The sequence below is a fragment of the Heterocephalus glaber genome, unplaced genomic scaffold (genome assembly GCF_053883595.1).
Source record: "Heterocephalus glaber isolate CG9 unplaced genomic scaffold, H.glaber_assembly_v1.0 deba00001457, whole genome shotgun sequence".
Taxonomy (NCBI): Eukaryota; Metazoa; Chordata; class Mammalia; order Rodentia; family Bathyergidae; genus Heterocephalus; species Heterocephalus glaber.
Window position 1 is genome coordinate 39,335,338 of NW_028258305.1, and position 1,085,925 is coordinate 40,421,262.

General features: G+C 43.4%; 16 protein-coding genes, 5 long non-coding RNA genes and 8 pseudogenes across 69 annotated transcripts; 12 read left to right on the forward strand and 17 right to left on the reverse strand.

Annotated features, from left to right (window-relative positions):
* Nucleotides 1–1,624: 1,624 nt before the first annotated feature.
* Plb1 (phospholipase B1) lies at nucleotides 1,625–136,170 on the reverse strand. 6 transcript variants are annotated; one of them, XM_087216507.1, is made up of 59 exons: nucleotides 136,053–136,170; nucleotides 122,689–122,826; nucleotides 109,543–109,604; nucleotides 108,305–108,377; nucleotides 106,966–107,024; nucleotides 102,671–102,711; nucleotides 102,216–102,256; nucleotides 99,301–99,391; nucleotides 98,943–98,994; nucleotides 96,997–97,083; nucleotides 93,805–93,864; nucleotides 93,101–93,180; nucleotides 92,200–92,278; nucleotides 91,380–91,478; nucleotides 90,181–90,237; nucleotides 84,943–85,014; nucleotides 84,029–84,103; nucleotides 82,009–82,072; nucleotides 72,832–72,890; nucleotides 71,040–71,113; nucleotides 69,457–69,500; nucleotides 63,793–63,901; nucleotides 63,026–63,077; nucleotides 61,477–61,557; nucleotides 59,608–59,673; nucleotides 59,241–59,341; nucleotides 56,872–56,953; nucleotides 53,503–53,607; nucleotides 53,289–53,384; nucleotides 53,070–53,141; nucleotides 51,928–51,966; nucleotides 51,486–51,546; nucleotides 51,131–51,189; nucleotides 50,632–50,705; nucleotides 46,701–46,744; nucleotides 46,051–46,159; nucleotides 45,615–45,666; nucleotides 45,183–45,263; nucleotides 44,568–44,633; nucleotides 43,747–43,847; nucleotides 42,218–42,299; nucleotides 41,514–41,618; nucleotides 40,262–40,357; nucleotides 39,558–39,629; nucleotides 34,479–34,544; nucleotides 30,010–30,070; nucleotides 29,427–29,485; nucleotides 27,852–27,919; nucleotides 27,592–27,635; nucleotides 27,262–27,361; nucleotides 23,763–23,814; nucleotides 22,932–23,012; nucleotides 20,982–21,047; nucleotides 20,329–20,423; nucleotides 19,063–19,141; nucleotides 17,958–18,062; nucleotides 17,415–17,510; nucleotides 10,288–10,362; nucleotides 1,625–1,763 (listed from the first exon to the last, which is right to left on the reverse strand). In XM_087216507.1, exons 2-59 carry the CDS (start codon nucleotides 122,741–122,743, stop codon nucleotides 1,680–1,682), a joined length of 4,260 nt encoding a protein of 1,419 aa, XP_087072633.1. In that variant the 5' UTR covers nucleotides 122,744–122,826; nucleotides 136,053–136,170; the 3' UTR covers nucleotides 1,625–1,679. The 6 variants fall into 6 exon arrangements, 5 of the variants coding, with proteins under 5 accessions (XP_087072633.1, XP_021109310.2, XP_021109309.2 ...); XM_021253651.2 differs by lacking the exon at nucleotides 1,625–1,763 and adding an exon at nucleotides 8,502–8,891 and having other exon boundaries at nucleotides 108,305–108,371; nucleotides 136,053–136,169; XM_021253650.2 differs by lacking the exon at nucleotides 1,625–1,763 and adding an exon at nucleotides 8,502–8,891 and having other exon boundaries at nucleotides 53,289–53,381; nucleotides 136,053–136,169.
* A 50,200-nt stretch (nucleotides 136,171–186,370) lies between these two features.
* On the reverse strand, nucleotides 186,371–207,526 carry Fosl2 (FOS like 2, AP-1 transcription factor subunit). Of its 5 annotated transcripts, none has more exons than XM_087216194.1 (5): nucleotides 207,203–207,523; nucleotides 197,591–197,842; nucleotides 195,440–195,550; nucleotides 193,745–193,852; nucleotides 186,371–191,530 (listed from the first exon to the last, which is right to left on the reverse strand). In XM_087216194.1, the coding sequence occupies exons 1-5, from the start codon at nucleotides 207,302–207,304 to the stop codon at nucleotides 191,012–191,014; spliced, it is 1,092 nt and encodes a 363-aa protein (XP_087072320.1). In that variant the 5' UTR covers nucleotides 207,305–207,523; the 3' UTR covers nucleotides 186,371–191,011. The 5 variants fall into 5 exon arrangements, with proteins under 5 accessions (XP_087072320.1, XP_087072324.1, XP_087072323.1 ...); XM_087216198.1 differs by lacking the exon at nucleotides 207,203–207,523 and adding an exon at nucleotides 206,073–206,669; XM_087216197.1 differs by lacking the exon at nucleotides 207,203–207,523 and adding an exon at nucleotides 201,629–206,669.
* A 25,004-nt stretch (nucleotides 207,527–232,530) lies between these two features.
* Nucleotides 232,531–247,180, forward strand: LOC147827046 (uncharacterized). The gene is made up of 3 exons (XR_015453028.1): nucleotides 232,531–233,248; nucleotides 241,628–241,734; nucleotides 244,935–247,180. It is a non-coding gene; the product is annotated as an uncharacterized LOC147827046 (long non-coding RNA).
* A 7,890-nt stretch (nucleotides 247,181–255,070) lies between these two features.
* Nucleotides 255,071–668,166, reverse strand: Babam2 (BRISC and BRCA1 A complex member 2). Of its 5 annotated transcripts, XM_004839227.4 has the most exons (12): nucleotides 668,010–668,165; nucleotides 664,630–664,781; nucleotides 634,017–634,093; nucleotides 572,120–572,214; nucleotides 524,868–525,062; nucleotides 502,985–503,059; nucleotides 438,721–438,830; nucleotides 333,605–333,704; nucleotides 330,367–330,437; nucleotides 327,664–327,746; nucleotides 282,924–283,077; nucleotides 255,071–255,436 (listed from the first exon to the last, which is right to left on the reverse strand). In XM_004839227.4, the coding sequence occupies exons 2-12, from the start codon at nucleotides 664,755–664,757 to the stop codon at nucleotides 255,373–255,375; spliced, it is 1,152 nt and encodes a 383-aa protein (XP_004839284.1). In that variant the 5' UTR covers nucleotides 664,758–664,781; nucleotides 668,010–668,165; the 3' UTR covers nucleotides 255,071–255,372. The 5 variants fall into 5 exon arrangements, with proteins under 5 accessions (XP_004839284.1, XP_012925604.1, XP_021109300.1 ...); XM_013070150.3 differs by lacking the exon at nucleotides 502,985–503,059 and having other exon boundaries at nucleotides 668,010–668,166; XM_021253641.2 differs by lacking the exon at nucleotides 282,924–283,077 and having other exon boundaries at nucleotides 668,010–668,166.
* Nucleotides 258,105–274,965, forward strand: LOC147827047 (uncharacterized). Its single transcript, XR_015453030.1, has 3 exons — nucleotides 258,105–258,356; nucleotides 268,125–268,275; nucleotides 273,984–274,965. It is a non-coding gene; the product is annotated as an uncharacterized LOC147827047 (long non-coding RNA).
* LOC101726332 (casein kinase I pseudogene) lies at nucleotides 292,672–293,883 on the reverse strand (annotated as a pseudogene).
* On the forward strand, nucleotides 321,117–323,027 carry LOC110347923 (protein crumbs homolog 3-like; annotated as a pseudogene).
* Nucleotides 367,533–369,288, forward strand: LOC147827048 (uncharacterized). The gene is made up of 3 exons (XR_015453029.1): nucleotides 367,533–367,806; nucleotides 367,952–368,095; nucleotides 369,049–369,288. It is a non-coding gene; the product is annotated as an uncharacterized LOC147827048 (long non-coding RNA).
* LOC147827049 (high mobility group protein B1 pseudogene) lies at nucleotides 369,770–386,955 on the reverse strand (annotated as a pseudogene). Its single transcript, XR_015453027.1, has one exon. The product of XR_015453027.1 is annotated as a high mobility group protein B1 pseudogene (transcript).
* LOC147827050 (ADP-ribosylation factor-like protein 2-binding protein pseudogene) lies at nucleotides 572,223–596,982 on the reverse strand (annotated as a pseudogene).
* On the forward strand, nucleotides 667,678–785,095 carry Rbks (ribokinase). 7 transcript variants are annotated; one of them, XM_013070148.3, is made up of 9 exons: nucleotides 668,399–668,587; nucleotides 693,718–693,850; nucleotides 711,885–711,948; nucleotides 713,045–713,107; nucleotides 717,397–717,561; nucleotides 726,753–726,844; nucleotides 732,225–732,413; nucleotides 783,215–783,288; nucleotides 783,391–785,095. In XM_013070148.3, exons 1-8 carry the CDS (start codon nucleotides 668,499–668,501, stop codon nucleotides 783,242–783,244), a joined length of 825 nt encoding a protein of 274 aa, XP_012925602.1. In that variant the 5' UTR covers nucleotides 668,399–668,498; the 3' UTR covers nucleotides 783,245–783,288; nucleotides 783,391–785,095. The 7 variants fall into 7 exon arrangements, with proteins under 7 accessions (XP_021109304.1, XP_087072326.1, XP_012925602.1 ...); XM_021253645.2 differs by lacking the exons at nucleotides 668,399–668,587; nucleotides 783,215–783,288; nucleotides 783,391–785,095 and adding exons at nucleotides 667,678–668,005; nucleotides 771,315–775,471; XM_087216200.1 differs by lacking the exons at nucleotides 668,399–668,587; nucleotides 783,215–783,288; nucleotides 783,391–785,095 and adding exons at nucleotides 668,199–668,353; nucleotides 771,315–775,471.
* On the forward strand, nucleotides 693,857–708,854 carry LOC147827051 (centrosomal protein of 57 kDa pseudogene; annotated as a pseudogene).
* On the reverse strand, nucleotides 775,173–787,765 carry Mrpl33 (mitochondrial ribosomal protein L33). Its single transcript, XM_004839226.4, has 4 exons — nucleotides 787,652–787,765; nucleotides 786,698–786,716; nucleotides 783,592–783,698; nucleotides 775,173–775,473 (listed from the first exon to the last, which is right to left on the reverse strand). Exons 1-4 carry the CDS (start codon nucleotides 787,671–787,673, stop codon nucleotides 775,424–775,426), a joined length of 198 nt encoding a protein of 65 aa, XP_004839283.1. The 5' UTR covers nucleotides 787,674–787,765; the 3' UTR covers nucleotides 775,173–775,423.
* Nucleotides 780,297–781,667, forward strand: LOC101724138 (BCL2/adenovirus E1B 19 kDa protein-interacting protein 3 pseudogene; annotated as a pseudogene).
* A 53,347-nt stretch (nucleotides 787,766–841,112) lies between the features above and the next one.
* On the forward strand, nucleotides 841,113–851,914 carry LOC101723529 (uncharacterized). The gene is made up of 4 exons (XR_002392839.2): nucleotides 841,113–841,233; nucleotides 843,569–843,709; nucleotides 846,086–846,164; nucleotides 851,743–851,914. It is a non-coding gene; the product is annotated as an uncharacterized LOC101723529 (long non-coding RNA).
* Nucleotides 843,842–892,911, reverse strand: Slc4a1ap (solute carrier family 4 member 1 adaptor protein). 2 transcript variants are annotated; one of them, XM_004839221.3, is made up of 14 exons: nucleotides 892,149–892,911; nucleotides 891,739–891,931; nucleotides 890,523–890,645; nucleotides 888,547–888,607; nucleotides 888,078–888,217; nucleotides 885,521–885,681; nucleotides 884,254–884,323; nucleotides 883,706–883,892; nucleotides 880,048–880,159; nucleotides 852,748–852,982; nucleotides 850,177–850,263; nucleotides 848,911–848,978; nucleotides 847,340–847,409; nucleotides 843,842–845,879 (listed from the first exon to the last, which is right to left on the reverse strand). In XM_004839221.3, exons 1-14 carry the CDS (start codon nucleotides 892,809–892,811, stop codon nucleotides 845,830–845,832), a joined length of 2,220 nt encoding a protein of 739 aa, XP_004839278.3. In that variant the 5' UTR covers nucleotides 892,812–892,911; the 3' UTR covers nucleotides 843,842–845,829. The 2 variants fall into 2 exon arrangements, with proteins under 2 accessions (XP_004839278.3, XP_004839279.3); XM_004839222.3 differs by lacking the exon at nucleotides 850,177–850,263 and having other exon boundaries at nucleotides 892,149–892,910.
* Nucleotides 892,912–893,102: 191 nt separating this feature from the next.
* Nucleotides 893,103–903,079, forward strand: Supt7l (SPT7 like, STAGA complex subunit gamma). Its single transcript, XM_013070144.3, has 6 exons — nucleotides 893,103–893,370; nucleotides 894,850–894,953; nucleotides 896,351–896,963; nucleotides 897,847–898,171; nucleotides 899,512–899,749; nucleotides 901,963–903,079. Exons 3-6 carry the CDS (start codon nucleotides 896,551–896,553, stop codon nucleotides 902,223–902,225), a joined length of 1,239 nt encoding a protein of 412 aa, XP_012925598.1. The 5' UTR covers nucleotides 893,103–893,370; nucleotides 894,850–894,953; nucleotides 896,351–896,550; the 3' UTR covers nucleotides 902,226–903,079.
* A 1,068-nt stretch (nucleotides 903,080–904,147) lies between these two features.
* On the reverse strand, nucleotides 904,148–931,787 carry Gpn1 (GPN-loop GTPase 1). Of its 2 annotated transcripts, XM_004839220.3 has the most exons (14): nucleotides 931,610–931,786; nucleotides 930,832–930,925; nucleotides 927,102–927,141; nucleotides 926,173–926,239; nucleotides 925,367–925,404; nucleotides 921,659–921,737; nucleotides 921,354–921,448; nucleotides 918,383–918,428; nucleotides 917,665–917,811; nucleotides 916,413–916,495; nucleotides 914,950–914,989; nucleotides 912,855–912,945; nucleotides 907,090–907,197; nucleotides 904,148–905,723 (listed from the first exon to the last, which is right to left on the reverse strand). In XM_004839220.3, the coding sequence occupies exons 1-14, from the start codon at nucleotides 931,718–931,720 to the stop codon at nucleotides 905,638–905,640; spliced, it is 1,125 nt and encodes a 374-aa protein (XP_004839277.1). In that variant the 5' UTR covers nucleotides 931,721–931,786; the 3' UTR covers nucleotides 904,148–905,637. The 2 variants fall into 2 exon arrangements, with proteins under 2 accessions (XP_004839277.1, XP_021109298.1); XM_021253639.2 differs by lacking the exons at nucleotides 926,173–926,239; nucleotides 927,102–927,141 and having other exon boundaries at nucleotides 931,610–931,787.
* Nucleotides 931,788–937,627: 5,840 nt separating this feature from the next.
* LOC147827052 (DNA-directed RNA polymerase I subunit RPA12 pseudogene) lies at nucleotides 937,628–938,366 on the reverse strand (annotated as a pseudogene). Its single transcript, XR_015453214.1, has one exon. The product of XR_015453214.1 is annotated as a DNA-directed RNA polymerase I subunit RPA12 pseudogene (transcript).
* A 2,718-nt stretch (nucleotides 938,367–941,084) lies between these two features.
* Nucleotides 941,085–969,254, reverse strand: Znf512 (zinc finger protein 512). 6 transcript variants are annotated; one of them, XM_021253635.2, is made up of 15 exons: nucleotides 969,020–969,128; nucleotides 968,457–968,515; nucleotides 959,961–960,076; nucleotides 958,786–958,973; nucleotides 958,114–958,209; nucleotides 957,729–957,812; nucleotides 957,039–957,163; nucleotides 956,582–956,668; nucleotides 956,135–956,233; nucleotides 955,400–955,567; nucleotides 953,990–954,184; nucleotides 951,014–951,115; nucleotides 949,738–949,800; nucleotides 945,883–945,981; nucleotides 941,085–943,024 (listed from the first exon to the last, which is right to left on the reverse strand). In XM_021253635.2, exons 3-15 carry the CDS (start codon nucleotides 959,978–959,980, stop codon nucleotides 942,716–942,718), a joined length of 1,635 nt encoding a protein of 544 aa, XP_021109294.1. In that variant the 5' UTR covers nucleotides 959,981–960,076; nucleotides 968,457–968,515; nucleotides 969,020–969,128; the 3' UTR covers nucleotides 941,085–942,715. The 6 variants fall into 6 exon arrangements, with proteins under 6 accessions (XP_021109294.1, XP_004839270.1, XP_021109292.1 ...); XM_004839213.4 differs by lacking the exon at nucleotides 959,961–960,076 and having other exon boundaries at nucleotides 969,020–969,254; XM_021253633.2 differs by lacking the exon at nucleotides 959,961–960,076 and having other exon boundaries at nucleotides 958,786–958,970; nucleotides 969,020–969,221.
* A 188-nt stretch (nucleotides 969,255–969,442) lies between these two features.
* Nucleotides 969,443–972,083, reverse strand: LOC110348013 (spermatogenesis-associated protein 31H1-like). The gene is given in 4 exon segments (XM_087216519.1): nucleotides 969,443–969,847; nucleotides 969,849–970,198; nucleotides 970,200–971,398; nucleotides 971,401–972,083. Coding segments are annotated over 4 exon segments (2,253 nt in total). The 5' UTR covers nucleotides 971,894–972,083; the 3' UTR covers nucleotides 969,443–969,636.
* Nucleotides 972,084–979,138: 7,055 nt separating this feature from the next.
* LOC110343849 (uncharacterized) lies at nucleotides 979,139–990,041 on the reverse strand. Its single transcript, XM_004839214.4, has 5 exons — nucleotides 989,888–990,041; nucleotides 982,371–982,413; nucleotides 981,570–981,624; nucleotides 981,285–981,380; nucleotides 979,139–980,256 (listed from the first exon to the last, which is right to left on the reverse strand). The coding sequence occupies exons 3-5, from the start codon at nucleotides 981,596–981,598 to the stop codon at nucleotides 979,323–979,325; spliced, it is 1,059 nt and encodes a 352-aa protein (XP_004839271.2). The 5' UTR covers nucleotides 981,599–981,624; nucleotides 982,371–982,413; nucleotides 989,888–990,041; the 3' UTR covers nucleotides 979,139–979,322.
* A 6,527-nt stretch (nucleotides 990,042–996,568) lies between these two features.
* Nucleotides 996,569–1,018,299, reverse strand: Gckr (glucokinase regulator). 5 transcript variants are annotated; one of them, XM_004839207.4, is made up of 19 exons: nucleotides 1,018,093–1,018,296; nucleotides 1,017,632–1,017,787; nucleotides 1,017,410–1,017,478; nucleotides 1,016,694–1,016,762; nucleotides 1,016,253–1,016,326; nucleotides 1,015,831–1,015,897; nucleotides 1,015,608–1,015,661; nucleotides 1,014,506–1,014,600; nucleotides 1,012,098–1,012,203; nucleotides 1,010,670–1,010,788; nucleotides 1,010,122–1,010,220; nucleotides 1,009,752–1,009,849; nucleotides 1,009,356–1,009,432; nucleotides 1,008,509–1,008,605; nucleotides 1,008,229–1,008,326; nucleotides 1,008,049–1,008,141; nucleotides 1,000,018–1,000,167; nucleotides 997,286–997,420; nucleotides 996,569–996,957 (listed from the first exon to the last, which is right to left on the reverse strand). In XM_004839207.4, exons 1-19 carry the CDS (start codon nucleotides 1,018,150–1,018,152, stop codon nucleotides 996,787–996,789), a joined length of 1,887 nt encoding a protein of 628 aa, XP_004839264.2. In that variant the 5' UTR covers nucleotides 1,018,153–1,018,296; the 3' UTR covers nucleotides 996,569–996,786. The 5 variants fall into 5 exon arrangements, with proteins under 5 accessions (XP_004839264.2, XP_004839265.2, XP_004839266.2 ...); XM_004839208.4 differs by having other exon boundaries at nucleotides 1,008,058–1,008,141; nucleotides 1,018,093–1,018,293; XM_004839209.4 differs by lacking the exon at nucleotides 1,017,410–1,017,478 and having other exon boundaries at nucleotides 1,018,093–1,018,299.
* A 2,012-nt stretch (nucleotides 1,018,300–1,020,311) lies between these two features.
* Nucleotides 1,020,312–1,022,834, forward strand: Fndc4 (fibronectin type III domain containing 4). The gene is given in 7 exon segments (XM_021253632.2): nucleotides 1,020,312–1,020,356; nucleotides 1,020,359–1,020,448; nucleotides 1,020,526–1,020,641; nucleotides 1,020,884–1,021,088; nucleotides 1,021,518–1,021,607; nucleotides 1,021,896–1,022,020; nucleotides 1,022,246–1,022,834. Coding segments are annotated over 7 exon segments (690 nt in total). The 5' UTR covers nucleotides 1,020,312–1,020,328; the 3' UTR covers nucleotides 1,022,282–1,022,834.
* On the reverse strand, nucleotides 1,021,497–1,024,410 carry LOC147827053 (uncharacterized). The gene is made up of 3 exons (XR_015453215.1): nucleotides 1,024,250–1,024,410; nucleotides 1,023,935–1,024,045; nucleotides 1,021,497–1,021,675 (listed from the first exon to the last, which is right to left on the reverse strand). It is a non-coding gene; the product is annotated as an uncharacterized LOC147827053 (long non-coding RNA).
* Nucleotides 1,024,411–1,024,547: 137 nt separating this feature from the next.
* Nucleotides 1,024,548–1,059,880, forward strand: Ift172 (intraflagellar transport 172). 9 transcript variants are annotated; one of them, XM_087216514.1, is made up of 48 exons: nucleotides 1,024,548–1,024,744; nucleotides 1,027,585–1,027,728; nucleotides 1,027,929–1,028,041; nucleotides 1,028,443–1,028,482; nucleotides 1,028,773–1,028,838; nucleotides 1,029,059–1,029,138; nucleotides 1,029,424–1,029,511; nucleotides 1,030,291–1,030,505; nucleotides 1,031,484–1,031,607; nucleotides 1,031,986–1,032,081; nucleotides 1,033,531–1,033,692; nucleotides 1,034,033–1,034,086; nucleotides 1,034,283–1,034,386; nucleotides 1,034,556–1,034,641; nucleotides 1,038,860–1,038,972; nucleotides 1,040,263–1,040,430; nucleotides 1,043,623–1,043,759; nucleotides 1,043,989–1,044,096; nucleotides 1,045,689–1,045,773; nucleotides 1,046,640–1,046,732; nucleotides 1,047,480–1,047,557; nucleotides 1,047,783–1,048,031; nucleotides 1,048,202–1,048,280; nucleotides 1,048,493–1,048,613; nucleotides 1,048,887–1,049,031; nucleotides 1,049,528–1,049,617; nucleotides 1,050,200–1,050,297; nucleotides 1,050,445–1,050,580; nucleotides 1,050,661–1,050,777; nucleotides 1,051,108–1,051,250; nucleotides 1,051,853–1,051,946; nucleotides 1,052,073–1,052,137; nucleotides 1,052,333–1,052,513; nucleotides 1,052,728–1,052,846; nucleotides 1,052,962–1,053,091; nucleotides 1,055,331–1,055,429; nucleotides 1,055,609–1,055,718; nucleotides 1,055,848–1,055,911; nucleotides 1,056,121–1,056,207; nucleotides 1,056,472–1,056,588; nucleotides 1,057,139–1,057,249; nucleotides 1,057,432–1,057,551; nucleotides 1,058,341–1,058,436; nucleotides 1,058,643–1,058,702; nucleotides 1,058,772–1,058,870; nucleotides 1,059,126–1,059,279; nucleotides 1,059,476–1,059,567; nucleotides 1,059,731–1,059,880. In XM_087216514.1, exons 1-48 carry the CDS (start codon nucleotides 1,024,706–1,024,708, stop codon nucleotides 1,059,818–1,059,820), a joined length of 5,259 nt encoding a protein of 1,752 aa, XP_087072640.1. In that variant the 5' UTR covers nucleotides 1,024,548–1,024,705; the 3' UTR covers nucleotides 1,059,821–1,059,880. The 9 variants fall into 9 exon arrangements, with proteins under 9 accessions (XP_087072640.1, XP_087072641.1, XP_087072643.1 ...); XM_087216515.1 differs by having other exon boundaries at nucleotides 1,052,737–1,052,846; XM_087216512.1 differs by lacking the exon at nucleotides 1,024,548–1,024,744 and adding an exon at nucleotides 1,024,765–1,025,063 and having other exon boundaries at nucleotides 1,045,689–1,045,758.
* Nucleotides 1,039,446–1,040,066, forward strand: LOC101717809 (ATP synthase F(0) complex subunit k, mitochondrial pseudogene; annotated as a pseudogene).
* Nucleotides 1,059,881–1,059,955: 75 nt separating the features above from the next.
* Nucleotides 1,059,956–1,061,789, reverse strand: Krtcap3 (keratinocyte associated protein 3). Of its 3 annotated transcripts, none has more exons than XM_087216528.1 (7): nucleotides 1,061,655–1,061,789; nucleotides 1,061,332–1,061,516; nucleotides 1,061,196–1,061,255; nucleotides 1,060,832–1,061,038; nucleotides 1,060,580–1,060,714; nucleotides 1,060,363–1,060,475; nucleotides 1,059,956–1,060,100 (listed from the first exon to the last, which is right to left on the reverse strand). In XM_087216528.1, the coding sequence occupies exons 1-6, from the start codon at nucleotides 1,061,680–1,061,682 to the stop codon at nucleotides 1,060,368–1,060,370; spliced, it is 723 nt and encodes a 240-aa protein (XP_087072654.1). In that variant the 5' UTR covers nucleotides 1,061,683–1,061,789; the 3' UTR covers nucleotides 1,059,956–1,060,100; nucleotides 1,060,363–1,060,367. The 3 variants fall into 3 exon arrangements, with proteins under 3 accessions (XP_087072654.1, XP_004839261.1, XP_004839262.1); XM_004839204.4 differs by having other exon boundaries at nucleotides 1,059,956–1,060,218; nucleotides 1,061,655–1,061,788; XM_004839205.4 differs by lacking the exon at nucleotides 1,061,196–1,061,255 and having other exon boundaries at nucleotides 1,059,956–1,060,218.
* Nucleotides 1,061,790–1,061,879: 90 nt separating this feature from the next.
* Nrbp1 (nuclear receptor binding protein 1) lies at nucleotides 1,061,880–1,072,416 on the reverse strand. Of its 7 annotated transcripts, XM_013070139.3 has the most exons (20): nucleotides 1,072,281–1,072,388; nucleotides 1,070,106–1,070,193; nucleotides 1,069,132–1,069,361; nucleotides 1,068,846–1,068,968; nucleotides 1,068,552–1,068,653; nucleotides 1,067,997–1,068,086; nucleotides 1,067,776–1,067,816; nucleotides 1,067,355–1,067,449; nucleotides 1,066,842–1,066,865; nucleotides 1,065,775–1,065,858; nucleotides 1,065,541–1,065,599; nucleotides 1,065,276–1,065,374; nucleotides 1,063,818–1,063,950; nucleotides 1,063,542–1,063,647; nucleotides 1,063,352–1,063,402; nucleotides 1,063,117–1,063,252; nucleotides 1,062,873–1,062,926; nucleotides 1,062,725–1,062,788; nucleotides 1,062,478–1,062,533; nucleotides 1,061,880–1,062,395 (listed from the first exon to the last, which is right to left on the reverse strand). In XM_013070139.3, the coding sequence occupies exons 3-20, from the start codon at nucleotides 1,069,339–1,069,341 to the stop codon at nucleotides 1,062,291–1,062,293; spliced, it is 1,632 nt and encodes a 543-aa protein (XP_012925593.1). In that variant the 5' UTR covers nucleotides 1,069,342–1,069,361; nucleotides 1,070,106–1,070,193; nucleotides 1,072,281–1,072,388; the 3' UTR covers nucleotides 1,061,880–1,062,290. The 7 variants fall into 7 exon arrangements, with proteins under 7 accessions (XP_012925593.1, XP_012925592.1, XP_087072647.1 ...); XM_013070138.3 differs by lacking the exon at nucleotides 1,070,106–1,070,193 and having other exon boundaries at nucleotides 1,072,281–1,072,416; XM_087216521.1 differs by lacking the exon at nucleotides 1,066,842–1,066,865.
* Nucleotides 1,072,417–1,085,925: the final 13,509 nt, after the last annotated feature.

A 1,085,925-nucleotide genomic window follows, 5' to 3' on the forward strand; every position in this document is an offset into this window, starting at 1 on the left:
CACAAATGTTTAAAAGCTTTCTTTTTTTTCCCCTTTGCCCTCCCCTTTTAAGTTTCTTACTAGTAGTGGTAAAGTGCCTCATGCCATAATAATTAAATGAAACAAGGAAAATCACATAGCAACAAAAAGGACAGGTATTTCCCTGCACGCACTGTTGGACATACATGGAAACATTTCCAAGTGTTAGACCAAATTATGAAGCATTTGGCAGCTGGCCAAAATATAGATTAAAAACATGTCTCAGCCTAAGATATTTGTGGGATTGATTCAGTTATGAAATATACATAGAATTGCTGTATATGTGTACCATTAAATTAAAAAATGTACCACTGAAGATATATTCTCAGGAGAAAATTACTACTTTAACACAAACTATGCTTTCTGGCTGAGGGTGTATCTCAGTGGTAGAGTACAAGGTTGCTTAGCATTGTGAAGGCCTGGGTTCAGTCCCTAGCACCAACTATAAAACTTGGCTTTGGAAAAACAGTGGAAGTGTCCTAACTAATAGTTATTGCTTTAACTAAAATCAAAAGATTCTTGGGTAAGAATACAAATACAGAGCCATAAATGAGATTCTTTTGCTGTGGTATTTACTGGCAAGCTAAACAGCAAAGTCAGAAGTGCCCAGTGTGTGATAGGATATCATCCATGTGGAAACTGTCACGAAGATAAGACTTGCGAGGTACACGGAATTCCAACAATGCTCTGTGATGAGATTAGGTGGTCACCCTGAAAGTATGTTGGCAAAGCGCTTGTAAGAGCCATTAAGCTTGAAGATTAATTATGCATTTTTAATCATAAACAACTTTTTTCAAACATGTTGACCTTCTCTGATGACAATTCTGTTGTCAGTAATATGTCACCTAACAAATATTTTCAAAAATATAAACTCATTTGCTAAGAACAGAGAGGAAACAATTATTTTTTGAAAGTAATTTGGTAGTGTGGACACGAAAGTGCTTTTTAAAAATGAAAGTCAGGGCAGATATCAGGAAATTTGCTGCTTTTATATGATGCTGCAGCTGGAAATGATGGGCTCTGACAATATTCTCATATTTGTGTACATTAAAAATCTTGGAAGGGGCTGGGAGTTTAGCTCAGTGGTTTTGCCGCCTGCTGCTCAAGCTCAAGGACCTGAGTTCGATCTCCGGTACCAAAAAAAAAATCTTGGAAATAAACTTATCAAATGGTATTTCAAAAATTTCAAAAGGAAGCATATTGGTGAAGTTTGAACCCTTTGCAAAAATGCAACACCTTCCAATTATTTTGTCCACCCACCATGCACAAATTGACATCAGGCAGAAGAGTAATTCACAAGTGACATTTCAACAAAAGTCTGTATAGTTTTTTTTCTTCCCGTGCTGGGGATCAAACTTAGGGTCTTGAGCATGCTAGACAAAAGCTGTACTGTTGAGCTACAGCCCTAGCCCCAAATCTTCAGATAGTTGAGAATCACAATTTCATCAACATAACCAACAAGGTACATCTTCCATTTGTAGGTACCTATCTTTGTAAGGAAACTTTTCAGCCATGCTGACCTTTGAAATCAAGTTTAGAAATAAAAGTAACGCTGTTTTAAATCAAGATTTTAGACATAATGAAACATACTTGTCAAAATGCTCTCCCCCGAATAGTATCATTTTAGCCAAAGCAAAATGCTTATTTCATCTGTATCTTGTTCAAAAATTTCTATTTTGGGGCCGGGGATTTAGCTCAGTGGTTCCGCCGTCTGCCTCGAAAGCACAAGGACCCGAGTTTGATCCCTAGTACCAAAAAAAAAAAAAAAATTTCTATTTTTGTGACTGTTTTATGATTTGTATTCTAGCAATACATATAAAATTTATACGTAATCTCCATATTGGGGTGCGTGTGTCAACAGTTTCTGCTGGGGAGGTACAGTGGAGAAGCGGGGTCCTTGCATGTGGTGGCAGGCCTGTGACCTCCTCCTGCTCGGGGCTTGTGAGGAGCTTCTCCCCCCCCCCCCCCCCCCGGGAAGGGAGGCATGGATTGGTCGAGGTCTTTGTCATAGGAACGACATCGGTATCAATTTGGGAGGACCATAGCACTAAATCAATAAACAGCATGTAGCAGCGCAAGAAACGCAATCAAATAAACTATGAAACTGAGGCAGCTCCTAGAATGCTCCTAAGAATTGAAAGCTTTGTTGGCACCCTCTCCGTGCCAGGCCAGGCCCTGTGCTTTCCTCCCTGGGACTCCCCACAGTTTAACCGTAGCTCTGAGAAAGGTGAGGCAGTTTGCAATGCCAGTGGGGTAGGTTTCCCAACGTGATCCCTTCCGGAAGGGGCGTGGTGGCCTGGGGAGAATTCAGAAAGCCTTACAGTTTCCTTCCTCCCTCCAGGGGATTTCAGACCCAAAGGCAGCCTGGTGCTATGCCCTGTTGTGCAAAATTGGTTACTAAAATAGAACCGGAAAAAAAGGTTGAACTTGAAGCTTCGTATATAATGACTCTGTCGATCTGCCGGTCCCAGGAGGTGAATGCTGAGCTGTTTTCCCAGCAAGTGGAAAAAACCAAGCTCCCCTGTGGGGCTCCCTCCTGGCCTTTGCCTCGGGGTTGGGGCACCTTCCTCTCTAGGAGGGCTGACACCTCTCGGCTCCTTTTTTCTGCCCACGCAGGGGACAGAAGTACAGTAACGGCTTGTCACTCTGGCACTAAATGGTCTAGGCAGGGCCAGCCTGGTGAGTATGTGGCTTGTGAGTCACACAGGGCCCCGTGTTCAGAAGGACCTCATGCTGGGTTTCATGCTTGCTGTTGCTGTCATAAAATTCCTAGTTTTAAACCAAAGGCCTTGTATTTTAATTTCACACTGAGCCTTGAAAATTATGTCACTGGCCTCTGGTTCAGGCCAAGATGGCATAGTCCCAGCAGGGCCACCTTGGGGGACTTGCTCCAACTGATGGCCAGCCCTGGTGGCCCACTGCTACCCCTGAAACCAAGCCTAGAAACAACCCTAACCTCCACCCACACTGTGAAGAGTTGTATTACAAAGTCCCCTGGGGAAGTGGGCAGAGAAGGCAGCTGCCTCCCAGGATGATCTGGGACTGAGGGGGCCGGGCTGTGAGACACTGCCCTCCCTTCCTTCCTAGACCTTGGCTTTGGCCCACACAAGATGCAAGCTCAAGGAGGCTGCACCATCAGCTTCTCCCATTGGCCTGTTGGGACACCAGTAAAGACAGACCATTCCGAATTGAATTTTAACAATGCTCACCAAAGGGGGCTGGGGATTTAGCTCAGTGGAGCTGCACCTGCCTCACAAGTGCAAGGTCCTGAGTTCGATCCCTGGTACCAAAAACCCCCAAAACAAAACCAAAACAAAAGTCAGCGCTGTGCCCTGTGGCCACCCTGCCCAGCCCCAAGTGTGGGACCCAGATTGCTGCTTCAGTTGTTCCTCCCAACAGAGAGGCTTCCCTGGAAGCACCCAGGTTAGGCTGCCTGCACCTTTGCTAGAAACAGAGGGCCAACAATGTTATTCCAGACTTAGGTTGAAAACCTATCGAGAACCAGGGTAGGTGATACACTACAGAGGCTAGGAGCGGTAGGACTGATGAATGTGCTTACAGCCCAGGCTGGCACACAGGAATGATTACAGCTTCTGTTCTTCAGGCATCTGCTCTGTTGCAGACCCTTTCATTCAGCTCCTTCTGTAATCCAGTCTTTTGGGGTAGGCATCCTCCCATTTTATTACAACTAGAGAAATAGGGTCATTCTAATAACGGGATTAGAATCCTCTTTTGCTTCATCTAATCCCCAATTCCCCAACTCTCCAGGCAGAGCAGATTCTTTAATCACCGACCCTGATTGTGCTTGAGATTGTAGTTGATTATGAAAAATGAAATCCAAATGTCCAAAACACTGTTCTGGGAATACATTTAGGGGATGCCTCCATTTCTTCTCATTTTACCTGCCTCTCTTCCTTCCCTGTACCTGCTGCCCAGTGCTGTCTGAAACTGGTCTGCCATAGCATGCTTATTTCTGGCTGATGCATCAGACTCATGGGGTGGTCCAGAGCCCCTCGAGGAGTCAGAAGGACCCTTGGCAGGTTGCAGTGCCAGCTGCCAGGATCATGGAACAAGCCTACAGTGACGAGTCTTCTGAACACTGCCAGGAGACATGGTGGTGCATGCTCGAGTGACCGCCTCTCACTGGACCCTGACCAGCTGTACTGCTTCTGCTAATTCAAAACTGGTCAACATCCCACATGGCCAGGAAACCATAACCCTGAGGTTTTCTTTTCAGTAGTCAGAGGTCCACAAATCAACATGACTTTATAGTGTCTGGGCTCTAATCAAATAGTGAACAGCAAAAATAAACACAGATACATTTTAGACACCCATTTCTTAGACGTGGCTGTTAACCATTAACAGGATATTTTTTCACTTATTCCCAAGTTTGGGATACTTTTTCCTAATAATGTACTTTGCTTATCTTGTAAATTTGTGGTATGGATCCAATGAGAATGTATTCAAGTGCTTTGTAAAATATAGGCTGCCAAGTCTTTCAATCAGTATGATTATTTTACAAAGTTCTTGGATCATATATTGGAGTAAATGCTGATATGGGAATGAGGGAGGGAGTGAATTGTTGAAAACCTATTTTTAAACTTGTTTTTATCTCATTTAATTTTTACAAAAGACTGAAAATCCGCAGGATCTGTTCTTTTATCTGTAAGATCAAGATAATAGCAATTGGTGGATTATGAGGATTACTGAGTAATACAGATTTACTGCTATAAAGCAGTGTCCAGTATTCAGTCCACATGCACTAAGTGTTGGTTCCCAAAGTGCCTCTCCTATTGCTTGAACACATCTGTTGAAGTTTATTTTTCTTTAATGACAAGATAATGTCTGGGCTCTAGTCAAGTAGTTCTATTTGGTTCTTCTTTCATAAATCTGCCTATATGTATAAATGTATAGCACACACGATTATGTACAGGACATAATACTTGATAGTAATAATTATGTTATTGGTTTATGGATTTACTGTACTGTACTTTTTATCATTATTTTGGAGTGTATTCTTTCTACTTAAAAAGTTTACTGTAGGGCTGGGGATGTAGCTCAGTGGTGCCACACCTGCCTGGGAAGCACAAGGTCCTGAGTTCAATCCCTGGTTCTCGGGGTGTGTGTGTACTGTAAAACAGTATGCCGCATTACCCCAACAGTGTCCTTGTTCGTCTTGTGTTTACTACATCTGTTGATTGTATCCAGACCAAGACTGATTGACCTTGACCTCAGTGTGTGTAAGTCAATTCCATGATCACACAGTGACAAAATTACCTAACAATGCATTTCTCAGAACATATTCCCACACTTAAGCAACATATCCAAGGTCTTTCTTCAATGCTATTATTATGTAAAACATTGTGGGTCCAGTCTTGCCTGTTATATCTGGTTCTCACAAGGATTGTTTATTCACTTTTCTAATTAAAAGACTTACTAGCTGCTATAACTCCACACACTGTATATGCTAAAAAAATAAATCATAGTTTCTAAAGTTAATTTTCTAAAAAATCACATTACTAATCAGAGATGTTTGAGTTCTTCAGACCAATTTGAAAGAGGGATGGTGGGGCCATTATTACCTTAGAGAGATAATGACTCTTTTTCTAGATTCTTCTTTTATACCACATTTATTTGCAATTTGGCCCAATTCACTGCTGGAGTTGGTGGCTTTATATTTTGGGGTGATTGTGCTTGCTTCAGCAGCACATATACTATATTTTGGGGTTATTCTCCTACCCTGGACACCAGCATTCATTTCCAGTTTGTGATGAAAGTATAACTGAGCCACTGCCCTCTTCTGAGTCGTAGTTTCCTTGTCCATAAAAAGAAAGCAAGGGTGAGCAAAGTGTCATCATTATGCACTAGGGTGCCTGTCCCAGTGCAAGTACTATAACTATGTATGCCAACTTTTATTAGGATATTTTTCTTTGTATCAATCTTTTCTAACAGTTATAGTTGCAAATCAAAGGTAGCCTGATACTACAACCATCATAGCCGCGGAAGTGCAATCACCCCCTTCCTATTTCCGCAGTGTTCTTCTAATCCAACCATCTGGCTCCTCCGTTTTCACTTTTTATGCCTTTCTTGTCAATATTCATTAGACACACCATGGGCTCATTTTCTTGGGCCTCTAACCAAATCATCTCTTCATCTTTCAGAGCTCAATTAAAGTTCCAAAGCTTTGACAAAATTTAATCCACATTAATTTCTTTTTTGAATTTAAAAGCCTCTCTAAAGCACACACCAGTGTGTAGTTTCCTCAGGATTTGGTGGCTTTGTTCATGACCTGGCTTTGGGTGTTGTCCTAATTAGACTATTTTCCTAAAAGACAGGAACATGGCATATATCCAGTGCATACAGGTTGAATATCTCTTACGCGAAATGGTTGGGACCAGAGGTGTTTTGGATTTAAGATCCCCTCCCCCAGATTCTGGGAAATACATAGTGAGATAGCTTGAGGATGTGACCCAGGTCTAAACACAAAATTCATTTGTTTCATATACACATAGCCTGAAAGTAATTCTATACAATGTTTTCAGTATACTTGTATTATCACTCATCCCATGAGGTCAGGTGTGGAATTTTCCACTTGTGCTGTAAAGTTGGTGCTTAAAAGTTTTCAGGTTTTGGAGCATTTTGGATTTCTCCATTAGGAAGGTGCAACTTATATAATACCACCAGTTACAAGTAGGTGCTCATGTATTTTTGTTTTTGTTTTTGTTTTTTTGTTACTGGGGATCAAACTCGGGACCTTATGCTTTTGAGGCAGGCGCCAGGAACCACTGAGCTAAATCCCCAGCCCATATTTTTGATTTTTGGCTTTTTCAGAATTTATCTGGTGGGAATTTGGGTCTGGTGTGTGGTTGCGTCCCTCTGGAAGGGAAAGGGTTTCTCTGTTTTTGCCAAGTGCTCCTTGGTTAACCAGCCTGGGATCCCTTTTTACATTTTTCAGCCTGGATTATTTAGATAGTGTGAATTCTATCCCTCAGCCCTCAGATGAGGGCAGACTTGTGGATGTGAATTTCAGGAGTTTTTGAAATGGAAGCTACTAGAGGAATAGGAACTGAGTGGGTAGGTGGGGAAAGGTGTGGTTTTAAACTCCTGGATTTAATGGTTTATCTTGACTGACTGCAACATGGTTTTAACCCTCAAGTGCAATCTAGGATGTGTGACTCAGTCCTTACATTTTCAGTCCAGAGGAGGAGTAGGAAAAGGTATGGTGCTCCCATTTTGCTGAGATAGGAACAGAAGCCTAGAGAACTCTGAAACCAAGTGTGGGTCCTCTCTTCTGTGTTTTCAAAATGAGAGATGGACTCGCACGAAAGGAAGGCAGGTAGTCCTCATCTGCAAGCTTCAGCTCCCCAGACCCATCTCTAGGCTTCTGCTCTTCTCCTGACAGCTGGGACCTACCCTGACCCTTTGGAGAAGACTTCTCATTTCTAGTTGTGCAGTACGGAAGAGTTAGAGTACCTTTATACCCAGGAGCTGCTTTTTCAAAAGTGCTGTGAGAAAAGCAGAATGGATACCCTGAGACACTGGGGTCAGCCCCAAAGGCTGCACATTTAGTCGATGTGACTGAGGTTCTTGACTCAGGTTCTTTGTCATCCCAGGCTTTGGGTCAGAGGGATAATGATATCTTCCTGGATTCTTTGTTTTTATGGAGGTGAGATGTACATGACATACAATTTTTTAAAAAGCGAACAACTCAGTGGTGTTGAGTGCATTCGCAGTGATGTGACACCACCACAGCTTCCAAAAGTTTGCATACGTTCTGCCAGGGCTTATGTGCAGAGCGAGAGAGAATCGCACAGGGCATCCAGGGCAGGGCCTTGGCCCTAGGAGGAGCTCAAGAAAAATATAGGCTCAGCTTTTATTTTTAGACTCTCTAGGCTTCTCTGAAAACCCTAATGTAGAACTAAGAATTATTGCCTAACTTAGCACTGTGAGAAAATCAGGTTGAGGACATATGACATATTCCTTTCCCCCGCAAGTAACATGTCAAAATTGCCCTCTTCCAGGGGCATTTTTCCTAAGTCTCTAAGGCAGCCAGAAACATCTACCTATGGATGCCCCAGTACTTGATTACACACTGTCACATAGCCTCTGCTTTTTGAGGTTTGTGTTCTTGGCCAGGCTGTGACATACACAGCCATGGAGACTCCACAGTACTCACATTGTCCTGGGTACAAAACGAAAGAGGTGGCAACCAGTCATGTGCCAGACAGAATTGGATAGTGGCCAGCCAGCTCCGAAAGTGTAGCTACCACCTGGTGACCAGCATTTTCCTGACCTTTAAATCTGTGGGTTTGGTGAGGGAGGGTTCATTTATCTCGGTGTTGAGACAGAGCCGGCCAGGGCCGGTCCAGGCTCTGGCCTGCATCCCTTAGGCAGCTGTGCCCAAGGCAGGACTGAGAGACCTGGGCTCTCCCACCCATGTGCTCGGCAGGTAGAGGTGAGGGCTGCAAGCAGGCTAAGCTGAGAACATAATGGGTTTGCTCTTTATTAAATTTGCCAATTCCAGGAGCAGAGGCCTGAAAGAAGTCATGATGGTCCCTTTGACTTCCTATGTCACCAGGTGTTGAAGCTGGTGGCCAGAACTGCTGCAGGAGAGGGCTGGTGAGGAGTGTGGCTGGGGATCTGCTCGCGAGGGCCTAGAAGCTGGAAACCCCCCGGCTCACTGGGGGAGCTTTCTTCTGGTGACTTCCAATGGCTCTCCACACGCTCACCACGAGGACACTGATCATGAGGCCACCTACCATGAGGCCACCTACTGCCGCCACTGGCACGGTCCAGTAGAGTACACTGGAGGCTTCTGCGGCCTGGTCTGGGTGTAATGGGCTATTCTGAAGGGTGTAGAAGTAAGGGCTCTCCTACAGAGGAGAACAGGAGGGTCAGAGGTCATCCACTTGTCTGTGTGCTTAGTCCCCAGCCCTGATGAGCACGATAACCTCGCATGTTTTCCCATCCCTCCCCTGTGTGCAGTGCCACCATTTACACGTGCAGGAACCTTCTGTACGAGGGTTAGGGTCTCTTAGGTCAGCATCCAGCCGTGACCTCCCCTTAATTTCTCCCCAGCATCTCCTTTCCTGGCAAGTCTGTCTTTGAAAGATGGGGGACTGACAGGTGACAGTCTATTTGAGTCCTGTTGGCAGCTGGCAGAGCTCCTACTGTCCTCCAGATCACTACGGGACACTGGTCACTACTATTCCTGCCTCCCATCCCAGAGTGCCAAGGGCCCAGGGGCAGTCTCTGCAAGAGCACAGCTGGCTCTGCCTTCCCAGGTCCTTTACTTCCTTTCCCCCTCATTTTCTCTCTCAGTGAACACTAATTGAGTGCCTGCTCTGTAGGGTCACAGGCCAGGGGCCAAGTCAAGTATCTGAGGGTTAAGACGGAAGATCTGCTATCATTACCCAATAGGAAATGAGACATGTACAGAAACAACCAAACACAAAGGAGAAAGCATAGAAGCAGAGAAGGGAGATCACCATAGGGGTACATCTAGGGCAGGAACAGTAGAGAAAGTCAGGGTGCAATCACAATCCAGAGATAGGACCAGCTGGGCTTAGGAGGAGGTAAACGTCTTCACAGGCAGAGAGGGGAGGTGAGCCACCAGGAGCAGAGGGGAGAAGTAAAAACACAGACAGAAATCACGGGGCTCATCTGGGAAGTGTAACCATCTGCCAGGAGTGTAGAGTGCATAACAGAGGGGCCTCCTCTCCGGACTCTGGGCCTGGGCAGTAGGGCCCAGGCAAGGATTTCAACACCTGGGAAAGGCTGGGGTTACTTTCTAGGAAGCAAATGTAGGGTGATGGAGAAGGGAGAGAAGAGAGCTGGAGAGACAGACTGGGGTGGCGTCAGGTCCAGGTGAGGGAAGTGGGCATGGAGAAGGAGGAAGAGGTCTGAGGTCTCTGGGAACAGACACTGGACCTTGCTCCTCTTACAGTGCCTGCGGAGCTCCTCCACGCATGTCTAAGACCCAGGATGCTCAGACCCCTCACAACAGTAAGGAATGGCTGCAGGCACCAGGCCCTTGCTCACTAGCTGCCTGCCTGTATGACTCCTTCACACCACTGGGGCTGGTGGGCCTTCTCTCCTCGGCTCAGTGGCTGCCACACCCGAGGAGCTGGGGCATTCCAGTGGCGACGAGAAAAGGAGAGCTGAGTAGGATGGCAGTGAGTGACCGTGAGCAGAGGCCTCCAAAGGCTCCTTTGTGCCTCCAGGTGAGTGGACCCTCACTTTCCCCTACCTGGCAGGACTTTTACTCACAGGGGATGGGCACTTGAGTTTGGCTCGGCTGTAGGTGAAGTTGTTGAAGGTCGTCTTCTGGCCCACTGGTTCCAGCTGGAGAGAGAAAGACACCTTAATTCCCTCCAAAGCTGGGAGAGCCTTCTCTGGTGCAGAAGTAGCTTATGTCGCATTCCCTCCCTTTCAAAGGGAAGGTTGGAACCAGCAGTGTGACAACATCCATGGCAGAAACCAACCCTGGGCCAGAACCAGAACTGGCTTCTGATTCACACAGTGATAAGTTTGAGTTTGTCTAAGCAGGAAAGGACCCCGAGCTGATGCCCCTGGATTTACCCAGGAGAACACCAAGGCCCAGGACACTGTGACCAGTCCAGAGTCCAGAGTCCAGAGCATGTTCTGGAAGAGCTGGGACCACAACGGCCATCGCCTGGTTCCCTTCGTGGGAGGCAATGATTGCAGACTCTGTATTTTCAATTTTATAAAATGGTGATAATCATATTTACCAGCTTGTCCAAGTGCGTGGGGCTAGTCAATTTCAGGAAAACTTTGAAAACATATTGGTTACCATGACACTCTTACTACACTTGGCTTGTCAACCTTAAGAAACTGGAATATTCTCACTTGAGCTGCTTTATGTGTTTATCACACGGATGAAAAGATTCACTTGAAATATCCCCGGGACTAACTGTGGTTTGGTGGGGGTTGTGCTGAATGTTTTCCAACTCGGGAACCTCTGAGAATGAGCTGAAAGCTCATCTTAGCAGCGTCTTTAGCCAGTAGCCTGCCCCTGACATGTGGCCCAGACGGGGAAGGACAGAGGTGGCACTTTCACCTGGTCACAGTATCCATCCAGAATGCCTAGCCTCCACCCATCCTACCACCTGCTTCCTGCCTGATCCTGACCCCCAGGGACTGCCAGTGTGGAACGTGAGAGGGCTCTGTCCAAACTGGTGACCACAGCCAGCCCATGAGCTCACTTTCTGTTGTCTTAAAACCATTTGCACCCAGTCCTGAGTACCACAATTAAAGGAGGAAGGGCAGCTCTGGTCCTGGGAGAGATGCCAGGGTGACTCAGCTGACCACAGTAGGCAGATGGCTGGGTTCTGACTCTGCCCACAATGACCATGCAGTGCCATGCGGGCTACTTAACATCCCCAAGGTGGGGAACATGCGGTCCCGAGAGCTCCAGGTATGGTTGTTGTGAGCATCAGATGAGATGTCAGGAAAGCGTGTGAGCTGCGGCTGGCTTACATACGTAAGACAGCGTCATTTCCACTTTCTTAGAGTTGAGGAAATGCGATTGTGTTCTAGTGTAACAGAACCACCCAGGGGCAGAATGGAGGCTAAAGGTCAGGCCAGCAGATTCTCAGGGATATGAACTCTTGAAGAGGAAGGCTGTGATTGGGTGGATGAGTGCATCCATTTCTCTTGCTCCTTCCCATTGGCTCCCATCCACCCCACCGCCTCCCATTCTCTCACCTGCGCTCTCCTTGCCTCAGACCCCCTCACTAGTTTTTGCTGTGTTGGCTGACTCCTCAGGACTTCCTGAGAGTTTCCTGTAGTCGCTGCCTGCCCTTCCCAACCTTCCCCTCTCCTGCCCATTTCAAGTGGTCTGCAGTCTGCAGTCTGCATCACTTGATGGCAGTCAAGGTCACCGATGACCACTCTGTGGCCAGATCCTCTCAGCAGTGTCTGTCCAAGGCGACTCCTCCCTCGAAACATTTCTTGCCACTCTGGGACTCTGTACTCTCCTCACTCTAGAATGAATGCCCATGGACTTGGCAGTTGATGCTGCACTCTTTTTCTTTTGCGGAGCTGGGGATCGAACTCAGGACCTTGCACTTGCCAGGCAGGCACTGGCACCACTGAGCTAAACCTCTGGCCCAATGCTGGACTCTTTTTTGCCCATTCTTCTATAGGAGTTCTCAGTTAATCCCATGGGCATGGTTATTTTTGTTTTAATTTTTAGTTTTCACATACAAGAGAAAACGTAATACTTGTCTGCTGCTGTTTTTTTTTTTTCTTTCCTGCAAATGACAACTTCATTCTTTTTCATGGCTAAATAATACGCCATTGTGTGATATGTTTATCCATTCATTTGTGGATGGGGACCCAGGCTGATTCCATGTTGTGGCTATTGTGAATAGTGCCACAATAAACACAGGCATGCAGGTGTCTCTTTTGTATGCTGATTTGATTTCCTTCACATACACACCCACAGGTATTTCCTTTAGATAGCTGGATCATATGGTAGTTCTCCTTTTAGCTTTTCTGAGGAATCTCCACATTGTTTTCCATAGTGGCAGTACTAACTTAGGCAGTGTATAGTATAGTGTTCCTTTTCCTCTACATCCTTACCAGTATTTATTTTTTGATAATAGCCATTCTGACTCAGGTGAGGTGGAATCTCAGTATAGTTTGGATTTGCATTCCTTGACACCTAAAGATATCAAGCATTTTTCCAAATAATTATTGGGCATTTTAATCCTATGGTTTTTTGGTAACACATCAGTGCTACTAACCCCCTATTTTTTAATCTCCAGCCTGCCCTCATCTGTGAGCTCCAGGCTCCTGTGGATAACAGCTCCCCTGATAGCTCCATGCGGCTGTCTGAAAGGTAGTTCCCACTTCCCATGTCTAAAACAGAACTTGATCTGTGATGAATTTCTCTCTCCCAGTCAACCATCCGCTCAATTTCTCAGATGGCCCAAAACAAGAAACCCTTCTTTGTTCCTCTTTTCCTTCCCCTAGTCTCAACCACATCCTAAATCTGACCAGCAGACTCCTCCTGTCCTTCCCCTGCACCCCCACACTGCAGCCAGAGGGCAAACCAGAGCACAGTGCTCTCCTGTCTGGAGCCAGCCAGGGATCTGGCCCCTGCCTGCACCTCTGACCTCGCTTGCTTCCCTCCAGTCTCGCTGGCCTGGAGGTTCCCCAGGCACTTCAAGCTCATTCCTGAGTCCAGGCCCACACGGGTCTAATTTCCTCTCCCTGGAACACAGTGGCCCCAGACTCCTGCCTGCCTAGCAACCTCTTGACATTTAATTCTCAGTTCACTTGTCCTGTCTTCCAAGTGCTGGATTTGTGTCCTGTCTCCCTGCTTGACTTTTATTTTTTAAAGCCCTGAATATGGTCAGACCCCGTTGACGTATTTGGTGACTTGTTTATTACTTATCTTTCCCCCACTGTAATGTCTACTCCCTGGAGTGGGATGGTACTGTCCTTTTCACTGTGGAATCCCTGGCTCCAGGAACAGCCCTTACCCTGTAGCACTGCTGGATAAATAGTTGTGGAATGAGTGGATGGAGGAATGGAAGCCAATCAGACCTGTGTGGAAAGTACATGCAAAAAAGATCGGGAGTGGCTGCAGGAAGTAGAGCTGTTTTGTCCAGCACCAACCTTTCCTGAACTGGACACTAACTACTGACAATGCAGGCAGAGTGCAGTGGATCTGGTGGCTACCAGCCTGTCCTGGAGACTCAGGCAGTCCCTGCAGGAACTGGGGCCTGAGCTAGCACTGAGGGTAGGCAAGGAGGTGAGAAGGGCAACCCAAGATAGGGAAATGAACAAGTGCAAACACACAGGGATGAGACTATACAGGTGGTGCAGAAAGTTACCAGATTGCAAAGAGGGAGCAGAGGCTGATGGGTACGGTGGCCCAAGAGGCCTGTACACTGTGTTAAGGGCCTGGCCTGTCTCCTCTGGAGATGGGACCTTGGGAGTCTGAAGGCAGGGGTGTGACCTAGCCAGGTCTTCTTTTAGTGCCCTGTAAAGACTACATCTAAGAGTGGTTCATAAGTCCTGCATGTTAAAATCATCTGAGAACTTTTTTTTAAGTGCTGAACCCAGGATCCACCTAGACCAATTAAATCAGAATCTCTGGGGATAAGAACATTCAGGCACTGCTTTTTTTCTTTTTTTAAGTATTATTTATGGAAGCTAACATACACATAGAAACAAGAAATCACATATGAGCAGCTGATCATTTTGATAAAGCAAACATATTAACATCCAGACCAATAAACAGAATATTACCAATACTTGGAAGCCAGGCCCCAACTTCATCTAGTACTATCCATTCCCAGTAAAAGGGAACAACATGCTGATTTCTAACACTATATGATAAGCTGCTTGCCTTTGAATTTTGTATTTATTTGCATGTTACTGAAGTTTGCTTATTCTCATCACATAAGCTATTCCATCGTATTGCTGTTCCAACATTTTATTCATTCTACTCTTAGTGGGCATTTTGGGAGTTTCTAGTTTGGGACTGTTATGAGCAATGCTGCTATGAAACTTCTTGCATGTATCTTCTGGTGGAAACATGTATATACCTTTCTGTCAGGGATATATCCCGGAGTGAAACTGTTGGGTCTCAGGAATACAGATGCTCAGTATTATTAGCTATGCCAAAGAGCTTTCAGGTGGTTTGGGGCCCGCTGCTTCTGGAAGTCCCTAGATGATTCTAATATGCAGCCAGAGCACAGAGTTGCTGTTCTAAGGGCTATAAGTCTGGAGAGAGGGGTGACAATTAGGAGATGTAACTATTAGCTGGAGTAGGATTTCTAGAGCAGAGAGCATGCATCAGTGGAGGAATGAGCCTCAGAAAAAGGAGAAAGTCTTTATCTTAAAAACATCTCCTGGCGTTGCTGGTACTTCTGGCTTTGCCTTTGCAAAGGTCTCTGGAGAAGGAGGTGTGAGCTATTAAGAGAGGAGGAGTAAGAGATGAAATAGTTTGAAGTGCATTCGTTGCCCCCTGGGAACATCCACCAAAGCCTGCAGACGCTATGTCATAGGACTCAGTGGTGAGACATGAATTCACTGGCTAGGTATGTGTTTATCAGGTTGGGAGCAGAGGGGAGGTTGATGTTGTGGCCAGGACACTAGGGAAAGATGTGGACAACCTGGACTCTCATGCCTGCTGTAGCACTAACCAGCTGTGTGGTGCTGGGCACACTACTTCACATCTGTATTTTAATCACAAAATGCTCTGGCTAGACGACCTCTCAGGCTGTCAGAGCTGGAATCCATCCATCTGTTATTTATCTGATGTCACTGTACACTGTAGGGGAGAAATTCCAGTAAGAAGATGGAGAAAGTTGGCACAATGCTATATAGCTTTGTGTCTGAGATGGTTTGGGATGAAAACATTGGACTCTGTAATTATTTCCCCAAATTATATAGCACGGGATAAGAAACTCTTGGATGATTTTAGTTTTGTTTTACTTTGTTTTTGTTATTTTTAAGTGTGGGGTAAAGCTGAGACAATGTCTGGGCAGTCTTGTCGCCAACAGGGCTCCATGGTAGTGTCCACCTTTTCTTTTCATATCGGAAGCTCTCCTTCCTATCTCTATGAAATAAAAGCCTCTCAGCTGGCTGAATGGGAAGAACTGCTAAGCTGCTTGGAAAGAGATGGCCAGAACTACACTGTTAAGTCACACGGGTGTGTGTGTGCACAAGCCATGGACTCTGTCATGGTTGAGTCATCATTGTGGCCATTGAGTCTCAGGAGACGCTTGGAGGGTCCCAACTTTAAGCAGGCTTAGAAGGTAGGAAGCAGGCTTTCCAGGTAGGAAGGCTGGAAAATCTGGAAGGAAAGCCCAAGGTCTTAGCTGTCCTGGCTCTTCTTGGAATCTATCGATTCCTCTGAGGTCTTGGGGTGAAATGGGACAGAAAATGGATTCCTACGCTCTGGGAGGATTTGACTGGTTGACTCTACTGGGTATTGAACCCAGGGCCTTTGCACTGAGCTATATCTCCAACCCTCTTACATTCTTAAATTTTGAGACAGGGTCTTGTTAAGTTGCCCAGGTGGGACTTGAACTTGCAGTCTTCCTGCCTCAGTCTCCCAGAGTGCTGAGATTACAAGCATGGCTCACCACACCCAGCTTTTGGGGTGATTTTAAAAGGAATGAAGACATGTGATTTAGCCACTGAAGGACAACGTGACTTCAAAACAAACTATAAAAGAAACCTAACTGATCTTAGAAATTATATTGTGCAAACTAATTTTTAAAAATACTGTGGGGATATTTTGGTGGCAATTCAGAGTTCTGGGTGAAAGAGGATGATGGAAATTTTTACAAGTGGGCAGAGAGATAATATCAACAGAAGGAAAACCCCAGGACAACACCAGTAGAGGAAAGCTGAGTTTGCATTTATATAGGCCAAAGATAAAACCTGCTCCCATGCTGCTCTGAGAAGAGGTTGCTAGGGAGGAGGAGGTGGTGTAGCTAAGGAGAAAGTCAACATTTGTGAGTCAGCTGAGGAAGATACTGGACATATTGGATGACCTGACAGGTGTGGGACTATTTGCACAGCGGTGGTTGGCAGAAACACCACAAGCTTAAAACTGCAATAGAAGGAGCAGAAGTGTAGACTGTGTAGTCACCATGGAACAAATAGGGGGACACACAGGTCAGGGCGAGGATTGGGTTACATGGTTACATGCTGAGCCTAGATCAAAGGAAGCTACCGGATTGGGAAGGAGTCTCATTTGGTCTGAGCAAGAGGATACACGTATTGGGGGACTAGCCAAGTACTGCAAACACAGCTGACCATTCGGCAGCCAGTGGCAGAGGAGCGGACAAGGCCAGGTGTCCTTGTGGACCCGGGGTTGTGTGCTCTTTTCGTAAGGTCCCCTCCCCTCGTGGGAAAGGACGGAATGAGTTTCAGCCTGGGAGACTGAGCTGTGTGAATCTTTCCTTTTTTCTGTCTAAAGAAATAATAGCTGGGAGTGTGTTGAGACCAGAGTGTTGGAAGGCTAATAGGGCTGATATGTGTTGAAAGCTAATTACTGTGCTGGCTGCAGTGTACACTTGATCTCAACTAATTTTCTGTATCATTTTCGCTGTTCCATGGATGTTAATAGAGACAGCCAGAGAGATCACTTGCCTGAGGTCACAGTGAGGGGGAGGAAACTAGAATTTTTAGTGTATCTGAGTGCGGAGTTATCCTTTTGCGGTGCCTGGGCATTGCTAAGAGTTGCATACACACGTGTTTTGAAAACAATACCTCAGGACAAATAAAGTGTGCCACCAGTTTTGAGCTTTGGGAAGAAAGGAGCCATGTTAGTACGTTTGTCACCGTGGGAGTCAATAGCTTCGTGTTGTCCTGGACATGAGCCCGCCAGGCCCTGAGCCACTCACCATGTTGTTCCAGAGCGCGATGGCCATCTCCGCGTGCCCGCGTTCCGAGAAGTGGAGACAGTCTTCAGACCAGAAGGTGAGGCTGCTGCTCCCGAGCTGTGATCAGAGACAGGGAGGTTGCAGTCCTGACAGCACTCCCCTCCCGCTCCCCCGGAAGGTGCCCCAGGCATTGCTCTGTCTGTCCTTTCAACTCGGCTGCCAACTGGTGGGCAACCACATTTTGGAACTTAAAAAAAAAGACACGAACTGTAGCTACCCACAGACCATCCCCTTTCCTGCCCTGAAAGTTGGAAAACAATGATGCTAATGTCATGAAGCTTCCCCCTTCCATCCTAGTCCAGTGAATGTAAGAGTGGCTTTGGTCACTACTGATTCTCTTTCTTTCCAAGTCTGTCTTCATTCTAATCATCATCAAAAGGCAGAAAAAGCAATGCTTGGGAGCCCAAATATGGTGATAAACAAAAAGCCCACCTGGATGAAGCAAATGCACCCATCACCCAAGCAGCGGCTCCACATGGCCTCCCAGCCAGGCCTGCAGCTCACCTCATTCAGTGGGATGAAGGTGTTCTGGAAGAAAGGCTGCACCACAACTGCAAAGTCCTCACGCTGCATGTACTTCTGCTGGTAGGACAACCTGGAGATGCCACTCTGGGGGTGGGATAGGCTGCTTAGGACTGGACAGGGAGGGTCTATTCCTGCTGCCTGGGTTTGCTTGTGACTGCTGTCAACCCACCCTAGACAAAGGGCTTTAAGGAGCTACGCTGGTGTGACCCACATTCACATCCCTCCTGCATCCTTTACTGAGCACCTGTATCCCAAAGCCTCTGCTAGCTGTCAGGGTCAGAGTTGAACCCAAAGGCCCTGGTTAGAGGAGCCCCATGTGCATGGCTCCGGCCCTTCCATTCCAAGGCCCAGCCGGCACTCACTGCATACAGAGGCCTGTTAGACCCAGCTCAAATGGGGAGCATCTCAGCACCAGCCCCCCAGAATGTCCATGCCCTTTGGTTGTTGGATTTGTTTAGTGCCAGAGTGTGGAATGTAAATGGCATAGGCTAGATGTACTTATCCTGAAGGAGCTTGACATCCATCTGGGAAAAGGAGACAAGATGTAAAACCCTAAGAACCATAGAGGGCTCTGGGGTCCATCAACTGCACACTGAGCTTGATTTGGGGATAAGCTTTAGAGCAGGAAGAAGGCTTGCTCCTGAATGGAGATGGATCATCCCCAGAGAGGGCAGACGAGGAGCAGAGGTACACATGAGCAGGAGGGTGTCGGGGAAGGAGGGGGAGGTAAAAGTAAGGCCTTTTGTTTTTAAGGAGGGGAGGTGAAAGGAAGCGAAGAGGTAGGAGGCAGGTGCAGTGGCTGCCATCCCTCCTCCCCTGGGTAGAGGCATGGCCCAAATTACATAGCGTCCACTCTGGGGCCCAGTGCTGTGTCCACTCAGGGCGGACCACTCCCAGCTTCCACGTTGGGGTCTCTCCCTGCACCCTTTCCTGGCTTGCTGTTCAATTACCCTGGACAGATGTTTTGAGGGCTGCTGTCTCTTAGGGAGTGGTTGTCTATCAATGAAGCCCTGCTGGACACACAAGTGCTGAGTCCTTGCTTGGGGAGTCCATGAGGGTGCTCCTAATGGATGGCGGGGCTCACCTGGAGGTTCCAGTTCACTTTCTTCAGCTCTTGCATCACTGGGGAGTCTGGAAAGTGTCTGAGGCAGCTACAGTTTCTCCTGGAAGATAAGAACTCTGGTGGTGAGGCTCCCTGGGGCAGCCTGGCTCTGTCCTTCTGGGAGGCTGACTGACCCAGGGCCCCCAAGTAGCCTCCCAACATACACTTGCTGATGCTTGGACCCCGAAGGTCACAGAGCTGTGCTTGCTGGAGCTGGCACCTGACTTCGATCTCCTCCTGCACAGCTGCCCATTCCCTTTCTCCTTCCCATGCCTGTGCCCCCTGGGTTTCTGTAGGTGGGAGGAGCTGGGCTTTGGGGAAGACCACCATCTCTTTTGGTACAGAATCACTCTTCATCCTCCTCAGCCTCTGAGTGCTTATGAATCTCCCTCAGGGCTCCTGCAGGGGGACTCTGTTGGGATGCCAAGGAGAACCAACGAGCTTGACAGGGCCCTGATAAGGTGGAACACGATAGCAGCAGATTCTGAAGAGACATTCCACCTGGGGGTTCCAACAGATGCGTGAAGCAGCTGGCCACCTTCACATCCCAGCCATTTGACTTCAAATAGGACTGCTCAGCCACCTGCAGAATCTCCCTCCCCATAGCAACAGCCACACAAACCCTGGAGCTCCTCTGGCCTCAGAAGATAGCATCTTCCTGGTAGCATCCCACTGGCCTTCCAAGAATTCTAGCCCTGGACAGGAACTCTTGCCCTGCCTCCAGGCCCAGCTTTCAAGGATGAAATAAAACCTGCTATTTCCTGAGAGCCTGCAGCAAGTATTTCCTCTCAACATCATATCTACCTTACAAGGAAGGTGTCATCCCTATTTATAGGGGAGGCTTAAAACACTTACTGGGGGCTGTTCAAAGTCCCATAACTTTTCAATGGCAGAACTAGGACTTGAGGACAGATGGAACTGTCCCCAATGCTCATTGTCCTATGCTGCCTTTCAGCAGAGAGAGACTCACCAAGGTTGGACTTTGAAATCACAGAAATGGTGAGGAGCATTCAGGATCATTTGGTCTGTTTCACTTTACAGAAAAGCATATTGGGGTCCAGAGAAATGAAGGGACTCGCAGACAGTAGGCGTTCATTAATGCAGAGGCATCTACTCAATGATTTCTTAAGCCGCTGGTGAATTACTTCCATCCACCCTCTGAATAGCCCCACCTGGCTCTGCCTGGACCTCTCTCCGGTGGTGCCCATGGGTCCCACCCTCGCCTGGGACCACGACTTGCTCACTTACTGAGCCGCCAGCAGCACAGCACACTGCCCGCCTTGGCCCTGGTGCAGGCCGGCCAGCTCCATGACCTCCACCACATTGATGAAAGCCCTGGGAAGCTGCAGGAACAGAGGTGGGGTTCATGAGGCCCAGGGCAGCTGTGGGGAGAGGGCACTGGCTGCTGCCGGAGGAGCCTAGGGATTCACTGTGTGTGTGTGGTGCTGGGGACTGAACCCAGGGCTTTGTACTTGCTAGGCAAGCACTTTACCACCCAGCTACATCCTCAGCCCATGGAGGATCATCTTTAATCCAACTTCACCCCCTTCAGTTTTACTCTGAGGCCCTGAGCATAGATGTGATGTTTGATCTCACTGATTCTTCTTTAACGCCCCACTTTGTCATTTGGGAAGCTGAGATGGAGACACACCATGGCTAGTAAGCCACAGGACCTCGCTGCAAACCTGGTGACTCCAGGGATGAGCTCTGCTACTGTGAAACCTAGGCTTGGAGCCAGTTAGAATGGCCTCTGCAGAGGGGCTGGGGGCTGCCACCCTCCCTCCCCCCGGGGGCCCACGCGTGGTGGGCCTCTGCTGTGCGCGTCTCATTGAACACAATGTGCCTGATGCCCCCAGGGGTGGACCCTCCCCCCATACAGGCGGGCTGTTACTTCTTCCTACCTCCTCATAGAGGATGTCCAGGGCCTGCTGGATGTGCTGGACATACTCTTCGGCTGAGTGGTCCGCCTGTGAAGGAAAGAGGGGGCTCTCTTCAGCCCCGGGGTTCCAAAAGCACAGCCTTGGGGGCTTGGGAGGAGGGGCGAACAGAGGGAGTTGGGTGGTCCTGGCCAGTCCTCGTTGCAGGTTGACCAGAGTCCCCCATTAGCAGTCTTCCCATGACCCCTACTAGACACGATCACCCTGCCCTTACCCACATGATCTCAAACCCAATTGCAGAGTCTTTACAGTGCTGGACCAGGCTCATCTGTCACCTGAACTTAGCCTTCTCTAGCCACTCACAGGGCCCCTGATGACCACATTCTTTTTTCTCCAGGCTTTGGGCCATGCTGGTCCCACTGCCTGGAATCCTTTGCGCTCTCGAATCCTCCTTACTTCTGTGTCTTGTAACTTGGCCAAGAGTGTTTCTCCTCTGATCCATCTCCCCAACCTGAGGCTGACCAGAGGGGCCCCAATGCACCCTGGGTGATGTGATGGGGTACAGGGTAGGTGCTCAGTAAGTGCTTCCTGATGATTCTCAGGGCTTTGCTTTATAGTTCGAGGAAGTTAGTCATATTTTTGGATATGGGTGGGCTCCTTAAAACGTGTCAAGGAGACTGATCCCAGAGGGTGGGTGATGCCTGAAGTTCTCACACCAAACATAGAAGGATGCATGTCTGCAGGAGGGAGGCTCCGGGAAGCTCCACCAGACACTAGGGCAGGAGGCAAAGAGCTGCAGGTGCTTTGTGCTCAATTCTGGCTCACTGCTGGACACGAAAAGGGCCCTGCAGATACCTGATCATGGGTGAGCTCCTGCCTACAGCAACCAGAAAGGGTGCTGAGATTCAGGGTGGGAGTGGACACAAGATGACAGTCATGCCCAAGAGTTAGGAGCATGAGCTGAGGGACCCGTGTCTCCAAGAGCCTGCCCTTCCCTCCTTCCTCAGACTTGGCCTGAGTGAGCTGCTGGTGCCTCTGGGTCCTTGTTACAAAAACATGCTCTCAGGACACACCTGCTGTTCGCATGGGTGACAGGTGTGCTAGGGCTGCAGGGGGCATTTCCCTCCACCACGTGTCCACAGGTAGCTCTGGACCCCATCTGGGTTTGAATTAACCTTGCAGTCCAGGACACAGTAATATCTAAATTCCTGAGAGTTGGATCCCTGCTACCTCTCAAGTCTGGGCAGCAAGAGAGAGGATCCAGGGGAAGAGGCTCAGAAGAGCTCTGTGTGTGTGTGTGTGTGTGTGTAACACAAGGAGCCATAAATGCCTCCTCCCCCAGCCTGTGACTGTCAAACATTCTACCACAACCTGAGTCAGGGCACCTGCCTTTTTTTGGCCAAATAAAATACAGGATGTCCCCACGTTGGAACAAGATGTATTCCAAAAAGTTAGAGCTCTAAGAAGCTTTTAAGTCTGGACATGTTTCCCCTAGAAACACTAGGAGCGGGGCTGGGTTCCCAGGCTGGCCAGCTGAGGCTGGTTAACTCACGAGTGCCCTGAAGGACTGTGAGCCACACTGTAGGGATGGGTTCCGCTTTATCCAGCCCCATTTATGAGGGTGTTTTGCCTCACTGCCTCCCGCCTCCCACCACCAAAACAGGGCAGGGCCTTTCAGACAGGCATAGAGGAGACTCACTGGTCACCTGTCTGGATACCAGGGACCAGTATGTGTGTGTTGAGGAAGGGCCACTTCCTCAGCCGTGCTGGGAGACTAGGTGGGTCTAAGTGCCCTCAGGCATAGTCCAGCCTTGGCTGCTGTGCATGAACCAGGGGCCGTCGGGGCAGACTCCCAGGCAGGTGGGACTCCCGTGGAGGAGGAACGTGAGACAGGGTCAGGAGCCAGGGCAAGGAGGACGACAGAAGTCCCCGACTTTGTTCTCGGGTCCCCAGTGGACTCGGGCAGGGGCCTACCGGATTCTCGCAGTATTGACACAAGTCGTTGCTGCCAATGAAGAGTGTGACCAGCTTCCAGTCTGTCTCCAGGTTGATCTCCTGAGGGGAAAGACCCTGAGTTTGGTCCTGGGGCGGGGGTATGCATGTGCAGGGGGCACTCAGCAGGCTACCCAGCCGCTCCCAGGCACCTTTCATCCGCTTTGCATCATGGGAGAGAAGGTGAAAGTGAGGTCTCCCTACCCTCCTGTGCCTGGGAGGTGGAAGCTTCTCAGAGAAGCAGGGTGCTTTCCCTTTGCAATGCATTTCCCTGAGCCCGTTATGGGCCAAGAGGATTAGCAGCCTCTGAAATGGGATCTAAGGCCTTCAAAGGAGCCGACAGAAAAGGTGCAGCTAGAAGCCAGAGCTCAGTGACGACTCTGAGATGTATTCTCCAGGGCTTGCTCAGGGGAGGGAGAGGTGGAAAAGAGGGCAGCAGGGACCTGGAGGCAGAGGTGGGATCGGGGCAGGGGAGTCCGGGCGGGCCCTCTAGCAATGGTTTCCCACTCAGCCACCACCATAATAGGAGTCCTGCCAGGAGCTCCACTCCAAGGCATAAACACAGAGTATCTTAAAAAGTTTGTGAGCAAGAAGTTTCAGAGGCTGGGTGAGCGGGAAGAAGCGAGGCTTGGAACGAGCAGCCTATTTTTAGCACCTTGTGTTTATATAATAGGGCTCTGGGAAGCTGGCTCGGGTAAAGGGGAGAAGCTGCTAGAGGCCAAGGATTTAGAAGAAGGAGGGCTGTCCCAGGGCCCTGCCACCTCCCCAGCCGAGGATCTGGCACCTTGGTGGGTGGCCCGGGTCAGTACTCACAGTGCTGGTTTTCATTCGCTCTATCAGGTCTCGGGCCTGGGCCGGCATGTCCCTGGTCAGGGGAAGAAAAGGGGACCGAGTCACTCAGGAGGGCTCCAGCTGCGGAAGAGTGGTGCTTCAGGATGAGTAATGTTCTACAAAGGTTATTTCCCAGCAAGTACGGATGGGCTGTCCACTCTCCAGAGTCCCAGCCTTGTCCCAATTAGAGCTGTCACGGACCGTGGGGACACACTCACCCAGACCCCGACACCCGATACCTGGATCCAGGGCCAGGCCTCGTTGGCCGTTTGGGTGGGGATTGGTCAACCTTCCTATCAGGGATTTTCTCTGCTACATCCTCAGGCTTTATCGCTGCAAGCTAAGCCTGTACCTTTTTTATTTAGTTGCCTGTTTAAAAAAATAACCTTTGGCCATTCTTTTAAGATGATGGTTCACAGTGGGGCCGGGGATTTAGCTCAGTGGTGCTGCCGCCTCCCTCAAAAGTGCAAGGTCCCAGAGTTCGATCCCCAGTACCAAAACAAAACAAAGATTATTGTACACAGTGTATTAACTATTCTGTTCTAATTATTTTGTCGTGAAACTTTGGGTTTTTTTATGGAAGAGTATTTAAAAATATTTATTAATATTAAGAGTATTTTAAAATACTTATTAACATCCACATGAAACAATAAAATTTAAAAAAGAAAAATCAACCTTTTGTATTTGACCTTTTTTTTTTAATACTGGGGATCGAACTCGGGACCTGTGCTTGCAAGGCAGGTGGCAGAACCACTGAGCTAAATCCCTGGCCCCTGTATTTAACTTTTTAAAACTTTAACGACTGTTTCTCCTTGTTGTAGTTTCTTACACTATTCCCTAGCTCCTCACTTTGTTTTCGTGTTTTTGCCCCTGAAACAAAACAGGATTAGTTCTTCCTTTGTCCCCTAGATGTCTGCATAGATAAAACATTGCTATTTAGTGTTCTGGATAAGATATGTATGCCAATGAAATACTATTCTGCAATAAAAAGGTGATGAACTATTGCCATACTCAACAATATGGATGAATCATAATGTCTCAGAATAATTTTGCTAGATGAAATAAGTCAGATTCCCCCCACCACCAAGAGCACATATTCTTTGATTTCATTTATATAAAATTCCAGAAAATTCAAACTAACCTATAATAACAGCAGGTTAGTAGTTGCTCAGGGCTTGGGGAGGGGTAGAGACAGGGATAGGAAGGAGAGATTACAAAGAGGAAATTACAAGGAAACTGCTGCGGGTGATGGACATGTTTATTATTGTGACAATTTATTATACTTGACGGTGTCAAGTCTTATCAAATTGTATGCTTTTAATGTGTGCACTTTATTACAGTCAATTATATCCCAATAAAGCTTTTTCTTAAAAAAGATATGGATATGGGCAGCGAAGTCAGCAATGGGCACACAATTAGTGGACTCTTCCACTGAAGAAGCCATGACGGAAGTAACTGGTACAGGATGGCCATTTAAAACCTTTGTGTAAGCTGGGTATTGATCGAGCCCCGTTCCTGCCTTATGTCTTCCTAAGGAGAATGTGTGCATCTGGGATTGTATTATGTATGCTACTGCTACTGATGGGTACCTCAGACAGCTACAAGGCAAGCCTGTCCTGGGCAAAGATGCTCACAGAAGTACCTACTATAACCTTTTAATAGGTTCAAGGCACGACTAAAGGAACTCACGGGCGATAGACAAGCCCTCAAGGGCAGTGGGGAAATGAGGAATGTCTACTTCCACCCTCTTTCCAGCCAACTTCCCGTCCTTCAGACCAAGTTCTGCAAAACCATGAGCCTTTGTCCTGGGCTCACTCAGCTCTAGCTCCTCCATTTCCTTGTTCATTCCAGGGCTCAGGGCTTCCTGCAGCTCTGCCATGTGAGCTGACATGGGGTGCTGAATCCCGCCTGCTGGGGTGACTCCTTTCACCTTGTAGAGAAGGAGGTTGCGATCGCTGACTTCAGGAGTCCTGGGTGATTTTCATTCACTCCAGCAGGTCCTGGACTGGGGGACATCTGTATTGAGACTGCCCAGTTTTGTTCTCCTAACTGTACTCTCTGACTCAGTATCAATTTATTTCAGTCTCCAGTGTTGCCATATACAACACTAACTTTGCCCAGTTTTTCCTGTTTGCTTAGTGTCCTTAACTAGATCGCAAGGTCTTTGTAAACAAGTTCATGTTTAGATTCTTTTGTATCTCTTAGTAACTACCTAGGCACTCAGTCCTTTGCAGATGTTGATTCTTGCTTACTGTTTGATGGAAGGGACATTAGCTACTGAATAAACCTTGAAATTAAATTCAACCTTATTCACACTGAGAAACGAGAGTGGAGCCAAAGGAAAGTCACAGGGCAATTCTCTCACCTTACTCACGTAGGTCAGTGGCTTATTTTTGTTTCCCCTAACACTGGACATCAGAGATGGCCGCAGATCTCGGCTACCTCCTCTGCCCCTGCCTTGATCTGGGGCAGGGTCTGAGCAGCAGTAGAACAGATAAGGCAGTGAGAGAAGAGAACTGAGAAAGGAACATGAATCCCAACAGACTGAGAAATCAAGCCCTGCTTACTGAAGCCTGGGCTGAATAATAACAACAATTACAACAGTAATTAGATGTGATTATATTGGCCCCACAAAGCCCAACTTTTTTACAGAAATATAAGTCCTTCCTGCTGATGTGGAGGAACTGACATGGCTTCCTGTGGCTCAGAGACTGAAACAGAGCTTGAGGCCCGCTTGTGGCTTTGCAAAGGAATGTTCCCTGTAAACAAAGTGAGTCAAGCCACTGTCGTTTCCCTGGTGACCTGAGCATAGCGGAACTCCTACAAAGCAAATAACCCAGTGCGCTCCATGCAGAAAAATCAATGATCCTGCTCAGGCATTTCAGTTTTAATTATCTGCGCTGTTGTCAACAACAGAGATCTCAGTGAAAACAAACAGCCGCCCTGCTATTTGGGGGTCCTAACACCTAACTCCCTACTGTCAGAGGACAGCCTTTTGCAGTCAAAGACTTGAGGTTCTGAGGCAAGGTAGGGAGGAGAGGAAGGCAGACAGCTGCAGGACACACGGAGTCTTTCACGGTGCTGAGAGCTGCCCTGCATGTGTGACTGGATGCCTCTGAGGGACAGGAGGTGGCACCAGCAGGGACAGTGCCTGGGGCAGGGAGATGGGTTACTCCTGCTGCCTTGGAGAGGCAGTAACGCCATGGTGGTTAGGGCTGCATTCGGGCACAGTCACACCCCGGTTTGTCTGATAACTCGCAAGGAACTCAGCTGAACCTCAGTGTCCTCCTCATAGTGTCCATGTCCAGAGGTGTAGGAATTAAGCGAGGTAATCCACATGGAGGGTTTGAGCAGGGCTAGCATACAGAAATGCTCGGCACACAGCTCTCATGACCCATCTGGGACAAGTCCTCCTCACCGCCTCCTGCTTCCCACCTGGATCTCTCCCACCCACACTCTCCCATGTACACAGGGTACTCACCGAGCTCTGGCCCCTTCCACTGCTACGTTGAATCCCTTTGTCTCCTCCCAGGTACCGGTGGAGAATCCAAAGATGGAAGGGTTGAACTTCTTTAGAATGTCTTTAGAGGGGACAAGACAGAGAGCGCAGGTGAGGAGACAGGAGCCCCGAGAACTCAGCTGGGCTACAGTCTTCGGGCACAGGTGTGGGGCAGGAGGGCTCTGGTCTTTCTGGGACTGACTGATTTCCCTCTCTGCAGATAGCCTGCTCTTCCCTTCCCCCAGGCAGAGGCCCCGGCCTCAGTGAGGGTGGTGGTGACCACAGTGACAGTACTTGGTGCTGGCTACTTACTGGGCAGTGTGGTGTGAGTCTCCAAGGCCCCGTCTCCTCCAATGCTGGGAAGAGCAAATGTCTTTGTTAAAATCACCCTGGCCTGCTGCTCTGTGTGTGGTCACACTAGAGTTTCTGCTCCTGGATCACCACTCCCATCACCCTCAGGGCTCTACAAACATCACAGACTTCTTGGGTCTTGGAGCTGGGCTGTAGGGACCCCACTTCATCCCTGGAGGCTGGAGCATTGTCAACAGAGAAGGAGCTGAGAACATCCTTACCTCCAGGAGAGCCCCCTCCAGGGTATGTACAGGTTACTGGAGTTGCTTGGTCGAGCTCCCATGGCTGTCTGTAAAAAGCAAGGAGAAGCTTCCGGGCTGCTCCTGGGTCAGGATGCACGGCTGGCACAGGGCCTGGATTTGCCTTTTCTGAAAATGGCACCAGTTCTTCTCCAGGCCACCCTAAGCTCTGGGTTGTCACATTCTTCTCCCCAGCCCTCTACCAACAACCAGCAACCAGGTTGGATCGATTCTTTATCCCCAGTCTGCTGTCTTTTTCTTTTGCTCTTTTTGCCATGATCCTGGGTGAGACTCTGGTCTCCCTGCCATGGAAAATACTCTGCTTCCTTCCTGACCACATGGTCTTGTGTCTCTGTTCAGCTCCCAACAACAGGGCTGCCACCTGCTCCTCTGAACACATCTCTCTGTGCACTCTCTGGCCCTTCGATATGTTTCCTTTACCTTGAGGGTCAAGGCCAGATCCCATCACCAATGTGGACACCATAATCTGATGTCTACTTTCCTTCCCCTCATTTACTCCTTCCATCCCTGTCGCACAGAACTTTCAGGTCTAGGCACAGTGATCTGTCTCTGTCCCAAGCACGAGGGCCTCAAGATGCTCCGCCCCAATCCCCATGCACTCCATTCTTCCCAGGATGCTGAGCGCTCTCCTTTCCAGCCCCTGATACCCCTAATTCATTCACTAAGATGCTCCTCAGTCCCCACTTCCTCTATAAAGCTTTCTTTGTATGCTTTGTCTTAAAATTCTTCTTTGAAATTTACAGAAGTATCACACGTTCAATAACCAGTGAAACAATACAAAGAATTTTTTAAAAAATGAATAATCTACTCCCACCTTACGAATCGCATTGCAGAATCCACATCCCCATCCCCATACACCACTAGGGTGGAATCATGGTTATAAGCCTGCTGTGCTCTCTTCCATAGATTTCTCATTTTCATAACAAAATGAAAGCACCTCCACATATGTGGGGGTGGCTTGGCTTCCTCAGAAATGAATAATGTATTCAGAAAGTCCTGTAATGCCACCCAAGTAATCACACATCCTTCTGAACACATTTCTTTTGTCTGGGCCGGATAGGTTTTTGGAGGGTTTTGACTGCTGCATCCTTTTTTTTTTTTCCTGCAGAATTGCTGATGGCGCACCAGGCACACAGCAATAGCTAAACAGTAGGCTAAAGCAATCCATTTAGCAGGACAGAGCTATGGGCCAGGAATTGGGCTCCTGATGCTTCATGGGTTGGGGGCACTGGGCAAAGGATGGGTGAGACTCTGTGGCTGGGTGGGTGGAGATGACTCCCTGATAAAGGCAGGCAACTTGAACAAATCCCACAACACATGGATGAAATGCCGAGGAAATTGCTTCTCCCCAAGGTGGAGGGGCCCTCATGGAGGGTGGAGGGGCAGGCACATGCTTTGGTGCTTGACGCAGGCCAGCCAGCCCTCAGTATGGGGCTCAACACCAAGGGCAGAGCCAATGCTGAGAGGAGCTGGCTCTGCATAGGCCTGGCTGGCTCCAAACACCTCCTTCCCCTGGGCCCGTGGCTTGGTACTCACAGTCAGCGAGTCACCCAGGGCTGCAACCACTTTGATGTCTGCTGGTCGGAGCTCATGGACTACAGGAGACAGGCAAGAGGAGAGGTGGTCGGGGTTGGGGGATCTGCCAATCAAAGTATGAACTTCACCAGGGCCTACAACTCTACTCCAGTCCCACAGGTCCCATGGCTCTTATTTCCAGCCTAGGCTTTAGCAGTTTTACCCCTTCCACTTATTCAGAACAACCAAGCCACTGAAGGTCACAGGCTTGATGGAGCTCAGCCTTCCTGAGAGAAGCCAGGAAAGTTTCAGCTGCAGGGTCATACAGCCTAGGCAGCTAGGGCCCCAACTCCTGAGTGCACCTACTTCACTGGGCAGGGAAGCCTGAGGGGCTGCCACTGGGACTAGAAGGAGACCAGAAGTGTGATTTGGAGAAGAGGCCCATGGTTCTCCTCGTGGGACCCCAGTAGTGGCCAGGGGCCAGCTCCTTGGGGCCTGGGCATCAGCAAGGCCTGCTGGAAGCTCCAGGATGGGTCTGAAGGGCCCCCAAGACCTGATGCTTTGCGAGGCCCTTTGGTGAGGAGGCGGTGCTGTTTTCACTCACCTGAGGTGGGTACACTATTGGAAGGATTCCATTCTGTGCATGAGAAGTCACTGCCCCAGTTCTAAATCAACAAGAGAAAAGCCACAAGGCCAACACTCATTGAGCAGAGAGTGTTGGCCCAAGAAGAGCCAGCTAAGGGGGGGGGGGTGTGGAGCCTAGAAATACATTGCTGCAGGGGCTCATGAGAGGGAAAGAGCTGTTTGTTGTAGGTGGGCTAAGAGGAAAATCGGAGGAGAGAAATGGGCGACTGCCTACTCCACACACTCACTCCCCACCTACACAGGTGCACACACACGCACATGCACACAACCCTTCCCATCCCGGCTCATCTCTGCTCTTGGGGCCAGCAGCTGCCCCCAAGCAGGGGGAGAAGCAGTGAATTGTTACCACATATGGTTTCCTGAAGGAGCACAGGATATGAGTGCCAAATACAGTGGACCCTTGACTTAGGAACTCAGGTTGTTCCCAAGGGCAGCTGTAACTCAGGTTGGTCAGTTGAAGGCTCAGGCTCCTCTACACAGCCTTCAGAGTCTCTCTCCTGTACACAGGCAGATCTCAGTGTCCTTAGAGAGACACTGGCCCAGGATTTCTCACTTAACCCCACACAGGAAAGGATGCTGTAATGCTCCTTCCAGAACTTGTTAAGGGTTAAGTCTGTATCTGAGACCATCTGGAAGCACAAACAGCCAGGCATTCAGGTAATAATTCAAGACTTATTTTGGTCGTAACCTAAGTTTTTTGTATGTTGGGCCAGTCGTAACCCAAGGGTCCACTGTATAAGAGATTATAGGCATGCCTTTGTGTTGTTAACATTAAGCCAATTTGCTCTAATTACAATGCTAGGAGCTATGCAATCATTAGTTAAAATATTTTTAGGAAAAGACAAAATTTTTACAAGTGCAAAAACCCTGGTTTCTGCATATCTTTTCTGTACGCCTCTGTATGTTTTCGCATATTTAAGAGCCAACAGTTCCTTGTATGTTTATAAATGAATCCCTGGAACCCTACATACTTTTGATCAACTTTCCCTGCCTGTAATTCAGGGCATACTTTCCAGGTGCTCAGGTATAGGGTAGGAGTGGGAAGCAAAGGGCACAGAAATGGCTAGTACCAGAAAGTTGGTGGAGACCTGCATCTGTATCCCCAAATCCCAAATATCTCTTGTTGTGTGCACAGAGGCCTCCCCCGACAGGCTGCTTCTCTAACACTGGGACTGCCAGAGGCTTTGGAAGCTCAGCTCACCTGTTCAGGCAAGTGATGGTGAAGATAAGCTTTGTGAAAATATCCCTATCTTCGGGGAGTGAAAATGAATCTTTAAATATTATTTGCTCATTCCAGTGGGATTTAGTGTATTCCAAGGGATTGCTCAACTCATCACACCAATAGATTTCTTCTTCTGTTTGAAAGTTTTACTGAAATGAAGACTAGGCTTGTGTGCAGATGACATACTCTGAGTAAATACACTTTAAAAAACTATATAGCCGGGCCGGGGATTTAGCTCAGTGGTTTCACCGCCTGCTGCGCAAGTGCAAGGACCCGAGTTTGATCCCCGGTACCAGAAAAAAAAAAAAACCCAAAAAACTATATAGCCATCAGCACCTTAAAAATATCTCCAACTGGGCCAAGGATTTAGCTCAGTGGTTCCACCGCCTGCCTTGCAGGTACAAGGTCCCGAGTTCGATCCCCAGTACCAAAAAACATCTCCAATCACTGAGGAGCCAGAGACAAGCGTGCTCCATTTAGAGTAACAGACACAACCCGGAACGTGAGCAAGATCACCTGTCACAAGGGGTGATGGAGACCACCCAGAGCGGGCTGCAAATCCCTAAACCTGCTTCTCATACTGAAAGTCTGAGTTGGCCTGTTAGCCCGCAATGGCTGCCTGAAGAGCCAGCAGTTGGTGTGTGAGAAAGGAACAACTCCCCATGCCACTGCTCACAGCAGAGGTCTCAGTGATCCGTGACGCTGTGACGTCTTGGATGGCAAGACAATAGTGCAGCTAAGGGCAGCATGACTCGTACAGAAAACTTCTATAGAGGCAAAAAATCAATGCATGGGGAAAAAAATTTCCCATTAATCAATGAGCTGTTCCTACGAGAATGTCTTGTTCCCTTGTTGCTAGGAGCCTGCTGGTGTCAGTGCTCTCCACCTCACTGTGCCCTGCACCGCCCCTTTCCCCTCTAGAAGCCCCATGTTCAGTAATGAGTGGTGAGCCCCAGGAGACAGCATCTTAGCCTCATAAGAGCTTTGACCATCCTGGGCCCCCATTTATGCTTGAAGATCCCGTCTCGTCTCTTTTTAATCCTGCCACTGTACCCTTGGTGACTGAGGGTTTGTGCAGCCCCCAGTAAAGGGGAGAACCACATGCTGTGCCCTAAACCAGGACTTCCCAGTCCCCTGGGATCTTGTAACAGTACAGAGTCTGATTTGGCAGGACCAGGACAATACCCAGTACGCTCCATTTCTGACAAGTTCCCAGGTAAGAATGCTGTTGGCTGTCTGAGGCTACTTTAGCTATTTCTAAGCCTGGGATTTTTTTTTAAACTCTTCTAGCAGTGGAACCAAGGATACAAGAGAACAAAGATCCAAGAATTCAGGCCCAGACTCACTCTGCTTACCACTGTCTACCAATAATTAGGATAGCACCTGCTTTGCGCATGCACCCAGCAGATAAATGTGAAATAAATAAATGCTGATTGACGAGATGCAGTTGACATTTCAGTTAGGATAGGACTGGGTCACTGGGTTACACTAGGACAAGACTCCATTGGGCTAATGTGAGCTGAAGAGAATCCAACCCGAAGAGAGCCCAGCTCTCAGCCATGAGGCTGTTATGGCTAATACCCTGGAGTGCAGCAACTGTTCTTTAATAATTCCCTCTAGGTTGGTTTTAACTCTTAATTTGGCTTAGGAAAAGCTATTCCCTAAGCACCAACCTCCAATCCGTTCTCCACTTAGTCATCAGAGAGATTTCTTGAAGATGTGGACCAGGCCAGTTGTGGTGGTGCGTGCCTGCAATCCCAGCACCCTGGAAGGCTGAGGCAGGAGGATAGAAGGTTCAAGCCCAGCCTAGGCAACTAAGTGACTTAGCAGGTCCCTTTCTCAAAACTTTACAAAAGGCCTGGGGATGTAGCTCAAGACTCTGGGTTCCATCCTCAGTTTCACCATGAATGAATGAATGAATGAATGAATGAATGAATGAGTGAATGAGTGAGTGAAGTAAACCAGGTCAGAACCTTCTCGTAAAACCTCCAATGACTTCCCATCTGAACTCCGACCTTCTTGCTCCGGAATTCGAGCTCTGTGTGATCTGACCCTGACCGACCTTCTGATTCATTTCCTGTTACTTTCCATCCCTTTCGGTCCCCTCCTGCATCCACTCTGCCCTCCTTTCTCTTTCCCTCAAATCCACACAATTCAGCCCCCTTCTGAGGCTCTGTGATCTCTGGTCCTCCTGCTTAGGACTGGGTTTCTGGCTCTCCCCATCCCCAGCACTTTTCACCTTAAGCTAAGCGCAAATCGCCCCTCTTCAAAGAAGCACAGCCCACACGGTGTGTCTGAATTGTCCACCCTTCCCCTGGCCTATCACTCTCAGATCACCCGCCCCTGAGCTGTTGTTACTATGTGAGATGACTTTTTGGCTATTTACTGGATACCTTCCTCAGCAGATTATAAACTTCATGAGCACTGGGACCCATCGGTCAGGTAGACATCTCTAACTTCCTAAAATAGTGCCTGGCACATAGTAGAGCCTCAGTAAATGGTTGTGGCATCTCTATTGGGCTCTAAATGCCCCAGGTAAGGACAATGTCTGATCTCTCTCTCGTCCCCACCAGCACCTAGCATAAGGCTGGTGTGAAACTGGTTTGAAACCATGGGTGTGAAGCCGAAACGGGTGGTTGAGCTCCTGTCCTGGTGGCCCACAGACATGGTGTATACCAAGGCCATCCTGCAAGGGTTGGTGTGGTCCAGGATCCTGCAGGCCATCTTGGGAGTGACTGTCCCTAAAGCCCTGGACTCTGAATGCTCAGAGAGGAATGACTGACTTGAACCAAGAAGGCCTCTGGGTCTGTGCGGATGGATATGTGTCAGTTTCCTGTTGGGCGCGGCCCCTGGCTCTGAGACTCCCTCCCACTCAGCTTCCACCTTCCGGAAGCTGATGGCACCCCGTACCCACTGCCGCCTCCGCTTCTTCCTGAAGGGCTGAGCTGCCTCACCAGAAACAATGCCGGTGAGCCATAGGATTGCAAAGGTCAAAGGCAGCTTCCTCTGATTGGTCACTGACATCAGGTAGGCAACTTGGGAACAAGTTAGGGCAGTGCTGCCTCACAGTTCAGGAGCGTTTTTGTACATTCCAATTCCCATTATGTCAGAAGAGTACATTTCTGTTTCAGTGAACACTGAAACGTATGCCACACCTAATGAACACGGCTTGTGTCCAAAAGAGACAGACATGAGTCAGGGGTTACCTCAATGGCTGGCTTGGTGGGGTACGTGTAGTTACTATTCTGGGGGGTTCTCAGGAAGGGCTTCTCCTACAAGAGAAAAGAATCCACACAGACAGGTTATCTAACAGTACTGAGGATTGCTTAAGAACTAACAATCCTGCTGTCTTGATTTAACATGGTTCTTCTGCATTTAAATGGAAAGAACTGGGTAAACATAATTTCATTCATTCCCTAGAGGGTTTTACGTAACAGCTTTTCAAGGGATTCACAATAAAAGGCTTAATAAGGGTTTCGTGTGTATTCTAGTCTGGGCTTTTCATTTTCACCCTAGCAACTGAACATCTCCCTAATTCTCAGATTTACCTCTTTTCTTTCCTTTGTAATTTCTCTGGCATGAGATTCGCATGGCAGCATTTTTTTTTCTTTTCTAGGAAGTGTTACGATTATCATTATATTTTATTATCTGTTATAGTTTTTCTTTCTGCCTCCTTTGAACTATATCCTCTTTTGGTTGGTTTCCTATAGTTTGGGACTCTCTTTTTTTGGTGAAATATACTTTTCATTCTCTACTTACCTGTTTCACAACCAGTTTTCATACAAGTCCAGTCTAGACTCCAAGTCTACCTCATTCCAGGTGACAGGTTATTCAAAGAAGGGAGAGGAAATTATACAAAGCAGAAATGGAGGAAGTGAGCTAAGGAGAAAATGTAAAACTGAGAGGAAAGCAAGACCAACTTAGTGTGACTCAGTTCAGGAAATATCAAAGTGGTCACAGAGCTGGGGACAATCACAAAACACTTGTGGAGGAGAAAGGCCACAGCCGAAACATTTGGGAGTAAGAAAAGAAAACCAAAATGTTGAAAAAAGAACCCTTAAAGATAAATTCCAGGGGCTGAAAGCTGACTACTTGGGTAAAGTCGACGAGATGTTTTAATCCACTGAGGAGGACTGAAGGAGAGGAGGAGGAGGAGGAGGGAAGGGAGAGGGACTGGGATCTAAAGCTCTCAGAAGGGGTGTGCTTTCTTCTCTTCCTGCCTCAACCACTTCATCTTGGCTCACAGTTGACCCTGAGCACATAATCATATTCCTGCCTGGCACCATAGCTTTGCAACTTCCAAATGTCTCCATTTTACAGATGAGAACAGTAAAGGCCCAGATGGGGCAGGGACCTATTCCAGGTTAGAGATAAAGTAGTAAATGCAAAGCTGGGGCCAGCCCTGACCTGGACTGGCCTCTCGCCTGGTTCCATTCCTCACCTTAAGGCCAGGCCAACAAAAGACTGTAGGGTAAACAAAGAGGGTCACTTTGGAGGACAAAACCTATATGTGCAAAGCTTTCAGTCCCCAGCACAGACAGGCTCCCCTGGGGCACTGGACAAGCCTCCTCCTCTCTGAGTCTCGGCATTCCTGTCTGAAACCTGGGCCATCCTTCCAGGGACACGCATTTGAGGCCAAGAGCGGAACAGAAGAGGGCTTGCAAGGGCCTGTCTGCTCGGCTGCCAGCCTGCCTCAGGCAGTACTGTTCAGTGTGCCCTGAACAGTCGCCTCAGAGAAGGGCATTCTGGGAAATGGAGCCGCTCCCGTGTCCAGGGTAGGGTTCCCAGTGCCAGGATGAGGGGAGGGCACAAGAGGCTCGGCTCCTAGGCAGGCAGGGAGATGGCCCAAGAAGCTCTGAGACAGCTCAGCACCCGAGAACAGTGGCCCGGTGGGTGCGGGGATGCTGAGGGGCTGCCGTAGGACCTGTTGGTGTGCCCCTTAAAGATGAGGCTGGGGAGGGCTGCTAATTGTGATTGTCCCTGTACAAAGGAGCCCCGACTGACCTCAGTCAGGGGCTGGAGCCGGTCCCAGACTGACCAGCAAGGGAAGAGGCCTCTGGGAACATGAGCAGGTAGTAAGTGAATGTGGGGACAGGGAAGTGGTTTAGTTCCAGCTACCCCAAGACAACAGCCTGCCTGCAGGCAGAGCCCAGATGGCCACCTGCTTCGAGTCAGCAGCGTGAGTCAGGGGCTGTGGACGAGGCCACGCTATCTGCGCCACTAGGTATCGAGTTCCACGGAGGAGGAGGAGGAGGGCTGCTTTCCTCCTGCTCTGTGCTGCTTGAATCAACCCAGATCGAAGTCACCAACTGAAAGGAGCCACATTCCGAGAAGAACTGCCTCCACCGGGGAGGCTGGCAGTCACACCTGAAGGGCGAGGTTGGTGGGGAGGGGAGAGGGCACGACAGTGTGCCATGGCCTGTGCTCTGCTGTCTTCTCTCCCATGTCTCTCCATCTGCGCAGAAAATGCTGCTCTTTACCTGCAGATGGCACCACCTGCGGATGGGTGGCCTTGGCAGCCTGAGGCACTGCTCGGGAGGGACGTGGAGTGGCGGAAGAATCTGGTTACTGTATGGGGGAGGGCATCGAGGATCCCGAAGGCCCGCCCCACTGAGACCCTGAGGTCATCTGATTCTGGGACAGTGATAGGAAGGAAGGCAGGAGCAGGTAATGCTACCTGCAGAGCCGTGGGCATGGGAAGAGTGGCAGGAGCGAGGGACACTGGGGAGAAGCCCATTAGGCTCGGGGACTGCAATAGCACAGACAGAAATGGCGAGTCGGAAGGAGCACAGTGTTTGGGAAAATGATTGCTATTTAGGCATTACCTGCTCAACCAATTTTTGTTTGTTTGTTTGTTTTTGGTACCGGGATCTAACTCTGGACCTTGCGCTTATGAGGCAGGGGGCAGCACCACTGAGCTAAATCCCCAGCTCAACCAATTTTTCCAATGAATGTTGGCTGAGTTAGAGATAAGAGTGAGGTAGGGCAGTGTTAGGAGGATTTAGAAGCCCTGAGCATTAAAAAGATAATAGTGTCCCCCACGTAACTCAGAATAGAAAAACTGCTCACCAATAAAGCTTAAGGGAGGGCTGGGGATTTAGCTCAGTGGTTCCGCCGTCTGCCTTGGAAGCGAAAGGACCCGAGTTTGATCCCCAGTACCAAAAAATAAAAATAAATTAAAATAAAGCTTAAGGGAATCCAACAACTGTTTTTTTTCTCATGATAAAAGAATAAAATACATGATGTTCTTTCAGCCCTCTCCCCTTTCCTCCCTCTTTCTCTCTGGTTTCCTGACCATGCCTGTAACACTGTCTGGGTACCCCTTGCACCACAGGAGGGAACCTCCACAGGGACACTTGGAAGGGGGTTTGGGAAATGAAGCCAGGAGAAGCAGGAGGCTGCAGAAGCTCCTTAGGGCTCACCTCCTCCTCGGCTGCAGCCTTCCCCTGTGTCCTGCCTGTTGCTTCCATGTTTAGACACAGCTAGGGTGGAAATTATGTGCTGCCTGTCCCTGTGGGCTCACACGGAGATGCAGTGGACTTTTGCATGACTCCGAGGCACATGGGAGGGAGCAGATGGCACTTGAGGCACAGCACAATGAAGCTGGCCTGGCCAACAGATGGACCCTTCTGGAATGGGCTCCAGGGTTGCTTAGCAACAGCTTCTCTCAGGCTGGGCTTCTACTGGCTCTAGGAGGCTGGGTTTCCTCTCCTCAGCTCTCCAGTGGTTCCACTGGGCTCCACCCAGCTCATCAGTGGTTCCACAGGAAGGGGCTGAGCCCCTGGTGGCTGGAGATGCTGGGTGGAGTCTCACCTACATGGGGCTCCCTGCCTGGTCTGGGGTGAGGAGTGGCAGAGTTCTTTGGAAGCCTGTGGTGATGCAGATCTCCCTGATTCAGTGGCTAGACCCCAACTCGGTATTTTATATTTTGGGAAGAAAGAGCAAAGGATAGCTCTTGGTATGATTACTTTTGCTTTTTTTTTTGGTACCGGGGATTGAACTCAGGACTTTTTGGTTGCCAGGGTGGTGCAGCGCCACTGAGCTACATCCCTGGCCCCTGATTACTTTTACTATCTAATGGAAGTGGGGTTAGCAATTTGGAGAGGGCCTTTCATGGCTGATATGTAATACAGCCACATGGATTGGAAAAATAGTGAAATACTTTTAGTTTCGCTTTGAGTCTCCAAAGCTCCCACTACCTATGTTGCCTTGGCCTCTTCCTAGACCCTCCTGAACACCCTCAGGATGTAACAATAAACGGTTTCTATGTGGCAGTCGGGACCTTGCCCACCTTCTGGCCTGCACATGACCCTCTGGCCTGGAGGCATTTAGGGGGCAGGGGTGGCTGCACGATTTGACTCTCTTGTTCCAATCCCCAGACCTAGCAAGTGCACTGCATTACATCACGTCCGTCTGGCCCTGCTTCCTGGTGAGGCTGAGCGACATCAGACTGAGCCTGGGCCCAAGGCTGGGGCGGAGAGGTGGTGGTAAGGGACCAGGCACAGGTGTCCCCTCTGCTCCAGGCCCAGCAGACACATGGGAGAGCTGAGGCCTGTGCCCTGCCTCCCCTCAGCCAGGAGGGAAGGAGAGGTCAGTGGGGCCTGACCCAGGAGGAAAACCAGCCTCCCTGCCAAGGGTCAGGCACTCTGCTTTTATTGCCACTGCAGGCTCTCTGGCCTTGCCCTTATTTGGTTACAAGGCCGTAAGACGGGAGCTGAAGGGAATGGGAACACGAACCCCCACCTCCAGGCCTGAAATCAAGCTTAACCACCACCACTTACATATTCCTCCTTAAAAGGATCCTGAGCTGTTCTCACCCTGACTGCAGGTTCATTGGTCCTCTCCTGCCCTCCTGCACACAGCTCAGACTCCCCTGTGCTGCCCTCTCTCACTGTCTCCGAGCTGGAACTTTGCAGTCCAGGCTTTACACTCTCTGACCACTACTTCTGAGCCTGCCTGGCCTCTTGCTACCTGCAGGCAGACAGTTCTATCTGCCCCAGAAGCTGCTGCCAAAAGGAGCCTTCCTCTGGATCCAGTTAGCCTCCTCAAGACCCTTGCTACATCCCCCCACCCCCTTTCCTTCCATAAGGGTCGGGCTGCTGCACCCATCCCAAAGAAGCAACCACCTCTGCGGTGTATTCTCATTAACTTCCCTTCTCCTCCAGAGTCTGTGTCCCCTCTCAGCCCCCACCCTACCCCAGGCCCAGGACGGGCAGTGGGGCAGCTGTTCTGGGGGACAAGAGGGAAGGCAGGGCCAAGCTCTGGTTCTGGAGAGGAATAAATACCTGAGTGGGGCAGGCCAGGGGGATGTCTGTTGTTAGGTCCAGGGTAGTGGTTTTCTCTCCCAGTGGTTCCAGCTGATCAGGGAAGAAAAGAAAGTCACCAGCATGCTCATTCCCTGGCAGCATCCTGCAGTGGGGAAGGCTCAGAACTTAACTTTGGGGGTTTGGGCTCTGCCACTCCTTATTCCGCCAGTTGCCCACCGTGGGACACTGAGCAAGTTACTCAGCTCCTCTGGGACTCATTGTCCTCAGAAATCCATAACACTGCTCTTGCTAGGAAGGGCTAAAATGAGAGCCCACAGCTTAAACTGCCTAGCACAGGTCTGGGCACATGGGAAGCGTTGGCTGAACGTGGGACGTCTGCCTTTTATGCAGAGAGCATCCCTCATGGTTCCAAGCACAGAAGAGGACAAGTTGTGAAGCCCAGGCCATGCTCCCCGTGTTCCATTCTATAGGTTCTGCCCCCCATGTTTTTCCATACTTAGGATTGAACCCAGGGCCTTTGCACTGAACTACTTGTTCATTTTGAGAAAAAGTCTTGCTAAGTTGACTAGGCTGGGCTCAAACTTTTGATCTTCCTGCCTCAGCCTCCCAGTGTGCTGGAATTATAGTCATGAGCCACCATGCTTGGCCAAAAGCGTGGCCCTTTTATAGGAGTTCATGCTTTGCCCTAAATTAGAACCCCAGCAACACTCCACTTATCTTACCATATTGACCCAAAGGGCTCTAGAGAGTTGGGAGTGGAATTTCTGGCTTGGGTGGATGCAGTCTGGGGCAAAGAAGGAGGTATCTGGACGCCCATCCTGAAAGAGACAAATACTCTTCCTCATGATTCTACTAGGTAAGAGGGAGCCACAGCCCTTGATCTGACCCCTGGGACAGACCATGCCATGCCCTGCTCCCCTGGGAGGGCTCCAGGTCACGTTCTCTACAAGGGCTGCTCACTTTAAGTGCGAAACAAGAACAGACCCACACGTGACCCTAGCCCCGCCCTCCTTTTTGGCTCCACATTTCCCCCTTATTTAATAAAAAAGTGCTCTGTTTGTTTTTAGGCACACTTGTATGGTGCCCCTAGCTCAGGCCATAGACTAGTTCCTCCCTAGACCAGCCAGGCAGGGAAAATCGATGTCCCAGTCTGCAGCTCACTAGTCCTGGTGGTGTTGGTGAAGGAGAGTGGAGATGAACCCTGGGCAGGCCTGGGCAAAGCTGGCACTGGGCCAGGGTGCCAGCTGCCTTCAGCTCCTCGTGTGGCACTTGGGGATGCACAAAAGCTGTTCTCCTGGCTTCCCTCCAACTAGGAGAGGCCTTGGGATATAGCCCCCACCTGCTCCACTCACCGATCTCTTCTGTTCTAGTGGAAGCACCAGGTAAAGAGCACAGCCAAGGGGCCGGGGATTTAGCTCAGTGGTTCCAGTGCCTGCCTGGCAAGCGCAAGGTCCCGAGTTCAATCCCCGGTACCAAAAAAAAACAACAACAACAAAAAAAAACACAGCCAAGGGTTGGAAACATAACACCAAGCCCCTCCTTTAAAACTGCAGGCTTGCATGCAATAGAGACCATGTGTGTGGCAGAAAGTTAATAACGTGGAGTTAGATACCTTTGAATTTTGCTCCTCTGTGCCTTTTTGCTTAGTTGATTCTAGGAAGGGTACTTCTGATTTTAGGGAGGATACGGGGATGATAAAACACACAAAAACAGGTACAGGGTCTGGCACATGGTAGGTGCTCAACACAATGGAGGCCGTTCTCAGGGGCTACAGGAACTTCTACATCAGGCTGCCCCAGAAACGTGGCGTGGGTGTCCAAGGACACTGTGCCTGCCGCAAGATCACCTGGGAGCTCTGTCTTTCCCGTTTCATCTGCAGAGCCGCAGAAACACTTGGCGTCTGTGCCTGGACTGCCTCCTGCCAACACCATGGCAGCGCGACCCTCCGGTTCCCGTGAGCGGGTGGGGGCGTACCTCCAGGACAGGGAGCACGACGTTGAGGAAGAAGGGCTGCAGTACCACCGAGAAGTCCTCGTGGGTGTCGTAGCGGCCTGACTCCACCAGCTCGTGCATGCTGCTCTGGAGACATCAGCACACGGGGGCCTTTAGCACAGGTAGGAAAGGCCAGGTGGGAGAAGCACCTCTGCCCCCACCTCCCAGACAGGGGAGCTGACTCAGCCCCGTCCCTGAGAACACAAAGGCAGGTCTCTTTTTGGAGACTTTGGAGAGAGGGTAGAGCCCATTTGGGTTTTGAGTTTAATGACCTGCACTCTCTGAAGGGCTAGGCAGGGGATCCCACAAGGAATAAAGCCTGCAAACCCCAGGCTCCCAGCCTGGAACTCCCCTTCTTACGGGCTGTCTGCAGTGGCGGGGGGGCCCGTAGGGCTCAGGTGAAAGGGGTGAGGGCGGCTGGGCCTTTGGGGTGGTCTCCTGGGCACCCGGGACTACTGGCCAGAACTGGGATGAAGCCCCCAAGGGCAGCTCAGCCATGAGAGCTTTATCATCCACATTCCACTGAGATGACTCCCACCAGAGTCCCCTCAGAGCCAGGTGGGACAGAGGAAGGGCCTGGGAGGCTGATGCCTTCATTCCTGGCATGCCTCCCCGGGGGGCCTCTGGGCTGTGATGTCAGAGTGAGTGCAGAGGAGGAGACGTAGGAAAGTGTCTCTCTATCTCACCTGGTAGGCTTGGGTGAGGGCATCCAACCTGGCCAGCTCGTGGGAGTTCTCTCTCAGGGTCAGGACACAGTTGCACAAGGTGCTACGCGGAGGAGGAAGCAGAGGAACCCAGAGCCAAAGCTCTGTTCAGGCGCTGCAGCCTTCAGACTGCCTCGGGTGGGAGTGAGGGCCTCACTCAAACCCTGATTTAGGAGCACGTGTAGCTGGAGGCTCCACAGCTCGGGCTGCGCTGCGGGGCCTGGCTAGGCCCAGGGAGGAAATGGGGCCTGTGAGCACCCTCCGTGTGAACGCAGCACTGGTGATGGGCTGTAGGCCTTGGGCAAATGAGTTTAGGAAATGAGAATGCGGTGCTTGAAGAATAAAAACAAAACTCACTCTCTGGTATTTGTTGGCCTTTGGTGTTCGTGCCTCCAAATACCTTCAGGGCTGCAGTGTCCCCTTTTGTTTTATGGTGAATCAATTCACATCTATATGTACTTAATGTTAAAAGGTTAGAGGTGCTCCTTTTCCTTCCTTTCTTTCGTTTTTTGAAACAGGATCTTACCATGTAATTCAGGCTGGTCTTGAACTCACTATATAGCCCAGACTCGAACTCACACGATCCCCTGCCTCAGGCTCCCGAGTACTGGGATTATAGGTGTGCGCCACCATGCCTGGCTAGAGGTGCTGCTCTACTTATAATAGGGTTATAGTCAGATAAGCCCATTATAAGTTGAAAATATTTCACATTAAAAATGCATTTACTACACCTAACCTACTGACCATCACAGCTTAGCAACACCATACACTGTGGAGTGTTGGCTGTTTCCCCTGGATTGTAGGTCTGACAGGGCCACAGCGCTGTGCTCCTGCCTGGAACCACAAAACAGCATGGTGTCACGTACCAGAGCTATATAGTACTACACGTTGCCAGCCCAGGAAAAAGTCAAAACTCAAAATTCCAAGTCTGGTTTCTAGTGAGTGCACATGGCCTTTGCACTATCATAAAGTTGAAAATTCTAAATTAGGGACTGTGTGTATTTTTAAAGCACTTAGAACAGTGCTCGATACACAGTAAGTTCTATGAGATTTGTTTAATCAATAGACATATGTATAAGGTATAAGTATCACATAAGAAGAACGAAACACTTGTCCACGGACCTGCTGCCCAGTATAGGCAACAGAACAGTCCCAATCTGAAGTCGCTTGTGTCCCTCCCAGTTCTCTTCCTGCCCATAACATCTGACCACACACACCCCTCCCAGGATGTTGCCCCTGCACAGTCTGGACTACTCTGCAAAGCAGCCTGTGGCTCCCAGTGTCACAGAAGTCCCTAGCCAGCACCTGGCACCTTGGGATTGTATAAGAGGGAGCAGAGCCAACACCTCCATCTCCCAGAAGGGGGTGATTCAGCCCAAGTTCTCTTTTACAGACATGGACACATGGACAGACCAAGTCACCCGGACCCTGAGGAGTCACTGCTGCATGTGGGCCCAACCACGGGGTAGGGGTAGGGGTGTCTCCAGCCTGGGTGGTCAGCAGCTGCCTACCTGGCCTGCTGCACTGGGCACTTGTCTGGGTTCCCCAAGAACACCTGCCGCATGACACTGGGATTCATGAAGTCCACGAGGTTGACCAGGGCTCTGGGCACCTGAGGGCCAAGTTGCAGGTGAGATAGAGGCTCTGGGGCTTCTTCTCTGGGCTGCCTTGGGACCCGGAGACGTGGCAGCTGGCCAGTCTGGGACCTCCAGTGCAGTCCATCCTGGAGTAGGGCTCCGGGAAAGAGTCCACACAGGGCCTCGTCCTAGGGCACTACAAACTGTGCATCACTCGACTGCACAGGGTCACACTCATGTGGGCTGCAGCGCCTCTGGAGTAGGCTAGTAACCCCTAAGGGGTCAGCCCTGTCCAGCTATCACTTAGTGAGCCCCAAAACCTTAATTTTAAATTTGGTGAGATAGGCGACCTACTTGCCAGGCTACCGGTCCTTGACAAAATGCCCAGCCTGACCTAGTGCTACTGAGCGGGCAGAGAGATTCTACTACTCAGGAGGGCAGCTGGTGGTCACAACGCTCCCTGGGACCTGGGCATCAGGGCAGCCTGTTCTTGACAGGGGATGGCGCCAGCCAGGGGAGACTTGAGGCTGCAGTGCCAATTAGACAACACTGCCTTCCTTTCTCCAAACCTGAGATCCTTTTGGGACTGATTCCACATGGAATGAGGCTTGCTTGGGAATGGACCTCAACCTCTGGACAGCGAAGGGGCCCATGCTCTCGGCTCTCTCCTTGAAGGAGAGCTTCCACCATTCTTCCCCTGCCCACATTCCCCCCACCACGTTGGCGCTCTCCATGCAGGATGTCCTCTCACCCACCTCTCTGTGCAGGAAGTCCAAGGCATTGCGGAGATGGTTTAAAAAGCTGTCTGCAGAATACAGAATCTGGAAAGAGACATGAGGGAAGGAAAGCAGTTGCTGGTTCGGTGGGGCAGCTGTAGCTGTCCTCTCTGATTCCAGCCCCAAGGACTTATTTTCCCTCTGGCCTCCAGCTATAACTAGCTCAGCACAGCAGAATCTGAGAGGAACAGTTGACAACTCACTGTTGTCAGAGAGGGGCCACCAACGGGACTGGCGTCTTTGACCAGAGCCTTAGTTGAGAGCAGAGAGTGAAGAGTCCTCACCCAAATGCTTGGGGTCTATAGTTTCTTTTCTTTCTGAGTTCTCAAGAGTAGTAAGAGAGAGTAGAACCACCATATGTCTGTCAACTGCTACCTCACCCTGTGGGACATGAGGATGGTGCCAGGAACCCGAGGGGCATGGGGCAAGAAGGGGGTGTATGGGTATGCACGTGTGTTGTACAGCATGTGTGCTGACATAGGCACAACTGGGTGCTCTTAGGGTTGGTTCTAGGCACTGTTCTGAGAGAGGATCTGCAAAGCCTGCTGGCCAAAGGCAGGGGCAAGGAATAGGCCTAGGTCCTGGCCCCGTTACCGAATCTGTGCAGTAGTGACACAAATCATTGGCTCCAATCAGCACCGTGATGACCTTCCAGTCTTCATGGAAATGTATTCTCTATACGGAGGGAGGAAAATCCTTAATGATTTCCATCAAACAAAAACATCATAGATCTAGAAAATTCAGTCATCCTCTGTGACCTCCTTGTTCTCTTGAAACAATAGAATCTGAATCTCAGAGCTGACAGAATTTTAGAGATTTATAGACCACAGATACCCAATACCTGGAGAGACTTTAAAGGTCATGGTGACCAGCAACAGTCTTCTCCCCATTGACACAACGTCCTCTACAGGGTGTCAGACAAGGAGCAGGCCCACCTCTGCTTAAATGCCTCTAGCGATGCGGGGCTCACTGCTTTCTGTGGCAAACCATTCCATTCACGTCATAATAACCACAGGTCTGACTCACATGGTCATCTTTCATCTTCTGCACCAGAGTCTGGACTTGGTTCATGAGGTCCCTGAAAAAGGAGGAGGAATCAGTTCTTCTACTGAGGGAGAGTGTCCATATTTTTCCTTCTCAACAGCCCAAACCAGTTTCCAGGGATGCCATCCTCACTGAATGAGCGGCCAAGATCCCTAGGCTCAGAGGCCGGAAGCTACCTGGCTTTTCCAGAGAGTCGTTACAGCAGATAACCATGTGTTTATCTTAAAGCTGTCGCCCCAGCCCCTCCATCCTCCCTGCCATGGACTGGTCACAGAGACAGCAGGGAAGGGCAGCCCTGTCCTCTGAAATCACTGCCACAGATGAATGAAGGTCCCTCGGCACCCACAGGCCGGTACTGCAATCTTAGAGCATCAGCAGTATGCCTCAGCTCCCTACTGCACAGCCCCCCATGCCATACTCAGCCATCGCTCCAGGAACAGCCTGGTTGAGGAATGCATTTGCGTCGCTGGCATCACCAGTGCCCACCACGTAACCAGTGAGGTTTCTGTTAAACTCCAGGAGGATATCTGAATAAGGAGAAGTGAACAAGGCACAAAGTGCTCAGGATGGAAGGCCAAGGTGCCTCCCCGGGTACCATAGGGTCTGAGTCTCCATGGTGTCCTTATGATTCCAGAGGAGAGGCAGGGAGGGCAGGAGCATGCCCGGCCTAAACTGGGACTTCTGTGAGCTAAAATGACTTAATGACAAGATAACCCAGGCAGCAAGAGCCTCTCGCTTAAAAATATCTTTATACAATTCACAGTGGAGTGAAGGGCCCCTGTCTAATTTGTCTCAGCAGAGAAGGCTGATTGAAAAGCCGGTGGCTCACAGAGTCTGGTATCTTGCCCTAGGTCACCTCACAAGCTCATAGAGAGGGTAAGGCCTGGAACCCACCTCTCTGGTCTCCATTCCACCCACTTTGGCTGCTAGTCCATAGCCTCTCCTCCTCCCACAATGGTGGTCCAGAGAGGAATGTTATTTGATCCTTTCTTCACTGGGCGACACTCCCTAGAAGCTTCAGGACCAGATGGATGGGAGGACATGCTCGAGCCCTTGGCGGTTACTTACCGGATAAGGTGGTCACATTCTCCAGGGAGCCGTCCCCACCCGAACTGCAGGGAGCGATCGAGCAAGCCAGCCAGCGAGGGAGAGAGAGATGGAGTCAATAGTCAATACACAAGCTTTACAACAAGGCCACCCCGCCCTTCTCAGGGCCAACAGGCACCTGCAAGGGGAGGCAGACCCACCTCTTGGTATCTGAGAGATCCTGAGAAAATTTTAAATTCACCTGTGGATTGGTTCCCTCCCACAAATCCAGAATTTGAAGGTAGGAAAAGCTTTTTCTTTTCTTGACCACATCAGGAAGGAGAGCACTTAGTCAGAATATACTGTGTGCTCAGCATGGAGTAGATTCTCTACTGGTTCTCATCTCCTCACAAGTGTATGAGGTAGATGTGACTTTCTCCATTTTACAGAGTAGAAAACTGAGCGGCATAGAGATTAGCTAAATTGCTGAGAGTAACTAGGACCCAGCCTGAGTGGGAATCCTTTAGAACCTAAACTCTTCTCTGGACAGCGTCAGGTCAATTCTGCTGGAGGGTTCAGAGGACAGCCCTCTCCCTGCCTTCCAGCGCTTGCTATAATTTCATCTGACCTAACCTCAGATGTTCTAAAAGACTCCTTTTCCTTTCATATGTTTAAGTTGAACACGACATATAAGAGGCCAGAAGAGAAGTATTGTCTATTTTAACAAAACTCGACATTCAGATGTATTGTATTTACTGTCATTTTGCTTCTGGGCCTCTCTCCTCAATCCCAGCATCTTATTCCAGGCCAGTTGATTTTCAGAACATAGCTTTAGCACTCATCTCAGTGGCAGAGACTTCTAAAGGATGGCCGTGAATCAGTCCTAGCTGTTCTTCATTCAAGGAATGCTCAGAATGAAGTGGACTGTTTCTTGTACCAGGCTAGTTGGAGGCTTCATCGGAGGCTGAGAAGCACCCCAGGTCGTAGAGAAAAGGCAGCTAGGTTAGCCCTGCTCTTCTGCCCACTCAGTTCTCTGGCCCACTGCCCAGCCTCATCTGAACCTAAAGGGGCCAGTTGTTGTACATATGCTCATGGTTCCAATTATTTTCCAACTCTGCACAAAGCTGCCACTTCAGCTGCTTCCTGATTCTTTCTCTGGACCAAAGGTACCAAACAGGAGCATTTTACATTTGGGAAAAAAAAAAAAAAAATCCCTATATCACTTCTAATCATTGCCTTCCAACTCTGCCTTCTTTTCCCCTTCAACAAAGAGTACTAGGATTTCTGTTTTAAAGGTATCTTGGTGCTAAAAGAAGTAGGTGTCGGACCAAGCCCAACAGTCTAGGAGAATCTCTCCCTGATGCCATTTTAGAGTGAAAATGTCTAGGAGAAAAAAGATTATACAGATTAATAGGGAGGAACAAAACAATTTTAGTCACCATCCTGATCAGAGCTACGAAAACACGAAAGAAAACAGATCGTGTCAAAACAGACCCATGCTAGTATACGTCAGACCCTTCGATGAACTTAATGTGCATGACACTCTGAGCTTAGTGGCTGGGCCTTGTTCGTCTGTTGTCACCCACAGAAAAATAGAGGAGGTGCTCGGTAATATTTGTTGAAGGAGCTTCAGTAATGTGAGATGGAAGTCTCAATTAAAAGCACAAAGAAATATATCTTCTGGTCGGTAAGTAGATGTTTTATTTTGGTCCACTGAATGTTGTCCACACAAGACAACATATTTCAGTGGGAGAAAAGACTGTGGTCTAAAGACCTCTGCCTGCCTCACTGGTGAGCTGGACAAAGCTGGAACCATCCACTGTGCATGATCTCACAGGCCTAGAGGCCTTGGAAATATTCACATCTGCTCTGTTTCCTTGGGAAAAGAGGGCCCAAACTGGGCTCTTAATTTACCAGGAGCCATTAATTGACTAGTATTTCCAATCTAGAAGCACGGATGGCTCCAAAGCATTCATTGCTTTACTCAGACCAGGTTACTACATGGCCTTTTCCCAGGAGATATGAATAGGTATGATAAACAAAGAATTCTGGAATTCAGGGAAATGCCAGCTTAGACATAAAATGAAAACATTTCAATGCAGCACTTCTCAGAGCCTTTATTATGCTAATATTCATGTAAATTGCCCCAAAGAAAGAGTGTAGCCTGTAGTGTTTCCCCCCAAACACAAAGGATTTCCTCCTCTTGGATGGAATTAATGTTCTACAGAACACACTTTGAGAAACTAGTTTCTACCACAACTCAAACCATCCCTGACCAAGCTCTGACCTAGAGTTTCCATCCTTAACACAGGTGCATTTAGGGGTAGATATGTGAAACTTCAGGACAAATACAAAGTTTAAAGGAAAAGCAGCCATGAGACAGTGCTGAAGCTAGAACTAGAAAATTCAGACATTTCCCTGGAGGGAACAGAGCAATGGCTAGATTGTTGCACAGCCGCAGACAGAAACTTTAAACAGGAGAAGGCCTTTGTACAGTATTAGGGTTCTAGGAGCCCAGCCAGGTGAACAGCCTGGGAAGCTGGGCCAACCACTTCACTTTTCCGGGGGTCGCTTACCTATCTCGTGTGGTTTGTCTGTTTCACTTTCTCTTTCCCCACATTAGGACGGGAGGTCACTGCCTTCCTTAGCTGAGACCATGTGCAACCGCCACAACTGGTGCTTTTCCTAACTTGGAACAGGCTCCGTTTTCTTTCTCTCCCTCTGGCCTTTCTTTTCCTGGTAGCCTCACAACACTGGGTGAGCGGGCAGTGGCCCAGGCTCTGCTGTGTTCTGTGCAGTCCACTAGGGCCACTGGCCTGGCTGAAGGCGTGGTAGAAATTTCGGGACCTCAGGGCAGGAGGTATTGACCTGGGCTCTCGGGGAGGGGAGCATGCCCTATGCTAAGGGCATCACAGGTCCTTCCCTTGGTGGCAACAGGCTTTGTGATGATGTTTCTCTCCTGCCCCAAAAGCTTCTCTCTTTCTCTCTCTGGGACTCTCCTCATCTCTGGCTGAGGAACCATCACAGACCCGCTCATTCCCTCTGTTTCCTCTCACTTTCTTGGGGGAGATCTTTAAATTAGCTCCCCAAAGAACAGGCAGGCAACAAATGTGTTCCTGTGCCACCCACTGCTCATTTTGGGGCTCACTGCCCTCTCGTGGCTGCCTTCGGCCTAATTGTTTTCCCAGGTAAAATCTGAGCTACTCACCAATTGCTCTGAAGCATTCATCAACACACATTTTATTTGGAAAGAAAGAAATGCAAGAATACCCACAACCAGCTGCTCGCCCGACACTGAGCTTTTCTACTTCTGCATCCGGACTGCCCTTTCCTACCTCTTCTACTTGTCTGATGGCAAATCTTTCAAGGGCTGCTGGGTACCACCTTCCCTGGGAAGCCTTCTGTCCTGGAAGGCTTGTCATTCCCTCTTCTCTAGCCTTGTAGTGCTCAGGCACCTTTTATTTCTAAAGAGCACTTGCCAATTGAGCATATGCCTTACATAGAGTGCCTTCACCCACGCTTAACATTATGCCAGTACAGGGGAGGGGATCAGGGGTCCCCGTCGATTTGTCTTTGTCATTTCCCCCTGAAGTGCATGTCGGGTTTTGGCAGTTTTCTGTACAGATGTGTTCATGTACATAGAAACAGAGGTGTGACTACAGAACAACATGAATAGATACACACAGACAGATGTAGGAGCATCTACACATGCATACAGACATGCGAGTGGGCAGGTGAAGACTCAGGGCTTTGGTGTTTTTCGGGTACATTTCATGTTGGATTTGCTGACCAAGGAGGCTGATAAGAACCTTGGTTTATTTTTTCTGTATAATTTAAAAATAAAAAGATTATCAACAGTGAAATAGCCTCTCCATCCACCAAATGTTCATATTTTACAGCAATGAAAGCCCCTTCTTTGGACCCCCATCTCTAGGGTGAGCCCTGGGGGGAGGAGGTCAAGGGTTAACATTACCTGTATGACAGCCCCCGATACTGTGTGGTGATATCAGGGAGGTCACCTGGTTTGGAGCCGATTCCACTGCCGGCCTTTGAAAACATATCACAGGAAAATTAGCAAGTTCAAGAAAAAGGGGACTGTGGCAGGGCAGGGCAGGGCTCCTAAAGAGGTAGTTTCCAGTATGCTCAGCACAGAAGGAGCAAAGCATGAGAGAAGGAGACACGGGCTCACCTCTGCGACTCTCCCTCCAGCCATGTCCCTGCCCTGCCTATGGCCACCTCCTGACCGAACCAGGGACAAGCCCTGTGATTCCCATGGGGCAATTTTGGGGCCAACTTGGAGCACAGTTGTTCAGACTGTTTTGAAAACTCTCAAGTGCTTTACAAATCGAAGAGAGTGTTAATATCACCAGCACTTTGTTCCTTGTTTCTTTATGAAAGAAGTGTTCATCGGAGGGCAGGGATCTAGAATGGCCAAGCCATGCCCAACCCACCCGGGGCCCAAGCGTCCTTACAGTCAGAGAATCCCCTAGAGCAGCCACAACGCGGATATCTGCAGGTCTCAGGGCATGCACTGGAAAGGTAAGGGAACAGGCTGGGTCTACAGGAAGGAGGCTGCGGTCAGAACTTAGCACTTTTTGCTTCAAGCAAGAAAGACTGGGCATCCATGCTCCCACAGGCACAGACATTATAATAGGAGAGGATGACAAACTAATCCTGGACCTAAGTTTGGCAGTTGGGGGGTGGGAGGTAGACAAATGGATCGAAGGAAAGGAGGGGGAAGGAAGGTCTCACCAGATTGCTCACCAATCCGCTCCATGGTGTAAGTGCTTGCGGAGCTATGGGCTCTACTGTGTCACAGGGCCTTACCTGAAGTGGGAGGTGAGGCAGAAGGGGTCCTCTCCTTGCACGACAGCCTTGTCCCATGGCTCTAAGAACATAGAATGAATCCCAAAATCACAGAGTTAGAAGGGGCCAGAGAGGCTGGCTGGGCATCAGATCCACCCAAAGGGCTTTAAAACATACAGATTTCTGATCTCAAAGTCGCCCTAGGTGATTTTGAGTATCAGCAGCCAGGTTGAGCTCTGTGAATCTAGTCCAGACAATTCCTTTACCCAGTGTAAGACTCAAGGCTTCAACAAATGACCCCAACCCATACCACCCTCCGCTCCTGCCCCAGTTTGGTAGAGAGGAAGGTTCTCCTCAGTCTGCCTGGACGGCGCTGTGGTTTGAATGGCTGAGGAGCTTATTCTGCCTTCTGAAAGTACAGGTGGGTGAATGATCTTTGTAAAAGGGAGCAATTAGCAGATACCTCTATGCTGTTCTTGTAGGTTCTCAGGAACGGGGAGACCTGTGGGCAGAGGGAGTGAGTAGTGGCAGCACATGCAGCTTGCTTCTCTGTTTACCAGCTTGCAACAAGTGCCAACGTGGACACACATCTCCCCTGGGCCTCGCTACTCCACAATCTGAGCCCAGTGCCTCCCATCCATGCTGACCATTAGAGGCTCTCGTTCAGAATGCACGGGGCCTTCTCTAGACGAAGACTTAGAGTAACCCTTTAAATGGCTCCCAGCAACATGTGTGTCTCCCTGCCTCCACCAGCCCCCATGGCTGACACCCCGTTGCCTCTTTTTCTCTACCCACTTCCTCCCAACAACAGTACTCCTCTTCCTGCTCATAAAAGCCCCAGCCTCCCCTTACTGGGCTTCTCTGCTACTCCACACCCACTCCACCCTGCAGCAGCCTGGGCCTCTTCTTGCTCAGGCAAGAAAAGTCAGATTTTGGTCTTGCCCTGTTCAAGCCTTAGCATGTGATTCCCAGTAGCAGGCCTGGAACCCTTCTGGATATGGAGCGAATTATAGGGGTATGGGCAGCAGCCATAGAGCCCCAAGAATCCTTCTAACAATTTATGGATGAAAACAGGGGTCTTGTTCTGCTTTTCTAGCTCCCACTTCCAATTTAGCACCCTTCCCTCCACCCTCTCTCCAGCCAGGTGGCATTCTAGGTCTCCGTTCCTCCCTCCTCCCAGATTGTGGTGGAGGCAGTGGCTGTGTGCATGCAGGCTATCCTTGGGTCCCAGCTGCCCTTGAAGTTCTCCCCTGTTCTCAGTCTTCAAAATGAGAGCTGGCTGTGACTGCCATGTTTTTCCTGTCTGCCTGAGAAAATGGTGCCCATCTTGGACTGTGCTCGGAAGCCCTGCAATGCAGAGACCAGGAGCACTGCAGGGACCAGGAGCACTGCAGGGCCTCCAGCGCCTGGGGTCTTCAACCCTCTCAGTTCAACTGGAAGGGGCATCATGCATGTTGACCTGGAATATTGAATGGTGTGGGTCCGTGGACAGAGCAGGGCTGGGGCGAGGCCCTGGGGTGAAATGAACTGAGAAGCCTAGAGAGCATTGGAACCTGAAGAAGACACGGTTCATAGAGTGCTGCAGGGACACACATCTCATCCTACCTCATTTGGACAAACGATGTCGATCTTGATTTCAAAATTATGTTGTGTTGCCTTCTGGCCAACGGGTTCCAGCTAAACCAAGAAGCAAGAGGATGGAGAATGAGAAAGAGGTGGCCAGAGTGGAAAGGTCAGAGTCCAGGATGGGGGTGTAGGAGGGAGGGAGGAGCAAAAGCAATGGGACTTGGAGGGAAGAGGATGTTCCTTCCTTAGCCAACGTACCATGTTTTTCCAGAGGGCGCTAGCTGCGCGGGCATGAGTCTTGCTGCTGAAGTGGAAACAGTCAGGGGCGAAGAAAGACTTGTCAGGAAAGCCCTTCTGGTCACCAGCAGAAAAAGAGAGGCAGTTACAGAGATGTCGCCTGGCACAACAGATGCTTGGAACAGCTGGGCACCACCTGTGGGCTCCGCTCGTCTGTAATGGGGACTTTCTTTACCGAGGTCTTTGGTATGTTCACTTTTTCAAATAATGGCTGCACAACCACTGTAAAGTCTTCTCTTGTGTCATATCGTCCACTCTCAATCAGTTGGTCAGTCCCCTCCTGCAGGAGGAGAAGGGAATAGGGATCAGGGGTCCTCTCTGAATCTACTTCATCCTTGCTCTATCTCTTCTTTGCACAGAATTAAACAGAATCTGGCTGTTGGATGCATCAACCTTCAGCAAAATCGCAAGTGCCCAAGAGCCAGCAAGTTTTTGATCAGCCCTAAACAGCCCCTGGCTCACACCTTTGCTGTATTTGCATATATTTGATTTAGGATGTAGAAAAGGGAAGGCAAGAATAATCTAAATCTAGTAGCTTGACCACTTCCTCCCTTTTAAAGCTATTCTGATTAAAGACTTGAGGGGTTGGTATTTGATTAAGTGGCATTTTGGATAATCCTTGTATTTATTTCTGTCCTACATTTGTTCAGAAAAATCAAAGGCAAGTCAACAACAACGATGTATTATATTACTTGTGCAGTGTGTGTGTACGCACGAGTGGACATCTGTGCATCTTTGAGGCTCTCGGATGTATCTAGGAGGGTAACAGCTATAATCCTCCCGGCTTCTGCTTGGGCTTAGTTCTAGGAAAACCAGTTACCCTAGTTCTGATGGTCACGCCTATCAGACTCTGTCATTTCACTCTCACTAGAGTTTCCAGCATTTGGGAGAGAGAAGTCAGGCTCATGTAGCTGGGAACATTAGTGTGGTCATCTCAAAAGTCACATGCACTGTCTTTTCCCAGGGTCAGCCAGGAGGAGAGCCCCAGTGACAGAGAAGCCTCGTGTCTGACCTCCTGGGCCAGCCTCTTCCATTACAGGCATAGCCCTGAGTAGGACGAGAGAGAAGGAAAGGAACATTTCAAAACAAGAGACTTCCAGAAGGTACAATATTGCTAACTAGCTGTGTGACTTTCAGCAAGCCCTTTTGCTCTCTGGACCCCCATTTCCTCAGCTGAAAATAAAGAATGTTAGCCAAAGCCTGGACTATCTCTTGAGCCCCTTCCAATGCTACTAGTTCTCCTGGGGTCAGCCACAATGGCTCACAGTGGAGCAATGGAAAGAAATATGGTGTAGAGACCCTGGCATTTGGTAAGAGCTAAATAAATGAGTGTGGTTATTAATAGCAAAGATCATCTTCAGGGAAAGTGATGAGAACCAGAACTTCTGCAGGGAGAAGGGAATGAGATGGTCCTGAGAGGGGAAGATGGCTTCATGAGACTGATCTGTGAGTGTCTCCAGGACACCAGATCTTGGTCTCAGTGGTGACCAAGTTCAGATGTGGGAACAGGTCACCTCTCTGTTGGTGAGTGCTGGAGAATCCAGTCATTTTGCTCTATCTGTGGGAGATTGTTTCCAGGACCCCCGTGGATGCCAGAATGCATGGAAGCTCAAGTCTCTGATGTAAAACTGGCATAGTAATTGCACATAAGCTACATGCACCTTCCCTATACTTTACACCACCTCTAGTTTGCTCAGAATATGAAAAACAATATAAATACTATGGAAATAGTTGCTGTGCTATATTGTTTAAGGAATAACAATAAGGAAAAGTGTCTCCCAAACAGATACATTTTTCTCCCCAAATATTTTCCTTCTGTGGTTGCCTGAATTTGCACAGATGGAACCCACAGATCTGGAGGGGCAACTGCATTTCCTCTCCTTGTAGGCTGCTCAGTATCTGAATCCACTTCCTATGTCTGAAGACCTCCACTGTAGGAAGAACAACCTGCCTCTTCATGGAGAAGCTGGAAAAGACCACTCGCTCTCCCGACCTTTGTAACTGTGGTATGGGCCCATGAAGGGGCTCTCCATCCATGCCCACCTTGGGGACAGACAGAGTCCATTCTGCTGATGAAGGATGCTGTCTCCAGTTCTTAGAAGCAGCAGTGATAGTGCTTTCCACGATGCCTCCTCTGGTTAAGGTCTCTGGGCTGATGTTGAATCTTATGGCTCAGCCCCTAGGAACCTCTGACTCTGATTCCTGGTGGCTCAGCCTCCAACCCTAGCTAGCTCTCTAGCTCTTCTGAGACTCTGCTTAGATACGATGTCTCTTTAAATTACCCACCAAGCACCCTGCCCAGCACAGGGCTGCTCTCCTGGCCATAACCTCAGCTTCTTTCCTCTCCTGATTCGGGGTGTGCACTTCCTCACCACTGTGACAGGGGCCTGCACCCAGCAGAAGGAAGCACTGCTGGGGAGTCACCAGGGGGCTGGTCAGTGGTGACAGGATGATAAATAAAGGTTCATTTCTCTGAGTCCCTGACACACCCAGCCAGTATGGCTGCCTCCAGAGGAGTTTGCAGGGAAGTGCTCTATCCTTGGAGGCCATGGGTTTTTGAAGGATGGATTACCTCTGTAAGCTGCTTGCAGGCCACTCTGAAAGGAAGGCCACTGTTGTGCCCTTTGAGTGATTGGACGATTGTTTTGGGGGAAACTCAAGATGGTCTAGGCAATCAGCTGCCTGGTCAGCTTTGACAGTGGAAGGACTAACACACAACCCACAAGACAGGCCGGCTGTTGGCGCTCCTGCTTGTGCACTGCAGGGACAGCTGTTCCTGGGAGGGGGTGAAGAGGGAGGGCTTGTCTCCCCTGGGAGCTTCAAGACCCTCTAGGGAGGAGGTATTGCAGCCTCAGTTTCCCACCTAGGAGCTGGAAGCTAAGACAGATCCACACCAAGATTTCTTCCCTTGATACCTGTCATGCCTTGTGGCTAGATGCCCCCCAGAGCCTCATGTGGTCATAGATGGGGCTTTTCAGAGGTGGCTGGATCTAGGGTGTGTGATGCTGGGATTATTAAGGGTGTGAGTGCTACCCGGCCTAAGGGTGGGTAACCTAGATAAACTACAAGGGCCAGAAAGACAGGTGCTGTTGTTGTTGCTTGTAGCTTGCTGCTTGCAGCCTTCTGCCTGCTGCTCTGGGATGCTCCTCTTCGGTGCCACCCCACCTTGGAGCCAGCCAACTATGAACGGAAACCTCCACACACTGTGAGCTAAATAAACCTTTCCTCCTTTAACTTTGGGAGTCAGATATTGTGTCTCAGGAGTGAGGAAAGTAACTAAGACAATATCCACTTATCTATGACAAGTGGCAGCATTTGTTTTCCCATAAAGCTGGGAATGGAGATTTAGTGAAGCGGGTCTTGTGGTTTGATTGCAGCCTCACTCAGATTAGCTGAGCTGCAGCCTGGCTCCCTCTTGGGTGGCCTTACACTGACCCACTGCTCAGCGGTCACCGCCCACCCAGGTGGGGTTAAGTCCCTCAGCATTGCCTCATTCTGCGAACCCATGGCAGCGCTCTGCCAGCCAAGAACCCCTCCAGCTTACCTGATACTTCTTGTTCACATCAATGAGGGAGTCAAGTTCTGCTGAGTTATCAGCAGGCTTCAGGACACAGGGACACACAGACCTACAGAGAAAACCAGAAGGTGCCCCAAACCCAGGATCAGTGATGCAGAAACATGGCTCAAGACTCCGAATCAGTTTATTTTTGGTTGGAAGCATCAGGAATCTGTGCCTAGTGCCTAACCTGTGGATTGGGCCAGTGGAGGTGGAAGAGAGTGTCCCTGACCTGGATTTGCTCTTGGAAATGAGACAGCTACTTCTCATCGGTACGCGGACAAGTGACTTTCCAGAGCTGGCTCACCTTGGGACCGTCTGTGGATGGTGCTGTGCACCACTGTGTGATACACACCGAACAGCAACTGCAGCACCTACTGTGATAAGAGCTTTGTGGGCTACCACCTGTTTAATCTACATTACTATCCTAGAAGTTGAATTATCATTGTCCCCATGTTATAGAGAAGGCCACTGAGGCTTAGAGTGGGTAAGTCTTCCTCAGGATCACACAGCCATATGTATGCTGAGTGTGAGAGGGGGGAATTAAGCTGAGTCCCTCTGGCTCTGGACCCGAGAATTTTCGCTGTTGTTATTGCCACAATGGGGATTAAGCCCAGGGTCTTGGCACTGAGTACATCCCCAGGTGTTTTAAATTTTTTGAGGGGTGGGGACAGGATCTCACTGAACTGTTGAGTTCCCCAGCCTGAGCTTCAACTTGATATCCTCCTGCCTGTCTCCCAGCAGCTAGGATTATAAATATGCACCACTATGCCCAGCTAAACTTGAGCCCTACACCTCTATACTAAACTGCTTCCATCTGCCTGCAGCTCTGCTCCATCATCTGCCAACTCTGGGGTTTTGGTTGGGAGGGCTACTGCTAAGGCAATAACAGTGCAGATGGCTCAGTGTAGACTCAGCGTCACCGATGACATCTCAGTCACCGAGACAGAACAGGAGAGAGGCAGGGAGTACAGAGCACTGGAGAGTCAAGGACAAGGTGACCTTGAATCCTTCTGACTCTGACCTCCAATGACTTGGCCATTTCAGGTCTTCAAGCAGAGCTGGTAAATGACTCTCTGAACCCTTATTTTAATGGTCTAAAACCCCCAGAGAACTGGGGACTTTTTGGAGAGCTGCTCTGAAATAGGATGAACACAGTCACCCTGTGTGGCCTACTGACTGCAGAAAGTGGGGCCAGCAGATGAGTCAGCAGTTGCAAATAGCATGCCTGACACCAGCTGTGTTAACAGGCGCATGTCACCGGCAGCCATCCTGCCTCCACTCTCAGCACTCTGGGGCTGGGGCTGGCGCTCTCTCACTGGCTCTCTCTCTCTCTCTCTCTCTCTCTCTCTCTCTCTCTGTGTGTGTGTGTGTGTGCACTCCAGGCCCCTAGGCAAGTTCTGGCGTGAACGGTTAGGGGATCTGCCAAAGTAGGCCTTACTTTCCAAGAGCAAGCCTGGCCCTTGTGAATTAGTCATTCAGTCAATCAGCAAGCAGGTGTGGAGCACCTACACTGTGCTAGCGGTGAGTCAGAGCTCCCAGGCAGTGGGGGATAATCACCATGTGGTAATGACTAATTACCACATGATGTGTCAAGGCTGGGGGGGGGCATTGCACTGCCACTGTGACCTGGGCAACGGTCCAGTGAGCTTGCAGGAAGGAATACTATGGAAACGGTCATGTTTTGATCATAAGGCAATTTTCTATGCTTTGGTTATATGGGCATCTTGCTCCTGACAGTCACAGAAGTGTCTGTGACAGCCGCCTTTGTTAGCTGTGGGGGCTGAGGGATGAAGACAGTCTCACAGGGCCTCACAGGGTGGTTGTTCTCTAGGAACTCTATTCTCTGGATCCTGCTGATTCTGACTTGGTCATCTTCTCCTTTAGGAAGTGACAATTGCCCTGTATTTGTGAATGTCCAGCCTGGAGCACACACACCAACCGGAGGCCCTGTCCATCTGGGGATAGTGGCACTCTGGACACATCATGAAGCAGATGTTTGTTCGTAGCAGCTTCAGTGTTCCTTGAGCCCTGCTCACGTGACCTGACTCCATCCTGATGTCTCCCTCTCCCTTCCCTGGAGGATGCAGTGGGGGTCACCCTTGACATCAGTAGCAGCGTTGGGTTCCACACACACCCTGAGGGCGGTCACTGAGGCCTCTACTGAGGTCAAAAGTCTTGGGATATCCCCACTATGACATTGCCCTGGTTTTTATCTGTGTTCTTATATCCTCTCTCTCTCTCTCTCTCTCTCTCTCTCTCTCTCTCTCTCTCACACACACACACACACACGCACACACGTCTGCTAAGGGTCCATGGCTCTCTGGGGATCAGGGAGAGAGAAGCTTCCATCTCACCTGAGGAACAACCGTGGGCAGATGACCCTATATGACTTGTATAACTCCCTCAGGTTAACGATCTGGAGCACCTTCACCATGTTCACAAATGCCCGAGGAACCTGTAAAAAGGCAGGATTGGGCAGCTGGAGCCTCTTAAGTGGGTCTGGGCCTTCTCCCCCTTCTAGGAAATCCAGGGATTTCCATCTGGGCCCATCTACTTCCTTCACCCCTTCCTTCTCCCTCCTCTCTGCTCCCCACTGACACTGCATTCAGACTGCTGGGGACCAGACAAAAGGGACCTGCCAGGGAGGCCTCAGAGGGACATCAAAGGCCCAAGCCAAAGGCCCGTGGAGCCTCTCAGAGACCATTTATCCCAGCCCCATACCTCAGCATGGAAGATGTCCAGAGCCTTCCTAATGTTGTCCGTGAAGTTGGAGGGGGAATAGCGGACCTGCGGAAGAGAAATGTCCCCTGAGCCCCATTCATCACCCGATCTCTCTACAACCAGGGCTGCTTCCTCTGTTGGCTCCTCCTCTTCCTGGATTTCAGTCAGAGTGGACAAGATTGGAAGAGAGGGTTTGTCCTTGGGGACTCCAGCCTTCACCCCAACTCCACATCCTCAGACTTGTCATGGCTGTGACCCTCAGGGATATGCTCTGTCTCTTGGATGGAGCTAGGGAAAGCTCTGTGTCTACATCAGATTAACTAGATCTGCAGCCTGAGCTAAAGGATGCCACATCCCCAGGCCCCACTAAAACAGGGGCAGGGCTGGTTGTTGGAACAGACATCTGAGAGCAGGGCCTGAGAATTCCTGCAGTGGTAACAGCTGGTCCTACAGCCTCAACACTTCTGCTTGGGGCCTCACATACTGGGGGCTATGTCCTAAGCAAGGGCCTTGAGACAGCAGGAGAAGCAGAAGGTCTTGTGGACATCCCAAGCATACATTTTAACTCTTATTTCTGTGGATCTTGATATTTGTGGCTTTTACATTTTATTACATGTTTCCAGTACACGAAGCTTACTTTCATCTCAAGAAGTCCACGTATATAACATATCTTTATTCTTTTTTACTTCCCTTTCACTCCTCACCATCTGTCGATGATCCCCTTTCCCCATTATAATTTTTTTTAGTTCTTGTTTGCAACATATATGTTTGTATTCATTGCAAGTAACTGGTACATGACACATCTGAAATCTCTGTACATCTCCCCCATTTCCCCTCCCCTCTCCCTCAGTCCCTTGGGGTCTTCCTAACTGCAAAAGATCTCTCTCCTGTTCCCTTTTATCAGTCTTTTATTTTGCTCTTCATTTGTACTTTGCATTACTCAAATGAGAGAAACCATATGGTATTTAAGTTTGTGTGTCTGATTTATTTCACTTTACATGCTTTCTAGATGTATCCATTTCCTATAAATGCCTCACATGTATCCTTCTTTATAGCCCAGTAGTATTCCATTGTGCATAAATACCACATGTTCTTTATCCACCCGTCTGTTGGTGGACATATAGGCTGCTTCCAGGATTTAGCTATTATGAAGTGTGCTATCAACATTGGCATGCATGACCCCTGTAACATGTTGCCTTCAAATCTCTTTAAAAAGTAGTGGACCTTTTTGTCTGACTGAAATCTAAATGAACAGGAAACAAACTCTGGGGCCTGAACCCCAGGACAGAGCCTGTGTTTCATTTGCCACTGCTCAGTGCTCAGAGCAGTGCCAGGCATAGCATGGGTGCAAGACTTGGTAGCACAGCCTGCAGGGTTTCTGGAGTTCAGAGACACTGGGGCTGCAGGAGGAAGCACAGGACCCACAGAGCTTCAGCCCTGACCCTGGGCTCCCATCAGCCCTGAATGACACAGCTCTGAACTTTGCCTTGATGCCTTCATAGGAAATCAACTTTCTCTTTCCAAGTGACAGCAAAGTTGGACATGGCACGCCCTGGAAAGAGGAGTTGTTGATCTGTGAGGACAGGCAAGATTTTCTAGATCACCGGAATGTTACCTCGATTTGTAGAGTGTTATAAGGCTCTCTTGATAGGAAACTTCAGCTGAGCAGTTTTATAACCAGCCCTGCCTACTGTAGCCTCTCTCCTGGGAGGTGAATGCCCTCCAGGTCTTGGGGTTAATCCCAGGCTGGCTCCAAGCCAAGCCGTGAGCCAAGTCCTCACCCAGCTGCCTGGCTCCATGAGCCAGCAACTGGGCCATGGAAAAGAAATCCTTCCCTGGGGGCTGCTCGATGAAGGCCTGGAGACCTACCGGGTCATTGCAGAAGTCACAGAGGTCATTGCCTCCTATGAACACGGTGATTATCTTCCAGTCCTCCTGAAAATTGATCCTCTGAAATGAACAGGAAACAAACAAGTAAGCGCCCTCTTGGGATCAAGTCAAGGAAAACACAAAGTGCTGAACACCGGACAGGTTAAGTCTTCACATGGCAGAGAGTGGAGTGAACGTTCCTATTTTCCATTGGTCAGTTCTGGGGTGCTGGGGTCGTAGATGCTAAATGGTTCACTAATTTTAGGTGGCCCTGGACTTCCACATAGCTCTGTCCACACACAGTGGCACACGGCTCACAGATTCCAACCAAACCGGTAGGAGCAGAGTTAGTGTCCTCTGAGCTTCGGGGGCCCCTTTCTAGCATGGCACGTGGGGGGGGGGGGGAAGGGATGCTGATGGTGATTCTGGCCCCGGCCCTGGCCCTGGGAGGGAAGGTTTGTTCTGAGAATCTCTAGAAATCTGGGATTCTCCTTTTGCCTTAAGGCCTTAAGGGCCATCCTCCAGAGGAGAGGGAACTCTGCAAACTCGGGTGGCTCAGCTGCCTGTGAACAGATCTGCTGGAGAGCTGGGGCAGAGTAACACGGCAGCACCAAGCACATGCTCTGAAAACACTGCGCCACCTCTGCCATCTGCCTCCTCCAAGAGGGATGGGGAAGCATCTGAAGTCACAGGGCCGGCGGGAGGGGTGCGGTCATACACATTCCATAGGCTGTGGCCACCGAGAGCTGTGGCCCTCACAGCCGCTTACGTCATCCCCGGCGTATATAACTTTGCTTCTCTGACTTACGCTTCCAAAAGAGGTGGAGGGAGAAAGATGGAAACAAAATTCAGAAAAGTTTGACACTAAAATGGAAATATTCTGAAACCTCTCAATAATAGACTGCACAACACATTCAATTACATATAAAAAAATAAATCCCCACCGGGGATTTAGCTCAGTGGTTCCAGTGCCTGCTTGGCAAGCGCAAGGTCCCGAGTTTGATCCCCGGTACCAAAAAATAAATAATAAATAAATAAATCCCAACCTCTCTCATTATTTTAGCCACCTGGGAACAACTGAAAAATCAAGTCTGCATTGCTAATCTGCTTCATTTGAGCAGCAGATGTTCTTCCAGATCCCAAGTCATACTTCTCTGTCTCCTTCCCTGGCCCTCCCGAGGGGACTGCCTGTCCCTTCTCTGGCCTATTCTCCCTCATAGTCTTCTTTATGTGACACGTGTCAGCTGTTTCTTAACCTTCGTTCTTCATGTCAGTCTCCTCATAAGCCCCCTAAGGACAGGACTGTGCTGTAGTTCCCCGTGTATTTCCAGCCCTAGCCCCAGCCCAGTGCCCGATTCATGTTCATTTGAACAGCTGGCTGGCTGACAGTCTGAACAAGTGAATGAGAACCCCGCCTCAGAGGTGCCTGCTAGAAACCTGGCCTGGCTCCCAGGTACCCCTCAGCCCTCAGCTGATCTTTTCTGCGTCCCTGAATTGCTCCCTCCCGCTTCCTGTCCTGGGAGTCCCTCCGTTATTGCTCCAGACTCACCTCGTCATTCTTCATGAGGTCCACCAGCCTCCTGGCCTGGTCAGCTAAATCCCTGCGATTGTACACAGGAAGAAGTTGGGTGAGAAGCAGGGACTGGGAGGAGAACTTAGCAGAAAGAATGGAAATCAGATCTGAGGGCGGGAGTCCTGCAGGAAAACAGGGCTGAAGGCCATGAGATGGGTCTCCTTCCCCATCCAGGCTCCACAGAGGAGGAGGAAGGTGGGGCTATGCCCGGGAAGGGGAGAGTCCTTCACATTCAAGGGGTGATGCTCATTGTGACTATTTTGTGGTTGAGACATTTGATGATCTCCTTTTCTTTCTTTTCCAAGTCAGGCTCATTCAAGGCAAACAGAAGTCTACATGCGCATGTCATGCACAGCTCAGCATGTGTCTTTTGACAGATGCCAGGAGCCCCCACCCCTCCCACTGTCAGGGTGACATGGTCGGGCAGGATGCACCTGACTTGGGCACTTAGTTGCCTCTTGCTAATTGTGGGAAGGTGACTGAAGTTCTCAGTTTAAAAAGACTGTGAGATAGAGAGACAAGTCTGCCTATTTTAGAGGGCCCTAGGGGTAGTAAATAAAACCAGGAAAGCAGCCCCCCCTGGAGTAAGAACCACTGCAGGTACTAGACAGTGTGGGTCTGAATTCTGGTTCTGCCACTGATCAGCTCTGAGGCCTTGGGTCATGAACCCCACTCTAGGCCACACACCTCCCTTTGACCACCCAAGGGCAGTGCTGTCCACCCCCCAGGGCGCCCTGGCTCACTCAGCGCGGTCTCCTGCCACAGCCTGGTTAAAGAAGGCTCCAGCATCGTTTTGTTTACCAGTGCCAGTGGAGAAGCCCTTCAGAGAGGGGTTGAATTCTCGGAGGATGTCTGGAAATATAAGGAAGAGACGTGATTAGCAGCTACCCTCAAGCAATCTTCAAGATCCTTTGATGAGTGTCCCTGGATGTTGGGGACAAAGCAGAGTCCCTATTCTTAGTCCACCCAGCATGGGAATAAAATGTTTAGTAGGCTGATGCCTAACCACATGGGCAGCATACAGTAGGTGCCTAATAAATTGCTACTGAATAAAATGCGATTTTTCTCATGCATTTTGGCCTTTTTCTAAATATATAAAGCTGTATTCAGATATAATTCACACCCTAAGTACACCAATTTAAAAGTATACAACTTGATAGCTTTTAAGTATATTCTTACCCATGCAACCATCACCACGGTCATATTTATTTTTAATTTTTATTCTCTTTTTCTTTGCTGTGTTGGAGATTGAACCCATGGCCTTACCTGAGCTACATCCACAGTCCCTCTTTTTTAAATTTTGAGACAGGATCTTGGAACCTGTTAAATTGCCCAGGCTGGGTTCAAAGTCCTGCCTCAACCTCCCAGAGTGCTGGGATTACAGGTGTGTGGTACCACACCCAGCGCGTGGTCACCTTTACCCATCCTTTTCTCCCAGAAGAATCCTATCCCCATTAGCAGTCAGTCCACATTCTTGTCACTTACCTTCTGCCTCTAAAGATTTATTTAGTCTGGACATTTTACATAAAGGAGATCAGACAAATATGCTTTTGTTGTGACTGGTAGCTTTCACTTAGCATGTTTTCAAGTTCACTCATGTTTACTGCATACATTAGTATTTCATTTCCTTTCATCGCTCAATAATACAGTCTACTGTACAGATACGCCACATTTTATTTATCCATTCTTCAGCTGATAGTCATTGGGGTTGTTTCTACTTTTTGGAAATTATGAATAATGGTGCTATGAATATTTGTGTGCAAGTTTTTATGTGGATTTCTTTTGGATATATACATAATAGTAGAATTGCTGGATCACATGGTAACTCTTATGAGCTCTTTCAAGAGCTGTTAAGCCTTTCTCCCGAGACAGCAGTACCATTTCACATTCCCCCTAGCCGGGTAGGAGCGCATCCTCACCGGCACTTGTTATTATTATCTGTCTTGTTATTAGTAGTGATTGTGAAGAAGTATCTCATTGTGGCTTCCATTTGTGCTAATGGTTACTGAAGTTCAGCATCTTTCGTATGCACACTGGCCATCTGTATGTCTTCTATGGAGAAATGTTATTCAGATCCTTCATTCATTTTTAATTATGTTGTCTTTTTACAATTCAGTTCTTTATAGTTTCTAGATACAAGTTTCTTATTAGATATATGATTAACTATATTTTCTTTCACTCTTTGGGCTGCTATTACTTTCCTGATGATATCCTTTAAAGCACCATATATCTTTTTTCTCCTTTTGTGTTTTTGGTAGCATGTCTAAAAAGTCTTTAACCAAGGTCGTGAAGATTTGTTCCTATGTTTTCTTCTAAGAGTTAGTTTTAGCTCTTACATTTAGGTCTCTGATCCATTTTCAATTAATTTTTGTCTATGGGATGAGGCAGGAACATAACTTTATTCTCTTGTATGTGACTGTCTGGTTGTCCCACTGGCTTTTGTTCAAGACTATTGTTTCCCCCATTGAATGGTTTTGGCCTCTTTGTTGAAAATGAGTCAACCATAAATATAAAGGGTCATTTTGGACTCTCAGTTCTATTTGATTGACCTCTATGTCTATCCTTATGCCAGGGACACATTATGTTGATTAATGTAGCTTTACAGTAAGCTTTGAAATTGGGAAGCATGAGTAGGAATCCTCTGAATTTGTTTTTCTTAAGATTGTTTTGTCTATCTGGGTTCCTTGAACTTCCTCATAAATTTTAGGGTTAGCTTACCAATTTTTGCTAAGAATCCAGATGTAATGAATCTGTATACTAATTTGGGACACACCACAATCTTATAAAAGTTAAATCTTCTGACCCACCATGTAGTCCAGGCTGGCCTCGAACTTGTGATCTCCTGCCTCAGTCTCCCAAGTGCTGGGATTAGAGATGTGAGCCACCACGTCTGGCATAAGTCTTTAATTTCTATTGACAATATTTTGTGATTTTAAGAATTTAAGTGATGTATTTTTTGTTAAATTTATTCCTAAGCATTTTATCATTCTGATGCCTTTATAAATGGAATTGTTTTCTTAATTTCATTTTCAGATCATTGTTAATGCATAGAAATACATTTTTAATATATTGATTATGAATTCTGTAAGTTTGTTGAATTTGGTTATTAGGTCTAATAATTTTAGTGGATTCATATATATATATATATATATATATATATATATAAAATCTCTTCAAGTGGAGGTAGCTTTATTCTTCTGTTGCTTTTTCTTCCAATGTTCTTGCCTAACTGCCATGACTAGACCCTCCAGGGTCCTGCTGAATAGCAGTGGGAAGAGCACCCAGCCTCGTCTTTCCACATCTCAGAGGAGGGGCAGTTATCCACCTTCCACCAGCAAATAAGTTAGCTGTGGGCTTGTAGCCAATGCTTCTTACCAGACTGAGGACTTTTTTTTTTCTGTTCCTACTCTATTGTGTGTTTTCACCTTGAAGCCGTATTAGATTTTATTAACTGCCTTTTCCGGTCCATTGAAATGATTGTGTGGTTTTTGTCCTTTATCCTACTTACATAGTATATAACATTAGTTGACTTTCATATTTTTAAACTTTGTATTCCTGGTCTAAGTCCCACTTGGTAATGGGGTACGATCTTTTTATATATTACTGGATTTAGTTTGATAGTATTTCTTTGAGGATTTTTGTGTCTATATTCACAAGAGATTAAACTGTAGTTTTCTTTTAGTATCAGGGTAAAACTCAGAATGAGTTGGGAAGTATTCCTTCTTATTTGGGGAGTTTGTGAAGGACTGGTAATTGGTACTCATGTTTGGTAGAAAAGCTTGGCTAGGGGAGGCTAGGAAGTTCTAAAATTACTAATTTAAACTCTTTATCATTATATATCTATTCCAGTCCTTCCATGTTACTGGGGATTGAAACCAGAGGAACATTGAGCTAAATCTCCAGCTCTTTTAACTTTTGAAATTTTGATACAGGATCTTCCTAAGTTTCTCACACTGGGCTTGAACTCATGATCCTGCCTCAGCCTACCAAGTAGCTGGGATTACAGGCATGTCCCATCATTCCCAGCTGTTTCTTATTGATTGCATTTCAGTGGTTCGTATCTTTTTAGGATCCATTTTGCCCATTTCATCTAAGTCGTTTCATTTATCAGCCTTTACCACACTGGATCTGTACTTGACTTTTCATTTATTCATTTCTACAACTTAGCTGATCTGTATAAACCCAAGGGCCTCACATACCCCTCAAAAAACATTTGTGAACTGAATTAGGAATAATTGGAATAGTAGGAATAAAATGAAGTTTAGACAGGCTAGGAAAATTGTTCAGCGTCAGAGAGCCACTGAGAATGGAACTGTAGGTTAGAACCCTGATGCCCCAGCTCCAACACAGGGCACTTTCCCCTGTCCCACAGTCTACCGGGGTGGGGAAGGGACAGGCTGGGTGGCAGCCAGGACTGTGGGGCCTCATCCCATCAAGCAGAATGCTCTCTGGGACCAAGCACTAGTGCTTAGCACAGGTGGGCTGGACTCATTCCTGTGAGCAGCACTAAGGGATTAAACATTTATCTGATGTTTTCAAAAGAATTGCAGAATCAGGGCTATCTGAAAATGGAACGGTTTGTCCTGGGAGGTCATAGATTCCCCATTACTGGAGGAATCGGCACTGGCAAGCCAGCTGTTTGGCAGGAATGTCATAGAAACGAACTCTACACTGGAGAGGGCGAGAACTTGCTGGTACATGTGGTGATCTCTGTCAAGAACATTCCATCCCCTTTCCCTACCTGATGGAATCCAGTGCTTGGAGCTTCTTTCCAGAAGACAGTGTTCCTAGTCTGCTTCCTTAACTTCCCTAAGCCTTACGCATGGCTACAATTACCATTTCTCAGGTCTGTGTTTAGTGAACCATGCCCCCAAAGAGACTTAAATGATGTCATCAGGGCATTGTTTTCTTTTCCAAGCAGCCAACACTGGATTAGATTGAACAGGGTGTTGGGCAGAGAGTCTGTTATGAGCTGTACATCCTCATAAATCTCGAACACATTTTCACATAGTTATCTCCCCCTGTATATTTGGCCCATCCAATCAAATGGTTTGCACATCTCTAAAAAAGAGTCTGAACAGTCACCACTCTCCAGGGCTAAGTGTGTCAGGGGCTCCACCTGAGGGTGACACTGTTTCAATCATTTGTAAATCACTATGGTGGAAGGTCTTCAGCCAGATGATTTCCAAACATCTTGTCTACAGTAATGGCCTAGAAACGAGAAGGCCCATATGCTAGGCCATCTCAAACCCAAGTTCATCACACACATAAAAGCATCCCAAACTATTTCTCAGCAACAGAGGAGCTTATTTATAGCCCTTGTGTGTAGAACTAGAAATAAAAAGGACAGGGAGTACTTGTGGCATAGAACTGTACCAATTTAAATACAACACCATTTGCCAATAACCAAAACATCAGAAAATGTTCAGTTGAATCAGTTCTGCCTATGTGGAGATTAAGCTTCCCTATCATCAAAGTCTTCGTGACTTAAAATTCAAATAATTTCTTAGCGCCGAAAGATATGCAAGAAAGGGATCCATATATACCAGAGAAGTTAATGAGAATGAGACCAACTAAATTCCTCTCACGGAAAACGACTAGCCAGAGATTTTAGGGGGAAAGAGTTCAACATGAACATTTATTGCAGTTGTATGTTAAGAATAAGCACTGAGATGTATGTGTACTGAAGAGAATAAAGAGACAAAGAGCCGGGGATGGTGGTACGTACCTGTAATCCCAGCTATTTGATAGGCCTCATGAGGAAGGCCAGCCTGAGTAATATTTCAAGTCCCTGTCTCAAATAAAATAACAAAAATAGCTAGGGATGTAGCTCAGTGTCCCTTGGGTTCAATCCCCAGTAATGGGGAAAAAAGTTTAATAAGACCAGACACTTCAGAGAATGTAGACGGGTTTAAAAAAAAAAAAAAAAATCCCAAGAGGTTCTTGCTGATCTGATTAAGGAAAATGTTGTGGACCCCCCAAATGTGGCTACTTTTGATAAACCTGAACAAGGTAACTTCATGGCTTGCAGCCGTGATGCACTGAACACAACGTCGTGCGCAGTGACGTCTAAGTAGCCCAGGTTTATAGAAGCCTCGCAGTTGTGTGCTCTGCTCAGAATGACAGGCAAAATCCTTTTCTTTTGTCGTGAATCTTTTTTAGTGACTTGCACTAAGATTCCATCTGAGCCCTTTCCCCGTCTTCCTTCGTTGGACAAGGACAATTTCTCTTAACAACAACACCAACACCAAAACCACTGCCCCCCACCCCACATCTAAGGCTTTAATCGGCTCAGGGGGCAGAGCCGGGTGCAGCCTCAGGGAAGCAGCGCCTCTTACTGCACGCAGCTGTGCCCTGCAGCCTGCGCTAGCGTGCGCGCACACCCAGGCGCCCCTGCGCGTACTCACTGGCCAGCGTGGTCACCGTGCTGATGTCCTGATCGCCGCCGCAGCTGTTTGGGGGAACCAAGAAAGAAAACGAAGCTTTAGAAAGTCAGCCATGGCAGAGCACCTCAGACACGATCAAGACCAATCTCTACCGACAGCCCAGGGCTCGCCCTTTCAGGATCATTTTGGTACAAAAACTGAAAAGCAAACCAAAATACAACCCCTTTCCCCTCTACCTGTACACTGGAACCTTCTAACAAAAGCAAAAACAACAACAAAAAAGGGTTTAAACTGTCATGGAGGTTTTGCTTTTCTTTTCCTCTGAACTATGCTCTTGGGGCAGGGGGAACTAAGTCCCTGCACTCTGCCTTCCAAAGCCCTTTGACCAGCCCCCTCCCAATTAGCCACTACAGCTGTACATTATTACTAGTAAGTAGTGAAAACAGTTTTTTAAAAAAATTCTTTTTGGCCTGCTCTTTCTCTTCCTGTTTGGCTAGGAAAAGCCATTTTCAAAAGGGCATCTTCTAGAGGGTTACCTGTCCCCCAGCCAATGCTAACACTCCAGAGAAACCAATGGTAAATGGGTTTCTAGGAGTGAAAATATTCAGCTGGAGCTGGCAGGAGCCTGCTTGTCCATATCCCTTTACTCTGTGCCACCCTGACTGGGAACACCTAAAACAGCGATGGCGAACCTTTTAGAGCTTTCACGAATAACCAACAGCTGGTTGCCGGCATGCGTGGCACAGGTTCACCACCACTGACCTAAAATGTTCAGGGTTTAACTCTGTGCTGCGACATGCGAGGAGATACCAGGATTCTACTCTCACTCAGGCTAAAGTTCTGTGAGATGGAGACACCACACAGCAGGCTGAGGAAACATCAAAGGTCCCCGAGTCAGCCTTTCAACACACTACTGAGCCCTGACCCCTGCAGCTTGGAGCAGCAGCTGGGTCATAACCGGAGCAGGAATTGGCCTGCATGAAGCAATACATGCATGATAGGACAGTTCGCTGGATTGGGGTCAGGAACCATCTGCTCTGCTTCCTGTTCTTTTAACACCAGGCTGTGTGACCTTGGACAGGTTACTTGCCCCCTCAGTCTTCTTCCTCTGTAAAATGAATGCCCTTCAATCATGGTGGCAGCTACCACTTAGATCTGCTTTGTGTTGGCCACTGGGGTAGGCACTTAAACTCTCTCTCATCCCCCATCAGTTCTTGGGCAGTATTATTTTCTCTGCATCCGAGATGAGGAGACAAGCTCAGAGAAACAAAGTAACTTGCCTAGGGTCACACAGAGCAGGCAGCTGGGGCTCAGAAACAACTCTGGTTCCGCAGGCCACAATAAGTTCATTGGGCCTCTGGCTCCTTGTGAGATTACAGAGGGTGAAATGGAAAGGAGAGAAGCACTTCCAACCCAAACATTCATGTACTTTCACCCCCAAACTCCTCCTGTTCAGCTCTCACCTCCTGCTTTGGAGAACACAATGGTTTGGGGAAGCTGATAAGTACCTTTCTCAAACTGAACCTGGAAGTTGATCATGGAAAAGAACTACCGGTCCCTTCCCTGCTGGAGGTATAGTTGTCTAGAAGGTTCAGGGATCTCACCTCCAGGATAGGCCTCGGTACTGAGTTAAGACGTCCAGGAGATTCCAGGACTTGGATCCGGCGCCATTACCTGCCTGAGAAGTAACAACAGCAGTGGGTTTGCCTGGTGTCCCTCCAGCCCCGCATCTGCCAGAAGATCCATGACCTTGTCCTGGGCAGGACCCTGTGGGTGCTCTCTAGAGTGCAGAATCTGTGCATAGAGATGACACCAACTCCACCTGAAAGGCCTCATCCCGCAGAGCCCTACCTGGACCAGGACCAAGACCAAGAGAAACCAGCAAGTGAGGGGCTCGAGAAACCAGGCTGTGGCAGGAATTTTCAAAAGAACTTATTTCATAGCCCCATGAAAAAGTTGTGATGTACATTATAAAAGGAAACATCTCATTATGTATTATATTGGTACAGCTTAAAAATAGGAATAACACGAAGTCCTGTGTAACTAGCATCCAGCTGAAGTGAGCAAAGGGTTTTTGCTTTGTTTTTGAGACAGGTTCTCACTATGTAGTCCAGGCTGGCCTGAACTTGACAGTTCTCCTGCCTCAGCCTCTGGAGTGCTGGGATTTTAGGTGCGCGCCACCACATCTGGCTCAAGTCATACTCTACAGGCATATGTCCCTTGCCTAACGCATGTTATTTCTATACAGAGCTATTTCAAAGGGTGTGCTGATGACTGCCCCCCACTAGCCAGCTGCGACTCCCACTTTATGGTGCCAGGTTCTCTTGCCACCTGCCAGGTGCATCACACTCAAAGGTGCTGCTTCCCCAGGAAGTCCAGAGCAGCTGTGTGGTTCTTGATGATTCCTTGTCCTGACAGCATCTTCCAGGAGACCAGGGCATTGAGGGAACAGGACATGAGTAGGATGAGCTGCATGTACCAGGGACCAGCCTGCCAGCCCTTCCTGGAAGATCTCAAGCAGTAAGGGCTTTGGGATGAGGGGCTGCTGAGGTCATGGAGGAGGCTGCCATAGGACAGGGATGGGACCCACCCTCGGGGCCAGATCTCTGAGTTCTGCTGGCTGTAGCACTTCCAAGCTGGGGAGGTGGGGGCCTTCCTTTTTGTTGGAATATAAGGAAAGAGACTTCACCAGGTTTTGTCACGAGGGGACTGGATGTGCGAATGTCACTGTGAATAGGCTGCAGGCATAAAAGGTGTCAGCCAGTCCTTGGGGAGGACTCAGCCGGGGCCTTGTGTCCTGTTGACCCAGGGACAGCAGCTTGGATCTGTAATTGACTAGTGAATGGGACTGTCCAGGAACCTCTGGGAGCTCCATGCAGGCTCTCTAAGGGCCTCGTTTTGTGATTGCTCTTTGTGAAGTCTGTGGTTTCAGCACGGGGCACCTGCAAAGGTGAGCTTGGTCACCTTCGGGGGATCCCCACCTCTTCCACTGACTCCTGCTTCCTCACCCACAGTGGCACTCACTTCTGTCCCAGCATCTCTCTCCTCCCCCTTGGTACCTTCCCTTAGCTTTTCTGTGTGAACAAAACACAGCACCAGCTCAAGCCAACAAAGTCCCACCACTGATGGGCTGGATGATTTAGGGGGGCCCTTCCACCTTCCAATTCCAGCATTGGGAGAGGAACAAGCTGGGTGGCATGGAGGTGGGAAGACCCAAGAGGAAAGGACTGCTGGATGCTGGGGTGGCCGGGGGGAGTGGAGGGACCTGGAGATCTAGACCTGATATGGCAGCTCTTGAGAGTGAGGAGCAAAGCCTCTCTCCCCTCCCCCCTCCATGTTCGCATCTCTACACAATCTCCTCCCCTGCTCCTTTTTTCCATAACTGGAGCAACTTACCGTGAGAGAGTCTCCCAAGGCACCAATGACCTTGATGTCAGCTGGCTTCAGCCTGTGAACTGAGAATGCAAGCCGGAGTGAGTGGAAAATCGGTTCCAGGAGTGCACTGGATCTACCTCCCCCCAAGCCAATGAACACTGTCCAGGAAAATGGAGCAAGAGTCAGTTTCAATAGTAGTACACCCTGAGCAAAAGATATGCAAAGCCCATCCTGTCAATACAGCTCAGTAGTCGCAGCCAGGGAGCTCATCTGCCAGTCTCATCATTTTGATGATATTTGGGATAAAATATTACATCATCCTGTAAAAGATCAGCTCAGTTTCTCCAGAGTGAAAAGGGAAATACTTTTATACCAATGACATTTTTAACTGAGGTAAGAGTCACATAACATCAAATAATTTAAGATAAACAATTTAGTGGCATTTCGTGAAAGCACAGTGTTGTACAACCATCACCACTGTCTTGTTCTAAACATTTTCACTGCCCCAAAAGGGGACCCGTGTGCTTATTAAGCAATCACTTCATGTCCCTTTTGCTTCAGATCTCATCAACTAGTAATCTACCTCCTGTCTCTACATAGGATTTGGTCATTCTGTACATTTTATATAAATAGATCCTATCATTTATCATCATATCCACCTTTTGGATCTGGCTTCTATTTTGCATAATGGTTTCGAATTTCAAGTATGCTAGAGGATATACTGATATTTCCTTCCTTTAGCTGAATGACACTGCATTAATCAATCTATCACATTTTTATCCATTCATCCACTGAAAGGCATTTGAGTAGTTTCCAACTTTTGGTGATTGTGAATAGTGCTGCCACGAATATCTGTGTACAACTGCTTGGTTTTGGTTTTGTTTTTTGGTACCGGGGACCTAACTTGGACCTTGCACTTGCACCGGAACCACTGAGCTAAATCCCCAGCCCACAACTGCTTGTTTAAAGGCCTATTTTCGATTATTTGGGGTATGTATCTGAGAGTAGAGTTGGCAGGTCATATGATAAGCCTATGTTTAACTTTTGAGAAATCACCACTTCGTTTTCCACATCCTGGCTCTATTTTTTTAATCTCTTGAACTTAAGCATATGCTGTGATATGGCTAAGCAATTATTTATCCATGCAACAAACACATTGAACACCTGGCAGCGGCTGGATGCTGGAGGGACAGTGACCAGAAATGGATAGGCCTTTTGGAAACCCACAGGCTAAGGAGAACATAAAAGAAGAGGCATTCCTGGTTGTAATAATTCATAGATCAATAGACACTGCTAGAGGTGCAAAGTGAGAGATCATCTAGAGCTGGAGGGATGAGTCCCCAGAGGGCATGGCAGGGGAAGCGTCAGAACAGACCTCAGGGAGAACACGGTGTTGAGTTAGTTCCCAGGAAATGATGAGGTGAGGAGCGGGGAGGGCAAGGCAAGTGATGGACAGAGAGCAGAACAGATGTGGTGTGGTCTATAAAGCACGGCCGGTTGTACAGTCTGGCTTACGGGGAGGATACATGAAGAAGGCAACAACAGTAGCCACCAAAATCATTGTAAGTTAGGTTTGGGTCACAGGCCTTTCATGCCTGGCTGAGAAGTTTGGAGATTAGCATGACTATTGCTACATATGTAATTACATGCATACACTAGTCCTATATCTCTCTACCCCTTTTACCTTACACGTATGTCAACATGAATCCAAGTGCATTTTGAGATCCATGCCTACAGTGCTTCAAGCCATGGGTAGTTCAGTTCCTTAAGCCATAAGCTTACCTCTCCCTGCCCAGACCACCCTGATTTTGCCATGGTTCCCACATGTGCCTTCTGTCGTCCTTAGTGATATAACATTGTGCACTAAATTGTTAAAACAGCTTTCCTGCCTTGGAAGAAGTTTAATGTAGTTTTCTCCAGGAAGTGGCCACCTGGGGGAAGAAGCCTATCCTTAGAGTGGGCTATTGCTTAAGATGGATGAATTGAAATCTGCCTTTGGGACACCTTCTTGATGGCTTTCTTTGCCAAGGCAACCTATTGCACCTGCAGTGAATCACAGAAGATACTTTCAACACAAGTGGGCTCCATATAACCCACAGCACTATCCAAATCACAGTTGACCAGTACTTATACTTGCATAGGAAGCCATATGACACTCAGTGGAAAGGCTGCTCAGAGGGATCTCCAAGTCTTTGGAGACCTCTTGGCCACCTCTTTCCATGATGCATGCAGAGGGGGATCTGCCACCCCCACTGAACATTAGCTCCATGCAAACTGACACATACTTAGTTGTGAAAATATGTATGCAAGATATATAGATAGTGATCCTCAAACTTGATCATGCATCTCTCTGCTGGAGAGCTTGTGAAAACACAGATGGTTGGCCCTACCCTCAGGGCTTCGAATTCAGTAGGTCTAGGGTGGGTCCAAGAATTTGCATGTCTGACAAATTCCTAGGTCCTGCAGATGCTGCCAGTCCAGTCTGGGTACCACATTTTGAGAACTACTAATAGAGACACACCTTTTTATTTTTAAAGCCATGGCTGCAGTCTGTTCCTCCACTTGTAGCTGAGAAACCTAGAGCCATTTCCCCTGTGTATATGCACAAATTGTCTTTGAGTTCATACAAGTGGATCTACTGTTGCAAAGTCTGGTGGTGGGTGTGCAGCTCTGCCTCTTTAGATTCTGGAGCCATGAGGTGTATGAGGTGCCTGTCCTCTGAGCCCTTCCCACTGCCTTTCATGAGCAAACATGCGTGTGTGTGCATGCATGTGTGTGCACACGCACAGAAGTGCACACACTCACGCACGCACGCGCACACACACACACAGCCTTCCACATGATTATATCCTGCTTGGCCCTTCCCAGCCTCCCACAGCTATACTATGTGGTTAGAAGAACAATATCAAATCATAAAGCCAGCTGCACACATTAGCACACGTTTACAGGGCTAAGCATGAGGACGTTAAAATGACCCCATCTGAAGGAAATCAGGCTATGGGTAAAAAAGGCAACAAAAACGGAAACTGACACCCCTCCTCTGCACTCCAGAGGGGTTTATTTTAGCTCCCAGTGATGATAGTCAATCACTACATTCTTACTGGCATAATAGAGTGAATTCTCTGAACACTAGCTGGTATGCAAAGGTTAGGGGAAATCTTGGGGGGTTGGTAAAATGTGGGAGAGATGGCAGATTTTGCTTCAAAAGCTTTATTATTATACTTTTCTAAAAAGGTAGCTGAAACTGACCACTCCTGTCTCCTAAATTTGTAATGGAAAGAAAGGAAACGCAAATATACATGTACACACACAAATGTATTTTTCTGTGTGTGCCTTAGTCACTTCCCCATCCCTGAGACACAATACCCAACACCCACAATACTACAAAGGAGTAGAGATTTATTTTGGCTCAAGTTTTTAGCCCACGTTGGCTGGCTCCAAGGAAAAAATAGAGGAGCATGGCAGAGGAAAAGATGCTCAATCCATGGAGGCCACAAAGGAAAGAGAGACAGGAGAGGAGCCAGGAACAAGAATAAAACATCTGGGTCACACTCCCAGCGATCTACCTTCAACCAGGTCCACCTCCTAACAGCACATTTAGCTACTCAACTCATCAATGGATGAATCCAGTCCCATGATCCAAGCACCTTCCACACACCTAAGAAATTGGGGGACATTTTAGATCTAAACTATAACAATGAGTATGTGTGTAAATTAGATAGTTTCTGGAAGGGGAATTTGATGTTCAGATGGGTTCTTAGTAAAAGATAAATTGATGAAACAGGTGTAGGTGGGAAGGGTTGACTTATCCAGATTTTATTAAGTTAGAGAAATGTATTACATTGGTCTAATAGTCTATAAGTCTTGATTTGTGGTTTATTAATGTTATCATATATGACAAAGACACAGCTTAAATACAAAGGGTGATCAAAATATGTCTGTGTTTAAATAGAAGGGTTGTTAAAGGCACATTACCATTAATCTCCCTCAAAATACTTTCCCTCACTTCAAACTTATGTATCTTTCTTGCCACTTTCTGAAGAAGTTCTGGAAGTTCTTTTTTGTGAGGTCTTTGTAAGGTGTGATGTAAAATACAGTGAATGCTTCTGCTGAGTGTCATCCAACCGAAAGGTAGGCTCATGAAAAACATTATGGTGTGTCCTCATCTGCCTTATTCACTGGATCTGGCACCATGCAACTTCTGGCTCTTCCCCAAAGTCAAAATGACCATAAAAGGTAAATGTTTTGAATCAATTCACTGCCACAACAGCAAAATTAAAGACACTCCCAAAAGAGGATTTTCAGAACTGCTTCAGAAAGTGGCAAGAAGATAGATTAAGTGTGCTCAAAGCAGGGGTGAGTATTTTGAGGGGGATTAGTGGAAATGTATCTTCTACTGCAATAAATTTTTTTAAAATGTAAAACATTCATTGTATTTTTCTATCATACTCACGAAGCAAAGAACTTCAGCAATTGCTCTCTTTGGCAAAAGAACTATTTAGAAATAAGATTAAACTGGTGGGGCTTGATTAGCTAAACATTATCTGGTACAAACTGTCCACACTACCTTGAAAGAAGTTGATAAACATATCACTAACTCATCAAGATTCCTAGGGAAGGACTCTTTTATCAAAAGGTCAACTGAGTGAGCTCTGATGAAGTATCTTCAACAGTGAGGAAATCCATGCACTTGAGTATAGAATGGGGAGGTGCTCCCCATATTGTAAAAGCTAATCCCAGGAGAAATGTTTGGCATGCTCGTGTTACGTGTTGTGTAACCGAACAATTTAAACCACTTGGGGCTGTAATCTGAAAAACCAACTCCTTCAACTGTCAGCTGGGGATGCCCAACCCATTTGCTCTCTGATTTTAAGGACTTATGAAAACACTTCCATGATGATAGCAATTTGCTGGCAGAAGACTTGTTTTTCTGCCTTTGGAGTCTTTGGTATGAGTTTAGATAGATAAATATGCACCTTGTACATAGTGGGAACTCAAATGTGTTCATGTCACAAAAAGTGATGTAGGTCTAAGATGATGGATATGTCAGTTACTCTCATCTGATCATTACAAATTATTTAGATGTACTGAAATGCCACACTGTATCACCAAAAATGTGTACAACTACATGTCAATTAAAATATACAGTAATAAAAAGTGTTAACTTGAATTAAAGGCTATGTGGTTGGTGGCAGGATTTCAAAGCTCTCAGAGCTTTAAAGTGATGAAAACTGTAGGGCAGGGAAACAGACAAATAAATGTCTTGGGGATGAATTTGAACTTGCACGATGAGCTGGTTGCACCTAGGGACAAGCAGGCTATTATTTCCTTCCTGATGGCAGGTTAGGTCAAATCGAAAGCCCCATGAACAAATGGTGACCATAGTAATAGCTTCAGAACCTACACTGAACATATTGCTGGTTTACAATGGAGCAAAATTCTAGAATGACCACCCAGTGCTGTAACATGGGCTTATTTATTATGGTAAACGGGGACTGAACCCAGGCCCTCTCTCTGAGCTACATCCTTAGCCCTATTTATGAATGAATGAATGGAGACAGGTTCTCATTAAATTGCTAAGTTTCCCAGCCTGGGTTTGAACTTGTCTTCCACCTGCTTTGGCCTTTCAGAGTGCTGGGATTACAGGTACTATAGGCCATGATGCTTGGTTTAACATGCATATTTTCATATTAGTTTTTTAAAGAGCACAATTTAGCTAAATGGGTCAAATAAATGATATTGGAAGCTTAGACAGGAATCAATGGCTCACAATACATGAACAAGCCATTCTGGTTTATACTATTGGTGAGAGTAACATATAATGAGCTTTGTAGATCTGTTTTCAAAACCTATGAGTTTTTCCCCCTGTGTGGGATTAGAGATTTCACTTCAAGACAGCCAACCTCAATAGGTGGCCAACACACCACATCCCCTCTCACTCCCTGTCCCCAATCCTTTGAGAAAGATACTCCTTTTCTCACCAGGAAACCTTAAGTCAGCCACTCAGCCCAGCATAGGTTTTTTTCTTAGTTATCCCGGGTAGGTGGAATAGAGATACCAGCAAGTAACATAAAATATTGGTGCAAGTGTTTACAAAGTGGTAAAGCCCACCAGAGCTGGCACTCAGCACAAGACCTGCACACGTGCACTGACTGGGAGGCACACCGTGCAAGCTTTTATTTTTTATTGGCCACCAAATACTAATTGGTTATGAAAGAAACGACATATAAATCGGCTCTCTGTGTCATTCCCAAGGCCTACAGGACAGGGGACCAGGCTCATCACCCCTGAGCTCAGAAGTGTGCAAAGAATGAGGCCCTGGGCTGCAGAGACCTGGCCTGGGGTCATAGGCAGCCACCTCTTCTGACATCACTTTCAGGGATGTTCAGATCCATGTGTCTGTGGATTGAGGCAAACACTGGAAAAGAGGACTACTGAGGTGGTTTCTGAAAATAATTCTGAGGGTGAAATAGTTATTTTGTAAGATAGTCTTAGTGAAAAATTATTTTCATGGAAGACACTTTGGTTGGATAATTTTTAAGATCTGTTTCAACTCTGAGAAGTGATTCAACAAACATTTATTGGGCTCCTACCATGTGCTAAGTTATAAAAATAAGATGACCAGCTCATATGCATATCAAATGCCTTCATTTTGATTGGAAATTATAAACATGATATCCAGAAGCGAGAAAGAACTCAATAGAAACATGACAGTTATCAGAGGAAAATAACACTGTGGCCCTGTGCTAAGATTTTCAGCCTCTCTCATCACTCAAAAGTATGGTGAGAATCCTTAATTATAATCAATGGCACACTAATGATATGGTTTTCACTATTGTCCATTTGGTTGGGGGCAACTTTTCAGATGAGACTCAGCATTGCAGCCCAAGCTTTATTGATGAGTGTGTCCCCAGTTGCAAACCATGACTATTTTGGCCCTGTGCCACCTTGGTTAACTCAGAAAGGCTTAACTCTGTTTACTCAAAAGGCTCCTATCACTAGGGCATCTCAGATCCCAAGGCCTTGAGATTTCTTGCTTTTGTATCTTCAAGTACTGATAAACACAATAATCATCAGGTCATAGAGTAAGCAAGAGGTTCGCAATTTATCTACTATTTAGATGTTGAGATATATTCAAATAGACTGTCATGGTTGTCATGACAGAAACAATCTAGACAGATTGCAAAATGCTTTATAGATCATCCTTCCAGAGTGATAAGATTAAAAAGGAATGGATATTATTTCACTATAAAAAGTATGGCTATTAAAACATTCAGGTTGATATTCTATCTTTCTCTATCTCAATATGCACATCTATATATGGATATATCCAAAGCTATATCTTTGAGTAAGTGATTTTACTACAGGGAAGACTTATGTATAAAGCTGATCATTTATTTCTGCTGCTAAAGTCCAGCTGGTAATATGGCCCATAGGTATGAAGCATGGGGGCAAGAAGTCTAAAGACTAAAATGCATGCATATGCAAGATCTTTATCACTTCCATGGCTTGGATGTTCTTTGTCCCCCAAAGGTGCAAAAGCCAGAGACTTGGTTCTCAGTGAGGTGGTGGAACTCTTAAGAGATGGGATTTAATGCAAGGTAATTAGGTCAATGCCCTTGGAAGGGATTAATGTTGGTCTCCTAAAGTGAATTAGATCTTATTAGAAGGGGTCATTATAGACTGAGGCCAACCCACAAACCTGGTCTCTTCTGCACAAGGCCAATTCCCTTCCCATTCTCCAGTATGTTGTATCCCAGTCAAGAGCGATGTCACCTGATATTGGATATTCATCCTCCAAAACTGTGAGCTAAATAGAAGACTTCTTTTCTTTACAGGTACCCAGCCTTAGGTTTTTTGTGGGTTTTTTTACTAGAGAAAATATCTTATTTTTTAAAAATGGATTTTTCACTCTTCAATTATTTAAGAATTTTATCTCTATTAAAACTATTTGATATAATCCATCTTTTCTCAAATGAAAGACTATGGTAAAACTATACTTTAGCAACTCAAGTTGCTGTTCAGACCTTGACTCCTGCAGTGAGCAGAACCCTGAAGCCTGCTGTACCTGGCTTGGCACTGAGCTGCACCCGGGCTGTGCACTTCTGGGCCCAGTGACTGCTTCATGAGGCAAAGCACCTGAACCCTTGGTCTGCTCAGGCTGCCTGAGGACCTCTGCCAGCCTTAGGTATTTTGTGACAGCAACAGAAAGCAGATCAAATGCAATCACCTATTCCATTACTTCAGCTTAGAACCAGTGTCGGTTATAGATCAAGGTTTTGGTGAGAAGATTTTTAACTTAAATGTCCATCATTTGAGTGTACAAAGCTAAGACATGTGTGAAGAGCAGGCTAAACCAGGGCATTTGTTTGTTCTACTCACAGTATAAGAATACAGTCTAACTGCAAAGATATTTCATCCACGTAGGCACTGTGACATCTTTAAACTTAATTTTCTGTCTTTTTTTTATAATCTTGAGGCCATGAGGAGTAATAGATCAACTAGAATACGAACTCCTGGAAGGCACATAGGAGGCACTCAGCAGTTCTCTAATGGATGAACATATTTAATCCCCCTCCAGGACCAAGCAAGGGGACCTGTGCCACTGGTGCTGTGACACTAATGCCGTGAGTTCCATGGGTCACGATATGACCCTCCTGTGACTCTCCACAGGCACATGAGTCACATACACATGGCCAGCGCTCCCAGGCTGCCTTGCTGGAAGAAAAGGGGCAGCCTTCAGGCAGCTCCTCTTCAGAAGGTGTGCAAGCTGAGAATTCCATGAATGTCTTTATCAGAAACAGACATTTTAGAAATACTGAGAGGCAGTGAAATGCACAGATGGGTATTTTCCTGTTCTGTGCAGCTTTGAGTGCATTCTGCATAGAACCTATATGGGGATAATGGACTGGGTGTTTTGCACTGTTCTGTTTGAAGGCAATTTTGCTTTTTTGAAGAACAAATTCAACCATCAAGGCTGCAAGGCAGGGAGAATGGCATCAATTCACTCAACTAGCATCGTGCAGAACAGGCCTAGCACAGGGTCAGTACGCAATAAATGCCGCCTGATAGTGACCTTTATCATTTTTAAAAACAATAACCAAACACAACCACAACCTCAGTACACAGGCAGAGCTACTTATATTGCCCTTGAAAAGCCTCAAACGAGTTTGAAAATCACTGAATGCGAGTGTGTACCTGAGGTGGGAATTGAGTTGGAAGGACTCTTGTCAGGACAGCTGGTCTCTGTTCCTTCTCTCACCTGAAATGAAATAAGAAGAAAAGGACCTTACTAAATTGGAAACTGGGTGAGAAGTGGCTCTCTCTGTTGGAAAAATAAAAGGTAAGGTAAAAACCTTCGATGTTTTTAAAGATTTCTCCCATGTCCTGGTATCCCATTCTTCCTGACATCCTGTCCAGTGGCTCCCCGATTTATTGCCCCCTCTCCAAGGCCTCCTCTTCAGCTGGAGTTCAGACCTTTGCTCTTTCTGGCCTGAAACGTGGCGCCCCTCACCAAGATCACCGTCTTCAGTCCATGGGTTCCCTCCCAGATTTCTGGTCATTTCAGAATACCCTCTCCCAACAGGATGTCGGTATTCCCCTCCCAACTCCTCAGTACAGACAGGCATTTGTGTCTGTGTTATTTATTATTGTGTCCCCAGAGCCTAGAATGGTTCCTGGCATGGTAGATGCTCAGCAAATACTTGTGAGTTGAACAAAGAAATCACTCCTCTGTATCAGCTTTAGCCCAAAGTCCATTCTCCCACTCATGGCCTAAGAGGTCTCCAAACTCTTAGACCCTGACCAAAGTCCCCAACCCTCCGTGCCTCCATGTCTCTGTTTCACACTCTCTTACCCTCTCCTTTACTTCCTTCCACTGCCTCACCCTTCCCTACACCTGGCTCAGCTGTAGTCATTATTCAAGACTGAGGGCACAGGCACCCTTAGGAAAGCTTTCTTTCCTCTGTGTTCCCAGAATACCCCAGGAAAGCTTTAATTATAGTACTTACTACATTGTGCTATAATTACCGGTTGACTTAGTTGCTTCAGATAAGCAATATATCTTACTTGCTTTGACTCCCCATGTCTGGAATCCACCTAGCCATCCATTTATTCAGTCAACAAAGAGTTACTGGCCCCTGACCCTGAGTTTCTGCCTTGAGCTTGCATTCTAGACCTACATGGGAGATACTTAATAAGTATACCTAAAAGAATACATCCCTGCCTCTTATCAGAGGACAATACCAACTCTTACAAAGCACTCATGGCATGCCAGATACTATTCAATTTATTAACTCATTGCAATTTCACAACTTTATTTGGTAGAACTATTATTTCACTATTTTCCAAGTTAAAAACCAAGGCATGAAGAGGATCAGGACCTTGCTGAATGACCCAGAGCCCGTCAATGGAAGAGTCTGCATTTGAACTCAGAGCCAGGTTCCTAACTCACTGTGCCACTACCCCCTGGATGTGTCCTTCCTGGTATGATATTAGAAAGTATGGGACAGGTTGGTAAATCAAGAGTCTTTCACACTGCATCTCTCAGGGTAGAGGCCCAGGCTACTAACTTAGCTTCCACCACTTGGATAAATGTCACTGTGCTTCATAAAATGCAGAGGTAAGGATTAGAATCGATTCCCACTCGACCCCCCTAAGTCCCCAGTTCCCTAGGGACAAAGACATCAACCGTAAAGTGTTGGTGAGATTCTCAGAGGAGTAGATAACCCTATCTAATCTCAGCCAGCAGTATCAAAAGGTGACACTGAGATAAGTCATAAGAAAGATATGAGTAAGTATGATGACTTTTAAGGCCTTTTGGTTTCTATACTCTGTGGTTCCAGAGTTCACCACGTCTCTTTCCCTTTCCCTATGGTTTTCTTCAGATTAAGGACTCAAATGAACTCTGATGAACTTGTTAGAGATCTAGGAAGGCCTGTAGAGTCACAACAGATTGGGAACAGACACACCCAAATCCCATAATGCCACAGGAGCTGATGGCTCGGGTGGTTCTTGAGTGATACTGTAGGGAGATCTGCTTCCAAGTACCAAAGGAACGGTGACACACTCAACCCTGCACCCTCCTCCAGCCTGCCCTGAGTTTCAAATGCCTGTACCTGTCCCAGGGGAAAACACATGAAGTTTCCAAAGATTCAGCATTGAGGAGTGGCCCCTGGTTCACCTGAATATTTGGCAATCACAGAAGACCTTTCCCTACCTCAGGCTGCCTCTGGGGTTTTAGCAAACTGGACTGGTAGTTGCTGTTCCTGTAGGTGAACAGATAGGGGCTCTCCTGCAGAGAAAGGTGACATGTGGTAATCATGATCCAGGAACCTGCATGCCTTAATTATCAGAGATCACCACCCAGCAATGCCTTTGGCCGATTCACAACATTCACAACATCCCCTCAGTGATCACCAAGCCATTGTCTGGCCTCTCTTTCCTGGGCTGCCCATTCATTTCCTTCAGGAAGGTACTGGTGCATTGAAATGTCCCATTTGCAAGTCAGCGTCTCTGGCTTTTGTTTCCTGGAAGATTGTGCACTGCCAGGCTAAGTACATATATCTCAGTGAGAAGAGAACTTAATTTTAAGCTTCTTGGAAGCCAAAGTAAAGAGAGTAATACTTCTCATTGTACAGTAAGACAAATACTTATCAGTGTATCAGGAAAGTTAACAAATTGCTTAGCAGTGATAGAAGTTATTCAGGTTTAGCCATTTTCTCATCCATTTATTTGGCAACATTAATTATATACCTACTACATATTAGCCACAGATTTTAGACATAGCCAAAGCAACCCACCTTCAAGGGCACCTAGATACTCATCATTCTTTCCTTCTTCTCCACTCGGAGGTAGAGGAAATGTTGGAAATGGCATTGGAGCCCAGGGCCAGGGGCCCAGAGAAAGTGGGTGGGGCCATTGTTTGGGACCAGGTAAGCTTTGGTCCTGTGCCTTCCACTGGTGTAGGAGACCTCCGTGCTGCCAGAATGGCTCCCCTGGCCCACAGGCATCAGCCTTAGGGGAGCCCTGCATGCAAAAGTGTGGCCAGGCCCAGAAGAACAGATGCCCCTTCTCAGCAAAGTCCACGGGGCCACCAGATCTCTCCCCTCCACTCAGCCCAATCCTTCCTACCTGAGACGGACACTTTATCAGCCTCCTCTCTATGGCACCGAATGGCTCATCTTTCTGTCCCACTGGCTTCATCTAGAAAAGAAGGGGATTTCTGTCGCCTGCCTCGCAAGCACGAGGACCCAAGTTCGATCCCCGGTACCAAAAACAAATTAAAAAAAGGTTTCAGTTTAAAAAAAAAAGGGCCGGGGATTTAGCTCAGTGGTTTCTCCACCTGCTGCGCAAGCGCAAGGACCGGAGTTCGATCCTCAGTACCAAAAAAAAAAAAAAAAAAAAATAGAAAAGAAGGGGACCTTTGGAACAGAAAAGTCCTTTAAGGTAACATTTGACCAGCATTTCTCAAATTTCTCAAATTTTGGCACTTGGCCCAGCAGTATTAGCACTATGGGAAACTCATGGCAAATGCAATTTCCAGCCCCTATTCCAGACCTGCCGAGTCAGCTGCTGGTGACTGTGAGGCTCGAGTTTGAGAACCACTGCATGGGAAGAACTGGTGGGGCTTTGCTACTGAAGGGACTTCTAGTCCTCACAGTGCAAGAGGAAGTGAACGCAGAGAGGAGGAGATGGGGCCTAGCTAGGAGGGGAGACTCTGGCATTGGTACCCTGGATCAAGCAAAGGTCTCCCAGTGGTCCCTCAGGGGCCAGTTGCCCAGCTTTGCTTCTTGTCCTGCTTCTCACTGCCCAACTTTTAGTTGGCTCACTGACCACATTTCCTTGGACAGGAGAGCAAGACAGGAAGGAAGGGGCAATCCATCACTTGTGTAAATCCCGTGGCTTTTCCCTCATCCTGCCCACTTCCTGTGTCCACACAAACTCACTCCTGATGGAGAACAAAGCCCTCTGGTACTCTGTTTCCACAGCTGTGGGTGAAGCCAGTGTTGGGCTTGGGTCAAGCAAGCCCCACGTCTCTATCTGGGAAACAGAGATATGGTGACAAGGGACACAGCTCAGTCCTCATAGCCAGCCAGGATAACTAGGGATTCAGGAATGGGTGGTGTGGGACCAACTCTGAAACAGGCAGCTGCTTAAATGACAGCCAGGAAGGTCACCCAACAACACAGGCAGTGGTGCATGGTATAGCAGCAGGGGAAACCAGCAGGTTATGAACTTAGGTAAAAGTGCCGAAGACAGACAAATGAAGAGAGTTGAAGAATTAGATGGAGGTGGGGTGGGTTTGTCATTTAAGGTGTTCATTATACATGTATAAATGATTAGAGCAAATATTTCCAGGGCTTTGAGGGGTCACAGATTGTTTTCTGTACATGCTATTTTCTGTTTGCGAGTGTCATGTTGAGTTTCAGCTTTGGAGCCCAGAGTTCTGGGCTCTTGTGGCACCTTTGTCCTCAGGTCCCTTTCTAAGGACTCTTGACAGGGGATGCAGGAAGCTACTGGCTGGGGCACTCTGTCTGGCTCAGTCACAGATTCTGCATCTGTATGAGGATTTCAGATCCTCCTGCAGTATCTTAGCCAGAAGCTGTGCCCTGCCCAACAAGAAGCTGAGAAGGACCTTTACCCAAGGTGAGAATGATTTTCATCAAATGGAAGGAGAGTCCAATAAGAGGCATAATTAAGGTCACATTTGGAAAAGGAGTGGCAGCCCTATAACCCTGAGTTGGGGAGGAACTGGGCTCTCTCATGCCTCTTTCGGTTTTATTCTGATGATGGCTCAGCAGCCCACAGAGGGTGTGTTGACCCCTTGCTTGCTGCTTCTTTTCTCCAGTCCTTCAAAATTTAATCAGTAAGAATCTGGAGAGAAGCCCCGAGAGAGGCACATCTAGAGGATTCTGATAGAATGGACAGAGCTGAGCCTATCTTTCAAGGACCTCAGAAAAAGAAAATGTATGGATTTCCCCCAATAAATCCATTTCTATTAAGGATCCTAAATGTGTCTGTGTTAGTCCCCTATATCCTTCTCTCTCCTGCTAATCGCTTTACAACTGTGCTAGCCCTATATCCTCAGCGAGGGTGGAAGATGACCTGGTTCCTTCAAAGAATCTCTCTTTCCCTAGCCACCCCATGCTGCACACAGAAGTGCGCACACTACTTTTTTACTGCAGGGACACTACTCTTTTACTCCATTTTCCTGGTCCTTTAACTCCTTGCGTTTCCTTGCCGCTATGAAATTAGCTAGTGTATGAGGGATGAGAGGGGACCTCTTTTGGGGGCCTTGGGACATAGCTCAGTGGTAGAGCACTTGCCTAGCATGAGTGAGGCTCTCTGTTCAATCCCCAGCATTGAAAAAAAAAAAAAAAAATTCCTCCCAAGGAGCAGAGCTCTTACTCAAATGTGAGCAATTTCCACATTCCCTACCCTACCTAAAGGGCTAGTGGCTCTAGCACCCTGTGCAGGGCTTGGACAAGGTTGGTTCAGTGCATGTTGGAAGGAGTTGGGACCTGAGTTCCTTAGAAGTGGGTCCCTTAAACACTACCATTGTACAGGAAATTCCCAGAAAGTACGGAGGTGGCAGCAGAGGGGCACCGAGAATGAGTTTTGTCCCCAACCCTAAGTCCTCCTCAGCTGCACGTCTGGAGCTCTGCTGTGGGACAGTCCTAGGCGTGGCGTCCTCAGGGCTCCTTGTACCACGGCAGGCGGAGCTCCCCCCCCCCCCAGAGCTCATGCCCGTCATGGGCTGGGTCAGGGAGGGCAGGTGTCCCTGTGACCTGTGTACAGCTGCACATGGCTCTGAGGGCTGCAGAGATACCTCTCCCTACAGGCGTGTCCTGGGCCCCATGATCACAGCGGTCCTACTGTCCCCTCTCCACTCCCCACCTCTCACCTGGCTCTGTGTCTGCAAATGTGAGCACAGGACAAGTACACCCGGCTCTCCCTGAGGTGGCCCCAGTTAAGCTCAGCACAGCAAAAATCGAGGAGTAAAGACCCCTGCCTGCTCCTGATCCCAGGGGAGCAGGAGTACTGAACCCGAGGGGGAGAAGGAGCCCAAACTCACCGGCCTCTTCACAAGCCCTCAGGCTGGCGGATGTCATTGTACCCTTTTGCAGGTAGAAAATGTAGAGGCCCAGAAAGACTAAGTCACTTGCCTCAAGAAATAACTCAAAGCAGGACAGAAACTAGAACCCAGGTTTTCTGACTCCTCGCCCTGTGTCCTTGGCCCTAACCTGTCGCTGATCACTCATGGATGGATTCTCACCTGCAGGAATGGCCCGTGAGTTCTAGCAGCACCATGGAGAGCCTGGTGTTTCCCAAAAGGAAACTAGGGAAGGGATGCACTGGGTGAATCCCCCTCCCTCCCCTTCCTGAGCTGCAGGAACCTCCAGGAGCTCGGGGGAAGCTGGCCTGGAGGGTAAGCGCCTCTGTGCTCTCTGTGTGCCTGCTCTTCCCGACCTCAGGGTGACTAGAATCAGCTGGGCATGCAGGACACCTGTTTGTATGCGCAGGTACATGTCTCCACAGCCCGATACAGGTGCTTATTCTTACTGCTACCACCAACATCAAGGACAATCAACAGCGAGATTAAAATAGAAGAAAGGAAACTAGCCCTGCCCCCATGGACTCCCCAGGCACTCCCCAGTCTGGAGTTCAAGGGCTTCGTTTCATCTCTGGCTCTTCTTGCTCCCCTGCCTGCTGGGTGGGCCTAGCCCTCTCTGAGCCCAGCTGCCACATCTGACTCACTGTGCTCTCCTCTCCACGAGTTCTCAACCTCCCTGTGCCTCAGCCACCTCTAACCCCACCTCTACAGCCTCTCCCCCCTCGCCTTGCCTTTGGGTGCACAGCTGGCTCACCTCACTGTCTGTTTACCTGGTTCCTAGGGTTACCTTCCCTTCCCAGCTGCACCTTGGGAGCTAAGCTCCCTCCATGAGGAGGACGGAGGCCACACTGGGGGTCTCTTGCACCTCCCTCAGCTCCCAGCACAAGGCACCCGCAGGGGCCGGCAGCAGTGGGTGAGGAGAAAGGTGATGTGGGAGGAGGGGCCGGCAGTTTGGCTGAGCTGGAGCAATGGCCTTCTCTGCTGAGAGGGGTGGGAGGGCAGCCACGAAGTGCTTCTCTGGGAAATGTCCCACCCAAGGGTCAAGTCCACTAACAACCATCCCTGCCCGAAGAAATCTGATGCCTGGGGCCGGGGATTTAGCTCAGTGGTTTTGCGCCTGCTGCACAAGTGCAAGGACCCGAGTTCGATCCCCGGTACCAAAAGAAATCTGATGCCTTCTCTGAAGGCCAGGATGCTTCCTGCCATTGGGGCTGTGGGGCTGTACCCTTCCTGCCTGCTTGGTCCTATACTGGCTGCTCATGCACTCGGCATAGCATACCAGCTGAGATGGATAAAATGGTTCTAATCTAAGAGAGAAGAAAAACAAATTCGTCACAGGAATTCTAAAAATAGGGCAGTGTGGATGGGAAAAAATAAATGCCAAAGTAGGTCCGTGCCTCGTTCTCTCGGAAGGTCGCAAGCCTTGCTGCTGCATTCCATGCACTGACTAATCCCTGAGATCCCTGGGGCACCGTCAGGACTTGGGAAGCCTGTCACCATCACAGTACAAAGAGCCAGCACAGGCAGAGTCCTCTCTACCAGCCAGGACTGAGCTGCACACCGGATGTGTGGGATCAGGGTGTATAGTCGTTTTTCCTGTCTAGGGATTGAACCCAGGGCCTCACGCTGAGCTACAACCTCAGCCCCATCCATCCATCCATCCATCCATCTTTTGAGACAGGGTCTCACTAAATTCCTCAGGCTGGCCTTAAATTTGAGATCTTCCTGCCTTGGGTTCCTGAGTAGCTGGGATTATTAGTATGTGCTACCACACCTAGCTATGGCTGGGGCTTTGAAGAAAGGAGTGGAGATCTTGAGCCCACACGCAATAAGAGGTGGAATTTGGTTCTGAACCCGGGTCTTGACCACTCTGAAGTCCCTGCTGGTTCTAGGCCCTTCTCTGAGCCTTTAAATCTGCACAGTGCTGCCAAGGCACGCAGGAAAGCAGGGGAGAGATGAGAGGGGAGCCCGTGCCCAAGAACCCCACTCAAAGCAGGTCTTCTGCACAGACTCCAAGGAAACGGCCCTGCCTCTGGGGCCAGCAGGCCTGGGGCTCACTCAACACCCTGTCCCCGGCAAGCAATAGTCCAGCCCTGGGGCCAGGAGGTTGAACTCCGAGAGGGAGTGCTGGGCTGCCATTCGGCCTGAGAAGTGTTCCTGGTGTCCTTCAGCCCCTCCTCAGTGGGCACAGGGGGCACCATGACAGTGGCAGCCCTGCCTCTCCCTCTGAGGGCCACCCATACCCACCCACTCACCATGTTGTTCCAGAGGCTCAGGGCAAGTGTGTTAGGGTCCTGGGCCTGGGGCCCTTCCTGGAAGAGAAGCAGGTGAAAAGGAGCTTACGGGGGTGGGATGGCACCCACCCACCCCACCTCCCTCTCCCTCAGCCTCCCGCTCCCATCAGTGTCAGTGGCATTCATGGAGCACTGTGTGGGTCCAGGTCTCAAAGGTCAGGGCGGGCAGGGGCAAGGCAAGTGTCTGGTTGCTCCATGTGTCACGGGCTCTCCATAACCAAAGTCTCACAGCAGAAGGAACAGGGAGCCTTCTGGGTATGGTGTGTTGGGATGGGGAGGGGTGACGGGAGGCTGCGCTTCTCTTTCTCTGCCTGCCTCCCTGCCTGCCTCTCTCTCTCTTTCTTTTCTTTCTTTCTTTCAACAGGGTCTTGCTAGGTAGCTCTGACTGGCCGTGAACTCACTATGTAACTCAGGCTGGCCTTGGACTCATTGGCTCCTGCCCCAGCCTCCCAAGTTCTGGGATCGCAGGTGTGTGGCACCATACCTGGCTCTCCTCTGCTTTAAACTGTGTTCTGGAGGTGGCACAATGACCTCCCCCAGACAGGAGCCAGTGGCCTGGAGGAAGCAACAGTTCCTAGGCACAGCCCTGAGGGCTCAGGCTGCAGAGACCAGGTCAGCAACTGTGGCCCCACACCCAGGGCCCCAGGATCTGGGGGGCCCCCTGGCCCAGTGACCCTCTGGGGATGGGTGTAGAAGAGCAAGCACAGGAGGAGAGGCAGCAGCCTTGGAGATGGCGTCCTGAATAACAACAGCTAAGAGGTGCCAAGATCTTCCTGTGAATTAGCTCATGTGATCCTGGTGACCACCCCAGAGGGCGGGAACAGTAATAACAATCCTCATTTTATGGATTTCAAACAGAGAGGTGAGGCCACTTGCTCCAGGTGACACAGCTGACCCATTTCAGACCTAGGAGTGGAAGCCAAGCATTGAAGCCTGAGTGCCCGCTCTTCACCTTGGAGCTCCCTGCCTCTAAGAACCTGCTTTCCGGGACCACATAAGAAAGTGTCAGAGCATGTTTTGGCATTGACTCTGAGACTATGTATGTCAGGTTCTGTGAAGCTGGACTGGGCTGGGGATTCTGCAGGGCCGCAGCCGAGAGCTGATGCGTGGTCTAGGCTTCCCCACCTCTGCACTCTTGGCGTCATAGGCAGCTCACTCACCCCAGGAGGTGACACCTCGTAGAAGAAAGGCTGGAAAACCGCTGCGAAGGACTCCTGCTCATTGAAGCTGCTGGAGGCCAGGAGCCTGTCCCAGGCTTCCTGAGAAGGGAGCAGAGAGTGCATCCAGGAGCCTGAGCCGGAGCTGCCCGGCCACACGAGGGCTTCTCAGCGCCCCTCACTCGGGCCACCCATCCTGCTTGCAGTATAGGACGTGCTATCTGGAAGGCCCCTTGCCTCCCACTTTAGGGCTCCTGATGACCTATGCTGAGCTCTCACTTGCTCCTGAAGCCCCAGCCATAGGCCATGCCAGAGAGATCCCGCAGAGTGCTTGGGGAAGCTCAAGAAGCACTAAACAGCTTGGTACACCACCAGGCCTGTGCTTTCTGCCGAGGCACAAGCCACAAGCTTTCTTAAAGTGACAATTTCCAGAGAGAAAGCAGCGTCCCTCAGAGCTTCACTCACAGCTGTCTTCCGAAACACAAGTCGCGATAACTCAGGTTAGTGGGGGCCATGCTTTGACAGTTTGATGAGGACAGTGATGGCTTTCATTGACTCCGCTGTGCTATGTAAGAGTCTCTTCTGTCAGCTAAAATGCGTGTCTTTAGAAGCCTTGGCTTCTTTCGGGCTGAAGCCTGGAGTACAGGCACTGCCTGTGCAAAACTGGCTCACCAGCCACAGATGTGCCAGTAGAAGCAGTAATGAAGACAACAGGCATTTCAGAATGGGTCTTCCAAGCCCCTCGTTCTGTCCCCACAGAATCAGCCCAGCCCCCACCCCAGCGCTGATGGCCCCCACCTTACACACAGGGACAGGGGCTCACCAGATAGGACCACTGCCTCACAACCGTGGCCAGCTTTGAGGTCTCCCCTGAGCAACCGCAGGACCCCGGAGCTGGCCTGCTGTGGGTCAAAACCAACAGGAAATGAGAGGTGGGGGAAGTCTCTAGGGAGAGGAGGGGCTGGTGGGGCCGGGGAGTCACTTCGGGAGGGAGGAGCTGGGGTACCAGGGGAAATAGGAGAAGACAGGCAGCAAATGTTGGGGACCAAAAGGTCGAGGTGGAGAAGCAAGGTGTGGAGATCTTGCCCTGGGGTAGGGTGGGCTACGGAGATGGTCATCTTCTCCCTCCGCTCCTGCTGCCGCCCATACCCATCCTTCTTGCCCTTCTCTACCCTGTTCTCCCTCCTTCCTCTTCAAAGCCTCCTTTCCTGGCGGTCCTGTCCTCTGTCCTTTCTCCAGCTGTCCTTGCCCTGACTTTTCCTACATGAACTTCTTTTCCTGGTTCAAAGCCAGGATTTTTAGGATATGGTTCCAAAAAGTTTAAATTCTATGAAAATGATCAGAAATATATGGAGGTTAAGTTCTGACAAGTTAAATACCCTTAGGCTACATTCTTTCCTACCTGATTTGCAGAAGTAACACTTCTTGGCTCAGAGACGTTTTCCTAAAACTGGCTTTTAAAGCTCAGATCATTCTGGTAGAGGGTGGGTCTCTGGCACTCCATAGGCCTGACTGAATATTTAAACCTTTAACTGGGTCCCCAACATAGTACTTGACAGTAGGCCCTCCACCCCTGACTATGCCAGTCCCATGCACTATTTCACCTCTCCAGCCTCCACGCTTGGGGTCCCCTTGTGGGACAAATGCATGCGGAGTGCCCATGCAGGGCCTGGTACAGGGCAGCCACACAGCACACATTAGTCCCATGTCACTTCCATTTTTACCTGAGCCAAGTCCCCTGATGCCAGCGAGGCATGGCTACAACCTCAGAGAGATCCACCAGGTTCACAAATGCTCGGGGGACCTAGGAGGACACAAGGGATAGGAAGGTGATCGCCATGTTGCCATGGCTGCCCAAGGGCTCTCCGGAACCCCTCAGTTGGACCTCCACTGGGGATCGTCTCTTGGGAAATACTCAGTTGAGGTTAGTCCATGACTGCCACCCCTGCAGCTCTGCTATTGCCTCTTACCTCCCTCATGTTGGGCAGGGTACTTCCTTGCACGGAGCCAGAGGGTCCACAGATGGGGGAGTGCAGGGGCATGAGACAGCCACACACAGCCCTCAGGCTCTCAGACCTGCGGTGTTGCCATGGTAGCTCTAGGCAAGCTCCAGAGGATCTCCAGCCCTCTGGCTGTCACTGCCCCAGACTTGGCCAGAGAGAGGCCTCAGGAAAGAGCAGGGCCACTGGGTCCCCAGGAGGAACCAAACTGCTTCTGGAAACATCCTTTGTAAGCGTGGCATGGCCTAACCTGACCTGTACTGTCATTTCAGAGGCTAAGAGAGTAGCTCCTCTGGAGCTCTCCTCTGCTGGGGCTCTCGCTCTCCCTCTCAGGCGGCCATTTTTCCCCACTCTGGCAGAGTTAACCAGAACCCACCACTGGCCCTTGGAAGGGCCCCAGATCTCAGGGCCACAGAGCATAGCCTCACCTCCTGGTGCAGGTAGTGCAGCACCCCAGTCAGCTTGTCCCAGTCACTCAAGGGCCCGTCCTGTGAGCAAAGAAGTGAACTGAGCGAGGTGCCAACAGGGCGGACGTGAGGCTGAGGATGCCCGGACTCAGGCGGGTCTCGCTGAGAGAGATCCTAGGCAAACCCTGACGGAGACCCTGGCTTCCCACAACAAGTGTAGAGCTCCCAGTGCACTTTCATTTTTTGGGGTCCATTTCTGGCTTCCTGAACCTGTCATCTACCAGGAGAAAAACCAAACTCCCAGGTGAGAAGTCCTGTGTCAGGGAAAGGCGGCCCCAAGGTTAGAGCAAGGTCAGAACACCTGGTATGATCGTGATGCTCAAAGTAAGGGGTGGGAGACTTACTCCCAAAGGCTCACAGAATCATTCGGGTCTGAGGGGAACACATCCAACCCTGGACTTAAGCCTTGCAACTTCTAAGGACACAGGGCAGTGGTGGCGAACCTATAGCACCTGTGCCACAGCTGGCTGGCTGTTATCATCAAAACCCCTAAAAGGTTCACCGTCACTGATTTAGGGGAAAGATCTCTTTTCTGAAATGCTTGGGACCAGAAGTGTTTCAGAGTTTGGAGTTTTTTGCCTTTTGAAATATTTGCATAGAGTGTACCGCTTGAATACCTCCAATCCAAAAATCTAAAATGCTCAAAAAGTTTTGGACTATGGAACATTGTGGATTTCACATAGGGATGTTCAACTGGTGCTATTTTGTCCTCCTTCTCCCTGCCATGTTTGCCCTGAGCAATAGAAAGGTTGCTAGAGAGACAGCACGAGAGGACCCCATGACCTGAGTGTGTGAAACACACCTGCTGCCCACCCAACACACCCCCCTCTTCCTCTTTGCTGATAATGACAATAAACAAATGAAAACACCTCAAAAATTGACTCTGGTTTACCTTCTCAGTGTGAAATATAAATAAATAAAATTTACAAGATGGACTCCCAGGCTGCCTGTAAACTGGTGGTCCCCTGAGGCAACTTGGCTTAGAGAAGACAAAGATGGCTAAGAAGTGGTTCTGTTTTCTGGGGGGGAAGCGGGGGCGGGTGTTGGAGGGGGGACACAGGTTGCCAGTCACAAGTGGGGACTGCGAGGCAGGAAGTGAGGAGGAAATGTAATGTCCCTGTCTCTCCACAGTCCGTCCCTGCTTTGGGGGAGCCCAGGCGGGTCTGCCATGACGTCAGCCATGAAGCCTTCTACCTAGTTTTCTTCCAAGTCTTTCCCTGAGGCAAAGTTGACCATCACACATCCCCTCCTGAGGAGCCCTGGGAACTGTCGAGAAATGTCCTTGCTGCCCCTCTTAACACCACATTCAGGATGAATATCTTCCCGAGGGCTCTGGAGACACTTGTTTGGCTGTCTTGAGTGAAAAGCCCCAGTCAGGGTGTTTTGGTCAGGGCCACACAGGGAATCTGGGCTGAGCCAGTCATCCCAGGCACTGCATGGGGTTTTTTTGTTTTTGGTACCAGGGATCGAACTCGGGTTCTTGCGCTTGGGCAGCAGGTGTCGAAACCACTGAGATAAATCCCCGGCTCATGTTTACCATTTCTTAATGGGAAAACCTTTTCTGTTATATGAACTTTCAGGAAATGCTCAACCAGAGCCAGAAAAAGGCAGAGCTGCCCTATGAAGTTAGGTGAGGGCCAGGAGCCCACCTCTTCAGACTCTGCCCTCAGAGGTACCTCCAGCGAACATTCTGGTAATTACAGAGGGAGTGACAGTACCTGAAATGTGATTGAGGAATATAAGGATGCAGAGGAAGAACTCAACTGGAGACGTAGAGCTACACCACAGGAAGAGCCTAAAGAGAGCACCAGGGCCGGGGATGCCCCTGGGAAGACAAGACAGTGTGTGTGGTTTGGCTGAGGAGCGTGGGGGTGGAGCGCCGCTGCAGTGAGCTAAATTTATGGAAAACAGCGGCTCACGGCTTGGAAATCAGGAGTGAGGCATAGTTACTTTTATCGTATGTTTGCAACCAATTAAAAGTGTGAGGTTCTGTGTGTGAAAAACTCAACCCTTATGTATCAACATGAGAGATCTCGAGGGAATCTCACATATTGACAAAAACCGTTACATTTGATAACTAGCGTTGGAAGTGCTCTAGGGAGAGGTGGCCTTAGGCGTTCAGTGGTGGGAATGGAAATGAGGTGAGCGATTAGGCAGACTATTAAGACTCGAGCACTGGTGGTTCTATACTTAAAATTTACTCAGGGCACTTGTCTTCCAACTATTTTGACAAGGACAAATATACTTCCCATCACAATCGAGTACACATATCCAGATGGAAATGAAGCACAACATTCACTAACCAATAGTTGCTTTACTAAATGAAATGGACTAGAATATTTTATAGTTTATTCCATTTTCTTTCCTTCTTGCAATCCTTTAAACTGATTTCTTTTGGACTCGTGGATATATTCCTGTTATGGTTTCTATCCAGATGACCCCCAAGAGCCCCATCGTTCCTAGACAGGGCTTTTGAAAGGTGATGGGGTTAGGAAGGTGGCATCCGTGTCTTGCTGTTTAGGAGGCCGGCCTGGTTGGAAGACGCGGGTCCCTAGGGTCATGAGCTGGGAGGGTCTACCTCCCTTCCAAGCTCCTTCCTTGATTCTCTCTGCTTCCTGTCCACCATGCCGTGAGCAGCTCCCTTCCACCTTGCCCCTCTGCCATGCTGTCCTGCCTTGGAGCCAATCCACTAGCCTTAAGTTGTAACTATAGAGTATTTTGTCCCAGCAATGAGGAAAGTGACCAACTCAATTCCAATTCACAATTTGAACATCACCATATCTAGAAAAATACTCTCACCTGTTTAAGTAAATGCACAAGTTTGCTTCTTGAAGCGTTGCTTATAATAGTGAAATTTAAAATGCCTTAATGGCCATCAGTAGGGTAATGGCTAAATAAAATGTAAATTTATACAATAGAGTACACTGCATTCAAGTAGCAAGAATAAACTCAATCCATGTGTTATTATCATGACCGGCTCTCAAAAATACTTGGTTAACAAAAAATTTACTCAATATTACACCAAGTATAATGCTATTTATATTAACTCTCATATCCACAGACATGCAGGAAAATAATGTTAAGGTTCATAGATAGTTCACCCTCCCCGATCCCTGCCCCTGTTGTCCCTCAGCTTCTCAACCTACACTTTACCTCAGGATCAGAGGGACACAGGTAGCACAGGCTTGCATTACTGAAGAACACATTGATGAGTTTCCAGTCCTGGCGGAAATCAAGTTGCTAAAGAAAAATCACATAGAAGAGAAATAGCAGTGAGATCTTGAGCCCAAAGAACTTCTTTTCATATCTTTCAATTTCATACAGCCACTCCCATTACAATTATCTTTATGGATTTGGGGGGTTTTGGGGGTTTTTTTGTTTTGTTTTGTTTGGTACCAGGGATTGAACTCGGGTCCTTGCACTTGTGCAGCAGGCGGCGAAACCACTGAGCTAAATCCCTGGCCCCATATTTATGGATTTTTAATCAGAAGAAGTAAATGGTGGGAGCCTAAAGTAGTAGAACTATTAGCAGGCAACTGGGGAAAATATAAAAGTATTTTTAAGGGTATAACTTTGGATCCAATAGTTCCATTTCCCAAAAGTTATTTTAAGGAAAAAGTGAAACATGAAATATTTAGCTCTAATGATGTCTTGTTCATAAGAATGAAAGGCTAGAAGCAACATAAATGTCTGAAATAGGAGATTACTATGTAAATTATGGAACATTCATAAGATGAAACATTATGTGATTACTGAAACAGTGCTGGAAAATGTAATTATTGCCATGGAAAATAATACATTGAGAAAAATAGGCTAGAAAAAGTATCTACATCTAGTAACATCCTGTTTTACCATATATATACTGGTATTTATATACTCAGCAAAAACATGGAAAGGACTAAGTACCAAGTTATTAACAATAATTACTGTTGGCTAGTAGGTTTAAGGATGGTTCTTAATGTTCTTTTTGTTTATCTGTATTTTCTGATTTTTCTATAAAAATATGTGTTACTTGTACAAGAAAAAACAAACTTTTATTCTGTTCTTCTGAGGCAGCATCCTGTGGTTGAGGAACACTGGACTGTGAATCAAGCACTTTAGATTTCAGCTCTAACTAGCAGTGTGATCTTAGTTTCCTCATCCGTAATATTTTGGGGTTCAATTCAGGACCTCCCAGCAATTTGCAGAACAATTATATTCTCTTATCATAGAAATTCTGGAATTCTGTTGGGGGAAACCAATCCTTTGTGGCACAGCTCACACATTGGCGGATGTCCCTATGGAACTTGGAATGACCTCCACTTTAACTCCTGACCCTTTAAGGTACACACGTCTGACTGAGACAGCAGCTTCCCTTGGGCCCAGGGCTGTAGTCGCAGTGGCCAATTAGAACCAGCTTGGTGCAAGGCCTGCCTTGATTTGACACTTGCCCAGAGGGGCAGCATGAAACATTGGAGGATGCTTATTACAAACTTATGTAAGTAATTGGGCAAAGGCATCTGAACTGTTAGGAGAGCGGATAACAAGGTGTCCAGGATAGTATATGTTATAGAGGCCTCCATCCTAAGAGCTAAAATTAATAGGGTAATTATTAATACCAGCAACTTCAATGACAACGATAGCTATGGAATTTTACTGAGCACCAAGTCTGCACCAGGCACATTCAGTAACCCATTTAATCTTCCATAAACCTCATGCCGCAAGCTCTCTGATTACCCCCATAAGTAGGGAAACTAAGTCTTAGGAGGTTAAATGCCTGACCCAGCATCACACAGAAATAGGTGGAAAATACAGGATTTGAACTCAAGCCAGTCTCTCCCTGGAACCCAACCACTTCCCTATGTGGGAAATCATTCACCCCATCTGCCAAATTTCAATAGTAGCACGAGTCAACCATTCTGAACAGCAGAGTTGCTTAGTCTTTCCTTCTAGTGACCTTCAGAGAGCTGGGTGGAAAGGATGCTTTTGCAGAGCCCAGCCCACACCAGTTGCTGTGCTCACAGCAAGACGGTGCCAGAACCATCCCCATTCTGTTTGGCCTGATTTTCTAGCAGCGGCCACAGGCAGCCCAACAGTGCCAGAGTTAGATGGACTCTTACCGGGTTCTGCTTCAAGCTTCTCACCAGTTCTTCAGCCTGAATCCATAAGTCTCTGTGTAGGGAGAGGGTATTAGAAAGAAAAATCAGTAAGACAGAAATTTTTCCAGGGTCTGGCAGCTCACCCCTTACCCCAGCCAAGGTGCCAGGCTCTGAGCCTGATTTTTAAAACAGCACAGGGGCGGCATTCAGCTTTGCCTTAATAACTCATTTAGTCTTCCACAAACCTTCGACAGCAAGCTCTTTTATTACCCCTCTACTGTGAAGCCTATTTGACTGCCAGCCCCCGAAATCCTCCCACCTGCTTGCCCGAGACCAGCAGAAATACACAACCCTGGAGAGAGACAGAAAGGGAGCTTACTCAACACCGTTGTGGGGAGCAGTGCTATTTCCAGGAGGGCACATGGGCATCAGAACAGAAGGGTTGAAGTGGCTGATGATGCCTGAAAGGACTAAAGAGAGAGCTGGTCAGAGCCTTGGCCTTGACAGCTGGAGGTCACCTCTATAGACTGCTCCCTCATAGGGAGAGGTGCCCTTTTTCAAAGCACAGCCTTTGTACCCTGCCTCGGGCTTTGAGGTCACCCCTGAAGCGGGCCCTGGAAGCGATCAGAGCTGAGACTGAGCATGTATGTGGTGGAGGCCAGGCCCGGTTCTAAGTGTTTTCCTGCATTCTATCATCTAATCCTTAATAATAAACTCAGAGCAACACCATTTCCAGTTTAGTGAAGGGGAAAACTAAGGCAGAGAAACCCAGCGAGCTGCCCAAGGTCTCCCAGCTACTGGAGGTTGTGAGGGCTTGAACCAGAGCTCTTGGATGCCAAGGCTTTTAACTGGGCTGCCTTCCAGTTCCCATCCCTCCTCTGGAGAGTGACATCGGGGTGGGAAAGCTCTAGGGAACACACAGAACACGTCCCAGAGCTGACAGCCAGAGCACCGCTAAAAATAGTGCTGTCAGGAGCACTTGTGTCTTTCTCGTTCCCTGGAGAGGAGAGGGCAGAGCAGAGCAGGAGAAGGTGTTACGAAGGGGAGCTGCCTCCATCTACTGGCTTTCTTGTCTCCCTTTCCTTTTGTCCCCAGGCTTTCCTGTCTCCCTTAGGCCCCAGTATTGGCTGGAAAGGGCCTCCCTGCAAGGGGAGCTGGCTCCGCAGGCAGCTGGCAGGGAGGGGCTGGGGAGCTGGACCGGAAGTCAGGAGACTGGTCGCTTGGCTTTGTGACTTTGGCCAGCCGCCTAACTCGTGTGTGATATTGCTATATCCCCTTCCTTCACCCAGATTAAAAGCTTCATTTTCTCCATGCCCTGCCCCTGCAGCCTGCAGAAGCAGCCCATGCCTATGGCTTTGAGCTCAAGATGACAGGGACAGTATGTGTGCAACACTTACTCCCTCACATGAGGATAATCTGTAAGGACCAGTGACAAAACACAAATATCTAGTTGCCATGTAAAAGTAAACAAGGCCAGGCTAGGCACAGTGGTGATAGCCACCAAGTTAGTGAGCCTCTTCTTTTGGAAGCCTTTGACTCTTCCCCAGGGGACTTGCCTACTACCTCTGTGGCCAGCAGAATTCCTTCCCCTGTCAATCAGGTGACAGATGGGCTGAACAGCAGCCCCAGGCTTCCCTGCTGGATCAGGAGTTCTGAAGGAGGGCCAGTATTCCATTCATCCAATCCTTTCCAGGAGCCTGAGGCTCCCACGCCCTTCATGTAAATTCCAGGCTGGTTTCTAGGGCACCAGCTACTTCCTCCACCATCGGAGCATTTGCATCCCCCCCTCCTTCTCTCTTTGATCCCCCAGGGAAAGGCGGCTTCCCTCATTCTTGACCTTGGAGCACCAGGCACAATAGACTAACTTCCAATTTAACTTGGCTAATGTTAAGGAACTTGGGATGACTTGATAGCATCAAAAAACTGACATTAGCAAATAAAAAAGCCCAGGTTTCAGAGAGTATAAGTATATTGGAATATAGAAAGGCCATAAAATGTTAGCCATAATATCGAAGACAGCCAAATTAGTTAGAAAATATAGGGCAGGCAGGACCGGGCCTTCAGCACAAAAAGTAACTGAGATACATTTACTAAAAGGTCAAGATTCAAAAAGGAAGAACTACACTCACGTACTTCCCCTAGGATGAACAGCAGTGACTGGTATTCTAAACAGGCATCAGTCACCTGAGGTGGGGAGCAAAACCTCCCTAGCCCATTCCTTCTGGGAAATGCTTGTTCGCCCATGTATTAGATAACTAGCTTCTCCATTTGATTTAATCAGTATTACCTAAGTGAGTATACCTGTTGGAATCTTATTGGTCGATCATAGTTTTGTCCTGCTCTGTGATTTCCCATTGGACCAACATTACCTAAGCTTATAATCTTATTAGTTGATGATAGTTTTGTCCCATGTTGAACCCACCTCACCTTGTGGCTTTGCTCAATAAAACACTTTTTTTTTGTACTGGGAATGAAACTGGGGACCTTGTGCTTGTGAGACAGGCAGCGGAACCACTGAGCTAAATCCCCGGCCCAATAAAACACTTTTGAGAAGCAGGGTGGGTGGGCAACCAACTTTCTGGGTGTTCTCCCCTGTTTCTCTCAGGTAGAGCTGTCTTTCCCTCAATAAATTCTTCCTACTCTTAACCTCCATTGTTCCTAGAATTCATTCTTCCACTTTAGAGAACAGGAACTCAGTGTGTCCAGACATCTAGGAGGCTGGGAGTTATTTTTCCCTTCGGATTATTTACATTATTTAGATTACTTGATGCCTTATATCAATAATTATCTCCAGTGTGATTACAGTTGACTTTTACGTCCTTCATTAAATTTTCCTGAACTCAAGCGATGTATTTATATTACACATGGAGATATGAAGTGAAACAGACTGAAAATTAGACCCATGTCCTTCCCTTGGGCAGAAGGAATGAAGCAAGACATTTCCCCAGCTGAAGTGACCAAGGCCAGCCCTGGGCTCCTGGGGCAGCGGGAACTGCAGGGCTCTGGTCCAGCCACCCTAGCCCAGCCTGTCCCCAGCCCCTCTTCCCTATACTTTCATCTCAACCCAATGCTTCCAGGCTTCTCTTTGTCCAAAGACCTTTGGACACATTTCTTGTGCCTTCCATTCAGGGTGTGTGACTTTCTTTCCATGGCCTGGGTCCCTTATCTGCCCTCTCAAAATCCCTTCCCCTTTTCCCAGGCCCTGGTGACAAAGTGGCCGGTATAGTACATCTTCTTCATTAGCAAAACTGCTGCTATGTTGGGAGGGAGGGGGACATGTAAGCCAGGACTCACCAGTCATCATGCCCATGCAGGCTGACAGTGGCTTCTCAATCCTGCAGGTAGAGGCGAGCATGTGAGTGTCTGACTGCACTTGTCTCCGGCCAGCAGCCTTCCCTGGTGAGACCCTCACTTCTCCCTCCTCCCTAACCTGGCCCAGAGCTCAAAGCGGATGACGATCCCAGTGTACAGGGACCCAGTTCAAACCCTGCACGGTTCCCCAGAGACAGGGCAAGGGGCCTGTTGACAAGAAGCAGGATTCCACCCTTCAGCTTTCTTCCTCTTCTCGCCAATTCACCCAGTGGAGCCACTGGGATTCACAGGCCCGGAGGGTCCGGGCTGGGAGGTCAGAGGCTGTTTCTGGTCCCTGCCCTGTCCCCTGCCCCTGATTTCCTCCACCAATTGAAGAAAGATATTTAATCAGAAGTGTCTCAGGCGCTTTCCTGATCCCTCTGTCCCAGGACAGGTACCTTTCGCTCTCCTCCAGGTGGACTGTCCCAGAGTCTGGAAGCTGGAAAAGACACTTGGTGTTGGCGAGTCATCCAGGGAGGCAGCAGAGGGAAGGAAAATGCCACCCCCCGCACCATCTCTGCCAGGCCTCTGAGGTGAGTATTTTCCTCAGAGCTTTGATCTGGATGCATCACAAAGTCATATTAATATTCTGCCTGGAATCAAAGACTGTGACCCGCCCCCTATAATCTGAAATTGACTTTATTGCCATCTCCCCCAACTAGAACATAAATGCCTCAAGGGCAGGACTTTCACGTTTGCAACTTGACTATATTTCTTGGATCTAGAACAGTCACACAATGAACAGCTGCTGAATAAGTATTTTCTGAATGAACAAAATAAGTTTCTGTTTCCACCCTTGGATAACACAGGACACTCCGACTCGAACACTGCAGGTGACACCTTGGTAACTCCACCCCCTGCTGGGGTCCCATCCTTCCAAAGCCCTGAGGGATGCTTAGAAATATGTCTGAGACAGAAAGGGCTCAGTGACTATTAGCTATTGTTAGCACTATTATCTTCACAGTTTCCGACACATGGTCTCTCAAAATTCCTAGAGGACTGGATGGCAGGTGTGGTGCTAACAGGTTGGACGGCAAGACCTTTGCTGTCTACACCCAGGCTGCTGCAGAACTTTAAGGAGCCCAGCAGCTCTCCTACATTCCTCTCAACTGAGGGCCAGGCCATGGACTGGTCACAGCTCCAGAGCTCTCTTTAGAGGGCAGGCTGACCGTGAAATTCCTCTACCTGAGCACAAGGTTCTTTGACGCTCGGAAAAAGGAACTTAGAAAGGTCACTGTCCCAGGGAAGGATGACAAGTTAAACAAAAAATGAAGATGAAAGCTGAGTATTATAAACATGGACAGGTCAGCTAGAAAGGGGAGAAGATCTTACAGGCCATAGCAACACACTCAGCCTGTGCCCCACTAGAGGGGCACTGTGCTCCAGCCTAGGCCCATGGCAGCCAGAGGAACATGGACCCACAGCTGCCAGATCTCATTTTTCAAGAGAAGCTGGAAACCCAGACATTTATTTAAAATCTTCTGATTTCAATGTTGGCAGCTGATTCAGTTAGACACAATGTGAGCCGGAAGTGGTGGTTCACCCCAGTAACCCCAAGCACTGAGGGAGGCTGAAGGAGGAGGATCACAAGTTCCAGCCCAGCCTGGGCAATTTAGTGACTTGACAAGACCTGTCTCCAAGAGTAAAATGCACTGAGGATCTAGCTCTGTCCAAAGGCCCCAAGTTCAGTCCCTGTACTATCAAAAAAAAAAAAAAAAACGCTGTGTGAAGACCAACAATTTGCTTCTTCTGATAATCAGTTGATGAACGGCAGGTCTTGTCCCCAGAGAGGAAGTAATAATAAAGAGAGCTGAGGAGGAGGATGGGTCAGAGCACAAGAGGGACAGGAACAGGAATGGGGTGAAGGGTCAGTGAGAAGTACGGGAAAGGGACAGCGGGACAAACCTGCCAACACCTACTTCTCCACTTTGCCCCTGCCTGCCACCGTCTCTCCGTCGTCACTCACTGAATGCCTGCTTTGTGGCAACCACCGTGACACCAGGGACACAGAGCTAAGTACCACACGGGCTCTTCCCCAAGGAATTTGGGATAGTGGATTGTAACCTCTCATCTCCTGGCGTGGAAATATCTATGAGAGTCAAGGAAAACAAACAATTCACAGATAGGCTATTATCTGTGATCCAATTTAGGTTCCCTGTGTCCCCTACGTCCCTATGCATCGCTGCATACGGGAGTGGAGGCAAGGAAGAGAGCTAAAATGTGACTGGGTCTTCTGTTATTTGGAAATGTTATGAATACTTGCATATCTAAATTTTAAAGTTCTGTAATAAGAAAAAGGGGGACCTATAGCAATTAAAACAGTGGTGGTTACCTTCCCAGATGAGTAGCTGTGCCTTAGCTATATCCAGGAATTCAAGGCAAACATGTCATGTTAGACTTTTTCTTTTTAAATTCACTGTATTCCATTTTTTTCCCCGATGGTTATTTTAAACATAGAACGGTTCACTCCCATCTCTCAGGACGGTAAGGAAGAAGGCTCACAGGAACTGTGCCGTCAGGTGTGATCCTGAAGGTCAAGTTCCCTGGCCGTGGACTGATAATGATGCTGGGCTGGAGGCGTCCTGGACTGGGGTGCATTCTGCTGCTGAAGGCCCCAGGCTCCCCCAGGTATGAGCGGAGTGAGTGACAGCCCTGAGCTGTCAGGCCTGAATCATTCATGAACAGGAACATGCTCTAGGAGCTGGGATGGAAGGGTGGAAGGCCCAGAGGGGTTTAACTTTAGAAATGTGCCTGGGTGGATATTCCCCTGCCCAAGGCCTGCCCAAGGTGGAAGAATCCAGGTCCTCAGCAAGCACGTCGCACCCCCAGGCTCTGGTGTGTTAGTGTCATATGCAGAGAGGCACAGGCTCGGCAAAGCCAGCCTGCTATCCAGGACACATGAATCCTTTCCTCATTGACCTCCAGCTCTCCTTCTGTTGTCCCAAGGGGAGTCTCGTCCTGTCCCATCAACACACAGCTGGCCACTCAGGTAGAGAAAGAATAGAGGAAGGATGGATGGGGAAGCTCTGCCTGCCACAGGCCACCCGGCCAAGGCCATCTGCTAACATGAAGACCCCCTTCACACTCCGGTACCTCATCCTTCTTCCCACTACACCCATATCCTCCCTTCACACTGGTCATAGTTGCTCAATGAGTAGAGGGCGTCCTGGGCCTGGGCAGCTTCAACCAGTGCACAAACAGAGGTGGTATTTGTAACTATGGTGGAGCTGACCGTAGCAGGACTGAGTGTCCCAGGCAGTTCCAGAGAGGTTGTGATTTGAGAAGGGAAGGTGAGACAGGCCGAGGGCGTCTGAGGCACTGGGTCAGCTGACACTACGATGGAGTCTGGGTTGCATCCAGGCCAGGGGAAAGGGAGTGCAGGCTGAACAGGGGACAGATTCCAGGAAGGAAACAAGGGAGTGGGCACTGGGGAGAGAGGAGATTGTCAAGTGTGGGAGGCACAGGACACCTCTGGGGCAGAGCTGAGGCCTGTGAGGAAGTGTTCTGTCCAGCTGGGGTCACCGGAACTTCAGGACCAGCAGGGCTGCTGAGCTTTGCAAGACCAGGGCAGATGGGATGTGGACACCACATCATCATCATCATCATCATCATCATCATCATCATCATCATCATAACCTTGTAACTAGTAGGATGGCTACTATTTAAAAACAAACAAAAGCCAGAAAATAAGAGTTGTGGAGAATATGGAAAAATTATTATAACCCTGAACATTTTTGGTTTGAATGTAAAATGGTGTAGCCACTCGGAAAAATAATTTCTCATGGAATTACCATGTGATCCACCAATTCCACTTCTGGGTGTATGACCAAAAAATTGAAAGCAGGGCCTTGAAGAGATATTTGTGCACACATGTTCATAGCAGCATTAGTCACAATAGCCAGAAGACGGAAGCAACCTCAATGCCCATCAGTGGTTGAATGGATAAATAAAATGTGATATTTCCACACAATGAAGTATTATTCTGCCTTAAAAAGGAAGAACCTGTCACCTATGGATATTACGCTGAGTGAAGTAAGCCAGTCACAAGAAGACAAATACTGTTCCATTTCACTTTACAAAGTAAAACTTTTACATAGTCAAACTATAGAAATGAAAGTGGAATAGTGGTCACTGGGGACTGGGAAAGGGAGAAAGAGTTGTTATTGAAGAGGTGAAGAGTTTCAGTAAAAGGCAAAAGATTTATATGACCTGAAGAGAAACCAGAGTACGAGAATTTCAGGATTGAAAGATCCAGAGGTGGTTTGTACAACAGTGAGAATATATTTTATACTACTGAACTGCACATTTAAAAGTGGTTAAAATGCTAAATTTTATGTATGCATATTTAGCACAATTATAAACAAAAATGTAATGTTAAGATTTATGAATTTTTTAAGCATACAAAGCAGGTAAAGAATTTCTTTTATAAATAGAACATTTAAAACATCGCTTTAAAATTTCTGTGCAATACTTGATTTATCAATGACAAATTCCAAAGGCTCCCCACCCTGATGCAAGAGTAGGCATTTATTTGATTTTAAAATAAGAATTCAAAACCTCCTGGATAGTAGAATTTCTTCAATCCGTATAATGCTCTCTCCCGAAATGGAATGTTCTGCCTGATTAGAAGGAGCCTATACAGCTTTACCAATACCAAACTCGGGTCCTTCCCCAAGCTACTTTATGTACTCACAGTTTCCATGTTGCCAATGGCTGCTATGAGTTTGATGTCAGCAGGTGTCAGAGAGTGCACTGTGAACACAAGAACCCATGCAGTAAGGTCAGCTCTGCACCCCGTGATGTAGGCAGAGGGTGGGTGCATGGAGCAGACCCACATCCTATAGAACTTGCACAGCTGCCATGTCAACTCTGTTGGCGTGGGAGTGGGAAGCTGATCCTGTAGTCACTGGGGCTCCTGGGAACTGTACTGGAAAGGGGCTTCCTCCCCTCTGCGGCTGCACAGTTACCTGGACCAGAGGTCTCCAAATAGATGTCCCATGGAAGGTCATGCATGGTGGCCACCATTTTCCCTACTCACTTGGCCCTCTGTCTGCCTCTCATTTCCCCTACTCCATGACTCTGCCTTTCTGGGTCATCATTAATAAGTAAGAAGGTAACAAATTAAAATCAAAGCCACTTGGGTACCCTAAGTTTAGCTTGAAGCTTGCTAGGGAACAACACTTAAAACCTGTAAACACACAAAAACATACCAGGTAAGATGTAAGCAAATGATACTCATGGAAATCTCCTTGAGTGACCAGAATTTTTAGAAATTAAGTCTCCCTAAAAAGGAACGACCAAACTCCTCAGTCATGTCATGGGGGCATTCAAATGTAAACTTGCTAGAATACCATTTCCTAAAAAGTACATCAGCTTATTCCTCTACCTAAAGTCTTTCTTTACGTAACAGAAGAGTAGATCAAGTCAGTACAATGCAAGCATGAAGAAAACCATTAAACACAGTCAGTCCCTTAACATGGATTAAAGCCAGGAAAGACAACCAGCACTAATGGCATCCAGGGACCAGGCAAGCCGAGCCCCTAATAGGGGCAAATGGCTTGAAAGCCCACTGTGGCTCTATTACAGAAAAAGGGAAGCCATGTGAGCAACTGAGCTTGGACTCTCAGCTCCCACGACACATTCAACCCACAGGGAGGCAGGTCCTAGAGGCTGCCCCACCCAAGAAAACCACTGCAGGGCCATGTTGGTTTTATTCCTGAGTGAGGCAGTGAGCTCTATCCCACCATAGAAATGACTGAGGGGAGACATAGAGGTGGGAGAAGGGGCTGAGGATCAAGAAGAGGGAGAATCGGTCGGGGATTTAGCTCAGTGGTTTCGCCGCCTGCTGCGCAAGCACAAGGACCCAAGTTCGATCCCTGGTACCAAAAAAAAAAAAACCAAAAAAAAAAAAAAGAAGAGGGAGAATCGAACAGCTAAAGGGTCTAAGAAAAGTAGGGTTGGAGCCTCTGCTGCCCCCCACACTCCCAAGAGAAGAGGTGGAGCCTTTGTTGCTTATGGCCAGCGGCACATACCTGATTCAGAAGGCACGTTCACTCCTAACTTCTTTGGGTTGCACAGGAATGGAAAATTCTTCACAGTCTGCAACTGAAACAAAACATCAGCTGCCTTGTGTGGAAAGACACATTGCAGGCTCTGAACAAGTGGTGTAGCAATGGCCATGTCCTTGTTCTGTCTAGGCTCAAAATCCAGAAGCAATAATTTTCCATGGTTGCTTCTCCTAACCTCCAGTTTCCCTGGTAAAAGAGGACGTGGGGATATTGACAATGACTTTAGCAGGTGGCACATAAGAGTGTCTCAGAGAAAAGTGGGGTGGACATGGAGGGCAGATGATGGAGAATAAAAATTAATTCCTGGAATGGTGAAAAAGTTCTGGAGACGGACAGCGAAGACAGTTCCACAACAATGTGAATCTACTTAATGCCATTAAATTCTACACTCAAATAGTTAAAAATTTTCATATTGCATGTATTTTACCACAATTAGAAAATAACTAAGAGAACCAGTAAATCTAGACTAAAAAAAAAAAAATCAATCCTGTGCTACATCTATGTGTATTGTCTACTTTCCCTCTTTTATTTTGATTATTTACACAAAAGCAAGTATAGCCGGCATGTTTATTTGCTGGCGAAAACCAGGTAAACTTGCAATGAGGAGACTGCTGTTCCCATGAGATCGAGATGTTTTGAGCTTAAATGGGCTTCTGATAAGAATCCCAAGCAGCTTCTACTTCTAAAAATAACATGGAAGGCTTTGGGAAGGAAAGTTGTCTCTCCTCCCCCAAATTCAAGAGTGGAAGGGGAAATACTCTACCAGGGGAACACATGCATTACATGAAGCGCATGGCCACACCTCATGACCACAAAAAACAGACACTAATTTCACTTTAATTATTGATTATAGTAAGAGATACGGCATTTACTCTAATCTCTTATCTCAGAGGTGCTGGGAAGGCCTCACCCAGATGCCTTCAAATAAAGGACCACATCTGCTTCAAGATTCACAGAGATAATGAGCCCATTTATAATGCTTTCTGGACACTTCTGGGAACTGCATGCTCAGTGCAGGACAAGGAGTCTCAAATTCCAGGAGAGACGGTCATGCTCTGCCAGGCAGCCCCACTGTCTCAAAGAAGTGGCTCATCTCCCCCATTCCCTCAAGGCCGCCAGAGGGGCACCTGTGGCAAGACTCAAATTTCCCCCATCGAAGGAAACCTTACCACCCTTTACTTCCCGCCAGGAAAAGCTCTCACCTCTGGCCATCGCTGGCCTTCCAGTGTGTTCTCTCCAGAAGACACATAGATTTGGGTGATCCCTAAAAAAGGCAAAGATAGTCCAGATGTTTTAGCTGGAATTAATTGCTGTGTGGTCTTCACGCCCTTCCTCCCAGACCTATCTCTGTGCCCAGCTCAGAGCTGACTTTGTGTTAAGCAGAGCTCAGGTTCTACTCCTCCAGCTCTGACTTTGGGATACCATGCTTCCACAAATACAAACTCTTAGGAAAAGAATCCCTAGGTTGAAATGCAAAAGAGTGGGCTGAGTAGGGTCAGCAATAACATGTGTCGTGCACAGGTGTTTGTTACAGATGGCTTTGTGGGTTCCTTAGCAAGGACACACACCCCCCACCCCCCACCTCCAGGAAGGTAAAGTTGGACAAATGGCTGCTTGAGAATCCATCACAAAGCAGGGAAGGCAAAGCACATTGCAGAGCTGTCTAAAGGGTGATGTGATTTTAGGAGAAGTGCTAATCATAGGAGAAGTGCTAATCATAGGGTTCCAAGCAGCTACAGCTGTACTCAGTACCTAGACAGGAGCTGTGTCGAGGGGTCTTGGAAGACCACAAAGACATGATCCTTGACTCAGCTTATTTTTGCCTAGCCTTTTACAACTTTTTACTTTACCAAAAGCAAACATTTAAGTTTACTTTTTTAAAGTACAATTTACATATGACAAACTAGACTCATTATAAGTGGGGTTTTCCCATGAAATATTTAGTTGGTGCAAATAGTAAAATTAGCAGAACTCTAAAAGAAGCAAAATGTCACCCACAATGCTGCTATTCTCACCCAGTCAAACATCATTTGTTTTCATTCTCGTGATCATAATGGGACATTATTTTCACCCCTTGGTAATCAGTGTGCATGCAATTCTGTATCTGGCAAGATTCCTTTTAATGTTATTGTGAGCATTTTTCATGTGTCACACAAGCCTGATACTTGTTTCAATAGTTACTTGATACATTATGATTCTGGTATTTGATCAGCAATTCAGATCCCTTCCTATAACTTCTCCACACCTGGTCCTCGGTCCAGAGTGTACCTTTTTGGTTATAGTCCCCACACACCATTAGGCAATGCCACAGGGAAGCCTGAGTTGGGGGTCTGGGCTGGATTTCTTTTCCATGCCAGCCTTCTTCTGCAGCTTTACTTTGTTACCCTGAATATAACTCATCTAGAGTTACAAGAGGAGAGGCAGTATATTTCCATTTCCTGCCCCTTGTGAGATCCCACACTGAAGTTTATGCATGAAATGATGGCTGTAACCTGGCCCCAGAACCCAGTGGCCCTTTTTGGATTCCCAGAAGAAAGTTTTCCAGGCAGAAGGAGCCCCCGATGGGAAGGCACGGAAGCAGGAGTAAGCATGGAAGGCTGGAAAAGGCTGGAACACAGGGTTTGTAACTGGAGGGCAGGTTAGACTAGGCTGCACACAGCTAAGAGCCAGGCTGTGGAGTCAGAAATATCAGGCTAGTCCACGAGCAACTGGGAGGCATGATGGGTCTTTGAAGGGAAGACTTTAAGGTTATTTTAGGATGATCATGACTTGGAAGTAGTGGCATAAATGAGTCAACATGACAGAGATTTGAGACTATTTCAGTAAAATGGTAGCCACCACTTACATATGGCAGCTATATATCAAGTACTTACACGAAATAATCCATTGAATCCTCACACTTTTATGAGATAAATACCACCCTCCCCACTTTACAGACAGGAGCGTAAAGCCCAGGAAGGTCAAGTGGTCCTGTAAAGATGCCATAGCTAGCAAATGGTGACAGAAGACTAGGAAATGGTCAGTCTGGCTCTAGGTTATGCTTGGACTCAACAAGCCAAGCATGAACCTCATGCTCAAGATCTAGACCAGAGCCAGTGAATTTTGCTGTAAAGGCCAGATGGCCAGTATTTTAAGTTTTACAAGCCTTCTGGTCTCTGTCACAGCTCAGCTCCACTGCTGCATTGTGAAACAGCCCTAAGTAACATGTAAACAAGATTATTCATGGCGACTATAGTTTGAATGCCATACAATTTCAGGTGTCATGAAATACTTTTCTCATTTTATAATCACTTAAAACACAGAAACTTTTGTAGATTCAACAAACTGACTGTAAAGTTTCTACAGAGAGGCAAAAGAGTCCCAGAATACCTAACACAGCCTGGAAAGTGAACAAAGTCCGTGGTGACACCACCAGACTTACCATCAAGCTACAGTGATCAAGATGGGATGGTCTTGGAGAAAGAACAGACAAATAGATCAATTGGACAGAACAGAGACCCAGATAGACCCATTAACCAATCTTTGACAAAAAAGCAATGGCAAACAGTGGAGAAAAGATAGTCTTTTCAACAAATGGTGCTGAAATGACCGTTCGTGGACATGCCAAAAAATGTAAAAATAATTTTTAGCTCACAGGTCATACAAAATCAGGCAGCAGCCTGGATCTGGCTCGTGGCCCATAGTTTGTCCACCAGCCTATATATAAAGAGATTGTTCAGGTGAAATGGGAGGAGGGCATCGTTGGCAATTAGCAGTAGCCCTTGCAGGGTGAGGTGGTGGAACCAAAACAGTGAAAACTCTGAGTCCAAAGGAGAGGAAGAACACAGAACAGAGAGAGCACAGTGAGGCATTAATAGGTATTACAATTAAATACAACAGAGAAGACCAGAAAAGAGAAGTGGAGATGAGAACTTCACCATGGGCAAGGCTGGATGTCAAGGAGGGTGGCACATCCATGCAGCCCCCAAATCAGGTCTAGACCAGTAGAGACAAGTTGGCCCTTGGTGGAAGAGCAGCAGCTAGCAAAGAAGAATGAGCTGCCCGAGGACTGGGGTGTAGCTCAGCAATACAACATTTGCCTGACATGTGCAAAGCCCTGGGTTCAATCCCCAGCATGGTCCGAGGAGAGGCTGAAGTCATGGCGGACATGTAGCATCCACACGGGCGGAGGTTAAGAGCTCTGATTTGCTAAACCTCTCCAAGCCTCAGATTCCTCACTGTAAGGTGAGGCTGGTAATATCTGCCTCCTGTAACTGTTATTAAACGTGGTTAAATGCATGCAAACACAGCATGGTGGTTCACACCTAAGGATATAGTAATTGGCAGTTAAAATTGTTACAGCTTCAGCACCAGAAGGAGGGTTGACACGGATAAGCTTTAGGATCCTTTCAGCCTTAGTACTCTGGGATTTTTCCCATATAACGAAATGCTCAGGAGTCCACATTTTCAACTTGATTGTGTGAGCCATCCACGATAACTGCTCTGGAGTGTCACAGAGTGCCTGGAATCCCAGCATTGAGTGTCCAGACCTGAACACCCAGAAGGAAATGTAGGGCCTTGGGGTCCTGTCTCCACTGACTTTTGGAGGGACTTGGGTCCCTTCCCCATTTTCAGCCTCCTCCCAGGCACATGGGAAGAGAATTCTTGCCTCCTCCCACAGTCCCCCGGGGCATTACAGAAGAAAGTATCAAAGCACTCGTGGCATCCCTGAACCCAAAGCACAGGACCCCAGAGGAACTTGTCAAGCTCATCGATCTCTGAATGGCTTTGACTTCCCTGAAAAATTCCCACTTCAGTAAGGTCAGTAAGGGAAAAAAACATGTATTTTTCCACCCTGATGGGAATGAAAGAGAAAAACCACTGTTCTCTTGGAGGAACAGGTCTGGCCAAGCCCTCTCAAGCAGTCGTCCAAGTTGGAGAGAGCTTCGTCCAAGTTGGACAGAGCTTCGTCCTCTGGGGTCTGAAACTGACACAGAGCCCTGGCCAGGTACAATCACATGGGCTTCTGCCTCAGCCACACATCTCCTAAAGTCACGCTGTTCTCCACCCCTCCCTCCTGCCCCAACCCCAAGTCCCCCACCACCCAGGTCTTGGATTCCATTGGCCTGGGCATGCTAGGCATCAGCAGTTTGAAAAGCCCCTCAGGTGGAGCTCATGCATCCAACTCTACAAAGAAGCCCAAAGTGTGTTAGCCCAGCAGACCTGGGTGTGGTAATTTCACAAGCCAAATCAAAGCAGCAGCATGCACTCTGTCATTCGTAGATTTTCCTGACATGTGTCCACTTAGACTATGTCCAGAGCACAACTTTCCACCCTCCATCCCTCCCTTGAGGAAGGACAACCATTTGGTGGCCTTGATCAAGCAATTTAATCTCTGACTGTTGACTTCCTCCTCTATAAAATGGGAAGGAGATAGCTTCGCTGCCTTCCTCGAAGCATGCTTGGGAGGATCAAAGCCCAGGAAAGTGCTGTGTAGGTAGGAGAGGGCTGCCCACAGGAGAGGCGAGCGGGCTCCTTGGAGGAAAGGAAGGCGTGTCCCCTGGGCACCAGGGAGGGTGGTCAAGGGCAACCCAATTGGAACTGAGGTCCCACCTCAGTGCTCATTAAATTTGTGTCCTCACAGAAGCCCTAGAGACAGTATTTGTGACCCTCCTGGCATTTTTACAAGCTCAGGCCACACCAGCAAGGAGAGGGCAGGCCTCAAGCTGGCACCGACTAACATGGAGCCCTGCTGGTGAGCTCACAAGAGAGAACTCGGCCAGTGGTGTCCCCTGTGCCGGTGTCCTCTGGGCAAGCTGTGCTGCATAGGGTGACCGTCAGTCCCCCTTCACATACCAGGCCGACCCAGCACTGCTGGGGACCAGTGAGCAGCCACCATCTGGCACCAGCTGTGGGTACCGAGTCAGAAAATCAGGAGTCATGCCTGGCAGCTGCTCCAACCTCACAATTCCGGGGCCCTGAGGAGCACAGGAATCCATCTGTCAGCATGGTACTGGGCAGTCACATGCCACAGTCAGTGGAAGGTGACACAAGGTCTGGAGAGCTCTTGGGGGCAGCTAGATGGCCTCTAAGTATTTGTCTCAATTCTAGAATGGCAAAGAAGGGCAGATCTCTGAGATCAACTCATTTTTCTACTTCAGAAAACTGTGGTCCCAGGAAGCTAGCAAACTTGTCAAAGACCACTCACTAGGACACTCACAGGACCATGTCTAGAGCTCAGTTCTCCTTAACTTAGACTGCTGTGCATTTCCTAAGACCAAAATCTTTTTGAAAGATTGTTTGATTGGTTGTTTTGTTTGTAGTGGAGCTGGAGATGTGCATGTGCAGTTATAAGAAGGCTTATAGTGTGTGTTGTCCTCTACCCTGAGTTGCCTGTGCATGGAAATGTATTCTGTTGCCGTGTCTACAAGACCAGTATTTTCAGCTGCCTACATCAGTCAGTCTAGCTTTATCATCAGAATGCCAAATAGTAATTTAGGATTAATACCACCACAACCTTTGGGTAGACTCAGCTTCTGGCCTGATGAGTTTACAAAATCCATTAGAGATGGTTTGAAAAGTCCCAAAACACCAGTGTCTAAATGTCCATGTTGTGAGCCAATGGCCAAAGGCAGACACCATCAAGCATTCTAGGATCCATTCCAGCTGGAGACCTACCCATTCTTGTCTCCACCTCCTGCTTGCTGCCTACGCAGTACCCAGCACCACACACTCTGCATCCCAGAGAGGGAAGCAGTCTGTGGGAGAAGGCACATTCAAAGTTGACTTGCAGCTTTGCCCTTTGCTTCACTTTTAGAGTGTATTTTTCTCAACTTGTACATGAGAAAAATGGAGGCAGACCCAGAGGTAGGAAGGAACAACCTGTAGAAGATACTCCAAGGCAACAATGAACAAACAGGCAATTCTTTGCCATGGCAGGCTCCAGAGCCCTGGCTCCTCCCATGCTAATATTCTCTAAAACCAGTTCCAGCTTCAGTTTGGCCCCAGCCACTATGGTCCAAAACTTTATGACCCGGGATCCCCAAGGCAGAGTGCTGCCTGTGTGCCTAGCACATGCACATCTCCAGCCCCACCACAAACAAAACAAACAACCAAACAAGAAAATCTCCTGGCTGAGCCTCTCTCTGTGGGCCGGGCCTCTGCCCCTGCCCAGCACAGACCCAGGGCCTTTCAGGCCTGAAGCTGGCAGACTTGTAGAGCTCACAAAACCACTTGCATCGTGCCACTCCCCTGTGGAAGAACTTGTAACAACGCCCCACTTCCCACGACAGCAGATTCGAGTTCTAAGCTTGTCGGGTGACCTCGGGTCAGTCATTCAACCTCTGGAGGGTTCAGGGTTTTTTGATTTTTGTTTTGTTTGTTTTTTTTGGTACCGGAGATCAAACTCAGCACCTTGTGCTTGCGAGGCAGGCTCTGGAACCACTGAGCTAAGTCCCTGGCCCCGGGTTCAGTTTGTTTAAATGTAAAAGATTAGATGAAATCATTTTAGAAGTCTTTTAAAGTCAAAAGCACTATGATAATCTGTGGCTGTCTTGTGCTGGGATCTCAACATCCCACTGTGTCCAACTCTTCACCACCTCCATCTTTACAGCCCCCCTGCTCCCGTCAGGCTGGAGGTGGCTGCCTAGGCCTCAGCAGCCTCAGCCCAGCCTGCCAAGCCCCACTCCACCCCAGGCTGGACTGCTCCCTCCCCTCACGCGCCCTCTTCTCTCTGCTCCTCTGGGTTATTTTAGTCCCAGCAGCTTTGCAGCACTCAGGGAGTTTCACCTCCCACTTGAGACTTCTCTAGCCCACATCCACCCCTCAGTTCTCAGAACTCTGCTGCCTCTATTACAGCTACTTGCACCTATTTTAGTGCTTAATTCTCCCACAGTGATTTTATGTAGATTTATTCTCTCTCTCCAGAGGGTTCCTCAGTTTTGGTTTAGTTATCTGCCAGCCAGACTCAGCCCAACCTGGGTTCTTCCAAGGGTGCTCAGACAGTTAATTGACAGCAGCAAAAGTGCAAATTGATGAAAATGGTGATTGACAATAAAGTCCTAAAAATCTACAAGATGCAGGTGAAATTCCAGGAGAGTACAATTCCTGAGGCCCCAGAGGAAAATCTCATAGCTGTGCTGGCTGCTCAAGGCAGGTGTGTGAATTACACAGGGGATGGGGTGGAGACTGAGGTGTGGGACTCAGAAGGGAGAATGTGACCCCAGAGTTCCGGCGATGGCTCCGCTGACATCCAAATAACGGGGACCCAAGTAGGTTCCCTCTCTTCTCACTTCAATAGTTTGAAGGCCATAGGTGACTAGAAGTCCTGCAATATCCTCTCCACTCTTAATTGGAAAGAGCATTTCCAGAAGGCTGGGGAGGGAAGGTGAAGGGAGATCAGCCTCCAGGAAGGACCCTGCGCTGCATGACTAGACTTACTTCCGGAGGGAAAATGTATTTCTGGGCTCTCACCATGAGTGCACTGGGCCCTCACACTTGGCTTTGCATTGACAGGGGGGCTAAGTGTGGGGGCTCACACCTGTAATTCTAGCACTTGGGAGGCTGAGGCAGGAAGATCACCATGAGTTTGAGGTGTGCAGCCTGGGCTGCATAGTGAGTTCAAGGCCAGCCTGAACTCTATAGCAAGATCCTATCTCAAAAAAATTTAAAAACCAAAAGCTAAAAGGAGGGGAGTCACAAACAACTGGTACCAGGAAAAAAAGGGGGGCATGACTACAGAAGCTACAGGTATTGAAAAGAAAATAACAGAAAATGAAACACAAATTTTATGCAAAAACTTGAAATTTTATTTAGAATGGTCACATTCCTGGAACTAAAAGTTTTATAGAACTTAGTTTTAAAAATAATGTTAATTCTCTAACCATTAAAGAAATTGAATCATCTCAAAAATCAAAAACATAATATTAAAAAAAAATTCCAGGGGCCGGGGATTTAGCTCAGTGGTGCTGCCACCTGCCTCACAAGCACAAGGACTGGAGTTCCGATCCCCAATACCAAAAAAAAAAAAAATTCCAGATCTCGATGGCCTCATTGGTGAGTTCTACCAACAACTAAAGGAGAAAAAAATTGCATTCTTACCACAAACTATTCCAGAAAACAATAGGTACACTCCCAAATTCATTTGTTGAGAATTTATAACATTGGTACCAAAACCCAGCAAAGTAGGAGAAAAGAAATTACAGTTCGGTGTCATTTATGAGCACATAAGAAAAAAATGAAAACTTAAACTAATGTTAATGAACTAAGTCCTGCAATGCATGGATGGTTCAGTATTATCAAGTCTATTAATATAATTCAACATCATAATAAATCTAAAGGCAAAGAATCACGTGGTTGTCATAAATGCTGAAAATACCTTTAACAGAATTTAACATTAATTCTTGATTAATATATTCAGTAAAATAGAAACTTCTGGCTACTTTCTTAATGTGAATTCATACACCAATTGATGCATGGAAGTATCACTCCCAAAGGCCATCACCTAACTCAGTAGGGGAACATTTTATTTCCCAGTGCTTTTTGGAACCCTGCCAACACACAGTCCATAAACATATGAAAAAATATTCAACTTTTGTTGTATAAAAGAAGTCAAAATTAAAATTCCTTTTTTTTTTTTTGTGGTACCAGGGATCAAACTTGGGACTTTGCGCTTGTGAGGCAGGTGGTGGAACCACTGAGCTAAATCCCCGGTCCTAAAATATCATTTCTTACCAGTGACATTTGGAAAAATTCAAACTGTGTAAAACACACACACACACACACACACACACACTCTCTCAAGAACTGCTGGAGAGGGTGCAATCTTTATGGAGAGAAATTTAGTAATATGTAATGAAACTATGTGTGTTCACCCTTTGACCCAGAAATTTATTCTACACTATTTGTCCAACAACATGAAAGAGATACATGCATACGATTGTTCACGACAGCATTACTTATAATAGCAAAATATTAGAAACAAAGGATATGAACCTAATGCAATACTTACCTCCAGAATGGTAGAAAGGGGAAGGGAAGCTAGGCAAGGTGACAGGAAGTATCTGAATCCATCTGTTCTTATGCTTTTGACTTTTGAAATGTGTTAACATTTTACATACTCAAAAAGCAAAGTAAAATCAACAACACTAAACTGAATATAAACTGACAAGCTTAACTTGTCAATTTTCTAATTACAACAGAGAGAACAAAAGAAAAAAGAATTCAAGTAACTTTGAGCATAATACTTTGATTGTACACCCCAAGTGGGCTCTATTGTGAGGACAAACAACAAAGAAAATTCGAACTTTATTTGCTGTTGATGGTGTTGTTTGCATAGAAATTCTAATATTATGTTGTATTATAGGATTTGGCAAGTGAATACATTTATTCATGCATTCGTAACTCAAATTTGAGCCATGGGGGAGGACAAATATAAAACGAGAAAAGGAGATGAAAAGCCTAATTTTTTTTTTTTTTTTTGGTACTGGGGCTCAAACTCGGGTCTTAGCGCCTTCGAGTCAGGCAGCCAAACCACTAAGCTAAATCCCCGGTCCTGAAAAGCCTAATTCTAACTAAACTTAAAGATATGAAAATAAATTTATTGTTTTTTAAGGAAAACTGTGTCTTAGTTCTGTCACCAAAGAGGCCTAGACATACTAATCCTCCAGCAAAAATAAATAAATATTCCCAGCACCCAGACCTCAGTGTCTAAATAGAACATCCCTCACCAATTGGAACTTTGAAGACACAGGTAATGCAAGGAGTAGGACAGGGGAAATCTGAGGTTAGCCTGGAATATATTGTGCCTGAAGTTTCTAAGTGGCTGACAACTGATGAGGACATAGGAATTACCTTGATGCGCCTCTCACTGGCCAAATCTCTGAAAACTCAGGCATCAAAATGGAAGATGACAGGACTAGAATACCACACACTAATTGGTAAGAATTGACAAGTCCATTTTATATGGAAAAAGTAGTTCATAAAAGGAGAGGGAGAGCTCAATTAAATATTTCTAAGTTGGGAGAGAGGGGAGTCTCTTGGATAGAGCAAACTCAACTAACAACAGAAGGCAGAAGGAAAGATAGAAACAGAATCACCATGGTACCAAGCAGGTAAGAATCACCCATAGATGCAAAAACCACGTGAAAAAGGACCGGTCTTGCAATGTCTCTCTAGAAGTAATTTATGAATCACACAGCAGGGAGGTACCTTTACAAGAGAGAAATCTGGCAGATGCCACCTTAACCAAATGACCAAATTTAGCCTCACTTGTGTTTGCTTACACGATGTGTCCAGTGTGATCTATGTGGTATTTCTGCTGAGTTTAATCTGATGCCAGCAATAAAGAAACAATTTGGATGAATCCAAATTGAGGTACACACACACACACGCCCAAATTTCTCAGTGACACAAAAGAAAAACAAATGAAAAAGGTAAAGAGCTATTCTAGATTTACAGATATTGAAGAGACAGGACAAATAAATGAAATGTGCAGTTCTCTAATGAACCTACGCTAGTAAGCAGTGACTGAAAAATGTTTTAAAAGTCATTTTTACATTATAATTATATTATCAGATTAAACAAGTAAACCACACAATCGTTTCAATAAATACAGAAAAAGGACTAGATACAATTCAACACCCACTTACAATTTTTTAAAAATTTCTTTTCAAATAAGGAATACAAAAGGACTTAGTTTCACAAGGAGTTCAGGTTGAGTATCCCTTATCTGAAATGCCTCAAGCCAGAAGGGGTTCAGATTTCATCAAAAAGGTTTTATTTTGAAACATTTCAGACTTTCATTTTTCAGATTAGAGATGCCTAAACTATGTGTAAAAAAGCCTATAACAAACACCATACTCACTGATGAACAGTGAGATACTTTTCTTTGGAAAAGGAAAGTACTTTTCTTCTTCAGAATAAGAATGCTTCCAACCATTGCTTCCATGAAAAATTGGAGAGCAGGCATCAGTCATCACAGTAAAAATACAAAAATAGGGCCAGGGATTTAGCTCAGTGGCACCGCGCGTGACTCGCAAGCGCAAGGTCCTGAGTTGGATCCCTGATACCAAAAAAAAAAGTACAAAAATAATTAAGAGATAAAACTGGTTCAAAAGGAAGCAGCAATTCTGTCACTATCAACAGGATCATGTATGCAGAAAATCCCAAAGCATATACATATAAATTACAATGTATAAGACTTTAGTTGAGTTCAAAAAAATCAACATGTAAAAACCAATTTTTTAATGTTTATATACCTATAACAAACATTTTGAAATTAAAAATTTTTAAATCTATATTCCACACAAGAAAATATATCCCTAGGTAACAAAATACATGCAGGACCTCAACTAACAAGGTCTATTTTCTCCAACTTGCTTCACAGAATTCAAAGCCATCTCTATCAAGATCCCAACAGGTTTTCTTTGTTAGAAATTGACAAGTGGATAAATAGGGAGCCTTGTTTGTCAGGTAACAGAATTTACTGTGAAGCTACAGAATGTAGAATTATGGGGACAGGGAAGTACAAATGGTCTCTGAAGGAGATGAAGACGTGTACGAACACAGGAGTCTCTCGGAACAGCGGGAAAAAACTGACCCATTAATAAACTCAACTGAGTATCTGCATTAAAAATATAGACTTGGGTTCCTCTTTTATACTGTTCACAAAAACCAATGCCACACGTATTGGGATTGACCAAAATAAGAGCAGCAAATGTGCAGTGCTTTTAGAAGGAAACATAGGGTATCTTCATGACCTCAGGTGGGAGAGGACTTAAGTTAGACACAGAGCACAATTCATAAAGAAAAAGGCTTAAAACGCATGTATTTGGGAATAGAGACAGAACACACCCATGGACAATGGCCAACCATAGATGGCATTAGCACTCTGCCCAGCAGTCCCCAGCAACAGGCCAGGGAGCCAAGCACAGCTCTGCGGCATCAGCTCAGATGATCAGGACCTGGTTAGTGCCTACCATGTTCTGGGTTTTTCCCCCTGCTTCTAACTCAGGACTAACAAGAGAAACAGAAAACGCTCCTCAAGTGGATCGCTCAAGGTATCCTCTTCTGGTTACCTGGTCTCCAGCTTGCCCAGGTCCAAACCTCCCCCTCTACTATACTCCTAAATCTTCCCTTTCCCTGCCTGCCTTTGAGTCTGTACCAAAGGCAAATTATAGCTTGCTTAAGCAGGCTCTGAACAAACAGCTTCTGTGCATCCTCGGTTGGGTGGTCTTTACTTATTTCCGCAGAATTGAGAATTTTGTTTATCAAAGGTCTCTGTAAACAGAGTAGAAAGACAAGCTGTAGGGTGGAGAAGGCAGGCATTTGGCACACATGTAGCCACCAAAGACTCAGCACACAGCATGGATGAAAACTCCCAAAATCAATGGGGAAAGACTCACCAATAGAAAAATTAGGAACACGCTTGAATGGGCACTTCACAAAAGAGGAGTTCAAATGATCAACTTGAAAAACACCTCAGCCTCATTAGTAATCGGGGAGACCCAATGACCCTGTGCTGTAGGCACAGCTGGCACGATTGTCTCTCGAGGTTCACCAAGGTCACTGCCTTAAGCCAGTGAGCAGCAGGACTCGGGCCGGGGGCTGTCTGTCTCCCCAGGTAGGCCAGGTCTCTGCCCATACCTCCTCCTTTGCCTCTGTCTACCAAGTCCTGGCCTCACTGGAGAAGGCAAAAGGTCACACCTAAGGCCTTTTCGGTTTAAAAGATTCTGCCTTCCTAAACCAAGGGAGAGGCAGGGAGGGTGGAGAGCAGCAGAGGGAGTATGGCTGAGGCACACCTGCTCCTACTCATGACCATGGCACGGGGAGGATGCAAAGCCGGGGTGACCCAGGCAGTTCAGTCCACGCGTAGCAGGCTGTTTCGCAAAACTGAGGCGTGTGGGCAATCTCTTAGAATGCATCATCCTGAAAACTGCTTTTTCTGTTCTTTCAGCAAACAGCAAAGCCCATAAATACTAATAGTGATTCCTATTTTAAAGATGATAAAAATCAAGGTCCAGAGAGGTAGAACTTCCCAAGGCCATATGGTACAAAGAACTACAGTGCAGGTCTTTTGGCTCGACCCTCAAGCTCTTCTCCCCACTGCGTGCTGCATCCCACGTGGACTCCTCACTCCCTCACACCTGCCCTCACCCCGCACTGCAGGGCGCTTAGGCCTCAGACCCTCTGCAGGCCACCTCTGACTCCCACTAAGCAGGAGGCTAAGCAGGTTTCCTGAGTTGGAACCGTACATGTTGTGCTTTGTCTCAATCAGTAGGGCACATTCCTCTCCCAAACGCCTTTCATGACCAATAGAGGATGTGAACAGAACTGGGACATTACTTGTCTCTGAGCAAAAGCACGCTTACCTTGCCCCAGCAGCAGCCCCACAAGGAGAACGCCGGACCGCGGCTGCAGCCCCATGTCAGATGCTCAGGTGTCCAGGACCTCTGGGCGAATGGCTTAGCACACCTCCTCCTTTTATCTCCGCTGGACTGATAGCGCACCTGTCATAAATTTTACTGTTTTCACCTTTGAAAGTGGGCAGTGGCTGGCTGTAAATGATAAATATTAACATTTAGGCAGAAGAGTCAAAATGCGTAGCATGTTCTAGGCACACACTGGGGAACCAGGTCCACTCAGTGGTCTTCATGTGGCCTTCCACGGTGGGGGCATGGGAACTGCTAGTGGCACAGAGACTGGTCTCTCAGAAAGAGTGCTGGCCCAGGGATCCCAGCCTGGGGCTGGAATTTCAAACCCCGCAGCTGTGGGCACCTGGGCATGTTCCTTAACTTGACCTCAGCTGAAAGCCAGGAGATAAAAGACCTGGGGAGGAAAAGCACTTTGGCACAGCTGTAAACTATAAAGCCCCCTCCAAGTGGGAGGTTTCAGCCTGAAATGTGTCCCCACCGTGTCTCAGGAGTGCCACTGGGTGCCCTAATTTGCATCAGACAGGGAGCCTTGTTTCTATCTCCCGCCCAAACCCATGGGGTGGCTGGAAGTGTGGGATCAATGCACACCACGCATTTATCGTCTGCATGTTGAATTGAGAAATGCGAGCAGAGATGTGAGCCATGGAACCGAGTCTGACACATTCAGCTGTTTCCTCTGGACACACGAAGTTGGGGATGCCGGGCCAGGTCTAAACTGAGCAGACCGAGCTGGAATTTAAAGACAGTGACAAAATGCCCTAGAGGGTGAAATGTGCAATTCCTCCCCACAAATACCAAGGAACAGTTGCCTTAATACACACAAACATATTGTAATTGTAATTGTATTTGTCTTCAGCCACCCTTGTGGTGGCCAGACTGAGAGCCTGGCTTCAGGGATCTGGCTGGGAGTCCCAAGCTGGTTCCCATTACCCAGGCCAGATCTTGATCTCCTGGCTGATCTGGATATTTTCCTCCTGCTTTTAAAATTATAGCTGTAGCTCTGTTGTCTGGAGTCTAAAGTGAAGTCTGAGTGGACAGCTGTTTATGCATAGACTCCTGATTTTAGGATGCTATCTTCCTTCCTCAACTGCTGTGAAAAATGTGACATGGATGTACTTATGTTACCTTGATTGGCACCTGCTGCCCTGTGTAATCAAAGAGCAGCTGAGAAAACAGGGCTCAACACAGTCATCAAAGTCAGAGAAGCAGCCCGACATTCGTCCATGAACTTTTGTTCTCTGAGTTTTGCTACAAAATGTCCTAGAGAGGGAAGATGCACCATCCCAGATCTTGGCAACAGTCAGCAGGCGTGCCTTTTGGAAAAGGCACTGCACCACGGAATTCGTGCCTTTACGGGCGGCAGTGTATGCTTTGCTCCAAAGGCATCTTAGGGACTGAAAAAGCTGCTGTCCAAGAATCCACAGGGAGGTGCTGGACCAAGCCTCAGGCTCAGGGCCCACATGGATTAAAGTACCTGCCTTGGAAGAGTATTTTTTAAACTATAGGTTACAACTATGATCCCGTTATTGGGATATCACAATTATTGTTCATAAATTTAATTTGGTAAATTGAAGAAATGAAATAAAATTTCAAATATCTTAGGGCATTGAATATAATAAGGATAAGTGATATATTAGGAGAAATTTTCAACTAGGTATAGTAATGCAATATTTATCTCTTAATGTGGGTCACAGTAAAAAAAGTTGAAAACCACTATCTAGGCAGTAGATGAACAAAACAATCCCTAGACTTTGAGAATAATTTTAAAAATAGGTTTGTTTCTCTTCTGGTTAAAGACACCTAACCCTGATTCCTTGTGCTAGCAAATGGCTAGAAGCAATGTCGAAATGGCTCTGAGCAGTGGTAAGAGAGGCAAGGACAGGGAAAGTTTTTAATGATTGTGACAGCGTAAATCAAATGTCCTCTTCCCTGGTGCCTGAACAACGTGATGGGAAGCATGCATCAGGAGTACGTCACCTCGGACAAGTACCCATGGCCCTGTTTTCAGGAACAAGGCCTAGGAAAATACATGAGCAAAACAGTGTCCAACACTTGCAACTGGGCAGACTCAACAGCCTGTGGCAGAGGCTTTGCTTAGAATCAAGATACTGAAGACAGGAAGAGCTTCATTAAGGAGTGAAGAAATAAGACGAAATGAAGAAGGGACTGATAATGTAGTTACGGCGGGGGGGGGAACTCTACAGTTTTTTGGTTTTTTTGCTTTTTGGGTACCGGGGATCGAACTCAGGTCCTTGAGCTTGCACAGCAGGTGGCGAAACCACTGAGCTAAATCCCTGGCCCAACTCTACAGTTTTTTAGTATCACATTCTTCATTAATAACAAGAGAAAGACTGAGAGGGCAAATCCAAGTAGAAGGGATGGACACCTACTGGAGTGGGGACTTGGCCTGCCTTGATCTTGGCTGTATATCCAGCAGCTAGCCAGTGCCTGGCTGCACAGTGTCCACTAGCACTGGAGGAATAAATTAATGAAATAAAGCCAGAATAATAAAAAAAAAGAGGCCAAGATTACTATAGGAAATATCAGCTCACAGAACAGTTAAGAAAAGGTGAAAAGAGTATAAACCCTGTCTTAGGACGGAGAACTGAGGGAAAAGAGAGGCACTTTGGCCCAGTAGTATGAAGCATGACGGGAACAACGGAGCACATTGAGGACCATAGTTCGTAGCTATTTCCCGAGATCACCCCATTATTATTCCTCATAGCAGCTCCAACCCTGGCTGAAAGTTGGAACCGTCTGGGGAGTGTTTTAGAAAGTACTTGTGCCCAGGCTTCACCCTCAAGTTCTGATTTGGTTAGTCTAGGGTAGAACTTGGGCATCCACCACTGTTTTTGTTTTGTTTTGTTTGATTTCTTTTCCTGGTATTGGAACTTGAACTCAGGACCTTGCACTTGCCAGGCAGGTGCGGTGCCGCTGAGCTATATCCCTGGCCCTGTTTTGTTTTTGTGTGTGGTGCTGGGGAGGGAACCCAGGACCTCACACATGTTACACAGGTGCTTACTACTGAGCTACACCTCCAGCCCCACTGGTTGGTTTTAAAGATTCGAATGTGCAGCCAAGGCTGAGAGTCACAGCTGTCAGGAGCCAGAGCTCTCAGGAAACCACCAGGCACCCAAAGAGGGCTCCGTCTCTGCTACACCAGACAACCAAAACTCCACCCAACCCCAAGACAGGCTATTGACAGCTGACCACCAGGCTATGCCTGCAGAGGCCCAGCCATGCAGCACCAGGATGTGTGGGCTAAAGTTCTAGATCAACCAGGGTGCCTGTTATTACCTGCAGTCATTCCCTGCTCCTGTGCCTGGATTTCCTGTGCTGTGAGACTGACAGCAGGAATGCCATGCGCGCATGTGCATTTTGCAGAGCAGGCTGTGGCAGCTGAAGAAGGAGTGAGCTGAGCTGCCCACTTCATGCCTACAGGATGCCCCTTCCTACACCAGCCAGTGGCATGGAGGAGCACACTATTGCTAGATGATGGTCATCTCCACACTCCAAGGGCTCCCAGGCCCCAGTGCCCTGAAGGCACTGACTAGGGAATTTATCTGAGCCATGCTTCTCAAGCTGTATTCCTCCCAGCATGGGGGAGACAGGACATTTGTACAGAACAGGGGACAAGCAGAAAGGACTACCTTTGGTCTGAGATGACCGGCAGGGGGTCTTGAACCCTCCTGGTGGTCGTGAAGAGCTACAGGGTTCAATGTATTTACCCATCTGTTAAAGATGCCCATTAATGCACGCATCTAGGTTCAGGTTTAAACAGCATGTTCTGAGCACATACCAGGTGCCAGGCATCTTGCTATTCAAGTCCATAAATGTTGCTTTTCCAATACCATCAATTTTATATCCAAAACCACCTGCATTCTTCAAGGGGTTAAAAGTTCTGACTAATGTCTCACAACTAGTAAGTTCAAAAGCAGGCTCCAATCCAAGCCTCTTCCTCCGTATCCATTCATTTCTTCTGCATGACTAGGAGATGCACCTGGAGAAATGGCTTTAGTCACCCCCAAGAGAGAAGCCTGGGAGACTCTCCCAGGTGGCCTCCAGCAGAGTCTGGCAGTGTGCCTTCTCCTCCCAGGGGCCCTGAGTCTGAAGGTCCCTCCCATTGACCAATACACAACCTGGGCATTGAGCACTGGCTGGCCAAGGGAGGAAGTACCACTTCCATAGAAGCCCAGAGGACTGGCATCGTTGGTACCACCCCAGAGGGACCACAGAATTAAACAAGATTCTCGGACCCACTCACCCAAGTTCTAGTCCTCCTTTTCATCTTCTTGGGGACAATCCCATCCGGTGGCAGAAAAGCAAAAGGCACCAGGTCAGAACTGGACAGAGAGTGCCCCGCTGGACGGAAGCAGTCCTCCTCTAGTTCAGTTCTCCTCTGCCCTCCATTGTGCAGAGGAGGAAACTGAGGCAAAGAAAGAGCCTGAGCCTGGACTGGATGTCCTGATCTGAGTGAAGTGCTCTTAAAGTCTTTTTTTTTTTTTTGGTACCAGGATTGAACTCGGGACCTTGCGCTTGCAAGGCAGGCACTGGAACCACTGAGCTAAATCCCCGGCCCAGAGTGAAGTGCTCTTTTATACTAAGTAAGCATGCCTGGATCACCATGACCTTTGCAGCAAAGGTACTTTTAGTCCAGTTTTTTTGGATGAGAAACTTAAAACCCAGGAAGGATTAATTTTCCCAGTCGCTCAGCTACTAAAGGTAGAGTCCAGAGCCCGTTTCTCTCCACCATGCCCAGGAGTGGCCATGCAGACTCAGCAGGCACCAACATGACCTGTGCCCACCCCGTTTCCATTCTGAGCAAGGAGCCCCACTGAGATGGGCTGGTATGCCTGGTGGGCAGTGTACACAGAAGTTCCTCCCTGGACCTTCCAGAGCCAAGACACCCTGGACCAGGCACATCTCACTCCCAGGCAGAGACATGGTATAAAATCGGTTCCTCTGCTCCCCAGGAGGATCCCACAGGTTCGCTTGCTAAGTGGCTGATCTTTCCCTCACCCAATTCCCTTTGCATCCTGTGTAGGTGAGCTGCCCTTCAAACCCAAAAGGAATAAGCAAGATTCCTAGCTTCTCCCTGGGAATCTCACATGCTTCAGAACATGCTGAGAGTGTGCTGGCTCCCATAACCCCAAGCAAGTATCACCCTCTGACCCCTCCTGCCTCCCTGGTCTGCATTCAGAGCAGACCTCCAGCCCAGGAAGTGTCTTCTGGACTCCAGGATCCAGGGAGGGATGAGAGTTTCTCTAGCTCCAGCAGGGCACTTACCAGCAAGGGACTTCATTCTGTCCAAACTGCACAGCCTCTGTGGAGTGGGGCTTCTGGGCCTTTGGCTATGGGACAGGGGAAGCAGTATGGAGTCATCAGCTTGGCTCAGGGCTGGGTTATGAATACCACTGGACATTGGCGTGTGGGTGTTAATAGCCTTGTTTACTCGCCAGCTCCTTTTCAATCTATTGTACATCTTTGATGGCTCTAACTGGGGAGAGGGCTGCTGTGAGTGGACAGAGGGAAGGAAGTGAGACAGAGCTAGCCTGCCATCCCTAGGCCCCTCATGCAGACCAGCCCCCAGGCCTGGCCGGGCAGACAGGTCTATGCTGAGCTCCCAGCCACTGAGACACACCGGCTCCCTGAGGAGTTGTCCCCTCTGGTCCTGGTCCCAGTTCACTTCATCCTAAGGAACTGTCTACACACCCCACTCCAGGCAGCTGGTTGGGACTTTTCCTTTCTCCCTGCAGGGATCCAGGAGAGGCCTTCTCCTAACAGAAAGACTTGCACCCAGAAGAGAAAACCTGATGAATCTGGATGCCCAAATTCCATATTTTCTCCATCATAATTCATGCATATTCTCATACTAAGACATTTTTGAAGACAGACTGTCTTAATCTTCAGAAATGTTTAGAAATATTGCCACCCAGAGTGCAGGCGATAAAGCTGGAGTTTTAATTTTCTGCTCCAAAAACCAGTTTCCTTAACTAAGTCACAACCCTTCTTTGCTTTTGTGCAATTGGGTTTGCTCCTGGACTGCTCTTTAGGGGTCTCCTAGGAGTCCATGGGAGCAGGAACATGCAGGGGAAATGGTTCTCCAGGGAGTGGCTGGCATCTCAGTGTGTCCCTGTGGGAATCCTGGATGACTCCTACCTCCCATTCACTTTCTTCTTTGCTTTGGGACAGTCACCTTAGACCAAGTGTCCAATTGGGTCTCTCTGTTGGCCTTGAGACCCATGTTTCCTTAATCATTGTGAGGCTCGAAGTTTTTGCACTTTAGCGTCTTTCACCTGGATTCCTGTAAGAATTCCTGCAGTCTCAATGCATCCATCCTCCAATCCAGCCTCCACCCATCAACAGGTGACTTTTCTAAAGCACTCCCACCCATTTGTGCCTGGCCTTGTGGCTTCTCCTCTCACCATGCTACTGAAGTATATGAAGGTCAACCATTTGTTCAACCAGTGCATGACGAGGTCCTCAGACCTTGTCTTAAAACTTCATATCTCAGCAGCACCTGACAGCTGCCCTCTACCCCTCCCCTTGGGCAGCTCTGCCCATGGCCTCTAGACTATTGGCTTCCTGGTTTCTCCTTTCTGGCTGTTCCTTCTCACCCTCCTTTGCCAGCTCCTTCTCTGCCCTGGACCCTCCTCCTTCTACCTCTCTTTCAGGGTGATCACACGTGTGTGTGCACACACACACACACAGAGAGCTTCATTTAAAACCTATGTGTCAATCATTCCCACATTTCTACTTCCAGCCAGTCTTCTCATTCCCTGACTCGATGTCCCCACTTTGATATTTCATGGGCTCCTCAGGCTCGTGACTAACTGATCATCTCATCTTCCTCCATTTTCTGCACCCCTGTAGAAAGTGGCAGTGGGGTTAGACACAGCAGGAATACTCCCTCTCTTTGGCCCCAGGAGATCTCCAACTGCTGAGTCCCATCAGTTTTATATCCTAAGCCAGTTGGTGAAACCCCTCCATGCTCTCCATATCCATTGCTCAAGCAGGGCCCAGGCCACACCATCACTGCTGCCCTGGAATGGTCAAACAGCTGCTCTTACTCTCCCTTTGCTTATTCCAATATATTTTCTTTTACATAGCACCCTGAACAATCTTGTCAGTATACCAACTGGATGCCACACCCTTACATAAAGCCCTTTGACAGCTTCTCACTTCTTTATAGACAAAGATCAGCCATCTCAGTTTGGCTTATAAGGAACTGCATGCCTTTCTCCCCTCCAATCTCAAGCCTCACTCTTTCTCCTAGTCTTACCTCTGGCTCACTGGGCTCATTCATATCCTTGAACTTGCAGTTGCTTGCTCAGACTCTGTTCTGTCTGTCTGATTTTAAACTCCAGGAGGGAAAGGACCACATATACCACTGCTATGTCCCCAACACTTAGCACAGGGCCTGACATTACTAAGTGCCTGATAATTACTACATAGATGTACTTCACTTTGTTGGGGTCAAAAACTTGGCCAACTGGAGCTGTATCATTGGCTGGAAAGGGGGTACCCACATTCCCTTCATTTTCATAACTGCTTGCACAGTTACTTCATCTTTGTAACTGCTTTCACCCAAGTGGAAATCACACCCAGAATCACACACAGAATTTCACTCTTGAGAATGAAATAATTACACTGCACACCAGGGAAGAGGGCTATACTGAGCCTCTGCCTGGCCCAAATATGTCCTTTACCCATAAAGATAAGAAATCTCTTAAAAACCTAAAAGTGTCCCAGTCCTATAAAATATATAAAATATGGGTAATAAACCAATCAAGAACTGCCAAATATTCTAGGAGGTCAATCAGGATCTCCCTGTTCCCCCAAATTCCCACCCTAATAGAACACTTGTCGATCAGGGACTGTTTCTGTTTCTTTCTCCCTCTCTCTCTCTCTCTCTCGCTCTCTTTCTCACCTTTGAAACTTGGCTGCAAAAGAAGTGACTATAGATGGTTTCCTCATGGCTGCAAGTTTACAAATAAACAGCCCTTGCTGTTTTTGTCTTGGGGTTGGTTTTATTTTTTACTATAATCTTGGATCTGTGACTTGGGCCTGGCCTGACCTGCTTGTCTCCATGGATCTCGACTCTTGACTAAATGTGGAGACCACCAAGACCTCTTGAGCCTCCTGCTCATGGAATATCTGCTCGCACCCACAGTAAGTCTTCTCAGAGACTGAATTCCACCCTCTGAGTTCCACAGATGTCAGATGTCTTATTTACTCGTCAATTCTGGGTGTTTCCATTTGGTTAATGTTGCCCTTCAGAGCTGCACCCTTGGTGATTTGCTTCTGCCCATCCCTTCATTTTATCCTGGGTCCTTAAGAGCTATTTGCCAGGAGAAGGAGGATGGTGGAGGGGGACCTGGGTACAGTTGCTAGCAGTTGGCTGTTTGAGCCAGGTCTCTGAGGACAAGTGTGACTGTGGGTCACGAATAAAACCAGAGAAGCTCACCTCACCTCCAGAAAGTTTGTCCTCAGAAGGTGGTTTTTCTTCAGAGAGATTGTGCTTTCTGGAATATTCTGCTTTCAGGGACTCAGATAATCGAGTCTGTGTTCAGAGCTGCCTAACCATTATGTCAAAGACTCAACCAAACAAACATAAAAACCCACCATGGTGTAGACCTTGAATGTCTCCCTTGTGTGTTAAATAAGGTCTTGGTCCATAGCTTGGCACTACTGGAAGGTGGTGGAAACTAAGAAAGGGGCCTGGTGGGCAGTCTTGCATCATCAAGGCTGTACGCTGGAAGGGGATTATAGGACCCCAGGCCCCTCTTCTTTCTACTTTTCACTTCAAGGCCATGGATTGGACCGTGTCAACTCAACCCACTATCCCTGTCATGCAGCCTCATCACAGGCCCCAAAACAACAGGGCCATCTGACCACAGAATGAAATGCAAAAACTCTGCCCCAGATAAACCTAACTTCTAACCCCAAACCCTAACCCTAACCCCAAACCTAACCTAATCCTCACCCTAATCCTAACTCCTAACCCCTAATCCTAACTCCTAACCCCTAACCCTAAACCTAACCCTAACCCTGACCCTAACTGGACAGAGGACAAATAAACCTTCTCTCTCAATAAGTCAATGGTTTCATGTATTTGATACAGTAACAGAAAGCTGATAACATATCAGCCAATAAAATACTATTTTCTTATAGGGAATTACATACATGTATGTGTGTATGTCTAATAAACAGAGGAAAAGGCTTACAAGGATGTTAGAAAGTCATCAGCGGTTACCAGATTATCACTAACTGGGGTTTGATGGTCAGTAAGGTCTTTAGCCTTATCATTAAGATTATATGTATTTTACATGGAGAATGTAATTCAATATCACTCATATAATAAGATTTTTTTTTTGTACCAGGGATCAAACTCGGGTCCTTGTGCTTGCAAGGCAGGTGGCAGAACCACTGGGCTAAATCTCCAGACCTAATAAGATGTTTTTAAGGTGGGAAGAGAACAATTGGGACCTTATAGGTGATTACATAATATACTGAACCACTTGCCTGACACCCAAATTTTGCTAGTTATACAGTGAGTCCCTTGCTTTGGGAGCTTCAGTTTTCTCATCTCTAAAATAGGAACAATAGCCAGGTGTGGTGATGCACACCTGTAATCCCAGCACTCAGGAGGCTGAGGCAGGAGGGTCACTGTGAGTTGGAGGTCACCTGAACTATGTGTGAGACTGTCTCCAAAAACACAAGGGAATAACTTCCTCCTTGAGTACTGTTGAAAGAATGCAATGAGGTAAGACCTTTTATAGGATCCAGGTGCCGTATAAATCTGTTTTATGTCTTCCCCACGGCTTCTATCAACCCCTTTTCCCTGCTCAACTCCTATTTGCTCCCCCCAGCTCTCTCTGGATTTGCCTAACTCTCCGGCTCTAGCTTTTCACACATGTCTGCCTTTTGTGATGTTCATGAGCAGGAGGACAAAGGCAACATCCCCCGCCCCCCACAATGTCTTGGGATCTTGGCAGAGCCTCAAAGGCCTAGAGCAATTCAATAGGCTCCAGGCACTGCTTCATCGACATCCCGGTGCTGGACCCCTGTGTCGTTTGTGTAGGAGACCAGGAAATCCATTAGGCCCACCTCCAACTCCTCAGGACACTGAACGGACACATCATGAGGATTTCTCAAAGGGAAAGAATGTGAGAGTCACCTCCCAAACCTCAAGGAGTACAGGAACTGGCACAAGACTGACTCTTGAGAAGCCCCCATGTGAGGGGCGTGGCTGGGTAGAGAGGGGCAGTCTTGGATGAGCTGGCTACAGAGAAGATCCCAAGGGGCGAGCTGAGAATGAGCAAGCCCCGAGAGACCCTGTGTGGCTGGACATGGACATCGTGTGCGTCAGGGAACCACAGAGCAAAATCCTCAGCAATGGGGAGGGTCCAAAGCCACCACAGAACCCAGATCTGCAGTCCACCATACTCCAAGGGCACTAAAGCCAGATACTGCTGCCAGAAGCCACCAAGCCCCTTTGTTCCTGAGGTTCCTCTCCCCTCTCCATGCTTCTCTGCTCTTGGAGCAGGCTGGCTCTCCCAGCAGGTGGGGAGGAGGCAAAGAGAAGGCAGAGAGGAGGATGACGTTCTTCTGCACCCCCAGCTCCCCAGCCTGGACTGAGCCGAGGCATTTCTGATGGCACAGAGCTTGAAATGTCTGTGATCATGCAGGGCCAGATGTCTTATTCCACGGGTGCTGCCCCTGCAGGGAAGAATCGGTCTAAAGACAGACTTGCTGACGCAGTGTCACTGCTTTAGGGGGAGGTTGTGATCTGCATCTTCACCTGTGAATGTGGGTCTGGGTCCTGGGTGTCAGCAGACACAAACCGAACCTCCACCTCATGTTAAACCTCTTTGGAATCATCCTGCAGCCCAGGTTATCTGCTCTGAGACTCCTTTGCCTCGTTTGAAGAGGTGAGAACTTGGGTGTTGTGAAAGCTGTTACCAGAGCCCCAAATCCCGCAGGTATGGTAGCAGCTGCCATGGGCCCAGGCAGGCTCCTCCCAGGGCTCAGAGCCCTGTCACAGCCTGACAGACCAGGCTTCTCCTCTCCGGGCCCCTCTCAGCTTCTTCTGCCACTGAGCTCCCACATGCTCAAAGACTCCAAGGCTCCCTGTCATTGTCTCAGGGAGGTGTCCTGAAATAGATGTGACTGAGCTCCAAATGTGTGGTGGTGATTTAAAGAGGACATAAGGGTTGGACTCTCCTTCCCCTAAGGCCTCTCTCTCTACTTTCTCATATTGCTAGAAAATAAAACAATTCTTCCCCCAACTCTAGGCCCAGCCCTGGGGTCAGCCCCTCCTCTCTTCCCCTGAAGAATGAATGTTCCGGGTCCACTTGGCTCCCCTCCTGCTCCCCCTGATGCTGGGCTGCAGGTGCACGCAGGGACAATGCACACCTGCCCTGCACAGCATGGCGACCTGCACCAGAGGGATCAGCCCCAAGAGAGGCCTGGCAGTCAGCACATACTTTCTGAGCTACTTCTGTCTGCTGGCCATGTCCTCTGATCTCCCGAAACTCCTGTTCTAAGCAGGTAAGGGAGAGACACATTCATTAACTAGCTTCTCGAATGTTAAGTGACAATGTGGAAACACAACCATTTCAGAGGTCTGTGATGAGCAAGACCTTGGAGACTTTCAGAAAAGGCCAGGTGGTTGTGATGTAGAATGAAGGGAGACAGGAGCCAGAGGGGCATGTGGAGACCCTCTAGGTGTTGGCAACTCTTGAGCCTTCATCCCAAGAGAAGCAAGAAGCCAACGAAAGGTTGTATGTGGGAAAGGAGATTCCTCATGTTTTTAAAAGCTGATTGATGGTGTGGAGGATGGGTGGTAAGGAGGCACGGAGGGAAGCTGAGGGCCCTGCCAGGCAGCTGTGGCCCACTACACAGGAGGCAGAAGAGGCTTGGGGTGGAGGGAAGTGGGTGAAGAGAGGTTCTGGAAGCAAAACCGATGGAGTGCAAGTGAGGAGGAGAATTTCTGGCCTGGGCACTGGCAATGAAAGGTGGCTTGTGTCCTGAGCAGGATTACTGGGCTGGGGTGGGGGATTGGAGGAGGATGCTGAGGGAAAGCACAGTTTCAGTCTGGGGCATATTGAGGGTGTGCTACCTTTAGGACACACGCTCAAGAGATGCCAGAGGTGGGTGGGATGTGAGGCAGAAGCTCAGAAGAGAGTTTCAGGCCAGAGCTACTCGGGAGCCCAGTGTGGTCACTCAAGCTGTGTAGCAGAGATGCCAGAGAGGAAGAGGAAAGGCCCGTGAGTGCAACCTGAGGAGCTCTCGGGTTGAGGCCGACAGAGAAGAAAACGAAAGATCTACAGGGCAGGGAGAGGAGGAACTAGCTGCCGAAGTGAAAGGAGAGAACAGTGTCTCCAAAGAGCAACAGGGAGAACTGCAGAGAAGTTAAGGATTTGAGTCCTGAAAAATGGGATTTCAGCAAAAGGGGTCCTCAGAACCTCAGGTGAGTGCGGTGCCCCATCAGGCCTTCTGTTTACCCATCAGCAAAGTAAGAGGGCCATGTCATCACCAGGGTCTCTCCCAGGTTGACTCATTCCAACAAGCATCACGGCAGACACATTTTCAGGTCCTGCCATCTCCCCTCTCGTGTGTTTCAGGTCACTCCCCCAGAGCCACAGGGCCCAGGTGTGGGCTGAAGGAATGTACTGCTCGTTGGACATTCTGTGCTTGTCAGGTCTTCTGTGAGCCAACTCCACTTTGGTGTCATAGGGAAATGAAAAAGACAGGAAGTACGGCGCTGCCCCTGAAAGGCCATAGCGTCTCAAGCTGAACATTCACAAACAATGAGCAGGTCTAGAAACACGAAGGAAGAGGAAAGAGCACAGTAGCATGCACAAAGCCACCCAGGGTAGAGTGAGGGCTGGCCCTAGGGAAGCTGCTTGGGGCAGGCAGAGTTGGAACCTGATCTTGAAGAGGAGATGAGTTCAAGAGCTTGAGCAAAGGCAGGGAGGGCAGCAGCATGCAGATGTGGGCTCTGGCTGGCAGGTCCCACCAGGCGGGGCAGGGACCTAGGGCAAGGCTGCTTCCATCTGGGTCTGCAGACCCAGGCCCAGGACACAGCCAGCCTCACAGATCCAGTGCCACATGAGGCAGGTAGCTGATGTCATCCTGCAAGGATCTGGGTCACTTCAGCCCAGACAAAGATGCGCGGACACACGGACTCACAGCACATCACAGCCAAAGCTGCGGAAATAGTGCCGACCCTGAACTTGTCACAGACCCCGGCCCTTCTCATGCCTGTACCAAAGCAACCAAGAGTCACTTCTCACCTTGCCTGTGTGTGAGCCCCTGTCTTCCTCCTCCCGCTGCATTCACAGCTGGCCTCCCAGTATCTTCACAGTTGGTAGATGCTGTGGCTTCTCCCGAGGTCCACCTGCTGTATCTTCAGCTAGGACAGGCTCGTCTGGGTGGCTCCTCTCTATGAACAGGCCACTGCCCACAGAAGGGAGGTGACTCCATGCCCTTCCACATTTTCCACATGCCCTGCTTCCTGCATCATTTCCATGGGCTTCATCCCTTCTCCGTCATGGCTTCCTTTCTCTATCGTGGGCATCCCCTGCGTGCTGCCAGCTGAGCCCCACCCACCTCCACGCTGTGATTCCTGTGACCTCCTGGGAGAGCACTAGCCCCTCCCCAGATCTTCCAACCTCCTCATCTGGCCTCACCTTGAAAGATTCCCCTTGAGCTACACACAGTTCTGCCACCACACTGCCTCTGTGTCCATGGGCCTGGCAGGCCTTCCTCCCTTTCCCAACTGACAGATCCGCCCTCCAGATCCATGCCAAACCCCACCTGTTTGAGGTGGCACAATGTAAACTGCTAGTCAGGGGCCCTGTCTGGGCACTTTTCCAAGAGCGCCCCCAGGCAAGTCACTCTGTGCTTCTATGAAAGAGGGAACAATTTCTCCTTTAAAGATGGAACACAACCAGCCATGTGTGGCACCGGGCTCTCTGGGGGCCTCGGGAACACTTAGTGTTGTTTCCAGGCCCCTCTCACCAGCTCCGATCTCACCTCTGAAGTTCCAGAACATTCGTGACCTCTCTGACAGTACCCAAATCAGGCGTCTGTTATAGGTAGGTGATGTAGAGACTCGTCTCTGTGCCCCTTTTGTATTGAAAAGCTCTGTGTTAAATGCAAATGATAGACCTGACTCAGGAAGAAACACTTGCCTGTGGCTGGAGCTCTCCCCAAGGCCAACCAGGGGCCTCACAGCCTTCACTGTGGCCTTCTGACCCTGAGACCAGTGCGACACCTTGTCTCGTGCCTCAGGCCAACACAGGAGATTACACTGACCCCTCCTTGCTCCCTCCTGATCCTCCTGCCCACTGACCGTGAGGAGGGACAGGACTGGCTGAGTGGAGATGACCCTCCATATGCCCAAGGAAGCAGATGCCCCCGCAGAACGACAGGTGCAGTCGGACTCACCAGCTCGGCCACTCTCAGTGCCAAGCAAATTGAATGGTGCCCAAGGACTGTGAGGTGATTCTACACATCTTGACATGGTGAGAGATCCTTCGTAATGTCACTGAGTTTTTTTCGTCTTAAATAATGTTTAGAACTGAGTAGAATGATTTTATCTTTGTCACAAAAAGCAGAAGAGAGTTAGTGAAAACCAAATGCTATCTGTATTTTTAAAGACTTCCTGCCACTTCTGGTCATCCCAGGATGGCAGAAGTGGAGGAGACTTACAAGGACCAAGGAGGGACCCTTTTATGACTTTGTAGATTTCTGTATTATTTAAATGTTCTCACAGAGGTGTAATTATTTTGAAAGCAAGAAAAGACAGTATGCGAGTACGCAATCAAATAACTGGCTTTAGCCGAGACTTATATTTTCAGGAATTTGCACTTCCATAACCCCAGCTTTCCCCAGCGACTTCCTTACCCGATATGAGAGCACGGTCTCCGGACAGGGAAAGCTGGAGAGACAAAGCCTGAGGGAGGGGATGGCTGAGAAATCTCACAAGCAGCACCGCCCTTGCCCTTGTGTCCTGTCAGCAGCCTTGGGTGGCGCCTGTCACCCATCTGCTCAGAATCCCACCGAGACTGAGGAGCAAAGCAAAGCCCAGAGTCCCCGCCACCAGGACCTCCGATGGCGGGGCCTCCATCCCTTCGCGATGGTAGCATTGGTGGTCACCAGTGAGCAGGAGGTCACCCGCTCCCAAGGCCACCTGCCTCCTCCCGCAACCTTCGGGCTCCGCCCAGACCGTTCCCTCGTGCCCGTCCTTCTCAGCACAGTAGGCGTCCACACAACCAGCAAAGATGGCAGAGTCCTCCTCACTCACCCCTTCCTCTGGGAAGAGACCCAGACACCGGACTGGCCAGAGGTGGCACCCACCTGGGGACAAGGGCCACCCTGCTCCCAGGGCACTGGGACATCTCCAAGGCTCAGCGGAGGGCCAATTGAGCAGCATCCTGCAGCCTCCTCACTAGAGAATTCCCCATCTCGAGACACAGAGGAAGGGCTTCCCAGCGGCACGTGACCCCCTGCCCTCTGCCTGCACTGTGCCCCCCCCCCGGGCCCCACGCTCCCCGTACGCCAGGCGCCCCTAGAGCCCTCATTCCAGGCCCCTCTTCCCGCGTGGGAGTTTCTCAGGAGAAAACACCTCCCTTCTTTCCCACTTGGATCACTTGTTTCCTTTATAAATTTCTTATTTTTTTCAGGTTTTGCTCTTTATTCATGCATGTTTGCAGTACAGAATGAGCCCATCCCTCTTCTGCATGTGGGCATAACACATCCCAATTCCTCTCATCCCCTTTCCCTTCCTCCTTCCCCTCCCTTCATCCCTTGATCCCCTTCCCATTGGAAAAAGATCTAGCTCCCTACTTCCTATTATCTGTCTTTTATTTTGCTGTTTGCCTTAAAAAATGCACCTTCTGTCCCTACAAAGCCACCCTGCCACTCCTATGGCCTTCTTGGGGTTCCTCCCCTGGCCAGACTTGGCGGTACCCTGAGCCCACAATGCCCCAGCCCATAACATTTATTCTTTACCTTTCAGGGATCATGAGTCTGTCAAGTTCAGGCACAGCGCTCTTTAAGTGTTTTGCCTCTTTAGAGTTCCAGTTGTCGGCACTAGTACAAAGTAGTGGCTCAATAAAACTATGTTGAAATGAATGAATTAGAATATAGACTAAGGGACCGGAGATTTAGCTCAGTGGTTTCGCCGCCTGCTGTGCAAGCGCAAGGACCCGAGTTCGATCCCCGGTACCCCCCCCCCCCAAAAAAGAATATAGACTAAGGCCTAGAATCTAAACTGCTCTCAGTGGTGGAGGAAAGAAGTAAAATGAGGCTACTTCTCCTGAAATCCCAAACTTTCCTTGTCCTCCAGGCCCCAAACCTCTATCATCTGACTCCTTTTTCTTCTTGCCCTTTGTCTCTGAACCGCCCCCCCCCCCAGCCCTCCCTGCCTGAGCTGTCCACGGGGGCTTCACTGGCTTACTTTGCTTCCTGTCATCTGTGGGTATGAGAGTGCTCTGCTGGTCTAGCAATCCAGTGAGCTCCAAAAAGGCAGCCAGCCCGGTTTCTGCTCCTTTCCGTTCTCCAAGAAAGAGATGAGGGAGATGGCCCAAAGCCAGCATTTTACAAAATAGTAATGTGACTAAGTGAACTGATGTGTGAATTCCCAAGGAGCGACCTGCACTGTCACATGGCTCCGTATGTACCCGAGGCGCTCGGTGACTCCCCCATGCCTCTCTGGGGCTCTGCGCCATGGCCCAGGCACCCTGGGTCTCCCACTCCAAGTGTGCTTATTTTTTCCACATCTCTTAGGCAGGAGGAAGAGCTCAGGAGCCAATGTCACCCCAGCTTTGGTCCTGACTTTCTGGGAGGTCTTCACTGATATACCTCCCCTTTGTGCCTATGTATTTTTCCTTTGTCCTTTTGTTATCATAAAACACCTGTTCCAACCTCACGTATGGTAAGTATTCTCTATGATTCTCTTTGCTTCCCCTCATGGCTGCAAAATGGCCACCACATCTCCAAGCATCACATTCGTACACAATAGTGGTGACAGTGGTATCCAAAGACAGGAAGAAAATGCAGAACTTTTTTGCAAATACGCCTTTCTCATTTTATCAGAGAGAAAAATCTTTTCTAGGGGTCTCCAGGCAATTTCTCGGTTCTCCCTGGGCAGAACTGGGTCACGTGGCTTCCCCTAGTCCAATTATTGGCAAAAGAGGGTAGGATGACCATGGCTGGTTTAAACTCGGCATGATTCATCTCTTAAGGCTGGTGCTCCCTTCCCTGAGTATACTATTGAACAATGTCTAAACAAAATTGAGATTCTTTTTTTTTGAGACAAAGTCTCACTACATACTCCAGGCTGGCCTTGAACTCCAAAGGTAATCCAGACTGGCATTGAACTTGGTGTCTTCCTGCCTCAGCTTCCCGTGTGCCGGGATCACAGACATGGGCCACCACTCTCAGCTCAAAATTTGGGTTCTGATAACAACAAAGACAGGAAGCTCGGCATGGTATTTGCATAAAATACCGTGTTACCTCCAAGGTGGTCGGTTCTGTGTGCATGGGTGGGATGGAGTAAGAAGAAGCCGAAATTTATTTTTCAGAGATGCCAGGAGGATCACTTGATATTTCGGAGGAGCCAGTGAACCAGCGGTGAGGCTGTAGGCAAATCATAGTCTCCTTCCATTTACCTGGTCTGGCCAGCAGCAGACTCGAAGCCCTATTTTTTTTGCTGTACAAGTCTGTGATTCTATGGGGCCCATGACTATATCATGGTAAACTTTTACAGTAAACAATTACATTTCCCCCGCCTTTGTGTGTTTTCTATCTGAAAGTGTACAAGAGTCTTTCTGTGCACTGCTTTGCAAATGGACAGCACAGAGTCACTGGGAGGAGAGTTGGAAGCCACTCAGGACACCTGTGTCTGAGCAGACTGAAGCTTCCTCCTTGTCCAGGTAGGCAGCTGCCCCTGCTGGGTGGGAACTGCATCTGCCCAAAGCTTTCCTGTCTCCAAAGCAAAAAAAAAAAAAAGGTAGATTTCCAGCTTCTTTTGAAAATGTGGATGATCTAGAGGCATGAGAGCCCTCATTCCTGCTTGGCCATAATCGGCTTGACTGGAGGAAAAGCTTCTGCCTTGAGGCAGGGCGTGTGCACCCAAGCTCACTGTAGTGCACCCCCCTCGACTCCCTCTTTCTCCCCCACAGGGATGTTAATGGTCTGTTTCCAGACACTGTCCTGCCAGGCCCTGGCAGCTATTTGAGTCTAATTCTCCCTGCTACATCCTTTGGGTATTCAGCTCTTCCCGGATGGGTTGTGCATACTTCCACAGGCCCAATTCCTTCAGGGGCAGCTTGTGGATTTACCCTGGAGGAGTCCACTCTGGAGCTAGGATCCCTCCTACCCATCTGTCCTTTTTGCTTGCTTGTCTGCCACTGTGTGCTCTGATGTGGATTAATAATCCAGCTGCATTGTTAGCTGCTGAGCAGCCAGGTCACCGGGGATGAGAGTTTCTGTTTTCTGCCCAGGTTCTCTGCATGGGGAGTTTTGTGTCTAATTCAGAAAGCTGGTATTTTCACAGAAGCATCAATCAACCTGCTAGAAACCTGCTTTATCAGGAGCACGGGAAGCTGGAGATGAAGGGCCAGGTGACCCTACTACCCAAGATTGACAAATTTGGAGATGTTTAGTGTAGAAAAGAGAAGAGCCAGACAGTCTGGTTGCTCTCTTTAAACACATGAAGGGCAGAAATGTTCCAAGTGCACACATTGTCTCTGTAGTTTTGACACCAAAACTAACAAATGGAAGCCACAAGAGCAGAGATTTTGCCAAGTCCTTGTGCAAAGATGAGAGGGCATGCCTTGCTAGGTAAGTAGCTCTCTTTCGCTGGAGGGAAGCAAGCAGAAATTGGCAACCACTGAGACGCACTGCAGGGATGCTCATGTCAAATGAGTCTTACACCCCTTTCCCCTGGACATTTTGTGTTCAAGCAGTTTAACTTCAGGGGCCCCCACAGGACTGAGAAGGGAGAGATGGAGCATGGGAGGCTGTAGATCAGAAAAGGAGAGAACGCAGGAATGGGGCCGTGAGCTCAGCACAGCAGCTCTCTGTGCAGAAAAGTGCATGTTTGAGGTCAGACCAAGGGAAATGAACTGTACATTTACACCTACACTAAAGCCCACATAGGCTAATCAATGGGAAGAGCTACACAGAGGTAATCGACTGTAGATGAGACTCCTAGGACCCTGTGCGGACCGTCATCACACGAGAATGAACCGCCCTGGGCTGATGATCACATGGGGTTTACGTGGTGTTTTCCAAATTACAGGTTAGAACTCATTCATGGGTTATGAAATCCACGTGGCTGGTATAAGTACCACGAGGAGGAGGAAGGAGGAGATAGGAGAAATTAGAGTACACACGAGTAAGGTACAAACCGCTCCATTCAAGTTTTAATCCTGGGTGAGTGTCTATGTCCTATCTGTGTATGCACTGAATCATGAGGTAACACTGGTGAAAAGTAAGTGCGAAAGAGCTAAGGCAGAGTGAGAATAACGCTGCCTCGTGGCCCAAATCTTGTCTCAGCTTATCCTTCCCTGGTCAGGTTTTGGCAGGAGGACAGCCACGTACAATCTTGATTGGAGCACGGTGACACCTAGGCATGGCTCCGATCTCCACTTTCTAGGCAAGGAAGCGGTGGCAGGATGCATGGGGAGACCCCAGACATGTGAATTTTTTCTTGATCTACAGACTGAAAGAACTGACCCAAAACAATGGGGTGACCTTTGTCACTCGCTGTAAATCAGCTGCCTGTCAGTCCATATAAGGCCCCTGTCCACCTGCGCTCAGCATCCTGGGCTCTCTCATCAACCACCCACAGTCCCTTCCCTCCCTCCCTCGATTTACAATGTGGTATAGTTTTCCCAAGATCAAAAATCGAGATTAAACTTCTCTTGACCTAATAGCCCCCTCCAGCTTCAACCCCATTTTTTGGTTTAATTCGATGTTAAGATTTCTTGAAAGATTTTCTTCATATTTCTGGATTCGATGGTCCATTTCTGCAGGTTCCCACTCCACCACCTGAACAAAATAATTTCCAGGTTAACACCTGGACCCTTGTGGTTTAAACTAGGAGTTAGCTTCTAATCTTCATCTTATGTAAGCTATCAGCAGTACTTGGTACAGTGCACCACTCTTTTATTGAAATACCTTCTTCCCTTGGACTTTAAGACAAGATCTTATGGTTTTTCTCCTCCTTCATTATCCTCTTTCTTGGTCTACTTTGCTAATTCTTCTTCATCACACTAATCTTTAAACACTGGGGTACGAAGGTCTTGGTTCTGGTCTGTTTCTCTTAAACATCTACATCATACCCTAGGTGATGTTATCTACTCACAGACCTTATGAACCATCTATGCCCTGCCAAAGGTTAAATGAGTTCTTCCCAGACTTCTAGATTCTATCCGAGTGGTTAGAGAATATCTTCATTTCGATGTCTAGCAAACTTACTCAAATTTATTTCGTCCAAAACAAAGCTGGCAGTTCTAGTTCCAGGGCCAATAAACTCCTAATGCATAAACCACTGCAAACAACAACTCAAAACTCGGAGCAAAATATAAACTACAAGGCCCTGAAGAGTGAACAAAAGCAGAGTTTCTGGAGGGGGATCAATACTTGGAGAGAGGGAATGCATGCAACAAGTCTCCCATTTTTAAGTGGTATTAGCCAGACTGAGGGTCCGACAGAGCAGATAAAGTGGTGATAAAAAAAACCCTCAGTCATTTTGGGCAGAAAATCAAAGGATAGACCTTGAGAGGCCACCATGGAAAATAGCTGGGGCAAGTGCATGAAAAGAAAGACCACGTCCTCTGTGTATAGGCTCTCTCTGAGCTTCTGGCCAATCCCTGCTCTATCCTTGCATGAGACAGGCTCAGTCAGCCCAGCAAAGAATAAACAAACTGAACTTAGCTTTGACCTGCTGCCCAGGAGACCGTTTACAGTTTGATCCAACCAAGCCTGCTGAAACAAAACAAAATCAGTATTTTGTAGGAACTAGCTCATAGAATCCAGGTCTCCACAACTAAACATTCATAATGTCCAGAAGAGCCAGAATTATTCAACATATGGAAAATGTGGCCCATTCTTTTTTTTTTAGCATAGACCTTGGGGGCTTTTTGTCCCCTGTATTTAAGCCCCAATCTTTTTTTTAATCAGTACATTTTAGATGTACATAATGATCACATTCATCATAGGGAATTTGTACTTGTACATGATATATCTTGCTTCCTCTTTTTTTCCCATTCCCCTCCCTTCCCTTCAACCCCTCTTCCCCTCCTTATTTGCAAAAAACTTTTCCATTCTTAAGAGAAAAGACAATCAACAGAGACAACCTTGAGATGGTTCAAGGAATGGTTGGAATTGGCAGAGCATAATTTTAAAGGAGCTAGTATAACTATCCTTTGTGAGACTAAAGATTCTACATTTGTAACAGATGAAAAGATAGGAAACTTCAGTGGAGAAATCAACTCTGTTTCAAAGAAAACTTGACAGTCTTCTGAAAATGAAAAAGGCAATATTCGAAATCAAAAATTATCCAGATTGGCTTAGAACAGAATGGAGACAATGGAGAAAAGAGGTAATGAGTTTAAAGTTAGATCAGTAGAAAATATTCAGTCTAAAGAACAAAGAGAATCTGGGTGTGGCGAAGTAGGCCTACAATCCCAGCTCTCAGGAGGTTGAGGCAGGAGAATTGCCTCCAGTTGGAGGCCAGCCTGGCCTACAGTGTGAGTTCAAGGACAGCCTGAACTACATAGCAAGACCCTGTCTCAAGAAACCAAAAAATTGAAATTAAAAAATGAACAAAGAGAAAAAGATTGAGGAAAGGAAAACAGAGAGGGCTGAGATGTGGCTCAGTGGTATAGCACTTGCCTAGCATGCACAAGGCCCTGGCTTCCATCCTCAGTCCGCCCCACCACAAAAAAAGAACCTCAAAGGCCTGCAAAACTCTACATAAGTGCCTAACATGTATAGTTGGAATCCAGAAAGGAAAGAGGACTGATTACACCACAGAAAGAAAATAACCTTGAATAACAAAATATCCTCTAATTTGGTAAAAGCTGGGCATTTACAGATTGAGGAAATACTATTCCCCAAGAAGGATAAATACAAAGAGAACTCTCCAAAGGCACATGACAGTCAAAATGGCTACAAACCAAAGATAAAAGCAGCCAGAGAAAAAGATTCAAATCACTGCTGACTTCTCATCCAAAGCAAGGGAGACCAGAAGCCAACATCTTTTAAGGACTGAAAACAAAAGGCTTCTACCCAGAATTCTACATCCAGCAGAAATAACCTTCAAAATGAAGGTCAAAGAAAGATATTTCTGCAAAAAGAAAATGGAAAGAATTCACTGGCGGCTGGGCAGGGAGGGAGAGGGCTGGCATGCTGGGGAGCCCAGGAGTGGTTGGGTCAGAGGCCAGAGGCCGAGCCAGGGCTGTAGAGATGCAGGTGACAACAGGGTCACTGTTGAACCCAAATGAGAAGAAACCTCAGGAACAACTTCTACTGATAACGAATCTGCAAAGCCGTCTGTATTATGCAGATATTCTCATTGAATGACCTAGCTGTTGAATGACCTTGCACTTGTGAGGCAGGCAGTGGAACCACTGAGCTAAATCCCCGGCCCTCGTCCTTTTTTTTTTTTTTTTTTTGGTACAGTTCTGTACATCTTGTTGATAGAGCTTCAATGTCCTTTTTGTACAGTACACCTTGTTTATGTACTGTAATTTTTGCTGATTGTACAGTCCAGTACTGTAGTTTGATGCTGTACATTACAGTGCTGCATGTAAGAGTTATGCAAATAAAAGCCATCACACTGGAGTTTCCTTTGCCCATTTCTTTGTTCTGACTATTATAGTGTACATACTACATACAATTCCTCATTTAGCGATCAATTCAGTTAACCAGAACGTGGTGATGAAGTGAGGAATATTTATAATAATGGAGCACCCTCAACCCAGAGATGCCCGAGTAGGGCTCCACAGACAAGGACTGACTATGTGCCTTAGTGCCGGGGGAAAAACAATAGTTTTTACTCCTGCCTCCTCATTCAGAAGCCAAAAAAGGAAATAACCTGACCTTGTCTTTGAAATGACTATGCAAGATATCTGACTTCTAGGGGAAAAAATACAGTGAAGTTATCACTGTGGTCCACATGCATCATACTGAGGATCACACTTCGCAGAGCTTCCTGAGCTGAGATTTGGAAACTTCATGGGTTCTCTTTCCTACCTCAGCTTGCAAGCTTGAGTGAATTCCGGTTGTGCCTAAACCACACTGTATTTCAGAACAGAATCACCATGAAAGACAATGGCAGACAGGGGACCCTACACACTTTGTACATGTGACCTAGGTTGGATCAGGGGACCGTTCCATGGAATGAATTCAGTTAGCTCCATTCAGAACCACATGCAGCCAAAGAGAGGCAGTGGAGGTGGAATTCTGCCAATGCACAGGTATAGCTCATGGACACAAAAGCATGATGGCCCCTGTGTCCCTTCTCCAAAATATGCTGGTTTCTTGTGATCTTGAAGTGAGATGCTACTGTTCTGCTCCCAAGATCAGGTTGTCGGATGGATCCTGCATTTCCTTCAGTCAGTATGCATGGCTTGGATTCATGGACAGAGTTCTTTGGATTATAGCTGAACTTTCAATGTTTAGTAGATGTGGATCTGATTGTAACATCCTCTTCCTTGTGAATACTAGCACTAGTGTGCAACTTTTTCATTTTAAACAATTTCTTTTCACCTCCAACCTTTTGCTGTATTTTTGGTAAGACCTAGAATTATTTGTTAACTTCTTCCCATTTATGTATATTTTGGGTGGTAGGAGACCCAAGAGTACAGTGATCATTTTTATTTGAAACTTCAGCAGAATGTATGCTTTATGGAGTTGCTTTGATGTAAGCCCATGAGTTGCCAGAAATTAGTTTTCTTTGCTGCCAGGGCTGATTGTACTGCTGCTATGAGGTAGAGAAAGCTTAGCTACGGCACCAGGTCACATCCATTTCACAGAAAACAGTAACAGGTAGCTTATTTTAAGTATTGAGTTTTGGTCTATTTGATTAGAATTACAATAAAAGAAAAGCTTGCATTTAGGAGGCAGTCATTCTGTTGTACATGTCCATTGGATTTATTCTGAGAACAAGGACCTGTGATCGTACACAGGTATGGTTGTGTTTCTGAGTATTGTGGTGATACTATCATCCACTCTGATTCAGTCATTTCTTTGGGTTTATTTTTATTTCTTCCAATTTATGTTCAACAGGATGGTATTCAGCTGTTTCCACTAGAAGTATATTAAACTTCTGGTCTAGTGCAGAGTCACTGGACCTTCTATATGCTACATAGCCATGGGAATTACCATGAGCAACACGCTGACCTGGCTGAATTATTGCGAATGAAAACAACCTACATGGCCACTTTTCGGGGTTTTGGTAAGACGCTTTTGCTCAGGTTCCAAATATTATCCTTGATGCATTTTGCATACTTCAAATAGATCTGCACATGTTCTCCACTAGAGTATAGTGTTAAGCCAGAGTCCTTATTTGCGTTCTCAATAGTGTTCAAATCCTAAAAATAACAGAGGGGAAGTCACAATTAGGCTGTATCTGCTACCCCCAAAAATACTAAAGACAGCTCTCAGGCTGAAGGAAAATAATGCAAGAGAGAAATTTGGATCATTGGAAACAAATGAGGAACACGAAAAACAGTAAATAGTGAGGTGGATAGCAAACACAAACTGCTGGTTCGCCTCCCCTCTCACTCCTGCTTCCCCCTAAATTTGCCCATCCCTCCCTCCAGAAGCATGACCTTAGTTCCCCAGGCAAAACCTTGCTAATACTGTAGCTCCTTCTCTCAGACTCCAGCAAGAATTCTTAGCTCTACCTTTGAATGAAAATGTGTTCAGAATATATTCAGTATTAGAGCATTCCTTGCTTTGTTTTTTTTGAGACAGGGTGCTAGCAAGTTGAGGCCAGGACTTGAACTTGTGATCCTCCTGCCTCAGCCTCTGACTATTCTTTCTATCTCTATTTGCCTTCCTGATACAGGCTGCCATCATCTCCTGCCTGAGTTACTGTATAACCTACAAATTGATTTCCCTGTTTCCACTCTTGCTACTTTGAAAACCTATGGGAATTCTTTTGCTTTTCTGCTCAGCACTTCCATGGGCTTCCTGCCTCATTAAAGGGGAAAGTGTCACAACAGGATCCTGCCTCAGGGACTTTGCATTTGTCCCCATATCTTCTCTGATAACCACATGGCTCACTCCCTCAGTTCTCTGCTCATACTTTGCTTTATCACTAAAGTGTTTCTTAACTGCTCTAAATAAAATAGCAATGCAGCACACATCCCCGTCTTAGTTTTCTTAACACTTATTGCCTTCATATTCAATTAAATATTTGTTGAATAAATGAATGGCACAAATATCTAAAATTCAAGACTAAAAATTCAGATAAAGGGCTATGGAAAGTCAGAAGAAAGAAACTTTGGCAGCATCCATGTCCAAGCCCTGCGAGTTATATTATTTAATCTTCATTACCATTTGGTTAATTTACACTGTTAATTTACAGGGAAATGACAAGGTCCAATGAGGTTAAGCATTTTGCTAAGGTTGCGTGGATGTAAATGACAACAAATATGGGTGTTTTGATATTTATATATTCACTGCATTGCATATAGCTCCCAAGATTGTGTGGCTCAGTAGGTGGGGAAGGAGGTATCTGGGAAGGCTTTTTGGAAGAGGTGGCATCTTAGCTCTTAGATTTAGACAGGAATTTCACACTGGCAAGGGAGCAAGGGGCTGGCAAGGAGAATGAGGCTGGGCATGTACCAAAATAGACATAAGAGGAGAGGTGATACCGAGAGACATTTGTTCCACTTTGCAACTCTGCCAAAACTTTCTAGCAATTAGATCTGTCTCCAAATGGAGCCCATGACCTAAGGAGCAACAAGAATTACAAAGCAAATGGCCCTTATGAGCATGGCGTGCTTAAGAGTTTGCTAAGGACTATCACACAAATCATCTCACTGGTCCACAAGAGAGCTCTGTGAAGTAGGATAACAAGTGTTACTTCCTCATTTTATATCCGAGGAAGCTGAGGTTCAGCTATTGGGCACCCACACCAGTCTTTCCACTTGAGGTTCCATGCTCTTCCAAGGTACGCAGTCTCTACTCATGAAGTGCTGAGCAACAGCTGTGAGTCTCCAAGTCACATTGTTGCAGATGGGTCATGTGACTGCCAATGATGACAGAACCAGCTCTGTGGACTGTATTATTTTTTTTAAAGTTTTCAATCCTTTTTTAAAAAATGTATTATAGTGAAATACACATAAAATGTACCATTTTGACCACTTGTAAGTGTGCAGTTCAATTGTACTTTACATAGTTGGGTGGGCTGTTATTTGGTGCATATATATTTATGATTGTTATCTCTTCCTCTTGAATTGTTCCGTTAACAAGTATGTAGTGACCTTTTTTGTTCCTTCTGATCAGTCTTGGCTTGAGATCCATCTTGTCTGCAAATAGAATAGCTACCCCTGCTATTTTCCAGGTTCCTGTTGCATGGAGTATTTGTTTCCATCCTTTAACTTTCAGTCTATGAATTTTTGAGTTAAATGTGTTTCTTATATCCAAAAGTAGTACTATTAGAAGTAACAATAGCATGAAGCACAGTCTAGAAAATGAAACTGTGATAACTGTTAATTTGCCACCTTTAACCATAGTTACAAGATTTTTTAGTTATATAACAAAATCTAAAACAAGTCAGAAAATTATATACAATAAATATTCCTTCAATAGAGTAATTTTACTCTTAGGGAAGAAAATTTAAAGGGGATAAGAGGGAAAAAATAGGGAAAGAAAAGAAAAGAAGGAGATTAGAAGCAAGCCTGAAGGACAAAGGAAGATTACAAAAGCTTCAGAAAACTGGTGAAAAAGACAGGAGTAAAAGAAGGAAAAAACAAAAACAAGGACAAAATTAAACTAATAATGGGCTGGGGATTTAGCTCAGTGGTTTCGCCGCCTGCTGCATAAGCACAAGGACCTGAGTTCAATCCCCGGTACCAAAAAAAAAAAAAAAAAACTAAACTAAAAATAATGTTCACACTCATGAAAACACAAAAATAATCAAGAAAAAAAAAAGAGACTTCTCTGTGATTTCAAACCTGTGATTATCTTCTGAGGCCTACGGTCTTTTGGTAGCATCCAATTCAGGATAGACAAAGGAAGCAGACAGAACCCAGATCCATTCTGGATAATCCCAGCAAGTCTGAAGTAGGAATAGGGCAAGGTGCAGATTCTGGTGCTTTCAACTCCACAGAAGTTTAGGCTGATCCTGGCTTCTGGCTGTGGGGTTGGGGCCTGAGTTCTTCAGTCTATAATACTCTGGAGGCTCCCCTGCCACCATTCCATGCTCCTAGGGCAGAGAAGGTGAGCCAATCCCAGGGCACAGGAGGAGGCTCCCCCGCTGCCATTCCATGCTCCTAGGGCAGAGGTGAGCTGCACGGGCACCAGAAGCACCCCCCACACACACCGTGGAAATGAGAGGACACGTAAACAAGCCTCAAAAACAGACTTCCAGATCACCTACAGCAACCCCAAAGGGAAATGAGATGGAACAATCTGATACTCAACCACCTGGACTCCCTGAACTGGCAACAAAAGAGGATCTGGAAAAAATGAAATCAGAAATAATTTCTCAGATAACAGCAAAGATTGTGCCCATAGTGCAAGACATGATTAATAAATCTAGAGAGGAAACAGATAAAAAAAATAGAGGATCTGAGGAACATGATGGAATCCCAACATAGGAAAAAAATGGAATCCATACAACAGATGCAAACAGATTTCCAGGAGATTAAAAACTCCATCGAAAGTCTACGCAGTAGAATGAACCAATGTGAGGACAGAATTTCACATATAGAAGATAAGATTGCAATTAGTGACCAGGAAAAGAAAAATTGCTTTAAAATTGTAAGGGACCATGAGAAATCAATCCAGCAGCTGCTAGACGATGCAAAGAAGAATAACATAAGACTGATTGGAGTCAATGAAGAAACAGGAGAGAGTGCAGATGACATAAAAAAACTCTTCACAGAAGTGATGGCAGAAAACTTCCCAAGCAGGGGAAAAGAACTTCACATATAGATAAGTGAGGCATAGAGGACTCCAGCTAGCCTTGATCAAAAAAATCTACACACAGTCTATAATACTCTGGTGTCACTTGGTCTGACCTTGGCTCCCTGACCCTGGATGTCTCCCACAGTTGTCCCTCGCCCAGGCACTGTGGAATTGCAACACTGGGTGCCCTGAAGTGAAGCCAACCCTCAGCTGCTCTGAGTCCCAGGTTCAGTTGACCCCTCCCTAAAATGATATCTGACCAAGCACCCTCTCCAGGGGACACAGCAGATGTTCGGGCTGGAATCACTCACCAGCTGTTGTAGCTCACAGTATCCACTGCTCCATTCCACAGGTGTGTTTCTCCCTAAAATCCTCTGGAGTCACCCACCCTCACCATGTCTCTGTAGGTTCGATCCTCCTCTCTCACAGCGTGAGCTGGGAGCTCAGGAGAAAGTACAGATCACCCCCTCCTTTTTCTGCATTGAAGTCTATCTCTTGACCTTCTCCATGGGCTCCAATTTTCTCTTCACATTCTTCCTGGGTCCCGGGATCTACCTCCCTCCTTCTTTCCTTCCCCAAGTTGTTATATGCCCGTGTCTGGATTCCAAATCCCAGAGAGGTAGATTTGTTGCTGTTTACCACTCTGCCATCTTCCCAGAAGTCCTCAATGGCATTTTATATTCACAATGTTGATATAATATATCAACATAATATAATATAATCACTGCCATCCAGCTCCTGAACTATTCAATCTTCCCAAACTGAAACTCGCTACCTATTCAGTATTAGCTCCCCATTGCCCTCTTCCCCCAGCTCTGGATTCATCTAATCTACAGGTGGTCCCAACTTATAGGGATGCTGTTATTGGATGGAATGAGACGAATTCCTCTAAAGAGGAAATGGGGGGCCTCAACTTGGCCCAGGCAGATTCTTGATGTCTTATCAGAGAAAAGCATTTCAGGATGCATCAATGAGAGGCATAGGCAGATTTATTAGGAAAAGTTAGTAAGAGAAAATCAGAAGAGACTTCAGAGGAGCTGAAGGGGACACAGCTCTGATGAAGGTCAGAGTGGCCTATTAACACACCAGGGGCCTGGCAAACAACATGGCTAGTTTTTATAGAGTGACTGAAGTGGGTCTAGGATCTGGCTGATCATTATCTCACTCATGGCTTCTCAAGCTAGCTCCAGAGAAGTCCTTATTGCTTAATCTGGTCTCCATAAAATGGTAATTCCTGGTCGGGGTGGTTGTAGGTTTTTGTTTTTTGTTTTTTGTTTATTTTGGTACAGGGATCGAACTTCAGACCTTGCACTTGCAAGGCAGGCTCGGGAACCATTGAGCTAAATCCCCGGCCCCGGGGTGGTTTTAGTTTTGTGGAGGCTCTGTTGGAATCCAAGGTGACCACAGGTTTAGGAAAATGAATGGAGACTTCTGGGTGCGCACTGGTAGTCAAATATCCCTGCAAATCTCTTACCTTGGTTTCCTCAGTCTTGAAGGGAGGTGACATAGGACATATAAAGGTAGGGTTAATCAATCTTATTTTGCCAGATTTTAGGCAGACACTCCTAAAGGAGCATGCCTGAATGCAGAGATGAGAGGATCTGACCCAAAGTTTTGAGGTAATAAAGAACATATAGATGCAGATGAAAATCAAGTTTTGTTCTGCTCTTAGTCGCCCTTTGGATATCTGTAGGCCCAAATGAAGACCCTTATGTATGTGTGTATGTATAGCAAAAGCAGCTTTCAAGCCCCTTACTGCCTCAGAAGAAAACACAAATCATGCTTCTAATGAGTAACAGGCGGAAGGCCCAGGAGTTTGTCCTCTGTCCCTGTGGTAACCTGCCTGTCTGCTCCCCTTGTACTTTTTTTTTTACTTTATGATGTGCCTTCAGTAGAAACTGCCTAGAGTTGTGAGTTGCAATCTTTTCCTGGACTGGTGATGGGCCGTCTGGGCCCCTCTTGCAGTGCTGGGCCGCAGCAATGGCCATAGCTCTCAGTTGGCTCCAGAAACTGACATTCTGCAGTATACTGTGTTGCTAAACTGTGATGTTCCGTGGGTTAGGTGCATTAATTGCATTTTCACCTCATAACATTTTCAACTTACAGTGGGTTTATCGGGGGCAAACATTGCAACCTTATCATAAGTCAAAGAGCACCTGTGCTTTCTGTCTCTGGAAATTTCACTACTTTAGGCACTTCATATAAGTGGGGTCATAAAATATTTTATTTTGTGTGTGTGTCTGGCTTGTTTCACTTAGCAGAGGTCCTGAAGGATCATCCATGTTGTACCAAGCATCAGAATTTCCGTCCCTTTTAAGGCTCAGTAATATTCCATTGTATGTGTCTGCCACATTTTGTTTATCCATTTATTTGTTGCTATGGTTCAGTCTTGTTGGCAAAAGACATCAGCCTCCATCACAGGAAATGTTTTTTCCTTTAGGTTGCCAGCCCCAGCATCCTCTCTCCTCTTCCCACGGGCTCTCCCCCCACAGTGGAGCTACGTGCACAGGGAACCACCTGCTTGACCTCAGATGGCTTTGTGAGGACCAGTCTTTCCAGAAGTTTCTAGTCTTCTAGGAGACAAAACTGTGTGAGGGTGAGGCACAGGAACTCCTCTCTCCTTGAAGAATGGAAATGTCTTCCTCCTTCCCCAAACTAAGAAATGTAGCTCAGCTGCCCAGATTGCCCAGGGGGAGAGCAAAGGTGAGGAGGCCTGCAGAGAACAGCCTCCATTTCTGCCCTGCTCCTCACACAATCCCGGAAGAACTCCCTGCCCAGGCAGTTGGGCACTGCTAAGAGCAGAACAGCATGTGGCCACCTGTTGGGCACTGGAGGTAATGCAGCCCCGGGGCCCGGAAGGCATCTGCCATCACTAGCCACACATTCCTGCTCCACCCCAGCCCTGCAGGAGGAACGGGCTAAGCAAGCTGAAGTCACTGTAGGAAAAACTAGATGAGAAAAAAGCCAAGACAAACAATGACAAAAAGCAGGCACTACATCCAAAAAATGGAATTTGATTCAATGCTAAAAAAATATGTGCCGTCAAGACATGAAAGGCCATAGAGGAACCTTAAACATACATTACTAATGAAGAAGTCAGCCTGCAATGTCCATGTGCTGTATGATTCCAACTGTGTGACATTCTGGAAAAAGCAAACTTCTGTGACAGGAAAGATCGGTGATGGCCAAGGATGAGGAAGGTGGGATGAATTGATGGAGCACAGAAGATTTGGGGGCAGTGGAACTATGCTATGATACCACAACTGTGGGTACAAGTCATTCAAATCCATAGAAATAACCACCAAGAACGAGCCGTAACCTAAGGACTTTGGGTAACACTGAGCGTGATAGCAAACACACCCCATGCGTGGAACAGGGGGATCTGGAAACTCTGCACTTTGCTCAACTTTTTCAGGAACCTAAACCTGTTTTTACAAATAATGTCTATTTTAAAACAGAGTGGGTCGGGTGTAGTGGCTCAGGCTTGTGATCCTAACACTCTGAGAGGCTGAGGCAGAGGGATCCCGAATTTGAACCCAGCCTGGGCAATTTAGCTATCTGGTGAAGCCCTGTCTCAAAATAACAAATGGGCTGCATATACCGTGGTTCTTGTGAAAGCCCTGGGTTCAATCCCCAGTACCACCAAAACAAAAGCCAAACAAAACTAAACCAAACAAAAGGAGCCCCGGTGCAGTTGCACTGTGTTAGAAGGAGGGCCACCTGGTTCCCCACACCTCAAGCTCAGGGCTCAGAAACCTTCTGTCCCCAGGAGGGCTCGAAGGCCCATTTTCTCCTTAGCCTGTTAAGTCAGCTGAATGGAGTCCTTCAAACCTCTTCCCTGGGTCTCCACTTAGGGTAACTTGCAGAGTCTTCCGGTTGGTTCCTTGGTTTAAATGTCACCTCTCGGGCCTCCCCTAGTCACCCGTTGTCCTGTGTGACTTCATCCTGGCATGCATTACTCTCTGAAATGACTTGATCATATGTCCCTTAGTCATCGTAAGTAAAATATAAGCTCCACCAAGACAGAGAATTTACCTCTCATACCTAGAATGTAGATGGCACAGAATAGGGGCTCAATAAATATTTGCTGACTGAATAAATAATTCTGTCACTGACCGGCTGCATAACTAAGGATGAAGCAGTTCAACCTTCCTTGGCCTGGTTTCCTCCTCTGTAAAATGGCCAATTACACATAATGATTGTGCCCTCTTCCTGCTACAGTGCTCTGAGCAGGGATCAGAATGACTTGTTCTCTCCCAGAGCTGCCCGGGCCATGGGAATGACCAGGAGGCTCCTATGAAGAAATTCCACAAGGCCTGTTGGTACTTCAGCTTTTCAGCTTGGGTCTGCAGGTGCAGGAGGGAGGTTGGAGTACGTGCTGGGCAGACTGGGGTTCACGGGAATTCCTTCCCTAGAATGCCAGCCCCAAGTGGGCAGGGATCTTGTGTGTCAGTGACCCCTATGGCCAAAATAGCTGCGGAGTGAGTAAAGGAGCCAGGCAGAGCGGCAGCTCTCAGTACACTTGTTTCTACTCTGGGTGAAGTGCCACGTGGTATGAAAACAGCAGTAATCATCACTCCCATTGGTAGAGTCCTGTGCAAGATGTTTTGCACGTGCATCTTCTCATTTGATCCTTCTCACAACCCCATGAGATAAGTGCCATTAAGTGTTATTAACCCCAATTTATAGATGAGATAACTGAGGCTCAAAGAGTTCGACCTGCCCAAGGCCACATTGCTGGTAAATGGTGCAGAACCTGATCTCAAACCCTCGCTCCAGACCCAATCCTTGTGGGTGTCAACATGTTGCTGGTTGTGCAAATCTCTGAGTGTGAGCAGGAGCAGGAAGCCCTGCCAGGGGACTGAGGAGGCAGAAAACGAAGCAGAGAGGAGAGCAGCCTGTGGCCGAGCCTGCCTGTGCACGCAGCTTGGGGCTGTCCAAGCTGAGCAAGAAGCGGGGTGGTGGCAGATGGGTAGGCAGGGCCAGCCCCCCCCAGCAGCGGCCAGGTGACCCTGTGGGGAGCGCCTGCAGAGACTGCACGACCTCACATAGGCACTGCCAATCTCAGGCCCAGGCACGCATGGCTCCAAGCAGGTCCTTCACAGGGCACGGATGCCAAGGGTGTGGACAAACCGGTTTGAGGAACACAAAAACCAACTCAAAGCTTTCTCCTCTTCCCTGACCCAGGCATCAGACCCTCACCAAGACCTGTTCAGAGTGGCTTTGCCCAGCTCCCAAATCCTACTGTCTTTCATGCCAAAGTCATGATTCTCCCTGAATCATACCTGCCAGGGCACAGAGCATCCACACTGCCCCTGGAACCCCATGCTGAGCCCTCTCACTTCCCAGCCCACTCCCCCCACCTGAGGACACCCGAGGCTGCATCCTGCGGGCTCTTCTCCCTATCTCCTGCTGCAAAGCCACCTTCCATCATCTGCACCCCAAGCCTGCCTCCATCCTGTGCCCTGGCCTGGCCACTGGGTCCCTCTATGAGGATTGTCTCTGGGTGCAGCTGCCTCCCCCGCATGGCCAGCTGCTGCTGCTCCTCCTCCTCCTCCTCCTCCTCCTCACCAATGCTGGGTCACAAATGCTGGCCCTCTTGCATCAAACCCTGTCATGGGGCCGCAGGGCATCCACAGCTTAGCAAACCTCCCTGAGGCCTTCCCCACAGAAGCCACCCTCGCAGTGATGAGCAAATGGAAGGCTGAGGGTGGAGGCCAGGGCAGGTGGTGGCCCACGAGCTTGCCCTGCTAGTTGTCGAGGGCACCAGCAGAACAGAGGTCGTCACCAAAGCTGGTGCCAGGGCACTGGAGGGGAGCAGGAGGGCCCATCTCCAAAGCCAGTGGGAAGGGGCATCGTGTCAAAATTCTCATCTTGCTAGAGATGTGGTTTCCCTTCTGGACTCCCCAGGAAGAACTAAACTTAATTTCTCCTGTTGTTTTGGGCCACTCTTTCAGCCAGCACACTCTGAGTCCCACAAACCGCCCTCCTGCCACATACAAACCACAGTCCTCAGACCTGCCTCACCAGATCCTGGATGCAGCTTCTCCTGTTCTCCCTTCTGCGAATGGGCTGCCCAGGCTGGACCAAGCAGATGCCTGCCGCTCCCAAGTGGACCAGGGGTTTCTCGAGGGCCACATGGTTATGTGCCTGTGTTATCCACTGACTTCATGGGGCAGCTCCCACGGGCAGTTCTGGGGGTCACAGTGGGGAGGGGATGCTTCTCACCTGGGTGAGCAGACCAGGGACCCGGACTTGTCTGAGACAGGCCCACTTAGGGTCTTTCGTCCTGTTTCGTTGCCAACAGAGCCCCCTCTCCTGCTCAGAGGCATCCCAATCTGGATGGAAGACAAAGTCTAGGTTGGGGTGGGGCTGCCCAGGGACCTGGCTCAGGGACAGCTGTGTGCGACCCCTCTGATTCCCTAACGGGGCAGGTAGGCCACAAGAGACAGGCACTAGAGGGCGCCAGTGAGCTGTGCGTGGCCGGCTCCTTCTCAGAACTGGCTGCCACTGGAGGGCAGGTGGAGACCAGCCTCTGGCAGTGCCCAACCTGCTCCTTTACAGAGCCCTGGCTGACTTCCCAGGCCTGGCCAACCCCCTAGATTGGCCAGCAGAGAGGGCCTTGGAATCCAAGATGAAACAGGGTTCCTGGCCCTGGCCACCCCTCTCCTCCACTTCTGGCTGGCCAGGCCATGCCAGCCCCTCCCTGGGCTCTCCAGTGGGGCTTTGGTGTCCCACAGACTTGGATGCCTGCGGGTCAGAGCTCAGACATGGGCAGCTGTGTGACCTTGTGCACACTACTGAACTTCTCTAGCCCCCTCTCACCTGACTCACCCGTGACAACAGTGTCCTGCTTCATGAGGCTAGTCACAGAGCAGGTAAAGCCAGGGCTGTGCAGTTCTGGCAGTGGAGGACGCTCCAAGCAGTGCTGCAGGGCCCCTCGGCCTTGCCCTTCTCTCTCCAGCAGGGTCCCTGTCCTCAAGACACGTGCAAACAGGTGGAGCCTCGGACCAACATGTGCTCACTACTCACATGGGTGAACTGTCTTTTCCTTTTCCTTTTTTTTTTTTTGGTAGTACTGGGGATTGAACCCAAGGTCTTCACACTGAGCTACATCCCCAGCAAACCCTCCTTTTTTTGAGACAGGGTCTTTCTAACTCACTAAGTTGCCCAGGCTGGACTCAAACTTGCTGTCCTCCTGCCTTAGCCTCCCAGGTTGCTGGGATGACAGGCAGGTGCCACCACACCCAGCTAGAAGAATTTCTTGACCCAGAGTACATAGGAAACCATAGATGTCTCAGCTCCAGGCCTCAAACCATAGAAGAATCCTTCATCCACCTGACAGACAGCACTGCTTAGGAAAGAGAACAGACACCTGTTTGCTTGGTAGTCCCAGATGACAACCCAATAGCCTCTCTTTACTCTTGAAGTGTCCCACTTTGGACAGCCAATTGCACAGCCACCCTAGCCACTGGGCAGCCCCCGTGTGCCAGCTCTTGTGCAGGGTGAGGGGGACTGAGAGCCTCGGTGTGCGCAGCCCTGCCGTCCAGGGCTCACCGTCCGGGAGGAGACAGACGCGCAGCACGAGGGTAGAGCTGGTTGAGCTGCTGGTAGCAGCTGGTGCTTCCTCTGCCCCTTACCACCCTGCCTTTGGTTCATCCACTCGCCCTCCTTGGATTTGTTTATATTCAGTGATTTACAAAACATTTCCGTGTTAATGACTGCCATACATCTCACACCTGATGCATGAAGTGGCAGGCTTTTTATTCATCATATTATTTTTCCCAACCTCAAAAGCTTTCATTCAGATATCTGTGTATTTTTTAAAGAATCACCCATCTGTTCTCTTCGTGATCTTATAAACATCTATTTTCCAGAAGCAGGGTCCTAATTTTTTTTTCATTCTCATGGAAAGTGCATGACAGGAAAAATGAGTGATCTAGAGGCTCACTAGGAGCAGCCATGCCTCCCAACGGAGCCCAGAAACACCTCAGAGACAGAGGTGTGGAGGGGGTCACAGAGGCAGGAACACCCCCGAGTTCGGGGCACCCGCCTTGGGCTCAGCTGGGCTGGGAGGGTGGTGTTCCCCACCCCAGTGTCCACAGGCAGAAGCCAGGAGCTTGGGAACTTCAGGCCAGGAGGCTGCACATTCCTCCGACGTCCCAGGGCCACTCGGCGCAGGTGGGCAACAAAGAGCCCCTCTGTCCTCCTCCTGGACCCGAGTCCCCCTGCTCAGCTAACTCTGGCAGCCGTGCCCTGGTCCAGCCCCAGTTGTCCCACGGGAATCTCATCTGTCCTCCATCAGCTAGAGACAGGCCTCCAGCTCCCATCCTACAGCTGCCCGGGGCACGAGCCAGCCAAACACCCCAGCAGCGCTCAGGGCGGCGCGGGAGGAACATCGCCTTATTTAGATGTGCTGCCCCGGGCAGGGACCCAAGGAAGGAGGGGGAGGGGGCTAGAAGCAGATAGGGGCAGAGGAGAAGGAAGGAGGTTTGGGTGATTCCGAGAAGAGGACGCAACGCTGATGTCATCCTGGGGAGGGTTTCGACTGGGTCAGTGGGTGGGGGTGGGACACAGTGGCGCAGGCTGGTGACTCATTTATAGGAATGGCCTTCCTATCCAGAAGTCACTCATTTAGTAAGCCATTAATTGTTTCAGCACGTGTTTGTTGAGCTGTTATTGTTTCAGACCCAGGATGAGGCCCCCGAGGGAGAGATGGCTGCCAGGCTCTGGGAGCTTGAAATAGCGTGCCCTGCAGAGGGTGGGTGTGAGGGACGTGTGAGAGGCAGCCAGGGCCATGGCAGACAGACAGATGGACCGACAGGCTCCGTCCAGAGGGAGTGGCTGGGAAAGACTCCCCTGGGAGGCCAGGTGTGTAAGAGGGGATTGCCTGCAATGCCAGAGGGTGTCCCAGCAGCAGGAAGAACATCGCAGCTGAGGTAGGGGTCGGTTTGGGGAACTGCACCCTAAGGCTTCCCTGAGACCTAAACAGAGGTGGGAAGTGCTCCCGAAGAGGGAAGGGCAGCCAGGTCCTAACGGAGTTCAGAAGCTTGTTTTTGGCCATGAGGATCCCACGGGCGTCACCGCAGGAACAGGGAGCCACATTCCCTCTTCCAGAGAGCAGCCCCACCTGGCCAGCAAGTGGGACCCTGACAGACTCTGGAGGCAGGACTGGCTGCAGGCACCGAGCCCAGTGAAGTCCAGTCTGTGCTGGAGGCTTGGTCACACGTCACCTGTGCCACCCTCAGCTGTCCTCAAAGGAGGTCTAACGTCCCAATGGGCAGATGTAAAGGCTGGGGTTCAGCAGAGGACAGAGCTTCCAGGCCCCTTGGTTGCTAGGTGGCAGAGCTAGTCTCAGAAGCCAGGCTCTCAGACACTTGCAAGCCCCTCCCTGCCACCAAAGACCTTCCTGGGCCCTCCTGCTTCCACTCCAGGTCTGAGGTTCCTCCTTCCAGTATCTGCTACCCAGACACGGCCAGTTCCACAGGATGTCCTTAAAAACTGCAGGGCCCACAGTGACCTGATACCTGCCCGGCCTGATCTCACCTCAGGACCAAGGGCCTGGCTCCTGGGCTCCTAGCTGTGCAGACCACACACCCTCTCCTTGCCCTGTCTCTGGAGAAGCCACCAGGACTCCCTTCTAGAGCAGCCAGGCCCTCCTCCTCTGGGCCACAGCAGCCATCAAGAGGATGAGGACTTCAGGAGGGACCCTCAGCCCTGGAACCTCTCACCCCTCTCTCTCTCTCTCTCTCTCTCTCTCTCTCTCTCTCTCTCTCTCTCTCTCTCTCTCTCTCTCATTTTGACCCAGGGTCTTTGCACTGAGCTACATCCCCGGCCCTTTTTAATTCTGAGATAGTTGCCCTCAGCCTCCCAGAGTGCTGGGATCACAGGTATGTACCACCACACTCAGAGCTGGAATTCTCTTCTTTAAACCGGAGATCCAGTGTGAACTGTAAGGATGGGCTGGGTGTCAGGAGGTTGCTTCTGCACAGAGAGCAGCCTCGGGCATCGCTCAGGCCTTGAGCAGCCCCTGTTCCATGCAGAAAGGCTTGGCCAGTCCCACCTGGACTTGGGCACCAACATTGCCCATGTTTCCTGCTGGCAATAACTTCCCCAACATATCTTTGTGTCTCCCTCCAACGTTTAACCTTGAGTATATTTCAAGGTAAATTCAAGTCTCCCTGCTTCTGATTCATACCCCCTGAGCTCAACAAAACCAGAATGATTTGGTAATAGCTGCTGGGTTTACTGGATGCCGTCTGGGATCTGTAAAAATCTCTGTTCCTCAGAAACAGGAAGTTTCAACAGAAGGAAGGAGGCTGGTTGCAAAATTCAACGTTTGATTTGTCCCTGCCTATTGGACAGGCCCAGTGCTCATGACACTTCCTTCTTCCAGCCTGCCGACAAATACGGATTCTGTCCCTCCTGTGTGCTGGGGCTGGGGACACAGAGGTGACTTTTCAAGTGGACTAGGGCTGCCGTAATGGAGTACCACACACAAGGTAGCTTCAGGATAGAAGCTTATCCTCACAACTTTGGCGGCAGGAAGTCTGAGAGGGATGGGCAGCGCTGGTTTCTCCTCAGGCCTCCTTCCTGGGATGGCTTATGGCAGTCTCCTCCCCGTGTCTCCTTCAATTGTCCCTCTGTGTGTATCTCTGTCCACATCTCTTATAAAGACACCAGTCACGTTGGGCCCACCCTGGTAACCTCATGTTAATCTTGTTACCTCTTTAAAGGGCCTTTCTGCAGAAGAGACACACTCTGAGCATTTCAGCATATGAATTCGGAGGGGTTGGAGCACAGGTCAGCCCATGATGGTGTCTGATCCCCTGGAGTCACCTTCCTGAACCGTGTCCCTCTCTTTGGTCACAGACTGAGGTTACCATCGTTTAGGGAGCTTTCTTGGGGCTGTTTTTGCCCATGTTCAATGGTAGGATGGTTCTGGGTGAAGATTCCCACACCATCAGATTTCATTCACATTCGGCCCCCGACACTTACTAGCTGGGTGATGTAGCCCCGCTTACATAACCCTGAAGCCACGGTTTCCCCAGCTGCATAGCAAGGATGATAATGTCTGTCTCACAGGGAATGTCTGTGAAGAGCAGGGTGGAATTCACAAGTTCAGGTTCTTTTCCCAGGCATGTGGCCTGCTCGGTCCCCTCCTGCAGGGAAGTAAGGGTGCATTCTAATGGCTGTATGGGGAAGAGTGGTCTGGGAGACATAAGAAGTGAAGGCACAGGGTTAAGACGCTGGGTCCCTCTGCTAGCATGTGGCTGAAATGCTGACCACTTGTTCTGAGCTCCTGGGGCTTGGCCCAGAAGGATGCTTGCTCACCTCACACAGTCTCTGTTGGCTTTGCTGACAACACTGCACCCTCTCCCACCACCTGGCTCTTCCACCTGCTGCCAAGTTGGGAATGGCTACACTAGGCAGGCAGCCAGGTCTCTCTGGAATTGACCCTCACCCCAAGTGTCCACTGGTGGGGCCTCTTTGAGCCCAGTGTGGGAAATAGTAAGGATCTGTCAGACCAGGCTGAACCCAGCTGTAGGGAGCCAGGGTGGAGGGCCAGGTCCAGAGGCTGGCTAGGCCCTCTGCTCTGGGGAGCCCTGATACCCCAGCAGTGCAGGGACTGGGCTAGTTGTCACCAAGGGATGACAATCCCAGCTCCAGTCCCAGCTAGACACAAAAACCATCTCTGACCTGCTCCCCTTGAAAGGCCAAAGTGGAAGAAGGTGCTAGAAAAATGTCGGTTTAGATTTTATTAGTATGGCAGAAAAGGGCATGCCAGCATCTCTCTCCTAGGCAAGCATTCTTTCTAGCTCCCTGGGAAGGAAGGGAGAAGTCCCTGCTGCTCTGCTCTCCTGGCTCCTGGGCTCGAAGCTCTCTGCACACACACCTACTGCAGAGCCACTAGGATGCATCTCTTCTCCAAAGGAGGAGTATTTCCCGCTTTGGAGTGGGAGGGATGAGGCACCTTCTGGGCTACATCATCTCTTCAACATCATCCCACCCCAGCCCGAGTCCTCCCCCTGCTACCTCCCAGAATTAATCACTCCTGGAAACACGACTGATGACTTCGGCATGAGTAAGGCTCCTGTGCGTCACAGCCTGACTGCTGGGAGGGTGAGTGAGTTCAGTGTTTGCTCCTGCACTGCCATGCACATTTGCACCAGGAGCCCAAGCCTCGGGAGCCCGGGGGAGCAGGGCTTTATTTAGCAGTGAACTAGAAGTCCCGACCCACTTCCCCATATTCCAAAGCCCTGAACGATGGTATTGGTCTCAGCATGGAGCAACAGCCCAGCACCTTTCTGGGCATGGCCACGGGGCCCCTTGACCTACAGGGGGCTTTTTTCCTCTGCCTCAGGCACCCCAGTTCCACCCAGCACAGCCAAGCTCAGAAGCAGCCTCCAAGTTGGCAGCCAGCCTCTGCCACCTCAGAGAGGTCCCTAATCCCAAGGCCCACCCTACAGGGTGTGTGCACACAGTGGGTGTGTGTGTTTATGCTCTCATGGACACTCCAATCCCGTGTCAGCCAAGCAAATATTTTTGGTCTGTTTTCCATGTTCCATGTCTCATTTCAGAACATTCGGCGGACATGGGATCACAGCAAAGGAATGTATTAATTCAATGCATTTTAAAATGTCTCTTAAAATTCTTAAAGTTACGGCGCAAGCTGAACGCGCTCATATAAGCAAAACAACATACAAGTCAGACTTTGCTGGTACTCGATAAACAGGGCTGAAGAATCAGCTTCCCCATACCTAGAATGGGTGTAGTCAGGATCTGGATGGTGTGGAAAATAACACCTGGACCTCGAAGCATGAGGCAGCCCCACCTCAATGTTGCATGTAGCCAGTAGCACAAGACAGTGTCTCACTCAGAGCCCCAGCTCCCAGAAGGCCACTGTCCCACACTTAGATCCGTGCAAGTCTTAAGGACTATTGCTTGGGACCCACAGAATTTCCTTTGCTCAAGATGAGAGCGATGCATTAAATGGAAGGACTTCATAGGACTTCATTAAAACCTTTCAGGACAAAGGAGGTAAAACTCAGAGGAACGTGATGGGGCCGAATTGTTTGATGCCACCCCAATCTCTCGAGCGCAGAGGCTGGACTAAGCGAGACAGGCAATTCTACATCTGGGGCTTCCCTGGTTCCTCACCATCAGCTCCTGCCGCATCAGGAGGGACGGTCCTCTCCCTGCTCACTGCTCTTCATTAACATCAGGCTTGGTTCCTTAGAAGTTCCACACAAAGCCGGAAGAAACCTTGAGGAACTCACTCAGGTATCTAAGAGATACCACTTTCTTTCCTTTCCTGTAACTCAACTGAGACCCCTCGCCACCAGAGTGGCAGAAAATTCATCAATCAGTGCAGAATCCCCTGCCGCCTGTTCTTAGTGTGGCTTTCTGGGAGCCAAGGCACTGGGGGGCTTTCCTCAGGCCACCACCCATCAGGCCTCTGGTGGGATGGCCACTGCCCTGACCCCACAGGGCAGCCTCTCTAGGCCACACTGAGGGTCCAGGAGCTGTTCTGCTGCTGCAGGACCCCTGGAGACAGAGGAGGCTCTGCCCATCTGCTCCATCCCCTCACTGAGTTTCACTGGCTACTGAGACCTCAACCCAAGATAGGGGGTGCACGGCTGCTCCCTAATTCCCCCCAGCTCCCCTCTCTCCACCCAGCCTGGAAATTTTTCTCTAGTTAGAAGGATGGCAAGAGAAGAAGCTACTCTCTGTTATAGTGTTTCCCTGGCCCTGTGTCTGTTCCCTTAAAGACTTCACCTTTGAGTACTAAATCTCACAGAATCCTTTTTCTCTGTGCCATATCCCATTATGTCTGCCTCCCCTTGGCCATCAGCACACTGCTTGAGTGGTACAAAGGGTAAATTATAAATGCTGGCGGGAAAAAGAATAAATTCTGGAGAGAGTGGGTTGGTATTTCAAAACTATTCGGCCCCACTGAGAATGCAGTAAAGCTATGGCAGTCACAATCATATGGTGTTGGCACAATAGACAATGGGGTCAAGGAAAGAGTAGAGTATAGATGCAGATTCACACCCATATGCCCCACTGACTACCATCAAAGGCACCAATGTGATTCAATAGGGAAAGGAAAGTCTTAATTTTAAAGGCAGCTAGAATAGTTGGATATTTTAAAAAAGAGCATTGATTCTTATATCATACTCAAAAATCATTTGGAGATGGATATGGACCTTAGCAAAAAACCTGAAACTATAAACATTTTAAAAGAAAATAGAGAAAATCTTCATGACTTTGCAGAAGGCAAAGTTTTCTTATATGGGTCCCCCAAAACACAAGCTATCTTTTAAAAGCATCGATAAAGCCAAGTGTGGTAATCCCAGCCCTCGGGAGGCTGGGGTTGGAGGACAGCAAGTTCAAGGCCAGCCTGGATTACACAGCGAGACCCTGTCTCAAAAAACAAAAAACAAAACAAAGTAAGAAAATTATTCATAATTTTTACTTCATCCACATTTTCTTACATCAAAAGAGCTAAGAAGAAATTAGGCAAGTCAGTCTGAAAAAATAACTCACGAAACATGTGTCCGACAAAATTCTCCTACCCGGAATGTATAAGTACCAGCAAATCAATAATGAAAATAAGGGCAAAGAAGTAGCTCAACAAATACAAGCAAGCCGCAGACTTGAACAGGCATGTCACAAAAGATTACCGGTGGCTAATAAACAAGTGAAAATTGCTCAACATCATTGTGTTAGTCAGGAGATGCAAATTAAAACCTTGGCACAATAACCCACTAGGGTGGGTCACACCCACTAGGATGGCTAAATTTGAAGACCAACAATCACAAATGTTGGTGAGGACATGGAACAACTATAACTCACACACTGTTGGTGAGGATGTAAAATGGTACATCCATTTTTGAAAATTGCCTGGCAGTTTCTTATAAAGTTAAACATATTCTTCTCTAATTCTATGCCCAAGTATTTACCCAAGAGCAATGAAAACATATTTTTACTGAAGATCTAATTCAAACAATGTTCCACAGCCGTTTTATTTTAAAAAGTAAAAAACTGGAACCAACTCAGATATCTATCAGCAGGTGGGTACATAAACACATGGTGCATCTTCTAGTACTAGAATACTAATCAGCAATAAAAATGAAAATCTGATTGATGCAACATGGGTGAATCTCAACACTACACTGAAAGAAAAAAGCCAGCACCAAAGAGTACTTCTGGTGTAATTCCACTCATAGAAAGTTCTAGAACAGTCAAAGTAATCTATGTGATAGAAATCAGAACATTGGCTGCCTCAGCGTGAGGGCTGGCAACTGCCAGGAAAAGAAAGGAAGCAGCTGGTGGGGAGACATGCTGTGTCCTGCTGGGAGTGTGGTTATGCAGGGTACGCGCTGTCGAAACTCGTTGAATTTTACACATACGGTCTGCCCATCTCACTGGATAGAGAGTAAACTGATAAAAAAAAAACAGAAACCGTAAACAGGCTGGAGAGATGGGAAATGGGAAGTTGTTGAATGGCTAGAGTTCCAGTTTTGCAAGGTGGAAAGTTCTGGATGTTGGTTGCATAACAATGAGAATACACTTAATGCCACTTAATTGTGCAGCTACAGATGGTTAAGATGGAACATTTCATGGGTATTTTACCACAATTTTAAAAAAAACAATATATGCTACCACTTAAAACTTAACAAATCTTATTCATGATAATTCAAAACACAAACAACTTGATTCCTTATTTGTAGCTTCTTAAACAATAAAACAGGCAAGGTAGATCTAACGTTAAGTATATTTTCCTACAATAAAGTGAAAAATAAAACAGGCCCAAGGCCCTGCTTGCAGGGCATCCACAGCCTGCTCTGCCCTGACTGTTGCCACTTAGGCCCTTCCCGTGGGTCAAGACTTCCTGCGTGGCGCCATCATGGGTTTGGAGAGGAGAAGTTATCAAATATCGACATGACTTGTGCTATTTATTGGGAGAAAAAAGCTCCGAACTTCAGTGTGATGGATTCTGTCCCAAACATCCTGGTTTCTAGTGTCTCCATAGTGAGTCTTTTCCAGTCTTGCCCTTCCCCACTCCTACCCTGCACCACGCTGCTAGGCCCTGCGGACCCTCTCAGTGAAGGAACGGCCTGTAGCGAACCCACGCTCTGAGGTGGCTTAGGCTTATTTGTCTTAGGAGTCTCCCTGACAGGGCGGCTGGGTCTGGCCCAAGCTCCCCTCCGACCCGGGCAGAGGACGAGTCCTTCTATGTCTGGCCACTATGCCAATATCTTGCTTGCTTTGCAGGGGAGAGTGGAATGGGAAGAAGGGCCTGGGACACTGCATGGCTCTTGAATCTTCCAGAGGTTGGACTTGCCAGTCCCCCTGCACTCAGCCTGCACCTGCTCCCTCCGCAGCACCTGGCCCAGTGTCACAGTGGTCACTTAGCAAACGTGGACATGGAAGGTGGTGTTGGGAAGGCTGGAGAAGTCAGCATGAAGGCGGAGATCTCACCCCTTAATCCATTTTCTGAACCCAGGTTCCCCAGAGCCTCTTTGTGTTGTCAGCTGTGTGCTGTGCTGGGCCGGGCCAGAGGGAAGGAGGCAGTCAGGGAGCATGATGGACCCGCTCCCAGCCCCTAGCCCCAGCCTCCAAATGCCTCACCCACCGGCCCGGACTCTGTCTCTAACGTCCATCGCAGCCCGGCCACCATCTGGGGGAGGGACTGGCTCAGAGCCATCTGTGCTGAGGTCCACAGCATGGCTGAGGCCCTGCCAGTCCAGGAACCGAGAACAGGGCAAGGTTGGGGACGGGGGACTGAGGGACAGCGGTCCCTGGCAGGAGGGCTGACTGAAGCTCGTCACGTGACAGAGGAGTGATGTGGACACTCGGATGGGGGTGGCAGACGTTGGGCCCGGGCGGAAGGAAGGCAGAGGAAGGGGCTGTATCCTTGGGAAGCAGCAAGCTGTGAATTAATGGACTCGGGCCGATTAAGCGACAAGCAGGACAGCCACCATCCTGGGTGGTCGTGAACACCAGTCTTCACAGTCCCCTCCACCCTGCCCACCAGGCCTCCCATCTCCTCCTGGTTCCACAGTGCCCAAGCCAAGGGCAGCGCTGGGCTGGTACTGATGGCTCCTGGTCTTTGGCATGGACTGTTGAGAGAGGAGGAGACCCGAGGCTGATGAAATGCCACTTATAGGGCAGGTCCGTACTCAGAGCCTTCCTGAGGGCTGCGCCTTGTTGTCCTTGTGATACTTGGGGAAGCCATCATCATTCCCATTTCTTGGAAGGGGAATAGAGGCTCAGAGTGGGGGATGGAACTGCCCAAAGTCTCACAGTGCTGAGACACAGGCCCTGCTCTCTCTTTACTCCATCACAGTATATAATCAGCTCACAGGCAAGATTGAAAAGATGTTTCAATTTTCTGCTCAGAGCCCCCGATCATGCCTGTCCCCTGCCCTAACAGTATAAACTGGGGCTCCTACCAACAGCTCCACTGCTGAGTCAGATTTTAAGGCCATGGCAGAAGAATGCTCTCCAGAAGGGGAGATTTTAATTTTTCTGAAATAAAAAATTTAAAACTAGGGATGCAAAGAGCCTCACAGTGTATCACAGAGTATGACAGATGGAAGATACAGCTTAGCTCGTGCAGGAACCTGAAGGGGCCGTTATGTCTGGACGCAGGGAGTGACAGTTGGAAGGGGAAGTGAAGAAGTTTCTGGCTGTTCTGTGGGCTTTTTCAGAAAGGCGGTGACCACCTGCTGCCCTGTGGAGCCTGCATCAGTGATGTCAGGCAGGACCTAGAGCAAGGCCGGAAATGAGGCTTCCCAGGGTTGGCTCGTTCTTCCCAAATCCTCGGAGGAAAGGACCAGATGAGCGTTAGCAGATGCCCTGCCATGGCCTCGGTGGGTGTGATAGCAGGAGACATTCTACCTCCTCTATTCCAGCTCCCAGCCCACCTCAGTCTGGTGCTTCCAGATCCTCACTGGATGCTGTTAGACCTAAGCAGCCGTGCTGGGAGATGCAGCCACACATGCTGACAGTCTCAGTTTTTCTTTCAGACCTGCCCACCCTCATCTACTCCACAGCTTTGCCATCGAGGCCTCTGGTGACCAAAAGCCAGTGTCTCTCTATCTGAACTCCCCCAGTTGCCAGCAGGGCCTGCAAAGCAGGGTTCTGGGGCACACATGGGAATGACAGCCCCCTCCACAGTCCCAACAACACCAAGCTGCTGCTGCGAGATGGGAGACCTGCTTCTCTCAAGGATATGCAGGGGTCCATGATCGGGATGCAGGGATCACTTGGTTGTTCTTAGAGGACTGATGTGGTCCAAGCAGCCCTGGGCATGGAAACCAAGCAGGCCCAGAACATGGCTCCCACCAGCAAGCTGGGAGAGGAGCCCAGGTTCTGAGAGCAGTCACCTGAGCCTGCACAGCTCCTGAGGGCCACTGCAGAGGGAGGGAGGCCCACCTGTCCACATCCTTGACCCCCGAGGCACTACAGAAGAGCCTTCCTTTGGAAAATAGCCGGGAAGGGGTGAGCCAGCGAGACCAGGAGCCAGTTATGTTTTTGGCACTCTGCCCTCCTTGTAAGTGGTGAAAAGTTCAGATTTGCACAAGCTTCCCTAATACAATAGCTGTGGAGGCTCACAGGTATTAACACAATGTCTTTTGCATGTTTAGAAGTAGCTCCACCACTGCCGCCAAAGGTGAGCATTTGTTTTTTAAAAATAAACACAGGGAGAGAATGCACCCTAGTGCACAGGTGACTGTTATGCAAGCCACCCACCCACCTGCTTGGGTGGGGACCTGCCCACAGCTGTCACCCGGCTGCTAACTCCTCCAGGCACACCCTGCTCATTAGCCACACCCAGCTGCCCTGCTCCTGGTGGAACCAGAATGCCAGGAGCGGCTGGTGGCTCCCTGAACCCTGAACAATGGGCCATGCAGGAGTCAACCTGGGCCCAGGACCTCAGGCTCCACAGAGCTCAGAGCTGGCCCTGGAGATCCTCCCTCCCTGCACCCAGCACCTGGGCCTGCAGGGCCTGCAGGAGGGCCTGGCTCCTGTGTCTCTGTGGGGGCCAGGAACAGCCAGGGGCCTAAGAGGGAGCCAGGCTGAGCTCCAGGTAGTAAAAATAGACTCTGTCTAGAGACTGCCTACCTCAGTGAAGGGTGATCAGCAGCAGACATTATCTCACCCCTGCTCAGTGTCCCCCCAGGCAGGTAAGGGATGGGACTTGCTCCTGCTTTATAGCTGGGGAGCCCAAGCAGAGAGTCTGGGGCAGACAGAGAAGAGGCCACAGGTACAGCCCTGCACCTGCCTGTGCCTGGGCAAACCTCTGCTAGCCCATGCCGCTACCCGCTGGGGGGGGAACATGTCTCAAGTAAAACACATTACCTGGCCCCACCCCACAGGAAATCCAGACCTCACTTCCATCCTGCCCCCTTCCCTGCCGTCAGCCACCCTTGGACACCATGTAGCATGAGGAAGGACGAGCTGCCCAGTTCCCCCCACCTGGGAAGCACATCTCACAGGCGCTCTGCTAACAGGATAAACTGCACCAGGGTTAGGCCGGGGGCAACAGGCTGCTATTTGTGGAGGCTCCTGTGACACCAGGAGGTGAATGTGGCAGCCATCTCTGCCTAGTCACCGGGCTGACCACAGGGCCAAGATGGAGTCACAGGCCACAAGCTCAAAGGCACAGAACTGAGGAGAGGTAGCAAGAGCCCTCACTTAGACAGGAGATTCCCATTCAGTGAACCCAACCCAGCACTGACCAGTCCGAGGAACCTCCACTCCCAGGCCTCGTATGTTCAATGAGGGGCTGGATAAATGAGATCCTGACTCCTCCACTATCATTAGGTGGAGTACCCTGACTCCCAACTCTTCCTTGCCTCTTTCAATAAAATCCACTCTAATTGGGGATTAGAATTGTCTAAATTAAAGGCTGGGCAAGGAGTAATGGCAGCCATGATGCAGAGAGGCTATGCAGGAGCACCTCTGAGGGGACAGCGGAGAGAGGAGAGGAGAGGAGAGAGGAGACACCTAGAAAGCTTCAAGACCCCACCCAGAACCTGGCCTCAGGAAATTCATTTCATATTCCCAGGTCTCCAAAGCCAGGCCCAAAGCCCTTGAGCGCAGGGGCCTCTCCTGGAGACTTGGGCAGGGGGACCCAAGTTTCCTGCATCCAGAAAACAGCTGGACGAGTCAGTAGCCATCCTTCCTCCGAAGGCTGGCCTGAACAGATCTCTCATGGTTAGGAGTTCTCTTGGGACATCTGGGGACTAGGGTCTGGAGGCTGTACCTCCAGTGGAGGAACTTGACAGTGGCATCCCGACCTGGGACACCCTGAGCTGGAGTAAGAAGAAAGTAGAAGCTTCCAAGTAATTTCACCCCTCCATGCCTCCATTTCTTTATGTATTCTACTTCACTGGGTTAATGTGAGATTGAATAAAGGAGGGTCGTGCAGGATAGGGGGCCGCGAGCACCACCTGGGGAGCCCTAAGGAGCCAGAGACCAGGGCTTAAGGAGGAGGCCAATGTCCTCCACACTCTGCTGTGCACATTCACCTATTAGGAGGGCCCAGAAGAAAGGAGTTCCAAGTTCCACCAGCTCCATTACTTACCATTTGAACTGGTTAATTATTTGCAGAACACGTTTTGATTTACAAAGTCTTTTTCCCATATGTGATGTCATTTGAACCTCATAACAACAGAGTAGGTGTTTCGCCATTTCATAGATGACAGACCTAACGTTCTGAAATTCTAAGCAACCTGCTTAAGGGATCTCAACCTAAAAATGACAAAACCAGGCCTAAAGACTGGTGGTCAATTTCCAACCACAGCACTCTGTCCAGGACATTGTCTCCCTCTCTTCGGGACTACGGACCCAGCAACATTCCACCAGGACCCAGACAGCAGACCGGCCCTCCCACAGCAAGGCCATGGTGGTCTGCAGGCAGAGGGCCCCGGAGACTCACCATACCATTGTCCCAAGCCCACGTATGGGTCCATAGGGAGAAGTGTGTCTGACACTCAGTAGATCTTCCCTGGAGGTTGAAAGGGCTGGGTTTCTTTCCTCCTTTGAAGCTCCCCGACGTTACTTCTTTGAGAAACAGAGCCACCATCTGCCTTCATATACCTGAAAGGTCATGGAACAGGGAATAGTCTTCTGAGGGGACCAACCAGGAAGCAGAGGGGACAATGTAAGGATGAACTCTCCAGCTACAAGAACTGCCTTGGGCTGTTGCAGTCTGATTTGAGGGAATTTTTTTTTTTTTTTTTTTTAGTACCGGGGATTGAACTCAGGACCTTGCGCTTTCAAGGCAGGCAGCAGAACCACTGAGCTAAATCCCCGGCCCTGTTACAGTCTGATTTGGAAGGTGGTAAACTCCCCATCACTGAAGGAGGTCAAGCAAAGACTGGGTAACATTCTACCCTGGGAACATTAGGAAATTCGACCCCAGATAGTTGAGTGGGAAGAATGGAATGCATAACATTCCCATTAAAGTGATCCCAAAATGGGAACTACTTCTGCTTTTATTTGAATCCCTGATGCCCCTCTACAAGCACCATATTGGATCAAGGTAGAGTTGTCACTGAGTGTCTAACTCCTGTTGTTACTGATTGGGATGCAGTAGGGGAAGTGGTCCAGGGAGGGATGGTGTCTCTGTGTGTGCATGTGTGTGTGTGTGTACATGTGTCTGTGTGTTAGTCCTCAGTCACACCAGCTGAAGGTCTAACACGGAAGGTACTCCTGGAACTCCATGCTCTGAGGACTAGAGACTTTGAGGCTGTCCTTCTCTGCCCTCTCTGACAAGTAACTAGGCCATTCCCATTGCTTTGGATGACCAACCAGAGACCTGCCTGCACTCCATAGGCAGCTGTCCCCTTTGCCACAAATAAGTTTTCAGGTTTGGTAAGGACAAGCCCCACCTTGGCCATGGGTGCTGGCCAGCCACCTGCATCCAGGAAACAGCTGGATGAGTCAGTAACCATCCTTCCTCTGAAGGCTGGCCTGAACAGATCTCTCATGGTTAGGAGTTCTCTTGGGACATCTGGGGACTAGGGTCTGGAGGTTGCACCTCCAGTAGAGGAACTTGACAGTGGCATCCGACCTGGGACACCCTGAGCTGGAGTGAGAAGAAAGTAGAAGCTTCCAAGTAATTTCACCCCTCCGTGCCTCCGTTTCTTTATGTATTCTACTTCACTGGGTTAATGTGAGATTGAATAAAATAAGCTATGTGCCCCTAAAATTCCTATGTTGAATTTTTAGTCCTTCAAAGCTCAGAATGCAATGGTTTTGGAGATGAGACCTTTAAAGAGGTGATTAAAATGAAAACATGGGGGGCCCTTATCTACTCTGACTGGTGTCCTCCTCATAAAAGAAAAGATGACAGGAAGGAGCCACACAAAGAAAAGAGCATGTGAGGACACACAAACACCAAGGATGTACAGAGCGTCTGCACATGAGCAGGCAGCCAGAGGGCAAGGAGAGAGGCCTCCAGAGAGCTAGCGCTGTCTGTACCCTGACCTTGGCCTTCCAGCCTCCAGAACGGTGAGAAAATAAGCTGCCTAGGCTGTGCTATTTGCCTCTGACAGCCCTACCATACTAGTATAGCATGTAAAGCACTAGAACAGTAGCTGACACATAGTAATCACTCAATAAATGCTAACTACGACCACAGTTATTGTTATATATTATTGTTTATCTCAACTGTATACCCACTCTGAGTTTCCAATTGCTGCTATAACAAATTACCATACATTTACTGGCTTCAAAGAGCAAGAATTTATCACTTTACAGCTCTGCGGGTCAGAAATCTCACTGAGCAAAAGTCGGTGACATCAGACTGCTTTCTTTTGGATGCTCCAGGAGAGAAGCTGTTTCCTGACCTCTTGCAGCTTCCAAAGGACACCCGTACTCCCTGGCTAGGATGCCTTCCTCTGCCTTCAAAGCCTACAGGATCCTCACATGTATCCTTCTCCAGCCCGCCCCCCCCCCAGATAATCTAGGGTTACCTTCTGTCTCAAGGGCTGCAGCTCAGTCCCATCCGCAAAGCCCCTTTTGCCATGTAAGGGGACATATCCACAGATTTGCAAGATTGGGATGTGTGCATCTTTGAGGAGCATTATTCTGACTGTCACACACACAGGACAATGCATATACATTATTCTTATTTATATAGAAAGTACTAAATAAGTATGTGTGGAGAGAAAATACAGAGAGCAAGAAATGAACAAAACTGCTAACCCTATGGTATTTTGCCGGGAGGGAGTTAGAGTTTAGATTCTTTGTGTATTGCTTTAAAGATTTTTAACAACATGGCTGTGTTCATAATTCCTTGTGTAATTTTTCTAGCTTTGTCTTTTTTTTTTTTTTTTGGTATTGGGGATCAAACTCAGGATTTTGTGCTTGCAAGGCAGGTGTGGTACCACTGAACTAAATCCCCAGCCCCTTTGTTTGTCTCTTGAAACAGGGTTTCACTAAGTAGTTCAGGCTGGCCTTGAATTCACTGTGTAGTCCAGGCCAACTTAGAAATTACTAGGTAGCCCAGGCTGGCCTAGCACTCACAATCCTCCTGCCTCAGCCTCCCAAGTACTGAGATTATAAGCATGTGCTACCACATCTAGCTCTACTTGTAAATTTTTCAAAAGAAATTTTAAGTCATTCAAAGAAAAAAGAAGAGACATGTACCCATCCTTATGGTGCTCAGGCTAGGGACAGCAAATAAATCCACAGCACCCAAAGCTCCCAGCAAGTGTTGTAAGGAATGAGGGCAGAGAGTCATGGCAGCTGGGAAAGGGCTGGCTGCCCAGGGGACCCCAGGAGACTTCTGCAGAGTTCTTAAGGGTAAGAAGGAGTTTTCCAGGATTGGAGGAGGGAGTAGAGCAACGCCAGTGACAATGGGCAAAAAGAGTCCGCCCTTCTCACTGCGTGGGTGCTCGGAGCACAGGCTGGAGGCAAGAGTAGCACACAGCTGGCCCAAGCCTGCTCCCAGTGGATGAGGGCCAGGGCAAAGGTGGCACGTACCTGCTGAGTGCTGCCTGCCCAGCCCTGTGCTGAGCTTGTATAAGTAATTCCTGTTAGAAGTGAGCAAGCCAGGCTGTGTTTTGATGGTGGCAGATAGGGCTGGACTCAGGGAGAACGACATGGCGGGGTAGCTTGGGGCAAGGTCTGCTCCTAGGGTGGCCATGCACACAGGGGAGGGGTGAGAACCGAAGCAGGGAGGACCACATCTGGAGAAAATACCCCCCAAGACCGACCCCCACATCTGGGCTTCCCATCAGCTCACCTACGCTTCAGCCCCCGACAGGTCCAAGCTGCAGGAAGGGCTCAGGCAGCTGACTGGGTGGCTGGCTAACTCTGGACTTGGTGCCTCAGGGCTGACAAGGGGTCTCCAAGTGGGGCCGGAGGCGGCTGGCCACAGACCTGGCCCCACACATTGTGGCAGCAAGGTGACTACATGACACTATGGAAGGGCATCTGAGCTCAGGTGGGGGCTGGGCCTGAGCAGGGAAAGCAGGCAGGGGGCTTCCACCTGTGGCCCTCTGCCTCCTGCACGCCTCCTGATTTGCAAAGATGACCTAGCTGTGCCTGAGGGTGCAGCCGTAGGCAGAGGAAGCTGCAGGTGGGGCGAATGGGCTGATTACAAGCAGCCAGCCCAGGTTTGCAGAGTCACGTGGGCCCAGGCAATGGGCTCAAATCCTGGTCCTGCCAGTTTCCAGCTGTGTGGCCTCAGACCAGTTGTTCGGCTTCTCTCTGTCTCAGATTCCCCAGCTCTAACCTGGGGTAATTGGTGGTATCTACCCCATAGTTACCACGCGGTGCATGCTGGTGCAGAGCGGTGGCGTTCCGGGGACTCTCTGGGGATCTCTCAGCTGGCCTGGCAAACAAGGTCCCCTTTGGGGTCTCCCTACCACCCTCACTCTTACCCGCTGCTGGTGCCCATGGTGTGACCTGTAGCACAGGCAAGGGAAGGAGTGATGGCTCTGGGGTAAGGTTATGCGGGCAGTGCCTTTGCATGGCAGTAGCCATGTCCCTTGGCACAGAGCAGGGGCTCCAGAGGAGCAGACATCCCAGCAGGGCCTGTGGCACCCCCAAGTGGCTGGTGGAGAGTGAGGGGGGATGATCTGTTCAGGTAGCCCCTGCCCACAGGGAGGCCCCTCTCCCATGAACAGGGGCGGGTAGCTTAACAGACCCTCTCACTTGGTCAACAAATGGCAAGTTAATGGCTGAGCTAGGAAACAGCAGCAGTCGGGGTGTGGTTTCCTAAAGCCACTGCCAAATGGTGTCAAGAGGCAAACGATTAGAGTGAGGTGCGGCTATCGGTTCATCCAATCAGTTAGGGATTCTCAGAAAGGGCTAACAAAGGAGGGGGTAGAAACCGTGACCACAGAGGAAGCTCAGCCTCCCGCTGCTACTGAGCAGCATAGCCTTGGCCAACTTGCTCCAACCCTGAGGGTTCTGCCTCCCTGAGTGATAATAGGGAACGACAGCTAAATGATGATGGAGTGAATTGTTATGCAGCACTTACAAGGTCTGAGTCACTGTGAGCCCATTATCTCATGTGAGCCTTATAAGAATGCCATGAGGTAGAAAATACACAATCCTCCCTTTGCAGACGAGAAAATGGAAGTTCTGGGAGGTTAAGTCATTTGTCCAAGGTCACTCAGTAAATGACTGGCCAAGCAGGGATTTGAACTCTTGGATGTCCAGATCCAAAGTACCTGCAGAAATCCCCGTTGCGACCTCTCGGTCACCTCTGTGCTCTATCCTAAGCAGCGAAAAGCAGGAGTGGCTGCCTGGCTCCTTTGGGATCCACCTAGCTGCTGTCTGGGGCTGGCCTGTGAGCAAGGTGTGCAGGGATGGCCCCGGCCTGCAACCAGGCTTGGCTGCCTCACACCCAAGCGCCTTGGCTCTTGCAAGCCCATAAAGGTCTTTGCCTGTTTTCCTCACGTCCCAGCCTTGTGTTTCCCCTGAACCTTCCTTTGCAAGAGCTTAGTACCCGAGTCCTTTCCATAGAAACCGCCTTATCTTCCAGTTATAAAAGAATAATGTCTGTGAAAACTTTTGCAAAGGAACTTTTCATCCAAGACTCGCCTAATTCTCCCAGCCCCACAGACAGGGGAAATGATTATTATCACCACTTTGATGGTCACCTGAGGCAGAAAGAGAACCACAAGCAGAGGCTGCAGAGTCACATGGGGCTCCTTGGTGGCCAGCTGGGTGAGCTTTCTTCTCTGGAACTCAAGAGAGTTGTGAGGACTAGATGCAGACCGGATATGCAAAGCCCTGCACTCACTGACGGTGGTGCATGAAACAAAGTGCATGAAACAAGGTGCATGAAACTCTTTATTTTTTTGAGGTCCAGTTTTTAAAAAATAGTCTTTATTTTTGAGAGTAGTTTTAGTTTCACAACAAAATTGAGCACAGAATACTGAGAATGTCCATATGTAACACACACACACACACACACAGAGTCCTTCACTATCAGCATTGCCAACTACAGTTTATGGTGGTTTGGGGGGTTTTGGTGTGTTCATTTGTTTGCTTGTTTGTTTTGTGTGTTGGGGGAGGGGCACTAGCACTGAGCCACAGACCCAACGCTTTTATGTATTTTTCATTTGGTAGCAAGGTCTCACTAATTTCCTGAGTTGCCTGGGCTGGGCTCAAACTGTGACCCTCCTGCCTCAGCCTCCTGGAGTGCTGGATTATGGGCGTGCGGGATTTCACTCAGCTCAGAGTGGTACATTTCTTAGAACTATGGACCTACACTGATTTGTCATTATCACAACCCAACATTTACATCAGGGTCATCTTGAAGTTATATACTCTGTGGGTTTTTTTTTCTTTTTTACATTCTGTGGGGTTTGACAAGTGTGAGTGACACGTAGCCACCATTATGGTACCATAGAGAATAGTTTCACTGCCCTAAACGTCTGAGTTCTCCCTAGTCACCCCTTTACTCCTAGACCCTGGCAACCACGTATCTTGTTATAGTCTCCATAGTTCTGCCTTTTCTAGAATAGTATACAGTTGGAATCACACAGAACGTAGCCTTTTCAGGCTGGCTTCTTTCACTTAGTAGCACACATTTAAGGTCCCTTTGTATCTTTTCAGGGCTTGATAACATATCTTTTTAGCACTGAATACTATTCCTTTGCTAGATGGACTACAATTTATCCGTCACCTACTAAAGGACATCTTGATTACTTCAAAGCTCTGGCAATTATGAATAAAGCTGATATAAAAAGTGGGTGCCGGTTTTTGTGTGTGTCAGTCAAGTTTCCTGTTGCTGGAACACAGTATCTGACAACCAGACAGAGAGAAACAAGAAGAAGAAAGAAGAAGAAAAGGAAGAGAGGTTTAATGTAGCTCACAGTTGCAGGGGATTCAGTCCATAGCTGGCTGGCTCAAAGTCATGGTGGGAGGGCACGGCAGAGCAAAGCCCTTCACATTCATGGAGCCGGGAAGCAGAGCAGGGGAGCAGCACCATCGAGAGAAAAAACAATGAAGGACAAGATAGAAACCCCAAGGTCAGAGCTCCATGACCCACCCAGGCACACCCAGAAGTGTGTTGCACCAATCCCCTGGGCAGATCCCAAATCAATCAGGGTGACACAAACAAGCTTAAACATCACATGTAGATATAAATGTAGCTCCTTTGGTAAATACTGTGGAGCAGGACTGCTGAATCACACAGTAATGCTAAGTTTAGTGTCATGAGCAACTACCCAACTGTCTTCCGAAGTCACTGCCTTGTTTTCCATTCCCACCAGGAGAAGAAGGAGACTTTTATTTCATTCAGAGATGAAAAGTGACCTGCTTAAGATTACACAGCTGTTAGCTGGTATAACAGAGCCTTGAAAGGTTCTGCTCTTTGGGTGGTTTCCACTTGCCCACACTTCCCTTTGGCTAGACACAAACACACCCACTTCCCACTGCCCTTGAGAGTTGCGTCCTGCTGCAGAGCTCGGAGGCCTCCCTCTCCTACTCCCATCCAGCCGTGCAGAGCCTCCCAGGGCTCTTGCCCAGTGCCCACAGCCCCGTGTCCACGCTTCCCTACACCCTGAGACAAACCAGGGGACTCAGCGAGGCCCTTCTCCCATAAGTGCAGCCCTGCCAGCCTGAGTCTGAGGAGTCCCTGGGAGTGTGGAGACAAAGAAGAAATGCTCAAAGCCTGCCTTCCTCCTATGCCTCCCTCCCTGCCTCCTTCCCTTCATCTTTCCTTTGTTTTTTGGTACCAGGGATTGAATTCCGGTCCCTCTGCTTGCGCAGCGGGCGGTGAAACCACTGAGCTAAATCCCTGGCCCTGTTTCGTCCTTTTAAATGTCTAATTCATGTACCACAAACCATTTTAAATGAACAGTACAGTGGCATTTAGTACACTCACCATGTTAGGCAACCACCACCTCTATCTAATTCCAAAACATTTCTATCGCCCAAAAGAAAACCTTGGGGCCGGGACTTAGCTCAGTGGTGCCGCCGCCTGCCTCGAAAGCGCAAGGTCCTGAGTTTGATCCCTGGAACCAAAAAAAAAAGAAGAAAACCTCACCTTAAGCAGCCTCTCCCCGTGCTCTTTCTTCACAGCCCATGGCAGCCACCAATTTGCCTCTTGTCCCTTCGAGTTTATTTTCGTAATAGAAACAATTGAGTCATGTAATATGTGGCCTTTTGTGTCTGGTTCCTAGTCTTTCCTTCCATCACGCTTCTAGTAAGTCCCCGAGGAAGGAGGAAGGGGCCCCTTCTGCCGGTCCCTTTCCCTGTCCCATGTCCACCTCGTCTTGTGCCCCCTACCCATGGCACCTGTGGCCCAGCTCATCCAGGCTATGCTGTTTCCTATTTCCTCTAACTACCCCTTGCTGAGTACTTTGAAGGTTCATAGATTCATTCAACAAACAGCTCCTAGGCCTTCAGGCAAAGAGAGACCAAGAAATAGTCACTAAACTGTTATAAGGCGATGTGAGGCCAGGGCAGCCCAAAAGAGAGGCAGCTAACTCAGTCTGGGGTTGCCAACGGTCAGCACAGATAACCTGCTAGAGGCTAGGATTCGGATGTCTTGTCTACCCCACCACCCCAGCCTCAGCACAGTTCCTGCCACCTAGAATGGGGACGAATGCACACGACAATCAGTCAATTAAACAAAAAATCCATCTCAGCTAAGAGCTAAATAATAAATGAGAGTTTTCCATACTGGAAAATGAGGACAGCATATTTGGAAACTTGTAAGAGGTTCAGCCCCATTAATAGACCGAGAGGTGTTTTAGTCTACATGAAAGTGGAGCCGGGGATTTAGCTCAGTGGTTTCACTGCCTGCTGCGCAAGCGCAAGGACTGGAGTTCGATCCCCGGTACCAAAAAAAAAAAAAAGTGTGAAAGTGGAAAGAGGGGTGCTGGCGTGTGGGAGAGGACCACGCTCCTGAAGGGAGCTGAGCTTTACCTAGAGGGAGAAAGTGACCCAGTGAAGGGTCTTAGGCAGAGCTGCATTTTAGGAAGCCTTCTCCCTAACCCATCCCGGAAATCACAATGGCCTGTGGAGAGACCAGGCAGACAAAAGGGCTTCATTAAAGACTTCATTAAAAACAATGAATTCAATCATCACACGCGTGCTGGGTGCTCTGGTGGGTACTAGGGTCAGGAAGTGGTCCCCAAGACAATGAGTGAACTTGAAATCAAATCAAAGCCTGGGAAATGAAGATGAGTTGGTCAATCAAAGAGAGAGGCCAAGAGCTTTCCAGGCTACATACACTGCAGCTTTTGGGGAGGTCCTGAGCGGAATACATTGAGGGAACTGAGAAAGTCCAGGGTGGCTGCTGTGAAAACCTGTGGAGAGAAGTTGTGTCAGATGAGGCAGGGGAGTCAGATCCAGAAGGTCTGACCCATTATGGACTTACCCCAAGCAAAGCAGGAAGTCCTTAGTTATGTAAACATCCTATTTTGAAAAATAGGATTAATTGCATTTCACTTTTGCCTTTCTGTACGTGTGACTTTCCTGGTCAGCTCAAATATCTGCTTGTCTGAGTAGTTGAATTAAGATGATCAAATCTATCTAGACTGGAAGCCTGCCAATGTTTTAAGGACAATATATTGAATGGGGGAGCCTGTGACAGTCCTCCCAGCTGAACCCGAAAATGACCCCTTACTCCAGAATCCACAGCAGCAAGACACATCATGAACATATTTTCAAGGTTCTATTGGGGATCTTGCTGAACCTAATCCGAGCTGATGTCCCTCTACGATAGGCTTTGACGAGCAGGAGACTTACACAGTTTGGGTTCAGGGCCCTAAAATCTGCAGCAGGAAGAAATAGACCACCAAGCCTTTTAATCCATTTGGTGTCTCAGCTGCAGAGTGGGTTGGAGAGGATGGTGCTGTCCAGACGAGAGAGGACGGCCTTCTGCTGGGATGGGGCAGTAGGGCGGATGGAACAAGCCCATCGGAAGACAGGGCTTGGCGGTGAGGCGCTGACATAGGGTTGAGGGGCCATGAGGGTCGAGGTGGGATGAGGGAGCCACAGAAAATGGTATATCCCGAAGGTGCACCCAGCAGTGCTGACTGCACCCACTGGTCAGGGGTGGCCAAGGCACAGATGTGTCCACAGGATTTCATCGCAAGAAGTTCAGACAGTCGGGGCTGTGGGGGTGGAAGCCAGACTTCAGTGGGTTGAGCGGAGAGTGGGAAGTGAGGAACTAGGAGCCACAAACCAAGATAACTCTCTAGCTTGGGCGGTGAAGGTGAAATGGGAGGTGCAGCCGGGGAGGGTTTTGTTATTTTCAAGGTGGCCAAGACTTGACCTAGTTTACTGCTGACGGGAAGGGCTCCCTGGGGAAGTAGACACCAATGACTACATAGGAAGAGCAGGGAAATGGTTAAAGAGGGTCTCTGAAAAGAAGGAACATGGCGGGTCTCAGAGCTGGATAAAGGAGGACTTGAGGAGCAGGAGGGACCCTGCTCTGCTGAAGCAGGCTTGTCAACCTGGTGAAGGGAAATTGAGGAGATCCCTCGAGTCGGCCTCCCTCTCTGTGAAGTGGAAGATGGCATCATCTGTGGAAGGTGTGGGGGCTGGGGGACACTCTGAGGGAAGAGGCCGTTTGGGTAGCCCTTCCAGGGAAGAAGAGAGAGACTGGCCAAGACATCAGCGCTGAGGTCTGGGGCCGCAGGGAACACAAGGTGAGGATGGCGCCAAGCTGCAAGGCTGTGTGACTTTCTCCAGAAGAAATCCCTCGTCCTGGCTCCCGCCCTGCCTGTGTCCTGCCTCGGCCAAGGACCCCTGCCAATCCCCCGGTTCCTCAGAGTCACATGACGAAAACTGAACTCAGGGCCTGGGCCTCCCCACCCAGCCAGCTCCTCTTGGCTCCGCTGGCCTTCAGTTTCTGCTCCCGGAGGCAGATGTCCTGGACTTGGCTCCCCAGGAGGACCTTCTTGCCATCGGGCTCCAGGGCTGGCACTGCCTGTCGGCTGGGCTGCTCTCGTCCCTGCTTCCTCCTCCCTCCCTCCCTGTCTTCACACTTGCTGTGTTGGTCTTGGTACAGTGTGACAGCAGCTGCGTCACCTGCCATTCAGCTGCACCCCTGGCAACTCCCAGTGCCTAGAAGTAAAGCTCCCATTTCCACTGACTTGTGGGGTCTTGGTTTAAATAACACCAGTTCTGGGAAGCCCTTCTACCACTGCTGCTCCCAGATTTGGGAAGGTCCCAGTGGTACCTGCTCCACTCACACCTTCTGTGTCTTCTCTGAATCCCTCAGTGAACTCACAGTTACTGATCCTCCCCAGAGGACAGGACAGCCAGGTTGGGGGCACTAAGACTTCCTCAGGCCCTCTGCCTCCCCAGTCTGAGGGCAGTGCCTGGCACAGATAGGCAGCAGTGCATGGCAGAAAGATTCAAGCCTGCTATTCGAAAGACCTCGAGGTCACAGAGTCTATGTTCACGAGCCTCCCACATCAGCGCATGCTCAGCCTGGCCTCCACAGCTATCCCACACCTTCATCTCCCAAGTCTGCTCAGGTGGTGCCCTCTGCCAGCCACACCCACTCTCCACTCCGTCTCATCCGTGGTCATCCTGCTTACCCTTCCGGCTCCAACGCCAGGCCCATTCCTCCACAGAATCCTCTCTGAAACCCCCCACCTGCCACAGGCTGGAATGTGTGTGTCCCCTGGTCCTTCCATTCCCATCAGGCTGAACCTCCCTGAGGGCAGCTTCTAGATAGGAGTTCTTATTATTCCCAGTGAAAACACTTGACTATGAAGCAGAGAGACACCTTACACAACCCTTGACAAAATCCCTATCCAGCTGTGTCCCAGACTGCCTTTTGCAATGCTATGCACTTAACAAGAATATGAGAGATTTCATCCTCATATCTGTTAGAACAGGACGCTAACAGTCTCGGCACACTAATTTATAAACTGTGCTCTCCTCATGCTTATGGCATGACAAGGGTGTCTGTTTTCCTCAGTGAACAAAGCCTGTCTTTTCAAGTTTATTCCATCTTTGTTTGAGAAACAAATGCCTTGTGCACTGTTCAAGGCAGTGATTGTATTGCCAGTGTAGTAGTCACACCACTGTGGAGGAGAAAAGGAATTTCTCCTGGAGCTGAGATTTTTCCAACACACCCAGCAACATCTGCTCTTGGGCTACTGAATGAGATCATGTATGAAAAGACATGAAAAGGTCTGAAGTGAAAATAAGGGAGGAACTATACCATTAATACCTGGGGTTTTTTTACTTCAAAAAATAGAATCATTAGGATTCTCAAAAATACCATGTAAGTTTAAATTCTTACAGAAAGGGGGAGGTGAGTGGTTAGCTGGGATTGAGGAAAGGGCCAATAGGGACTTAACACTTAATGGTATGGAGTTTCTTATCACACTGATGGAAACGTTTGGGAAATAGATCAATATTGCATAATACTGTGAAGATACTAAATGTTGCAGAATCGTTCACTTTATTTATTTTTTCTTTTGAGACAGGGTCTCGCCACGTACTCCAGGATTGCCCTGAACTCACTAAGTAGCCCAGGCTGTCCTCAAACTCACGGCAATCCTTCTGCCTTAGCCTCCTGAGTGCTGGGGTTACAGGCATGCACCACCATACCCAACTGTAAGTACTTGTTAAGTATAAGTACACCATGCCTGGTGACTATAAGTACATGCCCAATAGAAGGTATTTAATTTGATTGAAGATCTTCTAGTTCCAGAAGTGGAGCCTGAATCAGTTTTTATTTTTTTCTTTAAATCAGTGGAACTTTCCAGAATCAACAACTTTCAGACCATGAGAGGCTTGGCCATGGCATCTGTCCACTGGGGACCTCACTGAGAGGAGGAAAAGGGTCCTGCCCAACTGGCAGAGTTGCAGCATACAATCTCTCTCCACTCCAGGCAGGGCTGACAGTGAAGAAGGCTGAGTGGACCAGTCTAACTGCTCTGTGCCTCATGGGATGCCGTCCTTCTGGGTCTCACCAGGAAGAAATACAATCTCTGTTGGCAAGAACAAGCACTGATACAAAGCCAGTGGTGCCCCTCTGTGCTGGGGCTTCTGACTGGGGGCCTGGTGGGGCCCAGTAAGTAGCCAGCAGGGCCAGGCTGCTCCCAGACAAGTATCCATCCATCCTTCAAACACAAAGGGCCAACAAGAAAATCGCACCCTTTATTTCCAACATGGCACTTAAGCCCAGAGCCCAGTGGCTACACTGCAGTAAAGTGGCCCGGGCCTATGGGTTTCAGTGACTTAAGATTCCTCCTGGCTTTAGCACTTCATATCTGCTCAGTGCTTCGGTCTCACTGCTCAATGTGTTGAAAAATGGCAACTCCAAGAGAAATCCCTTTTCTCTTATATAGTAGCAGGTCTGATGAACAACAAGAGCCTACCGACAAAGTTGTGTTCACTTGGGGCCCTCTAATTCCAGCAAAAGAAGATTGTCCCAGAAATCCCTCACCAAGACATTCTTGCTGAGAGAGAGAACTCTGTTTACTCCTTGAAACTCCAAATTTGTTGGAAATGGACTCAAGAGTTTACCATCAACCCAGGTCATGGAACTGGTTTGGACCAATTCAGCCTAGACTTACAGGTGACAGCAAAACTCTCCCAGTGGACCCAGTAGAAGCTGTTCCTTCTTGGGTTTTTCCACAAAAGACTGAACAACTGTCTGCATATTCTCAAGGCATTTACAGCTGCACAGAGAGGCTTCTGACTCCATCTAATAAGTGCCTGGCAGTCAGCAACCATTCTAATTACTATAGGGAAGAAGAGGTGGAAATTTAAACAAAGTAGATTCTGAAGTGTGATTGAAAGACAATGTATGGAAGGAAGCACTCGGGTGCAAGTGGCAAATGTGAGCATGCACTTCTCAGGACAGCACCATTCCCACAGCCCAGAGGAGCCAAGCATCTGCTCTTTGACACCTACCTCACAAGGGTAAACACACAGTTACTCGGGAAAGTATAGGTACTGCTCGGACATGTCAGACTCTGTCTATGTTCCTTGGTCCACCTGGACAGGAGAGGTCACAGTGAGACCCGGGACTGAGACTTCTGAGCAGCACTGATCCCTTGTACCATGTGGACCCAAAGGGGACAGAGAGGATACTGTCACCCCTCCTAGGAGGGTGTTCTTATAAAGCTGTCATTACCCGCCCCTTCACTGAGGAGGAAACGGAGGCTCGGATGCATTCAGTGGCTTTCAATAAAACCTCCATAGTGAAGTAGTGGGAGGAGGCCTAGGATTCAGGGCCTCCCTGGCTCCCTGTACAGTGTTCTTGGGTCCTCCAGAGAATGAGGCCCACACCCTAAGCTTGCATAAAACACATTGGATGGAGTGTGTAATTTCCACGGCTAATTCTCGGCCAGCTGCCATGCACTACAAGCTTTAACTGATGACTGGTTTGTCTCCCTACAAAGAGTACGCTGAACAGATATTCCTCAGGCACCCTAGGTTTCCCGGTCTACAGGACAATGGGGACTGGGCTGACATTTTCGAGAATTCCACACCTAACAACCTGCTCTTTTCCAGAAAGGAAATCTAGAGACGCCATCATCTCACTTACTTGCATGCCTCCATTGTTTTCAGAGCCCTTTCCTGCGTTCCATCTTGTCTGACCACCATGACAAGCTTAGCAATACATTTCATTGCTTCTTTGAAGATCCCAGGATTTCCACAATCAACCTGTTCCAACAAGATACCTTTAAACTTTTATTGGCTCATGCCTTGGCAGTCGTTGGCAGCTGGCTGAGAATTAGGTCCTGGGCAGTGGGAACTCGTGGAAGACAGGTTGGGAGAGGGTCAAAGAGGAAAGAAAAGGGGGCAAACATCCCCTAAGCAATCCACGGTACAGCGTGCAGGAAAAGCTTCCCGTGAGCTTCATCCTGAGAAGGGACCCGCTTTATCCACAAGGTCAAAGGTACAGAAGAGGAGAAGAGAAAGAGAAGCCGCGGGAGAGAGTGGGGGAAAGATGGAATAAAGCAACCGTCAGAGGCTGTTCGATCTCAATTCATTTTATTCTACAAAATGCTACTCAACAGAAAGTGGAAAAGCTAACAACAACAACAACAAAAATACCGCGAGGGAAAAATGTTTTAATATGTTCTTTCTTCCATAGCAGCAAGCTTTTTCTAACAAGCTTTCTTTAGTGCAAATACTGTAGGCTTGTGTTACATACAGTAAAACAATAGAACAAAACAACAACAAATACCACCAGAGATGCTTCTGAGCAGAGCTACTCCTCAATTTTCAAAACTATACAAAGATTTTGGGCTCACAGTCCTGCCTGGAAAGGTCAACATAAGAGATCCTCCAATAGGACCATGTCACCATTACTATAAAAATCAGGGGGAAAAGGTGCCCAGAAAAGTAATCAAGTTCCCCACAGAGCGACAGAAACCTTGTACAACTTGTTAGCCTCCAGGGTCTAATAGTAGACTTCACTCCACATCATCAACATATCTCAAATACAAATGCACAATGCTCGTGGGTTTCCACTATATACCAATACTATATATACATCTCCCACTACAAAAGACACCTGATCCCTAGTCTTTATACAAAGTCAAATATTTTCTTCCTCAAAAAGCAAGTAACCACAAACTAAAATAAATGGAATAATTTTTTAATCATAACAGAGAAAGTAATTGTTGAGGAACAGGGCAGGGTCTTTCATTTTGTCCACTTACAATGTATATTTCCTGGCAGCCACTGTCCCCAGAGGAATGACAACCCACCTGCAGAAACAGAACCTTTTTATACAGTTTATACAGCATGTCACAAATCACGTTGGAAACAAAAAAGCAAAATTATTGTCATTTTTTTTTTAAAAAAGAGTGAGAGAGAGAGAGAGGAACTGAATGTTTTAATGCTATGTTTCTATTCAGGATTGGTACAACACAAAGATGTAAACATTTAAAATAAATAATAAAATAAATGTCTATTTCTTTTCCCCCTTCCCTTCTCATGCCCCACCGTCGGATTCTGACCCTACCCCTCCTGAACATGTTGTCAACATTAGAAAATCAAAACCCTTTGTTGACACGTGGCCCAAAACACAAGAAGCACGAGAAGATGCCAAACTGGTAGTGGGATGACTGGGTTTCCTTCTAAAAAGCTGCAAGACACAAGCACACTTGGAAATATACATATATTCGAGCACACACACATACATACACACATACACACCTGTCAATAAATAGTAAGATGCTGGCTTTTAAGATGAATACCAAGAAGACTCAACAAGCTGAACATAGCAAGACCCCTTTACTTAAGTTTAAAAAGAAAGTTATACACACCAATATCCTATTGGTCCACAATTCTATGAAGACTCGGGTCACCCCTCCAGCATCGGAGGAGTACAGACGAGCACAGGCTGGGAACAGGAGGAGGGCAGATACTCTAGGGGATGGGTCCTTGAGAACAAACCAGACTGAAGGCAATCTTACCTCGGGTCTTTGGAGAAAGACCTTCTCACCTCCAAGTCTTTTGATTCAGCCACTACTTGGGGGCCTTTTACAAGGGGATTCCCTCATCCCTTAATCTCATCCTAAAGGGGATAAATATGAAAGTGCCTAACAGTGCCTGGCACGTAGGAGGTGCTTCTTCTTTTCCTTAAGGGGCCTCATGGACGTCTGATCCGGGAAGGAAATCGACCTGAAACTTCCATGGTGAGATTGTAAGGAGCACTGTTGGTCAACAGGGAAAGGGAGAAATGAGCTCCCATGCTCCAGACAGGTGGCCCCTCATGAGCCTTAGAGTCGAGTGGGAAGTGAGAGACTCCTTTCCCCAAAGGCTAAGAGAAGCAGCAGCCCCTGGTGGCTCTTGGCTTTGAGATGCTTGTTGGACTGGCCACAGTGGGAACAGAATGGTGACTCTTTCACAACCACCTCCACCCCCAGGCAATGCTCTGCTTGGAGCTGGCTCTGGAAATTTCCTAAGCATCACCTGGGATCTGCTCTCTTTCCTGTGTCAGCAGCTGTCCCCAGCCACCCAGCCAAGGGGAGGACTGTTCCCAGAGAGGCCAGCCAGGTGGCCACGAGGCCTGTCTCACACTAGCCAATGGAGCAGCAGTGCCTGCAGTGCACGTCCCAGAGCTGCGTGCAGCCCAGCAGGAGTCCACACAGCTGCCTTGTGGCTGGGTTCACCGGGAGGTACAGCAGTTCCTCGCCCAAGCACAAAGGAATCCCCACTTCAGCTGTTCCCTTAGCTGGAACAATGGAGGATGGAACAGCAGGCCGGGCATCTGGTGATGCTGGAGCGAGGATGTGTATGCAAGTGAACTTGGAGAGCAAGCCAGGAGGATGAGAACTGAGGATGCGCTCATGACTCAGGTGTGAATATTCAGCCTTCCCCTCGTAACCTCTGGCTCTGGGGAAGCCAAACATCCTCCTGGGATAAAGCAAGAGGTTCGAGAAGGGCTGCAAATCAGAGGCCTCTTAAGTCCCGAGGGCTGGCTGGTTCCAATACCAGTGGAGCTTGCAATCTGAACTGAGCCAAATTCAGGCTCAGGAATGTCTGTCTTGGATCCAAGTCACAGACTGACCTGCATGGGATCCATGCAACACAGAGTGGGGCATAAAGGGGCTTTTAGAAAGAAAAGGTCAGAAAACAGCTTCGTTTAAGATATATCTATATGCAAAAGAAGCAAATAACTCCCACCTGGCTACAAATACCACTTGAGATGATTAAGCCTTCCCAAGCTCAAAGCACCCAGTTTTCTTCACCCACCTCTTTCTACTCCTGGCTGCCTCTGGCTTGATTAATCTGAGATCAGAAAGCCAACTGGTCAGTCTTCTCAGGAGCGCCCCTCCCAGAGGCCCTTGGAAGCCAGAAGGCAGCCAAGGAACATGGGAAAGAATGTGTTCAAAGTATTTTGAAAAAAATCTTTTTTTTTTTTTAAACTCTCCTCTCTCTAGGTGGCTGACCCTTGCGTAAGCCACTTCCAATCCTGCTGGGCTTTGTATTTTAAGCATATGGCTCTTCCATTCTTTCTAGTGCAGACCTAGAAGTGTGAAAGGAACAGGTCTGAGAAGCTGTCTCTGCTCTCTCCAGAGTTGGAAATTTAAGAGGCACTGGCCTTGGTTTAAATAACATTGATACCACTTTATATGGCTGGACACTGATCTCTAGAGCTGGATCCCCTCGGAGGCAGGTGGAGGAGAAGCCACTTCCGAGGACAGGTGTCGCCATGCAATGGGGAGGCAAGGCTCAGGTGGGGGCAGGGCCACGCTGAACTGTGCTCCTGCCGGAGGTGAGGGGATGCAAGGGAAAGGGACAGCTCTCCTGCAGCCGGAAGCCACACATCCTAGCTCTGATTTCAGCAGCTAGAAAGATTCGACAGACAGCCAGAGTGGCACATAAGCTCCAAACCCCAGTGTGTGGCTAGCCGAGTGCAGCTTGCTGGCCAGGCCAGAAGAGCACCCTGGGGTGAGGTGGGGGAGGGTGAAAGAGAGCATTTGCTTCATCAGGTGCCAGGGAGCCACAGAGGGCAGGCAGGGCAGACTAGGTGCCAGACTGCTGCCACTACTGACCCGGCCCCGGGGACGGCCTTCCTTCTCCGGGCCTCCTCCCTGGCCCTTCCATCCTGAGGCTTGGGGAGGAGCCACCTGCTGCAGTCTAGGGAGGGTCCAGGCCCACGCTCATTAAATCTCCGTGGGTGGCGTCACCCTGAGAGCCAAGGGAGGGTGGAGCCCAGCAGGGCCTGGAGCGCTGTGTGGCTCCGAGGGACGCTCCCCAGTCTGGAGAGAAGGGTCCAGGGGCAGAGTGGTGAGGCAGTAATTACAGGAGACGGCCCGCTCAAGACACCAGGGGAAGGGAAGCTGTCTAGGACACCCATGTGGCTGTGTTGGCACTACTTCTGGCCTGGTAATGAGGCACTTGGCACACCCAGAATGTGCCCGCCATCTCACTCATGCCCTGTCTTCTGGCCACGTCGATCCTCCTCTGAAAGCTGTCTCTGAGGGTGAGGAGGAAAGGTCCTGCAGGCCTCCTGGCGGTGGTGCCGTTTCCCGGGGAGCTCAGAGAACCCTGCTGGTGCTTCTGGTGATGCCAGTGTCCTGGGGAGTGTCGGGGAGGGAAAGTTCTGTATTGCACTTTGTCCCCTTCTGGACAAGTCAGCCCCAGCAGAAGAGTCACCTGCTGCCCCATCTCCAGAAATGAAGAGTTTTAATATCCAGATTATCCCAATGAAATGTCATGGCAAATTTGATAAAAATCAAGAAGGAGCGAAAGTGACCCTGGGGGAGGACGGGGCAGGTCGAGGGGAGGTGAAACCAAAGGCACTGAGCATGCTTGGCGGGGCAGGGAAGGACACCATCACTCCAGAGACGACAGCGTAACAAGGGGACAGGGACTGTGCAGGCCAGCTCCGGGCTCTCAGAAGCCACCAAACCAGGTTCTCCATGGCTTTTCAAGAAAGGGGATTTGCTTGCAAGACGAATGACGGAGAGGGTCCCGTGGCTTCCAAGTGATGGACCAAGTCCTCCAACATGTCCCTGTCAGGTCCCACCCGGCCCCCAGAGCCGGAAGCTCCCTGGCAGGCCCCTCTTGCCCTCGTGGCCCTGGAGCGCTTGAACGTGCTGGTCCCTGGGAAGGAGGCAGTGACGAGGACCCCTCCAGAGCTTCGAGGAACGTGGGGTTACAGAGCCAGCAGAGTGGGGGAGTTCAAGGAGTCTGACGACTGGTCCCCGCTGCTACTGCTTCTGCGATGAGCCTTGGAGCAGGACTCAGAGGGTGACGCGGGCGACTCCTGCTCCAGGACGCTGGGGTAGGTGAAGACGAGGTTCGAGGTGCCCGGAGTGATGGCAGGCGTGGAGGTCACCACGATGGGGGTGTGCAGGGGCTCCTCCCCGTAGAAGCCCCCGGCAATGCTGATGGGCTTGATGACGGAGCGCTGGGCCTTGTCCAGCCCTGCCGAGGAGGACGAGGGGCTGTCCTCTTCCAGGGGCTCCTGTTTCACCACCACGGCGCCCGCCACGCTGCCCCCACTGCGCATGGGCTGTAGCCCAGGGCCGGGGGGCGTTCGGCGCTCGTCGGGGCTGATCTTGCACACGGGGCCATGAGCCACCAACATGAACTCGAGCTTCTCCTTCTCCTTCTGCAGCTCAGCAATCTCTTTCTGCAGCCCTGATTTCTCCTCCTCCAGCTCCTCCGTCTCCTGCATGGGAAAGACAGGGAGGTGAGGGACAGCAATCTGCCAAGCACCTCCTGAGGGCCAGCCAGTCTGAGAAGAAAGGAAAAGCAGCAAGGCCCTCAGTGACCTCCCGTGAGAGCAGCCAGCTCACACACCTGGCCACAGGTCTTACTGGTTCTGGGTCACGCGGCGGCTCACGGCTCCTTTTACTTCCAAAGGAGGAAAGTCGGCTTGAAGAGGAGTGAAATGGTCACAGCTGCCATAACTGAGCACTTACTTTGTGCCAGACACTGTGCTAAGCAATTCACAGATCACCTCTTTCAATCCTCCAGCAGCTTTTGAAAGCAGAAGTTATCCTCAACCCCTTTTTGCAGATGAAGAAACTGAGGTTTGGAGAGGTTTAAAACTTCCCCAGAGTCGCAGAGCTAGCAGGAAGGTCTGTCCAGATTTGAATCCCAGTGCGTCTGATTTCACAGTCCAGAGCCCACATTCTACTGCCCCTGGCTCCCTGAGGGCTAACAGAGGCTTCCATGGAGAGGGGAGCACGAAACGCAGCTGGGCGCATCACTCCTCCTCGGCCCCCTGCCAGTGGCCCTGTGGACACAGACCCGGAAGCCAAGGCTGCGGGCGTGTGGAGCCTTGGTCGTGCGTGCTCCTCTATCCCCAGCACTCGGACAGTGCCTGGCTTGAAATAAGTGCTCAGCCCATCCCAGCGGGGTCCTCCCATTTTGGCTCCAGTCTCGGAAGCCTCTGTCTCTGGACTCATAGGACTCGGAGCGCGTTCGGCTCAGCCACAGGCAGGACAGAGGAGGTACCTGATACCCTATGAGGTCGCTTGCCCTGCAAAGACCTCAACCCCCCTTTCACACGAGTGCACACGGAAGGGGCAGCTGTGAGAGAGGAAAGGTGTGAGTCACCAGCCTCCCCCCAACTTTTTCCCTAACTCAGATTCCTGTTCACGAATGAGGAGATACCGGCAAGAGCTTCATGAAGCAGAGCGTAGCATATTCCGGAATAAAAAAGTTTCCGTCTGTTTCAAGGGTCTGACGAACGTCATGAGCTTGTGAGAGGCTTCCTGTGGAGGATGTGGCTCAGGGGCCTGGGTGGCTGGGTCAGGGGCGGGGAAGGCAGGGGTGTAGGGTGTGAGGCTTCTAGGAGGAGGCAGGAAGGTAGCAGGACCTGGGGGAGGGCTCTTCTGGGCTGGCGGTAAGAACGCCTCCTGAAGTCCCACCAGGAAGGTTAGCAGTGGGGAGGGCTGAGCTGAGGAGCTCCCCATGGCGTGGCGTCCACCTCAGCTGGGAGGGAGAACTTCAGCCATCCTCCCTGGCTCCAACACCTCTGCGGGGCATTACCACCCACATCACGGGAACACGCAATACACACTCAGTGCCTAAGAGCAGGGCTGCAAGAGCCACCGAGCGAAGCTCGAGCAGGTGGGCAGTACTGGAGTACTGAAGCCCCTGATGGGATGTACTCCAAAGCCCCATCCTGGCCGGGCACTGTGGGGACCACCGACAGTCTCTCAGATCCCTCCACTTGGAAAACATTTCCCTCCCTCCCGAGAGAGCCAGCCCTGGCTTTGGGCTTCCTCACACAGCACACGGCCCTCCTGGCTGGGCCGGCCCTGGAGGGAGTTAAGTGACATCTGTCAGGTCAAGCTTACCAGAGGGAGGGGCAGGCCCATGGGCCCCCAGGTCCGGGCAATTAGGGAGCATGAGAGAGTGACTCAGAAGGGCAGCATGAGGCGCTAAGGCTCGTGACAGAGGTGGGCAACCCTGCTGCCAACAAGGAGATGAGAAACCCCAGGAAAATGCAACTCAGCTGGCACATGACCTGTCGCCCTTGGGAATCCCCACCCCACCCCACTCCCACCAGAGCACTTAGGCCAGGCTGGAGCTTAGGAAGAGCCTGGAGGGGTTCTGGATCCACACTGGCTCCCGGGGAGCAGGGATACAGATACCCCTCGCCCCTCACCCAGGGGCCCCAGCCGGTCTGACAGCAGAGAGCACTCAGCACTGAGAATAGATGGCAGCCTACCGAGCTTCCAGTTCTTCTGTCCAGGCCCAGCCTGGTGGCAGAGGCCTGGTCCTCCTCTCTTTTTTATTCATCAAAAGTGAGCCATGTGCTCAAAGGAAGAGATGTTTCATCTCCGCTGATTCGTCCTCGGGCACCTGAGCACAGGGAGCCCTGGGCCCTCTCACACCCACCCGAGCGTGCCCACCCTGGTGAGCTCCTCACCGCCTGCAGCTTCTCAGTCAGCTCCCGGCGGCGGTTCCGGCACTTGGCAGCGGCCAGCTTGTTTCTCTCCCTCCGGATTCGACGCTTCTCTTCCTCCTCAGGAGACAGCTGGAGGCCAAGGTCAAAAATCATGATTAGGACAAGGGGAATGGTTCAAGCATTTTTGAAAGCTGCATTTCAAATGTGACAGTCAGCCCTTCTGGAACTGGGGAAGGGCAGGAGGAGAAGAGGGCTGAGGCCAGGTGCAGAGGTCCCAGAACCTACGGCAGGCGCGCTGCTCTCTCTCTGGCTGCCTAAGGCGCGCTGCCTAGATGGCTCTTGTTGCAGAGTCTGCCCTGGAGGGTGATGTCCCGTGTTTAAAGGGAGAACAAGGCAGCAAAGAGGCAAGGACTCAGTGGCCCCTGCGCCATGGCAGCGTTTGGTGTGTCAGCTCTGTTCAAAGCCCGGGCCAGAGAGGAGTCCCCTCCAGCTCGCCAGGCCTGACCCCACCCCCTGCAGCAGCTTCCTCCAAACCCTGGCTAATTACTCCTCCCCCACACTCTGCAGCTCTTCAGGCCTCATTATCCCCATTTGGGTAAGTAGCTGGGCCAGGAGTCCCCACACAGGCAAGACCCTATGCAGCAGGAGGAGCACCCGAGCATGCTAAGTCCCGCTGCCCACCCTTTCCATTCATTCGACAATTGAGCACCTCAAGACAGCTCCAGGGTCTTGGGGCTGATTTATAAACCGAAGGAAGATCCCTCTGCAGAGCTCAGGATCCAGCTCCTCACAACGAGGATGGCTAGAGAATTGTAAATTAGGCCAGAGGGCAAGACCCACCCTGTTAAGTGGGGCCAGGCTCTGCCAGAGATGTGATCTGTGCTCCTCTCAGACACAGGTGACCCAGGAAGATGGCTGTGGGCCAAAGCAGAAAGCAAGGCAAAGGACAGACCTTCTCATTGGGTAGAAGGTCTCACTGCACACCTATGTGCCCAATGCTAGAGGGGCTTAGAATATGCAAGAGGAACAAGACCTGGGCATCACCCTCAAAGGACACATGGGGAAAGCTGAAGGCGCTCTTGGGGAAGGAGAAGGAAGGTACTCCCACGGAGGACGCTGCCTGCACTGCTGCTCGCTCCATGAGGGCATGAGCCACTGTAGCGGCTGAGCCCGGGTCACAGTCCAGGGATGCTTCTTGCTACCCTGGCCATCTGCTGCTGTGATGTCCTGAATAGTAAAGCAGGGCACAGTATCAAAAAGGACAACCTCAGACTGTCTACCTGGCCAAGGTCACAAGGCCACTTGGCCAAGGTCCTCAACATTTGCTGTCCTTACCTCTGTCTTGACCTGAGGCCAACCAGGGCCAGTTCCAAGACAGCCCAGGGTCCTGCTGAAGGCCTGAGTTTAGGGCTCACCAGCAGGCCCATCACAGCCCCCCTAAAAGTCCAGTGAGCCCAGAGAACACTCACTGCTAGGGGCAGAAAAGAGGAAGGGCTGGCCTTGGTCCACTTCCAGCCTTCCTTCCCCTGGAAAACTTTGGGGCCCAGAAGTTTGTGCCCTGTCTGGTGAGGTGTAGCAACTTATGGAAGCTGTTGACATAGGAAGTGTTCAGGGGCGGTGAGATCAGCATGGTTATGGCTTGAGTGTGTCAGCACTGCCACAGACCCACCCACAAGCCACACACACCCTCCCCTCCCTGCCTGCCAGTCACCTCACCTGGGCCCAGAGCGAGCTTCCTGGCCGAGCTTCCTGGGCAAGCGACGGAGGGCCATGAGGCCCCAGGCTGGCCCTTGGTCGCAGGTTGGGGAAGCTGGGACAGGCAGAAGCCTGCAGAAAAAGACCCCAGGGCTAGGAACCTAAGCACTATAGTTCTAGGATCCAGCTGCCCGGGCTTCCTCAAGGCAGTGATTGTCTGAACTCCTAATTGACAGGGAAGAAAATTCCCCTGGTGCTCTCTCTTCCTCTCAAAAAAGGATGGAAATTCTCCAGACAGACTGTCTTAGGGCACAGCTAGGTGGTGTGGTGGGAAGAAACTCCGGGTTAAAGGTCAGAGAGGTGGATTCCAGTCCCACCTTCCCTACGAAATCGCTGTGTGTCTCTGGACAGCACCTTTCTCCTTCCTGGGCCTGAGTTTGTTTACCAATGATAATACAGAGGGAAACTTAGAAAAGACGGCTTCTCAAGTCCCTTCCAGATAGACATATATAAAAGTGGCAATGAGGCAGCCCCGGCAGAAAAGAAAGAGTGATCAGAGCACATCTTGTTTTGTTGTCCTGCCAGCCAACAAGAGTTCCTCTCAAGCCTGGTGTCACATGATGTCATTTACATCCAGGGAGAATCTGGCTCCTCAGTGACCATAAAGCTTTGCACCTAAGACTCTGCGGGAAGCTTATTTCTAAAGGATATTATGTTCACTGCTGCTGCAGTATTTACAACTGCAACTACGGAAAGTAATGGTCAGGGCCAGAGTGGCCCCTACCCCAGTGGCAGAGGCCCAACGTGTAAGCATGGGGTCTATTTATTACTCCGTTCCTCCCCATGGGCCTTGCATTATTAATGGGCCCAACTTTGTTCCCAGAGGAGCACAGGGCTCCTGAAAAGGCTTCTGGTTCCTTGGACTGGTTATCGCTGTAATTCTAAGCATCTTAGTGGCGCTGGGTCCACCATTACCCGCAGGGAACCATATTTAAAGGTCCTTTTATTGGGATGTGGTGGCCCCTGGGGGTCCCAGAGTAGAATGAGGATTTGGACTAGAGAAGGGTTCCCGTGCTAGAACTGGAGTAGTTCTCAGGTTCACATTTCACTTGAATAAGGGAGTCCACTGCTAAAGTATTTTGCCTTTCCAGGGGTCACGGTGGCTTGGGCCTGCAGGAAGACCACTTCGAGGGGAGTCCAGGGAACTGGGTCAGGGCCGCCAAAACCTGCCCATTCACTTGCCAAGTGAGCACAGCCAGATGGGCCTATCCTTGCCTGCCTCATGTGGAAAGAGGGCGGACGGAGCCCTGTGAAGGCCCCAGCCCCTTCCCTCAGGAACCATGCATGGTTCTGATTTTTCTTTCAGGAACCATGGGGTTCAGTGCTGCCCCGGCTCACTGTGAATGCAGGTGATAGGACTTCTGAATATTGAGATGCTTCTTATAAAGCAGAGACCTCGCCATTCTCTGACTTCCTTCCCTAGGCCTCTTTCAAAGCCGAGCCCCCCTCCCACCATCCCCATCAGCTAAAGCAGCTAGACAGCTCCTGAGGCCCTGCCCAGAGTCACTGTACTTCTGGGACATAGAGAACTTTCTGGACACCTGAAATGGGCTGCTGTTTTGAGTCGAAGGCCCACTGAGGGAGATCAGGAAGTCATGTGGGTAGCACCAGCCCTGAGTGTGACCGTGCAGGTGCGCTGGGTGCCTGGTGTGCTCCAGACACTTGGGAGATGGGTAAGGGCCAATCCAAAACAGCTCAGAGCCAGTTTGTGGTGCTCACGGCGTGACCTCTGCCAAGGCTCAGAGCAGGGTACTGCTGTGGGCAGTCAGGATGGTCCTTCCTATCCACTGACACTTTACACCTACAGTGTACTTTCCCAGACACGGTCTCCCAAGAGCATCAAGTTGCAGCTGGCAAAAACCACTGTCCTCGTTTTGCAGCTGAGAAAACTGAGGCTCTTCTGAGGGATACCGGTGAGATGACTCAGGTCGGCAGCTCTACCTCTGACAAAGGCATTGCCTTGTCTCCCCTTAGTGTCTGGCTCCCTGGCCTCCCCAGTGCATCCAGAACATTCATGCTGCTCCCCATCGGCCTGCAGAAAACCACTCCGAGCTTGCGAGCCCCCACGGGTGACCACAGTAACGCGGCCCTTGCCGCTGGCCTGGGGTGTACCTGCTCGTCTCTCCTCCTGCGGCCCACAGTGGTGCCGATGGCCTTGATCACGCCCGGTCTTGGGAGGGCCATGTGTCCAGGGACGGAAGCCAAGCCCGGCAGGGGGCTGTAGGGGTGCGAGCGGGGGTAGGGGTTGGACATGGAGGTGATCACTGTGGGCTGCACCATCCACTGCAGGTCCTGGCTGGTGGTGATGGCGTTGATGGTGGGGATGAAGGCACTGCCCGAGCCAGGCATATCTACCCGGAACTTCTGAAACGAGGAGAAGGGTATGATTGAGCCAGTGAACAGTGAGAGGCACAGGACGGGCAGAGCTGAGGCAAAAACCAAAGACAGCACGGTCAGTGCTTGGGGAGCAAGGTCAGGGCCCCCGGTGGGCTTTCCTGGACAAATCCTGTGTAGGTGCCACACATCCAAAGATCAGGAGGCTCTTAGCTCCTCCTGGGCCTTGGCTCTATCTGCTCCCTGACCGGGGACCTCAGGACTTCATTCCCAAGTGGCTCAGTGAGGGTGCTGCCATAGCCCAAATGGCTTCTAAGACAGCCATGATGGCCAGCTGCTCATACTCACCCTGCAGCCCCCAGCGCACACATCTGCAAGCATCTGGGCCTCCCAAGCCGGAGTCACCTGCTAATCATTCTCCGGGACACTAGCTCAGGACACCTTGACTTGGAGACCTGCATCCCAGCAGCTTTGGAGCAATAAAGATCGCTGAGAAGCAGACTGTATCTGCATCTGTCACTTTCCAAAGAGGTTCAAAATGGGGCTATGACTCCATGCTGTCAAGGCCGTGAGAATGTGTCCTTTAGCCCATGAGCACGGTATCTGCAGCCAAGCTTCTTCTTGCGGTCCTCATCCCTCCTTCTTTCCCTTCATCAGCATCTCTCTTGGGCTGGACATGCTCTCTACTTATCTACACGTCTGTCTGTCTGGTTCGCATATGTGTCTGCAGGAAACCAGTGCTGCCAGCTCAGAGTTTCTCCTTGTCTCTTAATTTATTCCCAGACCACATTGAAGAGCTCTCTGGAACACACTACAGGAAGCATTCTACTTAAATATAAGATGATGACAGGGTACAGAGATGAAAATGGGCTGCATTCCTCAGCATTTGGGCTCAGCCTTTCTCCGTAGCAGTGCCCGGTAACTAGGAAAAAGGGGAGGGCGCCCCATTTACAGCATTTCAGGAGAAAAGCCCCAGTGGAACCCAAGTAAATCCTCACCCTCAGATGACGCCTGCGCCCACAAAAAGGTTCTCCAGATCTTACCCCCTTAATCTGGTGGATAAAATGATGACAATAACAATAGCCAGCACTTACTAAATGACTGGCACCATGCTAATATCTCACCTACATTATCTCATTAATTCTCCCTCGAGGGTAAGAATGACTACCACCTTCATTTTCAAGGCAGAAATTTAGTCTGAGAGAGATTAGGTAACTTATCCAAGGCCACATGGCTAATAAGCAGTGGGGTCAAGATTCAAACCCAGTTCAGTGTAACAAAGAGGCTGGACTTCTCAATATGGTGCCACATCAGCTTCTTTAGCACTGCTTCTTTCTTCCTCAAAATGCAGCTCTAAGCAGTGGTATCCCCACTGTCCTCAGACAGCGATCTTCAGATCACCCTTGCCAAGGGTCCCTACAGACCAAGGAGGTCCCACAGATCCGTTTGGCCCCCAGTGAAATCCTGCTATCATTAGCACAGATGCTACAGTATCCCCCACTCTGGTCCAGTCAGACCAACCAGGATTAGAAGCATCAGCAACTGCCACCACTATTATCTCTGCCATGGGTGACAATATCTGGGTTTCTGCTGTGTAAATAAAATGAACCTCAGAGTACCTCACTGTAGTTGGCAGAGCTGGGAATCCCTCCTCGTTCACCTCCCTGGCACTCATCTGACCCCAGTCTGGATAGTAGTAGCTGCCCCACCTCCCAGACTTCCCCAGGACACCAAGCCAAGGGCATTCAGTGAAGAGAGCTGCCTAGAACAATACACTTATAAGAAGAGCTGTCAGACCGATGGATTCTGGGATGCTATGAGGAAGGCTGCCTGGTGCAATGGATTCTGGGATTCCAGAGGACAGCAGCTCAGAGCAATAGATTCTGAGTTGTACCTTTGAAGACAAATATAACTGGGCTTTTTACCACAAGCTGACTGAAAAGAAGCAGGTGTGTGTGGAGGGAAGCATGCAGAGAACAAGACAGGATCCAAGTGGGAAATGATCTCCAAGGAGGAAAATCGGATGGCCAGGGCTGGCCTGTTGGGCTGTGGGGAGGCAGACATGTGAAAACAGTGGGCATGGCCACAGGCATGCAGAGGTACTGCATCCCAGACAGTACGTTTTCTCCCAGGATGCTGGGTGGCAGGGACGGGGGAGTCACACTGCGCTTGGTGTCAGGAGGCTGCCTTAGCCGTGAAGGGGTTTGCCCTGGGGTAGTTCCTGATGACTCCATTCCAGGACAGAGAAGGGAACACTAACACCCAGCTCCCTGCACCATGAGGTCGAAATAAGTAGCTACTTGTAATCACAGGCTGCATCTCAACCCTGGCTGCCCACTAGAGTATGCAGAGGAGCTTGTCAAAAACACCAGTGTCAGAGCCTCATCATGAGAGGTCTAAAATAATGGGGTTGGCGTTCTGATAAAGCTATTTTTTAAATGCCCAAAGGATTCTAATGTGCAGCCAGGGTTGAAACACTGTGCTCCACATGGGAGGTACTATCATGGCCGCCGGCAACCCTGTGGCAGCATCATTACACGGATCTGTGTACCCGGCACTGGGCGACTCCAGGGAGAATAGCCAGCTTCCACTCCTGGAAAGCACCCAGCATTTGTGTTCCGTGTCTCTCCCCAAGTCAGGTTCCAGGGTTGAAGTGCGTGCAAGGCGCCCATGATCTAACTGTGTAACCTCCTCCACAGAGGAGCTGTCAGCTTTCCTTCCAGGAAAGCACCCAAGAAACTCACTCTCCCCAACAAACAAAAGTGTACCTGTTTCAGGATTGGGGAAGCAAGCAGAAACCTGAAGCAAAGCGGGGAGACTAAGATTACTTAGGGATGGGGTCCGCCTCTCAGCCCCCTACTCCACGGACCGGCAGGCCCTTAGGTCCTCGGAATGCACCTCCCAGTGTACATCAGCCAGCCTCCTTACGGCAATGGCTGGGTCTAGACAAAACAAGACAGCAATAAAAACAAGGCAGGAGGTAATGACTGCCTCTGAATCGCATGTACACCTTGTTTCAGACAGGAGGCAAAGCCATCTGGTTAACACACTGGCTCCAAACTGCAAGGAAAACAACGTCCCATCCCCAGAGGGGCCTGGGGCCTGATAAAGAAGGTTTTGTCTCCAGAGGAGCCTCTCTGGGAGACACACAAAAGTTTCAATTAAATCTGGCAGATGGGCTTTGTTTCAACTCCAAACGTATCATTCAGAATGCAACACTGGGCTAGGAGAAAAGAGGTGAGGTTAGGAGTTTGTGGTCCCAGAAGTTCGCCTGGCGGTCTTCTAAGCCAACAGGCCCAAGAACCACCCAATGTTCTGCTGTGGATGAACCATGGCTCCCCGAGTTAACATTTAACCAGGCTGCAGCACCTGGATGGTTTTGCATGCTGCAGTACGAGCAGCTTACGGGCAGTGTGGGTGGGGAGGTGACCCGGCTCCCAGGACTCTAGGCCCCTAGGAAGCTCCTTTTCTAGGGACAGGATTGAAGATGCTGGATTCGTGTGCTGCATTCCAGCCTGGCAAAGCCTCCAGATACTTTAACTGTGTCACCCTGTCTACTTCTGGGTACATAGTTATACAAGGACAAAAGTGTTCCCACAGACCTCCTAGAGCTGAATCTGGTAAGCTTGGCTATGAGGGGCCAGACGGCAAGTACTTTAGGCTGTGTGGGCCACAGAGTCTATGTCGAAACTCAACTCCGCCATCATATCCTGTGGAGAGCCATAGATAATACGAGCAAACAGGCATGCCCAGACTTCATTAAATTTCATTTATAAAAATAGTTTGCCAACCCCCGTCCTAGAAGATCATTCTCACCTGTTTGGCTCAGGTACTCTGACCCGGGGAGCCAAGGAGATGGGCCTCCTTCATCAGCTTGGACCTCCAAATCCTTACAGGCTGAGTTGTGGGTCTCTGAGCACGGGAATCTCGGTGCCACCCGAGAGCACCCTGTGCCTGGAGCACCATGGGCTGCTCACTGAGTATCACATGCCCCCCGTTCCCGTTCCCCACAAGAGGTAGCAGGGAACACAGGGCTGACTCCAGCAGGCTAGAGAAGTCCTATAGTCATCCATTGCTAACTTGGGAAAACAGCCTTTGGGGACTCTACATGAGACAGGAGGCTCACATCTGTGGCCTTCTGCTGAATGGTCACAGAATGAAGGTTTGGGTCTCCAGTTCCCACAGGCACCCCTTTGACATGGAAGTCATGGCTGGTATTCCTGGCCCACCCGCTTAGGCAGGCACTTCTCCTTCAGAGTGATTCCCTCCAGGGGTCCCCAGTCATCCACACCCTGAGTCCTGTGGACTCTGATGTGCTCCATCAGGAAGGCAGGTATGATGTCTGAGAGGGGACTAGGCTCTTTCTCTGTTTTTACATTCCCAAGATGGGGAAAGGAAAATTCCAACATCGCAGAAGACTGGCTCCAGGAAAAGAAAGGTTAAGAGCAAATGCTGTCTTAATGCTTCCCGTGCGGTCCCTGTCACGGTCCAACACCAATACAATGCAAAGACTCGGTGTTCTTATCGAAGCCAGGATATCCTCCAAAGCCTTCAGAGTGGAATTCAACCAGGCCTCACAGAGCATGCACTGGACAACACTCCGACATCCAACCTTTCATTCTTCTCTGAGGAAATGCTGCTTATGTCACAATGGAAGTTGTCACTAGTAACTCATGATTTCCAAAGTCTTACTGTGTACAAAGCTTTCTCAGCTTCACTTGAAAGAACCATTCAATCCTCTATTACCTCACTGCTTGGGTGAAAAAAGGCAAGGAAGAAAAGAAAAAGATAACAGCTGCTGATATGAAGCCATCCTCAGGTTTCCTGGATTATTTGTTGCCAGGGTCCTTCTGGCCAGAAACTCCACTCCCAAGGACTGGAAAATTCACTCCACTGTCCTAGGCACCTCTTCCTACTGCCATCAATCCTCTGAGTGCTGCGCTCAACAGGAAGGCTAACGTCTCACCTTCCTTTAGAACTGCAGGATGTCAGCCACATAACAGGGCTGAGAGACAGGGCTGAGAACTCTTGCATCTTCCCCCTCCAGCCCAGGGAGCTGAGGAGGGGTAGAATTACTGAATGGGGTTTGGAACAGATATATTTACCTCAATCAGAGCAGCTGGCATCGTTGTGAAATGCTGTGACCACCAAAAGTTACCATATGAGACCTATCTACAAAGTGATGATATTTTTTTCTTTCTTTCAACATATAAACCAGAAAGTTAGTTTCCTTAATTCTGAAAACCAGTATCTCTTCCTGTTTAACAGAGGGAAAAAGCTAAGGTATAGATGGCAAAGATGCCATCTTTGGTGCGCTTTGGCAAGGGGAGCGGGCAGTTTCCCAGGCAAACTGTCAAGACCAAGAGCCACGGAACTTGGGGCCACACTCTAATTTGGACCCAGCCTGGTCACCTGCACTGTATATGTCAGACTTGCTTTCCCAAAGTTCATTTGGTAATTTCTGAATATCTAAGTCACTCTTAGGGGGCCAAAGATGTTAGGAGGGAGGATTTCCAAAAGAATATGTTGAAAACAATTATAAAAGAAGCACATTGCAAAATTTTTCCAAGTCTGACCATAGCCATAACATTCAAGTAAGTATTTAGTCTCCTAAAGGAACAAGGATGAAGGGCACAACAGTGATTTAGATATATAAGTTCTGATGTGTTTGTATTAAGACAGAAAAGGAACAAAATCGGCTTTCCTAATTTCACATTCACCCTGAACAATAAGACAGGCAGAAGTATCATAATGGAAATGCACTCAGGGTTTTAGATATGAAAATTCAACTGCCACTCAGACAATACATGACTGCTACTTCACCCCACTCACTTTGATGAAAACATGAGGCTGACTTCCACCAAGAATCAGTGGAACAGACAAATTCCTGGGATAGCATTTTGTTGATCCTAATCTACAACATCTGTAAAATCAAGGAAAAAAAAAAAAATTAAACTAAAGGGCACCCAGATCCCTAATATACATCTCTCATCTTCCCACCAATTCTGAACGACTCACACACAAACACACATGTCTATGAACACAGGAAGAAAATAAGCCTTGGGAATGTGATAATATTGTGTTGGCCCCTAACGAACAGACAGACATTAAAACGAAAAGGAAGAAAGCACTTCTTTTCCAACCAGGCTTTATTTAGAACAAAAAAACAAATAAAAAAGAAACTCATTTTGAAGTCAAACCATTCCTAGTTAACCACTGTTAAAAATACGGCATTTATTTGTCCCTAAATAAAAAGAAAAATCCTAAGAATTCCAAAAACTAACCAAGTTGACACTCTTCTGGGGCTGGAAAAATACATTCCCAAGATAGTTCTTCTCAAGATGTCCTGTAGGGGGCACCAGAGAGGTATGATTGAGGCTGACTTGGGAATCACAGTCATTTCTGGTAAAAGTTCTTTGATGTGAGGAATGTCCCAGCTCTGTACAGTTGGCAAAAGTTCACTCCGGGGAATTTTGTGCGTGCATTTGTGGGGGGGGGGCTGGGAGTGGATGAGGAAGAAGAGAGACTGATATTCCTTGATTTCCAAAAAGGAAATACCCCCACTTAATTTATTTTTACAAGTTATCTGAGAAACAGACAGTAGCCTCGAAAAAGTTCTGGGTCGTGTTTTTGTTTTGTTTCTTCATTAAAAGGGGGGCCTGGCTGATGAAAACAAGTTATGAAATGACCTATGTTTGTGTAACTGGCTGGATTGCATAATGCCCAGGCCCAGAATCCTAACAGTCAAGCAGCCAGGCACGGTATATATCTGGGAAGTGTTGTCCTAGGAAAGACAGGTGAGAGAAAATAACAACAGCAACAAAAAGTAAACTCCAGAAGGGGATGGTATGTGTAACTGTTCTAAAAAAAAAAACAAACCAAAAAAGAACCCCAAAAAACCCCACACCAATGACCAATCTTTGAGATTAGAATTATAACTGCAATAGAAAATATTTTTCAGGATTCAAGTTCCTGCCATATACAAGAACTGAGGCTTTAACAAAGAGCTGTCTGCTCCCCATGCCCCAAGTCACTGGAATCTGTGGCCCTGTGTTCAGTTTGCCTTCTGCCACTAGAGAGGAGAGGAAAGCTCTGGGTTGAGTACCAGCAACAAACTTATCTGGAACATTGGACCCTACAAACAAGAATCTGAGAACTGCCTCATACTGACTGGTCCATTGCAAAGCCATAAAGGAGGAAGCCCAGCAACTAACCACCAGAAAAGTCTGCCCATAAAGGCAGCCCAGAGAAATAAAATGATTACAGGATTTATCTGGTATGTAATAAAGTTACCTTGAGCCCAAGCTAGGGCGAAGTCAGAGCACAAACTCACCAGGGAGCAACAGCTCTGAGATCAGTCCTTAGGTTCACAGAATAATTTTGTGAAAAGTCAGAGCAATGCTGGAAAAACTCTCCCTGCCGCGGCTCCTTCATCCCTCCCCTAAACACCACCCCAGTTCAGGCAGAAAGAAGAGTGCTCCTCTAATGTGCTCCTCTAAGCAGCACATTACCTCTCCAATCCCTTGGGTTTGAAAGACGCTTTGGTCACACTGCTGGGCTGAATGGGCAAGAGTACATGAGAACCTGTGTGCTGATTGTTGCTAATTGCAAAATCTTCATGTGTTACAGCATGCTAGAAATTAGCCAACAGCTGCTTTTTGCTTTGGTAATGAGGCCCCATTACACTCTGCTGGACTGAGTTCTCTTCCTTCTTCCTACCACTGGTTTCCTGTCTGATTTGCTTCCAAAACAGGGAATTGCCTCCGCTCACATCCTGGGCTCAAAGCCCTAGTGACACAGATTACTCAGTTGGGGCAGTGATGTCCGGTCTTCTTCCTATCCAGGCCCCAAGGTCTGAGCATAGCTAAGCAGCGAGGCTGCACGGTCAAGGATGACTGTCTCAGACGTGTTAGCGAAAGGAATAGAGAAGAAATCCAATCCCTTTCTGATTCTGGGAGGCAGGCGGAGAGAGGCAAGGCGTTTTGGGTTTTGTTGAACTGGAAACTGAGGGAATGGGCATAAACTATTCTAACCCATTAATTAATGATGTTTGAAGCCAACACAAACCACCAACTGGGCTGGGAAGCAAACATAATGAACTTTGCGGGTAAGACTTTAAATTCATCACCGACGCACTCAATTTAAGGGCGCTTACTCAATCCGCAGACTGGACCTTCTACAGTGGATGCTCAGCCGTCTGGGGCTGGCGGTGGGGGTGGGAGGCTAGAGGAAAGACGCAGAAAAGCCATTTAGGACTCACCAGGTATGGGGAATCACTTTGAAATGGATATTCCTCTTCAGATCCAACAAAGAGCCATGTTCACATTATGTTCTCCAGCTGGGTCCACCCCTTCCTGGAAGCCCACCCCAGCCCCTCCTGCCTGGCTGACTTCTAGAGGCCAAGGCCACCGCCTAATGGAGCAACTCATCCTCTGGTCATCTTGGCTAGAGACCCCACAGACGCTGACCAAGGTGGGCTTTGGGCTGCAGAGGGCCTGGAGAGCTAACCCGGCTCCTTCGCCAGGCAGCAGTTGGGGAGCAGCTGCAGAGGGAAGCCACCCCACCAGCACCTTTCTGGTACCTACAGACACACAAATCACAGGCACAACCCCTCCAGTGTAAACCAGTCTGGCTGCTTTAGAAACAAGTTGTTTTTCTACTTCCAGAAACACCCAGGAGCCCAAGTGATGTCTCTTTCCCTTGCTTCTCTCTGCCAGCGTCCTAACCCCAGCTACCCCCAGACCCTCCAGGCACTGCTCCCAGAGCACTGCAAGTTCCTGGCTGGACCCTTACAGGTAACTGACGCGGGGCACGCAGGAGCCAATCAAGGCGGGCCTCCGGGGGGGCCTGACCTTCGCACTTGATTCCCAGAGGCAACACTCCCTGTCACTCCCCATTACCTGAAGCAGCCCAACCATGTTTCTCAGTCCCCAACCTTTTCCAGAAATGAGCTAAGATCGATGGAGGCCAGAAGAGAGGGAGAGGGCTCTCTCTCCCCCAGGAACAGGGCTGTTGGGAAGGATTAGTGGGTGCAAAGATTTCCGTCTCTGTCCGCCGCGGAGATGAGGGAAGGCGGGAGGTGGGGTTCTCGAAGAAGGTAGCAGGCTCCCGGGCAGAGGACCTGCAATTCCGGGAGCTTTTCTGAATACAAAGTAAAGGAAAGGGTGTGTCGGTTCTTCAAGCCCACTGCCCGGTCCAATTAAAAAAAAAAAAAGTGCTAGGGGCGGGTGGGGTGGAGCAGGACAAAAATCCACAACTTAGAAACAGTGGCCCGTAAATACGTTCTTGCCAGGCCAAGAGGAGGAAAAGAAAGCAAGCCAGAGGCGGTGGCGGTGAGAGGAGGGCTGGAGTCCGGCCGCGCCGCCAGGTGCACCCGCCGCCCGCACCTACCTGCTGGCCGCCGCCGCCGCTGGAGTAGGACTCGGCGTGCGCAGGAGAGCCGCTGCTGCCCCGGGACGAGGTGTCAAAGTTCCCGGGATAATCCTGGTACATGATCCGCGGTGGGGGCCGGAGAGGAAACAGGGTGTTTTTCTTCCCCGCCCTCGCGGCCGCGCTCAGACTGCTGCGCGCTCGCTCGTCCGCCGGCCGCGGTCTTCGCTCCGGGACCGGGAAGTGGCGACACCCGGGAAGCGTCCCCGAGCGCCCGGCACGGCACTCCTCTCCTGCTCCGCGGGACCAGTGGCGCGCCGGTCCCTCCCTCTAAAAAGTCACCGCGTCCCGTCCCCGTCCCTCCCTCGCGCGCCCTCCCCCCCCGCGCAGCCGGAGCCACGCCGCGGCCGACGACCCGGAGAAAAACGGGAAAGGAAAAATGAACAGGAGCCCGGCGAGCCTCGCCCGGCAGACCTGGGACCCTGGACCGTAGACAGGGCCAAAAAAGGCAAAAAGAAAGGCTGGCCGCTCGGAGAAACTTGTTTCCTCCTTTCAGAAAAAGAGACCGAAAATAAACTTCCTGTGGCCGGCTCGCCGCCGGAGTTTCCGAGCGGCTCGGACACTTGACTGAGGCGGCGTGCGCCGGGTCCGGGGAGCCGAGCGCGCCGCGGGACAGCAGGCGGCCGTGGGCTTCGCGCTGCGCCGGCTCTGAGGGGACGCGGCCCCGCGCCCCGCCTGCACCCTCGCCCGGCGCCCGCTCCCGGACGGGCCCGCCTCGCGCGTCCGCGCCTCGCCCTCTCTCCGTCCCCGCCGAGCACCGCTCGCTGGCTAGTTCGCTCGGAGCCCCTGCGCTCTGCCCGAGATGAGTCACTACAATGGCACGAGTTCAACTCCACACTCTTTATTCTCCAGCCCCTACCACAAGGATTCACTCACGTCAACCCCAGACTCCACCTTGCAGGGAGGAGCGCGCGAGGAGGAGGAGGAGGAGGAAGAAGAGGCGCGGAGGAGGAGGCGGGCGCAGCTCCTCCCGGCCCGGGCCCGAGGCCGCGCTGACGCCAGCCGCACACCCCGCGCGGGGCAAGAAGGCGGCGGTGAGGGTGGGAGCGGGCAGCCGCGCGGGCTGAGGGAGCCGCGGCGGCCCCGGCCCTGCCCACCCCCCGGGCCCGGTGCCCTTGGTCTGTTCCATTGGCGCACGTTGCCAAAGATGGTCATTTGCGTTAGAGGACGCGAGTGCGGGGTTCCTCGCTCCCGGGTGACGTGGAGGGAGAGGGATTCCCTCGCCCGCTCGCTCCCCGGCGCGCCGCTGCCTCCCCCGCCTCGGCGAGGGGCGAGGGGCGCGGGGCGGGGCGGGGCCGAGCGCCGCCGCGCGGCCCAGACCCGGGGTTTCAGAAAACAATCGCAGTCCCGAGGACGAGACGGGCGGCTCAGCGCGGCGCCACCGCGAGGCCGGGAGCCCGTCGCGCAGAGCCGCTCGCAGGGAGGGCGCGGCCACGCGCGGCCGTCCGCACCCTCCGCGGCGCCGGCGGGTGCAGGGGCGCCCTGGGCGCCGCTTACCGCGCCGCCCTGCGGCTGGGTCTTGGTGGGGCGCGGCGCGGCGCCGCCAGGCGGGGCTGGCCTGCCTGTTTTTCTCTCCGCGGCGGGCAGCCCACTGCTTCCCTTTTTTGTGTGTTTCTGTTTTTTTAATTTTTTCGGTCCTACAGTTCACTTGTTAGGGGCAGCTTTGAAGACAAAATTCACTGGTCGCGACGTTCCGGCCGCCCTCTAGAACAGGCATTTAGGACGCATCTAATAGAACTAATCGGGTCTTATAAGCGAACTCCAGGCTGCTACGGTTACAATTGTTTTCAAGGGGGGAGGGGGTGGCCCAAGTTGTCTGCGGCTGTTTCGGAGCGAAGTTCAGGGCGCCCAGCTGGACTCGGGGGTCTTCTCGCCTCGCTGGGAGGGTGGGCGCAGGCTGAGGGCAGGCCGTGGAGTCCGGACCCCGGGCTGAGCTGGGAGCGCTTGGGCGAGGCCCTTCACCTCTCTGGGCCTCACTTTCCTCCCTTGTAAAGAAGGGTTTGGGACATGACCTTCTAAGGCCTTTGTCTCCCGTGGAGCTGCCGTCCTGCCGAGATGATGCGTGACCAGAGAAGCACTGTAGCAGGAGTCAAGACTGGTCCAGGGCCTGCGGTGGACTCAGTTTACCCATCTCGTAAAGTAGCGCCATCCGTACCCCGAAGGGTCCTTAGGACCAAATGAGCAAGATACGTCGTTGGGGTTTCACTGAGGGCTGTGAAGCGCCATGCGCCCCAACACAGTTGCAGTCCTCAGTTTCCTTATCTGCGAAGTGGGGGCGTTGCTAGGGAAAAAAAATAGAGCCGGGAACTCGACGCTTTCCCGGGGCTCTATATAAAGCGCTGGCGTTTCCGGGACGGCTGGCAGCATCTGGCTGCCCCAAGGGCCCCAAGATACGGTAATCCCAAACAATACTCGGGGTCATTGTTTACAGTTATAAAACACATTCTGTCCGGAGCTGCATCCCCAAGGACGTGCGCGCGCGGCGCGGCGGGGTGGAGCGAGGCCGCCCAGACCCTTCACACCTCCGCCGCCTACCGCTCAGCGGGGTCCGCAGCTGCGCGGGCCCGGGCGAGGGCTGTGAAGCCGGCGGACGCGCAAGCCAGCCAGGGGTGCTTGGCTTTTTTCCTCCCCGCGTCCGGGCCTGGCGGGGTGTTTACGCGCCTCTCCCAGCAGGACTGAGTAAATGCAGTCCTTTGACGCAAAACGGATCAGCCCTTCCCCAGCGGCAGCGGCAAACCCAGAAAACTGGGGGTGGGGACGGGGGCAGGGCCCGGAGGGAGAAATCGTGCACTTTCCCACTCGCCTCCTGGCCCCTTCCTCGCGCCACGCGGGCCCCGGCCATCCCGGCGAGGCCTCGGAGGGGCTGCAAGGGAGGCGCGGCCGGGCTCGCAGGGCCCTTCCCGGAGCGGCAGCGTGCCGGAGGCGCGAACAGACGCGCTTTTGGTTTTCCTTCCAGCAGCGGTGCCGCCCCGCCCTGCCCCATCCTGCGCTCGAAAATCCAGGTGCCGCGGGGTGGCTCCCACACAGCCCTTCCAGTAACGCGGGGGGAAAGGAGGAGGGGAAGGGGAACAGGAGCTTCCTTCGCGGTCTCCGCCGTCCCGGGCCCGCCCAACCACGGGCAGGCGCCGTCGGGAGCGCGCCTGCGGGCGAGCGCGCCTTCGCGCTCTCCCCCGCCCCCGCGTTGCCCGCTCCCCGGCCCTTTCCTTTCTTGTGGGTTCCCGTAAAGCCCAGCAGCCCCCGGACGTCTGCAGAGCATCACGGAATCGGTGCTGATGCAAGTCGCTGTCCTCCTTTGGTGCGCCCCGGCCTGCCTCCGGAGCGCTTTGATCCCGGCCTTGCCCTGCTCCAGAACTTGGGCTGGATTTGTTTGCCCGCCCGGGAGGCCTGCGCTCCACAGCCCGGCCTCACCTTTCAGGCCCTTGAGCGCCAGACTCGGGGTATGCCCTGGCGCTGCCTCCAGACCGGCCTCCCCTGCCTCAGCTGGTGCCCGGGGAACTCCCTGCCCACCCAAGAATGCAGCCTCCAGGCCCCAGTGAGCCCCTTTTGCGGGGGAACCAATCCGGGCTCATGCAGTTACGCAGGGCCCTCTGGGACCCCGGAATAATTAACGCTAAGAATGCAGGCGAACTTTTACTGAACACCTAACCAAAATCAGACACCGTCCTGAAAACGGATTGTGGCACGTAATCCTCACAAGAAACATGTGAGGTGGGTCTTATTCCTGGCTGCAGACAAGAAAGTGAGATTAGGTTATTTGTCCAGGCAACTGATTAGTGCGGTAGTGACCTGTTGAGTGTACAGATGAGATTCTCTGACATCAAGCTCTTCCTCAGACGTGGCGTTCGCCACCTTCCACCGGAATGTCTCTCTGACTGGTCTGGGGCTTGACTTAAAGCTCGTGGCTTTAACTTCCTCTGCAAGTGTCCCTTAGTTCTCGGCTGAATAAATAAGCAGCCCCGGCTCCAGTGCCATCACTCAGCTCCAGGAAGGGGTCATGGCAAGTGAGGGAAAGGAGAACAGGGTAGGTGGGCCGGGTTTCACATCGCCTCTCCACCGGTTTGTCCGTGCAGCCCAGTGTCTGGCACCCGAGAGATGACTTAGGTGTCTGAACGGCTGCTTCCTCAGGGCTGCACTGCCCCGGGCATCTGGGAACTGGGCATTCCTGAAGCCCTTCTACTCACGTGGCCTCCATCGTCCTTTGACACAGCACACCCACAAGGGTGTGGACAGCAGTGTGCATACCCGGAGTTTCGAAGAGGAGGCCAAGGAACAGTGACAGCAACTTCCTCAAGATTGCTTAGCCTGTGAGCGGGTGTCTGAGGCTGAACTCAAGGCCATCTCGCCTGGCCGTAAACCCAGTGCGCTGTCACCTTTGAAAGGTTAGGAGTAGATTTGACTTCTCAGTGACAAGCTGACATCTGTCCATCATGTCTGAGCTAATCCACCATCATTTCTTTATTGAAGTCATGCATCTCGATGCTTTATCATTTGTGAAGGCCAGATGCATCTTAGAATTGGTAACTATTTAGTATAAGAGTGTTTGTCCGGTGACCTGTGACTGGGTCAAGGGATCATCAGGAGGCAAATTTCAACCCAGGTGGTTCAAAAAAGAGGCCTTAATGATGAAGCTCCTTAGAAAGGTGTGGCAAAGTTACAGAAGGAGGGCCAGGAAACACAAGCCTGTGATCCCAGCACTCTGGGAAGCTGAGACGGGATTGCAAGTTCGAACTCAGCCTGGGCAATTTAGCAACTTACTGAGACTCTCAAAATAAAAGAAGGGTAGGGAATGTAGCTTAGTGCAAAAACCTTGGGCTCAATTCCCAGTGTGTGTGTTGGGGGGTGGATCTTGCAGCACCCAGAGTCCGGTGACGCTTGGAAACTGTCCACCCGTGGGGCTGAAAGGGGGAGAACATGGTGTTCTCAGAGCCCAGTGAGCACTGGGGCAGAGGATGAGGCCGGCTAGCGGGCTGGGGGAAGCACCCACTGCTGGACATGGTGTGCTGAAAGTGGGCATGGTGGCCCCAGGCCCATCTCTCCCAACTCCCCATCTCTGGCCAAAGGGCAGTGCAGTGCTGGAGCTAGACCACCCAGGAGACAGGGAAATGCAAAGAAGGGAGGGTGGAGAGCTGCTGGGGGGGGGCAGGTGCTAATGAAGCCTCAGGGCATTGCCATGAGTGGGATTTCATAATGAGGGGCAAGGTCCCTCCTACCAGGACAGTGACCACAACTGCCCGCAGAACTTTGTCAAGCCACTCCGCCATCCCTGAAACTTCACCGAGCCACTATGGCCAAGGAGGGTGTCACCTCCCAGGTGTGGAGGCAGAGGAAAGTCTAGGAGGAGGTCCAGATCTGGGGGAGAGAATGGTGGCAGCAAGAATGGCTTTCCCTCCTGTGGCCTTACACTACCTTGAAGTTCCAAGAGAACTCTCCAGCTTAGGTATCCTGAGATGCAGCACACACAGTTCTCCCGACATGATTCCCACTTCACATATGGGATATACTCCAAGGAGAAGAGCAGAAGACAAGAAAGTTGAGAAAATACTCTAGATGGAATCACAATGCTCATGTTTAAATGAAATCTCCATCTGGGTGGGGGTCACACCTGTGTGTGTGCATGAAAAACATCACCCAAGCCAGGTGTGGTGGCACAAGCTTGAAATCCCAGCTCTCTGAGGAAAAAGGATCATAAATTTCGACCCAGCCTGGGCAACTTATCAACTTAGCAAGATCCTGTCTCAAAATTGAAAAGAAAAGGCAGGGATGGGGCTGGGGATGCAGCTCAGTTCAAAGGCTCTGGGTTCATTCCCCAGTACCACCAAAAAAAAAAAAAATCATTAAGCTTTACCCTCGAGATTATGGTATTTTATTCACTTTACTGAATTACTTTACCGTCAATTTTTTTAAAAAAAGCAAACAATAACAAGACTTTTTTTTTTGCCTGGGACCATATTTAGAATTACTGTAAATGCAGTGGATAAGGATGTTCCCGCCATCAAGACTGCCCAGTGGCATCATAGCTGCTTGGTTTGTGCACACATACTCTATAATGTTCACACAAAAAATTGCCTAGCAACACATTTCTTGGACCACATCCCCATCATTAAGCGATGCATGAATACTGAATTTTGTGTAAGATATTTCGGAAATCATATGTAAATGAGGCCTTTCTGTCCTCCTCCTCCACCTCCACAGGCTCTGGAGACTCTGAACAGGGTCATTGCCCTGGAAGGCAGGAGAGGGCACTTCCTTGCAACCAGTGTTTTCGTTGTTTTAAAGCCGGATACATTCCTGAGATAAAATGACCGGTGCTATTATTCTGAAATATCTTTATGAGTCAGAGCAGAAGTCACCACTGCTAGGAATGTTTGTCAGGCCCTCAGGAGAAACAGGCCAATTTCCTTGCTTCTCCTTCTGTTCTCACATCTGCACAAGGAGAGGCAGCACAGGATTTGGTGTCCAGATGGGAAGTGGAGCTCCAAGCACAGTCCCACTCTAGCTGGCCAGGTGATCTGGGCCAAACCCCTAGACATCTCCAAGCCTCTGCTTCTCTATCTGCGCCAGGAGGCTGGGTTGAATTCAGTGTCTGTTATAGGGCAAGAGAAAAACAGAAGTCTTTAGCAGGCGAAGTTTTCCCCACTGCTCCTGCATCTGGGCAAGTCTCCTGCCAAGATCTCCAAGTTCCACTTTGAACTCTGGTGCTGTGGCCCTCCTCTCCTGATGATTGGGCATTCACAGGGGAAGGCACTACCAGGGCTCCTCCTGAAATGCTCCTTGGTGCAGCCGGAAGCTTAGGCAAGTTCTTTCCATTTCTGATGTGGTTTGAGGCCAGGACTGTCCCCGGGTCTCACAATCTGGCCTCAAGGATTTGCTCAGCACTTACTGGGGAAGCCAGGAAACTGGAAGGATCCTGCCCCCAGGCAGCTTACATCTGTCTGAGAAGAATAGGGAGTAGCACACAAAAGAGTGGGGTCATAAGGCAATAACAATGTTCTTACTCAATAAGGACACCTACAAAAACCTTTTACAGGGATTGCCTTGTACCAGATACTGTTTTAATTGAATCATATATATTAACCCAGTTAACATTTGCAACAACCCTTCAAGGTAGTTAAAATTATTATTCCCATTCAACAATAGAAAAATCAGTCAAGACTGATAAACTCGCCCAGTTCCAGAGCTAAAAAGCAGTGCTGGTATTCTGGCCCCAGAGTCTTGTACAGATGTTAATGAACTCTTGCATTAGGATGGCACTAAACTGTCATGAACCATCTCTACATACACAGTCCAGTCACTGAGCGGTGTTCATCTTATCACTCCATGGCCTTTGGATGGATTCAAGGTCACACGGAGGGAAGACAGAGAGCTCAGAGGAACACCAGACACAAGAGACCTGAGCGCTTGTACTAGGGCTCCCTCCAGCTCTTTTGAAGCTGTGTTATTTGGCTGGCCCAGCATCCTTTCTCCCTTCTTCTGGTGAGAGTGCTCTGATTTTCCTTTGGGGGATCCTCCTCTTCCCTATTCCATGTACCAGAGTTGACCCTACCCTGAGCTCTAGGGTGAACACATGGACACATGAGCCAGTCTTGGCCAGAACATCTCACATCCCTGGCTGCAGTCACTGTTTCATGATTGTACAGTTGATCCAAGACTAGCTTATGAGAGTCAGCCTGGAGGCTCTGGCTAAAACCCTTGAAAAATAAGCACTCTCTTTTTACTACTCCTTGGGGACAGGCTACTAGGAATAAAGCCAACCCAGAGGGAAGCAGAGCCAAGCAGTGGGGAACGAGTGTTTGATGACAGCAGTGATCACCTGTGGACCAGCATGCCTCCAGTGGTTATTCTCCTGGGTTTTCCAGGTAAATGGCAAGAAATTCCCTTTTCTGTTTAAGCCCAATTGAGTTTATCTGTCACTTGCAGCTAAGAGTCCTGACTAATGTACCATGAACATATAAAGAGCACCTACTGTGAATGCCTACTCTTGCTAGACATTTCCAGAAGCACAAAGACAGGTTAGAAAGTGTCAATCTTCAAGGGATTTGGAATCCAGTGAAGGAGGAGAAAGATTCTGACATAACTTTAGAACAAGTCAGAACACAGTCAACACCACAAAGCAGCTACCAGGATTCTCTGGTTAACACAGAGGGTAAGAACATATCTGCTGGAACGCATCAGAAGAATCCTCATGAAGATGGCAGCCATGAACGTGGCCTCAGGAGTCTCACTGGACATTGACAAGTGGAGGTCAAGAGGTTGCAGGGCAGACACCATTAAGTCACAGGGAAGTCTGGGTCCCAGGGCAAGAGCACATTGATGGGATTTGACTGAGACCAGAACAGTCCCAAGGTGTCTCCAAATATCTGAAGATCCTCTCTGTAGAGAAAGAGACAGCTTTGTTTAGAATGAGCCCAGAGGACTAGCAAGACTGAGAAGGTGCTAGTATTAGAGGAGGTAGATTTGACCTCAGTTGCAGGCAGATGCCACTGCCCAAACATGCTGCTGGAACTTTGGGGCAGATCTAAGAGGGCAGGGCTGCATGGTGGACTTAGAAAAGGGGATTCAGAAACCAATAGGGTCTAAGTCGGCTGACCCTGACAATTCTGGGAAAGCCCTGCCAGACTTGGGAATCCACCAGCGAGGGTTTGGGTTGAATCCGAGGCCAAGCCTACTGGGCACCAACTTGAGAAGCGAGAAGAGAGGCAAGAACAGCACTGGGATGCGGAGCTTCACCTGTGGCTGTGAATTTCCTTTAGAAGTATACAATTTGGAAAATCTGAATATAGACTGGGTATAGACTGGGTATTAGATGGTGCCCCTGAACTGTTTCTAATTTTGTTAGGTCAGATAATGACATGCATTGTGAATGCAAAATAATCCATATTATTTGGAGATGTATACTAAGGAACACAAGGTCAAATGACATAGAAAAATGACATTTTTCATTTTTATTTGTTATCCTGGGGATAGAACCCAAGGTGTTGTTCGTGCTAAGCACTAAGCTACACCCTAGCCCCTGTTTGGGTTTTTGATTTAAAATATTTCATCAAGAAAGGCAAGGACTAATTTTATATATTCATACATACATGCATATTTTGTGCCCATGTATGTTATGTATGTATATATGTCTGTGTGCAAGGTACATGCATATCCATAGCTAATTAGCAAATAGAATGTTGAACAAAAGAAGCCAGACACAATATGTATTGCTCTATTGTCTTAAGGGCAAAATAGTTTTTTCTTTTTGCAAGATGGATTTATCACATTAGAAGTCAGAACATGGTTGGCCTTGTAGCAGAAAGGATGGGCCAAGAGAGCGGCCTGAGGGCCTCCACTGGCCCTGCTGTGTTTCTCACCTGGGCAAGGCGCACACAGGTGTGTTCATATGAGAAAACTCACCAGGACGTGCACATGACTTGTACACCTTATGCATGTGTCCTGCTTCAGTTTGCCCCCAAAAGCTGCCCCCTACACATGCAGACACACACCATGAGAGACAGGGATCGGAAGCAGCCAGGTCTCCTGTAGTGACAGTTTCCTGAGAAGAAGGGAGAAATTGTGATCTGGGCTTGGCTGGAAGCAGGAGTTCCCCCAACAGCTTCGAGTGCACCTTCCAGGGGAAGGCTTTCTTTTTTCCATGAGCCAAGGGATACGTACAATGCGCTACAGCCTGAAAGTGGAAACTTGAGCCTCAAGCTGATTACTCTGGTGGCAGGGTAGAGGACAGAAGGGAATGGCAGGAGCCCAGAGTGGGGACAGAGAAAGAGGGGCTGCTGTCACTGTCCAGAGAGAGGTAGGGAGGGACTGCAAGGAGGCCAGGTGACAGCAAGGCAGGGGTGCTTCGAGGGAAGCGTCCACGTTCAGCGCCCCACCCCAGCTGTCTGGGTATGCTTGGAAGGAAGGACCTGTGCAGACTCAGCCAGGGCCCTGGGATGGCACACAGAGTGAGGCTAGGTGCTGCCTGAATCCCTAGTGAGGGTCCCCAGGGAGTCAGGTCACCCATCCTGGCACCATGCATCCACTGCATGGGTCACGGGCGTGTGCCCTGCTGCATGCCCCCCCTGCCCCGCCCCGCTTCTGCAGACACACATGGCTTGGGGAGCCAGGCCTCTGTTATCTGCATCAATGAGCACATCATGCAATTTCCTGTCGGGGACACGTGAGCACTCGAGAAGGGAGGGGGGTGTTCCTGGAAAAAAGGAAGCAAGGGAGGAAGGATGGAAGGGACCCCACTGGTTTTTCTTTTGAAGAGGCTGTGATGTTTCCATAAACAGCCCCAGGTTTGTAGGCAAAAGACAGAGATTTGATTCCTGAAGAAGTCACTTCATCTCTATACACTGAGTCACTTATGTGCAAAGCGAGGCAAAGAATGTGCCCAGTTCAAAGCAAACAGAAAAGGTTTACACCAAAGAGGCGTGGGTTTGAATCCTGGCTCTGCTGCCTGATAACCAAGGAACTCCAGGCAGTTCCTGGGGCTCTCTGTCCACTTATTTGCATGCTACCTTGTTCCCAGAGGATTTCTGCGGCTAAGGGGAGGAGCCAGGAAATAGCCCAGCTGGGAAGTGTCTGGCACATACTTGAGGCTCACAGTGCTACAGCCCTTTCTCTGCCTGTATCAAGGGTTGTAGCAAGGCTCACAGGGGTGTCCAAAGAAACTCGAGAAACTGGAGAGTTAGAGAAAGTAGGAAAGAAAGGAAGGAAGCAGAGTCCAGAAGATGTGTCCAGTCACCCCGCAGAGAAGGAAGTTGGGTTCTTGAGCTCCAGGATTCTGTCCATCTGCTGGGCCCCCTGTGCATGGCACAGCAGCACTCACAACTTCGCAGCTTTGGGGAGAGCCACATCTGTAGGGTCCTAGAAGGAACACAATTGCTCATCTGGTGCAACATCCTCCCAGTGTTACACATTCGGGGAAACTGAGGCCCAGTGAGGGAAACAGGCTTGCTCAGGGGCAGAGGCTGAGCTGGGCCCAGGCTCCAGTTTCCTGATGCCGAGTGCAAGGCACCATTTCCACTGCCCCTTGGACCCAGGAGCCCAGTGCATGTTCCACACTCTGGCCAGGGCACCCGGAAGCAGGTGCATGGGAGCCTCGGTTCCCAGGGCAAATTCTGGGAGCTTAAGGCAGGAAAGCTCAGCTCCCTCCTCTGGATAGTGTGTGGCTGCCCCACCCTGACTGACGTGCCTGGGGGCTTCTGAGCAGTGCCAAGAGCCAGTGAATGTAACCCACAGCCAAGAGCAAACACAGAGCCTCTTTGTTAGGGGCACCGATTACTGCTCTGGGTTGGGCATTTATTTATTATCACATCTACTTCTTTTCATTAACAGAAGGCAAACATTCCCCACCCCAGTAACTGGAAGGCTACTTACTACCTGTACAAGAGAATGGGGATGTCTCTCCAGGCTCACTCGGGAGAAGAGCCACCCTGCCTACATGGCCCCTTCATCAGGTCCAACTCAGGTAAAGGTAGGAGAGGTGCAGGTCAGACCTGGGGAGAACTTCCCACACTGTCAGGATCCAGCGGCTGTGACTAATGTTGGACACTATGCTGTGGGTCAGGAGTCAGACAGATTCGGTCCTATTCTTGTCTCTTGACTTTTTTTTTGGTACCGGGGGATCAAACACGGGACCTTGTGCTTTCGAGGCAGGTGGCGGCACCACTGAGCAAGATCCCCAGCCCTGTCTCTTGACTTTTAGCAAGACACTAAACCGTACCCAGGTGTGGTAGCACATGCCTGTAATCTCAGAACTCTGAGAGGCTACACAGCAAGAGGATGGCAAGTTCAAGACCAGCCTAGGCAATTTAGTGATTCAGTAAGACCCTGTTTCAAAAAATTTATAAAGTAAAAAGGGCTTGGGAATGTAGCTGAATGTGAAGGCCTTGGATTCAATCCTCAATACCACTTAAAAAAAAAACCTAAACCTCTGAAAGCCTTGACATCTTCACCTAGATGGCAAGGATTAGATAATCTATGTGCGAAGGTAGGCAGCCTGGTGCTTGAGACACGGGAACTCAACAACCAACGACAAAGCTAGCTCTAAAAAGTGAACCTTATTTCTGCAGACAAAACTATCAGGTAGCCCAGGCTGATCTGGGTTTTGTGACCCCTTCTGGGGTCTTAAAGACATGAGAGGGGCATGGTAGCATACATCTGTAATCCCAGCACTTGAGAGGCTGAGGCAGTAGGATCGACACAAGTTCGAGCCCAGCCTGGGCTACGGAGTGAGTTCCAAGTCAGCCAGAACTACATGGGGAGACCCTGTCTCAAAACAAAACAAAGACAAGAGCAGAGACACTTGGGGGCAGGGAGTGATACACCTGGTGGCCCTGTCAGGCCACTCTATTCTGCTGCTTCAGCTTTCATTTCAACATTTCTGTCTCTTGTTGGCACCAGACTGGAGCCCCCAGCCCTACCCATCCCCGCGTGAGTCATCCCAGCCTCTCCCCTTTCTTTAGGACTCGCCCTTCTCTCTTCCCTCCTGGGCAGTGTCTTTCCCTTAGGAGGTCCAGGTATTCTTCCTGCTCCCATTTCATAAGATCCGCCCTCTCTGAGCTCCCCCCGCCCCCAGCAAAGGGAAGATTTAGTTCAGACCTTGAAAAAAACCTTCCAGAAAACCCAGGTTCATAGGCAGTGTCCCCAAGGAGGGAAGGCTGTGTGTCTGGTTCTCCAGGGGACCAGGCTATGGAAATCCTTCCTTCCCTGGCTTCCTCCTGAAGGGCCCTGATCTCTGTGCTTCCAGGCAGGGGCTGGAGAGGCCCAGGGCCCCTAGCAGGAGGCCATCGCCCACAACCTCACCCTAGCTGTCTGCGGTTTGGGAAAGGAGCTTCTAATTTCCAGAATCGAATCTCATCTTTGGACGGATAGTTTGTTATCTCCAGCAAAACGCTTAGCAACAGTGCTGGGGATGGGAGCTTAGCAAGATGACCTCAGCTGTTTGATTTGACTAAAGCAGATTGTGGACTTCCTAGTATAGTGAGGGAATTTTGCAGGGTAATAAAAAAAGACGGTAAACTATAAAAGACCCCTATTTTTCAAATAAGTTTGGAAAATAATGGGCTTTTAAAGGAGTATCCTCACTCAGGACTTCTCAGAGCCTTTAATATGCTGATGCAGACTATGTTACCCCAATGCATCCCATGAAACAGTGATTCAGCTGCCCTCTGGCATTATGGTGAGAAACTGAGGCACAAGACCTTAGAGACAGAGCCACTAGGGTCTGTGCATATACCCAAACAGCCCATCCTTTTTCTGACTGTTTTATTGTAATTGGAGGTAGAGGGAGTGGGAATGGAGGGCGTATTTATTTACATGCATTTTATGTGTTCCAGAGGCCAGAACCAGGCCCAGTGAATAGCAGCTTCTTTTGAGCAGAAGTTCAATTCCACCTAAGTAAGAACCCTAAAATAATCAGACCTGTTTGGACTGGGATGTAGCCAACTGGTGAGGCAGTGAGCTCCCCATCACAGGAGGAGTCCGCCGAGCCACAGCAAATGGACCACTGGGTGGTGTAGCAGCCTGAACAGTGGTCTTCATAAAAGATAATGTTCCTGCCCAAATCCCCGGAACCTGTGAATATGACCTTATTTGGAAAAGTCGGCTTTGCAGATGTAACAGAGTTAAAGCTCTTGAGATGAGGAGCTCACCTTGGATTACCTGCGTGGACCCTAATTTCAATGGTCAATGTCCTTATAAGACGGAGGCAGAGGGAGGTTAAAGGCACAGTGAGCAGATCAGAACGGCTTGGACCACAAGCCAGGAGCTTAAGAGGCGAGGATGACCCCACCCCCGCCCCAGGGAGCACCCGAGGGAGTTGTGGCCCCACTGACACCTTGATCTCAGACTTCAGCTCTCCAGAACTGTGACAGGATCCATTGCTGTTGCTTGAGACCTGGGGAAGCCATCCATGAGGAAAATGCAGTGGGGAAGGGAGGCTGCAGCGAACGGTGGCTGGGCCCATCTGACCCTCCGCACATAGGTCATCACCCCACAAGGATGCCCTTCCCAGTAGTGGGAAGCAGCATCAGGATTTCCCATCTGTCCCAGAAAGGGGAAGCTATGGATGTACCAGACCCACATCAGGAAAAGCAAGCAGGTGCAGCTTAGTGGCCAGAGCTGGCTGCTCTTTGCATAACCTGCCCACTAGCAAGGACACCCACTCTGGCCTCTTTAGAAGTTGGTCCCTCAAAGTCAAAGAACGTACAACCTGCTTCTGGACCCCAGAGGGACGAGACCACTTCCAGTAGGTGATCAGCTGGCTCGGCAGGCAGGTGACATCAACACTGGGTGAGGAGTTGGGCCAGGATGGCAGCTTCTGTGTCAGCCAACATTAGCCAGCTGGTCAGCTCCTGCAGGGACTGTGTTTGCTCATTGTCCAGGTCTCCTGCCTCAGTGATGAAAATCAGCCCAGTGACACCCACCCACACCCACACACAGAGGCAGGAGACGGCTGCCAGGCATACCCCACCCCGTGTACAGCCTGTTCCCTCACTGTGCTACATGTGTGCACTTTTACACGCAGCCAGGAGCTCTGTCGAAACAGCCTCTGCCCAGAGACGAGCGGTAACACGCCCGTCTGCCCATCTTTTCTTGCCTTTAGTCCCTGGCAAATTAAGACCAAACCCAAGTTTCAGGGCAAAACAGGATCAATTACCAGATGAAGGAGGTGATGGTGTGAATGTCTCAGCTGCAGTTCGGGGAGACCTGGGACAGCAGTGAGAGGGGTGAAGCTAGGGACCCCCTCAAAGCTACAGATTGCCCAAACCTGCAAATGTTAGTAAAGCAAATCTCACTGCTCTGTCCCCAAAGCCAGGAGCACAGCTGACTACAAATCAGGGCTGGCTGCTGCTTTCCTCCTAGGGGAGCAGGGTGCACGCTGCCCAGCTGGGGGAGCTGGGCTGGGCGGGAGCCCCAACCTGGGCACCCTTGTGTGTATGGTCTGACTGGTTGCCCAGAGCCCTCAGTGTCCTCCGGCCTCCCTCCCTTCCTCAGGGTGCCCCGTGTCAGTCACGCAGGACCCACACAGAGCCCCCCAGAGACCTGGGCCCTCCTTTCAGAGGTGGCTTCTCTCTTCCTGGTCTCCACATTTTCACAAACCCAACCCCCATCCCCAAACACGAGTCTAGAGGGGCAGGGCCCAGGGCATTCTCCCATTTCTATGTCAGAAATGTTTTGTAAACCAGCCCTTGGCTCGGGAAGGGTTTGCTTGTGGGGTTATTTTGCTCAGTCGGAGCAGGGTTGGGCCGAAGCCCCCCTGTCCTCAGCTGCCTTCTCCCCTCCCTTCACCACCCTAATTTCAGGCTCAACTGTGTGCTTTTAGGGCTTAATTAAACTCTTGTCTTGCTTTCAGAAGAGACACTTTCCGCCCCGGGGAGTTGCTACCTCGCTTTGTGGGGAGAGCAGGTCTGAGCAGGCTCTTCCTGGCCAGGATCTGCGCTGTGGGAGAGAAAGGACGAGCCTGCTGCCTCCTGGAAGCCTCCAGCAGCCAAGGAGGGGAGCCAGCCCAACAGAGCGAGGCCTCCCCGCCTCTGCCACCACTGCCACCACCACTGTGTGCGGTGCTCAATTATCACAGGTCACGCCGTCCAGGTCACTCTGTTCTCGCTGCCCTGCCCAACCCCACCCTGCCCAGCCGCCCCCCAGCCACTGCTCCGTGGCCTCCTGCAGGCCCAGGTCTCCACCCCAAGGGCCCTCAACCCACCCCACCCCAGGAGGAAAAGGGCCTCTGTGACCCAGACCCTCCACCCAACCTAGACACCAGGAGACCAAACTTCCAACCCCTAGGACGGACTCTGTGGTGCAGAATTTTCTAGAAAGTATCCCAGTGATATATTTGAGTGGGTTTGCCCTTTATTGCCTGTGCATCCTGAAACAGATTATTTCATCTCTCTGACCCCATTTCCTTGTCTGTAAGTTAGAGGTACTAATATCCCTCCTTCCCCTGCAGGTGTGGAAAGGGGTTCAAAGAGATCATTGTGAGAGAGTTAGCATTTTGCTAACTTACGTAAAAAGCTACACAAATATTAAATATTTTTTGGATCAAGACTGAACAAGCTGTGAGCAAAATTGCTAGAAGTTTAGCCTTTTCACCCAAAAGATCACCCCATGGCTGGCACCCCACCCATCCATCCTGTGAGCACCGTATTCTCTACATGCTCTTGCCTTCTCCCTGCATTTCTTTCCTTGGGCTTAAAAAGCTCTCCAGGAGCGACAGCGTTGGTATTTTCCCCTGTGGTTTTCACAGACAGGGAAATCGAGGCAGGGAGCAAGAAGGTTTTCCGGACCACACAGCATGTTTGAGAGATTGCAGCCAGGTCTTCTGACACCCTGCCCAGTCCCCAAGTTCCTGCTTCTGTCACTGGAATGAATCTGCTTTCTAACAAAGCCTTTAAGCTCATGGGACAGGGGAGCAGTCATTAAAAACAGACAACATTCCAGAGTATGTGGCTCTGTAGCTGGAGATCGGGCACTGTCAGAGCCACCCGGAAACTCAGGGGTCTCTTGGGCCCCAGCCTCCTTGGAACACTGGGCGGCTGCCTAGCGGTACAGCCCTCTTCTCAGGTCCTCCCTGCCCTGCCCAGGTGGCGGGGGTAGAGGGACTGTCACTCACCCCTGTGTGCCAGGAAGCAGGGTCCTCCTCAGAGAGGCCCATGGCAGGGCACGGGACGCTGTCCCTGAAACCCGGGTGGCAGCTCATGGGGCGCCTCTTCCCGGGTAGTCCCGGTCATCCAGGGTGACCCTGCCGTTTCCATGTTTCTGGGAACTTTCCTGTGGGATGACACTGAGGCTGGGTCACAGGGCTTGTCATCTTCCCCTGGGAGGACCTGCAGCTGGCCGCTGCCCCAAGCACTTCAAAGCCTCCCTGACATGATGTCATTCACCCTCAGCAGCCCACAGAGGTTGGGAAGGAGTTGGGCTGGGGAAGGGAGAGGTTACTGAAGCACAGTGGCTCGTCCACAGTCACGCCATTGAGCAAGGTGCTTTGCTTCTGTGTGCCTTAGTTTCCCCCTCTAAAGTGATAGTTAAAATGTCCAGTGCTGTCCGGACGGTTTGTGGTATGGACTAGTGACAACAAAGGCAAAAGCAAATTGCTTGGTCCACAGTAGGTGAGACAACATGGTGACTTCTTCAACAAGCCAGTTTCCTCATCTGTAAAATGGGAACAATATGTCCTTCCTCACAGGTAGGATAAGACCCAATAATACAAAAGTGTACAGGGTCCATGTGCAGTGAGCACCCTAGAAATGTTACTTGTCTCCCCACATCGCCAGGCCAGGCCGGCAAAGCCCATGCCTATGGGCCTTCTCCTCCAAGCTCAGGGGCCCAACAGCCACGTTAGGGGCTTGGCAGGTTCTACCACCCCATCGGCCTCTTCGGTCCTCGTTGAGCTGGGTGGAAGCCCACATTATCTGAGCCATTCCTGGGGCCGAAGGCTGTGAGGCCTAACCCTCACGGGACCGTCAGCTTATTGTGTGGCCTCAAGCCAGCCTCCTGGCTCCTCTCAGTTTCCCCACCAGTAAAATAGGGCTAATGACCATCAGCCTCCCGCACTGGGGTGTTGTGAGAATTAATTAAGGTTTGTAAAAGGCTTTGAGATCCATGGATGAAAGGCCTCGGAGAAGGACAGAGTGTTATTATCCATTATTAGTACTGTTATATTCTATCCAAGGATCTCAAAGCCTCTCTCAGACAGTAATTAGTACCTTACAGAGATGTTTTGAGGGTAATTAGTTCCATTCCACATATGGGAAAACCAAGGCACAGGGAGAATATGTCAGAAGAGGGCAGAAGGGGTGAGTATTCCTAGAATGCTGCGGCCCTCACCCTTGTACCCTCACCTCCCAGGGAACACTCAGGGGTCTGCCTCCAGGAGGAGGCCCGGGGCAGCCTGTGTCCAGTCCAGCTGGGCTGCAGAAGCTGGCACCAGGGGGCATGGCAGCAGGAGATGGAGACCCAGATCGTGAAGGAGAAGAGGGCCAAGACCCAGATCAGCCCTGTCGGTTGGGCTCTAAACACTGACTCCCTTTCTACGTCACTGCCTAGCCTCCTCTGGTCACCTTTATGTGGGATCACTTGGGCCCAGGTGAATCAAGCCCAGCCTTCCAAGCAGTCTTTATGGGAGCATCCAAGAGTGAGAAGAAGCATGTGACCACAGGACTGACAAGATGGGGTGGTCAGATGACAGGCTGCATAAGAGAGTCCCTATCCTGGATGGAGCGCTTGCTTCCTGGGGACAATGAGGAGCCCCTGGTGCTTGTGCTGGGCTCTATGTCCCCTGCCATGAAGATACTGTGATGACCTTTTTGTGACAAAAGGATCCCAGAGGTAGTAATGTGAAGACATGTTGCACTTTTTTGCATAATAAGACACAATCCTAAGTACATAAAGTAAAATTAATTCATTAATGTAGTCAGCTTCAGAGGTGTTCAACAGCAAACTTAGCCTTGGAGCATGGACTGCTACTAGGGCTGCCATAATGCACAACTCCCAGCACCTATCCTGTTGCTCAGCCCCAAAGAGAGAGGGAACTGACCCCACACCTAGGAAGGCACCTCTGACTCAAAGTGGTTCCTTCATCGATTGCTCCCAGCCACCAAAAATGCACCTGGAACTTTGGTTTCCAGTAAATCCCTGACAAACAGAGGAAAGGAGTTTTCTGTTCCCTCGTATTTGTAGGGTGCTTTCCCTGCAAGTTTCTTTGGGAAATGGCAAGCAGGATGACAAGGTAAAGGGCATAAGATGGGTATGTCTTGGTTGATGAACAGAATGTAGACAGAGGAGGGCAGGCAGGCACAAACACAAAGAGAGGCAGACAGATCTTTCTTTTTTCTGAACCATTTGAAAGTTTAGAACAAGTTGTAGATGTGATGCTCCTGACCCCTAAATATTCCAATGTGTATTTCCTCCAATCAACATCCTCTCCTCCTTACTACCATTCAACACTGCCAATGAGGAAATCGAAATTCTTTTTACCCCATCCTCCAATCAATGGACCTCATGCAAATTTCTACAACTGTCCCAGCAATGGCTCATTTGCCTTTTGGTTCCAGGATCCAAGTCTGGGTTCTAAACTGCACTTAGTTGTCATGGTTCGTGATTTTCCTCCTATCTGAAACAGATTATCCATCTTTCCCTAGCTTCTGTGGCAGTGACAGTCTTAAAAGTAGCATCCATTCATTCCGTCAGGTATCTCCCAAGCTGAGGCTGGATTGTTTTCCCATGTCCAGGCTCAGGCTGTGTGTTCACGGCAAGAACACACAGGAAGATTCTGCGCTATTCTGTGCCTCAGACCCAGCATATGTTACTGGGCTTACCCAACAATGGTGGTGTTAATCTTGATGCAAGGTCAAGTTGGCAACTGCTGGGTCTCTCCACATGCTTACCATCTTTCCCTTTGTATTTGATATGGATGTGGTGAGGAGACACAGAAAGATCACACCAATATTCTTTAGCATCCTTTGATGACTCCAGCCTTAATCAGCCACCACTGGGATGATTGCCAAATAGAGAATGTCTATGTCCATCACTCTTCTACATTTACTTGCCGGCAGGAATGCCTTTCTTCTTCATTCATCCATTCTTAACAATATGGACTCATGGGTTCCTATTGTAGCCAAAAGGTTATAATCTATTCTTGTAGATAGTTACATGAATGCTCAAATTGTCCCAGGCTTAGCCAGTGGAAGCCCTTTCGGAAAGACTGCTGTGTCATTCTGACCTGTCTCCATTAATCTTTTTTTTTTTTTGGTACCGGGGATCGAACTCAGGTCCTTGCACTTGCACAACAGGCGGCGGCACCACTGAGCTAAATCCCTGGCCCTCCATTAATCTTTGAGCATCCCCTCCCTTTCTAGTGCAAAAATATGCTTCAAACTCCCCTTGGAATTTCTCTGTTCCAGCTCTGGGATCAGCCACTTTATCAAGGCGCTCTGGTTCCTTTTACTGGAGAATGGCATTTAGAAACTAAGATCGGGACACTTGGTAGCTTATTTCTACTGGGGTATCATTGCCTCTACCAACAGCTTTGGTTGTCAGCTCCAGAATAAAGTTAAACAAGAGTGGCCAATCTTGGCCTCTTCTTATGCCCGAATTTAACAGCAGTGCCCCTGGTACTTCAGCATCACACATGCTAAGGCCTGTTTTTTGCTTTTTCCCAGTATAGGGGATGGAACTCAAGGCCTCCGCACTGGGCTACATCCTCAGCCCTTTTCAAATTTTTGATTTTTTAAATTTTGAGACAAGATCGTGATAAATTGCTCTGTAGCCTAGCATGGGCTTGAACTTGCCATCGTCCCGCCTCAGCCTCCCAGAATGCTGGGTTATAGGCATGCGCCACCATGCTAGGCTGCCTGTTGGTTTGACATAGACATTTTAAAATCATGGTACGAAAGGGATGCTGCTAGTTCAATTTTACTGAGAGTTTTTTTTTGAAGCAGGTATATAGGTATGTATGTTGAACTTTATAAAATACACTTTTGGGGTATCTACTAGTCAAATTGTTTTTCCTCTTTTGACCTATGAATTATAGGAATTACAGTACAATGTTCAACAGTATTAAAACACATCTGCTTTCCCTGAATAAACTATTTGAGCAGGATGTCCTTTTATAATATAATGTTTGACTTGATGTGCTAATATTTTATTTAGCACCAATATACTTGAGTAAAAAGAACCTGGCCTTCCCTCATTCGCTGCCTCGACCAGAAGCTGGTGTTGTGTGTGTGGTGGGGACAGGCAGTGTGTGACAGCAAGAGGTCCTGGGTCAGGGAAGTGGGGGGAGAGGAGCTGGGGGAACAGACGGGGAAAACGGAAGAGAAGAGGTGGATGCACAGGAGGGTGCAGTGGAAGGGAAATTTTAAGAATGGAGCCTTCAGGTGGGCTCAAGGCTCGGGCTTCAGCCAGAGGCATGCCTTGCTGAAGGAAAGCTGCAAGCCCAGGAATGCAGAGGTCAAGAGGCAACGAGGCAGGCGGGCTGGGGATGTCGCTCAGTGGTACAGCACCTGCCTGGCAAATTCGAGTCCCTGAGTTGGATTCCCGGCACCAAAACAAACAAACAAACAAACAAACTCCAAGAGATTATGAGGCAACCAGGCATGGTGGTGCACGCTTGTAATCCCAGCATTCTGGGAAGTTGAGGCAGGAGGATCACAGGTTCAAGTCTAACCTGAGCAGCTTAATGAGATCTTGTCTTAAAATTCAATAACAATGACAATAAGAAGAAGAGAAAAAGAAAGAAAAGAAAAGAAAGAGCCAGGGTGTAAATCTCTCTGGGTAGAGGCCCAGACAAGCTGGCTTACTGACTCAGTGCCACGCTGAGAGGGGTTGTGATTGGAGACCACTGGGGACAGCGACCCCGAGAGGGGGTAGCCCAGATGGCCAAGAAGACTGCACAGGGGATGCAGCCTGACTTTCTTTTTACGAGGGTACTACAGAGCCGTGCAGAGCACAGGGAACCGGCACAGCTGGTGGCCTCTCTCCTGAGGTCCAGGAAGGGAGAAGGAAGGACCTGGGAAGCAGCACTCGGGATGGCTGGAACTGCTGTGGGAGGGAAGCGCTCCTGACCCCACCCTGGGACCTCTCCCATTAACCGACTGCACAGGCCTGGGATACTTGGTGTCTGGCGTACAGTGCAGTCCAACATAAGCACTATCATTGTTAGTATTTGTAGGAAGCAATTAGATGTTCTCCCAGTAGTGCTAAAAAGCAAAAATGTGGCTTTTCTCCCTTCTTCCCCATTCTTTGCTTGGTTCAAGAACTTTTGGGCAGACTTTGGTGTCAGCCAGACTGTGGCTCACATCGCAGCAGCCCCACAGTAAGCTGCACAGACTCAGGCAAACCTGGGCCTCATCTGTAAAATGGGTCCATGGGCTGCCTGACTCTCACCAGGGCCGGAGACTGGAACTACCCAGTGCTGCAGGGTTGGTGGCTGCTCTGAGGGTGAATAGACCCCAGGATTGGAAAGGGAAGAAAGTGGGTGCCCAGTGGCAAGGCACAGCCGGGCCTGGACTCCCACCGATCAGACAGGGGAGCAGGAAGGAGGGAATGGGAGCTCAGGCTGTTCAGTCCATTCTGGCAGCAACCCGTCTCACCTTAAGATCCAGGAGTGCAGTCCAGACACTGAGACGCTCAGGGCAGAGGAGAGCAAAGGCCGAGGCCCTTCGCCAGGGTTAGGTGGGTGGTCTGTGAAGTTCCTCATTTAAGTTGGGAATGAAGCAACCAGCCCATTTCCGGCCATGCTCCTAGTCCCAGAGGCCCCCCTCAGGGCCTTGTGTGGTCACTGGCCCTTCCCAGGGCCCCTGCAGAGCTCTCTCTCCCCTGGGTAGGACCCTTATCCCTCAAGGGACAGGGCCTGCAGAAAAGCCAGGCTGTCCTTGGAGGCTTGTCCTAAAACACCCTGGCACAGAGCTGGGGAGAGGAGGACAGGAGGACAGGAAGGGTGAGGACTGCCCTCCCAGAGGCAGCGTGCCCAGCCTGGGCCGCCCTTCCTGGGCTCTGGTGGGCAGGCAACACCACTGGTGACACTGACATTCACTCAGCACCCAGCATAACCCTTGCTTTGCAGAGGAGGAAGCTGAAGCTTCCAGACTTAACCTCCTCGAGGTAACACAGGTGGTGGTGAGGGCCAGAGCGGTATCCGGACTCAGATCTGTGGAGCCTCATGTCTGTTTTGCTAGCCCTCTCCATGCAGTGCACAAGCAATTAGTGTCTGGAGTAAGCCCACATTCTCCTGTGCAGGCTGGGGCAACCAGGGACTGCATAACTGTCAGGGTCCTGGCTCAGTTACGTACCCTCTCTGGGCTCAGGAGCCTCTGGAGCAAAACAGGAACAATGACATTTCTCCCAGAAAGATGTGGAGGAAGCAAAGCAGGATCCAGACGCCACCTGGTCAAGGGCAGTGCGAATGTCATCCTAGGTGCCGCGGAATGCGTCCACCACCCCAGGAAGGTGGCACAAGCCCTGGAGTAAGGGGGAGGCAGGGGCTTTGGTTCTAGGGTCCCTCAGCCTCTGGGCACTGCCTCTGCCTTTCTCTCTCTTGCCACCCCATGATAATCCAGGCGTGGCATCCGCACTTCCCTCTGCCAGCCAGCCTCCCCAGTCTCTCTTGCCCGACTCCTTTAGCCCTTCTCTGCACGGCTGACCTTGCCCGCCTCACAGAGCAAAGTGGCCTTGGTCGAAGCAACCTGTTTAGATGGCAGTCTTGCCTACCAAAAGCAAAGGGGCTGCAAGTGAAGTGATCTGTCTCCCCTTTCCAGCATCCTCCACACTGGCACCTGCCCTTAGGAATCCTGTGGTCTGGACAATGCAACAGAGCCACTTTTCTGTGTTGTGCTCTGTTAAACCCATTTGGAAATGTGATACAATAAGATAGTTCTATGGGGCTCCATGTAAACTCGGGGTGAACAATTTTAGGAAAAACAGGATGACCAACATGGGTGCTGCCCTCATGGATGCACTCATCCTGTAACCTCCTCACTTTAGGGACCTGTGGTTGGGGAAGTGGGAGGAGGGGCAGGGGACACGTGGCCGCAGAGAGCCCTTCAGGTTGCTCCGCCCTTCCTGGATAAACTCTGGCAGGGCTGACAAGCCACCTTCACTGTAAGCCAAGTCATTGCCCTAAACCCTGTGGTCCCGGCACCTGGCAGACCTACCCTCAGGCCCCTGTGCCTGAAGCCAGATGCAAGCAGAGGCGCCGGAGCTCAAGCTGGAGTCTGTAATGCGCACAGGAAAGGCCAAGGAAGGAGAAGTGGGTCCCACTTCCTGGCTCAACCACCGACTGTCACTTTGAGCAACACAGCTTCCTCTCTCTGAGTGTTGGCTCCTCGGCTGATAAGAGCGAGGGGCTGGCTGTGTGGTAGGGTGGCGGGCTGAGCACAGACTGGGCCCTGAGTCGGGAGGGCATGGACAGGAGGCCCCTATTTAGAGCTCAGAGCTGGGGGGCACCAGAGCTGGAGGAAGAGTTGCCACCCAGCCTGCAGATGCCACCCTGCACATGGGGAAGTCAACATAGAAAGAAAGAGAAATTTACAGGAGAAGCAATGGCGACGCCTGCATGCAGCATCCTGGAGAGCTGCTGGCCACTCAGCTGACACTCACTGCGATCTTCCCAGCGCCAGTTACTGGGCAGGGCTGTGCCACCAAGCCCCATTGCACCCAACCGGCTGCCCCATCGGGTGTCTGCCTCTGCTGCTCTTGAAGGGCTCTCACAGCTCAGGTCACCGGGGCCACCTGACTTTGCCCCCATCGACCTGGGCTGTGAATGGATGAATGACTGTTTTCAATGATGCACATTTATTGGGTATTGGGCTCCAACTTAGGCCCGGGGTGTGGTGGGCACTGTAATGCCCATCCTGGGCCACCCTTTGGTGAAGGACTTGTCCCAGCTGCTGGAAGTGTGGCGGGTCAGCTACCTGCCTCTTTGGGGATGGTCTCGGCTGCAGGGAGCGAGTGCTCCCTGGCGCTCACCTCTCCTCAGGGCCGCCCAGGTTTGAGGTTCTGCTTTGAGAGCAGAAAGACCTGACAGCATTGGCCCAACATGCTGGGACTCTGCAGAGCAGTTCTTGTTTCGGAACTCCAGAAGGACGGGAACGATGCTCACCAGGCTCCATCCCGGCTCAGCTTCCCTTTGCCTCCTGTCCTCTGTACATAGGGGTTGATCCTGAGGATTCTCCCTCTCAGAGGCTGCTTCCTGAGAAACCCAGCCTCTGACACACAAAGGGACATGTCGCCTGCTCTGGAGTGCTCAGTCTGGTTGGGAATAGAAACTACAGCAATGTCAGTAATAACAGCTCCACATATGGGCGGCTTCTTCGTAGCTAGACAATGCATTTCCACCCATCATCTCCACGATAGTCAGGCTCCTCCCAGTTGAATGAGAAGGAAAACCCAGTCGAAACAGTTTAAGTGAAATAGAGAAATATTGGGTCTGGCAACTAGAAAGTCCACTGGACCTTTGCCTCAGCGGCTGGGGTCCCTACTGCTATCACAGCGTCAGGAGTTCATGGGCACCCGGGGGCATTAGTTCCTTCTGGGGCTTCTGAGAAAGAGATTGTTCGAGGTTTCTGTCCTGCTTCAGGTTGTTGTTGGCAACCCTTGGATCACAGCTGCATTACTCCAATCCCTGCTTTGCTCACTGTAGGGTCTTTTACCTGTGTGTCTTTCTGTCTGTATTTCTCTCTTCTTATAAAGACACCAAGCATTGGATCAGAGCCCACCCTAATCCAGTATGGCTTCATTTTAACTTGCCTATGTGTGCAAAGACTTTTTTTTCCAAATAAGGTCACAGTCAAAGTACCAAGGGTTAGAACTTGAATATAACTTTGTGGGGGACACATTTAAGTGTCCCTCCTGTCAGCCTAGTGACCTGAGTGGAAAGAAAGCTGCTGCGACTCTGGCTAACCCCTAAGTATGATTCCCACTGATGTGATGTGAACCACACGTCCTTCCCTCGGAACTGTCTCTGAGACCAGGACATACAGTATTCTTCTTGGCCAGAACTGAGTCATATGTTCCCACCTCAGGAAATCAGGAAGTGAGGTCAGCCCACCTGGACCACATACGCACCAGAAAACACAAGTGCTATCACCAAAAGAAAGAGAGCAGACACCAGGCAGGCCACAGTGACAGAGCGGCACCCCTGGGGCACTCTGCGGCTGGGCATCATTCCAGTTTGCAGAAGCTCAGGAAAGCTCAGTGGCCTGCACCTCGTTGGGATTAGAACTGAGCCTCTACCCCAGGCCTGTCTCCATACTTGGGCTGTTTCCTCCACAACTAAATGCCAGTTCAGAGAACACTGTCCTTTGCAAGGCCTTATGGGAGAGGTGGGGGGTGAGGGCAGGCAGAAGGAAGAACAGCCCTGAAAGGAGAGGCCTGGAGCCTGCAGGGCCCAAGCCTTTAGACTGAGACGGAGGGTCCTCCTCCCAGGGGCCATGGGGAGTCCCTGACAGTCTGGGAGCTGGAGAGACTTGGCTGCCAGTCAGGTCTTGACAGGGGCAGAGCTGCAGGCAGCTGTTCCACAGTCAGGTAAGAGGTGACAAGGACGGAGCGGGCTGACTCTCACCAGCCACAGAGCGTGCCCAGTCCAAATCTCGCTGCGTCCCATCCGGCCCCAACCCCACCACAATGGTGCCACCTTTTCAGGACAGGTCCCAGGAGCCCCTCACACCTCCAGTGTCGCCCTTAAAACCCCCGCTCGCAAGCTGTTCTCGTGATGCGGGTGTGAGGCAGCCTCCGGGCGGTGAATCACACTCTGACAAGTGGGAGAGGTAGGCTAGCTGTTGGGGGGCAGGGGGTGTCTGTGCTCAGGGTCCTGGGGGTGGTGGCCCCAGGACAGGGCTGTCTGCAGTGAGGAAGGCAAGCAGAAGTTGGGGTGGGGGCTCCCTCAAAGCCCAGGGTGGAGTCCCTGAGCTAAGAGAAGGTGAGTGGGAACTGCAGACTCCATGAGTCTCCCACATACAGGAGATTTCCACCGTCCCGGGGTGTGTGTGTGTGTGTGTGTGTGTGTGTGTGTGTGTGTGTGTGTGTGTGTGTGTGTGTCTGTTCCCGGAGGAGATGGAAAGGACACTTCCCCCTGGGTTCCCTCATCTTCCGGGTGACTCTGTGGAGTGCCTCGCTCACTTTCCCTCCCTCTGTCTGCTGCATTTCAGCGGAGGGGAAATCAGTGCCGGAAGGGTCTGGGACCTCTCAGTGACCATCTCAGTCCCCTGCCCCGTCCCCACCCTGTTCCTGGGAAACTTGCTGCTCTGGTGCTGGGAAGTGGCCCCTGGGGAAGGGGCTCCAGGTCTGCATCAGCAGGAAGGCCCCATGGTCTGAGTGACTTGCTTTTTTCCCAGAACTCCTCCCAGTTCCCAAAGCTGCCAGGTCTGATCCCCTTAGCATCCTTCTTCCTCCTGGAAGAGCCAAAGGTTTTGCTTTGGGGTTTGGGGGTTCCCTAGTTCCCCAGACTCCCTGACGGTCTGAAGGTGAGGAGGCTCCTCCAGGTTATTCAGAGGCTGATTCAAAAAGGTGAAAGCAGAGGGTTATGGGAGCAGAAGACTCTGCCCATTGATTGCTCTGGGTAATTCATAAAGTTTGAATGAACCAGAAGAATTTTCTCTTATGGGAACCCAGTGGCTTCCTTTCATCAGAAAAGGAGAATCTGACACCAGCAACCTTGACTTTTGGGACGAGACTGGCAGGAAGCTATGCTCAGGAGCAACTCTGTGCTTTATCCAATGTGCTCCTGGTCAAACTTAGGCTTGCATGCTTTTTTTTTTTTTAAGGATCTTTATGTTAAAGGCCTGTTATATTCGTGTTTCCATGGTAAGACATCTCAAGTCTTGTTGGAAATAGGTAGGATAGAGTAAGTGAATGGATGAACTATAGCACCTACTGGTACTGACTATAGAAGGCCCTTTACTAAGCATTGTACAGGACTGATTTAAACTCCAACAGTCTGCTGAGCAAGATACCGTTAGGATCCTTATTTCACAGCTAAGGAATGAAAGCAGAGTGAGATGAAAAGCTCACTCAGGTCATGCAGCTGCTGGTTGGTGGAGCCTCAGAGACAGCCTTCTGCATCTCCCTACTTTCTCACGGACCTGCCCTTCCATTCTACAGACAAGTACACCGAGGCTGCAGGAAGGGAAGAGAAATCTCAGGTCCCACAAGTAACCTGTCATGTCTGTCAGCCAGCCCTTCCCAGCCCCCTGGCTTTTTTATGAAAGCCTCAGCAACAAGGCAGGAGGGAGTGGGCCAATTCTGAGTCGCAGGCCAGAGGAAGCTTGGAGTATCTGGCTGGGCCACAGGAGCTCCAGCTTGTCCCTTGGGGTTTCGTGTTATCCTGGCCACGAGTCAGCAAAGCCTCATTGGAATATCAGTGCAACAAACAACAAACCTGGGGTCAGGCAGTGGCTTTGTGACTCATAAGCAGGCTAAGGTGCTGAGTCAGCCCTGGGAAACTGGCCCAGGAGGCCGTCCCTGTCTTTCTGATAGCTTTCCTCTTTTTTCCAGGGCTGCCCCTGTATCTGCTCGCCCAGTGCTCTGCTCCTCGGCCCCAGCTTGCAGCTGGTGCTGCCCTGGAAGGATCCCATGGGTTACTCATATGAGATGATGTTACAGTTTGAATAGGATTTGTATCTGAAACTCATTGAAATTTATTCCCCATGAGGAGATACTAAGACATGGGGTGAGGCAGGATCTCTGTCCTAACACATCGATGAACGCTTTCGTGTGATTAATGGGTTACCAGGTTAGTGGGTTATCTCTGCAGTAGGTCCACTCAGAAAACCCAGTTTGGCCAGGTCGCTCAGGTGCTGCCTGCTTCTTGTCATGTGACATCCTGGGTCACCTGAGGCTTTGCCAGCAAGAAGGGCATCGCTAGATGTAGCCCTTCAACCTTGGGCCAGAAGTGTGAGCCAAAATAAACCTCTTTTTAAAAAGATGACATACCCAGTCTACGTTACTGTGTTATTAGCAACAAAAAGTGGACTGAGGCAGAAAAACAGCAATGATAGAGAACGGGGGTCTTGTTCTCACTGCTGTCAGCTCACTGTGTGGTCCTGGGTGGTCCTGGCACCTCTCTGGCCTCAGCTGTCTCCTCCATGGGGGCCTAGAGTCGCTCTGTGCGCTAACATTTGAGGGGCCTGAGGAGCTGCCTCTCCCATGTGCTGTCTGATTATGAAGGAAACAAACTGACACTTTTTTTTTTGGTACTGGGGATTAAACAGGCGGCCTTCACACGGAACTATACCTCCAGGTCCCCCCCCCCCCACTTTAAATTTTTATTTTGACACAGGTTCTTACTAGGACACTATGTTGCCCCGGCTGGGCCCAAACTTACTATCTTCCTGCCTCGGCCTTCCAGAGTCCCGAGATTACAGATGTGTGCCAGGACGCCCGGCTCCAGTGAAGAAATGCTGGGTGTGAGGAGGCCCCAGAGAGGAGGCATGGGGCCTGGGGCTCTTTGGTCAGGCAATCCCTGTGCTGAGTCTTCTGATCCCCTGCCTGAGACAGCAGTGCCTGAGGCTCTCCCAAGAATCAAGGCTGGGGCAGCACTCCGAGGTGGAGGCCAGGCCAGGTTAGAGCTGTGGGATTTCCGTGCCTCACACATGGCCCCAGACAGCCTGCTGCAGAGCACTTCCTCCAGGCATCAACCCCTGACCCATGTAGGGTGTGGAGGCCCAGAGAGTCCCGAGGAAAGTGATGTCCCTCGTGGGCTCCCCAGACAGCTCTCTCTGCCCTCCCACAGGCTGCCCCTGGCCCCCACCACACAGAGGGTACCCCCCACCCGAATACCACCCCACACCCCCATCAGAGCTCCTGCCTCAGCCAGGCCCCCAGGACCAGCACCCTGGCGGACTCAGGAGCCGGTCTCTCCAGAGAAACTTCCTGCAGCACGGACAAAGGGAATGAGATGGTAGGGAAGAATAAGGTTCAGATTGTGAAACCACTTACTTAGGAGACAGGCAGAGGGTTCAGGGCTGGCTGAGGGCTGGGAGCTTCTCCGGGAGCACAGTGAGCGGCTAGAGCTGGGGCTTTAATCAGGGAGCCATTTACACAGGCCTCGGGAGACAGGCCTGCCAGCAGATAAGCTTTCTAGGCACAGGTTAAAAGCACAGACCAGGGGCCATGACCTCCCCCTGGTTGTCTGCTGGGCCTACCTCATGAGGTCCCACCTCGGAGGGGCCAGGATAAGGCTGACATGCGAACACTGCATTTTGCCCATATCATTCTTGTCACTGTTTGAGCACTGCAGACGCCCCGCCCAAGACGTGATCTTCCACAGCACCCAGCTGGCCACCCTGCCTGGCCTCTGACGTCCATCCTGTCTGGGTGTCCCTTCCTTCTTGGGGTTCCATGTTAAAAAAAACCCCGCATGTTCCCCAGCCACCTTCTGACCAGAATGACCCAGGCTCTCTGTCCCTCTGCACGTAAGTGACTTTTGCTGAAAAGCAAACCTCACTGGGGCACCAGCCTGGTGGTTTCAGGCTGTGCGGTTTACCTCATGACGTCATTTTCCTTCCTCCAGATAAACCAGGAGAGTTTTGTGTATGGGTGAAGTTTTAGCTGTCCAGGGGGCTGTGGTGCCAGCTGTGACTTGCTGTGTAAGGTCTAGGCCTGGGCTGTGGCCTGGCTGGGGAAGGGGTTCCCTGAATTAGCCAATTTAGGGTGATCTGGGATGGCTGCGGGGGGTTTTCGGGGCCGAGGGCCATTGGGAGTTAGCACAGAACTCTGTAAAAGTAGGAGAAACCGGGACAGGCCAGGGGCTCCGGAGGAAGAGCAGGGCCATAGCACCAGTGCCCGGTCCTGCAGTGCCCAGGTGCCAGCCCTGCCCACTGGAAGAGGTGTGAACCTTTTGGGTCCTGAGTCACCTTCTGTGCATAGGAAGGGAAGGGAAACAGAGATCTTCCTTCCCTAGCCGCAGCCAATCTCCTCAAGTCTCTGCTGTGAGTGGGGGTGGCTCACGTGCAGGCCACTTTTTCCTGGGCTCTGCGCTTTATCACGATTCCAACCTCAAAGCAGAGTCTTTATGGAACAACTGGTTTTCAATGACAGCAAGGCCCAGAGAGGGGCAAGACTCGTCCTCGTCACAGTTCGAAATGGCCTGGCATGCAGCAAGTGCTCAGAAATACTTGCTGCCTTTGCTCAGGAAAGCATGCAGGAGTCTCCAGGGCACATCATTCTGAGGACAGCAGAACCCTGGCTGAGCTAGGGCTCCTTCCTGAGACAGACAAGGAGTCCCGAACAGCACAGAATCATCTCAGTTCCAATCTGTCCACTCCCGGCCCTTCTGTGTTTCGGGTGAGGCCCCATTTCTTTTGCTCAAAGTGAATTCTTACGAGGCCTCTACTTGGGCAGGTCATCAGGGGACCAGGTGGAGCAGAAGGGTGGGGACAGAAGCAGAGAGATCACGGTAGCAAGGCGTGTGCCTGTCCTCAGAGAGCCGCACTTCTTTTGGGGATGAGGACAGGATGAGCGAACACCGCAGCCCTCGGCACTGTGACTCGCCGGCCCCTGACTCAGCAGGTCACATCCACACCTCACTGAATCCTTGTCAAATCACAACCCAGGAGGTGGCCCCTATGATCCCCATTTTATAGATGAGGCAACTGAGCTCCAGCGTCTTGCCCAAGGTCACGCAGCTTGGAGGTGTTAGCACCGGGACTGGAATCTGGAGCTATAAGATGAGGACACCGGGGACTAGGGCAAGGCACAGGGATTTGTGTCCCGGGAAGATGTTCTGTGCCCGTAGAGAGGACAGGGCCTGGGGGCCAGGGCTGCGAGGAGGCGCCGGCCACTCGGGAGAGACCAGCCAAGCCGTGGTTCAGGAGTGGGGTTCATGCGCCTGTGAGGGGGCAGTAGACAGTGCCATTGGCACAGAACCAAGAGGGCTCAGGGCAGACCTGGCCGAGTGGAGCTCCGCAGTACTCCCTCCTTCCCCCAGCTCAGGCCTGGGCTCCTCTCAGAAGGCTGCGTCCCCAGGAGCCAATCCAGTGGGAGCTGCCCCAGGGTGATGCCATCTCCTCCACTCCCAGTCATCCTCCCCTCGCTGCCTGGGGCCCCAGTGCCTGCCAGGGCCAGCTGTTGGGACTTAGCAATCGGGAGAAGAGTTGCGCAGCTCAGAGACAGAGGCTTGTGGGCTGAGCTGGAAATCTGGAGACTAATCCGAGCAGATAGAGCCCACGTGGGTGGCCTCAGGGGCAGCCCGGGAGGGACCCAGGCAGGGCCAGCGCTCTCAGTCCCTGGCCAGGGCCTCTGAGCTCAGCTGGAATAGGCACATCTGTGCTGCAGGCTGGGCTAGTGTTAGGACCTCCAGATGCCCTGGAAACTGTCCTCAAGTCATCACCGGACCTCAGCAGCCATACCTAGGTAACCACAGCTGCCTGCACACAGCCCTGGCAGCTCCCTCTGCCCCCAATCCCAGCCACCCTCTCCTTCCATCAGCCATTCCCTGCTCCTGGACCATCACCACCTGGGCCTCAGCTAATTGGCTCTTCAAGGCATGAGAGGGCAGGCAGGCAGGGCCCTGAGCTGCGGGGCCTCAGGTGGAGAAGAGGCATTGCCCAGGCCAGGGACCATGTCTGAACCCAGCTCCCCCTTCCTTGTGTCCCTGGCAGGAGGCCCAGGCTCAGAGCCGGCCTCACAGGCCGATGCGTGACTGAGAAGCCGCCTCCTGGGCCCAGCTCTGGATGGGAGGGGCCTGGGAAATAGAGTTGTTAGGCCTTCGAGGCCCTGTGGGGCCGGCCCAGGCTGTGTGTGGCGGCTGGGGAGGCAAGGAAAAGCCCTTTTCTTCATTAAGCACTGGGTGGAGAGTGAAGGAATCAACAGGAATGCCTTTCCAGTTATCCAGACTTGGGCTGGCGGCCCGGCTCCGGCGACGCAGTTCTGCCTCTTAGTCCTTCACAACTCTCCCGCTCTCTCCCAACCAGGGTAATCTGCTCTGGAGTCTTCTCTGAAGGGGCGGGTGGTATTCTCCCCTGCTGTCTAGCTGCCCAGCAGCCCAGCTACAGCCCCTGGCTCTGGAACTTGAAAAGAGCCAAGCTCCCCTCTTCCCGGGACAGTGTTTTATTATAGCGGGCGGGCTTGGGTGACACAAGTTGTGGCCACCACCCAGGCCCTCTGACACCTTGTCTGCAGTGGCAGCTGTGGCCACAGTGACTCTCCAGGTAGCTAGGATGGTGAGAGTCTTTCCCAACACCATGCCTTGAGTTCCCTGGAAGCCACCAAGTCCAGAGCCCTGCAACCGGGGGACTGCTCAAGACCTGCTGTGGAGAGACGACACGCAGGCAGATGCACTCCAAGAGCCTGCGCCTGGCTTCGGCGTCCCAGCCTGCAGGCCCAGGGGCCTGGGGCCTGTCTCGTCACTTCACAGCTCCAGGTGCCAAGTGTCCATTTGTTGTCCTCACCTTCTAACTGAGGGCCTGCGTATGCTAAGGCCAGGGGACTGAGGGGAACAGAGGGGCCTGGATACCTACCAGGGGCTGCTGGAGCAGGTGGGGACAGAGATGATGGTGGCCCAGACACATGGGAGCTGAAAGGATGGGTAAGGACCTCTGAGAGAGATTTTGGAAGAAGATATGGGACCAGTGGGTGGCTGGATGTGGGAGCTGTCTCTTGCACAAGCTGGGGTACCATTGTCTGAGCCAGAGGCCGGAAGCTGCTGACCTCGCCTGGGACTTGCCTTGGCCAGAGGCCCCTCTGCACCTGCCCACCCATCTCCCATCTCTGGGGGACCCGGAGCCCAGTGAATTCCAAGATGGCAGCAAGGGAGCTCACGTGGGTCCTCCGGAAGCTCACACACTCATCTCCGCTTGCAACTTCAATCATGAAAAGTTCAAATGCACCAGAGAAGAAAAGGCAGTTTCACGACCCCCAAGAGCCCGTCGCTGAGCTTCCACCAACGTTCCCTCCCTTTGTCATTCTCACCCACTTTTTAAAGATAGTCTTGGACATGATATTGTATCCATAAATAGTTCTTATATCCAACTGAATGAGGTTGGATAGCAGCGGACTTGGCAGCAGCAGACTTGATTTCTAGATCAGCAGAGTTGGTCACAGCGCAGCCTGTGGGTCAGCCCAGATCCGCTTGCTGTGGGCCGTGAATTACGGAGAAACTCATAGACACGCACACACAGGGAGGAATCTGGCTGAGAAAATGTGACTGCGGGGATGCTCTCCTGAAGTTCTCCCCCAGAAACCAGACGGAGCCAGCGAAAGCCTGGAGGACTCTTCTCTCCCAGCAGGGAAACTGTCTCCTGCCCATTCTATCCCAGCCCTGCCATCCAGTGCGCAGGGTCTCCAGCTGCCTTCCCTGCTGGCCTGGCTGGTGTGTCCTGCCCCCGAGGCGGTCCTCCTCCCTCCCTCAGGCAGGCTGGGAACAGGCAGGGGGAGCACAGCACATGGCCAGGCCCTGCATCTGCGCCTGCGTCTGTCTGCACAGGGTCATCTGGTTTCAATCCAGTGAAATCTGAAAACTTTCCATGGGAACGTCTTCCATTTTAAGCTCCTCCCTGAACAAGCTCAACCTGAGCAGGCTGTGAACTCCTGAGCTGCTGCTGCTGGGGGGACTCCACTTGGGCCCTAAGAGCCAGGAGCAGGCCTGGCCTGGGAGCTCCGGAAGTCCCTACTCGATGGGCCTCAGTTTCCCTGCTCTACAGCATTTGGCTGTAACAAGGAGACGGAGTGGCTAGGTTTAAACCTGACTCCACCCTTTAGTTCACTCCGTGACTTCCACCAGGTCCCTCCCCCTCCCCAGGCTTCAGTCTCTTCATCTAGAACACAGAGATAATAGAGTTGCAGGGATCACAGGAACTGATACCAGCGAAGTGCTTAGTGTGGTGTCTGGGATAGAGCAAGGCCAATACTCAGTGCTGGCTATTACAGAACCCTTGTTTCTAAACATCAATCTGATATGTATTTCAGAATAAATGTTTCTGAGCCAGGCATGGTGGTGCACGCCTGTGATCCCAGTACTCAGGAGGCTGAGGCAGGAGGATCGCAGTGAGTTCCAGGCCAGCCTGGGATACATGGTGAGTTCAAAGCCAACCTGAACTACATAGTGAGACCCTGTCTCAAAACCAAAACAAACAAAAGAAAAGATATTTCTAGATTTTAGCAAGGTAATATGCACATTCTGATATAAGAAAACTAGAGCTGTGCTCCACAATCAAACATACTCATACTTTGTTGTGGGCCAGAGATTTAGCTCAGTGGCACTGTGCCTGCCTGGCAAGTGCAAGGTCCTGAGTTCGATTCCTGATACCAATAGATAATAAATAAAAATTTCTTGTTAAAAACACGGGAATATTCACCCTAATTGGGAATAATAAAGTCAATAGGCCCCCTCACATTTGATGAGGCCAGGTTTTGCTAAGTAAGTTATGAAAAGAACTTTTGGATTTTCAGAGCTGGGGGGAGTTCAGGGTTGCGGACAAGGAACAGATGAGCTGTATTATTATTACAGCTATGGGTTTAGGAAGAATAGGTGGTCTCGCCTGCCAGAGGGGCAGGGTCAGCCCTGTGACTCAGTACCCGCACTGTAATTTCTGACCGACTCCCTCCGCTGCTTTCTGCTCGGCACACTTGGGCCCGGGGGTTCAGGCTCAGGGACGAAGCAGGAGGAGGGAACGAGCGGGTGCCTTTCATTTTAGAGTCACGATCAGAGAAGCCCTGGCTGGACGTGCCCACAAGGTTATCTAGGTTTGTCCCCCACCCCATGCTATCAAGGAGGGTATAGTGCCCTGGTCATTGGTGCAGAGCTTTAGGGTCTACAGCGCGCTTCCGAAGACTCCAGCTCAGTATTCCTGGGAGCCTCGTTACCTTGTCCCATGTTAGCAGGATTTGGGCGGAAAATGTCCCCCGAAGGCGCACATGCTCAGTACGTCGCGGAGGTACAGACTGCCTCCATAGGTTAATCCCTGGATGAGTTCATAGCTGTTAGGAGGTGAGGCCTGACCGGAGGAAGTGGGTCACTGGGCGTGTGCCTTTGAAGGGTCTGTCCTGTCCCCAGCCCCTTCCTCTCTGGTTCTTTGCTCTCCCTGCTTCCAGGCTACCGCGAGGTGAGGAGCTTTCCTCTCACATGTCCTTCCACCATGCTTCTGCCTCAGAGCCAGCCTGAAACCATGAGCCGAAATAAACCTTTTCTCCTTTCAAGCTGTCCATGTCCGGTATCTGGTGCCCACGACGAAAAGCTGACAAGCGCACATTTTAGCAGAGCCAGGGCTCGGGGCTGGAGTGACTAGCCCACTGTTGCACAGCCACGGGGGCAGAGCCTGGGCTTCCTGCCTTTCTTTTTGGTTCTCTTCTCCTCATGCCTCAATATCCCCAGTTCACCACCTCACAGCTCCTTGGTGGGCTCCCTGGACACCTCCTCTGCTGGCTGCTCCTGGCCAAGGGCAGCTATGGGGAAAGAGGAGTTGGGTACAAGTGTGGGTGGGACCCGGGACCTTGGGTCCCAGCCACTGGTGGGGATTTCGTCCCGGCCTCCTCCACATCTGGCTTGGGGAATTTCCCTTCACTGCGCACCTGACGATTAAACACAACACCTCAGCTAATAATAGAATATAAAGAGCAAACGAGACAACAGCCAGGGTGGATGAAGGCGATTAATGCTTATAAAAGTGCTTTAAGCCCCTGGAAGAAAGGAAACAAACACAAAGCTCTGTCCCCTGCCCTCGGTCAGCCTGGCAGGCAGCCACGGCAGCTCGGAGCTGCAAGGTGGAGGAACAGGAGGAGGAGGAGGAGGACGCTACCAAGGGCACCAGTCCACTGCCCAAGCCACACCTAAATAAGTCCCCGTCCCCTGGCCTTCTGGGCTGAAGTGGTGCAGGTGGGTCCACCTCGAGGCCTGTCCTCGGTCAACAGCCTTGGCACAGAGCACAGTCACTCCAGCATGGCCGGCCACTGCTTGTGGCATCAGGGCAGAAGGTAGACTAGCCTCCAGGATGGGGATTCAAGAAGAGTCTTGTCCCAGACCACAAGGTTGAGGGAAGCCAGCCCTGGGGCCCTGCCCATGCACGTGGGGCCTCACTGGCTTCCGGGCCTCAGGACTCGATGCATGTGCACTGTGGGTGGGGAGGCCACCAGGCTGGCGGGGACTTGCAGCTGGGCTCTGCCCTCCCACAGCTGGACAGGTGTGGCCCCACTCAACCCAAGGACCACCTCAATGGGGCTCTGGGCCAGGGGCTGGTAACAGAGAGGCAGGAGCCAAGAACAAGTGCAAGTAGCCCAGAAGGAAGGGGCACAAGGTGAGGAAAGAGCCCCGGAGCCAGGCCGGTCTCCGGAAACTGAAGTGGACTGCAGCAGCTGGAAGCCTGCGGGGTGGGAGTGGGGTGGGGTGGGGAATCAACTCAGGGACAAGGCCCGCACTCTGCAGTAGGCTCTACAATAGTTGGAGCTGCAGCAGCACCCCAGCCAGCCAGGGTCCTTCCTGGGACAGTTCATGCAAGTCAGGGCTGAAGGTGACCTCTACAGGCTTGTGGGCAAATTTTAGAAAAGGTATACCCTGCAGGCAGTATGAGCCCAGGTTTACCAAGCCTGCATTCCACCCTGCCCACCCCTTGTATAAGACTCTCCATGCCTGACCCACCTTCCTCAGTGTGCGAGGCAGTTCTGACCTGAAGGTCCCATGCAGACCCAGGACCTCCTGCCTTCCCTGGCACCTTGGAGGTCTTCTTTCCACCTTGCCTTGGCCATGCCCAGCACGGGTCATCCAGCTGGCCCTGCCGCCGCTGATCCCAGGAGCTGGTGAAAATGAGCAACTAGGCCAGGTTTTAGCCTCAGTTCTGGGTCCCTGTCCCTCCAGGAGCCTCCGTTTATCTACCTGCATTAGCACGGGACCAGATGGTCTTGATGGGCCTGAGACATGGGTGATCCACTGACAAGCACCAGAGTAAAGCTCCCCCATCTGCCAGGAACAGTCCCCGAATTGGAGCAACAGCCAGGAGAGATGCAGAGAGGGCACTGAGGGTGTGAGGAGCAGAAGGCTGGGCATCCTGGGCCCACACTGTGGGGGGCCGTGCCCTTTCTCAGAGCAGATGAGCTGGGTCATGTGGGTGTGGCCCAAGGCCTACTACTCAGGCCATCTCTCATGTTGTCATCAATGGGCCTGCAGGGAGGTAGCTGGTCCCCCAGAGCCTGCTGTTGGACGGACAGACGCGAGTTCAGGCCCAGCAGTGCATATTAGGAACTGTGTGGTTCCTCTTTCAAACTTCTGTTTCCTTGTCTGTAGGAAAAGGATGAAACTGCTTACTTCCTTGGGGCATCGCGAAGGCAGAGACATGTGGGTAACAGCTCGACCCCGAGGGGACCCAGCACAATCAGCAAGTGGTCATCAGCACCATCGCCACCATCGCCAGCCTCTGAGCACTGGATCAAAGATGCTGCCTGCTGCCCAGCTGATTTCCCTACAGCCCGCCTCACTCCCACCAGCCCAGCCCAGGGACCCTCGAGACAAATGCCACCTCTCCCAAGTCGGTTCTGGTCACTTTCTGGGATCTCCTTCCAGAGCCCTTTTACCTCACTGCAGGCTCCCTGGCTCTGAGAACTTTCTTGGGTGTAGTTGCATCTCTGCTCGGGCCTTTCAGGTGGCCTGGAGGGAGCCAGGCTGGCTACTGAGATCTGGAGCTGCTCCCGATGCTCCTCCAGGTTGACTGGGCATGGCAGAGCTACAGCTGGGGGTGGGCTGAGGGCTCCTGAATAACAGTAAGGACGGTGACAGCTGCTCCTGTCTTCTGTCCTCTGGGTGCTCATTGGATCCCAAGCATGTGATGGATGGCCTGCATCTCCCCAGTCAGTCCACTGTCTGTTAGGTAGGTGCTATTACCATTCCCAGCTCCAGATGCACCAGGCCCGCAAGGGGGACGGGCAGGTAACCAGCAAGTGGCTGAGTGAGGATTTTCATCTCTATGGCTAGAGACTTGGGCTCATTGCCCAAGGATCTGCAGGGTCTGCCTATGTTAGGCCAAGCCCTGGGTCTCCCGGTGGCCAGCTGGCAAGGGAGGGCATTCCCACCCTTGCCTGCTGAGACCAAGGGAGACCCCACGACCTACCTTGTAGGTCTATACAGAACCAGGTTTCCAGCCACTCCCGGAGGCCCCACCCAGGCTGGCCCTGTGCCAAGTCTCCATGTGCCTCCATGTCCAGGGTGTGAAGTAGCAGCCAAGTGCGGAAGGGCTTGGCCTCCCGAAGCTTACTGTGTCCTCCCTGGCGTTCAGCCTGCACATCCGCCCCTTGGCCTCTGTGGACCCTGCTGTGCACTGTGCCCACTGGTCTCCATGTTGAAGGGCTGTCTTCCAAATGTTTCTCACTTCCCTCTCTGCCTCCTGTCCACTCCTTCCCTGCAGTTTCCCTTGCTTCAGTGCCAACCATCCCTCGCCCAAGGTGTGTTCCTTCAGGAGCTGCTGGCCTCCAGCCTTTACCGGGTGATCCGCCCACCACCACACTTTGACACCACTTTTGTTCTGACTTTCCTGCTTGTCAACTCTCAGGGACTCTCGGATTCCCCACACAGGCACCTGGCCCCCTCAGCTTGCCCTCATCAGCCAACCATTTCAACCGACAGCCTCTTTCTCCTCACTCTACCTGCAGCTCAGCCTGGAAATTCAACCTCTTCCTCCTTGACCTCAGTGCTTCTTCTGCTGCCCTACCAAAACATTCCAGCACGTTCTCTCATGTTCCCCAGTTCTGCAGTCTTTCAGCCATGAACTGGTACTCATCTTTCTATTATTTGCTATCTGATAACCTGTTTGTTTGGCCCAAGTGCCTTCCTACAGCAAGTTACAAGTAATTATTTATGGGACATATTTATGAGAAGAAAAATAATGAAATACTCCAAATGGTCAAAATTAAGCAGTATGTGAACTATGAGGTAGATATGCCAAAGGTGGTATGAGGATGGGCGTGAGATGACAAGCATGGATAAAACAATGGTAAGTAAATAAAACAGAGCCGGAATTGTGGTGCAAAACTGGCTAGTGTGGTGGCACATGCCTAATCCCAGCAACCTGGGAAGCTGAGGCACGAGAATCCCAAATTCAAACTAAGACTGAGCAATTTAGTAAGACTTTGTCCCAAAGTAAAAAATGAAAGCGATGTAGGTACCTCAGTGCAAGGCCCTGGGTTCAATCCTCAGAACAGAGACAATAAAAAAAATTTAAAAAAAAAATAGACTAAGCTTAATAAAAGACTGAAACGAAGCCACTTTATGTGTGGGGTTTTTTTTTTTTTGGTACCGGAGATCGAACTCGGGACCTTGCGCTTGAGAGGCAGGCACTGGAACCACTGAGCTAAATTCCCGGCCCTGGAAGCCACTTTAGTCTTCAGGCCTCAGCTGGGATATCAAGTCCTGTCACAGAGTAGGTACAAAACACTCACTGAACTCACAGTAAACATGGTTACATCAGGAGGATGGGGTTATGGGTGATTTCTGTTCTCTGTTCCCGTCCTAAGGGGAAAGAGATCCCTAACTAAGTCTGGTGGGAGCGACATGGGAGGGCTGGAAGCACGCTGCTGGCTGTGCCGTCCCCTCTGCTTGTTGCCCCAGCGGCAGCTGATCGAGGAACCCAGTGGCAGAGGCCCCAGGGGGCTCACTGTGGGCCCTCTGGGGGCAGCATGGGGAACCCTGTGTGCCCACCTCGGGTGGCTCAGCTCTCCAGGCCTGAGCAGAAGGGGCAGGGACCATCTGGAAGGTCAGTCCAGTGGGGCAGGGCAAGTGGGGGCTGGTGGCTGAGGCTGGGGAGGGCGGGCAGGATGGGCGTCACACCGTTTCCTCTGCAGTTCTCGGTATGGGCAGCACCTCCTCAGGGCACCTCCGAGGGACCCCGCCCCGGCCTGGCAGCAGCAGGACTCTGTCCGGGTGGGGTGGTGGCATGCTGCTTTCACACCGCCGTGCTGTTCCGCAGTCCCCAGAGTCCCGCCAGGCCTCGCCTGCCGGGTCTCACCACCAGCCCATGCAGGACCGTGGTGTGGTTCAGGTGAGGCGCTGAGGCCCCGAAGTCCCAGTGTGCATGGTTAGAGCAGCCAGCCTGACTCAGCCCAGCCCTTCTTGGCACTGCCTCCGGGAGCAGGGACACACTCTGCTGGGCATATCTGGGGCCCACGGCAGGCCCACGTGAGGCCCGGTCACAGGCAGGCTGGGGAGGAAAGCCAGCCTCGCCCCTGTCACCCGATGTCCCCTCCTCAGCAGGACCTTCCCTCCCTATCCTGTTCACGCTCTCTCCCCCTGCCCCATGGGAACGGAAGCTCCAGGGCTGTGACACCTAATTCTCTGCCATCTCGGGCATCTAGATCAGTGCCTGGCACCTGCTGGCGCTCAAAAACAATGGCATGTGCCCCTCAGCCCATAGGTGAAATGACCAAGAAGCCAAACCACCACAATGAAGCAAAGGGATAAAATATGGTGGGGCCAAGGGGCTAGAACTTTGTCCAGCTGGCCCTTCCTCTGGGACTCCCTCCCTGATTGACCACAGCTGGAAGCAACACTACTGCTTCACCCATTCTCCTCAGCGGCAGGAGTGTGTCCCACCATCCACCTGGCCCTTCAGGGGCAGGACTGGTCTTATCATCCACATGGCCTTGGGGCCAGGAACCCAGTGGCTGCTCAACAGGCGTCTGTAGAATGCATTCAGGGACTTCAAGGCCTGCTTCTCCTCAGAGGCAGCTCCGACCTGCAGCACACAATGTGCTTACTAAGCACATTTGGACAGATGAACGCTGCCCGCGGCGGGGCTCTGCCTGTCCTAAGCTGTCGGAGCCAGACCTGTGGGCTCCAGTCGCACTCAGGCTGGGCCCATGTGGGCCAGGGTGTTTTGGCTCTGGGATGGTCTGACCTCTCTCCTACAGCTTCTGCAAACCTGGCCAGACCCACGGGTGTGGGGTACTCCTCTCTGAACTGCAGTAGATGACAGACGTCCAGTCTTTCCCTGGGATCCTGGTCCTCACGCAGTTCATGCATCCCTCCCTGGGGGACAGTTGCCCTTCTGGTTCACCCTGCTTCTCCAAGCAGCTCAGAAACAGTCCCAGGGCCTGGCCTTCAGCAGATCAGGGTCAGAGGTGGGAGCAGGGCTCCAGGCCCCACAGCCAAGATTTTACAGCAGACTCATGTTTATGGTCTGTTTACCTAAAGAGAAGGACCTGGGCTGATAATGCAACTTGGTGTCAGGACACATGGAGGCTCAGCAGCAGGGCAAGGAGGGTCTCTGGTGCTTTTTGGAAACTTCAGCAGGCAAGTATATGAGTCACTGGTTAATGGGGGAAATAGCTGGCAACTTACTTTGTAGCTTAAACATTTGCAAACAAGGGATCCTAGGAGCTTGGGGCAAGTGAAGAGCTGGGAACCCAGGTTGGGCTGCTCAACACGGGTTGCAGGAGGGGACCCAGAGGAGAGGGCACTCGGGCACAGGAACAGCCTCAGGCAGTGAACCTGGGTGTGTGGCAGCCAGTAGCAGGGACACTGGAGACCCTGGAGGAGACATGAAGACTCTAAGGAACAGACAGAAAAGGAGGTTTCTTTTCGAGGCAGGGAAGAAGGTGTCAGTTGGTACTGGAGGGCAGGGACATGGACAGGAAAGAATGAGTAGGAGGGGCAAGGAACAACTCGGACAAGAGCTAGAGGCAATATTAATGAAGACGGCCTGAGGTGGCCAGGCCTCCAAGGCCCAGGTTCTGGAGCCACAGAACCAATGGACTGCAAACTGAAAACATTCAGGAGAAAAGGTGCATCTGTATTGAACATGGGTAGACTTTTCTTCCTGTCATTTCCCTGAGCAATAAAGTATAACAACTATTTATACCACATCATATTAGGTATTATAGATAGTCTGGAAATGGCTTACAGTATATGACAGCATGTTCATAAGTTAGAAGCAAATACTATTTTACTTTATATGAGACTTGAGCATCCACCGATTGGATGTGGGCGGGGGTCCTGGAACCACCCCCCTGATACCACGGGACAACTACACTTTCAGGGCACCTGCACTAAGCATTGCACATGTCCTGACTTACTGAGTCCTCCTGCTGACCCTAAGCAGTTGCAGGAGTCCCATTTTGCAGAGGAGGAAGCCGAGGTCAAGTGGCTTGCTCAAGTTCACACACCTAGTAGGTGGTGGAGCCAGGACTTGACTCACGCAGGCAGGCTCCAGAGACCGCAGCCTCCACTCTGACAGCCAGCCAATTAGCCCACAGCTCCATTTCGCCGCAGCAGGGCTTGGTAACTGGGTCGATCTCCAGTGGCAGCTGCGGTGGGTGAAGCTGGGGGGTCACTGGGCCTACGTGGCTGGGACCAAGGCAGGTGAGGCGCCCCAGGGGCAGCCTGGTGTCTGGGCAGGTGGAGAGGTGGGAGAAGAAGGCAGGCCAGTTGCCTGGTTGTGTAATCCACAGCCTACACATGCCAAGAGCCACTGGCACAGTGTCGAGGAGTCCTCGCCTACCCGAAACAGGCTCTAGTCCTGGGATGGAGCATGGAGGCAGAGCAAGGCCTGACTGCACTCTTGGTGTGTGTGAGAGGTGGCCACTGACACAGGCCACCTCATTTCTAGATGGGCCCTGGGGCACTCTTCACCTCTGCTCCGTTGGCACCTGCACAAACAACCAAAGGTCTCAGGAGCCCGGGAGTTCCATTTGGGGGCAAAAGTGAGACCATGGGCTTGAAAGGGACTGATTTTCTTGGGTGGCTTCTAAATGGGTGCAGAGGGCATGCTCCAGAGAGCCTTTGGAGTGAAGAGTTGTCTGTGGACGGAGACTGTGAAGAGCGGAGGAGGGTTGAGCTGGAGGAGGGGAGTGTCTCGCCCACCCACCCACCCCATTTGGCCCATCCTGGGGTGCTGCGCCTGCAGCTGGCCCACAGCTGGCCCCAGCACTCTGGGCATTCCTCAGTTGCTTCTAGGGCTCTTTTACTGCTGTGATTATCGTGGTTTATCATGACCTCAAGCATGACCTTTCAGACTCATAAAAATGCAGTTCTCCCAAAGGATAAAGGGGTCAGAGACTAGTGAAGGAGCAAATTCAAGAAGTCTAGAGAAGGAAAACGTTGTTAAGCCTCTTGGAGTTACTTCATATTTAACCTGGAAACAGTTCCTGAATCTCACTGCTCTTGGTAAACCTTGGTAATTTTCCTTAATAACTGCAACAACTCTTTTCACCTGTTTTTTTTCAGATAGTAGGGCATTATTTCAACCGTGTCTTGGACTTTAACCTGCAAATATGACATCAACTTTGAAGTTAGATTTTTTTTTCCAGCTGTGGGTTGGTCTTGGCTCAACTATCTGGAAATAAGTTGGCATTCATATATATTTACGTCGCCACATTGATATCTTTCCATTTGCCTCTGGTTGGTGGCGTTTGGGCTACACAGAACTCTGAGGCCAGACACGGCCTTGGAACCGGCAGATCAGGCTTTGACTCCAGCTTCCTGTGATCCCAGCCCACTCTGCCACTCCAAGTTTCTCTCCTCGTGTGGGGCATGGCAAAAGCAAGTAGAATCCCTAGCAATGGGCCCCTGTTCGGCGAATGCATTGTGAGGTGATTTTGTGGCTGTATGAACACAAAGCAGGTGATCACACAGACCAAGACAGCTACAACATCACTAGGCCATATAATCTCGCTATGGAGCATACAACTGTGGATGAATGTCGTGTAAAGGCCCTGCATGCAGTAGATGCTCAATAAATCTCCTGCATTAGGGGAAGCTGGATAGCGGAAGTAGAACAAAACAGAAGCCTGGATTAATTTCTTGTTATAAGGAACAGAAAAGGGAGAGGAGGAGGAAGGGGAGGAGGGAAGGGAGAAGAGCAAGTAGAAAGGAGGGAAAGCAGAATGGATGAGTGAGGAAGTATATATAGTGGCGTCAGGCCCTCGACTAAGTTATTTAACCTTTTCGAGTCTCTATGTCTTGAACTGAAACACAAAGATAACACCAACCTCATTTAGTGGTGAGGATTTAAAGACAGCATTTTGCTGGGTATGGTGGCACACAGCTGTAATCCCAGCTCTCTGGGAGGCAGAGGCAGGAGGATGCAAAGTCTTAGCATCATCTTAGTGACGTAGCAAGACCCTGTGTCAAAGCAGAAATATAAGAGAGCTGGAAATGTAGCTCAGTGAAAAAAGACAACAGAAAAAAAGACAGTGTATCTGCTAGGCCCTATGTGCAGCTGGCACCTAACTGCAGCCGGCTGGCACTGTATAATGCAGCGCTACAGACGCATAAAGAGAAGGTGATATTTCTTGTTTTTCATTTTTTAATGCATCATGCTATTCATAAACTAGACAGCATCTTCCTGAGTGGTGCTCCTAACCTTCACATTCAGAACTGCGGGCCAGGCCTGTGCTGGGGATCTGGGGCAGGTTCTGGGCTGGTGCTATTCACAGGCCAAGCGCTAGGCAAAGCCAGTGTGGTCACAGCTCTGGCACGGCCGAGCCTCCCAAGTGTTTGCAGCCATCAGAAACCGAAACCAAGTCAGAGGCAAAAGTGAACTGGGCTGCTCTGGTTTCCTGCTGTGGGAAAGCAGGGGCCAGGGAGAAGAATCAGGTCACTGGGCTGCAGTCGTGCAGCCAGGCCTGGAGTCCTGCTGGGCCCCAGCAGGGGAATGGGGTGGGGGCGAGGGGACTCCCACAAATGCATCTCATCTCTGGTTCTCCAAGACTCAAGATGACTCATCATTTCGTCTTCCTGCAATCCAGACGGCCGCTCTCCCAAAGGCCACATTCATTGGCAGGACTCTCTGACAGGGGCATTCTGACTTTTTAGAGAAAGGCCAAAGTCAACATCAGAGAATCCTTCTCCTGGTCTGTAATAACAGCAACTGTGTGTCAGGCATTACTTGGGGCCCAGCATTGTACTTGGTGCTTTCTGCCTTTTCTTACTTGATTCTCACCAACTGAGGAGGCAGGTACTCATTTCCATTTTACAGAGGAGGAGAACAAGACTCAGATTACGCAGACGTGCTGGAGCTGGCTCAACCCAGCTGAGCTTGCACCACTGCGACCCTTCCTGCCCTTCCCAACTCTGCATTCAGTGACTTCATAGGGGCATCTAAAAATCGGTCATGGGGGGTACTCACATCAGGGAAATAGGCTAACACTACAGACTGGGATCCTCCTGTCACTTCTCCTTCTTCTCCATCATCCTCATCCTCACCCTCATCACCACCAGTTGTTAAATATTTACCACTATGAGGTGGGCAGAGCCAGGATTCAATATGTCTCTCTCATCCTGAAACTCGTATCCTTTCCAGTTCATGCCCTAGAGAATGGGCTTGGTCCATAGTTGGAAGACATGTCCTCCTAGCCCTCCTCCTTGGGCCCACAGGGTTGCTCCATCAGATCCAACTGTTATTAGTAAACACATCTGAGTCTTCCCCTTGTGTGTGCTGAGCTAAGGATCTGATTTAATCACAAGGGCTGAGTAAGCTGGAGGCGGGATTTATGAGGTAATAAGAACGTGCTCTCCTCGATGGCACTTCTCATCTTCAAAGCATTTTATAGCCATTTACTAATTAGTCCTGGGCTGCACGCTGTGTGCAGGCACAATGCGTGATGACTGGAGAAACCAGTGAGAAGTGTTTAAATACATGCCAGTGACCCTTGCCCATTTCCCGAGCACGGTTTGCTTCAGTTGCTGAGATAAAATCTCAGGTGCTGGTGTTCGAATCCCTGGCATTTGAAATATAAAGTGGTTATTGTCACTTTCTGTTGCTTAGTTTCCCTAAGAAAATCAGCCCAATTCACTTGGGTAAGAGAGTTGAGTTTTAAAACAAAAATCATATACTCTCCAACCCCACAAACCCACACACAGCACATCGGCTTTCGCTGGCAAAGGAAAGCACACCCTCAGGAGCGCTCAGAAGAATCGTGGGTGCGTGTTAGGAGTGGCAGTCCTGACACCAGCACTGCCTGGCGGGTGACTGCGGCTCGCTCACTTACCCGCCCTGACTCTGTCTCCTTATGTGTGGGACAGGATGGACTCTCTCTACTCCCTCTCTCACATCACAAGTCTGCTGCAAACAAGCACCCCCCCGCCCCCGCCATTGAATCCAGGGCCTTTGCAATGAGCTACATCCCAAGCCCTTTTATCATTTTTATTTAGAGACAGCTGTTGAGTTGCCCAGGCTGGGCTAACTTATGATCCTCCTGCCTCAGCCTCCGAGAGTGCCCAGATTATAGGTATGTGTCATCACACTCAGTTTGTGACAGCTCTTTTGAGTTAGCTGTGCTCGCTGCACTGATGAACCAGGTTGTCACTAAGTATCTGCTCGGCCTGAGCACATGTGGACCCCTAGATGTTGGCAGGTGCAGGAGAGTGACAGGTGGGGTCACACTGCCTCCTCTGGCTCTGTCACTGCTGAACGGCCAGGGAAATGGTGACCTCACCTGCTCTAGGTTTGGTGGGTAGCGGAGCCCCACCTGCATGGGTGGAGGGGAGCAGGGCAATCCTGGGGGATCGTGCCATGGAGCTGGAGGAGGACCGAGCTGGCACACAGCTGCCCTGGCAAGAAGCTCACACAGTCCAGGTTCTCGTGTTCATCCCCCTGCTCTGCCATTAACCAGCTGCCTAACCTCAAGTCAGTCCCTTCCTCTCCCTAATACAAGGTGTGAAATGGACCAGACCGAGGCCTCTGGTCCTCAGAATCCCCAAGAGCTTCCAAGGAAGTCCCTCCCCAGACCCCACCACAGACCTGCAGAACCAGACTCCCTCAGACTGGGACCACACACCTGGATGTCAGCAAAACTGCAGATGGCTCTGCTGAGGAGTGGCTATGACCCAGGGGGCCAGCTGGTGAACAGGGTCTCTTCTGACCCTGCCCAACTGGCTGCCCACAGGAAGGTGCTCCTGCTCCTGTGTTTTGGGAGCCCTTGGGACTCAGTTTCCCCCTCTGCACATTGACAGGAAACAAGCTGGCTTCTGACCATTCTTCCAGCTCTGATGGTCTACAAACCTGGGGGCTGGCTCAGCAGCCAGGCCTGAGTCCAGATACCAGATACATATTGGTGATAACCTATGAGCCTAACCTTTGTCTGGCAGGTGAATTCACACAGTGCTCCATGAGCCTGAGAAGTTCCCACCAGTGACTCCACCTGGTGCACGCAGCAAACCCTAATAACCTCATCCTCCCAGTGTGAGGACGGGCTGCTCGAGGACCACACAGGAGCTGGGGGGTGGATGCTGAACCTATTCGTTCTGAGTGCCCGCCCGGAGCCTGGCTGGGTGGGTGTCTGGATCCTGCAGGTTTCCATTGGAGGACTCCTCAGTGAAAATATTGGGGTGCAGCACACACACACACATGCATGCACACACGGCACTAATTTCAGGGGGGAAAAGCCAAGGGGTGTTCAAGTTTGAAACTTAACAGAAGTCTCAGAGGCAAAGGCTTTGGAAGAAGGGTGTGTACATTTATGATGTTTTACTTTCCCTGGGAAATTACTGTATTATGACTTGTGAGTTTATTTCTTCCAGCTAAGAAATATAATGAAGGAAGAGGGAACAACCAGTAGTGAGGGGTACTAGGATCCAGGGTACTGGCAGGCAGCTCGAGGCTGCCTGGGGCACAGAGTTGCTGTGTGAGCCGAATGCTGCAGTGAAGAGGTCCAGGTGGCTTCCAGGAGGCGGCCCTGTGTGCTGACACACATGTGCACCGAGCAGGCTGGCTGCCACCTCTCAACACTGGTGTTTCCTAGAGCTTTCCATTGGCAAATGCAGCCTCCTGGAACTGAGGGACAAAGGTTTTGAAATAAGCCCTGGTGGGAAAGAGGGGAGAAAAAAATTGTGGTTAGTGCAAACAACTTAGCAAAAAGTGCAACTCAGAGCTTTCGACCTAACTCAGAACAGTTGTTATTTATTGCCATGCATCTTGGGCTGGATTTTTCCTAGGGAGGCATATGTAGTTCACCACGGTGCTGTCTCTCCCAGATACTTAAACAGCCTGCGCTGGACCTGCCCGGCTGCCAACTCCTGCAGACAGCAGTGCCCTCGACTGCCTTCTCCCGGGACGGAAAGGGTCTGATCCGAGGTGTATGACAGAGAGTGACCGCGTTGACTGATGCATCATTTCGGTGACTGGAAGTATCACAAGGCTGCATTTTCCCCTCAATGGGACCTCTGACTTTATATGCACAAAAAAGGGCCTAATGCGGATTCTGAAATGGCCTGCAAGTATTTCTAAACACATGCGTGGTCCATCAAGTGGAGAGAAAGCCAGGCTGGGAATGAACAGAGTCTTCCCCAAAGATTTGGCAAGATTCTGGGCAGACATCCGGACTCCTGTCTACAGAATTGAGGCCTCGCTCCTAGCAGGAGGCGCACACAAGCTGAGCCCCTCTGCTTGGCCAGGCTGCCCGAGGTTGTGAGGTGACCCAGCTGTTCCCGCTGGTGGGAGCTCTCGGTCCAATGGAGGCAGCAGGCCCAGAAGTACTGTGACACTACGTCAGGTGGCACGGGCCTCTCTCCTCCCCAGCGAGACAGCTGGACCCTTCCCATCTGGGCCACTCCGAATGCTCAGGCTCCTCCTTGGTTCTAGTTTCCAGGCCTCTGCCGCATTTCAATGTCAGCTCCTCTCTCTGGAAGCTCTCTTCTCCTTTAACTTCTGTGACATCCAACACCACAGATCTTCTGCTCCTCTCCCCCTGCTGTTCAGAGGCTGCCCCTCGAGGTGCCATCTTTTCCTGCACTTGTGCCTCCCTGCTTTCCACTTCCCTCATGCAGATCAGGGTCAAGGTCACAGTTACTGGGTCATTCGTGGGTGGGCGGGCAGGCAGGCGTGCATTGTGCTTAGCAAAATACTCCTCAGTCCGGTCTCCGGGTCCTTTCCCCTCTCAAACGCCCAAGGCCACATTCCTAACCACCTGCGGGACACTCTGACCTGGAAGTTGCTCTGTAATTCCAACCAGCATGTTCCACAGGACCTTTTCTTCACTGTTAGGGATCTGAATGTGATCTGGCCACTTCGTGCTTCTTACAGCCTTCGGCTTCCTTCTCCAGCAGTTTCCACGGCTCCCAAACCCCTGTGGTGGTTCATTCTCGAGATTCTCCCCTCCTCCTCCATGTCCCTCCATCCTTGGCAACACCCTGGCTCTGGTCTCCTTAGCCTGCAACACAAGTGCAGCACAAAGGTGCTTCCCACCGTGTTCGAGGCCACCGACAGACTCCCTCGGAGGGTAGTCGCTGTCACCACCCAGCCAAGACCTTAGGGGTCCAGGAACTCCTGGCCTGGCTCTCTGTAACCCTCACGAGCTGGCTCCTACCCATTTTTTTTTTTTTTTTTTTAAAAACAACAACTAGTTATTCTTTGTCTCTACTATGTTCTTTGAAAAGCTAAGAAATGAAAGATCCTTTAAAAAAAAAAAAGCAGGATTCCCTCCCTGCTAAACACACCACATGCAACTGGGAGCTCACAGCCACCCATGGGCCAGGACACGAGCCCTGTGTCTACAACCCCCCCATCTCCCCGCTGTGTGACCACTTGGCCTTCCTCACTGGGCTTTGTTCACGTTCAGGCCAGGTGCCCTTGCTTGCCAGGTGCCCTTGCTTGCCAGGTGCTCCCTGGCCACCAGAAGTTCTCTCCTGCTTCTTCAGGGCTCTAGTGCCACATGCATTGTCCTCCCGCCAGGCCACACTGCCCCGCCCTGGAAAGGAGGGGTGCATTCTCCTCAGTGTGACCCCTGACCCAGTTCAGCACGCACCCTGTGAAGGTTGTGGCTTTAAGTGATGTGGTCATGAAGGCCACAGGTTTGTGAGGAGCAGTTAGAGCACGTCCACTCCACTCTGTTCCACAAGGCAGAGACGGTACAGTCCCAGAAGGCAGAAAATGTACTGTTCACACCCCGACCTAGAAAACTTTAGTTCCTTCTCAAATTTTAGTCTAAGCCAGCAACTAGTGAGGAAGATGGATAAAGCACCCTCCTCCATCCACTCCTGGTCAGCACAGCTGAGTCAGCCACGGCGTTACTTTCTTCGATACTCAGGACCTCAGAGCCCTTGCCCGGAAGTACACCAGGCCACAACTGTTCTTAACGCACAAAGGGGGACTGTAACATGGCAGCAGGAGCCTTAGACCTGCAGTGAGGCTGGGGGACCACAAGAAGCTTTGGGCTCTGTCCTTACATTAAGCAGAAGGTCATACGCCCACCCTGCTGTGACGCTGGTGTAGGACAATGTGCAGCAACTGTCAGCTGCCGCCCAGACGAGAAGGCCCTTCAGTCCTTCCACGCTTCCGCTGCTGCTGTCCCTGGTGGTCCTGATGTGCAGCTGGGAAGGGCCTCTCAGCCCTTTGCTTGACTGCTTCAAGTGTTCTGTGGGGATGGGGACCCTGGCCAGGGTACGGCGAAGGCCGCGGGCAGAGGCTGCAGCTGATCTGCTCTGTGAGCGCTGGCTGCAGTGACCGCTGGCCGTCGGCCAAGGGAAGCTCTCTCCACCACCCTCCTGGCCTAGAGGCTCACCGGCCCTTTTCTCTGGGAAACTTCAGGCGGAAGGGGCTGCAAGGCCCTCATACGAAAAGGCCCAGGCAAGAAGGAGTCTGCTTGAAAGGCAAGAGCTTCCCTTTTCAGAAAGTTCTAAAGTTTCCTGTGCGCTCCGGGCTTTCCCTGCCAGGACGGACTGCGTGCCACTGCGGGAAAGCATGGCGAAGCCTATTTAAAGGCACGATGCTACCAGCTGCGTGCAGTGAGTGCTTCTCAACTTGGATCTTCATTAAGTCAGCAGAGGGAGGGGAGGAGGGGAGAGGGAGAATGACAACTGGCTCCCACCCATTTATAGATGTTTTTAAGTACAGTTTTCATTTATTTCACTTTTTATCAGAGAAAATGGAAAGCTGTCCAGAGTATAGCTTGCTAATGACACAAGTTATTTGTCATTTAAAAAAAACAAACCGGAAAACCTGTGACCCAAAGGCGAGGCCTGTGGATGCAAGCTGCGGTGTGTGTGGGGGCCTCCTTAGCTGGCCAGCGGGTGCGTTCAGGAAAGACGCCGGGAGTGAGCCAGGCCCTCATGGTCTCACACTGGAAAGGAGTCTATTTTTAGACCAAAATAGAGCTCACTGGGCCTTAGGACGAAATAAGCTTCTGGCCCTTTTCACTGGTCTCAACCCCTTTGCTTAGGGTTTCAGAAAATCACAGCCCAGTTCGACTCAAGAGTGTCAGTCAGGAGACTGAAATGTAGACAATGGAGCCCCAGCTGTGACCTGGTCGGCTCTGCACAGATGCAGAGTGGGAGGGGAGGCACTCGGGCTTCTGCTCACTCACAGGGCACAGGGAGGTGAGTGGGCCCCGGACCAGCAGCCAGGAGCTGCGGCGCTCAGTGGCTCTGCTGCTCTGGGCCTTGGGCCCAGGGTCAATCTTCTTCTCTCTGGGCTGAGAGCCGAGCCCAGCAATCTCCAAGGCTGCAGGGTGTGGAGGGCAGGTAGTGGAGTGTAGGCTCTGGGGCCAGCCTGACCTCAGATCCAGGCCTGGCCATTCACCTGCCTCGCCGGCTGGATCTCCTGGCAGGTGACATAAAGTGGGGATAACTGTGCCTATCTTAAAGGGTTCTTGTGAGGATTTAATGAGATCAGGTACTTGGTATGGTACCTGGCATAAGAGATGATCAATGGATGCCAAGTGTTACCATGGGGACCAAACTGGGCCTAAGGGGCAGGGCTCAGAGTCTGTGGAAACAGCAGAAGAGGGAAAGCTTGTGTGCAAAGAGGTCCTGGGGCCTTGCCTGTTCATCCCCTGCCCTGTGGCTGCTCCCTTTCCACTTATCAGATTGAGCTGGCAGCTGACTGCACAGAGAAAGCCACTTTCAGGTCTGGGCACTCAGACAAGGCTATCACAGCACTGTACATCCTTTAAAGCTCAGTCCTGGGCTGTTTGTGACGTGCTAGTGGCATCTGAGGGTGAACTGTGCAGCCAGGCCCCTGCTTGTCTTCTGCCCACACCTGCCTGGCAGGCTCCTTGTGTGTGGTTTTGGTTAAAGGCTTGGTCAGGGAGGAGGTCACAGCCGTGGATTAGAGGGGTATTTAAGAGTCACATGGCTCTGGCTGCCCAAGACAAGGCCATCGTTAGTTGGCCTGCTTCTCTGACAGACCTTTTTATTTTGCAAAAGCCTAAACAACTGGTTTCCTCCAAAACAGGACTTGAGCTCTGGAATTCAAAGATGCTTTTCTTTGGGCAACTGGAAGATGAGACATATGGTGCCTGCTAAGGCCAGGCCAATGTGGTGGTAGGGTGGGAGAAGTGGTTCAAGGACACGACCCCCACTGTCAGGAAATCAAGTACATACACATCGAGTCAGAGGTCATTTTTGCAAATAGAGGCAAGTTTCAAACATCTACGTCTCACTGGTTTTTTCCAGTTCTATTCTGCAGCTGTGATTTCAACTGGCACATGTTTTTAATCAGTCATATGAAAACCAATTGCGGTCTGAAAATCAAAGCAGCCCTGTAAATAGTGGCAGACAAGTCCCGCTAATCATGGCGCTCAGTTGTGCCTCGTCCTCTTTGTCCTGAACTGGCACTGTAAATACTGACTCACCCGGGGTCCTCGCCTCATGTCAAAGGCCATCCTTAAAACAGGCTCCCTATAAAGAGACCTGGTTCTATCAGTGCCACCCACCCCAAGCACTCATCCCACTTGGGGTGCTCTGACTGGCATGACGAGGGCTTGTTTTGTGCTGGGCCCTGGTCGATGGCAGCATGGTTCTCTGGTGTGGGCTTTAGGAACAAACAAGTAGTTATAACAGTTCACAGTCACAGCCCTGCTGAAAGTGCCAAGTGTTGAGCAGGCCTGTTTGTCTTCAGGGGTCCGTGCTTGTCAGAGGAGGAATTAACATGCTTGAGATGCAAAGCCTTGAAATTATGCTGAGAACATAAATTAATCATTCTCTCCCAGCTTCAGGCAGAGGCCTCTGCTCAGCTGGCTCAGACTCCCTCCCATGGACCCTAAGGCACACGGGGTACCCAGCTCCGGCCCAGCCATGGTCGGCCGGGGTCTGGGACGTCTAGATTTGTGTCCAGGCTGTGCCTCACCCAACTTGCCTCCTCGCCTGGAGAAGGCTGAGACTGTGGCCTCAGTACAAGTTGAATTAAATCAAATGCTGTTTTTATTTTATTTATTTTTATTTTATTATTATTATTTTTTGGTACCGGGGATCAAACTCGGGTCCTTGCGCTTGCGCAGCAGGTGGTGAGACCACTGAGCTAAATCCCCAGCCCTCAAATGCTGTTTTTAAGAGGACCTCAGAGATCTATTTCTAGACATCAAAGTATTGGGATGAAGTTTGGGTCCTGCAAAATCATAGGGTATACTAAAGTGGTCAAAACTGCCTAGCAGTCCCCACCTGATGCTCACTGAGGGGCCCCTGGAGCCCAGCCCGTTCTTTGGAGCTAGTGTTGCTTGCAGCCAGCTTCTGCAACATGGGGCCAGGACTCGTTCCCAGAGCCTGCAGGTACAGGAGGGAGAGGAGGAGCATAGGGCTAGCTACAGCAAAGGTGGGACGGCATTGCTATGGCCACAGAGCTGGCTTCCTCCTCTGGGTGTCTGTCGGTGTGTGCACATCTTCCACCTGCCGACCCTCCTTCCCTGCCCAGCTCTAAGCCCCTGGAGGGCAAGACCACTGGTCACGAGTCCATCTCTGCAGCCCTAGCTTCCGGCACAGTGCCTCACTGGTCAGCTTTCTGTTGTTGGGACAAAATATCCAGCACACACAACTTCAAGGAGGAAAGGTTTATTTTAGATCATGGTTTCAGAAGTTTTGGTCATGGTCAGCTGGCTCCATGGCAGAAACATCATGGTGGAAGGGCATGACGGAGGAAAGCAGAGAGCAGGGGCAGCCAGAGAGGAAAGGGCCAATGACCATATATCCCAGTGATGGCGAACCTTTCAGAGCTTGCAATGATGCAGTCAGCCCACTGTGGCACGCGTGTCATAGGTTTGCCATCACTGACGGTAGTACTCAAGGTCGGGCCCCATCACCCACACAAACAAACCCAGAAGTGTGCTCTATTACTCTCCTTGGCTCTCTCAAGCCAATCAAACTGACAATCAATGGTTTCGCCGCCTGCTACGCAAGCACAAGGACCCGAGTTCAATCCCCGGTACAAAACAAACAAACCAAAACCCCCTGACAATCAAGATTAACCATCACAGAGCCCAACACATGGCGCTCCACACAGATTTCTCAAACAAATGTAAGTACTCAGCTTATTTGAAGATGCAATGGAGAATGACAAAATTTTGTAACAAGGAAATCTGCAAGGTCTTACAGCCAGTCATTACAGGGAAGGGAAAAGCGAGGGCTGCTACAGAGGTTGCTATGGTCCCCCCAATATGGCAAATAACAACTATATGTCAGCCTAGGCCTTCCCTGTAAGTCCCCTCAAGACTGAATTTGGGGCTGGCTTTTTCTCCATGTCCTTAGTGCTCCCAGCAAGTTTATATCAATCAGATGCCCCAAGGGGTGGTCCTGCAGCTGCAGCCCCAGTGCGCAGAGCATGAGCCAGCCCTCCTGTCTCCTTCCTCGAAGGCTGCTGCTCTCTCCATCGGAATCTGCCTGATGAGAGCTGAGCCAGGCTTACAGGGTGCACCTGGCTGGGCTGGGACTCGGGCTGGGGCTGGGGCCAGGGAGTGTGTGTGTGAGGGGAAGGGATGTGGAGCTGCCTGAGGTCTGAAACCCAGAGCAGAGCCCAGCACTGTGCCCGTCTGCTCTCCCCCTCTGCACCTGCCTGGCGTGCCAGACAGCAGAGGCCAGATGTGATGATGGCCATGGAGATACCCATGGAGAGACAGGGGTCTCACCACAATATGGCCACAAGGAGAGCTACTCATCAGCTCACCTGCTGGGGACAAGCAGTCTGATGGCAGTGAGTCACCACCAAGGTCACAGAACACTCCACTTCTTAGTCAGCAAAGGGAAAACCCAAAACCCCTCCTAGAGGAAGTGCTCAGGGGATCTGGCAGGCTGGTCACGTGGTGTGGGGTCCAGGCCCTAAGTCACACCCCAGTGGGGACTGTGCCTCAAGGCTTCTTCTGCTCAGCATTGCCAGGCACCAGTCTAGGTCCATGGTCTAGTCCTAGTCCCAACGCCCCACTTATACATCTACTCTTGGGGCACAAAACAATCTCCTCCCTAGAGTCTCTCAGGAGCTCTGATGTGGAGTTTGCCTGGAGGAAAATTTGGCTTCTCTCATTCAACCTCAGCATCCAGGGACCACAGCTCATGTCTTCCCCAGCTGGAGGGCCTTGCCTACAGGCTTTTAGGCACAACTTTTGGTCACCTGCACACGCCGGGTCTCACCCTCCTCTCCTGGCTCGGTGGACACGATGGCCCTCAGAGATCTGGGAGGGGAGCAATGAGATAGCTAACAGGCTTTGTCTTCTTGCCCACAACCGTTAACCCTACTGCTGGAACACTATCTCCAGCTGCCTGGCTCTCTGGGCCTCACACAGAAAAGCAGCAATTCCAAAAGAAGAAACTATTCCATGAGAGGATACCCAAGGTCTCTCCTCCCTGGTGGAGACAGCGGGCTATAGTGGAAAGGTAATTGGCCCAAGGACAATTTGAAGTGAGCCCTGCTGGTGGGGGTGGGGTTGGGTGGGCAGGTTCCACACAAGCTGGCCAGGGCCAGAGCTTTGGGCAGGTGGAGCCCCACCTACTCGGCACCAGCTGGGGCCATGTACATGCTGCACCACACATGTTGGCCAGGTAGCTGTGTGGGCCTGGGTGTCAGTGAGAGAGAAGGAGGGAGGGAGAGAGGGAGGAAAGGAAAGGAAGGACAGACATACAGTGTGGGAAAACGATATCTACACATGGTATAAAGCAGGCTTGTTCAAACAGTGGGCTGAAACCCATTAGTGGCTTGTGAAATCCATTTAGTGGATCCTGACCAGCATCAAAATAAAGTGAAAGAAAATCAGAATGCATCACATGTGGCAAGGAGAAATATTGTTTTGTGAAGCTATTGTTTGAGTTACGTATATTGAATTAGAATGTAAAATAAGAATCTTGCTGTGGATTGTGGTTAAAAAAAAAAAGTCTGGAAGCCACACATGTGAGGGAAGGGAGATGGCCACTGCATGTCAGACGTCAGGCTGGTTGTTTTCATCTCCAGTACTTTACCCTTATGCCTCCTAACGGGCCACTACTGGGTCAGTGTTCCTCTTTCTGCCAGGGAGAAATGTATGGTTCAGAGATGCCAGGTGAATTTTCTAAGATCACAAAGCTAACAAGGGCCAATGCTATTTAGGAACCCAGAGCTGCTCAATTCCAAAGAAGACATTCTCTCTATGCTGCCATGATTTCCACTGGAAAGAGGGCTCCATTCCTGGCTCCGCAGTATGAATTACTCTCCATTATCTTGTCTATGAGTCTAAGAGAGATGATTTCCAAAGTACTCTGATGTGATAGTCTTCCTTCTCCCAAACATCATTTTAGATGAATTTAGCCTCCTCCGTCAAAACTTTCATTAGAATTGCCAATAGCCTGGTAATAAATTTCAAGAGCTGCCTAACTGCCAACTCCCACGACACTGGAAAAACCCTCTAAGGGCCCTCCCTCTCTCTCGTGTGTTCAGAGGTGTGGACTGGTGTCTTTAGCCCTCATCCAGGGACCTGCACTGAGTGGCTTCTTCTTGGAATTGTGAGTGATATCAAGGGACAAAAGGGATGAACCTGACCTCCCTCTTCTTGCTCATGTGGAAGTACTCGTGCACCCTAATGAGAACCGAGACACTCCAAGTGTCTGGGAGGAAGAAAAGAGGAGTAGCATAAATGTTCTTTAAATAATGAGTCCAGTCCCAGAAGAGCAATGGGTACCCGAAGGTTCCTTTAAATAGATGTCATTTGGCATCTTAACACTCCTCTAGAGTTGTTGGGAAGTAAAACCTCTGCAAAGGGCTATAAAAGGTGATACACTACTACCCCAACACGATCAACTTGTTGACTGAGACTGGGAATGCTTCAGTGACTCTACCTGCTTCTCACTTGCTACATGACCTTGGGTGGGTGAGCCACGTCACCTGTCTGGCCCAGATGTGGAGCTGTAAAGTGACGGATGGTTTCTGAGGCCCCTGCTAGGTCTAGTATACTACTATCCATCACTGTTGTTGCTTTGGTATCAATCCGTCCTCCCTAGTGAGAGGCAGTTTCTCAAGTGAAAGCAGTAATTGAATAAATGATTCTCTGCTTTGCTGGAGGGCTCCCTTATGAGCCTTAATAAGCATCATCAGAGGCACCGCACAAGTCTGAGGCTGCTCTCTAGTTCCCCATTGTCTCCAGATCTGACTGAGGGTTCCAGGAATGATGGCCATCTTTCTTCCATGCTTCAGACCCACAGACAACTGAACATTCCCACACACAGACTGCGCCTGCCCTGGTAACGGGCGGTCTCTGCAGGGGTAGAAGAATGCATGTGAGCAGGCCCTGGTCCTCAGGGGACGCAGACACTTGGCTTCCAGGGCAGAGGTTGCGTGCTCAGCCTGGAAGGGAGCCGGGAGCTTTGCTTTTAGTCATGGGCCAAGCCCTCCTTGGCCCACTCATTACTGCTGCCGAGCAAACTTTCAGCCTCTCCACTTTTCTTTCTTTTCTGCTTAGAGCCATGCCAGGGCATTATGCAGCAGGCCAGACGTCTAGCACGTTTAATGACAATAATAATAATTTGCATTTATACAAGGTCTTAAAGTGTATCACAAACAATAATTAATTTTCTTTTGCAAGCCTAGGAGCCAGCTAAGTAGGAGCCCCTTACTTTGCAGATAAAGGGTACTTTTGGACCATTAGACATGTTGGGGGCCTCTCCAACTACTCAAAACCTGCCTCCTGTCAAGGCCTGGCCCAGCATCAGCAGATGCACAGAGACCCATGCTGCCAACCCAGCCAGAGCTCCACCCCAGTGGGCACTCATGAGCCACACCTTTGGTGCTCATCAGAAACAACTGGCAGGGGTGGGGCTTCTGGGGCGATGAGTGCGCAGGGCTGAGAGCCCAGGGCTCACAGGGATAGCTAAGAACGCTCGCTCTTCCTTCTCTGGGATGGAATTCTGGTCCCTTGAACTCTTGCCCCCTGGTCCTGCTTCTACTCCCTGAAACAAAACCTTCGGTCACTAACAGCCGGAGCCAGGGGTACTAGATATCGCTGGCATAAACTCTCTGCTTCTCTGGTCAGCCTTGCACAGCCTGGTGGCTCAGACCTCCCCAAAGTTGGGTGAGGCCTGGGGAGCTGCGTGGTGGGGCAGCTGGGGGCCCCGCCTTACACGCAGGGTGCTGAGGCCAGGCTGTCTCCCCTAAACTGTGCCCTGGGTCCTGCTCGCTCTGGTACCCCAGATCTGCTCAGGTTTAAATGCTCCTCTCCCTCCCCTTCTTCTCCCTCCCATTTCCCCTCCCTTTCTCTCTCTCTTTCTTTTTCCAGGGCAGAGGATCAAACCCAGGGCCTAAACCATGCTTGGCAAGAAAAACTGAGCTATGGCCCAGCCCACTAATGACCTGTTCTTTAGTCCATGGAACAATGGTTACCCTAGGGACTGGTTTTGGGAGGCCAAGCCAGGTAATAATCTCTTTAGTTGGTTTTGTTTGAGTTTTTTTTTTTGGTACTGGGGATCGAACTCGGGTCCTTGCGCTTTCGCAGCAGGCGGCGAAACCACTGAGCTAAATCCCTGGCCCTTGTTTGGGTTTTTTGTGGCACTGGAGATTGAACCCAAGGCTTTCACACTGAACTACATCCTCAAGCTTTTTTAAATTTGAGACAAGGCCTCAATAAATTGCTAAGTTGTTCAGGCTGGGCTTGGACTTGTAATCTTCCTGCCTCAGCCTCTCAGAGTACTGGGAGTTTTTGTGGGTTTTTTTGTTTGGTTTGTTTTCCTTTCTTTCCCCGTCTCTCCGTCTCTGTCTCTCTCTCTCTGTCTCCCTCTCTCTCTCTCCTCCCTCCTTACCTCCTTTATTAGAAATAAATACTTGGTGTTAAACTTGAGAAACAGGCACATGTTATTGAGCTGAGAACCAACAGAAAGACAGGAACTCCATGACCTTGCTTCTCCCCCAGGGGAGACAAGGGAGGCATCAAGACTGGGGCGGGGCACAGAGAGGCAAACGGAATCCTTTGCTAAATTTATTTTCAAAAAGCTAGATCTTCTGGGGAAAACAACTCTCTAGAGTGATTTCTGGATCCTTGCTGGTTTGCTTTATGCCTGAAAAGACACCACCCTCCCTCTGCCAAAAGCACATTGTTTGGGTGATATTTTTCTCACAGCAGCTTACCATGGAAGGAATTTTGAGCATTCACTGAAGGCTGTTGTTTTCCTAAAACCTTCCCCAGCTTCTGCGTGAGGTTTGGCTTGTGGAGACACAGCTCCGTTCTGCTTGGGCTGCATGCGATTCCTACTTTCTGGTCTAGAATCAGGGGATGGTCTCTGGGTTGGATTTGGGATGGGTCCTCGATCTGGGAGATGATTGGGAAAAGACAAAGGGACTAGAGATGGAGCCTCCTGGTGCCAGTCTGGGACAAGGGTGCCCTGTAACCATTCCCCACCTGCTTCCAGGGGAAGTCAGAGAGAACTGAATTCAAATATGGAGCTATCCCTTACTACTTTTATGTTTGGGGGATCCCTGGGTTTCCATTTATTTCTTCATTGTGGCTGCTGTAAGGTGACAATGCCAGGCGCATGCCAAGAACTTAACATACGCTAGGTTTCTTTTCTTTCCACTCCACTGCCACCAGACAGCTACCTAAACACACCCAGAGGGACTCCTGCTTCACTTTAACTCAACAAACATTATTGAAAAGCTTTTAATAACCTCCTTTTATTCCAACCAACAATCATATGGAATAGGTCCCATTACTCTACAACCATGGCATGCATGAAGACACAAGCTTGCAGAGGGGAAAGAACTTGCCCAAAGTCAGTAACGGGGTAAAAGCCAAGGAAGACTTGGGCATGAGTCACAGCCTTGCCAAAGCACACTGCCAGGCCAGGAGGGTCTTCTGAGCAGAAGGAGTGTGTCTTTGGATGTGCCCACATCCATCAGACAGGCCCTGCTGAGCACTGCTCCAACCCCGAGTTGCGAAGGGGCAACATGAGGAGCCTGGCGGCCAGGAGGAGAACATTCACAGAACTGGGAATGTGTGTTAACATGCAAGTGTCTTTCTCCCATGCTACTCTGCATGACCAATCCTGGGTCGACCTCCCTGGTCCACCTCTCCTTTCTCATGGGGTGAGTCAGCACTGATGTGCACGTGGGTCCTTCGTCTTCCCAATCCCACCTTTTGAGGCCACAGAGAGGAAGTGCTGTGTCCACAGGATGCACCTATTCCTTAGCATGGAGCTCTGCACAGTTTTGGGACTCAAGACAATGATGAACTGCTTTCCCCCTTCCCATCTTTTAGAACTGAGAAAGGGGACTGGAAGTAGACATTAAGTCCTTGGCTACTGTGGATTCTTAGCTTCTCTTCCCACTCCCTCCTCTAGCCTCTGAACTCTGGGAACTGTGGGCAGATACAGGATGAGAAAAGGAGGATAGAAATCTTTCAAAATCCATCCACATGGCTGGCCTGAATACAACTTCCAGCACAAACTGAGGTGTGGAATTGGACCTGACTGAAGTGCTGTATCACTCACAGTGAGTTCATTCCGGCTTTCTCAAAACCACTCTGACAGCACACACTGCAGGAGAGGGTGTCCTGGTGGGATGTCATCACTGCACATGTCGGGTGGCGTGTAACCCAATGCTTGGGGAGTGAGGTCAGTTCCAGATACCAGGAGTCTGTCCGGATCTCTGAGCACATTTCTTGGTGCTGCTAGTGTGCTGCCTTTGAGATAGAACATGTGGAAAATCATGTGCTTAAGTTGAGCCAGTTTTAGGTTAGCAACTGGCAAGGAAGAGCCAGGGCGTGGGCTCTCTAGCATCAGCACCCGAACTAACCAGCCCTGCAGTGCCTAAACAAGAGGAGCACATCTCTGCCACCAGTCCTGGGCCACCCATCCTCCAGCCTTGAGCCTGGGAGCCACCCTGGCACTGCAGCCCTGCTTCAGGGGACCAGGTGTGAAGGGGTTGATGGGGGCCAGCTCAGTGAGCTATGGTCTCCAGGGCCAAGGCTATGGAGAGTTAACCTGCTGCTGGCCAGCAAGAGTCTTGTGACAGGACCTCATGGGCTTCTGACATACTGGGCATCAGGAGGGGCTGCTGCATTTGGGAGTGCAGCTTCTGGGCCACCTGAGCCTATGTGGGGCTTGCTAAGGTGTATGCCCACCCGAGGACAGAGGCCCAAAGACAGTGATAGCTTTTGCTTCACCCTGAGGTATGAGTCAAACCCTGAATTAACTCAAAAAGGCCATTTTTTTCTTGTTTGTAAAAGTTTCTTACAGGCCAGGGTGGTCCTGATAAGAGGACGATTCAGTCACGTGATTTTGGTTTCTCTATTAGGCATCTGATGCAGAACACAGGCATGGAAACTTCACTGGGAGGCAAATCCTGTATATTAGAACCTTGTTTGGATTGGCTTTGGGGGAAGAAGGTTAAAGAGATAGTTCCTTTTTAGTCTGCATTGCAAAGGCATCTTTAGAGGCCATTCTTGTTGCCACAGTCTACCAATTTTTAGTATCTTCCCCCATCCCAGTGCTCAGACTTGGAAACTAAGGCAAAGCCAGACCACCAAGGATGGGCGAGATCTGGGGAGATACACAGATTCTTGCAGGCAGTATTTGGTTTCCTCTCCTGCCATGTTTACCAAGCAGATGAATCGGCATTCAAATCCCTAGTCCTTTCCCTGTAGGTACGTGTGGGTGTCCCCTATCCAACCATGCCACCGAATACAGTCAGACCTACATAGCTGGAGAATCTTTTTTCCAAAATTGAGACATATCATGAGTGCACTGGTGGCCAGAGCCACCAGATCGGTAAACAAATACAGACATATAGCAAAATAAACTCTGTAAAAATACAGCAAAATAAGCTCCCACCCTTTGAAACGATCAATAATGTCAAAGCATGCACTGTGCTGCCAACAACTCCAGGGGAGAAAGAAACAGACCCTTTCTCTAGTTAGCTCCTTATTAGTCACGTTGGGAGCTCTTCCTATGAAAGAACTACCATAAGTGCAAAGGCTGTAGAACATTAGATTTGGAAACCCAAAGATCATCAAGTTTTCTCTAAGGGACCAGATAATAAATAGATATTTTCAGCCTGGAAAGCCACACACTCTACTGTAACAATTCAAGTCTGCCCTTGTGATAGCATTGGCCACAGTGAAGAAGTGACTTGTGGTTATGTTCCAATAAAACTTTATTCACAAACGCAGGAATCCCTTACCCAGTCCAGCCCCTCCCTGTGCAGAGGAGGAGCTGTAAAGTGATGGATTCTGCAGTCACAGAGCCATCTGGCTGTCCACCCAAGACCAAATTTGTAAGGCTGAAGGGAGTGAGAGAGGTACTCGTACAGGTCTAAGAGCCACCAATACAGAGGCTAAAATGGCCACCTATGGATGGATAACTGGAGAGTTTGACTATGATATTTAACTTCGCCAGAGAGGATCAAAGAGCAAGTGGAAAATGACAGGTGAAAATCTAATGGGAAAGGTAACCTCTCTGTCACACTCAGGATGCAGAGATGGAACCACAGTCATAGCCTCCAAGGGTGTCTGGCTAATGTTCATTCATCAAGGAGACTCAGGCATGACCTTGGAGAGGTGCTGGAAAAAAAGGGAAAAGGGAGCTGGAAAGCCACTGGCACTTGTCCATGAACAGTATGAGAAGAAAACAGCAAATTCATTTTTTCCAGTCAGCAGCTAGTCAAACATCGAACAGGACATAAACGGTCATGGAGGACAAGCCCTCTTATCCAGGGCCGAGAACAGGTTGTTTTGGCTGTGAAGCATTTTCAAAACAAGTTTTCTTGGTCTCATGACAGGTTGTGGCAAGAACAAGAAAATAAAAAGAGTAGAAGATCCCATGATCACTGCTCTGGGCTTCCACGTGGGCTGGCTCTGCCTGCACGGTCAAGTTTCCTTTCTGAGTGTTCAGATAAAGCTGGTCTTAGGGTTAATACCACCTTGCCAGTGACACCATTTAATAAAGCCATTCCTCTAAGAACTCTCTGGCAGGAGGCTAATCATTCTAGTCTAGGAGGAATAAGGGGTCAAAGTCACTCTTAAGCCCTAGGGTGCTATTCTGTTCAAACCTACGCCCTGCTGTTTTAATTTCCCCTCACGTTATGTGGACCAATTCCTTCCCCGCCAGGTTGAAAGCTTTCTTCTCGGAGGTGGACTTTTCCGTCTCAACCACAGAACTCTTGGTCAGGGAGGGGCAAAGAAAGCAGCAGGAGGCCTGAAAGGTCGGGCCAGGCTCAGGCTGGGTGTGGGCAGGGCCATGTGCCCCCAGCAGCAGCAGCCTGCTCTGGGGCTAAACGAAGGAGGAGTCCGGGCACAGAGCTGAGGGCAGTGGTGCAAAAGACAGAGCACCATGCGGGGTCCTGGGACTGCTCATCACATAAGCCAGAGAGACTATTCAGAAATCAACTAAACAAGTGTGCCAGGAATTCTCAGATGCCCTGGCCAGTCACTGAGGAACCAGAGGCAGTAGAGAGAAGACCCAGACCTAGTTCAGACTCAGATTCTGAAGGGCTGAGTGACCTGGACAGCACAGCTGCCTTCTAGATTGTCCTTCCAGCTCGACACTGTGACCCCACATCCTGGAGCAGGGCGCACTCAGCCCGGTTAGCAGCACGCCTGGGTGGTGGTCTCCAGTCCTGGAAGAAACACGCGGAGGAGGGCAAAAATAGTTCTGAAGAAAGAAAAGCCAATCCTCCACAGGCCCTTCATGCTGGAAGAAGCAAAGGCGGGTGTGTTGGTGCCCAGAGGCAGAGAGGGTCAGGGATACGTGAAGGCCAGCAGCAGGCATTCCTCCCACTGCACCACACACCCACACAGCGACACCGGCACAGGCACTGAGCACCTCGCCCAGGAAGAGCTGAGGGCGCTGCCTAAAGCCAGCTGTGTGCAGTGGGGTGGGGCAGAGGGGGAGGGAGAGAGGGAGAGAGAGATCCAGGGAGATCTGTCCCCAGATCTACACACTCTGTTCCGCCTGATGCCTGGGCCATCCCAGCTAAATTGAAATGTCAGATAAACTGCAAATAACATTTGAGTATAAGTATGTCCTACATATTGTATGGGACATTCTTATACTAAATCATTTGTTATTTATCTAAGCTTTAAATTTGCATTTCTCATTGTTACATCTGGCAACCTAACTTGAGAGCTGGCCTTGGAAAACCAACTGAGGTAGCCAAGAAGGGGTGAAAAAAAGGTCCAAATAGTCCTAATTTTGGAGGCGGAGAAGGTTCTGGAAGGACTTAAGGGTGAACACCAAGGCAGACCAGTGTATCAACATGTAATCTCTCCATTTAAGGCAAACTTCCTGCCTACAGAATGCAGGGTCAGACGCTGCAGCATGGCGGTCGGCAACAGCAGCCACCACTAACTGCACACCAAGAATACGTCAGGCAGTTTACAATAATTTCCCCAGTGAACATTCAATCCCCCTGTGAGGGAGGATTGTTTCCCCTCTTATGTAGAGATGAGAAAACCAAGACTCATATGGGCGAAAATAAGCAAAAGAACACAAATACTAGAAAGGGGCAGAACAAGGGTTTGCATTCTGGCTGGTCTCATTCTAGGGCACATGTGCTTTCCACTCTGTGGAACTCTGCCGCTACCTCCGGCCTTCTCTTCCTCCTTCCCTCTATCTGTTCTTCCTTTCCTGCTGCCCTTTCTCTGTCCTTCCTGGACCCTGCCCGTCCTCCACTCTTGGCTTCCTAGACCTCAGGAACCAGACAGCCTCTCTTTTCTGCATGGGGCACAGGTCAATACGTCCAACAGTCATTTACATGGAACTTTCGTCCCTCTGCTGGTTCACATCATTTAAATTCATACCTAAAATCTGGTTTGGATTTAATAAACATTTGCTGAATAAATGAGCAGGAAAAGTGCTAGTGATCTGGGCTGAATCTAATCCGAATGTTACCACAAGTCAGCACCGGTGTATCCCCCCGCCCCGTGTGCATGTGTATCTGTGTGTGCTGTGATTCTGGGGGTTCCTGCATGTACTCTGCATGTGGCGAGCCCTTCCTATGTTTCTCAGTGGATTTAGTTAGAGCTGCAGCTACACAGAAGTACAGCCTTCCTAGATGCCTTCTGATCAGCTCTGGGAAACCACTGTCGCGGCTTGCTTCCTCCACTCACTGCTGCTCTAAAGCCTGTTCTCCCCATGGCCACAGCACCTTTTCCACGTGGCCTGGCCCTGACCACCCATGGCACACAAGGCAAACTACTTTTTCCCCTCACAAGTGACTGTGGATTCAGGACTACTCTAGGTGCCCCCAGCCTCACTTCTGCTTTCTTGGCTTCCAGTTTCCATCAGGCATGACTAAGTGTCAGGCTGGGGAGATAGGAGTCACTGGGATTTTCTGTACCCTTCTCAGACAACTGTGCCTTTGGCGCTCCCCCCACCCCCCTTTTTCTTCTTGCCCATAAACCCTTAGTAGTAAGTCTGGTCACAGGAATATTTTACCTTATCTTCAAGATACTCAGCATCAGGATTTCAGGCTCTTAGGAGAGCTATTTCTGCCTCAAGAACACCCTGGACGTTCCCTATAGGCTTAGCAGCCTTCAGCCCACTAGGAGAATGTTCCCCCAGCCACTCCATGGATGGGTGTCTGGGCACAGCCACGCAAGCACAATAGCCTCCAGCCTTGACCCCACTGTGCTGCTCCTGGGAGCCAGGAAGCACCCAAGAGCAGTGCGAAGGAGGGAAGTCAGAGGTGGCTTGGGCTGGGGCTCTAATCTTTGTACTGCATGCACTGCACAAGTTCTTCAAGGAAATGAAATAGTGCACTAAATGTGAACTCTATGCCAGGCATTGAACTAAGAGCTGTATATCCATTATTGTGTTTCCGTCACAGTGGCTAATGCTCAGCAGTCACACCTAGCTGTACTAGATTATCTCTAAAGCTCCTTCCATATTCCACAGCCTGAAACTGCCTCCACTGTCAAGCTTAACTTCCTAGCGGCACTGCTCCTTGGCCATCCAACTTAGCTCTGCTGTTGGGTGTGGATTCTGCACATCACTGAGTAAGGGTAAAGCCTCAGTACCTACCTGCCACTTTTGCCTACTTCTCTCAATCCTCTGCCTCAGGGAGGCATGGATCAGGTTGTTTTCAAGGTGGCCCTGTGCTGAATGCTCTGACAACAGGAGGGAGGAAGGCCTCTGCTCGGCATTAGGATCTGCACAGAGTAAACGGCCCTGATGGTTCTTTGATGCTTCCCTTTTTTCTAGAATTTATGCCTTAATGAGAAGTGATAGAAACAAGCAACATGGCCCTCCTGCTTGGCTGGACTCTACCTCACACATGACAGCCCTGAGCAGCCCTGGCAGCACCTGTCAGAAACCAACCGCACACTGAACAGTCAAGCCTAATTCCCAGGAAGCTGTTTGAACTTGACATCTGAAAATGTTCTGCATCTAGAATTATTTTATAGGGTGTGTGTTCAGGGCATATGTGTGCACGTTCCACAGCTGAAGTATTCTATAAATATCAGATACAGACTGTACAAAGAGCCTCACGTACAGGGCGTCCTTAATTCCATTTAGTAAGGTTTTCAATGTGTCTCTGACCTCTGGCAACAGAGACTGAAGTTTCTCAACATGACTAAAAAAGGATGCTAAGCTGCCTTAAACATGCTTTTTACTTAAAATCTCAGAAATGTAAGAGAGCTTAGTGACTGTCAGGTAGGTACTGGCTCTCGCACTTTCAGATGAGGGTACTGGGGCACAGAAAAGTGACCTCATTTTTCCCACAATCACACAGGAAATTAATATGTATCCAGAGGAGACCCAAGTCTCCTAATTCTCAGGCCAATCCTCTTTGCATTTTGTTCACTTACTTTACGATTCACCTTCCAACAGTTAAAAGGCAGCTCTAATTCCATGACTAAATGTTCTTCTTCGATGCATTATAAAGATCCAAAACCAGATTCTCTACTCTTTCTTTTCTGACTCTATAAAGCATCTGTATATTTTTCCAAGAAAGAAAATCTGTGACCACAACTCACAAACAAGGAGGTGTAGTAATGGAGACCATTTTCCCAATGGTAGAGAGGGCACCCCTAGAACCCAAGCCTGAGTATTCAGGAACTGAGCGACAGCCTAACCAAGGGAATTTCTTGGCAAAGACACGCTGCCCTTCCAATTCTTTCATGCGACTCTTCTGACAAGCCAAGTTCAGTGCAACTTCTGGCTATGCAGCTGAGGCCAGAACACAGACCCTCAACTGTTTTCCACTGAGAAAGTAAGATGGATGAGGGCCCCATCCTTAAAACAGCTGTAGAGGAGCATACAGGGAGGCCTGGGAAAGCTGGGAGAGGGTCCTGCAGATTGGGCTGAGCTGCTCCGCTGCCACAGGGAGAGGAGGCTGAGCTGTGAGCTCTCGTGCCTGGCACGGTGGGGTCTACGAGGGCTGGCAGGAATGAGAGTGGCTCGCGCTGGGACTAGGCTGGGTTAGCAGTAACCGATGGCCAGGCATTTTAATGGAGCTTATCATTTCACAGCAACACATGTCAGGCTCAAATAAATAACACGCTCTCGCTGACCTGCACGACTTGGAGAGGATGCCTGGATGTCAGGCAGATCTGGATTCCTCCCCATCTCTGTTGCTCCCGTTGACAGGCAAAATGAACTAAATCCCTTCAAGATAGCTTCCAAAAGGACTCTCTCTGAGAGTTCGAGGATCCATCATCCCCTGTTATTTGGTTTTCTTTTTTCTCCACAGTTTCTACATTTCTAAACCCAGGAGGGACAGGAGGGAGAGCTTGCTTATAGAGGAATGGGGCGTGGGGAATGAAGGCCTTGGGACCAGAGCCTTCTCTGAGTCCTCTGTCAGCTTGCCAGAGGAGCCGGTCCCTTTGTGTCCTCTCAGGGTGCTTGGCAGCCCAAGCCATGCTGGCAGGGCCAGGAAAATTCCCTCTGCCCTCTCAAGGGGAGTTCAGCTGACACGAGGTTGGGATTTTTTAAAAAGGGAATTATTCCTAAGAAACTTGGGGCTAAACAGAAGACAAGAAGAAGGACCATGAATCACAGCCGTGGTTGGGCTACAAGTTCTTTCTCTGAGGTCTGACCCCAGATGGGTCTCTGGGCACAGCTTCCTGGGAGTCTAGCCAGAGCATTCTGCCCACCTCAGAGCTTTGCCTCTGCCACCCTGCCGCCAGCAGCTTCATTCATAGCACCCTCCCTTGCAGAGGGGAAAAGGGAGTGAGCAATTATGGACACCCCACCACTGCCTTCCAGATGGGATATCTAAGAACACAGATAGGAAGGGGCAGGAATAGGACGGCAAGTGAGTCTTGATGGGGGGGGGGTACGAGTGGCAGAGAGAGGTGAGGAAAGGAGAAGGGAGGGGAGGGGAATATGGCCAAGGCCTCACCAGGGTTTTCTCTCCAAATGAGGAATGAGGAGAAGCACAGAGCATTGGGTTCCACTGCTGGTCCAGCCCAGGCTCCCTCAGGCTGGCTCACCAGGCCCAGGGACTGAAGGGGCAGGCCTGACCCTGCGCCTCACTCTCAACAGAAACAAGGCACCTTATGGGTGCCCTAAGGAGCTACTAACAGGGAGCCAAGAAAAGAATCACTAATTCTTGAGGAAACAAACACACAAGTAGAATCATATCACAAGGATTCTCAGGTCTTAAGGCTCCAGTGGCCGTGCTGGGAGGACGTCGGAGAGCATGGGGATTCCTACAGCATGTGCCACAGAGACCCAGGGCTCCAGAGGGGTGAAGGGGTGAAGGCAGGCTGCAAACTGGATGGAGACATCTATCCCTGTCTCTCGAATCAAAGGGAGGAGATTTATTTTTAGCTGCTTTATTTAGAGGCCTACCACATGAGGCTGGATTAAAGCATTTGGCAGCTAATGAGAAGTTTGGGGGGGGAAAAAAACTGTCTTTGGGAATATTAGAGCACTATTATTGAAAAATAATCAAATTAGCCCAGAGTGAACAACTTTTTAAAAATTCTCGAAAGAGAAGATTATTCTACAAAGACAATAGGATGACAGATAATAAAAGTATGTACAGTGAGAAGCAACATGTGGGAAATTATGGTCTGTTCTGGGAGGATTTGGAGAGGTGGTTTTTTTTCTGCCATTCCCTCCCTCTCTCCCTCCATTCCTTCTTTCTTTCTATTCTTTTTTCTTTTTCTTTTTTTTGTATGGTAAAGAGGATTGAATTTGGGGCATTTGTGCTGCTTTCTACCCCTGAGGGACATCCCCTGCCGCAGGTAGATTTCTAAATAAAAAAATAATACCTTTTTCAGACCTTAAGGAAAGAAAGGAAAACAAACATTTGGAAGGTTCATGATAAATTGTGTTGACTGAGGAGTAGTTTTTTTGAAATATTCTTTAGCGATTCCTTTTATGTAATAGATTTTATGTGTAACAAGCCTTGCAGTAGGGGGTTTGGGGATACATTTTATTCTAGGACCCTAGTAAGGCCTCTAGGATCAACCTACTGCTTTATATAATGAAATTCATGAAAAACGCCCCTCCATCTAGTCATAAATTTCTTAGACTACAAAGGAGTACAAAATAGTTATCTGGGCCAGTCTGCTAGACAGGTTTAAAGGTATGTACAAGGCACCAAGGTGTCTTTTTTTTAAGTGAAGGCTGGAATGTAGATTAAGTAACTGAATGATGAATTTTTCTACTTGTCAAACTGGCTGTGTTGGCACCAAAAACCAAACCAAACTAAACAAACAAACAAAACGCTGCATGGACGAGCAGCCTAGAACCTTTTACTCTCTGGCCAACCCACTGGAGCTGGAGGACTCTTTTCTGGGTTCACATGAAGATACTAATGTTGACTCTGCAAAACCTCATTGGTAGTTAACATTTATTGCCCACTGACAACATGCCAGACCATGCTAGACAGTTCACCTACATTACCTTGTGCAGTAGGAAGCATTCTAATATAATCCCCCAATTCCCCACCTCTTCTGTGTTCCCCAAGACTGTGAACCTGATGGATTTAATCCTGTAATGTTTATATGATATCTGATTTACTATATGACACAGATGACTTTAAGAAGGAGAGATGGACTGACCTAATAAAATAGCCCCTTAAATCTAGACGGTGGAGACACAGATATCAGAGATTGTAAACACGAGAAGAGCTCAATACCCTACTGCTGACTTGAAGATGGGGGGACCATGTGGCAGGGAACAAGGGCACTAGTTACAGTGACAGTGGTCTCTAGGTGACATTCAGCAGAGATACAGAAACCTCAGTCCTACAACCACTCATCTCTGACATGCTGAATAGACTTGGAAGGGAAGCCTGAGCCTCAGGGAGACCATGGCCCCCACCTGGAGCTTGATTTACACTGTCTGGGGCCCTGAAGAGAGAACCCAGGCATGTAAGCCGGAGATACTATGGAATAATAGCGTGTGATATTTTAAAATAGTAAATATATGATATTTTGTTAATTAGCAACATAAAAACTATGCACCCTATATGATACTCATAGTAAGCCTCTACATTAGGTTTCACCATTTTATAGACAAGGAGACCAAGACTCAGGAAGATTATGCATTTCCCTGAAGTCACACCACTACTAAATGACAGAAATAGCTTTAAACCCAGATGCCGTGCCTTCGGGATCAGTACTCTTAACTGCTATGTGCATTTCCTCACAGTAGGTCAAGTGCCAGGCCTCTGAGCAAGAAGCCTCTGGCAAGTCACTGAGAGTGAGGCACTGTCTCTGTGCCTGAAGTTCAGAAAGCTGAGGGACTCCACTAGAAGCCACTGGTGTGCTCTTGGAAAGTCAATGAATCCCTCTGAGCCTCAGAGTTTTTGTTTATTTTTAAGGGAGGGCAGTATGGATTTCCACAGGGCTGCAGGGATGAGGGTACACTGTAGCTGGTGAAGTCCGCGGGGAAGGCAGAGACACTGGCATGGCACACAGGTGCTGTCTTTTCTTGGCATCCTTGATCCCCATGTTGGACACGATCTCACTTGTTTTGAGGAAGGTATTTGAAAATAAGTTTTCTTTGGAGAGGAAATGATCCCCTATTAACTTTATTTGGAGACCACAGAATAAGATGGAATATGATTTTTCTTTTTTAAAAAAATGCTTTAAAAGCCAGCTGAATGTCAAAAGTCAAAGCAATAACAATGTATTGTGGAATGTATAATATATGTTCAAGTAAAACATGAATAAGGTTAACAGAGGGTAGAAAAAGAATTACACAGTTTTGGGTCTATATATATATGTGAAGCATTATATTAATTCATGGTAGCTGTGATAAGTTAAAGATATATTCTTAATGTATAAATAACTAAAATATAATACAAAAGGATACAGCTAAAAAGCTAACAGAAGAGATAGAATGGCATACTAAAATATGTGAATAAATCAAAAGAATACAGGAAGAACAAAGAAAGAGAGAATAGAAGAAATTAAGAAACAAATAGCAAGATGGTAGGACTTAAACCTAATGAGAGCATTAATTATATTAAATGTAAATTAACCAAATACTCCCATTAAAATAAAAGGCAGAGATTATCAAACTAGATTTGAAAAACAAGGCCTACAAAGCATTTCCTTGACATGTGAAGACATAGGATTAAATAAGAAAGGCTTAAAAAATATATATATATACACACACACCATACAAAACACGCACAAAAAAGCTGGTGCAATTATTTTAACCTCAAGCTAAGCAGACTTCAAGTCAAAGCGGATTATCAGAAATAGTCATTTCATGATGACAAGGAGGACCAACTTATTAAGACATAAGAATTCTAAATATGTATGCATGGTATTAGCACACATTAACAGATTCTCCTCAACTGTGACAGGGCTACAGTATGCCGATAAACCACTGTACATTGAAATTCGTTAAGCCAGAAATATATTTCTACATCTGGACTACAGGACATCACAGCACAGAGCACAACACATTCTAAAGCATCGATTGTTTCTCCTGGGAACTGCAGCTGCGCCAGTGTCCAGCACTGAGAGAACCATACTCAACATCACTTAGGCCAGGTAAAGATGAAAATACAAAATCTGAAGTATGCCTTCTTTTGAATGTGTACTGCTTTCGCACCACTATAAAGTCAAAAGATTGTAAGCTAACCACTGTAAGCTGAGACTGTTCATTAAAAAAAAATCTGTCCACTCCTTTGTAAATTACATGTAAATTACACCACAATTAAAAATATACATATGGAAGGGCTGGGGATTTAGCTCAGGGGCACTGCCGCCTGCTTCGCAAGTGCAAGGTCCTGAGTTAGATCCCCGGTACCAAAAAACCAAATCAAAACAAAACAAAACAAATATAGGTATGGAAAGCCTTTGCCTTCAAAGAACTCATGATTTGGTTAAGGAAACATACACAAAGGTGTAAAGAAAAATCAAAAAGTAAAACAAAAGAGATTCCAAAGGATTATGCGACCCCAGCATAGAAGCTAAACCCCAGGGCCTTCCATATGTTAACTCATCATTGACCCTTCCAGCATGGCCATCCCATAGGGAGGAGTACAAGCCTGTGTTACAGGCTGAAGTTAAGAGCAGCACCCTGCCCACAGTCACAGAGCTCACAGGATTATAGTTTGCAGCAGGACCCGGGACATGCATGACCCCAAAGCCTGTGCTATCCCAGTAAAGGGTATTTCACTTGTGAAAGACAGAATGTGCTGGACAGCCATGAGCAAGAAGCACTATGGTAAGAAAAGCCCTGGTCAGTGCCAGGAAGTGTCCTTTCTGAATTCACATGTTTAGAATTGTGCTCACAGGAGGGACAAACAGCTGATTTCACTCAACGGGCTCTGGGGCTGTTCATAAACCATGAGAATGTTTATGTCACAGGCAGAGCTCCCCAAGTGAAGTACAGCCTTTTACGTGCTGCACACAGTATTTTCATAGAACAAAGAAACTGGGCATATAAGCAATTGCTGCAGTTGACCTTTCTCTCTTTTGGGAGTTTCTTTTCTAACTTCTCCACCAACCTCCAGCCTACAGTGCAGGATAGTTCTTTGGCTGTGTTTACCCATTACCTGGCCTCTTGACACAGCCCTGTGTAATTACAGTACTCAGTTCAGTTGAAGAATGGTGCCTGAAACTATTTCTTCCTGCTAGCATGAGCTGCTAGCTTTCTCTTTTATTACACTTAAAGTGGAGTCATCTTCACTACAGTAGAAAGCAGATTTTTTAAACGTTACTTCAGATGTTTTCTTTAGACTGGCGTTAACATAAAGCAAATGTCTCTTGAAACTCTGAACCAATCTGTTAAGATAAACAGGCTTCACTTACAATATTCCTGCACTGAAATCACAGGCTTGTGGTCTGCAGCTCTTTAAAGACTCAATCATACACACTAAAATGTCTACTCAAAACACACACACACACACACACACACGCTCACACACACACAGACACCAAGACAGCTTTGCCATGGAAACCACAAAGACATGTCTGGTTCAGACTCCACAGCACATACCACAAATAACGGCCCATCTTCCAAGGGCAGAGCCTATGTATACACAGGGAAAACCCAGAAAATTAAACGACTGCAATACTTCAAACATAAAATTACTTTATAATTCCTTTTTAAAATTGTATTTCAAGATCTCTATGTCTTCCTCTTGTTCCTAGATGTATTTACGTGTTTGTTCTTTTATTCCTTAAATAGAATTTCGGACAGGAGGGACATGGATATAAAGGGAAAACAGAGGGAGAAGGGGCCACTGAAGTTTCACAACTCCGGTTCTGCCTGTGAATCTAGTGTGATCTGGGTTTCTAGAGAAAGCCACTTGTGTCATTATTTAAGAGTCCTGGCCTGCTACACACGAAGGCCTTGTACTAGAGAGACTGTGGCAGATGCTAGGGGGCCTCCTGGGAAGGAAAGGGGTATCAGGGAGGGGACGCAAGAGCGAGAAGCCCTACCAATCAAGAACATTGCAGGCCTGGAAGGCCAGGCTTTGTCAGTAGGTACTTTAAAGCTGTCAAAAGTTAGATATGGTTTATCTCCCTTGCTGGGCTACATGTTCCATTAGGCCATGGACTATTTCCAATTTGTTTATCATTATGTACTCAGCATGGTGCACAAAGCCTGGAACATGGTAGATGCTTAATAAATACTGGATGAGCAAATGAAGAGGATGCTTAATAGACAATCTTCATTTGTGTGATTCTTTGGATCTGATCTCCTTCAGCTGGGATCACAGGTGTGAGCATATGGTTGTTTGGAGTGATAAAGAAATAACCACATGCCACTGAACTGTTTATTTTTGGAAACTACCATTTCAGCCCACTGCCGCTTCAATCTAGGAGGCCATGGTTGACAAAGACTTATGTTCCAGATACCAATGTCTCAACTACAAAATACTCAGTGTATTTCTATACACACCTATTCCATACGACTGAGCAAGAGCCTTCCCTACTTGGAGGTCTGTGACATCAGATGCACCTCTACACCGCAATACCAGCCAACTTCAACCCCCATCAGATCACTGCTTCCATAGTGGTTTTAGTTGGTTTAAACAATCTGTGTATTTGTTTATTCAATCAAGAAACATACAGGTCCCACATTGGTCAATGACTTAGAACACACCACAGACATGCAGTGATAGATAAATTCAAAGAGCTTCAATTCCATATAAGAAAGTAGCAACTGAATCCACATACTAACCATTAAGTAATAATTGTTTGTTTACTGTCCATAAATTTCCCATTTAAAAAAACCCATGAAAGCAGCTGTCAATATTTCCGACACCACTTACCCACAACTCAACTTTCTGTTCAGAACATCTTTTTTAATCTGAATACTGAGGTAGATTTCTGATAAATTCTATGATCCCTTAAAACAGGAGGCAGTGCTGGCCAACTTGGGGGGCCAACAGAAACAGTAGGATGGGGAACATTTTCAGATTTAGGTCAGTTTCTTCCTGATAAAGCTACATAAGGGCATCAGCAAGCTTTTTCTATAAAGGGTCAAATAATTAAGTAAATTTGGCTTTAAAAATCTCTGTTGCAACTGCTTACTCTGCCACTATGGCATGAAGGCTGCCATGGATAATAAGGAAAGAGAGGGGGTTGCTGTGTTTCAATAAAACTTTCTTTACAAAAATAAGCAGGACTTAGCTGGTGAGCAATAGCTTGCCAACCCCTGGACTAGACAAACAAAATGCTCCTCTCTGCAGGAAATAATAATAGATCCACTTACTTTGCTCTTTTGGCCATTTCATTTCCATCCCATCTGGGGCTGTATGGATAATTTTTTTGGGCCTGGGAGTAAAGCTGTCCACTGTTGGTAAAATGATAGACGGACTGAAACGTGAGGGTTGGCTGATCTCGAGGAAAAAATAAGGGCAGATCAACTGAAAAGACAGAAGAAAGGCAAGTTAGTGGTAAACACAGCTTAAGATTTTTTGGGGGGGGGCTATGTCAGAATGTTGGGTACAATAATATCAGAAACATTATGGTGGCTGAAGCTTAGATAAAAGTTGTGGAACCAGGGACCAAGAAATACAGTGTCTTTCCCATCTTCCAGGGAGCAAGTCACATGTGAGGGCAAGTGCGAGCAGTATGAGGCAGGATGTATGGTGCTGAAGAACTGCATGGCACAGGCACGGAAGTGTAGGCAGAGGCCCACCTGGCACCCCAGCCGTCTGAACTCCCTTGTGCACCTCGTCCACTCTCACTGCAAAGTTAGCTGTGTAACTGTTCTCCGCCTGCCTCTCTTATGGCATCAACTTTTTGAGGGTTAGGCAACGTCTTCCTCATTTGCAATCTGATGGAGGAGGTAGGGGATGGAGGTTGTTTTACAGGAATAGTCTCGGAAAAGGGACAATGAGAGGGTAGTTGATAATCTTTCCACTTTATAGGATGCAGCAACTAGACCAACAGAAAAAAAAAGTTATCGCACTGCTTCTAATCAAGCAGTCAATTTTGACACTCAGCACTTTCCATTTTTTCCATATGTGTTACCACATGTATTTATAGCTCCTAAATCAGAGGGGGCTCCCTAATGAAGGCAACAGGGACACGAGTCTGAGCACTGACTATGCCTGCTGGTGCAATATGGCTGCTTCCACTCTTTGCTGTTGGTATGTATTAAGTGCTTTATCTTCTCATTTTGGGGTTTTTTAACTTAATTTTTTAAAAAAGAAAATGACTTGTTAGTTTTAGGTGAGGTAAGCCATTATTAAAAACGTAAGTTGTTTCAATAACACATTCTTTAAGGTATATAATATGTGTTTGTGTGACTGTTACTCATTTCTTGGGCAAAGAACAGGCACATTGTCAAAACTAACAAAAAATACAGAATTTTCTAGCTTTTCAGAATACTTTTAGTTTGTTACTTAAAAGCCTGTGAAAGAGACATTATTTTGACCATGTGCCTCTAACAGACGAGCAAACTTAAAGACTCCAAAGGGTTTATTAACTTGCTCATAGAATAGGTAGGCAGGGGCAAGCATCAAGTCTAGAACCATGATTCAAATCCTAGGCACCTATGTGCCAATGCTTCCTCTTGCTCCAAAGGGTCTGGTAGAACCTGCTTATAACTCACTCACGGGGTCATAATTATGACTTAATAAGCTAAAGTTCCATGTGAAGAATAGGCAAAGTTAATCTTTTTGTCTATATGAGGTAAATACATTAAAAGAATACATACTAGATAATTATAAATCTATCATTGTCCCAGTGTGGGACGACATTCAACTTAGGCCAGGCCCTCTAAGCACCAACATGATTTCTTGAAGGAAAAGTTAGATTTATAGCAAATTTTTTAAAAATTCCAAGAAACAAAAAACCATCTGCTTGGTAGGACAACCTCTCAGACCTCTGAGCACACTTGACTCTCATGCTGTCTGACTCAGTGATGCTGGGGGTTTCTACCGATGAATCACACTACAGCCAAAGAAAGGGGCCAGGATTGTGAATGTCCACTTTTTAGTCACATTTTTCAAGTGCCACAATAAGGCAGTTGAATAGTTATTTATTCATGCTGAGGCAAGGATTTCACAGCATACAAGAACAACACAAAATATGAAAAAGACAAGTCAAACAATAATTCAGAAAACTTCTGGATCCTTTCATTTACAAAGGTTGATCTGTAACTTCTTCAGTCACTTTCAACAAATCTGCTTTCTAAACTTTTTATATCTTTCCTGATTACTTATTTAATTTCCTCTGATTGATTTTAGAAAAATGCCTATCAAATATGACTTATCTTGTCTTTAACTGTAATTGTTAAAATACATACAAGTTTCCAAATATAAAACACAGGAATGTGATTCTCAAGCTACTGGCTCTTTTGGACTTTGGAATATAATTATTTTTTTTTAAATTTTCTCCTAAGAGATAAGATGTTGCTATGTTGTCCTGGCCCCAAACTCCTGGGTTCAAGCAATCCTCCTGCCTCAGCCTCTTGAGTAGGTGGAACGGTAGGTATGGGCCACTGCACCTGGCTGAAATATACTTTATTTTTTCCTTGTTATTTGTCTTGTAGAAATAGATTGCTCATATTAGTATTGTGATATGCTGAGAAACAATTTTTCTAGCTATTTCTTAACCATCTTGGAGTCAAACGCCCACTTAGCATAAGAAACAAATTTAGATGTTAATGCAATTGATTTATCTAGGTGAGTGATTGTTCTGATTTCTTCTGTTTGTTTTTTTGAGACAGGATCTCACTATATAGCCCAGGTTAGCCTCAAATTCACTAGGTAGCCCAGGCTGATCTCAAATTCATGATCCTGCCTCAGCCTTCCAAGTGCTGGGATTTCAGGTGGGTACCAATACACTCGGATGTTCTAACTTTTAAAAAAGCAAATAAACTGCATGCTGATATGTGTACTGTGATCCTAAAGAAGCACCGATTACACGATTATTTCTCCACAGAGATTTGGCTAACAAAGTGTAGGAGAAGCTAATAATGAAATTTGAACATTTTCCTCACATACATAGTAAACTGGATTATTAGGGAAACAGGAATAGTTAGAGCACTTCAGAGAAAAATATCAGTAATTACACATTAATTCATGTATGAGGAAATAAAATTTTACAAAGCACAAATAGCTTCCTCAACTCAGCTGTATTCCATCTATATCTGTCAAAAGTTAACAAAGGGTGTTTTCTTAAAAATGTTCTATAAATAAGAATGAATTAATAATTATAATGTTTATGAAAAACACTTTACATTTTTCTTGTAAGAATTATTTGAACAATATAGATTGGTGAGAACTTAAAAAACCAAAAGCTTGTTTTCTTTATCTCCAAATGTTTCAGTCCCTGACTTTTGCCTATGGGTTAACTCATGATTTTTAGACACATAATAAACTAAGTACTTCAGGCCCTCAGACAGCTCACTTGCTCTGAAGGCTCCTGTCTGCTTGTAAGCAATTTAGACTCATAGTTTCGGCTGCATCAAAATTGAACTCTGATAATTTGCTTTTGTGGAACCCACTGGCTCAGTTTGGCTCGAGGAGCAGAATCTTCCCTCTCGTTCAGTCATTTCCTACTTTGTTCTGCCTGCACACAGAGACTGAATCTTTGTCCTTTCTCTATCCGAGGAAGGGATGGTCCTCATTTGTTTAGAGACTTCAATAACTTGTTGAAATAAGTTGCAGTAGGCACGTCTAATTCTGCATAAATCGAGTGGGTCTCAGGGCTCTGTGACCCTGGGAGAAGTGGCAATACTTAAGCCTCGTTCCAGACAGTCTGTAGGGATGAGCTCTACTGGTCTCGGTCCTAGAAGCTGAATGTTCTGGTGCAGGGTGCTGCCTCTCCTGAAAGCACAGGAGGAGCAGGTAGATAGCTGCAGTCTACCTGGCCCTAAGTGCTCATCTATCACCATAAGAAGACTCCAGGAGGGTAGTATCTAAGTTTATAAGATACTCTAGAAAGCCCTTACTTCTCCAAATACCTCAACAATGGGAAAATCAGCCCAAGACAACCCCCCAAATATCACATTAAGCACTGGATCCACAGGACAGCCTGTCAGATACTCAGAACATTTCAGGCATGATTTTAACATATAATGATTTTGATTGTATGATTTTTTCCAGAAAAGAACAAAACATATCTTAACAATGGTAAGGTGAGGACAAGGCACTTCAACAGCAAGTAATGACAGCTAGCAATCTGGAACAAGGGAAGAAAAGAGTATAATAAATAAAGGTGGAATAAAAAAGGCAAAAAGAATCCCAGCTCGGGGCCCCTAAGTGTAGGAACCAAAGCTCTGTACATCCCAGTCAGCCCTCAAGCTCTTCCCCTACAAACACCACCTGACCTCCAGGGTCTCAGTGACTGCCAGACACCCCTGGCTGCCAACCTAAAAGCCATCTTCCATCCTTCTTTCTTATGGGCAGAGCCCTTCCTTCCATCCAGAGTTTGAAAGAGCTGGATGTTCAGTTTCTTAGATTTTCATAAATCAAAGCATGGAAATTTGACTCACTTGTGCCAACTGGACCTGAACGGAAGTTGGTGAGGAGTCTTCTGAGAAATATTTTCCTCCCTGATTAAAGAGATGTGTAAGAATAATCCCCCATTTCTTCCCAACCTTGACCCTGTCCTGTGAAGTCCTGAGGCTTGGAGTGTGGCACCCATCTTGTGACTATGAGGAGGTTAGCATGGCGTCCCTGAGCTGCTAAATTCATCATCCCTGGAACTCCCTAGTTCTAGAGCTTGTTTAGTGAGATGCTTATCAGTCTTTACTATTTAAACCCCTTTTAATTAACTCTTCTCAGACTTAGATTCAAAGGGATTGACATCTAGGGAAACTTTATTTCTCATACCTTCTGTTGGAGAAGGCAGAAACATTGTATAATGTACTTCAGAAATATTTCCACCAACATGGTTAAAACACATTCAAGACTTAAAATAGGAAAGTTTTACTGGTCTGGAAAATTCAGTTTTGTGGGGCAGTTCAATCCTTGAAAATGCCAAACAAATGAGGGGTTAACCATAATTGCTTCCCCGGGAGTCACATCATCAAATATTTTCATCATTATTCACAAGCCAGCCATTATTTCATTTCTTCAGACTGTCCGCACTGTATGTTGCCATGCTTTTTGCATGTGCTCAGGTTAGGACAGAAGGTCCTCCAGGATCCGCTTTGTGTGGTTAGGGCACATTCCCAGCTCTGGCCTCTCAGGCCTCTCCAGTTCCTCGAAGCTGCCTCTGCAGCTGTGTTAACCCCTGGTGGACTCGCTTCAACTTGCCCTGCAGTGATGAGTCCATCTGAGTGTGACTCTTTTGGAGAGCAGTCTGTACCCATCTCGTTCCCAGGCTAACTCAACCAGTGTGGGAAGACTGCCATTTATTTAATGAACATCTGCATCTTACTAACTACACACTAAACCTGTGAGATACATAGATTCCAACTACGAGAAAATTAACCACCACATAATCAAAATACTCGCCTACGAGAAACGTAAAAGTCAACCTTTCTAATTCAGAAGTACCCCTATTGAAGGCATTAAAAATTAAATGGAGCTGGGCATGGTGATGCACACCTGCAACCTCAGCACTCTGGGGGGCTGACGTGGGAGGAGCACAGGTTCAAGTTCAGCCTGGACAACTCAGCAAGACCTGAACTCCAAAAATTATAAATAACTAAATAAAATAAAAAGTCAAAGAGGGCTGGTAATGTCAGAAGACCTTGGGTTCAATCTCTAATGCTGCAAAATGAATAAAGGGAGAAAGAGTAAATAAATAAATAAAAATAATGAGTTTGAGGCCTGCCTAGGGGACTTTGTGAGACGTTGCCCCAAAATAACAGTGGGGCTGTAGGTCAGGGGTGGAGTGTTTGCCTAGCATGAACATGTCCCTGGGTTCCCCCAAAAAATCAAATACTGTTTCCTCTTATCATCACTATCTTTCACTCAGTGACAGGGAGAGAAAATATTAAAGAGATTTTGCTAACTAAACTGGTTTTATTTTTTACTGGCTTACACTGGTTTCGAATTTTCACTATCTTTGGTGTGAACTGAAGCCTGCTGTACGTGCTACAAAAATCCTGTTATAGAGGGAACGAGCATGATTTGCCCTTGAAGCCAGATTTTAAAAAACAAAGCAAGACAAAACTGGCTCTGTTTATTAGTGGTGACATCACAGGCAAAATACCTCATCTTTAAATACTGAGTTTCTCATCCACAAAATTTGGAGAATAATTCCTCTCTCACAGTGTTAAAAGGATTAAACAAAAACTGGGTAGGCACTAAGTAAATGTTCATTCCTTTCCCTCACTCCCCTTTTTTCCTTATTTGATTTTTTCTCTTTCATCTAGTTTTATACACTGTGTCATATTTGTGAAATTTCTGATAACTCAAGTATATGTTTTCAAGTGCTTAGAATTTAACTGCTTTGATGGAAATCTTTCTAAACTCTGGACAATGTCTGTGAGTACACTGAACATAGTTTAGCCTTTTCTTGATGACACTGCACACATGAAGAAGTCATTATGCACGATGGCCTCAATGGCTACATAAGGGTGCCTAAGCTTGCTTTTTCATAAGTGCCACCCATCTAGAAGCCCACACTTCCCAAACAGCTGTTGAGAGACCATGGCCTTGAATGTGACATGGTGAGGTCACCAGCGCTACTGAGATATAGCAAACTGTTTGCTCTTCACTAAAACCTTTTTGTGCATCGATTCCTTTTTCTAGTAAAACCTTTTTTCCCAAGGCTAACTCTTGCTTCAGCATTGTCTCTTTCACCTCTTCTTCTGTCTACTCTGTTCCTCACGTGTCTCCTCCATGTCTGAAGAGCAGGCTTTCACAGCCTGCACATCCCTGCAGACCTGGTGGAGTGTGCACATGCATGCACTGCTGATGTGCAGTGATGGGGTTCGAACCCTGGTCGCGTTCCTCAGGCATTGTTCAGAAACTATTTTCCTCTCACTTCTTTCCCTGCTTGTTTCTTTCCAGGTTTACAGCTGTCCTGGATAGCTAAAGTTTTAGAAAATCTTCCCTTTGCTTACACTCAGCTTGGCATTTGCTTTTGAGGTACTATATATTGCAAATTAATCATTCCAATTCCCAGTGGAATGTGCATATAAACTTGTAAGAAGAACTTCAAGATGAAAGGGGAGCTGCAGTGTTGGCCATTGAAGAGCCAGGGTTCTGTCATCCTCCTACTTAAATGAACCAAGACTAAGTCCACCAAGTTAAGTCAGTATCACCATTATCATGGAACTCAACACTGCAGATGGTCCCAGGCCCAAGGCCCCCTGAGAGATTTTTGTGATCCTCCCTAGGCAGATGTCACTGCAGAGGACTATGAGCTCATGAGGGCAGGGGCTCTGAAGCACTTCAGTTTTCCTGCACTTCACAGAGTGTATGACACACGACAGACAATAAATGCTTGTTGAACTAAAGGAAAGGAATGTATGAAGCAAATAGAAAATAAAAACTTACACGAGATTCCATTTCATAGTCACTGGATTGACAAAAATGTAAAAACCAGACCATACCCAAGAGCTGTCAAGGCTGTGAAACACGGAGAATTCCCACTCAATGATGATAGACTATAAATTGCCACAACCTCTTGTACAGTAAAGATGACGAGGAACACACTCCACAACTCAGCCTTTCCATTCCCGAGAAACTGCCTGCCACATGAACACTGGAAGATGCTAGGCAAAGGTTTGTTGCAGCATCACTTGTGACATCAAATGCTGGAAACATCTTAAGTGTCCACCAAGTGGAGACTGGATAAATACACTGTGGTGGATCCCCCATCTACAGCACTTTAAAGGAATGAGGTAGGGTGACATGAGCAGCACATACAAATCTCAAGGACACACATTCAGAGAAAAAAGCAAGTTACAGGTGAACACTTTGACATATGCTTATAAAATTTAAAAACATGCACATATTATTATGAATGCCTGTGCGGGAAAAGTACAAAAACACGCATGAGGAAGATGAACACTACATGAAAGACAGCAGTTATCTCTGGGAGTTAGGGGGAGAGAGGGATGAGATGCATCAGGGAGAGGGCGGGACTACGCTATTTCTTTCTTTTCTTTTTTCTTTTTTTGGTACCGGAGGAGATCTAACTCGGGACCTCGCACTTTCGAGGCAGGAGGCAGAACCACTGAGCTAAATCCCCGGCCTATATGCTATTTCTTTTAAAAAGAAATATGGTGGCATATACATGTCTACAATCCCAGCACTTCGGGATGCTGAGGAAGGAGGATCTCAAGTTTGAGTCCTGCCTGGCCAACTTAGCAAAATCCTGACTGAAAATAAAAAATAAGAAGAGCTGGGGATACATCCCATTGTGAAGGCCCTGGGTTCAACCTCCCAGTATTAAAAAAAAAGCAGCTGTTACAGTAAAATATTAAAATTTGAGTAAGCTAGGTGCATGAGCTTTTCTGTACTCTTTATATATACTCATGCAAGCTTTAAATAGCTATCACTTTTTAAAGTTTTAAACAACAAGGATGTTAAATTGGGGAGGTGCTGAGGGGGTGCATGTGCCCTTGCACATGCTAAGCCTACACTGTACCACTGAGCTACAGCCCAGCCAAGACAATGTTATTCACAGTTGCAGAAAACAATCTGTATAATTCCATTTATATAAAGTCCAAAAAAAGAGAAAATATACATGATACTTTACTTGTTATGTTTATCTAAATAATTATTCACGGACATACAGTGAGCAGTACAGCTGTTAAAGTCAAAGGGGCCCCTGACAGACAGTTCAGGAGAGTTCTGGGAGCGGCAGTCACAGGGATCCTGAGTCCTGGTGCTACCTCTGCTTCTGAGCATGGGTGGTACTTTATTAGTCCTTACAGTACCCAGGTATATTTCATCTGATCTTTATATATACATATTCTTTTTTAGTACTTTAAAAAAATGGGAGTATTTATAAAACTAGGAGGCTCAGGAAAGCTGAATGGCCTTTAGGGAAAAAAACAAAAGAAAACCCAGGTTGGCAGAGCACCAGGAATGCTGAGGGCACCCGTGCCCTTGGGCCCACGCATGGGAAAGGAGACGTGGCAAAGGCGAACCAGCCGCTACTGTGTGGCGTGTGCAGGTGACAGCAAGGCATCACACAAAGGAAAGGGGAACCCTGCCTGAGGTCAGAGTCCTGCCTGAGGAGACAGACTTAGAGTTGGCTTTTTAAAGGAAGACTCAGCACCACTGAGGAATGTTCCAGAGAAAGGGACTAAGACAAGAAAGCATTAGGTATCGTGTAGACATGGCGGTTTCCCAGTTTGTATTTGACTTCTTGGCATCATATCCATTAACTGCAGCGAAGTTCTTTCTTTCCCACTGCACTCCAGCCCTTGTTTTTTTTTCTTTCAGTTTTTAGTTTTTAATGAACTTGTAAACAAAAAAGCTCCCATTTCAAAATAAAAACAAAATCCCAGATCATATACATGTTTACAGTGATTACATATCTAAGCAACATACATACATGTTCAGTTTTAAGATGTTAACTAAATTTGTGACAAATATGCCTTTTTTTTTTAATACCAAGAACATTATAGAGTTAATGCAGAGTCCTAAGGATAATCTAGTAGTCACTAAATTTTTCTTAAGTCTTCACTTTAGATGCTGTTATTTCTAGCACAGGTAAGCAGGCAGTCTTTCATATGCTCAAACACTGGAATCTTTGGTTGCTACCATATCAGCTGGCTTGCAAACAAGAAGCAACCATTTAAAGAATGTTTTAAATGAACAACTTGCAAACCCCAGGGATGGAAAACCTTAAGAATGCACGATTGTGAGCATTTACAACCATCACAACTGTGGCTGAAGACTGTTCATGCTGTTCTTCTGAAATGAGATCTCAAAGCAGGATATTTCAAAATAAAAGGTTTTAACAAAAAATTGGCATATGCACAATTTCTCCACCAATTTGTGTGTGTCAACCATTTAGTTAACTTTTCCACTTGAAAAATGCAATAAAAAACTGAACACCATGTTTCACTATCTCAGTTAATATTCACAATTACAGCGGCTACAACTCCAGACAAAGCATCAGCCATGCTGCCCAGAGCCAGTTTATACTGAAATTAAGTTCTTTACACCAAGTAAATGGTTGTCCACAACCACTGGCTAGTGTACATATGAACTAAAATTTCTAGATTTGGGGAGAAACAAATGCTGCTCCGATCATCTGCTCTGCTTCTTCTGTTCTTCAATTCATGCTTAGAAACCTTTCATGTTACTCTTGGTTTTGTCAGTTTGCTTGCCTGTGAGGGTCTGGGCCTGCTGACCCTGCCCACTGGAAGAGGCTGCCTGCTGTGCTGCTTTCTGCTTTAACATTGTCCAATCAAATGTGTAGTCATATTGGTGATTCAAGGTCCTGAAAAGGATGCGAAATAGCTGCCTCAGGTACATGTAATCTGGGGCTTCCTCAAGGCGCACCCCAGGACAATAGTTTAAGTACATGGCAAATTCTGCAGGAAATCCCTTACATAAAACTTCAACAGGAGTGGACATCTTCTTTTCACTAATCTTTTCATATTTTTGTTTTTTTGTTGCAGCCTTGAGTCCTTGCCATGGCAGGCTGGTTCTATTAAAATACATCAAAACATAACTTAATGATTCCATGTCACCTCGACGACTCTGCTCAATACCAAGATGTGCATTGATGCTAGCATATCAGGCAGTACCAGTGAGGCTTTTATCTTCTCTGTATGGTATGTGTTGCCTTGTCCTGTTGTCTCTGTACTTTTTGGCCAAACCAAAATCAGTAAGGAATAACTTACCACAGTGACGCCCAATACCCATTAGGAAGTTATCTGGCTTAATGTCTCTGTGTATAAAATTCTTTGTATGCACATATTCAATTCTACTGATCATCTGGTCAGCTAACGTAAGTACAGTTTTCATTGTGAACCTTCTTGAACAGAAATTGAAGAGGTCTTCAAGGCTGGGTCCCAGAAGATCCATGACTAGCACATCATAATCTTTTTCCTGGCCATAGCACCTTATGTGGGGGATGCCGACCCCACCTTGAAGAATCTTACAGAGTTTGCTCTGGTACAGCAACAGGGGATGCCAGGCCTTCTGAGACTCTAGCTTCACTGCCACTTCCTCGCCGCTGGTGATGTTAACAGCCAGGTAAATGTCCCCGAAGGAGCCAGACCCGATCTTCCGCACCAGTTTATATTTCCCTCCGACAATGAATTCGGCCTTGGAGCCGCTGCTGCTCGCCATCCTGGGAGACCAAGATGGAGCCTGGGGCCAAGCCCCGACGCCTGAGGGGAGGATGAAGGCCCTGGGGCTCGTTCACTGAGCACGACTACGAAGGAGGGCGCAGGAACTGAAAAATGGAGGCCTTTCCTGGCGTTACAGGGTCCAGAATCGGCCAAGGGAAACCCGATTGCCGTCGCTCAAGTCAGATCTTTTTTTGCCAGGCCGCAGTCTGTGAGGCATTTCTCGCTGTTACTTAGGTGAGGCTATTTGTTTCCGGGCGGGCGGCAGCCGCTGCTTCGCTTTCACAGCAACCTAGCGGGCTGGAATAAGGGCGGGCGGTGAGTTAGGGCGGGCGGTGAGTTAGGGCGGCGATATCGCTGCCACCACTGCCACCGACTCCAGCCCGGTGAGACCCCTGTCACTCGGCCGATGCCACCATCTTGTTACTCTGGCTCCAACCAACACAAAATGCCCCCAGTCCCCGGGAGTCGCTTCTTCACAGCGCAGGACACTCTGGGCAACTCCTGCCCTTGTTAACTTGTCAAAATGGGTGACACGGAGCAGAGGGAAGCAGATGCTGGCCCCAGGAAGCTCAGGGGCCAAGCTGCGCTCCCTCCCGGAAGGGCCCTGCTTGCTCCTCTGGGTTTATCTGGGTTCACTCTCTTCAGGGCTCAGGTTGTCTGGAGATGCTCTGTCCGAGATCTGGGCCGCTCCCAAGTAGGGCTCACAAGGGGCTGCCAGTGGCCAGGGAGGGACTGGGTCCCTGGCATGGGCACCTGGCTTCATCCAGCCCTCACCTGGCAAGCATATTCCTTGCTTCCCACCCCATGCTGGAACTGAGCGTGCCCACTTGCAGACCTCTGCCTCCCGCCAGCTGTGCCGGCTGTGCTCTCTGGCTGTGTGTGCCCTGCAAGCGATCCCTGCCTGGGTCCTGGTCCCCATGCTCTGCAGATACCCTGCTTCCTCACTCTGGGCTCCTTGTTCAGTCCCTGTGATCCAACACTGCTTCCAACACTGGCATAGGCCACATCCCGCCTTCCTCCAGGAAGCCTTCCCTGCCAGCTCTGTGAGGGATTTATCTGTCTCGGTGTTCACAAATTGACTCCTCAGCTGGGCTGGGCAACATCAGTGTGCTTGTTTATGTGTTCCCCTCCATCCTGGGTTAGACACATAGCAGGTGGCCAACAAATAACTTGGCGATTGCCACAGATCATCCGAGTGAAGAAATGTTGAATGCACTAAACATATAAGAGAGAAGCAGGCTCTTAGGAGACACAAAAAGAAATCTACCAAGAGAGAACACCATAAATAGTATTTAGTACTGTTTTAACTTCTATTTTTAAAAGAATTTAGTCACAATAAATAAATTCCTTGCCTGGGAGTATTAAAAAAGACATCTGGCTAAAATAGGGAAGAATGTGATTAAAAGAATCCTTAGATAAATTAAAATATATTCAAATGCAAAATCCTGGGCACTTAAAAGCTTCTAATTTCAAAAAAATCCCGGACAATGTACCAAATGTAGATGATTAGAAGGAAAAAGACAAATCCCGTCTGGTTAAGGTGGGAAGGGGGCTGGCACTGGTCAGCTTAAATTGCAGTCCTGAAAAATCAGAACAAACAAGCTAGATACCAATTTGTAAATGTTGCGACTACCCCAACGTGAAGGATGACTAATGTAGATTTATGAAGAAAATAAAATTCTTCAAACCAACCTAGTCTTTTTTTTTTAAGGATCTAGTTTTGACCTTTATATTCTGGAGAAAACAACCTGTATGCAATTTGACAAACATCCCCTAGGCATCTACCAGGAGCCTGCCCCGGGGAAGCCAGGTCCCTCGGGCTGGGTCTTGCTCCCCTCCAGGACAGCACAGCTCGACCTCCAGTGTTCCTGGGAAGGAGGCCATGGGGCAGCAGTGGAGGTGTTCACACCCCTGGACTGGGTGAAAAGGATGGTGTCTTGGGACTTCCAGGGGGCCTACTGAATGAGATGGATTTGAGCAGGGCTTGGAAGAGAATCAGGATTCTAACAGCTAGGGGAGCACTATGACTGGGAAGGGAGGGAAAAAGACAGGGAGCGGGCAGCAGAGGGAAGGGTCAGAGCAGAGGACAAGGGAGGGAACATAGGTGACCAGGGTAGATGGCACACAGGCAGGAGGGCAGAGTGCTGGTGCGGAGGGGCTCTGGATACAGACGTTCACCTGTGGAGTGTTCTCAATGCACAGCAAAAGCATGGACACCTTCTACAAGCAGTTACCCTGGGACATTCCTAATGCAAGCCTCCCATACCACTCATTCCAGTGGGCCAGACGTTACCCCCAGCTCAGCGTGCTGCTCTGGAAAGCATAATGCACAAGTAAAAAAGGAGTAATTATTATTAGAGGAGCTTATCTGGGTGAAGAGGAATGTTCAAGGAAGGAAGTGCTCTGGAGAAGACGACCCAGGTTCCCCTTAGTTGTTACCAGGTTTGGGCAGATTAACTGAACCTGAGTTCTTTTCCCATCCATAACAATGGAAAAACTGTAGCTTCAGGGCTAAAAATAGAGCACGTATACCATGCAATCCAGCATCTGGCACATGGAGAGTGCTGGATGAAAAAGGCTGGAACCGAAAGGAATGTAACAACAGGATGGAATACTGGAAGGGATATGGACTTTGGAATGTGACAGATCAAGGCTTGATTCCTACTCTGCCAGTTCCAACCTGGGTGACCTCAGGCAATTTATCAAACTCTCCGAGTCCAGGTTTTCCCATCTTTAAAATGGGATAATACCTACCCTGCAAGGCTATTGAGTGGTTTACATGTTATAATGAATGTATGTGTAGAATACTTGGCACCCAGCAGGTATTTATAATGGATACCTATTATCATTCATTTTTCTCTAGAAGTAATTAAAAATTCTGTGTCTATATAATTTTTTCCCAGCATGACTAAGAAAATACAAGAAGCTGAGAATATACACAATCCATAGATCAAAAGTAGCTATGTTTCTTTAAGTTTTCAACGTAGTTTTGTCCCGCTTTGAGGTAAATTCAGGAGTCTTTAGGTCCTCTACTCTTTAACAATCTTCTTTGTTCAAGTAAAGAATCACTACTGGGGGAATCTCAGGCTGAATGAGGCCCTGCAGCGAGCCCTGACCAGGGACCAGAAACATCTGACTATAGGGGAAGCCTAAGGATAACTTGCCCACAGTTTCCGTGAGCTTCAAAACGAAATACTGTCCTCATTCTTACAGGTGCCTCATGGCAAGTAAAGCTTTTCTTTTCTTTTTCTTTTTTCTTTGCTTTATTTGTGAGTGAACACTTGTTCCTCAGTAAAAGAAGACCAGAAATATAATCAGTTTATGGATATTTAAGGATTATCTATTTGGCCTGTAACTCACCCAGGTTTTGATGTTACGGTTTTCTGGGCCTACTTCTTGATCATTATTTCTTCTATAACAATAGGAGCATGCAGTGGGGGAATGGAAATTAATGTTCTTCTTTGATAGCAATTCCAATTAGAGTTTCCTTTGAGGTAAAGGTATGGTCACTGCCGAAAATGAGGCTTTTAGGCTGTCTTATTACACTCGTACCTCACCAGAATTAAAGAGAACAAACTGTAAACATAACATGATCATGCCAAGGCAAGCCCTTGACTTAAATGAGCTGCTTGACTTGTACATCAAATGGAAAGGAATAATATAATTCCTAATTGAAGGCACTGGCTCAGTGTTATCCAAAGAAAAGCGGCTTCATGCTCAATAAACCATTCCTGATAGCTATGCTTTCCATATATCTGAGGGTTTTCATTCTTGAAAGCTCCAAAATCTTTTTCACTGTTTTTTTGACAGAAATCTTTCAAAAACAGACTTCACATTTACTTTACTCTTATCCCTTTACCACTCAAAGTCAAAATTATGATTATATCAATTCTTTTTTTAGTTCATTCATCACGCACTTATTTAAGGTCTACTACTTGCCCAGGGCTGCCACCATCAACAGAACAGGCGAGCAATAATCACACCAAATGTAACCGCACGCCAGAACCAATCAAAGAGCTCAAGGACCTAAGAGTGCGCTCCAGGCTGCACAACTTCAGGGTGCAGGAATCAGGGCATAGAGGAAGGGCCCTGGGGCTACGTCCCCAGTCCGCCACACCGCCACCCCCTCCTGCCCCTGTGGAGCCTCCTCTACATCAATTCTTAGAGTCTTCATTCAGGACACTGAGGCCAATAACGTAGGCCAGCCCCAACGCAGGCGACTCGCACCTACTGTTTGTAGTTTCTTGGGCTCTTCCCCCTTGCTCCTGGCCCTGGTCTATTAGGTTAGCCTCCCAGATTCTTCTAATGGTCAGGGTCTCTATGCCCCACAGGCCTTCTCTAGAGTGCTTCAACTGCTCAGGACTTGGGAACTAGCCCACCAGACTTAGCAGGTATGACAGTCAGGCTTGGGGGCACTTGTGAGTCTCCCCAACTCTGGGACACCTCTTTAGTCCGCTTCCTCTCAGCTTCTTTTTCATAGGATGCTCACAGAGCCCAGCTGAGCTGTACTTGGGCAACATATTTACTCAAAAACTTCCACATCTTGTCACAACAGAGGTTACTCAGACGCAGTTCAGCAAGGGCTTGGAAATCACCTATGTACTTCATAAGCACAGAGATGGTGCTACAGAGGGTGACCTGCCCCAACTGCCTGAGCAGCTGCAGAGCAGACCCCAGGGCCCTGACTGGAGTCCATTGGGCTTCTTTGCAGCAGGCCACTTAACCTCATAATAAATCTCCCTTCAGGAATCAAGCAACTGTCTCTACCGCGGCTGCCTTTACAGTATGACTCTCGGTTCTTCATTAACTCAGATCTAAAATACTCCCGAGAACAGACAATAGATGGGCATTGTGGGTTTTTGTTTTGTTTTTCATTCTAATAAGTTTTTTTTAACCCTAAGAAAAAGGCAGGAAATCAAGCCGGGTGTGGTGGCTCATGCCTGTGATCCCAGTACTCTTGGAGGCTGAGCCAGGAAAATCACAAGTTTAAGCCTTGCCTGGGCAATTTAGCAACACCCCCCCGCCCGCCCCCCCAAGTGGAGATGTAGTTCAGTGAGAAGGTCCTTCTGGGTTCAGTCTCCAGTAACACACACACACACACAGGGGCAAGAAATCAGTATCTACTGAATGCCTACAATGTGCTGGGTGCTTTCTGCCCTGTGAGTCTTTCTCATTTCTTTTTGTTGGGGAGTGAGTCCATCCCCGGAGGACAGGCCAGTTAGAGAATGTCAAGTCAGAGAGGGAACTTGAAGCTTCGAAGAAGAGGCTGGTCAGGGGTAGACCCTAGTCTTCTGGGTCTGGAGCCCACCTCACCTGCCTCCTACCACTAGTGCTACTCATCTGATTTACTGCTTGTGTCTAACATTCTGGAAGAAGCTTCTACTTGGGTATTTGGCTCATCTACTACCTCAGCCGGGGGCTGCTGCAAGCAAGCAAATTCTCTGGCCCTTGATCAAGAAAGCACAAGTCTGAGAGACTGACACACTCAGTAGGGAGGGAGGAAGAATATGATGTGCTTGCCTTTCAGACAGGTTAAGCTCAAGGGTACAATGATCTCAGACATTTAAGAATTTTTATTTTAGATGTTTCAATTTCTTTGTTTTCTTTCTTTCCATTGGGAAAACATTTTATGGTTCTGTCTACAGGGCTTTACTGTTGTTCACTTCTGTTCCTCTCCCCTCGTTTCCGTAACACGGTACGGACTGCCACTTCACGTCCGGTCAGCATTTTTACTGCCCCAGTCTCCATTTGCTCAACACTCCCTCTCTCCCAAAGCTCTGTTGAGGGGTGTGTTAACCCTGAAGGCCTGGGCCTTCAAAAAGTACCATCTATAGATATCCTCTTATGACTTCACAATCTCCATATTCTTCTCCAACTGCTCACCTACCTACATTCCAGTCTGATCATTCCAGGGGCCGGGGGAATACCATGATATACACTTTGTATCTGCAAGCTGGGCAAATGACTCAACTTACAGACAGACAGAGTGAGACTCAGTGTGTTTAGAGCCAGGTATGTGTCAGAGTTCACCCGGAATTCAGGCCTTCAGATTCTCTATCCAGTGGTTCTGATGGCACTGTAATGTTCCACTGTCATCTGGGGAAGAGCTTCAGCTTGCTCTCTCTTCCTGTACATCAACTAAGTCTGCCAGGCACAGAGCGTGAATCAACGCTGACCCTCTTCATCCTGCTGCTCCTTCTCTGGAAGGGTGACATCCCAGAGAGGACTGCCGTGGGGCACAGGCACACTTCTGGTGTGTGTGGGGCGTGGTAGGGTGGGTCGTCACCTTAACCTCCACTGTGGATAAACGTAAGAAGGAATGCGTAGTTCTTAAATCTATCACCCTACTTTATACAGCTGGTTCTGCTTTTGGTTAAACCTAGGAACAACCGGTGAAACCTCCCACACCCACCATTGAGTGTGGACCTGAAGTAACTCAAGCCTCCCGGCCTCCAGGAACTGGCCCCTACCTGCTCCACATGTTGAGGCCAGCTCAATGACCAGAAACTCACCTTTCATTCTAGCCCACTGGGATCAGCCAAGGTCTTCTGAATAAAAACGACTCTGGAATGCCGGTGAGGACAGTGAGGGGAGGCCTACAGAGTCTCCTGCTAAAAAGGTGTAGTACGGCCCACTAAGATGGGGCCAAAGACTGAGGTCTGAGTACAGAAGTCGAAGTTCTTACACAGCACGTTTAAGTGCAGGTGAAAGGAATCAGACTAGAAATAAAGAAACCCAAGTTCCAAATGGCTTTAAAATAAAGTACTTTAAACTTGGCCACACCTCAGCAGACTCAACAGTGGACTCAACAGCTAACCCTCCTCAGTTCGCCTGCCACTCGCACCCTGCTACCTCATCCACGACCCTGCCAACACTCGCTTCGATGGGAATTTCTGTTGCTAAAGGCCAAGTGGCTTGTTTTAGGTATATTATTAATTGGTTCCATGGAAAAACAGGTTTGATTCTTTAACTGTTCGACTTGCCAAGTTATCACTCAGCCGTAGCTCACAGAAAAATTAGACTGAAATCCATGAGGCAGTGCCTGAGCAGATGCCGGTGTGGACTGGGGGAGAGCAGTCTGAGCCCTGGGTCACCAGAAGCTTCAGGAAGGGGACCATATCCTCACAGGCACCCGTGACATCTATCCAAATGTGTAAGAATCTGGCTTTAGAGCAGTTTAAGAGTTCCACAAAACAAGGGAGTTGCTCGTGACCACGAGCGTTTTTGACCACAGGACTTCTGGCCAGTAAGAGTTAAAGCCACTTTTAACACAGCACAGGCCTGAGATCTCAATTACTTAAAAATCAGCGATGACCTGGTCTGAGAGTAGGACCAACCGCATTATCACAAAGTAAAAAGAATATGTGAGTTTGTACATTCACTTTAAAAAGCCTGTAAGTTGCCTGTCTGCATAACCCTGGGTTAAGAGCAGAGGATTTTGAGATGAAGCAAAAATAAACTCTGCCTCAAAGGGCTCATCACTGGGGAAAGGCAGTAAACAAGATAATCACAATAACAGTGTGAGAAGTACTAAGCACTGCTCTGGTGGCTCTGAGGCCAAGACTGAGCAGCTACTACTCCTTCATTTCTACCTGGTAGATAAAACACAGATGGTGGGAGTGCCTGCCCTGCCTTGCCAGTGTGCACTGCTGCTGACTAAGCCTCAGGTCCAGGGCCAAGTCCCCTCTTCACCCCCGCAAGTGGCCTTCTCACCACGTGGTGGTCAAGACAGCAAAGTGTGAGCTCCTCAGGGGTCCTGAGGGGAGGCTAAGGGCAAGCCTGGTGCCTCCCCCAGTTTTGAGTTTGGCTTTCTGTTTTCCCTGGGAAGGGATGAACTCTCTGGCCAGAAACCTCACCCTCTCCTCCACTAGCTCCTTCTTCTTGGGCTCAAGATTCTCTCATCCCCAAAACTTGCCTCCTGGACCACCACCCCTAGCAGCTGTGGCCCACTCATTCCTTCCCAAATTCTCGAAAGTCATCTAGCTCTGTAGCCTGCTCACACATGGCTTCCACCTACACCCATGTTTCTTTCCCACTCCAGCAAGCAGCTCTCTGACCGGTATGGGAGCGCTGCTTTCCACTCAGTTCCCCGCCACTCCGGCCCTTCCAAAGCCTGCCCCTGCCTGCCTCCCTGGAGCCCTCTGTCCAGGCCCTCATCTGACCCTTTGCTGCTTAGCGGTTTCCATCAGGAGTCTTCTGCCCTCATCCTCTGCTGGCCTTCCCCAGAGCTGTTTTCAGTCACAGGTCAGTCAGTCTGTGGGAATTCCACCAGCCCTGTGGCTTTGGGGCCCCACTGTGTCTGTCATGAGCTTTAGTTTCCCTTTTTTTTTTTTGTTTACTTACCTATATCACCATTTACTTTATCATATAAACACCTCAAACTCAATATATTCAAACTCATTTTCTTTCTTCCAAATTCTAGTCCTCTTCTTTAATTTCTAGTTCCTCCTCAGCTAACGAGCTAGGAATTATACAGCAATCTGCAATTCCTCCCTCTCCCTCACCCCCGAAATCCGAGTGTTCACCGTGTCCTGATTCTACTCCGAAATATTTCTAGAATCTGTCCTTTCCTCTCCCTCCCTACTCCCACTGCTTTACTACCTTGCAATCTTTTGCCTGAACTAGCTACCAAAGTGGTTTCTGGGCCCAGCCTCCTCCGCTGGCTCCTTCCTATTCATTCCCACCTTGCCCTCAGCCCGGAAGTGTACCGAGGCCCTCCCACACCCCTGCTCCACAGCCTTCCAGCACCCACCATCAGAAATGGAACGCATTTTGAACAACTGGTCCCCAAGGCTCTTCACAATCAGGTACAGTTTTTTTCCTGCTTCATCTCCTCACCAATTCTACAAATTCAATTTTGTGGATGCGTTTCAATCTTCAGAATGTACTACATCAAGTCTACAAGCATGCTGTTCTCTTTATCTAGGACAGAGTTTCCTCTACCTAGAAAATTTCCATCTGCACTTAAAAACCGAGCTCTAGGGCATTTCTGTCAGGCTCCTCAGAGGGGGTTTTATGTGCTTGTATTGTCCACCTGTATGAGAGCAATTTTTAGTGTTTGTACTCAGGCGTTCGCAGGTCGGTCTCCCCCACCCGAGTGCAAACTCCTTCATGCACCAACCCACTTCTGTGAAACAAGGCCTGCGCAGGGCTGGGCTGATAGCAGATATTCAGTGTTTGCTAAGTTGACTTGAAAGTACACAGGCTTTTCTGTTTGGCAATAGCACTTTACCCTCTGCACACCCCGCAGTTCTTAGTGACACCGTCCTGCGGACAGAGAAAGCAAGAAGGGAATGGCTGGTTAGAGAGGCAAGTGCCCAGTGGCAGGAGTAGTTAAAAGAGGCGTCAGCGGGAAGGTGTGCGGTCGGGTACTCTTGTTTCTCATTGTATGTCTGGGCCATGTGCTTTTGTAACCATGTTCATGTTTCTTTGATAAATAGAATAAATAAAATTCCTTGTTGCTTATGAATAATCTGTTTGCAAACTGCAAAGCCATTCAGAGGGCTTAAATCCGAACAGGCTGTGTCATTGGCATGTACCCAAGACAAAGGAGAGATCTTCATGTGAGGCTGTTCCTCAGGGGCCACTGGGCGACAAAGTCCTGCACCTGAGAACAATGTTCACCTCTGCAGAGGAACACAAGTGTTCTTGGACAAGGCCGCTTAGAGATAGAACTCCTATGTTTGTGCATGTTGTCTTTTCATTAAGAAAATGACTACTTTTTCTAACCTTTCACATAGGAAAAAGGGGGAGGAGAGGAAGACTTTGGAAGTTAATTCTGCCAGTTTATGAAAACTAGAATTTTAATATTGTAGGTTGAGGATTTTCACACACATACACACACACACACACACCTAGTGAAAGGACTTGGGTCTTCATGCTGGACATTGTAGTGCAGAAAGAGTGAGGCTGAGATCCCTACCAGGCTGGTCTAGCATTGGGGTCAGTGAAGCCAACACACAGAGGGCAGCGTGGTGATGTAGAGCAACCGCATGAACGGCCACGTTGCCCAGCACAGATCACAAAATAGATTATTTCAAAGGCCACAGATGGAGATCAACACTTGCTCAAAACATCCAATGGCTGCACGGTACAAAGGCATATTTTGCTTTGGTATGTAATTTCCTCACTACTTAACTATGAAAGTGTATCAGAATTGAATTCTGGTGCTCTTTCTAAATGGGAGCTGAGTCACAGGTACCTCAGTGCTGTGTCTGCAGACTAAAGTGGATGACTCATGTCTGTGAAATTCTGAGAGAAAGTACCAACCGACCCCTTGCTTAGTCATCTTTTGCATGGATGCTGGGTTCATGAGCTCTGTAAACTATAATGAGCGATCTAGCCTTTTACCATCTCTTTATTCTTTTCTAAACAGTACAAATTACATCTCTAAAAATATCCTCATCTACGCAAGTGAGTCACTTTGACCTAACAAGCTTCCACAAGTAGTTACACAGCTAAACTGCAATATTTACTTGTGAAGGTACAAATCTTGTCATATTAGCCTCCATTTTTCTTTTCTTTCTCTCTCTTTTTTTTGGTACTAGGGATCGAACTCAGGTCCTTGCACTTGCGCAGCAGGCGGAAGACCACTGAGCTAAATCCCTGGCCCACTCTTTTTCTTTTAGATCAAACTTTGGTAGACTGGGACAAGAGAGGAGGGTTTCATCAAATATTTTAAAGAAAATATAGTTCACTCCTAACCTTTGACATGAGCAGGGGAATGGAATGGGGGTGGAGGAGGGAATGCTTTGAGAGCTATGAAACAGCTTATGAAAAGTGAAATTTTAATATTTTACGCTAGAGTGATCAAAGACTTTTCATTTAGTGAGGAGTGCATATTGGCTCTTGAAGGAGTACTGGTAATTCTATTTACTTTAAAATCCTGAACTGTGAATTTATGACATTTTTGACAAAAGACCCGGCCACACTAATAAATGCATAGGTATTAAATATTAATTTTTGCTCTCCCAGGAGCTGATCTTGTACCACACCCTGAATTCTCTAGACACACAGCTAAGCTTTGGCGCCCCACCCATTAGCCTTCCAACCCTCAGGCCTGCCCACTGGTCTCCAGCTTGCCTTCCTGAGCTTGGCACTGCTGGCTCTCACCAGCCCCAGCCCAGGCCTGTCCCAGTTAGGCAATAACTACAATGAATTTCACTGGGGGCAGGAGCTTATTCCTTCATAACGTAGGCAGCGATACAGAAATATCAAAGCACAGTTCATCTCCACCCAGCTTTGATCGGAGGAGACTGGGAAGGTTCCTCATCCACGTTGGGCCAGCAATAGAAGTACCAACACCACAGCCCATTGCCCAATTCCAACCAGGGGAGTGGCCGAGTCGCCTACATTCTTCCCAACTCTTATTCACTTGATTTGTACCAAGATGACCAGTCCAGTCACTCATCCTCGAGAGCCGCCATCCCCTGCTGTGGCAGGTTGGGTCTGGTCGCTTCTGGATGGTCGTCACTAATTCAGCCTCAGTCCTAAGTCCCAGCAGTGGCCTATGCACTGCACACAGGGGCAGCTTTCATTCACGTCCTCATTCCTCCCTGGCCATGCCACAGTCTGGCTCCCCTCCAGCACACTCGTTACCCTTTCATCTCTTCTAAGTTTCTCTTTTCTCAATGCAAAATAAGCAGAACCAACTAGCTAGGAGGAAAAGAGTCATTGCATGTGTGAGCATTTCAGGCTGCAAGGTGCTCGTCCATCCGCCCTCCCACTGCAGCAAGTGGTTGCTGAGCCCCCTCCCAGAGCCCACCACTGGGCCAGTGAGGCATGTGCGTGAGATTCTCACTTAAGCCTTGGGCCTCAGTGCATACCTTAGCCAGAATAATGAAGCAAGCACACGGAACAACTAATGATCCATCTAGGGTAATATATGCTGAAATCTCATGTTACACAAGACCAGGTGTTACGCAGGTGACAGCAAAGTTTTCAGAAATGGTGCAACAAAAGCAAGGAGATAATGAGGGGTGGCAAAACTGCCCAAGTGCCTGTCACCTGGAGACTGGATAAAGACGTGGTTTTTTATACAATGGAGTACTACGCAGCCATAAAGAACGAGAAACTAGAGACATTTATGGCTAAGTGGATGCACAGTGAGGCCATCCTCTTAAGTGAAATAAATAGGACACACATGTGTAAATACCGAATAGTTTCTGTGGTATGAGAAACTAAAAGTGTAAATAAGGACTAAAAGGTATAATAGATAATGTGAAATAGGAAGAAGAGGGGGAAAGGGGAAGGGGTAGTGGGAGGGGTAGGGGAAAGGAAAGAAGGGAAAGGAAAAATTATGAGAAAAGGAAAAAATGGAAACAAAGTCTATGTAAATAGGGAGGGGTGGAGGGGGTGAAGGGAGGGCTAGGAATGGGGAAAAAATAAGAACCAAGATACATCATGTAAAGGTACAAGATCCCAGTGATGAATGTAACTGTGTTGTATACCTAACGTGGACCAATAAACTTCATGGAAAAAAAGAGAGGCGGCAAGGGAGGCCAGCAAAGAGACCATGGCTGAAAGCTTCGGGCCTCCTGAGAGGCCACAGCACAAAAGTGGTGGCTCGATTGGATGCATGGAGTGGCAGGACATAGGAGCCAGCCAGGGAAATGATCCTGTAGTGAAGAGCAGAGGTATAAGCCAGGGAGGAGGCACAGGAGAGGCACAGGAGTGGCACACGCAGAAGTAACTACAATGTTGCATTTCTAAGGCTGAGATGGATTCTGATATGTTTTGCTGTGGTTTAAGCCTCACAGACCCTGGGGAGGCAGGCAGGGTAAGTAGCACCTCCCTTCAGCCTGCTTTCTGACTATGCCTAGAGTGCTCTTTCTGCCCTCTGAGCAGTTCTCTAGACTAGCTGTGAATCAGACTAGGAAGGTAGGAAGCTATTTCTAAAACACATACATTGGGCCAATGGCCCTCCCCCAAGCCCCTCTTGATTCACAGTGGAGGGTGCAGGAGGACAGAAAGAGGAGGTGCTGGGGAAATCTGACTTTTTCAAGGCTCTGAAAGTCCAATATGCAGTCAGGGCAGTAACCACCGCACCACCCTGCCCTGTACTGTGTGCCTCCTCCCTAGGAGTCTGATCCTACCATTAAAAACTGTATGGAGCAGATGTTCAGTTCAGGGAGTTGGGGAAGAACTGTCTCCTACACCAGGATGTCGTATTGGCTCCATTTGCCTGGTGCTAGCTTTTATCTTTTATCCTTACCAGCCACAGCAAAGCAATTGTGTGGCTTTCTGGAAGACTAACTGAGAGCACTATGGCTGTGAGGACGACTTCTGTGATGAGGGCGCTGTACTCGTCCTGCTCCCGGTGAGGCCTGGTGCTGCAGGGCTGTCTCCTCAGGTCTCCAGCTCCCCCAGGCAGACAGAGGCATAATCCTGATTCCCAGGGCTGGTGGTCACACAGACTTCTCTGCTAGACAACAAGCAAGTTGGATTATCTTACACTTTCTATGTGACAGAAGCTCCAGGACTATTTGCTTACTCTTGGCGCGGGGTGGGGGTGGGGGGCCTCTGCAGCCAATGTGAATAAACTTCTGCCCAGCTTCAGCTTTCTGCTACCTCCCTTTGGAGCAAATGTAAACTTCTATCCAACTACACCGTCACTTGATTGTTCTGACTTAGACTGAGATCTAGATCCTTGAAATGAGTCAAGCCTCCCTTCCACTGTCTCTGAGCCTTTCTCTAGGTAAAAAGCTGCCCCTTTTATCATGTCCTATATGTCATCTCATCTCATATCTTCCCACCCGCAAGCTACTAGCTTTAGAGGATTTTGCCTGAAGGACCATTCTCGCATGGGACATCTCAATTCCTGAAACCAGCTGACACATTTCTAAACCTCAGACAAATAAATTTGGTATATCATTGTTTTTACAATTCTATTACAGATAATTATCTGATTTCTACCAGGCTTCTGAATTACATTTTGAACATAGGATAGCCACAGATGCCCACTGCTGCTTCTGTGAATAAACTGGTCTAAATACTAGAAAGCATCCCTCATCTCCTGTTCATCATACCATACTTCGTCTTTGGAGAGGAATCTTAAAACCACTTCCTCTTGGATGCTTTCTCAAAAGAATTCTCTACCACCCAAAATAAATCTTCCTTCCTCTTCCCTCTCAAAATGTATTTGGACCTATCATACCTATACTTCTCTTCTCTCTACACACAGGCCAACTAAAAATTAATGCTCTTGAAAGTAGGAACCACTTCTAATTCTACCAACTGCACAGAACTGATCGAGCGATCATCTGAGATAGTTAACGGTTACTGATTAGTGTAAATGTCACAGGCAAAGGATAATTATCAAGTTTAAACAAATACATACATATGCTAAAACCTAAGAACCTATTTTGAACTCACCATTTTCAGACTGGCATGCAGAGTTATTGATTTTATACTGTACAGCTATCTTGCCTGGGTGGCCCTTTCTTTCCTTTTTATCTAACGGCTCCATAAAGAATGAATCTGGGGTGATAAGTGCCTGCTGTATTTATCTAAAATCCCTTTCAAAACCATGGGATTGGTTCTGCTTTGGTATGTCAGTGGAACACACTCATTGTGAAGAGGCTTGTTTCCTTCACAATGTGTCAACACATTGATCTCTCAAAATTTCTGTCAAAAAAAAAAAAGACAAAGAAACTATTTGAAGACTGTAACCAAGTCACGTCACTGCAGCTGGAAGTACAGCTAGCTGTTCCCGTGCAGGCCTGTGTCACGAGGCAAGAAGGTCATGTTGGTTCACTACCTGGGCGGGGAGACCTTGAAGGAACAATTTCTCTGATGCAGCAGGAAGTTACCCTGGTGGCAGGGGCAGGTGGTGGCTCAGGTCCAGCTTGAGACGCCACCAAATCAAACAAACTCAAAATTTACTGGGCATGGTGGGTGAAAATCCTAAGACTTGGGCCTAGGTCTTCCTGAAGAAGTGTACATATGCAGAGCAGCTTCTTCCTTTCATCTCTAGCATGGCCAGACAAGTCAGGCATTTCATAGAGATTCAGCTGTGTGGATAGCCATCTTCTACACTGGGAAAACCAAGTAAGATACTCCATAGGTGCTGGAGCATAATCTACACATATCAGCTCAGTGAGTCTGCATTCCCTGCAGACCTGACTCCCGAATGTCCGGGAAACAGGGCAAGATCATCTCACTAAGGATCAAGAAATGACAGCATTGCATCATTGTGTGAATAAGATAAAGCAAGGCAGAACAGAAAGAGCTGAGTTTGAATTTGGACATTTGGGACTTGGTTTAAATAGAGCTCTGCATTTATCACCTGTGCGATCTTAGGCAAGTTACTCTCTGCTTTTGACTTTCCCAGTTGTAGAATGGCAATTATGATTTTTATCTTGCAGTGTATCATAAATGATAACTATTAGTGTGATTTGGATTGAGGGCCAAGACTCTTTCTCTTCCACAGAAGCAGCAGAAGATAGATAACAACAGGCTGAAGGAACAGTCAGACTATCCATGCCAACAGCAGGTTAACTCTTGGTTCACAGTAAGGTGGTACCTGGTTTAGGTATAACCACATACCTAGCAGCAGTGGCTAAAGGCCTCTCCAGAGCAGAAAAACCTCAAGTGGGCAGGCACACAAGTGCCAGATATCATCACTTATTGCATTTGTTCCTAGATATGATCATTTTGTAGGAGATAAGTATTATTTTCTGCAATAGTGAGACATGATGACTTTTTGACTTTCAGCTTCACGAGGGAGGAACCATACATATCTTATTCCACTACCTGACAGACTTGCCCAAGACAGATGTTCAATAAAACAACTTCTAATTGAATAGTGACCTTAACCCTGTTTCCCAGCATAGAATAATGAAGAATAGTACACATACTTTAAACAAAGCCAAGGCAGTATGTCTTCCAGGATTTTCATAATGTGTATGTTAGCCAAGTATTACTAGTATTATTAGTCAAATACTATTGGAGCCCCTGATGTGATGTTTAATGTTCAAAAAAAGAAAAGGCCATAAAAACAAAATTTCAAATATCTCAAGATTATTTTTACTAAATAGCCTAGGTTTGTTTTTAATCTTTCCACAGCTCATGTTCACATCTGTGGCCTCCCTTTTATGGGCTCTGGAGCTATAAATCTGAAAAAAGACAGATAAGGTAGGAACCTTGTTAAACAAAATCCCCACCAAAATGACAAACATTCAAACAGGAGTGGCCTGCCTTTATCTGTCACCACCCAGTTTTGACGGAGTCCATTTCCCTTTTACAAAGGATCTGCTGTCTGTGAATTGAACACTTTACCCAAGAGGCCAAAAGTCACTCCCCAGCTAGGGATTTCCCAAAGGACTTGTACTGCATGTTCCAGAGCCTGATTGCTGAGCTAACTATCTGGGTTGCCGTAAAATGCCTTGATTTTTATCAAAGGTTCGACAGATTGGGCTTTTTGATAACCAGTCTACTTCCCCGAAAAATGCAGATATTTAACCATATGCTGACTCATTCCTGGTATGGACAGCACAGAATCCCCTACAGCGGGTGGGGACTTCAAAGGCCAAACCTTCCAAGACAAGACGGATGGGAGAAGGAAAAAGAAAAAAGCAAAACCAAGAGTTGTTCTGGAGTGATTATTTATAGACAGTTTGTAAGCAGCCAGCTAAGGTTTGAATCCTGGCTGGTAATTATTACGGTGCGGGTCCTTTAGGTTTTACATTTTAAGATAAAAGAGATTTGACATGTTTATTAAGTAATCTGGTCACTCTGGAAGTTAGGTATGCACCTCTGGTGACAGAGGTATGGGGATTATTTCTGTTGGTGACAAGCCTCAGCTTTGGTCTGCCAAAATGTTGAATCTGGTTGCATCTTTGCAGGTGTGAAATACTTGCCTCCCATTGGAAATTACAAAGTAATCTCTGCAGGATTTCTCTGCAGGGAAATAATCTCTATGGTAGATATCAAGATGCACTACACACTCAGATCCTGAAGATGATTAAGCCAATGGATGATTATGACAGGTTTATGGAAACTGTGGGGAAACTTTAAGAAAACTGCAGAACCAGATAGGATTACGGCCCGGGTACTAGAGCTGGTCGAAACAATGGGGCCACATTTGTGATTTTAGGTACACTCAGCCGCGAAGTGGGTCACGGTCACAACATTAGGAAAAGTAATGAATAGAAAAAAAAAAATCACCTTTTTAAATGAGGAGCCTGTTCTCAGCCGCATTCCTTCAACTAATACAGATGTTCATTACTACTGCTGATAGTGTTTCAGTGCATTCCTTTAGAAATATTATGCAATATTTGATACATACCAAAAATACTTTTCAAACACACACACATATTCTGAAACATGATGAAAAAATGGGATATGCCTGAATCTATACTCCCTCTAACTCCCAAATTCCCTCTGCCCATGTAGGTGCCCCCCCCCCGCCCAGAGATAAACTTTCTTAAAAGGCTGGCTTGTCATTTCTTTGCTGTTCAAAAATCATGGTTTTGGCCCGGGGATTTAGCTCAGTGGTTCCGTGCTTGCCGTGCAAGTGCAAGGTCCTGAGTTCGATCCCCAGTACCAAAAAAAAAAATCATGGTTTTAATGTAGATTTCTATATCCCTAACAATACATAGTCTTGTTTTGCTTTTTATATATATGATAATTCTATCCAATTATATGTCTCCTGTAACTTTCTTTTCAGTCAACATTAGGTTTCTTACATGTCATCTTCACTGTGTGTGGACATAGTTTATCATTTTCACAGTTGTTTAATAGTGTGAATTTAACACTATTTATTTATCCAATGCCCTGTCAAGAACATTTGGTTTTCTTCTAGTTTTTATGATAACTAATGATGCTACATGACTGTTTTGGTTTTTTTTTTTTTTTTGGTTTTTTGAGACAGGGTCTTGCAATGTCGCCCAGGCTAGCCTCGAATTTGTGGTGATCCTCCTGCCTCAGACTCCCAAGTGCCGGGATTACAGGCATGAGCCACCACGCCCAGCACAGGACTATTCTTGAATATGTGATCAACAATATCTTTTCCTTTTCCTCCTAGGTTTGCCAAATAAACTTACCAGCCTCTCTGCAGCAAGGTGGAGTCATATGACTAAATCGTGGCCACTGGCTTTTGTAAGAGAGGGATGCATTTCACTTCCAGACCTGACCCTGAAATGCCTGACATGCCAGCTGCAAGTACAGGGTGTAGTAGAGGATGCAGAGGCCACAGGGAATGTTGGAATTACTGTGGATGGAGAGGAGCCTGGGTCCCAGAGGGCCCCATGAGGCAGGCCGCCTCCCCACCTTCCCATCCCCACTTAACTGGTGTCACAAGAAATAAACTTTTACCATGTTAGCCAGAGGTTAGGAGCCATTTGTTGTCGGTGTTAGACTTTCCTAATATAGCCTCCATTTCAATGTGCACGTGTGCGTGTGAGCGTGTATGCGTGTGTGTGTGTGTGTGGTGCAGTCAGAGCTGGGGGTCAGAGGAGGGTCTATTCGTGCATTTGTAGAGGAGTGAGGAGGTTGTGGTGATAAAATGGCATCAGGAGGATCCTCCTAGTGGTGGAGTTGTTCTACCTCTTGATTCCGTTAATGTCAGTATCCTGCTTGTTGATAACAGACTACAGTTGTTCCAGATAGTCCCATCGAGGGGAAATATACACAGATCTCTCTGTATTATTTATTATACCTACATGCGATTTATAATCACCTCAAAATTAAGTTCTTAAAACCCACAAAAGGCTATAGAGTAAATATGGAGTAATATTAACAAAACCATGGAAGGTAGTTTCTCTCTTGTTTTTGGAAGACAGACATAAAATGGCCTCAGGCACAGAGGAATCCTTAGGCTCAGATGTGTAACTCAATGCCAACCTTTTTACCTTTTTTTTTTTTTAACCTTAAAAATAAGGACAATACCTGCCCACCTATTTCATGAGGTTTTAGGGAGATCAAATTAAATGAGGTGATAAATGGGAAAGTATTTTGAGCAAATGCTGATTTTTTTTTTTTTTTTTTTTTTTGGTACCGGGGATCGAACTCGGGACCTTGTGCTTGTGAGGCAGGCGCTGGAACCACTGAGCTAAATCCCCAACCCATGAAAGTATTTTGAAATATGGCAAGGTCTTATTACTGACGTTTAAGAGACAACTGGGGATGACAGAAGTGTGATATCCATTCCATTAGTTTGTTAGTGAAAAAGAGTAGCAAAGCTGTGGCTCCTGGCCTCCATGTTAGTTCAGTGACAAGGTGGAGGGGAGGTTAGGAGTTGTGCACACAGGGGGACAAGACAGTGAACATGCACTTGCTCCAGGTGCAGATGGAGTGTGTAATACGCTACTTTTCATATGAGAAAGAAAACCAGACAAGAAGTAGAACAGAGTGGATTGGGCATGGTGCCAGTGGGACTTTTCACAGTGTGCATCTTAAAAAATTAAGTGAATATATTACCTGTTCAAACAATAAAACGACAAAAGAAACATTCCTTTTTTTTTCATTTTTCTCAGTCTTAGTTCCAGGAACATAAAGCTAGCAGAGCGTTACCACTAGGGTTTATGCATATGTGTGGCAGGCATGTGTATGTATGTAGGCATACATGTATTTGTAAACTCCATCTGCCAGATCTGTGGCCAAGTCCTGCATCCTTCCTGTACATCACGGCTGGAAATATCCAGAAGTTATGGAGAGAGGACACTTCAGCGGTTTGGTTTTCAGCCTCTTCGGTCACTTTAAGAAACACCAGTTGATTGAACTCTATCATTACCTATGTGAGACTGGCCGAACGCACTCCACAGGACAAAAAGAGAAGAGAAACAGAAGGCAAGGCCCTTACCTCCACTTCTTCACTGTCAGCACTAGCTAGTACACGCTTGGGTCGTGTGGCGCTAAAAAAGCAATGCTCTCTCTCAGGATATCAAAGTTCAATCTGAGCTGTTTCAAAGGACTTTCTACTAGTTGAAAAGCTAAAATCAAGAAGCAGTTCTTTCTGACTGGGTTGGTTTTCTGTAGCCCCCACAACCTCTAGAATGACAGAAACAGTGAATGGTCCTGAAGTAAACTGCCTTTGAACACGAGGGTGTACGGTCTCCTTCTGTTTATTCTCTCTGGAGTCCACCAAGTCTGCAATCTGGAGCCATTCACCTCCCACAAGAACGGGTCTTTTGAAGTACTGAGTCCCCTTGGTTAGAGGCCAACTGAGCATGTTCTTCTGGTAAATACAGTGTTCAGCACCATCCCCCTGCACTGGGTTCTACCTTCTCATTGACTGGCTGTGGTGGAACATTTGAATTGAAGGCTTTGGCTCCTTCTATTCTTCCAACATAAAACAAAGGCTGTGCTATTCAGAGATGCTTTTGTTGAGTCCACAGTTCACTTTTGAGGTCTCAGTCAAACAAGAGCTTACCCTTTGCAAACTGCAGATTTTTAAACTTGTCTCATACAGGAGTCCATTTAACAGTACATATGAGGTTTCCAAACATGTAGCCAAGTAACAAATGAGGAACATTAGCTTAGTCAAAGAGACGACCAAAAAAAAAAAAAAAATGGACAGTGTTCACTGGGGAAAAAGTTCAGGGATCCTGAGCATATTAGACTGTGAGGACTTCTAGAAAGTGACTGTCCCTGTCAGCCCTATATCTTTTGTGTTCATTATGACACCTGGAAGAGTATGCTAAAACGTTCATGGAGCTAAATCCTGCCCTCACCTGGGGGTGCATAAAAGGCAAACTGATTCTACAAAGGCTCTTGTCTCCCCTGAAAGAGCAGCTGGGAAACTGCAAAGAACTACATTTGTAGCTTTCCTGGGAACAATGTTGAGTGGAGACAATGGCTTGGATCAGAAAGTCCTGGGGTGGCTGGCATTTAAAACGTGAGTGTAATTGCTAGTTCCCAGGCCTCAATCAGACTGATAGGTTCCTTTTGGCAACTGTCTTCACTAGTCTCACCTGTATGCAAAATTTGCTGTTCTCAGGCAGGTACTATGGTTTCCCTGGAGATGAGGAATCCTTAATCCACCTTTTCAAAATTTGGATACTTCAAAAGAATCACAATACAAAGGAACAGCTTCATGGTTGGGAGCATCAGAGGAAACACTGTAGGGATTCTAACTTCTAGCTTCTCATTTACAGAAAGGAACTACAAGTTAGAACCCCTACCCACCAGGTTCACTGAGGTTAGGATCTTCCTGACCTTATTCTTATCAAGGGCCTCTAATGGTTGTAGAAGAGGCATCATGGTTATACTGTTTTGCCAACCTCTTTCAAATTACTGTACTTACCAAGTAGTTAGTTATTATTTTATGGCACACTGAGAGAAGTGGGTGAGGTTGGTGAGGTCACTGACCGGACCTCAGCTTCCCCAAGGCCTAGATCAGTAGAATGAGTATAGGCGGACTATCCCTAACTCAGTGGTGAGGTCCAGTACATGGATTAGAAGAGCTAGTAACTTGCTGAGATCTGGAATAAGGTCTTAGTTCAAATGCTGTTTCCTTCAACTACTAGCTATGTGACTTCTGCAAAGTGCTTTCGTTTCCTCTCCTCTTAAATGGGATTATAAGTAGCTCAACCTCATGGGGCTGCTGAGAAAATTATATGGAATTATGAATATAAGCCAGTTAAATAGTACTTTACATACAGTGAGCACTCCACAAATGATATTAGTTATATATAACAATGGTATATTATTATCTGTACTGGAGTCACTTTTTATGATACTAGTGACTTCTAAATGAATTAGATGAGAAAAAAATACCAGGTTGACTGGGACTGAAGAAGGCTGCCAAAAAGACACCGGCCCCTACTGAGAAATTGTTTGTGTCTGTGTGTGTGTGTGTGTGTGTGTATGTGTGTGTGTATGTGTGTGTGTCTGTGTTCATTTTTTAGAATGAAGTGAAGCATAATAAAATTTACCATTTTAACCAGGGACATGAAGTACACTGACATTGCTGTACAACCATCAGTACTATCCATCTCCAGAACCTCTTCATCACCTCAAACTAAAATTCCATCTTCATTACACACAACCTGCCATATCCTTTCCTCCACCTCCTGGCAACCACCATTCTACTTTCTATCCTTATGAGTCGGACAACTCTAGTCAGCTCATCAAATAATACTGCGCTTGCCCTTTGGTGAGATGAGTTGTGTTCCAACATCCCTTTCCTCCCTCTTTCACTGGAGGACAAGGGGGTAAACTTAGCCAAAGGTCACTCTTAGTCTAGGTCACTCCCAAAAGCTCTTTCCATATCCCCTAGGTCAGATGGTCTCAAGAATCTGGACTTCTTCGTTGGTAGGAAAAGTGCATCATAGTTTGGAGCTCCAGACAGAATTCCATCCGCGTGAAGTATGGCAGCACAGGGTTCAGTCTGGTTAGTTTAAAACCATCTGGACGGGGGATGGCCAGGAGTCTTGGCGTGGAACGGACTCCACATGGAGACAAGAGCCTGGAACGCATGCTGTTCTACATGAATCTTCACACATTCACTCTTCTCCTGGGGTCCACAGGCCCCGAGATTCAACACATGCCAGACCAGGCTGTCTCCAGATCTGCTCCTCGTATAATCCCTGCTGCCACTATTGGTGTCATCGACTCCCTAGATGCTGAAGAAGAAACCTGGGAATCACCCTAATTCTTCTTATACTGTCATTTTCTACTTGAGATCAATCACTAAGTTTTGCCAGTTTTATTTCCCAAAAATTTTTTTTTTGGTACCAGGGATCAAACTTGAGTCCTTGTGCTTGAGGGCAGGCGGTGGAACCACTGAGCTAAATCCCCAGCCCTCCAAAATATTTTTTGAAAAATTAATCTTCCCTTTAACCCTCATTATTATTATTATTATTATTATTATTATTATTATTCGATTAGGTATAATCTGGACTATCTTTTTCAGGTCTCCTGCTCCTTATTTCAAATCATCTACCAGAATAATCTATTTTCAAAAAGCAAATATATTCTACTTATCTACTGAGTGCTCTTTAACAATCCCTTGCTACCCTCAGCACAAAGGGAAATTCGTCAGCCTGGTGTGCAATGCTGTCTGTGTTCAGTTCTTTCATTTAGTCGCTCACCACTTCCTGGGATCTACCAAGCACCTGAGAAACTCTAAACCACTTAAGAGTTATTCACATACGCTACTATTTCTTCCCCAGTGCCTTTGCTTATGCCAGCCCCTTTGCCTGAAATGCTCTTATGGCCATCCTACCCTAGTACGTTGGGTGTCTCCTCTGTGCTTCCATTATATTTGATTGTGGTGCTCGTTCTGTGACTATGTGTCATTGCCAAAATTCATTAAAGTGTTCACTTAAAATGGATAAATTTTATTACATGTACATTACACCTCAAAAAGATGGGGGAAAAGGTGCCTTGTGGACTCATTGAAGTTGTATTTGTTCAATTAGGAAGCAAACAATGTTCAAATGGAAATTCCACTACACCTTAACCGGAGTATTATTGTTGGGTATTTTCCTATCAGCACTTTTAGGCCAATATGGAGAGGCTAACAATATAACACTGAACACATATAAAAGCACTTACCTGTCCTAGGCTCTTAAAATTGAGACTTTTAAACACAGGAAAAACTGGGGATTGAACCCCGGATCTCTGCACTGAGCTACATCTCCCAGGCAGGGTCTCACTAAGTCACGAAGTTGCCCAAACTGGCAATCACCCTGCCCCAGCCTCTCAGGATGCAGGATAAGAGGTGTGTGCTGCTACACTGGGCAATTAAATGTCAAGAAACTTCATTTTTACTCATTCTTCCACTGATATCAAGTATTCCTTGGGCCAGGAATTTAACCATTACTTCTAAGACATGTTTTCAGATTCTCAATCTGAGGTCCATGCATCTCCACCCTGCAAGGGTCTTTGGATTCAGGGCATTTAGGAATCTGGGAATCCAAAATGTCTATCTGCACTCCCCTTTAACTGAAATTTAGCATTTCTTTCAATTTTAAATATGAGCAACATTCTGCAGTAGTATTAGCAGAAAAATAACTTTGTTACCAATAGAAATGCTGGACATTTTATGTTGTATGGTTAAGTGTTGTGCATATCTCAAAATACTATTTATAATCATCACTTTTTCAAAGTTACAGTGGTTATTAAGTTTGTCACTGGATAAATCAATGTGTTAACAACAAAGAAGCTCTTATATTTCTATCACAACTTAAAAAAATTTGATAACAACATTTTAATATAATTGACTTCTTTTGTAGTGTACTTTATTTTATGCATTTAAAAATACTGTTTTTGCTGGGTGTGGTGGTACATGCCTGTAATCCCAGCACTTGGGAGGCTGAGATAGGAGAATCGTTGTGTGTTCGAGGCCAGCCTGGGTTACATAGTGAAATCCTGTCTCCAGAAATGAAGTTGTTTTTTTTTTTTTATACTGCTGGGAATTGAACCCAGAGCTCTGTGCATATAAGAATGCTGTTCTAAAAAATGTTTCTAGAACTGGGGATGTAGCTCAGTGGTTAAGCACTTGCCTAGCATGCACAAGGCCTTGGTTTGTTACTCCCTTCCCCCAAAAGAATGAATTCTTAAGATTTGCCAAAGGGGTCTTTGGCACAAAAATAAGTTAAGAACTTCTGAACCGGATGACCTCTAACCATTCTAGTGTTAAGAATTTTATTAAAATTAGCATAAAGGCAATAACTAGAAGAAGCACCTTGAGCCTAAGGTAAACTATAAATGTGAGATGTTGACTTCTGGAAGCCCATGGGTGAGTTAATATTCTTAACAGTTTCTTAATTAACCATATTTTCTTAACTACAGAGAAGGAAAATGGGTAGCAATGTCCATTATTTGGGGCCACAGCTTTTCTTTTCTAAAGAAAATCTTTCAAGATTCATGAATCCTGATTTGTTTGAAAAACATATTTGAAACAACTTGGGAAGTTTGTAGATAGATTAGGTATTAGGTGATATTAAAGAATTAGGTGTAATAATGTTGTGAATATACTATGTATTTTTAAAAAATCCTTGTCTGTTAGAAATACATACTGGCATATTTTTAGGTGAAATGATATGGTATTTCACATGTGCTTCAAAATATTCCAGAAAATAAGAAAATTAACTAGGTTATAAAGGAAAGAGGGAAGAAGAAACTAGGTAGACAAAACTGTACCATAGGTGATCTATAGGTAATGGGCACATGGGGATTCAATATATTTTTAATCACTACTTTTGTGTTTAAAATTTCTACAATAAAAAGTGCTTTTTTTTTTTTAAAAAAAAAAAGACAATTCATAGGCACTCAGGATAGATCCAACCCACAAAAACGTAGATTATACTTAAGTTAAAAAAAAAATAAGTGGGGGGCCAGGGATTTAGCTCTGTGGTTCCGCCGCCTGCCTCGCAAGTGCAAGGTCCCGAGTTCGATCCCTGGTACCAAAAAAAAGTGGGGAGCATGTAAGACCAGTCAAGGGGCTGTTTGCCAGTATCCCACCCCCTTGGCTTAGAACCTGGGCTGCCTCCACATCTGCAGCACTACTTGGGCTCAGTGAGTTATCTGACCTTACAGATCTGCGTGGATTTTGCTTGACAAAGTAGCTATTCTCCTTGACCAAATTTGCTATGCTTAAGTAGGTTCAATCAGGTATTTGATAATCAGTGTCTGGTTAATTCTTTAATTAAGCCACTTAGTTTTGCTCTTTCAAGGGCCACAGAGTGAATCTCCACTTGGAGCCAATATATATGTGCCATGGGGCAGGGAATTACACCTGGATGACCCCTTGCCATCCCTGTAGAACAACTCTAGCTCATGTCTTGCTGTCTCAGCTAGTAATGTCATCCAGGCAAGCTGTCTACGCAGGTTCCTTAGAAGTGAGGACAGCCCCCATCTCTCTGTCTTCTTTGTGCATGAATACTGACCCTTCTGCTCTCGTTCTTGGGGCTTGCAGGTCCTCTGTGGAGCTCTGCCAGATTTTGAAAGTCACCACACACACTCATGGATTCCGCCAACCAGTTATCTGAAGCAGTATTGTAATGTGTTAGCATGTGGGATCTGGAATTAGTGCCGGGATTTAAGTCCTAGCTGTCACTTAATCTTGCTGTGCCACAGTTTTGTCTTTTGTTACATGGGGCAATTCTAGTGATTAGCCTTAGAAGGATATTGAGAAGATCAGACAACATAATATATGCAAAGTACTGGGAACAGTGACTGGGCATGGCATTCACTGAATATCTGGTAACTATTATTACTATTATCTTCAACAGCAAGAGGTCTACACCAAAATAACCTCGCTTCACCAGTGTCAGTAGTATTTTAATATTAATTATAAGAAAAGTTTTATTGACCTAGATTACTGTCATATGTTACTGTCTGTACACAGCTTCATTTCTTTCATCGAGTGAAGTGCCTTCTCAGATTATAATTTATCTGAAAGCAGCTACACACATTTTTTAGGTCAAGATCACTGAAAGTTTTCATGACTTTTCTTTGATTAGCAAAACTCAAAACTTACTTGAATCTAATAAAGATAATGGAGAGAATCATGCAACAGATGTAAGAAGGTAGAGAAAAAACATCACATGATTGTGCTTTTGATTTACAACTCCCCTTCCTTACAGGAACTGCTTTACCATCTTTAAAAAGTTTTCATGAAATCCAGTGTGTTACAATACAGAGAATATTCTCAACGAAGATGAATGCAATCAGAACTTTTTTGGAAGTAAATTCTAAAGGTGAAACAAATTTCAATTGGAATCAAATCAGTCCCCGTGGTTGGTTGCTAAAGGACCTGAGCTCTCCATGTTTGGAACCGTGAGTAGTGTGTGGTTCTATATATGTTCCAGTCTCAGGATAAAAATGAACCAAAATGTTTCAAGCATCACAAGGACCCAGGAGTTCTCATAATTAAAGCAAGAAGACATTTAGGAAGATTTTTCTTTTATCTTTTCCCGTGTTATCAGTTTGAAAAATATAGAGGATGTACTGGTTTTGCTTTTTGTCCATAATCAATTTTAGTTCTTGTTGCTTTGATAGTTATTATTAATACTGTACTAGAAATGATACAATTAAACTAAGACTCTTTTTATATCCCTGATGTAAGGTAAATATGCTAAGTGTAAAATAATATTACACTTTTCTTTTCAGTACTGTGTGGTCGAACCCAGGAACTCACATGCACGCTCGGCAAGCGTTCTATCACTGAGCTTCATACTTCTTATAGATTTGGTTCGAAATCTATTTTCATACATACCACTGTGGTTCCTAACTTGATTTCAATTTGCTCTACAAATATATTCATTTAAATAAAAATGTGATTTGTATCTCCGAAAACAAGCAAGTTTTACAAAGTATGAGTTTTGGTTTTACTGAATTACCTAGGAGCCATCTTATCTGTTGCCTGCTAAATATTCTATCATCAAACACTGCTCTGTGGTCGGGAGGCAAAAGTCTATACCATTGCGCCCAGGAACCAAGTGGCCGTTCTGCTGATGGCTTTGCCTTTTCACGGTAAGGTTACTGTGTAACATCAATGCAAATCATTTCCTGGGTTATACTAGGAATTCTGTAGATGGACAAAATCGGAGCTTGGCAGGGGTGTTTGGGATAATAAAGAGAAGCCTGTGAGTTTTACTTAAAATTTCACGAGCTGCCCTGATTTCTGATTTCTTGGCCTTAATTAAAGAAAGAATTGTTCAAATATCTGGTAGAATTAGTTTTAATTATCAGTTCCTTCCAGTTTTAAAAATAAAAAGTCCTACCAAAAACTGAGCCCTCTGAAAAACAAAATAACTGTGTTCTACACTTAATGTAAACTTAAAACCAATGAAAGAAAAGATAAAGACCAATATAGAAAGAATATTAAGGAACCTATATGAACACTGATCACTAAAATAAAGGGAAAAATTCGAGTAAGAAACCCATCCTCCATGAGGCGCACACTCCCCAGCCTTCACTAGGACGCTTGTAACGGGAGTAGCGTCTTGCAGAGGGATGCTGGAAATCACAAAGGGAAGGCTTCTCTTTTCTTCTTTTAAAAATACAAGATTGTTTATCATAATAACAGGCATTTGTAATATTGTCCTCCCATTATAACCCATAGTGATCCAACTGACAGCACCAAGAAGGGGGAAAAAACAGAACAGAGCTGTAAACCAAAGTCACTATTAACCTGAAGCAGACTGTTGCAAGGTAAAGATGCATACTGCAATCGCTAGAACAAACCACTAAGAAACCAACTCAAAAACTGTACCTAAGAAAAAGGAAAAACTCAACAGGTATCTCAGCCCTTCCACAGGGCCCTTGCTCACTGTGACCCAGCCACACGGCCCATGCTGCCTCCCTTCCCAGTGATGAACCATCCTAACCACAGTCCCTATTGGCCTCAAGTGTGGCCCTCAGCTCTGCTCCACTGTGGTCTTTGTCACCATCTGAAATTTAGGTATTTGTTCACTAACTTCTTTATCAACTTTCCTCTCCCTAAACTCCATTATGAAGGGTTCTTCCTCTTTGCTCACTCTCTCACACTTGAGTGTGTGTGTGTGTAAGTGATATGAAGGTCTCTCATATATCACTTTGTGTCTTACATGTAATAGGCTATTCACAAAATATTTGTTTTTAAGGGGGCCAGTGGGGTCGGAGGGAGCGTCAGACCGTCAGACCCCCGGGTTTGAGCGAGTGTCCGGGACAGGGAACCGGTGATTGGTCAAAGACGACTGGGCCAGTTGCTGGGTCACAGGTACCCCTGGCCCAAGATGCAGCAGAAGCAGCGCGCGCTGGAAGCTGGGTCCCTGGCGTCACCAATCCAACTTCCAGCCCATGGCGACCCCAGGGCTGGGGCTGCTCTGGGTACTTGGCCTGGGGCTGCTGCCCGCCCGCTGGGGCGGAGCCTGGGGGGAAAACAGCATTAACCCTGGGTTCTTCGACGCCTGAGCCCGATGACTTCAACTCCAATGGGGGCCTGTCTCAGGAGGGCCCTACTGCTCTCATCGTGGTCTCCATCCTGAGGGCCCTGCTCGTGGTGGTGGGGCTGGTGCTCCTGGTATGGAAACTTTGGGAGAAGCAGCAGATGGAGGGCACCTACCGGTCCAGCAGTGAGGAGCAGGTGGGTGCCCGTGCGCCACCCCCCCCCCCCATACACAACGTCAAGCTGCCCTGGGAGGAGCAGCTCATCTGAACGCTGGGGCCAGTTACAGCCACCGCCACTGCGAAGGACTGCCCAGCGCACCCTGGGACCCAGCAGCTGCCACCAAGACAGCAGCCTCTGACAGCTCAGGAGGACTTGGGGGACACGGGGGCACCGGGCTGGCGGGCTCTGCAGCATGCTGCCTCTGCTTGACTCTGCATGCAGCCGGGCACACTGGGGGTGGGGACCCGCCTCCCCGCTTATTGCATGCTGGTGTGCACTATTCCACCGCCACTGCAGGCCCAACATCCTCCCTCCTTTCCTTCAGTTCTCCCACGCAGGCGAGCCCGGGGCTCCCCAGGACTCCAAGGAGACTGCAGGGTTGCCTGCCCGTCTAGGTCCCCTTTCCTTCATCCATCTCCTTTCCTTGCTGTGTGACCTTGAGGGAAGGCAGCGCCCTCTCTGGGCAATCAGATTCATCCAGCGCTTAAGACTAGAAGGGAAGAAGGTGCTTAAAGACTCTGTCCCAGAGGGCAAGGGAGGTTGGGCTATTCACTTTTTACATGTTTATGTTAACATGGTAGTGAGATATAATAAAGGTGTTTTTTAAAATTTGTTTTAAAAATGTATATCACTGCCCTTTGCCTCTACCCGATCTCTTTTTCTCATTAACTACGCCCAGGGTTGGTGAACTTTCTGAAAAGGGTCAGATAGTAAATACTTTGGGCTTTGTAGCCATATGCAAGGTTGTGAATTCTTTCTATTTGTATGCATTTACGTACAGTATTAATTTATTTATTTTGAGGCACTGGAATTGAAAACAGAGCTTTCTGCTGAGCTACATCCCTAACCCTCTTTTTAATTTTTTGTTTTGAGACAGTCTTGCTAATTGGCTCAGGCTGGCCTTGAACTTGTGATCCTCCTAACTCAGTCTCCTGGAGTGCTGGGATCACAGGTGTGTGCCACCCTGTGCAGCTTGTTTCGTTTCTTTTTTTCTAGCAATCCTTTAAAAATATAAACATGACTCTTAGCTGGAGGGCTATATAAGAACAGGTTGAGTGGAAAAGGAAAGAAAACGAAACACAAGCAGGCTGAGGGTGGGACTCTGCTCACAGGCTGCAGTTTCCCTCCTGAGCTCCACCACTGTGAGCATCCTAAGCTCAACCCTGAGTTACTACTTCTGTCCCCTAATTCGTACTGCAGTACTAAGCATAGAGTAGGTTCTCAGCAAACACAGAACTCAGTTAAACTGGTTGGGGTACGGACAGAGAAGAGAAAGAAAAGTCAGACTGGGCCTGACAGGAAACCAGGCCTACAGCCCAAACCGAGAACCCAGCGGTTTGCGGTAAGGGGAAAGGCAGCTTCTCTCAGTCACAGGTTCTCTCCCATGGCCTTGCAGGTCACAGATCTCAAAGCTCTCCCATTTCAAGCAGCAACTCTGCCTCCGTAAACAGCTGGCTCCTCACTCGTCTCCTCACAGCACGGCTGACAGCAGCCCAGAAAGAGCATACCCTTCCCCAGGGACTGCCCTGTTCTGCGTTCCTTGGTCCGGGTATGTGGTTCTCCGGCTACTCAACACTCCAAAAGCTGCTGGCTTGAAGATAGCATCTCCCTCCAGAGGTAACAGTGACTTGGCAAATATAGAATTACCTACTTAAATGCTATGAATTTAATTCTCAGGGGATGGCCAGGAAATCTTCCTGGTTAGTTTCTGGATGGAAGCAAGTTAGGAATAAATGCCCAGAAAGCTGCACAGCCAACCACAGTCACAGCCACAGTCCCCATCCTGGAACCATCAGAAGGCCAGAATTTTGCAGTGTTTCCTGAGAAATTTCAGAACCTGTGCTATGGCTTCCCCTAAGGCATTCTTGTTTCTGCAGCTCAAGCAGTCTGAGGTCAGAGCTGTATGCCCCAAGAGAGGGGTAACTCTTTCCTCTAGCATCCAAAATGCCCAGGATGACCGTCAGCACCTGCCCTGTTGAGAGCTGTCTTGCTGGGTCTGGGAGAACATAGAGGGAGGGGGAGCAGAGATGCTCTTTCATGTTCTGCTTGGTCTTCAAACTCCACAAAGCGGTGGAGCCACCCACAGAACACTGGCTCTATCTCCAGGCACTTCCGTCCTCCTCTTTCTCATCTTGAGATCCCAGAATAATTCACTGCAATGTTCTTTGTCAAGTCTGTGCCACCCCATATTCACCTCCCCATTTTTACGGAAGGAGAAAAAGGAACAAATGGTCCCTTGGGCGTTGTAACCAAGCAAGCAGATGCTTCCAAAAGAAGGTAAGTGGTAGATGCGTAACCGACTGACGGAGGAAAACACATTATCTAACCAACCAAGCTTCTCTCTAGTGTAGCAAGTCCCACATTTTAGATAAGAAAGAAACAAAAGGGTGGAAATAATTTGTTTAAGGGCAGGCTATGAGTTAGTGATGGAACAGGAAACAGCATCAGAGTCCCTTGATTCATACGAGGTCTGATCTGCAGGAGAGCCAATAGTGTGGGCAGTGACACCAGGAAACAAGGAGCCACAGTTAAGAGGAGGCTGTAGGAAGTAAGGAACGAAGGCATATGACAGAGGGACCCAGGTTTTGGATGCCTGACTTGGAAAAGCTAAGAGAGTGAGGTAGAGAAGGAACTGTCAGATATACTGGGTCCATGATAGACAGCATGGAGACCATATTCTGCAGGAAATTCAAAAGCAATAATTAATATAAACGTTGAAGGTACCGACAAGAGAGTTACAGCAAGAGAGAGGTGAAAGTTTTTTTACTCCTGAACATCAGTGCAAATGACAATTTCCTCTTGCTAGCTGCTAAGGCGTGCAGTGGTTTATCCTCACAGGTTCGTGTGCTGATGGCCTGGTCCCCAAGGTGGCAGTATTAAGAGATGGTGGAACCTTTAAGAGGTGGAGCCTAGGAGAAAGTGGTTAAGTCACTGGAGGTTCTGCCTTGGGAAGAGATTAATATGTTTCACCTGGGAACGGATCGTTATCGAGTAAGGCACTTGGACCCTTCTACATGTAGCTGGTTCCTTTCTGTTTCTCTGCCAATAAGGGACCCTGAACAGATAAGGTCACCAGATCTTGGACTTTCAGCCTCCAAAACTGTGAGCTAAACAAACCTTGCTTATTAATGAAGTACCTGCCTCAATCATTTTGTTACAGCAACAGAAAACAGACCAATATACGATTAGCCAGAATCAAAAGTGGTAGTGGGAAGCATCCATGTTTGTCTCAGGTCAGTAGGACCAGGGAAGCCAGTAGACAAAAAGCAGCTTGCCAGGAGGTGGAGGTTAAGCTCCTTATGCTGGTGTTTCCATAAGCCCTGGCAAGCAGGAAGGTTCCTTCATGTACATCAGATGACACTATAGCAAAGGAAGGCTTGTCCTAGAGATCTGAACAAGATGTAGTAGGAAGCACACCTGAGCTGAAAATATTTATCTCTCCAACTTTATCTGTGCAAATAATTATTGCAAAGTGATATTCTTGCCTTTTTTTAGGTGCATCAGCGTGTGATGAGCTACCAAGTAGGTGCTCAGTACAGAGCTCTTGCTTTGAGTTGGTGGTGACTGCTGGGTAGCACTGAAAGATTAAGGAGGCCCAGCTACCCCCAACTCTCAAATATGTGGGTGCACAGAATGTAGCACAGGTTTCACTCTGAGGGTTTCTGCCCTCTGACACTATGGGATTTGGGGCTTCTTCCCTTATTATCTGTTGCTGTAAAATCAGATTTAAAAAAAAGAAGAAACTATTTTATTCTAAGTAAATAACCAAGAAGGTTAAGTCGGCTGGGGAAGAAAACTCTTCCCAAGTTGGTATGTTTACAGTCTTGATGCCTTCCGGACATAGTTTTCTGAAATGCAGGGGAGGTTCTACCTACTGAGTGAAACCAATTCAAACCCATTGCTTTCTGCCAACTTGATCTGGGAAAGGTCCAACTCCTGGGCCTTTAACTTAAGACCAGGCAAATTGTGTACCAAATTACTAAACAGTGAAGGTCGTGGTTGACTTGCAATTTGAACTGGACACCACTGGTCACTGTTTCATACATAGCAAGGAAATAAATAAAAGAGAATCTAAATTTTCCATCAAGAGAGAGGTGGGCCAATATTTACTGACTGAGTGATTAATATAACACAACCATTTAAGTAGGCCTACTGTGCAGAAAACAGTAAGAAGGGATGTTGGGGGTTCATTAAAACGCTGCTCCACCTTAAGTTATACATTAAGTATTATCAAAGTTGTAAGTTTCTCATTTATAAGGATGATAACCAAATGATCTAGGCAAGTATGTTTTGAGTACCGTAATCTTGAAAGTTTTGAGATCTGACCCTGGAAAAATACTTTGAAACAGATGTCTGGGTAAGGTTTCTCTAGCTTGGCAATACTGACATTTTGGACTCAATTTTTTGTTGTGAGCGGCTGTTGTGTCCATTGTTAAGATGTTTAGCTGCACTGTTGACTCCTACCCGCCATGTGGCAGTGATGATACCCCTCCCCCAGTCATGATGATCAAAAACGTCTCCAAGCATTACCAGCTGTCCCATAAGAGCAACGCTACCTTAGTGGCTGAGAACCACTGGTCTAGAGATAGTCTGTCTTTAAGATCAATAAATGTACACAGGCCAAAGAAAGTAAAAGTTACCAAGTCAGGACACTAAAGCTTCTCATGCTGATTATTACATGTCATTCAGAGCATTTTAAAATGTATGCTGAAATGCTGATAGCAAAAATATACTTACTGTGTACAAGAAAACAAAAATCTTTCCACATCAGCAGCAAAGTGAGTTTTGTAAAGCCTTCTGCATCATATTCCACGACACCTCTAAGTAACAAAAACATACACACACAAACAGAAAACCCTCATAAAAATAAGGTATAAAAAAGATGGAACCAGGTAAAGCGTATATTTGTGAGGTTAGGGTTATTGAATCTCATGTGGATTTAAGGTGAATGAGTCTTACCACATGAAGGATGTGGGATTCGGAATGAGAACATCTAGGTTTAAGTCACAGCTTTGTCATTTACTATCTATTATGACCTCAGGCAAATACTTCAGTTTTAGATTCTCAATTTCCTCATGTGAGAAACACGTATAATATTTGCAAACTTCATTACAGGGTTGTGAAAAATAAAATATGATAAACAATAAAATGTAAACATTAATTACTAGTTATGAATAAAAGGACAAATTAAGAAGTCAAGTTAGCAATGACATTATAATACCAAATATTCTCATACTAACTGTATAATGATCATTAGGTCTCACTTTCATAAGCAATAACAGTATCACTGAATTTGGGGTTATATATTGTATAACTTTTCTCCCAAAATATGTGGACATCATTCACCTGTGTGTCCCAGCCCTTCCCCACTGGGCTCAAGGCAGAGTAGCAGTGTCAGAGGGGTGGGTGCTGAGTTCAGGAGGCAGGGACACTCTTCAACAGAATTCTGGTAGGCCTGCCTCATTCCTTTCCCCCACGAGCAGGGTGCCTGGGGGATGTTGCCACCGTAATGTGACAAAACTAAGTAGACACTGAGGACAAGAAGTATCTTCTCATCCAAGGAGGTCTTTGAAGTCTTTGGAGTTGCCTTCTCCCTGATTGGCCAAGTCAGACCAATCAGATCACTTCCACTGATGAGGAAGGGACAGCTGCAATCCTTGGAAAGGTAAAGGAACTAGGATCCTGAGGGCTAAGTGAGCTGTTTAAAGACCGTTAATAGTCATTCAGATCTTCTGCCTTCAGGAGGATTGCAAGTTTGAGCCCAGCCGGAGCAACTTAGCGAGACCTTGTCTCAAAATATAAAAGGGCTGGCAATGTAGCTCTGTGACAAGGCTCTGGGTTCAATCTCCAGTAGTGGAAAACAAACAATAACAAAAAAAACACAACCAAAACTTCTGCCATCAGTCAACAATGCTGTTTACTAGTTTCTGTTTCTATGAATTTATAATCTATTCAATGTTATGACATTGATATCTAAAATTTTTAGATATGATAGTATCTAAATGATAGTATCTGCATCCTATAGCCTTTTATCATGCATATAGTACAGCAAAACAATATAATTAGTGATTGTACACAAATAGGCTACTGTACTGTGTGCATAACATACACAAACATGTACATTAAAAGGAATGTTACTTAAAAACAAATATACATGCAGCTTTCATGTTTTTTTGTACTCCACTGGAGCTGTGTACCCCCAGGGTGTGCAAGTCCCACTCTGGAGGTCACTTTATTAGCTTCTCTATTTTTAATTATATATACTAAAGATAATCTTATATAAACATTAGAAGATTCATGTACTATTTATTAGCCACTGTATCAAAACTACTTCCTCAAAATGTTCATAAATAAGTTGAAAAAACTTAAGTATTAAAGACTCATGTGAGACAGTCATATTGTTTGGATACTGCTATTTCTATTTTGGATAATACAAAAAATGAATGAGAAAATCGCTTCACATTATTTTGAAGAATCAGAAATTTTGCTTGTAATTGTCCCACAGTTTAAAAATAATATCCCAGGGAATGGACAGTCTTGTCCTTGGCTTCATTTTTTCTTTCCTAGTCCCAATTTTCCAATTTCCTTTATTTTCTTATTTTAAAATGTACTTCTGTGCTCCTGTATATATGCTTCTATTATTTATCAACCTTCTCTGAAATAAGGTAGGCTCTACCCAGAGCACAGGAACCCTTAGCACTCAGCCCCACCCAACCGGCTGAGTGCCAACCTCGTAAGGGCTGAGGAAACACAGCCTCCCCCACACAGCCAAGGCCCGGCAGAAGCTTGGTAAGGGCCCAGATGGCATGAAAGGACACGGCCACCGAGCACGGCCTCTGGCAGCCAGAGGAAAGGACAAACGCACAGGAGGGCAGCAGCAGGAGGGGTCACTCTGCAGCTGCAGTTACATACTTCCCTTTTTGCTCTCCGTGTCCTCTTCTAACTCCTCAAGGATGAGTCTCTGCTTTTGTGTCTAATGTTAAATTTTCTTCCCAAATTTGTGTGCCCTGTTGGTAGTTTTGTCCCGTCAGTCCCTCCTCTTCTAGGTATATGACTTCCACAGTCTCAAGACTGTCTGCAATAAAATGTGTCCAAAATGCCTGCCTGGTTCACCCCTTGACTGCTGTGAGATGACAGAGGTGAAAGTGATGTGCAAACTGCAAAAAGCTCAACAGGCGAGGATTACTATCATTACTGCTGTGTCTGGGCCAAGCATGCTGTTGCTGCTGCTGTTTCTGCTTCGAGGATACCTGATTCTATTGCTTCCTAAAGAACGTTTGAAAAATGTCATCCTGGGAGCAATATACCAGACACAATTGAAATAGCATTGAAAAGGTGTGCATAAGGACTAATTACTATTTTCTTAATCAAGACCCCACATTAGGGTTGTCAGCAAGTAAGGGGATCATAGATACATGGTCTAAACAAAGCAGGACTTACGTGCCAAAGTGACTGAGGAAAGCAGCAATATACTCTCTTCTTTTATGATATCCTTGAATCACATACTGCACCTGGAATAGGAATCCAAAGCTGAGAGGAAGCGCAGAAAACATTTTTAATGTTTTATTGTGAAAAATTTCAAAGATTCAGAGAACTGGAAAGAATAGAAAAATGAGCACCCATACTCTCGCTACCTATACTCAACAACTATGACTACTTTGCCTCCCTGCTTCCTCCAGCGCTCTACACATTTATCAACCTATCAATCAAGCTTGCTGAAACATTTCAAAGGAAATGAGAGACCTCACGACAGTTCACCCTTAAATGCTTTAGTATCTAAGCTCCAAAGAATAAGACATACTCCTACATGATCGCAATGCCATGATTATACCCAACAAATTTAGCAGTCATTTTCTGGGTCATCTAGTACTCTGTCCATTTTCAAAATTTCCCACCTATCTGCAAAACATGTTAAAAACCAAGGTAGAATCAAGGATCATGGATTTTATTTGTTTTTATGTCCTTTAAATCTTTTGAATCTAGAATAATAATGATAGCACATCCCTGAGTGTAAGTATATGTGCAAAGATGTGTGTTCCCACACGTGCACGTATGACACTGACTCTTCAATGTGACTGGTTTAGTTTTCTAGTCTCAATTATCTGATTGCTTCCATCTTTTTTCTTTACCTTCTGTATTGCCTATACAATGGAAATTAGAGCCAACGGTCTGATTAGATTTGGATTAAACATTTTGGGGAGGAAGACTTCAAGGTGGTACTGGGCTTGCTCACTTGGTTAAGGTAATGGCAGCCAGACTGCTCCATTAGGAGATGCTCCACTGTGCCACAGTGAGTACGTATCATATCTGTACTCCCTGCCCACAGCCCCTAAAGAGTAACCTATGGGGCATTTCTCAAAGCATGTGAAGACCTAGTTCCCCATGAGGCATTCACCTAATAGTTTGGTAACAGCTGGGAGATTCATTTTTTTGAATCAACTGTTTATTAATGGCTGAAAAATCACGATTTTTTGAATTCCATCATTCTTATTGCACTTATCAGCTGATGTTCTCTGTAAAAAAAAACCTTTCATCATTTGGTTTTTCCTTTTGTTTTCTTGAACTCCTATTGACAAGATAATGCTTAAATCTTTCTTTTTAAGCTTTATCTTCAAAATAAGAAGTACTAAATTACAATAGATTTTATTTTGCCTTATCACTGAGTGACAGTTTCCATTTAAAAAACTGTGAACTCATTAAGCCAGGTATCTGCAAGTTAGCCATTTACACACCAGCTTCTAACACGAAAACAACTTTCCTCATCGCGTCCTCATAACAGCTGGAGGCAACAGCAGGGGAGAGACCCCAAAACTGTTTACATGGACTGTAGCCACACCGCATTTCCACGGCTACCAGAAGCTCAAGATGAAGTACTTGGAATAACCTTGACACAACTGATACTGATGGCCACGCTGCAGGCTTTAAAAGTGAAACAATTCCATTTATGCACTAGGGTTTATGTCAATTTATAAAAACAGTGCTTACTTTGCAGGCTCAATGCACGATCAGAAATGTTATTTTCGGAAAAGAAAAACAGATGATAAGTTTGCTTAAGTGGCTTTGTTTAAAGAGGGGATGAAAACAGTTCTGTGTACTTGGTTTTAAAAACAGAAAACCATTTTAACAGAAACCCACAACAAAACTGGCTATAAAGATAGATTCCAATGTAATTATGGAAATTCATTTGAAGAGATTGTTCCTAAAAGCAGCCCATACTGTCCTCGTTTGGAGCAAACAGAAGAACGCCCATTTGAAAAGACAAGTAAAATTAACGAAAGAGAACCAGATAAGAAAAACCAACTGATTCTTGTATTTCTGGGAAAATGATATTTTAATTTTTTTGAGGAAAATGTATGACTAGAAATTAATCTCAGTTGGAGAGCTTGAAAAAGGCTTTTCTTCTCAGTTCTGGAAGACCCAATTTGAATTTTTCTCTATAATTCTGGGACACAGATTTGAGGGCGGCATAGAGCCCCAGAATGTAAATAAGAATTCTGCCCTCCGACTGGTCTTGGAGGAGGGCAGCAGCTGGGGGACTCTCGTCCCACGAGAAGCTGCCACTCTGTGAGATTTACATGCCCCGGAATCGAGGCCGGGCCCAAAGGCTGCAGAGTTACCAGGTTTTAGTTTCTCTGACATTTGAAAATGATACAGAAGCCTTTGAGATATTATTGTTCCTTTAAAATATTTTCTATATAGAGATGAGCTATCTTTTGAATGAGAGAGACAAACAAAAGATCTCTTTTCCAAGCCAATATGAGCAAGTCAACAAGAGCAAGGAAAATAGCACTTTGGCAATTAAATAAACTGAGTCATAGTCCATGTGGGAGAGAATGGTTGCTTGTGCATTAATATCTCTAGTTTTTGGCTAAAGACACTCACTGGATGTTAACAAGTATATTTTATACTTTTTGGAAGTATCTGACAACTACCACTACAGTAAATTTAGCTACTTGTCCGTGTAATGACTCATTAACACAGCTAAAACAAAGCTTTAGATAATGTGATGTGCCTTCCAGCTGACCTGGAATTCTTGTCCCTAGGAGGAGGATTCCAGCAAACTCCTCCCAGAAGTGATGGGAAGAATCGAGAACTGACTATTAAAAGGTGAGGTACAGAAAAGTAGAAAGAAATTAAGGTAGTTTTAAAGAATTACCCTGATATCAACTAGCAGCAAACATAAGCATAGATGCATGCACACACCAGATAACTGGGAAGTAAAGGGGTTCAAAAATTTAGAGCCATAGGCTGGGAATAGGGGCACACCCCTTTAACTAGCATTTGGGAGGCTGAGTCAGGAGGATTGCTGTGAGCTTGAGGCCAGCCTGGGCTACACAGCAAGATCCTGTCTCAAAAATAAAACAAAACAAGAAACCCCAAAATTTAGAGCCGTAAAAAGATGTAAGATGTAGCAGAAATGTAGGGGATAAAAGAAATTCAAGAAAGAGATAACTTAAATCTCCAGATATAAAGTTAAGAGATGAAGATATGACTGGAATAGGAGGTCAAAATCCTTAGAAAAGAAAAGAAGAGGATAAAGAAATAGGGTGAGAAACAGATGATTGGAAAGGCAGACATCAGGTGGAGGTGGAGGGGCTAGTGCATGCGTGATGACCCTGGGTCTGCGGTGTGCTGGGGGAGCCTCGCACGACAGGAGGGCCAGGGGACTGGCTTTTACCTTGTTGGTGAGCAGGTGGCACACTTGAGGAACATAATCAATGAGGCATCCTCCTCCTGGAAAAGCTGGGATGTGAAGAGCTGAGGAGCCACCGAGTGCACTGGAAGGACAAGAGCAGTGTGAACACTTCCCTCAGGGTTCACACCTTAGAAAATGAAGCCTCCAACAGACCCAGCCTCCCTCCTCACGGTCTGGCTGCCACTGCCTGGGACTGACAATGACGAGAGGTGGGGTTTACGGCTCTATTTCTATATTTGATTTTATTTTAAATTGATACGCATTTGTCGTACATAATTATCACATTCACTATCGGGAATTTGTGCCTCTACATAAGACATCTTAATTCTTTTTTCCCATTCCCCTCCCTTCAACCCTTTCCCCCTCCATTTACAAAGGCTTTGTTTCCATTTTTTCCCGTTTTTCCCTTCTCTTCCCCACTCCCTTGTCCCCCTTCCCATTTGAACATGTCCTTCCTACTTCCCAATATCTATCTTCTATTATGCTCCTTATTTACTCTTTGGGCTTCTCACACCACAGAAACAATGCATTTTCTATATTTTAATCCACTGTTACATTATCATGTACATGTTGCCCATCAATAAAAACAACTAAGGCTTTCATCACCCAAAAGCACAAATTAGCAAACGCTGACTGGCACAGACAGATGGCTTACAAACATAAACAAGTTGTGTGTATTATCGAAACACTCTTTTACAGTCTTCATTATGATGCCTGAGCCTGATTCAGTGCTGGACAAAGATAAGGTACTCATTAAACACATGAACTGAACCAAAAGGAACTGATGCAGCCTTGCAGCAGTATATTTAGACTAGTTCTATAGCTTCTCAGTTCTGTTATTCTGTATCTAAAAGCTATACAGGAACGTACAGTCTAAACAACAAAGTATAGTCAATAACTGTTGATCCAAACACTAAGATACAAGGACAATTCAGAAACAGTTTCCACAACTTTCAGAAGCGTCAGTTAACCAGCATATAACTATTAGAAAAAACTGTCAAAACTTTACAGCATGCATTTCATTTATCAACCTTAATCTTTCCTTTGCCCTAGTTTTTCTTTATTTAATGTACATATTTCTATGAATCCCTTAAAACCTCCCTGTAATATGATGAGATATTAAAAAAAAAATCTCTAAAATTCCTTCATTCTGTGATTATCCACTATCCAAGTTCCTAAAACTACTAGGTTGTAAATGGAAGAAAAGGATGTGAACTGCCTAGAAGCACACTCCTGAAGAGGTGAGGCCAGGCCGGCTAAGTGTAGGGCTTGTGATACAGGGAACACATCTAAGTATTAAAAGGACTCAAGACTCATCCTGTACTGACCATGGATTTCTGAAATTATTTTTCTGATAAAGATGAATTTTGTTTGTTTATGGGATTGAAAATGCGCAACAAACAAAAGCTCAGGTGATGTGAGGAAATCGATGTGGAAAGGAAACATTTGAAATTAACGTTTTTTTTCTCAGATGACAGCTCAGATGATACAACTCTGACAACTGAGACCATTAATGAGAGCACATCTGACTCAGTGTGACAGTAATGAATCACCTGCACTGGCAACTGCACAGAACCAGCACGGCCACTGTTTCCTTTTCTAGTATGAGAGGAGACATTGGATTTGATGTAACTAAACTCTGAGGAACGTGACGAAAATTCACAGGGCTTTCTTTCTGTCCTCTGGATGCATGAAGTATACAGAAGACAAACATCTCATTAGAAGGTTCTTACGATTCCATCAGCATGGAAAACTGCTCAAGAAGATATGGGCAAGAAAAATAGATCCATTATCTATCTTTTACAGTGACAGGTTAAGTATCTGTGTAATATGAACAAAACCAGGCTCCGGGCTGCCCATACCTTTACTTTAGAGGAACAATGCTTGGCATTATAATCCCCCAGTAGATAGTTCTCAGGACTTGGTGGTAATGGGCTCTCACTATTTATATAAAGTATAGGATAAGTTTTTAATCATTTAATAGATTACATACAAAGAAGGGAAGGAAAACAGTCTATGGGCAACCCTCTGAACTTTATCCCCCCCCCCCCCGATTTCTTTACCTCTCTGAATTGTGTCATTTGAAAATATAGTCATGAAACAAAAATTACTATAATGAAGCACAGAAGCAGAAATCCAAAGCCTAGTGACTGTATTTGCTGCCAGGCCATGTTTCTACACCCTGGCACTGTGATTATTAAGAACATGTCTTGCTAACTGCTTTATCATATTACCTAATTTAATCGACCTCACATCTCAATGAGGTGGGAATGATTGCAATTTTACAGATGAAGAAATCGATGTTTGGAAAGACGAGTAAATTGCCTCAGGTTTGCAGAACTAGTTGGCAGTAGAACCAAGACAGGAACACAGGTCTGTCTGCCAGGCCTCAGAGCCTGTGCCTGCCTTTTTTTTTTTTTCCCCTGAAACAGGCTGCCTCTCTAAGGGGAGGACCTGGGGAGGAGGGCTGGGGACAGAACCCAGAGCCTCGTGCATGCTAGCCAAGTGCTCTACCACTGAGTTACACTCCCAGCCCAAGGAATGAGTTGGAAAGAAACAGTGGGTCTGCTCCAGTCTTCTGGGTCAGGATCCCAAGGAGGATAAAGGGCTCCCAACAGGCACTCAGGCCATGGCTGAAGCAGATGCTGCTCACCTCCCTTTGCACCCTTCTGTGTGGCAGGCAGGCAGACAGGCACTGATCTTTATGTTTTTCTTCCCTCTGCAGTAACCCCGGCCTGCTGTCAGACTCACTCCACCATGGAGGTGATGAGCCGACCACTACACATGGCCCCATCTACTCTGACTTTTTCCACCATGCACAGCAAGCCTCAGTGCTTGAAGCACTTCAGTCTTAACGAAAGACTGCTTTAACTGAGTTTATTTCTGAAGGATGCTTATTTCACCTTTTGTTTAATAGTAGTTTCTGAGCTTGTGAGGGTGTACAGCCTACCATCCAGTGCCACACACTGATAAGTGCTGCTGATTCATGCATGCATATCCGCCTCACGGGTAAATATTTAACAGGTCAGCTATAGCCTGAATGCTGCCCTCACTATGCTGAATAAACAAAGTCAAGTGCCATGATATAGAAAATCTATGATATGTTTAGAGGGTGGGAGGCAGAGGTAAGGCCTTGTGATCTCTAATTATTTAACACTGATGAACCAAAAATTCTTGGGCTGAGCACATACAACAGAAACCTCACCCTGTGCGGAGATCTCAGCTTGCTCTGATACCCCAGGGAATGCAGGGCCCAGGAGGGAGAAGGCAGGGCCTGACCAGGCCCTGTGGTAGCTGAGCTGGGACTGGGGCTGGGTGAAGAAGAGATGAAAGGAACCACTGGGGCTGCTTCTGATCTCTAGAGCAGGGCAGGGAGGAGGCAGGGGCAAGAAGGTGAGGAAAGTAATCAGGGTGGCAGACTAAAGTTGGGAGGGGGAAAGGGTAAAAGGGGCTGCTTTGTGAGAAGGTACCTTCTATTTCCTCACGGACTATAATGAAATACGAAATTAGTTGGTAATTCTCCAAACTGAAACCAGTTCTGTGGGTATAAATGAGAAGGCTACGGTCAGTAGCCTTCTTTCCATCAATGAAGTTAATAAAACAGGTGAAAAGGTAACCAGGAAAGCCCTTCTGGCTCTGTCTCATTGGTTCTAAAAAGATACACTTAAGAACTGTCTCTGTTGAAGGTATTAATCTACAATTTTCCATGCAGATGAAGTTGATGGAGCTCTTTGTGAAATCTCCTCGGTCTGCAAACTCTTAAGAGTCTCTGATATGGAAGACTTGGCTGCAGTGTGATAGCATAAAGGAACAATTTTTGAGTATTCTGACATGGAAAAATGAAGAGAGTCAGCCTACCTGAAAACCTGACTGGAAGAGTGGCTTTGATTTTGAGTAATCACAAAATAGCAACTTCCCAAATAAAATGAGCAAAACACAATTTAGACTAGAGAAATACAGCAGGGCTAGGGATTCTCAGTCGTCAGTATTCCTTTTAGCCAGCTGGTTCTACTCAACTTTCTCAGCACTGCAGCAGGGATAACACTACTCTCAAAGAGAAAGACTCATCTCTCAAAGCATTAAAAGGGTTCGAGAAACAGAGTTGCACTGATACTATAACAGCACAAGCAGTCCCAGAGAGGCTGTCTTCCCTCTGAGTGCTCCACATCCATGGGTCACCACAAGGGACTTTCAGAGACCCACGGAGCAGGCTCTACTACTGCCCTTGACTGGGTTCTAAGGGACAGGAAGGTGACCTGGTTCCTTCCTCCACAGTGTGACTCAGGGGAGTGTGGAGGCCAATGCATGGAAATGGGGACCCTCCAGGATGGTAAACAGAGCCAAGCTGCCTGTGGCCCCCAGTGAAGGGACGGGAAAGCCTACAGGAAGGTGTGCTGACTTCAGTCAAAACACCAACTGTGTTTGTAACTCGACTGAAGGACTTGAGTGTCCCATTGTGAATTTATGACCAGGACACCACTGGTTAAGTCCCTTCAAGGTAGAGGAATGCCAGGGACCTGAAGAATCTGGGGCACTCTAAGATACAGAGTATGCTTCCTGGTGGCCTGTCAGGAAAGTCATAAGTAAACAGCCATTGTTATTTACTGAGTATGCACTTTGGCCAGGCCCTCTACTCAGCATTTCAGGGTTTCTAAACTTCACAACCCTGCCAAGTTAGCCCAACTTACAGATAAGAAAACTGAGGTTCTAACAGACTAAGTGTCTTGTTCAGAATAACTCTCCAAGTAGGTTGCAGGGAGGTCATGAACCCGGGCCTTCCTGGTCCCAAAGTCTATGCTCTTTTCCACTAGGAATGCTTTCATAGCAAAATGGTATAGAACTTTAAAAAGTCTCATGTCTACCTCTACGGTGAAACAGAGGCGGGCCGGGGATTTAGCTCAGTGGTTTCACCGCCTGCTGCGTAAGCGCAAGGACCCAAGTTCGATCCTCGGTACCAAAAAAAAAAAGAAAAGAAACAGAGGCATTAAGTGGTTGAAACTGTCTTCAAAGGTTTTTATCTGTAAAATTCACCACTTTTTATCTTAAAATATCACATCTCAGAACAAATTAACCTGGTAGTTTCACAAGGAAGTTTTAGGGCCGGGGATTTAGCCCAGTGGTTCCAGTGCCTGCCTCGCAAACGCAAGGTCCTGAGTTCAAATCCCCATTACCAGAAAAAAAAAAAGAGCAGCCAAATTAACCTGGCAGGATTTTAAAAAATCAGTTATAGTCTTAGAAAACACATGCCATAAATACTAAATTAAGGAGAGACTCTGGTTTTGGTTTTCAACTGGATTTTTTTTTTCTAGTAAAGTATTTTCCAGTCCCATGTTTGCTCCTCCTCTTATTGTATAGATTCAACTTTGAGCCATCAAGACTCAATCCTCCAGGTAAACTAAATCAGGGTGTAATTCAGTGTGGGTAAGTGAGGACAGGAAATGCAATGTACCAGCGGGACAAAGTGTGGGGCGTCACTCTGGTCCCCAGGCCCCTGGAAACATCACTGCGGGCTTAAGCAAGGTCTTTGTTAAGAGTTCTGGATTCCATTCCTTGTTTCCCCTTGTTTTTAGAGGGACACAAAAATGCGACTGTCTGAGACAATGAGAAGCATGAGTGAACACTCAGAAAATGTTCCTCTTTGGAGAAAAGTCTAACGAAGCTGAAATTGCTAAGTTAAATTACTCAGATGCTTATGGAATTATGAAATAAAGTGATTTTAAAATGCGAAGGCATACTGTATAGATAATTTGGATCAGCTGTTCTCTGCTTAGGAATAGTACTATCAGAAAGAATCTAAATGGCAGTAAGACTGCTTGCTTCGGCAGCACATATACCAAAAGGCCGTAAGAGGGATTTGGTTGGTAAATGAATTCTCCACCACAGTGGTGAACAAAAATTCCATTTACCAAGCACTAAGTGCGGAGAAGCACCACGCCAATTCTTTCCCTATATGAATCTATTCTTCACACCAACCTACAGGAAAGGAGTTATTCTATCTCACAGATGAGTGGGCTGGATGCTAGAGAAGCTAACGAACTCCTCTAAGGGTGTACAGGTGGTGACGTCAACAACCCATCTAACTCCAGAGCCTTCTGACTTACATCTGCCCACTCTCAGGTCCTCGGCTATCACTTTTGACACTTTTAAATCCTAATGTGTGACTGACATCTGGTTCGACACGTGGCTTCAGTGTTTAAGGCAGATGCCTGTGCTGACCAAGCCCCTGTGGCTGTTTCCAGGAATACTTAGTACACTTACTCAGGTCCCCAAACTGAAGCAATTAGGGCCTTTTTCATTCTAGGAAAAGAAACTCCTGGAAACCTGGAAAAACTTGGAGGACCAGAGGATTTGAGGGCAACTTTTCCAGCAAGGAAACTTTACATTTGAAGAAATACAGAAGATGGGGCACTGTAATTCCAAACAACATGTCTAACAAGGTGAAGAGGAATGAAGTCTTTTTTCAGAAATGTGTCTTTTAAGTTTGTTAACATCTCAGAAAAGCCTTTAAGGGGCAGTAATCTAAACAGATGTCTGCCATCAGGATTTTGTTAGCATGTGGAAAAACATTTTAAGAAAGGCCCCCCAAAACAACAATGGACTCAGCAGATGTTGTTCTTCCAAGACTTGGTATGAACTACTCAGAATGCTGTCCAGCTACTCGAGTCACAAACAGAAAAAGGGAAAGAAAATCTGTTTCCCTCTTGCTGCACCCTCTACCTCTGGCCTATCACCTACAGTTAATTCCATTCCACTACAGTCTTTTAGGAGTGACCCTATTTTCAAATGCCAGTGGTCCGGAATGAGTGATTTATTGTGAATTTGTTACAAAGTTACAACTCTGAAGCTCCATGGTATGGTTTCTATGCTATGATACGAGTCCAGGTTACTTTTCCAATAAATTATTTTAAAAACGTTTTTACAAAAAAAAAAAAAAAAAGCAATGCATACAATAGTTATCCTAAACTAAACCTGGAAACATTTTCCCCAACTTCTTCCTTCTCACTGCATACAAGTTTTAGTGATGGTCAAAGGCAAATGTAGAAAACAAGAAAAATCTCCTTCTTCCTTACCAGGGCAGAACAAGGTAGCCACCAGATTCCTTGGCATTTACTAAGGGCCCAGGCACCTAATCAGGATGCACACATCACCGGTCTCTGGACTCAGAGGACTCATCTATAGGTAGGAGTTTGGCTTGCACACCAAAATGAAAAGGTACCGGAAGATGACACTGCCAGGGAACTCAGCACTTTACAATTTGTTTTTAAACTGCTCCTCGCTTTATTTTTGACAACAGCTTTATGAAGCGGGTAGAAAATATTAATATATTGATCACTACCAGGAGAAAATGGAAGCTCAAAATGGATGGCTTGCCCAAACCGGAAATGAAACTGGGGTAACAATGTCTACACCAGCAGTCTTCATAGTCATCTGGAGAGTTCACGAAAGACTCCCACACCCACACCCCACTCCAAAGGAGGCGGTTTATTGGGTCCAGTGGGTCTGTGATGGGGCCTGAGCATCTGCATTTTAACAGAGTCCCTGGGATGCAGAGACAGGGTCTTCACACCACCTTCTGCACACTGCTGTCTCTCAAATCTGCCCCCACCCCAGAGGCACCAGATCACCGACTAGGTACTGTAGATAACAGGAAGGGGAAAAATGCAGGTGTACTCTTGAAGTCTATAATGCTGCTCTGAGCATTCAAGAACAAATTTTGTGCAGATATGATTTCACTTCTGTCAGACCTGCTAGATTTCACAGAGTTAATCTCCATGTATGACTATAAAGAACCTGGTAAGTTTTTTCAAAGTGTCTGCATCATTTTACCTTTTCACAAGAAATCTCTGAGGTTTCCAACTGCTCCATATCTTTTGTCTGTGAGGAAGGTGGTGGTCGTGGTGCACAGGGTCTTGGGCATACATACTACGCGAGTGCTCTAACACTGACCTACGTCTCCGGCTCTCATTTTATTTTATCATATTTTATTTTACTTTATTTTTTACTATAATCTTCATAGTTAGTGGTCATAGCTCATTGTGATTCCTGTTTTAATTTTTTTAATGACTACTGATCTTGAGCATGTTTATGCATGTAAACTGATCATTTATATTTTCTTTAGAAAATTTCTGTTCACATTTTGACAATATTTCAATTGAGTAAATTGTCTTTTAAAAAAGAAGACATTTATGGAAACAACTAGCAAAGAGGTGATTTCTGCTAAGTGTACAGGTAGGAGAATGCAGTGTGGTTACATGGTAACCAAAAGGCAGGGCAAAGAAGCAGTCAAATCAAGACTGGGGTTGGAAGTCAGGAGGACACAGGCACTACTTAAGGAGGCAGGGTTGTGGATCAAAGGCCAGGGAGTGAATGAGGACAACAGACCATGGGTCATAGGCCACACTGAGCAGCTTTCTGTCCCATGGAGAGAGGCATGGTCAGGCTACTTCAAGCTGCCCAGGATGTCTCCTGAGGAGAGGGCATCTGCCTGCAGAGGGTACAAGAAGATCCTGTTGCAAAGCCTATGGTGAACTGGAAAGAAAATCTGAGGTTAAAGAAAAAAGATTCATTCATAGAGTGAGACATGTTCTAGAGATTAAAAAAAAAAGGGTCCAGGTTTCAAGACTAAATCTCAACAGTTTTTGTTGTTTAAATATTCTCCTTTTCACTGTCAGCTTCCAAATTTGTATCTCTGGCTCAGACATTTTCTGAACTCAGAACCTGGATAGCCAATTGCCTACTTAATACTTCCACTTGAAGGTTTTAAAAATGCATCTCAAACATAACCGGATTACTAACAAACCCTGCCCACAAAACCTATTGCTTCGGCATGCACCCACTTCAGAAAAGGCAGCTCCCACCTTCTGGTTCCAGAACAAAGCCTCAGTTTCCACCCTTGCCTCCTCTCTCTCTCTCCCCCTCTCACTCCACACCTGCCCCTCTGGATCACTGCCTCTGTGGATAAGCAGAGCTGCTCGCACCTCAGGTCTCTGTCCTGGCTCTGCTGCTGGTCCCTCTCCTGGGAACTCTCTTCACAGCCATCCATGGACCTGGCTTCTTCACCTGCTTCAAGTCTTCTTCCAGGCCCCTTATCAGTGAGGCTTCCTGACCATGTCCCGGGCCCCTTCCATCTCTTTTTTTTTGGTACCAGGGATCGAACTCGGGACCTTGCACTTGTGAGGCAGGCAGCGGAAGCACTGAGCTAAATCCCCGGCCCTGCCTTCCATCTCTTGTGGTCCTTCCTCTCTGGTGTGCTTCTTCCCCGGGCCTGCACCACCATAAGACATTCTGCAAGTTGTATTTATTGACAGTGTCTCCCACTGCCCATCACTAGAATAGAAACACTTCAGAATAGGGATCTTTGCCTATTTTGTTCACTTCTATGGCCCCAGAAAAAAAGAGTAATGCCAAGCTATTAGGTGCTCAATACCTATAGTACAGGTTGAGCATGTTTAATTTGAAAATCCAAAATTCTCCAAAATCTGAAACTTTCTCAGTGCTGACATGATGCCCCAGTGGAAAATTCTACGTATAGCTTCATGTGACAGGTTGCATTTAAAGCACAGGTGCACTAAAAATATTGTAGAAAATTAACTTTAGGCTATGTTTGTAAGGTATATATTGAATATAAATGAACTTCATGTTTACACTTGGGCCCCATCCCCAGAATATCTCTTTATATATTCATATATGTAAATGTTCTAAAATCTGAAAAGGATCCAAAATCCAAAACATTTCTGGTCACAAACATTTCAGGCAAGGTTTACTCAACCTGTATTAAAGGTGGGTACATATAGGAAAAGATAATGGGAATCAATTCTCCAAAACAGACATGAAAAGATAATGTGTTATCTATACTTTATGTAACATATAATCTAGATATAATCTCTCTATATAAATCATAATATGTATCTTTTCTTAAACAGTCATTGTAGAAAGGAAGATTTTAAGGGTGTAGGGAGGGCAAAGGTTGGCAAACTCTTTTGGTAAAGGGCCAGACAACAAATATTGTTGGCTTTGCTGCCATGGAAAATATGTAAACGATGAGCATGGCTGAGTTCCAATGCAATTTTATTTATGGATACAGAAATTCAAACTCCATATAGTTATTACAAGTCATAAAACATTATTTTAAAAATGTTTCTCCAACTAATCAAAATACATAAGATCTTTCTTCGCACGCCAGGCAAAACCAGCTGAAGGCTGGATTTTCCAGGACCTTAGCTTGCTGATTCCCGATCCAGGATTATAAAATTATTTTACATTTCTATTGAGGCTGAAAGGAGGAAACATATCCTGGAGGAAATACAGGCAGAAAGACCTCGGACAGGTTATGAGCAGAATGAAAGCAGGCCCTTTGGCCAAACCTCTTAGGAAGCGAATCAGATCAGCAAGTGCACATGAGAGTCGGCCTCCCTCAGGCACAATGAGGTGAGCATCATGCTGGTCGTGAACCGTGGGAGTTTTCACAGTGCTACTGGATCGTAACTGTGCTAGAGAGAGCTATTTATATGATTTCGAACGAAGCTCGAGGCATATTCTGGTGCTTTTTACTTCTATGTTAGGTGAAAAAACTGCCTACAAAAGCCTTCCTCCCACCCAAAATACTGTTAGTTGGTGACTGATCCTCTGAAATATTAAGATGAATCATATATGCTCTTTTTACAGCGCAAAGAGAGATAATTTTAAAACTCCGAAAATGTCACTTTGGGTAGTCACAAACCACACAATAGAAAAGCTGTCCAGCTTTAAAGTTGTAAATAAATAAAACCCCGTTCCTGCTTGCTCCTTGTTTAGATCGAGCATTTTCTTTGGACTTTCCTCCATGGCTGGCTGGTGTGAAAATGCTAAAATGTGAAAGCGTGTTCAGTCCCACAGTCTGAGGCTGGAAGGCAGCCTGTGTTCCATCTCTCTTCCCTGGGGCCCCTCACTTCTGGTAAGCCACACGCTCAGCCCCTCCTTTCTTCTCACCTACAGAGAGCCAGGGGCCTCCCTGACCTCCTGGCTGGGACTGGACTGCCTTGGGCTAAAAGGCACCAGCTGCCAGAAGGGCTCAGTCTTTAGCCCCCGCCGCCCCCTTAGGAGAGGGCTCCTTTCTTCATAGTGCATGGAGAAACAGGTATTTCTGTCTTTGATCCCTAAGCTCTGTTTTCTTTTTCTTGTTACTAAGCAGGTCACTCCCTATCCACACCTCCCCCTCCCTTTTTCTGCAACTTCATCATTTTTCCACATTGCACTGTTTGGCACTGAAGGAGGAACCACATCAAATGAAGGAATGCGACCGCAAAAGCTGCCTTGAGAAGCAAGGCCCCAGATTTTTTTTGTCAATTTACCGTTTTTGGACTTGTTCTCCCATAATCAAATCCTCCCTATCGTGTTAACAATGTGGTGGTGTGTCAAAACATTGGAATTCTGCTTCTATCAGCAACCCAGAGCTTAATAGGAAAATGAAGCAACAAAAATGTTGGTCTTGCTGTTAAGCTTAGGCTAGGCCTGTAGTTAAGATGGGAATGTTTACTTCTCTATGATACCTGGGCCAAACCATCAGTCTTGCGGGAGCTCCAGGTTGTCAGCAGAGGTGGAAGGCAGGGACGGTTTTGACCATCTCGTAGGCAAGTTTCTAAAGCAAGAGGGACCATCAGTCCAAGTGCTAAAGCTGAAGCATGAAAAGGCCCAAAGTTCAGTAAGCCAGAGAAAAGCTCAGACTGAAGTACTTGCAAAAGTTTTAGGCACATTCATCTTCCTGGCAGCAATGCCTAGGTCTGGCTCTGTAACACTCATGACGTCACCAACAGGCTTGTTTCAAGTGGGGTTTGTTGTTGTTGTTTTTTAAATTAGTAAATTAAAACCTTGTGTTCAACATATGAACCACTCAGGTGCTAAAATAAGGTGCCACAATTCCAAATCAAAAAGAAGTTGTAGTCTGTGTTCTTAGGAGACAAGTGGTATAGCTAATGTTTAGTAATGGCTTGGAAATATTCATTGTCAAAAAATACACCAACCAGTTAGAGTTAGAATACCTTTGGTTTAGTGATTTTATTTTTTGATAACTTGGTAAAGTAAGTAGTTCATACAATGAAGATGGGTGTTTGTGCAGTTATTTGGTTTGGTTCACACATCATCTTGGTTAATGTTGGAATCAGTCTGCTTGAAAACATCATCAGTAGAGCACACAAGCTGTCAGGAGCCGAGGATCTCAGCAGTGATTCTCCACCTTTATCTGTCCCCATACACCCAGGTAAAGTGATCTCCCTCCAGAGAATGTCCCGAGTCGGGATGAAGTAGGAGAAATATCCATCACCCAACCCTGTTCTAGAGTAGCTTATTAGAACCTCAGGGTGCAGAAATGTGTTATTTGAAAAAAAAAAAAATCAACAAAAAAACCCTTATATAGCTGATTCTGGTGTGAACTGATAGGACAGATTTTCCAAGTGGCCCACGTCAGCATCAGAAACACACTGTGTCAAACATACAAAGATGCATCCTCTACTCTTAGACATTTAAAGAACTCAGCTGACAGGCAAAATTGTCGTTCTTCCAATTTTGGCAACATTCACCCTGGCCCCAGCTCCATCTTTGAAGCCGAATCCTTCATGTCATGCCAGTAGCTCACTGTCCTGCCCCTTTTTCATCCCCCTCCCAACTGCTACTCCCACCCCATAGACCAGTCGTGGCAAAACTATGGCACTCGAGCCACAGCACGCTGTTTGCATCACTGAAAGCTCTAAAAAGTTCTCCATCACTGCCACATACCATAGCTGCCCAGCAAGACAGCGAGTATGACAGAGTCGAGGGGTTAGACAACAAAGGGAAGAAAGACAGAGTTGGGGCAAGGTGCTCACTTAGAAAAGCCCCCCTCCCTGACTCTGCAGCTGAGGAGCCACGCCCAGGGGCTTGGCCCTGGTGCCAACTACTGCCCAAGAAATGCCCTCACAAGGAAATACAGGGTTCTTGCTGTACCGCTGAGGCAGGAAACACATACTGGATGGGGGAGTAGTTCCCCCCCAAGACCCACCACTCCTCCAGAGAGTGTGCTCCAAAACCACCAGCAAGCAGGGGGAGCTATTTTCTAGAGCAGATTGGAGAGAGGAAATCAAGAAAAAAGATGCTAAAAGGACATTTGACAATTTGGAGAGATGAGGGATTGAGGAGGCTATAAATATAGTTGGCATGTTAACAAAATTAAGATGTATTACATAGATGTAATTAAGATATATCACATAGATTTGTGTCACTTAGCAAACATTTTATCTTACTAAATAAATTGTTTACTTACTAATGGAGAAAGTGGGAGTTCAGTTCTGTTAATAGCCATCTGTGCAAAACTGGGAGGCTGTTTTTAAATATCATAATTTATGTACCTGTATTCTTTATTTTTTTAAAAATATATTTTAAATACTATTTTAAACTCATAATTTGAAATAGATGATTCTGAATGCCATGACCATGAAGAAGGACCTACACATTCTCAAAGGCTGCAGACCAGGCCAGGCGTGAGGAAGGGGACCAGGAAGCCAGGCAAGTCTAAGGTTTTGGCACTCAGAATTCCAGGGAACCTGGGCTCCTGGTGTTTGATCACTCCAGAATTAGAAGTGTTTGCTTTCCTTAATCCTGTGGCAAAGGATGCAGCAGCAGAAGAAAGTCTTACGAAGGGAACTAGTTTTGGGAAATGTAGATGAGCCCAAGGTCCATTTAATTGGCCAAAAAGAACTGAGGTTACTCTAATAACTTTTTTAGAAATCATTTTCTTGGTTGCTTGAGAGAATTTTGATTACTACTGTTTTCTTAAGCTTTCAAAACACAAACACTCAAAATTTACTAATAAATTATTATAGCATATGGGAAATGTAAGCAGGATTTACTAAAAACACTATATGGCTATAACCATAGTTTATGTCTGGCCTCTGCAGGATGTGACTGCATCAGTGGCATCAATGGACAGGAAGTGATGTCATCGAGACTCACATAGAAAAAGGACAGGTTGATTGGACCAACACAGTTAATTCTCAGCAGTCCTGGTACTCTCCAAAAGGAACACGCCCATAGAACTCTGTGTAGATGCCTACAATCTTAGAGGAGAAAGAAAGGAAGGATCCACAACTCTAGCCATTTACAAGGAACCCCAACTCACCCCAGCACCTCCTTTTTCCAGCCAGACCCAGACTGATTCTCACTACAGGCTGAGGCTAACTCAGCGCAACTCACTTTTCGGGAAGCTCCCTCATTTCATTAGGGACTAACATGGGATCAAGGTGACTCTGGAGCAAGGGGAGCCCCCAGCTCACTCATAGCATGTCCTCAAACCACTAAGCTGCAGGTATGCTGGTGGTCAGAGCAGATTCAACATACAGATCGCCATATTCTGAATGACTGGACACTCCTAGGAAGGAGGAAGACTATAGCCAAATGCAAGACAGAATAAATGACAAGTCCATGAGAGTAGTACCAGTTGCAAATGTAAACAATAAATTTTAAATAACCTAAGTATCAGTGGCCCAGGGAGTTGAATACATTACAGTGAACTCTTGGCTTACAAACTCAATTCGTTCCCAAGGGCAGCTGTAACTCAGGTTGGTCAGTTGAAGGCTCAGGCTCCTCTACACAGCCTTCAGAGTCTCTCTCCTGTACACAGGCAGATCTCAGTGTCCTTAGAGAGACACTGGCCCAGGATTTCTCACTTAACCCCACACAGGAAAGGATGTTGCAATGTTCCTTCCAGAACTTGTTAAGGGTTAAATCTGTATCTGAAACCCATCTGGAAGCACAAGCAGCCAGCATTTGGGCCATAACTCAAGACTTTGGCTGTAGGTTAAAACTAAAATTCTGGCTATAACTCAAGTTCTACATATGTCAGGTTGGTCGTAACTCAAGGGTCCACTGTATAGTGAAATCCTCCAAAGGAGAACACCATGTAGCCAGCAGGTTTAGAAAAATGTCCAGGATACACTGTTAAAGGGAAAAGACAAGCTGCAGGATAGTATGTGATATATCATATATTTTTGTGGCTAAATCAGAGCAACAAAAGTTTTAATTAATTAATTTAAAAACACCCTAAACTACTATAATAGAGACAGCATTGTAAACACACTAAATCTATGTACTTTGCATTTCTCAGTAAATCACATTTCCCCCCTGCCCTTCTACTGAGGATGAAGCTCACTGTCCCAAGGAAGAAGAGGACAGCACCATCCGCGGCAGAGAAACACGAGCAGAGGGAAGGCTACACTGGGTGGACACGGAAGGAAGCCAAAGCAGAAAGGAAGAAATTCAGAGAGAACTTCTGCCTGCCTGTGTGTGTGTTGATGGTAAAAGAGCAGAAACTTCAAATTAAAGGAGGGAAATCCAAATAGAGAGGAGTTTTCACCCCACTCCCTACTTGGCAACCAAAGAGGTCATCTTGCAGGGTAACCTCAGACTGAGAGGGAAGTGCAGTAGGCCCCAGTGATTACACTGGACCTGGTGCCTTGTTCTCTAGTGGTATGGGAAATATACAGTTGGTACATACTGTCTTTCGGGGGTAGGGGGAGACAGAAACAGAGACAAAGACAGAGGTTTGATTCTGGAGTTGAACCTCATTTATTCCTTACAGTGTAATGGATTTGTAAACTACTGATATGAAATCTACTACAATTTAGAAGAACATCAATAACAGCTAATACATATGAATACCTCCCCTGCGCCATGCATTGTATTGAGAGCTTTCATTTATTATCTTCATTTAATCCTGACAAAAGACCTGGAAGGCTGACAGCAACAAGGCCTGGCACGTTAAATAACTGACTCTAAATGTGGGCTCTGGGTTGGACCAGGCCATCCAGACCCTGAGTGCACACATCCCACCAGTGCCCGCTAGACTGCTTTCCCCGCATACCAGGTGAGTTTTCCCGGAGTCCAACAAAGGCAGGACCAGCTAACTGACACATTTTCTAACTCCAGCATTCTACTTTAGTCTCATGCAGTGGTTTGGGTAGGCTGGTAGGTAGATATTCGGATTCACAGAATTAGGAGTATGTCTTATTAAAGGCAGCCTAAAAAGAAAACTTCTAACAACAGAAAGAACCAACCCCTAATGCTGGAACCTACAAAACAATGCCTTCTATGGCAAAAGGAACTTTGGCAAGATGTAAAAGAGGTTAAAGACCTTGACAAACAAGATTATCCTGAATTATTTGGTGGGCCCAATGTAGTCACAGGAGTCCTAAAAGTGGAAGAGGAAAAGAGAAGAGTGGGTAAGAGAGATATGATAGGTGAGGCAGGAAGGATTTGAGGCATAAGAAAGACTGGACCTGCCATTGCTGGCTTTGAAAATTCAAGAAGGGAGCCATGATCCAAAGAAGGCGGGAAGCCTCTAGAAGCTCAACCGATCCCAATAAGGAAAAGAATCTCAGTTCCGCAACTGCAAGGGACTGACTTCTTCCAAAGCCCAAGTGAGCAAGTGAACAGATTCTCCCCTAGAGCCTGCAGGGACGAATACCCTCCCATACTATGATTTTAGTCCAGTGAGTCCTCTATTAGACTTCAGATTTACAGAGCTGTTAAGATAATAAATTTGGGTTAAAATGCTAAATTAGGGTAATTTATTATAGCTGCAATAGAAATCTAATAACAACATTCCAAATACAACTTTTTTTTGAAGGAAATATGATGAAATGAGGTTATCTTTCTTTATGCATCAAAGCAAATCATGATAGTAATGGTATATGTCCCACTGAATAAAACAGAATCAGCAAGTCTTTTTCTGATACAAACACATAAATGGACAAATCAATGTGGGAAGCTTTCCTTCATCATAAGAAGCCACCTAATGAATGTGGAATAAAGGATGAAGCTAGAGACTCGCCAAGGGAAGTTAATATTAGGGGATGAGGATATTGACATAGTCCCCACAAATTTCTAAATGGTACCATCAGAATAAGGACCTTGTGGGCACCATCTTAACACAGTGATGGAAGTTAATGTTGTCAATCCTCGAGCAAACTGGTGCTGTGTGCCTTCTGACATGATACACTCAGGACACACACACCGTCAGGTCTGCGGCACAGCTGCTGAAAGTTTGTGACATGAATCTAATCATGAGGAAGCATCACATGAACTCAAATTAAGGAACAAAAAAACCAGCCTGTACTTTTCAAAACATCAAAGTTAAGAAACATAAAGACTGAGAAACTGTTCCAGACTCAAAAAATACAGAGACGTGACGACTGAAGGCAATGCGTGATCCTGGATTGGATCCTGGACCGGGGTTAAAAATAGCTGAAAGGGATATTATGGGAACAATTGACAAAATTAGAATACGGGTTGTGGATTAGATAATAGCACCGTGTCAATGATACATTTCCTGATTTGATAACTGCACTGTGGTTATTTAAGAGAATGTCCAAGTTCTTAGGAAATATATTCTGAAGCATTTTATGGGTGAAGTGCACCATGTCCCCAACTTTCTCTCAAATGGCTCAGGAAAACATAAGCATGATAATACATAAAACTCCAGAGAAGGGGAAAGGAAAGAAGGGAAAGGAAAAAATATGAGAAAAGGAAAAAATGGAAACAAAGTCTTTGGAAATAGGGAAAGGTGGAGGGGTTGAAGGGAGGGCAGGGAATGGGGAAAAAATAAGAACCAAGATACATCATGTAAAGGTACGAGTTCCCAATGAGAAATCTAAATGTACTGTATACCTAAAATGTACCAATAAAAGAATTTAAGGAGAAAAAAAAATCTAAAAAACCAAAAAACACTACAGAGAGAAAATGATAAGGCAAATGGAGCAAAATGTAGACAACTTGAGACTCTGGGAAAGAGGTATAAGGAAAGTTCCCATTCTGTTCTTGCAAATTTTTCTTTTAAGTCAGAAAACGGTAAAAATCAACACAAAACGTTACCCCAGTGCCCTGTGAATTATTCATAGGCTTTTTAAAAAATAGAATCTCTCTTATATGACACATATAGAGAATTTTAGGGAAAGAAAATATGCATTCAATGAGTTTAATTTTCTCTTAAGGTAATGTAATATATGTGATTTTTCATTTAATTTTATTGTTACAAGACTTTCTACATGGCAGGCAAGCAATAAATATCTATCTGTAGACTGAATATCAAGTAATTTGCTTTTAGTAAGAAAAATCAGTATCCCAAATAAAGACATGATGACACATAAATTATATGAAATAAAAACATTTTAAAAATTAGCTAAAGTATAAGTGAGCCATAAAAATGAGGTAGTTAATAGTCCTTGCTCTAGAATTGAGCTGGCCACATGCATTTGAAATCTAATTTGGGCATTTAATATAGTGACCCTGGGACAAGTAGTTTAAAACTTTCCTAAGCCTCAACTTTCTCACCTGGGAAGTGGGGATAATAGTAAGTCTCACAGTGCTAATGGGAAAATTAAATTACAAAATCAAGGTTATTTATTAAATGCCTCACACACAGTTTTAAATGTTATTTATTATTATCATCACTGGCTTTTAAATACTTAGTTTCTGTTATACACAAGAAAACAAACATTCAAATCAAATTAAAAAATAAATTAACCTTGAGGAAACCGACTGCCAAATGCTTGAAAAAAAAAATCACATTTTAACTTAAAAAACCAACTTGCCCAGGAGGAAAGTGATGCTGAAGGGTTCTAGTCTAAGCAACGGCCCTCCACTCTGTCCCACTCCCACCACTCTGAGTCTAAGGCTCTTCCAACATGTTCCTTTGAACAGAGAACTGCCTGACACGTTAAGACTTTCTGCCCCTTTCGCTCCTTTAGGACACTGTTTACTTCCTACAACCTAAATCACTTCCTTATCTCTTGGGTCAAACTCCAACTCCTTCCTTTATATTCTCAGTCCCACCTATCCAGCTCCCTTCATGCTCTCTCTCCAAGTGGTTCTTCCTACTATTCAACCGGATGTGCAATAATGCTCTTGTTGAACAAAGACACTTACTAACCGACAGACAGTACCTAAGGGAACAGATTACTCCTCACACATAAAATCACTGGCCAGTGTGCCCGACCATATCTGTCACCTCACCCAACACACTTAAGTAGGTGCCAATTCACAAAGCCGTTCCTGACCACCATGCCATGCAATCACTCTACTCTTCGTTCACTGAACAAATCTTACTGGAGATGGCAATGAACAAGACAAATAAGGTTCTTGCTCTCACAGAATCTGTATTCTAATAAGAGGTAACACAGTAATACAATGACTGTAAAATAAGAAAATGATTATAATGTCCAAGTGCATGACTATGCATGTGGGAGGTGGTAGGAGGCAACTGCAGGCCAGTCAGGAAAAGCATGTCTGAGGACATGTACTTAGACTGAGACCCAAGGATAAAATGGAGCCAAACATGTAAACACCCGGGAAAAGGCTCTTTTTGGCAGAGGGAACGGGAAGCACAATGGGCTGGAGGTGGCAGTGAGCCCAGAGCGTTTGAGGCCAGTGCCACAGTGCGAGAATGGGTCAGATGTGCAGGCAGAGGCCACACTGCAAAGTCGATGCTTGGATTTTATTCTATGTCTGTGAGAGGATTTCATATTATTATTTCTTCTCCTTCTCCTTCTCCTTCTCCTTCTCCTTCTCCTTCTCCTTCTCCTTCTCCTTCTCCTTCTCCTTCTCCTTCTCCTTCTCCTTCTCCTTCTCCTTCTCCTTCTCCTTCTCCTTCTCCTTCTCCTTCTCCTTCTCCTTCTCCTTCTCCTTCTCCTTCTCCTTCTCCTTCTCCTTCTCCTTCTCCTTCTCCTTCTCCTTCTTTTTTGGTACTGGGGATCGAACTCGGGACCTTGCACTTGAGAGGCAGGTGCCAGAGCCACTGAGCTAAATCCCTGGCCTTGTATTATTTCTTCTTATTGTGGCTTTTTGCGAATTTATATAAGCTCTCCACATAACAAATGTTTGAGGTACAAAAAGTAGAAAAGAAGCTAGCTGGAATGAAGCTGAAACTCTTAAGAGACTGTACTGGATAATGGCTTCTGTCAACTAACATGCACGTGTGCTCCATCAGCCTTAACTTCAGATCAACAGGTCTGTCACAGTGCGGGGAGCAGAGTTGCTATGGCAACCCTAATTAGATGGCTTTCTTTCCAAGGAGATGAACCAAATACTGCACTTACAGGCTGATTTGGTTCTCCAAAATACCTGCAAGGACTGCAGTCCTCTACATGTTGGAACATTTAATGCAGGGAGTGCCCAGTTTACCAAACAAGTGGGTCCCTAAATTAGGCCTGTTCGTGAGGAGTTTGGGGGGGGTGTTTGCCTTTAGAAATAAGGTTGTGAAAAAGGTTGGGCTCTTAGGGCAACTCAAACTTTTTCTGAAAAAGCATTCATGAAGTGGTAAAAATACAGTAAATTTGCACTGAGAAAATAATAGGAATGAATTCTTTCAAAATGCAGCAATTAAACAAAAATTAGGTCACCTTTTAATTTATCTTGATGCTGTTATCTGAAGAAGATAAAGTTTAATTAGAAGAAAATTAGGAGAGAAGTGGCAATTATAATGGAGATTCTTGTAAGGAATTCTGGGCACCACCAAGGGCCTTAAGAGATTAATGTCACTAATTTTTTATTATTACTACTTTGGATTCAGGTGTCTTTCAGATAGCTTATTCATGATTGTGGTCATTTTTGCCCCCAAAACAGGAGAGTACAATGCAAGGAAATTTTCTTGAAAAATGGAAGAGATTAAAGAGAAAGATGGTAAAATACAATTCATGGAGTATGAAACATTGCAAAACTAAAAGAGGAAAATGAGGAAGAAAGGGAAAGAGGAAATTCCTATGAGAACAGGCAAGAGTTGATTGTTACCAAAAATGGAAGGCTAGAAGAAAGGAAGAAAGAGAAAATAAGGGACAACGAAAAGGAGAGGAAGAGTAAAGACCAAAGACTGACTGCTCTTGGGTGGGTGTAAGAGAAGAAAGTTTTAATTCATTTATTCCATCATATTGGATATTTGAAAATTAAATGGCATAATCCCCAAAGACTGCATCTATATTCTATATATCTGTGTTATCTCAAATGGCCACACAGTGCTTTCTGTCAGGCACTTTTTTTGGTGCCGGGGATCGAACTCGTGATCTTGTGCTTGCGAGGCAGGCAGCAGAACCACTAAGCTAAATCCCCAGCACCACACAGTGCTTTGAATTTAAGAGTTTATTAACATACTGTTAAGTACAAGGAGGGTGCAACAACAGCTTATAGTAAATGCCTTTTATATCCAAAGCATTTTATATGCATTATTTCATTTAAAATTTGCAATAACATGAGAGTCATCAGCCATATTTTACAGAAGAGGAAACTGAGATTTAGACAAGTAATTTGTCCAAGATCCCACATGGCTAGTAAATGATGAGGCTACATTAGAACAAAGTCTGATTCCCAAGTGCCTGCTATGAAAAATGGATGGAAGTAGAAATCATCATGTTAAGCAAAATAAGCCAATCAGAGAAAGACAAGTATTACATATTTTCTCTCATATGTGGAATCTAGAGGAAAAAAAGGATAACATGAAAGTAGGGAAGGAAGGGTGTGTTACTTTTCTCTCATTGCTGAGACAAAATACCCAACACCCAAAGTTAGAGGGGAAGGGATTTATTTGGTTTACAGTTCATAGAGGTTTCAGTCCCTAATCAGCTGGCTCTGAGGCTGGGATGGCAGACAAGCATCACAGAACAGAAACAACATGGCGCACACAAGGTAGCAAAGGTAACAAAAAGGATTCACTGCGTCTTTCTGCCTTTTATCCCATCCAGACTACCAGGATTGGGGTGGTGCTAAACCACTACCTCATGTGTAGTGTTTAGTAATCACACCCTCTTAACCCCAGCATCACACATTCCAGATTCAGCTACCTCTGAGAAAGAAAGTCCCACCTCATCCTCATGAGGCTCTGGGGGGACATCTAAACACAAACCATAACAAAGGGAGTCAGGAAAAGGGGTGAGAGAGTAGGTATGATCAAAGCATGCCATAGGCATGTAGTAAAGAAATGTCATAATGAAACCCATTACCTGTATAATTAGTATGTACCAATAATTATAATAGAGGAAATAAAATTAAAGTATAATCATTCCAATTTATGAAAAACAAAACAAAACAAAAACAAAGCTTCTGCTCTTAACACCTCTGTTTTATGATCACCTCACTACTTATTACAGTAATGCTAAGACAGGAAAGAACTGGAAAGGCCAATCTTATCTAATCAATTCCTCTTTACAGTCAACACTGTGGAATTAACAATATCATACATTCATATCCCAAATTCCTTTCTCTAGAACCTTCCTCTTCTTTAAATTATCATAGTTTAGCACTGGCAATATGGCACCCATGGAAACAATGGTTGGGAATGTAGCCATTGCAGGATAGATTTCATTTACCAAATCATACTAGCATACCAACAGATATAAAAAAACTATCCGATAAAAATTCAAAAATCATTCATGATAAAAAAATTCCAGCAAACCAAGAATACAAGGGATACACCCTCAATACAAAGAATACACCCTCAACTTTATAGAACATTTACAAAAATCCTATTGCAAACATCATACCTAAAAGCAATAGACTGAATGTTTGTCTACCTAAAATCAGGACCAAGGCAAGAATGTCTTATTCAGCACAGATTGGGAAGATCTAGATCAAAAACGAAAACCGTCCAACTGGCCCTTATTTACATATAACATGTTTATCTACAAAAAAGTTCACAGAACTAAAACAGAAATTCAGCTAAGTTTGTAGGGTACAATATCAACATACAAAAAGTAATGGTATTAGTATACACTAGCAATGAACACATGGAAACCGAAAATTAAAAATACATACTGTTTTTAATTAAGAGAGACTGACAGAGAGACAGAGACAGAGAGATAGAGACAGACAGACAGACAGAGAGATGAGGAGGGGAGGAACCCAAACATAATGCAAATTCAAAAAGATATCACAAAGGAATTAATTCTGTTATGAGTGGTGTGTTACATAAATCTATACATCGATAAAACTGCATAGAATTGCACACAAACACACACACATAAAAGATGGCTGACACTGAGTAAAATCTGTATTTTTGCTAGCAATAATGTAGCAATGCTAAATCTTGATTTTTGATATTGAACCATGCCATTGATGGAAGTTTGGGGAAGGATGCACAAGATTCTATGCACTACTTTTGCTAACCTCTGATGAGTCTTCATTTCAAAACATACTGGTTCTTTTTAGAGCAAGTTAAAGTTCTAGTAATGGATAGTCACCATTTCTAGAATAAAATACAGTAAACTAAGTAAATTTCTCCCTGCTTCCCTTTACAAATAAGAGAAATCAGTGGTAGAGCAAAGCCTGGGTTCTGATAAAGGAAGAAGGAAACAATAACAACAAAAGCTTTATAAAGGTGCTTACATGAGAAATACAAAAACAAAACTAGACAAACAAAACCCCCAAAGTGTGTTTTAATTCTGATATCATTTGTCTATTCTTAATTTTACAAGTCCTCTTTTTACAAGTCTTTACTTTTACAAGTCCTCTGGCATCACATTTAAATCACTTCAGATATTTTTCAAGGAAAAGATAGGATATAAACACCTTTCAATAAAGTAAATTTTTAGCTCAGTGGTACTGTGCCTGCCTCACAAGCGCAAGGTCCTGAGTTTGATCTCTGGTACCGAAAAAGATCCTTGGTTTCATTGAGTACTCTATGCTGCTAATATATCAAGTTAGTAGAATTTCACTTTTCTAACCATTTGCATGTACATTTCAAAAACAGGAGGCAAACAGATTTATTTTGTTTTTTTTTTTAATTGGTAATAGACTTATTTAATATTCACTTGTCAAATACACAGTTGAAAATCTTGAGGGGGAAATATATTAAAGGCATACATACAATTATAAAAATTCTTATATATTTAGCATGGAAGATATAGTTTATTCTTTTTGACATATTCTAGGAGACATTCAAATAAAGATAAGTAGATTCTAGGCTGGGGATTTAGCTCAGTGGTTTCGCCGCCTGCTGCTCAAGCGCAAGGACCCGAGTTCGATCCCAGGTACCAAAAAAAAAAAAAAAAAATAGATTCTGACTGTTGATAAAACTGTTCTGGGGCTGGGGATTTAGCTCAGTGGTACTGCCTCCTGCCTTGCAAGAGCAAGGTTCTCAGTTCGATCCCTGGTACCAAAAAAAGAAAAGAAAAGAAAAAAACCAAAAAAACTGTTCTGGTGGTTGAGGTCCTTTATTTTATTTTTTGTGATTAAAAAAATCCAAAATTATTAATATTAACTTACTCATCATATATTCATCTAAAAATAGTAAAAAAAAATGTAAAGAAGATTATAGATTGGTTAACTATAGCTGCAGATCTAGTAAAACTCCTACACAATATCCACTGAGTTCTTAGTAGTCTCCTTACATAATGAATTTCTTCCTATGTTTCCTATGTTTCCATATTGAATTTCTTCCTATGTTCCCAAATGGACATGTCCATGTAATAGCTTAATAATTGCCTTGTACCTTTTGGTAGACCTCTTGGGCTGTCACAAGTTAAAAGTGATAAGAAATGACCATTTTCAGTAAGGTTTTACGTTTTCAGGACCACTGTTCTACTAATACTAATTTTGTTTTTGTATTAAATTCTTTTATTGGTACATTGTAGGTATACAACACAATTACATTTCTCATTGGGAATTGTACCTTTACATAAGGCATCTTGGTTCTTATTTTCTCCCCATTCCTAGCCCTCCCTTCACGCCCTCCACCCTTCCCTATTTACAAAGACTTTATTTTCATTTTTTCCATTTCTCATCATTTTTCCTTTCCCTTCTTTCCTTTCCCCTGCCCCTCCCACTACCCCTACCCCTTTGGACCTTTTCTTCCTATTTTACATTATCGATTATTCATTCTAATCATTGGTACATTTTAGGTATACAATATAATGACATTCATCATTGCAAATTTGCACCTTTACATAGTCTCTCTTGGTTCTTATTTTTCACCCTTGCCCAGCCCTCCCTTCAACCCCTCCAGTCCTCCCTATTTACAAAGATTTTCTTTCTATTTTTCCATTTTCTCATATTAATCCCATTCCCTTCTATCCTTTCCCCTACCCCTCCCACTTCCTTCCCCTTTGCCCCTTTTCTTCCTATTTCACATTACCTATTATATATTTAGTCCTTATTTACACTTTCAGTTTCTCACACCAAAGAAACTATTCGGTATTTACACATGTGTGTCCTATTCATTTCACTTAAGAGTATTGCCTCAATGTGCATCCACTTAGCTATTAATGTCTCTAATTTCTCATTCTTTATGGCTGAGTAGTACTCCATTTTATTTAAAAAAACACATTTTCTTTATCCAATCTCCAGTTGATGGGCATTTGGGCTGTTTCCAAGATTTAGCTATTACAAACTGCACTGCTATGAACATGGGCATACATATATCACTGTGGTATGATTCTTTTAATTCTTTGGGGAAGATCCCCAGCAGTGGAATAGCGGGGTCAAATGGGACTTCCAGTCCTAGTTCTTTGAGGTATCTCCATACTGATTTCCACAGTGCTTGAACCAGTCTACACTCCCACCAGCACTGAGTGGAGCAGGGTTCCTCTTTCCCCACAGCCCTGCCAGCATTTCTTATTGGTTGATTTCATGATAGCAGCCATTCTTTCTGGAGTGAAGTGGAATCTCAGGGTTGTTTTCCTTTGCATCTCTCGAATGACCAGTGATGTTGAACATTTTTTCATGTATTTATTTACTATTTCTACTTCTTGGTCTGAGAAATGTCTGTTCATTTCAGAGGCCCATTTTTGGATTGGGTCTTTAAATTTGGGAGGTCTGATCTTTTTAAGTTCTTTATAGATTTGAGATAGTAGACCTTTGTCTGAGGAAGAGCAGGTGAAGATTTCTTCCCACATTGTGGGTTGTCTCTTCACACTGCTGGTGGTTTCTCTTGCTGTGCAGAAGCCTTTTAATAAGAAGAGATCCCATTTGTTGATTGTTTGTGCTAGTTCACGGGCAACTGAGGTTTTGTTCATAAAATCTTTTCCTACACCGATGTCTTCAAGGGTTCTACCTAACCTCTGTTCCAACTGGTTCAGAGTTTCTATTTTAATATTTAGATCTTTAATCCATTTAGATTTTAGTTTAGTGCATGGTGAGAGATACAGGTCTAGTTTTAATCTCTGGCAAGTTGAAACCCAATTTTTCCAGCACCATTTATTAAAGAAGCTATCTTTCCTCCAGTGAGGGTGTTTGGCTCCTTTATCGAAGATGAGATGGCTGAGTGTGTCCGGCGTTGTTTCTGCATCTTCTAATCTGTTCCACTGGTCCTCAAGTCTGTTTCTTTGCCAGTACCATGCTGTTTTTATCACAGGAGCTTTGTAGTAGAGTTGCAGGTTGGGGATTGTGATACCCCCTGCCATGTCTCTGTTATCTAGAATTGCTTTTGCTATTCTGGGTCTCTTCTTGCTCCAAATGAATTTTTGGATTGTTTTCTCGAGGTCCATGAAGTATGCTGCTGGGATCTTAATTGGAATTGCATTAAATCTATATAGCAGTTTTGGGAGTATGGCCATTTTCACTATATTAATCCTTCCTACCCAGGAGCAGGGGATGTCTGTCCATTTTCTGATATCATCTTCACTCTGTCTTTTCAGAGTGCCATAAGTTTCAGAGAAGAGGTCTTTGATTTCTTTCGTTAGGGTGATTCCTAGGTATTTCAGTTTTTTGGATGCTATTGTGGAAGGAATTATTTGCCCTATTTCTCTCTCAGTGAGTCTGTCATTAGTGTAGAGGAAAACTATTGATTTTTGTATGTTGACCTTGTCACCAGCTACTTGACTGAATTTGGTTAGTAAGTCTAAAAGACTTTTGGTGCAGTTCTTGGGGTCTTCTATATAGAGTATCATGTCATCTGCAAATAATGACAATTTGACTTCTTCATTTCCTGTCTTTATTCCTTTTATTTCTTTCTCTTGTCTAATTGCCGTGGCTAATGTTTCCAGAACTATATTGAACAAGAGTGGTGATAGTGGACATCCTTGTCTTGTTCCTGATTTGAGTGTGAAGGATTTCAGTTTTTGACCATTTAGTATGATATTGGCTGTTGGTTTTTCATTGATGGCTTCTATCAGTTTGAGGTAGAGACCATCTATTCCAATTTTTTGTAGGTTTTTTAAAATCATAAATGCATGTTGGATTTTGTCAAATGCTTTTTCTGCGTCTATGGAAAATATCATATGGCTTTTGTCCTTGGCTCTATTGATATAGTGTATTACATTGATTGATTTTCATATATTGAACCATCCCTGCATCCCTGGGATGAATCCCACTTGATCAGGGTGTATGATCTTCTTGATGATCTTCTGCATTCTGTTTGCCATTATCTTATTAAGGATTTTTGCATCTATGTTCATTAGTGAGATTGGCCTATAGTTCTCTTTTTCAGTTGGGTCTTTCTCTGCTTTGGGGATCAAGGTGATGCTTGCTTCCAGGAATGAATTTGGGAGTATTACTTCCCTTTCAATTTCATTGAAGAGTTTAAACAGTAGTGGCAGCAGTTCCTCTCTAAATGTCTTGTAGAATTCAGCAGTGAAGCCATCAGGGCCCGGACTTTTCTTAGTTGATAAGTTTTTCATTACATTTTCAATTTCATTGGTTGATATTGGGTTGTTCAGAATTTTTAAGTCTTCTTTGTTCAACTTTGGTAATTCATATGTATCTAGAAATCTGTCCATTTCTTCTGTGTTGTCCATCTTATTGGCGTATAGGTTCTGGAAGTAGGTATTGATGATCCTCTGGATTTCTGCTTGGTCTGTTGTCATTTCACCCTTTTCATTCCTAATTGCATGGATTTGGGCCTTTTCTTTCCTTTTTCTGACAAGGTTGGCTAAAGGTTTGTCAATTTTGTTGATTCTTTTGAAGAACCAACTCTTGGCTTCATTGATTTTTTGTATCATTCTCTTAAGTCTCCATTGCATTGATTTCTCCTCTGATCTTTATAATTTCCTCCCTTGTATGAGCTCTGGGGTTGTCCTGCTCTTCTTTTTCTAGAAGCTTGAGGTTCAGCATCAGGTTGTTTAATTGGGGTCGTTCTGTTTTCCTAATATGCGTATTCACTGCTATGAATTTCCCTCACAAGACTGCTTTCATTGTGTCCCATGGATTCCCATATGTTGTATTGTCATTGTCATTTAATTGAAGGAACTGTCTGATTTCTTCTTTAATTTCCTCTGTGACCCATTGGTTATTCAGAAGTGTGTTGTTCAATTTCCACGTGTTTATGAAATTTTTCCAGTTTCTTTTGCTATGGATCTCCAAGTTCATTGCACTATGGTCTGATAATATACAGGGGATAACTTCAATTCCTTTGCACTTACTTAAACATGTTCTATCTGTGAGTATGTGGTCTATTTTTGAGAATGACCCATGTGCAGCTGAGAAGAATGTGTATTCTGATTTTGTGGGGTGGAAGACTCTGTAAACATCTGTTAAGTTCATTTGTTCAAGAGTTCGATTGAGTTCTAGTATTTCATTACTTATTTTTAGTCTAGTTAATCTATCTATTTGTGACAGTGGGGTGTTGAGGTCCCCCACTACAATTGTATTAGTGCATATATGACTTTTCATGTCTGTTAGTTTTTGTCTTATATAGTTGGGTGCACTAGTGTTTGGTGCATAGATATTTATGATTGTTATCTCTTCCTCTTGGATTCTTCCCTTTACAAGGATGTAGTGTCCTTCTTCATCTCTCTTAATCAGTGTTGGTTTGAAATCTACTTGATCTGCAAAGAGGATAGCTACTCCTGCTTTTTTTCAGGTTCCTGTCACATGGAGTATTGTTTTCCACCCTTTAACTTTCAGTCTATGAGTTTCCTTTTGAATGAAGTGTGTTTCTTGTATGCAGCATATTGTTGGATTTTGCTTCTTGACCCATTCTGCCAGTCTATTTCTTTTGATTGGTGAATTGAGACCATTAACGTTGATGGTTATAACTGAAACGTATTGACTTGTCATTGCCATGACTTTTTCTTTTTGCTGGGTTCTCCCCCTTTAAATTTAATTTCTTGTCATGCCAGATGGGTTCATTCTGCTTTGCTTACTGGGGTTGTGATCCTCAATGCCTGTTTCTAGGATATTGTGTAAAATTCTTTGGAGTGCTGGTTTGGTATTCACGAAGTTCCTAAGGTGCTCTTTGTCATGAAAGTATCTTATTTCTCCATCAATTTTGAAAGCTAGTTTTTCAGGGTCCATCAATCTGGGTTGGAGGCTGTTTTCCTTTAGGGCTTGGAATATGTCACTCCAAGCTCTTCTTGCCTTGATGGTTTTTGTTGAGAAGTCTGCTGTGATTCTGATGGGCTTTCCTTTGTAGGTGATTTCTTTCTTTTCTCTGACTGCTTGGAGAACTTTGTTCTTCTGTTGTGTTTCTGGAATCTTAACAATTATATGCCTATGTGTAGATTTTTTTGATCAAGGCTATTTGGAGTCCTATATGTCTCACATATCTGTATGTCAAGCTCTTTTCCCCTGCTTGGGAAGTTTTCTGCCATTATTTCTGTGAAGGCATTTTTTATGTCATCTCCACTCTCTCCTGTTTCTTCATTGAGCCCAATCAGTCTTATGTTATTCTTCTTTGCATCATCTAGCAGCTGCTGGATTGATTTCTCATGTTCCCTTATAATTTTGAAGCAATTTTTCTTTTCCTGGTCACTAATTGCAATCTTATCTTCTATATCTGAAATTCTGTCCTCACACTGGCTCATTCTGCTGTGTAGACTTTCAATGGAGTTTTTCATGTCCTGGAAATCTATTTGCATCTGTTTTATGGATTCCATTTGTTTCTTATGTTGGGATTCCATCATGTTCCTCAGCTCCTCTCTAGATTTATTAATCATGTCTTGCACTAGGGGCACAATTTCTCCTGTTATCTGAGAAATTATTTCTGATTTCATTTTTTTCCAGATCCCCTTTTGTTGCCAGTTCAGTGGGTCCAGGTGGTTGAGTATCAGAGTGTTCCATCTCATTTTTCTTTGGGGTTGCTGTAGGTGATCTGGAAGTCTGGCTTTGAGACTTATTTATGTGTTTTCTCATTTCGACTGGGGGCGGGGGCGCTGCTGGCGCCTGCACGGATTACCTCCTCTGAGCTGGGAGAGGTGGGACAGGGGCTGGGAGCAGCGGTAGGGATGGTGACCCAAAAGCCCTTTCCTGTGGGCTGGGAGCAGCAGGAGGGATGGTGGCTGGGAAGCCCCTTCCTCTGGACCAGAAGCAGTGGGATGGTGGCTCAGAAGCCCCTCCCTCTGGGCCGGGAGCAGTGGGTGGGATGGTGGCCCGGAAGGCCCTTCCTCTGGGCCAGGAGCAGCGTAACAGAAGGTGGCCCAAAAGCCCTTTCCTCTGGGCTAGGAGCAGGGGGAGGGATGGTGATCGGGAAGCCCCTTCCTCTGGACCAGGAGCAGTGGGACGACGGCTCAGAAGCCCCTACCTCTGGGCCGGAAACAGCGGGACTCAGTACCTTGGTCTGGTGGTCTGGTGTCCTCTGCGTCTTTGTAGTGTGGAACCAGGTGGCTGCCTGTCTGCAGTGGCTGCCTGTCTGCAGCGGGGTGATTCGGTGTCTTCCACGTGACTCAGGACCTCGGTAGGGCGTGCACAGACCTTCCTGTGTGCAGGGGACTGATTTGGCGTATCCCGGGCGACTGGGGACCTCGGTAGGGCATGGGCAGATTTGCCTGTCTGCAGCGGGCTGATTCGGCCTAATACTACTAATTTTAATAGTATCACCAACAACGTTGCTTCTGACATTGGAATGTGTTCTATGATTATAAAAATATCTATTTGCCCCAAAAAGGTGGATAAAGAAGCTTAATCAGTTTCAATGATAAAAAGAATATGTAAATATCAAATAACAAGCCTTAAAAATTACTTTTAATGTTGATGCTAAAGATCAAGTAGAAATAATTATAATTTTAAAACTCATACTCATCTTGTAAATGTAGAAAAAAATTTCTAAAAGATATACAAAATTAAAAATACAATTATTTGGGATTTGGCCTGATGGGGAACTAAGGGGAAAGACTTCACTGCACTTGTTTTATAATTTTTAAATTTCAAACCATGAGTCATATTATGTACTACAAATTTTAAATTAAAAAATAAACCTTCAAGTTTATCAGAACAAAAGAAAAATGGTATAACCCAGTACATCCAGCACCTAGAACAGTGCCTGCTACAGAGAAGGCACTCACAAAAATCTATGCTTTTTGAATAGATGGATACAAAAGAAATCATGTGACTAAAATTAAAATTTGTGGCCTTTTTGCATTTTCTAAAACCATAGGTAAAATGATTTTCAAAAATCTTGAGATATTCCAATATACAGAATATACAGGAGGATAGAGGAATAAGAAGTAAGCGGATACCTCCAGCATATGGGACATTCTATAAGGAAACTGACCTGTTTCTTCAGAAGTCAATTTTATGGAGAAAAAACAAGAGACTTAGCAGAAAAAAAGTCAAACACTATAGACTGGTTGAATGATGATCTGAACAATTCATCTATAAAAAGACATGGAGGAAAAATGAGGAGATCTAAATCTTTAAATAAAAAATTATTTGTTATAGAAAGATTTTCTTTACTTTTAAAGAATATATATGGAAATATTTAAAGTGAAATAAGTGTCTGTGATTGGTTTTAATATACATAAAGCTCTCCTCCAAAGAAAAGGAAAAGAACAAGAAAGAGAACAAGAAAGAAAGGATAAATGGATAAGTATGACCAAATGTGGTTAAATATAAAGAATGACTTTTTGGGATCAATTATAATATGTTTTCTGGTTTTGTGCATACTTGAAAGTTTAATCAGAACACTGTTTTCAAGTTCCAACTTAACTCAACATTAGGAGAGCAGTCCATCTCTTGGAGTTTCCAGAAGCTACCTGACTGACTACTACTACTCCTCTCTTTTTTGAGTACCAACAGGAAATCAAAATGAAATTCTATGGGTCTTTAAAGATTTTGGCTCCATTTACTCAGGGAACACAAAACTTTTTAATATTAATTCAAGAACAGTACCTGATAAAGTTGGGGAACTTTATCATATAGATGCAATCACATAGATTGCATTCTGGAATCAGATTTAAAATTGTGAATTTGTCTTTACCACTGTCCTTCAATTTGCCTAAGAAATTGAGAGTTAATACTTGGATGAAATCACTTTATCAAAGTTTCTGTTAAGTATTCTTCTGAAATGTTTAAAATGTCTTGTTTAGAAGAAATATAATTATTTCAATGAATGGGCTCTGAGGAAGCACCCTTCCCCCTATACTTTTAGAGATTCACTGCTAAGGAAGTGCCCTTAGTATTTAATGACTAAGTGTTGTCACTGTACTTCTGCCTCAATGAACACCTAACCCGCAGCTTCTACTGGCTCTACTTGTGAGAAGGAGGGAGCTTGCTTGCCCTTGCATTTCCTTTCTCTTGCATTTTATAACTTTTTTTTGGGGGGGGTACCAGGGATTGAACTCAGGACCCTGCGCTTGCGAGACAAGCAGCGGAACCACTGAGCTAAATCCCCAGCTCATAATTCTCTTTTAAGAGAAAGACAGAAAATGATTTCTTCTTCATAAAAACATATCGCTGAAACATATGCTTTTGGTATCTTGCCCTTTTACTGATTTGTGAAGATGAAACCTTATCTCCTTGCCCTCGAGTCTGCCCCTTGTTAGGCTCTAAGGTCTTCTTTGTTTTGTTTTTTTTTTCTTGGTACCAAGGATCGAACTTGGGTCCTTAGGCTTGCGCAGCAGGCAGTGAAACCACTGAGCTAAATCCCCGGCCCTGTCTAAGGTCTTCTTTAATACCCAGCTCAACCATTATCACACCTCAACCATCATCACACCTCAGTGAGAATCCCCTTCCCTAGCCTTCTGGGAACTTAGCACTCTCTCCAACTCTTCTAGTGCTCTGTACAGCCTTTAATTCAACTGTGCTAAAAGTTCCTATTTCACACGTTGTCCTCCCTCCTTAGACTGAAAGCAGTTCAAGGGCCGAAGCATGTCTTTATAATTTATTTAATTTCTAGCTACAGGACCAGGTTCCATCTTGGCACATAAATTAATAAAAGGCAGGAAAGCAGGGAGGAGGACCAGGGAGGAAGGTTCTCCCAGGCCCCAGCAACCCTTGCAAGCCATTCTTGGTTCAAGAGACTTAAGTACTGAAGAAGTGGAATGCCACAGTGCCTGTGAGCTACATATAAGATCAGGGAGTCCTACATTTCCAGAAGGAAGAGTGAGACAAGAACAAAGAGTTTCTCTTTTAGATACTGTAGAAATAAAACTACAGGTTCACAACTAGAAGAGTAAAGGTCTCATTATACCTAAACCTTTGCTTTCCTTTAGATCTCTCTTTCTCTCTCTCACTCTCTCTCTTTAACATATACTGTCTTGCCTTAAAGTTTGAGATATTTTACTAAAAAGGAAAGGCATACCAGAATCTCTGTATCATGTAAAATATTTCAACCCCCAGGGTTGGATCACACAGCCTGATCAATAAAATCACTGCCTTGGTTGACAGGAAACCCTAACTGCAGGTCAAATGTCTAAGAAAAGAACAAACAGTCCCAGGAGGGCTTCAGGGATAAAGAGCCTAGATAAGTGCCTGACACATGGGTGTTATGTGTCAGTGAATATATGTGGAATGAATGAATGAATCATGTGACAACAACAACAGTGAAATTGCAGTATATACATCATGCTACTAATCTGGCAGGCCTTCCCTCTTTTTCAGTTGGCAATACTTCTAATCCAGTGTCTAGAAACTTAAAAATGATTTACTGTTCCTTATCAAGGTAACCCTTTCTCCCCGGGCCACACCTTCCAGCAGGAATCTGAAGATCAGGCTAAAGTCCAAAGTCTCTATTACTGGCAAAGTTCCCACCTCTAATTTGTGGGACGCCAATCCTTGCAGATTGCTAATAGGTAATCCTAACCTGTTCCACCCAATAGAGCTGCTATAGAAAACAACATTACCTCAGAAGTAAACAATGTAATCAGCACCCCAACTCCACCCCCGGCTGAAGGCAGAATCAGGAGACTGAAAGAGATGTTGGCTTCTGGCTACTGACACACACACCCCGCTTGCCCACATTTCGCCAGTAAGGGATCTAAGGGAATGGAGAGTGAGCCAACTGTGCACAACTGAGCTGGCTGAGAAAATTAAATTTACTACGGCAAGTAAGTAGTTAGGGACCCTCAGACCGAATTTAGGTACATTTTAGGTAATTTAAGCAAAGGCACCTTAAAAGCCTGGCTTGAGGACAAGAGGCTGGAAAGGCAGAGTTCTGAATACAAACTCCTTTTTACTTTTTTTTTTTTTTAGGTACCGGGGATTGAACTCAGGTCCTTGCGTTTGCAAGGCAGGCGGCAGAACCACTGAGCTAAATCCCCAGCCTGGCCCTTGAACACAAATGCCTGCCCATGCTTCTGGAGCCTGCCTCAGTTCACCAGGAGCTGCTGCAGCCAGGTACACTAGAAGTGGCTAATCCATTCCCTCACTTCTCAACCCAGGAGCCCTGCCCACCCATAGGCTGCCAAATCCTATGCAAATACTTACAAGTTAAAACTGTTTGTGGGAAGCAACTGGTTAGGAATTTACATAGTAACATATGGACAAGCTGGGAGAAACAATGGGGACTCAAGCAGGGATGCGAGAGAATAAAAGAAAGAAAAAGAAACAGAAACTGCAGAAGTTGTGTAGTAAAGAAAGAACCTTCCAGACCTGACAATGACTGGCCAAGCAGGCAGTGTCACCAGGCTGGGTTCAAAATTGTGTAAAGTGAGATTAGAAACTTCCTATTAATGGTTAAAAGTCTCACAACTCCTGTTCTAGTGTAATCATAAATTAAACTCAATAATCTAGCTGCTTTCTTCCTTTTATAGCACCATCCAGTAAGAGAATGTTTCATTAATGGCCTGGTATAGACACATCTTAAGCTGGGGTCCCTTTGTTCCACCCGGGGTCTCTTCTGACTGCGTTAACTCTGCCAGAGCAGTGATAAGAGCTAACCACGTGCCGATGAGCATCCCCCATCACACTCAGCGAGCCTGCTGCAGGTGACCAACCCCTTTCTTACAAATGGCACGTGCACACACACACACACACACCCTTCAGCACTTTCCCCCCTCACAATTCTTGACGAAATGATGTTTGCTCCATTTGTGGAACAAATGAACAAAACAAAAATAAAAACCAAGGAAACCAGGGTCTTAAATCCCAGAGAAACATAAAAGTAATTAGCAGTGAACTAGACATACTTGTCCTAAGGAAAAAGACATGAAATTAGACTGGTTAACACCCTTTCCCATGCAGGATGAAATTCCTTGGAAGTGTACAGAAATAACCACCAGAAATTTCACAAAAATTTTCAGCTCTTCTAATGATGTCTCTGGTTTAACCTTATTTTTCTTTCCCTCAAGGATTCAAAGTGCTTACTTGTACAAATCAAGTTAAACACTCAGGAATACTTATCAGGACAAGGTGCCAGGATAATGGTATCTCTTGCTTAGGTTGGTGCTTTAAATATTTTTTGTTGTTTTATTTGATTTTTAATAGTGCAATAGTTTTGTTTTCTTAACTATTTCACCATTCGAGTGAGATATACTACTGTAGTGGTTAAATCCTCACATGTGGGGTCTGAAAGATGCATCAATCCTTATTTTGCCACTTAATGAGAAGTCACAGTGCCAAGCTCCCTGGGAGATTGTGAAGATTAAATGAAATCATGCATGTGCATCACTGAATACCTGGAGCACTTGCAGAGTGTCAGATGCCACTCTTTCTCCTCCTGCTCCCTAATAGTAGCGCTAATGGAAATAGCTGTAACAGCATTGTAAGAGTCATGAACAGTGGCCAAGTTACACAGGGTTCGCAGCTAGGTAAGGCTGGAGTCAAAGCCAAGCACTGCACTCAGAGAGGGCTGCAAGCATGGGAGACATGTTTATGCAAATGATAAAAGGATGCCACCTAATGACAAAACATGCCCTTCCCGTAGACTGTACCAAAGGACACACAGCTGGGCAAGAAGAGCACGTGAGCAAGTGGAGCACTGGTGGGGTTTCAGCCCTGGCACCACCTCATCAGTCAGTGTCACCACCACTGTCATTGTCATCATCACCATCAAGAACCTGGAAGAAAAATTAGGGCTCAGAGAACTAATGCTTACTCCTATTACTAATCATTCTAACATTCCTGAATTCCATTATGTACTAGAGACTCTTAAGTCTACTGCTCTGGGCACATCACCCTCCTCTTTAGGAGTCTCTTGGCTCTGTACTTCCTGCTGAAATACACAGGCTGTCATTCAAGATTCCTCTACCTTGAGCTTTTCCTCCTCTATTACAACTGGAACACTTCGCCAATACTTGCCCTATCCTTTCCTCTTTTTTCTGGAATACAAGCTCTACGAGGACTCAGACTTGTGTCTGCACTGTTCAAATACACATACCGAGCAACCAGAAGAGTGGCTGCCACATAGCTGGTGCCCCACAAATGACAATGAGAGCATTTGTTCATTGCAGGTCCTTCCACCTAGACACCCTCCTGCCTTCAAAATTGTATCCTTCCCTCAATGTCTTCCTGACTGATGCTACTGATCAATGCAATAAAATAGACTATGGAATGATGGTGATCTGCCTTGAGTTCTTCAACTGCTGGAGAAGATCAAATGTGCTTCTCAGCAGCCTTTACAAGTGAGCCCTTTTCTCATGGAGTTAACTGGTTAATTGTTTTGAAACGAGAAACTCGGACCTAAAGTACCTGGCACACCATACTCATGGACTAAGTTAAAGTGAATTCACTGTTAAGGTCAAAGTGCAAGCTGTCATCTTCAGTCACTGATGCTTCATTTTGACTTTCTTAATTCTGTTAATTTCTTAATACTTTCTTAATATGTTTTATATTTTGATACACTATTAACCTTGACATAAGAGAGGATATATCCTACAGTGACTCATCAATAAGAACATACTCTTTCTGTGGGTTGGATAAAGATACAGGTGAAGTTCAGGGACAAAACTCATGCAGGAGCTCTGCCATAACCAATTACAGTGGAGCCTGGGATGGATCTCTTCCCGTGATTGAGCACTCAAGGCATGTACTTGGGTTGTAGCACTGTAGGTTCGCTTTTCTTTTGTCTTTTTGTTGTTGTTACTGTTAAGCCTAAAAAAAGCATGAGACTTCTGAATAGTTGTGTTCATAGGTTCACTTTTTTCTATATTTGAAGACTCCATCACTTCTCGGCCTTTTGGCTAAGATCGAGTGTAGTATGAATAAGTTATGAATAAGTTCAATAATGCCACTTCCTACCCTAACTGCATGTACTAAATTAACAAATACTCTAAGTAACATGTTCCTACCACATAAACTAGATCAACATTACTCAGCAGCTCTGGAAAGTCCAATTTACCCAGCTGTTTCTGAAGCAACCAGATGATGGAATTAAAGTAGATTTTTTGACTCCTTAGGGGAAACTTCTTGCTCAACATTACAAGAATACACACAGTCTTTGATAAAGCTTGTCAGGGAGAAAGGAGAGAGGACAGGAACGGGAGAGAAAACAACAGGAAGGGGGGAAATGGGGGAATGGAAGAGGAGGTAGGGAGGGCGAGGGGAAGGGTCAAACTAAGGACGTTGACAGAGCAAGGCTAAAATCACCCAGTGCCAGGAACACAGTAGCTAGCCCAGGTCATGAATTTCATTCCAGAAAGTAGTATCTAACCAAATCTTCCTGGTATCTTCTCTGGGATTTATTTTTATTCTCTGGCCCAGCAGAGCTTTTCCAGCTAGTCTTGCACTCCTCATCAGAGTGGAGGTGTGAATTATATCCAGAGATTGTTCTGGGACCTCAGAGGACTCCCAGTTCTAAAAGCTTTTAACTCCCTCTGGCAAAGGATGCCCCTGGCCTGCTGGTCCCAATGCTCGCCCAGCCAACTGGTCCTGGCGGCTCAGCCCACGTGACATCCGTGTCTGCTGTGACCATAGGGATCTTTCTCCACTCAGGGATTCAGTTCCACTTTGTGGCCTGGCTTCCATTAATCCACCAGGTCTTGCCAGAGGCTTTGTCTTCATTTTGTAACCTGTTCCTGCTGATGCACTGACTTTCTTGCCAGCATCTTTGTCAGTCCCAAGACTTAAGATCTCTGGCAAGAAGCTGTGGGGGATTAGTTGAGGCTACAAAATAAAGATGCAACTCTTGATAGAGCCAAATATTCAAAGTTCGGCCAAACTTGTTTTTGATTTTTCTTCCCTTTAAATTAAAAATCGATATCAACACAAAAGAAGACCTTTTAAGCAAAATTAACAATGGTCTTTTAATGACAACAAAAGGCACAAACAAAAGGCTTTTTCCTCATACACAGCCTTAAGGGACCATGCCGCCCCTGGGAAGCTCCACATCCTCCCTAAGTGATCTTGGTCTCCCCAAAACAGCATCTTGCTTGGCATTCTGCTGGAGGCTCCAAGTAACAAAAGAAATATACATATATTTATAAATATATGTGTAAGGCTGCAAATAAATGCTGAGGAAACTTGTATTTTTATGTAAAAACAATTGTTATGTGATATTAGGACTAAAAACTATGAAATTCATACTAATCTTCAAAAACTGGCAACTAGGATTTCTTTCCCTATAGCTAAATCCTTTAAAAAACACCACTTTACTAAAAAACAATAGCATATCATTTTTTGAATGAAATATAGGACAAATCCCCTTGGTTATTAATGAAATATACTCTTCTCTCCCCCCATTAAAACATTAAAACACATACACACACTCAGGCTCACTCACACACATACCCTGGTAAATTTGTAAATGGCCTAGAGTTTTAGATGACACAAGATCAACACTCAAGTATTAGGTCTATTTTTGGAAAGGTCAGCGATGCTATCTGTTGTTTGAATCTGATTGGCCACATCAGTCAGTCAAGTGAGCAAGAAGAGGAAGTTATTTAAACTCTTATTTATAGATGATGAGGCTGATTAATTGCTCAGGCAAACTCCCAGGCTGCACTTTGCCCTTCTGGCTAATTGAGTTTATGTACAATGTAGTTGCAAATGGACAGATTCTGGTCTTTCCTCCCCTCTGACATGATATACTGCTTTAACAGAAGTGAAGAAGAGGATTAATACCTGTACATAATATCATATTTCATTCACTTCTCTAACAAATTAGCTTTTTTAGCCTTCCATTAGCAGAAGGTACAAACGGACAAACATATTCAACAAAGAAGTAACTTAAGTGAACTAGTGATGATGACCCATGAACAACCAGTACCGGAGACTCTGCAAAGACTAGTTAAGGGGAAGGAATTTAATGAGCAGATCCAATGTTCTGTCCTGTCTTCTTCTCTCGGAGTTGTTCACTGCCAACAGCTGAGAACATGGGAAAGGTCATTTTGGAAAGTCAGTCTTAAGCCAACTATGAAGAAAGTAAACAAGAATGAAAATGTTGCATTTCCCTAAAAGGTACATTTCACACATTTGGTGCTAGAGATACAAGTGCTAACTGTGATTAGCAGTTCACTTTGATTAACACCTACAGAATGAATGTGGCCTTCCTAATATTTACTTTACAAAATAACATTGTGTTAAGAACCACCTAGCTCCACTCATACCCTGCCTTAGTGCCAAACCGAGACAAGAAACATTTATTTAGGTCTTGTGGCCCAAGGTATTTGGTTCCACATCTGCTAACAATGGCTTCCAAATTTTGGCCAGGAAAAAGTCAGCCTGCAGGCTCTTTAACCATCGATTGTTGCCCGATGCCTTTCTATTACCCAATCTGGTGACCCTGGCCCAGCACACGGCTCAGTTATCTGTTCCTCACATCCTTTACTGACAACTAAAGGGACAACACAACCCCTGAACTCAGCTCAGAATCCCAGTGCCTGGTCAACCTTATCTCCTTTTTTTTTGGTACTGGGGATCGAACTCGTGTCCTTGCGCTTGCAAGGCAGGTGGCGGAACCACTGAGCTAAATCTCTAACCCTCAACCTTATCTCCTTAAGCTAACCTGAGTCTTGGTTACATCTTCTGGGTCTTAACTGCAGTCTATACAAAAAAAGGAATTTGTTTAAAAATTTTACTGTGTACTTACTATTTGCTAAGCACAAATTTGGGGTTGGGCATATAGAAATGAATGAGGTCACTTGTAAATTTTTAAAATTTAGAAACAAACACCTACAAAAAAATCTCATAGCTACCTGAATAGCAAATACCGGCTGGGAACAAGAAGAACTGGGTGGCATCTACCTGGCCAAGAACATGCACATAAAATATGCTACTTGCTACAAGCACACAATGAAAGAGCAAAGGATGTGTGTCAGCCAAGACAACCCAGCATGTAATGCAACACACACTACTTTGCTTCTGGGATTCCACTGTCAACAATGCTTCCAAAATCAACTGTCTGCCCTTCGTGCTGATCCAGCAGAGGTATGAGCACTGTTTTATGAAAACAGATTCAAGAAGTACAAGAACAAGATACTTAAAGGTACGCTGGGACAGAATCACGGTAACAAGTATACAAATTCAAGCCAACAAACCTTAAATTCTACATTTTAATAATCTTACATAAAGAGTGGGTATTCATCAGCCCACGTCTGCAGGGTGGTAGATGGGGTGGCTGCATGGGAATCCCTAAGGCTATCTGTTTCCTTTTTCCTCCACTGGCTGCTCAAGAGGTCATGTTGTCCTGGTCAGAATGTTCCCCTCTCTCTTCTGTTGCTAAAACTGCTACACCCTCTTGCCTCCCTCCTTAGAGTCTGTCTACAACAGGTCTAACTTTAGGTTTTCTGTGGTTTTTGTGGTGGTGTTAGCATTAGAATTGACTTTGAATACCAGTTAGAGTATTAAAAGACTCTCTTTTTTTCTTCCCACTTTTATCCTACAGGTAAGGATCCAAGATATTTTATGCTAGAGTGGGTCTCTGGTCATCTAAAGGGCTGAAGCAAGACTGATTATTAGTGAAATATTTCCGCCAAATATAAACTGTAAAATCTGAAGCCCAGAGACCTAGTCTCAGGCTTTCCTGGTATTTACTGGAGCTAAAGGCAAGGAGATTGCTGGCCTCTGAGATTATGTTACTTTTTTTCTATTTTTTTTCTTTCTATTTTTATTTTTATCTTATTTTAATTATAAGGCTTTAGGCAAGATTAATTCTGGGAGAAGCAGAAGTTCGAAAGGGTATGTTTCAGAAAGTTCCCCAAATGACTGTGACACGGGATGGGGCCTGGTTACCTGTGCAGTGTACTGTCGCTACAGGAGACACAATTCCCCAGCTCTCTTTTTAATCCCTTTGAACTCGTTTCCACCTCCTACAGACAACTGTAAGGAGGGAATGCTGTAAATTACTGCACCATACCCATTTTTCTGTGTTTTTGGTACTTGTAAAAGGGAGAGAAGCTAACATTTCTAAGCACTTACAAAGCACAAGTTACTCTGCTTTGTGATTTCACATATGCTATTTCTTTTATTTCTCCATTAGCTTAATAAGTTAAGTATTATTAACTGTGTATTTACAGATGAAGGAGTAAGTACAGAGAGGCTAAATACACTGGAAACGCCTTATCAGCGGGCACTGATGCGGTGCTATGAACTAGGGGTCAATGCGACTCTCAGCATCTCCTCTCTCTACACAGTCACGTTTCTCAGAAACATAAAACAGTCTCCTGCCCTCCTGCAATGCACACTTTCATTGGTAAACCAGTGTATAAACTGAAAGATGATGAAACTGAGGTGAAAGAAGCCGTCAGTGACAAGCTCATGGCAGAGTCCCTGGTTCCAAGTGCCAAGCTTAATCAAAACCCAAATAAACACACATAGAATCCTTTTTTGTGAAAAGCTTAGTCTTAACTTTGGACTTAGTATGCACTACTGTGAGAAACACAAACTGCTTACCACAGAGGAAATGGATGCTGGCTAATACAATCTGGCAGCTCACAGTGCAGCGCTGCCTAACCTGCCAGGCCCTAATGACTCTCAGCAGGGGCTCAGGATGCTGCATGAAATGCTTTATTCTGCTTGTTCAAACTAATGTTTGGGGTGTGCAATAAACTTCTCCAAAGCTACTTCCTATTAGGCAGACTTGAATATTCTCTATTTTATGGAAAATTTGTGCTTTATCAACCTGGCACTCTCATTTCCACTGGTAAGCTGACTGATGGCCTATGTCAGATATGCATACTGAGACTACGTCCAGTGACAGGCAGGCCACTCGTGTATGAACTGCAATGACATTTACACACAATATGTACACGGATACATATTGGAACAGACACCAATGTCCTGTTTAACAATTCTCTGGTGCACCTAGAGACCCTGGCCCCTTCACAGGCACCCACGTCACACCCCAGGGTGACAACTGTGTTCTCTCCACTGCCAGAGTGCAGGCCCATGAGCTCATTCCTCATTCCTTGGATTTTTCACATCATAATGATGTCTTCCCAGACAGAAATCTGAATTTAAAAACAAATGAACAAAAAACTATCTCAACAATTGGGGAAATTCTGTAAAGATTTTATATTATTATTATTATTGTTACCTACATGAGACCAAGGATTCTGAAAACTGCAATAAGAGACCCTGTCCAAAACAATAGAAAGATAAAGGGAAGATCAATATAAGCACAAACCACAGATATATGCTTCGTGATACTCTTGGGGCCTGTGAAAGTTAGTATACCTTTTTCAAGGCTTTTTAAAAAAATGCCAATGTAGCATTTGGGGCAAAAAGGAAACAAATTAATTATCCTACTGTTAAAACAAAACCAAGGGAGCTAGGGTAGGGACAGTAATGGAGTGCTTGTCTAGCATGTATAAGGCCCTGGGTAAGCACCTCAATAAAATAAAAACAAGAGTCCAGAGCAGAGTAGCATGTACCCATATACCAGCTACTTGAGAGGCTAAGGCAGAAGGATCATTTGAGCCCATGATTTCGAGGCCAGCCTAGGCAATACAGTGACATCATCTGTATTTTTTTCTTAACTAGTAAAAAAGTTGTATTTACTTAGAAGCATTCAGAATGTCAACAAAACAGCTGCAACTTCTTTTTCAATTACAGAGTGGTATTCAGTTAACAGAACAACATTTCGTATAAGCCGCATCAGAGACAACTGAAGATGTAAAACTACCGTCCCCATCGATAACTAATTTGTGCTGTGCACCAACCAGAACCTGCTTTAAATTTCCAGGCCAATTTATAACCCCCATACTGTACCAGGCAAGGTTAGTGGCTACTGAAACACCACCAGGACAGGGCTATCTAAAGACACATTCCATAGTGTGTTAATCATACAAAAAAAAAAAAAGACACTGTACAGTTTAAAAACAAACCTTACACAGCCTTACATTTCAATTTTTTTCTTTAAAAGGAGTGAGCTGTGTACAGGGGGGGGATAAATGCTTTATAGACAAGAAAAAAAACTTTTAGAACCAACTTATTCATCATCTTCATCTTCTTTCTCCTCCTCATCCTCTTCATCTTCCTCCTCTTCCTTCTTTTTCTTGCTTTTTTCAGCCTTGACAACTCCCTTTTTTGCTGCATCAGGTTTTCCTTTAGCTCGGTAGGCAGCAAAGACCTTTTTGTACTTTTCCTTCAGCTCAGCAGCCTTCTTCGCATAAGGCGGCTTGTCGTCTGCTGCAGTGTTAGTCCACATTTCTCCCAGTTTCTCTGCAGCATCACCAGTGGAGGGGGCAGGATGTTCTCCTTTGACTTGGGGGTGATACTTGGAACACAAGAAGGCCGAAGGAGGCCTCGTGGGCGCACTGGGATCCTTGAACTTTTTTGTTCCTCCTTTAAGGATATAGGTTTTCATTTCTCTTTCATAACAGGCCTCGTCTGCCTTTGCTGTGTCTTCAAATGTTCCTTTCTCTTTAGCAGACATGGTCTTCCACCTCTCTGAGGACTTCTTAGAAAGCTCTGAGAAGTTAACCAAAGATCTGGGTGCTTCTTCTTGTGCTCCTCTCGGCAAGTTTGCACAAAGAACGCATGTGATGACATCCTGCCTCTCGGCTTCTTTGGATCTCCTTTGCTCATGTTTACTTGTTTTCCTCAGTGAGGCAGAGAGCCGCCCAGTGTCCATCCAGCTCTCATTTGCCCCGGCGCTGTCTCTATGGAGCTCAATGGACGGCAATGGCTATGACAGTGGGAGCCAGACGCAGCCCCATCATCTGTTTGTTTTTTTTTTAAAAAAGATCCTGTCTCAAAACCAAAAGACAAACACCTCATTGCTTTTGACCTCAGAGTTGAGTTTTAACCTTTATTCAAATCTTCCTGGTCTTTTCCGCTAGGGCCCAATTTTCCCTCTGGTATAGGATTCCTTAGGTTGGAACCATTCAACAAATTATACGGGAAACATTGAAAATCATGGTTTCACAAACCAGTATAAGTAATAGTCATTGTTTATTCAGAGAGGTTTCAGTTTTCTTGGCAGAAAACAATGTAAACAAAGTCAGTTTGGTCACCATAAACTAAGTTCTATCCAAGAAAATCTCTCCTAGAAAGAGGTCAGAAGCCTTTTTAATCCCAAGGACCACCAACAGTTTCACAAGGAACTGTGGGAGCTGTGAACGGAAGCCTTATCACAGATACAGTGACCTGGCAAGCTGATCCTCCTACTTCCTGCTTCAACTCGCACCTGGCTCCCTGCTGCCTGGCCTTGGCTTAGAAGGCCAAGGCCAGGGTACGTCTGACCCTAGCAAACTCCCTACCCTTCTCTCAAAGGCCTACCCGCCTCACCCTCTTCTATTTAGCCTAAACTCTCCTCCGTGCCTTTGTATATGCTCTTCCCTTTGTCTGGGACACTCTCCCATTCTTTGTGTGGCTAATCCTTACATATTCCTTAGGTCTCCTTCCCTGACTCCCCAAGTCTGGGTCAGGAGTCCTCCCAGTGTTTCAGGGCCCCTCCTATGTTCCTCTTTGAGCAACCCCCACTGGAATGTCAGCTCCTCAGAGGCAATGACTCATATGTCTTCTGTCTTGTTTTATTTTTCTCGCCTTGAAGGACCTGACACCTGGCAAGTGCTTAGATCTGTTGACTAATTACATGAAACAAAACAAGGAAGTAAAGGAAGGAGGAAGTGGAAGGAAAGTACTTTGAGGAACTTCTGAGGGCAACTGCTTTGACGGTGCAAGTTCGTAGTACTAGAGTTCTAAGTTTTACTGACATCATCCGATCTACACAGACGTTATATCAGGACAGTCTCATTTTCCTTCTTATAAGTTACAAAGATTATGCACCTTTGGTTTTCTTGTGCAATAAGTAAGCAGACTCGGAGCTCCTGAGCAGGACAATAACAGAAATAACAGTAACTCCTTGTATTCTTAGGCTATTTAACAGCTTTTAAAGAGTGGCTAGGTGATGCTTGTATCAGTTCTGGGAGGCACACAGACAGTAATTATTTTTGCTCTCTCTTTACACATTAGGAAACTGAGGCTCAGGAACTTGTGACTTGCCAAGGTCACGTGTTCATTACATGACAGAGCCCGAGCCCTCAAGTAGGCCTTCAGTTGCCTTGAGGAGCACTGGGCTGGGCGCCCTTGGCAGTGTATAAGTCCAGCACCTTGCCTATCCCACCAGGAGCAAGGCTCACGAAAGCAGAAGTATCAGCTACTATCTCAAATAAATTAAAATCTAATCAAACTCTAATTTTATAATGTGGCCAATTTATTCTCCATGGGTGCCATCAACAGAACTATTACTCAACAGCAGTTTTCTTCATACAGATGGAAACTTACTTAAAAACAAGGGCCCCAGACCGCTCACATTCACAAAGATCCACAAGTTATGACTGTTGGCTGTTCAGCCTGGTGTGACCTATGCTCTCCTCCCAACATCAACAGGACACTAAGCTCACGTTAGAAAGAGCTCTTTGATTTCTGTCATCACGCAGATGAAAATGATCATTTAGGCAATCAATTTTTCTTTTTTTTTCCTTATAGCTCTGAGGAATAAGTGATGTACAGTACACTGCACATTTTCAAAAATGCACAGTTTTAATGACTTTTGACACATGTTTATATCCGAGAAACCACAATCAGGATAATGAACATATCCAGCATCACCAAAAGTTTCCTCTTACTCTTTGTAATCTCTCCCTCCCACCACTACACCACTCCATCCCCAGGCAACCATGGGTCTGCTTTCTGTCATCACAGATTAGTCTGCATCCTCTAGAATCTCATATAAATGGAATCATGCAGCATGTACCCTTTTCTTGTCTGTTTTCCTTTACTCAGGATAATTATTTTGAGATTCATTCACTTTGTTGTATATAACAATAGTACATTCCTTTTCACTGCTGTGATTCTGTTATGAGGCTATACCACAGTTTGGTCATTCCCTGTTGATGGGCATTTTCCTGTCTTTTGGTTATTATAAACAAATCTGTGATGAATATTCATGTGCCAGTCACTGTGTGGACATATGCTCTTACTCCTCTTGACTAAGTGTCTAGGAATAAAATGGCTGAGTAAAATGGCAGGTACATATTCAACTTTATAAGAAACTGCCCATTATTTTTTAAAAGTAGATGTATCATTTTACATTCCTACGAAACTTCTAGCTCTGCTATATTCTTGTCAACACTTATTTTAGTCTTTTTAATCTTAGCCATTCTATTGGATATATAGTATTATCTCATTGTGGTTTTAATTTGCATTTCCCAAATAATATATATCTGTTGAAATATTTTGCCTCAATTTTATTTTTTTATTTTTTTTTTTGGTACCAGGGATTGAACTTGGAACCTTGCGCTTGCAAGGCAGGCGCTGGAACCACTGAGCTAAATCCTGCCTCAATTTTATTAAGCTATTTGTGTTCTTATTCAAAAGTTGTTACAAATTCTTTAATATTCTGGAGAAAAGCTCTTTGTCAGATGGATAGATACAAAGATATGTTTTGCATCCCCCCCCCATGCTTTTTTTTTTGTTTTTTGGGTACCAGGGATTGAACTCAGGACCTTGTTCTTGAGAGGCAGGCGCCGGAACCACTGAGCTAAATCCCCGCCCCCCTCCACGATGCTTTTGATGAGAGAACAAACACTTTACTTTGAAAACAATGTATTGATTTTTCTTCTATATTTCATGGTATTCTGTACACTGATATTCAAGAAATATCTGCTAAGCCCCAAATCATGAAGATTATTTCCCCATGTTTTCTTTTAAACGTATGTTATCGTCTGAACTGTTTGTGTCTAGCCACATATGTTGAGATCTTAACCCCCAAGGCGATGTAGTCTGAAGTTGGACCTCTGGAAAGTGATTAAATCATTAAAAGTTGTGCTCTCATGAGATTAGAGCCCTTTTAAAAAAAAGATCACAGAAAATTAGCTGGCACCTCTGTCCTGTGAGGTTACAAGGGGGAGAGGATGTTCATCAGTGGCAGAAGCAGGTTCTCATCAGACACTCAAGTCTGCCAGTGCCTTGGCCTTCATTTCAGACTCCAGAACTGGGGGAAATAAATCTCTGTTGATTATATATGAGCCAGTCTATAGTATTTTGTTACAGCACCTTGAGTGGACTAAGACACAGTGTTCTCTAATTTTAGCTCTTACATTTAGGTTTGTAAATCCATTTTGAATTAATGTTGTAGTTGGTACAGGGAAAGAACTGCGACTCAACTTTTCAGTTATAACTTATTATTCCAGCATCATTTGTTGAAATCATTCTTTCTCAACCGAATTACTATGGCACCTTCATAAAACACCAATTGTCCATATCCAGGTAGGTCTATTTCTGGATTCATTATTCTGTTTCATTTATCTGCTTTTCTCTATGCCAATTTCACACTGCCTTGATTACAGTAGTTTTATGGTAAGTTTTAAAATCAGGTAATATAAAGCCCTTTCTTCAACTTTGTTCTTCTTTATAAAAACTATCAGGGCTATCCTGGGCCATTTGCATTTACATGTACATTTTAGAATCAACTTACAAATTCCCTTGAAATAGTCTGCTGAGATACTTGATTAATTGCACCTTTAGATCGATGATTAATTTGGGAAGAACTGATGTCTTAACAATGAGTTTTTGGGTCCATAAATGCAGTATTTTTCCATGTATTTAGGTTTTCTTCAATTTCTCCTTTATGGTATTTGGCATAACAGATCTTGGACATCTTTGGTCAAATTTTGTGCCAGGATCTGAAGACTCAAATCACAGAGCACGCTGGTGTCTTCTGTTTTGCTCTCAGTCCCTATAATACCTACTCAGTACCATTTACTTGAATTGCATCACAACCTTATGACCTTATTATATGTTGCTGTTTTCTCTGTTTCTTGTAAATGACTTACCCACCCACCCAAATTATAAGCCCCTTGGAGTAAAAATAATGTTATACTTATTTGTAAATCCATAATAATACTTGAGATATTGATAAGAAAACAGGAACTAAACCTTTTAAAAAGACTTCTAAAGTTAAGCCAACAAAACTGTCTGAAACACTACATTCAATACTAACTTACAATTAAGCAAATAAAAAAATATTAAATGTGTTTGTTGTGTTGAACAATAACCATGGATTAAGGGGTTTCAATGAATTGTGTGTAGCTTTGTTTCTTGTCCTCAGGTAGCTGAGATCCTGTGGACGAAATCACTGAAGAGCCCATAACCTATGTATCCTGACTGCAGAACCCAAAAGGTTCCCAGGCCTGTTGTTGGGGAAGGCTAGTTCTACAATGGCTCCTGTCTACTTTCCATTTCAGTCTATGGCATGTGAAATTCTGACAAATATCTGTTAATGTCTGATTGAGTCTGTTTACAAGACACAGGTCAAATTCCACCCATGGATATCCAAGAATTATTTCCAATGATTTCAGGTCCATTATTGGGTTCTGGCCCTATCTAATTCTCAGTATAACCCATGTACTCAGCTTGTTTATAAGCTCTTAAAATGTGGCCCACACCAATAGCAAATCAATTTCAAACTTATCTATCATAAAGAATATAAGACAGTTTAAAGAATCATCAAGAGTGTTTTTAAGCATTGAGCCAATTATAAGGATGGGGCATTATACCACTGCCACACAGATGAATGTGTGAGAGAATAGAGAAAGTGAAATAGTCCCCAAAATGAAAGCATAGGATGCATCAGGAGCAAATATATGAGACAGACATTATAGGGAGGGTCATGTAGCGGTACATAGCTCAGAGATTAAAATTTCCACTTTGAAAATAAGATATTTAGGATCTAATCAATGCTTTCAATTTATATTATTATTTACACAAGTCTCAACTTTTCCAACTTCCCTCTTGTCATCCATCTCAATCCATGTTACAAACTGTAGATAACAGGGGCTATAAATTATAACTGTGACAGTCACATAGCAATGGGATAGGTGCTTCATACAAACTGACTACAGGGTGTGCTAGGAATATCTTATCCAGTATTCTCTTGAAAATGAAAACAGTGTGATATAAACATAAACAGATTGGCTTGTGAGTTGCCTAGGGGATTAGTGAAGAACACTTCTGGGTGGGCCATGGAGCTGTGACCTGGGTACTATATATGGTTCCTGGCCCTTTTTCTTCTCTGGCATTGTTCTTCTGTTCTGCTTCCAGACAACATGAGGTGAGCAGCATTCCTCTGCTAAGCACCCCCTGCTATAATGTCTTCACCTTGGAGCCAGCTGACCATGGACTGAAACCTCTGAAATCATAAGCCAAATAAACTCCTTTAAGTTGTGGGTATCAGGTATTTTTTTCCCCAGCAATGGGAAAGCTGATCAATACAAATAGGAATTAGTAGTAACAGACATGTAAAAAGAGTGTGTAGGGGCACAGCTGTGACTATCACACAGTTAAGAACATTTAGTTTAAAATCAGCCATGCCTCAATACAAAATTTACTGATATTTATAAACCCAACAACAAACAATGGATGGTAGAGCTGCATTTTATTTCTTATACCAAGCAACCCTGTAGGTCCAACCCCTCAAAAAGCATATATATCTCCTGCATGAGTTGGGAAGACAAAGGTGTCCTTTCAAACTGCAAACTAGTAGAGAAGCGTCTTTAAAAAACAATTCCAAAGGTTCTGTTACAGAAGGATAATGACTACACTGTGAATATATGTGTTTTAATTCTATTGTTAAAAGCCAGATGCCATTACACTAAGAGTTTTTAAGATTTCATATAGACAAATGGATAGATAGACAAACTCAAGGCATACCAGGTGTAGTAGCACAGGAATGCAGCAGAAGAAGCCCCAGTCTCATGGACAGGAACAAAAAAGACAGGAGGAACAGGGCTAGGTCCCAGTGTCTCTGTCAAGGGCGCACCCCCCACTGACCTAACTTCCTCCCATTGGAGTCCACTTCCCAGGAGCTCCACGTTGCAAACCAAGTCTTAACACATGGGTCTTTGGGGGCCATCCCAAAGGACAGCGCCTTTACTACAGAGCTCTGAGAAGGACGAGTTCACCCATCTAACACACATGCTGGGCACTGGGCAAGGCGTGGCCCCTCCCTCCTCAAGCTCCGCCTAGAGGCCATGCTCCACAGGTCTTGAGCTGGATCCTTCCAGCCTGCCACAGGCAAGGTTCAGGCTGAGCTGTGCAGGTGCTCATCAGAGCCTGGGGAGTGCACCAAAGAGAGGAGAGTCAGTAATCAAGCCTCACAGAGCACAGCTGCCAATGACACACAGTCAGAACCCTATTTCCCTGATATTTAAAGTTCTGGCTTCTCTGTGTTCCGCTGCATAGCATGTAATAGCACAGACTGCTGGAGTAGGCAGCACTCTCCCTCACTCCTGTTTCCACCTACCTGCCTTGCCTTGCTTCCCTTCTCCATTCTGTTCTTTAGATCGTACTCCCTGCTTCCTTCCCTTTTGTTTCCTATGTGCACGACAGCAATAACCTCTGAAATGTCCCCCTAAAGACAAAAATTCTTACCACATATTTCAGGATTTGCCTCAAAATAGTCCACTGGAAGGGACTGGGACTGGGAAGTAAGTAGGGTACAAGACTGATGACAGATAAAAGAAGTGGGGTGATGGGTACCTGAGGTTCACTATACTATTGTACTTTTATTATTATTATTTTTTTGGTACCAGGGATCGAACTTGGGACCTTGTGCTTGCGAGGCAGGCGCTGGAACCACTGAGCTAAATCCCCGGCCCTTTTATGTATTTTTTAATTTGCCCATAAAAACATTAAAGTAAAATAAATACATTAGGAAAAAACCTTACCACATCAATATTTTGCCCTGAAAATACAGTGGAAGCTGAGGTGGGAACTAACCATGGATTTGCGTGTGTTGAGTCACTCTCCTTTACAATAGGGAGGCATGTCTTCATGCTTTCATTCCTCTTTACCCTTTCTTACACTCGATCCAACCTTGATACTTTGTATGTTGGGCTTTCATCAGCTTTTATAGAAAGAAATCAGTAATATTACTCCTAAGAGCAACTCTGGTAGCAGGCACTTTTGAAAATAATTTATAGAAAAGATATTATCTATAAGGGAAAAAAATAAATATTTGTGAAATAAAAGAGAGGCAGTGAGTCAGGTTATTGCCTTTCTTTTCTAGATAGTTTGTTTCACTCTCTTTTAATAGTAACTGGGGAGATCCCATGCACTAATCTCTGCCAGGGCATTACTCACACACCAATATACGTTCAGACAAAAGATAATTCAGTGTCACAGGAATCCCAGTCAGCTCCAAAATCATGCCCAGTTATGTTTCTGGCAGACATGCATTCTGGATCATCCATGAAGCTATTTAAAACTGCTTGATATGTTAGCACAACAGATTTCAAAGATCAAAACACAGGTGTGTATTAATGTTGCACAATTCTGCGGTAAGAGAGAACATGAGATCATTCCTCCTAGAAACAGACCCAAACACAAACACCCACCTGGGGTTCAGGTGTATAGCTATGTCTGCAGGCAGATGAATTTATCTCTGGAGTTTTGTTCTGATATAAATATGCTCTGATAAAAAATGGAGACTTAATATATTAATACCAGGTGTGTCTCTTTAGCTGACAATTATCGTATACACCTGCCTGTATGTTATTTTAAACCTCTTTAAAGACTCGAGAAATAGGATTATAGTCACTCATAATTTAAGTAGCCTTATTTATTTTTTTTAAGCCTTAATAAACAAGGGAGAGTAGAAAAAGATTTCACGACAGTAGAAATGCATTTCATGAGCCAAGAAAGAAAATTATCAAGATAAAGCCTTAAGAAATTACATGACTTAAAGTCATCTAATAAAGTAATGTGGACTTTATCCAATGATTCATTTAGCATTAAATAGTACACATATGTAAGGCATTACCCACTATTTCATAAGTCTCTGAACTACCTGGAAAGAGACAGACAGAAGAAACTAACAGACAGACCTATAGCAGGAAAACTCAACAACAAAAGGCAGTCCTGGTTCCTGCTGCCACTGCAGCTCTGGATCTTTAGTTAAAGTTGTCACAGTAAGCCAAAGATTAATTTCAGTTACAGAAGAAGCCAAACAATAGTGAAGATATTACTGATTCAACTGAACCAGTGCACATTTATTTTCTATGTTCAACTGCAAACTCTGATTGCTTAACAGACTAGGGGTCACATTTGTGTGAATAAGAGCATGAAGGAAAGTTATACATGTTTCTCTTATGTGTGTAACTGTGAACAAATTGTGACTCCCTGATAAGAGGTCTTTCCAAGAGAAACAAATCCTTTCTTAAAACAAAACAACACAACCATGAGAAGGAGAAGCATGCACACAAACATAAACAGGGGTTGCTTTTTGTGCACTGCCACCATTTGGTCAACAGATGTTGGTGTCTGCCCTCAGCTCTCACAAGCAAATCAATGTATTTGGATTTCGGTGTAGTACCTTCTATCCCAAAGTAAAGCGAAATGCCGTGTGGCTAGTTTGATGGGGTATGTGTGCATACATCTGGGTAAGAATTATAACGGCGCAAACACCTGTCAAGCCCATTTAGCTGCTGTCTGGCTGAATCAGTGATTGGCTCCATGATAAGGTGGCTGCTGGACTGAATAAACATTCAGACTTCTATAAAGCATGTCTAGGTACCATCGCTGGTTGCACTGTGCAGCTATTGCTTGCCCTGCACAGCTACTGCTTGGTGTCTTCATGTCTCATTATTACATGATCCTTCACTTATATTAAGGGAAGAAATATATTTTGTAAATATTCCTAATTCATTGGGGTGTGTGGGATTAATGGGAATCACTAATATGACATACCTAAAAAGAAAAAAAGGTAGAAAAGGAATCCTCACTTTTGGATCCAGAAGAACTGCAAGCTTGTTCCTACTTTGTGACTATCTTCACAATCCTAGTGCAGAAAGCTAACTCCTCTGGAGTTCAGTCTTACAACCTATAAAGTAAGAGAGAGATCTGGACTAGATTTGCACTCCCCAATCTTGGTAAGCACAAAGGACATTTTAACACACCAAAACCTCTATCAGGTGAATCAAATGACAGCAGTTATCACATGACAGAAGTTATACTTTAAGAATCTGTGCAATGAGAAAATATAGACAGAAAGAAATTCGGATGTAGTGACAGTTGAAAATACAATTCCAATTTATTAATCACAGCAGAGTCAGCATTCATTTTGAAAGTAATGGTACCCAGATGTTAGACATTGTTTAGTCTACAAACAACAGTTGGTATACATATGAATTTGTAGAGTCTTTGCAATAGCTCCATAGCAGACTCCTCCAGCCCCATTCTCCGTACAAAGAGTGGGAACTTAGAACTTTTACAGATGCCCTAAATACTTTCTGGCACTGACCTTTCATAATTCAGTCCTATCACAACCATTTACTAGGCCACGTGGCTTGAACACAGGAGAATTATTTCTGTTCCACAGTTTCCTACCTACACGGGGGGGGGGGGGTACCCTAGTGATGTTTCACTATGGCACTGTGAATCTGTGATTCTGGGTGTGATACATTTTAGGAGAAACTTTGAGATCTCTAATGGAACAGCCCTACCAAAATGTAAAATGATCATTTATCTTTTCCTGTTTCCCTGGAAATGTTTCTACACAGACCCTGAAATATCTTCTTATAGAAGGAGAAATCCAGTCTGTAAGCAGGGGACCATCAGCTCTGACACAGGTGTATAACTCCCATAACCCCCGAAATAGAGATTCCTGGGCAACAAGCTCCTTGAGCCTGAGATAACTCTTACCTGTCTTTTACAGGAAACCTGTAACTATGGGTTAAAAAAAAATGCTGAATAGAAGAGAGAGGAGGTTTCTATGCAAACCAAAGCAGGCCAACAGTGGTCTTTCTCCAAAAGTTCAGAATAAGTTTGGGATAAGATTCCAAGTATCACTGAATCCTTTGAGATCTTAAGGCAACAAGGCCACAAGTAGAAGCACAGATCATACAGATGGGCTTCACAGTCACTGAGAACTTGGCTCGTGGCATCAGTTCACCCAGATAGTAACTATCGATTGATAGCTATGTATTATCTAGACAAGAACTACAGAATGATAAACTCAGTTATGACAGAATCATCCTAAAGGACTAATTTCTCAAAAAGACATCAGACAATGCTGCATAAATGACTCTCTCTCTTTCTCTCTCTCTCTTTTTTTTAAAGGATAAAAATCCTGATATTTTTACCTTTAGGAAATTTCTACTGTTCAATATCTGTAGCTAGTACAGTTCTTTAACAAGGATGTTCTATACATCACTGACAAGCCTTTGGAAGTATACTACCAGTCTCATCCCTAACCCAACCAGCAGAAAAAGATCTACCAACAGATAATTAAATTAAATGGTCAAAGGAAACTCAATGCCATATATTTATGCCTTTGTCGCAAGACTCTAAAATGGACACAAATTATCCCCAGTTGTATAAAGAACCTTTAAAAATAAAATCAAAAAGAAAACTAGTATCTTTTAAGATAGTTTTCCTAAGAACTATCTTGGGAAAATTATTTAACAATTTATACAATCAAAAATTATTACTTATAGATAAACTAAGTCGCTCTTAATGCAAATTTTTCTCTTTTTAATTTCTGTTGATTATATATTTTTACATGTACAGTAATTTTTATGTAATTTTCTTCATATAAATGAGTTAAAAATAAAATGACATAGAATTTAGAGTAAATCTTGAAATTTAGGATTTTTCTGCTGGTCCAGGTTAGACCAACTTGACAGTAAGTTCTAACATTCTACCCTAGCTCTATTACATACTATGGCGATCTAAACAAAAGGGACCCTGGGAATGGAGGAGGAGGAGGAGAGGTCCTGATGCAAAGACAAATGCTGGAATGTACCAAGGGTTGGCAGTTTTACTGGACATGGCCACATTCATTAGTTTACATCTTGTCTATGGTTCCTTTGCATCACACCAGCAGAGTAGGATGGCTGGCTATAGAGCATAAATATTATACAGAAAGTCTGCTGACCTGTGACTTGCATTGACCTTTGCCCTGGGCTGATTAATGTTGGAGCTCCAGGGCTCAGACTCGGTGGTCTCTTCTCCATCTACACTCGCTTACTACATGAGCTCATCTAGTTTCACACCTTTAAATACCATCTATGTACAAATAACTCACAACTATGCTTCACCCAGCCAGATCTCTTTCCTAAGTACGATCCACATATCCAACTGTCCATGTTACACACCTACTTGGAAGTCTAGTAGACATCTAAAACTTAACACATCCAAAACCCAACCCCCTCATCCTACATCCCCCTTAATTCCAATAAAGGGCAACTCCATTCTTCTACTTTAAACAATGAAATTCAACTAAACGAAAACTCTGGTATCATCTTCATTCTGCTGTATACACAATCTCAATACCTAGAAACCTGCTGATCAACATGATTTTAGTGCCACTGCCTTCCTCAAAGCTACTATTGCTGCTCACCAGGATTCTTGGAGGAGCAGCCTCACATGGCATCCTTGCTTCCACTCGGCCCCTCTCAGCTATTCTCATGACTGCACTCAGAGTGCTCCTGTTAAAGGACAGTTGCTGCTCCATCTTCTCCCCTGCCCTCACCCCCACACTCTGCTCCAGCCACACCAGGATCCTTGTTGATCTTCGATCGCACCCAGGAAGCACTCAGTCCAGTTCTTTGTGCTTTCTGAGTTTCCCTGGAGCTTCGCAGCCCTTTTTTTCTGTTCAAATGTCATTTTATCAATGGACCTTTTCCCTGACTATGTTACCCAAAACAACTCCATCTTCTACGCACACATCCACACTCTTCCCTGTCTTCCCTGTTTTTATCCATGCGGCTTGTCTGCCTCTACAAGCAAGAAAGGAATCTCCACAAGAGCAGGAGTATCTGTCTCTTCTATTCATTATTGTTTCCTCTTTTGTTTAATGGATGAACAAATGAGCTTCTCAAAGACTTAGAACACAGTTCTGTAGAATACTAAACTTCTGATTTTGTTATGCAGACTAATGGGGAAATTTTAATTCCTTAGAGAAATGTGCGTCACAGACAAAGTGGGTAGGAAGTACTGTTCTAATCTAAAGCAAGAGATCCTGTCCCTCAACAATTTTTTCACTTGAATACCTGTACAAATAAGGAATTTATTAATCTTTCTTTTTCTCTTCATTCTCCTGATACCCTTAAACTTTATAAATTCTATTTCTCAATCTGACTTCCTTTTGGATTATGTCCAAAGTTTGCAAATCCAAAGGTCATGTACCAACCTGTACCACAGAATGTTTAAAGCTGTCAAAATTTTTCACTGGCAATACAGAGCTGTCAGTGATTTCTTGGCAGCACACTGCCAAATGATGCATTGATAAATCGCACAGAAAGGACAGTGTCACATCAATCTAGCATCTAGGCCTCTGCTGAATTAAAAATCTAAAAACAGCAAGGGAAGATTTGGGATGCTGTGTGCCAGCATGAAGTCAGTCCGTGCACATTACAGTCATAGTCAGTGGGGTCCAGAAGTCTCGCTCCCTGCTGCATTCAATGACCTGGGAGCCGGATCACTGGAGCTGTGCTGGGTCACTGCAGTTGCTTCTGATGGCTACAAATACACTTTCCAGGGCTCGGAACCTTAGGGTATCCAGGCACTACACCAATCTTCAAAGTTTCCTCCCCCACCAAGGCTGTTTGTTTTTGGGGGATCTGGCAGCCTAGTCCTAAGCTAAAGTCTGGTGAAGCTTAAAGGTTTGAACTACCCTGGTGAATTTTATACACCAAAAGGGCAAAAGATAAAGAGATACTTATTTATATATCATTAGTCTGTTTTGTTCAATTAGTGTCTTTCAAAAGAAAATGGTAACTTGTATCAGGGCAATCTCCACAAGACCAACCCAAGGAAAATGTTATAAAGTGAACATACCCTGCCCCCAAATTCACATGTCCAAATCCTTTCCATTTGTGTGATGGTATCTGCAAACAGGGATTTTGGGAGGTAACAGGGTTAGATGAGGTCCTGAGGGTGAGGCCTTTTTCCTCTGGGATTAGTGGTCCTTATCAGGAGTCACCAGAGAGCTTATTCTTTCCACTCTAGTAAGAAGGTGGCGGCTGTCTGCAAGCCAAGAAAAGAGGCTTCACCAGGCACCAACCAGGCTGTCACTTTGATCTTGAGCTTTCCAGAACTCTGAGTAATAGATATTTGTTGCTTAGGCCATCTAATCTATAGTATTTTGTTATGAAAGCCACACCAACTAACATACAAGGTTATAGATGTTCAAAGATATTTTAATTATCAAGTCCTAGAAAGCACACTTGGAAAGCTCTGTTGATGATTCCTTTTACTTGATTTCTTTTTCCTCTCACAAGAGACTAGAAGAGCAACATTTGTTGATTCCTTTTACACACCCATGCACACAGGCAGGCACGCACAAGGAATGTACTCTGAGAACAGCCACACCTTGCTGAGACACGGTTTTCCTTGCAGGGAAGTATAAACTGATAGAATGGGCAGCTCCAGAAGACCTGAGGAAAACAGACATGCCTGGGCAGAGTCCCACAGCCCCAGACGTTTGGCCCAGTGTCTGCACGGTGCTCTTCTTGTCTGAAGGAGCCACAGAAGCAGATAAAGCAGGGTGGGGGCCTAGGGCTAAAGTGGGGATGGGAGGGAGATCATGAAACACGGGGATCTTCTCTGCCCTGTGATCCTCCGAACTTGTAAGAACTTGCTCTTGCCCTTTTGATGCAAAAATACAATGAATATGACAGAATTTAAAACAGTGAGGAAAAAACATGTACATTATTGCAGATGCTGATCTGCAAAGCCCCAAACATGTGCACTCATCTAATCATGCTATTAGATCCAGAAAAAAAAGATGCTCGATTCTATTAAGGATCATGTGCTGAATAATGTGTACACACACACACACACACACACACACACACACACACCTAAAACACAGAATAGGCAGGTAATGCTTAGCAGAGTTATATTTCCTGAACTCCTATGCCTTTTATTCCACTTTAACCATATCCCTGAACTAAAAATTCTAAATAGCATATAACATGTTAAGAATTCCTTTGTTTTAAAATTATACACACAGAGAAATCAAATCGCTGTTATTCATAAGTTAGCTGAAGAGAAAAAAATAAATTTTAAATTTGAAGAAAATAAAGTCCCAAGCTATACCCTTAATTGACATGTCTCTTAAAAATTGCTAAATACTCCACGTGGTGTATAAACCTAGGTGAGCCAGCCTAAGGCAGGAGATTAAGGCCTGGCCGGCCAGCTGGGTGAGTGGATATGACTTGGCAATCATGGAGTTCCAGGACACGGGCAGAACAGTTTCCAAGCCCTGCACTGGTACCAATATAAAAGAGAATGCTCATTGCTCTTGGCCTTTTGGCTAAGATCAGGTGTAAAAGACAATGCGATCTGCAGTTCTTCTGGCATGAGATCAGGTAGGTTTTCACTAGGGCAGCCTAGAGCCGACATCAGGGTGAAGGGTACAAAAGACAGTGGCCGTTAACCTTGCAGCCACTGCACTTTCTTTTTCTCAGTGGCCTGCTCGGCACTCTGCAGAGCAAACTTCTTTGCCTACCTTTAATCAATGTAAAACCTCGCTACTTTTATTCACTTGTCTTGTCCAATTCTTCATTCAGGACAAAAATCTGGAAAGAATCTCTAAGGAGTCCATGGCATCCCAAAGGTAACAAGCCCACCATCATCAATGACAAAATTTATTAACATATATGAAGTTGGGAGTACCTCAAACCAGGGGATAAAGAAAAACATCAAACAAAACAGTCTGTTTAAAAATAAGCCAAAGGCACTAAACATAAAAAACAATTAACTGAATTTTCCTCCGTTACCCTGTTACCAGCTAGTACTAGTACAAAAACCAACTGCTTAAAAAAAGTGCCACTATTTTGGGAAGACCTACTAACAGGAGAGCAGGAAAGAGCACGCTCATCCTTCCACTTGCTAGCCAGCAGGCACCCTTACCATTCAGGGACACATGCCTTCCTGGAAACCTTGCAAACAAGCAATGCTTGCCCACATCCAGCAGAGATCAATCCATTTCTGAAGACAGACCGTTCCAAAACAAATGAGTCAAACGAGGTCATATACTGTATAGGAAAAGCCTTCGAAAATCACTGAGTACTGATGGAAAATGAGAATTCCATCATCATCCCTCACCAGTTCAGATGTGACTGTTAGGACACTGGTCTTCACAGTTTGACAAAGACAGTCCTTGTTAACTGAGTAAACCTGAGAGAAAACCTGTATGTCCACCAATAAGGATCTGGTTAGAGAAATTACATTATGAATACACACGGATTGATAATGGAACAATCTCCAAGGTGTGTAAATTTCAAAAAAATAAGTAGGCCACTGCACAGAGTTTACAAGCATGCTGTCACAAAAGCTCGTAGACACTTGTACATTAATGGAAGGACACAGACATGTAACTGGCTGCCTTTGTGAAGACATATTAAGGATCTGAGGCTGGAGAAAATGTACTTTGCAGTGCATATCCTTTTATGCCATGTTCTTTATTTTTAAAATATTGCTTTAAATTGTATATTCTTTTATCCTGTTTGACTTTTCTTTACCTTAAAAAATATTTTTAAAATGAGAGGAAGAAATGCATTTCTTACAAAGTTAAATTCCTTTCCTCTAAAGCCTCTACTTATAAATCTTCGTTTAATCTCTTAAAATGATAAAATATAAAGCAGTAACAAGAAAAGGCCCTCTAATATTCCTTTATAGCTATTCATTTTATATACATCTAAAAATAACTTTTAAGAAAACATGATACTATCAATTGAACCTAAAGATATGGAGCAGAGCTTTTTTACCTATTTTAAGAAGGAATATTTCTTAGATTTTAATTGTTCTTTATTTTCAGCATTAGTAGCTAAATTAATTACTTTAATGGCAACTGGTAGATGGAGTTAATAATCCCTGCTTTTTATACACACTAATTATGATACTTTGGGCAACAGAGTTAAGTCAAAATATTAGCTTTATTCTTTTAAAAAAATCTAAATGATATTTTTTGGAACAGAAAGCAGTATGTATTCATTGTAGAAAACCTGAAAAATAGAGAAAAGCAAAGAAAAAAATCAAAACAATTTATACTAAAAAAAACACTATTAATTTTTACATACAGCCTTCCTTTTTAAATTTTTCAATGCATATTATTCATATAATTGGAATCAAGCTGTACATATTGTTTAAAAAGTCTGCTTTAGTAAATTGTCACCCTTACTTATCTTTTGTTTTACTATTTTTGTTTAACATTATCAAATACATATTACTGGGCCGGGATTTTAGCTCAGTGGTTCCACCGCCTGCCTCACAAGTGGAAAGGCCTGAGTTCAGTCCCCGGTAGCAAAAAATAATAATAATACATATTACTTAAAAATTTGCAATCCAGTGAATTTTCACTTTTAATTTTAAGTATCTCTGATAAATGTTAACTATTAATTAAACCAAACAAAATTAAAATTTTATCCAAATTTTACAAAGTGAAATACTAAGTATAATTAAATTTATTCAAAAAATTATTGAAAAGTTTGAAATATTTATACTCTGAAGTTACTAAAGCTTAAAATTATACTAAGTCTTCCAGAATACCCTACATTATAAACATGTTCCGAGGTCATTAGTTATCTCTTCAAGTGCCTGACAGGAATCTGTTATGCTACTATGTCAAAATATACTTCTCTAATCCCTTGTTACTGAATATGTAGATTATTCTTTGAAAAGGTAATAAAGGACAGAAAGATAGATGAATAAATGCTTGTCATCTATAAGCACTCAAACCAGGTTAAAACTATATTAATAAAACTGAAAGCCTGGAACAATAAGTATGTGCCTTTTGAAAGTTTTAAATACATATTGTCAAATCATCCTCCAGAACAGATAAACAAGAAACAATGTCACTAATATTGGCTATTCTTAAAGTAAAATTAAAATGTCTTTTGGGTTTTAAAAAATTTTTTTTGGTACCAGGGATCGAACTCGGGTCCTTGTGCTTGTGCAGCAGGCGATGAAACCACTGAGCTAAATCCCCGGCCCTAAAGTGTTTTTTAAAAGAAAGTGATTTTTCTTCTCTTAAAGACATCTACAATAATAAAGTAGTATGTTCTGAGCTTACTTTGATATCACAGCTTGAAAAAAATTCCAATTATGTGGTTCAGAAAAGTACTTTTAAAAGCTGACCCATAATTCTTACTAGAGTGTGAAAGAAATACAGTTGTAAGTAAGCCCATCTTCAGTGTGAGCAGTCACACAGAGCAGCCCACTTAGCAGAGCTGAGCTCCCCTCTCACGGGGTGCTCACAGTCTCCCCACAGAAGGACAACCGGAGTGCCGAGTGTGGAGCCAGCGGAAGGCTGAGGCATGAGGCTGACTCCTGCCTACAGAGAGCCCGACTCTCTCAAAGCGTGGCTGATTAGCTGGCTCAGGGGACAGAAGTGAGACTCTTGTGTTGGGCCTTAGGGGGAGTTATGAGATCTGTGCCCACGAGTGCCACAAAGAAAACAATCTGAAGACTCTATCTTTATGACTTTTCCAGGTCTGACTCGAAACCATTCAACTTTTAGACAGGTCCTTTTTAAACGTCTGATTAGAAACCTGCTCATGACTAAGCTTCCTGTCCTCTAGGAATGATAAATATACTGATAATTCTCAACAATGAAATGACACAGAGGAAATGAGGACCCTGGGCCACAATCAACTTCATTTTTATATCGTGTCCACCTTTCTAAACCTCAAAAGGGAAAATCTGGAATAAATAAAAAGAAAAATTCATAGCTATAGGAATGACAGTGATCACACAAAACAGGGTGGGCAAACACCCATGCTGCTTTTATAAGGAGGCCATGCCTTACAAAAGTACCAAATGTACTCTGGTTATCTTGCATGGGCCAGTAAGAAATGGCCGTCCAAGAAAATCAAAATCTGGTTAAAATATTTAATTTGGTACAAAGGCTACTTTTACATTAGCCAAAGAATAGAAAGGATACATATTATATGTCCTACATACCTATACAGGCAATTTTAGCCTTTCTAATACAACGGTTGGACTATGTGTGTTCTAGACCTTTGTTAAAGGTGTCTTCTAGGTCTAGACCACAAGAACACTTTTTAGTTGAAAGTTCTATGTGCACTAGCCTCCTTAAGTTCTTCTGTGACAAAAAGCTCTTGGATGGGGGCCAAGAGCATCTTTCCTAGTATTAGTAGAAACTTCCACTTATTTGGATAAATAGAAGAATTTGGCTCTGATATTTACTAGCTTATGGCCTTGGGAAAATTATCGACTTCTCTAAGCCTTGGTTTCATCCAACATCAGTATGAGGATAATATTAATGGTACCCATCTTGAGATGTAGAAATGCAGATTATATGAGATTTCAGGAAAAATACATAGCATCTGAAAATTATTACTGCCTCAATTTTACAGGTAAAATAGGCTTACTACTTTGGAACACACAGAGTAACTAAATCTCAGCCATCAAAGCTTGCCTTCCAAATGGACTCAGCCAACTGCCTTAATAAACATTTTTTAAATAATCTGTCCATAAACACATGGATTGCCTATAAATATATTTCTGAAATCTTTAAGGATGCTTAAAAATGTTTTCCTTGGTTATGCTACTTAAATATTCTTTCTGAAGCTGATTCACTCACTACTCACTGGCTATTAAGTTCCTTCTTGAAGACAAAATCAAAATTCACTTTCTATATAACTAGTGACTAGTGTGAATATTCAGTCTGAATTATTCATTTGGATTTATTCACACAATCAGAACGAAGAAGAGCTGCATTCGTAAAATTCTATGTTACCAAAAAAATAGCAAATTCCTGAAAAGTTTATTTTCTCCTCCAATCCAAGGCCCTCTTTCTCTTTTCAAACTATGTAATTGGCAGCTCATGGCTTCAGCCCTACTTAGCTGTGGTTACTAAATCTGTATCCAGTCTCAACCTCTTTTCAAGTCTTTAATCCTAAATTTCCAACTGGCTCTTCAGTATCTCCACCTGGAGATCCAACAGAGACTTCAAATTCATCATCATGGCAAGAAATAGGTGCCTTGTTCAAAGGGGAGGCTGAACAGTCTAATGAAGGTAACCCTTATGAAGTGGTAAACAGGATTAAAGGAAACTCAAAAGAGAGAAGCATCTCAGGGCTAGCAAAGTAAGAAGACATAATTTATCCCTAGATTCAAACAGAGAGCACAGCAGAAGGACCCTAACCCAGTGCAAGAAGAATATGTCCATGGCTACCCCAGGATAGAGGGAAGAAGTGAGCCAGGGAAGAACAAACCCTCCTCCCTCTCTTCCCACCTTTTCATCTCCTCCTGCTGAATTCAACCAAAGGCCAGACGACAAGAAGCCTCATTCTGATGCAGCTAACATAGATTATTAGCCTCCCAGAGCACAAAGCAAAGTGAAGTAGTCCAAATGGAAATATACTATTTTGGCCTATACTTCCCCTTCCCCAACACATATTCACTGTTTTGGTTAGAAAGGATACTCGCTAGTGCAGTCTTTGGTTACTCAACCCTGCATCATTATCCAAACCTTTGCAACAGCCTCCCGTTACCGCTCTTCCTACCTCAAACTTCTTTCCTTTCTAAGCCAGCATCCTCCACATACTCTGGTTACCTTTATAAATATAAATCTCTGGGAACAATAAACATACTGATAATTCTCAACAATGAATTGACAAAGAGCACAAAAAGACCTTGGATCACAAACCACTTCATGCGTGGTGACGCCTGCCTATAATCCCAGCACTTGGGAGGCTAAAGCAGGAGATCACAAGAGTTTGAGGCCAGCCTTGGGCCACACAATGAGTTCAAGGCCAGCCTTAACTACATAGCAAGACCTTGTCTCAAAAAACCAAAACCAAAGCCAACCAACCAACCAAACAAGCAAACAAAAAACCCCTACAAACCTGAACATATTAGTTTGTCAGTGTCGCTATAAGAAAGCATCACAGACTGAGTGGCTGAAACAGAAGAAATTTATTTTTACACAATTTTGGAGGCCAGAAGTCTGAGATGGAGGTGATGGCAGGGTTGGTTTCTCCTAAGGCCTCCTTGGCTTGCAGAGGGCTGTTTTCTCGCCAGGTCTTCGCCTCGACTTCTCTCTCTGTTTATCTGTGACCCTGTTTCCTTTCCTCATAAGGACACTAGTCCCACTAGGGAAGGGCCCACCGTAATGACCTCATTCTAACTTAGTGACCTCTGTAAGGTCTCATTCTGAGGTCTGTGGGTTGGGGCTACAACACAAGATCTTTAAGCAAATATAATTCAGACCATGGCACTGAGTATGCATTTTCTCTGCTTAAAAGCCTTCACCCCACCCCATTTTCTGTAAGTCTTACTCCAAGTTTCTAAACCTGCTGTGCAAAATGACCTTAACACACTTGCTGCCCAAATCACTCTTCCAGCTTCATCTCCCATCTTTGCACCCCAGATAGCAAACCAAGTACCACTTTCTAAACATACCCTTCCATAGATACCATTTTCTCTGTCTAGAATACTCATACGTGAAGTACTCTGTAAAGTTCTTTTTGATGCCTGAGGCAGAGCCAATTACACCCTTCTCATTCTTCAAAGAACCACAAACATCCTACTATTATAGCATGTATCACCCTGAAGTGCAATTAATTCTTTAAATGTCTTTCTCCCCCCAATTACAGTGGGAATTCCTTGAAGGCAAAGACCAGGTCTGTTTCTGCTTATTGCTGGATTCTTCAGCGCCCAGAGCAGAACCTGGTACACTGTGGGAGCTGAACAAATATTTCTTGAATGAAGGAAATGAAAAAATAAGTGAAAACATGACTAAGTCAAAAGAAGAAATTATTTGATTTCTCTTTTAATGCCTTATACAGTGGTATGATACTCAACAATGTAAGTATGTGCTTAATAACTGCTGAATAAAATACTAAGCCATGGGGGAGAACCTGAAACAATGAAGGGATCTGGAGTTATTTACTCGAACAAAAGTCTTGGAAGCTGATTATCTTGGGTAGAAAGGAAATGAGTTTTTCAAAAGCCCATAAACGTCAGGGGATACACGCCAAGATCCACGTGACAAGGCGAGTGGAGCTGCACTCAGATCCAAGAACAAAGGGTTCCTGGTTTAAGCTATGAAAGGGTCTGTTCCAGAACACAGCTGGGCAGAATTTCCTCACACGAATAGTTCTTAATGTATGGGAAAAAGACAAGAGCAAAACAAAACAAGCAAAGGCTGCAAAAGGGAATAATTAGTATAAACAGTTCAGGTTTGTTGTTTTTTTTTCCATGCATTGGACAAACCCCAAGAAGAAAAAATATGTTGTGGGATAAACATCTGCTCATTCGGAGCCTGATAGGGTCCTTGACAGGCTCTGTGGCCTGTGAGTGTCCTTATGTGCCCGAGGTTGCTATTTGTGCTTCACCGCTTAGGCAATCCAGAAAGAGGCCTATTCCAGGCCCGGATACACTCGGCTAACTCCAGTTAGGGGCTTGAGGCTAACTCTTACTCAGTGTGTTTGACACAATAAAAACCACATAAAAGGGAGGAATAACTATCAAGTGTATGTGCAGAACTGCTCTGCTCTGTTTGTACAGGTTTCTACCACTACTGTATTTTACTGCCTACATGGAAGTGACCAGATGCCACACATTAAAGGGGTGGGGACTCACTCCCCATCCCTGTGACCCTTGATGTAGAGATTTTATGTATAGTAAGTAGAAGGGGTCTGTTTTCTTTTTTACCAGATGTGCTCCTTGAAATGAATTACCGAGTCTAGGAGTTCCTGTTAAGAAACAATCTTTTAGGAAAACTCCAATTTCCAATGTTTTAGTTTCTAGTGCATGACTATGGCAGAGGGGTGAAGCTGGTGGGAATAATCTACCGATTTTCAATGGGCGGTGTCCTTAGGGAAGCACCCTAAAGGGTGAGCACCCTCAACTCTCATCCCCTTGACACTGGGTCGGGTCACCATAGAGCCTTGCACCATGTGGGTCACTTTTGAGGTCTCTGACCCAAGTCCATGAGCTCAGCACCTCCTCTGGTAGGAAGCACACTGTGTCATGGTGGGGCAGGCATGATTCTCCCTTAATCTTTCTTCTGGCTGTGTTCATATCTTCTCTTGCTCTACCATGCAATTTGCGTCATTCTTCTCTAAGTCCCAATGCTCACAGTTTTATTTACTTTTTATTCTCATGGCAGTGAATGTCTACCTATAGCATTTTAGTTAGTATCGGACATGGGTAACTGCCTTATGCTTGCTTCTGACCTTCATTTCCAGGCTTGTGTAATCCACACAGGGACTGTAAGTCCTGAAACCCGTGGGGCCTCACTCACTAAGTCACAAGTTTCAGATACACACTTTCTGTGATCTGCCTGAAGTTCAGAACCACCCCAACCCCCGCACATGTAGCTCCCTGGGTCTCTAAAGCCTCCAGGACAGCCAGTTCCTGACTTGTGTCATATAATACAAGAGACCACACTTAACAGAATGATTTTAGGGGTTAGGAAAGTGAATTCCAAACCTCTGCTGGCCCACCTGCTGAGCTGGCTGCAGGAAGCAATGGTTCCATGGAGGTTCCCACTCAGGTCATGGAGAAAGCAGAGGAGCTTAGGCTGGGGAGATGTCTGGGGCGAGCCAGGATTCACTGGGATGGCCAAAAAGGACAATTCCACTGTCTCATCTTTGGGGTACCCTACCCTATCTGTTCACACTCTCACAATACAAAGTGTTAATAAAGAAAGGTATTTGGTACCCATTTTGATTTTATATAAATTATAACTGAAAAACCAATTTATTCTTACATGTAAGGACAGTATTATTCCACAGTTTAATTTTATCTGAAGGGGGGAAATGCTGACATCTTGCAGTTAAACAAGTCTTTGTCACCAGAGGCCTATGACACAAATCTCGATGATATTTTAGGGGAACGAGTATAGCTTTTCCTCACTTGTGGCTATAATTGCTGCTGGAGAAGCCCCAACATGTAAAGGTTGATGCTTCTGAATGTGCTGAAAGATGTTGGAACTAAACCATGCAATGACAGCTATCAAAATGTCACCAATGCAGTGTCATATTCAGTCAAGATGCTTTAAAACTCAAATGTTCAATGAATGCTGTTCAAGCTGTGGAAAGGGATGGATTACCTGGGTGTTGGCGTGGGGATGAAATGAAGTAATGCGCATGACAACACTTGGTAAGGGGCTGGTACAGCTGCACTCAGAGCTGTCATTCACTATGTTTCCTCTGAGGGGTGGTGAACATCAGACACTATGCTCACTCACGTAGGTTTCAACTCAATTAACTGGCACACCCAGTTTATAAGGACAAAATTGAGGCTGACACAGATTAAGGAACGTGCAAGTATAACCTAGCTATTAAGTGTCAGAAGTGGGATTCGATCTCAGGTCTGGGTGACTTTGCAGTCACTGTGTTAACCATGCACGATCTAGTTTCTTCAAGCGTCCCTATGTAGAAAATTGTACATTTCAGAGCCTCTTCATCTTTACTATTCAGGTGTGAGCCATGTGCATCAAGCCCAAAGATGATCCCCTCTTTACTCGGGTCTAAACACTTCCTGCAGATAATACGAAAAAAAGCCAAACTCCAACATTCCAAGTTTCTAAATAATCCCTATTTCAGTCATTACAACTCCTAGCTGCCTGGCCATAAATTCAAAAGGCTTCGTTTAAAATCAATGATCTTCATTATAGGAATGAGTAATTGATTTGAAGAGATAATTTTTAAGAGATAAAATTTTAACTTATAATATCGAGACACAGGAAACAGTATACTATAGTGAATGACACTGTAAATTGAGAGCAAACAAAAGGATCCTGAGTTTTAGTCCCAGATCAGGGGCGGTGAACCTATCTATGGCATGCGCGCCGCAGCGGGTAGGGGGAGCTTCTCCAATGGCACACAGGCCAAGCCACCCCAGCTGAGCATCAGGTAACTGAAACCTCCGAATTCAGGTTTAATTGCGGGGTTGGCACTTGGCGATGAATAAGTGGGTTTCGGGCTGCCGTTTGGGCATTAGTCTCTAAAAGGTTTGCCATCACTGTCCTCGATCTATCAGAATCCATCTCTGGCTCCAAGTCAAATAAAGATTTCATCCCTCAGTTTACCTCCATTACAAAATGGAAATAGGGCCTCGTTCAGGAGATAAGTGGTTAAATGAGCTGCAGCTGTGTCAGCTTGGCATGCAGTATCTGCTAGGCAAGACACTCTGACCACAGAAGAGCAGACTGGAGGGTGCAAATGCCAAAAGGGACACACCACTTGTCTCCTTTTTATTGTGCAGGCAGGGCCCCAGCTCCACTCTAGGGTTTCGGTGTAAGATCCCGCCCGTCTCTACCACAGAGCACTTGCTAACCCTTGCTTAAAATGTGGAAGGAGAGTTTAGTTTCTAGGCAGTTCGAGAATAAAAGGAAGAAGGATGTTTGGGAAGTTTGGGAAGTTGGGCCAAACCCGAGACTGAAAATAGGGACAATGAAGTAGAATTTCCCTGGGCCTCTATCTAATTTCTACTCTCAGCCCAGCTCTTGCTGTCCTCCTTATTCCCAATTTTTGAGCCTTCTAGATTGGAAACTGGCTGAAGCTCTGAAAGGAACACGGCTTCCTCCAGCACCTCAACCCCCAGAGCCACCCAGAGCTCTAGGGGCCTCAGAGCAGGACAGGTTAGGCAACTCAAAACAAGAATGTGCCCAAGAGTGTTCCTCCCCAAAAGGGAACCAGTTGGGCATGTGCTCTCTGCTCCACAATGACATTCTTCAAATGCTTTGTAAGCCACTTAAAAAGAAAACTGCCTGCCCATAATTCCCTGAAGATGTCTGGCTGGTTTAAACAATTTCCCAGTCATGCGGCTCTCCGCTAATGGGGATCTGTGGCAAAGCTGGCTCCGCAAAGTGGGAAAACTTGGGACTATCACGACTAAGCATTAATAAGCTCACAGAGGACCCCACTTTACAGTTCAATTTTGTAGTAATGTCCAGAAATTTTGCTAAATGACGCTAAACCTAAAAACAAGTGTGGAAAGCAGAAATTTTTCATATACTGACTCTGACAACTCACATGCAGACCAAGTTTCTGTACTTTCTAAACTCTCCCATCCATCCCCTGCCTCTAACACCCTTTCCTCATTTGTGCATTTGCACTGTTCCATCACTACATCCCACTCACCTACTCTTCTTTTTAAAAATCAACCCATGTGTCCCTTTCTCCATTCACTTAGTTCAGTTTTCTGGATAAATGTTTAAGTATTTCGCATATGCATGGTGGTGGTGTGTGCCCACCTCCCAGCTACCACATATCTAGAAAGTTCCTCCCGTGTGGAAGGGAATGCAAGGAGGCACATTTATGTGGCTGTGCACTGCACAAGCTGGGATGTGTGATGTGTGGGCTCCTCTGCAGCCCAGTATGGCGACTGGGTGAAGACTGGCAACTGTTCTCAACACAGTGTGTGTCAGGAGACATTGACAGAGTCACACATGAGAGGGCCCAGAAGGGCACTGGCTATCACCTAGGCATGGTGGTGAACTTATGGCAGGAGTGCCGGAGTAGGCTGTTTGTATCACTGAAAGCAATAAAAGGTTTGCCATCACTGACCCAGACACAAGGCATACAGGTCACCTAAGCTCTGTGCACAAAGCCTAGCCAAGATAAATGAACAAACAAAGAACCCGAAAATAGGGCCGGGGATTTAGCTCAGTGATTCTGCCGCCTGTCCGGAGAACACAAGGACCCGAGTTCGATCTCCGGTACCAAAAAATTTTAAAAATCTAAAAAAAAAACAAAACAAAAAACCGAAAACCAATCATTTTCTGGGTTTCTTCTGAGAATATGAAACCCTTCTGAACTACTACCCTTTACCTAACTCAGTCCATGGTAACTGAGCCATCTCTCAGATGAGCCCACACTACTCCACTCCTCACAATTCCCCGGAAATGCCAGTGACAGGGACACTATTGCCTCTGTGCCTAGCTCACATGTCCCTTCTGCCTGGAATGGCCATCCTCTCCTTTACCTCCTGGAAAAATATTATCTTCCCTCAGGGTCCTATTCAGCTGCCTCCCCTCCTGCAAGTCCTTCCTGGACAGCCCCCTCAGCAGACAATGCTCCTGGCTCTCTCCACTGTGCTCCTCCGGTCCTGGTCCACACCTCCAGTACAAAATGCACCACACTGTTCCAGGTTACAGTTAGAGTTAGTCTGTACTTTTCTTGAACACTGGACATCTTCATCTTTATTCCATAATCTCCACCCCTGCCCAATGGGTCAGCAGAGTGCTGGGCTGGGATAGTCACTCCATCCATTTTTATGGAGCTTTAACATCAACAAGATTCTCTTTTCACTTGAATGGCCGGGAAACATTTGATCTAAATTTCCTACATACCAGTTAATGTAACTTATTTTTGGTTTTTTCACAGCTATCTTTTTTGTTTTGTTTTCAAAGCATGTCTACCCATAACAGGCTCCTGCCTTTCACCTATTGTTTCAGAAATGCTATGTGTGTAAAAGTAAACTAACCAAACTTTCCAGGTCAGTAGAAAACAAAATAGCTGACTGCCTTTTAAAATAGGGTCCTCAGCTACTCTGATTCCTTTCTCTGAGTCCAGGGTCAAGGTTCTTTCCAGAGGGTTGCCAGGAGTCTTACCTTGGGATAAGTGGGGTTTTTCCAGGGGACTGGGAATGTGACCTTCCCATAGGAGGCACTTGATAAATGTTTGTTGAAGATGATGAAGTACTTTTCTTCAGTTTTCTAAGCTGCTCAGGACAAACTTTCCCAGTTAAGATCAGAGAGATTGAAATTTTCCATACACAGGGAAATAACTTAGGGATATTATTTTTATAAGGAAAAAATTCTTATAGTTTTCTTTGAGCATATTATTTTTACTCTCACAGAACTCTAAACACTATAGACCGGGCCAGGGATTTAGCTCAGCGGTTCTACTGCCTGCCTCACAAGCACAAGGTCCCAAGTTTGATCCCTGGTACCAAAAAAAAAAAAGTTAAACACTATAGACCAATACATTTATTTCTAAAGAAAAAACCATAATGCACTTTAAAGTTGGCTATGATATATTTCTATCAATTGAGTTGAACGGAGTAAGTCATATTTTCCCATTAAGTTCTGCTTAAAATTGTGTCTTATAGAATATAATTTGGCCTACTACTCAAAGATGTCCTAAAACTACTTTTTTTTTTTTTTTTTTACTGGGGATCAAACTCAGGTCCTTCTGCTTGCGGACCAGGTGGCAGAACCACTGAGCTAAAACCCCAGCCCTCCTGAAACTACTTAAAACTCATTTAAGGAAAAGGTCTGTTTTTTCAACTCATATATTAAAAATGTATTTCAAGTAAGTCACAAAATTAAAATTAAAAATTAAAAATTCCATAACTGCTGCAGTGAGAGTAGACCTATTATAAGGTAAGCTTTGTATGGCCTTGCTATTAATCCTATAATCTTGCCCTCTTAAAGTAAATTCTAAAGCTTTTCTAAAGTCAATTATTTTGTAGGATGATTCCTGATGGCTTATTTACATCCCAGGGGAAGACTGTTCAAAAACTATTAATCATTTAGTGTTTTCTAAATAGTCTATGAAAACCTTTAATTTACAAATGTTTATAACTTGCTTATTCTGTGACTAATCCCCACCAGGTTTCATAGTCAACAGTGAGTATAGAAGTATAAATAATATATGGTCTTGAGAATCTCCAAATTAGTCATAGATATAGATATATATGTATATCTATATACACAGAAAAATAATTTTAATTTAACAGGATAGCAACTATTATTGAGCATAAACAGCCAAATAAAATCAAAGAAAAGGGCCTACTTCACTCTGCCTGGTAGAAAAGTGGTAAGAAGTACTTTTGAAAGGAGGTGACATTTGAGGTGAATCTTGTTTTTGTTTTTTTTGGCACTGGGGATTAGAAGTGAATCTTGAAGAAAATTTAGAAATTGAACAGGAAAACAGGATAACCTTCCTCACACTAAGTCTCTTAACTGTGAGCACACATACTCAGAAAAATATACCTGTACTTACCACAAAAATTAATTTACAAGCATCAGAAAAGGAAGAATTACAGACTAGCAGTATTTCACTAACAAATCTGACTGAATTACTCTCATTCTCTCAGAGGGAGTAGGTCTAAAATAGTCAAGTGACACAGAAAATAGGAATAAATGTTTTGCTCCATGTTATGAATTATCCATGTACAGAACAACTAATTTCATACTTTTTTTACTTCCAAACTAACAGGATCCTCTGCAACAGCAACTGAGCTGCCTAGGACTGACAGCCCCATCTGGTGGTTGGTATGGGGAGTTTTGTGGTAATGTGTTTCAGGCTGTTTTCTTCCCAGGAGGAAAGAGCGAATAAATCATTTTCTCCATTGTCTCTACTTTCCTCCCTATGGTTCAGTATCTCTAGCACCTGGCCCTTAGTGCACAAATATCTGTTTACAGAGTCCCAAAAAATATTTATAAAACTGAGTTATCATTAACACAAGGCTTTTGTACAGGCCTTTCCATTTTTCCCAAACACTTTTATTATCTCAGCATCATTAACTCAATCATCTTAACATGAAGAGGACAATGTTATATCTGCTTCCATTAAAATACAAGGTGATGACCCTTCACTATCAATTACTTGTTGAATAAATAAACAGCTTTCCTATTCTTTCTCTTCAAATTCTTAATCCATTACCTTAAGAGCTGCTCTCCATCTTATATATAAAACAAAAGGCACTATAAATCACCCAGAAGGGCTGTGCTACTTGCAGCTGAGCAAACGGAGCCTGAAAGTTGTGATCATAAAGGATCATCTACTTCTACAGCTGCTGAAACAAAGCAGCCAAATATTCCACAAGTGTCCAAGTACATTTTTTCTTATATTTAATTTAGTCATTTTTTTCTAAAATGTTGACCTTCAAGATTTCTTTTAAAATTTATTCAATTTTATTTTCTGGAATAATTAAATACTTAAATTGCAAAAGTATTTTCTTACAAAAGCAAAAGAGATAAAAAGGAGATGATACAGATAAAGCAAATGGGAGAACATTTAAAAGGTAAGAATAGTAAGAAAATACTGTAGGGTCACAGGTTTAGGTTTTCAAAAAATATAAATGAAAGAATAATGAGAAGAAAAAATGGTGATAACCAAACCATGGTCTATGAAAGATCTCAGTTGATTTTCAACTCTAGATTGTGATCATTTAATATATACTTGTTTGAGATAAGACACAAAGCACAAAATACTAAGAACTTTCCTGATAGTTCTGCTATTGGCATATCTTCCACACACATATTTTCTCTGACATTTTCAGCATATCTTTTATTAAAACTTGTACTAGTTTCAAATTTCTTGCCCTGTAAAACAAAGGGGGGGCCTGACCATGTGATCTTTAAAAGGTTTGTGGTTGTTATTATTTTTGAACACTCTTTGAGCCTGTAAATGATTTAAAAATAAAGGCCAGGAGAGGCAAAAGAAAGAGCCAAAAAGGAATATGGGACTTACTGCACACAAATGCCAGCAAGAAAAAGGATGGTGTTTTCTAGCCAAACACCTCTATTATTAAAGGCATTAATTAGGGTAATCAGACATGGCTGTTTCCACTCAGGATATACCCTGCAATGCCAAAAAAGCTACCACCATACTACCATTGCTCCTAAACGCCCAAATCAAAATGTTTCCTTTGAAAAATTCCTACTCCTCCAAGTTTAATGTCATTATTCAAGAAAAATGTCCAAGCTAAATGTTCATATTCAGCTTTAGGTTTTGAATCTATAAAATGAGAAACTTAACACTGACCTCTCTTACCTAGGTGTTGCATACTTTAATATAGCACTTTAAGGCCTTCAGTTTAAAGACACTTGAGAAGTACAAAGTATCATTATCTTAATGACTATTATTATAAGGCTCCAGAGCTTAGACTGGCTATATTCTAATGTCTAATGCACTCAATAGTCATCCACAAGCCAGGAAGGTGATTTCCAAATGTCACATGTAGATCCTGTGCCCTTGTACACCTCTGAAGAGTCACGCACAACAGGCATGACACGGTTCAGTGACTTGGGTTTTAGTAATATTGCTAGGATCTAACTTTCTCTGTAACTCTGCTGAATCCCAGAGAAAGTATGAACCTACTCCTTCTTTACAAGATTCAGGTCAAACAGACTTACAGAAAGCCCCAAGCTCAATCATGTATGTTCTGGGGAAAATTAGGCAATAATTTCCAAATAAATAAGTACTGAGACAGAAGCCTTCAAAGTTTAGTGTTCTTTCAACTCCCTACAAAGCCTGTGAAAATGCAGACTTCTGAGCCTCCAAATTTCTGATTTGGCAGGTCTGGGATAGATTCAAGAAATCTTAACTACTAAGTAGTTCCTGAGGCTAATGCAGGTGGTTCACGGATCACACTTTCGAGAAACACTGCTCTGGTGTTCCAGAAATCTAGCTAATAAAACAGCCAAATTCTGATATAACACATTCAACAAAGATTTAGAGGACTCAAAGACAGCATTACCCAGTGGAACATGCTACTTTTGAACACAGATTCAGTTAAATAGAAACTCAGCGGCTAAGATTTAGACTACTAATTCCAAAGTCTTGACCAAAAACAAGCTGAATTGAGAAAGTGTTTCAAAACTGCCATGTAAAGAAATCTACATGTACATGAACAGAATACAGCAGACAAAAGGCCATTTAGGTAGCAAAAGCAGTAGCTACATATTTCATACTGTATTTTCAAATACACCAACTAGCAGCTCAGAAAACATGTGTGGCAAACAACGAACCAATCAATATAATGCCCAATAAAGAAAACGTATGAGCAAAGGAATAAAAAAAAAAGGCAATTTGTGAATAAGCCTCTGTAAAGAGGCGCATCCAAGAAACAGGATCCAAAATCCTAATGTGTCTTTGCATTTTTAAATGCTAAAGCCATGAAGGGGGAAAAAAATCCTTCAAGTGAAATGTTATGAGATATTAATGTATCAAAGTGTTACCCACCAAGAATAACATACAAAACTGCTCAAGGGTTTTATTACAAAGACAAATACAGAGATAGGAGAGATATAGCTGAATGAAGGAAAGGATGGCTTCAAAGAGTCACAGAACTACTGTCACCTACTTCCTACAGTTTTTGCAAGGATGAAATGAGATCATATATGCTAAGTTAAAGACCTGAACTACTGGCACATAAACTTCATGTCATACTTGTGTGATACTCATCAGCAAATCAAGTGGATCTCCTTTATCAGACTCAATGTCTGGTCCTAACGACAATCTTTAACACTATACTCAATCACACCTCTTTCATGAAGCCTTCCCTATCTGAACTTTAATTCTGCAAGAGAAATTTACTAGTGATGATAACACTGGTTTTGGTATTCTGGTATCATATTATTTTTATAAATCCAAATGCCAGTGCTACCGTTGTAGCATGATTTCAGTGAGCAGCTTCATTCATCCTTGGCTCTCTCCAGTTCCTGGTGTCCCTGGTTCTTCCTGCACCCATTCCTGTCTCTCTGGCTGCTCATCCTGAACGCCTTCACTGTGGTGAGCCTCCTGGACCCTCCTCATGTCTCAGTCCTGCAGTGTGCCCTCTGCATGCCAAGACAGAAAAAGGCTCGTACTTGCAGAAGGAAAAGATCCCTTGAAGTTGAGGTACTTCTTCCCTGGGGAAGAGGTGGCAGAGAGAAAAATCACAGCTTGCGTTGACACCAAGGGCCAGAGCTGAGAAGCTGCCTGCAGTACAGCAGGGTGCTCGACAGCCTGACTGAGGGAAGTGCTCTGAGCACAGCAAAAAGGTTCCAAAACCCTGCTGCATACCACATGGCAGCTCCACGGGGCCCAGAGAGAGGGGCTGTGCCCCAAAAGCCTTGAAGCACATGGCTCTTTGTTACAAGTTATTTAATCCCAGAGTCTGGAACCTTAGTGAGGTGCATCGCTCAGTTTCCGGGACGATCTTCTGAGAACACGGAGGAGCTGTGCTATGGGCAGGCTATTGTAGTACAGCTTAAAATTCCTCAGGAAAACATACCTACTCGGAAAGTCTACTCAGCTATTCTGATGTGATGTTCATTGAAAAATCATTCTTTTAAAATAAAATTAGCCCCTAGCAGATGAGGTTTGTTACATTTTTGTAGTGCCTAGTAAATAATCCAGTCAGCACATCATATAAACCCGCTCCGTCGGGAAGATCTGTGTGTGGAAACCATGGACACCAGAGTGGGGCTGCGGTCTCAAGAAGGGCCTAGAAGCTCTCTTCTCCAAGAAAGATTTGAACTAAATTTTCTATTTAGGGAAATTCAGAGATATATTAGCCATCTAATGCTAAAATTTTTAATTTCTCAAGGAAGGGACCAAATTTTATTGAAAATATTTCTGTTTATCTTGTGCTAAATTATATTTACTCTCATGTTTATTTCCTAAATATCAGTAATTAGTTATTAGTTATAGCTCAGCAAGAACTGTAGAAAGATGTGACTGTGTAGCGGAAAAGGAGGCCATCATCTTTGTCCCAGTTCTCAATGCCTCAAGAGAGGCCGAGCTGGCTGGAGCATGGAGCCATGTGTGTTCCCTTTAGAACTTACAGAATAAAGCCCAAAATCTAGTATTTACTAGTAAAGACCTTGCCTGCTCTCCATCAATATCAGCTGTCGTTTGACTAGCACACTGCCTTCTGCTGGTCTCTGCTTTCTTTAAAAGTGAGACCTCTGGGAGTTGTCAGGCCTGCGGTCCCTATCAGAAGCCAGGTGGCAAGGACACTGAATGGTGAGAGATTTCTCATCCTTCTCACATTCTTCAAAGATTCTTTAAAAATAATATATTCTTTATTTTATTTTTAAAAATAATATATTCTTTAAATTTAAAGAATGAAGTGCAGATACTGGGAGGGTCCAGTTCAGTTCTTGTGTTTTACAGGTGGCAGACCTCAGGGAGTGAGAGAACTTACCACCTATGGTCACATGGTTGGAGGTGGAAGGAGACCAGGCCCAGGACATGCAGTCCCGACTTCCCAGCAGCTACTCTTCCCCAGCTCACTGCCTTTCCATGAGGGAAGCACAGCTCTTCCCAGGCTTTCGAACTGCTCAGCAGTGACAGGTCTGTGCACAGGTCACCCTTTAACAGCCACTAGGGTGCTAGAAACTGTCCTGTTGGTTCATCTTAGCTCAACTCGGTTATAAGTCCAAACTTCCATCGTAACAGGCATCAGCAGTTCCCCAATCTTGAGAGGAAAGAGAAAGGGAGTCGGTTCAGCCCTTCTGGCTGTTGTCAGGAAAAAGAAATGGCAATACTCCGGCTCTCCCTCTTCCCTCTGTATCACCATGTGTCCACGGCATTCCTGTTTGTTACTATCAGCTCTGCAAATGGCAAGAGGAAGCCATGTGGGAGAGTACACAGAAGATAAGCCTTAGAATCAGGCAAGGCCAGATTTCAGTGTCCCTTCTACTTTTCACTTGCAGTGTTAAGTTACTTAGCTTGTCTGAAACATAATTTCTTCACTTAAAAAATGTAAAACATCAACTACTTCCTACACTTTTTGCAAGGATGAAATGAAATCATGCATGTGCACAGTGTCTGGTTCATGTGAACGCCTCAAAGAAATCTGTTCCTTTCTCCCTTCTTCTGTTATTTCTGTTGATGGGAGGGCTTTGAGACAGGGTCTCACTATGTAGTCCAGGCTGGCCTTGAACTTGTGGCGATCTTCCTGCCTTGGCCTCCTAAGTGCTGGGATTAGACATAATTTAACCAGCCTTCTCTGTATAATGGAAGATAATATATACTTTGGATGAAAAGACACCATATAAAACAAAATGTGACTATTAACTATCAAGACAAATACCTGAAGGCATTCATTCACTTTATAAAATATGCAAAGGTACCAGTTCACTAATAAATATGCTCCAACATGAGCTTGTCCTAAGATGCCAATTTGCTGAAGAGAAAGATGTTCCAAAGTCCCCAGAACATGGACTAAAGCAGCTAGGGAGAGAAGGTTAGTTCTCCCTGAGAGAGGCTGAACAGTGAAATAAGAATATAAAGAGAATCAACAACCACTCACCCCTGAAAAACCAGAGCCTAGGAAAACAATACAAGCACACAATGCGGTTTGCACAAATAACACAAGAAGCCTGGCCCCAGAAGTCCATGCGCTTGTGCTAGGTCTGCTGGGACTAGCTATGAAGATGAGCAAGTCCTCAAGGCAGATGAATATTAATTTTAGCTCTGGAAAATAGAGATGAAGATATGTGTACTCTACCTAGCCTGCAAAAGTAGGGATGACAACGCCCACCCTATCAAGCTTGTGAAGGTAATCACTGAGCGTGCACTTGTGGAAAGCTGGAGGCACCACATAAATGTAAAGTTAAATGATTATTACTTAGCCAGCATACAAAGACAGGGAATAAAAGACTAAGATAAGGAGGCCCCAAAGGGTGATGACAAGGCAGGAGGATGGACAACATCCCTCAGCCTGGGACAATACAAAGGGAAAGTTTCGAAGAAGTAACACCAAAGAGCTAAGAACGATGTGGCCAGTACTGAGCACATGGACCACATCCCGTTATTCCAAGGGAACAAGGGAGGCTGTGGTTATAAACAGGCACAATAAGCACTTACGTTATACTGAGCTTAACTTCAAAAACAAAGCAATGAAAACACTAATAATATATAAAACAACATATATATATATATATATACACACACAATATATAAAACAACAATAATAATGCTGTGACCATTTCCATTCCTTGTCTTTACATAGTACAGTATAGTATAGTATAGATTAATATAATGGGCTAGAGTTCTCTTAATTCTATCTTCACTATGATGAGTTGCATATTAGGTGTCTATAACAGCAAAATGCCTTGCTATTAATACTCAAGAGCCTAGATCACAGGGTTAGCAGGCTTTTGTGGACAGGCCCTGTGCCAGTCTGAGCTGGACAGCTTTCCATGGGTGGCCTCAGATCCACAAGACCACCCAGGGGGACAATCACTTATTGGAAGGACACTTGGAAACACAAGGGAGAGACGAAAGCTCAAGCTGGTGCCTGTCCCCCTGGCTCTGTGATGTGGCGTGAATAGCAAAAGCAATGAGGGGCAGTTATTCAGTGCTGTTCCAGGTAACAGTCCAGATCTGAGTGGCAACTGAGCTTTGTGTGCCCTGCACTTCTCTTTACTGAAAGAAGATCTGCCTGAGCCTTTGAGGCTCCTGGTGTATGTACTTGAACTAGGTGGACTGAATGGGCCCCGTCTATTGTAGCTGGATCATGGCCAGCTTCTCCTCCGACCGGGTAAGCTGTGCAACTGACAGCCATCAGAGAACAAAAAGGGGTTGGGTTCTGTCCCTCAAAATGCAGTTAGGCAGGCAATATGGTTTGATGAACTCCTTTAATACCTCCAGTTTCCTTGGTAACCTAACTATGTACTAAATGGTTTCCATGGCAAAACATGTTCCAGAGTCCAAATAACCAACCTACACATACAATTTGGAATGTAACTTATTAGAGGGGGGGCTGCCACACTTGAAAAATTAATAAGCTGAAAAAATAGTCTTGGTTACCTTATTAAGGCATCTGCTTTGATGCCACAATTTTTGTGCTTTATTGTGGCATTATTATTACCTTATTGTGGCATCAAAGCAGATGCCTCTGAGCCCATTTGTAGGGCAACATATCAGATAAGGGGCCAGGGAATGGGGAATCAAATCTAAAGTGTGCCTGGCTGGGCTCCAAAGCACTGTTACTCCAGGACACAACATTCCAAGAGATGAGATCTTGATCTGAAAGTAACGGGCCAGACAATCATAGAACAAGAGTAAAGTATTTCTGGGGTTCCTGGAAATCTCTTCTGAGAACAGAAATAAAATCCTCAAACAACCTAGGAAGGTATTCAGTTTATCATCTTGGAACTCAAAGGAAAAGAAGTCATTACCTTCTTTTTCAATTGGGGTACTAAGACCCCTGTATGGGCATATGGAAATGTGCAGAGACATAGCAGCTGGTCTCAGTCACGGGGGTAACTTAGAGCATGCAAGGGCCAAGGACAACCAATGCCCTGCCCTGCACAGGACTGAACCACCAAGCAAAAGGAGTATGATACATTGAGAAATGTGTCTTATTACTGAAAAAAATCCCCTAATGGGAAAAATCATACATTTTAATGCATTTATCACTTTGTTCTTTCTTCTTTAAAAACAAAAAATAAAAGGGGGCAAAGAATCTAAGTAATGTTTTTAAAGGTTTTATCTCTTTAATGAGTATCACAAAGATGTGTACTCAAATAAGCAAATGATGTTATAAGAGTTTAAAATGATTTGTCAAAAGAAAACAACTTTCATGGGCCAGGGATTTAGCTCAGTGGTTCTGCCGCCTGCCTCACAAGCGCAAGGTCCCCAGTTCGATCCCCGGTACCAAAAAAACAAAACAAACAAAAGGAAACAATTTTCATTTCTAAGACAGGACAAAAAAGGCAGAGGTGAACAGAGGCTCCACTGTGGGGCTTGCTAGGGTAAATCTGGGGTGGTGCCTATCTGAATCTTGGGGTTCAGAGCCCTTCGGCCAAAGGCCAGGGTCTATGTAGGTCTGTCTTTTTTTTTTTTTTTTTTTTGTACCAGGGATTGAACTCGGGTCCTTGCGCTTGCGCAGCAGGCGGCTAAACCACTGAGCTAAATCCCTGGCCCTATGTAGGTCTGTCTTTCTCTCTGCAACTACTTTAGATGCTTTGTCTTAAATGCAAGCAGTTAATGATTATGTAAAAAAAAAAAAATCATTAAATGCAAAGATCTCAAATTTTTCCAGACAGCCTCCAAATTTTTAGGCCTGGGGTAGGCAGAACCTACAGATCTTCCTCTGTTCTGATCTTAGTCAAACTTTGGGTCCAGAACAACCTGTTGAAATCAGAAAACCTAGTGCTAAGACTAGGAAGATGTGTTTGAAGTCTTATACACCTTCAAATCTGTATTGAACTAAACTAAAAAGTCCTGTATTGGCTTTTCTTAAAATACCTAGACATGCGAGAAGTTTGATATATTTAATGGCTCTGGAGATTAAGAGCCAAGATATGATCAGAAATGGATTTGCCAGGGTTTGAAGACTTCCTAGCCCTTCTGGTTCCAATTCAAAGCCCAGTTCAGCCTCAAGATCTCAGAATCTAAGCAGCATCCAGTCACTCAACAGTTCCAGCCACCCAGCTTTCTAAGGCCCACAAATGGTAAATCTGATCCTACTTTATTAGTGACTCATGTTTTTTTCTCTGTGAAGCTTTTTCATGTTTTTGCCCATTTTTCTACTGGATTCTTTGCCATTTTATTAATTTTTTAAAGTTCTGTTCTGAATTTGAATCCTGTAACAATTATTTTAGATTAGTAATTTGTATTTTTACAAGACATGGCAATTTGGATCTTCATTCAGAGACATGAGTGATATAATGTAGGAAATGTTGAATATGCACATGAAAAAGATTTAAATATAATTACAATGAGGAGACAAAAACATTAGACAAAGAAACTTCAACAAGTAAGTTTAAGAATAGTAGTTAACTTCAAAGGACTACATCAGGAAGATAAAAAGACAATATACAGAATGGGAGAAAACATTTGCAAATCATGTAACTAATAAAAATCTAGTATCCAGAATATGTGAAGAACTCTTATACTTCAATAATAAGAAGAAAAAGAACCCAATTAAAAATGAGCAAAAGATCTAAATAGGAATTCCTCCCAAGGAATTTGAAAACATACACACGAAAATTTGTAACTTGAATACAGTATTCATAACAGCATTATTCATGACAGTGAATAACAAAACTAGAAAAACACAACTGTTCATCAACTGATGAACTGATAAAATGTGATATATACATATACACACATATTATGTGTGGATGTATTATCCCATAATAAAATGGAGTGAAATATCGATACATGCTAAAACATGATGAACCTTAAAAACCTGATGCCAACAGAAAGAAGTCACAAATGACTATTTATTGTATGACTCCACTTACTTATATGAAATGTCCAGAATAGGCAAACCCGTAAGACAGAAAGTACTTTTGTGTTGCCAGGGACTGGAAGGGGTAGAGAAAATGGGAAATAACTGCTAAATTGGTATGGGATTTCTTTTTTGAAGTGGTAAAAATGTTCTAAATTTGACTGTGGTGGTGGTTGTACAACTCTGTGACTATACTAAAAACTACTGGACTATACACTTTAAGTAGGTGAGTTGCATGTGGGTTATATTTGAATAAAACTTTAATTAAAGAAGAGTAGACTGAGGCAAAGCAGTAAAGGAAAAGAAAAGAATAACAGATAACCTTAAACTCTGGGTGAAATTTTCCTATTTCAGCCACTGCATATTTTCCTTTGGGTCTTTGAGGGGTAGATGTCACTAAAACATGAACTGAAAATACAACTTGTAAGAGGCAGTGAAAGTCAGGAAAAGAGAAGCAGTATCCCACGATCTGGCAAGGGAAAAGTTGGACCAAATTAAGCTAACTGCAAGGGTTGAGATCAAGGAAAATAGATATATTTTTAAAAACAGCACTCGGTAGGCATACTCCTAGACCTTCCTCTTCTGTGTTTCAGTTCTACCTAACACCTTCTAGAAGCCCTACCACACCACAAAAGTCAATGATTCTCAAATGTTCAGTAAGTATAAGAATCACTTGAAGTACATGCTAAAAGCACAGGTTCCTGAAAACCCTCTTAGAACTTCAAGGAAAATATTAATTCAAGGTCAGTAGACTCCTAAAGTGGCTCATGTACAGGAAGTCTGAATTCTCTATGCAAAATTATCTAGGCCGGTGGTGGTGGGGGGGGGCGGTAATAGCTGAATAAGATACCTCAAAAAGTAAAGAGCTGCTTCCTCATCTTTAGTTTCTTACTTCAGATGACTGTTTCTACATTTTCTCTATTAGCTTGCCCTGAATGAAGTGCTGAACCCCAAACTCATCTAACTGCAGTCCTATTCTAAACTAGTGTGTGCCTCTGCCTATCACCAGAGACTTCATTAGGACAGAGAGTGGGGGCACTGGGACAGGGTAAGCGGCTGTGGAGGGCAGAGGCAAAGATTCTGCTTCTAGCTGAACTACGCTTATCACATAAGAACTGAAAAACTTGGCAAAAGGCAGAATTGGATTTTGTGCCCTGGAGGTCTTTAAGATATAGTCATTCAAGCTAAAATGTTGGACCTTTCTGATAAGACTATGAAAAGCAGTTCAAAAACGTAAACATGAAAAATGCTCTGATCAACAAAATCTGTGAGGAAACTGAGAACTGATTAGAAAATATTTGTGTGTTGAATGGAAAGCAGCAAAAAGATCGAAGATACAAATGGAGAAACATGCTTTAAATATGGCACCAAATTGGGAACTTCAACCTTCCTTCCTTCCTGAGATTAAGGGAGAACAGGAGGTAATCAGAAAAGAGAGCTGGCTGTACATCACACACTACATATCCATGTACCAAGGGCTGAGTTTAGGGGAAGAGAGGAATAGGATAACTGGAGAGTGCTAAAGGGTCTAAGATTTCATTTCCATTTCTACTGCTGTGCATGACTTAGGCATGAAGATCTTGCGCAAAAGAGAGTTCAGTGCTGTGAACAAAGGATTCTCTAAAACTTAGTACAGGAAAAACAGGATCTTGAAGTTGCTAAAGGAGTTGGTGACCAACCAAAGATGATTTTGCCATCGCCTAAGCCCGTCCTCCACTGTCCTGTGCTCAGGGAATATGGCACACATTGACTGTCTAGACAGGGTTGGTGGGTGCTATTGACATCTGATGTGTGGAGGTCAGGGGTGCTGGTAAAGAAGAATCAAAGAATCAGACAGCCCCCCCCCCATTTTTTCCAGCCTAAAAGGTGAATAGCACAAAGGTTGACAAACCAGGTACTGGATGAGAGGACTAACAGCACAGTACTTCAGACAATTACCAGATGCTCACCAGCCCCACAAAGAAAGTCACTCGGTATATATGGGGCTGAGGCTCCATCAAAAAAACGGTCTGTTATCAATGACTTTGTAATCGTTAGTAAACTTCTTCCAATCTGATTCTTCTACATTTTTTTACAAATTAATTTTAAATTCATAATTAAAATACCTAGATTTCCCCTGACAAAAACTGAAACATTACCAGTAAAGCTAAAGTGCCCTTGTGTGTCTGCCGCCAGTCCTGATGGCGTCAAACCACCTAGATTCCAATGGTGCTGCCTCGTGAGTTTCAGAGCCTCTCTGAATCATGGTTTCATCATCTGTAAAATGGAGACATTAGTAGAAACCAACCTCCTAGGTTGTTGAGAGGACTGGAAGAGTTAACAGCAACATTCCACAACTTCCAAACCAATGATCCGACACTGAAACGTAACTTCTTTAAGAAGCAGCGCTCCTACACAGAAGCTTTTTAGTCTGCTATAACCCCATTTGTTGATTCTTAATGTTATTTCTTGTACAACTGAGGTTCTGTTTAGAAAATCCTTTCCTACACCTGTCTATTAGTATTTTAACCTATTTTGTCCTCCAGTAGTTTAATGTTTCTGTTTTAATGTTTAGGTCTTTGCTGCATTTTGATTTTAATTTAGTACACGGTGAGAGACAAGGGTCCAGTTTCAATCTTCTGCGAACAGGTAACCAGTTTTCCCAGCACCACTTATAAATGGCCATCTTTCCTCCAACATACGCTTTTGCCCCTTCTGTCAAAGACCAAATAACTGAATGTATTTCGGGAAGTTTTGTATCCTCTATTCTGTTCCACTGAGCCACACATCTGTGCCATTTTTATCACTATTGCTTTGCAGTATAGCTTGAAGTCAGGTATTGCTATGCCTCCTGCTTTCCCCTTTGTTGCCCAATATTGCTGTTGCTATTCTGGGTCTTCTGGATTCATATGAATTTTAGGATTGGTTTCTCTAGTTCTGTAAAGTAGGCTGTTGGCATTTTGATTGGGAATGCATTGAATCTGTATAGCAGTTTTGGAAATATGCCATTTTGACAATATTGGTTCTGCCTATCCAGGAGCAGGGGACATCTTTCCATTTTCTGATGTCCTCTTCAATCTCCTTCTTCACAGTACTACAGTTTTCTTTGTAGAGGTCCTTCACTCCCTTGGATAGGTTAATTCTGAGGTATTTCATTTTTCTTGAAGTTACTGTGAATAGTACCGTTTTCATAATTTCCTTCTCATTATTGGTGTACACAAGTGCTAATGATTTTTGTTGGTCTTGTATCCTGCTACAACAAAAGAATCAATCAGGGGAGGGGCAAGTTCTTTGCAAGTAGGAAAAAAGACACTGTGAGTAAAATAAAATTCAATCAGAGAGTGAAGAGAGAACCTACAGAATGGGAAAAAAAGTTTTTACCAGCTACTTCTCAGGACTAATATCTAGAATATACAAAGAACTAAAAAAAATAAATCACCTAAAATTAAAGACTCAGGTAAGAAATGGGCAAGAAAAATGAACAGACACATCACAGAGCAAGTGGTCAACAAATATTTGAAAAAATGTTCAACATCTCTGGTCATTAGAGAAATATAAATTAAAACAACCTCAAAATTCCATCTTACTCTGGAAAGAATGGCAATTGGTAAGAAATTAAGCAATAACAAATGCTGTGGTGAAATAGGAACCCTCCATTGTTGGTGGGAATGCAAACTAGTACAACCATTATGAAAGTCAGTATGAGATTTCTCAAAGAACTGAAATTAGAAATTCCGTATGATCCAGCTATCCCCCTTCTAGGTATCTTCCCCAAAGAGCTTAAGACATGATACTATAACGACATATCCATACCAGTGTTTATAGCAGCACAATTTGTATGAGGGGTGAGGAAGAGGGATGGGGAAATAAGAATAAAGATAAGCCGTGTACAGGAACCTAATAATCCCAATTAATATAAACATTATAGGCTACAACATGAGCTAAGATTAATAATATCAACAAGAATAAAAATTGGGATAGGAGAACTGGAAGAGTGGGGGGGGGGGACAGAAAAAAAAAAGAAGCTATTCCCCAAGATTATTAACTATAGTCCGGTACTATACTTGGCTCTCTAAATTTATTCATCCTAGATAACTGCAAGTTTGTGCCCTCTAACCTACTTCTCCCCACTTACTTACCTTTCTTTTATGGTTTGTTTATTTTTTGTTGGCACACATTTACAATACATGCTGTTTACATTCATCTTAGGGAATAGGTACATGTACTTAACGTCCCTTAATTCTTTTTATTCCCCTTCCTTTCCTCTCTCTCCTCTTTTCTTCCATCTCTAGATCCCCTGCCCATTGGCAAAAGATCTATCTTTCTGTTTCCTGCTTTTCTTTCTTTCTTTTTTTTTTTTTTGTACTGGGGATTGAACTCAGGACCTTGCGCTTGCGAGGCAGGCACTGGAACCACTGAGCTAAATCCCCAGCCCCCCCTGCTTTTATTTTTTTCAAAAGTTACGTATACTTTGGGTTTCTCATATTTAAGCTTTTAGATCTGATTTATTTCACTTAACATTATAGTCTCAAGGTACATCTATTTTTCTACAAATGACGCAAGTTTATTCTTCTTTATGACAGAGTAGTACTCTGCTGTTTATAAATACCACATTTTCTCTATCCACTCATCTGTTGATGCCTAGGCTGCTTTCATAATTTAGCTATTATGAATTGTACTGCTATAAACATGGGTATCCATCTATCACTGTGGTATGATGTCTTTAATTCCTTTGAGAAGGCACCTAGAAGGGGAATAGCTAGGTTGAATGAAATTTCTAGGTTTAGTTTTTTGTTCCTTGCCTTTCTTGACCCTGGCAACCATTATTCTACTCTCTATTTTTACATATTGACATTTTTTTAAAGGATTCTACAAATAAGTGAGATTCTGTAGTATTTTTCTTTCTGTGCCTGACTTACTTCACTTGGCATACTACTCTCCAGATTCGTCCACACTGTCAATGCAAATGGCAGTGTCCTTTCTTATGACTGAATAATATTCCTCTGTGTGTGTGTGTGTGTGTGTTGTGTATCATAATTTATTTATCCATGCAAAAAGTAAATGAACAGTCTCTGGTACATAATCGTAACAGAATGAAAATAATAAAGGTCAATCACCAAAATATCTACTATCTACACACAAATCTTCTGAGGAAGGGGCTTGATTATTTTTAAGTAATTATTATTCACTAATTAATTAACTCATTTTTGTGTGAATAAAAAAATCTAAAAATTTATAATGACCTGCTCTAAATCTGTTTTTGTAAAGAATCTCAGAATAATATTACAGTTAATAAATCCTTCAAAATTTTCAAAACAATTTTTCTTAAGTTTTAAAACACAATAAATTGGTCATGCTAAACTTTGAAAAAGTTCAAGTTAGGAAAAAGGTACCAGGTCAGAGAAAAAAATGAAAACGCGGGCCAGAGATTTAGCTCAGTGGCACTGCGCCTGCCTCGCAAGCCCAACGTCCTTATCACCATTTGGTCATAAACTCCTTTTCTCAGAGAAACATGGCAATAAAAATCTGTTCCAGGATGAAAACTTGGCACAAAACAACTCAATCTTACATCATACTTTTTAAAGTTTAGGGTGGAGTAGGGAGGGGAGGGATTAAGGGGGGGAAGGGAAAGTTCTTTGTATGTAGGAAAAAAGACACTGTGAGTAAAACAAAATGTTCACTGATGTATAGAAATTCTTCAAATTAATGTTCTGGTTCAGCTAAAATTTGGCAGGGTAGTAGATTTCAGGCTTTTTTCCAGAATAATCTGTATTTTGTTGAAACTCTCTATGAAGGATGACATCTACTGATGGGATGGATGTTCATTCCCTCTTATGGTCCTATTTACAATATTACGTTAACTCATCATTTACTTTGTTTTAAACTAAACTTCACTCATTAAGTCATTAAGAACTGCTAGTGAAAGACAGCATGTCTGAATTTTAACAAGTAGAGAAAAACTCTAATATAATCATTAATCCTCTATTGTGGGACTCAAAATTGAACACATTGGGATCAAATTACATGCTTTCCAATAAAAACTTCACACTGTAAAATCTTACAACACTGGTATTAGATCTTTCCTCCAACAACAACAGCATAAAGAGTTATAATTTATATATGAATATTACACATTAATAGCCTTAGTCATTACCCACTTACACCGAACACTTGTAATCAGAAACCAGGCTATTGCTTTAGGCACTAAATAATTACCCTTTGAAACCAAGCTATGGACAAAATACCATATAGTTTTTAGGGAGAAAATGAAAAAACCTTTTTATTCTTAAAACTCAAATGGTGGGCCGGGGATTTAGCTCAGTGGTTCCACTTCCTGCCTCACAAGCGGAAGGACCTGAGTTCAATCCCCGGTACAAAAAAAAACAAAAAACAAAAAAACCCTGAAATGACATACATACTTATCCATACCCACACTGTTCGGAAACCTAAGTAAATGATATTTAATTAATATAATAGATCCATTCACACATTATTGTGTCGATAGAAAACCAATGTCATGAGAAAACAGTAGACTATCCAGGAGCCAGAAGCCCTGCAGAAGTGATACGAACCACAAGAGCTTGTGAAAGTCAAGACTGAAACTCAAGAGGAAAGCACCGAAGCACTGGCTTCAGCACCCTCGTCCTTTGCTCCTTCTGGAGTTTTTGTGTCCCCACCACCAACTAGATTAGGAAACCTGGGTATGTGCTGGGCAGGGAGGCAGGAGAGTGGCAGAGCTCTTCATGAATCTGTCATCACACTACAATACACAAAACAATAGGGGTAAAAGCTGTTTCCTAACATAGTAATTATGTTAGCTATTTTGAAAGCAAGAAAGAAGTTAAAATGCGTTTTTGTGTCAGCAAATATCAATAAACTTGAACAAAGAATTCTTGGGAAAACGATCATTCATTTTCCTAATCTGTTCACTTCATGACACCACAAGGCCCTGGATTCAATACAATAAGTTCACTAATTGCACACTGATAAGCCTTGTTTAAAGATGGAATACACACACACACACACACACACACACACACACACACACACACACATTTGTCATAGACTGAATGGATATTTATGTCATCCTAAAATTCTTTTGTTGAAGCCCTAAGCCCCCCTCCCCCTGCCCCCAGAAAGTGATGGTATTAGGAGGAGATAGGGTCCTTTGGGAGGTAATTAGGTTTAGGTGAAGCCAAAGGTGTACAGTCCCCATGATGGCATCAGTGCCCTGGTAAGAAGGAAGAGATGCCAGGGCTACCTCTTTCTGCCATGTAAGGATACAGTAAGAAGATGGTCATTTGCAAGCCAGGAAGCAGGCCATTTCGAACACCAAATCTGCTAGCACCTTGATCTTGATCTTGGACTTTCCAGCCACTACAGTTGTGAGAAATAAATTTCTTTCTTTTTTTTTTTTTTTTTTTTGAGACAGAGTCTCACTATGTAGTTCAGGCTGACCTTGAACTCACTATGTAGCTCAGGCTGGCCTCGAACTCATGGCGATCCTCCTACCTCAGCTGGGATTACAGGCACATGCAACCACACCCAGCAGAAATAAACTTCTGAAGCCACCCAGTCTATGACATTTTGTTCCTGTAGTCCAAGCTAAGATAATGTGTGTTACATGTACTGTGTCACACACACCCATCCAGCACAGAAAACAATGTATACATATACTGTGTGCATACATTTTCAAACACAAACACTACTGTGGTTAATAAAATACAAGTATATTTAAAAGATATTTTAAATTCATCACTTATTATATGAAATGCTAAAAGCATTACTTTCATTTTTATGAGTCTGTAAAAGGATTTTCACCCACAGTACAATTTACTCTTTGTGATGTACAGTTCTGTGGATTCTGACAACTACAGAGTTGTATATCCACCCCCACAATGGTGACACAGAACAAGTCCATCACCCTAAAAATTGCTGCCTTGTTGTAGTCAAGCCCTCCTTCCACCCTCATGTAAAAGGTTTTGACATTACAGGTCATCACACTTAAAAATGACCGGTATAACTGCTTCACAGTGTTGGTAACTATCATTTCATAATTTAGGTCACCTGTTTTATATACACTGGCATCTATTTCCATCAAATGTTTGACATAAAAGATTAAAGGGAATGTAACTGAAACAACAGGCTAGGAGCATTTAAAGATGTGGCAGAATTCAGACTTCAAGATCGTATGAGAAGGAAATTTGATGACAGGCTGGTTATAAGTGGGGTAAAAAGAGAGCAACATGTCCGGGGGACGTAGGAAGCACTGAGTGAGATAGAGCGGATGAGTGATCATTTATGAGAAAAAATAATTAGCTTTGCTTTTAAGCAAGAGAATGATGAGCTTAGATTGATGTTTTTTAAAGACCACTCTGTCTGCAGTGTGGCAACTAGATTGAAATGGAAAAATTAGCCAACAGTCCAATTTGAGATGATGGTAGCCCAGATAAGTGATCTTAAAGGATATGAGTTTAATTGAAAACCATAAGAAATAAAGAAAAACAGAAAAGACTTTCAACAGCTACACAGCTAGAATACCACTAGGATGTCATTCACAGTGCAACCACGGTCCTAGTCAGTCAACCAGAAAGCTAGAACAATCAAGACACAACACAGACATCGAGCTACTAGATAACCTATAGACCTCCTGCTACCGGCCACCTAAAATTGTTGGGCAAAAATTTTAAACAAATAGAGAAAGTTACATTCTCCCCAAATTAAGGAAAAGCCCCAGGAGTACCTATCCCTGGTAAAACGACCTATGTATGTTTCAGGTGTCCAGGACATATGGCACACAGGGGACCAGGAGGGGTGGGGTGGGCACTGAGGTTTCTCACAGAAGACCAGACAGTGCAGCATGCACTTCCATGGCCTGTCCAGCAAGGAGGCACAAAGTGTACTGAACAAGTGAGTGGCAGGGATCAAACTCTGCTTTAGGAAAATTAATCTGGCAAAGAGTTAGCTACACAGAGACCTGAAACAGGGCCAGGAAGGAGGGTGGAGATGAATGTGGGAGCATAATATGGAAGCAAAATCAACTAGCAATTGTTGAGATGGAAAATAATGCCAAGAGAAAGGTCAAAAGTAGGATGCCTTGGTTCCATGGCTGGGGTGACTAGAAGGATGATAAAGCTATTAATGAAAATAACAGGAGAAGGGTAGATTTTGGAGATGGGAGAGAGGTAGTGTTAGATGATAATTTGTACTTTAGGTATCAGATTTGAAGCTACAGTAATGATTCTAGCTTGAGACAGTATAGAAGGCATCAAAATAAAGAAATCTAGAACCAGGATCTTAAATGAGATATAGACTGGCTTAGGAGGCTGTGTCAGAGGTCTGTGTTATCTGCTATTCCTTTAAACATGTGTCAACTTAATGTATGTTAAATCTTCAATGTTCTGCATTTTGCATGTAGGTGTCAATTTCTTTTATTTAGCCTGCTTGAAATTCCTTGCTCTTCCTCTAGCTGAGGGCTGGTATTCCATTAGTTCAGGAATATTTTAGGACTTCTTTTTCCACATTCTTTTTTCTCTGCTCCTACCTATAATATGGACCAGTGGTTTTGTCAAATATCACTTCACATCTCAGACTCTCCACTGAGAAATATCTTCCTACTTGTGAATACATATAAATCATCAGTGACTGCATAAAACGGTAATGATCAATATTTAGAAACTTGCTATTGAAAGATAATGGTAAACTGAAATTTCTCATCTTCATCATAGAAAAAACTTTGCCCAAAACCCTTGGGATGTTTATCAGAAATGTGTTAGGCTTGATTCTGTAAATAAAAATATATCTTACAGTTTTAGAGTCATCATTATACTATAGAGCAAAAAGTATAATTTAAGAGAAATAAGACACAAAACTGTCTTAAGGCACCAAACAAACCTAAGCGTCAAGCAAGTTTAAGAAATATGTACCAAAGAGATCTCACAGATTTATATACATCTTCTTTCTTCTAAATGTGCATTTTCTGTCTGAAAAAAAAAAACCTAAATAAAAACACCACTATCACTAACTTAAGCAGCTGAGCAGGTGGAAGTTCTGTATTACAACATTTCAAATAAAATTTGGAGACTGATTTTCTCCAACTAAATTCCATTCTACTTTTTTTTTTTTTTTTTTGGTAATGCTTTAAAAAAAAAAAAAGGCTGATCTCTTGATTTTTGGGGAACCATAGGCAAGACAAAGGGCTAAATTCACTAATGAAAACTTGTTGAACTTTTCAGAATTCTATTCTAAGTCATGAAGAACCCTTTTGGCCCTGTTCCCAGACTAGTAAAATGAACATCTCAAGTCCCTAGAGGCTAAGGCAGCTTCTTCCACCAAAATTAAATACACATCTCCCCTAACAGCTGGTTGTCTTAGCATACTCTGGACTGTGTCTTTATCAAAGGGGGAAAAAAAAACCCTCTCAGGAGCATGATATTTATTATAGGATTATCTGAGTAACTCAAGTAAACATGAGTAAGGCTAAATTAAATGATGTTTACTATGATGTGCTATTGCTTAAATCCTGACACAAAATCACCTCAAGAGATCTGAGGGTCTCCTTTTCAGACAACTAATAAAGGATTTCTTTTAAGGCAAGAATTATCTTTTCTTTCAAATCTATCTTTGCTGAGTTATACAATTTCTCCAATTATTCTAAAATTTTTTGAGCATCTAAAATGAAAATGATCCATTATGTTAGATGCTGAGTTCAGTATTACATTTAAGTAAAATCACAATATAATGAATGTACTTATTCCATTAAAAACTTATTTCATCTGATTTATATGAATATCCTTATTCAAACATAATTTTTAAAATTTTAGTTCCCTTTACATTTTTTGTAAGCTCTTTATCAAGTTCTAGTTTATTCCAGCCTCTGTGGATTACAGCTATCCACATGTCCTAAGAGACCATATCTGTTGCTAGGCACAGTATTGGGTAAAGGAAGGGAAAAAGGGACTAGAGAGGCCATAGGAGGAAGAGATGAAGAGTCATATGAGACCAAAACCATATTTATCAGCTCCAAGATTTGTCTGAGAAATCACTTCTAAAAAATAAAGTTCCACTTCTCAGAAACATGACCAGGGAACCATGGAGGAAACCAGCCTACTGGTTAGCCACAGGCACAGCAAGAGGAAACAGGTATGGCAGTCACTTGCCTTTCCAAGCACACAGATCCAATCAAGGACTTTTGTCCTTCCAGGGTGTCCCATCCATAAGGACAGGCAGTGGCCAAGGCAGGGAGAGCTTGGCAGGCGATGGGCCCTGGTTCGCTGGGCCTCAGTTTATGGAAACAGGCCCAGCCCGTAAGGGGGTATAGGCCCCTTATAGTACCAGGAGACAGTATGACAATAGAGGCATGGGCACAGGAAGGAAAAGTGTATCATCTGAGGAGGCAGGCAAGTGCCAACAAAGTTCCACGAAGGAGGGCTAAGCTAAGATCTAAGAGGATCGACAGAACTTTAATATGGTTCTGCAGGAAAGGGAAATGTATCAGTGTTCTCAAGGGCGACACATTCAGGAAATCACAAAAATCCCAGTTTGGTTAAACAACAGAATACATGGAGAGTCCAAACAGAGGTGAAAAGGTGAGCTGGAGCAGCAACACAGAATCCTCTGAAAGGCTGAGTTAGGCTGACAACAGAGACTCTGATGGTTCTGAGCAAGGACACTGTATGACCGAAGCTTACTTCAGGAAGACAGTAACAGTTCTGTGCTAAACAGGAATAAACTGGAAGTGAAAGCCGGAAGTTAAATAGGAAGAGATTAGAAGTTAAGAGGATCGCTTCTCGCTTCTCAGCCTTTTGGCTAAGATCAAGTGTAGAAGTTAAGAGGATCAGGAGATATGGCAACTGAAGGACCAAATCACGTAATGACAGTAGGAACGACAAAGAACGAGAGACATTGTGGAGAGTGCATTTCTAGTACAAAACTCCTGATTGGCTCATGGAGGTAAGGGTAGAGTAGACACATTTGAGATGTAGCCCCTGGGCACTGAAGAAATAAGAGAGTAATGAGAAATCAGGCGTAAAGAAGAAATGTTCTTAGCTTATTGAGGAGATGATACATTTGGTTTTAGACATTTTGAAAACAAGGGACAAGTGAATGTATGGGCAGGTATGTCTATCATGTGGCTATAAAAGCACCATCTGTAACCTGGGAGAAAAGCTGAGATTAGAAAAGGAAACTTGTGAGTCATACACAAAGAAGTAAAGGGCATGAAAGTGACCTAGGGATATAACCAGGGACTACATAATTTTTTAATTAACTTATTGGTACATTTTAGGTATACAATATGATGACATTCATCATTGGAAATTTGTACCTTTAAATAATCTATCTTGGTTCTTATTTTTTCCCTATTCCCCTGCCCTCCCTTCAACCCCTCCATCCCTCCCTATTTACAAAGACTTTGTTTCTATTTTTCCATTCTCTCATATTAATTCCATTCACTTCTTTCCTTTCCCCTACCCTTCAGCTTCCCCTTCCCCTTTGTCCCTTTTCTTCCTATTTCACATTATCTATTAAGCCTTTTAGTCCTTTTTTACATTTCCAGTTTTTCACACCAGAGAAACTATTCAGTATTTACACGTGTGTCCCATTTATTTCATTTATGAGTGTCACCTCAATGTGCATCCATTTAGCTATAAATGTCTCTAATTTCTCATTCTTTATGGCTGATTGAGTAGTACTCCATTTTATATTTTTAAAAAAGCACATTTTCTTTATCCAGTTTCCAGTTGATGGGCACTTGGGTTGTTTCTAAGCTTTAGCTATTACAAACTATGCTGCTATGAACATGGGTGCACATATATCACTGTGGTATGATTCTTTTAATTCTTTGGGGAAGATCCCCAGCAGGGGAATAGCTGGGTCAAATGAGACTTCCAATCCTAGTTCTCTGAGGTATCTCCATACTGATTTCCATAGTGGTTGCACCAGTCTGCACTCCCACCAGCAGTGGAGCAGGGTTCCTCTTTCCCCACAGCCCCACCAGCATTTGTTGTTGGTTGATTTCATGATGGCAGCCATTCTTTCTGGAGTGAGGTGGAATCTCAGCGTTGTTTTCATTTGCATCTCTCAAATGACCAGTGATGTTGAACATTTCTTCATATGTTTATTTGCTATTTCTACTTCTTTGTCTGAGAAATGTCTGTTCATTTCAGATGCCCATTTTTGGATTGGGTCTTTAAATTTGGGAGGTCTGATTTTTTTAAGTTCTTTATAGATTCTAGACAGTAGACATGAGTCTGAGGAACTGCAGGTAAAAATTTTTTCCCACATTGTGAGTTGTCTCTTCACACTGCTGGTGGTTTCTCTTGCTGTGCAGAAGCTTTTCAAGGAAGAAGAGGTCCCACCCGTTGATTGTTTGGGCTAGTTCATGGGCAACTGAGGTTTTGTTCATAAAGTCTTTTCCTACGCCAATGTCTTCAAGAGTTCGACCTAACCTCTGTTCCAGCCGGTTCAGTGTTTCTGTTTTAATATTTAGGTCTTTAATCCATTTAGATTTTAGTTTAGTGCATGGTGAGAGATATAAGTATACTTTTAGTCTTTGGCAAGTTGAAACCCAATTTCTGCAGCACCATTTATTAAAGAGGCTATCTTTCCTCCAGTGAGGGTGTTTGGCTCCTTTGTTGAAGATGAGGTGGCTGAGTGTGTCTAGCGTTGTTTCTGCATCTTCTAATCTGTTCCACTGGTCCTCAGATCTGTTTCTTTGCCAGTACCATGCTGTTATTATCAGAGTAGTTTTGTAGTATAGTTTCAAGTTGGGGGTTGTGATAGCCCCTGCCATGTCTCTGTTACCTAGAATTGCTTTTGTTATTCTGGGTCTCTTCTTGTTCCAAATGAGTTTTTGGATTGTTTTCTCAAGGTCCGTGAAGTATGCTGCTAGAATTTCAATTGGGATTGCATTGAATCTATATAGCAGTTTTGGAAGTATGGTCATTTTCTTTTCTTTTTTTGCCATTTTCACTGTTAGTTCTTCCTACCCAGGAGCAAGGGATGTCTTTCCATTTTCTGATATCGTCTTCGATCTCTTTTTTCAGAGTGCCACAGTTTTCAGAGTAGAGGTCTTTGATTTCTTTTGTTAGGTTGATTCTTAGGTATTTCAATTTTTTGGATGCTATTGTGAAAGGAATTGTTTGCCCCATTTCTCTCTCAGTGAGACTGTTGTTCGTGTACAGGAAAGCTACTGATTTTTTGTGTGTTGACCTTATATCCAGCTACTTTACTGAATTTGGTTATTAAGTCTAGAAGACTTTTGGTGGAGTTCTTGGGGTCTTCTATATAGAGTATCATCCCATCTGCAAATAATGACAATTTGACTTCTTCATTTCCTATCTTTATTCCTTTTATTTCTTTCTCTTGTCCATTTGTTGTGGCTGATGTTTCCAAAACTATACTGAACAGGAGTGGTAAATGTGAACATCCTTGTCTTGTTCCTGATTTTAGTGTGAAGGATTTCAGTTTTTGACCATTTAGTATGATATTGGCTGTTGGTTTTTCATAGATGGCTTTTATCAGACTGAGGCAGAGACTGTCTATTTCAATTTTTTGTAGGGTTTTTATCATAAATGCATGTTGGATTTTGTCAGATGCTTTTTCTTCATCTATTGAGATGATCATATGGTTTTTGTCCTTGGCTCTACTGATATAGTGTATTACATCGATATGCGTATGTTGAACCACCCACTACTATTGTATTAGTGCTTATTTGATTTTTTTATCTCCATTAGTATTTGTTTTATATAGTTGGCCACACTAGTGTTTGGTGCATATATATTTATGATTGTCATCTCTTCCTCTTGGATTGCTCCCTTTACAAGGATGTAGTGTCCTTCTTTGTGTCTCTTAATCAGTGTTGGTTTGAAATCCATTAGATCTGCAAAGAGGATAGCTACTCCTACTTTTTTTCAGGTTCCTGTTGCATGAAGTATTCCCCCCTTTAACTTTTAGTCTGTGAGTTTCTTTTTGAATTAAGTGTCTTTCTTATTGTACTACATAATTTAATGACTCGAAAACAGTAGACAGTGAATGAGACCAGGAAAGGTTTAACCATGTTCGTTTGTTTTTGTGGTACTGGGGAGTGCTGTACCACTGAGCTAAATCCCCAAGCTCTTGCTTATTTGTCCAGGCTTGTGATCCTTCTGCCTCAGTATCCCGAGTAGCTGGGATTCTGAAATTCCGACTATGTATGCTACAATAAGCGGCTCTAAGAACACATGCCATGGGAGAAGAAACACATGTTAGGAATACACCATGAGGATTAGATGCGAGGATAAAGCAAAAGCAGTTTGAACACTTTCTTTTTTCGGTACACGGGTATCGAACTCACAACCTTGTGCTTGCGAGGTAAGCAGCAGAACCACTGCGCTAAATCCCCGGCTCCAGTTTGAACATTTAAAAGTACTAAACAAATACATGTTTATTACTGTCACAGTGTTAAACATTTAATCTCTTGAGAAGCCACATAACATTGGAAAAACCAGGCTTTCCAGACTCTTCCAAAGCCCGCAGTCACCAAACGAAATAGAAACGTGATTTCCCCCTTCCTTGATGTCTTAGCACATTAATGAGCATATTCTCAGATAAGCATACAACTCAAGAAGCACTAACTAAGCACTGAACATGGGCCAAGCACCACAGTCGGCACTTTCTATTACAGGGGTGGATGCAACTGAAACTTCGAAGTACCTCCCTATACAGAAGAAGAAATGAAGACTTGCTGAAGTAACTGAGCCAAGACTTCCAGCCAATAAGTAGAGGATCAGAGGGCTTTGGATGCCAAGTCTTACTGTGTCTTTTTCACTAAACCACAAGTTGCCACTTGTCATATTTGGTTTCATCCCCTTTACTATATTTTAAGCAAATTAGGGGCATGGGCCATATTGCACTTACTGCCTCTGAAGCACCTGGCAAAGGGCTGAACAAAGTGGCCAGTCCTCAGTGGGCCGCTGCTGTGAGGAAATTCGTGTGTATTTGCAGGCGCACAGGCCTCACTAGTAGCGAGCACTGAAGGGCTGCTAGGCTTTGAGCACTTATTTCCAAGGCAGACTGTAACTTAACAACAGAAAGTTCTAAAAACAAATTCTGTACTTGTGAAAGATGCCACCTGGTCTGCCTCAGGGACTGAAGTCATCTTTTTATGCACCGAGTGGGAACAGCACAGGGAGTGATGGAAGCTGGTTTTCTTCAAACCACTCCCACAAACTGGCTGGAGCCAAGGGAAGTGCCCGCATCTTGCCTGACTACGCAGTCTCTGATGACCATTTCACCTTTGGTTTCACTGCAGGAACTGCCAACAGTGGGAACAAGGGAAAGGTGGGGCACATTTAATGCCAGCTCTGATGATATAACCTTAAGATTCATAGCTTTTCTGCCAGGAAAAAAACGCAACTGGTTTAAAAACTAATTTTTTTCCTTTCCTAATAGTCAACCAAAATTTATTTTGCATCACCCACTAGTTTTTTTGTATAACTCACCACAAACATTTTTTAAAAATTCTTTTATTGGTACATTTTAGGATACAATACGTTTACATTTATCATTGGGTGCTTGTACCTGTACATGATGTATCTTGGTTCTTATTTTTTTCCCCATTACCTGTGCGCCCTTCACCTCCTCTACCTTTCCCTATTTACATAGATTTCATTTCCATTTTTTTCCTTTTCTCATAATTTTTCCTTTCCTTTCTCTCCTTTCCCCTTCCCCTCCTACCATCCCAACACTTTTGGACCTTTTCCTATTTCAAATTATCAATTATTCCAAACTTTTTTTTTTAAATGAACAGAATTTAGTGTAAAATTTAACTGACTGGTTTTGACTCCTTGGAAAACAAATGTATAGGGGCTGAAATATGTTTATTACATAAACATCCCTGTGCACGAGAACACAAAGCTCTTCTCAAAAGCGTTTACTCTGCAAGCCACGTAACGTGCAGTGGGAGTTCCAGAAACAATAGGAATCTTAACACCAGAAGGGCAACAGCCATGTGGGACAGGGCTGTGGAGGCATCAGACAACTATTCCAGACCAGGGAAAACAGACAGACTTCAGAAGTAGGACTGCATTTCAGGGCTTCATCAAACTGGAGTACACTTGGGAGTTTTCTACCAATGTAACTGACAGATGTTCTCTTTTGTTACGACTGTCTAATTTAGGGACATTTGGTATTCATATCTTTAGAAACTTTTACAGTACAACAAATTGATCCCTTTTCCTACATGTGATGACAAGACACTTTTTCTTTTCCTATTTTTGGGACTAGTTAATGTAAGTATAATTCCCTTGCCCACTGCATGGACAAGCTGGAACAGAGCAGTAATAACCAGATGGAATGAGGTGTCTCTCCCTCTTAAGATCTCCCCCTCTGCCTGTGCCCTGAGATGTGGGAATGTAAGCTTTCTCTTGATAATCTTTCCCTCCTGTGGATCAGGCTACTGGTCTCCCTTGAACTTCTGCATGACGGATGCTGCGCAGGGCTTGGGACCTCCTACAAAGAGCCAAGCAGAAGTCATAAGAGTACAAGTCTCCACTAGGGCAAGAGTGTGGAGCACCAGCGTTGGGCGGTCCACATGGGATGCTTTGCCCAGACCTCTCCAAAAGAGTTCTCTGTGTCTGAGTCTATGATCAGTGCCTGGATAGGTAAGAGTTGACTGGTCAGCATAAAACACAGGTGACAGGCTGAGGGTGAGAGAGAAGGCCACATTCCAGGTTGAGACTCCGAAAATAACCCATTCCTGCCTCTGTTGCTAGCCTTTCACTGTGCAGTGGAGAATTCTCAGTTGTGATTTTTCAGAATCTGGGTTTGGATTCTTGGAACAGTTGAATTGCTACTGCTCAGCACTCTATTTTCCAGCACTGGAGATTTGAAGGCTTCTGATCCTCAACAAGTTCTTGCTGTCCTCATGGCTTCCAGTCAAAGGAGTCAATCCTGTGAGGGTCCAAGCTCCTCGAAGGACGCACACTTCTCTCACATCCTGCAAAATGTGCTCCTAAATGCCAAGTTATGTAAGTTGGTGTCATTTCTGCTCCACAAGTATCAAAAGAAGGAGCAGGTCACCATGAAAGAAATGCTGCATGTTCTGCCCCATGATTACTGTAACAACTTCCCTCTGAACTTTTGGGAACTCTGTGAGTCCGTGTATCTGGGCTTTGGCATTAATATCAGGAAAGTGAATTACTCTGGCAATACATATGAGCTAGTCCCCATTTTGGGTCTTCATACAGTGGGATACTAGATGGCGATAATGAAAGACTCATTCTCAAAATCAACATCATTATATTCATCCTGCCTCTATTCTTCATAGAGGGCAACTGTATCAGTGAGGAGGACCTAACTGAAAAAGTGAAAAGATGGGACATGTTAGCTCAGTCTGAGCATATTCATTTTGAGAAAGCCTGGAAATTCATCACTGAGGATTTAGTACGGGAAGAGTACCTGATGTACCGGCAGATTCCTAACAGTGATCCTGCTCGCTATGAGTTCCTGTGGGGTCCAAGGGCCCATGCTGAAACCAGCATGATGAAACTCCTAGTTCATATGGCCCATCGTAATGGACCAGTTCCCAAGTCTTACCCAGAACTAGATGAAGAGGCTTTGGAAGCAGAACTAGGTATAGAGCCAGGGTTCCTGAGAAACAGGGGATATTGCACAAGGGTGTCAGTGAATTTGTTCTCCCCCGAGAAGAAATGAGGCCCATTTTCAGTCTCTGTGGAGAGCAGGTAGTTTTCTAAGTAGTGAAGGACCCAGGGGAGGGGTAAAAGAGCATGCATAGCATCTTGCTGACTCTTCTACTTGGGTTACTTGGAAATGGACAGGGGTTTTCTTTGTGGTTTTTTGAAGTATTGGTCCTTTTTGGGGGACACTTAAGTAGCTTGCATATTTATTGAATGGTATTGATCTCCTGTGTATTTTTAGTTTTGTGATGTTGATGTTTGCGTTTTCTGATGGAAATGTGATTTTGTGTGATACTGATCACAAATGGAGTGCCTTTTCCATTCAAATGTAACTGTCTTTCCTGTTTTATCATACAAACAGAAAAACTGTTCAATTTACTTATGATAAAATGGGAGTGGAATAGGAATTTCCTTGAAAATTTTAAATTTACATCACATTAGAGGGACCCTAGAAAAAGTGATAAGAATGAAAATCAAATATGTGCTGCTGCTTATTTCTTTTCCCCTGTTGATCTATATTATTAAACATATTTATTGCATACCTGAAAAAAATTAAATAAAAAAAAATATATAAAAAAACCCCACAGGTGACAAATGAGAGCTTAACACAGTATCAAAGACAGTACCCACCCCTCTTCACTCAATTCTTAAAACCTATCAAAAGCTATGGGTCTTGTGGGAAGGACACTACTTCTACTTCTGTCCTACACTCCAAACTACAAAAAGTAACCAAAGGGGTTACAATGGCATCCTCTTATCCACAGGGAATATGTTCCAGGCCTCTCCTAAATGTCTGAAACTGTAGACAGCACCAAGTCCCAAATACATTTTTTCCTATATACACATGCCTATGGTAAAATAAGTCACAATAAGCAATTAACAAGAGAAACTATAACAAAATAAGTACAAAACTTTTACAGTTTGAGGTGTGATAACAAAACTAATGCAAATTATTTTTCCTTTTTTACAATTTCACGAATAGAAGATTTTTTATTACTGTAGATCTTAGAAACCTCACATACAACTTTTTAATTCTTTTCTTATTAAGTTGAGAATCTATAGGAAGGACTTTAGAGTTTTTCTTTTGGGATATCTGAAATGCCAGTATCACTGTTCTTATACTTTAGAGCCATTATAAATAAAATATGGGTTACTTGAAGAAAGCGCTCGGACATCATCCTGGCCAATAAGATAACTAAGACAGCTATTAAGTGACTAATAGGCAGGGAGCATACACAGTGTGGAAATGCTGGACAAAGCAAGGATTTGTATCCCAGGCAGGACAGAGTAGGACGGCACAAGACTTCGTCATGCTACTCAGAAAGTCATGCAATTTAAAAGTGATGGGTTGTTTATTTCTGGAATTTTCCATTTAATATATCTGGATCACAGCTGACAGGATTTCAGAAAGTGAAACCACAGCTAAGGGGAGACTACTGCAATAGCTTTACAAATATGTAAACCCTTACAAAGTCACACCCCAAGTTCATTACTTAGCATTTTAACCCTTCTTTAAAACCACATTTTGAAAACTTTCACTTAACAATATCAGAGCTTTTGGCTGTTTACTTTGGTAGTATAAATACAGTTATACAAAGCAAATTTGCAATAACCAGGAAATATCTAAAATCTTTAAGTGCATTTTCCAACTTTTCCTGAGAATTACTTATTAACCTGTAAGACTGCCAATTAAACAATTGTTACTATATGTTGCCTTTACACAAGGCATTAAAATAATAACAAGTCTTGCTCCTTACCCTGAGCAGCTTGCAATTTAGCAAAAGATTTTACAACTGTGCATCACAAACTAAACCAATGTGGGTAAATTATGAGGTTAATGTAAATTAAGGTTAATACAAATTCAGATCCTGGGAAGGCTAGATTAATTGTTAGGGGAAATGGCTGGTAGAGATGGTATCTGAATAAGGCGTTGGGACATACCTAGGTCAACAGGAAGAGGGTTTAGACAGGGGTGTTGAGCGTGGAAGAAACAGCTATACAAAGGCATAGAGGCAGACTAGAGGTGAGCTAAGAAAACTGTAAATAAGCCTGGCTAGAGGGCAGCCTATATGAAGGAAAGTACTAAGAAAAAACTCATGGTAAAGGCATGATATAGCCAGTTCTTAACATAAAGGAGAAGATGTTGAAAGTTAGACCTTACAAATAACAAAAATATACCCTTCCTTACTAAGTTTTCCCACTGTATCCTAGATTTCTAGAGTAAAAATACTTTATTTGCAAACTAGGTACAAGAACTCCAAAGAAAAATAACTTGACTGATGGGGGCAATAATGTTTTTCTGAGCTGGCAATTTCTTGCTTATGGTTTAACTAATATACAGTGGCACCTCGGTTCACAAACACTTTTGTTTGGAAACAATCTGACTTGCAAACAAAAGCATTTGGCGAAATTTTGTTTTTGTTTGCAAACTGCATTGGGTACAAACACAAATGTGGACATCTTTTTCAAAATCATAGAACAAATTAAGTTCATGAACTGAGGTGCCACTGTACTCATTTTCCCCATATCTTGAGACTGTTTCATTAACTCTTTCTTATTTGTTTATTGGCAATACTGGGGATTTCCCCAGGACCCCACACATGACAAACAGGCACTCTATCACTGAGCTACATTCCCAACCCTTTTTAAAAAATTTATTGTGAAACACAATCTTGCTAGGTTGCCCAGGTCAGCCTCAAACTTGCAATCCTCCTGACTCAGCCTCCCAAGTGCTGAGTGGCTACTCAAGAACCAGTATTTGCTCAATTGTTTACCTATTCTTTTCTTTTCTGACCCTATTTGTCCCTGCTAACCACTCACTCACCTACTCACTCTTCTGCAGTGAAATACACCTGTAATAATAACACTAATAGCTACTATTTGCTGAGTCCTTGATATAGTGCAGGCACCACAGTTAATTCTTTATTAACAGTATTTAATATAATCCTCAAAACAACATTATGAAATAGCTGTTATTACTCCTATTTTATAACTGAGGATACAAATTCAGAGATATTAAACACTGTGCTAGCTGGTGAGTGGCAGAATCTGGGTTCAAAGCAGAGTGCTTGACTCGAGAGCCCTCGACTCCTCCAGTTCACTGCGCTACCTCTAGCAACTTACCTACAGCCTCTTACTAATTCAGGTCAGTATTTTCAATTCAAAAACAGGATGTTCACTGTGCACCTGCTACTGTAAAATCCTGTTCTAGGTGCTGTCAGAGATGTATAAATAAGTGAGAGAAGTCCTGTGGATTATTGATATTAATAATCTCCCACACTTGAGCATAGGCAGCTGTATCGTATCAGTTTGAGATGCCTGCGATTCATAACTTAGAGCAAATACGGTTAGAGCAAGTGAAAATGGCTCAGCATATGAATGTTGGATGGCGAACACATCTACTCACAGACAGAAATCAGCCAACCTTGACTACATGACTTACAGAGAACTTTAATAATATATTTCAGAGTCTGTAAAAACTCTCTCTGCTGATGAAAAATCTGTCCTGTCAGAAGTTCCCAACCAAATCTGCTTATAACCCACTTTCAATGAACCTCAGACTCCTTTGAAGTAGAAAAAGCTACTAAAGCATTTAGCCAACAATGAGCACATTGTGAAGCTAGTCCTTATGAAATTCGTTACTGATGAGTATAACTTCTTGATTAGAACACAAGTGTGAAATCAAACTACAACTACCATGTAGCTGGATATTGTACACCCACTTGAAGCCCAGGGTTCACATGGAGGGAGTCACAATTTTGAGCCCAGTTTACCTAAGTTTCTCTTAAGTATTTTGAGGCACAGTATTCATACCACAAATTACACAAATAAGACCCACAAAAAGATTGCAGTAGCAAATGCTTATCTGCTTGTACTCTGATATCAAAACTACAACTACAACAAATATTTAAGGAAACAAAAGTTAATAAATGGAAATAATTGTAAGAGTTCATGTGTGGCAAAAGACAGCAAAATACATTGGTTAGCAAGTAGAAGCACCAGGCTATATAATATGAAGATGCTGACACTTACTGCTCAATTCGGGGTGACAAATACAGCTTGGGGTACACCTGGGTGGCTTCAGTGTCCTCAAAACTGACCGAAAGGAGGGCCACATCTTCTCCAGGATCTTCATTTACATCCTTAGACGGGAAGTGAAAAACATAATGTCATGAGCACCTGCTTAATCAGTGATGAGCTCACAGTCCACTGGCATGGTAGCCATGGGTGTGAGTTCCCCCTTATTCCAACCGAGGACCTTGGTACATCCTTGGCCATGTGCCTTGCCATTCCTCTGGAGGGTGGCCCTCAAAGCCTCTGACCAGCCTACCACAAGACCCCCCCACCATCTCATTTGTTCCTACATCTCAGGCAGGAGAAAGGGGTAAAACTGTTAGTAACAAGGAATTAAATAAAAATACTTTTAACAAACTGCAATAAATATATTTCTATAATCACAATTTATATCATAAAACACTGAAAAATGCTAAAATACCCTGTAATTTTATCAAGCCCACCTGTACAGTATTTTATAAGCTATTTAAATAGCAAAATTTCCAGGAAACATGGCACCATGAACTATGTCACCATATATGCACCTGGCAGGAGGTTAGGTACACATCGACTTATTGAAGTGATTATAGATAGTTTACATGGGAACAAGAAGCCACATATCTTTAATGTCCAGTTAACACTATAAGGCAAAACGATTATTGATAGAAGTATGACTATTGTCAATTAATGTACTGATGTTTATGTTGAGGTTGGCTATAATAATGATAGAGCCCAGTTTACTATAATTTATAATTAAAAAACAAGAATAGCAGCAACTGGCTATCATAACCAACTCAGGTTAGCACTGATGAGACACAGATAAAGTGCCCTGAATCAAAACTATGGAATTTTATGCTCATTTACTTTATGATTTTTACCAACCACCAAGCATCTACCAGAGTTCTGAATGAAATACTAAATAAAAATAACTGATAATAGGATGTTGATTTTAATTTGTACATAACAAATTTCAGTAATCCTTAATAACTTGGTAGTGGCTCCAAGTCAAATATAAAAACTGCTCCATATTTTTATATCAGTTTATAGGTACCCAGTGGGTTCAGCAGCTATACTAGGGGTCCCAACCTTCAATCTAGGATTCACTGCTGACAGACATGGAGGACCTCAGACACAATGTCCTTCTCTGTCTAAAACCCCAACCCCTCTCTGCTTGCAACCGGGGAGGCTGATCGGCTCTGACATCTTCAGCCTCCATGCTACCTCCTATTGTGCCTATGATGTACAAGTATAACATGTATATACAAGGACAGGATCATAGTCTTACATCTCCCAAACTAAAAAATTTTTTAAAAGAAAGAAAAGAATTTCACTGGGTTCTACATACTCCTCTGGGATTCTCTCTCATCTCTCTCCTTGGATGAGCTGTCTTCACTCCTTGACTCTACTCCCCTCCCACTTATCCATAGCCCACTACAATAGTCTACAGACTCTTCCAGTTCAAGACTGCTCCCCGCAAGGCCACCCACTAAACCCAGCAAATGCTTCCCTGCCCTTGTCTTACTGGATAGCTAGACAGTATCTGACATGGATGATCACTGATCTCTGGAGACCTTTTGTTTGTTGGTTAGTTGGTTTCTAAAAAACTACATTCTCCTGACTCTTTGGCTGCTTCTCCTTCTACCATCTTTCTTTATTTTTAACTTAATTTTTTTAAGTTTTACATTACAAAAATTAGGCTTATTTGAACAAGTCAAACCATACAGAAGTTTATAAAGAAGCAGTTCTTCTATCCCCACTTACTCCCCTCCCCACCTCCCCTCCAAGATAACCAATACTAACTGCATGTGGCCTTAAACAGCTTTCTTCTCTATGATCATAAAAACACATACTTGCATATAAACAGCTCTTTAACCTTCTGTTTTGTTTTCTCTAATGGGATCATATTATACATATCACTCTACCAATTGCTTTTTAAATAGCCACATAACATTCCATGGCATGGATTTATCTTTTATTTAACCATTTCCCCAGCAACAGACTTTCAGCTTGTTCCTAATTCTTAGCCACTTGATAGTATGATGATAAATATTCCTTTAGTGGCCGGACTTATATTTCTTAATGGACAACTAAAATTGAGCTTGCTGGGTTACAAATATTTTATATTTATAACAGAATTTAATTTATTATTTCTGAAAATTTTGCAGCAATTCATATCTGGACTCATAAATTTCACATCAATATGCGAGAGCCTCTTTCCCCTCATCCAGAATAACTGGATAATGCTGGCTATCGTTACTCTTTAATTTGCTGTCAGAAATCTGAGAGCTGGAAAATAGTATCCAAATTTAGATTCAATGAGGGAGGCTGAGCAACTTTTCACTTGTTTCTTACATGTTTACATTTCTTCTGCAAATGTCCTCATTAAATTCATTGCATGTTTTTCTTTAAAGTACTTGTTCTTTGTAGTTATTTAGTAGGTTTATTAATTCTTTCCTACCCCATGTGTTAAAATATTTTCTTGCAGTCTAGTTTTTTTACTTTTTACTTTGGGTGCTCCTTTCCCTTCACAGAAAATTAAGTTTTTTACAGAGTTAAATAAATTTGGTCAATAATTCTGAGGTTATATAACTTTCTCCAAATTTTAATTTAAGTGTTATAATTTTATAGCTCTGGAATATATTTTTAGGTGGCAGAGGAAACATGGCATTGTTTTGGGGGAGAAGGTGAATGAGTGAATGGGTAGGAGAAGGAATGTTTTCTGAATGAATAAATGAGTGAGCAAATGGATGTTTATTCCCAACCTTTATTCTCCACTACCAGAGGATCTACTTTACAAAAGTTGCTGTCAAGTCTGGGAAGTAAGTGCTGACTCCTTGCTCCTCCACTGATAATCTACCAAGTTCTCCAGAACTAGTGATTTTAACAGGAAAGCCCAGAGTGGGAGTCGAAGCTTGGCTCTCACTTCTTGCTCTTTTACAGATGCTAACATATTCTACCTTGAATTTTCCTTTCTGTAAAATGAGGATGGAAATTTTAAAAAATACTTGGGATTCTCAACAAACAGAAACTACCTAATTATATAATATATGATTCATCATCTATCTAAAACTAAGGTTGAAGCTAAAGCTTGAAAAAAATCACATTCATAGGAACAAATTCATCTTGTGATCTAAGTGCAGAAGTTGTCTTATTTATAGATTGGTTACCATCAGAAAATAAGAAGAACTAACACTGACTTTCTGATACCACAGACCCATACTGAGTGTCTGTGAAAGGTCAAGGCTGGAGGCTATGATTATAAATCACAAAATCTTTCAAAAACCAAAACAAAACACCAAGGGCCACTGAAGTCCTTTTTTAACCAACTTTGTTCTGTATGCCTATGGATAAATTATAATTATTTATTTCCTTTTCCTACTTTTAAACTTTCCACTTCATTATTATTTTAGTAAAAACCAGAAATGCTTGAAGATAATCCTCAAAGGAGAAGAAATGGCCCTGGTTATAATCAACATTTATCATCTGATATCCTACAAAAAGCACATGAAACACTGGTCTGAATATAAAACTAGTTATTTTCAGGAGTTCATTTCATAAACTACCATAATGTTTTATTCCCCTTGGAGTAGCACATGAATTTTCCTTGAATTGGCATTTGATTCCTAATGGATATTAAGTTTGATTCTGAGTGCTCAAATAAGCCCAAAGAGTTCCAAAAATATAAACCCACACAGCGCTGTTTCCAGTTTCGGCAACTCTAACAGGCTTGTACATGTGTTCCCTCCCATCTGGGAAATTAGAAAAGAAGCTTTTGTACCATGGTTCTTAGAAGCTAACATTACAGATGATTATTGTAACCACTAATGGCAGCATTTGGAAAACAACGGATGGTTATAACATAGACAGGGACATTTAAAAATGTACAAGTATACATTTTCAGGGCTAGTTATCTGCACCATCCAAAACTGCCACAGGCTAAATGAGGGAAAAGATGCTCCCAGGCTAAAGTTAAATATTGTCCTCTACCTTTATACAAGTGTGTGAGGCAGTCACATACATATGGCCAGGCAGTAACAGCAATATTACTCTGCTGAGATTTCATAGTGGTTTAGGCTCAGCACTTAACTCTAACAGAAAGGGGTTTCCGTGGCCTATAGTGAGTATCCCCTATAAGGAATTCACTCCTTAGAGTCTGAAAGCTTCTCCTGTTCATTTTTGCCTCCAATCACGTACCGAACATAGTATACACACAGCAAACCAGTTGTAAAAATTAAACAATTAATGCAGGAGTGATGGAAAGAATGGGTAAGTAAATGAAATTCACCATTGAACCTGCTTTTCCAATGTGAGAAATATTTGGGTTTCAAGAGCCACAGTATAAGACTGATAGAATTAAATAGAAAATTCTTTCAATTTGTAAGATTCTCAATGTTTATTTCTTTAGTTCCTTAAGTCAATGACTAAAGATTTTATTAAAGAAAACTCAAATCTCAACCATGGTACCAGCATAGATACACAAACTAACAAGAATCAACATTTCTGTTTAGATCATAATGATTCATTTATATTACTATTCTCAATTGAGGCTCTTTGCAAATATCAAAATGGTGTGGGGGAAAAAAATACTACAATTAGCCTTGGATATGAAAGTAAATACAAGTACAATTTATCACTGTGTTATACTCCTTTGATCTGCTAATTAGTACAAGTACAGATAGCAGCCATTAAACAGGTCCCTGTATGTTGAGAACATTAGTGTCAATACTGGTACAAGCTACCAATTAACTAATTGCTGATAGACATTAACCGAACCAAAAATGTTACAAAGCACAGGTCATATAGGAAGTCTATAAAAAAGCAATTGTATTTCTCAATTCAAATGGCCTTACAACAAATCTACAACCATTACTAGCCGAACCAGTCTGGAGGCACCAATGATTACAAAGAAGCTAATCTATAGTGTGTCAAAAATCTAGTTAGCACCATTTAATTAACGTTTAAAAGGATATTAAACTAGACCTGCGATGAACCAGTGTTCCTATGGTGGCCAAAAACTAGATCTAGGCAAACACCTCATTATACAAAAGCTATCGATTTTTGACAATTTGTACAAGACCTGAAAATAGTCAAAACAGCATCTTTTTTTGAAATATACTAAGTGAGGTTTGTACTATGTGACCTGTGCCATCAGGCCTGGCCGAAGATGAGTTTGAACTCATGTATGTTGATTCAGAACCTGGACTCTTAACCATGATACTCTATCACCACTGCCACCAACCCATCAATCATCAAAGAAAGGTCTAAAAAACTTGAAAAGCCATGTGTAGGAAGGGCACCAGAGAGCTACTGTGTATTTATTTTTCTCCATTTAATGTCTAAATCCTACGTGCTATAAAACAGTGGTAGTGAACCTACGGTATGAGTGTTATTGTATTTTTCTTTTAAGACAATGTTAATGTATGAGTTGTTTTTTCTAATCAAAAACCTCTGTATTCAGGTTTAACTGCGTGTTGGCACTGTGCAATGAATAGATGTGTTCTGGGTTGCAGTTTGGGCACTCATCTATAAAGGGCTCACCATCACTGCTCTGAAAGATTATGAACCACCATTTCTTACTCCTTGTTACCCAGAACAGATTACCTTATTTGCAACAGGCATTCAACAAGTATTCAAATTGGATAGAAAAGTCTATGGTTTAATGTGTTTCATGTCTACTGTTAAAAACTATTAAAATCTATAAAGGTATGAAGACTAAAGGTTGTAGAGGTCACTTTGCCAAAGTGTATTCTCTAGATCTTCACAGAGACTCAGGGAAGATGGGTAGCTTCTCCAAAGACTTTGGTAAGGACTGTGGAGTTCTAAGGCCATAATGTCAGGCTTCCTTCAATAATGTATGGTTGGGCATATTCTAGGATTAACTAACTCTACTCGGTGAAAATAAGAAGCACTGATTGTCAGGTCAGAACAGGATAACTGCAATGTTCTTGAAATAGCCAGCTCTTACAGGGTGAGCTTAGGATACTAGGACAGAGCCATTGCCACCTGCCCATGTCTTCCACAACTGACATCTTGAGTTCATTACTACTAGATGTCACGATACAATATGGAGTTAGTTTTTAAACAAATTTACATCATGCTAATTTTCATAAACAAAGACCATTTCACGGCTTTCATTTATGCAGGAATCTGCTTGTGAAGCTGTACTTTCCCTTAATATGTTGGTTATAGCTGCTGTTTATAAAGCTAAATTGAAACACATGTTGTACAAATAAACTTTAGGAGTTTATTTACATCCTGGCTCTTTTAAAATAATGATGATGAATAGATGTTGTTGGTCAAATAGTACTGTGCCATCCATCACTATAGTTAACAGACAAAGCCTTGCAGCCCACTAGCTCTCACTGAACACTGGCAGTGACAGCCACAAAGCATTTACGATGGAGCCTTTCCTCTGGGGGCCGTAGAGGCTGGGTGACAGGAAGCTTGCTGCACAGCCAGGGTCCTCGAGGTCAACCAATGACGTTTTCTTGCTTCTGCCAACTTTTCTACTCAGCAGAGCTGTTATAAAAAAGAATCTGTACCAAGGTGTTTCTCTATTTCCTTAACAACTGTAGTTTTAATGACTCTGACAGTAAGAGCCTTAGAGACTTATTTAAAGTATCACCTTGGGCAACTATTTTATAAAGCATACTGAACTAGATCTTGGGAGATCTCTGAATTATTATTTCATACAGACCTACCTATACAAACCTTGTGTCAGACTCTATCCTAGACCTCCTCACCTCCAAAAAAGGGGAAACAGTGAGCTTTAACTTAATCACATATGGAACAGATGTGAACACCATTTGCAACATTCTTAGTATGTCACCGTAATTTAAAGAAAAGGTAGAGAAAGTTTCTACCTAAATCCTTTAGATAGCACTTTGTAGAGGACAAAAAGACACAGATTTGAAGTGGCAGTTGATATAGTGGACATCTGTGAGACGGCTGCCTGACCCTTCATCCGTTCTTGGGAAGCCCCTGCCTCTTCTAGACCCTATTCCCAGGTCTAGACTCTTAGAGTTTGTGAAAGTGTTATCAGTTCCTAACCCCCTGGGAACAGCTGGTTCATCTGGAACAAGACTGGTTCTTTCCTCAAGATTTGTGATGAAGGATAAACCAGTTCCCCTGCAGAGCCAGAAGAAACTGTCAGCAGCCATATTCCCAACACATGGAAGAGGTTGTGCTATAGCAGGGGAGAATGAAGTGGACTCAGAGAGAAACCAAGAAAGGAGAAAGGCCAAAGTCCTGGCAACATCCATATTCTTCGTTCCCATGGGTGTATGTCAAGCTGTGTCCTTGCTCTTTCAGTGGTTTGGCTATTCAATTTACTTCTGGCTTTAGAAAGCAAATAAATTGCCCCATGTGCTTAAGCTGGTTTTCCTTCACTTATAAAGAAACATTTTATCTTGTAAATTATTAAACTGACTAATATGGATGATACCATAGCAAATCAAATTTTTACTGAATTCGCTGCTCAAAAAAGGACTTCATCCCTGGGTCATCTGAACACTAATCACTACATATTATGGAATGCTAGGCCTCAGAGGACAAAAATGGGCCACGCACACCTCCACACCTGAGAGGGGAAAGCTTTGCTAAACAATCTCCACAGCACCAGGCCAGAGCTGCAGCCAGGCTGTCTCCAGACTCACTGCTTCTCATGAAACAGCATGCCAACCCACCCTGGGCCTCAGATCACTTTTTCCTCCCTGCTTTTTCTCACCCAAAGGATGAAAATGTGTAAGAGGTATCCATGCTAAGGGCAGAAAGTCCACAGCTGATGCCATCTGAATATACACGAAACGTTTTGCAAGTTTGTCTCCTGCAATTTAAGAACTGCCTAAATATGGTGAACTTTTAGCTTTAAAAAAATTTTTTGCAAAGACATTGCATGCTTTTGTTTTTTCCATATAATATGCCAAATATGGGCATTATGGGAAGCATCAGGCTTGTACAGCTTTTGCAAATGTATGTGAAAGTGCCAAGCACAGAACCAAGCACAAAGAAGGTATCTGACAAATGTTAAAACTTCTCCTGATCCTTCCAGATTCTTGGTCTGCTATACTTTCCATTACCAGATCATTCTTTCTACTATTAAAGCTATACTCTGTCCTCTCCTCTCCATGTTGCCCTGAGTTCTGGAATTTAGAGATGATTCTCTGTGTTAGGACAGAAGGGAAAGGATCCTAAAAGCCAGTAACACCTTGCTCAGACTGTCTGGTACCCATGGTAATAAGACAATTGGTTATTTCCAACTTATTTCAGCCATCTGGACCCACACCCTTATTAACTGGAGACCAGCACAGGCCGCATGTTATAACAGAGAATGGAGCCTACCAGAGAGTCTGCCCTTGAAGTGATCAGTGATCTCCTGATTTGTGACACTGGCAGAAACTAAAGGAAGCCTTGAGCTCTGAAAAAAAAGAGGTTTGGCCCATATCTCTCTGGGAGTGGCTGTAGGAAAAGGTTCTGGGTAAAACAAAAATAAGCTCCGAGAAGCAGAGTAAATACCGTGCTTTTCTCCCAGCCTCAAAAGCACTTCCCTGTCTGCACTGATTTAGCATTCAAGCTCCTCCCAGCTACCTTTTCAACCTCACATTCCCATTACTCCTAACTGCATAGGTTCTCATGCTCCATGCTGTCATTCCATTAGGTCTTTATCTGCCATTCAAGCCTCAACGCCTTCTCCCAGCCCTGCATCCCCCAACTCCAAGTCTCCAAATTGGACCTATTCTTTAAAGTCCAAGAAAGATGCCAAATCCTCTTATGAGACCTCTCTCTGATGTAATGGTTTCTCCTGTGCAATATTTCACATCTATAGCTATACCTGTATATGGCAATATGTCCTTGTGTCTTTTGTGCTTTAATGTTGTTTACATACATGCTCGTATCATTTCTCTGATTAGGTTTCTTAAGAGCAGTGACTGTGTTCATTATTGTATTCCCAGTATGTAGCATGATACCTATCCCCAAAATATCCCGATAAATGCTTGATAAACAAACGTATAAATGACTACATACGTTTGCCAATAAACTACTGATTCCAAAGTAGATTTTACAAGCAAACTTCCATATTAGAAGCAGCAAAGATCTGTGAAGTATTAACTTTACTTTCCAATATATCTATCATTTGGTGTGAATTCAATCAGAGTTAAGTCATTTTTCTCCAGCTTCAGATTATCCCTGAAATAATCCCCAATACTACCAAAAAAAAAAAAAAAAAGACATTGTCACTAACTGGAGTAGAAAGAAGCAAAACTTCAGAATGGGAAAAAAATTTTCAAACCACATGTCTATAGAGAATATCTAGAGTACATATATATTAAGATTCAACAACAAAAAAATGAACAGCTTAATTTAAAATGGGTAGAGTAATTGAATAGGTATTTCTCCAAAGAAGATTTACACACGGCCAACAGACACGTGAAGAGATGACTAATCCAAACTACAATGAGATACCACTTCATACATATTAGGATGGCTACAGTAAAACAAACAAACAAACAAACAGAAAATAGCAAGTGTCAGTGAGGGTGTGGAGAAATTAAAACACTTGTACACTACTGGTGGGATAGTGAAATGGTACAGATGCTACAGAAAACAGTATAGTGATTCTTAAAAAATTAAAAATAGAATTACCACATGATCCAGGAATATCACTTCAGAGTATATATTCAAAGAACTGGAAACAGAGTCTCAAAGAGATATGCACGCACCTATGTTCACAAAGCCACGTTATTACAGTAGCTAAAACATGGAAGCAACCCAAGTGTTTATCAACAGATAAATGGATAAGCAAAATATGGCAGAGACATACAATTGAGTGACACTTAATCTTAGAAAGGAAGAAAAATCTGATACATTACAATGTGGATAAACCTTGAGGACATTACATTAAGGGAAATAAGCCAGTCACAAAAAGACAAATACTAGGGCCGGGGATTTAGCTCAGTGGTTCTGGTGCCTGCCTCGCAAGCGCAAGGTCACAAGTTCGATCCCCGATACCCAAAAAAAAAAAAGACAAATACTGTATGATTCCACTTATATGTGACATTTGGCATAGTCAAAATCATGACAGAAAGTAGAATGATGGTACCCAGGGGTTTAAGGGAGAAGAGAATGGGGAGTTGTTTGATGGGGTCAAAGTTTCAGTTTTACGAAATGAAGACATGAAAATGAATGGTGGTGATGGTTCCACAACATACATATGTATAAATACTACTGAATTGTACACTTAAAAATGGTGGAGTTGATATATATGTCATGGGTACTGTATCACAATAAGCAAAAGTGAAGGAAAAGAGTAAGTTTCTATGGCATATTTCAAAACCTCAGAGAAAACGGAGGAAGAATCACAATACAGTAAAGTATTTTTCAAATATGCTTCATTCTGGTCACATCCATAATGTCTGCAGGAGCCAGAGAAAGGGGCCAAGTGGAAAGAGGAGCACTGGTCAGACCATCCCTTTTGGCTGTGTGATTATCAGCGAAACCATCCCATTGGCTCTGCCAAGGATGGAGGATAAAGAAAACCAGGAGAGGTAAGAAAGGCCTTGGAGATCTGGCCCAGTCACTGACACCTGTATTCTGAGGAGAAGTGGGGATCATATGTAGTGTAAGAGCATGTGTCCTGAGAGCAGCCCAGGGAAACTCGAAGGGCAGGTTTTCGGGACCCTGGCCATCACTTTTAGCTAGAGTGACTACTATCCTCTGTGGATTATAGAATGAGTAGTGGAGGAAAGATTCTGGATGTAAAAAGGTTTCTAGTTTATTAAAAAGAAAGGGTTTATTAAAAAGAAAGTGATTCCAACACTGATGGATTTAGACACACTGTGATAAGGGAAGTGATTTATCCAATGTTATAGCTAACAACCCGTCACCCGGCTGAAACCAAAGCCAGCACTGCTGACTTCCTGATGCAATGCTTTTTTTTTTCTTACTATATCATCCTACTATATCCAAAAATGAGGCCTATGTGAATCAAAAAGGAAACACAAGATCCCAAAGAAGAAGAATAGATCAAAAGTGTCTCTACAGTGAATTATGAAGAGTAGAAATATTCATATGAGGAAAGACATATTAATAGCTCCATAAATGAAAAAATTATAAATGTTGGACTTAGCATAACTCTCGAGTAGGTGGATTTGTTAGAACTTTACTAATTATAGAAGTGCTCGTGCTAGATTTAGAAGGAGTATAAATTGAGTTAGACTATCATTGGCTTGGGTTCGTGAGGAATATTCCTTTAATTTCTAAACTAGCAGGTTTAGATAGAACATTTGCAGTTTTGTGCTTATGAACAGAAATTGTGACATTTCACGACACATAATGATAACAAAAGCATTGAAGTATCCCAGCAAGATGTAATTCTCCAGGGAAGCTATTAACAGCTTAACATTTCTAATTTACTCTGGAATGTGGATTCAACATACTGAAAAAAGTTTATACTAAATAGGTATCCAAGAATGTAATTAGGATAGCAGAGTATGTGGGGCCATTAAGCTGTACTTCTTGGTTCAATTACTTAACCAAAGTTGATAAAAATACAAAAAACCTGTATAACAATCCAAAGCAGATTTCACAAAAACTATGTTTTAAAAAACAAAGAAAAACTATGTTAAAAACAACAACAAAAAATTTAAAAAGAACAAAAAGGCCTTCCCAATGCCTTCTAAAACATTCTGGGCTTTCCCTCCAAACAAAACTATGGCTGGACCCCCTATGTAGGCCAGTGGAACACATATTGCAGATCATTTATCTTCTGTCTTAAATTATGCCCATTCTCCTACTAAGCTGAGTGTGCCTTTTGGGGCGTCCTTAGGATTCATTAATAGGATTTACCCATTCATGTATTAAATGAACATGTATTAATGCCTTGCTATGTTTTAGGCAACACCTAGGACACACTAGGGATATATGCTTTCAAAAGCATAACAGTTCAGTGGGCAAATAACAAGTAAATTAACCTTTAGGTTAAAATCGTTACAACAAAGGTGTACTCCCTGGCAAGACAAAGTGGGGGTGCTAAAGAGAGAGTAAAATGCAGTGTCACATGGGGCTTTTCCAGGGCAGGACGTCACTGGATGGAATCCAAGTGACCTAAGGAAATAAAAAGCATAAGGGAGTGGAAGGAAAGATGCTGAAGCAGAAAGGTGTGTGGCATAATGAAGGCACTACTCAGGAAGGACACTGGCGAGGAGTGGTAGAAGATGATGCTAGACAAGTTGAAGGCCAGACCACAAACAACCCTAATATATTTTAGTGAAGGAGCTTTTACGTTAAGAGCAACATGAAAAAGGATAGGAAGTGGGCAGTGACAGGACCAGATCAATTTACAACATCCCAAGAGCTTAGGAATGCTGGATTGAAGGAGGACAAGGTTGCATGTGGGGTGAAGGTGGGACATCAACAGTGGTCTAGAGCAAGAAGGCTGTCCACATAGAAAGAAAAGTCGAAGCAGGATTTCAGAGACTAAACAGAGGGAGTAAGGTACCCATCCAGGATAGGGTGCAGCGGAAAAAAATGGGACATTGGTTACATAGAGGGATGGATATAACATACACATGTCACATATGCATTATGCTACAGTGACATATTGAGGATAATGGGAATGAGATTTGTCACTTTCAGAGAAGAAGGTACAAATGTGCAGAGGAAAAAACAGAATGAAGCAGTGTACTGAACTAGAATTGGAGGCATCAACATGACATTGGTTATTTAATATATACAGATAGAGACCAGTATGAGCATAACAATATAATGATAGCTCCTGACTATAAACCATTTAATAAAATAGGAATTCCTAAGTTTATACTGCTTTAAATACATTCAAAGTTTGATGAAAAATGGAGCATTTATATAGTCTCAAAAGAACTTACCACAAAATATTTACCAATGAAAGAGAAAAATAAAGTGATTTTAAAAGATAGCCTGAGAGATATTATATTAACTTTCCATTGCTGTAACAAACTACTTGAGATAATCAACTTACAAGGAAGAAGGTTCATTTTGGTTCAGTTTCAGTGATGTCGATCCATGGTGACCTGGCCCTATTCCTCTGGCCTCGTGGCAACATAGTACAGTAAACGGAATCAGGAGAAGATAGAAAAGGCCTGCTGACCTCATGGCAGGCAGGAAATGAGAGAGACAGGAAGTGGGGTGGCATCGCAATACCCTCTTCAAGGGCACCTAATTTCTTCCACTGACCTAACTTTCGCCCACTAGGCCCTACCACCTAAAGATTCCACCATCCTCCAACAGTGCCATGAGCTGAGGACCAAACCTTTAACACACAGCCTTTGGGGAACACCAAACATTCAAACTGCAGAAGACACCACACCACCTTAAACAAGTGATGGACGCAATCACATCATCAGTAATGAGGCAACAGATACCATGTGCCATCTGAGAGGAGGCATGAGAGAAACACAGCTCCACTTCTACAATACCCTGCCACCGATGCATACACAGAACACAGGTGTGACGGAACATCAGACCAGCCCAAACTGAGAGACAGAATACCAAATAGCTGGCCTGTACTTTTAAAAAATGTTGGGGATGTCAAAGAAAAACCAAGGATCTATTACAGATCGAGAAGATGAACAATTGAAGGTAACACATGATATTAAAATGAATTCCTTCTGCTACCAAGAAATCACTGGAACAGTTGGTGATCTTTGAATGGGGTCTTAGAATTGGATGGTCATAATATATTAATGTTAATTTCCTGATTTTTATGACTGTGTTATTATTATTTAGGAGAATTGTCCTTACTTGCAAAAAATACATGCCAATGTATTTAGAGGTAATGGCAATCAGGTCAACAATTTACTATCAAATGGTTTAAAAAGAGTTCTTTTAGTCTTTTTACATGTATTACAAATTTGAGATTGTTTACAAATTTCAAAAAGAAAAGAAAATAGAGAGGACTAAAGGGAAAGAGAAGCTGGAATTTAAAAACAGAAGCCCATTACACATGCTTTGAAGTCTCACAGAACACATTTCTAGTTAATTGCACAGTAAAATATGTATAAGTTTCAGATCATAACATAGGCTGAGTAACTCCCCCAAAACTGCTAGTTTCCCCAAGTTTAGAATCTTCCCACCTGGCTTGGTCCTAGCAATCTACCTTGAGTGGCTGGCCTCCCCATGGGCCTGCGTTCAAGATCTGATGCCCAAAGTAGTCAAACCTAGGTTAGCAGTATTTCGTACAGATCCTGCTTCATGAGACTTACTTATTTCTACTGGGTGCTGCACATCACACATTAACTTCCATCATGAATAACCCACTAAGATAGACACTGCTAGCTCTGTTGCACAGACTTATTCTTCAACTAGTAAACAGAGTATCAGGAAACAAATTCAGACTTCTAACTCACAGCCGTGTTTCCCCCACTGCATTCCAGGACCTCCCTAGGTACAAGTCACCATGCTGCTTATTACAGGAGAGACAAATTCCAGGAGAACCAACTGTTTATGCCTTCTTCTCTTTATGCTACTGGCAGATCTGCCTCTTCTCTCTTGCCATGATTCTCCCACATAACAGCTCTGTGGTGAATTTATTTATTTGTTGGTTTGTGTGTTTGCTTTTGAGACAGGGTCTCACTATATAATTCAGAATGGCCTTGAACTCACTATGTGGCGAACTCACCTGCCTCAGCCTCCTGAGTGCTGAGATTACAGGCATGTGCCACCAGGCCTGGCTTGTGTGGTGAATTCAGAGGGGGATTTTGGGGCCATTTTCTTTTTTTTCTTTTTTCTTGTTTTTTTTTTTTGGTACCGGGGATCAAACTCCGGTCCTAGCACTTGCGCAGCAGGCAGCGAAACCACTGAGCTAAATCCCCGGCCCTCGGGGCCATTTTCTATTCTGCCCTTTCTCCTATCTCCTTAAAGAAATTCCACAGCAATTCCCAAACATTTACAAATGTGCCTTAGAATACAAAATGCTTTTTTAAAAAAAGGCTTTCTTAACATATTGCATTAAATGAGTTTATGGAGTTTATGATAACTACTTAATTGGCTAAAAATGGAAAGAACAAATGACAGAGGAGGAATATAAAACTCAATATTACTACTTAGCAATAACTTGATATTGAATAAGAAAAGCCAAAGCCCAATCTGGGAAAGATTAGGAGTTCTGGACAAATGAACATATGACTCCCAAACTTCCAATGTTTTCTCTTGGAAACCGATCTTCTAAGAAGCTCTCAGAAGTCACAGCCATGCCGGAGATGGAGCTCAGTGGCATCGCTCCTGCCTTGCAAGCACAAGGTCCTGAGTTCAATCCTGGAATCAAAAAAAAAAAAATCACAGCCAGGTCTCTAATCGGAAGAAATAAGACTGACAAAGCAACTGGACCTTGGATTCCTCATTTCTGTGAGAATTGTAACACTGTTCCCACCTTGGTGATGGCAGGAAAGTGACATATAACAGCAGAGGGAGGAGAATGAGAAGCCACTACTAAGTCAATACTCTCTCGATCGAGCTAACATTACTAACAGTGCATGTTCATAGTTCTGATTTATCCAACAGGAACACTGGCTGTAAAGCCTTACCAGAATTTTGAGATGCTTATTGGTTTTGAGTAAATATTCCCATAAAACATGTTCTGAAATGAAAATACACCATATAAGGACCATATAATTACTTTCAAAGTTCTACGGGAAAGGAAAAAAAGACACTCCCCCTAATTAAAAAAATAAAACACAACAAAAACCTATAGGCTCCAAATAGATCACTGAAAACAAGACAGCAACCTGATTGTTCAAATTAATATAGATTATTCACATTAATGTAATATAGGAACAATTTTAATATAGGAATTTGGGGAAGATACAGCGTGGCAGAGTTTCTTGTTAGTACTGGGTCGGGAGCGCAGTGGCTTTGGTTTACCTCCAAGGTCTCTCTCTCCAAAACACCAACTGCCTGACTCTATTCCTGGAACTGCTCTGACCTCCCTTTGTGTTTCAGCCTCTCACATACTACAGTGCACCAGGAATGGTGGGAATATGTGATGCAAGTTCAAAGATCCCAAAGTAGAAGACACTGCTTTCCTGCATCCTACCTACTATAACTGAAAACTGGGAACTTACTGGAATTGAGGATTTATTATGAGTCAGATGGCTGATAGCCTTTCCAACCAAAACATCTGCTCTACAAAGACACAACTGCTGCACTCCATTTCCTCTTGGATCTGGAGAAGGACCAAGTTAGAGCTTAGCCCTTTCCTTAAAGACACAGAGACTTCAAATAAGAAACAGCATCAAAGCAAATCTCTACATCATTTTTCAACTTCTACTACATTCTTAAATGGTATTAAAAATAAGAGAATTAATGTAATTTTGGGGCTTTCATAAACTGCAATCAGTTCAATAGAATAACTGAGGACTTTAACAGGTCATTCAAATTTGCATTAGCACAGTTGAAATCAATTCTTTCTTCAGTATTTGAGGAAAGAAGGTACATGAATTACTAAATGCAGTGGGGAAAGGGTCTCATTCATCATTCATTCATTCAGTGCATGTTTACTGAACATGTGTCAGGTGCTGCTAGGAACAAGTGGGGAACAGGTAAACAATGGCTCCCTCTGGGAACTTCCCTTCCAACATGAGCATCACACACAATAAACAAGTAAACAAACTCATAAGCAGTCTTCAAAATATTACCCAGTCTTCAAAAGTTACAGTGGCAGGGTGCAGAAAAACAGTGTGCATTGCAGTGTGTGAGAGGATGAAATTCAAGGAGAGGTCAGATATTTCCAGTCATCTATTTAATGTCTAATATATCCAGTCAACACTTGCCACCAAGTTTTTTTTCCCAGCAACTACAAAGTATTGAGACAGGTTTTAGGGACCAGACCATAAAATAATGGTTCAAGTTCTATGGATTGCTAAAAAAGACATATCCCTGGATCCTACCCCTGGGGATTATGATTCAGTGTGAGCTGGCCAATGAAATCTGTACTTTTAAAAAATCTTCCTAGGGACTGAACTCCCCAGCCAGGTTTGGGGTCTAATGCCCTAGAACACTAACCTACAAGCATTTAAAATTTTATCCATCAGTAAAAAAGTTTGCATTTCTCATCAGTATCTATCTATCTATCTATCTATCTATCTATCTATCTATCTTTCTATCTAGTTTGTTTGTTCTTATTTTGCTTTTTTGCACTACTGGGGATTGAGCCCAGGCCTTCACAATAAGCTACATCCCTAGCCCTTGTTTTATTTTTTGAGATGAGGTCTTGCTAGCTAAGTTGCCTATGCTGGGCTGAACTTGCAATATTTCTGCCTCTGCCTCCCATAGTGTGGGGATTATAAGGGTGTGCCGCCATATCTGGACATTTATAAGCTGTATGGATGAATTATTATGTTAATACACAATGAACACCATAAAGCATGCACAAAGAGTACAACTTCTAAGACAGTGAGGTAAAAATAAATATAAACAAAAACTTTTCCCCATGTTGGGTGGCCTGTCTGCTCATGCTGTAGCTTCCTGCCTGGGGTGTGCCAGGAGGTCTGCAAGTTCCTCACTGGGGCCAGACAGTAGGACAACCACTGGATTGGCCCACTGATGTAAGCCTGCAAAGAGGGACTCTGTGTTGGCCCTCATGCTCCTCCATGCACAGATGCAGAGAATTAGGCAGAAGGGCATTAGAATTATAATCATTTCGGTGACAAGAATTCGGGAGGCTCTGCCTCACTCTACTTGCCAATATATACCGGCCAGTTCTCAAGGGCACACAATAAGTAAGGGAAAACCCAACCTGAAAAACAGACCTCTTTCCTGGGTTCAGCGGTGATAACTCTGCTGTGTCCTCTGTTTGACTCGGGCGTGAATATGCCCATCCATGTTAGATTTCAGGCAATGTGGTAGTGTAGGAAGGCCACAGACTGGGGAGTTAAGACTAATGAGAATCATGGCTCCACTGCTTCCTTGCTAGGTCAACCAGGATGGATAAGTTATGTAAAAGCCGGTGAGCCCATTTTCTCAACTGTAAGGTGGGAAGAGTTCTAAAGCTGCTATTATCAGTAACAGCAGCCACCCCTGTAACCATCCTCATCACCACCATCACCCCAGATCATCTTCGACTATCTGACCCACCTTTCCCAGCTATGGACAACAAGCATGGCCCTGTTTCCTTGGAAATGATACCTATCTATTACCTTCTGTGCATTAAATTCTGCTGGCAAATTCTGACCTGTCTGTACAGAATCTGTTTCTTGTCTGGTCTCTGCTATCTCTGCCTCCTGGAACACCCCCACCCCCAGCCCACCCTGGCCAGGCTGTGCATATGTCCCCTGGACTTTGAATTCAACAGTATACCTCATGGGGCAATAGCCCTCACCTGCCCTTCCATTTGGTTCCTAACTTCCTGGCTGTTGTCTCTCTGCAGGCACAAGATCTCATTCAAACACTTACAAGTGATGAAATCACTCACTGAGTTTGGAGATTAGAAGGAAATATTCAAAAGGATCTATTCATAACTGCAGGAACGGACACATACATGCACCGATTGGGAGAATATTTCTGCTGAATATTAAAGTCAGTCATTCTCAGGAGAATCAGACCTCTTAAACAAAACCTTTTCTAACTATCTGTATTACTATGGAATGAAATCAAAACAGTTTTTAAAAATCTATCTAAGACTGGGGCCAGGGATTTAGCTCAGTGGCACTCCGCTTGCCTGGCAAGCACAAGGTCCTGAATTTGATCCTCAATACCAAAACAAAACAACAACAAAAAATCTATCTAAGAGCCAGGGATGTAGCTTCATGATAGACCACTTGCCTAGCATGTGCAAGTCCCTGGGTTTGATCCTCAGCACAAGGAAAAAACAAAAACTATCTCAAAGAATCCAGAAAATAAGCCAAGAATCAATACCACAGTAAAATTAGATAGGCCAAAAAAAAAACCCAAAACCAAAATTAAGAGCAGAACTAAACCAAACAAGCTAAGTACATGTATCTATAAGTCAAGACTGTAAGTTAGAAAATAGTTTTTAAATTTAGGTTATTATAAATCTGGGTTATATTCTAGTATAATAAATGGAAATAGGTAAAAATGGAAAATATTAAATGTGGTTATTAAATGGAAATAGGTAAAAATTCAAAATTATAAGAGGTATCAGGAAATAGCAAACCCGAATAGATAATTTACAACAATAAAAAGAAATATTATTAGGAATTGGTTGTTTTAAAAGATGTCAACAGTCAATGAGTTTGTTGGAGAATGCTTTTTTTATTCCTCTTTATTTTTTGGAGAATGCTTTTAAACTTTCCAAAAATAGTTAAGAATATTCTTTTTTCAATCCACTTTATAAGTTGAATATGGTTTTCTATTTCCAAAAGTAGACAATATACATATATTTGAGTATAACTTTAATGATTAAATAAAAACCTTCATAAACAGAATAAAAGGCCATGTTAAAATAATTTTCTATTATGAACCAGCAGTTTTATTCTTGGATTGCATGAATGGACAAAGAAAAACAATATAATTCATCACATCAGGAAAGAAGGCATAGGAATCATATTATTAATGCAATAAGTGCTCACAGGAAACTAAAACATCTTTTTGGGTTCTTTGGCAATGCAAATATACTACATTCAAGTTATCTGGCTTTCTCCAAAAGGGTACTTAAGAGTTTGGCATAAGATTGAGCCCAGAAACTCAAATTCATCTGCATACCAACTGCAGAGCCATAGGCCAGGGGTAGTAACATTATTCAACAAAAATGATAACTCATTAATTTAATAGGAACAATTACTTAGGTACTAAGTATTCTTAAATTCATATAGTTAGTACACTATTTCCCCAATTATGTCAGTCTATTACTTTATAATTCTAAATCATAGTCACAAGGAATGGAATACTCCAAACCCCTAATATCAGTGTACTCTCTAAGGGAGAAAAGAAATTAGAACAAGGGAGGTGGAAAAACACATTTTAATAGAGCCTGATACACCAATCTCCCTCTAGGGATGACCCTATCGGTGGGAGCAACTGGAATACCAAGAGTGCTTAATGTCTGTGAGCTACATCCTCCGGCATCCACCTCTACTTTCAGATTATTCAAAGTTCGATAGCAAAAAAAATCCTTTATTTTGGATAACACTGAAATGACCGCTGTCAAAATTTGACTCTCTAACATTCTTTCCCTTGCTTTGGCTTTATACATTTTATACATGAATACATTCAGTCTAATATTGTTCACCTGGGACCTATTTCATCTCCCAGAGAGTATCACATGTTTATACCTTAATCCATTTATGTGCTGTCTATAACTTTCATGGGGTAATTTGATTCTTTTATTTCCTAGTTCTCAGAGAAGCAAGAATAGTTATATGACTGAAGAAATAATTCGGCATTAGAAAGAAAGAAGTATTAAAATGTATAAGAAAAAAAGAAATGTTGTGTTTTGTATATGATGGAGTTTGGGTTTTTTTAATCATTAAGTTTACTGGTACATTTTAGGTATACGTAATGATCACATTCATCATTGGGAATTTGTACCTGTACATGATATATCTTGGTTCTTGTTTTTTTCCCATTCCCCTCATGATGTAGTTCTTTCTATATCAAGTTTTAAAGTTATATGATTACAGAATTTAGTAAAATGAATTTAAAATAATTAAGTGTAAACAAATGATTTTAGTAAAGTTGCAGTACAAAAATCCATTTGAAACCACTACAGGCCTACATACTATGGACCACACTAGAAAATGCAATGGAAGAGACCCCATTTAAAATACTAATGAAAATTTCAGTAAGTGGGTATTAGTTTAAATCATAAAATTGGAGGCTTATTCAAACATGACATAAAGTCTGACAGCAGAACTGAAGAAAGATGGATAAATGGAGAAATATAATTTGCTCCATGCTGGGAAAACTAAATATAGCAAAGATGACAACATTCTCTAAATTATTATGTAGATTTAATAAAATACTGATTTTACAGAACTTGATAGTGGTACTAAAACACATGTTGGAAAAGTGGGCAAAAAATACCAAAGGAAAAGCACTGCAGTTATAATAGTCGTTTCAAACTATCAAACTATAAAATGTTTACAGAAGAAAACTTATTTCTTTAAAAATACACGGTATTAGTCAAATCAGAAAAAAAAACTCAAAACAGAATTCAAATATATACATAAAGGTTGGGATAAGACAAGCCAGAAGTCCTTTTATAAAGGGACAAAGTATTAGTGAACAATTGGAGAGCAAACAGTAAAGAATGAAGTTGGGCTAAAGAGTGCAATAGAGGGAAAACACATGCAGAAGAAAACAGACTAGTATATTTCCTCCAATTAAGGAAGAGAAACAACATTATAATTACCCCCCAAAAGTAGAAGAGTATCAAACACACTCTCAAATACTTTAAAAAGAAAACTCCTACACCTTCAAATAGGCCAAATACAATACTAAATATTAAAAGGACACAGAGTGCAGGAGACCCAAATGTGACAAATGCTAAATGCTAAGAGATTACTTACTATCCGTGGCATATAATTAAAGAGTGCAGGAAATGAACCAGAGAAATGTGCAACTTGACAAGACAATGAAATGTCATTTTAAGTTATCATTACATAACTATTAATTTAGCGAGGATAAATAAATGTGACAGAAAACACAATCGGACCAAGGTTGGAAGATAATACAACTCTGCTTCTGGGTCCCTCATTCCCACTCATCTCCCAGCCAATCTCAGAACTGTTTCGTGGGTCTTATCTGATTGTTTATGGTCAAGGATTCACTTTCTACACAGGCCAGTAAATGAACCTGAGTTTTATTTTCCTGTTCCCAGGTCCTTTGCTGACAGGCATCACAAGTCCCCTTTAACTGTAGCCCCTCTTGACCATGCTCCTAATCAATCACTGTAACCAGGCTCTCTTTCTGCTAGCTTGAATCCCTCGTCATTACCTAGCAGGGTTACCGTTCTGGATTATCATCCTACCCAAAGGGTCAGTTTATTTTCCAAGGCAGAGTTTTTGGCCTAACTCACCCCACAGAAAAAAACAGTCTTGATCAAACATGAAGAAATACTTTCACATTGTTGGAAATATGACAACCTGGTCTAATCTTTTCTAAGAGCAAGCTGAAAATATATAACAAACTATTCTTATTCTTTGACAAAATAATACTACTTTAGGGAATTACTCCAAGGAAATAATCCAAAGGAAAACACTTGAAACAAGTACATGAGGTTCAAAGCAACACTATTAGAAATAAGAAAGAGAAAGTGAATGAGAAAAGAAGAAAAAGGGAAGGAAGAATGGAAGAAGGAAGGAAAGAAGAAAGAAGGAAAAATTTAAACATCTAATGGTATGAAAATGGCTGATAAAACTATGAAACATTAACTAATTGAATGTTCTATAACTACTGAAAATGGCATGTATGTAAACTATATCTATGTGTATGTAAACTATAAATACATGGAAATGGTTATGAAGAATGCTGGGGAGACAGATTACAGATACTAGAAGTGAAAACTATTTGGTAACTATTTGCTTTAACCCCCATGACCACAACAAAGCCTAGAATATCTAGTATTCTCTCTGTGCTTTTCTGCAACCCATATCTACTAAGGAAAGTTGTCCCTTTTTTTTCCAGTAGCTTATTTTTTTCCAGCTAAATAATACTTAAAATTGATGCAACTTTCCTGTTTCTAAGTGGGAATATAAATGTATGTCAATAGGTTTCCAAGCTTTGCACAACTCAAAATACACAGTTCAGTTTTTTAAATAATGGCATTTTGACAAGTGTCAGCTCTTCAATCTTTGCTTTGCCTGAATACTTTCCTGTGAGACTCAACAACTGGTCATCAAACTATGAGGACTCCTACTAGGTTCAAACCAATACAGGCCCTCAACCAACAGGAGCCTGGCCTGGCATTGAGAGGTCCCCTTCCTACTAGTGAAAAATGTAGGAAAACCAATAAGGCAGAAAGGAAGAGAGAAACTGGTTTGAATCCAATCTGGGTCTGAATTCAAACTCCACTATTTAATTTCTGATCTAAGAAGTATTTAAATTTCCTGATCCACAGATTTCTCATCTGTTAAAAGAGGGCAATAATATCTACTCTAGTGGACTACTGGGAGCACTGAATGCCTGATGTTCAATATAGATTTGGCCCTTCCACTATCCACATGTGTATCAGATTCCATTGACCATGCAGAGCCTTCAGCACATGTGGCCAAGTGCAAAGCTAGCTCTTCTCCTGCTAGACCCTCTGAAACTCAAGGCTAGGTCTGAACCTCAGGTCATTTGACAGGTGACAAATGAGATCCTCGCTCACAGGACTCAACCCTTTTCCAACATCTCTTGCACTTCCTCAGAAATGCTCTCCTGACATTGCAACCCCTTGAAATGGACCCCGTGAAAATCAACACCACGACTACATTGAGTTCAAATCTATATTATCTGTAAGTTTGATTTAACAGTTCTAGTTCTCCCTCTAAAACTACAGAAAGTAATTCTGTTTGGAATAAAGCACTTCATAATATCTAAAAACAGAATGTGTTCTTTAAGCTACCTCATTTCCTACATCAACAGCCCTGGTTCTTTAAATGTAGTTGGCAGAACTTCAGATCACTCACTAGCCTAATCACCTTCCCTTGTTAGTCTTCTTCACCTACATGTCTGTTAGGATGCAGCAGCTGGGATTATATTAAAGCCCTGGAGACAGCTGTCAGAACAATCACCTTCTTTGTTCTGGAAACGGCACTTCCATTAATGAAGCCTTGTATTACATGAGATCTCAGGCAGCTGAGTCTCAAGTCTTTTCATCTGAACTCTAAATATTCTAAGTCTTTTTCACATAATAAGCTCTAAATATATGTCTCCCCATAGCCTGCACTTATTTGTGTGGTCAATGTGTTTTTTAAAGTTAAATAAAGGTGGGAAATGGAATATAATGATAATTTGCAGTTCAGCAAAAAGACAGTAAACCACAGGTTGTAATACACGTGGTAAAGATTCTGTTAGCAGGGTACAGGGTAGTATGCGAGCATGGAGCAAAGGCACCTGACCCAGACCTGCTCTGGAAAGGCTGCCTAGAGGGATGTTCTGGCTGTGCCATTTCGAATGTTTGGCTTAACTCCTAATTCCTCAGTTTCCTCATCTATAAAATGATGGGTGGAAACTTGTCATCAAAATTACTTCATGACTCTGCATTTACTCTTTGATCTGTTAGTCCTACTGCTGGGAATGTGTCCTACAAATATACAGCATGGTGATAGAGATGATACAGATATAGATACAGATATAGATACAGATACAGATAAAGAAATACAGAAGCACATAGTGGTTTGTAATACACATAGTACCCATAATAGACTGTACTTTTCTATTCTTGCAGTGTTCTAGACAGATTTTGGTATAAAGAGTTATTCTGACCTCATAGTAACCAGATTATCTTGAGGAACTGAAATTTATAGCTGATTTTAGCAATATGTACATTGAAAATGCCAAACCCAAAGAATGGGTCCTAAATTTTATGTGTAAGACAGCTGGAGTAATTATTATATACACACATTATATTGAAAGTATGTATTGATAAGATACTATTTTCCCAAGTTTGCATAATAAGAAAATTAAGCCATATTTCACTTTGGCTCCATAGTTCCTGTTTTAAATCACTTAACCTTCAGAGACGAGGAAGAAAGGTTTGTATTTATTTGCCTTTTGTATCTTCATGCCTCTCTGGCTCTAAGAAAGAAAACTACTCCAGGTTTTTTTTATTTTTCAGTTCAAGTGTAATTCTCCCACATTCTCTTGGTATTCAGTCACAGGCTGATCAAGGTCTAATGCTAGAAAGAGCTTTCAAGACAAATTTTAACATCTTCAACATTTTAAAGATGGGTGAACAAAACCAAAGATGAGAAGTAACTTATCCAACAACATCCAACTGATTAATACCACATGCAGAGTGGAACTGAGATCAGAGTCTTCTGGACCCTACAATCCAAATATCCTATTTTCCCAAACCTTGCCCTTTCCTGGTATTTCCTACGTAAGTACAACAGAAAACATTTTGAAGCCTGAGCCAGTAATACCTTAGATATCACCTATCCATTTAGCTAAAGGACTACTAAAACGGAGCCAGTATTGTTTTCACATCATGTTAAATCAAAGCAGGGTCTTCTTGGGCCCAGGCCCTCTTTTAATTGCTTTAGGACTGGAAAACAAGAGGTTCTGATGAAGATTAAAGTTCATGTGAAAACAAATTGACTTTCCTGTCTTTATATAAAATCTGAAATTAAAAATTCAATTTATAAGAGTAATATAACAAGGGGAAATATTATTAAGCTGCAGGAATCAGGAAAATAACACCATTATGGTAAATGAAAAACACTGATATACAATATTTATATAGCACTTGGGAGTTAAGAAAATGTTTTTTAGTATCTCATTTGATACTTCCCAAACCCCTCAAAGCAGAAAGATAAGTAGTAGTATCCTAATTTTCTCATGGTGAGAAAACAAATTCAAAAAATTAAGTAACTTGCTCAAGTTTACAATCATAGCAAATGGCAAATCTGAGACTTGAACCCTTATCCTCTGACTCCAGAGAACAAAATCACTCTCCTCAGGCACAGAGGAGAGTGGTTGGCTACCACTCTCTACTACCTTTGGTTGGCTACACATATAACTCACGTAAGAGTTTGTTCAGAGGTAAATCAGAAGAGATCTGTAGCTTAAAGAACAGAGATGAGTATAGCCCTCCTGGATTGATCCTGAGCTAGAAGCATACCTGTCCATTTCAAGTCCAAAACTAAATCTTCTGATAGGTGATAGATATAAGAAAGATAATAGGACATGAAAACAACAGCTAGAAGAGAAACTACAAGAGGTAATTTACTTTCTCAAAGACCTAAGTTCTTTGTGCCAGATGTAAGCACTCTCTCATTTTGCCACCTCTTGATTACTACCTTTTACTTGTGTATTGGGGGTTAAAAAGTCATAAGTATAATTTCTGTTAACAAAGACAGGTAAAATTATTCTAAGATCATCTGAACACTGGAGATGAAAAATCCTGCCTAATGCATTATATCTGTGGCTCTGTTAGCTCACCTGAAGGCATGAAAAGAATCCTAATCCAAATCCCCAAAATAATGCCAACTCATCTCACACACATAGATATACACAGGCCCGAAAATACTACAGAGCTTAAAAATGGGAACTGCTAGGTCATTTCAAAACAAACATTGACAGCATTAAAGGTGATTTATTCTGACTACATTTTCAACAGTACTTACCTGTATTGTACTAAGTGTAAAATCAGACCTATTCTGCCATTAGGAAATAGGTAGCATATTAAGCTTTCCTGTCCATAGGATTTGAAGTCAGAAGACTTTGCCTGAAGTCCCAGCTGAGCTCATACTGGTTTATGAGCCTGGGCAAGTTACTTAAAGTACATTAAAAGTGTTTTCTCATCTGTAAAATCATCATAATAAAAATTAATCCCTTTTTTTCACAAAGTTGTTATAACTTCAAAAGTAATTTCGGTTTCATCATCTACTGTAATTCCTAGAAATTTATCATTTAACTCTAACTCAAAATACGATCGTAAAGAAAAGAAAGAAAATAGGGTACCGAAGTTGAATTTTACAATCACTTGGCAAGGTCAGAGAATTTGTTAAACACCCTAAGGACCTCCAGCATCTAAACAGTGGATTGCAGGTCGAGGTCACCAACCCATACTTATTCAATGGAAAGATGAATCTGGTTCACAGTGATTTACACTTTTAATCTGCAATCCTTCCATAGGTTTGGGTCTCCAAGCGTGCTTGCACACTAGCTCGTTCCCTCTCTCTCTCTCTTCCTCCCTTCTTTTCCTCTTTCCCTCCTTTATCTCCTTCCCTCCCAAATATTGTAAAAAGAAAGAAAGACAGACAGAAAGAGCGAAAGAGAGAGAAAGAGAAAAAGGAAGGAAGGAAAGAAGGAAGGAAGGGAGGGAGGGAGGGAGGGAAGAAGGAAGGGGAAGGAAAGGAAGAAAGAAAGTTTTCTATCTGCGTCCACTGGCACGACAACAGTCACCACAGCCCTGTGCAAACAAAGGGTACTCAACACATGCAGACACATGAATGAAGGAGACATCTTCTCTCACTGAATCACAGTCACCCAGGGCTGGCAGAGTGCTCTGAAATCAAAGAATATAGTTGATAAATAGGTTCTGTATTACAGTAGTTAGGAGTGAGAAGTTCTGGTGTGCTACAGGAGAATAAGATAACTCCAAAAATAATAATGTACTATATACTCTTGAGACACTAGAAGAAAGAGTTTTGAATGTTTTCACCATAAAGAAATGATAAATGGGGCCGGGGATTTAGCTCAGTGGTTTCTCCGCCTGCTGCGCAAGCGCAAGGACCTGAGTTCAATCCCCGGTACCAAAAAAAAAAAGAAACGATAAATGTTTAAGAGGATGGATATGTTTACCCTGACCTACACACTACACAGTGTATACATGTATTAAAACATCACACGGTACCCTATAAATATGTACAGATTTTGTTGGAATGTATCACTTTAAAAAGCAAATTTAAAAAAAATAAAGGAATGTGGAATAACATTGTGACCATTTAATAATAGCCTTTGTCCCTTTTCAAAAAAGGGGGCGGGGACATGGATGCATTAATTTCATAGGGTCTTTTGACAAGTTACTGAGCCAGGCACTTGGAATACAATGGAAAACAACACAGGTTTGATTTTCCTCTAAGTGCTCCAGATTTGTTACATCAGGGTTGCACATACGTGAGCGCACGCGCACACACACACACACACACACACACACACGGACTGCGAGCATGTGAGCATGGCCTTTCGTGGCTACAGAATTCCCATGAATTCTGACATGTCAGAATTGAGATCAGAGTAGTTCAGGGATTACTTTTCCAGCTTTCCCTGAAGCTCCGAAGAACTCCTTAAGAGTGAAAACACATCTTTCCTGTGGAGCAGTGTCCCTCAGCCTTCACAGTCCAGGGAAGCTACCTGGACAGCATGGTAAGCCACAGCTGTGGGGTCCTGCTGCCAGGGACTCTGAGTTAATTGGTCTGGGGTGTGGCTGTGGGAATTTTTAAAGCTCCCCAGATGTGGCCAAGGTTGAGCCCCACTGGCTTAGAGCATCTTGGAACTTCCTGGGAATTAAATTAACAATCTGGCCTACAAGTCTCCTTGGTTGGAAAGAGAGAATAATTGCAGAAGCCCAAGAGTCATCTTCAATCACACCTGCAGTTCCAGAGCAGTTCCGCTTTGTAAGTCCCGAGGTCGGGCAGGGAAGCATCACAGTGAGTTTCAAAGTCAGCCCTGAACCCTGCTGTAAAACACTACAGCAAATGTCAGGAGAGTATTGAGGATTCTAGTCATTTAGGATTTTAAACATCTTGATAAGAAAAAACAAGACAGAAACAAAAAAGAATCTTTTATGCGCTAGTGACCAATTACAAGTATACATTTCTGTTTTCTGAGACTTCTCTGAAATACTCTTTTACTCAGCATTGTAGAGAACTTAGAAAATACAAACAGAAAAAGTTGCCCATAATCTATGACTTACACAATTGTAAGTCATACTTTCTCCCTCTGTGTGTACACATACAAACAAAATTTAGAGATTTATACTGCACATTCTTTCTTATAATAGGTTATTTTCAGTTAGCAATATGTTGTGGAGACTTCTGTTAAGATGACAAATTAAACTGCAGAAGTCATCATTGATGAGATGCAAAAGCTCACAGTGAGAATGCCTCAAAAGGCAAGACAGAGAAACCATGTTCTGTAGAAGCTGAGATCTGAGGCAGGGTTGGAAAGGGGGGGGGGGGTTCTGATCCAAAGTCTATGTGAATCTGCACAGGGGTGAGAACACTCCTGGTATTTGCAGGCTCCAGAAACTTCAAATTCTCATCAGCCTTGGCCTTCAGCATTTCATCAAAATGTCTAGTTTAGTCTTCCTACGAGCTTCTACTACAGGTGAGCACATGATTATGCCCCGGGTCTCAGCGAAGGTCCCCACTCCTGTCTACATTTTAGGATGGCCATTTGTTCTGTGATATTAATTCTCTGATGAGCACACAAAAAGACCAAGAATAGCCAAAGTAATCCTGAACAAGAAGGACAAAGCAGGAGGCATTATAATCCTGAATTTTAAGTTATATTACAAAGTTACAGGGATAAAAACAGCATGGTACTGACACAACAACAGTCACGTGGATCAGTGGAACAAAACCACAAATACCATCACAGGGGCCAATAACATATAATGGAGAAAAGACAGCCTCCTTAGTAATGGTGCAGGAAAAACTGGTTATGTATGTACAGAAGAATGAATCTAGGTCCATCTCTCTCACACTGTACTAATATCAAATAAAAATAGATCAAAGTCCTAGATATAAAAACAGAAACACTGAATCTGCTTGAAGAAAAAAAATGGTAAAACTTTTCAAGACACAGGCATAGGCAAGGTCTTCCTAAATAGAACCCTAATTGCACAAATCTAATACTCAGAATAAGAAATACTATTATATCAAATGAAAAAGCTTCTGCATAGCCAAGGAAGCAACCAACAGAGAAAAGAGATAACCTACAGAATGGGAAAAACTTTTTGCCAGCTAGTCCTTGAACAGAGGACTAATATCCAGAATATATAAAGAACTAAGAAAATTAGATCCTTCAAAATAAACGACCCAATCAAAACATTGGCAACTGAAATGAACAGACACTTCTTTGAAGTACAAATAGCCTATAAGTATATGAAGAAAATGTTCAGCATCTTTGGCTATTACAGAAATGTAAATCAAAACAACACTGAGATTCCATCTTATTCCAGTAAGAATGACTATCGTCACAGACTCAAAAAACAACACAAGCTGATGAGGTTGTGGGAAAATGTTGGTGAGAATGTAAACTAGTATAAACATTAAGGAAATTGGTATGGAGATTCCTCAAAAACCTAAAAATGGAAATTCTATTTGCCCTAGCTATAGCTCTTCTGATTATTTTCTCAAAAGTTAAGGTCATCACATGACTTTATGCAGTAATACTTGCATATTCATGATACAGCACCACAATTCACAATAGCTACATTACGAAAGCAGACTATATGCTCATCAACAGACGAGTGGATAAAGAAAATGTGAATACAGTGAAGTACTATTTAGCCATAAAGAAGAAGAAGTTTGAGTCATCTGTTGGAAAATGAATGGATCTTGAGATTATAATACTAGGTGAAATAAATCAGAAAGAGAAAGATAAATATCACATTGTTTCTCTAATATGACAAATCCAAAATATAAATAATTTAAAGAGGAAAATAAAAAGAGAGATGGTTTGAAACAGAGAGGTAAACTCAGAAGATAGGAAGGAGATCTGAAGCAAGAGGAAGAGATGAGGGTGGAACCAATAATGTATATATACCAATTCTCCAAGATGAATGCAATTAATATGTATCACAAATGTATACTAATCTTTAAGAGGAAAAATGATTCCTAAAAATCTGTTTGTCTGTTGTTTTATGGTAAAGATGGGACTTACTTTGTTCCAACTCCTTATATCATGAATCAGAAATTCACTCTTTGGATGCCAGCAGCCAAGCTTACATGACCATACAGCCATCTCCAGCACCAAGCACAAGACCAGAATTTTATTTTCTAGAGAAAATGAAAACTTCCAGAAAAGACCTACTGAGTCTAGCATTTGATAATCTCACAATGAAGAAGACAGCTCACTACCTGGTTTATTCATAGTTAGGCCCTCAATTAACAAGACTGCTTCTCTGCTAATTAAGATTTACTTAAATTGGTATTAAAATTAATTATGCATTCTTGGAACAAAAATGGATCAGAGGGTTGCTGAAGGGTGGTGGATGATGAGAAGAAAACTAAAACAAGATAAATGTCTCTTTTTTCCTAAGTTAGAAAACAAAGGAGTTGACTGTACACATATTTTGAAGGTTAATATGAAGCTATGAGAAACAACTTAAGAAACTACATTAAAATCGGTCAGATTCACAGGAGAGTTATGGGAGCATTTTTATGATTGTCTTTAAAACTTGTGAAATTATTAACTTGGGAGAAGGAAAAAGTGCACCTTAAATAAGTTCTTACATCGTTATTTCTAAGTGAAATTTTATAGCAGTTAAATAACAAAACCATAGGACCAGAAAAAGAGATAAAGGCCCTTGAGGTAAATGTTGACTTCAATCGGGTCACAAAAATAACTATATGTCTGGGGAGACTTAATAAAATACTTTTAACCCCAAAGCAGTTGTTAACATGCACCAAACAAGTATTGATACGTGAACTTGTTCATCTGTAAAAAGAAAATGGTAAATTTCCCCAAGGTAGAGATATGCAGAGATATTTACTTTGGGGTCTATGTTAACTCACTGTGGTTAATAAACTTAACTTCATTAGAAAAAAAAAACCTGTTCTACAAACTCAAAGTGGTAATATTTGATTTTTAAAGCTCCAGGCAAGCTTTCCTTGTACTTGGGGGCTGTGGCACTGTGCTAGTACATTGGGTCACATACAAACTAACATATTCTTGGCTACGAGCTTTTCAAAGATATACTGCTCAGAATTTCTTCTTCTATTTATCTAAGCTCTAAATCATATTTTCTTTGCACTTGGGCATATCCTGTCTACAATTTACAGATGGACAAGTTCATCTGAAAATTGACTAATTAAAATATATTGATCATAAAATATGTACTGTTATCTTTTTTCCTTAACACATCCTGAATCTAATCTTAGCTGAAACTGTATAAGTACTTGTCCCTGTACAGCATAAGATAAGAATATAATTCAATGAAACCTTTACAAAATGTCAGATTAATTACATTTTTTCAGTGCAGATGGATTTAAGGAAATCATCTCTGAAAACAGTACTTCATTTAAAGTAAAATAAAGACAAAAATCTTCTGTGATAAGTCAATGTGCAGGAGATGCCAAAATATTAAAACTGCCATATATTAAAGATGCTTTGTTATGAATTTTTAAAATAAATAAGTAGTTTTTATAATTCTGAGGCAATGTCCTAGACGCACTAAAGTTTTTATGTGTGACACAATAAGAAAAATCAATGACATGGCACCTACGAAATAAACTGAGTCATGAGGGGTTGAAAAAAATTGCAAACTTTAGAGGTCATTAATGCATAAGAAGTATGTTAAATAGCCATTCAGTTAACAAGCATTCATTGAGTATCAGCACTATATAAATATTCAAATATATCTATAACTGAAGCTCAAGTTAGTATGAGGTTGATCACATAGGCAAATTTTACCTCTCAATACAGGTCAGCATGACATTTCTAAAAAATTACTTTTTTATGAGGTTTGGAAATTCAGTCTCATAAAAGTCAAATGCATAAATCACTTTTGAAGAACCATTCATTATACAATGACTTCCTGTTTTGGTAGACTTTTTGGAGTTAAACATTAACAATGACAAAATATCTCTTTGCTCAATAAAGCTTAACATGTACCTCAAAATAATTTATATTTATTTGTAATAAATATATTACTTGTATTTGTAACATAATACAAGTAATGTTCTATTCATCCCAAGCCAAAATGTGCTATTTAAAATATTACCTATAATATGTCTGACTAAACAGATGCCATTTTAGAGTAGCACTCAAGTTGGGAAGTGTACAAAATACAAAGGGTGAAAAACATAAAATTGGATTGGCAGTTCTTTCCTTTTATTATTTCTAGTACTGTTCACCTTCATTCTGCAAGAGCTATCCTTTTATTCTTTTAAAATCCAATTAAAGAAGAAATTACTTTCATTTGCTTCTAGAACTATACTAAGTAAAATGACATTGGGAGTGCCCAAATACACATTGTGTCTATTAAAATAAATCTATAGGACTGGGAAAGCATCCAAAAATGGGGACACTTAAGGTTATCTTAAGTTTCTTTTTTAATCATCATCTCCTAAGAGACTATGAAAAGGAAAAAGAGCTCCTAAGGACAAATTTTCATGGACCATGGGTTCTATACTGCTGCCTCGGGTCTGTGAGGGTCCATAGCCTGGCTCCCTGCATTCTTTCAGTGGGTCAAACCTCCAGGATTACTCTCCCCAGCAACAAACTACAATGCCAATAGCCCAACTGTCAGATATCAATGCTATCTCTTTGGGAAACTACCCAAAACGAAGACACCAAAGGGTGGCTGCGTGGTAAATATTTTTGCTCCCACATACCCCTTGCCTCCAATTCCCATAACTACAGAAAGAAGGAAAGTAACTGAGCTGTAGATACCCTCCGACCTCTACTTTCAAGTACAATTCAACACACAAAAGAGTAATGGGTGAATTCTACCTATAAGCTGTACAGTGACTGACACTGGCGTTTTCCTCCAGAGACGTAACACATCTGCCTCACCTTACATCACCGTCCAGGCCAGCTCTCAGGCTATTCTGGCCATTTGCATCTCCAAGACGTCCTCTGCACACTCCCTCACCAAATGACACTTTCCTTTCCAAGAGTGGCTCACTGACTTTCTTCTTAAGACATTCTTCAGAGGCCTCTCTAGCTCCGTTATTCTAGAAGACTCAGTAGTTCTTACTACTCTTTCGCCTTTATGGCCCTCTAAGACTTTCATTCAAGTGCAGAAGTTCTGCATGGTTGCTTCTGTATCTCTATTACCCATGGACGTAACAACAGCTACCATGGCCCCAGAGTGAGAAGAAATTATAGGCGTGCTACCTATGAAGTCACTTCTCACTCCTGCATCCTAAGAAAGGATAGGACACTGTTAAGGTAACCAAATTTGTGGTGAGAATCAAGTCCATAATAATGAAGTTTTAATAAAATCAGGCAGGTTTGTAGCCATCATTATCAATCTGTAGAAAGGCTGGCCTACGAGTTTTATTGTTCTTTTCCTAATTACTTTAATGCATACTTAATATATTGAATACTCTGTATTCAATAAATGACAGCCACCAAATTACCAAATATATACATATAAGTAAAGAGCCATCATCTATTTCAAAGATAGTCACTGTCTAAAGGTGGGACAAAGACAAGAGTTAGACACCTGGTTACCTAAGGGCTAAATCAGACCTCAAGGACACAACACTGCTGTGTAATATTTTGCTCATCAATCTCCCAGGGACAATGAGAGCACACACACAGCAGCAAATAGCATTGGTCACCTCAGTAAAGTAAGAGAGAAGACTGTCACTCAACACTCAGAGGATAGGAGGGCTAATTAAGACTGAAAGCATAGGAAGAGTAGGAAATATTTAACAGTCATTGGAGAAAATGTGTTAAGAAATTACTGATAAGTCAGAATAAGGGCCCCAAATGAAACTGGAATCATATGTTTCTAGTGGGCCAAACTGGTATGGTTCTGGGGATTTCATCTAAAATGTCCTATCATCTGACTGCAAAGTATGCAGCAACCAGCACAATGGACAACGGATGTGCTTAGGTGAGCTATGTATGTGGCACGGAAGTGGCGAGCAGGTCCTCGAGTCCAGGCTGGGCAGAAAATCCACTGTGTCCAAGCTGAAGGCCCAGAACCAGGTCCAGAGATGGGGAGGAATGGGAGAGGCTGCTATTCAGGACTTTACAAGCAGAGAAGAAAAATACTATGTTAGCAACCAAGCAGTGATGATAAAGTACAGGCACAGCAAAAGGGAGCCGGGAAAGAGCAGCGATGGAGATGAAAAGAGTGTAGTAAGCTGAAGTGTAATGAGTGGAACACTGCCTTACAGGCCCGAATTGGCAAGCATGGTGTCAGAGGACGGAGAGAAGATGTGACCCAGGCATGATGGCTATCTAGCAAGGTCCTAGGGTTCACAGAATCAGCAGAAATTACTTGAAGAGAGTGGTGATGGTGGAGAAATGATTATGTTTTAATACTTTCACAATCAGTCAGGAGAAGTGAGAAAAGGTGAGGCCTTCACAGCAGAGGGCAAAATCATTTTTCACTTAGGATGGGTGGGTGAATCTATTCAAAGGAGCAGAAAAAGAGAAAAATGAGAGTACATCTCTAGATGAAAGAACCCAGAACACTTTTCCTAGTCACTATTAGATTGACTGGATTAATTAAATATAGAATCTTCTAGTAAAATACTCTGGAAGTCTGTAAGGCACTACAAAAATAGCCATTGAATAACTTGACAATTACCACTATCTGAAGATTTACTATATGCCAACACTAAAGGAGCTGCTTTATATGCATTATATCATTTCATCATTAAAACTAGACTATGAGTGAGGTACTACACTCCTTTGAGAGAGGAGAGTACCCAGCATGAATTAGATGAACAATTTGCCCAAGGTCAGAGTCAGCAACCAAACTGGGACTGGAACTCAAGGGAAAGGTGATATCTTTGCTATTTTGAATTCTTACAGAATTCAGATAACATCAAGTGTTCCCTCTTTAACTCCTTCTGCTCTTCCATCTATTGTCTTCAAAAAAAATTTTTTTAATTAATTTTATTGGTACATTTTATTGGTACATTTTAGGTATACAATTCATTTACATTTATCATCGGGTGTTTGTACCTGTACATGATGTATCTTGGTTCTTATTTTTTTTTCCCCATTACCTGTGCGCCCTTCACCCCCTCCACCCTTCCCTATTTACATAGATTTCATTTCCATTTTTTTTTCTTTTCTCATAGTTTTTCCTTTCCCTCTTTTCCTTTCCCTTCCCTTCCCTTCACTCCTTTGTCTTTGGACCTTTTTTCCTATTTCAAATTATCAATTATTCATTTTAATCATTTTAACCCTTGTTTACACTATCAGTTTCTCACACTAGAGAAACTATTCAGTATTTACACATGTGTCCTATTTATTTCACTTAAGAGGATGGCCTCAATATGCATCCATTTAGTTATAAATGACTCTAGTTTTTTGTTCTTTATGGCTGAGTAGTACTCCATTTTATAAAGGAACCACATTTTCTTTACCCAGTTTCCAGTTGATGGGCACTTGGGCTGCTTTCAAGCTTTAGCTATTACAAACTGTGTCGCTATGAACATGGGTGCACATATATCACTGTGGTATGATTCTTTTAATTCTTTTGGGAAGATACCCAGCAGGGGAATAGCTGGGTCAAATGGGACCTCTAGTCCTAGTTCTTTGAGGTATCTCCATACTGACTTCCACAGTGGTTGCACCAGTCTGCACTCCCACCGACAATGGAGAAGGGTTCCTTTCTCCCCACAACCCTGCCAGCATTTGTTATTTGTTGATTTCTTGATACCAGCCATTCTTTCTGGGGTGAGGTGGAATCTCAGGGTTGTTTTCATCTGCATCTCTTGAATGATGAGTGATGTTGAACATTTTTTCATATATTTGTTTGCTGCTTTTACTTCTTTGTCTGAGAAATGTCTGTTCATTTCAGATGCCCATTTTTGAATTGGGTCTTTCTTTCACAAACTATCTAGCACCAATTCTCAACTACATCAAAGAATTACTACCCCACATCCATTTACACTATACTAAGAATGTACTGCAGTGTCTTCCTGGAAATGCTACACTTGTAACTTCAAACTGAAAAATTCATGATGCTAAAAATAATTGTTATTCATTTTCAAATAACTGATAACACAGTCAATGGTTTATTAATTTTTTCTGGGGGCCGGGGATTTAGTTCAGTGGTTTCATCGCCTGCTGCGCAAGCACAAGGACCCAAGTTCAAAAAAAAATTTTCTGGTTTTTCCCAATAGCAATATGCTATGACTACATCACAAAATCTCAGGCAGCTATTATTTAGTCTCACTATGTTTCCTCCCCTAGAAAGAATACAATTCTAGGTTGTCTCCCTTTTATTACTATTAATTTATTATTAAAAAGCATATCATGGATTATGTATCATTGGCATCATCCTTTTTTTGTGATACTATGGATCAAACTCAGGGCACTTTTACCACCGAGCTATAGCCACCCCAGTGCCCCCAAACCTCTTTCTTGAAACAGGGTTTCATTAAGTTACTCAAGCTGGCCGTAACTTGCCATCCTCCTGCCTCAGCATGCTGAGTAGCTGGGATTACAGGTGTGCACTGCCACAACCAGCCACTATTGCCTTAAGTAACATACATAATTGGTCTTTTTCAAAAATATTCACTGCATGTAAAAACATTTTTAGAATATTTGATAAAATGTCCTTCTGTCCTTTAGGTAGCAGTGTCATTTCCATTTCAGGGAATGAGACAGGTTTGATCTTATGAAAGATAATGAGTCGGAAACTATGGAAATCATGAGTCTCTTGGAATTTGGCTCAAAAAAGGATTTAAGGTCATTTCTGTTCATCCTAAATCCTTTTAGGGTCAAAATGAGAGAAACAGTAGAAAAAGAAGTGCTATTAGCAGAGCCTTAAGAAATGTGAAGAAGGTCTGGGGATGTAGCTTGCCTAAGGTGCTGGATTCAATCCCAGCCCCCCACCCCCAACACACACGAGAGAAGGGAGAAGGGAGAAAGGGAAGGAAAAAATGAGAGGCCCCAATGTGAACTAAGTTGGTGGAAAGACAGGCCCTGAAGATGTGCTGAAGTGTGGTAACTGATTTTAGCTGTTTTCAAATCCAGTTTAGGTGCATTAATTTTATTTAGTAGTAATGGTCTATTTTACAATGTTAAAATTGCCACTAAATAAACAAAGAGCAGTGTTTTCTGTACTAAGTAATTTTCCTTACAGAAAACAACTTCTCAACACAGTGGATACTTGTCCAATCTCAGGCAGAGACTGAACTCAGATGAGTGTGGCCCCAGCCTGCTGCACTATCAGTACCACAGACTAGGACAAGCTCCGCCTGTAGAAGAGAAGCACTGATTCTATTTGCCTTCCTGTGCTGAACTGTGGGAAGAAGCACAGTCATATGGCTAGAACATTGTGCACAGGTGTAGAAGAGGCTCTAGCTGGAACCAGGAGCTGTCCTCAGCTTGCGCTATTTGTGACCCTACTGTGTTTTCCTGACCTCCTTCCCCCTGCTATAGGAAGATTGTTTTGTAGGCTCATTATTGCTTCACCAACTGCAAGGAAGGAAATATTTCTACGCAATAAAAATTCTTTTGGTGTTTTTTACTCCCTTCTCATCCATGCAAAACAGGAAAGCGTGACACATTGCCTTTTATGGTTATAATAGATCCAGATGAAGGTTCTTAATGTTCTTAAACAATTGTACTCACAATATTACCACAACACTTTCCTAACTGAACACTGTTTAAAGAGGGAAAAAAATGCTTTACATGCTCCAAACTTAATATATCTCTGGGGAAGACAAAGCCTGACAAACGTTTACTAAATCAGGTCAATGATTAGTCAAATAGCCTGAAACAATGACATTAATATACTGGCAGATGGCGACTTAAAATGAGAATACTAGGGTAATGTTGATGTGTTTTGAAAGCAATTTTCTTTTCTCTTTCAAATACTTGAATTGTGTTTTTAACAGTGTGGTCTATAGGACGCTGACAACATAGGGCACAGATCGGTCTCTTATAACAACATGATTACTTACTTTATTTACATGTTATACAATAGCCACCATCACAAAAAGCCATCATCTGACTGCTATCTCATCTAAGGCAGTACTTTCCATTACTTCTGAGATGTTCTCCCCTTCTCAGATTACCTACGGCTTCTGCCTCATTCAAGAAGCTGGCCCAACGGATAAGTCCAGATACTGAGGCCAACACCTCCCTCTCCTCTCTTAATGTGCTGAGTACTGTTTTCATTTAAGGTCGTTAATACTCTTCCTAAAATGCTGGATGGTGCCATATTTTTAAAACAAGCATCACAGAATTTTAAGGCTGAACCTCAGAGATTACAACTCAGAGATTCAAGTTTGGAATTAGAGATAAGAAGGCTGGAGCTCAGAAACATTTCTTAATTTCCCTCAAAGTCACACCATTAATTAAGGACAAATACAACAAAGGGTTTCCAATTTAACTACTTTGAAAAATCTAATCGAAAAACATGAATTTATGAAAGACTGTTCATTTTATAAAACGACTGGCTAAAAAGTTTCTTAAATAAAGAGCCCTACAGTTTCTTCTTAAGAAGATGAGAATCAAAATATATACATTAAATCTATAGAATCTATAGCATAAAGTTAACTGTGAGCAAGATTCATGACATTTTTAGTTAATATTCTTATAAAACAGTGTAAAATAATTTTAATTGTTAGTGCTCCCATCAATAAAGTACTACAATAATTCTGGCTTCTTCAAAAGGCACCCATGTGAAAACATAAACATGAAGAGTTTACCTTTTAAAGTCTATGACACTATTTTAATAAATAAAATGCAATCCACCCACCCTTACTCCAAATTAAAGGTAATGCTTATATTTACAGAGAATTATATTCCTTAACAAGCACTGTAAATCCAAACAATATAATTAGACATTGAATTTCCCATGGAAAGAATTATGAAGGTTACCTGACCAAAAGCCTAGAGCTAAAAGTTTTATTTGAAAAAATAAACAACAGTCATATTTATCTACTGTAAAGAATACAGTTTACATCAATAAAAGGATAAAACATTCATAAGCTACATGTCCTAATAATGGAAGCAAAGAACTTTTCATCTTTCCCTACTTATACTACAACAAAAAGAAAATGAATAAACTCGGTCACTGGAGTCATCAAATTCTGAAGACTTTCTTTAGAAATATGTGCGGGGTTTTTTTTCTTTCCCCTACTCCAGACACTGATACGATGAATACCAATCTACCCACTATGCAGATAATGAAACACGATGTTAAGTACACAGGAAGTGCCTGTGTAGCCCCTGCCCCCTCACATCCCTTTCCTATTTCCCTTCCCAAGTTTCTACCATCCTGAAATTTCTGTTTTGAGGAAACTGGTACACTTTATGGTTCCTTAAGAAATGATTTTTATTGCCATTTTTCTCCCTATAAATTTGTCTATCCTAAAATTAGAATTTAAGTTGCTAGAGGAATTGAGATCAATATTCTCCAATTTACTTTAGAATATATATTAATTTGTGTTTAATTGACATGAAAATAAAGAGGTGAAAAAATGGTTCATGCTCCAAGCATGAAAACTAAGTTAAAGCTGAGAGCCACATCATGATGAATAAATGGATGAATGAGTGACCGAACAAGCAAGCTAGCCACCACATACTTTCAACTCTCTGTTTTCCTCTCAGTCAGTGCTCAGCAGCACTGGACACGTGTGACCATGCTCTCTCTACGATACCCCTTCTCCAGGCTTCTGCAATGTTACTCTCTCCAGGGTTTTCTACGATCTCATCAGCCACCTTTGGCAGTTTCTTTGTTGACATCTCCTATACTTGACCTTATTCTTCAGAACGTGGGCCTCTTCTCTCTATATACTTTCTCCTCATGTAACCACAGGCATTTCAATGGATATAAGTAATGTCTTCATGCTAAACACTTCTAAATTTATATTTCCACTTCAGTCTCTTCTGAACTTCAAACTTACATATCCTCTATCTACTGGACATCCTCACTTAGATGTCTAAAACACAGTTCTAAATTACAATGTCCAAATCAGAATTCCTAACCCCCTCAACCTGTTCACCCCACCCCTAACTGGTACCTCACTCCAATCCCTATCTTCCTATCTAAGTCAAAAGCTCCACCATCTATGCAGTTACTCAAGCCAGAAACTTAGTGGTCTTCTTTCATTCCTCTCTGTTACTATTTAATTTTCTTGACATAATAATGTTTTTCTTGAAAACTATGTTGAACATTCTCTTGCTTTCCCAAAATATTGGTACTCCAAAAAACAAAGGAAACAAAGTCTGATGCATTATATGGTGGTTTTTGTTGTATTTCCTGTGCATTATCTTTGGGAAGGGGTTGATGTAGTGGGAGGCAGTTTAGGGAAGAAACAGAAGAGATCTGACCAAATAACGTACTGCTAGATAGTCTGGGTGTTGAAGAATATTTCTTCTTCAAAACCAAAGATAGTTGTCCGTAAAACAAACAAACAAAAACCTTACATTCATCTTGCTTTGCAATAGTGTTTAAAATTAAATTACCTCAAAAAGAACAGCCTTAAAACAGCCTTTTTAAAATGTAAGCTCTAGAGTCTTCTGTGAAATAAACATTAACCTTGTCTAAAGTCTGTAATCAAAAATAATTACACTATGAAATAAAGCCAAAAGTTAATACAACTTTAATAGCATCTTATACACTCTATAAAAATATTTTGAATTCACAAAACATATAGGAACAAAGAGCAATAGTCCTCTCTTAAAACTTTAGTCCTTAAAGAAGAGAAACTTAAATATTCTGTAAGAAGATACTCAAATATAGCAGGCTGCACTTTGTTGTAACAGAGATTCGTGTACTTTTAAAACTAGTCCCCATTAATTATTAACTACACTTAATTCCATTGTCAGTCGGTAGGCAAACCTTTGGGTAATTTTAGAGTATGTCTTAAAGACCTAAAGGCTGAAGGGTCTCCTCAGTCTCCTAAAATGAAAGACAATAGTACTGGAGAAAATACTTACAGAATTCTAAGTCATTTCCTTCTACTGACAATTTCCAACTAATGAAAGAATATGTCAAGCTGATAAAACCTTGCTGATAACCTAAATTAGGTACTGATGAGGCACAGATAAGGCCTGGGGTCTGTCCTTAAAGATGCATGGTACAGATAAATCTTCATACAAAATAAATAAAATAACTGATCTGATAAAGCTTTCTATTAAAAAGGTTAAGTGGTCATCTAGAATTTAAATGATTTTTTTTTTAAAGCCTATAGGTTAAGTTACTGAACCAGGAGTTATTGCCATAAAGGTTTTTAAACTAAACTTTTACAAAAACATGGATGAAATTTTCTATTTCAAAACATTTTTAATTTAAATCTAATAATCTATAATATACAATGTGTACAATATAAAATAAACTGTATAGTGGAAAAGAAAAATATATGAGATAATGTAGAAGTTTAGGGTTTTATTCAGGTAAAGTGAAAATAATTTTTACAGTTTCAGGAATCATTAATTCTAAAAACATTGAATTTGAATGAGTTGCCTGCTTACAGTGACTTCTGAAATATATACTGCAAATACTGCCTACATTTGAATAGAGAAAATGATATTCTATATCAACCAAAAACTGTAAAACACGCAATGTGTACAATGAACAAAAGCAAGTGTGAACTCCTAAAAGGACAGACAATATATGTACATAGAAGGTCTGTTTTTATAGTGAACATAATTTGAAATTTAATCTACCTTTCATCCTTTCTTATCTAAGTACAAATTTTCCTTGCCAGAAGGGAATAAATACCACAATGTACTGAGGAGGCACTGTTTCCTCAGGGGTGGGGCCCCAGAGTCACACAATTCCATTACTAGGTAGTCAGGAGCCTGCAGGCCAGTTAATCTGAATTTAAAAACAAAACACAAGACAGCCCTCCAAGTTTTTAAACAGAGCTGCCATCCAGTCAAGGGAACTGTGTCCTAGCTTACTAGCTAGGCGCAGTTTCCACTGTGATCACGGGAAAAGGCTTGTTTGTCAGACCTCCTAGTAGTTATATTTGCTGCACTTTGTATTAGACCTGGAGGCAGGAGGCTGCAGAGGGTGTGTGCAGGGAGCATCAAGGGCAAAACTGGCCTAAGACTTTGCAGGGTGGAAAATCTGCCGGGTTCAATGTAGATGTATTCCCAAAGGTCACTGAGCTGAAAAACATCCTAAGCACATCATACGGGAGCTCCTTCAGATACCTTCCCCCCTTTTCTCTGGTCTATATCAAGCCTCCTAGTCTCCAAAAAATACTGGTAGAAATACTAACTAAATGTCTATTTTGTTAAATGTACACTAAGTGGAAAATAAAGCTTAATATTCTCAAAGAAAATTTATATTTCAAACAAGAACTTCCAAACCCAAATTCACTTAAATCAATGCAGAGTATCTGGGTAGTGTTGAACAGGCATCTCTCTGTCTGCTTCCTCCCTTAAGTCCTTCATAATTTTCATCTCCCCTCACCCCTACTAATACTGAAGAGAGGTCAGTAAACAAAAAGGAGAATGAAAAAGTCCATAGCAAAGGAAGCCATGCTACCCATCATTTATCTATAGTAGGTAGAGGTTAGAAAAGTAAATACCCATTTTCTTCATAAACACACAAGTGTACAATGGGCTAAATCTAGATTTTGCTCTTTAAACCCTGGTCTTAAGAGCCTTTTTCTCAGAATTAAGGCACTTGGTATCTGTTGAATATAGAAATATTCAGTTTGTTTTCAGCCAGGGGCAATTTGTCCTCCAGGGACTGGCATTATCTGGAGATGTTTTGGGCTGTCACAACTGGGGGTAGGTAAGGAGTCCTTCTGACCTCTAGTGGGTAGGGGAGATCAACGCTGCTACGCATTCTAATATACACAGGGTTGGTGAGGGGATTACCTAGCCCAAAATGTGATGGCTAAGAGAATGCAATCTGTCACAAATAAATCTCTGACTCCTACCTCTATGCCTAAAGGTACTGGCAATTTGCTCCTGATATGGAATAACCACAACTGTATACATGAGTAGAATCTCCTGGGGTAAACATCTGTATACAAACACTTAGTCCTTCACCACTTCTAAGGTTTTACCTTAAATTTGTAATGTATGGGCTGGGGATTTAGCTCAGTGGTTCCACTGCTTGCTTTGCAAGTGCAAGGTCCCAAGTTCAATCCCCAGTACCAAAAAAAAAAAAAAAAATTAGTAATGTACACACATACATGTGTGTTCACGGATGTTCACTGCAACACTCTTTGTAAGAGTCCCCCCCCCCAAAAAAAAAGTAAAAAGCAATCTTAGTATCTAGCACTAGGACCCAGTAGTTAAATTATGACACATTCCTTTTTGGAACCCAGATGCCTACGCGGTCTTTGTTGTTGTTATTGTTGTTTTGCAGTCCTAGAGATGAAACCCAGAGCCTCATGCCTGCTAGGCAAGAGTTCTACCACTGAGTTGCACTCTCGGCCCCTTTCATCTTTTATTTCATCTTTTATTTTCAGAAGGGTCTCAGTAAATCACCTAGGCTGGCCTCAAACTTGCCATCCTCATGCCTCGATCTCCTGAGGAGTGGGGGCTACCAGAACAGGCCACAGCACCCAGCTGTTGTTCTGGAAAGGACGGCATGCGTGTGTCTACAATGTATGGTAAATTCAAAAGAGCCAAATTAAAAACACCAAGAAAGTCCGAAACAACAGATATCATATTAATAATGGTCACTTTGGGGCTGGGGATGTAGCTCAGTGGGCACCGCGCCTGCCTTGCAAGCTCAAGGTTGTAAGTTCGATGAGTTCGATCCCCGCTACCAAAAACAATAAAAATAAAAATAATGGTCACTTTGAGGGGGGTGACATTTTATGGGTTTCTCCCTTTCTAGTTTACATATATGCATACATAGTTTAAAACAATAGTCATAGATGTACTTAAAAATTAAATGGATTGGGCCAGAGATTTAGCTCAGTGGTTTCGCCGCCTGCTGCGCAAGCGCAAGGACCCGAGTTCGATCCCCGTTACCAAAAAAAATTAAATGGATTTCTATTTTTTAAAAAAGAAAAAAGAACAATGCCTAAGGGCCTAGAAAACCATGGAGATCATCTTGAACAGCACCCCATTCAAGAAAGGAAGACTAGAGAGTTGAAGTCCTGCCTGATGACCAGAGACAGGTCCATCAAAGAAGACTCAACCTCAGAGATGAAGAAAAGGAAGAGCAGAGGGTAGAATTAAAAACTAAACACAAGTTAAAGTATTTAAGGATAAAATTAAACGATGTGGGATATGATTCAAAATAATCCAACACAGGGGATAGAAAAGAAGGGGGTTACAGATGAAACGGATTAGTCTTGTAATTATTAGAAACTAGATAATGGGTTACATGCTAGTACAACAGTCTCTCTATCCTTTGCATATATTCAAAGTTTTCCATAATGAAAGTTTCTCAAACATGTTGAATAAATATTTCCTCATTCTATACCATGAAAAGACCTAGACACTAGTCAACTCAGCAGCAATGAGTATCCCAAGACCCTAGACTGTGAGAGTGAAATATTTCCCATTAAAGAATCCATGACTTGAGAGAAAAATGGCTGCCTTCAGATTTGGGTCATGAAACAATCAAACTGAGTTTCAAACATCTTGCCACCCCAGAAATCAAAATCTCCTAGTGTCATGTCAGAAAGACTCCAGAGCCAACTTCAGAGGCTACAGCTGGCCAAAGATGAAACAATTTTAATTTCAATATGGGTAAGAACTGCAATAAACTGCTATAATCCTAGCACTCTGGAGTCTGAAGTAGGAAGATCGCCATGAGTTTGAGGCCAACTTGGGTTACATACATTAGTGAGTTGCAGGTCCAAATGAACTACTCAGGGAGAGTAGTTTTGTCTCAAAACAAACAAAAACCAGAATTACAATAAATCGAAGTCCACCAAATATATTTATTTTTGTAGTATGTATGTATGTATTCATTTATTTTGAGACAGGGTCTGGCTATGTAGTTCCAGCTGGCCTCGAACTCACTACATAGCATTATACAAGCTGGCCTCAAACTTGCAGCAATCCCCCTGCCTCTGCCTCCTGAGTGCTGAAATTACAGGCATGTGCCACCACACCCGGCAGCCAAATATATTTAAAGTTGTGAGTTCAAAACGAAATCAAATATATAAATAATTAATTAGTCAACTCTGAGAGAAAGACAGATCAATTCATTATCTTGAAAAATGAGCAAATAAATGGAAAGAATCAAGTATTAATCCTGCTTTTCCTATATAAATTGTAGTGCCACTGAGTAATCAAATAGCAGATGGGAGGAGAGCATCTTCTTATAAAACTATCCAAGCTAATAAATGAAAAGAGAATGCTAATGTATGAATTAATGTATGAACATATTATACACCAACAGTTAATTGCTAATATCACGTACCACACATCATGTGCCGCTGGCTAAAAGCACACACCACCACCTATACTGTTGCTAAAGGAATGGAGCTCAGATCTGTTAGGCCCTTCAATCTGCCTGCAAAATCTAGACTGTGGGAAACTAGGTTCATTAAAAAAACAAAAAACAAACAAACAAACAAACAAAAGCCTTGTAAGAAAAAGACAGGAATAGAGAAGGAATCCTCACAGATGAAAGGAGATTTAAACAGTTGCATCAAATCTAAAACAATAGGTAAGACTTACCCTTAGCTAAAAGATACACACTAGTGTGGCAAAACAATGAAGCACAATGGTTTTGTTTAACAAACAGGAATGGTTACTTCAGTGGAGAGGAAGAAAGCTGTGACCCAGAGGGGGCACAGAGAACACTTGGCTAATGTAAGATGACATTTGGGATAGAAGTCATTTTTCTTATTTTATAATTAAGGAAACTGAGGCTTAGAGGATTAGAGTGACTTTCCTAGATTACATGGCAAATGGTAGGCATACTGTTCAGACTCAAGTCACTTTCTTGTTTTGTTTTGTTTGGTTGGTTGGTTTTTTGAGACAGGGTGTCTCACTATATAGTCCAGGCTGGCCTCAGACTTGAGGTGACTCTCCTGCCTCAGCCTCTAGAATGCTGGGAGTACAGGCCTGTGCCACCATGCCCAGAGCTGCTATGCTGATTGTAAGTGTTTATATAAGGACAGGAATGTGTAACCTCCTTACAAAAATCTTTCTAGTTCATAACAATGTAAGATTGATAAGGAAAGGACTCATAGACTGCAGTAAGTGAGCTTTTCCTACAGCTGGGCATAGGACAGTCAGGAATACTTTTTTTACTGAAAAAAATAGAAACTTCCCCACAGTTCTCTTGAAGAAAGCTAAGGTATGGCCATTAGAGGAGATGGTAAGGTAGCATCTCTTCAAAGATACAGAAACTTATCAAATGAGAGACAGCTTCCACAGCACCCCAGAGCAGGCCAAAAAAGAAAAAAGAAAAAAAAAAGACGTTAGAAAGGTTTTACACAATTAAAATTTTTTCATCTGGAATTAAGATGTGTTATGTATATGAGCCACCTCCACACTAGGAATGTAAACATCATGTACTTAAAAATAAAATGACCAAGACATGGAAGGAAGGGTGAGGAAGGGGTGGGGGAAGGGATGAAAAAAGAATCAAGAGTATCACATAAACGGGCTGGGGATTTAGCTCAGTGGTTTCACTGCCTGCCTCGAAAGTGCAAGGTCCTGAGTTCAATCCCCAGTACTGAAAAAAAAGTATCACATAAATGGGCCAACTCCCCATAAGGAATGTGATCATATACTACGAATGTATAGTAATAAAATTTTTTTAAATGAAAAAAAGAAGTGCTATCAAAAAAGGATAACGATAAAAGTCATTTGGGAAGTTAAAAATTTTTTTTCTTAGAGCAATAAGGAAAACTAGAGTGAAAAAGTAATTTGATTATAATTAAGTTTAACAAAAGCTACTTAAAGCTATTTGGTACTATGACTAACTCTTCTAAATTTATTCCACACGATACATAAACTTGGACTTGTGTATAAATCATGGTAATTTCTAACAGTAATTGCTGGGTTATTATTTTAAGAATAAATTTTATGACAGTCATAGTAACAGGAATGAAAATAGATGACACTTATTGAGGGCTCTTTTGTAGTCTCCAAACTAATGAGTAATATGTATAAACTCATTTAATCTTCACAGCCATTCCTGGAAGCAGGAATTTTTTTTCAAATGAGGAAATGAAGGCTCACAACTAGTGGGCCACACAGCTGGAATAGTGACTTACTGTGTGTCTGCATTTCTTTGGTCTGCAGGGACTGGGCGGTCAGCCTTCCTGTTGGCCAGTCCTGCTCTAAGTTAGCACCGTGATTCCCATGTGGGGTACCATCTTAACGGAATTTGGGAGGAACTAAGAGCCCTCTAAAGAGAATGCCTATCTGAAGTAGTTTCATTTCAAGGAATGAAATGTTCAAAGTAAGCCTGGCATATTTGCTTAACTTCCTGTAACTCCCTGACTCATGATATTCCAAAGGTGTATGGAAATACATCAGACAGGATTTGCCTTACAGATTTCTTTTGTATAGTGCTTGGCACATAGTAGGTACTCAAATATTTATTAAGGGAGAAAGAACATAAGAATATGAGGTAATCAGTGAACATTCCAATACAATCTACCTAAAACCATGAAGGTAAGCCAGATAATACTCCAATGGCCCTTTTCCTTTTAAATGGTCACTGCAAGTTTGAAGGGGATAAAAAGAAAGATACCTGAAGAGAATAGAGAGGGAGAGAAGAATAAATACAGTATGTAACTAAGAGAATCAATAATGAGGATAATAGGTGATATGACCTTTTCTCACTAATGTGTAAATGACATGGATAGGTGTCTTATTTTCGGTTTGCTAAGTTTCTCTTACCCTTAAAGGTGAGAATGTAATTAAGTTGTATCCCCTCATCACTCTCATACACACTCTCCATTAAAACATCCACTGAAATAAAAATGGAAAAAAATTAGAGCAGAATATTTTAAATTCATGTAGTCATTTTTTTAGTTTTTATCAACCCAGTTATTTTGAGTTGCTATTCACTAAAAACTATAAGATATGTCAGTGTTGGGGCCATATGTTGAAAGTCAACGGGATTCTTTTTCTTCAAGCATTCTCTAGCTTTCATTGGCAGGTTTTCTTAGATCTGTCATCTGGCAGAGCTCATTCTGCACAGTTGAAGATTTTCCATAGGTTATGTTTTCAGGCTGAATCATAATCTTTTGTAGTCATAATCTGCTGAAATTCTCATCACATTCATACAATACTTAAAACATTTTGTTTTTTTCAAAATGTAATATAAGAGTATCTCACCATATTCACAGTTAAACTAATATCAAATTGTCTTGGCAGAATCTTTAACTGTGGGGCAGGACTAATTAGGTTTTAGAACTTAAACTCTTAAATCTACCAGAGTTATAAACTGAGTATTATATGTATTATTAACAAAGGTTGTCTGCATCAGCCAAAGGAGTTCACAAATGTTACACTGCGTGACTTGGTTCTGATTTATGGCTAAGATTGTTAGAACTTGCATTTTGTTCCCTTGCTACACATGTACATTGTAAATATTGCATAAGAAGATTGGAATGCAATAGCCATAAAAATAATTGCAGGGTATTACATAATCAGAAGTCTGTTTCTATTCTTTATTAGGCTGGTCTCGTCATACCAAGCAAGATATATGTACTGAATAAAAATATAATGAGTTCTAGAATTATATTTTCTTTAAAGATTTTAATTGCTATAATTATGGACCCTATTTCTTTTTTAAAAGAACCCATAGAAAAAGTAGAGTTCATATAAATAATATAAGAACTCATCTATATTATCATTAAATCATTTCATATATACACACACAAACACACGCACACACTTCCATATATTTGTTTTTCTTTAAAATAAAATTCTTGGGGCCGGGAATTTTGCTCAGTGGTTTCGCCGCCTGCCTCGCATGTGCAAGGACCGGAGTTCGATCCCCAGTACCAAAAAAGTAAAATAAAATAAAATAAAATTCTTACTGAGTATAAACAGCCCTCCTCAAAAGTGCAAGGACCCGAGTTAGCCCTCATTTTCATAGGTTCTGCATCTGTGGAATCAACCAACCCAACTAAAGATTTAAAATACTAAAAAATATTTTTTAAATCCATCTGAACAAAATATGTAAAGAACATTTTTCTTGTCATTCTTTAAACAATACAACAACTATTTATATAACATTTACTTAGTAGTAGTTACTATAAGCAATCAGAATGATTTAAAGTATACAGGAGGATTGCATAGGTCATTTACAGATGATATACCATTTAATTTAAGAGGTCGGAGCATGGGGCCAGGGATTTAGCTCAGTGGTTTCGCCGCCTGCTGCACAAGCGCAAGGACCAGAGTTTGATCCCAGGTACCAAAAAAAAGAGATCGGCACATACGTAGAATTTGGTATCCATGGGATCCTTGGACCAATAACCCAAAGGACAACTGTCCTATGTTCAAGGCACTGGGCGAGATGGCAACGAAATACTAAGGTGAATTGGACCAATTCTGCCGTGCTAAGCTTAAACCTTCATATGTACCAGCCCTTCTTTCCTATTTGTACTGCTACCAGTTATTACCCCCTTCAGGCCTTTTACAATCTCCTTCCCTCCATACACGCTCCCCAGTGAAATGTTAAGGAGCCATTTTGATTGTACCCTCCCTGCCTGTTTTAAGACCTTAAGTGACCTTTCACCATGTACTAACTCTTTAATCCGACATTTCACACTCAACCATTTTATTTTTTATTGAACAGAATTCAAGCTCATCTACCTCTAGACCTTTCCTCAAAAACTATGGTGTGTGTTCTAATCCTTAAAAATTTATAACAGTAAAAAATAAACTGCCACTAATCGCCTCAAAATAATTCCCTTCATGTCCAACACATTTATCCCGTTGTTCTTATCACTTTCTGAAACAGTTCTTCTAGTCCTCTTTGGTGAGTGTTTTTAGTTGTTGTCTTGGCTGCCTGGAAGTCTTGAATCGATTCAAAACATTTACCTTTCATGGTCATTTTGACTTTGGGGAAGAGTCAGAAGCCGCATGGTACCAGATCCAGTGAGGATGAGGACACACAGTAATCTTTTTACAAGACTGCCTTTCCTCTGGATGGCACTTGGTGATGGCATTCACTGTATTTTCAATCAAACCTCATAAAGGCACTGAAAAAAGAGGACTTCCAGAACTAATTCAGAAAGAGGCAAGAATGATGGGATAAGTGTGTTCAAAGTGAGGGGAGTATTTTAAGGGGGATTAATGGCAATATGCTTTTACTGTAATCATTTTTTAAAATTTAAGCATTCATCGTATTTTCCCATCAGCCCTTGTGTGTAAGACTTCGTCTGACAGGTAAGATTCGAACAAGCAGAAACTGTAATGTAGACTACACCAGACCGAGAAAGACACAAAATCAAGAGAGCATAAAGGATGAGTTCAGGTTAATTGATAGTCTGGAACATAAAGTTGATCTAAATGGCTATTGTGACAAGATAATGCTCTCTTAGACCCTAGGATCTATCTTTCAGCCCTTCTACCTACTTAGTACCTATATGTTTTTAAAATATGTCCACAAATTCTTTGATACTTTTACCTTTAAGATGTGGAATCTAATTCCTTTTCCTGAAAGTGTGCACTGGACCTCTAATGAAGTGAGCAACTTCAGATACAAGTCCATAAAAGACACTCTGGCTCCCTCCTTACTCTCTTGGAATGGCTTGCTCTGGAAGACGTCAGGTACTATGTTGTTAGGATGCTCAAGCAAGCCATGGAGGGGCCCATGTGAGGAGCTGGGCCCTCTTGCCAAGAGCCATGTGACTGAGGCATCTTGGACGCAGGTTCTGTCATCCTTCAAACTTTCAGTGACCACAGAACTTGATCACATCTTGACTGAAATCACACAGAAGTAGCTGGCTGGAACCTCCTGGAACAACTGTTAGGTAGCAAATTTTTATTTATTATTTTAAGCCACTAACTTTAGCAGCAACAGATACCTATTATACTACCTATCAACAAATGTCTACCAAGAAGAATGTTAATGTCTTCAGAGGTAAATCTCTATGATATGCAGTATATGTAAACAGTATGCTAAAGAATAAATAGGTTTATTTGTTTGTTTGTTTTTTAAGAATAAATAGGTTTTTAACTTGCGGTATAACCACAGAAAGAATATAGACCACATTTATCATACTTACTACATATATCCTCAGCATCAAGTATAATTCCCCATTCACATAACAATCCAGGGCTGGGAGATTTAGCTCCGTGGCACCGTGCCTGCCTCGCAAGCACAAGGTCCTGAGTTCAATGCCCTGTACCGGAGGGGGTGGGGGGGACGTATACACATAACAATCCAATAAATATTGTTGAATAGATAGGTGGATCCCTTTCCAAGGATGGCTCTAAAGGAGATTTTCTTACAATAATATAGATTTAATTTTTCCTCATGGCCAGGGCTTCTCTGCAAAAGGCAAAAGAGGTGGGGCAAATGGAAAGAAAATAAATTCCTTAAAACCCTCTACGTTCATTTTATTGCTTTTCAAAAATTGTTTTACCATTTTATTGCAAAATAAAATACAAATACAGAAAACTCCACAAACATATCTACAAGTTAGTAGAAATTCGTGAAAGACAAATACCCCTGAAGAGAACCACTAGTGTCAAGAAAGAGAACTTTTGTCAGCTAACCCCTTGTCTACAGAACCTTTCAAGCTATGTGTGGATGTACAAATATAGTTTTCTTTGCCTCAAATAAGAAAGAACCAGACTGTTTAGCTTTAGGAAGACAGGAGGGTCAAAGGAGAACCAGACCTCAGGAGTCCCTCTTATCAAGGCCAGGATCTGACAAGCAGAGCTCCTATTTTACTGAGATTTGACTACCGGCTATAAAACCTGTGGATGAAAAGCTAGAGCAGTCTGGTGAGATTATGAGTAGAAAGACACTCAATGTAAACCTAGTATCTTTTTTAAAAAAAATTTAACACAGCAGAAATGAAGCAGGGGTGAACTTTTCAAAAGAGAAATTGTGATAATGACAGCAGGTTCAGATCTCATATCTATAAAACAAGTCAGCATTCTGTGTAGATTTTAATTTTGCATAGCGTTATGTTACAAATTAAACTGCTCTAATTTGTTACATTATTGTCTAATAATGAAAGTTTTGCTAGTGTGCTAATGAGGTAAATAAATTAAGTTGAATTTTTAGCTGTGTGCCATCCAGTATAAATTATTTTACTGCAATTATAGATTGCCTCAGAGCCCTAGTATAAAACCTTAGCCTCATTCCTGTTAACTCTCAAGCATATGGGTCTATGACAATTTTCTAAACTATATCAACTCAGTATTAGATTATTGGAATATTTCAAAAGAATGACTCTAACAAATAGAAAACAATAGCCTCATGTTGATATCTAGTTTTCCGTAACATCATGGAAACTAGAAGATTGAATCATTTTAAAATTATTATGAGTACTTGCTTAATGTTACTCAGGTTGGAAAAACAGATCTTACTGTAGCCTTCAAAAGGCTTATAAGTCTTGCTCTTTAATGATGCAATTGTTTGGAGGTGCTAATAAAGTTTCCTAGACAGGCTACATTTCAAATGAAACAAGGTTGGCTTACTCTACCTGGTCTACAAGACAGCAAGCATGTGACCCATAAGATACGCAGTGCTGAGTTAGATTTCATTCACTGACAAAGGACTTGTGCTGTTTTAGAACAAAGAGGGGGTGAACTATGTTGACAAGGCTACCTCTGGGTTCCCACCAAAAAGCTCCTATCACAAAGCAAGCGTTTTCATATTTCTATTATATCAGAGTCTAAAAGAACCACTAGGCCTTGAATGTGTAAGTATGTTGCTTCCTGCAAAGAAAACAGCTTTCTCTACAAATAGCTTCCATAACAATCTACCGTGGAAGAAAGAAAGTAGACTGAAGGAGATCAATCTGGATTGAAATCTATGCCCAGCCATATACCCTTGGTAACCAACCTATTTAACTTCTCTCAGCTTACGTTTCCTTATATTTTAAAAAGTGGGGATCAAAAATTCACTGTACGAGTCATTCTGATTCAGTTAATAGAAACCTAGCTCATACACAAAAAAGGAAAGGTGACTTATTAGAAAATGATGAAAGGGGCTTAAAGACTCCAAAGAAGAACATGGTTATAGGATCTTCAGGCAAAATAATCCCTCAAACCTCAAGAAAGTCTCCCCACTGATACTGTAGTAGTCTTTCTCGTCCAGTCTATTACTCTCATTCCTGCTTCTTTGTCCATTTTGGCTTCCCTCATTTCCACCATACAGAGCCACAGGATGCAGTATGAAAACCACTAAGCAATACAGTATAGCTGCTGAGTATCTGGTATATGAATACTCTAAATTGGAGGTGGTTAAAGGTAAAACACACACAAGACTTCAAACACTTACTACTCTACATATGTAAGTATTAAGTAATATTTATGTAATTCTGTAAATTTATATATTTATATAAAGGTTAATTTATATATAATTTTATTTTGATTACATGTTGAAATAATAATTGAACACACATAATGTGTTAAATAGAACATAGTATTAAAAACTAAATTCACTTGTTTTCTTACGTATCTTTTTAATGTGGCTACTAGAAAATGTTAAATTACTCTCTTGGTTTGTATTATATTCTATTGGAAAGTATGCTGGGAGGCTTTTCCCACATAAGGAGGAACTTGGCCACCTAGAGTCCCGAATTCAATTTATCCAGCTTATAAATGTCACAGTGAAGAAAAGATTTTCCCCTTCTACTTCAGATTCCAAATATCCTGGGAAAGACTCGGGGGAAGCTGGATCACATAATCCAGGCCATGTACTAATCCCTGCCAGGCAGAAGATGAACTATGATGTACAGCTCCATGAGAATTTTGTGAATGGGACAGGGGTACTTTCATAAAAGAAGAGAGATGCCACCAGATAAAAACAACAAACATCCATGTCACCTTACAGGGGATATGGAGCACGGTCCTCTCTGATGATGGCAAGATTGTGACCAAAGTCTCTGTCTAAATGCCAGTAGGGACATAAATCACACACCCCTTGAGTAAGTAGGTGGTTGCAAGTCATAACATAGAATGGCAGACATTGGAAACCCAAGAAAAAAGTACTTCAGATTTCTACACTTGAGTACTCATTAAATGCACCTAGACATTTTTGCTAAACCCTAGAAGCTGGCAGCTTTAGGGCAGGTCTAACTTCAAAGAGCAATTCATGGAGATAGCAGCTTTACTCTATATTGATATGAGCTAAAAACTGAAAACTTTTCGGTACAAATATCATTAGCATTATTAAGTATGTAACAACACTGGAAATATTTCAATTTGTCTCTGAATATACTAAAGGATATAATAGGCTATAAAGTCTATGGCAGTGGTTCTCAAACTGCCTAGGACTCTTCTTGCAAGTATTAAAATCCCCAAAGAGTTATTATTTATGTGTATATTCTCTGTTGATATTTAGGGTATTTGAATTTAAGACTGAAATTTTTAAAAAAGAACTTTTGTTGAGAATTCCTCCTATGTTTTCTTCTAGAAATTTTGTAGTTATTAAGTTTCACATTTAGGTCTGTGATCTATTTGAGTTAAATTTTACACAGTTGAAAGTATGGACTGAGGGTTTCCCCCTCTTTTTGGTAGAGATATATAACTATTCCAGCACCATTTGTTGAAAAGATTTTCCATTCTCCTTGCACTTTTGTCAAAAATCAGTTGTTAATGCAAGTGTGGGTCTATTTCAGGATAATCTCTTCTATTGCACTGATCTATATTGATATACTTTCCATTTTTAGACCATTATCACACTATCTTGACTACTACAGCTTTATAGCAAGTCTTGAAATCAAAGACTGTCAGTTCTCCAATTTTGCTCTTCTTTTTCAAAGTTGTTTTGTCTATTCTAGGTCTTTCAAAATGAACTTCAGAGTCAGATTGTCAATTTCCACACACACACACAAAAAACCTGCTGAGATTTTAACTTGACTTGCTCGGATTTTGTCAGATCTATATACCAATTTAGAAAGAAATGATACCTTACAATATTGAGTCTTCCAACATATGAACATAGCATATCTATTTCTTTAGATTTTCTTTAGTTTCTCTCAACAATGTTTTGTAGTTTTAAGCATAAAGGTAACTTGTTATAAGGGACTACAGGAAAGGCTGAAATTGCTGAGTTATGCTAAAAACTAGAGGGATGTGATCATCAGAAGTTACAATGAAGAAACAAATTTTGGACACACATAATGATGCCATAAAGGAGAACTACAGCTCATTGCCTTATGGTTCTTTTCCACAAATATAGGAAGAAATCATGAAACAAATACTATTTAAATACAGAGTGCAGGCAAACTGAGCCAATCGAAGGATATGGAGTGAACAGATACCATGTTTAATACCATGCCTCGGTGGTTTGCTGCATCATTCGTATTAGTGTACTTTGCATTTAGCTATTACTTAGCAGTCAAATATTAATAATGTGCTAGAAAAAACCAACCTACACCACAGCATCTTTTGCATAATACTGAGATGTTTCCACTATTTACCAATTACATGTGCACTAATCCACATCACTAAAGCATGCTCTGTAGCAGAATAGAGTGTACTTGAAGAATCACTATCACATATGGGGTCAGGATACTAGAACAGGTTAACTAATAATCATTTATGAATAGCTACATTCTAAAATTGTAAATTTAAAAATAGAAACACAAGCAGACCAGAAAAACCAAAAGTAAAATTTCTCTTACTATATATCAGTAAGAGAAAACCAAAACAATGAAGTTCATAGAGATGCCTGTGACTGCTCTTCATTTTTTGTAAGAAAATATACTACTGTCAGAATTATCATAGGTCATATTTGGATACCAGAAAAAAGTAGAAGTTTGAACTTTAAATTTTAGATGTCAGCAATCAAGAAAGCAGAAACATGAAGCAGTAAATGCAACTCTATCTTAATTTCAATGAAATTCTTTCTTCTTAGTAAATTCAAATACTTCGAGTAAATAATATCTTTGAAATATTAAATGACTAAATAAAGCCATTTATATTTTGCACTTACTCCAAGTTCAGAAGTTGTGTTAGACAGTTTCCCATCACTGTAACTCAATACCTAAGATAGTCAACATAGAAAAGGTTCATTTGAGTTATAGCTTTGAAGGCTTCAGTCCACAATCAATTAGTACCACTGCTCCAGCCTATGGCAAGGCAGAACATCAAAGGGGGTTATATGACAGAGAGAAACCACTCATTTCCTGCACAGGAAGCAAGAAAAGGAAGGAAGAAGAAGAGACGAGAGTCCCACAGTCCTGTTCTAGTACATCCCCTCAGTGACCTAAATACTTCCCACTAGACTGTACAGTACCTCTTCGGGTTCTGGCCATGCCCCAGTAGACCTACCCTGGGAACCAAATCTTAACACATGGGCCTTTCAGAGACATTCAAGATTCATACTAGAGTAGAAATGTATTAAGTACCACCACATTTGTTATCTCATTGACATTCTCAACAGCCCCGTGTGGTGGGCTTAGTGGTCTAAATTCTGAATGCTTTAACAAATACTATAAAATAGGTGACCTATAAACAGCAGGAAGATGGAAGTCCGTGACTAAGGCTCTGGCACATCTGATGTCTGGTGAAGGCCCTTTCCTGCTTCACAAATGCTGCTTTTTTGCTCTGTCCTCCCATAGCTCTTGGGGGTCTCTTTTATGTGGTCACTAATCCTACTCATGTGGATCGGGGATTTAGCCCAGTGGTTCCACCGCCCGCCTCACAAGCGCAAGGTCCTGAGTTTGATCCCTGGTACCAAAAAAAAAAAAAAAAGGGAAAAACTAATCCCACTCATGAGGGCTCTGCTCTCATGATTCCCAAAAAGCCCCACCTCCTACCTGCTACCACATTTCGGGTTAGGGTTTTCACATGCGGGAGGCACAAACATCCAGACTGCAGCAATAGCTCACCTTAATTTAAGAGATGGGGATGCTAAAATGTGAAAGAGAATCAAGTAAATTATATATTAGTAACAGATTATTTAAAAATAAGACAGCCAGATATGGTGACATGCACCTGTAATCACAGCACTCTGAGAGACTGAGACAAGAGGAGTTCAAGCCCAGTCTGGGCAACTTAGCAACTCAGTGAGAACTTGCCTCGAAATAAAAATTTAAAAAAGATTGGAGATGTAGCTCAGTGTAAAGGCCAGGGTTCAATCCAGAGTATGAGGGGGTGGGTCTTCAAAAGAGTTGAAGGTACCGGTGAAATATAAATGAATGAAATACCAGGTGCCTTTGTCAAGAAATATTACCTTCCATAATCTAAAAAAAAGGCATCAGCAAACTACTGCCCCATAGGCAAAATTGAGCCCAAAGTCTGCTTTTGAAAATAAAGTTTTATTGGAACCCAGCCACACTCATTCATTTACATATTGTCTCTAGCTGCTTTCATGCTGTGACAGCAGAGCAGAGTAGTTGTGACAGAGACCATATGGTGAAACAGCCTAAAGTTTTACCATATTGCTCTTTAGACAAACTTACTGCCCCTCATCTAGACAGGACTGTTCTCTAAGCCCTGCTCCTCTCTCTAGAGAAGGGAAGTAGGACTAGGAAAATGAACTGCAAGTCCTGGGTCGTGTTAGGTCTCCTACTTAACGAAGGAACTGAGGGTGTTTTCCTCCAGAGTAAATGTTCAGATCATCTCACTGCTTTCTTCGTCATTAAATCTCAAATGCAAATTGTGGTTCAGATTTAGCAGTGATAAATCAAACTTACTACGGGAATAAATAACACCCTACTTTTATGACTTTGCTAGGTACACATTCTCCTTTTTATAAAAGTATGCCTGCTCCTATTTGCTTAGACAGAAACTATTTCCTTTAAGATAAGAAGATGAGGGTTTCCTGTGAATTCTTTTTTTTGGGGGGGGGGGGGTACCGGGATCAAACTTGGGACCTTGCACTTGCAAGGCAGGCGGTGGAACCACTGAACTAAATCCCCAGCCCTCCCGTGAATTCTTGATGCTCTTTCAAGCACCAGACAACTGTTCTGCTTTAAAGTCAGACTGCACAAGATTGATTTAAAGTGATCTTTCTTCCTAAATGCTGCTTATTAAACGTGATTTTACTGGATTCAAAAAACTGCCTCAAATTCTGAGGCATCGTTTAATTGTGGTATAAAGAAAAATGTGAGGTCAGTCTTTAAGTTTATACTCATTTATGAGGCTCAGAGGGCTTTTTGTGTTTAATGCCTGCTGAGAAATAATTAAAATCAATACATATCATCTTAACAAGTTTGATGGATTTTAAATAAAGGAAATGTCTGGGACAAATTAGCAGATTCCTTCCTCCCAAATAGGTAAAATTAAATGGACTTTCAAACAATCCTAAATTATAAAGGACAATGCAAAAATGCATACCCCTCAAAAAACATCACAGGGTCATTCATCAGCCTAATTTTCTTCTAAGTGTAGAAAATGCAAAAACAAAAACCCATCCCCTTATCCTAAGCAAAAGTGAGAATGAGAAATTGCTAAACTCCACCAATTTACCAGTTCTAAAATTCAATCTTTGATGACAAGTCACAGAATGTAACTATCATTCATATACTTTAAAATACTTTTGGCATTTCCTAACTATATGAAAGAATAATAGTACCACTTGAGTGTTCACCAGCAACATTTCCTTTAAACTTTTAAGAGGAGAACATCAGTAAGATTATCATTGTTATAGTTTGAATCTAGAATCCCCCAAGGGCTCCTGTGTTGAAAGGTTGATCCCAGCTGGTGGCACCATAGGCAGGTGGTGGAAACTTGAAGAGATGGGGCCTACTTGGAAGAGGAGGGTCATGGGGGCTTGTCTTTGAAGGATATATTTGTCCACGGATCCTCCTTTTTTCTCTCTCCTCTTCTCTCTGCATCCAGGGCATCCACAAAGCGAGCAGCTTTCCTCTGCCATGCCCTTTCAATGCATTGTTTCTATCTTGCCACAGACCTAAAAGCAATAGAGCCAGCCTACCATGGACTGACACCTCTGAAACTGTAAGCCAAAAATAAATCTTTTCTTCTTTTAAGTTGATTTTCTTGGCTATTTTAAGTTGAATCTTCCCCTTCAAGTGGCTCTTTTTTATTTCATTATCACTTTTCTTCAACTTGACCTCTTGGTGCCCCTCTTTCCTTGCTGCCAACTATTAAGACTAAATATTCTGTCAACAGTTTCAAAAATGCTTATGGTCTTGGGAAAGTAATTTGAGTTACTTAAGTTTCTCTTTATGCTTACATCAACTAAGTGAATTCTCCAAGAAAAGATAAAAGTGTAGGGGATTCAGAGCTGGGAGGAAGAAGATAATTAAAGTAGTGTTAGTGGGAACTATACCAGCACTGGCAGGATAGTGAGAAAAGCTTCCTGTTTCCAATTAAAAGTGCATGTTGGGGAGCAGTGTAAAATTGCACCACATGGAAGAGTAGGCTCTGGAAGGAGTATCCAACAAGAAACTACTAGTGAGCCAGGTATAGTGGCATACGGTTGTACTGCCAGCACTCTGGAAGGCTGAGGTAGAAGGATTGCAAGTTCTAACTTAGCCTTGGCAGTTTAGCAACTTAGCAAGACCCTGTCTCAAAAGAAATAATAAAAAAGGGCTGGGGATATAGCTCAGTGCAAAGGTCTAGGGTTCAATCCCCAATACTCTCAGGGGTGGGGGGCAGAGAGACAGACGATGACCATTCTAATACACAGTCATCTTTATAGTTTCTAAAATCTACTGTACATGTAGCCTAAAGTTAGTACTCAACTATTTTGCAACTAATGCTTGTTAATTTTGACATAATAACTATATTATATAGTATTTACATCTGAATTTCTCCCCCCTTCCCATTGGTATTGTCTAATCAAAATTCAATATTTAGGACCCCTGCACAGTGCTGCTATCAATACTTAGGTACTCTGAATAATACTACTCTCCAAAATAAAATGCTGCCCATTCAGGGGACTCTGTGGCAGTTGTTTTCAAGCAGCACAGAATATTGTGGGGCTCTGGATACTTTCTTTCATCCACTAGGTCATGGTAAAATCCTCCTTAGTACCACGCTGTACATGAAGAAGAGCCTTCTGCTGCCCATTTCCTTATCACACTGTTAGGCTTTAGATCAAAGGGTCACAGTGAATCCACAGGTCATGGCCAACATACATTGGTATTCTGTTTGGCCAGTGCGGTGTTTTCAAAAATATTTATCATTGCCATCATTTAAAAGGCAGACATTTTTCACATTTAAAAATTAAAAACTTTGAGCTTCTAGGTTCCTTACAATAACATCTGCATATCTGGCAACACTAGGCCCATACTTTCACATGGAAAACAACTCTGTAGCTGTATAGCAGCTGCTGCCTCTAAATGAAGCACATAACTTGCTAGCTTATTACAGTTCTCACCACGTGCTACTCTTATGACAGCAAGCCAGAGCACACTTCTTCAGTATCTCCCTGACCCTTAGTGTCTGCATGTGCTAACCTAGGTTTGAATGCAAGCAGACTGACTCTGTCAGGCAATTTCTTCACCAGCATCAGGCTGAGACAGCTTCTCCTACACTGACCAGATGATCTCCCTACACACGGGTCCTCAGATGTTATCCTCCACATCAGTGACCCATTTGGGCCATCATGTGGTAACAAGTGAACATTCACTACCACTCTTTGCCTGTCCCAGGCTCTTAAGCACACCTCGACAACCTCACCTTAATTTCTGCTTTCTTCCTCTACTTGGTACAGTGACCTGTGTTTTGTACTGAGTGTGCCTGAATGATCACAGAGCCACAGTGGCTTCAGAGGGATGACTGCCTCATAACCCGACATATATGACCTATTTGAGTTTTGCAGCATAGTTCATTCTAGTTCGATGAGGGGACTAAATTTCAGCAAGTATGCATCAGGATGAATAGGCTCATTATTCCATATAAAATGATGCCAATAAGATTTACTGTCAAACCAGAAGCCCAAGTACTTAAGTCACAGTAAATTGTTGTAGGCCCGCTCCTGATCTAGCCTGGATGAGGGCTCGACCGTACACAGTTTAGAGATATTCCAGAACTGTTTAGACTATAAACAATATAATCATTTTTTATCCAACAAAGAAAAGTCGATGATATTTTTGTGTAAGGTTGTTTGCCATATCTACAGCCAGAAGGAAATAACTGCTACTTAACCTTCTGGTTCAGTGGGATCCATGAATTTCCTTACATATTTCTATATGATACTCCTAACTCTAGGGTTTTAATTTCACTACATTCTGTAGAAAACTGACTCTTTATTTCAAAAGACTAATACAAACACACATCATTTTTACAAGTAAACCTCAGCAAAAATACTATATTCTTAGTTTCTGAGTATTTCTTGTTCAGATAATAAAAATTTTAAGTGGACAAATTGGAACGTTTTCTTTAGGTCTCTCGCTATATACAGTTTTCCAGGAGTGGGAGCGGGGGTGGATGAAGGGGTGGTTATCTGTTTTATTAGCATTATATAGTTAGGTTCAGTAATTCTCAGAACAGAAATAAAGATAGGAATATACGTAAGACAGTTTTCACTCTAACAAAATTAAGAGCAGCATCTGCTGATTACCATGACCTAAGGTTATAATACAACTTTATAATACAACTTCATGAATTTAGATCTTAAACCCTCAACAAGTACTCTGTATGATTTCTGGTATGCTGGTAATTCTTCCTGGTATGCGTAGACTTTGTTTTGCTGTTGCTCTGCGTCATCCTTGAGTTTCTCCTTTTGTTGTCCTTGGTTTTTTTCTATTTTTGCAGGAAATGAAGATTCAGAAAGATACTAATGTTGCAATTCAGACATTTCATCCATAGGAAAAAAATTTACTTCATCATATTTCAGGGTAGGAAAAAATATTTACTTTTGGCAGATGGGTTCTACTTTTCTCTTATCTGACTGGCAAGAGAAGAGTGGGAACATACTATAAAGTTAAAAATTCTTCAAATACAAAGTATGGGAATTTGATACTGAAAAGAAAAAAATTAGATTATGAGCCAACATGTACTTGTTTTCCTTTGATACTTGGGAACATGGGCAGAGGCAACATCAGCATCAAACAGAAAGACTGCTCAAACAGACAAGGCACAAAAAGTCAAAACAGAGAGGCTAGAAGCTGTAAATTGTGAATTAAGACAATGTTTGAATGAAGTGCTTATAGACACTGTTTGAATTTGGTTTTAAATGACCTGGAGGAGAGTTTCAACTGACATATTCAGAAGTCACTGAGAATGTGCTATAAGGGCTTCTCAGGAGACAGCCTGCTATTAATGAGCCAAATTATTGCTGACACGAAATTAATTACGCTCGGTAATTACAGATCTATTATGTACATTTCCTATACCACAGGGGTGTGGAGAAACTGAGAGAAATTGGTGCCCTTCGTTCTCACCTGGACTTTACAACCAGTGGGTTCACAATGGAAAATCGGCAGATTAGAAACTAAAATTCAAGTTTAATGAAATATAAAAATCCCATGTTTTACACAGGTAAAAAGAAAATAATTTTCTTAGATGGAAAATATTTTTGAAAGTTCCCTAATTTTTGTCTATTGTTGTAGTCTTTATTGTACCAAACCACATTTCCAATCACTAGCAAGATTAATATCTAATACTACTTACTTTTTTATTTATTTTATATGCAGAGAAACAGGATTTGGTCTTTTCTCTAGACAGTTATAAATACCATTAGCTTTCTGAATGTCATCAAATTAGGAGGGCATAGATTCTTCTTATATTAGACTGAAATTTTAAAAACAGAGATTGAAATACAGCTGTGAGCAAACCGCCAAATCTTCAATCACAACCAGAATCCTCCTCTGGTATGAGGCTGGGATCTGGCTTAGGCTTCTTTTGCTCTCACTAACCACAGCCCCGTCACCTACTACTCTGCGTTTATAGATCTCTCCCCAAAACAGGTGCTCCCCAGTTCATAATCTGCCTGCATCCACTTTTAAGGAATGCTATACAGACACTAATCTAACTGGATTCTGAGTCTGGGGCAAGCCCAATTTTGTGAGCACCAGAGTTCAGTTACTGGCGAAGAAAATGAGATGCCCTTTAGCAAGCCTGGTTAATATGCAACCCTACTTAAAGACAGAATGTGTATTTGACATTTTCTATGAAAGTCCTGGAATTAATATGAGAAAACGAAAAAATGGAAACAAAGTCTTTGTAAATAGGGAGGGATGGAGGGGTTGAAGGGAGGGTAGGGGAAGGGGGAAAAATAAGAACCAAGAGAGTATGTAAAGGTGCATACCTCCAATGATGAATGTCATTATGCTGCAAACCTAAAATGTACCAATAAAAGGACATACAAAAAAAAAAGAAAGTCTTTCATCTGAATAGGATTATTAAATACAAACTATTTCCTTCAGTGTTTTAACTTGCTTATGCTATTAATTTTACCTTATGCCAAAAAACTCACTTCCAAGTAATTTTTTTTTTTTTGGTACCAGGGATCGAACTCGGGACCTTGCACTTTGTGAGGCAGGCGGTGGAACCACTGAGCAAAATCCCCAGCCCTCTTCCAAGTAATTTTTAAAGTTACTGTTACAGCTTTTAGGCAACAAGAAAACTCAATGTATCTTCACACAATAAGTATTTCCAGTAGAATTCACCATCCAAACAAAATGCTGACAAATATGTTGCATAAATACTAAGTTAAATAATTACTTTAAAATTTATTTATATTTTCATACCAATAACCATGTATTTTTACCTTGAGAAGATATGTGGGAATATTACTGAAATCCACTGGCAACTTCAAAAGGAAACGAGCTGAAAATTCACCAGTCTGTAGAAAGAAAGGTATAATAAGATAAAAATAAAAAATAAATTGAGAAGTGACATAATTATAAGGCCACAAGTTCAACCTGTTCAAAATGCAGGCGTCTTCAATTTGGGTTTCCTAACATCAAGCAAGAAAAGAAGGTTGGAAAAGTAGAGGAGGATCAAAAAAAATTCTGAAGTTATCAGTTACTGAAAAGGATAATTTGAAATTTTTTAATGTGCAGTAATTGTAAATGGGCAGTAAAATTATAATACAGTAGTATTACTTTTTGTTTCTTACAAGTATAAAAAAAAGAATCCCAGCAATAGTAACAGACTACTTCTTAGATTCATTTGTTTTTACTGAAGCATTCAGACCACTTCATTAATGTTTATAATTCACCCAGCCACAACATATGTCACTATCCTTTATAGTGTATCTGGAAGCAAACACAAAGGTTGAACTTTCACTCGTGCAAAGTACTATATCATTGAGCACCCCCAACTCAGTTGCTAATCTCTTAAAAGTCTACTACCATCATCATCATCAAATATTTTTTCACTTAACTCCCTTTACAAAGTAATCTCTATAGAAAAGTGTACACAGGTTTGACAACTGAAAACTTTCAACTATTATAAATAATGCCTCCTAGTAGTTCTATATTTATGAGGGGTGCTGGGGATTGAACCCAGGGCCTTGCACATGCTAGGCAAGCATTCTACCACTGAGCTACACCCCAGACCAGCTCCTATTTTCTAAAAGAGAAAGCTCATGTAAAAGACTAAGATAACTCCTCCATTTCTATAATGTGAAAGGCCAGGCAACCACCCTTTTTTGGTCACTGCTTTTAGCTTGGCCAAGGACTAGAGAAGGGGTTTTCCACATGGGTTACAAAGAGACCTAGGAGTTCCAAGAGACCCTCTCCAAACGCTGGTAGGGTCCTGGGTCTTCTACCCTGTCTCACTGCAAGCATTCAGCTTGACTTGGGCTTTTGACATAGTGAACTTGTCTATGACATATCTGATCAAAGAACTCCAGGGTAAGTCAAAAGCTACCCTTAAAAAATACAACTCTGTCCTTTCCATTCTGTGACTACTAAAAAGCTCCCAGTATCTTCTCTGTTTCCCCACAGAAAATATGAGCCACACAAACTCCCAAAAGTACATCTTAAAAAAAAAAAAACAGCAAGAATTTACAGATATTTCTGTGGATGAACTATACACAAGCACTTATGCACACCTCTTACAGATGACTCCACAACCATCACCACTTCTTTCTACAAAAACCCTACCAACTGGTTCAAGGTTCTGGTCCTAATTTTAAAACTCTGACCTAAAACTTTGAAAATGCAGGCAGAAATATAAACCTTGAGCTCAGAAGATAACAGTGATAACTACCATCAACCTAGATTTTTTTTGTTTTGCTTGTTTTTAAACGCTTACAACATCTTTTAACTTGCATCAACCTCTGACTAAGGACAGAACATTTCTCTATAACCACAAGCATAACCTTGCAACAGAAAAGCAAAAATGAGAACTGAGTAGACAAAATCAAAGCAGAACAAGTCAAACAGAGTAGCAGAAGCCATTGTGCCAACAAGGATGCCAATGGTGACAAACAGGACTGATGGGTCAGAGACGAGCAGCTGCTCTTAGTACTAAATGTCAGTATGCACAGGCTCCCCACCACTCAACACAGGGGACAATGTACGAGCCACCTAAAATCTCCCAACAGGTTATCATTTTGGGTGGGAAAAGGTTGGTGAGATCCTAGTATAATTTTTGCCTTCTGTTATAGTCCAAGATTTCCAGAAAGGAGTGGCTTTATGCTACATTTGCTTCTAGAGGACTCCAAAACTAATATATCGAGTCACAGCTGGACCTAAAAGAGTCTATTATTATGTACAAGGAAGCCATTCTTTGAAAGGATAAGTGGAAAGGCAACAGAATAAAATAACAGTATGAAGTTAAGTGGGAGCTTAGAATGGGGAGCATCTAGGTTGCTAGGAGCCAAGGGTATGAAAAAGAAAATTCTAGAAAAGTCTTTTTTTGGTACTGTGAATGGTACTCTAGGAGAAAGAGTAGTCATCAAAGAACACATGATCCAACCTACTGTCCCCCTTGTCTCTCTCTTATACAATGAATTCTTCCTTCTTTACTCACTCCCATCAGTGTGCAAACATCATTTTTAAAAAAGTCTTTCTTGACTTTACATCCTCTTGCAGCTACCATCTCACTTCTTGGTCCTACTTTATAAAACCATCTCCTGTCTAAAACTCATGAGTCTATATCAGAATCTGCATTTTGCATTTCCTCTTTTATTCTCTCTAGTCAGCCTTTCCTCCCCACCACTCTACCACAACAGCTCACAAGTCATCAATGTCCTCTCCATTGCCAAATTCGATGGTCATTTCTCAGTCTTCACCTTAGTGTTCTGTCGGTGGCATTTGGACACAGCTGATCACTCACTCCCTTGCTGAACATACTTCACTTGGTTTCTAGGACCCCGCTTCCCAGAGTCTTCGCTACTTCACTTGTACCTCTTTGTTCTCCAAAACCTCTAAACGCTGGAGCACAGCCAGGCTTAATTCCAAGACCTTTTCTATGCTCTCCAGGTGATCTCCTCCAGGCTCATGACTTGAAATAGCAATTCCATGCTGGTGAGTACCAAATGGGCTAGCTCCATCCCACAGCTTTTCCTAATTCAAATTTAATTTATCCAATGGCCGTGAACAAAACCAAATTCCTGATATTATGCTCCTCCTTTGACATTTATTACTCATTTCAGTACCTGGCAATTTCATTCTTTCAGTCACTTCAGCTAAACATTCCTGCTATTATCTTTCTCTCTCAGCCCACATTCAAAGTGGAAGCAAATCCTACTAACTCCACCTCCAAAATATATCCTGAGTCCAGCCACTTTGCATCTCAGCCACCATTATCTCTAGCCAAGACAACTGCAACTCCCCCAGCTGCTTCAGTCCTTGTTTGGCTGAAGCTTATTGTCGTCACAACAGGCGAAGTGATTAATTCAACACATTAGTGAAATCATGATTAAAACTCTCATTTGCTTAAAACCCTCAAATGGTGGGGATCAAATGGTTGAGCCAGAAGTGTTCCTGCATGTTCAGCGAACAGCAAGAAGCTCAGTGTTACTGGAGTAAAAAAGCACCAATACTGATCAAAGGTCACCAAAGAACTCTTCTTCATAGTGTAAGCAATTTCTAAGCCCCTGTAGGATGTGCAAAAATCATTCATGAAATCAGGGAACACTAAAATGGCTACTATGAATATGACGAACATGTGTTAAGTTATTTCTGGGCACATGAGGACAGGTGTTTAGAAAGTACCATGAGGTACATCCAAAGAGGATGGAGATGAGTTGGAGAGATGATGATAAATCAAACTCTTCTTCATGTTTCAATTTATGAGACAGACCACCTACCAATGAATAAAGAGCCACTTCTACCTACTAGTGTAAGATGTCAGTCTGCAGATTAAAAATGGCAATTTCAAAACTTTTAGTTTATTAAATTCAGTGCTTCATGTGAATGTATATATGTACACACGTGAAAAAAAACAAAAGGAATAAAAAGTAGACCTTGAAAAATAAAAAGAACTCCTAGAAGGCAATAGGAAAAATAATTACATATTTGGCACTTGAACTCATTTCAACTGCTAGTTATTTTCATCCACACACTGCATTTCAGCTCTTTTGCCTTGTTTTAGTTTGTACAATATATTTTTATTCTACCAGTTATTTTAGACCAAAATTCTTTTAAAAACCCTCAGATGATCCTTACTTTATCCCTTCTCAAAATGTTGATCCTAGAACTAATACAAATTTGTGCTTTTTGGCAACGGGCTGATTGACACAACTAAAGTCATAATAAAACAAATGTTGATCCCAGGACTATTATAAATTTGTGCTCATCAGGGCAGGGGATTTAGCTCAGTGGTTCCCTCGCCTGCCTCGCAAGCGCAAGATCCCGAGTTTGACGCCAGTACCAAAAACAATACAAAATGAAAAACAATTAAACACTTTGTTGTGCTGGGGGTTTAGCTCAGTGGTTCTGCCGCCTGCCTCACAAGTACAAGGTCCCGAGTTCAATCCCCAGTACCAAAAAAATATAATAATAATAATAAATTTGTGCTTATCAGCAACAGGCTAGGGGCCGGGGATTTAGCTCAGTAGTTCCGGTGCCTGCCTTGCAAGTGCAAGGTCCCGAGTTCGATCCCCAGTACCAAAAAAAAAAAAAGAAAAGAAAAAGCAACAGGCTGATGTATAAAACTAAAGTCACAATCAAAACTTCAGGCTATGATGGGAATGTTTTACTGGAAACCATAAAAAATACTTTATGATATCCAAGCTCCATGCCTACCAGACTTTTTAATTTTGCTGCTGAGAGTGTTAAGAGGATTCACTTCTCAGCTCCGCCACTGACTCTGTATCCTGCAAGCTCACCTTTCTCTGTGAGCAAATGTCTTAAAGCACACTTGACTGGAACAAGTGAAAAATCCTCATTCTACTTCAGATAATGATTTTTTGTGTGTCTTTGTATTTGAAGTGCCCACAGCTATTCAAGCAATTTGTGGTCATTTTGTTGTAATGGCAAAGATTGCTTCCACAGAAATCATTTCTTTAAGCTGAAAACGAGACATTTCAATGCAGCCAACTGAACAGAGTAAGCGTGTGTGTGTGTGTGTGTGTGTGTGTGTGTGTGCGCGCACGTGCGCGCACTTGGTCAAATCTCTTGGATGTAGAAAATTATCTGACCTATGACTGTGAAAATGTCAGCCTGCCTGCCAGCTGCCTTAATGGCACTCTCCCCAGCCTTAGCAATGAATATGTGCATCCTCTCTTCAAGTTATGAAAGGAACATTGGCAACCAGCTTCAACTAACAAGACTCCGAGTGCTGGCAATTTTTAGGCCTAACTTTTTATATGGTAGTAGCAGCTATGCTAGGTTTCCTTCTGCTTTTGGAAGTGAAAGGTAGACACCTTCTGCCAAACAAATTCCAAGTTCAGGTTGTTCTGTAAGGGGAACTCCTACTTACTTTCTTAGAGATCTTTCTCTTGTCAACAAAAGAACTCTGATCCGAAATGGACTGTTAGCACTCAGACAAGCTACATGCTAACAAACAGGGAACTGTTTCTTGTAACTTCAGCTGAGTGACAATGTGATAAGGGTAACTTTAAACTGACAACTGACAAGCCTAAACTTGGAGATTGTTCCTTGGCACATGCATAAACACATACTCCAGGGCCAGGGATTTAGCTCAGTGGTTCTGCCACCTGCCTCACAAGCACAAGGTCCTGAGTTCAATCCCCAGTACTCCCCCGCAAAAAAAAGTAGGAGCCAGGGATTTAGCTCAGTGGCTCCAGCGCCTGTCTTGCAAGCACAAGGTCCTTAATTTGATCCTCAGTACCAAAAACTAATAAATACATACTACATGTGATGAGGAAAGCCAAAGTTAGCTTAATTAGAATTTTATACTTCATAAAATGTTTTCTGAGGTATTATTAGATAATTATCTCCATGTTCAATAGAAATAATTGATTTATACCCATTTTTAAAATGAGAAAACTAAGGCCTATAACAGTTAAGAATCTTGCCTGTAGTCACTGAGAGAGTAATGAGGAGTCACAGAGCTCAAACTCAAGACTCAAGATGTCTGCATGCATTCATATCTATGAATTAACAGCCCAGAATGTATTAGCACTATGCTGGCCACTGCAAACATAATGAGTAGAGAAGACAGAACCTGCCCTTCCAGCTTACAGGCTAGTGGGTGAGTTTAGACATTAACCCAAATAATCATTCCTAAAAGCCTGTGATAAATGCTATCTTAAGGGGCAGAGTGCTTTAAGAGCAAATTTCAGGACGACATGTCCCATCAGGGGTTGGGGCTCATTACTTTTTGAGGTTTTTAAAAATTATTATTAATTTTATTGGTACACTTTAGATATAAAATACAGTTACATTCATCATTGGAAATTTGCACCTTTACATAATCTCTCTTGGTTCTTATTTTTCCCCCTTTCCCTGCCTTCTGTTCAACCCCTCCATCCCTCCCTATTTACAAAGACTTTGTTTCCATTTTTCCATTTTCTTATATTGATTCCATTCCCTTCTTTCCTTTCCCTTACCCCTCCCACTTCCTCTTCCCCTTTGCCCCTTTTCTTCCTATTTCACATTATCTATTATACCTTTTAGTCCTTATTTACACTTTCAGTTTCTCACACTGGAGAAACTATTCAGTATTTACACATGTGTGTCCTATTTATTTCACTTAAGCGTATCGCCTCAATGTGCATCCATTTAGCTATAAATGTCTCTAATTTCTCATTTTTTATGTCTGAGTAGTACTCCATTTTATTAAAAAAAAACAAAACCACACACTTTCTTTATCCAGTCTCCAGCTGATGGACAATTGGGCTGCTTCCAAGTTTTAGCTATTAGAAATTGTGCTGCTATGAACATGGGTGCACATATATCACTGTGGTATGATTCTTTTAATTCTTTGGGGAAGATACTTTGAAAGTAAACAAAATTGACAAATCCTTAGCCCACCTTATCAAAAAAAGGAAAGAAAAGGCCCAAATCCATGCAATTAGGAATGAAAAGGGTGAAATTACAACGGACCCTGCAGAAATCCAGGGGCTCATTACTTTGAGGGAACCTTTAAAACATCAAGTCAAGGACTAGGCATTTAGCTCAGTGGTTTCGCCGCCTGCTGCGCAAGCGCAAGGACCCAAGTTCGATCCCCGGTAACAAAAAAAAAAAAATATCAAGTCAAAGGCCAGGGATTTAGCTCAGTGGTTCCTGCCACCTGCCTCGCAAGTGTAAGAGCCTGAGTTCGATCCCCTGTGCCAAAAAAAAAAAAAAAAAATCAAGTCAAAAAGTATATGGAAAAATAAACAAGAAGTACTGATCAGGAAAGTTCCAAAGAAGAAAGGCAGTAAGAAAGGAATATCTACACCAGATAATAAAATGAATTACAAAACCAAAAATTACACCCTCAGGAAAAAGTGTTAAACCAGCAGACAGACAAATGGAGCAGAAAGTCCAGAAACTATCTCAGATATACTTAGGGTATAATTAAGGTGTAACTGACAGTGTTGGGACAACAAGGTAGACATCTATAGAAAATAAAACTAAGACTCACATTTCATACCAGAAAGCTGGGTAAACTCCAAATGGATTAAGCATTTCAGTGTACAAACTAAAACCATAAAGAAGAAAACACTGGCAAACATCTTTATAACCTTGCAGCCAGGAATGCCTTTCTATTGTGACTCCAAACTCTGAAGCCATGAAGGAAAGGACTGATTAAACTTGGAACATAAAAACTTTCTAAAAAAAAAAAACTTTCTAGATGGCAAAAGAATCTCTTTAATAAAGTCAAAAACAATGGACAAAGCAAGAAAAAATTTTGCAACTCTATCACAAAGAATTAATATACTTAATGAGCTGAAACCCCTAAGAGAACAAAGGATGTGTTAAAAAAGAAATGACTCTTAAACATATGAAAGGATGTTTAACCTCACTCATGATAAAAGAAATGCAGATTGAAACTAGACTGAAAGTACCACTTTTCACCAGACTGGCAGAAATCTATAGGCATTTGAAAGATATCAATGGCTTCCCGCCTTCCATGTTTTTGATGCGAAGACAGAGGTGACTCAGACTGCACGAACACATCACTTTCTCTGACTGCTGAAGGTATTTCCTTTATTCTCTTCCTACCACCTTTCAAGGAGCCTCGCACATGCTGGGCAAGTGTTCTACCTCCGTAGCTGAACTAGGTTTGGTTTTCAGAATTCTGATTGTGACATGTCCTGTTTATTTTTTTCTTTCCTTGATCCCAGCTGGGGTTTGCAGAGCCTCTTGAATCGTAAATTTGTCTTTCACCACATTTGGAACTTGTGGGCATTATTCCAACAAACAGCTCCCTGCTCTCTTTCTCCTTTCTCCACTCTTGTCCTGGGAATCCACTTTGTTGTACATTAAAGGTTTCGATTCTGTCCTGTAATATCAAGTCTCTGCCTTCCCTTCTTCTAAGTATCTGTCCCCAGCCAGTATCTGCCTGCTTTGACTCTCAGCGGCTTCAGGCAGAAGGCTTCACTTTCTGTCCAGGGCTCTTAGTCATCTGTGGAAGGCTTAGGTCAACAGCAGCTACAGAGCCCTTAAGAGAAGCACAACTTGACAGGCAGCAATCTACAAACATGTTAATGCTGTGGAGAAACAGCCACTTTGCTACATTGCTGCTGGGTTAATAAAAGGGTATAAACTCTATGGAAGGCATTACAGTGATAAAATCATAAACACATGATCTCTGATCCAGAAGTTCCACTTCTACTTATTTATCTTCGAGACAAGCAAAACAACACATATATGATTATTTTTACCATATTATTTATAATAGGAAAAGATTAAAAACAATGTCCAACAATAGAATTCAGATTTAGTAAATTATGGTTAAATTATACAATGTAATAATATACAATTATAAAAGGAATAAGGTATTCTTTGTGCTTAAATGCAAAAAAATCTCTTGAGCTGTACTAAGTCAAAAACAAGGAGCAAAATAATGTATAATACATGCTCCCATTTGCATTAAAAGGGGGAAATGTATATTTGTATTTGCTAACACATGTAAGAACACACTAAAGAAACTCTAAAAAGCTGTATTCAAATAAAGAGTGAAAGGAAAGTGGTATAACTTGGGTGAATACGGGAAATGATGGGAGACAGGCTAAACAGCATCAATATTTTATCCATTAAAAATTTTAAGCATTTAAAATACAAAATGTAAAGTGTTACAACGAAATGCTCACAATATGTTCACTCATTCATTCATTCATTCAATGAATGCTCATTCATTCAACAAATATTTACTGAGCACATACTACGCCAAGAATTAGCTTAAGTAATGGAAATCTTCAGACAGATAAAATGCAGTCTCTATCCTTAAAGACCTTTTGACTAAAAACACAATTACACAAAAATTTATGCTGTGGTATATCCTTTGCTACAGATATTTATAACATGCTTTCAATGTAACTTAGGACTTTCTAGTTTCAGGTAACAGAATTTCAATTCTACCTAATTTGAGCAAATAAGAGGTAAACTCCAACTCAAACTAATTGGAGCCAATAAAAGGCAACTTATTAAAAGGAAATCAGGTAATTTATGGAACCTAAGAATAAAATACAGTCCTGTCTAACTTCCAAAGATAATACCCTCAGAATTTTTTCTTTATTCCTTATCTTTGCTGCCCCTTGCTTTATTTTTCTTTCTATTCACTAATTTGAGGTTCTTTTCACTAAAGGAGGTGAGCAGAAAAGCTCCCAGACATACACATCACAGGCCAATTACTCATAAAGAGACTAATCTCACTCTTGCAAGTGCTAAATCCAAATTCCCAGGGAAGAATTCTGTATAGCTTATGAGCGTGCTTATCTCATCAATACCACTCTCTGAGCCAGGGATCTAGCACAGTGGTTCTGCCGCCTGCCTCAAAAGTGCAAGGTCCTGAGTTCGATCCCCAGTACCAAAAAAAAAAAAAATCACTACCACTCTCTTACCCCCCATTGGGTTATCATTCCTTTTTTTTAAATTAGTATTTGTTTGGAGTATGTGATGTTTACATTCATCTTAGGGAGTGGGTACACGTACTTAACATATCTTTTGGTTTGTTTGTGGGGGGGGGGGTTGGTACCAGGGATCGAACTCGGGTCCTTGCACTTGCGCAGCAGGCGCCAAAACCACTGAGCTAAATCCCCAGCCTAACATATTTTGATTCTTTTTTCCCCTTCCCCTCCCACTCTGCCTCTAGATCCTCTTTCTCTGTTATTATTATTATTATTATAATATTATTTTACTTCACACTTGCAACATATAAAGACTTCATTCACTGAGGGTAGCTGGTACATGTACATGGCACATCTTAAATATTTTTACATCCTTTTCCGCCCCCTCTCTCCTCGCCCTCTGTCTCTTGGGCCCCTTCCTAACTGCAAAAGATCTCTCTCCTGTTCCCTTTTATCAGTCTTTTATTTTGCTCTTTCTTCGTACTTTGGATTATTCAAATGAAGGAAACCATATGGTATTTAAGCTAAGTGTCTCATTTATTTCAGTTAACATTATATTTTCTAGGTATATCCATTTTCCTACAAATATCTCAAATTTGTCCTTCTTGATAGCCAAGTAGTACTCCATCATATATAAATAACACATTTCTTCATCCATTCATCTGTTGATGAACATATAGGTTGCTTCCAAGATGTAGCAATTATAAATTGTGCTGCTATAAACACTGATATGTATATAACTCTGTAGTATGCTGTCTTTAGCTTTTGGGGGAAGATATGTAGAAGAGGAACAGCTGGGACAAATGGGATTTCAATTTTTAGTTTTTTGAGAAATCTCTACACTGATTTCCATAATGGTTGTATTAGGTTACATACCCACCAACAATGTGGAAGCCTTCCTTTTTCACCACAGACCTGCACCAGCATTTGTTATTATTTAATTTCTTGATGATGGCTATTCTTTCTAGGGTAAGATGGAATCTCAGTGTTGTTTTAATTTACATTTTTCTAGTAGCCAGAGACGTTAAAGATTTTTGGTTTTTTGTTTGTTTGTTTGTTTGTTTGTTTGTTGAGACAGGTCTTGCTATACAGTTCAGGCTGACCTTGAACTTACTATGTAGCCCAGATTGGCCTCAAACTCATGGTGATCCTCCTGCTTCAGCCTCCCGAGTGCAAGAATTACAGGTATGTGCCACCAGGTCCAGCTCTTGAATATTTATTAATATGTTTATTGGTCATTTTTGATTGGGTCTTTTATTTTGAAGGGTCTCGTGCTTGCTTCAGCAGCACATATACTAAAATTGAAGGGTCTAACAGTTTTTAGTTCTTTACATATTCTAGATATTAGTCCTCTCTCTGAGGAATAGCTGGAAAAACAATTTTTCCCATTCTGCACATTGTCTCCTCACTCTGCTGATTGTTTCCTTTGCTATACAGAAGTCTTTTAATTTGATATAATCCCATTTGTTGATTCTTGCTGTTATTTTTCATGCAATTGGAATTCTATTCAGAAAGTCCTTGCCTATACTAATGACTTCAAGAGTTTTACCTATTTTAACTTCCAGTAGGTAAAGGGTTTCTGTTTTAATATTTAGATCTTGATCTATTTTAATTTTAGTTTAGTACACAGTAAGAGATAAGGGTTCAGCATCAATCTTCTGCATATGGATAGCCAGTTTTCCTAGCACTATTTGCTGTAGAGGCTATCTTTCCTCCAAACTATGGTTCTGGCCCCTCTGGTCAAAGATCAAACAGCTGACTGTGTCTGTGATTGTTTTTCCTCCTTCTATTCTGTTCCACTGATCCATATGCATCTTTTTGTGCCAATACCATGCTTTTTTATCACTGTAGCCTGGTAGTGTAACTTAAAATGGGGTTCTGTGATGGTTCCTACTTTGCTCTTGTTGCCCTGGGCTGCTTTTGCTATTCTGGGTCTCTTCTGGTTCCATATTAATTTTTAGGATTGTTTTCTCTAGCTGTATGAGGAATGCTGAAAATAGTGGTATCATAAATTTCATTGAAAAGAATTGAAAAATGAGGAAACTATTTTTTGAGGCAGTAAACAGAATAAGTCATCTGCAAAAACAATACATTTTAAATATAGGATTCTTCATCTTTTGATTTGGACCACACGGAAAGAAGGCTTTAACAATCCAACTCAGCTGGTCCTATGACATTTGTCAATCCCTTCTGTGTTGAGAATACTGTACAAGAAGAGTACCTTACATCTAAGTAGATACAGGGAAAATGGGGAAAAGTAACAAAGATTTCAGAACAAATAGGTGGCTTCACAAATACAAGTAGGTGGGACAATTCCACCTTCCTTACAAGCATAGGAAAGTAAACTGAAAGAACTTCCTCTGTGTTTTCTTCTGTTTCCACAAAACAAGACCTTTCCCATTTGATGCATGCTGCTCCTGAAAAATGTCTGAAGTTTCTACTGATATTTTAAAAAGCTAACAAAGTTCCTTTTAAGTGTCAGGATGATCTGAAGGTGTTATTAACTTCATCTTCAATGTCCTGAGGTATAAGGTAATTTAGGTACTCATACTCTACTTTTTATAAGTAAGGTAAAAACCCAACACATAAACTACTGTGAGCGAGAGCCTATGTATTCCTGCTGACGTACAAGTCAAAATTCGGTACAGTAAATTCTAAAGCAAAAACAACACAAAAGGAAAGCCTCTGTCATGGGCTCATTTATTTTAAATAACATCCAACTCCTAATAGTCCTGTATTGCTAAAAACAAAAATAAATCTGCTCAATTCCTAGAATTGTGTATGTTTGACCACCGCACCATCTACCCTTTTCAAAGAAGCAACCACATGTTTATCCCCAGATCAGAAGCCATCAGGGCTTAACTCCCAAGCAGCACAAAGAAAAGGGGAATTATGAGAGAAGGCCATGCATACCCTGCCATGTGAGGCTAGCTAGAATCACCACGGTACCTACCACCCCCTCGGCCAGCAGGGAAAAGGCCATGGAGCCCAGGCCCTCCCAATGGTTTTATCCTTCTCTTAGTCTTCTCGCTTTCCTCTCCCACCATTCTGAACCAGTGCTGTCCAAGAGAAAAGTAATGCCAAGCACAAATGTGAGCTACATGTGTAATTTTAAACTACGTGACATTTTCTAATAGCTAGTCAGAATAGTAAAAACCAAAAAAGGCAAAATAAATATTCATATTTTCCAATGTATCTAAACTATTAGCACTTTCATATGTAATCAACATAAAGATTATTGAGACTTTTTTCACACTAAATCCTTCATACTCCAGTGCGTGTATTATAAGTGCATGTATGTCAGTTGGGTCTGGCTACACTGGGAGTGCTCGATAGTCACAGGTACCGCTCCCAGCTTCTGCAATGGATAGCACAGGTCTAGACACAGTCCATGAAAATCAACCCCCACATTAAGGCTGGCACTCCCTGGCACAATACCTGCAGACATACTTATGCTGTCAGGCACCATGAACCCAAAACATTCCCAACAGGCAGGCTGATAAATTTCAGGTAAGTAAGAATGAGCACGGGACTACACTAGCTCTTCCAGCCAATTGCTCTTTTTTCTTCTTCCTCAAACTATACACTGTCTAAACAAACTGGCTTTATTTCTCTACTGCCTTTTCTGATACTCTGAAATCTGTTCTATCTTCAAGAATCCATCCAAAGATAAGCAACATTCTCTTCAAAGGTGGCTCACTTTCACTTTGCCTTCCATGCTTTATCTGCACCTAAATGACAGACAACAACTTCTACCGGCCCACACGCAGAACTATTCTACCTTCATGTTTAACAACATTTTTTAAATAACACAGGAACAATCACTGAACTGTCTCTTTTTTTTTTTTTTTTTTGGTACCGGGGGTCGAACTCGGGTCCTTGCGCTTGCGCAGCAGGCGGCGAAACCACTGAGCTAAATCCCCGGCCCTGAACTGTCATTTTTTGAACACTGAATATAATCATTTACTTCAAGGATATACAAAAGAAAGCCAATTAATAATGATGATGATACTTTCTACTATTTAACTCCACGTTTGTTTCCCACACGTAAGATCTAATTTAATCTTTGTGTCAAGGTTGGGGCAACAGTGTAGTTATCTCCATTGAAGTGACACATGGAAAACCAACATTCACACAAAAAGAACTAGCAACAGAGCTATAATCCAAGGCTCCCGCTTCACACATCAGCCTCTCTCCCCAACACTCTCTGCATGGGCTTTGCCCTTCAGAAACTCTTACTCTATCCCTGACCAGCATTTTCCCTTCAGAAGTAGTATCACATAAGAAGCATCAGATGTAACTCAAGTGAGGAGCTGTCCCGAAATGGCTTCTTTCCTCTTTGTATTTCTAGATGTTTCTAGAGCTTACTGTGTACAGTGCCAATTTTTTTAAAACTTGCTAGAATTTGGGTCAGATACAACAAAAAAGGTAATTGTTTTTTATCCCATTATATAAGCATAAATTGCTATTAGAATATCCACAGTGCGGGTGTAGCTCAGTAGTGCAATACTTGCTTAGCTTGTTCAAGGCCCTGGGTTCAATGCCTAACACAACACAACACAACAAAAAACCCACAAAAGGAAAGGATATGTCTGTTTTATATCAGACATCACTCCCTGATGACCTTTAATATATGAAATATATGGTTTTAGGTTATGTTGAAACATATTCATATCAGGAAAAAATAATACCTTTGATCAAAATATGAGGTATGACAAACCAGCTTTAAGTTCCAGGAATCATGCCAGAGATTTAGCTCAGTGGTTCCAGGTCATGCCTCATAAGCCCAAGGTCTCGAGTTCAATCCCCGGTACCAAAAAAAAAAAAATGTTCTAGGAATCATAGACAAAAACAAAATGAAAGTGGCAAGCTTGCTTATTATACTTTGTTGTAATTAACAAATACTAGTTCTTCAGATTAAAAATACTAATGCAGGAAATTCTAAAATGACAGTTGACATATAAATATGCAAACTCATGTTTTACTCATTAAGAAAATGTATCATTATTTTTATATAAAAACAAATCATTGATTGTGTACATTAATTCTGATCTTGAAAATAATTGCTCAAAAAGGTATAAGGAGGGAGAATTTTGTGGTAATGGAATATCTGTACTTATTGAAATTATGGTTACAGGATATTACACATGTGATAAAATGACATAGAACTATACACATACAAGGAATGATCAAAATACATGGTGAATGTTTAAATTTTTTAAATTATCAGAGTAAATCCCACTAAAATGCTCCCCCTTGCTGCAAATACACTAATCCCATTATTCTTGACATTTTCTGAAGCAGGTCTGGAAGTCTTCTTTCATCAGTGTCTTTAAGAAGTGTGCTCAAAATATATTAAGTGGTGCTGTCAAATGTCATCCAGTGAAAAGGTAGCCCAGTAAAAACATGACGCTGTGTCCTCATCCACCTTATTCACAGGATCTGGCACCTTGTAAGCTCTGGCTCAGTTCTTCCCCAAAGTCAAAATGACTATGAAATAGAAATGTTTTGAATGGATTTAGGACATCAAGGCAGACACAACAGCACAACTAAAGATACTCAAGAAAGAGGACTTCTAGAATGTGAGGATAAGTGTGCTGGAAGTGAGGGGAATAAGAGGCAATATGTTTTTTCCTGTAAAAATATTTGTACACTGTATCACTGTCAATTTCCTACTTTCCACATTTTTTATACTACATAAAGTACAAACGTTGGGGGAAATGGGTGAAGGATACACAGGATCTCTGTACTATTCTGCAAATTATGTGTCTATAATTATTTCAAAATAAAAAGGGTTTGCAAAATCAAATTAAATACACCTAAAAAAATCCTCTGATCCGGCAGGCACACGATATGCGTTCTTCATTCTGAACATAAAAGCTTGCATCCCAATATATTACCTGTTTTTACCAGTTTAAAAATACTTACTGTTTTCTAAGAACTATAAAACCAGCATAGAAAAGGAATACAATGTTCAAAAGTCTCATTAGAAGAAATAGGCAAAGCAACAAGGAAAAGGGACTTTATAAAATGATAAATGCATAATATTCCCCTTTCGAATGCTCTCTACTCATCCAAAGTCTGTCTGTCTCTCTCTTCTGCCCTCTCTTCTTTCTCTCTCTCTCTCTCTCCCTTTCTCTCTCCTTCCCCACCTTCAAATAAACTGTCTGCTTTTATTTTTTAAAAAAAGATAAAGGCAAAGAAAAATAAAGAGTGTGGTTTTTAAATTTCTTTTTTACAACTACTTACTACTAAATGTGCACTTGCTAAAACACTAAACGGAAGTCTGGGAGAAAAAAGAAGAGTGATTTTGCAAAGGGTGAGAATACTGTACTTCAAATTGGTAGGCCTTATACAGAACTGACAGGATTTTAAATTTCAAAGATTTAAAATTTTCTTGTACCACCTGAGAGTAAAAGGAAGCAGCATCTCAGGTTTTTAAGAGCGCATACTTTTAGAGCAAAAATGGAACATTCAGAATATAAATTTGTGTGGCAGAAAGATATGATAATGACCACAGTAAAATCCATCTTCTCTAATGGACACAGAATTGAGTAAAATGTATTAAATAATTATGCAGTGTTGGATTCATTACAGAAAGTATTTATCAAATGGACTACTTGGACCAGAAAAACCAAAACACATGGTTTATATTCAGGCCAAGAGGAACACACTGATTCTTTCAAGGCTTTTTTAAGAGTGTATTAATTCTCATGTTTAACTAATAAACATCAATTTACTTCATATAAAATGTGCTCGAGCTTCAACATGCCACTAAGACATACTAGATGTGATTTACTAATCAGTAACTAGTTGTAATGTGCTCACAATTCTTCTCTCCAGGTGCACCAGGCTCCTATCCTTCCCCAACCATGTAACCCACTGACCTCTTCCACTGAGAGCCTTGCCCACCTTCCTTCAGGGCCAAGATCAGGTCCCACGCACCAGTAAAGACGTCCTATGGTCACTCTACTGCTCAATTATTCACTCTTCTGCTGAACACATACACTGTCTATACATTCTAGTTGAGAAATAATCTATCCAGTATTGCTATTTGATTTTTTACAAATATAGACTGGGTCTTCTCAACTGGATTTTAGTATCTTTAAGAGCAAAACCCAAGTCTGATACACATCTTTATTTACTCAAAACATACCACAGTAGATTTTCCATAAATGTACATTACTCCTATAACAGCTTAGCCCTATTACACTGTGTATTGTTGGTTTATGCAGCATTCCAGCACACAAAAATAATTTTAAATAATGATTTTGTAATCTTTTATAATAGCTATCTTTTCAAGCCAGGTGCTGCCAGAAAAACGGAAACATGCGACTTACAGAACTTCACTTACGTCCCTAATAAATCAGTGAACAGAGGGAGTTGAAAAGAGAATCCCTGTGACATTCCACAAGACATCTGAGGGGTGACAAGTTAAACCCATTCATTTAAGTATAGCTCTTTCACACACTAAAACTAAGAAAGGCATATAGAGGCATATATGCCATATAGAGGCATACAGTCAGTGGAATACTAAAGGTGGAATACTAAAGGCTTTATTGAAAATAAGGTAACCTAAGTTCAAATTCACTTTTCTTAAGAGTAAATACATTTGTCATAACTATTGGTTACTAAACTGCTATTCCAACTGACTACTGTATTCTTGTTTAAATGTCTGTAAATCATCTACCTAAAGATCTGAGTGTAATGTCTTTTAAAAAACCCCAGAATAGTTGTACTTACTATAGTCTCATAGGATCATTCTGTTTTTCCATAATTTCCCAAGGACAACATCTCTGACAGCACAGCTGCTACAGAGCTCCAGGAGAGACCCACTCTGGATTCCGACCTTCAGAACACTAAGGCAATAAATCTGGGTTGCTCTAAGTTTGTGGTAATTTTATGCAATAAAAGAAAACTGGCAGAGTCCCTGATTCCATACATCTTGGCTCAAAACCAATCTCCTTTCTCTCTGATAAGGTCTTAACGTTTATCACCCAGATTCCTGGTCTGCTCTTTAAGGCAGCCTCACGTCACCCTCTAATTTGTTTATCCCTCAAGACACACATTCGGATCTTGTTCCTTCACCTACTCATGGGCCTGTATTTTTGCTTCCATAGTCCCAGCTCCCATTTCTATGTGGCTCTCCCTAGGCCTGGTCTGCTGGAAGCTTAGTGACTAACTGTCCACCTGAACTTATTGTGGGGTTATCAGGTGTTTTACTGCCACTGAACCCATAAGCATTGCCCTAATGTTTACAAATCACTCAATATCAAGTCAAAATAAAACGGGGTAAGTCTAGCAAAAGTAGGTTTTGTACTAAAGGAAGGAAAATACTACAAATACAAACTGTCCACCTTTTGTCCTCTCCCTCCTGCTCCCCCTTTCCTTCACCCTCCTCCTCCCTCTCCTCCTCCTGCTCCCCCTTTCCTTCACCCTCCTCCTCCCTCTCCTCCTCCTCCTCCTGGAGTGCTTTCATCACTGAGCTCCATCTCCTGCTCTCTTTTATTTTGTTTTGAGACAGGGTCTCCCTAAGTTCCCCAGGCTGGACCCAAACTTGCACCCTCCTGCCTCAACCTCCCAAGTAGCCAGAAAAACAGGCATGTGTCACCATATCTAGCTTATCTATCTGCTTTAACCAAATTTAAACTTCCACACTTAAACTAGTACTCAAGTATTAGCTCCATTACTAAATAAAAGTTTTAGATCACAAAAAGTGTCATAAATCTGGATTATATTTTAATTCAGCCCTGATATCAAAAGAGGGAACAAGGTGGGAATGCAAATTTTAAATCTAAAATTGGACAGTAATTCATCCACACAAGCCTACCAATATTAAAGACAACATAGGTTCGCCAAAAAAAAAAAAAAAAAAAAAAAAAGGATATTAGGTTAATTTGGCATGATTTTTTTTTCTTGGTTCGGGGGATAGAACTCAGGTCCTTGCGCTTGTGGGGCAGGCAGCGGAACCACTGAGCTACATCCCTGGCACCCCTAACATCCTTTTTTTGAGAGGATAACAAGTTGATTATTCAATAAGGGACATTATAGGGACAGAGGATAAACTAAGTTTAACAAAGTTTTCCTTCAAGACACATGAACAGATAAAAGTATTCATATAATCAATAGTTTAAACTTGAAACTATGCACTGTTGGTGGGAATGTAGAATGGTGAAGCCATTATAGAAAACAGTATAGCTTTCTCAAAAAAAATTAAATCTCATATGATGTATCAACCTCATTTTAATACACATCTACACATACCCAAAATAATTCAAAACAAGATCGTAAAGAGATATTTGCACATCTATGTTCACTGTAGCATTACTCACAATAGTCAAGCAGTAGAAACAACACAAAAGTACACCAGAGGATAAACAGATGAACAAAATGTAGTGTCTACACACAATGGAACACTAAGCAGCCTTAATAAGAAAGGAAATCCGTCACATGCTGCAACATGAATGAACCTTGAAGATATCACTATGCTAAGTGAAAGAAGGAAGTCACAAATGGTCATACACAATTCCACTCACATGAATTATCTCAAAGAGTGAAAATCACAGATAGTAAAGAGACAGCTGCCATGCCAAGGGCTAGGGGGAAAAGGAATTAGTGTTAATGGACATAGAGTTCCAGTTTCACAAAATAAAAAAGTTCTAGAGATCTGCTTCTGCACTACACACTTCAGTAAAGAACACATTTAGTCTTATGTGCCTTTTACTGAAACATAAGAAAAAATGAAAGTCATGCCAATTCAAAGGTATTAATCATGTATAAAACCTGGGAAGCATATCCTTTAAGAAAAAGCTAAAGACTAAAAGGGGGAGCACATTAAACCCAAGAAAAGGAAGGCTAAGTGAAAACTAAAAGAATTAACAAGACAAGACTACTTCCCCTTATCCCATACCTAACTAGATCTAATTGATCTTTTTTTTTTTTAACAACTGTTTATGGAATGCCAGTAATGTACCAGGCATTGTTCCAGGTGTTTGGGACTTATCTTGAACAAAGACAAGACCCCTGCCCTCATGAAATTTTACATTCTAATGGGCAGAGACAAACAACAAACATAATAAGTACGTGTGGTAGGCTTCCTCTAACTGGCTCCCAATGATCACTGAACCAACACTCTTACATAATTCTTCCCTTGCATTGTGGGCTGGACCTAACCAATAGAATATAGTAAAAGGGATGGGATGTCACTCCCAAGATCAGGTTTTAAAAGGCTGATTTCTGTTTTGCTCACATACTCTTGCTCTTTCCTGCTTGCTTACTCTGATGAAGATGACTGACACCTTATGGCTGGCCTGGGGACAGCCCCTGTAGAGGCAAGGCACTGAGGGCCGCTTCTAGACACCAGTGGGCACTAACTGAGGCCCTCAGTCCAACCACTCAAAGGAACAGGATCGTGCCAAAAGGCACATGAATGAATCCATCTCCAGGGGAGACTTGAGCTGACTAAAACCCTGGCCAACACTGGGGTGCAGCCCAGGAGGGAACTTTATAAGTAGAGTTCAACTAGAATCCTGACAAACAAAAGCTAACATAGTAAGCATTATTTTAAACCACTAAGTTACTGAGTGATTACTTAGCACAGCAACATGTTAACCAATATGTTAAAAAGAGATACCTAAAAAAAGAGGAGAGTAAAAGAGTAGATAATTGTAGAAGTGAGTTACAATTTTAAGAATAGGTATTACAAAGACTTGCACTTGAATGTTTGTAAAAGCATTACTCATACAAGTCAAAAACAAACTCAAGGGGCCGGGGATTTAGCTCAGTTGTTCTGCCTCCTGGCTTGCAAGCAGGAGGACCCGAGTTCGATCCCCGGTACCAAAAAACAAAAAAACCTCAAATGACCATCAGTTGATGAATAGATATACAAAAATGTGGTATATGTATCCAAGAGAATATTATCCAGCCCCCCCCGCAAAAAAATGTGCTGACATGTGGTAAAACATGGATGGATCTCAAATATATAGTGGTACCTCTCAGTTCACAAACTTGATTCTTTCCATGATTCAGATCCAAAACCAAGTTGGACAAAAACTGAATCAAATTCAATGGTTAGGTTCAATGTTGACCTTATGGGGAGATTTGATTCGGTTCTTGTCCAATTTGGTTTGCGACCAGAATAGTGGAGAGAATTGAGTTTGTGAACCGAGGTACCACTATATTATGCTAGGCAAAGGAATTCAATCACAAAACACCAAATTCAGAATCATTCCATTACATGAAACATTCAGAAGGAAAATCTGTAGAGACAGAAAATAGCTTAGTGGTTACCTGATGCTTTAAACTGGATTAACTATAAATGGGCACAAAGAATCTCACTGAGGTAACAGAACCATATTAGTCTAGAGCTTGGCAGTGAGTGCTCAAAATGACACATTTACTAAAATCACTGAGTTGAACAATTAAAACAGGTGAATGTATGGTATGTAAATTATACCTCAAAGTTTTTAAAAATGGACAACACTTTTAATAGGACAACACTGAAAACATACTAGTAGAAATCAGAAGAAAGAAGGAGACCAGTCATGTGACTATCTAGGGAAAACATACCAGGTAGCAGAGACCATATAAAGAGACCCTAGAGGACAAAAATGCCTGATGCATTTGCAGCACAGCAGGGCCTCACAGGAGATGATATGAGGAAGGTAGGAGATGAAGTGAACAAAATAACTGATGGATGGAGGATTGTGGGGACAGTAACCATGCAGACCTTTTTACATCACTGAGAGGAATTTGGCTTACATGAGAAAAAAGAAGGCAGGAGAGCAATAGGACAACTTGCATTTTTTAAAGACCATACAATGTAAAGAAATTATAAAAAGAAAGTATAAAAGGCTCCATATAACCAGCTGCCCCAAAAGCTACTGATCTCTCTTAACTGACTGGGGTACTGGAAAAATGAATTCCTAAAAAGAAGGAGACTCTCAAAATGTGGCCCAGCAGTCACCTGCCTCAGAACCTGCTTTGGGGCTGGTAACAGGTGGATCCTCAGAGTACTGGGGATGAGACTCAATTGTACAGACCTCACAAGTGTTATTTTTGAGAAACAATAAACAAGATAAGCATTAAGATCCTCTCAAATGCTATGAGAAAATACATGGGCTATCTAAACCATGATTACTTGAAGACTAGGGCTTATGATAAATGGACATCTAAACTGGTTATTTCATTTAACTATAGATGAAGTGACTTTTTCCCCTTTCTCTGACCATCTTACCCAGTTGTTCTTCTTCCCAGCATAAATTTCCATGTTCTCTCCATACTGAGGCTCTTCCAGTAGCGTCTGGTACTCAAACATGAGACGTGAGCTTTCCCGGAGGCGGCTGCACTGAAACTGGTGATACTGCTGCACAAGCTCCTTCACCACAAGTAAGAGGCACTCGGGGTTTGCAGGGTTCCAGGAGGTGAGGTTCTGCAGAGCCATAAATAAGCACTGGTGAAAAGCAATGTTCTTACAAGTCCCCTGTCACATCCATACATCAATACAGAGGGAAAAGGTGATAAAGGTGTATCACAATTAGCCATAAACCCAGCGATGAAGTTAGGAGGGTCTTGTGATCTTAGTGATTCCTCCTGCCTTCTAAAAATCTATGTAGAAAAATCCAGATGAGTTTGGTCAGGAATAGGCAGAAACAGTGTACAGCAGAATAGTAGCAAAATGAGACATCTGAATAACCTAGCAGACATAATTTTAGCCCTGGAAGACTGAATTTTTTTCCTATTCTTTTCAATTTTAATTCTTTTCAACTGACACCTAAATCAAGCATTATATTCTAAAGCAATTTAACTACATACTTACAGAACATCTGCATCTGTAATACCAGGTGTAAATAAATGTTCAGTAAACATTACAGCCTCGTGGAAATACAAATACAATGTTAATGGTTTGATTTGAAAAAGATAGGAATGAAGTAGAAATAAGGAAAAATACAATTAAGAAATAGAGGATTTGGAGAGATGGAGAAGAGAAACAGCTGTGAAGTCTTATGACCAGGAAACCTGCTAGAAATGGGGGAAGATCACAACTATACATTGATGTCTATTAGGTACTAGCCACTATTCTAGGCAGTGAAGAAAATTAGCCAAGTCTTTGCTCTGAAGAACTTATATTTTAATGCAAAAAAAGGTCATTCAGAAAACGATAGTATGTATTCTAGAAGCCTAGTGAAGAGAGTTCTTCAAGGAAAAGAAGTGATGACCAGCATCAAATGGTGCTGATGAGTAGGAGAGGCTGAGGATTCCCTACTGGGTCTATGACATGTAGATCAGTAGTGTCCTCAACAAATGCTGTTTTGGTGGAGTAAAGCTGAACTATCAAGAGTTGAAGAAAATGCATGGAAAGAAACTCCACACAGCTAGCACAGTCAATTCTGACTGGGAACGAGAGAGAAACATGAGGTCAAGGGGAAGTTGCATATGGATGTTTGTAGCCTGATGAAATACTCCTGTAGAGAAAAGGGGAAGTGGTGATGCCAGAGAGGGAGGGAGCAGAACACTGAGACAGCAGGTAATAAGTAAGCAGGGATCCACGAGGCAGGTAACTCAAAGAGGGCTGGCCTTTGAAATGAGCCCAGAGAGTCTATACACAGGAAGCAGAAGAGAAGCCAATTAAATGAGCATGGCTGCAGGCATACTGTTCCATGTGGTGGTGGGAGCTTGTGGCAGTTCTCTTCTGAAAGTTACATTTTCTCCATGACATGAGAAAGAAGGTGGTTATCTGAGAAGGAGGAAGGAGGAGGGAATACTAGAAGTCTGAGATGAAAGTATGAAATAGTCATTTAGAAAAGTTATTTCAGAGAATAAATGAACTGGGGAAATGCAATAAGAATTCTAAATAAAAGTAAATGCTCCATTGAGGTCAAAAGTATGATTTTAAAGTGAGACAAATTAGCCCACATTCTACTCCCTGACTATATATACAGAGGAGGAATCTGGACAAAGGTTGGCTTTTCCCAGACAAATCCAACAGACAGAAAGAAGGAAAAGAGATCTTTGAGGTTTTGTAAAATTACTACAATTATGGGCAATGAGTATTAGGCCAGGAAAAAACCAAGTAAGTTCATAAGGAAAGTGAGAGTTAATGAAAAGGTAGTAGGACCAATGAACTATAGGTCGTGGCCAACTGGAAGAACTGTTGGGAGTTGAGGCGTGACAAAGAATGAATTGGAAAGACCTGAGGGTGTGTTCAGAAAATAGAATGTTTGCAACTAGAGACAATGAAGGTTTTATATAAATGGCACCAACAAGGTCTAATGTACTCCAAGGGTATGCATGGCTAAGAGAAAGTGCAGGACAAAATCACTGCAGAAGAGAAGGTCAAGGACTGAGAGGCCAGGGTGCTGGAAGAATGATTTAATTTACATGGATATTAAAATCACCCAGAATCATGACAAGAGTAATGCTGAGAAGATAACCAGGAGCCACATGCTAAAATCCTTAGGAGAAGGATTGAGGGGGTCTTTAAATAGCAAGGAGGGAGCAATGGGTCCTAGAGTCTACTGACAAAAGTTTCAAGATGAGGGTAGATGGTAAAAAGAAGGGGTATTTCTTAGTCATTTTCCCATCACTAGGATAAAACACCCAAAACTTAAAGGAGGAGAGGGTTTTTTGGCTCACAGTTTTAGAGAGTTCAGTCCTTGTTTGATGTCTCCAAGGCAGAAACAACATAGTAGAGGATACAGCAGAGGAGAGCTTCTCAACCTATGTCAGCCAGGAAGCAGAGAGAGAAAAGACAGAAGAGAGGAGAGGAGAACGGAAAAGAGAAGAGAGAAGAGAAAAGAGAGAAGAGAGAAGTCAGAAGAGAGGAGAGAGGAGAAGAGAAAAGCCAGAGAAAAGAACATATCCTCCCAGGTCACACCCCCAGTTAGCCACCTGGTTCAAACAGGCCCCACTTCCTAACAGCACATTCAGCTATGAACTCACCAATGAATTAATCCACTGATTACAGTGCCCCCACGATTCAATCATTTTCCAAAAGACCCACCCCTAAACACATAAAACTTTTGGGGGACATTTTAGATCTAAATCGTAACAGGGAGTGACAATTTCCTTGAAAACAGCACTGAAGGGCAAAGTGAACATGTACCCACCTCCAAATACAGAGTCATAAGGGGTGGGAGAAAAATCAGCTACCATTTATTTGAGAAGCAGAAAGGGAGGCAGAATCTCAGGGAAGACTTAAAATAGTAGTTTTCAACCTTCACAATGAAATCATCTGAAGAACTTAAACACTACTACTAATGCCTGGACCCTACCCACCCCAACTCCATATTCTGATTTAAATGGTTTAAACAGGAATGTATCCTGGGTATTGGGATTTTTTTTTTTTCTAAAAGCTCCTGCGTGGTTCTAATAGGGAGTAAGTGTTGAGAATCACTGACCTGGAGGCCAAAGAGAGGAAAAGATCATGGACTTGATAATAGGTCGTGTAAATATCTAAAAATATCCAATCTCTACAAGTGTAGAAATCTAGCATCTATAAAGGAACATGTCAATATATTACAAATATTTATCAAATAATCACATGGCTTGCCAACTGCTATATATCCTAAGAACTTTTTACATATTCAAGTTAATCATTATGGTAATTTTGTAAGTTAAATTATTATCCCATTTTACAGATGAAGAAACTAAGGCAACAGATAGTTCTAAACCTTGCCTAAGGTCACAGAGCCACTAAACAATAAAATTGGGTTTTGATCATAAGCAATTTGTTTCTAAGTCCCTGCTCTTAAGAACTACACTAGCTGGGGATTTAGCTCAGTGGTTTCACCGCCTGCTGCGCAAGCACAAGGATCCAAGTTCGATCCCCGGTACCAAAAAAAAGAACTACACCAGAGATTCTCAAACATTTTGGTTTTAGGAAACTTTACATGGTTAAAAAGTACTGAGAACCCCCAAAGAGCTTCTGTATATATGAGTTATATGGATTAATATTTACTATAATTAATATTTGCTGTATTAAAAATAAAAACTGAGAAAATTTTTCAAAATATTTAATTCATTTTCAAATAAACCCACAACATGTTAATACGAATAACATTTTTTGTGAAGTAACTACATTTTCAGAAAACAGTGAAAAGTATGGCATTGTTTTGCATTCTTACAAATCTCTTTAATGTCTGGCTTAATAATCTCTTATCTGTTTCTGCATTCAATCTGTTGCAATATGTTATTTTGGCTTAAGTATATGAAGAAAATCAGCCTTAGTCACACATGCAGCTTGCAAAGAGAAGTGCTTTAAATAGTCTTTTCAAATGATTCTGGATATTCTTTGATACTACAACAAAACTCAACAAGTGAAGCCAAGCACAGAGGTACACATCTGTAGGCCCAGCTAGCTTTTCCAAAGAGACCAAAGCAGGTGAATGAATCACTTGTGACTAGGAGTTCAGGGTCAGCCTAGGCAACAGATCATCTCTTAAAAATAAAAAATATGGGCTGGGGATTTAGCTCAGTGGTTCCACCACCTGCCTCCCAAGCACAAGGTCCCGAGTTCAATGCCTGATACCAAAAAACAAATAAATAAAAATTTAAAAAATGAAAATAAATAAAAACTATAAGAACTCAACAAGTGGTAGCTTCTTAAAGGATAGTTGGAATGTGGGACGGAATCCTTATTAATAAATATTTCATATTCTTACATTAAATTCCATTTATCTTATTCTTCGGGTGGATCATACTTATGTACATTATGCATTGATCATTTAGAAAATATTGATTTAAGGCGTTATCCCAATACTGAAAAATTTCATTCATTTAATAATTAAAAATCATATTCATTAATATCACTAATCTCATCAGAAAATCTTTAAATAATTGAAGACATCAACCTCAGGGCAGTAAACATGTTTTCCAAAATGCCCATTGTCACTTGAAAGCTAGAATCTTATCAGTGGCAACAAATACTGTCAGTTGTTTTCCCTGAAGTGATAAACACACCTTGTATGTTTCTGAGAAAATGTCTGCCAAATAACCAGTTCCTAATGGTCGCAAATCATCCTTCAATCATTCTTTCAAGGAAAAGGATGGGCCCAAGAACAAAGCAGCTAGTCCAACAACCACACTAATTTCCTCAAGACAACGCCATCCTTTAGTATGTTGCAGTCTCCCATGCATATTTCTAATTTTGTCACATGGAATATTAAATAAAGTGCATTCAAGGATTGGGACTTCATAAAATTTATACTTTTTATAACTTCATCAATGACATTCTTAAGTGAACTGGCATTTTTTTACTGGGAATGTGTGGCAGCAGAGAATACCATGGCTACTTATACAGTTTGATGACACTGCCCTGATTGGTGCTAAGGCACCAGCTGTATCCACCACTGCTTCTGGAGTATAAGTGCAAAAATCGGCATAGTTTTTTTTAAAGCAAATGTGATTCCAAAACTACTTTTGACACTGCAGACCCCTAAAGGGGTCTCTGAAATCCCCAGAGGTCTGCAGACCACAATTCAAAACAATCGCACTACATTATACCGCCTTAAACACAAACTAAACATGGCTTCCATCACAAGAATACAAACAAACAAAAAGTAAAAGAATGCATTCATTAAAAAGACTGCAATGCCCTCCCTATCTGTGCCTTCCACTTTCATAAATTCAACCAACCAGATTGAAAACATTTGGAAAAAAAATGATTGCATCTGTGCTGAACATGTAGATATTTTCCCTGTCATTATTCTTGAAACAATACAGTACTAGAACTATTTGTATAGCATTTATACTGCATTGGGTATCCTAAATATTCTAGAGATGATTTAAAATATGTGGGAGCACATACATAGATTATATGCAAATATTATACCATTTCATACAAAGAACTGGCGTGTCTGCACATTTTGGTATCCACAGGGTTCTCTTGGAACCAATGCCCCACAGATACCCAGGGATGAAGGTACACTGCTCTACTGAATGGACTGATTTACAGGACTAAATGAGAAAGCAAGGAAAGCAATAAGTGCTCTTTCATTCTAAAGAAGGACAGGCCTAAAGACACATTCAAATGGAGACTTGATGAATGAAAGAAAGCTAAGTGCTTCAGGATCACACAGTAAACAACAGAGGCATCATGATATGAAAGTGATTTGATAAGAAGGCCACAAAGCCCATACAGGCAAACCTCTTGATCTCAACAGCCTGAAATTCTGAGTTATTCAATACTTTATTCAAACCATTAATAGGATATAATATTGTAGTACAGAACTTAAAATGATCATTACATAGCTTGCTATGTTCTTTCTTCAGAGATCATTACATATTTATAAACAGGGAAATATACAATATTTCAATTCTTGGACAAGGACTCATTCCCAGCCTTTGCTATTACATAAGAGCAAAAAGAAAAAGCCTTTAGTTGCTTCAATGTATATTTGTAAAATTATACCAGTTCTCTTTAGTTGCTTGGCAAGCTGCAAGTCTATAACCACACAAGGGAGGTTTAAGTATACTAAACTACATAAAAATTCCTCTGCTAGTGCTATACAACCACTTTTATGTGTAAGGTAAACTGTGGTCTGAACTATTTTATCTACAAGGGAAGAACACAAAAAAATGTACAAGGTTTTGGTCACTTAAGATTAGGACATACTTTTTTTTTTTTTTTGGTACCAGGGATAGAACTCAGGTCCTTGCGCTTGCGCAGCAGGCGGAGAAACCACTGAGCTAAATCCCAGGCCCTAGGACATACTTTTAAAACAAGTCTAGAAACATGGGACTGGAGCACAAGACATTAGAGCTTTCCACTCTTATGAGCAGGAGATAGAGAAAAATGCTCAACATTCCTTCAGGGAAGTAGGTGAGGGAGAAAGCACAAATCAGAAGACCTTTTACAAAGAAGGAAAATATAAGTGTATCTCTTTCTATTCACAAAGTTGACATTCTACTTATTCTGGTAACCCATGAAAGAAGGAATTTGAAATGAAGATAGCCATAATGAGAAGACAGAGGGCACACAATATATAGTAACAAAGAAAAGAAAGTTGAAGAGATTCAAAAAAATGAGGAATAAAAAAATGCAGTGAGAGGAAGTGATAAATTATAAAGAAAATAAAGAATTACTATTTCATAGTAGAAACTTATTCTTTCTCAATAAAACCTCTGTGAAGCAGTTCAGAGAAGGTATTAAACCAGTTTTTTTAGAAACTTGTTAAGTACAGGAGTTGAATTACTCCGCTGATACAGGAGTGCAGACAATGACTGAGACTGTGGAACGTCAATCTGCCTACCCACACCCCATTTAGCTCACTAAAGTTTCAGCTTCTAACTATACAGTTGGCACCTATCTCTTAGCTGTCACAATGCGTCTTGAATTTTGATTCCCTTTTTTGCACCGCCTGTTCAGGATGCCTGATGTGAGGGATGCCTCACTCCAGTGGCCTTCAACTCTTCCTACATTTCTCTGTCATAAGCCATATGAAGTGCATCTTATACAGCCAAATCAGTAGCCCCACAGACTGGAATGGGCACAACCATTCTTGAGCTCACTTATGTCAGAGAGATAGCGGGGCACAACGTTTTCAGAGGCCTAGATCGTCTTCAATTCAGGCTCTCTTACTCAAAACCATAGTTTTTTGTTTTGTTTTGTTTTGGTTTGCTACACTGAAGCAAATTTAGACATGCACAAGGACAACAACAAATGAAAAAGGTTGGGACAAATGTACCAGTAGTTCACCTTCAGCAAGATTAATGAGGAAAGTAAGCAAATAACCAGATGGGACTCAGACCACCATGATCTAATAAGGAAAGGGAAAAAAATCTCTCATGGAAAACTTTCTTGTTTACAAAAATGATCTTATGATAAAATTTTCAGTTAATAAAAAGATAAAGCACAGGAATAAAATAGAAATATAATGAGAAAATTATTTGAAACCTATTACCACAAATTTCTAATTGTCTAGCAAAAAAATAAAAGGATATCAAAACTAATTAATTATATGGGAAGTATTCAATCACATTAGTAATCAAATCAAAGTAACTTCCCTTTTTCATTGAAAAAGTAATATATGCACATGGTAAAATAAGGGTTTTTTTCAAATACCATGAAAGAAAGTGGGCGGCTTCACACCTGTAATCCCAGCACTCTGAGAGATGAAGTAGGAGGAGCACAAGTTTGAGCACAATCTGGGGAACTTAGTGAGCTTCTGTCTCAAAAAATAAAAAATGAAACATAAATAATTAAATAATAAAAAAGGGCTGGGGATGTAGGTCAATGTGAAGGCCCTGGGTTCAATTCCCAGTAACACATACACACACACCCCAAAACAAACAAAACCAAAAAAATCGCAGATATACATTCCTTTCATATGCATAAGAAACATTCAGGGGGCTGAGGATGTAGCTCAGTGGTTTGCATGTAGCTCAGCTTGCTTAGCATGTTTGAGGCCTTGAACTTGATCTCCAACAGTAAAAAACTAAAACAGAAACATTCACCAAGATAGATGAATATAATGAGGCCCTGGGCACAATCCCTAGTAGCAGAAAAAAAAAAAAAAAAAAAGCGTACAAAACAATAGTCTGCCTGCCTTCCACCCTAAGTGATCAGAAGTTCTCCCAGAAGACTTCCTGAGCCACTACACATGACACTGATGCCTGACCCTTCTGGGATATCCCTACAGATCACCATGCTTTGTCCATCTGTGTTTCTTCCTCTATTCTTTGAGGCTCCATAGCCTGCTCCCAGGGTTCAGCTACCCCCACCAGGTCAGTGTCTGCTTCAACTCATTAGCCTAACTTCTACTCCAAGACAGGGCTTTAGTTCTACAAATTACTTATTGCTCCTGTGGGACTCTTGAATTGTCCTGCCACTCACCCAGCTTTCCCTACAAGACAGGAAAACTGTGCAAAAATTATTAGAAGCAAAATTTGTGTCTTAAATTAGCCAAGTTGTTTACTCAGCAAATAGGTAATATTGGTGAGGGGATAGTTTGTTTAATGGAGACTATAACACACGAGAGTTCAATGTGCCCTTGAGTTACAACCTGCCTCACATATAAACAACTTGGGTTACGACCAGAATTTTAGTTTTAACTTACAACTAAAGTCTTGAGTTATGACCCAACTGCTGGCCACTTGTATGGTTGTAAACAAAGACTCGCATGCCAGAAAAACTTATGTAAGCATATATATTCATCAGTCTAAGCCCAAACGTGCGTATCTGTGGACGTGATTTTGTTCAGTGCTTTATGTAATCACCACAATTACTGCTATCAAAATGGCCCCCAAAAAGTTAGAAAAGAAGCTAAGGAAGGAAGGGAAGGTAAAGAAAGCAATCATAATCAAAAAGAGAAGGAAATTATGGAGAAATATGAGAGTGAAGTTCATGTGACCATCTTGCTAATATGTACAGCATGTCGAAATCCACCATCTCAACAATCTTACAGAGAAAAGCTTTGTATAAGGAAGCTGGTGTTGCTAAAGGTGTTACTCAAATTAGTAAGTCACAATCAACAGTGTTAGATGTGGTAGAAAAGCTATTATAAGTGTGGATAAATGAAAGGTAGATGGCAGGTTATAGCCTCTCTGAGTCTGTAATTTGTGAAAAAGCTAGGGCTATAAATGTAGATCTTGTAAAGGATAATCCATCAACAAGTGACAATGGTGAAACATTTTGTGCCAGTAAGGGGTTTCACAATTTTAAAGCGAGAACTGGGGTTCATAGCATAACTAGGGATGGTGATGCAGCCAGTGCTGATAAAAGGGCTGCTGAAAATAACATGCACCACTTCAAAACGATGATACAGAGAAACAGCTTTTGCTCTCAAGTTTTCAAATGTGATAAAACTGGGCTTTTCTGGAAGAAAATGCTCAAGAGAACATACATTACCCAGGAAGAGAAGAAAATGCCAGGCCACAAGCCTATGAAGGATAGGCTAGCTTATTGCTATGTGCCAGTGTGAGTGGAGACCTCAAAATAAAGCCTCTCTTGGTTTATCACTCTGAGACCTCAAGAGTGTTCATAAAACACAGTCATGAAGAATAGGCTAGGGGTCATTTGGAGATCCAGCACAAAAGCCTGGGTAAGAAGAGTACTTTTGCTTGGGGCTGGGGATTTAGCTCAGTGGTTTTGCCGCCTGCTGCACAAGTGCAAGGACCCGAGTTCGATCCCTGGTACCAAAAAAAAAAAAGAGTACTTTTGCTTGAGTGGCTCAGGGAGACCTTCTGTCCACTGTTAAGAAATATCTAAAGGACAGAGGTTTACCACTCAAGGCTCTCCTCATTATGGAGAATGCTCCTGCTCACCCACAAGGCTTGGAAGAAGAATTGGCTAAAGAATTCCCATGGCTCTCAGTCAAGTTCCTCCCACCCAACACAACTCTCCTCCACTGCAGCCTATGGTCCAGCAGATTATAGCTAACTTTAAGAAGTTATACACCAAGAAACTGTTCCTGAAGTGCTTCCAGATGGTCTCAGATACAGATTTAACCCTTAAAGAGTTCTGGAAGAACCATTACAACATTCTTCTTTTCCTGTGTGGGGTTAAATGAGAAATCCTGGACCAGTGTCTCTCTAAGGACACTGAGCTCCTCTTGGAAGAAAGCGTGGCCTGAAGTTATATAGGAGAGACTTTGAAGACTGTGTAGAGGAGCTGAGCCTGCAACAGACCCTGTGGTGGATGACACTGTCATTATAGCAGAGTCCATATGTTTCCAGGTAGACAATGCTGATGTTGAGGAACTAGTGGAGGAACACTCAGAGGAACTGTCTTTAAAGGAACTGCTGCAACTTCTGGCTGAGCAGCAGAGAATGGCAGCTGAGGAGCTTTCTGAAAAGGAAGGGGACTATCAACAATCAGTGCAGCAAAGTTCCTCTTCTGAAATGAAGACAGAGGGCTGGGGATTTAGCTCAGTGGTTCCAGCAAATGCCTCACAAGCACAAAGTCCTGAGTTCAATCTCCGCTACCAAAACTAAAAAAAAATAAATAAAGGATTACTGAAATAAAGGCAACCCTGAAAAACTGGACAGAGCTACAATCATTTGTAGAGAAGATCCACCCAGACAGAAGAAAAGCCAATCTTGCATTCACTTGCTTAATGACCACGTCATGTCATACCACAGAACAGTGTTAAAGAAAAGACAGAAATAGACAACCTTAGACCAGTTTTTAGTTCTGAAAAGGTTGAGACCTAGTGAGCCAGAAGCAGGTCCTAGTGGGCTATGGACTCTCCCAAGGAGAGAAAGGACACCAGAGAGCCAGATTCCTGATGTTCTTACGGAAGGGGACTCTCCTTCCAAACAATACCACCTTCCAATTCATCCAGCCTTCCTGCAAGCCAAAGATGTCAACTTGAACGGTAAATACATATGAAATTGTTGTTTCTGGTAAACTAGGCACATTTTATAACTTTTTGGTGAATACACCAGGAAAATTATTGGTGTTTCTGGTAAATTGCGAACATTATACAACCCTTTTTTATTATGAAAAGGTTAGTTAAGGGGTGCTTTGGGAGGTTCAGAATGCATTATGGGTATTTCCATTATTTCTTATGGGAAAAACAGTCTTGACTTACAATCAACTTGAGTTACAACCAGCCCTTGAGAACGAATTGAGTCAAGGGTCCACTGTATAAATTGGTAAAAGCAGATTGACTTTATAGACACATCTATGAAGAATCTTTAAAAGTTCAATCATTCTCAAAAGCCCCAGAAGTCTCGTTTCTGGGAATCCAGTTAAAAAAAATAATTAAAATCAAAGAAGTAAATAGCCTTATAAACAAAAACATACATAGTCATTTATAATAACTGAAACTACAAATAATCTACATGCCTGTGTCTTAGTTACTTTTCTCATTGCTGAGACAAAATACCCAACATTCACAAATTATGGGAGGAAAAGTTTATTTAGCTCACAATTCACACAGATTTCAGACCCTAGTCAACTAGCTCCCAAACAGGGCAGCGTAGCAGAGGAGCATCACAGAGGAAGAACAGTCCATGGCGTGGAAGAGCAGGCAAACAGCAGCAAAGCTGCAGCAGCAGCCTCTTTCTATCCCCTGATATTCGATCCAGGCTATAAGCCTACTGATTGGTGTTACCCATACCCAGGGTAGAGCACCCTTAATCCCAACATCACATCCTTAATTCCAGCATCACACATCCTAGATCTAGCCACCTCCAAAAAGCCCCACCTATGACCACATGAGGCTTTGGGGAGACATCTAGATAAAAGCAACAACAGCCTGATAACAAATGTTTTTATTCTATTTTATTTTATTTTTGGTACCGGGGATCAAACTTGGGTCCTTGCACTTGCACAACAGCTGGCGAAACCACTGAGCTAAATCCCCAGCCCATAATAAATGTTTTTAAAACTATTAAAGTCATCAAAAGAAATGATAAGCAACCAATGTTTCTATGATAACAGAAAATATTAGGATAACAGAAAATATTTTGTTAACATATTAAATGAAGACAAAGATAGAAACCTGCATATACATATATACATTATGATTACATGTTTGGTTACCCTCATTCTCTCCAATCCTTTACAGCAGAAGCCATTTATGCACAGAAAATTTACTAGGAAAAACACATTAATATATGATATATATAGTTGGAAGCTATTTAGAAGGGTTTTTTCTTCTTCTCATTTTTCCATCTTTTCCAAATTTTCTGAACATATATTTATGTGTGTATGTACACGTGTGAACATATATAACATATGCACATACTTTCATAATGGAAAAACATAAAGTTTTTACACAGAATAGTATTTCATTTCAAACTGTTTTTCAATCTCAACATTTAAGAAACACCATTCCATGACTTACATGTTTTACAAGATCAGATTTCAATTCTCTTCTAAACAACTAAATGGTAGCTAGTTCCATATGCTTCTGGAGAACAAATCCCTGCACCATTTACCCTCATTGGTTAACCTTATTCTCTCCAAAAACGTTTGCTTCGAGTAACTTTAAGATTTTTATTCCTTAAATTCCAAACCTCACAAAACATTTCCCAAAAGCTATTGTAATATGCTAGAATACAGAAGTCACAGTTGTAGTAATTGTAATTTATTATGCTTCTCTCAACTGAAACTCTTTTGGGTTATACTCATTTGAATGGGAAATCTTAGGAAATGACCAGTGACATTTTATACTTCTAATAGAACGGTAACTGAACAAGCACGTATTTTTAAAATGTCATTTTATCTGGAGAATACAAAAGATAATAACAAAAATAAATTTGTAATTGACCTACTTGTTAGAGGACAGAGTATTATCAACAAGCATCTATACCATGCATTAGTACAGACTTATGTGTGTACAATTCCTCTATTTTAAAAATATTTTCTTAGTTTCTTCAAATATAGCAACTTTATTTTTTAAAAAGTAGAGTTAATATAATTTGGAGGTGGGCAAAAGGAAGCTATATTAAGAGAAACTAGCTTTAGAACTATACAATAGTGGACAAGTCTATTTCCTCTATCCTCCAAATATTCACAGTCATGTGGCTATCAAAAAAGATAACACAACACTGTCAGTCATATTCCTTATAGTTGCAGCTTTAACTTGCAGAAAATGTTTCAGGATTTTACTCTCAAAAGATTCAACGGCTAAGAACAAAATGGAGTCAACAGAAAGGAAGAGAACATTGTGTACTCTTGTAATGCGCTCACAAAAATAAATACTGATGAACAAAAAAATTAAACACAGTAATTTTGTGATCCTCAATAGCTTTCTCCTCAAATATTCTAACAATTTTCTTTACTCTTGGGCATAGTCTACTGAATCTGAGATTTGAGATTCTTGTGATCTTTGAAGTTTTTGTTATTTATAGTATTTGATAACTCAGGAGAAACTAATTAGGAAAAAATGGAAATCTCCAGTACCCAAATTAATAGGCAACAAACCAATAAAAGGACATTTCTGTATTAATATCGACTAGTGAAAGCAGTCTTAGAAATGTAGTTAGGTTAAGTTCTTACACTTATTTAGCAAATATAACTGACAGGTAAATCAAATGCATGTTGGTGAAATGTGTTTTGCAATCTGTATTCAGTGACTACTTCTAGAGGCAGAATTAATCTGAGAAGAAGGCCCTCCAAACCCTGCTTCAACGAGAACATCCAGAGCTCTCCAAGGTTCTGACCTACCTCTCAACCAACAATCAACTTCTGTGTGTGTGCGTCACTTAGTCTTTTTTTTTTTTTAACTGACTTGCAGGATAAAAATCTATCAGTTCATACCCTGGATTACAACCAGTAAAAATCTGGCTACTAATGGTAACGTGATCTTGACTTTCAAATCAATGGGAAACACAATTGGTTATATATTCTTGAGAAGGACAAAGATAATATCTTGGGCAAAATACACAAATACCATAATAGCTGAAAAGTAACCTTTCCCTATGACTGTGTAACAGCAGTGACAAAACTCAAAATAAAGCCAAAATAAGAAAAAATAAGTAGGAACTTTTCAAAATGCCACTCATTAGGTGGCCTCACCCAAATATTAGGCAAGCAAAACTTCTAACAGAGAAGTTCTGGGGTCTCTTCAAACTTCTGGTACATCACTCCAGAATTTCTCCATCATACCAATTTTGTACTAGAGTATCAGAATCATTGGAGCTGGCATACTTTACTTATTTAACTTCTTCCAAAGGCAATCTTACTTTAAATCTAAAATGTGCAGAAGTATCCCAAAAATTATACCTATGGCTCCACTTAGAAAATTCAAAAATGTGCAATGTCTCTTCTTGCTATAAGAAATTGCTATATAGACTGCCTTTCGATGCTGGGTCCCTAGGATCACCCCGGTCATTTCCACATCACGTTTGTTCTCTCAAACTGATAGACAGATGGGAGGAAACAAAGATGGGGGAGAATTCAGAAGCAAAGAACTGTTAAAGCACATCTCATGGTCCAGCCTTGTTGTTTATTAGCAAAAGTTGATTCCTTTCTGTCTTGGACACTCCCTTATGTGGACTAGGAGTAAAAAGGAAGAAAAGTATATTTTCCAAAGGAAGAGAACCATCATCAGCCTTCCTCCTCTTAATATTATAACCAATTAGACAACAAAAACAGTACATTTTCTTCAATATGTAAAAGAGAACCAACACTAGAAATGCTAAAATTACTGAATACCAACACCTGGAGGAGTACAAGATGAAATAATAACTAAATTCACTCTTTCTTCTATAGATGTTATCCATATCCACACGATTTTAAGATGATATATTTTAAATATCAAATTTGAGGCCAAATGTTCAAGTTTTATATCTACTGTTTCTCAAAAAAGTATGAATAAGTATCAGTAAGAAGTTCAACGAAGAATGAAATGCCAGTGTAAACTAAAATTTGATTAATGGACCACAAACATTAAAAAGCTTTTTGTAGCCCAGATCAGCCACAGCGCTGACATGAATATTGCTACTTGCCTCAGCCACTGACACAACACACCTAACCAATGCCACGGGGACCTTGAGTAGTGACACTGCAATAGCAGAAAGGAAATTAGCAAATACGATTTCAACTTAATGCAAATTGTTTTTCCTGGGGATGTATTTAAATTTTCCAGGTTGCTCGAATATCATCCAGGGATGTGACTTTGAAGGAGACAGCTTGTTACTGTTTTTCCTGGCTGTACTACAAGAAACAACAGTATGAGCTTATTTTAAGTTAATGTGCGCTTCTGTGTTTCTTTACAAGAAATTAACTGCAATCATTTAAAGCAAACACTTTTCTTAGGGTTTCACTTTTCATTAGAAAGTATCTTAAGAAGCCTTTCAAACTGAGAAAGTTAAGGATCTCAGTTCTGCCCATAGACTTCCAACTTGGAACAAATTATTTAAATCACAGTGAAGTGGCAAGCATCTACAGTTCCAGCTATTGGGCAGGCTGATGCAGGAGGGTCACTTGAACTTAAGAGTTCAAGGTCAACCTGGGCTGATGCACAACCCTGTCTCAAAACAAACAAACAAAACTAACAAAAAAAGTGTACACTTTGAACTGCAGTGAAAGATCATTCAAGCTTAGCAATTCTTGGCTGGCACAGCATATTTTAGAGCCATAGGTGGGTCAAGACATCACAGGATGCCTAGCCATTCTCCACAAAAAGGTAACTTTCCCTACTTCAGTCAGGATCAGACCTCATGGTAGATTCTCATTTCCTTCTCACTGTGATAATCACAGAGAGACCCAGAGGAACGGGCAGGCAGTATGGTACAAGACAGAGAACAAACAGCTCCAGCCAAGCTGTTAATTATAACTACAGCAACATCTGCAGGCACTGACACATGATTTCTGACCCTGCCCTGGATGATTCCCTAGCTAGACCAGGCCCTCAGGCTAACATGACTGGTTTTATCTAGCTGTCGTCACCTTAGCTGAGCTTTCTGGACCAAATTCCAGACCTGCAGTATTTACCAAACCCTCCTCCTCTTAGTCAAAATCACAGTTATGAACCTTCTTGATTAGTGGCCTTAAAGCCACCAATGTCCTAGTAACACAATTTGCATGTAATTGGACAGGGGAAAGTCCAACAGAAAGAGACTACCCCAGGCTGTTCCTGATATAACAGCCTTATGCAGCTACAGGAGTAAGAGAAAAAAAAGCAATGCCAAGTAGACAAATAAATGAAAAGATAAATCCACAAAGTACACTATATAAAGTAGTCAGAGCTGTCAGTGTCTTTATTCTCCTCCCTAAAAGCCCCACCTCCTAGACCCAAGTCCATATTATATCTTTGATCGAAACCTACATACAGTACACATCCACTACTTGATGTCCACCATCTGCTCTCCCTCCTGGTAACACACCTAGATTTCCTTTATGAAACCACCCCTCCCCATTCTCACACGTGGTTTTCCAGTAAGGCCCTCTAGCTAAAGCTCCAAAGGTCCTCACTGCCTAACCTCATCAACATTGTGCATCTAGCCTCAAAGATTAATTCAGCTAAGGGCACAAACCAAATCAAACCAAATGAGATAAAGATATCAGATAGGACTGCTGAGAAATAATGGTCTGCTTTCTTCCCATGGTAGGAGAATATAAAGTTTGAACTGAAATAATAACTTTCTGTTCATAAGAGAAAGAACTTGAGCAGCTATGTGGGTATGGAAACAAAAAGTCAACACAATGGATGGCACAGCAGAGAGAAACTATTTTAGCCATAGCACCAAACCTTATCTGCAGTCCAACTCTGGACTTTAAAGTTCTATAAGCCAATAAACTTCCTTTATTGTTTAAGCCCCTTTGAATTAGGTTTCCAGTTCTTAAAAATGAAGAAGAAAGGGAGGACAAGGAAGAAGAGGAATAGAAAAAAGAAAACGGAGAGGAATGAGGAGGAAATAATACTGATCATCATAATATTGTATCACTGTTATACTTCCTCTAAGAAAAAGGGCAGAGAGGGACGTATATAAACTCTTACTAGGCCATATAACTATTTAAGAGTCTTTTAATTGAAATTATAGTTTCAATTTGGGTAAAATTATAGTTTCAGTTTGGATACTTATGGTTTCTGCTCACATTTATCTCACGTTATGTTGAAAAACCAACATAAAGGATTAATGTATTTCTTTTCTTTTTTTTTAGTTCTTTTATTGGTACATTTTAGGTATACAATTCATTTACATTTATCATTGGATGTTTGTACCTGTATATGATGTATCTTGGTTCTTTTTTTTTCCCCCCATTACCTGTGCACCCTTCACCCCCTCCACCCTTCCCTATTTACATAGATTTCATTTTCATTTTTCTTTTCTTTTCTCATAGTTTTTCCTTTCCCTCTTTTCCTTTCCCCTTCCCCTCCCTTCACTCCTTCCTCTTTGAACCTTTTTTCCTATTTCAAATTACCAATTATTCATTTTAATCATTTTAACCCTTGTTTACACTATCAGTTTCTCACACTAGAAAAACTATTCGGTATTTACACATGTGTGTCCTATTTATTTCACTTAAGAGGATGGCCTCAGTATGCATCCATTTACCTATAAATGACTCTAGTTTTTCATTCTTTATGGCTGAGTAGTACTCCATTTTATTAAAAAAAAAACCCACATTTTCTTTATTCAGTTTCCAGTTGATGGGCACTTGGGCTGCTTTCAAGCTTTAGCTATTACAAACTGTGCTGCTATGAACATGGGTGCACATATATCACTGTGATATGATTCTTTTAATTTTGGGGGGAAGATACCCAGCAGGGGAATAGGTGGGTCAAATGGGCCCTCTAGTCTAGGGGTTGTGGGGAGAAAGGAACCTTTCTCCATTGCTGGTGGGAGTGCAGACTGGTGCAACCACTGTGGAAGTCAGTATGGAGATGCCTCAAAGAATGTATTTAATGTATTTCTTAATGTATTTCTACATGACAGTAACTACAGATCAATGATTAGTGATTACTTTTGTTAATGAAAAATAAATTAAAAGGAAGGAAAAAGGGAAGGTTATACTGTTGTGTATTTTAACCCATTTGATGAATTTAAATTCAAATCCACCTGAAATAGGTATCTGAGATGTTCTCCCTTCCAGAAGTTTTCCAACACTAATAAGATACTATATTCAATCCAGTGGGTAAGCCGCTGTGACTTCCAAAGAGGCCAACAGACCTTCTAAAGAATGTAAAAGAGAAAAGTGAACGACCAGTCCAAACCAGAGAAGAATACTCTGATTACTGTCATGTGTCCTGGGGAGGAATACAACAAGCAGCACCTCAGCCTGCCATTAGCACTTAGCATGAGAGGAGGTCTTCATGGCTTCATGGTCCCTTAATCGGGAGGCACTGTTACCTTTTCTCCACTTGACTGGAACATACTCAACATATACAAGCTGTCAGGTGTTATCACTTGAATACAGGCTCCATGCTGAGCTAAGAATGTATGTCTCAGACCAGTAACTCTTTACATCTTCTGCACATGGTTTCTCTCCACAGACTTAAAATGGGCCCGCACAAAGCCTGCCTTGGAACCATGTTATCATTTTAGCAATACAGTAGACCTTCAAGTTACAACTGGCCTGACATCCAAACAACTTGAGTTAACTAGGTTAACAGAAGATTCATCTGCTTCTTGTGATCTATAGTGTGTACCCAGGTAAATATCCAGATCTCAGCTGTATTGACTTACAACCAACTTGAGTGACAATAAGTCCCTGGGAACTGATCGAGCTCGTAAGTCAACAGTCCACTGTGCATGGTGATAACTTTTGATCAACTTTCACTTCTTCAAACTAGCCATCCCTCTCCAGCCTCTAAACCCATGCCTTATAAATTCATTCAAGCTGTGATGCCCCTCATAGTCAACTAAAAAAAATAAGGTACACGTTCCAAAGCTTTCAGAAATAGTCACAAAGATACACCCATCCAATGAACTGCTTCAGGAACCTTAACAACGTTCTACCATCTCAAGCCACCAGTTTCTATTGTCATAAACTCACTAGCATCGGAGAGGGCTTCTTTTCCCAATAAATACCATTTTTAAAAACAAACCTTTATTAGAAGGCTATCAACATGCAATCTTTACTGACCAGAAGAGCTTGATCTCTTACAGTACATACACGAAACTTTTTTACCTACAACCTTTGTCTCCCTTACTTGCTATCATCGGAACAACTGCAGAAGCATGTGAAAAAGGCAGATTTTCAGATCCTGCCCTTGGTGACACTAATTCAGTAAGCCTGGGGTGAGACCTACTCTCTGACCCTACAGAATCTAGTCTGTGATTTTGGAGTCATGTTTAGGCATTTAATTAGCAAGGCACAAACCTAGAAAATTTAATCATCTTTCTGATAATTTTTTTGTGATTAAAGGCCTAAGTACTTTCACATAAATTCACTAGTCCTTTATATAAGATCCACTCACCTAAGGATGGCTGAAAGTTCCCCCACTACAATTTCCCATTAGTGGCTGCAGAAGTTTCCCAGGAAGGTAAAGAATATGTCTTTCAAACCTCCCATGTGCTTCTAACAATGATTAACACCTGGAATCCAAGGCTGCCCATATGTTGGGTGGAAAGATGGAGCAGTGGGGGAGAGAAACACACAAACTTTAAAAATGGAAAGCTAATATCATTCTTGCTAATTCCTGTTTCTACAGCAGCAGTGAATTTTACTAAACTTGACCCCTCATCTGCACAGATCAGTAATATCTTCCAGGTTCCTCCTGATATCCCACCATCCCTGATTTAATGTCATTTATGAGGGCTGCCGATTTAGCTCAGTGGTTCTGGCACCTGCCTCGCAAGTGCAAGGTCCCGAGTTCGATACCAGGTACCAAAAAAAAACAAAACCACACACATAATGTCATTTATGTCCCAGAAGAAAAGCACCAAATAGCTTGCTAAATGGTGTGCTCAATCTTAAATTGGACATATTTATTTGATTTTAATTTTAAATCATCATCTTTTCACTCAAATGTTTTTGTGATTGTTCCAATAATATTAAGGAATTAGAGAGCATTTGCAAATTGGCAGCCTCAGCCTGAAGACATGCTTTCTTTGACCCACACAAAATTTTTATTTGAAAAGCCTTAGACAAGGCATACATATTTCAGTAGGTCACAATCTCCACTAATTCTGTTTTATATCTTTTTCACTCATTTTTGTTTTGACTGGCTCCCTCAGACATCTCTTTCTATAATCTCTAAATTAAGATTTTAGGGTGTTTCCTAAACAGATTGTTTAGTTCATTCTATAGTTCTTTCATTCATGTTCAATTCATCAGGTGTTCACTGATATTATATAAACAAAACATAGCAGAAAAATAGCTAGAGTTCCTCAGTTACTGAAAAGTAAAGATAAAAATAAAGCTCTCCAATCTAACGTACCACTAATATTCATAAGGAATGACTGTTATTTCATAACACTTTCCTTCTATGAGACCATAAACACTATCTGAAAATACGGACAATATTTTATATATCTTTGTTAAAATACTGTATTGGACATTATGAGCTATTCAAGATAGACACTCAAATTATTTTTTAACTGAAAGATCATCGGTACTCAATGTATGATAAATTGGGTATATTAACGGATTCAAAAATTTTCCAGGGTCAACAGAGATAACAGCTACTGGAAGCCAAGTTCATCTGGTAGTAATAAGCAGAAATAGACAAAAGAATACTGGACAGCAATTCTGAAAATGCAATACTGCAATATGATTAATTATAGTCATCAATTATTAAAAGTTTGAACAGTCTGAAAACAGTATCTCATAATCGTTCTAAAATATAATTTTTCAAAGGCTAGCATACTTTAAAATGTTTTCAAAAACAGTTATTAAGACAAGCAAAGTTATCATGGATCAACAGACCAGGTCTAAAGGATACAAAATAGCACATAAAATCAGTTCCCAGTTCAAAAAAACCTGCCTGAGATGTTGATCTTCCTGTTTTTCATAAACCTTTTAATTGTGCTTCCAGAAAACTACCAAGCATCTGCCTCTATGTAGCTAATTCTTTTAATCTTGGAGCTCTCACAAGGAAATAGAGAGTATACTGTGCCAAGATCACTATCTTCTCCAGCCAAAATCGTTATGTCTTGGAGCCAATTTCTTCTTGGTAAATTTTGATCAAATTCCTTCCATTTGCAGCTTCCTTAGTAGTGGTAATGGCTGCACATGTCACAAACTGGTGTGTATGTGTATGGGTTTAACAATGTACATTATGAATTTAACAGTAATATGTATATTGTGCACACAGGTAAACGTATGTATGCAGTCACACATAAAGATATATAAATCCGCACTAGTTCTTGTTAAGTCCCTTTATGTGACTCTCTGTGACTATCATTCAGGCTTTCTTAATGCAGAGAAAATTCTCTAGTATGGAACATTAGTTTGGAACTCTGCATTAATCAACTCTGTATGCAGCTACAACAAAACGATAGTCAAGGTTAGTAGCAATAATTCTAATGCTATAAGCAGTCCCTCAAATGATTCTGAATCATCAAGAAAGATCAAATTCTGTACTATTTTTACTGTAAAGGATATTTTATCAAAATTCAATTGTTTTAAAACAGTGATCCATATAGAGCTTATACAGTAAATTTTGATGGATATTAATATTTGATTAATTGGTTATCCCTTATTTCCCTTTTATAAAGTAAAGTAAAATAAAATAAAATATCTAACTTTTATAGATGACTCTAATCTTTAACATGTACACATTATATATATTATTGACAGGAATTTCAAATTAGTCACAACACTGTGTTTTCAACCATGGTATCTAGTTCTTCAATCCTTCAAGTGCCAAGCTGTCAACTCTCTAGTTGCTGTTGTTACTGTTTAAAATAAACTGTATTTAATATAATTCATCTTCCCTGATGAATCAAAGTCAATATGAGAACATGTGATACTGCTGCTTTTTAAAAATAATGATGCCATTAGGGGGTTTGAAGTAAATAGGTATCTGTTCTTTAAAAAAAAAAAAGACTTCGGGATACTGTATCTTTATAATCCTTCTATTGCTATGGACAGTTTTTCTACCTCCTATAAACATATCTGCCTCATTTTGATAAGACCACCATCACAGCAAATTCTAATCTTCAGTCACATAATCAGCTAAATAAAAACTAAAGTTGCCTATCTCATATGTATAAAATAAATCACTGTAGTCCTTACAACAACTATTTCACATCATTCAAAATTTCTATTTCGGGGAGAGAGAACAGGTTAAATTTGGTTGTGACCATGTTTCAGGTGATTGAAGATGAAAGAAATCTAGGACATATATTCATTTACCAATTTAAACAAGGCTGAAAAACAAAGGAATGCGTTTAACTATGCCATGAGGATACAATTAGCAATCTCCAGTGTGTGGTAATTTTACAAAACAAATGACCCTGTTTCTTCAACCATAACTTCCTTTGACTTCTAAAAAGTATATCAACACATCTTTTGATTGCTAAAAATGATGTGTTATAAGTTTACAGACATAACATGATGCTAAAAGTTAAAGAACCTATATCACTGATCTTAATTCTTTAATCTGGCTAAGTAAAGAATTTCTTAATCTTCAAACCTTCATTAATCTTTTATTCTAAATGTTATAAACATCTTTTGAAAACAAACATTTTCACAGGGCACACTGTAAAATAGCACAAAAGTTTAGATTTTAACTTTAACAATAATTAAATTTTAAAAGTCCATAAAACCAATAACAAGAAAGAAATAGAAATATGCCCAGGCTGTCTTTAGGAAGTCAAATGTCACTAGGTTAACAGAATTTCAAGTTTTTACTTTTAGTCTTAAAAGTTTGAAAATTATTGTTACAGATTTTCTGATTTAGCAAAATGTAAGATTGCCTATGATTTATTCATTATGAACTAGAAAAAATACATATAACATAAATCTATAGCTAATTCTCAAATTATTTCTACTCAGTTCAATTTATGTATCAATTCAAACATACAAACTCAAATGTCTGAAGTAATAATTTCGTATTTTCCTTACTCTAAAATGCTTTTAATTTAATTGGAGTAGATTTAGTGAAACTGGGCTTATAAGTAGCATCTAGATAGGTGCTGAAAGTAAAATAAATGCCAAACTTACTCTTTTAATGTAATAAATTAGTTTTAAATTAAAATCAAACCTCATTGGGACAAATTTTGCTTCTTAAAAATAATTCTCATAGGAGCCAACTAAACTAAACTTCATATTAAGCTTCGAAATATCTTCAAATTAATAAAGTAAATGTATTTTGAAAATATGTTATTAAATATGCAAATTAAATAGTTTTATCAATCACTACTCTTACAAATTAATTTTTTAATCTCTGAAAGCGCTCCTTTGATTTTCAAAAGTGACTGAGGATCTCTTGATAGACTATTTCAGCTACTCTAAGTAATTAGGCGTCCTTCTTTTAAAAATTCTATAATCCAGACTTTCACTTTTCAATCTGGCTTCTTCATAAATGTTCTTGAAACATATTCAAGAAAATATATTAAATGTGTTGAACGTTTTGCTTACAATAATATTGTACTTCTAAGGTATTTTCATAATCTCAACAACTCAAAAACATTTTTAAAAAATGTATACAAGGTCTACTGAGTCATTCTCAATGGTAGGCTACAAACCACTCTGTAATTAAAGGATTACATCAGACCAGTGTAAGGGTTGAGCTGGCACTTTACTTTGCAGGTTTAAATATCTTGGCTCTCCCAAGCTCGTGTGGGGGCTGAAGCTTGGCATAAAATTCTTAGCCGGATGCAGATAATTTCTCTGAAGAATGTTTTTTAATGGCTCAGGGTTTTGGGGGGGTTTTTTTGCTTTTAAAAATATTGGAGAAAACATACATTAGAATCAGGTTCAAAGTTTGAGTCTTTTTTTCTTTTTAATGTGCCCATCTCTATAGTTAACACACATACAGAAAAATAATCCCAAACCTTAAGATTTTCAATAAGCATAAAACCTCATTTCTATCAATAGCTTAAATGTAAGGTCAAAAATCAAAATTAGCTGCTCAATTATAAAGGGAAATTAGAGGACTTTGAAAATACAGCCATCTGCTAAACTCTCCCTGGTTATATACTGTTAGGGTTATATACTGTCCCAGGCCATTTTGGTCTCCATACCTCTGGTGAGTCTCTGCTTTTAGATTCAAATAATATTTTTTTCATTTGTCACAACAGCTTTGTAAAGTAGGTACAAATATTATCAGTTTTATCAATAAATAAATGTACAGATGCTAAGGACCTCAGCCAGCATAATCTATCTAGTAACAATAAACCTGAGGCTAGAATTCAAGTCTAGGTTACCCATATTCGTTTTCACTAGCTGTAGTTCTCATCTCTGCTTAGATATTAGAATTGGCTGTTGCCCAGGCTTTATCCCTAATTAAGTAAATATATTAAAACATCTACAAGATAGGATCCAGACATGAATATATTCCAGATGTTTCCCATGAAAAAATCACAGCATTACACACAGCAATACCAAAAAAAAAAAAAAAAAAAGAAGAGTAGAAATTATCCACTTGCAAAGCCAAGTTTTAATGTAATTTTCTTTTCAACTGACAGTAATCCACTTACCCATTCCCAACCAAAAGTTACTGCATTTTAATATCTGCCTATTATATACTGAAATATATTCGGAACATAATATACTCACAAAATATATAAAACAATTCTACCTTAAACACTCTCTGAATGATGTACAATTTTATACCCTCTTTACTGCATTTTCCTTAATTATATCTTGCTTTTCATTCTTTTCTGCCTCCTTGACCTCAGATTTTTTTTCCCCTTCTCCCTTAAGAATTCATTAAAGGTTTAGCTGGGCACGGCAGCACACACACATAATCCCAGCACTCTGGGAAGTTGAAGCAGAAGGATCACAAGTTCAAACCCAGCCTGGACAACCAAGTGATTTAGTGAGACTCAAAAGAATTTTAAAACTTAAAAAAGGACTGAAGATGCAGCCCAGTAGAAGACCTTAGGTTCAATCCCTAGTACCATGGGAGGGGAAAAAAAGACTTCAGGGTTTTCTGATACCAAACTCTTTGCTTCTGTTTACATGAAAATTCTTGAAAAATATTTTTGCTAGATAAGGAATTTTTTTTTTAAGATAAGGAATTTTAAATGGGAATTGTTTTCTTTCATCACAATGAAGTAATCATTAAAATATCTGTCTCCTATTGTTGTTGTTAAGAAATCAGCTGACAATCTAATGGTTGCTCTTTCATTTTATCTAGCTGTTTTCAGATTTTCCTCATTGTTTTCAGTTTTCTGTAACTTTGTCATCATGTGTCTGGAAGTAGATGCAGCCTGTTTAGGATTAATTGAACTTCCTGAATCTGAAGAATTATACTGATTAATTTTTATATACTGAATATATTCAGTTCTATAAAAAAGCTTTTTATTGTAAAATGTAACAAATACACAAACAAGTTTAGAAAATAAAGATCTGAAGCTCAATAATCACAAAACTAATACCTGCGAAAGGAATGGAACACAGGTACAAAACTAAGCCAATCAGCACATTCTATCCTCCAGAGCAACAATGTTCATGGATACGAGGACCCAGGTGAGGTGAACCAAGACAAACAAGTGTCAATTCTAAGACATCCTCTTCTTTATGCCTTCATGTTAAGATGTATTAGGAGATACTATGGAGAGCCTGAAAACAATGCCAGCGTGCACAGAAGGCAGAACAAAGCCCAGATGTCATTGTTTAAGCTCTAAAACTAGTCATGCTATCCCTGGTCTTTTCTATTATGTGACCAATAAACCTTTTCTTTCTTTTATCTTTTTTCTTTCTTTTTTTCCTTAAGACAATTTAGTTGCATTTTCTGTCACTTGCATCCCATCAGGTCCTAACTGCCACAATTTAGTTTATGTGATTTCCTTTCCAGAAGTAATTTCACCTTCATCTGGATTTTGTTACTTTTCTTTTCTACTTTATGTCACAGTAACATTCTTCCTCAGATCATAACATCCTGTAGTCACATTTTCTCCACTTCTTAACTGTGAGGATGGAACACAATACCTGCAATATGATAGATATTAATTTAACAGCTACTGAAGAAATGCTAACTATTTCAATGAATCATTCATCTTTGTATCCCTAGTACCTACTACAAGGTTTAAATGTAGGTCAGACACAATTATATATTCACAGAAGGAATTAGCTAACAAATAAGATGAGAATAATATCACAAAAGAGCAGCATTGGAAACATACACTAACACGATCTTAAAATAATACTTCCCATGGGCTAGAACGACCCATGTGATAGTAAATTAGAGTTGCAGAAATCAGGAAATCATGTTTTGCTTAATAGATACAGATGATTACATATAAAAATATTTATAGATACATAGATTTTCTTACTGTTAGTTGAGAGACCTAAAAGCAACGATACACTGTCACAACAAGCACACCTACCACTCATATATTGATTTATAATACCTTTCTCCAACAAAAAGAATCAAGGCTCCTTGGAGAAGGTTGACTCTAGAGCTGGAATAGGATATATAAAAGCTAAGCCTAGAGGATCTCACAGCACCTGAAAGTAAGAATTCTCCAACAAACAAAACATCTATGATGGTCAGCATGTCAAAGGAATATAGGAGCCAGCTAGAAGAACTTAAAATGGTCAAAGCTGGGACAATTTGGTAACAACATAAATAACACCATACTGTATTGTAAAAATATAAAATAAATATCTGTAAGTCCACACTGATAGAAAAGTTTGAATAATTAAGTAAGCTGGAACCATTCCAAACAATTTATGTAGATGCTGTGCCTTCTAAGAAACAGAGCCTAACTCTCCACTTCTAAAGTATGAACTAGGGCCAGGGATTTAGCTCAGTGGTTTCGCCGCCTGCTGTGCAAGCTCAAGGACCCGAGTTCCATCCCCGGTACCCTCCCCCAAAAAAACAACAACAATAAAGTATGAACTGCACACACTGACTTTATCTCCCAAACAGTATAGTATAAAAAAGGAGGAAATATAGAGAAGTCTTGAGGCCTTGGCCACAAACATTCCTTGAGGCCAGGTAATCAAAGCCAATATAAACAGTGAAAAGCCATACTGATAGTGTGTACCGTACCGTTATTATCATGTAATGAAAGTGCCAATGTACCTTTAAGGCCTTCCTACTAAAGGCCACAATCACAATGTAACTATGAGAAAGAACACCACCAGACAAATCCCAACTGAGGGACATTCAGTCAAATATCTAACTTCAACGTGTCATAAAAACAGGGCAAGTCTGAGAAACCTTTAAAACCAAGAGGAGCCTAAACAGGAAACAGACATGAGGACTTGAATGTAATATGGTATTCTGTATGTAGGCCTGAAACTGAAGAAGGATATTAGAGGAAAACTAAAGAAATGTGAATAAAGTCTGGACTTTGGTTAATAAAGAGGTGTCAATAATGGTTAATTATTTGTCACAAACGTACCACAGTAAATATATTAGCAATAGAGGAAACTGAATATGAGGTACACAGGAACTCTCTGTACTACCTTTGCAATAATTTGTAAATTAAAGCTAAAAGTTCTAAAAGTTTTTTTTTAATTAGCCTTTCTAAGAATCTGTATGCCAAAAGCCCACAAAACATGCTAGTTGTAAGGCCAGCCTTGAAATAAACACAGAATATGAAATAATTTCAAGATCGTGCAGAAATATAATCAACAACTTACTGTACATTTTTAATGCATAATAAAAATTTTATTCCTCTGAAAAACTAGCACTTAACGCTAAGTTCCTAAGTATTCTAGAGGCACACTTAACAGCAGATAGCTAAAAAATAAAAACATCAAAAACTTCTGGAATCTTCAGTAACATAAGGGAAAAAATGATTCTTGAAATTATGAATATCTCCCAAAAGTTTTAATGTGCTGGTAAACCATATCACTGAGGGAGGCTGGGGAGGCAAGTCTATGGTAGTTTCTTGAAATCACAGTACAAACTTGTCATTAACAGTCCTCAGCTAAACTGTGCCTAAATCTGCCTCTATCACTGTATTTTCTACTTGCCTGTGCAAACTCTACTCTAACCAAACTGGTTGCTCACTGCTTCCAATATGCCATTCTTGACACGTGATGCTTCTTTGTCCCCCTGCCTACATAAAGTAAGTATCCCCTTTTCTACTTATCTTCTCAATCCTACCCCTACTTGAAGATCCAGGTAAACCCTTTCTATTCCACAAAGCCTCAGATCACCTGAGGCTCAATAATCACTACCCCATTAGAATTCCTGTGTCATTAAAGTGATACTAGGCATGCTCATCCATTAAAAAACAAAATCTTAATGTAAATGTTACTGGGTATCTGGTACCACAAATAGGTACTGGAAAACCAGCAATGAGTAAGATGACAGTCTCTGCCTGTACATGCTCTTGGAAATAGAGAAGATAAAAAGGTAAACAATTACTAGAAATATTGTAATGCTACCCAGGAGTATATACCTACCATACAATGACAATACATTGTACTGAAATTCGGTACAATATTTCTCTTTTTATGTTTAAATCCAGTTTCTCCAAATAAAACAAAGTCCTTTAGAAAAGCAGGTTCTTCATCTCCTACTCAATGAGGTAAAGATGTTACCCAAAAATAATTCTGATATTGCTTTACTAAAACTTTCACTTCTTCCTTATCTTCTTAAGAGAAACATAAGGAGAATCCCTGCTCATAAATATTAGACTTCAAATGAAATTAACATGATTTTTTTAGTAAGTCATTAACCTTAACAACTATTAGTTATTCATGTTAAGGGAAAAGAGGGCTAAGAATTCATAAGTAACCACCAGTTTACTCAGTCAACAGTGTTAAGTAGAGTTCTTTGCTTTCTCTGAGCAACAAGCTTGAAAAAGGACTGGTTAACGATATGTCTTCTATTTTCTGAGGAAGTACTAACAATCAGGAGCAGATCAAAAGAAAAGAAACCAATTCTAAAAGATGCTTCAGATGAATTAATAATGTCATAGGAGAAATGGTGACAGTAATATATAAAGTGTAAGAAAAAAATATATATATATATAAAAACATGGAGGACATACGTGCATATGAACATATGAAAAACACCAAAAGTAAAAATACACAAAATATTTGCCTCTAATTCTGGGGGATTACATATTTGTATTTCTTGGTTCTATCTGTAGTTCATATGTTGTTAATAATGAAAATGCATTATTAAAATTTTTGTTTGTTTTTTGGTACCAGGGATCGAACTCAGGTCCTTGCGCTTGCAAGGCAGGCAGCAGAGCCACTGAGCTAAATCCCTGGCCCTGCATTATTATAATTTAAAACCCAAATCTTCCAAGGGAACAATAAAGAGGACAGGAGGTAATAAAGACAGGGTGACAAAGAGAGAGATCAACTAAAAACAAGATTAACCTTCAAAACTTATCATTATGTAACTCCTTTGCAGAAGCATATTCTTGAACTGCAATAGCCTAACCTCAATGCCTCATTTTCCCAAAAGCATTTTTTACAAATTCAATGAAGGAAATCAAAACTAGCAACATCTGCTAAATGTTATATTTGCCATTGGATTTCAAAAAATAACTTGGTTTGCTTTTTTTGTCTTTTGAGTGAACATTTTAAATGTACCTTGTTTGTGCTTTGAAGATTTCTGTTTTTTTACAACTATGCTTTCAAAGCTTTGTTTGTAACACATGCTTTCAAAATTATATGTGTGTTCATATTAATGCTATTCTTCTAGTCTACACCCAGCTATGAGAGCAACAACGCTGGAAAAAGATATGAAACCACCAATCATTTTTAAATGAGGAGACTTCCACTGTCTTCCTTTAGGAAGCACATTTTTTAAAAAAGAATAACATCACCCTTCTTCCTACCTCATAAAATGTTTCCGTGACTTCTAAGTTAAAATAGATGATAGTAGTAAATGTAAAAATTTTAATTTCTCACCACATAAGCCAACTTTTTATAAAATTTTCTACTAATTTTCTCATATTCACTTGGGTCATTTATTGGTGCGTCCTTTGATTACAAACTGCACTGAGCTCAAGTGAACCAGACACACTATCTCTAAATAATGTTCTTGTTCTACACTAGGAAAATCTACTGCAACTTAAACATTCACATTTTCATAGTGAAGGAAGAAGTGCATTATAGAACATTTCATTAATTTTATTAATAATTTTACTGAATATTTTATTAACATCAAACATGTATTAATAACTAATTTTGATTAATTCTGTATTCTTACCAACAAGGTGTGCCATTTTACAGTTCACTAAAGTTTTTGTATTTTTGCTTTGAAAGTAAAAGGTAAAATTATACCTTCTCAGAATGCAATTTAACTGATATGCTTCCAGGTGTGAGGGATCAACTTTGTACAGTCCATCATTCTCAATAAGAATAACTAGAAAGCTAGGTAAGACATAGGTATCTACTGGAAGGCATCCACTGGCCACAGAAGCAATGAGAACTAGAAGGGCACAGAATCTCGGGAGTAGAGCACCTCAGAGAGGAACAGCCTTCCACAGCTGTGTGGGCCTCGGGGACATCCGCAAATTCCACCCCAGCGGGGAGGCTGGGAATCCAGGCCAGGCCCAGTCACAGAGCTGCTGCTTAAGCTCAGAAAAACCATTGGAACTTTTGGCAGAGTACTGAGAGACCTCAAACATGCAGCCAGTTCCCCCTCAAGACTTTGACGGATTCTGGCACAACCTAAGGCAAGAGATTAAAAATTAAGAAAAAGCCTCTGTAAGGCGAAGAAGAGCTTTCTGCAGTCTTGCAAGAATCTGGGTTTCATGAGGCGAAGATCCATGCTGACTGTGTTTAAATGTTTGATAAGTGACATGGCATTCCATTTGAAAGTATGTTATAGGCCAAGACACCTGGAATTGTCTAAAAGCGCTGAACACTACAGACTCCCAGGTGCAACCAGAGTGCTACTTCAGGAACATAAGTGGCCTTCCCAAAGTCATAAACCTGGCGCACTCAACTCAGCAAACTTCTTGTCTGGATTGAGGTCATCACTTATGTACCCATCATGGGAAGCAGGTATTCTCTCTCTGGAAGAAAATAGCATCATCTGGAACTTCTGCTGTTTTTTGCTTTTGTTTTTGTGGTAGACTGAACCCAGGGCCTGGCATGTGCCAAGCATACACCCTATCACTGAGCTACAATGGCAGCTTGATCTCTGAAATTTTCTGGCTGGAATAGCTGACATTCACGTAAAACTACTCAAAACACCAAATGCACAACCACATTACTAATAACCAAGGAAAAGGCAGACAGAACAAACAGACCTAGGATAGTTCGGATATGAGAATTAGCTCACAAGGCCTTGAAAATAAACGTGATTAACATGTGCAAGAAAATGCAGAAAACTATGTAGAATATGAATGAAAAGATAATGAAACTCACCAGAGAATCAGAAATTATAAAAAAGAACCAAAAAATTGTAGAATCAAAGAATATATCATCCAAAATTAACAACTCATAAGTTTAAGAGAAGAAAGTAATAAACTGGAAGATAAGTTTGCCATTGTCTAATTGTGCCAATTATTAATTTATCACATTTTTTTCCACTCAGTCTCCTCCTTTGTATCCTGTTCTCAATCTGGGCTGGTCTGTGTAAATATTTTCCTTTGCCAGCTGATACAATGGCCAGCTACTCAACAGAGTGATATAGGGACCTACAAGGCACAACAGAGGGAAGAGCTGGTATACACTTCAGTGAGGCTGCCAGAAGTATGCAGGAGACCCAGCAGTGCCCACCCTCCAGCCTGTTCACTGTACCTGCTCAGTTCCACTCACCAGCCCGACCTGCCAGCACCCTGTAGGCCATCAGCACCAGCTCCAGCCCACCTCCCCAGTGAGAGTCTCCATCTTCCAACAGGCTGTAGCCATGACCTCTCCGACAAGGAGGTAGAATCTCAGCCTTGGTGGTGGCGATGGTGGGAAGATGGAGATCTTCCACATTTGTTCCTTCCCCTAAGCCTTAAGTAGCTGCTCTCTACAACTGCCAGTCTTACATTCCTTAGAGTTCTGTTGCTCCTTTAAGTAGTTAATAATTTCATATATTCAATTTTCCCTATTCAAATTACGACTGGACCATGACTGGTAAACTAGTAAAGGTAAGAGACCTCAAACTGGCCAATCCATATACTCCTGTGGCCCAGCAAGACTACCCTTCAATATGTACTCAGCAGGAATGCATACATAGAGTCACCAAGACATGTACAAGAATACTGACAGTGGCATTGTTCACAGCCAAAAACTGAAAATAATCCAATTGACATTCAATAGTAGAGTGGATAAATAAACTCTGATACAGTCATACAACGGAATACCATCAGCACTGAGTGTGAACAATAAAAACCAAAAACTCTGTGTAGGTGAAGCTCACAAATAAATGTTGAATCAAAGAAGCTAGACACACAAGTATATCTGGTTGATTCAATTTGTATGAATATAAAAGGAGAAGAAATGTAAAATGGTGATGTAAGTTAGCACAGTTGTTTCCTCCTAGGCCAGGCAGTCACAGGCACAGAAGAGGACATGAGTGGGGCTTCTGGGTGCTGGAAATGCTCTGTTTCTTCATCTAAGCCCTAGTTACATGGGTATGTTTACTTTTTCAAATATACTATGATAAACACTTAAGATTTGCACAATCTTCTGTATGTATGTAAATCATCAATACAGTGGACTCTCGAGTTTTGACTGGCCTGACATATGAACAACCTGGGTTGCAATTGGAATTTTAGTTTTAACTTATGACCAAAGTCTTGAGTTACGACCTGAATGCCAGCTGCTCATGCTTCCAGATGGTCTCAGATACAGATTTAACTCTTAAAGAGTTCTGGAAGGAACATTACAACATCCTTTCCTGTGTGGGGTTAACTGAGAAATCCTGGGCCAATGTCTCCCTAGGGACACTGAGATCTGCCTGGAAGAAAGTGTGGTCTAAACTTATATAGGAGAGAGACGTTGAAGGGAACTGACCAACCTGAGTTACAACCAGCCCTTGGGAACCGAACTGAGTTCATAAGTCAAGGGTCCACTGTAACAGTTACATCAAAATATAAACTATTCAAGATTAGAAGATGCAGAAACAACTCCAGACATACTCAGCCACCTCATCTCTGACAAAGGAGCCAACCACCCTCATTGGAGGAAACAGCCTATTTGATAAATGGTACTGGAAAAATTGGGTTTCAACTTGCCAAAGATTAAAACTAGACCCATATCTATCACCATGCACTAAACTAAGATCAAAGTGGATTAAAGATCTAAATATTAAGACAGAAACACTAAACTTGCTGGAAGATAAGTCAGGCAGAACTCTTGAAGACATTGGCAAAAGACTTTATGAACAAAACCTCAGTAGCATGGGAACTAGCACAAAGAATCAACAACTGGGATCTCATCTTATTAATAAGCTTCTGCACTGCAAGAGAAACCACCAACAGAGCTAAGAGACAACCTACAATATGGGAAAAAATTTTTAGCAGACGTACCTCAGATAAAGGACTATTATCTAGAATATATAAAGAACTCAAAAAAATCAGACCCCTCAAATTCAAAGACCCAATTCAAAACTGGGCATCTGAGGGGGTCAGTGGTCAGATCAGTGTCTGCTCTTCCAGTTTCAGCAGGTGAGCGGCCACCTCGTATCTGAGTGGGGTAGTAGAAGGGATGGAGGTTGTAAAGAAGGGAGAGTGTGAATGGCGGCCTTCACTGCTTAGGGCATCCTCGCTGCTGTCACCCTACACTGGCCAGTTGCTCATTTCTCCAGATCTCCTGACCCTCGATCCCTCCTACGGTCGCCCTTGTACCTAGGAGTTGAGAGGACCACTTTTCCCAAGGTTGAGAGTGAGTGTGGCCATTATGGTTCCCTACTGAAGTCTTCGGGGCTTCAGCTGGTAGGAGTACTTCAGCCATCCCTTGGAGTCTGCAGGAGCCCCCAGGTCTCATTCCCCAAAGCTCGTTCTTTGGCTCTTTACCCGGGTGAGCTGGAAGGAAGGAAAATCCTTGGAAGCAGAGGCATCTCCAGTGAGATAGGCTTGGGAGGGAATGTCACCAATACAGCCCTCACTGCAGTCACTGGAAAGCTTCCTTCCAAATGTGCTTTCTCAGTAATTCCAAGGATTTTATCTGACATCCTTACAAGAGAAGTTCTGTGGATTTCCACATGCTTCAGGTGGGACTAGAAAGCAGGGCTTTTACCATTTTCTCCAGGAAAAAAGATAATCGAAAAAATAAAAATGTACTGTCTTCAAAAAAGGGGGGGCATCTTAAATGAATAGACATTTCTCAGACGAAGTAAACGCAGCAAACAAACATATGAAAAAATGTTCAACATCACTGGTCATTGGAGAGATGCAGATGAAAACAACACTGAGATTCCACCTCATCCCACAAAGAATGGCTGCTATCAAGAAATCAACCAATAACAAATGCTGGCAGGGCTGTGGAGAGAAAGGAACCCTTCTCCATTGTTGGTGGGAGTGCAGACTGGTGCAACCACTGTAGAAATCCGTATGGAGATACCTCAAAGAACTAGGACTGGAAGTCCCATTTGACCCCTCTATTCCACTGCTGGGGATCTTCCCCAAAGAATTGAAAGAATCATACCACAGCGATATATGTGCACCCATGTGTATAGTAGCACAATTTGTAATAGCTAAAGCTTGGAAACAGCCCAAGTGTCCACCAACTGGAAACTGGATAAAGAAGATGTGTTTTTTAATAAAATGGAGTACTACTCAGCCTTAAAGAATGAGAAACTAGAGACATTTATACCTAAATGGATGCATATTGAGGCCATCCTCTTAAGTGAAATAAACAGAACACACATGTGTAAATACCGAATAGTTTCTCTGGTGTGAGAAACTGAAAGTGTAAATAAGGATTAAAATGATTAATCAAATAATTGATAATTTGAAATAGGAAGAAAAGGTCCAAATGGGGTAGGGGAAGTGGGAAAGGAAGGGGAAAGGAAAGAAGGGAAAGGAAAAATTATGAAAAAAGGAAAACATGGAAACATAGTCTTTGCAAATAGGGAAGGGTGGAGGGGGTGACGGGAGGACAGGGAATGGGGAAAGAAATAAGAACCAAGATACATCATGTACAGGGACAAGCACCCAATGATAAATGTAAACGTATTGTATAACCAATGTGTACCGATAAAAGAATTTAAGCAAAAAAAAAAAAAAATATATATATATATATATATAAACTATTCATAAATAATCAGAGAGTATGTTTCTAAGGCACTGACACTTACCACATATGGATGGTTCTCGTAAAGCAGCCCTGGGTTGGGCTGGGGATTTAGCTCAGTGGTTTCGCCACCTGCTGCACAAGCGCAAGGACCTGAATTCGATCCCTAGTACCAAAAAAAAAAAAGCAGCCCTGTGTTCCCATTGTACCTTCTGTATATACCTCTACCCCTATCCTTACCCCTCAATGCCAAAATTCTCTTATTGATCTATCGTGAGCACTATGTCCAGCTTGAGAGTCAAACATGAGTCTTTTACAGGTCTCAAACAAAAAATGAAGTAGAAATCTGAAAAATGACAGTGTATTTTACTTAAAAACGTGGTGCAAGTTGAGGCACTTGGAAGTATCTGGGAACAGGAACCACACATCTAGATGGCATTTTTCAGTAATATAACATGCAATCTATTTTAGCTCAGTGCAGTGTAGCGTATACCTCATTTACACAGAAATGGGAACTACTGTGCAATGATCCATTCAAAAGATGCCTTTCCACAGGTAGCACAATAAAGAGCAGAGGAAAAATGACACGGTCCATTCACGTTCTGCACAAGCAGAGTACAGTCAATAAAGGGCTCTGACAACCAATGGTCAGGAGCTGCAGTGGAATTAGTTCACTACCGTTCAAAATTGTCCCTATTGTCTTCACCAGCAAATCAGACCACATTGGTTTCCAATTTTACTATAATTGCAACACACTCTTCTCGTTTAAATTTGATACATCCTTCCTCCTTTATGCAACTTTATTTTGAATTAAAGTAAATTATCATCATTACTTTGGAAAGAAAGAATTTCAAAATATCCCTTGAGTAGCTGAACATACCACAGAGTGTTGCAAAACAGAGGCCAAAAATCACTTCTGTGGAGGTTCTATCAACTGATTTCTATCCCTTAAATTTCTCTAACTCTGAAAGTTTGTCTACTATTTTAAAATTTTAATCTAAAGTATATTTTCTCATCCTGGAAACCACCAAGTCCCTTAAAGATGAAAGAACTTTTAAAAAACTTGTTCATTCAATAAAAATGTATTGTGCACCTCTTATACCAGATTCTCTTCTGGACACCAGCGGTGAACAAAACGATTCCGTTCTCTACTTCTAGCTGCCACACTGATAAAGAGAAAGGGGTGGCCCACTATCCCTGTTTTCCTGGGACTCTACTATTTTAACACTGAATGCCCTGCATACCACAAAATCCTTAGCCCCAGGCAAATAGGACAGTTGGTCACCCTAGTAGAGACAAACATCAAATGTGCTTATTAGTTCTCAGTTACTGTAACAAAATACCTGAGATGAACAGCTTTTAAAAAGGAAAGATTTATTTTGCTCATGGTTTCAGAGGTTTCAGTCTAAGGTCACTTGGCCCCACTGCTTGGTGCTTGTAGCAAGGGAGAACATCATGGGGGCAACTCACAGACAGGAAAGCTGCTCAACTGATGGTGGCCAGGAAGCAAAGAGAGTCGGAGGTGCTAATATCTCCTTCAAGAACTACACCGAATCATCTAACTTCTAGCAGGCCTCACTACCTAAAGGTCCTGCAATCTCCCAACAGCCACCATTCTGAGGATCAAGCCTTAACTACATGGGCTTTGAGAGACATCTGAGATCCAAACAATAACACCAGATAAATATGCACCTAAAAATCATCAAATGGTGGTAAGTGCAATGAAGAAGACAGAACATGGTGACGGTCAGAGGGTAATGGATGGGAAAGATGCTGTGGCTTTGTACAGGGATATCACGGAAGGCCACTCTGATATGATGACGTTTGAAGAAAGGAAGGGAGCAAGGAATTCAGATAACTGGGTGAAGACTTCCAGAGAGAGTGAACAGAAATGGTGATAGCAAATGAAAAAAGGGCCCCAATGTGAGAGTGGATGTAGAATGTTTGGAGGCTTGTGTGGTTGGATAGGAGTCAGAGGCACAGGACAGAAATTCAACTGAGGTTCGAAAGGCAGTTGGGTTAAGAGATACAGCATAATCTTCCAGTCACTTAGGGCACAGCACAAGTTCCAACTTCTTCAAGATTATTTTCAACCCACAATTCCAATCTATAATAATTTCCTTATTTATTGAGCATCCTTGATCTCACATTACATAATGCATGTCAAAACCTACAACGATCCTACAGTGCTGCTTTGTAGCACTTATTCCAACATTTAATTTTATAATATCTGTGTTTATTTGTTTTCATGTATTTACATCTTTCTTTCCAAAATTGAGCCTCCATGAGGTCAAGTTCCATACTACTCAACATTAGACATGTACTATAAAATCAATATATACCAACAGACAGGATTTTCCTCAATTTGCCTTTTGTTGGTTTGTACACTTTTTCATTAGTAAAGGAGCACACCACTAAGTGAACACCTTACTCATAATACGATACATGAAATGGTATGACAAGTACAATAGGACACTATAAAAGAATAACTACTAACTCTTTAGTTTGAAAATGTTTAGGATGTGAGGTTCAGAGCAAAAGTGTAAACAGCAAAAAGTTCGCAAAATAACCACCTCTCAAATCAACAATCAGCATTAAGTGGCCCTGAAAAATACTTCCAGACGCAAATAATGATTTTCATGTTACTGTGTAAAAACCTTCCCATGATCACTGGCAAAACCAATTAACTGTTCCCTCTGCTACTGCTAGATGTTGTATTTGCACGATCTTCTCACACCACTGAAAAAGTTCTATGTCTGTCTCGCCTACTATGCAGGGGACACAGGAGGGCACAGGCCTCATCTGCGTCACCTAGGCCCCTATATCACAAAATTTATCACAATATTCAGTTAACGCTGATTTAAACGTTTGATGAGTTATTAGCACGTACAATGGAAAACAATAAAGCAAATGCGTAGAACCAAAAAGTGTTGATTTTATAAGTAGCTTTTCAAAAATATTATGAGCTTATTGCAAGGCTGTTTTTATTTCTAAGAAAATGCTTCAAGTTCAGTTATGAGCTCAAAGAAAAAGCAATCTCACCACTTTACAGTCACATCTCAATATAAAAATATATAGTAATTCAGCTTATTCAACAAACAGACTTACCTCAAAAAAGCAGAAAAATAAAGAAAATGTATCTACTATTGTACTGTCTCATATTTTAGATTCATTGTGGGGGTTTTTTTGTTTGGTTTGGTTTGGTTTGGTACCAGGGATCGAACTTGGGTCCTTGCACTTGCACAGCAGGTGACGAAACCACTGAGCTAAACCCCCAGCCCCAAAATAAAGAAAATGTATCTAAAAAGATTTTTGCTCACAGAAAGAAAAAATCCATATTAAAAGAACTATAAAGTTACAGGATCCAAGATCAATATACAAAAAAATCAACTATATAACAGCAATACAAAACTGAAAATGAAATTAAAACAATAGCATTTATAACAACATCAAAAAGAAAAATATAACAGAAAAAATGGACAGATTCCTAGACACATATGAATTACCCAAGTTGAATGAAGAAGACCTAAAAATTCTAAACAACCCAATATCAATCAATGAAATTGAAAATGTAATTAAAAACTTACCAACAAAGAAAAGCCCAGGTCCTGATGGCTTCACTACTGAATTCTACAAGACTTTTAGAGAGGAACTACCGCCACTACTGTTTAAACTCTTCAATGAAATTAAAAGGGAAGCAATACTCCCAAATTCATTCCTGGAGGCAAGCTTCACCTTGATTCCCAAAGCAGAGAAAGACCCAACCGAAAAAGAGAACTATAGGCCAATCTCACTAATGAACATAGATGCAGAAATCTTCAATAAGATACTGGGAAAGAGATTGCAGAAGATCATCAAGAAGATCATACACCCTGACCAAGTGGGATTCATCCCAGGGATGCAGGGATGGTTCAACATACACAAATCAATCAATGTAACACACTATATCAACAGAGCCAAGGACAAAAACCATATGATCATCTCAATAGATGCAGAAAAAGCATCTGACAAAATCCAACATGCATTTATGATAAAAACCCTCCAACAAATTGGAATAGATGGTCTCTACCTCAATCTGATAAAAGCCATCTAGGAAAAACCAACAGCCAATATCATACTAAATGGTCAGAAACTGAAATCCTTCACACTAAAATCAGGAACAAGACAAGGATGTCCACTATCACCACTCCTGTTCAATATCGTTTTGGAAACATTGGCCACAGCAATTAGACAAGAGAAAGAAATAAAAGGAATAAAGATAGGAAATGAAGAAGTCAAATTGTCATTATTTGCAGATGACATGATACTCTATACAGAAGGCCCCAAGAACTCCACCAAAAGTCTTCTAGACTTAATAACCAAATTCAGTCAAGTAGCTGGATACAAGGTCAACACACAACAATCAATAGCTTTTCTGTACACGAACAACAGACTCACTGAGAGAGAAACAGGGCAAATAATTCCTTTCACAATAGCACGCAAAAAAATGAAATACCTAGGAATCAACCTAACAAAAGAAATCAAAGACCTCTTCTCTAAAAACTATAGCACTCTGGAAAGAGAGAGTGAAGATATCAGAAAATGGAAAGATATCCCTGGCTCCTGGGTAGGAGGATCAACATAGTGAAAACTGCCATACTTCCACAACTGCCATATAGATTCAATGCAATCTCAAATGAAATCCCAGCAGCATACTTCACGGACCTTGAGAAAACAATCCAAAAATTCACCTGGAACAAGAGATCCAGAATAGCAAAAGCAATTCTATGTAACAGAGACATGGCAGGGGATATTACAACCAACTTGAAAATATACTACAAAACGAAACAGCATGGTACTGGCAAAGAAACAGACCTGAGGACCAGTGGAACAGATTAGAAGATGCAGAGGGGCTGGAGATTTAGCTCAGTGGTTCTGCCGTCTGCCTCGCAGGTGCAACGTCCCAAGTTCAATCCCTGGTACCAAAAGAAGAAGGAAGAAGGAAGAAGAAGAGGAGGAGGAGGAGGAAGAGGAAGAGGAGGAAGAGGAAGAAGAGAAGGAGGAGGAAGAGGAGGAAGAAGAGGAAGAAGAGGAGCAGGAAAAAGAGGAGGAAGAGGAAGAAGAAGAGGAAGAGGAAGAAGGAGAAGAGGAAGAGGAAGAAGACGACGACGATAATGAAGAAGAAGAAGAAGAGGAGGAAGAAAATGATGCAGAAAGAACTCCAGACACACTCAGCCACCTCATCTTCAACAAAGGAGCCAAACACCCTCACTGGAGGAAAGATAGCCTCTTTAATAAATGGTGCTGGGGAAATTGGGTTTCAACTTGCCAAAGATTAAAACTAGACCTATATCTCTCACCATGCACTAAACTAAAATCGAAATGGACTAAAGATCTAAATATTAAAACAGAAACACTGAACCGGCTGGAACAGAGGTTAGGTCGAACTCTTGAAGACATTGGTGTAGGAAAAGACTTTATGAACAAAACCTCAGTTGCCCGTGAACTAACACAAACAATCAACAAGTGGGATCTTTTCTTACTAAAAAGCTTCTGCACAGCAAGAGACACCACCAACAGAGTGAAGAAACAACCCACAATGTGGGAAAAAAATTTTCACCTGCTGTTCCTCAGACTAAGGTCTACTATCTAGAATCTATAAAGAACTTAAAAAAATCAGACCTCCCAAATTTAAAGACCCAATCCAAAAATGGGCATCTGAAATGAACAGACATTTCTCAGACAAAGAAGTAGAAATAGCAAATAAACATATGAAGAAATGTTCAACATCACTGGTCATTCGAGAGATGCAAATGAAAACAACCCTGAGATTCCACCTCACTCCAGAAAGTGTGGCTGCCATCATGAAATCAACCAATAACAAATGCTGGCGGGGCTGAGGGGAAAGAGGAACACTGCTCCACTGCTGGTAGGAGTGTAGACTGGTGCAACCACTATGGAAATCAGTATGGAGATACCTCAAAGAACTAGGACTGGAAGTTCCATTTGACCCCGCTATTCCCCTGCTGGGTATCTTCCCCAAAGAATTAAAAGAATCACACCACAGTGATATATGTGCGCCCATGGTCACAGCAGCACAGTTTGTAATAGCTAAAACTTGGAAACAGCCCAAATGGCCATCAACTGAAGACTGGATAAAGAAAATGTGGGGTTTTTTTTTTATAAAATGGAGTACTACTCAGCCATAAAAAATGAAAAATTAGAGATATTTATAGCTAAGTGGATGTACATTGAGGCAATACTCCTAAGTGAAATAAATAGGATACACATGTGTAAATACCAAATAGTTTCTCTAGTGTGAGAAACTGAAAGTGTAAATAAGGACTAAAAGATATAACAGATAATGTGAAATAGGAAGAAGAGGGGCAAATGGGAAGGGGAAGTGGGAGGGGTAGGGGAAAGGTAAGAAGAAAATGGTATTAATATGAGAAGATGAAAAAATGGAAACAAAGTCTTTGTAAATAGGGAGGGATGGAGTGGTTGAAGGGAGGGCAGGGGAAGGGGTAAAAAATAAGAACCAAAAGAGATTATGTAAAGGTACAAATTTCCAATGATGAAAGTCATTATATTGTATACCTAAAATGTATTAATAAAATATGAAAATATAAAAAAGAATAATACAGTTAGAAATAAATGTAGTGCTGAGCATGGTGGCACACGCCTGTAATGCCAGCACTTGGGAGCCAGAGGTAGAAGGCTTGCTATGAGTTTGAGGCCAGCCTTGACTACATAGTGAGCACAAGGCCAGCCTGAAGTACATAGGCAGACCCTGTCTCAAAAAAAAAGGAATAATTTTAACACACAGTAAATGCAAAACTCATACTTGGAAAGTGATGACATGTTATTGAAAGAAAATTAAAGAAAGCTGAAATAAATGGAAAAACATTTCGTGCTCTTGACTAAAGTAAGTCTTAATATCATTAAGATGGCAAAATCTTTAGGTTACTCTAGAGCAGTGATGGTGAACCTTTTAGAGCTTTCAATGATACAAACGGGACTATAGCTTCACCAGTACTGCACTAGAGAGATTCAACACAAATCCCATCAAAGTCCTAGCTGAAATCATCTTTTACAAGTTGATCCTAAAACTCATATGGAAATACAAGTCATGTGGGCCATAAAAGTCAGAGCAATCTTGAAAAGAAGAACAAAGTTAGAAAATTCACACTTCTCAATTTCAAAACTCATTATAAAGTTGCATTACTGTAAGTATAGGCATACAAATCAATGAAATAGACTTCAGAATCCAAAAGCAAACCCCTCACATTCACAATGGAGGTTCAACAAAAGTGCAAAGACAATTCAATAAAGGAAAAAGTCTTTCTAATAAATTGTGCCAGGACATCTGGATATCCAGTTTCCAAAACAGTTAAGTTGGGTGCCATCCTCACATCATATACAAAAATTTTAAAAGATCAAAGACCTAAATGTAACAACAAAAATTACAAAACTTTTCAAGGAAAACATAAGAGTAAGTCTTCATTATCTTGTATTAGGGAATAGTTTCTTAGATATAAAGCCAAAAGCACACACAACAAAAGAAATAGATAAATTACACTTCCTCAAAATTGTAAAAGACATTACCTTAAAAAAAAAAAGGCCATGTGTAGGATGGGAGAAACTTTTGACAAATTATGTATCTGATAAACCACTTTTAAAGAGAATATATTAAGAACTCTTATAACTCTGTTTTAAAACCTCAAGTAATTCAAGAGTCTAAAGAGACATTTCTCCAATGAGGATACACAGTTGGCCAATAAGCACATGAAAAGATGCTCAATGTCATTAGCTACCAAAGAAACACAAATAAAAACCACAGTGAAATACCATTTCATACCCACTAATGAGAGCTATAATGAAAAAGACACAGTGACGGGGAGGATATGAGGAAACTGGAACACATAAATTACTGCCAGTTGGGGATGCAATATGATGCAACCACTTTTGAAGACAGGTCCAGAAGTTCTGGAAAAACTTAAACACAGAGTTACCATGTGGCCCTTCAATTCCCCTCCTAAGGGATATATCCAAGAAAAGCAATAAAAATGTCTAGATGATAGTAGTAATTGATTTAATAACCAAAGCAAGGAAACAATATAAATGTCTATTTACTGACAAATGGATACACATGGAATACATTTATAATGGAATATTATTTGCCAATAAAAAGTAAATTCATAATGCTATATGAAAACATTACACTAAGTGAAAACCATCAAAAAGGATAACATTCCATGAATACGAAACGTCCAGAAGAGACAAACTCACAGAGACAGAGTACAGACTGGTTGTTGCCTAGGTGGGAAGAAGAGCAAAATGACACCTAATGGGTTAAGGGTTCTGGGTGTAATGACAATGTTCTAAACTTGTGGTGACAGTTGCACAATGCAGTGAATATACTAAAAAACCACTGGATTACAGCTTTAAATAGATGAATTATGTGGTACGTAAATTAAGTCTCAAGAAAACTATTATTTTTTTTAAATTAGAGCTAGTCCCAAAGTGAAAAATGATACTTCACTGGAAATAATGTTAAGCAAAAGCAAACACCCTTTTGTTGGAGATGTTGCTATAAAAGACAATTCAGTCTGTGGTTCCCAATAGCAGTTCACAGATCAACACATAAAAATAGCCAAAATAATTTAACAGTCCCTGGGTTCCCCAAAGCCTCTAGTTCTAGGTCCAGAGGGTTCTAGGAAGCTATGTTTTTAACAGAATTCCCAAAGTATCCTAATGCATGTGCTGAACTGGGAAACCACTGGGCCACCAAGGCCCTCAGTCAATAACTGTATGATTTTTTTGGAATCTATGAGACAACCTATCTCTACATCTGGCATTTATCTAGTATTTTACAATCATCTAAAAATCTGAAGTTGCTTAATGGAACTCACCTCCCTGAATGAAAAGTCTGAGTTTAAAAAAAAGATGGCTTCATCTTTTTTTGTGTTATTTACTTAAAATCCTCAAATCCTCTTCTTTTGGAAAGGAGCAGGTGTACATAAATTGAATAAATAAAAGATCACATGCACTCTCTGAAACTGTATTTCTCAAAGTGGGTACATTGAAGAACTCATTTTTTTTCTCAAATATTTACAATTTAACATATTTTATATTTTAAAATACAGATATATTACAGAAACAAATGCAGTATTTTCATGGATTTTTAAGATATCACCCAGAAACTTCTAAGTAAGCATGTAAGTATTTGCCACACGAGCTACTCTGGACTGCACTCTCAGACTCTAAGGGTACATATTTGTTCCCATCTGCAATTAAGACTTTGATAGAAAAGTCTGTGGCACCTAGGCATCCTATTTTCCACTCGGCGGGTGACAAAAAACATAACCCTTCATTCAGGACCTTCTGTAGACCAGTCAGGTTACTGAGCAACAGTGCTCTGAGAACTTCAAGAAAGCAGAAAGAAGTCTGAATTGAATCCAAAGCCTAAAAGATGTTAACAGGTGAATGAAAAGTCCTTCAGAGGAGAGCTTTGCTCAGGGAAATGGCTGCTGGGGATCAGCCTCAGAGTTTATTCTGTCCTGGTATTTTAACCAGAAAGACATAAAGTGCAACCTCCAGAGCTATCTGGACATCACCTGACTAGTGCAGGTACACTCTGGTTGCTTCTCTGTGCTTGCCCAACCCCCTTGATCCATGAAGAAACCATGGTAAGCCGACCTGAGGACCTGGATTAATTATCACTGAAGAGAAAATGTTGCCCTACATTTCCAATCTTTCTCTTAAATTTAGTGCTCTGATTTTCTTTTGGGGGGCGCTGTTCTTTTTCAGCTAATTGCACAAAAAAAATTTGATAGCTACACTGAGGGATGAAACATCAAAGGAATAGAATTATAGTATTAGTTCTGACACAGAGTTATATAAATCTGAATCAATTTCCTCAGAACTAAAATAGCAGAGTGGAGTAAGATGAATCCTAAGGTCTTTTCTAGCTTTTAAATTCTATTCTCACAATACTTGCCAATACTGTAAAATATGCACTACAAGTTATAAGGATAATTCAAAAGAAGAGGAGAAGGCGGTGGAAGAAGGGGAAGAGGAGGAGGGAGGAGGAAGGAGAAAAAGAGGAGGAGGAGTTTGTAAATAAGTATTTCTTATCCTGACAATCATAGTGTTCCTTCTTTTATCACCCTAGCTCAAAGTCTCTTTTCTTTGTCCTGGGTTTTTAAAACAATCTTCAACTCTGGTCCTCATCCTGTCCTTAATTCATTAGACTGACACATTATAATCAAATGATTCCCCTTCTGTAATTTTCTTCAATGTACTTCAGGTCCTTTTATAGCCTTGCTGTTGTTGTTGTTGCTCTTATTGTTTTCTGGAGACTGAACCCAGGGTGTTAACACTGAGATACATCCCCAGCCATTTTTTACTTTGTATTTTTGAGACAGGGTCTAGGGAAGTCTCTTTAGTTACCCAGGTTAGGCTCAAACTTGCAATCCTCCTGCCTCAGCCTTTCAGAGTGCTAGGATTAGAAGCATGCACCACCATGCCCATGTTCTAGCCCTATCCTGTATTAATTTACATCTCAGCAAATCTGTCGGTACCTTCTTCTGCAACACATTATACAGATCATGGTTTCTTCGAATTTTCTTGTCATTCTCCTACCTGAAATACTTTCTACCACACCTTCCACTTTTGCTCCTTTCTTCAAGAATGAGTGCCAATCTTACCTATACCACAAAGCTTTCTGTGGCTAGCTTCTTTCAATTCTGGAGGCACTTAGCATGAAACCTTTTGGCATCTAGCATATGCTTCCCTCCACTTGGCAGATTTGAGACAGCAGAGGTCTATGCCTCTACCTCATCTTTTCCAGGAAGGCATCTCAACATTTAATATGGGGTGAATATGTGACTCATTGCACCTAGAGCTTTTTTAAAAAGCTAATGAACTGCTTATATACAATTAAAATCTTTAAAACAAACCTGGCCTACTCTTCCCAAGAGCACATTTATATCTGTGTTCTATAATTTAAGATAATTTTTTAGGTTTGAGTTAATATAGCCTCTTTCATAAGAGGGTAGAAGAGACAAAGATTTCAAAGTCATCAAAACTTTTTAATTGCATAACTTTAACAAGATGAAAATTTTCCAGAAGCAAATCTAAGAACACAGTTTTAAACAAAACTTAAACCCCTTTGCGTACAGAAATTGCAGCAAACTCAGATTTGAGAAGGGAAAAAAACAGACATTCTGTCTGGTTAAGAATTATTTAGACAAAATGGCACATATTTTCCTCCATCAGCCATGCAAAACACACAACTTGCATGTAACTGCACGTGTCCTGACAAGCATCACCACCCCTTTCCCTAATGGTGTGTACTCCTGTGTTCATTCCAGAAACATTTTGCTCAACTGTTACAAAGGTTTTAGTCTTGGTAAGAACACTTAATCTGGTCTTTACTCTTCTGATAATGATTCTGAGATAATGTGGATACAAGTCCAAATTTGCCACTTTCACTTCTATACAAAAAAAAAAAAAAGGCCTCTTAAGCCAAGAAACACTCCTAACCAGCCCTGTGAAGAAGTGTTTATAAACACTGTAAAACTGATTGCAGACACAAAATATCACACTGAAACAAAGAAAATGTTTTCAACATGTCTCCTTAAATTGAGGTAAAATTGTTTCAACCAATATGCTAGAGAGTTTCCATTCATTCAAAATAGCCTGAAAGTAAAACTGCAATTTTTAAAAATCTATTTTTTAAATATTTTGGTACATAAAGTCATTCTTCTTTCACAGGACAAAGAAAAGATGGGTCAAAAAAGACCTTAAATGTTTGACAAATTTATCTGTTAGGCAATTATCAAAAGCCAATTTTATTTTTTCACCAAAGATCACTGGAACAAGTCTACAGTACTCACGTGCAGAGCCAGGGGGTCTGGCAGGAATTCAGCATCCTCTCCAAAGATAAAATCAGGGGGCAGCTCTGGGTATTGGGCATTGAAAATGATATCCCCTGAAATAAAAGAAAATGACAGGCCCTTCTTAGTTTCTTGTTAATATATGAACATTCTGAAAAATGTATTCAAAAATTTTGTATTTAAGGAAAAAACTGGAAAGTTCTTTGTGAATAATTCTTCAAATAAAAGAACTGATACCTTTTTATTTATTTTTTTGTACTGGAGATCAAACTTGGGACCTTGTGCTTTGGAGGCAGGCAGTGGCATCACTGAGCTAAATCCCCATCCCTGATACCTTTTTTAAAATTAACACTCACAATAAGCAATTAAAAAAAAATGGAATATGCTATGAATATAAATTCCCAAGTAGAAAAGTAGAAGCAGCTTATTATAGCTTGTGTCTAGATGTCCCCCCCAAAACCTAATGCACTCCTATCTGGGAATTTTGGGAGGTGGCTGGATTTAGGGTATATGATGCTGGGATGAAGGGTGTGTGATTACTAAACCAGTCCACTGATTTGCTTAGCATAGTTCTGGGTGTGGATAATGGGAAGGCCCACGCTGGGTGTGGGTGGCACAACCCAAAAGGCTGGTACTCTGGGAGGAATAAAAAGGGAGAGGCAGGCTGCTGTTGCTACTGCTGCTGCTGCTGCCTGCTGCTTGCTGCTTTGCTGTCTCCTGCAGGCTTGCCATGGACTGTTTCTCCTCTGTGTGCCTCTCTGCTGTGCCACCCTGCCTTGGAGCCAGCCAACTGAACTAAAACCTCTACAAACTGTGAGTTGAATAAACCATTCCTCCTTTAACTTGTGGATGTTCAGTATTTTGTCTCAGCAACAAGAAAAGTAACTAAGACAAAGCTCCATCCAAAGTACATGCTGGTTATTTTTATAGGAAACATTACTGTCCAACATTGCCTGCTAATTAAGAAACCCTCACTAAAGACGGATTCTGTATAAACATAGCCCCTGTCTTGCAAAAGTCAAACATATATCCCTTTGGTATAATGGAAAAAACATGTGGCTTTTGATTTATATCCACAAGGTACTCTATTTATTAGCTCAGAGATCTTGAGCAAGTTTTAACTTCTTTAGACTTCCATTTTTTCACCAGGAAAAGGGGGATATAATAGTACTGACATCACAGCATCCCTAGCACAGTACCTGGCATATAGCAAACACCCACTTGAAACAGAATAATACTTGTAGTAGTTATACTACGTTCTTAAACATAACGCTAATTTCAAAGTCTCATGAGCAAATCTGTGTTTTAAGTACTTCTATGTTTCTTTTCTGGCCCCTCTTTAACTCCCTTTTTACCTCTACTCACCCTAAGAATTAGTCCTCATCGTTCTGCTAGTGTTAATAAGCAGCTAAGTTTATCAACAATCTAACACACATATTGTACGTCACTGTGTATGGGTGTGTGTTTGTGTACATGCACACAATCTCTGCACATATGCACACCATACAGCTTTTTCAGTACAATTATTTTTACTGTTCAAACAGTAACATCCACATGAAATTCAAATTTAAACATTTAGACTTTAGTTCTTAATTGAGTCCTTAAATCTCTATGTACTAGACATTGCAGTGTCAGCCTTGGCAAGCATAACACATGACCATGACTGTCCTTGCTCTTCTGTAGCTGACTTCCCTATTCCAGAGATAGAACCTTTCTTCCTTAATAACTCACTCTTAGTATCATTTTTAAATTTATACTTATAATTTATACACTTAAAAAATAAGACATCTCAATATTTTCTTCAAATTTTATTTCGTATGAATTTTTTCTACTGCTAACACCTCTATCTGATCCAGATTACCTAGCTCATACATTTCTTGAATAAAGAGCTAAATTTTGCTCTAGGTACTATGCCAGACATTAAACATCAAGGAAGCCTGCTATCAAAGAGCTGACACTCTAAAAGAACTCAATCCTGTCCTGTTATATACGGTGACCTGGTACCATTAATACACACTATTACCAACTAGGTCTTCTTGAAGTACTATTTTGCCCCAAAACTTTCTAATGCAAATAAGTTCATCAAATAAAGACAAACTTCAAATCGGTATTCAAGACCTCCAAAATATGTCCTTCCTCCTACCTAGTTACCCACTCTTCACTCAATCTACAAGCCAATATGAACTTCTGTTTTGGTCAATATGATCTACCTGACACCCTCCAAATACTATGATACCCAGTTAAAATTTTCTTCCCCTTTTCTCAGTTCTTGCCATCCTTTATGCGCCCACTCATATTTTCTTCTCTTGCTCACCTTCCTTAATAAATCTGGAACACTGTTGTTACTTCTGAAATTCAATACTGTTTGGTCATGCCACTCATTATTTATGTGTAGTCTATTGTTTTATTGCTCTATTGATTTAAAATTGTTATAATAAGCACAAGCTACATATGAGAGGCACTGTACTGCACACTGCATCAATATAAAGATATTTATCCTCATGGAGCTTTTATCTAGTGAGAAAGATAAGCCATATAACAGATCTCAAGTACGTACATGGCAACACAAGGTAACTATATATACTTGATCTTCCTAAATGTAAGCATCCAGAGAACAGACATGTTTTTAAGACTTATTTCATGTCTCTGACACAGCAAGTGCAGCAAAAAGAAAATATCTGAGAAGTGCTCAAAATATAGGACATTCTATTCGCTGAATTGAGTATCTACATGCTGGGGAAATCTCCACTAAGGAGTAAAGCATATGAAGAGCTACTCCCAGAGCTTTTGGTCGGGAATAAGTTTAAGTAAGAAAGGGTACTCTATGGAAATTGGTTAAATTATCAAACGTAGCACAGCTACTGCCTCTCCTTCACCCTTCCCTATTATACTCTCAAATTGTCAATTATATCTATTATAAATTATAAAATTCTGAAGTGCTAATAATAAGGCATTAATCCAAGCCATGGCTAAAAAGCATTAGTAGAGACAAATGAATATCCTGATTACTAATTCTATTCAAATATACCACACAAGCATCATTCTTTATGAAAAATCCATATGACTTTTTATCCATATCATTCTTTAGCGATGTGTTCTTGAAAGTCCTTTAATTATCTTCAATTACTTTTAGAAAAAAAATCATAAAGTTAATAGAGTACAGGCATCAAAAGGTTATTTCCAGAGATCAGCATGTGAGTATGAGTGGACTGAGTGGGAAAGACCCATCAGGACTTGCACCAGATACACCCTGGGTTCTCAGGTCTTTGTCTGCAGCCTAAGAATTCCAGCATTGGCTTCCCCAATTCTGAGGTTGTCTAACTTGGACTGGGCCATATTACAAGCCTAGGGCTACAGCCCATAGATGGCCTGTTGTGGAACTTCTCAGCCTCCATAATCATGCGAGTCAATTCCTCTAATTAATCTCTTCAGTTCCCCTAATAAATCTATATATTCTATTGGTTCTGTCTCTTTGGAGAACTGTAATGGTTTCTTAGACCTCAATGCAAAATGAAGCAACAGCAACAATAACAAAAAAGATAAATTGGACTTCATCAAAATTAAAAGCTTTTGAAAAAAAAATAAATAAAATAAAAGCTTTTGTCCTTCAAAGGACACCACCTAGAAAGTGAATCCCAACACATAATATGGGGAAAAAATCAGCAAATCATGTATCTGATAAAAGATTCATATATAAGATACATAAAGAACTCTTACAATTCAACAATAAAAAGGCAAATAACCAAGACTGGGATAGCTCAGTGGTGGAGTGCTTTGCTTACCTAGCATTCTTGCAACCTTGGGTTCAATCTCCATACCATCAAAAAAAAAAAAGGACAATTCAATTGTAAGATGGGACAAAGAATGTTAAAGAGATGTTCTTCCAAAGAAGATACAGAAATGAACAATAAGCACATAAAATAAGCCATCTGGGAAGTACAATCAAAATCACAACAAGAAACCACTTCACATCCACCAGGATGACTGTAATCAAAAGGACAGATAATAGTAAGTATTGGTGAGGACGTGGAGGAACTGGTACCCCACACACTACTAGTGGGGCTATGAAATGATGTAGCTGCTTTCCAAAACAGTCTGGCAGTTCCTCAAAAAGTTAAACACAGAGTTACTGCTTGACACTCTAATTTCACTCTGAGGTATTTACCCAAAAGAAATAAAAATACTACTGTAAATGTCTAAATAAAAACTTTTATTTGAATGTTTGTTGCAGTATTATTCACAATAGTCAAAAAGTATAAATAATTCATGTCCATCAACTGATATATACATAAATAAAATGTATATTTATATACACCCAACAAAATATTCAACTATGATTAAGAAAATAAAAGTACTGATACATGCTACCATGTAGGCAAACCTTGAAAACATACGTTAAATGAAAAAAAAGACAAAAAGGACCATTTATTGTATTATCATTATACGGTTCATTTATATGAATTCCAGAATATGCAAATCCATAGATACAGAAAGTACACTAACAATTGGCAGGAGTTGGGAATAGAGGTAATGGGAGGGACTGCTAACTGGAATTAGTTTTCTTTTTTGTGGCAGTGGTAATATTCTGGAATTAGTGTTGATGGTTGTACAACTTTGTGACTGTACCAAAAACCACTGAATTGTACATTTTATTTGAAGGGTGAATTGCTTGGTAAGTGAATTATATTCAATAAAGCTGTTATTTTTCTTAATCTGTTGCAAAAATTTGCCCCATTTTAAGAAATCTGATCTTAAACATAAAAAGATTACAAAGCATTTACTGAGTGGTTTGGGTAAATTTATTTTTTACAAATAAAATCATCTTAAAATGCAACTTGGAAAATCTTGCATTTAAAGTCTGTAATGGGTGCTTGCTTCGGCAGCACATATACTAAAGTCTGTAATGGGCCTTTTTTAAAACTAAAGAATATTTTTTAACATGAACACTCACCAAGATCTCTATTTTTTAAGAATTTTCCCAAATATGTCCTTATAAAGAAGAGTTTTGGGAATATTAAGTATGCATCTTTAAATTTCAGTTGATTTTTTTTTTTGGTACTGGGGATCGAACTCGGCATGGAACCACTGAGCTGAATCCCTGGCCTTTTTTAAAAAAAATTTAAGGCAGCCAAAAGTATCTCAATATACAATATTTTTAAATATTGTGTACTGTGAACATCAATCGTGACATGTAAACTTGAATGGATTAAGAGATGCCAAACAGATTACTAATGTATAGTTCCGAGTATGTCTGTGGACGACTGAAATGTAGGCTAGAGTGGGAAAGACCTACTCTAGTTGTGGGTGTGGGTGGCACCAACCAATGGGCTTGTACCCTGGGCCGAATAAAAAGGGGAAGAGCTCCAGCCTATGCTGTCCCCTTTGGACACCAATTCCTGGTTTCTTCAACCTGCCAATGCAGACTTGCACCAGTGACTCTCCAATAAGGTCCCAGGCCTTTGATGTTGGACTAGGGCTGCATCTTTGATCCCTCTTTTTTTTGGAACCAGGGATCGAACTCGGGACCTTGCACTTGCAAAGCAGGCGGCAGAACCACTGAGCTAAATCCCCTGCCCATCTTTGATCCCTCTTATTCTGTGGCTTCCAACTTCTCGGGCTGGGCAGCTACTGGATCATCCAGCTCTTCAGAGCAGACAGCCACTGTGGACTCTTCTGCCTCTGATCTTGTAAGCCACCTAATAAATCTCCATGCATTTTTATACATATATATCCTATTGATTCTGTTCCTCCAGAGAACTCTAATAAATGTAGCGAATTGTCATCCCCCCCAACGAAAAGGGTCTTTTGAGGATGAAAGAGTAAGGGAATGGTGTTATGTGACCAAACAATATATATTATATTGTATGTACTACAAACCTCTTAAGACTATTTTCAAAACAAAAGAAGGGGAATTTAAATATCTCACAGAATATTATAGTGTTATCTTTCAGAATTTCTCAAACTGTTACCTTCGGCCTCAAAGAACTCCTCTAATACTTGCTCTGATACTCAGTGGTCTCTGAAATAAACTGTAGCATTGTTTTCTTGCTATGGAGAACAGTCAGTAAATCAGTCAAGAACATTTATTAAAAACCCAGCAGGCACAGATGTGCACACTGGACACCTGGGGAGTTATACAGGAAGTAGAAAACATAGTACCTGACCTCAAGGCAGAGAGGGTGGAGCAAAGACCAACACAAATCATAGAGAAGAGCAATAACATGACATTCCCTTTATTTCACCCTGGAGAAGATGATATGAACACTCAGTACAGATTACTTGGATACTGCTTACTTCAAATATTTATAAAAAGGAAGTGTAGGCAGAAGAACAAAGAAATAAAAATAGAATCTGAGGTGATACAAGATGAGTTTTTTTTTTAAAGGAAAGAAACAAAATACCTAGAAGGTCCAGAAGTATTATAATCACCTAACAACAAAATGGTAGTTTCAAATCTTATTGTACATTACTCCCTGAAAACTTCCAGGTTATAATAGTAAGACCAAGGGAGCAAAAGTTCTCTTCTTTCAAAATGCATATCTAACATGCTTTGTAACATGACACATACATGAAATCACAGAAATTCCAGGTACAAGGTAGCTTGTTTGCTTGTGCTTTGGCAGGTGACACTCTTCAGAAGGTACTGGCTTCATCTCAATGAGGTCCAGTCCCCAGAGTTGTCGAGCAGACTCCACACGCTGCTCCCCAATTACAGGAGAATCACAGCCTGTCCATAGGCACCTTCCCTTATGCCTCACCAGTGAAGCATTACCACACCACTTTCCATCTCAGAGTTTAACTGTCAGGAAAACACATTTTCAAAGAAACAATTCAAATTCCTCTTCTCAGTTGCTACATTAAATGACTACACACTGAAACTCTAAGTATGGGAAGTGAATGTCAGACCAGAATCTTGTGGAAATGGCAAGCTGAAGCAAATTCAAAAAGAAAGGTAGGCTGAAATAACAGGGAGAGGCGATTCATTCTGAGAATTAGCTCTAACTCCTAGACAGTGTTTCCTTACACTGAAACTTAATCTACCACCACCACCTCCCAATTCTCCTCACTGGTTCTTAAAACTTTATGAAACTAGTGTAATTTCTCTTTAATATCATAGCATTTCAGTATTTGAAGGCCATTCTAATATGTGACCTCCCTTTCAGCCTTGCCATGAGTCACCTGCCCAGGGTAAAGACCCATTTTATTTCATTATTGCTCATCTGGCTTGGTCTCAATTCCTTTATCACCCTGATCACCTCTCTCTCTCTCTGAATGTGTACCAGTTTGTCCAACACCTTTAAGGGTAAGATCCAGAGAGCCAGGGATTTAGCTCAGTGGTTTCGCCACCTGCTGCGCAAGCACAAGGACCCAAGTTCGATTCCCAGTAACCCCCGCCCCCCAAAAAAGGATAAGATCCAGAACTAAATGTCAGATTCTAGATCAGAACAGAAAAGAAAATCCATGTCTCTGTGTTCAATACTAAGTTTCTACTGATAAATAATACCACTGCAAACTGAAGTCACTTTTTTGACAGCCACATCAATGGTGACGTCTCTTTTCCTTTAACAGTTCTTTCTATCATAGCCTTCTCTCAAGACTTTTAGACCATCCCAAGTCTTTCTTTGCTGCTTCAAATATCTGAACCAGTACTGTGCAACAGAAATAATGTAAGCTAAATACTTAATTTTAAATTTTTTGTTGTTTTTGTTTTGTTTTGTTTTGCTTTGTTTGAGACAGAGTCTCACTAAGCAGTTTAGGCTGGCCTTGAACTCACTATGTATCCCAGGCTGCCTGGAATTTGCCACAATCCTCCTGCCTCAGCACTCCCAAGTGCTGGGATTACAGCCATACATTACCACACCTGGCTCAATTTGAAACTTATTTGTAGATGTATTCAAAAAGGAAAAGGAAAAAGGTGAAATTAAATTTTTTATTAGTATGTGTTTGTAGTACATGTTTACATTCCTTGTGGAGAGTTGGAACATGTACATAACACATCTTAATTCCTTTGTTCATTCTTTTTCCTTCCTACCCTCCTCTCTCCCTCCACCCCTTGATCCCTTCCCATTTGAGACAGCTCTGTCTCCCTACTTCCTATCATCTATCTTTAATTTTGCTCTTTATTTATAATTTGGGTTTCTCATATGAAAGAAATCATGTGAGAGTCTTCAAAAAATTAAAACTAGAAATTCCATTTGACCCAGCTATTCCCCTTCTAGGTATCTTCCTAGAAGAGTTAAAGACATCATATTACAGGGCTACATGCATGTTTACATCAGCCCTGTTTATAACAGCTAAATCTTGGAAGCAGCCTATATGTCCATTAACAGGCGAACAGATAAAGAAAATGTGGTACTGACACACAATGGAGTACTACTCTGCCATAAAGAAAGGTAAATTTGAGTCATTTTTAGGAAAATGGATGCATTTTGAGACCATAATGTTAAGTGAAATAAATTTAAATTTTAAATTAAATTCACTTTTGTGTAGTTATGTGAGTTGTATCTCACCAGAGATTTGTGTAAATATAGCATTACCAAAATTAGTATTCAGAAAAATTCTATCACACTCTAAAATATCTTAATGCTCTGTCTTCATACCATTTCAACATATAGTGAATATAAACGTTATCAGTGAGTATTTGTCCTTCTTTCTAATGTTAACACTTCGAAATCTGATTTGTACTTCACAAAGCACCTCTTAGCTCGGATTAGTCCCATTTCAGACCCCATCACTACGTGTCCAGCAGGAACTACATAGGACAGCACAGGAAACTCAAACTGGGGAAGAAAGGAGTAAAGCCAGTGGAGCAAAGGTAGAAATAAAAACTCATTCAGCTTTCCATGACCATATCCAAGCAAAATGTGCCCACTCCCTCATTAGCCAGCACATTCTGTTGCTGGGCAATTTGTAGTTGTTGGGGAAAGTTCTTTCTTAGATTCAAAAATCACTTTTCCCCATTAATGCTAGATCGCTATTCCATGTGATAGCCCTGAAGTCATCTGCACATGACTACTACATTTTCTTCTCCAGGTTTCAGTGGTTTGTAATGAGACAGCTTTCGGGAAAATAAGCTACATGATTCTTACATATATCCAAGGGAATCTACTAGTTGCTGAGTCTTAGCAAAGCACATAATATTCGATCTCCACATGTTATGTTTCACATGAACGTTTAGCCTAGATTATTGTACACTTATTTCAGTGCAATAAATAACAATATTTTAAACCAAATGCTATAAATTAGCACTACTTCTTTGAACAATAAATATTCTACCGGGCTAGGGGTTTAGCTCAGTGGTTCTGACGCCTGCCTCACAAGCACAAGGTCCCAAGTTCGATCCCCAGTACCAAAAAAATAAAATAAAACTTAAAAATAAATAAATATTCTACTGCAGAAAATTTTAGTCTTAGTAATAATAAGGCACATTCACAAGCTGTTCATTAGTGTAACTTATTATCAATTCTTTTTTAATGACTATAATACATCTGACATCCTAAAAAGAAAGCAAACCCTACCTTTCTAAGATTGTTTAGTTTTCAAAAGTAGTTAGGAATTAAATATAGTTTTGTTTTGTTTTGTTTTTGGTACTGGGGATCGAACTCGGGTCCTTGCGCTTGCGCAGCAGGCGACAAAACCGAGCTAAATCCCTGGCCCTTAAATACAGTTTTGAAACAAATCAATAATGATCGCTGTCATGAAATAGGAAAAAACTGGAAAAACAAAGGAAAATTTAGCAAGCAAGCTTGATTTTTTTTACACACATACCCTCAAACATCCTTGATTTAGGTACAGTCTCTAAAATATATGCAATTACATTTTACTTTTAATAAACTATCACAGTGAGATAGATTAAAACGTTGCCTTAAACATACAGTTAAGTAGTTTTGTATTTACAGAGAAGGAGACATTGCCATTTGGAAGACACTATGAAAAAATCCTGAGATGTGAAGTAATAGAAAGAAAAAATATTAATCAAGTACATTACACTTGAGGAAACTAAAGAAAAAGAGCCTGTGACTGTAAAGATGTGGGTTAAACTGACAAGATAAAAGACACTTCTCTCACCCTCTAAAGAGTCTTCATTTATTAATTCACTCAATCCCTCTAAAATTATTAATCATACGCACTATGTTAAACAGTGTCAGTGACAGGAAAAGAGCTGAGATTGCCCCAATAAAGCTTGTAACCTAGAAGATGTGATCTTCAAGATAAGACCTTTATTAAAAATAACTGTCAGCACTAATAAGTAAATGATTCAGGATATGATCGTCAATGGATACGAAAGGCATCAGGTAGGGAACAGGACACAGTCTCAAAGTACCACCCCACAAACTGCTAATTAACTGTGGAATTTTTTTCTTTTTCTTCTTTCTTTCTTTTTTTTTTTTCTCATACCAGGGATAGAACTCAGGACCTTGTACTTGCGAGGCAGGCGGCAGAACCACTGAGCTGAATCCCCGGCCCTTCTTTTTCTTTTGTTATGTCCTGGGGATTGAACTCAAGGCTTCATACAATCTAATTATAATAGAGAAAAAAATGTAGAAGGGAAAAAGTCTATATAATCTAACCCCGCGGCCAAACTTAGCAGCACCGACAATGGGCAAAGTGACATCAGGGATATTGTGATGTCTGCACCTAGGACATAGCACCCACTGTCCCCAGAACTGACCTCACAGCTGCTTCCCTCAGACAATCGCACAGAGGAAATCCCACAAACCAGACTTCGGGACCTGCTACAAAGCCACAGGCCTGAACTCTCCAGAACCATTAATATCATGAAAAAATAAAAAGATAGAAACATTTTAAAGAAAATTAAAAAGATATGAACGGTAATATAATGTATGCTCTGTCATTAGCTGCCAAATCATAGCAAAAAAGTTTAAAGGGCATTAGTGAACAACTGGGGAACAGGAATATAGACCACATATAAGACACTTGTATCAGTGTTAAATTTTTTAAGCATGATGACACTGAGGCTCTATAGAACAAAACTGTACTTTTCTTGAGAGGATACAGTATATACCAAAGTATTTAGGGCTGAAGTATGAACATATCTGCAACTTACTTTACAATGGTTCCACAAAATCAGTATGGAGATACCTCAAAGAACTAGGACTAGAGGTCCCATTTGACCCAGCTATTCCCCTGCTGGGGATCTTCCCAAAAGAATGAAAAGAATCATACCACAGCGATATATGTGCACCCATGTTTATAGCGGCACAATTTGTAATAGCTAATGCTTGGAAACAGCTCAAGTGCCCATCAACTGGAAACTGGATAAAGAAGATGTGGGTTTTTTATAAAATAGAGTACTACTCAGCCATAAAGAATGAGAAACTAGAGACATTTATAGCTAAATGGATGCATACTGAGGCCACACTCTTAAGTGAAATAAACAGAACACACATGTGTAAACACTGAATAGTTTCTCTAGTGTGAGAAACTGAAAGTGTAAATAAGGATTAAAATAATTAAAACAAATAATTGATAATTTGAAATAGGAATAAAAGGTCCAAAGGGGTAGAGGTGGTGGGAGGGGAAGGGGAAAGGAAAGAAGGGAAGGAAAAATTATGAGAAAAGAAAAAAAAATGGAAACAAAGTCTTTGTAAATAGGGAAGGGTGGAGGGGGTGAAGGGTGCACAGGTAATGGGAAAAAAATAAGAACCAAGATACATCATGTACAGGGACAAGCACCCAATGATAAATGTAAACATATTGTATTCCTAAAATGTACCAATAAAAGAATTTAAGAAAAATAAATAAATAAAATGGTTCCACAAAGAAGATTTAGGCACAAATAGATATAACCATACAAATATATATATATATATATATATATATATATATGCACACACATCTGTGAGTAGAGATTTTTTAATTGGAGGGTGATTACTGTCTTTTTTATTAGTACAAGTTTGCAATACATAATGATTACACTCATTTTGGGGAGTTGGTACATGTATATAACACATCTTAATTCTTTTTTTTTAATCCTCTTCCCCTTTCCTTCCACCTCCCTCCATATAGATTTTTTTAAATGTCAAAATGTTAATAACTGAGAAATTAGATAAAGGGTAACAAATGTTCATTGTACAATTCTTTCACAATTTTCACAGGTAGATGTTATTTTTTGAATAATTTTAGAGAAAAAAAAGCAGTAGAAAGTAAAAATTGGTATCACAAGAAATGGACATAGAGTGTGCCATGAAATTATGAAAGCAAATTAGTAAGGAAATGACAGATGGTTTCATTGAAGAAGTGGTACTTGAGTTGGGTGTTAAAGACAACGAAAAGGACTCAAAGAAAAAAGTTACACAATACATTAATATATTCCTATATAAAGAATGACAGAAAATATACACTGAAAAATTAAGAGATAAAAGGATTTGGTAACAAGGATACAAAGGGAACTTCAGGAGCAAAGTTGTGGGAAGCGGAAGGAATCCACAGCATATCCAAGGAGTGTGGGAGATGCCACCAGTACCCCACCACGTGCCGGGGTCCACCCACCACACCAGAAGTCACCTGCAGCTCTAAATTCAGGTACACCAGAGTTACTCAACCTAGACACCACTGATATTTGGGAGACATAATTCTTTTCACTGGTCACTAGCCAGTAGCCCTTTTCTCACCCCCAGCTGTAACAACTAAAATGTTTCCACACGTTGCCAAATGATCCCAACGCCCCACCATCACCTAGAACCTGCTCCGCTTGAGCTACCAGTATCTAGCTCCAGTAGCTACATCTGTCTGCCTCCGACCATTCCCTGGCCTAGAAGAACCCTGCCCAGTGTGTAAAAAAGGCTACACTGGCTGAACATAGCTAACCCATGAGCAAAGGATAAGAGTGATGGATAAACAACTTTCATTCCCCACTATGGGACAGTCCTGAGGATTTAACCTCATCTGCCAACAGCAATAATCTACTCATTAATGCACCCTATTTGGGTTTCTCTCCCTCCCTTATCTCTCTCTTCCCCCAACCTTCACTGTGCTCTCAGGGATCGCCTCCCAAATGAACTACATATACCCAAGTATTTGCTTCGGAGACTGCTGCTTCTGAAATCCAAGCAAGGCAAGAAGTCTGGATGTTCAGCAAAGAAATGTATGTTCTTCCTAGAGAAACGAAATCTTTACTATCTCATCCTGCCTTCTGTGTTTTTTCAAAATCCCATTTCTGATAGTTCTGCTCATTCAACAGTGAGCCCACAAGAAGGCAGCACTCAGTATGGGTCACTTAAGACCAGTGACATGGGCTGAGGATTTAGCTCAGTGGTTCCGTTCCCTGCCTGGCAAGCACAAGGACCCAAGTTCAATCCCTGGTACCAAAAAAAAACAAAGTTAATTAAAGACCAGTGACATGAGAAGGCCTTTGGCATTTCTACTTCTAGCCCACAATTAGTAAAGGAAGGCAGCATGCCTGAGCCCAAAAGGCATGAAAAGGAACAAAGAAACTGAACAAACGAACAAAGCAAACTAAAAGAATAATCCAAGCTATTAAAGCTGCCTGGCGTACCAACTTAATCAAACCAAAAGCATAGCCTGAGTCCTGGGAGAGTCTGGCTCAGCAATTCAGTACAGACAGCCAGACATTTCTGCAAAGTATAGCAACTTCTTACAAGAGTTATAACTGCTGAGGAATTGGGCAAGGAAGAGTGAAAAGACTGGCCTGAGGCCAGAGAAAAAAGTAGAAGATAAGCCTAAAACATCTGGTCATGCCAGAAAGCAGGAAATCTATCAAAGACTTCTGGGGTCATATTAAAAAGACTTCAGGTCCTAGCCAGGAATACTGATGCATGCCCATAATCCCAGCACTTAGGCAGCTGAGGCAGGAAGATCACCACAAATTTTGAGGCCAGCCTGGGCTACACAGTGAGTTCAAGGCCAGCCTGAATCACATAGTGAAACCCTATCTCAAAAAACCAAAGGAAAAAAAAAAAAAGAGTCTTCCAGTGGCCCAAGACGGTCAACTTAAACACCAATAACAAAAATGTAATGAACTGAAACATATCAAATGATTTTAAATCTGTGAGTTAATGATATTTAAAAACAACAACTGTTATCCCTGGAAGATACAACGAAACCTATTCAATATTTTTTTCTTGTAAAACATCTCAAATTTTACTCATTGTACAAAAGTTGGCAACACATTAGTACAGAAAAACACATAGCTTATAGCTTATCCTTTAAAACCAGAGTAGCTAACTGACAATGAAAAAATGAAATCAAAAGTACACATTAGAAATTGAGTTGTTTTTCTTCTTTCTAGAGATGCAACATGGGCTTGCAGGTCAGTAATGGTCTCCCAAACATTGTGCTAAGTCAAAGCTGACAGATGACCAGTAGAGCGTCCATTGCCCCTGTTTATGTTGCGCTGGACAGGGGAGCACCATCTTGGCATGAGAGATTTGGACAGAAAAAGTCTCTACCTACCCCAACAGAAACTCATCAAAGTGGCTTATACGGGAAGGATTTTAAGCTTTAGTCTATTTCTATGTATCCATTCACTGGTTCCAGTACAACAGGTGGTACACCAACATAGAAAGCATTTTTGCCTTCACAGCACTGACAACTAAAGAGCACAGAGCATTTAACACTTTGATCTTAAATGGGTAATCACGGAAGTTCTAAGATCATATCCATTAGGTTAGTGTGAGTATTCATCTATACAATTATATTCTTTAAAATACGGTTTAAAATAGACTTCTAGAAACGAGGAGACTATATCAGGACCAACAGAAGACAGGGTAACAGGGACTGCAGATGTGAGGTGAGGAGTTGATTTTCAATGGAGCTTTCAGGTAAAGGACATCTCTCTCAGTTGCTTCCTCCAGGCAGGACAATGGTCACAGAGATTCTGAGATCTCAGGCCAAGCAGCTGGCTCAGGCAAGTGACTGCCTGGATTAACATTCCCTAACAAAAACCCCACTTAGGCTTAAGGACTGAAATTCTGACCTACGTTTTTTAAAAGAAGAGCTGTGAATACACAAAGGACTCACATAAGGCCTGCTGGGAAACAGGGCTGGTGACGGTGGCCTCCTCCATACTGCTGACAGCCACATTGGCACAGATTCTGCAGGGGCACCTGAGAAGAATGTCTGGCCTACCTAGGTTTGCTCCAGAGGAGCCTGATGCAGAAGCACCTGAGCGAGGTGTCCACTTGGGGAGATGGAATACAGGAAGGTGTTTCAGGAGAACGGGACCAGGAGGGTCAAGTCAAGTTTTTTGATCCAATACTTAATGTGACTGAGAGCTGCAGAACAATCAGTCTTTCTAAGATGTACTCTTCTGCTGTCATCAGCTGAAGTGTCTCTGAGCCTACTGGGCTGGTGACATCCAGAATGATCCCACTCATTACCTACTGCTGCAGACTGCTCTGGCAAGCTGGCATATTAGGTGACTTTCACAGTGATGTCACCTCCAAGCCACTGCTTAAAGTCTCCAGGCTTCCTTTTCTGCTCTGTAGTCCAGAAACATTTCTCTAAAAGCCAGAAAAAAATCTATAAATGTGAGCAGCATGTCAAAGATGTCACTTCATCTTTATGGTGCTGTAATACAGATGTGAGAGCTACCGTGCTGACTCCTGGGATCTGCTCCAGCAGCTGTTCCTCAACATACTTTTCCACTAAAGAAATATACTTGTTAAAAATGTGAGCGTAAGTGAATTTACTCTCCTCTGTGTCTTCAAACTCCTGGTAGTACTTGTCCATGAAATTTCTCTGAAATAACTGGAACTTGTCACCCATGACCATGGCCTCTAAATATCCCACCACAGCATCAAATTCTGCAGCAGAGCCAGAGAAGAGCAGCACCAAGTTCTTTCCTCCAGAGCATCCATTGGTGTGGGGCCACATCTACCTGCACAGGGGCACCAGCCCCTTCCCTGCCCAGCAGGCTCAGCACCTCTGTGTGAAGACTGGCTTCAGGCTCTTGGGGCCCCTCACCTGGCCAGGCAGCTAACTCATTATTTTGAAAACTGGAACATAAAGGAAAAATATCAAGCATTTATCCTATCTTAAAGGACTTGTACTCAGTATTAGCAAATAGGCTATCATTATCTACAATTTCTTCATCCAGATGACTACTGTGGTGATTCTGGTAAAAACATTTGTCAAAATGATTACCACTATAAAAGGAATTTTGGTATTGATAACTGATTCAGACAAGAATTCTGCTGAAAGCTCCTTTCTTTATGACACTGTCATGCAGATGAGGAAATAAAGTTATTTGCCCCTACCAAAAAAATATCTGAATGAGCAATATAATGTCTTGTGGATAAGGTTTCTCTTAATATTATAACAGTAGCTATAAGCAACTGACCATGGACACTACTAAAGAAAATGCTATAAGAAGTAAATTAGATGACATCAAAAGGTCTTCTATTCTAAAAATATATAGTTCTTTCACTTCCATTAATATATGGATTTTCTTAAGAGATGTTGCAGCAAGACTGATAAGCAAAGGCAGAATGTTGTTTTAATTAGTTTGCTTTTGATCATGGATGCACATGTGTGTGTGTGTGTGTGTGTGTGTGTGTGTGTGTGTGTGTGTGTCTGGAGATTGAACCCTGGGTCTCACACATGCTAGGTGAGTGCCTTAACACTGAGCTATTCCAGGCCCTTTACTTTGAGACAGGGACATGATAAGTTGCCTAGGATGGCAACCAACTTGTAACCTTCCTACCTCAGCCTCCTCAGTAGCTGAGATTACAGATGTGCACTATCATGCCCAGCTCATATAAAATTTCTTTCCAATCCCTCTGTTTCATAAAATAAAACTGGGTACTTCTTTAAAGCATACTAAAGTTAAAATTTTTGGTAATTTCATTTCTAAAAAATTTTTCAATGCACTTTAAATGAAAATCCAATTTTTCACTCACAAATGCTCTGAGTTTAGCTATATATATCTCATCCACCTTATTATCTTGACTTTTAAGTTACTGTGACCTTTAATTTCTCTTCCCTCTTCTTTCCCGTATTAGAGAAAAACTAAAGGATTTTAGAAAATGATTCAAAATTGTTGCTTAATTTACAAATCAAAAAGATAATTAAGTAAAGATGTCTCAAGTCAGGTAACAGACCTGAATCCTAAATCCATATTACAGATCACCTGATAATTAGTCTTAAAAACACACACAGTAAAACAAAGCATTTAAAAGATTCTTCTCTACACATCAAAGCTGAAACTGAGCCTTTCTCTCGCATAAATCTAACTTCCCACCCTATTTTCACCAACTTCTGCTGGTAATTTATGTCCTTAGAAACAAAACAAACACAACCAACCACAAGTTGTTACTCCTCAAGTGTTTAAGAGATGTCCACCCATGAATGAAAGTTTTTCAGTTAGCATCTGCTACAGTTTGGATTGGGAGATGGTGGAAACTTAATAGGGAAGGCCTAGTGGGAAGTCTTCAGGTCACTGAGGGAGTGCCATTTAAGGGGCAGTGGGACCCAGCCCCTCCCTTTTCCTTTCTTTAACTTTCCAGCTATGAAGTGAGAGGTTTTTGTTCTGCCACGTGCTTCTCCTCTGATGTGCTTGCCTTGCCACAGGTCCAAAAGTGATGGGGTCAATCAACAACGGACTGAAACATCCAAAACTGTCAGCAGAAACTGATTATCTCAGGTATTGTTATGCTGATGAAAACTAAGACATTTCCCAACCAGATACTAGCCAACTGACCACCACCTTTGCAGCTGATACACGGCAGAAGACATTAGTATTTGCTGCTGAGTTTACTTCCTATTCGGCAATGCCACTGCTTGTTCTTATTTCCTGCACAACTTTCTCACGCAGAGTGGCTGATTCTTCTTGATTTCTTCTTACCTCCTTTAACTGAGAAGCAAATCATCAGTGTAGGGTAATAAAAGATGGTATTTATTTCTTAACATGCCACAGTGGATAATATGTTACAATAGGGAAAAAAGTGTGTTGGACTGATTTGGTCTGATTTGAGTTCTAAGTCGTTGACTGCCCAGTTATGTGACCTCCAGCTAGTCACTGAGGCTTTGTGAACCTTTTCTTACATCCAACTCAGAAAGTTGCAGGGAGATTAAAATGAGATCATTTAAGTTAATCTACTTTGGAAAACAGTGCTATTCAATTGTGAATACTTCTTTCCAGTTCCCAGCTGAATTGCACCAACCAGAAATGTAAGGCTGATGTGGCACAGTTTGACACAAACAACACTTGCCAAAAAATCAGGAGAAATAACCACAGAATGCTAGATGGGGAGAAGAAAAACCACACCAATCATTCTTTCAATTCTGAATTCACTAACAATGAGTCTTTTGCTGACTCCATACACAGGCGCAAACCAGAACACCAGCAGCAGGATCAAACTTCCACACAAAGGACAATCTTGTGCTGGGCCTCATGCTTCAACTTCCACAAAATAGTGCCTGAAAGATCTTGCAAAAATCCACTCACTTACATAAGCTTTGAGAAATCCAACCATTAGCCTGTGGAATTCATGAAAAAAACTAAATAATACTTTCTAAATAATATTCCCTCAAGTCTCAAATGCTCAGTAATTGGATCCAAAAAATATTTTTTAAAAAGTGGCCTGAAGGATCCTTGAGTTCACACATGATAGATCTAAACAATAAACCTAACAATGAACAAAAGGAAGTTCAATAATCCACAGAAGCCAGGGCAGGGAATGATCTATTGAAATAAAAAATTAGGATGCTTAAAAACAAGGATAAATAAATTAAAATTCTTCAAAAGTAGGTATAAGAAAATTTTTTTCAGAATAATGACTGAGAAAACAGAAATAAACTGCAACCCAAGTAAAGCAAGCAAGCTGTGGCCGACATTTAGAGAAAATACAAAAAGAAACAAAAATAAAAAGCAAACAGCAACAGAAAGTAAGTTTTTAAAAAGCAAAGCTCTCACAATGGCAATCTTTCAGATAAATTTAAGTTGATGATAACAAGGACAAAGACAATGATATGGCCACCAAGAAAATGACGCAAGTCAGAAAGAAGCAAATCACGCAGGGTCGGAAGAGTGAGTTATGTACATGTGCTGCAATTTTCAGGGAAGGAGTGGAAAAGGGGGCAAAACGCAAGTCACCATATTTCAGAAGCACCAAGATCATTCCAAAACAATAGAAAAAGATAAAATTTAAGGTATGATGAAATAGAGGCAAACTGGAATACAGTAGACACAGGGGCAAAGTCTATATTCTGACTACAGAAAAGGAGGTAAAGATTTCATATATTATGGATTTCCTGTCATAAAAGCACTGTTCTTTTATCTAGTAATATTATTTTAATGAGACTCTGTGGCCACTCTCCTCATAAAATATTAATTAAAAGATTTAAACAACAAATTAAATATCTCATTTCAGAAAACTTTCAAAAACCTGCTGGATTCCCAGGCTCCAAGAGGACTGCATTTAGACATGGAGCATGGAAATGATAAATGGCTTTGCACAGGGCTGCTGACCAGACCACTGGATACTACAGAAAACAATTCTTCCTTTTATAGAAGCAATTTTGCCACTCAACTAGCAACGCTTGTTGAGTCCTCCATTTGGACAAAAGCCTCTGAAGCTTCATAACTAAACTGTAGATTTGTTCCCCTCTCCTCTCAAAAAAAGCTGCTATTTACAGAGTCCTAGTAGGAAAGAGCCTTCCATTTTACAAACCACAAACAGCTCTCCTGGGTTACACACCGTCCCCAAGAGTCACCTTGAGGTTCAGAACCCATTGACAGACAGCTGGAGTGACCCAAGGCACTCCTCCGGAAAGAACCCCTCTACTTCTGCACGGTTCACAGGATTCCATAGTTAAAACTGCAAAAAAAAAAATTCTCCTAAGGCAGACCACATCACTCATCACATATAATGAGAAAATAACAAGCACCTGTCTTTCCTCACAAGCGTATATATTAAAGCCAGCGCACTGAGGACCAGTAATCTGCGCTATCTTTGGTACTCTTCAACAAGCAGCCAGGCCCTTCGCCCACCTTCTATCCCTAGCAGATGACCTCAACTCCAACTTCATCCAGATACATATATATAATTGCTATAGGTCATCACATGTGAATTTCCCACCCCTTCTCAAAACCCATCCATTTCCTAATTCTTTAAACTTTTCCTCTCCCTTAAGAGGCTAAACCTCTCTGTCTCTACCCCATGCCCATCTAGCTTGCCCTCATACAGGTTCTTGTTCCACTCCTGTTCTTCAGGGTCTATGTTCTAGTTACAGTACTACTGCTACTGGCCAAACTACCACAAAACTTAAAAGGCTTAACAATGACCATCATGTTATCATGCTCACAGGTTCAGTGGATTAGAAATAGGGGCAGAATGCAGATGAGTGATTCTTTTGCTCCTCACAGCACTGATTGAGATTAGTCAATAGTACTCAGCTGGTAGAATTCAGCTAGTTTTAAGGGTCCATGCTTTCACTCACATCTCGTTCTTGGGCTGGGATAACTCTATAACAATTGCCAACTGCAGCGCCTACATGTGGCCTCTTCACATGGTTTGCCTACTGGACAGCACGGCAACCTCAAAGTAGTCAGACTTCTTATGCAGTGGTGCAGGGCTTCAAATACAAGTATTCCTGCTAGCAAGATGAAAGCTGCATTGCCTTTATGACCAAGCCTCCATAACCATATAGCAAAATTTGCATCACATTCTATTGGTCAAACAGTCACAAGCCCATCAAGAATCAAAAGGAGGGAAATTATACTGCAACCCTTGTATAAGGGAACAGTACACAATACTGTGTGAGATTAGAGATACTGCTGTACTATCTGGGGAAAATACAACTTCTCAGAGCCTCCTACTTCACTGATAACCTTCTTTCAGTCTAAAATTACGTTCAATTCTGTTAAATGTCTAATGTTATTGCTGCTCATAGTAGGTGTTTCGGTTTGAATATGGTTTGTCCCTATAAAGATTCATGTTCTGGAAGCTTGGTCCCCACTGTAATAGTATTAAAGTGGTAGTAGAAGGTAATTAGGTCACAGGGGGTCCACCTTCAAGAATGGCTTACAGTGTCTTGAAGAAATGGATCAGGTCTCATGAGATGTATCAATTCCTGAAAACATGTATTATTACTACCAAACATGTCCCTGCCAGCTTGAACCACCAAAGATACATGCAGGACTGTCCCATTGGGCAACTTTTCCACCAGTGCTACATGCACGGGACAGTTATGCATGTACCACTGGTGGTTCACAGGTGCCCGCAGTGAGATATTAACTATGGCCCCATCATGAAGGTGTTAAATCCCTTTTTCTGCATGTGGCTCTTTCACACAACATCACCATTGCCATGCCATCTGGCATCAGAGCCAAGCAGATGCTGGCACCATGCTTTTGAGTCCCTAAAACTGTAAGCTAAATAAACCTCTTTTTCTTATAAAGTACTCAGTCTCAGTTATTTTGTTATAGTGAAAAACAGACTAAAACAGTAGGTTTACACACAGAAATAATGAGGTAATTATAAGCAGCTGGAAAGTAATTAGCAAAAATTAAGCAGTGGAAACCAAATTATGAGCCCAAGGAATGACAAATAGTTGACTACACTGTTAGGAACAAAATGTTCAAAAGGGAGATTAGGAGAGAGACTTGAAAAGGAAGGTCAAGGATAAACTGTCAAAGAAATCTAGTTTGGCAAAAATCAGAATAAAGAGAATGCTAGAAAGGTTATGATAGTACAGAATGAAGGGTCCCTCAAATATTGTGCTTCAAAATTTGCCATGAGTAGGCCCTCAATAATAACTAAATGGATGGCAGATGGATGAATTATGAACCATGATGTTTTGACATGTGAGGAATCATGCCTTTTTCTTGCAAGAGATGGCCATCCTTGAAACTGCCTCGAAGTTGTTTTACTCAACTGTAGTGATATTACTACACTCAGAAAAATGGGGGGGGGGGGTAGAGACAAGGAGAATTTTTTAATTACCTGAGGAAGAAAATTTTGCAATTTGCTATATATTAAGATGATCAAACTGTCTGATTTCAACATTAAGTTGCATCATTCTTTAATCATGACAGATTTTAGGCATACTGTCAAGCAGTTCATTTTATGTCTAATTAATCATTTCATGGTCTGCTTATCAGTTCCATCCCAAGGACATACTCAAAAGTCCTACTTCAATTAGTATAAATTCAACTTAACCTTTCCTTCCCAATGTACTACATTCATCATTATGTAATAAGAGAGTAACCTGTTTTTCACAAAGTAAAACTAGTTAGTCTTATGCTAGGCCAAATTTTGCCAAACTACTTTTGTGACTTTTTTGAGTTCTTTCCAACTAGTATGCATGTCAACCTGGTAAATGCACATAATCGTCATAGTTCTCATTCCCTTTCTTGAATGTATAGTATAAATCACGTAGTGTGGCTCCCTTCCAAAGCTTTAGATACTTCCTTGTCCCACAGATAGAGTCCCAAAATCAACGTCTTTCCAAGACTTGCCACATAAGACATAATCTTTTAATGGCCTTGTTTCACTCATTTAATAAATAAATACTGGAATCAAAATGGCGAAGTAGCAATCAGCGGCAAAATTCACCCTCTCCAAGACCCAAAATCCAGACATCTGGAAAATAACAACTGGCAAAGAGAAAAAAATAGATCTCTGGGAATCAAGAAAGAACTGACAGCCAAATTAGAAGCTACAGAGAAGTTGCAGAAATGAACCACAATTCAGAGAAAAAAATGAAGCAGTCTGGAAGCTCATCCTGGCTCCAGGGGAGAAGGATCCATCTCCACAGATGCAAAGTAAGCCTCCAGGGTGAAAGCTCAAGGGAGAAAAACCAGAGTGGACCAGCTGCACTAGCCCTAAAAGAAGCCCACAGCTATTATAAACCGCAATGAGGTTTAACTATTAAGAAGTGACTCTTAACCTAAAGTAGGCAACCACTGGAGAAGAAATGCATTGCAATGCCCACCATACTGCCAGAGAGTGTTCGATCAGTTGCCATTTCAGGAAGGGGTTGATTATATATGACTGAGACTCAAAACATCTAAAATACAACTTCACTTCAGGGTTCCCTATGTAACTCTCCCAGTGACTGGGTTAAGACATAGCCATGGGACACAGCTGTGGAGAGAGTGTGGGCTAGACATAGACCCTGTGAGACGTTTAAGCTCCAGCCAGGAAGGAAATGGGACCTTGCCTTCCATGGTGTTCTACAGAGTGTTCTACACAACAACAACAAAATATACATTCTTCTCAGGGATCCATGGAACTTCCTCCAAAATAGACCACATGCTACCTACAAACCATGCTTAAGTAAATGGAAAAGAACTGAAATTATCCCATGCATATTATCAAATCATATATACAATGAAACTAAAAATCAATGGCAAAAGAAACCACACAAAGTATGGAAATTATACAATACCCTCTTGAATAATCAAAAGAGAGTTCCTAGAATCAAACAATAATGTAAGTATAATATACCAGAACTTATGGAATACAATGAAAGCAGTCCTAACAGTGAAGTTTATAGCTATGAATGTCCATATGAGAGAAACAGGAGTGAGCCCAAATAAATAACCTAATGATATACCTCAGGTTCTTAGGGGAAAAAAAAAAAAAAGAACAATCCAAAACCAAAGCTAGTACAAGAAAATAAATTATAAAGACCAGAGCAGAAATTAATTAAATTGAAACTAAAAAAAATACAAAGAATAAATGAATAGAAGAGCTGGTTCTGGGCTGTGGATTTAGCTCAGTGGTTCCACCACCTGCCTCGCAAGCACAATGACCCAAGTTCGATCCCAGTACCAAAAAAGGAAGACCTGGTTCTTTGAAAGAATAAAATAGACAAACACTTAGCCAATCTAACCCCCAAAAAGGAAAGAAAGGACCTAAATCAATGCAATTAGAAATTTAAAAAGGCAAAATCACAATGAACAACAACAAAATCCAAAGACTATTAGTAACTACTCTGAAAACCTGTATTCTACGTATGAATTACCAAAACTGAACCAAGAAGATATAAAAACCCTGAATAATCCAGGAACAGGCAATGAAATTGAAGCAGTAATTTTAAAAAAAAAAAAGAATACCAACTAAGAAAATCGGGCCAGGGATTTAGCTCAGTGGCACCGCGCCTCCCTCACAAGCACAAGCTCCTGACTTCGACGCCTAGTAGAAAAAAAAAAAAAAAGACCCAGGACCCAGTGGATTCACTGCTTATTTCTACAAGAACTTTAGAGAAGACCTCAAGCCAACACGCCCCAGATTTTTTAATGACACTGAAAGGGAAGGAATACGCTCCCTAAATCATTTCTGGAAATAGCATTACCCTGAATTCTAAAACCAGAAAAGGATCCAATCTAAAAAAAGAACCATATGACAATCTCTTTAATGAACATGGACATAAAAATCCTCAACAAGATATTGGCAAATAGAATACCACAAATCATGAAAAAGATCATAAATCATAAAAAAATAGGATTCATTCCAAGGTTGCAGGGATGGTTCAACATGCACAAGTCAATAAATATAATATACCATGTAAACAGAAGCAAGGACAAAAATCACATGATCATCTAAACAGACATGAAAAAACCTTTGACAAAATCCAACATTCATTCATGATAGAAACCCTGAAGAAAATAGGTATAGAAGAACCTTACCTTAATCTGATAAAGGCCATTTATGACAAACCTATTGTCAACATCATATTAAATGGGGAAAAGCTGAAAGTTTTCCCTCTAAACTAAGGTACAAAACAAGAATATCCACTTTCACTATCACCATTCCTGTTTAATATAGTTCTTGAAACTGATCAGAGCAATCAGTCAAGAGAAAGAAATAAAAGGGATATATACATACATATATGTATGTATATATACACATACATATATGTGTGTATATATACATACATATATGTATATATACATACGTATAAATGTACACATATATGTATACACATGTACATATACATATGTATATACACACATGTGTATATATGTATATATACATATACATATATGTGTGTGTATACATATACATATGTGTGTGTATATATATGTGAAAGAGGTGTGGGGAAGACGCCGAATAACCCCGCTGCAGACAGGCAGGTCTGCCCACGCCCTACCGAGGTCCCGAGTCACACAGAAGATGCCAAATCAGCCCACTGCAGAAAGGCAGGTGTGTGCACGCCCTACTGAGGTCCCCAGTCGCTAGGAAGACACCAAATCACCCCGCTGCAGACAGGCAGGTCTGCCCATGCCCTACTGAGGTCCCGATTCGCGCGGAACATGCCGAATCAGCCCGCTGCAGACAGGGAGGTCTGTTCACGCCCTAACGAGGTCCTGAGTCACACGGAAGGCACCGAATCATCCCACTGCAGACAGGCAGCCACCAGGTTCCACACTACAAAGACGCAGAGGATACCAGACCACCACACCACGGTACTGAGTCCCCCTGCTCCCGGCCCAGAGGTAGGGCCTTCTGAGCCTCTGTCCCACTGCTCCTGGACCACAGGAAGGGGCTTTCCGGTCACCATCCCTTCCGCTGCTACCAGCCCACAGGAAAGGGCTTTTCGGCCACCATCCCTACGGCTGCTCCTGGCCCCTGTCCCACCTCACCCAGCTCAGAGGAGGTAATCCATGAAGGCGCTAACAGCCCCCCCACCCCAGTCAAAAAGAGAAAACAAGTAAATAAGTCTCAAAACCAGACTTCCAGATCACCTACAGCAACCCCAAAGGGAAATGAGATGGAACACTCTGATACTCAAACACTCTGATACTCAAACACCTGGACCCAATGAACTGGCAACAAAAGGGGATCTGGAAAAAATGAAATCAGAAATAATTTCTCAGATAACAGGAGAAATTGTGCCCCTAGTGCAAGACATGATTAATAAATCCAGAGAGGAGCTCAGGAACATGATGGAATCCCAACATAAGAAACAAATGGAATCCATAAAACAGATACAAATAGATTTCCAGGACATGAAAAACTCCATTGAAATTTACACAGCAGAATGAGCCAATGTGAGGACAGAATTTCAGATATAGAAGATAAGATTGCAGTTAGTGACCAGGAAAAGAAAAATTGCTTCACAATTATAAGGGAACATGAGAAATCAATCCAGCAGCTGCTAGATGATGCAAAGAAGAATAACATAAGACTGATTGGGCTCAATGAAGAAACAGGAGAGAGGGGAGATGACATAAAAAATCTCTTCACAGAAATAATGGCAGAAAACTTCCCAAGCAGGGGGAAAGAGCTTGACATACAGATAAGTGAGGCATATAGGACTCCAAATAGCCTTGATCAAAAAAAATCTACACATAGGCATATAATTGTTAAGATTCCAGAAACACAACAGAAGAACAAAGTTCTACAAGCAGTTAGAGAAAAGAAACAAATCACATACAAAGGAAAGCCCATCAGAATCACAGCAGACTTCTCAACAAAAACCATCAAGGCAAGAAGAGCTTGGAGTGACATATTCCAAGCCCTAAAAGAAAACAGCCTCCAACCCAGATTGATATACCCTGCAAAACTATCTTGCAAAATGGATGGAGAAATAAGATACTTGCATGACAAAGAGCACCTTAGGAACTTCGTGAATACCAAACCAGCACTCCAAAGAATTTTACACAATAGCCTAGGAACAGGCACTGAGGATCACAACCCCAGGAAGCAAAGCAGAATGAACCCATCTGGCATGACAAGAAATTAAATGTAAAGGGGGAGAACCCAACAAAAAGAAAAAGTCATGGCAATGACAAGTCAATATATTTCAGTTATAACCATCAATGTTAATGGTCTCAATTCACCAATCAAAAGAAATAGACTGGCAGAATGGGTCAAGAAGCAAAATCCAACAATATGCTGCATACAAGAAACACACTTCATTCAAAAGGAAATTCATAGACTGAAAGTTAAAGGGTGGAAAACAATACTCCATGTGACAGGAACCTGAAAAAAAGCAGGAGTAGGTATCCTCTTTGCAGATCAAGTAGATTTCAAACCAACACTGATTAAGAAAGATGAAGAAGGACACTACATCCTTGTAAAGGGAAGGATCCAAGAGGAAGAGATGACAATCATAAATATCCATGCACCAAACACTAGTGCGCACAACTATATAAAACAAATACTAACGGACATGAAAAGTCATATATGCACTAATACAATTGTAGTGGGGGACCTCAACACCCCACTGTCACAAATAGATAGATCAACTAGACAAAAAATAAGTAATGAAATACTAGAACTCAATCGAACTCTTGAACAAATGAACTTAACAGATGTTTACAGAGTCTTCCACCCCACAAAATCAGAATACACATTCTTCTCAGCTGCACATGGGTCATTCTCAAAAATAGACCATGTACTCATACACAGAACAAGTTGAAGTAAGTGCAAAGGAACTGAAGTTATCCCCTGTATATTATCAGACCATAGCACGATGAAATTGGAGATCTATAGCAAAATAAACTCAAAAAATTGCATAAACACGTGGAAATTGAACAACACACTTCTGAATAACCAATGGGTCACAGAGGAAATTAAAGAAGAAATCAGACAATTTCTTCAATTAAATGACAATGACAATACAACATATGGGAATCTGTGGGACACAATGAAAGCAGTCTTACGAGGGAAATTCATAGCAGTGAATACACATATTAGGAAAACAGAACGACCCCAATTAAACAACCTGATGCTGAACGTCAAGCTTCTAAAAAAAGAAGAGCAGGACAACCCCAAAGCTCATACAAGGGAGGAAATTATAAAGATCAGAGGAGAAATCAATTCAATGGAGACTAAGAGAACAATACAAAAAAAATCAATGAAGCCAAGAGTTGGTTCTTCAAAAGAATCAACAAAATTGACAAACCCTTAGCCAACCTTGTCAGAAAAAGGAAAGAAAAGGCCCAAATCCATGCAATTAGGAATGAAAAGGGTGAAATGACAACAGACCCAGCAGAAATCCAGAGGATCATCAATACCTACCTTCCAGAACCTATACGCCAATAAGATGGACAACACAGAAGAAATGGACAGATTCCTAGATACATATGAATTACCAAAGTTGAACAAAGAAGACCTAAAAATTCTGAACAACCCAATATCAACCAATGAAATTGAAAATGTAATGAAAAACTTATCAACTAAGAAAATCCTGGGCCCTGATGGCTTCACTGCTGAATTCTACAAGACATTTAGAGAGGAACTGCTGCCACTACTGTTGAAACTCTTCAGTGAAATTGAAAGGGAAACAATACTCCCAAATTCATTCCTGGAAGCAAACATCACCATGATCCCCAAAGCAGAGAAAGACCCAACCGAAAAGGAGAACTATAGGCCAATCTCACTAATGAACATAGATGCAGAAATCCTTAATGAGATAATGGCAAACACAACGCAGAAGATCATCAAGAAGATCACACACCCTGATCAAGTGGGATTCATCCCAGGGATGCAGGGATGGTTCAATATATGCAAATCAATCAATGTAACACACTATATCAATAGAGCCAAGGTCAAAAACCACACGATTATCTCCATAGATGCAGAAAAAGCATTTGACAAAATCCAACATGCATTTATGATAAAAACCCTACAAAAACTTGGAATAGATGGTCTCTACCTCAAACTGATAGAAGCCATCAATGAAAAACCAACAGCCAATATCATACTAAATAGTCCAAAACTGAAATCCTTCACACTAAAATCAGGAACAAGACAAGGATGTCCACTATCACCACTCTTGTTCAATATAGTTCTGGAAACATTAGCCATGGCAATTAGACAAGAGAAAGAAATAAAAGGAATAAAAATAGGTAATGAAGAAGTGAAATTCTCATTATTTGCAGATGACATGATACTCTACAAGACCCCAAGAACTCCACCAAAAGTCTTCTAGACTTAATAACCAAATTCAGTCAAGTAGCTGGTGACAAGGTCAACATACAAAAATCAATAGCTTTCCTCTACACAAATGACAGACTCACTGAGAGAGAAATAGGGCAAATAATTCCTTTCACAATAGCATCCAAAAAACTGAAATACCTAGGAATCATCCTAATGAAAGAAATCAAAGACCTCTTCTCTGAAAACTATGGCACTCTGAAAAGAGAGATTGAAGATGATATCAGAAAATGGACAGACATCCCCTGCTCCTGGGTAGGAAGGATTAATATAGTGAAAATGGCCATACTTCCAAAACTGCTATATAGACTCAGTGCAATTCCAATTGAGATCCCAGCAGCATACTTCGCAGACCTGGAGAAAACAATCCAAAAAGTCATTTGGAACAAGAAGAGACCCAGAATAGCAAAAGCAATTCTAGATAACAGAGACATGGCAGGGGGTATCACAATCCCCAACCGGCAACTCTACTACAAAGCTCCTGTGATAAAAACAGCATGGTACTGGCAAAGAAACAGACCTGAGGACCAGTGGAACAGATTAGAAGATGCAGAAACAACGCCAGACACACTCAGCCATCTCATCTTTGATAAAGGAGCCAAACACCCGCACTGGAGAAAAGATAGCCTCTTTAATAAATGGTGCTGGAAAAATTGGGCTTCAACTTGCCAAAGATTAAAACTAGACCTGTATCTCTCACCATGCACTAAACTAAAATCAAAATGGATTAAAGATCTAAATATTAAAATAGAAACTCTGAACCAGTTGGAACAGAGGTTAGGTAGAACCCTTGAAGACATCGGTGTAGGAAAAGATTTTATGAACAAAACCTCAGTTGCCCGTGAACTAGCACAATCAACAAATGGGATCTCTTCTTATTAAAAGGCTTCTACACAGCAAGAGAAACCACCAGCAGTGTGAAGAGACAACCCACAATGTGGGAAAAAATCTTCACCTGCTCTTCCTCAGACAAAGGTCTACTATCTCAAATCCATCAAGAACTCAGAAAGATCAGACCTCCCAAATTTAAAGACCCAATCCAAAAATGGACATCTGAAATGAACAGACATTTCTCACACAAAGAAGCAGAAATAGCAAATAAATACATGAAAAAATGTTCAACGTCACTGGTCATTCGAGAGACGCAAATGAAAACAATGCTGAGATTCCACTTCACTCCAGAAAGAATGGCTGCTATCATGAAATCAACCAATAACAAATGCTGGCGGTGCTGTGGGGAAAGAGGAACCCTGCTCCACTGCTGGTGAGAGTGTAGACTGGTGCAACCACTATGGAAATCAGTATGGAGATACCTCAAAGAACTAGGACTGGAAGTCCCATTTGACCGAGCTATTCCCCTGCTGGGGATCTTCCCCAAAGAATGAAAAGAATCATACCACAGTGATATATGTGCGCCCATGTTCATAGCAGCACAGTTTGTAATAGCTAGAACTGGAAACAGCCCAAATGCCCATCAACTGGAGACTGGAAAAAGAAAATGTGGTTTTGTAATAAAATGGAGTACTACTCAGCCATAAAAAATGAGAAATTAGAGACATTTATAGCTAAATGGATGCATATTGAGGCGATACTGTTAAGTGAAATAAATAGAACACACATGTATAAATACTGAATAGTTTCTCTGGTGTGAGAAACTGAAAGTGTAAATAAGGACTAAAATGTATAGTAGGCAATGTGAAATATGAAGAAAAGGGGCAAAGGGAAAAGAAGTGGGAGGGGTAGGGGAAAGGATAGAAGGGAATGGGATTAATATGAGAAAATGGAAAAATAGGAAGAAAATCTTTGTAAATAGGGAGGGATGGAGGGGTTGAAGGGAGGGCTTGGCAAGGGTAAAAAATAAGAACCAAGAGAGATTATGTAAAGATGCAAATTTCCAATGATGAATGTCATTATATTGTATACCTAAAATGTTCCAATCATTAGAATGAATAATCAATAATGTAAAATAGGAAGAAAAGGTCCAAAGGGGTAGGGGTAGTGGGGGGGGGGGGCCAGGGGAAAGCAAAGAAGGGAAAGGAAAAATGATGAGAAATGGAAAAAATGGAAATAAAGTCTTTGTAAATAGGGAAGGATGGAGGGCGTGAAGGGAGGGCTAGGAATGGGGAAAAAATAAGAACCAAGATGCATTATGTAAAGGTACAATTCCCAATGAGAAATGTAATTGTGTTGTATACCTACAATGTACCAATAAAAGAATTTAACAAAAAAAAAAAAAGAAAGAAAAAAGTCAAATTATCATTATTTGTAGATGACATGATCTTCTACATAGAAGATGCAAACAATTCCCCCCAAAGGCTCCTGGAATTAACTAAATTGGCCAATGTAGCAGAATACAAAATCAACCCACAAGAATCAGTAGTGTTCCTGTACATCAATAATGAACACATTGAGAAGGAAATTAGGAAACCAACACCATTCACAATACCATCAAGAAAAATGAAGTGCTTAGGAATTAACCTAACCAAGAAAGGGAAAGACATCTACAATAAAAACTATTCCAAAAAGGAGATTAAAAAGGACATCAGAAAATGGAAATATATCCTGTTCTTAGATAGGCAGAACCAATACTGTCAAAATGGCCACACTTCCAAAACTGATATACAGATGTAATACAATCCGAATCAAAATACAAATAGGATTCCTCACAAAACTACAGAAAACAATCCTAAAATTCATACGGAAGCAGAAGAGACCCAGAATAGCAAAAGCAATCCTGAACAAGAACAAAGCAGGAGGTATCACAATCCCAAACTACAAAACTACAAAGCTACAGTTACAAAAAACAGCATAGAATTGGCAAAAACACAGACATGTTGATCAACGGAACAAAACAGGGAATGCAAAAACAACTCCAGAACATTCAGCTATCTGATCTTTTTTTTTTTTTTTTCCAGTACTGGGGATCAAACTCAGGACCTTGCACTTGCAGCTATCTGATCTTTGACAAAGGTGCCAAAAACATACACTTGAGGAAAGACAGCCTCTTTAACAAATGGTGCTGAGAAAACTGGTTATCCACATGCATAAGAATGAACCTAGACCCGTATTTCTCACCATGTACTAAACTAAAATCAAAATGAATAAATATTAAAGCAGAAACAATCTGTCGTAAGATAAAATAGGTAAAACTCTTGAAGACATAGGCATAGGCAAAGACTTTCTGATCAGAACCCCAACTGCACAAGAAATAACACCAAGAATCAACAAATGGGATCATATCAAATTAAAAAGCTTCTGTACAGCAGAGGAAACAACCAGCAGACTGAAGGGACAACCCGCAGAATGGACAAAAAATTTCATTAGCTACATATCAGACAGAGGACTAATATCTAAAATACATAAAGAACTCAAAACAATTAGTCAACCAAAAACAAAAGACCCAATCAAAAACTGGGCAACTGAAATGAACATACATTTCTCAGAAGAAGAAACACAAAAATCAATAAATACATGAAAAAATGTTCAATGTCTCTGGCCATTTGACAAATCCAAATTAAAACAACACTGAGATTCCATCTTACTCCAGAAAGAATGGCTATCATCAAGAAATTAAATAATAACAAATGCTGGCCAGGTAGCAGGGGACAGAAGGAACACTTCTACATTATGGAAATCAATATGGAGATTCCTCAAAAAATGAAAACTAAAAGGTATGTTCAACCCAGCTATTCCCCTTCTAGGTGTATTCCCAAAAGAGTTAAAGACATCATATTACAGCAATACATACACATCCATGTTTAAAGCAGCACAATTCTTAACAGCTGAATCTTGAAAGCAGCCTGTATGTCCATCAATAGATGAATGGATAAAGAAAATGTGGTATTTATTCACAATAAAGTATTAGTATGCTATGAATTAAGTCATTTGTACAAAAATGGATGACATGAGACCATAATGTTAAATGTACTATATCAGACACACAAGCTTAAATATCACATAGTTTCTCTTATATGAAAAACCCAAAATATAAAGAACAAAATAAAAGATAATAGGAAGTAGGGATAGATCTTTGGTAAATAAGAAGGGGACCAAGAGATGGGGGAGGAAAGAGAGGAAGGGGATGAAAAAAGAATTAAGAAGTACTATGTACATGTACCAACTCCCTACAAGGAATGTGACCGTTATGAAATACAAACACATACTAATAATATAGAAAAATTGAGAAAAAACAGTTATCATTTTCTGATTGTCTACTACATGTGACCATTGTGACAGACCTTAGAGATCACAGAAATCTTGTCCCCAGATTTCAACGATGTATTATTTCAGGGACTGAAGATTTAATTTGATAGAAATAATCAGGATATCAAATTCTATCCTGTCTCAAATCCAGATTTCTTCCTTCATCCCTTCCCTAATGCATTATCAGAATTTGGGCTGTTTCTACAATGTTGTTAGTGTCTGACTTCATAAGTATGACTTTAAAGCCATTTTTAGAAAGCTCATCTTATTTCTGTAAAACAGTACAATTTAGCTTTCCTTTCTCTTCATTAATGTTAGGAGCCAGAACATAAAAGAAAACAAGAGCTACATTACTGCTGCCATTGAATCCTACTTAAGGATTCCTTTTTTAAAGATGGAATAATCAGAAGGAGGAAATATCTGTACGATCATGCAGTATTAAGGAGACAATAATTTATGCATGAGTTTACATCCTCTTTTTAAAAAGGTTGTCCTCTTAGATAAACTGGGCTAAAGATATTCCTGTTTAATATAAAGAAAATCAAGTTGCCGAAATGTGACCTCTAATTCCTACAAAAGGAGGAAAATTGCTTGGTTTCCTAGTTCCCACAAAGTGGTTCACCCACTTTGGTATTATAACTTGGAACAACTAAAATGGCACTTTTGCTTGAATATTAAAAAGTGATGAAATGTGCTTCAAATATCTCTACATTTCATACAGTTTAAAAATATACTATAAATATTCAAGTCTTATCCCTGGTGAATAGTCTTAATGGATAATAGGAACAGAAATAGAAAAACCCCAGTATTGAGGGAAACAAACACAGAGAATTAACTGGGCAATAATGTGGCCTGAGTAAGTAGTCTGAACTTGAAAATCAAAGCCAAGAACAAAACAAATGGAAAATTCTGTTGTGATTCTAAAGACTTATGCCTGATTTCACTGGGGGAGGGGGGGCTGCAGGGGGCCAGCTAATGCACATAATCCACATATCTGTTATGGAAAAGCTGGACAAGCCTTACAGATTGATATGAAATATCACTCAAGTTTTTCCCCTAGACCAACAAATACGGTAATTTTGTAATTTCAAACTGCTACCCAGCACCTTTAGAATTTGCCAAAGTTTGAAGTTTTTTGTTCTTTCAAAGCAAGAGTAGTAACAAGTAACAATAGTGTGCTTCCTCGCTTTAGGAAGAGGGGCACTGGAGCTCTCCAGCTGTACTTCCTAGAGAAGAATGCCAGCGGCTTTCTACACACTGAGATCAAATTGCCAAGAATTTATAGGACGGCCATCATGATGGATAGCCAAAAATACTGATCTGCTGCAAAGAGGATGTAGTGCAAACCACACAGGAACTGACAGGAAATCAGCCCTGGGGCTGGCACTTAAACATTCAAGAAGGCTAGGATTCTGGACCTCTGAGAGCCAAATTTCACCATCTTCCTTTGTATGAAGAGAACAGTCACAAAAATCCTGTACGAAGCTGTCTGGTGACCATTCCTATTAGCACTGCCCCTGACTGAACCAGTAGTTTCTCACATGTGTTAAGAGCCCTCCAAAGGTCTTAGACCAAAAATCACATGTTTGCTGGCACACACCTTCATCCTCACAGCCATGAGCCCACTGAAAGCCATACATGACTCACAGACTGTGATGACGGTAAGAAAAACTAATATTTGGAGTTCACCAAATAGTGAGTCATATTCCTGAAAGAAAAGAATTCCTTACTACTGGCAGCCCTTTAGTATGAAATTTTAAAAATTGTTTTTAACATTAATATTAATTCCATAAAATCTGGCAAAAACTAAGCGAGAAATGTGGTATTTGATTGTCTTATGTCAAGTAAAAGTCCAGTTCATGCTCCAAGAAAAAGGAGGAGGATATCTATTACCTATTCCTAGACTTGCCTTCTGCACTAACTGCTGCCAAGTTACTCATTCTCCCACACATTTTCCATACTAATTTTGACCCTTTAAGAATCCAAAAGAAGGCTTGCCTCTTTTGCACCCAAATGCTGAAATGGAATCTTTTAGTATCTCACCTTTATAAAGGGAATGTTTGAAAACAGGCCTTTTTGGCTGTGACATCAGTGAGTTGCTGAGGCCTCCAAGGGCGGGAGGAAACATTCCCAGTCCCTCGCAGCGCTGCTGCACTCCTACGGTGCAATCTGGCAATGGCCAGCGACCAAAGCTTTAAAGCTGTTTTATGGTATTTAACATATGGTCATAAATTGCTCAGTGCTCTACAGAGGGGCTAAATTTGCCACCCCTATTGATGAGACATGTTCTTATTTATTTAAATTTAGTGGCAAACTGGCATTTCTCCAGATGGAGGGATTTAGGCATAAGTACAAAGGAAGAACTAACTAGAAATGAGTTGTAACTTTTCCACACACTGAATGGAACCCATTATCAATCAAGGGCTTACCATATAGCAAGACAGTAATGGGAGAAGATTCCAATTTCTAAGACCCAAGGAGGGGGAAATATAAATTGTATTCAATACATAAGAACTGTAAAAAAAAAAAAATCCTTTTCTCTTTCTCCTTAAACTACTTCTATTCCCATCCATCTCTCTTTTCCTTGTCCCTTGATTCCTCTCACAAATTAGATGTACTTGGTCTTCATCTGAAATTCTGAATCTACAAATTTCCCGAAAGTTCCCAAATCCTCTTGCATCCATCCATCTTTGCCATGTTTTTTGTTAAGTTGCTTATTTTTTTTAATGGCTCTAATTCCCTGTAACTAAAGACATAATCCTATCAAAACATTTTGTTTCCTTCCTTCTACAAGCTAGCCCACAGCCAAAGACAGAAGAAAAACAAGGGAGACGGGGCTATAACTAGTAATATTAAAGTGAATGGTATCAAAAACAAGAAATATAAAAGGTAAAGTCACTAATGGTTTTCTTTTTCATATGCTGATACAGAAATGTCTTAATCAAAAAATGATTATTTGCCTAAAACTGTAACATGAAGAATTTCAATAAATAGATTTGACAGCAGTCTGGATAGTATTAAAAGAATTATTCTATGAAGAATTAGGTTGTTTATATCACACAAAAATCTCACTTTTTAATTTCAAGATATAGAAGAGTTTATCTGACACAGAAATAAATGTTTACATATTAATAAATAGGTATAGAGAGATATTTATTGAGTACCAACACATAAAATGTAGTAGGAATGTCATATACGGAAAAATAAGATATGGTTTATCTTTTGGGAGAATGAATATGAAATCCAATTATATTCTCTATGGTAGAGTAATGACCCAGTGAAAACCACAGAAGATCAGACAATGCCATATAAAGTCTTCTATGCAACTTGAACTGATCCCGAGTTCCTGGTCCATCCCACTGAGCACCAAATGTCACAGTCTTAAGACAAATTCTGTTTAAATTATCTTAAATATGAAGCCAGATCAATACTTTTAAGGGTTAGAATAATAAAGGAAAAAGACTAGTTCAAAACAAACAGAAACAAATCAAGGCTCTTTGAACACTGCCATTAAAGTCTTAGTTTTGTAAATACCCTTCATTCTAAGGTCAGATTAGAATTTTTAAATGTTTTACCTACTCTGCAAAAGTATATGAGGTCTCTCTTTTCCAATATGGCAGGGCCATGATCTTGCAAAAGAGGGAATCATTCTGAAATACAAAGGTAACTAATAGAAATGTAGGCATTTACTGACACTAAAATTAAACCATCAAATATATATATATATTCACCGATAACCCAACACATCAATAATCATGTTAAATATAAATGGTCTAAATATCCTAATGAAGAGACAAAGATCATTAGACTTAAAAGCAAGATTCAATTACATACTGCCTAGGTGAAATCTTTTTTAAATGTAAAGGTCCAAATAGGTTAAAAAGAAAAGAAAAAAAGGGGCCATGTTATGTTAATATCACTCAAAAATGATTTCAAAATAAATATACATCCAAGGGTAGAGTATCAATTCAAGTTGTTATAAATAATCTTAAACATTTATCTAATAACTGAGCTTCAAAATACTTGAAGCAAAAAATAATAGAATAAGAACAAGTATAGAAATCTAAAAGTATAGTCTGCAATTTCTACATCCCTCTCTCAAAAATTGCTAGAACTAGACATAAAATTAATAAAGATATAGTATACACTTAACACAAACCTCAAATTATACTCGAGATTTAAATATCCACGTCTAAATAACTCTAACAAGTAGAAAATAAGGAGGAATATGTTACATTTGAACAACTCTTGACCTAATTGTTATTTATGGAACACTCTACCAAAGGATAACAGAACACACATTCTTTTCAGTGTGCATAGAACATTTACTAAAGTACATAGTTCATATCCTAAGCCACAGAAAAAGCCTCAATAAATTTAAGGTGATTTAAATCATACAAAGACTATTCTCTGACCACAGTGAAATTCAAAATCAATAAAAGCAAAATACCTTTTAGAACCTTCTAGAAACTAAATGACACATTTCTGAGTAAACTACTGGTTGAAAAAGAAATCAAACTGAAAATCAGGAAGTATAAGGAAGTGTAATGAAAATACAATATAACAAAATTTGCGCAATGTAGCTAAAGCAATACATAAAATGGAAATATATAGTACTAAATACCATTATTAGAAAAAAGATATCAAGCCAGTGACCTCAGCTCTGACTTTAATAAACAAGAAAAAGAAGAGCTCAAAGTAGGAGGAGAACAAATAGATCAGAATGGATATTAATATACCAGAAAACAGAATTATAAAACAAATAAGGATAAAGTCAAAAGCTGATTTTTTTGAGAATATAAATAAAATTGATACACCACTAATGATATTAGTAAAGAAAAAAAGAAGGGTAAGATAAATTACCAAGATCAGGCAAATTAGATAAAACAGATAATTTCTTTTAAAGATACAAAGTATCGGCACTCACTCAAGATGAAGTAAATACTGCAACCTGAACGTTCTGTATTTAGTAAGGAATTTGCCTAAATCCAGCATCCATTCCTGATTTTAAAAACTACAACCAAAAAGCTCTCGACTAACTATTAATAGAAGGGAACATAACCTGATAAAGGGAAACTGAAAAATACACAGCCCACATTATACTTAATGGTGAAAAGCATAATTCCTTTCCCCTAAAATATAAATCAAAGTAATAACATACTCTCAGTACTTTTAGTCAAAAATACATCGGAGTTTCTAATCAGTGCGCTTTTTTCTAGTCAGTGTATTAAGGCAATAAAATAAAAGATAAACAGAACAGACTAGAAAGTCCAGAAAAAGCCCAAATACATACAATTTTTTGACAAAGGCTCAAAGGCGATTTAGAAGAGCAAGGGAATTCTTTTCAATACATGGTACCAGAACACTTAAATATCCATATTTCAAAGAAAACAGTATCATAAACAAAAATTGACTCAAAATGGATCACAGACCTAAATGTAAAATCTAAACCTATAAATCATTTAAAACAAAACATAGCACAAAAATATTTGCGATGCTGGGTTAGGCCAAGATTTATTAAGATGATAGAAAAGGTACTGTCAGAGAGAAAATACTTGCAAATAATACATCTTAGATTTGTATCCAAAGTTATGAAGAATTCTTAGAACACAATATTAAAGAAAAAACAGGTGTAGTGGCACACACCTGCAATCCCAACACTCAGGAGGCAGAGGCAGTAGGATCGCCACAAGTTCAACACCATAGTGAAAACTTCTCTCAAAAAATACATAACACAGGGCCGGGATTTAGCTCAGTGGTGCCGCCACCTGCCTCACAAGTGCAAGGTCCTGAGTTCAATCCCTGGTACCAAAAAAGTGGAAAAAGCAGTAAAATGAGGGGTGAGGCAAAAGATTTGGGCACTTCACTAAAGACAATTTATAACACACAAAGAAATGAAATATATAACAATAAGGATGAGGAGGATTGGTGAGAAAAATACACATACATATATGTGTGTGTATATATATTTTTTCTTTTCCCACACAGGTTGAGCATCCCTTATCCAAAATGTCTAGGACCAGAATGAGATTTCAGAGTTTTTCATATATTGGAATATCTGCACAGACTTTACCAGTTGAAGATTCCTACTACAAGCGCCAATAAGACACTTAAGAAGTTTCAGATTTCAGAGCATTTCAAATTTTTGAACCCATAATACTCTTAGGTTCTTACATAACCGTTACTATAGTTTTGATGGTAGACTATGAAAAGTTAAAGATGCATAATCAGAACACTAGAGAAGATGAAAGCAAGGATATGCAGAATGGAGACAAAAATTAAATCCTAAAACATTAATTAATCCAAAATCAGGCAGGAGAAGAAAAAGGAATGAAAAACAGATGAAGCAACAAATGGAAAATAAATATCAAGCCAGTAGACCTAAATCCTACCATAGTGGTAATTAGATTAAAATTAAATGATCAAAACACTACAATTAAAAGGCAGAGATTCTATAAAATAACCAAAAAAACCCCAGCAATCAATGAAATATAATAATAATAGAGCAAATAATCTATAAAATCAAATGCTGGTTATTTGAAAAGATCAATGAAATTGTTAATCCTTTAGCTGGACTACTCAGGAAAAGCAGAAAAAGAATCAATGTGCCAATATCAAGAAGGAAAGAAGGGACATAAGTACAGATTATAAGGTCAGTAAAAGCCTAATAAAGGAATATTATAAATGATATTTTGTCAATGAACTCAATAATTTAGATGCAATGGGCAAACTTCTTGAAAGACATGACTAAGAAAACTCACATAAGAATAATTAAATAACCTACTAGCCTTACATCTGTTAAAGAAATTATATTCATAGTTTTAAAACCACACACACACTCGATGTCCAGATGGCTTCACTAGTGAATCCTCTCATTCAAGGAAGAAATGTCACAAACTCTTTCAGAAAACAGAGGATTGAATACTTCCCAACTCAATTCATGAAGCCAGCCTTCCTTGATAACAAAACTAAGCAAAGAAACAAGTACAGAAATACAACATCCAATACACATACAAAGACCCTTAAAAGAATATGCAAAAGCCAAGCATGGTGGCACATGCCTGTAATCTCAGCACTCTGGGTAAGGAGTATCATAAATTTAAAGCCAGCTTGGGCAACAGAGTGATTTAGCAAGACCCTGTTTCAAACTTAAAAATTATAAAAGGGTTGAGGAGGTAGCCTTGGCAAAGACCTTGGGTTCAATCACTAGTGCTTAAGGATAAAAAAGGATATAAGCATATCAAATCCAGCAATTCATAAAATGAATAATACATAATGATCAAGTAGGATTAATCCCCAGAATACAACATTGGCTTAACCTTTGAAAATTAGTTTATTCAGCTGGGCATGGTGGTGTATGCCTGTAATCCCAGCACTTGGGAGGCAGAGGCAGGAGGATTGCCATGAGTTCAAAGCCAGCCTGGGCTACATAATGAGTTCAAGGCAAGCCTGAACTACATAGCAAGACATTGTCTAAAAAAAAAAAAAAAATTAAAATTAAACAAAAAATTTAAAAAAGAAAATCAGTATATTCACCATATAACAGAATAAAGGAGACAAACTATATCCCAGGAGACAGAGAAACAAAGCTAACATATTAACATTCTTTTAATAAAAATTCTCAGCTTGTTAAAATAGATGAGAACTTTCTGAAGACTGATAAAAAGCCCCCTATAACTGCCAATTACTTGAAAGACTATCTCCTCAAGATTAGGAATAACGCAAGGATGTCTGATTTTACTTCTACTACTCAACTCTGTGTAGGAAGAACTATCTAGTGCAAAAAACAAGAATACAAAATATAAATCATACATGTTAGAAAGGAAAAGGAATCTGTCTCCTTGCAAATAACATGATTGTTTTTAGGGATATAGCAGCATATATGGTCAATATAAAAAAACCAACTGTACTTCAACAAATTAGCAACGAAGAATCAGAAAAAGAAATTTCAAAGAGCATTTATGCTATAAATCAAAATTATGAAATGTTTAGAAGTAAATTTAATGTAACTTACATAAGACATGTTCACTTAAAACTATAAAATACTGCTGAAAGAAATTAAGGACAATTTCAATGAATGGAGAAGTTACCAATTTCATCTACCCAAAGACTTGATGTTATTAAAATATTAATTCTCCACAAGTTGCTCTCCATATCCAACACAATTCCAGACTTCTACAACATTTCACAAGGTGGTCCTAAAACATCTATGAAAATACAAGAACTAAGAATACCCAAAACAGTTTTGAAAAAGAAGTAGGACTTACATAACCTCAAGTGAAGACTTACTATAAAGCCTCTGAATTAAAAAGTATTATATTCATTTAAGGACAGATTTATCAAGGGAATACAACAGAAGTCCAGAAATGGACCCACACTTAAATGGTTAAATAACACATGCTCAAACTTGAGATCAACCATACCAAATATTAGCAAGAATTTTTAATAACTACAACATTCATATATTGGTGGCAGAAATGTAAAATGGTACAACTACACTGGAAAAGAGTTTACCACATACATAGAAATTGAACAAATACTAAGAGCAGAGGAGGAGTGTTCCGGGCCACTGGACCACTGCCCCCAGCACCAAGGAGGTGAGCTGCGCAGACACCAGCAGCACACCCACCGCACCTGCCCTACTGAAATGAGAAGACACGTAAACAAGTCTCAAAATCAGACTTTCAGATCACCTAAAGCAAGCCGAAAGGAAAACAAGATGGAACAATCTGATACTCAACTTGGACTGCCTGAACTGGCAACAAAAGAAGATCCGGAAACAATGAAATCAGAAATAATTTCTCAGGTAACATCAGAGATTGTGCCCATACTGCAAGACATGATTAATAAATATAGACAGGACACAGACAAGAAAATAGAGGAGCTGAGGAACATGAAGGAATTCCAACATGGGAAACAAATGGAACAGATAAAACAGATACAAAGAGATTTCCAGGAGATTGAAAATGCCATTGAAAGTTTACACAGGAGAATGAGCCAATGTGAGGGCAGAATTTCAGATATAGAAGATAAGATTGCAATTAGTAACCAGGAAAAGAAAAACTACTTTAAAATAGTAACGGACCATGAGAAATTGATCCAGCAGCTGCTAGATGATGCAAGAAGAATAACATAAGACTGATAACACTCAATGAAGAAACAGGAGAGAGTGCAGATGACATAAAAAAACTCTTCACAGAAGTGATGGCAGAAAACTTCCCAAGCAGGGGGAAAGAACTTGACATACAGATAAGTGAAGCATATAGGACTCCAACTAGCCTTGATCAAAAAAAATCTACACATAAGCATATAATAGTTACGAGTCCAGAAATCCAACAGAAGAACAAAATTCTACAAGCAGTTAGAGAAAAGAAACAAATCACATACAAAGGAAATCCCATCAGTATCACAGCAGACTTCTCAATGCAAGCCCTCAAGGCAAGAACAGCTTGGAGCGACATATTTCAAGCCCTAAAGGAAAACAGCCTCCAACCCAGACTGATGTACCCTACGAAATTATCTTTCAGAAGTAATGGAGAAATAAGATACTAGGCCAGGGATTTAGCTCAGTGGTTTCACTGCCTGCTGTGCAAGCGCAAGGACCTGAGTTTGATCCCCGGTATCAAAAAACAGAAATAAGATATTTTCATGGCAAAAGGAGCACCTTAGGAGGCTCATGAACACCAAACCAGCACTCCAAAAAATTTTACACAATATCCTAGGAAAAGACAACATGGATCACAGCCTCAGGAAGCCATGCAGAATGAATCCAATGAATCAGGCACAACAAGAAATTAAGGCAAAGGGGGAGAATCCAATAAAAAGAAAAAGTCATGACAAGGATAAGTCAATACATATCAGTTATAACCATCAACATTAATGGTCTCAATTCACCAGTCAAAAGAAAGAGACTAGCAGAATGGGTCAAGAAGCAAGGTCCAATATGTTACATACAAGAAACACACTTAATTCAAAAAGAAACTCATAGACTGAAAGATAAAGGGTGGAAAACAATACTCCATGTGACAGGAACCTGAAAAAAAGCAGGAGTAGCTATCCTCTTTGCAGATCAAATGGATTTCAAACCAACGCTGATTAAGAGAGACAAAGAAGGACACTACATCATTGTACAGGGAACAATCCAAGAGGAAGAAATAACAATCATATATATATATATATATATATATATATATATATATATATATATATATATATGTACCAAACACTAGGGCACGCAACTATATAAAACAAATACTAAGGGACATGAAAAATCAAATAAGCACTAATACAATAGTAGTAGGGGACCTCAATACCCCACTGTAACAAATAGAACAACCAGACAAAAAATAAGCAATGAAATACTAGAACTCAATCAAACTCTTGAACAAATGAATTTAACAGATGTTTACACAGTGTTCCATCCCACAAAATCAGAATACACATTCTGTTCAGCTGCACATGGATCGTTCTCCAAAATAGACCACATACTCACTCATAGAACATGTTTAAACAAGTGCAAAGGAATTGAAGTCATCCCCTGTATATTATCAGGCCAAAGTGAGATGAAATTGGAGATCAACAGCAAAAGAAACCACAAGAATTTCATAAACACATGGAAATTGAACAACACACTTCTGAATAACCAATGGGTCACAGGAAATTAAAGAAGAAATCAAGACAGTTCCTACAATTAAATGACAATACAACATATTGGAATCTATGCGACACAATGAAAGCAGTCTTATGAGGGAAATTCATAGCAGTGAATACTCATATTAGGAAAACAGAGTGAGGCCAATTACACACGCTGATGCTGAACCTCAAACTTCTAGAGAAAAAGAGCAGGACAAACCCAAAGCTCATACAAGGGAGGAAATTATAAAGATCAGAGCAGAAATCAATGCAAGGGAGACTAAGAGAACGATACAAAAAAAAAAAAAAATCAATGAAGCCAAGAGTTGGTTCTTCGAAAGAATAAACAAAATTAACAAAACTTTAGCCAACTTTATCAGAAAAAGGAAAGAAAAGGCCCAAATCCATGCAATTAGGAATGAAAAGGATGAAATTACAATGGACTCAGCAGAAATCCAGAGGATCATCAATACCTACTTTGAGAACCTATATGTCAATAAGATGGAAAACACAGAAGAAATGGACAGATTCCTAGACACATATGAATTACCAAAGCTTAACGAAGAAGACCTAAACAACCCAATCTCAATCACGGAAATTGGAAAACTTAACAACTAAGAAAAGCCCAGGTCCTGATGGCTTCACTGCTGAATTCTACAAGACATTTAGAGAGGAACTACTACCACTACTGTTTAAACTCTTCAATGAAATTGAAAGGGAAGCAATACTCCCAAATTCATTCCTGGAAGCAAGCTTCACCTTGATCCCCAAAGCAAAGAAAGACCCAACTGAAAAAGAGAACTATAGGCCAATCTCACTAATAAACACAGATGCAAAAATCCTTAATAAGATACTGGCAAGTAGAATGCAGAAGATCATCAAGAAGATCATACCCCCTGACCAAGTGGGATTCATCCCAGGGATGCAGGGATGGTTCAACATACACAAATCAATCAATGTAACACACTGTATCAATAGAGCCAAGGACAAAAATCATATGATCATCTCAACAGATGCAGAAAAAGCATGACAAAAATCCAACACATATTTATGATAAAAAAAAACTCTACAAAAAATCAGAATAGATGGTCTCTACCTCAATCTGATAAAAACCATCTAGGAAAAACCAACAGCCAATATCATACTAAATGGTCAGAAACTGAAATCCTTCACACTAAAATCAGGAACAAGACAAGGATGTACACTATCACGCTTCCTGTTCAATATCATTTTGGAAACATTGACCACAGCAATTAGACAAGAGAAAGAAATAAAAGGAATAAAGATAGGAAAGAAGTCAAATTGTCATTATTTGCAGATGACATGATGCCCTATATAGAGGACCCCAAGAACTCCATCAAAAGTCTTCTAGACTTAATAACCAAATTCAGTCAAGTAGCTGGTTACAAGGTCAACACACAAAAATCAATAGCTTTCCTCTACACGAACGACAGACTCACTGAGAGAGAAAAAAGGCAAACAATTCCTTTCACAATAGCATCCAAAAAACTGAAATACCTAGGAATCAACCTAACAAAAGAAATCAAAGACCTCTTCTCTGAAAACTATAGCACTCTGAAAAGAGAGAGTGAATATGATATCAAAAAATGGAAAGACATCCTTTGCTTCTGGGTAGGGAGGATCAATATAGTGAAAATGGCCATACTTCCAAAAGTACTATATAGATTCAATACAATCCCAATTGAAATTCCAGCAGCATACTTCGTGGACCTTGAGAAAAATCCAAAAATTCATTTGAAACAAGAAGAGACCTAGAATAGCAAAAGCAATTCTAGGCAACAGAGACATAGCAAAAGGTATTACAACCCCCAACTTGAAACTATACTACAAAGCCACTGTGATAAAACAGCATGGTACTGGCAAAGAAACAGACCTGAGGACCAGTGGAACAGATTAGAAGATGCAGAAACAACTCCAGACACACTTCGCGACCTCATCTTCAACAAAGGAGCCAAACACCCTCACTTGGAGGAAAAGATAGCCTCTTTAATAAATGGTGCTGGAAAAATTGGGCTTCAACTTGCCAAAAGTTAAAACTAGACCTGTATCTCTCACCATGCACTAAACTAAAATTGAAATGGATTAAAGATGTAAATATTAAAACAGAAACACTGAACAAGCTGGAACAGAGGTTAGGTAGAACTCTTGAAGACAATAGTGTAGGAAAAGATTTTATGAACAAAACCCCAGTTGCACAGGAACTAGCACAAACAATCAACAAGTGGGATTTCTTCTTAGTAAAAAGCTTCTGCACAGCAAGAGAGAAACCACCAACAGGGTGAAGAGACAACCCACAATGTGGGAAAAAATTTTCACCTGCTGTTCCTCAGACTAAGGTCTACTATCTAGAATCTATAAAGAACTTAAAAAAAATCAGACCTCCCAAATTTAAAGACCCAATCCAAAAATGGGCATCTGAAATGAACAGACATTTCTCACACAAAGAAGTAGAAATAGCAAATAAACATATGAAGAAATGTCCAACATCACTGGTCTTTCGAGAGACGCAAATGAAAACAACACTGAGATTCCACCTCACCCCAGAAAGAATGGCTGCTATCGTGAAATCAACCAATAACAAATGCTAGCAGGGCTGTGGGAAAAGAGGAATCCTGCTCCACTGCTGGTGGGAGTGTAGACTGGTACAACCACTGTGGAAATCAGTATGGAGATACCTCAAAGAACTAGGACTGGAAGTCCTATTTGACCCCGCTATTCCACTGCTGGGGATCTTCCCCAAAGAATTAAAAGAATCATACCACAGTGACGTATGTGCCTCCATGTTCATAGCAATAGAATTTATAATAACCAAAACTTGGAAGCAGGCCAACTGCCCATCAACTGGAGACTGGATAAAGAAAATGTGGTTTTTTTATAAAATGGAGTACTACTCAGCCATAAAAAATGAGAAATTAGAGACATTTATAGCTAAATGAATACACATTGAGCCAATATTCTTAAGTGAAATAAATAGGACACACATGTGTAAATACCAAATAGTTTCTCCGGTGTGAGAAACTGAAAGTGTAAATAAGGATTAAAAGGTGTAATAGATAATGGGAAATAGGAAGAAAAGGGGCAAAGGGGAAGGGGAAGTGGGAGGGGTAGGGGAAAGGAAAGGAGGTAATGGAATTAATATGAGAAAATGGAAAAATGGAAACAAAGTCTCTGTAAATAGAGAGGGATGGATGGGTTGAAGGGAGGGCAGGGGAAGGAGGAAAAAATAAGAACCAAGAGAGATTACGTAAAGGTGCTAATTTCCAATGATGAATGTCATTATATTGTATACCTAAAATGTACCAATAAAATTAATTTTAAAAAACAAATACTTAGCGTACAACATAGTAATATCATTCCTAGGTATTTATCCAAGAAAAATAGAAACACTCTTCCACAGAAAGACATCTACTGTAATGTAATGCCAACTTTATTTGTAATAAAAACTGGACACAATGAAATGAATAAGAAAAAAAAACAAGTGTGGTAAAACCATTCAGGAATAAACAAAAAAAATACTGATACAAGCAATAATATGGATGAATCTCAAAAATGCTGAAAGTAGGCCGGGGATTTAGCTCAGTGGTTCCAATGCCTGCCTCGCAAGCGCAAGGTCCTGAGTTCGATCCCCAGTACCACAAAAACAACAACAAAAAAAATGCTGAAAGAAGCCATATGTTAAAAGTTACAAGGTGTATGATTCCATGTATATGAAATTCTAAAATAAGCAAAATAGTTTCATAGTTTCAGAGAAAAGGTAACACAAAAGCTACAGGGATAGCAGTGGAAGGGACTGATTTGTAGGGGAAAGGAAAAGTTCTATATAGTGATTGCTTTGGATACAGGTATTTACAGTTGCCAAAATGTATGAAACGTTACACTCAAAATGGATACTTTTTTATTATAAGTAAATTATACCACAATAAAGTTGATATAAAAGAGTAGAATATAAATTCATACTCCAGAGTTGTGTGGATTAAACAATGTATAGCAAGCCTATTTTGACAAAATAAATATTCAACAAGTTAGTTTAGCAATTGGAAACTAACAGTCATCATTTCTTAATAAACTATAATCAACATCAAAGCCAGCTATAACTGAACTGACTTTGGAATTTAAATAAATAATATTATTAGCTATTCTTGAGGTATTTGTAATACTCCACAAATTCCAAGACAATATTCTGAAATGCCAATATAAAAAAATCCTGAAAATCTAAGGCAGAGATAATGTCCAATCCAGAAAATTAGCACTTCTTACTTGCCTTTCAAAGAGCATTTTTTAGAACATTCACTAAATCAAAGGTGACCTGCCTCCCTAATTAGCCTCTAAAAATACCCTGAATGTTAGATAATAATAATCTTTAAGTAAATGAATCTTTTTTTTAAAAGATAAAAATAAAAGTAAAATGGACTACGCTATCAAGGAAAATTACAATGCCTCTCAGCATGATGCAAAATACTAAGTCCCTGGACATGGTGCCTAACTTCTTACTGGGCTCAACTGTTATAAATAATAGTAAAAATAGTTCAGTTCTATTTTCTTTTGAAGTGATCTTGGAGAAAGAATAATACTGGCTTAAAGAGCTTCCTAAATAGAAACTACATCCATTACAGTGACAGACTTTGAGTGCAAATGAAAAACTACATATATGTCACAAGACAGGCTAAGTATTATTATTTGCTTGGTTTGTCCTACAAAATTCAAAACAGTGTGAATTAAAGCAGAAGCAGAAAAAGGAAGGTTTGAGCGAAGTACAAGGAACAAATCAGCAGCACCAACTCTTGACATGCATTGTCACTGGCTGAGCTGCAAGTGGGATGGCCTGGGAAGCTGGAATGTCATGCCAACAGGCCTTGAATGCCAGAGTAAGGGGTTTGGTCCACTAAAATGCTGAAGGGAAAGAGGGAGGGGCTAACGCAGAAACATTACTCGGTTAACATGTTCCAAACAGATTATTTATTTTGAACAGTAAAGAAATTTTTCATAACACTATCATCGCAACAAAAATGCCAACAGCTTAACAACAGCAATCAGTTTGTGGACCTATGGCCAAAGCTCAGAATGTAAGGCATAACAAAACAAAGAAAAATAGAAAATTCTGATAGATGAGATTAAATCAACAGAAACTCAGTATAATTTCCCACTGATGCACAAATTTCCCCATAACACCACTAAGTCCATCAGTTTAGATGCCAGTTTCTACCAGTTGGTAGAAGCCACCCAGTGTCTCTAACTGTGCTGTTATGAACCAAGCTTCTGAGGACAATGAACAGAAAAGAAGCATTCTCAGATTACTACACCGATTGGCTAGAATAAACAAATTTTTACTAAATCTGAGATGCCAAGAAGCATTTGTGTTACATACACACACACACACACACACACACACACACACACACCAGCCAAATCCTTCAAGGTGATACCAACCAAAAATGAAGTTGAATTTTAGTAGAATTTCTATTTGCAACTTGTCTATAAAAAATTTTTGCATTGGGCCAGGGATTTAGCTCAGTGGTTTCGCCGCCTGCTGCATAAGCACAAGGACCCGAGTTCAATCCCTAGTACTAAAAAAAAAAAAAAAAAAAAAAAAATTTTTGCATTTATGCGGCCACTATTTAAACAGTGCATTCCATTCAAATGGCAGGTCTGAGATTGGTTTCATTTTGTTGTAATCGTTCTCCCAAAATTTTATATTTAAATTTGGTGATATAGTATTGAATCTTTGGAAATGAACAGTAATTTTATACTGAACCTCTGAGTAAATCAAAGAGAATATATTACCTACATCATAATCTATTTTTTTCAAACTTTCTCCTCTGAAGAAAAAAAGTATTTCAACTTCAAAACCATTGAAAATAATTTTTGGCATGTCTTTTTCACTCTGTTGCAAATGGCTTTGATAAATATTCATCATTCCTCTCAGATGATAAACTATGCTATAGTTAAAGACAAAGAGAAAATGTCTAGTTTTATTTGGAAGCTCTTTAAAAAGAATTTCTGAAACAAGGTAACAGACACCTCTCTGGATACCCAACCAGGCCATATCTACACTGTATTAAAACTGGCTTCTAGAAACCAGCTTGATAATACACGACTCAGAGCTACCAGCCATACGACCATATAGCAAATGAACACAAATGGCCCAAGTTGCCAGTCAGACCCTCTCTCTCAGGAATTTATATTTTATAACTTCCTCTCTAGTAGCCTGGTATTGAGCTTCCATGTGAGGCGCTCAGAAGTCATTTTCACCAATATGAAGAAAATCAAGAGAAATCAAGGGAAAAAAGAATAAAGTGAACAAAGTCACAATAGAATATGTTGCACACCCGGACACAGATGCAGACAAGCTACTATGGTATCTACAAACCTTCCAGTCCCCCAGAGACCTTGCTATATTTCCTGCCCCTGGGCACTGTGAAATTCATCTGATTCCTTACAAAGACAAATAAACAAATTCTTCAATCTACGTTAGTTCCAATGAGTTTCTTAAAACCAAACACTCCTTGATTAAAATAAATTGTTAGTATAAAATATAGAAATGTTAAATAAAAGGCAATTTCAAATTTGAAACCAATGTTACCAAAACTTTGATTTACTGGCCATAGACAACATAATTTGTAATATTCTCATAATCTCTCTTCAGAGTTACATAAACAATGTTATTCAAAGAACATGCAAAATTAAATTCTGTCAGTTCTTCATCATACCTCATCACTGACAGATCCAAAGAAAGAACATGGTTCATTCATTCCATAAATACTTATTAAACCTCTCTAAATGCCAAGCACTAGAGATTGGAAATAAAATCATGACCAAAACAGCCTCACTCTCTGACCTATTTAAATGTGTACACACACACACATATATATACTGTTATATCTTGTGTCTAGATGTCCCCACAAAGCCTCACATAGTCATACGTGGGACTTTTTGGTGGTGGCTAGATCTACAGTGTGTGATGCTGGGATTGATTTATGGTGCAATTCTAGGATTAAGGGTGTCCCACCCTGGGTGTTAAGTGCTACCTGCCCTAAGGGTGGGTAGCTTGGATAGAATATAATGTTGCAGAAATCTTGGAAAGAAATACATGGAGACATAGAATTCGGAAAAAATAATAAAATTTCTTTTCACGAGCAGGCGGGAAAGCCAGAAACAGGTCTGGTTACTATATGTGTGCCCTTTGTTCAGCGTTTCCCTTTTTACATCCTTTTTAGCTATTATCTCATCCCTAGGGGTCTTTGATGTGTAAATACAATTCCAGTTCCTATTTACAAGTCACAGACACAAGATAGGCACATATACATTGTAAATTTACCCTGGCATGGTAACTTTGTTAGATCAATGAAGTTACCAGTTAGAGTCAAGTAATCGTCACCTTAAAGAAGGAGTTATGGGAAAAGCAAATCTTAAAAGAACACATTACTTATTTTGCTTCTACAACTACCTTAATATTCAATTTATTAAGTTATCTAAAACTTTTCCGTATCAATAAGGGACAGAAAGAGGGGTGCTGTGGTCACTTGCTGCTGCTTCTTTGCTACTTCACTGCTTTGCTGCCTTCTGCCTGCCATGAACTGTTTCTCCTCTGTGATGTCTGTCTGCCATGCCACCCTGCCAGCCAATTATGAACTGAAACCTCTATAAACTGTGAGCTACAATAAACCATTCCTCCTTTGAGTGTTGGGTATTTTGTCTCAGCAATGAGAAAAGTAACTAAGTCATACACAAAACTTCAATAATTTCTAGAATTAAATGATACAAAACATGACGATGGTAAACTTTTCCACTGCATTTTGCTGTAGCTGATAAATTTTCACTACTTTAAGAGCATCATCTTAAACTTTAATACGTGTTTTATTCAAATCACTCTTGATCCCTGAAGATTCACATTTCCACTCCTGTTTAAGTATGAGTTTAAATGAAGTCAGTTCCATAACTGAAACTCAAGGACTTTTCTTTTCTTTTTTTTTTTGGTACTGGGGATCGAACTCCAGACCTTGTGCTTGTGAGGCATGCACCAGAACCACTGAGCTAAATCCCTGGCCCACAAGGACTTTTCTTTAAGATTTCAATCCTTTGACATTTTTCAATAGTACCTCATACAGATTAGCAATTCTTTAGTCAGCAGTTGTTTCTTCATCTTAAAAGAGCTGTGAAAATAATAACATTATAGTAATACCCAAGTTCATGAACGCTACTATTTACAAATGATTAGATTCACAAAAGCATTTGCCAAACTTTTGCTTCCATTCACAAACTCTGCACTGGGTGACAAAGAGCACCATGGCCATCTTCCCCAAAACCATAAAACAAATTAAGTTTGTAAACCAAGGTACCAATGTATTTTTTAATATTCTGGGTTTTAAATTTCAATTATTTAATTTTGAATGTGGGCTATCCTATAGTAGTTATGGGGAACCTTTCAGCGCTTGCAATGATAACAACCCACTGAGGCATGACAGGTCTACCAACACTGTTCTACAGGAACAAATTCATAAATTCATAGGTAGAAATATTTCCCTCCCCTTTGTCTCTCATTATCATTAACAACACAAAGTTTTCTTTATTCATTTATGAAACAGATTTATACAAGTACTGCTTTTTTTTTTATTCTTTTATTGGTACATGTTAGGTATACAACACAATTACATTTCTCATTGGGAACTTGTACCTTTACATGATGCATCTTGGTTCTTATTTTTTCCCCATTCCTAGCCCTCCCGTCACTCCCTCCACCCTTCCCTATTTACAAAGACTTTATTTCCATTTTTTCCATTTCTCAGCATTTTTCCTTTCCCTTCTTTCCTTTCCCCTGCCCCTCCCACTACCCCTACCCCTTTGGACCTTTTCTTCCTATTATGCATTATCGATTATTCATTCTAATCATTGGTACATTTTAGGTATACAATATAATGACATTCATCATTGGAAATTTGCACCTTTACATAATCTCTCTTAGTTCTTATTTTTCACCCTTGCCCAGCCCTCCCTTCAACCCCTCCATCCCTCCCTATTTACAAAGATTTTCTTCCTATTTTTCCATTTTCTCATATTAAGTCCATACCCTTCTTTCCTTTCCCCTACCCCTCTCACTTCCTTCCCCTTTGCCGCTTTTCTCCCTATTTCACATTACCTATTATACATTTTAGTCCTTATTTACACTTTCAGTTTCTCACACCAGAGAAACTATTCAGTATTTATACATGTGTGTCCTATTTATTTCACTTAAGAGTATTGCCTCAATGTGCATCCATTTAGCTATAAATGTCTCTAATTTCTCATTTTTTATGGCTGAGTAGTACTCCATTTTATTACAAAACCACATTTTCTTCATCCAGTCTCCAGTTGATGGGCATTTGGGCTGTTGCCAAGTTTTAGCTATCACAAACTGTGCTGCTTTGAACATGGGCGCACATATATCACTGTGGTATGATTCTTTTAATTCTTTGGGGAAGATCCCCAGCAGGGGAATAGCTCGGTCAAATGGGACTTCCAGTCCTAGTTCTTTGAGGTATCTCCATACTGATTTCCATGGTGGTTGCACCAGTCTACACTCCCACCAGCAGTTAGTGGAGCAGGGTTCCTCTTTCCCCGCAGCATCACCAGCATTTGTTATTGGTGGGTTTCATGATAGCAGCCATTCTTTCTGGAGTGAAGTGGAATCTCAGCATTGTTTTAATTTGCATCTCTCAAATGACCAGTGATGTTGAACATTTTTTCATGTATTTATTTGCTATTTCTACTTCTTTGTCTGAGAAATGTCTGTTCATATTTCAGATGCCCATTTTCGGATTGGGTCTTTAAATTTGGGAGGTCTGATCTTTTTAAGTTCTTTACAGATTTGAGATAGTAGACCTTAGTCTGAGAAAAAACAGGTGAAGATTTTTTCCTACATTGTAGGTTGTCTCTTCATACTGCTGGTGGTTTCTCTTGCTGTGCAAAAGCCTTTTAATAAGAAGAGATGCCACTTGTTGATTGTTAGTGCTAGTTCATGGGCAACTGAGGTTTTGCTCATAAAATCTTTTCCTACACCGATGTCTTCAAGGGTTCTACCTAACCTCTGTTCCAACTGGTTCAGAGTTTCTATTTTAATATTTAGATCTTTAATTCATTTTGATTTTAGTTTAGTGCACGGTGAGAGATATAGGTCTAGTTTTAATCTTTGGCAAGTTGAAACCCAATTTTTCCAGCACCATTTATTAAAGAGGCTCTTTCCTCCAGTGAGGGTGTTTGGCTCCTTTATCGAAGATAAGATGGGTGAGTGTGTCTGGAGCTGTTTCTGCATCTTCTAATCTGTTCCACTGGTCCTCAGGTCTGTTTCTTTGCCAGTACCATGCTGTTTTTATCACAGGAGCTTTGTAGTAGAGTTGCCGGTTGGGGACTGTGATACCCCCTGCCATGTCTCTGTTATCTAGAATTGCTTTTGCTATTCTGGGTCTCTTCTTGTTCCAAATGAATTTTTGGATTGTTTTCTCAAGGTCCATGAAGTATGCTGCTGGGATCTCAATTGGAATTGCATTGAATCTATATAGCAGTTTTGGAAGTATGCCCATTTTTCACTATATTAATCCTTCCTACCCAGGAGCAGGGGATGTCTGTCCATTTTCTGATATCATCTTCACTCTGTCTTTTCAGAGTGCCATAGTTTTCACAGAAGAGGTCTTTGATTTCTTTCATTAGGTTGATTCCTAGGTATTTCAGTTTTTTGGATGCTATTGTGAAAGGAATTGTTTGCCTTTTTTCTCTCTCAGTGAGTCTGTCATTTGTGTAGAGGAAAGCTATTGATTTTTGTGTGTTGACCTTGTAACCAGCTGCTTGACTGAATTTGGTTATTAAGTCTAAAAGACTTTTGGTGGAGTTCTTGGGGTTTTCTATATACAGAAGTACTGCTTTCTAATACATAAAATATTCTGAAATAAAAATTTTAGTTACATGCTATTTTCATTAGCCTGTTTGCAGAGGACAGAGAATAATATATAAAGACAAAATTGGTTCACAACCCAAATCTGAAAAGTACTGTACATCCTTCAACTTTTCTGAATTGTTAAGAGCAATGTTCCAATAATTAATGCCTTGTATAATAAATAACTTCTAAAGACTGAATTTCTGTTGCCAAAAGGCTGATAGAAGTAACAGACTGCCACATTCTTTATAACACTGATTCATTAATCTGAACACTTAAGATTCATTAATCCATGCATGCATACATTCATTCCATTCTTATCACAAACAACTGCATTGAATATTTCTACTCTGCTAGAAACTGAAGATAAAATGTAATAAACAAAACAGCCTCTAACTTCACTGAGCTTAAAAATTAGAAAATAAAATTACTATAAATTCCAAATAATTTGATTCAGACTTCGTCAAAATTATGGTTCAAACAATATAGCACAAGTTTTCAATGGGATTTAATGAGAAATTAGGTAAAGAACTTGTTTATATAAAAGTTCTAAGAGTAAAAAGCACTGAGTTAGCCAATATCTTTTGCTTAGAAAGAAAAAGAAAAAAGAGATTTACCTATCATTTACTATAGAGTACAATTTAAAACTGCTCATCTTCATTTTCCTCTTATTATAAAACAGTTTCACTGTAGCCAAAGAGATTTTATTTGCTGTGGTAGTTATCTACCAAGAACTATAAAACTATATAACCTTACAAGTATATTTGCTTTACCAAACTACATTTGTTAAAATGTGAGTTGTTGAGAATTGTATTAGTTTTTCTAGAAAAGACGAATATTATATTGGTTGTAGGAGGTTAAGTCCAATCACAAATCTCTTGATAACCACAATGACATTATTACTAGATTTGTTTATAAAAGTTTATAATAAATAGTAACACCTAAGTCTTCATCCTTGAATTTTTTAAATAAAATAAAAGATTAACTTTAAAAGCAAACAAACAAAAAGAGGAGTGTAATAGATCATTTTAAAACAATGGACAATTTTACTGTTCTCCAAGTGGGAAAAATAGATTCTTTAAAAATGCATGACTTACTACGAATGATTTCTTCTTTACAATAAATTCTGCCTGATACAGTAAATTTTCTAATTCCAAGAATTTTAAATTATGCACAGAATGAAACTACACTGATTATCGAGGTTAATAAAATATCTAATTTCCCTACATTACTACTACTATCAACACACCATGACTCAAATCCTCCTAGAAATGAACTCCTCTTCATAAGGTGAACTAATTTTGAAATAATTTAAAAACAGTTACATATAAATTTTAAATGACCATAGCCTAAGTATCATACAAACTAAGGAAAGTAAAGCAGCCTGCAAGTATCAGCAAAAACAAATCAATGGGAATGGGTAGGCAAAACACTAGTCCGTAAAGACAGTCAGGGTTGGTTTGTTTTGATTTTCTAAATTTACATAAATTTATTTAGAGAACAGTGATTTATATTTCATAATTTATATAGCTCATTTCATTTAATTTGGTAAGTCGATCACATTTTCAACAAATATTAACAAACAATGTCCATCTGGAAATTTAAAGATGTTTATGCCTTAGCCTCCGTACTGAAGCACTGCAGTACCTTAAAAGATACAAATTTAAGAACTGAGCTCATTTTTTAAAGCAAGAGGTGAAATGGCGCCTAAAACACTATACCTTCCCAAAATCTATAAGGAATGTATATGGCTACCACCTTCCTCTACTCTGCTGAATAAAATCTCTCACTGGCTCTGCAACCCCACCACACCCTGGTTCAAACACTAAACTCAAGCATATGACCAACATTCTCGGATCTCCTAACTAAAGTGAACCTCCCCCATGATCGATTACTTCTTCCTTTTATTTGACTGTGTCTGTTTAGAGCTAGAATCTTAATTCAGTGCAGTGTAAGAGCACCACTACAAGATGTTCACTTACTATTTAACCTATAAAGAGCTAAAGCCCTTAACATATAATGATATTGAGAAAAAAGGAAAAGGAGGCCTGACTTTTTTCCCTCTGACAGCTAGACAGGGTGCAATCCGATCTTTTCCTCTCTCCCCCTTGTCTCTCAGAGAGGCCTTGGGCAACTACCTTGGCTCCAGGGTCTTCCTGCTACCTCTGTGGCTGCTTTGGCACCACCCTCTAGGCTGAGCTGACAAGTGTCCCTCTCCTGCACAGGCCTCTATATGCACTGCTGCAGCCTCTTTAAAGAATGTTTGAAAAATTGTGACAGTGCCAAGATCAGGGAGAAACCAGGGCCCACTCCCCTTAACCCTGGAATCCCCAAACCTCAATGGGCCATGATCAATACCGCTCCCTCTCCTGGAGACCCCTCAAAACCAAAGGCAGTCTGGATTTCAGCCCTGCCATTTTCTCTGAAAAGTAGGAGGTGTCAATCAAGCAGCTGTTTGTCTGGCTGTTTAGCAAGAGCTGTCACTACACAGCTGAGTCTGTCCCAGGCACTCCACTACTGCTCCAGGAGAAACTTAACTTGGCCACACTGGCTTCAAACAAGGACCTATCCCAGATGAATCTGCCATACAGCATTGCAGGTGACTCCACCCTACAGCCTCCAGATGACCCCACCCTCATCTGAGACTACTCCAAATAGGTCTACAAAATAAGGAAACTGCATGTATGGGCTTCAACTTTTCTACATAAGCACCATTTCCTCACACTCTGAGTCAGTCGAGCCTTCTCATACACTTCCAGTTCACAACCCACTGTGCTACAACATGACTCCAACAAAGCCTCACACAGGTGATCCTATTGCCTACTCATAATTCTTACCTGGGATAAAGTGAGCTGAGCTAGTTAGCTGGCCATGATGGTGAAGGCCTGGATTCCCAGCACTTTGGGAGGCTAGGGCAGGAAGACTACAAGTTTGTGTCCCACCTGGAGAACTTAGCAAGACCTTGTAACAAAGTTTAAAAAGAACTAAGGATGTAGCTCTCTGTGAATGCCTTGGGTTCAAACTCCAGCACCTTCCACCAAAAAGAAGCTGGTAAAACTAGGGGCTATTATCCCTGAAGAACTCTAAAGTGGCAGAGCAGGAAAGAGCCAAGAGTAGCAGAGCCACTAAAAACCAGTGGAGAGAGGCAGGGACCAGCAGTAACTGGCACTGACTTTGGTGACCTATGGAGAACCCCAGAGGGGCAGTGGAAGCTGCTGGAAGAGCTCCAAATAGCAGCCAAGGGGCTATGAGGGCTGATGCAGCCAAGGGGCTACTGAAGGGCTGACGCAGGGGCTAGAAGCCACCAAGAACTGTCACACTAAGAGTTGTAACACTAAGAGCTAAGGGACTGGCACACAAAGCAGGACTGTAATACTAAGGTAAGAGCTGGTAGCTACTGACACTCAAAGCCTAACATAATGGAAGCTGCACTTTGCCAATCTGTGATGTCTATTCAAATTGAGCAAGAGAACCCTTAACAAACTGGTGATGATATCAAGCAACAGCTTCATAAAACCTCATTAATATACGATGAATGTCAGTATCAGGACTAATCATAAATGTTATAAGGGGTTTCCTATGAAAATCTGTCAGTAATGAGGATATAGGACATTAGTAAATGGTTCCTAACATAAACTTGTAGAGCTAGAAAGATGCCTATGAAATACCATTATTTCTGTCTCAAGACTGTGGACTGAAAACATTTCTTTTTCCTTCCAATTCTACCCCCATTTAATGATAATGAAAAAACAGATAAAAATCCAAAACAATAGAAGAATGTAGAGGAAGGAGAGAAAGCAGCAGTCAGTTGAAATTTCAACAAATTTTTGGAAGACAGAATGCAGACAAAAATGTAAGATTTGGCAAGACAAGACAAAGAAAGTTTTGTCTGCAATAGTGAAAAAGAGGTTACTGAGGAGAAAACTATGAACAGAGTGATTAACTAAAAGCTCCTCAGGGAACAGTGTTTATACCAAGGGCCCAAAAATGACATGCTAACAAGTATGTACCTAGAGGAAACAAATATAGAAGAGTCACACACACACATGCACACACACGCACATACGCACACACACACAGGTACACACACAGAACAATTTGGAAAACATTTTAACTCCAAAATAAGACACCAGGGGTCCCTCATACTAACAGCTGGCCCACCCTCCACATACACTCCAAAACTGCTGCTCACCTATTTAGCAGCTCTAATCAGTATTTCATTGACTGTCTGAAATATATATGGGTGCCTTTTATTTGAGGAAAACCTATAGAATAATAGAGGGGGCAGGAGATGATAAAAATACACACTCTGGGGAAAATTAATTCAACTAACAAAAGAAAACTTTTAAACATCTCTAAATATTATGCTTTGAAAGAATTTAAAACTTATTACATTCATAAAATAAGAACAAGATACTATGAAAGAGGAACAGAGAGCAAGAAAGAGCTCTTAGATAATAAGAAATCTTAAGTAGTAAGATATGACCATAGTAATAAAAAATGATCAGTGGGGTTAGCAAATTATTTGAGACTGGGGTCCAGCAAGATAAGTACATGGCCTGTTTCCTAAGAAATAATTTCATAAGACATAGAATCCACAATATATAAATTCTACAAAGCAAGGTAAAATCCCAGAAAATAATAAAGGCAAATCCCATGGTGGTCACTATGCAGGGACAGGACCATGGAGCAATCATTCAAGCAATTTATTAACAAAGCACTGAAGATAACTATAGATTTAGGAACAGACAATAAGCTATCAATCTTGAAAAGGCAAAAGGAAAATAATAGAAGACAAAAGTAAGAAGATGAAAAGAAGACTGGAAAGAAAGGCAGGGGCTGACATCTTCATTCTGAAAAGTGAGAAGCCAAAAGATACTATCTGTGGTTCTTGGGAAACCAAATAGCATGAGCATTTATCATTATTACGCAGGTTGTTCTTCTTTTTTTTGGTACCGGGGATCGAACTCGGGTCCTTGGGCAGGCGGCGGAACTACTGAGCTAAATCCCCGGCCCCACACAGGTTATTTTTTAGCTAATAATAAATGCTAACTATGTACTAGGCACTTACTAAGAATTTTCAGGGGCTATTCATTTAACTGTGTAATACAATTGTTAAAGTGATCCTTGAAGAAAACAAAGTACAAATATTTGATCTGGGGATATAGCTCAGTGGCAGAGCACTTCCCTAGCATGTGTGAGACCTCGGTTAGATCCCCTGCACCACAAGCAAAAGTAAAGGTAAAACTTTTTAAGTTACAAGACAGGAACCAATGATGATCATGTAATTTAAGAGGAAGAGAGAAATGAGGGGTATAGGGAACACAGGTTGATTCTTTATATTTTGGGACAAGAAATAAAAAGATAATCATCTCTAAAACTGGTAAGTCAAGAAACAAGCAAAAGTATACTATCTAGAGAATGGAGATCATCCCCAGAAGAACTAAACTGAAACAATTTTTTTAGAATTACAAGTGATTTCCTCAGGAAACAGGACCAGAGAGGGACACAGGGGACAGAAGACTACCAATCTCATACATAAAGTAAGTTCAGTATTATTTCCATTTTTAGCCACTAAGTGATTTACTTTGATCGTTTATTTTAAATTTAGTTATGAATTTCTTGTCAAAAACATAGCTATCTAATCTATCTGACTCCTCAGGCAGGGGAAATTTTGTACTTTAATGGTTTCCAAAGATTGCTCTAATAATGCAAGCTTAACAAAGTCAGCATCTCCTAAAATACACAATTCACAGTCCAAAAACCAGTTTACCGGGCTGGGGATGTGGCTCAGTGGCACAGCACCTGCCTAGAAAGCATGAGGCCATGAGTTCGATTCCTGGGAGCATAAAAGAAGAAAATACCCAACCCACAGTTTACCAACCTGTGCCATCATTAATAGCTAAGTTCTTTATTCGTCTTTTTAAGAGTAAGAAGATTTCAATGCCCTGTTCACCACAAGAACAAAAGAGAAAATTCTTGGTAAAATTACTAACAAACCTGTCACTTGCACAGTAGGCCAGAGCTTCAGGAATGACCACAGTGGCAGAAACGGGTTGAGTCAACCTAGATAGATGCTGTAGAGGGTGGCCTAAATTCAGCAATTGATCTTATACACTGTTCAGCCAAGGTTACAGACCCCATAGTCCAGGAGCTCAAGCCGGCCCTCATGCACATTCAGGTTAGCATAATGCTCACTTCCATTATGCTTTGGGATTTTTGTTTTGCTTTGTGGTACTATGGATTAAACTCAGGGCCTTTGCACAGGCTATAAGTCCTTTTTTATTATTTTGACAAATGCTTTTGCTAAGTCACTAAATTGTCACTAAGAGGTTCAAACTTGTGATCCTCCTGCTTCAGTCTCCCAGAGTACTGACATTACAGGCATGCCCCATCATGATTTTAATTTTGAAAAAGCAGCATTCATATAAAAATTCTAAGTGCCACCTTCTGAGTCAGAAGAGGCAGTCTCCCCAGGGACAGTGGGTCCTACTTCACCACATTTAGTCTGCCTCCCTACTTTATGTCATCAGCCTGGCCTTGTAGGTCATCTGCATTTCTGACCCTTGCTGCAGAAGAGATTGCATGTTGATAATACACCTCACCAATGCCAAGAGTCTGTGAAGAAGGACCCTTACTATCAGGTGGCAATCAGGAGGCAACTGCGAATGCATCAGTCACACTGATTCCTAGCAGCAGAAGTTCTAGAAGGCGGTTAGCAGCAGTAGACAGAAGCTATTCCTACCTAAAAATTATTTCTAAATAAGTATTTTAAATCAATGGTTCTCTTTACTGGAGTATTACATTAGAGCCACCTATGCAGAAAAAAATATATGTAAGAATTGTGCGTGTCTAAAAATCAAGAATTTCTTTCTTTTTTTGGGGGGGGGGGTAAGAGTTGAGACAGGATCTCACTATGTAGTTCAGGCTGGCACTGAACTCACTATGTAGCCCAGGCTGACCTTGAACTCACAGTGATCCTTCTGCCTCAGCTTCCCAAGTGCTAGGATTATAGGCATGCACCACCCACACCTGGCTTTTTAAAAATAAGAATTTTTACACAGGCCTATTTGACTGCAACTTATTCCCTGCCAACTGCTTTACTTTTAATAGAACTAGGACTGAATGAAGAAAAGTAGTAAATACTACTGATCAGTATCAGAAGATAACACATAACAGACAGAAATAAAAACTAAACCACAAGGTCCAATAATTAATACTGTAACCTATATTTTAGATAAAATTGTCATCATATACTTACATTTTAATGTTTCTCCAGCATATGGTATGTGCAGTTTGAATCGGTCACAGTTAGGTCCAGGAGTCAATGAAGTACAGCTTTATGAAGGAAGAGAAGATATTTTAAAAACAAATTTTAAAAGCCTACATACTTATAATATTTAGTAAAATCAGTAAAAAGTGATCCATAAAGGTAAAAGATTAAAACATTGGCCTACAGAACAAAAATCAAAGCAAAAAAGCCTTTATGGTCTGGGAGGCCAAGATAGTAAGCCTTGCCTTAAAACCAATCATCCATTTATCTCACAGTACAACTTATATCTTCTAACAACAAACACCATCGATGCGTCAAATACTCCTCTCAAAGAAGTGCATCTCAACTTTTAAAACTATGTGTATTATCCAAAATGGGTCTCTAGTCTTTGATGCCAAGAACTATAAGAGAAAAGTAATTTTATGGTCATATTTTAAACATAGACTTTTAGCTTTCACCGTTAGTACAGAAAAGCACCCACTTTTGGCCTTTTGCTGGTGCCAGATGGTTTTCTTACTTTCCACCCAGGTACACGCTTCCTCTAGATTTGGCACACTGTAACTTTCATCTGCAGGAGAGCATGATGCGCTGCACTCGATTTCAGATAAGATGCAAATTTTCCGGGGGTTTGAGTTAGTCACCCAAGTCTCAACATCTTGCTTTTTTTTTTTTATCTATTACTTCACAAAGTTCTACAAAGTTCTTTCTTCCTTATTCATATTTACTCTGTAATATATCTCACGATCTTACAAGGCAGAATTTCAACTACATAACAGCAGTATTGGCCTCATATGTTAATAAAATACTAATATGAAACCAACTGAGGAGGTTAGATGCCTTCATTTCATTTTTTAAAAGTAAGATAACTTATAAAGTAAAGCAAGGAGACTAATTTTCTTTCATAATTCTAAAACTAACCCTGAAGCAATTCTAAAAATTGAACTTACAAAACCAGTTTAATGGATAGAGCAGTTGGAATAAATGTACAACTTCCTTAGATGGCCACTTTGAAGAGTAAAAGTCAATTGAAAATAAATTCAAGAAATGTTGGCTTGGCTTTAAAGAAAGTAGCTCAGTCTTCACACCAGATTTACTATTACTTCTTCACAAAACTATTTGAATGTAGGAGAGAGAGAAAAAAAACCCTTTAACTCAGATGTATTTAACATAATTCACTAGATTAATTATTCCTCTTTATCATCAGTAACTAAAAAAGAAAATACCAGTTTAAAAAGTAAACAACAAGAGAAATGCAAATTAGAACAATAGTGAGATACCATCTTATTCCAGAAAGAATGTCTACTGTCAAAAAATCCAATAACAAATGCTGGCAAGGCTGCAGGGGAAAAAAGGAACCTTCCACATTGTTGGTAAGAATGTAAAGTAGTACAACCACTATGGAGATAAGAATGGAGATGCCTCAAAAAACTAAAAATAAAAATTCCACTTGACCCAGCTATCCCTGACTTCTAGGAATCTTCCCAAAAGTTAAAGTCATCCTTATTACAGTGACATATGCATATCCATGTCTATAGCAGCACAATTTACAAAAGCTAAATCTTGGAAATAGCCTACATGTATATCCATCAACAGATGAATAAATAAAGAAAATGTGATAGTTTTACACAGTGAAGGACTACTCCGCCTTAAAGAAGGATAAACTTGAGGCAGTTGTAGTTAAATGGATGCACCTCAAGACCACAATGTTAAGTGAAATAAATCAAACACAGAAGTTTAAATATCACATAGCTTCTCTTATATAAGAAACTCAAAATATAAAGAGCAAAATAAAGGACAGGAAATAGGAAGTATGAGATCATTTTCAAATGGGAAGGAGAAGGAGATAGAAGGGAGGAGGGAAGGAAGGGAAAAAGAATTTTTTTTTAAAGAATGGAAGAAAAATGGAAATGAAGCTTTTTCAAATGGGAAGGAAATGAAGAGGTGGAGGGAGAAGAAAGGGATGGGAGGAGAAAGAGACAAAAAAGAATTAAGATGTGTTATGCACAAACTCCTCACAATAAATGTAATCATTATATATTGCAAATATGTACTAATTTAAAAAATAATAATTGAAAAATTAAAATGAGGAAACTGAGACAAGAAAATTAAACAACAAAGTTGTGCTAGCAATTGAACAGTAACCCATTTTCATTTTTCACAGATTTTAAGAACATATTTCCTTTCAATATAAAATAACCTTCAGGGTACATTTTATAAACGGTACCAAAATATTTCCCTTCTACAAGTTGGGTGTCTGATATTCAAAATGCTGAGGGTCTTCTGATTTCAGATTTTTTCATACTTTGGAGTATTTGCACATATATAATGAGATCTCAGAATGGGACCAAAATCTAAACATAAAATGCATTTATGTTTCACATATAGCTTCTACACCATGGCCTGAAGGTAATTTTATACAGTATTTTTAGTGCACCTACATTTTGACTTCAACCCTGACATGAGGTCAGGAGTGGAATTTTCCATTTGTGGCATCAGATGGCACTCAAAAAGTTTTGCACGTTGAGGCATTTTGGCTCTTGGGTTTTCAGATTAGGGATGTTCAATCCATAGTATAAATTTTTCTAGCTCACAACACAGTAGTTACCTAAAGAATTAGGGAAAGCACATAAATTCTAGCATTATTAAAGATAATCTAGTGATAGTAAAGACTACAACAGGCCGGTGATATAGCTCAGTGGTACCGCGCCTGCCTCGCAAGCGCAAGGTCTGAGTTCGATCTCTGGTACCGCAGGAAAAAAAAAAAAGACTCTACAAAACACTAAGAATATCCAAACTGCAATGCTTTAAAATGATGAAAAAGATTCACAACCCAGAGTCTTTGAAGCTTGAGGATCAAATTATCTATACAGCAAAAATGGAAATTAGTAATAGTATAGGAAATCCTCAGGATTCAACGTGAAATTGTTTTGTTTCTGAATGGTTATATCCACTATTGTGCCACACTTCATATTATTTACTTTATATTTTACCAGGAATAGAAGAGTATTTTTGTGCCCTACTACTTTACCTTCCTCCCTTAACATATCAACAACTGGTTCCCGCAACCTCAGGCTGTTACAAAGTACATTTCTACATCTGAGTGATTCACTTATTGTTGATGGCGTGGGGAGGGGGTGTCTGTTTTTCACTTAACTAAGATTTATTGAGTACTGTTCTAGGTATTAGGAATACAGTGGATAAGAAATACAAGATCTACAGTCTCATGGTTATTTCAATTCTAATGAAGGAAGAAGAAATAATAAATGGGACAAATATATAAAGATGCTTTTAGATTACTAAATGTTATGAAGAAAATAAGACCGGGTGCTACAACAGGAGCCACCTTATACTGGAAAATCAAGGAAGACCTGTGGAGAAGGGCAAATCCCAAACTTGAAGAACAAGAAGGGGCCTATCATTCAAAGTTCTGGCAAACAGCATTGCAGAGGAAAGAGCAGGTGCAAAGGCATGAAAGCAGAAACATTCCTGATGTATCTGGGGAAATCTTCACAAATCCAAGCAATGACTCTGGGGCAGAGTGAATGAGGAAGGAGTAACAGACAGGGACAAGGGGTAAGCAAATAGATCATGCAGAGTCTTGCAAGTGGTGGCATTTAATTCAGCTTTCGTGCCAAGCACAAAGAAAGGTTTTAAGCAAAAGAGTAACATTATCTAATTCTATGTTTTTAAAAAGATCACTGTGTCTACAATACAGCAAAAGAGACTATAAGAAATAAAGTAATTAGACCTTCTTTATATTGTGATGTTACAAAACTTCACATTTCCTTTGTGCATGTGCATGTGCATGTGCATGTGCATGTGCATGCGCAGTGCTGGGGACGAAACCCGGCACCTCATACATCCTAAGCAAGCCCTAGGGTACTGAACTACACCATCCCAACCCACAGTTTCACATTTCTGACATTCATTATTTCTCACAGTTTCTTTGGGTCAAAATTTGGTTAAGGTTCTAGATGGTCTCCCATGAAACTGCAGTCAGAAATCAGTGACAGATAACTAACAGCAGGGAAATCCATTCATCTAGAAAATTGTTTCCTTGCACAAGTATGAAACAGTTACTAAAGAAAAAAAATGACCGGCTTCATTAACTTTATATTTGTATAAAGGCAAACTATCTTCACAGATAGTTACAAGATTTAAAAAACCAATATTCCAAACAGAGTAACTCTTAACAAAATAACTGCTGACAGTTAAAATGTAACTTCAAATTTGTCCCTTAACTATAGTTCCTCAGTGCTTACTCACATGTGTCAGGCACTGTGCTAAGAGGTGGAAATATAAGCCTGGTGTAGTGGCACATGCCTGTAATCCCAGCAGTCTAGGAGGCAAGGTCAGGAGGATCATAACTTTATGACTTAATGAGGTCCTACGTCAAAATAAAAGGAAAAATGGACTGGGGATACAGCTTGGTGCAAAGGCCCTTGGTTGGAGAGAGAGAGAGAGAGAGAGAGAGAGAGAGAGAGAGAGAGAGAAGAGAGAGAGAGAGTTGATATTACAGTGTAAAAAGATTTTAAAGAACTATGCTGTATAGTATGCCTTTTCCCAATTTCAACTTACCACAATATACTAAGAATGCACTATTTTAAAGCTTAACATTTGGGAAAACCGAGGAAATTGAACTCACATTCTATAGATTATGCAAGTAGGAATTACCAGGTAGGAATTCTTGATAAGATCAAAGGAGGTAGTTTACTCTAGTACCTTATTACAGAAATTGCAGTTAAACATTAATAAAATGCTAAGCATAATAACCTTTGCATACTCTCATCCCTACAGTCTCTTATTTTACCTTTAATCATAGAAGTCTTAGTATTATTATTTTCAAATTGTAGTTGTTTAAGAATCTTGGTGCCAATAACGTTTACACTTTTTTAAATATAGCACAATATAGCACCCAGCAGAGCACTAAGCACTCAACACTGACAAAATTTTACCATATTTTAATAATCACCAACTAAACTCAAAATTGCCATTGTGCAGTTGATGTCTCAGAAGCCCTGAGGATCTCATGGGCACTCAGTAAGAGCACTGGGACTGGAAACTAATTCCAGAGAACTCTGGCCACATCTTTGTCACTTTCTGGCTTAAAGCTAAATCTATTATTTGCTTCTGTCTAGAAAAAAAAAAACCAGTAATTTAGAACATTTCTTTAGCCCACCTAAAAAGAACAGAATAGATGAATCCAGGGTTTCTTCCCTGAGTACGTCCGTTTCCTTTGCCCCATTAATTTACCATTTGGCATGTTCTCCTACATAGCTTCCTGTTTTCTTGATGGTGACACGTGTGCTTAACCAACAATATTTAACATCAGCTAAGAAGGAAGTCTTCAGCTTTGGCAACTTAAAATAACAGTTAACTGTGAAATAAAATAGGCTCCAAGACCAATAATTGCCTTGTAAATACAAACTGCAATGAATAATTGTTAGTTCATGATATTCATCACATTTTCATTTTATAGAATTAATGTTTCTGAACTAAATCTAACATCAATAATTCCACTCAAATTAAATCAGTTTCAAATTTACAATAGTTTCTAGACTGGATGTAGCAGAAAAGAAGCTAGAAGACTGATATCTTAACATCTGCCTAAACAATCTACAAAATGCAAAGGCACTCAGACTTCTGATACAATGAATATAGGCAGCCTTGAGAATTACAGCCAATTTAGCTGACTACATCAAATCTCCTAAAGTCAAGTTACCGGGCCTTTATTCAAGGAAATGCATGAATTACAATTAGCAAAACAATGCAGAAAAATTGCATTGAGGTAGATTTTTTACATTGTTCTCTGGGGGAATGCTACTATCTACTTGATGACATATGATATTTCTAATATGTCAAGTATATCCTCTGTATCTCTAGTGCCTAAAATCTATTTCCAGATCCAACTAGAATGTGATGTATTTGATTCCTAGCACAGGATTCGAAAATGCCATTACCTAAACAAGTGACTTATTTTAGAATGTTTTAAAAATTACAAAATTCGGGCCGGGGATTTAGCTCAGTGGTTCCGCTGCCTGCTTCACAAGCCCAAGGATCCGAGTTCGATCCCCAGTAAAAAAAAACTAGGAATTTGCAAAAATTACAAAATTCAGATATTTGAGAAAACGATGTTTGCCAGTTCACGTGACATCAACTGTTATTCCCAGCTTCTATGCCATATCTTCATTTATAAATGATAAATTTCAACTCTACTCTAGGGTAGAGAATATTTTTAAATATTGGTAGGTGTTCCCATAACAAAACCATGGTTTAAATTACAATGTGATTTCAGTAGGAATGATGGGCTCAGCTACTTTTTTGACAGTCAACTAGGAGGGGGAAATCATTTAACTTTTTTAGACAGATGCATAACTCACTAATTTTCAACCTTTTTTTTTTCTGATACATACATTTAATTCACTCTACCAACAAAGAGAATAAAGAAGGAATGAGTAGAATTATCTCAGTAAGTGCAGAATAAATGTTTGATAAAATTAAGCATCCAATCATAATTTTAAATTCTCTGTAAACTAGAAAAATGAATATCTTTATTTTGATTAAGGCTATCTACCGAAAAAGATCACGGTAATATTATAACAAAATATTAAGTTTTTCCTTTTGAGATAATAAGAAAAGGATACCCGCTCTCTCACTACTTTCATTCAATATTTTACTGGAGGTCCTAATCAGAATCATGGGGGAAAAAAGGGTACAAAGACTGAAAAGGGAGGAATCAGGCCGCTGCAGAGAGGCAGGTCTGTGCACGCCCTACCGAGGTCCCGAGTCATGCGGAACACACAGAATCAGCACGCGGCCCGGCAACAATCCACCAGACCCCCACCCCCACTCCTCTGTACAGCCACCTGGTTCCACACTACAAAGTCGCAGAGGACATCAGACCACCACACCATGGTACTGAGTCCCGCTGCTCCCAGCCCAGAGGTAGGGGCTTCTGAGCCACCGTCCCACTGCTCCTGGTCCAGAGGAAGGGGCTTCCCAGCCACCATCCCTCCCGCTGCTCCTAGCCCAGAGGATAGGGCTTTTGGGCCACCTTCTGTCCCGCCGCTCCTGGCCCAGAGGAAGGGGCTTCTGGGCCACCATCCCTCCCACCGCTCCTGGACCAGAGGAAGGGGCTTCCCAGCCACCATCCCTCCCGCTGCTCCCAGCCCACAGGAAAGGGCTTTTCGGCCACCATCCCTACTGCTGCTCCCGGCCCCTGTCCCACCTCTCCCAGCACAGAGGAGGTAATCCATGCAGGCGCCAACAGCCGCCCCCCCCCAAAGTTGAAATGAGAAAACACGTAAATAAGTCTCAAAACCAGACTTCCAGATCACCTACAGCAACCCCAAAGGGAAATGAGATGGAACACTCTGATACTCAACCACCGGGACCTACTGAACTGGCAACAAAAGGGGATCTGGAAAAAATGAAATCAGAAATAATTTCTCAGATAACAGGAGAAATTGTGCCCCTAGTGCAAGACATGATTAATAAATCCAGAGAGGAGCTCAGGAACATGATGGAATCCCAACATAGGAAACAAATGGAATCCATAAAACAGATACAAATAGATTTCCAGGACATGAAAAACTCCATTGAAATTTACACAGCAGAATGAGCCAATGTGAGGACAGAATTTCAGATATAGAAGATAAGATTGCAGTTAGTGACCAGGAAAAGAAAAATTGCTTCACAATTATAAGGGAACATGAGAAATCAATCCAGCAGCTGCTAGATGATGCAAAGAAGAATAACATAAGACTGATTGGGCTCAATGAAGAAACAGGAGAGAGGGGAGATGACATAAAAAATCTCTTCACAGAAATAATGGCAGAAAACTTCCCAAGCAGGGGGAAAGAGCTTGACATACAGATAAGTGAGGCATATAGGACTCCAAATAGCCTTGATCAAAAAAAATCTACACATAGGCATATAATTGTTAAGATTCCAGAAACACAACAGAAGAACAAAGTTCTACAAGCAGTTAGAGAAAAGAAACAAATCACATACAAAGGAAAGCCCATCAGAATCACAGCAGACTTCTCAACAAAAACCATCAAGGCAAGAAGAGCTCGGAGTGACATATTCCAAGCCCTAAAAGAAAACAGCCTCCAACCCAGACTGATATACCCTGCAAAACTATCTTGCAAAATGGATGGAGAAATAAGATACTTGCATGACAAAGAGCACCTTAGGAACTTCGTGAATACCAAACCAGCACTCCAAAGAATTTTACACAATAGCCTAGGAACAGGCACTGAGGATCACAACCCCAGGAAGCAAAGCAGAATGAACCCATCTGGCATGATAAGAAATTGAATGTAAAGGGGGGAGAACCCAACAAAAAGAAAAAGTCATGGCAATGACAAGTCAATACGTTTCAGTTATAACCATCAACGTTAATGGTCTCAATTCACCAATCAAAAGAAATAGACTGGCAGAATGGGTCAAGAAGCAAAATCCAACAATATGCTGCATACAAGAAACACACTTCATTCAAAAGGAAATTCATAGACTGAAAGTTAAAGGGTGGAAAACAATACTCCATGTGACAGGAACCTGAAAAAAAGCAGGAGTAGCTATCCTCTTTGCAGATCAAGTAGATTTCAAACCAACACTGATTAAGAGAGACGAAGAAGGACACTACATTCTTGTAAAGGGAAGGATCCAAGAGGAAGAGATGACAATCATAAATATCTATGCACCAAACACTAGTGCGCACAACTATATAAAACAAAAACTAACAGACATGAAAAGTCATATATGCACTAATACAATTGTAGTGGGGGACCTCAACACCCCACTGTCACAAATAGATAGATCAACTAGACAAAAAATAAGTAATGAAATACTAGAACTTAATCGAACTCTTGAACAAATGAACTTAACAGATGTTTACAGAGTCTTCCACCCCACAAAATCAGAATACACATTCTTCTCAGCTGCACATGGGTCATTCTCAAAAATAGACCACATACTCACACAAAGAACATGTTTAAGTAAGTGCAAAGGAATTGAAGTTATCCCCTGTATATTAGTAGACCATTGTGCGATGAAATTGGAGATCCATAGCAAAAGAAACTCAAAAAATTGCATAAACACATGGAAATTGAACAACACACTTCTGAATAACCAATGGGTCACAGAGGAAATTAAAGAAGAAATCAGACAATTTCTTCAATTAAATGACAATGACAATACAACATATGGGAATCTATGGGACACAATGAAAGCAGTCTTACGAGGGAAATTCATAGCAGTGAATACGCATATTAGGAAAACAGAACGACCCCAATTAAACAACCTGATGCTGAACCTCAAGCGTCTAGAAAAAGAAGAGCAGGACAACCCCAAAGCTCATACAAGGGAGGAAATTATAAAGATCAGAGGGAAATCAATGCAATGGAGACTAAGAGAACAATACAAAAAATCAATGAAGCCAAGAGTTAGTTCTTCAAAAGAATCAACAAAACTGATAAACCCTTAGCCAACCTTGTCAGAAAAAGGAAAGAAAAGGCCCAAATCCATGCAATTAGGAATGAAAAGGGTGAAATGACAACAGACCCAGCAGAAATCCAGAGGATCTCATCAATACCTACTTCCAGAACCTATACGCCAATAAGATGGACAACACAGAAGAAATGGACAGATTCCTAGATACAGATGAATTACCAAAGTTGAATGAAGAAGACCTAAAAATTCTGAACAACCCAATATCAACCAATGAAATTGAAAATGTAATGAAAAACTTATCAACTAAGAAAAGCCCGGGCCCTGATGGCTTCACTGCTGAATTCTACAAGACATTTAGAGAGGACCTGCTGCCACTACTGTTTAAACTCTTCAATGAAATTGAAAGGGAAGCAATACTCCCAAATTCATTCCTGGAAGCAAGCATCACCTTGATCCCCAAAGCAGAGAAAGACCCAACCGAAAAGGAGAACTATAGGCCAATCTCACTAATGAGCACAGATGCAAAAATCCTTAATAAGATAATGGCAAACAGAATGCAGAAGATCATCAAGAAGATCATACACCCTGATCAAGTGGGATTCATCCCAGGGATGCAGGGATGGTTCAATATATGCAAATCAATCAGTGTAACACACTATATCAACAGAGCCAAGGACAAAAGCCATATGATTTTTTCCATAGATGCAGAAAAAGCATTTGACAAAATCCAACATGCATTTATGATTAAAAAAAACCTACAAAAACTTGGAATAGATGGTCTCTACCTCAAACTGATAGAAGCCATCAATGAAAAACCAACAGCCAATATCATACTAAATGGTCAAAAACTGAAATCCTTCACACTAAAATCAGGAACAAGACAAGGATGTCCACTATCACCACTCTTGTTCAATATAGTTCTGGAAACATTAGCCACGGCAATTAGATAAGAGAAAGAAATAAAAGGAATATAGACAGGAAATGAAGAAGTCAAATTGTCATTATTTGCAGATGACATGATACTTTCTATAGAAGACCCCAAGAACTCCACCAAAAGTCTTCAAGACTTAATAACCCAATTCAGTCAAGTAGCTGGTGACAAGGTCAACATACAAAAATCAATAGCTTTCCTCTACACAAATGACAGACTCACTGAGAGAGAAATAGGGCAAATAATTCCTTTCACAATAGCATCCAAAAAACTGAAATACCTACGAATCAACCTAACGAAAGAAATCAAACACCTCTTCTGTGAAAATTATGGCACTGAAAAGACAGAGTGAAGATGTTATCAGAAAAAGGACAGACATCCCCTGCTCCTGGGTAGGAAGGATTAATATAGTGAAAACGGCCATACTGCCAAAACTTCTATATAGATTTAGTGCAATTCCTATTAAGATCCCAGCAGCATACTTCACTGTGTCAAATGGAATGTCTATTTTTAGTTTTCTGAGAATTTCTAGACTGATTTCCATAGTGGTTGTACTAGTTTATATTCCTGCCAAAAGTGTACAAAAGTTATTTTCCCCCCATAGCCTCACCAGCATTTGTTATTGCTTGATTTCTTAATAACAGTCATTCTTTCTGAACTAAGATGGAATCTCAGTATTGTTTTGTGTTTCTCTGATGACCAGAGAGATACTGAGCATTTTTTCATGTATGCATTGGCCTTTTGTTCCTCTTCTGAAAAGTATCTATTCAATTCAGTTATTTGAGTGAAATTTTTTTTTTGATTGGGTCTTTTATTTTGGGGGGCTCTGGTTTTATTGAGTTCTTTGTATATTCTAGATACTGGTTCTCTGTCAAAGGAGTAGCTAGCAAAACCGTTTTTTCCTATTCTGTAGGTTGTTTCTTCACTTTATTGGGTGTTTCATTTGCTGTGCAGAAGCATGCATTTATTTATTTATTTATTTATTTATTTATTTTTGGTACCGGGGATTGAACTCAGGTCCTTGCGCTTGCACAGCAGGCAGCGAAACCACTGAGCTAAATCTCTGGCCTCAGAAGCTTTTTAACGTGATACAATCCCATGTGTTGATTCTTGACGTTATTTCTTGTACAACAGGGGTTCTGTTTAGAATATCCTTCAAGAGTCTTCCTTATTTTATCTTCCAACAGAGTGTTTCTGTTTTAACATTCATGTCTTTGATCCATTTTTATTTTATTTTGGTGCATGGTAACAGATATGGGTCAAGGTTCAATCGTCTGTGTGTGAAGCACAGGCAAAATTTTAACAAAACTTTCACTTAACTACTGAGTAGGACTGAAATGACTCTTACGGCATAGAGTATGTGACCAATCTGCCATTTCTTTCCTTAGTATCTCCTAATTTTTTCAGGTTTATTTTTCAGATATGACAGGTAAAAGTGCTGTGTTATAAATGATAAAAATTATTTTTAGAGTAGGTCTTATTTCATCTTTATATCATCTAATTGATGTTTTATGTTTTATTATTTATAAACAAAAATTTATATATTGGGGGTCATCATAGTTTAGGGTATACTATAGTATGAATGGGTCCTTCCAAAATTCACATAATGAAATGTAGTACCAGTGCACTGGTATTAAGTGAGAGATGACTAAGTCATGACAGCCCTTGTGAATAAGACTGGTGCCCTTTTAAAAGAGCTAAAGGAGACTGTTTGCCCCAGTGCCCTTCTACTATGAAGACAAAAAGAAGGAACCATCTAGGGGGAACAGGCCTTCCCCAGACACTGAATCTGCTAGCACCATGAGCTTGGATTTTACAGCCTCCAGACCTGTGAGCAGTAAATTTCTGTTGCTAACAAATTACCCAAGGTGAAGTATTTTGTTATAGAAGCCCAAACAGACAAAAATGGGGCAGATAATCAAAAAGGTTCAGTGATCACTGCTCTAAGAGGTAGAAAAAGGGACCTCTATTCTCTATTCTGTAATCAAAAGACAAAAATCAAAATATGAAAATTGATACAATTTAAGTAACAATTCAAGACAACAATAGATACAAGTCACAAAGCAATTAACATGATTAATTGCCAAATTAGTGGTTAAATAATATAACCATAATTGGATTTTAGAGAGCAGAGAAACCACTTTCACCTAGAGTAATGAAGGAAGGCTCACTGAAAAAAGTGGCCTCTAAAGAATGAATTGGATCCGTCAAGACAGGGGAAGGAGAAACACTTCCCTGCAATTGTCCTTAAGAGGAGCGAAACCTGGAGACAGACACTCTGAGAGACTGGAAACTCTAAAAAGAAACAGAGTGTATTATACCCTGAATCTCTCAGCATGCAGTGGTGTACCTGCTGGCACACAGGAGGTACCCGAAAACTATTTCAGAAATAGGACCAGTGAGGAAGGTAGAGCTGGAAAAGACAAGCACACACAAAGATCATACCAATGTAAAACAAATTATATAATGGTCATGGTAGAATTGCAATTCCAACTGTGGAAACATAGGTAATTATCAAATTGATAAACGTTATAAAGGCCACCACCAGTTTACATATTTTTCTACATTTCATGCACAATGTAATTTTATAGAAAGTAATTTTTACACTAAACACTATTAATTATTTCACAGGGCTGCAGCCTTTTTAGACCTTCAGTTTCATCCACTGACTCAAATTATGTCCTAAGTGAACATATTTCTTATTTTCTGAACTCTGGAGGCTTTATATTTTTTATAATTTGCTCACTATTTACCTAAATCCCATCTAAATCCTGCCTGTACAGGAAAGGACTGATTTATCTTGGTGTGCTCTGGTAGTGAAGACTCTTAGGGGAATAAGAGTGTTCCCCTTATTAGCTTTGAGATTATGCACTTTATTTATGTTGGCGTCTCCACAGTGCATCATACTTACTAGGTACTCAATATGTGCTTTTTTTATACAAAGTAAATTTCAGTGAATAGAGACAATATAGATGAATACAGATTACAAAAGACTGCATTGTAAACATTCTCTACTCAAAATTCATGCTTCTTTAGTATACGTATATGGCAAATATAAACAGTAATGATGCTCTGAGTTTTCACTGATGCAACCAATTGAAAATTTTAGCAATCTGGAGAGAAGTCATCGTTCTTAAAATCACCTTCCATATTTTAAATTAGATTATCCAATATCTATTGTCTCACTCCTGAGAACTGTTTTAAAAAGCCAAGTCAGCCGGGCATGGTGGCGCACGCCTGTAATCTCAGCACCTGGAAGGCTGGGGCAGAAGGACCATGGAGAGTTTGAGGCCAACCCAGGCTACAGAGTGAGTCCCAGGCCAGCCTGAACTACACAGCAAGACCCTGTCTCAAAAACCAAGAAAATAAATAAATAAATAAATGAAAACAAAAATAAAGAGCCAAGTCCTAGACTGTCAGAATATAGAAACCTTTCTAGAACAGTGTTACTCAAACTGGAATCCATGGTTCAGTTCTAGTCCAAAAACAATTACTACTTCATAATGGGAAAAGCAATTGAGTGTATAAATTTTAAAATTTTCACAGCACTATGTAAAAATAAAGTTAAGTCTGATAAATCTGTAATAAAACGGTCAAGGCTGGTATTTCATGCCTTTGTCATCTCATTTTTCTAATAATTTGTCTATATAGTCCTTTACAAAAGTAATCAGCTTGTGATTTATTGGAACATGTTTAAAGCTCTGGTCTTTCATTAAAGACAATTTGAGAAACACTTCACTAAAGATTCTTTAATGCTGAAAGTAGCTAGCTATGAAGATAAACTACTTTACTTTGATGTCCCCCAATCTCCTTATTCATCTTGATTTTCCCACAACAGTACACTATTTTTTTTCCAAGTGTTCTTTTGATATCCCTACTAAGTTGACAGCAATATCAATACAGTTCTCTGCCTAACCTTTATCATCAGATTATCTCACTACTCAGAACCTGAAAGCTACTCTATTTTCATCCAGATGTAGCTCTAACATATTCATAGATTCATTCCTCATAAGAAGATATCAATTAATTTGAAGATCCTGTTAGGAGGGTTCACTCAATCTTGAAACATGAATGCTGGCATAAATCTGTGAAAGTTGTTCATAAATCTTTTGAAATCCTAAAGGTAGTATAGCTAAGTTTTATATCTTAGGCCTCCATAACTGAAGAAGTGGCCTGATACATAATAGATACACACATACATAGTGAATAACATCTTGAACTTGTGTTCAAAAACCTACTATCTCTTAAATTCCATTAATCTACCGATACCTCTTTAATGTCTACTTTTCAGTTGTGTTCTCTGGTCTCTGTTACTTGGGATGAGAGGCTGCAGTATATTTGGCCCAGTACCCAGTTTTGCAGAACTGGCCACATTATGGATATCCTCGTTAACAACCGAGTTCCATTCCTGCAATCAGGTCATTAAATGAATTGGTCGCTGAGTGGGGAAGTGTATATAGTATGTATATTATAATATTCAGAACAAAGAAGGGTCAAAGGAAACTCCCATCTTGATGACTTCGCTTGTATCTGTACAACTCTTACATGCAGTACTGTAATGTATAACAGAACATAAAACTACAGTACTGTACAGTACAATGTGTAAAAACTATGGCACTGTACTACAGAAGAAGCCACTGTAAGGCTGCACTGCTGTTGATGTTTCTGCATCATTAAGTCCAAATGCAGGTCAGAAGGCTGAGCAGTGGGTCATAAGTCTGAACAGTCATTAAACAAGTAGGTTGCTGGGCCGGGGATTTAGCTCAGTGGTTCTGCCGCCTGCCTCGCAAGCGGAAGGTCCTGAGTTCGATCCCGGGTACCAAAAAACAAAAAAAAAGTATGTTGTTAAACAAGGAATAGCTGCGTTGTTAATGACCACAAAGCAATGCAGATATTAGTATCTCAAGAAAACTAATTAATGGCAACAGCTATGTCACCTTGGTTGTAATAATAAAATGAGCATCAATTACAGCATCAAATAAAAACTAAGTATTGACAAACTCTAAGGACCAATAATGCACCATCCTTAACCACAGAAAAGAGATCTATATTATAGTATGAACATTAAGACAAACCAAATATGGGCCAGGGATTTAGCTCAGTGGTTATGGCGCCTGCCTCACAAGCGCAACGTCCTGAGTTCGATCCCTGGTACTAAAAAAAAAAGACAAATCAAATACTTCCCTACTACTATTGACTTACAGTAAATATTTATGAAATGGAACAACCATACCTCTACTAACAATAGAACAGTCAAAAGCAACAATGTAAAGTTAACTAGCTATCAAAAGATTCATAAAACTTGGTAGTTATACTATTAATGGCAGAGGGCTGGGGAACCAGAGAATGAAAAAAGCAAAATTTGAGAAATATCAGTAGCATATGAAAAGAAGGGGATCCTATTGAAGAGTAAAGGAAAACTGATAATGTTAGAGAACAATTATAGGAAAGAACAAGCAAAAGAAAAAAAAAGAGCAAATTACATAGAAGAAAGATAAATTAAAAAGCTGAACGGGGAAAAGAAAAAAGGAGAGAAAAGAAACTAAAGGGGAAGAAAATTGGAGAAAAAAACCCCAAAGCTCCTCAATGAAGGAAAGCTAAAAATAATAAAAATAAATAAAAGACTGAGTCAAAGAAAAAAATCCCTGAGTTTTTGAATGAGTGGCTGTTTTCCAAGATGTGCATTCTTAAGATCCAGCCAGTCACAATTTTCTATACCTAGCTTTAGGGCTTATGAGTTTTTGAGGTGCTCCCCCTGTATCAGAGGTCCCTCTGTCCGTTCCAAGACTGCGGTTACTGTCCAAGCCAGGGTATGTCCTTGCTTCCACTGGTAGATGGGTAACAAGATTAGCCTTTTGGGTATAGGCTGCAGGGTGGGGTTCAAGTGGACTGTTGGACTTAATGTTGACAGTCACAGGGTCTGGCTGCTCCTGTCTCTCCCCGGCATTATCCTCATCCCAGACCAGGTCACTTGGCTAGTCCTCACACCTGCTGCCCAGTGCCTCTGATGTCTGGGGAGGGTTGTCATGCATCTAGCGTGGGCCTGTTGCTTGTGGAGGGGCACCTCGGATCCAGCACAGGCCCGCTTGCTTGCCATGGGGGAGGGTTGCCACTCCAGTGTGGACCTGCTTGCTCATATCAGGAGTACACTGTGTATCTGGTCAGGGTTTTAAGTATTCTTGTCTAATGATGTTTCATAAATGGAAATTTCTGGGAAACATATTCTACAATGTACTGTATTAATAAGTAATTCCTATCTGTTCCTAGCCCAGCTAAGTAACCTTGAATGAATTTCATAACCTCTCAGAGCCTTATGTCCTCATCTGCTTAAAAAAAAAAAAAATTTAAAGGAGAAGATTAAACTTCTTCACAGATTTATTGGGTATAAAAGCCTGATTAAAAAGAGCTTTATACTACTGAAAAATGCTAAATTTGTTTATTGCTCATTTATGGAAAAAAATACATGAGTAATGGACACTGAGTCTATTACAGCCCTGAATCCACTGTTGGCCTTGGTCTGTATCCACATCAAATTCATAGTAAAACAAATTTTATATTATTTCCAAGGATATTATTAAAAGTTTTATCATTTCTGCAATTAAACTATATACTCACACATGCATTCCTACACTAAGAAGAGCACCAAAAGTACTTTTCATTGAATGTTATTCCTCCTCCAGAATATTTCTTCTTTTATCCTATAACTGTCTTTCCTCCTAAAACCAACACAAATTTCCTCCTCTACTGTCTTTGGAGTCCTACAGCAGAAACTGCTTTTAAGCCATATTCTACATATTACATGAGTAAAAATGTTTTACTATAAAAAATTTCCAATAATATAGAAATGAAAGTTCCAATTACCCATTCAATATTCATCCTTTTCTCTCTCAAGTTATCTACTATACTGGATAACTTTTTGCTAAAAATCTTCCCAAACTTTCTCTGTAAACATAGATATACATATGTACTTATATACACACACGAGAGTACTGTTTTACACATTCTCATATTCTATAGACTGACTTAGTATTGTCATTCAGTCCCAATCAATATTACTTTAGCTGGACGCTTGGGAAACCTAGACAATACTTCTAAGGGGTGGCCACTGAGGTCATTCCATTCAAGTCACAGTTTCTTAGGGTGTCAACAACTATTTACCACAGGCCTATTTTATGCCAGGTACAGGGTATATAATGTGGAACGAAAGAGGTACCGTGCTTGCCCTCAAGGAGCTAAACGTCTTCCGTGAGACACAGCATTAAGTAAATACCGTATCCACTCTTATTCTCAGGGATACAAACCAAGATCCCCAGCAGATGCCTGATCCTACCAAATCCTACCTCTACTATTTTTCTACTACCTAAAGTTTAATTTATAAACCTGGCACAGTTAGAGATTAACAGCAATAACTAACAATATAATAAGATGATAATAACAATATACTGTACAAAGTTGTGAGAATGTGGTCACACTCTCTTGAAAGAGTCAAGAAAAATATTGTTTTTTGGACCACAGTTGACCTCAGGTTACTGAAACTGCAGAAAAAAAAAATGCAGAGAAGGAAGGACTACTACATAGGACTATATGCAATGATATCTTTCAAATCACTTATAATGGTAACATTATTAACGATAACAGCTATTATTATTGTCCTTAACACTGAACATAAAGTTGCTTGAGTTAGCCAATGCACTAGTACCATAATCATAACATTATAATTATGTTGTGGGTCAGTAAGCATAAATTAAAAGGCTTCTGCATCAGTAAATGGCTTTCCTCTCCCTTTGAAGGGGATGCTAATAATATAAAGTCTCGCTCAATTTCAACACAGCTTTTCCTAGCCTTTAAATAGAAGAAAAAATAGAAAGACAGTGCTAAGAGAGAAGTAGGCTAGAGCAGTGCTTTCAACTTTTCAGAAGCTAAACTAACCAAGTAAAGAATATATATTAAGTACCTCTGACTTAGTCAAAGTGAAAAATTTTGTGCTTCAGTGGACACTAAAAAACTAAGTAAAAAAGTAACACATGGAATGGGAGAAGATATTTGCAAATCATTTGTCTATCTGATAAGGGATTGATATACAAAATCCATAAAAAATCTAAAACTCAATAACAAAAAACAATTTTTAATTGACATGGATAAGGTCTAAATAGACATTTTTCCAAAGAAGTTGAACAAATAGCCAAGATGCTCAACATCACTAGTTCTTAGAGAAATGCAAACGAAAACCAGAGATAACACTTCACACGCACAATTAAAATGGCTACTATCAAAAAGAAACAACAAAAACAGAAAATAAGTATTGATGCACCTGAGAATATGGAGAAATCAAAATCCTGTGGATTAATGATGAGAAGGCAAAGTAGTACAGCTGTTGTTCAAAAAGAGTAGTGATTCTTCAAAAAATTAGATATATATCACTTCTCAGCCTTCTCGCTAAGATCAAGTGTGGAAAATCAGATATAGAATTACCATATGATCTAGCAATTCCACATCTGAGTATATATACCTGAAAAAACTGGAAACAGGTTCAGATATTTGTATACCCTTACAAACAGCAGTATTATTCACAGCATCCAAAAGGTAGATACAACAAATGTCCAACAAAAGGTGACTGGATAAACAAAATGTGCTACAGATCGATAATGGAATATTAATCAGCATTAAAAAGGAAGAAAATTCTGTCACATGCTACAACGTGGATGAACCTTGACGATACTGTGCAAAGTGAAATAAGTTAATCACAAAAGGCCAAACACTGCATAATTTCACTTACATATAGGTACCCAAACTAGTCAAATTCATAAAAATGGTGGTTGCAGTAGCTGAGTAAAGGGAAGAACAGGGAGTTAGTGTTTAATAGGCACAGCTTGCTTTGCAAGATGAAGAAAGTTTTAGAGAACTAAACCTGGACAAAGTGGCTCAGGCCTATAATTCCAGCATACTGGGAGGGGAAGGTAGAAGAATTCCAAGTCTGAGCCTAGCCTGGATAACTTAGCAACTTAGCAAGACCATGTCTCAAAATTTATAAAAAAGACTGAAGATGCAGCTTAGAGAGGAGGTCCTGAGTTGCAGCCCCAGTACTCCCCAAAAACAAACAAAAAAAGAAAAGGTTTTAGATATATACAACATCTTCCTATGCTACATTTACAAAGCTACATCATGCCACAAAACTATAAATTTTAAAATGGTTAAAATGATAAATTGTGTTATATATATTTTACCACATAGAAAAGCATGTGTTTAGTTCAAAATTGAACCTCTATGTTAATAATTTACTAAACTACAAAAAATTTTTAAATAATCCTTTTTAAATGAAAAAGTCTTAGAAGTCCATAGGTGAAAAAAAATCATTCTGAGGGCATTATACCTACTTAAAAGTAGAATATCAAAATGACCTACAAAACTTCCACTTCATTCAAGATTTGTTATTCATAATTTGGCAAGAGCAAAGGTTGAGATAAAAAAACCTTTTCAGAACATAAAAAGGACATATATTTCAAACAGTCAGACCCACCAAGGTCAGAGGGATAAATTCAACTTTCATAACACACTACAAAAAAGATAAACAAATTACTCAGAAAATGTGACCCTGAGAAGAAAGGTTATAAAATTATTTTTCAAGCAATATGGTACCAAAAAGCAAGATTATTCAAGCTGTATGGAAGCTAAGGAGGGGGCTATTCTACCTTTCTACAAAGCATACGGCTCCTTTTTAACATCGAAGTGATGGCATAGAAATGATTAATGTGGAGCCCTAAAACAAATTTATGTGAATAAAAACATGTACCAAAAGATCCTCACCTATTTTCTAAACACAAGGAACTTGGCAAGTTTGTCATCCTAATAAAATAAAAACTAATCTATCACCTCCCTTCTGGTCTATTGTATTTTTTGTTCGTTGTTTTTTGGGTTTTTTTTAGTACTGGGGATTGAACTTGGGACCTTGCGCTTGCAAGGCAGGCGCTGGAACCACTGAGCTAAATCCCTGGCCCCCTTCTGGTCTATTGTAATGGCCAGTTAACTATATTGTACCCTGAGCAAGATATTTTCCACAGAACAAGTGGTTTTATTTTTAAACATACAAAAGATCACTGACCCTACTACTTAAAATCTTTCAATAGCTTCTCATTCCACCCAGAATAAAATATAAGCTTCAAAATCTAGTTCCCCAGGCTCTGCATAATCCGGCCCCTGTCTACTCTAGTATTCCCCTCTCATTTTCCTCTCTCACTCTCTCTCTCTCTCCATTTCAACCACAGTGGCTTTGCCAATGCTTGAGCATGCAAAGCTTCATCCTGAGTATTTCCTTTCTCATAATGAATTATCCTCATCTTTCATAACTCAATTTAAATGTCATCTCTTCAGAGAGAGCTTTCCTCACCATCAATTCTCAATTAGCCCCTCACCAGGCCAGTTTTTCTTCATTTCCTTTTCTCAGTGAATTCAAAAGAGGGGTTTTTGTTACGATACGTTTCCTGATGGAACAGTATATACCTATTTAAATGAGGTTACTTTAAAGGTACTTAGAATATCTAGAATATATGGCCAAGTAAGACAACTTTTAAGAATTAGAACAGGACTACTATCATACTAGTCTGTAAAGCTCTAACACAGTTAAGACACTATAGAAATGATGGAAGGACAATGAGGCTGACTGACTAAAACAGAAAGTCTAGAAACAGGTCTCTATATGATACAAATTTGATATGAGAAAGATAGCTTTGCAGATCCTTGGGCAAAGAATTGACTCCTCAATGATGCTGGGTCTACCAAGTATACAGATGGAGGAAGGGGAAAAACAAAAAAATGTCAATTAGAAATCAAAAAGGAGGCCGGAGATTTAGCTCAGTGGTTTTGCTGCCTGCTGTGCAAGGGCAATGAACCAAGTTCAATGCCTGGTGCCAAAAAAAAAAAAAAAATGAAAACTTTAAAATTCTTACACGAAGATGTATGACTTTTAGAAAGGCTAAAGTTTCTTAGGTCTCTCTCTCTCTCTCTCTCTCTCTCTCTCTCTCTCTCTCTCTCAGATATATACATAAACACAAAAAGAAATTCTTTTTCAGTACAGGGGATTAGACCCAAGTAGAACTGAGTTATATCTCCATTTTGTTTTGTTTTGTTTTGTTTTGTTGGTACCAGGGATCGAACTCGGGTGCTTGCACTTGCACAGCAGGCTAAATCCCCGGCCCTTTAATTTTATTTTGAGATATGGTCTCATTAATTTTCCCAGACTGGGCCTTGAACTTGTGATTCTTCTGCTTTAGCCTCCCAATTAGCTAAAAGACTTTAAAATCTATACAGAAACACAAATGACCCATTTACAAGATGCGAAAAAAAGAAAAGGATATCTCCAAAAGAAGAAATCTAAATTATCAATAACGTACGAAAACATTTTATCACACTGGCAATCAGAGGGCTATAAATTAAATTCATGAAATATCATTTCAAACTCAGCAGGTTGGAAAAATTTAAGTCTGACAATACCAAGTATTGGTAAAGCTACAAAATAATGAGAATTCTCATTCCTTTCTGGCGGAAGGAAATTGATACAATCCAGTCACATTTAATTAAAAAGAAGATGCATACAACCCAAGAGCCCACAATTCTATTCTCAGGACTATACCCAGGAAGGGTAACTTTCAAACTTTTGATCACCATTCACACATTTTTCATTGTGAACCAGTACGCACATACTTACTTAACTGAAATGAAAATTCACAAAACAGTGTTTATTCTTACTACGTGTGACACATTCTGAGAGTTTCCATCCTGTTCTTATTCATTTCTTAAATGTTGGAGTGACTCATTCAATTGATTTTACAACCAGTAATGGGTAAACACACTAAGTTCTAGAAATTTTGCCCCAGAAAATAGTCTCACGTATATCTTATGTACACGTAAAAAAAATGTTCACTGTGGCACTCTTTGTCAAAAAATAATTTAAAAGAATTAATTCAAAATCAGGGGCATACTCATAAATGGAATATGATACAGCAGTAAAAGAATAAGGCTCTAAGTATCAATACAGACAAGTCTCATTAACTTAAAATTAAGCAAAACAAGCAAAGTGAAAATGAACATATGCGCTACAATATTATTTGTATAAACCTTTTAAACATACAAAATAATATCACATATTTACATATACATTTGTTTATAACGAATATATAATGTATGAAGCCACTCACTGGGAGAAAGAGGAATGAGAACAACAAAGAAAAAAGAAAAGAAGGTGATATGGAAAACCCATATCTACATACTAAAGTAGTAAAAACTGCCCATCTTCAAAATTAAACTGCTGCCTACTAGGACAGCAGTGTCCTTCCATACACAAGACTAATAAAGAAAAGCTCACCCTGCCAGCCCGAAAGATCAATACAGCTGAGATCAGTCTTCAAAGCTCCCAGCACTCATCTTTTTAAACTGTTCTATTTAGTAATCAAGTACTTATGCTGAGTATCTATTTTTAACTAAGTAATGAAATTCAGAACATGGACCAAAAATGCAACAGGTAGTTGTGGGAGGAAGAGATGTCACAGCAGATGCCCCAAACACAGCCATGTGCCAGTAAGGTTGAGTCACTGCAACATGCTGAAAAAAGATCTTGAGGCTCAGCTGCCACAGGTTGCAGTGAGCTCTCTCTGCTTTCCTCCCTGTTATCCTTGCCAGGCATTATTCCAGAATGCTAAACAGACACTTCGATATCTTCAAGATGACAAAAACCACTAAAAATGATAAAATATGTCATCCTACAAATAGCACATGCTTGTGATCAAAGTAAAACAGAGCAGAGAATTAATAAACATTCAGTAAACTCATAAAATAATTCTTCAAAATCAATAATCTGGCCCCTTCAGATTTCAGTATATATTTTACGTAAAAGAGTAAACCCCATACTGTAAGACACTATATATATTTTGAAAAATACCAACTCATTTGTCAGGGAAAAATCACTAAAAAGACTGTATGCAATAGAATTTAAGAACTACATTATCAGGCCAATAAATGTCCTTTCAAGCCAAGAGAACAAATCACTCTGATCTTTAAATGCAAGAACTTCCCTCAGAAAGCACCTTCGTCATTCATTTCATATTGTATGTGAAAGATACCATGGCAGAGCTGAAGGAGGTATAAAAATAAATTAAACAAAAACTCTGTCCTTGAGATAAGATATTGATGGCTTGGGACGGGGATTTAGCTCAGTGGTTCTGCTGCCTGCCTCACAAGCGCAAGGTCCCAAGTTTGATCCCCGGTAACAAAAAAAAAAGAAAAATATTGATGGCTTAGCAGTAGAGTTTAGAAACATAGTCTTCAATAAGGTAAAAATATCTACAGGTACTGAAGAGAAAAAAAAGGATGAACTGCTATTAAAAGAAGAAAAGAATCTTGTCAGTCCATTCCCCCATGATCCAGATCTAGAAAATAGGTACTTAGACACCTTTGCAAGGGCTAAGTGGCCACATACTGTAATGACTGCTTCTTCTAACCTCGAAAAATCAGTCTCCTCATTTGATACCTTCAATGTATACTGTGTCCTGTACAAAAGACAGCCCTCTGAGTTAAGTAGAAATTGAAAACGTGGTTTCCCAACTCACATAACCCTGAGTGCTGCAAATCTAAAAGAAAGGGAAATGCCAAATGACACACCAAAAAGAAGCCATTCTTTACCCCATCTCTGTCACTCTTTTGCAATGGAATTTTGAGGAATTCACATTTTGACAGAGGATTAAAGAAAAAATTGCTAATAAGCTCCTAAAGAACTTTCATGAATCTTTCAGACAAGTACTACACAGAAGAAATTAATAATCCACACAGCTTCACAACCCACTGATTCTTGACAAAGGTGCCAAAAAGATACATCAGAGGAAGGACATCCTCATCAACAAATGGTGCCAGGAAAACTGGACAATGACTCGCAAAAGGTTGAAACTTAATCCCTACCTTCCACCCAGCTCGAAGACCAACTTGAAATGGATCAAAGATCTTAGGCCTGACACTACTAGAGAAAAACATATGAAGGCCAGGGATTTAGCTCAGCGGTTCCACTGCCTGCCTCCCAAGCACAAGGTCCTGGGTTTAATCCCCAGTACCAAAAAAAAAAAAAAAATGAAAAGCACTTCAAGATATTGGTACAGACAATGATCTTCTGGATATGGCTCCAAAAGCCCAAAAAACAAAAGCAAAAATTGACAAATAGGATAACCTTAAATTAAAAAGCTCTGTACAGCAAATGAAACAATCAACAAAGAGCCTACAAAACAGGAGAAAATATTTGCCAGCTGTTCATCTGACAGAGGGTTAATATCCAGAATACATAAAGAACTCAGAAAACAACAACAAAAACCCAAGTAATCGAATTTTAAAATGAGTAAATGATCTGAATAGACACTTCTCAAAAGAAGAAATATAAATGGCCAAGCCAGACATGGTGGCTCACATCTGTAACCCCACCACTGTGGGAAGCTGAGGTAGGAGGATCACAAGTTCGAGCCCAACCTGGCCACCACAGCAACTCAGCAAGACCCTGTCTCAAAATTTAAAAAGACTAAGACTGTAGGTCAGAGCAAAGGCCCTAGGTTCAATCTTAAGAATAGGAAGGAAGAAAGAAAGAAAGAAAGAGGTAAAGAGAAAGAAAAAGAAAGGAAGGAAGGAAGAAAGGAAGGAAGGAAGGAAGGAAGGAAGGAGAGAGGGGAAAAGAAAAGGGGGAATAGGAGGAGGACAAATGGCCAATAACTATATGAAAAAATGCTCAATGTTATTAGCCACCAGGAAAACACAAATTAAAAGTATAATAAGATACCATCTCACCCCAGTTAGAATGGCTATTATCAAAAAAATTCTTTTATACCTAAAAACTAGCAAATGCTGGCAAGGATGCAAAGAAAAAAGAATTCACACACTGCTGGTGGGAATGTAAATTAGTACAGCCACTATGGAAAACAGTATGGAGGTTGGTTCCTCAAAAAACTAAAAATAGTACTACTATATGATTTGGCTACCTAAAGAAAATACTCCTGGGTATATATCCAAAGGAAATGAAGTCAGCATACAAAAGAGATACCTGTATGCCCATGTTTATTGCAATGTTATTCCCAATAGCTAAGATATGAAATTAGCCCATGTGCTCATCATAGATGAGTGAATAAAGAAAACATGATACATTTACACAATGGAGTATTATTCAGACATAAAAAGGAATGGAAAATACTATCATTTGCAGCAAACAGATGGAGCCGCAGGATCTTGTATTAATGAGCAAAATAAGCCACAGAAAGACAGGTATCTCATGTTCTCTCTCATATGTAGAAACAAACAAACAAAAAGTCAACCAGAAAGTAAAAGAATTATTACTAGGAACTGAGAAGGGTGCAAGGAAAGCGGGAGTAAGGGCGGAAGAAGGATAGACGGATAGGACCAATGCATATTATATGCAAGTATGGAAATAGCACAGCAAATCTCATGAGCATGTACAACTAATTTCCAAAAGCAAAATAAGATAGCAACAATGCTCTGGACTACGGCTTTTCACATGATTTTCTACAGAGCAACTCTGTTAATGCAGATCAAGGCATTTTTGTTTTCTAAAGCTAAAAAAAGTAAATTCCATAAATACTTGGTATAGTTTAATGTTAAAAGTCCTTCAAAAAGCCATGTATTAAACCTTTCCTCTTTTTAAGTTAATTATTTGTTATTTTGTAATTATGAAAAGCTGACTGCATAATACTAAATGTCATTAAATGTGATTTCAAATATTTTTTTAGGCAGAACTGATCCAGACCGGGCCAGGACCAGTGGGTTTATTTCAAGTTTTTCATCAGGTCTACTATTTGCACTTAAGACATTCAACTAAACACTGAGGAATTTGAGAACACCCAAAAGGAAATCTGCAGAAAAGAAGCAACGTGGCTTTAACTGGTCTCTCAGAACACTAATTAAAGAAGGAAGTTCAGGTTTACATCATCTAACATAAAGCAAGCTTTTGTACATGGGGAGGGGAGGGGGCTTGAGGGAGGAATGGGATAAAATTAAAATAAAATTTATTTTAAAATAAAATAAAGCAGCCATCGGTCTACTGGGCATCAGTCCCATCAGGTCTTCAACACTGTTAAAGCAATGCTGGGATAAGCTAAAGAGGAAAAGCTTAGTTCTGTACCCTAACTATTCAAGCCAGTAAACACCCCTGGTTCACAAGTTTCTTTATTTTAAACGACAACTTTACAAAGATATAATTCACATGCAATAAAATTTACCCTGAAGTGTACAATTCAGTGGTATTAATATATTCACAGTTGTGCTACCATCACCACTATCTAAATTTAGAAAATTTTTGTCATGCCCAAAAAGAGACCCCATACCCATTTGTAGGCGCTTCTTATTCCCCCAGCCCCTGCCAACCCCTAATTTACTTTCAACATCCATGGACTGGCCTATTCTGGACATTTAACAGAAACGGAATCATACAATACATGATGTTTTGTAGCTTTCATGTGGCACAATGTTTTTGAGATTCATCCCTGCTGGAGTATGATTAGCACTTCGTTCCTTTTTATGGCTGAATTTATAGTCTATTTTTCCATAAGAATTTATTTTTCCATAAGAATTTATAGTCTATTTTTCCATAACACTTGTTTGTCCATTCATAAGTTGATGGACTTTTGAGCTGTTTTCACAGGATTTGGGGCCTGGAAAACCTTATTCATCTAATCTGGTTGCTCATTTTATAAATAAAGAAACTGAGATCCAGTGAGAAAATTCTAGCCACTTCTGGCTATACATAATATAGCAGTCTCACTCCACACCTGAGGTGCCTTTGCTTCTCCAAGCTCACCCCCTTCCTATAAAAGGAGAAAATTCTTAATGAGTGTGATCTAAGCAGTAAGACGCAAGATATGATGGGGCAGAAAGGAAGAGAACAGAATTAGGTGTATTCTCATTAAGCTATTCATTTGAAGGCCAACAGTTTTAAATCTTCAAAAACATAGTCAAAAAAGAGATGAGCACAGAGAAGAAATAAAAATTTAAAAAGGAAAATCAGAAAAGAAACTGAAATGCCCTAAGTCCATTTGAAAATCTCTTTATTCTCAGACCTAGAAGAAACATTAACTGATTTAAAGGTCCCAGAAAGATAAATCCAAAGTCAAGGCAACAAATGACAAGAAATGAACACAGCAAATAAAGTCTATCCATCTACTTTCTACACTAAGAACCACTAGAAAATACCTTCTTGTGATCTGACCCCAATGACTTCAATCAGAGGCAGTTTATCTAAAAGTTCTTTGTAATTCAGGAGGCCCCAATCTGTATCTAGCTTGTCTATAACAACCTGGGCAATCCAGACTGAGTGAATCCTAACCACGATCTCCAATTCACAACCCCTACTTCCTAGCACCACTTACCAGCTGGAAACCCTGTCTAAGCACCTGGCCTGTTGGTTGAGTACCTGGCACAAAACTCTAAGCCAGTAAAAAAAAATTCAAAGGTCAATTTCCAATCCCTGACTATTCTAAGGATAGTTTTTAAAGCCCCTAACATGTATAGTTAACTTTTATAATCAAAACAGAAAAAACAAGTTAATTACCTTCTAACAACGCCCCCAGAGTTTTCTACCATAGTCTTTTCTTTTTAATTTTTTAATTTTATTAGTACATGTTTGCAGTTCATGCAGTTCACAGCATCTTGGAGAGTGGTTACATGTACTTACCATAACTTGTTTCTTTTTTAATCCCCTTCCCTTCCCCTTCCTCTTCTTCCAATTCCCTTATCTCACTTTTCATTCTTTTGATATTATTAATCTTAGCTTATGTTATACCACCTTCTTTTCCCTCAACAAATGGGCACGGTGGCTCATGTCTATAATCCCAGCACTCTGGATGGCTAAGACAGGAGGATCACAAATTCAAGCCCAATCTAGACAACTCAGCAATTTTTTTTTTTTTCCTGTACTGAGGATCAAACTTAGGACCTTGCGCTTGCAAGGCAGGCACAGTTCTTCTGAGCTAAATCCCCAGCTCCCAACACAGTAATTTAGTAAAACCCTATCTCAAAATTTAAAAACTAAATGAAAACTGACGATATAGCTCAGCGTGAATCCCCAGTACCGTAAAAAAAATCCCCACTACCATAAAAATTAAAAAGGATCAATGTATCCCTACCACTAGCAAAATGACTAACAAAGAGTAAATGGATACAAGTATTTGATTAATGAAATTGAAAACAATGCCAGATCTTGTAAAAAGCACCTTACTATTCCAAAGTGTTTTAGTCTTGTTTATCTTACTACTGAAGAACATAAATGTCTACCCTATATCCAAGTGTTCGTTCCACTTAGTCAAAAGATAGAAAGATTTATAGAAGGAAAAAGAGGCCAACAAGGAAAACTAAAAAGAATACCAAGAACACAGTACTTCCAGGAAGAAACAATGATGGGAATATGTCAAAGAGTCACAAAAGCCACTTGATAGAGCTCCAACGGCAAAAGATAGAACAACTGGGCAACAACAAAAAAATGATGACAGTACAGCTACTCTTAGACTTACAATGGGGTTACATCCCCATAAACCCCTCAGAAATTGAAAATATCATAGATTGAAAGTGCCTTGAATATACCTAAGCTACCGAGCACCAGGGTTTAGCAACACAGTACACTGACTGTAGTGTATCAGTGGTTTCCCCTCATGACTGGCCACTGCCCAGCACTGAGAGGATCGGGCCAGATGTCACTGGCCCGAAAAAAGGTCAAAGTTCAACATTCAAGTACAGTTTCTACTGACTATGTATGACTTTCGCATCATCTTGAAGTCAAAAAATCATAAGTTGAGCCGTTGTAAGCCAGGGACTGTCTGTTCTTGAATTATAACCCATAGAATAAAATGAATACCTAAAAGTTCATATTGACATAAACAAATGACTTGAGTATTTATTTACTAAGTAAATAATTGAGGGGGAAAAGACAATGCTTCCTTATAATAGGATACAAATTAAAATATGTGGAAGAAATGAAGGAAACAGAAAATCAGTCTTAGACAAGCCCCAGAGTAGAAAGTGCAGACAGGAGCTGTCAGTGGACTTTAAAATTAATGGACAAAGGTATGTTGAGAAAATGGACAAAAGCACAGTCTTGAGGCATTGCTCCACAAGACCCTAATTACAAAGGAAAAATCAGATAACTTTACTATGGAAAAACACCTGGTTCATACAATCTTAACCAAGTGATCAAAGTTAACATACTGGTAAAAAGGCATAGAAACATCATGTATTCCCTCACCGGATGCGCAAAGATCTAAAGTTTTCATGGGAGAAAAATGCATTTCTCACTCTAAGGAAAGGAAAATATTAGACAAACCCATATGGAGGGACACTTTACAAAATGCTCTTAAACAGTGTCAAAGTCACTAAGGACAAAGAAACTAAGGAATTGTCACAGACTAGGCAGACTAAGGAGACATGACAATTAAATGTAACTTATATCTGCACTGGATCTTGAACCAAAAGAAGGACATGAAAGGGAAAACCAGCAATACTCAAATAGGACCTGTAGATAATATTGAAAGAATGTTGATTTACTATTGTACTTTTCTAGCTTTTCTGTGAATCCAATTTTATTTCAAAATAAGATGTGTTTTTTAATGCATCATTTCTAGGTATAAGATCTTGGTGTTTCTACCTCATTGTGAGAATGACTCATTTTGGCTAGCTATTATAATTTTCATATTAAGAGAAATTATCGAGTGATGTCAGATGCAGAATATCAAACTGAATTCTTATCATGTATTGTGGACTGCAGTAAACAAGAAAGCAAGCCAATCAATGAAAAACCCATTTGGTAAAATCCACATGGCACACTGTTCACAAAGAGATAAGCCAGAAACAGAATGAACATTCTGGCCATAAAGTAATAGCCTGCAAGACAAAATAACATGAAATATAAAATGTCAAGAACTAACTAAAGCAAATGGACTCGGGCTGGGGTTGTGGCTTAGTGGTAGATCACTTATTTAGTATGCATGAAGTACTGGGTTCAATCCCAGCCCACACACACACAAAAATTATATATATATATATATATATATCACTGAATCACCATGTGAGAAGATCATGACCTGAACAATTTCTGTGGGATACAATTTTTTATAAGTCTAGTATGAGAGATTTATTGTTAGATAAAGGTTGAATTGTTTCTGGTTCAAGCACTGAATTAGTTCTTATACATACCCAGATTTCAAGTCCGTTATCCTCAAACAATTTGTAGCATCCAGTCCCACTTTCCCATTCCGGACCACACTAGATATGAATGGGGAGAGCATGGGAGAAATTCTGTTCAAGGCCACTTCTGGGGACATTTCGACTTGACTTGCAAGTCACCACTAAAAACAAAAGGAAAGAATGATGATAAAAGTTTATAAAGGGCACCCTGGTCAACTTAGGAAGTTCCTGACTTAAAAAGAAAAAAATAATAGTAATAAAAAATGAAACAAAAAATAAATAAAGCTGTTCTATCTTACAACTGGTTCTTCTACTTTGGTTGAAATCAAGAGGCCTTCACTAATGCTCTTCCTCTGACCTACAAAATACACCACTGGGTTAGGAATCCCTCATGTGTCCCACAAGGACTAAGAACTTCATGATAATATAGAAAACTCAAGAACAAGCAAAGCCTGCTTGTAATTGTTACTAGAAATTACTTGCTGCTGATGTACCCCCCTCAAAAGAGGTCTCTCTAGAGTATAACTAACTGCTTATGTGAGCTCTCTCCTGTAGGGAATATATCTTGAATCTCTCTTCTTTAACAAAAGTATCTGACATACAATAAGCATTCAATAACATTTTTTAATAAATGAACAAGGGCACAAAAGCTAGAGAAATATTTATGGATTGAGAAAATATATGGCCTCTGAGAAAATATATGGCCTCAAACAAAATTGATAGGGGAATAAATGTAGCATGTGGCAAAAATCTACCTAACTTGAAAATACAGACCTATCCAAATATTAAACAACAAATAGAGTAACATGGATCCCTTAGTCTTTGAATTTAAGGCACTAGGAAATCTTTTTACTTGAAAACACAAAGCAAAACCAGCAAGTCATATCTAAATTACTTGGAAACTCATGGGGCTGGAGGAAGTCCATGAATTCTTCTTAATAGATATCTAAATGAAAGTCTCCAATTTTAGAGGTGAGTAAGTCGATTCAAATTACCATTTTCCTCCTCAATCTGAAAGGACAATCCCACATCAAAAACAAATTAAGGCAGGCCCGGTGATTTAGCTCAGTGGTTTCGATCCCCGGTACCAAAAAAAAAAAAACAAATTAAGGCACTTAGAATTGCAAATAACTAAGCGCCTGGTTCTAGTTTTCAGTTGTTATACCACAGGACAACTTACAGGTCCCTGCTAAAACAAATGTGGAAAACTAGTACTTGTTTTAATTAATCATTTCAGACAGTAACAAAGGGAAGGACTGCAATGACTGTTCAAAAAATATTAACATTTGATAGTATATAGTGATGACACCCAGGAGTACCTTTGCAGCGGTAAATGCTTTACACTCTAGCTCCCAAATCATCCTTTTGGCAAATATAAAGCAAGCTCCTCTTCTGGTCCTTCAGCAGATGACTTCCCCCACCACTCTAATATATCATCACAAGGTAAGAATAAACATTTCATATACTGTACTATCAGTCGTAAAAATCATGTGCAGCCAGGCACAGTGGCACATGCCTATAATTCCAGCACCCTGGAAGACTGAGGCAGGAGGATCTTAAATTCAAGCCCAGCCAGGGAAACTGAGTGACTCAGCAAGACTTTGTCTCAAAATAAAAATTAAAAAGGGCTGGGAATTATGGCTTCCATTGCAGTTGCTCTTCACAACCGGGGCAATAAGGCAGATATTTTAATTCCCATTTTGCAAGTGATATAGATAATTTTTAGTTTCTTTGGAATACTATATTATGCCATATTATTGTTTTGAAGATGGTTTTTTTTCCTACTCTTATTTCTGTCCATTGCTGTCACAGTTCCTGAAGGGATACTTATCTAGATCATATGAAAACACTAATACTCATTTCACAAAAAAGCAAAAGGACTTCCCATTTAGAAATTATTCTTTGATGTTTCTTCCCACAGTAGCTACTATTATTTTACCTCTCATTTCCAAAAAAAAAAAAAAAGGAACCAGAACCAACACATTCTCAATATATATCTACTATCAGCTCCATATTACTCATCCCTCCCTATATCATTTTCTTCCAACAACTCTGTCCCTTGGTGAATTGTTCCTATTTTACAGGTAAGAAAGCTAAAAATTTAAATCCAGATCTCTCTTAAAAGTCCACTATTCTTATCTCCCTCTCAAGTAAACATTATTTATTTTAGTTACTGAAGAGAAAAGCATCAAGGTGATTTTTTTAGCATACACCATGCAAAATGAAGACAGAGCTATGATTTTAAACGAATGATTGCTTCACAATTAGAAATAAGCTAGACTACTGCTGAGCTACTGCTGAGCTACTGCTTATGCTGGTCTGAATGATTCACTAGCTGCCCCAGAAGGCAAACCATACTAAAGGTGACAACAACCTATTTGAATTCAGCAACCGTCACAATTCTGTAATGACACCGGAGGGAATGAATTGATGTCTTTATTTTCAGAACAGCCATAATGCTATCTTTTCACAGTCCAAGATCTCATGCTGCGTTAAATGTTTCAATCATAGAGATGTGACTTTTCTGACAAAGTGGGGAAAATACTGAATACTGACTTCAGAATCAGAGATCACTGCATAGCCAAAGATGATGATCCACTGGTGCGGTGAAGAGGGACACAAAATGAGGAGGGTATCCAGTAACAACTTTTAGACATGGCAGCCCTGTGATACATCCCAATAAGCAGAAATTGGGGGCGGCTAGCCTGTCTTGAATGCCAGTTCTGCAATTTGTATTTCCTGGTTTCTGACGTACTACAGAAGGAAAATGCAAAAATACAATTTTAAAAAGGTCTGTTGCCCAAAAATAAAGTCAAATACGGTCTTTCAGTGGGCTGCCTGGGGAAAACAAAGACGTCTGAAGCACTGTCCAGGCTCTCGCAATTAGGATAGGATGACAAACACGGAAACATGTGCCCGGTTGACGTCACGGAACGGAAAGGGGTGGCCTCCTGCTGCGTCACGTCAACGTCATACCGCGCACGAGGGAAGTTACACAGGGGACGCAATTTCTCCAAGGGACAACAGCAGGAAAAGCAAATCGGTTCAGACCCAAAAATAATCACACACACCCCCGCCCGGGAACATCTGAAAGGGGACACTCTCCCTTCTCCTAAATTGTATGATCCCCTTATCAAGCAGAAAAGAGGGATTAATCCTGAGGGCTTAATCAGGGACCAAAGGGTGAGCCAGATGAGGAGAAAGACGTCCCTGGCCTTGGGGGCTCGTTCTTGAGGGGACTAGCGTGATGAGGATGAGCAGGGCATCTTTGAAATGGGGGCCTTCTCCAGAGGAAGAGGCGAACCCATTGGGCATTTCAAACCATGATTCTCTGAGCCACCTGTGCGATTCGGGATCCAGCCTCCCCGCACCAGCCCCAGTCCAGGTACCTGGAACTTAGTCCGATCGGTAACCGGCGACTACGTGGGGTACAGGTTACCCGAGCGCGCCCCCGACCAAGGCACCGACTTGCGCGCGCACAGCGGGCCGGATGCGTGCGCGCTCCCGAGACGCCCCGTTCCGCCCCCTCTGGGAGGCGTGTGGCGTGCGCGCCCTCGCGTCACGCCTGGCCGGGCGTTCAGAAAGGCGTCCCCGCGGTGCCTGAAAGTTCCCGCTCAGGGCCTTCCTCGCTGGGGTCGAGGAAAGCCGGCTCTCGCAATATCGGCGGGGCTGTGTGGCCTGAGGCATTGCAGAGAGGCAATTCTTGGACGCACCGGGGCAGTTGGTGGACGAGGTTATTTCGGGCATTCGGGTGGGCGACCCGCGTAGGCCTGTGAAAGCCCCGCGTCGTCAGGGAGGGTAGGAGCGGCGTCTCTGGGTACCGGGTCGGGCAAAGGGCAAAGGTCAGCGTTCAGGCTGGTCGGCTTCACAGTTTAGCAATGGCAGCGTTTGGGGCACCCGGGAAGCAGTATCCAGAGGAGGTGGCCGCGGTGGTAGTGGTGGGCTCCTGCATGACAGACCTGGTCAGGTTAGTGCGGGGCCGGTAGGCAGTGTCCGCGCTCGCGGGCGACTCGGGGGACCGACCGCTGCAGGGGTTTCCAGCCCGCAGCCTGCCTCTGACTTGGCAAAGGCAAAATTTGAATTTGTAAAGGTAAATAACAGGTGAGAGGACACACAGTACAGGGCAGGTTTTAATGAATTTATGCCTATTCCTGAAGGACTGGACAAGTGACTGACTACGTCATTATGCCTACGCAGATAGTAATCGTGAGAACTCAGTGTTCTGTCAACCGTAACACTGCGAATTGGGGATTGTTCATCTTAAGTCAGTTGTATAAAATAATGAATTGAGCAGGGGGCCAAAACGACCATCACTTATCTTTCACCGTATTGACTGGCTTTCCTGCATTATTTTATAGTTACATTTTATTTTTCAGTATTGTTCTAACCCCAGTGTAAGTTAACAAAAATCAACAAACGATATTTACACCCACTAAAAAACTGCAATCAAATAACGATAGAAAATGCACTATATGAAAATAATTGAATTAGGCCAGTGAGATTAAAGGAAAGACCCTTGTGACTTACCTTCTTTTTTATGGAAATAGCTTTCTGAACATAAAAGTAACAACTTTCACTGTGGAAAGAAATCTCAGGCATTCGAAAATAATCCTACCTTTCATATTGTTTCATTTTAAAATGTTAGTGAACAGCTCTGGAGGTATAATGTTACTTTAATGTTTTGGGTTTTTTTAAGTTTAGGTATACTGCAAAAAGAATTTGTCTATCCCTTAACTTAATTTTCCCAAAGGATGACAGAAAACCTGGAAATAAAAAGGCTTTAGGACAATCAAAATAAGTCACTGAACCCACCTGTATCAAAATTCCAAACCAAAATTAAAAAGATGAAATGTAAAACGGAGAGACTGAGAGACAGGTATTGACAAAAACTTAGGACAGAGTAGGAGAGGGTATAGCAGCAGCAAAAAAAAATTTTTAAATACCACTGGCCTTTATTTTTCCACAAATATTGGAACTGCAACCTTGTCAGACATTGTAACAAGATACACATGCTTCCTTTAATGACAGAACCTGAGATTTAATTTAGTTATACGCATTTGGTAAAGAGGCCTATGCATCTTTTCCAGAATAGGGGTCAGCAAACTTTTCTATAAAGGGCCACACAGTAAATATTTTAGGCTTTCCATAGCAACCTTAATTTCCCTTTGCTGTAGAACAGCATATTTCAATTCCAAGATTAGGATGTGAACATCTTTTTGGTTGAGGACATGTTACTCTTCCTACCATGATGGTTAAACAAGTCAAAAATATCATGTATCTCTCAAGGAACCTTTGAAGCCTACCAGTCCAGCCCATCCTCATGTTGTACAGATGAGGTACCTAAGAGAGCTTAAATGGCTCTTACCAAATCACACAGCCAGTCCGTGGCATAATGAAGGCTAGAACCCAGGTCTTCCAATCTTTATTTTTCCATTCTGTCATTGTACCTCTAACTCTGGCTAGTAATACTGCCCTTTTCATGTACGGCTCATTTGAAAGTTTGTAGTCTGTCCATTCATTGTTTATCTTATTAGTTGATGAGGAATAACAACTAAGGATTTATAGTTATCATGTCTAAAAGTAGTATCTTCATTATTTTTTCTTATTTTATGTCTGAATTTAACTGTAACCAGCCTGGACACCATGCCTATACTGGAAAATCACTTTAGAAATAAAACTACTTAAATAACTAAGCCCTTTTGGATGGCATCCAAGTCTTGCTTTCTTTATATATTACATTACTATGTGCCAGACACTGCTAATTCAATGAGCAACTTTTTCATTTCTAATTTCAGTCTTCTATGAATAGTAAGCTCTACATAGTAATAATTTTTAAAAATCATTAGCTCATGTGACCTGGCAAACAATAGACATTATTTAATACTCATCTATATTTATCATTGCCTTCCTTTTTGAATACTCACCTCTAAAGTTTCATGTTTTAAAGATAAGAAAAATCAAACCTGTTTTTTAGGAAATAACATCAAAAAGACATCTTGATGAAAACCCATGACATATGCTGAACCTTTTTAGATCTTGGGTTCATAGACCTTGACTAATTATGCTCAGTAGTCCTTATTTCTTATGATATCTATTTTTTAGTTAGTCATTCAGCTAATTTTTAATTTCATACTGTGTGCCAGGGACTTCTCTAAGTAGAAAGGATGCACAGACAAATATATATGCCTCATGGAGAGAGACAGTAGCAGTAAAAATAAGCAAAATATATGGTATGTTAAATACGACAGGGACAAATAAAGCATGAAAGGAGGATGTGAGTACTAAGTTTAGATCATTAGCCACAGAAAGTCTTACTGAGAAGGTAATTTGAGTAAAGACTTAAAGATAAAAGGAAGCAGCCCATACATATACCTAAGGAAAGAGAACTCCAGGCAGAGGGACTATCATATGCAAAGGCCTTGTTCAGTGAAGTCAAACATGCCTGAAGAAGAAGGGGTAGGCAGGTAATCACTGATTAGGGGGCATTGGGTCATACTCTGGATGAGATGAAAATCCGCTGGAGGGTTTAAACTGAGTATCATCTGACTTAGATCACAATAGGATCACTCTGAGGCCATATGAGAATAGAATGAAAGCAAGAGCAGAAGTGGGGAGACAAATTCAGATGCTGGTAGCTTGAAAGTACTGCAAATGGAGCAAAATGAGCATCTTTTCATTAGTATATTTTTAAGATAGAGATGACAGGATCTAATGAGAAGTAAGAGTTAAGTCAAGGATTACTTCAGATTCTACAGCCTCTACAACCAGAAAGGGATGCTGAGATCCAGAAGATCATGTGAACAAAGACAGTTGGATGGGGATAGGACTGGTTGAGGAATTCAGGGTAAATGTGAAGGTTAAGGTACCTGTTAGACATCCTGTTGAAGAGGTCAAGGAGACAGATGTGTGAGTTTGGAGTTCAGAGGAAAGGACCGGCCTGGATATAAATCTGGGAGTCATCAGTGTATGGATAATATTTAAAGCCATGAGACAGTATGAGATCACTGAAGGTCTGAGCTCCTAAGACCCTTCAACATTTAGAGGACATATTTTTTACATAATTTATTTCCTGCTTCCCTTTCAGTATCCCTGTACCCCTAAAACTTGCTTTGAGACAAACTTAGTACAGACATACTTCCATAGCAGTAGACTGTGATGTCAACTAATACTCTTATGTTATCCATTTGCATGCTGCCATTTAAAAGTGATGGCTTGGGCCGGGGCTTTAGCTCAGTGGTTCCGCCACCTGCCTCACAAGCACAAGGACCCGAGTTCAATCCCTGGTACGAAAAAAATAAAAGTGATGGCTTCAGAGATAAGAATCTAAATTTAATCCTTGGCAAATCAGGAAATGATTGCTTAATTCTGAAGAGATTTTAATTGGATAGTACAGTAAGTAAATTTAGAAGCCTTTACACCCAAAGTGGATGAAACATTGGACCTAGATTACTTTTTTAAAAAACTATTCTCTACCTAGAAAAAGTTATGTGTGTTTGATATACTACAGTACTCTCTAACCTGGATCCCATCAGAGGCTTCCTGACTTGTCAAACTGTATTTGGATCAAAAAATTCTCCTTTAGTAGAGTATTTGCCTAGCATATATGAAGCCCTGGATTCAATCCCCTATTATCACTTACTATTATAAGTGATACTGTTTTCCTAGTTTCATTCTTGGTGAGTTCATTATTGTTATATAAGAATGCTATTGATTTTTTGTGTGTTGATTTTGTATCCTCCTGTCTTGCCCAGTTTAGTTCCTGCCAGCTTGAACCACTGGTGCTACATGCATGACTGTCTCATCAGGCGGCTTGAACCACTGGTGATACAAATGGATCTATTCACTTTTATCAGTCTTTTTACTAATAAAATTAATAAAAAGTCGCCCAATGGGATAGTCATACATGTACCTCCAGTAGTTCAAGCCACCCACCCAGCCACGAAACGTACACATTATGGCCCTATTGTAAATGTGTTAATTCTAGGGAATCTTTTGGAGTCTTCTATGTAGAGGATTTTGTCATCTGCAAATAATGAAGATTTGACTTCTTCCTTTATATATGTATCTTTTATTTCTTCATCTCGCCTGATTGCTTTAGCTAATGTTTTTTTTGTTTTGTTTTGTTTTGTTTTGGTACTGGGGATAGAACTCTGGTCCTTGCACTTACGCAGCAGGCAGTGAAACCACTGAGCTAAATCCCCAGCCCTTCTAGCTAAATGTTTTGAGTACTACATTGAACAGGAGTGGTGGTGTAGACATCCTTGTCTGGTTCCTCATTTTAGAGGGAAAGCTTTCACCTTTTCCCCATTTAATATGATGTTGCCAATAGGTGTATCAAAATGGCTTTTCATTAATTTCTACTCTGATCTTTTTAATTTTCTTCCTTGTACCAGCTTTGGATTTGGATTTTTTTTTTTGGTACCAGGGATTGAACTCAGGTCCTTGCACTTGCACAGCAGGCGGCAAAACCACTGAGCTAAATCCCCGGCCCTATTCTTCATGTTCTTCTTTTTCTAGGACCTTCAGGTGCATCGTTAGGTTATTTATTTGAACTCGCTTTGTTTTTATTTTTGTTTTGTTTTGTTTTATGTGGGCATTCACAGATACAAATTTCCCTCTTAGCACTGCTTTCTTTCATTGTGTCCCCTAAGTTCTGTTATGTCGGCGTTATCATTTGATTTTAGGAACTAATTTCTTTTGTGACCCAGTGATTATTCAAGAGGGACATTGCATTGTTTTCTTGCTCCTGGTTCCTATTTTTCCCCTTCTGTTTAACTGCTCACCCTGCCTGTTGTACTCAGTTAGGCTTTTTGGTTGCTGGTCACATTGTCTCTACGATAGGCTTAGTAATTTCTTTGGCGTGCTGGTTTGATAATCATGAATTTCTGAAGGTGCTCCTGGTCATGGAAAAACCTTATTTCTCTATCAATCTTAAGACATAGTTTTGCAGGATATATCTGTCTAGGTTGAAAGTTGTCTTCTTTTAGGGCTTGAAATACTTTACTCCAAGCTTTCTTTGCCTGTGCTATTTGTGTTGAAAAGTCCACTGTAATTTTAATGGGTTTTATGCTATTAAGTGATTTGTTGCTTTTCTCTGACAGCTTTTAAGATTCTTTCCTTCTGGGCTGGGGATGTAGCTCAGTGGCACTGCACCTCCCTGGCAAGCGCAAAGTCCTGAGTTCAATTCCCAGTACCAGTGGGGAAAAGTATTATGTGCTTATGTTGGATTTCTGAGATTCCAACTATGGTGTGTTGTAGAGAAATTCTTTTCTGATCATAGCTATTTGAGTTTCTATATGCCTTGCTTATATTTTAAATTGTTTCGGTATATTTGAAAAGTTTTCTGCCAATGTTTCTGTAAACATTGTTATGCCATTTGTGTTGTCTTTTGACTTTTCACTAAATCTAATTAATCTTAGATTACTTTTCTTTTTTTTTTTTTTTTTTTTTTTTGGTACCGGGGATCGAACTCAGGTCCTTGCGGTTGCAAGGCAGGCAGTGGAACCACTGAGCTAAATCCTCGGCCCTAGATTACTTTTCTTTGTGTCACGTAACAGCTATTTGATCCGTTTTTTGTGTTCTTATAGCTTTTAAGGTATCTGAGTGTGTGGTCATCTACATCAGCCCTGTCTTTTAGTTCTGACACTCTGTCCTCACATTGGTCACTTTTGTTGCCCATACATTCAATAGAATATTCTCCTGGATTTCTATTTGGTACCTTTTCATGGGCTCTTAATTACTTTTTATGCTGCGCATTCATGTTTTTTGTCATTTTATTGAATTCTCCTAGCTTTTTCGTGTCTTCTGTAAGCTCAATGATTGTTTTGTTTATTGAGTACATTTTCTGTTTAGTTATTTATATCTTCTTTTTTTTGCTTAAATTCTTTTATTGGTACATTTTAGGTGTACAATACATTTGCATTTATCTTTGGGTATCTGTACCTGTACATGATGTATCTTAGTTCTTATTTTTTCCCCATTACCTGTGTGCCCTTCACCACTTCTACCCTTCCTTCCCTATTTACGAAAACTTTGTTTCCATTTTTTCCTTTTCTCATAATTTTTCCTTTTCCTTCTTTCCTTAGCCCCTTCCCTTCCCACTTCCCGTACCCCTTTGGACCTTTTCTTCCTATTTGAAATTATCAGTTACTCACTTTAATCATTTTAATCCTTGTTTACACTTTCAGTTTCTCACATCAGAGAAACTATTCGGTATTTACACATGTGTCCTATTTGTTTCACTTAAGAGGATGGTCTCAATATGCATCCATTTAGGTATAAATGTCTCTAGTTTCTCATTCTTTATGGCTGAATAGTATTCCATTTTATATTTTTAAAAAACCACATCTTCTTTATCCAGTCTCCAGTTGATGGGCACTTGGGTTGTTTCCAAGCTTTAGCTATTACAAACTGTGCCGCTATAAACATGGATGCACATATATCGCTGTGGTATGATTCTTTTAATTCTTTGGGGAAGATACCCAGCAGGGGAATATCTGGGTCAAATGGGACCTCTAGCCATAGTTCTTTGAGGTATCTCCATACTGATTTCCACAGTGGTTGCACCAGTCTGCACTCCCACCAACAATAGAGAAGGGTTCCTTTCTCTCCATAGCCCCACCAGCATTTGTTATTGGTTGATTTCTTGATAGCAGCCATTCTTTCTGGGATGAGGTGGAATCCCAGTGTTGTTTTCATCTGCATCTCTCAAATGACCAGTGATGTTGAACATTTTTTCGTATGCTTATTTGTTGCTTTTGCTTCTTTGTCTAAGAAATGTCTATTCATTTCAGATGCCCATTTTTGAATTGGGTCTTTAAATTTGGGGGGTCTGATTTTTTTCACTTCTTTATATATTCTAGACAGTAGACCTTTGTCTGAGGTACAGCTGCTAAAAATTTTTTCCCAGATTGTAGGTTGTCTCCTAGCTCTGTTGGTGGTTTCTCTTGCAGTGCCGAAACTTTTTAATAAGATGAGATCCCAGTTGTTGATTCTTTCTGCTAGTTCCCGTGCTACTGAGGTTTTGTTCATAAAGTCTTTTCCTACGCCAATGTCTTCAAGAGTTCTACCTGACTTATCTTCCAGCAAGTTTAGTGTTTCTGTCTTAATATTTAGATCTTTAATCCACTTTGATCTTAGTTTAGTGCATGGTGATAGATATGGGTCTAGTTTTAATCTTTGGCAGGTTGAAATCCAGTTTTTCCAACACCATTTATTAAATAGGCTATCTTTCCTCCAATGAGGGTGGTTGGCTCCTTTGTCAAAGATGAGGTGGCTGAGTATGTCTAGAGTTGTTTCTGCATCTTCTGATCTACTCCACTGATCCTCGGGTCTGTTTCTTTGCCAGTACCATGCTGTTTTTATCACAGTAGCTTTGTAGTATAGTTTCAAGTTGGGGATTGTGATACCCCCAGCCATATCTCTGTTGCCTAGAATTGCTTTTTTGGGGGGCGTATGGGGGATCAAACTTGGGACCTTGCACGTGCAAGGCAAGCAGTGGAACCACTGAGCTAAATCCCCAGCCCTGCCTAGAATTGCTTTTGCTATTCTGGGTCTCTTCTGGTTCCAAATGGATTTTTGGATTGTTTCCTCTAGTTCTGTGAAATATATTATTGGAATTTCAATCAGCATTGCATTAAATCTATATAGCAGTTTTGGAAGTATGGCCATTTTCACTATATTGGTTCTTCCTACCCAGGAATAAGGGATGTCTTTCCATTTTCTTATATCCTCTTTCATCTCTTTTCTCAGAGTGCTGTAGTTTTCTGTGTAGAAGTCTTTTGCTTCCTTTGTTAGATTGATTCTTAGATCTTTCAATTTTTTTGATGCTATTGTAAAAGGAATTGTTTCCCTAATTTCTTTCTCAGTGAGTGTTATTTGGGTACAAGAAGGCTGTTGTTTTTTGAGTGTTGACCTTGTATCCAGCTACTCTACTAAATTTGTCAGTTAGGTCTAGAAGACTTTTGACCGAGTTTATAGGGTCTTCTATGTAAAGTATCATATCATCAGTAAATGACAGTTTAACTTCTTCCTTTCCTATCTTTGTAATTTTTATTTCTTTCTCTTTTCTAATTGCTGTGGCTGATGTTTCCAGAACTATATTGAACAGGAGTGGTGATAGTGGGCATCCTTGTCTTGTTCCTGATTTTAGCATGAAAGTTTTCAGTTTTTGACCATTTAGTATGATGTTGGCTGTTGGTTTTTCATAAATACCCTTAATCAGGTTGAGGTAAAGACCTTCTATTCCAATTTTCTGTAGGGTTTTTATCATGAATGAGTGTTGGATTTTGTCGAATGCTTTTTCTGCATCTATTGAGATGATCGTATGGTTCTTGTCCTTGGCTCTGTTAGTGAATGTAGTGTATTACATTTATTGATTTATGAATGTTGAACCATCCTTGCAACCCTGGAATAAATCAAACTTGGTCAGGGTATATGATCTTCTTGATGACCCTCTGTATTCTGTTTGCCAGTGTCTTGTTGAGGATTTTTGCATCTGTGTTCATTAGGGAGATTGGCCTGTAGTTCTCTTTTTTGGTTGGGTCTTTCCCTGGTTTTGGAATCAAAGTAATACTTGCTTCCAGGAATGAATTTGGAAGCTTTGCTTCCCTTTCAATTTCATTGATGAGTTTAAAGAGTAGTGGCAATAGTTCTTCTTTAAATGTCTTGTAGAATTCATCAGTGAAGCCATCAGGAACTGGGCTTTTCTTTGTTGGTAAATTTTTAATTACGTTTTCAATTTCACTCATTGTAATCGGGGTGTTTAGAATTTCTGTATCTTCTTCATTTAACTTTGGCAATTCATATGTATCTGGGAATCTGTCCATTTCTTCTGTGTTTTCCATTTTATTAGAGTATAGGTTCTCAATGTAAATATTGATGATCCTCTGGATTTCTGCTGGGTCTGTTGTGACTTCACCTTTTTCATTCTTAATTGCATGGATTTGAACGTTTTCTTTCCTTTTTTGATAGGGTTGGCTAAAGGTTTGTCAATTTTATTCTTTTGAAAAACCAACTCTTTGATTCATTGATTTTTTTGTATTGTTCTCTTAGTCTCCATTGCATTGATTTCTGCCCTGATCTTTATAATTTCCTCTCTTGTACGGGCTTTGGGTTTGTCATCCTCTTCTTTTTCCAGGAGCTTGAGGTTCAGCATCAGGTTGTTTATTTGAGCTCTCTCTGTTTTCCTAATATGAGCATTCACTGCTGTGAATTTCCCTTGCAGAACTGCTTTCATTGTGTCCCATAGATTCCTGTATTTTCCACTGGCATTATCATTTACTTGTAGAAACTGTCTAATTTCTTCTTTAATTTCCTCTGTGACCCATTGGTTTTTCAGGAGAGTATCATTCAATTTCCATGTGTTTGTGGGGGTTTTGTGGTTTCTTATGCTATTGATCTCCAATTTTATTGCACTATGGTCTGATAATATACAGGGGGTAACTTCAGTTCTTCTACGTTTACTTAAACATGTCCTATGAGCTAGCATGTGGTCTATTTTGGAGAATGACCCATGTGCAGCCAAAAAGAATGTATATTTTGATTTTGTGGGGTGGAACACTATAAACATCTATTAAGTCCATTTGTTCAATAGCTTGGTTCAGTTCTAGAATTTTGTCGTTGATTTTTTTTCTAGATGATCTGTCTATTTGTGATAGTGGGATATTGAGGTTCCCCACTACAATTGTATTAGTGCTTATTTGGTTTTTCATGTCCATTAATATTTGTTTTGTATAGTTGGGAGCATTCCTATTTGGTGCATATATATTTATGATTGTCATCTCTTCCTCTTGGATTGCTTCCTACACAAGGATGTAATGACCATCTTTGTCTCTCTTGATTACTTTTGGTTTAAAATCTACTTTGTCTGCAAATAAGATTGCTATCCCTGCTTTTTTCTGGGTTCCTGTCATGTGGATAACTGTTTTCCATCCTTTTACTATCAGTCTATGAATTTCTTTTTTAATTAGGTGTGTTTTTCGTATACAACATATTGTTGGATTTTGCTTCTTGATCCATTCTGCCAGTCTGTTTCTTTTGATTGATGAATTGAGGCCAGTAACATTGATGGTTTTAATTGATAGATATTGACTCTTCCTTGTCATGATGTTTTACTGTTGTTGCCTCTTTTATTTTTTATTTTTCCTCCTTTCCCTTTAGTTTTTTGCCTTGCCTGGTGGCTTCCCTCTGTTGAGCCTCATGGAGTTGTGACCTTCATTGTCTTTTTCTAGGTTATTGTTTAGAATTGTTTGGAGTGCTGGTTTGGTGTTCATGAAATTTCTCAGGTGTTCTTTGTCGTGGAAGTATCTAATTTCCCCATCGATTTTGAAAGATAATTAGAAAATTTTGCAGGATACAACAGTCTAGGTTGGAAGTTATTTTCTTTTAGGGCTTGAAATACTTCACTCCAGGCTCTCCTTGATTTGACCATTTGTGTTGAGAAGTCTGCTGTGATTCTGATGGGCTTTCTTTTGTAGGTGATTTGTTTCTTTTCTCTAACTGCTTGTAGGATTTTGTTCTTCTATTGGGTTTCTGCGATCTTGACTGTTACATGTCTAGGTGTAGATTTTTTTTTATCGTGGCTAGTTGGAGTTCTATGTGCCTCACTTATCTGTATATCCAATTCTCTACCTCTGTCTGGGAAGTTTTCTACTATTACTTCTGTGAACAGTTTTTTTATGTCAATTGTACTTTCTCCTGCTTTTTTGTGGGCTCCTTTCAGTCTTATGTTATTCTTCTTTGCATCATCTAGCAGCTGCTGGATTAATTTCTTGTGGTCACTTACTATTTTTGAGAAATCTCTGTTTTCATGGTCACTAACCATAATCCTGTCTTATATATCTGATATTCTATCTTCACATTCCCTTAATCTGCTGTGAATACTTTCAGTGGAGTTTTTAATCTCCTGGATATCTGTTTGAGTCTGTTTCATGGATTCCATTTCTTTCTTATGTTGGACAGTCATGGTTCCATTTCTTTCTTATGCCAGGCATTCATGGCTTTCAGCATGGTTCTGAGCTCATCTTTTTTTTTTTTTTTGGTGCCGGAGATCGAACTTGGATCCTAGCACTTGTGCAGCAGGCAGCAAAACCACAGAGCTAAATCCACAGCCTTCATCTGTTTTTTTATTGTTTCTGTTCTAGAGCCTGTAATCATGTCTTTTACTCTGCTCTCCATCTCTGTAGTTTATTTATATCTTCTTAGAGCTTGGCTGAGCACCTTATTGATTTGTTTTTCTTTTTTTTTTTTTTTTGGTACTGGGATCGAACTCGGGTCCTTGTGCTTACGGGGCAGGTGGCGGAACCACTGAGCTAAATCGCCAGTCCTTGATTTGTTTTTCTGTCTCTTCTTTTATCATGTAGTATAATTCAGCTGTTTTGCTTTTGATTTCATCCCCACTGATCCTCCATGGATCAGCTTTGGGGGTATTGGGAGTTTGATAGGCATTTTGTTGTCTTGTGTTCTCATATTTTTGGCATGTGTTTGGGGGTGGGTGCCCACACATACCTTCTGAGATTTGCAAGTGAATTATAGTGGAAAGACTTTCCTACTATAGATGAATGGATAAAGAAAATGTGGTATTTATAAAAAGAGAGTAATGCTTGGCCATAATGAAGGATAAACTTGAGTCATTGTAAGAAAATGGATGTACCTTGAGACCATAATATTAAGTGAAATAAATCACACAATCTTAAATATTGCATGGCTTCTCTAATATGAGAAACCCAAAAAATAAATCAAGACCAAAGTAGAAGACAGCCTATGGGAAGTAGAGAGATAGGTCTTTTTCAAATGGGAAGGATGATCAAAAGGTGATGGGAGGGGAAAGTGATGAAAAGAAGAATTGAGATGTGTTATATACATGTACCAACTCTCAACAAGGAATGTAATCATTATGTACTGAAAACATGCACTAATAAATTATGAAAACTGGAGAAAAAAGGACTTTATTTCTAGTATGGCAATCTCTTTAGTGTCAGCTTTTCAGTAATGGACTGTGGATGTGGCTAACTGTAGGCCATACTAACTGTTTGCCTCTGTCCCAGGATCCAGCCACTTCCATTTATTTGGGAGGTAAGCATGCAGCATGATTGGCCCAGCACCCAGTTCTCCAGAAATGAATTATAGTGTTGTTGATTATGCAAAGACAAACCAGATATTGGCACTCAGTAAAAACCAGTTAATAGCAACGATTATGCAACCCTGGCAATAGCAACAAAATCAACAATAATACAGTCAAAGACAAACTGAATATTGATATACCATAAGGACCAATTAAAGATACTGTATCATTCTTTTTTTTTTTTGGTACCGGGGATTGAACTCAGAACTTTGCACTTGCAAGGCAAGCGGCAGAACCACTGAGCTAAACCCCCAGCCCTATATCATTCTTAACCATAGAAAAGACATATATAACTATAATACAGACACAAAGATGAACCAAATATTGACATACAATTAATATTTACTTAATGTAACAACTATACCACCATTCATAATAGAAAAGAATTCAGCAGTAATATCATAGTTACCTAAATATCTAAAGATTAATGAAGTTTAATTGTAATAGTAGTAAAGATGAAGGGAGTGATGAATGGGAGAATGAAAGAGGTAAAATCTGAAAAATAAAAAGATGAGATAAAAGTAAGAAAATATATTAAGGAATAAAAGAAAAATAAGTAAAAGAAACAGTAAAAAGAATTAGATAAAAGAAACAGTAAAGAAATAATAGAAGAAATAAGATCAAAGTAAAGGAAAAAACTTAAAAAAAAAAAATGAATCCAAAAAACTCCTTTGTGTTTTTGAATGAGTGGTTTCTTTCCAGGGTCTGCGGTGTTGAAATCCACCAGATAGTGAATCACTGCTAAGATCTATTTTGTTTCCACACTCACTGTTATGGCTATGTCTCAGTATGCCCACCCCCACACCCCAGAGTCTCATACAGTTATAGGTGAAGCTTTTCAGAGGTGGCTGGATCTAGAGTGTGTGATGCTGGGATTGAGTGTGTGATTACTAAATCAGTCCACTGATTGGTTTGGCATAGTTCTGGGTAGGATCGAGGTCGCCCCACCCTGGGTGTTAGTGCTACTCACTTTAAGGCCAGGTAGCCTAGATGTAATATGCAGGACAGAAAGAGGTCTGTTTGGGTTACTTGCTGCTTCACTGGTTTTGCTGCTTTCTCCCTGCCATGAACTATTTCTCCTCTCTGATGCCCCTCTGCCATGCCACCCTGCCTTGGAGCCAGCTGATTATGGACTAAAACCTCTGCAAACTATAAGTCAAAATAAACCTTTCCTTCTTTAACTTTGGGTGTTAGGTGTTAGATATTTTGTCTCAGCAATGAGAACAGTAATTAAGATACAGTTTTGTGTATGAATGCTAAATCTTGCCACACATTGGGTTTCCTCAATCAGTAGTGTCTCCTGTAAGTCTGTGATCACTGTAGCTACTCCCAGGTTCGGTGTCCCTCTGTGCACCCTTCATCATGGCTTTCTTCACCTGGCTTTACAGCCTGTGGGTTTGTGGGGTCCTCCCACTGCTCCCAAGACCCCTCTGTACATACACCCCAGGCTGTGGCAAATGTGCAAGCCAAGGCAAATTCTTGCTCACATTGGTAGATGGACAAAGCAAAGAGACCACTGAGTTCTATGCTCAATGTAGGCAGCAGTGGAGGGTGTCAAGCAGACTGCTGTACTTATTGCAAGCACTTTCAAACTGAACCACTTCTGAATGCCACACACAACCAGCCTGTGTTCTCATCACAGAGGATGTGGCCCCATGTCCTCCTGGTCTGAGCTTAAATCTCTTGGAGGGGGGGAGCCTACACTCTGTGACTGTCTTTGGCCCTCTCCACCCAGTCACTATGGTGGGGTGACACCAGAAACCTTGAAGTATAGTTATTCTGTGGCTCAGTCTTAAACAACTAACCCCTTCCCAGAATTTCTCCTAATTAAACCCTCTCAAGTATTGTAAGCATGGCACTGGATTTTTTTCTTCAACTCTAGCCTGCCATGCAGAAGGAGTCACTTTCAGAGTAAAACCTCATGCTGTGTTTGCAGTTAAATAGCTGCAGGCTTTTCTTGGGGGTAGTGCTGCCATCCTGGTCTGCTGTTTCTCCCTGGAGCTGCCAGTGCTCTCCAGGCTTACCCTGTATCATTGTAGACAGGTCGCTCTCTCCAGGAGCTGTGGTCAGTTTTCCAGACTGCTTCATTCTTTTCTCTGTGTTGTACTCTGTTTCTCCAGCTTCTCTGTAGTTTCTAGTTTTCCTGTCAGCTCCCTCCCAATTCCTGGAGGTCAACTTTTTTCTTTCCCTCTTCACCCAGTTGTTTTTTCCAGGTATCCAGATTGCAGGTCCCAGAGAGGCTATACAATATTTTGCTGCTGGTTCTACCTCACTGTTTTGGACCTCAAGGGCCTGGTTAGACTCTAGTTTTTAAATGATCTTTTTTTTTTTTTTTTTTGTACTAGGATTGAACTTGGGACCTTGTGCTTGCAAGGCAGGCTAAATTCCAGGCCCTTTAAATGATCTTTTGAAAATGCTATTTAAACAAATACTTGTCACAATTGAGAAAATATTGATTTTCACGTAAAGTGGCTGGTAGTCAGATTTTTGTCACTATGACAAAATATCTGAGATAAACAACTTAGAGAAAGAGTTATTTGGCTCAGAGTTATGGAAATTTAAGTCCATAATCAGCTCCCTATTGCTTTAGATCTATGGCAAGGCAGAAACAGCTGAAGGACATAGCAGAGAAAAACCATTTACCTCATGATGACCAAGAAGCAGAGAGGGGGAAAAGAGCCAGAGAGGAAGGAGCCAGGGACAAAACATACCCTTCAAAGCCATCCCCACAGTGACCTGTGTCATCCAGTTAGGCCCCACCTCCTAACATCCCTGTTGAGCTGTAAACTCGTCAACAGATGCGTTCACTGATAAATTTAGAGTTCTTGAAGATCCAGTCACTTCCCAGAGGCACAGCTGGCAGCCCACCCTTCAGTACAGTGCTCTACACCTTTTGGATCCCAACCATAAGAGTAGCACAGAGTGTTTTAAATACTGTAGCAGTGGATCAGAAGACCTGAGTTAACATTCAGGTTAAAACAGTATTAACTTAAATTCTCACTTTCTCCCTAAAAGAGGAAATATTGTTAAGTTCAAATATAACCAGTTCTTGATTACTCATAATGATGGGAATGTAGAAGTATGATCACCAAAACCCAAAACTGGTAGATAAATTAAAATTTAATAATTCTAGAATACTTTATTTTTCTTATGCTGATTTATCATTCTAATTATATTTTGTTTAGGATAAAATTAAAATCCATTTTTATTTCTTTAAACTATACCAGCAGATGGCAGGAAGATGTATCCCAGATAATTATAATGTGATGACAGAAGTCATTTTGAAATTTAAAATTTACTATAATTAATTGGCAATATAGGAAAGAAAACATTGATTCTGTAGTTGTCACTATTATTTTTATTATTGTATAAATTCATAGTTTATTATCTTCAATGAATTTATTCATCAAGAACTTTAACAAATTCTTTAGTCTTACTAGTCCCCTTTCTGCTATATTTTATTCATTATGATTTTCCCACTTTTAGTACCCTCACACATACCTTTGTGATCCTGTTGTTATTCAGTCTCTGCTTCTTCATCCCTTATACACACACACACACACATTTTTTCCTGCCTTCTCTCACAGCTTTCAGTTCCAAAATTAACTTATTCCCCTTTTCCTACCTAAGCTTCTGTTTTTTCTTCAAGTCTATTCTCCATCAGGAGTACGAAAGTATAGATGTATGCATCACCTTTCCACTAGTGGAACAAAATGCCTGATATACATAGCTCAGAAGAGAAAAGGTTTATTTTGGTTCATGGTTTCAGAGGTTTCGGTTCATGGTCAGCTGGCTCCAACACAGAAACATCATGGCAGAAGAGTGTAGTACTGGAAAGCTGCTCACCTTATTGCATCCAGGAAGCAGCAAGGGGCCAACTACAAGAATATACCCTTCCAGGTTATGCCCCCAATTACCTGCTTCCCCCAACCAGGCCCCACCTCCTAGTATCCTAGTAGCCCATTCAGCTATGAACTCATCAGTGGTTAATCCAATGATGAGGTTATTACCCCTCAATACAGGAATCTTTGAGTTGACACTTCATATTTAAACTATAATATACATATGTATGTGTGTATCTATATGTCCAAAAATATTTGTTGGGCCGGGGATTTACCTCAGTGGTTCGGCTGCCTGCCTCAAGTGCAAGGACTCGAGTTCGATCCCCAGTACCAAAAAAAAAATTTGTTGACATTAGGCAGTACTTTTAAATAGATTTTTAATCTCCAGCCTCTATATTCAATCCTCCATGCACATTGGAAGAGTGAAAACAAAGTATCCCTATTTGTCCTTTTATTCTGACCATTATTTCTGGGCTAAGATTATAAGGGCTTCCATCACATAACCACTGTTCCATTTTGGAAATTGAATAACTGGTTTATTTTTCCTTGAGCTACAGTCTTATACAGCCTTTTTCCTTGCTTTCAGTATATTGTGTTCTTTAGTAGGTATACAGGCATGTATCATCCCAGCTAAATCCCTACCCCATTATTTTATTTAATTTTTATTTTTATTTTTTTTGGGGGGGGGTACCAGGGATCAAACTCAGGACCTTGTGCTTGCCAGCCAGGCACTCTGCCACTGAGCTGAATCCCCAGCCCCTCTGTATGTTTCTTTTAAGGTGTAGACTGTTACTCAAAAATATTTACTACTGACCATTTTATAGTGACTCTTATTCATACTTGTCCTCTCACAATAAACAACTAGAAAACAACTGTTTCAAGTATTAGAAAATAGGCAGTACAGAATGTTATCCAGAAGAGAAAGGAAACAAGCAAGGTGAGTCCGAGAGGTATATTCCTGGCCCCAGCATAGAGAGGAGGAACTCGGGAAAGCATGGTAGTTATCAATGAGTTGAGAAAACAGTTCACAGCTTAGAGAGGCTAAGGAGGACAAAGTTTGTTGGAAAGTGTCCTGGAGATGGTGCTAATCAAGGAATGCTTAGAAATCTGCTTCAGAGTTCCCTGGAGTCTTGCTGCATACTAAATGAACACACATAGAGAGAAACTCCACAAACCTGGCAACTACTGAGGATCTGTAATTGAGCATTTCCCAGAAGTTACACAGGAATGAGAGATGTTGGGTTCTGTCTAGACAGAGACATAGTTGAACCTCCAAAGCATGCAGTGGAGATCTCAAAAGGACAATTTAGTAAAAGGGGTAAATTTACCCTCCAGTAGAGCCGATGCTAAACCTATCAACAAATATCAAAAACAATCTTTAAAAGGATGAAGCTAGTCCACAATTTGCTTAACTGCTTGGAAAAACAAAGTTCAACAATCTGTGGAAAAACAGTAAAATTAAGAACTCAGTGATGTAACATGTGCAGTGCTCAGCAGTCATTCAGAAGTCACTATAGACAAAGAAGCAGGAAAATGTGATCCATAACCAAGAGGAGAAAAAAGCTAACCAATAGAGAGAAATAATAGGAGTAGTGGAGTTAGCAGAAAGAGACTTTAAAAGATCCATTATAGCCAGGGATTTGGCTCAGTGGTTCCACCACCTGCCTCGCAAGTGAAAGGTCCTGAGTTCGATCCCCAGTACCAAAACCAAAAAAACCAAAAAAGAGCCATTATAAATATGCTTAATGATTCAAAGAAAAGCATGAACATGAGAAAAATGGAAGACATATAAAAGAACCAAATAGAGATTTAGGAAATAAAAAGTACAAATATCTGACATTAAAAATTCACTGGACGGGCCTAACAGCAAAGTAAATGAACATTACAGAAGAATGAGTAAGTGAATTTAAAGATATAATGATAGAGACTACCTAAATTGATTGAGGCATAAAGGAAAACATGCACAGAGCTTCTGACCCTCTGACCTGTGGGACAAGTGGTCTACATAGTATAACTGGAATCTAAGAAGAAAAAGAGACCACCAAAAATATTTGAAGAAATAATGATTGAAATTTTTTTCAAATTTTATGAAAACCGTAATTGAGAGGTGAACTTAAATCCAAAAATTTCATTGATCCCCAAGAAAGATAAACACAATGTAAACCACACCAAAGGCTAATCAAATTCAATGCTAACCTATACACAAACTCTTAGAAGCAAGCCTGGGGGTCATTACCTATAGGGGAACAAAGATGCGATTGCAGACCTGTTGTCAGAAACAGTGCGAGCTAGAGGGAAGTGAAATATTTAAAGTACTTGACAGTCAACATAGTATTCTATATCCTTAATATGAAGCAGAAATAAAGACTTCTAGGAAAACAATAGAGAGAACTTCTCTTCAGAAAACTCATGCGGCTGTACTCCCCTGGGAGGTGAATCCTTTCTTTCTCCAGCATATCCACACTGTGTGTATTACCTGCCCATCAGTCACTTGGTAGACATCTCTCAGTTAACAGACTGGCATGGTATTGCAGTGCTTGTTTTCAAGTAATTTTATTTTACTTAGTAATGACCTCAAAGTGTAAGAGTAGTTATGCTGGCAGGGTTTTTTTTGTTGTTGTTTTGTTTTGTTCTTGATACTGAGGATCGAACTCGGGACCTTGCGCTTGCAAGGGAGGTGCCGGAACCACTGAGCTAAATCCCCAGCTCAGGTTTTTTATAATATATTGTTATAATAATTTTATTATTGTTGTTAATCTCTTACTGTGCCTAATTTATAAGCTAAGCCTTACTAGAAGGAGGGTGTGCATGCATGCGTATGTGTGTATGGAAAAGTATAGTAGTATATATGGAGGGTTTGGTCCTGTCCATGGTTGCAGCCATCCAGTAGGAGTCTTGGAACGTATTCCCAGTGAATAAGGAATCACTAGTAGATTAAAATGCTATCTGTGAGCCAGAAACTTAAGTTCTTCTTGTCAGCATGAATGAATCAGGATGGGACGTCTCCTGTGAGGTAATCTGGGAAGGCCTCCTTGAGCATGTAACATTGAGCAGAGATGTGAAGTGAGCTTACAAGACCATAACACAGGAGAACACTGTAGTGTACTCATCTTTATTGTCTCTACCATTGCCTAGCATGCTTTTCTCACACATAAGTAAATTTTAAATAAATAGAAGTCAAGGGCATGACACAGAAAAAGGCTGGCCACTTCTGGCTACAACATTGTCTAAATTTGAGAATAGCTGCATCTAAAACTTTTTAGCTAGGGAAAAATAAAGGTTAGAAATCAAAATTGGTTAAGAACTATTTAAAGCATAATTCATGTTTCATTTCCTTAAATCATGTATGTTCAACAAATTTAGGCTAGGGACCTGCGAATGAATTATTTTTTATTTTATTCTTTTTAAGTACTGAGGATTGAATGTAGGGCCTTTTCCCCAGGCTGAGCTCAAACCTGCAGTCCTCCAGGCTCAGCCTCTGAGAGTACAGGGATTTATAATGAATTTTTTTTCATTACTGGGAATCAAACCCAGGGTATTTACACAGAGCCACATTCCCAGCCCTTATTTTATTTTGAGACAGGATCTAAGTTGCTAAATTGCCAGGGTTGGGCTTGAATTTGCAGTTCTCCTGCCTCAGCCTCCCTGAATTCTGGGATTACAGGCATGCACCCCACACCCTGCCAATTTAGAATGAATTTTTATTTGAGAGTTTAAGATCTTTTTTGCAGAGATACAAATAGATGTTGCTAACTTGATTTTTAAAATTTCTATTAAATACTTAATACATATTTATGGGGTACAATGTGATTTTTCAACTTGTATTCATTTTGTAATGTTCAACTCAGGGCAAATATCATATTTGTCACCTCAAATACTTACCACTTCATTCATAAACCTCTCTTCTAGGTATTTTCAAGTGTACAATGTAATTTTTCATAGTTATCTACTATCCTGTAGAATACCGGAACTTGTTCCTCTATCTGATTATAACCTTGTACCCAGTTACCAATGTCTCCCCTTCCCCTTCCCCCTCTTCCCTCCAGCCTCTGGAAACCACCATTTATTCTACTTCTATGAGTTCAACTTTTTGAGATTCCACAGATAGGTGAGATTATATGGCATTTATCTCTATGCCTAGCTTATTTCACTTAACATAATGCCCTCTAAGTTCATCCCTATTGTTGCAAGTGACAACTTGATTTTGAAATTACTCTGAGCCTTTTAAATGTGACATACGCAGATGCTGAGAAGAGCAGATATGGTTGAAGAGTACAGGGAGTAGGAATAATAAATTAGTGTAATGAACTTTAATTGGGTATAAACTAATGAACAATCTCCTGTTATGGATGCTGACAGTATGTTAGAAGCTTGTAGCCAGAAGAAGAAAAAGTGGATGCAAAAGCCAAAAAGCAATATATTCCTTGACTTTTGGTTGAAGTCAGTATTAATGTCACTGTTAAATTGAAAGACTTCTCATCCCCTTGTCACCAGGTCATTTCTTCCTTTGGTTGGAATAATTTCTAAGAGTCTCTAACAACCACCTCATTGTCAAGAAGTTAAAAGCAATTGATAAGTTGTTCTGGTAACACCTGTCAGTGAATTAACTCAGAGTACAAAACCCAGCCATTTCAGGAGTTGACAAGTATTATTAAACTGTTTTTGCAAGAAAAGAAGCTGGTTCAAAGGGAAAAGCTGTCAAGGTAACATAATCAGTAAATGGCTCAGGCCTCTTGCCTCAAACCCCAGGCTGTAGCCATGTGGCTTTTCATGGCAAGGAAGACTACAGAGTCATCTATGAACAAGTATCACTCTTCCTTTCTGTCCAGCTCAAAAATACGGTATTTTTTAAAGCTATGACTTTGTCTTCCATTCAGATAAATGTCTTAAGCACAGTTTTGCTTGTCTGAGGTTTATCCTCATTCAGAGATTTATTCTATTTTAACTTTTTTGAACTGAACGTTGAACCCAGGGCCTTCACACTAAGCTACATCCCCAGGCCTTTTTCTTTTGAGACAGGCTCTCAGTAAGCTGCCCAGGCAGAACTCAAACTTGAAATCTTCCTGCTTCAACCAAGTGCTGGGATTATAGATGTGCACCACTTTGCCCAGCCTCTTTTAACTTTTACATGGTAGCAAGCGTGTTTTGTTCTGTTTTGTTTTGTTGAGTACTCCTCTTTTATTTTTATTTTCCTTTGAGCACTTTAACCTGTCTATCTTCAGTACCCTGCTAAACCTCATATTTGAATTAGGGCAAATCACAGAATGCTTATATCCAGGGGGGTGGTGCTTTGGGCAGGTCCTTTCTTAATCCTGAATGTAATCTCCTGGTTTCAATAAGGAAAAATGTTTTGGTTTTTTTTGTTTGTTTTCCAGTACCAAGGATCGAACTCAGGACCTTCCACTTGGAAGGCAGGCGCAGTGCCACTGAGCTAAATCCCTGGCCCATCAATAAGGAAATACGTTAGGAAAGCCTAATTCAAAGTAAATTGGGATTTAGAATTCAGAAATGCTTCTGCTCGTTTGCAGTTAGCTTTCTAGTTGCTTGCTTCTCCATTCTCTACTTTAAATTTCCTTTTTAAAAAGTAAACATCCAATAAGCTGTCTTAGTGTTTTGATTTTTCCTTTGTTTTGTTTGTTTTTAAGACAGGGTCTTGCTATGTAGTTTAGGTTGGCCTTGAACTCACCAACTAGCCCAGATTGGTCTCAACTCATGGCAGTCTTCCTGCCTCAGCCTCCCAAGTACTGGGATTATAGGCATGGGCCACCATGCCCGGCTCTTTTAGTCTGTTTAAACAGAAGCAGGGTGTAAGACAAAGATTTAAGTGCACACGCTCTATTCAGCCCTGTACTGGAGGAAATAAGAGCTGATGGCAGAGAAATTAAAACAGAAAAAAGACCCATGTGTAAGTCACTGGATGCTCTTGAGTTGGTAGTTCAGCCCTTTGGGACAGCCTGAGGAACCATAGCACAGAAACAGGGAGGTCCTGCAGTAGGAAGAACATAGCATGGGCCAAGGGTCTGGTAGGTGGTTTTTGCACCTGCAGGAAGCCAGTTGGTGCCCATGAAGAACAGATACTTAGGAAATAAGGTAGCAAGGGCAAATTAACCTGAAGTAGTAACAGCGCTGTACCATAACACACTAATATATTTGTGTTATACACATTTATGGACATAAGTATATAAAGTAAAATGTGCAATTTTTGGCCCCACCTTTTCTGTGGATTCTTGTCATAACCATTTCACTTTCTATGCATTCACGTGCTATATGAGAGCATACACAGTCATTCCTGTCAGCCATGGACTGACAGCATGTGCAGTGATGGTCCCATAGGATTATATTGCCACCTTAGTTTAAATAAGTAAAGTTCCAAAAACAATAAAGTCACTCAATGATGCATTTCTTAGAACATATTCCTGTCATTAAGCAGTGCATGAGCGTACATACATCTTTTTCCTTTTTTGAAAAGACACGAATCATAATAAGCTCTGTGCTCTGTAACATGTTCTTTTTCCTCTGTGACTTGCATCAGGCTTGGATTTTATCTTATTGTCAGCAATTTGATTTTGCCCTGTAGAATGTACATTGGGAAACACTGGATCAATATTTGAGTTATTGCATCCATGAAGGAATAGTGATATGATCTATAGTTAAAATTCTTGCCTGGGGAAGAGGAATGTTGCTAAAACTGGGAATGAAGTAGGCAAAATTTGGTAAAATCTGGGATTGTTATCACCAGGAAATTATATAGTCAACCCTGCCAATTTCCTCCTCCTGCCCCTAATCAACAGCTCGACATCCTCAATTCAGAAGCAAGAATGATGTTATACAGGGGAGTCATAGAAAAGAGACAAAGGGAGACTTCAAAAGATTCATTCCATCAGCAAGTATCTGTTAACCTCATGCTAAGTGACAGGTACTTTGGCTAAAATGGAGGATAGAGTAGATTCGGTCCCTGTCATCATGTAAGGGAAGTTTACAGTTGAAAGAAAAAAGAGGCAGGAGCAGGGAAACAATGCAGAAGGAAGAGAAAAGAAAATGGTAAAATACCAAAGGAGTGATGAGTTTCAGTGATTGCTGAATTAATGGAGTGCTTGTGTTAATATCATTTACGTATTTAGAAATGAGTTTAAATCCCAGCCATCTGCTCCCACATCAGACACATACGCTGTACCCCTGATTCCACCCTCCCCTACATATATTCATCCCAATAATAATCTGGTCATATAATTCTCATGATTTCCCACAGCTGATAATAAAAAAGACACTTGATTCAAACCAGTGAATTTGACCCAGATCCAAGTATAAATACAGTGAAAGACATAAATTTACTTAGTGACAGTCTCACTAATTGAATTATTTGGCCTGTTTTTAGCCACATTGAAAATTTTTTTTTCCTTTTAAGGTTGTTATGAGTGTTGTTTATCGTGGCATCAATAAGCCAAGAATTCACATAGCTACTCAGTCACACAGATTACTCATCATTGCCTGTTCATAACAGAGTCCTAAAATGTTTAAGATTTCTGATGCAAATCAAAATCTCATCATCACTTGTCATTGCTAAATTAAATGACAGGATAATAACATTACATTAAAACCATTTTTCTCTTGATTGAGTACCTTTTTCAGAAGTGAACCTTCTAGATGTATATTTTCTTCATCAGTACTATAAATGCATTTAGAATCCAAGATAAAAATAGAATTGAAAAGAGGAGGAGTGGGATGTTTTCAAATTATTGATGAACCTCTTTTGAATCTCAACCATATTTGACAGCGTGCTGCTCAGGAGTGGAGTAGTTTTAGCCCAATTTATTAACACTTTTAGAACCACAGAAAGGAGGCTCACGGGTTGAGTTTAATCTTTCACCCCCTGCAAATAAGCTGTTAGTGACCTGTGGGAATTGTCATCATTCTGTTACTGTAGGAATATATATTATGATGTTGATTTCAGCTAGACCATAACCTGTAAATGAATATAAATTTATGATCTACTCAAGCAGCATAAGTTCTCAGACTACTTGCCATTGCAAACTTATCTCTCGGCCTTTCCCATCTAAAGCTAATTAACCTTTTTAGTCACACATGATTGCTTTCCATCTGCTCCTTCTGGCCTTTGGCCCACTGTGGCCAAGCAGAGAGTTCTCTGGCCCCTTTACCCCTTCTTCATTTGCCCCATTCCCAGAACAACTCTCCCATTTTAAAGTCAGTCATTTCTTTCCATCTTTCAAAGATTTTGTTCCCTCACATCTTTTGTTTTCACAGTTATGAAAATCTTACCTTGGAACAAAACCTTTTATTCTTTTTGCCTCATTTGATACTATCATCATCAAGCAATAACATTATGGTAAAAGCGCTTAGCTTTTGGAGAAGTCAGTGAAAGTTTAGACTGAAATAAGATGGGCTGTGAGTTGATAATGATTGAGTCTTGGTGATAGGTGAATAGGGGTAAGGAAGTCAGTGTGCTACTTGCTTTACTTTTATACATTTGCAATTTCCATAGTAAAAATTAAACTCAGCTCTTTAAGATCCATTGTTTTAAATATGTTCTTTTTGAGTTAGTACGTGAAATGTGTGGACTGGGGCCAAGACCTGATCCTCCCCTTGCAGTACCCACCTCCAAGTAATCAGATAAGATCCTTTACTACCTAGAACTGCAGCTTCTCTTTCCTGACATCATGTAAATGATCTCTAGAATCCTGCCATACCCCCTTCTTCTTGTTAAAGTGTCCATATCAACCCGTACAGAAACACACCAACTTCATGCCATGTACCAGATCCCACTGTGAATAAAACTGCTGAGCATTGCAAACAGAAGTATGAAACCGAGGTCCCCATAAATATCCCTGATGCAGTACAGACACCAGGAATTATGATATGAAGTAGAATTACAGCTGTAGGCTGTAGGGGAGAGAAGAATTTTATCAAGGAAGTACATTCTCCTTAGTGAAATAAACTCCTGAATGTTACCTTAAGTAAAGGAAAGGCAATCTTCTCTACTTGTTGTTCTAAAGGGCTCTTTGTTAAGACTATTTGAAGCTCACTCCATCAGATAACCTTTCCCCTTCTAAAGAACTTAAATCACTTGCAGTTACTAATGTGCTTTTTCTTTCCTCTGTTTTTAAATTATAATAGCCTTACTTCTCGTTTGCCAAAAACTGGAGAAACCATCCATGGACATAAATTTTTTATTGGCTTTGGAGGGAAAGGTGCCAACCAGTGTGTCCAGGCTGCCAGGCTTGGAGCAAAGACATCCATGGTATGCAAGGTAAGCACTCTGATTTTAGGACAAGTTCATTGGTTTTCTTTTTCTTAACCATTATAAAATGAACAGTTCAGTGGCTCTAGTATGTTCGTAATGTTGTGCAATCATTGCTTCTGTCCAGCTTTATCCAGTTGCCATCATTCCAAAGTAAAACCTCTTACTCTTTTTTTTTTTTGTTACCGGGAATCAAACTCGGGTCCTTGTGCTTGCACAGCAGGCAGCGAAACTACTGAGCTAAATCCCCGGCCCAAAACCTCTTACTCTTTAAGCAGTTTCTTCCTATATCCTCCTCCCCTCAAGCCCTTGTGCACGCCCCCCACACACACACAAAACCACCAGTTTTCATTCTGTGCATATAGAATTAACTATTTACATTACATGTAAATAGAATACACAACACATGATATTTTCTATCTGGCTTCTTTCACTTAACATATTGTTTTTGAGGTTCATCCATACTACAACCTGTGTCAGTTATTTAATCCTTTGTATGTACTTACTACACATTGTTTATCCATCCCTGAATAGATCTATGGACACTTGGGCTGTTTCCCCCTTTTGGCTGGTGTGAACATGCATGTACCTATACCTGTTTGAGTACTTATTTTCAATTCTTTTGAATGTTCATGTTTTTAAAGATCTGAATAAGAGAGAATAATCTTCCTTGTCCTTTATATTGGTTTCTGTCTAATTAAATCCTCTGGGAAGTAATAGTCCTCAAATAACTCAATGCTACATTCCCTGGATATTAATGTATTCATAACTGGAGAGTGCAAAGTGAGAATTAGCCTGCTCAAGGGGTTTCTGTGTCAGTCTTCTAAACAGCAGAATGAGTCATTCCTGTTTAGTGAAATTCACTGCAGCAACACAGCTTCGGAGCCTTAGTCTAGTAACTCATGCCGTACACAGCACCAAGTCATTTTCTTCAAATTCCATATCTTAGATCAGAAAGGAATCTGGGCTTTAATGAACTGTACATAACCCATGTTTTGGCATATTTCTGCTGTCGAGTATGTGGAGAAATATGTGACATTCACTAATTCTAGTTCTGTCCATCCTACTGAAATGATATGAAAATAAGTGAAATTGTCAGTTTTCATTTTGCATCTTTCTTGCCATTTGAAGGTACTAGTACTACTACTATAGTAAGAAAGGAAGATTATGTTGTTGTTTTATGTAGAGAAAGGTAGATTAGGTCTACACCGTAGAGGATAAGAAAAACAGGAGAAACTTAATTGAGCCCTGTCCTTTAACCATATAGATTTTTACCAAAATTTCTCTGAAATGTCATTCCCCATTACATGCAGCACTTTTCTCTCCACAGGAGTCTATAAGTGATGTATAAACTACACAATTATCACTTCATCTGCTCATGAACCATAACTTTATTTCTAGTTTATGACTATTTCTGCATATTTGATCAAAAATACTATATGAAACACAAGATTTAAAGAAATCCTCAATTGGCTAAGTTGAGTTCTTGATTTAAAATATTAATATTAATATAATAAATTGGCAATTAAATATATTCTAGGAATTATGGGGCTATTGAGAGAGAGAGAGAACTGTTGAAAAATTTTAGGCCTGACCCATCCCATACTTGATTAGATATGAGGGTCTCGGTAGTAATCAGATGGTGTTGAGAAAGAACTTAGAAACTGGATGATATAATTTCCTGGCTGGGAAAACCTGGCAAGGATCTAGTATTTAGGGGTCCAAAATGACTGTCTGGGAAGAGAGGAGTTCCCTGAAGATGAAGGCTTGAAAAAAAGAGCTTAGCAATCCCTTTCCTTTTGGAAGCTATAGGAGATATTCATGGAGCCCTTAAAGTCAGGATTAAATGTCCCCTGGGATCTCATCCAACTGTAAGATTTGGTAATTGCTTTTATTTTAGGTCTGTTGAATTTGTGGCAAGAAGATAAACATTGTAGAAATATTTGAATTATGGAACTGAACTTGGAGAATGAATCATGAAACCGTACGAGTAGATGTGAGAGGAAAGGCAGAGATCTGTATTCTGGGATGTGTTCCACTTGGGAGGTTGACTGAAGCAAAGATGCTGCTTTGTTCTTGTCTGTATATGATGATTTATATTATCACCTGAACAATTTTGAAAATTCGGCATCTTTACTATGCCCCTGGTTTTGTCATTTAATGTTTGCCCCCACTACAGAAGTTAGCCTGGGTGTCTGCACAGTAAAGGATAAAAAATATGACTTCAGGTAAAACCTATTCAGGGCAACCTTGCTTTGGTACCCTAGCACCTTCAGGCAGGAACTTATTTAAAAGCTTAGGCAACTTGCATAATGTTCTTAGACTTCTTAAAAAGAAAAACAATATTTTTATGATATCTAGCCATTAATCATGGTATTTTCCATTGTGAAGTACATTTTTATTACGCAAATCATGGGCCGGGTATTTAGCTCAGTGGTTCCGGTGCCTGCCTCACAAGTGTAAGATCCCAAGTTCGATCCCCTTAGCAAAAAAAAAAAAGCAAATCAGCCAAACTTGCTTTATAGCAGTTTTTTAAAGATGACAGCTTCCAAGTAGAAATCAGAATCATGAAATTAATCAAGATACAAATGAACAGCTGGGGCAAAAAGAAAACTGGTAGAAAATTCCTTATGGTTTTCCTAGCAACATTGAGTTACCTACTGCTGCCCAGCAAAAAACTAGAAATGAAGGTCTGATGAAATAAGATTGATGGCCCAGGCAAACACTCTTACATTGAGTTAGCGAGAATTCTTTATCAAGATATTACTACAAAAAAATAGTAAGCAAGGGTTACATCAATATTTATATAGTAGGACCTTTCCGCGAGGGCTCTAGGGGTGGGCGTCCCCGTGGGGGTGTGTGGCGGGGGTGTAGTTACCCTGGCAGCAGCACCCCGTCCCGTTCCATCTGGGGTTCCTCTGAGGGTCCCCCCTGGTGGGCGGCTCTAGAATCTTGAAGAGCTCGGGAACTCAGAGCGAACCCAGTCAGCGGAGCCCCGAGTTGTGAGGCCAGAAAGATGGCGGCGGCATCGGAGTCTGTGGCTTCTGATTCTCAGTTCTCGAATATCTTAGCTGAACCATCAAAGTCTAATGGAAATATGATTCATCGTTCTTCATCTCCGTATGTATTATATCCACCTGATAAACCTTTCCTTAATAGTGAACTACGGCGCTCCCCAAATAAGCCTACACTTGCCTACCCAGAAAGCAATAGCAGAGCCATATTTTCTGCTCTGAAGAATCTTCAAGATAAGATTCGATGCTTGGAACTTGAGAGGATTCAGGCAGAAGAAAGTGTGAAAACTTTGTCCAGAGAAACAGTTGAATATAAAAAAGTACTAGATGAACAGATACAAGAAAGGGAGAATTCAAAGAATGAGGAATCAAAGCACAATCAAGAACTGACATGTCAGTTGCTAGCTGTAGAAAATAAATGTAATCTTTTAGAAAAACAATTGGAATGCATGCGGAATATGATAAAGCATGCAGAAATGGAGAGAACATCTGTCTTAGAGAAACAAGTGACCCTAGAAAGAGAACGACAACATGATCAAACACATGTTCAGAGACAACTTGTAAAACTGGATCTTCTGGAACAAGAATATAACAAACTTAACACAATGCAAACCCTTGCAGAAAAAAAGATGCAAGAATTGGAAGCAAAACTCCATGAAGAAGAACAGGAAAGGAAGCGTATGCAAGCTAAGGCAGCTGAGTTGCAGACTGATCTAGAAACAAAGAGATTTGCCTTTGAAAATAAAACAACCTCATATGCTCCCACTGCAAGAAAAATTTAAAAAAAAAGTCAAAACCACCAGAAAAGAAAGGACCTAGGAATTACTTTGATGCACAACCTCATTATAGATTATGCTTACGTGATATGCCATTTGTGGCTGGAAGTCCACTAGTCCTAGCCATGCTGTGGTAGCTAACGTTCAGCATGCCTTGCATCTAATGAAACAACACAGTAAAGTCTTGTGCAGTGATCGAGTGGTGAACAACATTTCTTTGGCCAAACAAGTACCTTCACAAGGTAGTAGAAGAAAGAAGTCAGCAACACCTCCCTCTTCCAGCGGCATCAATGAAGAATTATCAGAAGTCTTACAGACTTTACAGGATGAGTTTGGTCAGATGAGCTTTGATCACCAGCAGCTTGTAAAACTTATACAGGAATCACCAAACACTGAACTGAAAGACAGCTTAGAGTGTGAACTAGAGGCATTAGTGGGAAAGATGGAAGCAAAAGCCAACCAAATAACTAAAGTTCGAAAATACCAAGCACAGCTAGAGAAAGAAACAGAAGCTGGAGAAGCAGAAAAAGGAAGTTAGAGCTAACAAAAAGACTCTTGAAGAAGGAAACAGCAGTAGCCATTCTTCTGGACTCATGGGGACCATAAGTAAGAAGGATTTTGCCAAACTGAGACCTGGAGAAAAAAGCAGGAAAATTCTTCAGTTATTGAAGGACATGCAAACCATACAAAATTTATTACAGAGTAGTAATGTGTGTTGGAATTACTGACTGCTCACACCAGGTCATAAATTTTATTCAGATAATCTATACCTCATTGATCAGACATTGACAATTTACTTTCCAGGTTTCATACTCGCTAATGTTGGAATTAATTAACAGAAGGTGTTCAGGGCTTAGGCTTCATTACATAGGTTTCTTGTGTTATACCAAACAACTGAGTATTAAACCATGTATGTAAATGGAAACCAAGGAAGTTTTAAAACTTGAGAAGCCACATTCTTTAAGGTGAATACACTGTACTGGTATATTGCACTTTGTAAACAAGTTACCAATTTTTTACTTGTGTGATTTTTTTAAAAATTCTTTATTTATATATATATATGTATAAATTAGGTTTAAATTTTCAAAATACAAGGCTGGCCCACAGGCAGCATTTGCTTGAAGAGTCTCATTTTTAGATCTTCCCTGTCATCAAGTGCCCACTTCGCTTTTCTCATACAACTGTTAAACATGCTTTGATTATTGATGGATATTTTCTATATTTAAGTATTTATATATTTAAGAGGATTTTTTTGTTTGCTTTCTTGGTGTTTTAATCAATGATTAGTATTAAATGCATTTCTATTGTTTTTGTAATACAGTTTAAAATTTTTTAAAGGTCCAAGTAATCTTTTAAATCAAATTACTTACCTATAAAATTATAAATGCATTTTAAAGAGTGTAGATTATTAATGAAACAAGATTTTGGGAAAAGGTAAGAGATAGAAGGGAGCTATTATGAAGCAAGCACATTTGCAGTTTTTTGATACCTGTTTGTAATCATGTTATTCAGTCAAGGCCTTGTGGTTTGAATTTTGAAACTTAGAGAACCCCTTGAATATGTCTTTGGTGTAAAACATGACTGAAATAACTGTATACATATAATTATATCAGTGTAAATCTGAATACAGCAAGACATGTTAACTTTTTATAAATTTGCCACTGGAGTCAATAAAGCAGCTTTTTTTAAGAAACAAACAAACAAAAAATATTTATACAGTAACACATGTATGCTAAAACACTTGAAATACAGAGGTTAAAAATTGTGTGGTCAGTATTTACCCAACTCATGGGCCATCACTGCCATCCAATGATAATTAGATTTTGTCAATAGTCTTTTTTTTTTTTTTTTGGTACTGGGGATCGAACTCAGGACCTTGTGCTTGTGAGGCAGGCAGCAGAACCACTGAGCTAAATCTCCAGCCAATGATAATTAGAAATGGTCTTTACAATTTAAAAACCCAGGAATATAGTATAGAAAATGAAAGTCTTCCCGGGGAAAAGAGCCTAATAGGACATCTCTAATAAGACTTCACCTAATGTATATTAGGTAAATAGTCCCTCCTACATTCCACTGAGGCCAAATGTTAGAAGGAAGTTATTTCTAAACATCAAACATTGGCAGCTCCAGAGAACCATGTTGAGTAAACAGCTCAAGATGCAGGGGCCCAGGGTGAGCCCAGAGCCCTTGCTTTCTGTACAGATGAACACAAGCCACGAGCAGGCATGGACCAAATGACACAAAAATTACCCCCAAATTACCCAAAAAATTACCTGGTCTTGCTTCCTTCAAACATGAGATTATCTAAACTCTAACATAGGTAGTTAGCTGTTTTCCTTCAGAAAGTTCAGGCAGGAGATTAGTGACAGAGGCAGCCTGTTAGGACAGTGCTACTCAAAGTCCAGTCCTCAGGCCACTGCCGGGCTGCAGGATGTCACTGATTCAAACAGGGAAGAATCCAAAAGTAAGCAGAGAATCATTTATAGCAATGTGATGCGGTAATTTTATAGCTGTTGAATATAATAGTAATTATTAGCCCCTGTATTTTGTATGATTCTTTTTGTTTTGATGTAATTATGGTGTACAAAATGATTGATTCATAATGGATTGTAAACTAGAAAATGGAAAAAAAAGAAAAAAAGGTCTTTCACCACGGAGAGTTTGAAATGCCGTGTATGAGAGCAACTATCACCTTAGCCAAAAAGGTGCCTTCGGTGCTAGACTACTGTGGAAGCATCAGCTGATCTCTCATTGTGATTTTCATTTTCAGAGACCTAAAATGTGTCATCAGGTCTTTCCAGGTGATATATGATGAAATGAATACTGTTCTTTCCTAAATTCTATTAAAAGACAACTGACAAAAGCCACTTGGCTAAATGTCCAAACACAAGACCAAACAGTACATATCTTATGTCACCTTAAATAGGAAGAAATAATAGAAATGAAAGAAAGCAATTGGATTTCCACAAACCTGCTCTCAGATAGCTGGGCCTAGTAATGGAAACTGTAGTAATAAACTCCATGTATTAGAGGTCATTATTAAGGTAAACATGCCTATATCTTTGATTTAAACAACAAGAAACCTTAAATAACTGACGTTTTATATACTCTTCTTGTATCTTTTATGATAAGGCCACCAGTGACAAGTTTAAAAGTTAATATGAAGGATTTATTCACAACAGCGGCTGCTGAGTTTTATTGTTCCTTAGTCAGCTGCTCACTTAACTCTCAGGCACCGACAGTCACTGGAGGAGGTCTGGATGGAGCACAGGACTAAGTGGCATTGGCTTGGTTTTAGCATTAATCTTATTTTCATATATTCCTTTGAAAATCTGCGACCGGTTTTAATACATGCAGTAAGTTTTTCAGCAGAATATTCCGTTTTGCCAGACCTTGGATAACGCATCTTGGTCCTCTGTGTTTTATTTTACCACAAATGTACGTTGAGGGCTGAAATTACTAAGTGGTTTCTGCCATTGAAGGATTCCAAGCAGCCTAAACAAATAACCATTCTTCCATCATTTTGAAAAGTACAAATGTATTACATTACAGTACTAACTAAAATTACCCTCCCCACAGTCATGCTAGTTTTGGACCAAGGAACCACATTGAGGCCTTCACTGTCAAAATAGCCTCACTTGGTCAAAGAGAAGGAAGCACTAAGCCCGCTTCCCTGCAGGAAGAAGGGCTTGTGCCCTTGTAGACCCCACCTTTTATCTGCCTGTGCCTGGCTGCATTGTCTAGTACAGTGGCCACCTACCACATGTGGATATTGAAATTTAGAAGTAAAATAAAATTGAAAATTGAATTTCTCAATCACATAGGTTTCATTTCAAGTACTTGTACTGGGCAGCACAGAGGTAGAGCATATCATTGTAAGAAGTTTTATCAGATGCTCCTGCTCCACAGCATTCAGGGAAGAGCTGAGCCTGGAATCCCCTGAAGTGCATCTTGCGTTCGGTGGGTTGCCTTGGCTAATGTGCTTGGCCATGCTTGCTCTTGATCTGGCTTCTTTCACCTGGAGCAGGCTCACCCAGGTAGGCTCCCTCAGATTATGTGTACTTTAAGAATCTTTCTGCCCAAAGGTATTTCACTGCTGCAGCTAAAAGACTGTGAGAGTGCCTTCAAGAGGGCTGTTAGGAACAAAACCTTGTTAGAACCATTCTGCAATCATAACTAGGACTGTGTATTCTGGGTGCTTGGAGTCGTGTCCCTTCCAGGAATAATATGGGCCCAAGGAAAATAAAACCGAAAGGCAACTAAGAGGATCAAATCCTAATGAACACCTTTAATACACAGGGCTTGGGGAGGGACCCATATATTTCAAGCTAGAATCTCCAGTAGGACATAAGAAGCCTAAACTAACAAATATGGAATGGCAGATAATATTAGAATGACATGGAATTATGGAATTGATTAGGAATGCAATGAGAGTTCTAGAAATGGCATTAGTGACAGCCAAAACAGGGAAGGTAGATGTTAAGTTGGTGCTTGAAGAAGAGGTAAGATTTGAGTAGGTGGAAGAGGGGAAAAGGACTTTTAAGTTCTCAGAAGTGAAGGCAAGGAAGTAGACGTGAACGTGTGGTATTCACATTCAGTTCTAATGCAATCCAGTGATAATAATGAGTTAATAGTGACTTTCTACTGACCAGTCTGAAGAAAAGAGAAATCATTTTTTTTTCTTCTGCTACTGAGGATCAAACCCAGGATTACTGTATCACTAAGTTACATCCCAGCATTTTTTATTTTGAGATAGAGTCTTGCTCAGTTGCCCAAGCCAGCCCAAATTTAGAATCTTCCTGCTTCAGCCTCTTGAGTGGCCAGGATTACTGACATGCAACACCCTGCCCAACTGAAATCTCATTATTTTTGCCAATATGACTTTCAGAAAGATAGAAGCAAGAGAAAACAACTTGAGCTACACCAAATTGAGACTGGGGTCAGTAAATAGAAGCCAAGGAAACCTCTTTTGCGGTCAGTGCCTTATCTTTACCCTCATGTTAGAGGCCTAGCAGGCCCCTTGCCCCAGCAGATTCTGCAGGCCATGCTTCTCTGCCTCTTATTTAATTGAATCAACAGCACAGCGGCACCCAGGACTGTGCTTTTCATGTTTCCCACACACAAGGCTTTACAGACACCCCCTGACTTTGAGTCTGCAACCCAGTGGTCCTCCACCAAGGCCACAAATTGTAATCACCTGAGGCACCTGCTGCAGTCCCATCTGCAGAAAGACTAATTCAGTTGGCCTGGTGTGTAACCAGAGCCTCAGGATTTTTATAAGCTCCCTGGGACATGTTAATGTACAGCCAAGATTAAGAACATTGGTTTCCTGCCTACCAGAGAGAACTCGTACCAGTTCCCATCCACAGCCTGGCTCTGATGGAACAATCTGAGACAAAATGCAAAGAATTTTAATTAGTTTGATAATGACAGAACTGAAATTAGACTCCAAATTTTCTGACTTCCATAGGGACCATTTGCCTCATGGCCAAGATGCTTCCATTTAAAGTTTTCTTATCCATTTGGTGGCCAAAGTGTGACCAGAAAAAGAGAAACCTCCAAAGATTCCTTTACAGTAGTCTTTATTAGTCCATTAATACTTTATAACAAGTTTTTTATCAGGACTCCCCTTTGTATTACTCACAGTGTTACTCAAGGTACTCTCACTTGGCTCTCAAAGGCAGAAAATAAAGCCCTTGTTTCAGCACTACTCTCCTAATTTCTGATTATCAGCTTCCAGAAACTAGGAAAGAAGCTTGAATTTGAGTCAAAAGCAAGCAAAAGAGGTTGGGAGGTGTACATTTCTCTCAACTTTTTTTTTTAAGTCCAGAAGCATAAATGAAGGAATATATACAAGGTTTTGAGGATGAAGAATTTGGGAAGGTGTCATTCTTTTAGTAAAATAATGCACCTTTCATCTGTACATCTCCATATTGCAGAATGAAAAGGAGGCCATTTTAAATAGGACATGGATCTCCGTTGTTTTTTATCCACATTGTAATATGTGAGTTAACTTAACTTTTAAAGATTATTCCCAAGGTCCAAGGCACCAATACATCCCCATTTGATAATATTCTCATGAAAGTAACAGGATAAATGATTACATTGAACAGTACTCTCATCACACCAGATCATTAATAGGGTGTTAATATTTTTATTAAAATAATAACAGTAAAGGGCCGGGGATTTAGCTCAGTGGTTTCAAAGCCTGCTGCGTAAGCGCAAGGACCTGAGTTTGATCCCCGGTACCAAAAAAAATAAAATAAAATAATAACAGTCGGGCCGGGGATTAGCTCAGTGGTTCTGGTGCCTGCCTCGCAAGTGTAAGGTCCTGAGTTCAATTCCCAGTACCTAAATAAATAAATAAATAAATAATAACAGTAATGAATCTGAGAAGTACTTTAATGCTCCCAGATTCTTGCTTTCAGGATCAGGTGTTCTTCTCTTTGAAAATAGAAAGCAATAGGAGGAATTGGGACCAATTTCCTGGGCAGGAAAACAGTTTGTAAGATTGAATCCAGGGCTGGGGAAGTAGCTCAGTGGTAGAGCACTTGTCTAGTATGCATGAAGCCTGCACCACCAAATAAAAAACAAATCAAGATTCAATCCGAGCTACAGTATCCTCTGCCTCTTTGCCTTAAAAAAGGCTACAGTCACAGCCACACTGCCATGGGGGGGGGGGGGTAGCACCAACACTTTACTTAATCCTGCACTGTTTTAAATGTGTTTTCAGAGCTGTTATTTTATTTTATTTTCTCCTCGCAGCAAACTTGTTATGACTTTCCCAATAAAGGAAATCGAGACCTACAGAGAATTAAAGTTGCTTGCCCAGAATCACACAGCTAGGGGGAAGAGGCTCCTACCTTCCACAACACAAATGAAAATACTGTCTTCCTATTCTTTTTATTCCTTCTTTTACTATAATCTAAATTCAAAATTGATGGAGCTAGAGTTGACTTCTCTTTCTCCTTAGCTAGCAGTGTCATTACTTTTCTGTTGTTTTTTGTTGCCAGATTTTCATTCTTAACAAGCTAATATCAAAGACAAAGTATTTTGTTCTTCCTCTCACATTGAGTTTAGAAGGCCAGGCAAACAAATTTGTCCGGTGATCCTTATTAGAATAAATCTGAAAACATAGCCGTCATCAAGAGATTTTCCAATGCAAGTAATACCTTGAGCAAGAAAAAGAAACCAGCTATAGTAGTCTAGAATACCACTTCTGCAAGGCTTCAAAATGCAATTACGCTGACCATGAAATCCCTTCCTACTTATGCCTCTGATGCATGTGATATTCTACCCAGATTATGGTTGTCTCGGTATGTCTTAGGATCCCTTGATATTATCTGTTTCTTGAAGATGAAGCTACATGCTTTTTGGTTTCCTCCTCCCTGCAACAATCTTCCTAATCCCTGCACTCTCTAAGGTCTGTATTATCACCTCCATTTATAAATGCTGTTGTTGATGTCACCTTTGGCAGACTTTGCATAAACTGTTAATAAAAGGAAAAGGCATTTCATTGCTCTGCTTTGTACTAAGCTCCCCTCAACTAGAAATTACCTTTTCTTAATCCCACTAACATTCTTATAATGATATCTTCCCAGCTATATAACCCTATGATTGCCCATAGGAGAGAACTGTTATATAAAAGAAGATGGGAGAGCGAAGAATTTGTTTCTGGTATTAATCTTTGACCTGTGACATTGGACAGTTGTGCATTTAGCTGGCAGATAAATAGTTGGCCTCTTACAAGGGATACTTTTGGCAGGTGAGCTACTTCAACGGGGAACTTATCCCACGTGCTTGCTGCTGGACACTCTACACTGTAAATATAGTAATTCTGCTAGTAAGAAAGTGTTACACATTATTTGAGATTATTGCCTAACCAGCATTTCCAGAAAAGGAATAAAGGAAAAATGTTCTTTGATGAAGAAGATATCAGCTGTGGAAGTTAAATCAAGAGTCAGCAAACTTTGGCCCATGGAACAAATCCTGCTTACTGCCTAGTTTTGTAAATAAAGTTGTATTGGAACACCACCACACCCACTTGTTTCAGATCATCTTTGGCTGTTACACTGTAACAGCAGAGTTGAATAAGAGATCACATGGCCAGCGAAGTTATTCACCTGATCTACACAATCCAAAAACTTGCAAGGTAATTTTATCCTCATTCACTGGGGATATTGACCTAGGTTAATCTCTAGGTTACTTTCTATTGATGTCTCAAAAAAGAAACAATTTTTTGTGAAAGAAGAGACTATACCAGGTGTAACTGAGACCTGGACACAGATAAAAACCATTGAAGTAGTGCTTAACTACAGAATGGAAAACTAGTTAAGGATGGCAAGCCTAAAGGCATACTGCAGCCAGGCAAGTAACAGAAGTTGTAGTAGTTGTAACCAGAACCTCTGAACTTCCAGGACCTCCTGGAAATGTTTTTAATGTAGTCTCCTAATATTTAAATGTTAATGTCATCTGATTAAGTTTTTTTTTTTCAGTAAGCTGGGGATGTAGCTCAGAGATAAAATATCTGCTTATCATGCCCAGTCCCTGGGTTTGACCCATAGCCCCATTTTTTTTTAAATTCCTAAGGACAGCAAAGGATGGATGCACAGTCCTTCACTTGAATGTTTGTAGAAGCTTTATTCATAGTTGCCAAAACTTGAAAGCTAGCAAGATGTCCTTCAGCAAGTGGGGATAAGTGAACCGTGATCCATCCAGACAATGGAATATTATTCAACACTAAAAGAAAGTGAGCTGTCAAGACAAAGAAAAATACCAAGAAACCTTAGGTGCATATTACTAAGTGAAAGAAGCTGGTTTGGAAAAGCTACCTGCTATGTGAGTCCAACAATAAGAGATTGTAGAAAAGATAAAGCTCGAGACAGTGAAAAGATCAGTGGTTGCCAGGGAATAGGGGGAAAAAACAGATGAATAAGCAGAGAATGGGATTTTTAAGGCAATGCACCTATCTTCTATGATAATATAATGGTGGATACATGGCATTACACACTTCTAAAACATATAGAATATGTAACACCAGTGAACTCCAGTGCTGGGATGTACCATAGCCCAGAGATAGAGCATTTGCCCTGCTTGTGTAAGGACCCGGATACAACCTCCAGGATCAAAGGGAAAAAAATAAACTCTAATGTAGACTGTATAGTTTGGGTGTTAATAATGTGTCAGTGTTGGCTCATGGATTATAACAAATGTACCATGCTGGTGCAGGATGTTGATAATGGGGGTTAGAGGCAAGTGGGAAGAAAGAAGGTATATAGGAACTCTGTACTTTCCACTTGTTTTACTAAAAACCTAAAACTACTTTTAAAAATCAACTCTATTTTTTTAAATAGTAGGGCAAACAACATATGCAGGGGTCATATTTGACTCTAACCCACCAGTTTACAAGTTCTGCTGTAGTTTTCAAGTGTAGCAGTCAGGCTAATGTCCAGCCAGAGTGGCAGTCAGACAAAGCATTAGCATTGGATAGGCATAGTAGAAGATACCAGAGGTGCCCAATGATCACAGCACCAGCCCAGAACAGGGCAGAAGAAAGTGTAGGTGACCATGCCGGTTGATGCCACAGGCCTTGCGATAATGGCCTTTTGGGAGCCAGTCCCAGCACCCGGAAGGAAGCTCCCCCGCCACCATTCCACGCTCCTAGGGCAGAGAAGCTGAGCCAGTCCCAGCACCTGGAAAGAAGCTCCCCCACCACCATTCCATGCTCCTAGGGCAGGGAAGGTGAGCCAGCCCCAGCACCCAGAAGGAAGCTCCTGCGCCGCCATTCAGCACTCCTAGGGCAGAGGAGGTGAGCTGCACGGGTGCCAGAAGCACCCCACACACACACTGTGGAAATGAGAAGACACGTAAACAAGCCTCAAAAACAGACTTCCAGATCACCTACAGCAACCCCAAAGGGAAATGAGATGGAACAATCTGATACTCAACCACCTGGACTCTCTGAACTGGCAACAAAAGAGGATCTGGGAAAAATGCAATCAGAAACGATTACTCAGATAACACCAAAGATTGTGCTTATAGTGCAAGACATGATTAATAAAACTAGAGAGGACGCAGATAAAAAAATAGAGGATCTGAGGAACATGATGGAATCCCAACATAGGAAACAAATGGAATCCATAAAACAGATGCAAACAGATTTCCAGGAGATTAAAAATTCCATTGAAAGTCTGAGCAGCAGAATGAACCAATGTGAGGATAGAATTTCAGATATAGAAGATAAGATTGCAATTAGTGACCAGGAAAAGAAAAATTGCTCTAAAATTGTAAGGGAACACGAGAAATCAATCCAGCAGCTGCTAGATGATGCAAAGAAGAATAACATAAGACTGATTGGAGTCAATGAAGAAACAGGAGAGAGTGCAGATGACATAAAAAAACTCTTCACAGAAGTGATGGCAGAAAACTTGCCAAGCAGGGGAAAAGAACTTGACATACAGATAAGTGAGGCATATAGGACTCCAGCTAGCCTTAATCAAAAAAAATCTACACATAGGCATATAATAGTTAAGATTCCAGAAACCCAACAGAAGAACAAAGTTCTATAAGCAGTGAGAAAAAAGAAACAAATCACATACAAAGGAAAGCCCATCAGAATCACAGCAGACTTCTCAATGCAAACCCTCAAGGCAAGAAGAGCTTGGAGAGATGTATTTCAAGCCCTAAAGGAAAACAGCCTCCAACCCAGATTGATGTACCCTGCAAAACTATCTTTCAAAATTGATGGAGAAATAAGATACTTTCATAACAAAGAACACCTCAGGAACTTCATGAATACCAAACTGGCACTCCAGAAAATTTTAGACAATACCCTAGGAAAAGACAATGAGGATCACAACCCCAGGAAACCCAGCAGAATGAATCCATTGGGCTTGACAAATTAAACACAAAGGAGGAGAATCCAACAAAAAGAAAAAGTCATGACAAGGCTTTTAAAACTTTTAACTTCATCTCCCTAATGAGTGTATAATTCAATTGTTATTGTATTGATTAGTATTTTTCTGATTCTAGTGTTGCACACCTTTCCTTGTGCTGTACTGGCTATTTATCATCTTCTTATGTCTACTTTTTAATTGGGTTGTCTATAAATGAGCTGTAAGAGTTCTTTATATATTCTCATCATAGGTTATATGCATTATAAATATGGTCTGTTTAAGGACTACTTTTCATTTTAATGATGTCATTTAAAGTTCTAAATTTTGATGGAGTCTCATTTATCAATTTTTTTTCTTTTATACATCATGTTTTTTGTATCCTAGGTAGTTCTTGCCTACCCTAAATTTATAAGCATTTTCCCTTATAATTTCTTCTTAAAGTTTTATACTTTTAGGCTTTCATATTTAGGTTCATAGATCCCTTCAAGATATTTTCATGTATGAAAAAAAAGATTGAGTTTAATTTTTTATATACGGATACCAGGTGTTCTAGTGCTGTTTGCTGAAAACACTATCTTTTCCTCGGCTCTTGAATTGAGTTTATATTCTATAAAATGCTAATGTTAAATAATCTTTCAAAACTCAGTGGACCATATATGTGTGGCTCTATTTCTAGATTCTCTGTTTTATTCCAATGATCTATATGTCTTTCCGTACACAAACACTGCCTTGATTACTGTAGCTTTAGAAGAAGTCTTAAAATTAGGTACTAAATGTCTTCCAACACTGTTTTTTTTTAACTTTTCTAGGTCCTTTGTACTCCTACATAACTTTTAAATTTCAGTATCCAATTCTTCATTTATAGCAAGTATACACAGACCTGAATTTTTATATATACTTTGTGTTTTCTAATCCTGCTAAATTAAAATACAAGTTCTAGGTGCTCCTAGAGATTTCTTAGTATTTTCTCTGTAGATGATCATTTCATCTACATATAAAGATTTTGCTTCTACCTTGCCAATCCTATCCTAATTGTGTCATTTTATTGCCAGACTATTTTGGTTGGGCCTAGGTTTCAAAGTTTAATGGACAGATGAAGAGTAAGCATATCTGCCCTTGTTCCCCACCTTAGGGAGAAAGCATTGCATCTTCTCCATTCATATAAGGCATTTTCGATGGAAGTATGCAGTACATGTCTTTAATCTGTCGAGAAGGTTCTGCTCTACTTCTAGTCACCTGATAGCTTTTACCATGAACAGCTGTGGAATTTAGTCCAATACTTTTTCTCCAACTAGTGACAGGATCATATGGCTTTTTCCTTTCCTCTGTTAAAATGATAACTTTTGGGGGTGGATCTTCCAAAGCTGAACCAACACTGCCATCCCTATAACAAAACTACTTTCTACATCCTGCCAGATCTGACTTCTAATAGTTTGTTTTGTTAAACAAATTTCTATCTGTGTTCATACTTTTTTCTTCTATTATCTTTATCCAGTTTTAGGATTAGCACAATGTTGATTTCCTAAAATGAGAGGAGAAGTGTTCCTTTTTTTTTCTGCTTTAAATGTTTGATATAATTTTTCAGTTAAAATATATATGAGCCTGTTGTTGTCATATAGGTAGGCTTTTCAAGCTAGGAATATACTTTCTTTAATAGGTGCTATTCAAATTTTATATTTCTTCCAGAGTTAGTTTCATTAATTTGTCTTCCAAGGTACTTCTTAGAAGTTGTCAAATTTATTTCAAAAAAGATTTTTGTAATATGCTTTCTATATCCTTTTAAATTCTGTAAAATCTGTGGTAATGTCTCCTAGGTCTTGATATTTTAATTTTAAAAATGTATAATTGATATTGTGTAATAGGAAGAAAAGGTCTGGGGGGCGGGGGCGGTGTGGGGAAGGGGAAAGGGGAAAAATATGAGAAAAGAGCAAAAAGGATCTTTGCAAGTGGGGAAGGGTGGAGGAGGTGAAGGGAGGGCAGGGGAAGGGGGAAAAAAAATAAGAACCAAGATACTCATGTAATGGTACAAGATCCCAATGATGTATGTAACAGTATTTTATACCTAAAATGTACCAATAAACTTAATGGTGGAAAAATAAAAATAAAAGTAATAGCCTTTTGGAGCTGAGCCATAGACCCAGAGCCATGGCCTGTAGGGGATGGCTGGCCAGGCAGAGAAGAGTCCTTGATCTAAAAGAGCTAGGGAAGTAAAAAGATGATTAGGATTCACAGTCAGGAGATCCAGTGATCAAAGTGGGCCGCAAAGCAGGAACTTGGTCTCTATATCCAGACAAAAGCACGACTACTTGAATTATGGTTGCGAGTCAGAGCAAGCTAGCTGTATCTTGAAGCTAGTTATCACTTTTTGGGTAAATACAATAGATTCCGAATTCAAGTTAGCATGGGGTTGAGGGGAAGTATGTTGGCTCATGTAACTGAAAAACCCAGTAACAGAGCCATCTTGAGGCAGTTTAGGTGTCCATCAGGCTGTTAGGAGTCTTTTCATTCAGGCCATCTCCAGATAACACTCCTCAGGAACTCCCAGCTTACATTATCTTATAGCTAGAAATCTTACTGGGGAAACAAGTTCTCTCCCCCAGTAGACTCAATAAGATTTCCAGGATTGATTCTTACTGGACTGATTTAGGTCATGCGCCCTTTCATGAACTTATCACTGTGACGGGGTGGCTTTTTAATCAGGTCTGTGCAAAGGAAAATCCAAAGTCCAATTCACAGAATGGACGCTAGAATGCAAAAACAGTAGAATCCCACTATGTCAAGTTATCCAAGTTAACTAAGGCTTTAAAACTTCCCTGCTGTTTGTCCCTCATATCAAAGACAGAGAAGAAGATAAAAAGAGTCTAGGCCTGAAGGGGGGTGGGGGGTATGGGTCAGAGGTAGAGAGAGCAGTTGCCTAGCATGTTCAAGGCCCTGAGTTCAATCCTGGTGCCACAGGAAGGAAGAAACTTCTAGAGCATGGAGCAAGTCATTATAAAAATGTCTTCATTTATAGTATGAACACTGAGATCCTTCATAAATATTGAAGATTGATGATGATGAACAACTCCATCTCAGTGTAATTGTCAAATGAACAGATCAAAATGAGAATAAAGCTATAGAACTCGTAACCAACATTAAATGCTTCGCATTTTAAGTAGGATATAAGAGAAATTTTAATGCAGTATGTAACAATTCTTTGGGCTGAAATCAAGTCTAGCATCTTACATTAAGAAGATTAATTAATGTTTATAAAGTACTGTGCAGATATGCCCTTTTAAAATGCTAAGTATTCTAAAAACTACATTGTAGCATTTTACTAAATGTAAAAGATCTAATGTTCATCATTTCTTTGGTACAGGTTGGCAAAGATTCTTTTGGCGATGATTATATAGAAAACTTAAAACAGAATGATATTTCTACAGGTAAAATCTATCTTTTTAAAAGTTAGTGTTTATAACTTTTTTCTGTAATCTTGTTATAAAAAAATTGAGCATAGAATAGAATTATTAGATCCTCCCCTGGTGGCCAGAAAGTTTTTATGCACAGCTTTGTTTGATCTTGCTTAAGTGTCCCCTGGTGAATTCTTTTATATACATCCCTCCGGATGGAAATAAAAGGATAGGAGGTTACAAACCTTCATCTCATGAATATGTGTCCAGGGAAGACAGGTGCTGCGTTTCACAAAAGGTATTTTAAGAAAAGTCGTTGAATGTTATAGCTAGAAACAATCCTAGAAATAATTGAGACTAACAACATTGTCACAGAAGAGAAAACTGAAGGTCCAGAGGGGTTGTATGATTTTTCCAAGAGCACACAGCTAGAGTCAGAGCCAGGACTAGAATGCAGGCCTTCTGACTCCAGAGCTCTCTGCTACTGCCAAGGGCTGTCTCATCAGAATCCTGTTTACATGCAGGTCATGATTCTCAACGAAGTGCCAAGCTTATAAGAATAAAGAAAATTGGGCCAAGGATTTAGCTCAGTAGTTCTGCCACCTGCCTCGCAGGCACATGGACCCGAGTTTGATCCCGGGTACCAAAAAATAAAAAATAAAGAAAATCAAACAAGTTAATTTCATGTGTTCCACCTTTTGTTTTTTATCTCAGATGTCTCAAAAGAAATGTATTGGTCTAGAAAATGCATACGTAGGGCTGGGAATTTAGCTCAGTGCTTCCACCACCTGCCTCGCGACCACAAGGTCCCAAGTTCGATCCCCAGTACCAAAAAAAAAGAAAATGCATATGTATACAACTATGAGTAATTTCAGAGAATTGGAATTAGGGTGATTTGATAGGTTGTTACTGTTACAGAGAAAAGGTACCACTAAATATAAAGATGCTTATTTTCCTCATCGTATAGGTGATGGGTATAAATTAGCACTAATTACTTATTTTTTAACTCATTCCAGATGGTTAAAGATTAAAAACTTTTTCCAAGGATTGATGTCACATTGAAATTGTTAAAATAAATTATCCATGCCAGGCTGTATGTACGAGAATGTAATTTTCTTTTTTCTTATAGAATTTACATATCAGACTAAAGATGCTGCTACTGGAGCTGCTTCTATAATTGTCAATAATGAAGGTACGTATTCACACATTGAAGCATCATTTCCTGAAACAGATCATTTCCACAGCTGCGTTGGGATTTTGACCCTATCCTATAGACCTCTCGCTATATCCACCACTCCAAGGCCTATCCAATGGCCTTTCCAGTCCAGATATGTGTTTCCCTTTATTTATACTTCCCATGATGATCATTTAAATAGAAAAGTATCGATCCAAAATACAAGGGGTGATCAAAAAATACAGTGTATGTTTAAATATTTTTTAAAACTTGGGCCTGGGGATTTAGATCAGTGGTTCTGCCACCTGCCTCGAAAGCAGAAGGTTCCGAGTTCAATCCCTGGGACCAAAAAGAACTTATTACACCAAAAGACACATTGCCAAGAATGATGAAATGAGTATGTTTAAAGGAGGGAGGGTATTTTGAGAGAGGATGAGTGGCAAATGTGTCTTTTACTGAAGTACTTTTGGGGGAGGCAGGGTCTTGCTATGTAGCTAAGGCTGGCCTTGAACTCACTATGTAGTCTACACTGGCCTCAAACTCATGGCAGTCCTCTTGCCTCAGCCTCCAGAGTGCTAGGATTGCAGGCGTGTGCCACCACACCTGGCTGTAATACATTTTTTAACTTAAATGTTCACCGTATTTTTTTTATCACCCTTCATTGATTAAACATTCTTGGCAATTTCAGTCAAAACCATTAGTATGGCCTCATTCTTTTTTTTTTTTTTTTTTTGTACCGGGGATCAGACTCAGGACCTTGCACTTGCGAAGCAGGTGGCAGAACCACTGAGCTAAATCCCTGGCCCTCCTCATTCATTTTTTTCACTGGATCTGGAACTATGTGACTTCTAGCTCTTCCCCAAAGTCAAAATGACCATGAAAGGTGAATGTTTTGAATTGATTCAGGGCTTTACTGCGGCCATGACAGCACAACAAAAGATATGCACAAAAGAGGACTTCTAGAATTGCCTCAGAAAGTGGCAAGAACAGTGGGATAAGTGTGTTCAAAGCAAGGGGGATTACTTTGAGGAGGATTGGTGATGATGTATCTTAGTGTAATAAATTTTTTAATTTAAATATTCACCATAGTCTTTGATTATACCTCATACATGAAGCATTATAGTTATATCCAAATAATATTTATACCCTGTAATGACCCTTTACCCTTCATGTGAACTCAAAATTGATACTTGTCTCCAAAATCAGTCAAGTATTCATCTTATCATTTCCATTACACTACTTAAGTAAATGTAAATAGATGCAAAAGAAAATTTGATGAATCGTATTTATAGAATATTTAATGAGCAAATGGCAGCAACTAATTACATATTTCTAGCTTATCGTTAGTGTTCAATTTGTTTGCTCTTTAAACAGCAATCAGATCTTGAAAGTCTGTTTTTACAACTAAGTCTGCCACAAACCTGTACCTTAGTTGAAACATTTATTTTTAAAAACGGTAACTGCTTTTAAGTTAGAGTTTCATAATTTCTGCCAACTGTTTTAAATGTAAGAACACCTACCTAAGATTTTTAAAAATCAGATTAATATGCAGAAAGACCAAGGATTTCATGCGACATCTATGACAAACCTAGTGCATCGAAAGCAGTCAGCTTACACTGGGTTAAATTGGGATTTGTCACAATATATCTTTTATTTATATGATGATCCTCCCTCATTCATGGAGGAATATGTTTCAGGATTCAGGACTATAAATAGTCCTGAGAAATAAATCTGTATATAATACGAATATATATTAATATACCACTATTGCTATATAATATACTAACAATGTAAATATTTTTATAATGAATATAATGCTATATTGATATTATTATTTGCTTCTAATGATTTTTCCTATACATATGTGCCTATAATAAAGTTTAATTTATAAATTAAGAACAGAGATTAAGAACAATAACAAAGTAGAATGATTATAGCAGTATACTGTAGCAAAAGTTATATGAATGTATTTTCTGTGTCTTTATCTCAGAATCTTATTGCACTGTACTCACCCTTCTTGTGATGATGCAAGATGACACAATGCCTGTGTGATAATTCGAAGAGAGATGGGTGGTGTAGCACTAGGCTGCTATGTCAGCTTCACTTGCAAACAAGCAATGCAATATCTCAGTGGTCAGTCTGATCATCAGGGTGCCTGATCAGTGTGTGTGTGTGCAGGTGATGGATGCAGTGGACAAAGGATAGTGCATATCCCAGATGGGACGGAGTGAGATGGCATGTGACTTCACCATGCTACTCAGAATGGCGAGCAATTTAAAATCTATGAACTGTTTATTTCTGGAACTTTCCATTTAATTTTTTCAGACCACAGTTTGACCACAGGTAATTGAAACTTCAGGAAACAAAACCATAGATACAGAGGATTACTATAATACAGTTTTGCGAGATCATTTTACATAATAAACATGGTATTTTAACTCCACTTTAATGATCCTAAAGTTAGAATAATAAAAAATTGTCTAAGAAAAGTAGATAAAAGTTTTCTTGCTGGCAACATAAAGTCTATGTTCATTACTTTATGCTACACTGTAAATTAAACTATTGCTACCAAGAGCACCTTAATTCATGTCTTAGACCTCTTATTCTAGGGATATGGCATTGTTTTCTTTCTTTCTTACCTGTGAAACAAAACCTGCATTTTCCATGCAAAGACATAATTTAACATTATATGTTATGTACCTATTATAGCAGGCTTTGCCTGACTTTAGTATTATAGTGTCCTCAAGAGTATAGATTGTAGAAAAGCTAAGACAAATACAGAAATGGGACAGTCGGGCTCTTTTAATGAAAGTATGAATAGTATGTAAGATAAAGTAATGAGTTTCATTTTGACTGTGAAATTTGAGGCATGAATGAGCTATCCACACAACTGCCAGCTGTAGTCCAGTCAGCTGTAGTCTTGAGCTTGTGGCTCTGTAGCCAGGGCCAGTTGAGAAATGCTGATTTTGAAATCACAGGCTTCACTTGACTCCAACTGAGAATGAGGTCACTGCAGGAGTAAAAGGAGGGGAGATGCTATCTTTCAGCAAGTGGGCACTATGAATTTTTCCAGGATTGAGGTTGGGCTCATGCTGAACTGTTCCCACTTTATTAAGTCTTCCTCATGGCCAACAGATACATCTGTGGTAAAATGATAGGCTAGAATTTGTTCTATGTTGAGACGTAATTTTAGGTCGTGTCTATACAAGATCAGCACAAGTAGCCTGGAGCACAAAAAAAAAAAACTGCCTGCTGCAACTCATTCCTCCTGATCAGTGCTGTCCAACAGAAATAAAATGCAAGACACATGTAGGATTTTAAATTGCCCAGTAGCCACAAGAAACAGGTAAACTTAATTTTGACAGTATATTGAGCCTAATATATCCAAAATATTATTCGACATGTAATCAAACATCTATTTTTAAATTAAATGTTTTTAAATTTTAATGAGCTGTTTTGTTTCCTTTTTGCTGTACTGTATTTTAAATCCACTGTGGTTTTTTTGTTGTTTTTTTTTTTGGTACCGGGGATTGAACTCGGGTCCTTGCACTTGTGAGGCAGGCAGCAGAACCACTGAGCTAAATCCCCGGCCCCCACCGTGTATTTTCTACTTGAACCACATCTCAGTGCAGGATAACCACATTTCAAACGCTCAGTAGGCACACGTGCTGTGGTTACTACTGTATCAGATGGTACAGCTCCTAACAGATTGCCTGCAGATCAGCTGCACTGTGTAGATGGGATTAGAGAATGGGCTCCAGTGATGAGAATGAGATTGCTTAGTCTTGTCGCTTCTTCCTAATCTGGTACACTACAGCCTCATTCTCTCTCTCTCTCTCTCTCTCCATCTGGTAGAATTTTCCACCTGTTAGACATTATAAAATGTGTTTAGATCAACAGAATCACTTCTACAGTACCATAGGGTACATACATGAACTACTTGCACACTATACAGCATATAGGCCAGGCATATATAGGCCAGGCATGGTGGCACATGCCTGTAATCCCAGCTGCTTGGGAAGCTGAGACAGGAGGCTCACTTGAGCCTAGTAGTTTAAGGCCAGCCTGGGCATCATAGAGAGATTGTCTCCTAAGGGAAGAAACAAAGTCATCAGAATAACATGAATCTTAGAGATACTATAAAAGATGTATTTGGAACACAAAATTTAACCTGAATGTCCTAGAAATGTTAAAAATTAATACTTCATATTTAAGGTAATGACTTTACAAGGATGATTATAACATTGGGGAATATCATTGCTCGGCTTTGCTTGGTTTTAATATAAAGATGTAGAATTTCTTTATAGGCCAGAATATCATCGTCATTGTGGCTGGAGCAAATTTACTTTTGAATACTGAAGACCTGAGAGAGGCAGGCAGTGTCATTAGCAGAGCCAAAGTAATGATCTGCCAGCTAGAAATAACTCCAACAACTTCTTTGGAAGCCCTGAAAATGGCTCACAGCAATGGAGGTAACTTTACTTATTTGTCACTCTGTCTATAAAAGCTTTTATCACTATCTTAATTAAAGTTAACCTTTTAAGTTAAGCAAAGCAATACTGTTTTTGTGGTAAAATATTCTTTCCTCCATCTACAAGATTTACTGTCCTGTAGTTCTTGATAATGTTAGAAAAACTTACAAATAGAGTAAAAATAACATGAGTAGAGTATCTGATATCCCTCAATATAAATCTGCATTTGAGTTAGCAGAAATGATAGGAGGGGTAAGTAGAATCTTGGCATCAGCCCATTGTCCAAGATACATGCTAGTGATAAGATGTTTTCCATTCTGAGAAGCAAAAGTTAATTGTATGACATGTCCAATCCTGCCCAGGTATGTATTGATAAACATCTCTAGGAGTCAACAGTTCGTTCTCTATTTCTTTTTATAGAACTTATCATTTCAATAAATAACAAAAGATCACATGTATTATTTTCTGTATTGCTGATATATATTAAGCAGCTCTTTCATTTGACTTTTGATTTCAGAAATTTCCAAACCTACCAAAACAGGCATAATTAAACCCAACACCCAACAGTTATCAACCCAAGGCTAATCTTGATTCATCTGCTTTTCCACTCATTCTCCCCTCTTGTTATTGTTTGGTTTTAGGGATTAAACCCAAGGCCTTGCCCTGAGCAACATCCCAGCCCTTGTTTTGTTTTGAGACATGATCTCACTAAATTACCCAGGCTGACCTAAAAATTTCCATCCTCCTGCCTCAGCCTCCCAAGTAGTTGGGATTGCAGGCATGTGCCACCATACTTGGCTCAGATAAATAGATATTTTTAAAGGTAGTTTTTGTTTTTGTTTTTGTTTGGGGGGAGGTTGGCCTCTGTCTCCTTTGGCTAGTGGAGAAAGCGTCTTCTGGATTAGAATTCCATTTCTGTCCCTTGTTGGCTCTGTGGTCTTAGAATTAGCTGCTTTTTCTGAACCTCACTGTAAAATACATATAGAAATATGCCCTACAGAATTGTTCTAAGGATAGAATGAAACAAAATATGATGCCAAGCATGTTATAGTACATGCCAGTAAATCCCATTTTTCTTGTCTCCTGTCCACTTTTCTCTTTAAATTAGAATTAGGATAATATCCTGATCCTAGCACCATTTGATAAGAAAAAACAAAATAAAAAGTAGCCACTCTAAGACAATGGCTTTTGCTTGATAGTCTACCAGTAGTTCTGTGCTTTATAATTTTAAAAAATACAGAGGGAAACACATTGACTTTTCCAGATAAAACTTTCTCAGTAGTATAAAAATCTTTTTAAAAAGTAGAACAGAGTGTGTGTGCAGGGTGTGTGTGTGTGTGTGTGTGTTTATATAAGTGATTTCTCACAAAGTGTATAGTGTTCTGTATAGCAGTAAATGGAAAATAAGTCACTGAAGTGATTTTGTGGAGAATTTTAAAGTGTGTGTCCTGATTTAACAAATTTTCCTCTTGGCAAAACATGCTGTGGCAAATTCTCACTGACATTTACTGTATTTTTAATGGACTTGAAGCTGTCAGAAAGCATTCTAAGCCAAAACCCATTCGGTTACATTTTCTCGAAGTGTCACGGATAAAGTCCAATGCTTATGGTAAGCATTCTCTCCACTGCGCTCATCCCAGCTGGAGGTGTGAATACAATGCGCCACTTCCCACTTCGCTCTCCCTCCTGCCTCTCTTTGTACAGATGAAAGCATTTTCTCATACAACTTTTCTTTCTTTCCCACTATCCGTTGCTTCTCAGAGATCACTTTCTGCTCTGTCCTGGTCTAGTTGCCTGTTTCCTGTCCAGCTTGTGGAGGAGAGGAAGGTATGTCCACCACAGCTGAGGAGCCAGCCTTTCACAGGTGAGGTAAGAGGAATCCTGCTGGGCAAGCCGCCTGACCCGAGCTGGCATCTGGCTGGGGCCCAGCCATCTTTGGGTGGGGTCCAGAAATGCTTCCTCTGTCAGCTGCCAGGCAGCTCTTGCATTTTAGGAGCTGGAGGTCCTGCAGCACAAGAAGAGGAGTAGATGATGGGGGCTACAGACGCCCTGGCACCCCTGACATTTCTTGTACAAGCCAGGGTGCCTGAGTATTCATTCCACATGATCTTCCTACCCAGTAGTTCCCTCCTATCTAGGGTGGGGAGATACATTCCAGACTCCCAGTAGATGTCTGAAACTTTGGATAACACCTACCTCTAATCTAATGCATCTTAACTAAGCATTTATCATGTACTGTGGCCATAACTTTTGCACTTTGAAGTACAACAGCAAAACTAGCACTGATTTCTTTTTTTTTTTTTTTTTTCTTCACAATTTTATGGATAGAAATGAGTTCTTCCCAGGCACGATGGTGCACTCCTACCCTATAATCTCAGCTACTTCAGAGGCTGAAGTAGGAAGATTAAGCTTGAGCCCAGGCTGGGCAACATAGTGAGACTCTGTCTCAAGATTAAAAAAAATAAATAAAAAAAGCACTAAAAGGGCTGAGGGTGCAGCTCATATAGAGCACCCTGGGTTCCATCCCCAGTGACTCAGTGTCATTGTAGAGCTTAGCAACCTCACCCTACATATTTTTTCTTATCTAAGTCAAGAACTTTTGCATTTTCACCTAGAAGAAACACTTCTCTTTGCAGCTTCTCTTTCGTATATCTGAATTGCCAGCATCTACTGTTGCATTTTGAGGTCATTGCTAGATAAAATACAGATCGCTGGAGCACAGGCACCGTAACATCACAGCAGTTGATCTGATGACCAAGGTGGCTCTCAGTGGCATCATGTCCCAGTCGGGATGGAGCAGGGTGGCATGAGATTTCATCACCTGACTGAGAATGCTACACAACTTAACATTTATGAATTATTCTTTCTGGAATTTTCCGTAATATTTTCAGACCCTGGTTGACCATAGGTAGCTGAAACTGTGGAAAACAAAACCACAGATGGGGAGAGGCTAATGAATGATATTGAAAGTATTGATACCTTGCATTTGTATGTCCTTTTAGCATACAAAGTTCTTCCATATACATTTGATCCTCAGAAATGCCTTCTGACAAAGATACGGCAGGCATTATTCTTTCAGACTGAAGATGAGGAGGCAGACTCAGATTAAATAATTTTCTCAGGCAACATCACACTAATAAATGGAAAACAGATTTGTAGACTCAAAGACCCAAGTTCTGTCTCCCAGACCACACTTTAAAAACAAAGCGCCACACACAGTTTGTAATAGCTAAAACTTGGAAACAGCCCAAGTGCCCATCGACTGGAAACTGGATAAAGAAGATGTGGGTTTTTTAATAAAATGGAGTACTATGCAGCCATAAAGAACAAGAAACTAGAGACATTTATAGCTAAATGGATGCATATTGAGGCCATACTCTTTAAGTGAAATAAATAGGACACACATGTGTAAATACCGAATAGTTTCTCTAGCGTGAGAAACTGAAAGTGTAAATAAGGATTAAAATGATTAAAACAAATAATTGATAATTTGAAATAGGAAAAGGTCCAAAGGGGTAGAGGTGGTGGGAGGGGAAGGGGAAAGGGAAGAAGGGAAAGGAAGAATTATGAGAAAAGAAAAAAAAATGGAAACAAAGGATGTAAATAGGGAAGGGTGGAGGGGGTGAAGGGCACACAGGTAATGGAAAAAATAAGAACCAAGATACATCATGTACAGGTACAAGCACCCAATGATAAATGTGAACGTATTGTATACCTAAAATGTACCAATGAAAGAATTAAAAAAAAAAAAGAAACTACTTTAGCTCAGTAGAAAATAAACTTTTACATATTAGGAAGAATTCAAATTCTAATTTTACAGATATTCTTTAACTCTTAATCCTAACAGAGCTCAAAAGGAATATTTATTTACATGTTAGGGAGAAAAGCAACTTCAATTATTTGTTAGGATGATGAAGTGAAGAAAATCTGCAAAATATTCCTTGTACCTGTGATAAGAGATGCTCAGTGTTATATATTCTATTCTATATATATAACCAAATAGGTGGTTAAAATAGCTTATCTTTTATGTATAACTTTTGTTATTCCTTAGTTATTGATTCTGTACATGACTTTGGAATTCTGGCGTGCATTTATGTTATGTGGAATAAGAACATTTTTTATTTTTTGTAATAGACTAAAAAAAAAAAAAAGCACCACATGCCCTTCATTTCACAGAAGTGAGCCTTTGTGAAGGGTATCTCTGGAAAAGTAAAATTCAGACCTTTTAACTGCCCAAAGTTTTATGGCCTAAACTTTGAGTATTTTTGCTGCCTAAGAAACAGAGAAGTCGCCAGACATAATGGTACACATCTGTAATCCCAGCACTTGGGAGGTCGAAGCAGGGGGATTGCCTCAAGCTCAAGGCCAATTTGGACTACACAATGTCTTAAAGAACTGAAGGGAAAGGAAAGGAAACAGAAACAGAGAAGAAGCCCTAGAGTATTTTCAGCAGTGTCTCCCCACACACTGCACTGCAGTATACACACAATGCATACACACACACACACACACACACACACACACACACACACGAGACACACCTCTATCTGGAAATCATCCAGTCAGGAAGCACTCATTCTCCAGCCAGGTCAGCTCCCTCCTATCTGGTAGATTCTAGCACATGCAAATGCAGTTTAGATACTATGAGTGTGTGTGTGTGTGTGATGCATCGTCATTTTCAGATGAGAGAGTAGATTAATGAAAGGAGAGTACTGGTTTGGGAATCATGAAGATCGGCCTCAAATCCAGAACTGCTCGCTTAGCAAATAAGGAACCTCAGTCGAGAAAGTCCGTTACTTGTTCCTGCCCTCCATTTGTTCTGTGAAACGAGAATCAGGCCGGAGCTCTCAGCTTGTTGATGTCACCGCGGACTGGTCACAGAGCACGGCAGGCAAAGCTCATGATCTGGTGAGCACCGAGTGTCTTGCCTGTTGCCCCTTGTGCTCATATGTGCTAATCAGCATTATCCCATCTGCAAGAAAGATGGTAAAGTCATCAGTATCATCGAAGTTTATTGTCACAGCTCTGTTATCTGTTAACAAGTAGCCACATGTCAATTATATACATTGTATAACTATATTATGTGTCAATTATTAAAATGTAGAGGCAAAGGACCCCATATCTTTGAATATGCTATCTCAGAATTCTTTCTCCCTGTCTTTATCAAGATTAAAACATTGCAGGGCTGAGGATTTAGCTCAGTGGTTCCACCACCTGCCTCAAAAGCGCAAGGTCCGGAGTTCTATCCCTGGTACCAAAAAAAAAAAAACATTGGTTTTCCCTCCCCCCCCAAAAAAACATTGGTTTTTAGAGACAGGACTTAAAACATTAAAAAAAACTTGGTAGCCCTGTGTGGCCCCATCCCTGCCAGGTCACGTTGCAGTGGGGAAGGAGGCCCACTAGGAGCTGTTGCTGGGGCTGCTGGTGATGAAATGATGTGCGCTGGTTCTGGTCTTCATATCCATTTCAAAGCAAATAAACAACAGGAACAATTACAAATAACTGGCATTGTAAGATCGCCAAGATTAAATCGTAGGTATGATACAAAGTATCTTTTAATGCCACTTTAGGTCTTTTCCATTTGGCAAACAAAAATTTTTGGCTGGCCATCTCAATTTTGACAGTAACATTATCCAGCTCATGAGCCAAGTGCTGCTCAAGTCGCAGAAAAGAACCTCCAGGGGAAGAGTCAGCGAAGACAGCGTTGTGGGTACCCAGGGTCCTCACACCTCCTCAGCTCAGGGTGATTTTCTTTCCTGTTTTCTGAGCTAGTTCTTAGGACCTTTTTGTCTCCCCAGCCCCTGTGTCCCCCACAGCAGCACATTAAGAACTTCCGCTTCATTTCCCTGTATTTTAGCCCATCCAGCTGCTGCCCAGGCCTCACTAGTTCTTCACTGACATTACTGTGTCAGCCATTGACTTGCAGTAAAGATAACCAGGAGTTTAGTCCATCTCGCGCTGTAATGAATAATAATCACTGGTGGGTCCTGCCAGTCACCTCTGCAGCTCCGAGTCACACCAGAAAACATCGGGTATTCTGTCCTTTTGCCTGGTCCCGGGGTGGCATCATCTTTTCCATCCTGTCAATTACAAATTTGTTCTTCACTCTAACTCCATCTACTAATTCTTCCTAACACTTTCTCATTGGTAAAGGATTTCTGCTTAGTGGTGGTAGCACGAGCCAAGATGAGCTTCCTCTTTATGGCATTTTACTTTCCCCCTAAATTTTGTTCATCTAAACTTAGGTATCACACTCTAGGCCCACGTATTCAGTTATTATTGGTAAGAAATCTCCCTCAGTAAAATACAAGCAGATAAGGTTTGACTGATTTCATACAATATTTGTGATAAAATGTGTTTTTATTATGGAAAATTTCAAATACACAGGGACACACAGAACAGCATGGTAAGCCCATATACACTGTCATTTAGTTGCAACAGTTATCAAGACATGGCCAGTGTTATTTCTTCTGCACCGCAGCTCGTTACCACCCACCCACCATCCACTGCAAAACCTGGATATTACATCATTTCATTCCTAGGGGGCCTGTTTTGGGTTTTGTTTGTTTGTTGAGACAGGGACTTGCTATGTAGACCTGGCTGGCCTCAAACTGGCAGTACTCCTGCCTCAGCCTCCTGAGTGCTGAGTTTGTAAGTGTGGGCCAGTTTTTAGTGGAAGATACTGTATAGGTTTAAACAATGTTGTCTTTTCATGATCTACAGCACTTAATCTATAATCAGGTTTCCTCTCATCATCTTTCACAGCTGCCTTTTTCACTTCTAATAAATTATAGAAATCTTCCTCTGCAAAGCAGAGAGCTACTTCATCCTTTTTAGCAACTGCAGAATATTGTATTGGGTGGATATCGTAACTTTTTTAACCACTTTGATAGATGTGTAGATTTTCTTTTCCATTACAAACAGCCATGTGAACATCACTGTGTATCATCTTTGCAAGCCTGTGGATTTCTGTACAATAGGTTTAGAAAAGAAATTGCTAGGGCTGGGGATTTAGCTCAGTGGTTTCGCCACCTGCTGTGCAAGTGCAAGGACCTGAGTTCGATCCCGGTACCAAAAAAAAAAAAGAAAAAGAAAGAAAGAAAGAAATTGCTAGATTGGAGATCTTTTGAAAACAAAAGGAACTTCTGTGAGAGTGACTGCACCCTCCTCTCTGCACTGGTAGCTGTTCTAAGCAGTGCTCTGACCCTGACGAGTACACACTCAACCACACTGGGTGAGCAAGAGTGTTTAGATTTAATGCTTGTGGAAAACAGGAAACGATATATTGCTCAGAAGAGCTCAGAAGTAAGTGGAGGAGTTAGAATGCTGGGCAGTGGGGACTGTTCTGCAAAACCGGCATCACTAAGGCCTTGCGCAAGTGGGAGAACCAGTGAAAGAGATTTTCGCTGGGCTACAGCAGCAAAAGGCGAAAGAGATGGGTGGACAGGCGGGGGTGTAAAGGACAATATAATAACAGTAATAATCCTCTACTTTTGTACAACACTTTACAGTTTACACAGCGCTTTTATGTCCATTTTCTAATTTAAGCTGCACAAGAGTCCTGTACAGAAATCTGAGCAGCTAAAAATACACCCCAGAATATCTGTGGGTGGACATTGTGGATTCTAAAATAATAATGTGGAACTAGTGTTAGCCATACTGGACAAGACCACTGACTGAACCAGAATGTTAAGGAAGACCTAGGAAGGTCCAGAGAGGCCAGACAGCCTCACCAGGCTGCAGCAGTGGGCTGCTTCCATCAGCGCGTGCTGATGGGCTTCTCCCCAGGAATGCAGAGAGGATCGCTGCCAAGCTGCCTGTGTGAGAGCCACCTGGAGAACTTGTGAGTGTGCAGACCCCTGACTAACCCCCCAGAGGTTCTGCGTCAGTGAGTTTGACGTGAAGTCTGGAAATCCACGTTTGAACACATTCTCCTAGTGACACTGATGTGTGACTAGGTTTGTGAACCACTGTTCTACAGGAGTCTCTGGGAACTGCAGTTGAGGATTTTACTCTGTGGCTCTGTAGTCAGGTAGAACTCCATAACAGGTAGGTCAGCGGACCCCCGATGATAAAAACACTAGCCAGTCTAGTCCAGCACTCTGCTGAATAAGGGTTGTGACAAAGAGTGAGCTTCCTACAAATGTAATTGCTGAGATCTGTAAAATCGCTTACAGAGTTTGGCACCAAACTGTTTTAAAAGACACTGAATTTCAGGATTGAGGGCATGGTTGCTGTTGACAGAGTCCTGGCATAGAGAAGAAAGAGTTCTGTTTCAGGAAGGTCAAACCCTGAACTTATAGCCAGAGGACCCTGGGGAGGAGTTCAGCCTAACCACGTCCCAGGGAAGGGCCTTCAAAATATGACTTCTCTCTGAACCTCACTTTTCTCCTCTGAGAAATTCACTTCTCTGGCATGTAGTGGCTGTCACACTCTTCCTTCCCTATCCCTTCTATCCCTGTTCATCCTTCTCTTGGAGGCTCATAGTCAAAGCTGGTACTCAGCCTCTCACTGCCCAGCATTTCTCAATTTTTTTTTGTTAAGTTTCCAGATTGCCCAAGAATGTCAGCTTGTGTGTGTGTGTGTGTGTGTGTGTGTGTGTGTGTGTGTGTGTGTTGGCATGCATGATTGCAATGTAACTGGGAGACATGGGTATACAAAATACACATATGCACCTGAATTTCCTACATACTGTTTTTACCAGGGAAATGTTGAACTCTGTTGTTTCTTTTCTGTCATCTCTTTTTTCTCCCCTGGAAAATGAATTTATGAACTGGCCTTACAACAAAGCACTTAAAGCAACCCACGGAAATGTTGACTAGCCTGTTCTCATTCATACAGGTTCTTCCATGTCACAACGTTTTTTTTTTGTTGGTACCAGGGATCGAACTCGGGACCTTGCGCTTGCGAGGCAGGCGGCAGCACCATTGAGCTAAATCCCCAGCCCATTACACAACATTTTACTTTAATGTTCTGCTTACCCCTCACTTAACTCTGGAATCACCTTGGTTGTAAATATTGATGCTTACCTTCAAAGCTGAAATGCTGCACAGTGAAACATCAAGGAAACAGAAAAAAGAACGAAATGGTACTAAAAAATAACTATAGTTGGGGATTTTTCCTACTAAATGTCTGTAAATGCATCATGTTAAACTTGGTAACTGTTGAACCCCCTTCCTTTTCCTTTGTAGTAAGAACATTGTTCAATCCAGCTCCTGCCATTGCTGACCTGGATCCCCAATTCTATACCCTCTCAGACGTGTTCTGCTGCAATGAAAGCGAGGTAAGGATGAATTGCTTTGCTTATTCTGTGAGCAACCAGAAGACTTTCACACAAGTGGACAAAGCAGAAAGGCAGGATTAACCACATCAGTTTGGTCACAAGAGAATTCTTAGACACAGTTGAAAACAGGTTTTTTCACTTTACTGGGGTATGGAGAGAAGGAAATTAGTAAATCCTAGGACTGGGGTGAAGAATTCACTGAGCCACCTCCATAATGTGGCACTTACCAAACCTCAGTTTTAGCCCCTTCCCTGCCCTCACATTATTAGTATTTTATTTTCCTTTCTAATGATTCTATATTCTATAGTCCACTTAGTATTAGAGTTGCCAAGTTTAGCAAATAAATGTGCAAATGCCCAGTGAAATTTGAATTTCAGATAGTCAATGAATAATTTACTAGACATACTTAAATATTCCAAAATTATTTGTTGTTTTCTGAAATTCGGATTTAACTGAGCTTCTGATATTTTATCTAGAAGCTGTTAGATCAGCTCTACTGAGTACACCACCCCTGAAATGTTTGCTGCCTTCCATTATTTGGGCACATATTGTGACATTTGGTTGCATCATCAATGGACAGTCACAGGTTCCTCCGTTGCTAACATAGAAAGGGCTTTAGGGGCCTCTGCATTAGGAGAGAAATTGTGGGGTTCATAATGTATATATCTGTACAAAATGTCTATCAGTTGCTCTTCATTGAGTATTTTTAGGAAGAAAATTGTAGTATTTTTCCCTCTTTTTAGGCCAGACAGCATTAAACTAGAGCTCTCTCCCATTGTCTGGACGCAGGCTGTGAACACACATCGTCAAAGGAAACACACAGAGGAACAGTAGTTGATGAACTATTAATTTTCCACTTGGTTTGAAGCCCAAGTGACAGTTTCTAGGATTTCTTGACCTGTTTCTTGATAGAACATACAGGATGCAAGAAAGAAGACTGGCACATGGAAGCTAATTTTAACAAGCCACAGTAGTTTATGCAATATTTCTGAGCAACCACCGTGGCCAGGCACTGGGCTAGGAAAAAGGAATTGTGGAAGATAGTGACCATTTCACAATAAGAGGTTAGATTACTTTCAACCGACAACCACTCAGATTTCCCTGCTAGACATTTAAAAGGCAGTCTATTTATTCTTCAGACATTCGTCATGGCCCAAATTATATATTCAGTACTTCTATCTTCTGCATTAAATTACAAGTTCGATGGGGTCAGGACATCTGTCTTACTATTGTAGTCCTAGCAGCCATCCCTGTGTATATAGCTCTCTTGCTGCATAATAAATTACCACAAAATTTAGTGGCTTATTTAACATTAATAGTTATTGTTCCCAGTTTCTATAAGTCGGGAATTCAGACACATTACAATGTGGCCTGTCTATCTGCTCTACCATGCCTAGATCCTCAGCGGGAAGACTTAAAGCTGAGGGATGGAATCATCTGACATCTTCTTCATGCACATGCTCACTAGGTGGTGCTGGCTGTCATCTGGGGCATAGTGGAGTCATAGGCCACAACACTTAACGTATGGCCTCTCCTTGTGGCCTGGGATTCCTCACAACAGGGTAGCCAGGTTCCAGGATCCAGCATGGGGGAGTGGAGCTTTAGGTAGAAACCATGTTGGCTTTTATGATTTAGCTTTAAAAGTCACAACACATCATCCCTTCTACCCCATTCTTTTGGTTAAAGGAGGAACCCTACCATTTAATAAAACATTATATTGTCATAATGTATTAGGTTTTGCCATTGCTGAGAGACAATTCCCAACACCCACAAAGGAGGAGAAGTTTTAATTTAGCTCACGATTCAGAGGATTCAGTCTATGGTTTCCAGGCTCTAAGGCAGGAACATCATGGCACAAGGGCATGGCAGAGTGAACATGCTTAGTTGTGTTTTTGTTTTTTTGTTTTTTTTTATGCCGGGGATCGAACTTGGATCCTTGCGCTTGCGCAGTAGGCGGCAAAACCACTGAGCTAAATCCCCGGCCCAAACATGGTTAGTTAATGGCAGCCAGGAAGCAGAGAGGAAAGGGTGGAGCCAAGGACAAGAACATACTCTTCTGGGTCACACCCAAAGTGACTCACCCCCAAGCAGGGCCCCCTCCTAAGAACACATTCAGCCTTGAACTATCAATGGCTTAATTCACTGATGAGTGCAGCACCCCCAAGGTCCAGTTACCTTCCAAAAGCACACCTCTGAACACATGAGATTTGGGGGAATGTTTTAAATCTAAACTATAACTCTGTAAAATAGCAGGTACAGTGATATATATTAATACAGTTATCTTTGGAAAATGACACCTGCCACGTGTACCAGCACAAAGTTGGCACCTAGCAAATACTTATTCAATGAACGAACTCTGACCTCTAGGAAATTGGTCTCAAATATTTAAAACAAAAAAATTAAAACATTTCAGTGTTCTTATGGATGGATTCAAACAATTTACGTTAATGTAAATTCATGCTTAAGACACTCTGAGCTGGTATAGCGGTGCACAGCTGTAATCTTAGCTACTGAAGAGGATGAGTCAGGAGGATTGCAAGTTCAAGACCAGCTATACGATTTACTGAGATCTTTTCTATAAAAATTTTTTAAATGGAGAGGGAGCAGTGGCTGGAGATGTAGCTCTGTGGCCCCTGGATTTGATCTCTAGTACCACAAAAGAAAAAAACAAAAAGAAACCTCCCTCTGCTTTAACCAAACCACTGATACACTGATATACAAATATAAAAAAGAAACAGTGAAAAGATATAAGCTCAAAAATCGGATGTAACTCCACAGATCAAAAGTATAGCAATTAAGCCAGGCATGGGGGTGCACACCTGTAATCCTAGCACTCGGGAGGCCAAAGCAGGAAGATCACTGCAATTCGAGGCCAGTTTTGGCTGCATAGTGAGTTGAAGGCCAGCTTGAACTACATAGCGAAGCCCGATCTGAAACCGCACACACACAGAAGTAATGTAACAGCTTCATGGAGCGTTCCAGCTTTTGATGTGCTGTACACCAGGTGCAGAACCGGCAAGAGTGGTAGAAAGCTCACATCCTGTGGGTAACTGGCACTAAAAGTGTGCTGCTCGTGAGAGAGCAGCAGTGTCCATGACTAGAAAACATGCATGTGGGGCTCTGCTCATCTGCTAATAGTGAAAGGTGGAAGAATCTGCTACCCCTCTGCCTGAGGCTACAGTATTTATTATTTTGGTACCGGGGATCGAACTCAGAACCACTGAGCTAAATCCCCAGCCAGGGCTACAGTATTTTTAAGGCTCCCAACCTGAGGAGATAGAAGGACAGAGACACTGCCTCTCACCAGGAGGGAAACCAAGCCAAGCACTGGCTCAGTACATTGGCAGGAACTCCCTATGGTCAATAGGCTACCTGTCTCCAGGTGAGAGACTCTCCGGGTCCTAGTAAATCGAACTCTGAAACCACTAGAAAGTCAGGGAAGGCCAGATGGGAGATGATGTGTGCACAACTCATAGCCAGACAGCGAGTCTGCAGACAAAGTAGCCAAATGTGGGAGACCGCAGTATTGATTATGCCCAAAGCAGGCTGTAAGCAGTGCAGGCTGTGAAGAGTTAACCCCACAGTTGGCTTGTTTTGAGAACCGAGTCCCCCCGCCCCGAACCCTAAGTCCTGAGGTCAGAGTAACTCGCACCCAAATTCCATTCCCACAACTAAAGCCTTCTAACGAGAAGGACAGTGTTCTAATTACAACTATATATTTTCTCTATTTTGTTCCTAATTCAAGAATGCTTTGTCTTGTCTTTTATGAGCCTTGCTTACATTAATTTTCATAAAAACCACATGACTGCGTATCATCATGCACATAGTTCTATCCTTGTATGTAGCTCACCTTTATCCCAGTTGATTACCAATAAAAATCAGTGGCATGGACTGGCCAGCGCCTTTGTTGGTTGCACTGGCATTGGCCATCTTGTGCCCCATTTTCTCTCTCTTAGTTCTGTTGTTTAGGGTTTTTTCTCCTCAGGCCTGTGCTGTACACTGGGCAGGAGACTGGAGCCTACTGCAGAGGTTTCCAGTAACATTTCAGGGGTCCGCAGTAACTGAATGCTGTAGAACTTAGCCAACAGTTGGTCTAAAGATGAATGCAACTAGGGCTGAGGATTTAGCTCAGTGGTTCTGCCGCCTGCCTCGCAAGTCCAAGGTCCCAAGTTTGATCCCCATACCAAAAGAAAAAAAAAAAAAAAGATGACTGCAACCAAGAGGAAACTAATAATAAAACAAAACAATGCAAAAAAGACTTTAACATTAGAATGATTAATATTCACTTTAAAAGAAAAAACTGAAAGAAAAGCAGAACAAAGCCACAGTATAAGAAGATGAAAAACAATCCATTAGAACCCATTGAAAATGAAAATTGTCATTAAAATTTGTTTTAATCATTCATTAGAAAAATAAACATTAGATTAGAATAAAGTAGCACACTGAAAGAGACTTGATCCATTCACCTCCAGGTGGGGAAAGTCACTGAGAAAGCAAGGCAGAAAGAAAAATATTTTTGAAATATTAAAGGAGAATTTAGAGAAGGATAGCTTGAAAGGCTGTAGTAAGTTTAATGAAGCGAAAGATGGAGAGAAAGGAGGGGCTGGAGAGTAGTATATTATATTGGGAAAACTGCAAGATGTTTTCTGGGATTGAAAAAGGACATGAAGGGCTAGGGATTTAGCTCAGTGGTGCCGCGCAAGTACAAGGTCCTGAGTTTGATCCCTAGTATTGCAAAAAGAAAGAAAGAAAAAGAACATGAAAAGTATATAGGCTAACTTTGCTATTTACATGTAATCTTTGGAAGGCAGAAGGCAAGAAGCAACCACCCTCTTTCTGTCCCTTATATTTTATCCCCTCATGGGCAGGTAGCACTCACACCCAGGGTGGAACACCCTTAATCCTATTCAGGACATGCCAAACCAATCAGGGGACTCATTTGGTAATCACACACCCTTAATCCCAGCATCACATTCTCTAGATTCAGCCACCTCTGGAAAAGCCCCACCTATGACCCCATGAAGCTTTGGGGGGACATCTAGACTCAAGCCATAACACATACCCTAAATTCTTGAGTGTGTGTCTTCTAAGAGGGAATATACATAATGCCATTATCACACTTAGGAAATACAGTCATTTTATACTGTCATATGAGATATCTGGGCCATATTCAAATTCACCTGTTTGTTCCAAGAATGTCTTTTATAGCTAGTGGTTTTTTGTTATTCTTTTTTATTTTCCTGCACCAGTACAGTATCCATCAAAGTTTCTGTCACATTGGTGGTTATAAAAAAGGAGGGAGACACATTTTCTAGAAAAGCAATTCTGGAAGTGGATTTCCATTGTTTTCACCAGTTTCCTTTTCCTCTGTGTATTCAAGGCTGAAATCTTAACCGGCCTCACAGTGAGCAGCCGGGCAGAAGCTGGGGAAGCCACCCTAGTGCTGCTGGCGAGGGGCTGCCAGGTCGTAATCATCACCTTGGGAGCTGACGGCTGTGTGACGGCGTCACAGACAGAGCCTGCTCCAAAGCACATTCCCACAGAGAAAGTCAAGGCTGTGGACACCACGGTAGGTTTTAAACTTTAACAATCCTTCTTGGCCCTTCAGAGTCTTTATTTAATGAGTAAGCTACTTTGCTTGAGTTTTGCATAATGAGATAAAGGCCTAGGAAGTGATATGGTAGAGAGGAACATCCAGCAAGAGCACTGTCTTAATCCCTCTCAAACTCAGTCACTGAGCCTCTCTGAACCTCAGTTTCCTCGTCCATAAAATCAGAATGGCAGTAAAATTACACTTTTCATTCAGTCCCTATTATGTGCCGGTCACATGCTAGGTGCTGGGGATATAGTAATGAACCAGGCAGAATCTCTGTGACCCTGGAGCTTAGTTTCGAAACAGTAAGCAGCCATGTCTTACAAGGCTCTCGTGTGGAATGATTGGCCAGGAACCTTGCTTAGCAGAGATTGCTCTTTTAGGCAACAAATAATAGCAGCTCCCATTTACCACATGCTTGCTATCTCTTCTGCATGCATGTCATTTAAGCTGTACAATTATATAAGCCAGGTACTGTTACTGTCCTCATTTTACTGAAGAGGAAGCTTGCTTAGAATCAGTAACCATAAGTAACAGGGCTGGGGTTCAAAACTAAGCTTGTGTTGTCCACAAATTAGACGTGTGTGTGTGTGTGTGTGTGTGTGTGTGTGTGTGTGTGTGTGTGTCTGTATTAGGACAGATGTACTAGATGAACAAGTCATGGCTACAAAGTAGGAATGAAGAGGAAACAAGTTTGAAAACAAGGTTCATGGTTCCCTTACAACCTGGGAAATAAAACTTACTTGTTTAGTGGTAGAATTCAGAAAAGCTAACTAGAAAAGTAAGTAAACTTCAGGGACAAGAAACTAGAGTTAAGGAAGAAGAAAAGTTTTAAGATTTTTATGTGTAAAGAACTGATTATTTATAAAATATATCCTGGTTTGTTTTTATGCTGAGAAACAACTTTAAAATGTGGATCATTTATCAAAAAAGAAGTCCAAAAAAAGTCTCAGGGGGAATCAGATGAAGTTATGAATATAAATATACTTTGAAGATATGTAAGTACAATAAATACTTACACAACATAAACTCAGTGCCTGGTTGCCTTTCAAAATGTGCTGTATGGAGAATTCAATAAATCATGCTTAGTCTTATAATTGTCTTCATATTTAGTCATTTCTGAAACCATTAGGGTTTCTTTGTTTTATCAAGAAGATCAGGAACCTGAATTTGAGAGGTTCTCTAGTAGTTTAATCTTCCGTTAGACCAAGACAACCTGTGTCCTAAATTAAAGTGATGAGCATTTATCTTGCTGAGCTGAAAAGATGGCAACCCTTCATGGACACACAGAAGTGGCTCGGCCACTCCTCTCAGACACGTCTAGTCACCAGTCGTATTGGTTGTAAGCGGCAGAAGCACAACTCAAATGGGGTCATTTGATGCACACAGTTGGGAAGTTGGCAGGTACGGCAGGACGCAGAAACTAAACCATGACATTGGGGGTTTCACCCACTTTCCCTGTCAGCTCTGCCTTCCTTGTGGTGAGCCTTGAGCTCACGCAGGTCTCAAGTGTGATCCTTGGCAGCTCCATGTCCACCGTGACCCAAGTCATGTCCTATCCCTGGTGTTAAAAAAAATCAGAGAGCTCTTATCAGAGGATGGGGAGTAGATGCTGATCAGACCGAGGAAGCAAATCATGTTTATCACAGAATGGTCCTCCACAAGTGCACTGCTTGGGCCACAGGACTATGTTAGAAAGAGACTGGCCTTAGATGAGTTCAGATCCAAATTAGAGTCGTGATCCTCAGATAGGAAAGACTGGGTTTCTCAGACCCTGACCAGTTACAGGTCTGCAACTATGAAATACATCAGTATGCACTGAGAGGGCTTTTGCATTTTGGTGATGCTATTTTTGCCCTTTCATTTGGATTCTTAGCACATGTTATTTTTTAGGTTTTAGAATATTGAATAGGTTTGAAAGATAAAGATCCAAAATCCACATCCCCTTCAGGATAAATGCTCTTTTTTCTGATGGGCTCGAAGACCACCAGACTAGAGTTCCAGCCCTGCTTCTCCTGAACATTTGCCATCACTGTGGGAAGTCAGGTAACTTCTCAGGGCCTTACTTTCCTCCCCTCAAAAATGCATCCATGGGCCGGGGATTTAGCTCAGTGGTTCCAGCGCCTGCCTCACAAGCGCAAGGTCCCAAGTTCAGTCCCTGGTACAAAAAAAAAAATGCGTCCATAACATTAACATTGTGACCTAGAAGTAACTGAGGTGGAGAGGAAGTAGTGCCTAATTTACCTTTTGACTGTAGAGATCTTTAGTCCTATAGCTTCGTATTTCCATTCATTCGTTCATTCAACAAATACTGAGTTCTGATCACATGCCCCAGCGTCTATGGCCATCCCACCCTGAATGCACCCAATCTCATCTGATCACATGCCCCCCCCCAAAAAAAAAGAAAGAAAAAAGAAATAGAATAACCAGTGTATTTTAATATGTCCAAAGATTTTTAGTTTCCTTGCAGAATTTGAAGAGGAATTAGTAATTGGTATGTAGAAAACTGAGGGAAAAGAAAACATGAAACAGGTTTCAGCCCTAGGTCATCTAGAATCTAAGAGGAAAAAAGTATGATTAAATAAGTAGAATCTTTGTACATCACAAGGCTATGCATGCATAGGCATAATAATGTAAATGCCAATTAGTGATTTACTAAAAATGGAGATTATTAATCATATTGTGAAGATGAAAGGATAAGGTGAATGTGTGTATTTGTGTGCACTGAAGCAAAATGCTCGTCTTCTATAGTTGGAGGTAAAGAGAAGTTATCTAAAATGGGTTTGAAAATAATATTATAAGCACATTACCAGAAGTATAAATATCAGAGAAACCACTAAAAGAATTTAAAGTATTTCCCTCATGGTAATGGAAATGGAGAAGAATGGAGCTTTTATACTCTAAGCCTTATCTTTTCAAACTATGTGTATGAATGACTTTGATTTCAAAACAAACTAAATAACACAAGAGACCACTTCACAATCCCAGGATAGCCATAATAAAAAATAAGTGTTATCGGGCCGGGGATTTAGCTCAGTGGTTCCATCACCTGCCTCGCAAGCGCAAGGTCCTGAGTTTGATCCCTGGTACCAAAAAAAATAAAAAATAAGTGTTATCTAGGATATGGAAAAGTTGGAACTCTTTTACAGTGCCAGTGGAAATGTAAGATGTTCAGTCACTTTGGAAAATGATCTGGAACGGCCTCAAAAAGTTAAATATAGAGTTACCATAGGACCCAACAACTGCACTTAACAGGCATATGCCCAAAAGAAATGAAAACATGTCTACACAAAAACTTGTACGCAGGGGCTAGGGATTTAGCTCACTGGTTCTGCCGCCTGCCTCACAAGCACAAGGTCCCAAGTTCAATCCCTGATACCAAAAAAAAACCAGAAAAACTTGTACACAAATATTCATAGCCACACTATTCATAATGGCAAAAAATTGGGAACAACCCAGAGTTTATCAGCAGATGAATGGATAAATTGTGGTACTTATATCTGTATGATAGAATTTTATACAGCCATTAAAAGGAATACTGAGACATGCCATGACATGAATAAACCTTCAAAGCATTATACTAAGTAAAAGAATTCAGATACCAAATATCCAGAATAGATAAATCCCTAGACACAGAACATAGATTGGTGGTTGCCAAGGGCTGGGGGAGGAGGAATGGGGAAATAGGTAAGGAGTTTTGCCTTAGAGATAAGGATTTTTGCTTTGTAGTAATAGGATGTTTTGACAGAAGCTATACAGCATTGTGAGTACTATACCAAATGGCACTGTTACACACTTTAAAATGGTTTTTATTAAACTATAAATTATTTTTAAAGGAATAAATTACTGATTCATGCTATGACATGATGAACCTTGAAAACATACTAAGTTAAAAAAACAAAACAGGCATAAAAGGCAGTGTATTGTGTGATTCCATTTCTCTGAAACATCCAGAAAAGATAAATCCATGGAGGAAGAAAATAAACTGATAACACAGGAGGATTAAGGATAACTACTAATGGGTATGAGATTCTTCTTGGGGGTTAATGAAAATGTTCTGGTGTAGTGGTAATAGTTGAAACACCTGTGAATATGCTAAAAACCACTGACGTGCATAGCTTTAAAGAGTGAATTTTATATATGAATTATATCTCACTCTTAAAAAAAAATAAGCTCAAACAACCACCAAAAGTTCCTCCACTGAACTTCAGTGCAAACCTACCAAATGGGCTGTCAGCATACCCGACAGAGTAGAGGTAAAACTGGCAGGAAAAACCAAGGTAATTATTTTCTGGCTCTGCAGTCTGCCTCATCTTAGTGCTCTTTGTCCTCTCATCCAGCACTCTCATTACTAAAAGGCTTGCCTGTTCAGAAGTTTACTAAAGAGCTAATTCACATGTAGGATGAGGCACTCCCAGGGAGGCATTTCCTTCACATTTGTCAGGAGGGTATTACTTGCTCTCCATCCGTTTGTAACCTTCTCACTTGTCTCCTCCTCCTAATCCCTTATTAATACATCAGGGATGACCCGGTGGAGGAAATCTCATTAGTTAGTTGGCACTTTGTCCACTTGAGTCCGACAGCCAGCCCTAGAGGAAGCCGTTTCCCATTCTACGTCAGTGCTGCTGCAGCCTGCTGTATTCAGTTCTGCTCACTGTTAATAGTTGAATATATCACTTCTATTTTTACATCTGTTTTTCCCGTTGTGCTACAGTGAGATGGTGGCAATAGCTACAGATGTCCTCAGCTCGGTTTGGAAGACATGACAGATGTATCTCTTTTCCCATCTCTCTGTTGTCTCTGAATCTCAGCCTCAAAGTGACAGGGCGCTCATCTCCTCACTCTGTTCTTTCTAACCTGAAGGTTAGGGCAGTGGTGGCTACCTATGGCATGTGTGTTACTGTGTTTTTCTCTTAAGACAAAAGATGTTATAATATGTGAGTTGTTTTTTCTAAACTAAAACCTTGGTGTTCAGGTTTAATTGCAGTGTTGGCACTTTGTGATAAATAAGTGAGTTTGGGGTTGTAGTTTGGGCACTGGGTCTCTAAAAGGTTCGCCAACACTAGGGTAGGAGTTCTGCTGTCTTGGATTCAGGATTGCACTGAATTCGCATTCTGTGTGCATTCCCATGTACATCCAAGCATGGTAATATGGTAGGGTCATTGTGATAGAATGATATAAGATAATGGTAGTTAATATTACCCTGCAATTTCTGTAAAATTCTTGCTACGTAAATTGCTTTTCTTTATGTCAGTGATTAAGACCTAGAACAGTGATGGTGAACCTTTTAGAGATGAATACCCAAACTGCAACCCAAAACCCACTTACTTATCGCAAAGTGCCAACACTGCAATTAAACCTAGATACTGAGGTTTTATTTTAGGAAAAACAACTCATACATTAACATCCTTTGTCTTAAAAGAAAAACACAATAACACACATGCCATAGGTTCGCCACCACTGTCCTAGGATCCACAACATTCTCGTTTCAAGAATTTCACCCATAAGCTAACTTTGCCTTCTCAAGAATCACTCACTGGGGCAGGGGATTTAGCTCAGTGCCACTGCACCTGCCTGAAAAGTGCAAGGTCCTGAGATCAATCCCCAGTACCAAGAAAAAAAAAGAAAAGACTCACTGTATAATAATGTAACATAATTCAGGAGATTTAAGTAAACAGAGTAAGCAAAAGCCAGGGGCCTGTGGGATTCATTTTCCTATTCTTTGCTCCCTTTTATCCATTCTTTTGAGTCCTGCAGTATTCAGAGTTGCTGGTGAGTCTCCAGCCAACCCAGGGCTTGAGAGTTCACTGTAAACTAGAATTCATTCTATAGCAGTAGGAAGTGGAGATGGTTTTTGTTGAAGTTGGCAGGGAAGCACTTCATTGGGTGGAGGTGATTCCTTTGGCTGGCAGGTTATCTACAGATTTCCCAGGTGATTTCTTTTTAGTGTATTCCCCTCATCCTGGGGTCTGGCCTTCAGCCATCCAAGTTGCTCTCAAAGATAGGTTCTTGTTCATTGACTCTTAGGTACCATCCCAAGTGACATGTCAGGCTTTGAAAATCCTACATCTGAGGAGTCATTATTCCCACTTTGGTATGATCTTTCGTCCACCCTAACCCACCATGCCACTACCACTGGTGGAAAGCAGAACTGATATTGCCACATGTAATTAGAACTGCTAAATGTAGGTGATCTTAGGCATTTCCCAACCCAGGCAGTTGGTGCTGATTCCTTCCTAGCCATAATCTGCTGAGAGGACTGAGTACTCCAGGTTCTTACCTGGGCCCTGCCATGGTAGACTCTGTGGCTCTCATTCAACAGCATTTCCCAGAAAACCATGCTTTCTTCTTCTCACTTCTTTATTTCTGATCCATATATGCTTTTAATAATTCATACAGTTTCTGAGGGGTCTAATTTCAGTCTTGTCTTCCTAGGATCATTTGTTAAAGAGGCTATATTTTCTCCAGTGTATGTTTTGGGACCCTTTGTCAAAATCAAATTGTTGTGGACACAGGGGGTTATTTCTGGATCTTCTATTCTATTGCTGTGTGTCTGTTTTTTGTGCCAGCACCATACTGTTTTTGTTATTATAGCTTTGTAGTTTAACTTGAAATCTGCTACTGTGATACTTCCCACTTTGCTCTTTTCACTCAGGAAAAGCTTTGGCTTTGGCTATTCTGGGACCCTTCTGGTTCTATATGAATTTTAGTCTTTTCTAATTTTGTGAAGAATATTGCTGGTATTTTTTTTTTTTTTTTTTTTGGTACTGGGGATCGAACTCGGGTCCTTGCGCTTGCACAGCAGGCAGCGAAACCACTGAGCTAAATCCCCGGCCCAGCTGGTATTTTAATAGGAACTGCATGAAATTTATATATCACTTTTGGTAATATGGCCATTTTGACAATATTAACTCTGCCCATCCAAGAACAAGGGATGTCTTTCCATTTTCTAATGTCTTCTTCAGTTATTTTTCTTCAGAGTTGTATACTTTTCATGACAAAAGTCTTCAACCACTTTGGTTGGTTTGATTGCTAGGTATTTAATCTTTTGGACGTCACTATGAATGGAATTGTTTTCCTCATTTCTTTGTCAGTGGGCTCATTATCAAAGTACAGGAACGCTATTGATTTTGTGTGTTGATTCTGCATCCTTTGCTATGTCTGTTTTTAATCCAAGAAGAGACTGTTTCCTTGATTTTTTTTTTTTTTCGCACGAGGGATCAAACTCAGGACCTTGTGCTTGCGAGGCAGGCAGCAGCACCACTGAGCTAAATCCCCAGCCCTGTTTCCTTAAAATTTTGACCTTAGAAGACTCATTCTATTGATACTGCCACTACTCAAAATAAAATTGGAAAAAAATAATAAAATTGGAAATCTTTTTCTAGAACTTCCATGAAAGCCTCCCTCATCTCCTTTATCCCACTAATTGATTTATTGGGATTTTTTTCTGCTTATGAAATTAATTCAGTTTGCTTAGTGTTCTTGGGAGGAAAGGAAGCAGACACATAGAAAAGTATAGAGGAAAGTTAAGTATTTGTAATCCTAGATTATATTAGAAACACTATTCAAAAAGATTGGCTTTAGGGCCGGGGATTTAGCTCAGTAGTGCTGCTGCCTGCCTCACAAGCACAAGGTCCTGAGTTTGATCTCTGGTACCAAAAAAAAAAAAGATTGGGTTTAAATCTTTCCAGATTTTTTTCTATGCACATTCATCTACTTTTGAATACTAACAGCCAACTTGAATATCTGCAACATTGAGAGATTAATATAATTATGAGACTTCTACAACTCAAAAAAATCAAATATTAGTCCTTTGTCTTAGGAACAGCTGATAAAAATTTTTTTCCCACATTGTAGGTTGTCTCTTGGCTCTGTTAGTGGTTTCTTTTGCAGTGCAGAAGCTTTTTGCCAAGGACTTTTTTTTTTGGTACCAGGGATAGAACTCGGGACCTTGTACTTGCAAGGCAGATGCCAGAACCACTGAGCTAAATCCCCGGCCCAGAAGCTTTTTAATGAGATGAGATCCCAGTTGTTGATTCTTTGTGCTAGTTCCCATGCTATTGACGTTTTGTTCATAAAGTCTTTTCCTATGCCAGTGACTTTAGGAGTTCTACCTAACCTATCTTCCAGCAAATTTGGTGTTTCTGTTTTAATATTTAGTTCTTTGATCTCCTTCAATTTTAGTTTAGTGCATGGCAAAAGATATGGGTCTAGATTTAATCTTTGGCAGGTTGAAATCCACTTTTCCCAGCACCGCTTATCAAAGAGGCTATCTTTTCTCCAATGAGGGTGTTTGGCTCCTCTGTCAAAGATGAGGCTGAATGTGTCTGAGGTTGTTTCTACATCTTCTAATCTATTCCACTGACCCTTGGGTCTGTTTCCTAGAATATATAAAGAACTTAAAAAAATCAGACCCCAGGCTGGGGATTTAGCTCAGTGGTTCCAGCACCTGCCTCGCAAGTACAAGGTCCTGAGTTTGATCCCAAGTAAAAAAAAAAAAAAATCAGACCCCCTAAATTTAAAGACCCAATTCAGACCAGGGATTTAGCTCAGTGGTTCTGCTGCCTGCCTTGCAAGCACAAGGTCCAAGTTTGATCTATGGTACCAAAAAAAAAAAAAAAGACCCAGTTCAAAAATAGTCATCTGAGATGAACAGACATTTCTCAGACAAAGATTAAGTAAACATATGAAAAACTGTTCAACATCACTGGTCATTTGAGAGATGCAGATGAAAACAACACTGAGATTCCATCTTACTCCAAAAAGAATGGCTGCTGTCAAGAAATCACCCAATAACAAATGCTGGCGGGGTTGTGGGGAGAAAGGAACCCTTCTCCATTGTTGGTGGAGTGCAGAGTGGTGCAACCCCTGTGGAAATCAGTGTGGAGATACCTCAGAGAACTATGGCTAGAGGTCTCATGTGACCCAGCTATTCCCCTGCTGGGGATCTTCCCCAAAGAATTAAAAGAATCATACCACAGTGATAGCACCCATGTTTATAGCGGCACAGTTTGTGATAGCTAAAGCTCGGAAACAGCCCAAGTGCCCATCAACTGGTGACTGGATAAAGAAAATGTGAAGGTTTTTTTTTAATAAAATGGAGTACTACTCAGCCATAAAGGATGAGAAACTACAGACATTTATAGCTAAATGAGACCATACTCTTAAGTGAAATAAATAGGACACACATGTGTAAATACCAAATAGTTTCTCTGGTGTGAGAAACTGAAAGTGTAAATGAGGATCAAAATGTATAATAGATAATGTGAAATAGGGAAAAAAAGTCTGAAGGGGAAGGGGGGGAGATAAGAGGAGTTGGGGTAAGGAAAGAAGGGAAAGGAATTAATATGAGAAAAGGAAAAATGGAAACAAAGTCTTTGTAAATAGGGAGGGATGGAAGGGTTGAAGGGAGGGCAGGAGGATGGGGAAAAAATAAGAACCAAGGTATAACATGTGATGAAACAATTCCCAATGATGATTGTCAGCATATTGTACACCTAAAATGTACCAATAAACTTAATGCATAAAAATAATAATATGAATAGCTTTAAAAATATCAAATATTTCTCTAGAGTAATGTAAATAAGCAGTTCACAGAAGAAATATAAAATAATAAAGAAATGAGATACTGTTCACTCTCATTAGAATTCAGGCAATTTAGCAACTTTCCAGACCCTGTCTCAAAAATTTTTAAAGGCCTGAGTGTGTAGCTCTGTACAAAGGTCCTGGGGTCAATGCTCAGTATTGTATAAATAAATAGAAATGTGTTAAACTTAACGTGAATCTATAGATAAATACCTATTTTAAATTGGGAGTCAACCACACCAAATTGTTAGGCTTGCTATTCATGGGAAGAGGACTAGATTGATGAGAGGGTATAAATAATATAAGGAGACTTCTATTTCCTATTCCATATTCTTCTGAATTGTTTGAGTTTCTCCATAAAGCCTATAGTTTTTCATGTATTACTTTATAATTTGAACTAATATGACAGAGAGCCATAGCCAGAAAGTTTTCAGAGCCACGTCTGGCAAGCAGGACTGGTGTTACCATTTCTCCAAGGATGTGTAGGGAGGGCGTTGTCCTCACAAAGGAGCCAGTGATCGTCAGCTTGCCCTCAGCCTCACAGAGAGCCTCTTGAGCATCCAGAATGCCTGTGACCAGGCTGCATAACCCCAGACTTAGGACAGCTTCTGAATGGACAGTCTCCTCGTGCTGGAGAAGTACATCCGCATTACCATCATATTCAGGGCTCTTGAGCCCTTAATCTGAATATTTCACTACATATTTTGACAGGTTTTTTTTTCTTACTCTTTCTAAAGAAACAACTTTCCTCAAAAATATGTTCCTTTATACAGTTCCCCTTGGAAATACCAGAATAAATGTCACATCTTCACTGTTTCTGTTCGTCATTCAAATGTACAGCAGATCTTCAGAGAAACTTTCCTCATGTTCAAGTTTTTTTTTTTCTGAATGAATCTGCTTAGATATCTGTTTAACTCTTCAACCCTCACTCTCACAATTAGTCATATATTGAAATGTTGGCTTTTGCCTCGTGTCTTAGATTTGGTGAATGGCGTGACCAGGAGGATTTGTAAAGGGGACCAGGAAGTAGGCAGCCACCTCATGTTTAGACACTTAATAGTTCATGTACCTCCTGTTTGAAATAGTCCTGAATGGAGTGGCTCATGAGGAATGGAGGAACATGTGACACAATGCTATGGACTGAATTGTGTCCCTGCCAGAATCTATACATTTGATCCCTAATCTCCAAAGAAACTGTATTTGGAGATGGAGCCCGTGGAGGTAATTAAGCTTAACTGAGATCACAGGGTGGGGCCCTGATCCAATAGTTTGGTGTCATTATACAAAGAGTTACCAGAGCTTGAAATCTGTCTGCACACAAACATAAAAAAGCCATGTTAGACACAGCAAGATGTAGCTAAGAGAAGAGGCCTTAGAATGAAACCCACCTCACCAGCACCCATTTCTGTTGTATAAATTATGAGCCACTCAATCTGTGGTATTTTCTTCTGGCAGCCTTGGAAGACTAATACGCAGTAGGAAATAAGTGAATGAATGTGCTTTGATAGCAACCTAAAGTGATAGTAATCACAGGCAAACCAGCACAATCAGATGAATCACCTTTTGAGTGAAATATCTCAAGGATTTTGCATATAATCATTAGAGTCAGCTATAATCAGTACTCCCCTAAGGGCTAAGGGAAGATGACATCCTGAGTTCTGATCCTGATTTAGCCACTATCTCCGTTACTTTCTCTCATTGCTGAGGCAAAGTACTCAACACCCAAGGTTAAAGGAGGAAAAAATGTATTCAGCTCACGGTTTGTGTGGCGTTCAGTTCAGAGTTGGCTGGCACCAAGGCAGGGTGGCATGGCAGAGGAGAAGCAGTTCCTGGTGGGCAGAAGGCAGCAAAGTAGCAAAGCAGCAGCAGCAAGTGATAACGACAGCCTTCTTTCTGTCCCTTACAGTCTATCCGGGCTACACGCCCTTAGGATGGGTAGTGCTCACACCCAAAGTGGGCCTTCCAATGATCCATACTCATAACTTTGCCAAACCAGTGAGTGGACTGTTTTAGTAATTGCACACTCTTGATCCCAGCATTGTGTACTCTAGATCCAGCCACCTTTGAAAAGCCCCACCTGTGACAGCATAAGGCTTTGAAGGGACATCTCGACACAAGCCATAACAACCACTAACTAGCCATGCTGCTTTGGGCAAGTGACTTACTACGTTCAGGGCTTATGTTGTGTATCTAAAGGTGACCTACCTAGAATGGGTGACCCCTGAAATTCCTTACACCTTGACCCCTGAAATTAGATTATCAGGAACGTGAAGACACCTTGGGCCAATAAGAAAGCTGAGCACTACTATGTGCCAGGCACCACGCTGGACTCTGCATTTCCTCACATTCTCAGAAACCCCTGTAAGATGGGGTTTGGCCTGTTTTAGAAAGGAAGAAACTGCCCGCCCCCCAAGATTACATGACCTGCCCAGGGACAGTCAGTTGGTGGTTGGCAGATCCAGGATTGATTTTATGTCTGTCTGACTGACTCCAACTCCCATGTACTTCCCACCTCAGCGCTGTGCCTCTTGATTTGGTGGCAATCTGCCTAGCCTTCACACTCTCTCTGATTTGACATTCCAGCACTGACTTTCTTGTCACTTGTCATGATACAGGCTTCTATAATTGCTCCTTTTCTCTAGATCTTCAGAAGCTGCCAAATCTCGAAAAGGCCTTGCTTACTTTGTACAGTAGCTGCATCTTCGCTTAAATGGAATACTCCATATATATCCTGAGAACAGTGCCTGGCACATGTAAGATCTCACAAATGTTAGCTCATTACTATACCCCTATAACAGCTGATTATTCACTTTATGCGGGTCATTTGGGGTTACTAGAGAAATGTACCGGCAGCTTGCTCCCCCCACTGTGAGCAGAATGGAAAAAACCCACATCCCACCACCATTCAACTTAGGTGTCTTCCATGGCAGGGCAAGGATTGGGCCACATAGGTAGTGGTGTGGTGGGATCATGCCCCTTCCGGGCGATAAAGGTTCTGCACAACTCACATCCATTCCTTCTTGTCACTGAGTGTCCAGACCTGGAGGAGAAGTATGCTACTCTCAGATCCTGTAATCACAATATCATTTCATTACACTTTTTTTTTGTTTGGTACTGGGGTTCGAACCCAGGGACACTATCACTGAGCTACATCTGTGGCCCTTTTTGTTTTTCATTTTGAGATGGAGTCTCACTGAGTTGCCCAAGCTGGCCTCTAACTTGTACTCATGCTGCCTCAGCCTCCCAAGTAGGTAGAATAACAGCCATGTGCCACCATCCCTGGCTCATTAAAGTACTTATTAGGAGCCTGAACTATGAAACTATAAAGGCGAGGGAAAATGTGATTCCTGTCTTTTAACATTCCCATATTAGCTTTCTCATTGAGTGGAAGGAAAACATTCCTATTTCCCTGCATAACAAACTACCCATCCTCAAGGCCCAGGTCTGAGAGTCCTTTTGGGGCAATCCCAGTTCTTAACATAATGGTTGGCCTCCTATGACAGGCCTTCTGTAGGTAATGGAAGAGTTCTAGTTCCTTCTGGGAAAGTTCTTAACGAGTTTGAGTGCAAGAGTCACTTTGTCTCCCTAAGCCTCAGTTTTCCCAGGAGACTGGTCTACCGGATTGTTTGTTTTCTTGATAGTCTACATTTAAGAGGGCCAAGGAACAGATAAATCTGAGATAGAAATGATTTTTTCTCAATGAATTGTGACCAAAATCAGTTTTCTCCCCTCCCCGCCTTGTACTGGGGATCAAACTCAGGACCTTGCCCTTGCGAGGCAGGCTCAGCACCGCTGAATTAAATCCCCAGCCTTCCCCTTTTTTTGGTACCAGGGATTGATCTTGGGTCCTTGCACTTGCGAGGCAGGCAACAGAACCACTGAGCTAAATCCCCGGCCCTCCGGCCTTTCCATTTTAAAACATATCCTCAGATTGTTTCACCTGCAGTCATACAGAAGCCAGGCCCAAAACAAATTAAGTTTCAGAGAGCAGATGACATCTCTAGAATTGGCATGAGAGAATGAAGAAAACCCAAATAAAGTTCTGAAATAGCCTCTGACTCTAGGGATGACATGGATAAAACTGTACAAACTCTCCTGACACACACTGCCAGATAAGATGAAGATGTCACAAAGAAGTTCAGTGACTGTAAAAGGACAGAGGACAAGGTAATTGCTAAGGAGACCAATAGACAAGACACAAGAAGACGTCTTGTCACACCCAGGGGGCCGTATTAGCTCTACTACATTACTTCCGCATCAGCAGATCACCTCGTTCATTAGCTAATCGGGAAGAACTCAATATCTGAAATTATCTTTCTTAATCCTGCATGTGATCAGTTGAAAACCCAGGGCTCTAAAAATCTAATTATAACTGTTTTACTGAAGTGTCATCTTCACTTTGAAGAACTGAACCAGGGCCAAATGTGAGGCAGTTTAGTCCACTTTCCCAACTGGAAGGTGTATGTCCAGGTGCCCAGTGCCTCACATTATAGGGGCTCCCCGAAGAGATCAGGGCCCTGGTCCTACCTCAGAACTCCAATATGGTGCAGGAGTGAAGGAAGAGTGTGACCATGTGGGAGAGGGGCGAGGAGGTGGAGAAAAAACAGTCATGTCAGCCTTAGCAAAAGCCAAGAGAGAAACGTGAATGCAGGTGTAGAGTGTTCTGTAGGCCTGGACAGCAGGAAGGATGGCGTGAGGTTAGAGCTTGCTTGTTTATCTACAATTAGGATTTCTTTTCTGCTCAGTGTCCTATGTCTGTTTTACCTCTCACCCTCCTTTAAGTGACCTAATGATCAATGTGATCACCTAGCAGTGACCCTGTGGTTTGTATACTTTGTGTGTCACCTATCCAGATGGCATGTGCTGTGTGCATGCCTGCCTCTGTGTGTGTGTGTGTGTGTGTGTGTGTGTGTGTGTGTGTGAACAGAATACAGTGGGACAGTGTTTAAAAGTGTTATTTGGGGTAGGGATGGTTGTTATTGTTCTTTGGGTTTTGTTTTGGTTTGGTTTGGTTTTTTTGAGACAGGGTCTTGCTATGTAGTTCAGGCTGGCCTTAAACTCACTATGTATCCCAGGCTGGCCTCGAACTCCCAACAATACTCCTGCCTCAGCCTCCAGAGTGCTGGGATAATGTGTGCACCACCATGCCCGGTTTGAAGGTGTAACTCTTTAAAGCAAGTCTCTCTTCCTTTCTCCAATTTCTATTCCTGTAAAAACATATATAGGAGGAAGGTGCTTTATACTATGGTCCACCCTTATCAAAGCTGTGATTTGGGGATAGAACAGGTCTGGAATTCATATCCCCTGAGAGATTCTCTAAAAGACAAATTTTGCATCTTTTTCTTTCCTTGGTTAACATAAACCAAAATTGGGAAAAGCAAGCCCATAGTTTGTCTGCTAGATGACTTCCTCATAACTATTCTGTTCCCAATTAGAAAAATCCTTTTCCTCTGCTTAGTCTTCTCTTTCACTTTTAGTGTTAGCACCAGGAATCTAATTGTTTAGATCAAGTTGTGACTAATTTGCATGAAATATGTGTATTTCCTACTTCCCCCAGTAGTCCCAAGGCAAATCAAGAGTGCTCTCTTTTCCTCCCTCCCTATTAATGAAATTATCTTTCTTAATCCTGCATGTGATCAGTGGAAAACCCAGGGCTCTAAAAATCTAATTATAACTCCTTACCAGAATTATCTTCTTTTTGAAGAATTGAACCAAGACTTCTATGGGAATCTTAATTCCAGCACCTTGCTTTGCTTGAAACTTACCTTCTTTCTAAAGACAAGAAGAACCCCCTGATTTCTGCAGACAGATAGGAGGAGGAGGAGGTTTCTGTTTTATCCTTAGAATTCTGAGCGTTTTGTGGGAGAGTTTGCAGCTTTTGAGGTCACAGCATTGCTCGAAAGAGAATCCTCAGTGGGGTTTCCTCACATCCTGTGATCAAGGTCAGGACCCTTGAGCTGCCTCTCATCTTACTCTTAGAGAATCCTGGGAATTCCAGGCCTCTACAACTGAAAACAGTCCTTTCTTTAAGAAATAGAGATGGAAAAAAAAAAAAAAAAATAGAAATGGGCATAGTGATACACACCTGTGATCCCACCAGTTTGGATGGCTCAGGTAGGAGAATCACAAGTTCAGAGCCAGACAGGGCAATTTAGGAAAGCCCTATATCAAAATGAAAAATAGGGCCAGGGATTTAGCTCAGTGGTTTCACCGCCTGCTGTGCAAGCGCAAGCGCAAGGACCCGAGTTCAATCCCCAGTACCAAAAAAAAATGAAAAAGAAAGAGGTCAGGGACACAGCTCAGTGGTAGAGTGCTTGCAGTGTGAGGCCCTTGATTCAATCATCAGCACCACACAGAGGAAAACTCCTGTATGGGAAAGTACGGCAAAGCATGCTCCGTACTGCGCGCCCAGTTGCTCAGCGCACCACATTTTCTGCAGGCCACGCAGCAGGCATACTGGAATAACTTGGACACACTGGCGTAGTAAGAGTCCCTGGCACAGGCGCGTGGACTCTGCAAGAGCCCATAGGCCCCCAGGCCAGAATGAGAAGTGCTGTGGTGGAGGTGCCCCTGGTGCCGTGGGAGTTCTGCAGCCTGAGGAGCCCCAAGAACCTGTGTGAGAGGGAGATGGAAGGGTGGGCGGCTTGGTAAGGGGTAACCCAGGCCGAGGCAGCAGTTCGTGAAGTGGCCCAGAAGCTGCAGTGAGCATGGCATGGCCGTGCCCCTTCCAGTAGTCCTGTTACCTGTTACCCGTCTATCCCCCATGGCAAGGGAGACTCCCACAGTGGGATTCTCTTTCCACCCAGTGTCCCAAACCCAAACATGGGCCCAAACACTGAGTGTTGAAACACAAGTTTATTCAGTGACTAAAGAATGAAAAGCAGGAGCCTCTCACACATCAACTTCTCAGTCCCTCCAGGTGGAGGAATTACGGGTATAAGATAGGAAAATGAGGGAAAGGGATAGGCTAATAAAGGGGAGGAATATTTATGACTTTCTGGCAATAGGCAGACCTCTTCTAGATCGTGGGTGCCACCTCTTTTTATTCCTTTCATGGTCTGGTGTTTCCTGTCGTAGCGACTGGTAGGTGTCTTTGGCCTTGATGGGGGAGGAGAGAGATGAGGCAAGTCTAGGGCAAGGTAATCCCGTATCATAGTTCTGGACAAAACGTTTCTTAAGTGATCAACATATCCACATGGAGAGCTGAGTAGAACCTGACCCGAAGGTTAAGGCAGCAAAGGAGCCAGACACACTTACAGCCAGAGATGCTAGGCCTTATCATCCTGCCCCAGTCCCCATCAGACATCCACAGGCGGAAGTGAAGAGTCTGTGTTTCAGCACAAGGGGTCTTGAGGTCCCTGGAAAGTAACCTAGGCAACCGTTATCATCATGACACACGTGGCAGAGGTGTTATCTACTGCAGAGTAAGTAGGAGACTAATAGTGCATGACTCCCAGCTGCATGGCTGCCAAAACGAGAGGTTTTCTTAATTCAACTAAGAAGCTTGAGGGTTTGTTTGGGGTTTTCCTTGGTAACAGCTCTATTGGGAAAGCGCCCAAAGTACCAGGAAGAGTGGAAAAGGGTGAGGAGGGGCAGTGACAGGAGTGGGTGAAGGTGAGGCCTTTATAGTTTCTTCTTGGCAGTGGGGAGCCATCGAAGAGTGGGAGCACGGGATATATTTAATCAGATTTGTACTTTATAAAAAGATGACTGTGACTGCAGTATAAAGAATAAATTGAACGGCAAGGCTGTAGCTCAGTGGCACTGTGCCAGCACGGCAGGTGCAAGGTCCAGAGTTCGATTTCCAGTATCCAAAAAAAACCAAAATAGAATAAATTGAAGATCACAAGACTGGAGGAGGGGAGAACAGGCCAGAGGCTGAGGTGTTGATTTGGTGGGGTTGATGGCACCTAAACTGGGGAGGCGGCCACGGGCATGTTGAGAAGTGGCTAGGAGAGAATTTAAGAATTCAGAGTAAGGGGCTGGGGATTGAGCTCAGTGGTTCCGTCGCCTGCCTCGCAAGCAGAAGGTCCCAAGTTCGATCCCCAGTACAAAAAAACAGAATTAATTCAGAGGAGCCAATGGTAATTCATTTCCTTTACAAGAAAGAGAGATAGACAGACAGAGTCAGAGACAGAGAGAGAAGACAGTCATTTCACAGTCAAAGCAAACAGATCTTTCCATCCGTCTCAGTGGTTTTTAGCTTGTTTTTGACTCCTGACTCACCTAAAGGCTGAAACCTGTTTCCATTGGGTTAAGCACATCATCAGTGACTCTCTGCAGATAGCATAAGAAGATGCCTATATGATTTACCCAAAAAATGTCAAATAGCTCAGGTGGTTCCATTGGCATGCCCTCCTGCCTGCCCACCCCCATTTCAGGGAATTACTGATCTATGCAGCAGACAAGCTTAGCAGAAATCCATTCTTCACTTCAAGTAGGAAACAATGAACGCAACTTTTCTGCATCATAACTAGTCCAGATATCTTCCCCTACCATATGTGATTTAGATACTGGCTTACTCCTTATAGAAACAGTCTATGGAAGTATGCTCCCTTCCTAGCAAAGTGACAAGTCAGCCAGTGCATGATGAATTTGGGTTTGGAGACAGAAATACCAGGTATTCAAGCCAAGTCATGTATAGTTCTCTGTGAATCATCCACATCAGCTTTTAGGACAGTTACAGTCACAGAACAACTGCTTGGTTCCTCCTTTCTTTGTCACACTACAGACCAGGCTCAAGATCCTACAGTGAAACAGCAACTATAAGGAACCAGAAACATTATAAATAACCCAGAGAGCCCTTTTATAACGGCAGTTGCCTGCTGATTTTGTGGCCTAACAGCTCGAGCAAAAAAAGATATAAATACAACATTGTGCAATGACTAATTACTGAAAATTTTGTGCATCAGCAGAAGTGGAACCTGTGGTTGCAGCTAATGTTATCAAATGCCTTTGCTGCTTAATAATCTGATAGCTCTGTATTATTTAGCGTGCAGTTTTCACAGAGAACAATGATTTTATTTCAAGCACCTCTCACAGAAATAAAAAAGCATCTGTTAGAATATGAACATTTGGCAGAAAAGGTTTTAGCAAATCTTTTGTAAAATACTAAATCATATTGGGTCAACTGTTTTCTGTCTAGAATAGTGGAGTCACAGGGAAAAAAGGTCACTGACCGCAGAAGGCAAGACCAGTCTTCAGAACCCTGTGAATCACTAACAGACATTTTAGTTTTAAGTCCCATTTATTCGCTGATACGTGAAGTTATTTATATACAAAGCTTTCATTAATGTTGCCTGAGTAATGGGGTCTTTTTAATTCCATTTTTAGCTTGCACTCAAGATTCCATTTCTTTCATTAATTCTAGAATAAATTAATCCACCACAGACGTTTTGGGCAGAATGGAGGTTTTAGCCAGTTTTGAGTGTTCCTAGCCATTTTCTGCGGCCGGCGAGACAGGGAGCAGTGAAAACTGACTGAGACCACAGCCTGCCCTGCCTGAACCTGGAGAGGCGGGAACAGCCCATGGAATGCCTCATCTTGGGGTGACAGTGTCCATCATGGGTTCTTGGGGCTGGCCAGCCACTGGCCAGAGCAGGAGTGTCAGTGAGTGAGGGATATCCTGACATGTTTAGTCAAAGACCACTACGCTGGAGCAGGGGTAGTTTTTACATTGTTATTAATGAAATACTCTTTTTTTTTAAATTATCAGGCATTGTGCAAAACAAACAGCTTTTGCCCAGTTGCTTCTCCTGGCATGCAACAAACAATGAGTAAAAAGACTAAAAGTGGAGGAAGCGCTTTCCAAGATGACTGTGGATGCCTTACAAAGTGAGGCTCAGGGTAGAACGAGGTGCAGAAAAGCCAAAGTCATGACTGTCTGTCTTGTATATTTGGTGATAAGAGACAGTATATGTACATTTTTCTTTTGTTTTGTTTTGTTGGTACTGGGGACTGAACTCGGGACCTTGTGCTTTTGAGTCAGGCGGCAGAACCACTGAGCTAAATCTCCGGCCCTCCCTGTACATTTTTAACAAGGGTGCTGAGATGTGAGAATCAGCTCAAAAGAGCTTCATCAAAATGCTGCACATTAACAGGGTGTGGTGGCGCATGCCTGTAATCCCAGCACTCCAGGAGGCTGAGGCAGGAGCAAGTTAGAGCCCAGCCTGGGCAACTTGGCAAGACAATGTCTCAGAATTTAAAATTTTAAAAAGGGCTGAGGATGTAGTTCAGGGTAAAGGCCCTGCGTTTAGTCCTCAGTACTGAAAAGAAAACTAAAATGCTGTACTTCGGTACCGATGTGATTGGTCGGGCCAGAGCCCATCACCGGCTGAGGAAGCTGAGTGTGGACCCAGAGACAGAGGCAGGCCTCGATGAAGTGAGCAGATGGGCTCTGTAACTCACCTGACTTGGGCTAGGAGCCACTGGTCACCACGCATGGGGCCAGGTCTCTGAGGCGGTCTCAGCTCCACAGCCACGCACACCCATGCGTGAAGGCTAAAGTGGCCAAAACACACTGTCAGCTAGGGCATTCCTTCTGTCTCACTGTTAAATCAGATCCCAGTGATGCAGTTATTATGGTCACCTGTACTCTTCAAGGGTTACTATCACATGTGGGGTTCCAGTGAGTGAAGAACCTGGCAGTTCTGGGCTGAAGGCTTATAGAAATTGAAGTGTAATCAATACATACATACATATATATATATATACATTTTTTTTTTTTTGGTACCGGGGATCGAACTTGGGTCCTTGCGCTTGCGCAGCAGGCGGCAAAACCACTGAGCTAAATCCCGGGCCCATGTAATCAATATACTGAGAGTGGAAAAGATCGTGTCATACAGTCTCTTCAGGCAGTGAAATGCTGCCCTGAATGTATCCCGGCCCCACCTCACTTTGATTTTACACTTGACCTCCCATTGATCCTGCTCTGTTTTCACCTCTTTTAATGAAAGAAGGTTTTAGTCCCATAAGCCTCATTCCAGATAGAAATACATAATTCACAAGGAATACTGATGTCAAAGAAGAAAAGGCACACCAATTTGTGTCAGCATTTGTTGTAAATTAAAGAGTACAAGGAGAGTTTAATGTAATGTAGAATTGAAATTAAAATAGAACCAATATTTAGGCATTCCTCCGCCTCTTTTTTCCCTGCTGTGACACGAAGAATTGACTTTTTCCTTGCTTAAATACTAATGTAATTCATTTTTCTTTTCTGCTGGGATCTCCATCCTCCTCAAATGTTACATGTTTATCTCTGGCATCCAAAATGAGACCTTTTCACCTATCCCATTGTAATTACAGCAGCCACAATCAGGGAAGCAAGAATCAGGGTTCTTTCCATGTCTTCCACACCCTTCACGTTTGCAGTACAGAAAGGACCTCTGCCTGTTCCGCTGCTGTCGATAGCTGTTAATCCTCCCTAGATACCAATTCTCAACGTGTCACCTCCATTGTTCCTTTTCTTTTTCCAAAGATGGAAAATCAAAGACTGATAGAGAACATCTGGCAACGTCATGTGGTACAGATTGTTCCTATACACTCATGAGAATTCTTGAGCACACATCCAAGAGTGTCCTCCCCCATAAAGTAGTCCCGTGGGGAAGCTTCACATTTAGTCCTATCAAAGCTACTGTTGTTCAGGGAACCTGTTCAGAGCTCTTTATTTTTTATTTTCGCCAGAGCTGGTGTTCTTTATAAGTTGCCCATTAATTTTGGCCAATAGTGGAATTCCCTAGCTTGATCCCACACTAAAATCACTAGACTTGGCTTTAATTGACTCACTCTTTCCAGAAATAATCTCCTTAGGGGAGAACTCCAGACCACCACCATCCCTTTCCACCCGGGAATTATTAGAAATGCAAATCCCAGGTGCCACCTTGGATTTACTGGATTAGAAACTTTGAGGGTGGATCCCCACAGTCCATGTTTGAACAAGGCTCCAGGAAATCCAGATGTCAAGTTTTGCCTCTATTGAGGATATTCAGATATACTACAAATTTTGAAGATACTGTTAAAAAGTTTCAAAATATTTTTGGGCAAAGTTGGAATACATATGCGGTCTCCCCACAGGACTAGTGCTTTAATGGGGACGGGGCTTCAGTCAGTGGTGTCCTACTTGTGCCACCTAGCCATTGACCTCAAGCTGCTTTTTACACTTGATTTCTCATCTGGAATTTGAAAGACTCAACCGGTCCACCTCACAGAATGGTAATGAGATTCAAATTGAATCACATCCTAACATGCCATATAAATTAGAAACCAAGGGGGAGGGCTTGCACTCCGCAGGTGGGATTCTGGTGGTACAAGCATGCTATCAAGCTTGAGTGCAGGGAGCGTTTACCATTTCACCGGCCAGGTACACCTGTTCGTCTCTATAGTGATCTGGTGGCTATGTCTCAAATTCTGCCCTTTCAGCTCACCAATCATCTGGTATTGAGAGGAAAACTCTTGCATGATTAGTGACTACAAGGGGTTAGAAAAATATATCCATGTTCAGACATGCTTTCCTCTCTGGGGGCTGCAAGAGCTCTGTAACGATCCGTGAGGGTGGGCACTGTGGGTGGGAACTGAAGCCCTTGTGCCCAGAGCATGGCACTCACCAGCCGAAGAAGGCTCCGGCCAGAACCCAGCCACTGCAGCTCTGTACGAGGGGATCTTGACCTCCGATAAGGAAGTTTAGCATCCAGCTTAGTGCCACATCTTAATCATTACGGATAACCAAAAACAAAATCCCTCGAGCCAACCAATCTACAGAAGTGGAGATTTACAGACCGGTCCAGTTATTGTGCCTTCTGTGTCCCGGAAGAACGTGGCTGGACATTGACCTTGGAGATTGTCCTTTGCAAACAGTTCTATCATAGGAATTCATAAACAGCAAGCTCCTGGTGCATCTGTAATTTAATTGGAAAACTTCACAGACTTCAGTAAACACTTCTGAGCAGGAAGGGAGCTAAAGCAGTTGCCTCAGTGATTTAAGAGGAATGAAGTGTAGTAAAGAACAGATCCCACTGGGCCAGCATCAGCGTCACTTTTCCCACAAAGTGTCAGCTAAAATCAGGAGATTAGGTGTGGGTATAATTATTTAATTACGGTCAAGTTATTGGTTGATTATGGAATAATAAGCTATTTGTTAATTACAGAATTAAAACATGAAATGATTATACTCAAAAATGTGTGCCCATTTAACACATGTGTAGAGATAGAAAGTAGATTAGGGCCCGGGATTTAGCTCAGTGGCACCACACTTGCCTTGCAAGCACAAGATCCTGAGTTCAATCCCCGGTACCAAAAAAAAGTAGGTTAATGGTTTCTAGGCCTGGAGGTAGTAGGAGGACTCCACAGTAAAAACCGTTTTTGTTTTTGTTCTTGTTTTTTGTTTTGAGACAAGGTCTCATTATGTAGTTCAGGCCGGCCTTGAACTCACAGCAGTCCTCCTGCCTCAGTGTCCTGAGTGCTGGGATTACAGACGTGCCTTACCACATCTGACTTAAGTGACTGTCAGTGAGTACAAGTGAGGTTTGTCTTAGAGGGAAGAAGTTCCCTAAATTAGATTGTGCTGATGGTTGCCCCACTCTGTGACTAACGGCAGAACACTGGATCGTGTATTTCAATGGATGAACTGTGGGGCCGCGGATGTAGCTCAGTGGTTCTGCGGCCTGGCTCGCAAGCACAAGGTCCTGAGTTCAATCCCCAGTACCAAAAAAAAAAGTTTCGCGTAAATGGATGAACTGTATGGTATCTGGATTTTGTCTCTAAATTGTTTTTTGGGGCGGAGGCTGGGTGTAGAGCTCAGTGGCAGAGCACCTGCTTAGCATCCAAAGTCCTGGGTTTGATCCTTCGCACTGGAGGACAAAAACTGTTTTTTTTGTTTTTAAATCAGTGAGCTAACAAATTGTATAGCCAAGAAGGAAAAGTTGCCTCCTTGACAGACAGGAATGAAAATGATATAAAAACTTTGTTGCCAGGCATGGTGGAGCACTCCTGTATTCCCTGCTACTCAGGAGGCTGAGGCAGAAAGATCACAAGTTTGAGACCAGTATGGACAACTTAAAGAGACCCTTTCTCAAAATAAAAATGGCTGAGGATGCATGGACAGAGCCCTGGGCTCAACCCTAAGTCATGTTTTTCAAGAAATAAAATTGGGAGGGGCCGTATGCAGTTGCATACTTGATCAATTTGAAATATATTAAGCCAGAAAATATTAGCTCTTTTAATCACAAAATATATTAGAAGCCGACTATCAGAGCCTAATAATTAAAATTGAACTATGGTAAATTAAAGTGGCTGACAGAAGCAAAGTCATTGGACATTCGTGACATAGTGATGCGTCACGTTCCCTACAGATGTGTTTAGAATGAGAATCTGCAGTACTTACACAATAATGATAAGAACCCTGGATTCTCACTGTCTGTCAGACGCTTGCTCGTAAACTGCTGTAGCTTGGGAAGGGGGAAGTTGAGGTTGGGGCAGGACGTGAACTCATTCTTACGGGGTGAATGTGCTGATAAGAGAAGATGGGCAGATTCCCATGTGAGCTGTGGGGAAGGTCGGCCAGGCCATCCTGGTGCTAGTCCTCCTGCTGAACCCTTCCACCCGGCCGAGGCCTCACTAGTGGTCATGGAGGCTGTAGATTGAGGTGGCGAGGACAGGAACTGGCTGGGAGATGGAGGGGCTTCTGCCTCAGTGGAGAGGAAGCAGGAGTTAGGGACCGCTCCCTGGCATGCCCTGTGGTACAGACTTGCTAGTGAGCGCTTCTTCGCGCATCAGAGGGCTCTGATGCAACCCCTGGAAGTGCCCAGGAAAGCAGGCCCTGCCTGCAGTGTTGCTCCACTTCTTTTTTTTTTTTTTTCATTATTATCACCGTGATCCCAAGGGGCCTTTTAGGACTTTTTTTTCCCCCTAATCATCCTCCCTCTTCCCCCATGAAATATTACTACCCCAAATACACACACACACACACACACACACACATATTTATGTCCTGTGGCTATTTGAAGAGCCACAAACCATGGTAGTATTAGCTTTGGTTTTTTTCACACATACCTCACCCTACCAAAAACAAATTTCTGCCCATTGGACATATGGCCCCAGCTGAGAACGCATTCCCTGGATGAAACACAGACTTTAGGCAGGACTTCCTGTGAAGCTGGTCCCAGATCATATGGCCTGATGTCCATCACTCACCAGATGAAGCCTGACTCAGGTTCTGGCCTGCTAGAGGAATGTCCTCCAAAATCACACTGTACCCACACCATCTGTTCAGTCTGCCTGCCACCCTCAGAGCTCTGCCACCACCTCTTCCAGGGTGCCAGCAGTGGAGAACAGAGTGCTCCTCAGGCAGCAGTGCCCAAGTGCAGGCCATCCCTGTGACCAGTAACCCCTTCCCACACTGTCCCCCAGGCTCATCTGCCCAAGGCCTGTCTTTGTCATCCTCTGTTCCTTGTCCCCATGTGAAAGCATGTGACTGTCCAGGCTTCTCCATCTCACAGACTAGAGGGTTCCTTTTGCTTTACACCTCTTCAGTCTCCTCCACACAAGCTCTCTAAAGATTTCAGAGTCTCTCCCAGCCTCCGCGGGGGAGTAGGTTTCGGACATCCCAGCACACAATGGCCACTGCTAGAACTCTCAGGAGCCTGGCCTCCCTCTTCCAGAGGGCTGCAGGACCCTGGCTTCCACCTCCTCCTGGCCTCTGAGCTAGAACAGAGCCAGTCCCCCCGCCCTGGGATCTGCAGACTGTCCTAGGATGGTAGGTAACTCCCTCTGTTCCTGAGAACCCTGTCTGTCTCTTTCTGAGCTTTCACTGTAAACTGTGAGCAAAGTAAGGGATGAAACCACCTCCCCACCACCACCTTTGTCACACGCTCACTGTAAATGTGCACTGTGCTGGCCCTTTGACATACATTTTCCAATGCAGTATTTACAACAGCCCTATGAATTAGCTTCCCACTGTACAGATAAGTAAACCAACAGAAAAACTGGATAATGTACCAGAAGTCACCCAGCTAGTAAGTGGTGAGATCAGGTCTTAAACCCAGCCCTGTCTGACCTCAGGCCATTTCCTACTTTGTCCCAGTAGAGAATACATGTGCGCAGTTGTGTGAATAGCAATAAAAACAACAGAGGGGCTTCACTGCAGGTGAATAGGCAATGAGCCTGCCGATTTTTATAAACACATATTAACTCCATTAATTCCAAATACCGAGTTGTACTGTGACATTTCCACATATGTACATAACATACTTTGATCCCTGAAAGGTGCCAGAGCTGGCCTGGGGATGGAGCTCAGGGATGGACCTCTTGCCTAGCATGTGGCATGTGCGAGGCCCTGGGTTCAAGCCCCAGGACCAAAAAAAAACATGACAATGCTAACGAAAAGAGCAGAGGCAGGATTTAAAGCTCTTTCTGTGCCACTTCTCCCTGGTCATCACCCCCATGCTTCCTGCCTGTCAGAGATTAGCCCTTGGAGCTCAAAAAGTGACTTCTCCTAGGGCCAGAGAGGCCTTAGGCCTCAGCCTCCTGCACACGAGAACAAAGTGGGAGTCCTGTTCTTGGAGCTCAGATGACAACAGAGTAGGACTGGCCTCCGGGCTGGCCTAAAGGACAATCACAGCAGCAGCTGGCACAGCCCCATGAACCGCTCTCCCCTGAAGGCTTCTGACCTCAGCCCAGTGTAGACAGCAAGGCTGGATCTGGGGGCCCAAGATGGTGCCAGAAACCCTAGAATTTCACATATGTTCTCTTCCCCTTTCCTGAACCCCCTGCAAGATCCTTTCTTAGGAAGAAGAAACAGTGCATTGACTTGTGATTTAGTCATGTTTCATCCCATTTGCTTTTCCCCAGCTTCTAAACCACAACTTGGCTGAGGAATTCATGTCCACAATGTAGGCTCTGAATAGTTTTGTGTGGGGAGAGGTTTTGAAAAGAAAAGAAATCGGTATCTACTTGTCGGACGGAATGTATGAAGACATCCTGGAGGAATGCAAGGGCTCCTCTAACTGTTGGGGTCCCTGGGCAGTTTGGGCTGTGAATCATCCCGCATGGGTACAGATTCCTAAGAAATGAAGGCTCGGGTGACATCATCCTTGCGAGATGGGCCGGAGTCTGTTGTGCTGCTCAACAAGATCTTGCCTTGGAGATCTTCATCACACGGGAGTTCTTCCAAACCACACTCAATACCCATCATTCCTTCTTGCTCACCCATGTTTCTGTCAAGTGGAATTTGGTGAGCTAGGGCTTTCACAAGCCTGCTTCCCCTCCCGCCTGCAGGGCACACTTGGGACAGCATGTGCTCCTCACCTGCTCACCCATGACAGTGTGAGCAGTCAGCACTTGCTTCAGCCATGGGCTGGGCTTGGCATGGCATTGGATCAAAGGACACAGGGTCATGAGGAAGCCAGCATAAGAGAAGGCAGTACCTGACCTAGGCTAGTGGGATCACCAAAGCACAGGGCCCTGAACACAGCATGCCAGGAAGTCAGTATGTGCTGACTAAGCCTATCCCTGGAGCAGTCTTAGAACACTGGGGCTCATCCAGGAAAGGGTCCAAGCCCAAGTGTCTCCATGAGCAAAGACCCAGAAGTAGCTAGGAAGAAGCAAGAGGTGAAACTGGAAGAGTAGTACAGGGAACCTCATGTGACAGGTTAAGGAACTTCAAATGTATCCTGAGGAAGATGAGAAACATCCAAAGGGCCCTAGGCCTAGAGGGAGGTGGCAGCTGCTGCAGTGTAGAGGATGGATTGAAAGGGACCCAACGGGAGGCAGAGTAAGCAGTCAGGAAGGGATGTGCTCCTCTAGAGGTGACGTGGACATGAAGCAGGGCAGTGGGACTAGGGACGGAGACGAGAGGACAGACCTGAGAAACACTCAGGATTTAAACTTGGCAGCTGGTACTTAGGTATATAGGAGAGAAATCCCAAAGACCCCAGGTTTTCAGTGTGAAGATGCCACAACTAACAAAGCAGAGTTCAACGGTCAGTTTGGTTGTGCTGAGTTAGAGTTGCTCACAAGAGACATGAGCCTGGTAGAACAGGCTCACAGGTGAAATACAAGGTATGGTTGAAACATAATGTGAATGTTTAAATTATTTTTTGAGTTATAACAGACACATTGCCATTAATTCCCCTCAGAACACTCCCCCTTGCTCCCAACACATGGATCCCATGGAGCTTGCCATTTTCTGAAGTAGTTCTAGAAGTCTGAAGTTTTCATGTGTGTTATTGGTTGCACTGTCATAGCTGCCTCAATGTCCTGAGGCATTACATTAAACACATTTACCTTTCAAGGTCATTTTGACTTTGGAAAAGAGTCAGAAGCACACAATTTAGCCAAGCATGGTAGTGCATGCCTGTAGTCCCAGCACTCAGGAGGCTGGGGCAGAAGGATTGCTGTGAGTTCAAGGCCAGCCTGAACTATATAAAGAGACCCTGTCTCAAAAAAAAAAGTCACACAATGCCATTTCCAGTGAATAAGATGGATAATGATGCACCATAATGTTTTTATGAGCTTCCCTTTCCATTAAAGGCCCCTTGGCAGCAACATTCACCATGTTTTGTATCACACCTCATAAAGCCATGAAAGAGGATTTCCAGAACTGCTTCAGAAGGTAGCAAGAATAGTGTTGTAAGTGTTTGAAGTGAGGGGGGTAATTTGAGATGGATTCATGGCAATTTGTATGCACTGTACAGTAACAAAATTGTTTTTAATTTAAACTTTCACTGTATATTTTGATCGCCCCCTTGTATATACAAATCCAAAGGTAGAGTCTGGGCTAAAGAAACGGGTTTAGGACTCATAATCACACTAGTTGAAGCTGTATTAGTAGTTGAGACACCCAGGGAATGATGGGGAATGAGAATGACGGTGAGGCCAGGATGGAACCCAAGGGAAACCAACGTCAGTGGAATGGAGGAGAAAGAGGGACCCATGATAAAGAACGAAGGATGGGCCAGAGCAATACCAGGGACCAGAAGGCATGCCCTCTTGCTCTGTGCTCCTTCCTCGATCAATTTCACAGTGCTTCTCCCCTCCTAAACCTTCACCTGTGCTCTCTGGCCATTCTGTGCATCATAAATAAGCTTTTTCACATCCTTACCTCCCTGTACAGCCCTCAAAAGTGACACTAAAAACAGCTCCTGACACTGAAGCCCATTTATTGCAGCTTCCAGCCATCCCTTCTCTCCCCTCCTGGAAAGCTTCCCGCATTGCTGAGGCTCATGCCATTTGGTTACAGCACCTCAGACTCCTTTCCTGAGCATTCTCTAGCACTTTGCTTCCTGAGTCACCATTTTTCTCCACCCTGATGCTCCCGTCATGCAGGGAGACGCCGGTACCCTCCATTTCCAAATCCATAGTTCCTGAGTGCCCGCCACCTGGGTGACTCTTCATCTCTGCTCAGCTTCAAACTGCCACTCCCACAATGGCTGCCAGGATCTTGATGCCTGCCTGGAACCACTTCACTGCTGCGGTGATAAACCCGTGTCCTAAGTGTGACCACAGCCAGCCCGCTCACTTCTACACTGTTCGCTTTCCTCGGATATCTCCATTTTCTTGTTGAGCACCTCCTGGTTTTCCTTCCTCCTTAACCTGGTTAGACTCCCTGGCTGTTCATCTGAAATGTTCTTTTTTGAAATGTCTGACTCCCTTGTTCCCCTGCTTGCACCCTGCACCTGCTCAGGACAGCTCTAGTTCCCGTTCTCTTCAGAGCACCTGACTCCAGCTCAGAGGAAAACGGGCCCCATGTAGAAGATCAGCACTAGAGAGTCATGGTTTGCACTCTGTCACCCCTGCCATTCTTCATCGACACAGAAAACATAAGCCCTTCCCACGGGGAAATGGGAAAATGTGAGCAGTACCCAAAGCCCAACCGCTTTTCCCAGAAGTAGCATCTCCACCTGTTCTGTTGCTGGATTCTCTCACAGATGACCTTGCTACAAATCTTGACTGCCATTTACCACCTTTTTTCCCTTTGTTTTATGCTGGGCGCGCTGCTCATCCTCCTGGACTCCCAGCTTCCTCGGCCTTATTGTAAGGACCCCACAGGGTTTCCGGTAGGTTTGGTAGGGCCTTACGCGTATTGGAAGCTGGCCCCACACGTTGCCTCTCAGCTTTTGCCCTTGGGGTTGTCTTACCAGCCATTCACTGCCCACCGCCTCGATGCTGCCCCGCTCGGCCCCCTTGAAGGCCCGGGTTTACCCTGACGCAGGTTTTGCTGTTCTTTCACTGCACTGATAACCAGCGGCCTCCCAGGGACCACAGGCCAGAACTTCTCAGAACCTGGAGTATGAGGGACCTCGGGAAAGCAGGGATTTCGGAATGCCACGTCCATTCTGTGCAAGCAGCTCTTCCTTAAGAGGAAATCATTCTGAGAAGGCAATGAATAGTAGCCACATGAGTAGCTGTGTGAAGGAAGATGGATTATACCCTCACCCCTTTGGGCACAAAAATAATTTTCAGTGAAAGGTTAAAACCGTCATGTTGTATCAATGAGAACTGTTCCATTATTCCAAGAATGATTGATTGGAAAATACTTCACTTACAGGAACATCACAGTGATACAATACAGCTTCTACTTTTAAAGCACTTTACATTTGAAAAAAAAAATCTTACCAACGTGTAAAAATAGTAACACTGAAGATGTGAATCAACAGCCAAGTAGTTTATCGGCACTTGAAAGCCTTGTGGTATAAATAGATTCAACAATGGGAGTATGAAGTAACTCTGGGCCATGGCAGCCTAAAGTCGCGCGTGGCTCACCTTGGGAGAGACCTCGTGAAGAGAAGAACTGACGGACCTAGGACCACGAGGTTGGGGCAACTCAAAGTACTAGGCTGGGCACTGGGAAAACACGGGCGACAGATGATCAGTGCCCTAAAGAGCGTTCAGATTTTCCTGGGCCACAGGCCTGTACACAGAGAAGCACAAGGTATTCAGGGTCCTGAGAAATACAGAAAGGTACTGAAAAGAGATTCTCTTCAGCTCAGTGATTTCCTTCCCTTTGTCCTCCTCCCTCCTGCCTGCCTGCGGCCCACAAACACCTACTGGATGGTTTAACTTGAACAGAGCAAGGAATCAGATGTATGCACCTCTGCTCTTACTAGCGACCAGGGACAAAGTATTTCGGGTCTCTGAGATTGGAATCCCGCATCTGAGGGGGCTGGCGGTGGGGGTCACTGTAAAGATGAAATGAACTCAGTGTCCTGTGTATGGATATAAAGGAGGTGGCTTTGCTGCCTGAGGCGGTGCGGCTTTGCTGCCTGAGGCGGTGCCGCTTTGCTGCCTGAGGCGGTGCCGCTCCGCTGCCTTCTTACCCCTCCGCTTCTCTGTAAGGAGTGGCACTTTTTCACCTCTTGCACACTTAAAGGCAGAGCTTTTAAACCACTGTTGGGTGTAATGTGGCTTTAGATGTCTGACCGGAAGGCCCTGTCGGCCGGGGCCGCTCTATGTCTGTTTGGCCCGACTGCTGCCCTCTTTTGTGAAGAACGTGGAACCTCGTGCGTCTTGCTCCTCGTACCGGAGAGTTGGCTCATCGGCAGGCAGCAGTTGCGTACTCACGACTCTGAAGGGATTGTGTAACCATGAGGGGTTACCAAGAAAACATGTAGATGAGATTTCTGACCTCTCAGAAGAGTCTAACACGTAAGGAATGCCTCAGCCAGGGTTCTTGGTTAAAAACAAAAGAACCAGCTGTGGCTGTACCGTTGCAACAGTTCCGCCACTGATGTCTTGAACTGCAGTTTGTCAGCAGTCACTGTCACAGCCAGGAAGTGTCCCCCAGTCCCCGCAACTTTCAAGCTTAGCCCTGGGTTGCAGAGGAAACTGTCCCAGTTTCTGGGGTGTTCCCAGACACAGGAGGGAGTTTCTCTCAGGTCGCTCCACAGTGACTTCTGGCAGGGGCCCACATAAATTTTTTTTTTGATACCAGGGATCGAACTCAGGACCTTGGGCTTGCGAGCCAGGTGCGGTGCCACTGAGCTAAATCCCCAGCCCCACATAATTTTTTTTTTTTTTTTTTTTTGGTACCGGGGATCAAATTCGGGTCCTTGCACTTGGGCAGCAGGCGGCGAAACCACTGAGCTAAATCCCTGGCTCCATAATTTTTTTTTAAAGATTGAAATCATGCAGAGGCAAAAAGTTGTCCCATTTGGAAATTTACATAGTGACGTGTTCAGGGTTTGAGGGGGTTGTCTTTTGTTTTGGCTATTGTTGGTTTTGGGGGTGGGTTGGTTGGTTGGTTGGTTTTTTGAGACAGGGTCTTGCTATGTAGTTCAGGCTGACTTTGCACTCACTATATAACCCAGGCTGCCCTTGAACTTGCAACAGTCCTCCTGCCTCAGCATCTGAGTGCTTGGATTACAGGTAGGTGCCACCATGCCCTGCTTCAGGTTTTAAATTCTTTAATAATGTTTTTAATTTTTAATTTTAAAAATATCTAGCCAGGCATGGTGGTACACTCCTATAGTCCTAGAACTCAGGAGGACAAGGCAGGAGGATCACTGTGAGTTTGAGGTCCGCCTGGGCTACCTAGTGAGTTCAAGGCCAGCCTGAACTACATAGCAAGACCCTGTCTCAAAACACAAACAACAGAGTGGGGATTTGGCTCAGTGGTTCCGTCGCCTGCCTTGCAAGCACGAGGTCCTGAGTTCGATTCCCAGTACCAAAAAAAACAACAACAACAAAACACAAGCACTCCCATACTCTTAGCCTAGTTTCACTAGTTATTCACATTGTGCCATGTGTTTTATTGATAATTCTCAAAATACATAAATATCTTTTTTTTTTTTGTCAAGTGAGATTTTTATTGGAATTGAATTGAACCTGTTGTTGAGTTTGGCAGAATTGACATCTCAATAATAATGAGTGTTCTAGCCCATTAATTTCTCACCCTTATTTATGTTTTTATTAATTCTTCTTTCTTTAGCAAAAGTATGTGGACCTTACACACATTTAGTTAAATTAAGACCTAAACACTTCATATTTTTATATTCTTGTAAATGGTATTGTTTTGAAATTTTTGATTTCTTATTGTTCATTGTTGGTATACAGAAATGCAATTTTTTTTATTGACTTTGTACCTGTTACCCAGCTAGTAGCTTTTGGCTGAATTTCTTAGGATTTCTACATAGGTCATTATGCTATCTTCATTTTTTTTTTTTTGGTACCAGGGATCGAACTCCGGTCCTCGTGCTTGCGCAGCAGGGAGCGAAACCACTGAGCTAAATCCCCGCCATTATGCTATCTTCAAAGAAAAAGCGACTTCGTCCTTTCTAGTGTATATACCTTTCTTCTTGTCTTTTCACACTGGCTAGGCAATCCAGTACAATCCTGAGTACAAATAGTAAGGACAGAGATCCTGGGTTTGTCCCCAATATGCAGGACAAACCATTTAGTCTCTCTCATTACATGCGATGTCCACTGTAGATCTTTCACAAATACTGTCAAGATCAAGTTACACTTTCTATTTCAAAAGGCCTGAATTTTTTATCATGAATGACTGTAAAATTTTTACTTTTTTTTTTTTTTTTTTTTTTTTACTTTTCTTGCTCCTGTTGATACTGTAGTAAGTTTTGTTCTTTGTGATGCTTCAGTTTGAATCTGAGGCCATGGACAATGCTAGGGAAACACTGCCATTGAGCTACACCCCCAACCTATATATTGAACTATATTGACTTTGCATAAATGTTAAGCCACTCTTGAATTCCTTGGGTCAATTATACTTGGTCATGATTTGTATATGATTTTATGAATATATATGTATGTATATACATACATATATATTCAGTTCACTTTTAAAAATTTAAGATTTTAGGGGGCCAGGGATTTAGCTCAGTGGTTCTGCCGCCTGCCTCGCAAGCACAAGGATCCGAGTTCGATCCCCAGTACCAAAAAAAAAATTAAGATTTTGAGCTGAGCATGGTGCCACATGCCTGTAATCTCAGCAGTCTGGGTAACTGAGCTACCAAGATTGCGAATCCAAGCCCAGCCTGGGCAATTTAGTGAGACCCTGTCTCAAATTTAAAAATTTTTAAAGCTAGGAATGTAGCTCAGTGAAACACCCTGGGTTCAGACCTCAGTACTACACACACACACACACACACACACACACACACACACACAAGATTTTGCATTTATATTCATGAGAGATGTTGATCTATGTTTTTTTGTTTGTTTTTGAGACAGGGTCTCACTATATAATTCAAACTGCCCTTGAACTCACAGTGATCCTCCCACCTCAGCCTCCCAAGTGCTGGGATTATAAGTGTATACCACCATGCCCAGCAGATCTATTTCTTTTCTTGTAATGTCATTGTCGGGCCTTGGTATCGTGGAAATGCTGGCCTTACGAAATGATTTGGAAAGTGTTCGCTCGACCCTTCTATTTTCTGAGTCTGTATAGATTAGTATCACTTCTTGCTTAAATGTTTGCAAGAATTCTCCAGTGAAGACACCTACTTAGAGTTTTCTTTGTGGGAAAACTTCCCACTTTCTTGAATGTATATATTTTTTTAACACAGTGTGTTTATCAGCTTTTCATCTCTGTGACCGGACACCTGAGAAAAACAAGGGGAGAAGGACCTGTTTTGGCTCATGATTTCAGAAGTTTCAGTCCATAATCACCTGGCTCCAATGCTGTTAGGCTTGTGGTGAGGCAGAAACATCAGGGCAGAAAGGTGTGGCAGAGCAAAGCTGCTCACCTTACGACACCAGGTCCCAGAGAGAACAGGAAAGAGCCCAAGAGGGAGGGCTGGGGACAACACATAGCCTTTAAAGGCACAACTCCAGGACCCACTTCCTCCAACTGAGCCTCACCCCCTAATAGCCATTCAGCTATGAACCCCTCCGTGGATTTCAATGAGGTCAGTGCCCTCGCATTGCAATACTTTAGTTCCTTTTAATTTCTTTCTGTTTTACATTCCCTGTCACTAGTGTCTGTATTTCATTTAGTACTTGCACAAGTTGACTTACTGCTTTCCATGCATGAGAACATCTGGTATTTGTCTTCCTGTGTCTGGTTTGTTTCAGTCAACATAACATTTTCCAGTTCCATCCATGTTGCTGCAAATGACAGAATATCATTCTTTTTTGTGACTGAGTAGTATTCTGTTGTATAAAAATCCCATATTTTCTTTCTCTCTTCTTCCATCAAAAGGCATTTGTTGGGCCGGAGATGTAGCTCAGTGCTTCCATCACCTGCCTTGCAAGCTAAGGACCGGAGTTCGATCCCCAGTACCAAAAAAAAAAAAAAAAAAAGGCATTTGTGTTGGCTCCATGTTTGGGCTATTGTGATTAGTACTACAATAAACATGGGGTGCAAATGTCTTTTTTATATAAAGATTTCATCTTCTTTGGGTGTGTAGGTAGTAGTGTAATTGCTGGATCATAGGATATTTTTAGTGTTTTGAGGCATCTCCATACTGTCTTCCATAATGACTGTACTAACTTAGAGTCCCACCAACAGCAGATGAGAATTCCCATTTTTCCATATCCTCACCAGCAACTGTTATCTTTTTTTTTTTTTTTTTGGTACCAGGGATCAAACTCGGGTCCTTGCGCTTGCGCAGCAGGCAGTGAAGCCACTGAGCTAAATCCCCGGCCCTAATTGTTATCTTTTTGATGATAGCCATTCTAACCAGAACTCTCCTTCCCATTTTAGAACTGGAAGAACTTAATTTTGCTGTCTCTCAGCAGTGTAGAGTACTGTGAATGAAAAAAAATTAAATTGTGAAAATCCTTCATGCCCAAATAATACAGTTCTGCCAAACTGCTTCACTGGCTTTGGCAATGGTGAAAAGCAATTTAAGTGGTTACAATCGAATGTTTTCACATACCAGTACAATATTTCCTTTACTTTTTCTTATAAATTTTTAAATTGAGACATAATGTTAGTACATCCCTATGGGGTACATTATGGAAATTCGATATATGAATACAATGCGTATAATCAAATCAAGGTGATGAGCATTTCCACCTCTTCAACCATAATCACTGTCGTGCACTGGGAACTTCATACTCATCTAGTCATTTTAAGATGTATCATAGACTGTTTTAACAAATAGTTACCCTACTATGCTATAGAAGAACCAAAAGTAATTCCTTCACTCTGTTTTGATGGTCTTTATTAAACTTCTCTCCTTTCCCCTCCACTTGCCCTTCCCAGTCTCCAGTGAGCTCTGCTCATTCTGTTCTTCTACAAGATTGACTTAACTGATTTCCACAGATGAGAACCTGTGCTATGGTACAATATTTCCAAATGTTTTTTTAAAGTCTTGTCTGAAGCCAGCTAAATGCCCTGTTAGCCAGCAGGAACATGAGAAACGAATTCCTGTCCATGAGGCAGCTTCCCCCTCAGCCACGTGCTGTGTTCTGGTCAGGATGCCAGGTCAAAAGGAGTCACAGGGCCGGGGATTTAGCTCAGTGGTTCCACTACCTGCCTCACAAGCCCACGGTCGAGTTCAATCCCCAGTACCAAGAAAAAAAAAAAAAGGACTCACAGAGGTGTGGCTTACCTGGTCATTATATATTTTTATTATCTTAAAATTTTTTTAAATATTACAAGCTTATATAAAATCAATATAAAAGTACATAAAGGAAAAAAGATTATTGCCCTCACACCTTGCAAATAAGAAAAACAAGTGTAACAACTTGATACCTATCCATCCTTCTTCTTCTCTGTGTTCTTAAAAAAATACATGAAAGGGCGGGAGATTTAGCTCAGTGGTTTCACTGCCTGCTGCACAAGCGCAAGGACCTGAGTTTGATCCCCGGTACCAAAAAAAAAAAAAAATACATGAACACTCATATACTATAGGTACTTTTCTTTTTTCCTTCTCTCATTCCTCCTCTAAATGAGATTATACTGAAACCTTTTTTTTAGCTTAACTAATGGACATTTCTCTAGGGTATGTACACATACTGCATAAACTGCATACTTTTCCATAATGAGAATGTATCATTTATTCATCCATTCTCCTACTTGATAGTCAGTGGTCTGCCTTTGGAGACAATGCCGCAGTCAGCATCTCTGTCTGTAGATCCCTAAGTTGTAGGAGCTCTGGATTCTGTTGGAGTCCTGGAAACAGGGTTGTTCAGTCAGGGCAGACCGAACAATGAAACCAAATGCTCTGTAAGATTAATATGTACTGTACTAATAAGACATGTGCTTATGGAAAAAGCACAATAAGCTCTTTGGAATTTGGAGACAGGATCTCACTAAGTCTCTAAAACTTGTGATGCTCCTGCCTCAGCTTTTCAGAATACTGGGTCAGGTGTGTGACACTTCACCCAGTTGATCTGCCTGTAATTTAATTTTGTGCGTAATGTAAGGAGGACTCAGGTCTTGGAATCTTAGAGTTTGCTATAACTTTTTTTCCCCTGGTATTGGAGATTTGACCTGGGGTACTCCACTGAGCTACAACCCCCCCCCCTTTTTATTTCCTATTTTGAGATTTACTAAGTTGCCCAGGCTGGTCATGAACTTGCGATCCTCTTGCCTCAGCCTCCCAGAGTGTTGGGTTTACAGGTGTGTGCCACTGCACCTGGATTTCTGTTCATTCTGATCCTTCTTCCTCTGGTGTCTTTGTTCTTTAAGGCCTGCCTTCTCTCTAAAAATCTAGCTTAGACTATAAGGACTTTCTTCTTCAAAGGAGGCTTTCTTCCAAGCTTAATATCTAATAGCATTTATGAACTGCCACAGTATTCAGCACTTAATCCACAGTAGATTTTGCTTCTTTCCTTCTGCCCATCACTGCTGAGCACACAGCTCTCTGAGTACTTCAGCTATAGCTGACACAGTCTAAGGAGAGCTGAAGAACAGCCTCAGGATTTGTCGTGCAAGTCTTGAGTCTCAGGAACCAGCAACAGTGAAAAACCGGAAATACCCCTGACAGGTGTTAAATGCCAGAATTTTTTCAAGTGAGACTGTGTAGTCACATTTAAATTGTTTTAAGCATAGCTGTCAGATGAACACATGAGGAGTGTCTCCCTATCTGAAGGCAGAGGACGATGGACTTCATGGTGTTTTCTCTTTGCTTCTCTATGGCCTTCTCCAACTTGGATTGTGGAAAATGGAAAGAAACCTGCCAAGTCCCTGTAGTTAGTTTATGAATAACATCTGAACGTCTCTCACCACTCTACATGCATTCATTGGTAATGGAGAAATGACTAATTCTCTGGTTAGGCAGAGAATATACGAGATGACCCTGGGGCAGCTTGTAATAGAGCAGAAAGCAAGCATTCAAAACAGAATGATTGAGCTGTGTATGTGGGGGGCCTGGGAGACAAACGAAAAAAAGCTCCCAGTGGCCAAAGCTAGAACAGTTTGAACAACAAAATGATGTACTGGATAACAGCCCAAATATATATCCATGAGCTCATCCTGATATAAATAAGTGACTGAATAAATAGGAGAAAAGAGACAAATCTCACGTACAGAATAATTCAAAAAATTTACATTAATACTCCACCCTCAAGGAGACACAGCATAACTTCACATATAACTCCTCGCCCCTTAGGAATGGCATGTGCATGGTGATTTGCCTCACAGGAATACAACATGAAAAGAGAAAGCAGAGTGACTTCACAGTGGAGAAACCTGGCAAAGGCTCTTCTAGCTAGGTGACCAAGGGTAACATCAGTGACAGGTCACGCTGGTCGTACATAACACTTGATATGACAAGAATGACACCTCACTTGTGTGGTTTTCCTTACAAAAACCACCACACTCTAACCATGAGAAAAACAGACAAATCCCTATTGAAGCCCATTCTACACAATTCCTGACCAGTCTTCACCAGAACTATCAGTCGTCAAAAATAATGTCTAAGAGGGCCGGGGATTTAGCTCAGTGGTGCCACCGCCTGCCTCGCAAGCACAAGGTCCGGAGTTCGATCCCTGGTAGCAAAAAAAAAATAATAATAATATCTAAGAAAGTTGTAATCTAAGGAGTCTAAGGAAACATAACAATTAAATGTAAAATGTTATCTTGGATGGGACCCTGGAACATTAAAAGGACACTGGGCCAGGGATTTAGCTCAGTGATTTCGCCACCTGCTGCATAAAAAGGACATTACGCAGAAACGAATAAATCTGAGTAAAGTATGGAGTTCAGTTAATAATATATCAGTATTATCTCATTAATTAAAATGAACATACCACCGTAAGATATTAGCAGTATATGGAAACTTTCTGCACTTTTCTTGTATCTTTTCTGTACGTCTTTATTCAAATAGTTTTAAAATACGCTGTTGGGGCAAGACTGACCCCTGCTTATCTTCACAACTGTGCTTTCTGTCACAGGGTGCTGGTGACAGTTTTGTGGGAGCCTTAGCCTTCTACCTGGCTTACTACCCAAGTCTGTCCTTGGAAGAAATGCTCAAGAGATCCAATTTCATCGCAGCAGTGAGCATCCGGACCGCAGGAACACAGTCATCCTATCCATACAAAAAAGACCTTCCACTCACTCTGTTTTGAGTGCTGTTAACCCCCAGATAAATATACCTGGAAATAAAATGTACTTGTGGGTGGCCAATCTTAGCAAACACTTACTAGAAAATCTTTTTTTCTTTGCAAGTATTATGTCCATTTACTAAATCATCTTCAAGCTTTCATTTTTGAGTAACAATCCTTTTTGCTGTCCATGCATTCACACAAGGCAACTAGAATTAGATTCCACAACCCAGGTCTGTGCAAACATTACCACTCTTCAGGGCCAGCAGATTGTTAATGTTATGTGCACCACACATCAGGGGTGGTGAGCACCAGTGTCCAGCACCAGAAGAGAGAATGTCCAGGAGAGCGAAGGGGCCTAGGACCGATCTCCCAAGCACCTTCTGGGAGAGGCGTCTGATACTCTTGAGCTTAAGACTGTCCAAGTATCTCTTGTTGCTTCGCTGCCTTCGGGCTGCCATGAACTGTTGCACCTCTGCCACCCTGCCTTGGAGCCAGCCAATTATGGACAAAACCTCTATGAACTGGAAGCTAAATAAACTGCTTTCCCTCTAACTTTGGGTGTTGATTATTTTGTCTCAGTAACGAGAGAAAAGTTAAGACAAAATTTGGTACCAGAGAAGCCGGGTCATTGCTGTGACATTACTGACCATGTGGTTTAAGAGCCTTTGGAACTGGCATGTGGAAAGGAGAAGAGTCAAGATTCGGAGATGCTGGCTGAAGAAGTGGAGCTAGAATGCCTTAGGCTATTCTGTAGGGGAGGTTCTGGTCAGTGCTCAGATGATCAGAAAGCCCGTAAAGACCAGGCTTGAGATGTTTCTGCTGGGAAGAAGGACCACATTGGCTGCTGGACTCCAGACCATGTGTATTATGGCTCGGCAGAGAGTTTGTCTGCATTTTGCTCATGTCCAGAGACTGCCTGAGACTGAGATTAAGGGTGGTGGACTTATTAATCTCACAAAAGAAATTTTAAAGCAGGCTAATGTTGAGGCCGAGGCATGGCTGCTGATGGGGACTTTCAGCCAGATCTATGTTGAGAATCAAGAGCAAAAAGCCCAGCAGAATGATTTAAACTGTTTTTAGTTTGGCCAGAAAGGAAGCTCCAGTGAAGCTATGGACTGCAAAAATAGGGCAGAGATCTTGATTGCTGAGAAGGAACCAGAGACTAGAGAAGATGGCCTGAGGGCACCACAAGAAGCAGCAGGACTCCACCCTTTGCAGCCTCTAAATTGCAAAAGTGAAAGAAGGGCTTCGCTTTGAGAAATGAGTCCCAGAGCACCATGTTCCGGAATGACAGCAGCCTAGAAAATTTGCTCAAATTGGATTTAGAGTGCTCGGCAATCTAGGCCCTCGACCCTTAGAGTCAAGAGAGAGGGAAGACTGGCTACTACTGTCCCAGCAGGCAGCAGACCTTGGTGTCATCCACGTGGCACTGGTTTTAGGTACACGCAGAATGGAAGAGTTGTGGGGTCAGGAAGGCGTCCACTCAGATCTCCGAAGAAGGCCTGGGAGGCCAGGCAGCGTGCCCAAGAGGGCAGTGTGTGCAGCTGTGTGAAACCAAAGGTGCAGTGGAGAACCCAGAAGTTTGGAGAAGCCAGGATCTTCTGAGGAAAACTCCAAGGAGGGAGCAGAACCTGTCCAAGAGACAAGCCACAGAAGCTACAACCACTGGCAGTGCTGTAGGGGTGGAGTCACCAAAGCCTTTTGGAATTCCCAACTTGCCACAGATTGCCAGGGATGCTGGAAGTGGAACTGTGGGATTTAATGTTTGCCCTGATGGATTTTGGTCCTGCCTTGTTCCCATTTCTTGGTATCCTCCTGTTCATAATCTTTTGGAATGGAAATGTCTGTCTTGTGCCTTTGAATGTTGGAAGTGTTTGACTTTCTTTTCCTTTGTACAGGGGCTTGCGGCTAACAGTCTGCCTTAAATCTCAGAGGAGACTGGACTTGGAACTTTTCAGCAATGCTGAAACTGTTAGGACTTTGGCAACTTTTAGAGATGGACTAAATTTTTTTTTTTTTTGCATAAAGGGGTACGCATGAGTCTTTGGGGGGCCAGAGGCAGAATGTTACAGCTTGTGTCTAGATGTCCCCCGAAAGCTTCATGCAGTCTCTTTCGGAGGTGGGTGACTCTAGAGCATGTGATGCTAGGATTAAGGGTATATGATTACTAAACCACTACACGTGAGTGATTGGTTTGGCATGGCCCTAATCCTGGTAGTCTGAATAAGAGACAGAAAGTTGCTGTTAAATTCTCTTGTTGCTTTGCTACCTTTGGGCTGCTGTGAACTGTGGCCCCTCTGCCACCCTGCCTTGGAGCCAGCCGATTATGGACTGAACCCTCTACAAACTGTAAGCTAAATAAACCTTTCCCCCTTAAAAAAAAAAAAAAAAAAAAAAAAAACCTGTCAAAGTAAAGCTAAGTTGTCAATCCTGTGAGTTTGAGTATTTATTGAAATATTTCAATGTATGTGTCAGCAACCGACTGATGTGAACACCCACATTTGGCTCAAGAGCTGAATAAACAGGTTATTTGTTAGGCCAGATGTTAAGGCTCTGTTTTCTAAAATGATCTGAGTATGGCATAGCCCTTTACATTGATTTAGCTAGGATCATGTAAAAGATTTTTCTTGTAATCCAAAACTACTGTATACAATTTCAATCTAAAAATAGGCAAGATCTCACCTGTTACTGCTTTGAACCAAAGCTTTAATAAAAGATGCCAAAAAAATAGCTGACTATAATGCCACAGCACTTAAAACTCAACAACTGTTTACATCTAATTCCATCTCCACAAAGCTGCTCTTGTGTTTCTCTGAGAGGCTTAGACTGGGCCTGTGGAGGGAACACCTGTTATTTTGGGACAGGACTGGTTTCTTAATGCTTTGGCCAGAGTGAGCACTCTTTTATTCTCATATCATTTATCATACAAGTGCTTTCACTGAGGTAGGATGTGAACTAGCAAAGCTTAAGGGGAAAAAGCCATGGTCTCCTGAGATGACCCTTTCAGAAAGAAATCTGACAGATAAAGGGGAAAACTCGTTTTGAAAATTTGTGGGAATCAAGAGCCTGAGAAAGTGTATGTATCTGGGCAGGGTGGTACTGTAGCTCTTATCTGAACATCAGAATTATCAGTGGAATTTCCAAGCTGGTTTCTAAACTGTAGCCACCATGCTCCAGAAGCCTAGGAGTAGAGTAGCTTTATGGAAATACAACATAGCTCCACTTAGTTTCTTGGTGTTTGCCTCAGCCTCCGGAGTGCTAGGATTACAGGTGTGTGCCACCATGCCCAGCCGCCTCTTAGTTTAAAGATCTAGGGGATTCGGAGTCCAAAGCTGTCTCTAAAAATTCCTAGCTGCTGCTCTGGTGATCTGGGATTAAGAATATGAATCAATGGCATTATTCCTAATTATATAAGCACAAATCAAAACCCTAAGCTCTCTTGGTTTCCTTTCTCACCCTTCCTGTCCACCCTTGTCATCCGTCTGTTAACCCACTGTTATTACATGGAAGTTTCTAAGGTTACCTGGAGTGCTATTCTACCTTTTCTATGAAATACTAGGAGGAGCAACCTAGAAGCTCTTACACAGCTCTCATTATGGAAAAATGTCTTTTATTATATGAAACAATGGCTATTTCTTGGTAATGTGGTTGATTTCTAAATTGCAAATAGTGGAGGAAGACATCACTAAGAGACAATAGCACAGGCTATTTTAATATTTTTATTAAGGGCTATAAAAATATCCCGAAAGATAAATAAATGTGATACAATGATATCTGTCCTAATATGAAGAACTTTCTTTCACCACATTGTTCCCTTTCACAATGGTCTCCGAATCACAGGAGGCAGTTGATGCCATGCCATTTCCTCTTCTTTTATTACAGGCTGTGGGGTTTCTGAATCAGAATCCCGCCCTCGGTCTTCTCATTTATAAATCAAATTCATTTCAATCCATTGTTTAGAGAGAGCGTATTTTTTTCTGCTCCACAAAGAGGACTTTTTTTTTCACTGTAGGGGGGAGAAAAAAGGGTTGTAGCAGAAAATTCAGAAGTGTCATCATTTTTATTAAAAATACATATCACATGGGCTGGGGATGTAGCTCAGTGGTTCCACTGCCTGCCTGGAAAGCAGAAGGTCCCTGGTACCAAAAAAAAAAAAAAAACGTATCACAGCCTAATGCCTCTGCTTTTTCTTATTTTACTATTCCTTTGACAGGAGAACGGAGCTGACTTGAGAACTCAGCTCCTCAATCCCAGAGCCCAGAGAAGGTGGGAGACGGCTTAGAGAATGAGAAGGATCCTCTGTGCTACCTGAGGTCATAATCCATCTACTTGAAATACTCACATGAAAAATAGAAGCAAAAATGGTGTGGTTTTTTTTATTTCTTTTGATACCGAGGATGGAACTCAGGACCTTGAGCTTGCCAGCAGGTGCAGTGCCACTGAGCTATATCCCTGGCCCTTAGTTGGGGTTTTTTTGCTACCAGGGATCAAACTCGGGACCTTGCACTTGTGAGGCAGGCGGTGGAACCACTTTGCTAAATCCTGGCCCCTGGAAGTAAAAATGGGAAACACTCAGTGTCTCCACCCAGTTGATAGAGATCCACTCGGCAGTAGGTATGCAAAAACAGGCTGGAAGCTGGACTCCAAAACAGCACTAAGAACTGAGCAGACCACAGAAGAGAGTAACAGCCTGGTGCAAAGGATAGATACCGTGGAAACTTACTTCCCAGAGCCATTCAGTATACCCAAATATGAACACTTTAGTTTGGTAAGAAAGTATTATAACCAAAACCTCAACATTATCAATATTTCAGAGTAGTTCCCTGAAACAATACCAAAAGAAAGGGCTGTCTGCCTGGATGAAAGACGGGGAGCTAGATGCTATGAAATAGGGCTTCCATACTCCCAGGATGCCCCCTGGCTTGCCATTAACTGCCCACCGCCCCAACTCCCTCCCTCCCACTTAATTCCACCTAATGCCAAAAATAAGCAAACCAAAAAACACACCCTAGGAAAATCTAGAAACTCATGGGCTGGGGATTTAGCTCAGTGGTCCAGGCACCTGCCTAGAAAGGACAAGGTACCGAGTTCAATCCCCAGTACCAAAAAAACAAGACTGTCTCAAAAATCTAGAAACTCAAAGGACTGTGACCTAACAACTCCTTTATCCCCACCATACAAGGAGATACTCTACCTGAGATGCCCAAACTGTCTATGATTAAGAATTAGGGCTGGGGACGCAGCTCAGTGGAACAGCACTTGGCCAGTGTGCACAAGGCCCTGGGTTGGATCCCGAGCAACACAGAAAGAGAAAAGAGAGGGAGGAGGGGAGGGGAAGAAGGAAGGAAAGAGAGTGGGGGGGTTAGCTAGGGAGCTTATTTAAAATACATTCCCATTTCTTACCTCCACCCTATCATAATTTTAGTTCATCAGAGATAGAGTAAGACTGGAAGACTCTTTTTTAAAACTACAGCCAGGTGTCATTACACACCTGTAATCCTGGGAGTTGGGAGGCTGAGGCAGGAGGATCCTGGCGAGTTCAAGCCCAGCCTGGGATACATAGTGAGTTCAAGGCCAATCTGAACTACATAGTAAGACCATGTCTCAAAAAACCTAAATAGGGCCAGGGATTTAGCTCACTGGTTCCACTGCCTGCCTTGCAAGCACAAGGACCCGAGTTTAATCCCTGGTACCAAAAAAAAAAAAACTAAATAAACTCAGACAATCTGATGGGCAAGTAGATTTAAGAACCATTAACTAACAGAATTTTACTTATTAAAATTAATAAAAACATACATACATTATAGATAAGGGAAGTGTTCGTATATTTCAAATCATCTAAGTATGACTGACTATCCTAAGACTCCAAGGAAAACATTATATCTTGCATTATAAGATGTTAGTGTCAGGTAAAAAAGGCTGAAAACCAAGACCAGGCCAGGGACCAGGCCAGGCCACAACAAGCCTTTATTGCAGGGACGACCTGCCAGGCTGTCTCTGAACAAAGGAGCCAAAAGCAATATGGTAGGGGTAGGGAGCGCTTCTTATAGGAGCTGGGGTGGGGCTAAGTGAGGTAGTGGCTAGGGACTGGAGGAGCCTGTGAGGTCAGTAGTTGGTAGGAGGAGAGCAAGCATCAGGTTACTCTTTTGGTGGGAGTAGGGGTATGTTGGAAAGAAGGTAGCTATTATATACATCAGCCACCCTAAATCGGAGGGAAATCTGTCAGTTAGTAAAGACTCAAGATAGTCTGCCATCAAACAATCTTGTTAATTACAAAAAATATTTCCTCAATGTTTTTCCATATGGAAGTTTAAAACTGGGTAAGAAATGAGGGTTGATAATCCCAGAGCCAGGAGCAGTGGGACATGCCTGTAATCCCAGCACTCTGGGAGGCTAAGGCAGGAGAACCACAAGTTCAAGCCCATCCTTAGCAATTTAATGACTTAGCAGGAATTTATCTTAAAATAAAATATAAGAAAAAGGAAAAAAAAAAGAAATGAGGGTTGAACTAGTTATAACTCAATGGTAGAGTGCTTACCTAGTAAGTGCAAAGCCCAGGGTTCAATCCCAGCACCCCAAAAAGGGAGCCAGGTGGGGAGGGAATGTGGCCCAGGCATGGTGGCACAGGCCTGTAATACCAACACTCTAGGAGGCTAAGGCAAGAAGATCACCAAGTTCGAGCCCACCCAGAGAAACTTAGCAAAACCCTCTCAAAGTAAAATACTGTAAAAAGCTGGGGATGTCATGTTTACAGCAGCACAGTTTATAATAGCTGCATCTTGGAAACAGCCCAAGTGTCCATCAACAATGAATGAGTAATGAAGACGTGCTTTTTTTTTTAAACGGAATACTACTCAGCCATAAAGAAAGATAAACAAGCCATTTATGCTAAATGGATGCATTTTGAGACCATACTTTTTTTTTTTGGTACCAGGGATCAAACTTGGGACTTGAGAGGCAGGCGGCAGGCACCACTGAGCTAAATCCCTGGCCCAAGAACGTACTTTTAAGTGAAATAAATCAGACACACATGTGTAAATACCACATTGTTTCTCTGGTGTGAGAAACTGAAAGTGTGAATGAGGACCAAAATGTACTAACAGATATTGTGAAATAGGAAGAAAATGTTCAAAGGGGAAGGGGAACTAGGGAGAAAGAAAAGAAGGAAATGAAAAAAGGAAAAGAATGGAACAAAGCTTTTATAAGTAAGGAGGGGTGCAGGGGTTGAAGGGAGGGAAAGGCAGGGAAAGGCAGTATATCATGTACAGGTACAAATTCCCTATGATGAATGTGATCATTATGTATACCTAAAATATACCAATAAACTTAATTTTAAAAAATAAAATTTTTCTTAAAAAAAAAAAAAAAAGTTGGGCCAGGGATTTAGCTCAGTGGTTTCACCACCTGCTGTGCAAGCTCAGGGACCGGAGTTCGATCCCTGGTACCCAAAAAAAAGAATGAATACAACTATACAACTATACTTGGCAATGTGGAGATTGCACACTGTAAGAAACCCTGATTTAATACATCTGTATGCCATGAGATGCCCCTATGAATGTCCTGCAAACCCCCTAAGAACCTAAAGACCAAAGGGGATAGCGATGGTGACGGAGCTCTCAAGGCAACACCAGTATTTGAATGAACTAAAACAGGAAGGCAGGGGACAGGAATGACAGTCCAGCTCCAGGGCCTTGAGTGCTAGCTAGGCTGACCACAGAAGGTGATCCTGATTTTACAAAACTAGAAGTTTTAGGAGATGAAGTCAGGTCTGTGTAATATAAAGGGCAGGCTCTGGAGTCAGGAGGATTGGGTTCAAACTTTGGCTCTACTATCCATCAGCTTTGAGTTCCTGGCCAAACTTCTCAAAATACTCTACCCTCAGCTTCCTTCCTGTAAAAGAGAGAACCCCATCTCCTTTACGGAGCTGCTGCCAGGTACACAGTGAGCATTCGATATGTGTCAGTTGAGTTGAAATGACACACTGCTATCCACAACCATAAACATAAATTACTTTTCTGTCAAAATATTTGCTGCTTAATTGACAGAAAAATGAATCTGTCAAGTTCTTTTCCTACAGCTAACCTAAATCCATTCTATTTCAGTTAAAGTCTTTATTGTCTTGTTTAGTCATGCAAGAAATTAAAACTGACAAGTTTTCATTCTCTTTATGATAAACAAAGTTTAATAAACTTATGCCTCAGCCCTTAATCCTTCCTCCTTGGAAATCAGCATCTAGTTTTATATAAGAAAAAGGAGTTTGAATGGCAGATGCAGCCAGTTCCTCCCATAGGGTGTACTATGAAATGCTCAATAACTAGGCATGTTTACTTACCTGATTTCCTTCAGAAAAGAGACTAACAAGACATTATCCTCCAACCAACTTTACTCACTGCAGTAAAATATGCTGGGGCCGGGGCCGGGGATTTAGCTCAGTGGTTTCGCCACCTGCTGTGCAAGCACAAGGACCCGAGTTCGATCCCCAGTACCAAAAAAAAAAAAAATATATATGCTGGAGAAACTGCCAGACTATTTGGTGCCCTGGGCAGTGGGGCAGGCCCCAGGCCCAACATCTTCATCACAGAAGTCTACAGGGCATTCGGCAGATGGGCAGAAACCCAGCCACTCTGCTAAACCAGAACGTTCATTTTTTCAAAAAAGATAAAAGTTGTGTTGTCAAGACTGAAGAGCATTTCTTATTTAGCAAAGTTCTGTCTATCAGAAATTTATGGCAGAGCTGTGGGTCGGTCACACGCCTGCTCTTGTGCGACTGCCACTGAGGCGCTGTCGCAGCTGGGCGCAGAGCTCCACGGTTCAGCAGCCTCTGGTGTTATGTCGCAGAGTGGGGTCCCTCGGTTGCAGGAGGAAAACCTGCAGGGCTCCTAGGTAGAACTGCACTTCAGCAATAATGGGAACGGGAGCAGTGTACCAGCCTCAGTTTCTATTTATAATGGCGACATGGAAAAAATACTGCTAGATGCCCAGCATGAATCTGGACGGAGTAGCTCAGAGTTCTCACTGCGACAGCCCACCTCGCTCACAGACACCACAAGATACTAATAGAGCTTCTGAAATACCTACACATAGGACTGGAGAAAAAAACAGCTCTCAATCCAAGGAAGATTATATTGAGAGAAGGAAAGAAGTTGAAAGCATCTTGAAGAAAAACTCAGATTGGATATGGGATTGGTCAAATCGGCCAGAAAATATACCCCCTAAGGAGTTCTTCTTTAAACACCCGAAGCGCACAGCTACTCTCAGCATGAGAAATACAAGTGTTATGAAGAAAGGGGGCATTTTCTCAGCAGAATTTCTGAAGGTTTTTCTTCCGTCTCTGCTGCTGTCTCATCTACTAGCCATTGGATTGGTGATCTACACTGGAAGGCATCTGACAACCTCCACCAGCACTTTTTGATGAAGAACTGGATCCAACTTTGTTCACGTGGTGGGGATTTGTATCTAAGCTTGTGACAGCTGACTTGAAGAGCTATCATCATGATCCTTGGGTGGCTGCACCACTTGTTTATTCTGTACATGCTGCGTTCCTGATTAGTAAAGTGAAAGAATAGACACTAAAATCATGCTGATCTGTAATTATACCTATAGGATCAATTAATAAGCATGGCAGATTAATATCTACAGTATGAATTTGGTAGTAAATTTTCTTTGGATATTAGATATAAATAATATAAATAATTTTAATATACTAGTCATCATGTATGTAGTATCTAAAAATATGTAACTTTAATTCAGTTAAAACATTTTAATATTTCAAAGAATGAATAACATTGATATTAAAATCACTACATTAAGGGGTTTGCCCAAAAGAAATATCGTGACCTTATAATTACACTATTGTAGAATATGTTTAAGTTAGATGGATGCAGATTGTCTATAAAGACCACTTAACTATATAAATTGTTCTTATAGAGAACAAGGTAGTTAGAAATTCCACTGTGAGTTGGTGAACTAAGCAGCTGTTGCTTTTCCAGTGTCAGGACTCCAGGTAGTCACCTTAGGTGGTCAGTTTTCTGACAAAGGCAGTTATTCAGTCTCTCTTACCCTTCATTACTCTGGACTGCTGGATTTAATTTTACCTGTTTGTGCTCAACTTTTGTGTGTTCTTAAAATTAGCTTTATTGTAAGCAAATCTGTGTCTACTTTAGAAGTCTAGAAGTAGAAGAAATAAATTATTGCCAAATACTTTGGAGATTATTGTACTTACATAAGATTAAGAATCAAATATCATGAAAGTTTCTTGATTAAGTCAGGCCTGTTCCCCATTATGTCATTCTTTATCTTTTCTACAGCATGATTTTTAGAAAGGCTGCATCTTTGATACGATGCTGTGTGTATTATACTGTATTTGTTTCACCTTTCCACCTTTATTTCAGGTGCGTTAAAGTAAATGTAACATTTTAACTTTAAAAAAAAAAGAAATTTATATATGAATCTTTTTCTCCCACTTCTTGAACTTATGATCACAACAGTATAAGGTTATATCCTTTGCCAATCTCAACACTTAAAAGTCAATCTGAGGGACCAGGGATTTAGCTCAGTGGTTCAACCATCTGCCTTGCAAGCACAAGGAGCCGAGTTCGATCCCTGGTATAAAAAAAAAGTCAATCTGACCAATACTAAGTTCCCAATACCACCTCCACAGTAACAATGAAAATTCCAATACATTTCATACTTAAAATATCATAGGTTATTCAATCAACGTTAGTATTATGCAAATTCCTAAAAATAAACTGTAAAGGAGCTAAAATAGCAGAAAAACAATTACTTTACCACACAGTTCATCATTTTGAGTTTTTACCAGCTAATATAAAGAAATCAGAGAGAGAATAATATTATAGCAATCCAGTTTCAAACTTTATCATCCTAATAATTTTTCCAACATATGAAGAATCATCCTGAAATTAAGATTTGTATCTTCAAGTATAACCTAGAATTTCCTTTTATTACAATAATGATCAAAGGGCCGGGGATTTAGCTCAGTGGCACTGCACCTGCCTCAAAAGTGCAAGGTAAGGAGTTTGATCCCCGGTACCAAAAAATAATAATAATAATAATAATAATGATCAAAAACACGAGCACCACAAAAACAGCAAAGAATTTTACTTTTATTAAAGAACAGAACTCAAGTAATTTTAAGCTGATAATCGAGCTTCTCAGAGCATTTTATAAATGCCTCCTCACATTAGTTCAGCTTTTATCGTATTAAGAAACAATTATGAACAGCACAAAAGTGAAATAACATCCAGAGTACTGACATAAAAGAGTGTGTCTGCTGGATTATTCTGCACAAATCTGCACATCAACCCAGAAACAGAATGGGCTTCCACCAACAGCCCTCAGGTGCTGCTGTTTGGCTTTTGAGCAGACAATCTGGCCTTGGGAACACTCGTCTCTTCTAGACAAATACTTCTCTCTGCTGAGACCATTTACAGTTACCATTTATTATGGCATTTTGGTGGATGACACAAAATGGAAGACCAAATTCCCCACTCTCGTGAACCAATATAAAGACATATTTCTTTAACTCAGATCTGAGGCCCATAACTTCCCACTCTAAGACCATACACTCCCTTTGTCTAAAAATTTCTTTGTAAAGCAGGCATGGTGATACACACCTGTAATCCCAGCACTAGAGACTGAGGAAGGAAGGTCACAAGTTCAAGTCAAACCCTATCTCAGAAAAGGAAAAAAAAAAAAAAAAAAACACCAAATTTTTTTTGTTTCCCCAGTGCTACTGCCTATCCTCCTTCTGTGGCTGATAAACTACACATCATAAAGTTCTTCACAATCTGTCCCATCTAACGTAAGTTTCCCGGCCTCCCCGCAACTTCCTCCCACACCTCAGCATCCTCATCATTTCACTCAGACCATTTACCATAATGTCATTCTCTCCCTTCCCCACCAGAATATAATTACCAAGAGTACCCGGACCAAACTGCCTCGTGTCCTGATGTGGCTAGCACCATAACAAACCTTAAGTACACATTTGCTGAATGAATGCTACAATGTCAAAGGGGCCACAAAACGACCAGAGACATTTTGGAAAGGGGGCAGCAGACCTTGAAAGCATTTAAACATTTTGTGGAGTAACTTCTGTGAATCTTACCAACTGGATCATAATGCAAAAGGGTCAATTTCTCCCGGAGTCGGCCTCTCCTGGCATTGAAGGTAATACCTGTCCCGGCCTGGCTCACCATTCTCACCAGAAGGGTTCTAAGATTAAAAGGGAAGCTGTTACAAGTACAGGAAATACACTAAACTCCATCATAAGGGGATGGAACATTTGGAGAACTTTGTGGAGTCATATAGTTGTGGACATTAGTTGGCCCTAAGAAGGTTCTATTCTAAGACTGCCTATATTTCCCATTAAACATACACTGAGGCTGGATACAGTGTCTCAAGCCTGTCATCCCTGCTACCCAAGAGCAGAGACAAGAGGATCTCAGTTCAAGGTCAGCCCAGGCAACTAAACAAGAATTTGCCTCAAAATAAATTTTTTAAAAAATAGGGGGGTGGGGATGCTGTTGAGTAGTAGTGTGCTCACCTAGCATATGCAAGACCCTGAGTTCAATCCCCAATACCACCAAAAAAAATGTTTCAGCGGTTCTGAATTCCAAAGTTTGGCCTACCACAGAAAGATTTGGTAATGACCTACCCAAAAGAGTAAGAACAACAAGCCTCACTAGAGGTCTGTCCTCAGACTTCTACCTTTCAAGAACAGATGTCAAGCTGGGGATTTAGCTCAGTGGTTCTGCCATTCTGCCACCTGCCTCGAAAACACAAGGTTCCGAGATCAATCCCCAGCACCAAAAAAAAAAAAAAAAAAAGAACAGATGTCAAGAGAGGAAAATACAAAGTACTGGTAACCACAGCTGGCTAGTCAGGCAATTGTAAAAATGACTGCCTCAGAAGAGCCCTCTCTTCCAGGGCATGAGCAGTAAGAATACAATCAGAAAAGGACAAAATTAAGAGACTACAAGTTCTACATCACTAATGTCCAAATCTTGAACTCCGTCATACTATATATAAGTTACAGTCAACCAAATCATAATGTCCATGTTTGCCACACTGGACTTTTTAAGTACCTGTACTGTTTGTTACTTTTTCATGTGCCTTGTCTCATGCAGACCGTTATTTTATTTCTCATGTGAGTCCAAAACAAATTTGAAGCATTTAAAACATTACATACCCTTCCATCACTTTCAATGTTCAATACAGTGCTTCCACAGAGGCATACAGTATTTGATTAAGATAAATGATAATCATTTATTCTACAAAGATTCAACAAATCTCTATCAAGTGCTTACTCTATGGAAAGTATTTTGGGAATCATAAAGCTCTCAAAGGCTGTGTCTGTCCTTTAGGAGCTAAAGCTGTGGAAGGTAAGGTGATACACAAGATATGTTTAACAAATGTCACAAGAAGGTACAAGCAACATGAGGCAGGGAATGCCTCAACAGAAACCAAAGTTACAGACTTCTACAGAATCTGGGGGTGGGAACTTTGACACAACTGGATTATGAGAAAACCTAAGTTAATCAATAAAAGATATCAGGGAGGAAACGCTAACATAAATGTTTTTCATTAAATTTTTTTTTTTTGAGACAGCATCTCACTATTAGATCAAGCTGGCTTTGAACTCACTTTGTAGCTCAGGCTGGCCTCAAATTCACAGCAATCCTTCTGCCTCAACCTCCTAAATCCAGGGATTACAGGCATACACCACCACACCCACCTACATTTAATTTTTTTTTTTTTTTGTACCAGGGATCAAACTCTAGACCTTGTGCTTGCGAGCCAGGTGGTAGCACCACTGAGCTAAATGCCCGGCCTCCTGCTACATTTTAATTTTTTTTTTTTTTTGTACCAGGGATCGAACTCGGGACCTTGCACTTGCAAGGCAGGCGGTGGAACCACTGAGCTAATAAATCCGCGGCCCCCTACATTTAATTTTAAAAAGTCTAGTTTTAAGTATTTTTGATGTCTTAGGTTATTAGAAAAAAAAGCTATTTTAGACTTTTTCTTTTTTTGAAATAGTCTCCCTAGGGGCCAGGGATTTAGCTCAGTGGTGCTGCCACCTGCCTCGCAAGCGCAAGGTCCCAAATTCAATCCCCGCTACCAAAAAAAAATCAAAAAAGAATGAAATAGTCTCACTATACAGACCAGGCTAGTCTAAATCACTATTCTTCTGCCTCAGTCTCCAAATTCTGGATTACAGATATGCACTACCATGCCCACAGAATTTTCCTATCTTTAACACAGAAAATCTTCAGTTATTGTCAACAAAATCATTTTGAAATAGTAGTCTGGTTATTTCTAGTCTCTCCAGTACACCAAGGAATCCTTTCATCTGCCATTTTTAAAGTGCTTATATTACAAATGCAAATACTTATAAAAGTGATTTTTTTAAAAGGATCTATGATGTAATAAAATCATAGTTTTTTTGGCTAGATTCCTGTAGTGGACTCTTGCCAAATGACACCTGGTCCACAATTTGAGGAAAGCAGAAGACAGTGGCAGTCCAAACAGCACAGGCCCATGCTTGGTTTAGGAACAAGACAGTCAACTTACAAATCTGGGACTAGAAAAAACAGACGTGCTCCTGTAGTTAAGCAAAGTTTTCAACAGCTCACTGAAGCATTTGGATCTATGATTTTTCAGTTTTACCATGGTGTGAAATTACTCGGTAGAGGCTGGACTTCAAATGCTGATGTCTTCCCAGGCTAGCACTAAGTGGTAAGATACTCTGGTGTTGTCTGCCAGCAGCTGCGGTGGTTCTCAGTCAGCCACAAGATCACAGAGAAAAACAATAACCTATACCAGCAATGGAGAACCTTTCAGAGCTTTCAATGACAACAAACCTCCCGCTGTGGCATGAGTGCCATAAGTTCACCACCACTGACCTATACTACAGGTCTTACGGAGTACTGTGTTGCTAAGCTATGATGTTCTGTAAGTTAGTTTTATTATAATTTTCAGTTTATGATATTTCCAACTTGCAACGGGCTTATCAGTGGTAACCCCATCATAAGTTGAGGAGCAACTGTCTTTTTGAAAAAGGGACAAGGACAAAATAATCACATAAGTAACTCTCAAACCAACTTTTACAAAATCAAAGCCAAATGCTTAAACATACAAGGACACGTTGGCAGCAGCTGGGCTAACAAATCTAAAATAAACAAGCAAAGTTCAAATTAAAAACTTTTACTTACTTTGACTTGCTCTTGGCAACTTTTTGTGTAAAGAAAAGATTGAAAGAGAAAATAAAAAATATAAATTTAGTAGCATTCTTATGCAAAGTTCATATAAACGTAGTAATACAGTCACTAAAATCATTTCACTCGTGACGTCTGCTGTAAATTGTCACTGATGTACCTACTGTATTCCCCAGGCTGGAGATGCAGCTCAGCGCTAAAGCACTGGCCTAGCATGAAGGAGGCCCTAGGTTCAATACCCAGAATGGGGATGAGGGAGATATTCCCTAGAGACAACTATTCTCTATTCTAACGTTTTGTAAAAAGAAGATTAAAAGATCCAACCAGATCAATACAATTCTTACTGGAATGCTTGGCACAATCACTGTAGTTGGCCTGGCTACTTTTAATCTTTCTGGTGTAACATTTGCTCCACTTTTCCTCTTTTAAGGTGAAAATATTTGCACTGGAACAAGCCTCGGGCTTAGGAAGCTAATCTTTGCAAACTCCAACAACTATTACAAAAGGTGCAGATAGGAAACTAAATCTAAGCCGGAAGTCAGCTAGGTGCAGCAGGGAAGAGCGCCGACTGGAAAGCCAGAGGAAGTCTCCACTGCTCCCACTGTGTCATCTCGGGCAATACACGGCCGCTCTCAAGGGCGGTTTCCTCAAAGTGAGTGGCCTAGAAATTCTGAGGTCTCCCCATTTGGGATGTGCGTTGCGTCTTCTGACACATTCCTACCGAGGGCAGAAAAAAAACGCCCGCACCTCCACACCAGACCTCAACGTCCGGCGACCCGTAAATGAACCCGGATTGGCCCGGCAGATCCGGGGAACCCACTCGCCGCGGCATAAAGCGCTCCGCGGGCGGCAGCCTCGAGGCCGGCGTGCACACCCTGCCCCGCACCATTGCTGGGCCTGTCAAGGGCCCCGCTCTCGCCGCAGCCCTGCCGCCGCCTCCAGCCCACTTACAGGAGACAGCGGAAAGGAACATGGCTACCGTACCCCTGGAATCTCCATGACTGGCATAGGGCCCAGTAAACAACTACTTCCGGGGCAGGGACAGATTCCGGAGGAGAGCTTCCGGCTGTTGCCCGGAGCCACGCCCCTCGAGAGTTTACATGTTTTTGCTCTTTACGCAGTGTGTTTTCCTTTTATAACAGTGGTTGTTGAAATCTCCTGTCTGGACTGAGACCTCGTTATCACGCAGAGTTCATACCCCAGCTCCTGATTCCCACTCCTGGACGAGGATTAGATGCTGTCCTTACTTGTTTTATCAAATAATCACAACCTTAGAGCCGCAGAAACTGAATGTTGTATTTGAGTGGCTTCAGACTACCAGCGCCTACATACATACTTCCTGAAAATGTTAGAAAGACTCCTCTAATCCAGCTCCATCTCCACTTGGAAGTTAGCAACCCTGCCTTAACTATCTATTGTATCTCCTTAATTGCTGTATCCAAACACACCTACCGTTGCATTGTGTGAAAAATAGGAGCTGAATGACTGACTCACTTGCCTAATAGCACAAAACTAGTGGCAGAGTCAGAATTTAAACCAGGTCTTTCCTGATTCCAAAGACTAATGACTTTCCTACTAGCCACTGGAACCTACCACTGTGCTATCACTAATTCTTCGTGTCTCTGTAGAGAACCTGGACTGCTCCAACACCAGCGATATCACCTATAAACTAATTTCCCGACAATTAACCAGGACTTTGGTATTGTCTTTTCTAATCTGGTATTTTAACCTACGTATTTTTGCAGACAGAATAAAATTCTATCTCATAAATTACTTTCACTGAAAGCAATAAAATTATTTAGAAAAGCCGGGGATTTAGCTCAGTGGTTCCGCCGCCTGCCTCGCAAGGACCGGAGTTCGATCCCCGGTACCAAAAAAACCCCAAAAAACAAAAAACTAAAATTATTTAGCAAAGTCAGGGGCAGGGGATTTAGGATAGTGGTAGAGTCCTTGCCTACTATGCAAGAGATCCCTGATTTGAGCCCCAGTACTACAAAAAGAAAAAAGAAAAAAAAGAAAAAGAAAATGTAGCTCTCCAATACAATTCCATTTTTAAAATTAAAACTGTCTTTGCCCTTAGGATCTATAGGTTCTTTTCCTCCCTCTAAGAATTCTTCATACTCATCTTCCCATACAACAACAGAATTCCTTATGATACCTAAATCATTCCTTAACTATCACACTCATCTTCTGGGGGACAGGAAACTTTCAAGTGTTCAAGAAGGTAAAGTTTCTTGTCTGGTAAATTCCTTTAGAGGATTTATAACAACACAATACAAGACTGAAAGCCAAAGCACATGAATTACAGACTTTATCCCTTAGAAAGTCACTTTTGGGGCCGGGTATTTAGCTCAGTGGTGCCACCACCCGTGTTGCAAGGTCTTGAGTTCGATCCCCGTTACCAGGAAAAAAAAAAAAGAAAAAGAAAGTCACTTTTAACTCTTTAGAACTCAATTTCATTCTTAATATGGGCATCGGGTCAATGGTTCTTATCTCTGACTATGCCTAAGAGTCACTCATGATCTTTTCAAAGATCTGGGTGACAGCCAGAGTAGAGTTCGTACACTGTCTCCAACTCTTATTCTCTACTTTTATTTATTTATTTATTTATTTATTTTTGGTATCGGGGATCGAACTTGGGTCCTTGCACTTGCTCAGCAGGCAGCGAAACCACTGAGCTAAATCCCCGACCTTAATTTTCTACTTTTAAAAAGTCAAATATATGAAAAAGTTGAAGGGTGGTGCAATGAACAAACTATATACCCAACTCAGCAAAATGTTATTCTTTTATACATGTACATGTTGATATGTGTGTATAAAATTCAGTGGGGTTCTCTCTCACTGAGCTGTGTGAAAGAAAATTGCAAACACCACAGCCCTTCACCCTGAAATACATTGGCATGTAGCTCTCAAGAGTAAAGTCAGTATAACTACAACACTATTTTTATTCCTAAAAAAATCAAGAGTGGTTTCCTTGCCCGTAATCCCAGCACTTGGGAGGGATTGCAAAATCAAGGCTAGCCTGGCCTACATAGACCCTGTCTCAAACAATAAAGGGTACTTTCCTAATATCTAATTAATATCTAATTAATCCTAATATCTAATCTAAAAATTATCTTTTATAGCTAGTTTCTTCAAAACAGTATGCAATCAAGGTTCATAAATTATCTTCCATTGTCATAAAGCTTTAACTTTTTCCAACCTAAAAACAAAACAAAAGCCTCCACTTATTTTTCTTCATGACACTGAATGGTTTTTTTGGTTTTTTTGGGTTTTTTTTTTGGTACCAGGGATCGAACTCAGGTCCTTTCGCTTGCAAGGCAAGCAGCGGAACCACTGAGCTAAATCCCTGGCCCAACACTGAATGTTTAAAAAAATTAACCTGGGTTCTTTTTGAGTGTTTCATATTTTGAAATTGTCTGATTGTTTTCTTACTCTACCATTTTATTTGTTCTTCTATCCCCTGTATTTCCTGTGAATTGGAAAGATTTAAAGACTTAAGTAGATTCCATTTAAAACATTTTTTTCCAAGAGGATTTCATCAGTAATGTTCTGAACTTCATACTGCAACATTTCAGGAGCTAGAATGTTTTACTGTCCCATTGCTAGTGCTAAGTTGGATAACCTCTAGATCTCTCCATTATAAAGGTACAATTTTTTCTCTTTGCAGTTTTCTCTGGAAACTTTGGTTTATGAGAATATCCTGTTCTGCAACAAAATTTCACTTCATGATTTTAGCATCCATTGATGATCTTTTCTCAGCTCAGTAATTACAATTTGGGGTTGGCAATGGTGACTCTCTAATTTCTATCATAGCTTCTTTATTAGCTGGCTTTCTTCTGTAAAGAAAAGCTTTCCAAGCTGGGTGTGGTGGTGCACAGCTGTAAATCCCCACGCTTGGGAGGCTGAGCAAGGGGATCCTGAGAGTTTAAGGCTAGGCTAGGTTAGGCTAGATAGTGAGTTTAAGGCCAGTCTGAACTACATGAGACCCTGTCTCAAAAAAAAAAAAAAAAAAGCTCCTCCTAAAAAGACAATAAAATAGTTGTTTCTCTTTACCAATAATCATTGTTTTATAATCAACCATAGTCATTATTCTTTTTTCTGATGCTCAGATTTTCCCAAATTTGTGTGTTAGGAGCCCCTTCCCTGTGGTCCAATGTTCTTGTGACATGGTCCCCTTACTTCCTGTCACAAGCCATTTCAGTTAACCTTGTACTTTGCCCTAGCCCAAACCCTAAATCAGCTATTTCTCTAAGGTACTCTGGTTCCTTTTTGCGGGGGAGAGGAGTGATATGTCAAAGCCACAATCTCATACATAGCCATCGCCTAGATTGATGGGTTCCAAACCTCGGTGTATTGGGAGGGTGCCGAGGCAAGAACTGGGTCTCAAACCCAGGGACGCTGTACTACTACTTGCCTCTGTTTTTTTTGCTTTGGGTTGGTTTGGTTTGAGACAGGGTCTCACTACGTAGTTCAGGCTGTCCTTGAACTCATCATGTAGCCCAGGCTGGCCTTGAACTCTCAGCCTTTTGTCTCACTTGTGCCTCAGCCTCCCACATGCTGGGATTACAGGTGTGCACCACCATGCCCAGCTCCACTACTACCGGCTATATCCCCAGCCCCATTTTTTCTGTTCTGAGACAGCGTCTTGCTAAATTACCCAGTGGGACTCAAATTTACAATCTTCTGGCTTCAGCCTCCCTACATCCTGAGATTACAGGCACATGCCACCCACTGCACCCAATTTAAGCTTTGTGGGCCGGGGATTTAGCTCAGTGGTTTCACCGCCTGTTGTGCAAGCACAAGGACCCGAGTTCAATCACTGGTACCAAAAAAAAAAAAACAAACCAATTTAAACCTTGTTTTAAATCACGGAGTCTTCATTTAAATGAAACCTATCTCAGATGTTTATAGTATAAAATAAAGCTCTTGAGGGATGTCCTCAGAACCGTGGAAACTGTGGTTCCTGTGTTGTCCACCATCCCCGTTGCTCTGGATTCTAGTTTACAGTTTCGAGCCTTCCCTACAGGGCCCTTGGGGACCGGCCTCCTGCCCATGCAGAGTGGGTGCCTAGACACCAAGGGAAGGATGTGTTCCATGGGGAAAGTGGGCAGCTGTGTAAAGTGCCACTGGTGCTTGGGGCTCGAGAGGAGGCATTTGGCAGGCTGGAGGTCACTGGGGACAGTCAGAGTGTCTCTGTGGAGAGAAGGAGGCAAGACCTTGAGAGACTCACAGAGAGACAGTGTCTGTCACCTTGGCCCTGAACTGTTGCAGTGTGAGATTTAGAGCCTGTTACATCTGCACCCTCCATTCCCTGGCTTCTCCCACCTTAGTATGTGACAAGATCGTTTTTCTAGTTGCTCAAGTCAAAAACAAACTTGCCACGTCTTTCTCACACCCATCAGTAAGTCCTGCCACTCATGTTACCTCATCAATGAGGACTTCCCCAGCCACCTTGGTAAAAGAGCAGTCTTCACCTTTGTTCTGTATTTTCCTTAAATGGCACTAACTAATTGTAATTTAATTGTACTTACGTAAATTTTTGGTCTCCCTGTCATCCTTGTCCTTGAGACTATAACTTAAGATCTGGAACTTTGTCCTATTCCCTCAGTGCTGTATTCTCAGTGCCTAGAACACTGCCCACCATATCTGGCAAATGAACGAATCCACAATGAGAAGCATCATACAAATGTCCAAATATCAATAAATGTTTAAGTGGAAAATGATAAGTGTTTGTATATTGTCAATAGTTTCAGGGTTTATAAAAATATTTAGGTTTTTTTGTTTGTTTGTTTGTTTCTTTAGACAGGGTCATACTGTGTAGCTCAGGGTGGCCTTGAACTTGTGGAAATCCTCCTTCAGCCTCTCAAATGCTGGGATCACGGGCATGCACCACCACACCTGGCTTTAAGCTTGCTTTTAAAAAGAGATAGCATGTGAGGCAGTGGTTTTCTAGTCTCATTAGTTAATGCGGGATCTACCTGTTATATACACGTAACACATTTTTGGCAGCCAGTGCTGATTAAAATGTTTATTAATTAGATGTAATTCATGATTTGGGGGGGGGTTTCACCTGTATTTACATACTGAACCCTCTATGCCTTATGAAAGTACAGAACAGCCGGGCATGGTGGTACACGCCTGTAATCCCAGACCTTGGGAGGCTGAGGCGGGAGGATTGCTGTGAGTTCAAGGTCAGCCTGGGCTACATAGCGAGTTCAAGACCGACCTGAACTACATAGTGAGACCCTGTCTCAAAAAAAAATTTTTTTTTTAAGTACAGAACAATTACAGAATCGTGGTGGCCCAGAGAAAAAAGGTGCAGCCCTTAGAGGAGGAACACCTTCTTTGGGAAGTAGGGTGCTGAAGAGATGAGAAGATGCCACCGTTAAGTCTGGATTCTCAGCCCAGAAGAATGGGAGAAGAGATTGTTGATTCTGGGTCAGAGCTTTCCACACAGGGTCTGGTGGTGTTGGTGGACGTTGTTTGCCCAGCACTTAGTGATGGAATTCAAACCCAGGTATCAGGAGGCTGCGTCCATTCCCGGCCCATCGCCCCGCCCACTGCCACACCCATATCCTGCCCCCTCATGGCTGGGGAATACAGCCAAGTTCTTGTCCACAGGGTCAGTGACATTGGCTCGCTCAGTGTCAAAGGCCTGGGAACATGGATGGGGAGGGAGAGAGTCTCCACAAAAGAAAAGCTTGGGCTTCCTGCAAAGAGCTGGTGCCTTTCCGAGCGGAGGCAGATCAAGAATCTTCAAAATTGGGCCCTCTGCAGGGAAGACTTCCTGTGGAAGCAAGGATGAAAGCCAGGGGCAACCATGGGGTGCGGTCCCTGTGTAGGTACGCTTGGGATGCCATCCAGGGTCCTCCACTGTCTGGTGCTGCCACCCTAATTCAGTCACATCTCTCTTCACTGGGGTCTGCTGGGCATCTGCACCTTTCACAGCCTCTCCTGTGCTCATCCGCCCATTCCATCCACACCCACCCTCCACTCACAGAACCTGCCCGACTTTCCCGGACTCCTTGGACCACTAGCCTGCCCACCCCCCAACACGCCCTGCCAGGGTCTAAGAGCTTCTGAGTCTCTGTCTGTCGTCCCCAGCTCCCTGAGTAGGAGGCGCTCCTAAGACAGAGGGCGTCCCACACACATGTGTACCAAATGTGAACTGGGCACCATCTATACCAGGAAACTCCACCGTAGGCATTCTGTCTCCTCACCCCTACAGAGTAGGAGGAACTGGGGGAAGGAGAGAGGCAAAGGCACAGAGGTATCCAGAAAATGGACACTGAGCATCCTGCTGGAGCCAGAATGGGGAAAGAAGCCAGGCAGGTGAGCTAGAAAGGATGGCTTGGCCCAGGTGACAGAGGAGCAGGAAGGTTAGAGTTGGGTGTCGGGCTTTAGCTCTGTGGGCAGCGAGGAGCCTGGAGTTAGCATCTGAGATCATGCTGCCTCTCCTGCTCTGGGCCCTGGGCTGCGGCCCCCTTGGGGACAAGAGGCACTTCCCCTGCTCTGTATGTTAATGCCACATTATTAAGTTAGCCCTTGGTGTCTCCTTAACAATTGGCAAGTTCTTCATGCTTATTTATGGCCTAAGACCAGACAATGAGCATTTTTGGAAAGGTGCAGGAGAAAGGAGGGTGTTAAGCTTCAGAGAGCTGTGGCTCAGCTTTTCCAGAAAAATGCACATGAGCCCACCCAGAAGCAGTTTTACCTGTTTTTCAGGGGTCTTCACCCTTGGCTGCACAGTGGTATCACCTGGGGATCTTTATAAACTATTAGTGCCTCCCTCCCATCCCCGGGGGCTGTTTTAATTGATCTAGGTGAATTCTGGACTTTGAGCTTGTTTGTTTGTTTGTGTGATGCCCAGCTTCGAGCATGGAAGGCAAGCACACCACCACTGAGCTGTGTCCCCCACCCCGATGGACACCTCCCAGATGATTCGAATGTACAGCCAAGATTGAGAAATACTAAGCTAGAGATTTGTGGACTTTGGTTTGGGTTAAGAGCGCTGTCACATGCCATAAGTTCCAGTGTGTCCATTTAATTCCCTCTGTATGGTGGGCAGCACTTTTCTGGGGAGGGAACAGAGAACGTGGCCACTTTGAAAGAACGAGGACATCTTGAAGCTGTAAGGTGCCCTCGTACATCTCACAGGCTGCAGAAGACTTGGAGAAGAGGCGCCAAGCCAGAAGACCAAAGCAGGAAGTTGAACTGGCTTCGGGAAGGGCGAATGGCAGTCCAGCGGATGGCACCTTTCCTACCCAGCCTTCTCCTGCCTGAGAAAAGCCATGAAGCTATCAAAGCGTGGGGAAGCAGGCGGCCAGAGAAGCCTCAGCCGGGAAATAACTCATCGGTCTGCAGGGTGCTTCCATGAAGCGACCCCGAACATGTTTACAGTGGAATAGAATGTAATACACTTGGCATCAATTCTAGTGCTAAATTTTCCTCTTTCCTGGATTCAAAATAGATGTCAGTAGAATATTTCCCAGGGCCAAAGGCAACCAGTGTGGCTCTGTGGGTTGAGTCCAACTTCCATCCTATATAAGCAGGTTGGGCAAATGTTAAACCTTACAAAGAACAAACAGTGTTTGTTCCTAGCTAACCTTAGAAGAATGGATCAATAACTCACATTTGAAGAGATCACTATTGCGAGTCCTCAGGGATGCCAGTCTGAAAAAGAGTTTCTATTTGTTTTCTATAGGTGCTATTATCCAGACCTTCTCAGTTACCCTGACAGTAGAGGTTAGGATTTCAGCACAATCTATCCATTTTCATTATGCTCTGGGAGCAAATTGGACAGATTTCTGACAAATTCTTCAAAATGCCAGGTCTTTTGTCCTTTTTTTTTTACCTGATGATTATTTTAAATGGGCTGTGAACATGAGAGATTTTTTTAAACTGGGGATTGAACCCAGGGCACTCTGCTACTGAACTACATCCCAACCCTTTTATTTTCTGAGAGAGACACGGCCTCCCTAAGTTGCCCATGCTGGCATCAGACTGGCTGTTCTCCTGCCTCAGCTTCCCAGGCTGGTCTCAAACTTGTGGAGATCTTCCTGCCTCTTGTCTCCTAAGTGCTGGCAAGAGAACACTTTTCAAAGCAGTGTTGTTTTGCTCGTTCCCACAGAGAATAGGATAAACAGTAATTGTGCCTTCCCAAAGACTCATCTACCTCTGCCTAGAGCTGGATCCCCACCGAACCAGCCAAGGCAAATCCCCTAGAATAATTATTTGAAAAGGGACTATCATTTTCCATTATTTGCTCCTCTCCACAGACCTGATCCTCAGCCTCACCTTAACTGTCCCGGAAAGTTTGATCCCATGGAGGGACAATCCTGAAAATGTCTTTGCAGCTTCCCCCAGGGCTTTGAAAGACGATTCCTGCCCAATATGCAGTCCTTAAGTTGCCAGCTGCATGTGAATGCACAAGAAATCCGACATTATACTCATTGGCTCTTGGACACCCAATTTAAATATCTTGCACTCGACTTGCCTGCCGTAGACCCATGCAAATGTACCCCAGCACCTTCCTTGGCTTGTGATGAAGAATGGCTGACTCTCCATCGCTCTAGAATATCAATGGCAAGTGCAATGGCCATGCAGGTTCTCAGTCCTCGAAGTCACTTTCCACTGGATCCATTTCATTTTGTTGACTTAGAGAGACACGGAGTTGTCATGTTCACAAGAGTGAACTAATTTGAGCTTCTGTGGTTTGGGATCCTGCCCGCCCGGGTTCCACCCTGTTTTGCCTCCAAGGCAGGAGCCTGGTCTTGTGGTTAGTTTCCTGGCCTCCACCCCAGCGGGGACACACCTGCACCCCTGAGGGAGAGAGAGCCTGTGGAGGGTGTACAAGGCCAGGGCTGAGTCACTTACGTCAAAAGACACTGGAACAGCAGTTTGGCTCCTACAGAGCAAGAACCACACAAAAATTCCTCTGTGTGTTAGCAACCTACTCCATTTTCAAACTGAATCAAGAAAAAATTAAAGTTGAATGTCCCCTGACTCCAGTATCAGGGTTTGCTTTTCACGTGGAATTGCCTCAAAAGAAACCTCTGCTTCACCCTAAAGTTTAGAAGCAGTGAAGGAGCCTCCCACTGCTAGTACTGTAGCCACAGCCTCTCCCTTCTACTCCCTACACATCCTAGGCCTGTTCTAAAACCATAAAAATTCAGCAGACCATGCTGTAAGCCCTTATTTTACATCTCTCTATCCAAGTCACTTTCCTGTCCTGGAAAATTATTTGAAATGTGACTTGAATGAACCTGAGCCTTCCTCCTCCTGTACAGAGGTCACCTTCATGTGGCGTTCTACTCAAAAGAAATGTAAGTCTAACTCCAAATGCCCTAAAACTAATGTCCTAAGTGTCAAGAAGTGGTGACTATTTTTCTAATCAATGTCCCACTCAGCAGCTACATGTGACCCATTCCTAATCCAGAGAAGAGTGCTCCATCTTTTTGTTTTGTTTTGTTTTTTGTTTTTGTTTTGTTTTGTAATTGAGGCACAGTCTCCCTTTATAGTTCAGGCTGGCCCTGAACTCACTATGTAGCCCAGGCTGGCCTTGAACTCCTGGAGATCCTCCTGGCTCAGCCTCCTGAGTGCTGGGATCACAGGTGTGCGCCACCACACCCAGCTGCATCTTCTCTTTTAAATTAATTCAGCCTGTTACATTTCTATCATCATCCCATCCTAGCCTGCAGCTCAGAATCCTCCTATGGAAGGCTGGGGAGAGAAGAAAATCTGTGTCTACTTGCGCCTCAGGGTCTTAAATCTTAGTCCCTGCCACACAGTTTCGCCACCCCTTGTGGCCCAGGGGCAACAATAGCAAAAAGGAAACAAGAGATGCCTCAGAAACATCTCTGTGCCCAAGAAGGCAGAAGGCAGGCGTGCTGCCCTCAGGATGTCTCTCCACAGGCTCTCGGGGGCCGCACCCAAACAGGGCTAATCACAACCACCTTGGGCCAGGGATTTAGCTCAGTGGTTCCACCGCCTGCCTCCCTTGAAAGCACAAGGACCCAAGTTCGATCCCCGGTACCAAAGAAAACCAAAACAACAACAACAACAACAACAGTCTCCATCTATTTCTACCTCTGTCAAGCAAGCACTTTTCACATATTAAAAAAAACCTTTTTTTTTTTTTTTGAGACGGGTTCTCATCATGTAGCCCAGGCTGACCATGAACTTTAACTTTCGACAATACTCCTGCTTCAGCCTCCTGAGTGCTGGGATCACAGGTGTGTACCACCACACCTGGCTCAAATGGTCTTGATGCAATATGGCATGCAGCTAGGAGATGAAATCAGGATCCAGATCCAATTTGATTTTCCATCCAGTGAGCCATGCGAAATGAAGGATACAAAGCCATTGAAAAGATGTCTTCTATGATTTGGAATAATTGGGTCCAGTTTAATTTGGTGCATGGTGAAGTTAAAGAGCTACGTGATTGCTTCAGTGTGTTTTGCAGTTTCCAGAATCACTAATTAACTCTGTGACTTAAAGGTTAATGAGATAAAATATCTATAAATCACATTGATGGCTGAAGCAAGAAGAAAGCCTCTAATCCCACTCTGTCACACTAACACAATAATCACAATCTTTCAAGCTGTCCATTTGATTAAATTTGATTATGTCCGACTATATATATATGAACAAGTGCATAATTATAAAATGTGTACTTAAATTATAAACTACCTTGCCCATGGGTCCTTTTGAAATTTAGTTACCCAATACCAAGAAGAAAATCAATCAATCATTAATTATTATCAAAACTAACCCTTCCCATGAGAGGGTTAGAAATGAGCCCTCCCACAGAGAATAGAACTATATATATTATATTTAAAATATGCTCCTTAAAATTTGGTCATTAAAAAAAGAACTTCAGAACATAAAATTATGTGTTTTTATTTATTGAAGTATTTGGGGATTTAGAGAGGAGTTTGATGAATTCTTTTGTAATTTAAAGGATTCTAATCTATTTAAATTCTTTATCTGTAAAATAAATAAATAAATAAATTATTTTTTTTTTTTTGGTACTGGGGATCGAACTCAGGACCTTGCACTTTCGAGGCAGGCGCCGGAACCACTGAGCTAAATCCCTGGCCCAATAAATAAATTCTTTATTTGTATCTGTGGGTTTTGCAGGTACTTATGAGAATAGGCTCCAATCTTCAGGTTACTACCTTGGCTCTATCACTCACTGTCTATGTCTTTGTGCAGTTACTTAAACTTCTGTGCCTCAGTTTCTGCATCTGTAAAATGGGGATAAAAATAGCCTCTGTTTTGTGCACACCTGTAATCCCAGAATTCTGGGAGGTAGATCCAGAACAATCACAAATTTGAGCCCAGCCTGGGCAACTTAGTGACTTACTGAGACCCTGTCACAAAAAATTTTAAAAAGGCCTGGGGATGTAGCTCATTGCAAAGGCCCTGGGTTCAATCCCCAGTACTGCAATTAATTAATTAAAAAGGGGAGACAGACATGGAGGCACATACCTGTAATCCCAGCACTTGGGAGACTGAGGAAGGAAAATCTTCACAAATCTGAGCCCAGCCTGAGCTACATAGTGAGAGGGGTTTTTTGGTTTTTTTCCAGCCAGACTGTCCTCAAATTCAAGTCCATGAAGGAAAGTACTCAACTGGCCCAGAGTTCTACCCACTCCCTTGCCACTGCGTGCACACCTTCTCCCTGACCTGGGGGTTTAGGGGATGAGAGCAGGGCCTCTGTTCAGCTGGGATAGGCCCCAGAGTCTCAGACCATTACAGCCAGACACTCTCAGAGGGCATCTGAAGCAACATTCCCATTTTACAGATGATAAAACTGAGGCCCAGGAACATAAACAGCTTAGGTCATTTAGACACATTAGCCTGCCCAGAATACAACTCACGTCTACACTCCCTCGCACAATAAACAGTGAAAGGACCAAAGTGCTTACACTCAGCCAACTCTTGGATGGTGGTCACCATAAGAAAGGAGTCGTAGTGGTCCATGAAATCATGTAGGCCGGGCACATGTATCCTTAAGATCCCAGGAGTGAGGTCGAAATTCACTTTGAATATATGTTGAAGAATCCCTCTAGGAGGATTGGAGCTGCCACATTGCAGGCCACGTTTAGGCTGAGATAGGCAAGGGAGACCAGGAGAGAAGGCCCTATGCAGCAGCAGTTCAGGAAGCCCAACCTAAGCCCGGATCTTCCCCAGGCCCACAAGTCCGAGGGATGCTGGGAACCCCCAAGGCTGCCAATGCAGGTGAATGAGCAAAGGAAACAGCCATCCACAGAAGGGCTAAGATGGGACTCCAGGGTACTAAGTTGAGCTCAATAATTACTGACCAAAAAAAAATTACTGACAATGTGTTTGCTTTATAGGATATATAAGAAGCTGTAACACATGCGAAATCATGCTCGCTCTCTCTCCCTCTCCCACTCTATCTCCTTCTCTCTCTCTCCTCCCTTCTCTATTAATGCATAAGGGACACCCCACCCCAGCACTTGCAACTGAGCCCTGCAGCCCAGTGAGGCCCCACTAATGAGTAGTGCCCATTGGCTCCTGCTCTCCGGGGGCCTTTGTGAAGCCACCTTCCTTAGCTTTTAGTCTAAGGCTGCCTTAGACTTAGTCTAATGACATTGTGTACCTTGCATTTTTAAGCTTTTCCCGGACCCTGTCAACATGTGCAGGAAGTCTCTCTGAGAGCAACATGGATCAGACCAGCACTCAGCCTGCTTGTCACATGTGGTTTTGCTGAAGGTGACATGTTCTTTGAACACTGCTGAGTCTCACCGTATTCCCTCAGACCCTCCAGACTTGAGTGCTCAGCTGTGGCCTCAGGCTGATGCCCAGTGCCTGGAGGATTAAAAATCTTCTGATTCAGGGCTCTGCTTTTCCAATCCAACTGCTCTTCTTGAATTTTCATAATCATCTCTTCCTTCCATTCAGCTCAAAGTGGACCTTAGGCTTTCCAGGTGTTGACTGAATATTGGGCCCTGTCAGTCAGCCCTATGAGGCGACCCCTGTTACTTAAAGTCAGTAGGATAGGGTTTCAGGGTCTCCAAGGGGCTCCTGTTAGACCACCAAGCCCCTGTCTAACCTACTGAGTCCCCCTACCACCTCTAACTCTTCTTCAAAAGAATGGTGGTTAAACAAGAGCATGTGAGCAGAGCAGCCCCAAGCACCGGAGCAGGGACGTGTGGGAGCTCACAGAGGAATGAGGAGCTAGTCACAGATAAAGTCAGGTGACAGGAAGGGGATCCATGCGAGGACCCACTGGGGAGCCCCACGTAGTGGAGCAGGGCCAAACCAATATCATCAAATGAATTTCTATTTTTGCCTAATACGGTTGTATGAGTCAACTTAAATGTTGCTTACTTTCACTTTCTGCTCCCAAGGAAGAAGTGAAAGATAGCTGATCCTGGGATTGGGAATTTAGAGCTATCCCTTTACAAGAATTTTAGTGGGGAAAAACATCTGCTACAAAGGAGCAGTCTCTCTTCACTCCATTCCTATCACAGACGACCTATGATTCCGAAGAAAAGCGGAATAACAGAATCAAAAGGGAAATTGGAGACGATATTCAGTGAGCACCTTCATTTTACAGACGAGAAAACCGAGGCCTGCGAAGGTTAAACATTAAATAATTGTGCTTTAAATCACGCAGCCGGGCTGGTGTGATTTGATCTCGGGCTCCTAACACTCGGTCCACGCGTTTTCCTCACCTTTTACCCTACCAAGCAGGTTCCGTCCTGGCTGGCGGGTCTGTTTTAGGGGTGAAAGTCTCCCCCCCCCCCCCCGAGCAGCTGTGGGGTAGGCCAGGGCTCGGGACTCGAACTCTTGGCGGAATCACCCGCGGGGCTGGTTAACACACAGGCCACTGGGCCCCCTGTGGGGTTCTTGAGTTGGGGTCCAGGTAGCACTCAGATTTGCTTTTCTAACAAGTTCCTAAGTGATGCTAACGTCCTGATGCAAAGACTTGTGTGAAGTAGCTCTGCAGTAGGCAGAAGAGCACCTGGCGAGCCTGCATACTTGGGTTCCGGTCCCAGCACCGGGACCCAAGCTGTCACCCGGACCGTGACGCCTAATGCCTTGGCGTCTCATCTCTGTGTGTAAGGCTGCTAACGAAAACCGCACAGCGGGGTTAAGGTTCGGAAGGGACGAGTCGGAGGTTAGGGAGCTGCTCGGATACTCCGTGAGCGCTGAGGCTCAGACACGGGACAGGCTGGCAGATGGCAGTGTGAGCCAGGAGTATCCATGGTGACAGAAGCCTTCTCTTAGCGCGACTCAAAAGCACCACGAAATGGTGTTTATTCACCCACAAATAATACCTGAGGAATTATTAGGGCCTGGCCCAGGGCAGGCGCTGGGTTTGCAAAGGTGCATGACACAAGTCGCTGCCCTGGAGGAGCAACTAGGAGGAAGCTGCAAATCCTACTTATTAACCAAATGGATGACGACCTAGGAAAGGAACCTGTGCCTTGCAGCAAGGAGAACCAACCGAGCTTGGAGAGACCACCAAGGATTTGAGGAAGCACCTAATTTTTAAGTAGGGTTTTGAAGGATGAACAGGAGTTCTTTAAGAAGTGGCTGAGGACGCGCCAGGCAGAGGAAACCGCGTAGGCCGAGAAGCCGCTGAGGCCTGAGACGGCCTCGCGTGTAGGGGAAATCGCAGGTGGCTCCGCGTGCCGCGAGCTCCCTGGTCTGGGACGAAAGCTGGCAAGGAAGGACGGAACAGAATTCTGCAGAAGCTGCGCGCATGTCCTGCTAAGGAGCTGGGCTTGGTTGTGAGTCTGGGGGGAAGACACTCAACGCCTCGCTGTAGGATCCCTCGGGGGGAAATCCCCAACGAGTCCCCCAAATGAAGAATGAGCCAAAGGCCTTCAGACAGCACCCCACCCCCGAGCCCGGGAACCGCCCTGCCGGGAAGCCCCGCCCACAGACGCCTCGGCAGCTGGGCGGCGGCCCTCGGGAGCCCGCTCCCTGGATCCCTGGAAGGCCGAGGCCGAGCCGGGCAGCCTCTTCCCTCTCCAGTCCCTCACACAGGCAGCCCTTTCTCTGGGGGCTTCCGCATTCCCTCCCCCGGGGGTGTGGCAGAACAAAGAGACTTCATCTCACCGGGAGAAGTGGGGGGGAGTGGGATGGGGGCGCTCGGGGGTGGAGGGTGATGTAATGCAGGAAAAGAGCAAGTGGAAACCCACACCTGGGAGCAGACCGGGCCTCCTGGCAGTGGGTAGTCCTGAGGCTGAAGGGGGCCGGCCCCAGGTGCCTCCGGACGCGCCCTGAGCCCACCCCGGACACCTGGCCCGCAGCCCCCACTGAAGGGCCAGGTCCCAGTGCTGGCGAAGCGGGTGCTGGGGCTCCCTCCTCCCACCAGCCAGGTCTCCGCCCCTGTTCCAGACTTCGACTTCGGTTTCCCAGCAGGTATCTAATGGGTGTGCAGAAAGCAGCGAACTTTCTCTTCCTGTGGTTGCGGAAGCAACTTGCTCTTCTGGGCGTAATCCCTTTTACTTGTAGGAAAGTATTTTACTAGATCAGTGGGTTGTGCAAGGATAAAAGAGGAACTTCCTCTTCTGGAAAGGAGACCATGCCCCGCAAGCAAGTGTGAGGGCCACACAGGCCCTGCAGGTCACCGTACCAGGCGGCTCCTGTGGGAGAGAACGCATCTCGGCAGGGTTAGGGCAGCTGTGTGGAAGGAAGCCCACTCTGGGGAACTCAGGCAGGGGCCTGTTTCCAAAGTGGACCCCTCGGGAACATGCGGGAGGGCGTCCCTGCCAGAATCACAATTGCCAGGAGTCCTCAGAAACACTGGGAGATGGACCCCACGGAAGGGCTGGACTTGGGCTGTTCCTGTTTGGTACCTAAGGGGACAGGGGACAGGCGGGTGGGCGCTGTACTCTGTTCTCTCTGACAAGTGACCTCGGGTGTCCTAGCCAACCCCAGAACCCACTGAGCTCCCTCTAAAAAGACCACAAAGTCAGGCAACGCTGTTGCAGCCACCCCAACTGTTGGGGATCAGCCATGATATGCATAGATTGGTGAGGGCCTCAAGAACAGAGAAGTATGACCTCCTGGCTGTGTGGAAAGCCATGAACATAGCACTCCTGAGACAAGATAGCTCCTCCTGAGGGCAGTAAAGTACACAGACCTCCTGGTATGGGAAAGGACCTTTTCCCCTGGAGACGCTAAACTTGGTCCCTATCTTGCTGTTCTAATCTTACTACAGTTGCCAACCCTGAAACAGCATACTGCTCTCTCCCCAGTGCTCCTCGATGAATAATAAAAGTGGGCTCGCGGAGGAGTTTGTAGAAGCCTGTCCACTAGAGACAGCTTCCCCTCGGTCCCCTGTTGAAAGTGTATACTGGGCCTGTCTCTTTCTTTTATTCCCCAGCGTTCTCACTGCAGGTATTTGGGAGTCTGAAGCGCTTCCAATGCCCAGCTGGGATCCCCTGCAACAGCCCACCTGCAGGAAGACCTCCCACCCTGTCTCCCGCTGTTGCTCAGGGGATGTGCGCAACATCAGCACCATCTCTTCAGCTCTCAGTGCTGCCCTTGCAGTTCTTCCTAAATACTTCGGTTTGGAAAGGTAATTACTTTCTCTTGAAGAGTTGTTATAGGAAACTGGTTCTCCCTGGAATAAAAAATGAATCTCCTGCCAGGCTTAGGGAGCTGGGTTCCACATAGGAACCAAGGGAAAGAAGACACGGTCTTTTGAGGATTAAAGCACTTTTGTCTCATATTAATATTAAAATTACATGAATGCTATTTACATAACAATATAAACATGAATGTTTTCTATATACTGTTATTTATTTATTTATTTATTTGGTACCAGGGATCGAACTTGGGTCCTTGCACTTTCGAGGCAGGCTGCGGAACCACTGAGCTAAATCCCCAGCCCTCTATATACTGTTTTATAATATAAATATCTCTTCTCTCTTTTTTTTTTTTGGAGACAGGGTTTTGCTATGTAGTTCAGGCAGGCCTTGAACTCACTATGTAGGCCAGGCTGGCTCTGCAATCCTCCTGCTTCAGCCTCCTGAGTGCTGGGCTTACAGGCATGTGTGACCACACCTGGCTATAAATATCTTTAAAATAGTCATTTATAATATTAACATCAGGCTGAGGATTTAGTTCAGCAGTAGAGCGCTTGCCTACATATAGGGGGTGCTGGGTTAATGCCCAGCACTACCAAAAAAACCACAACAAATTACTATATAACATCAACATCTACTTTACTATAAATATAATAAACCACTTCATACAAAATAGAGATAATATGTAAATGTGAACGTACACAAATGTCACCAATTATCACATCACCCCAAATCAATTGATGTCAACATGTAGGACACTTCCTTCAAATCTTGGGTTTGTTTGTTTTGGGGGGGGGGGTTTGGTGCCCATGATCGAACTCGGGTCCTTGAGCTTGCGAGGCAGGCGCCGGAACCACTGAGCTAAATCCTCGGCCCCCTTCAAATCTTACTGTATATAAACGAGGAAGCCAACAAACAAAGATACCGAACATCCGCACGTACTTATTTCAGTCCGAGGCGCGAGAACACACTTTTCCAGCAGTTCTTGCTAACGTCCCAGGCAGCTCCCTGTGGCCCAGCTTGCGTCATGCGCCCATCTCTGAGTGAGGCTCCCTGACGAACTGTCCGGCATGGGTGTTAACCGATCCCACTCAAATCCTGGGGCCTGAGAGCTGGGTGCAGAGAAGTGGCTCCTCACAGGATCCACGTGCAGATGCCCAGGGAAGCGGGTCTTGCTGGGCAGGAAGAATTCACATGTCCACTGTGGGATGTCACTAGGAGTGGCCTGCATCGGATTATTCACTGTTTGCCCACCATATTCTCTGGGCAAAATGCCTTACCCTCCTGCTACTGTGTGACTATGAATTGCGTCCCCCAAAGGCCCATATGTTAAAGACCTAGTCCTCCAGGTGGCGCTATGGGGGGGCACTGTGTATTTAGGAAGCCCTTAGGTCATAGCGGGTACACCCTCAAAAGCGCTTATGGGCCCTGCCAGTCCCTCTTTCTCTGCTCCCTGGCTTAAAATGTAAGCAGTCTGCTTTGCCATGCATCACTGCCATAACGAGCCCCCCTTCCAGATCCCCAGACCCATGGAACTACCGACTTGGACTTGAGCCTTCAGAGCTGTCAGCCAACACCTGCTTCTCTGCTGGACAGAGCCCATAATAAAGGTCTCCTCTGTGAATCCTCCCTTGTATTCACCAGGCAGCACCAAGCGCCCTCTTCTTAGCGCCACTCATGGTGGGTGGGCACCATGTGGACACGAGTCTTTCCCTTTGCTTTAGCACCCAGCACCACAGCTGGTGCAAAGGAGACTCATTGTCTATCCCTGTGGGTAAATCCTCCTTTTTCAGAGAGCTCACGGTGTACCTTCCCTACTCATGTAGCCCTGAACTTGCGCATGGTCTGTTTCCATTGATAAATTGTTGTTTGCAATTCAGAATGAGTTTCTCCAAACCAAAGTTGCAGATGAGAAGCAAGTTCTAGAACCTACAAAAAAAAAAAAATTTAAACCCTAAAATCATTTAAATGATGTACATGTATACTTTTTTGAGTTGTTATTCTTAATGAGTAAATGAGACCAGGCATGTGGAAGCTTTTTTTTTTTTTTTTTTGTGGTACCAGGGATCGAACTCGGGTCCTTGCACTTGCGAGACAGGCAGTAGAACCACTGAGCTAAATGCCTGGCCCACGTGGAAGCTTTTTGCAAGTGTAAGTTACTGCCATCAACTACATTATCACGGCCCTTTCTCCATTGTCCTCCCTCCTCTCCTCTGCTTGTTTCATCTGTTTTTCTGCCCCCTTTCCAAGTCCCCATCACAGACAGGCCATGTGCTAATTGGGCAGCACCCTTGGGTGGTGAGGGCGTGGCAATGTAACAACACACGCTTGAAGGGACACTTCTGTCTCACTATGTGTGGCCAAAGTGGCTTCAGAGAATGTCGTCCATAGTGAGGAAGAACTCGAAGAACACTCTCCTCTCTCCTACCAAAGGCCAACACTTCCTGGCCACCCATTTGGGCAAAGGTTCTTGGTAAAATAGGAATAAATCACTCAGGGAGTACCGGGAATGGGTGCGTTTCTTGTTAGTGGGCCTCAGAAAAGCATTTTAACTGGAAAGAGGTAACACATAGTTTGTGCGTCTTTATCACCTTTCCTTCTAAAGATGCCACAGCAACTTTTTTAAGGTTAGGCCCACAGGTATACAGAGAATGGAAGGAGGAGGACACCAGTGGACAAGAGAGGCCACCAAATGTGTGGATGGCTGGAAGTGGGTGCAGGAGGTGTGGGCCTCTGCCAGGCCTTTTCCCTTAGCCCCTTCCCAGGAAGGGACTCTCAGATATATGGCCCCCTATTGGAGGGCTCTTGGCTGGAAAAAAAAATTGCTAACACCAGAGAAAAGTCCCCTAAGTTTTGACTTTTTTTTTTTTGTACCAGGGATCGAACTCGGGTCCTTGCGCTTGCGAGGCAGGCGATAGAACCACTGGGCTAAATCTCCAGCCCAAGTTTTGACTTTTTATAGTCACCCAGTAAAATACCCTGAGTGCAAGGCCCGCCGATCAGATACTCACATCCACATCCTGAGCTGCCAGGCAGTTTGATACCTGCATGTTCTGCACAATTGGATGGGCAGCCCAGAATCACCAGAAATTTGTGAAAAGTAACGAGAGAGAAAAAATAGGTGGAATAGAAGAAAGGGGAAGGAAGAAGAGGAGGGGAAGAGGAAGAGGAGAAAGAACTCAAAGGAAACAGATGATGGAAAACATTTCTGGGCCAGGGATTTAGCTCATGGTTCTGCCGCCTGCCTCACAAGCGCAAGGTCCTGAGTTTGATCTATGGTACCAAAAAAAAAAAAAAAAAGGTTAGAAAAAAGAATAACCAGAGGATGAGAGAGAGGTCTGAAAAATTTTAAATGTGGTAGCTAAAACAAAAGACTCGACAAAAAAAAAAAAGACTTGACAAAAGAGTAGGAAAATAAAGTTTAGAAATCTACCAGAAAATAGAATTTTAAAAAACTAGGAGAGAAAAGTGTTAGAAGTCAAGGGATTCCAACATCTATATTAAGCATCAGAAACCAGAGAAAACAAAGGATAGAAGATTCAGTACATATCCAAAAAAGTAAGAAAAATTTTCAGCAGTGAAATTAAAACCACCCCCTTCTAGGGGTCAAGATGTAGCTCAGTGGTGGAGTCCTTGTCTGGCAGGCTCGAGGCCCTGGGTTTGATCCCCAACACTGCAAGAAACAAAGTACCCACCGGACATCCAATAGGATGGAGAGAAATACCGTGGTATATTTTGAAGTTCAGAATGCCAGGATAATGGGAAGAACCCGTGTAGCATCTGACATCTTGACTGTAGTGCACAATGCTCAGGAGAGTAGCATTGGGCACCCAAAGTTCTGAGTGAAAATTACTTCTACCCTGGGATCCTATACTTAGCCAGATAAAGGGTAAGCATGGAATAAAGATCTTCTCAGAGGTGTGAGAACTAAAAAATTTACCTCCCACACACCTTTTCTTCGGAAGATAGTAAAAGATATGATTCAGTGAGATGAAAGCCAAGGCCAAGAAGAAAGGTGCTCCAGAAAACAGCGGAGCATCCGAGGGGAACCCTGGTGAGATTCCCTGAGATGACTCTCGAGCCCCAGGCGGCAAGTAACCCACCCAGATCGGATCAGGGGACAGTGGTGCAGAGGGGAGGGGCTCCAATTCTGTACTGCCTATGGGGGGTTGTGAGACATCCCTGAATACATTTGGACACAGGGGAAATCTTTCTAGATATACAACATCGAGACTTTGGAAAATATTACCAATAGTTATTTAAAAAGCTAAGCGAAAGAAAAACGACAGCAATTGTTTTTTTGGTACCAGGGATCAAACTCGGGTCCTTGCACTTGCGCACCAGGCGACGAAACCACTGAGCTAAATCCCCAGCCCAACGATGGCAATTGTTAACTGCAGGAAAAACGAAAAAGTTGGGGAATGTAATTATACAATACCATTGTTCAGCCATAGCCTTAAAGTTACAAAATCAGGATACTGTAAACACTGACTATTCATACCACACTTATGTGGGAATGTGAAGGAGAACAAAGAGTAAGAAAACAAAAACCTCAGTTATCACTCGGGAAATCAATAGACAGTATCTGCCAACCTCATGTGTTCAAAGCAAGGCCAAGCCAAAAGCCTGACCAATTCAACCCGCAAAGATACAAGGAGCTACTTTTAGGTTTTGACAGTTTATTACTGACACAGACAGCAGAAGTGTTAGCCCAGTGTGCCCTCTCTGGGATCCTTTTCCACACACCAAAAACAAAGGGAGCCAGTGATTGAAACATGGGCTGCAGGGTTTCTACTGCTGAGGAGCCAGTTTTAGACTATAGCTAAGCAGTTTTATGTTCTTCAGCTCTATTCTGAGATACAGGGTGTTGATGAGTTGAAAAATCAAAATGAAGTCTCCTAGGTCAGAGCCAGAAAGATAAGAGAGATGGGATTTTTTTTTTAAGTGTCAAGGTTCCTATAACGGGAATTCCTGGGGAATGTGGAAAGCATGACAAAAAGTTATTTTTTTTCAAAGAGATAATGGTTGAGAATTCTCCAGAAATGAGGAAATATAAAAATATATGGCAAAACTAGAGAACATTAAGAAAAACTTTAAAATCCTTGGATTTTTTTTCTTGTTTTATTTATTTATTTTTAAAGTAAATTTTATTGTATCCCTTCCCCCCCTCAAGCTCCTTCCTCTCCCTGTGTACAAAATCTGTTTCCATTTTTTCCTTCTATTTTTACTCGTCCCTTCCTTCTAACTTTAAAATTCTTAAAGCTAAGAAAGAAAAGAAACCTGATTACTAAAGTAAAGAGAGGGTAGGGCAGAAAGCCCCACACCTCCTCAGAAGCCAGAAGCAGTAGGAAACTGTCTCATTATAGCCTGCCAGGGGGACATAGAGATGGGTAGAAAATGGTTTCTTAGCATCTGGGAGATCACAACACTTTCTATCAAGACTCATAATAGCTGGGGTTCAATTCTTTGCCTTTGTAAGCCATTTGAATCTATGCAAGGTCACCAGGCACTGTGGCAGAGCTGTGCCCAGTGGTATGGAGAAATAGTGTAAATCTAGTACTTAAAAACAAGCCGGGGCTGGGGATTTAGCTCAGTGATTCCGCCACCTGCCTCGCAAGCGCAAGGATCTGAGTTTGATCCCCAGGACCAACAAAACAAAACAAGCAGGGCTGAGGGCACAGCTGAGTGGCAGGGCACTTTACTTATCTAACATGCAAACCCTGTGTTCCGTCCCCAGCACCTAAGACAAAATAAAACAACCCAGAAATTATCAGAAGAAAACAGCTAAGAGAGTTGAAATATGTCTATGGGGAGAGAGACTGCAAGTTAGCAAGGAAGGAGTGGGGAACACTTGGATTCATTGTGTATCTGACTGTTCCGAGTAATGGTGCAATGCTCATCACTCTTCGTGCTTAATTATCTCAACTTTGGCCAATAGGAGCCTCTTCAAGTTGGCAACTTAGGATTTTTATAAAATCCTAATAGTCTTTGGTAACTTCCTTCCATGTAGTTTGACAAACTTTTCAAATTTATATCCTCTATCACACAGGATAGGATAATATAGAAGAACCAGGAAAGCCAGACATGGTACATGCCTGTAATCCCAGCACTCTGAGAGGCTGAAAAGCACTGGAAGTTCAAGCCCAAGCTGGGCCACTTTGTGACTGAGACTCTTAGGAAACAGAGAGTGAGGGAGAGGGAAAGGGAGAGGGAGAGGAGACAGAGGAGGAGAGGGAGGGAGGGAAAACGGGAGGGAAGGTAAAAGGAGGAAGAGAAGAAGGAAGGAAGGAAGGAAGGAAGGAAGGAAGGAAGGAAGGAAGGAAGGAAAGCTGGTAATATATCTCTCTGAAAAGGCTCTGGGTTCAGTCCCCAGTTGTGGGGGAGGCATGGAAAAATTTTCTGAAGGAACTCTGGTCCTTTAATGGACATGATATTTAGAAACCATAGTACAGGGACTGAGGGTGCTCATGTTTGAGGGTTGATGATTGTTTCTAGGGCTTCTCAGTTGACTTTTCTAGGAAATGGATTATTTTAAATTGATCATAAATCTGCACTTATACTTCCTATTTTTAGGATTTTTGCTTAACTTTTTTGATTTTTGTATCTCTTTTATCCCAAAAATCCTGGATCCTAATGATGTTGACATAATTGCTTATTTGCCTTATCCACTCTGTATAGAATAGTTTCAGAATTATAATAATATCAACATTACCAAAAATATAATTATCAAAAGTAGATTATTTTTTCAGGATTTCTTATTGTTTCCATACCATATATCCCTCAATAGTCAAATTATTACTGTTAAATTATTATGTGTAAGAGCCTCTTAAAATAGGGGCTGGGCTTGGTGGCACCCACCTGTAATCCTGGCACTGGGAAGGCTGAGGCAGTGAGTTCAAGTTCACTGTGAGTTCAAGGCCAGCCCGGGCTACATAATGAGATCAAGGCCAGCTTCTTACAATAATTCCCTGAGTTTTGTACCAATTTGATACATAGTTATTAAATCTGTCTCTTTTAACTAATTGACCTTTCCATTTTAACTTTGTTTTTAATTATGTGTACTATTTCCATAGCTCTAAAATCAAATCTGTTAAATCATGTATCCAGAACAGTCTGACTTATATATAGGGAACCCCTCTGCCCAGTCTCTCCCACACCCAGAGGAAACTTTAAAATTTCTTTAAATTTAACTTAATGTTTATGTGGATTTTTCTTTTTTCTTCTTATCCCTCTCCAACTTTGAAGCATAACTAACAAAAATTGCATACATTTGTGATGCCAGTATACTATGTGATGATCTATTGTACACACACATACACATCGTGAAATGACCACCACAATCAAGTTAATCAACACCTCTATCACCTCATAAGGTTACTATTGTTTTTGGATGGTAAGAATGCTTAAGATTTACACTCTTAACAAATTTCAGGTATACAAAATGCAAGGGTTTTTTGTTTGTTTGTTTGGGTTTGGTTTTTGGTTTTTTCCACACAGGGTCTTGGTATGTAGCTCGGGCTGGCCTTGAACTCATGGTGAGCCACCTGGCTCAGCCTCTGCAGTGTAAGAATTACAGGTACATGCCACCAAAACCAACCCAAATGCAGTATTATTAACTATAGACACCATGAAGTATATGAAATCTCTATAACTTATTCCCTCTATAACTAAAAGCTTGTATCTAACCAACATCATCCTGTTTTCCCCACCTTGTCATTTATTTACTTTTGATGTTATTATTATGTTAAAATAATGTTATTAGTATGTATTATTTGATATTATTATGTATTGCTTGATGTTACTATGTATTATTATGTACTAAAACACACAAATATTTCTCTTTTACTTAAACAGTAGCATATGATACATGTTTTCTCAACCATGGTTTTTCATCTTAACATGAGCTGGAAATCCTTCTATATCAGCATATAGGGATGTCCCTCCTCCTTCTTAACTGTATACTACCCCACTGGAGAGATATACTGTGATTGATAATCAGTCTCCTACTTTTTGGGCAAAATAAAACAGAATTTAAGGTGAAAAGCATTATGAGAGTCAAAGAGTGAATTTGCATGCAAGCAACAATTCACCAAGAAGATATAACTGGGTACTTAACAACACAGCCTTGAAATATATAAAGCAAAATCCAATAGAGTTACAGAGAGAAAGGGCTGCTGGCCTCAGGCCTTTTCTTTCTCCCTCTAGACTGAGTTCCTGAAAAGCCCAGGCTATGGGACCTTTTTACCACTGTTCCCCTGTTCCGAGCCCATGCCTGACATACAGAGGTGGAGGTAGGTAGAGGTCGAAATGATGTAACCTTTCTATTACAGGGAAAGAACAGAGAGCAGTCAGGCCAAGTGCAGGAAGACTCCGTGAACCCCTCCCTTAGTCGGGCGCTGGCCTCAAGGTCTCGTGAACCGATCATGACCATCAGAAACAAACCCAACTGACCACGGCCCTCACGTGTGAAAATGCAGCTCCTCTTTGGGGTTTATGAGAGAAGCTCTGTTCGTGGGGTGTGCTTGGAGCTCTTCATCCAGGGCGTCAGTCAGAGCCGGCTGGTGGCCGAGCCCGTAGGGCGGAGGGGCGGAGGCGTCCACCCAGCAGCTCCACACTCGGCTGTGCCCAGGTGAGCTGGAGAGGGCCCTGCCCAGGGACAGCCAGCTCTGTGGACGGAAAGCTGGGCAGGGGGAGGAAGGAGAGGCTGGGGGAGGGGAGAGTGCAGAAGGGCAGGAGATAAGAGAGGAGGCTAAATTAATTTTGGAAACCATTAAATCTTTGAAAAGCGAGTGTGTTTTCAGCAGGGACAGTGAATCACTGTGATTTGCAGAAACAGGCACAAAGCAATTAGCCATCTGGACGCGGTGGCTTCCAGCCCCCACCCCAGCGGAAACTTCAAGCCAGCGGAAGGCCGGTCGTTACCCGGCCCAGGCCCAGCACTGCAGACTCCACAGATGACTGCTCCTCCAGCCCACTGCGCGGCCAGAGGCTTGGGACAGAGGGGAACTTGGCAACAGACACAGAAAAATGGGCAGGAAAAGCAACACCAGCTACAGGGAGCCAGCAGCATTTCCTTCTTCCTTGGAGCTTCCCTTAATCCATCATGACTGAGTGAGCAGTTCACTCATTCGATAAGCGTTTCTTAATCACCTGCTATCTCCCAGGCCTCGTGCTAATACATAAATTATGCCATTTAGTCCTGTGACCTACATATGAGGAGGTCCACCCACAGTGCAACTCCAAGGAGACCCATCGATGCTATGGTATCGGATGTGAAGAGTATTCCCTGGAGTAATAAAGCAGAACTGTCCCCCCCAAAAGAGAGTGTCTCCACTTTTATAAAAATATCAATGAAAAAATAAAAGCCGAAGTGGAGGTAAATTTGTCCAAGATAAGCGGCAGGCCTGAGAACGGAGCTCTGAGTTCTGGGGCCCCTCTTGTACGATCCAGGTTTACAAATTTCTCTCTATCTGGCCCAGCAGCTGTGACAGGAAAGGGATGGATACACTGTAGCGTGCCGTAGACAGCCGAAGTATCAGAAAGCAATTACCCCAGCTTCCTCCAACTGCTGTGATCCTGAGGCGCCGCCCCTCTACCCATTTCTAGGAACTGCTGGGGAGTCTCCAACTGACCCACCCAGGATAAGGGTCAGCAAGGGAGGAGGATCCAGGAAGCCAGGGGGGACTGGGCTGGGTTTTCTGGCATCTACAGACAACAGTTCTTGGCGCTGGGCTCCATCCTTTTCCACTGTGTGGCGCACACCTCTTCCGGTGAAGAGAAGGAAACCAGGAAGGGAGGACATCACCCGGATGGACCTGAGCTCGGCTCCCCTCAGCCCCGTGTCCTCTCACCTGCCTGAGCTCCCTGTGAGCCCCTCCCACCCCTTCCTCTCCAGGCTTCCGTAAAGTGTCTGTCCACAGCCTTGGCCAGGAGCCATGTATTCCAGCACAGGACTTTGTGGTGGCCTATTTCTGCAGTCATGGTGAACCTTTTAGAGGCCGCGTGCCCAAACTACAACCCCAGATCCACTTATTTATTGCAAAGTGCCAACAGTGAAGTTAAAATCTGAGCACTGAAGTTTTACATTAGAAAAAGCAACTGTTATCGGATGCTGGACTGCTGGGGTGACTTGGCTGGCATGCCGTGTGCCGAGAGGGTTCTGCGTGCCCGCTTCAGCACGTGTGCCACAGGTTCGACACCACTGGCCTAGAAGGCCAAGGGATTTCATTTGCTGTCTGAGTTTCCAGCCCATCTAACTGCTGCCAGGAACGCCAGGTCTCCCACAAGGAAAGTAGAGAGGGGACACAGAGTTGGGCCATGGAGACAGATGGCGTGGGGAGCTCCCTGCTCTCCCTGTGAGCTTGGGAGGTGTTACCCTCTCTCCCTTCCTGTGACTGCAGAGAATGAGGCTGAGGTTTGCTGCCTCCAGGGGGCGCTGAGGACTGAATAGGCTCACAGGTAGGTGCCCTTGAACCAGTGCACAGTTTAAATGATAGGAGGGTTGGACTCTGTGGCCAGGCAGGGTTGAGGAAGTGGGAAATGCAAGCTCAGGGTGGCCGGGTCCACCAGAAGTCTAGATTTTTATGTAAACTTTTCCAATTTTCGAAAGCTTGTGGGAACAGATCAAAACGTCTGCCAGAGGTCTGCTGAGGTCGGGCGCGAACTCCGATCCCCATGACGCCCCCAGTCCCGGGGCGCACGCAATCCTTTCCTTTGTCCGGTTTTCGCCTTGCTGGGGTCCCTGTCACCCTCCTTCAAAGGCAGCCGCGGTCACCTCGGCTCTGGGCAGAGCAGGCTGGGAGCAGGACTTCCCCCCGGGAGCCCCTCCAGGCCCTGTCCCCACAAAGCCCAGGCCCAGGAAGGACCCGGGGAGCAGGGAGCGCCGCGGCCCAGACTGGCGGGCTCTTGGGGACCGCGCTCGGGAAGCTCCGCGCCTGTGAGGCTTGGGCTGGGAGCCCAGCCCGCCTGGCTCTCGCTCCTGTGCCGGGCTGGCATCGGCTCGGCGGCCACTCGGGCGTCCGCGGAGGGCTCCTGCCCCGGCTTCGCGAACCTCGACGCCCCTCGGGGGACCTTTCCCAGACCTCAGGCGGCCCCCACCGCACAGTCAGAAAGGCAGGCTGGAGAGGAGCAGCCGCTAGAAACAGCGCGTGATCGGCGTCAGGGATGGGGCCTAGGTTGCAAATAATTGGCAAAATTTGAGTATGAAATGTATAACAGTATCAGTGCATCAGTGTTAAACTTCCTGAAGTTGATCATTAAATATGGTTATGAAAAAGAACGTCCTTAGTTTTTCTCCCAGGTATTTAAATGTAAAGGGCACGTCTGCAACTTCTGCTCAAAATGGTTCCAAAGTACTAACAATGATTCGTACATTGTAACTCCTCAAATGACTAAGCGTTCAGAGAGTGTGTGACCCATTCCTTAGGTAAACACCCAAGAGAAATGAAAACATTTGTCCACACAGAAAAGCATACACAAATGTTTAGAGCTCTCTAATCCCAGCTTTCTGGGAGCTGAGCCCGGAGAATCACAAGTTCTAGGCAATTTAGTGACTTAGTAAGACCCTATCTCAAAAGCAAAATGAAACAAAAAGGGGTGGGGATGTAGCTCAATGTCAAGGCCCTTGGTTCAAACCCCCCCCCCCCAGTACAGAAAGACAGACAGACAGAAAGAAAGGCTGGTTAGTTCTTAGCAACAGTATTCAGAACAGCCCAATGTAGAACCAACACAAATGTCCCTACTGCTGAACAGATCATTAAAATGTGACATGTTCATATATTGGACTGTTTTTCAGCTATAAAAAAAGAATAAACCAGGTATGGTAGCACATGCCTATAATCCCAGCACTTGAGAGGCTGAGGCAGGAGTGTCTTGAGTCCAAGGCCAGCCTAGGCTACATAGCAAATCATACCCTGTCTCAAAACAAAACAAAAAAGATAATGAAAAAAATGCAGGCTACAATATGGATGACTCCTGAGAACATCATACTAAGTAAAAAAAAAAAAAAAAAAGTCACAAAAAATAGCCCATGATTCCATTTATGTGCAATTTCCAGAACATGCAAAACTGCAGAGACTGAAAGTAGATGAGTGGTGGTGATACCTAAGGGTACAGAATTTCTTTTCTGAAAGTGATGAAACTGTTGTAAAATTGACTGAGGTGATGGGTGCAGTATCTGTGAATATACTAAAAGCCACTGGATTGTACACTGTACTGGGAGGATTCTGTGGTATGTGATCTATACCTCTCTAACTCATCCATACACACATAGCAACAGAGAAAGAGAGTGGCAAAGCACATGAGTGGACTATTAATGACTGTTTAACCTGGAAGAAGGCTATTTGGAAACTCATTATACTGTTGTATCTGTCCTGAGTTTGAAATTATTTCAAAATTTAAAAGTTGATGCCAGGGATTTAACTCAATGGTTACGCCGCCTGCCTCATAAGCCCAAGGACCCGAGTTCGATCCCCAGTTACAAAAAAAAAAATTAAAAGTTGATTTTTAAAAAGAGAGAAACTGTCAAGTATGGTGTTGCAGGCCTGTAATCCCAGCTATTTGGGAAGCTGAGACAGGAGGATTGCAAGTTTGAGGCCAGCCTAGGGTACATAAAGAGAACCTACCTCAAAATTAAGAAAATAAAGAATAAAAGGGTTAGGGGTATAGCTCAGTTGTAGAGTGGCACTGGGTTTAATTCTCAGGAGAGAGAGAGAGAGAGAGAGAGAGAGACCTATCCATCTTCCCTCTAGAGGCAGGCATGAAGAGGTTGTGGTGCCAGCTCTGCAGTCTGACAGGAGGCCAGGACTTGACCTTGCTGTTTGCCAATTGGGTCATCCTGATCTCTCTGGGCCTTGGTTTCCTCATCTGTAAAATGGCAATGATATCAATAGTATTTTCCTAAGAGAATTTTTGTGAGGATGATAGATTGTACATATCAAGCTCTTAATCCTTTTATGTGTTGTCAGTAAATGTTAGCTGTGATTCATTCAAAATCAATTTTAAGGTAATGCATTGTTTCTTATTACAAAACTAATTCAGGGCATTTGTTATGGAAAACTTTGGAAAATGCAGCTATGCAAGCAAAAGAGTAAAAATCACCAGTGCCCTCTACGTTCTGTGGCCATCAGTGCCAGAGTCTGGAGTGTGCATCCCTCTGGGCTGTGATACAGTGACAGTCACATTATTGTGCATGCTTTGTAACATGCTTTGCTTACTGTACATTACGGACATCTCTGAGTATTCTCTCCATAGCAGGTGCTGGGCTTAGTGCTGAGGTCTCTGATATGAGCAAGACGGGCACCCAGCCCTTGAGAGGGAGTGAGTCCCAGAGGTGAGACTTACTAGCCACTACTTTGAGGGGACAATTGGATGAAAGCCACTGTGTGTGTGTGTGTGTGTGTGTGTGTGTGTGTGTCCTGCTCAGCCTAGACAAGCTGGGGGTTTGCAGAGGTTCTTGATGGCTAAAGAGACATTTCAGACAGAGGAATGGGAAAGTATCATCTGGCCAGGGGGAGCAACCTGCAGACAAGCTCGGGCACGGGGCCGGTTTCCATGGGTGGATCTTGGAAGGAGAGGAGGCGGCAGATTAAGAGACCTTAGTGGCATAGCAGTGTTTCTGGAACACAGCACGGCCTTCAAGGGTTTAGCACTGACCTCCAAGCTTCTAACTTCCGCTCTTAGAGATAGGGAGTTTTTTTGGTTTTTTGTACCAGGGATTGAACTCAGGACCTTGCGCTTGCGTGGCAGGTGCGGTGCCACTGAGCTAAATCCCTGGCCCTTAGAGCTAGGTTTTTAAGAGTCCCAGACTTTGGAGCCAGATTGGCTGAGTTCAAAGCCTCCAGCTGTGTGATCTCGGGCAATTCCTTAACTTCTCTGAACCGTGATTTTTCATGTGGACAGTGGAAAAATAACAGCCAATCCCTCTAGGTTGTTGGGAAGATTAAATGCATTTACAGCCACGTGAGATGCTCAGAGCAAAGAACATCTGACACACAGCAGAAATTAAGTACACCTTTTCACCTACTGTCACCTAAGTCCTCTTTTGCAGCAACTTAATCTTTAGTAACTTTAACCCGAGAAAGAGCAGCACAGAGCAGCGTGGGATGTGCAGGGCCCTGTTTGCCAGCGCTGGAACAGGGAGCTCCCAGCAGCCAAACACTGAGCTTTAGGAGAGGTCCGGAAGCAACCTTACTGCCAACCACTTCCGGGGCCTGAATGACATCTGTCCCTGCCCATCAGGAAAGCGTCCCCAGGGCTGGATCAGGCTGCACAGCTGCCTCCTCTCTCAGGAGAAAGCTGTGATGGGAATCCTTTTCTTTCGGGAGGAAATGGGCAGGGAATGACATTTGTGTTCCCACCAATGTGCAAATCACCCAATGAGGCAAATGATTGCACAGGAAAACACATCCTGCTCCCTCCAGAACATCCCCCCCGCCCCATGTCTGGGACCGGTCTGAGTGGTGAGGTCAGAGCCGCTGTTCAGGGAGCCCTACTCTGGAGAAGGGGGGCTGCAGGTGTGGCAGCCCCAGGCGTGGCAGCTGGAAGGGAACTGCCCTGCACACAATCTTCTCCCAGCTTCTCTCTGGCCAATGACGGAGCCAGTTCTGGGCTCTGGGGCTTGCTCAGCCCCTGAGAAAGAGGGGGACCCCGGACAAGTCCTTTCCTCCCTGGGTGTGAGCGTCCTGATATATCAATCTAATCACGTGTTTAGAACTTGGGACACACACCCTTAAGTCACAAATGGGTTCAGGGCCTTGCCGCTGCCCCTCAGTTGTAGGAAAAATTCTGTGTGTCTTTTTTTGGGAAGCTGTGTGACATTGGGTGGCATCAGTCCCCAGAGGGAGCTACTGACCCAGGCAAGTGTTGAGGTGACTTCTGCCATCCCTTGCGCTGGGAGCTGGGTAGATGGAAGCTTCTCAGGGACAAAGCAAATCTTTTAGGGGAGGGGTGTTTGGTTTTTTTGAGACTGGGTCTTGCTAAATTGCCCAGACTGGCCTCAAACCCACAGTCCTCTGGCCTTAGTCTCTGCAGTGCTGGGATTACAGGTGTGCACCACCACATCGGGCTAAGATCCATTTTATAATACCTGGCACACTGCAGATGCTCAGCAAATATTTGTTAGGTAAGTAAATATGTGTTGCATAAGTCAACGACACTCACCAAATGCTGGATGAGGAGCACTGGAAGAGGGAGGTGGATGCTGATCAGGATCTCAGTGGGAATGAAACCAGTCACCGGGCTGGGGAGGGGTCAGGTGGTGGGGAGTCTGGGGAGGTGCAGCCTGAGAACGCTTCCTGGAATCTGCTCAGTGCAGGGGCTGCAGCTCAAGGTTCTGCTCTGTGCTGGCCACACAGGCCTCTGGCTCCCCTGGGTCCCCTATGGGAAACTCGGCAAGCCAAACCCAGCCCAAGCTTCAGCAGCTAAATTGGGTTGGTTGTAGCAATTAAAATTCTCAGGCCAGGGATTTAGCTCCATGGTGCCGCTGCCTGCCTCACAAGCACAAGGACCAGAGTTTGATCCCCGGTACCCACCCACCCCCAATTCTCAAGTTTCTGTAGCCGGATGTGGTGGTGCACGCCTGTAGTGTCAGTACTCAGGAGGCTGAGGCAGGAGGACTGCCACAAGTTCAAGGCCAGCCTGGAATACATAGGGAGATCCTGTCTTAAAAAACAAAACAAAAATTCTCAAATTCCCCCAACCAGAAAACCCATCAAACCCGAAGAATGTGGCCTGGGCTCTGTTGGGCACTGGGGCTAGTGCGGGAGTGGAGATAAAATCGGGGAATTGAGCCCTGGGGTGTAGCTGAGTGGAGCACTGGAGCTGGTGGGGGTGGCTCCCTCCTCGCTGGCCTGGTGCTGGCATGAGAGGTGCTGGGGAAGCAGCACCCAGAGGGCAAGTGAGCCTGAGTGTGTGTGTCCCGAGTCCACTCCCTACCCGGGCAGTCCATCCCTGCTGTCCTCACGGGGAACTTATAAGAGCTGACACCTTCCCCTTTAGGACTCGAGCTAATTAGAGTTGCATTTCTGTTACTTTCAGCCAAAAGACAACTGATTTAAATGACCATTATTTCTATCACCCTTGCCCAGAGTTCACACTGATTCTCACTGTTCTCTCCTCTCCTGGTTCACACACCCCTCACCCCATGCACCATATTCAGGGGGCTCAGAGCAGCCCTGAGGTCCTTCTCTGTGAGGGAGGGAAGGGCAGAGCAGGGAATGAAGCCCCTGGAAATAGCAGATGGAATGAGCAGGTATTTGACTTCCTGCTGGACTCTTCCAGAGTGAACACAGGCAATCTTAGAACTCAGTTTCACTGCCTAAGCCTTCTCAGAATTGGGCTCAGATAGGACAATGAGAGAGAGAGAGAGAATAAAAAAACATATTGGAAGAATCTGCCCTCCCTTTTTGTTTTTAATCACCATACACCCCCAACACTGAGTGAAAACTCATTTTGTCAAAAATCTACATAGCACTTTCTGCTTCTTAGAGACAGACACAACATAAACACGTAAACACAGGCTGTCAGCATTCTTTTGCAATAGTTTGTGCATTGTTTTATTTTATTAACACAAGAGTAAAAACAAGGTGCTAAATTATATCAAAATAAAAGGGGAAGGGCGGCTCAAGGTTTACCCCCCTGGGATATCAGCTCCCTCACATAAACTCTGGGCGGGCCCTTTGGTGACCCCCATGCTAGAGGTTTGGGATGCACCCCTTTTCACCCTTCTCAGATGTGAGCTCATTTCAGAGCGGAATAATACTGAGAAGTAGAAATGGGATGTGGACACCAGCACTATTTGGGGAAGGAGGGACCCTGGAGAAAACTATCTTTTTGGAGAGGAGACCTCTGCTCCGAAGTCACAAATGCCAGTGAGGAAAGCACTGGAGGGCTGGCCGGGCTGGGAAGGCCCAGGAGCTGGAGGGAGGGAGAGCGGAGGCCTCACGGCAGCCACATGGCCACAGGGGTCGGGAGAAGGGTCTCCAATGACATTCAAGCCAGGCTATGAGAGGAGCGATGGCCTCTCATGGTGACCCTAAACCTAACCCTCTGCTGCCATATTTGGTGGGAAAGGACTTTTCCCATAAGGGGCTAAGATTTACATTACAGTGGACCATCAAGTTATGACCAGCCTGACACTTGAACAACTTGGGTTACGACTGGAATTGAGTTTTAACTTATAATCAGTCTTGGGTTATGCAGTCTCTGCCCCACACACCTCCGTCTGCCTTCTTCAAAGTCCACTTTGACATTCACAGAGGCCCTACTGTGGCTGACCAGCTAAAATCCTGGGCCCCACCAGGAAGCTGTGAGTCCTGCACTTTGCCACCCTCCTCTCTACTGCTCCAGGTCCCTCCCCACCGGCAGCACTCCCAGTCCTGTCCTGCTGCCCCAGGTAGGTCTACTTCGAGAGTTCCCTGCCTGTAGGCCAGGTGTGGCTCTGCACACCTGTAATCCAGCCCTCTGGGAGGCTGAGGCAGGTAGATCGCAAATTCAAGCCTAGCCCGGGACATTTAGCTATTTATTTATTTATGTTTAAGTTTTTTTATTGGAAGCACCTTTTACTGAACTATTTCACTTTTTACTACCTCCAAATCATTTTTTAGCAAAACATTGGTACATTTTAGACCTACATAATGATAACATTCATTACAGGGAATTTGTACCAGCACATGATATATCTTGCTTCTTTTTTTTCTCCATCCCCCCATATACAAAAGCTTTGTTTCTATTTTTTTTCTTCGATTTTCTCTTTTTTCTTGTCCCTTCTTTCCTTTCTCTCTCCCTCCTCCCTTGTTCCTCTTTTCATTTGAACATTTTCTTCCCATTTGCCAATGTCTATTGCACATTCTAGTCCTTATTTCCACTTTCGGTTTCTCACACCAGAGAAACAATACAGTATTTACATATGTCCATTTAGCAATTTAGTGAGACTGTCTCAAAATTAAAAATAAAAATTAAAAGAGATGTAATTCAGTTTGAAAGTTCTAGAGTCAGTTCCCAGTACCAAAAAGAAAAAAAAGAAAAAATCCTGCTGCCCAGTCTATGTCTGGGATGGGTAGACCAGATGTACCAGTGAGAGCAGGCCACCTTCATCTTGCCTGTCTGTGGCCCCAGTGAGCTGAAGATCTGTCTGCCTGGCTTGTGGAAAGGGAGGAGCTCTGACCCGGGCATGGCCTGGCTCTCTGGTGAGGATCCAGTGAGGTCCAATTCAGTCAGCTCCAATGTATGTGAGCTCCTGGAACTCCCCAGAGCCCAGGCTGCTGTGGTGCTACTAGTTTTCGACAGCAAGTCTCCAAATAAATGCACAAAACAAACAGCAGACAATCCAAGACCTCTCCTGCACAGCCCATGGCAGAGCTCAGCTCCCTCTCCTCCACAACCCACCAGGCCAGCCCTTGGGGCAAACTCTGTCTGACTGAGGGCTGCAGACTGTTGGGCTACCTACAGGACCCAAGATGCTGCTGGCCAGAGGAGGAAAGTTCTGGTCCCCTCCTTTGTTAGGTCATGTGATCAGACTGGCAGCTCTTCATCCCTCCAGGGAGACAGACATTAGCATGTGGAGGCCATAGTAGCTTGGGTTACATGGCTGCTAGCGGAGCCAGACACTGGAAGGCCATCAGAGATGGGCTGTGTCTACGTGACTCCAAGCCCCATGTGGGGTCCCAGGGCAGGTGTGACATGGGGAGACTGGTTCATCCCATGGTTCCTCTAGACCAGGGATGGCGAAACTTTTAGAAACCGAATGCCCAAACTACAATCCAAAACTTATTTATTTATTGCAAAGTGCCAACACTGCAATTAAACCCGAACACTGAGGTTTTAGTTTAGAAAAAAACAACTCATACATTAACATCTTTGGTCTTAAAAGAAAAGTACAATAACATGAGTTCCATAGGTTCACTACCACTGCTCTAGATACGGCAAATACCCAAGGCCTTGGTATGCAGGAATAGTGAGCCATAGGCGGTAAGTTGCCAAATTATAAATATACAACAGATATCCAGTTAGATATCAATTTCAGATAAGTATAAGATACTTAAAAAATGTAAGTATGTCCTGTGGAATATTTGAGATATACTTACACAAAAGGTATTTTTGTTTTTCTGAAATTCAAGTTTATCTAGGTATCTGTCCTGTATTTTCATGTATTTGATTGACTCTAGAGGCCCTGCCCCCTCAGCAACCCTTCAAGGCGAAAGGGCTCAGGGAGCCCAGCCTCTTCCCAGAGCCCAAAGCCACCCCACCTGAGGTTCCAGGAACCCTCAGAGGCCCCTTCCTGGCCACCTGCCAGGACCCTGTCCTCAGTTCCTGGGTGCTGACCTGTGCAGCCCAGCACTGGGGGGAGGGAGGAAAGAGGACACGACAGAGGGAAGAACCAGGGGTCCTCTCAGGTCTTTACACGTGCGAACCTCTGTGAGGTGAGAATCACAGAGCCTTGACCCCATCAAAGCAGATCACAGGTAGCCGGGTGCTCTGCCATTACAAAATGTGCTCCCCGGAGGAGGGCATTGTCACAGGGGTTGTGCCTGCCTCGGCTCAGCTCTTGAGTTGGTGTCCATCGTGAAGTCCCTCTTCCCTGAGTCCCCTTACCCAGTGACTGGCTGGAGATACTCCAGGCTCCTTCCCAGTGGAATAAATACATACAGTATTCGGGGGCAATAGCTGCACATCCCTATCACCCACTGCCTGCTGGTCACTGGTCCGGAAGCCCCTGTCCCTCCTCCTGAAGATCTCTGGGCACTGTCTCTTCCCTGCTGCTCTTCCACTGTGGCCCACAGGCCACCCCTGCCAGCTCTTTCCTGGGCTGTGGGGATGGCCCCCAGTGGCCCTGCACTGTCCCTGCCCACAGCACACCACGGGTGGGTTTCTAAAAACCAAGTCTCTCCCCTGCTTATGACCCCTCACTGGCTTCCCCTTCATCCTGGGATAAAGTCAAAACATCTTACCTGTCTTCTACTCTCGCACAGCCATCTTTCTTGCCATGTCACAGACGGGCCAGCCCTGTCCCTCTTCCCCTCTCCCCCAGCCCACTGGCCAACAAATGCCTGCCAGTCTCCAGGCCACTCTGTCCTTGTGTGCCATCCTTCACCACTTGCTGCCCTCCAGGAATCTCCATACTGGTTCCTTTGGCTCCTGGAGCTTCCAGGACTTTATCTGCAGAATGGTGGTGTGCTCTGTCCTGCTGGCTTCCCAGGGTCTCAGATAGAATCAAACAAGAAAAGAGATATAGAAAAGTTTTGGGGAGGCCAGGGATTTGGCTCAGTGGTTTTGCCGCCTGCTGCGCAAGCGCAAGGGACCAAAATACTGGTACTGATCCCCAGTACCCAAAAAACCCAAAGTTTTGGGGAGAGGTGAAGGACAGGATGACAAGTGGCCTGGAAGAGCTTTATGAGGCCCTTTCCAAGCTGACCTGGAATACCCACCAGCAGCTCAGGAGAGGAGCATGTGGGGAACCAGGGAAATGGCAGTTTGAGTAGCAGGGGACATTATTAAGGGAGCACCTGGAACTTGCCCCTGAGGTCTGGGTCTGCGTGGGAAGCCCTGGGGAGCAGGCAGGGTGGTGATGGGGCCCAGGAGACTGGGGCTTTGGCCCTTCCTTCCAGCTCAGATAGGTGAGTCATCTGGAGCAGCCAGCCTGATCTCACCTCCTCCACCCGGGCTGAGCTCAGTGACCCAGAGGATGGAGCTGCAGCGTGGTGAGTGAGTCATGGAGCTGAGTCAGAGCCCACTCAGCCCCTTTCGGGGCTCTGACGAAGGCTGTGTCGGCAAAGCGGATTCTTCCAGTCTTGCCTCTTCTCTCCCCTCCCCTCTCTCCTCCAGAGCCGTGCTTCTCCTGACTGCCAGCCTCACTTATTTCACAGGTTCTTTGAAGCCCGACTGGGTCTCCTGTGTAATAGGCTTTCTTCACTCTCACACTTAGTCACTCATTCATCCATCCATCCATTCATTCATTGTTCCGATCCCAGAATCAAACCCCAGCCCTCAGCATCAAGGATCTCTCCACCCGGCAGAGGAAATTTCTATCTATGGCCTGCTGCTGCTGAGGGGTGGGCGAGGGGCAGCCGTGGGAGAGCCAGCCATGCCACTGGAATCGTAGGTCCCATTCAGGAACGAGGGAGCCAGACTGGGACATGGCCCTCCACCTGAGGATGAGCCAGGAAGTCACTGCCTCAGACCTCTGGGCCAGGACTCCCAGCTTGGGACCCTCTACTTCCCAGTGGGGACACAGACTGAAGGTTGTGTCTATGCAGAACCAAACAACATTCTGTTTTCTTCTTCGTTGAATGAAAGTGGATACTTTGACACATGTAGGCAAAGCCTAAACTAATAGCCAAAGAACATGTTCTTTTCTTAGCTGTTCATATCAGTGTGATAATTAAATTTTAGGTTCTTTTGATTTATTTTTTTATTTTTTATTTTTATTTTTGGTACCAAGCATCAAACTCGGGACCTTGCGCTTTTGAGGCAGGCACCTGAACCACTGAGCTAAATCCCTGGCCCCTTTTTCTTTTTTCTTTTTTTTTGTTTTTTGGTACCGGGGATCGAACTCGGGTCCTTCCAATTGCGAGGCAGGCAGCAGAACCACTGAGCTAAATCCACGGCACTTCCCTTTTTATTTTTTAAGAAAGAGAGTCTAGGGCTAGGAGTGTAGCTCAGTGGTAGTGTTTACCTAGCACATGCGAGGCACTGGGTTCAATCTGTAGTACTTCAGGAGGGGAAAGGAGAGACAGAGATAGAAACAGAGACAGAGACATGAGGTCTTGCTATGTTGTTTAGGCTGGTCTAAAACTCCTAACCTTTATGATGATCCTCCTGCCTCAGCCTCCTGAGTAGCTGAGACTATAGGTATGCATCACCATACCTGGCTTAAATTTTGGCTTTAAATTAGCAGCAGGGTCACTTAAATATTAGAATATATACAGTATTGGGCCGGGGATTTAGCTCAGTGGTTCTGGTGCCTGCCTCAAAAGCACAAGGTCCCAAGTTCAATCCCCGGTACCAAAAATAAATAAATAAATAAATAAATAGAATATATACGGTATCACAACTGGGATGATTTAGAAGCCATCTAATTTTAGTCTTAACCTGTGTGCGTGTGTGTATGGTACTGCCCTTTTTATTTTTTATTTTGATGCATGGTCTTGCTAAATCATTAAGCGATCCAGGCTCTAGAAGTAGAAACTTAAGCTGTGTGTGGAAGCGCACACCTGTGATCTCAAAACTTGGGAGGCTGAGGCAGGAGGATTGCCAAGAGGCCAGCCTGCGCTACATAGTGAGTTCAAGGCCAGCCTGAACTACAAAGCAAGACCCTATCCAAAAAACAAAAACAAACAAGTAGAAACTCAGATCCAAAGAGAAGAGAGTAGAGTCCTTTGATAATTTCCATCTTCAGCCTTTCAACAAACACATTTTACCTCAAAAATAAACTACATTACAGACAAGAGAAAGAACCACAGCCGGGTGTGATGGTAATGCCTGTAATCCTTGGATTCTGGGAGACTGAGGCAGGAGGATCACAAATTCAAGCCAAGCCTGGGCGCACAGCAATTTGGTGACACCCTGTCTCAAAAAAAGGAAAGAATCATGTAAAGGTACAATTCCCAATGAGAAATGTAATTGTGTTATATACCTACAATGTACCAATAAAAGAATTTAATTTAAAAAAAACCAATTAGTAAAAAAAAAAAAAAGAATAAAAAAAAGAGCTGGGAATGTACCTCAGTGTGAAGTCTGTAGGTCCAATCCCCACAAAAACAAAACAAAACAAACAAACAAAACCTATGTTAATCCCAACACACTTGTATAATCACTGATATTGTTTTTCTATTATTTCTTTATAATTTCTCTTTGCGCAACTGTAGTCATATAGTATGTATAAGTTTGTGTATTCATTTTTTCATTTGACTTTATGCTCTAAGCATTTCCATCACATTGTCAGAGCCTTCCGACCATCACTTTAAATGCTTCTATTTATTCCAGCAAGGAAAGGGCCTTCATTTTTATGACTTATTTAACCATTTTCTTATTGAGTTATTCCAAAATTTTGGGTATCAAAATGTTACATATTGCTTTTTCATTTATTTATTTCCTTGGGACAGACTCTCATAAATGGAATTGATATAAAGTAATAAGTATGAACATTGAACATTTTTAAGTCATTCAATATATGTTAATAAATTGCTTTAAGACTACTAATTAAACTGTCATCAGAACTACAAGAGCCTACCTTTCATTGAGTGGCAAGGTTGAAACAAATTAATAACTCATCCATTTTAATGTGTGACCCAAATGTTTATGTTTATACCCTCTGACCCACTGATTCCACTGTTGGATTTTTAGTAATAACCACTAGGAATCCCTTGATTCCTGAATAACCCTAGGTTATCCTCCTGGAGAATATGATAGGGATATTGGGTACTTCAAAAAGTGTTTAGGAGGCCGGGGATTTAGCTCAGTGCTTCCGCCGCCTGCTTTGCAAGCACAAGGCCCAGAGTTTGATCCCTGGTACCAAAAAAAAAGTATGTTTAAAGTCTATGAAGAGGGAGATTATGGAGAAGGGCATCTATTGTTTTCTTCATACACTTTTGTGTCATTTTAATACTTCACTGTGAGGATGTATTACTTTTTTAAAGTTAGCAAAATGACGAAGATATTTCTACTTTGGAGGAAAAAAAGTGCAAAAAGTAGGGCTAGGGATTTAGCTCAGTGGCAGTATGCCTGCCTCACAAGTGCAAGGTCCTGAGTTCAAGCCCTGGTACCAAAAAAGCAGTACCCTGTTTTTATCTACAGTTAGTGGGCTGCTTAAGTGCATCCGAATCCTAGCTCCAAGCCTTATATGACCTTGAGTATTCTGTCAGATGGTGATGATGTTAATGTCACAGGGTTATTGTATCACTTTTTGAATCTAGGACGCACTGATACATGTTGGTTTTTAATTCTGGCATTTCTTTTAGTTTGTGGAATCTCTTCTCTCCCACCCATAATCTTAGGCATTATTATCCCAATGACATCCAGCCTCCAGGGAACAAAGCTTGTGTGATGCCAGGTTAGCCACATATTTTCTTGTGATTGGCAAATCACAAGCCATTAACCACAGCGACAACACAAAGGCAGGAGGCAGGGGGAAGCGTGGAAAGTCTGTGCACATGCGTGTGTGTGTGTGGCACACTCAAGCACAAATGAATGCCTATTCCACTCGAGATGGCACTGAGGATGGAGCATCTGAAACGAGAGGACTTGTTTTCTGTAGCGCAACAGCTGGGGTTAGGGGGGACCCCAGAGAAGTAAAAATAAGAATGTGGAATTTTTAAAAAACTGAAATTTCCAAGCATATGTAATGCTTTATGCTTATTTTCAGATTAAAAAAAAAAAAGGGATAAAAATCAAGTGCAAGGACACGAGTTCAATCCCCGGTACTGAAAAAAAAAAAATCACTTTTTAGAAAGAAATGTCGAGTAGCGGAACACTAAGCCAAGAAGCTCAGCTCAGATTTAAGAACACAAGGCTCGGCTGAGCGGTAACAGAGATGGATGCTGCGGTCACACTCTCCTGGGCCCAAAGCCTGGCTCCCCCCGCGGCGAGCTGTAGGAACCCAGGCCAGTTCTCCCCTTCTGAGTCTCAGTTTCCTGATCTGTAAGATGGGGCTGTGAGGAGTCAGGTAACAAGGGCTGCCCCCGCTCTTTTTGTGCCCCGCTGTTTGCCCTGTTGCCAGCGCCCGGCTTGGCGCCCTCACAGCCACCCCTGTGGCCCAGGTCTGCAGGGAAGGCATCTGCTTCCTCTCCAGCCCGCCCAGGGAGAGGAATCCGGGCCTTGCGGCCTTCCTCAGACCCGGGCTCTGCCACTGTGGCCTGAGCAGCGCAGAGTGCAGAGGGGCCCAGGGAGGCAGGAGGCAGCTTCCCTCCCGCGGGGCAGAAGTGAGGGCGCGGTGGGGAGGGGGAGGGGCGCGGGAGGGGGGCGAGGCCCGTGGCGGGCCCTGTCCCGCAGCGACGCGGGGACGCGGGCCGGCGGCCTCCACCCTCCCTCGGCCGCGGGGAGGACGCGCGGGAGCCTCAGATGCCACCTCCTCCTGGCCTCTCTCCACTTGATGCTTCTATTTTAAGGCACCACATTATTTCCTGCTGTGATTTTTTCAGGCTTCTAATTCGGGCTCTGAGGTAAGCGGTGACATCCGCTCGGAGCGCCCGCAGCGCCGCCTGCGGGAGTCACGGCCGGGCCGCTGGGCCAGGGACCCCCGCGGGGACAGATCTAGGCAGGGCTGTGGGCCAAGGGAGGCGGCTGGGCACACACCACGACATTGTGACCGGGCCGGGGCCGGGGACTCTGGGCGTCCGTGTCAGCTTTTCAGCTTTTCTGGACAAGGACCCTTTTGAGAAGGTGCACCCGGTCCCCAGAGAGTGACTGCCGCAAGCCCACATGGCGCCAAGCGCGAGAATTCTGCTTCTAACTTCAGGTCTGAGCTCTGAAGTTGGACCTCGGAACCGAGGGGTCAGAGGGCCCCTGGTCAAAAGCCCAGCTTGGAGTCTTGGTAGGGCTGGGGCCTGGCCACCTGCATTTGGTGCCATTCATGACTCCCTCCTCTCCGTGCCTCTCCTCTGGTTGGCCTCATTATATTTATGCCGTTTTAAAAATGTCTTTGTACGAGCAAGCATTTCACCCCAAAGTGGGCACCCAAGGGCTCGGCTTGTCGCTCCCTTCACTCTTGGGTCCTGCGCCTTCTGGAGTGGAGAGGACACTGCCTTTGGATTCCAGGAGACTTGGGTTCAAACTGGACACGTAGTGACTTTCCTACTTTGATCTCCCTGAGCTTCCACTTCGTCCAAGTGACACTGTGCAAGCAGAGGCACCTTTCAGATGTCCTCTGTCAGGGTCGGGCCTGGTTTGCTTCTTTTGAATCACACACCTCTTGACTGTTGCCCTGAGTGGGCAGCATCAGCATCCAGCATTTTTTAAAAATGTAAAGACAGTATTATGGTCTGAATGTTCATGTCAGCCCCCAAATCTGTATGTTGAACCCTAATCCCCAACACAATAGTCCCCAAGGTGGGAACTTGGTAGGTGATCATGAACAGGATTAAGTGTCTTAATACAAAAAGCTGGAGGGAGGCTGTTCACCCCTTTTGCCCCATGAAGCCACCCAGAGGGCACCGTCTATGAGGAAGTGCCTCTCACCAGGCTCCAGAGCTACAGGGGCCTTGAGGTCTTGGACTTCCCAGCCTCCAAATTCTGAGAAATAAATTTCTGTTGTTTATAAATGACCCAGTCTAAGGTCTTTTACTTATGCAGTACAAATGGATTCAAAGAGACAGGTACTCTGAGTCCAAAATAAGGAAATAATGTGAGGTGAACTATCTCTAGAATGAGAAGTCAGGAGCCCATTACTGTAAGAGTGGCCAACATAAGAATCAACTTCTTTGTACAGGTGTTAAAAAGGGACCACTTCACCCCCTCCCTTGACCCCTCCCACCATCCGAAAGCATGCTTGCTCATCCTTGTCAGATCTGGTATTTCCTCTGGGCTCCTAGTTCCTGCTCCCCAACTCGTGAGGGGTCTCCCATGGTGATACCCTACTTGGTTCTCTTCTTGCCTCTCTGATTGCTCCTTGTCCATTACTCACTCTTCCTCTTCCACCCACTTTTAAGAGTAGCCCTTTCCCAGCATTCATCATGTTGCCAGAATCCCCCCTTATTGGCCTTCTTCTCTTTGACAGAGGGGTTGCATCAATTCTGTGGGCTCAGCTATCTCCTCTAGATTGCCAGCTAGAATCTCTCTTGGCTTCCATTCCCAATTTTAGCTGCCCATTGGACAACTCTAAATGTAAGCCCTGTTGTCATCTCCAACACAACAACCAAGAATACCCACGCCGCACACCTAGACTACCCACACCGGACACCTAGACTACCCACACCGCACAGACTACCCACACCGCAACCTAGACTACACACACCGCACACCTAGAATACCCACACTGCACACCTAGACTACACACACTGGACACCTAAACTACCGTCGCCGCACAGCTAGACTACCCACACTGCACACCTAGATTACCCAAACCACAGATGCCACACACCTAGACTACAATCACCACACACCTAGACTACTCACACGGCACACCTTGACTATCCACACCACACACCTAAACTACCGTCGCTACAAACATAGAATACCACCACTGCACACCTACACTACTGATGCCACACACCTAAACTACCATCGCCGCACAGCTAGACTACACACAATGCACACCTAAACTACAATCACAACACACCTAGACTACCCACAACTCACACCTAGAACACCCACACTGCACACCTAGACTACTGATGCCGCACATCTAGACTACCCACACCACACACCTAGAATACCGACATCATACACCTAGAAGACCCACACCACACTCCTAAACTACCATCGCCGCACACCTAGAATACTCACACTGCACCCCTAGACTATTGATGCCGCACACCTAAACTACCATCGCTGCACACCTAAACTACCCAGACCGCACAGACTACCCACACCACCCACCTAGAATACCCACATCGCACACCTAAACATCGCCGCACACCTTGAATACCCACACTGCACACCTAGACTACCGACGTTGCACACCTAAACTACCATCACAGCACATCTAGACTACCCACACCTCACACCTAGACTACCTACACCACACACCTAGACTACCGATGCTGCACACCTAGACTCCCCACACCGCACACCTAAACTACCCTCGCCGCAGACGTAGACTATCCACACCGCACACCTAGACCACCCGCACCGCACAGTTAGACCACCCACACCTCACTACCTGAAAATGAGCTCTTCGTCTTCTCCCAGACCAGGCTTCCCCTTTCTGTTTGGGCACTGCTCTGCCCCATCATCCAAGCACAAAGGTTCTACCCATCACTCTTCCCTTCCCTCTCCGCCCCCTCCATGCAGGCTCCAAGTCCAGTCCACGTCTCCTCTGGCTCTCCCACCAGCACTCATCTCTTCCTCCCCTGTCCTGCCCCTTTCATCTGACCCTTGGGTCTATTGGGCACAGTAACTGCCTGGCTCTTCTGCCCACCTTCTCTCCAGCCTTTAAGACAGGTTGACTTCTAAGTCCAAGACTCACTTCCATTACAGCACATCTCACCTCCTCTCTTCACACTGCCAGCTCATCCCTTCTTGCCAAGCGACATATCTTCTGTTATTATTTAGCTTTTCACATTTTTCCCCACTGGGAAGCCCTGAGCGCTCTCCTCCAGCACTTCCTCTGAGTTTGTTCAGGGCCAGCTGGACCCCTGCAACATGGTACTTAACACAAGTGCTTCTGAGGTCTCCCATTCTTCAATCTGGCTCACTTTGGCTCCCCCCCCCCTTAATTAAGCAAGGACTCTTGATCAGAAAGCAGAGAGCCTAAATTCTAATGCCCAGAGGGGCCAGGCAGGTCACGAAATGAGTAAGCTGGGCCAGGCCCATGGTGACAGGGAGTAGCTGGAAGTGGCATCTTGATGCCAGTCTACAGCAACTGCTGCTGCCATTCAGCATCCACCCCCTACCTTGCCGTAGGTCCCGTGATGACAGATTTTTGCCAGATTTTCAAAAGAAACAACAATTTTTAAAAATTTTTACATGAAACTTCCTAACTTTTAAAAATACTGTGCAAGCCCAGCCAAACTGTAGGCTAAATTCAACCTTCAGGTTACCCTGGACATAATAGTTTCTTGCTTTGTAATAATTCTTGAGGTGGTGGGAAGCACTTTGACCTGGGAGTTTCTAGCTCTGGTTATGGCAGGATGAGCTGTATAAGCCTGAGTGAGTTACATTCCCTCCCAGGCCTCCGTTTCCTCGTCTCTGTAATGAAGGATCCTATGAAATGATCCCCAGAGCCCTTATCCCTTGGTGACTCTGGCTGTGTGGTTTATCCTACCTGGTGGGGAAGTCCTGTTTAGGTGGATTGTCTGGTTAATGAGGATTGCTATAAACACGCAGGGAACGCGGATCACCACATTTCAGAGAACAAGAACACAGTAAGCCTTTGGCTAGCTGAAATTCTCCAGGGTTAACTGGAAAATCCCCTCATTCAAGGGTATTGTTGAAAGACTTTCTACAATGCCAGAGACCAGTTTCCTGCCTTTCTAAACACAGAGGAACCGATGAGTCAGTGTCTGGGATAGCTCTTGCCACCTGGGCTGACAGGGCCACAGCGGCGAGGGCAGGAGATCCTGCCCGGCCACCCCAGCCAAGGGGCCCCTCAGAGCTCAGGGGCCTGTAAGTCAGGACCCCGGGCCAGAGCAGTGAGGTAGCCAGGCCGAAGCCTCACCAGACTCTTTGCAGGAAGCAGAGCCCTTGGCTTAACTTCCTCTTGGGCCACTCACTCCAAGCTGGGAGATTGCCATGGCTGGGCACCAGGGCTGACCACCACCTCGCAACCCAAAGCTCCTCCCTGAGGAAAAGGAAAGGCTTAGCAGCCCAGTATTCTTCGTTTGAATCCAGGCTCTTCCACTTTCTAACCATACGACTGTAGGCAAATGGCTTCACCTTTCTGAGTCTTGGTTGCGTTGTCTATAAATTAGGGGCGGCAACATGCACTCACAGAGTTGTCCTGAAGACTAAATGAGATCATGGATGCTAGGTGCCTGCTGGGTGTGTGGGGTTTAGTAACTGCTGGAAAAATGGAGATCACGGATCCATTAGGAATGACTATCTTTTATCATGAAAACTTTCCATATGATTCTTTAGCTTTTTACTTAGTGAGGTTATGAAGTCAATACCAGGCTGGGAGCAATGGCACACGTTTCTATTCTAGCTAGTCGGGAGGCTGAAGCAGGAGGATCCCAAGTCCAAGGCCAGTCTAGGCAACTCAGCAAGATCTTGTCTGATAATAAAAAGGTAGGGATGTAGCTCAGTGTAGACCATTTGGCTAGCAGGTATAAGGCCCTGGGTTCTATCCCTAATACTGCAGAGAGAAAGACAGAGAGAGAGAGAGAGAGAGAGGAAGAAGGAGGAGGAGGAGGAGGAAGAGCAGGAAGGAAGGAAAAAAGAAAGAAGGAAGAAAGGAGAAAGAAAAAAAAGGAAGAGAGAGGAGTCAACACCAGGCGTCTAGCTCAGCAGACATTTGAGAAACCAGCTGTTGGCAGGATTCGATCCCCTGCTCCCGCCTCCCTTCCATCCAATCCTATCATTGTGGAATAGACACCAGCTTTAAAATCAGAACTAAGATCTCAATTTGGTGATCATCATCATATCAACAATTGATTCTGTCGGGAACCATCAATGGATGTGAAGGTTTGATGAGGACAGGGTTTTCACAGCCTTAAAGCCTCTTCCAACCAATTACTAATTACAAAGGGGAAAACAGCAACTCTACAAGAGAGAATCTGATAGACACCTCCTTAGCCAAGCGATCAAAGTCACTGTCACCAATCCCGAGACAGAGCTTGTGGCTCTGACGTGCCACTGAGAACCCAGCCTCACTGGGGTCCCTGCTAGCCAGGGCCTAACCCAAGGCCAATCGTAAGTAACCCAAGCCGGAACCCTCCACAGTGCAGCTGACCTGGGCTTTGGATAAGACCAACATCACAAATGAAGAGGACAGGCTGAGGAGCTGTTCTAAGCTGAAGGCTACAGGGTTATGAAACTAAGGGGATTGTGAAACCTGGACTGGATCCTGGACCAGAAAAAACATCTTTATTAAGAACACTCTGGGAAGAGTTGAATACATTTTAATATGGCTGTCTATTAAATAAGAGCATTATATCTGTTTTTCCCCATTTAGGTAAAATATCCCTGATCTTCAGAAATTCACACTCAAGTATTTAACTGCAAAGAAATATAATGCCTGCAACTTATTCTCAAGTGGTTCCAAAAAAGAAAATAATATACACTCAAAAAGAAAACCTTAGAATAAATATAGCCAAATGCTGACATTTGATGCAGCAAGTGAAAAGTACACTGGGTTGTTTTTTTTTAAACTAGTCTTATAGCTTTTTGGTAAATTAAAACTATTTCAAAATTTAAAAAGTAAAAAAGAAAAAACTAGAGCTGGGGTACAGAAAGCCTCATGTCATCTGACCCTGCAGTGTGGTGAAGAAAGAGCCCTAATCAGAGACCCAGCTTAAACCCAAGCTCCACCCTGAGGCTTCTGTCTCTATGCTCCATGCAGATAATAATAGGTTGCCTTTCTCTTACAATTGTTAAATGAATTAAATGAGGTAGTCTATGTTAAAAAAAAAAAACCCAAAACTGACATCTGCCAAACACTTATTCACATATTCTCCAAGTATCCGCTGCTGAGATCCCAGCAGTTTAAATACAAACAGAATTCTTGCCCTTGGGTAGCTTATACTCATTAGAAAGATGGAAAATAAATGACTTCATAAATCGACATATACTTACAAACAGCTATAAATTCTTTGAGGGTGGTGGAAAGCAGCAGGAGAGATGGGGTCCCTACCATAGACAGGGTGGTCTGAGAATGACTTTAAACTGAGACAAGGACAAGAAGGGAGGGGTTGGCAATCTAGGTGGGACAGCAGGGGAAAAGGGCCTGGGGTGGGCGAGAGGTGGATGCTTGCAAGGCACTGCTGGCTTCTCTTCTCCACGAGAGCCCCTGCTAACTCCGTGTGTGCACTCCGAGGGGACAGGAGCCCAGCACAGACGTTCAGTTGGGGTCAAGAGAACGGCGGCTGAGCGCTGGCTTCAGTGTTTGCTCATGAAGAGAGTACCCCTTTTTAGCTCTTAGCCCCACAGTGTCGCAGAAAGGAAGCCCCTGCCCTGGGAGCTCTGCATTTCTCCCCTCTGCACAACTTGCTTAGGGGACAGACCTGGAAGGGACTCCCAAAATTCTAGCCCACCCCCATTAGAGAGGAGGGAGCCCAGGCCTTGCAGAGCCTCTGGCCCTGTGAGGTCCATGTGGAGAGGCCCCACCCCTCCAAGCCTGCTTTGTTTATTTGTTCAGCAGGTTTGTTTCAGTCGTGGCACAGCCTGTTCTGACTGTGGAACATTTACGAGATGAGCCAAATTTTAAAAATCAGAAAATAAATGGTTTACTTTGGGGCAAAGGGGCAGGGCAGCCAGGGTGGGAGGCAGGTTTCAGGCCAGCCCAGGGTCAGAAATTTTGGCTTAGGTTTTGCTGTATCCCCCTGCCCCTGGGAACAAAAGGGATGTCAGTGGGACTTCCTGCTTCCATTCTTCCAGTCTGTGATGTGGAAAGATCGGAATATTCGGCCATAAGATTTCCGGTTCTCGTCTCCGCCTACAGTGGTTCCAGTCCAGACCCTGCCTTCTAGCCTTCTGAGCTCAAGGCGCAGCTGGGCCCAAGGACAGGCCTGGACAGAGGCCACTCAATCAGCACCTGGCTCGGCCGCCCACTCTGCCTGCGGCATCCTCCGTGTATAACTTACCCTCCAAAAGTCAGCTGCTAGGCCAACACCTCTAAGCCCTGGACTGGCTCCCTGTACTCTGCCAGCTAGGATTAACAGGAGAGCTCCAATGCTGGATTTCTTTGTTTTTTTCTGACTGGATATTAATACAGTATAATATTTTCTTTATCTTGTGTTGATCTGAAACATTTCTTTTTAGCTTGGTAAATATTTGATTACTAAAAATCTGGAAGTGAAAAATTAACAGATCTAATTTGGCCAATAAAATCATTTAGACTTTAAATCCAGGGTCCCAGAGGGGATGGGATGAAAGGAATCTTGGCAGAAAAAGGTCCTTCTGGCCTTTTGACTAGGCAGGCCTGCTTCGTTTCCCAAAGGCCTGGTACACGGCGGGTGAGTGCTCGTCAATGTCTGAGATCACAGGGTGATGCTGCCCATGAACCCTGCCGTCCCTCCTGCCGGCTGTCCCAGGAGGACCCTAGCTGAGGCACCTTCTCCCTTCCTGGTGACAGCCCCATTCTCAACACTGGCTCAGGTGGCACTGAGTGGTGAGCATGTGGGGACAGCACTGTGTGTTCTGGGGCCCCTCCAGGTTGCAGGGGCGGCAGCCTGGGCCCTGACACCCACCCCTGCGCCCTCTGCCCCTGTGCTCAGGCAACTCCCCAAGAAGCAGAGTCAGGCCAGCCTCGGGAGGTGCTGCTCTTTGCTTCCAAGATTAGCTCAGACCTCAGAAATCACAGGCCAGCGCCTGCTCTTCATGCCAAGGAAAACAGTAGATGTCAGAGGCCTCCGTAGGTATCTGGGAGAGAACAGCGCCTGCTCCTCCCTTCCTTGTATGAAGTCATTGAATCAGGATGACAAAGCAAACAGTGACATGTGCTGGGACTTGTTCCCAGACTTGAGTCCAGGGCTTCTCCAGCCATTCCCTCCTCCCCACCCAGAGTGGCAAACCCAGGTGCGGGCAACAAGCTAAAATGGACTCAGGCCTGGGGCCCCTGGGAAGTGGAGGCAGCTGGGAGTTAGTCTGCGGTGGAAGGAGGAGGCCCGGGCTTCAGCTTCACATTGCCAGGCATCAACACGGTGCATTCCAGAATCAGCATGCTTGCACACATGCCAATTAGAGCTAAGGAGGGTAGGAATTCCTCACCACCGACTTCACAGACCAGGAAACAGGCTCATTTACAGTCAGCTGCCTAATCAGGGTTCCATGCCCTATGCATGACAGCCAAACTTTGAATTAGTACTGTGCTGGACATGGTGGTGCATGCCTGTAATTCCAGCTACTCAGAAGGCTGAGGCAAGAGGAACACAAGCTTGAAGTCAGCCTGGGCAACTTAGCAAAACCCTGACTCAAAAAAAAAAAAAATGCTGGAGATATAGCTCAGGGGAAGAACACTAGCCTAGCACACTCAAGGCCCTGGGTTCCATCCATGGTAACACACACACACACACACACACACACACACACACACACACAGTAACTAGGTAGTTTTGTTACATCTTCCTACCTCACCACAATTTCTTGAACTTGCCATTGGTACACTTGCTTCATGCTTCTTGCTTTGTTGCATAGTACTACTCTTTAAGTTTTTTTCTTACATTCATTTTAAGTTGACCTCATTCTAAGCAACAATATGTGACATATTCAATAATATGGCACATATTGAATAATACATAACATTTTAATATGTAATTAACATATTCCATCACCCTTCTGCATTACTAGGCTGGCAGCCAAGGGGATGCCCTTGTTGAAATGCTCAGCCAGTATTATGTACATGTATGCTCAGTCGGGATTACAATTCCCTACAGGGAATGTAATCATTATGTATTGCAAATACGTACTAATAAAAGTCAAAAAAGAAAAAGGGGAAAGAAATCCTCAACTAAAGGCCACCACTGTGTTTGTTAGGGCTGTGCCTTAACTGCAGTTACAGAGGGATTGAGTCATGGAGGGTAAGAAGCGAATCATGGAATCCAACTCCTAAGGGACAGGCCCTCTACAACACACCCAGGCATAGCTCTAAAGATTAAGGGGCACCATTCAAAAACCTGAAGATGAATCAGCAGTGCTTGCTCTTAAAAACCTGTTGATGGGGCTGTGGGTGGAGTGTGAGGCCCCAGATACCATCTGATCTCCAGTACTGCAAAACAAGCAAACAAAACAACAAAACATTCACCTTACGAACATAAACAACTGAAAACTAGAAGGGATAAGCAAAGGCTCCAGACTCAAAGAAACTGATCCAGATTTGGTTCCACCACAAGCTCAGTGTGCCTTTGAGCAGTCACTTCGACTTTCCTTCAGTAGAGAGGATGCTATGTCTTCCTTCTGCTTTTCAATACTGACTGGTAGGAGACTCCTTCAGAAAGGGGGAGGTGGGTGAAAAACCATCAGGCTGTATAATACAGCTGTCAGAAACAAAGAGGTGGGCTGGGGATTTAGCTCAGTGGTCTCGCTGCCTGCTGTGCAAGCGCCAGGACCCGAGTTCGATCCCTGTACCAAAAAAAAAAAAAAAAAAAAAGGTAATACTCAGATTCTTCCATGCAGTCTTTTCACTGTAACTGGAGACTTTCTCCAGGAGAAACCCAGTGCCTAACAACTTGGGAAGCAGCATTTGGATCTTACCAATGGTCCCTGGCTACCCTGCTGCTTCCAGAAGCACTGGTAGAATGAATCACCTTGCTGCCCTTGCCTCCTTTGGAGTCTTGTTTTTCTGATTCTTCCTCCTCTGCTATTTGAAATACCTACCTTCTTTCAGCACCCTGTACTAGTTTGGGGCATTGTGACGGATCTCTACTGCCCCCACGTGGCCACTTTCTGCCATGGCTGCTTGGACTTTGAAAGGGTTGCGCGTGACAAAGGCAGAACTGAAGAGATCAGAGCCAATTTTTAAGATCAGAGATTTCCAAGCCCAGTGGGGGATTTAATATCCACATTAAAGCCAGCGGGTGAAATCCAGAGCTCCTTGATGGGAGAGAGTAGTTCCTGCTTGGTTTTGGCCCAAGTAGGACAAGTATCCGGGCCTCTGGATTAATCTTGCTAAAATGGTCAGATCTCACCTCGTCCTGCACATCTTGTGCAAGGTCCTGTAACTGAAGGTAGGTGTGAGGTTTCCTTCCTCTGCCAGGAAAAGCAAAGGGTAGGAAGGGCTGGGAATAGAGCCTATCCTACAAACTCCAAACCATCGAAACCAATAGTTAACCAAGCACCTAGCTTGTGAACTACTAGGTGAAACGGGATGGGGTACAAACTCTTGACCTCAAGAACTTATATCTTACAAACTAAGTAACCCACGCACATATATAATGAACAGATATCACACCACTGGAATGAGGACTAATAGAAGTAGAAATAAAGTGTGAAATACAGTGAGAAGCGAGGGACTGGTGAAAACTATGAGGATCATGAAGTTTCCTGATGAGGAGAGGACCTGCAGGAGGGAAGAGTAGAACAAGGATCTTTAGCGCAGTGAAGCCATCTGTATATAATGGTGGATACGTGACATACATCTTGTCCAAACCCATACAGAGTACAATGGCAAAAGTGAGCCCTAACTAAACCTTGGATTTTAGGTGATCGTGATGTCAGTTACAAATGACATCCCCCTCTGATGGGGGGCATTGATAATAGGAGGCCGTGTATTTTGAGAGCAGGGATACATGGAAAATCTTTGACCCTTCCACTCAATTTTTCCATGAACTGTTCTAAAAAAGCTTCCAAAATATCACTGTGGGAGAGATAAAGAACCATTTGATTAATTCCCGTTTTGGAGAAGACACTACCAATCAGGAATTTTCTGCTAATAACTAAGTCCCTAAGTACAGTTGTCCCTTGGTATCCATGGGAATTGTTCTAGGACTCTCTGCAGGCACCATAATCTACAGAAGCTCAAATTCCTTACGTAAAATGACATCCTATTTACATAGAACCACTTTTTTAAAAAATGAAGTCTACTGGGCCAGGGATTTAGCTCAATGGTTCCGGCGCCTGCCTCAAAAGTGCAAGGTCCTGAGTTCGATCCCCTTCCCCCCAAAAACAGAAGTCTACTAAAGAGTAGGAGCTTAACCAACAAACATGAGCAAGGAAAACCACAATAATATTAACAGCAACTACTATCTGAGGGAAGCAATTATGTGTTGAGCATGGCTGAAGTTTTACACATATTTCAGTTATTTAATCCCCACAACAATGCTAGTAGGTATGTATTATTTTCTGTACTTAACAGACAAGGAAACTGCAGTTCAAGGCTTGTAGAGCAAGGCTTGATAGAAGATACAGGCAGAAGGAAAGGGAAGGGTGTGTTCAGGGAAAACAACCTGTTGCTGTATCACCAGAGTACCAGGCATGTCTCATCAAGTGGCACAAAGGGAGGGACAAGGGCACTGTGGGGTCACAATGACCAAGAAGCACAAGAACCCTATCATAAAGGGTTTGAAGGCTCAAAAGAATTTGGACCTCACTCTTTAGATAGTGGAGAAACTTCAGAGATTTCAAAGCAAGTCATTTCTCTCAGCAATGGTTGAGATGTATAAGGAGCTGCTGAGGCGAAGATGAAGAAGGCCTGTGAGGAGTCATGAGGTGAGGGAGGCAGCCTGAAACCTCTGCATGGAGAGATGAAAAGCAGCCCTTATTGAGAACCAGTGCCCTCATGTGCTGAGCCCTCCAACCTGCCTCTTTAATGCCTCATTCTAAGGGGAGGTTTTCTGGTCTCCTATGGAATTGTAACAGGTACCTAAAATCCGGGTCAGCAGATGCCTAATGGATAATTAAAAGCACGATAAACCATGGCATCTCTGCCTTCATTTCATGTATCTCCCAACTTTGGGTTGATCCCTGCTCAGCTCTGCACTTCAGGAGTACGCACTTTATTAGCCCTAAGTTTACTTGGCCTATTTCATCCCCTTCAAGACTAAGGACACAGATAAGAGTAACTGAAGTAATCTTCAGGATTTGCAAGGATATGCAATTGTCAGCTTTTACAGCATCCAGCTCCAGACTCCCTGGACTGATGCTTACAAGTCTTGAGTCATTGTCCTAAACCTGCAGAGGCCCCCAGACCCCCCAGAGATGACTCACCCCATGTCAGCAGCTGAAGCTGTCCCCCAAAGCAGGAGCGATAATGGCTGCCCAGAACCTCACAGAACCAGTGCTGCGCTACTAAGCCACCAGACCACAGCCTGACCAAGATACCTATACCGCCAGCTATGCAAACCCACAATGCTTTCTTTTAGTCATTTCCTATAAACCTGAGAGCTTCTGTGAGCCCCGTGAAGACAGACCTTGAACCTCTGTGCTTCCAGCATGGCTATGCTGATTAAAGCTCCTCTCCCACCCTTCACCACCACTCGTCTCCTTAATTGCTGTTATGGGTCGGGTGGATGAGCCTGTTCCCCAGACCCAGGGCTTTTGCACGAAAATTCCAACAAAAGTCTCAGTTCCAGCCTGGACTACTGTGTGCTAAACCTTTAAACCCAACACAGGAACAAGTCTGCTCTGAGACAAGAGACATCTTGAAAACTGCTCTCAAGGCCCACATCAAGGGAGGAGTCTCAGGATCAGAAGAGACTATACCGGTTTGATGCTGGGACCCCCTTCCCAAAAGTCAAGGAGTTTTATGTCACTTCCCAGCAGTCCAGCACCTGGTTGGACCCGATCGTATCTGGGGACTCAGCCCCTGGTACCAAGGCTTTGGCTCTTGCTTTTGATTGATTGCCTCAGGGCTGGCAGGCTTCCCTCTGGCACCCACTCTCAGGAAGCCATCTGCAGCTGCTGGCTTGTCACTTGTCACTCCCTACCCAAGAGGTGGCAGCATTTCAATGGTAGAGCAACAGATCCTCAGCCTGCAGCTAGGCTAATAGCTTCGAAGTTGAGAACTGGGGACTTATTTCCAAGAGGCCTCACTCCTTCCAGTTCCAGTAAAGTCGTAATGGCTAAGGGTGTGGACTTCAAGGAGATAGTGAGCCTCAGTATTTCCTACCCTGAATCAGGACAACTGCAGGAAAATATTTGTAGCGGACACTCAATAAATGTTAATTGAATGTGACAGGCCTTGTGCACACACCTAGGAAGAAGAGTCCGTGTTCTCCCAGAGTTTTGATTCCAGAAGAAAAGGAGAAGAGACTCTTGAGCAGCACCTCTTTACTCTGCTTTTTCCCCCAGTTTCAGCAATGCCTGTCCATTTCATTGGCTTGTTGCTCTTTTGCTATTAGATACTACTGCCCCAAAGCAACTCCTGCACCTGGTGAGGAGTTCTGTGACCAACAAAACAAAACAAAATTTAGACATACAAGAAATAAAAATAAAAGTCACACAATAATGAGACTTTTTAAGGATCTATACCCTTGACAGAATGCCATGTGAGAAGTACTTCTTCTATCTCTTTATAAAAAAAGAAAAAGAAAAAGAAAACCTTTGAAAATGAAGGCAATTCATTCGCTGGAACTCTAGGAAAGCCCAGGGAGATGCCCACAGTCACCCCGACTCCACACCTGGAGAGGAGAGAGCTGAATCAGCACGGGGAAAATCACTCCAACCCTCAGGGAAAGGCATAAAGCAAAGGAAACAAAGGGACAGAGGGAACGGTCACCTTCATGACTGAACAGCAGATTATGGTAAAAAGATGAGTGGTTGCTAGGGGCTGGAGAGGAAAAATGAGTAAGTGCAGTGCACAGGATTTTCAGGGCAGGGAAACTCCTCTTTTCAGTCCCACTGTATTTCCCCAAAAATAAGACCAGGTTTTATATTAACTTTTGCTCCAAAAGACTCAATAGGGCTTATTTTCAGGGAATGCCTGTTTTTCATGTACAACAATCTGCATTTATTCAAATACAGTCATGTCCTCTTCCCCTGGAACATTGTCCTAACTCTCTAACCTGAATTCCTGCCTGAATTCTTGCCACTCCATTTCCCTTAGAGCCACTGGCCCCATCTCTCAGCAGTAGAGCTCACCATAAATGAGGACCTCCTCGTCCATGCAGCCCGCTCACAGTGCACTGGCAACAGTGTCAGAGATTTTATCTCATGAATTCTTCGCCCAAGTCACCACCTCCTGCAGGTGAGGCTGCCACCAAGTTTCCATTAAATCAAGGGTTAACTGGAGATTTAAGAGACAGGAGTGGGAAGAAAAATGATGACAGGTAAGAATGATGGGCCACACAAACGCGACAAAAAATTGGAGGCACCAAAGTTCAGAGAACGTTTCTTTACTTCACAGGAGTGCACGAAGTATGTCAGCTACCACACACGATGTACTGAATTATGAAGACACCTCTTGTCCACAGAACCTTTAGAAATCTGCCTTCCTGAGGCGGGCTGTGCTCCGTGGAGCATCTAGCACCTCTCAGAGTCACTGAGAGTGCAGAACAAGGAAGGTGTGCACATGTGTGCACTTGTATGTGTGCGTGTTGTGGCTCCAACTCCAGCGCCTTCGCCTCTCCCAGAGCAGGGGTATTTTGGGCTGGTCACGTAGTAGGGTTCCATGTACAACTTGGTCTGAATGGACGTTCACCTCTGAAGACCACTGGTCGGACTCAGGCCTCTGCTCACCACTTTGATCCAAGGAGGTGGTCGCTCTGCCCCCAAACCCGTCACTCCCCACCTCCTCAACCAGTCCTGCAGGTAATCAGCCTGAACGAAGTCCAAAATGAGTTTCCACAGTACCAACATCCCTTCTTCTTTTTGAGCTGGGGATGGATCTTAGGGGCACTCTGCTGCTGAGCTACATCCCAGCCCCTCGACACTTTTTTTTTTCTTTTTTTGGTGGTGGTACCAGAGATTGAACCAAGGGCCTTCACACTAAGCTGCAGTGTAGCCTTTTTCTTCTTTTGAGACAGGGTCTCATGAAGGTGCCCAGGCTGGGCTCAAACTTTCAATCCTTCTGCCTCAGTCTACCACAGAGCTGGGATTATAGGCATGTGCCACCATGTCTGGTTATCCCCAGGCCTTTTTATTTTGAGGCAGGGTCTCACCAAATTTCTCAGGCGGGGCTCAAATTTGTGACCTTCTTCCCTCAGCCTTAGTGCTGGGATTACAGGCATGAGCCACCGTGCCTTACTTTAGTGGGCCAAACTTCCCACATCTGCCAGGGTAACGGAAGCTGCTCATTATCATTACTGCTTTCTGTCTACCTTCATGCATAATCCATTTTAGGAAAGCAACAGCCTCATCCACTCTCTAGCTGGGCTGTAGCAATTTTCCTGCTAAGTATGTCTGCCTTCAACCTAACTCAAGTGCTCTCCACCCTGCTTCACTCTCGGACTTTCCTTTCTACAGAAATAAGGCATTAATGACGGGGAAGAAGAGAAGAAGTAATATGGCAGCTTGCATTTCCTCCTGTTTCCAGGAAGGAACTTTTACTTTCCTCACCACAGAGGTGAGAAGTCCCGCCCCGAGCAGGAGACATTCTGCTTTTCATTCCATGACCTTATTTGTGCCCTTCCACAAGAGGAGGGATAACTAACCCATTAGTCACGCAGAATCCAGAACATTCATTAGGCTGAGATCTTATCAGACCGGTGGCCAAGTGCATGAGATGGGGCTAAGTTGACTATGTCCTGATAAGTCAGGGTCTATTCTCAAACCTGGTGGAGAAATCGCATTTCAAGTCAGTATGAAGCCCCACTGCAAATCTATTTTTAGTTCTAGGGACAAGGACATTCGGAGTCAAACCCAAGGCAGACCCTACTTCACTAGTTACCTGAGGACATTATATCAGTGAATTCTCCAGCCTGACTGCCAGAGGCATCCCAGTGCTCAGGAAAAGCCTGTTCTGTTTTGGTTTTACTCTGTGTTTTGTCATGATGTGGGGATCACACCCAGGACCTCATGCATGCTGGGCAAGCCTCAGGCCCATAGTCCTTCAGTCTTAATCAAAGAGGCTTGGTCTTAAATCAACACTACAGACATTTTTGTATTCTCACGTGTCTCACTTTTCTAATTGTCAAAGTATGTGGTTTCCTTTTTACATATATACACAAATCCTTTTAGACATAAATACCAAAATCTCAGGAGAATCAGATGGGCAGATAACTTTAAACAGCCAAGAGCATGGAAGAAAAGGCCAGTCACCAGACTTTACAAATGGTCATCTGAACTTCTCTGGTCTCAACTTGACATAGCATTCAAAATGTCCTATGTACATGGTCCACAAGGTCTTCCTTTGGGAGTCTGCGGAAATCAATAGCCATACTTGTCATTCAGATGGGTTCTGCCATCTCCACTTTGACCTACATCGAAGTATAAAATAAGAAAGAAGTATATTTACTCTTCCAAAATCAAGAGGGAAAAGATATCCAGACATCAATAGGCCAAAAGTAAAACAAATAAGGAAGTTTCTTCTTTAGTAGAAATTTTGCTTTTGTATTCACTTCTACCCTAATATTTATTAGCCAATAAAAACCCAACACTTTTTTTTCTTTTTCTTTGGTACCAGAGATCAAACTTGGGACCTTGCACTTGCGAGGCAGGCGCCAGAACCACTGAGCTAAATCCCTGGCCCATCAACACTTTTAGTAAGTAAATTTCTGTTAATGACTAGTATCTTAGAAACACCGTCACAGAAAAAGCAACATGCATGGGAACATGGGGAAAATGGCATCTCGTTCATTCCCTTAAGTGTGTATATATGGGCATGAAACCAGTACAATCTTTACAGAATGCAATTCAGACTATCTTCAAGATGTTCATATCTTTAATTCCACAGGTTAACTTATTTTTTCCTCTAGATGCACCTCTATAATTTATATATCACATATATTAAAAGTTACATATGTTTGCAGAATTGTTTGTAATGGCAAAAAAAAACCCTGGAAACAGCAAATATTCATTGAAAGAGCTATTTAAACAAAATGCTTCCATTGGTGCAGAAAAAGTGGTAAGATAAGTGTTTCACTGCCAAAATAGGCATTTATATATTATGCTAGAATTAATAGGAAATTGACAGTATTTGGCTGTCTTTAGAGAAAAAAGTGAGCAGCTGAGGCATAGCCTAAAGATTTTTCTTCCTGTTAGCTTGATAAAGTTAAAATACACGCAAAAGTAAACAGAAGCCGGGCATGGTGTCGCAAACCTGTAGTCCAGGCACTCAGGAGGCTGAGCCAGCAGGATCACTGTGAATTTGAGGTCCAACCTGGGCTACATAGTGAGTTCAAGGCCAGCATGAACTACAGAGTGAGACCCTGTCTCAAAAAAATAAAATAAAGAACTTGGCTCCCAAACATAACATCATTAAAAAAAAAAATTATTACTATCATCAAATGTTGAGCTAGTGTTCAAAATTATCTGATTGGATAATTTAACAGTTGTTTAAGGATCCAAACAGGGTACACAAATTATATTTGATCCTTTTTTCTTTTTTTAAGACAGGGTCTCATTCTATAGTCCAAGCTGGTCTTGAACTCACTATGCAGCCCAGGCTGGCCTTGAGCAGATGCTCCTCCTGCCTCAGCCTCTTGAATGCTGTAATCACAGGCATGCGCCACCATGCTCGGCTTACTTTAGACCTTTTAATCTGTTCCTCCAGAATGAAGACCTTTCACTGCATATTCTTATAACTTTTTTATTTTGAATTTTAAATATACCTTAACTATTCAAAAACACAAGCGCAAAGACCCGAGTTCGATCCCCAGTACCAAAAAAACAAAACAAAACATAAATAACTCTTGGAGAAAAAATAAAAACAATGTACCTTCAGGTGGAACCCACACACAGTAGTCTGGGTCATCTTCAGGATATTTCGAAGAAAGTGTGGGTAGAAACTGCAAAGAAAAGATGGATTATTGTACTCAAAAAATTTAAGAATTGCCATCCTTACATGCATCCACAAACAAAAACTAAAAGAGAACAGCTTCCGTTAGTGATTTTTTTCTTTTATTTTGAGACAAGGTCTCACTACGTACCCCAGGCTGCCCTTGAACTTGCAGTGACCCTCCTGCCTCAGCCTCCTGAGTTGTGGCATGTGCTACTCTGCCCAGCCTCTTAGTGATCCTGACATCAATAACCTATTTGAGGGAGCATTCTCTTTCTGAATCTTGAATCTTTTCCACAAAACTTTAACAAGCTGATTTTCCAGCCAGTGAGAATGATGTGACATTCCTCAACAGGGGAGGTAAGATACTACAGATATAAATCCTTAATGGAGTAACCCTGAGGAGGCATTCGTCTTTGACTCAGGTGGAGAACGGAGTTAATAGAACAAAGCTGACTGCTAGCCTTTGACTGCTAACCTTGGTAAGACTGGCCTTCGGAGGTTACTGCTACCCTGATACGGGTGACTCCATTATCACCTCTATTGTCCACAAACGTGGTTTGCCCACCTGCTTTCTGTCTGGGAGTCTGGAATTTGGGGACAGGCCAGGCTGGGAATGCCTGATCAATCCCCAGCAAATGAGTTTCTAGACAGCAATATTCCACGTCTGTAGGGACTCACTGCTAGGGAGCTAAGCACATCCTGTGCATCCTCACCGAAGAGGGCCCTTCGAAGCTCGCACCTAGTCTCCCCAGGATTTCATCCCCGGTGCCTTTCCCCTGCTGTCATGCCTGGTGCCCTTCTCTGTAGGAAATCACAGCTGTGAGTAAACCCATGTGTTGAGTCCTCTTCTGAATTACCTGAGGGTGGGCTTGGGGTGTCCTGAGACAACCTGGCAACCCCACTTCTAGGGGCCTGCCATACCCGTACAAATTCATACATAGAGAAGATTATCATAGCACTGGTGTAATAAAAGACTAGAAGCAACCCAAGGGTCCATCTGCAGAAAACTGGTTCAGTAAGGTATATCTATGAAGTAGGAAGCCCTTGATATACAGATGTAGAACGATTTTCACGATAGTTTAAAAACATTAAGATATAGAATGGAGTACATCAATTATCTTTTGTGTAGTGAAGGAGAAAAATAAGAACATATTGTTGTAATGTCTTTGCATGCTAGGATATGAAAAGTCACAAATTAGTAAAAGAGGTAGCCTACATGTGAGCAGTTATAAGAAACAGGGTAGACAGAGACAAGAAGAGAGAATTCACAAAAATAAATATTTAAGAGTCCAGATTTCAGGCCGGGGATTTAGCTCAGTGGTTCTGCCACCTGCCTTGTAGGCGCAAGGTCCCAAGTTCGATCCCTGCTACAAAAAAAAAAAAAAGAGTCCAGATTTCTAGGAGAGGGGCTAAAGCTGCTGGGAACTCTGTTAAGTTGGTCTCCAAAGTTTTACACTCAGGTATGACAAGCACATTCATGTTTACTTTAGGAGGAGTGAGGTACTTACTCTGCCTGGACCAGGAGCTTTCTTTTTCTTCAATTCTTCAGTGCTGCTCTCATATTCATTCTTTGATGCTAATTTCAGAAAAAAATAGTAATAACTACTTTTAGAAAAGGAATATAGGGGCCGGGGATTTAGCTCAGTGGTTTCACCGCCTGCTGTGCAGGCGCAAGGACTGGAGTTTGATCTCCGGTACAAAAAAAAAAAAAGAATATAAAAAGAATATAAAAAGAGAAAATTCCTCAAACTTGTTGTAAGTACTCAAAAAAATTGGTAATATTTACCACTGTGAAATTGTATTAAGAAGGGCTGGGCACAATGTCACCTGCATGTAATCCCAGCTACTCGGGAGGCTGAGGCAGAGGGATTCAAAATTTGAGGTCAGCATGGCCAACCTGGTGACATTTTGTATCAAGATAAAATAAGGGCTGGGAGGGCTGGGGATTTAGCTCAGTGGATCTGCCTCACAAGCGCAAGGACCCGAGTTCGATCCCTGGTACCAAAAATAAATAAATGAATAAATAAGGGCTGGGATGTAGCTTAGTGGTAAAGCTCTGTCTAACATGTGAGAAGTCCTGGGTTTTGTTTTTTTTTGGTACTGGGGATCGAACTCAGGTCCTTGCGGTTGCACAGCAGGCAGTGAAACCACTGAGCTAAATCCCCGGCCACCCAAAATTTTTAAGAAATAAAGGAGAGTGCCAGGGATTTACCTCAGTGGCACCGCACCTGCCTCGCTAGTACAGAGTTCAATCCCGGGTACCAAAAAAAAGAAAGAAAGAAAGGAGAGAAAATTTTTTTCCTTCACTAATATCCCTAGTTTTTAAGTCCTAAGGCTATTCTACAAGCTTGAAAATGATGACATTGCTTTTATCATTCCAAGGTGTAAACACTACAAGTAAAACCAGACAAAAGCAGCCTTTCTAGTAGACCATACTTTCAATTAATTTATTCTAATAGGTTTGGAATCACTTTTACAGGAAGTCATATTGATTTGGGAAGATGTAAAACTGGGTCAGGCTTTGTCTGGCCAGAGAGAAGCATCCAGGGATTAGGAGCTTTGTGGGGCAAGGAGAGAGTGCCCCAGCAGGTATAAGGGTTGGCATCAAGCACAGGCCCCTTACACATTCCAGTTTCATCAGGGACCTGGCGGCTGCAACTATCTAGCACTGGTCTGGCCATGCCTGAGCCCTCACAGGTTGGCCGCCAACCCTCATCATGAAACCAGGTGGCGCCAACATGCAGAGCAGCAGCGGAGCCTGCTGTGCTGCTTACCTGAGGCCTCCTCTGGTGATGAAGCTGTCTTACTAGGCTCTTGATAACCTTTATTCTGATCTACTTGGCTGAGTTGAGGCGTGTTTTCTATAAAAAGGAGTACCAAAGCATAGCATTTAATTCACAGTAGAATGCAAAAAACCCCCCAAAACCCCCAAAACACAAAAAAGCAAAACTATGTACAGCATCCAGTTTTACTATTATTACACTTGCCTAATTTTAAGGTTTTCAATAAATGTGACTCCAGATGTCTAACAGGGAACCAGCAATTTTCCACTTTAAAACGAGCAATGGCAATAGTTACCAAAAGTCTTAAAAATTTACAAACTCCTTGGCCTAAAAATTCTACTTCCAGGAACATATTTTTCTTGGAATCTTTTTTTTTTTTGGTACCGGGGATCGAACTCAGGACCTCATGCTTGTGAGGCAGGTGGCAGAACCACTGAGCTGAATCCCCAGCCCCAGGAACATATTTTTTTAAAAAATCAGAGGTGAGCACCAAGATTTATTATTTACAAGTATGCTTACAACAGCAAAAATAAATATCTGAAACAAATTATAATATAAACATGCAATGGACCACTATGCCCCTTAGTAAAAACCACATTTTAAAACATTTTAAGACATGGGGGCGGGGAGCAGACTATAAAATAAAATGAACAGTATGATCCTCACGCTGTAAAAAAATAAGTGAGAAGGCAGAAGAAAAAGGGCCTGGAATAATCCTTCAACAGCTGCAGATTTACTAACTACTTAATCTTATAAACCAAGTTTTAAAACTTGTAAATCTATGCTGTTTCACACACATATATATTTTGGCCCCCTAAACAAGATATAGATATAGATATTAAAATCTCTATCTAGATAGATAGAGATATTAAAATCTCTATCTCTATATATATACATACACACATACATAGATATATATAGACAGATATATAGACAGATATACAGCTATAGACATAGATACAGATATGTATATAAAAATCTCTACATACACATACATATATAGATATAGACAGAGATACAGATATAGATATATCTATCCTTCCCTTTTCTGATGGTATGATCCCTTTCTGCTGATACAGACTAAGGAAAAACCAGGATCAGAGTAAAAAATAGTATGTGTAAGTACCTTTTTAAAAGCTAAGGCATTTTGCCAGTAACAAATACAACAGATGCACCTGTCACAGATGTAGAAATAGTAACTTTTCTGTCCCTCAGACACCTGGAGGTGATTTAAAAGAAGAGCTACATTTCAGGGCTCATGTTTTTAGGCAGACAAGTGTAGTCTGAAAGCTGATATGCACACTATTCCCACACACATTTAATTCCAGTTTATATTTTTCCTCATGTTCCCTATTCTCTGTGAGATCTTACCAAGTAAGCAGTTTAACAACCTGTAAGAAAATAAAGTAGTTGACTGAAGGTAAGAGGATACTAAAAAATTAATTTCTAGGGATGAAATTTTGAGAGATTTCTTCTCTGGAATTTTATGTATGATCTATCTAAAATGAATATGTATTCCTTTATAACCAAAAATAATTTAAAAATCAATCTCTTCAGCCAGGCATGGTGGCACACATCTGCAATACTAGCTACTTGGGAGGCTGAAGCAGGAGGATGACAAGTCCAAAGCTACTCAGCAACTCAGCTGGACAACTCAGCAAGACCCTGAATGTATGGGTGTGGGTGGAGGCTAGGGGTGTAAGCTCTCTGCGGTAGAACTGGGCTTGATCCCCAGTACAAACAACAAAAAACAAAACAACCACACACATACCAAAAAAATAAATAAATAAACTCAATTCCTTATTTCCACATTTTTTTCATCAAATACTTTCTAAGGGGGTGATTACTACCTGCCAGATTCTCTACTGGGTAGTATAGACAAAAAGATAAGTGAAGCATGATCCTTTTTCTTTTCTTTTCTTTTCTTTTTGAGACAAGGTCTCTCTCACCAAGTTGCCCAGGCTGGCCTTGAACTTGAAACCTTCTTGCCTCAGTCTCCCAAGTAGCTGGAATTACAGGCATGTGCTACCACACTCAGCAATCTTTCTTCTTTGTTCTCTTATAGTACTGGAGATTGAACTCAGTGCCTTGAGCATAGTAGGCAAGCACTCCACTCCTGAGTTACATCCCCAGCGGCATGATCCTCCTTGAGAACTTTAATCCACTAGGCAGTTACGCTTAGCCTCTGTTTTAGGGATGGGCAGGAAAATGAGTAAGACCACTTGATCAGGCTCCACCATCCACACTACGCTGACCCTCCTGCTTATACAGGGGCAGCAGCTCAGGATTATTCCCCAGCAGCTATGGCTTCAGATTCCAAAAATTTCAATCTTCTATAATTCTGCATCAGACTGGAAAAACCTGCCCTTAGTTTGCAGTGGAATAATGACTGGCAAGGGAAAAAGAAGACTAAGAAGAAACATTTTCTTGCTATAGAGTCAGCATTATCACATATATAAAGTGAAAATGCACAGGCAAGAACTGGCTTTGCTTTATTAACCCTATCCAAGGTTAATCCAGCTGCCACACTGAACAGCACAGGGAGGAGAAGAAAGCTATTACCACCGCCTTTTGCTTCCTTAGAGCCCGTGAGAGCTGCGGGAACACTCATTTCCTGTCCTGCTGCCTCTGTCTCTAGCTCCGGCAGCCGCCCACTGCTCCCATCCTCCATTCTCCTTTCATGCTCCTCCTTTTCTTTCTCTTCATCCTCCTCCTCCTCTTCCTCCTCTTCCACTTCAGGCCCATCCTTCATTCTCATTAGAGCTGGGGGAAGTTCTGGCCGCTTTGGGGGCAGCTTCTGCGAGGGAAACAAAACCACAGAGTAGTTCCACACAGTGATGAAAAGAGACAAATCTCTCCCAGGAGGTTCATCTACGTAGGTAGGATGTCTAACCCGTCTACACTGATAAATCTCACATGAAATTCTGTACATCTATGGACACTTAACAAGTGTCCTTATTAATTTCTGGGGTAAAAAAAACTATGAGGGCTGGGTGTATAACTCAGTTGTAGAGTTCCTGCCTAAGATGTGCAAGTCCCTGGGTTGGATCCCAGAGACTGTCGAGGAAAAAAAGAACAAATATTATTAAATACAAAACACTTGAAATAGCTTGTACAGAACTGAAACGTTTATTCTAGGTGAGTAATAGTTCCAAAAATTCTGTCCTGTTATACATCTTGATATTAAAGGCCCTAAATCTATTACAAAATCTTCTAGGGAGGGGTTGGATCCCAGAGACTGTCGAGGAAAAAAAGAACAAATATTATTAAATACAGAACACTTGAAATAGCTTGTACAGAACTGAAACGTTTATTCTAGGTGAGTAATAGTTCCAAGAATTCTGTCCTGTTATACATCTTGATATTAAAGGCCCTAAATCTATTACAAAATCTTCTAGGGAGTACATAAGATGCACATCCCCAAGACAGGAATCATTTGTACAGCTTTTTCATTTCAGGTTCATTTCATGTAATTTCAAGGAAATATAACACATAAATCAGTAACAGATCCTGAAGAAAAGGAAGACATTTCTCAAAAAATAAGGCCAGATGTTCCTTGGGTGTTTTTGTTTTTTGAGACAGAATCTTGTTATGTTGCCCAGACTGGTCTCGAACTCCTAGGCTCCAGTGATCCTCCTGCCTCAGTCTCCCAAAGGGCTAGGACTACAGGCATGTGCCATCCTGCTTGGATGGCATGTCAATGAAAGTACTTAGATCTGGGTATGGTGCCACATGTCTATAATCTAGTTACTAGAGAGACTAAGGCAGGAGAACCTGAGTTTGAGGCCAGCCCGGGCAACACAATGAGACCATTCTCCCCTCAAACAAACAAAAACAAATGAATAAAACAAACAAAAAGTACTCAGAAGAAGAATACAGCCTCTCTGAGACCTGGAATTGAGAAACCTAGAAAACAACTTGATAAGGAGAAAAAAAGAATTAGATCTCTGGGAATCAAGAAGGAGCTGGTCTTTGGCCACTCTGAGACACTGACCTCCAGGCCCCCATGCACTGTGAAATTACACAAGTCTCTATTGTCTTTCTTTAGCCCTCACTGTCCTCCCTTCTAGGCAGTTGGAGAATTGATTGCCCTCCAATATTTGGGGCCCGAGATGGGAGCATGCAATCCTGGGAGGGAAGTTCCAGTGGAGTAGAAGAAAGGACCCATGGTGTGTTAGATGGCAAGAGGACTCCATGGGCAAACTCAGAAGACGTCCAAAGAAAAGTGAAAGTCTGCTGCAGAGGGGGCCAGACCAAACAACATCTGAAGACGCTGGAACCACAGATCATGATGATCCAACTTCTACAAGCAAATAAAAAGAAAGGGGGATCTGTCGAGAGCCATTCCACATAAATTTTGGGGAAAATCATTTCATAATTTAGGTATGACTATACCTGTCTAAGGCCCAATGTCACCTGGCCCTCGAGCTGGCTATGGGGTGCAAAAACATAACTCCACTTTGCCTCCAGTCACAGCTGAGGCCTCAATGGTCCTGTGATGCTGTGACGCTCAAGGGCAAGTGTACATCAGCTGAAGACATTCCAGTAGTAATAAAAGAAGGGAGGAAGGACAACTTTATTGGCCTGCTATCTTATCCTAGCTACTATTGTAAAAATGCTCTCTGGGGCTGGGAATTAAGCTCAGTGGCACCGAGCCTGCCTCGAAAGCACAAGGTCCTGAGTTCAATCCTCTGTACAAAAAGTATAGTTAATTGTAAAAGAAAAAAATAATGCTCTCCTTACAGCCTTCATTAACATAAGACCTTCATCAACATAAAGTCCTCATCTACATAGGATTACCACTGCCCCAAGTCAGCTGATGCTCCCTCCAATTATTGTGTATACCCAATAAATAGTGACCAGCTCAGAGTGTCTTTGTCTGCTCTGAGGCACTGACCTCCTGGCCCCCCATGTACTTTGAAACTAAAAAAAAAGAAGGAGCTGACAGGGAAACTAGAAACTACACAGAAGTTTGAGAAACAGCACAACTCAGAGAAAATGAAGCAGTCTAAAAAGTGAGCCCAGCTCCTAGGACGAGCGACTTGTCCCCACGAACACAAAGGAAGCCTGGAAAGGGTAGGCAGCTCCAGGGAAACAATGGACCAGGCTGGCAGCACTAGCCCCAGGAAAAGCCCACAGCTACTGTGAACTGCAAAAACAGCATGGGGCTTTACTCTGACTTCTTCAGCATAGCAGGCTCAAGTTGGAGAAGAAATCTAGTGGTTTATAATCAGAAGCCATTTTGGGAAGGGGTTAATTGTTAAGACAGACACAGAACAACTGTACTTCAGGGATTCTGGTTTCACCCTACCACAGTGCCTGGGTGGGAGATGGCCACAAGGACAGTTACAGAGAGGGTGCAGCTAGACACAGACCTCCCTGAGAACTTTAAGCTCAGGCTGGGAAAGACTTGGGGGTCCTGCCCTCCATGGTGAGAAGCCAGGCCAATCACGTGTAGCTCTCAGATGGGGCTAGGTCTGAAAGTTCAGACATGAGCCTGGCAATCTGCCTGAATCCCACCCTGCTGCCTGCATACAGCACAGAACTCAATGATTGGCTCACTTTCCCCATCACCAATGTGAGCACTGGCTTGGACAGTTGCCACAGTCTGGGGTGTGCAGATAGAGGGCGTCTGGAGCCATGGGGGCCAACTCACAACCCATAGGCTATAAAGCTCAGGAGAAAGCCTCACTGGTACACAGAGGAATACAGAATCAGAGCTGCCAGAGTGACTATAGCCCTAGGGTGGAAACCACTGACTGACAATGCCCAGCAGGAAGGTGGGCAGGATTCAACATTTACACACAAAACATGAGTATAAAAACAGAACAGGTCTTAGAAGTGACTCAGATCCCTTCCTCATATCTGGTGGATTCCAATAATCCAGACACTGGAAGAAGCCACTCATTCAAAAACACAGGAATTTTTGGACTCTTTAAAAAAATTTTCTCATAATTGAATTTTGAAATTGTTTTTCTTTCTCTTTTTTCCTTTTATTTGTTCTTTTTCTTTACTTTGTTCTCTTTTCTTCTTTTTCTTGTTTGTTCTTTTTTTGTTACTTTTACCTTATTCTATTAATTTTCTTTTACTTTTTTTTTTTGGTACCGGAGCTCGAACTCAGGACCTTGTCCTTGTAAGGCAGACACCGGAACCACTGAGCTAAATCCCGGGCCCTCTTTTACTTCCTAATAGGCTCCTTTATCTCACTTTTCTCTCCTTCTCATCTTGCTTTTCATTAATTTTAAAATTTTACTTCTTTCTTCTCCCTTTCGCTATCCCCTCCCTCCATTTTTACTAGTTAGTATTACTCTAGAATTCTTTTTCTACTGTTAATGTTGGTACAGTTGCTGCATTTCGTAGATATTTTTACTCTGTCAATATTTGGTTTGTTTTTGTTTCTATACTATAATTACAGATCTCATTTCTATGGTTAAGGGTGGTACAGTGGTAGCTTTTATTGGTTCTTATGATATGTCAATATCTAGATGCCTTTGACTCTATTATTGCTGCTGATTTTGTTATTACCTGGGTACCATAGTTGTTACTATTTTTTTTTATTATTTTTTTTAACTGTACGCCAGTATCTCATTTGTCTTTGCATCATCAACAATACTGTGGATCATTTCCAGAGAACTGGGTGCTGGGCCGATTACACTGTACTCTTTTCCCCAAATGAACAGAGATGGTTGGACCTTGGGACAGAGGCAAAAGCCTATAGTTAGCCACATACAGGGTGCATCACTGAAAAGCAGACACTAACTAAAGAGATCTCCATAGTTGCAACAAAGATTTTTCACTGTAATCGACCTCAGCACACAAACAAAACAATACAAACATGAGAAGGCAAAGCAACAAAAGGCCTCTGAAAACTCTCCCAAAGCTGATCCTTGGGGTATCAGTGGGGAGGAAGTCCAAAGCCAAACAGCTTAAATATATGACATAATAAAAGACAAGATAAAATAAATCAATAAGGTATTTGGCAAACTCAACAATGATATAACTAAATAGATAATGGATGTAATACAATGAGGAGTGAAATTACAGAAGACACTAATAAAAAGCTAGCTGAGCTAAACAAAATTATAAAAAACATGAACGACTGTGAGAGACTGCAATATTGATTATGCCCCAAAGCAGGCCGTAAGTAGTGCAGGCTGTGAAGACTGTGTAACTCCACAATTGGCTTGTTTATAGAGATGAGTCTGGCATCTAAATTCTATTCCCACAACTAAAACCTACTTAAATAGAAGGACAATGTTCTAATTACAACCATATATTTTGTATATTCTGTTCCTAATTCAAGAATTCTTTGTCATGTCTTCTACATGCCTTGCTTACATTAATTCCCACAGAAACCACATGACTGTGCATTTTCTCACATAGTCCTGCCCTTGCACATAGCTCTTGCCTTTACTCCAATTGGTTACTAATAAATATCAGTGGCTTGGACTGGCTAGTGCCTTTGTCGGTTGCACCTGCATTGGTCATCCTGGTGCCCCACTTTCTGTCTCTCTTAGTTCTGTCTTTTAGGTTTTTTTCCTCAGGTCTGAATCATACACTGAGTGGGACACTGGAACCTACTGCAGAGGTTTCCAGTAACGTTTCAGGGGTCCAAGTATAGTCCATAAAAAGGCACCGTCTTAAGCTATTTTTCTCATTGCTGAGACAAAATATCCAACACCTACAAGTTAAAGGATGAAAAGTTCATTTTGGCTCACAGTTTGTACAGGTTTCAATTCAAGGTTGGCTGACTCTAAGGCAGGGTGGCATGGCAGAGGGGTATGGCAGAGGATAAACAGTCCAAGGCAAAATAGGCAGGAGACAGTAAAGCAGCAAGCAGCCTTCTTTCTGTTCCTTTATATTCCAACTAGGCTCTAAGACTATTGCTTGGTGCTCACTGCACCAAGGGTGGGGCCTCCATTACCCATACCCTAAAAAACACTAAACCAATTTAGTTATCACACACCCTTAATCGCAGTATCACACAATCTAGATCCAGCCACCTCCAAAAAGTCCCACCTATAACCGCATGAGGTTTTAGGGGGGGAACATCTGGATATAAGCTGTAACAGGTACCAAACAGAAATCTAGGAGATGAAAAACTATTCAAAGTATAGGCAGCAGAAGTGACCAATATGAGAATGGATACAGTGTCAAAATTTAGAAGACAGGCTGGGGATTTAGCTCAGTGGTTCTGCCGCCTGCCTCGCAAGCACAAAGACCCAAGTTCGATCCCTGGTACCAAAACAAAAAAACAACTTAGGGCTAACGCAGGTGACTGTACACTTGGAGATACCTTTAAAAAAAGAAGAGAATGGGCTGGGGATTTAGCTCAGTGGTTTTGCCATCTGCTGCTCAAGTGCAAGGACCCGATTTCGATCCCCAGTACCAAAAAAAAAAAAAGAGAGAGAGAGAACATGGAAAATGAATCAATGCAAAAAAGACTAATCTAAGATTAACTGGAAGTAGTGAAAAATCAGAAGATAGTACAAATGGCATAAAAAACTTGTTTATACAAATAAAAGGGGCAAGAATACAAATATGGAGAAAGAATTCAAAATACAGAGAAGCAAGATATATAGAACCCCAAAATAGCCATGATCAGAAAAGAACTTCTCCATGACACATCACAGTCAAAATCGTAGAAATCTAACACAGCCACAGAATCTTAAAAATTATTGCAGAAAAGCAGTAAATCACTTACAAAGGGAAACCCATTCAAATTACAGCAGACTTCTCAACATAAACCTTAAGAAGTTAAAAGAAAATTTTCTTTTCAACTCAGATTGATAAATCCTGCAAGACTATCTTTCAAAATTGATAAGAAGGGGGCCGGGGATTTAGCTCAGTGGTTCCAGCACCTGCCTCACAAGCGCAAGGATCCAAGTTCGATCCCTGGTACCAGAAAAAAAAAAATTGATAAGAAGGGCTGGAGATTTAGCTCAGTGGTGCCGCTGGCTGCTGCTGCCTGCCTCGAAAGTGCAAGGTCCTGAGAGTTTGATCCAGTACCAAAAACAAAAAACAAAAAGCAACAATAACCACAAAACCCAAAGGTATAACAATTATAAACATATATGTACCAAACACTGGCACCACAACTTCATAAACACTACTGACTACTGGGTATAAAAGATCAGATAGCTAGGTGTGGTGGTGCACATCTGTAATCCCACACTTGGGAGGCTGATGCAGGAGGATTACTGGTAGTTTAAAGCCAGGCTGGGCTAAATAGCAAGATCCTGTCTCAAAAAACAAAAACAAAATCAGATAAAATAATACAATTATAGTAGGGGACCATAATACCCTACTTTCATAAATAAACAAATCAACTAGACAAAAATAAAAGCAACAAAAAAATAGCAGAGTTGAACTAAACCTTTGAAGAAATGGACTTGAGTTATCTACAGAGTGTTCTACCCAACAAGAACAGAATACAACAGACTACACATTCTTCTCAGCAGCACATGGAAATTTCCCCCAAACAGACTACACACTGGTCCATAAAGCACACTTAAATAAATACAAAAGAATCAAAACTATCCCATGTATATTATCAGATCATAATGCAATAAAACTAGAAATCAATGGCAAAAGAAACCACAGAAATTATGCAAATATACAGAAATTAAACAATATACTCTTGAATAATCAATGGGTCACAGAAGAAATTAGTTTCTAGAATCAAATGATAATGCCAGTACAACATACAGAAACCTATGGAACACAATGAAATCAGTCCTAAGAGGAAAGTTTATAACTACAAATGCACATATCAGAAAAATAGAATGATCCCAAATAAATGTACCTTAAAGTCCTACAAAAATAAGAATAATCCAAATCTAAAGCTAGTACAAGTAAGTAAATTAAAAGGATCAGAACAGAAATGAATGAAATTGAAACTAAAAAAAATAATACCAAGAATCAATGAATCAAAGAGCTGGTTCTCAAAGAATAACAAAATAGACAAACTCTTAGCCAATTTTTTTTTTTTTTTTTTTTGTATTGGGGATTGAATTCAGGACCTTGCGCTTGGAAGGCAGGCAGCAGAACCACTGAGCTAAATCCCCGGCCACCCTTAGCCAATCTTACCCAAAAAAAGGGAAAGGAAAAGGTCAAATCAATGCAATTAGGAATGAAAAAGGAGAGATCACAATGGACACCTCCAAAGTCCAGAAGGTTATTATCAACTACTTCATAAACCTGTATGCCAATAAACTGGAGAATCCACAATAAAGGACAGATTCCTAGATCCATATGAATTACCATAACTGAGCCAAGAAGGTATAAAAACTCTGAATAATCCAATAACAGGCAATGAAATTGAAGCAGTAATTAAAAAGAAAAAAAGACTACCAACTAAGAAAAGCCCATGACCCAATGGATTCATCACTGAATCCTTCAAGAACTTTTGGTAAGACCTAAGGCCCACACTCCTCAAATTCTTTAACGACACTGAAAGGGAGGGAAAACTCCCTAAATTATTCCTGGAAGTAGCATTACCCTGACTCCAAACCAGAAAAGGAGCCACTCAAAAAGAACTATATGACAATCTCTCTAATGAATAGAGATGCAAAAATCCTCAATGAGATACTCACAAACAATGCAACAAGTCATCAAAATGATCATGTATCACGACTGTTGTGGTTTGTGTTTAGATGTCCCCCCAAAGCCTCATGCGAATGAAGTGGGGCTATTTTAGAGGTGGCTGAATCTAGAGTGTGTGATGCTGGGATTAAGGATGTCTGGTTACTAAACCACTACACATGAGTGACTGGTTTGGCACCGCCCTAGTCCCAGTGGTCTGGGTAAGATAAAAGGGGCAGAGGGCCAGGGATTTAGCTCAGTGGTTCTGCCGCCTGCCTTGCAAGCTCAAGGTCCTGAGATTTATCCCGGTACCAAAAATAAAATAAAATAAAATTTTAAAAAGGGGCAGAAAGCTGTTAAGATTCTCTTATTGCTTTTGCTATCTTCCATTGCCATGAACTGTTGCTCCTCTCTCACCCTGCCTTGGAGCCAGCCAATTATGGACTGAAATCTCTATGAACTATAAGCCAAATAAACCTTTCCCCCTTTAACTTTGGGAGTCAGGTACTTTGACTCAGCAACCAGGGAAAAGTAACTAACACAATGACCAAATAGGCTTCATCCCAGATGTACAAGGACGGTTAAACATACACAAATCAATAAATGTAATTCATCACATAAACAGGAGCAAGGACAAAAATCACATGATCATCTCAATAGACACAGGAAAAGGTCGCGCAGAACACGCGGAATCAGCCCACTGTAGACAGGCAGGTCTGCAGACGCCGTACCAAGGTCGCAAGTCCCAAGGAACATGCCGAATCAGCCCCGCGCCCCAGCAGCAATCCACTGGACACCCCCCCCACCCCCACCCCTCTGGGCTCTTCTCTGTACAGCCACCTGGTTCCACACTACAAAGACGAAGAGGACACCGGACCACCAGACCACTGTACTCGGTAAGTTGGAGTCATCTTCACCTCCCATCAGGACCGGGACTATCTTCAGGGAAGGGCAGCTGGAACCTGCAATACAACTCTGCAGAGTTCAACCCTACAGGAGGACAGGGAGCTCAACTTGGGACTTGCAGCCAGAAATCTGTCTGAATCTCACAGGTCTGCGATTATCTTGCTGAGACTCATTGACTTATATCTGCACACTGCTACCCGCGTTGTCTATTGTGACAGCAGAGACATACCCTGGAAGAGGCCCTTCATCTTCATTGTTATTTTTTATTCCCAAAATTAGTATTATTGGTTTGGTTTTTTTCTCTCTTTTCTTTTGCTCCTCTTATCTTTAATTTTTTTCCTACTCTTTGCAAATATTTGTTTTTCTTTCCTTTTTTTCTTTTCTTTTCTTCTTTCTTTTCTCTTTCCTTTCTTTCCCTCTTACACTCACTCTCTTGCTCTCCCACATTGTTCATCTTCCCTTTTTGTCCCTGTTTTGGTCCTCATTCGGAGTTCTTCTTTATTTTCCTATTATTCTCTTTTTCCTTCTCACCTGTGTCCTCTGGCCACACTGCTAACCTTCCTCTATCCTTCTTCCCATCTGTCCCTCCCTCCCCAACCCCTTCTAACTCCCCATCCCAAAGGGTAAAGTTGTTATATTGAAGAGTTTATACACTATATGTTGGGTTGGTTCTCGATCTTGATTTAATTCACACAGCTAAAGGTGATAGATTAATAACTACCACAAAATGTCATTTTTGAAGATGTACTTGATGCAATGGTGTTGATGATTGTATCACTTGGGCTAAGGTGTTGTTGTTGATCTAGTTAATGAACCTTCCTAGTATAAGGAAAATGAGATAGCCTTAGAGTCATTAGAGACTCAAAACTTAAAGACCAGCTATATCTGGAAGACACCTCTGAGAAGCAATCATTCCATAAGGGTTCTAATTACAAGCAACAACGATACCTACAATAAGCAATTTCAAACTATCAACCCAGGAGTTAAACCAAGGACAGTACCAAAAGCAAAAATGAGAAGACATTTAAGCAAGACACAAACTCAGACTTCCACCCCACCAAGGGTAAATCCTGGGGGAAACGAGATGGAAAAGTCCCATAACGAACTACCTGGTTACCCTGAACTGATAGCACAGGAAGTAACAAAACAGATGAGTGAGGCTCTAGAAAAATTCAAAGCAGAAATAATCTCCCAGATATCTACAGAGATGTTGAGCAGAATGAAAGACATGATTAGAGGATCTAGAACAGAAACAGATATAAAAACAGATAAGCTCAGAAACATTCTGGAAGCCATGAATACCCAGCATAAGAAAGAAATGTAAACCATGATCGCCCAACATAAGAAAGAAATGGAATCCAGGAAGCAGATTCAAACAGATATTCAGGACATCAAAAACTCCATTGAAAGTATCCACAGCAGATTAAGGGAATCTGAAGATAGAATATCAGATAATAGAAGACAGGATCAAAGTTAGAGACCATGAAAATAAGAGATTTCTTAAAAATAGTAAGGGACCATGAGAAATCAATCCAACAACTGCTAGACGATGCAAAGAAGAATAACATAAGACTGATAGGAGCCCATGAAAAAACAGGAGAAAGCACAACTGACATAAAAAAACTGTTCACAGAAGTAATAGTGGAAAACTTCCCAGACAGAGGTAGAGAACTGGACATACAGATAAGGGAGGCATATAGAACTCCAACTAGCCATGATCAAACAAAATCTACATCTAGAAATATAATAGTCAAGATCCCAGAAACCCAACAGAAAAACAAAATCCTACAAGCAGAGAAAAGAAACAAATCACCTACAAAGGAAAGCCCATTAAAATCACAGCAGACTTCTCAACACAAACCCTCAAATCAAGGAGAGCCTGGAGTGAAGTATTTCAAGCCTTAAAAGAAAATAACTTCCAACCTAGACTGTTATATCCTGCAAAATTATCTTTCAAAATTAATGGGGAAATTAGATACTTCCACAACAAAGAACACCTGAGAAATTTCATGAACACCAAAGCAGCACTCCAAGCAATTCTCAACAATATCCTAGAAAAAGACAATGAAGGTCACGACTCCATGAGGCCCAACAGAGGGAAGCCACCAGGCAAGGTAAGACACTAAAGGGAAAGAGGGAAAAAATAAGAAATGAAAGAGCCAACAACAGTAAAACATCATGACAAGGATAAATCAATATCTATCAATTATAGCCCTCAATGTTAATGGCCTCAATTCACCAATCAAAAGAAATAGACTGGCAGAATGGATTAAAAAGGAAAATTCAACAATATGCTGTATACAAGAAACACACATAACTCAAAAAGAAACTCATAGACTAAAAGTAAAAGGATGGAAAATAGTTCTCCACGCAACAGGAACCCAGAAAAAAGCAGGGGTAGCAATCTTATTTGCAGACAAGGTAGATTTCAAACCAAAACTAATTAAGAGAGACAAAGATGGTCACTACATCCTTGTGAAGGGAACAATCCAAGAGGAAGAGATGACAATCATAAATATATATGCACCAAATACAAATGCCCCCAGCTATACAAAACAAATATTAATGGATGTGAAAAACCAAATAAGCACTAATACAGTTGTAGTGGGGGACCTCAATACCCCACTATCACAAATAGACAGATCATCTAGACAAAAAACTAACAACAAAATTCTAGAACTGAACTAAGCTATTGAACAAATGGACTTAATAGATGTTTACAGAGTGTTCCACCCCACAAAATCAGAATACACATTCTTTTTGGCTGCACACGGGTCATTCTCCAGAATAGACCACATGTTAGCTCATAGGACATGACTAAGTAAGTGTAGAAGAATTGAAGTTACCCTCTGTATATTATCAGACCATAGTGCAATAAAATTGGACATCAACATGAGAACATGAGAAACCGCAAAACCCCAACAAACACATGGAAACTGAATAACACCCTCTTGAACAACCAAAGGCTCACGGAAGTAATTAAAGAAGAAATTAAACAGTTTCTACAAGTAAATGAAAATACCAGTACAACATACAGGAATCTATGGGACACAATGAAAGCAGTTCTCTGTGGGAAATTCATAGCAGTGAATGCCCATATTAGGAAAACAGAGAAAACTCAGATAAATAACCCAATGCAGAACCTCAAGCTCCTAGAAAAAGAAGAGCATAATGAATCCAAAGCTCATACAAGAGAGGAAATTATAAAGATCAGGGCAGAAATCAATGCAATGGAGACTAAGTGAACAATATAAAAAAATCAATGAATCAAAGAGTTGGTTTTTTGAAAGAATAAATAAAATCGATAAACCTTTAGCCAACCTTATCAAAAAAAGGAAAGAAAAGGCTCAAATCCATGCAATTAAGAATGAAAAAGGTGAAGTCACAACAGATCCAACAGAATTCCAGAGGATCATCCATACTACTTCGAGAACCTCTACTCCAATAAAGTGGAAAACACAGAAGAAATGGGCAGATTCCTAGATACATATGAATTGCCAAAGTTAAATGAAGAAGATATAGCAATTCTAAACACCCCAATTACAATGAATGAAATTGAAAATGTAATAAAATATTTACCAACAAAGAAAAGCCCAGGACCGGATGGTTTCACTGCTGAATTTTACAAGACATTTAAAGAAGAACTAACACCCTTACTCTTTAAACTCTTCAAGGAAATTGAAAGGGAAGCAATACTTCCAAATTCATTCCTGGAAGCAAGTATTGCTTTGATTCCAAAACCAGAGAAAGACCCAACCCAAAAAGAGAACTACAGGCCAATCTCCCTAATGAACATAGATGCAAAAATCCTCAACAAGATACTGACAAACAGAACACAGAGGGTCATCAAGAAGATCATACACCCTGACCAAGTCAGATTTATCCCAGGGATGCAAGGATGGTTCAACATTCATAAATCAATAAATGTAATACACCATATTAACAGACTCACGGACAAAAACCATACGATCATCTCAATAGATGCAGAAAAAGCATTCAACAAAATCCAGCACCCATTCATGATAAAAACCCTACAGAAAATTGGAATAGAAGGTCTTTATCTTAACCTGATTAAGGCTATCTATGAAAAACCAACAGCCAACATCATACTAAATGGTCAAAAACTGAAAACTTTCATGCTAAAATCAGAAACAAGACAAGGATGCCCACTATCACCACTCCTGTTCAATATAGTTCTGGAAACACTAGCCACAGCAATTAGAAAAGAGAAAGAAATAAAAGGAATAAAGATAGGAAAGGAAGAAGTTAAATTGTCATTATTTGCTGACATGATACTTTACATAGAAGACCCAAAAAGCTCCGCCAGAAGACTTCTAGACTTTTTGTTTTGTTTTGTTTTTAAAATCTTTTTTATTAGCACACATTTGCAGCACATAATGATCACATTCCTCATGGGGAGTTGGTACATGTACAGAACACATCTCAATCCACCCCCTTGGTCCCCTTCCCTTTTGCAAAACATTGATCTTGTTTCTTACTTTCTTCCCTCCCTCCCTTCCTTCCTTCCTTCTTTCCTTCCTTTCTTCCTTTCTATTTTGAGTTCCCCATACAAGAGAAACCATGTGGTATTTAAGCTTGGGTGTCTATTTCACTTAACATTATTGTTTTAGGGTGCATCCATTTTTGTAAAAATGACTCAAGTTTATTCTTCTTTATGGCAGAATAGTACTTCCATTGTGTATAAATACAACATTTGAAGAATTCTAGACTTAATTGACAGATTTAGTAGAGTACCTGGATACAAGGTCAACCCTCAAAACACAATAGCCTTCATGTACACAAATAACAGACTCACTGAGAGAGAAATTAGGGAAACAATTCCTTTTACAATAGCATCAAAAAAAATGAAATATCTAGGAATCAATCTAACAAAGGAAGCAAAAGACCTCTACACTGAAAACTACAGCACTCTGAAAAAAGAGATCAAAGAGGATACAAGAAAATGGAAAGACATCCTTTGCTCCTGGGTAGGAAGAACCAATATAGTGAAAATGGCCAAACTTCCAAAACTACTATATAGATTCAATGCAATGCCAATTGAAATTCCAACAATATACTTCACAGAACTAGAGAAAACAATCCAAAAATTCATTTGGATCCAGAAGAGACCTAGAATAGCTAAAGCAATTCTAAGCAACAGAGACATGGCTGGGGGTATCACAATCCCCAACTTGAAGCTATACTACAAAGCTACTGTGAAAAAATCAGCATGGTAGTGGCAAAGGAACAGACCTGAGGATCAGTGGAATAGATTAGAAGATGCAGAAACAACTCCAGACATGCTCAGCCACCTCATCTTTGACAAAGAAGCCAACCACCCTCATTGGAGGAAAGATCGCCTATTCAATAAATGGTGTTGGAAAAACTGGATTTCAACTTGCCAAAGATTAAAACTAGATCCATACCTATCACCATGCACTAAACTAAGATCGAAGTGGATTAAAGATCTAAATATTAAGACAGAAACACTAAACTTGCTGGAAGATAAGTCAGGTAGAACTCTTGAAGACATTGGCATAGGAAAAGACTTCATGAACAAAACCTCAGTAGCACGGGAACTAGCAGAAAGAATCAACAACTGGGATCTCATCTTATTAAAAAGCTTCTGCACTGCAAAAGAAACCACCAACAGAGCTAACAGAAAACCTACAATATGGGAAAAATTTTTTAGCAGCTGTACCTCAGACAAAGGACTACTATCTAGAATATATAAAGAATTGAAAACAATCAGACCCCCCACATTCAAAGACCAAATTCAAAAATGGGCATCTGAAATGAACAGACATTTCTCAGACAAAGAAGTAAAAGCAGCAAACAAATATATGAAAAAATGTTCAACATCACTGGTCATTTGAGAGATGCAGATGAAAACAACACTGAGATTCCACCTCACTCCAGAAAGAATGGCTGCTATCAAGAAATCAACAAATAACAAATGCTGGCAGGGTTGTGGGGAGAAAGGAACCCTTCTCCATTGTTGGTGGGAGTGCAGACTGGTGCAACCACTGTGGAAGTCAGTATGGAGATACCTCAAAGAACTAGGACTAGAGGTCCCATTTGACCCAGCTATTCCCCTGCTGGGTATCTTCCCAAAAGAATTAAAAGAATCATACCACAGTGATATATGTGCACCCATGTTCATAGCGACACAGTTTGTAATAGCTAAAGCTTGGAAGCAGCCCAAGTGCCCATCAACTGGAAACTGGGTAAAGAAAATGTGTTTCTTTTATAAAATGGAGTACTACTCAGCCATAAAGAATGAAAAGCTAGAGTCATTTATAACTAAAGGGATGCATATTGAGGCCATACTCTTAAGTGAAATAAATAGGACACACGTGTAAATACTGAATAGTTTCTCTGGTGTGAGAAACTGATAGTGTAAATAAGGGTTAAAATTATTTAAATGAATAATTGATAATTTGAAATAGGAAAAAAGGTCCAAAGACAAAGGAGTGAAGGGAAGGGAAGGGAAAGGAAAAGAGGGAAAGGAAAAACTATGGGAAGAGAGGAAAAAAATAGAAATGAAATCTATGTAAATAGGGAAGGGTGGAGGGGGTGAAGGGCGCACAGGTAATGAGGAAAAAAGTAAGAACCAAGATACATCATGTACAGGTACAAACACCCAATGATAAATGTAAATGAATTGTATACCTAAAATGTACCAATAAAAGAACTAAAACAACAACAAAAAAGACACAGGAAAAGCCTCTGACAAAAATGATAAAAACCCTGGAAAAAACAGGTATAGCAGGGCTTTACCTCAATCTGATAAAAGCCATTTATGACAAACCTATTGCCAACACTATATTACTTGGGGAAAAGATGAAAGCTTTCTCCCTAAAATGAGGAACAAGACAAGGATATCCATTATCACCACTCCTGTTCAATATAGTCCTTGAAATTTTAGCCAGAGTAATCAAGCAAGAGAAATAAATAAAAAGGATGTGTACAGGAAAGGAAGAAGTCAAAGTACCATTATTTTTAGATGACATAATCCGCTACAAAGACCAAAAAATTCCACCAAAAGATTCCTAGAATAACCAAATTCAGGACCAGGGATTTAGCTCAGTGGTTTCACCACCTGCTGTGCAAGCACAAGGACCTGAGTTCGATCCCCAGTACCAAAACAAAAACAAAACAAGAATAACCAAATTCAACAATGTAGCAGGATACAAAGTCAACACACAAAAATCAATAGCATTCCTATATACCAATAATGAACACACTGAGAAAGAAATTAGGAAAACAAAGGCACTCACAATAATAGCATCAAGAAAAACTAAATACTTGCAGCATTAACCTAACCAAGGAAGTGAAAGACATCTACAATGAAAATTACATCTCTCTGGAAAAGGAGACGGAAGAGGACATCAGAAAATTGAAAGATATCCCATGTTCCTGGATAGGCAGAACCAATATAATCAAAAATGGCTATACTTCCAAAACTCATATATAGATTTAAAGCAATCCCAGTCAAAATAGCAACAGTGGGGCTGGGGATTTAGCTCACTGGTTCCACCACCTGCCTTGCCAAGCACAAGGTCCCGAGTTCGATCCCGGTACCAAAAAAAAAAACACAAAAACAAAAACCAGCAACAGCATTCCTCACAGAGCTACAGAAAACAATATTAAAATCCATACAGAACCAGGAAAGACCCAGAATGGCAAAGCAATCCTGAGTAACAAGATCAAAGCAGAAGGCATTACAATCCCAAATTTCAAGCTATATTACAAAACTATAGTGATAAAAAATAGGATGGGGCCTGGGATTTAGCTCAGTGGTTCCCCCACCTGCCTCGCAAGCGCAAGGTCCTGAGTTCAATCCTTGGTACCACAAAAAAAAAAAAAAAAAAAAAGGATGATGTTTTAACTCTTTTGGGAAGATCCCTAATAGGGGAATAGCTGGGTTGAATGGAATTTCAAGTTTTAGTTTTTTGAGAAATCTACCTACTGATTTTCAGTGTGGATGTACTAATTTACAATCACAAAACAATGTAGAAGAGTTCCTTTTTCCCCACCCACTTGGCAGCATTTGTCATTTCATTTCTGGATGGTAGCCATTTTTTCTGGAGTCGGATGGGACTGCAGTGTTAGTACATAATGTTGAGCATTTCTTCATGTATTTATTGGCCATTTGTACTTATTCAGTGAAGTGTATTCATTTTACTTGCCCTTTTTTTTTGGGTACCGAGGGTTGAACTCGGGACCACGCACTTGCAAGGCAGGTGGCAGAAACACTGAGTTAAATCCCCGGCCCACTTGCCCATTTTTTTTTTAATTCCTTTTTTAAAAAAATATTTTATTCTTTTATTGGCACATTTAAGGTATACAGTATGTTTACATGTATCATTGGGTGCTTGTACCTGTACATCATGTATCTTGGTTCTTATTTTTTCCCCATTACCTGTGCGCCCTTCACCACCTCGACCCTTTCCTATTTACATAGATTTCATTTCCATTTTTTTTCTTGTCTCATGATTTTTCCTTTCCTTTCTTTCCTTTCCCTCCCCCTCCCACCACCCCTACCCCTTTGGACCTTTTCCTATTTCAAATTATCAACTATTCATCTTAATCATTTTAATCCTTATTTACACTTTCAGTTTCTCACACTAGAGAAACTATTCGGTATTTACACGTGTGTCCTATTTATTTTACTTAAGAGTATGGCCTCAATATGCATCCATTTAGCTATAAATGTCTCTAGTATCTCATTCTTTATGGCTGAGTAGTACCTCCATTTTATTTTATTTTTTAGGTACTGGGGATTGAACTCGGGTCCTTGCGCTTGCACAGCAGGCATCGAAACCACTGAGCTAAATCCCCAGCCCAGTCAGTACTCCATTTTATTTAAAAAAACACAGCTTCTTTTTTTTTTTTTGGTACCAGGGATCAAACTCGGGTCCTTGTGCTTGCACAGTAGGCAGCAAAACCACTGAGCTAAATCCCCGGCCCTTAAAAAAACACATCTTCTTTATCCAGTTTCCAGTTGATGGGCACTTGGGCTGTTTCCAAGCTTTTGCTATTACAAACTGTGCCGCTATGAACATGGTGCACATATATCGCTGTAGTATGATTCTTTTGATTCTTTTAATTCTTTGGGGAAGATCCCCAGCAGGGGAATAGCTGGGTCAAATGGGACCTCTAGCCATACTTCTCTGAGGTATCTCCACACTGATTTCCACAGTGGTTGCACCACTCTGCACTCCACCAACAATGGAGAAGGGTTCCTTTCTCCCCACACCCCTGCCAGCATTTCTTATTGGTTGATTTCTTGATAGCAGCCATTCTTTCTGGGGTGAGGCGGAATCTCAGTGTTGTTTTCATATGCATCTCTCAAATGACCAGTGATGTTGCACATTTTTTCATATATTTATTTGCTTTCAGATGCCCATTTTTCAGATGCCCATTTATTTCTTTTGGTATCAGGGATCGAACTCAGGACCTTGTGCTTGCGAGGCAGGCAGTAGAACCACTGAGCTAAATCCCCAGACCAGATGCCTATTTTTTAATTGGGTCTTTGAATTTGGGGGGTCTGATTTTTTTCAATTCTTTATATATTCTAGATAGTAGACCTTTGCTGAGGTACAGCTAAAATTTTTTTCCCACATTGTAGGTCGTCTCTTAGCTCTGTTGGTGGTTTCTCTTGCAGTGAGGAAGCTTTTTAATAAGATGAGATCCCAGTTGTTGATTCTTTCTGCTAGTTCCCATGCTATTGAGGTTTTGTTCATAAAATCTTTTCCTATGCCAATGTCTTCAAGAGTTCTACCTGATTTATCTTCCAGCAAATTTAGTGTTTCTGTCTTAATATTTAATTTTTAATCCACTTTGATCTTAGTTTAGTGCATGGTGATAGGTATGGATCTAGTTTTAATCTTTGGCAGGTTGAAATCCAGTTTTTCCAACACCATTTATTGAATAGGCGATCTTTCCTCCAATGAGGGTGGTTGGCTCCTTTGTCAAAGATGAGGTGGCTGAGTATGTCTGGAGTTGTTTCTGCATCTTCTAATCTATTCCACTGGTCCTCCGGTCTGTTTCTTTGCCAGTACCATGCTGATTTTTTCACAGTAGCTTTGTAGTATAGCTTCAAGTTGGGGATTGTGATACCCCATCATGTCTCTGTTGCCTAGAATTGCTTCTGGTATTCTAGGTCTCTTCTGGATCCAAATGAATTTTTGGATTGTTTTCTCTAGTTCTGTGAAGTATATTGTTGGAATTTCAATCGGCATTGCATTCAATCTATATAATAATTTTGGAAGTATAGCCATTTTCACTATATTAGTTCTTCCTATCCAGGAACAAGGGATGTCTTTCCATTTTCTTATATCATCTTTGATCTCTTTTTTCAGAGTGCTGTAGTTTTCAGTGTAGAGGTCTTTTGCTTCCTTTGTTAGGTTGATTCCTAGATTTTTTTTTTTTTGGATGCTATTGTAAAAGGAATTGTTTCCCACATTTCTCTCTCAATGAGTCTGCTATTTGTGTATAAGAAGGCTATTGTTTTTTGAGTGTTGACTTTATATCCAGCTACTCTACTGAATCTGTCAATTACGTCTAAAAGACTTTTGACCGAGTTTTTTGGTCTTCTATGTAAAGTATCATATCATCAGCAAATAATGACAGTTTAACTTCTTCCTTTCCTATCTTTATTCCTTTTATTTCTTTCTCTAATTGCTGTGGCTAATGTTTCCAGAACTATACTGAACAGGGGTGGCGATAGTGGGCATCCTTGTCTTGTTCCTGATTTTAGCATGTAAGTTTTCAATTTTTGACCTTTTAGTATGATGTTGACTGTTGGTTTTTCATAAATACCCTTAATCAGGGTGAGATAAAGACCTTCTATTCCAATTTTCGGTAGTGTTTTAATCATGAATGGCTGTTGGATTTTGTCAAACACCTTTTCTGCATCTACTGAGATGATCATATGGTTTTGTCCTTGACTCTGTTAATAAGTAATACGGATGTTGAACCACCCTTGCATCCCTGGGATAAATCCGACTTGGTCAGGGTGTATGATCTTCTTGATGACCCTTTGTATTCTGTTTGGCAGTATCTTGTTGAGGATTTTTGCATCTAAGTTCATTAGGCAGACTGGTCTGTAGTTCTCTTTTTGGGTTGGGTCTTTCCTTGGTTTTGGAATCAAAGCAACACTTGCTTCCAGGAATGAATTTGGAAGCCTTGCTTCCCTTTCAAATTCCTTGATGAGTTTAAAGAGAAAGGCAATAGTTCTTCTTTAAGTGTCTTGTGGAATTCATCAGTGAAGCCATCAGGACCTGGGCTTTTCTATGTTGGTAAATATTTTTTTACATTTTAAATTTCACTCATTGTATTTGGGGTGTTTAGAATTTCTATATCTTCTTCATTTAACTTTGGCAGTTCGAATGTATCTAGGAATCTGTCCATTTCTTCTGTGTTTTCCATTTTATTAGAGTACAGGTTCTCAAAGTAAGTTTTGATGATCCTCTGGATTTCTGCTGGGTCTGCTGTGACTTCACCTTTTTTGTTCTTAATTGCATGGATTTGAGCCTTTTCTTTCCTTCTTTTGATAAGGTTGGCTAAAGGTTTATCGATTTTATTTATTCTTTTGAAAAACTAACCCTTTTTTTTTTTTTTTTGGTACCGGGGATCGAACATGGGTCCTTGTGCTTGCGCAGCAGGCAGTGAGACCACTGAGCTAAAGACCCGGCCCAAAAACCAACTCTTTGATTCATTAATTTATTGTATTGTTCTCTTAGACTCCATTGCATTGATTTCTGCTCTGATCTTTATAACTTCCTTTCTTGTATGAGCTTTGGGTTTGTTATGCTCTTCGTTTTCTAGGAACTTGAGGTTCTGCATTAAGTTATTTATCTGAGTTCTCTCTGTTTTCCTAATATGGGCATTCACTGCTATAAATTTCCCGCATAGAACTGCTGTCATTGTGTCCCATAGATTCCTGTATGTTGTACTGGTATTTTCATTTACTTGTAGAAACTGTTTAATTTCTTCTTTAATTACTTCTGTGAGCCTTTGGTTGTTCAAGAAGGTGTTATTCAGTTTCCATGTGTTTGTTGGGGTTTTGCGGTTTCTCACATTATTGATGTCCAATTTTATTGCACTATGGTCTGATAATATACAGGGGGTAACTTCAATTCTTTTATATTTACTTAGTCATGTCCTATGAGCTAACATGTGGTCTATTCTGGAGAATGACCCGTGTGCAGCCAAAAAGAATGTGTATTCTGATTTTGTGGGGTGGAACACTCTGTAAACATCTATTAAGTCCATTTGTTCAATAGCTTAGTTCAGTTCTAGAATTTTGTTGTTAGTTTTTTGTCTAGATGATCTGTCTATTTGTGATAGTGGGGTATTGAGGTCCCCCACTACAACTGTATTAGTGCTTATTTGGTTTTTCACATCCATTAATATTTGTTTTGTACAGCTGGGGGCATTTGTATTTGGTGCATATATATTTATGATTGTCATCTCTTCCTCTTGGATTGTTCCCTTCACAAGGATGTAGTGACCATCTTTGTCTCTCTTAATTAGTTTTGGTTTGAAATCTACCTTGTCTGCAAATAAGATTGCTACCCCTGCTTTTTTCTGGGTTCCTGTTGCGTGGAGAACTATTTTCCATCCTTTTACTTTCAGTCTGTGAATTTCCTTTTGAGTTATGTGTGTTTCTTGCATACAGCATATTGCTGGATTTTGCTTCTTAATCCATTCTGCCAGTCTATTTCTTTTGATTGGTGAATTGAGGCCATTAGCATTGATAGTTATAATTGATATTGACTCATCCTTGTCATGGTGTTTTACTGTTGTTGGCTCTTTTATTTCTTATTTTTTCCCCCTTTCCCTTTAGTGTCTTACCTTGCCTGGTGGCTTCCCTCTGTTGGGCCTCATGGAGTTGTGACCTTCATCGTCTTTTTCTAGACTATTGCTTAGACTTGTTTGGAGTGCTGGTTTGGTGTTTATGAAATTTCTCAGATGTTCTTTGTTGTGGAAGTATCTAATTTCCCCATTGATTCTGAAAGATAATTTTGCAGGATCCAACAGTCTAGGTTGGAAGTTATTTTCTTTTAAGGCTTGAAATACTTCACTCCAGGCTCTCCTTGATTTGAGGGTTTGTGTTGAGAAGTATGCTGTGATTCTGATGGGCTTTCCTTTGTAGGTGATTTGTTTCTTTTCTCTTAACTGCCTGTAGGATTTTGTTCTTCTGTTGGGTTTCTGGGATCTTGACTATTATATGTCTAGGTGCAGATTTTTTTTTTGATCATGGCTAGTTGAAGTTCTGTGTCCCTCACTTATCTGTATGTCCAATTTTCCACCTCTGTCTGGGAAGTTTTCTACTATTACTTCAGTGAACAGTTTATGTCAATTGTACTTTCTCCTGTTTTTTCGTGGACTCCTATCAGTCTTATATTATTCTTCTTTGCATCATCTAGCAGCTGCAGGGTTGATTTCTCATGGTCCCTTACTATTTTTAAAAGATCTCTATTTTCATGGTCCTTAACCACAATCTTGCCTTCTGCATCTGATATTCTATCATCAGATTCCCTTAATCTGCTCTGCATGCTTTCAATGGAGTTTTTCATCTCCTGAATATCTGTTGGAATCTGTTTCATGGATTCCATTTCTTTCTTAGGTTGGGTGATCATGGTTTCCATTTCTTTCTTATGCTGGGCATTCATGGCTTCCAGCATATTTCTGAGCTCATCTATTTTTTTTATCCGTTTCTGTTCTAGAGCCTCTAATCATGTCTTTCACTCTGCTCACCATCTCTGTGGTTATCTGGGAGATTATTTCTGTCTTTAAATTTTCTAGAGCCTCATTCTTCTGTTTTGTTACTTCCTGTGCTATCAGTTCAGTGTGTCCAGGTGGCTGATTATCAGACTTTTCAACCTCGTTTCCCCCAGAATTTGCCTTTTGTGGGGTGGAAGTCTGAGTTTGTGCCTTACTTAAATGTCTTCTCATTTTTGTTTTCGGTACTGTCCTTGGTTTATCTCCTGGGTTGATACTTTGAAGTTGCTTACTGTAAGTATCTTTGTTGATGTATTTAGAACCCTTATGGAATGGCTGCTTCTCAGAGGTGTCTTCCAGATATAGCTGGTCTTTAGGTTTTGAGTCCCTAATGACTCTGAGGTTATCTCATTTTCATTATACCAGGAAGGACAACTGATTAGATGAATCACAACACTTTAGCCCAAGTGATACAATCAGCAACACAATAGCATCAAGTATCTCTTAGAAAATGACAATTGTAGTTATTAATCTATCACCTTTAACTGTGTGAATTAAATCAAAATCAAGGACCACCCCATATGTTTATAGTGAATAAACTCTTCAATATAGCAACTTTACCCTTCAGAATGGGGAGTTAGAAGGAGTTAGGTAGGTAGAAGGATAGGGAAAGGTTAGCAGTGAGGCCAGAGGACACAGGTGAGAGAAGGAAAGAGAAGAAAAGAAAAATAAAGAAGAAACATGAATTAGGGCCAGGACAGGAACACAAAGGGAGATGAAGGGGCCCGGGATTTAGCTCAGTGGTTTCGATGCCTGCTATGCAAGCACAAGGACCCGAGTTTGATCCCTGGTACCAAAAAAAACACAAAAAAACACAAACAAAAAAGGGAGATGACGAACAATGTGGGACAGCAAAGGAGAGAGGGAAAGAAAAGAGAAAAGAAAGAAAAAAGAGAAAAATAAAAATTTTAAAAGAGTAGAAAAAGAAGGAAAAAAATTTAAAATGAGAGCAAAAAAAAAATAGTGGTAATTTTGAAAATAACAAATAAAAGATAAAAATGAAGGGACTCCTTCAGAGTATGTCTCTTCTGTCACAATAGACAACGTAGGCAGCAGTGTGCAGTTATAAGTCAATGAGTCTCAGTAAGCCAGTCACAGACCCATGAGATTCAGGCAGATTTCTGGCTGCAAGTCCCAAGTTGAGGTCCCTGTCCTCCTGCAGGGTTGACCTGTGCAAGTTTCTATTGCAGTTTCCAGCTGCCTTTCCCCTGAAGATAGTCCAGGTTCTGATGGGAGGTGATGATCCCTCTAACTTATCAAGTACGGTGGTCTGGCGTGCCTTTATTGCAGAGATTCTCTTCACTTTTCCAGTGGGCTTCAGTTATCATCAGGGAGACTGAGAGAAGCCCTCTCTCTCTTGTTCACTTCTGCAGCTCAAGACAATGGCCTTTATGTGCCCCTGTGCCTCTGTAGTGTGGAACCAGGTAGCTGCACAGCCAAGAGGCCAGAGGTGGCGGGGCGGGGGGGCTCTGTTGTTGCAGGTGCCCTCGCGGCTCCACGGGTGGCTGGTGGACTTGCCCATTTTTTGACTGGATCTTTTATTTGGGGGGGGGTCTAATATTTTCAATTCTTTATATATTCTAGATATTAATTTTCTGTTCAAAGAATAGTTGGCAAAATATTTTTCCCATTCTGTAGACTGTTGAACTAAGGACCTTGCACTTGTGAGGCAGGCACAGTGCCACTGAGCTAAATCCCAGCCCCATCATCTTTGTACTCTATTGGTTGTTTTCTTTGCTGTGCAGAGTTTTTTAATTTGATGTGATCCTGTTTGTTGACCTCAGCATTATTTCTTGTGCCACTGGGGTTCTGTTCAGAAAAGTCCTTGAGAAAGTCCTTCCTTATGCCTGTCTTCAAAAATTTTACCAACATACTTTTTTTTTCAGCATCATAACATCATAATATAGTGACACATACATACTGAGTCTGTAGCAGCATAATTCATAATAGGTAAATCTAGGAACTAGCACATATAATGTATGTCAACAGGTGAATGGGTAGAGAAAATGTTGCATTTATAAGCAATGGAGTGTGGAGAGCTGCGTGTGCCGCGCCTTAAAGATGGCGCTGGTTTCCGCCTTCCGCCATCCCGACGGCGAGAGCTCTTTATGATAAACAACTCCTTATTTGGCTGTGATGTGTCTGATGCTCTGCCCCCTCTTACGTGTACCTATCCGCATTCGCCACATGACTATCCGTGATTGGTTGGTTCAGGGGTACTTATTCTAGGGACGGGTGCTCCCCAGGGGTAGAAGAAAAAGAATGTTAAGTTTTCCTGAATAAACTGCTAGAAGAAGAGCGTTGGTGTTGCGTCGTCATTGCTGGTCAAAGGCGAACGCGACAATGGAGTACTACTCTGCCATAAAGAAGGATAGATCTGAGTCATTTGTAGGACAATGGAGGTACTTGCAGACCACAATGTTAAGTGATATAAATTAGACCAACAAGTTTAAATAGCATGTGGTTTTTATTATTTGAAAAACCCAAAGTATAAATAAATTAATGAGCAAAATAGATAGATAATAGGGAACAGGACAATAGATCTTTTGCAAATGGGAAGGGAACCAAGATATGGAGGGAGGAAGGAGACCAAGATATGGAGGGAGGAAGGAGGGGAAGGGGTGAAAAAAGAATTAAAATGTATTATGTACATGTGCAACTTCTCACCATGAATGTAATCACTATGTACTGGAAATATATACAAATAATAAAAAAAAATAAAAATTAAAATAAAAAAAGAAATATGTACTAGTAAAAAAAATTTTTAATAGGGAAGGGTGGAGGGGGTGAAGGTCACACAGGTAATGAGGAAAAACAAGAACCAAGATACATCATGTACAGGCCGAAGCATCCAATGAGAAATGTAAACATATTGTACACCTAAAATGTACCAATAAAAGAATTTAAGCAAAAAAAAATTTTTTAAACTTACATCAAACTTCCTTCCTCCAAAAAAAGTACTTAGAAAAAATTGATCACACTTATAGAATAGAGAACATACCAAAGTAGACCTTCATTTCATCATTTTTTAAATATAGGATTTGGTTTAGTAATCCCCCAAGAGAAGTATTTTAGAAAAGTGTTTTTCTTTGATTTAAAACATAAATAGCTGGACATGTTTACACATGCCTATAATACCAGCACTGAGGCTGAGGCAGGAGGATCTTGAGTTTGAGGCCAGCTAGAGCTACATAGCAAGTTCAAGGCTAACCTGGACCACATAATGAGACTGTCTCAAAAAGCAAGAACAACAAAAACATGGATGGATGGACGGATGGACACCAACACATAAAAACCACCCTCTCCCAGAAGGCCTCCATCTTAGTTAAACCACATAATTCATTCAGAATATACAGCTGGGACTTCAGACCTGTGCCCCCAAAGGACAGTTAAACCTACTTCAAAGTATTACTGTCTGAATTGTGCAACTATGTCCCTCCACACATCCATGTGTTTGAGGTCTCAATCTCCAGTTTTAAGAACGTGACTCTATTTGGAGACAAGGTCTTTGAGATAAGTCAAAATGAGGCATGTAGGGCAGGGCCCTAAACTAACATGCCAGTGTCATTAAAAAACACACCAGACAATCATGTGAAAGGGCAGCAAGAGGGTAGCCATCTTCTACTTGGAAGAAATCAACTCTGCCAGCCCTGTGATCTTAGACTTGCAGCATCTAGAATTCCAAAAAAATAAACTTCTGTGCTTTAAGCCCCCCAATCTACAGTATTTTGTTATGGCAGCCCTAACAAGCTAATTCACATGGTCCAGGTCTTTGGAGTGATGAAAACCTTTAAAAAGCAGAATCTATGAACAGGAATAGATGTAAAACAAAAATCCACATCAGTGCCTTACTGTAGGAAAGGAGAAGCATAAAACTTAAGAGACAGAAGACCTGGATCTGATTGCCAACTTAGTTACATAATGATGGTATGATCTACTATTTTGATTCCATTTCCTCATCTGTAAGACATAGTAATTTCCACATCTTATAAAGTGTTGGGAGGATTCAATCAAGTATGGAAAACAGATGGCAGAGGAAGGTGTATATACTATGTTACTAACATGTTAGCGGAGTCTGAATATTATATCTACCCACCAAGTCAAAAGTAGGAGATACAGGGCTGGGGATTTAGCTCAGTGGTTTCGCCGCCTGCTGCACAAGCACAAGGACCTGAGTTCAATCCCCAGTACCAAAAAAAAAAAAAGGTAGGAGATACATTCTTAAATTCAACATTTATTAAAAATTTATTGGAGGGGCAGGGATTTAGCTCAGTAGTTCCACTGCCTGCCTTGCAAGCGCAAGGTCCCAAGTTCAATCCCCAGTACCAAAAAAAATTTATTGGAATTCTAATTTTAAAAGCGTTACTTGCAAACTGACTGGCATGAATCAGACTACCATTTCTTGGTAACTCTAAGCTGAACAGAAAAACCCAGCAACCAAATTCTGAGAAAGATACGACCATACCAAGCCCATAGCCTTTCACTGCAGAATGAGTCATTTGCACTTTCAAAAGAAAGAAAAACTACCTCAGAGATCACTCAAGAGCTAAAAGTTTAACACCCGGATTTACAACTTACCCCAACTGTTCCAGTTTTTAATTTGAATTTGCTTCCACCTTTCATGGCACCAAAAAGAGGCAATGTAAGCTTCTTAGCTTTGTTTCCTGAATCTGCAGTCTGACTTGCAGTCCTAAAAAGAAGACAGATTTGAGAATTAAGCCTAGGAACCCTAACTCCACTGCTAACCTACCTCCTAAGGTCACTTAGATGTCACATGAGTCATATGAACTTTTGTGCACTTATCCAGGAATCACTCTACAATAGCCCTCTCTTCTCTTCAGTGGGAGCCTAAAATCGCAGATAGTACCAAACTCTCTATGTATCTTTTTTCCCACATATATACAAATTTATTGCCTTTCCACCTTTACTAAGTACTTATCATGCCCTGTCACTACGTCTTTTGCAGTTTGGAGTCCAAAAGTAAACTAGTCTAAGTGTTTTTTCCCTTTTTCCACAATTTCATGGATAGAGATTTGTTCTTACCACAGAATCTTAGCAACCTCAGCAAATAATTTTTTCCCTCATTAAGTCAAGAACTTGCACCTTTTCACCTAAACGACGTACTTTATGGCTTCTCTTTGGCATATCTGAACTGCCAACAGCAGTACTCTTGCATTTTGGAGCCATTAAGTAAAATAATGGCGATTCCTGGAGAGTCGGTCTGATAACCAGGTGGCTACTAAGCAACTGCTGGGTAGGTAAACTCCATAGCGCGGCTATGCTGGACAAAGGAACGATTTATATATCCTGGCAGGACAGAGCAAGGCAGTGTAAAATTTCATCACGCTACTCAAAATAGTGTGCAATTTAAAACTCGTGGATTGCTTCTTGATTCTGAGAAGTTGAGGCAGGAGGAGTGCAAGTTTGAGCTCAGAATGGGCAATTTAGTAACTCAGCAAAACCCTATCTCAAAATAAAAAATAAAAAGAGGCTCAGTGCAAAGGCCCTGGTTTTAATCCCTGCTCCAAAAATTAATTAACTAATTAAACAATTATTCTTAGGAATGACAGATATGGGCACGAAAAGACAATCTGTGCTTATAGCTTTTCGTCTGTGGTTTTAAAATCATCTAAGATATATTGACCCCAAGAAAAGAGGGTCAAGAATAAGTACAGATTCAACTTAAACCAACCAGAAACCCTTCTACAAGACTGTTGATTCTGATTTTGAAATGCAGCTGTGCCACGCCCTTATCTTGGCTAATTTAATGTGTTCTAACCCAGCTCTACTGCTTTAGCCCCACGCTTATGATTAGAAGAAAAAAAGGAGAAAGCAAAAAACAACAAGTTAAGCCCAGCTTCACAACCTCCAGCCATCCGTATCTAAAATAAGTTAGGTTTAGCTCCTGGGCCCTTCCTCTCCACCTCTCTTCTCCACATTAATTGTGAGAACTGGGGCTTCTCAAGTAAGAAGAATTTTAGTCTTCCAGTTATTTGGTATTCTGTAACCACAGCACATAAATTTAGCCCTAAAGCCATATGGCTATTTGAGTCAGGATTTTTTCTTTTAAAAGCACAGTATATTTTAATAAAGTATACTCGTAAGCTCAAACCTCAGTAAGTATAAAGGGGATACACTGTGAAAAGTCTCCCTCCCAGTGCTGTCCCCCCGCCAGCCAGTTCCCTTGCAAGAGGCAAGTGATATTACGGGCTTTGTGTCAATCTTTCCGGAGACACAGTAGCAGATGCTGTTGGTATCCCTCTCTGAGTCCCTTCACTGGGACTCTCAGCTACTGCACACAGACTGCTCTAGGCCCACAACTGCACCTTTCTCAACAGAATTGCTGTTCTCCCTCCCCTCGGTCAATGCAGGGTTGGGTGGGGGCATAAAAGTCCCAGCCCCTGGCCTCTGTGACATCTGTGGTGCCACTGCAGCTCTTAAAACTACATCTTTGCCAGGGCTGGGGATTTAGCTCAGTGGTGCCGCGCCTGCCTTCCAAGTGCAAGGTCCTGAGTTCGATCCCCGATACCAAAAACAAAAACAAACCACATCTTTGCCCAGCTTCTATCCATGCCCTATCCTGCTCCCTCCTGCCTTGAGGGCACTCTCTCAATGAATCAGTGGTAGAGAAATCCCAGGCTAAGGCAGCTTTTAGGAAACCTGACCTAAACGGACTGTATGCAGCACACACAAAAACTGTCCTACTTACTCATGTATTCCTCCCCTTCGGCAAACAGTCCTTATTATACACAATGTCCTGGTACTCGATAGCTTTTACTACTTAATATTTTTGACAATGTTACTACATTTTATGTTTTGTTTGGGGGTTTTTTTTGTTTGTTTTTTTGGTACCAGAGATCGAACTCGGGTCCTTGCGTTTGCGAGGCAGGCGGCAGAATCACTGAGCTAAATCCCCAGCCCCTGTTACTACATTTTAAATAAATGGTTTTATCCTTTTCTTTTTTTTACAGCTACCTAGTATTCTACTGTATATTTGTTATTCATTTACTCCACCCTCTCTGATAAACATTTAGGCAGTTTCTCATCTTTTACTATCATAAACAATGCTCCAATATACATTCATCATTTTCTAAGTATGTGAGAGACAAACACCTAGAAATTAAATAATTAGATCAAGGGCATATGTATCTATAATCTGCCCCTGATAGAGAATGTCCTAATGTGCCTTTTAGTCACAGCCACTTCAATGTGTTATATTCATACTTAATGAACTTTTGTCCATTTCACAGATAAAAATTTGTATTACATTGTAGTATGAGCATACCTATTGTGAGTGAGGTTAAGGATTTTTTTATATGTTGAAAACTGTGTTTCTTTTTCTGTGACTTGTCAGTTGATATCCTTTGCCTATATGTCTTGGATGAGTCTTTATGAGAAATTAGCCCTTTGTCCATGTTGCTTTTTGAAAAAGTTTACAGGAGTGGTGGCACACACCTGTAATCCCACCATGCTGGGAGGCTGAGGCAGGAGGGTCACAAGTTTGAGACCAGCCTGGTCAACTTAGTGACTAAGTGAGACCTGGTCTCAAAATTTTAAAAAAGGCTGGCTCAGAGCAAAGACCCTGGGTTCAACCACCAGTACCACCAAAAAGAAGTTTATTGTGCACAAAAAGAATAAGTAAAAAAAAACTTCAGCTGGGCTTGGTCTTGCTGGCGCATGTCTATAATCTCAGCACCTGGCAGGCTGAGGCAGGAGAATTGCTGTGAATTTGAGACCAGTCTGGGCTACATAATGAGTTCAATGCCAAACCTGGACTTCATATTGAGACTTTGTCTCTAAAACAAAAACAAACAAAAAGAAATTAAATTTAAAAAAAAACTTCACAGCCTTCCAATTAATCAAGAAATCAGGGGCCAGGGATTTAGCTCAGTGGTTCTGGCCCCTGCCTTGAAAGCCCAAGGTCCCAAGTTCGATTCCTGGTACCAAAAAAAAAGAAAGAAAGAAATCCGTTTTCTCTGAAAATGTTCTAGCAGTCTAGATTTTCGCAAGTGGGTTTAGTCTCTCTAGGAAACCTCTGCCTTTTGCGTTTAAAGGATTACAGGCCCTGTGTTCTATCCCTAGCAAACCCACACACACACAAAAGGGTTTCTTGCTTATATTTCTACTTTATAATTATTATCTAATTAGATCAAAGGATAATTCAAAGTACACACAAAATTATGTACAAAATACATAAGCTACCATGCTGATTTTAAATTCCCAATTATATACTTACTTTTTTAGTTCAGGAATCTCTGCCGGCTTTACAATTTTTATTAATCCTTTAAGTCTCTGTTGTTCTTTCCTCAGTTCAAAAGTTCTCAGGTGAAGTTTCTTCCGGGATACACCATCTAATGCATTCCCTGATTTAATTTCTGACATGAACGCATCTAATGAATCCTGAGATGCTGACTCTGAGAGACCTGTCCAAGAAAGGAGTAACACAGATTTAGAAAGATGGCCCCAAATGTTTTTTAATTCAGCATAATCTTCACAGAAAAGTCACTAATATAAAGCAGGATAAAGACCACTGGTATTATTAGGAATATAGAAACCAGTTATAATTGTGAGACCTTGGGAAATGATTTTATCTCAATGGGCTTCATATCCCTCAACTATTAAATAAAAAACAGGTTAAACCAAATGATTATAATGTTCTAGGTCTTAAATGTTGCTCATTAGAAAGATGCCATATGGTTTATCTTACTAACCAATGTAGCCCCAGTGCCTAGCATAATGCACTGTATATGACAGGTGTTCATAAATATTTGATAATATCTTTACCTTTGCTTGAAGCCTTGAGCCTCTCTGAAATTTCAGAGAGTTCCTTTTCTGCATCGTTTAACTTTGCAACCTGTAACACCCAAATTTATACAGTTAACAAATGTTTTCCTTCTTTCAAACACTGTTTATCATTCTCTTATTTTCATAATTGTTATTGCAAGTTTTAAGAGCATTATTTCACAAGTCCAGCTAAAGCTGCTCCGTAAGTTAACACTTTCCATTTGTTTATTTAATCCTAGTTGAATTAATTTATGAATTAAAGAAGTCAGAATTAAGTGGAATGAAAAAAAGAATTAAATGGAATAAGTAACTGTTGTGGTCTGAGTCTAGATGTTCCTCCAAAGCCTCATGCAGTCTTTTTGGAAGGTGGCTGAATCTGGAATGTGTGATGCTCGGATTAAGGGTGTGTAATTACTAAACCACTCCATGAGAGTGACTGGTTTAGGACTGCCCTAATCCCAGTAGTCTGGATGGGATAAAAGGAGCAGAAAGACTCCCTTGCTCCCTTGTTGCTTCTGCCATCTTCCACTGCCATGAACTGTTGGAGCCAGATGATTATAGCCTGAAACCTCCACAAACTGTAAGCCAAATAAGCCTTTTCCCCTTTAACTTTGGGTGTCGGTATTTTGTCTCAGTAACAAAAGAAAAGTAACTAACACAGTAACTCAGACTTTACTCAAATGAAACCACTTAGGCATTTTTTTCATTGGTAAATCAAAAGGATAGATGTTGGGGAATGTTTTAAACTCTGAATATTACTAAACTGTTAAGTGGATGCTACCTTAAGGTAATTTCATGAAGGATTATGCTGTTCCAGACCAATAGTACTACACTATCTTCTTCAAAATCCCCTGGTTTCCTCTTAACTATTTCATTCATCTCAGAAGCCCTAACTCTGTTTTGGGCAGTGATGGTATATCTAAAGAATGTTCATTAATCGTCAATACCAACCCGGAGGAAGGTCTCTAGCAGTAAGCTAAATTTTTTTCCAACAACTTAGATAAGAGTAGCTGTTTGTTACCATTAAATTTACAGATCACAGGGGCTGGGGATGTACCTCAATGGCACAGTGCCTGCCTGGCAAGCACAAGGTCCTGAGTTCAATCCCCGATACCAGAAAAAAAAATTTACAGATCCCAAAAGTTATTCTTTGGTACCAGATTTAGGTACTACTACTTAAAAATTATAATTATAAAATATTTAAATAATGCACTATTTTATTTTTTTAAAATAAACTACCACAGATACTTCTACAAATAAAACTTGCCAGTGATTCAAAGGTCTCCGGCTTCTCATCAATCTTCCCAGCCTTTTTCATTCGGTTCAGACGCTTCTTCTCAATCAGGCCAGTCCGATCGAGGAATGTGTCATCATCACTATCATAAAAGTCTTCATCTTCCCAGTTCTTGGCTTTCCTCTTCCGAGATACTAGAGGTGAATAAAATGATTGAAAGTGAAATGAATTTTTTTTAAAAAGGCAAGTACAAGTAGGCAGGCAGATTAAAGAGGGGATTCCACGAGCTGCCAAACCACAGAAAAAACAAAGGGTAAGCTGGGCACTGGTGGCACACATCTGGGACCCTGAGGCAGGAGGATCACAAGTTTGAGCCCAGCCTCAACATCTTAGCCACTTAGTAAGAGCCTGTCTCAAACTTTAAAAAGGAGAGAGAAAGAATAGGAAAGTATGAGAGAGCAAGAGGGAGAGAGAGAATGAGAGAGAGAAAGAGAGAAAAGAAAGGAAGGGAGGGAGAGAGAGAGAGAAGGAAGGAGAAAGGAAGGAAGAAAGAAAAAGGGTTGGGGATGGTAGCTCAGTGCAAAGGCCCTGGGTTCAATTCTCAGTACTGAAAAAAACTGAACCAAACAAAAAAACCAAAGGGCTAAACTTTGAAAACATTATGCTAAGTGAAATAAGCCAGAAACAAAAGGACACTTACTATATGATTCCACTTATATGTAGTATCTAAACCAGTCAAAATTCACAGAGATAGGAAAAGTAGGAATGTAGTTCCCAGAGGCTGGGGAGGAGGGAGAAGAGTTAATGCTCACTGGGCTCAACTTCAGTACAGAACAATGAAAAAGTTCTCAGATGCAGAGTGGTGATGGTTGCACAACAAAGTGAATACACTTATGCCACTGAATTATACACTTAAAACGGCACATTTTATGTGTATTCTACAACAATAAAAGATTAAAACCAAAAGCTAGATTACTGAACAAAAGGTTCTTAAAAATCAGTGAGTTACAAAAGAAAAAGACAAATGAGAAAAGGATCACTAGAACAAAGGGATAAACCAAGAAATATCAGAATCGAGAAACATAAAAGCCAATTCTAGAGAAAAACCAAGGAAATCCTCAGGGATGACAGAAAAGTCAAAAGCAAAATAAAGGTTCTGCAGATCTAGAGAGCAGTAAGCCCTAAAAGGAGGGTAGAACTCTCCAGGAGAAGTCTCCCCGGAGTATCAGAGCTCCTACATTAATGTGACTAAACAATGTGGAAAAACATATGAAAAGATGAGCCAGAGATACACACAAAAAAACATAAACACACAAATGAAAAACTCGATCATTACCTTTACTGAAAATAAAAATAAAACTGGTCACCTGTGACTAATATTTATATAAGCACAATCATATAAATACTAAATGTTAATTTATCAGAGCCTACAAATAATATTTAAAATAAATAACTTCAAATATAACAGCATATTCTTGTTTCTTGGAAATACAGATATTTTTAAATGCCAGAAAAAATAACTGAAAAGTTGAAAGGCTTTAGGAATGATGACTAAGAAAAGATTGGGCAAGAAGCAGTATACTTTATTTTAACCTTTCTGGTTGTTGAAAGCCAGATAAATTACTTGGCAACAATAAAAATTAATTTTAGAATACTTAAAAGTAAAATATAGGCCTATTAAAATAAATGAAGCTATAGCTGATCTTTTTATTTAATGAGATAAATCAAATGTGTTTATATGGACAATAATCTGTGAACATTCTTATGTTACAAAAATGAGTCACAACCTGTAATTCCAGCACTCTGGGGAGCTGAGGCAAGAGAATGGCAAGTTAGAGCCTCACGTGGGCAACTGAGCAAAATAGGAAGACACTGTCTTAAAATTTTAAAAATCAGGCAGAAGATCTAGCTCAGTGTGAAGGCCATGAGTTCAATCCCCAGTAATGCAAAAAAAAAAAAAGGGTACGTAATAAGACTGCATTTGTGTATATTTTTATTAAAGGATCTAGTATTAAACTTTTTTTTTTTTTTTTGTAGTGCTGGAGATTAAACCCAGGGCTGTGCACATGCCAGGAAAGTACTATACCACTGAGCTACATCCTCAGCTCCAGGATCTAGTTCTTCTAAATATGTATTCACATACACATAGAAAATGTTTGGGAGGCTGGGGACTTAGCTCAGTGGTTCTGCCGCCTGCTTCACAAGCCCAAGGACCTGAGTTGGATCCCCAGTACCATAAATAAATACATACATACATACATACATACATACAAACCTATAAAAAGAAAATGTTTGGGAGAATACAAAGAGCTATATTAGCTACTGATACAGGAAATTTCACTTTAAAAAAATCCCTGTACATTTAAGTATTCCCTGTGTAAAGAGATTTTATTATATTTTGTGTGAAGTTTTTTTTTTAATTTATTCTATTTTTTTCCTTTCTTGTTTTGTTTTGTTTTTTTGTTTTGGTACCGGGGATCGAACTCGGGACCTTGCGCTTTCGAGGCAGGCACCGGAACCACTGAGCTAAATCCCCAGCCCTTCTTTTTTTTCCTTTCCTTTAAGAAAAAAATAACTCCCATGTACTGACCTGCTTCCTGCCGTAGCAATCCCAAAGTGTCAAGAAGCCGACAAGCTTCCAGGGAGCACTGGATCATTGCTTCCTTTTTCTTTCCTGAGTGAATGGCCTCCGCCACCAGTTGTTTCCCGGTTGAATCATCCACCGGTAACCTGTGTTGGTTTAGAGGGAATTACAGCGCAGTACTAAGCTCCAGTTCTCGTGGAAACAATTGATGTGCAGTGCATTTTTCAGATGGCTTTTCAACATCTCAAACTCGTTTTGCTCTATCTTACCAGGACCAGACTTTCAAATCTTTTCTTTCCACCTCTTACTCATCTCATCCCACCTCCCAGTACTGTGTCACTGAAGGATCAAGGACCCAGTCTGGGAGAGGCCCACAGTTAATCTAATGTGACTCTTTGGACTGCTGTCCACAACCATACATTAACCTGAAATTAGGTACTTTCCAGAAATGAACACTAATAAAAAAAGAACATACCTCACCCTGCAGAGCCAAGTGCTATGTCCCTGTTCATCAAATTCATATTCTAATTCTTCTCCTGTGGGAGGAAGAAAGAAAAAACAATTCTAATAGAATCTGAAAATTACTAGTTGACATGATGTAGAAAAAGAGCAAAAGTTAAACAAGGACATCACGTTTCTACTCCACACTGAATACTAAATTTCAATACATTTCACTTCTCATTCCTAGGAACTGTCATCTGATAATAAAACTAGGATGAGTTTGACTCAGAGCAAAGTAAACTCAGATCAAAACAAACAACTCTTGTGCTCCATGTATAGCTCAGAGGTACAGCATGTGCTTAGCATATACATGGTCTTGGGTTCAATTCCCACCACTGTCAAAAAATAAATAAAACCAATCGATTCCCTATGTACAGTTTTGTTCATGCTATAGTAGTTTTCACACTTTCTATAACTATAGATTCAAGTGGTTATTTTGTCACAGTGGTTTTTAGAAGCATAAATATTAAGTACAAGCTGGGAATGGCAGCACATGACTGTAATCCTAGCATTCAGGAGGCAGAGACAGGAGGAATGCCACAAGGTCAAGGCCAGTCAGGACAGTTAATTCAAGGCCAGCCTTAACCATCTAGCAAGAAAAAAAGGACCTGTTCTGAACATGTAGGTTACCTATATATTCATTCAATCATTTGGTTTTTGAGTCAAGGTCTTATCATGTAGCTCAGGCTGGCCTTGAACTCATTCTGTAAGTCAGGCTGGCCTCAAACTCACACGATCCTTCTGCCTCTGCCTCCCAAGTGCTGGGATTACATGTGTGTGCCACCATGCCTGGTGTGAACATGTAGCCTTTTTGTCATTATTCCCTAAACAATATAACAACCATTTACATAGTATTCACACTCTATGTAATTTAGAGATAGTTTAAAGTGCATGGGAGGCCATGTAGAGGTTATATGCAAACATTATGCTATTTGACATAGGGGGCTTGAGCATCCTTGGCTTGACATCCAGAGAGGGGGCTGTCCTGGAACCAACCCTCAAGGATACATGTGTGTTCTCTCAAAGTGTCTCTACTAACACAATCCTTGTGGAAACATTTTTAATCATATAAAGTCAATATTTATGAGTTAGGAATAGAAGTTACAAAAAGTTGACTCAACTTCCCTACTGCCAAGGTCAGATCTGCCACCATACTCCCCACCCCTGCTTTCTATCCCTTTACACTCCGCTCCTCATACTGGGGATCAATTCCAGGGCCTTATGCATGCTAGGCAAGCATTCCAGTGCTCAGCAACCACCTCTTCTTCCCTGTTTTTGTAATTTTGGAACAAGGTCTTGCTAAGTTGTCTAGGCCAGCCTTGAGCATGTGTTTCTCTTGCTCTGGCCTCCCAAGTAGTTGGGATTACAGGTAGTGCCACCATGCCCAGTAAGTCCAGGATCTTTTGAAAAGAATAAGAGAAGACTGGAAAAAAGTACTTCATTCTAAAATGGGAAGCAAGACTAAAAAGATTTTTACTATTTTCTTCTTTCTTTCGGTAGTACTGAGGATTGAGCCTAGCCATGGTTTTTGCACTGAGCCACATCCCTACATTTTTTTATTTTTTATTTTGAGACAGTCCCACTAAGTGGCTAATTTGCTGAACTTGGGCTAGAACTTGTGATCCTCTGGTCACAGCCTCCCAGAATGCTAGGATTATAGGTGTGTGCCAGCACACCCAACTAGATTTTTGACTATTTTCAAAATAAACTTAACAGTAGGGATATAGCTCTGGGGTACGGCACTTGCAAAAGGCCCTGGGTTCAATGCCCAGCACCACAAAAACAAGAACAAAAATAAACTTGAAGCAACTGAGCATAAGGGTAAGAAGTAAACAAGGAAGATAGCAGATAAAATAAAGCATTTCTATGTATGAAGCTCAACCTCAACCTCTAGCAAACAACACTGCTATGGACACATTTTACTGTCAGGGTCAGGAAATGTGTACATACCTTCTCGGTCAAAGAAACCTTGGAGAGCCTTTTTTGGATCCTTTATATAAAAGGCTTCTCTTTCCTGCTGGAACTCTAAGACAATGGGATTCTCTTCAGCCTCATCCTCTACGGCATCTTCACCTACAGTACGTGAGAAAGAGGAGAAAGACAATCAGACATGAGAAAACTGTCTGAATGACACCACTATTATTTCTGGCTACATCAAGATATACTTACATATGATAAAAAGATACATGAGGCAGAAGAAATTACTACAAAACTACCACTATGAGCATCTTCAGGTTTTCTAAATTATATGAGAAATCAAAACTTGTTTCTGTGGCACTTTAATGTCTTTTCTTCATCACCTTCTGGTGAAATTTACCTATCACACTTTGGAAAATAAACCTCATTTCCTTAGCCTGGTCTAATACTTGGTCTCCAATATAATTTCCTAATACTCGCTAAATAGACTGGTAAACTAAACCCATTACTCCCTTAAAATCATCAGTCCCAGCCCTGAATACCGACCCCGATGCTCAGCTTCATAAGGGCTACTTTTCCTTTCTGTCAAATTCAAGCTTAAAACCCTTCTGCTTAAAAACTTACAGTTTCCCAAAGACCTAAGTCAGTGCTGTCCAACAGAAATACAATGAAAAAGCTATCCATATAATCTTAAATTTCCTGTCAGCTACATGAAAAAGTAAAAAGAAACAGGCAAAATTATCATTTCACTGTGTAATCAATACAAGAATTTACATTCTTTATTATATCATCTTTGAAATCCAGTGCACATTTTGTTCTGACAGCATGTCAATATTAACCATGTTGCAAGTAAATTTCAGGGCCAGGGGTTTAGCTCAGTGGTTCCACCACCGGCCTTGCAAGCACAAGGTCCCAAGTTCAATCCCCGGTTCCAAAAAAAAAAACCCCAAATTTTAAAGTATCAATAGTGTTCACAATTAAGGTTTTTTTACACCAGAAAAGTTAATGACTCTCTGGATTTGGTTACCATACATGCAAATTGGTTTTGTCCCAGTTATGAAAAGCGACACGATTTTTTTTGGTTTGGGGTTTTTTTTGGTACCAAGGATCGAACTCGGGACCTAGCGCTCGCAAGGCAGGCAGCGTAACCACTGAGCTAAATCCCTGGCCCAACATGATTTTTTTTTAAACGTAAGAGTACCACTAGTAATAAACTTAAAATATTAACTTCTGACAACAATTTTCTTACCCATTCCCCAGGTGCAGCCCATGTCATCATCTTGGCCACTAGCACTTCCCTTCCTTTCCGTGGTATCCATGTCCTCTTCATCTGAGTCTTCTCCCAGCATCTTCTTCTCCAATAATATTTGTTGCTGTTTTCGCAGTTCCTTCAGCTGCGTTACTGTTAACTCGGATTCTGTCTCTCGGTCTTCCTCTGGTCCCTGATGAACCAAGCAAAGAATCAAAAAAAATTTTTTTTTCTTTTACAGTTGGGAATGTGGAAGTAAATTTCAGAAACACGGCAACGTGTACAGTATCTGAAGACAAGGGTCCACACTGATTCATTTTTAAACCGCTAAGAAGGTGACTCTCTTTCCTCAACTAAAACTTCCCAGCACGGTGAAGTCCTGAGGTTTCAGTTTACTTTTCTCTACTTACCTGCAGGATAAAGAGCCGAGTGCTGCCTCCGAAGCGAAAAACGTGTCCGACGTGGACCCGACAATAGGTGCGGGGTGGGATTCGAGTTTTGTTGAGAAAAGTGCCGTGCGTACTTCCCAGGTCGTACAGGTAGAAGCCCTGCCCGTGGCCGTCGCATTCTCCGTCTGGGTCTGGCGCCCTGTGCTGCAGCACGGCGTGGTACCGCGACACGGAAGGATGCTCCAGGCATATGTCGCAGCTCGATAGCCTCCCGAAAAGGCAGCAACTCGCTCCTTTCAAGCTACGGGTGCCAAGGATGGTGCCGCCCTTCAGTGTCTCTAGGCTGTAGGGGGCCGTGGCTGGGCCGCCCCACGGAGGCTCTTGGTACTGGGGTCCACGGGCTGGGCCTCCTGGGGAAGAAACCGCAGTGGGGGGACGCAGCTGCTGCTCCAGGAGACTACTCGTCTCCCCGCCGTCCGGCCCAAGCGGCAGGACGTCGGGCTCCCCAGAATCAAGATCCGGCAGCGCCGTGGGACATTCCTTCGTCAGCTCCTCAGGGTTTGCAGGACTGACGGCCGAAGCCTTACCCCGCACTGCAGAGGACCCTGGCAGAGTTGGCTTCTTGAAGTCGTCACTGAGTTCTACTGATGCTGGCGGCTCAGACTGAGACGGGGTCTCAGCCATCCTCGAGCACGTGCAACCTCGAAATGTGTCCCTAGGCAACCTCACCCTTCTCTCCGTGTTCCTGTCCTCGTCTCCCTCTTCCCAACTCCCAGGGGCCAGGAGAACCCCCATTCTCTGGGCAGGAATGGTAAGAATTAATCTTTCACGACTCAGAGTGCTGTAAAGTGGTGCGTAACAGAAAAAAGTCGAAATAACAGGAAAAGACTGCCGTGGTACTGTGCAGCATGGGGGACATCTTTGGAAGTTGCAACAGGATTGTAATGACTTCCTGTGGCACAGCCTAACTGAAAAGAAGCACTTCCGGCAGCCTAGGACCACTAATCATCAAACCTGCCTTCTGGGCTGGACGCGACCCTTCCCCCTGAGCTCCGGAATCAGGCAGCCGCCCAGCCGACTCCTAGAATACGGTAGTAAACAGGGTCGCCTTTTAGTCTGAGTTTAGGTGCGGAGGTCCCCATCTTCCGGCTGCCCTGGACATCAGGTGTGCCCAGGAGCCTGTGATTGGCGTCGGCGCCTGTGACGGAGGAACTCCCCACGTAGGAACTTGGGCATTCCTCAGGTTCGAAACCTGTCCTTCCTACTCCTTTCGGTGAAGTTAGGGAAGGAGGCAATTTTTTGTTCCTTAGTTCATTCATTTATTCTTTCCGAAATGAATTGAGGTAGCAGAATCTGTGGTTGCTTAATAGTTGTGATAGTGGGCAAGACACTGGGCCTCAGCCTCTGTATCTGAAAAACAGGGACAATAATGTTATCTACTTCATAGAGTTGTTGAGAGAATTGAACTAAACCACAAAGGTGAAGACTGGCATATAATAAGCACTCAGTAAATGCCAGGCACTGTACCAAGATCAGAGCCATAATAGGTAGGTGGGGAAATGAAGTTTATGGAAATAAGTACTGGTTAGAATCCAGGAATAAATGCTGTGACTGAGTCATGTAAGGTGATATGAAAACATAAGGAAAGGATACGTACAGAAGTGATACAAGGTGCTACCTTAAGCTATCCTTTTTTTTTTTTTTTTTTGGTACCAGGGATCAAACTCAGGACCTTGTGCTTGCAAGGCAGGCAGCAGAACCACTGAGCTAAATCCCTGGCCCCTATCTTAAGCTATTCTTAAAAGTAAATATAAGTCTTCTAGGGATTACAGGGTCATAAAGCTTTTTTTTTTTTGGTACCGGGGATCGAACTCGGGACCTTGTGCTTGCGAGGCAGGCACCGGAACCACTGAGCTAAATCTCCAACCCTTATAAAGCATTTTTGGCAGAGATCACAAGGTCAACTGCAGGAATTCATGGTATTTTCAAGAAACTGAGTAGTAGTAGCCAGGTATGGTGGTGCATGCCTGTAATCCCAGCACTCAGGAGGCCGAGGCACGAGGATTGTGAGTTTGAGGGCTACATAAGGAATTCGAGGCTAACCGGGGCTACATACAGAGACCCTGTCTCCAAAAAAGAGAAAGCTATTATTATTAGAACTAAAGTGGTCATGTAGTCCAAGTGTCAGGAAAAAAGGAAGAAGAAACAAAGGTACGAGCTCAACAGGGCAGGTTGATTTCAGAACAAACCTGAGTGGGACTGCCTGGCACTTCAACCAGAGTGGATAACTCTCGTACAGGCTGTGAGGTCTTTTATAGGGTCATGAGCATAAAGAGGGGCTGTGAAAGGAAAAGATCAAAATGGGGGAGAGTTCAATGAAAAGGAGTTGTGGCAGCCTGCCAGGGACAAGGGTTGAGAACGAACAGGAGTACTGGCTTCTCATTAAGAGCAGGGCTGAAGAATGATGGGAGGTACTGGGTGCAGCTATGTTTACGGGGCTTTAGCTACCCATGATGACCCATCTTTGGCAGGTGTGCAAGCACGGCAGGGGGAAGAGTTTTAAAGTGGTCTCTGTTCAGCCTAGGATGGCGGTGGTCGGATTCCTTTACCAAGAAGCTCCTCCTGTGTGCTTCCACTGCAGTAACTCTGTACCTTTAAAACAGCACTTTCCACACACTTTTATATTGAAATATTTTTCATCTGTTTCTTTCCTTCACCTTAGGACACAGAACTTGCATTCTTGGTCTTTGTCTCCTCACATAATGCCTGGCATTCAGTGAATGTTTGCTGACCCTGAAGATACATATGAGCAGTGATGCTGGAAAGGTGGGTTGAAACCAGATTGTGAACTTCAGTGAATGATAAGCTAAGGAATTCTGACTTTTTTCAGAAAGTAATAGGAAGCCATCATATTTGAGTTTTCAAAAGATTAAGTCTAGGAGCAGTGTAAAGAATAGATTAAGGAAGGGATATGAATGAGAAGGCAACAGAAACCTCTCAGATTCTTCTTTATATATGTTAAAGGTTGAAAGCATAAGACTACATTAGACATTCATATATTTTCCCACTGGAGCCAGTTAAAATGTTACACTGACCGATGTACATAGAGTAAGAACCACCTCTTACTTGTTTTTAACTCTAATCCTTTTCTCCTAGGGATCCAGAACAGTTGCATTAAGATACTGTGAGACACTGGGCATGGTGGCACATGCCTGTAATCCCAGCACTCTGGGAGGTGGAGGCAGGAAGATCCCAAATTCAAGCCCAGCCTGGGCAACTTAGTGAGATCCTATCTCAAAAAAAATAAAAAGTTGAGACCCGGGGATTTAGCTCAGTGGTTTCGCCGCCTGCTACACAAGCACAAAGACCAGAGTTCGATCCCCGGTACCAAAAAATAAAAAAATTTTTAAAAATAAAAGGTTGAGCATATAGCTTAGTGCAGAGGCCCTTGGTTCAATCCTTAGAATGGGGAGGGGGGTGGATAACTCTGAGAAATACTCTGGGTTTCTTTTTTTTTTTTTGGTACCGGGGATCGAACTACGGTTTTTGCTCTTGCGCAGCAGGCGGCGAAACCACTGAGCTAAATCCCCGGCCCTCTTATTTTTTGTTTTTGAGATAGGGTTTTGCAATGTAGTTCAAGCTGACCTCAAACTTTCTAGGTAGCCTAGGCTGAACTCATGGCGATGCTCCTGCCTTAGCCTCTTAAGTGCTGGGATTACAGGCATGCAGCACCACGCCCAGCTCAGGCCTCGTATTTAAGTAACATACTTTAAAAATTTTGTTTTATTTTGTTGGGACAGGGTCTCACTATATACCCCAGGCAGGCCTCAAACTCTTGGTGATCCTCCTGCCTCAGCTTCTAGAATGCTGGGATTATAGGCAAGAGCCACAGCGCCCTGCTTAATTTTGCAGATTGTTTAGGATTAGGCATGATGGTAGTTCTAGTAATGGGTTAGTGAAGTGAAATAGAAAATGAGAACATCGAGGATTTAGCTCAGTGGTGCTGTGCGTGCCTCATAATCTCAAGGTCCTGAGTTTGATCCCTGGTACCAAAAAGAATAAGAAGAAAAGAAAAGAAAATGAGGATAGTAGAGCCCCAGATACCATTGTAGCTGTTTATTGACTAATGACTCAGCTCCGACCTTGTGGTTTGGTCCAGTAGGAACTATCATTTTGTGACAGTGATCGGCAGCTAACAGTTATATTTCTCTTCATTTCTCCAGGGAGAACATCTTTGGTCCTCCAGTTTGGCTACACTGACATTGTTCAAAGTGGTCTTAAACAGCTTGCATTTTGTGTAAATAGCTGTCTAGACTTCTGTTTTTCACTACAGAAGTCTACAACCTACAGTTGCCAGAGATTTAAACATACTACTTTTAGGATATCATCTACATTAAACCTGAGAGCTCTTCCTTATTCCAAAATGTTGAGGTACTGGGGAGAGATACCCATGTCATCAAGCCAGACCAACAGAAGTTCCTTTGACCTGCTCCCTCGAGAGTTCCGGCTGGTGGAAGTCCATGACCCACCCTTGCACCAGCCCTCGGCCAACAAGCCCAAGCCCCCTACCATGCTGGACATACCCTCAGAGCCATGCAGCCTCACCATCCATACCATTCAGTTAATCCAGCACAACCGACGCCTTCGGAGTCTCATAGCCACAGCTCAGGCCCAGAATCAGCAGCAGACAGAAGGCCTCAAAACTGAAGAGAGTGAACCTCTGCCCTCCTGCCCTGGGTCCCCTCCTGTGCCTGATGACCTTCTGCCTTTAGATTGTAAGAATCCCAATGCACCATTCCAGATCCGGCACAGTGACCCAGAGAGTGACTTTTATTGGTAAGGCAAAGTTTTGCTGTATCTTATTTTTCTCAAGCAGTCTTCTGACAACCCTGTTAAACCTATAAGAGCATTTCCATTTCCACACGAGGAAGCTGAGGATAAGAGCAATTGACTTGGCCAAGGTTGCTCAAGTAACTACCAAGACATCTAAGTCTTAAACCAGATCTGCAGAATCTAGAGTCCAGAGTCTATATTTTTAAAATTTTAGATGCAGGGCCAGGGATTTAGCTCAGTGGTTCCAGCACCTGCCTTGCAAGCACAAGGTCCTGAGTTTCATCCCTGTTACCAAAAAAAAAAAAAAAATTTTAGATGCAGTAGATACATATTGAGTGCCTACTATGCACCAAGCATTTTACTAGGTACTGGAGTGTATAAAAGGGCCAGGGTCGGGCCAGGGATTTAGCTCAGTGGTTCCAGCGCCTGCCTCGCAAGAGCAAGGTCCTGAGTTCGATCTCCGGTACCAAAAAAAAAAACTGATCAAAACTGGGCCAGGGATGTAGCTCAGTGGTGCCACGCCTGCCTGGGAAGTACAAGGTCCTGAGTTCTATCCCTCGTACTGGGAAAAAAAAAAAAAGCTGATCAAAACTGAACAGTTCATAGAAGAAGGAAGTTTCCTTTTCCCTAGGTAACCTTTTGTACTGTTTATTGTAGACAGACACGTATTGCTATTCAAACTGCATAGTCGGAGAGGCTCAGAGACATGACTGTGAGTGGCCTAGACATGGCCTCAGCAGCACGGTGAAACTCAGCTGTGTAACCTGGGTGGAATTTTCCCAGAAAGCGGGGCCAGCAGTTTGACTGGAAGTGTAAAACTCCTAGAGACCAGGCAGGTCACCCCTCGGCAAGAGCACTAATCACACTCTTCTGTCTGCACTTTCAGTGGGAAAGGGGAACCTGTGACTGAACTCAGCTGGCACTCCTGTCGGCAGCTCCTCTACCAGGCAGTAGCCACCATCCTGGCCCATGCAGGCTTTGAGTGTGCTAATGAAAGTGTGCTGGAGACCCTCACCGATGTGGCACATGAGTATTGCCTCAAGTTCACCAAGCTGCTACGCTTTGCTGTGGATCGGGAAGCCCGGCTGGGACAGACACCTTTCCCCGACATTATGGAGCAGGTATTCCACGAAGTGGGTATTGGCAGTGTACTCTCCCTCCAGAAGTTCTGGCAGCACCGCATCAAGGACTATCACAGTTACATGCTACAGGTGAGCTGACTTGTGCAGAAACGGGCGAAGTTGTCCGGCCTAGGGATGTTCAGCGGGATCTCGAGAGCCTTGCTCTGAAGTTCAGAACACAGGATTTGGAGTGAATGTAACATTCTTTCCTCATGGCCCTAGCTGTTTTCCATCGGTCTTTTTCCTGATTTGGCAGCCACTAGGGTCCTGCTTTAATTGGGGACAGGCCATTCATTGACACAGAAATTATACACACATATATGGAGTCTGAGTGAGTGTGGTTAACATTTTCTTTTCTTTTTTGGGGGGGGTACTGGGGATCAAACTCGGGTCCTTGCACTTGCGCAGCAGGCAGCGAAACTACTGAGCTAAATCCCTGGCCCTGGTTGGCATTTTCTTATTCAGCAGATGTTATTTGAGGGCCTCTTGTGTGTGAGGCCTTGTGGGACATAGCAGTTAGCAAGACAGGTTCCTTGAACTTGCAGTCTTGTTGAGGGAAAACAAAAACAGGTAAACAAATAATGACCATAATGTTAAGTGCTATGAAAAACAAAGTTGGTGTGGTAATAACTGCCAGGAGGATAGAGAGGAGGACATTTTTTGGTTAGACCACGAATATCTCTTCAACTCTTGGAGCTGTGAGCAAGTCATTTGTTCACTGTTTCAATTTCTCAAACCTAAAATGATTGCTAATTTTTAACATCCAACAACAACCAAAAGAAGACTTTGCTAAGTACTCCACATTTCCCACCTAGTTTATTACCACCTAGGGTACATGTGCCTAATGTTACTTTTTATGGACAAACATGTAATCTTGTCCCTGATTTATCTGTAATACAATCTAACCCTATTTTATTTTTTTACTTTTAACTTTTAATTGATGAAACACACGTTCTCTCGTGCATTTTCTTTGTTTTGTTTTGTTTTTTTTGATACCAGGGATCAAACTCGGGAACTTGCGCTTGTGAGGCAAGCGCTGGAACCACTGAGCTAAATCCCTGGCCCTGGCACATTTTCTTTACAAGTCTCTTCCACTTATAAATGCAAACTCAAAAAAAAAAAATTAAAAAATAGAAATAAATCCAACTTTCCCGAGTTCAATCCCCGGTACCAAAAAAAAAAAAAAGCAAACTCAACACCTTAAATTCCTCCCCTTGGCAATGGAAGTTGTTGTTGTTTTGCCATGCTGGGGTCTAAACCCATTGCCTAGCCCTTACTGAGCAGGCATGCTAACCCTGAGCTACACACCCAGCCCCAGCAGTGAAATTTTAAGAACTCTTCTGTTACCCATATTTTGTTGGCTTTTCCTTAGGATGTCACACGCTAACCGTCCAGTTTGCTTCTAACCTATCACTCTTGCTTGCCAACAGATCAGTAAGCAACTCTCTGAAGAATATGAAAGGATTGTCAACCCTGAGAAAGCCATGGAGGACACAAAACCTGTGAAGATCAAGGAGGAACCAGTGAGCGACATCACCTTTCCTGTCAGCGAAGACCTAGAGACTGACCTTGCTTCTGGAGACCAGTCCCTGCCCATGGGAGTCCTCGGGGCTCAGAGCGAGCGCTTCCCTTCTAACCTGGAGGTGGAAGCCTCACCACAGGCTTCGAGTAAGAGATAGCAGTGTACTGCATTTCAATTCCAGGAGATCTGCTAATTTTAACACTCAGTAGCATTTAGGAATCAAGCTCTAGAGGTGGGAGAACAAAACCAGGAGTAGGCAGAGTGGAAAGTAATCCATCCTTAGTGATCTAGAGATCCCAGAATTATTCTAATTGGTAAAGAAAGGACCAGCACAGCTTTACAGGCTTTCTTCAAAGTAATCTCCACATAGGGTGTGGATGCATTTTGTGTTGTCTGCTGATTACCAGGATGGGTTCAGCTGATTCACCTGGTTGGGCAGATAACTCTTCTGCCTTTAGGGTTCTGTTAGTCCTTTCTGGTTCTGGTACTGAATTGAACAAGATGACTGCCAGACAGATGCAGGAGTGACAGCTGCTCGAGGATGTTTAAATAGTTGTGCATCCTTGCTAGAGCACTCCAACAATTTGAAAACTAAAAGAACTGAAATAAGGCTCCCCAGTTGGAGGCAGCTGGGCTCTTCTAGGTAGATGCTGTGATCTTAGGGACCAGGGGTTAAATTAAGACGTTCACAATGGGCGATAATTTGTATGTCTTGATCCCAGGGAGCTTGAACCACCAGTGATACTTCAACAACTGTCCCATGAGGGGCTTTTTATTCATTTTACTAGTGAAAAGACTGATAAAAGTGATTAGATCCATTTGTACCACCAGTAGTACAAGCTGCCCGATGGGACAGTCATAAATTTACCACTGGTTCAAGCCAGCAAGAATGTGTTAATCTGGCATTTGGTTGTTTATAAATTGTCACTTCATCCATGCAGAAATAACTCAAATAGCAAATCCTCAAATGTAGCCTATCTTAATTGTTGGGAAGAGAGCCTTTCACTGTGGCATTGCTAGACTACAGGGAGTAGGCCAGTGATGGCGAACCTATGGCATGTTTGTATCACTGAAAGCTCTAAAAGGTTCGCCATCAATGGGGTGGGGGCTAGGGACAGACATAGGGACCATAACTGCTGTTAGCATTATGTAGAGACCATAAAGTTTTCATAATGTGAGAAAGGACCAGAAAGAGATCCAAACAAAATGTAGGAAAACAAGACAGCCTATAGAACAAGGAAGGACAGGCAAACCATACAAATGAACAAGACCCATAGTTGTGCCTACTTTTTTTTCATATTAAAGATTAAACCCGGGGCCTTCGCACTGAACTACATTCCCAGCCCTGTATTAAAATTTTGAGAGAGGGTCTTGCTAAGTTGCCTAGGCTGGGCACAATCCTTCTGGCTCAGCTTCCTGGAGTGCTGGTATTATAGGCATGTGCCACCACACCCAGTAACGTGCCTTTAGCCACATAACTTCCTCCTGCATAGTTCTACTTGTCTGGTTTGGGGGAAATGGAGGCAGTAAGGAGAAGGAAAGCAGTGTGGAAGAAATAGGATATTTTTTATTTTTGTATTAAATTCTTTTATTGGTTCATTGTAGGTATACAACACAATTACATTTCTCACTGGGATTTGTACCTTTACATAATGCATCTTGGTTCTTATTTTTTCCCCATTCCTAGCCCTCCCTTCATGCCCTCCACCCTTCCCTATTTACAAAGACCTTATTTCCATTGTTTCCATTTCTCATCATTTTTCCTTTTCCTTCTTTCCTTTCCCCTGCCCCTCCCACTACCCCTACCCCTTTGGACCTTTTCTTCCTATTTTACATTATCAATTATTCATTCTAATCATTGGTACATTTTAGGTATACAATATAATGACATTCATCATTGGGAATTTGCACCTTTACATAGTCTCTCTTGGTTCTTATTTTTCACCCTTGCCCAGCCCTCCCTTCAACCCCTCCATTCCTCCCTATTTACAAAGATTTTTGTTCCTATTTTTCCATTTTCTCATATTAATCCCATTCCCTTTTATCCTTTCCCCTATCCCTCCCACTTCCTTCCCCTTTGCCCCTTTTCGTCCTGAGAAATAGGATATTAAGGGGGCAGGGGCAAGCGCAAGGTCCTGGGTTCAATCCCCAGTACCAAAAAAAAGAAAAAAAAAAGATATTCAGAGTTGGCAATTTGTTGAAGCTTTTTGAAGCAAAGAATAATAACCATATTCTCTAGCCAAGTACAGAAATCGGGAAAAACTGAGCTCAAAGGACATTGGTAGGTCCTGGTGGGGTACTCATTCTACCTTGTTCAGCACTTGGCTCCCATCAGTAAATGCTCTTCCTTCATTTCCAGGTGCAGAGGTCAATGCTTCTCCTCTCTGGAACCTGGCCCATGTGAAAATGGAGCCTCAAGAGAGCGAGGAGGGCAACGTCTCTGGGCACGGTGTGCTGGGCAGCGATGTCTTTGAGGAGCCCATGTCAGGCATGAGCGAAACTGGGATCCCTCAGAGCCCCGATGACTCAGACAGCAGCTACGGTTCCCACTCCACAGACAGCCTTATGGGGTCCTCCCCTGTTTTCAACCAGCGCTGCAAGAAGAGGATGAGGAAAATATAAAAGGCAGAGAGGCCATTTTCAGGCCACACCTACAACAGCCAACAGAAAACCATGGTGTATTAAACCTTGGTGTATCAAATCCCAACAGGGATTTGATTCTTGTTTTGTTTTGGTTTTTTTGGTACTGGGGTCAAACTCGTGACCATGCACTTGTGCGGCAGGCACCGGAACCACTGAGCTAAATCCCCAGCCCAGGATTTGATTCTTACTCTTAAAAAGTAGGCAGTACTAACTTCAGAGACTGGATTTAACCAAGTAAGTCTGCATTTTACTTTGGCACCTAGTTGTTACAGTTTCCCGCAGCAGCCAAGCCACCGTTCACAGATGGATCAGGAGACCAAGCGCTGCCCGACTTGTCTTTACTGTGACCACACACTACTTAGCTTCTCTGCAGCTGTTTGTCTTGCACAGTTGAGAAGAGTCACGCCACTCTGACACACCATGCAGGTGTGAGAACTGTGTGTGATCAAAATGGGTGTTTGAATAGAAGCATACAAATGCATGTGATGTCAGCTTTTCATCTAACTCCATTCACTCGGTCCACGTCTTGGGAATACAGTACTAATACCTAACAAGAAATAGCTAACAAAGCTCCCCATCAGTCATCTTTTTAAAATGTTTTTGCCGCCTGTGAAGTCTCTTATAGTCAGGTCTGTGGTAACAAACAGGCTTCATTGTGTATTCAAACAGCTCATCTCACCCACGTTTTTTTCATCCTTCTCTAGACTTAGTCCATCTATCCTTAACCTTTTTACCTTATTTCTCCTGACCCAGACTTTTAAGATATTGTTCACCATGTACATTTTTTCCAATTGCTCATTTTCTCTTTTGTGAATGAAGCAAATAGGACCAGCCCAATGGCTTTGCTTATTCCCTGTTGTCTTCTAAGAGGTCATCAGGGGACAATGGTCCATTCCTCTCTGCGGTCCCTCACCTACACACTGTGCTTCTGCCACCAAGTGGACAGAAATACGCACCTGTCAACTTCACACCCAAAGGAACAGCTTCACTGTTCCTCTTCCAGCAGTGTGGGGCCAGTGATTCCGGATCGTCTCTTATCAAGGAAATTAGGTACCGCTGGGATTAGGAGTGCTTAGCAAATGAGTGCTTCGTAACTTGCTAATGGATGCCATCATGTTCAGTGAAACTGCTGAAGTTTCATTTTTTAATGCCAAATACAAGTCCTGGGAAATGCAGAGCACTATTTTAATAGACCAAAAATAAGGCCCAGCTTTTTTTTTTGAGTGCCTTAAATGTCCCAGGCATTGAGAATAATGTGACTGTAGCAAAATGAGGTTATAGTTTAAATGTTAAGAAATTATTTATAAATCCTTAGCACACTTAATCTGGACCCTTCCTGTTCCAGTCTTAGCTTCACTTCCCCTTGTTCATTAATGAAAATGGCCATCAGGCAGTATGTGTGAAGTAGCCAGCTGGGCACTTTATTGATAGCAAACTCTTAAGGCTGAGGATTTAGCTCAGTGGTTCCGCAGCCTGCCTCGAAAGCACAAGGTCCCAAGTTCGATCCCTGGTACCAAAAACAAAAATCATAGCAAACTTTTATTAAGCACCTATTATATTCACTATGTCCTGTGCAAGGAATACAAAGATGATTAAGATTTAGTCCTTGCCCTTATAGAGCTGATAGCATAGGGGAGACCAAGTATTTTTATTTATTTATTTATTTATTTTTGGTACCAGGGATCAAATTCAGGTCCTTGCGCTTGTGCAGCAGGCGGCGAAACCACTGACCTAAATCCCCGGGCCCCGACCAAGTATTTTTAAAGGGAGAGGTGGGATCAAAAGCGCTACAGAAGAAAGTTATGTTCAGAGCTCTGCTTTGTAAATGGTTGCCCCTTAAAGAGTAGGTCAAATACCTACACAAGTAATTCCCACTAGGTACAAAATACTGAAATTACTACTTCATAGTAAAATACATTTATTACTTTGGAAAGTTTAAATTGGGGAATACACCAGGCACACGGCACGTATCTAATCCCAGCACTTGGGAGGCTGAGGCAGGATTGCCATGAATTCCAGGCCAGCCTGAATATATAACAAGACCCCATCTCAAAAAATGTAAATAATAATACACTGAGGAACAGCCACAGATGGTCAAGATCAGGGTATGCTGCTAAAGGAAGTCATTTAGTTATTTGAGGGTTGGTACCCAATTTACCCGGCTGGAAAGATGTCATAGGGTTCTGAGTTGAAGCACTGTTTCTCAAACCAGTGTGTGCTAGTCACCTAGCGGGCTTGTTAAAACAGGCTGCCAGACCCCAACTGCAGTTTCTGATTCAGTAGGTTTTGCGAGGTGTATTTAACAATTTCCCCACTAGTACTAGTGCTTCTGGTTCCAACAGCAAGCTCTGACAACCGCTGAGCTGAAGCACAGACAGCCAGGGCAAACCCTTACGATGGCTGTGATGTACAGAATGGGCAGCTAATGAAAACCCGGGGCATTTGAATAAAACACCAATGATACTCTGAAGTTAGTGCAAAGTATCAAATACAAACCAGGCTTGGCTCTGCCTGGTTACCAGGTGTCTGTACCTGGGAAACTGGTCCACATCACCACCTTAGTAAAACAGGTTTGGACGTAACTTTAGGCCTCTGTTGAAGACAGTGACTCTATTTGTGATTATGTAACTTTTTCATTTGAAATCATTATAGCCAGCCTTATAACAAAGTTACAATTAAAACCTCTTTATCCGGATCACCATTTAAACAGGATTCTTATTCAGAAATCACTTTGCCCTTTCTTCAGCAAACCTGGTGTTCAATGATGAGCTACCCAGGGTGATGCACATTTCATACCAACGCAGACTGGATGCCAAGGAGACTCTCCTGCCCCTCTGGACAAACTTCTGTTTCCCCTCTCCCTTTGTGCTAAGAGAGCAGCTCAGGTCAAGGGCACAGTGCTGAGAGTAGATGCTGTGGATCCAGCCTTATAGTCAGGATCTGAAGTAGTCATCAGACCAGTAAGTTGTCCATATTCCATAAGCAGCAGGAGTACTTGAGTTTAAATGATAAAACCTGAAGTTTGGAGCTGAAGAGTATCAGTTTCCGAGAGCAGTCAATATATCCTTCCTTGCACAAATACAAGGGAAAGGCCAAGGCAGAAATGGCATCTACTTGCTTGCTCCAGGAATCTTCTTTCCCTGACTTCATCTGAGTCACGAGGTTTCCCTAAGAGAAACTACTATTCTGAAGAAGAAAATATTTTTTACAGTGCTAGGGGTCAAACCCAGGGCCTCATGCATGCTACGCAAATGCTCTACCATGGTACAACTCCCTAAATCCCCCACAATAGAAATGCTCATCATATCCCCCAGTCAGAGTTAAGGACAGTTTATTCACATGGAGGTCCACAATACGGGACTTCTGGAAACAAGTGAAATTCCGTAAAAGTTTATTTGTTGTTTCTCTTCCAGTACTGTGCCATTGATTCTTGCATAAAATTCTGAAATGCTGGCTCTTCATGGCTTTCCTCTGTAACTGCAAGGAGGAAAAAAAACACGATTTTAAAAACTCCTTTGACAAAAACACACAGGGCAGAAGAAACTCAGACCCACTTAAGCACCTTCTCGTTAGTAAAGCTTTCCTCTGTGTCACCAAGTTCTGTTCCCTTCTTTTGAGCAAAGATCACTGCTCTCCCAGCTCCTCTACCACTTTGCTCATGTTACACGTGGGGCTCCCCCTCAGGTCTGGAGCCCTGTGAAGAGGCCACTAACTCCCACTCAGGTGTCCTCGGCCCAGGACAGTGCCCGGTCCAAGGACCATGGACAGGAGTTGGCTAATGAACATACTCCCTCCTCACGCTCCTTCCAAGGCCGCGACTACACTGGCCCGCACAGGGAGGGTTGTGTAGACCTGGATAAGGGCGTCTGCTTCAGCTTCTGACCTTTAACTTATAGGCAGCAGCTTGAATAATGAAAGCAAGTGTAAAAAAAAAAAAAACAGCACAAAAGTCCTCAATGTGCTTTAGTTCTCTGCTAAGACCTCCTTCTGCATTCTTTTTTCCCCAGTACTTGGGACTGAACCTAGGGTTTTCATGCTGAATTACATCCCAGCCCATTTTTTATTTTTTATTTTGAGACAGGGCCTTGCTAAGTCCCTGATTTGCCCAGGCTCAGCCAAACGTGTGATCACCTGCGTGTGATCACCTGCCTCGGCCTCCCAGAGTGCTGGGATTATGGGCATAAACCACTACACCCAGGTCTTATGCATTCTTAAAACAAAACACTTGGGGCTGGAGATGTAACTCAGTGGCAGAGTGTATCATTAGCATGCATGAGGCCCTGGGTTCCATCCCCAGCACAAAAGGAAAAACAATTTTTTTTGGTAATGGGGATCAAACTCAGGACCTTGCGCTTGTGAGGCAGGAGGCAGAACCACTGAGCTAAATCCCTGGCCCGAAAGAAATTTTTAAAAAATTTCTTTGCTGGGCATAGTGGCGCACGTCTGTAATTTCAGCACTTGGGAGGCTGAGACAGGAGCCCTGGCACAAATTCCAGATTAGCATAGGGTACATAAAGTTCAAGACTGCCTAAACTACATAGTGAGACCCTGTCTCTAAAAGAAAAACAAATTTTTTAAATGAAAAACCAAAACATTAATAACAAAAATTCTGGATTCTTTAAACTTAGAATGTAAAGATCAGAAGACACAAAAGGCCTACAGCCAAGGGAGTATTAACCATTTAATAGGAAGGCCAGAACTCTCAACACAGGCAATAAAGGCAATTTTGCTGGTGCTACATCCTTCATTTTCTCTTCTTCCTCCTATCACTAGCCACAAGTTTAAGATCTTTCCTGAGCAAGCAATAGCTGTTCTGTTTCCATCGGCACCTCAGCCTCCTCACCTCTGTGATCAATGTCATCAGTATCACTGTTGGCGTCCTCATCCTCTTCATCCAAGTTTCCTCGAGTCAGGATCAAGTCAGAAGGGTCCAGCACAGGAGATACGCTGTCTAGATGAAAAACACTGATCAGTACATGTATCTCCTCAAAAAGGAGATTCCAAATCAGTAGTTGTAATCACAAATGTTCATGATGAATATAAATGCAGGTCCTTGCTGCTTTTAAATGTATGGTTAATGTCACTTAAGTCTACAGTGTTTTAGTTCAAAGTGCTATCGTAAGCCCAATAGTGCAAGGAGTCCCGTACTTCCCTCTGAAGAAAACACAAGACACTGTCCAGGGCAGCAGCATTCTTGTCACTAGTGCACACCCTGAAGACACTACCAGTAGGGTTTTTCCCTGGAAACCTAAGTCATGGGAGCAGACCCCGTGTGCTGGTGGCTTGAGGCAAAAGGACAGCACTGCAGAGGCTCCCTGGTAGAGGCCAAGTTCAGAGAGGGCCTGAAGAAAGTGCAGGGCAAAACAAGAAAGAAAGAAGAGCCAAAGGGTTTTTCAAGAAAGGGAGTAAGGCAGAAAATGGGAAATAAAATATAATAATAGAGGTAAAATTCCCTAAGATAAAGAAGGTGAACCTTTCAGAGCCTTCAATGATAACAAACAGCCAGCTGTGGCACATGTGCCATAGGCTGGCCACCACTGCCCTAGGGAAACTAATCAGAGTAAAGTCTAGTCAAGTAACAGCTGGCAGGGGATTCAGCCTCTGGGAGATAGTTGCTATGAGAACCTAAAACCCCTGGAGAACACAACCACTCTCTCTTCAGGAACCTAGGGAGCTTTCAAGAGCACAACTAGGGTTATAAAGAGGGCCAAAGGGAGCAACATGAGCACAAAACTCAAGGGACCTGTGCCTCACAGGGATAATGGCAGGATATGCTGACAAGTAAATGCTGCATTCTTTGCCCAACTAGGAATTACCCGGCTATCCTTGTGATTTTCCTCCAATGACCCATGGAAAAGCCCCTAATCTTCAACAGCTTCTCTGAATACAGCAGACCCTTTGTAAGAGCAGACATGTTTGTCATTTCCTGTCCTCATGAGAGTCTCTGAAGGACTGGCACACAGAAATTCACACTGCTGATGTGTGCCCCGAAGATGGCACAGATGAGTTCACAAACTCTGAACCCAGTCAGTTTCCAGCTTTGTGGTTCTCAGCTGGAGATAAACCAATGTTTCATGAATAGAAATTTCACTCCTTTAACAAAGCTGTCCCAGAAAATGTTAGTGTCGCTGATGCAGAGGAAAAAAATAAAAGTACATCCCATTTACTACAATTAATAAATGAAGAAAACTGAGCATACTATTTTCGAAAAGTCCATCCAATTTGGCTGCAGAATCCCCCTGAGCTGCAACAGACTTGTACCACTCACCGAGAGGATATCAGAAGTCTGCACAGGTAGGGGCCAGGGGTGTGCATGTTAAATATATGCACCAACTGCACAGTCAATGATAAAACTGACTCAATAAAAAACTCAGTAAAGTAAGCAGGATGAAAATACTAATATAAATCAAAAGCCTTCATATATGCAAACACACCAATCAGAAGACTGAATGGTTCAGAAAAATCCCATTTTCAACAACAAAAAAGATAAAATCCTTTGAATAAATTTATCAAGAAAAATGAAAAATGTACATAAAGAAAACTTTAAACTCTCCTAAAAGTGACAAGTATACCTGCCAAATATATTCTGTGCAGCTGGGTAGGAACATTACAGTTCATAAATGCCACTTCTTCCTAAATTCATTAACAAATGGACTCTAATCCCAACATAAATACAAAAAAGCTTTTTGAAGGGGCCAAATAAGTTGATACTAAAACGTATGGGGAAAAATAAACATTTGAGAATATCCAGGAACACAAGGGGGAAAAAAAAGTATAAGAGGGACCTGCCCCAGCAGATATTGAAACATTTTATAAAACCACCACATACTTAAAACATGTGATAGGCATGTAAGTAAATAAACCAGTACAATAAAATGGAAAGTCCAGAAATATACCCAGCTGCACACAGCACTTCAGCACATTATACAGGCAGCATCCAAAGTCACTGAGGCACAGGGAGATTCTCTAATCAACAGTACAGATACAACTACCAGTGATAAAGGTGACAGCACAGACAGACCTGTACCTCATACCACACCAGGAATAAGCTAACTACATCAGCAATCTAAAGTTCCAAAGTGAAACCACACAGGGACTACAATAAAACATAAGTAAAGTCCTCTTTAACACAGCTAAAAGTAAAGACTTCTTAATTAGGATGTAAAATTTAGAAGCAATACAAGAAAAGAAATAAATTTGACACAACAAAATAAGCACTTTCATACAGCAAAATAAAACTATGAACAAGGTTAAGGGACACCTGAAAAAAGAAAAAAATGTGCCACGAAGACATTCCTACTATATCAAGTGATATTAGAACAAATGGCTGAATAGTTGATAATTAAAAGGATATTTATAGTCTCAGAGAATTATCCTACAAAATTCTTACTATAAGGGAAAAATAGTAACTTTTTTTTTTAGCAGTGACAAAATTTATTTGAAAACATAAAAGTAAAGAATGAGGGAGAGGGCCAGGGATTTAGCTCAGTGGTTCCCCCGCCTGCCTCGCAAGTGCAAGGTCCCGGGTTCGATCCCCAATATGGGGGGGGGGGGGCAGCCCCGGTGGGGCACCAGAATGAGGGAGAAACTGTCTCTACAGAGTGAGCTCAAGCTAAGTAAAAGAATAAAAAGCGAGATGAAAGTACACCCCAGGCCATCATAGGGAAAGCCACAATACCCTGGAAAAATAGTAACTTAAATGATGAGAAAATATGGTAGACAGCACTTTATTTTTGGTACCGGGGATCGAACTCGGGACCTTGGGTTTGTGAGGCAGTAGGTGGCACCACTGAGCTAAATCCCCGGCCCAAGACATCACTTTATGAAAGTAACCCAAATTAACCTTACCAGTAATGCAGCAAATCAACATTACTGCCTCCTGATGTGATGCAATAAAAAAAGACACACAACTTCACTACTATGAAGTTCTGCTAAAAAACCTGTCCCTCAAATCAAATCATGAGGAGACACTGGGCGTGGCAGTCCACACCTATAATCCCAGCACTTGGAAAGCTGAGGCAGGAGGATCATCTTCAGTTCAAGGCCAGCCCCAAATACACAGCAAGACCTATCTCAAAAAAAAAAGAAAGCACAGGACCAGGGATTTAGCTCAGTGGTTCCGGTGCCTGCCTCGAAAGCACAAGGTCCCGAGTTCGATCCCCGGTACCAAAAAATAAATAAAAAATAAATAAAATGACAGCTCGCATGCTTCAAAAGGTCAATGTCAGTGCTGGGGATGGAGCTCTTGGGGCACAGCAACACACAATGTCACCACAACATCACTGCAACAAAATACAATAAGACCAAGAAACTGTTCCAGGTTCAGGGCCATGAGAATGAATCCAGTGCTCTAAAGGGCAAATGGTCTACACGATAGACAACAGCACTGTGCCAATGTGAACTGCTTCATTTTTGAAAACTACACTTGTTTTCAGGAAGAGACACAGATGTACTGAACTTAGAAAAGCTAATAGTTCAGGAGTAAGTAACATGCACTTGTATAACAAAGTTGGATTTGTGAATGCATGCACACACACACAGAGAAGAATGAAAAGTAAACATGCAATAATGTTAACATTTGGAGAATCTGACTGAAGACTTCTGGCAATTCTTTGTATTTTTCATGGAACTTTTCTGTAAATCTAAAAATAGGCCAAGCACCAGGTGTGGTGGTGCACACCTGTAATCCCAGCACTTGGAAGGCTGAGATAGGCGGACTGCTGAGTTCAAGGCCAGCCTGAACTACAAAGCAAGACTCTATCTAAAAAAAAAAACAAAAAACTAGGCCAAGATAAACGGAAAAAAAATGGGGGAACTGAGAAATTGTTACACAAAAACAATAGCACAATTACAAAACCAGTACAGGCGTCAGGTATCTAGCCAAGAAAATATTTTAAATTCCCTGGAGGAAAAACTCAACATGGTGAAAATTCACATACAAATTTGAGGTGCTTCCCTTCTAAGCCATACACATATAAGTATATAAGTATATACATGTATATGTTTTCATATTTCCTTTATCCTTTTCTCCTGTCTCAGATATAGATGGATTTCTGGTGAGTGGAAATAAGTGTAACCTCTTCAACATCATACTGGATGGAAAAAATTTAATAGCATTTCCTCTTAAAATTAGCAATAGTGCCTGCCGTGATGGTGTAGCCTGCAGTGCCAGCACACAGGAGGCTAAAACAGGAAGACTGCTGTGAGTTCAAGGCCAGCCTGAACAACACAGTGAGACCATGTCTCAAAAAACCAAAAATAAAATAAAATAAAATTAGCAACAGGTTAAAGATTTCTACTCTCACCACTCCAATTCAATAAAGTACTTGAAATTTTAACCTGAGCAATCAGGCAAGAGAAAGAAATAAATGGAATACAAATAGGAAAGAAGTCAAATTATCGTCATTTGCAGAGGATATGGTCCTACATTTGGAAGACCCTAAAGACTCCACTGAAAGACCTCTAGAGCTGATAAACTGATGGAAGGAGCGGATACAAAGTCAACATTAAGCCAGGTGTGGTGGGGCATATCTACAATCCCAGCACTCTGGAAGGCTGAGGCAGGAAGACGGCAAGTTCAAGCCCAGCCTGGGATACACAGTAAATTCAAGCTAGTCTGGACTATATGGTAAGCCCCTTTCTCAAGAAAGTAAGTAAATGAATACAAAAACCAAAAGGATGAGAGTGAAGAGGAACCCTTCTACACTGCCAGTGGGAATCAAATCAGTAGGAAGTTCCTCAAAAAACTAAAACTACAATTACCATAGTACCAGCCAAACTACTTCTTGGTATACCAGAAGAAATTAAGGTCTGCATACTACAGGGATACAGTAAATACTAATGACTCCTGTTCCAGGAGAACGTTCATAGGTTGGATTTGTTCCTAAGTCTCACAAAATGAGCCTTATACACCTTTATCACAAATATACAATGTAAAGCATAAAAAAACTAAATGCAAGGTCCATTCATATCTGCGAAAGTTAGCAACTCAAATGTTCGGAAGTCAGGGATTTGCTGTACCTGCACACCCACATTTATTGTGGCACAATTCACAATAGCCAAGATGTGGAACCAGCCCAGACGCCTACCAATGAACAACTAGATAAAGAAAATGTGTGCATGCACAATGGAGTGCTATTTGGCCATAAAGAACAAAATCATGTCATCTGCAGAAAAATAAATGGAACCATAGATCACGTTAAGCAAAATAAGCCAGATTCAGTAAGACAACCATGTTCTCCCTAATATGTGGAATCTAGAAAAAAAATGGCATGAAAGTAAAAGGGTGACTATAAGAGGAAGGAGTTAAGGGGAAGGGGAAAGGAGTGTAAGATAATGGGAGCCGGGGATGTAGCTCAGTGGTTCTGCTGCCTGCCTCGTAAGCGTAAAGTCTTGAGTTCGATCCCCGGTACCAAAAAAAAAGAGAAGATAATGGGGGGTGGATGTGATAAAAATGTTATATTCATGAATGAAAAAACACATTGAAACCCAGTATTTTATAAAATGAATAGGCACTAATAAGAAAAAAAATGTTTCAGGATACCCTCTCAAAAGAAAAAAAAAAGCATACTCCTTTTTTTAGTTCTAACACCAGAAGCTGCCCAATACCTTTGGCAGTCCCTGCATCCAAGGACACAGAACCCATCTCTCTCCGAAGGCGCTCCAGCTGTTCCCTCTTCTGTTCACTCTGTGCACTGGCCTGTAGGTAGGGAAAAGGTCATCATATTAACAAAGGAGCCCTACCAGGGGGTAGATAAGTGGTCGAGTATGTACCTAGCATTTGCAAGGCCCTGGGTTAAATCCTTAGCACTGAAAAATGAAATAAAAAAGGAGCCCAGACTAGATTCCAAGCTCCTAAGCAGAGATGAAGAATCATACAAGTAGTGGAAGTTCATGAGGGGCAGCTGATGGGGGCCAGAAATACTAAGCAGTGTGGACCCAGGTGACAGCAGAAGGTCACACTAGGGGGCTCTGCTGGCTGAATTAGAAAAACACATCCCAAGAATCCTCGTGGACACCTAGCAAGAAGGCTCAGTGACAGAGGACTCTAAGGACAAGGACACTGATCATCTGGGACAAGACTTGTGAGCCACCTTTTTTTTTTTTTTAAATAAGCTATGCTTGGAAGGATTTATTGAGATAGGCTTGAACAAAACTGTTTTATATAACTGAGTGCTCTGGTGTTGGGTGCAGACACCTTTACAATTATTTTTCTTGTTGAATTGATCCCTTGATCATTGCATAGTGATCGTTTAGTGAAGTTTTTGAATTAATGACTATTTTGATAGACTTATAGCTACTCCTGCTTACATTTGGTTTCCTTTTACGAACTGTATCTTTTTCCATCTCCTTGCTTTCAGTCTCCATCTGTCTTTATAAGTGAGTGGAATTTCTTATAGCCTTCACTTTTTATTTTTGCTGTTGTTTTCTTATCCATTTTGTAGTTTCAGTCTTTTAACTAGGGAATCTAATCCATTTACATGTGAAGTTATTATTGATATGTGAAGATATACTCCATTCTGTTCATTTTTTCCTAGTTGTTTTGTATCTCCTTTTTTTTTCTTTCCTCTCTCATTCATCTCTGTGGTGTGGTGGTTTTCTATACAGATAAGTCTTGATTCTTTTCTCTCTTTGAGCATCTGCTCTACTGTTTAATTTTATGTGTTTTCATGATGGTAGTTGCCTCTGATAACACCGACAGATAGTTTGAGGAAATGCTCCCTCCTGGTAGCTGCCTCAGAATTCCTGTAAAGGTGAGCCAGGAATGGTGGCACACATCTGTAATCCTGGCTACTCCACCTCTCTATTCTTAAAATTCTATAACTAACCTATAAATAGATCTTGAAGTAGGAGAGAAGTGGGGCATAGCAAGAGCCTTTGTATACACAACAGGAAAAATCTCATTTCTCCTATTCAATACAAGGAAGAAAAACAATTAAGGGGCCACTCTGCATACAGAGAACATGCAGACAAATTTCCAAATTTAAACTGAAGCCACATACAGTGGCACGGGCCTGCAGTACCAACCAGGAAAGTGAAGTGGGAGAATCACTTCAGTCCAGGAGTTCAAGACCAGACTGGAAACACAGCAAGAACCCATTTCAGAACACACACAAAATTGGTATTTAAAAGCTACTGAAATTTTACTAGTTATGTCTCAGTAAGACTGTCAAAATAAAAAATAACCAAGTTAAATAAAGGACACATTGGGCTGGGGATTTAGCTCAGTGGTTTCGCTACCTGCTGCGCAAGCGCAAGGACCCGAGTTTGATCCCCGGTACCAAAAAAAGTAAAAATACAAAAAAAAATAAAGGACACACTGATATCCAAAGCACAAGCATTTATGTTAGAAGGCTAAAGGTGACTGTTGTTTTGTGTTTGCTGTTTGTTGTTTGTTTATTTTTCAGGCAGGGTCTATGTAGCTCAGGCTGACCTTCAACTCACTATGTACCCCAGGCTGGCCTCAAGCTCAGTGAGCCTCCTGAGTGCTGGAATTACAGATGTGCACCACCACATCCGGCTTTGCATTTGCTTTAAAAGACAAGTTGTCTAACAACATTGCCTGTCCTGGCTTCAAACTCCTAGGCTAGAGCAATTCTTCCTGCAACCCCCAACTTCCCAAATATTTGGGACTACAGGCTTGTGCCAAAGTGCACAGATGCAGGTTTTTACTGACCCTTAAATACATAGCCTTCTTTCTTACCAGTGATTTCTTCAGACGTTCGTATTCAGGACGATACTCCCTGGAAAAACAAACACTCTTTAACTGTCTCTGCTCAGCAATCCAACCTGCCCACTCCCACCCCCATCACTTCCATTTCCTTAAGACTGACAATAATAAAAGATCTGACTTCACTGAACATCTGACGTAACAAGTATTAGTGAGCAAGTTTATCCCTGTGGAATTCAAACCCGAGGTGCTCGCCACCACCTAGAAAATGTGGGAAAAACACAAACTCCGCACTGGTACGCGAGTGCTCAGTGTTCGCTTGAGGTGAACGGAAGAGAACAGAAACTTCCTATTTTGCTCAGGAAGTCCAATGTATGAAGAATGTGAGCAATGACCACTAACAGATACACACTAGAGTCTGTTCTGAGGCTCTGGTAAAAGGAAAAAAACAAAAACAAAATGCCAGGTCTGATGAACTAAGTGAAAACAATGTGTCTGAAAACCACAATGTGGTGGTTAGGAGCCAGCAAAGAGTGCAGCCAAAGGGCATGGCCAGGAGCGGGCTGTCAGCCATGACCCCGAGCACAGGGGTGCTCTCCTCACCTCCCTCTAGCTAAGCGGATTCCACTGTAAACTATGGAAAAGCTGGAACCACCACTCATTAGGATATATGCTTACTGTGTGTCGGGAATATGGTAAGGATGTTCCAAACATTTTACTAAATCATACAACGAACCTGAGGGCCAAATCCAGCCTTACTATTTCTGCAAAGAATGTCTTACGGGAACATACCCATGTCCTTCTCTTTACGGACTGGCTAAGAATGCTTTTGTCCTACAAGGGCAGAAGTCAACAGCTGCCCAAGAGCCTAAAATATCTGCAAACTGGCTCTTCACATAAAAAGCCTAATGACCCCTGCTTCTTCATCATTCAGTAGAGATGAGGACTTGATACCTTTTTCTTTTGCAACCCAGGGCCTTCACACTGAACTACATCTCCAGCCCTTATTTTTTGTTTTGAGATAGGATCTAAGTCACTAAGTTGGCTAGGCTGGCCTTGAACTTGAGATTCTCCTGCCTCAGCCTCCCAGAATGCTAAGCTTACAGGCATGTGCCACTGTACCTGGCTCGATACTTCTATTTTTTTGGAAAGGTTAATGGAATGGAATAGCTGGGCATGGTGACACATGTTTGTAATTCCAGTACTTGGGAAGCTGAGGCAGGATGGTGTGGTCAAGGCTAACCTAGACTACACTGTGAGACCCGGTCTCAAATAAAAAAAGAAAAGAAAGAAAAGTTAAGGAGATTTGCTACTCCTGAGCGTGGTCAGCTTCAGTACGTATATACATGGCATGAGTTCCAGAGGCACAATCAGTTAGTGCCACATATATACACAGCATAAACGCAACAGACTTGATGAAAACCTAAATGCTTTGCTAGCATATCAGAACTGTGGTCACTAAGGATGTCATCAATACAAAGTTCCTTCCCCCTTACCTTTCATATTCTTCTGCAGCACTGGTGATCTGCACCATAAGTTCATCAAAGCCGGTGCCCAGAACGGCAGACACACCCACCACCTGCCAAGCATCATCATGAATGTCACTGAGCAAACCAGTGACTATTCTTTAATGTTATATATTATTCTGGTCAAATGTCATAAAACTGTCATGGAGCTGGGGATTTAGCTCAGTGGTTTCGCTGCTTGCTGCGCAAGCGCAAGGACCCGAGTTCGATCCCCGGCACGAAAAAAAACAAACAAAAAACTGTCATGGAAGTGGCGTAGATATTTTGAGAAGTCTCTGGCAAAAAGTAAGGCTAATACAGAACAAACCACCATACTTAGTCAAGAGTCATGAAAGTAAGTCTATGGAACATAAAGAATTGAAAAAGAAAGCTATAATCAGGGCCAAACAAGTAGCGGGACTTATGAGCTACTCCTTGGAAAAACTAAGCCGGCTGAGGGTGGTGACGCATGCCCATAATCCCAGCACTTGGGAGCCTGGGAAACAGGAGGATCACCGAGTTCGAGGCCAGCCTGGGCTACAGAGAGACCTTGCCTCAAATAAACACCCTAACCCAAACCGAGCCATTTTACCCAGGCAATCAATACACTCTACATCCCACACTCACATTTGCTTACATAAATCTCACCCTTCCCACGCAGCATCCCTCTAATACTACACCTCAAGAATCTCACCTCTTGTTTACCCCTTCACAGGCATCATCTTTGCTAAGGTACTTACCACAATATATGCTTCAATTCTGCATGCTGCCTTTCACCCTATACTACATCATAAACACTCAAAAGGTAGGATTTGTGTGTGTGTGTTACTGGGGACTGAACCCAGAAGTGCTCTACCACTGAGCTACATCCCCAACCCTTTCTTTAACTTTTTGTTTTGAGACAGCATGTCACTAAGTTGCCCGTGCAGGACTTAAACTTGCAAGCCTCCTGCTTCAGCCTCCCAAAGTGCTGGGATTAGAGGCCAGCCAAGGAGGAGCTCTTATTTATCTTCTCAATCTCTGCCATTTTTTCTGTCTTCTTTTTCTATGCTGGGGGGTCAAACCTAGGCTGTACATTGAGCGAGGGCTTCGCCACTGAGCTACTTGGCCAGACCACAGGTAGGCAATGCTTCAAAAGTCACTTTTCAGAAGGTAATCAACTTCCTTTCTAATTAGGTTAGCTCAGTCCTGTGGGGCCAGAGGCTAACTGGAAAGACCACCAGTGTGAGAAGACAAAGTTTACCCTTAGTGAGCTGTAAAACTCATCCAACACCAGGCTCATGGAACGCGTGAGGTTACTAACGTATGTAGTCTCCTGATTCAAGGCATCCTGGAAAGCCTCAAAATCCTGCATCCATTCCACTGCAAAGCTGTGATCGATGATGTCTGTCTGGACCAGAGAAAAGGCAACAATCAGCAACCAGAGATGAGGTTATGTATGAAACAATGCAAGACTTTGTTAAGATACATGGTGACATCAAAGAGCGTAGCATCTATGTCTACATTTTCTTTCTCTGCCTCCCCCAACCTCCTCCACTTCAAGAGACAAAGAAATTGGGGACCGGGGATTTAGCTCAGTAGTTCCACCGCCTGCCTTGCAAGCGCAAGGTCCCAAGTTTGATCCCTGGTACCAAAAAAAAAAAGAAATTGGGTTTTGTCGTTCTTTTGTGGCCACTTCTAATAGATTAGTGGTCCTTCCCATTCTTACACAGCCGTGACTCAGGGATACCAATACACTCTGCTCTAGGGGCTATTCTGCCCTGAACACTTGGGGATGAAAGCCAGTGCTAAACGGCCATCCCACCAAACTGACTATTTCCTAGAAGTCCCCACGACTTTGCCACATGAACCCTGAAGCAGCTCTCCAGCAGTTGACAGAATCCTTCCCACCCATCCAAACCTTCTTGCAGCCAAAGGTTCTGATAAAAAAGATTATGCTGAAATAAGAAGGATCCACTTACTTTGTTCATGGCTACAATGAAAGGCAGCTTGGTTTTGTACAGGATGCTGAAAATCAAACATCAAGACTGTATCAGTTTGGAAGGCTGAGGCGGGAGGATCACTGGGAGTTCAAGGCCAGCCTCAACTACACAGAGAGACCTTATCTTAAAAAAAAAAAAAAAAGACTGCATTAGTGCAAGCACGGAAACTCTTACTTGCCTGGTATCAGTGCGCTAGGACCAAGTAGAGAGACTCAGATTCACAGTTATTCATTTTAACATGGCATTCAGTCTCCTGTTCCTAAGCGGAGAAGGACTGAAACTGTTGAGCCAACAGCTAACAACAAAAAAACTGTCATATACTCACTCATTCTCACATCAACTAATAGTGTTTCAGTGTTTATTTGTTGGTGTTTTGGAGACGGGGTCTCACTATTTAGTTCAGGCTGGCCTCGACCTCACTATGTAGCCCAGGCTGGCTTTGAACTCAACAGCAATCTTCCTGCCTCAGCCTCCTGAGTGCTGGGATTATAGGCATGCACCACAATTGGCCCTAGTTTGCTTTTTTTTTTGTACTGGGGATCGACTCAGGACCTTGTGCTTGCATGGCAGGCAGTGGAACCACTGAGCTAAAGCCCTGGCTCCTAGTTTTTATACTTTATAAAATAGTTGTCCTGGGGCTGGGGATTTAGCTGAGTGGTTTCGCCGCCTGCTTCGCAAGCGCAAGGACCTGAGTTCGATCCCCAGTACCAAAAAACAAAAAAACAAAAAAGACAAAAAAAAACCCAAATAAAATAGTTGTCCTTTTTCTAGAGGAAGAAACAAAAATCTATTGAATACCCCTGTTGTTCCAAGTAAGCACTTTTATATGTATTATAAGTATAGGGGCATGCCTGTAATAGAGGCTGAGGCAGGAGGGTTGCTGGAAGTTCAAGGCTAGCTTGTGATCCAGTGAGTTCAAGGCCAGCCTGAACTACATAATCTCAAAAACAAAAAATATGCAATGTAAATATATCCAATTTTTGTCAATTACACCTCAAGAAGTTGGGGAATAACATTATTTTACAGCCCACACATGATGCACAAGGCCACAAACCTAGCACTCTGGGAGGCTGAGGCAGGAGGATCACAGTTTGGGCCCAGCCTGGTCATCTTAGTGAGACCTTGTCTCAAACTGAAAAAAGGGGTGAGGGAGAGGGTAGGAATGCAGCTCAGTGTGAAGGCCCTGTTCAATCCTTAGTACAGGAAAGAAAAAGTTATTTTACAGACTGAAGCTTTTAAAATTTTTCCTAGGTTTATTGATATAAATTTGACCCAAAAAAGGATATTTTAAGGGGTACAATGCAATTTTTAAAAAGTAGATCTTCCCCTTCTCTTTATTTATTCATTCATTCATGCATTCATTCATTCATTGGGGTGCTAGGGATCAACCCCAGAGCCTGCCTATGCTAAGCCTGTGCTCAACAGCTGAATTATACTCCTAGCCCCAGGACATTTTGATCTGTTGAAGTGATTACTACAATTAAGCTAATCAAACAACTGTCCTTTAAATAACACAAAAATGAAATAATTAGGTTAGTCATGAGATTTCCATTTGGATTAGGCTTTTTTGCATCCAATGAGAAGAAACAACATTCCTACTGAAATCACAAGAGACAAGGTGGTGGTGGCTTTTGTGTACCCTTAAGATTAAGTTCTAGGGCGGGGGATTTAGCTCAGTGGTTTCGCTGCCTCAAAAGCACAAGGTCCCAAGTTCAATCCCAGGTACCAAAAAAAAAGTAAATGTTTGGCGGGGATTTAGCTCAGTGGTTTCGCCCCTGCTGCGCAAGCACAAGGACCCAAATTCAGTGCCTGGTACCAAAAAAAAAAAAAAAAAAAAAACCCTGGAAACAAAGCTTTTGTAAATAAGGAGGTGAAAACTGGTTGAAGGGAGGGGAGGGTAATGGGAAAAAAAGAAGCAAGATATAAGATATATCATATACAGGTACACATTCCTTATGATGAATGTAATCATTATGTACATCTAAAATGTAGCAATAAAATGAAAAACGAAAAAGAAAAAGAAAGCACAAGGACCCGAGTTCAATCCCCGGTACCAAAAAAAAAAAAAGGTTAAGTTCTCTCAGCTTTCATGATGGACTACCTTCTGCTTGGTCTTTTTCTTTTTTTTGCAGAAGTGGGGATTGAAGTCGGGGGCACTCTTCTACTGAGCTACATCCAGCCCTTTTTATTTTTTTTGGTGCTGGGGATGGAACTCACAACCTTCCGCTTAAGAGGCAGACACAGTGCCACTGAGCTAAATCCCCAGCCCTACCACTTTTTTTTGAGACAGTCTGGCTAAGCTGCCCAGCAGGACTCAAGCTTGTGATCCTCTTGCCTTACCCCGCTCAGTGCTGGGATTACAGACCACGCCCAGCTCCCTCAGTCCTAATGTGCTGACACAGTGCAGTGAGGCACGTCCCCTCTCCCTGTTCACACTTCAGGCGCACCTGTGCAATGTATTCACAGTAGTTCCTCGTGTTACCATTTCACTCTACCTGTTACAGCACCATTTGGATCAGATTTGTATTTCATTCAACTGGGAGCAACCACTATAAGGTTCATAGGCATATAGATATTTCTTTTTGCTTTGTTTTTTGTTGTTTTTTTTTTTGAGACAGGGTCTTGCAGTATAGCCCAAGCTGGCCTCGAACTTGAGATCCTCCTGCCTCAGCCTCCCAATTGTTAGAATCATGGGTGTTTGCCACCACATCTGGCCCTAGACCACCTATTTCTATAATAAGCCAAGAGGGGAAGATCAGAAGGTGATGACTAAGAATGCTAACAGCACATGTGTTTTCTCTGACTTTCTCCAACTCACAGGCACTCAGCTGAGTGGCAAATCAAAGTAAGCACAATCCAAAGGTACACAACCAGGATTCAAAAACAAAAAGGAGAGAAGAGAAGGAGGCCTCATTTCTTGGTGGAAAACTCCCTACCAGTAACCAGTTACCTGCAGGCATACAGCATATTGGACATGAAGGTCACTGGGTTAGTACTTCGCGATGTGTCCATCACGTAGATGACTACTGTTGGAAATGACGATGCCTAAAGCCACAAAAAAATTGAAGCCTTGGTCAGAGGGCTCATGCCCTGTCCCATACTCTTTTTCTGCCTCCCTGAACAGGGAAGAACCATTTCAGACAGGGTGTGCAGAGCCACCATGGCTCCCTCCAACACACAGTCCTGGACAATTAAACAGATACTACGTCGGTCTAGGCCTCAGCTACTGTCAGGAACGAAACCTAGAATACTCACCAGAGCCTCGGTGATGATTGTCCCAGAAGCTGACCAGGTGAATACTTCAATCTGTCCGGGCGTGTCAATCAAGACATATCTGTATGTAAGGAAGGCATTAAAGAAGTGCTAAGAGTTGTGAGATGCTGAAAGTATTACATCACACAGAACAGTAGATATGCCAGCCATAGTGAGGCATACCTGTAGTGCCAGCTACTCTAGAGGCTGAGGCAGGAGGATCACAAGTTGAAGGCCAGACTACACAATTTAGCAAGACCTTATCTCAAAATAAAACAAAAAGGGCTAGGGATGTAGCTCAGTGGTAGAGTTTGCCTAACATAGTCCTAGGTTCCATTCCCAGTACTATTTAATTTTTTTTTGGTACCAGGGATCAAACTCAGGACCTTGCGCTTTCGAGGCAGGCAGCGGAACCACTATTAAATAAATTTTTTTAAAAAGCAAAAAATCTATTCAATATCTACACTGACAAGTGGACTTCCTACCATGGCCCTTAAACTGCATACCATATTCCTAGACTTTGTTCCATGACAATATTCATGCTAAGGACCAAGAGCACCACACTGTGAACTGCTGCAAATGCTAATGGAAAACTGTTACAGAAGCACAATGCATTAAACTTGAGAGATATACAAAACCAGAAAGTAAACTCCTGGAAAAACATCTGGCTGCGTGGGGATAAGGGAGTACAGAGGACAGCTGGAGGGATAGGTACTGCTAGGCCATCTGTCTGAAGTGATGAAAACATTCTAAAATTTATAGCCAGGCCTGATGGCACAGGCCTCTACTCCCAGCACTCGGGAGGCTGAGGCAGGAGGATCACCTTGAGTTTGAGGCCAGCCTGGGCTGCACAATGAGTTCAAGGTCAACCTGAACTGCACAGTGAGACCCTGCCTCAAAAAAACTAAATAAATAATAATAATAAAATAAAATTGATCGGGCAATAGTTGCACAATTCTGAGAATATACTAAAAGCCACTGAATTGTACATTTTAAACAGGTGAATTAGATAGTACATAAATTGTACTTCAGTAAAATATTTTGTTTACATGGGCAACACCAGGCTAGAGTTGTAGACCAGTGGAAGGGCGTGTGCTTAGTATACACAAGCCTCTGAGTTTGAGGCCAGCACTACAAGAACAAACCAGCAGCTAGCCATGGTGGCATATGCCTGTGATCCCAACTACCACAGATGCCAAAGCAGGAAGGAGAAGGGCCACTTCCAAGCCAGCCAGGTAACTTAGGGGGTCCTGTCTTAAAATGAGTAGGAAAGCCTAGGTCTAGCTCAATGCTAGAGCACTTGCCCAGCAAACCCAAATGGCCTGGGTTTGATCCCCAGTACCGATAAATAAAATGAAATAAAAAAATAAATGGCAAAAAAATTTATGAAACATTTCTCCAAAAACACAGCAGTGCCCTAAAGACACTGGACATTATTAGTCATTATGGAAATATGAATGAAGGCCACAATTCCATACCACTTCTCAACCACTAGGAGAGCTATAATCAAAAACAAAAGGGGGTTGGAGGTATAACTCAGTGTTATAGTTCATGTTTAGCATGCACAAGGCTCTGGGTCTGATCCTCAGCACAGAAAAGAAATTTAAGTAAGGTGTGGTGGCGCAGGCCTCTAATCCCAGCTGTAAGGCTGAGAGAGGACTGCAAATTTGGCCCCAGTCTGAGTGACCTAGTAAGACCTTGTCTCATAATAAAAATTTAAAAAGGGCTGGGGATGTCACTCAGTGAGAAAGCCCTAGGTTCAACCCTAGTACAACAACAGCAACAAAAAAAGGTCATTAACAAGTGTTGTGGAGACTGGCGATTGTGGGTGTAGCTAAATCACGCTGCTGGTGGAAATGAAAAATGGGGCAGATGCTAGGGGATGGGGAAAGGAAAAGTGAGGAGTGACTGGTAATGAGTATGGGGCTGGGGGAATGATGAGAACGGTGTCCAATTAGTGGCGATGAATGCACAAGCTAGTGAATGTACAAAAGCATTACATTATACATTTTAAAAGAGAAAGTGAATCATATTGCAGTGAAGTTGCTATTTTCTTTAAAAACAACTGCCTCTAGGGCTGGGGATTTAGCTCAGTGGTTCTGTGGTCTGCCTTGCAACTGCCAAGGTCCCGAGTTCGATCCCCAGTACCAAAAAAAAACCCCAATTGGCTCTAGTGGGCCAGAAAACGATTTCTCAGCAAAAAGTTTTTCTTGTGGCGAGCTGACCTAACTGACAAAGAGCCACCCCCAGCTCATCCCCCTCCCACACCTAACACATGTCCTCCTTCATTGTCCTTTGTTCTCAGGAAGTGTCTGTATCCAGTGTACTTTTCTATCAAATCATGTAACCTAAATGTAGCTTCCTCAATCTTGCACTGATAATAAATGCCTTGCTTCCGTATTCCAACCCCCTTTCCCTTAATTCATATAAACCCTGTTCACTGTCAGCTCCGGGCTGATTACTCTGTGGAGAAATCCCTCATCAGTCCACCACTGTAATAAACTTGTCTCCAACCTCCGGGTGCGTTCTCAATTCCTCTTGGCCTGATCTTGCTATACCACTAAGAGCTGCCACACTGTGGACTATAAGCCTGTCGTTACACTAGAATAATCCACGGTGTAAGAACACTTTTACACATCGTCCTCCTATCTCTGTGTATATACAGAATCGCAGAATGCCAGTCATGGAAAACTGAGCCTTCACTGGTAGTAGAAATCAGGGTAACCGTTTTATCTTTTAAGTACTGTGTAGGTTTTAATTCTTTACAGTGAATCTATGTGCTTTTAAAAAAAAAAATTGCCTTTTTTCTTGAAAAAAAGTAAACCTATGAAATAATAGCTACATGTGGATAATACTTTACATTTTGCTACTTTTCAAATTGAAAAACTATTTTCTCTGAATCATGTAAATTATATTCAGCTAAACAAGGGTTAGAAGGATATTCAAGAGGCTTTAATGTCAACAAACAGTTTCCCAAGAGAAGGCTGGTAGACACAAGAATTTGAACATCATAGGGCCAGAGATTTAGCTCAGTGGCACTGTGCTTGCCTCGCAAGCACAAGGTCCTGAGTTCGATCACCAGTACCAAAAAAAAAAAAAAAAAAGAATCTGAACATCTCAAGATACCTCCAGAGCTAGGGATTTAGCTCAACGGCACCACACCCACCTCACAAATGCAAGGTCCTGAGATCAATCACCAGTACCAAATTTTTTTTAAAAAGATACCTCCAGAGCCAGGTGTGGTGGAGCATGCCTATAATCCCAGCATTCGGGAGGTTGTGGCAGGAGGATCACTGCAAGTTGAGGCCAGCCTGGGCTATGTAGTGAGTTCAAAACCAGCCTGCATTACATACTGAGACCTTGTCTCAAAAAGCAAAACAGGCCAAGGATTTAGCTCGGTGGCATAGCGCCTGCCTGGCAGGCATGAGGTCCTGAGTTTGATCCTTAGTACCAAAAAAAAAAAAGGAAAACTAAACAAAACGATACCTCCAAAGAAGTCATGTAAATTGGCAGCCACAGTAATAAGAGGTGGGAAATACTAAATTCAGCTCTGTACTACACAGCACCTTAATGATTTTGTCATTCACTTTTTCTTACTTCTGCAGGCTTCACCTCAATCAACACCCTTTCTGGTCTTCATGGAACCCCAAAGCTATCAAAGGCCTAGAAATGTGCAGAATAAGAAACAGGTGTTCAGCTGACATGACTTACTTAGAAGTGTTCTGGGCTTTCTCAACAAATTTCATCACCTAAAAGAAAAAGATGCCAGTTACAACAGGATCTAAGGTCACTAAAAACTCACTCCAGTGACCTGCCTTCCAGGCACCGTCACCTAGGGACTCTCTATGTTCACAAACTAAGGACAGTGACTGAAAAACTCACTGAGCCAAAGAGGCACAACAGCCACACTAGCAGCCCTGCAACTTCCTGAGCAACACTGCAAGGACCCGAGGAGCTCAAAACTTAACTTGTCACAGTGAGGTAAAACCCTCTGGCACTCTGATGAAATTTTTCTTTCCTTTCTTCTTTTTTTTTTTTTTTAAGACCTTTGCTCAACTGAGTCCCCTTCTTCAGCCTCCTGAGTAGTAGGGACTAGCGATGCACTGCTATCACACATGGCTTTGGTCAATGTAAACAGTCATGGAGTGATATCACAGGAAAGTATTATGGAAGCAGGCGACAGAGAAAACCTGTCACAAGGAAAAAGTGTCCTTTTTATGCCTGCTACCCGACCCGACACCCGGCCCCCCACCACAGCCTCAGATAAAACCACAAGCCCCTATGAAAAAAGAACCCAGAGCTCTTGCATTTGTTTTGTTGGCTGTCACGAAGAGTAAATAAAAACTGTCTCACAACACTGATCGTCTTTTCATAGTCTCCTTCTCTGTCTACCAAGATGCCTACTTCTTTTCTGTATTTCTGCCCAGGTTTGCTGCTCTTCTTTATAAATGTAATGAGGCCAAGGCACGAGTCACGTTTCTACACAGCCACATCTGTCAACACAAAGACAGATGTACCTGATCAAATCTGGTAGCAAAGAGATTGAGCGAGGTCACGATGCCACCGTTGGGCCCAAGTCCATATCTGGGCACTCAGTTGAGGATTTATACTTGATAGATTAGATGTAAAGTTCACCCCTACAGTATTAGTCACCCAATAGCATTAGACTAGTATTCCATTAGTAGACATAGGCACAACCTAATCCTTGGGAATAAGACAAAACCTTGGCCTCAAAGGAATTCATGAACTGTCAAGGTCTTCCTTATTCAGTTATCATTTTAGGGATGGCTAGACAAGATGAAAAAAGCAAAGTGACCAAAATATAATTACAATATATTAGGCAGTAACAGCCTATCAGCTTTAGCCATTACAATCAGCTATATAACACTCCCTGCTCTCATCATTATCAATCAAGCAACCTGCTGATTAGAATTTATGATTAGATTTGCCTACATGGACAGCACACATGTCACACAGGAATGCACCAATCAATCTAACTACACATACTCATTCCAAGTCTCCCTGTGTGAAGAGGTAGTAATCAGAGAATGTATCAATTCTCCAAGGCAATACCACATTATGGGACCCAAGCAGTAGTGAGCTAGCCTCTTATTTTTCCTAATTAACTTTTTTTTTTTTGGTACCGGGGATCGAACTCAGGATCTTGAGCTTGCAAGGCAGGCGGCAGAACCACTGAGCTAAATCCCCGGCCCTCCTAATTAACTATTAACTATAGACAACAGTCTATGGCTGAGGGACACAGTCAGAAAACAGATCACAAACTAAAATGGTATTTCTGATACCTCACCTCCATTGATCTAACATTCTCCTAAGAAAATGACTTCCATCAATACTTTTGATTGTATATTTCAACAGCTAAGGCAAAAACACTCTCAAACCCATAAAACACAGAGACAGCTACTGTAGTAGACACTGAAAAGGATACTGTTTCATGACTTCTTTATACTTCACAGTGTCACGAATATCTAAAAAAAAAAAAAGAATTAACTAGAACATAACACATATGGAAAAAATAATTCAGACTTTAGGGTCCTAAGCCGACAGGCCTCTCAAGTGCAGAACAGTAAGTTTCCACTCTTGGTATCAGAATTCTTTTTCATATTGGTTTTCTTTCTTTTTTTTTTTTTTTTGAGACCGGCTTTGCTATGTAGTACAGGCTGGCCTTGAACTCACTATGTAGCCCAAACTGGCCTCCAAGTTATGGCAATCCTTCTGCCTCAGCCTCCCAAGTGCTGGGATTATAGGCATGCACCACCACTCCCAGCTTCATACTGGTTTTCTAAAAAAAAAATTTAAGCAAAGTTCACTGAATTGTGATAGAAAAAGAAGGAAGACCATGAGGAGAAAGAACAGAAGGGTAAAAGGTGTCCTATAACCACTTGCCCTGCCAGCAAAAAACTAAAACTACTTTGCCCCCTCACAGCAGTTAGGGGTACTTCTTCAAAGGGGGAAATATTGCAGATAGGTAAGTTAATTAGATATCTTGTTGGCAGTTAGGGCCAGCCCAGGAGGTGCCAACACAAAGGACAATGAAGACACATTCACCGAAGGCCAGCATTGTAAAAGGAGAGAAACTATCACACCCATGTAGGATGAATAGCAGTGTCTGATATTCTAAGCAGGTATCAATCACCTGGGTGGGGGCCCAAGGTCTTAACCCACACTCTCCAGGAAAGATCCCTGACCCACCCTTACTGAAAATCCTGGTACACTTGCTACATGACTTGCTCCCCCATTTGACCCCCATTTAATCAATATTACCTGGGTGATTGGTCATGGTTTTGCCCCACCTCATGGCCACCTTGTAAATTTCCATTGGGTCTTATAGTTTTGTCCCACTTTATACCTCCCTCACCACATGCTTTTGCTGTATAAAGCATCCTTGAAAAGTGGGGTGGGCGGACAATCCATTTTCTGGTCCCCCTTCTGTCTCTCTTAGGCAGAAGCTTTCTATCTCCCAATAAATTTTTCCTACTCTTCAAAAAAAAAACCTTAAACTAATCTATTGTGCTTTTCTTGCCAGAATACTCTTCTATTAACTTCATCTTTCCACTGATTTCCTTCTATATACAAGATAACTGCCAAGAAACTCATGAACCATGTTAGGCTAGGAATACTCAAGTTATGGTAGAGACATTCTAAAACAAGGTGAAAGCTGTTATGCAACCTAAGTATCAGTGGCCATAGGCACAGAAAGGCAGGAAAAAAACCAGTAACAAAAGACCTATTTCTGCCGGGGATTTAGCTCAGTGGTTACGTGCTGCCTGCCTCACAAGCCCAAAGACCTGAGTTCAATCCCCTGTACCTAAATACATAAATAAATAAACTCAAAAGACCTATTTTTCACCCCCCCACCCCCGTACCGGGGATCCAACTCAGGACCTTGCATTTTCGAGACAGGCGTGGCCCCACTGAGCTAAATCCCCAGCCTCTTTCTTACTATTTTCATCCTGGTGATAAACCCAAGACAAACAGTCTTCTTTTTTTTGGTACTGGGGATCAAACTCAGGACCTCATGTTTGCCAGGCAGGTGCTATGCCATTGAGCTACATCCCCAGCTCAGGCTTCTTAAAAATCTGAGCTGGCATGGTGGAACATCCCTGTAATCCCAGCACTCCGGAAGGCTGAGGCAGGAGGATCACAAGTTTGAACCCATCCTGGGCAACTCAGCAAGCCCTTGTCTCAAAATAAAATATTTTTTTTAAAGGGTTGGGGATGTAGCTCAGTGTGAAGGCCCTGGTTCAAGCTCCAGTATAAAAAAAAAAAAAGTCTATCCAGTAGTATCTACCTAAACCTATCCACCAGTATGTAGGGTTTCCCTCATCAACTATTAAAATTCCATCCTTGGTCCGGGGATCTAGCTCAGTGGTGCTGTGCCTGCCTCAAAAGTACAAGGTCCTGGGCCGGGGATTTAGCTCAGTGGTTTCGCTGCCTGCTGTGCAAGTGCAAGGACCCGAGTTCAATCCCCGGTACCAAAAAAAAAAAAAAAAAAGTACAAGGTCCTAAGTTTGATCCCTAGTACTGAAAAAAAAAAAAAAAATTCCATCCTTTAAGTTGTAATGGCCAACCTGACTCCATTTTATGCCTCGTCACTGTTCCCCCTCCATTTTGTGTAAAGTCAAGTGCTTCTGGACGGTGGCCTCCTCCTCCTCTTGGTAGTCCCCCTCAGTTGATACATGACAGACCAACGCATTGTTTGGTAGAGCAGTCTGCAGCTGTGTGTTATGACCTTCCCATTTGGTAGAACAGTCTGCAGCTGTATGTTAGCTTTATGACCCTGTGAACAGAATATTCCACACTTGTGTGATATTTTGTTTCAACTAAACAGTGTGAAACTTCCCGACCCCCACTAACTTAGCAAAGTTTTGCTTCTGTAAAATTCTGCTTGGGCTCCTCCTCTCCCTGACCCCCTCCCCAACTAGAAGACCCGCTTAAAAGAAACCCACAAGCCAGTTTTCAAAGTCAGAGGTTTCCAGCACTAGCCACTCTCAACCTCCAGCAATAAAGGACTCAAATTTGTCTCAGTGTTGGCGATTTCCTACAATCTCTTGTGATTGAGAATAACAAAGTAAGAACATAGGAAATATTTTCTCAAACTCTTCTCAAAATAATGTCTGCTTAATAATTTCTTCCTTTTATTGCCAGATGTGGTAGCGCATACCTATAGTCCCAGCACTTGGGAGGCTGGGGCAGGAAGACTGCCATGAGTTCGAGACCAGCTTGGGATACATAGTAAGTTCAAGCCCAGCCTGAACTACATAGTGAGACCTTGTCTCAAAAAAAAAAAAAAAAAGGTCGGGGATTTAGCTCAGTGGTTCCAGCGCCTGCCTTGACAGCCCAAGGTTCCGAGTTCGATCCCCAGTACGCACCCCCTCCCCCCCAAAAAAGCACTGCCTTGGGGCCAGGGATTTACACTTGAAGTTAGCCAAAAGGCTGAGAAGCGATAAGGGCCCCGGTACCAAAAAACAAACAAACAAACAAAAAGTCTTCCTTTTATCACTATGTCAGGGGTACAAGAAGCTTAATAGAATAAAAAAGGAAAGGATTAGCAGTGATGGCCTGGAAACCAGGAAGCCTGGATCCTATCAAGAACCCTGACACTGGAACACACTCATTTTTAATCATTTTTAGAGTCACAAACTCAAATCTGATTCATATTGAGAACCTCTCCTTAACAAGGCAAACATGGCAAAAATCCACACGCACAAACATTTTCCCATGTAATTTTGAGAGTGGAAGCAGGGTTCTGACAGATCAGCCAGTGAACTATGGCACAAGAACCTTATTCTCTGAGGAAACAAAATTATGAATCACAGCTGGGTGATGGGTTTATGGCCTAGGTACTTCTGGACTGAGACTCACTCTTACACCACTTTCCCAAATTACAATAACCTTACACACTAGGGTCAGAAAGAGGAGAGATAAAGCTGAATGGGAATGCCACAAAGCAATGTAGGAAAGTGGCAGGGGAGTGAAGAGAGAAAATGGGAGTAAGGATGAAGTCTATTTAGGTACTCCAGCAAATCCAAAGGAAACCAAAGTAGGCAGTTTGTAAAAAATGAAAATGAATAACTGCAGGCACTGAAGACTGCCAAGATTCAGAGTTTCCATTCATTTTGCGGCACTTCTCATGAGTTCGAGGGCGTGCTACTCACCAATATTGGCAGGAAAGGGAACTTCATGTACAGCTGGGTCCAGGTTGATAACATAAGGTGGAGAGCTGTGGGTATGCAGGTGTCCTGTGAGTCTCTGTAAAGATATGAAGAGTTGCAGAGATGAAAAGGAATGATAAGGGGATCAGAGAGAACTCATATTCCTTCATGACTGAAGATTTTGGCTTTATTTCCTTCTACTTAACATATCCACTTGCTACGTCGACACTCAACTCAGTTTAAACGCTCCCTGTCTTCATCACCCATCTAACTGAGCCTCCTCTACTCTAGATCATTTATTTAACTAACTTTCTATGGATTTTTTTTTCCGTTTCCTTCACTAAAATGTTAGTTCCATGTCAGCCAGAAACTTGTCCATATCACTTGAGCTGGATCTCCAGGGCTTACAACATGATAGGCACGGAAGAAATGATTCTTTGGCAAGTCTTCCCCGAAAACCAGTGTCACGTTGTTCCATCTCTAGAATTACTTGTAAGCCCCAGGCTTCGGCCAGCAGACAATTTTACCAGCGAAAAGAATCAGTACAACGTGGTAAACTGTTCAAAGCGCGCAGTGAGGAGGCGCAGCGCACAGCCTTCGTTGACCCTTGTAGGGTCCAAGACTTCCCACACGGACGAAGTGAGTTGATGAGAAGGCCCCAAAAGCTAGAAGCCTGCACGCTGCAACTCCCCAAACAACTCCCCTACCCTTGCTGCCTGGCCTTTCGCCCGCCGAAAACAACCTCTCGCGCATCCTACTACGCCCGCGCTGTTCACATCACCTGTACAAAAGTGGTTTTCCCGGATCCTGCCATTCCCAAAACCAAAAGACACACGGAGGGCCGCGAAGATCCCGCACCCGGGAGCTCGGCCGCGATCCCTCCGGCCGCCATTTTTCCGCCAGGCCCGCCCACATCATCATAGAGACGCCTCCGGGCTAGAGAGACTTCCGCTCCTTTTCAGGCCTAGAGGGGGCCAATGTTTCAGACGGCCCGAATCCAGGACAACACCGCTGTGGGGACGCCAGGTGGCGCCTTCTGTGTGTCTGACCCCATTGTGGCCTGGTCGTCAGGGAACAAGATGGGATGGGATCCCCAGCACGAGCGAGCTCGCATCCTCCCAAGAAAGCTGAAGGGAGCCTCTGGAGGGCCGGCCGTTATGGCTCCTTTGACAGCCGAGTAACTCACAGCTGCTACAGACGGTCCTGAGGACCCGACGCGTTTTTAAAGTGCTGTGTTTTCTTAATGTGTTAACATTGCTTACTCGGCGTTTCTATAGTCCCCACCACGAGGAGTACTTAATCCAGCGCGCGCGGATTCTACAGGGAAGAATATATGGGGTCCTGAGGCCCCGTCCTTAGTAAATACGATACCACTTTTTTCCCTGGGTCAAAGCACCAACTTTTTGTAGAGCTTTACTGTTTTTAATTCTAACTACGAAAATGCAGTACCACTGGGGCCAGGGATTTAGCTCAGTGGTTTCGCTGCCTGTTGCCCAAGCACAAGGACCCGAGCTCGATCCCCGGTACCAAAAAAAAAAAAAAAAAAAGGAAAGAAAATACAGTACCATTCAATGTGGACAACAGGTGGAATGGGAAGACCCATTTTTTTCATGCTACTATGAGTCTGGGTTGATTTTCATTTTTAGTATGTTTGTTGCCTTAGATTTTTTTGTTTGTTTTGTTTTGTTTTTTTCTTTGGTACCGGGGATTTAACTTGGCACCTTGCTCTTGCAAGGCAGGCGCCAGAACCACTGAGCTAAATCCCGGCCCTGTTGCCTTAGATTTGATAATGTTGAAACTAGAAAAGAAAGTCAAATAAGTTAGCTGCTGTCTCCGATTTATTTGATGAATTCGTGAGCACGTCTGAGTCATGTTATACTCTTTGATGTCCCCTATCCGTTAGGAGATGCTAGTACCATTTCGAGGAAGATGCAGTTTTAGAATGTTTATGCCTAGCAAGCTGGCTAAATATGGCATAAAGGTGCAGGGGTTTTTTTGTTGGTGGTGCTGGGGTTCGAACTCAGGATCTTACACTTTTGAGGTAGGCGGCAGAACCACTGAGCTAAATGCCCGGCCCTAAAGGTACAGATTTTAGCTGATGCTAAGACTCATTATATGCTAAATGCGGAAATATATGCTGGTGCTGAAGTAAAGACAGCTAATCCGACGGAACCTACCTTATTTAATCCTACAAGAGTTGTTCTTGGGGTTGTGAAATGTAGTGAAGGTACTAAAAGAGATATTAGCGGTAACAACTGGTATTGCTCTCTGGAACTTCTTGATGAATTTAAAAAGAAAAACTTGACTTTGTAGGCACTTTGAAAGAGCTATACCATCTCAATATTTATCAAATAGAAAATAAACTGTTCAGGGCCGGGGATTTAGCTCAGTGGTGCTGCCGCCTGCCTCGAAAGCAGAAGGTCCCGAGTTTGATCCCCGGTACCAGAAAGAAAGAAAGAAAATTAACTGTTCAGTCATCGGTATTTGGATTTTCTGCTATCACATTAGTTTCCTATGTACCAAAAAAAAATCAAGTATGCACCACAGCAATTCTGGTGACAAACCAAAAAGCCTGAAATTATTCACTTTTATAATGACACAAATCTGGACTTGACACTTTAAGTAGAAAATGTGCATTTTATTTGCCCTTCAAAAGAATCCACTGTTGGCCAATGGCAATTTTTTATGCCATTTTAAATGTTACAGGTGTTAACGTCCATGTATTGTACCAATTTGCACAGGAGGTGAAATAATGAAACATTCTGATTTTACTAAAACCCTTGGGATGCTGTTGAGGAAAATCTACATTCCAGAATGGCTGCTTAAAAAGTGCCCATAAAAGTACAAAAACTTTTAGCAGAAATCCTGGGAATGGAGATTCCTGTTATAGAAGAGCCCAGACGACCTATGGACAAAAGCAAAAGATGTGCCATGTGCCCCAGCAGCAAGGACAGAAAACTGCTATCCAAAGTGATGCTTGTAAAATGCCAATTTGTAGTCAGTGCCGTAAGAAACTTTGTCCTGTTTTGAAAATTAATTTTAAGTTACAAATACCTTATGTGTTTACAAATACAACTTTAGCATATTTTTTACTTTTATAAAAAATCAAATTTATGGCCCCTCAGGACCCGTGCGTATATGAAGCTGAAATGAGTCGGTAGTAGCTGTGGGTTAAACAGCTGAGGGCTGCACGGGTCAACCCCAGGGTGGTGTGCAGCCTCCGGACGCCCCGCACTGTGCAGAAGCGTTGGAACCGCGGGGAGACGCCCGGGTGGGAAGTCCCTGCATCTGGACACTGTGCCCGTGAGCGGCCGACCCCTGCCACCAGCGCGTGCTCCTCGGTCTTCAACCTCAATGACCTGCAGAGTTGCACTAGTGGGTCCCTCGATCCTGGGAGCGTGTAAGTCCCCAGAGCGCGCTGGACTCCCATGGAGAGGGTCTCAGAGACGTGGGAACTGTGCTCCCCCAGTCCAGAAAATTCCTCCTGGACCGGACCACCCAGTCTTTCTCCGCGGCCCTTCATAGCTGCTACAGTAGAATCTGCGAGTCATACACACCGAGTTTCACACCCAGACTGCCACTTGTAACGCTGTTATGTCGTGCACAGGTCACAAAGATTCTGAGCCTGTTTTCTCCTTTGGAATACTGAGATCAGATTGCTCAAAGTTGCAGGGAATGCAGTGTATGTGGAAAGCCTAACTCTTTTCCTGTGCCTAGCAGTTTCTTGAGTGTAATATATGCTCAAAAAGAATTCTGGGGTCAATTAAGGATGATTGTGCATTTAAGAAATTATTTCCTAGCATAGTCTGATGGCACACCTCTGTCATCCACACTGTGGGAGTGTAAAGCAGCAGGATTGTAAATTGGAGCCCAGCCATGTATCCTGGCAAGACTGTGTGAAAATAAAATATACTGAAAAAAAGGACTGGGCATGTAGCTCCCCTAGAAGGCCCTGCATTCAATCCCCAGAACCACAGAAAATAAAATATTTTCCTAAATTGTGACTAAGAACTGATAAAGGAATGTCTGATTTGTTCTAACTTCAAATTTGCTGAGATTTGCAGTTCTTCCCTCCCCAGTCTATATCTCACTGTACTAAATAGATGTTTCCAAGATATCCTAGAGAGGAAAGCAGGCTAAAGGAAAGATGGTAACACGGAAGAAGCTGAACAATGATAATAAAGAAACTCAAATTAGGTACAAGGAAGTTTTTTGTCCAGGCTGAAAACAAATCCTTTCTGGAATATCTGACCAAAAAAGAAAAAAGAAAAGAAAAGGGAAAAAAAGCCCAGAAAAGAAACCATGATGAGCCATGGAGGAGGTAGTGTTTCCAACAATACAAGGAGATTGAACCTAGAACTGAGAACTTCCAAACAGGCAAAACAAATGTGTCGTAAAACAGGTCTTGCAGGGGGAAAAGATCCAACCAGAATTGAAGCAGCAGTTGTGGGCCCTGGGGAAAATTTCTGTCATAAAGGAGAATCAGGACATAGTACAGATATTACAGGAGTAAAACAAGCCCAGCCCAGGCAGCCACGGACTGGCAAATACTCCCAGGTTCTACAGCAAAAAGCATTCCTGAAGCAACAATTGGATGAGTTAGATGAGAACCAGCTGGGACAGAGGAAAAGCAGTGAACCCAAGAGGAAGACCCAGGCCTTGGAGCCCACACCACCACAGTTCAGTTCCGAGTTCTGCCTTCCCATCAGGCGAGAGATCCATCAGTAGCCCCTTAGAAAAAAGTGTTCCAGAAACTGAAGGCTACTCAAAGTGTGTTACAAAATCAGCGGACCAACTGAGGCAGGACCAGCAAGGACTGTGAGCCAGGCTTGGTCGGGGCTCAAAAGAACAGGGTACTCCACAGACCACACTGAGCTCTCCCCTAGGCATGGAATCAAGAATAAACCCAAACCAGGAGTTGATACACACCAGTAATCCCACCACTTGGTGAGGCTGAGACAGGAGGATTTCCAGTTTGAGCTCAACTTACGCAATTTAGCAAGACCCTGTCTCAAAATAAACACAGCCAGGTGTAGTGGTGCACACTTGTGATTGGTACAGATACTCTTAGGCACTGAATAAAATTAGGAAGGCTTTTAGATTTTTTTTTTTGGTATCGGGGATTGAACTCGGGTCCTTGCACTTGCAAGGCAGGCAGCAGAACCACTGGGCTAAATCCCCGGCCCTAGGGCTTTTGGATTTAAAGAGCACTATGGTAAAATATCCACCATGGAAAATTCTTTTCAAGTTGGTTTTTTTTTAGTTTTATTTTTTATGTTTTAACTGTTAAGCAGTTCAGGCTAGCCTCAAACTCACTGTGTAGCCGGAGCTGGCCTCAAACAGGGTGATCTTCACAGTTTTTCTTCACTTAATTTCTAGAAAACAAAAAGTTGATTCCCCCCGTCAGAGGACCAATGTTAAAACATGGGATGGGCCAGGGATTTAGCTGAGTGGCACTGCACCTGCCTTGCAAGCACAAGGTCCTGAGTTTGATTCCCGGTACTGCAAAAAAAACCCCAGAAAAACAGAAACAAAAAACAAACAAACATGTGATGCTACTGCCATTCTAACATTCACAACTAATAAATCACTGTACCAGCCTCAGTGTCCTAAATGCCAAAAATGCAACCACTTGAAATGGCATTTTAAAAGCTTAAAAATATTTGGACTTTTTTTTGTTATGTCATCCATTTCTTTAACAGCACTTAAGAGCACTTCTTTAACAGCACTTAAAGTTCTAAAATGACAAAAGTTATTTATAGCAGGTATTTCAGTTTTAGGTCATTTGGTTTTTCTTACACATGTACTTTGTAGTATATAAAATTCCTTTAGTAACTGGTATGCTCCATATATTTATGCTCATATAATGCAAATAGGAATCACTTCGTTTTGTTTTCTGAGACAGGTCTCACTATGTAATTCAGGCTGGCCTTGAACTCAGTGTAGACCAGAGTAGCCTCAAATTCAGAGTCATCCTCCTGTGAACCTCCTGACCGCTGCAATTACAGGCGTGCGCCACCACGTCCAGCCAAGAACTGCTTTAATTTAGTGACTTATTTAGCAGAGCTGTATATTTTCCATGCATGACAGGCTGAGGCTAGACAATGATTTATTGGAATAAAACCCAGTGTAGGAATATATTTCCATATTTAACTCAACAGGAAAATAGAATCAACTTTGTTTTCCAGAGATGACTAGGAATGAAAAACTTCAAAGTTTCCTGAATTTTCAGTCTTATTTCTAGGTAAGATGAATTTACTTAAAATTGGATTTAAAAAAATTCTTCCATGTACCTTTCACTCTAGCTTTAACATTATTGGTTAAACATGTTTGTTTGTTTTTTTTATGGTATAGCACATTTAATAATCCATATATCTGCATAGATACCTATACAAACACAGAGGTGAAATTGGGTTCTCTGTGGAGCGGGATGCCCTGCGATTTTTTCTAACTTTCCATATAATAATCTATTACAATGACTATATAGTTATCTTAACAATAAAAAAATAATTTCCAAAAGTCCATTTATAGTAAGTTTTGATCTTTTGTTCACATTTATATACCAAACACCTGGTTAAATTTCACGTTGAATGTCTTGGTAGCCAAATTTGGTCTTTGTTCCTCTACACTCAGGAACCAAACAGACAGAGACAGCAAGAGAACATCTGCAATTCTTCTTTATATTAGCCTTCTTCTTGGCTCCATTACTGTCATTGTCTTTTAAACATTTTTCTTATAAAGCTCTGTGTTTACATTCTTCTTGGAATGAGATAGACTATAAATAACATACAGGTAGGGTTTTATAGAAAAACATAACTTTAATAAACTCAATTAGGGGTAGGAGGACTCTGGGGATAGGGTAGTCGCAGCATAATGATCTGACTCTCTGGGAGTAAAACCACTGCAACCAGACAGCATGATGCCAAGGCATCTAAGAACCTTATCCTTCAACGTCTAGGAGAAGCAGTGAGATGCTGTTAAGTCATCCAGAAAAAAAGATCAAGAGTCTTCCTTTTCCTGAAACTTGCAGTTGGTGCAGGTGTAGAAGACAGTGTGGTCCTCGTCGGCCGAGCGCATGTGTCTGGTGTGGTAGGCCATCCCCTCGTGACCACATCTCGAGCAGCGCCTATCAACCACGGGTCCCTGGGACTCAGGTCCTTCCTCCCCCCACGCAGGCATGGCTGTCCCCAGTCTGTGGAACACAACTGAGGTCTTCACAACCTTTCCTTCGAAGTCCCTCGCGCTGACCGGGAAGCCGCAACGCGTGCAGGCAAGCGCGTCCTGAGCGCCGGGCAGAGGCAGGACGGAGCCGCACTCCGGACAGAAATCCAGGTCCGACTGAAAGCTGGAGCCGCTGCTGGCGAGCTCCATGTCTGACCTGCGGAGGAGGCCGGAAGGGAAGGAGAAGTCTACAAACCGCAGACTTAGAGAAGCCAGCCGTTCCCGTCTGCGCCCCACGCAGGGGATTTCTCTGCGACCCAGGCGCCCAGGATTCGCAACCTGTGCTGGGAGCCGCGGATCAAGGTGCCAGCTCCGTTAAAAATGTTAATTCATTAGAAACAATGTTTTTTGTTATTAAAAGTTTAAAATTTACATAGTTATAACTTATTGATTTTATGTTGTAATTTATTGATTTTATTACTGTTCCAATATACTGAATTTTTTTTCTTTCCTTTTTCTCACTAAGGATTGAACTCAGGACCCTGCACTTGCAAGGCAGGTGCGGTGCCACTGAGCTAAATCCCCAGCCCTGAATCTTCTTTCTTATCACTCCATTTCCCATTCTTTCATATCTTATTTATACTAGTGTTTAATAAAATTAGTTTTAATCCAGAAATTATAGCTCAAGATAGCATGCAGTTCCCTTCACCTGACTATTCAATTCAGGAGCTAAAAATAAAGACAGAACTTGGAAAGCTTGGTGTCTAAGACCAACCTCATGGTCTAGTCCTTGTGGATGGAAACTTCTAGGAAGGCTGGAAGGAGTTGGAAAATGGTGAGGACATTACCACCCTCACCCCTATGCTGTCCCTAATTATCTAATTCAGGAGTGAGAAATTCTTCTGGTCACAGTATCTTTTCCTTTCTTATCAATCACAGAGCTTGCCCATGGCTGTCCCTCTAAGACAGCAAAGAGCGAATGATTATCTAGTAAGATAGGCTGAAATCCATATTCCCATATGAGCAGTGGGTTGACCAACTAAAATGTCATTCTACATTTTGTCTGCTTTGCTATGAAGAAATTACAAAGGGAGATGATGTCACAGAAATTGCGTGAGGTAACAATTATGTAAGACTTGAATGATAAAATGAAGCCTCCGGTGCAAACAACTGGGCAAGAAAACATTCCAGGCAGAGGCAAGAGTCAATCAAAATACATATGGGAAATGAGCCTGAAAAGAAAAATAAGCGTGTTAAGTTCACAGAACAGAAAGGTACAAGTGGCCAAAGTGTAGGTGGGGAATGATCAGAGAATATAGGTAGAGGAGAGGAAGATGAAGCTGAGAAAAGAGAGCCAGAGACAAAGAAAAAATTCGTTGTTGGTACATCTGGATGAACAATGGTACCCACTGCTCGAAGGGGAAATAAGTGACCACAGAATGAGGGAAAAAAATCAAAGATTAAGTTGAAGCAGAAGTAAAATTTCCAGGGTTCCCTTTTCAGAAGGAGGTAGGCAGAACATATGCTTTCAGGTATGAACTGTTATTAAAAAGTATTTCAGACATATAAAAAACATAAAAAGCTACAACCCATTACATGCCTGTAATCTCAGCTACTTCGGAAGCTGAGGCAGGAGGATGGCAGGTTTAAGGTCAACCTGAGCTTAGTGAGATGGTATCAAATTTTTTAAAAAGGGATGGGATGGGATGGGACTGGGGATTTAGCTCAGTGGTTCTGCCGCCTGCCTCGCAAGCAGAAGGACCCGAGTTCGATCCCCAGTACCCAAAAAACAAAACAAAAAAGGGATGGGATGTAGCTCAGTGGTAGACACTGGGTTGAATCCCCAGTACTCTTAAAGAAAATTAAAACATTACAAATTCAGTTGGAGGCCCTCTGAATCCCAGAAGCTCTAGGTCTGCTGCTTACCACTCCTGTGTGTGTTTACACAGGGCAGTTTCTGTATGTTTCTAAACACAGTAAGGACAAAACCATTCATTTTGGGGGCCAGGGATTTAGCTCAGTGGTGCCGCCGCCTGCCTTGCAAGTGCAAGGTCCCGAGTTTGATCCCCAGTACCAAAAAAACCAAAAAACAAAAACCATTAATTTTGAGAATGTGCATATTCCACTGTGACTACATCACAACTTATTCATTCTTCTGAATCGACAAGGTTGGGTATTAGAGTAGGCTAACAAAAAGACCCAAGAATGTATAACATCTCAAATGACAGACATTTATTTTTTGCTCACATAATAGTCTCAAGAGAGAAGTTCCTGGCTGGCAAGTGGCTGTCCTTAGGGGGTGACACAGGGAGTACACAACTTTCCATTCTGTGCTTCCTATCCCCTAGTGACTCACCATCGCCTGCATCTAACATGAAGAAAGCAGAGTTACACTCTCTTCAAAGCGTTAGCCAGGAAGTGACAAGTATTACCTCTCCCATTCCAGGGAAGAGAAATGAGGCATCCACCCACCTTTACCACAAGCAGGGTGGGAAAAGGGACAAGTGGGTAATCTAGCCTAAACACCTAGAACTTCAGAAAACGAGATTACTGTGGATAGGTGATGCTCTTTGATACTTATTTCTAGTACCTCTCTACTGAAAATAGTACTGCAATAATTATTTTTGTTCATCTCTCGGTACAGCTAGGAAGAGTTCCTGTGCACATGCCTAGGACTCAAGCTGAGTCTTAGGGTGTATCTTCAACTTCACTAAATATTGCTAAATTATTTTCTAAGTGGGTGCATCAATTTACATTCCATACCATGCATGAAAGTTCACATTACTCAACCTCCAATACCACCAAATTTGCTTTATGTTAATCTAAGTGAGTAGTGTGATTAGGATGATCCATACTGAGCCCTGCTACTGCCTGGCCAAGGGAACAAAAAGGCTGCAAGAGCACGGATGAGATAGGACAGGTTTCCTGTACCAATTCACTTGAGCCACAAATTACTCATTTTAACCAGATTTCAGGAGCCAAATAACTCCTGAGATAGCTGCACGTGGGGCTTATTTCAAACACAGTTCGGTCTCCAGCCATTGTCGTACCAGGGAGTCAGGTAGCAGATCAGAATCAAAGAACTGGAAACAACATTCTAAGTGAGAGTCATTTATTTCTTTTGTCATTGCCAAACATACCCCAACTCCTACACCAGAAAGTAACATATTTTCTCCATTTCTCCTCCCTGTCAACCCTCATCTGCTAAAATGTCTTTAAGGGCACAACTGCCAATGGAGATGTAGTGTGTGTACTACTTTTCTTCACTTTCTACCTATTCCAGCAGTCCCTAATTCAGGTCTGAATGTGGTCTTCACAAAAGCCCACATGTTAAAGCTATTCAGAGAAGCAGAGAGAATAGAGGGTTAAAGGGTGGCCTCAGCTTTTCAGATTTGGAAAAAAAAGTAGTGTTTGCCCATATCAAGGTTAATTTTTAAGTGATATACGCCACAAAACTGGTGAGAACACTTAAGACCAATATTTACGCAAAAAGAGAACTTATAAACACAAGGCTGCTCTAAACACTGCTCCAGAAAAAGCCACCCCCTCCAGTAGAGAAAGAGCCCATAAAGCATTACCAGGTAGGCAGGAGGACAGATGAAGATGTTTTCTTTCCAGCTCCAGATATTCACATCTGGTGTCAAAGTCTCAGAAAAAGAGGACAGAACTCCATATAAAAGAGGACAGAAGGACAATATTCTCAGAAAATTCAAAGACACAGAGGTTAAGTAAAGGGCTGGCAAGGACTTGGCAAGGTGTGGATAAACAAGTGAGGTAAAGTCCAAGGGAGAAGGAAGGTGCACCTTGGTTTCCAAACTTAGTGGCATTGCAAGGTGCACCAGGGCGCTGTGTCAAAACACCAGGGGGCACAGTGACGTTCACAACTTTTAAAATCACGGGAGCCAAAGCAGGCTTCGGGAGGGGACTGACCATAGCAACAGATGAGGCTCTGGGTCCCAAGAAAGTTGGGCTAATTATTACTGCTTCTGCTTTTTTCTTTCCAGTCATTTAAATATTTGGGACACATTACTCCTCAGGCTGCTTTTCATGCCTGTGGATCTACTTAGTCACTGCTGCTTGGTACAGACAAAGCACCTCCCAGGATAACCACTGTAGGGAGGCTCTAGCTTTTTCATGCTAAGTCTTTTTCTCTCTTTCAATCCTAAAATCACACTGAGGACAAACAGCCTCTGCAAAGTTTTGCTTCCCAAGGATTCGGGGTAACCCTAGTAAGTAAGCAACAACAGTTCTAGCTTCAAGGCTTGTTGTATTACAAATACAAAATGATAAACCCATAGTGTTTTTTTTAAAAAGTAGTTTGAAATTGTTCGATAAGTTACACAATGGAGTAACTACTAAATCAATGGAGCTTCCAAGAACATTTGAACCTCAGGAAAGAAAGGACAAGTAAACACCATTCTTAGTCTTGTACAGGGCAAGAGGGGCCTATAGTTGGCCTTGAAAGGGATCTCTTCGGGCAAGAGAAGAGAAAAACAGGAGGACTCCCATAAAGAATAGTAGAAAATCTTGCTACAAGGGGCATGGGGAAGGAATGAGAGTGAATAAGTAGGGAAGACGGTGAAATTTACACAGGAGCTGAGAAAGTCACAGCCTTGCATGGACAGTTGCAAGCATCTTCACTCAGCCCCAGGACTCAGGCCTCCTCGCACAGGTCCCCTGACAACAGTGTCACCTCCACTCTCCTAGGAGTGCTTTCACTGACTGCCTATTTCCTTCCTCGTTTATGATTCGTCTTTGGGGGCTTTGCTTTCTGGAACTGGGCTGCCACAGGCTCCTGCTCTGATTCCTTGCAGGAGGTCCACACGACCAGTTCCTCATTATTCCTCCTCTGATCCTTCCCTACTCTAAGGCTCAGCTGGGTCTCAGGAAGCTCAATGCCAGGCTGCTGCAGCCTTCTTAGTGATCTCCTGCTCCTGTGCTGCTGCCTCCGCTTTTCTTCTTCTTGCTGTCTCTGCTTTATCTTCATCAGCTTTTCAAAGCTTTTTGTTGTTGTTGGGTTTACAATAAACCAATCCTAGAGAGGCAAAATAGAAATATCATCCAGTCAGAAACACAGTGAACACTACAAGGAGTGTAAGAGCTCAGTTCTGCTCCTGGATACACGAGCATAGGTCAATTGTTAACCTCTCTGAAGAAGAAGGGGCAGGAAACAAAAAATCCAAATACAAAGTACTGACACAGAAAAAGAAAGGGAGGGGCTGGAGATTTAGCTCAGTGGTTTTGTCGCCTGCTGCGCAAGCGCAAGGACCGGAGTTCGATCCCCAGTACCAAAAAAAAACACAAACAAGAAAAAGAAAGGGAAAATAAGTGGGAAAGAAAATAGCAAATGAAAATAAAAAGGAGAGGGGAAGAGGGGAAGAGGGGAAGAGGGGGAGGGGGAGGGGGAGGGGGGGGAGGGGGAGGGGGAGGGGGGGGGGGAGGGGGGAGGGGGGGGAGGGGGGAGGGGGGAGGGGGGAGGGGGGAGGGGGGAGGGGGGAGGGGGGAGGGGGGAGCAAACAAACTCAAACCTAATCAAGCAATATGATCAATGTTCCAGATATGACTTTCAATTTACAAGAAACAGGATAGAGGAACTCCAGCAATTGGGAAAATTCAGAATGTGCATATGATAAATGACCTCATTTAAAAAAATATGGCAATGAAGAAAACAGAACAGGGCCGGGGATTTAGCTCAGTGGTTTCACCGCCTGCTTCGCAAGTGCAATGACCTGAATTTGATCCTCAGTACCAAAAAACAAACAAAAGAACAAAACAAATAGGAAAGGGAAGCTTATAGAACTGCTGGCCACAATGAGCTAGTCTCCTGCCACATGTGGTCAGTCCAGGCTCAGATATACTTTCAATGAAAAAATGCACCAGGACCTGAGTTCGATCCCTGGTACCAAAAAAAAGAATCAAAAAATGCACCAAACTTTAAAGACTCAGTATGAAAAAAATATAAAAATCTTGTATGTATTAATACAAAAATACTACTTTGGATTTGTTGGGTTAAATAAATTTACTTGTCTTCATTATACTTTTAAAATGTGGCTACTAGAAGATTTTATATGACAAACATGGTTCACATTCCATTTCTTTTTGGTTTTTGGCGGGCGGGGGGGGGGTTACTGGGGATTGAACTCAGGACCTTGTACTTTCCAACCAGGCAGCGGAACCACTGAGCTAAATCCTCAGCCCCTCACATTCCATTTCTTTTGGAGAGCAAGGCTCTACATCAGTCATGGCAAACCTATGGCATGAGCATTATTGTGTTTGGTTGGTTTTTTTTAAAGACAAAAGACATTAAGGTTGAGTTGTTTTTTCTAAATGAAAACCTCAGTATTCAGGGTTAATTGCAGTGTTGGCACTTTGCCATAAGTAAGTTTTTTAAATTTTTGGTACTGGGGATTGAACTCAGGACCTTGCGCTTGTGAAGCAGGCGGCAGCACCACTGAGCTAAATCCCTGGCCCTGCCATAAGTAAGTTTTGGATTGCAGTTTAGCACTCTGTCTCTAAAAGGTTCACCATCACTGCTCTAGATTAAAATTGCAAGGTGGGAATGCTGATACTGGCCTGTAACCCCAGCACTCTGGGCAGCTGAGCTACAGAAGATCAAAAGTTGGAGACCATCTGGGCAAACCTGCTGACTTAGTGAGACCTTGCCTTAAAATTTAAAAATAAAATTTAAAGGGCCAGGGATTTAGCTCAGTGGTTTTGCCGCCTGCTGTGCAAGCACAAGGACCCAAGTTCAATCCCCAGTACCAAAAATTTTTTTAAAATTTTAAATAAATAAATAAAATAAAATTTTAAAAGGGCTGAGGGATATAGGTAGTACAAAGGCCCTGGTTTCAATGCCCAGTATTATAAAGAAAGGAAAAAAAAAAAGACAATTGCAGTAGATAAACCTTTTTTAAGATTCTGATTTCAACAAACCAATTCTATATTATAGAGTTATAGGCTATAGTGGATCAGGTGTGGTGACACACACCTATAATCCCACCACTCAGGAGGATGAGAGTTCGAGGCCAGCCTGGGCTACATATTGAGTTCAAGGCCTGCTTGAACTACATTGCGAGACCCTGTTTCAAAAAAACCACCATTAATCTTTTTTGGGGGGGTACCAGGGATTGAACTCATGACCTTGGGCTTATGAGGCAGGCGCAGCACCACTGAGCTAAATCTCAGGTCCAACACTGTTAATCTTTTAGGCATAAAGTTTATGGATATGTTAAAAAGTCCTTATGTTTTACAGATATATACCAAAAGAAGCATTTGTACATGAAACAATATATGGACTGTGCTTATAAAATAAGACCTTTTCACTTCTTTAGGCAGCATTTTAAATAGCCTTGAAAGCAGGCTACCTGTAGACATTAGAATACATAGAAGACATAGCAGAATAGACATCGCTGGGAAGGACAATGTCCAGCATGTAAATTCAACCTAGTTCCCCAGTGCCTCATTTATTTGGATTTAGGAGACTAGTAAGAGCTCAAAGATACTCACTTTCCCATTAATTTCAAATATTTACCCAAAACAATACAATTACTCATCCAATTTTAACACATTCACAACGAAGCTGTAATTTGTATGTCTCACTGCCAGACAGCTCTGAACCATCCCAGTGGTACATGCATGACTATCCCATCAGGTGGCATGGGACAGTCACACATGTCACTGGTGGTACATGCCATCTGATGGACATTCATGCACATCAAGCTGGCGGGAAGGTGTTACAGAGTATTTTTGTGCCCATGTCTCTGATAAGTACTACGGAGCTACTTTCCTGGACAGTCCTAGCCAATTAAAACAGAGATAAACTGCATCTCTCTTGTTGTTTATACATCAACCCTAAAGGATCATACAAACACTATGTGAAAAAAGATACCTCACCTCAGCATGGACAGAGTTGATGTGATACTTGACACCACTCTCTGACACAAATTCTTTTTGGCATAGAAGACACTTGTATTTTCCAGCCACAAAGGTTCCCTATTTCCGAGAGAGAGAAGTGAGAATTACTGGTAAATTACTGGTAAATCCATAGGGATGCAGAACTCAAATGTCATTCCAAATTTCTTTCACTGGTGTGACTTCTTGCTATGTTGGCCTTTTCTACATTTTGGATGAATCCTGACAGCCCACTCAATGAGTACAAGAATTTTCGTGACAGAGGACTAAAGCAGCCTCTGACAATAACAGTGTACAGGATGAGTGAGTAACTGTTCAGCCAAACTGAGTTCTTTTCCATGTCAAACTTTTAGAGGGCATAATAAGATACCAATTTTAAAAAGTTACAAACTGGGCAAAACCTGAAAAGAAAACAGCACCAAGCTGAGCCGCGGTGACAGAGGGAACAAGATGGCGGCACCAAAGGGGAACCTCTGGGTCCAGGCCCAACTTGGGCTCCCGCTGCTGCTACTTTTGACCATGGCCCTGGCGGGAGGCTCGGGGACCGCCTCGGCCGAAGCATTTGACTCGGTCTTGGGCGATACGGCGTCCTGCCACCAGGCCTGTCAGCTGACCTACCCCTTGCACACCTACCCCAAGTTCATGAGGACCTCAAAATCATCTGGCCTTAACAGAATACAGAGGGTCATCAAGAAGATCATACACCCTGACCAAGTCAGATTTATCCCAGGGATGCAAAGATGGGTTCAACATACGTAAAATCATCTGGCCTCCTCAATGTCTTGGACTTAAAAATTATTGAGACTCTAATAATTTGTTAGCCAGTATGATGGAGAAGTTATCATACTGTAATCTCTAATTCTCACAACAATACTGCACAGTTGGGTTTAACAGTTAAGAAAATTTAAAAAATCAGATCCCCCAAATTCAAAGACCCAATTCAAAAATGGGCATCCGAAATGAACAGACATTTCTCAAAGAAGTAAAAACAGCAAATAAATATATGAAAAAATGTTGAACATCACTGGTCATTCGAGAGATGCAGATGAAAACAACACTAAGATTCCACCTCACCCCACAAAGAATGGCTGCTATCAAGAAATCAACCAATAACAAATGCTGGCAGGGGTGTGGAGAGAAAGGAACCCTTCTCCATTGTTGGTGGGAGTGCAGACTGGTGCAACCACTGTGGAAATCCGTATGGAGATAACTCAAAGAACTAGGACTAGAGGTCCCATTTGACCCAGCTATTCCCCTACTGGGTATCTTCCCCAAAGAATTAAAAGAATCGTACCACAGCGATATATGTGTACCTATGTTTATAGTGGCACAGTTTGTAACAGCTAAAGTTTGGAAACAGCTCAAGTGCCCATCAACTGGAAACTGGATAAAGAAGATGGGTTTTTTTTTTATAAAATGGAGTACTATGCAGCCATAAAGAATGAGAAACTAGTCATTTATAGCTAAATGGATGCATATTGAAGCCATACTCTTAAGTGAAATAAATAGGACACACGTGTAAATATCGAATAGTTTCTCTAGTATGAGAAACTGAAAGTATAAATAAGGATGAAAATGATTAAAATGAATAATTGATAATTTGAAATAGGAAAAGGTCCAAAGGTGTAGGGGTGGTGGGAGGGGAAGGGGAAAGGGAAGACGGGAAAGGAAAAATTATGAGAAAGAAAAAAAAAATGGAAACAAAGTCTATGTAAATAAGGAAGGGTGGAGGGGTGAAGGGCGCATAGGTAATGGGGGAAAAAATAAGAACTAAGATACATCATGTTCAGGTACAAGCACCCAATGATAAATGTAAATGTATACCTAAAATGTACCAATTAATATATATAAAAAAAAAACAGTTAGGAAAATTAAAGTTTGGGTGTTTTGGCTGGAGATTTAGCTCAGTGGCACCATGCCTGCCTCAAAAGTGCAAGGTCCTGAGTTCAATCCCTGGTACCAAAAACAAAACAAAACAAAAAATAAAAATTGAAGTTTGGAAAGGGTGACTTGCCCAAGGTTACATAAGCAAATAGTGGAATAGGAGTTTGGTCTTCAAACTGGCTACACTAAGCTGCCATCCATCTATTAATTAAGTTGGATTACAAATATTTAATTTATTTCACAGACTATGTTGGTGCTCTGCTGAATTATTGTCCCTTGCAATTCAGGAAACAATGTTATACCAGGGGAAGGGGGAAAAAATCAGAACCAAGAGAGTATGTAAAGGTGCATATCTCCAATGATGAATGTCATTATATTGTACACCTAAAATGTACCAGTAAAAGGATATACCAAAAAAAACCACAATGTGTTATAATGTGTTATAAAAGCACATAACAGGGCCGGGGATTTAGCTCAGTGGTTTTGCCACGTGCTGCACAAGCACAAGATCCTGAGTTTGATCACTGGTACAAAAAAAAAAGTTAGATGAATTTCACATAGTCTATCTTGGTGGGATACTTGAAACTGGAAGATAGAAATCTCATTTTAATGACTCTTTCAGAAATAATCATTTGTTGCAAGAAAGTAGAATACCTGTTTGTAAGTAGTTATTTTTAAATTATTCTAATTTTTCCTTTGTCCTCAAAAGCACAATTGCATAATTTTTCTGGTTTCAAGTCCTATTAATAACAAAACTAATTAACAGGGCATGGACTTTGGAGCCATACAAGCCTAGATTCCATTCTCAACTTCATTGTTGCTGTGTGTCCTGGCTGCTGATCACTTAAAGTCTCAAACTCCTAAATTCATTTTGTCTTCTGTAAAAAAGACTTAACCCTCCCCTGCAGAGCTAGTGTGAGGATTAAAGAAGATGTATGTAATACTCTTAGACAGGACCTAACACAGCTGCAGATGCTTCATGTTCCAAAATCAATTTGGTGTATATAGTATTAGTAGTTCTAAATAAGAAGAGAATAATTAGGTTGACTTAGCTCAGGATAGGAAAATGTAACAAGGTGGGCACAGTAGTGCAAGCCTGTAAACCCAGCTACTCAGAAGGCTGAGGCAGGCAAATCGAGAGTTCCAGGCCAGCCTGGGCAACCTAGTAAGAGCCTGTCACCAAAAAAATGAATGAAAGAGAGAGACTATGTATAAAAGCTACTGATAATATCATTGAAGGACCTTCTAATTACTTAACTAATACTCAGTATGATGGGAAGCAGCCATTTCCTGTGTCCTGTATCAGAGGAGATATACTTCATGTGAGCTTGCCAGTTATTTAAGATAGAGTATAAAATATTTATTATAATGGAATAATAATATGTATGAAACATGAAATACTGATTCTCTTTTTTTTTTGAAATACTGATCCTTAATAGCTACCAATTGAGTGCCTACTCTGCTGGGTGTTGTATAATATGTTAAGTGTTAACATGGTGCCTGGCACATTGTGGATGTTCATTAATGATTGTTATGTTTATTAGTACAATGTAACAATGCTATTAGGGATATAAATGTATAATCCTAATATTTAATACTGATGTAAAAGTATTGTCCTTATTTTGCAACTGAGGCTTACAGAGATTAAGTAACTTATGCGAGGTTGTGCAGAGAAAGAGAACTTCTAGCCAGGCTGATTTCTATACCTAGGCTCTTTGTACCATCTTATATGGTCTCCTGAAATTGGTACTGGATGGCTTTTTGGGGTAGCTTAACAAAGAACAAAGGAAAATATATTTGAAAATGTAATATCATGTGGCTCCCTTATATACACTGGTTTGTTTCAAATAGTGTATGTATTTTGCCAAAGAAGAAAACTGTTGAAGGCCTTGTGGTTGGTATTATTAAACAATTAATATCTTCCTGTATTGGAAAAAAGAAAAAGTTACAAACCAATGTACAAGAGCCAAGGTGAGCTTTAAGGCCAGACACACTACTGTAGACAGCCTCACAACCCTGAAAAAGAGAAGAAAAGAGGTAAGCATGATACCACATAGAATCCTCTTCTTAGTATTAGACGTCAGAATACATAGAGAACAAATAGCAGGATAGAGATCACTGTGGAACAAGAATGTCAAATGTATAAATTCAACCTAGTTCCCCACTGTCTGATTCATTTGGAACTTTCTCTGACACTTAACAGATATATATATATATATATATATATATATATATATATATAGATATAGATATATATATATCACTTTCTCTAACACTTAACAGAAATACAGAAAACTGTATGATTAGTTTTTAAACCTTTAAGTGCAAGTGTGTCTCCTACTTTTTTTATATTTTCCTCCCCAAACTGCACATACAGCTCTTACAGCAATTTTTCAGAGGATGGCAAATGTATGCTACTCCTGCCATCAAGAGTGGGGTCTATTTAACCTCCCTTTGAGTCTGGATTGGCCCTTAGATGCTGCTGATGCGAGAATGCCATAGAAGTGATGTTGCAAAATTCTGAAGAGAGGCCTGAAGAAATCTTCAGCTTCAGCTGCACCAAATGGCACACACCGGTGATTCCCAACTACCTTGGAGCTGAGGCAGGAAGATCACAATTTCAAGGCTGGCCTGGGCAACAAAGTAAAACCACGTCTCAAATGAAATAAAAAGGGCTGGACACATAGCTCAGTGGTAGAGCACTTGCCTAGTATGTGCAAGGTCCTGGATTCAATCCCCAGCACCACACACAAACACACACACACACAAACAGATCTGCAACTTCTGCTTTCTCAGAATCTACTCCAAGAAGTCAGTTACTGTGTCAGTGGTTGGTAATCCAACTGCCCCGTGACAGACAAAGGCCATACAGGCAGACGGTGCACAAAAGCCATCTTGCGGGCTGGGGATTTAGCTCAGTGGCACCGTGTCTGCCTTGCAAGTGCAAGGTCCTGAGTTCAATCCCCGGCAACAGGAAAAAAAAAGCCATCTTGAACATTAAATTCCATCTAGCTAGAGCTCAACATCCTCCCAAGAGTGATCCCTGCTGAGGCCACACATAGTAGGACTGCTCTCTTGTTGACCTACCCCTGACAGAATTACTAAAATAAAATAACTAACTATTCCTTGAAGCAACTATAATGCAAGTGCTTCATCATGAAGGAATAACTGAAAACAAGAGCAGACCCTTGTGAAACATTTACTGAATAAAAGAAAGACAAAGAATCACCTGGTTAGGACACTGAATGCGATGATACTTCTTGATATCTGTCTTCCACTTGTGTAGTACTTCCTGGCTGAAAGTAGGTAGCCCAGGACGAGTATATTTTAACTAGAAGACAAGAAGCATTGTATTGCAGGGATGCAACTCCCAGCAAAAATAACTAAAGGCTTCACACACACCTCTTCGGGTTATGTACTTCAGGAGTCCACAGGTATATATCCTACACAAACATAGTAAGACGTAAGATCCTCTAAAGTTCTTTTTTTTTTTTTTTTTTGGTACCGGGGATCGAACTCAGGTCCTTGCTCTTGCGAGGCAGGCGACAGAACCACTGGGCTAAATCCCCGGCCCTAAAGTTCTTGATATTGGTAAATATAAGTCTATTTTTTAATACTGGAAAAGTCTGATTTTTAATAGAGGACAGGAGACTTGAGCATTTTTTTTCTGTAGATAAAACAGGAAGAAAAACACACAGTATGAATTAAAAATAAAGTATTTGTTATAAAAGTTGAAAACAACCAGTTCTGGTGGCACATACTTGTAATCCCAGCACTCCAGCGACTAGGGCAAGAAGACAGTGAGTTTGAGGCCAACCTGAACTACACAGTGAATTCAAGGCCAGCCTGGATTACTTATAAGACCCTGTTTCCAAAAAAAAAAAAAGCAAGAAATATAAATATGTATCACTCATTCAGTAGAAATACATGGAGATAGCAAAGAAGGACCTAAATCAAAATATTAATAGTGGTATTCCCTAGATGGCAGAATTTTCAATGATTTTAATATTTTCCTCTGCTTATCAGCATGTCTGTTTTCTTCAATGAAAACATGCTAAGTTTTGAATATTTGTTAAATTCAAAAACAACAAAAAGTTAAAGTCCAATCTAAAACAAAGATGTGAGAAAAATTAGGACAGAACACATAATCTTTGCTTATACTACAAAAGTAACATCACCACTAGCACCCCCACACACACACTTAGACATGAATGACATGTGCAGTGTGGCTGGAGACTCACAGCGGACCCTGCACCTGCATGGTTCTGGTGAGAAACAGTCCTCCTGCCTCAACAAAGGTCGAGTGTGACAGGAGGTGGCTCTCTGTAGCAGAAAAGCAAACCAAAGCTCGAAGAGGCAATGGGGGAAGGCAAGTGGCTGAAGGAGCCTCTGGTGAAGCTAAACCAGAACACACAGCTGGCGATACTTGTGAGCATTTAGTCTAACAGCCAAATCTGGTGTTACTGAACAGCAAAATAAATAATACTAGCATTGGATTACAACTCATAGAATAAACTAAGAAACTAAGTATCTAGGTGTCTAGACACCCTGGCGCCCCAATATCCTCAGTTTCTGCATTTTCTGATTCAACCAACTAACTTCAAATCAAAACTATTTTTTTTGTTTTGTTTTGTTTTTGGTACCGGGGATCGAACTCGAGTTCTTGCGCTTGTGCAGCAGGCGGCGGAACCACTGAGCTAAATCCCCGGCCCATCAAAACTATTTTTTAAATAAAAACGTTCCACCTATACCGAGCATATATAGATGTATTTCTTGTAATTATCCCTCAAACAGTTAGCATTTACATTGTATTGGGTATTATAAATAATCCAGAGATGCTCGAAAGTGCATGGGAGGATGGGCGTAGGTTTTATGCAAATACCACACCATTTCCTAGCAGGGGCCTGAGCACCTATAGGTTTTGGTATACTATTCCCTCATTGATAACAGGGGAAGACTATACTAACATAAATAAATAGAGCAAAAGGACAGATTTTTCTCACACTAGAACTGCAATTAATACTTATAGAACAAATGATGGAAACAAATCTTCATTAGGCCAACATTACAATAATACCTTAAAGAATCACATCATCAGTGTACGCTAATATAGGTGGGCAGAAGTAAGACAATCTCAATCTCCCCACAAAATACTCACTAATTTTACCATGGAGATACTTGGAAACATACGCTGGCCAACAGATCAGCAATCATCATTTGTAAAAGACACATCCGGATCATATAACTTCTGACATGATGCAGACAGGCACCAGCACTGCCTGGGTGGGTGATATTCCTGCCCAAACCAAGTAACCCTCACCCTGACCCTGAGGAAGCACAACAGAAAACCATACTGGAGAACATTCTACAAAACAGCCAGCTAGTCCTCTGCCAAAGCATCACCCACAAAGCGACAAAGCCAGGGCCACGCTAACAAACTGAAGGAGAAGGAGACAGAGTAAGAGGTCCCCGTGGGTCCTGTGGCACAGTTACCCAGGGTGTCGGCATCGGGGGAGATGGGTGGAGACTGCCTGGGAAATCTACACTAGCTCTACAACTGCTAAGTCCAACATACTTCACATGGAAAGTTCTCTGAGCAATATATGGCTCATCTGCCCATCAAGAAGCCCTGGGAAGATGCATGAGAAGCTGCTGAGAGTGGAGAAGCTTGGGGACGGGACAGAACAGGGACAGGCCCAGTGGGGTCTCGATGTTGATCATCATTTTCATTGTGAACCACAAAAGAAGTTCTGCTGCTAGCAAAACCAATGGAAACCGATAGGAAACCAATGGTTTACCTATTGAACCGTATCTGCGGAAACACGCTGGATGATGAGCAAGTAAACATCTTACCTAGGAATTTCAGGTTCCTTCTGGAAGCAACTCAGAATTCAGAGACACTTAAGGAACTTCCAAAATGGACTGTTCAGCTAGGACCTACCTGAATCCAAACATGCAAGCTGGATCACATGTGCTCTGTCTCCACAGGTAAAGCAGCAAAATATTCTTAACATGCACTTATCTAAGTGTCTTTCCTTTTCTCTACATCAGACACAGTATGACACACAATGGTTCTTGGGCCGGGGATTTAGCCCAGTGGTTCCGACACCTGCCTCACAAGCGCAAGGTCCCGAGTTCGATCCCCAGTACCAAAAAAAAAAAAGACACAACAGTTCTAAAAGTAGTAGTAGAACTTCTACCCTACCTTCCGGTCATCAGGGACCAGATCCTGGAGCACCTTCCTCTTAGGCCATTCCTTGGCCAGTTCGGCAGACGCCAGCTCCTGCAGGTGGTACACAGCGATCTTGGCAGAACGTCTCTGAACTCGGCCCCCACTCTTTGCTTCTAGACCCATCTCCTTTAAGCACTCTGGCTGTCCTGACTCTGGAAAGAAGGAGATCTGCAAGAATGAGACACAGCAGAACACAGGCCTGAGAAGCAGCGTCTGTCACTTGAGGTAAAGGCCGACCTTCCTGCTCTAAGTATCAAAAGGGCTGTCTACTAATTGCTAACCATGGACATCAAGCTATACCATATTAACACATATTTTATTCGTATTAAAAAAGCTGTTTAGGCCAGGGATTTAGCTCAGTGGTTCCGCCACCTGCCTTGCAAGTGCGAGGTCTCCCCGGTACCAAAAGAAAAAAAAAAAGGAAGCTGTTTAGGCTGGGTATTTAGCTCAGTGGTTCCCCAGTACCAAAAAGAAATGCTGTTTAGCAGGACAAAATCTGTTCTTTCCTAATAAATAAAAGGCGTAAAAAGTCAAGAAACATTCATATACAAAGAATACAAAGATTTCAGGCACAAGCCTGAAATCCCAGCACTTAGGGAGGCTGAAGCAGGAAAATCACAAGTCCCGGGCCGGGGATTTGGCTCAGAGGTTCCAGCGCCTGTCTTGAAAGTGCAAGGTCCTGAGTTCAATCCCCGGTAACAAAAAAACAAAACAAAACAGAACAAGTCCAAATGCTGCTTGGGCAACACAGCAAGACCCTGCCTGACAATATAAATAAATAAAACAGGCAGATGATGTAGCTCAGTGGTAAAACACCCCTGGATTTGACCTCTAGGACCAAAAAAAGGGGAAACGAACCTCAACCCATACCTTATAACACATACAAAAAAATAATTCACAATAGACCAAACCACTAAGCATAAAATATAAAATGATAAAACAATAAAAGAAACTCATGGAAGGGCCAGGGATGTAGCCCATTGACTACATCAGTGAAAGGTCCCAAGTTGGAACCCCAGTACCGGGAAAAGAGAGAAAAAAAAAACGAAACTGAGGAAGAAAATTTTTGTGACTCTGAAGTGTCACCTTGGCTAGATTATGTATTCACAGGCAGCTAGACAACCACAAAACTTCTAGCTACATGGGGGAATGTTTTCAGTTTTGAAAAAAAGATAAGCAGTTTACTTCTCTCTAGACTATACTTAAAACTTTCATTTATCCAACCTAATAATGTTCAAAAGGCAGAACTAAGAATAAAGAATGAATGATGAGGAGAGAACAGCAACATTGACAGAGCAAAAGGAGACACAAAGGAGGAACCAAGAACAAGGCACTCACCACAGCGGACATCACCAACAGGATACAGAGAAAATCGGTACTCACAGGTGCATGCTCTGACCTCAGGTGATACGCAAGACCAGCCTTCGACCTATATGGTTTTCCACAATGGTGACATTTCAAGGTCATCTTCTCCAGCTCTGCAGCCCCCTTGCCACATTTTCTAACATGATACATATATCCCATGATGCTGGTGAAGGTACTGGAACAACTCTGAACAGAGGAGACAGCCCCCCATCAGAATCTTACATCCTCTGACATGAAGCATTCACCACCACAACACACGCAAAGACACTGTGATCTGACAAGCCCCTCTCTGCCATTTCCCCTTAGTACCACCCTTCCTTCTCCCTGGCCGGGTGTCCAGGTGCCATCAGATGTGGTTGGTATGGTGAGCATTTGCTGAGCTGTACCCAAGAATGAACTCTGTCTGAGCTTCCTCCTTGGTCTGTGATCCAACCACACCCCCAAATCAAATAGCTAGTAACATCAAACCCCATCACAGTGACAGGGATCCTATTCATCATGTTTACAGAGGGGACAGGAAAGAAACGCTCTGAACACAGAGGAATGAGGGAAGAAGGTACACTGTTGGAGATGAGACAGAAAAGAAAGAACTATCAATGAGTTCAAGAGTCCTGGAAGAGCAGGGGCCAGGCTGCCTTATGGTAGCACAGTACCAGGGAGTCCACAAAGGGACAGGAAGAGAACTGGAATAGAACAGCAGAAGACACTGACTTGAGCTCCAGGAAGGAAGAGTTGCTATCCCTGGACTCTTACCTCTCGCATGCACCTGAGTTTTCCCAGTCTCTTTAGAACTGTTCGGAGCCGTTCCCTCTCACTTGGCTCATCAATTTCCTCTCCAGCTTTCAAAATGGGCTAAAAATCAAGAGAAGCATCTGACTGGATGATTAATGGAACAGACACACAGAGAAAAAGAAAAATCATACAGACTTAAGAATTGGACTAACAGCTAAGCTGTACCATAAAGTCCACGTTTTGGCTTTTTCTCTCCTCTGGACAGGTAAAGCAGGTAAAAAGAATGGAAGTAACAGCTCAACCCTCTATCTCCTGTGATAGCCCAAATATGATGGACCATACAAAGGTGCCTATTTCTTGCTACTCACACCCCTATGAGGTCCCAGAGCCTCAGCTAACTACAGAGATATCGTCACACACCTTAGGAAAAGATACCCAAGGATCACAGAGGACAGAAGACAAGCTTACCAAACTATTATGATTCGCCATGACGTGATACTTCATCCCTGCCAAGGAACGAAGTTGTTTCCCACAGTGATGGCAAGTAAACATTTCCTAAAAGGAAAAAGAAGGTATTCAGTGGCAGGCCATTCAACAGAGAAGTCGAATGCTAGCAACTGCTACATAATGGGCTAGGGACGTAGCATGTGTTACTTCTTTCTTATCCTCTCATTGACTAACCAAGGTATTTATTATTTTTTCTCCATTTTACCAATGAGGAAACCAAAGTCCACAAGTGAAAAGTGCCACAACTAGCACGTAGCAGGCTGAGGATTCAAACAAAAGTATATCAGATACAAAGACTATGTTCTCTCTACCACACAACACTGCCACTCATCGGCTCTTATCAGCATAATGAACACAAAATGAGGTCTAAAGTTTAGATTAAAAAACCCTAACAGTTATAAAATGCCAAATAAGTAACCTGTTTGCAGTTTTCCATGTGTTTCTTCAAACCCTCTATGGTCTTTCTCCCCACTGCCTGGCAGGTAGGACAGGAAACACTGCCTTTGTCTACAATTTCTAAGTACCACTGTTCCTCCAAACTACCTAAAAGGAGAGAAAGGGACACGTTGTGATCTGCAGTATTGTCCAGAAACAAAAAGCATCATACCACCATTTAGAAAAAGTACCATAATAGGGGTTTTCCCTTCCCTGGTAGACATGGTATAGCTGCTAGAAGTCATTTTTTCAGTAAGACGTCGAGTTTCTAAAACTCCTGTGCATTTCCCCATGTTCAGAACCATCTGAGAACCACTCCAAAGCCCATGCTTAAAGCCTGGGCTACACTTCTCACAGCAGGATTGAACAGTGAGACACAGAGATAGGCAGAGACCATGCTCAGTGTTTTCAAGTCCTCCCCTACTGTCAACAATGCTATCTTTATCATTATCATCTACAGACAGGAAAACTGAGGCTTACAGAAGTGAAGTAAATTAAGGCATTTCAGAAAGTCTGGAGAGCCAGGCCATGAAGAAGAAGCTATGTGATCTCCAAAGCCAGGCCTCTAAGAACTGCCTCTGTAAAGAAATGCTTCAGTGTATCCCTCCTCATGGATATGCCAACAAAGCAGACTAAGAGCTACACCCCAGGAAGCCTCCCACAGAGAGCCTACCTGCTGCATAAACTGGCGGTTCCTTCCGTATGCGACGAGCCTGGGGTTTGGGATTAGGCTGAGTTTTAGGCCGCTGTTTCCTCCCTGACAAGACAGAAACTTGAAGGCTGACATGTCCCCTGGACTAACCCCCCTCCAGCACCAACATCTCTTCTATCCTCTTCTCCTAGATACCCTAGGTGCCAGACCCTCAACCAATAATGACTCCCTTAACTCATGCCTGAATGAAAAGGAACAGTTGAGGCAGGATGGAGGCTTTTCCCTCCCTCTAAATTCAAAGGGCTCAAAAGCCCATCAAGGGCCCAAGCCAGAATCTGTCCCTTTAATCCTAAAGAATAAAGCCCAGTCACCAGAGGAAAAAGGAATAGAGAAGTTCCTCCCTTACCATACAGTTTATGCTTCTTCTGAGGAAATTCTCCATAGTCTTCATCGTCTTCCTGCCTGGGTTTCCTTTTTCCTTTGGCTGTTACTCCACCTGACCCTGGCACATGGCGCAAAAACAAAGCACCAACTCAGGATAGTGCGTAAAAGAATGTCTGGTCCTGCCTCCAAAACATCATCCACAGGACTGTGAAGGGAAAGCTCCGCAGTGATGCAGGCCACACAGAAGTGTTGTGACATTTTTAGCAAGGTCTGTAACTTCTCATTAACTGACCAAACCTCTCCTCTTGCCCTTAAATTGTTCTCTTTCAGGAATCATCAATTCTTCTTGAATAGGGGCATTCAGGAAATATATTTTGTGTGATCTTAACTGAGGCTATCACTGAAGAACTGCTCAAGATACAGGGCTACCAGGATTCTCCAGAATGTGATCCTCCAGAATATATGATCCTGATATCACTCTTTCCCTACCCATTGTATTCTCAAAAAAGGAGCAACCTAGAAGCATATTGAAAGGAAACTCAAATTCCCCAAAAGAGAAGGGTTATTCTAAGTCTATCCAAGAAGAGTAGAATTGGCAGAATGGCCCTTAATGTATTCAGAGTCACTTATAGCAGGTACCAAATACGACTTCAGAGTATGCTCTGTCTTGCGAAGAAGATGCTGGTATTTATACCTTCAACATGAGGAGAAGCAGCTTGCTTGATCCTCCTCATCTTCCTCCAGTACGTAGATTTTCGGAAGGATGCTGGAAAATCATTCACTTGTTCGCACGAAGAAGCAGATGAGCCACTCAAGGAGTCATCATGAGGGATGGTGTACTGGAAACTGTTATCCTTTATGGGGGAGCACTGGGTCCTGCTACTAACACAACACAAAGATATACACCACAGAGAAGAGTTTGGTGCAAAGTTCCTACTAATTCTTCTATATCATAAGATGATACCAGTTACCTGTGCACAAAACTCTGGAGCCTGATCCCCCACACCCCTTTTTGGTACTGGGGAGTGAACCAAGGCCTTTGTACTAAGCTACATCCCTAGCCTCTAACCTGTTTCTATTTTTTTTTTTTGGTACCGGGGTTGAACTTGGGTCCTTGCGATTGTGAGGCAGGCAGCGGAACCAGAGCTAAATCCCAGGCCCTCTAATTTTTTTTTTGAGACAAGGTCTTTCTAAATCTCCAATGCCCAGACTAGGCTCAAACTTGTGATCCTCCTGCTTCACCCTCCCAGAGTAATGGGATTATAGGCATGTGCCACCACATCCCACAAGAAGACTGATTTTGGTTTTTTGACAACAGGGTCTTGCTATATATATACAGCCCAAGCTGGCCTCAAACTCACTGGGACCCTCCTGCCTCTCCTCTCGTGTGCTGGAATCACAGGCGTGTACCATCACACCCAGCAAGAAGACTGATTTTAAGGGGCTGGGGATTTAGCTCAGTGGTTCCACCACCTGCCTCACAAGCACAAGGTCCAGAGTTCAATCCCCGGTACCAAAAAAAAAAAAAAGACTGATTTTAAAAGGCCAGAATGTCGGGCCAGGGATTTAGCTCAGTGGTTTCGCCGCCTGCTGCGCAAGCACAAGGACCTGAGTTCGATCCCTGGTACCAAAAAAAAAAAAAAAAGTCCAGAATGTAGGCTGTAATCTCCTAAGAATTTCTTTTTTTTTTTTTTTTTTTTGGTACCAGTGATCGAACTTGGGACCTTGCACTTGCAAGGCAGGCGCCGGAACCACTGAGCTAAATCCCCAGCCCTCTCCTAAGAATTTCAATGCTGGCTCTAACACCCCAAGTACAATTACTATTATATTTCACTGTAGTCAGAGTTAGCAATCCACATAAATGATTACCTTGTAGAACTGGAAGGCATTCTTTCCTAGATTTCTCTAAGAAGTAGGTGATGTTCTGAGATCCTTCAAAAACTCCTTGGATGTGTAGTCAGATGTGTCTGAGCCTCCCCATCTGACTGATACAGGCAGACTCATTAAAGGGTACTCTGAGAATAGGGAGGTGTCGGGGATTTAGCCCAATGGTGCTGCCACCTGCTTCACAAGCACAAGATCCCGAGTTCGATCCCCGGTACCAAAAAAAAAAAAAGAGAGAGAGAGTAGGAGAATAGGGAGGAAAAGAATAGACCCTAGAGCAGTGACGGCGAACCTCCTAGAGACCGAGTGTCAAACTGCTACCTAAAACCCACTTATTTATCACAGAGTGCACACACTACAATTAAATCTCAATACTGAATTTTTAGTTTAGAAAACAACTCTACATTAACATCTTTTGTTGGCTGGGGATTTAGCTCAGTGGTTCCACTGCTTGCCTTGAAAGCACAAGGTCTGGTGTTCAATCCCCAGTACCAAAAAAACCCCGTCTTTTGTCTTAAGAAAAAAACACATTAACACTAGTGCAGTAGGTTCACCTCCACTGCCCTAAACCCTAATCTGATCCCTCTCTCCCTTCTCCTGAGGCTTCTCTCTAAACTCTTGAGGCCAGGACAGCCCTGTCTCACTTAGGAAACATGACACTCAGCCTCCACAGCTAAAGGAAGGATGTTGTCTTGTCTGAGTTGAGCTGGGCAGAGAATCTGGTAAACAGATGGATTCAAATTCTTAAATCTAATATGAGTCAGTGTGTCAGGGAAGAAACATTACTTGAGAAACTACAAAGACCAAGCATTCTTCTAGGTGACTCAAAATGCAGCAGACAAGCAGTTCACAAAGGGTGGTCCAAGACCACCCCCAAGGGCCTGCCTGTTCCAGGTAAACACCTGCAGGAGGCCTGCTTTAGACACAGGATTTAGAAAGATCATGCTGGCTGCTGTACGGAAGATAGGCAAAGAATAAACAAAATGAAAAGTGAGCTTGCTGGCAAGCTGCAAGAGAACGAAGCAGCAAAGACTGGGTTCAATCCCCAGGACAAAAGCAAACAAATGGGGGTGGGGGGTGGGGGTGGGGGGTGGGGGGTGGGCGGGGATTTAGCTCAGTGGTTTCCCCGCCTGCTGTGCAAGCCCAAGGACTCGAGTTAGATCCCTGGTACCAAAAAAAAAAAAAAAAAAAACCAAACAAACAGGCCAGGGATTTAGCTCAGTGGTTCTGGCGCCTGCCTCGCTAGCACAAGGTCCGGGGTTCAATCCCCAGTACCAAAAAATAAAAATAAAAATTAAAATTAAAAAAGCAAACAAACAAAGATCCAGGCCTGAAGTAAGGTTCTGTAGGACAGATGGTGCAGAGTGAAAAGAATGTGATACAGGTGGAGCTAATAAGAATGGCACAGTGGCACACTGGCACCAGTTTGTGACAGCAGGATGTGGAAGTCACACTGATGACTGTCCTCAGGAAAACATAAAACGTTATAGATGCCTACTATGGAATACTCTATAGCTGTCACGTGTAATAAACCAATTGTACACAGATTAGCACTTAAAAAGCCACAGTACTGAATGAAAAAGGAAACAACAGGTTCACAAAGACTGTTTGCTTACCCCCCGCCCCCCATCCTAACTCTCCTATTTTAGGTTTAAAGCCAGCTAACTTTCCCATTCCATCTCTCACTCCATTTCCGGCCCAAGCTCTGCTCCCCATCCCAGGCTTAAAAGCTTTGACTCTGCCTCTTTGGGGCAGGGTGAAATCTCTACTTCCGGACACCCCACCCCCACCCCTGGCACGCTGCTGTACTGGTGTTAATAAATCTTTCTGCCTCAATAGGTCGTCTCTGGGTCTTAAATTAACCTAACAAGTACAATGTCATCTCAGTCAACTAAAAATACATATATAAAGGGGCTACACTCATCTTCAAAGGATTCATAAATATTAAAGACAAAGACACTTGCTCCATAGTTTCCTCTGGGAGGAGAGGGATGGAAGTGAGGATAGAAGAAACGCAACTGAGACGGGACGGGTGATGTCCGTAGGCGACGGACAAGCTAAAGGGATTTATAAGGTGGTGATGTTTCTACACTTAAGCAAATGGTAGAACACTGACTCTAAGTAGACTTGGAAAGGACAAGTATGTGTGTTTTAATTCCAAGACCAACCATTAATAAATAAAAGAGCCAGGCATGGTGACACACACCTGTAATTTCAGCTACATGGGAGGTTGAGACAGGAGAATTACAAATCCAAGGGCAGCCTGGGTAATTTTTCAAAATCGGTCTCAAAATTTAAAAAATAAAATAAAAACACAAAGGGCTGTGGATTTAGCTCACTGGTAGAGTACTTGCCTAGCATGTGCATAACCCTGGGTTCAGTCTCCAGTATCAAAACAAACAAAGAGACACAAAAATCCACAACCATGACAGTCCATAAATTTAACAGAGACACTAAGCAATCAAATAATCCTAAAGAACAGAGGCTCAGAGAACGAATAATAAAAAGGTAGACCTAAATCCAACCATAGCAATAAATGTTTATGGTCTAACACTTCTATTAAAAGAGAATGAGAGTTCAATCCTCATACCAAAATAAATAAATAAAAATAAAAGAGAATGAGAGTCAATAAATAAAAAGGCAATACCCTACTAGTATATGCTATGTACAAGGGACATTCTAAATATAGACATATATAGAATGAAAATTAATGGATGAAAAACTATACCATGTAATCAGGAAACGACAGCTGGAGAGGCTATTTTAATTTCAGATAAACAGACTTCAAGACAAAGAGTATTTCCAGAGATAAAAAGAGATACTTCACAATGAAAAAAATTCAAATTACTAGGAAGACATAATTACCCGTTCTATGTACTTAATAATAGAGCCTCAAAGTAGTCAAAGAAAAAACTGACAGAATTAAGGGAAAACAGACATGCCACAACCTCAGAAAATTTTGAAAACTCCCAGCAATTAATAGTACTACTATATAAAAATTTACAAAAGATGCAAATGATCTGAACTACACTACTGGCCACCATACTCTGATAATTAATATTTATGAAACATTAAATCTGAAATACAGGACATACATTCTTGTCAATGTGCATTCACCAAGACAATTCATATGCTGAGCCATAAACCTTAAACTTTTATTAAATGGATGAAATGACAGTGTTTTCTTTGTCCACACTGAAAATGAATTAGAAACTGATGATAGTAAATATTCAAAAAACAGCTGGGAACGTAGCTCAGTGGCACGAAACCTGCCTGGCAAGCTCAAGGTCCTGAGTTCGACCGCCGGTACCCCCCCCCAACCCCCACATATTTTATTTATTTATTTGTTTGTTTGTTTATTGGGGGGGTACCAGGAATCGAACTCAGGTCCTTGCTCTTTTGAGGTAGGTGACAGAACCACTGAGCTAAATCCCCAGCCCAAAAAACAAATTTTTAAAAACCCACAAAAATCCAGATATCCTGAAATTAAATAACGTATTTTCTACATAACTCATAGGTCAAAAATGAAATCACAAGGGAAGTTTTCAAAAATTTTTTTTTTGGTACTGGGGATCAAACTCGGATCCTTCCACTTGGGAGGCAGGCGGCGGAACCACTGAGCTAAATTCCCATTGCCACTTAAAAATATTTTGAGTAGGGCCGGGGATTTAGCTCAGCGGTTTCACCGCCTGCTGCGCAAGCGCAAGGAACCGAATTCGATCCCCAGTACCAAAAAAAAAAAAAAAGCAGTACTTAAAAGAAAACTTAAAACTCTAATTGCTTATATTAGAAAAGAAGTTCCAGGGCCGGAGATTCGGAGATTTACCTCAGTGCTTCCAACACCTGCCTAGCAAGTGCAAGGTCCCGAGTTCGATCCCTAGTACCAAAAAAAAAAAAAAAAGCCCTAAAATCAATAACAAGATCATTTAAAACACCTTAAAAAGAACAATGCAAACCAAAGAAAGAAAAATAAGAGAAACTCATTAACTAGAAAACAAATAAGCCAGGTGGGGTGGCCCATGCGTGTAATCCCAGAATCCCAACACTCTGGGAGGCTGAGACAGGAGGATCAAAAGTTTGATGCCGGGGATTTAGCTCAGTGGTTCCACCTCCCGCCTCAAAAGTGAAAGGACCTGAGTTCGATCCCCAGTACCAAAAAAAAAAAGTTTGAGTCTGCCAGTCCAACTTACTTAGCAAAGAAAGACTCTGTCTCAAAATACAGAAAGAAAATGAAAAAGCTGAGGGTTCGTTCAATCCCCAGAAGTGTGAAAAACAAAACAAAACTTGTAAAACTTTTAGACACTTTACAAAGGATAATATACAAAATGGCTAGGGCCGGGGATTTAGCGCAGTGGTTTCGCCGCCTGCTGCGCAAGGACCTGAGTTCGATCCCTGGTACCAAAAAAAAAAAAAAAATGCAAAATGGCCAATAGGCAGAAGAACAGGTGCTCAACCCTTTTATATATAAATGATGAATAATTCACAAATTAAAATGAGACATTATTATATAACTATTAAGTTAGCTAAAAAGAAAAAAACTGAGTCTCATATATTGCTGGCGTGAATGTAAAACGATACTACTTTGGAAAAGGGGCAGTTTCTTAAAAAGCTCATCATACTCCTCCAACTAACCAACCTAGGATGGCAAAACTCTTCTAGGTATTTATGAAGTGAAATGGAAACATCTGTCCATACGAGACTCAAGCATGGCTGTGCATAGTGGCATACACCTTTGATTCCAGCACTGTGGAAGGCTGAGGCAGGAGGATCTCACTTTCAAGCCCAAAGTGGGCAACTCAGCAACTTAGTGAGACCCTGACTCACAATTTTTAAAAAAGGGCTAAGGGATGTAGCTCAGTGTGAAGGTCCTGGGTTCAATCTCAAGTAATACACACACACACACATATCATACATGAGGGAAATATAAACCAAAATTACATTGAGATTCCATCTTACCCCAGTCATAATAGCAATCAAGCAGAATACAATAAATGCATACATACACAAATAAATGCTGGCGAGGATTAGAGGCACTTTGACACTGCTGGTAGGAACTGCTGGTAGTTAGTACAGCCAGTATGAAAACCAGTATGAAAGTTTCTCCAAAAACTAAAAATAAACTTACCATTTGATCCAGCCACACCCATCCATGGAATATACCCAAAGGAAATAAAATTAGCATACCAGAGGGACATGCACACACCAATGTCTACTGTGGTACAATATATAATACCCAAGACTGGAACCAGTCTAGGTGCTCATTAATACATTAATGGATAAAGAAAATGTGGTATATATTAATACACAACTGTTTTTAAATTAGCTAAAAAGAAAAAAACTGAGTCTCATATACTGCTGTGAATGTACAATGATACTACTTTGGAAAAGGGGCAGTTTCATTATTTTTTTGGTACTGGGATCAAACAACTCAGGACCTTGGGCTTTCGAGACAGGAGCAGCACCACTGAGCTAAATCCCTGGCCCAAGGGCCAGTTTCTTAGAAAGTTCATCATATTCCTCCCAACCAACCAACCGAGGATGGTAAATACTCTTCTAGGTATTTATGAAGTGAAATGGAAACATTTGTCCATTCAATATTCATTCATAACTGTGTGCAGTGGCACACACCTGTGATTCCAGCACTGTGGAAGGCTGAGTCAGGAGGATCTTACTTTCCATAATGGCTGTACTAGCTTACATTCCCTCCTGCAGTGTCAAAGTGCCCCTCACAAGGGAGTATTACTGGCCATAAAAAGAATGAAAGTTTATCATTTGTAAAAAAAACTGGAGGGATCTGAGGATCATCATGTTGAACAAAATAAGAAATATTGTAAGTTCTCCCTAATGCAGTATATAGACTAAAAAAACTGACAACATTTTTTTAAATTGACAAGAAAGGAGACTACTATTTGACAAGAGGAAAAGAAGAAGGGAAAGGGGGTGTAAGTACGGGTAATAGAGCCAGGAATATGATCAAAATGCATTACACACACTGAAACCCTCCCCCCCAAAATGTCAAACTAGGGGTGAGGGTGGGGTAAGGGTGTGCTGGAGGAAAGAGATTAAAGTACATTGTGTTCATGTACAAATCTCCTAAAATGAAACCCATTAATCTGAATAACCAAGATACACTGATAAAAAAAATGTGGGGGACCTGGGCATGGTGGCATCTGCCTGTAATTCCTAGCACTTAGGAGGCTGAGGCAGGAGGATCACTCAGAGTTCAAGGTCAATCTAGGCTACCTAATGAGTTCAAGGCTAGCCTGAACTACACAGTGAGATTCTACCTCAAAAAAAAAAAAAAAAAAAAAAGAGAGAAAAACTTGTTATCTAAATTGTGATAGTTTCAGAGATACATACACAATCAAGGCTGATCACAGCTACACTTTTAAGGACAGTTCTCAATTATATACATATATATACATATACACGTTTTTGGTTTTGTTTTGTTTTGTTTTTTGGTACCAGGGATCGAACTTGGGACCTTGTGCTTGTGAGGCAGGCAGCAGAAACACTGAGCTAAATCCCCGGCCCCTATTCTCTACAATTTTATTAGAAAAGTATTTTAGATTATCTCAGTATCCCAGTATTTAGTAATTTCTTTAATCCTACCTGTCTTTAAAGTCTAATCTTTTCTTGGGCCGGGGATTTAGCTCAGTGGTTTCGACACCTGCTGTGCAGGCGCAAGGACCCGAGTTTGATCACCAGTACCAAAAAAAAAAAAGTCTAGTGTTCTCCATGGTTTCATTCTCTACTCTTGTAGTCTCACTTCTCACCACTGGTCTTGAACTTCACAATCTCCTAGAAAGCTAGTTAAAAATAAGGATTCCCATGCCTCAACCCAAAGATTCCAATTCTGATTATGGATGAGAGCCCACTCATTTGAAATCTTTTTTGCGTCCTTTTAAACATTAGTGTCATCTCCAAATCTTTTAACAATTATCCCTAGGTGAAGCAAGGTACACACTGAGAAACAGTGCTTGAGCCGCCTTCCCTGGAAGGTCTATTCACTACTCATCCAGTGAAGGAAAGTATCTTGTGTCCAATAACTTTCATAGCTGCTGATTCTCAATTTCAGACCAGCTCTTCATCCATTTATATTTGTTCCACATGTTGCTCCTCACTCAGGAATTCCTGGTTCAGATGGATGACTCCAACATCCATGCTGGCATCCATGTTGCCATAGCCACAAAGCCACAGACATCCAATCTTCCTTCCTTTTACCTCTCTTCTCTAGTCCTCACCTACAGACCCTGAATGTTGACCCCTATATATTCCCAATATATGGTTATTACCCCATATTCTTCATTTCTCTTAGGCTACTGTAATAGTCCCTGAGTCAATTTCCCAGCACCCTTCCGAGTCCCCTCATGAAGCTACCAGAGTGATCTTTCCCTTTCAGGATAAAATTCCAGCACCTTAGTAAGATATAAAGAAGCCCTTCATGAGCTGGCTCCTTCCAGCCTCTCTGAACCAACTCCCTGCAACCCTCTCTCCCCCATGCCAGTCAAACAGGACTACTGGTTATCCTGTTAACTTCTTGTAACTCTTCAAACGTTGTACTCTCTTGTGAAAAATCCATTTTCCTAGCTAACTGCATTCCTCCTCAACTTACAAGCCTCTGCTCAGGAATGACCTACTCTAACAACCCATTCCTTCCAAGCCATCACTTGCCTCTCCCAACAGTCATATTAAATTTCCATTTCAAAATATTTAGTTATTACACTGTGTTGTGCTCATCTACTTGCCAACCTCCCACTTTGGACTGCTGTGTCTGTTTTTCATATCAGTATATCTAACCTACACAGTGTCTACAAAGCAGACAGTAAATGTTATCTGAATGAAAGAATCACCTAATGAGTTTCTAGTTCATGAGAATATTTTCTTTTGTTTTAACCATGGAAAAATACAACACATTCAGTACACAAAATAAACCAGTCCTTGGGGCCGGGGATTTAGCTCAGTGGTTCTGCCGCCTGCTGTGCAAGCGCAAGGACCTGAGTTCAATCCCCGGTAAGAAAAAAAAAACAACAAAAAACCAGTCCTGCGGCCCAATACTTTGAAAATAAAAGGATCTCTTACAACCATTTTCATCTTCCTTCCAAAGCTCATCACTGTATTTATGAGCACAAATCTATGTGTGGAGAAATCCTGGACTACCACCGAGTCAAACGTTCCTTTTTTGTTTTGTTTTGTTTTAAGCCAGGGATTCCTCCCCAACACGAGGTTTAGACCTGCCACGGTCCAATCCAGTAGCCATTAGCTACAGGTGACTACTTCAATTTAAATCAATTAAAATTAAGTAAAATTTAAAATTCAGTTCCTCAGTTGCACCAGCCACATTTCAAGTGTCTAAAGCCCAAAAAGCCATAGGTGGCTGATGGCTCTGACACCGGACAGTGCGGATGCAGAACATTTTCATCAGTTCTACGGACAGAGCTGGAGACACAATCATAGAAAGACCCCAAAAACCTCACTTACTTCTTTGCTCCCACGATTCTGGCGCTCCTCTGCTGCTTAAAGGATGTGGGTCCCGGGGTCTAGCAAATCACAAGCATACGAGTGAGTGCTAGGGTATCTGATCGTCGACCACAAAGAGACGAATCCCCCTTGCGCCGGGAAGAAACGAAGCTCTCCCGGGGCGACTATCTCAAATGGAAGGCAACACTTCTGAGGAAAAGTATGCCGTCCTACTTTCCTAAAAGGTAAAGACAATACCAGAGCCTGCGATCTTCCCCCATTCTCAAAATCCAGCCCCAGGGAGGCTCTAAAAGGGAGAAAAAAAGAAAACGGATACGGGGGGCATTTGAGGACGTAAAAGGAACCGAAACTCTTCGCAATCCGCCAAGAAGTGAGTCTAAGAAGGTGGGGAACAGGGGAAAAAAGTGGGGGAAAAGGGGACAGGTGGATATGACCTAAAAGGGTGGGGCCTACGACGGGGTCTAATAAAACCAACTCTGAGCAAGGGACAAAAGCGAGGAGCTGCGTGTTCCCGGCTCCACAGCGCTACCTCTAAAGCATAACGGTCACGCCAAGAAACTCACGGCGGGGACTGCACCGAGTCTGGAAGACATCACTCCCTCTCCACGCCTAACAATTTCACCCAAGGGCTCCGTCCAGACCAACGCCACTTCCGCTCTCTCTGCTCTCCCGGATGTGGACTCAGGGCCGCCTAGCCCGGGTCTGAACGTTTACTTCCGCCTAGCGGCTTCCAAGGGGGCTGCGGAGGGAAGCGGTCACGTAACGACTCACTCGGCGTCCGCGGAGATCCCGCCTCCCATTGCGCCGTGGGACCCTGGAGACCCGGAGAGCGAGAGGCGGAGCGAAGGGGCGGTGGGTGGAGACGCCGCCCGAGAACCCGGGCCCTGTGTCCCTCCCTTCACCCCCCCCCGCAGGTGGTCTTGTAGATGCACACGGAGATCAATTATTCCCTTTATTGATATTAGAAATTACAGGGCCGGGGATTTAACTCAATGGTTTCGCCACCTGCTGCGCAAGCGCAAGGACCCGAGTTCCATCCCCGGTACCAAAAAAAAAAAAAAAAAATTACAGACTCATGCTCGCTCCCCTCCCCACAGGTAAAGAGGTGTCAAGGTTCTTTCATTGTCGAGGCGGGAATTGAAGGCAATGGCTGTGGAGGAAAAAAGCTAGGAAAGGAGAGCTAGATAAAGGGTTGAGGGAGACATCTGTAATCTGCCCTGCTTTTGAATTTTTCAGTGGTGTCCCTAGGAGACACGTTTGAGTAACTCTTGAACTCTTTAGGCAGACTATGTCTGGGCCTCTCCTTAGGGGAACTGTCTTTGAGCCTCTCCTCAGGGGGGTTGTGATGAGTTTTCTCAGCGCGACTGCGTTGGCTCCTCTCCGAGTGGCTGGGTTCTCTCAGCGGTACTGGGATGCGTTCTCTCCGAGGGACTGCGACGGGTTGTCCCAGAACTATGGCCTTTCCTCCCAGACAGATGGTGAGTGGTGGTTGTCCCAGAGGAGCCGTGGCTTCTCTCTGAGGCACTGCAACGGCTCCTCTCTGAGCCACTGTGACCTCTCCTCTCCGAGGGACTGTGACCTCTCCTCTGTGAGGGACTGCGAAGTCTCCTCTCCGAGGGCGTGCGGCGTCACCTCTCTGAGGAACTGGGACGACTTCCCTCCAAGGGACTGCGGAGAGTTTTCTCAGAGAGACTTTGATGGTGTCCCTGAGAGGGTGCGCACTGGCTCCTCTCAGAGGGATTTTTGTCGGGTTCTGTCCCTGGAGGAGCTGTGGTGCTTTTGCACCTTGTGTGTGTGCTTCTCTTTGAGATGACTCTTGGAGGTTCTCTTCCGAAGGGCACCAGGCAGATTTCTCGGTTGAGCCTGAAATCTGGTTCCTGGTGTGGGCAAGTTCTCAGACTCTTGGCTAGAGATTTCATCTCTGTGGAAGTTTTTCTTTGTGCTGCTGCTACTGACATTTTGAATTGTACCCAAAGGCTGCATGACTGAGGTAGTGTGGAAAGTAATTCCTCTTTGGGAAGCTGTGAGCTTGGGCAGTTGTCAAGGTCTGGGATGGGAAGAGCTAGCTCTTTTTGGCTGATGAGCTAATCTGCATTGGTCTGGCCCTCCCCAAAATATGTCCTCCTGATTAGTGATTGGATTTGTTGGCCTTTGCATGACAATTGGCATCCTCTTGTAGTCCTTAGATTTTTGTTGTAAATTGTAGTTTTTACTTGATGACAAATTTTCTAGCTTTGTCCTATCTTCAGGCTTCTTCTGTCCGACAAAAGGCATAATACTGTGTGCTGTTTGGAATACTTCCTTTAGGCCTTGAAAAAGCAGTTCCATGAACTTGAGATCCGAGGATTTCTTAGGTTGTCTTTTTAAAGAAGCAGTACTTGTCTGAGATGCTCCAATCCTCTTCCTCCTTAAAGGGGCTGGTAATTCCCTAGAAGTACTTTGTATTGTGTTTTGTGATCTAAATCCCTTTGTGATTCTTTTCATTGGATCTTTTGAATCAGAGGTCTCTTTTGTTCTCACTTTAGTGCATTTCTCATTGTGATTGCTTTCAGAATCACTCTCTGACAGGGAGTGAACTTTAGGGAACTCATGGTGCTCAGACGCTCCAATTTCTGTCTTGCTGACTGATTCAAGATTGCTCCATTGCTTTCTCCTGATGTGGACTTGGGAAGGATCAGGAGAGTGGGAAGATCCAGACTGAAAATCTACTGTGGGACCAACACTCTTGGAAGCTGGAGAATAGATTTTAGCTTTCTTTTGTGATGGTGATATAGGACTTCTTGGTATGGTGTGTCTGTCTCTTCCTTGATACTTTGAGACTTGAGGTCTTTTCTCAGTTCGCAACCTAAAGCCAAGATGCACCCAAACCTTACCATGGCCTTCAGGAGTCCTCACAAGGTGGAGCTGTGAATAGATAAGAAGATAAGATGCAGGAGTAGTTGTAATTTATGATTGCAAGTAAATTCTGAACATCGGCCACACTGTAGGCAGAAGGGATATTTTAAGACAAGACCTGAAGTTAGAGGTGGAGGCACATTAGGATGTATTTGACTCCTTATGAGTTTCGCTGCAACTTTTTGCTCCAGATCTTGTAGTAGGCGGAACTGTTCTGAGGAGTCATTCTTGGCCTGAGAATAACTTGGTCTTTGGAAGTAAAGGGGCCCAAAAGTCACTGTCTCTGAATCAGAGAGTGATTCATCTTCCTTATTGTGAAATATCCCATGGGAAGTTTCTGACTCTACTTGGATAGGAAGCTGGCCCCCTACACATGAAACTGGCATGTACTCAGTGGCTTCCTGGGACTTATCACAGAGCTTTGAGTTTCTTTTCTTTATTCTCAGTCTGGTCCCAGAGTATTGATATATTATGCAAGATGTGAAGCCACGTGTCCACACCCTTAACCCCTTTCTTTGTTTCATAACCATGGCATAAAGCATGCCTCTGAATGTAGTTTTTGAAAACTGGAGGCTTTGAAACAGTATCTGGACCCTTCTCTGGCAGGGTCTTGGAAAATTCCATCAGTTCAGCTGGAACCCCAAATAAATTCTGAACACATTGACAGACATCTTCAGTGGCTCTTTTTGCTAAACATGTTCAAGAACAAAGGTTCCTTTCTATAGTGGTCCCTAAGACATTCCCCAGCATTAGCATAGTGGAGAGATATTTTCTAGGTAGTCTCTGCCTGTCGGCATGTCTCTCCCAGACATTCTATTGTCTCCCCAAGAAAGATTGAATAGGGCTTCTTTGAGGCCCTAATCCTGCCTGAGAGGTCCCAGGTGGTGATCTCCAGCTTTGCAGTGGATGTTGGAAATACTTCTGCAGTGAGTCCTCTTAATTCCTCCATCTGCTTCCTTGTAGTTCTTTCCTTAGATACAATAGCCACTCCCGGGATCTCAGGATGTGAGGTTTCCACAGTGTTCATTGTCTTATCAGAGGGTTGAGTATGAAGAGCCAAGGGAAGGGCTGAAGAGTGTATCATAAAAGGGTCTATGTAGGACTCTTGATGTTGCAAAATATCTGTTCCAAAGGTTTTCATATCCATAGCTCTCAATTCTTTTGACATCTCAGAATCCTGAAGTTCTCCTAATTCATATGTTTTAACAGAACTTGGAATGAGTGGGGTTGAAGGGTTGTGAGGGAATCTAGAGAAATAATTCTTAATTTGTAACTCTTCTCCTGATGTTAATTCCTCAGAGTCCTCATTCTGGTACACCTGTTCTTGATTCAAATCCTCATATTTCATGACCTTAGGAGGTTCTTTTGTTATCCCTATGGATTTTACAAGCTGAAGCCTTTGCTCAGGAGTCACTACTCTAGGTTCCTCAAATGAAAATGTTTGTTGTGAGGGTAATTCTGCAAATTTTACTTGAATATTTGGAGTTGGGGTTAATTCTACAGGCTTTACCAATTCTTGAAGATTTGATTATAAAGAAGAATTTGAAGATTTTGGATATAAACCTAAACAATCTGTTACTTCAATCCCTGATCCTATGGCAGATTCTGTCTTCACACTTTGACTTTTTTGTTTTGGGGGCAACTTGAAAGATTCTTCTATCTGCAGCCATTGGTTAAAGGTCAAACTTACAGATTCTGGCACTTGATATCCTAACCTTAAAGTTTTTCCTGAAGCTCTCTCATAATCTTGTGACTTTGGAGTCAATTCCATAGGTTCCTGAGAAGTCAACCCTACACATCCAGGAACTTGAGGGCCTAGCCCTGGTGTCATTCCTGAAGCAGAGTCTGGGAAATGATATAATGGCTTTGGTATCAGTATTATAGATTCTTCCTTTTGCAATCTTTTCTCAGAAATTATTCCCATGGATTCTATGGCTTGAGGACAGAGCTTTGGATATTTCTCTGTATATCCAGTGGCTTGACTTACTGGCTCTGAGGTCATTCCAAGAAATTCCTTCTCTTACAGCTTTGCATCACAGGTAAACCTTGTACCTTCTGTAACATGATGTTTGTGCTCTGGGGCCTTCTCTTCAGATTCTGTAACTTGCTACAGTGGCTTTATGTATAACCCCCCCCCCCCCCAATCTTTCAGTTGGGGCCATAATTGAGAGAACAATTCCAGTGTTGCTGGAGTTTTGTGGTTTTTTCTTGTGATTGATTCTGATTTTGACCCTTGATCACTTAGCACTGAAGTCAGATCAACAAATTCTGGTACTTGAAGATCTAATTGCAGCGGCATCCTTGCAGATTCCATGGGTTTGCCTGTTGGCTTTGGGGTCAGCCCCACAGATTTCTCTATACTTTCTGGGCCTTTATCTGCCAACCCTTCTGTCATTTCCGAAGATTCTGTGGCTTGATATATTGGTATTGAAATCAAATTCACATATTCAGGGACTTGGTGCCTTGGTTTGGGGGTCATCTCTTTATATTCTACAAAGTGATGCCCTGTTCTAGGAATTATTTCAGAGGATTCTGTATTTTGAGAACTTGTTCTCAGAGATTGATTTGCAAATTGCACTTTTTGAGGCAGTGGCCTTGGTGCTAACTCCACAGATGTGGCAACTTGCTATAGAGGTAATGAAGATAATTCCACATGTTTTATGCTTTGGAACTTTGGCTCTGAAGTAAACTCCAAAGAATTTATACCTTGTTGCTGTGTTTCTGGAAACAAATTTGAAAATTTGACACTACTTAGTGCTGGTCCTGGTAGGAGATTTCTAGTTGGCTCTGGTCCCAACACTACTGATGTCACACCTTGCCATCCTACATTCAACTCTTGGCTATTTATATCTTGCTGTTGGGATCCTGTCCTCAGCTCCACAGATTGCAAATTTTGAAAATTTAACTCTGGTGCAAACATCTCACATTTTAAATCCTGCACTTCAGAGCCTGAAATCAGTTTTACAGAGTCTGCAGCAGAAAGTAATGACGGGCTGCTCATCCCCTCACACTTTACATCTTTAAGCAGTGGATCTGGTAAAACTACCACAGATTTCACACCATTTAATGGAGGCCCTAAAGTGAACACAGGTTGTACAACTTGCTGCTTCCACTGAAGCTGGCTCTCTGAAAATTGGACCCCTTGAAACTTTGTCCCTGGGGTTAACTCAGAAGATTTCATACCTTGCAAGTGTGGTCCAGAGTTGACCATTATAGATGTATTGCTTTGAATTTTGTTCTTGAATTCAGCTTACAAGATTTCATTTCTTGAAGTTTTGAAGCTGGAGTTAATCCAGAAGGTTTCACACACTGCAAATGTGGCCCAGGGTTGCACCCAGTACACTTTACACACTAAGGTTTTAACTCTGAAGAAGATGCAGAGGAATTCACACCTTGTAAATGTGGTCCAGGGTTGCACCCAGTAGAATTTACACACTGAGGTTTTGGACCTGGAATGCATGCAGAAGAATTCACACCTTGCAAATGTGGCTCAGAGTTGCACCCAGTAGAATTCATACACTGAAGTTTTGGCCCTGGAGTGCATGCAGAAGAATCCACACCCTTCAAGTGTGGCTCAGGGTTGCACCCAGTAGAATTTACACATTGAGGTTTTAGTCCTGGAATGGATGCAGAAGAGTTTATACCTTGCAAATGTGGTCCAAGGCAGCGGACCTTAGATTTTATATCTTAAAACTCTGTCGTAGGTTTCAACTTGGAAGACTTTTCAGAGCCATCACTGACCCCTGTATAGTTCACTGTTGGATGGTTTATAGACTCACATTTCACACCTTGGAACTTGATGCCTGGGTTGAATTCTACAGATTGCATACTTTCATCATATATTTGTGGTATCAACATAGAAAATTTCCTGTTTTGAAATGGTGGAGCAGACTTGGACCTCAAAGATTTTCTATCTTGTATCTTACTTAGAGTCACCTCAAAAGATTTCACATCTTGCTGTAGTAACTGAGGCATAACTCCCACAAATTTCTCTTTTTGAAGTTTTGTTTCTGGGATTATGTGAGATTTCACACCCTGAAAGTATAGTCTAGAACCAAACTCTATAGATTTTATATATTTAAACTTTGTCTCTGGGATTAGCTTAGAATATTTCACATCTTGCAACTGGGGGTCTGAGTTGAATTCTGCAGATTCCCCACTTTCAAGCTTTGTCTTTGGTATTAAAGCCGATGTTGCATCTTGTAACTTTGGACCATGGTTGAATTCTACAGATTTCACATCTTGAAGCTTTGTCCCTTGAACCAACTCAGATTTTTGGCTTTGAATTTGTGGTCCAAAGTTGAAATCTTGAAGTTTTGTCCCTGGTGCCACTTCAAAAGCTTTTATACTTTTAAAGTGTTGTCCAGATTTCATACCTGGAAACTCCTTCCCCAGGATCAAATCAGATTTCTCTCCTGTTAACTTTGGACTAGATTTCATTTCTACATATTTCACACCTTGTAAGTGTGGTTCAGAACTGAAATCCATAGATTTTGTATCTTGAAGCTTTATACCCATGATCAACCTAGAAGATTTCACATCTTGCAACTGTGGACCTGAGTTGAATTCCATCAGTTTTGTTTCTTGAAGCTTTGTCCTACATGTTGACTCAGAAGATTTTACACCTTCAAACTGTGACTGAGTTTTGAAGTCTGTAGACTTGACACCTTGAATCTTGTTTTCCATGGTCAAATCAGAAAATGGTGTACCTTTTGACTGTGAGCTGGGGCTTAACTGAATACATTTTTTATATTGGAACTTTGTCTCAGGTCTCAAGTTAGAACATTTTGTACTTTGCCACTGGGGCCCAGAGTTGAACTCCTCAGAGTTCATACCTTGAGGCTTTGTCTGAAGAGCCAATTCAGGTGATTTCATACTTTTCAAGTGTAGTAGAGAGTTGAACTCTACAATTTTATCACTTTGTAATTGTGGTGCTTGGCTTAAAATGCTCGGTTTCACTCCTTGAAGCTGTGGCTCTTGCATAAACATACCCTGAAGCTCTGTATCTGGGGATGACTCTAAGAGTTTCACTTGTAGCTGTAGTCATGGGGTCAACTCCAGTGATTTCACATTTTGCAAATGAAGCTGTGGGTTGAATACCATGGATATTACATCACAGAGCTTTGGCCTTGAAGTTGGGTCATAGGATTTCATACTTCTGAACTCTGGCCCAGATTTCAAATCAGTGGGTTTGAACCCCCGTGAAGCTGATATTCCTGGAGTGATGCCAGAGATTGTATACATTGGCGCTTTGACCTTGGAGACAATTCAGATGTCTTCACATCTCTCAGTTGTTCTGAAGGTTTCAACTCTACAGCTGTGACACCTTGAGATTGTGGCGCGGATTTTATAACTTGGAACTGTGGTCCTGGTATCCACTCAATAGTCTTCATACTTCCAAGCTGTGGCCCTGGGTAGATCTCTGCAGATTTCCTTTCTTGAAGCTGTGGCTCTGAGGTTGACCCAAATTTTTTCCCTTTTTGTAGCTTGGACCCTAGGAACAACTTGGAGGTTTTCCCACACTGTTTCTGTGGCCCAAGGTCGAATTTCATAGATTTTTTACCTTGATTTTTTGGCCCTAGAGTCAATTCAGATGACTTCACACTTCCCAGCTGTATGAAAGATTTAAACCCTGTAGGTTTGACACATTGAGATTGTGTCTTCAGATTTAATGCTGTAGATTTCACACCTTGGAACTCAGGTCCTGGTATCCACTGTAGAGATTTCCTGTTTCCAAGCTGTGGCTCTTTGTTTAATTCCACAGTTTCCACACCTTCAAGGTGTGGCTCTGAGGTTGAAGCAAAAGTTTTCCTGTTTTGTAGCCACTGTCCTGGGAGCAATTCAGGGGTTTTCACACACTCTAACTGTGACTTAGGATTAAACTTTGTAGATTTTGCTCCTGGAAGTTTAGGTCCTAAAGTCAATTCAGATGACTTCACATCTCCCGACTGTATGGAAGATTTCACTTTTTCAGATATAAAACCTTGAGATTTTGATCCAACATTTAGCCCTACAGAGGTCACTCCTTGGAACTCAGCCCTTGACATCCACTGAATAGTTTTCATACTTCTGATCTGTGGCTCTTTGTTTAACTTCATAGTTTTCATGTCTTGAAGCTGTGGTCCTGGGGTCAACTTGGGAGATTTCCTACTTTGCAACTGTGGTCCATATTTGAATGCTTTAGCTCTTACATCTTGAATATCTGGTCCTGGAGCGAATTCAAATGGTTTCATATTTTTCAACTGTATTTTGGAATTGAGTTGTACAGATTTTATATCTTTTGATTTGGGCTCTGGAATGAACTCCAAAGACATTATACTGTCTGACTCAAATCCTTTCTTCAGTTGTTCTATATTCACGTTTCCATCCTGGTAAGTTTACAAATACCTGGCCATCCTGTCCAGGATCAAGAGTTAAACTCACTGGTGTCACCCCTTGAAAGCGTTGCTTTGGGTCTAAATCCACAGATTTTACTTCTTGAAACCCTTGTCTTCTGGTTACATTCACAGATTTTGTCTCCTGACTCTTTAGCCTTAGGTCCAATTTCACAGATTTTTCACATTGCAGCTGTGAATCTGGAGTATCCTTTACAGATTTTAAATTTTGCAGCTCAATTAATGGAGTAACAGTCACAAGTTTCATATCTTGCGTTTGTGGCTCTGAAATGAGTTCCTCAGGTTTCATACTCTGCAGTTCAGACCTTTGAAGAACCTCCTTGGACTTAACAACTTGAACCAATGGATCTGGTGGAAAAGCCACAGAATCCCCACCTTGCATCTTTGGCCCAAGTTTCAATTCAGTAACTTTCGTATCTTGAATCTTTGTACCTGAGACTAACTCTTCAGTTTTCAAATCTTGAATTCTTGAACCTGGAGTCACCTCCACAGATTTTAAACCTTGTAGCTGGGGACTTGAGGTTAACTCCATAGATTTCATACCTTCTAGACTTGGTCCTGGAGTTAAGAACACAGATTTCTTATCTTTCAACTGTGATCCTAAAGGCATCAACTCAGATTGTAAACCTTGAGGCCCTGAACCTGGGGCCAGATCCCCAGCTTTTATGCCTCTTGTCTGTGGCCCTGGACTTAACACCATAGATTTGACTTCTCCTGGCTCTGGCTTTGGTGTTAACTTCATAGATTTCCTACCTCCCAAATGTGTCCTTAGGGTTAGCTCCACAGATGTCATATCTTCTGGCTGTGGTTCTGAGATCAGCTTCCCAGATTTTAAACCTTGAAGCCTTGAGACTGGGATATGCTCCCCAGGTTTTATATCTTCCAGCTCTGGCTCTTGGATCAATTCAGAGTATTTCATACCTTGTGACGGTTGCCCCCTGGTCAACTCAGAATGATTTGCACATGGTAACTGTGGAGCAATAGCAGTAGAAGAGATAGAAGTCATCAAACCATCTGTCTGAGTTGGCCTTGGGGTCAAATTTGCAATTTGAGACTGTGAACCTGAGATCAAACCCCCAGATTCTATATCATGTGACTGTGCTGATGGAATCTCCATGAAACTTATGGTTTGTAATAGTGCCACTGGAGTTACTTTCATGTAATCAATGACCTGATGTAATGGTATTGAGATCATTTCCAGTGATTCTGTGTTTTGATGTATTAGGTGTAAAGCAATCTTTACTTGTTCCATGGATTGACTTTGTGATACTGACGTTGTACTCACTGATTCCATGACTTTGTGCTTTGGCCCTGGGGCCATTTCCACAGTTTCCATGACTGTGTGTTGTGGCATTGGACTCATCTTTCCTGGTCTAATAGCTTGCTGATCCAACAATGAATTAATCTCCACAGACTCTGTGGCTTGATATTGTGGCCTTGGGGTCATTCCTAGTGGGTCTGTGTTACATGGATATGATTCATTAATCATTCTTTTAGAATCCATGACTTGAAGCAATGCTGCAGGAGTTATCTTCACATTATCTATGACTTTATTTAGTCTTGAGGCCATCCTGTTTCATTCTACAACTTGTTGCTGAGTCTTTGGAGTCACTTCCACTGATTCAGTTATTTGATTTGGTGGTTTAGGAGTTACATGCATTGTTTCCATGACTGCCATTGGCTTTACAGCTTGATTTGGTGCATGTGGGAACAAAGTCACAGATTTTGTCACTTCTAAATGTGATTGTGGGATCATCATCATTGAAGCCATGACCTGAAGTAATGCCAATGGAGTTATCTTTATGTTATCTTTGACTTTATAAGGAAGCCTTGGGGTCAGCTCCATATTAGTCACTTGTGTACTAGGCTGCTGAATTCTTTCTTCTGGAAGATCTACAACACTTTGCTCTGTACTAAGATGTTTTATCATTGCCCATGATTTCTGCACAGAACTAGAAACATTTGAAGACAAATGTCCGTCTAGCTCCCCTCTAGCCAAAGGAGACAGCCGGGCCAGGGCCCACCCTGGAAGTCGTGGTCTTTCACTCAAAACAGAATTTGGCCCATAATCTAATAACAAATGATTCCTGCTCCTTCTCTTATTTTTTGTTTTCTCTTCTTGTTTGCAAACATTTGGGGGTTCAAACAGAGTCAACAGAAGAGTTAGGTGGTGGTAAGTGTGAAAGAGCTTCCAAATACTGAATATGTTCTGGTTTCTCAGACCCTGAGGCAGTGATGTGCCTTGGTTCCTGAACACAGATGGTTGCTTTCTGTGGGAAACAGGCAAACAATCACTCCAAAATTGCCAAGTTGTCCCTTCAATAAAGGCAGGAAGGTAAGAGAGGCTGGAGCTGTTTCTTGATGATCCAGAGGAGGTGCTGTGATCAGTGGAATATGTTGCCTGCTCACAGACACAACAGGGTGGAACAGCCTCCTGAGCCTTAAGAAGAGAGGTGTTGGAAGAAGTCACATCCTTTGATTCTGGCAAATCCAATTCCATAAGACTTAATCTAAGAAATAAAGAGAAAAAGGTTTTACTTGCTTTGGAGCCAGAAAAGTGGGGGAGGAAATGGAAAGAGAGTGTCCCTTTCAAATGCAAAATATTTTTGGCCTGAGGGAGAGTTGGAAAAGAAAAAAAAAGTTACTTCCCCCAACGTCAAATAATAATGCAGGGCTGGGGATTTGACTCTGTGGTGCCATACCTGACTCCCAAGTGCAAGGTCCTGAGTTTGATCCCAGGTTCCCAGGAGGTAGGGAGGGGTCCCAAAAATTCCTCCACTGGGCAAAGGTAGGCATCTATTCCTGAAATAATACTTCACCCAAGTTGAACCCAGGACTTTTCCTGCTGCTACCTTCAGCTGGGAGGGGTGGCACACACCTGTAATGGAAGCACTCTGGGAAGCTGAGGCCAGAGAATTCCAAGTTCCAGCTTAGCCTTGGGCAATTTAGTGATTTAGTGAGATCCTGCTTCAAAATAACAACCTTAGAGCTGGGTGAGGCAGGCCTGTTATCTCAGCATTTAGAGGGCTGAGGCAGGAGGATTGCCTCAAGTTCCAGGCCAGCCCAGGCTCCACAGTGAGTTCAAGGCCAGCCTGAACTATATAGTGGGATCCTGTCTCAGAAAACAGAAACAAAAACAAAACTGAACAAAACAAAAAATAAAGTAATTAATTAAAAATTTTAGGGGGCAGGGATGTAGCTCAGGGTGCAGCGCCTGCCTGGCAAGGGCAAGGCCCTGAGTTTGATTTCTGGCACCAAAAAAAGAAAAAAAAAATTTTTTTTGGTACCAAGCATCGAACTCAGGGACCTTGTGCTTGTGAAGCAGACAGCAGCACCACTGAGCTAAATCCCCAGCCCTAGAAAAACAATTTTTAAAGGCTGGGGATGTACCTACCCTAGTGCAAAGGTTCTCAGTTCAATCCCCAATACCAGAAAAAAAATTGTCTTTTCCCCCTTTGCTTCCCTCCTTTACTCTCCCCTTTCTCCCTCTTAAATGCTCTACAACCTTGTCCTCCACCTAGAAACGATGTTCTCTGACCTTGCACTCTCCACGTGTTGGAAGATCTGTTGAAGACTCCTGCCCATTGACTGGAGCATACATTCCTGGGTCCAGCCCGCAGGGAGTTCTGAAATACTGGATGCAACAGAATGTGTCAGTGTAATTTAAGTGATATCAGAGTATCAGTAAGCAAACCATAAGGAGAGAGATTTAACTTGGAAAAGAGACCATGTCATAAGGAGAGAAGAGGACCAAGTATTTTACTCCTAACTTTTACAGTTAGGATGGTTTACATAGGACAGGCTGAAGACAGACTTTACTGACCGTGACAGGTTATCTTTGCTCCATTCCATCTTGAAGTTTTCTTCTGACTCTGAAACTGGGAATCGGGATGAAGAATCTATTAGCATTGACCACTGGGCTCATCCAGCACAGCCTTCTAATTTTGCACATAAGGAAACAATGATGAAATCATGAAGCTAATTAGTGGTAGAGCTCAGGTTTCAAGTTTAAAAAAATAATTAATACTATGCTGCCTTCAGCATGTAGTAGATGGCAGCCTTGTGTAGAGCAGGAATGATCATGGAAATGAGTTGGAGTGGGGAAAACAGAGGTCCTGATCCTTCTTTTCCTTCTGACATCTATGGTAGGGAAGGAAAGACACTGAAGCTTCCCTTAATGAACTCATAGTAGTTAATCTTTGTCTGTTTTCCTATCTTGCCATAATTCTTTCCTTTCCTTTGATCTTTGCATAAAAATTGAGGGAAAAAAAGCATGAGTAAAAGAACCATGGAAACATCTCTTTGGAAGTACAGATGCTAGAAAGAACAGGCATGCTGGGCATAGTGGTACATGCCTGTGGTCCCAGCACTCCGGAGGCTGAGGCAGGAGGATTGCCTCAAGTTCAAAGCCAGCCTGGACTACATAGTGAGTTCAAGCCTAGCCTAGGCTACATAGTGAGATCCTGTCTCAAAAACAAAACAAAGAATAGGCATATTTCTTCCATTTACACCGTCTTTTTCAACCTCCCTCCACCTGCTGTTTAAGGCTAGAATTTTGAAGCAGAAGGACAGCTGATCAGCCATTAGCCTTGAGCTGCAGAGTTAAGGATAAGATTGTTCTGACCTGTGCGTTTCCAGATCTTTTTCAGCTTCTGTTCCTTTGAAGTCTAGAGAAACACAAAAAGAAAAAATAAAATCAGGTTATTGTATTAGTCAGCTTTATATTGCAGGGACAAACTACTCGATTCACACAACTTAAAGGAGGAGTTTCATTTGGCTCACAGTTTCAGAGTCAGTCCATGATGGCTGAATTGGAGGCAGAAACATCATGGCACAAGGGCCAAGGAAGCTGCTCACCTCAAGGCAGCCAGGAAGCAGAGCAAGCAAGGAAGAGCCAAGGAGGGCCAGGGGCCAGTAGAGTCCCCAAGGCCACACCACACAACCACCAGACACAGGCACCAGTGCATTTTCCTAATCTAGGCGTCTTCTCAAGCCAGTCAAGGTGACGATCACAATTAACTGTCAGAGTTAGGTTCTAGATTAGCGACTTATGAACAGCACACCTCACAGAGAACAGAGAGTGACACAGCTGGCATCTAGAACTATGGCATTAATTACCTCACATTCGTTAATTTATGAATCATTTGTTGAGTACTAAATTCTAGGTATTTTGTATGGTGCTGAGACTACAAAGATTAGTGTGATCCCTGTACTATAGGAACTTACACTAGTAAGGGACAGTTGTCTAAACAGGTTAAGTTAAATCACCACATGGTAAAAGCTGTAACAGAAAGCCAGGCATGGTGGTGCACGCCTGTGATCCTAGCACTTGGGAGCCTGAGGCAGGAGGATGGCTGTGAGTTTGAGGCCAGCCACTGATACACAGTGAGTTCAATGCCAGCCTGAACTACATAGTGAGACTTTGTCTCAAAAAACAAAAACAAAGTACTGCCCAGTCTAGGCTATATAGCAAGTTCAAGACCAGCCGGGGCTACATAGTAAAACCTTTGTCAAAAAAATTTTCTCTTTTGGTACCGGGGATTGAACTCAGGACCTTGTGCTTACAAGGCAGGCACCGGAACCACTTAGCTAAGTCCCCAGTCCAAAAGTTTTTTGGGTTTTTTTGGTATCAGGGATCGAACTCAGATCTTTGTGCTTGCTAGGCAGGCACTGGCACCACTGAGCTAAATCCCTGGCCCCAGAAGTGTTAACTATTAAAAAATAAGCACCTGAACAGAAACAACAGAAAGCAGAAATAATCCTATAAAGACATCAGGTATTAAAATTATCAGACCTAGGTTAGAAAATAACTATATACATATATATTTTTGGGGGGAGGGGGCAGGGTCTCCCTATGCATTTCAGGCTGGCTTCGAACTCACCAAGGTCCTCCTGCCTCAGCCTCCTAAGTGGTGGGATTACAGGCATGTACCACCTCGCCCATCAGAAAATAACTATACATATTTAAAGAATAAAATGCAAACCTAACTATATTTTTCAGGAACAGAAAACTACAAAAAGTGATTTTGCAGATTTGAAAAAAAAGGCAAATATTGCTTGTAGAAATGAAACTCTCCTCACGCATGTGTGTCTGTGTGTTTACGTGTGCTATCATGAAAAATAATGTGGCCTTTGTTCCAGGTTCCTAGTACAGAGCTTCAGAACACCTTGGGATTTCACGAACGTTGGGGGGTCTCTTATGCTAATGAGATGAAAGAGGGTTGGCTTTTCTTTTTTTTTCAGGACCTTGTGCTTATGAGGCAGGCAGCGGCACCACTGAGCTAAATCTCCAGCCCAAGAACGGTAGTTTCAGCTTCCTCTTTAGAGGCTGGGATAACCTTGATTCTGAAATCTGGTAAAGACATTACCAGAAAGGAAAATAACAGGTCCATCTCTTTCATGGACATAGACACAAAATCCCAAATAAAATAGCAAACTAAATTTAGTGATATATATTTTAAAAATCATGAACATCATGAGCATGTTATATTTATCCTAGGAATTCACAGTTGGTTTATTATTTTTAAATCTCAGTATAATTCTGCATATTGATAGAACAAACAAGGAAAACCATATGACCATCTCAACAGAGGCAGGAAAAACATTAAAGTTAATAAACTTTAATGCCAATATAAAAAGAGATACAACTTAAAAATTGAAAAAGGAAGAAAAAGCAAAGTGAAAAATCAAATATCCATACATGCTAAAATTCTTAGCAAAATAGAAATAGGAACTTCCACAATTTAATAAAGAATGTTTGAAAAACCATATATAGAGCAAACATTATACATAATGGTGAATTATTTAAAAATTCAAGTACATAGAAAAAATGATAGGGATCTCCACTATACCACTTCTGTTGAACATTGTACTGGAAGTCTTACCCATGCAATAAGGCAAGGAAAAGAAAAGACAAGGTACCAGCCAGATGTGGTGGCACACACCTGTAGTCCTAGCACTTGGGAGGCTGAGGCAGGAGGACTGCCTCAAGGTTGAGGCATATCAAGACACTGTTTAATAAAAACAAATATTTTTAGGCCCGGGGATTTAGCTCAGTGGTTCTGCCACCTGCCTCACAAGCTGAAGGACCAGAGTTCGATCCCCAGTACCAAAAAAAAAAAAAATATATATATATATATATATATATATATATATATATCTTTTTTAAATTTAATTTTACTGGTACAATTTAAATGTGCATAACGATCACATTCACCTGTACTTGATATATCTTGATTTCTCTTTTATCCCAATCCCCTCCCTTCTCCTCAAACCACCCCCCCTTTACTTACAAAAACTTTGTTTCCATTTTTTCCCTTTTTTTCTCATTTTTTTCTCCCCCTCCTACAGTTTTCCTGTCCTTTTGAACAGTTTCTTCGTATTTCATAATATCTATTATACATTTTTGTCCTTATTTACCCTTTCAGTTTCTCACACCAGAGAGACAATGTGATATTTACACATATATGTCTGGTTTATTTCACTTAAGAGAATAGTCTCAAGTTGCATCCATTTAGCTATAAATGTCTCAAGTTTGTCTTTATGGCTGAGACAAACAAATTTTAAAAATGAAAGAAAGACGGAAGGTCTTAGGATGTAGCTCAGTGGTGCTATGGCTGCCTGGCAAACGCAAGGTCCTGAGTTTGATTCCCGGTACCAAAAAAGAAAAGGCATAAAGATTAGAAAAGGAAAAATTAAATTATTGTTAATTACAAATAATAAAATTATATAGAATATTTTTTAAACCTACTGATAATCAGAATTGATAAGCAAATTTAGCATGGTCTTTAGGTACAACATCAATTTTAAAAACTCTCACATTTCCAACTTTCAGAGTTATTTTTCAATGCCACTTAAAACACTATTCCAAACCAGATATTATGTGCCTCCTGATGATTATAAAATACTGCCTCCCTCCTCCCTCAAAACTAAGACTGATGAGTCTTAGATGAGTCCAACTTCCCCTTTGTCTTAGTTCATTTTCTGTTGCTATAACAGAATACCTGACTGGGTAACTAATAAACCAGAACAGTTTATTTTGGTTCATGCTTCTGCGAGTCCAAGGGCACAGTGTCAACATCTCAGTTTCTGAAGAGGTCCTCAGACAGCTTCAATTCATGGCAGAAAGCAGAAGGCAAGTAAGTGTTATGGAAGAGAAAAAGGGCCCCTCTTCCGTGATAGCGAATCCAGTCCTGAGAGACTCAGAACTCACACCTCTGAGGATTTAGCCAGTTTAGCAAGAAAAATATTAATCCCCTTTAGTCAGGCATGGAGGTGCATGCCTGTAATCCCAGCATTCAGGAGGCTGAGGCAGGAGGATCGAGGTGAGTTCGAGGCCAGCCTGGGCTACATAGCCAGAACCTGTCTCAACCCCCTCCCAAAAAGAAAGATATTAAACCCATCTAAAGTCCCACCTCCCAAAACTGCTACCTTGGCAACCAGATTTCAACATGAATTTGAGGATACAACCATCAAAACCTTAGCTTAGCACTCACAGGAAATACACAAAAACAACAGGGCACCTCAACTAACAACATAGGTATTTGATCACCAAAATGTTGACTAAAAAAATCCGAAGGACAAATGACCCATTTCCTCAACACATAAATGGAAAAAAATGAAAGAAATAAAGGTGGGTGACCTATGGATTAGAAAAGACTTAAGAAGGGCCAGGGATTTAGTTCAGGGGTTCTGCCGCCTGCCTCGAAAGTGCAAGGCCCCAAGTTCGATCCCCAGTACCAAAAAAAAAGACTTAAGTGACACACCCATATGTGACCCTGAGTCAAACAAACTCCAAATAATACCATGTCGTTTATGAAACAATTGGAATTTGAATACTCATTGGTATTTTATGAGGAAATATTGTTAAATGTCTAGATGTAATAATGGTATTGTGTTGCCAGGCATGGTGGCACATGCCTGTAATTCCAGCACTTGGGAGGCTGAGGCAGGAGGATCACTATGAGTTTGAATAATGAGTTCAAGGCCAGCCTGAACTACATAGTGAGACCCTGTTAAAAAATCAATAACAAAACAAAACAAAAAAACCAATAACAACAACAACAATAACAATAGTATTATGATTAAGCATCTTGCTTGTTTTTGTTTTTTTTTAATTTTTTGGGTACTGGGGATCAAACTTGGGACCTTGCGCTTGCGTGGCAAGCGCTGGAACCACTGAGCTAAATCCCTGGCCCATCTTCCTTGTTTTGAGACAGTCTTGCTATATGTTGCCCAGGCTGGCTTTTAAATCCTGGACTTGAGCAATCCTCCTACCTCAGCCTCCTAAGTAGTTGGGACTACAAGTGTGTGCCACTACACTCAGCTGATTTTTAAAGAGTCCTTATCTTTTAGATATAATTTCTAAAACATTTACAAATTAACTTATATTATCCAAAATTTGCTTCAAAATAATGTGGTAAGAGTTGAAGCAGGGAGACAGGCCCATTTAGATTCATTATACATTTCTATGTACTTTTGATTTGTTTGAAATTTTTCTTTATAAAAATTTTTAAAATTACTATATAACTGGGTTTTTGGGGGGTTTTTTTGGTACTGGGAACCAAACTCGGGATCTTCCCCTTGTGAGGCAGGCAGCGGAACCACTGAGCTAAATCCCTGGCCCTACTATATAACTTTTTTAAAACCCTGTATATTGCAAGCTGAATAGTATTGAGAGAAATAAGGTTTAAATAAATGAGAAACAAATTCATGGATCAGAAGACATTTTTAGGATGTCAGTTATTACCAATCTAAACTACAAATTCAATGTCATCCCAATCAACACCCTGCATGCTAATTATGTGACAATTAACAAGATGACTCAAAAATTACACGAAAACACCAAAGATGGAGAACAGCAGTGGCAAAGCTATGGCACGCGTGCCGCAGCAGGCACATGGAGCCCCTTGAGCCATATTACCCCAGCAGCCGAGCAGCGGATGAAGTTGTTTTTTCTAAACTAAAACCTCAGTATTCAGGTTTAATTGCAACGTTGCCATTTTGAGATAAATCAAGTGGGTTTTGGGGTGCAGTTTGGGCCCTCATCTCTAAAAGGTTCGCCATCACTTATATAAAGTAACACAATTGTAAGACAATCTAAATCGGAAGCCTTATACATTAGCAAATTTCAAGACACTACAAAGCTACATCATTAAATACAGTGAGGTTTTGGCTTAAGGCCAGATGAAGGTGAAAAACATCCAGTCTTGAAATAGACCAGGGATAATATTTATCTGATTTAGGACAGGGTCACCAGTGCAATCCAGTGAGGAAAGCCTTCCATAAACAGTGTGGGAGGAAGGGACTGGGGTCGGTGAGGTGCTGAGGGCCCTGCAAGTGGAGATCAGATTTAAAATTTTGATATATTTTCCTTCAGAAATTTTTCCATTAACTGATTTATCAGGAGTAATGAATGAAGCCACGTGTGGTGCACACCTGTAATGCCAGACTCTGGAGGCTGAGGCAAGAGAATCACTGTGAGTTCAAGGCCAGCCTGAACTACATAGGGAGACCTTGTCTCAACAAAACAAAAATAAGTAAATAAAAATTAAATAAAATCAAGAACTTCTGTTAAGATATCATATCAAGTTGAAAGGGAAGGCACAGAATGGGAGGATTTATATTTAAATGGCAGAGGACCCATGTTCATAATATTTAGTTATTTATTGAGGGTTTGTGTGTGTGTGTGTGTGTGTGTGTGTGTGTGTGTGTGTGTGTGTGAGACAGGGTCTTGCTATGTATTCCAGGCAGGATTGAACTCACTATGCAGCCCAGCCTGGCCTTGAACTCTCAGTGATCCTCCTTCCTCAGACTCCAGAATGCTGGGATTACAGACGTGTGCCACCATGCCCAGCTACCTGTTCATAATATTTAAAGAATTCTTGGAGCCAGGTATGTAGCTCAGTGGGACCAAACCTGCCTGGCAAGCACAAGGTCCTGAGTTTGATCCCAGGTACCAGAAAAAAAAAAGACAAAAGATTTGAACAGGCAGTTCACAAAAGAGAATTTCCTGGGCCGGGGATTTAGCTCAGTGGTTTTGCTGCCTGCTGCACTAGCACAAGGACCCGAGTTCAATCCCTGGTACCAAAAAAAAAAAGAGAATTTCCAGCTGAGTGTGGTGGCACACCCCTGTAGTCCCAGCACTCAGGAGGCTGAGGCAGGAGGATTGCCATGAGTCAGTGGCCAGCCTGGGCTACATAGTGAGTTGAAGGCCAGGCTGGACTATAGGGAGACCCTATCTGGAGACAGAGAGAGAGAGAGAGAGAATGAATTTCCAAATGGTCAATGAGAAGACGCTCAATATTATTAGTCACAAACACACATAAAATCAAAGTGCAATACCACACACCAGTGACTAAAGTGAAACTGATTGGCAAGATGGTAAGAATGTAGCACAAACACTACTCACGGGAGTGTTAATTAATTCTAGTGTAATCACTAGAAAATTGGCATCGTCAAATAAAATCAAACATAGATTCCAAGTGGCCAGGCAATTCCTCTCCTATTGGAAATAAGGATCCCACCAACAATGTGTTGTTTTCAGTTAACATCCTGAAACCTTCTTTGTCATGCAGGTATAAATTTTTAAATTATAAAACAATAGAAAACTGCTTTTTTGGAATGCAATATGCAAGAATTCCAGGCATTGGGCCATGGTGCTGCACCCCTGTGGTCTCAGCAGTTGGGTGGCCATGGCAGGAGGATCCCTGTGAGTTTGAGCCCGGCCTGAACATACCATGAGACCCTATCTCAGAAAACCCAAAAAACCCGGGTTCTCTCAGAGGCCTTTTAGAGCCCACCGGGGTCGGACTGCTGGCTCTCCCGCCCCCTTCCCCGCCCCGCAGTATTGGCGCCTCCGACTCCTATCACTCGCTCTTCCCTGGGGTTCCCTAAGCAACTGTCTGATCGACGTCTCTCCCACTCCCCCGGAAGCGCTTTATTCGCCCTCAGTCTCTGGCAACCCAACAGGCCCTCGAGCTTGTGGAAGTAAAGTGCAGGAAAAGGGCTCACAGGGACTCGTGGGAGGACACCCGGGCCCGCCCGGCCTGGCCCTGCCCACCCGGGTCCTCCCATGTGCCAAAGCGCGGTCATCTCTGGGTGCAGCGACCCGAGCAGTTTCAAGGGAGTTTGGTCCCCTACCTCCGAGTCTGTCTTGGCGGCCGGCCGGTTCCTGCCATGACACCTAGCAAACCGCACACAAACCGCACAAACAAGGAGACCGAATGAGAGTAGAAATTTGAGATATGGCGGCAGCGGGGTAAGAGGCTCCCAAATGAGCGCCCGTCACCCAAGCCTTCTGGGGCCTTCTGAGCCACAGTGTGGGACTGCATAACCTTTGTTCCTTTTCTCCAGCCCCACTGTGATTAAATGTGAGTTAATGGATAAAGATGCTTGTTAGTTTTGGGACACTAGATAAAAATCTGTAACAGACCTAAAGTCCCAAAGTAAACTACTCAACTCCTTGTTTGCCCGGAACTGATGTTCCGGACACCACAATCTATAAAACAAGCTGCAAATGTCTGCTGACCGTCAATACGTGACAGTCGACCATTAACCTTTGTCCCCTTTTCTTTAATTCTATATGTTAACTTCCCCCTCAACCCCCTATAAGAACAGCCTCGGACTCTGAGCCAGTTGCCTCTCTAAGCTATTTTGCTTTGGGAGTGCCGTCTGGCCAGACTAATAAAGGTCTGTTTTACTTTCCAACTTGTCCGGTGTGTTCTTTCCCGGGTGTTCTTCGCTGCAGTCAGCTCCTCGGAGCGTTTGGTAAGGCCCTCGGTCTTACAACAGGCCTGTCTGCTCAAGGTTGTGGCCCCCGTGAGATCACAGTGAGCCTTATGAGACAAGCCTAGCTCGGCAGCCCAGCTTTGTGCCTGCTCGGATACCACCATCTGCCCTCTGCCGCTGCCCGAGGCTCTGCCCTCACCCTCAGCTCAAGGAACCCTGGAGCATCGCACGCCTGTGATCCCAGTCTCTCAGGAGGCTGAGGCAGCACGATCCCAAGTTTGAGCCCAGCCTGGGCAATTTAATGAGGCCTTCTTCAAATTTTAAAAAACTAAAAAAAAAAAGTCCCCTCTACTGTAAAGACAAACTCAGGAAGAGCTCACTTACGATTTTTCTAGGATGAGGCTGGACAGCCTGTCTGGAAGTGGGGAGGAAGAAGGCAAAGTTTCACAGGGGCAGGTCTTCCGAGTACTTTGCCCTGCCCAGTGGGCATTTTCTCTGGAGGCGGTCACTCCTTAGAGGCCCAGTTATGGGGTCCTATGGTCCAAACCATAAACCTGAACACAGGGTCCAACATGCTGGGTGTGGTGGTGCACACCTGTAATCCCAGCACTTGGGAGGCTGAGGCAGGAGGATCACCACTAGCTCGAGGCCTGCCTGGGCTACGTAGTGAGTTTGAGGCCAAAAATTATAAGGAATCATTTATGATGTATCAAATTTATTTGGGTTTTTTTGTTGTTTTGTTTTGGTACTGGGGTTTGAACTCGGGTTGTTGCTCTTTTGAGGCAGGCAGCAGAACCACTGAGCTAAATCCCCAGCCCCATATGCTGTATCAAATTTAATAAAATACTCCAGCATTCTATTTTTTCTAATAGGAACACTAATGTAGCAAATGCATGCAGAGGACTACTGAATAGACAGACGTGGTAGATGGACACGATGATGCGTGCCTGTTATCCCAGCTACTCAAGGCTGAGGCAGGAGGATCACAAGCTAAAGGCTATCTTGGGCAATTTAGCAAGACTTTGTCCTAAAATAAGATAAAACAAAGGGCTGGGATATACCCTAGTACTAGGTGCTTGCTTGGCATGAGCAAGGCCTGGGGTGTGATCCCGAGGTAGCCTAAATAAGATTCTTGAAAGCCAGGCATGGTGGCACATACCTAGAATCCCAGCACTTGGGAGGCTGAGGCAGGAAGGTTGTCTCAAATTTGAGGCCAGCCTGGGCTATGTAGTGAGTTCAAGGCCAGCCTGAATTACAGAGAGACCCTGACTCAAAACACCAAAAAACAAAACAGAAGTTTCTTGAAGAGCCCATCAGGAAGGAAGTAGTTAAATAAATATGGTATGTCCATGTTATGAAACACCCTACAGTTACTACCAGGATTATAATGATAAAGAATGAGATGTTATATAAACTGGGCACAGGGTATGTGGCATGTACTAGTTATATGCCAGCCTGGAGTTCTTAGAGAAGATCCAGACTGAAAGTATAGTTTGGGGTTCTTTTTGCAATTTTTTTTTTTTGGTACCAGGGATCAAACTCGGGTCCTTGAACTTGCGCGGCAGGTGGCGAAACCACTGAGCTAAATCCCCGGCCCAAGTTTGGGGTTCTTAAAACATGTATGTGTGGTTCAGCCAGGTGCAGTGACCCACACCTATAATCTCTGCTCCTCAGTAGGCTGAGACAGAAGGATCACAAGCTCAAGGCAAGCCTGCACAAATTAGCAAGACCCGGTCTCAAAATAAACTATAGCTTGTGGGTGGAGTGGGTTCAGATTCTCATTTTGTTTCCTTGAATAATTGGAGGGAGGGTATCCCTGCCAAGAACTCGGTCCTCTTTCTGTGTACCAAGTTTTGCCTAACTCATTTGCAGGTGGTGAGAGAAACAGAGAGAAAGAGGATAAAGAAAATGTGTGCATTTTGTAGAACTGCGCTCCAGGTGGCCCGGCTGGTGCTCGCCTCTCCCTAGCCCTCTTTCTTTGGTACCAGGGATTGAACTCGGGTCCTTGTGCTTGCAGGGCAGGCAGCAGAACCACTGAGCCACATCCCCGGCCCCTGCTAGCCCTCTTTCTTGAGACAGGATCCTGGTAAGCTGCCCAGGATGGCCTGGAACTGGCGGTCCTCTTTCTCCAGCCTCTCAAGGATCTGGGATTACCAGTGTGCACTCCTGTCACTAGCTCAAAGTCTTGACTATTGTCTTAGCCAGGTGTCGTGGTACACAACTGTAACCCCAGCTCCCGGCCAGGCTCAACATTATCAAGCCCCTGTCTCAAAAATCAAAACAAAACAACTTTATTGTTTTATGGATAACTTAAGGCTCTTAAAATGTTTTAATCCCATTTACCCCTTCCCATCAGTTATGTTACTGTAGTTAGGAAACTTATCTTTTTTCTTTTTTGGCACCAGGAATCGAACTCAGGGTCTCATGCTTGCCAGGCAGGTGCTGCGTTGCTAAGCTACATTCCCGGCCCAGGAAATTTAATTTTAAATAAACTTTTTATTTTGGAATAATTGTATATGCCAAAGACAATATAGTGAGTCCTCATATACCCTAGTCTCACCGAACCCTAACTAACATCTTACATAACTCTGGCGCACTTGTTAAAACCAAGATTAACACTGATACATTTACTATTAACTGAACTGCAGACTACATTTGGATTTCATATTTCCCATGAATGTCTTTTGTTTTGGTACTGGGGATTGAACTCAGGACCTTGCGCTGGTGAGGCAGGCGACAGCACCACTGAGCTATATCCCTGGTCCACAAATGTCTTTTTGTCCAGAATCCAGCCTAGGGCACCGCTTTATATTTAGGAGTTTTTTTTAAGAGCTTGGAATTAAACCCAGGGCCTAGCTAATCCCCCAAGCTACACCCTCAGCTCCTAGGCAGGTATTTTGCAAAATTTCCCTAGATTTGAGTTGCTGTGATGTTCTCTCTATGCTTAGATGAAGGTTATGTGTTTTGGGGAGAATAGCAGAGGTAGCAACCATATCCTTCTCGTATCATACAGGAGATACATGATATCAGCTAGTGATACGAATCTCAATTATGTGGTTAGGGTCATGCATGTGAGTTTTCTCCACTGTAAATTTGCTATTTTTCTCTTTCCATACTTTGGTTTTGGGAAGCAAGCCCCTAAATCTAACCCACATTGGAGGTGTGAGGGGTTTGGAATGATTGAACTCCATTTCCTGGACAGGAATTTATCTATATCATCTATGTCATCTTATATCTCTGATTTCTTATGTGGAAAAGGCCTTTCTGCCATCATCATACTCTATTCAACCATTTCTTTTTTTTAAACAGGGTCCCGCTATGTAGACCAGGCTGGCCCTGAATTGGAGGCAATCTGTTCAAGTGCTTTGATTACAGGTGTGTACCACCACACCCAGCTCAGCCATTTATTTTTATTGATTTGAATTTGTGTATATTTATCTTGTAGCACATTGTGTTATAGTCCAGTACAGCAGTATGTTACTTACTTTGTTGCTCAATTGTTCCAACTTTTTTTTCCAGTATAAGGAATTGAACTCAGGACCTTGCGCTTGTGAGGCAGGTGTGATGCCACTGAGGTAAATCCCTGGCCCAGTATAACATGCTTAGGGTTTCTCTCCCTGTCTCTCTCTCCCACTCCATAGTACCCCAGTTACCAGTTTCAAAGGGACTCACAATCCATCCCTCTCCCATGACAGCAGTATTTTGCATCACCTAAGTGCAGCGACTGTCCTAATCCAGGAATTTGACCTCCCTGTCCAAGCCTGCATTTATATGCGATCTTAGGCATTTTGCTTTGTTTGTAGAGTCCACCTCCAGAACCAACTTAAGGCCCTTTCCTCTTCTACCAAGTCCTATCATCTAGCTTTAATTTTACTGCCTACCTGACATTCTAGCCTAATATCCAAGACCACTGAAGTTACGAGGAGAATAGCTGTGGATTTGGAGGAGAGATCACAAGTTCCATTTTTTATACATTCGGCTTGAGGTATGTGCGAGATCCAAATATCTTCTGCCTCATCCCTTCTTGTTTTGGTGAGGATATTATTTCCTCCATCTTCTTCAATCCAATAAAATCCTCACCACTGGGTGAGGCCCATTAGTCATTTTCACATAATTACTGTCCTGTGTCGACAATAGATTGTGCTGTAGTTTTGGTGTGCCTGTGTGTGTGTGGTCCTGGGACTGAAACCAGGGGCTGCACATGCTAGGCAAGCACACTCCCACTGAGCTAGATCCCCAGCCCCTCGTGGTGGATTTTCTTTGTTTGTTCTTTCACCTTACCCCAACTTCCTTTCTTCCAAAACTTTCCCACCTGGTGTGGTGGCACACACCTGTGATCCCAGCACTGGGGAGGCTGAGGCAGGATCACTGCAAGTTCCAGGCCAGCCTGGGCTACATACTGAGTTCCAGGCCAGCTGAACTACACAGTGAGACTCTGCCTCAAAAAAAAGAACCAAAACTTTTCCTGATTCTAGGCCTACCCTGTAATCTCCCACAAAAGTTCTGGCAGCTGTCTATTTAACCCTGGTGTTCCAGTTCACTTCAACTCCGTGTCTTTTTTTTTTGGTACTGGGGATCAAACTAACTCCATGCCTTATAGTAGAACTGCTTATATGTGCTTGTGAGTTTTTAGGGCATAGGGATCCAATCTTCTTTTTTTTTGGTACCAGAGATCGAACTCAGGTCCTTGTGCTTTCGCAGCAGGTGGTGAAACCACTGAGCTAAATCCTCAGCCAGAGATAGGATCTTAGTCACCTGTCTCCTCTGACTGCCCGAGTGTGCCTGACCTCCAGTGTCTCCCAAAGCCGAGCAGTACACCTTCCTTGTTCAGATGCCCTAATATCGTGTCCAACGTCATAATTAAATTTACCTGATGTCTTTATACTACCTAATTGCTTGGTGAGTAAAAGAACCGTGAGCTGTAGAGTCCTCTTGCGTGCAGTGTTTGGGAAATCTAATCCTGTGCTGTTTCCCATGCACACGTGGATTCGGGGTACTGTGCATGTTGGCATCGTTTATAGGTTCAAAGGGTGCTCTGTCCTCGGGCTCTAGAGAGCTACACATCTTGTCTGATGACTCTGCTCGTGATGTCAAGGTGAGAGGTGGATTTACCCAGTGAAGACATACAGGAGCTATGGAGTTAGGAAGAAGTGTTCATGGCAGATGAAAGACAAAGATGCGACCCTCAGATGGCACTGTGAGAGCGGTGGTGGGAGAGGGAAGTTGGTTAAAGTCTAAGCAATGTAAAGAACAGGAAAACGGCTCAGAGAGAAGCTGGAGGCCCACGGATGTATGGAGTGGTCTATGACTGCCTTTCAAAGATTGATTACCCTTATAAAACTGAAATGTGGCTCCTTAACCATCACCATCCCGCCCAGAAATTCCAGTGACCTTCTTTGGGGAGGCTTTATCCCAAGTGTTTCGGGGCGTCCACGAGCTGGATGTTTCTCTGCCACAAGGGGGCGCCAGCTCTCTACTATTGGAGCCACACGTCTCAGGCACTGAAGAACGGGCAGGGGTCTGGGATTGAAGAGGGCGCCCTCTATCTGTCAAAACATGTGATAGCGGAAGACTAAAACGTAATCTGAGGCTTCTAGGGTTCCTTGGGACTCACCACCAAAGGTGTTCTGTTCGGCGCCCCCGGAGTCCCTTCTGCTCCTCTAACAAACCCGGGGCAGAGGACGCAAGCCTCCTTTCACGTCTCATGTGCGGATGGATTCCAGGAGCAAGGGTCCTGTTGCGTCTAATCAGGTCCACTTTCTGAGTGGCTTACACTGTATTAGGGGCACGACCTCTCCCCCTTTCCCTGGAATTATCTACAAGGTCCCCTCACGCGCTCGTGCCCGTGTGTGTGTGTGTGTGTGTGTGTGTGTGTGTGTGTGTGTGTGTCCCGTTTGGGACTAGGAAGTGTGTGGGTGTGCACTTGCGCGTGTACCTGTGCGGCAGATGAGGATGCAGGGACCCGGAATAGGGTTTGGACAACGGGCCAGGGCAATGAACAACCACAGACAGGAATCTGTTGTTGGGACCAACCCAGTCCCCCACGCTGTCCCACCTCTGACCTACGTACTGAGACTCACTGACCTTGTAAGGTTAACTTTCCAGAACAAGATGCTTGGCTTTATTTCTAAGTTCAGAATAAGCTAGTGAAAGTGGAAACCACTGTGTCAAGACCAAGAACTGTCCGGTAAGGTGGAGAAAATCTTCCTCGCACCCAGGGCTGCTGGTGCCCTGGACACAGGGCTTTTGCACCCTCCACACACAGACGGCACGCGAGTCCCCGGCCAGGCCCCTTCCCTCGCCGGCCCCGGTCACTGCACGGCCGGCCGTGAGGCCTCCAGCGGCTCGGCGCCGCGCTTCCGACCCGGCCCAGCCAGGGCGTTCCTCACAGCCTCGCAGACGGAGGGAGCTGCAGCCACGCGCGCCTGAGCCGTGGGGATGGAGCACCGGGAGAGGAGGCTCACCAAGGCTACAGGGATCACCTGGGGGAAGAGGCGGCCAGAACTGAAGGCTGAGGCGGAAGGAGCGAGAGCATTCACGCGGCGCCGCAGTCAGAAGCCCTCAGGGCGCGCGCAACCTCTTTTCACTCTCTGATCCCCTCCAAAGCAGAAGGAAAGGTCTCTTTTCGGCACCCCTTTCACACCCCGGGACCACTCGTCACAATCAGGCCCCAGCCATGGACGAGGAGCTCCTTGTGGGCAGAATATCGCTGAGCTTTGTAAACCCACGTCCAGCCAAGTCCCTGGCCCTTGCGGAAAGTACTACTCGCTACGCGCGCAGTCGCCGAATGACCAGCAGGGGGCAGGATACCTGTTTCTTCTCCCTTGCAACCTGGATGTGGCTGGAGATGGGAGCCGCCCGAATTTCATCCGTCAGTGGCTGAGGAAAGTGGATGGCCTGCAGGAGGCTTTCAATGCAGAGCGCTTTGGACTGTCCCGAGAACCGCTGCGGAGGAGCGGGGCGGTCAGGGTCAAGGCCAGGGTCAAGGGAGGAGGAGGAACTGGGAAAGTGAGAGGCTTGGATCCCGAAGGCTGATTTGTCTCAGAATCCCCAGGGGTTAAGAAGCACTGGGGTACAGGGGCTGGTGGTGGGCTGCGATTGGCTAGGCTACACCAGAATTAATGGTAAACGGGCCAGATTTTCACCTGTGTCCCAACAGCCCCATAGACTGGTTAATCTTACACTTCATTCTCTCAGGTTTCCTCCCTGGCCAAATCCACCCTGCACACTGCAATCAAAACATCTGTAGACATCGTTTCCATTTTGTCACTCTTCCTCTGTCTAGCCCAGCATGGTCCAGAAATAGAATGCAAACCATGTCTGTAATTTAAAGCTTTCTACTTTCTGCGTTAAAAAAGAAGCAGGTGGCTGGGTGTGGCGGTGCACGCCTGTAATCCCAACACTTGGGAGGTTGAGGCAGGAGGATCGCTGGAAGTTCAGGGCCAGCTTGAACTACATAAGGAGACCCTGTTGCAAAAATAAAATAAAATAAAAAGAAAGTGGCGAAATCAATTTTAATTCATGTATTTTATTTAACCAATATATTAAAAATATTTTAATATGTAAGCAATATTAAAAATGATGGGGCCAGGGATTTAGCTCAGTGGTTCCAGCGACTGCCTCACAAGTGCAAGGTCCCGAGTTGGATCCCCGGTACCAAAAAAAAATGATGAAAGGAGACACTTTATAACCTTTTCATAAGTATTGAAATCTGGTGCATATTTTACAACTACAGTACATCTCAGTTTGGGTGTTCAATTTGCAATGTTAAGTGAAATGCAAACCTATCAAAATAATACAATTGTATTTAATGAGAAACATTACATTGCTTCAGTTTTCACATACAATTAAAAATTCAGCTGGATATAGTAGTGCACACCTGTAACCCCAGCTACTCAGGAGGCTGAAGCAGGAGGATCACAAATTCAAATCCAGCCTGGGCAACTTAGGAAGACCCTGTCTCAAAATTAGAAATTAAATGGGGCCAGGGATTTAGCTTAGTGGTGCAGCCACCTGCCTCACAAGCACAAGGTCCCAAGTTTGATCCCTGGTACAAAAAAAAAAAAAATTACAAATGAAATAATGGGCCAGGGATTTAGCTCAGTAGCAGCGTATCCCAGGCTTTGATCCCCCATACTGCAAAATAAATAAGTAAATAAATAAAATAAAAATTCAGTTCCTAGTCTAGCTACATTTCAAGTGTTCAAAAGCCACACGTGGTTGGTGGCCATCATTTTCAACAGCACAGCTCCACCTATATCTGGCAAGTCCAAACTCTGGTCTGCTTTCAACCTTTCACAATCCTTCTCCTTCAAAATCCCTCACTACTCTGTAAAATGACTCCACTCTGTCAGACCTGCATCCCCTACACACTATGCCTCGGCCCCATTCTGGGCCTTGGCTAAGGCTCTACCAGGAATCCTCTTCTGCCCGGCATCTACCCAAGTCCTAACCACCAAGCCTAGCTCAAACAGCCCCTCCCCTGGGAAGCCTTCTCTTTATTATTCTACCCCACCTTCTTGGTAGTTCTACTGGACTACAGTAAGTTCCATAGGTTGTTTTAGGAACCTGGTGAGTACTCACTAAATGTTCATAGATCAATTCTTTTTGCACAGGGCTGTCAGATTTAGTAAATAGAAACACAGGACATCTAGTTAAAACTGAATTTCAGATAAATAATGAAAAAGTTCATATATGTCCCAATTATTGCATGGGACTTATATATACTTAAAAAGCATTTATCTGAAATTCAAATTTAACTGGATGTACTGGTTTTTGTCTGTTGTTTGCTTTGCTAAAACTGGCAACCTTAAGATCAAGGATGGCAACATTCAAGGCCATCCCTTGTGCTATCTGCTCAGCAACTCCTCCTCCTTCTGGTACTAGCACTTGGATTTTCCTCTGGGGAAATATTGTTCCCCATGCTCAGGGCACAAGGTCTGACTGAAGCTCACCTGTGGTCCCTTCCTCTGTCTCCATCTTGAAGGAAAAATCCCCCTTCCCCTGGAGGACAGTGATTGGTTCAGAGGTGCTCATGTGACCCCACACAAGCCAATGAGAGCCCTTCCTCCAAGGATTTCTGGGAATCACAAGGACAGAATGCTCTCCTTCGACCAGATTCACTAAATTGACAGAATATCAGGTTGGCACTTCGTGACCACTATGCCTTCTAGTGGAGAAAATCTATCAGAGAATGAGAACAACACAGAGGAAAACAGAGCTAAGGGCTAAAAGTTCTAGATTCTATCATTAGGGCATCTGGCTCCCCTATGATTGCTCAGTTACATGAGCAAACATTTGCCCTTTTTTTGTGCTTAAATCAATGTGAGGTGGGTTTCTGTTATATGCTTGTAACTGGAAGTCTCTTGGCTAAAAGTTACAGCTCAACTCCTGTGCCTATGTGTACACACACACCCAGGAGAGGATGCTCCTGATAAATGCAGGAGGAGAAAAGTCTGGTCTTACCCCTACATATCCCCTGCCTCTGCAAAATGCCCTCCCATGGCAGCCAGGACTTTGAGTTGTGCCCATTACGTTCCTACCTGCAGCAGAGCCAGTGCCCGCCAGAAGAGCTTGGAGTTGCCAATGTGGAGGTCCAGCATGTGGTTTTGTAGAATCTTCCCCAGAAGTACATGGGCCCCTGTACTCACTGTATTCAGCACCCACTTGGTGCTCAGCTCACGCTGGAACTTCTAAAAAAGACAGACATATGAGGCAATCAAAAATTAGAGGCCAGGAGAGCAGCAGCAGCAGGACAGACAAGAAACCAAGGGTGGAAAACCAGGGACCAAAATGTAGAGAATGTTTGTTGAACAGCCCACGGTTTACATCTTAGGGCATTGGGAATGAACCAGGGCTGTTCCAGGCAAACCCAGCAGCTTCACCCACTTGTGCTTCTGACTACTGGCTACACAGAAATCTTCTCTGACTCCTTCTATAGTAGGGTTTTGCTCTTGCCAAAATGTCCCCTTTGTTCCTTGGTACCGGACAAGGAGGAGTGGAAGTCCTGAAACTCATCCACTAAATGACAGCTCCTGGAGGGAAAGATGGTGTCTAATTCTGCTCCAGAGCCCCTGTCTTTTGGGTAATGGCTGACGCATGGCTGCTGATCAATGGATGGATGTTGAAAAATGAATTCCACTTGGGCCAGGGATTTAGCTCAGTGGTACCTTGCCTGCCTCAAAAGTGCAAGGTCCTGAGTTTGATCCCCAGTACCACAAAAAAAGAGAATTCCACTTAACTCGTATAGCACCCCTATGAAATAGGTGTTTCTATCTTCATTTGTATGTATGAGGAAATGAAGAATTACATATGAATTAACTTGAATAAGTTCATATGATAGTGAGACACAGAATTAGAACTTAAATCAATGAGAGAATGCGTGAAAGCATGTTGAAAATGAAAAGGTACACACACGGGTACTGTGAGTCTGCCTGCCCCGGCCCACATACCTCACCCACTTTGTCGCACCTATAACATCTATTACTGCACTTGCAGGGCAATGAGGATATTAAAGCAAAGGTATTAAAGGGATTCATGTGGTCCTAGCAGGCTAAGAAAACAGGCTGCTACTACTTTTATCTCTTTATTCTGGAGCCCCTGAAATAGCTGGCCATACAAATCCCTGGAAGAGGGTATGGAAAACATTTAATAAGTGCATGACAGAAATCTGACAATGAGGCTGGCTAGCGTATGTACTGACACTATAAGCTGTATGTCACGCTGTCCCTAGGAGAGAGTACAATTAAATTCGAGTTATATCATTATATGACTAACCATTTTTGCCATTAACTATCAGTAACACAAACTTTTTAAAGTTAACACAATTTGGAGCTAGACATGTTCATTTGAAAGTTCATATGGGAAAATAAACCTGCAATTATAGCCAAGAAAATCCTTAAAGAGTAATGATGGAAGGACTAATCCTACGAGGTCTTCAACATACCATAAAACACCTATAATTAAACATAAGGTAGCAGCACATAATAGAAAGACCAAAGGAACTGAATAGAAAGTCCAGAAATGACATAATGCACAGGAAACTGAGTGTGTGATACAGATAGCATCCAAAATCACTCAGGAAAAATGTACTTTATAAGTTATATTGGGACATGGGGCTAGGAATGTAGCTCAGTGGTGCCACATCAGCCTGGCATGTGCAAGGTCCTGAGTTCGATTCCTGATAACAAAAAAAAAGTTATATTGGGAAAATTTGACAGTTACATGGAAAAATGTAGAATTGAAATTCGGGCCAGGGATTGAGTTCAGTGGTTCCACTGCCTTCCTCACAAGCGCAAGGTCCCGAGTTTGATCCCCAGTACCAAAAAAAAATCAACCAAAAAATAGAATTGAAATTCATGCCTTGTCCCATTACACAAGAACAAACTAAATAATTAAACTCCTAAACCTATTTTAAAAGAATTTTTACAAGAAAATGTGGGTGAAACTCTTGTACAGCCTGAGTATAGAGAAAAGCTTTCTGTGTCTCAAGATCCAAATTCAGTAAAAGAAAGATTGCTAAGTTCAACATCAGAAAAATTAATGCAGACTGTTGCATGGTTAAAATGAAGAGAAAATATTTACAACATATATCAAAAATAAAAGCCTAATCAGATGGACGAAAAGCCCACTCACTAAAGAAGTAAGACACACAAACTGTTCACAAAGGAAAAAAAAAGATTTACTAAAGTCCTTTAAGCAGGTGAAAGATGCTCAGCTTCACATATAATAAAAGAAACACAAGTGAACCCTACACAGAAATGGCAGTGCTCATCTATTAGGTCCACCGACTAAATCCAAACGCTTGCTGGACAGTGCTCTGAGAGGCCACCGGAAGTGGCATCTCACACACTGCTGATGTGAAAAGTCAATGGTATGACCTTTATGGAGGAAAACTTTACCACGTTTAACAGTATTCCGCATGTATTTGCCCATTGACTCAGCTCTAATATGTCTAGAATTTATCCCAAAGAGACACTTCTAATATTACAAAAGTATATGAACACTCACTGTGTTATTGGGAATAGCAAAATGTTGGAAACAAACTAAATGCCCTACATACAAGATGGAGTAGGTGAGCTTGTACACACACACACACACACACACACACACACACACACACGCCCAAGACAAAGGGATCTTCCATGAGTTTCAGAATATCTTGTCAAGCAAAACATGCAAGAGGAAAATAAGGTACGCTACCTTTTGCCTAAGAAAAAATGTTTTGTTTTTCAAAATGAAACACAGCAAACAGTGTTCAAATATGGATGTGAATATTTCACATGGAGCCTACCTGAATAAGCTCTCACCTTGAGCATCACAATGAAACAAGCAAGCTAGGTACGGTGGCACATCCCTGTAATTCCAGAATTCCGAGAGCCTGAGGCAGGAGGACCCCAAGTTTGAGCTCAACCTGTGCAACTGTGTTTTCTTGGATAATAAGACCTATCCAAAAAATAATCAGCCTTGAAAACTAGAGATCAAAAATGGCTGCCGGGGATTTAGCTCAGTGGTTTCGCCGCCTGCTGCGCAAGCGCAAGGACCGAGTTTGATCCCTGGTACCAAAAAAAAAAAAAAAAAAAAAAAAAAAAAAAAAAAATGGCAGCCACAGTTACCTTGCCTTACCTGCCATTGCAGGGTAGCCACCGAGCAAGAGAACAGTAGATGTAATCTTCTGCATGACACTGGCCATCACCATGGTAACAGCCAGCGCTTATTTTCCAGCTAGGTCTTATTTTGGGGAAAACACAGAATTTAGCAACTTAATGAGCCTCTGTCTCAAAATTTCAAAAATTAAAAAGGGCAGAACAGGTAGCTCAGTGCAAAAGCCCGGGGTTCAAACACGACTACAATTAAAACACATTAACAACAACAAAAAATTCACAGTGAGTCCAGAATGACACCCACCAAACATAGATGGAAAAAAAGAGAGTAAGACGATGCTTTTCTTTGCAGAAGAAAGTCAACTAATGACATAGATAGAAGGGATATAAATAGAAACCACCATCGTAATAACTGATTCAAGCAAGAATCACCAATGGATGCTCACACCATGGGTGAAAGACTGCTGAGCAATAGGATGAGAGGGATCTCAGAGTCATCACCTTCACCAAGTGGCCAAATGCAACCTCATCAATAAAAGGTGAAGCTGACATCAGCTGCCTCCTAATGTAGCTCGCTGGAAGGACACAACTTCTGCTATGCAGTACTCTTGCCAAGGAATTTAACCTGAATATAATGAAGAAACAATTGGGCCCGGGATTTAGCTCAGTGGTGCTGGTGCCTGCCTGGCAAGTGCAAGGTCCTGAGTTCGATCTCTGGTACCAGAAAAAAAAAAACAATCAACCAATCCAAAGTGAGGCATATTCTTAAAAATAATTTGTCTAGACTTCTAAAACATCAATGTCAGACAAATAAAAAGAAAAAACACTGAGAAATATTAATTAAGGCAAAAAGACCTGATAACTAAATGTCATCTATTTTTTTTTTTTTTGGTACCCGGGTTTGAACTTGGGTCCTTCTGCTTTCGAGGCAGGTGGTGGAACCACTGAGCTAAATCCCCGGCCCCTCCTGATAACTAAATGTAAGGCATCATCCTTGATTGGATCTTGGATACTGAAAATAAGAACAATCCAGGGAGATAATTAGGGAAATCTGAATATGGATTGGATATAATGGTACTATACTAATCGTCTTTTTTTTCCTTTTACTAAGTGTCTTTTTCTTGAGTGGATAATTATTTTGTAGTCATATAAGCAAATGTCCTTGTTCCTAGGGCTCACATTCCAAAGTAATTGGAGTGCAGTGCTATGGTATCTCCAGTTTTCTCCCAAATGATTCAGAGAAAAGGGAAATATAACAAAGGCGGAATATGGTTGGGGAATCTAGGGAAAAGTGTATGGGTGTTCACTGTACCATTCCTGCAACTTTTAGGTTTGAAAATGAAAAAAATAAAAATGTGGGGGCAGTTTGGGTCAAAATATTTCTACAAGCTGGGTATGGTGGCACACACCTGTGATCCCAGCACTCGGAGGCTGAGGCAGGAGGATCACCAAGAGTTCAGGCCCAGCCTGAACTGCATAGCGAGACCTTGTCTCAACAAAACAAAACAAATCTACAGCGAAGCTGGGCACAGTGGCACATGCCTGTGATCCCAGCACTCTGGGAGGCTGAAGCAGGAAGATCACAAGTTTGAGCCCAGTGTGGGCAACTTAGTGACATACCGAGAACCTGAACCTGTCTCAAAAAGGAAAAAGGGCTGAGGATGTAGCTCAGGGCTAAGGGCCTGTGTTCAACCCCCAGTAACACACACACACACACACACACACACACACACACACACAACCTACAACTTTATAATTTATAAGCCCTAATGGAAGCCACCTTCTTTCTGACAATATTAATTCATTGAGAAAGATAAAAGCAACATCAAGTGAAAGATAAAAACCACCAAGGAAGGCCAGGGATTTAGCTCAGTGGTTCCACCACCTGCCTCACAAGTGCAAGGACCTGAGTTCGATCTCTGGTACCAAAAAAAAAAAAACCCCACCAAGGAAAAGACTGATACAGTTAAGTGACTAAAAGTCTCTATATCAAAAATACATATAAAAGGAAAATAATAAACTAGTAAAAACATAAAACAGAGGGCTACTTTTCTTGCTCTACAATATCTCTTACAAATCAGAAAGAAAATAAATGCCCTCCAAAAAAAGTGGGTGACCCTCCACTCTGGAGTGCGTCCTGTGTCTTCCTCTAGTAAATCCTTCTTCTGCTTCTTTAAAAAAAGTGAGTGAATACACCAAAAAGACATGAACAAAAAGTAGATGAAAGAAAAAAATCAGGGGCTGGGGATTTAGCTCAGTGGTTCTGTGGCCTGCCTTGCAAGGACAAGCACTCAAGTTCGATTCCTGATACCTCCCCACCAAATAAAAAGAAAGAAAAAAATCAAATGGCAGATACACATCTTTGGTCAGTAAAGGTCCACAGTAATTAAGCAAATACAAATTAAACAGCATGGAAGGAAAGGTTTTTTGTTCTGGTTAGTGGCTTTGGTGATTTGCAAAGGGTAATGAACTGAGGATTAGCGGAGACCTGCTTTTATGATGGTGCGACAGAACAAGAGGTCTCACACTTTGTTGTAAACCTCTTTGGCAGTCCTTAGTGAAACCGTCAAATGCCCCAGAGGTGTGTGTATCAAGATCATCTGCGGAGCATTCTGAGAAAAATAATAATTTTTTTTTTGGTACTGGGGATCAAACTCAGGACCTTGTGCTTTTGAGGCAGGCAGCGGAACCACTGAGCTACATCCCCAGCCCAAAAATAATATTTTAACTGACTCCATGTCTGCCAGTTAGGGTTAAACACATGGGGATGCACCCACACAGTGAAAATCTATGTTGACATTAAAAATGTTACAGGTCTATTAGTAAAGATATGCATAATTTTTGTTTTGCTTTTTTTGGTTTTGTGGGGGGTTTTTTGTTTGTTTGTTTTTTTGGTACCAGGGATCGATCTTGGGTCCTTGCACTTGCGCAGCAGGCGGAGAAACCACTGAGCTAAATCCCCGGCCCTAAGATATGCATAATTTTTAAATGAAGAAAAGCAATGTAAAAACAGTATGTCAAGTACAGTCCTATATTTTTCTTTCCTCTTTCCTTCTTTTTTCTTTCCTTCTCTCTTTATTGAGATCGGGGTCTTCCTATATATTTCAGGCTGGCCTGAAACTCACTATGTATCCTAGGCTGGCCTTGAACTCATGGTGATCCTCCTGTCTCAGCCTCATGAGTGCTGGGATTACAGGCACGACCCACTACACCTGGCTTGAATTTCTTTATTTTTTATTTATTTATTTATTTATTTATTTATTTTTGGTAGCGGGGATTGAACTCAGGTCCTTGCGCTCGCACAGCAAGTGGCGAAACCACTGAGCTAAATCCCCGGCCCTCATTTCTTTATTTTTTAAATTTTTTACAATAAAGATGTGTTGCTATTTCAATAACATTTTTCCTTAAAAGAGGATTAAAAGATCATAGATTACCATTCCCTACTATATATCCTTGGTTCCTGGCCCAGTATCTGACTTGTGATAGATGTTTAATATTTCTTTCTTTCCCCCCCAGGGCCGAGGATCAAACTCAGGACCTTGTACTTGCAAGGCAGGTGCAGCACCACTGAGCTAAATCCCCAGCTAATGCTTAATATTTCTTTTTTTTTTTTTGGTAGCAGGGATTGAACTTGGATCCTTGCGCTTGCGCAGCAGGCAGCGAAACCACTGAGTTAAATCCCCAGCCCGTTTTTAAAGTTTCTTTTTTTTTTTCAGTACCAGGGATCGAACTCAGGACCTTGTGCTTTCCAGACAGGTGCAATATTTCTCGAATGAATGAATAAAAGAGTCTATCTTAAATCTTAGATGTGGATGAAATTTATTTTGTATAGCAAAATAAGCCATATACTTTGATTCACAAAACCTGAGTTTAAGTCCTGATTCATTTCTAAGCTGTATGTCCATGATTACGATCCCTCAACCTCTTAATTTTAGCTGTGAAATTGTTAAATTAAATGCATTCCTAAAAAAAAAAATGCATTCCTCAGGAGACTGGGAACTGAGACAATATCCATGAGATGTTTCATAAGGAGCAAGGGGCTACGGCATCGTAGGTGTTATGACAATATAGAGGAGCCTACAGTTGCAGAGAGGCATATAACATGAGGAGGTTTTTAGAAGTCAGTGTATATGAGGAGCGTGCCAAGAAGGAGGGTTGTGACAATGAACACCATTTGGAAGGGAAGACAGAGATGTGCATTGGAAGGACAGTGGACCCCCTGCTTGGCCAAGAGAAGTTTCCATAAGAATTCTGAGTCCATTGAGGCAGCCTGTGAGCTGCTGGGTCAAGTCAGGAATCTTCCTGAGGAGCCGAATGAATGACGGATGAGAGGCCACATCATCCCAGGGAACCCTTCGGGGCCTGGTTCTGCCCCACAGGCAGGTGGCATGTGAGAAAAGCAAAGCTCAGAGATAGATTTCTTTTTTCCTGGGCCACACAACAGAGCACCCAAAACCCAAACTTTCTGATTCCTGATCCAAACTAAACTGCAAAGTGCAAATCGCTTCTCTGCCTTTTGGCTAAGATCAAGTGTAAACTGCAAAGTGCGCACAAACTGATTGTGATCTCTATGATTATTACCAGTGCTTGTCTTGGATTATAATTTCATGGTCAAGCAGGGAATATCTATCAGTGAATTCAGCATAGTGCAACTTGCCAAAAAATGTGTCTTACAAGTTTTAGGATAGTAAGGACGACTATACAATGGGCAACTAATTTGTCCCAAAGGACAAATGGACATCTGATAAGTAACTGGCAGCCCATGCTGACCTTTCACATATTCTTCTTAGAACAAGCTGAACCCAGCAGCCCATGGCCTTGGAAACTGCCTAGTGACCCACTAACTCAAGAATCTACTGGCTTGGTAGGGGGAAGACAAACCTTCAAGCTTTCTCCCCTCCAGCATTGGGTTTTCTAATTTCTGAGGTCCTCTCCCCTCTTAGCCCCTCATTGCAAATATTACTCTCTCACCCTCCATACCTGGACGAAGTTCCCTTCGTACTCGAAGAAAAGCAGTGGCCACATGATACTGATGATGGAGGGAAAGAGCTTCTTCAGAGGGGCCTGAAGAGAAACAGGACCCAGAGCGACATGCCCAGGCAGGCCAGGCTGTGACTGCCACCCAGGGCCCTTTCAAGGATGGACCCTCACCGGCAGGGACTGCCCCACAGTGCTATGCACCAGGGCCTGGATATTGCTGGTCTTCTCTTTCACCTGCTCCACCAGCGTCTGCACTTCCGTGAGGTTATCTGAGGGACAGGTGTAGTGGAAAGGTGGGCTGGGCAGGTGTCCTTCCTGCCACCCTGGATCAGTACTCTCACCTGTGCCTCCCTCTGAGCTGCTGTCCCAAGACCCAGAAAAATGGCAGCTTCTCTGAGTCACTGTACTGCTTCCGGCTCCTCACACCACCCCTTCCCATGTTCCCTCTCACCATCCAGGGTGAAAATGAAGATGACAGTGTCAATTTCCCTGAGGGAGGGCAGGATGGAAGTCAGGAAGTCTTCCTGGGAGAAGGTGAACTGTGGACCCTGGAGCAGAAGAAGGTGGGAGAGGGGCTCCCATGAGAACACCCTAGAGCACAAGCTTGCAGACTGGAGGGAACCTTAGGAGACAGCTAATACAGCCCTTTTGACTACAGGTGAAAAAATCGGAGTTTACAAAGGCAGTGCTTTAGCCAGGCGTGGCAACATCTTCCTATAATCCCAGCACTCTGGGAGGCTGAGGCAGGAGGATTGCAAATTTGAGCCCAGTCTGGGCAACTTACCAACGTAGTGAAATCCTGTCTCAAAACAAAAATTTTAAAAGTCCCTGGGTCCAATCTTCAGTACCACTAGGTAGATAGATAGTTTTAAACTGAGCACAGTGGTGCATGTCTGTCATCCCAGCTATGTGAGAAACTGACCCAGGGAGTTCAAGACCAGCCTACGTAACTTAGTGAGACCCTGTCTCAAAAAAAAAAAAAAAAGGAATAGGGATGTAGCTGAGTGGTAGAGCACCCAGGTTCCATCCCCAGTACTGCCAAAAAAAAAAAAAAAAAAAAAAAGTAGAGTTTTACCCAAGATGATGTAGCAAGTCCCTGGACTGGAACCGGGTTTCTGGGGATAAATCCAGAGCCTTCCACTTTCCCCACACTCTCTGTACAGCCCCAAAGCCTCGAGATCTCTAAGCCATATTTGCTTCTTCAGAGTACCTATCCCATCATGCTCCTCTTCGTCCCTTGCTTCCCGCCCTCTGCACCTCAGTGATCCTCACAACTTCCCCAAGTCCCATCCTCCAACCTGATTGGTGAGCTCAGCCTTCTGGTTAAACATGTCACTGTGATCCCCAATGAGAAAGCCACGGATGTCTCGGAAATCTGGCAAGTTTAAAGACAGGGAAAGAGAATGATGGGCCTTGTAGGAAAGGAAAGTTCCAGGCTTTGGGGCTGGCAGGGAAACAGAAAGTGGATGTGAGGTGAGGGGTAACCCATGTGAGAGACCATAGCTGAGTATGGCATGGGAACCGAGGGATGGAGGACTGAGTTGGGACCCAAAGGAAGAAGCATGTGACTGAAAGGCCTATTCAGTAGGGCAGAATGGACATTAAGGACTCTCCATTGGTTGGCAGGGTTTGGGTAGTAGACCAGTTGGCTGGGTCAGGTGGGGTGAGGAAGAATGTGCGGACTGGGGTCCCACCAGAGCCAAAGGTATGGATGCACTCCACTCCATCCATGATGGCAATGATGCCCAGGTTCTGCCAGCCAACCAAGTGCACTCGGCCTTTCTTCTCCAGGCTGAGGACGGGTCAGAGGTCAGGACATAAGAGGTCACCATGAAAAAGAAGCCAGAGGGGCCGGGGATTTAGCTCAGTGGTTTCACTACCTGCTGCGCAAGCGCAAGGACCCGAGTTCGATCCCCAGTACCAAAAAAAAAGAAAACAAAAAGAAGCCAGAGATGCATATGGAAGAACACAGGGGTCAACAGAGAAGCCAGCGTGGAGAGCCATTCCTCCCGCCATGTTAACCTTCTCAGTCTCCTCTGCCCCGCCCAATGCACATCCGGGTACCTGGTGCTGACTTGCTTCATCAGAGTGGCGATCTTGGAGCTCTGACTGTAGGTCACCTTATGAGCCCGCTCAAATGTCCGCAGGATTTCCAGAAGGCATCTGGGAGAGAAATCGGCTCCCTCAGAAAGCGTAGGCACCCCTACACCCAATTCCCATATAACTAAGTTCTGTTGGTGCCCGGAGGAGGCACAGAAAGGAGAGCCAGACTGCACTGAGGAGCACCCAGCGCTGAGGGTGGGGGAGCAGAAAGGGCTGGAGGGCTGCAGAAAACTAAAGAGCAGAAAGAGGAAGCGGGGGATCCAGAGAGCCTTGAGGGCAGATTCGATCTGAGAGTGGATGAGGAGCTACGTGAGCAGTCTGGAAGGTAGGTTAGAGACCCTGGTCAGGGAAGGTGGGCACAGCAGGACACACTCTGGCCTGCACGACCTGACCCGTTCCAAGCTCAGCTCTCAGAAGCCTGCTTCTGGATCTGGACCTGCCATCCCCCACCCACCTCACCCCGTCACTGCCTGGCTCTGGCCTCTCTTGCCTAGAGCCTCCCTCCGTACCTTGGAGATGCTGCAATGCCCCGGTCCACCGTCTTATGGGCTGCCAGTAACAGGGTTTCCAGCAGGATTTTGGTGGTACTTCCACCTTTCATGCGGGAGGAGCCGCTGAGACCCTCAGGCTGAGGAAGCAAGGACACAAAAGGTGTGGGGTGGACAGGATGCTCCTAGAGTCCACCAGTTAGTGACCCCAGGCATGGGAGGTGGTTGGTGACCTTGGTTAGTGTCCCCAGCCAAGCACTCTGGTTAGGAACCCTGGTGCCCCCCACCCACCCAGAGTGCTGTGAGGAGGAGGAGGAACGCTGGAGTGATTTAACTGAGGGGAGAAGAGAGAAGGAAAGGGCCACCTCTTGTCACCCCACGGTACATTCAGCCCTCTCTGGGAGGAAGCCAGAGTGCTTGAGTCTCTTGTCAGCTGGGTTAAGGGTTTTTCAGAGAGTGCTTTTCTTCCTCAGAACTTCCTCCTCACCTTCCCCAGCATTATATTTTGTGGTAGCCTGTCAACCCAGATACCGCAGTCCATGTGCTTTGACAGACCTGTGAAGCACCCACTGCGATGGCACAGATTCGTAACACAGTATACCAAAGACTACGGCAGAGCGAAGGATGAAAGCAGTGATGGAGAAAAGAAGACTGAGAGCCAACAGCTGCTGAGAGGAAGAAAGAGAGATGAGCACACGTGTAGCATGAAATATTGCTTTCCTGTCTCACGCAGGGAGACCAAGGAGAGTATCGCAGATGAGCCCGCCACTGGCATAGGAGGGCAAGGCTTCGGGCAAGTTCCATGTAAGGGTGGAGGGCACTAGTGACACGCACCCGCAGCCCAGAGGAGACCAAAAGGAGCAGGAGCCTCGCAGGCTACGAAGCCCCACCCCCTGAAGAGTAGGACGGACCAAGGCAGAACAACAAAACTGTGTCTTCTTTTCAGTACTGGGGATTGAACACAAGGCCTTCACACTTAGCTACATCCCCAGGCCTTTTTTATTTTTTATGCTGAGACGTCTCTCTAAGTCAAGACTGGGCTTGAACTTGTGATCCTCCTGCCTCAGCTTCCCACAGTGCTGGTTCCTTCCAATTTTTACAGCCTATATTTGAAATTCAAATGTTGTATATAAAAGACATCGAATGAGCCATAACCATGGTTAGTTAAGGGTGTCTGTAAACTAATGGGACAAAACTCCTTTAAACAGAAACTGCTCTAGATCACTAAAATGTTTGACTACTGACTGGAGAGAGAGTTGGAATGAAGATGAAACACCTTAAGGTGAAAAGTAAGTGGGAAAATAGGATTTCATTTAAAGCATGTTACTTGACACAGAATGCCTCAGGAATTGACTTGACAAACAGAACTTAAATCAGAGGTCCTGAGCAAGTGGCAAGCGACTCCCAGATGCTTGGGGGAGGTGCAGAGAAAGGAGAGGGCAGCCCTACCCCAACTGCTGGATTCAGCACAAACGCTTCCTGTTTCTCTTGCATTTTCTGCATCCGCTCTGCTACTTGCCGGAAGGTTGAACTCCAGTCTTCAATGGGGTCATTTCTAGGGTCCAAAGAGATACAGAGCGGGCAGGGTCATCTGTGAGGATCTGAAAGGGGGTCCTCAGCTGGGAGTCAGGTTCTAGGACCCCACAGAGACAGTGATCAGAGTCAACAATGTCATACAGAGAGGTGCTTTGGAGCTCCTGGGGTTCTGTGTCCCCAAGGACAGGGTTAATAAAGGAAGTCCCGATAAAGCCAACATTCAAGTTTAAAGTTCCGGCCCAAGACCAGAACCAGAGCGTGGAGACCAGAGTCTTCTTGAATCCTACTTCTAGCACAGGACCTACTACCATGGCCACACCCACCTTGTCCTCAGTAGGGCCCCAGCAGGTGCCTGTCATCCCTATTAGGGTCATTTAGAAGCCCTTCCCATTCCTGGAAATTCACTGTGGAAATGCCTCCAAAGAGCCAACGCGCACTGCCTGAGGGAGGGATGACAGTCCCTAATGAGGGAAATGAGCTGCAAGGTAAAAACTGGTTGCGCCTATGATGGGAAAGATTGAGTGAATTAACCAGGAACGAAGCAATATGTTAATAATTCAAGGGAGGGGCCAGGGATTTAGCTCAGTGGTTCCACTCCCTTCCTCGAAACCGAAAGGTCCCGTGTTCTATCCCCGGTACAAAGAAAAAAAACTGAAATAAGGGCCGGGGCAAGCAGAAGGTCCTGAGTTCAATTCCTGGTACCAAAAAGAAAGGAAAAGAAAAAAGACTGAAACAGAAAGAGAGGAAACAGTGCCCCTATTATATGGTTTAAAATCAAGATTCTCAGGCTTGAGGGGACATCAAAATCATCTGAGGAGTTCTGTTGCTGTCATTGTTTTAATAACTACCCATTTGTGGACAGTGGATTCAGCTGAGATTCAGATTCAGCAGTTCTGGAAGGAAGCCCAAAACTCTGTACCTTTAAAAGCTTCCCTGATGACTCTGAAGATCAGCCACGTTTGGGAGCCACTGATTTAAAGAACAACTGGAAGATATCCACGCCTACATTGTTTGAAATTCTTCATTTCACTTAGTCACAGGGCCTGAAATTAGCATCAACTGCAGCAAATATATTTTTGGTGGAGGAGAGTCCTCCATGCCAAATGATCAGGGTTAGGAGTGTCTCAGACTCACTTACACCTTTGAATGAATTATACTATAAGCCTCGAATCTGGAACTAGGAAGAGCACCTCAGCTCATCTGCTTCCCTGAGACCACTGCTAGTAAATAATAAGGCTGCTCTACACAGTCAGCCTTTGCTGCAGTTCCTCCACTGACAGGAAGCCTGTCACCAGGTGGCTCATCCAGTGGTTTATTTAGCAGAGTCCCCAGCGCTGGCTGCATGTCAGAATCTCTAGGGATGACATCTAAAAATGGACATTTTGGGCCAGGGATTTAGATCAGTGGTTTTGCCACCTGCTGCACAAGTGCAAGGACCTGAGTTCGATCCCTGGTACCAAATAAATTAAAAAAAAAAAATGGACATTTCAATTCATCACCCCAAACCAACAAACTTGGCCTCTAACACAGGGGCTAAGAATCAATCTATCTTTCTTTTCTTTTCTTTTTTAAAATTCAGGGCCTTCACACTGAGCTACACCCTCAGCCCTTTTTATTTTTTATCCTAAGACAGGGTCTCGCTAAGTTGCTAATTGCCCAGGCTGGGCACAAATGTATGATCTTCCAGCCTCAGCCTCCTAGAGTGCTGGGATCACAAGCGTGTGCCACCACACCTGGCTCTTCTTCTTTCTTCCTACTTTTTAACAATCCCCAAGAAACTCACACACAGAACCTCAGCTGCACACTATTGGTCTGATATGCTGTCTTTCTCTGAGATCAGACAAAGTGGGAATTTAGACAGAGAATAAAGGGAGGTGATTTGGTAGCACAGGGAAGGAAGGGGGCTAGATTTCAATAGCCAAAGGAAACAAGAGCACCACAAGTGATGAGGAGAGTGTGAAAATAAGGGAGTTGGACAGAGGTGTAGGTGGTCAGTTGGCGCCACTACTCCCTTGAAAAGATGCTATGGGCTTGCCCCAGAGACAACTACAGATCTCTGTGGTGCACGTTTTCCTGACCCCAATTTTGTTCCTCCAGCCCTTCTTTCCTTGCCTTTTCCATCTCTGTTCTGAATGTATGCCACCTTGTATTTTATGTGGCCTGCATTTCTGAAACAAGAATTGAATAATTAAATCAACCAACCAAACAAAAATGACCTCATCAGCTTAGGGGGACCCCATTATGCATCTGTCCTCTTTTGTGATTGTACTATCTGATGTGTTTCCGAGCCCAGGGCTGCCCAGTCCCTACAGAAGTCTCACCTGGCCATGTTCACGGGATTGAAGCCAACCAGGACTGGCAAGAAGACAGCTGTGTTGTCCATGCAGTAGTCCATCTGGCCTGCCACAAAGGGCGCCTGGTGGCAGTGAGAGGGGAGGACCGGACAAGGGAGTTACTCTGAGTGCTGCCTAAGGCCCCTGGGCCTCAGAATCCCCCAGAATACTTGTCAGAAATTCCCAGGCCCAGTAAAGACCCACTGGATCCGAACTGGAAGCAGGAGCATTTTTTTTTTTTTTTTTGGTACCAGGCATCAAACTCAGGTCCTTGCGCTTGTGCAGCAGGCGGTGAAACCACTGAGCTAAATCCCCGGCCCCAAGGAGCACATTTTTAACAAGTACCCCAAGAGAGCTACATCAAGCACCATCAAGGTAATCTCCTACAGGATAAAGTTTGGAAATTGCTGAACTGAATTGTTCAGCACACTGCTCTCCTTGTGTATATCCAGCTCCTACCAGCTGGGATTTGGGTTTCTGCTCACTGGATTCTTAGAATCAGAAACTTACAGGGTTGACAGGAAACACGGGGTCACCTAGCCTAGGGCTGCTCAAAACAAACACCTGGGAATCTTGTTAAAATTCAGATTCGGATTCAGTGGATCTGGGGTGGGGTCTGAGATATTGCATTTTCTAACAAGTCCCACTCAATGCTGGTGCTGCTGGTGCAGGGATCGTTGTTAGGTAGCAAAGGGCTAGTCTGGAGGACAGGCTTTTCTGTTAAGGGCCAGAGAATGTTAGGGTTTGTGGGTTCTCTGAGCTCTGTCCAACTATCAATCCTAGAGTTGTGGCACAAAAGAGGCCATAGACTATATGTGTAAATACAAACGACTCCATGTTGGTAAAACTTTATTTACAAAAGCAGGCAGCCAGCATAGTTTGCTGACCCCTGGACTGGTCTGTCTATCTTGGTTGTTGATAGATTGCTGCACAATTATTATGAGAACGGATCCCTTCTCCCTATTCTCACATTCATACAACTGGATCCAAATGAGCTAAAATGAAAATTCCTTTCACAAGTGTTCTGCCAGTCTTTTCCTACCCCTTCTTCCCTATAAAATTGATCCACTCTGCCTATCTTCACGCTTACAGAGAGGCCCGCCGAGATGCCAATGACAATGACCCTCTTCTTCCCAGCAGCCACCTAGGAGAGAACAGACAAAGGAGCACCACTGGGGGGACTCCAGGGTACAAACCTATTGTGTGGAGGGATCAGGGCCAGGACCCAGGTGAGGGGACAGGGTTGGGCCAAGTGTTGGGGGCTTTTATGTCCCCATCAGACATGCAGTTAAATATTAGTGGAAAGCACACACCTTCTTCAGCTCCTCAATCCCATGCAGGGCGCTGTCTTCCTTCCCCTCCCTGGAGGCCACCACAGACCTAAGAAGGCATATTCAAAGTCAAGGACATTCATTGGGAAGCAGAAGCCTATGGTTTATTGGGGAAGGGGAAGGCCACGCCGAGGGAAGGGAATGAAGGAAACTGTCCCTGAATGAGAACCCACTGTTTTGATGGGCATCATGATAGATGCTTGCTCCATAGAGTCAAAAAGCTCAAATACCGACAAGGGCCAGTTGGGCACCCTAAGTAGGTGCAGTGTGTCAAATGGAGGGCAGTAAGGAGTGATGGGGGCTGAGGCGTTTTGGACAAAATACTTGTCTAGAGTCATTCCAATTCAGTTTCTGAAAAATACATATGCAGCCCAAACCAAACAGCTCAGGCCAAGGTGACTCACCTGTCACCTCCTGCAATGAGGTAGGTGTAAAGAGGTTTTTGTCCTAGACCTGTCATCAGCTGGTTAAAGGAGACCTGTGTCAAGGGGGAAAGGAGGTAAAGAAGTAATGATAGTGAAGAAACAACTTGGATTTTCAACTCCTAGCAGAAAGAATGATTTTCTTAGGGCAGTGCTTAACCCAGTCCTACTTGGAATCTGCTCTGCAGATGCTATGTGGAGATGGTTAATTAGGGATGTGTGGGGTGTAGGGACATCAGCAACAGACTGGTGGAGTCTCCGTGGGCTCAGGAGAAATGGGATCCATGGTGGGAAGAGAAAGAGAGTGACACGTGGAGCCCAGGTCTAACAGGGGCCCACCTGGAAACTTAACTATGATGAGCTTTATGGTCCTAGGGCTCATCCCCAGAAGGAGACTGACGAAGACAGGACCAGGGTACTCACCGACATGAGGAATGCCATCCGGCCAGAGGTGCCCCCTCCACTCAGCACCACCAGCCCCTCATCTGGCTCCTGAGGAAGGAAAGATGCCTAGGTCGCCATGGCCCAGCTAGGCCAAGGGATATATGTTCTTTTCTTTGTTAGTAATGGAAGAGAACTTAAAGGGCCTCCTTTATCCTTCCTCTCATCACAAAGTTGAATAAAATACAGGCCCTGTGATGCAGCAGAAAGAACACTGGATTGGAGAAAGAACCTGGAGTTTGACTCCCATCTCTGGTTTAACTGCTTATCAATCCCTTGTTTACTCTGGAAGGGACTGACAACAACGTAGTCACCTAAATAAAAATTTTAAAGTAAAAGTGGCATTATCCAACAATTATTAGCTGGGTGCATTTCAGCAAGCTATTGTGATTTTCCTCACGCGCGTGTGTGCATGCGTGCTTGTGCATGTTTGTGTGTGCATGTGTGTAAAGAAACTTAGAGACAATTACATCAGCTTCGCAGGCTTGTGTGAGGGTAATAGGTGTGGAAGTGCACTGTCAATTCTAATTTAGCTAATGTTATTATAATTATTACTGATTAATAAGATGACAATAAGGATCCAAAAGGAAAGACTGGGAGGATGGAGAAGTGAGATCTACAAAAGTGAAGGATGGTGATCAAAACAGAGAAAGTAGAAGGAAATAGGAGTTCAGGCAGGAGCAAGTGGAGGTCAGTACCTTCAATACTTCCTGCACTTTCCCGGCCACTTGCAGCATGGTGGTCAGAACTGATTCGCTGTACAGTCGCTGCAGGGAACAGGCGGGAATCAGAAGCCAAGACAGGAGGGTGTAAATTGGAGTGGGAGGAGAAAGGGCTCTCAGTTTCCAAACCAGGAGAAACGGGCTGGGAGGGCAGAGGCTGAGGTGGAGATGGGTGTCCAGGGGATGAGCCTGGGTTACCTGGTAGGCAGGCATGGCTTGCCCCTCCTCCTGGAAGATCTCAGCATCACACTGCCCCAGCAACTGAACGATTTTCCCAGCATCTGCTTTGTCCAAGTCCCGGGTCAGTGGATTTGACTTCTCTGTGATCGGCATGGCTGCCTCGTACCCAGACAGCTACAAAAAAGCAGGGACAAAGATAGAGACAAGAAGCCGAGGCTTCGTTTGTGCCCGCTGAGCTGGGGTGGGAGTGGCAGCGGGCACGGTGTTCGGACTCTCTCTTATACACAGACACACACCACACCACACCAGGCACTTAGCCTGCACTTGGTGCTCTGGGCTATTAGAGAAGGAAGGTCAGGGGGAGGTGGGAGGGAAAGGGAGGTGTGTGTGGGAGCAGAAACCCAGGGAGAAGGGAAGCCCAGGTAAAAAGAACAGTTCTAGGAATCGGTGCAGAAGACCAAAACCGAGAGGGGTCTCACCTCCCACTCGCCAGGCTTGGGGGTCTCAATCACATGTTGAAACCGCTTTGTGCTTGGCATGGTCCCCTGCTGTGGTCACACCGTCCTGTCTGCCTCTTGAGTCACACAAACCCCTCTGGTCACAGTGACTCTGCTTCCAGCTGGCAGAGGCTTATCTGAGCCACAGAGATGATTAACCTAGGAGCACTGGCCTCTCGGAGCACCACCCCCTGCACTTCTTCCTGGACCATCCTGTCCTGGTCACCAGGCCCCCAGCCGTCCTGGGAGCCCCTGGTCCTCTTTGCCTGCACCTCAACTTGCCAGCCTCTGTTTGCCCCCCGAAGAGATGGAGGCTCATTGCGCTTGCCCTCTGGGCACAGTGCCCTCTCCTCTGGAAAGCCTAGAGCCTGGGTGGGCAGGACAACACCCAGGCCATTGAGAATCCCTGGGCAAGAGTGCTCTGGGACCAGGATGCCCCGGGAGGCCAGAGGTCAGGGTTCTGGGGTCAGCAGAAGTCAGATGACCCGGGCCATGGCTTGATCACATGCTCAGCACACACTGTCCTTCCCTGCCCCACTGGCCCATTTTACCCTCTCTTCTCAGAAGCAAACAGAAGCTTCAGAGTCCAAGTGTGCAAGCACTGAACTGGGCATCGAAGGAGAAAAAAATGCCACAGAAATAGAAATGCTGCAATGAGCATGAGAACCAAGGAACCTGCCCTAAATACAAATACAGTGTTAGCCACCATTTATCTACACTGAGCCATGCACTTTTCATCCACCAACCTCACTGGCCACATCAACTCTCGGAAGTCAATATCGACAGCCCCATTTTACAGACGATGAAGCGACTCAGAGCAGTGAAGTCATTGCTCAAGATCATACATCTGGCTGAACTAAGACACTCAAATTCTCCAGATTTCATACTCAGCCAAAGTATGAAATAACTTAAGCACTTATGTGCTTTTTGAATGAATGAAGCAACTAACAAGTCAGAGCCAACCAATAATAATCACTCACTCACACAGTATGGTAAGATTCATAAAGGTTTTTCCCCAAATTGTCTCATTCGATCCTGTCCACAACCCTGGGAGGCTTCATTCATAAGCTCTGCTTTACAGGTGGGAGACCTGAGGTGCAGATTAACCAATTTCCCTAAGCCACACAGTCGTCAGGGCTGGGGGGGTGGGGTGGAGGGGGGCGGTGAGAATGTGGATCTTTGCTCTCCAATTCTCCCTATAAGCCCAGCACTAACAGTCGCTTTGTCTCCAGCTTCTAACCTAATGCCAGACAGACGGGCTGCTCACTAAATTTGGCCGAATAAATGCAACAATGAATGAGAAAATGAACAGAACCAAATCAGATTATGAATGGGAAAGAGACTTAAACTGACGCAGTCTACAAGTATGAGATGGGTAAAGCAATGATGTCGACCACTCCGAGTCCTCTCCGGTCAGCCCCTTCCCACACCGGAGATGGAATTCCTCCTCCGAACTTGGCTAACGCCATCCCGGAAAGGGGGGCGCCGCCAGGTGCAGAGACCCCGCACCCGCGCGCGCCCCGCCAGTCCCGGCGGCTGAGCGCGGAGAGAACGCCGGGGGCCGAGCCGCCATTGGGGGGGTCGTGGGCGGAGCCCCGGAGCCCGTGAGGGGCGGGGTAACGGAGGCTAGAACCCCGGCGGGCGGGGCGGAGCGGGGCGGGGCGCCCGCAAGTCCCGGCCGGCTGCGGCGGAGCTCGCGGAACCGGCTCTGCGGAAGGCGGCGGCCGGCGCCGGGACGGTCACATCGCGCTGCGGGGCCAACCAGGCAGCCGCACTGCCCTCCGCACTGGGGACCGAGGCCAGCGGCCAGGCCGCCCCGGCGACGCCCCCTGCTCGGGGCCGGACGCCTGCGCTCGGGGGCCCCGCAGACCCGCCGCCCGCTCGCACCCCGCTCTGCCCCCGGCCCGCGCCTCGGCCCGCGCCGCCCGCCTCGCCGGCCCGCGCCGGGATGGGGTAGGGACAGCGCCTCCGAGCCAGGCGATGGGCCGCCCTCTGGGCGCCGAGCAGCCCCCCGAGGCCTGACCGGCCCGAAGACCGGCGGAGGTGGGTGTGCGCCTGGGGAGCTCGCACTGGGGGCGCTGGATTCTAAGGGTTGGGGCCAGTGGGGGAAACGTGGCTAACGTGGGCCGCGGGGAGCCCGGGAGAGCTGCTGCCCACCGAGGCAGCCCCTGACCCCCAAACTCGCCCCCTCCAGGAGCTCCGCCTGGATGTCAAGCGCATGCCCCAGTGTCCCCCAGCGGACTCTGTGGGACCATGGCTTCGCTGATGCCCCTCTCCTCATATCTGAGCCCCACGGTCCTCCTGCTGGTCAGCTGTGACCTGGGCTTCGTGAGAGCAGGTGAGTAACAGGAATGAGGGTGGCGTCAACCAGAGGTGGGGTGTGAGTGAAACCTGTTAACACCCTGGCATCCGCAGACCGACCTCCCTCTCCTGTGAATGTGACGGTCACTCACCTCAGAGCCAACTCGGCCACTGTGTCCTGGGACGTCCCAGAAGGCAACATCGTCATCGGCTACTCCATTTCCCAGCAAGTATGAATCACCCACCCTTCTGCCCCCCCCAGCCTGTGTCCTTGGTGGTCTGGACGTTCCTTTGGTTACCTCCATGCTCTGAGCTCTCCTCCCAGCGCTGGGGGATCTGGGAGCTGGTGTGCCCCGGCCCGGGTGCCCTTTCCATCCTCCTCCCTTGCAGGGATGGGCTGTACCAGAGCCCAGGTTGAGCCTTGTGGCCAGGCCCTGGGGTGAGGCTGTCCCCTCGTGTCATCTCCCCGCAGCGACAGAATGGCCCCGGGCAGCGTGTGATCCGGGAGGTGAACACCACCACCAGGGCCTGTGCCCTCTGGGGCCTGGCTGAGGACAGCGACTACACAGTGCAGGTCAGGAGCATCGGCCTTCGGGGCGAGAGCCCCCCAGGGCCCCGGGTGCACTTCCGGACTCTCAAGGGTTCTGACCGGCTGCCCTCCAACAGCTCCAGCCCAGGTGAGGGCCTGTGCTGTACATTCTCTGGTTGTTTTACCTGGCTTTTATCCTCTTATTTACCTCCCAAAGCAAGCCGCAGTCTCCCTTAGATAAATAGGGAGATGATTTAATTCACTGTACTGCCAGGAAAGGAAGGAAAAGCAAGTGGGCAGGGGCCCAGTATAGACAGACTGCGAATGAATCCTTTGGGGGGAGGGCTTTGACGCTCCCTCGCCCAGCCTCACAGCACATCACATCATGTCGTGTGTGGCCAGGTTCTTCAGCCTCTAACCACCTGTCTACCAAAGGCTTCCTCCCAGAGAGGAGCTAACCTAGGGCTCCAGGGGCAACACTGACAGGTCCAGCCTGACTCTAACCCCCACATCTCTACCCTGTGACACAGCTTCCGGCAGGTCCTCTTGACCCGGAGTCTGCCTCCTCTCTTCTCAGGGGACATCACCGTGGAGGGTCTTGATGGAGAGCAGCCGCTTCAGACCGGGGAAGTGGTCATCATCGTGGTGGTGTTGCTCATGTGGGCTGGTGAGTGAGCAACTGGATGCAGGACTCGGGGAGGGGACTCAATGAAGGTGGGAGGTGGCAAAGGTTGTCTGTCAGGAGAAGAGGGAGAACATGAAATGAGCAGTTGTGTGGTTGAGGGAGGATGGTCAGGAGGCTGGCGGGAGCCCAGAAATAAAGACTGCATGAGCACCCAGAATTCAAGGATTTTATTCCTGGATTTTCTAGAAGTTGTCTGGGTATCTCATTACTCTTCAAGGCTGTGAGTGGAGAGGTTGAGATGGAGGCTCAGATGGTATTGCTGTATTTCAGCTGTAATTGGGCTGTTCTGCCGTCAGTATGACATCATCAAGGACAACGACTCCAACAACAACCCCAAAGAGAAAGGGAAAGGGCCGGAGCAGAGTCCTCAGGGAAGGCCAGTAGGGACAAGACAGGTGATGTGGGGGCCTGTGAGGGTGGGAGGGTGATTTGGGCTAAAGGACCAGCCAAGGAAAGTGAGAGGCCAGAGAGGGGCAGGAAAAGGGGAGAAAGATTTGAGATGAAGGTGGCCAAGAGAAAGAGAAGCACCCATTACCTTCCTGAAATTAGAGACCCAGGCCATTCTCTCTGTTTTTTTTTTGGTTTTGTTTTTGGGTTCTTTTGGCCCTTCTCTTCCACAGAAAAAGTCACCATCCATCAACACCATCCATGTGTGAGCAAACTGTGTTTGAGTGAAGAAACAGAACCAGAAGAGAGCTGCACTGACAACATGGGGATGAGGGTAGGGTCAGGGAGAGCCTAAAGTGGTGATCTGCCCAGGACTCCCGGGGGGTAATGCACTTCCATGATCTCAGGCTGGTGCCCATCCTCGTTCCACTGTGAGTAGGCCCAGAAGGTAGGTCCCCTGGACCAGGAGAATGGACAGCAGATGGGTCATCTCTTCCCATCCCCCAGGTCCAGGGAAGAGTCACTTGTTCAACCCTATCCCATTAGGTCCCAAATGGGGGCCCTGTCTCACCTGCATCAGGACACTTGGCATCCCCGGCTACCCCGCCATCTTGCCTCTGGGCCTCGGAGAGGGGTGTTTCTGTGGGTCCTCAGCCTCCCCCAGCAAATAAAAGGAATCAACTGGGCCTAGAGGCAGACGTTACACTGCACTAGTCCAATGTCTTCCATGGAGCCTTTGGTGCTCCCCATCACCTGGTAGCCCCCCAGCTGCTGGTGATCTCACCCCTTGGACATTTTTCCAATAAAGGTTCTTGAACAAACTGGAGCTGACTGTTGGCATGCTGAAGACCTCTCCCTACCGGTCTCTCACCTGACTCTCCATGGCCCCTCACATCACCAACAACTTGTGAGGTGCAGACTCATTGTAAGGTGTTTGTTTCAACTCTTCAGCCTGAAATGGGAGGGAAGGGACCAGGAAGAAAGGCCAGAGAAAACCACAGCCCTAGTTTCTTTTGCTTTGTTGGGTGCAAGGGGTAGGGGAGAGAAGAGAAAGGTGTAAGTTCTTCCTGTGCTGGTGGAAACTGTTATGTCACATGAGAGGGGCAGTGGTTTATTTACTGCTTCCATCACTGGCCGAACTCTTCACCATTAATTCTGACTCTTCCATCAACCCTGGGCAAATGGTCCAGAAAAGGACTGAGCAGTGTCTTTGGGATAATTAAAGAGCAGCTACACTAATGGATCCCTCAATCTCACATGCTTCTATCCTGTGTGTTCTCATGACTCTTCTTCCTGCCTTTGTTTTCCTTTTCATCTCCATCTCTGTCTCTGTTCATAAAAGCAGTAATAATTGTAATGTATAAATGAGTTTATAATCATCGTACACCACCATATCCAGAGAAAGATTCTGGCAATAAAATTGAGAGGTTGGGAAAAAGGAACTATAATTTGGCTCTAGGACCTATTTGTTTTCTGTGAAAATAGGGCTGTCCTTTACTTTTTCCTAATTTCCAAGAGGGAGTTGGTGCGAGTGAGAGATGCAGCTGTTAACACCAGCAACTATGTGGTGAGAGGCTTCTGGACCCGAATCTGGGTTACAGGTCTTCCCAACTTCAGGTGTCCCAGAGGAGGCTTATGAATAACTCCTTCCCTATGTTTCATTCTGTCTGGTATGTTACAAGAAATAAATCCCCCCAAAAGAAGTTAGACCAAAAATTCTGAAAGGACACCAATCCAAACAAAAACCAGTAAGTCCATATCTTTTTTTCTTTGATTAAGCTCCTATCCCAGGTATTGCAAGACTTAAACCTCTCAAGCAAGCCATGCTATGGTCTGCCCTACCACCTGACCCATAAAAGCACCCCAATCTAAGCAGCAGTCCTTAATTCACCATTACTCAAGGTCCAAGAAGCATACCTTACCTTTCCCTGGCCATTGGTTCCAAAACACTTCTCTCTCGGACTCTGGAAACCATCATTTCTTGGGACAGGAGCGTTATGGGCTATAGCAGCCCGGCACGGAGACAGCTAAGACTTAAGAAAGAATATAAAAAGGGTATTTATGCTCTAGGTTGAATCTCAGTTCCACGTTTTAGAGTCTTTGTTTACTTGGCAAAGGTCACGTTGATCCTGAGTCTCCCGTCATGTAAATTGGGACTAATAATAACTTTCCTTTTCAAAAGGTAATTGAACAATACAATGCATGATCATCTGGTACAGAACCAGGTAGACACATACTCGCTGTAAACTGTCAGTATTAGACTTGTGATTCCATGCAAGTCATATTAACTTATTTCAAGATTGTCGATTGCTTTTGCCTATCATAGCAAAGGCTGTTTCCCCGAGTTTGAGGAATACGAGCGCACTCAGCCACGTAATGACCAAGAAAGACGATTCTGATTACGTAGTGCCCGGAGTTTGCCAAATACTTTGTGGGCGTGGCTTGGTCTTGGGTTTGCATACAGCGACGGGATTGGTCAAAGCGAGGTTTCCTGAAGCGTAACGTGGGCCCGCCCTACTTCTCACTGCGCTTGCGCACGTTCTGTTTGCTCCGTCGTGAACCCAGGAGGTGACGTGCATTGCGCTCAGGCCGCGTTTGCGTCAGCGGATGTTGCGGCCCCCGGCTTGGCAGGTTGTCTGGGTAACCGCAGGAGTAGTCGCTGTCTGGTAGCATCTGAGAGACAGGTGTCCGTCATGCAGTTGAAGCACCTGAGGACCCTCCTGAGCCCTCAGGTGAGGAGTCGCGCGCCACTTCCCTCCCCCAGCCACCGTACGGTCCAAGAAAAGTGGAGGAACTGAACTTTATAATGCGGAGCGCCTACTTTGCAGGAGAACGTAAAGGATATAGCGACGATCCTTATTCTGCTGCTTTGATTGAGCTTTCAGTAGGCGATGTAGATTATTGATGAGCGTAGCTTTCATTCCGTTCCATGCATCAGTTGGGTACTGGGTCCTATGCTGGTGCTCTGGGGGATCCGAAACCACCCGCAAGACTGCCCCTGTCTTCCGGAGGCTCGGTCCACAGGGAGAGGCGCACGGGGAGCCATCGGATGTAAGTCTCCACCGCATGAATTAAGCACCTTAGTGCAGTTCCTAAAAAGGGCGGGAGACTGAACCTTCATTCTGATGAAGATTTGTTGCATGAGATTCACTAGGGGAGAAGGTCTGAAACAGTGAACAAAAGGTGAGTTTTGGAGTTGGGGCCAGACTTCAAGTTCTAGTTAACTAAATAACCTGATATCTCTGACTTTAGCCTTTATCTCACAATCTCTTTCAGCACATTGGAAAATGGAAGTAGTGACAATAGCAACTTTAGAGGACTTGAGAGAGAGTTAAGTGAGGTAGTATACACAGAAGAGCACTATAAAATGAAAAGCATTGTAAAAATTGATAGACAAGAGGGAGGGACATTCAAAATTGAAAGGAGCCAGGGGTGGTGGCACACACCTGTAATCCCATCTTTCAGGAGGCTGAGGCAGGAGAATCGCTGTGAGTTGGAAGTCATATGCCAGATAGTGAGTTCAAGGCCAGCCTGAACTACATAGAAAAATCCTATCTCAAAAAAACAAACGAACAAACAAAACATTTTGAAAGAATAGGCTAACACAAAGCTAATAATATCTGCATAGTTGAGTGTTTAATATATACTAGGGCAGCATAAGTAAAGACATTAGGATTGTGATTTATGGAGTCAGACATATGTAATTTGAATCTTGGTTCTTCCCCCTACAAACTGTATATAAACGAGTACATTACTTAACCTTTCTGTGCCTCAGTTTCCCATTATAATAATGGCGTCTACTTCAGAATTATGAGGTAAAGTGAGATAGTGGATGTCAAGCACTTATCAAAATGCCTACATATGACAGTGCTTGCTTAAAGTTTATTTGCTATTATCCTATTCCCTATCTCATTTCATTCTCACAACAGTCCAATGTGATATATATTGTGGAGAAAGAGGAATTAATTGATTATAGGACTCAGAAAGGCTTCACAGAAGATGTGGCACATGGAGAATAAAGGAAATTTGAACAAAAGAGTTGTGCTCCTTGATCAGTAAGCTGGCCCTGAATCTGTAATTTAAAAATTGCTTTGCCATAATGGAAAAATTGGAAATGGAATCCTCCTTCAGTCTCTCAAAATAAGATGATGTCATGATGCAGGGAGGCCCAGATGCCCAGGATTGGGCATAGCCAGGAAGCAGGCTGATCAGCCAGAGTTGATGGGGAGCCTCAACCCTCTTCACCCAGTGTAATGAAGAGTTAGAGGACGACAGTTGTGGTGTGGTGATTTTCTGGCTCTGGTTTGAGGATTTTGGGGAAAGGAGCCTTTTGACTTCTGACTTTGGAGATAGTGGATTCAGATTATAAAGTGACAATGTTTTAAGCCAGAAATCTAAATCCGAGGTGATTAATCAAACAGTTAGTGTAGAAGCTAAATTTTTTAATTTAGTAGGGAAACCTTTAGTGTCAGAAACATAGCTGACCAGAGCTGGTGGAGGGAGGGACAGACATGGTTAGCATGATTCACTGGGGTAATGATCGCTTCTGACTTGCACTTATGTGAAGTGGGTACTTAAGTGCGGGGTGCCATTGCTCATCCTGTCTATCTTAATTACTTTACTTCCCCTTCAAATCTTTCACTGTCTGCCTCTTTCCTGCTAAATAAGCCAAACTCCTTGGCCTGGCTTCAGAGGTCTTTCCTGAGATGTCCCCAGTCTAACCTCCTCTCTGCTGCTACATATTTACCAGGTATTTTCAGCAAGAGTAAATTACTGTTTCTTGACCAGAGCTTGCCTTTGCTCATGCTATGCATTCAGTTACAGGTAATTCCCCATTGCATCCATTCTTCAAAGCTTAATTTCATTATCTCAGGCTTTTCCAAATTATCATAGCACTTTGTACATATTTTTCTTTTTCTTTTTTAGAGACAGGGTCTCACTATGTAGTCCAGTCTGGCCTTGAACTCATGGCGATCCTCCTGTCTCTGGCTCCCAAGTGCTGGGATTATAGGCATGCACCAATACACGTGCTGTATTTCTCTGTTAAAAAGAATTATCAGTATATATTTGGATTATATAAAGTGTACATTCTTTGTGGGGAGCTGGCACACACACATCACATCTTAATCCTTTTTACTTCCTCTCTCTTCCCTTCCATGTATTTTTCCCTTACGGCTTTTCCTATTTTGTACCATCTTATTAGATTGTGGTGCAGGACCTATGTTTTTCTCTCTGTCTTTCAGCCCCTGGCCAACTACTTTTCTCAGTAAGGTATTCAGAAATATATTAACTGAATGAATAGCATTGTAAAACTTACTAGAACAACTGAATTTATTTCAGTGGCAAACCTGACATGTGAGGGAGCAAAGACTTTACACTGTGAGTCTAAAAGTACACTGTCCTCAGTCCATGTTCTGGTGGCTTTGGAGTCCAGGATGGGCACAGGGATCTTTTATTTAAAAAAAAAAAAAAGGCTGTGACAGAAAGAAAATGGAACAGAGTCACAAAGCTGGACATGGTTTTGGCATTCTAGACCAGATTCAGGGTTTATTTTATCCCTGAACTTCTGCAGGATGGAGCTGCCAAGGTGACCTGCATGGCCTGGTCCCACAACAATGCCAAATTTGCTGTCTGCTCAGTGGACCGAGTGGTGTTGCTGTATGACGAACACGGGGAGCGGAGAGATAAATTCTCCACCAAACCAGCTGACGTGAAGGTGACGAGTACTCAGGGGCACGTTGACCTGTTGATGGGGTCTTAGAAACCTGGAAAACGTCTTAACCCACCTTCTAACGACGGGCACAAGAAATGGCCCACCCCTCCTTTTCTCAGAATAAATCTCTTTTTGTACATGCACCTTTTCTTCTTTTTACTCTCATGTCTTTTCATTATCTCTCTCTTTCTTTTTACTTCTAGTATGGCAGGAAGAGCTACATGGTCAAGGGCATGGCTTTTTCTCCAGATTCCACTAGAATTGCCATAGGACAGACTGACAACATCATCTATGTCTACAAGATTGGAGAAGATTGGTGAGGATAGAGATGGGGGGATGAGGTTGCCCCGCAAAGAAGGGGAAGCATGAGAAGTGCCTTGGTGTGGGAGGAATAGGAAGGATGAGGAGCTGAGCTCAGGGCTGGAAGGCAGTAGGCTTTCTGGAATCTGTGGCTGTGGCCTCCAGGCCTTTACTCGTCCTGTGAGTTCTGCAGTCCCATCCCTGGAGGAATCAGTAAGGTCAGCAGAGGCCCCACTATGGTGTTGCATCTTTGCTCTGTTTCTGAGCTGCTCAGGCTCCCTGTCATGGCTCCTTTCGGGCTCCTAGAGAGGGGTAGGAAAACTAGTGGGCCAGGGAAGGTATCTGGTCTTTCTTCCCATCCCTCAGCATCCCTTTTGGCAGCTTATTCAATGTGCTTTCCTTCCTTTTCTTTGGCAGGGGTGACAAGAAAGTCATCTGCAACAAGTTCATCCAGACGGTAAAGTTCAGAGCAGTTCTGAGAGCTTAAGATGAACAAACATGTATCAGTACATCTGTTTTAAATGCAACCAGGAATTGCACTTTCTAACCTCTGAATGTGGCTTTTCCTGCTGCAAGGATGGTACTGCCTAGCTGCTCACTGTTATCTGCCTTCCTGCTAGCAGCCAGTTGGGCGCCCCCCGACCCTTCCCTGTAGAAGACTGGGGTAATAGAGCGTGGTGGGTGTCCAGCTTCGGTAAACGTGCCGACCCACGCAGACAGGAGCCTCGTCAACATTTTTTCATACAGAGTGCTGTTACTTGTCTGCAGTGGCCCGCAGAGTACATCATTGTCTTTGGACTGGCTGAAGGCAAGGTAAAGAAGGAACGGGAAACACAGGAGAGGTGGTGGGTGGGGACAGTGGGTCTGGAAAGAGGAGCATTGTTCATCTTCTCTCTCGGAGCCAAGTTGCATCCTAGGGGATAATGGATGGGGACCAGAGTTGTGCATTTTGTTTTTGTTTTTGTTTTTTTTAAGGGCCTGGGTGGAATTGAAAGTAGCCTAACCAGACTTGTATCCATCCTCCCATTTTCAGGTTCGTTTAGCAAACACTAAAACTAATAAGTCATCTACCATTTACGGGACAGATTCTTACGTGGTGTCACTGACAACAAAGTGAGTAAGAAGGGTCAGGAAAAAACTCTGGGTGGGGGCGTCTGGGAGACCATAGTGTGAAAGATGGGGAGGCTCGAGGGGCCGGGGATTTAGCTTAGTGGTTTCACCACCTGCCTCGCAAGCTCAAGGTCCTGAGTTCGATCCCCAGTACAAAAACAAAAACAAAAAGACAGGGAGGCCTGGTAGCAGGAACCATGAGTGAGGTAGTGTTTGTCAGAGAAAGGGGACTTTCTTGGAGAGATGAAATAATCCATCCCTCTATTTTTCTCCTTTCCCCTTTTTTAGTTGCTCTGGGAAAGGAATTCTCTCCGGTCATGCAGATGGTACCATCGTGAGGTATTTCTTTGATGATGAAGGCTCTGGAGAGTCACAGGTATGAATAAATGGTGTTCTGCAATGAGGAGAAGTAAATCAGAGGAGTCTTCCCGAGAAGCCAGACATCTAAAGCACTGAGGTTGAGGCACTAGGGGAGGAGTCTGGAGGGCGAGACCTGGGGAGGGAGACAGGTGATATGGCCCACTGTTTACGGGAAGAGATGATTCAGGTGGAAGGGACCTTGGGACGAAGGGAGCAAAGATTCTGAGGCAAACGAAAACGGAAAATTATTCTCATTTATGTAAAAACATTTATATATATAAATTCATAGAAAAAAGTTAACTGTTTACTCTGGAAAAGGAGAAAGATGGAAATAAAAGGAAAACTTGATATTTTATGCTGTATAATCCAGTAGTATTTGAATCATTTATCTTATGAATTATATGTGTAATAATTGATTAAATGTAGCCTTCCTTAAAAAAAAAAAAAACAGTGCCAGAAAATCTGTGGGCCTAGCCAGTGTCGGCTAATGTGTAGAACATCTCCTTTGGGGTGGCTTTACTAGGTACGCATCAGAGATCTCCAACACACCACTATCTTGAGATCTTTATAGAGCATGAGGCCAAGAAGTGTGTGTAGGTGTAGAAGCGTGTGCGTGCATGAGGCAGAAAGGGACTTGTGAAGACTCAAGAGGAGGGTATGTCGCGGGTGGGAAAATGTTGGAAGAAAGATTTCTGCAGGATACCGTAGGCAGAGTGGGTGTATCAGGTGCCGGGATGAGGAATTTCTGGGGTGGAGCCCTAAGAGTATGACTGAAACCCTTTCCTTCTGTCTGAGGGGAAGCTGGTTAACCACCCATGCCCGCCCTATGCCTTGGCTTGGGCCACCAGTAGCATTGTGGCTGCTGGCTGTGACCGGAAGATTGTGGCCTATGGAAAGGAAGGGCACGTGCTGCAGACTTTTGATTACAGCCGGGACCCGCAGGAGCGGGAGTTCACCACGGCTGCAGCGAGTCCTGGGGGCCAGTCTGTTGTCCTGGGAAGTTATGACAGGTGGGTACCCTTTCCCTGTAAACTCTCTGCCTGACCAAATTATTCTCAGCAGGAGTAGAAGCCTGGACGAAATGAAGTGTATGTTTCAGGGATTCTCAGATTGTAACGCATGCCCTCTCTTCTTCCTCCTCCCACCATCCATTGGCAGGGGCCGGCAGTTGTAAATGCATCGTGCTAGCGGTTTTGTCTCTGTGTTTCTCCAGGGGTTCCACAGCAGAATTCATCAGCCCTGTCTGTGTTCCCGTTGCCTCTTTCAGATCACTGGCTTGGAGTTTACCACAATACATTATCATTCCTTGCCTGTACATACCTGGCTATATTAAAGAGTCCTTGAGAACAGGGCTTATTATTTCTCTTTTTATCTCCGGTGCCTAAATTAGCATCTAGTGCATAGTAGGCAGTCAGTGTTTGAATGAATGACTGAATGGAAAGCAGATAAACAGTGAGGGTCTGAGTCCCATCAGTTTTTTGGTTTTTGTTTTGTGTTGTTTTTCAGTCATTCTTGCTCTGTAGTTCAGGCTGGCCTTGAACTCACTGTGTGACCCAGGTTGGCCTCAAACTCACGGCAATTCCCCTGCCTCAGCCTCCCGCGTTCCAGCAGCTCTTTGAAGGATGCTTTACCCCAGCTTTGTCAGTCCCATCTTTCTGTCCTCTCCACTCTTATGTTTCATGTTTCTTTCTTCTCTAACTCCTACCATTTCTCTTTTCTTTTCCCATGTTTCTCTACTCTGACAGTTGCTTTGTCTCGCTTGCCCCGATCTTTTGTTTTCTCCACTCCTGTTACTTATTTCATTTAATTTTGCCTTGGTTTTCCCAGCTTCCTTTGCCCCTTTTGTTCTCTCTGCTAAACTGCCCAGCTTATCCATTTTCTTCTGTTCCCTTTCTTCTCTGATATAGCCAATCTGATTTCTGTCAGAAGCTTATTTTCACGCCTTTGCGGAGCCTCCATCTCTTCTAAAAGCCTCTGCCTTATTTCAGACTTCGGGTGCTCAACTGGAGTCCTCGAAGAAGCATCTGGGAAGAGGCGAAGCCCAAGGAGATTGCCAACTTATACACCGTCACTGCCTTGGCCTGGAAGCGGGACGGCTCACGCCTCTGCGCAGTATGTCACTCGCAGTCCCTTTTGCCACTGGTGACTTAGGGAAAATCCTGCCTCTCCAAAAACACACTCACCGGGCAATAGGGAATCTTGCCCTTCCTTTTGATTCCAAACTGACAATGGAGTGTTAAACAGAAGTTTATCCTCACTTGGAGGCTTCACAGGAGACAGCTGTACAGGCGGGACTGACTTCTCCCTCATTCTCCCATCCGCATGTGATGCCCCGGAGTCCTGTGACTGCCACCTCTTTCCTTTCAGTACTTTCAAAAATGCCAGCTCTTCTTTAAATTCTAGAGCCTAGAATGTGAAGATGTCACTAGATACTCTCTTCATGCCGGAGTACAGTATGTGTTACCTTTATGCTGTCATTTTTCCTTCCAGGGCACACTCTGTGGTGCAGTGGAACAGTTTGACTGCTGCCTCCGAAGGAGCATTTACAGGAATAAGTTTGAGCTGACCTACGTGGGACCCAGCCAGGTGAGCGCCCCCAGCCTCCTGCATTGAGACCTTCCACGGTCCGTTCATCCCTGTGGCACTTTCCCACCTACTGGCTGCAGCCACAGTGTCGAATTTAACCTTCATCCCTCTCGAGTAGCTGTTCTGAGGAACAGAATATGTCATGTCGGGGAAACACCCTGGTAGCTTTCCTGCTGTTGTCCTTCCAGCCCCTCAGAAGAAGTCTGAGCACTAGGCTTAAGGGCTATGGAGATTCCTGCTTATGTCTCCCTGGTTTAAAACTTCATCACTCATCATCCACCATCAAGTTGATTGGAGATCTCACATGAACTCTGTTCTTTTCGGACATCAGAATTCAGTTTGCATGATGTTGCAAGCTAATTTCTCAGTTCGTGGCCCAGGTTTTTTCTTTACCTCTATCCTTTTTTCTTTTTTTTTTTTTTAATATTTATTTTTCAATTTTTTCCCTTAACATTTTTTTTTTTTTTTGTACCGGGGATCAAACTCAGGTCCTTGCGCTTGCACAGCAGGCGGCAAAACCACTGAGCTAAATCCCCAGCCCCTATCCTTTTTTCTTTATTGCTTGGTTCCTCTATTTTCCCCCCTCATTTTATTCTTTTTAGAAACATTTTTCTTTCTCTATTGTGTGTAAACACTGTTAGTCATCATGAATACAAAGCTAATTATCTGTAAGATATTGTCCCCTAATCAATAAAATCATCGTAGCAAAGGACACAACATGTTAAAAATAACGCCAGAGCCGGGGATTTAGCTCAGCGGTTTCGCTGCCTGGTGTGCAAACACAAGAACCTGAGTTCGATCCCCGGTACCAAAAAAAAAAAAAGAAAGAAAATTGGGCTGGGGATTTAGCTCAGTGGTTCTGCCACCTGCCTCGCGAGCAGAAGGGCCCGAGTTCGATCTCCAGTACCAAAAAAAAAAATAACGCCAGAGTCCATCATAACTGGTGCAAAGTTTTGTACAAAGAGCTAGAGGAACATAGAGTTACTGGTTTCACCCCGTTGAACTTGTAGAACAATGGTGCTGAGCCTAGGGCACGCAATGTGTTTTTTTAATTTTTAAGCCAAAAGATTTTAATGTAGAGTTGTTTTTTTCTAGAGTAAAACTTCTGTTTTCAGGTTTAATTGCAGTATTGGCACTTTGCAATAAATACATGGGTTTTGGTTGTGGTTTGGGCCCACGTCCCTAAAAAGGGTGGCCATCACTGTTCTAGAATCACATGTATTCTGAGCAGCAAATGCATAAAAATACACGAATACATGTAACACATAAGCAAATACATAACACATGAAAATCTTTCACGTGTAGTAAAGCCCTGTGTCAGTGTAAAGTGTCCTCTCCGCGGAGCAGAAACAAGGTGCTGTGCCGAGCGCTGTGGAAGTGGGCAGAGGCACAGTGTGCGCACTCTTCTTTTGCCTGGGGGCCTCAGTCTCAGACTTGTCCCTTACGAAGGTGATTGTGAAGAACCTGGCATCAGGGACCCGTGTGGTGCTCAAGTCTCACTATGGCTATGAGGTGGAAGAGGTGAAAATCCTGGGAAAGGAACGTTATTTGGTGGCGCACACATCAGATACGCTGCTGCTGGGAGACCTGAACACAAATCGCCTTAGTGAGGTAGGAGCCAGGGACAGAGGGGTGGGGAAGGGCCCCTTTGGCTTGCTGCTTCCGGGGACCCAGGGACTCGGGTAAGATACCCACAGGAAGCTCTCACTTTCTCGTTTCTGGGTCCTGGCTTCAAGGAATGAGAAGTTTAGAATCCTGCAGGGTGATTCACCATAGTTGGACTATTTTTGTGCTATCTTGGAAACATAGGGACCAAGGCAAAAATCTGACACAGTGCCTCTTGTACAATGCCAAAACCTCCCTAAACTTGATCTGTCTGCCTCCTACCTATAATTCTTTCAGCTTTGTCTTGGGTAATTATCCACATTGTTTCCTTCTCTTCCTTTTGCAGGTAGCCTGGCAGGGATCTGGCGGCAATGAAAAGTATTTCTTTGAAAATGAGAATGTGAGCAGAGCTTTCTTCTCTGTCACCATCTTGATTGGCCCCCAGAAGCGTGTGTGTCAGGAGGGCAAGTTGCAAAAGATAAGGAGGCGGCAGATAAAGGGGAGAAATAGCCAGGAGAAAAGTAGGTGTCATCTTGAATTGCAACCCACCTGCCTGTACTGTTTTTCTTCATGCGTCCTGTCCTGTTCTTCCCCAGGTGTGTATGATCTTCAACGCTGGAGAGCTGACCCTGGTGGAATATGGGAGCAACGACACCTTGGGCTCCGTGCGTACTGAATTCATGAACCCTCACCTCATCAGGTAACCTCACAAGGTTCTCTGAAACCTTGGAACTCAAAACAGTTCCTTTGGACTTTCAAATTCTGTGTCCTTCAGTTAATCTAAAAACTTCATCCCATATGGCACTTCAGAGCCCTCAGTGAAGTCCCAGGCTAACCCCATTTGCTTTCCCTTACTGTTCATGTTTCAGCGTCCGTATTAATGAGCGACATCAGCAAGGAATGGAAGATAATAAGAAATTGGCTTATCTTGTTGATATTAAGACTATTGCTGTAGGTAAGAGTCTCTCATAGTTTTAATAACAAAATAGATGCTTGTATTGCATTTCCATAGTATAAGTTTGTGTTCAGTGGGGAATCCAGGAATCGGAGAGGCACCAGGTAAATGTATAACCCCATTCTTACAGGGGATGTATAAAATGTCACAGTCCATACATGAGTGTCTAAACGTTAATGTGTGATATAGATACATAGGTGTATATTAGAGAGGCCTGTCCGTGTAATTACCATGTTCTCTAAGCACATATCTTAGGGCTGGCAAATTGTGAATAGTAGTAAAGAATCATGAGCAGATTTATGAAATTTCCTACTTAGACTTTATAGAACCATAAACTCTTGTGTTTTGTTTTGCTTTGCTTTGTTGTTTCTTTGTTTGGTACCAGGGATCAAAGTCAGGACCTGCGCTTGTGAGGTAGGCGCGGTGCCACTGAGCTAAATCCCTGGCCCTGTTTTTTCGGTACTGGGGATCGAACTTGGGTCCTTGAGCTTGCACAGCAGGTGGTGAAATCACTGAGCTAAATCCCCAGCCCCCTGTTTTGTTTTTTGAGACAGGGACCCACTATGTAGTTTCTCATGATGATCCTCCTGAGTGCTAGGATTACAGGCGTGCACCACCATGCCTGGCTTACATACTAATTTTTATCATAAAATTTCAAGCATAGAAAAAAACAGAATAGCATAGATCCCTAAAAAGCATACCAAATAATATATAGTGTAGCTGTCAAGACTGGGGCTGTGTGTGAGCTGAAATAAACTTTTCCTCCTTAAAGAAAAAAAAAAGAATGGGGCTGGGACTGAAACCATCCTCCTTTACTTGTAACCTGTGTGATCTTACCAGAGTTCCCTAACCTTTCCATTCCTCCATTTCCTCATCCACATAATGGGGGCAAAAACAGTACCTGTGTCATATGAAAAGCACCTAGACCAGAGCCTGGTACAAAGTAAGCACTTATACATGTTAGCTGTTAACAGTAATGCTGTTATTGCTTGTTTACTCATACTTCTGTCTGTCAGAGCCTAACATTTTGTTATATTTACATTGGATCTTTTATCTCTTCTCTTTTTTTTTTTTGGTACTAGAGATTGAACGCAGGACCTTGCGCTTGTGAGACAGGCAGTGGCACCACTGAGCTAAATCCCCAGCCCTCTCTTCTCTTATTGATGGACATTTAAATTATTTTTTGCTATTACAGTGATTCATTTCTCTGAAGTCAGTACCCAGAGTGGAATCGTTGAATATATTAAAGTAAAGATATATTTTCAACTTCACTAAATATTTCCAAATTGCTCTCTGAAGAGGTTACACCAATTCACACCCAACCCCCCACAGTTAGGTTTCCCATTGCTCAACACCATCTCCAATACCGAAATTATCTGACCTCACACTTTGGCTCACTGACGGATGTGAAATGTTACTTCATTAATTTTGTTTATTTATTGACCACTTGGATTTCCTCTTCTGTGAATTGCCACTTCCTTATCCCTTAGCCATTTTTAAAGTCAGGTTGTCCTATAATGATTTGAGGTTCTTTGTATCTGCATATATAGCCTTTGGTGGTCATGTGCATTGCAGATATTTTGCCTCAGCCTGTCCTGTTTTCTCTCTCTCTCTCACTCTCTTTTTTTCTCCTCCTTTGGGCATCTTTTAGCATTAAGACACTTTGAATGTAGTCCTTTTTTTTTTTGTACCTGGAATTGAACTCAGGACCTTGTGCTTACAAGGCAGACAGCAGCACCACTGAGCTAAATCCCAGGCCCGAATGTAGTCCATTTTATCACTTAAAAAAAAATAGTTCAGGGGCCGGAGATTTAGCTCAGTCGTTCTGTTGCCTGCCTTGCAAGCGCAAGGACCTGAGTTCGATCCCCAGTACCAAAAAAAAAAAAAAGTTCAGGGCTGGGGATTTAGCACAGTAGTTTCACCACCTGCCGCGCAAGCGCAAAGACCTGAGTTCAGTCCCTAGTACCAAAAAAAAAAAAAAAAAAAATCGTGATTTTCTGAGGTCTTACTTAAATCCTTCCCTATTCCTTCCTTATTTTAACATTTTTAAACTTTTGTTTTCTGGGGCTGAGGATTTAGCTCAGTGGCTCTGCTGCCTGCCTCGCAAGTGCAAGGTCCCGAGTTCGATCCTTGGTACCAAAAACAAAAAACAAATACAAAAAACAAAACAACAACAACAAAAACTTTGTTTTCCACCTGGAATTTATTTTTATGTATGATGTGGGTAGGGATTTAATTTTATTTTTCCATCTGTTTAACCATTTATTGAAATTCCATTCTTCACTCACCAATTTGTAGTGCCATCTCTGACATAAATCAAGTTTCCAAATACATATGGGCCTATTCTTAGGATGTGTGTGTGTGTGTGTGTGTGTGTGTGTGTGTGTGTGTATACACACATTTTTTTTTTTTTTGTACCAGGGATCAAACTCGGCCTTGCGTTTGCAAGGCAGGTGTGGTGCTACTGAGCTAAATCTCCGGCCCTTCTTAGGATAATTTTACATTTTGTGATTATTATATTTCACAACAGGGTGCTGAGCACAGATATGTAAGTGGCTATAATGAGAATGGTAATAGACTGAGGCCTGAGATTCTACTGGCAATAATGAGCTAGGAGACTTGAAACAAGTCCATTCACTCTGTAGATATCTCTCTCTCTCTCTCTCTCTCTCTCTCTCTCTCTCTCTCTCTCTCTCTCTCTCTTTCTCTTCCCTTTTTTGTGGTACTGTGGATTAAACCCAGGGCCTTCACACTGAGCTACATCCCCAACCATTTTTATTTTTTATTTTGAGACACAGTCTCACCCAGCCTGAGCTTGAACTTGCAGTCCTTGTGCCTCAGCCTCCTGGAATGCTGGGATACCAGATGTGTGCCACCTCACCTTCCCTTTCAATATATATAAAATGGCGAGAGGTCTTCTATCAACCTTTATGGGTCACCAACCCCTCTGAGGATATCGTGAAAATCACAAACCTTATCCTAGGAAGATATAAATATGCACATCATTTTGTACATAATTTCAGGGTTCACAGTGGTAAGGATCTTGTAGCTCTAGCATTCTATGATTCTACTTATAATTGGGGCATTAAAATATAGCTTGATCATTTTTATTTTTAATTAAAAGAAAATTTCTTTTTAAATGTATCTTGCCAAACTAGGCATTAGCTGTCATTTGGTCTTTTTGTATAGCAAAAGTAGCACCTTGCTCTTTAATAATGTGTGTCAGTAAGAGTTCCGAATCTCCAGACGTGGTGAAACACACCTGTAATCCCAGCACTTGGGAGACTGACACAGGGGATTGCTGTGAGTTCGAGCCCAGCCTGAACTACAAGGCAAAACGTTGTCTCAAAACAAAGAGTAATAAAGAGTGAATGAGCTTGATCAGAAGGCTCCCTGAAAGCATCCCACTCAACTGTGAGTGGTCTCCTTTAAATGTGGTCATTCTTCTTTTTCTTTTTTGTTTTGTTTTGAGGTACTGGGCCTTGAACCCAGGGCCTTTGGACTGAACTGCATCTGCAGCCCTTTTAAAATTAGTTAATTTATTTATTTTTATTTTTTATTTTGAGACAGGGTCTTGGTGCCTCAGGTTGGTCTTCCACTTGGATTCTCCTGCCCCAGCCCCCCAGAGTGCTGGGATTACAGGTGTGCACCACCACACCCAAGTCGTTTCTTACACTGTCTACAAAATTCAAACAGAACTAAAATGTTTATCCTGTGCATTGACCAGGGTAACTTCAGTTAGAGGCTTCTGCTATTTTGTCAGGGCCTCCCGGCTTGACACCCTTCAGCATTCTTTTGCCATAGGCACCCAAATATACAGGTAACTCCTTAGAACAGATGTGATCAAGGTCATCTCGTTCATCAGCTTCTCTCACCAGTGTGCTGAAGCATCCTCCTCCCTGATGTGCTCAGTAGGAGCTACTTGCTTCGTAGCTCCAATCTTTGAGGCAGATGCAACAGTCTTAGAGAGTCACATTCCCTGATGGATCTGGCCAAAGTTAAACAAAACATCTACAATTCTAGATAAGACCCATTTTCTTAAGCATCCTGGAAAAGCTATGCTGTGTTGGTCATATTCATTTCCTAGTGACACACTCTGGACTCGTGCAGTGTTCTTAGGGTCCAATGTATGATTGTACGGTCACTTTTACAGACTACCTCAGGCTGTTATATGACAGTGGAGTCTCTTGTCTTAACCCTGTCTCCTTTTCTTGACAGTGGATCTGATTGGTGGCTACAACATTGGTACCATCAGCCATGAGAGCCGTGTAGATTGGCTGGAGCTTAATGAGACTGGGCACAAACTCCTCTTCAGGGACCGGAAACTTCGTGTGAGGATTACTACGGTCTTAGGCCTTGGCTGGCCCACAGAGGGTGTGATACAAGCTTGTAGGGGTCTCTGCAGAGTATAATTTCTTCATTATATAGGCCAGTGATGGTGAACCTTTTAGAGCTTTCAATGATACAAACAGCCTGCTGTGGCATGTGTGCCATAGGCTTGCCATCCGTGCTATAGGCCATTAGCATAGTGGAAGGTACAAAATAATCAATAGTCTGTGTATCCAGTATGATAAAACTGTCTTATGTTATCCTCGAGGAGATTGTATTATGATAGTAACAGAGTCAGGAGGTGGGTTTGAGAGTTGATTTCTCTCTTACTGCTCACAAGACTATGTCTTCGTGAAACCTCCTTGCCTTGCCTTCCTCTTCCTTGTGCCTAGCTGACCTTGGCCCAGACCTGCTGCTCTAGTGCTGTTCAGCCCTACTTACCTGAAGTCATAGGAGTTGGCTCGAGGAGTTTCCCCCTTACCCTTCTCAATTATCATCTCAGTATGCTTTCACCGAAAAGTTCAGCCTTGGGATCAGAGAGACAATCTGATGATGATTGTTGATTTTAGTGAAAGCCGTGTCACAAATTTCCACATCATCTAATTTGTCTGTTGGCCTCAATTTTATAATCCAACCTGGTAAGTCTGGCCTAGAATCATTCTAAGAATGACAGGCTGGGAGCTGTGTACATTGAAGGACGTCAACTGCGGAATCTGTGGCTCTGGCGAGATTGAAATCATGGCAGGTCCAGAAGCCGACGCCCAGTACCAGTTCACTGGCATCAAAAAATATTTCAACTCTTACACTCTCACAGGTAGAATAAATTGTGTACTGGCCACATATGGAGGTGTTGCTCTGACGATCTTGTATTTCAAGTTAAGGTCTAAAAAAACAAAAACGCCAGCTGTGAAAGCAATGTAAGTGTGTTGGGAATCAAACCCAGGGCATTGTGCATGCTAGGATTTTACAGTATCTGATTTCATCTGTGAAGTTCCTGTGCCTGGAAGAGCTGTCACTCATCATGTAATACTCAGTTTGTACAATAAATTATGAACCTGGAAAAAAAAAAAAGAATGACAGGCTGACATAAGTCTTTGTTGTTTTGGTCATCTCTTATTTGACCAGAGTTAGGCTACATCAACTCTGCATAAACTTTAAGGGCTTCGAGTCATTAAGCTTTGAAATTCATCAGGTACTGGCTAGTGGGTCTTTTTACCATTGGAGAAATGATCAAATTAGAAGATACTGTCTCACCCCCTTCTAATTGTACTGTGTGTCTCCTCCTTTTTCAGTTGCATCTGTATGATATTGAAAGCTGCTCTAAGACAATGATCCTCAACTTCTGCTCCTACGTACAGTGGGTTCCTGGAAGTGATGTCCTGGTAGCTCAGAACAGAAACAACTTGTGTGTGTGGTACAATATTGAGGCACCTGAGAGGGTCACCATGTTCTCCATCAGGGTACGTTGACAACAGGGGACATCCAACATGGCTCAAGCTAATGAATTTGAGCCCCAAGGAGACTGAAGTTTGCATGGTTTTCTCTGCCCACCACCCATAATCTTTGTGGTGGAGTTGGCAAGGGAAGCTTCGACCCCTTCCCCATGGGAGACTGGTCTCCACAACCATCTTTGTTCAGATTCCTGACATTGTGTTAGACCACTAGAGGAGGGGACTCCATTGCAGTGGCCCTGGGACTTCACCAAGTCATAAAGTGGCATTCTTTCTGTTGCTAAAAGGCAGATCCTGATAGTAATCTTCTAAAATCTGGGAGGAGTCTATGAGAGCAGAGAAGAGATATGGGCCCTGTGTTAGGCTAGTGATGGGTGTGTGTGTGGATAGACCTGATGCCTTTGTGTGTGTGTGGTGCTGGGACTTGAACCCAGGGCTTCGTGCATGCTAGGCAAGTACTCGTGCATTGAACCATTCCCTCAGCCCTGGTGTGTTTTTTTATGTTTTTAATACTCTTCTTTTTTCTCCTTTCTTGCCTCATTTTAGACTGAGGTCTAAACTTTATTTGTTTGGGTTTTTTTTGGAACCAGGGATCGAACTTGGGTCCTTGTGCTTGCGCAGCAGGCAGCGAAACCACTGAGCTAAATCCCCGGCCCCCTTTATTTGTTGTTTAAAAATACCTTTTTCCACATTTAGAAGTTATACTATACATCCTATTTCTGAGGAGGTTACCTTTGGAAGTTTAACGGGTACTTAAAGTTTCAAGAAAATCACCATTTTACTTTGTCTTCCCTGAAAATGATACAAAGACAATCCTTAAACTTTGCTCAACTCCCTTTGCCATTGTTGTGCTTCTCTCTCTTTCTTGTCCCTCCCTCCCTCCTTCCCTCCCTCCCCCCCTTCTTTCTCTCTCTCTCTCTCTCTCTCTCTCTCTCTCTCTCTCTTTCTTGTTTTTTCTGAGACAGGGTCTCACTGTGTAGCTCAGGCTTGCCTTGAACTCACAGTGATCCTACCTCAACCTACTGAGAGAGCTAACCTTTTTAGGTCCCTAAGTTGGACATTAGTATTTTATACAAACATCATTTAGACTTACCTATTTCTTTTTTCACCTTTTCTTTTTGCAGTGCTAGTCTCACCTCTAGAATTATTTTTCTTTGGTTTGAAGAATAACACTTAGAAATTTCTTTATTGAAAGTCTCTCTATCTGGGCCCAGTGGCACATGCCTATAATCTCAGCTGCTTGGGAGCTGACACAGCAGGATCATAAGTTCAACGCCAGCCTGGGCAACTTGGCAAGACCTTGTATCAAAAAATGAAACAAAATGGGGCTGAGGATTTAGCTCAGTGGTTTTGCCGCCTGCTGTGCAAGCGCAAGGACCCGAGTTTGATCCCTGGTACCTAAATTAATTAATTAATTAATTAAAATAAAATATAAATAAAACAAAATAGAGCTGAGACATGTAGCTCAGTGGTGGAGCATTTGGTTAGCATGGACAAGGCCCTGGGTTCAATCCTTAGTACCACAAAGGGAAAAAAAGGCCTCCTCAGTGGAAGATGGTAAGCTATCTTTTTAATTATCTGAAAACATTTTTATTAAGCTTTTGGACTCAGTACCCAATTCTAGATTGACAGTTAACTTTTCTCAGCCTTTTGTAAATGTTATCCCAGCAATTGACTTTCACTGTTACTCTGAGCAATTTATTAGCAGCCTTTGATCTCTCTTTTTTCTTTGGTTGCTTTAAAAAAAAAAATCTGGCCTCGAACACATGGAGATTGTTCTGCCTCAGTCTCCAGAGTGCTGGAACACCACACCCAGTTCTTAAATGTTTTGAAGGTTCATTACAGTGTCTCTAGATGCAAATCTCTGTCTGTCTCTGCCTCTGTGATTTTTTGTCTCTCTGCATGTGTCTCTCTTTGTGTCTGTGTCTCTCTCTCTCAGATTTCGCTATGCTGCCCAGGCTGGCCTCAAACTCCTGGGCTCAAGTCATCCTCCCACCTTTTCTTCCCAAGTAGCTAGGACCACAGACACATGCCACCATGCCCAGCCATCTGTGTGTATTTATAGATACGTTATGGGGGGCAGTGCTAGGGCTCAAACCCAGGGACCTACAGATGCTAGGCATGGGCTCTACCACTGAGCTACACTCCTAGCCCTTCCATTTCATCTTTTAGGTCTTTAAGTATTTCATACATGATTATGTTATATCACATAATGATTATTTTTAAAATTCCAATGCATTAACCATAACTTACTCTTACAAATTTTTCTTTTTTTTCTTTTTTTTGCGGCACCAGGGATCAAACTCGTAACTTATTCTTATTTCTGAAATTCTTGAAGGTCTAAATCTGTTTTTATAGTTACTATTTACTCTTTCATGAAGTGGTTTGTTAAGTTTTGGTTTTTGTTACTGTGACCTCATGTGGTTTTCTTGTTGTTGTTGTTCGTTTGTTTTTTCCGGTACTGGGAATTGAACTCAGGACCTTGTGCTTGCCAGGCAGGTATGGCGCCACTGAGCTACATTCCTGACCCAAGCTCATGTTATTTTGGATGTAATATTTTGAAATCTTGAAAACCTAAAACAGACGTGTTTTCCACCACAGATATTTGTGTTTGCTTCTGCAGGAATCAGGCATGTTAATGATCTGTACCACTTGCTTCTATTCTCTTCTCTGGAAAATGGACCTTGGGTTTAATTAGAGATTTTCAGATTCAACCTCGCCATCCTGCTCAAAGCTTAAGGTTTCTTCTGTACTGTGTTTGCCTTCAGAGCAGCTGTACCTTTCCCACTTGCTCATTGCCATTTTTCCTGCCCAGATTTTAGCTTACTGAGTTTTTTCCTTCTGTCTGATCTTTTTCTGAGAGGGATGGGTTGGAAACACTGACAGTGTTTTCAGGTGAGCTCAGCTCAGATTCAAGTTGTTTTTAACAGAAGAACCCTGAGTATACCCACTTTTGTTACTGCTGGAAGAAGTAGATGCCACACTTTGTCAACATACCTCAGGCACCTGCGCCATCCCGAGTGTACTTTAAGGATAGGATATTGCCATAGATACGATGCACTTCTCTGCTGGAGAAGAATGAAAATGTTAGGGAAACATGAGTGTGAGCACCGTGGCTGGGTGAGGGTGAGTCTGTTCTGCAGCTGACTCGGTGGACATGCTAACCTGGAATTGGGCGGGCCGGGGAATGAACTGTTACAGGGTGACGTCATAGGTCTGGAGCGCAGCGGGGGAAAGACCCAGGTGATGGTGACAGAAGGTGTGACCACCGTTGCCTGCACGCTGGATGAGGGCCTCATTGAGTTTGGAACAGCCATCGATGACGGCAACTACACCCGGTGAGAGGCTGCTGCTAACTGGTGCAGCAGCGGGAGGCCGCGCCTGAGAGGGGCAGCTGGGATGGCTGTGAAGCTGGCCACATCTAATCAGGGCGGAGCACTGCAGGGAGGAGACTAAACAAAGTGGGCAAATAATTGCCCAGCCCCTCCCATCCCCTGCCCAGGACAGATTAACCTGTGTCTTCTGGTTCCTGCCCTCACTCTGTGCTTTGCTTTCTTCCCTCTCCAGAGCAACAGTCTTCTTGGAGACCCTACAGATGACCCCCGAAACAGAGGCTATGTGGAAAACCTTGAGTAAACTGGCGCTGGAGGCAAGGCAGCTCCACATAGCTGAGAGGTGAGGCAGGTGCAGACCTGAGGTGCTCAGCAGCTGTCGGGGCTGCCCCAGGCCAGCTCACCTGTGGGCTGCTCCTGCCCAGTGTTTGGGGCCTGCTTTCCTTCCACTGCCAACAAGTGTGAGAGCCCTTCCCTGGTGTCCTTATCCCAGATAAAGATCCATCCCAGATTATGGTGTCTCGTATCATTTCTGCTTCCCCTTCTTGCACCTAGGTGCATGCCCCTTAAGAGTTTTTAACCTCATAGCCCTCAGCCCATACACCAGCGAGTCTCTTCTGGGTGTGGTGCAAGAGTAGAGTTAGTAGGATGAAGCTAGGACTCCAGATACCTTGACTTCAAACCTTAGTTCACATTGCAAACCTGGATGACCTTAGAGAGCTTAGAGCCCTTCCTAAAGCTCGGCCTTGTGCTTTTGCACATACAGGTCAGATAATAATGGTATTGACTCGTAGGATGGTAGAGAAGAGGGGCAGTGGTAGCGATAGTGAAGACAAGTTGGAGAATCTGTGCCAAGAGCATGTGACTTTCCAGTGCTGAGGCAGTGCGCGCTGCTGCTGTCTGGCGAGGAGGAGCTGGCCCTGAGCTCTTTTTCCCTTGCCCCCCCCACAGACTCCCAGCAGGTCCCGGGGACTGTCTTCTAGTGTATCCCACATCTCATGCCGGTCCCACCCAACGTCTCCCCCTTAGCATGGATCATGCCGTCCCCTCCCTGCGCTCTTGTGAAGCCTCTTAATTAGCCCCACTGTTCCGGTCTTGTCTTCTGTTTTTACGGTGCTGGGTATGGAACCCATAGCCTTGCACACGCCAGGCAGATGCCCCACCACCGAGCTCCATCCCTAGCCTTGGTACCAGTCTTGTACTCCTGCACTCCATCCACACCATAGCAGATGAGGTCATTTTTTAGAAACACAGATTGTGTCACGTTTATGCTCAGAACCTTCTAGTAGCTTACTGTTACACTTAGTAAAGGCCCAGACTCCTTGGGGTGGCCTGTGTCCTCTGCCACCTTCCCATGCCAGTTACCCACCTGTCCATAGTCTCCAACCACACGGGCGTCCTCTTGGCCCTTTGAGCACACTAGGCTTATTCTTACTGCGTGCCTTGAGCCTCTCCCTTCCTGGAAGGACTCCTGCATCATCACATCACCACTGGCTCTTTGTCATGGTCAGGCCTCAGCTCAAACACTGGTGCCTCAAAGAGGCCTTCTCCAACTCTAATTTAAATGGATCCCTCCATTACTGATGAGTATCACCCTGCTGTATTTCACTTTTGTTCTCCCAACTCATCTTTTTTTTTTTTTTTTTTGGTGCCAGGGATTGATCTCGGGTCCTTGCACTTGCGAAGCAGGCAGCGAAACCACTGAGCTAAATCCCTAGCCTTCATCTTTATTAATTTGTTTACTATTAGTTTGTCTCCACTGGGATGGAAGTTCCCTGAGGGCAAGACTTGCATCTTCCTTATTCCCTGTCGGGCCTCCAGTGACGAGAACAGTACTTGACCTCTAACAGTGCACACTGTATGTTTGCTGAATCAGTGACTTAATAATGTGCCTGTAATAATATTACTTTTGATGTCATTCCCTCCACACTATAGGTGCTTTTCTGCTTTGGGTCATGTGGCAAAAGCTCGATTCCTGCATGAGACCAATGAGATCGCAGATCAGGTGTCCTGGGAATTTGCAAGTATCATTTTGGTTCATTCAATCTCCCAAGCTAAGATTTTTCTTAGTATTTTTTAAGGAGTAAAAATATCTATGTTAGTACGTTTGCAGTACACAGCTTTTACATTCATCATGGGGAGTTGGTACATGCACATAACACATCTTTTTTTATAGCAGAACGTTTATTGGTGCCTTTTAGGCATACATAATGTCAACGCTCATCACAGGGAATCTGCACCTCTACCTGATAGATCCCGCGTCTTCCTCTCCCCCCTCCCCTCAAGCCCCCTTCCATCCTTATATACAAAAGCTGTATTTCCATTTTTCCTTCTATTTTCACTTTTTTTCTTATCCCTTCCTTCCTTTCTCCCCGCCCCCTTGTTCCCATCCCATTTGAACATTTTCTTCCCATTTCCCAATATCTATTATACATTTTAGTCCTCATTTCCACTTTCAGTTTCTCATACCAGAGAAACAATATGGTATTTAAACACGTGTGTCCAATTTATTTCACTTGAGGTATGGTCTCAAGGTCCATCCGTTTAGCTATAAATGTCTGAAACTCATCCTTCTTTATGGCAGAGTGGTACTCCACTGTCTAAAAAACCCACATCTTCTTTATCCATTAGACAGCATAACACATTTTAAGTCTTTTTCTCTTAGTATTCAGCCCCACGATTCCTAGCTTTCCAGGCATCCCTAGTTTCTTCTACACTCCCCACCCCTCCTCTACCCTCAAGGTGGACCATTTTGGAATTGCTTGTGAATCCTCAGGCCTCTAAACCCCTGGAAGGTTTTCAGCTTTTCCAGTCTGTTAGCTGTCCCTGACCTTCTGGCCTGCCTATCCCAGCTTATGTAGACCTGAGCCTCATTTTTCCCTGCAGGGTGGAGAAGGAACAGACTTCTATCAGGTCCGAGCACGTCTGGCCATGCTGGAGAAGAACTACAAACTGGCTGAAATGATCTTCTTGGAACAGGTAAAAGGGGAACAGAGAGACAGGATAGAATAGAGGATCGGGGTGGGGAGGGAGGCAAACTCAGGAGGAAAGAGCTCAGTCCACTGGACTTCCGAAGGCTTGAGGGAGAACTTCTGGAAAGGGTTAGAGTTCACTTAGCTCCTTCCTTAATTTCCTCTCTTGTGCTAGTCTTTAGGTAAGACTTCCCCTTTGGGCTTTAATATCCTCTTCCTTTCTTTTGGAGACAGTCTCACCATGTAGTTCAGGCTGGCCTTGAACTCACTGTGTAGCCCAGGCTGGCCTCAAAGTCACAGCAGTCTCCCACCTCAGCCTCCTGAGTGTTGGGGTTACAGGCACCCACCACCACTCCTGGCCCTTGTTTTGGTAATTCTTGCACATGAGTTCCGTCCGTATTTTGTGGGTCCCAAAACTTATTCAGCCTGAAGAGCCCTGTTGAAAGGTTTGTGCACATGAGGAGCCCTGAAACTTAAGTTTCTTTCAGTTTTCATGCAAATCCACCTGTGGGCTGGAGTTGTGGCTCGGTGGTAGAGCATGTGCCTAGCATGCACGAGGCCCTGGGTTTGCCCCCAGGACCACCAAAGAGACGGAGTCAGAGACAGATATAGAGTGAGGTGTGTGCAGCAGTTAAAGGATGAGGGGCGAGGTGCTTGGTCCCCATGGCCTGGCGTTGCAGCCGTGCTGAACAGGGCGTGCTGACTTTTGATCCTCATGTCTTCCCTCTTCTTTTCTCCTGCCTGATTTCCCTAGAATGCTGTTGAGGAGGCTATGAACATGTACCAAGAGCTACACCGTTGGGACGAGTGTATCGCTGTGGCTGAGGCCAAGGTACAGGATGTGTCTTCTTCAGACTCTTGAGAATCTGGTTCCACTGATTTCGGAAAACTGCTTTTGTCAGGAAAGCTATTGGAAGCAGGATAAGTTTGGGGGTCTGAGAGGATAAGGAGTTGGGATACGGTGACCTGGGAGGATTTGCACTGTTACAGAGGGACTGGAGAAGCACGGAAAGCAGGACAAGGAGGGCTCTGATGCCGGGCTCCTCTGCATGTGCAGGGACATCCAGCCCTGGAGAAGCTGCGCCGGGATTACTACCAGTGGCTGATGGACACGCAGCAAGAGGAGCGAGCAGGTGAACTTCAGGAGAGCCAAGGGGATGGGCTGGCAGCCATCAGCCTGTACCTCAAAGCTGGGCTTCCCGCCAAAGCGGCTCGCCTGGTGCTGACCCGAGAGGAGCTGCTGGCCACCACAGAGCTGGTGGAGCACATCACCACGGCCCTCATCCAGGGGGACCTCCACGAGAGGGTACGGCTGGCTTGGTTTCCCCAACCCTCGTCTCCAGGGCTCCGTCCCCTCTCCCATCCAGGGGAATCCTGGGGTGCATAGGCCTCCCTGACTGCTGACATTCCTTCTTCCTGGAGCTGATTCTCGATTCCTTGTGTTGTAGCAGTTTCATTGTATATATGTGTTAACAGGCAGGTGACCTCTTTGAGAAGATTAGAAATCCACAGCGGGCCCTTGAGTGCTATTGTAAAGGCAACGCATTCATGAAAGGTACTAGCCACCCACAAGCCGTCCTTTACTATCGTGCACTTTTGCCCATCCAGTCCCTGGCGCCTCTTGCGGGACATGTATTCCAGTTGACTGGCTTGAGTGTTCTTCCGTTCCTCCACTTCTCATCTATTCTCCATGCTTCATTTCCTGGTTCCATTGTCCTGAGTCCCGTGCCTGGATTCCGAGCCCAGTACCTTCTCTGTCCCTGGCAGCTGTAGAGCTGGCTCGATCGGCCTTCCCCATGGAGGTGGTGAGACTGGAGGAGGCATGGGGGGACCACTTGGTGCAGCAGAAGCAGCTTGATGCCGCCATTAATCATTACATCGAAGCCAGGTATGGCAGCATGGGAGTGAGTGGAGATTTGGGAGAGAAGTGAGAGGTGGTGGGCAAGGGAAGACACCAAGTCTGAAAGAAGAGATCTCAGACTATAGGCGGGGCCCCAGGAGCGAGTGCTCCATGCTAGAGCACTGGCCTGGTACACACGAAGCCCTGGTTTGATCTCCAGCTCAGCAAAAAAATAAAAACTTAAGCTAAAGTGTGGATGAGGAGTTTCTTCCACTCATCCTCTTTCCTCATGCGTATTTATATCTTTCCCAACACTGCCAGGTGCTCCATTAAGGCAATTGAGGCTGCCCTGGGTGCCCGCCAGTGGAAGAAGGCAATTTATATCTTAGATCTACAGGACCGGAACACTGCATCCAAATACTATCCTCGAGTGGCCCAACACTATGCGTCTCTGCAGGAGTATGAGGTGAGGAAGAAGCCCTTCTGCAGCATGAGGCAATGCAGAGCAGGGTGTGAGGAGAGCACCCACAACAGGAAGTGGGGCCAGCTCACCAAATGCTTCTTGGCCAGGCCCAAACAGCAGTACCGCTGTGAATAGGAGGAAAGGGCCTACTGCCCTGGTTTCATCCCTGTGTGACACAGACACCCCAACCCCAGATTATAACGTGATCTCTAGCTGTCTTCCTGTGCCAGCTCCAGTGATTCTTCATGGATGACTCTATCATAACTTCCATGTAGAACTGCCTTGTTCTGCACAAATACGAGGGCCTTAAAAATTCTGTCATGTTGCCCCATACTGCTTTGAGCTGGTCTTTGCTATAAACAGTGTAGGTGTTATTCACCGATACCCATCTCTTCCTCCCAGGCTGTCCACCATCCCAGCTGGGGTTTGTTCCTTCCTCCTGCAAGCTGCTGTAATTCTGTTGCTCTGAGCCTTTGTGTCTCCCTCTCGTCAACTCCAGATTGCCGAGGAGCTCTACATTAAGGGAGACCGGATCAAAGATGCTATAGACATGTACACCCAGGCTGGCCACTGGGAGCAAGCACACAAGGTAGCAAATGGGTGGAGTCCTTGCTGCAGAACTCTGCCTTATTCCTCGGCCTCTGACCTCCCTCCTTCACTGACTTCCCTGAAAGCTGTGAAAGTAACCAAACGGGCCGGGGATGTAGCTCAGTAGCACTGCACCTGCCTGGCAAGCATAAGGTCCTGAGTTCGATTCCCAGTAACTGATCCCTCATCACAGGGAAAGATGAGATGAGGAAAGGCCTCTGGCCCTGAGCCTTTAAGTCTGAAGAGGGCAGATGGGTTTGGGGGCTGAGCAATCTGAACTACCATTCCCAAGCTTCTGGTTACTTGGTAACTTTGTTCTCACCACTCCATCCCTGAGTGCAGTGAGCGTAGCAGGAGCATGGTAATGGGTGCGCCTGCCCCGAGCACAGGCCCCACATGCCCTCCTGCCTTAGCATACTGTGGGCTGCCTGTGGTCCTGCTGGATTTGTAATTCCCTGATCTGACTAGTAGAGTGGCAGTAACCAGCGTCCCGTGACTTGTGGGTGAGTTGCAGTTCCTGAACAGACAGGTTCCCCTGAGGCCCTGCCTCCCCTGTGAATTGGTACCTCGTGTCTCTGCACAGCTGGCGATGAAATGCATGCGACCAGAAGATGTGTCAGTGCTGTACATCACTCAGGCCCAGGAAATGGAGAGGCAGGGCAAGTACCGCGAGGCTGAAAGGTGAGCTGTGGCCTCAGAGGAGGCGTGGAGGCAGGTGAGGCATCAGAGCTGGGAGGAAGGGTGGCATCAGAAGATGCATCCCCCTGCCCAGATGCCATGGCAGCAGGGCTCTAGCTGTACGAAGCCCCGGGTCTCTGCTATCCCCAGGCTCTATGTGACAGTGGAAGAGCCTGATCTTGCCATCACCATGTTCAAAAAGCACAAGTTGTATGATGACATGATCCGGCTGGTAGGAAAGCACCACCCAGATCTACGCAGTGACACGCACCTCCACCTGGGCAAGGTGAGCCCCCTCCCGGCCCTGCCCGCTCTTTGCCCACCAGGCTTCCTCTCCCCATCTCCATCCGGACCCCCTTCCTGCAGGAGCTGGAGGCTGAAGGCCGACTGCAGGAGGCAGAGTATCACTACCTCGAGGCCCAGGAGTGGAAGGCAACAGTAAATATGTACCGGTCCAGCGGGCTTTGGGAAGAGGCCTACCGGGTAAGGGGTCCAGGGCCACTCTGGGGTTCCAGCGGTCCTTTCCCACTCTCGTGTGACTAATTCTAAACGGGGCAGACCATCTTTGAAATGCAATGCAAACCAGTCTCTCTCGTTAGAAATATGTTCACACCCATGTGCACAAACTTTAATTTGTAATTTTAAGGGTTTGCGGACTTCCTGAAGCTGGTCCTTGCTCCCTGTGTACATCAGCCTAAGTTAAGAGACCGTGACACTTGGCCACCTGATCTGCATCACAGCTGGGACCGTGAGGGCAGAGATGGAAGGGAGCAACTCTGCAGTGGAGGATTATTCAGTGGTTTTGCTCTACAGGTGGCCAAGACTCATGGAGGAGCGAATGCCCATAAGCACGTGGCCTACCTGTGGGCAAAGAGCCTGGGAGGAGAGGCTGCAGTGAGACTGCTTCACAAGCTGGGACTCCTGGAAGCCGCTATTGACCATGCTGCCGAAAACTGGTGAGGCCTAATACCTTCTCCATGGGCCCCTGTATGAGAAACATGTCCAAAACCCAAAGCAAGCATGAAGAAATGCAGCGAGAGAGAGAGACCCTTGGGAGGAGAAGACAGAGCAGCACGATTCAGTAACTGCTCCCCTTGTCAGGGCTCAGATGGCGGTACTTCTCCGGCTCTGAGCGGAAGGGCAGAGCAGGAACAACTGTAAAGCTGGGATGCACTAAGCAGTGACGTACTTCTGGGAGGCGGAAGTGCGATTTTGTTAAACGCAAAATGAGCTCTTAAGCAGATGTTAGGAAGGCCAGGAGCAGACTCAGATGTCGAGAGCAGTCTTGCTCATCTTTGGAGAGCCGGGGCGCAGGGGGAGGTGTGGGAGCACAGAAGCTCTCCTGCTGGCTCCAGGGGAGGCAGGGTGGTGGCCAGCTGTCTCTGGCCCCGGTCACAGGGCTGTAATGATAGCAGACTGCCCGCCTGTCTTCCTTTACATCTCCCTTGCTGCTCCGTCTCTTCTGCCATCTTTAAATCTGCCCCTTCCCTCCCCTCAGTCCGTTCTCTGTCTTCTCTTGCATTCTGTAAATATTAAGTAGGCAAACCTCCCGTTTCAGCTCCTTTGAATTTGCTTTTGAACTCTGTCGCCTGGCCCTCAAGCACAAAACTCCTGAGATTCATCTCAGATATGCTATGTACCTGGAGGACGAGGTATGGACGTGACTTGGACCCTTCCGTTCCATCCCCTGCTCACTGCTGCCTGGTGTCAAAGCCCTGCTTCCGCTGCCTGTGAGGCCAGCCGGGCTCTCATGATTGTCTCCCTTTCTCTCCATGAAGGGTAGATTTGAAGAGGCTGAAGCTGAGTTCATCAGAGCTGGAAAACCCAAGGAGGCAGTCCTCATGTGAGTCACCCCGTCAGTCCCTTATCCTGTCCTCCCAGGCACAGCCCTGGGATCTTCCGTGGTCGTCTTCACCTCATTCAAACCTAGTGTCCATAAATCTGACTTCCCTGCCCCGTTCCGTGTCTGTCTGTCTGTCTCCATGGTGAGGCCTCAGTCCTGTACTCAGAGCTTCCTCTGTGTCACCCTCTGGGGCAGGTTTGTCCACAACCAGGATTGGGAGGCAGCTCAGCGTGTGGCCGAGGCCCATGACCCTGACAGTGTCGCCGAGGTGCTTGTGGGACAGGCCCGAGGGGCCTTGGAGGAGAAGGACTTTCAGAAAGCAGAAGGGCTGCTGCTTCGGGCCCAGAGGCCAGGCATAGCGCTCAGTTATTATAAGGTGGGCACTGAATTTGAGCCCATGAGGGGAGAGTGAGCACATGCGAAGCCGCAGAGCACCGTGCTCATCCCTCGTGCTGAGGTGGCTGGGGGAGGGGAGAGGACAGGCAAGAGGAAGGAGCAGAGTCCCCAGGAGCCCGGAGCCAGTGGCCAGCGGAACCTCTGTGGCAGTGGGAAGCTTCCACGCCTCCCTCTGGCCTCCTGACACTTGGCAGTCTGAGCAGGAGGCTGGACTGTGGAGTGACGCTCTGCGGATCTGCAAGGACTATGTGCCTGGCCAGCTGGAAGCCCTACAGGAAGAGTACGAGCGGGAAGCCACCAAGAAGGGGGGCAGGTATGAAGCCAGGGCCCCTGGGAGTGTCGGCAGGGCGGGCCTGTGTCACCCAGTGTGCACAGCTGGGCCACACTCCTCTCCCTGTTCCTGGTCATGAATACACTCATCCCCACAGGGGTGCGGAGGGGCTCGTGGAACAAGCTCGGCAGTGGGAGCAGGCTGGAGAGTATGGCCGTGCGGTGGACTGCTACCTCAAGGTGCAGGGCTCTGGAAGCAGCAGCCCGGTGGAGAGGTGCTGGATGAAGGTGAGGGCACCAGACTTCCCGGCCCTCCTTCCTCAGGCCGAGCTTCCCTTCTCAGACGTTCATCTTTATCCTCCTGTGTCTTTGTTTCCAGTCGAGTAATAGGTATCTATTGAGAGCCTGCTGTGTGCTACAGGCAGAACCTATAGACCCTATGAGGTCTATAAAAGGGGACGTAAGACAGAGCCCCGATGGCCAGAGTTTAGGGGATGTTAGAGTAACATGCGGCTTGGTTGATTAATGTTGTATCTGAGTAAAGACTGAAGTATATGATTTCATTCAAAGAAGGGTGAGGTCTCCACAGGCTGGAGGGTCAGGAAGGCTGTGAGGAAGGAGCAAGGCCTCAGACAAGGGCCAGGTGGCCAGATGGAGGCCGTAACGCAAGAATGGGCTGCTCTTCCTCCACCCACCCGAAAAGAAACCTCCAGCAGATGAAGCCAGGCCAGTGTGCTTCACTGCTTCTAAGACAAACTGTCTTAGCCAGAGAAGTGGAACCAGTGGGGACTGTGTGTATAGAGTGTGTGTAGGCAGGTGTGAGGTAAGAATTGGCTCACACAGTTATAGAAGTGGGCTAGTCGCACAACCTGCAGCGCCGGAGAGCTGATGGGTAGTTCCTGTTTGAAGGCCAGCAAGCTTTAGACCCAGGAAGAGTTTATGGCAGGAAAACAACGTCCCCGTTCAAAGGCATTCAGGAAGAAAGAATTCTCTCTTCAGGAAGGGCTAGCCTTTTTGTTCTATTCAGGCCTTCACCTGATTGGATGAAGTCCATTCACATTAGGGAGGTCAAACTGCTTTACAATTTAAATGTTAGCCCCATCCAAAAACACTATTGCAAATATCCAAAATAATGTTTGACCAACCATCTGGATGCCATATATCCTGGTCAAGTTGACTGTCATATATACATATTCACCTTTCAATGCCTCTGCAGTTGGGATGCTGCGCAGTTTATTTAAATGCTGTACCTCAGATAGAGTGAAGTGTGCTGTTGAGCATCCTGATGAGATGAAACGCACCAGCCCTCTAAACTAAATGTTGGTGTGATGATAGCCCTGCAAGATGTGCCTTAGGCCTCAGGGCTCATCACAGAATAGCCCCTAGGAGCTGGGACAAAGAAAGTAGAAAGAAGAGCTGATCTGGCATGAGATTCTAGCTGATTTTAATCAGTAAGGGCCAGGGATTTAGCTCAGTGGTTCTGGCGCCTGCCTTGTAAGCGCAAGGTCCCAAGTTCAATCCCCGGTACCAAAAAAAGAAAAAGAAAAAGAAAAACAAACAAACAAAAAATCAGTATTTATTAATTTATTAATCAGTGTTTTACTCTGGATCGCTGTTGACTGGAGTCCATACATGACTGCACTTTCTTCAGATTAGCCAGAAGATTGGCAGGAGCATGCTTTAAGCTTTGAAGGGTTTGGCAAACCAAGAAAGGGAGCACTAACAGGCGCAGGACAGTACAGGAGAATTAGCATGGACTATAGCTAAAATGGATCATGGAAATTGAAATCCAGTGAGGATGTCAGCATCACAGTGGAAACAGTGATTTTATACAGGGCGTGGGTTCCTAGAATGACAGTTTCAAGAGTTGAAAGGAACTGGCAAAATCACCTAGACCAGCACCGTGCACTAGAAACAATGCAAGCCATGAATGTATGCCACATATGTAGTTTAAATTTTCTAGTAGCCATGCTAAAAAAGTACAGAGAAACAGGTAAAAATAATTGTAATATATTTTATTTAATCTACTACATCTGAAATATTTTAACATACGAATTAAGCTTAACATTATGGAGATATTTGCCATTCTTTTTTGTTTTACTATCTTCAGAATTTACTGTGTATGAATAAAGAAACTGAGGCTCATAAAAGCCTAACACAAATTATTGCAGAATGCCCCAGACCCCTCATTCCAGGGATTCTTTCTCTATGCTGTGCTACCAAGATTCTATTTGTGACCGAGGACTTGAGAAACCAGTTTGTCACGGGTGGAATGATAAAGGGCTTTCAGACAGTGCAAAGTGTCTGAAAGGGTTAGAGCGAGCGAGCCGAGCAGAACAGATAGGTCTACTGCTGGTCAGCTAAAGGTTTCGATGGACCATGAGCCAGGCTTTGCCCAGGAAGGTGGAGGACAGCACGAGAGAGAAGGTTGTCATCTGGAGGGAAAAGGTATCATATGGGTCTGGCTGAGGGGCTCTAGCTTTATTTGTCCTCCCTATTCATTTCCATCTTCTGTTCACCCACCCAGGCGGCTGAGCTCTCCATCAAGTTTCTGCCTCCCCAGCGCAGTCTGGAAGTAGTTCGGGCTGTAGGACCCCAGCTGACTGGAATTGGAAAGCACAGTGCAGTAAGTAGGGTGCTGGGACTGAAAAGACAAGATTGCACTCAGATGGGTTGGGTGATGACATCACACCCAAAAGGTGTGTGAGGTGGCAGTGCTCTGGGGAGACAGAGAGGAGAGCTTACCGAGGGGAGACTTAGGCAGTCGAGGGAAAGATGGTCTCCACGTGGTTGTCCCATGTGCAGGCTGCTGAGCTCTATCTGAACCTGGACCTTGTCAAGGAAGCGATTGATGCTTTTATTGAGGGTGAAGAGTGGAACAAGGCCAAGCGTGTGGCTAAGGAGTTAGATCCTCGGTAAGGTTATGACTCCTCTCCCTGGGACATCCTCTTTGACTTCTTTTGTAAAGACTGAGAGAAAGTTCTTATGGGGAAAGTACAGCACCCCTAAACCACAAAGCTAGAGCTCTCTGTGCTTCTTCACAGGTATGAAGACTACGTGGACCAGCATTATAAGGGTTTCCTCAAGAGCCAGGGCAAAGTGGACTCGGTGAGACTCGCAGTTAGTGGGAAGCAGAATGCAGGGAGAAGCCTGGGTGTAGCTCAGTGGCAGTACTTGCTTAGCTTGTGGGATCCCTAGCACCACAAAACAACAAAAACAGTAAAAGCAGAACGCAGAGAGCGGTAGTAGGTTCTCTCCCTCTCTCCGCCTGTGGGTCATCTCTCTCCTCTTGAGCTGTCTTTTCCGTCAATCCATAGCTGGTGGGCGTGGACGTGGTAGCTGCTTTGGACCTATATGCGGAGCAGGGCCAGTGGGACAAGTGCATTGAAACAGCTACCAATCAGGTACTGCTCTCTCCCACTCCCATGCCCTCTGTACACTTTCCCCTGATTCCCCCACTGCTCCAGAGCTGCCTCTCTCACCCCAACCAAGTCCCAGCCCCCAGAGACCCCTAATAAGCACCAGAGCTCAGCTTTCCACCCTCTGAAATTGGGGTCTCCCATGCCCTTGCCTCCGAATCACACCCATGGCCTCAAGTCACCACCCTCCCCCATGACCTGGTCCTCCAAACCCCTACCTGTGCCAAGCTTTTCCTCCCCACCCCACAGAACTACAAGATTCTGCACAAGTACGTGGCTCTGTATGCTACTCACCTGATCCGAGAGGGTGGCTATGCCCAGGCACTGGCCCTCTACGTGCAACACGGAGCCCCTGCTAACCCACAGGTACCAGTCTTCTGCTTGGCGTGAATGTTTCCACCAGGGAATTCTTTCTTCCTCCTCTGGAGCTCCCCATCCCTTGAGGGATTGTCCTGAAGGACTCTGTCCCTGGACAGCCTCATGCCCATGTCCCCACCCAGCCTCTCTAGAAGGATTACCATTTGAAGAAATACCTACGCTCCCGGCTGATACCTAGGGACCTGTCTTCCAGAGAAGAATCCGCACACCCCTCAAGGGCCTTAACAGCTTTCTCTAGAGAACAAACTGCTCTCCTATGAGAAAATCACAGCTCTCTGAAGTATCAGCCCATTAACACTGTGCCAGCGTTCACACCCATACATTTGCCCCCACTCCCAAAGTATCATCCAGTCAGATTATTTTCTCACTCTTTTCTCTTCTCTAAAAATAATCAAAACTAAATCAAGTAAAAATAACCAGCACTTTGTCATTGCTCCGACTCCTACACACATAGCCTGTTTCTCCTCCCTTTGACCCCACATCCACTGACTCACTTCGGCTTAAGCCCTTCACCCAGATCCCCCACCCCTGTCTCTAGAACTTCAATATCTACAAACGGATCTTCAGTGACATGGTCAGCTCTCCAGGGACCAACAGTGCCGAGGCCTATCACAGCTGGGCGGATCTTCGGGATGTGCTCTTCAATCTGGTGAGGAGGCTGGCCTGCCAGGAAAGGGTTCCTGTGCTGCCCCTTCCCCTCCCTCCTCTCATGCCCTGAGCCTTGGCCCACAGACACGTCTCCCTGCCTGTGTCCAGTGGCCATCAGTGCCCACTCCCTGGCCCTGGCCTCCTCTGACCTCTGAGCCAGGATGTGTTCTCGTCCTTCTCTAGTGTGAAAACCTAGTGAAGTCCAGTGAAGCAAACTCTGCTGCCCATGAGGAGTTCGAGACCATGCTGCTGATTGCTCATTACTATGCCACTCGCTCTGCAGCCCAGAGTGTCACACAGCTGGTGAGATGCCAGGGGGGTGCGATGAGCTGCAGGGTGCTGGGTACTGGGTACCTACAGACTTGAGGTTGAAGGAATCCAAGTTCTGGGCTGTTGGGTTTAGGCTTTTGGACTGCTGCGCTTTTCGTCAGTCTAAATCAGGCTTCAGCCCTTGCTGAGACAGGTTTTCTTCCCATATTGCTTTGAACGTTTTTGTTTTATTTTGTTTTTGTTTTTTGAGACCGGGTTGCACTATTTTAGCCCAGGCTAGCCCTGAACTTGTGATCTTCCTGCCTCTCCCTCTTGAGTGCTGGGATTATAGGTGTGCACCACCATGTGCAGCTTGCCTTGACCATCTGAGTCTCTGTCCACACAGCTCCGGCACCTTCTTATGTTTAGTTTATTTTTACTTTTTTTTTTTACAGTGCTGATGATTGAACCCAGGGCCTTGCATATGTTAGCCCAGTGCTGTACACTAAGCCACATCCTCAGCCCTGCCTCATAATTTTTGAACATTTGAGTCCCATGATTTCTTTTTTTTGGTACTGAGCTAAATCCCCGGTCCTCTATTTTTTTTTTTTTTTTTTTTTGAGACAGGGTCTCACTAAATTGCCCAGGGTGGGCTGAAACTTACATCCTGCTGCCTCAGCCTCCCAGTTGCTGGGATTACAGGCATGGACCCCCCCTGACACACACCAGTTTAATACTGATTGTTGGTTTCCTAGTTCTGCGCTGCCTTCATTGGAGAATCATTGGTCTGGTAGCTCAGTGACTGTAATGCCAAGATCATAAAGCTTTACCTTTAATTCTCAGGAAACTGTGGCTGCCAGACTTTCTGTTTCACTCTTGCGTCACACCCAGCTACTACCTGCAGACAAGGCCTTCTATGAAGCAGGCACTGCCGCCAAGGTGAGTTCAACAGGAAGGGTGGGGCTAAGAGATCCGGAAATGCAGTTGGAAGACAGGGAATATCCCTGGAGCAAAGCTGATTGTGGGGCTGATGTTATGGAAGATGAAACTGTCCTGTGTCTGTGCCTGGTTTTCTCCCTGCCACCTGGAGAAGTAGCACCAAGCTCAGCTTGCGCACCCGCATTTGGAACTTTTCTGTGTTGCAGGCTGTCGGCTGGGAGAACATGGCCTTCATCTTCCTCAACCGCTTTTTGGATCTGACCGATGTGAGTAGAGAGGTTAGGTTTGGCCTGTCACAGGCTGTGCCCATCTCATGATTATCCACTCTGCTGCAGGCAATTGAAGAAGGTACCCTGGATGCCCTTGACCACTCGGATTTTCAGGGTACAGACATTCCCTTTGAGGTGTCACTCCCAGCCCAGCAGCACGTACCCGTAAGTGTGCGGGGTTGAACAGCAAGGCCTCACCAGAGGGAGTGCTTTGGGAAGAGAGTTTGGGCTGCCATCTTTCCTGGGGCCTCACTACTGCTTAAGTGAAATCGAAGCAGTGACTGTTTGCCCCAGTGCAAAGTGATCATCATGGCTGAAAGCTAGTGTACAGGATGAGGGCTTAGCAAACTCCCTCCCCACCTGCGGTGCCCAGCCCTGCCCTGCCCTGTGTGACGACACTGCTCCCTCTGTGCTTCCCAGGAGGCCCAGCGAGAGGAGATTCGAGACTGGGTCCTCACAGTCTCCATGGACCAGCGGCTGGAGCAGGTTCTGCCTCAGGATGAGCGTGGCACCTATGAGGCTTCCCTGGTGGCAGTTAGCACTGGAGTTCGGGCACTGCCCTGCCTCATTACAGGTACGAAACCCCGCAGCACCCACATCCCGTGGCAGGTGGAACTGGAGGGGAACACAGCAGGATCAAGAAACTTCCCTTCATGGTGATTTAGTAAAGGCTGTACAAGGCAGGGAATCTCACTCTACCCCACTCTGTTCTTTGATTTACATCCTCACTCTGTCTCAAACCCTTGTTCATCTTTTTCTCTTCCCATCAGGGTACCCCATTCTGAGGAACAAAATTGAATTTAAGCGACCAGGGAAGGCTGCTGACAAGGACAACTGGAATAAGTTCCTTATGGCCATCAAGGTTAGAGAGGGAAACCCAAAGGCTAAGGCCAGGGAGCAGAAGTGGGGGAGGGCACTGGAAGGGTGGCTGGGATGGTTCAGAAGCAGGTGCAGGCCTCCAGTGGACTCATGTCCTCTGCACCAGCTCTGAGGGGCTCCTCTCAGGCTCTCCCCTTTGCTCACAGACCTCCCACAGCCCAGTGTGCCAGGACGTGCTGAAATTCATCAGCCAGTGGTGTGGAGGGCTCCCCAGCATCAGCTTCTCCTTTCAGTGATGGAGACCTGAGGAAGAGTTTGAGCTTCTCCTTCATTAAAGTTCTGTTAACTAATTGAAACCACTGTGTTCTCTGATCACAGCCAACCCGCAACACCAGCACAGTGCCCTTTCCCCCAAAAGAACTGTAATCAAGTAGAAGAAAAAAACATTCTTTTATTACAATTATTTATGTCATCCTGGAATCAGGGCCCTGGCTTAGTGGAAAAACACTTGTGGACTGAGCCATGGAAGAGCCTTTGCTGATAAAAGGAAGAACCAATCTGGGTCTGATGGGGAAGCTGCAGAGCAAAGAACCAGCTGTAAACAGGCATGGTGGTGCGTGTCTGTAATACCTGTACTCTGGGAGGCTGAGGCAGGAGGATCACAGATTGGAATCAAGCCTGGGCAACTTAGACCCTGTGTCAAAAGGGGGTGGGTAGCTCAGCGTGAAGGCCCTGGGTTTAATCTCCAGCACACATGAACACACAAGAACCCGCCACAGTCCCAGGAATGCTTCCCTGTCCCCACTCTCACCCCGACCCTCACCCTCAGAGCCTTTACCTGTCCTAAACCCAGGTTTTCTGTGATGCCCGGAGTTCACGATGTTGATCCAGAAGCTTCACATTTTCCTGCCATTTACATTTGGGAGGTTCCAGCTCTGTCAGATCCGCTAGCTACAGAAGAGAGTGGAGTTAGCACCCTGCCCTGAAGGGTACATCAGGTCCTTTTCTACACAGCCAGACTGTGTGGGGCGAGCCCTCCTGCTGCTCTTCCTTACCTGCTCCTGAAAGTCTTCCTTCTTGCAGGGCCCAACTCCCCTTAGGGTGAGCGCAGCCACACAGCAGTAACCAGACAGAGCAGCCTCAGCCGCAGACATGAGCAGAGAAGGGATCCAGAGAGCCAAGGCCGTGTCCTAAAGGTGAAAAGGATAGGGGCCTGAGAGAGACTGGGACAGGAGAAACAAGTACAAGAGATAAGAAGGGTGGGGCCTCGGCTTTGTGGAAGGCAAGAAGGAAGAGAAGAGGCTTACAAAGATTCTCGTGGTATCAAAGGGGCAGTCGGTGTGTCCAGGCCCCTGGTCCAGTGGTATGGAAGGATCCAGCAGTCCTGGATGGCAGTCAGCAATAAGTCGGCGGCCTCCGTTGGCCACAGTGAGTGACACAGCTAAGAGGAGGCCCACGGAGCAGGCAGCAGACACGAGCAGATTCGCCAGGGCCAGTCCCAGCAGGGCCCAGTGCTGGCGGGGCAGAAGACCAGGTTGAGAAGCCTGGGCCTGGCTAAGTCTCCCAGGGTCTCGGGGTCTGGCTAGACTCTCGGTTTCTCCGTCTGAGGCTTCTCCTGCCCATTGCAAGAGCTGAGACGCCCTGCCCCACGCTCCAGAAGACCCCTCTCACCAGTGGCGGGCGAAATAGGTTCTTGGATGCCAAGAGGGCCACAAGTCCCAGGGAAACGCTCTGCGGAAGACATCACGCCTTTGTGCCCCGGCTGTAGCCGAGCCCTCGAGCCCGCCCGCCAGCCCGCGGCGCTCACCAGGAGCCCCGAGCCCACGGAGATGACATTGGCGGTGGTGTACTCCGGCGTGACGGCACCGCGGGGGTTGGCCACGTGCCGTAGGACGGTGCCATGCAGCACGGCCCCCAGCACCAGGTTCAGGTGGCCCACTAGGATCAGCGCGAGGCCCACGCGCATCAGCCGCCGGGGCCCTTGGGTGGCGTCTGCCGGGGAGGGGGAGGGGTGGCCCTGAGCGCGCGGGCTGGGCAGCCGGAGGAGAGGGGCCCGGCGGCAGGGCCAGCGCAGCACGAAGGGCGGGAGGGCGGGCCGAGGGGACTCGAGGAGCGAGGGGCGGAAGTTACCGAACACGCAGAGGGAACAGCACCGCATCCTGGGAGCCGCTTGGCGCCGCCGCAGGGCAGCTCTACCGGGCCTGGCCTCGGGCCGCCCTCCACCTGAGGCCCGGCCCCGCCCCACCCGAGACCGGCCCCGCCCCACCTGAGACAGCGCCGGGCGGCCTCACCTGGGCCCCACCCTGCCCCCTCCGTAGGCCCAGCGGAGGGCGCGCGCGCGCACACACAGGTCGCTTTTAGCAAAAAGTAGACTTTATTACAGCAGCAACTGAGGCGAATCGAATGGCCACCCAGGGCCACCACTGCAGCACCACCTTTCTCTCCCGCCCGTCTGTCCCAGCGGGATTGTAGGACACGGCTCCCGGAACGCCCACGGGCCTCCTGTTCACACAGGCTGGGCGGGAGCCGAAGGTCAGCTACTAGCCCCCCAGCTAGAAGGCGGCTGCTAAGGCCCAGGCCCACGTCTGTGCAAAACAAGTAAACAAAGTGCAGAGGGGAGGAAGACGGAGGGGTGGGATGAAGCTCAGGACAGGGAGCCCCCAAAGCCCTCCTGAATGATAAAGGAGAGAGGGGGCTTCACAGGGTAATACTGACTGGGGGGAAGGGGCAGCCACAGCTCAGATAAGGGCCTGGCCCGAGTGAACTCTAGGAGGAGACAGTGACAGCGGCCGAGTTGAGGGTGCTGTTCCTAGCAAAATTGAACTTGTTCAGGGTCTCCTCCAGCAGGGAAGTGAGCCGGCTCTGGTCAGCCTGGGGGGAGAAGCTCAGTGAGACAGGAGCTGAGAGAACCGAGGGAGGGCGGCAGCCAGGGCAGGGGAGGCAGGAAGCTCACTTCATTTATGAAGCCCAGCTGCACCAGCTCTGCTGCCAACTCAGGGATGTTCTCATCTGACAGAGAGAAGCAGGGTGAGTACAAGACCGGAAGCAGGACAGGGAGCCCCTCCAAGTGCTGCAGCCAACCAGCAATCTCGGTGGGTAGGCCTCATGTGCTACTGCCTTGTCTCTTCCTCTCCACAGCCCCTAGCTGGCCCCCAAAGGCTCACGGACCCACCATCCTCTGAGGGAAAGGAGAGACTCACTTGGCATCAGGTCACAGCTCAGGTGCCGGTTCAGTTTGTCCTCCAGCTTCAGCAGAAGTGTCAGCTAGAAAAGGGGACAGTCAGAATAAGGCTCCTCTTCCCTGATCTTCTGGCCACCCCGCCCTGTGCAGCCCAGGCCAAGCCTCACGTGGTGTTTGACTCCTTCCTCTACCGACTCAATGTTGCACTGCATCAGCACCACCTAGGACAGGACAGGACAGGACAGGACAGGGAGGGTGGTCACCAGCGTGAAGATCCCACACATGGATGCTTGTCCAGCCCACAGAACATGGCGGTAAGGAGGAGAAATGCACTCTTTTCTCTAAAGGACAAAGCCTTATTGAATATGTCCCTTCTCCCATGACACGGACACATTCACACTCAGCCCCCACCTTGCGGGTTTCCACCTCAGCTGGCTCAGGTGTTGGCGTCTTGACAGAAGGGGGCACAACTGGTGATGTCACCTCCTCCTGCTGTGGCTGCTGGGGCCGAGGCAGGCCAAAGGCTGTCAGGGGGTAGATCCCATTCCTGGAGGGCAATGCAGACAGGTCACATGGGCTCTGTGAATGCCTTAGGATACCTGGTCCTACTTGCTCAGCCAAGCCTGCCTTCCCAGGCTTCTCTCACCTGACATCTTCCAGGAATTTGTCTAATTCCAGAGCCGGTGACTGGGAGTACCTGGAGAAGAAAGGTGACAGAAAGAAGGAAACAACAAAATAGCAGATTCAACCTTTCCCAGGTAAGGGGCAGTTTACAGAGCCCTAGGGTGGTGGTGGCCAATCTGTCCCCTTTAGACCCCCTCAGTTTGGTTACTCACAAAGTCTGAACTGGTTCTCTTCCTGGTCCGGCAGGGATTTCAGCCAGTACAGCACTGGTGTCCATGTTTTTGGTGATTTCCTCCAGAGCATTCTCTGGGATCATGTCTGGAGGACAGGATGGAGTGGGATGTTAGGAAGGGTTAGGGCAGGGTCACCAAAGCCATGGAGGCACAAGGGTAAAGAATCCCTTTGAAAGTAGGAGGGGAAAGAGCGTTCCAGTGAGTTACAAGGCTCCAAGTTGTGAGAAAATTCCCAGCAGGGTCAAGGGGACTCACGTTGGTGTCCCACAATACAGTGAGCAGCAAGGAGTTTGAGTGAGGGCACTTCAAACAGTGCTGGGTGGAACAGAAGTTCTCTGGCTGTTGGTCTTCGAGCAGGTGCAGGTTGCAGGCATTTCTGAATGAACTCCTAGAAAAAGAAGGAATGGGAACAGGCCATCTAACTTAGCACAAGGCTTGGTCCACACAAGCTGCTTTAGCAACTGTTGAAGAAACATACTCATAAATGTACCTGAAAGGGCTTGGAAAATATAAAGATAGGACTTTCTGGGTTTTATTATTTTTCTGCTTTTCAACCACAACCTTTCTTTTTTCTTTAATGTTTATATATTTTTTATTTTATTAGCCCACTCACTGCCTACGTTTCTTCTGCAATCCTCATCATTTAATTTTTCCCTTCTCAAACTTAACCCACTGTGTAATATTTTTTTTTGGTAAGCCTAGTATAATTTTTGTCCTCTACAACCACTGAATTCACTGGATTTCCCATCATGCCTCTAGCCATTCTGCTTCCTCTTCTACCTCTTGTAGGACCCAGTGCTTTCTTTCCATCTGCCAGGCCAATAAAATCACATACCTAATAAATACTTCACCTGAGTTAAGTATGCCTTCCTAATATGAACAGGAAACTTACTCCACACTGTCCTCAAGACTTCCACTAGTCTTCCTTTTCTCTCCTGCTCCCCATTATGCTTCTCTAATGAGCTACAAACTGTTCATATTTGGATCTTCCTGTTCAGACTCTTAACTGCAGTTAATCTATTGATAATAATCCTTAGATTCTTTAAATCTTAGCTCATTATTTCAGGAAACCTTCCCTAACTGTATGATTCTAAAATCCCAAATGACTGATTTAATTAATGTACGTGTAGAGGGGGTGGTGAACGAATGGCACACGTGCCACAGCAGGCTGTTTGTTATCACTGAAAGCTCTAAAAGGTTGGCCATCGCTGATTTAGGACAAGATGTTTGTCTAAGAGTTTATAGGAACTGTCTGCAGTAATGAAATTAATTTATCTCTGTGTAAACACACTTCAATTAACACATGCCTTTTAACCCAACTTAATCCCCAGTATAATATATATACAAAAGCATGGTAGGCACCCCCAAGGGAAAGTTTTTGTTTGTTTGTTCTGGTGGTACTAGAAATTGCTCACACATGCTAGGCAAGCACTCTACCACTGAACCATATCCTCAGCCCTTTTTATTTTTCATTCTGAGACAGTGTCTCCCTAAATTACACAGGCTAGGCTCCAACTTGTGATCTTTCTGCTTCAACATCCTGAGTAGCTGAGAGTACCAGTGTGGGTCACTACACCCAGCCTGCAACTCTGTCTTTCCTCTTCTCCTTTATGTTCTCTTGCTCTTAGAAGAGAGCAAATTCCCAGTGAAGAAAAACCTGAAGATATCTGAAAGTCAGTTAAGGAAGGAAGGAGCAATCCTGAAGACCCTTACCCTCTGTAATGAATCTTCTAGAAGCTGGATGGCACTGCTGATGGCTTCCTGTGGCACATACGAGGACTCTCCATTGCCCTGAATCTCTAGCACTGCCATCTGCAGTGAAGAGGAACCCAAAGGAAAATGAGAGCCCTAAGAACCTGGGGGCTCCCACAGTCACTCCCCAAGACCATCATGTTCCTTGTCCTCCCTCCATTTCCCCTTTCCCCCTTTCGTCTTCTAATATCACCCTCCTTTTTCCCCATTCTTCTAGTATTCTCACCTCCAGTGCACACATGCCAAAGGAGTAGATGTCCACTGCTGTTGTCACATTAGTGACTTCTAGGAAAAACAGAGGGCTTAGTGAGGAAAAGACTGGGTACAAGGGATGCAAAGAAAAGTACTTTGTATGCTCAAAGAGGACTAGAAGTTTGAGTTGTATAATACCTCTGTACCTTAGGTTATAAAGTGCAAAACCAGGCCATGAGGACAGGGCAGAGAAGTAAGGATGCCTCACCTCCATACTCTGGTGCAAAGAAGTGTAGATTCTTCTGCTCTTCCCGACAAGTCTTCACGTGATTGTTGATAGTGTCAGGAGCCACTGGGAGTAGGGGAGATACTCACAATCTGACCACCATCAACAAAGCATAACCTTATTCCAGAGAGAGGCCCCCAAAAGCCAAACTTCTCTTGAAGTCTCCTTTCTAATCCTCAACAGGCACAAACCTATCCCACTTTCCACCTTGAAGTACAGAGCACACATGGACGCCACCTTCCTCAGGCCTACTGCTTCTCATCTAAGGTCCCTAACTCAGGAGCAGCAAAGGCACTGCATTACATTAGCAGACACATGGGGGTTTTGGGCTGGTCAAGAAGGAATCCAGACTAATAAAAACTTCACTTGTGACCTGTTCACCTTCCCCATGACCCACATACATCTAATCCCTGACCCCATGAAAATGGTTTTCTTTCATCCACACAGCAATTAACATAAAAACAGACATCTTTTCTTAATGTAGGACAACTAGAGACCCCAGGAACTTGCATAAAAAAAGGTAAAGAATCATTAGTACACAACCAAGGAGCTAGCCTCCTTTTTACTCACCACTGCTGACTAAAACTCAAAAATAGCTCAGAATTGAACCAATACCCTTGAATTATTTTCATTTTCAATCCCCCAAAAACCTTAGACCCCTGTTCTATGTTCTTATTCTTCAACACTGTTGGCCACAAGGCTGAACAAGAAACCAGGGCCAGGCTCAAATTGGACTCACTCCGATCATAAACAATGACTAGATGTCACAGAGAATCTGGGAGCACAGTATGATTTGAGGAACCAGCCTGATGATGAGGGGTAATATGAATCTAGTAGGTAAGTGGCCAGCCAGGCAGAATCCACAGGAAACAAGCAGGTTATGAAGGGGCAAGCATGTGGAGAGCTGGCAGGGCAGAAGCTAAGCAGGCATAAGTAGGCAAGGGAGGTAAGGGACAGGCCTTGCTCCCACGACTGCATGCACTGGGCAGCCGCAGAGGGAGAAGAGGGAGCACAAACAGAGCCCCAAGTGGGGCAGAGGGAGCTCTCACCATTAGCAAAAATCCTATGAAAGACTGTTGGGAACAGAGCAGCCCGTAAGCGGGAGGGAGGAAAACAGAGAAAAGTTGTGAGCGATGGAGCAGCCAAGCCCCAGACGAATGGACACACAAATCCACACCAACACAGCACACAGAAATGTTGCACACTGCACACAGATACACAGCAAATGAAAGCACTCACAGCAAGTACAGCCTGGAATCTCCTCCGGTAGGGTTTGACCACAGGGGCTCAAATCGGATCTCACATCCATCTCTTACCCTTTCCCAACCTCCTATGAGTATCTCTGTATTAACCCCAGTTTCCCTCCAAAAAAATACAAAATTATATACTCGCCCCTCTCTATAACTGGCCTCTTCCTATGCATTTCTCTAGCAAGGTCCTATCTCTTCTCGCCAGCCCACACCTCAGAATTTTGCTCCATTCTCCCCCATGCCTTTCAATCTTACCCCCACGGTTCCCAAATTCCCGAGGGTCCCCTCCCCAGAACCTCTCCCTCCCCTCACCAGAGCCAATCTTGATGAGTCCATTGTGCTGGATGAAGATGGTGTCACAGGTCAGGTTCCCATGGATGATGGGGGGATCACAGGAGTGCAGGTAGCTGTGGGGGCACTGGGCTGTTAGAGGGGCCACTGGGAAATTAAGGGCAGGGGGAACCCAAAGGTTAAAGAAAAGCAAGGGACAGGACTCCTGCCTGTGACCATAAAGATAATTCCCACACTCTGAATCTCCATTATGCCTGATGATTTAAATAGCTGGATAAGCACTAGGAGAAAGAGGTAGGAGACCCCTAGGGTCCTCATCTTGACAGTACATGACTCAACAAATGGGGAGAGGAAGAATAGAACAGTAGAGTAGTGCCTTGAAATTCGTTTGGAGGAACTAAATCAGGAGATACAGAAAAGCAAGTAACCAGGTTCTACTCACCTTAGGGCAGAGAGGATCTGTGTGCACCAGCGCTTCCAAGCCTGGAACAGGGTTTGATTCAAGGCTCAGCAGGAATCTCCTAACCCTCCCACCAGTCCCCCCCCCCTTTAATCAGCTTCATTAACACAATCTCTTTTTTTCCCCCAGTACCACGGATATTAATAGAATCTTTTAATGCCCCAAGCCATCCTAAAACTTGGTCTGCCACCCTCTTTTCACACCTTTTCATTCATAGTCTTGTGGTTCTTTTTGGTCTTCTTCAGAAATTGCTTAAGACTCCCAGATGACATGTATTCTGTGATAAAAATAACCTGGGGAGGCAAAGCACATACTGTAAGGCTTCATAGTAGACATTCTTATCTGGGGAGCTCTACACCAGAAATATACCAAATTTTGTACGTTTCCTTCACCTTTCTCTCCTTTCAACTCTCTCCTTTGTTTTCAGTACCACTTCCTTAATCTGAGCAACACAATGAAAAATGACTCGACAAGAGCTATGGGAAGAAGGAAGCAGAAATTCATTTCTGCCCCATCTTTAACCAAACATAGCCATATGAAAGGAACAGATGGGAGATAAAGTCCTGCTCTCACCACCATAGTGGCTAATCCCAGTTCTGTTTCAAAAATACCCCTTTTAGGGCTGGGGATTTAGCTCAGTGGTTCCGCCGCCTGCCTCAAAAGCAGAAGGTCCCGTTCGATCCCCAGTACCAAAAAAAAAAAATACCCCTTTTAAATCTCTGGATATAGATCAGAAAAAAACAGGAAAAAATTCTTACCCTGGCCTTGTTCTCTTTAATGTCAGCCCAATACTTGTGAAACTTAACAATGTTGAGATGTTCCAACTGAATCAGATTATCAAACACAGCTCGGACCTTTTCCTGGAGCAAGAAAGTTAGTATGATAATAGAGTTCGTAAATCACTGAAATTAATCCTGAAAAGACATTTCTCATCCTTTCCCAGAAATGATCTAACCAAACATATTCTCCTCATAGTCAGCTTCCCAACACCAATTCCTCTTTAATATCAGATTCTGATGCCCACCTGGCTCTACCGTTTCACCAACACCTACCTCCTGCAGCTTGTAGTTCTTGCGCTCAGAGAACTGCACCTCATTCCACACAACCTCCACACCCTCCTCCGTGTCCATGGCCAGGTATGCACTGTCAATACCTGGTACATTCCGCTGATTCACCTGAGAAGTAATTCAAATGGAATTCCAGTTACAACCACTCCATTTTAATATTCCATATGATCATCTTCTCCTACCTGCCAGGGCCTGCTCCTTTGAGAATGTCTCCTCCAGTTCTCACTTCTTAGAATTCACTCCCCCGGGGAGGGTACTGCCATCACTTTACCTCTTCTCGCCTCTTCTGCCAGCGCCCACAGGGTGACTCTTCCAAGATCTCAGATTCATCTTCACTTTCTTCTTCTTCCTCTGGGGAAGCAGCTGAGGTGGTGGAGGTCACGGGAGGTGACACTGATGTCAGGCCAGGAGCTGAAGATGAGGATTCTACCTTTGGGTCTGAGCCACTGCTAAGTACTGTCTGGGACTCCCCCTCCGACATGCTGGAAGAAATACTCAGGCCTGTGTCAGTTGGGGTGAGAACAAAGGGAGAAGACAGAGAAGGTCAAGATAGATTTATGACCATTTAGATGGACTTGGTGGCAAACGCCTGCAATCCCAGCATTCAGGAGGCTGAGGTAAGAGGACTGCCATGAGTTCGAGGCCACTCTGGGCCACATAGTTCAAGGTCAGCCTGGACTACATAGTGAGACCCTATCTCAAACAAACAACAAAAAAAGATATATAAAGACTTAATAAACCTAATGACTTCACCTGCAAGTTCAAAAGAAAATAAAACACATACTTCTCCTGTTTCCTTTCAAATCCAAAATCAGAACTGTGCTTATCTAACCACTGAAACATGACTCTCTATAACTCCAGAAAGGATGCTATCTTAGTTGAAGATAACTTATACAAGGATGGCAAACACAAGCTATATGGCAGTATAAATCCCTGCAGTAAGGTCCAAATGAACACCAAAACCAGATCCCCCATGCCCTCTGAATCCCATGAACCCCTATTTGCACTGTACTCAAGAACAAGGCTAGGGCCGGGAATTTAGCTCAGTGGTTTCACTGCCTGCTGTGCAACCACAAGGACTTAGGGCAGGGATTTAGCTCAGTGGTTTCCCTGCCTGCTGTGCAAGCCCAAGGACCTGAGTTCGATTCCCAGTACCAAACCAAACAAAACAACAACAAAAAACAAGGACTTGAGTTTGATACCTGGTATCAAGGAAAAAAAAAAAAAAAAAAAGAACAAGGCTACCTGGGCAATATTAAGAACAGTTAGGCCGGGGATTTAGCTCAGTGCTTCTGGTGCCTGCCTCGAAAGCGCAAGGTCCTGAGTTCGATCCCTGGTACCAAAAAAAAAAAAAGAACAGTTGAGGGTTGGGGATTTAGCTCAGTGGTTCCGGTGCCTGCCTCACAACCGCAAGGTCCTGAGTTCAATCCCCAGTACCAAAAAAACCCCCAAAAAACAGTTGGGCCGGGGATTTAGCTCAGTGGTTCTGCCACCTGCCTCAAAAGCACAAGGTCCCAAGTTCGATCCCCAGTACCAAAAAAAAAAAGAACAGTTGACTCCAGACTCCAAAATGTTCCACTGAGCTGGCCCTAAGACTGTACCACCCTCAGCCAGCTTATCCAGCTGAAACTCTCGCTGATTTTTCTAGCTTAAACTAACCTTGACATTCACTATTCATGCCTTCTATACACAGAATAAGCCTGCTAGTCATTAGTGAAGCTACGCAGGTTGACTGGAATTGGTTAGTGACTTCACACGGATGAGCTCACCTTCCCTATGATATGTGTGTGGCAAATGGGTATCGGTTAGCAACATTGTTTTTCCATTCACTCATTCAATAAATGTTTAGTACACACTTATTATGGGTCACACACTGGGCAGGTAATGGAGACATAATAATCAGCAAAATAAATGAAATGCCTACTTATGGTGCCACAAAATCAAGGCAGATCTAGGCTTCAAGCTTCCAGCTTTCATTTCATCCACAGGCTCTAAAACCCAAGTCTGGAGATTTTTATTAGATGACATTCTAGTAAATACTAAAAAGCAACAAATCACTACCAAAAAACAAAACAAAACAAAGAAGAAACTGGCAAGATATTCTTTCCCTATGTTAATTTCTAGGTCTTTGCTATCTTCGATTCAAGTCAGCCAGCAAAGATACTACAGTATCTGCGTGGTTTAGTAATCTACCGGAAAAGTTGGATTAAGGATCATTCCCTTCTCCCTCTGAAAAGTAGCCAAGAAAATACTGTAGTATGAAAGTCTGTATCAGTTACTTCCTAGAGCATCTATATTCACAGACGTCACCTAAAATCTGAAGAGCTAAGTAAAATTTCCAGCTATTACAACAGGAGATACTAGTGGAATTTTAACACAAAAGGGGTGTAACCAATGGGATCTAAACTTCTGGACCCAGCCCACAAAAGAGCACCCAGAAGTCAAGCCGCATTCTAAGAGAGATGCCCTCTCAGTGTGCTCGCATACTCCCTCCCCAGTCTTGTCCCAGTAGGCAAATGGAGGGTAACGACCAAATCCTCCAGCGCTCTTCCGATTTAAGACACCTTTGCGACCCACACGGTTCTGCCTCAGGGTTGCCGAGAGGCTGGATGAAGATCACACTAGGGAAAGGCCATTTACATCCATCAGGCCGTCTCCTCCCCGTCCCCGACCACCCCGAGGCGCACAGAACGCTCACTGTGGCGCAGGGTCGGCCGTCCCGCAAAGCTGTAATCCCAGACTTTCGCTGCAAGCTCCAAGACTTCAGAATGCAACCCTCTGCTGTCAACGCCTCGCAATCCCTCACAGCCACAGGCCTCCCGGCTGTCCTCACCCCGAGCACCCCTGAACGGCCTCGGAGGCCCGCAGCTGTCCAGTCGGATAAAGCAGCTCGGGGAACGAAGAAGGCCCTCAGCGCGCCACACTCCAACAGGTCTCCCTGCCAGGTCCCCGCCAGCTGCAGCCCTCGGGCGCACGGGGCCGGGCGCGAGAGCGGGCAGCGCGCCTCGGCCACCTCATCAAAGGCCGGGTCCCGGCCCCGTCAGGCCGCAGGCCACGCCCCCGCTCACAGGCCCAGCCGGGGACGCGGCGCTTCCTTCCGCAGGCCGCGCACCGGCCCGGCCGCCCCCGCCCCCGCCCCGGCCCCGCCTCTCGCAGCCGGAGTTCCAAGCGAACCCCGGGGCCTCCCGCCCCGCGCCCGCAGAATTCCAGGCCGCCGCCGCCGCCACACAGCGAGAGAGGGGCGTCTGTGAGGCCGAAGGGCCCCCGAGCTCCCGCGGGCTGAGGTGGACGGGGCCTGGCTGCCGAGTGAGGAGGACCGCCTGCAGCCCTCGCCGGCCGGGTACCCCCGTCGCGGACTCGGGGTGATCCTCCGGTCCTCCCGCGAGACTCCCTCCCGGGCCTCATTCCCTGGACGCTCACCTCCTGACCCCGCGCCTGCAGCCTGCGCTTCAGCTCCAGCTTGGGTTCCGGGGCCCCGGATCACAGCGACTCCTTCACAGCTGCGCTCCGCAGCGCAACCGAACTGTGGGCCCCGCCCTCGCGGCGTCTGGACCAACAGATGGGAGGTGCCGCGCCGCGGCCGGTCTTCCATTGGACAGGGCGGCGGGGGGCGGTGCCCGCACACGGTCGCTCACCCGGCCATCTTTAACCGGGTCTCCTCCCCTTGCGCCGCCGGGACTGACACCTAGCCGAGGGCTCGTATTTTAGGTCTCCGCCAGGACTGTCTCTCATCCACCTCCTCCGCCCAATCCAGGTGCCCCCCGTGATCCCGCTGGACGAAAAGAAGGCCTTCTCCCTCTTCTAGAAGGCGCCATGACAGTTCTAATGCCACGAAAAGACAAAAGGAGCGAAAGACCTAGTCCCAGTCCAAGGAGAGAGCCCCTCACCTTCACTATTTAGGGATGAGACTCTGCACAGGACCCCAATTCTTCAGGAAGGTTTTTTTTAAAAAAGCACTCAGCACTGAAAATCAATAGTTGACGCTTTGCACACACTATATGCGGAAACTTTACAAGAGGCTTTCACAGATGTCTCATTTGATCTTCCTAAGAATGGACTCGTTGACATTATCCAGTGATTGAGGACAAATGCCAAAAAAAAAAATCTACCTTAATCCGAGGCATTACGTTGTTTATCGAAATGAACTTAATGAGCTAAATCTAGAATCTGAAACAAATTCATCAAAGCCTTCCTTTGAGAAGGTGGAAAGAATTTAGATTGACTGTGAGGAAGTAGAGAGAAAGGATGGTAGATTCTGGGTGAACCATCGATGTGCGAAAATTACTCGCGGAGCCTGAAGGTGGGAGTTGATTCTGGGGTTAGGGAGGGAGAAGGGTAAATCAGTCATCCAAGCTTGGGAATGTCATGACCACCAAATTTCACTGCCCTTACCTTAAAGGGAATTTCTAACCCAATTTCACAGGGAGAAAGAAGGAAATGTGGAAGAAGTTCATTTTTTCCACCTCAAAATATTTGTTCTAAAAGCGAAATTTTCACCCCTCCTTGGATTATTTTACTTTTGAAAGAACTCAAGCACCTGTTTTAGAAATTTGATGAAAGTTTTGGACCTTACTTTGGATTAAAAAATTCATTTACCTACCAAATTTAGCAGTTTTGGAGCTGAGGTTAAAAATCTTTGTTGTAATCTCAAAGGGAAGGACATTCCACCTCCTCTCCAGATTAGCCTTTTCATAGGCTTCAAAACAACTGGAACACCTGAGCCATGGTAAACATTAAATATAAAAAAACATTAAATATCACTCATGTTATCATCATAATTTCCATTCTTTTCTCCCTGGGGTCTTAGCATTACCAACCTTTCTCTCCCTTCCCTCCCTCTGTCTCTGTCTCTCCTCTTTTTGGGAAGGGGTTGGGAGGGGGGAGATGGATGTCTTTATGTTCTCCAGGCTGGTTTCACACTTGGCATTCTCCTGCTTCAGCCTCCCAAGTAGCTGGGGTTCTCTTTACTCAGATATGCATGGGGGGGCGGGGATTTAGCTCAGTGGTTCTGTCACTTGCCTCAAAAGAGCAAGGATCAGAGTTCAATCCCTGGTACCAAAAAAAAAAAAAAATGCATAGAGGACCCTTTGGCATCCTCTCAAACTCTCATCTTATTTATTTATTTTTTTTGTTACCGGGGATGAACTCAGGTCCTTGCACTTGCACAGCAGGTGGCGAAACCTCTGAGCTAAATCCCCGGCCCTCTCATCTTATTTTTAACCTTTCATTCACATTTAAAATGATCAAATACTGCCTACATTTTCACCAACTCATTTATTTACTTTTTCACACTTACAAAAGTAGTAAATACATACTTCTTGTAAAAAGTCAAAATATTGTTCCGGGGATTTAGCTCAGTGGTTTCAGCACCTGCCTCGAAAGCGCAAGGCCCCGAGTTCGATCCCCGGTATAAAAAAAATAAAGTAAAAATATTTACTAAACAGTATTTATATAGCAAATTGTACAAGCTAGGCACAATTTTAATTCCTTATGACATCAATTCATTTAATCTTTATAACAATCATATAAAAATTAATTATAAAAAGTGAAATTTTGGCCAAGACAGGAGGATCACCATGAATTCAAGGCCAGCCTGAACTACGTAACAACACCCTGTCTCAAAAAAACTCAAAATAATAACACCACACAAGCTAGGAATAGTGGCATAGACCTGTAATCCCAGCTACTCAGGAGGCTGAGGCAGGAGGATCATTATACATTCACTGGGCCAAGGATTTAGTTCAGTGGTTCCGCCACCTGCCTCGAAAGTGCAAGGTCCTGAGTTCAATCCCCAGTACCAAAAAAACAAAAAAGAAAGAAAAAGAAAAAAATAAATAAATTCAAGGTCAGCCTGGGCAACTTAGCTAGACCTAATCTTGAAATAAAAATAAAAAGGGCTAGCAATGTAGCCCCTGGGTTTGATCTCTAGTACCACAAAAAACACAGTCCCCATCTCATGATACTTCAGTTTATAGCTTTTGGACTTTATGATGATGCCCCAGTAGTGACACACATTCAGTAGAAACTGTATGTTCACTTTTGAATTTCAGTCTTTTCCCAGACTAGTGATAACTGCAGGATGGACTCTCCCAATGCTGGGCAGTGCTCCCAGTGAGCCACGGGGTCGTGAGTGCACTGTCTGCTAAGCTATGAGGGTAGGTGTAGTAAGTGCAATTTCTACTTACAATATTTTCTTCTTATTTTTTGGTACTGGGGATCGAACTCGGGACCTTGTGCTTCCGAGGCAGGCAGTGGAACCACTGAGCTAAATCCCTGGGCCCTACTTACAATATTTTCAATTTATGCTTGGCTTATCAGGGTGTAACTTCATCATAGGTGGAGGAGTATCTACATGTGGGCTGAGTGAAAAGAACCATATTTTCTTTAAGGGGGGAACATTACCTGGGAAGCTGTGTTGAGCTGAATAATGGCCACCCAAAGACACCCACATTCTAATCCCTGGAGCTTGTAAATGTTATCTTATATGGCAAAAGGGATTTCCACATCTCTAAGGACTTTGAAATGGGGAAGATGGTCCTCAATCTCAGAGCTGGCTCTAAATGTAATCCCTAATGTCCTTGTAAGACTTGACCACAGAAGGAAGGAAATGTGACCATGAGGCAAGAGACTGAAGTGACACCAAGAATTCAGGTACCCTCTGGAAGTTAGAAAGGCAAGGGCAGATTCTCTCCTTTGCTCCAGAAGGAAGCACTGTTGGTAATACCTTTTTTTTTTAGATAGGGTCCCACTATGTAGTCCAGGCTGGTCTCAAACTTGCACCAATCCTCCTGCCTCAGCCTCCCAAGTGCTGGGATTACAGACATGAGCCACCATGCCTGACTAATATCTTTGCTTTAGACCAGTGAAACTAATTGTAGCTGTCTGGCCTCCAGACTATAAAAGAATAAATCTATGGTGTTTTAAACCACCAAGTTCATGGTGATTATTAGAGCAGACATAGGCAACTAGTACATAAGTTTTTCCAGAGAAGATGGTTTACCTTGGTTTTAAAGGATAAATAGGAATCCAATGAGCAGGTAAGGAAGAAGAGTCTAAGACTGAATTCTCCTTTTCTCTCATTTACCAGTATTGCAAGACAGGAACTTGGACCATGATATCTATGGTTGTCATCTCCAGCTTCGGGAAGATGTCTCACTCTTCAGCAGCAAGAGTTGAAGGTCCCAGCATGGGTGATAATGTTCTTCCCTTTGCCTCACTCTGGCTTTGCAGTTTGAAATTTAATCTTTGTTTTTACAAAGTTTGTTACATCGGAGAAAAAAGAGATTTTCCAAGAAGAGAGGACATTCTTAAGTAAGCAAATGAGAAAACTAGAGAAAATGTCCAATCTCTGATGTATATTTATATTTTATTTTAAAATTTAATTAATTAAGCTATATTAGGGGTTGAATCAAGGGCCTTTGAAATGAGCAGATGATCTGAGTGGACCCCAGTGTCGCTGGAACCTTGGAAGCGGTCCTTCCCTGATGACAAGCACACAATTGCACCTACATCTGTGGGCTCAGGGCACTGTGTCAGCCCCCTTTTATTGTGGACAAGGATCTGCTGGAACCGCAGTGCATCTGTGGAGCTTTCTCTCACCCCTTGGAATATCAAGATGAGTTGGGGATAAAGCCCCCTAGGAGGTCTTTCTCCAGTCTGTCTGGCACAAGTAAAACGCTGTTAGTCAAAGCAGCAGCAAACCAAAGCTCAACCACTTTCTTTTCTTTTTTTTTTGATACAGAGGATCGAACTTGAGAATTTGTGCTTGCAAGGCAGGTGCCAGAACCACTGAGCTAAATTCCTGGCCCTCAGCCACTTTCTTTTTTTTTGGCAGTACCGGGGATTGAACTCAGGACCTACGCTTTCTAAGCAGGCGCGGCACCACTGAGCTAAATCCCCAGCACTCAGCCACTTTCTTGAGAGTGGTTGGCTGTTTGTTCAGAAGTACCTGGGCGATGGGCCCAAACTCATAAGGGAGTTGTTTTGAGTTGCTTAAGTGCACCATCCACCATTTTTTATTGATGAAATCAATGCCATTGGGACGAAAAGATATGATACTCTGGAGGTGAGAGAGATGCAGTGAAGAGTGTGGGAACTTTTGAACCAGTTTGATGGATTTGATTCACAGGGAGACATGAAGGCTATGGGCACAAACCAAATAGAAACTCGGGATCCAGCACTGATCAGACAAGGGCGCATCTGCAAGATCAAGATTCCCCCGCCAGATGGAAAGGCGAAGAAGAAGAAGTGCATCTCTCAGGTTCACACCAGCAGGATGACACTGGCCGGTGATGTAACCCTGGACAACCTGAGCAGAGCAGAGGATGAGCCCCTGGTGCTGACATCAAGGGATCTGTGCAAAAGCTGCTCTCACAGCCTTGAGAGAGCCAGAAGGAAAGTAATGAAGACTTCAAAAAATCTTTCAAATGTTCTGTATGAGAGGGCACCCCTGAGAGACTCTCTCCTGAACCACAGTTGCCTTCAGGAAGGTAGTTGGGACTTTTCCTAGCCCCTGGGAAGGATGAGATTGGGAACGTGCCTGAGGGAGACCATGCTGCAGTTGATTTTTATTGACAATGTGTGGTGTTTCTTTTCCAGAATGGCACATTGGATGCCCACGGATGGCCTTGTCTGTGCTCGCTGTGATGCTTGCTCTGTTTCCCAATAAAGTGTGCTCTCTCACAAAAAATTAAATAAATTAAAAAATGTTTAAAGCTCAGGTGAAACATATTTTGATATGCCAGAAATAACTAAAGGGGTAAAAACAATGTCACTGAAAGGCCTTTATAAATAACTGAAAAAAAATGCTTGGGAAACTCGTTTCTGAGCATGGTGGTATAAACAGGAACTAGACTTATCCTCCTCCTTAAACATGTAGAAAGCTGGACCAATTATATAAAGCAATGGTTTCAGACTTTGGAAACCAGCCAGTGCAGGGTAGCAGTTCCTGAGATAAGGGAAACATGAAATTAACCCTCTGAGTTCCCCAGCTATGTCTGGAAAGAATGTCCACACCACTGTGTAGGAGAGGGAATTTTAACAGAGCCTGACAGTATCACTATTGAGAGAATAAGAGTTTGGGACCTGGACGTGGTGCTGTGTGCTTGTGATCCCAGCACTCTGGAGGCTGAGGCAAGAGGATTGCCTTGGGTTCAAGGCCAGCCTGAACTATACAGCAAGATATTGTCTCAAAAAAAAGTGTGTGGGGAGGGGTAGAGTTCAGGAAGGTCAAGGCAGCTACATTTTCGGGGGGTTTTTTTGTTTTTGTTTTTTGTTTTTGGTATCAGAGATTGAACTCAGGATCTTGCACTTGCAAGGCAGATGGCGGAACCACTGAGCTAAATCCCTGGCCACATTTTCGGGTTTTTTGTTTGTTTGTTTTTGAGACAGGGTCTTGCTATGTCATCTAGGCTGGCCCTGAACTCACTAGCCCATGCTGGCCTGGAACTTGCAGCAATCCTCCCGCCTCAGCCTCTTGAGTGCTGGGATTCTGGGCATGCAGCACCATGTCCAGCTTATGGCATCTACCTTTACAGGGAAGAGTACCAAAGAGGATGGAGCCAAAGAGATGGAACTATGGAGAGGTGCAGAAGGGGCTGTGTGTTGAGGTAATCATTCATGCAAGGAGTCTACAAAGGCCCATACCAGATCTGCTTCCTCAACCCTGGGCTTCCCAGCCTCCAAAACTATAAGTAAGTATTTCTTGTTTAATAAGCACAGGCTGGGGATAAAAACATTTGAAAGGAGTAGGTGCAGCAATCTTCCAGAATGCGTATAAACTTGGGAATAATTTTGTCTTCCCACAAGTCAGAAAGGAGAGGCCTCCTCATGCACAGGGTCCTTGGAAGAATATTGGATACACAGAGGAGACAGATTTGTCCTAAAATCTGTTCTGGATCTACCTCAACAACATTTAAAACTAAGCCTTGGGCCGGGGATTTAGCTCAGTGATTCAGGCGCCTGCCTTGCAAGCGCAAGGTCCCAAGTTCGATCCCCAGTACCAAAAAAGAAGAGAAAAGGCTGAAGATACAGTTAGTAGTAGAGCAGAACTTTAGCATGTGTGAGGCCCTGAGTTTGATCCCCAGGACCAGAAAAAAACCTATTTTTTATTTTGGTACTGGGGATCGAACTCGGGTCCTTGTGTTTGCACAGCAGGCAGTGAAACCACTGAGCTAAATCCCCAATCCCAGGAAAAAACTATTTTAAATTTGAAGGGTTGGGGCTGGGGATAGTGGCACCTGGCTGTAATCACAGCGCTCAGGAGGCTAAGGCAGGAGGATCACCATGAGTTCAAAGCCAGCGTGGGCTAGATAGTGAGTTCAAGGCCACCGTGGAATACATAGTGAGACTCTGTTTCAAAAAACAACCAACAGTTTAAAAATAAAACAAAAAAACAAAAAAAACAACCAACGGGCCGGGGATTTAGCTCAGTGTTTTCACCGCCTGCTGCGCAAGCACAAGGACCTGAGTTCAATCCCCGGTACCAAAAAATAAATAAATAAAAGCAAAAAACCAACCAACCAGGGTCAGGGATTTACTTCAGGGGCACCGCGCCTGCCTCGCAAGCTCAGGGTCCTGAGTTCAATCCCCAGTACCAAAATAAAAAATAAAAAGAGATAGAGATGTAGCTCAGTGGTATAGCACTTTTCTAGCTTGTGTGAGGTCTAGGGTTCAATCTCCACTACCAATCAATCCCCAGAGAGAGAGAGAGAGAGAGAGAGAGAGAGAGAGAGAGAGAGAGAGAGAGAGAGAGAGAGGGAGGGGAGGAGAGCAAAGGAGAGAAGAGGAGAGAAAAGGAAAGAGGAGGGGAGAGGAGAGGGGAGGAGAGAAGAGAGAGACAGAGACAGAGAAATTGAGAGACTGAAAATCTTAAAGCAGGGCTGGGGATTTTGCTCAGTGGCACCGTGCCTGCCTGGGAAGCAGAAGGTCCTGAGTTGGATCCCCAGTACCACCAAAAAAAAGGTTAAGTTCTTCAAAATATTAAATATAGAATTATCATGTGATCTAGGTAATTCCACTCTAGCTATATACCCAAAACAGTGAAATCAAGGACGCAGATACTTGTGCACCAATGTTCATAGCAGCAATATTCGAATAGCCACAAAGTAGAAATAACCCAAATGACCATCAAGAAATAAATGGATAGGGCCGGGGATTTAGCTCACTGGTGACGCCGCCTGACTCACAAGTGCAAGGTCCTCAGTTCGATCCCCAGTACCAAAAAAAAAAAAAAGAAATGAATGGATAAACAAAACATGAGCTGTAAAGGTACAAGATCCCAATGATGAATGTACCTAAAATGTACCAATACCTATATACCTAGGTATATCTCATCAGGTATACCTAAAATGTACCAATAAATAATAAAAAAAAACCATGAGCACATACATGGGTGTGTGGATTTATATTATATTATATATATGTGTGTGTGTTAGATTCTCCAACACCCTCCCAAAATACAGGGTAATTGTTTGTGGGAATGGGAAATGAAGAGTTATTGTTTAATGAATACACAATTTCAGTTTTATAAAATGAAAAGTTCAGGAAATGCAGGATGGTGGTAGTTGTATTATAAGGTGAATGTACCTAATGCCACTGAACTGTGCATTTAAAAATACTGGAGACCCCTACAGTTAGGTTCCAGTATCTTGCCCAATATATGACGCAGGCCTGAGGAAAAAAATACACTAAAAGACAGAACAAAGAGAGAGAAAGCGGGGTGCCAGGACGACCAATGCCAGTCCAACCTACAAAGGCCCTGGCCTGTCCCAGGCAGTGACTTTTATGGCAATCAATTGGGGTAAAGGCAAGCTACATGCAAGGGCAGGCCAACATGTGGTTTCTATGGAAATTAATGTAAACAAGGTCATAAAGGACAAGACAAAGCATTCTCATATTAGGAATAGTATAGACAAAATATATGGTTGTAATTAGAACATTGTCCTTCTAGTCAGAATGTTTAGTTGTGGGAATGCAATTTGGGTGCGAGTTACTCTGACCTCAGCATGTAGGCTTTGGCCAGACTCACTTCTATAAACAAGCCAGTTGTGGGGTTAACTCTTTACAGTCTGCTTTGGGCATAATCAATATTATGGTCCCCTGCATAAAAGTGGTTTAAATGGGGCCAGGGATTTAGCTCAGTGGCACCGTGCCTGCCTTGCCAGCACAAGGTCCTGAGTTTGATCCCTGGTACCACAAAAAAAAAAAATACTCAGGAGGCTGAAGCAAGAGGATCACTGTGAGTTTAAGGTCAGCTTGAACTACATACCAAGACCCTGTCTCAAAAAACAAAAATAATGTTAAAATGGTAAGTTTCATGTTAGGTTTATTTTTATGAAAATAAGGGTCTCACTATGTAGTTCAGGCTGGCCTTGAACTCAGTATGTAGCCCAGGATGGGCTCAAACTCATGGTGATCCTCCTGCTTCAGCCTCCAGAGTGCTGGGATTGCTGGCATGCACTACCATGCCCAACAGAAATTCTTTTTTTTAAGTAAAAAGGTTTTTGAAATAAGATGAAACTATAACTTTAGATAAACAGAAATCATGGAGGTAGATCTTGCTGAGATATTTTTAAGATGAGAATAAAAATACTGAATAACTCTAGATTTTATAATAGTTATAGTATGAATGTTAAAACTGTAAAAAAAAAATCACTAAAATATAGAAACAATCTAAAGCTTCTAACCAGCAGAAGAAAAGAAGTAGGAACATAGGAAACTATCAACCCAACATTAGACAGGAAACGAGAGGAAGGAAAAAGGATGCAAAGATTAAGAATGGCAAGGAGAGGGCCAGAAATTTAGCTCAGTGGTTCAGCTGCCTGCCTTACAAGTGAAAGGTCCCAAGTTTGATTCCTGGTACACGCGCCAAAAAAAAAAGAAAGAAAAGAAAAAGAGTGGCAAGGAGAAAATACAAATAAGAAGGCAGCAATAAGCTCAAATATATCAGTAATCAGAATAATAGTAAGCTGGGAGTGTTGGTGCATCCCTGTAATCCAGCACTCTGGGAGGCCGAGGGAAGAAGATCACAAGTTTGAGGCCAGCCTGGACAATTTAGTGACTTAGAAAGACCTTGTCTCTAAAAACAAAAAGGGCTGGGGATATAGCTCAGTGAGAAGGCCCTGGGTTCAATCCCCATACTGCAAAGAAAAAAAATTAAGACATTAATCTCACTTATTAAAAAACTAACTTTCAGGTTCCCTGCTGTATAAGACAGCCCGAATAGTGTGACTCAGTAAGGTTAAAGATACAGGTAGTAGGGCTGGGGATTTAGCTCAATGGTTCCACTGCTTGCCTTCGCAAGCACAAGGTCCCAAGTTCAATCCCCATTACCTAAATAAATAAATAAACAAACAAACAAAGATACAGGGAGTGTATATCAGTCAGACATCACTGACAGCCAGGAGACATACATCCCCAGAAGTGGACAGGAAGCCATTTTGGCAGGTAGGGTGGCAGGCTTCTGGCTGGGAGCTTTCTAATTATTCCAGTCATTTCATTCCTAGGGAAATATAGAGCCAAGCCACTGGCTGTGAGGTCACAGGTTACTTTGACTGTGAGAGTCAGTTTAAAAACCTTCTGCCTAGTGATGGAAAGAAGCAGCAAGGACTTTTCTAAGTGACGCACCATGGCCGTCTTTGGCCAGTCTGTCAGACTCAATCTTTGTCCTTGATTGTCAGTGGCGTACATGGCAAAGGAGTTTTCTTACTCAGGGATTTTGGGGACTCCCTAAGGAAAGGTTAGGGATCTTCCTACCACAGATTGCCCTGGAATTACCCTCATTTTTGCTAGCTGTCCTTGGTCCAGAACAGTGCTGCTCCTGGGTTTTCCTGCCACCTCTTCCAGGTTCTCCATATGTCCTCACCCCAGTGGACAAAGGTCCTCTCCCATTTTTAACTTTTAGTTTATTTTTTGTTGTTGGTGATTGAACCCCGGGGCCTTGTATATGCTAAGCATGTGCCCTACCTCTCAGCCCTCATCTTCTCCCTTTATTCCCCAAAGCTCTCCTTAGTCCAGCTTGTTCAGTTTAACATGACACAGAGACCATGGGCATGAAAAGCAAAGAGAAGCTCCCAGCTGCCCCTGAAAGTGGTTATTCTTCTGATTTCTGAGAAAGCAGAGCTGTATCCCTTCTGACCAGAGGGCTCCAGACCGTGCCACACCTTGGAACCCTAGTGCCAGGAACAGGCTGGGGTCTGAATGATCCTTTCTTCTTCAGTCCAAAGTCTGCTTATTTCTATCCTAAATCCCTGGCCCTGGAACAATCCTTTTCCTTAGGGGAAACACTCACCTCAGCTTTGGCCTGGCCAGTGCAATTGCAGGAGCCATGAACTCTTTCTGGGTTGGATAACTGGGCTCACCTAATGCCACCTGTGACCTACCTGAGCTTCTGGCCAGTCTGTCTTTCTGCATGAAGTGTGCTGATTATGTTGGCACCTTCCACAGGGTGGGCCCAGTTGTGTGACCTCCTGTGAGAATACACTACTATAAAAACACACAGATCACTGAAGAACAAATCATTTTTTTTTTTTTGGAACCGGGGATCGAACTCTGGTCCTTGTGCTTGCACAGCAGGTGGCGAAACCACTGAGCTAAATCCCCGGCCCCAGAACAAATAATTTTAAGAAATATTTTAGGACATATTCTTACTGGGAAAGAAAAAAATCTACACAGTATATTACTAATAAACAGATAAATTCCAGGATATTAGGCTGACACAACTGAATTTTGGTTAATGGTCATATCATGATTTTCTTTAGGACAGGGATGGTGAATCTTTCAGAGACCAGTGCCCAAACTGCACCAAAACCCACTTATCTATCGCAAAGTGCCAACTCTGCAATGAAACCTGAATACTGAGTTTTTAGTTTAGAAAGAACAACTCATACATTAACATCTTTTCTTTTAAAAGAAAATCAAATAGCACGCATGTCATAAGTTTGCCACCACTACTTTAGGATAAAGGTATTTCCCTTATATATGTGCCAAGGGCCCATTCCAGTGATTTCCATGAGTAAAGGCAGACTGCTTCAAGATTAATTGATGTCTCTCACCTTCTGGAACTATATGCAGGGCAGGTCAAGAGTTTATGGGACCCGCTCTACATTTTGGGGAGATCCCTCATTGCCAGATACATTAGAGAAGAGGAACATCACCTCCTGCGGTGTAAGAGACAGATAGAGGAGCTCTGGCTCTGGGTTGGTTGATTTGTGTATCAAAAGCAGGCTCCTGGCTGAGTCCTCTGCTATCGCTAAGGACTATGGAATTGGCTGGCCCTGGGAGGGGTAGTTTCCGCTGAAAAGAGTTTTTGAAGATGTGGAAGCATTTAATAAAGTCTTTAAAAACTTTTGTTTACCAAGGGGTAAGACTAGCCCAGCATCTCAGAAATGGACTCCCCCCTCCCTCCTTTTCTAGTAATTTCAAAATATGTATATTATTTCTTAGATTTTAAATATTTTTTTTTTGGTACCAGGGATCGAACTCAGGACCTTGCGCTTGCGAGGCAGGTGGCAGAACCACTGAGCTAAATCCCTGGCCCTATTATTTCTTAGATTTAAATCTTGTCCCTATGTTTTTTGTTGTTTTGGTTTTGGTTTTGGTTTTTGAGTTTTTGGGGTTTTTTTGTCTGTGGATCAATCTTTAATTTTAATCACACCAGGAAGGAAAATGGCATCAAAACTGCTATTTCCTTGATGAAAAAGTGTTGAGAAAACAAAAAAACTGCTGAAGGATGGCTTGTAACTTATTGTGCACAAGGCCCTGATTTCAATCCCCAGCACCACAAAATAAAGCTACTGAGCTTCCAAAGGTAAGACCGTATGAATGGTCTAACATCATTAGCTGCGAAAGACGTATATGAAAGAGGAGTCAAATCCAGAATTGGAACCCCAAGAAAAGCCTGGGAGAACCTAACTCTCACCATGTTGTTACTCTGTCCTCAGTTACTATCTTTTATACGCAGGTTGTGTTTCTTCATCTGTGGTCTGTTACTCTCTAAGGGTCTTGTATTTCCAAAGTAACCCCAATCCTATGAGAATTTAAAACTTTTATGTTTTAATTTTTATAATTCTCCCTCTCCCTTCCTTTCCACACACACACACACACACACGTATATGTATATATATCTCAGCATGTTTTATATATATATATATATATATCAGCATGTTTTGGTTCATGTATTTTGGTTCACTATTTTATTTTGTTTTTGAGACAGCGTCTTGCTTTGTAGTTCAGGCTGTCCTTGAACTCACTATGTAGCTCAGGCTGGTGTCAAACTTGTGGTAATCCTCCTGCCTCAGCCTCCCAAGTTCTGGGATTACAGGCATGCATCATCATGCCTGCCTACTTTTTTTTTTTTAATTTACCTACTTTACTTTTTAGTAATTCTGAGTTTAGGTTTACATTTACAATGAACTGGTGTCATCATATAAAGTTAGAGTATTTAGGTTTTTGTTTTTTGAGACAGAATCTCACTACATAGTTCAGGCTGGCTTTGATCTCCACAGCTGGCAGCAAACTCACAGTGATCCTCCTGCCTCAGCCCCCAGAGTGTTGGGATTACAGGTGTGTGCTACCATGTCCAGCTGAACATTTCGCTTTTAAAACAATATTGCCCAGTCAAGGATATAGCTCAGTGGCACAGCGCCTGCCTGGCAAGTGAGAGGTCCTGAGTTCCATCCCTGCTACAAAAAAATTTTTTTAATTAAATTTAAAAAATAGGGGCAGGGATGTAGCTGAGTGGTGGAGTGCCTGCCCAGTATATATATTGCCCAGACTGGAGTCCCTTGAATTTCCAGAGAAAGATCTACAAATGTATGCCTCAGGGACATACTTTTTTACTTTTTTTTTTTTTTTTTTTTTGGTGGTGGTTCTGGGGATCAAACCTAGGGTCTCAGACCTACTAGGCAAGCCTTCTATCAGTAAACTAAATCCCCAACCCTTCAGGATTTGTTATGTTTGAAAAACACTTCCCCACTGGGTAGGGTGACGCATACCTCTAACTCCAGCACTCTTGCAGTCTGAGGCAGGAGGATCACAGCTTCCAGGCCAACCTCGGACAATTTAG

What these genes read in the sequence shown, in the direction of transcription:
- Supt7l (XM_013070144.3), top strand. Translation starts at nt 896,551, where the DNA reads ATGTTGAGGTACTGGGGAGAGATACCCATGTCATCAAGCCAGACCAAC. An exon ending in CCAGAGAGTGACTTTTATTG is followed by an intron (nt 896,964 to 897,846) that starts GTAAGGCAAAGT and finishes CTGCACTTTCAG; the next exon opens with TGGGAAAGGGGAACCTGTGA. An exon ending in ATCACAGTTACATGCTACAG is followed by an intron (nt 898,172 to 899,511) that starts GTGAGCTGACTT and finishes GCTTGCCAACAG; the next exon opens with ATCAGTAAGCAACTCTCTGA.
- Fosl2 (XM_087216194.1), bottom strand. Translation starts at nt 207,304, where the DNA reads ATGTACCAGGATTATCCCGGGAACTTTGACACCTCGTCCCGGGGCAGC. An exon ending in GCGGCGGCGGCGGCCAGCAG is followed by an intron (nt 197,843 to 207,202) that starts GTAGGTGCGGGC and finishes TCCTCGTTTCAG; the next exon opens with AAGTTCCGGGTAGATATGCC. An exon ending in GAAGCTCGCTCTGGGCCCAG is followed by an intron (nt 193,853 to 195,439) that starts GTGAGGTGACTG and finishes CTTGGCCTCCAG; the next exon opens with CTGTCTCCTGAGGAGGAAGA.
- Rbks (XM_004839224.4), top strand. Translation starts at nt 668,499, where the DNA reads ATGGCAGCGTTTGGGGCACCCGGGAAGCAGTATCCAGAGGAGGTGGCC. An exon ending in TATAATTGTCAATAATGAAG is followed by an intron (nt 713,108 to 717,396) that starts GTACGTATTCAC and finishes ATTTCTTTATAG; the next exon opens with GCCAGAATATCATCGTCATT. An exon ending in TCAAGGCTGTGGACACCACG is followed by an intron (nt 732,414 to 771,314) that starts GTAGGTTTTAAA and finishes TTTCTGTCACAG; the next exon opens with GGTGCTGGTGACAGTTTTGT.
- Mrpl33 (XM_004839226.4), bottom strand. Translation starts at nt 787,673, where the DNA reads ATGTTCCTTTCCGCTGTCTCCT. An exon ending in TTTGCATTATGATCCAGTTG is followed by an intron (nt 775,474 to 783,591) that starts GTAAGATTCACA and finishes TCCCCCCTACAG; the next exon opens with TGAAAAAAAAAGTCCTCTTT.
- Nrbp1 (XM_013070138.3), bottom strand. Translation starts at nt 1,069,341, where the DNA reads ATGTCGGAGGGGGAGTCCCAGACAGTACTTAGCAGTGGCTCAGACCCA. An exon ending in CAGATCCTCTCTGCCCTAAG is followed by an intron (nt 1,067,450 to 1,067,775) that starts GTGAGTAGAACC and finishes GTGCCCCCACAG; the next exon opens with CTACCTGCACTCCTGTGATC. An exon ending in TTGGCATGTGTGCACTGGAG is followed by an intron (nt 1,065,375 to 1,065,540) that starts GTGAGAATACTA and finishes TCTTCACTGCAG; the next exon opens with ATGGCAGTGCTAGAGATTCA.
- Krtcap3 (XM_087216528.1), bottom strand. Translation starts at nt 1,061,682, where the DNA reads ATGCGGTGCTGTTCCCTCTGCGTGTTCG. An exon ending in CTGTTCCCTCTGCGTGTTCG is followed by an intron (nt 1,061,517 to 1,061,654) that starts GTAACTTCCGCC and finishes CCTCCCCGGCAG; the next exon opens with ACGCCACCCAAGGGCCCCGG. An exon ending in AGGAAGACTTTCAGGAGCAG is followed by an intron (nt 1,060,476 to 1,060,579) that starts GTAAGGAAGAGC and finishes TCTCTTCTGTAG; the next exon opens with CTAGCGGATCTGACAGAGCT.
- Gckr (XM_004839207.4), bottom strand. Translation starts at nt 1,018,152, where the DNA reads ATGCCAAGCACAAAGCGGTTTCAACATGTGATTGAGACCCCCAAGCCT. An exon ending in CTCATTGCAGGAGGTGACAG is followed by an intron (nt 1,015,898 to 1,016,252) that starts GTGAGTCACCTT and finishes ATGCCTTCTTAG; the next exon opens with GTCTGTGGTGGCCTCCAGGG. An exon ending in AATCCCGTGAACATGGCCAG is followed by an intron (nt 1,012,204 to 1,014,505) that starts GTGAGACTTCTG and finishes TTTGGACCCTAG; the next exon opens with AAATGACCCCATTGAAGACT.
- Ift172 (XM_087216508.1), top strand. Translation starts at nt 1,024,917, where the DNA reads ATGAGCGTAGCTTTCATTCCGTTCCATGCATCAGTTGGGTACTGGGTC. An exon ending in AAATGATCTTCTTGGAACAG is followed by an intron (nt 1,046,733 to 1,047,479) that starts GTAAAAGGGGAA and finishes TGATTTCCCTAG; the next exon opens with AATGCTGTTGAGGAGGCTAT. An exon ending in ACTGCCCTGCCTCATTACAG is followed by an intron (nt 1,059,280 to 1,059,475) that starts GTACGAAACCCC and finishes TCTTCCCATCAG; the next exon opens with GGTACCCCATTCTGAGGAAC.
- Babam2 (XM_004839227.4), bottom strand. Translation starts at nt 664,757, where the DNA reads ATGTCCCCAGAAGTGGCCTTGAACAGAATTTCTCCCATGCTCTCCCCA. An exon ending in TTGTCACCCCGAATTGAGCA is followed by an intron (nt 333,705 to 438,720) that starts GTAAGTGTCAGC and finishes TTGTCCTTCCAG; the next exon opens with TGCACTCGGTGGCTCCTCAG. An exon ending in TTCCTCAGTCACTTTGGCAC is followed by an intron (nt 327,747 to 330,366) that starts GTAAGTCCTGCT and finishes TTTGTTACTTAG; the next exon opens with AGGTGTCGTGGAATATGATG.
- Plb1 (XM_087216506.1), bottom strand. Translation starts at nt 122,743, where the DNA reads ATGGGGCTGCAGCCGCGGTCCGGCGTTCTCCTTGTGGGGCTGCTGCTG. An exon ending in GGGGCTGCTGCTGGGGCAAG is followed by an intron (nt 109,605 to 122,688) that starts GTAAGCGTGCTT and finishes TGCCTTTTTTAG; the next exon opens with GGATCACCCAAATCTATGTG. An exon ending in CAACTCAATTCCCACCTCAG is followed by an intron (nt 72,891 to 82,008) that starts GTACACACTCGC and finishes TTGCATTCTCAG; the next exon opens with TTCACAGGCTGAAGCCAGCT.
- Znf512 (XM_004839213.4), bottom strand. Translation starts at nt 969,049, where the DNA reads ATGTCTTCCAGACTCGGTGCAGTCCCCGCC. An exon ending in TGGCGAATCATAATAGTTTG is followed by an intron (nt 956,234 to 956,581) that starts GTAAGCTTGTCT and finishes CTTGATTTTTAG; the next exon opens with CCCATTTTGAAAGCTGGAGA. An exon ending in TGGTCCCTGATGACCGGAAG is followed by an intron (nt 951,116 to 953,989) that starts GTAGGGTAGAAG and finishes CTTGTCTTCTAG; the next exon opens with TTAAAATATACTCGTCCTGG.
- Gpn1 (XM_004839220.3), bottom strand. Translation starts at nt 931,720, where the DNA reads ATGGCGGCCGGAGGGATCGCGGCCGAGCTCCCGGGTGCGGGATCTTCG. An exon ending in AATATGCTGTATGCCTGCAG is followed by an intron (nt 918,429 to 921,353) that starts GTAACTGGTTAC and finishes TTTGATTTTCAG; the next exon opens with CATCCTGTACAAAACCAAGC. An exon ending in TGATGACATTGATCACAGAG is followed by an intron (nt 905,724 to 907,089) that starts GTGAGGAGGCTG and finishes TCCTCCTTGCAG; the next exon opens with TTACAGAGGAAAGCCATGAA.
- Slc4a1ap (XM_004839221.3), bottom strand. Translation starts at nt 892,811, where the DNA reads ATGGCTGAGACCCCGTCTCAGTCTGAGCCGCCAGCATCAGTAGAACTC. An exon ending in CGGAGACCTTTGAATCACTG is followed by an intron (nt 884,324 to 885,520) that starts GCAAGTTTTATT and finishes TGGGTGTTACAG; the next exon opens with GTTGCAAAGTTAAACGATGC. An exon ending in AAGCTCCTGGTCCAGGCAGA is followed by an intron (nt 847,410 to 848,910) that starts GTAAGTACCTCA and finishes TTTTCTTTGCAG; the next exon opens with TTTCTACCCACACTTTCTTC.
- LOC110343849 (XM_004839214.4), bottom strand. Translation starts at nt 981,598, where the DNA reads ATGGAATGGAGCAAAGATAACCTGTCACG. An exon ending in AGCAAAGATAACCTGTCACG is followed by an intron (nt 981,381 to 981,569) that starts GTCAGTAAAGTC and finishes TGTTGCATCCAG; the next exon opens with TATTTCAGAACTCCCTGCGG. An exon ending in CAACACGTGGAGAGTGCAAG is followed by an intron (nt 980,257 to 981,284) that starts GTCAGAGAACAT and finishes TTTATTTCTTAG; the next exon opens with ATTAAGTCTTATGGAATTGG.